The sequence below is a fragment of the Sorex araneus genome, chromosome 3, assembly GCF_027595985.1.
Source record: "Sorex araneus isolate mSorAra2 chromosome 3, mSorAra2.pri, whole genome shotgun sequence".
NCBI lineage: Eukaryota > Metazoa > Chordata > Mammalia > Eulipotyphla > Soricidae > Sorex > Sorex araneus.
Window position 1 is genome coordinate 20,381,607 of NC_073304.1, and position 1,153,433 is coordinate 21,535,039.

Genomic DNA, 1,153,433 nt, shown 5'->3' on the forward strand with positions numbered 1-1,153,433 from the left:
ATTCCAGAACCTTTCTACTAATTAGCCTGTTTAGATTTTAAATATAGTATAGTTCAAAAGTGTTTAGAATTAAGTTGCTCCAAAAGTGAGCTGCAAAGTCTTTATCTCAGATGTCACAGACAGGAAAGCTAGGTCTTATCATGTAATATTAGTCAAGGCTCTTTGAATTTTAACCAACAGAATATGTCCTAAACTCTAAAAGGGAAATAATATATAAAACAAGATATAGTCTTCATTCTAAGCACCTAGAACAAAATAATAAAGTTCCAAAGTTCATCAAATATATTTTAGAAAATCATTATGTATGTTGAATGGCCAACATCCAGAGACTTAAAAGCGAGCTCCCAGAAGAGAGCGATGCAGAGAGTCTCTTGCCCGCACGCCTGGCTGTCTTCCCCCAGGCCCCTCAGAGGGGATGGGCTCCAGCTTCCCTCCTCGCCCCTAGCAGGGCTCCCGGTGGCCAAAGACCACTGGAGCCTAGTTACAGCCATGCTCAAGGCCCCCCTCCACACATTCAGACGGGCCTCACGCATGAAGGTACCAGCAGAGGAACCCAGGTGTGTGTGATTCCATCAACAGCCAACATCCAGAGACTTAAAAGCGAGCTCCCAGAAGCGATATCTTGTAGCCTACTTCTCCCTCTGGGAGAAAGTAGCAAGCTTCTGAGAGCTTCCTGCCCACATGGGACAGCCTTGCAAGCTTCCCATGGTGTATTCAGATGCTAAATCCAGTAACACGCTGGATCCCACTCCCCTGACCCTGAAAGAGCCTCCAGTGTGACATCACTGGGAGGTCCGAGTCGAGATAGACATCTAAGATCTCAGGGAAAGGACGAATAAAGAGGTTACTGAGCCCGCTCGAGAAATCGACGATTAACGGGATTTCGTGATTCCTGATTATTCTATGTGACAGGGACAAATTGAGACATTACTGGCACCCGCTTGAGCAAATCGAAGATCAACAGGATGACAAGTGATAACAAGTGATATGTTTTTTATTAGTGAATCACTGTGAGGGTACAGTTACAGATTTACATATTTTCTTGTGTTTTAGTCATACAATGCTCGAGTATCCATCCCTCCACCAGTGCCCATTCTCTACCACCAATGATCCCAGTATCCCTCCCACCCACCCATTCCACCCCCCCCAACCCCACCTCTGTCACAGGGCATTCCCTTTTGTTTTTGTTACTGTTTTTGGCATATCGAATACGCAACAGGTAGCTTGTCAGGCTCTGCCGTGCAGGTGGCATATAGGGAGGTGGCTTCCTTTCTACTCCTCACTCATTTACAAATGTATAATGTATGTAACTTATATATGTGTGTTATATATATATATCAGTCAATATATATTGAGTATTTTCACTGAGCAAGGAACTGTACTAAATGCTTTTCATATTAATTTTTTCCCTCAACCAACGCTACAAATTAGGTATGGTTTTTATCTATATTTAGCAGAGGAAAAAGTGAAGGTAATTAAGCACTTATTTCATGCTTTATTTTGAGATTTGAACCCAACTCATTCCATAATCTGTGTATTTAACTCCTTATGGCTGCCTCTCACATATCCTGGGAAACAAATACAAGAACACTTCTTAGTCATAGGTAGGGATAATAAGGGTTAGAGCCAGGAAGTTGTGAATTGTCAGAAACCGAGGCCTAATCTCTGGATTATTTACTCTAGACTGCATCACTCACTTTTGTTCGTGCTTCCCACCACCTTCAATCTCTGCTCCTTATCAGATGATTTATTTTTTCTTGAATTTTGATACAGTTACCTTGGACTGGAGAGTAGCTAAAATGGTGGTAGCTCCCAGTTTTCCCCTCCCCTCCCAGCCCTGCACGGTTCCCAAGTACTGCAGAGTGACCCCCTCCCCCATACCCAGTACCAATAAGGAGTCGCTTCTGAGTACTATATGACTCCCAAATATCACAGAGTGGCCCCCGCTGCCCCAATAATGAAATAAATATGGTTGCTTCACTGAGACAGCCTCAGATTTTGCCTGCATATTAAGACTGTTTGGGAAGCCAAGTTGATGCTTGACTTCCAATTTTATTTATTATTTGTGCCTTCTAAGCAGTGGTCAACTGGGCACCCTCCTAGTGATTCTTGCCAACAGGACCAGTGGTTTGTGAGGGCCCAAGCATACGATGCTGCTTGGAGTCTTGCAATGTCAGGGAACATCAAGGTCACCTCAGGTATTGCTTTCCCAGTCATGCTTGGAAGGCCGTGATGTGCCTGATTGAATTTGGCTTGGGTCAAATTATAATGTGGCCCAACCATTGAGCAATCTACTGACTCCATGGGTCCCAGTTTCAAACCCTTCATGATAGAAGGAACTGCTGGGAAGAATGAGTACAGAGAGGCTGCTAAAATCTCAGAACTAGGATGAGTGGAGACGTTACTGGCAGCTGCTCAAGCAAATTAATGATCTACGGGATGACAGTGATACAGAGAATGATTGAAAAGTTTGATTGGCCCCATCAGCAATGATAGAGTGACAAGAATGTTTATACTGTAAACAAGGTTTTGGACGCCAACATTGTTAGATAAGACCATTTCCACTTAAGGTGTGAACCATGTAAAAAATAGACACCACAATTATCTTTCAAGGTCATATATGGTGGGAATGATCATTGATGGCACTGATTGTGAATTAGCTCAACTTGGGGGACTGCGGGGCCTGGAGAGATAGTATAGAGGGTAGGGCACATGCCTTGCGTGGCGCTGATTGGGGTTTGATCCCCAGCACCCCATATGGTTTCCTCAGCAGTGCCAGGAATGACACCTGAGTTTATAGCCAAGAGTAAGCCCTGAACACTGCTGAATGTGACACCAAAATTAAAAAAAAAAAAAGAAGAAAATAAAAATCAATTTTGGGGACTGAATTGTGTTCTTCCGACTTCCCATTTTTTAAAACCTTAGGATACTGTATTTAAAACTAAGGGCTTTAAGGATATCAAGGATATCAATAAGGCTTAGTGAGGTGATTATAGTAGGGCCGAATCCTATATAACTTTCTTCCTCAGAGGAAGAAAGACAAATATTAAGTATCTGTCTATATAGGTAAAAAGGACTTAAGTTCTTAGATAAACTCAATCTTATTGACAATTTCATCTTGGATTTGGTTGCTCCAGAATGGTGAAAATATTATTTTTATTATTATTTTTGCTACTAGCTTTGTAGTATTTTGTTATGGCATCTCTGGCTCTGTACCTCCATTTATATTATTTGTAGTGTGCCACAAGTGATAAATTCATGTGGGTTCTAAATGAGCTGATTAATTAATTCTAAATCAGCTGATTCAGTTTTAGTATGGTTTTGGTATTTGATATGTTAGTTCAATTAAAAACAATGAATGTCAGTCAGGATTTCAAGAAATTTTGTAAGTTTTGTGAAATATTATTTGATGGCTTATTTTTTTTTCCTGAACGTCACATTGTATATTGAGAGCCACCAAATGACAAACTCTGCTATGAGTTTAAGGTGTTTAAAAATTGGTCACGATAATCTCAGCTCGGATTTTTTTTTTGCTTTTTGGGTCACACTTGGCGATGCACAGGGGTCACTCCTGGCTCATGCACTCAGGAATCACCCTTGGCGGTGCTCAGGGGACCATATGGGATGCTGGAATTCGAACCCGGATCGGCCAAGTACAAGGCAAACGCCCTACCCGCTGTGCTATCACTCCAGCCCCATGCTCAGCTCGGATTTTAAACCTGTCAGTACAAATTATTTCCTCTGATTTTTTTTTTTTGGTGGGGGGAAGTTAAGGTCACTTTAAAAAATGAATCCATAGGATTAAACTCAATTCTCTAATTATGGTTCTACCAGTGGGAAAAATGTGATTTTTTAAATTTAACACATACAACTTTAGACAGTGTAAACTTTTGGGGAATTCTTTCTTTAAGCAGTTGGTTATATATGTCTTCCTCAGCAAAGTTTCTTTTTAAAATCTATAGAAATTTATGTAATCTGCTATCACTCAGATTTATTTTTTTAATTGAATCACCATGAGATACAGTTACAAAGCTTTCATGTTTGAGTTTCTGTCATACAATGATCGAATACTGTCCTTGGGTGTGAATCTCATATTACATTATTTTATATTCCACAAATGAGTATCACTCAGATTTAAAATAACTGTCTCATAGTTTATTTCCCTGTTATTCTGTGCAATATGAGGGTACAAGATATATTTTTTTTCTTCAGTCTCCGATACAATGCCTGGGGTTTAGAAAGATTCAGTGCACCCCTGAGAATTGCTGGGTGTGACCCAAAAAAGCCAAAAACAAAACAAAAACTGGAGTGATGAAAGATTCAGTGTAGATCTACTGAATGAAGTAAATAAATACAATAATTTTGAGAAGTAAAAATATTATAGCAATCAGTTTTATGCTTTAATGTGCATATGGGATGCAATTTTACAGCTTTTTTTTTGTTTTTGTTAATTATTTTTGGTCAATACCTGGTCGTGCTCAGGACTTACTCCTGACTCTGCACTCAGGGAATCACTCCTGGCCAGCTCTGGGGACTAAAATGAGCCCCAAGGTGGAACTGGGATTAGCTTTGGGCAAGGTAAGTGCCCTCTGGCTTACTATCTCTCTTATCCTCCTATAGCTTAAAAAAATGATCTTATTCTTCATATCAGGTGAAATTTGTTTTTAAACAAAACACGAGCAAGAATTTTGAAAACTGATGACTGAAAATTTGAAGAATTTTAGATTGCAGTTGGATATACAGTAAATTTTACCCTCTCTGTTGGCCAGAAAAAAATTGAATTATTGTAATATTTTATCACTGTCATTCCGTTGCTCATTGATTTGTTCGAGCGGGCACCAGTAACATCTCTCATTGAGAGACTTATTGTTACATTTCCGTTATGAGTTTTGACTGAGGAGAGAGAAAATTTTTTTCATGGTTTACTTATTTTATCTTATTAATTTTTTTGAAAAAAAATTTATTAGTGAATCACCTTGAGGTGCAAATTTATGAGCTTTCACGTTTGCATTTGGTTTATATCCCTCCACCAGTGCCCATTCTCCTCCACCAATGTTCCCAGTATCCCTCCCACCACCCCCACCCCAATCCCCACCACCCCACCCTGCCTCTGCAGCAGGGCATTCCCTTTTGAGAGAGAAAAAAATTTTTTAAAAATTAGTCCTTGTCTTTCAAGGAGTAGAGAGAGACTAGTGGATGGGACTAATTGGGAAATGGATAGTTGCAGAATTATTAGGACAGGAACCCTGCGATCTAGCAGTTCTTAAGCTAGCTAGGACGCCTTTCGCAAATCAACTCAGACTTGAGGCTTGAGGAAGAAACATCAATGCCTTTTCTGCCGACAGAAAGAAACAAAAGTCCAGGATTTAAAATTGATTTATACTTTTCAAACTTCTCTAAGTTTAATTCTTTGTTGAGGTTTCAATGTACTTTATTTGACCGAATCCATCTTCGCCGAGGGGAAAACGTCTCTTTCATGTGTTAAAACGAACATGATGACAGCCTACAATCTACAGCCTTATATTCTATTTTTGGCTTACCATTAGAGCTATGTAAGTCACTTTTTTTCCAGATGTAAAGGTTTGATTACATAATCGTCTCGACCCCTCCCAGTTCTAAGAATTTCTGAGCCTTTGGAACAAGCCATGAGGGTTCTGGTAAAAAGAGATTGATGCAATTTACTGCTGAAAATTAGGCTTCCCCGTCCCCCAAGGAGTAACCGACACTGTTGCAATTGTTATTGTTGCAATGACTGGGATTTTAAAAAAAAAGGTAACAAAGTAAATATTTTAGACTTTTCCAATGAAAACTACAGTTACAGCCAAGGCTGCTCTCGAATGATCTGGAGTTTGCCTCCTAAAAAGCAATTACTAGCGCTTTAAAAAAAAACAACAACCAGAAGTAGGCAGGAGGGCTCAGCCCCGAGACTCAGAAACCAACTAATCCCGCTTCTTCCGGGAAAGGCGCTGGCAGGCCAGGCGTCTGACCTCCTGGGACTTGCAGTTTTCTTGGGATGGCTCTGCCGTAGGAACCTCCTGCTCCTGAGCACGGAGGAAGACTACAACTCCCAGAGGGCCCCGCGGCGCCAGCGGGGTCTGGTCGAGCCGCCGCGGCTGGGCGGCTAGTTCAAGTTGCCATAGCTGCGAGTCTGCGGAGCGCGGAGTCGGTTGCTCCGTCGCGTCTGGTCAGTTACACGCCCGGGGTGCTGGTGGCTGCGGGAGCCGGGTGCGACCTCGGCGATGATCCGGCAGTAAGGACTTGGGGTCCTCTTCTTCTGTCAGGTACCTCCCTCCGCACTGCCCACCCTCCCTCCCCCCCTTGCCCTTTTGACACTCGGTCCCTGTCATCGACGTGTCGGTGCCACTTCCTCTGCTCGCAGGGGTGGGGACCCCAGAGCTGCGGGGAGCCTTAGGGTGTGGCCGTGGGTGGTGGTGCTGGTGCTGGTGGTGGTGGTGGGGGATCGGACCACAGATGGGTCGGGGTCGGCGTGTCAAGCCACCGGGAGGCCCCCGGTCCTGGGCGGGAGTGTCCCCGCGCAGGTGCTTGGCCAAGTGACTGACGCGGGGAATTTGAAACTCGCTGTTCTCGGTTTGGGCGTTTGGGCGCCGCGGGTTCCGCGGGTTCTGCGGCCAGCGACTCCCGGGGGTTTAAGCTGTCACCGAGTTGGGCTTCATTTGGGCGTTGACTTGCACGGGCCTGGGGTATAACTTGACGTTTCGTGCCCGGTGTCTGGGCGCTGGAAGTTTCCTGGGAACTCGATCGGTGACCTGTGTTTCTGTGCCCCCACGGGACTGGCTCCCACGGTAGCTCTCGGACGCCCCCGCTTTGACTTCCTGGGGTTAGGACGTTGCATGGCAGCAGCGTGCCTATTTTGACAGCATTCTCCGTTTCTGCAGACGTTCTCGTAAAGCCATTTTGCAGGTTGTACTGAGAATTAGGGCAAGTATCGCACGGGGCCTTTGGTCTCTTGGCAATGGTCAGAATTTCATTCTTCCCGGTGCAGAGCTGTGCTGTCTCCTAGAAATGTAACCCGAGCCACACACCCAACTCAGACCTTTGAAGCTCCTTAATGAAACGATTCAAAAGACTATGGAGAAATGAATTTGAGTCATTCATTTAGCACCGACACATCCAAATTGTTTTTCTTCCTTCACGTGGTCAATATTGAAACTTAGAGATATTTTACGTCCCTAAAAGATGGAAAGGAAATGGGTATCGTGTTCAAAATCTGGTGTTTCATGGTTATAACACCTGTCAGGATGAACTGGTCACAGCTCAAGTATTTAAAACCCATAGATAATTACTGCCTATGGTACTGGACAGCTCGGATAGAGGAAAACTCTGGCGGTTTCACATTAGCTTGGAGAAATTTAATTTATAAAATTTATAAATTTATAAAACTTATACATTTATTATTTAATTTATAAAATATAAATGGTAGGACTCATCTCGGTGGGTGAAGACCACTTGCTTAGAAGAGTGAACTTGGCACAGGTCCTTTGTCTCTTTCTTTTCTTTTCATTTTTTCTCTTTTTTTCTTTTTGTTTTTTGCTTTTGGGCCATACCCAGCAGTGCTCAGGACTTACTCCGGATTCTGTGCTCAGGAATTACTCCTGTTGGGCTCAGGCAACCAGATGGAGTGGCAGGGATCTAACCTGGGTGGGCCTTCTGCAGGGCAAATGCCCTTCCCGCTGTGCTATTGCTCCGACCCCCACAGACCCTATGTTTTCTCAGCATGACCCGTTTGCCATTGGCCTGACCACAGTCACCTTGACAAGTTGTTTTGATGAACTGTTCCAGAATATCTCTATATCTATATGGGCTGGATTGATAGCACAGTGGGTAGGGCGTTTGCCTTGCATGTGGACCACCCGGGTGCGATTCCTTCGCCCCTCTCAGAGAGCCCGGCAAGCTACCGAGAGTATCTAGCTTGCACAGCAGAGCCTGGCAAGCTACCTGTGGCATATTCGATATGCCAAGAACAGTAACAACAAGTCTTGCAATGGAGGGATTACTGGTGCCTGCTCGAGCAAATCGATGAGCAATGGGATGACAGTGATACAGTGATATATCTATATATATATCTATATACTTTTTTTTGAAGTCATTTCTGGATTTTTTTTTTTAGTACAGACATTGTCAGTTTATTTGAGCAACCTCCCATAAGTGCTTAAAAATCGCATGGACTAAGGACAATCACAAAGAACTGAAAATCTTTCTATCCATAGCTCTTGTTAACAACCAGTTTCCTTAACTTGCAGTGCTAAATGTGGGAGAACTGGCTTGTTTTTAAAAAGTGTACCCCCTAGGAGGGTTAGTACTGGCTCACATTAATTTTATGACCAGACTTGATTTAGCTTTTGATAGGCTTGCTGGGGATAGGCCTTTTGGCTGATGTGGGCTGTAACCCACCCTGTGATGTTACCTGGTGCCTAAGGGGTGATCAGGTGGGGTGGAAGTGAGCAGTGGCCGGCTGGGCACTTGAATGGGAGGAATTCCTGTGAGTTGAGTTTGTATGGTCTCAGTAAGATTCTGTCTTTCTTCCTGTAAGTCATTCCTAGGAAGTAAGGATGTGCAGACTTTTAGATTAAAGACACAGATGAAGGCTTATCCCCTTCCATTTGTCTACAGGTGGTTGGGGCACAGTATAGAAGCAGTCAAAGGTCACCTGCTTGACGAGGCCTTTTGCCCTGAACCTCATGAAGAAATGATAGGAGGCAGACCCATGTGCCTACGAAGAGCACTGAGCTCAGAGGAGAACAACACGGAGTTTTGGGGGTGTGCTTTGTAAGTATGGCCTTGCTCAATTTCTGATAAAAAATGTTTTTGCTTATTTACTTAGAAAAAAAATACATGCGGCGTTATAAAAATTCAGACGAACAAAAAAATAGGTTCAGGGTGACAGAACTTCCTGGGGAACAAATTATAGAAGGTCACAGAAGCAATCAGGATGCAGCTGAGCTGGACCTGAGAATTTATTTTGTCTTGGACACTATGTCACCTTTTATATGTGATATAATACATTTGTATATCATATGTGATATAACACATGTGATATAACACATTTATTATGCCTACCTTCTTTCTGAGCTTTATTCTCTTTCGTGGGGGGTAGACCCGGCTGTGCGTGGGGCGTCCTCCCAGTCCTGTGCCCAGGGGTGCTCCCATTGCTGCTGCTCAGGGCACCATGGGGTGAACCTGGGCCCCCCACAGGCAAAGCGGGTGCTCCAGCCATTTGTGCTCTCTGGCCCCAGCTTCTTTCTCAAAACAAAGCAGTTGAGGGTGAGGTCAGTTATTTGATTTGCCTGGGATTCTGGAGCCAAAAGAGCGCTTTGAGATGAAGAGAACCAGTATAGGCAGAGTTTGCTACTATCTCTTTTACTGAGTTGTTTTTCTTGGTCTTATTCAATCTTTCATGTCATTTGTATTGCTATTGTGGTTAAAGTGATGTCTTTTTATTTTTTATAAAATGTACACATTCAATATGACTCGTCATTGATATCAAATAGTGGAGTGTTAACAACCCAAGTATTGCAATGTAGATTTAAAATTTTGGACACTGTTAGGCATTTTCATGTTGCAGGTTGTTCATTTCCTGGGATGGGGTGGGGGGGGGCGCGATGGGGCTTCCCAAGTGGTGTTCCACAGGCCCAGGGGCTTCAGTGGGTGATTCTTAGCCTTTGGGCTGGTGGTTGAGTACACGTGCCCACGGTTGCTGTGTTTCTTGGTCTCTGCGCTGCTGGTTGTACCTAGGCTGTCTCCAGAACACTGCTGGGCGTCTCTAGGGTCACAGCCGCAGTACTCAGGATCTCTAAGTACCAGCGATGCTCAGGGTACCATGTGGTGTCAGGAATTGAATTCAGATCAGATGCCTGCTAGGCATGCACCCTCAATGCTAGACCGAGACTCTATAAGATTCTTAGAATTAAAGAATTTTAGAGCTAGAGGAGTCCGATAAGATATCTGAAGCCTTGACACATTGATGTGTGATACCAAAATAACCTAGAATAAATTTTTGTGTTTTTGTATTATAATCTCATCCAACTGATTGCATATGAAGTATTTTCAGTGTTTATGTATCATTTTGTATGTTTTTTTTAAATTTTATACATATCCTCTGGTGAACCTTTACCCTGTTTCTTTTAACTGGTACATCACAGTATCCCTTGCCAGGGGATTTGTGTGTATTATGTGTTTTTATTATTTTTTTCTAATGCTATAATTAATTCTGCAGTAGAATTCTTGTATATACACATTTTTGTTTTCCTACGATGCTGTTCATTGAGGTGGAATCTCTGGATCAAAATAATTATGTGTTCTTTATTTTTACTTGTAGTTTCAGACTGTTCTCTAGAAAAGTTTCTTTACTTAATACACTATTTTTAATAAAAAATATATTTTTGGCAAGGGGCACACCTGTCTATACTCAGCTCTAACTCTTGGCTTTGTTCCCAAGAAATCACTCCCAGTTGTACTCTGGGACCATGTGTTGTCAGAGGTAGAACTCAGGTTGGCTGTGTGCAAGGCAAGAGCCATACCTGCTGAACTGTCTCTCCAGTCCCCTCTGGTTAGTACCCTTATGTTAGGGTGTGCTGTTTGAGATTTAGACTGAGAGCTTCTTTCATCTGTACAAAACAGAAATAAGAATATCATTTTACTATTTTAATTTGAAACTATTTAATTAGTGTAATTAAGGGTGTTATTTGTCAGAATCATTAATATTTTTATGAATTGCTTATTTAAATATGCTTTATACCTTTACCGGGTTATTCTATTTTTTAAAAAATGATTTATCTTTTAGTTTCCATAAAATATTTTTCTGAGCTTATTTTTAGTTTTAAATCTTAGTTTTGATGCCTTGGTATCAGTAATAATGATCTTAAGAGGTTTGTCTAGCCTTTCTAAGATATCCAGAGAGTTTTATATAGCTCTTGGAATCTACACAAATGCTGGTGGCTTAGAGTGCTGGGAATATGAACATCTGTGGTTGTGTGAATTCATTTAATTGATGAACATTAGAGTCTAATCTCTGCACTGAGTTTGGCATTAAACTGGTATCACAAATGAATGAAGGCATGCTCACAGATGAATGTATTCATTGTTGAAGTTATGCATTGCAGTTAAGCCAGTCTTGGAGTGCATGAGTCATTTTGGAGAAAGTGAACTATGATTGTTATTTTAAAGGTTGACAAGATAGGCAGTTTTATAGATTGCAATAAGCAGGAAGAAACTTGATGGTGGGAGAGTGACACCATTTTGTCATTATGTCATAGACAAATGGTTTGTCTATGAGTAGCAATTGGTACATTGACGATGATAAAGAGTTGAGGTAATTTGGAGTTTTTAGAGCTTTGTAGTATAGATGAATGATAGTCTGAGGACTACAGAATAATATATTGATGACTACAGAAGATCAAATGACAGTGATAAAATGATTTATACCAACTCAAGCAAACCATCTTGGTTGGTTCAGTTATATTTTAGCATGTTCAAATGTTGCTCCTGATTTACTCCATAACAGACATACTGGTATTGATATTTATATTGTTTTATAATTCAACCCATATTATTTGCTTGCTTAAGATAATTTATTCCATTTGCCACAAGAATTATTTTCATCTCACAATCATTTAATTTGCATTTATATTTTTCAAGTCTGATCCTTTGAATCGATCAGACAAAATAGCAAAGTCTGCCCCCTAAACAAAACAAACAAAAATATGCAGACTAATAAGGAAAATTTAATTGTAAAGATATTTAAAAGTAATTGCAGCCATTGTCCTAGATATTGGGATACAACATCCAACCAAATGAACAGTCTCATAGAGATTTAAAGTGTAGAGATAGACAAGTGTCACATATGGGCTGTGATGAGGTGGTCGCCAGGGTAGACAGTAGGCACAGAGTTAGGGTGGAGGAAGGGTAAGGAGGCCTTCCGGGGGGTCTTTCCTCTGAAACAAAACCAGAAGGAGTCATTGGAATTAGCGAAGACAAAAGAGTGAAAAGGTTCCAGGTGGTGAGTCAGCATTTCCTGATGGTTATATTCTAGTTTAAAATTTGAGGAGATTGAGATATATTTTGTGGCACAAATAATAATATTTCTTATACCTGTGTTTAATAAGTGTTTTACTGTAACATAGTAACATAGAGTTACATGAATGCAAACATTCAGTGTTGGGCCAGGATCTTTTCCCATTGATGATGCAAAACTTTGTGTGATTGCATTATTTGAATCATGAGTGGAAGTTACATAGGTAGCAGTAGTAATTGATAGCAGGCATTTTAGACAAAATTTATGCTATCATTGAGGGACAGATGTAGGGAAATGGCTGGCATAATAGGTGAATTGAGGTCTTATATAGATAACTCTTTTTTTGGTGGCGAGAGGCACATCCAGCAATGCTCAGGGGTTACTCCTGGCCCTGCACTCAGGGATGATTCCTGGAAGTGCTTTGGAGATCATACGGGATGCCAGAGATCAGACTCAGGTTAGCTGTGTTCGAGGCAGCATGTACCTTTCTGTACTATCTCTCTGGCCCAGGCAGGTCTTTCTCTAAGAGAAGGGTGACTGAGAGTCTTGGATTCCTGACTCAAGAGGCTATGCCCAGTCATGATGGCAGAAGAACATCAGGTAAGTTGGAAAGGACAGGAAAAGACTCGGGAAATCATTTTAGTGACTAGGAAAGAGTTAAGACAAGTTTTAAATTATGAAATTGTAAGTAGAAATGAGAAAGGATAAGTGGTTAGGAAAATGGGCTTGGAATGATGTTCCGAGATCTAGCTCTGCCACTTGGTACCTGTGTGACCTTGGGTATCTTGACTTCTTTAAGCTTCTCATGTGCATGTCTTGGTGATGACAGTACTTACTTTGTAGGGTTAATGGTCTCTGGTGTTAAAAGTATTGGCTATTCAGCATCATTATCACTTTAATTTTTTATTTTATTTATTTAAATTTTGTTAAGGTTCTAAGATTTAAGATTACTTCACAATTGGGTTTTATACATACTGTGTTCCAGCACCAGCCCCACCCCCGCTGTTTTCCTCTTTCCACCAGGAGTCCCATTTTTATTCTGAAGAAATTGAAAATAAATACTGAGATTTTAACCAGAATTCACATCTATATCACAATAGCAGTTTTCAAATAGTTTTAAGTAACATTGAACTGTTGTTATTTTAAATGACTTTCAACTATTGTTATTTTAAATGACATTCAACTATTGTCCTTAGTGACCCCCCAACACACATGTGCCGTGCGCGCGCACCCACATGTACCTAGTAGTTCTTACTGATCACTCTGGTGGGGGGGTGGGGCTGGGGGATCAAACCTTCCACATGCAAAGCATGCACTTAATTCATTGATTTATATTATTGAACTTGGTCACTGTCACTGTCGTCCCAATATTCATGGATTTGCTTGAGCAGGCACCAGTAACGTCTCCATTGTGAGACTTGTTACTGCTTTTTGGCGTATCCAATACGCCACGGGTAGCTTGCCCGGCTCTCCAGAGGGGCGGAGGAATCGAACCCAGGTTGGCCGAGTGCAACGTGAATGCCCTACCCACTGTGCTGTCAATCCAGCCCGTTGAACTTGGTTGTTGGTTTTTATTTTTAATTTTAGTTTTTGGGCCACACTTAATAGTGCTCAGGGCTGACTCCTCGCCCTGCACTCAGTGATCATTTCTGGCAGGACTCGGGTACTGTAGAGGGTGCCAGGGATCAAACCTGGTGTGGGCACGTGCAAGGTAAGCACCTTACACACTGTGCTATCTCTTCAGCCCCCTCTCTCCCCCTCCCCGCCAACACACTTCCCCTTTTCTTTAAAACTGAAAATGCTGTTCCTTATCAGGGCTGGAGAGAGAGCACAGAGGGCGGGGTGCTTGCCTACGACGCTGCCAACCCAAGTTTGGTCCCCAACACTGTAAATGTACTGATTACCACTAGGCATGTTCCCTGAGCACAGAGCCAACAGTAATGCCTGAGCACTGCTGAGTGTTTTCAGTGTTCCTCCGCCAAAACCAAAAGGAAAAAAAAGTGCCATTCTTCTTAAAAAGAGAACATGCTATTTTAGATATGTTAAGATAGCTAGAAAGATGGGTTTTAAAAAGTTTTGCATACTTAATTATTACATTTTATTCATTATATAAATCTTCGCTTCTAAATAAATCAGCCTATAGGTAATGCATGTCTTGGGGCATAGGATCATTCATGAAATATATGGTAGGGAAGGACAATTAAAGAATTTCTAGTGATTGGGCAATTTATTTGGTATTTGCACAATTTTATATGCATCTAAGAATGTAATGGATTAAAGCACTGGCTTAGAGACACATGAAATACGTTTAGGTTCTGTTGCAAACTTTCAGTAAAGTAGTTGTGGATAAGTATTTTATTTAAGCTCCTTTTTTTTTTAGTAGCAAAAGCAAAGACTTATAATTACACTACATTTGCTTGTTTCAAATGGAGTTCAAAAGAGAAAATGCTAATGAAAATGTTTTGGATGCTATAAAGCAATATACAGATTTAAGATAAATGCTGATATTTATCTTAAGCACTTTTAAAATCTTAGGCATTTTCATTAAATATTTGTTTTAAGGTTAAGGCACTATTGATTTACAAAGTTATTCATAATAGAGTTTCAGGCAAACAGTGTTCCAGCACCAGTCTCATCTCTGATGTTAACTTCTGTTAGCATAACACTTGTGATATTAGTTGGTTGAGTTTATTTTGCACATACTATCTTGGGTCTTTTTTCCCTTTCCCACTATTAGAAGACATCTTGAAACCAACTTTCTTTCTTTCTTTTTTTTTTTTTTTGCTTTTTTTGGGTCACACCCAGCGATGCTCAGGGGTTACTCCTGGCTTTGCACTCAGGAATTACTCCTGGCGGTGCTTGGAGGACCATATGGGATGCCGGTGATTGAACCCCGGTCGGCCGAGTGCAAGGCAAATGCCCTACCCACTGTGCTATCGCTCCGTCCCCGAAACCAACTTGCTTTCTAAGGAATGTAGGGCTTGCAAGAAAATTTCAGAAACGTAGCCATCTTTTGAACAAGCTCAAACGATGTATTAGGAAGCTACACACACACACACAGACACAGAGACACATACACATACATGTGCACATTCTCCTTCGCTGCATAACAAAACCTTGGAGGCAGACAACAATAACTCTATTATTTGTGTCCTGACTCAGCCAAGCTGTCCTGGGCAAGGCACTAATCTGAACGTGGCTGGGTGATCAGCAAATCTAAGTCGGGAGCCACAGAGGCAGCCCAGCATTCCACATCTTCTCGCCGGAGCCTTGGGATAGTCTCATGGTGATGTAAGAGTTGCAGGAGAGCAAGATCCAGCTGGTAATCCCTTCCCAAGTCTCTGAGCCATGCCAGCAAAAATCGTATTGGCCAAAGCAGATCATAAACTGAGTGTGCTTAAGGGCCTGGGCAGGTCACTAGGAGGGGAGTTTATCTGGGGAGAGGTGAAAACTTGGAGAATTTTGCAGCGGTCTAGACTTTTTCTTGGACTTCATAGATGAGAGTACTACAAAACACATTCAGAGTCGTTTCCTTCAAGTCAGACCCTTTTGCTCATAGTATTTTAGCGTCTGTGGGATTGATTAATACTGAAGCCGCATCGCCCTACTTCCCTTCTGGTCTGTAGAGGGAGGCATTCATTATCTTTCGAGCATTTAATTGTCACTAATTTTTTTTTTCCCAATTGAATTGCTCATTTTCAACTGTGCGGTTGAAAGGAGGCTGGGAAGCCTCCTTTAGCTTCGTGGTTCCCTATACAAATTGGAGTTGCAAACTCAGGTGTTAATTGGGTCAATCAGCCCTTGTGAAGCTGCCCCATGGGGATTGAGGATTTGTTTTGTTCGATTTTCAAGCCATACTTGATTGTTCTGGAGGCTGCTCTGAGTTTTGTGCCTGGGGTCTCCTGGCTGTGATCAGGTGACTGCACTGCTGGGGCAGGAGCCCAGACTCCTACAGACAAAGCCTACGCTCAGCGTTTCTGGGATATCTCTGGCCTCCTGGGTACTGGGGTGAACAGGATGTTTCTAGGGCAGACTCCATGTTCATGTTCTCACGGGAAATTCATGCCCGGTGTTCCTAAATCCTCATATTATTCCAAAGTAGCTGAAATCAAAAATTTTTACGTGAGGCCTCTTTTCAAATCAAAGTTTTAAAATAACACAGCTGACATTACTTTTCAAATAGATATTGACTGACCACATTTGGTCTGTGGTCTCCAGTTTGGGGCCTCTGATTTAAAGAAAATGGTGCCAGAAGTTTGAGATTCTAGCTCTGATCATTTGTCTAATCTGGGTAGTTCAGACAATTATCAGGAGTTGTTTGCACGCTCAGAAGACTTTATTCTATTTTTTTTTTTTTAAATTTCTGTCAGCAAATTCCAAGAGCGCAATTATTATTTATTTATTTAAATGTTTTTGGTTTTGGGGTCACACCTGGCAATGCACAGGGGTTAATCCTGGCTCTGCACTCAGAAATCACTTCTGGCCATGCTCGGGGACCATATGGGATGCTGGGAATCGAACCCAGGTCGGCTGCATTCAAGGCAAACACCCTCCCCATTGTGCTATCGCTCCAGCCCCAAGAGTGCAATTCTAAGGCTCAACTTCAAGTAATCCTTCTTGGGAATTTAGAGACATTTTTAAGAGTTCTTTTTATGAAAAACTTGAGTTTTTGTTTGTTGTTTTTTATCTTGACATGTTTTACTTTTTATTTAATTTTGTAAACTGCCTCACTTATTTTAGAATTATGTGTGGGCGTTTGAGTCTAAAATACTTCTGTCATTCCACTTGTGAGACAGGAGGGGGGTTACTAAGAAACTTTATTTTTCTTTTAAAACTGCATTGATTTTTTAACAACTGATACACAGGGGTTACTCCTGGCTCTGCACTCAGGAATTACCCCTGGCGATGCTCAGGGGACCATATGGGATGCTGGGAATCGAACCCGGGTCGGCTGCATGCAAGGCAAATGCCCTACCCGCTGTGCTATTGCTCCAGCTCCTGTGTGTGTCATTTTTTTTTTTTTTTTTTTTTGCTTTTTAGGTCACACCCAGCGATGCTCAGGGGTTACTCCTGGCTTTGCACTCAGGAATTACTCCTGGCGGTGCTTGGGGGACCATATGGGATGCCGAGGATCGAACCCGGGTCGGCCGCGTGCAAGGCAAACGCCCTACCCGCTGTGCTATCGCTCCGGCCCCCATTTTTTTTTTAAGATGGCACAGTTTCTTTTACTTACTTGTGGCCTGCTGTTTTATTTTATTTTATTATTATTTTTTATTTTTGCTTTTTTTTGGATCATACCGAGCGATACACAAGGGTTACTCCTGGCTCTGCACTCAGGAATCACCCCTGGCGGTGCTCAGGGGACCATATGGGATGCTGGGAATCGAACCCGGGTCGGCTGCATGCAAGGCAAGTGCCCTACCCGCTGTGCTATTGCTCTAGCCCCTGTGTGTCATTTTTGATGGTACTTGGTCTTTTGTGGAAATGCGCCTGTTCTCTGCTTGCTAGACACTGGTCCATCCATGCCATTTTGCCCCTGTATTACCAGGAGTGCGTGCGTGCGTGTGTGTCTGTGTGTGTCTGTGTGTGTGTGTGTGTGTGTGAGAGAGAGAGAGAGAGAGAGAGAGAGAGAGAGAGAGAGACAAACAGACAGAGACAGACAGACAGAGACAGACAGAGACAGACAGAGACAGAGACAGAGACAGACAGACAGAGACGAAGGAAGAAAGAGAATAAAATGTTGAATTCATAGGAATAGATTGAACAAACAACCATTCTAGTTCTCCTTAAATCAGATGTTTTCATCTGGGAATACTTTTTTTGGGTCATACAAGCTGTAGTCAGGACTTACTCCTGGCTCAGTGCCCCAGTATCTCTCCTTGCAGAGCTCAGAGGACCATATGTAGCATCGAGGATTGAAGGAGCATTATTTTTATAACCCCATTCACTCATTCACTCATGTCTCTCTCTCTCTCTCTCTTTCTGTCACACACACACACACACACACACACGCAGAGTCAGTCAGTCAGTGACCAGTTAGCCTTATCTGGGGATTTTTAAAAATTCATGTATTGGTTGAAGTATAGAAGAACTTCTCTATTTGTACATTCTCTAGTTCATTGGAGACAGATTTAGTAAAAAACAACAACAACTCATCTTTTCTTGTCTCATCCATCTGTGAAATTTATGCACATTCTTCATGAAGAGTAGAATACTCCTGACCTCACTCTCTTGGCATTTCTTAGCTCACCATCTATGCTACTCTTAACAAGTTTTTCATCAACAACTGTGACATATCTACATTCATATTTCATTTCTAGTATGGACTAGAAAATGATGAGTGAGTGAATCTTGTATCTCTCTGATTTTATTTCCCATGCTTTATCTACAGATGTAAGAGAACTGACCAATGGGCAGAACTATTGATTTTGATCTTATATGAATTTACCAAAAGGATTTGAGGAGTTTAAGATATAGAGGAGCACTGAAGTAAGGGTGACAGATAGAACAGATGTTTGTATATAGGAAGTTACCCTTAAAAGATGAGGTGTAGCCGTCAAATCCTACAGTTATTAAAACTGGAAAATTCAAAGACTTTTAGCATGGTCAGTGATTCAGCTTAAAATTTTGCACTTCCCCAGCCCCCCCACCCCCCTTAAGTGTCAACATCATTACCTTGAAAATGTTTTCTGAGGATGGTTGTCTTGGGTGATGACAGCTGAGGCCACAGAAGCAATCGCCTACTTAACATGCACTAGTCTGCCTTTGTGAAATATCACCCCGGATGCTGGGTGCTTATCTTTTATGGAACAGCTTGTAAATCTTAATTGTTTTAAACTGGCTCTGAGGAAAAGAGGCTGGAGAATCCATAAATTACAGCTCTCATACATACAAATGTGCGTCATTATAATGAAGACGATCTGATGGCTGTTTAGGTCAAATAATAAATGAGGTGGACCTGCTTCCTTGCCTCTTATTCCTTGCCGCTGTCCTCTGCGTGCAGTTGTACTCTCTCCCTGGTGTGGGTTTGCGTCTGGACCTTTTAATGTATCCATTTACTGTTTGGTTTTCAGGCTCCACCTTTTTTTTTTTTATTTTTTTTTATTTTTATTTTTTTTATTTTTTTATTTTTTTTTTATAGTTTATTTTTAATTAGTGAGTCAACGTGAGGGTACAGTTACAGATTTATACATTTTTGTGCTCATGTTTCTCCCTTACAAAGTTTGATATCAGGCTCCACCTTGCAGTGGTTGGAGGCTCCATCTGGCTCTGTGCGTGGACCAGGTAGGGCAGGGGATCGAATCCAGGCCTCCTGCATGCAGAGCACGCACGCAGCCCGTTGAGCTCTCTCTCAGGCCCTGGGCATTTGTTTTTAATGGATAGAGCCTCAGTGGGAGAGAATTGATGAGGGTTCATTACTTGCTCTGGTGGCTGTAAGTCTTCTTTGTAAGGTTCATTAAGGCAGAATCAACAATATTTATGCCTTTAAATACTGAAGTGTTGGGAACAGCTAAATAAACTTAAGAATAGCACCATCTGGGCTTAGACTCAGAGCCTCCTCTAAGGCAGGAGACTTTCACCCAAGAACACAATTCTTAGTCCTCTTGAGAGTTTTGGTAAAAGTTTCGCATCTGAAAAGTAGGCGGCATAAATACTGCTTGCTTATCAGGGAAATTTTATTGTACCAGTAGGTGGTAGTAAACCGCAGAGAATACTTAATTGCTTTTCCTTCAGATCAAGGGAATGCCTTTCTTAGTTTTGACTAGAATTTAGGTTATTCAACTTAATTTTTTTTCTTTTAAAGAATACATCAATCATTGTGCAAATTTAGCAACTTTTCTTTTTAATCAGTAAGTGTATCTATAAGAGATTTGCATTTGTGACTTCATTTGAAGTTGGTGCTTTCTAGTGACTTGATCCTACCTAGGGTTAACACAGGATACTCAAAAGTATGGTTGAGAAATTGCCAGGGACCAGGGAGATGATTCAAAGACTAGACTGCATGCTTTACATGTGGGAGTCCTTAATCATTCGCCAGTACTTCCAGATCTCCTGAGTGAATACCTCCTGGAGTAACCCCTTACCATTACTAGTATGGCCCAGAACAAAACAGAGCAAAAGCTCTACAACACAACACAAAACAGAAGTTACCAGGAAGAACAACTGCTAAGAAAAGGATAGGCTGAAATTATCGTTTGTATTTAAATGTAATTTTCAGTTGTCATCAATGTCACTGATCTGCTACCACTGAAGAATTTTTTTTTATGTTCTTCTTCTTTTAAGGATACTTTATATTTAATGCTGCATATTCACAACCAAACAAGTTATGTCAATTTACACATTCCTGTGAGGAGAGTATAAGAGTTTTCTTTCCCTAGCTATAGCGTAGCTAACTTGAGACATTACTATCTAAAAATGCCTAAAAGACATTACTCGGAAAAGAAGGCATCTCATTGTTCATGTTTCTTATGTTATTAAATAGGATTTATATATTTGTTTATAGCTATCAAGATTTGTTTTCTGGAATGACCACTCAATATGCCTTTGTCAACATATTCTTTATATATCCTATATATAAAGAATATAGTAGTTTGGGTATAATTTCATTGATGATTATTTTCAGTGGCCTGGTTAATTTTTATTATAGATTGATATTAGGATGCACAGTGCTTTAAAAAAATTAAAAAATACTTTTGTTTTGAGCTCTGGGCTTACTTCTGGCTCTGCACATAAGAGTCTGGTGGAGTCAGAGGACCATATGGGATTCTGGGAATCAATCTTGGGTCTACGACATGCAAGGCAAGCACTCTACCTGTAGTGCTATTCCTCCAATTCTTAAAGTTAATTTTTGAGTTGTAACATGAAATCACATCTTTAATTTAATCATTTGGGTTCATGGACAGCCACGAGTAAGGCTCAGGGATCACTTTGATTAGCTCAAGGGACCATATGGGCTATTGGTGATCAATCTGCATTGGCAGTGTGCAAGGCAAGTGCCCTAAAATCATGCAATTTTAATGGTGATGGAGTGGCTTTTGTGTATTTCCTCTTTAGTTACGGATGAAGCCTGTTGCTAGCTCAGTAGCCACTTCTCTTGCATGTATTTCTTCTGTTATCACCTGTGCATCTGGGGAGAGGTGATGTTGACTGATGATAGACCTGCATTGTTTTGGGAAGTTGGGCCTGTGTCACTATAGAGTTCTGTGTTGTGACACAGAATTATCCTCTCTCAATAGCTATGCGAATAAGCCTTGATATTTGGAATCAAATGAAGAAAGTGCTTAAGTTTTATTTATTATGAAAATAATGTAATTTTGACTTTTCTATCATAGATTCTTTAGTTTCTCTTAGCTTAACTTTTATGACACATATGTATTAAAAGTCCTTAGTTGGTTGCTCAATGTTTCATATGCTATTAGAAAAATAGTCACATAAAACTCTCATATATTATTGCAGTTAGGCACATTTTAGTCAATAGTCTCAATTTTATTTAATAGCTATAATTTTCTTCCTTAAAGTGAGATCTGGATATAGAATTATTCATCAGTTGATAATAATGAATGTTTCATTATCAAAACTGAGTTTTACTTATATACTGTGGTAATAATCAATGTTGTAGAGAGTTATATACTTGTATCACTTGTCATCCCGTTGATCTTCAATTTGCTCGAGCTGGCGCTAGTAGCATCTTCATTTTTTCCTGTCACGTGCTAGTGTAGCCAATGATATCTCCTCGATCCAGGAACAGGAGGAGCCTCAAACACTTCATTCAGGGTTTTGATGAAGAAGTCTGACCATCTCGTTGGTGGGTGGCCACGCGGTCTTTTGATGTCCCGTGGAATCCAGTCAGTAACAGCTCTATATAAAGAATATAGTAGTTTAGGTATAATTTCATTGATGATTATTTTCAGTGGCCTGGTTAATTTTTATTATAGATTGATATTAGGATGCATAGTGCTTTAAAAAAATTAAAAAATACTTTTGTTTTTTTGGTAGTCTCTGAATCACATTATGTGTCCGGCACATCTGATTTTTGATGCCTTGGCAAATGAGACAGCATCCCTGATTCTTGACCACCAAAGGATGTCAGAACTCTGGATTCCTTCTCTCACTTGAGTGAAACATGATACTCCTAGCATAGCTCTTTTGATTTTTCTTTGGGATACCCGAAAAGCGCTCTCATCCTGTTTGCATAGGGCCCAGGTCTCTGAGGCATATGTTAGTGCAGGAAGAATGGTGGAGTCGAAAAGATGTGCTTGGAATCAGAGGTTCTTCATCCTCTTAATCACTTTTTCGATGCTCTTGAAGGCAGTCCACGCTGCTCTCTTTCTCCTGCGCAGTTCTGGTGCCAAGTTCTTCCTCATGTTGAGTTCTCAACCCAGGTACACATAGCTGCTGCATTTGGAGATGTTTGTTTCATTGAGAGCAAATGGAACGTCAGGCACTAGTTCGTTTTTCATGCACGTCGTTTTGCTGAGATTCAGCTGCAGTCTGACCTTTCCACACTTGCAGTCGAAGTCGACCAGCATTTTTGCCTCTTGGCTAATGTTTGGCGTTATGAGAATGATGTCATCATTGAAGTGGAGGTGGTATAGTTGCTGCCTGTCTATCTTCATTCCTATTCCTTCCAATTCCACTTGTCGAATGATGTTCTCAAGGGTGGCACTGAAGAGTTTCGGTGAAATGGTATCACCCTGCCAAACCCCTCTTTTTACGTCAATGATTACTTCCTTGTAAAATAGTGAGATCCTGGTGGTGAATCCATAGTAATACAGCTCACGAAGCATCTTGATGTACTGAGTTTGAATGCCCTGTTTGGCTAGGGCTTCAATGACCGCTTCAGTCTCAACAGAATTGAAGGCCTTCTTTAAATCGATGAACATTAGACAGAGCAGCATTTGAACTCTCGAGAAACTTAAGTGAGTTTGGTCACTGTGTGGAATATGGTCGATTGTGCTGAATCCTTTCTGGAACCTGGCTTGCTCACATAGTTGTCCTTCGTCTAGTGTTCTGCCTCTTCTATTCAGAATGACTTGAGTGAATAACTTGTAGATGATGGATAACAGGCAGATTGGACGATAGTTGCCGATGTCATGGGTGTCTCCCTTCTTATATAACAGAACAGTCCTGCTGGTTTTCCATTGGGACGGAACCTTGCATTCGGACAGGTAGTGTGTGAAAAGCCAACACAGTGTAAAGATGAGTACTGGCGGCAGATTCTTCAGGTGTTCGGGTCTGACCTTGTCCGGACCAGGTGCTGTGTGCGTCTTTACAGATGAAATGGCGTGTCGGATTTCAGAAGGGAGGACGTTGGGAACAACATTTCCATCCTGCGGAATTTGGTATGTGGGCAGGTGGACATGGCTGTCAAAGAGATCCGAGTAGAGTAGAAGTCGTGAATAATTCTCTCCATTGCCTTTCTGGAAGACATGCTAGATCCATCGGGACGTCGGAGGGCAGTCACCTTGGTCTTGTAGTTGGCGAAGGACAGGCGAGCGTTGCGAATACTTTTCCCAGCTTCTGCCGCATTGGCCGACACTGCTGCTCTTCTCTCTTTGAGATCTTCCTTTATCGCTTCTCTGCACAGCTTTGTGAGAGTTATACATTTGTCATGTTTTCTTTGAGCTGTGTGGCAGGAGTAGTTTCCTGTGAGAGTGTGGAGTGTATGTGTAAGTACTAGTGCTTTGTAGTATTTGAACTATTATGAAAAAATATTAGAAGTACAAATCTCAGAAGGGGGAATATGTATTAAGAATATATTCTTATAAAACAGCTTGATGGGATAATAGAAACAGGAAGAAGAATATTTATTAGGCCTAGCTGGTATATAACATACTTGAATATATTGGTCTCTATATTGTGATATTTTATATTTTTTCAAATCATTGAAAATAACCATAACATTTTTATGTATAATTATTTGTCATCAAGTTAGAACTCAAATAGTCTGTTTATTAGACAAGATTGATAAGCCATTGATATGCATTGTAGTTACCTGTAGATAACTGGTTATTAGAGATTTGAGACTTTCAAAAGTAGAATTTCCTAAAGCATATTCATTTTATTTTGCCTGATGATATATTAGCTTCAGTTTAGTTTCTAGAGTTATGACTTGTTAAAATAAAAGTTATTTTGTTTTGATTATAATATGTGAAGGATACAGATTCCATACAGGAGTTTTATTTCCTATTATACAGGGTATAGAAGGAACAGGGAATAAAATATTTATTCTGAGGCCAGTAATTTGTTTTGTTTTTAAGACTGTTAATATGCCACAGGTATGTCATATAGCACATATAGAGCAAATATCCCCAGGTGTTTAGTATTGGCAGTATTACTTTATTTCTTTATTTTTCTTGATATTTATATGCTTAAATGAAATAATGGGCAGTTGAGGAGACTGTAGACCTAGTCTATGTAGTTATGGACTACAGACGTGGCCTGCTGCTGGTCTTATCGATTTTTCTGTTATTTAAAACATTTCATACTTTTAGTATTGAAGGGGGGCTGGAGCGATATAGCACAGCGGTAGGGCATTTGCCTTTCACGTGGTCCACCCGTGTTCAATTCCTCCACCCCTCTCGGAGAGCCCGGCAAGCTACTGAGAGTATCTTGCCCGCATGGCAGAGCCTGGCTAGCTACCCGTGCATATTGGATATACCAAAAACAGTAACAATAAGTCTCACAATGAGAGACGTTACTGGTGCCCACTCGAACAAATAGATGAGCAATGGGATGACAGTGACAGTGACAGTATTGAAGGGACAGCAAACGCAGCATGAACTGAATAAAGTATGATAGGCGGAGAAAGATGGTTGAACCTGGGTTTTGTTCTTTATAACACTACATGAAGTTGACGTGTCACTTAATATCTTCTAATTTATATTAGGGGTTAGTCATGCTCACTTTTCTGAATTGTTAGAATTAAATTGGATTGTCTTTGTAAGGATTCATAAAGTGTTTGGCATATTAGCAGCCTTTCAGAAAACATTGGCTCTGCCCCCTTTCACTAATGGAAAATATTAAAAATTTTGGTTGGTATGATGCACAGCAGGGAGGGCATTTGCCTTTCACACGGCCAACCAGGGTTCAATTCCTCTGTCCCTGTTGGAGAACCTGGCAAGCTACCGAGAATATCCCACCCCCACAGCAGAGCCTGGCAAGCTACCAGACTTGCGTATTCGAAGTGCCAAAAACAGTAAGAACAAGTCTCACAATGGAGACGTTACTGGTGCCCGTTTGAGAAAATTGATGAGCAATGGGATGACAGTGATTAAAAATTTACTTAGAGTAAAACATTTAAGTTTATATGGCTTAGTGTTATGAGCCAAACACAATTGAGTTCCCACATAAGACTGTTAACTTTACATGTAAGATTTCTCTCTTCCCAACTTTATTTTTGGCACTTAAATAATTGTGATCCAGAAAAGACAAGTAATTGCTTCAACCTAGTTTCCTGATGGGACTGGAGCGATAGCATAGCAGTAGGGCGTTTGCTTTGCATGTGGCCAACCCGGGTTTGATTCCTCTGCCCTTTTCGGAGAGTATCTTGCCCACACGGCAGAGCCTGGCAAGCTACCTGTGGCGTACTCGATATGCCAAAAACAGTAACAAGTCTCACAGTAGAGATGTTACTGGTGCCCACTTGAGCAAATCGATGAGCAACGGGATGACAGTGACAGTTTTGTGATTGTTCCATAATGTGGGGCTATGCCTTAGTTTTGATAGGAGAAGGAAGGGAGGCAAGAGCCAAAAAGATGGCAGTGAACAGAAGTTGAGAGGCCTGGGGAGAGGAGAGGAGAGAAAGGAGACTCCTTATTTCTTTAGTCTTAACTCAGTATGGTGAAGTTTTATTTTCCATTGATTCTTTTTCTGATTCTCATGAACAGATAGTCTTTAACTTTGAAACATCTAAAGTCGAATTAGATGTTTCGCAGTAAGAATTCTTGATTATTGTTTTAAATTTAGTTTTATGTTATCTAACAATTTAAAGACATGAATTCTGTTAAATGCTTTAGGGTCTATACATATTAGGAATTTTCCTGTCTTTAAATATATAGTTAGACATCTTTTTTTAGATCATTAAGGAAGGTTTTCCTCACACTGCATTTATTAGTAAGCTAGAAAAAGTGGTCGCATCGATTTTAGGAGAATAATGCCAGTTTATGTTAAGGATTTGGTTACCCCTTGATAGGAGAAAATAAAATGATTGGAATACTAAGTAAACTTCTATTTTGATAAGTTAAGATTTCTCTGATATTTCTTTATTCCAGTTATTCAACTTCTAAATAGCCTTTGAAATTTTGAGATTATCTTCCATGAAGTAATTTTATTTTACTTTAAATATAAAATTTAGATATGGGTGGCAAGAAAAAACAGATAATTTCTACAGATAATATTATAGTTGGGCTATTTGACTTTTTAGCTTGATGGAAATAATGAAGCTTCTGTCCCACATTCTAGTTATTATAGAATTTATACCTAAATGTCAAATCATTTAATTCTGCTTAATTTCTTTTTCCCCTTTGGGTGGCAGTGGGGGGTTGTGAGGTGGGGAGCACTGGTGGGAGGTGGGGGAACACCCTGTGTTATTCAGGGCTTACTCCTGGCTCTGTGCCAGAATCACCCCTTGTGGGGCTTGGGGCCCATAGGTGGTGACAGGAATGGAACCCAGGTCAGCCCCGTGCAAGGCTAGTGCCCTATGCGCCGTGCTATCACTCCTGTCCCTCATTCTGTTATATATTAATTAAAATGCATGGTAATTTTAAACTGAATAGGATATTTTTTGTATTTCAGACCACTTATGTGTGTTGTATTGTTAAGGAAAAAACATTGTTTTGTGACCTAAAATGGCTATCACATTGATATGATAATGTTCATTATAGAGATACCAATCTATTTGGCTCATCTACTATACATTGTTGGTAGGATTCGATTAGATATTATGTGTGGACCCACACAGCAGAGCCCGGCAAGTTCCCTGTGGCATATTTGATATGTCAAAAACAGTAAGAATAACAGGTCTCATTCCCCTGACCCTGAAAGAGCCTCCAATAGTTGGGAAAGATGAATAAGGAGAGGCTGCTAAAAATCTCAAGGCTTGGACAAATGGAGACGTTACTGGCACCTGCTCAAGTAAATGGATGAACAATGGGATGACAGTGACAGTGATATAGTGATTATGTATGGAAGGTGGTTTTAACATTTAGGGGCATTGCGCAAAACTGAGAGATTATTATTACCTGGGGTTGTAAACATAGTTAGAATACTATCAGAATTGGCATTCTTCTTATAATAATTGAATTCTGTTATTATTATTATTGTTGTTGAATTACTGCTGAGATAGAGCATTACAAAGCTGTTCATGATTGAGCTTCAGTTATACAATGTTCCAACACCCATCCCTCCACCAGTGTAATTTCCCAGCACCAGTGTCCCCAGTTTTCCTCCCATCTCTCCCCACCCCCGCCTACTTATCTGGCAGACACCTCTCTTCTCTCTGTCTCTTTCTCTTTCTCTCTCATTTTAGGCATTATGGTTTGCAATACAGATGCTGAAAGGTTATCATGTAAATCCCGTTACCTATTTTCAACACTGAGTTCTTGTCCAGAGTGATTATTCCCAATTAATGTTGTCATTATAGACCCTCCTCTCACTTAACTACCCCTCACACCCTTGTGGTAATTTCCAACCATTGATCAGTCCTCCTAACCTGTTTTCCCTGGCCTTGAATATTAGTTTCATTTGTTTTTAGTTTCACAAATAAATGCAGTCATTTTATATCTGTCCCTCTCTTTCTGACTCATTTCACTCAGTATGATACTCTCCAGGTCTGTACATTTATAGGCAAAATTCATGACTTCATTTTTCTTAACAGCTGTGTAGTATTCCATTGCATGGATATACCATTGTGAATTTCAGAGGAAAAACATTGGGGCATGGGACTCGAGCTTTCCGTGGCCAAGAGCTATTCTTCTGGCCAGCCCATGGGAAAGAGAGAAACAGGGCCCCAGGCTGGTCGGTAGTCAGTTTATTTCTCTCTCCTCCCCTATGTCTGATCCCTCCCCTTACAGCACAATCGTAGTCATAATTTTGATCATAGTCCAGGTCATCATAGTTCCATTATCCTAGTCTCTTGTAGACCTCAAAGTCCTCTACGTCGCTTACCCCTTACAGCATAGTTATATAGAAATCATGAAGGTGGGGGTACACATAGGTGGGGTTGAACATTGTCATAACAACAAACAGAGGTAAAGTCACCCCTTCAGGGGAAGTTCTAGGAGATTAACGCCAGGACAAAATCTCATCTGAGGGTTCAGCACTCTAGATTACTAGGAGATCCGCTGGTAGATGTTGAGGTCTTTAATCCTTTTGTGCATGATGTTAGGTAGAGCTCAGAGTTTTTCTTTTCTTTTTTTTTTTTTACATGTAGTTAGCCAGTTTTCCCAGCACTACTTGTTAAAGAGGCTTTCTTAGCTCCACTTCATATTTCTTGCTGCCTTATCAAAGATTAGGTAATCATATATTTGAGGGTCTGTGCCAAGATATTCAACTCTGTTCCATTGGTCTGTGAGTCTCTTCATTCCAATACCATGCTGTTTTAATTACTACTGCTTTGTAGTGCAGTTTCAAGTTGGGGAAAGTGATGCCTCCCAACTTCTTTTTCCCAAGGATTACTTCAGCTATTTGGGGAGTTACTCCATATGTGTTTCAGGAGTGTTTGATCTATTTTTTTGAAAAATATCATGGGTATTCTTATAGGAACTCACTGAATCTGGATAATGCTTTGGGGAGTATTGCCATTTTGAAACCTGCCAATCTACTATACATATCTATTGTTTCTAGGAGCTTTTTGGTAGAGATGTTAGGGTTCTCTAAGTATAATATCATGTCATCCGCAAATAGTAAGAGCTTGACTTGTTCCTTGTTCCTTGTAACTGGATGCCCTTAATATCTCTTTCTTCCCTAACTGATGTGGCGAGTACTTCAAGTACTATATTGAATAGAAGTGATGAAAGTGGGTAACCTTGTCTTGTCCCCAATCTTAGAGGGAAGGCTTTTAGTTTTTCTCCATTGAGAATAATGCTTGCTATGGGCTTGTGGTAGATAGATGGCTTTGATTACATCGAGGAAAGTTCCTTCAACTCCCATTTTGCTGAGTTTTTATCATAAATGGGTCCTTGATCTTGTCAGATTGCCTTCTCTGCATCTGTTGATATGATCGTAGCACTAGCACTGTGGTCCCGTTGTTCATTGATTTGTTCGAGCAGGCACCAGTAATGTCTCTATTGTGAGACTTGTTGTTACTGTTTTTGGCATATCAAATATGGTATGGTAGCTTGCCAGGCTCTGCCGTGCAGGCGGGATACTCTTGGGAGCTTGCCAAGCTCTCTGAGAGGGATGTAGGAATTGAACCGGGGTTGGCCGCATGCAAGGCAAACGCCTTACCTGCTATGCTATCACTCCAGTCCAGTAGATATGATCATATGGTTTTTATCTTTTCCCACACCTATGTGTAAGAAGCCCCAACCCCTCATGCTTGGGGGAATTTAACTAGGCTGTAAGAGTGGGCTGGGGGTTCCAGGCCAGTTCCAGTGCGAGATTTGGAGAAGCCAGATCGAGATCCAGATGCAGAGGAGAAGGAGAATGCAGTAGCATGGGGGAGGAAGAAGCAGGAGGAGAATCAGAGGAAAATGGAGATGGGAATGGAATAAACTGCAACTGAGACCAACCAGCCTGGCCCTCGTTCCTTCCTTTGCTCATTCCTCTTCATCACCAGTGGGGTGGGGGAAGTGGCATCAGACTACCAAACGCGGGTGGTGGGGGAGAGATAGAGCGCCGCTGTCCTGTGCCCCTTTTTTTTGTGTTTACACAGTCATAGTGTATGATCTTTTTGATGTGCCATTGGATTCTATTTGCTAGCATTTTGTTGAGGATCTTTGCATCTGTGTTCACCAGAGATATATGTCTATATTTTTCTCTTTTTGTGGTGGCTCTGTTTGCTCTGGGTTTCAGGGTGTATCTGCCTCATAGAAACTGTTTGGGAGTTTCTGTTTCTTCAGTTTCCTGGAAAAGTTTGAAAAGGTTTGGCAATAGGTTCTCTTTAAAGGTTTGGAAGAATTTACTAGTGAGACCATCTGGGTCTGGGCTTTTGTTTTTGGGAAAACTTTATTACCATTTCAATTTCCTCTATTGTTGATAGGTCTGTTCAGATATTCCAAATCTTCTTCAGACTTGGGAATTTATTCATTTCTTCAATGTTCTCTTGTTTTGTGCCATGAATTTTTTCAAAGTAATCTCTAATGATCCTATGTATTTCTTCAGTTGCTATTGTGATGTTCCCCTTTGCATTTCTGATATGGTTTATTATGTTCCTCTCTCCCTGTTTCTTTGTGAATCTTATTAGTTAGTGGTTTATTGATCTTGTTTATTTTCTCAAAGAACCAGCTCTTAGTTTCATTGATCTTTTGGACTGATTTTTGGGCTTTTAACTCATTGATTCTGCTCTAACGTCTATTATTTCCTTCTTCTTGCTTGGTTTGGGCTTTTTTTGTTGGCATTTTCCAATATCTTAAATTCTGAGGTTAAGTTTTTGATGTGGGCCATTTCTTCTTTCCTGATGAACTATTGTAGAGCTATAAACTTTCCCCTTAACACTGCTTTAAAAAAAAAAAAGAATCACCATGAGAAAAGTTACACAGCTTTCAGGTTTAAGTCTCTGTCATACAATGATCAAACACCCATCCCTTCACCAGTGCACATGTTCCACCACCAAGAACCCCAGTATACATACCATCCTATCCCAACACCGTCCCCCCACTTTCCCCACCGTCGCCTGTGTGGCTAATGATTTTCACTTTACACTCTCTTCACTTTGATTACATTCAATATTTCAACAGAAAACTCACTATTATTATTTGGAATTTCCCCCAACGAAAAGACAAGGCATCATTTGATAATTTGTTTTCCATGGCTGAGAATAAAGAGCATATGAGGTTGCACGGCCGCAACAGCAGCTGCGCGGTTTTGGATTTCTAGTATTTTAGTAATTAAGTCCAGAGAAATTTCTGCCAGAAGTTGTGTCACTGCAAGCTCGTACCTCTTTTAGTGGGCTCTAAAAGATGGTGGTCACCACACTGCTGCCACCGCTGAAAGGAAAGGCTGAGAGAGAAAAACCTTTCCCCTCCCAGAGAGGCATGCGGTCATAGCTTAGTTCACAGTCTAGAGGCATTTCTGCAAGAAACTGCTAGGTTCCGAAAGTAGTTAGTGGGCCTCTGGGATCATGGGTGTTCAGGATCGGGGCAGCCGTTCGTGTGGGGCTGCTCAGGGTCTTGTCTGGGCGGAAAGCTTTTGCTGTGTCCCACAAGTTCTGGTCGCTTGTGTCCTCATTTTCATTTGTTTCCAGGAATCTTTCTATTTCCACTTTGATTTCCTCTCTAACCTACTGGTTGTTCAGTAGTGAGCAGTTTAATTTCCAGGTGTTCAATTTGATTCTCCATTTTTATGTGTGATTCTCTTCTATTTTAAGTGCCTCATGGTCTGAAAAGATGATATAATTTATATCCTCTTAATTTTATGGAGGTACATTTCATGGCCCAGCATGTGGTCTATCTTGGAGAATGTCCCGTGTGCAATGGAGAAAAATGTGTGTTAAGTTTTTAGGGGGAAGAAAAGTCCTGTATATATTTACTAACCCCTCTCTTCCATTTCTTCCTTAGTAAAGTATTTCCTTGCTGAACTTTAGTCTGGTTGATCTATCAAGATATGACAATGTGGTTTTATTTATTTATTTATTTATCTTTGCTTTTTGGGTCACACCCAGCGATGCACAGGGGTTACTCCTGGCTCTGCACTCAGGAATTACTCCTGGTGGTGCTCTGGGGACCATATAGGATGCAGCGAATCGAATCTGGGTCAGCCGCGTGCAAGGCAAACACCCTATCTGCTCTGCCATCACTCCAGCCTTGACAATATGGTTTTAGTCTCCAACTACTATTATGTTGCTATTGCTGTCTTTCTTCAAATCTATTAGCAGTTATTTCAAGTATTTTGAAACATTAAGTGCATATACATTTAGGAGTGTGAGTTCTTTCTGGTGAATTGATCCCTGGATCATTAAGAAATGACCTTCACTGTCTCTTATAGCTTTCTTCAGGCTGAAGTCTATGCAGTCTGATACTAGAATGGCCACCTCGGCTTTTTTGAGGGGGTTATTTGCTTGGAGAATTGCTTTCCGGCCTTTGACTTTGAATCTGTGTTTGCTTTGATTGTTCACATGTATTTCTTGTAGATAGCAGAATGTTAGGTTCAATTTTCTAATCCATGATGCCACTCTGTGCCTCTTGACTGGTGCATTTAGTCCATTGACATTGAGAGATTTTTTTGTGATGGGGATTTGTGCCATTTTTGTGTACAAGTTTGAGGTGTCTTATCTTAAAGTAGCCATTTAGTTTTTGTAACAATGGCTTTGTGTCTATGGATTTCCTGAGTTGGTCTTTATCTGTGAAATTGTGTATTGTTCTGTCAAATCTGAACAAGAGTCTGGCTAGGTAATTCTTGGTGATGAGTTTGTTCACTATATCCCACCACTTCTTTGGGCCCAGAGGGTTTCATCTAATAAGTCTGCTGTGAATCTTATGGATGCTTCATTATAAGCAATTTCCTTCTTTGATCTCGCTGCTTTCAGTACTCTATCTGTATTTATGTTTTCTGCCATTCTGAGTAAAATGCCTTGGGGTATTTTTGTTTGAATTCTCTTAGCTGGTACCCTTTGGGCCTCCTGGATTTGGGTGCATGCAATCTTCAGCTCTGGGAACTTCTCAGTGATGATAGTTTTAACGCTTGCTTCTTCATCAGGGTCTTCTTTCTGCCCCTCTAGTACTCCAATGATTCTTATGTCATTCTCTTGACATCATCCGATTTTCTCTCATCATCTGTTGGTTTACTTTGAGGACCTTTTCCATCTTCTGCAGTAGTCTGGAGATACTCTGTACCTCGTCTTGGAGCTCACTGATTCTGTCTTCAGCAGCTGATACTCTGATGATGAGGCCATCCAGTGAGTTTTTCATTTCACCTACCAGGTTTTTCAGGTTTGTCATTTTTGCTTGTATTTTCATTTGCATTTTCCTGAATTCTGTTCCCATATCCTCCTGTATTTTATTGGTGGTGTGTTCCATTGTTTCTCTGAGCTCCTTATGCATCCTTAACAGTTCCATACTAAATTCCTTATCAGAGAGGTTATATAGCTCATTATTACTTGTTGGGTCACCTGGGCTAGATTCTTCACTTACTTAGCCTGGTGGGATTCTGTGTTGCTTTACCATTGTGATCTTTGCCACTTAGGGTTGTTACCTATGTTTTTTTTGTGTGTGGTTAGTAGTCTAAGTTAGGATGTCTTTGTATGTGTAGAATGAGTCAGAGTGGTGAAGAAATTTGGGACAGCTCTGAGTTCAGGAGGTAACTGAGAGGGGAAAAATTTTCACCGAGGGCCAGTAAGCCTGCCCTGATGTCTAAGTGCTGTTCCCTCTCAGCATGGAGTGGCCACAGAATTGTCATTTTTGATAGAATTATATGGGGAAGTGAGTTTTGTTTTCAAGCTGAGTAGAGATTATAATATACCAAAAGAAAAAATGTAATAAATACTTGAAAAAAATCCGGAAGTATATGATTAATTTATGTCTATCTATTTTAGCATTTAGTTGACTTTGACCTGGATCTGTCTTTAAGGTTTTGTATACATCAATGGCAGAATCCTCCAGTGATTCAGACCAATTCCGCTCTCGTGGCCGATTGAGTCAATGGCCTACCAGGTCAGCCTACAGTGAAAATCGAAATCGTCCTGCAGTAGATGTTACTCAGAAGGTCAACACTATAACAAGTACTCTACAGGTTGGTTTTGTAATAGTTTTATTTAATAGATATTAAATAGCTTAGGCTGAAAAATAATTTGTGTAGAATAACATGGGGTTAGTCCTTTTTGCCTTGCCGCAGGGAACTTAGTTTACCTTAAAGCAATGTCCTTTCTGTATGGACACAGGAAGACAGTTAATATTATGCTTTGTAACTTGGGAGCTGATTGACTTCAATAATATTTACTCCTGGGCATCTGCTTTCTTGACTCAGTTGCCTTTCGTTCCTAGCACCCCAAAAGCAGCGTCCCGACGAGGGATGGAATGGACCAGGGCAAGCTGTGAGCTACCCTGGCATTGAAATGGGCCAGGCCAAAGCACCACAATACTCAACTATAAGTTGAGAGCATGGTCATAGACAAATGCTGTGATGATCCAAAAGTAATGACAAGACTAGGAAACTGCTAGGGTTAGGAAGACTAACCTGGCTTGTGGTCTGGAATATATAGTGAATATCCTCAGGAAGAACCAAACTTTAAGTCTGATATATCTCTTACTGTTCTTATGCAGAATGACATTGCTAGAAATATTAGAAGTAAATTTGCTACAACTATTTAAGTGGATTACTAGTGAGGAAGGAAGAAAGCAACAAACCCTTGTTTGGATCCCACCCTTGAGTGGATCTCCTAGTAATCTGGAGTAATCTCCTTAGATGAGATTTTGTTAATCTCCTAAAGAAATGGTTTTACGGCCAGGGCCGGGGCTCTGCTCCGGCCGGCCGGGCTTTCGGCCCGGGTGCCCATGTCTCTGCAGAGCCGGTGGATGTGCAACGAGCGGGAACCAGAGACAGCTTTAGGAATTGGGGTTCCAGCAAATGCTTGCACCCGTGTATGGAGACTGTGAACTAAGCTTTTGCTCCACGCCGGCTAATGGAGGAAGTACCCTCTGCACCTAAAGACTGTGAATTCAGAGACTTCTTACAGCAATGCCCTGGGACTGTGAGCTGGGCTATGTAATTTCTGGCAGAATTTTCCCTGGACTTTATACAGAAATCCAAAACCGCGCAGACTTAACATTTATAATTGTCAGCAATGTGAAACAGTTCCATTTGAACAGGTCTGACTTGGGGGGGGAAAACTCCAAATAATAACAGTAAGTTTTTGTTGAAATATTGAAGGTTTTTAATGTAACAGCCACCTCTGGACTGTGAACTAAGCAAAAGCCCCACGCTGGCCGACGCGGCGTGGAGTACACCATACTATGAGGCGCAGGAAGGGGGATGAGGGGGAAAAATAAAAAAAAGAAAAAAAAAAGGGAAAAGGAAAAAGGAAAAAAAAAAGAGAGAGAGAGAGAGTTATGTCAACTATAGTGAGTTTTGTGTTGAATTATAGAATGTAATCAAGGTAAAGAAAAAATGAAGTGAAATTCATTAGTTATACAGTAGGGGGTAGGGGGTGGGGGTGGGGGATATACTGGGGTTTTTGGTGGTGGAATATGGGCACTGGTGAAGGGATGGGTGTTTGAATATTGTATAACTGACATATAAACCTGAGAACTTTGTAACTTTCCACATGGTGATTTAATAAAAATTTAAAATTAAAAAAAAAAAAGAAATGGTTTTACCCCTCTTTGTTGATTTGTTAATGTTCAACCCACCTTTGTGTCACCCCCCTATGTAATGGCTATATAAACTAAGACTGTAAGGGGAGAAGAAACAGAGGCAAGACAGAAGACACAGAAGAAGACACAAAAGCAAGAGGGAAGACACAGAAGTGGAGAGAAGACACAGAAGCAGAGACAGAGAGAGGTCGGAAGAGACCAGAGGAGAGACTACAGAGACAGAGATAGAGAGTCAGACAGAAGAGAGCACAGCCGCACACACAGAAGCAGAACACAGGGAGGAGCCATCCCGATCCGGTCCATACACAGCGGCTTGAGAGCACTGAATGTGAGCGGCGAGAGAGAGCGCTGCCCCGAGAGCCCACGAACACAACACACACATCATCAACCCCTTCCATGCGTGCTTTTGTATTTTTTACAATTTTGGAAAATTATTCGTTTAAACTTTTATAGCCAAATCAGATTACCATAAAATGAATGTCTTAAAATAGCAGAACTTTATTTATTTATTTTTAAAAATTTATTTATTTTTTAATTAGTGAATCACCGTGAGGGTACAGTTACAGATTTACACATTTTCGTGCTTGTGTTTCCCTCATACAATGTTCGAGAATCCATCCCTCCACCAGTGCCCATTCCCTTCCACCCCCGAATCCCATCTCCCCCCACCCCACCCTGCCTCTGTGGCAGGGCATTCCCTTTTGTTCTCTCTATCCAATTGGGTGTTGTGGTTTGCAATAGGAGTATTGAGTGGCCATTGTGTTCAGTCTCTAGTCTACTTTCAGCATGCATCTCCCTTCCCCCATGTGGCCTCCAACAACATTTTACTTGGTGTTCCCTTCTCTATCTGAACTGCCTTTTCCCCCAGCATGTGAGGCCATCTTCCAAGCCATGGAGCCAACCTCCTGATACTTATTGCTACTATTCTTGGGTGTAAGTCTCCTACTCTGTTATTTTATATTCCACAGATGAGTGCAATCTTTCTATGTCTGTCTCTCTCTCTTTTTGACTCATTTCACTTAGCATGATACTTTCCATGTTGATCCACTTATATGCAAAGTTCATGACTTCATCCTTTCTAACAGCTGCATAGTATTCCATTGTATAGATGTACCAAAGTTTCTTCAACCAGTGATCTGTTCCAGGGCACTCGGGAATTTTTCAGATTCTGGCTATTGTAAACAGTGCTGCGATGAACATATAAGTGCAGATGTCATTTTGACCTATACTTTTTTGCTTCTCCAGGATATATTCCCAGTAGTGGTATTGCTGGGTCAAATGGGAGCTCAATTTCTCATTGTTTGAGAAGCGTGCATATTGTTTTCCAAAAGGGCTGAACCAGTCGGCATTCCACCAGTGGAGTAGAAGGGTCCCTTTCTCCCCACATCCTCTCCAACAGCAGTTGCTTTTGTTCTTTTGGATGTGTGCCATTCTCTTTGGTGTGAGGTGGTATCTCATGGTTATTTTGATCTGCATCTCCCTGATGATTAGTGATGTAGAGCACTTTTTCATGTGCCTTTTGGCCATTTGTATCTCTTCCTTGGGAAAGTTTCTGTTCATTTCTTCGGCCCATTTTCTGATGGGGTTGGATGTTTTCTTCTTGTAGAGTTCAACCAGTGCCTTATATACCTCTTGATATCAACCTTGATATCAACCTCTTATCATGGGTATTGGGTGAATATCCTTTCCCATTTTGTAGATTGTCTTTGTATTCTGGTCACTGTATCTTTTTCAGTGCAGAAGCTTCTTAGTTTAATGTAGTCCCATTTGTTTATCTCTGTTTCCACTTGGTCGGTCAGTTGCGTGTCATCTTTGAAGATACCTTTATCTTCAATATCATGGAGGGTTTTGCCGACCTTGTCTTCAATGTACCTTATGGTTTGTGGTCTGATATTGAGGTCTTTAATCCATTTTGATCTGACTTTTGTGTATGGTGTCAGGTTCAGGTCTAAGCCCATTCTTTTGCATGTAACTTTGAAAGTCTGTATGCCATGAAACAAGAGAACCTAAAAGAAATGGATGAATTCCTTAATTCCTGCAATTTCCCAAGACTGAACTAAGAAGACTTGGAATACCTGAATAGACCTATTAATATCAAGGAAATTAAAACTGTAATCAAAAGTCTCCTCAAAAACAAAAGTCCAGGTCCAGATGGATTCACTGGCGAATTCTTCCAAACATTTAAAGAATACCTGTTGCCAGTTCACCTCAAGCTTTTCCAGGAAATTGAAAAAACAGGAACTCTCCCAAACAGTTTCTATGAAGCACATATCTTCCTAATACCAAAGCAAATAAAGACACCACTAACAAAGAAAATTATAGACCAATATCCCTGATGAACACTGATGTGAAGATCCTCAACAAAATATTAGCAAATAGGATCCAACAACTCATCAAAAAGATCATACACAATGACCAAGTGGGATTCATCTGGGGATGCAAGGATGGTTTAACATTCGGAAATCAATCAACATAATCCATCATATCAACAAAAGTAAAGATAAAAAACCATATGATCATATCAATAGATGCAGAGAAAGCATTTGACAAGATCCACCATCCATTCATGATGAAAACCCTCACCAAAATGGGTTTTGGAGGAACTTTCCTCAAGATAGTCAAAGCCATCTACCACAAGTCTACGGCAAGAATTATTCTCAATGTGGAGAAACTAAGGACCTTTCCTCAAAGATCAGGGACAAGACAAGGATGCCCACTGTCACCACTTCTGTTCAATATAGTACTGGAAGTACTTGCAATAGCTGTTAGGCCAGAAAAAGAGATTAAGGGCATCCAGATAGGAAAGGAAGAAATCAAACTCTCACTATTCAGACGATATGATACTATATCTAGAGAAGCCTAAAGCCTCTAGTAAGAAACTCTTAGAAACAATAGACTTGTGCAGTAAAGTTGCAGGCTATAAAATCAATACCCAAAAATCCATGGCCTTCCTATATGCAAACAATGAAACAGAGGAAAGGGAAATGAAAAAAGCAATCCCATTCACAATCGTGCCCCAGAAAATCAAGTACCTCGGAATCAGCTTAACCAAGGAAGTAAAGGACCTCTACAAAGAAAACTATAAAACGCTACTCCATGAAATAAAAGAAGACATGAGGAAATGGAAACATATCCCCTGCTCATGGATAGGGAGAATCAACATTGTCAAAATGGCAATAGTCCCCAAAGCACTATACAGATTCAACATGATCCCTATAAGGATACCCATGACATTCTTCAAAGAAATGGATCAAGCAATCCTGATATTCATATGGAACAACAAATGCCCACGGATAGCTAAAACAATTCTTGGGAAAAAGATGATGGGAGGCATCACCCTCCCCAACCTCAAACTTGACTGCAAAGCGGTAACAATTAAAACAGCATGGTACTGGAACAAAGGCAGAGCCGCAGAACAATGGAACAGGGTGGAATATCCCTACACACAACCCGAAATGTATGATCATCTAATCTTTGATAAGGGAGCAAGAAATATGAAGTGGAGCAAGGAAAGCCTCTTTAACAAATGGTGTTAGCAGAACTTTATTTTTAAAGAGTCCTGTTGGTAGGTCTGAATCTGTGAATATTTGGGATGTCATTGGACTAGAATTAGGCTGTCGGTAAGATTGCATATCTCTTTTACCCCTTTCTTTTGCTTTTTTGGGCCATAACCAGCAGTGCTTTCTCCTCACTCTGTGTGTGGCATCATTGCTAGTGATGTTCATGGTAATATATGCAGTGTTGGGGATCAAACCAGGGCTGGCTATATGCAAGAGTCTCACCCGCTGTACAGTATATCTGCACAGTATATCTCTGGTTCTGTATTCCTTTCTTGAGGCCCTTTGAGAATAATGCCCTTTCCCTTGCCTCTTCCAGTATGCAGGCTGCCCACATTTCTTGCTCTATAACCTTCTTCCTTTGGCTTAAAAGTCAGCAGGGGTGGCTTGAGTCCTTTTTATATCACTTCACTTTGATTACTCTTCCATTTCTCTCATTTACTTTTAAAGATACTTATGATTATGTTGGGTTTGCCCAATAAGTTAAGGCAATCTCCATGTTAAGGCTCTTAGTTAAATCCATGAAATCCCTTTTGCAATCATATTTAAAGTAAGATATGCACAGATCCTAGAGATTATGGTTTAGACACCTTTGGGCCCATTATTTTTTTCTGAACACAAGCAGTAAAGATATTTGAAATATATGAGTAGTGGAGTATTTTGAGATAAGACACTATTTTCAGGAGAAGTACTTATGGGAGTGAAACCTGTAGGAATTACCAATTTAACTTTTTGTGGATATGTACCTTTAGGAAGTTGCTTACAATTTGGCTAGGAGGATTATTTATGGATGATTAATACTGAGATATTTTTTGATTTAGCAACTATGAACTTTGAGAATGTTGGGAAGTTTAGGTAAGGGCAATTCACATCATCTCAGAAAGGATTTAGGAAAAAAAAACAGGGTAAAGAGTGACATAGTTGGGGCTGGAGTGATAGCACAGCGGTTAGGGTGTTTGCCTTGCATGCGACTGACCTGGGTTTGATTCCCAGCATCCCATATGGTCCCCCGAGCACCTCCAGGAGTAATTTGTGAGGGCATGAGCCAGGAGTAACCCCTGTGCATTGCTGGGGGTGACCCAAAAAGAAAAAAAAAGAGTGACATAGTCACATTGGGAAAGAAAACTCAGACTTTCCCCTTCTACCTTGTAGTCTCTTACTTTTGCTTTTTCTGGATAAATATACATGTTGCCTTCATTGCTTTTGGTAACTGTAAAAAGAGGTTAACTTATCCTGGAACAGGCATAATTTGACTTAGAATTTGGAAGACTCTTAAAACTTATTTAAATTAATAGAACATTGAATTTTTGGAGTATAAATTCAATACTTTCACAGGAATGAGACTAAGTATTAATCTTAAATATAGAAAAGAAATGCCTCTATTAACCTTTCATATAGAACATAGCTTTTAGGGGAAATCATTTTTGTTGTGGTGGGTTCTAAATTTATTGGTTTTAACTAAAGGATTGAGCACCCTCCCCCCTTTTCTTCGAATGCAATTTGGAGGTAAAAAATATTGAAATAACATATGATCGTAATAATTTGCTTCTACTGCACACAACCTACTGGATTGGGCAATTTAATATTTCTTTTCTGTGGAGTATGTGAATTAGTTTAGGTATACAAATTGTTGAAGACTATTTTTATAATTAATGATTTTTTACTGACTTATCGATCTCTGGATGAAAATTATATGCTTCAGGTTTCACATAGTAAGTTACCATATTTGAGTTTATCTTCAGTGGCATAATGAGATTTAGTTCATATTTATGAAGTATATTGACATTCATCTGAAACTGTATCTTTTATTATTAGTTGACTTTATTTCACATTTACTAAGACTGATTTGAAAAACATAGCTTGGAACAATTAATAATGCTCATCTTTTTTCTTCCTTGAGGATACCAGTCGGAACCTACAACAAGTCGACCAGATGCTTGGACAGTATCGAGAATATAGCAATGGACAAGCTGATGCTATAGAACATGTGAGAATATTACATATGTTTGAATTCTCTCTAACTCACATTTTTTTTAGATTCAGTTTTTGAGAAGAAAAGATGTATGATAAAAGAAATAACCATTATGAATATTTTCTTAACTTTTATACTGTGTTCCTATTTTATGGTTTAGGTTAGCTTTTCAGATAGCCTGCCTGCTATCTTTTTGGTTTGTTTTGTTTTGTTTTGGGGCCATACCCAAAGACGCCCAGTCTCTGCTCTCAGGAATTACTTCTGGTGGTACTTGGGGGACCATCTGGGAACCAGACCCACGTGGGACATCTGCAAAGCAAACTGTACCATAACCTTGGCCTGGATTGCCTGCTATCATAAATGGAGGAGTAGTTTCAATTGAATTTGAAAGGTTTAAATGTGAGGGGAAGAAGTTAGGATATGAATTAAACCAAAACAATGCAGCCATGAATTAAACTGAGACAGTAAATGTCCATCACAGAGACCCCACAGAAGGAATTAAGACTTTTAATGATGAGTTTATTTACTAACATTTTCATATTTTTATTTCATCAAAGCACTGTGTGTTGCAAGTTATTTATAGTTCGGTTTTTTGACAAAAAGCATTGCATCCTTGATCCCGCCCCAGTGTCAAGTTTCCCCCCTCCCCACAATGTTCCCAGGTTTCATCTCCTCCTCCCTTACCCCATTGCTAGCCTGCCATCTCTTAACAGGTACTTCTATATTTGCTTATTAAAGTTTGGGTCTTGTGATTTCAGTGTTGTTGACTGTTGTTTGGATATTTAGATGTATGATCACGACCGGTGATATAAACTGGGTCCCCTTAACCCCTGCCACTATTGCTTCTTCAGGGGATGAGTTATTTTAAATACTTCATTATTTAAACAAAACTCAGCTATCCCATAGTGCTTCTCAGTTCCACTCAAAAGAAGTAACAGTGTTGACAGTTTCTTGTATAACTTTTCTAGATACTTTCTGTGTATATGTAAGCATATATATGATTGCTTTTTGGACTGGAATAATAAGGCAGAATGTTAGGCAATTTCTTTTTGTTTATTTAACAGTGTATATATAATTTTCCATAAGACAGCTCTGTCTCATTGTTTTGATTGGTCTGTAATAATTCATAGTAGAGATGTATGTTAGGGGTCATACCTGACAGTGTATGATACAGCCTTTCTGGTATTTCCAGGTCAGTTGTGCTGTAGGGTCATCAAGGCTACACCCAGTGGTAACGGGGGACTTATAAAGCAAAAGTATTATCATCATTTGTTTTTGTTTTTGTTTTTGTTTTTTTGCTTTTGGGGTCACATCTGGCAATGCATAGGGGTCACTCCTGGCTCTGCACTCAGGAATTACCCCTGGCGATGCTCAGGGGACCATATGGATGGGATGCTGGGAATCGAACCCCGGCTTGGCCGCGTGCAGGGCAAACACCCTACCCGCTGTGCTATCACTCCAGCCCTGACATCATTTGTTTTTAATTGGATGCTTTGTATGGCATTATAATTGTATTACTGGAATAGAGGTAAATGGCCTCTCTCATGAGGTTTTTCTATTACTTTCATTTTGAAAACAAACTTAAAATTTCTTGATTCTACAAGATCTTTGATAGTAGCTAAGTGAGGGGAGGGGGCCAGCTATTGTAGATAAGTGGGGAGTAGAGGGGCCACCACTCTACATGCCACAGCCTGGCAAGCTACCTGTGATGTATTCGATATGCCAAAAACAGTAACAAAAATGGACCTCATTTGCCTACCCCTGGAAAAGCCCCCAATACAGCAGCATTGAAAAGGTTGATCAAGGAGAGGCTGCTAAAATTCCAGGGCCAAACTAGTCTGCCAAAATGAAGAAGGACTAAAATGACTGTCTGCACTTTTAATGCATGTACGGTGGTATTGGAAGCATTCATCGAGGACCTGATGGTGCAAGCTCAGAAGATCAAGTATGATGTCATTGGATTGACTGAGACGAGAAGGCATCAATCACATCATGCCATATTTGACACTAGAGAAGAACTGTTTCTCGGAATATGCAACAGTAGAGGCGTCGGTGGTGTCAGTATCCTTGTCAACACAAACTTGGCTATGAGCACAACCCCGACTGGACACTTAACGTTTGAATAGATGTGGCTCACTGCCGGCAGTTTCTATCTTTATCATCTATGTACCCACATCCAATTACGACGAAGAACAAATTGAGAAGTTCTACATGGAGCTGGAGAAATTCTATCAAGAAGACCACACCTTCTACAAGGTCATTGTTGGTGATTTTAATGCCAAGATAGGACCGAGAAGGTTGCTCGAAGAACTCCACATTGGGATCCACAGCCTAAATGGAATGATCTGGGTGAGAGACTGTCTGAATTCATCATGTTGACCAAGACCATCTATGGTAATTTGCAGTTCCAACCTAGGACATGGGAGTCTTCTGGTGGACAGTTCCAAAAAGATATTGTCCACATCATATTCAATTGATGGTTTTGCCTGACCAATGTTGCTATTGTCCCAAAATTCCAAATGGGATCAGACCACTGTCTCCTTCGTGCGAAATTCTACTTCATGAAGAGGGGAGAAAGAGCTGCAAATTTTAAGAAGAGAACTCCCAGAACAACCACCAACTGGAAGCTCTTTGGCACTATTGTGGCAATATGGGAAGATGCCATCGTTGACAACATTGATGAGGAATACAGTCGACTGGTTCAGCACCTCTATGAGTGTGCGAGGAACGCTGAGAGAGAGAAAGCCACAAAAAGATGCCTGTCTTTAGAAACTCTTGAGCTCATTTGCCAATGTGGTTTGGCACGAGCCTCAGGCAATCACAAGCTAACGTCCAAGCTCGCAAAGCTGTGCAGAGAAGAGATAAAGGAAGACCTCAAAGAGAGAAGAGCTGCAGTGTTGGCCGATGCGGCAGAAGCTGGGAAAAGTATTTGCAATGCCTGCATATCCTTTGCCAATTATAAGACCAAGATGACTGACCTCTGACATCCTGATGGATCTATCACATTTTCCAGAAGGGCAATGGAGAGGATTATTCACGACTTCTACTCAGATCTCTTTGATAGCCATGTCTACCTGCCCACATACCAAATTCCTCAGGATGGATATGTCGTTCCCGTGTTCTCCCTTCTGAAATCCGGCACCCCATTTTATGGAAAAAGAAGCATATAGCACCTGGTCCAGACAAGGTCAGACCTGAACACCTGAAGAATCTGCCGCCAGTACTCACCAATACACTAGCTTGGCTCTTCACACGCTACCTATCTGAATGCAAGGTTCCGTTCCACTGGAAAACCAGCAGGACTGTCTGTTGTACAAGAAGGGAGACATCCATTTATAAGCAAATTTCATGACTTTCATCTCTCCTAATAGCTGCATAGTATTCCATTGTGTAGATGTATCAAAGTTTCTTTAACCAGTCATCTGTTTTAGGAGAGTATCATGCTAAGTGAAATGAGTCAGAAAGAGAGGGGCAGACATAGAGGAACTGCACTCATTTGTGGAGTGTAGGGTAGAATCACATGAGGCTGACACCCAAGGACGGTAGATACAAGGGCCAGGGGGATTGCCCCATAGCTGGAAGACTGCTTCATGAGCAGAGGGGAGAAGGCAGATGGAATAGAGAAGGGATCACTAAGAAAATGATAGCTGGAGGAACCAGTTGGGATGGGAGATGCATGCCGAAAGTAGATAATGGACCACACATGATGACCTCTTAGTGTCTGTGTTGCAAGCTATAAAGAGAGAGTATGGGGAATATTGTCTGCCATGGAGGCAGGGGGAGGGTGGGAAGGGGGGATATACCCGGGATATTGGTTTTGGGGAATGTTCACTGGTGGAGGGATGGGTGTTTGGTCATTGTGAGATTGTAACCCAAACATGAAAGCTTGTAACTATCTCACGGTGATTCAATAAAATTAAAAATTTTTTTTTTAAAAAAAGAAGGGAGACATCCACAACATCAGCGACTATCAACCTATCTGCCTGTTGTCCATCATCTACAAGTTGTACACTCAAGTGATCCTGAATAGAATAGGCAGAACACTAATGAAGGACAACATGCGAGCAAGCCGGGTTCCGAAAAGGATTCAGCACGATCGACATATCCACATAGTGACCAAGCTTATTGAGGTTTCATGAGAGTTCAAGATGCCGCTCTGTCTAACGTTCATTTATCTAAAGAAGGCCTTTGATTCTGTTGAGACTGAAGCAGTCATTGAAGCCCTAGGCAAACAGGGCGTTCAAACTCAATACATCAGGATCCTCCATGAACTGTATTACGAATTCACCACCAGGTTCTCACCATTCTACAAAGAAGTGATCATTGACATAAAGAGAGGGGTTCGGCAGGGCAGCACCATTTCAGTGAAACTCTTCAGTGCCACCCTCGAGAACATCATGTGATAACTGGAATGGGAAGGAATGGGAGTGAAGATAGATGGTTGGCAACTACACCACCTCTGCTTCGCTGATGACATTCTCTTAACACCAAATATCAGCTCAGTGGCACGAATGCTGGCCGACTTCGACCATGAGTGTGGAAACGTCGGACTACAGCTGAATCTCACAAAGACAGTGTTCATGAGAAATGGACTAGTTCCTGATGTTCCATTTGCACTCTGAATGCAGCAGTTATGTGTACCAACATGAGAAATCAATGTCATGAATGACCTGGCACTGAGCTGCGCAGGAGGAAGGTGCCTGCAACACCTTCAAGAGTGTCGAAGAAGTTGTTAAGAGGACGAAGAACCTTTGGCTGTGGTCACGTATTTTCGACTTCACTGTCGAAAATGCACTAACTTCCTGCACTAACATATGCCTCAGCGACCTGGGCCCTACGAAAACAAGATCACGATCACGAAATCCCATTAATCATCAGTTTCTTGAGTGGGCTCAGTAATCTCTATTCGTACTTTCTCTGAGATTGTAGAAGTCTCTCTTGACTTGGCCCTCCCAATGATGTCACACTAGAGGCTCTTTCAGGGTCAGGGGAATGGGATCCAGCCTGTTACTTGATTTAGCATATGGATACACCATGGAAAGCTTGCAAGATTGTCCCATGTGGGCAGGAAACTCAGAAGCTTGAAAGTTTCTCCCAGAGGGAGAAGTAGGCTACAAGATATTGCATGGCTGCTTTGTAGCCGCACGCTTCTGGGAGCTCACTTTTAAGTCTCTAGATGTTGGCCGTTGATGGGATTACACACACCTGGGTTCCTCTGCCAGTACCTTCATGCGTGAGGCTCATCCGAACGTGTGGAGAGGGGCCTCGAGCATGGCTGTAGCTAGGTTCTGGTGGTCTTTGGCCGCCAGGAGCTCTGCTCGGTGTGGGGAGGGAAGCTGGAGCGCATCTTCTCCGAGGATCCCCGGGGAAGACAGCCAGGCGTGCGGGCAAGAGATTCACTGCAAAAACAGGATAAAAATGCTATTTGAGTCTTCTAAAGAAGAATAGAAAGAGCCATGCCTGGAACATCACGTTTCAGTCAAGTGAGTGAAGGAATCCGGAATTTCAACTTTTGTTGATGATCGAGAATCAGGGACACTGTCTTGTTTGCCAAGGCTTCGAAAATCAGATGGGCGGGACACGTAATGCAATTTAGAGATGACCTCTGGACTAGAGCTTTTACTGACTGGATTCCACTGGACGTCAAAAGAACGTGTGGTTTCCCACCTATGAGATGGTCAAACTTCTTCATCAAGACCCTGAATGAGAGATTTGAGGTGTTTTGTGTTCCTGGAGTGAGCAGAAGCCATTAGGCTACACTAGCATGTGACGGGGTGAATGGAGACGTTACTGGCGCCCTCCTGAGCAAATCGATGAGCAATGGGATGATAAGTTATACAAGTGACACAAGACCTTTATGATTAATGATGTATTTGAAAATGAAAATTATGTGAGAGTTGAAGATATTTAGGTATTATACCATATTTTAGATTTGACTCTTATTAATAATGTGTTAATATTTTGTCTTTTAAAATTTATTAGTGAAAAATAAAACCAAAGAAAATCTTCTCAGCTAGTTCACCTTCTTCATCCTGTTAAATATTAAATGGGCATTGTAACAAATTTTCTTTAATTGAACAATTAGACTATGAAATTAAGCATTAAAGAAACCAATGAAAATAAACATTTAAATACAGAATTTATTTTCTTACGATATTAAGCATTTGTGTTATGCTAAGAGATGGATTATTCTGAACTCCAGGGAAGTGGTTTTATTCTGGGAAATAAATGCACTTTGCAGATACTTCATTTCTACTTAGAATGAAACACCCCATATTAAAAAAAAAAAAGACAGGAAAACAAGAGTCTTTTCTTCTGTTTAACTTTTTTTTCTTAGTGTAGTCTAGAGTTTTCTCTATAATATCTCCCAACTTCATATGTTAAAACAGATGTCTCTCAGTGACTTTTATTTTTACCCTCTCACCATACTATTGAGTAGGTCACATATTGCCTATATTATGCTCACTCCGCAAAGCAATGTATTTTCCCCTGTCACCTGTAAGTTATCTTGGGGAGCATCTGCATAATCTCTCAGAAGATGTACAACTCAGGAAGATTATTTCTCGCAATAAGTGATTCTAGTGGGCTCCTCAGTTAAAATGTCCTACTTTGCATTAAAATATTTACACATGTGAAATTTAATAGAACTGCAAATGAGTGTAATGTAATATGCCAACCGTCATGTACATTTCCTTCCTATTTATATTTCTTAAGTACTTTAACTGCATGATAATATATAGGTTTTTTTTCTCTTTTTAATCAGTGTATGTTCTGTTTAAGAGGTAGTTTTATTTTTGAGACAGTTGCTATTCATACAAATTCTTATGCTGTGGATCTGCTATCTACCTAAATATCCTGTAACAGCAGATTAATCCATTTTAGATTTTGTAATGTTCAACTGTTTAAACATGTCTACATCCCAGTTACCCATTGCATTTTAAAAATGTAAACCATTTCAAAGAAAATGAGATCAACTCTTGCTTTGGGAAGGCAGTGATTTCTATTATATATTTATTTTTCACCAATCTGCAACTTCATTAGAGAAGGGAGAAACTAATTTCCTCCTCCTCTCATAATTTCTATTATTCATGAATCATGAATCACGAAAATCCCGTTAATCACTGATTTCTTGGGCAGGCTCAGTAACCTCTCATTTTGTCCTTTCCCTGAATCTTAGAAGTCTCTCTCGACTCAGACCTCCCAATGATGTCGCACTGGGGGCTCTTTCAGGGTCAGGGGAATGAGATCCAGCTTGTTACTGGATTTAGCATATGAATACACCATGGGAAGCTTGCAAGATTGTCCCATGTGGGCAGGAAACTCTCAGAAGCTTGCCAGTTTCTCCCAGAGAGAGGAGCAGGCTACATGATATCGTGCAGCCGCAAAGCAGCCACGCACTTCTGAGAGCTTGCTCTTAAGTCTCTCTCTAGATGTTGCCGTTGAAGGGATTACACACACCTGGGTTTCTCTGCCGGTACCTTCATGCATGAGGCCTGTCCGAACGTGTGGAGAGGGGCCTCAAGCATGGCTGTAGCTAGGTTCTGGTGGTCTTCGGCCACCGGGAGCTCTGCTTGGGGTGGGGAGGGAAGCTGGAGCCCATCCCCCCCGAGGGGCCCAGGGGAAGACAGCCAGGCGTGTGGGCAAGAGACTCTCTGCCCGTCATGTACATTTCTATTATTATACTTAGATCTTATAAGTTGTTTATTTTTAAACTTCATAAAATGAGCATGAGTGATATGTATGTATTTTAAATTTTTTGTTTTAGTCTATGACCATAATTTGCCAGTTGGTGGGAAGTAACAAATATCTAGTGATATGTTTTCCTCCCTAGTTAGTCTTCTAAATAAAAGAACTAATGGAATTATGCTTGTTTGTAAGACCTAAGGGTCAAAGGTCATGTTGGGTCAATTTTTTTGCATTATTTTTCCTTGAAATGTACATAATCGAACTACTGTTTCTTTGACTCTTTATAATCTCCAAGCCTAAATTTAATTCTTGGATTATTGCATGAGAAGGACTCTCTGTGAGATGTTACAAAGATTCAGTGATGCATTGTTGCCTAGAGAAGCAGGTATCTGCATCTCTACAGTTTTTTTGGAATTAGTCCATAAGATTATTATATCTCAGATACTTTATTATATTATCTAATTCAGCAATTTTGTTAGATAGGTGCCATTGTTCTTGTTTACAAGATAAAAAATTGGGGAAAGAATGATGAGAAATTTCTGAATAATTGGGCTTATTGTTCAAAGTTTGAGATATTATATGACTCAGATTGTTATCTTAACATTGGGAAACTGAAGCTCCAGGTTGCATGTCATTAGCTAGGTGGTATAATGTTCAGAAGGAGAGCTTGGTAGAATCAATGCAAAGACAAAATTGGGAAGTGACTAGGGTTGTCAGTGAAAGATTGTTAGAACTGACAATGATAGCTATCACTTAAGTTCTACGTGGGCTCTTAAGTTGTCTACCACTAGCAACAATTTCCCCTTCTTGTTACATAATAGCCATTGATTTTTCACTAGGCTTTCTTGCAGCCAGTGGACCATATTTTGTAGTATACCCTTGCTTAGGCCTTGGGGGCTGCATGAACTTCATACTCTTATGTAAATGCCATCAATGTATTATTTCTGATGCTATGAATTTCCTGGTTATTTGGGTTTCAAAAGATTTGAGAGGATTTTTTTTTTTTTTTTCTTTTTGGGTCACACCTGGCGATGCACAGGGGTTACTCCTGGCTCTGCACTCAGGAATTACCCCTGGCTGTGCTCAGGGGACCATATGGGATGCTGGGATTTGAACCCGGGTCGGCCGCGTGCAAGGCAAACGCCCTACCCGCTGTGCTATCTCTCCAGCCCCGAGAGGATTTTGCTGTCCATGTCCATCCATGTATCAACAAATTTCATGACTTCATTTTTTTCTAATGCCTACCTAGTATCCACAGTGTATATGTACCATAGCTTCTTCACCCACTCATCTGCTTTTAGGCATTTGGATTGTATTCAGGTTTTGGCTATTGTGAATAGCTCTGCAGTGAATAGAAGACTGCAGATGTCTTTTTTGCATTGTGAAAAACATGTTAGTCTTATTTATGTCTTGCATTTTAGTTTTTGATCTTTTTTGTTAGCCTATTCATCTGTTCAGTAACTTGTGATAGATATTTAGAGTTTTAAAATAAAACTGCCAGCTATTTCTAAATTTTGATCTTAGAACTTGGCGGTAGAGCATTTACCTTGCATATGAGAGATCTGGCACCATACACACATTGTCCCACATCTGTTATTTCTCCTAGATTTGGGTGGTAATGCATCTTTCTCTTGTTCCACGGCATCTTTTCCATATGTTCCATGGTGACTTTCTTATTGTTGTTGGCAAGGATTGTATGTGTGTGTAAATTCATTTTATATATCAGTTTTCAGCTACAACTCAGAATTTGCTAGTAAATAAGCCCACGTAAAGAGTACACTGGCAAGTTCTGCTTTTGGCGTTGAGAGATATGACTGTTTTGGATGAACTCAGAACTATGACATTTATGTACCATTTATTTGGTACAAATAATGGTACCAAAAAGTAATCTTACCAATCCATTGAAGAACTAGGTTAGGGAGAAGTTTTATAGTGAAGACCAGGGGAAAATGGAAGTCTAGAGTGCTATGTCTTGCAGTTGGGAATCTTCCTCTTAGGAGTCAGCAGCTTATTTGGAAGCAGGTGGCTTCCAAGCAGAAAGGCTACGACCTGAATTATCTGTGGACTCATGAGGCTGGGGAGACCAGTACCAGGGTTCAGGAACTCTAAGCCAAGACTAGCTTTAAGTTGAGACCTCAAAAGCTGACAGCCTGGGACAAATAGTGAATTAAAAATTAAAGAAGTCAGAAAATCAGAATAAACCAGACCTCAGAGGTACAGAAGCCTAGTTTCGAATCTGTTCCTAAATGAGTTTTAATCCTATATTTGAAGGCTTCTTAAGATGGCATCGTCTTGGTAACACTCTTAAAAGAACAATTTTTTCATTAAATTTGTAATGGACTTTATTAGTACTTACTATAAGTTCCTTCATTCAGCTGTTTTTACTTTATCTACTTCTATGTTTTTTTATTCTGATTTATGTACTACTCAATTGAAAAATATTTTTGTGTAAATTTTGATAGTTCCAATTCCTAATTAGATTATGTTGATTTTGGATTCCTGGTGATCCTAGCCTCTTTTCCTGCTGAAGCAAATCCAGATATCTCCTGAAGGAAGATATCATCCAATCTTTTAAATTATCTATACTTTTTCATATATAATATCTGTTGTGATAGATCAAAAAGATTTATTTATTCAGACAAGAAAATTCAAGAAGTTACTGGAAACCAAAGAATAAAACAGGATAGAAACATATGTGGGATTATAAAATACTTAAGGTTTACCTATCTAAGAATTTAAAAAGACAAGATTGAGAATTTTGATAAAGAATTAGGAGCTCAAGAAACATAATAAAAAATGATAAAATTGGACAATACAACTTACATTAGTAAGAAAATTCCCTTGATTAATAGATTAAATAGCTTCTTACATACAGTCAAAAAATAATGAACTGAAATATAATATAGCATAATTATATATTTTAAAAATGGAAGAATTAAATAACGAAGAGAGAAGAGCATAGAAGACATGGGATTTGTTAAAAAGAATGAAGTTGGATATCCAGGAGAGAGAAAACAAATAATGGGATGAAAACAATATATATGTATATATAATTAAATTAATTTTTAAATTATTTAATCACTATGAGATATATAGTTAAGGAGAGGGACAGACATAGAAGGACTGCACTCATTTGTGGAATATAAAATAATGTAATATGAGACTAATATTCAAGGACAGTAGACACAAGGGCCAGGAGTATTGCCCCATAGTTGGAAGCATGTCTCATGAGCTGGGGGAGAAGGCAGCTGGAATAGAGAAGGGATCACTAAGTCAATGATGGTTGGAGGAATCGTTCGGGATGGGAGATGTGTGCTGAAAGTAGATAAAGGGCCAAACATGATAACCTCTCAGTATCTGTATTGCAAACCATAATGCCCCCAAATATAGAGAGAGAGTATGGGGGAAATGGTCTGCCATGGAGGGAGAGAAAGGATTAGAAAGGGGGCGTATACTGGGGACATTGGTGGTAGAGAATGTACACTGGTAGAGGGATGGGTGTTTGATCATTGCATGATTGAAACTCTAGACTTCTAGATTTCTAGACTACTGGTATTTAGAAGTTGTTAAAGAGTAAATATCCCCTCATTATATTCTTGAATTTAGTTAAAAGAAACCTTGGAGCAATCAATAGGTCAACTGCGGAGTCAACGTTTACTGAGAAACTCCGGAACGAGGAGCATTTCTGTTACAAGTCTGAGTGCAAGTGACCTTGATGGTGGCACTGTGACAGGTAATTTCTTCAGATGTTCTAATAACCAGTTTTGTAGATGCACTTAATCTTTGGGGAAATATAACATATACATAAAACCATTCAAATAGGTGTTAGAAGATTCTGATATCAAGGATTTTATACTGACTATTTTGAAATATAGTTAAGGGCACTTTGTTATGAGTGTTTGTTTTTTCCTCTGACTTGTAACACTTTGCTTGAAAAAGTTGATTCGTTTACCTCCAATGAAAACATTACACAAATAGGATTTAGCATGTGATGCACTTTTTGTATTAGAAGTCCTGTTTTAGCTTTATAGTTATTTTATTAATTTGACGATAAAATACTGTGACACTTTGTTCAGAACAGGTAAATTTCATTCTTGCTGTGCAGCTAGGTCTCAGTACACTGTAGCACTGTCGTCCTGTTGTTCATCGATTTGTTCGACTGGGCACCAGTAACATCTCCATTGTGAGTCTTGTTGTTACTGTTTTTGGCATATTGAATATGCCACGGGTAGCTTGCCAGGCTACATTAAAAGTAAGGCCACTGAAACTAATCGAACTTACACTTTTCTGTAGCATTGATGAAATTCATGCTTTAAGAAGAGGCTTAAAAAAGAACAAAAAAGTGTAGTAAAGAGAAGTGATTTAGATACGTGTGAATATTAGGCACTTGCATTGGTATTATTACTACTGATCATGATAAAAATGATTAAAAACTGAACATGATAAAACATATATATGTGTAGCTTTTCTTGAGTTTTAAGACTGAATTTTAAAGTAATTTATTTTAAAAATTTGATTTATTATTGTAATATTTCAGGGAGTTATAAAAGTTATTCGAATTAATAATGATATGATTAAAGTGACTGCAGTGTTGCTTCTTTGAAAAGGTTAGAAAATTAGAGTTTTGGGTATATTCTCTAAGTTATTTTGTTCTTTATTTTATCTACTATAAAATCAAGATTGGAACCAATTCAGACCAAAGTAAGATACTGGGAAATATTTGTTTGTTTGTTTTTTGATCCACACCAAGAGTGGTGCTCAGGATTTACTCCTGGGTCTACAATCAAGGGTCACTCCTGGTGGACTTAGCTGGATTAGGGAACATTTACGTATTCTTTTCTGCTATGTATGACCTAAGGAAAATTTCAGTGTTCTCATACAGTGTTTTTTTCCTTTTCTCATTTCTTGTAAAGAGAGCCACCGTTTCCCACCTACCTCACCCCTCAAAGACTATGGGGAGCAACAAAGTATTAAACGGACTAGGTCCAGATCTGGTGTACGATTTGGCCGGGATCCTGATGACATGGGCCAGGTACTTTTTTTAATCATTCTGTTACCTGTATTTCTTACATTGTTTTGTGATTGTGATTATATAGGTTTCTGTGTATTTATATTAATATATAATTTTATGACGGTTTAAATAAGAGTTTGACTATCAGGAACTTCATACTGATCTTTTAAATTTATTTTTTTGTTTTCAATCAAGCTTTTATTTTTAATACACGAAACATCATTTTATTATTATTGTTACTTTTGTGGCAGGTTGTATTTTAAAAACATTAAAAATGTCTTGGATAGCTAAATTCATTAGAAAGGGCTTAAGAAAGTTCCTAATTTTGATATTTTTGTTTTATAATTTTAGGATTGAGGGTCAGAGTTGTTCTGATACTCTTATTACAACATAAGAGAAAGATATACAACATAAGAAAAAGATACCAAGCCAAGTGTGTTAAAAATACTTTGTAGCATCATTTCTTGTTTGTGTGATTTATTTGTTTTATTTTTGGGGGAGGGGTATGGGGACACACCTGGCAATGATCAGGGCCCACTCCTGGCTCAGTGCTCAGGGTTCACTCCTGGTGGGGCATGGTGGTCATATGTAGTGCTGGGAATCAAGCCTGTGTTCGCTGTATGTGTGGCAAGTATCCTTCCTGTTGTTCTATCTCTGAAGCTTCTATTGTGCTATATTTTAAGTAGGGAAACTGCTGGTGTGAATGACTGTGATTAAATCTAGAGCAGAGAATAATATCCTAATATTAACCATTTACTCTTCCATGCTATTAAGTTTTTCTGGCTTAGGGCTGGATGGTACTTGTGTTTAGAAACAATGATGAGCAAAAAAAAAATATGCATTTTCAGTTTATATTGTAGCCCTCCTAAGATTTTAATAAGTTAAGAAGTAGGCTAGATTTTAATAAGTTCATAATACATCTTTAGTTAATAACATTGATATGTGTATAATAGAAAGAAGCATGAGGCTCCAGGAGTCCATAGCAGAGAAATCTCCTCCTGTCAGGCAAGAGAGACTTTGAGATGAGATTCAGAATGGGGTAAGAGCATGTAAGGTAGAACAAGTACCTTGACAGGAAGGAAGATGACACTGATGACATCTTAAAGAAAGCCATGTGATTAAGGAAGTACGAAGAATTGAGATCATGCAAGACCTTCTAAATGGATGATAATTACTTTGAAACAATTAATTTGACTATAATGTAGAAAATGGGAGTCAGTGTGGGAAAACCAATTAGGACTCCATTGCTGTGTTCTGAGTGTGAGATGATGATCACTTAGATCCTTTGGAGAGACGGGGGTCTGGTTTAAAATAGTTTTGATAGATAAATGACAGTTATTAAAAACCAGTCCATTTTGGAAGGTGGAAATGAATATATTGGGTTTGAAAAATTTGCAAAAATTTCCGGTTTGCAAAACTCAAAGAAGCATGTTGGCGAAGCCTGAGTGCTGTTTGCTTACTTCACTCTCTCCATTTCTGTCTCTGAATTGTTCTTTATGAATTTTATTTTCCTAGAGTGGCCTTGTACAGGGGTCATGCTAATCTTCTCTGTATCATTCCAATTTTAGTATATGTGCTGCCAAAGTGATAGCACAGCGGGTAGGGTGTTTGCCTTGCACACGGCTGACCCGGGTTCGATTCCTGCATTCCTCTTGGAGAGCCTGGAAAGCTATTAAGAGTATCCTGCCTGCATGGCAGAGTCTGGCAAGCTACCCGTGGCGTATTCGATATACCAAAAACAGTAACAACAAGTCTTACAATGGAGATGTTACTGGTGCCCGCTTGAGCAAATTGATGAACAATAGGACTACAATGCTATGACAGTGCTACAGTGCTACACATTTACAGTATACATACCTACACTAAAAAGTATAATAATAAGAACAAAATGCATGTGATCACAATCCAGGACAGGAAGTAGAGCCCTGTTATACCCCCAAAGTCTTATATTTGTTTCTCCTTTTCAAAGGGCTATCCACTATCTTGACTTATATATATATATGACTTATATAGTAATATATATGACATATAATAATATATATGACATATATGACTTATATAGTAATCATTCTCTTGAAAACACTCCTATTTACTTGTTTTGTATTGCCTGCTACTAAATTTTATATAAATGGACTAATGTTTTATCTTAGAAAGTTACATTTTTATATGAATTTTTGAAGTTCAGCCATACAGATATGTAGGTAATTTGAATGCTTCATTTTAAATACTTTGAATACTCCATTGGATATTGCAGTTTATTTCCTTATAGTCTTGATGGATGTTGGCTCATTGTTAGCGTTTTTGTCATGAATATTGCTCTTCCAGACACACTTTTACAGGCTTTCTGTATACTTGGGCAAGATTGTTTTCTGCAGTGTGTGTTGGCAAGTTTGTTTGACTGCAGCATGTGTCGGTCTTGTTGAATCAAGTTCTATTGTCACATAATCATACTCATTTGTTTATGGCTACTTTTGAGCTGGCCTAGTAGAGTTGAGTCATTGCAACCTACATCATACAGCCTATGACACTTTTCAGATAAAGGCTGTAATTTTTAGAGTATCTCTCTGCAAGGAATGACATTACTGTGGAATATGGAAATGGTTTTAATAGTGTATACAGGCTTTTAAAAAATGCCTCATTTGTTAATAATTAATGATTTTTTTCCCACAGAAATATCCTTTCTCTCTCTTTGCAGATATTAGTGTTTTTTTTACATTTATTTTTTAAATGAATCAGTAATATACACATTTACAAAGTTGTTCATGGCTGGATTTCAGTCATTTAGTATTCAAACACCCGTCCCTTCACCAGTGTATTTTCCCCACCACCAATGGTCCCAGTTTCCTTCCCGTTCCCTTGTCCCACTGCCTGCCACTTTTCTCTCTCTCCCTTTCAGTTGATGATTTTTTAAAATTATGTTTTATTAATATAAAATTTGGGTATTATTGCAAAAAGAACCAAAACCAAGTTATTTTTCTTCTCCTCAGTGCATCTTCATGGAAGAATCCAGCAGGATCCTAAATAAATTATTATGTCTTGCCTTTACTAGATTCATGCTTTTCATCAGTCTCTTCGAGATCTCAGCAGTGAACAAGTTCGCCTTGGAGACGATTTCAACCGGGAACTTGCCAGAAGAAGCCGGTAAAAGCAGAATATGGTTTTTATTGACAGTATGAATTATTCAAAGACAAAAGTTTGTTCTATAATTGACATGTTTACATGAATTTTTTTTAAAGTGTTGTGACTTGGTATTTTAAAATTTGTTAATCAAAAAGTTCTTTAAATTTAGAATATATAATGACTGAGTGTTAAAAAAATTAATTTTATGTTTCTGAAACACTTCAGATTAACTTTCTGGAGAGGTACATTGTGAGACCTACCTTAGGAGGTAGATTTGCCAATATGGTGGAGAGAGACAGGATGGTGTACTGATCCTTCTCTTTGAAGAATTAAAAAAATGCATAATATGGAACTTGTCATGGATATGAACTTTTGTAGAATCTGAGAGTGCATTCAATTGAATTTTTTAAAAAACCAATGGTCTATCTTTGCACAACTTTTGTGATTTTGTCAATCTTAGGTCACCTAGAAGAGATGTGACATTTTTGAAATTTCTTCACTGTCTTCTTATTTTTATGATCAGCAATGAGAGCTGACTTTGATTTAGAAGACATGTTTCTTTCCTAAGAGAAAGTCTTTTGTTCCTTCTCAAGGATCACTCTCTGTAAACCACATTGATTAGGGAACAACGAAGCTGAATTGCCACTTGTTTGCTTGCTAACTCCTAGCCCAAGTAATTAAATTATTCCACACATTAGTTTTGGGTAGCAATTGTCAGGACTTCTTAAGCATTTTCCATTTGCATCCACATTTCTTCCAGTAAATGCAACATAGGCCCACACTGGCACTGGCAGAAATACATGTGGTTGGTTCCATGGCTGAATTTTGAATTCATTTTTCAGTTGTGCCCATTCCCAAACTGTTTGCTATTGCCATTTTTTTTTTCATGATGCACCCCCCACATTCAGATAGGCTACCGGAATGGGGTTGAGATTCACAATTTTAAAATTATAGGTAGGCTATAGAAAAAAAGAAGCAAGTGATGAACATTAAACAAATGAATATCAACCGTATTCCTTAAGTTCTCTGCTATAAGATGAGCAAATTAGTACTAGGAAGTAAAGAAGAAGGGTAAAGGAACATGGGTTTTAGGAAATAATTGCTCTGTAACAATATAAGGGGAAAATATAGGGGTGGTTTAATTGATTATCGTGTACAGGGTCATGAATGTGCACAGCGTACTGAGAATCTTCAGATTCGTGGGCTGATACTCTCTGGTTATGGTTTGTGTGACCTAGGGGCTGTGTGGGCAAGGAGACTAACTCAGAATAAAAGTTGAGTTGCTTGTGAAACTTTGTGGCTTTATGGATAAGGAAGATTTTAGGCTCTGCTTCTGCTTTATTTGCACGAAATATTCTTCTGTCCTCCCCCTCCCCCAACACACAGATTTTTACTTTATTTGTACAAAATTACTGGTTAAGAAGCTGTTAGATTTTTATTTTCTGTATGATTCAGAGAGGTTGAGGTTCTCATTTAATTAATGATTTTTCACTTGACATTTATGACAAAGAGGTACTTTAAATAATAAAAGTACATAGAAACCAATGCTTGTGTGTGTGTGTATGAGTGTGTGTGTGTATGTGTGTGTGTGTGTGTGTGTGTGTGTGTGTGTTTCCATGTTTGCAAGCTCATTCAGAACTTACCTAATTGATTTGAGGAGGGTGAGTGAGAATTAGCATATGAGAGATAAGAGATGATAATGAGGGAGAGAAGCATTTTGAATTTTTTTTTTTTAAATTGTGGAGCTAGTGTTTGACAATGGATGGGATACTTGGATACTTGTTAGAATTGGTTTAAGGGGAAAAAAGCCAAGGATGGGAATAGCCAGTGAGATATGGGAAATACAGTAGCACATAGAGCCACAGAGGCCGAAAAGGACATGTAAATAATGGCGTTTCCAGGAACTTAAAGTTACACAGGTAAGTAATAGAGCAATTAAAAATAGAAGTGAATTTACCTGAAGTCAAAAAGAAATATAAGTGAAGTATTTCAAAACAGAAGTCAGTTGACAGTGTTGCAAATGATGGAGGTGAGGGCCACAGAGATAGTGTAGCTAGTGGGTGCTTGCCTTGGATGCAGCTGACCAAAGTTCAATCTCTGGCACCCCATATGGTTTCCTAAGCACCATCAGGAATAATTCCTGAGCTCGGAGCCAGGATGATAATCCTTGAGTCCTTGAGTATCGCTGTGTGTACTCCCCCCCCCCCAAAAAAAAGAACCTGAACAAGATGAAAATGAAAATGATAGAGGTGATCTGCAAAAGAATTTAGAATGTAAGTATTAGATATCAATGTTAGTGGGAAAGAATTGGAGATAAGGAAGAATGAGAGAGGAAAACCTTTTCATTCAGTTTTCTGTACTATTTGATTATTAACCTAGAATGTGATTGATTTGATGGGGGGAAAAATAATGGGAGACAGACTAGGGAGAACAGAGTCTGGACATCAAGCTCTGATATAATTTGGCTGTGCTTTTTCTAGAGAGGATGGAAGATCAAAATTTTGTCCTCATTCTCTTTCGTCCTCCTTTTATTAATTTAAGGTGGGCATTATGGGGCCCGGGATGCTTAAAGTGGTAAGGACTTGACTGACCCTGGTTTTCGTCCTAATACCACCATACACACCCCCAATATTATCTAGAGTGTTTGCTGAGTACAGAGCCGGTAATAAGTCTTGATCATAGCTGGGTGTGGTCCCAAAACGAAAATTAAATAAATAAATAAAATGGGTGATATGGCAGTCTGTTTATTGAGGTTGATGTCCCAATTTTCTTTCTTTCTTTTTTTTTTTTTTGGTGGTGGTGGGGGGTGGTCACACCAGGCAATTTTCAGTGATTACTCTTATCTCTGCACTCAGGAATTAGTCCTGGTGGTGCTCAGGGGACCATATGGGATGCTGGGAATCGAACTGGGTCAGTCTCGTGCAAGGCAAATGCCCTACCTGCTGTACTATCTCTCCAACCCCTGATGTTCCAATCTTCAAAGTGTGACTCCGAACCAGCAGCATTAACATGGCCTGGTAATTTGTGCACATTTGTGGTCCTCAGCCCAAATCTACAGATTCAGACACTTGGAGGATAATGTTCGGTCTGTATTTTAATAATCTTTCAGCTTTATTGCTATGTTTGATAACATTTGTAGGGTATTATACAATAATATATATCATATAATTAATGTGGTTGTTATAAATTTTACCAATTATGTATGTTTTCTAAAATATCCAGCTTAAAATTGTTTTCTTTGCCCAGGTCCGATGCCAAAACAAAAAGGGTTTTGGAAGAATTGAGTGAAAAACTTAGTGAAACTCAAAAACAAGAAGTGGTGAGAACCCTGTTTAATAAAAAATATTATGTAATATGTAGATGGTAGAGTTGGTGGCGGGACTGGTTGTGACCACCACGGGTCGTCGATGGTTAGAATTTTATTATAGGTATTTGAAAAAAAGATGCAAATTTTATTGCCTAAGTAATTCTCTGGTTTCTGTTAAATAACATTAGAGAAACTTACATTATTTATTAGATAGTTACCGTTTTCCATTTCCCATTACGTAAATACCTCTTCACGTTAGATATTTCGGGTTATTACACAATTGTGTAATCCCTATTCTTACTTTGTTTTCATTTTTTCTTTCTCTTTCATTTGCCCTGCCCTCCCCTCCCGTACCTCCCCTCTCCTCCCCTTCTCGGGAATCCAGCGCAGGTCTGTGCATAGAGGGTGTGTGCACTCTTCCACCTCGTCATATTCCCGGGGCTGTGTTGTCTTAGATACTCTCAAGTCACATTAAGAAATATTCTGTGGTGTTTGTGTGGAGGAAATACCTTGTTCATTTTATGAAATATTGATTACATTGATAAAAATTTATGTACCATTAGTATAATTCCACTTACACTGTATTTTATTAAATTTTAGATACATTAGTTTTTAATTTTTCATGTTTGGTACCTGGATAATGTATATTTTGTTGTCCCTGCCCCGGTTTTTCCTTGATTGTTAAGTATAATATAAATGAACACTTGAAACTTCTCTCAGATAATATGAAGATTTTAGAGCACTCTAACTCCAGTACCTTATTCTCTGCCTTTATACTATAATTGTCATGTACTTAATTTCATATTTAATTTAGTCACACAGGATGATTACTGTTACCTATTATAGTAATTATTCATTTATATTCTCTCACACCTTTATTCTACTTAATCTTTTCTACATCTTCGAGATTCCATTTCTACCTTAAGAGGATCAAATTTCCTTTGGAATAAATATGCATATTATACTTGAAAGAATTTCGCTTAAAATTTCTTTGGGATAAGTTCTTGGTTACAGCTCTTTTCTGTGTTTATCTTTAAGAAATTTTTTATTTTCTTTGTTGTAAGAAATTTTCACTTGGATATAAAAAATTCCTACTATTCCTTATTTTGAAGATATTTCATATTTCCTAGGCACCATTGATTACTTTTTGCAAATATGGTATTAGTCTTATTGGTGGTTATTTTGGTGGTAAGAAATATTTTTCTCTAATTGCTTTTGATTTTTTCCTTAGCCTGTAGTTCTCTACAGTTTTATTTTGATATACTCAGTTGTTCTCTTTAGATTTTTCTTTCATGTTTATAATGCCATTATTTGTACAGATTACTTTTGTCTCATTCTCTGTCTCTACTTTTAAGATTTCAACTTTTATGCAGTATCAAACTTTCACTTTGTCCCCTTTGTGTCTTATGTTTATTTTTATAATTTTTAATGTTTTTATAATCAGAATTTTGAATAGTTTTTTCTGACCTTTTGCTTTACCTAATCTTCAACCTAATAAAGTCTATTAAATCCATCTACCAGCCTTTACTTTCAGTTATTACATATTTGGCTTCTAGAGTTTTAATTGGATTATTTTTCATTTCCAATTTATTGCAAGTATATCTTTGTCTCATTAACCACATTATCTGAATCTCTCTAATCTGTTTCTATTTCTAGAATCTCTGATTTTCTTTGGGTTTGTTACACTGTTTTCAACTACCGTTTATTTATGACTTTATAGTTGGTTTTTGTTTGATAGCAGACAATCTGTTTCCTTCTCTGCAAATGAAACCCATGTAATTCATGAATAATCTTGTTTTCTGAGATTGAGGCAATTCACTGTTAAATTTGTGTGTCAGATTTCAATGATTTTGGTCTCCTTTTTTTTGTTTGCTTTTTGTTTTTGGATCACACCCTCAGCAATGCTCAGGGGTTGCTCCTGGCTATGCTCATGGGAACATATGTAATGCCAGGGATGGAACCCAGTTGGCTGCGTGCAAGGCAAGTGCCCTACCTGCTGTGCTATTGCTCCAGCCACAGGAATAGAGTCTTTCAGGATTTTGGCCCAGGGTGAGCATGGAAATCAGAAGTTTGAGCAGGGACCTCAGAAAGGACAGTCAGTACTAGTTTTCCCCCATAAACTCCATACACTTGTACCACACTGTTCTCAGGCATTTTCTTAGATTCTTGGCTGCCTTTTCTGCAGTGACCTGAATTTACCTGGGGTCAAAGTGAAAGTGGCCTTAAAAGACAGAATAACCTCTTTTGAGTTCCTTCTCTTGCTTCTTAGTCTCATACATTTTTACTTCTATATGTTTCTAGTGCCTTAGAACAAATTTTTGTTTGAAATATTATTTTCATTCCTTTAGTTATTTTCAGTGGAGTGGTTAGTCTGAATGACCTAGTCTGCCATTTTGGAAATGAAATGAAATAAACTTCCAAAATTTTTTGCTATATATCAGATTCCATTATTATGTTTGCTTTTTTCCTAATGTACAGGTGTTAACTAATTTTTTTTAACTGTTGCATGAGACTCCTCTTATTTGCTACATAAATTAACTTGTGAGCATGCTGTAACAAAGGTTTTGCTTAAAAATGGAATATTCTCAGTGTTCTGCTGAGATTCTTATAGATCTGAACAAGCCATAACATATCCAGAAGTCCTATCATGCTGGTTATTATTATTTTTATTATTATTGCATTTTTGGGTTACATCTGGCAATGCTCAGGGGTTATCCTGGCTCCACACTCAGTAATTACTCCTGGAGGTATTTGGGGAACCATAAGGGATGCTGGGGATCAAACCTGGATTGGCTTCATGCAAGGCAAATGCCCTATCTGCTGTACTATTGTCCTGGCCCTTAGTATTTTATTATTATTACTATTATTATTGTTATTATTATTTTGTGTATGTATGACATCTTTGGATACTTGAAGTTTGTGGTTAGAGTTTGGAAATACTAATTTGTACAGGGTACAATGACCAGATTGATAATTTTATTTTCATTTCTCTTATGTAGCAAAACAACCTAGCAAGTACTATCTACACAGGCAGTGTTTCCCAAAGTGGTTGATAATCTTCCTTGATAGGAAGGATGGGGATGGAGTGAGTACCAGGACAATCCGGGAATACAGTATAGTAGTTTCAGATACAATTGGGAGGCACTTTCTATTGGTTAATTAAGAATGTAGATTACTGGGAAGCACTTTTTTCCCCTCTAAGATGGGGGTAGTAGGCCAAATAAATTTGGAAATTTCTAGAGTACTGATGTTAAGTTTAACAACTGAGTGGGAAGTTAACAGCTAAACTCAAAGAAAACCCAAGATTGTTCATGTCATCATTATTGGGAATCAATAATTATTCCCTACTTCATAAAGCTGTGATTGCAAAACTGGAAGTTAATCTCTAACATGCTAGCTTGTTAGTATAATTGTGTTTACAGCTCCCCTGTTTACCCAACTATCAATAGCAAGAGCACATCTCCTTTTCTACTATCTATACCTGAAAAAACCCACATGTCTAATTTTGTGCCCGTTGAATTGTTCATCTGCCAGTTCCTCATATCAAGCTTGAAGTGACAGCTTGTTATGTGCTTTGTGTAATTTGCTTTTAAGTAAGGTTGTTTCAGAGGGCATCTGTAAGCCCATGAGGGCGTATATGTAGTTCTGATAAAAAAAAACAACTGTTGTCTAAACTAAAACTTAAAAATAATATTATTTTTCATTTTATTCTAAAACCTGAATTTTAGAAGGTCGTTCAGAGGTCACATGATGTTCGTTTCTAATTTGTACAAAGCTTAATATAGATTTTGTGACTCATTTATTCCAATTGAAGTGAACATTTACATTTTATAACTGTTTGACATATTGTGTTGTATTTGTGAATTCATGATAGCATGTTGTCAGAGAAGATGCCGTTTTGTTACTTGAGCGTTTAACTTCTCAGAAGCTGCAGCTGTTTCCCCCCCTAATTTAAATTTAAAATAAAATTACCAAAGTGATGCACATTCACTATGGACAAGTTTAAAATATTGTACAAATCTATAAAGTAAAAATGAGTGACTGTCTCTGTCTCCCACCAATTTATTTTTCATTGGCAACCACTGTTGATCACATTTATTGTGCATTATTCTGAGGCTACAATTATTTATCATGAATTTCCTCTGTAACTAAAATATACATTGAAAGTTTATAGACCACATTTTCCTTTGAGAGGTAAAAAGTACTGGTTCTTTTTTCACATGCCAAGATCTGATTTGTAATCTTTTGTGAACCACACATTTTTATTTGATTTTTTCAAACTGCTCACTGAAAGAGAATGCTTATTATTGATAGCAGGAGTTGATGGAAAACTTTCTTTTACCACTTAATTGTGGTAATAAGCAATCAATAATATATGAACCTCATATCACAGGGGAAATTAAAGTTCACTAGTTATCTAGATTTTACCCAATTGACTATGATGAGAGTGTATTGTTTGATTATTCATGGAGAAAAAGTCAATTTCATTTTAATTTCTGTACGAGGGTCACTATTTAAAAATATAAATATGGATCCGTTTCTGAAAGAGTTGCTCATTAATCAGACTCTTAAGAATTTCTCTCAACCCTGAATTTAGAGTAAGATACTCATTGCCTAGATTATAGGAACAAAATACTAGGCAAGTCTTTATTGAAATGAATTTTAAGCCAATATTGTTAAAAATCTGAAAGCTCAACATATTGGTAAAATAGAATATAGTCCAGAATGATTTTGTTTTGTTTCACTTTCACTGCTGCTAGAATTAAAGACTAAATTAGCTTCTTCTTGTTATTTTGCTATTTCTGTATCTATAGATGTGCAGGGCATTTTTGTATTTTAGTAAACTTAACTGGTATAAATAATTAGGAAATCAATAGTATTAGCTTAATTAATATATTTATATTAGTTCTCAGAAACCAAATAAAAGGTTTAACTAAGTATATTCTTTTAAGTATTTCTTTCTTTTTCTTTTTATCTAATCACCATGAGACACAGTTACAAAGCTTTCATGTTTGAATTTTAGTCATACAATGATCAAGCACTTATCCCTCCACCAGTGCACATTTTCCACCACCAATGACCCCAGAACCACCCCCCCCATCCCATTCCTTCCCCTGCCTCTATGACAGACAATTTCCCCCATACTCTCTCTACTTTGGGGCATTATGGTTTGCATATACTGATATGATACTGAGAGGACTATCACGTTTGGTCCTTCATCTACTTTCAGCACACATCTTCCATCCCAAATGATCCCTCCAACTATCATTGACTTAGTGATCCCTTCTCTATTCCAGCTGCCATCTCCCCCAGCTCATGAGGCAGGCTGCCAACCATGTAGCAATATTCCTGGGCCTGTCTCTACTGTCCTTGGGTTCAGTCTCATATTATGTTATTTTATATTCCACAAATGAGTGCAGTCCTTCTATGTCTGTCCCTCTCTTTCTGAGTCATTTCACTTAGCATGATACTCTCCATGACCATCCATAGAGTATTTCTTATTGGGGATTATTTTGTCATTAAGCAGTTATAACATTATGCTACATCACTAAGTACCATCTACGTGCCCTTCTATTTAAGGCAGTGCTTCCATCTGTCCTTCAGTTTGGTCTTCTCCATCTCAGAAAATATAATTCATTTAGTAGTCAGCTAGAATTCACTCAAGATGTTTTTATTCATAGAACACTTTCAATCCATTATAGTATAAATATTTGCCCTTTTATTTAGAAATCTCAATTCATGCACTTCTAATACAATCTGTCATCACTTCTCAAATTCACTGCAATGGCTTCCATTCAACTGGATCACTTTCTTTCCTACACTTGCCTCTTTCTGTGCACCGAACAGTGTCCAAGTAATTTTCAAATTATCAGTGTGAATTATCCCTCTTTTAAAATCCCTACATCAGTGGTAGGATGGATTCCTTTTTTTATTTAAGTTTCCAGTGAAATATCAGTAGCTTGAGAAAGGTCTTGCTATCCATCTACGCTAGGTTTGTTAAATAAAGTATGGAAGATAGACTATTTGAGGAGACATTGCTCTATATATTGCCTTTTACTTAGCATGTCTTTGAGATTTGAACTTGTCCCATGCCAGCATCTAGTAAATTTTTAATTTATTTTTATATCTAAAGTTTTCCCTTGCAAAAGCATCCCATAAAGTATCCTCTTCTAAAATAGTCCTCTGAGAATTAGCAATTTTTTGACCCTTTTCCAAAAAGAATGAATAGTAGCTTATCATACATAATGTGTTGAAGTTCTAGAAATTCTAACTGATCTCCAATATGGAGTTCTTTATACCTGTTAGTGTCAGATTCATACATTGCTCCCATCACTACCTACATCTTAAAAGTTTAATCAAGGATACAGTTTTTGAAACAGAGATGACATTTCTTAATTTCTCCATACCATTGTGATCATGTAACTAAGCATGAACAAACTTGCAAGTGCTGAACTGTCTCATTGAGAACAAAGCCACCAAACACTGGTGGGCTTTCAGGGTGATTATGATTTACCTAATATTGAAACTCATAAAGTAACTTCTGTGCTTATTTATTTTTAATCATGGTAGTTTGTGCATATATGGGTGTACATATACATATATATTTCTGAATAAAATCTATCATGTCTTTTTATTTACTCATAGTTTTCTTTAGATGACTGAAACAGTCATGATATTATGATTTTCCTTTATTCTTATGGTTAAGGCAATAGTTGTATTCACTTAGTATTTTGCAGTGTTATAGTACTTCTCTCTATTAATTAAGTTTCATTAATAAATTGCCAAAAACCAAAAACCAAAACCAATAACAAACCCTGAAAACAGTGGCTTAAAAAAAGAGGCAAAAGTTATTTCTCTGTTGTGGAAAAGTAGAAAGTTTACAGTATCACGTAAATACATGTACTGTCGTAGATTAAGTATCCATAAATGTGTAGAATTATTTCTGGGCTGTCTATTTGATTTCATTAGTTTGTGTGCCTGTTTTTACCCAATATCCAACATCCAGCCATGCTGGAGGCCCCTCTCCACATGTTCGAACAGGCCTCATGCATGAAGGTACCAGCAGAGGAACCCAGATGTGTGTAATCCCATCAATGGCCAACATTCAGAGAGAGACTTAAAAGCAAGCTCTGAGAAGCGATATCTTTAGCCTGCTTCTCCCTCTGGGAGAAACTGGCAATCCTCTGAGAGTTTCCTGCCCACATGGGACAGCCTTGCAAGCTTCCCATCGTGTATTCATATGCAAAATCCAGTAACAAGCTGGATCTCATTCTCCTTACCTTGAAGAGCCCCCCAGCGCAACATCCTTAGGAGGGCCTAGTCGAGATAGACTTCAAGATCTCAGGGAAAGGACGAAATGAGATGTTACTGAGCCCGCCCGAGAAATTGGTGATTAATAGGATTTCGTGATTCGTGATTCATGATCCAACATCACATTCATTTATTTTATTTTATTTTGTTGTACATCTGAATAGGTTCAGGGCTTATTCTTGGCTCTGTGCTCAGGTATATGTGCTTTAGACTCACTTCTGGGGTGCATGTGGGGACAACTTGGGGTGCCAGGTATCTAACTAGGACTGGCCACCTGCTTGACCCTTTATGGCCCTTCTACATTGTTTTAATTTCTATTAAGATCAGATGATCTTTCCACTTTTCTTTTTTCAGAATTGCTTTGCTGTTTTATATAGCTTCATGCAAATTTTAAAATTGTTCCATTTCCCTGAAAAATGTTTTTGATAGTTACAAGGATTGCATTGAATTTCCATTGCTTCCAAGTAATATAGTCATTTTGATCATAATTATTCTTCTATTTCAAAGCATGAAATATCTTTTCATTTCTTTATGTCTTCTATTTCTTTCAGTAATGTCTTAGGGTTTCAATGTATAAACCTTACAACTTTATTTGGTTTCTTCTGAGGATATTTCTACCTTTTTTGATTTGATTGTGTATGGGTTTACTATTTTAATTTCTCCTCTTATGGTTTGCATATAAAAATGCAGAGATTTACTGTTATTGCTTGTATCCTGGTTCACAGGGATTTTTTTCTAAATTAATTTTATTAAAGCTCTGTGATTTACAAAAATATTCATAGTTTGGTTTCAGACATATACTGTTCTATTAGTGATCCTGCTACCAGTGTCAACTTCCCTCCACTAGTGTTCCAGTTCCCTCTCCACCCCTCCTCACTCGCTTCCACCCACCCACCTCCCACCCCTCATCCGACATCTTAACAAGAACTTTTTATGTTTGGTTATTGATGTTTTGGTCTCATGATTTCAATATTGTTGACTCTGTGGTTTGTGTATTTAGCTTTATTATCCTTAACACTACCAGTGTACCTTGACCCTTAACCTCCGCTGCTTCTCATTTCTCTTTTCTCCTCATTCCCTGATCCCAAAAAGTTTCCTTAGAGGAAAGTATCTGAAGATTGTTATATCTCACCCTGCAGCCATTAAGCCCTTGTACAAGAGATTGCTAACATGTTGTTACAGGTTGAGCATGTGCAAATATATATATATATGTATATATATATGTACATATATATGCACATACATACATACATACATATATTTTTTTAATCAAGATCGGTTGCCTTCTACTTTACACCCCATCAGGTGTGGAGAGCTACTCTTTGTACATTAGTGGTATAGAGTATTTGTGGCCATATGTTCCAGGAATTCTAAAATTTTAAATAAGGTGCTAGAATTAAATTTTTAACTGGATGGTGACATTGGGGTCCAGAGACTTCTCTGCAGCTTGTTGCTCTCTTCTGAGATTTATTTGTGAGTCTCTGGATCATGGTTATTAATGAGCTTATATGGCCCCATAGGCAGTTTGTGGGAGTGACTGCCAGGCTCCAAGTAAGAACAGGGAGATGGGGGAGGTTGCCCATTCTCAACTCTGTATAGGCATCGATTCTTTAAACCACTACATTTTCTCATCTAGTTATTCTAAATACCACATATAAATATCATCCTGTGTTTATCCATCTTCTTCTGCCTTCCTTCATTTAACATATCTTCCAGTTCCATCCATGCAGTAAATTGAATGGTTTCATCATTTTTACAGCTGCGTGGCATTCCATTGTGTGATCTTCATACCAATTTTCATGATCCACTGATCTGTTGTTGAACATCTAGCTTGATTCCAAATCTTAGCTATTGTACATGCAGTGAGTAATTGTCTTTACAGGTCCTTTTGAATGAATGTTTTTCCATGCTGGGGGACAGAAAATACCCCAAAGTGGAACTGCTGTATCATATGGTAGCTCAACTTGAAGTTTATTGAGAATCTTCCATATTGTTCTCCATCGGGGTTGAACCAGACAACATTCCCACCAGCAGTGTACTCACAAAGATCACCAGCAAAAAATCCAAAAACCCCGTCAAGAAATAAAGAGAGGAAATAAACAGGGACTACTCTGAGGAAGACTAATGAACGACCAGGCACATGAAAAAATGCACATCATCACTTATAATTAGGGAAATCCAAAGCAGGACAACAATGAGATACCATCTCACACCAGTGAGAATGGCACATATCAAAACTACTGGGAACAATCTGTGTTGGTGGGGATGTGCTTTACTTGATTGAATACATTTTCTATCTACTATACCCGGCATCATTGCCAGATAGTGCTTCTTTTATTTCATGGACTATAGAAGGAATTGTATTTGACTTTGCACAATTCATAGTAAGAACAATTTTGCATCAGAGGGAAAATTTCTTTCATGTTTAGAATCCAATTAAACATTTTTAAGTTTGACTTGTTTTGATTTTTTCTAGCTGATTTATTTTTAGTATCACAGAAAAAAAGATTAACACATGAGTTCAAAGCCCTTATAATTATTTGCTTTATGGAAACATCAAAATCTTTCTAGGCAGTTCTTGATTATGGATAGTAAGATGAAATAGAACAAAATTGAAGAGTTTAGCATTACTAGAGTAACAAATAGTGTTGTGGCAAAATTGGTTTTTCCCTTCCTAATCACCAGAGGGCACTCTCTTATAGTTTATTTGAACTTTTTACTTGAGCTATTGAATTATTATTATTATTATTATTGTTATACTTTAAACATTTTGAGAGCTTTATTGGCATTTATGTTTGAATTATTTGGAGACTAATAATTTTTTTGTAACTATTATTCAGTTGTTTTGATTTGTTTTATAACAGCACCATTAAAACGGGACTATGCAAACAAGCCAATTTTAAATGCTTTAAGCAGTAGTATATCTGGCATAAAATATTGTAAATTGCTTGCTTCACAGTTTTATAATTCCACTATTTCTGTTTGTTTGTATTAAGGTTTCGGATAGGGTGGAGCGTCGGCTTCAGGAGATAGAAAGAGAGATGCGCACAGAAAGACAGCTGGTGGAAAAACGACAGGATCAACTGGGACTTATTTCTTTGCAGCTACAGGAGGTTGGTGAACACTAGTTTCTCCAAATATAAGCCTTGAGATTGAATAGTTATTTTGCCATTTTCAGGTTGTGGTTAGTCATTGCATGTGACAGCATAAATCTGATTAGAGGAGATAGTAATAGTTCATAATAATAATATGTGAAGACAGATGCTTGGGTTCAAACCCAGTCTGTTGCTTACTGCTGTGTTATTTTAGACAAGTTTCATAGCTTCCTTAGACCCTCTTTCTCTGGGAAATAGGCAAAGTATTTACTTAATCCTTTAGTATGAGGATAACTATATTATTGCCAGTAAAGTCTATAGCATGTTACCTAGCATGTGCATGCTCAAAATATTAATAGAAAGGAAAATGACTGTGGTGAGTTTTTCATGATTTGAATTAAGCCAGGCATTAGTAAATTGCTATTTGATGGCCCAAATCTGGTGATTGTCAATTTTTGTGAACACAGTTTTAGGTGTTACTGTCATACAGCAAATTCCCTACGAAGTTTGTCTGTGGGGTACATTGTGACCCAGCGTGAGAGTTGAGTAGTTGTGAAAGATAGTGAACGAACCACAAAGTCCCAATATTGACTGTTTCTTCCTTTTACTTTCAATTTGGCTGTGGGCGTTGCATCATATATTCCTGGTGGTGCTTAGGAGTTTCTCTTGGCCCAGGACTTGGGGGTCACTCCTGGCTGTGCACTTGGGGGTCACTCCTGGCTGTGCTTGGAACCACGTGGTGCTGAGGAATGAACCCCAGCATACAAAGCATGTGTTCCTGTCTGTTGAGCTCTCTACAGCCTAACTGTCCATTTTATAGAAAGTTGGCTGACCTGGATAACTCTCATGGCATAGTTGAAACAGAATTCTCTTAAACTTTAAATACCTTTTCTGTTTTGAAACTTCAAACTTCTAAAGAAGTTGAAAAGATAGAACAAGAGATTTCTATATACTCTGCCTAAATTCCTTCAGACTTCTCAGCATCATGGTTTGTCATCTATAAATGCTCTCACGCCTAAATAATATACTATCTGTGTATTCTTTTCAACATTGCTGGAAATTAATGGTGACTTAGTGATATGAGTTAATCTATAGTTTCTTCACAAGTTTTGCTATTAATGTTTTTTCTTGGCCAGGGTACAGTAAAGTATATAATTATATAATTATCTTGTCTCTTTATAGCTTTATAGTCTCCTTTAACCTAGAACTTCTTTTTTTTTTTTTTTAGTTTTTCTTTGCTTTCAGAGTAACTGGCAGGTTAATTTGTTTTCCATTTTGGGTTTGTTGATGTTTTCTCCTTATTGTACTTAGTTTTTCAACTTTTGGCAGGAAACCCAGAGAGTTGGTGTTGTGTTCTTCCCTGAATATCATAATAGGAGGCATAGAATATTTGTCTGTCACATTCCTTGTGAAAATTGAGCATTTGATCATGAGGTTGCCTGTCAGGTAGCTCACTATCAAGTTGTTGTTATTATGCCCTTTAAATTCCTTATTTTATTGGAAGACTCCTTGAAATTTGAAAATTAATCTATTATCCTACTTTCACCTATACATTTTAGAGTATTGATTTATTCACTTAACACTTATTGGTAAGTGCTGTTAAATGGTATTTTAAAACCAATTTATATTCTCTCTCTAACAAACTCTGTGCCCTGCGAATGTTTCTTCCCTGTCATGCAGTTCAGTGTCTAATACATCTGTTTGTAGAGAAGGGTTAAAATAGACGTATTTAAGGAAATCTGTAAGAACCAAGAACCCTTGACATAGCTGGGACTGTAGGAATGGTTTTGTCTGTGTAATTTTGGGTTCAAGAGGCATTTGGGAGGGGGTCACAGACCTTGCAGAAGTCCTGGAGTAGGCTGGGAACTGGTGCCCCTGAAGCACCCGAATGACAGAAGAGCCCAGTGTCGGTATTCTGGATCCTTGGGGATGTGCCCTGGGTTTGAGATGGGTTTGGGAGGGGCTTCCTCATTTAAGGGGTGGGTTGGGGAAGCACCCAGGAAGGGGTCACAGACCATGCAGAAGTTTCAGGGCAGGCTTTTCTCTCCAGCAAGAATTTATTAGTTTCTTTCCTACTGCAAGGAGAGGGGTTGGTCTCTTGCCCGAACGCCTGGCTTTGGGCTCCAGCTTTCCCCACCCCGAGCAGAGCTCCCAGCGGCCGAAGACCACTGGAACCCAGCTACAGCCATGCTGGAGGCCCCTCTCCACACGTTCGGACGGGCCTCACGCATGAAGGTACCAGCAGAGGAACCCAGGTGTGTGTAATCCCATCAACAGCCAACATCCAGAGCCTTAAAAGCAAGCTCCCAGAAGCTATCTTGTAGCCTACTTTTCCCTCTGGGAGAAACTGGCAAGCTTCTGAGAGTTTCCTGCACACATGGGACAGCCTTGCAAACTTCCCATGGTGTATTCATATGCTAAATCCAGTAACAAACTGGATCTCATTCCCCTGACGGTGAAAGAGCCTCCAGTGCGACATCCTTGGGAGGGCTGAGTGGAGAGACACTTCTGAGACCTCAGGGAAAGGACGAATGGAGAGGTTACTGAGCCTGCTCGAGAAATCGATGATTAACGGGATTTCATGATTCGTGATTTATTTATTAAGACTGATGTAGGTTTGTGAATTACATAATGTTGTTTGCTATAACTATTATTATAGAAAATTTGTTGACACTATTGAAATTGCCTTTAAATGTTAGATTTATACAAAGTGTAAGAATTATAAACAAAAAATAAATGCTTTACATTTTTTTATTGCATCACAGTGAGATACATAGCTACAAATTTGTTCATGATTGGATTTCAGCCATTGGGTTACACCTGTCCCTTCACCAGTTTACATTTCCCACAGCCAATGTCCCTAGTTTCCTTCCTCCCCCTTCCCCCTCCCCCCTCCGTGGTGGCAGGCTTTCTCTCTCTCCTCTCTCTCTCTCTTTCTCTCTCTCTCTGTTTCTGTTTCTCTCTATCTCTGTTTCTCTGTCTCTCTGTCTCTCTGTGTCTCTCTTATTTTGGGCATTATGGTTTGGAATACAGATACTAAAAGTCATGTACTTTACTTATAAATGGATGGACATAGAGAGTATCATGCTGAATGAAATGAGTCAGGAGAAGGACAGATATAGGTTGACTGCACTCATTTGTGGGATATTTGAAAACATAATATGAGACTAATATCCAAGGTCAGGTAAGACAGGGGCCAGGAGGACTGGTCAATGGTTGGAAGCTTGCCCCAAGTGTGTGGGGCAAAGGATAAATAGGATAGAAAAGGGACCGGTATGACAATAATAGTTAGAAATAATCAATCTGAACAAGAAATGAGAAATGCTTTTTATTTTTTAATAAGATGGTTTTCTCTAAAAGCATATTCTGTTAGTGCACTTACATATGCTTGGTGATTAGACCCTTTCAAGTGGGCAGATTAAAAAAAGAAATTCTTTTTTAAAGTATTAGAAGAAACTGCCAGTTGAAAATTAGGAACAAAATTTGTCACTGAAATTATAAGCTGATAGGAAAATCTGCTTTTAGTTTCTAAAATTCTACTTGCCTTTATTTCATGAGTAGAGACCTGCCCTTTTTAGTTGGTAATCGATTTGAAGAGGATGCTTTGTTGAACAATTAGATACAGCATGTGGGTAGCTTTTTTATTTTTTTAAATAACGAAACAAAACCTTGATTTTTATACATTTGTTCTCCCAGCAAATTGTATCTGGTGAGCATAATAATAGTACTAAAGAGATGATTGTTCTTTTTTTGCAAGAGAAATTTAGAGAAATTTTCCATTCTTATTTTCTTCTATCTGCAGAATGCACAAAATTACAAAGAATGAGAGAGAGAGACAGACAGACAGAGAGAGGCAGAGAGAAGGAGGAAGATGGAGGGAGGGAGAGATAGATAGAGAGAGAGAGAGAGAGAGAGAGAGAGAGAGAGAGAAAGAGAGAGACAGAGACAGAGACAGAGAGAGGAGAGATATAGATTGTTTCCACTCCCATTTTTTGAGAAATCAGAGCTTGAGTAATTGTCAATTTGACTAAAAGATGGAGCTGCAGTTTGGAATTCCTTCTCTGACAGTACAATAAAGGATCACTCTTGAACTCTTGATAATACATGTTTAACTTCATATTTTGTCACTTTAATATAAGCAGTGACCTATGGGCTTTTAAAAGGTGGTTTTGGATTAAACAGTGCAATGGGGACTGAAAGGATTAATTTAGGCTGATATGGTTTTTCTACTCCCAAGTTAAGTGGCTTAGACAGTTCTGGAAAGGTTATGTTTAAGGAGAGAAAACACTGCTTTCTCTTCGATATTAAAAAATACTTGTGGAAATGTCTGTACTGTATAATAACTGATATATATTTTTTCTGGCTACAGTGAGAAGTTGAATCTATAAGTGAGGAGTAGGCTTTAGACGCTTAGCCACCACCTCCCTAAATTTATAATTTAATTTTAAATTTATAATTTAAAAGTTAAGAGAGAGGGAGTGCTCATTAAAAATTCTAGGATGTCAGAGACTCTAGTTATAATGCTGTACTACTTCTATGGAGTAAAACCGTGGTTTTGGCTAAAGCTGCTGCTTTTACTAAAAATGGCCTAATAAGGGCCTCAGGTTCTCTGATTTTGTGCATTGCCCTTCAATGAAAAACAGTCTTACTCACTGGAAATTAGTTGAGGAAAAGCCATTCTCCTTTCCTTGTTTAGAGTTTCTAAGGGATTTTTCCTTTTTTCCCCCTTTTTTCCTAGTTTCTATTCCCCCCCTCCCCCTTCTGGCCTAAGCAAAGGGGCCGTGTATGCTCTGGAATTTACTTTTATTGGGGCAGGGGGAAGGGTTTGGTGCCAGGGGAATGAACTTGGATCAGCCACGTGCAAAGCAAGAAATCCCTTAACCCTTAACTGACTTTAAGACCTCACATATCATAATTTAAACAGCATTGATTTGGTTTCTCAGTAGGACTCTCTTTTGAAAGATGCATGCTTCATATTAATTGTGGAAAGATATTCTTTTAAAATTTGAATTTTTCTAGTACTCTGATCTTTTATTAATTTGATTCAAATATTATTAAGCTATAACCGCAGTAATTGTTGAATCATTATGCAAACAACAAAGTTTTCCTCCTTTTGATCTTGTGCTTGATAGTAAATCTAGTAGAGTGGTGTTTTCTAGAGTTGTATGAAGGATGTAGTTAGACTGGAAGCTTAAGTCAGAACTCTTTGTAGGTTCAGATTCTAATTTCTTATATTTTGGTCACCAAAATGGTCTAAAGCCTCCACAGTTGTATTTATCTCTTTCTAATTTTAGCCATACTAATGGTATGAAGTATTGTCATTTTTATGTTATTTTTCACTTTCCTTTTAATGAATTTGAACAATTTCTGCATATTTGTTGGCAGTTTATAATTGTGTCTGTACAGATCTCCTGCTCATAATTTTTGCTCAGTTTAAAATATCAGATTATCTGTCACTTCTGGTATATCTAGTTTCCTAATTATATTTGGGTTTTACATCCTTTGCTATTGATCTGTTTCTCTACTCCTGAACTGATATTCATTGTGTCCCCATTACAATTCATTTTATTACATTTTGCTAAATGGTAACAAAAATATCTTGTCATGAAAAATTCAGTTGACATCTTGATTATAAATATAATAAGGAGATAGATTAATCTGAAAAGGTTATTTCCTTTCGTTTTCCTCTTTTTGGCCAACCTCCTTTTTGGAGGTGCTCAGGGTTTACCCTCCCGGCTCTGTCCTCCGGGATCACTCCTGGCTGGTTCAGAGCTTGGACCTGAGTGTGCAGTATTGCTCAGGCCCTGGGGTGCTGGGGATACACAGATCACCCCAACGGTGTGGAGGATGTGCAGGCCTGCACCCCATGTTGCTTGTAGAACTATGCAGGGCTGGGTAGAACCTGGGCCTAAGTATTATGCCCTCACTGCTGTCCCATTTCCTAGCCCTGGTGAGATTGTTTTGTTCCTCTGTCTTTATCAATCATCTGATAGTCTTTTATAAAAAGTCTTATAGGTTTTATGTTGGACTTATATTTAGTCTTCATACAGTGAATGTGGTATTTCCTTGATTGCTCTAATTGCAGTTAGCTTTATATGTGACTCTTCTATGCAACAATTCTATTTAATGGTCGTATTAGTACTTCTAACTTAGCAGATTTACTTCCATATTATATGTTGTGTATATAATCATATTACTTGAAATTATTGGTAATTAAATTCCTTTAAAATTCTCTTTTGTTGTTTTAGCTAGAAACGCAAGTACAACATTGAATAGAAACAAAGAAAGCAGGAATCCTTTCTTTATTCCTGTATTTATAGTGATACATCTGAGTGTTAACCTTGTTGTGTGGTATTTGTTTCTGGTTTCAAGTGGTATCTGTTCCCTTTTATTAGATTAAGAGCTTTGCCTTACTCTACATTGCCAGTCACTGAAATTTTTTTTCTCAAGTATATTGCAAAATATATCAGTATTCTTACTGCTGTAGTTCTCTTTTGATATTGAAACACAGTTGAGTCCTAAAGTATGTTGAGACCTTTTTGCATTCCTGATACTTTGTCGTATTGTACTTTTTATTGAGTCAACTCGATAGTGTCCTCTGTGTGCCATTTATGTTTATGATTAAAATTAGCTCTTACTACTTTTGCAGTGCTCTTAGAAGGATAGTTCCTAATGAATTGAATTTAATGGATTCTCCTTTTTGTGCTCCCTGACTCTATTTTCTAAAGAGAGAAATGTTCTATTTCCTGAATGCTTGTGAAAAATCACCCATAAAACTGTATTTACTGCTATGTATAGTTAACAGTCTTTTTGGAAGTTGAGATTTTAATTTCTCAAAAGTCATTTTTGTTTATTTAACTTTAAAAATTTAAATTTGTGGACTTGTGACTGAAAACTCCAGGTTCAGTGGAATCTGAAATGGGTGACCTTCACCCACATCCCTCCATATTTCCTGCAACTCGACAATCACACTCCCAAGCCACCTCTGCCACCAGATAATTTCATCATGGTCCATGATCCTGAGACCCATTATCCTCTCTTGGAAGAGAGCATAAGACAACAAACGCTATAGCCATGCTGGTGGACCCCACGCCAGGCTGATCCATTCGGAGCACCCTGGAGGGGGCAGGTGAGGCCCTCCTTGCACCCAGGAATGCAGCCCCAGAAGCCAAAAACCTCCAGAACTCAACCATTGCCATTCTCATGGCCGCCCTCCACATGCTCAGGCCAGGCCTCACCCATGAGCGAACCTATTCCTAGATATCTCATACCTCACACCACTCATACTCCAAGAATACCACGCGAGATTTAATTGTTGTTTTATTTTTTCAATTTTTTTATGTTATTGAATCACCATGTGGAAAATTACAATGCTTTCAGGTTTAAGTCTCAGTTATACAATGCTGAAACAACCATCCCTTCACAAATGCCCATATTTCACCACTAAAAAAAACCCCAAAAAAACAAAAAAAATCAAAACACCAAAAATCTAGTATACCTCTCATCCTGCCCCCCTCCCCCCCTGAACTGATAAATTTCACTTTACTTTCTCTCTACTTTGGTTACATTCAATATTTCAACAAAAACCTCAATATTATTGTTAGGAGTTCCCCACTAGAGTCAGACCTGTTGTGAAGAGATATGCGGCCACGCAGTTTTGGATTTCTGTAATTTAGCAACTAAGTCCAGGGAAATTTCTTCCAGATATTGGATCATTGCAAGCTTGAAACTCTCATCTGTGGTCCTCATAATATGGTGGTTGCCACACCCTTCACCCCCGGCAAGGAAAAAGGCGCGTGAGAGAAATAGCTTTCCCCTCCTGGGCAGGCATGGGACCGCAGCTTAGTTCTCAGTCTGGAGACATTCTGCAAGGAGCTGCCCGTACCAAAAGTAGTTTAGCTGGCCTCTGGAGTCATGCTCGTGCAGCTGCCTTAACTGGGTTTAAAGTAGAAGGCAACCAATCTTAGAGGGAAATATATTTTTGCAGATATACTATATAAGCACATAAGGGTCAATCCTTAACAACATATTAGTAATCTCTTATAGAAGGAAGGGCTTCATAGCCCTTGGGTAAAATACAACAATCTTCACACACTCATCTACGGAAAGTTTTTTGGAGCATTTTCAGTGGTTTATTCATAACAGACACCACAAAATAAATTATTTCGGTTCTGCTTTGGGGCAAGGGTTTGGGTTTGGGCATCCAAATTATGGTGATGGGAAGGCTTAATGGTGGTGGGATTGGTGTTTGATTATTAAATGTAATCAGCCATTGTTAACTGCTTTATAAAAATAAAGTACTTCACTTGTATCACTAGTAGTCCTGTTGATCTTCCATTTGCTTGAGCAGGCACCAGTAATGTCTCCATTTGTCCCTGTCGCGAGCTAGTGCAGCCCAATGATATCTGCTCATTCCAGGAACAGGAAGAGCCTCAAATCGTTCATTTAGAGATTTGACGAAGAAATCTGACCATCTAGTCGGTGGGTGGCCACGAGGTCTTCTGACGTCCTGTGGTATCCAGTCTGTAACAGCTCTAGCCCAGCGGTCATCTCTGAATCGCATTACATGACCGGCCCATCTGATTTTTGATGCCCTGGCAAACAAGACAGCATCCCTGATTTTTGACTGTCGACGGAGGTCAGAACTCCGGATTTCTTCTCTCACTTGAGTGAGACATGATATTCCCAGCATAGCTCTTTCGATTCTTCTTTGGGATACCCTAATAGCATTTTCATCCTGTTTGTGTAGGGCCCAGGTCTCTGAGGCATATGTTAGTGCAGGAAGAACGGTGGACTTGAAGAGATGTGCCCGGAGTCGGAGGTTCTTCGTTCTCTTAACCACTTCGTTCTCTTCAATGCTCCTGAGTGCATTCCATGCTACTCTCTTCCTCCTGCGCAGTTCTGGCACCAAGTCATTCCTCATGTTGATTTCTCGACTCAGGTACACATAGCTGCTGCATTCGGAGATGCATTGAGAGCAAATGGAGCTTCAGGGACCAGTTCGTTTTTCATGAACATCGTCTTGTTGCGATTCAGCTGCAATCTGACCTTTCCACACTCGTGGTTGAAGACAGTCAACATTTGTGCTGCTTGGCTAATGTTTGGTGTTATGAGAATGATGTCATCAGCGAAGCGGAGGTCGTGTAGTTGCCGACTGTCAATCTTCACTCCCATTCCTTCCCATTCCAGTCGTCGCATGATGTTCTCAAGGGCGACACTGAAGAGTTTCGGTGAAATGGTATCACCCTGCCACACCCCTCTCTTTCCATCAGTGATCACTTCCCTGTAGAATGGTGAGATCCTGGTAGTGAATCCACAATACAGCTCGAGGAAGATTTTGATATACTGAGTTCGAATGCCCTGTTTGGCCAGGGTTTCACTGACCGCCTCAGTCTCAACAGAATCGAAGGCCTTATTTAAGTCGATGAATGTTAGACAGAGCGGCATCTTGAACTCTCGTGAGTTTGGTCACTGTGTGGATATGGTATATCGTGCTGAATCCCCTTCAGAACCCAGCTTGCTTGCATGGTTGTCCTTTGTCTTGTGTTCTGCCTATTCTATTCAGTATGACACGAGTGAACAACTTGTAGACGACAGACAGCAGGCAGATTGGGCAATAGTTGCCGATGTCGTGGATGTCTCCCTTCTTATACAACAGAAAGGTTCTACTGGTTTTCCACTGGGATGGAACCTTCATTCAGACAGGTAGCGTGTGAAGAGTCGAGCCAGTGTATTGACGAGTACTGGCGGCAGATTCTTCAGGTGTTCGGGTCTGACCTTGTCTGGACCAGGTGCTGTTCGCGTCTTTACCAGCGAAATGGCGTGTCGGATTTCAGAAGGGAGGACGTTGGGAACGACATAGCTATCCTGCGGAATTTGGTATGTGGGCAGGTGGACATGGCTGTCAAAGAGATCTGAGTAGAAGTCTTGAATAATTTATTTATAAAAATAAAGTACAATTAAAAAATTTAAATTTGTTATAAATTGTTGGGGGGTCACTTGTAGAGGACCCAAGAGTTGTGATGCAGTGCTGGAGATCAACCCATAGCCTTTCTTATGTGAATCATGTGCAGTTCCATTTCAGTCATATTTCTACCCCTTTTATTGTCTTTATTTATTGTTCCTTGTGTTTCCTTTGTTGTTACATTGTTGCTACGTGGGGACACATCATGGCTGTGGTGCTTGCACACTTGGTTGCAGTGCTCACACATTTTGGATGCAGTATTTGCATCCTTGGTTGTGGTTGCTGCACAGTTAGTTACAGTATTCACTGAAGAGGTCACACATTTGAGTTGCTGTGCTCACACAATCTTGGTTGCTGTATGCAAGAGGTTGCATGTTTTCTTGTGGTACCAGCGATCCTACCTGGCTGCAGTTCAGTTCCCAGAATAACCTCAAGTAGCTCTGAGCAGGCAGGCCTATCACTGCACCTGGCTTTTGAAATCATCAAGTCACTTTGATAATTAATGATTTTATAAGTCATAATATTTGCTATATTTTAAAATCAATTTTAGCACTATAGCACTGTCATCCCATTGTTCATCAATTTGCTTGAGTGGGCACCAGTAACATCTTTATTGTGAGACTTCTTGTTACTGTTTTTGACATATCGAATACAGCCACGGGTAGCTTGACAGGCTCTGCTGTGCAGGTGGGATACTCTCGGTAGTTTACCGGGCTCTCCGAGAGGGATGGAGGAATCAAACCCAGGTTGGCTGCGTGCAAGGCAAATACCCTACCTGCTGTGCTATCTCTCCTGTCCAAAATCAATTTAAAAAATGCAATCCTAGGTCTGCTTTATTATTTTTCATTATTCTTTATTATTTTTTATCTTTCTCTCTGAATCTATATTGTCTTTTCCCTTTTAAGACAATTTAGTTATTGTTGTGCCCTTTTTCCTTGCCAGACATAATGATTAGTTTTCATTTTGACTATTTATTTCTTCATAGTTTTGCTTTTAACTAACTGTACTACATTTTCCCCCCGTTGTTTATTTTTAGAGTAATTCCTTCTTATGGGTTTGTGAGTTAAGTAATAATTGACCATCATATTTAAAAAATTCATACTATATTTTTAAAATCTAAATTAGCTTTCAATAAGCTATTAATTTTTAAATAATTTGTGTTATGTTTTCTCCTGGGACTCAAGACTTAATAGTGCTTTTGAGGATTTTCAGATATGTGTGCATTTTTCATGTTAACACATTTTATTACTGTTAATATGATTTTTGAAATTGTTTAAAAAATCTTTTTTTAAATTGAGGCATCATGAGTTACAGTAGCACTGTAGCATTGTCATCCCATTGTTCATCGATTTGCTCAAGTGGGCACCAGCAACATCTCCATTGTGAGACTTGTTACTGTTTTTGGCATATCAAATACACCACAGGTAGCTTGCCAGGCTCTGCCGTGGGGGCGGGATACTCTTGGTAGCTTGCCAGGCTCTCCGTGAGGGACGGAGGAATCGAACCCGGGTCAGCTGTGTGCAAATGCCCTACCTGCTGTGCAATTGCTCCAGTCCATGATTTATAGTAGAATTATTATTGTTTTGAAATTGATTTTAAGTCCAATTTGTATTTAATGCAATGATGTGTTAATGTGGGGCACACATATGCATACATACATACTCATAAGAACACACAAGTGTATATGACTGCTCTTGGTAGAGCTCAGACACAGGAGAGTTGGGGGTTAGTGTTGCATGGGAGTCCCCAGGGCCACAGCGGGTTGTTCTCAGGATGCCTTGGGGGGTGAGGAATCAAGCTCAGGTTCTTATACGTGCGGGACACATGCTTGATCACTGGAGCCACATTCCTTGCCCTGTTCTGGTTGTATTGCTAGTTTTATCAGTGTCTTTAAGTCTGGTTTTGCATTTTATTTGTTACTTTTTTTCTCTCTGTCTTTACTCTCCCTTTCATTTTTCTAGTTTTCTGTTGCTTTCAATTGTGCTGTGTATCTACTTTTATGCTTCCTGCTGGCCTTGAGAGCAGTAGATTTCATAGTTCCATTCTTTATATGGTTCCCCTAAAATTTGAAATTGCAACATTAAATGTAAATTATTTTAGGAAATATGTGCTCTAGCGAGTGTTTTTTTTTTCTTTCCCATGTTCTTTTTGAACTTCCCTCCCCTCTTCCCCACTTTGTTTCCCCTTCTGACATTTGGTGCAACTTAGCATAACTTATACTTTTCATCCTTCATTTTTAATTAGTGTCACCTCTCAGAACCACTCTGCCCTCTTTTTCCTAAAATAACCCTTTTCTGTTCCCTCAGCCTTACCATTATTGTACTACTTAATTATTTCATAGCACTAACATAATGCTATGTACTTGTATATCTCTTCGTAAATGATGTTGTATGTCTTCCACATTAGAATATAAACTATTGGTAAGAGATTTGTTCTCTGCGTCTGTTTCTGCATCATACAGTACAGCATTCATCACACAGCAGACATTCTAATGATAGTTGTTGAAGGAATAAGTGCTAGTTTCATAGGTGAAGGACCATTTAGATGCACATAACATTCTAAGTAAAAAATGCGATCTTTTAAAAGAAGGACAGTGTACAGCATTATATATGTATGTTTTTATTCCAGAAGAGAAGGGAACATTATTACATTTTAATTTCTTTGAAGTTTACTATATAGTACCTCAAAAAGAATCAACCAAAATCCCATAAACATTCTTTAAGATTTCAGTTGGGGTGTGGGATTGTGGCTCAGAGACAGAGCATGCCTGCCTTGAAGGTTCATACCGGCTATGGAACTCCATCTTTGGCACTGCCCATGGACCTAGTATAATCCGGGTGGCAAAATGTTCTATGACCCCTGCTGCCTCAACAAAACAGTGTATCATTTCTGACACACTCTGGCCATGTATGTATGAGCAAAGCAACCAAAAATATGAACAACTAAGATGGTGAAGACCGGTCAGTACTTTAACCAAACATACATAATGTTTTGCAATCAAGTGTGTGTTTCCTGTTGCGCACTGCAGTTAAAATGTACCTGTGCACATTTGGGGTGTCCCTCATAAGCCTGGTATCACCCGGTACCAAATTTGTGACCCTTTCATCACAGCAACAACAATAGAAAGGGAAAGGAAAGGAGAAAAAAAGAATTCAAATAATCAGTTAGATTTTAAGTATTTCAACTTTTAAAAAAGAGTTTTGTAGTATAGTAGGTTAATATTTTTCAAATTATATCAAACACATAAAAAAAATCTAAAATCTCAGGGCTAGGATGGATGGAGACGTTACTGGGCCCATACGAGCAAATCGTTGATCAACCGGATGACAGTGACAGTGACAGTGATCAAACACATAAGTGAGCTAATTTCTGATTTTTTATTGTCTGATCAAGTTAAAAATATTAGGAAGGAAATACCGACATACTTATTTTAAAAGTAAGACCTCTTTGAAATATTAAAAGAACAGTAATGTAGCTCTCTCTCTTTCTCTTTCTCCCTTTCTATCTCTCTCTCTGCCTCCGTGTGTGTGTGTGTGTGTGTGTGTGTGTGTGTGTGTATGTGTGAAAACATTTGTCATGGAATAATTTCTATTGTGGTCAACAGCAAATACTCATTGACTTGGGGATATTGCAAATAATGATCAGACAAGATATTTAAGAGCCTTTGTAAATACAGTATTTCTTAATTTTGAAACATGTATAAGGGAGTATCTGTAAGTTTTCACGTAATTTCTAGTCAGTGTTTCAAATGTAGATGCTGAAAACCTTGGCGTGTCTGACAGGATTACCACATGTTATTGACCACTAGTCGTCAGTATTGAACCATCAATTGTGTCAGTAAGCATTTTAAAGTTGTCAAACTTCATTGAAAAATATTTTTTTTATAATATATACTTAAACTTTCAGCCTTTGCAGCTGAAAAAAAAAATCTAATTATTTGACTATTGATATTTGAACACTTAAAACAGTGTTTCTCTCCCCTGTAGAAAAATTAAAGGTGACATGTTGAGTAATTTATGTTAAGACATCTGTGCTATTTTATACAGAAACTATTAATTTTTGTGCCTTTTTGTTAGGATTTCTTTCATGCTTCCTATTCAAGATTACAGCTTCATTCTTCTTTCCTCCCTTCCTCCCTGTCACTTCTGTGGAAAAATCCTTTTATATGTAGTAAAACAGTAAGACTAATTTTATATATCCCCATGCCTTTTTCTACATTTCATATTTCTAATCTATAAAATGTAGAAAAGATGCTTTAAGATGTTTTCTTTACATCATTGTTTCATATTGATCCAAACCTTTCTTGCAATTACCATTTTCTTTTTTTTTTTTTAGTGAACCACTGCTTTTGCATCCTATTTCACCCAACCCGGTTATAATAATTTTGTCTTGGTATTCTAATTCTGTTTGTTCTTCCTTTGGCTAATCTTGCTTGTTTGTTTTTCTTTACTTAATAGGGAAGCATTTTTATAGCTCTATTATGACTCATTGCATTTCTGGCTAATTTACATTTATATTTTTTACCCTGGATTTTTTTTTAAATCATACTGAAGCTGCAGAATTAATTATTTATTGCGGAAGAAATGAAAAGCTGCTTAGGTTTTGCTGCCATTTCTCTATGTTATGGTCAAGTTGGAGCAGTATGCATATCTTAACCTTGCTAAGGAGTTATTGAAGGAGCTTATGTAGCCGTGGGAATGTTTCATGTTTATTACCTGAGATTAGAATTTTGAAGCATCGTTAACCAGTGTCAATATTAGATGGGCATCAAGTTAGTTGATGCCGTGACTCGCAGATGCAAAGCCTAGGTAGTAGACTTGGTCCTCCTGAGCTCCATTTTTTCCCCCCTTTCTCCTGCTGACCTATGAACTTGTACTGAAGGTGTCTAGCCTTACCCTCTATGTGGTTCCTTCTACTAAGTAACTTATATCTTATATGATTTATTTCTTCTTTAAAAGTTGGTTATTCCTTTGTATGAGGGAAACATGACCACAAAAATGTATAAATCTGTAACTGTACCCTCACGGTGATTCACTAATTAAAAATAAATAAATTTATTAAAAAAATTTAAAAAAAGTTGGTTACTCATTCTGATAATAAAATTATTTAAATTATATATCTATTTTTTAAAAATGTCTTCATAGTGTGCCTGTCTTCCCCACCTATCTCATTCTTTCTATCCAGTCTATCATCAGTTTTCTGAGTTTTCTGAGTTTTCTTTAAAAAAAGATATTTTGGAGTCAGAAAGATAGTACAGCAAGCAGGGCACCTGCCTTATATATGGTTGTCATGGTTTCATCCCCTGCAAGCATCTGGTTCCCCAAGCCCTGTTTGAAAAAAAACGGTCCCCTTTCTCTCTCTCTCTATCTTGCTTTCCTTGTCTTTTTCTATGATGCTTTTCTTTAGATGTCATCTGTCTGAGCCCCTGACCAGAGTGGAGACTCTATGATGATAGATCCTTAGTTTTGTTCATTGCTGTGACTCTGGTAACTCTGGTAGTTGTGTGACACAGAACAGAGGCTTGATAGGTGTTTAATGAATGAATGAGTTTTGCACACTACGTTTTCTAAACTATATGATACTAACTAGGCAGTGATATTATGTACCTACTGGGAGCCAGCTACTGTGATGAGACCAGAGACTTCATGATACAATTGACAGTTAATTGGATTAAGAACTTTTCCATTTTTTATGTTATTTTAGGAACTTACTACTGAATATGGTGATTTTTTTTAAAGTTTAGAAATATCTTCAAAATTACAAAGGAGGTGACATACAACTATGAACATGCTAGTTAAGGCCTCTGTATTTCCGTGAAGGGTACAGTTTTGTAAGATGATGTGTCCTGAAATTCTTATAGTCCCATTTCTATATAATTAACACATTCCATATCTTCTTAGGCCTGTTACTTTATTAAGAAATGCCATCCAAAGGCTATTTAATTGTTAAGTGCTTGTAATCCACATTTTGCTCTTACCGCCCCTCCTCACGAGTTTTGAATATCTTTAAACTTCTTTGCATACTAGCTTACTCTTTTTTGCTATTCAAGTGTTTTAGAAAAATGTATGTGTTTTAGGAAGATTTTGATAAATTGTAGCTTCTCTGATACTGCCCTTATTACAGTTAGCCCATTATAATTTTTCATCTCTCTGTGCATTTTCTTCCTCATTGTATTTGCTTTCTGGGGTCTTGAAGAGTCATTTGGTTTATTATGCCCTTTACAATTTTTGACTTATTTCTCCTGTTCTATTGCATATATTCGTGTGTATTTGTAAGCTTTTTGCGTACAGCTCATAAATTTTATCTGTAAATAGTTGCTTTTTATATTATAAATAAATGCTTTTATTACTTATGTGTATTATATTTTAGTCAGACACATTTTATGTTCATATTACATAACTAGATTTCAAAGAATTGTTTAATCATGCTTATTTTGCTATGGATACTTATTTGTTCTTGCCAATATTGTCATTGTAAATTAAAACAAATTAGGCTAGCATAAATTTGTGCTATTCTCTTTGTATAGTACCATATGCAAATAGACATTTAATGCTGTTAATGCTAGGATGATGAAGAAAAATGGCTGTGTGCCTTGTTGACTAAACAGCTGCCTAACATTGAGCTGAGATTTTCTGAGTTTGAGGACTTGTTTAATTTCTACTTTGTGCTTTTCTTGAAGAGTGCAGTGTTTCCATCTACATTTCTAGTGATTTTATTCTAGACTATCTGTTTATAAAACTCTTCCATCATTATCAATTAATATTTATTGGGTAGCTTCAGAGTGCATGGTAATATAGTGTAAACAAAGACTACCCTGCTACAGATAGACTTATTCATTAACTTGTTACTGTTTTATTTTGTTTAGAAAATATTTAAAAAACCCTACCAAATCCCAAGGCGTAGAATTACATCCTCTTACTCTGAACAATGAAAGGTGTTGTATATTTAGAGAGCATTCTGCTCAAATACATAGAAGACTTGAGAAACTCTAAATTAAATTTCCATAATTATCTATGATCTTCTGTTTGTCAACAGTTCTAACTCTGTGGTCCTACATTTAGAAAGTCAAATGAAGGATCCTATTGCTCTAGGATTTCTAATAAAACTGGGTTTCATTCTGGAGAGGAAACTACTTGGATAAAAACAGACCCTCCACTAAGAGCATTTGCTCTTTGATTTTTAAAGGAAATCCTGGAAAATGCACTTGTTGGGTTCACATTTAACTTTAGTTGCAAGATTTTTATTTGGTAAAAGATTGCATAAAAATATAATCCATTCCAGTAAAAGCAATGGCATTTTAGGGAAAATACTCATTACTATTATTTCTTTTGAATTAAAGAAGTCAAAAGACTCGTATGAATTTTCAACCTACCAACTTTTTAGGTAGCAATTAAGATTTTTTTTTTACAATTTGGCAAATTTACTATCATTTAAGAGATGAAATACTGTTGCTAGTTAATGGAGATTTCACTTTTGAGATATTTTTATTGTCATTTTAATAGTACAAAATACTTGTGACAAACTCCATAAATATGGATATAGTAGAATTATTGTTTACTTATTCATTGGGGAAAATAGTTTAGTAAGTGATAAAAATAGTTTATCACCATAAATGCCCACAATAAAATCATATATGAGCCCCAGTGAGTTCCTGAAATAATAAATGCCTTGTCATATGAAAAGAAGGAAAAGAGATATCTAGGCTTTTGTTAAAAAGAAGTTTCAAGTGTCATTTTTCAAAAATTCAGGTATCATTTAGGTATCATTATTATAATTCAGGTATCATTCAGGTATCATTATTATAATTTCAATCAGAAATAATACCAATTTAGTTATGATAAATCTTATTTAACTACATGATACTTGATGTTATTCTACTTTTTGAAAAATAGGAATGGTTGCATCTTGTGACTCTTATCACTTCTGTCTGATAAATGCACATAACTCAACTTGCTATTTAGATTTTAGAGATTCTTCCTTACTTTTGTATCCCCAAAACCTCTCAGGTGACTTAATGATAAAGATCAATATTGGATTCTCTTTGTGCTTCTATGATGATGATGATCATCATCATCCCATTGATCGTCAAATTTCTTGAGCAGTCTCAGTAATGTCTCCATTCGTCCTAGCCCTGAGATTTTAGAGGCCTCTCTTTACTTGTCCTTCCCAACGGTGCTGCATTGGAGGCTCTTTCAGGGTCAGGGGAATGAAACTCATCATTGTTACTGGTTTTGGCATATGAATATGCCACGGGGAGCTTGCCAGGCTCTCCCATGTGGGCAGGAAACTCTTGGTAGCTTGCCAGGTTCTCCAAGAGGGAGAACTAGGCTATAAGATGTCGTGCGGTCACGAATTGGTTTTATGGACTCTGGAAGTTGCCCAGTCCTGATCCAAGCAGGCTTGGAGATCTCAGTCCTGGGTCCCAGACACGTGAGTTCCTCTGCCAGTTCCTTCATGCATGAGGCTCGTCTGAACATGTGGAGAGGGGCCTTGAGCATGGCTGTGGCTAGGTTCTGGAGGTCTTCGGCTGCTGGGGCTCAGCTTGGGGCCCGGAGGGAGATTCAACCCACTTCCTCTGAGGGGCCCTGGTGAAGACAATAGGCTTGGGGCAAGAGACTCTGTTGATTTCTTCCAGAAGCTTGGTTTTATAGTCTCTGGATGTTGGCCGTTGATGGGATTACACGGTGGCACCAGGGGCAGTTTGTGGGTGTGACTGCCTAGCTACTGGAAAATGGGGGATCTGGGCAGAAAAGGCCCAGTCCCAATCCGAGCAGGCTTGGGAATCTCAGTCTTGGCTTCTTCTATACAGTTCAAATTTCACTTAAAAGGTACCCCCATCCCCCATTGTAGACATAGGTGTAAAATTCTCATTACTTGCTTATGACTAAAAAATAATATTTTTGAGCAATATAGATAGAATTCACCTAGCTATTTTGAGTTAGATATTGGTTCAGGGATTTAGAATATGATTGCATTGTTTTCTGACTTGAAAAGAAACTTAATTTTTTTGTTTTGGTTTGGTTTTTGTTGGCAGAGATAATCCCCCAATTGGATGAATTTAAAGGCTAACATTTTCCATGACTTTAGCTAGTTCTCATGTGGGAGGAATCTCTAACTTGATTTAGGAAAAAACAAAATCTAGAAATTCACGGAACTTGACAGAAATAAAGTCTATATTAATTTAAATGAGTAATACTAGTTTTGAGCAGAAAAATCTTATTATACATGCATATATTATTTTTCAAAGCATGGATATTCTATTAATGGTTTCAGAGACTTGAAAAGGTGAATTTTGAAAGTAAATATTACTTTTTTATCTTAAAAAGCTACAAGCCAGATAGTGCAGCAGGACGAGTCTTTTGCAGGAGGCTGATCCCTAGCATCCCATAGGGTCCCCTGAGCCACCACCAGGAGTGATCCCTGAGCACAGAGCCAGAATTAAGCCCTGAGCACAGCTGGGTGTGGGCAAGAAAATTGCAGTGAAATTCACATAATAATGTTTTATATATTTTTATTATCTATGAAATTCTCTCTGTTTCTTTGCCTCTGTTTCTTTCCCTCCCTCCCTCCCTCCCTCCCTCCCTCCCTCCCTCCCTTCCTTCCTTCCTTCCTTCCTTCCTTCCTTCCTTCCTTCCTTCCTTCCTTCCTTCCTTCCTTCCTTCCTTCCTTCCTTCCTTCCTTCCTTCCCTCCCTCCTTCCCTCCTTCCTTCCTTCCCTCCTTCCTTCCTTCCTTCCTTCTCCCTCCCTCCATTCATTCCTTCCTCCCTCTCTCCCTTCCTTCTTCCCTCTCTCCCTCCCACCCTTCCTTCTTTCCTCTCTCCTCTCTCCCTCTATTGGCTCTGTGGACCATGTAGGATACTGGGGATGGAACCCAGGCCAGCTGCTTTCAAGGAAGCACCTTACTGACTATACTATCTCTGCTCCTGAAGTGCTTTATTTGAAATACTGGTATCTTTAAAACTTAAACGTTTTTTATAAGTCTGCTACAGGAGTTGGGAAATGGGGGTGACGGGAGGGAATCTGGGGACTCTGGTGCAGAGAAATGTACACTGGTGGAGGGATGGGTGCTGGAATACTGTATGACTGAAATCCAATCATGAATGGCTTTGTGATGCTCTAAAATAATAAATAAAATTAATTTTTTATTTGTATAAATATAGATGACTTATACTTCTGTAGTTAGTGTTTTAATTTGCATCACAATATCACATTGTGATGCTCAAAATATTTTTGCACTGACTTCTGTTTTGTACCTACTGAATAATTTATTTATAAAAATAAAGTGAGTCAAATGAGCTATGAAGCATGGAAAGACACAGAAGAACCTTATATGCATATTACTAAATGAAAGAAGCTAATATGAAAAGGCTGCAGACTATATTATTTCAATCGTAATGACATTCTGGGAAAGGTAAGGTAAAACTGTGGAACCAGTTTAAAAAAAAAATCACTGGTTACCAGAAGCTCAAATGGGAAGAGAGGAATGTATATCTGGAATAAAAGGATTTTTCAGGCAGTGAAAATAATGCTGTGATGGACTATAATGATGGATACACTATCAAAATTATAAAATGTACAATACCATGGGTGAAACTTAAGGCAAACTCTAAAATTTGAGTGGTTAGGATGTGTCAATGTTGGACTCCTTGTAAATGATGTACCTCTCTGTTGGGATCTCGAAAATCAGGGGGACTTTGCATCTATAGGGGCAGCTTAAATATAGGAACTCTCTGTACCATACTCTCAATTTTTCTATGAACCTTAAACTTCTCTAAGAAAAAAAAATACAACCTTTAAAAATATATACTGTAAGGGGACTTTGGTAGATCGGTCAGTGTCTGGAAGCTTTGCATGTATGAAGCTGTGAATTCAGTCTTCAGAGCTGTCCACATGTGCCAAGAGTGGTCATGGTGATTCTCCTATTTGATTCTGGCCAGGAGTGACCCCCAGACATTGCAGCAACTGCAAAAAGGAAGAAAAAAATGTAGGGGAGAGGGGCGGGGAGGATTGAAAAAAAACCCACCCAATTCCCAATGATATGACTTCTTTTACTATTGTTGCTATTGAAAATAAAAATCTGCCCTGAAAGTTTTCACTCATAAGTCTAATGTGACTGACTTACAGTTTGATAAGAGCACAGACTTGTTTTTATGTAGTCTTTTTGGTTTGCTAGTGAATCATCTACACGTTCTTGCTCTTGTGACCACAGGCATGTAATCATAGCACTGCTGATTAATTAAGATGAGACAGGATAGCTTACTAAGGTTTTTTTTTTTTTCTTCTTTTCTGGAAGATGTAGTGACTGCTGTGAGTTAATATGTGATCTTTAATTCAGTCCACCTCCATCTTCCCTACCCAAACTTGCTGGTCCATTTCAAGTGGACAAAGACCTTTTAATTCCTTATTTGTTCTACATTTTTGAATTTATTGTTTTTTAGAGTCTCTTGATAAACAGGGTGATTTTCAAAGTTGGGTGAGACTCTACAAATATTTTTCATTTTCTCTTTTCTCCTACTCTCCAAAAGAAAGAACTGCAGGTTTCTTTATTTTTTAAAAGAATTACAACTGTAAAAATTCAGAGTTCTCTACTACTAAAGAACTGCACTAGCACAATTCTCAATATGTTAGTCTTTTTAATGGAAATAGGCACACTTAAGGAAAAGAAGGAAAATTGTTGTTATTAAAGATTTAAATAAGCCCCAGGGACCGTCTATTAAGGCTCAGTGTTGTTGCTGTGATCTTAAACATGTAAAAGACAATCTGAATACTGGAGCAAGCACATGATAGCTTTAGAACTAAACTGCTTTTAAGAAAGAAAATAAGCTCTAAAGGGCAAAATAACATAGTAATAGAAATTCATTGGCATGTGATTTTCTTTCTCTTTTTATAGCTGCCTTTACTGGGTCAGTTTTAATTTAATTCTAAGTTGCTTGATCTAAGTCAAATGGAAAAGAAATCCTGCACAGCCTCGCACATGTAGAAGAAGGGAGGAGATGCGTTAAAGTTCTTTACTAAGGTTGAAAGAAATGGCTTGCAATTTTGACTCATTTTAGCTGATTCTCTTTGATTATTATCTCCAGAAGTTTGAAATACATTCATCTGTGTATTGCAAGGTCTTGAGAATTAGCTGTTTTTTTCTTTGGTTTTCATTTTTAAACTAGTTAATGGAGAAAATGGGTTCAATATTCTGGACTAGAATGTTGCATTTATGGTTATTTATTTACGAATCATAGTGTATTGAAAGTGGAAATAACTTCAGGCTGATAGAATTTTTAGGTGACATGGTTGAAATATATTAATGTGCTTTAAATTGCTCACTATATCTCACTTTTTTCTTTTTGATGAAGAGAGTAGAATTTAAGTTCTGATTTACTAAATTTTGTAACATCTGCACAGGAAAGGAAGAAATAAAATATGGTGATAATTAAATATCTTATGTACACACAGATGCAAAATAGAAAATAAACTGTTTTGAAAAACAGTATATTAAATGGCTGGTCATATGTTGAAAGTTGACTGTGAAGAGGAAGGAAAATTTTATTGCAAGTTTTTAGGTATCCACAGAGCTAAAATTTTTTTTAAAAGAAATTCATCTAACTTCCAAAAATGAAACTTGGACTTGAAAAGAAAACAGAGATGCCTTTCAAGAAGAATTTTTTAATAGGCATAATTTTATGTACTAGGAAATACATTTTGATTGAGTTTAAGCTAATTGTTTTTTGACTCCTTTAGAATCAAGTGAAATGATTAACTTTATAATTAGTATAATTAGTTATACTAATTATAAAGAAAATTCAATATTTATTAATGTGAGAATAAAAATAATTCTTTTTTTTGGTGGGGGTCACACCTGGGATCCACACTCGGCTATCTCTCCAGCCCCTAAACATAATTCTTTGTGCACTGCATATTTTTTTATTTTTTTTTTGCTTTTTTGGGTCACACCTGGCAATGCACAGGGGTTAGTCCTGCCTTTGCACTCAGGAATCACCCCTGGCAGTGCTCAAAGGACCATATGGGATGCTGGGAATCGAACCTGGGTCGGCCGCATGTAAGGCAAACGCCCTACCCGCTGTGCTATTGCTCCAGCCCCTGTGCACTATCTTTAAGTATAACAGATCATGATAAGTTCTTTTGGATAGGAAATGTGGTATATGATTATCTGTATAGGTATACAAAAGTGAGAAATGGAATAGAGGGAAGTAGTTTTTGCATGACACAAGAAGATTTAGAACACTGAGGACTGGGGAGATCCGCACATTCTAAAGAAACAAAACAATGAGAGTTTGGAACAAAACAAAACAAGATGTATGGCAATAGGAAAGGATTTCCAGTTGGTAGAATAGCACCAACTGGGAGAATAAGAGAACAACTATTGGGGGGAGTTTTTATTTTTTACTGTATTCCACCATTCTCTTCTGACCTATATAGTCTCATTTGGTAGATCTGCCGTGAGTGAATTAAGGTGAATTCCTTTGTTCTTTCTACTACTTTCAGTATTCTGTCTTTATCTTTGAATTTCGTCATTCTGATTGTAGTGTTCTTGGACTTCTTGCTATTTGTGTCTGTTTTCACTGAGACCATTCTGGCCTCTTGACTCTAGGTGCCTGCACTCCGCAACTATGGAAAATTCTAATCTATAATTTCATTGACTAGTACTCTTTTGTTATGAATTCCTCATTGGCTGACTTCCACTACGCAACTGCCGCCATGCTCCAGGCTGCTTTTCCGGACGCTCAGGCCAAGCCTCAGGCATGAGTGAAGTCCCACGGAACTTTGTGACCTTGGACTCTAGGCTCAATGGGACCTGGAAACAGAGATGCTCTGCCTGCTTCCACCAATCTCCGACAACCAAGGGTCACACCCTGTCGGCACCAGATAAATTCCTCATCAGCCGACCTCCACTACCCACCTGCCTCCATGCTCCAGGCCACTTTCCGGACACATCATAAACACTTCCTACCCATTGTCAATCATTACCGCACCATATTTGATGGGGTTCAAATATGATGTGAACCATCAGAACACCTATAATGATGATTGGAGGCCGCTGTAAAAGCCTCCATCCCTCTTGGAGAGCCTGGCAAGCTACCGAGAGTATCCTGCTCGCATGGCAGAGCCTGGCAAGCTACCTGTGGCATATTCGATATGCCAAAACCAGTAACAACAATGGGCCTCATTCTCCTGACCCTGGAAGAGGCCCCAGTATGGCTGCGTTAAGAAGGACAAACAAGGAGAGGCTGATAAAATCTCAGGGCTGAACTAGGCTGCCAAAACGAAGAAGGACTAAAATGACTGTTTGCACTTTTAATGCATGTATGCTGACATCGGAAGCATCCATCGAGGACCTGATGGTGCAAGCGCATAAGATCAAGTACGACATCATTGGATTGACTGAGATGAGATGTCATCAAACACATCATGCTGTTTTTGATACTTGAGAAGAACTGTTCCACGAACATGTGACAGTAGAGGTGTCAGTGATGTCCGTGTCCTTGTTAACATGAACTTAGCTATGAGCACTGATTCGTTCGAATGCCTGTCAACCTGAATCGGATGCTTATGTTTGAATGGATTTGGCTCATTGCCAGCAGTTTCTACCTTCATTGTCTACAAACCAACATCCAACTGCAACGAAGAAGTTGAGAAGTTCTACATGGAGCTGGAGAAGTTCTATAAAGTTCTATAAAGAACTTGTTGGTGATTTTAATGCCAAGATAGGACCTAGAAGGTCACCTGATGAACTCCACATCAGGACCTACCACCTAGAATGGAATGAATAGGGTGAGAGATTGAGTTCATCATGTTGACCAAGACCATCCATGGTAACTCACAGTTCCAGAAGACCGTATCTAAACGCTGGACATGGGAGTCTCCCAGTGGACAGTTCCACAATGAAATTGACCACATCATATTCAGTCGATGATTTTGCCTGACTTGATGTTGCTGTTGTCTCAAAATTCCAAACAGGATCAGACTACTGTCTCCTTTGTGCGAAATTCTACTTCACAGAGCTGGGAGAAAGGGCTTCGAATTTTAAGAAGAGAACTCCCAGAACAACAACCAACTGGGAGCTCTTTGACACTACTGCAGCATTATGGGAAGATGCTGTCATTGACAACATCGACAAGGAATAAGATCGACTTGTTCAGCACCTCCATGATTGTGCCAGGAATGCAGAGAGAGAAAGTCACAAAAACATGCCTGTCTTTGGAGACTTTTGAGCTCATTCGCCAACATGGTCTGACATGAGCATGGCTATCATAGGCTAACGTTTGAGCTCGCAAAGCTGTGCAGAGAAGCGATAAAGGAAGACCTCAAAGACAGAAGAGTAGCAGTGTTGGCCGATGCGGCAGAAGCCAGGAAAAGTATTTGCAATGCTCTCCTGTCCTTCACCAACTACAAGACCAAGATGACTGCCCTCTGATGTCCTGATGGCTCTATCAAATCTTCCAGAAGCACAATGGAAAAGGTTATCCACGACTTCTACTCAGATCTCTTCGATAGCCACGTCCAACCTGCCCACATACCAAATTCTGCAGGGTGGATATGTCTTTCCCAGCATCTCCCTTCCAAAATCCGACATGCCATTTTGTCAGTAAAGAAGCATATAGCATCCAGTCCAGACAAAGTCAGACCCGAACACCTGAAGAATGTGCTGCCAGTACTCGTCAATACACTGGCTCGGCTCTTCACATGCTACCTGTCTGAATGCAAGGTTCTGTCCTAATAGGAAACCAGCAGTGCTGTTCTGTTGTACAAGAAGGAGACATCCATGACATCGGCAGCTATCGCCTGACCTGCCTGTTGTCCGTCGTCTGCAAGCTATTCACTTGAGTCATCCTAAACAGGATTGGCAGAACACTAGACGAAGAACAGCCATTGAGCAAGCTAGGTTTCGAAAAGGATTCAGCATGATTGACCATATCCTCATGGTGATCAATGAAACTCATTGAGGTTTCACAAGAGTTCAAGATACCACTCTGTTTAACGTTCATTGGTTTAAAGAAGGCCTTTGATTCTGTTGAGACTGAAGCAGTCATTGAAGTCTTAGCCAAACAGGGTGTTCAAACTCAACACATCAGGATCCTTCCTGAGCTATATTATGGATTCACCACCAGGATCTCACCATTCTGCAAAGAAGTGATCACTGACATAAAGAGAGAGGTTTGGCAGGGCGACACCATTTCACCGAAACTCTTCAGTGGCACACTCAAGAACATCATGTGACAACTGGAATGGGAAGGAATGGGAGTGAAGTTAGATAGTTGGCAACTACACCACCTCTGCTTCGCTGATGACATCGTTCTCATAACACCAAACAGCCAACGATAGAACCAACCAGTAATGTCTCCATTCATCCCTGTCTTGTGCTAGTGTAGCCCAATGGCATCTGCTCACTCCAGGAACACGAAGAGCATTAAACCATTCATTCAGGGTTTTGATAAAGAAGTCTGACCATCTTGTAGGTGGGCAGCCACACAGTCTTTTGACGTCCAGTGGAATCCAGTCGGTAACAGCCATAGTTCAGTGGTTGTCTGGCGCATCTGATTTTCGACACCTTGGCAAATGTGACAGCGTCCCTGATTCTTGATCGTCAACTAATGAAATAAATTAAAAAAGTCAATAAAACAGAAAGGAATGGCAAATACAATTAGGAGAAGTTAAATCAATAAAAGTAAATTTGTGATGATGAATTGCTATATATTTTTAGCATTTTTAAATCTGTGTGGACAGTCATGTGCACCAATTGTGAGTGCCATACTCAGTTTCACATCTTGGGAAGTTTCTTCTGTCCTTTGAAAGAGCTCTTTTAGTGCTTTTTGAAAAACTGGCTTCAAGGCTATGGTTTCTCTAAGCTGCTGCCTATCCCTGGAGCTCTGCAGAGTTCCTCTAAATCTGGATGACAGTGTAGCTGGTTAGAGCATTCTTGGTGAGGTGTTCGTTTTGTTGAGTTGTTTTGCTGTCTCCTTCCATAGAGTCTCATTTGATAGATCTGCTATACAAATTACATAAAAAAGGAAGGTCTGAAAAAGGCGTTCCCTTTTTTATGTAATTTACCTTTTTTTGATCTTGATGAATTCAGTGTTCTCTCTGTCTTTGGATTTTCTCATTTTGAGAATAATGTGGCTTGGGATTTTCCTAACTGGGTCTGTTTCCACTGGGACCCTTTGGGCCTCTTGGATCTCAGTGCCTGTATTCCTCAACTATGGAAAGTCTTACCGATGATTTCTACTGTTCGTTCATTGCTTTGGCCTTCATGTTCTTCAGAACATGAAGTTCTTCAGGAACATCCGAATTCTTCAGGAACTCCGATGATTCTGATTCTTATATTGTTCATCTTGAACTCATCTTACAGTTCTCTATTATGATGGTCATTATTTTCAGACTATTTTTCACCTTCCACTCTTCCTATTGGTTTCCTTTCTCTCATCTTGGAGCTTCTTGATCTTTTGCTCAGCTCTGTTATTTTGCTGTGCAGCACTTGTGTTGACTTTATTTTTTTTAATATCATCTATTATTGTTCTTCATTTCTTTTTTTGACTGCAGTAGTTTATTTCATATCTACTCATACTTCACTGTGCTTTGCTGACTGCTTGTGCTATTGTTTCTTTGAACTCATTGAACATCCTCATCATAGTGTCATTAATGACACTACATTTATGTCTTCGGTGGTGTTTTCATTCCTTGAGCTTGGTGAACTCCCTTGTGTTTTCCCATTGGTTTTCTAGTGTTATTGCTGTGCTGAGGGTGAATCTTTGTAGGTATCCCTCCCTGTCCCTCTCTCCCTCCCCCTTCCCCCAGGATGCTTAGGAAATAATTTGGAGATTGCTCTCAGTATCTTCTCTGCCCATTCTCACAGAAAGAATAACTGTGAACATGTAATTTGTTGAGTGTCTGTTGTGTGGCTGTTTATGTGTGAAGCTGTGATATCACTGTACGACTGTTATTCATTGCTCATCAATTTGCTCGAGCAGGCACCAGCAACGTCTCCATTGTGAGACTTGTTGTTACTGTTTTTGGCATGTCAGATATGCCACAGGTAGGTAGCTTGCCAGGCTCTGCTGTGCGGGCGGGATACTCTCAGTAGCTTGCTGGGCTCTCTGAGAGGGGTGGAGGAATGAAAGCTGTGGTATGAACCCTTAATATTTTACAGTCTGTTGTGGAGGCTAATGGACCCAGTTGGTAGGGAGGGGTTCCTCCTCCCATTCCCGAATAGTATTATCACCTTACCCATTGTATTATCACCTCGGCCCCACCATTTGCCTATGTGAAGGTTGTTTTGTGGGATAGGTGAGCAAAGCTAGTAATAAAATGTTAATATCATGAAGTCCTTGGTGGCAACTAGGTCTACACCCAGTGACCATTTAGCCTGACTTGGGATGGTAGAATGGCAAGCAGAAGATTAAGTAAGGTTGTATGATTTCTTTTTTTAATTTTGTTTTATTTTATAGGGTAGTTCACAATATTTTAAATATTTTATTACATTTAATATTCAAACACCAACCCACCACCACTATGCTTTCCCACCACCATATTTCGGATGTTTCCATCCCGAATCCCAATCTCTGTCCCAAAGTAGAACCAAAATTATGTATTTTGTATTGTATGTTATGAAAAACTGTGAAGATGCTACAAAAAAGTATCGTTAGATGAAAGAGTGTGAAGATTGTTCTATTTCAACAAGGGCCATTAAGATCTTCTATAAGAGATCACTAAAATGTTGTTAAAGGTTGAGACTTGTGTGCTTTTATATATATATATATATCTGCACATAGATATATTTAGATTTCCCTCTAAGATTGGTTGCCTGCTACGGTGAACCCCATGAATTGTGTGGAACTCTTGGAGAGTGTTCCAAGAGAATGGGTAGGGTGTGTGGTATGAAGTGTTCAGGAACAGGTTCACTCTTGGGTGAGGCTCTGCCCGAGCATGTGGAGAGTGGCCTTGAGCATGATGGTGGTTGGGTTCTGGAGGTTTTCAGCTGCCAGGGCTGGGTCCATTGGGGTGGGGAGGGCTCTCACTCACCCCCCTCTGAGGCACCCCAAGTGAAACAGCCTGGTGCAGGGCCCGGTGCATGGTTATGGTGAGCATCATGTTATGCTCCCTTCTGGGAGAGAAGGACATGTGTCAAGGCTGCATGATTTCTTAACACCACCACTGCCTGCCTGCCTTCCTTCCTTCCTTCCTTCCTTCCTTCCTTCCTTCCTTCCTTCCTTCCTTCCTTCCTTCCTTCCTTCCTTCCTTCCTTCCTTCCTTCCTTCCTCCCTCCCTCCCTCCCTCCCTCCCTCCCTCCCTCCCTCCCTCCCTCCCTCCCTCCCTTCCTTCCTTCCTTCCTTCCTTCCTTCCTTCCTTCCTTCCTTCCTTCCTTCCTTCCTTCCTTCGTTTCTTGATTACTTTCTTGATTTTTAATAAAAATTATGGTTTTGTAAGATTAATTTTAGGAAAAGAGATAAAGGGTATAGGGAAGCTCTGAATTAGATAACTGTCCTGTAAACATAACATTATTTCAAAATAACAACAACAACAACAACGATAGTAATAATAATTTGGGGGCTGAAGAGATACCTCACTTGGCTGAGTACAGGCATTAGATGCCAGAGTCCTGGGTTCAATTCCTGATACCACAATCCCTTCTGTATCCCTTCTGACCACCCCCCCCCCCCCCCAACACACACAAACTGCCAGGAGCAATTCCCAAGCACAGAGCTGGAAGGCTGGAAGTGGCCCCAGGTGCCTCCCAACCAACTCCTCCCCCTCCCGCCCTCCCCCCACCACAGACACACACACCAAAACAAACAAATGAAAAAACGAAGAACCAGTCCCCCTAAAAACAAAACCAAAAACACAGAAGAGAAAACTTATTCAGAAATTTTTTTTTTCTAAAGAAAAAACGAACATAATGGGGTTTAGAAAGGCTAATTCTGGCTTGTCTTTGGAGGAAAGTGGTTACTGTGCTTTTACTGTGTTTGGGATCCATTCTCTTAGCTAGATAGTGGTTATGGCCTCAAATGACCTCTGAGCAGAGGTGAACCTTCACGGCACCCTGGTTTGGGAATGACATCTGTTTTGGAACTTGAATGGGGAAGTAGAGATTATTAATAGTTTGATGAAACTTATCAGCTATTCCAGGAAGTATTCTCTCTAACCTGTTCTCCCTGGAAAGTCCAGGCTAGTTTTTAGTGAATGACAAAATGTTGAATGGATAGCTGAGTAAGTTAAAAAAAATTAGTTAACTGATAATGTTGAGAGTAGTATAATTCAAAATTTTATAAAATGATTGAAAATGTGTCAGCTTCTTCATATCTTTTTAATACCCATAACTATGCCACTGGACTCCGCAACAGGCTGTTTTCACTCGGGGTACCCCAGAGGGGGGTGGGTGAGAGCCCTCCCTGCCCCAAGGGACCCAGCCCTGGCAGCCGACCTCCACTACCCAACTGCCAACACTCTTCAGGACGCTTTCCATATGCTCGGGTCAAGCCTCACGCATGAGTGAACATATTCTGTATATCATAAGACACTCCCTATCCATTTTCCATAAAATCATAGAGGGATACATATATATATATATATATATCCCAGCAAGGTAACCCTGCAAGCTACTGAGAGTATCCATCCTGCATGGCAGACCCTGGCAAGCTCCCTGTGGTGTATTCGATATGCCAAAAATGATAACAATAACAGGTCTCATTCCTCTGACCCTGAAAGAGTCTCCAATCGTTGGGAAAGACGAGTAAGGAGAGTCTGCTAAAATCTCAGGGCTGGGACGAATGGAGACGTTACTGGCACCTGCTTGAGTAAATTGATGAACAATGGGATGTGATACAAAAATAGATGGGGAAATACTGAGCATGCTTGGAAAAATTAAATATAAAGCATTGATTTTCAAGTTTCTAAGATTATTTTGTGCAAAAATTATAAATGTATTTTATTAAATATATTATATTGGAATAAATAAATATTCTACCTGTACCAAAGAACTAATATTTCAGTTATGTGATAATTACCTCAAGAGCATTAAACTTTTAGTTTTATCAGTGTAACAATTCTGTAGTAATAGTTCTCTTTTATTGTAAAATTTAGTGCTATATAAATATCAAAAGAGTTCATTTTAATATTGATATTTTTACTTCAACATGGACAGACAAGACTATTGACTTATAGGCTAAACCCTGAGTTTACATCTTGTCTCTGTCAGTTAGGTGAATAACTTTGGGCAACTTATTCAAAAATCGGTGACTCAGTTCACCTTTGGTAGAATAGGTTTAAATAGAAATTTATGGCACTATCATAAAGTTTAAATTATGTATTTGAGGTTGGAGAGATAATACAGGGGTTGAGGTGTTTGCCTGCTTATAGCTGACCCTGGTTTGACCTTAGCACTACATATGGTCCCTCGAGCACCTCCAGGAGTGATCACTGAGCACAGATCAAAGAGTAAGCCCTGAGCCCCGCCAGGGTAGACCCAGAACAAACAAAACAAAAATCATGTATTATGTGTATATATATAATTACCATATGTAATAAAAAATCCCATGACATAGTAAATAGTGTTACAGTAAATAATAGTATATTACTCAAACCAGAATTTTTTTTTTATCTTTATCTTATTTTATCTTTTTAATTTACTTGCTATTTTACTATTAGGAATAGGGAAGTATAATCTCATGGCTAAGAAGCCATTTTTATTTTATATAGTTATTTTAGTATCATAATGCTTGACATATAATAAATGCACTTATGTTTGTTAAATATGAAAACTAGTGAAACTAAATATGACCTGCATCACTATAATTTTAATATATTTTTCTGTTTGTTGAAAAATCATTTTCCTATTGAGCACTAAATCTTATGTGAAAATCTAGATCAATGGGAACAACTCCTGGCAGTTTGGCTTTTCTCCATAAGGATGGCTCTACACAGGCACCTTTCTGTGTTTAAATTCTATGAAGGTCAACTTAAAGCAAACAAACAGACAAATTGGAATGTCTCTTGGATATTTTAAAAAGTAGTTTCAAATATAATTTTTCTTAATACTTTTTTTCTTATAGAAACAAACAAAACACCTTTACAGTTTCTTTAAATTTATCTTTCCTAAGTGAGAAAAATTTATCTTTCCTAAGTGAGAAAATTATAGAAAGTAACATAGAATGAAGTAACTTTGTTCTATGTGAACTATGATCTGAAGAACTAAATAGTTATGTATTATGAAAAAAATATTATTTAGAAATGATAAATGCTTAAACTTTGATGAGAAAGTTTTTCAGAATTTGGAAAACTTGGTAAGCTTGTTTTTGATATGTCTGAATAGCTGAACATATAATTTTCAATATTGCTATGGAAAGAATCTTTCTATTACAATTATTTATAGTATTAGAAATAACATTTCTTATCATTATAAATAATATTACCAATATTTTGATTTTTGTTACAAGAAAACTATTAGTGGTCTAAGTTCTTAAATATATAGTAAAATACTTCAAAGGTGATAAACAGAAATGAAGCTAAGTGGAAATTAATTTTGAATACTTGGAAATTGCTTGCATTTGATCCTTTCAGCAGTTTTTAAGAACTGGAATAAATGAGCAGGTTGTAATTCATTTATGGATTTTGTACAACTCATAACCATCTTAGCATCCTTTTCTTCATAAATCCTGGAAATATATTTTAGTTTTATGTGTATTTTGTAATAATAGATATTTCCCCTCATCTTTCATTCTAGGCATTGAAGAAGCAAGAAGTTAGAGCAGAGGAGAATGAGGGAGTCATGAAAAATAAGCTAAGACAAACTGAAACCGAGAAGAGTCAAGTAAGATTTTGGAAGTTACCCTTTGACGAGTAATGCAGTTTGGAGCCAGTGATCTTCACGGCACGCCTTGAAAAGTGTCCCTGAGATCTGTTAGAACACAGTGAAGCCTTTATGTTTTCATGAGGACTCCCTTGGCTCAGGCTCTGCCATGCTCTGCTTCTCACTCTTGGCCACTTTCCCTTTTCTGAAGACGACCTGTTAGCTACCCTGTCACCTGCCCACTTTCCTTTTCTACAGGGGAGTAAACTATTGTGTTTCTTATAGGGGAATACTGAAAGCTGGGTCTTTAGGCTAGGTAAGGAAAGCTCTGCTGGTTTAAGGATGGGTGTTTTGGATAGATTGTTTTCATTATAGAAGAGAGGAATAGTTCTGAAAAAAATCATCTATTCTGAAATGTATAGAACCTGGCAAGCTACCGAGAGAGAGTTTCCTGCCCGCATGGGAGAGCCTGGCAAAATCCCCGTGGCGTATTCATATGCCAAAACCAGTAACAATACTGGGTCTCATTCCCCTGACCCTGAAAGAGCCTCCAATGCAGCACCTTTGGGAAGAACAAGTAAAGAGACACTGCTAAAATCTCAGGGCTAGGATAAATGGAGATGGTACTGAGTTCGCTTGAGAAAATCGATGATCAATGGGATGATAATGATGATGATGATATATATATATGTGTATATATATATATATATGACAGATACAGTTCTGAAAGAAAAATCTCTGCACACTAGTGAACTTACAAAGCCTTTAGGTCTCAGGGATTAAACAAGTATGCCTCAATGTTCAAATGAGTCTAATTAAGTATGAGCCTAAGGTAAAGTGAAAAGTTGCTCAGATGTAATGTTCTTTATCACTGCTTCTGTCAGCCATAACCGCCTATATTTTATTTAATCAACCTATGTCAAGTTACATAGTGCTTTTATGCCTTGACTGTAAGCAACCTGTCAGGCCATCAGGTTTACCTTTTGGGATTTGAGACCAGCGATATTATCGAGGAATCATGACCGGTATGAGCATGGTTTAATTTTGAAGTAGTTATGACTGAAGTGTGACTTCTTTCGAGCAGGCACCAGTAGCTTCTCTCATTGAGAGACTTGTTACTGTTTTTGGCATATCCAATATACATGGGTAGCTTGCCAGGCTCTGCCGCACGGGCTCGATACTCTAGGTAACTTGCTGGGCTCTCCGAGAGGGGTGGAGGAATCGAACTCGTGTTGGCCACATGAAAGGCGAACGCCCAACCACTGTGCTAATAAAACAATGGGTTAATACTTTTGAATGGTTTCTGTGATTCTCTGATTGTTCCTCTGTGATTATTTTGAAATAGCTATGGGTTCATAGGGCATTATAAAATATAATGTACAGAGAGATTCTGTGTATTCTTTAGTCATCTTTCCTCATTGGTACTTTTTTTTTTTTTGTAATTTATGTCCCATATCCAGACCAGGAAATTGACCTCCTTAAAATTCATAGAACTTTTTTTTTCCAGCTTTCATCAGCTTTATGTACATGTATTTGTTTAGTTTGTTTATGCATATATAGTTCTCCCTAGTTTTATCTCCTATAGAATCATGTTATCATGACCTCAATAAAAATATGGAACTGTTCCATCAATCTACTGCTTTCTTCTACATTCCTCATAACTATCATGTGCATATTTTTAGAGGACTAGTATATAGGCAGTTTCTTCAGATGAAATGATAATATTGGATAATTTAAAATCTTAGCACTTAACATCTTAATATAAATCATGGTTTTACTTACAGAATTTTATTTTTACAAAATTCAGGCTTGTCTTAGTATATGTGAGCTGTGGATTTTTAACAAACGTGTTGCCATTCTATTATATTTTTCAATTTGAAGTCAACTAACACATTCAGACTTTGATGGGTACTTGGTCACCTAACTGGCATTTTTTTTTTTTTTTTTTTTTTGCTTTTTGGGTCACACCTGGCAATGCACAGGGGTTACTCCTGGTTCTGCACTCAGGAATTACTCCTGGTGTTGCTCAGGGGACCATATGGGATGCTGGGATTTGAACCCGGGTCAGCCATGTGCAAGGCAAATGCTTTGAACCCGGGTCAGCCATGTGCAAGGCAAATGCCTTACCCACTGTGCTATCGCTCCAGCCCCGACTGGCATTTTTTGTGTGTGAATATTTACCTAATAGCAATTTTCAAAGTAGTCTTAAATCCTTATTCTGAACATACATGGTTGAAAAATTTAGAAATATTAATAATGTTGGTAATACTAGAAATTGAGTTATTAGGTCACTGACATTTTTATTGTAGTTCAGTTCTCTGACACTGCAAGTACTAATTTAAAGGAAAAAAATGCAATGTAACTTAGATTAAAATGATTAAGGACTGGAAAGAATCGTGGAGACTGTCTAATATAAAAATTCTTATTTTAGCGTTGACAGAAAGGAGGCCTGAGATGAGAAGCTGTAAACAGACATAGTTGAGATGGACCGGACTCACTCCCAGACCGCCTGAGCTCTGGTTTACTTTATAGTTGCAATAACATGATTTTAATGAAACTATTAATGTGTGTTTATAGCCAGGTGTCTAGCCTTTCATGTTAGCTCTGGGTATCTTCTCCAGACTCTCTACTTTTCTATGGTTAATCTGTGACCATAATAATTTGGTTGTCTTCTGCCCCATTACACAATTTTCTTTATCTGTGTTTGCAACTCTAGCTTGAACAGGAATTGGAGCTATCGCGAAGGTTATTGAATCAGTCCGAAGGCAGCAGAGAGACACTTTTGCGACAAGTAAGTCTCTGCAAACTCTGATAATCTACTTTTAAATAAAATTAGAATTGGGTCTCTGTGAATATATTTGTGAATGGAGAACAACCTGGGTTGAGTAATTTTTTTCCTAAGGAATGTACACATAAGCAGAACTTGAAATCCCATCAAGAAGATTCACAGAAAGAAGTTACACATATCAGCAGCCCAAGTTCTTGTTGCAGTGTGGATTGCTATTGCTGCTTCGATGTAGGATATCTCTATCTCTATCTCTACATCTATCCATCTACATCTACATCTATATCTCTATATCTATACTGGTATTTTATTTTTGTCTTGCGCAGCTGTGCTCAGGGACTACTACTGGCTTGTTTTCAGGGGAATCACTCCTGTCAGAACCTGTGGGAACCACATGCAGGGCTAGGGATGGAACCCAGATTCGCTGCCTCCAATGCAACATCTTGACTGTTGTACTATATGGCCCTGGACTTATCTCTCTTAACTAACCAGTGTAAATGTAAGACCCATTTGTGTAAACTTTCCCAGGAGTTTAATTTTCAAGGAGGCATTAAAAGATGAAGGAGGAGAATAAAGGAATAAAATATCTTCACATGTTACTTTGAGTCTGTCTTTATAATTTTATTGAATCACCATGAGATAGTTACAAGCTTTCATGTTTGGGTTACAATCACACAATGATCAAACACCCATCCCTCCACATGCAGGACACTTCATCCTCAAAAAGCTGAATACACACTCTTCTCAAGTGTGCATGGAACATTCTCCAAGATAGACCACATGCTGAGCCACAGAAGATACCTCCATAAAATTATATTTGTATATTCAAGATGCTACTGCCCCCTTATAACGAAAGGTAGAGCTTAATTTTAAAGCTCAACATTTCACATCCCATTAACCCTTAATAGGAATTTGGTGCTTCTGGTATTTAAAGATCAGTTGTTTATACGGACATTTTACATGCATTGGATAAAAGGGCATGTGTATTTTAAAACAGCCTTACTATCTGTGTTTAAACTGAACATTTATATTCCTGTTTTGAGGTGTGTGTTACATAACTCACTGCATAATAATTGGCTCAGTAGGCAAAGATGTTTGGCATTGTATATGTTTAGAAGCAGTATTACCTTTTGACAATTAGTGCTGAAATATATCTTAGCACCTGTTTTGCAAAACAAAAAGATAGTCATTAATTGGCAGATAGTGGTTACCTGAAACTAATGTTGGAAGAATTTATATTTGATGGAAGCTTATTTTCGCATTCTGTTCTGTTCTTTTTAAAATTTTATCTTTTTGAACTTCGATTTTTCCTTTTTGATTTTACTTTTAGAAGCAAGATATTTCTGTTTCTTTCTTTTATTTTCCTTTTCATGTTCCTTTTTCTTTCCTTTTCTTTCTTTTTCTTTGTTTTTGGGCCACACTCAGCAGTAGTAGAGCTTATTCCAGGAGTCACTTTTGGTGGCACTCAGGGACCACATATAGTGCCAGGAATTGAACTGGGTCAGTATCATGCAAGGCAAGCACCTTACACCTGTACTACGTTTCTGACTGAAAGCAAAGTATGGCTGTTTTAGGTTGTCATTGTGACTTTATATGAAGCTTTTTGTCAATTTCAAATTTTTTACTGGTAACTGGGAACATACCTGTGTGATGGGCAATTTGCTAGTCTCTAAAAAAAGACAGAGATGAATAAAATGGTCCCTGACTTTAAGAAGTTTATGGTTCATTCAACAGCACATGTATAGTTTTGAGCAGTATTTTGGCATAAAAATATTCTAGATCTTGATCACCGCACTTGAATTCACCAACCATGTTTACATGAGAGAAATTAAGTGAAAAATACTAAAAATATAGTATTTAATTGAAGGTGCTTAGGATGAATATTAGTGGAGCACACTGAAATCAAACTAGATTTTTTTTTTTGGTATAAGTAAAGGCCACATTTTCATGCCACTGTGGACACTATGGGAAAAGACAATTATTGTGGAAGGAATGAAAGTAATAAGAAATGGAGCAGGGGACTTCCATGCTGTGTTTGGCACGCAAAGAGATTGATTTGGCTTTAAGTTTTGTTTATACTAGCTCAATAGAAGTACTTGGGAATGACACTGGGAAAATAATCTGTTATTATTTTCCTGCTTTCATAACTGAGAAAAGTCTCATTTTTGACAATGTGTTTAGGTAGAAGAACTTCGTATGCAACTTCTGAGAGCAGAAGGTGATCAGAAAGGGTTACAGCCTCAAGTTCCTCATATTTCCAAGCAACAGTCAGACCATCAGGATGCACGTGGAGATGACCGGAGGTTTAGGAGAGGTATAATTCTGATTTATAAATGTGTGGGTATTTGAGCACTTTTTAAAGTCTTTCCATCTTAGCATTGCATTCCTTAGATTTTATGCCGATTTCTTAGTCTATTACAAGGCTTTTCCAAAGTTAGTTATGCTTTATTTAGCATTCAACTTCTCATAACAGGCTTAATTTTTAATTTTTTTTCTTTTTGGGTCACACCCAGCGATGCTCAGGGGTTACTCCTGGCTTTGCACTCAGGAATTACTCCTGGTGGTGCTTGGAGGACCATATGGGATGCCGAGGATCGAACCCGGGTTGGCCGCGTGCAAGGCAAATGCCTTACCCACTGTGTTATCGCTCTGGCCCCAATTTTCAAAATTTTGTTCACCACAATATCAATCAAGTTGAGCACAAAGATTTCTGGTATACACTCTGCTCTCATGCACAGTCTCTCTCATTATCAATTTCCCCCAGTTAGAATAGTATATTTGTTATAACTAACGACAGATACAGATAGATATAGATATGTCATTGTTAGACAAAATCCACTTGGATGATTTTTGTAGTAATGCATTCATAGGATTGAAGAAATACGCAGTAATTTTGTATCCACCATTATAACTTCAGTACCCTAAGAATTCTGTGTCCTGCTGATTTATCACTCTCCCACTGCCTCCCCCACCTTTTTCAGTAACCACTGATATTTTTTACTGTCTTCTTAGTCTTCCCCTACATAGGATCTTGTGTAGTTGGAATCACAGAGCTTGTATCATTTGCAGATTAGAATTTCTTTTTTTCACTTAGTAATAATACCTTTAACAGTCTTTCAGGTATTTCTATAATTAAGTGCTTTTTTAAAAATTGTAAAGCTTTGAACATATTCTAGAGCTATACCATGTATTGTACACCTGTGTGTCACTTTGGGTTGCTTCCAAGTTAAGCAGTTATGAGTAAAGATAAATACTATAGATTATGTTTGCTGTATCAGGTAGTAAGAGTATGTTAGTTCTGTGAAATATTCCTTCCTGGGGCTGGGAGGTTGTTCAAAGGATCGACACCCATGTCTTGCTTGTGGAGGTCAAGTTTGATTCCTCACATAGCATTGCCTCCCCCAGCACTGAGACAATTTCTTTGAATTTGACTGAGAAGACCGCTAGCGAACCACAAAGTCAATTTTAAAAGCAGATGTGAAAGTTATTTTTGCAGTTGGCAGAGGAACAAATACAGCCAGTCTGTGACTATAATTGTCACTTCTTGTGTAGAATGCTTTAAGTAATATAAGTAGCACTGTAGCACTGTCACCCATTGTTCATCGATTAGTAATAAGCAATAGCACAGTGGTTGGGCATTTGCCTTTCATGCAGCTGACCCGAGTTCGATTCCTCCGTCCCGCTCAGAGAGCCGGGCAGGCTACTGAGAGTACCGAGCCGGCACGCCAGAGCCTGGCAAGCTACCCGTGCATATTGGATATGTCAAAAACAGTAACAATAAGTCTCTCAATGAGAGACGTTACTGGTGCCTGCTCGAACAAATCTCTTGTTTATTTCCTCCTTGGAATTCTTCCACTGGAAGAATTGGTGCAAGGCAAGAACCCTATCTGCTATGCTATGGCTCCGGGCCCTAGAGAGATCCTTCTTAGACACAAGTCCTTCAAAAAATCAGTTACTCTGATTTTTTTTTTTCAGGGGTGGTGGTGTCTCCCAAAAGGTGTTCAGGATTCTTGGGGGCCCTTTTTGGCAATCTTCAGCTGAGTCTGCAGATGTGCATGTGGTATTGCTTGAGCTGTCTGTGCTGGGGCCTACCCAGACTACCCAAGGCATGGTGTTTGGGGGCCTCGAGGACTGGACCTGTGATGCTCAGGGGACCACCTGTGATGCAGGGAATTGAGCCCAAGTTTTCCACATACAAGGCACACTCCTTAATTCCTGTCCTGGCTCTCGGCCCACGTCCCTCACTTAATGACAGTCTCTCATGATTTATTGCGCTCTCTCTGTTTACAAGACATTATGCTACTACTCATTTTGGATAATGAGTAAATACAAATTAGCAAACAACTAAACCTAGGTTGGACACCTAACAGATGCAAAGAACAGATCTCGATCAAATTCTGAGTGCTATTTTTTGCATATACACTTTGGTGGGATAGTTATTCTCACAGATTTACTCACTGTCAAGATTGCAACTTTACAATGGTAGAATTGAGTACTGTGTGACAGAAATCATGTGGTCAAAATATTTATTGTCCTTCCTTTTATAGAAGATGGGTGGTAATTCCTGATCATTAGGGTAGTTTCTAAGTCTCCTAATAATGGATAAACTTTGCTGACTTTCCTCTTTTTCCTCTCATTTATGTTAGCTTTAAACATGAAGCTATTGTGTCATTATCTGAATATTCAATTCAGTTTTGTGTCCTTGTGTCTAATACAGTTTCTTTTCTCTGAACTATCTTCCCAATTCTGTCTACTTTGCTTGGTGAAATTTTCCATCTAATCTCGAAATCTTAGCATTGTTTAGAATTTTCCTATCTCACTTTCTCACCAAAGTAGGGCTGATTAACATAGTTACAATAGAGATGTAAAATGTTAAATTAAAAAAAAAAGTGTAGACACAGAAGCAGAGCACAAGGAGGAGCCGTCCCGATCTGGTCCATACACAGTGGCTCAAGAATACCGAACGCGAGTGGCACATGCGAGAGAGAACTGCCCCGGATGCCCGCAGACAACAGAACAACACGACACATCATTGTGTCACCCCCTCCCATGCACGAGCCTTTGTAATTGTTTACAATGTACATGTGAGAGGCAAGAGAAAAGAACTGGAGAGAAAAATGAAATATTTTTGTGTTTGAGTGCAGTATGGTAATTTTATTAATGTATAAAAAACTAATATTAGATATAACTCATGGAGATATTTAAAAGTTTCATAAATTTATATGAGAATAAATGGTTTTATGTTGAACTTATTTAAGTTAGAATCATAAAATTAGTTTTTTAATAATATGTTGTGATGTCATCGTAAAGCATGTGTCTATATAAAGAATAAGAATGCAATATGTTATATAATTATGCAAGTCTTTTGTCAAGAAAATGAAAGCATTATAAAAAATAGTTAACATTAAAAAAAAGTGTAGAACTTTTCTGAAATAAGTTTTACCAGAAATCAGGTAAATCACATCTCATTAATGTGGCATGATATCGGATGACAGCACAGCGGAGGTGCTGTAGAAAACTGTTCGAGATTGGAAACTCTAAACCAGCAAATTCTGAAAAAGTTGGCTATTCATTCGCTCTCGTATTTGCTGGAAGAGCAAAGTGTCAAAGTTTTGCACCAGTTGAAAAGAAAGTACATGCTCCTGTGAATAAAGAATAACAATCAAACTTTCCATTTTCTCTCTTAAGGAACTGAGTGGGGAAAAGAGGATCTGGAGAAGCAGATGTCAGATCTGAAGGTGCAGCTGAGCTTCAATGCAATGGCATCCGAGTTAGAGGAAATGAAGCGGTGCATGGAGCGAAAAGACCGGGAGAAAGCACATTTGGCAGCACAAATAGAGGTGACTTTGCTAGCTTTCAGCCATATTTAAAGTAATTCAATTTTGTTTCGTGGAATTGCTTACTGAAATTTTAATATCAAGATGATGATCGTCGCTCACCTTGTTTGTTTATACAGAGTGTCAACTTATGTAGGTGACTGATTATAGGAATTTCTGTAGGTTCATTTCTCTTTCACTTGCATCTCAGAGCCTGTACCAGTTAAGCCTGGAAATATTCCTAGTTGCAATTTAGCCCTTGTCATAGGCAAAAGGGATCTTTCTCCTCTGAAGGTGCAGTGAGTTGCCGTTTATTTTGGGGGTGAAATAGGTTGAAGGCACAGAAAAAAAGGGCTTACTGATATTTCTTTTTGGGTATCATAAAGGTTTTCCAATCTGTCACTGCTCCGAGGTAGAACTGTGATGTCTGCATGTTAATGTAGAACTTGGAGTTGTGTAGTAATCATGAATGATGTGGTAATCATGAATGAAGTATAAGTAGGCAGCTACCGGTTCCTTCTGCCTTTTATCTGGTGAAGATGGGATAATTATCAGAAATTTTTGAAAATCAAAGGGAAGAACTGCACAAAAAGGAAATGGCTTAATTCCAATTATAATTATGCAAATGAGATCAAACAGAGATGCCACTTAGAAATAGATATGTATCTGTCCTCCGCTGTATCTGTTTTTATTAGCGAAATTATTTTCTAATTGTAATAAGTTGACACATTTGAGGAGTTTGCTAAATTATAATGAAAGGTAGAAAATTTATGTTAAAAGCACCTAACATACTGTAATCCAAGGGAAATATTTAAAGTCTCCCCATCCGGGTTTCTCTTTCATCTTGTCAGCTTGTCAATAGAAATGTATTTTAGATTTAGTCCAGATTCAGATAACAAAGATAATAAAAACTGACATACATTTTGCATAGCCCTCTGCTTATAAAGACTTATTTAATAAATACTTAAGAGAAATAGTCTTAGAACAATGGTAATTATGGGACTTTTAATGTTTTTTCTTTATGGTTGTTTTTTTTAGCGCTTGATCTTATTGACAGAAGTATTAAGATATGATCATTTTGCTTAGGTATTTAAAATAATCTATAAGTATAAATATCAAAGGTATAAAAATTCCTGTGTTAAACTGCTTATCTGCTCATGTTAGCCTGTCTTACTTCTTTCACTGCCTGCCTCCCTCTGTCCTGCCTTCCCTCGTTCCCCCATTGATTTATCACTGAGAACCATTAAAAAAAAAAAAAATCTCAGATATATGGAGACCAGAGAGATAGTACAGGGGTTTAGGGCCTTACCTTTTTAAAATTTTGGTTTTGATTTTTGGGCCACACTGGCTGTGCTCAACGTTCACTCTTTACTCTGTGCTCAGGGATGATTCCTGGTGGGGTTTGAGGACCATATAGGGTGCTGGGGATGGAACCGAGGCTGACCTCATGCAAGGCAAGTGCCTCACCTGCTTGTACTATCTGTCCAGCCCCAAGACCTTTGCCTTGTAAGTGGCTGACTCTGATTTGATCCCCAGCGCCACTCACGGGCTGGGGAGCACCTTCAGGAGTGACCTCTGAGTCCATAGCAGAGTAAGCCCTGGACATCAACAGGTGAGACTCTCCCTCAGACCCCTCCTGATCTCAAGTATGTAGGCTGAGCAATGACTTTTTAAGTAACCTAATAATGCTGTCATTAGAGTCTCCTATGAAGGGTCTTTCCCCCCCTTCCCCAACCTATTTTCACAAGTATTAGGGGAAGAGTTGTTCTCTTGTGTTAGTTTGAATTGTACAGGTTTGGTATGAAAGGCAATTGGGTTGGGAGGTTGAACATTTACACATCAAGTACCTACTAACTATCTATTACATAACAGACACTGTTCTAGGTTCAGGTGACAGCAAAGAGCAAATCCCTAGTGTCATATTTCCTATCCCTGTGAAGGTAACATTATAAAATTGCTGCAGAAATTTCTTTGAATTTGTTTTATGTGTGAGATCAAGTTTATTTTTGGATAGTGAACTGTTTTTCCCTAGATGCCACTGAAAAAGATATCACAAAAATACGTTGTTTATGCCTGGAAGAAATGACAATTTACCAGACTTTCTTATGATTTTAAGCATACTGTTTTATGTTATTTTTTATACTTTATAGAGATCATCTGACATTTAGTGTAGACTTCATGAGATGGTTGAAAATGCTCCATTTTTAATAGCTAACAGAAAATAAATTGATATAAAGTTATCACCTATTTTTCTTTTGTTGTATTTTTTTTTTATTTTGCATGGGTGGGGGATGGAAACACCTGACAATGCTTCAGGGCTTACTCCTGGCCCTGTGCTCAGGAGTCATTCCTGGTGGTGCTCAGGGGACTTTATGTGGTGCTCGGGATCAGACTCCCTCTCCTTCCCTCCCTCCCTCCCTCCCTTTCCTCCCTCTCTCCTTCCTCCCTCCTTCCTTCCTTCCTTCCTTCCTTCCTTCCTTCCTTCCTTCCTTCCTTCCTTCCTTCCTTCCTTCCTTCCTTCCTTCCTTCCTTTTTTCCTCCCTCTCTCCCTCCCTCCCTCCCTCCCTCCCTCCCACTGCTGTTCAGGGCCTACTGCTGGTTCTGTGTTCAGAGGTCACTCCCGATCGTGCTATGGGGACCGTATGCAGTGTCAGGGAACAAGACAGGGTTCCAGCAAAGTTACTGCCTGCAGTAACCTTTATCCCTGGTACTGTTGCTCCAGCCCTATCTCCATTTTCTACCAACTCTTCCATAGAAATTAATTTGTAGTATTGTAAAATTAATGATTTCTTTTGAACTTCCTTTTTAATGTCCATTGTTTGGTCCTTATTTCAGTTGTTCACTTTTTCTATAATAGCTACTTTTTGTAGGAATCCTCATCTTTTTCTCTCTGAACACTTTTTGCATTATCACTTGCAAGTGACGTTCTTTGTTCCTAAGCCATCCCATCCTTTTGAGCACATCACTGATGTTCTTATGGTGGTTCCACCACACTTTTAATCAACGTTTCTCAATTATGGGCCACAGGGCTTCTTGTGGGCCTCAGACTGTTCTAAGGAGGGCAAAGATAAAGTTCATGAATCCCTATTTGACACTAAGGATTCAGGTCAGCTGGTAGAACAATTTGGGGATGGGATGGGGTATGTCGAAGAACCCACAAGAAGGAAACAAGGTAGAAAGGGGTCCAGGGTTGGAAAAAAGTTAAGAATCCTTCCTTTATATTCATCTGCATGTTTTCTTTTTAAAAGCATATTTCTTTAAAGATCATATTTCTGGGCTGGAAAGATAGGTCAAAGGCTGGAGTGCACGCTTCCATGTGCAAGACCCTAAGTTTGATCCCAGGGACTACATGTACCTCCCCTTACACCCTCTGCCCCCACCTGCCCCGTGCACCAGCATCCTGAGCACTGCTGCACTGTGGGGCCCAAGCACCGAGTGACTGGTACTGAGTATAGCAGGCGTAGTCCCCGGATCCCCTAAGCATTGCTTCAGCAGTTTGGACAATATTTCCCAACATGGGAGAAGTTTCCCCTAACCCCCCCCCCCCCAACTATTAGGTGCCTTAAGTTCTTCCCCCCACCCCCCGCCTCCTGCCCCAGACTCTCTGTGTGATTTACAATATTTAAAAAGAGTAAAAATATTTGTTGTTGTTGCTTCATTTTTGGGATATATCCAGAAATGCTCAGGGCTTGCTTACTCCTGGCTCTTTCCTCAGGCATCACTCCTGACAGGCTGGGGGGACCATACGGGGTCCCAGAGATGGAGCCTGGGTTGGTTGTGTGCAAGGGAGACACCCTACCTACTATATATCGCTTTGGTCCTGAGACTTAAAATATCTTGAGTCTGATAGCTAATGTGACCTAGGAAATGTGTTCTATTTGTAAAAATGCAAGGAGGAACACTAATTTGTTACTTAAAGTGGGTCTCATGAAGATATTACTATGAAGGTCTTATTCCCTGAGATATAGAGAAAAATGGAGGAATAGTGTTATTGGCAAGAAACCAGTGGGTTGGAGTATTGTTGCGTATGTTCTCAAAGTAGCCATCTTGTTTATAAGGTCACTAGAGGCAATTTTGATTGGAAAAGAGAATACAGAAGCATATTTTCAGAAAGGAGGGGTTTTAGACTGGTGGGTGGGTATCAGAGTGATAAATTTCTAAGTGGGCTGGTCCCATAAGGCACACTAACTCTTATCTGCTTACCTAAGCCACACTTTCTACATAAGAGTTTAAAGCTGTTTTAAATAAGAGTTCAACCTGTTCTTATTTTTTTGGCTTTTGGAGGAATGACAAGATAGGGACAGCAGCCCCTGCCCAGAAGAATTTGTTGGTTTTTATTTTATTTTCACACACCTTTTTTCTTTAAACACTGTAGTTTACAAAGTTATTCATAATACGATTATTTTGGGCATTCAGTGTCCCAACACATCCCACCATCCTTGTGACTGGATTCTGTCCACCACTGTCTCCGGTTTTCTACCCACCTTCCAAGCCTGCACCTTAGCAGGAACAAAACAGTATCTCCTTATTGTTCGTTAAAACTAAATGACTAATGGAATCATCAAAAAATATTTCGGTGAAAGAAAATTTGTGAACATTGTTATATCTCACTTTGGGGGTCATTAAGTCCTTGTCTGAGAGTTTATTAATCTGTTTGTTGCTAGTTGAGCTTTCTATGCTATTGTTTTTGCTTATTGGGCTTCATTGGCTTGTCCATTTACTTCCCCATTTAATGTGGTGTGCTCCTACTGAGATGTCAGTTTTGTGCAGTTTGGTGTTACCTCGTTTGTGGCCGCATACTTCAGGAATTTCAGGACCTGTAGAACTTGGCCGATAAGTTTACATGGAGGCAAATGTGGGATGGGGTGGCCGCTGGGGTTTCTGGATCAATGAGGAAGAGAGTCAGGGGGATGCTGCCTGCCACCACTGTGAGAAGACCCCAGAGTTTGCAGCCTGAAAACCAGTGTACCTGAGTTGCCATCGATTTGCATCTCCGCAGAGATTAGTTGCAGAGCAGTAAATGTGGGCATTTGGCATGGCGGCAGCTGTGGGGTGTGGATGAGGCTGCAGGGTGGCACTTGGCCTGTCCTCCTTGCAAGGGTCCCCAGACTTTTCGTCTGGAAGATTGACGTACCTGTGAATTTTAGTGACTTGGCTTGCATCTCATCTTAGATGATTAGTCGAGTCTGAGACACAGGGCCAGTGAATTTACCTGGTGGTGGCCCGGAGAATGTGGGTCCTTGTTGACTTTTAATGTTGAATTGACTTCTTCATTTCTTTTTGCACCAGCTTTGGAGGTCTCTACGTCATTCTCCACAGTGCACTAGTATCTCAATTTTCTATACGGGGAATTTGAGAAATTTAATTAGTTATCAGGAAATTTTATGAACCAGAGAATAAAGGGGTCTGAAAGGTCTGCTTGTTTATGATGTGGACAAGGCTCCTCTCAGCATTGGCGAGATGCTTTCTACCTCATCAGATTCTGTCTTCCTTTTTGTGGCAGGTGACTTAGGTGAAGTGGGTAGAGAGAGAGTAGCTTTGAGAAGGGAGTTTACTTATCTTCCTTTTCACCTACCTGGGTCACCCAGGAAGTGCCTGGAGGCTGAGAAGGGCTCAAGTCTGCTAGACTAGACGCACCCTTCTGGCAGAGAGGCTTGTGTCTTCCCAGCCCCATGAGGTAGTCTTCAGGTTGCACCTGAGTTCCTCTTGTATGAGAATTCCAGTAAGGAAAAAATTGTGAAGTAATATAAGTTTATTTGGGAAATATGAGAGGAGAGAAAAAGAGTTAGGCACTCGAGAGAATGTGGGCTACTACACAGTGTAGAGGACCAGGTGCACACCCCAGGCAGAAAATATGGACAAATTTCCAAATTGGAGAATGTGTTCCATAAAGTAAAAGAAAGGAATCACATCTCAGGCAGAGCTGTTGGCAGCTTACAGAATCTCTGGGTCTTCTCCTGCATCTCAGAGGGTGTCCTTGTCTAAGGATTGCCTTCATTTCAAAGGGACACCATGCCTGTGGGCAAGTTTGGCATAGCGGAGATAGTGTCTTTCCTGGTCCATGTTGACAACCACTCCTGCCCCCCTGCTACCTGTAGAATATTCTAGTCTACCTCTGCCTAGCCTTTTATTTGCATCATCTACTTTCGATGTGCTACTATGCTCAGATTTTGCTCTTGGCTATTCACTGATGTTGTAATTGAAATATGGTAATTTGGAACCTTTTATGAGTAAAAAGACCCATTTCTTTTTAGATCATAAGAGTGCGAGTTAAGAACTAGGTATTATCTCTTTATCTCTGTGTGTCCCCTGATAATTCATATCTTATATTAGCTATTCAGTATTTTTTAATTGAAATAATGCATTGTAAGATGACTATGATGATTATGTTTATGATGATTATGTTTGTTATTTTTGGAAGGGCACATCCAGAGGTGCTCAGGGACTACTTCCAGCTCTGTCTTTGAGAAGTTACTCCTGGCATTGCTGGGGGTATGGCGGTGTGAGGGGAGGGAGACTTAGGCAGTTCCAGAGACCACACTTGGGCCTTCAGCAAGCAAAGCATTTTTCTGAGTCCATTGAACCATCTGCTGCTCTGATATTTTTGAAAGGTAACTATTTATTTTTCTGTCATTCCTTAAAAACACATTAATTCTGAAAGATTTTTTAAATGGACATTTGCTCCTTCTCATTAATTGTGTTAATTTTTGGTAATCTGGAATGTGTATTTTAAGCAGCTGTTCTTGAACTGGGAAAAACAAGTGAATATAACTTGTAAAAGAAAAAGGAAAACTGCATTTGAGTTTGCATAATTTACCTTGCAAATTGGACCCTAGACCTTATATCTGTAACTGCATAAAAAAAACAGGAAGTGCATTTTTCTCATCTAAACTTAGGCTGAACCTCATTAACCTTGATGGGCTATTTGTATTCATAAGAATTCCAAGCATCCTTGATCAATGATTCCCCCTGATTTAATCTCAGCCTCCATCTTCCATCAACTTACTCTTCTTGAAAAAAAAAATTTGACTTTTAAATTCAATGAAGAACTTCAAAGAAAGAAAAAAACAAGGTGCTGCACATCATTTAGATTAAATGTTGAAAGTGATAATTGAGTGACAACTGACATGATTTGATTATTCATTAGCAAAACCTTGGGACTTGAATGCCAGAATTTACTTTTAGAAGGAGAGAGGTAATAGAAAGCAGAAATGATAGTTTGTGTTTGATGAATAATATGTAGAAACAGCCATTGTTCCTCTTTAACCATGCTTTTAGGATACAGTCCTGTGATTCTTGCATTTCTTATGTGAAGCTGGCCACTTTGCTTTGCAGTTGTGCCCCTTCTATGCTACTTTAATGTTTCAGAGACCAGTGGTCTTAGAGGTCTTAGTTACCACTCTTGGCTTCCTCCATACTTCTTTTTAAAAAATTCTTAATAATTCCCTCCTTATTCAAGTGCATGCATACAAATTAAGGTATTTTTGAGTGATAACTAATTACATAATAACAGATTATAGTATGAATGAAATACACATTGGTGATAAAATTTCACAGAGGTTAAAGTTGTGAAAACAAATGGAATGAGGAATATCTATTATTGACCAAAGTTACTTTGACATTGAGGCAAATTTCTTAGTTTCTGTACTCTGAGTTCTTTATAAGTATTACTATTGTGTACTACCAAAAAAATCTATGAGCAGTAAATATACTTTTCACTTAATGGGAGTTTGGTTTAATTCTAGAATCTTTCATCTATGTGGAAAAACAGGAATTTCAGGAATGGTGAAGAAAGGCAGTTTTCTATTTTCTGTAGCTCTGTGACTAGCATGAATATTTCACAAAGCCAGAGTGGAAATGAATGGAATATGTTCTTTTTGCCTTTGAGCCATCTGATATTTTTGTAGTTTATCATTTGAGTGTGGTACAAGACAATCAAATATTCATTTTAAGTTTCTTAATTTCTGAAATCATTATACCTTAATTTTGTTTGTTTCATTTTGTTTTGGGGCCACACCAGGCGATGCTCAGGGGTTAAACCTGGCTTTTCATTCGGGAATCACTCCTGGATTGATCCCAGGTCCGCTGTGTGCAAGGCAGATACCCTACCTGTGGCACTATTGCTCTGGCCCAATTATGTTAATTGTATACTGTCTGTCTGTCTGTCTGTCATCCTGTTGCTCATCAATTTGTTCGAGCAGGCACCAGTAATATCTCTCATTGAGAGACTTATTGTTACTGTTTTTGGCATATCCAATACGCACAAGTAGCTTGCCAGGCATAGAAATTATAGATCTTTAGATTCCTGTCTTTTTGTATGTATAGGTTGATGTATATATGTTTATCTGTGTACGTATGTCAGCTGAAGAGAATGAGAGGAACTTACATTCATCATAGATTAATGAAGTAACTATAACATTAGCTATAAATAGATTTAACATTTTAGGCAATTCTTCCGCCCCTCTCGGAGAGCCTGGCAAGCTACTGAGAGTATCCTGCCCACATGGCAGAGCCTGGCAAGCTACCCATGGTGTATTCGATATGCCAAAAACAGTAACAAGAAGTCTCACAATGGAGATGTTACTGGTACCCGCTCGAGCAAATCGATGAGCAACAGGATGACAGTGCTACAATGCTATGAAGTTAAAGTTTAAGCAGAAAACAAGATGAAAATAATGGTACTGTTGTAAAAATAAATAATAGCCCCTCTTCTTTTAAAAAAGAAATCTACTAAATCAATGGAAATAACTGTCTTCAAATCCTCAGATAAATACCTAAGAGTGGTGTTACTAGATCATATGGTCTTTTTTTCCAGTGGGGATGGACTTGGGGCCACATGCAGCAGTTCTCAAGTTTTACTTCTGACTGTGCTCAGAAGTTCTCTCTGGCGGTGCTCTGGGAACCGTCTGTGGTGCTGGGGGCGAAGCCATGCCAAGGCGAGTCCCTTAACCCTTGTATGATCTCTCCAGGCTTCCATTTTTCTTTCTTTTAAAGAATCTCTAAACTGTTGCTTTTTTTTTTTTTAAGACTGAGCCAACTCACATTTCCATCAGTTGTGTACCAAGGATTCCTTAGTCTCCAAATCCTTGCCAACATTTGCTTATTTATATATAGGCCATTCTCACAAGGTGATTGTGGTTTTGATCTGCAGTTCTCTAATAGAAAATGTCTTTAAAAACAAACCTTTTGGATGAAGTTGTAAATGGGAATGCATTCTCCATGTCTTTTTAACTCTTTTTAAAAATATGCCCTACTTAAACCCTGATTTACAAAGTTGTTTGTAACTCTCACACCCCATCTTCCAGGCCTAACCCCTTAGCAGACACAAAATAATTTATTTCTTATTGCTTGTTATGAGCTTGTGGGAAGCTCGGGCCGAGCTTCACATAGAAGTGAATATATTCTTGGACCACCGGTCGAGAAAGCGGCCGCTCGACAAATCATAAGACACTCCTTACTCATTTTCCATACCTCTCAGAGAGCCGGGCAAGCTACCGAGGATATCCTGCCCACACGGAAGAGCCTGGCAAGCTACCCGTGACATATTTGATATGCCAAAAACAGTAACAAGCAGAAGCCATTGGGCTACACTAGCACGCTACAGGGACAAATGGAGACATTACTGGCGCCCTCTCAAAGCAATCGATGAGCAACAGGATGACAGTGACAGTGATACAGTGATTGCTTGTTACAACTAAATGCTAATGGAATTATCAAAAATATTTTAGTGAAAGAAAATTTGTGAACATTATTATCTCTCACCTTGGGGTTATTAAGTTCTTTTCTCAGGGAAAAGTTTTTTTGTTGCTAGTTGATCCTTGCTAGTGTTACTGTTTTGTCTATTGAGCTTCATTGACTTCTACGCTACTTTTTCATCTACTTTGGTGTGCTCCTACTGGGATGTCAGTATTGTGAAATTTGGAGGTGACCCTCCAGGAGCTCTAGGATCTGTAGAACTTGGACAATTGCCCCAGGATGGCCTAGAGTTTTCAGTCAGAAGACCAGACCCGTGTCCCCATGAATTTTTGCAGCCTGGCTTGCATCTCTCCTGACATGAGTCATGAACCTGTAAATCTGAGCCTATTTACATGTTAACTACTGTGGGATGTTTGTGGGACTCTGTTTAACTCATTTCGTATAGAAACGCAACCAAATCTTGGATATTGATTTATTGTCCAATCACTGTACTACACTCATTATATCTAGTAATTTTGTGTGTTCTTTAGGGTTTCCTCTACATATTCTGCCACCAGTAAGAGTTTTACTTCTTTTCTCATCTGGATCTTTAATTTTCTTTTTTCTGTCTATTTCCTTGCCTACTTAGTTTAATTGACTAGCGGGTAGGGTGTTTGCCTTGCATGCGGCCTACCCTGGGTTTGATCCCTCCGTCCCTCTCAGAAAACCCGGCAAACTACCGAGAGTATCCTGCCCGCAAGGCAAAGCCTGGCAAGCTACCTGTGGCATATTCGATATGCCAAAAACAGTAACAAGTTTCACAATGGAGACATTACTGGTGCCCACACAAGCAAATTGATGAACAATGGGAGGACAGTGCGAAAGTGCTACTTAGTTAACAATGATGTTGAAAAGTTTCATGCCAGGGAATATCCTTATGTTCCAGATTTTTTTTTTTTAACCCCGCAGATTGTATCTTCTTTCTCTCACTTTTCCAAGGGATGGTCATCAATGGTGAGAGGCAGTTGCAAAAGCAGCGCCTAGCACCAGCTTCAGGCTCAGGAGAAGATGCTCTGGCTCCTCCTCACGGTTTCAGATGCTCTACGTGATCAGAGAAAGTTCTCTAGTAATGAACTATAGACACACTCCCTGGAAGTATAGTCTTCATCCACCTCTCCCCCCCGACCCCCCTAGATTTTAGTGGAAAAAACATGCTCTGAAAAAAATTAACTTTTGGAGCACACACCTGGCAGTGCTCAGGGGTTGCTCCTGGCTCTACATTCAGGGATGACTCCTAGTGGACTTAGGTGGCCATGTGGGGTACAGGGGATGAAAATTAAGTCCGCCGCCTGCAAGGCAAGTATCTACTTGCAGTTCTTTTTGGCCCCATGAAATATTTTCTTAACTGCTGAGCTACTCTTAAGTGAGAACTTAGGCCTGCTGGAGAAGACGACCCCTAGTAAACATTCTCCCTTAAAGCTGCAATACGAAAAAGTCTAAATCCTAGGTGAACCAAAAATATAATAATAGACACAAAGACTATATCTAGCTTTAAGCCTGCTTTGAGTTGGTCCTTATCATAACTGTTTAGGTAAGTAAACATTTTCATTTGTGAGGAAAGCTAGTATCAATAGACTGTATAATTTTTCTATACTTTGTCATCCAATATTTAGTATTTAATAAAAAATTAGTAGGCTTAAGAGGATACAAAACTGTGCCATCAAAAATAAAAAGGCAAGAATAGAAACAGGCATATTGACTTTGTGTATTAGAATAAAAAGAAAGTCAGCTTCAAAATAATGTTTTTAATGTGTTAGGTGATATATACTTATAGCTGAGAACAAGAAAGTATCAAAAGTATAACTAAAAAAAATCTGAGAACTGGAATATACGTGAATGAAAACATGAGCTAGATTGTTAAGGAGGGAGTTTTACAGAAGATTGGCCTCCTTGTTTCCTTGTTCTAAAAAAATTTATGAGTCTGCATGTGTAAGCTAAGGGTATTTAATTAAATATGTGGTTTATTTCTTGAGTCTGTGTTTCATTTTATTACTCCCTTCTGATTAGCATCAAAAATATTATTTATTTGGTCTTTCAGCGAATTGTTTGCTTATTTTTTTGGTCCCTCTATTGGGGTCTTAGGCTATTCCCCAGGTGGGGCAGGGAGTGAACCCAGAGCCTCACACAGGGAAGGCATGTGGAAAGCTCCCTGGAGCTCTCTCTCTGTCCTTTAGTAAATACTGACTCAGCCAATTCAGTATGGAGTGTGTGCTGAATCTAGGAATACACAGACGAGGCCACCTTTTAGGGCTCTCAGTGAAGCAATGATCGTTAAACTCATGTTTATCATGAAAGTATAAATTCTTTAGAAAAGTCATACCTTTCCAGCATGAAGGTGGAACCATAGTGAGACTGAAAATGGAAAACAGTTTAAAGGGACTCTGAACTTGAGGAAGTAGGCACGAAGCTCCCCTACGTAGACCCAAGATGTTCTCTGTCATCCAAGTACAGAACTATAATCATTGATAAATAATCCAATAGACGTATCTTTAAATAGAATTTGATATTTGGTGATTGAGAACTAGAAGTAATAGTTTAGTCTAGTTGGGGTCATTCAAAAGTGGAGGATCTTCAGATAAGAGTCTAATGTAATGGAAACAAGAAACTAGGCCACTTCCTTGATGTGATTCATGGAGAAAATAAATTTCAGATTTTATTTTAATTGAGCCTGTCCCAGTTTACTCATGTAGTGAAGCTTCTACAATATAAAGGCCGAATTGAGAAGATCAGCCTACTGACTGAGCTAGGGTATCACTCCAGAGGTAAGATAACTACAGTTCTTGAAGTTAGTTCTTTTCTGATGCAGTGAGGTCAAGGCTTTTCTGAGAAGAGGGATTAGGCAAACAGAGTTCAATAATTCTGTCTAAGGGGTTGGCTGACTTTATTTGTAACAGAACATTAAAGGACTGGAGCGAAAGCACAGCGGGGAGGGCGTTTGCCTTGCACACGGCCAACCCGGGTTCGATTCCTCCATCCCTCTCGGAGAGCCTGGCAAGCTACCGAGAGTATCCTGCCCACATGGCAGAGCCTGGCAAGCTACCCGTGGTGTATTCGACATGCCAGAAACAGTAACAACAAGTCCCACAATGAGATGTTACCAGTGCCTGCTCGAGCAAATCAATAAACAATGGGACGACAGTGCTACAGTGCTACAGAACATTAAAACAATTCATGTCTAAGACCGTTATCAAGAGCAATAAAGATCTTGGGGGCAAACTCTAAAGAGGATGGTAATTTTTCATAATACTCATAGGAACAAATAAATATGTCAACTAGATCCTTTTTTTTTCTGGTGCATACTTATGGGCTACTTATGGCTCTTTGCTGGGGGTGATGGTTGCTTCTGGGGGAATTGGGAATGCTGGGGATTCCATGCCAGGCTTATCAGCTAGATTTTAATACAGAGAATCAAATTAAAGAAAGATACAACCATGAAGAGACCTTTTGTGATTAGAGAATACCCCCAAAGACTGGCAACACCCTACACCCACGAAGAGGTGTAATTTTAATTGAATCAGACTGTGGATCAGTTTATACCACAGGGCATCCTGAAGAAAGAGCATTACTTGGCAGTTAATAGAGACTCTAAACACGAGGTACAATATCAGTTGAGTTAGAGTAGCCAGAAGCTTAATGGGGGAGATCAGGGAACTAGACAGTTGAAAGGAGTCCAGCTAAAACCACAGTCATTCCTGGTGGTTGCGGAGCCTGTGCACAAACATAAGGCTGCACCTCTGAGGAATGGTTCAGAGACAAAACAAGGAAGGGTGAATTGGTTTCATTGGAATATTCTAGCCAATCGGTCATCGTACACAAAAGATAACAACGTTCTCCCCGAAGGAGTGGATGAGTCAGTACCCACACTTAATAGAGTATGTTATCTGAAACACCCATGTCAACATGCATGACAAAACATAAAAAGAAACTGAAAAGTGTGACCCTTGTATAGGAAGGAAACAAGGGAATCAGATGTGATACTTAAAGATTTTTAAATCAGCTGTTGTGCGTGTGTTCAAAGAACCAAAGGAAAGCAGTTTTTAAAGAGAATTAAAATGCATCTGATCACTGTCTCTTACTAAATAGGGACTATTAATAAAAAATTGTGAGAATTATTTAAAACATGGAAATTCTGAAATTTCATTGATATGCTACTTCATGGAGAAAGTGTGAGGGAAATGAAAAATTTACTTAAAAGCCTCAGTAGATAGTGTAACCTGTAAGGAGAAAGGATCTTCAAACTTTAGAATAAATCACTGAAGACTGTGTGCTCTAAAGAGAAAAATGAGGAAAAATGAACATGTTTTCTAAGAATGTGAGATACCAGCATACTTGTGTTGGAAATTGCAGAGGAACAAAAAGAGCTAAAGGATCTAAACAATATAGGAGAAGTAATGTCAAAAAGTTCCTTATTTGAAGAAAATCATTATACATATATCCCAGAAACCTAATTATCTCCAGGTGGAAGAAAATGTGAAGAGATCTGAACAGATTACAGCTAAAGGCTTAAGGACAAAGACAATGTGAAAAATTTTAAATCATTGACAGAATTGTGACTTATCTTGCCTGAGGGAATCCAGTAAGATTAATAGGTAACTTCTCAGGAGAAACAATGAAGAATAGAAATTAATGGGATTCTGGTCACAGTTACGAGAATGTCAATTTTCAAAGTCTTAAATCTCAAAAATTATTTTTAAAACAATTTAAAAGAGAATTTAAGAGAATTTAAGTCTACAAGTCAAGTCTACAAAATTATTATTTTTAAAAGAGAATTTTAAAAAAAGGAACTCTCAGATGAAAATTGAGTTTCCAGGACACCAATTTTATGAGAAGTGCTAAAGAACTTTCTTTAGGTTGAAAGCATTTAACATCTGAGTGTAATTCAAATCTACACCAAAGACAGATGCTAGTAGAGTTCTTTGATTCTTCCACCTTGGTAGTGGGTAATTGCCTCAGTAAATTGCTGCTGAGTCCAGAGCCGTCAATTGGAGGTGGCTCAAGACCCATCTGATAAGGGGTTAATATCCAGGATATACAAGACATTAGTAGAATTGTACAAGCAAAAGCCTCCAACTCCATAAAAAAATAGGGAGAAGAAATGAACAGAAGCTTCCTCAAAAAAGAAATTCAAATGGCTGAAAGGCACAGGAAAAAATGCTTTGCATTGCGAATCATCAGGGAAATGCAAATCAAAACAACAATGAGAAATCATCTCACACCACAGAGACTGGCACACATCAAAAAGAACAAGAAAAACCTGTGCTGGCTCGGATGTGGGGAGAAAGGGATGCTCTTTCCTTGTTGGTGGGAATGCCGACTGGTCCAGCCTTTTTGGAAAACCATATGGTCTTTCCTTAAAACGATAGAAATTGAGCTTTCCATATGGCCCCACAATACCACTTCTGGGAATATATCCTGAGGGTGTATAAACAGTAGAAATAACATCTGCACCTGTATGTTCATTGCAGCACTGTTCACAATAGCCAGAATCTGGAAACAACCCAAGTGCCCGAGAACAGATGACTGGTTAAAAAAACAACAACAACAACAACAACAACAACAACAACAAAACCTTGGTACATCTACACAATGGAATACTATGCAGCTATTAGGAAAGACGAAGTCATGAAATTTGCTTATAAGTGGATGGTCACGGAGAGTATCGTGTTAAGTGAAATGAGTCAGAAAGGAGAGACAGACATAGAATGACTGCACTCATTCGTGGAATATAAAATAACATTATATGAGACTGACACCCAAGAATAGTAGAGACAGCCCTAGGAATATTGCTCCATAGTTGGCAGCCTGCTTCATGAGCTGGGGGAGAAGGCAGCTGGAATAGAAAAGGGATCACTAAGTCAAAGATGGTTGGAAAGATCGTTCAGGATGGGAGATGTGTGCTGAAAGCAGATAAAGGACCAAACGTGATAGCCTCTCAGTGTCTGTATTGCAAACCAGAATGCCCAAAAGTAGAGAAAGTATGGGGGAAATTGTCTGTCATAGAGGCAGGGAGAGGGGTGGGATGGGAGGGAATACTGGGGACATGTGTGGCAGAAAATGTGCACTGGTGGACGGATAGGTGTTCGATCATTGTATGACTGAAACTCAAACATGAAAGCTTTGCAACTCACAGTGATTAAAAAAAAAACAACATCAAAAAACTAGTCTTGTGCTGAATAGATACTATAACTGGTAGGGCCCGTACTACAGCCTCGCATGTAGCTGACCCAAGTTTGATCTCTGGCCCTCAGAGCACCTCCAGGAATGATTTCTGAGTGAGAGCCAGGAATAAGCCCTGAACATTACTGGTGGCCCCAAAACAAAACAAAAAACAACCAACAAAACGTCTCAATAGTGACAGTCTGGTAACATTGAAATTCCCCTTTTCCAACCAGTGAAGACAAGTAGGGCAGCTGCTAATGTTTGTTTTTTTTTTTTTCTTTTTGTTCTATTGAAGTAAACCTGGAATTAGGTATTGGAGTCCTGTGTCTTTCGCCCCCAAGTGAGATTGGGTTCGAGAAAGGGAGCTTCAGTTCTTTGTCTTGACATAGACTTTCTGAAACAGTTCTTGAAGGCTTTGACCCTCTGTGGGTGAACATGTAGCCCTATCCTGGGAACTGGGTGTCGAGGAAGCTCTCTCTCTCCTGTGATTGGAGTGCTATTCTGGTCACACTTAGGGGCCAGTAAGGACAGGTATATGTTGTAGCTCAGAATTCACAGACTCTCAGTATGTATACCAAAATTTAGGGTTTTTCTTTTCTTTTCTTCTTATTTTTATTAGTGAATGACTGTGAGGTACAGTTACAGACTTACAAACTTTCGTGCTTGCGTTTCAGTTACACAATAATAGAGCATCCATCCCTTCACTAGTGCTTACTCCCCTGCCAGCAATGGTCCTACATCCCTCCCACCACCCTCACCCTGTCCCCTTCACCCCACCACGCCTTTGTGGCAGGACATTCCCTTTTGCTCTCTCTCTCCTTTTGGGTGTTGTGGTTTGCTATAGAGGTATTAAGTGGCCATCATGGTCAGTCTATAGTCTATTTTCAGCCCACATCTCCCTTCCTGCGCAGGCCCTCCTAGCACCCTTTGCTTGGTGGTCCCTTCTCTATCTGAGCTAGCTGCCTTTTCCTACTTGACGTATCTTTTGTCCTTGATCATATTTTTAAGACTAAAATGAAACAAACCTGTGCTTGCACAAAATTTATTATCCTTAGTATTTGTTTTTATTGAGAAAAACAAAAAATTTTAAGTAAAACGTATGCAGTTTTTTTTTAATTTGGAAAATACACATAATTTTTTTTTTTAAAACAAAGAGGTTCAAAAGATACTTAAATAGACCAAACAGATAGATATAAAACTAGAGTAAGAGCCATGTCTTGAATTCTCCCTGGCTTCTGAGATCAGATGAGTTTGGGCGCGTTCAGGATGGTATGGCTGTAGACTTGAATTCTTGTCGATTTAGAAAGCACATTGAGTTCATCTAAATTGTGTGAATATTACAAACTATATGGGTTGGGGAGTGTGGTTTTCTTGGACTTTCTTATGGGGATGATTAAAGAAACATCTTAGAAAGCCATCTCTTTCTATGTCTACTAGAGTGAAAAAAGGGATGGTGATAGGATTTTGTTTTAATCACAATTTTCACTGTTAAAAAACACATAATGCTAAAATTCACTATTTCAACCATTTTCAATATACCACTCAGTGATATCAAAAACCTTCTCATAGTTTTGCAGCTACCACTGCAACCATCTAGGTCACCACTGGGAATCTAAATAATCCCTCCCCACAACTTCTGTCAACTACTGTTTACTTTCTGTCCTTATGATTTTGGCTCTCATAGTTTTGACTATCCTAGATTAGCATCATAGGGTATTTGTACTTTTGTGACTGGCTTATTTCACTTACCATAAAATTCATCTGTGATGTAGCATGTGTCAGAATATTTTCCTCCCTTAAAAGGCTTGGGGCTAGAGCGATAGCACAGCGGGTTGGGTTCGATTCCCAGCATCCCATATGGTCCCTTGAGCACTACCAGGAATGGTTCCTGAGTGCAGAGCCAGGAGTAACCCCTGTGCATCGTCAGGTGTGACCCCCCCCGAAAAAAACAAAGGCTAAATAGAAATTTGTTATGTATACATACCATTTTACTTATCTACCGATAGTCAATTGGGCTAATTCCACCTCTTAACTGACAACTTATTGATTTTCTGTTGTGGAATAATGCTTCCAGGAACATCACAAATCACGAATCACAAAATCCCCGTTAATCGTCGATTTCTCGAGCGGGCTCAGTAACCTCTCCATTCATCCTTTCCCTGAGATCTTAGAAGTCCATCTCGACTCGGCCCTCTCAATGATGTCGCACTGGAGGCTCTTTCAGGGTCAGGGGAATGAGATCCAGCTTGTTACTGGATTTAGCATATGAATACACCATGGGAAGCTTGCAAGGCTGTCCCATGTGGGCAGGAAACTCTCAGAAGCTTGCCAGTTTCTCCCAGAGAGAGAACTAGGCTACAAGATATCACGTGGCCGCTTTGCAGCAGCGCGCTTCTGGGAGCTTGCTTTTAAGTCTCTGGATGTTGGCTGTTGATGGGATTACACACACCTGGGTTCCTCTGCTGGTACCTTCATGCGTGAGGCCTGTCCGAACGTGTGGAGAGGGGCCTCCAGCAAGGCTGTAGCTAGGTTCCAGTGGTCTTTGGCTGCCGGAAGCTCTGCTCGGGGTGGGGAGGGAAGCTGGAGCCCATCCCCTCCGAGGGGCCCCGGGAAAGACAGCCAGGCATGCGGGCAAGAGACTGCCAGGAACATGGGCATACAAATATTACTTTGAGATTTTGCTTTTAATTCTTTTGGGTATATTATTAGAAATTATATTGCTACATCTTATGATGGGCTGGAACGATAGCACAGTGGTTGGGCGTTCACCTTTCACATGGCCGACCTGAGTCCAATTCCTTCGCCCCTCTCGGAGAGCCTGGCAAGCTACTGAGAGTATCTCGCCCATGCAGCAGAGCCTGGCAAGTTACCGTGTATATTGGATATGCCAAAAACAGTAACAATAAGTCTCTCAATGTTACTGGTGCCCGCTCGAACAAATCGATGAGCAACGGGATGACATCTTATGATAATCAATTTTAGTTTTGGAGGAACCACCATTTTCCCATTTTGTGTTTTGTATATAAGCGTACAGGAACTGAACATTTTCCCTTCCTAACAGTGATGCACAAGAACTTCATTTTCCTATCCTTGATAAGCAACACTTATTATTTTCAGTTCTGTAGTAATCATCCTAGCAGATATGAGGTGATTTCTCAATGTATCAGTATTTTTGTTTGAAACAATAGTTTAAAAAAGAAAGAAGTGTTCTTTTATTTAGTCCTCATTAGCATATATTTTCTCTTCTGTCTAAAATACAAAAAGATGATTTTTTCCCCAAACTCACAGAGTAATTGTGTCATGCATGATAATAATTCCTGTTTTGTTTCAAATATATTGTCTGTAATGATGTAAAGTAACAATAAGTGTTATTTAGTTTTCCCTTATTGGATATCATGCAATTAGAAAGAGAAATAATTAGAAATAAAATTCTATTTCTCCAGTGCAACTATGTAATTTATCCAGGTAAGTCCTCTCTATTGCTGCGTTCATCTTGATAGGACCCAAGCACACATCTTCCACTGATATCTAATTTGATCTATTAGTATTTCTTAGCAAATATCTATAATGATTATTTACCTTCAATCAGAAGCAGTCCCATATGCCAATCTGCTTAATACAGAATAGTTTTATACTATTTATATTCAAATTTACTTCTCCCAGAGTACCTGCTTTAAACACGAGCATTGCCAAGGTAAAATTATCAGCCTAAAAGAATGTCAGAAAAATTTGGAAAACAGAAAAGTACTTGAGATACACGTTCCACGGTCAGAATTTCCCTCTTGTGTTGCTTGGATCTCAGTGTTAATTATAGGACCCTTTGTGTCTTGAGTTAAACACTGAAGAAATGTGTATTTAAAATGTTCTGTGTGGTGAACATCCTGGCTAATGAAAAAGAAGTTAGTATCTTATTTTTTCACAAAGAGATGAATGTATTTAATTAATTGAACATTATTTCCTGTACTTTGCTTAAGCTTAGTATCATGTTTCATTAAGGACTACAAGGAAACTATCATTATATGAAGTAGATATGTTCTCGTAGGATTTGTGGAGAAATAATTATTTTAATCATTGAGAAAGACTTAGGGATCTGGTACTTTGGATTAATGCCTTTTGTGTATCTGGACTGCTTTGGCAAAAAAAAACCAATGATAGTATATGTGGTCATAATTAATATGATAGAAAAAGTAAGAGAGTAGGAATAATTAAAGGGGAGGATATTTGTGATATGGTTACAAAAGTGTTCCATGATGTCTTATATGCATGATCATTAACTCATTAAGAGTTTGAATCAGGTTTTTTTGTGATTGTTTTATGGATTTTCTTGAGTCAATAAATTGATACATAAATTTAGTACATACATACTACTTTCAACCTTTTGTGACTTGAAAAAGATATTTTAAATGGTAGGATCACAATCTGTGACTGAATCCTAATTTATCTACATATTAGGTATATTTTGGGAATTCCAGACTTGTTTTGATTGACTTGGATGCTTTTATTCTGAGTATCTTGCTTTAGTTCTCTTGACTATGGGAAATTGATTAGTTGTTTTCTGGATAAATTCATAAAAGCCCTAAATTATCCTCAAATGAATAAGTTCATCAAGACAAGCAAGAATGTGTCAAGCTCATTTCCTAACAGAGGTAAGTAGGGCCTTGCTTAATTGACAAGCTGAGAATTTCAATCCTGTTAAATCTGTTCTTCAGTTTATTCAAGGCAAAACTTTTTAGCAACACTTGGTGTTTAATATGGGAACTAGAACTGCTCTAAGTATATAGCTCTAATAGTTGTTTATAATAATGACAGATGTGGCTCTGCCAAGGCTTCCGAGAAGAATAGCACAAACGGGGAGATTCATATAGAACAAAATTAATTATATTGCTTTGACTTTGCTCACTAACAGCAAGAAAACTGGATAGAATTAGCAAGTATGTGGTTTCCCCCTCACTTTCGCAATATAAATCTCTCAACAATGCACCTAATTCACCCCCCACCCCCCACCCTCCCCAAATTTAGTTCAAGGACATGCAAAACATTTGGTCTTATAATTTGGGCTGACTACTATTGAGTCATACACAGTAATCTCAGTCATTTAAAAAAATTTTTTTAATTGAAAAGGTAGGACCTTGCCTTGTATTTTCCATAGCCCTGGATTCTAGTGTTGTGTCCATAGCTGGCATTCACGAATATTGGTTGGATTAATGTAAATCTGTCTAATGCTTTACAAATATATATTCATGTGTTACATGTTGTATTAAGCTATAGTATCTTTAAAAAGGTTTTTCTTTCTATTTTCAGTTAAAGTGAAATAATGTGTGAAATGCAGTTGAACTGACTGTATGGAAATTATAATGCTCCAACAGGATAGAAAAGAATTTCATTTCAGTCAGTAGTACAAAAGGGCATATATAAAGTTTTATTTTTGTGAGTTATCTTCCTTTCTGTCTTGGGTATCTGCATTTAATTTTATCTTTTTTATTTGTATAAAGTCCCCAGGGGTATTCAGGTGGCCTGGAGGAGATTGTCTGTGGGCCTGCAGTTTAGTGTGAGGACCGGAAGTTGCTGGGCTGGGGCCCTGCTACATTAGGGACCGCCAGGACCACACCTCCAGTGCTTTCGAGGCTCCAGGGCCACACGCTGTGATGCTGGAGGGAACCATGTTGGCCAGGGATCAAACTGAACCAGGATCAGGTACATGCAAACATGTGTCCTAACCCCTCTCGTATGTCCCTTGGCCTTGCATCTTATTTTACATATGAGATCCTTATTCTCTTCAGTCATTGCTTTCATTTGGTCCATTCTCACAGGAAGTGATCTTTGGGGTTTGGCATTAGTCTAAATCTTTGTCCACAGGCTCACTCTTGGAGATAAGTAATTGAATTCTGTTTCAAAGGATGTTTTTCTTGAAATTTGCCTGCTGATAGCTCTGCTGTCATTGTTTTTGTCCTGGAAAGGACTTTATGTAGCTATGCTTCAGCATCATGTTTTTTTTGGGGTACCCTGTGATACATTTTGACAGTTACTACTTTTTGCTCCACTGGGATTCTTGAAATTTATTATAAAACACATCATTCTGTTGTGTCTCCTGTATATAATTATATATCACAAATATTGTGATAAGATATTGTATTTCTAATCGAGGATTATTAACTAAACACACTTAAAATGACCTTGTCATTAATGACAAGGTATAAAAATTCTTAACTATTGTAATTAAACTTGAAAAATTATTCATAATCTAGAAAATGTATGTAATAGAAACACATGTAATTTTATAGTACTTTTATTCTACTATACTTAAAAGTGTGTGTGTTTACATAGATTTGGTATCTATAACTGACAGACAATAACTACCATTACAAGAAGATTTATAGGTACTAAGTTTTTTGTGTTGGCTGGAGTGATAGCACAGCAGGTAGGGCGTTTGCTTTGCATGTGGCTGACCCGGGTTCGATTCCTCTGTTCCTCTCAGAGAGACCTGCAAGTTACTGAGAGTATCCCGCCCGCACGGCTACTTTGTAAGCTACCTGTGGCATATTGAATATGCCAAAAACAGTAACAAGAAGTCTGGCAAGCTACCTGAGGCGTATTAGATATGCCAAAAACAGTAACAACAAGTCTCACAATGGAGACATTACTGGTGCCCGCTCAAGCAAATTGATGAACAACGAACGGGATAACAGTGATACAGTGAATTTTTGTCACAGAGTTTAGAATGCAGTTTCTCAGATGTTAGCAAACCGGAGAAATTGAACAATTGGCACTTTCTCTCTCCTGCATTCTGGTAGTACGCAGAAGTGTTTCAAATGACATATCTCCATTTGTCTTGACACTAATGTTGGAATCATTCTTTTCAAACATTGCAGAATTAATTTATTTTACATTCATACAAAGGTTTTTATTTGTGGACTTCAAGGATAGCTGTCCTGATTGTTAGATTTTCCTGTTAATCTTTTTCCTCTCTTGTTCGCCATCTCAACTCCTTTTCCCTTACCAGCAGCAATGTTAAGGGCCATTTAATAATGAAACAAGGCATGAACGTGCAACAGAGAGCTGGGCATACTCCTGTTAGCGTTCTTGGAATTGTTTGAGTTCTGAGACTGATGGTAACTTTTTTCACTTACCTGTGATTGTCTGTCTCTCTTGCTGACTTCTGTCCATTTCTGTCTCTTTCAACAGCAACTGTCACGTTATCTTTTATTTTTCATTCCCTTTTCTTGTCATCTAATGTTGGTACCTGCAATAGTTCAGGGTACTTTTCTTTTGTACAAAAATCAATGTTGGAAAATAAATAATCGCATAAAGTGTCTGAAGGATGAAACTTAAGTATAGCTTAGAGGGTTGAAGTTGGGACAAGAGGCAAAATTTGACTTACAGTGAATAATTGCTCAAACACATCATATTTATTAAAGTAATTGTTATCTATCTGTTTCCCCAACTAGGCTGTCTAGCTCTCTAGAGCAGTACAACATAGTTAGAGGCATGCTGTCTTGTTTATCATCATGTCCTAGCAGCTTGGATGGTGCTGAGGGCAAAGAATATCTATTGGACAGAATGGAAGCATACCTTTATTTTCTTTGGAAAGACTCACGTGGGCTTCCCTTTTCTAACCTCTTTAATGCCACTGTTGGTTCTTGTTTATAGTTAAGACATTGAAATTGAACTAAGATAAGAAAAGAATTGGTTCTAAGATAATGAATACCCGAAAGACAATACCCAAAGACAATGAAAACGAAGAGCATGAGGACTGGTTCTCGTTAGGAAACATAGCACCCAAGCAGGACAGGGAGTGGGCAACGGGTGCAGTGAAGGGACGGGAGGAGGGGGTGGTGGTGCTGAAAGGTGGCAGAGTGTTAGGTATGAAACCCTATTGGCAACAGTACAGAAAACCACGATGCAAAAACATATAGTTTTTAAAAAGTGCCCCTCATAGAAGCATACTAGTGGGTGGGAGGCAACGGGGCGGGGAGAATTGGTAGAGGGAAGAGGGCACTGGTGAAGGGATTGGTGTTGAAACATTGTATGCCTGAAGCCCAGGCATAGATAACTGTAATTTCATGGTAACTAATTAAAAAAAATAATAAAAAATAAAGCCCTTCGTTCCAGGTTTAAAGGATGATCTTCAATTATTTTTAATGTTGCCATAACATTTTAATAAGCTGGTGTTAGCATAATGTCCTTTGGTTTTAATCTTTCTCAAGTATGTATTTGATTATGTCCTTTACTAGTAGAAAGCCCTTTGAAAGATGGATTTCAGCATCCCCCACCCTCATTTCTGACCTTACTTCCACTTTTCTTTTTTTCAGTTGCTCCTGAGGTATTACTTTTGAGACACAGTCTTTGATGACGTTCTCTGACTGTCTTTCTTTGTTGCTGTTGGTCACAGATGCCCTTTTTCTTCCCACCGGTGGCTTGATCTGGTCGTTGTTTTTTTTCTCTTTCTGTTCGAGGGCTTTCTGATCAGAGTCGTTTCCTCTTGATTTTATCAATTTACCTCCTATTTCTTTTAGGTGACATGGATGTGGCTTCCCTTCTGCGGGAGCAGATTTGTGTGGGGCAGTATTTCTTATACAGTGACTTTCCTCAGTGTCTAGCCACTGAATTGAGGTGAAATCGTTTCTGACTTTTTTCTTTTCTCTCTCTTTTTTTTTTAAAGCTCAAGTCAATCTTGTGATTTCCATCCCCTCCCCCCCACCTCTTAGTTTCAAAAGATGTTCTGGAAATATACATGCATCAAAGATGTATATTTCCTACTCAGGATTTTCTGTTGTTTCTGAAAGGAACATGGGAACTTATTTAATTATTTAAAAAGTTGTCTGCCTAGTATCTAAGTCAGTAACAGAATGAAGAAGAATCAATATTCAGCTTGGCTCTTATACACCTGTGGCTACTTCGCTTTCTATTGTACCTTAGATTGAGCTCTTTATCTTCCTTTTAGAGATGCCTGTATTTTAGAGATGAATAAATTGAGGCACTCATGCCCTTTCTAATTCATACATTCTTTCTAGCTGGCAATAAAAATTTACTTAAAAATAAAATTCCTGAAATGGGCCAGTCACTCTTCTGCAGACCAGATTGATCTCATATATTTTATCATTCTTGGAAGTGGCCAATTCATAAGATTTTTTCTTTTTTTATGGAGACCACGTTATTGGTTCAGTTGCTTTGACTCACAGGTTATAGACATTTCTCTTACAATCACAGAATTCCAGAACTGTCATTTGAGCTCATTTGTCACTTGGTGCTCTTTCTACTGTCTCCCGAAGGACGTTACTTCCTAAATCATTAAAGTCTTGCTATTTTCTCATTACTCTTCCAAGAGTCTTTACAAGTATATGATACTATGGATGGAAATGTTCGTTTAAAATATACACTATCCATAATGCCGGGAACTTGGCTTTACAGGGTATTGTGCATGGTTTGTGTCTAGGAGTTTTGAGTTTTAAACTCAGCACTGCCTGTTCTCCTGAGCTCTGCTGAGAGTGCTCCTACAACCCCCCCACCCCACCCCCCCAAAAAAGAAAAGAAAAATGCTACCCTGGTTATTTTAGAGGAATTTTTAAATTTTGGTTTCATTTGTTTTTAGGGTGCTAGGGATTGAATCATATATTAAGAAAGCCTATTTCTACCGAGCACCCTAACTGTTATACTCTCTCCTGGCCTTCAGAATTTCATTTTTAAATGTTCACTGAAGTTGCCAGTTTTGTTTGTGTGCTGACTGTCAAGTCAGACTCTAGAAATTGTTATACTGCATTTCAGTTACATCAGTGAATAATTATTGTTGCCACCTACACAGGAGTCTATTTTTTAATCCCTTTGCCCCTCACAGAAAATGTTTTAGATGCCTGCCTTGCAAATCTTCCCGAATATGAGAAATAGGAAGAAGGTAGGTGACAGAAATAATTTAAATTGTAAATTTGCTCCATTATTCTCCTACATTGTCCAATTTAGGCACTTTGGTAATTTTACGTCGGCATTCCTTGTAATCAGCATATGCAGGATTATGATTCTAGATGTATGATCTGTTAGAGCTAGAATTTGTGGTGGGTTCCCTGCACACAGGAAAGAAAAAAGAAAATCTCTTTTTTATTTGCTGTCTTTTATTAATGCCTTGTTCATATGCGTGCTATCTGTAGTTTATAGTCCTCTATAAATAATCCTAAAGTTAGCTTTATCTTCTCTTTGTTCTCCTATATATTTCCCAGTCACTTACTCACAATTTGCCATTCCTGAAAGCTTATTTAATTTCTTCTCCTTTGTCTCCCCCCCTTTTTTTTTAATCATAAATTCTTACTTGGGCCTAGCCTCAGTGTTTAGCCTCAGTTTCTTCTATAAAGGTTCTGTGTGCACTTGAAATTTGTATATGCTTTTATCCTATTAATCTGTTTTACCTTCGTTTAATTTCAGGCTCAGCCACAAAGTATAAAAAGATAGCCAAGATTTCTTTACAGCAGAAAGAAATTCTCAGTAAAATGGTGGTCTCCCTATTTCTTTGGATTGTTTCTTTGACAGTGCTTATGTAGTGAGAAATAATTAATGAGCTTAATTAAGTGAAATGAAATTTAACCACCCTGCTCTGGTGACTGAGATGATTTCACCCAATTTAAATATAAAAAGTTATCAAGGTGGAAGATGCCTGCAGGAATGATAATAATAATAGCCTTGGAAATCATAATGGAATAAATAAGACAATTACTTTTCATTTAGCATTTCATGTAGTGCATAAGGATGGTATTAATATTTGCTCTGTTCCTACCCTGCAAGAATTTGACATAGCTTAATGATGTGTCTGTATACTGTGTGCTTTTTCTGTGTATCTGAGTATATGCTACTATGAGTGTGACTGTGTGTGTTTGTATGCTAGAACATGTTCTAGGGTTCTGTTGGCTAATCCTTTGATTAATGCGAGAGAAATGTTTATTTTGTTGAGATTATTCTGATTGGTTATCTGAGGAAGGTGAATTAAAGAAAATGTTGAAATAGTGACTGAGTAAGAATTGCCAAGAAATGAAATAGGAAGGAATTCTATAATGAGTTTTCCCCGGAAGGTTAATAGATATTGTAGATATTTGTAGATATTATATATTAGTAGATATTTGTAGATAACAAGGCAGTAGCATCGGCTCCCAGACTCAGGCCAGCTGGAGGTGGTATTCGCCCAGTTCAAATTCAAACCCCCTTTCCTAAAGAGTGAGATTGTAATTGTTTACAATAGGACCGTTTTATTGTTAGAAATTGTTTACACCCCTTTTTGTACAGTAGCATTCACATACCTACTATATTAGTCACTGTCACTGTCATCCTGTTCCTCATCGATTTGTTCGAGTGGGTATCAGTAACTTCTCTCAATGTGAGATGTGTTGTTACTGTTTTTGGCATATCCAATATGCCACGGGTAGCTTGCCAGGCTCTGCCTTGCGGGCTCGATACTCTCCGTAGCTTGCCGGGCTCTCTGAAAGGGGTGGAGGAATCGAACACAGGTCGGCTGTGTGAAAGGTGAACGCCCTACCACTGTGCCATCGCTCCAGCCCCACTCTATTAGTGGCCTGCTATTTTGAAATGTCATTCTGAGGGAAAATATTGTGTGCAGTATGTTAATAATAGGAAAGCAATTTTAAAATGTGATAACAAAAGAACTTATTATTGGCTTGTATATATATTAATCCCATGCTTATCCTCATTGCTCTAATTGAAGTAGAATAAATATTATTATTATTATTATTATTATTATTATTATTATTATTATTTTGGGTTTTGGGCCACACCCATCTGTGCTTAGGGCTCAGTCCTGACTCGATGGTCAGGGGTCACTCCTGGTGGTGCTTGAGGATCACATGTCGTGTCAGGTTTTGAATCTGGGCTAGCACTGTGCAAGGCAAGTGTCTTACTTGCTGTACTGTCACTCTGGCCCAGAATAATTATTATAAAACTTTTTTTACTTCTGGGTTCAAAAGAGTTTATGGAGAAATTTGAAAAGGTGATACACTTAGAGCCTTTGAAACGGTTGTGTCCTTTATAAATTTGAAGCTATCTAACTTTACTTCTCTTCGTCAGGTCTTAAACATTTATGTTCATTTCCTTTCCCCACAGGTTATTTCAAAACCTCCTCACTATATAACTATTCAGTTTAACTCTTAAATCCTTTTTCCTTCTGTGGAGAGGAAAATGCTTTAACATGCTTTAACAAAAAGCATTTTATTGGGGGTACTTTTTAATTTTTGTTAAGTATTGAACAACAGATAAATTCACTTTTTAATATGCTGGGAATTGCCAAGTTTAGAAAATTATTGTCTAACAAGATATTTAAATTTGTGGAGTAAGGAAATTTGTCTAGTTTTTGAATTAAAATACTTCTTTACCTACACTGTACACACCGAGATATTTTGTAGAGGTGATATACTTAGAACCTTGTACATTTATGCATATTTTAAAACTGGTAGAAGAGTTCCAAGAGAACATTACTAAATGGCAAGAAGAAAAAGAGAGAACTAATAAAAAGGCATTATGAAAGTCAGAGAACATCTAAGAATGAGAACAGGTGACTGACAGTTTCATATGTCACAAGGAAACTAGACAAGAATGAAGTTTCAGAGCTCTTGTATTTGGCTATAGGCAGTACCTCAGTCAGATTATTTTATTTATTATTATTTTTTAATTAAAATTTTTATTAAAAATTTTTTTTATTGAATCACCATGTCACTGTGAGATACAGTTGCAAAGCTTTCATGACTGAGTTTCAGTCATACAATGTTCCAACACCCATCCCTCAACCAGTGCACATTTTCCACCACCAATATCCTCTACCTCCTTCCTGCCACACTCCCCAAGCCTGCCTAGATGGATGGCAGGCACTTCTCTTTCTCTTTCTTTCTCTCTCTCTCTCTCTCTCTCTCTGTCTCTCTCTCTCTCTCTCTCTTTCTCTCTCTCTCTCTCACTCTCTCTCTCTTTCACTCTCCATCCCCTCCCCCCTCCCCCCCCCCCACTTTAGGGTATTATCATTAGCCATACAGATACTGAGAGGCCATCATGTTTGATTGTTTGCCCACTTTCAGCACACATCTCCAATCTGGAACAATCCCTTCCAACCATTATTGTCTTAATGGTCTCTTCCCTGTCTCAATTACCTTCTCCCCCAGCCCTTGAGGCAGGCTTCCAACCACTGACTATTCGACCTGACTCTTGTTTTACACTGCTGCAGTGTTAGTCTCTTATAATGTTCAGTTTCTTTTTTCTTTTTTTTAGCCACAAATAAGTGCAGTGATTCTTTGTCTGTCCTTCTGACTTATTTCACTTAGCGTGATACTCTCCATTTCTTATTTTAATCGTAGCATATGCCTGAAACTTGATCAGTGAATTGAGAAGTGAATTAGAGATAAGGTTTTGGAACATTAGGTGTGTATTGCTTTTTCCAAAAGTGCAGAAAGGACTATATTGTGCTGGTTAGGAGATAATACAGGACTAACAAAGACATTTTACTGTTTTTGTTTGTTTCATTTGGATTAGTCTTTTTTTTTTTTCATCGTTAGTGGGATTTTTTTTCTTTAATTAGGAAAGTAGAGGTGAATGACCCAATAGGGGAAAGAAGTTTGACACATAAGAAAAAGAGAAGGCATGCTGTAGTGAAGCCTTGGATGGGGAAAGAAAGAACAGATAGGCTAAGTTATTTCAGAAAGAAGGATTCCTCTTCCTCAAGGAATGGGGAGGAAGAGAAGGCTACTCACTGATAAATTTCAGCATTATATAGGCAGGACAATTGAGTGCGGGGTGGGGACTGTGTTAATAGTCTCAGTCTCAGTTTATTTCTCAAGGATGAACTGTGCTATGCATTAGAGGGATTGCAAAGATGGTGGGTCAAGAACACGTTTAAAATAGTCACAGGGTGTATTGATAGAGGAAAGCACAAGAATTTCTGGACACCAAGGAGCTACAGTGACATCAAATGATATTCCTGTGTGCCTCTTCTTTGAGGACTCAGTAACCTGATAAAGAAAATGGGGAAAATTTTAGTTCCTCTAGAATTGATAGTTTTGCTGTTTAAATTCAGAGAATAAATGGTTTTTCCAAGGAGTTTGCTATGTGAAAAAGATGTGTCGGAAGTGAAAAATAAGGAAGTTAAGAGCCTGAATTTAGACCTGTAGAAAGGAACATCAAGGGACTGGTTGTCCCCTTGACACTAACAGCAGGTGTGTCCGAAGAAGGTGGACCATGAGCTTTCAAACTATTGCAGTCAAGCTATTATATTAAACTAATTCATAAAAGTCATTGTGGAAGATGTTAGAGAGGGGTGGGTGTTACCGGTTCGTTGGGAGTTGGAGGTGTGGGTGGGATGGTGCCTTGGCACACTCCTTGCTCTAGACGTGGCAGTTTGGAAAAACCGCCAAGGTAGGACAGTGTGAATGGATGGTCAATGAAAGAGGCACGTGACTGGGTTCCTCTGAGAATCTGGCAGTTCAACATTGGGTGGCAAATGTGGAGTCCGCAGTCCAGTTTCTAAATCCTCTGCCCTCATTTGTTGGTATGAGATATTGGACGAGTTGTCAAGCTTCGGTTATGTACCACTAAAATCAAGATAGTAGTGGTGCCTTCCTTTTAGCTTTGTAGTGGGATTGAATAAAGTGTTCCGTTCGCACAGTTCCTCACACAACTCAGGTGCTTAGTAAACTTCAGTAATGTTATAGTTATTGTTGCCTGTGCCTTTCCCTCAGATCTCAGCTCATACTTCACCTCCTACGAGAGCCCCTCTTCTGGACGCTGCCAAGTGTCCATTTGACCCACTATTGTGGTTGATCTGTTGGTGTGGATATCTTTCCCTTCAGACTGTTGGCCTCTTTGATGTCAAGTGAGGTCTTACAGATATTTCTATAAACAGACACATAGGTGTAAACTGCTCTCCCATATCTTTATTAGGGGAAAAGAAATTGAGATCTCTCGTTTTTAAAATAACATTATTTTTATTTAGTCGATTTATTACACTAGAGATAAGGTAACTACAGTAGAGCCAATATTCTTGTTTTTGGTCTATGCCTTACTGCACCTCCTCTGCCATGGGTGTGTGGAAGATGGTGTTTGTTGCATGGTTTAACGTATTGATACCTTTCCTTTGACACTTAGCAGGGCTGGAGCAATAGTATAGCGGATAGGGCGTTTACCCTGCTCACGGCCGAGCCGGATTTGATCCCCAGCATCCCCTGAGAACTGCCAGAAGTAAGTGATTCCTGAGTGCAGAGCCGGAAGTAATCCTTGAGCATCACTGCGTGTGACCCCAAAAGCCAAAAAAAAAAAATCACTTTGCAAACTTGAGTTTTAGCACTGTGGTAAACTTTTAGATAAGTGCAATAGGAAAAGCCACAATCTCTAGTGTTTTCTGATCTCATTTTAGAATTTTCCAGACAAACAAGTGCACAGTTCTCAATTTACTATTTTGTTTGGGTGGGGAAAGGAGTGACTCATCTCTTCCAGGCTCTATTGAATTTAGCAGACCGAGCAAATGCAAACCTGTTGCTCAGAAAATAAAGTTTATTTTTGAGGCTTAAAAATTTTTTTTTGTCATAATGTCAAACCATGACTTTAATCATGGGAAAAATCATATTTAGTTGAGCCACATCTCAGGGCTAATGGAATCTGAAGCTGAACATTCTTTTGTCAGAGCCAGAGGCGACTGGTCAGTGTTTCCAGTCTCTGCTTGTGAGTACCTTTGTATTGAGTAGATTAAGTTGATTGTGCAGCATGCATCATCCTCTTGTTCTCCTGGATTCAATTTTTTTTTTTTTTGACACATGACCTTTTCATGTTGCTGGTGTTTCTTAGGTTATTTGGCAATTAAGTTTCACATGGAGAAATTTATGGGATACATTGTAAACATTTATTTCTGCATTTGTTACTCCCTTCTAAAACTTAGTAAGAGTGACCTAATGTTAATAATTTTAACTTTTTAAAAAATTTTGTTTAAAAATCTTATGTAAAATCAAGTTATCCTCATGTTTTTGAACTGAAAAGTAGATATTTGCCCATTCTGAAATTCAAAATAGAATTATTATGATTTAGAGTTATATTCAAATTTTAGAGAAGCTATATTTAAGTGTTAGATTCTTTTCTTGATTAGAGAAGTGTTCCATATAAACTTCTAACTAAAAATTAGCCCTACTGTGGTTCATGGAAACTTGGGATAAGTACAATATCTTATAACATTATGTTGATTTATCTAAGGATAATCTATTTCTTATATGAATACTTCATCAGGAGCTCTTAAGTGAACTCTAAAACATAGTTTGTACTGTTGTTTTTATTGTTAACACTCTTTTTTACTGTTAGCTTTTTTTTAGACATAATAGAAACTTCTGTGTGCTAGCAGAAAGTAAGTTATTATATTTGAGTGCTGTGAATAATTCTGATAACCTGACACAGCTTAAAACATTGATTATTTATTCAGTTGGACAGAACTCTAGGTTTTGGGAGTGGGGGTTGTTTCCCAAATAGTGCTCAGGATTCACTGTGATTCTCCCAGTGATTCTTGGCCAGATGGGCTGTGGTTCTTTGTGAAGACTTGAGAGATTTTTATTTTTTTTAACTTTTTAATTATTTTTTGCTTTTTAGGTCACACCTGGCAATGCACAGGGGTTACTCCTGACTCTGCACTCAGGAATTAACTCCTGGTGGTGCTTGGGGGACCATAAGGGATGCTGGGAATCGAACTCGGGTTGGCCACATGCAAGGCAAACACCCTACCCGCTGTACTATTGCTCCAGCCCCAGGACTTGAGAGTATAGTGCTGCTCTGTTCCTGGGTGCTGGTGATTACTCAGGCCACTCTGGAAGTGCTCCAGCCTTCCAAAGTTACATCCTATGATGCTAAGGAATCCACCAGGGCCACATCAAAGTTGCTTGAGGCCTCCAGGACTGCATCCAGTGATGCTGGGGGACTGTGGTGGAGGGGATTGAACTGGGATCAAGCTATATCAAGTTCTATGCAAGGCTTGCACCTTGACCCCTGTACTCTCCAGCCTCCAAACCTTCGATTCTTACTAACACAGTACATATAATGTACATATATGTATTTTTTTTTAAATCAGCATTAAAAATCTTCTGTTTTAGTGAGTCTGTGGGGAAATGCAGGTTTTCCCTGTGCTGGATTATGGAGTAGTCTAAGAATATGTTTGGGCCAGTGAGACAGCTCGAGTGGTAGAGCACACGGCTGGCATGTGGTTGACCCGTGCTTGATCTTTGGCACTGCATGCCCTCAACTCTAGGGCTACCAGGTTTAGCCATGGTGGTGTCCAAATATTGCGTTTGCGTGGCCCTGGGCTAGAAAAAAAGCACAGGCAGCATTTCTGGACAGGATACCGAACCATCAGGGGAGATCTCCGTGTCCCCCTGCGCACTGTGAGTGCCATTTAAAAAATAAAAAAGGAAAGGGTTTCAATGCAAATTTAAGAAAATGTGTATAAAGTTATTCCCAGGTGTGGTTATAGAATGTATGGAAAATAATTCATATTTTTATAGATTGATTTGTAATGAAATTTAATAGAGTGTATATCCATTCTTTTTTTTTTTTTATAGGGGAGCTCACCTCATGTTGCTTAGGGACCAGTCAGAGATGGGAACCACGTGTGCTGGGGATCGAACCCAGGGCATCCCCCATGTTAGTTAGGCGTCACCCCGCTTCTTGAGCAACTACTTGGCGTTAGAGATTCTCGTCTGACCTGTATGTGCCCACTTTTGTCAAGAATATGTTGCTAATATTTCGTGTGCTTTATTCCTAGAATTTAACATGTGAGTTGGAGAGCAGGGAGAAACAGCAGTTACAGATGTTGGACCAGCTGAAGGAGATCCAGACCCACTTTGAGACCTGTGAGGCCAAGCAAAAGCACGCGGAGCTCCAGATCTCAGAGCTGACGCAGCACGCCGAGAACGCAACCCGGCAGGCCGAACAGTACCTCCTGGAGTTCCAGCAGTCAGAGGCCCTGCGGCAGGAGGCCGAGAAGAGGCGAGAAGAACTGAAACACAAAGCCCAAGAGGTCATTCGGCAGTGGAAGCTGAAGCATAAGAAGCTAGAGCGAGAACTGGAGAAGCAGTCCGAATCTTTCGATCAGCTTTCAAACAGGAATAGTCAGGTAGAAAAGCAGAATTCTTCTTATTTTGTGTTTTAAGGTTTATTTTCAGCGCTGTGATTCACCATCCTGTTAGTGGTCGGGTGTCATGCCTAACTCATTCTGGCAGCACACCCTTTCACCAGAGGGACCATTTTGCTCCACCGTTGTCCCATTGTGTCCCCCATCCCCATTTAGTTGCTCTCCTGTCCCTCCCCCATGGTAGCTTCCTACTGAAGAGTTCTCAGTTTCTCTTGTCCCTGATATTAGTTACACCTCTACTTTACTTCTTTATATCTCACATATAAGTGAGACTATTCTGTCTGCCGCTCTTCTGACTAACTTCACTCAGTATGATACACTCCAGATCTGTCTGTCTGTATAGCAGCAAATTACTTCATTTCATCCTTTTTCTCACTGCAAACTCCTTGGAAAAACCATTCATTCACTGAATTTGAACAGCAGAGCTACCAATTTTAGAGGAGCTACAATTTTCTCAGGACTGGAGCAATAGCACAGCAGGTAGTGCCTTGCACACAGCCAACCCAGGTTTGATTCCTTCGTCTCTCTTGGAGAGTCCGGCAAGCTACAGAGAGCATCCTGCCTGCACGGCAGAGCCTGGCAAGCTACCCGTGGTATATTCAATATGCCAAAAACAGTAACAACAAGTATCACAATGGAGACGTTACTGGTGCCCACACAAGCAAATCGATGAACAAAGGGATGACAGTGCTACAGTGCTAAAATTTTCTTATTTTCTTTATCAGGTTACTGAGTCCTCTAAGAAGCACACAGGAGTATGATTTGATGTCACTGTAGCTCCGTGGTGTCCAGAAATTCTTGTGCTTGCCTCTGTCAATACACCCTGTGGCTATTTCAGATGTCTTCTTGACCTGCCATGTTTTCAATCCCTTTTTTTTTTTTTTCATTTTTGGGTCACACCCGGCGATGCACAGGGGTTACTCCTGGCTTTGCACTCAGAAATTACCCCTGGCGGTGCTCAGGGGACCATATGGGATGCTGGGATTCGAACCCGGGTTGGCCGAGTGCAAGGCAAACGCCCTACCCACTATGCTATCGCTCCAGCCCCCTCAATCCCTTTTTTATGTCTGTGATTGAACTTGAATAACCTATGTGTAACACAAGCACACTTATCTCTATACTATCTCTCTACCTACAAGTAGTATTATAAAGTTTCCTTTATTTTAAATTTCAGATAAAATTTGGTTAATCTGGTTGGTTAGGAAGAAGCATTTAAAAATGTAGCAGTTACTACTGGACAATTCTCAGAGAGCAAAATTAATGGCCTTTGTTAAATAAGTCATTTTTATAATTTAATTGACTGAACAGTATTTTTTAAGTCCAATCTCCTTTAAGATTCTGTTTTTCCCCCTTCTGACAGCAATATAAAAGCAGTTATTTTTTATATTGTTTTTCATTATTTGTATATTCTAATCAGTTACTCTAAATGGGTGTTATGTTCCTATGTTGATTTTCAACTATGTCTTTGAGTTGAATTAAACCCAGATGTTTATAAAATAATAAGCAGAAAAGTCATGATTGCTTTTTTTATCTATGTTTAGTCTTGCTTTATCATTTTATGCTTTGTCATTTGTCACTTGTCAAAAACTGAATATTTCAAAAGAATCATCACTTGAATAAGTTGACTCTCAAGAGAAACAAAATATAAGGCAATTATATTTATAAAATCAGTTGTCAGCACTAAAGAATGACATACTTATTTCAGAAGAGCTGTCATGGAAAAGATGCTTTATGTACCTTTTACATAGATACTCTTCAGCTATATAGAAGATGATCACTTTCACTCTCTATGGTGTGTTTCTTACTTGAACCCAACTAACTTACATTGGGTGACTTCTTGTCCAAGGTGAAGCTTTCAGACTTGAATTTGAACTGATTTGGTCATAGGAAATAGTTCCAGCAGATTATTCTGTTGTCAGCCTAGACTGGCTACTAGTTTGAGTCTGACTAAAAGGGAGGTAGGTAGCTAGTGGAAGAGGGTAGACCTGATTGATTGAGAGCCATCTAGGGATTTTATTTAATTAGAGGAAGTTTAGAAGGGTCCATGTCATCAGATAGTAACCTAATGCATAGTGCTGAGAGTTTTCTAGATTGGCTTTTCAGAATATTAAAAATTGTTAAACAATCATTTCCCAGAATACTTTCGATATAATTATTTTTATCACTTAGCATTGCTAATGATAAGCAAAGAAGTAGTTTTAAAGTGATTGCCAAAGTTAGGGTAGTATCACAATTATCACAGCAGGCATTGTAATTTCCACTTTAAAAGCCTTTAAAATTAATGCAGCATGTCGCTGTTAGAGCAATGGTTAATCAAGGAGGAAAGGGTAACAGATATTTCACTGCAAATTCAAGTGTCCAGTAAGTCTGAGATGAGCAAGTACATTGCAAATAATTTTAGTTAAAAGAATATGGTGTGTGCATGCACACACATGTATATATGTTTATATTTGCATTTTTTAAGGGTGGTGTATCGGGGGCCATACCTGGCGGTGCCTAGGGTTTACTCCTGGTTCTGGCTCAGGGCTTACTCCAATTCCATGCTCAAGGACATTCCTGGTAGTTCTTAGGGGACCATATGTGGTCCTGGGATCAAACCTTGGATAAGTCATATGCAAGGAAATTAAGTGCCTTATGTGGTATTATCTTATGAGCACCTATGTTATATATAGCATGTATATTATTTTATACATTTATGTAAATTTTTTTCTCTAAGGATTTTAAATTTAACTTTATTGCCTTGGATGGACGAAGGAAGACGATGGCCAAGCTGGTTGCTGATTAGTTGCTGTTTATTCAATCTCTTGTCTCTCCCAGCTCTCTCCAATATTCTCTCTCTCTCTGTCTCTGTCTCTCTCTCTCTCTCTCATCTCTAACCGCGCAATTCTTTCTTACCGCTGTATCTGTCTCCTCTACCTCTCTCTGCTGCCTCTCCTTCAATCCATCAATAACAATCCCTTTCTCCAACCATCAGTTCCCTTCTTTCAACAATCCCCTCCTTGCTCCCTGCAGCCGCTTTTTTTATCCTCTCACTACGCCTCTCCAACCACGCCTCCCCACGGGAAGCGTGATTAAAAATTTTTTTCCAGACTTCTCGACCACCTGCAGCCCAGGAGGGCAAAATAGCCTTTAGGTGTGTTTCTCCTCTCCTTAGACCTGCAACTTACTTAGCATCTTTAATTCTCCTAATATTCATCACTCTGTATGGACATATTAACAGACATTTTTAGGCGTATAGGGTGACTCTCCTAGGGACATCTGACTACAGTGCTCAGGCTGGATCAATTATTCCTAATTCCAGCAGGGTCTAAATCTAGTTATTACTTTTGGATCATGAGAATTTGTCCATGACCGTGTTCTTAACTTACAGTTAAGCACTAGGGCACTTTGGCCAGGCCCATTTCGATGGGGTAGCTCATAGCTCACTACTTGCCCTGGGTTCATCCAGTCCCTCGTTGGGACCCTGCATTTGGGGATGTAGGAAGTAAGGACAACTGAGGCTTAAGTCAAGAGAGCAGATGTCCAGGAGGTAAATTATCTGGAGTCAATCAACTCCCAAGCCACAGGCTTGTCTTTTTAACTGTCTTCCCGTGTCCATACAAAAAGCAACTGCTCTGAAGTAATAACCATGCTAAGGACATTAAGGAGAAGAGAAAGACAATACTTACAAGTCAGAGTCTGATCAGGAGACAAAGGTAATTGACAGGTTGGGGGGCAATCAATGAATACAAGCTCCCAGCGGCCAGAGAGGAAGGGCAGAACAACTGTTACCCTACAAAAATGTAGTAAACAGTTTAGTACTTTAAAACTGCAACTCCCTCAGGGGCTGGAGAGATCAGACAGCGGGCAGGGCGCTTTCCTTGCATGCGCCTGCCTGGGTTTGATTCTGGCACCACATATGGTTCCTGACTCCCGCCTGGAGTGATCCCTGAGCTCAGAGCCAGGAGTGAAGCCCTGAGCATTGCCACATGTGATCCCCAAACAAAAACAAAGAAAAATTGACCTCATTTTCACAGAGTGACTTGAAAGTATATAGATGATTTATCAAGATAGTAATGATAGTAGTGTTTGAAAACTGTTGAGCCATTTATATAGTGTCTTTTGATGTGCAGAAGGATTTTGTGCTTGATTTCTTTCTCAGCAAAATTTATTTTCTGCTTTAAGATTTGCCATCTAAAAATACACTTAATAAGAGAATAATTTTCAAACAACATACAAAATCAGTGACTTAAAATGAACTGAAGGGACAAGGGAAAATCAAAAATATCACAGCTTATGATTAGATTGAATTTATAATTTTAGGACTTATTATAAGCGTTTAGCTATATATCCCTAAGAACATCTATAAATTCTTTATCTTGATGCAAACATCCGTGTCATGGTTCTTAGGAGGAAAAATATTTCAACCAATTGGCCTTTGTTATTTCCTCAGTAATATGTTATTTGGTATTCCATATTCATTCCATATTCTTCAATAATATAATTTTATTTGGGCCTGAAATACTATACTTGGTAGGGCACATGCCTTGCTTTTGTCTAACCTGGGTTCGAGATCCAGAACCCCCCTGAGCTCTGAACAAAGAAGCAGGATAAACCCTCAGTACTACTGAGTGTGACCCAAAATCAGAAAAGAAAAAAAAATCTTAAATGTAATTTTATTTTATGGTATAAATACTTGGTAATCGTACCAGAATTCCAAACTATCATGGCAATGTTTTGCAGAGTATTGATGATATAATAGTGTAACCCAGCAATCTTCATCTTCCTTCACATACAGAAAAAATAAATACTTTTATCTTAATTTTCCTGTCAGTCAAAGACACTGTACTTCAACATTGTGAAGAGGTCTTTGAAGAGTTGACTCTTGTTCCAATATCCACATATTTCTGGATAGTACCTTCTGGCTGTACATGGCCAGTTTTAGATCTTTTTATGTTCTTCCTTTACTGTGCCTTTTCCTTGGAAGCTGGGTTTACTTTGTTAGAACCCCCCTTCCCCACTGTTCTGAATACTACTTATTTTTCCATTACGCCTCCACCTTTCTCAGGGATTTTGGCACCTGGTTTCCCCAACCTGTTTGATGACATGTAATTCTTGCCATCATCCTTGGTGACTCAAAGTTCAAAACAGCAACCCATTAAACTTTGTGTTCTTCTCCTTTGTATACTTCATAAACTTTCCATTATTCCTTCAAATCATGCAGCAACTAATTTGGAGACCTGAAGTTTGTCATCTGTAATTGTGCAATGGTAAAATATTCAGTTTCAAAATCTCAGTCTCTGATCTTACATACTTCTTTTATTCCCTCTTTCCTTTTTAATCATTACTACCTGCACTTTTATATATTTATACATTCCACAGATTGACCAGCTGTTTCCTGTAATCATTTTTTTCCCCCTGTCAGATTAGACTCTTAAAAGCTGCTTTGATGTCATCCTCAGCAGTATCTGTATTTTTTCCGTTCTAACTCACACATTTTATTGATTTTTTTAGTTTGGAATCAGCCTCATTCTCCACTTTTTCTCCTCTGCTCCTAGACACTATTAACAAAATATACATAGAGATATCAGTTGGCTCCTACAGCAGTCTTGATTATATATTAGATCTGCCCCGGTCTTTTAACAAATTTATGATAAGCTAAAATTAAGCCAGTGAGTAGGTACATAATTCTTAAACCTACAAAAAAAGGGGAGGTATTGAGGAATCACTGGTAATAATATACTCACTCCTAAAGAAGATCCATAAGATGTAAGAAGTTTTTTCATTCCTAGTAATTATTTTATTTGACTGTGAAGCTGAAATTCCTGAAATAGTCTTGTAATGGTCTATGAGGTCTTATATAGAGTATTACTGAGAGAACAGCAAGGAGGTGGTGAGCCTAGAGCTTTGACATATTGTATATAAAAATAGTCCTGTCTGTAGTAATAATAAATTACCTTGTGATTACTCCAGCTTGAAGTTTTTCTTTCAGTTTTCAGAGACAAAATTCAAGTTTGATGTGTCACTTAAATATATTTTTTCAGATTTTTAATTTTAGTTTTAGAGTTTATTGTATCAATTGGTTTTTATTTTCCTTTTATTATCATATTTTTTATTTTTTAAAAAATTTTATTAGAGAATCACTGTGATGTACAGTTACAAACTTATGAACTTTGGTGTTTGTATTTCACTCATACAGTGATTGTTTACCCATCCCTCCACCAATGTCCATTTACCTCACCAGTAATAATCCCAGTACCCCTCTTACCACCCCCACCCCATCCCTCACAACCCCACCCTGCCTCTGTGGCAGGCTATTCTCTTTTGTTCTCTCTCCTTTTGGGTGTTGTAATTTGCAATAGAGGTATTGAGTGGCCTTCATGTTCAGTTCTGTAGTCTACTTTCAGTTCGCATCTTCCAACCCGAATGGGTCCTCCCAACATCCTCTACTTGGTGTTCCCTTCTCTATCTGAGCTGCCTTTTCCCCCAGCATGTGAGAACAGTTTCTAAGCTATGGGGCAGACCTCCTGATCCTTATCTCTACTACTCTTAAGTACAGAGCTAAAAGTAAGACTTCTGAAAAATGTTGGATTGATTACGTAGGGTAGGAGAAGGAATTATAGTTCTCTAAGGGGAACATAGGCAAATTTTATTATGGTACTGGAACTGACAGTTGAATTATCAGAAATCATATCCTGGGTCACTAATGTGGCAACCGAGAGTATGGTATTAAGTAACTTGTGAGTATGGTATTAAGTAACTATTAAGCCTTCAGAAAGGTCTTATAGAAGAAAGATGAATATAAGTTGGAGCTGGTTTGTTCAAAAATAGAGAGCAAAAACTTTATTTTTATTTGGCGGGGGCGGGAAGGGGATTAAATTCTTTAACTAGTAATTCAAAATTACTGAGTCTTATAATTTGGAATCATTTATGGTTGGAAAAAAGAAATTATCTGTCCATTTGATTTGTCCAAGAAAGAGGGAGGTGAAAACTTAACCATAAGAAGAAAAAAAGAAGAGAGAGAAAAACAAAAACAATCCCCCCCCCCAATTCTCTTAGGCCCCTTTTAACTATTCCTACCTGTGTATTTATGGCCAAAGGGGACTCATTTCTATTGTTTTAAATTCCCTTATGATACAGGCTATTCAACTGAAGTCCCCTCGGAATCTCTAGAATTTTGAGATGTTAAAGGTGGTTAAATCATCAACATTTTCAGACTCAGAGACAATGTCTAGACAAAATCTTGGACTGCAACTGCTAGCCAAGCAACTAGCCAAAAGCAAACACACAAAACTTACTTCCATGTTAGTCTCCACATTGCCAGAGAAATTCCAAGCTTGACCAGCGAAGTCTGTGACCATTCACCCTAAGCCTTCCTGCCATGTTATGAATCCATGTGATGTTTGGAACACTGAACAGGAGAGCAAAGTCTGAAGAACCGTAGAAGAGCAGAACCAGAGCTTTGATGCACTCATTCTTCTTGAACTATCCCATCTCCATTTCAAACTATTGACAGCTATGAAAACATAGATACTCTTGCCATTTAAACCAATTCTAGGAAGATACTCATAGTATTATATATTCAGATTCATTTTGGCTCATCAAGTTTCATGCAGAAAAAAGTAAGATGCTTATCTCTATGGCTACCTATATGCCTTTTAATTTATGATCATCAGACTGTTATCTGTTAAAAATATTACTTTTTATATTCACATGACTTCTGTTTATTCTCAGGCCTATTCCCTATTATCATTACAGCCAAGATTTGGATCTGTCAGATTTTGACTTTTTTTAGTTTGATTAACCCAATTATTTCCCAACGATGTCTCACCCTAATCTCCGGGGTTATGTGAATACGAAGTAGGGGTATTACTCTCCTTTTGATGTGTGATATGTAGTACAGTTGACCTCGAGATAAGCAGGTGATCTGGGTGGACCTAATATAGTCAGAGGAGTCCTTAATAGCAGAAAAAAAATTTCCTAGCTTTGGGGAAAAGAGATGCTAGAAAATCCAAAGGTTGGAGGGCTCAGTGTGCTGTTTTTGGCTTTGGAGGCAGAGGAGTCCATGAGCCAGGGAGTGCGGGTGGCCTGGAGGCGTGCAAAACAACTCTTGGCCAAAAGCTAGTAAAGAAAAAGAGCCCCAAGTCATGATGGAATGGCATTAAACATTGCTAACGCATGAATGAACTTGGAACTATATTTGCCCCCAAACTCTTTGGATAAGACACTGGGGCCCTCGGTAGCTTTATTTTAGCTTTGGGAGACCCTAAACAGCATATCTTGCTTTATATTTATTACCTCTGAAAACAGTGGAGCATTAAATGAGTATTGTTTTAAGCTACTAAGTTTGTTGTAATTTGTTACACTATAATAGGAACATAATACATTTACCCTTAGGCTATCTATATTGACTTTTTTTTTCCCCCCTTACAGTCTTTCCAAAGTGGACTTCCTCTGTCTTCTACAATTTCCAGCACAGGGCCAGTGCTTTATCAGTTATCCCTTCTTTCCACGCTTCTGATCACTATCCCTCTGAAATTCCATCCTGAGGTCTTTGTTTCTATTTGATTTTCCCTTTTCCATGAATCTTTAGTTCAACCCTGGCAAGTAGCTATTATTTACTTAAGGATAAATACTTTTCTAAAGGTCATAAAGCTGCTCATGACTGGACTGAGAATTAAATTCAGTCCTCTCTGGTCTGAACGCAGCTGTTTAATGACCTCCTTTTATTATGTCTCAGGTTAGTTCATGCTGTTTCTTCGTGTTAAAAGTCAGAGGCATTTGTGGAAACTATTTTGAGGAGTGATTGACTCATTATAATATGTCATGAATTGTTTTCCAAAGTATAAAATATCAAGTGTTAGAATGCCTTGCAATATCGTATTTTGCACATTATTTCTAATTCTTAAATGAGAATTCCTTCCTTCTTCCCTTTCCCCCTTCCCCACCCCCCTTCCCTCCCCCACACACACACCAATCCCCAGAGTTAGGCCTGTGCATACAAGAAAATAGTCACAGAGAACATCTTTTATGCCATTGATAGGGGAGAAAAAAAATCTCAGCTTTCTTAAATTCTGACTTTTTCATTTTTATTGACAAATGGTGAGGGTTTAAGCCTTTATGAGGTGAAATAGGAGCAATGTTTTATCAAACACTAAGGCAGGAAAAAAAATTCACACAATACAGAAATTCAGGAGTTCCATGTATTCAATGGTAGCATACTTTTCTGGAGCAGTGGGAGATTTCTATAGACGGGCACTGGTCTGAGGATTGGAGGCTGAAAACTAAGGGGAGCGGATTCATCTTTGTCTTTTCAATCTAACCTCCTAAAGAGGCTGACCGAGGGTGCTGGACTTGTTTTTGTTCTCTTGAGTTCCTTCCTAACCTCTCCTAACCTTAATCTCATGACTTCTTTTTGGAGGCTGCTTCAAGACTCTCAGTTTCATAATGGAATGTTTCTTGTCTCTTTTGACATTAATAACTGATTTACCTTAGATGAGATTGTATCTGTATGGTTTCCTAGCACAGCAGATTGGGCGTTTGCCTTGCACATGGCCAACCTGGGTTCCATTCCTCCACCCCTCTTGGAGAGCCCGGCAAGCTACCGAGAGTATCTCGCCCAAATGGCAGAGTCTGGCAAGCTACTGGTGGTGCATTCGATATGCCAAGAACAGTAACTAGAAGTCTCACAATGGAGATGTTACTGGTGCCCACTTGAGCAAATCGATGAGCAACGGGATGACAGTGACAGTGATACAGTGATGGTTTCCTATTTTGTCACCCACATCTGTTTTGGTGCTTTGCTTTTTAAAGTTTGTACTCTTGAAATGCAAATCACTGTTAAGTAATGCTTCGTAAATTATAGTAGGAGTCTTTCTTCAATCTTTTGCTCAGTTTTATTTTATATTCACTTATTATAATCAAGGATTAATATGTTTTGGTAATGCAAGTCTAAAGTATATATTGCAATGACACCACCTCAGGATAATTGTAGTTGTCTTCCCATTTCTAGACTATTCCCCATTTTTAAGCTATTACTCATAAAAAAAAAAAAAGGAAAGGCTTGCTCTTTAAGTCCGTGTTCTTCTTGAACACATATTTCACTTGCTTGCTTGTTTTTTTCCACTCTGGAGAAGCTGCATTCTCTCTTACATACATACTTTCTCTCTTTTTCTCCCTTTATATCTTTCTAAGTATATTTCAATAGAAATGATCTTTCTTTTTTTTGCTTTTTGGGTTACACCTGGCATTGCACAGGGGTTACTCTTGGCTCTGCACTCAGGAATCATCCCTGGTGGTGCTCAGGGGACCATATGGGATGCAGGGAATCGAACCCGGATCGGCCGTGTGCAAGGGAAATTCCCTACCCACTGTGCTATCGCTCCAGCCCCTCAATAGACATGATCTTGCTTCACAAAAAAAATATATAAAAATTGGAAAAATAAAAGATATTATTTAATGACTTTTTCTTCTTCTTCTAGATGCAACTTTTTGTTTTATTTTCTGACAATGTCTGGTGAATCGTGGCCTAATATATTTTCCTTCATGTTCTTACCCTGATAGATTTCAAAAGAGAAGGACGAATTGCGAAATCAGCTTTACGCAGCATTGCAACAAATGGAGAACCTTCGAAAGGAATTGAACGAGGTCTTAACCAAACGTGCCCATCAAGAGGAGGAACTTCATTCTAAAGAAGATAAGCTAAGTGATAGTCAGGCTCGTCAAGCTGATCTGGAACTCGAAGTCAAGGAATCCATGGACACCATCCGTAGGTTAGAGACCGAATTGAAAATGCAGACTAAGACGCAGAGTCAGATGAAAGCGGAGAAAACTCACCTGGAGGAGGAAATTGCGGCGCTAAGGAAAAGCCAAGCCAAGGACAGAGCTCAGCTTCTGGAGATGCAGGAATCCGTCAAGGACTTGAGTGCCATCCGGGCAGATCTTGCCAGTCAGTTGGCTGAGGAGCAGAGAGCCAGGAAGGAAGCGCTCAAGAACCTCTCTGATCTCAAGGCACAGACCAAAGCCACAGATGAAGAAACAGCTACGATCATCTCGCAGCTAAAGCTAGAGCGGGGTGTTCACCAGAGGGAGCTGGAAGATCTCACAACATCACTGCAGAGTGTGAAAATGAAACATGAGCAAAATATCCAGGAACTGATGAAGCACTTCAAGAAAGAAAAGAGTGAGAGCGATAATCATATTAGGACACTGAAGGTACCTGTGCCAGATTTTCCTGATGATACGGAAGGAGTTTTTCTGATGGCTCATGAAGTTAATAAAGCATAAACTTTTAGAGATCGTTCTGTATTCCCAAGCACTGAAGGGAAGATAAAACTAACAGTAAAGAGGCTTATTCATGCCTGTTCGGCCAGGTTGAAATGAGTTATAGCAACCACCTGGGAGTGCCTGTTTCAGAGCACTGAAGCCCTGTAAAATGAACGGTTAGCTATTTTGGGAGTTCAGGAAAGGCAGAGGTGGCAGTAAGTCGTGGACCTGAAACGTGCCCTCATTCAACATTTATGACCTCCTAAAATATAAAAGGCAAAGACTTGTCAAGGCCATAGAAGCTATAACCATAGTCCTTATTAGGATGGTAACAAAGTGGAGCAGCTTACGGGCTGTAGAAACCTGGGGCTTTTGAGATTTACCCCTTCTCTTCCAAATCAAAGTTGCCTGGGTAAATGCATACTTGGGATCTCCAATTTTGAGAAATTTTCTAAGGTGCAATGAAAGTAGCATTCTGCAGGGAAATAATTTCACACATAATTGTCAGGAGTTTGATAAATCTGTCCAACCTCTTGCTTTATGTTTTTCTCCATATCTTGTGGAGTGCTTATCATAAGATGATATAGGTCCCATAGTATTTATTTTTAATCTACTTTAATTAGAATGAAAACTTCATGAGGACTAGGATTTGAGTGGTTTTGTGTCCAGCTATTACCCTGGTACCTAGAACAGTTTCCAGAGCATTGTAAATATCTATTGACTAGGTGACTAAATGGATAGATCTTCAAAGGTTAATGATAAGATTTTTCAATATTACTTAAAATGCAATTACTTTAAAAATGCTTATGTTAAAGATGCAATTATATTGAAATATTTGACATTTTTAAATGAATTTCCCCTAGCCCTGTAAAGCCTATTAAATATTGATAAAATATAGCCTCATAATCTTTCAGAGTTGCTCAGAACATAAAACAAAAGTAGAATCAGAGATATAGAGAAGAGTTGATCTTAAAATTATAGTTATGGAATAAATATGACATATGTCTATCTGATATTGATTAGCTGTGACAATAATAACTGAGAACAATGTTTTCAGTGCTTTCTTCCCAGTCATTCTAAAAGAACTTTACAGATGGTTTGGTAGTATTTGCCCTCTGATGAGAAAATTGAAGCGCCAAAGGTGAAGTAACTCACTCAAGGCCTTACAACTAGAGAGTTGTAGAAGTAGGTTGAAATAGAAGAAATTATAGTAGAAATACTGGAAATGGTAGAAATAGAATCCAGGTAGTCAAATCCCATTCTGTTTTTAACTACTTTGCTCCTCTAGTAAAGGCTTTGAATCAAGAACTACTAGGGAATGACTTGAATGATTAGGTTGATAGTGAGACTGTCAATATATCGATAGAATACAGACACGACAATAGATTTGGAGAGAAAAACACCAAATTCAGTTGTTTTTTTTTAAAAAAGCATATTTTTAATTTGCTTTGATATCTTGGGAATCCAAATTGAAGAAGAAACTCTCATCCTAACCAAGAAGGTCTCAGTGACTAGTTTATTTCTTAGTGGGATGGAGTTAGGGAAGAATCTGAGGTTGACATTACACATTTGGGAACCAGTAGGTGAAAGAGTGGGAATGGGAGGAGATTGGACAGGGAGAAAGATGAGAGTAAATCCACGGAAGAACAAGGAAAGAATGGTATTTTGGTGTTTTTATTTGTTTGTGGTTTTAGGGCTATAGTCAGCAGTACTCAGGGACGTTCCTGGCTCTGCACTCAGGGGACCTCAGGGGACTTTGTGCGGTGCTGGGGATTCAGCTGGGGTTTGCTGCATGCAAGCAAGCACCTTACTTCTGGTGCTATCTTGCTGGCTCTGAGAGTATGATATCTTGGGAATCCAGGTTGAGCATATCAAGACAGGATGCTAAAAGTATGAGTAATGTAGAACACAGTCTAATTTTTGATGGTGAAGACATAATCTGTTATGATGACTGACATCAACAGCATGAGATGTGAAGAAGTTTTGGACTGCCATATGGCTCACATTGAAGAAACATATGGATAAAATAACGAGGCACAGGGTAGATGGATGACTAAAATTATTTATGGTCATGGGTTGTTTGTTTGGTCGGGAATTTCTATATTTTAGTTTAGATTTTCAGAATTAAGGTGATCTGAATATGGCAGTGAAGTAGGTTGCTGCTGTAGAATGTGGACGAAGGACCTTGGAATAGAGCAGGTGTAAATGAGAGTTCGTCTTAGCTTGTTGGATAGATATTTGTATGTTCACAAAGTGATTGTGAAGGGTTAATTGATCACATAAGTCTCATGCCAGAAGCTTAATGAAGATGGTGACTAGGAGCCTTGCTGTACAATAATATGAATGTCCCAGGACAGCTGGTTTCCTGTGATTTGTTATAGTATGTTTCCTTTTCTGGTTTCGAGTTTGTTTTGGGGGGTGGGGTCATGGGGGGGTAAGGAATCTAAAGTGATACTCAGAAGGCCTGAGGGCCCAACTGGTGATTCATGGCCAACAGGTGGCAGTTCATTGCAAGGGTCTGGGGATGTTTGAGATTGTCTGAGTGCCCCACAGTAATGCTGGGGACCTCAGGGCCATACTGCACTGTGGTGGGGAGCTCCAAGGCTTTACCTGGCGATACCTGGGAAGCCTTATGATGCTGTGGATTGAGCTCCAGTTGGGTGTATGCTAGGCATGTACCCTACTTGCTGTACTCTCTCCTGACCTTCAAGATTTTTTTTTATATTTAAATTTTTTTTTTTACTGGATCCCCGTGAGATCTAGTTACAAACGTTCATGATTATGTCTCAGTCATACAATGATTGAGAACCCATCCCTCTACCAGTGCACATTTTCCACTACCATAGTTCCTGTGTAATCACCAAACGACTAGGAATTCCACAACTCTCTCTTGCCGCCTGTGTTCAGTGTTCTTGTGCTGCTTCTCCACCTTGGATGGCCGATGCTGTCGGCAGATGAAGGAGGAAATGAGGGCCAGGCTGGTTGGTGATCAGTTGCTATTTATTCCGTTCTCCCCACGCGCCTGTTCCAATCTCACTGAGCCCCTCGTTCCCATCTCCTCCTGTCCCTCATGCTAGTCTGTTCACACTCCTACTTGCTGTCCAGGTCTCTCTAGTCTCTCATCTCTCCTCCCAGCATTGGGGGTAGCAACCACACCTAGGTCAGGTAACACAATCAACATAGCAAAGCCCTTCCTGATCACCTGCAGCCAGGAGATCCAGCTCAAGGGTGATACCACCTAGGTGTTTTTCTCCTTTCCTTAGTCCAACAAACCATATAAACATTCATCTTAATTCTACTTCTTCATAATATTAGTCATTTTGTATGGACACAGTAAGAGATACTTGTAGGGTGTCTCTCCTGGGGACATCTCGCTATAGATCCCAGAGTACAGTGCTCAGGCTAGATTTGTCTTTCCTAACCCTAGCAGGGTCCTAATTTACTTGTTATTTTTGGGATCATGACATAATTTGTCCATGACTGTGCTCTTAGCTTATAGTTAAGTATTATAGTGCTTTGGCCTGGCCCATTTCGATGCCAGGGTAGCTCACAGCTTGTTCTGGGTCTATCCAGTCCCTCGTTGGAACCCTGCTTTTGGGGTTCTAGGAAGTAAGGCCAACTGAGGCTTAACTTGAGAAGACAGATACCCAGGAGTGAATATTATTCAGAGTCAATTAGCTCTCAATTTACAAAAGCATATCATTAATTGGACTGGAGTGATAGCACAGCAGATAGGGCGTTTGCCTTGCACGCAGCTGACCCGGGTACAATTCCTTCATCCATCTCAGAGAGCCCGGCAAGTTACTGAGAGTATCCTGCCTGCAAGGCAGAGCCTGTCAAGCTACTCGTGGCGTATTTGATATGCCAAAAACAGTAACAACAAGTCTCACAATGGAGACATTACTGGTGCCCCCCTCGAGCAAATTGATGAACAATGGGATAACAGTTCTGCTTCTGTGCAGTGCTATCATTAACTGCCTCCCTCTGTCTATACAAAAGGGCATTGCTCTGAATTAGCTATGCAAAGGACTCTGTCCCTCTCTTTCTGACTAATTTCTTTTAGCATGATACTCTCTATGTCCATCCACTTATATCTAAATTACATAATTTCATCTATTCTAGCAGCTGCATAGTATTTCATTGTCTAGATGTACCAAAGTTTCTTTAACCAGTCATCTGTTCTTGGGCACATAGATTTTTTCCAGATTTTGGCTATTGGGAACAGTGCTGCAATAAGCATATAAGTGCAGATGTCATTTCTACTTTTTTTTTTAGCATCTCCGGGATATATTCCCAGAAGTGGTATTGCTGAGTCATATGGGAGCTCAATTTCTATTGTTTGGAAGAATGTCCATATTGTTTTCCTAAAGGGCTGGAGCAGACAGCATTGCCACCAACAATGAATTAGAGTCCCCTTCTCCCCGCATCCGAGCCAGCACTGGTTGTTCTTGTTCTTATCGCTATGTGCCAGTTTCTGTGGTGTAAGATAATACCTCATTATTGTTTTGATTTACATCTCCCTGATGATTAGCTATGTAGGGCATTTTTTCATGTGCCTTTTGACCATTTGAATTTCTTTTTTGAATTTCTTTTTTGAGGAAGCTTCTGTTGATTTCTTCTCTCCATTTTTTTCATGGGATTTGAGGTTTTTTTCTTGTAAAGTTCTAACAGTGTCTTGTATATCCTGGATATTGAGCCCCTATCTGGGTATTGCGTAAATACTTTTTCCTATTCTGTGGGCTCTTTCTGTATTTTGGTCACTGTTTTTTTTTTTTTTTTTTGCTTTTTGGGTCATACCCAGCGCGAATGCTCAGGGGTCACTCCTGGCTCTGCACTCAGGAATTACCCCTGGCCGTGCTCAGGGGACCATATGGGATGCTGGGAATCGAACCGGGGATGGCTGCGTGCAAGGCAAACGCCCTACCCGCTGTGCTATTGCTCCAGCTCCTATTTTGGTCACTGTTTCCTTCCTTCCTTCCTTCCTTCCTTCCTTCCTTCCTTCCTTCCTTCCTTCCTTCCTTCCTTCCTTCCTTCCTTCCTTCCTTCCTTCCTTCTTCCCTCCCTCCCTCCCTCCCTCCCTCCCTTTCTTCCTTCCTTCCTTCCTTCCTTCCTTCCTTCCTTCCTTCCTTCCTTCCTTCCTTCCTTCCTTCCTTCCTTCCTTCCTTCCTTCCTTCCTTCCTTCCTTCCTTCCTTTTATAATTCCTTAAAAACTCCATTTTAAATTCCTTATCTAAGAGGTAATAGAGTTTATTGTTACTGTTTGATTCATCTGGGCTAGCAACTTCAATCGTAGTCTTGTTGAGTTTCTCTATTGTTTTACTATTGTGACCTTTGCTTTTTGGAGTTTTTTCTCGTGTTGTTTTACGTTTTTGCCCCTGCAATTGGGCTATCTTTGTACGTTACTGTGGCTGATTGATAAAGTATATGTGAGACTTGGGTTAACTACTACCTTAAATGCAGAGTGCAGACAAAGAAACTTCTTTGTTGCTAGTGCGTTCACGTAGTCTTGTGGTTGGAGGTTTAAAAGGTGTGCTGATGGGTAGATGCAGGGGTAGGGGGGCGTGGCGATGCTAGGGGTCCACACACCTGATGGAAAACTTAAGTTCCGCTTTTTGGGTGCAGCAGGTGGCAGAAGGGTGTGGTTCCTGTGCGAGATGCTGGGAGGAGGTTCTCTTTCAGGGAAAGGGCTGGGGTGCAGGCCAGGGGGATGGGCGACCAGCCAGGGCGATTCACACACCTGATGGAGAACTTAAGTTCGGCCCTGACCTTCAAGTTTTTTGGAGAGCGTTTAAGCGACACCCTTCATTGTATGTTGCTTAGTGTCCAGAGGGACAGGCATCAGGTGTCAGTCATTTTTGTTTTCTCCGACATTATTTAGCATAATGTTTGAGTTGTAAAGAAGATAATAGATGGATATTGGGTTAAAATGCCAAAAAAGCTGGAAATCAGAGGACTGATCTAGACTTGCTCTGTAATAGGAAATGTAAATGATTGTAATAAGGGAAAATTGATGTCCTCATGGTTTTTTTAGGAAGTGTTTCATATTTATGATAACAAACTTTCAAAATTACTTATACGTAAAGAGCACATAATCAATAATGGCTCTGTAGATCTCTGGAGGTTATAGTCTATTGTGTTTTAATTTGGAAGATAAAGATCTAGGAGGCGTGTTATAATTACTCTGCAGTGTAAAACAACAAAGCAACACGAGAGCAGAAATGCTCATGAGAGCCCTACACTTTCCTTTAAAATTAAATATGTTACCCATAAGGAGCAACCCCAACTTCATTAAGTTTAGTTATTATACATTCTACTTACTAATAGGAGGAGTTGATAACAATGGCCATCAGAGAAGATTTAGCAACTATACTATAGGGCATTAGAGTAGTAACTGTTATATTTGTCTTTGGCTTTACATTGACTAATTTTGCTGATTTGTTACCCTATTTTTTTTTCTTTACACAACTACATTTTTTCCTCCTTTAAAATTTTCTTGTGTCATTTAAAATTTAAATATAAAATATTTTAAAGAAATATGCTAATTACTATTATTTATAGGGTTTTGAGTTATTATCTCATTATACTTTTCAACAAGGCCTTTTTTTTTTATTGGAATCAAACGTCTCAGTATTGAAATTTTCTAATTTTGCCACTTGCTTGCCTTGCAATCTTGGTTCAGTTATTTAACCAGCTTGGACCTCATCAATTAGATGGGAATGGAAGTGTGAGATGGCTTCATAAAGCCCAAAATGAAATGAAAATATAATAACGGAATCAGAAGAAGTAAGTTCTTATTTGAACTTAGGCTTTGGAAGTAGGAGAAAAAGTCTACAAGATGGTTTCTACACATCACTAACCTTGCAAGAAAACCTGTATCTATGGGAGGGGTGTGTGTGTCTATGTGAGACAAACCCTGTGGGCTCACAAATGCAAAGCAAATGCTTCACTGCTACATCCCCACACTATACATATACTTATTTTTTTTTTATCTAAATGTTTTCCATTTTTGTCAGTATGTCATGATTTACAATCCTGTCAGGGGTAGTGACTTGTCTGCCAGAGTTGCCTGCTTCCCTCTCTCCATCAGTGGCCCAAGGAGGTTTCCTATTGCCCGTCACAAGTAAGCTCAGTTCTGTATGCCCAGTCTCCAGTTCTGGTGCGTGTGTTCTGTTATTCCCTTACTACATATCCAGATATTCCACAGATGAGAAAGGGATCCTTTCGATCTGTCCTCTCCAGAAAAGTAAATTCTGTGTACTGGAAAAATCATAGCTGAGCAAATTTTTAATGAAAGAGTATAAGTTATATTCTATATTTTTTCCTTTTGGGTTGTGAAGATAGAACTGGTCATCAAGAAGAAATCAATTCCCAATTAAAGGGGCCTCAAGTCTTAGGTAAATTTTGTAGGGGTGACTAAAACATAGATTTTTTACTTTAGATTTTTTTTTAAATGCAGACAAAATTCACAACTGTTGATACAGTTCTAGAGTTAAAATTGATTATATAACAAAGCTCAATATTAAAATCAATAAGAATAAAAATAATTTTTGTGTGAAAATTATTTTATCTCATCATAGTGTTGTTAAACCTTATTCAAAAATTTACTAAGCTGTTTATGTTGCTGGGGCTGGAGCGATAGCACAGCGGTAGGGTGTTTGCCTAGCACACAGCCGACCCGGGTTCAATTCCTCCGCCCCTCTTGGAGAGCCCAGAAAGCTACCGAGAGTATCTCACCCACATGGCAGAGCTTGGCAAGCTACTCGTGGTGTATTTGACATGCCCAAAACAGTAACAACAAGTCTCACAATGGAGACGTTACTGGTGCCCGCTCAAGCAAATCGATCAGCAACAGGATGACAGTGACAGTTTATGTTGCCAGTTGAGCTATCTGTGTTACTGTATTTGTTTGTTGAGTTTAGTTGGCTTCTATATTACTTTCCCATCTAATTTAATGTGCTTCTACTGTAGCATCAGTATTGAGGGATTAGGAGGTGATGCTTGGGACAACTTCAGAATCTATGGTCTGGGCACCGGAGTTATTTGTAGTTTGGTGTCTCTAGAGAATAGTAGTGAAACTGTGGGTGGAGTTGAGCCCTTGGCATGGCTACATTGGTGGGGTGTGGGTGTGACCGCCAGGACTTCAGCAGGGCAGCTTTCTGCCGAGGGCACTCCAGCCTAAAACATAGATTTTTCTAAGACCCATAAAGCAATTCTTCCCTTTAGCAAATTGCTTCTAGTGACTGTTTGTATTCCCTATAAACACGATTAAAGACGTATAAAAATGTTTAAAAACTTAGAAAAATGAGAGCAACATATATTTTAGACATCAAAACATGTTTAAAATGGATTCTATGTAGTTGCATAAAGCTTTATTAATGGCTGGATAGGACAAGTTAGCATTCATTTGCACCCAGCAGTTTTGTAAGACTTATGAAAGCTATACCTTTTGGAAACAATGTTGTGGAAGGACAGTTGAAAAGAGCAAGGGAAAATTGGAAAGCATGAACATTTTGCAAAATTCCTGGATTCAAATCCTTGTTACTTTTTGTGTACCACTCGGCAACATTTGTGTCTCTTTTCTTTCATTCTAGAGACTGCTTTCCTGGTTAGTATGTTGTGAGGATGGCATGATTAAAAAAAAAAGTGCAGCTCATCTTATTTCTTGCAAAAATGGTCTTGGACTTCTTGTTGTTATTTTAAAATTCCTCAGTTTCCTGTACCTGGCAAATCTTTATAGACCCCCACTCTCAGAGTACATTTTTCCTAACTTCAAAACAAAATAGACTCTGCTTATCAACAAAAGATGAAAAATCTATTTCTTAGACTTTTGGTGCTAAACTAATTACAGGTAAACTTTTTATACCTCCCCTATAATGTTATTTGTGCTTTCTGCTGCAATTTATATTTTTTTAAAGCTCAGTAAGTATATTAGCAATAATTACATTTCATAAAAGTTCATAGATTTTCACGAAACCATGATTTTTTAAATAGGAGTATCTTAAGCTCCTTTAATAGTTGAGGAAGGAAATTAGTCACAGATATTGGATGGCATTTTCCCTTCAGGATGCTGCTCTAGTAAAGGGTTACAGTAACTTTGCAGAGTTACTGTCTCTTCTTGGGTTGCCAAAATATTCAGCTTTGCTAAGCTGAATTGTAGAAATTGATTGTTAGGTCTCTTTCACCCATCTGTCTGTTATCTTGAGCCCCTAGCACAACACCTAACACTTAGTAAATAATCAGTAAGTACTAAGGAGGGATAGAGTAAAATTCAGTACATTTTCTTTACGTGTAGTGTGTTCTTATATGAATGCTTAGAGACAGAAAAATCTTGAAATCTTTGCCACCAGTGTTATAATGTGTTCTTTGTTTGGTGTAAAATTTGGCTGTGGCTTGTGGACCATCTCTTTTCTCCTCTTTTTCTCAGGCAGAAAGCTTAGAAGATAAGAATATGGCAAAAGTTCGTCTTTGTCAGCTAGAGAAGTTAAAATCACAGTGTGAGCGGTTGACAGAGGAATTAACCCAGACTGAAAATGAAAACAAAAAAATGAAGCTGAAGTATCAAGACCTGAAGGACAAACTAGAAGAAAAGGTAAAAAATATGAATATTAATTAAAAAACGTTTGAATGTATATAATTTCTTTTTAGCACATATTTTTTATATTAATAAATATAGGATTTCAGAGAAAATTTGTACTGGTGTCAGAAAAAAAGACAACTGTTTTTAGAATGTGTGTATAAATTTCTTTCTTTATCTCCCTCTCCTCCCTCCCTCCCTCCCCCCCTCCCTCCCTTCTTTCCTTCTTTCTTTCTTTCTTTCTTTCTTTCTTTCTTTCTTTCTTTCTTTCTTTCTTTCTTTCTTTCTTTCTTTCTTTCTTTCTTTCTTTCTTTCTTTCTTTCTTTCTCTCTTTCTCTCTTTCTTTCTCTCTCTCCTTCCTTCCTTCCTTCCTTCCTTCCTTCCTTCCTTCCTTCCTTCCTTCCTTCCATCCTTCCTTCCTTCCTCCCTCCCTCCCTCCCTTCTCTCTCTCTTTCTTTCTTTCTTTCTTTCTTTCTTTCTTTCTTTCTTTCTTTCTTTCTTTCTTTCTTTCTTTCTTCTTTCTTTCTTTCTTTCGTTCTTTCTTTCTTTCTTTTTCTCTCTTTCTTCTTCTTTCTTTCTTTCTTTCTTTCTTTCTTTCTTTCTTTCTTTCTTTCTTTCTTTCTTTCTTTCTTTCTTTCTTTCTTTCTCTCTTTCTTTCTCTCTTTCTTTCTTTCTCTCTCCTTCCTTCCTTCCTTCCTCCCTTCCTCCCTCCCTTCCTTCCTTCCTTCCTTCCTTCCTTCCTTCCTTCCTTCCTTCCTTCCTTCCTTCCTTCCTTCCTTCCTCCCTCCCTCCCTCCCTACCCCCTCTTTCTTTCTTTCTTTCTTTCTTTCTTTCTTTCTTTCTTTCTTTCTTTCTTTCTTTCTTTCTTTCTTTCTTTCTTTCTTTCTTTCTTTCTTTCTTTCTTTCTTTCTTTCTTTCTTTCTTTCTCTCTTTCTTTCTCTCTTTCTTTCTCTCTCTCTTTCTTTCTCTCTCTTCCTTCCTTCCTTCCTTCCTTCCTTCCTTCCTTCCTTCCTTCCTTCCTTCCTTCCTTCCTTCCTTCCTTCCTTCCTTCCTTCCTTCCTTCCTTCCTTTCTTTCTTTCTTTCTTTCCTTTCTTTCTTGTGCTCAGAGGTCTCAGGACCCCTTTTGGCTATACTCTGCCATCCTGCCCAGATAATTCACAAGTGCCTGGATCTGGCCATGCTGCACTGTTTGGGCAGGACTTGGGGTGTTGAGAGCCACTGGAGCCACCTTGATAGTGCTTAGGTGCTTGTAGGATGGCACCAGTGGGGTTTGGTGGGCCTCCAGGGCTACACCATGTGGTGTTTGGGCCAGGGCTATCCATTGTCTGGGTTGGAACTTGGGTCATGAGAATACAAGGCATGAATTCCTGATTCTTTCTTTCTTTTTTTTTTTTTTTTGGCTTTTTGTGTCACACCTGGCGATGCATAGGGGTTACTCCTGGCTCATGCACTCAGGAATCACTCCTGGCGATGCTCAAGGGACCATAGGGGGTGCTGGGAATCAAACGTTGGTTGGCCACATGCAAGGCAAATGCCCTACCCGCTGGGGCATTCCTGATTCTTTAGTTTAGGAATTGGTGACTTAAATATATTCTGAGCATCTGCTGTATCTTAGTCATTGGACAGAACACTAGGGACTTTTAGAGAGTCACTGCTTTTGAATATCCTGAGGCAAAAAGTTAACTAAGAAGAGAAGATAGAATATGTAGATTTTCTTTTTGGTTTTTCTACCCACCACCAGAAAAGGATTTGCAATGGAATGTGATAACAGTTAAATGTGAAAAAAGACCATTAAAGAGTGGGTAATAGGATGATGCCAAAAGAATCCTGTTCTTTATAACGGTTACTGAAGTCTGTGATGAAGGAGATCACTGGGTTGGGTGTCATAAAAATATTTTGTACATCTCTTTGTAGGGAATGTCTTAGTCCTCTGCTCATCCTTTTGTAGATTTTTATTGATCTCAAAATCTACTGTTATTTTTTTTAACTTTCTAATCTTAAAGACAAGGACATAAAATATAACTTAATTTGTAGGTTATGATTACACGTGTATTATTTTGGCATACAGTCCTAACAATCACTGCAACTTAGTCATTAGGTCATACTTTGTTTTTACTGTGTCTAACTTTCACACATACTTAACATATTTATTGCCAGGTTTTAGTTGCTCTGGAGATAATGCTAAGTTTTCTAACTTTTCTATAATTAAAAAAAAATTTAGCCAGAAGGTTGTGTTAACATGTTTTATATTTCCTTAATTACATTTTAAAAGCAGTGAAGAAAATTTTGATCTGTTGAAAATATAATTTTTCCTTGCTCTACTTAAAATAAATGTTTCTTTACTGGTTCTATTTGTAACATAGAAGTGTTATCACACATTTATATAAATGGAATATATACCTTGGAAAAGAGTCTTAAGAGCTAAAGATTATATTCTGTTGCTACATTTTAAGCATTGAGAATGTGGTAGGCATTGTGTTAGATGCTGAGAATAGGTTATAGGTAAAGCAGAGGTCTGAAATTAAAAGCTAATGGCAGTATCATTAAAACTCAAATCATCTCAACAGTTAAACTGTATAGGTGATTTCTAACAGAATGATAACTCAGAAAAGTTGATCTCTGGAGTCTAAAATGGTGAATAATCTTAAAGATGCATAGATACTCATGTATAGTTTATATGGTTCCTACTAATATATTTGTATGAACATAATTGTCATGTATGTTTGAATGGCTTTGGCTTAGCAGTTTATGTTGACCTCTCTCTGCGGATAGTTCTGAATCAGAATTTTGTTTGTCTAGTCTTCTAGAGACAAGAACTTTCTCTTTGAAAGACAGTACAGTATTAGTGGCTAAAGGCAGAAATTTTGAGTAAATAATTTTCCAGCTGTCTGACTGTAGGCAAATTGCTTGAAATTTGTGTCAATTTTTTTTTGTGATCATTAAAACTATTAAAATAGTACTTCTATTAAAATTGGATGTATGTCTGTGAGATGCTTGGCAGAATATCTAATATCTAATAAGCTGTTACTAGCTGCCATTATTTTGTTATTATTGTTCCAATTATATGGCAGTTAATGACTGAACCTAGCAATCAGTCAGTCACAAAGTACTGATTGCCTGTGTCCCTTTCCTGTTAAGTACTTAAGGGCCAGGGAACCAGGAGTAAGGATTACCACTGAACCATGCGTTTGGGAAATTGAAAGCCAGAATAAAATCACTTGAAATGGATTGTTTGCAAGGGAAGAGCCCAGATGAAAGATGCTGGCAGTTTCCTCGGAGGGAGTTTTCTCAGTAAGTGATTTCTAAGTCAGGCATGTTAATCAAGTCAGCATATCTGCAATTATAACAGTTCCCTTTGCTATTTAAGTATAGGAACTGATCTTATTTAAATTTATGTCTCCTAGATCAGATCCAGAGTCTAGACATAGTAGATTAAAAAATTTTTTTTTAAATTGAATCAAGTGATATACACAGTTACAAAGTTGTTCATGATTGGGTTTCTGTCATATAGTGTGCCTTCATCCACCTACATTTCCATTTCCCACCACCAGTGGTCCCAGTTTCCCTCTGCTATCCCTACCTACCTCTATGGTAAGCACTTTTTTTCTCCCCCATCTTTTCTCTTTCCTTTTGGGCCTCATGGTTTGCAATACAGATAATGAAAGGTTATCAGGTATATCTCTTTACTTACTTTCAACACTCAGTTCCTGTCCAAAATTATAATTTCTGACTATTATTGTGGGCTGCAGCGATAGCACAGCAGTTGGGCATTCGCTTTTCACGAGGCCGACCCGTGTTCAATTCCTTTGCCCCTCTCGGAGAGCCTGGCAAGCTACCGAGAGTATCGCGCCCGAGTGGCAGAGCCTGGCAAGCTACCCGTGCATATTGGATATGCCAAAAACAGTAACAATAAGCCTCTCAATGAGAGACGTTACTGGTGCCCGCTCGAACATTTGCCTTGCATGCAGCTGACTGGGTTGATTCCTCTGTCCCTCTCAGAGAGCCCGGAAAGCTACCGAGAGTATCCCGCCCGCACGGCAGAGCCTGGTAGGCTACCCGTGGCATATTCAATATGCCGAAAACAGTAACAAGAAGTCTCACAATGGAGATGTTACTGGTGCCTGCTCAAGCAAATCCATGAGCATCGGGATGACAGTGATACAGTGACAGTGATATGTATATAATAAAAATCTCTTGACCCTTATGTCTGATAGTATAGGCATTTAGTGAACTATATTTATATGTATGTAAATATAGTTTACATAGGTGATTCCTGAGTGCAGAGCCAGTGTGTGATATTTTGTGAAGGTCCATTTATAATAAAAAAAAAGATCGTATAAAGAAATGATAGAAATGTTATAAGATCCCTCCACCCCAAATTTTATGTAAATATAGTAAGGACATTGTTTTAAAGTGTTAGGGAAAGAATAATTTATCAATGGTATTTATTTCAATACATTCCAAAAATATGTTTTTATTTGTGATGTAAATTTTGGGGCTGGAGTGATAGCACAGTGGGTAGGGTGTTTGCCTCGCACTCGGCCGACCCGGTTTCGATTCCCAGAATCCCATATGGTCCCCTGAGCACCGCCAGGAGTAATTCTGAGTGCAGAGCCAGGAGTAACCCCTGTGCATTGCTGGGTGTGATCCAAAAAGCAAAAAAAAAAAAAAAAGTTCTTATGCTACTTTGTTATTTTAAAGGGAACACTTAATAGCTATAAAACAATAAATTTACTTTTTTTTGTGATTATTGATTTGTTGAGTGTTACAGTTTGCCACAATGAAGATGTTTGTATGTTCTAGGCGTTCTGTGCTACATAGCATGCTCATTACCAAGGCACCAAAACCCCCCCTCACAGTCCATGCAGCCTTTGCTTCTGCTTCCACGTAGCTTGAGTTCCACTGTCAAAATTTACAAGTTTGTTTTCAGTAGACATTATCTACGCTCTTGCTTTATTCCATTTTGTATGTGATCCCTAGTTAAGTTGATTCTAGGTACTTGGTTTTGTTTGCTACAACTATAAATTATATATATATATATGTATATATATAATCTCTTGTAATGTATTCTTTGATTCTTTGAATATAGACATTTGCAGAGGCTGGGGTGACACCTCAAAGGGCTATAGTGCATATTTTGTGTGTGGAAACCTGAGATATATTTGAAATGTGCCCTGACACTGGTATGAGATGATATTTCATTGTTGTCTTGACTTCAATTTCCCTGATAATAAGTAATGGTGAAATTATTTTTCTTTTATTCCATTTCATATAGCTTCTTAGTCAAAAATTACTCATCCATGAAAAGGGGGTGAGAGTTGTCCTTGAATATTCTGTTCTGATATATTGGTCAGAGAGTCTGTCCTTATTCCAACACCATGCTGTCTTGATCACTATGGCTTAATAGTATAGTTAAACGTTAGAAAAGTTAGATAATGAGTTGCCTCTCAGTTTCTTATTTTTCAGTATGGTTTTGGCTATTTGGGGTCTTATGATTCCAAACAAACTTTGTAATTGATTGTTTTAAGTCTTTGGAGAATGTTGTCTGATGGGACAAGAGCAATAATACAGTGGGTAGGATGCTTGCTTTGTACTTAACTGACCCGATTTTTGATTCTTAGCACCCCACATGGTTCTCCTAACCTGCCAAGGGTGATCTTTGAGGGCAGAATCAGAAGTAAGCTCTGAGCACTCCTGGGTGTCACCCAAAAACAAAAAACAAAATTAGACCAAAAGAAGGGAAATTGTCTTAATTGGGACTGGGATTGCATTGAATATCCCAAGATGGTTACTATGAAAATATTGCTCCTTCCAATCCATGGGCATGGAATGTTTTTTTATTTCCCACGGTCTTCTTCAATTTCTTTAAGTGTTTAGAAGTTTCCATGGTATAGATCTCGAACCTTTTTTGGTTAAATTGATTCCTAGGTAGTTGATGTTTTTGGACACTTTTAAATGGGAAAAACTCTTTGATCTCTTTCTCCTCAGATTCATTATTTTAATATAGGAAAATGCAGCTGATTTTGGAGTATTGATTTTGTAGCCGGCGACTCTGCTGTATTGATTTGTTGTTTCTAGGATTTTTTTTTTTTTTGGTGGACTCTAGTGTCTTTAATATGTGTTATCATGCCACCGACTAACCTACTAATAGAGATAATTTGACATCCTCTTTTCCAATTTGGGTTCCTTTGATTCCCTTTTTTGTTGTCTGAGTGCTTTCGCTAGGACTTCTGATACTAATGATACCTTCTTTGGATAAGAGTAGAGACAGTGGACATCTTTGTCTTGTGCCTGATCTTAGTGGAAGTGCTTTCAGTTTTCTATCATTAAGAATAATTATTGGTGGGGCTGTAGCGATAGCACAGTGGGTAGGGCATTTACCTTGCACGTGGCCGACCCGGGTTCGATTCCCAGCATCCCATATGGTCCCCTGAGCACCACCAGGGGTGATTCCTGAGTGCAGAGCCAGGAGTAACCCCTGTGCATAACTGGGTGTAACCCATAAAGAAAAAAAAGAATAATTATTGGCTATGGGTTTTTATAGGTAGCTGTTACTATCTTGAGAAAGGTTCTTTCTACCCCTATTTTATTGAGGATTTTTAATCATGAATGGGTATTGGATCTTGTTGAAAGTTTTTTCTGCATCAGTTATATTATCATATGATTTTTATCTTTCCTTTCACTGTTGTGGTATATTAATTGATTGGCATATATCAAACCTTTGTTGCATCCTTAGGATAAATTCCAGTTGGTTGGGTGTGTGCTTTTTGATACGTTGTTGGATTTGTTTAAGTATTATTTTGTTACTCTTCTTGATGCTGTTCCATAAAAACCTACATTTGGGGGGGGTTGAGTGATAGCACAGTGGGTAGGGCGTTTGCCTTGCGACAGGCTAACCCAGGTTCAGTTCTGCACATTCCATATGGTCCCTAGAGCACTGCCAGGAGTAATTCCTGAGTGCATGAGCCAGGAGTAACCCTTGTGCATAGCTGGGTGTGACCCAAAAAAGCAAAAAAACAAAAACAAAAACCTATTTTTGTTTTATTAAGTTTTTTTTTGATGATTGTCTCTTCTTAAGTCTAAAGCTCAGTGATTTCTTCCTCAGCTTTTGAGAAAGAAATTTGAGAAGTTTTCTAAAATTATTAGGAACTATATTAGCAACTTAAGTGTCGAATAGATGAGAATTCAAATAAGTACATTTAATTCTTTATTTAACATTTGTTATATATATTTTTATCTCAGACAAGAATCACAACTGTTAGTATAACTTCTAGAGTAGAAGTTGATTAGATAAAAAAGCTCTATTATTAAAATCAGTAAGTTTAAAAATAGTTTTTATGTGAAAATTATATCTCATCAAGGGGTTATTAAGTCCTTGTCTAAGGATTTACTAAGTTGTTTGTTGAGACTTCTGTGTTATTATTTATTTACTTAGTTATTGCTTCTTGAGTTTAGTTGGCTTCTTTTCCCATTTAATTTGGTTTACTCCGAGTGGAATTTCAGTGAGGAGGAGTTTGGAGGTGTCATGTGGCCTCAGGATCTATGGCCTGGGCCCGTGAGCTGAATGGCTGCAGCTATGGGGAGTGGGCGTGACTGTTGGGGCTTCCAGAAGTACAGGGAGTGGTGGAGGGAGTCTGCCCAGTCTCAGAGAAGATCCCAGAGTTCTCAGTCTTGTCATCTGGGTACCTGAAATCTTTCACAGTCTGGTGTCTCTGCAGAGAGTGTCTGTGAAGTTTTGGCACTGGGCTCTTGATGTGACTGCAGCTGTGATGTGCGGGTGCAGCTGCTGCGGCTTCAGCAGGGCAGGGTCTCCGCACACCTCCTTCCTGAGGGCACCTTGGGTTTTTCAGCTTAGGAGACTGGCGTGTCCATGAATTTTAGTTGCTTGGTTTGCATCTCCTCAGAGAATTTGTCGTGAATCAGTAGAGCAAGGCCAGTGGGTGAGTCAACCTGGCAGGGCGCAAAGCCAGTTGATGTTCCATGCTTTGAGTAACTCTTCCCTAAGCCCATTTAGTTCTTTGCTTGAAATGTTTTATTTACATCATTTGTGAAATGATGCCTGGGAACATCTTAAAACTATGACGGGATAAAAGCACTTTGGGAAATAAGTTCTTCTTAAAAATAGTCTTTATAGTTCCCATTCAATGTGTACTAATGATGTCCATTTTTATAGATGGTGGAAACTGGTGTTGAAAGTGTGATACAGTGTTTTGTACAACATTGCAGAGCCTGTGGTGGAAACAGGATATGAACACAAATTTCTTGTGTTTTTTTCATTTACTGTCAGTAAAATGACTCATGTTTAAGACTTTTCATTGATCTCTTATTGTTAAATTAAACTGAGAGTTATTAAAGAGATTACTCTGTACTCTATTTTTTAAGATTGACACACGTTTTAATAATAGGATTCATCAAATTTTTTTTTTTAGAAAAAATCTAATTAAAACCTGATAGCTCCACAAGAAAGATATCTGATTGTGATAACTGAATCAGTGTTATTTAATTTTGTGTTTTGGTTCTTATCTGACCATCTGTTTAGGATTGCTATTTTTTCACAAGGTAGAAAAATATATATGTTTGCTAGATGTTTGTTATATAAAGGGCTCACTACTTTGTAAAATCACAATTCAACATATTTTGAATGTTGATCAAGTGTACTTTGATCATAGCTGTGATTTTTCTATTTTAAATTTTTATCAGCCTGAAAGACAAGAAAATATATGCAAAAGAGCTATTAACTTTTATCATTTACTTTAGTGTTAGTTAGTACCTTAGACCATTTTTATGCAGATTGTATATTTTCTTGAGTGCATTCTCTATTTTATATTCTGCGAGTAGAGTAAAATTGTTGATTTCACATACTAACTTAAGAAAAACCTAAACTATATACTCTAAATATTAAACACTAAGCAGCTTCTTCTGAACTTCTCGTTCTCCTGTTATCTTAAAAAAATGTCAATAAAGGTGATAATAGAATGGTCATATTAAAGGAAAATGAGGAATTTCAATTGTAAAGTGCTTTTTTTTAAAAAATTATTTTATTGAATCACCAAGTGGAAAGTTACAAAGTTCTCAGGCTTATATCTCAGTTATACAATGCTCAAACACCCATCCCTTCACCAGTGCCCATATTCCACCACCAATAAAAACAAAAACAAAACTAAAACAAAAACAACCAGTATACATCCCACCCCTCACCCCCCAACCCCCCCCCCCCCCGTGCGTGACTGATAATTTCACTTCCTATTCTCTTTACCTTGATTACATTCCAGATTTCAACACACAACTCACTATTGTTGTTGGAGTTTCAAAACAGACTCACTATTTTTGTTGGAATTTATCCCCCAAGAATACAGCTCTATTAACAAGGAAATATTTGATAATAAGTTTTCCACTGATGAGAATGAAGAGATAAAATACAATTTCTGTATTCTAGTAATTAAGTCCGCGGAGATTTAAGTTGGAAAATGAATCATTTCCCTTCCTGGAACAGCATGTAGCAAAAGCTTAGTTCACAGTCTCCATACATGGGTGCAAGCACTTGCTGGAACCCCAAATCCTAAAGCTGTCTCTGGTTCCTACGTGAAAGGCAAACGCCCTACCCGCTGTGCTATCGCTTCGGCTGTAAAGTGCTTTTAATGGAAACACTTGTAGTTATGAAGTCAGAGTAGTCCTTGACATATGTTTAATGTTAACAAAATTAATAGAAGTTTTTATTCTATTTTATTTTATTTTTGGTCATACTGGGCTGTGCTCACAGTTTTTTCCTGGCTCTGTGGTCAGGAACCACTCCTGGGATTACATGGGGTGCTGGGGATCGAATCCAGGCTGGCCATGTGTAAAAAAATATAAAAACGCGTGAGCGGAAGGGTGCGATGTGATGTGTGTTGTGTTGTTCGTGGGCTCTCAGGGCGGCACTCTCTCTTACTGCTTGTGTTCAGTGCTCTTGAGCTGCTGTGTATAGACCAGACCAGGATGGCTCCTCCTTGTGCTCTGCTTCTGTGTGTGCCGCTGTGCTCTCTTCTGTCTCTCTATCTCTGTCTCTGTCTCTGTAGTCTCTCCTCTGGTCTCTTCGACCTCTCTCCGTCTCGGCTTCTGTGTCTTCTCTCTTGCTTCTGTATCTTCTTTCTCCGCTTCTGTGTCTTCTCCTGTGTCTTCTGTCTTACCTCTGTCTTCTTTACACTTCTGTCTCTTCTCCTTGCTTCTGTTTTACCTCTGCCCTCCACTTCTCTTACAGTCTTAGTTTATATAGCAATCATTTAGGGTGGTGACACAAAGATGGGTTGAACATTAACAAATCAACAAAGAAAGGTAAAACCACTTCTACAGAAGATTAACAAAATCTCATCTAAGAAGATTACTCCAGATTACTAGGAGATCTGCTCAAGGGTGGGGTCCAAACAAGGGTGTGTTGCTTTCTTCCCTCCTCAGCTAGTAATCCACTTAAATAGTTGTAGTAAATATACTTCAAATATTTCTAGCAATGTCATTCTGTATGAGCACAGTAAGAGATATATCAAACTTAAAGTTTGGTTCTTTCTGAGGACATCTCACTATATATTCCAGACCACAGTCCTCAGGCCAGGTTAGTCTTCCTAACCCCAGCAAGGTCCTAGTCTCGTCATTACTTTTGTCTATGACCATGCTCTCAACTTTTGTCACAACATTTGTCTATGATCATGTCCCAACTTATAGTTGAGTGTTGTGGCGCTTTGTCCTGGCCCATTTTGATGCCAGGGTAGCTCACAGCTTGCCCTGGGTCCATTCTGCCCCTCGTCGGGACCCTGCTTTGGGGTACTAGGAACTAAGGGCAACTGAGTTGATAAAACAGATGCCTGGCAGTAAATATTATTGGAGTCAATCAGCTCCAAAATTACAAAGCATAATATTAACTGTCTTCCTGTGTCCATACAGAAAGGACATTGCTTTAAGGTAAACTAAATTCCCTGCGGCAAGGCTGAAAGGACAAATGCAATGTTATCCTACAAGCCATGTGCCTTATTTGCTGTACTGTCTCTCTTGTCCTCACGTTCCCACCACTGTTTTTAAAAATTGATTGAAGTCCTGTGATTTACAGTATTGCTAGTGATGTTTTCTCATGCACGTCATTTCAAAACAGCACCCATCACTGTGTGCCCCAATTGTATGGATCAGTACTTCTGTGGCATTGCCGTTGGTCTTTAATTGCTGACTTACTGTGTACATTTAAGTCCTTCCCACATCACCATTTAAACATAGTTCCTGACTAAAACAACAAAGCTCTTATATGGTATGAAAATTGCCAGATATTAAGAAATAGTTCTAGAATGCTAAGTGGCTATACATGGGACTGGATGTCATAAAAATACAGCTGTGACTGAGGGAGGGACAGGAAAGAAAGGACAGAAACACATTTGGTATCTCTTTTGTAAAATTTTACATGCACATTTTTTAATTGAAATAAATTTGCAAAATACATGTTTCAGGTGTGCAGCATTGAAAATCAATATTGAATTAACATTAATTCATCATGAGTTAAGGAGTGAAGTAAAAACTGTATCTGTAAGGACCCTAATTTGAACTTGATTGAGAAATCTCTCATTTTATCCTTAATTTACTGAGTTGTTGACAACTCAAGGTGGTTGAAGAGAAAAGTAGTCTTGTTGGGTTCTTTCTCTTAAAGTTACATTTGTTTAGTTTTAAAATCACTGTTGATAACACCCCTAGTGTTAGGTTTTCTAATGATTCATACAAATAAATGATTGCTGTGTGGAAAGCCAAGCAGAATAGTTACTGGAGAGTTACATGTCACAGTAGGTTTCAGTGCTTTGTTTAATGTCAAGGAGCACTTTTCTTAAATCTAAGCTGGAATATAAAATGTGTCTAGGTTTGTTTTTATTGAAGTTTTCTTCCATCAGTATGTAAAATTCTTGTTTAATCAACCCATTTGTTATTTAGTGTTTAACAAGTAATATTCTTTAAATTTTAAGGAAAAATATCTAGTAGTTGATTGTGTACATGAACTATAGTATTTTGAGGTTTGTTTCTAAACTTTTCTTTTTATAAGTTTTCTTTTTTATTATTTTTTGTAATTGATTCACTGTGAGATAGACTGTCACAAAGCTATTTCTGATTGGGTTTCACTCATACAATGTTTCAACACCCATCTCTCCACCAGTGTACATTTCCCACTGTCAATGTCCCTAGATTCCCTCCCATCCCATTCTACTGCCTCATGCTTCTCTGGCATGCACCCTCCCTTCTTCTCCCCACTCCTCTCTCTTTCTCTCTCTCTTCCTTTTTGTGAATTATGGTTCGCAACTGGGTGGCAGATTTGAATTGTGGACCTGACTGCAAGGGCTTCCAGAAGTACTTGGTGGGAGGAAGGTAGCCTATTCCAATCTCAAGAGAGCCTGACATTTCAGTCACAAAATTTGCATTCTGGAGTTTTCAGCAGATTAATATCTTGGTGAGGTCAGCCCAAGATATTGGAATCCAGCTGGGCCGGGGGGGGGGGTGGTAACAATTTTGGATTGTGGGTGCAAGTGACTGCCAGAGGCTGTGCTTGGGCAGGCACTGACAAACCCACCTCCCTCCAGTGTGCTTTATCTGTACAGCCTAGCTTGGGTAGGAAATTAACTGTGGCTTTTGATCTCTTTCGGGATTTATTTATAGGTCTCTGAAGTAAGGCTGGTAGAAGAACTTCCATGGTGGCACTGGAGTTGTTTTGTGGGGGTGACTGTCTGTGCTTCCACCAATATCGGGAGGTGGGGGGAGGTAGTGCATCCTGACTCGGAGAAAGCCTGGAGATGTCAGTCACAAAACTCACATACCCGAATTTTCAGCAGGTTAATATCTCAGTGAAGTCTACTCCAGGACAATGGAATCTGGCCGGGGGCATGGCAGTGATTTTGGATTGTCAGAGCATGTGGCTGGTTGGAGTTCTGCTTGGGCCGGCACTGACACACCCACCCTGCCCCAGCCTACTCTGTCTGTACAACCTTGTGCAGGCTTGAGGTTAACTGTGGCTTCTGATCTCTTTCGACACTTATTTACGGGTCTCTGAAGCCTGGCCGATCTTTGAGCTTGTATGACTGGGCTGGATGTGGTCTGTGGTTGTGGCTCCCCCATACCTAACTTTTGGCAGTTTAATTTCTCAGGTTACTTGGTCCTTAGTTGTTGGATGTCTGGATATCAGGAAGCCTGAGGGCACCCCGAGTGCTCAGATGCACTCGCTCTACAGTCCAGGATGACCTGCGGGCAGCACCATGTGCCCTGGGCCCCAGGACTGACAGCAGCAGAGACTCTGCTGTGTAAAAACACAAAAAAGAAAAGAGAGAGGGAGACACTGCACCAGGGAGGTTGATGGCGATGATGAGGCAGGTGAAGGAAGGAACGGAGCCAGGCCGGTTGGTCTCAGTTGCAGTTCATTCCATTCCCATCTCCATTCTCCTCTGATTCTCCTCCTGCTTCTTCCTCCCCCATGCTACTTCATTCTCCTTCTCCTCTGGATCTGGATCTTGGTCTAGCTTCTCCAGATCTCGCTCTGGGACTCGCACTGGGATTGGCCCCGGGACTGGCCCTGAGACTGACCCTGGGACTGACCCTGGGACTGACCCTGGGACTGACCCCCAGCCCACTCTCACAGCCTAGTTAAATCCCCCAGCATGAGGGGTTGGGTCTTACACATAGGTGTGGTCATAATCAATAGGGTAAAGTTCTTTCCCTCAGGGGGTGCTTTTTCTAGGACAGATTCTCTTTCAGCGGGATACCCATCCAAGAGCGGAATCCCATGGGTGTGTTTCTCCTCTCCTTGTCTAACTAACATATAAGTATTGATATTATTAATCATTTTGTGTGGACATAGTAAGAGATGCATTAAGCTTATAGAATTGCTCTCCTGGGGTCATCTCGAACTCAGACTATAGTGCTCAGGCCAGATTAGTCTTTCCTATCCCTAGCAGGGTCCTAGTCTCATCGTTGCTTTTGGATCATGACATGACATGTCTATGACCAAGCTCTTAATATATAGTTAAGCATTAGGTGCTTTGGCCAGGCCCATCTCGATGCCAGGGTAGCACATAACTCACCGCTTGCCCTGGGTCCATCCCATCCCTCGTCGGGACCCTGCTTTTGGGGGTGCTAAGGGCAGCTGAGGCTTAAGTCAAGAAAGCAGATGCCTGGGAGTGAATAATATTTGAAGCCAATTAAGTCACACGTTACCAAAGCATATTAACAATTGTCTTTCTTTGTCCATACAAAAAGGACATTGTTTTAAAGTAAACTATCCAAAAGGCACAAGGAGAGGAGAAAGGCAATATTAACTTACAATACAAGTTCAGTGTCCTAGCAAGGTCTGACCTTACAAATTAACAGAGTCTGATTAGGGGAAGAACTGATTAACCAATTGGGGAAGGGAGCATAGAAGTGATTACATATAGACAAAGGAGTGGGAGTGACTCGGGAGCACTTTGATGGGTGTGACTGATATACCTAAACTCCTAGTGGCAAGGGGAGCAGGACATACCAATGTAGTCTAGAATTGTTTAGAGATTATTACCAGATAAGCCCAAACTCTGTGGCAAGGGAGAAAGGACAAACCAATGATATCTTACACTCTGCCAGGGACCGGGACCCGGTCTGGGGCTGCTACAGTATGCAGTTTGGGTATTCTGAGTGGGCAGGTTTGGGGAGAAAACCGGCCGGTTTTGTTTAGTGGCGATTTCCCTGCACCAGACTATCCAAGGGATACCCACGGTCATGCACGCAGAAATTTTGTGGCCCCATAAGTTGTTCAGAGCGCTGAGAGCTGCCTTCCATGCGGCTCTTGCTGCTATGCCACTGCCATATATAAATATATATATAAATATATAAAAATATATATGAATATATATATATATTTTCATCAGAGTAATTTCACGTGCAAGTATCCTCTAAGGAAAAAAAATAAGGATATGGAGAAATTTTGATGATATTTGAAGATGCTCTGAGATTGTAAGCTCTGGAGATAATTGATACTTTTTTCCATTAGAAAATTAAACTGTCTTTTCCATATGCATAATTTGAAACTCTGGTTGTTTGTTTCAACACAACTCTGGTTGTTATACATAGTTTATTTTAAAAACAAGTGCTTCAAAACTGGCTGATTAAGAAAAATAAACAAACTGATGTTATTGTTTTCTAGGCATTTGGCCTAAGAGAAATATGTAGTAATTAAGAAGTGAGTCTAAGACTTAATAAATGCATGAAATAGTCTTTAGAGGTATATTTGTTTTCAACTGTGAATATTAATTAATAGAAATATATCCAATAAGTACCTTAACACCTTTTGTATTGTTCAATATTTACATAGAAAAGGTACCAAAAAAGCCTGGGGCAATAATTTTCTCAAAAGTGTTTAAATTTGAATTTCAAAAATTATGGAAAGTTTTTTCTGGCATAACTAAAAATCTGATTTTCAGATTATAGATGGGGAAATCTTTCACACTGAATTTTAGCACACTTATGATATAGCTAGTTTAATTGTGACTACCTTTTATAAGCTGTACTATTTTACTAACATTCTTAACATATTACTTAGCATTATTAAAACTTCTTTACTCCCTTTGAAATCCATAGTACAGAATACCTGCCACAGAAGAGAAAAAGTATCTAATGCACAAAATACTAGCACATTAATTTTAGAAAAATCCATCACCTAGTAGGAATTAAAGTATGTTCTAAGTTTATTTTTGTATTTTTATTAATTTCTTACTGTGTAAGCCCTTCTGTCAATGATCAGGTCCATGCTGTGCTGTGGATTGAACGAGCCCAAGACTTCACAGATGCTACACATATGTTCTATTGCCTGAGCTCAGTTCCTGGCCACGAATAGGCTCTTTTGACTATGAAATGTATGGAAAGAGACCCATACTTACTTTGTCATCACATTCAGATTCTATTCATCTTTGAAATTTATTTCGCTTCTTCTTACATTGGCACCACTCTCATTTTTGTAACAGCAACTTCCTTCCTTTGCTGCTAACGAAATGATCATACTCAATGAATTTTCTAGTTAATTTGCCTTAATACTACGCAAAACACAAAAAAAATAGTGGTTGGTATTTTTCAGTTTTAATATTCTGTGTTATATAATTGAGATCTACAGTGTTTTCCACACGGAAGAATGCACTGATACCGAATGTTTGTGAGATGAATAGAATTTGAAAGAATATATCTTTGGAACATACATTTGAGAAGGATTTGTTTCTTGACTGCCATGTGAAACACTACTGGGAACTGTGATATTTAAATGAAGAAGAACATATATCTCTCTGGATAAACTCTAGTCTGATGAGTGAGATGTAGAAGTCACGTGTATCAGTGCTATAGTATAAACTTGTATAAAGCATCATGGGAATATAGAAAAGAAGCACCTGCTGGTCTTAAAAGATGGTGCCATCTGTCATTGTTCTGCTGTTCAGGTTAATTGTAAGAAAATACATGAGTGTTATTGGACATTCATGATGAATGTTAAATTTCATTTCACTGAATAGCAATGGGTTTGAAAAGGACCAAGGACTGATAATGGTTGAGTCTTTAAGAAATTTTTTCAAGATGAAATGAACATGTAAATTTAGAATTGTCTTTATTTTGGTTTTCAATTTTTATATACTGGTGCAGTTATGGTGGTGTAGGGGACTTAACACAGTACTTCATGCTGAAGTCAGGGCATGGGCACCCATAACACCCTGCTCTTTGCTTCTTGTACTCCCTAAAAAGGATTTCAGGGATGAGCATGAAATAAAGCAAGCATGTATTTTCAAAGGTAGGGGAGGGATGTAAAGGGAATTGGCACCAAGCTGTGATAAAGTAGGTTTATTTAAGGAGGAGAAAAATACAAAACGCACTTGGCAAACACAGTGAGCGGGGGTCTATGGAGAGTACCAACATTATATTTCTTTCTGCATTTTTTTGGTTTCAAACTTCCTACCTTTCCTCTTCCTTCTTCAATTACCTGGAATCTGAGGTTCTGACTGTATTTGTTCTGTTTCATGGGTTGCCATGGTAACTGTAAACTGTCATTGGCTCTAGTGGGCATGGTTTTGCTATGTTTTAAATATTCTAAAATGATGGCAAAATGAGCTAATTCTCTTAGTGGTCACAGAGGACTGACCTGTGTTTTCTTTCCCCCTGGCAGCAGCAAAGGAACAAAGGGAGACTTGTAGGGTGTCATTAAACTCCAGTGAAGTTTCTTTATTACCATAAATTAAGACTGGTGCCTGGGTTGGTGCCTCACTGCAGGGCAGTTTATTATTCTCACTGATATGAGGTGGTATCTCATTGTTGTCTTAATTTGGATTTCCTTGAAAAGAAATGACAATGGAGACTGTTTTGTATGCCTACTGGGCAGCCATCTGCCTTCATCGTGGGAGTCTGTTCATTTCCTCCACATTTATTATGGGATTCTTGTATTTATTTATCTTTTTCTTTGCTTATTTTGTGGCCGCTCCTAGTGGTTATCAGTGATTTCTCCTTGTTCTGTACTCAGGGATCACTCTTGGTGGAACTTGGAGGGCGGGGGATTGAACCCTGGTCAGCCATATACAATTAGGTTTGTTGATGTTGGTTAGTGCCTTCACTTATATCTTGTATATTAACCCTTTACCTGATGTGTTGTATGCAAATATTTGTGTCAATTCAGTATCATGTTTTAATTTTAGCCCACAGTCTTTTTCTTTTCTTTAAAAGTTTTACTAAAGACAGGTGAGACATGATTATTACCATAATGAGATCCAAGTATACAATAACATTTAATGTAATATTCTTCAGATTCCACAGTTGAAGACATATATGTAAATGAGAACAGACATTTTGCTATATTTATTAAATGGTTCTACTTTTCTTATTTATATAGGTGAAAATCACAAATTGTTTCTTTTTTAGTTTAACTTTTATAGGATTGTTCACAATAATTTATTACATTCAATATTCCAACACCAATCCCACCACCATTACACCTTACCCAGTACCATTATTTCAAAATATCCCAATTATCACCCAAACCTGCCCCAATAACAGGCCCTAAATAATTTATTTTGTATTTCTTGTTATGAATAATTCTCTAAAAATGATCAAAAAAGTTTTTCTTAGAAGAAATTGTTTGAAGCTTATTGTATCTCACCCTGGATCCATTGAGCCCTTGTATAAGAGATTACCAATATGTTGTTACAGGTTGAGCCTTGTTGTTAATATGGTTTTTAAATTAGACTGGTTGCCTTCTACCTTATGTCCTATCCAATGTGTGCTACTCCTAGTACATTTGTGGTATAGAGTATGAGATGTCTCTCCAGGAATTCTAAAAGTTTAAGTAAGGTGATTACAGTTGGAGTTAAATTTTTAACTGGATGATGACTTTGGGGTCGGAGGCATCTCTGCAACTTGTTTATCTCTTCTGAGATTTATTTGAGTCTCTCGATCACGTATGGTTAATGAGCTTATGTGGTGCCAGAGGCAGTTTGTGAGCGTGACTGCCAGGCTCAGAAGAACAGGGAGATGGCAGGAGTTCCCTCATTCCTGACTCCCTGAGAACCTGGAGATTTTGGTCACAAAACCTGCATGCCTGAGTTTTTCATCAGATTAGTTCTCATGAATGAGGTCCATCTGACCTTGTGGAGATTGGCTGTGAGTAGGGTGGCTATTGGGTTCTGCAGAGTTTTGGCTGCCGGAGCTCTGTAAGGGCAGGTGGTGGTACTCACCTGCCCCACCTCTGGAGTGCTCCATATATGAGATCCTACCGGACCTGGGGTCTGGAGGCTTCTGCACAGCTTGCTGATCTCTTCTGAGATTTATTTGTCAGCCCACGTTTGTTTTGCCGTATGAAAACTTTTTAAAACCTATGTAGTCCCATTTGTTTATTTTTTTAAATTTCTGTTTTTTTTTTCCCAATGTAATCATGTAATCATTGAAAATTCCTTTGAGTTCCAACTCCTGGAGTGTTCTGCTATATTTTTTCCTCAGTATATTTTATGTGAACTGCTACTATCTTGAGTCTTTGATCCACTTTGAATTGTCTTTTGTGTAAGGTGTGAGATACAAATCCAAGTTTATTGTTTGGCATGTAGCAATTCAATTTTCTCAACACCAGTTGTTGAAGAGATTATCTTTACTCCACTTCATGGACCCAGCTCAACTTTAAATTAGCTGTTCATATTTTCTGAGTGTTTATCATCGAGGACTAATCCATTAGTCTGACAGTCTGTCCTCCCAGTGCCATGCTCTTTTGATTAATGTAGCTTTATAGTATAGTTTCAAGTCAGGTAATGTAATACTACCCAATTTCTAATTTTTATTTGGGTGTTTCATGGTTTCATAAAAATTTTATCAGTGCCATTCTAAGTTCTTGAAGAATGCCATCAGGATTTTTAATGGAAACTGCATTTAAGCTATAGAATAATTTAGGCAGAATTATCATTAGGAAATGTTGATTCTTTCACTTGATGAACATGGAATATTTTTTCATTTTCTAAGGTCCTCTTCTGTTTCTTTCTCCAGGGACTTGTAGTTTTGTATTTACGAATAAAAATATGTCTTTTTCCTTAGTCTTAGAATATAAATTCTAGCAGCAGCAATCTTTTCCCTATTTGTATTGACATAATGTGGCTTGCAACAGTTCCCATACTATTGTTTCCTACTCACAAGACAACTTTACCACCCCTTCCCCAGACGCCCAGATGGTCATTAACCTCCCTTTTCCTACTGTTTCCCCCCTACTCCCCTTCCCATGAACTTTCTTTAAGATAAGAAAGAACTAAATCTTTTTTTAAAATTTATTTGGAGCGATAGCACAGCAGGTAGGGTGTTTGCTTTGCATGCGGCCGACTTGGGTTTGATTCCTCCATCCCTCTTGGAGAGCCCAGCAAGCTACCGAGAGTATCCTGCCCGCATGGCAGAGCCTGGCAAGCTACCCGTGGTGTATTCTATATGCCCAAAACAATAACAACAAGTCTCAAAATGGAGGTGCTCACTAGAGCAAATCGATGAACAATGGGACAACAGTGCTAATATGAGTCAAGGAACAGAGGGCATAACATGATAACAAAAAATGGAGAAAAGGAAAATTAGATAACATCATGAATTGCCTGGATTTAGAATAGGATCAGTGCTTTAGATCAGTGTTTTTTAGCCTTTTTCTCACTGTGATCTTTTCCGACCTTGTTTCCTTCTTTTCTATGGGTTCCACCCTGGTTTTGTGCTATGCCCCCCTTATTTTTTATGAGTCCCCAGAGCATCATGGGACCTCACAGGGGTCTATGTGCACTCTACACTCCCCTCAGTTGAGAAACAGTCCTCTAGATCATTTTATAGACTGCAACAATTCCCAGTATGCATTAGTTATCCTTGATAGAGTATTTTCTTATCACTATCACTTTAGTAATTACTTCAGAATTCTAGAGATCTAGGTAATATAGAAAGAAATTGCTTATAATGTAATGTATTGGGAGCCTCTGAATGTATAGGCTGATATGGAAATTGGGTTGAAATGGATCTTTGTCATTGAATTTATATCCTCAAAATTGTTTAAATCACTTATTCAGATTCAGCAAACTTGGAAAATGATTATGTTAAACATCCTGTGATTTCCCCAAATTAGAAATGTACTGAGAGAGACAGGTACAAAAACAGTTTCATTACAAATTTACACATTAGTAAAAACATATAAACAACATGCTCTGAAGTATTATATGTGAGAAATCAGGAAATAAAAGAGATTGGGTCTTGAAGATTATATTTTAAGGATAAGAAATACTCATGACATGGTAGTAGGTTCATAGCACCCATAAGAAGGCTGATTTCCTTACTTTGGCATTTAATAAAGATTTTTTTTTAAATACGTAAACTAAAGAATCATCAAATATTGTTCAGAGACCAGATGCTGATTTGTCAGAGAACTTCTAGGTGAATTCAAGACTTGATAATGATGTTAGTATATCAAAATTGTGGTGTGTCCTTTAGGAAATAGTCTGGGTAGAGACTGAATCTGGACAGAGGTGGAAGTTAGGGACATGACAGTTGCCCATCTCTACTCAAACACTGGCCAAGAGAATGGAACACTCATGTTATTGTGATTTGTAAGCCCAGGAGGAGTAGATGGACATGCCAGGCTGACATTAGTGTGATGCCACTTAAGCATTGTTTCATAAAGCAAATTCCCCTTGCTTTTATTTCTTGTTCATTAGGCAACATTGTGAGTATAATTTGCCTTCCCATCGCTATTGGTCTACAGGGAGAAACTGTACTGGTAATGCTGACTTGAGTTTTCTGATCCATATGGCAGTTAGGGTTCTCATCGTAAACTAATGTAGTTAATTCAGCCGCCTCTAGTTTGTACATTAGTCTCTTGTGAGCTTAACTTTACTCTTCTGCGGAAACATGACTCTGCTCAAAATACCAAGAACAAAAGAAAATGCATTCCTAGTTCACAGATCTAGGGATGATGGACTGAGGTGAACTCATCAAGATAAATGCGACTCTGGCCTACCAGGTCCATAGCATATTTTTTTAAAATTTTAATTCGAGCTAGGTTTGTTGACAACCCAATCTTCCTACTTGTATCATACTAGGGTAAATAGAAACAATTGGACTTCTGTGTAATGACTACAGGCGAAACTAGCCCACCTATTGTTCTGACTTACCATTTACATTTATAACTATAGAAATGAATTATGTCATCATGATCACTGAATATTCGTTTGCTGCCTTGAGAAGACCCCAACTCCTTCTCACCTTGTAAAGGACTCCTTAGTAACCCTTTATCCTTAAATATATTTGACACACCAAACATTACTTTGATCTTGACTTGATCCAATTATTATGGCTCCATACATTTTATGCAGTATGATTGCACTTAGAAACAGACTTTTTTAAGAATAGCGACTCCTCTAGCAGTATTCAAGATTGTGTGATGCCTGGGACTCAACTCAGTACTCTAAACTTGCTAGTCTGTGTTTCCCCCTTGGACCCTCCCTTGGGCCTGACCTTTGGCAAAAGGCACCACAGCCAGTAGCTGCTGTGCTTGGTGGTGTGGATGGTGGCCACATCCAGGGTGCTTGGGCCTGGCGCTAGGGATCTTACTCAGGCTCTTACACATGGGGCTATATTCCTAGCCCTGAGGGCTCAGACTTTAAATTTTTATTTGGGGGGAGTAATAGTCTCTGTACAGTGCTTAGGGATTATTCCATGCTGTTTGGGGAACATATGTTATGAGGACTGAACCTGGGTTTCCTGCATATAAGGAAAGCATGAATTTGAGTTCTTTGAACTATCACCCTAGACCTGGATACTTAGATTTTTTTTTTTCTTTTTGGGTCACATCTGGCGATGCACAGGGGTTACTCCTGGCTTTGCACTCAGGAATTACTCCTGGTGGGGCTCAGGGACCATATGGGATGCTGGGAATTGAACCTGTGTTGGTCGAGTGCAAGGAAAACACCCTACCCACTGTGCTATCACTCCACCCCCTTACACTTAGATTTTTAAAAACACTTTTGATGCAATAAGGCTAGTAATGCCTTTTTTCCTGACCTAAAGTGATATGCTCATTGGCACTGCAGTTTCCTATGTTTTACTAGATTATTGAAATCTCAAAGTCAGTTTGTGGCATTAGCACTTAATATTCGATCTACTAAGGGCATATTAAAATGGCAAAGTCCTTTTTTAAAAAAAATATTTTGGGACCATATAAGGCAGCGCTCAGGGGTAACTTCTGGCTTTGCATTCAGGAATTACTCTTGGAGGTGCTCAGGGGACCAGATGGGATGCTAGTGATAGAACCTGGGTCAGATTTTGTAGGATAACATTGGGTTGTCCTTTCTGTCTTGCCACTGGGAGCTTAGGTCTATTGGAGGTGCTCAGGGGACCAGATGGGATGCTAGTGATAGAACCTGGGTCAGATTTTGTAGGATAACATTTGGTTGTCCTTTCTGTCTTGCCACTGGGAGCTTAGGTCTATTGGGTTGCGGGTTGCACCCATTCACAGTACTAGGAGGCACTCCCTTTCCTCTGTGTTTACCTGTAACCTCTTTCTTTGTGCTCTGCTTCCCCAACTGGTCAATCATCTTTATCTCCTACTCAGACTTTGTTAACTTGTAAATATTGCTTTTCTCTTCTCCTTACATCCTTTGCATAGTTAATTCAGAGAAATGCCCTTTTTGTATAGACACAGGAAGGCAGTTAATGCTATGCTTTTGTAAATTAAGAGTTAATTGACTCCAAATGATATTCACTCCTGGGCATCTCTTTTCTCGACTTAAGCCTCAGTTGCCCTTACTTCCTAGCACCCCAAAAGCAGGGTCCAGACAAGGGACTGGATAGACCCAGGGAAAATTATGAGCTACCCTGGCATAGAAATGGGCCAGGCCAAAGCACTATAATACTTAACTCTAAGTTAAGAGCATGGTTACGGACAAAGTCTTTCATGATTCAAAAAGTAACAGCTAGATTAGGACCATGCTAGGTTAGGAAAGATTAATATGGCCTGAGCACCGTATTTTCTGGCATCTATAGCGAGATGTCCCCAGGAGAGCCACCCTACAAGCTTAATGTATCTCTGACTGTGTCCATAAAATATGACTAATATAATGAAGAAGTAGAATTAAGATGAATGTTTATATTCTTATTGGACTAAGGAAAAGAGAAACACCCCTAGGTGGTATTTCACCCTTGAGCCACATCTCCTGTCTGCAGGCAATGAGGAAGGGCTTTGCTATGTTTTTTTTTTTTTTTTTTTTTTTTGCTTTTTGGGTCACACCTGGCGATGCACAGGGGTTACTCCTGGCTCTGCACTCAGGAATTACCCCTGGCCCTGCTCAGAGGACCATATGGGATGCTGGGATTTGAACCCGGGTCGGCCGTGTGCAAGGCAAACGCCCTACCCGCTGTGCTATCTCTCCAGCCTCAGGGCTTTGCTATGTTGATTGTGCTACCCAGCCTAGGTGTGGTTGCTACCCCCAATGCTGGGAGGAGAGATGAGAGACTAGAGAGACCTGCACTTTGAGTAGGCGTGTGAAGAGACTAGCAAGGGGGACAGGAGGAGATAGGAATGAGGGGCTCAGTGAGATTGGAACAGGCGTGTGGGGAGAATGGAATGAATGGCAACTGATCACCAACCAGCCGTGACCTTGTTTCCTCCTTCGTCCTCCCATGGCATCTGCTGTCCCGGGTGGGGAAATAGCGTGAGACCACCAAACTCAGGCGGTGAGAGAGAACCGCAGGATTCCTACTTGTTTGGTGATTACACAAAACTTGTCAATGCAAATTCCTTACCCACTCTGTACTATCTCTCTGGCCCTGTGAATTTTTTAACAGCCTATGTTAGGGCACAGATCGAAATCTCCCTTTAATGACAAAGAGACTCTGGAGACTGCAAATAGCAAGCAGGGTTTATTGTAAGACTGGCTAGCCAGGGTACAGCCGCCTACGCGGACACACAGGTCCAGCAGGTTGGGCAAAAGACCCCGACCTTCTCCAAAGGAGATCTTATATAGGCCTTCCCCGGCCGTTACAGCAGAGCCTGCGCATTTCATAGCCAATAGATTTGTAACATTACAAACTTTCTTAACCAATCCATTTAAAAGGACATCACTCCTTAGCCTATGGTTTTAGAGATCCGCATTCGCGCCAATATTCAGGAATGACCTGGTTCTGGGAGCAGTCATGGGTCTTATGACATGGTTCTTGTGAGAGGCATCTGGTTATCTGGTCTGACCACCACCCTTTTTGCGACCCGGCGCACCTGTATCTGAATTCCTTGCTCAGGGGCAGAAAAACAAGTTATTCTGCAAGGCGGGCTCCTGTAAAAAGAGTCCTGTGGTCTGTCCTGGGCCAGTCCTTCATGTTGAGAAAGCTAAACTAATTCCTACGGTCTGTTCTGGGCCAATTCCTCACACTTATTTCTATTTTAACAGAATCAGATCTGCTTGCTAATGTATGTATTTGAATTGATTTTGCAGATATTACAGGTATTTCTTGCCTCTAATTAATAAATTTCTGTTTCCATTTTTTTCAATGCCATAGGAAAAACATCTAAGCAATGAAGAACAGAACTTAAGGAGGATGGAAGAGGCCAGATTGCAGCTCAAGGATCAGCTTCTTTGCCTGGAGACAGAACAGGAATCCATTCTTAGTGTGATAGGAAAAGAGATTGATGCAGTATGTAAAACTTTCTCCAAGGACTCCATGGAGAAACTGAAAGTAAATATGAGTTTTCATTGTGCTTTTCAGTTGGTTTCATAATATATAATCATAATAAAATTTTAATGCATGGTTTCAAACATAGTAACATTTTTAGTCCCAGAGCATTTTATGAGTAAAAAGAATAGCCTCTTGCAATTTTTAGAATGAGGTGCTGTATTGCAGTTACAGTGTCACAGTCACTGTCATCCCATTGCTTATCATTTGCGGGCACCAGTAACGTCTCTAGTGTGAGACTTGCTGTTACTGTTTTGGCATATCAAATACGCCACGGGTGGCTTGCCAGGCTCTGCTGTGCGGGCGAGATACTCTCAGTAGCTTGCCGGGCTCTCCAAGAGTGGGGGAGGAATCAAACCCAGGTTGGCCAGATGCAAGGCAAACACCCTACCCGCTGTGCTATCGCCCTCAGTTACAGTGTAAGTGTGCTTTTATTCCTTGAATTGTCCCTACCTTAGTCTGTTAAAGAAAATGGTTTACAATGAAAGTACCTGTTTTAACTGAAACAAAAAATCTTTGCAGTCTAGAGACCTGGGATTTTAATTATTTAATTTTCACAGGTAGGTCATTATTTTTCTATTGAGATAACATTAGTTTACATGATTCTCTGTGGTTTAGCTGTAAGACTTTAATGTTTCCTTAATGTATATAATGTATGTAATACCTTACCGCAACCCCACCAAGGTAGCAGTATCCTTACACCATTATTCACTGATAACTCTCTCCAGTGTACTTTTTATTTTTTTCAGTATATTACTAGCTAATGCCTCTTGAGTATTAGTAACGTTACAGGTAGTAGGATAAATAAGATATAATAGGTATTGGGGGAAATAAGGTCTACCAGCATACAATATTTTATCATGCTCTACTTTTTTTGTACTTTCGATATCTGGCTTTGTAGGATGACATTGATTTGCCCTTCCTCTCTGGCCACAGGGAGCTTGGGTTTGTTGATTGCCCCCCCAACCTGTCAATTACCTTTGCTTCCTGATCAGACTCTGCTGACCTGTAAATATTGTTTTTCTCTTCTCCTTAATGTCCTTTGCATGGCTAGTTGCTTCAGAGCAATTACTTTTTTGTATGGACACAGGAAGACAGTTAAAAAGATAAGCTTGTAACTTGGGAGTTAATTGACTCCAGATAATATATAATGTAATGTCCTCCTGGACATCTGCTCTCTCGACTTAAGCCTCAGTTGCCCTTACTGCCTATATCCCCCAAAGCAGGGTCCAAACGAGAGACTGGATGGACCCAGGGGAAGCGGTGAGATACCTTGGCATCGAAATGGGCCTGGCCAAAGTGCCCTAATGCTTAACTATAAGTTAAGAGCTTGGTCATGGACAAATTCTGTCATGATCCAAAAAGTAATAACTAGGTTCAGACCCTGCTAGGGTTAGGAATAATTAGTCATGCCTGAGCACTGTAGTCTGAGTCTGGCAAGATGTCCCTAGGAGAGTCATCCTACAGTCCTAATTGTGTCTATTACTGTGTCCATAGAGAATGGCAATTATTAGGAAGTAGAATTAAGATGTTAATTAAGTTACTGGACTGAGGAAAGGAGAAACACACCTTAAGTGTGATTTTGCCCTCATGGGCTGCAGTGGTCAGGAAGGCTTGAAAAACATGTTGATTGCACTTCCTGGGGGAGGCATGGTTGGGAGGTGGTAAAAGTGGTGACTCTGGAGAGCTAAAGAGGGAGAGGGAGAGAGAGGGAGGAAGGGAGGGAGAGTGAGAGAGAGAGAGAGGAGAGAGAGGAGAGAGAGAGAGGAGAGAGCTGTGGACAGAGTTAGCAGGCGGTAGTTGGAAAGAGCATTGTGGAGTGAGTTAGAGAGAGGGTTGGAGAGAGCTGAGAGAGAGTTGGGTGAGTTAGAGAGAGGGTTGGAGAAAGTTGTGAAGACAGTTTGGGAGAGACGAGAGATGGAATAAGCGGCAGCTGATCACCAACCAGCTTGTCCCTCGTTCCTCCTTCGTCCACCCATTGCAACAGCCGTCCCGGGTGGGGAACCTGTTCAAGACCACTGAACTCGGGTAGAGAGAGAGAGCCTCCTGGAGAGCCCTCGAACATCCCTTAACTTGTGAGCACTCCTAGCGTCGCCCGAGCTAAAAGGAGTCTACACATGACTTTTAAAAAAATGTTTACATACTTGTACCAATGTATACAAAGCTAGTCAATTGATACCTGATCTTACTATTATAATTGTTTTTGAGGTACCATGGTACTGTGTTCACCTGAGATATTGAACTTAATGGACAAGTGTGTGTGTTCTGACTTCTAACAGGATGCTCCTTGGTCTCTTCCTCTCCTTGAACATCCTTATTCTCTGGAAATAGCAATTTTGGAATTAAATTAATAGCACTACAATGGTCTCTGGACTGGAACGATAGCACAGCGGTTAGGGTGTTTGCCTTGCACACGGCCGACCCAGGTTCGATTCCTCCATCCCTCTCAGAGATCCCAGAAAGCTAACAAAAGTATCCTGCTCACAAGACAGAACGTGGCAAGCTACCCACGGCGTATTTGATATGCCAAAAACAGTAACAACAAGTCTCACAACGGAGATGTTACTTGTGCCTGCTCGAGCAAATGGATGAACAACAGGATGACAGTGCTACAGTGCTACCATGGTCTCTAAGTATTCAAGTGAAAGGAATAGTTAAACATATTTATTGCACTTTAAATCATAATTAAGATCTGTGACACATATGAAAAGCTAATTGAGGCTGGAAGCTCTGCCTCTTCTCCCAGTTTATCTAGCAGTGACTGTATAGAAAAAGTGACAGGGAAAATTCTTAAAGGAAATTAAAAAATGCTACTCCGAGGAACATGCAACTGGAAAAGCCTAGAAGCTTTATTGCTGACATGGTGAAAGTTTTAGTATTAAAACCAGTCACCTTTTTGTTTGTTTGTTTTGGGGCCACATCCAGCTTTGTGCAGGACTTACCTACCTGACTGCACTCAGGGCTCACTCCTGAGAGATTTGAGATCATATGGGATACTAGAGATTGAACCGGGGTTGGCTGCATGCAAGGCAAGCATCCAGCTATTATTATGTGCCCCCCCCACCCTCATGACATTTTGTTTTCTTTTTTTCTTAATTTTTAAATTTTATTCTCATAAAGTTGTTCACAGTAACTGATTACATTTAATATTTCAACACCAATCTCACCACCATTACACCTTCCCACCACTATTATTATTTTGTGTTGCTTGGTATGAATAGTATGAGATGTCTGTAAGGATCTAGCTCACAGTGACTCAACAAAAAAGTTTTTTTAAAAAAAGAATAGTACACTCTTGCAGCTATGTGATCCTGGAATTCTAAAATTTTAAATAATTGGGGTCCGGAGACATTTCTGGAGCGAGCTGCTCTCTTCCAGGATTCATTTGTGAGTCTCTGGATCATGATTGTTAATGGGCTTAAATGGCACCTGGACACAGTTCTTGGGTGTGTGACAGCCAGGATTCCAGAACGACAGGAAGACGGAAAGGGGTGACCGAGTCCCGACCCCATGAGGCCTGGAGTTTTCAGTCTCTGGTCCCGCATATCTGGGTTTTTCAGCGGATTTCTTCTCTTGTGTGGGGCGCTTGGGACAAATCCGTGAGGGTCGCCCATGAGGGTGGCGGTAGTTGGGTCTGGAGGTCGGTGGCCATGGGCATTCATTTGGAGCAGGAGGAGAAACAAGGCCCGCTCCCGTCTGAGGCGCCCCGGTGAAGTCAGCCTGGTGCACGGTCTGGAGACATCTGTGGAGCTAGCTGCTCTGTCCTGAGATTCATTTGTGAGTCTGTGACGTTTTCTTAAGCCTGAGCCTGATGAAAAGCAAAGCTGTATACTCCTCTTTACTTCCGTGAGGACGGAGAGCGTCTGATGGAGTTGCAAAAGCCAGTCTGGAGGCTGGCAGATATTGGTTCAGGCAGGTTAAGGAAATACATCATCTTCCTAATATCAGAGTGCAAAGTGAAGCTACAACATGGATAGAAAAATTGCAACCAAGTTCCGTTAGATCCAGTGAAGACCACTAATTAAGATGGCTACATTTTCCAACAGATTTTTAGTGCAGATGAAGTAGTTTTCTGTTGGAACATGGTAGCTATAGCACTTTCATTGCTGTAGAGAAGTCAGTGCCCGCTTCAAAGCTTCAATGGACAAGTTGAGGTTCTTAAGATCTAAATCACCAGCTGCTGACTTGAAGTTGACCCCAATGCTCATTTCTATTCCGAAAATCCTAGTTCTCTTCGGAATGATGCCACATCTAACTCAGTCTATGCTCTATAGGGAACAACAGGGCCCTGATGACAGCACTTTTGTGTAGAACAATTTGGGAACTTTGAATTTTTTTTTTTTTATGCGCCCAGTGGCGCTCAAGGACTATTCCTGACTCTTTGCTCAGGAGTGACCCCTGGTGGTGCTCAAGAGCCAATATGTGTTGGTTGGGATTGAACCAAGGCCGTAGCTGCTGCAGCTGCAGGGAAGACATGTGCCTTGCCTACTGTATTAGATCTCCACCCCCTAGAGGAGCTTCACTAAATACTTCAAACCCACTTTGGAGATCTGCTCAGAAATAAATGATGCCTTTCAAATATTACCATGTATTGACACACACCATGACATCCAAGAGCTCTGTGAAGATAAATGTTTTTTTTTTGTGGGGGTTGGATGTAGCATTGGGCCATGCCCGATGATGGTGTCAAAGCTTACTCTGGGCTTTGTGCTCAGAGTTCTCTCCTGGTGTTGCTTGGGGACCATATTTAGTGCAGGGGGTAGAACTGGGATCAGCGGCACACAATGCAAGAGCCTTACCCCATGTAGGTCCTTCTGGTCAATAATTGTTTTTACTCCTGCTCACACAAGCATCCATTCATGGATCAAGGAATCATTTTTAAGTTTCAAGTCTTATTATTATAATCTTTATTCTTTAAATAAATGTTTTTTTTTTCTTTTTGGATCATACCCAGGGGTCACTCCTGGCTCTGCACTCAGGAATTACCCCTGGTTGTGCTCAGGGGACCATATGGGATGCTGGGAATCGAACCCGGGTTGGCCACGTGCAAGGCAAACGCCCTACCCACTGTGCTATCACTCCAGCCCCTAAATGTGTTTTCTAATAGCTTCCATGCATAGGGATGCCTCTGAGGGGTCTGGAAAAACTCAATTGAACACCATTTGGAGTGAACGTCACTCCACTGCATGTCATGTCATTAAGGATATTGCGGATTCATGGGAAGAGGTCAAAATGTCAACATTAACCGCTTTGGGAAAAGATATAGACTCAAGGGAGGGGGTAACTGCAGATGTGGTAGAGCTAGAAAGATAATTACAATTGTAAGGAGTATCTTGAGATGAGATCAAACTGCTGAAGTGTCATGATAAAAATTTAACAAATGTGAAGTTGTTCATGAATGAGCAAAACATCTATCTATATTTCTCCATTACTCTGAATGAAGATGTTGTAAATATTGTTGAAAAGACTATTCTTGGTTTATAGGACTCACGATAGCACAGTCCTATAGCACAGCGGGTAGGGTGTTTGCCTTGCACGCGGCTGACCTGGGTTTGATTCCTCCATCCCTCTCGGAGAGCCTGGCAAGCTACCGAGAGTATTCTGCCCCCATGGCAGAGCCTGGCAAGCTACTTGTGGCATATTCAATATGCCAAAAATAGTAACGACAAGTCTCACAATAAAGATGTTACTGATGCCTGCTTGAGCAAATCAATGAACAACAGGACGACAGTGCTACAGTGCTACTAAAATAAAATTAAGTGACAAGGCAAGATTGAGAGGACTAAATCAGGTTTTGAAAGAATTTCTACTGCAGAGAATAGAAAAATGTTGTCAAACAGCATCCGATCTGCAGAGAAGTCCTTTATGAAAGGTGGTCTCGGTTGATCCAGTAAAGTGCATTCTAGTCCTCTTTTAGAAAATTGCCATAATAAATCCAACCTTTCACAACTACCATATGATCAGTCTGAAACCCTCAGCATTGAGGCAAAAACCTCTCCATTAGCAAAATGATGGACTCTGCTGGTGGCTTTTGTTTTAGAAATAAAGTTTTTTTTTTAAAAAAAATATTTAATGCATTTTTTTAAATAAAAATTTAAAAAAAATTAAAGTATTTTTAACTAATTAGTATTTTTAATATTTTTAAATGTTTTTAAGTATTTTTAACTACTTTTGTTAGCAATACTATTGCATACTTAATAGTTTGCAGTATAATGTACACAAATATACTGGAAAACTAAAAGAAAAATATGACTTGTTTCATTGTAATATTTCCTCTATTTCTATAATCTGGAATTTAGACTGTAGACTAAATTAGTCTAAATTCACAAAATTTCCAAGTTGTACCCATTTGCAAGTTCTTCAATCTTTAAAATCTCTTTAGGTACTCTGATTATACTGATTTTAGACAATAGGAAACAAAATTTAAAGAGCTTTATTAATAACCCCTCCTTCCCGCCTTGGATAAGTATCTAGTTAAATGTTGAAACTAGTTAAAATTCCAAATCTGTGGAGTTTAATTCTGACTTTAAACAAATACTCACTATGCTCTTTATCTCCTATGCTTTTGGTTTTGGTTTTGTTTTTTTTTTAATTGGGCCACAGAGCAATGCTTAGGGGTTACTCCTGGCTCTGTACTTAGGAATTACTTCTGCCTGTGTTCCAAGAATCCTATAGGTTTCTGGGGATTGAACTTGGGTCAAGCAATTTCTATTGCCAGCTACATGCAGGGATAGCACCTTCCATACTATACTATCTCTTAGGCTCCTTGTCTCCTATTTTTATACACATGTAATTTATTATTTTCTTTGAAATGGAATTGTTTTAAATGCATTTTCAAATAAAAAATTTCTTGCAAGTTTTCTTGTAATTTTTTGCAGTTATCCCCGAAAACAGAAGTGCTCATGGATGTTACTGTTTCCTTCCTGGTATTTCCTTCTACCAGCTTTAGGTCCTGTTATTGCTATATTACAGGCCAGTGACATTGTATTTCGTTAATATGGTTATATAACAAAACACATAGTTTAGCTATATAAAAAGTTTAGTTACCACCATTACTCTTGTAGCATGTATACTCTTTTTTTTTTATGGTGGTGTGTTTAGTTTTTTGTTTTTGTTTTTTCATTTTAAATTTTAGAGCTTTTCTTTTACAGTTTGTCATTTGTCTTTTTGCTCCTAAAATATTATCTTCCCAGGGTAGGGAAATAGCTCAGAGGGTGGAGCATGGCATTATTTTACACGCAGGAACCCGGATTGGGTTCTGTGAGGAGCAACACCCATTCTCCCCAGCTCTCTCTGAGCACAGCCCCTCGCATGACCAGAAGTAAACAACAGCAAGAAGAAAAGCAAGATAATAAACTCCTGTTTCTTACAATACCTCCTCCTCTCTTCTTTCTCTTGTTTTTCCAGTTCTGATGATTGAACCCTGGGACTCGCTCCTTTGTAAAGCGAGTACTCTACCATAAAGCCGCATTCCACCTTCCTGTCTTCTTTTCCTGCTCTGCTGTTCCATCTTTTCCTGTTTTTCTCCCTTTTATTTTCGTATTTATTTTTTCTGTTTTCTTTGCAGTGCCAGTAATAGCCTCATGCATGCAAGGCAAGGACTCTCTTGTAGCGCTACACCCCTCCTGGTCCTATTTCCTTTCTCTTAAGTGCGGCTTTAATGAAAATAAAACCATAATTCTGCTTTTACCATTGAAAAGTTTCTTAGGATTTTACTTTTTATTTCAAGAGACAGAATTTGGTAGAATTCATGATTTTTTTTTTTGGGGGGTGCCACACCTGGCAATGCACAGGGGTTACTTCTGGCTCATGCACTCAGGAATTCTGGTGGTGCTGGGGGGACGTATGGGTCAGCTGTGTGCAAGGCAAACGCCCTGCCTTCTGTGTTATCACTCCAGCCTCTTCATGAAAATTTTTTATCAGGTGTCTTTGTATTCAATTTCTTTTTGGGGGGGGCTCTTATATCAAGTTTAAAGGGCTATGTGCCAAATATGAGAAGTAACTGGGTTTGGGGAGAAAAGTAACTTTTATACTTTTGATAGGACTTCTTTAATGCTGGTTTATTCTCTTTCTCATGCAAATTAAAAATTTAAGATAATTATTGTTTAAATTTATTTAAATGCAGTGTGATCTCAAAGTACTAATTTTACTTAAATGAAACATATTAGAAGTGTAATATTTATGGTGTATTTCAATATTTATCAGCATGACTTTTTTTTTTTTTTTTGGTTTTTGGGTCATACCTGGCGATGCACAGGGGTTACTCCTGGCTCTGCACTCAGGTATTACTCCTGGCAGTGCTCAGGGGACCATATGGAATGCTGGGATTTGAACCCGGGTTGGCCGTGTGCAAGGCAAACGCCCTACCCGCTATGCTATCACTCCAGCCCCAGCATCACTTTTTAAATCAAATAGAAATATAAAAATGGAAGTGATTGGAAAATGCAGAATAAAACTTAGGCAATTATAGGTTAAAGCATGGGGTACAGATAGTAATCTTCTTAAATATATTTTTTGAAGTAAAAGATATCTTTCAAACATTTGAAAAGTCTCTATATTCCTTACACCTGTAGGAAGGGAATGGTTATTTCAGTAGGTTTTTATAGCTCTCCCATGAGAATGACATTCATTCTAATTAAATTGGGAAAATTAGGTAGAAAGTAAATCTGAAAAAAATGAGAATTTTAAATTTTTTATGAATGCATAAAATATTTTTGATCTTTTTCTATTGATAACTTCTATTTTTCATTCCTATTAGCTTCTCAAAAATATTCAAGAATATAACGTGCTCTAACTTCAAAAAACAAAACCCTCTGCACTGTTTGTTAAAATAAATTCATTTTGCTCTACAGTTTAGAGATGCATGGAGAGTGTTATTCTCTTTAAAATATTTTTAATGGGTAATTCCTATTATTTCTGATCATTTTTGATTTTGAAATATTACTCATGAAATTTGAGCATTTTATCTTGAAAATTATTATGCTAGGAATTGCAATAAATAATTGATGCAGAATAAGTTAGACTGAGAAAAACCTTGGAAATATTAATATTCCTTTTCCAGTCAGTATATTTGTTGCTTAAGTTAATTTCAGTAAATATACATAGTGTTTATAAACATGGATACACATAAGACTCCCTTTATTTTGAAATGGTTAGAAAGCTTGGAATTAAAGATAAGCATTTCACAAGACCATCTTAGGTCAGCTCCAGAGTTTTTCCATAACACTTGCTCCAAGTTTTCATTCAGTTATAGAAATAAATAAAATAGACTTTAGGTCAAGACAAATGTAGGTTTGAATTGTTATATCTCCAAATTACTATTCTGAATGAGTTATATATCTTTATCTCCTCTAATAATTTGTGTCTTATTTATATTGAGTTATGAAGAATGAGTGAAATGAGATTAAAGCTGTATTTTGCAAAAGAAGGTAGCTTGTACCAGTATTTCACACTAAAATGATGTTGACTGTCATTGTTATGTAGTGATTTTTGGTTAAACAAATATTTATATGTGTTTTCTGTCTTTGTGAGCAATGCCTGTTAGAGTGCTCTTCTCACAAAAATCTTGAAAGCCTGTTGACAATGATTTTGATGTATTTTATTGTTATTTATTATCTTGCCTTTGTGGTAGACACTTTGCTAACACTTATTTAATTTACACCCTGACCATCTTCAGTGGTTTGTCATTTTATAAATGATAACTAATAATTTAGAGCAATTTTTCTACCTAGTAAGTGTACAAATCTGTTTTCTTAAGTATTAAACTACATATAAACTTATAAGAGCACAAAATGTGAACATTACTTGTGCTCACTTCAAATTTTTTAGTTTTTAAACTTGAACTCTAATGTAGGTTACTAAAAATTCAATTGAGGGTAGTATACGAATGAATGTAATATAAAAATGTAGTAGCAAATATGTGTTTACTAATAATCTCACAAGTATAATCTCTCAGGAATAGAAGAAAATACCGTGAGCTATGATTATTAGGAAAATGGCAGTGCACGAAGGGATAAGAACTGAGTGAGATTTACGTGGTTAGAAAAATAGATGAGAAAAATGTTGGGAATGAGATTATAATACTCTACATGGCATGTGATTGGTAATCATTATGTGTTCATCTGATGTCTAAAAGACTTCTCATATATTTTCTTAGTGGAGTCATATGCTCACACATCAGGAAGGATTTGAAAAAACTGGAAATACATATTTTTTGGAGAAGGGATAGCATGTTCCAAAATTTTTTAAACAAAATTTTGCAAAAAATATCTTGACTCCAAAAATAATAATTGAAAAAAAATGTATTTATAATTACAAAATCACTGATAGCATTTGAGAGAAACTTTACTTGAGTAATAAGGCAGACTCAGCAAAGAATTTTATAAAGAGTTGGCTTGACAGGAATTAGAGTAGCTTGAATAAACAGGCTATTTATTTTAGAATTTTGTTATCATGAAATATAAAGCAATATTTACACAAAGTCATGTTGATTAGTTTCTGCCAGTTCTACACAGCCATTGAGGAGACAAAAATAGCCTTTACAAGATAAAATTAAAGATGAGTAAATGAGATAAAGAATTAAGTTTCTGTGTAATTACCTTGAAATCACTGTGAAACACATTATGTGGAACACTGCTGAAGAGAAGAAAGAGACAAAAATGAAGGAAATTGGTTTAATTGAGATAGGTTTCCACACAGAACTCTGTCAAATCAACCTCTACAGATTTTGGCATCGATAACAATTGAAAGTTGATTTTTCCATGCATTTGTATTTAAGTCAGCTCTCACTGTCATTATATACATGTACACACTTAGATAAATACACATTTAAATAAATGTTTGAAGAAGGAGGGTGTTGTCCTGGGATCTCATCTCCACAGTGTGTGTGGGGGAAGCATTCACAGACTCATTAACCACCCCTTATGCATCTCCAGGCAGGTGAAGTAGTTCTTAAAACCTGTGGGAGACTTTGAAGACCTGTACCCACATCCTATATGTCACTGTTCAACATGACAATGTTAATTATTTGGTCCCTTGTATACCTTAAATTGATGTCTAGTGATATTATGGGAAAGCATCTCTGGGAATTATCACCATCCAATAGGAATTGGAACCTGTGCCTTTGTTCAGTGGCCATTACATTTACTGTGCATTTCACCAAATACCTAAACAAAAGGAAGGTGACAACTGAGCAAAGCACATTAATTGGGTCTTTTGTATATACATTACCTCAGTAGTAGTCCCAGGAGATTCCTCCAGTGAATTCAGAGGCCCAAATCTAATTCCTATTGGGACATAAGGTTAAGTGGTGGTCCATTTTCAAGACAAAGCATTTAACCCTAATTGGACAAGTATTGATGGCATGTAAATAACTTAATGACTAACAGAAGGGGTCAAAGTTGGAAATATCTGTGTACTCCAGGAGAACCTTCCCGCCAGAGGAGAACAATGGGGGTGGAGGCAATCAAAGCCTGCAAAAAATCCAAACAAGCAAACAAACAAAAAGCAACACAACCAATCTGAAGGGATGCATGTGTCTCTGGTAATATTTAAGCATCATCAGGGAAGATTGCATACTCATTAGTACATAGCCAGTGAGCGACTGGAAGTGGAACTTGGTCACTACGGAGTCTAATGCCTGTTTTGCCTCTGTCATCTGTGCCTGCGTACCAGAGAGCTGGTCTTGGAAGAATAAACACCTCACTTTGTTTTTTTTTTTAATTAATTAATTTATTTTTAATTCGTGAATCACCATGAGGGCACATTTACAGATTTATACACTTTTGTGCTTATGCTTCCCTCATACAAAGTTCGGGAACCCATCCCTTCACCAGTGCCCATTCTCCACCACCAGTAAACCCAGCATCCCTCCCACCCTCCCCGATCCCATCTCCCCCCACCCCGCCCTGCCACTGTGGCAGGGCATCCCCTTCTGTTCTCTCTCTCTAATTAGCTGTTGTGGTTTGCAATAGAGGTGTTGAGTGGCCACTGTGCTCAGTCTCTAGCCCTCATTCAGCCCACAACTCCCTTCCCCCACATGGCCTTTGACTACATTATAGTTGGTAAACACCTCACTTTGACTGTGGGAGAAATAAGTTTGGATTTCATTGAGTGAAATGAATAGGAAATTACCTATTTCTTATTACATCTTTAAGTTTGGGAACTGGAGTCCAGAGAGAGAGCTCGTGCTCAACAGACTGAATGCATGATTTGCATGAAGGAGGCCCAGATTCCATTCTCAGCACTACATGATTCTCCAAGCAAACCTGGGGCTGACTCTGAGCACTGAGATAGGAATAATTCTGAGTACTACTGGGTGTAGTTCCTAAATAAAGAAAACAAAAATGTTTTTAACTTTTGGAAGCTTATGGTGGAGAATTTTATTTTTTTAATATTTTATAAATCTCTTAATTAAGCTCTTTCTCTTTTTTTTGTAGGTTTTTTCATCTAGTCCTGATATTAATTGTGACCCACATCGCTGGTTAGCAGAAAGCAAGGTAATGAATCTTTGAATCCTCAAACTATAAGTTGTATGATCTTGAAGATGTTGTTAACCATGTATTTAACTAAACATGAAAGTTTTAACACTTCATTCCTGAGAAAGGTATTGTTACAGCTTATTTAGGAATCCTCAGTTTCCTTATAGTGTTTCACAGAATAAAGTGATCCCGTCCCCCTTCCTTTCCTGTCCCCTTGGATGCTAGAAGAATCCTGTGACTGCTAATAGGTGGTATTACCTACTACCACCGATTACCTCAGGGGGTGATAGAACAAATACATTTGGGGAACCCTATATGTTTAAAAATTAGCTTAAATAATGTGACAGTAAAATGAGAGGATACAGGCAGGTAAAACAGTTGTTGTTTTCATCATGGATTGTCAGAAAGCCAATTTTGTGTTTGTCATTGTTTCTGGAAGTATACAGAAATTAGGGCAGCTGCAACTAATCTTCATTCTCTATATATTTATATATAACTGCAATTAATCTTTGCTTTATACATATTTACATAAACATAAATATACACACAAACACTTATATATGTGTGTGTGTGTGTATATATATATATATATATACATATATACGTATATATATACAGAGAGTCTCTTGCCCGCATGCCTGGCTGTCTTCCCTGGGGCCCCTCGGAGGGGATGGGCTCTAGCTTCCCTCCCCACCCTGAGCAGAGCTCCTGGCGGCCGAAGACCACTGGAACCTAGCTACAGCCATGCTGGAGGCCCCTCTCCACAGGTTCGGACAGGCCTCATGCATTAAGGCACCGGCAGAGGGATCCAGGTGTGTGTAATCCTATCAACGGCCAACATCCAGAGAGAGACTTAAAAGCAAGCTCTCAGAAGTGATATCTTTAGCCTTCTTCTCCCTCTGGAAGAAACTGGCAATCTTCTGAGAGTTTCCTGCCCACATGGGACAGCCTTGCAAGCTTCCCATGGTGTATTCATATGCAAAATCTAGTAACAAGCTGGATCTCATTCCCCTGACCCTGAAGAGCCCCCAGTGCAACATCCTTAGGAGGGCTGAGTAGATATGGACTTCTAAGATCTCAGGGAAAGGACAAAATGAGATATTACTGAGCCCGCCCGAGAAATCAGTGATTAATGGGATATCGTGATCGTGATACATATATATATATATATGTGTGTGTGTGTGTGTGTGTGTGTATGTAAAATTCCTTAAGTGAAGCTAAAAATCTCCTAAATCTCCTTGAGATTCAAGCAATTCTTTTCACCTCTCCAGTTTTGTTTTCTCAACTTATTAATTGAGAACGATTAAGTTTATATTTTGAAAATAAGTTTCCTGTTTCATAGGAAATATTTTTGTTTTGGCATTATTATTTAAATTTATTTTATGATAAGCAAATACAATGGGAATTTTAAGAAGTTTAGTCTTTTTTAATTTAATTTTTATTCAGTTTTTGTTTGGTTGGTTGGTTTTGGATCACACTTGGTGATGCTCAGGCTTATTCCTGGTTCTAAGCTCAGGGATCACTCCTGGTGGGCTCAGGGGACCATATGGCTGCTTGGGATAGGAAGCGTGGTAGCTTTGGTGCTGGCACTCCAGTCAGGGTTTGCAAATTTTAGTAAAAGGATTATTTACATTGACAGCTAATTTTCTTTACAGATCAGAACAACTTGGAAATTTATTAATTAAAACAGAATTATAAAACCACAAAAGAAATATATTTTTTCTTATTGATATATTAGTGCTTAAGCATGTGAATTTCTTTCTATGCTAGTTTATATATATTTATGTATTTATACATATATGTATTACTATATCACTGTCATTCCATTGTTCATAGATTTACTCGAGCCGGTGCCAGTAATGTCTCCATTTGTCCCAGCCCTGAGATTTTAGCAGCCTCCCCTTACTCTTTTTTCCCAACAATTGGAGGATCTTTTCTTTAAAGGCAGAGGAATGAGACCTGTTATTGTTACTGTATTTGGCATATTGGATACACCACAGGGAGCTTGCCAGGCTATTCCATGTCATATATGTATGTATATATATGTATATATATACATATATACATACATACACACATATATATACATATACTTTAAGATACTAAAATAGAAAATCTTTCATCCTATTTAAATTTTATAAGAAACCAACATTTCTGTGAACTGATTAATTATGTCCAACTTGGGATTTCACTGTAAGAAAGAACTATGAAATTTGAGTGTGTACAGTTTTGTTATGACAAAAATGATTCAAGTGACATCCTAGAGAATATTTGTGACTTTTCTAGTACTGTGTAGACAATAAAGAAAGAGATTACATGCCATGCTATGCTAAAATTTAAAATATTTTCTATAGTATGTATTGCTTTCCAAAGTCATCACTTATCCAAGCAAAATTTTATGAAACAAGGATAGCTTTTATTGAAACTTACTTAGATGTGAGGGGAGATAAAGAGAAAAAATGTATGTTCAAGAGAGAACATGGGCTTCTCCAGAGAGCAAAAAGAAAGCAAAGAGACAAACAAGTGAGATACATGTTCAAGGGAAGAACAAAACAATATTTATTTATTTTTTTAAATTTTGTTTGTTTTTGTCTTTGATTTTTGGGCCACACTAAAAGTGTGCAAGACTTTATCTTTTTTTTAAAAAATTAATTTTATTAAAGTAGTTCACAATATTTGATTACATTTAATGTTCAAACACCAGTTCCACCACCATTCCACCTTCCCACCACCATATTTCAGATGTTTCCAACTCAAACTTCAATACCTGCTCCAAAGCAGAACTGAAATAATTTATTTTGTATTGTTTGTTATGAAGACTTTATCTTGACTCCAGGGTCAAGGCTTCTCGGTTCAAGACTGGGCCGCATCTACCCAGATTCCCCATTTTCCAGTAGCTAGGCTGTCACACCCAGAAACTGCCCCTGGCGCCATGTAATCCCATCAATGGCCAACATCCAGAGACTATAAAACCAAGCTCCTGAAGCATGCGGCCACAATGCGGCCACGAGACATCTAATAGCATAGTTCTCCCTCTTGGAGAATCTGACAAGCTACTGAGAGTTTATTGCCCTCATGGGAGAGTGTGGCAAGCTCCCCATGGCGTATTCATGTCCCAAATACAGTAAAAGATATATACATACCTCTCGGAGAGCCTGGCAAGCTACCGAGAGTATTTCACCTGCACAGGCAGAACCTGGCAAGCTACCCGTGGCATATTTGATATGCAAAAAAAAAAAAAAGACAAAAATAAAAACAAAAAACAAAACAAAAAAAGATAGGTCTCATTCCCTTGACCCTGAAAGAGCCTCCAATCGTTGGGAGAGACGAGTAAGGAGAGGCTGCTAAAATCTCAGGGCTGAGAGGAATAGAGACATTACTGGTGCCCGCTCAAGTAAATTGATGAACAATGGGATGACAGTGACAGTGACAGTGACCTTGACTCCACTTTCAGGAATAACTTCTGGTGGACTCGGGAAACTGTACATATGTTACTGGGAACCAAACCTGTGTGGGCTGCATGCATGACAAGGACAGCTTTACCTGCTGTACCATCTCTCAAGCCCCAAAGGAAAATTGATTTCAATTGTGTACTTTTTCTCCTGTAAAGACAACGGCAATATAAGTGGTAGCAAAATTTGGAAGTCTAAGAGGGAAAAGGAGAAGTAAAAAAATATTATGAAGTGTTATAGTATGTTGTGGAGTGAAACGACAGCACATCATGTAGGGCCATTTGCCTTGCATGCAGCCGACCCCGCGTTCCATTCCTCCGTCCCTCTCGCAGAGCCTGGCAAGCTACCGAGAGTATCCCACCTGCATGGCAGAGACTGGCAGGCTACCCATGGCATATTCTATATGCCAAAAACAGTAACAAGAAATCTCACAATGGAGATGTTACTGGTGCCTGGTTGAGCAAATCTGTGAACAACAGGACGACAGTGCTGCAGTGCTACATAGTATGTTGTATTATAGAAATATGTAAACATTGACAAAGAAATGTAGACCAGAACAGGGTATTTTGCTAGGTAGTGAGGAGGGTATGGAGCTTTCAGCATGCCACAGAAAGTTTCTGGAAAAAGGCAATATTTAAACTTTGTCATACATATAACATACAGAAATGCTCTCATTGACTGCTTGTACAATAAATACGTGGTGATGAATCTAATTAAGTTAATAGAGATGATGCCTAGAGGTTGGTGAATCAGTAAAGCTGGGAAGTGACAAGACTAGATTAATCTGTAGAAGCCTTTGTATTTAAGAAACCTCTAATTAAAATGTATTAATAAGAAATTAAAAGAACTGTGATTCAACTAGAAATCTGTGTGACCTTGTAAAAAATTTTCTCCTAAAAAAGTGTTCAATATTTTTCCTTATTGAACCAAATATAGTTTTGTGTTTTTGCCATCTTCATAGTAAATATAGAATATGCATATGGAACTTGGGGGATGCATTAATAAAGCATTTTTTTAACTTCAAAATGGTAGCAAGAAAAATGTACTTGGAATTTTCTTTCAAGTTGCAATCTTTATCATTGTTGAACAGAAAACTTCCACTGCTGCTGTTCAGTTAAATTATGAGATCCAGAGATGACTCTTAATCATAGCTCTTTAATTTGGGAGCTAGTGAGCAGTTTTCCCTTATCATTTAATGGAATTGAACTTCTGATCAGACGAGTTGTAATACCGCATGAGACAACTGTTTCTCTACCGTGTAAAAAGGTCATGATAAGCAATGCCATGCCAACCAATTGATGAAGGAGGGATTGAATCTATTTACGAGAAAGATGGCTTAGGTTATTGATGGGCTACCATATTGTAATTCCCGTGAACTATAGTTGGACAGGTCTATAAGTATTGGAGATAAGATCTGAAATCAAAGGACAAAACTATATGGAAAGTACAATTGCTATTCAGCTAGTCCATACTGACATCTTGCAGTATTAGAAGGACCTCTGAGGGCATTCGGTAATTGTTTTCATAAATCTGCCAAATGAATTTCTTCTGTTGGTATCATTCCTACAGAAACCAGGGGATTGGTTTGGTCACTGTGTGACTTTTGCTTTGTTGGCAATGGTGGCATGTTATGAACACGAAGTCCAACTTAAGAGTTTGACCAATTCTTCAGATAAATAACTTATTAATGGTAAAAATAATACACCAGGGAGGAAAAGCGCTGAGATGCTTGATAAAGGCTTGCTAGACAAGGAGTTGTCACATATTATGGATTGGGTTTTGGTTTCATTTGGGACATTGCAAACGCAGGTTAAATTTTATTCAGGTTAGTTCCGAAGGGAATTCGGGTGCGTGCGCGGGGTTCTGCGGAGAACGGCCCCGGTCTTCAGCCGTCGGTGCCCTTGAGGTCCCGGGCCGCGATCTCCGCTGCTGCCGCCCGCTGGGCACCTCCTTGCAGGTGACAACATGCCAACTGCCAAGCAGCTAGCTGACATTGGCTACAAGACCTTCTCTACCTCCATGATTCTCCTCACCGTGTATGGGGGATACCTCTGCAGTGCCCGAATCTACCAATTTTTCCAGCGGCGTAGCTCAGAGAGACAGGCTGCGGAAGAGCAGAAGACTTCAGGAGTTCTGTGAAACTGGGGAGCTTTTTTCCTCTGAGCGAGAGCCTGAGGCATGCTATGGGAAGACCTCACCTGTAATTATTTCCAAGTCAGGAAAGAAGTAGAGCCTTAATAGTTTTCAAACCTGTTTGGAAAAAATATGCATGCTTTCTCTAGTACTGCCAACTTGGGGAAGCTATATCAAATCACATCAGGAATGGGAAAGTGAGGCACACCTATTAAATGTTTTGCTCTGTCAAAAAAAAAAATTTATTCAGGTTAATAGAGAACGTATGGAGTAATGACCATGTCTTTGATATTACATTATATGCTGTGGACATGAACATGAATTAAGACATGATCCTTTCTCTTGAGAAACAGCTTTTTCTTTCGGGAAGCTAACACTTAGGTAAAGGATTTCAATTTTATATAAAAGAGCTATGATAAAGTTGTAGAAGCTACCGTGAAGCCTGGTGCCTGGGATGGATCATGAAGATAGTCTGATTAAGAGGAAAGATCATGAATTCTAAGTGAACAATTATAGGAATATTGAAGAACTGAAAGAGTATTATAAGTGCAATGAAACCTAACCAAGTGATTTGACATTCCACTGTATGAAGGTGTGAGAAAGAGAATGGCAAAGGTATGACTGTAGACCTAGGGATTTAGTTCATTAGAAGAGCATTGCCTGCTCTTTCAAAAGCTTAGATTCAACTCTGTATTGACTGGAGAACCACATCGGAATTCTGAACAGCAGAGTGATACGGTCCTATTTGTATATACTGGAAGGAATCACTCTGACTGGTGTTAATGGTGGATTAACAGCGAAGACCATTTCAGAGATCTTTTGGTGAAACTCAGTTATGTTCATAAGGTGGAATAAAACCTGATTCTAGTTATAGTGGGATAAAACTTGAATCTGATTATATATAGAGAGGAATAAATAACTGTAGCACTGTAGCACTGTTGTCCCCTTGTTCACCGATTTGCTTGGGTGGGAACCAGTAACATCTCCGTTGTGAAACTTGTTTTTACTGTTTCTGGCATATCAAATATACCATGGATAGCTTGCCAGGCTCTGCTGTGGGGGCGGGATACTCTTGGTAACTTGCCAGACTCTCGAGAGGGATGGAGGAATCAAACCTGGGTCGGCCGAGTGCAAAGCAAATACCCTACCAGCTGCTATCTCTCCGGTCTGTCATCTGAGATTAATCTATTATAATTCTTTGCTAAGTAGCTCTAGAAATTTTTCTTACCAAAAGTCTCAGAGATCAAATAAAACACTGGTAGGATAAGCTTTGCAACCAATTTTATAACTCAAGAAACTCATGTTTTAAACTAAACCATTACTCTTTGAACCTGTTTTTATGTACCACAATTATTTCAACTCACAAGATTTTCTAGGTCAAATATTCTAATAATCCAATGCAGACACAAATATGTACATTGATATAACAGCATAACTGTATAACTAATAATATTTTTGTGACAATATGCAATTGATATATAAATGTAATAAAGAAATCTAGGATTTTGAAAGTCAGTCAAAGGTTGATTTTATGATAGAGATATATACAGTGTCCTAAATAGGGAGGTTAGCAAAAGTTTTAGAAGAGTGTCTATCACAGCTTGGATATCAGTCAAGTTCAGTTCAGGCAGGGAGGCGCAGTGAGAAGCTATGTCAAAGGCACAGATCAAAGCTGAGGTTCAAATAATGGGAAGAAACAGAAACGGGAATTAACATTTACATTTGCAGTGAGAAGGCAGGGATAAATTATCAGCGCTATAGCAGGCAGTAGAATGGAATGACAATAGTAACGTGCCACCGCTGATCCCAGACCTGATGACAGCAAAGAAAGACTATCCAGATTCAGCTTCTCTTAGTACAGAGCAAGAGCTAGAATATTCTTTCTCATTTACATATCACTGTTGTCCTGTTGTTCATCAATTTGGTAGCTTGCCGGACTCTCCGAGAGGGATGGAGGAATCGAACCCAGGTTGGCTGCGTGTGAGGCAAACACCCGACCCACTGTTCTATCGATCCAGTTACATAACATGTTTAATCCTGAGCATCTAATGACTTTTCTTTGTTTTTTCTTTCTTGTGGACTACTCTTAGCTTGAAGCAGTGCGTTGCTGCTGTCACTGCTCAGTGGGTACACATGTGGTGCTGGGTTTTGAACCCGAAAAAGAACTATAGTCCTTGGAGCTAGTTCTCTAGACATAATTATTTTTTTAATGATAAAAGTGTGTATTTTTTATGGCTTTTTTCTGGGGGGAGGGTGTGGTTGTTGGGCTACTAGAAGTAATTAAGGATTCTTCCAGGCTCTATTTAGTGCTAGGGATTGAAGTGGGGGTTGCTGCATGCAGAACAAGTACATTAACTCTCTTACTATCTCTCTAGCCCTAAAAAGGCTAAATTTATAGGATGTTTTGATTATAGAGATCTATACTTTCCCTTCTTGGCCTTTATTGAAAATTACATTTCTGTTCTCTTCCTTTAATCTGTACAATTTTGAAGGAAGACCTTTGACTGTCCTATTCCTAATTTCATTATTAGCACTTAGAACAATGATTGTCCATAAATGATATATGATTTATTAACTAATTTTTACAATTCAAGAATCGAAACTAAGGCATCATGCATGTGAAGAATACAGTCTACTGCTGTGGTATATATTCTTTGTGCTATATCCTTGACTATGTATATATGTGTTTGTGTGTGTGTACATAAACATATATATATGTATATAAACACATACACTTTTTTTGCCGAGGTCCCAGGATTTAAAATATTGTTAATTATACTTTTCATGCATGCATTATTCTAGCACCACACCCACCACAAGGCAGCCTGCTTCCCTCCACCAGTATCACAAGGATTCCTCCTGTTTCCTGCCATGGAAGCTCAATTCTATGACAAAATCTTCAGTTGTGATCGCTTTCACCATTTTTTGTTCTTTTACTCTTTCTTTTCTCTCTCTCTCTCTCTCTCTCTCTCTCTCTCTCTCTCTCTACCTCTTTCTGTCTCTCTCTCATGGAGGTTGACACCTACACATATGTAAATGAATAGAGCTACTCTGGAATTCTACAAAATTGTAAATCATTGGCAAATTGATAATTTTTTTCAATAACTATCTGTTTTACAAGTATATACATTTTTAAAATAATGTCAGGAATAATTCTGTGCTAATACATTTTGAGATTTGCACAAAATAGACAAGTTCTACAAATGTAAAATTTAGTGAGTGAAGAGAATAAAAATTTAAGGGAAAATATGAATAGGGCTATAAAATATAAAAGTATGTTTTATCTAAGGGAATATTTATTTTCTGCTAGAAAATATTGTAGATAATGCCGAAGGTCTGCCTTAATAACTAAAATATGTAGTAAAAATTTCTATGAATGCAAAAATCATAAAAAGACCTGATCAGATATAGAATACATGATATAAAAGAAACATTAATTCTTTATTATGACTGTATAAAATCCTTTAGCAACAAACTAGAAGTAAACAAATCTATCTGAATCCACTGGAGGACAACCATAAGTGCCATGAGTGAGTGCCATACTCAGTGCCCACTACTTAGAAGTTTGCCTTACCTTTTAATTCTGTCACTGTCATCCCTTTGTTAATTGATTTACTCGAGCGGGTGCCAGTAACGTCTCCATTCATCCCAGCCCTGAGATTTTGGCAGCCTCTCCTTAATCGTCTTTCCTAACGCTGCTGTATTGGAGGCTCTTTCGGGGTCAGGGGAATGAGACCTGTTATTGTTACTGTTTTGGGCATATCAAATACACCATAGGGAGCTTGCCAAGCTCTGCTGTGTGGATGGGATACTCTCGGTAGATTGCTGGGCTCTCTGAGAAGCATATATATATATATATTTTTTTTCCTCTATGCCTTTTAAATAGGCACCTTTAATACTTCTTGCACAATTGTTTTCAATACTTTATATTCCATAAGCTGTTATCTATGTTACCTTAAGCTTTGCATTATTCTTTCAAATCTGAAGGACAGTCTCACTGGATAGAGAATTCTTGATGAGGTGTTCGTTTTAATGAGTTTGTCTACTATATTCCTCCATTCCCTCCTGGCTCACAGAGTCTCATGTGAGAGGTCTACTGTGAATCCCACGTGCTTTTCTTTGTATGTAAGTTCTTTCTTGATCTTGCTGTTACAATATTCTGTTTCTGTCTTTGAAATTTCCCATTTTTAGTACAATGTGGCTTGGAGTTTTTCTGTTCGAGTCTATTTTTGCTGAGACACTTCAGGTCTCTTGTATTGGCTGCTTGCATTCCTTAATCCTAGGAAATTCTTATCCATGATTTCTTTAACATGGTTCTCTATCAGATTTGCCTTCTGTTGAGGTTTTTTAAAATGTAATTTCTACTCATTTTCTTCATTTCAGCTTTTAGTTTTCTCACTTCAGCTCTTGTAATTTCTTGTGATTTGCTGACAACCTGTGCCATCGTTTTCCTGAGGTTATTACGCATCCTCACAATTGTGTCATTAAGCTCATTCTCAAAGGATTTACTCAGCTGGTTGGTACTGATTAGCCTTCTATATTAATGTATTTGCTTATTGAACTTGAGCTTCTATACATTTTTCACATAGGATTGGCTGTGTTCCTGCTGGGCTGAAGCAGTGCATGTGTGTGTGTGTGTGTGTGTGTGTGTGTGTGTGTGTGTGTGTGTATAAGTATAAAATAAATATATTTTTAATTTTTTGAAGACTCATCTAAATGTACTTTATTTATTTTCCTACCCCAGATAATTTATCAGCTTAAATATTACCCTAAAAGGATATATCAACTTAGGATTTTAAAACATGACTGGAGAGAAAGTACCTTGGGTAGGGTGCTTACCTTACCTGTGGTCTACCTGGATTTGATCCCTGGTATCCTATACGAGTTCACCAGGTGTGATTCCTGAGTGCAGAACCAGGATTAACCACTTTTTCCAGGTGTGCCCCAAATCAAACGAAAAAATTAAGTACTTGGACTTGAGAGATGGTACAGAGGTAAAGGTGCTTACCTGTAACCCCTTTTGCCAGGTGTGCCCCAAAAATCAAATAAAAAAATGAAGAACTTGGGCTTGAGAATTGGTACAGGGATAAAGGTGCTTGCCTTGTATGTGGTCGGTCAACCCTGGTTTGATTCACCAGCATCTAAAATGGTCCCTCCAGCACCATCAGAAGTAATCTCTGCATTGAACAAGGAATAAGCCCTAAATGTGCTGGGCGTGACTCCAAAACAAAGCAAAGAAAAATATATATACTTAAATTACTAAATTTTGGTTTCATGTGAATAGAACAATTATCTTAAAGATTAGATATCTAACAAGTACCTAGCTACCCAAGTTAGTTGTGAATTTTCCTATGTTGTCATGTTTTAATCATCCTGATTTCAAACAGTCACAGTTTTTAGTATAACCTGTTATAGGTACTGGCAAACATTTATTTTTCTCTACTGGCTTTGGAATATTATGACTTAAGTTATTTTAGAGGTCCTTCATTTTGGTCCTTCTCATTTTGTTGATGAGTTAAAGAGTGAAGAAAAGGTTAGGGAAAGGATTTTTGAATTTTATGTAAGGATAGAGGAGAAGTAGTTACCAAACCTGACCTTTGAACTCTGTGGCATTGCACTCTCCATTGGTTGTATATTCTACATATGAACACTGCACTAATTAATATTATTTTGGGGCAGTGGTAATTTTTTAATATAGTAATTATGTAAGAAATATTAGTACAGTATATTTATTCATATTGAATATTGTAAATAAATAATCATCTTGTGTTTTGTTCCTCTAGCATAGATAGCGAAATGTGATACTCAGGTACTTTGAGTAATTTTTTAAAAAATATATTGTAGATTGCATACATGAAACACATTCACTTTAATTCACAGTATAGCTGTGAATATACAACCACTGGGCCAGTCAGAAAAGAGAAATGATGATAAGCAGAGGAAGCGCTTTCTTGACAACCATCCTGAAAGTTTGGAACATGGCAAACTTATGTCCTCCAAGTAACCATCTTGTCATCTTGGTCACAGGGAAGTAATTTTTTAGGAGCAGAACAGGGAAGTGCATTTTCAGGGGAGTTGTAGAACAGTGGGTGAAGGAGTGATCACTGAATTCCCTCCTGGAGTAGTCCATTCCCTGAGGCACATTCACTCTAATCTGCAAACCAAAAGTTAAGGATTTTGAGTAAGGGTTAGGCTTTGGAGGAAGGTTAAGACATGCCTGCCCACTGAATTTGCTGGTTTAAATTTTTTTTTTTTTAATTAATTCTCAATTTAGGGGTGGTCAGTTTCAGTAGAAAAGTATTTTAAAATATGTATTATTATCATGGAGAAAATGTTTCTGCATGTTTATATTTATAACTAAGAAGAAAAGTTAGAAAGTATGCTTGAAAGAATTATAATTACATTTCAAGGTTGATTTGGATTTGAATTTTGCAGTTTTGGTGGCCAGCACATTTAAAAAAAATTACCATTTTTTAAGAAAATCTTTGGTTTTTATATAAACATTTCCTCTCGAAATTATATTTAGCATTTTGGCAAAGGAATCATAGTAGTTAAAAGTAGCAAATTATAGGTCCTAATATTATTCCTAACTATCAGTTATAATTTTTTTATTCAAATTTTCTGTTTTCTTGGGTTTTTAGCCTTGAGTCAATCCTTAGTAACTTTAAGTATTATACTAAATTGCAGCAGAAGGTTCAGATTAAAAGGATAATTTTTTATTGTTTTACTGGATCCATGTGAATATTCCCAGCTAGTTGTAAGCTGTCAACTATAAAGTTTCTTTCATTCCTTTTTTTTTTTAAAGCCCTATTTAGAAATTCCCTATTTTGGTTTATTTAGCAATACTTGTTGATGTAGTTAAATAAATGAGCCTATTATGTAATCTGTAAGATGCTCTTGTGAGTGGTTTATAGAATGGTGTTTGCACCATGATTAATAGCTTTGTCAGCTAATTATATTTGGAATTGTTAAAGTTATTCCTGTTCTGCGGTCCAAGCTATTTCTTCAAGATGCTTGATGTAGGTGCTGGGAATTTAATTAATTAAACACTGGTTCTCATAATTGATGATTGGTTAAGATTCTGCAAGTCTTTATTTTATAGGATTAATGCTATATTTTGTATTCATATTCAATTCAAAACAAGTCCCTAAATGTAATATTTTAAATTTTGTATAGCACTGGACTTAAACTTACTAGGAATAAACTAAAGCTAGAGTTTATGGAGTCTGCTTAGGATTCCATGATAAAATTGCACACAGTGAGTGACTGAAATAACAGACATTTATTTGGTTTGGGAGGCTAGAAACCCAGAATCCAAGAACAAAGCAATAGGTGGGTTCTGATGACACATCTTTCTGGTTTGTAGACACGGTCTTTTCATGTGAGACCAGAGAAAAGGAGGTAAGGGAGAAGAGTAAGGAAAGAGGAGGAGAGCGAGAAATGGAATGCAAGCTTGCTTGTGTTACTGTGTCTTCCTCTTAGAAGAATACTAGCCCTTTAGGATGAGGATGCCACCCTTAAGGGCTCCGTCAACCATAATTGCCTGCGAACAGTCCTATCTCCAAAAACAGTTGCAGGGAGTTTCAGGCTTCAACCAAAATCAGAATTGGGGGGTACATACAGTTCAGTCTAGAACATATCAAACTTAATTAATGCTTTGTTTTAGTGATTAAGAATTTTTTAAATATCACCAATAGAATAATGGTGTAACCAGATTTGTTTTTCCCATCTCAGAAATATCAGTGAACACAGGTCCGAGATGAGGATGCAACAGATAAAAAGTATTGAAAAAATGAAAATATGAATTTATTTTCTAAATTTGCAGTTAAATTGCTGGGTATGAACAGATTGAACTGGATATTTGAAACTGGTGATCCCCAAGGATTCATTTTGTTTGGATCATGTGGCTTTTTAAACAATTAAATTGGTGGAAAATATTTTAAAAATTGAGTCATTGTGTAATAAGAGCACAGAATTTTTCTTTTGAGGTGCCAGAAGACCTGAAAATACCAGGGTTTCCTTCTCATTTGGTAGGAACCTGTTGAAGTTCAGAGAAAGAGCCAGGAACACAAACCACATAAAAAGTGCCATAATCCTCTCAATTTTCTGTTGATTTCCAACACAGGAGAAAAATATTACTTGCATTTTGTCATTATGCATGTGATACTAATTTGCTTAGAGTAGATTTAAGGAACTAGATTTATATTTTTGTATTCATGTAAGTAGTAAAATAGAATGAAAGAGTAACATTTTGCTATCCTGCATCTTGACATTTATAAATGCCTTCTTGCTGCAAACCAACCAAAATAGAATGAAAGAGTAACATTTTGCTATCCTGCATCTTGACATTTATAAATGCCTTCTTGCTGCAAACCAACCAAAAGTAATCTTTGTCATCTAGTAGTTGCTTATTTTTAGAACATTGTTCTTCATATTAGTAAGAAGTTAAACATTCTTAATTTAGTCTTTTGCCTCTTGTACATTAACCTATACCTTTACCTTTTGAGTAACCTATACCTTTTCTCAGTCCATATTTAATTATATGTTGTGCCTTCTTTAAGGTTTATCTCTTTTACATTTCAGACTCTGCATGTTTTATGTTTTTTAAAAATCATTCAATTCTTTCTCTGTTAAATGGTGATAGTTGTCTCTTTGATGCTCATATAGCAGTTTAATCTTTATAGTAATATGTATGCCAATTCAAATACTTTGTAATTGTATTAAGTAATACCTAGTCCCAGAGCAGTCCTTGAGGAAAGAATTTTTAGCCTATTTCTATTGGCAGAGAGTAATGAAATCATTTTGAAAATCTAATCTCATTTTCAGGGAGTTCACGTTTGAAATGTGGAAAAGAAGGTTATAGATTTACTTTTTGCTTAACTTCCTCACAATGTGAAATAGACTAGTTAGTACTGAGATCCTTGAGGGCCCCGGAGTGAAATAATTTATAAGTTTGTGGCACTGAGCTTTCCAGAATGCCATTGCAGACCTGTTGTTTAGAACCACTGTTAACAAGGAATATTTATTAGTGGCAACATGTATACATTCTTCTAATGCTTCTTCTTTCTGTTATTTTTTTAGAATGAGGGCCACACCTGATGATACTCAGGGGTTGCCAGGACTACCCCTGGCAAAGACTTGTGATTCCTAGAATCAAACTCGTGTGCTAGGCGTGTGCTTTGTCACTTGAGCTGGCTCTCTTAACTGCTATTGTATATCTATATGCCAAATCATAATGTTCAAGTTGGAAACTATTGAATCTTTATTAAGTTTTCTTACTATAATGATGATAAACCTTATATATTTTTTTATTTTCAAAACACCACTTTTTCTGTTTTATTAAGCTCAAGGTATTACTTAATTTTGAGAACTTAATAGACCTTATTTTTGCCTTAGTTGCATGTGTCAGGTCCTCACTTTGAAGAATACCTGATTTCTAACGTGTAAGTGTTTGTGTGTTTGTGTGTGTGTGTGTGTGTGTTCCTCAGCAAGGACACACAGCCTCTCCCACAAATATTTTAATTGAAAATTATTATGAAAATCTTGAAGAATGTTTTCATTTAGAAGGCTGAAGATGCATATGTGTTTGAGTCACTAAATAGCAAGAAAACTTGTTTGAAAATATGTTTTTAACAGAAAGTATAGATCTAATCTTTTAATCAGAAAGTATAGATCTAACCTCTTCCCCCTCCCTTGCATCTTAACAATAATAATATGATATTCGCTAGGGTCTTTGAGCTTATTTATTTTTCTTGAGGAAATCAAGATGTTTGATGAGGTGACTGCAAGATATAGCTTATAGATTTAGACTCTGGTTTTATTTATTTATTTATTTTTATAATGCAGAGCACTGCTATTTTTTCAGCCATTGATTAAGCTGCCATTGGCAAGATCTGGATGGTGTCCGATGGCAAGATTATCTGGTGCCAGCAGGAGGTGGCTTATGGGCGTGACCCCTGGGTCTCTGAAATAAGGCCAATAAGTGAGCTTATATAGCTGAGCCAGAAATGGTTTGTGGGTGTGTCTCCCATACACCTAACTTTTGGCCATTTAATTTCTTTTTTTTTTTTTTTGCTTTTTGGGTCACACCTGGCGATGCACAGGGGTTATTCCTGGCTTTGTACTCAGGAATTACCCCTGGCTGTGCTCAGGAGACCATATGGGATGCTGGGATTTGAACCCGGGTCGGCCGCGTGCAAGGCAAACGCCCTACCCGCTGTGCTATCTCTCCAGCCCGCCATTTAATTTCTTGGTAAAGTTGGCCCCAAGTTGTTGGCATCTGGCCAAAGGTACAGCAGCTTTTTGGGATATCTGGAAGTCTGAAGGCATCATCAGGCTGCTGATGCGCTTGCCCCACAGGTACAGGTTGACCTGCTGGCAGCACCATACTCCCCAGACTGTGATTTTAGTGGAGAAACCCATTATTAGCCTTGGTTGATTCTTACTTTGCCAAGTCAAATCAGTTAATAAATCAATGACTTACATAAAAATATGGTAGAATCATTGTCTGACACAAATCTAAAATTACTGACTAAATGATCTGGATTAATTTTTGTATAGTGTATTGAGTGCATGCTCACTGTAAAGATTCTAACACTATGAAGTATTGAAGGTAAAATGTGACTTGATGCCCTTGTCTTCCTTGTTATCCTTTTTTATAGGTAGAGCTTTTACAAATAGTTCATACACTATTTCTCTTTTGGGTATTGGTGCTTAGCTGCAGTTATTTTTGGTAAAAAAAAAACGTGTATTTTTTTTTTTATTAACACTGAGCATACCCATCTTTCAGTCTTTCTTTTCTTTGGTTCTATCCTTAGATGATCTGACGGCCTTCCCAAGAACTTGTCAGTTTTATTTTAACTTTCTATTCTCCGCCACATATTTTGATGCCTTTACATTTCTTTGTGCTGTTGATTCTTTGATTTTGGGTTTGACCTGGGTTCAATACCCGGCACTAGTCTGTTGTGGTCCTAGAGCCCACCAGAAATGATGCCTGAGAACAGGCAGGAATAAGCCCTGAGAATTGTCAAGTGAGGTCCCCAAAAGCCAGCCAACCAACCAACCAACCAACCAACCAACAAAAATCAGATAATAAATCCAGCCCTCATTTCTCACTTCTGTGGGGCGGTATATTTCCTACTATTTGTTTTGCTTAAAAAAGAAATTATTTATTCCTGCTTACTCTTTTCTTTTTAAAATCAAAATTTATCATATGTCTGTGGATTTACATTGTTGTAAGTTTTCGAAGTGCGGCTTCTCCTCTTTATACGTGTCTCTGTTTCACAGAACCTGCAAAGTCCCACTGTCACTGTACTAGCAGAATATTCCCTCTGCACTTGCAGTCCCCTCCCCCACCCCCGATAACCGCCATCATTTTCTCTCAATTCAACAGTTGTGTTTGTTGCATTGTGTTCATAGACTTGCTTTGGTTGTTGATGTTTCTCATATGACTGAAAGGACTCAGTGATTGTTTTTCAAACCTCCTTATTTCACTAGCATAATCATCTCAAGTTCCATCCATGTTGGGAAAGGCATGACTTCCCCTTTTTAAAAAGATGCCAACCAGTACATTGTGATACATTGAGCATATGTATCCCAACTTCTTGTCTTGTCAATGCATTTAGGTTCATTCATTATTTTGGCTATTGCGAATAATGCTTACATAAATATGGAAGTACAAATTTATTTTTTGAATCTGTTTCTTATCCTTTGATTAACTTCCTAGAAATGGTACTGAGAAATAATATTAATTTCAGTTTCTAGTTTTTAAAGAATGTTCCATACACCTTAAGGTATCTCTATATGTAGTGTTCATGCCTTACCAAAATATATTCCTATCATCTGGGCAATAGTGTTTTTATATCCCCATATCCTTGCCCAGACTTGTTTTTATCTTTTGGATATAGATTTTAATATACATTTATTTACCTGGTAAAAAGTGACGTTGAATATTTTTTCATGTGCATATGACCAAATTTTGCCTTTTTTGTAAAAGTCCTTTTTTTTTTTTGCTTTTTGGGTCACACCCGGCGATGCACAGGGGTTACTCCTGGATCTACACTCAGGAATTACTCCTGGCGGTGCTCAGGGGACCATATGGGATGCTGGGATTAGAACCCGGGTCGGCTGCGTGCAAGGCAAACGCCCTACCCGATGTGCTATCGCTCCAGCCCCTGTAAAAGTCTTTAATCCGTGATTTGTTTGGGTTTGGATTTTCTTTTTTCCCCCCTTCTTTTTGGTTATTGAGTTGCGAGTTTTACAATATATTTTTATGTCAACTTCATTTCAGATACATGATGTCATGCTACTTTCTTTGGCTTTGTAGAAGCTTTTTTAAAATTTGTGTTTGATTGTTTCCTTTGTTATGGACTCTCCCAATACACTTCTAAATGCAAGAATATATCAATTATGCATTCATAATACCAGGTTTTATACCCAACTCTTTTTAAAAATTATGTTAATTTTTATATGGGCAGTTAAATAGTCATTTCTTTTATATTTTTCCCTAGGACTTTTCAGTTTTCCCCACATTGTTAGTTCATAATATTACCATTTCTACTGTGTATTCTTAATCCCTTTATTGTAAACAAAGTTTTCATACATGTGGGGGTTTACTTTTTGGATTCTTATACCTCATTGGTCTCATCGTGCTCCATTATCTCCTTGGTTGATTAACTTTTGGTGTTCAGTGGTAGCCTAAATTTTGGGCTCATTGGTGCCTCTATTTTTCTCTTTTCTGGGTTACTTTGGTTAGTCATAGTCCTGTGTTTTCATACAAGTTCTAGATTTGTTTCTTCTGTTTTGTTTTGTTCTTTTATTAAAGTGCCATTGATGCAGGGAAGCAGACACTGGTGGAGAGTGTGGCGGCGAACAGTGTATGCATGAACCCTGCTACCATTAATATTGTACATCATGTCACCTCAAGTGAAGTTGAAGGGAAGAGAAGTGCCATTGGGACTGGGGAGCTGGATCAAAGGCCTAGTGCTATGCCTGGGCTCTTAGAAGCCTGTGTTGACCCCTGGCACTGGATGATATCCAGGACAACACATGAGGAACCCCCTCAGCACCTTGCTAATAATAATTGTCGGGGTCCTGGCCAGTCTGCCATGGCACACTGGAGTATGATCCCCGGGAGTTGCTGGACTTCCTCCTTGTAGGTGTAGGAGAGGGAGTGGGTAGGAGAGAAGCCTCTGCCCTGTCCCTCTGCTCACTGCAGACTCCAGTCGCCTCAAAGAGCCATGCGGAGGGGGGGAAAGCTGGTGGTCAATCAGCAATCCGTATATTAGCTCTCACACAGGGGTTCTTATACATACATTCGGGGGCCATTCCACGCATATATCATGTTCATCTCGTCAGGCTCTGTACAGATGTCAGCTAATGATCTACACTTCCTACTCTTAGGACCGGTGTATCAGTACAGGCAGATGGTAACTGTCACGTCCCTCATCCTCAACCAGAGAGCCTGTGTGTGTGGAGTGCTGGAGCAAGCCCCTGGGACCCTGTAAACAGGGCCAGCTCTTCCTTCCAGGGGCAGGGGATTTGGTCAGAGTCTCAGGCTGGCTGCTGAGACCCCAACAGTAGTCCCAGGCACTCCTGGGTGTGGGCCAAAAGCCAAAGAAAAATTCCATAGGAAATTTATTAGGGATTGCACTGATGTGTGTAAATTGCTCTAGATAGTATGAACTTTTAAACACTATTAACCCTTTTAATTCTTGAACACAGGGTGTATGTGTTTCTTCTGCTATCTACGTCTTACAGTTTCATGGCATGTCTTTAGCCTCCTTTACTGATGTATTTTATCCTTTTTGATGTAATTATAAATGATATATTTGGAACATGTCTTAAATCTGTATAGAAATATTTTGTATATTAATTTTGTATGCTACCCCTTTTCTGTGTTCATTTATAATTTCTATTAGTTTTTTGCACAATCTTTAGTTTTTCTTTTTATATGATATGCTACTCACATAAAATATCATCTTTACTTTTTTTCTGATTTGGATTCCTTTTATATCCATTTCTCATGTAATTGCTCCTATTAGGACTTTCAAAACTGTAGTGTTCAAAGTGAACATCTTTGTCTTGTTCCTGATTTTCAGGAAAAAGCTTTCAGCTTTTCACTATTATATTAAGTACGCTTTCCTTCTTTTACCAATTTATGAGTTTAAAAAAATATTAAAAAAATAATCTGGATCTTGCCAGATGATTTTGGTGCCTGTTGATATATATATGATCATATGTTTAAGATATTTATATATATTATGAAAGATAATAAGTTTACTTAACATATGTTTAGTATGATATGTAAATATTATACTTTAATTCATATATTTAGTAAATGTAAATGTATATTAATAATATATATGTATTTTCAGAGAGGCCTGAGGCCTCTCCTGATAATTCCTGGCAGTGGTAAAGCCTGGCACTGGGGTGCTTGGGGAAAACCAGGGGCATCACCCTGATGTTGATGAAGGCCACAATAGCCACCTACTCAGTGGTACTTATAGGCCAACATGGTTCACCCACTGTTGCTGGAATTGCGGCCATGTGGTGCCGAGATCTAAACTCAGGACCACACATGTTGGATCTGTGCACATGAGCCATAGTCTAACTTTGTGATCATGTGATTTTTGTATCCTTTATTGATATAGTTGTTAACATTCATCAGATTGCCTATGTTGAACCATCCTTTCATCAATGGGATAAATCCCACTTGGTCATTTGTATGATCCTTTTGATGTATTACTGTATTTGATACACCACGGTCTTTTTTCTTGCAATTTTATTCAGGTATAGTGAATTGCTCTCCTGTTACCAATAGCGTTTCAGCCTTCTATTGTTCCACTACCACACCCACCATCAGACTGGTAAAGTCCCTCCACCAATTTCTCAAGGTTTCACTTCCCCACCCCTCCTGTCCTGAAACCTCACTTTAGTTCTGTGAATATTGCAGTGAATTGAGTGATTAGAAATTCAGTGATCTTCTTATAGTTGAGTTGTCTTCTATTGTGCAATACACCTTAGTTTCTCTAGCTGTTCTTCGTTGCTTGGAGTGTTTCCATATCTTGATAGTTGTGAATAGCACTGCAATGAACACTGGACTGCCAGTGTGTTTTTGAAACAGTATTTTTGTTTCTTTTGAGTAGATGCCAATAATTGAATCGATGGGTCATGTGAGAAGTCAATACTTGAATTTTAGAGAAATCTCCATACTGGTTATTTATATTCTTGTTTCCTTTTCCACAAGTTTCTGATTTTATATTTATGTTTGGATTTCCCCCTCCACCCCTAGTAATTTCTCAGTTTCTTCAGTTTTTCTTGTAATTGTCTGTACACCAGATCTTGATTTTGTGATTGCCATAGGAGTTTATCAGTACTTCTATCAGATTTTATCTAAAATTGTGTGTTTTGTGCTGGGATTAGCTTAAGGTCTTTAACTAAATATATTTTGTTCTATTCTTTTTGATTTTTAATTTTTTTCTCATTTTATTCTTATTTATTCTGTATTATTATTTATGAACATGTTTAAGGATTTTTGTTCCTTTGCTTCATATTTTCCTGTGAAGGGCTTCTTTCAACATTTCTTGCACCATAGGCATCCTAATAGAAAGTTGTATTAGATTTTACCTAGGATAACTTTTATTTAAGAGAGTCTCTTGCCTGCATGCCTGGCTGTCTTCCCCGGGGCCCCTTGGAGGGGATGGGCTCCAGCTTCCCTCCCCACCCTGATCAGAGCTCCTGGTGGCCGAAGACCACCGGAACCTAGCTACAGCCATGCCCGAGGCCCCTCTCCACATGTTCGGATGGGCCTCACGCATGAAGGTACCAGCAGAGGAACCCAGGTGTGTGTAATCCCATCAATGGCCAATATCCAGAGATTTAAAAGCAAGCTCCCAGTAGCGATATCTTGTAGCCTACTTCTCCCTCTGGGAGAAACTGGCATGCTACTGAGAGTTTCTTGCCCACATGGGACAGCCTTGCAAGCTTCCCATGGTGTATTCATATGCTAAATCCAGTAACAAGCTGGATCTCATTCCCCTGATCCTGAAAGAGCCTCCAGTGTGACACCATTGGGAGGGCCCACTTGAGAGAGACTTCTAAGATCTCAGGGAAAGGAGGAATGAGAGGTTACTGAGCCTGCTCGAAAAATCGACGATTAATGGGGATTTCGTGATTCGTGATTTGCGAACTTTTATTTCTTTTATAATTTTATACAATATTTTTATAAGAAATTTTATGGAATAGAATAGAATCTTTTCTTAAATAGGATAATTTTATGGGATATAATTATTTTTACATAATATTTTTTGATATCCCCTCTATCTCTTCTTACTTGCTCTGTGTCTTTTGGGTGCGGTGTCTGGACCCAGGAGCTTATACCCGCAAAGTGTGTTCTGAACTACTGAGCAGTGTCCGGGGGTCCTGAAGCCCACTCCTATGGATACTTAAGTCAGGCAGATTTGATAGTTTGATAGTCTGTGCTCAGGCCCAGCAATGCAGTGCTATTTGTACTTGGTAGTGCCGCAAGGGCCATCCCAGTAGTATTTGGGGGACAGCAGGACTAAATATTGGTGCTCAGAGGATCATGTGGTACCGAGGATTAAGCTCTGCAAGCCATGTGCCTTTTACCATTATATGATGTGATATATGGGTCCAACCAAATATTTTACGTCTGGATATTAAATATATACATATTTAAATATGGATACATGTTAATGTATATACATATATTTGTATGCATATACATATATTTGTATATCATATGACTTATTTTGGGTTCTCAGTTTTATTTTGCTGGCCTATATGTCTTTTCTTATGCCAGTATTCTTGATTGCCGAAGCTTTCTAAGAAGCTTTGAAATGGGTAAATGACCCAGTTTTTAAAATTGTTAATATATTTCCTGACAATTCTAGTTCACTTGGATATCCATATGAAATTTAGGATTAGCTGGTAAGGTTCTTCACAGTAGACATAGCGATTTTGTTATAGATTTTGTTTACTCTATGATCACCTTTTGGGAATTTCTCTTTTTCTATTTTTATTTCTTCCTTTTATTCTCTTTTGCTTTCTTTCTCTCTTTCACATCGACTGGTACTTGGGGTTTATTCCTGACTCTGATTTGGGGATTATGCCGTGCTGGGGATTGACTTTGGGGCTCTCACATTGAAAGCATGTGCTTCAATCCTTTTAGCTGCCTCCTACCCCCATTGGGGAAGTTTTCTATCTTGACTATTTTAATTCCTGTGATTCATGTACATGGGATGTCTTAAATAGGCCTCTTTCAGTTTTACACAAAGGTTTTTTTATATATATATACATATATATATAGTTTTAGAGTGAGTTTTAAACTTAAAAAAAGTATTGCAAGTATTTTATTCTTTTGATGTTTTCATAAGCGATTCTTTAATTTTATTTTTAGTTGGTCATTAGAAATGCAATTTATATATATATATATATAGGTCTTATAAAAATGCAATTTGTCTTTTTTATTTTTTATTTATTTAGTGAGTCACAGTGAGGGTACAGTTACAGATTCACACCTTTTAGTGCTTGTTTTTCTCTCATGCAATGTTCGAGAGCCCATCCCTCCACCAGTGTCCATTCTCCACCACCAATGAACCCAGTATCCCTCCCACCCCCCCCATCCCATCCCCTGTGCCCCACCCCATCTCTGTGGTAGGGCATTCCAATTTGTTCTCTCTCTCTCCTTTTGGGTGTTGTGGTTTGCAGTAGGGGCACTGAGTGGCCATCATGTTCAGTCTCTAGTCTACTTTCAGCACGCATCTCCCTCTCCGCACAGGATCTCCAACCACATTTTACTTGGTGTTCCCTTCTCTATCTGGGATGACTTTCCACCAACATGTGAGTCCTGCTTCCAAGCTATGGAGCCAACCTTCTGGCATTATATACTACTATTCTTGGGTGTAAGTCTCCTACTCTGTTATTTTATATTCCACAGATGAGTGCATTCTTTCTATGCCTGTCCCTCTCTTTCTGGCTCATTTCACTTAGCATGATACTTTTCATGTTGATCCACTTATATGTAAAGTTCATGACTTCATCTTTTCTAACAGCTGCATAGTATTCCATTGTATAGATGTACCAAAGTTTCTTTAACCAGTTATCTGTTCTCGGGCACTTGGGTTTTTTCCAGATTCTGGCTATTGTAAACAGTGCTGTGATGAACATGTAAGTGCAGATGTCATTTTGACTATACTTTTTTGTTTCTCCAGAATATATATTCCCAGAAGTGGTATTGCTGGATCAAATGGAAGCTCAATTTCTAATTTTCTGAGTATCATCCATATTGTTTTCCAAAGGGGCTGGACCAGTCGGCATTCCCACCAGCAGTGTAGAAGGGTCCCCTTCTCTCCACTTCCTCTCCAGCAGCGGTTGCTTTTGTTCTTTTGGATGTGTGCCATTCTCTGTGGTGTGAGGTGGTATCTCATGGTAGTTTTGATCAAAAATGCAATTTGTCTTAAAAATGCAATTGGTCTTAAGTTTTGTATCTTGCTGGCCCTTTTTAATTACTTCTAGTAATTAAAAAATTTAATGGAATAATTAGAAATTTCTTGTATGATGCATATAATTTGCAAAACCATGAAAAGTTTTATTTTCAATATGGTTTTATTGTATTATGTTTTTCTATTTGTCCTAACATGACCACCAAATTAAATGCTAAAAATGGAGAGAACAGATGTCTTTTTCTTACTTCTCATCTTAAATTGAAGCATTCAGTGTTCATTTAATGTTGAAATAATTCAACCTTAGGTATAATGTTGTGGGGTGTTTTTTTTTTCTTCTTTTTTTCTTCTTAGGATTCTTTTATCAGGCTGACAAAATTCCCTACTATTACCAGTTTGTGGACTCTCTTTATCATTAATGAGTATTGACTTCCCTCATGATTTTCTGTACCATTTGATATGATTGATAAAGCTTGAGGGGGCCAGAGTATGGGTGTGCACACAGCCCCCTCCTCCCCTCCTCAGTCCTGTGTCTCTTCAGCAGAATATTTATAGAGAGCATGAAATAGTTAAAGCAAGCATTAATTTTAAAAGGTGGAATTGGTAAGTAAATGAAGCTAGCACCCAGCTAGAAATAAAGAGAAATATTTAAGGAAAAGAGAAAGTAGCAAAGTCACTCCCACAAGTTCCGGAAGTGGGGTTCTAAGGGAACACATGCTTGCTGTTTTTATTGTACCTCCTTTTGTTCCTCAAGGGGCACACCTGGTGTTGAGCATCAAACCTGGCTCAACACGTGCAAGACAGGTGCCTTATTTCCTGGCATTATCTCTCCCATTCCTGCTTGGCCTCTTTTTTTGGTTTCATTCTTCCTGTTTTCCCTGTTCCCTCCCACTTTCCCTCCTAAATGGGTGGGAATATCTGGAATCTGAGATCCTGGCCATATTTGGGTTCTTTTATGGGTTACCATGGTAACTATAATGCTGTCTTGGTGCCAGTGAACATAATTTTGATATATTAAGGCATTATAATGATGATATAATGAACTAGCGTTTACTCAGAGGTTACCTGTGACTGATCTATGCTTGGCCCCCTGTTTCTCATAAGAGGAGATGCCTTGTAAGGTGCTGGTGCCTGTCCTGGAGAGTGCTGGGGGTCGTCAGTGTTACGTTGCTTCTCTGGCCCACCTCCGTGCTCTCATTACCTTACAGGTACCATTTGCTATCAACTGGAGCTATAGCACAGCGGGTAGGGTGTTTGCCTTATACACGGCATACCCGGGTTCGATTCCTACGTTCCTCTCATAGACCCCGGCAAGCTACTGAGAGTATCCTGCCCACACGGCAGAGCCTGGCAAGCTGCCCGTGGCATATCCAATATGCCAAAAACAGTAACAACAAGTCTCAGGATGGAGACGTTACTGTTGCCCACTCGAGCAAATTGATGAACAACAGGACGACAGTGCTACAGACAATGCTATCTAACACCATGTGACTTTTCTCCCTAATAGCTTTCCTCTCCTCACATTTTGGGAGCTTTCCTCTCCTCACACCTGGTGGTTTGCAGGGAATATTCCTCGATCTGTGCTCAAGAATCACTCCAGACAGGGCTCCTGTATCAGGAATATATGTGGCGCCAGGAATTGGACCCAGATGGGCCACATGCAAGGCGAGCATCCTACCCCCTGTACTATCTCTCAGGGCGTTCCTGGTTCTCATTAATATGGTGAAGTGCATGAGCTGCTTTTCAAATTTTAAGTCAACTTTGCATTCCTGGCATAGATTCCACTTGCTCATGATAAGAAAAATCTTCTTTTGTTTCCTAGTGTATTTTTTTAAGAATTCTAAATATCTATTATCCTAACTATGCCACCCCTCAATTCAGACATCAGTCACAAGTAGTGAGTCCCCAGATTACGTGTACTTCTATCTGGTTCTGGAAATTTAAGGGTTCTCATAATTTTCTCAGCTGTAGTGATTTATGATGACTCACAGATTTAGGGAAATACTTTACTATTAATAATTTATTCTAAGGGATATTTTAGAGGTTCCAAAACTTGCCACTATAAAATATGTAAAATTATGTTCTTAGTTTTATGAGCTCTGCAGATGGCATGGAGGTTGCCTTTCATCAAAGACATTTTACGTGCATTAAGGAAACAATTGTATGGCGTCACCTAATGTTTGGGAGAAAAATCTAACCTTAGCTCTTATTGTGGATAAGGCAGAAGTGAATCTGTAGATGTGGGTATTTTTCTTATTATATTTATATATATTTTTATATAGAACTATATAACAATAGATATGTATATCTGTGTAGGTATATAGATCTATATACATAGATCTATATAGATCTATAGATATCTATATCTATTTACCTATCTATCTGTATGTTTTACTGTACCTTTATTCGTAACCTCCATACCTGACTTCCCTCCCAGCTTCGTAGAAGTCCTTAATTTTAGTAGAGGCTTTTTTAAAGGAAATCACTTGGATGAATTATTTAGTGTTTATGGGCTTTTTTTCCTTATAGGCAGTATGCATATTTTACTAAACTCCTTTATTATTGTTCTGTATTTCTCTCTGATGATTTTTGATTATTTGCCAGCCTAGAAGAACCTAGAGGAATATGGGATTACTTCCCTTGAGCTGTGACAGCACAAATGAGCAGCAAGGAGAAAGGAGTATGAAGTTTGGAGTGGGGGGGACTACTAATCAGTGTAGTGTGTGGGATGCAACATCTGTCTGACATGCAGATATATCGTCCACCTGAAACATTTGTTATGGAGTTCTTATAGAGCTTAATTTGTGTGTAACTCCACATAGATTCTCTCCATTCTTAGATTTCAGTGGATGGGGCTGGAAGTCCCCCTCTGAGCCCATCACACTTCCCTCCTTCTATCTCACTTCCACTCACACACATGTTTTGCTGAAACCATCTCCATAAGCCTGACTCCCCGGTTATCTAAAACTTTGAGGTCATTTGGACATTTCTAGAGCTTTGGAGCTCTGAGCCAAGGGAAAACAGTTCATTTTCTTTCTTTCTTTCTTTCTTTCTTTCTTTCTTTCTTTCTTTCTTTCTTTCTTTCTTTCTTTCTTTCTTTCTTTCTTTCTTTCTTTCTTTCTTTCTTTCTTTCTTTCTTTCTTTCTTTCTTTCTCTCTCTCTCTCTCTCTCTCTCTCTCTCTCTCTTTCTTTCTTTCTTTCTTTCTCTTTCTTTCTTTCTTTCTTTCTTTCTTTCTTTCTTTCTTTCTTTCTTTCTTTCTTTCTTTCTTTCTTTCTTTCTTTCTTTCTTTCTTTCTTTCTTTCTTTCTTTCTTTCTTTCTTTCTCTCTCTCTCTCTCTCTCTCTCTTTCTTTCTTTCTTTCTTTCTTTCTTTCTTTCTTTCTTTCTTTCTTTCTTTCTTTCTTTCTTTCTTTCTTTCTTTCTTTCTTTCTTTCTTTCTTTCTTTCTTTCTTTCTTTCTTTCTTTCTTTCTTTCTTTTGCCATCATGCTGAATACTATGACTGTGAAATGGAATAAGAGGGAACTCTTGGGGTCGAAGTGATAGTACAGCATGTGGGTTTGATCCCCAGCATCACATGTGGTCCCCCAGGCCCACCAGGTGTGATCCCTGAGTGCAGAGCCAAGAGCAAGCCCTGAGCACAGTTGATTGTGTCCCCCAAACAGAACAGACAAAAGAAAGACAAAAAAAGGGAGGGGGGAAGACACGTGAGACTGTCTTGGCCACATCCTTCTGGTTTGAGAAGTGGAGCTTGTCAAAAGAAGGATAGTCAATATCCAAGTTCTGTTGTTTCTTATGAGACTTACTAGTTTCTTGTGGAAATGTTCTTTAATTTCTCTATGGTTTAAGACTTTTCTAGAGACGTAGTCTTCTTTAAAAAAGAAGTTTTTATATTTTGGAGAGATGACTCACAGGGCTGGTTGTGTGTGTTTTACCCATGGGAGTCTCCTTTTTTGTTTGTTTCCTGTACCACTTTGTCCCCTGAGCACTGCTGACAGCATCCTCAGATTTTAAAGCTTGAAACGGTCCCTGAGCATTGCCTTGTGCCCAACCAGGAAAATTTAAAAGTTTTCAGCAGTTAGGAGCATTTCAATCAAGACAAAGTTTAGAGAGGTCCTCATGCTATCGGTCTGGAAGTAAAAATTGCTACAAAACCCTCTCTTTGTTTTTTAATGAGAGGGCATGTTACTTAAACAGAATGCTTTGGGTTTAAAAGGTCTGATTTTCTCTCAGCCAGTTTACTCAGATACTTTACGTTGATCACTGTAGAAAATTATGATGTTACTTTTTTCATAATTTGATTAGTGATGGTGTTTCTTCTATCACATAATCACATAAGACCACTTGCTCTATGATTCTTTTGGCCGAAGGAAGTGCATCTTATCAAAAAGTCATTTGAGATATGATGTACATATCTTATTAAAAATCACTTGAAAGACAAGGTAAGAAGATCTGAGGGCCAGTGTCATTTCATCATATTTTAAACTGTTCTATAATGCTACTTGTAATGTCCAAAGAACCCTTGGACTTCTGGAGGCCTAGAACTTTCTTGCTTATAGAAGAGTGTTATTTAAGGAAATTGTTCCCTTACTTAATTTAATCTTTTTAGTTCTCTGATTTTCCTTCTAGTTGAAGTGAAAACTGCTTAGGTTTAGAATCACCCTGAGTTTCTAATTCAGCTGCACCAAGAAGATCCCAAGACCCAGCTGAAATCCTATTTTATAGGAAGGAGGCAGAGCTCCTTTCTCTTTTCTCTTCCCTGCTTAAATATGTAAACATTAGTGATGGTGAGCTTAGATTCTGTGGAAAAGAGATGCTTCACTTAAATGCTCTTGTTTCGGCACCAGGGATGTGGTCCAGCAGTAGAATACTTGCTAGAATATGTCTGATACCCTGGGTTTGGTTCCTGGCACTCCCAAAATAAATGAATAATTATGTAACGAATGAATTAAATAATTAAGTTTCCTTGTATTATAATGACTGGCAATTGCTAACTTCCTCTCCCTCTTCTATAGAGAAACACTCTGCACTCAAATTTGCTGGGCTCTTACTGATATGCATTTTCAGGGGCCCAAACTCAGAATTTTATTTTTTATGTCTGAAATAAACTTTCTTTTATGACCTGTCTCAAGTTTTTTTCCTCAGATGTTTTGTTTTTCAAATGCTTGTACCAGATTGCTTGATATATCAAATTACGGAACTAACTATATTTTATTTAAAGGCTTAATAGACCAAATGTTATATTTAGTAGGCCAAATTCTGTTCCAGAGATACTAATCTACATAACTGTGTTATGAAAATCCAAGAATATTGTGACAATTTCTGTACCAATTTTTTGTAAAACAATTTTTATTGAGGTAACGGGATTTCTAAGTACCTTAAAATCATATTTTTCATGCATACACCGTTCCAGCATCACACCCACCACTGAAGAACCTGCCTTCCTCCTCCAGTGTCCCGGGACCCCTCCCAGTGCCCTCCTCCTAGGTTCTATAGACAAAATCCTCAGTTTTGATTGATGATTTTGACCATTTGTTGTTCCTTTTGATTTTTTTTATCCCATATATGGCATTTTAAAAAATTGTTAAAGTGGTGACACCTACACACATATAAACAAATAAAATTACAAATCAGTAATCAACTTTTACTTTTAATTTGATTTGATTTGGGAGCCATGGTATGTGCTCAGGGTTACTCCTGCATGAGTGCTCAGGGGCTGTTTCCAGTGCTGCTTGGTGGATTGAATCAAGGCCTTCGTCATACAAAGCTTCTGTACCAGGACACTGAACTCTCTTTCTCTCTCTCTCTCTCTCTCTCTCTCTGACTTCCTTTGACCAACCTTTCACTTAATGAACAATCATGTGAATTCAAACATCAATGGATAATTTAAATTTTTGCTTGTATTTGTATTTTTCATATTTGCTCATGTGAATGATTTTCCTCCATCCTGTTTTAGAACGCTAATGTTTTCTAGATTAATTTTTTTTACATTAGATATAAATGTCATTTTTTTTTTTTAGACAAAACTTCAGTGGCTCTGCGAGGAACTGAAAGAGAGAGAAAGCAGAGAGAAAAATCTGCGACAGCAGTTGATGATGTGCAAACAACACCTCAGAAATTTGACCGAAAACAAGGAATCTGAACTGCTGTGTCTCTTTGAACAGATTGAAAGGCAGGAGCAGCTTCTGGACGAAATACATCGGGAGAAGAGAGGTATGCTAACCTTTACTACTTCAGTTTCTCTTTGTTTATATCCTATATCCTAAGATTGGAAGGAAACCCACTTTTCTTGTCTCCAGTTTGAACCATTTCCCAGTCCTCAGCTACTTCAGTACATTTAGCACTGGCCATTTGCAAGTTTTGATGTGGTAAGACACACATATATAGGTATGTCACTGTCATTGTCATCCCGTTGCTCATTGAGTTGTTTGAGCGGGCACCAGTAACATCTCTCATTGTGATGTATGTATATACACATTATTTATGATATATATTATATAAATATCTAATATCCCCTGGTAAAGTGCCAATATTTTCTACATCAATGGACTATGTTACTGTATTTAGCAAAGGCTTATTTTGTGCCTGTCTTATGCTTTGTCATGGGTACTGTTATGGGTGCTGAGGTTACATCAGTGATTTAGCTTTAAATATGGGGAGTGGTGGATGATGCTTTTGTTCACCTGTCATTATATTGGATATGGTAATAGAAAGTAAATGAAGAGAATGAGAGAAAAAAATAATGATATATTAGAGTGTTTTAAGTAGTACAGTGGTACAAACAGCAGGATAAGGGCAGGAGAGTTTAGGGGAGCAGTAGGAAAAGGTTTAGTGTATTTAATATGAAAGCAGTACTGTGCATGTTGAAAGAAGCTTGGAAAAGTGTTTCTGCTCAGTTATACTAGGCAGCATCATGATGGTGATTAAAAAAAAAAGACACTTATGGATAGCCTGTGTGTAATTTTTGTTTGCCTTGCAAATTTGTTTTATTGGGGAACTCTGTTCATTTCAATAGAAAGAGGATTAAAAGAGTGTCCCACTCAGTAAACTTAAACATAAGCCCTGGATAATCTGTTCAAAGTAAGTTCTTTGTTTTTCATTTGAATAATGAGGATTTTTTTATTGGTTATATACTATTCTTTATTTGCCATGGTTCAATTAAAATTTAGGAAAGGAACGATTCCTTTTCTGACGTGATCTTCAGAAGGATGGACACATCTGCAATGGTATGGTTTAGTTATAGTCTTTTCTAGAGGGGTGTATGCTGGTGGAGTTTGGGCCACGCACAGCACTAAGGGACTGTGGTCTGGAGCGACCTCTAGCGGTACCTGGGGACTGTTTGCCGTGCTGGAATCATGCTGGCTGGAGAGAGTAGTTGGTAGGATACTTACCTTGAGTGCAGCGAACCTGGGTTCAAACCCCTGCACCCCTTAGCACACCAGGAGTAATCCCTGAGTGCAGAGCCAGGAATGACCCCTGAGCCAATGGGTGTAGTCCAAGATAAAAACAAACACGAAATATGAAATGCTAGTACGTGCTTGCCTTGCAGTCAGCTGACCCCAGCACTACATGCAGTCCCCCAAGCACCACCAGGAATGATACCTGAGCGCAAAACCAGGAATAAGCCCTAAGTGTCTCTAAGTGGGGCCATAAGTATCAACCACTCTCCCCCAAAGCTAATGATTATGAACAAATATAATAGACACATTTCTTGTTTGTCATTCAATGGCAATTATTAGCTCTTTTGAAAATAAGGAACTCATTTTGCTTTCCTGGAAACTTTTGATTGTTTTTGTTTAGTGAACATAATTTATTCCTGGAATAATTAGAAATAGAATGACCTCTCAAACTCTTTTTTCTTGACAGTGAAATTTTATCTCTGTACCCAATTTCTGGTTTAGGGTGGATGTTATACACATTTCACTTTGTAGTATGCAGTGTTAGTTCAACTTGTTCTTTATTGTTCTTATATTATGCCATATTTTTTACTGGAAGGTATATAAAGTGTTGAAATAAATTAATGTTAAAGCTGCTTTTTTATAGTGCTGCTGCTACTCTTTATTGAATAATAGGGAAAACACTCATGCGATATGGAGAAAGAGAAGTAATCTTCCTATGGACTAGAGCCATAGCACAACGGGTAGGGTGTTTGCCTTGCACATGACCGACCTGGGTTCGATTCCTCCATCCCTCTTGAGAGCCCGGCAAGCTACGGAGAGTATCTCGCCCACACAGCAGAGCCTGGCAAGCTACCCAGGCATATACAAAATGCCAAAAACAGTAACAAGTCTCACAATGGAGATGTTACTGGTGCCCGTTGAGCAAATCAATGAACAACGGGATGACAGTGATACAGTTCTAATCTTCCTACTACTTCTGAAACTATTATATTTTGCAACTGAGGAGGGTTTTTTTTTGTGTCTTGCTTAAGTTTTTGGTGTTGATTTGTAGCTGTGTCTTAGCCAAGAAATAGAGACCTGAGAATAGATGCTTAATTGTTCTTCATTTTAAAATTTCACTTTCATACTTTTAAGACTTATGCTTAGCAAATAATTACGGAGGTGGTAGTCATTCTTAGGACTCTTCTCGCTAAGAACCATCTTATTTTTTTGCATCTATAAATTTTGCACAAAAACTGTGGAGAAATGTGTGGGGTGTATTTTGTAGAATAAAGATTCCATGAAGATAATTCTTTTTGTTTTTTATTCAATGGTCTATCCCCCTATATCTAGAAAGTATCTCAAACAGAGTCGAGAGATATGGCAATGTTTGTTGAATGAATAAATGAATGAAAAAAGAACACTAAGGGAACAGAGTTAGTAAAAGGCCCTTAATATTTCAGCTCTGTTGAAAAAAATCATAGTGAATTACATAACCAAATAACTGCATAACAAAAGGAAAACTCAGCAAATATTTTGCAGAAGTTGATTAAGCAATTTAATTGGAGTGGTTTACATTTTGTTTATGACACTTTGGGATTAAGGTAATGTTATTTGTCTCTCCTAATATTTCAGTTATGCATTACTATTTTACAGTAGAAGTCTTTAAACCATTTATATTTGTATTCATTTTCTGACAATATTCTCCAAGAGCATCCTGATTTATTTAGGGATACTATAACATTGTGAGTAGTAATTCTAGCCCTATTTTGTGTATGACTGACTTAGCTCTCTAGTACAATATGAAAAATTTAAAACTGCCTGAATACCAAAAAGGCAAACTGAAGATTTTAAAACTATGTGTGTGTCTATGTGTGTATGTGTGTAAGCATATATGTATGTATGTAGTTATTTTAGTAATAGCAAAATACATACAATTATTAGAATTTTTTGTTTATTTTGTTTTGGGACCACACCCAAAGATGCTCTGGGCTCTGCACTCAGGAATTACCCCTAGCCCCAAAGTGCTCAGGGGTTCATATGCAGTGCCAGGGATCAAATGCAAGGCTGGCCATATGCAAGGCAAATGCCCTAACCATTGTACAATCTCTTTGGTTCTCGGGTATTATTTGTTTGGTGTAGATCATTGTAAACTTAAGGAGGATTATAGATGCTGAGTAGAAAGATCTAAAATGGGAGAAGTTGAAGAGGTGAAAGAAAGAAAGAAATATTTTATGTTGGTATATAATGAAACATTATATACCAAGATATAATGAAACATTCTAAATTAATTTGGGGGATGATCACTAAGAGTAATATAATTGATCTATTTGGACTCTTACTATTTTACATGGTTACAAATTAAGGAGTTTAGTGATCTATGAAAGGTTATTTAGGTTGAGAGATTACATACTTTAAAATAAGTATATATGTATTTAATTTTCATACATTTTTATGATTGTTTTCAAAACCAAGTTTGGAGGCAACAGGTTTACATTTTTCTTGTTTTGGGGGCCAGCTGTGCTCAGGGTTTCCTCTTAGCTCTGCCCTCCATCTGTGTCAGCGTGTACAAGGCATACCGTATAATACTCTCCTATGTACATACTTTCCTATGTCTCCTGACAGTAGTTTTGATGTCCGCTATCTCAGTCAAATTTTTTGGTTTTAATTGTTTTATTCTTGTTTACTTTAAAAATATTATTTGGGAGAGTGCCAAGAATCAAATTCAGTGCATCATCATTAAAGTATGCATTCTACCATTGAATTGCATCTACTGTTCCTTATATGTTCATGTATTTATTGTGTTTGCTTATTTTTGGAGTACTGGGGTTTGAAACCTAGTGTCTCATACATGTGAAGTAAGCATACCCCATGTGCTTTAGTCTTAATCTGTTTCTGTTTTTGCTTTATTAGAATTTATATGTTTTATGTGTAGTAAATGTTTTGATTTATAACATCTACATAATATATTATACAATATATATTAAAATGTAGTCCAGATCCATAGGAACTGAAATGAAACCCTACTTGTTAAATATTTACAGTACCATCACTAAATAAATTGATGAGATGACTAAAACTCCTGATGCAAAGATCTGTGTTGATATCAAGTTTAATTGCATATGTGATTTAAATTCATTTTGTTAGAAGTAAATTAGCAATTAGAAGCTATGGCATTAAAAGAATTTTATTTTTAAGAAATACACCCTGAATTAGCTATGTCTTACTATTTGTTTGTGTACTAACATAAGTACGACACTTATAGTTTAAACTTAATTTTAGAGGATTTTCAGTGTCTCTAGTAACATGAATTTGACAGTAGTCAAGTTTTGATTGAGTGGAAAGTTGAGATATTCAATGTTTATATTCTTCTAAATTATTAGATGTAGTTATGTGTTGTCTATAACTGTAGAAATGTTATGTGAACCAATTCTTTCTTTTTTATTTTGTGGGGGGAGGTCACACCCAGTGATGCTTAGGTTTTACTCTTGGTTCTGCACTCAGGAATTACTCCTGATTAGGTATAGGGGACCACAGGGGAAAACAGGTATCTAAACCAGGTCAGTGTGTGTAAGGCAAGCACCCTACCTGCTGTACTATCTCTCCAGCCCTGATGTGAACCAATTCTTACGTTTTCTTACTTCACCCTTTTACATGTCACTGTGGGGTTTTCTGAGAGGATTCATAGTAAGGGAAAGGATTCATAGTAATGGTTCTGAAAATACTTAACAAATAGGGTTTCATTTTCAGTTCCTATGGTTCTGGACTACATTTTAATATATATTATACAATATATTATGTAGATGTTATAAATCAAAACATTTACTACATATAGGAGGGAATTTAAAATTCAAATTAAATTTGAATTATAGAGATTCAAAATCAAATTCAGGGAAAAAAACTAGTGTTGCAGGTACTAAAATAGACTTGATGTAAGTTTTTAGGCAGTAAGTGGCTTTCATTGAAAAATATCATTGCTGTGTCTGTAATTCTACATCCATCTTCTCTAAAAATATCTACTTCCTAGTCTATCCAGGTTTTTAAAATCCATCATGACATTACTTGGCAAAGGATATTTGTGGTTCAAAGCTTTGAAGTGGGAAGATTGTTTTGACCCCAGTGTAATCAGAATGGCTGTATTTTTTTTCTTTTAACATGAAAGAAGGAAGCAGTAGGGAAGTCAGAGTTAAATCACTCTGATAAAGACACAGCCCACTGTTGGTGTTCTTGGACTGGAGAGAGATCAGACCAAGGAATGCAGGCAGTCTCCAGAGAAAGCAGAGGGTCAAGGCAATGGATTCTTTTCAATGCTCCAGTGTGGAATACAGCCTTGATGACATCATAGTTTTTAACGTAGTGGACCCATAATAGAACTTCTGCCTTGCAGAATTATTTTTGTGACACCTGATTTATAATTGTTTGCTACAACTCCAGTGGAAAACCAAGGTACCATTAAAATAATGAAAGTAGGAATTTGTAAGAGTTTCTCTGCCACTTGATTCTCTGCTTATTAAGTAATTCTTCAGTCTGCTTGAACCTGTTTGGACACACGTGTTCAGCTTTGGAGGTACGTCAGAGATTAGGAATGTACATATATTACTTTAGGGCTACAAAAACATTAATTCTGAAGTATACTGAGATGCTTCTTTAAATGATCGAAATGTGTTACTTTGAAAACTAATGACTTCCTATGCATATATATGGTGCTTCTTATTTAAATATAGGAAGAAAATTAAAAGTTGCTTGGATTATTGTCACTGTTCCTGGGGGTCACTGGCCTGCCTCCAGTGTCCTGAGAGCCCCCTTGGTGTGTTGGGGCTGAATCACTGTTCTCTGGATGGCTGATGGTGACCAATGAACGAAGGAATGGGGGCTACGGGCTGGTTGGTAACCAATGGCCGTTTATTCAAGTCTCACAACGTTAATTATAGAGAAATCATGAAGGGTTGGAGATAGCAATTGCACATAGCTGTGGTTGAAACCGTTATCGTAAACAATGAACAGATGTAAAGCCCTCCCTTCAGGGGAAATTCTATACGATTTAGTCAAGGACAGAACTTCATTTAGGTGCTCAGCATTCTAGATTCCTACTAGGAGATCCACCCAAGAGTGGAATTCCATCTAAGAGCACATCGCTTTCTCCTTTCCTTAACTCGAAATCCATTTAAACAGTCATCTAAATTTACTTCTTAATAATATTTCTAGTCATTTTGTATGGACACAGTAAGAGATATATTATGCTTAAAAGGTGACTCTTCCTGGGAACATCTCATTCTATATCCCAGACCACAGTCCTCAGTCCAGGTTAGTCTTTCCTAACCCCCGTCAGGGTCCTTATTCAGTTACTTCTTTTGGGGTCATGACAGAATTTGCTTTATGACCAACTTAACTTTTTATACTTCTTAAGTTTTTATACATCTTATGGTGCTTAGTCTGCCCCTTTTTGATGCCACAGTAGCTTAGGGATTCCATCCAAGTCTCTCGCCAGCACCCCCTTTTTGGGGTGTAAGGAATTAAGGCAACTGAGGCTTGTCAAGTAAATATGATGGATGCCCTGGAGTAAATATTATTTGGAGTCAGTTAACTCCCTTGTTACAAAACATAGTGTTAACTGTCTTCCTGTGTCTATACAAAAGAGACACTGCACTAAAATAAAGAATGCAAAGGACATAAAGAGTAAAGCAATATTTTATTACATATAGAAAATACAGAGCCCTCAGAAGAATTTGACTTTACTAGTTACAGAGTCTGATTTGGGGAAATAAGTGAATAACAGATAGGGGAAGAAGAACACAAAGGAAAGGTAAAAAATAAACACAGAGGATTGGGAGTGCCTGATGGAATTGTGTGTGGTGTGGGAGCACTGTGGTGGGAGTAATTCAATGAACTAGTCTCCCTGTCGGAGGAGGAAGGACAATCCAAAGTTAAACCTAAAATGCAACAGGTCATGAATGAATGTGTAGAGTCCTTTTTGACAATGATTATTGTTAGTTCATTATTCATTTTTAATGTTATCTTTAAATTCTTTGTTTGCTTCAAATTATTGTATAGTGTTAAAATGTATATAGAGGGGCTGGAGAGAGAGTACTATGGGTTAGGTGATTGCCTTGTCTCTGACTTACATGGGTTTTATCTCTGGTACTACTTATTGTCCCTTGAGCACCTCCAGGAGTGATCCCCAGGTACAGAGCCAATATAAGCCCTGAGCTTTGCCAGGTGTGGCCCAAACCCCTTTCATCAATAGGGTAAACTGAGGGCCCAGAGTATAGTAAGTACAGCAGGTAGCATGCTTGCCTTCACACAGACAACCTGGCTTCAACTCCTGGCAACTCGTATGGTCGCCCAAGCCTGCCAGGAGTGATCCCTAAGTGTTGTTTGTTATTTTCAAAGACTGCTGAGTCTTACTTGCAAAATACCTTCTAATCTCTAGTTTTATCTGTCTTCTTCACTGATGCTCACCTTTGAGCCTGCCAAAGCCCAGAAGGCAGATGACTTAACCATACACACACACTTTGGTACATGTAATTAAGTTCATACCGTTCCCTGGGGACCCAGTTATACACCATCTGTTTCTCTGCTATTCAGTAAAGAACTTGGTAAGCGTTTCATCTTTTAGAAATGATCATGAACATGTTCAGATTAATATGAAAAAAATTAAGTAGTTCACAAGTTTTGGTCTGATATATACAAATATATACAGAAAACATACACATGTGCACACATACACAACTGCTGTGCTAATTGTTTTCTTCCAGAGGACTGTTCATTAATCACCACTTTGATCAGCATGACTCTTAGCTCTGAAGCCTTAGTGGCTTTCTCAGTGCTGGAGAAGCTTACAGCATCTCTACCAGTCCCCTTTCTTTTTCTATGCAAAGGCTCCCCTGTTTTAAAAAAATTACCTTCGCTATGGTCATTTTCCTTTTGCCATCCCATTATTATTCTAACTTTTGGATCAAATTAGATATTTGTACATATATGATTTACTGCCTTTTCCTTGAAGATGTGTGTGTATATATGAACACACATTCCTTGAATGTGTATATATATGCTATATGCAAATATTCAAGGAATATATGCATATACATATATATAGTTACTGTTACTGTTACACTAGCACGTGATGGATTAATAGAAACGTTATTGGCTCCCGTTTGGGAAAATTGATGAGCAACTGAATGACAAGTGATACAACGGGCTGACACTCAAGGAATACACATACACATGTAAATACATACACACAAACATACAAACCACCCAGGGGAAAGGTAGCACTGTAGTAGCACTGTAGTCCTGTTGTTCATCGATTTGCTCGAGCAGACACCAGTAACGTCTCCATTGTGAGACTTGTTGTTACTGTTTAATATTGAATACGCCATGGGTAGCTTGCCAGGCTCTGCGGTGTGGGTGGGAGGAATCGAACCCAGGTTGACTGCGTGCAAGGCAAACACCCTACCCGCTGTGCTATTGCTCCAGTCCAAGGGAAAGGTACTAATCACAAATATACAAATGTGTAATTTGTTCCTTAGATATACGCCTCGTATATTTAAGGTACATATATATATTTATGTGTGTGTGCATATACATATATCCAAGGTATGTGCACATATATATTTAAGGTGTACATACATATGTATATATACATAGAGTACATACATATATACATATATAGTATATACACATATACACAGAGTATATGTATACACACATATATACATGTATATATGTCATTTATATATGTATAAATATATATGTATATATAAATATGTTTATATATGTATATATATATAGGTCATTTGCCTTGCAGGCAGGCGACCCAGGTTTGATTCCCCTGTCCCTCTCAGAGAGCTCGGCAAGCTACTTCTGACTTATTCAATATGCCAAAAACAGCAACAACAAGTCTCACAAGGAAGATGTTACTGGTACCTGCTCAAGCAAATTGGTGAACAATGGGACGACAGTGCTACAGTGCTTATATATATATGTACATATATGTACATATATATATGCACATATATATACATATATATGTACATGCTACTTGGGAGACTGTGTGGTGTTGCAGATAAAACTTGGCTCAGTCTTGTGCAATATTATCTCTCCAGCCCTCTGCATATATTTTCATATTAAGCTTTAGTTTTTTTTTTTTTAATTTGACCCTGTCTTCTCTTTGTGTGTGTTCTCAGATTCCGAGTGATTAAAGGACTCTAGTTTTTAGGATGGTCAGTTAGTTTTTATATCCATTTACATAAATATCCTGTGAAAACATGAAAACAGTTTCCAAGACTATTTTGTTTAACATGGGCATGAAATATTGGGCTCTCTTCAAAGCTTTTCAACTTCTCCAGTGTCCGGACAGGCATTTCTGTGCTACTCAGTTTCTCCCCCAATCCTGTTTTCCCCTCCCCCTTCCCCCCCTCTGACACCATCAGTATCATCTTCTAGAACCTCAACTGAATCTGTCAAAATTAACAGCAATTGCCCTCAGGTTCTTTTTTTTTTCTCTCTCTCTTTACATCCTGTTCTGACTGTAGAAGAACTCAGAGGATTTTAACAAAGAAACAATTTCATCTTCTAAAGAAGATGTAAACTGTTGCCGGAAGGGTTTAGCTAAGATGTAAGAATAGCTTTGAAATGTTGAGTTGACCAGAAGATAAAATTTCTCTGCCGTTTGGTAGGAGTCCTTTTTTCAGGAATCTTCAGAAGTGGAAGACATTTTTGTAGTGAAATTTCCTTGCAGTGAAATGCTAATGATCTCGAACAAGATAGAAGTTAATTTCCCTTTCTTTGGCCTGAAATAGTGAACTCGCATTTAAATCAGGGACTGATCCTAATTTTCAGGCACTTTGTGGCTGTAGCTACTTGATGCAGGCATTCCACAGTGGTATATATCTAAGGGAGAGTATGTTGTTCCTCCACATCAACGCAGTTTCCATGAGTTTCCTTTAATATTTGTATTTTTGCTCATGGTGAGGCTAAGTGTTTTTCTGCACAGTCCAGGGAAGAGAAAATGGCTGCAGTGTGTAATCTATCTCCTGAGTTTCTCTCTAAATATACTGCTCACAATATTGCACTGTATATGCTTATCATAATGGTGTTCATTAAAGGTGGAGAAGCAGATGACATGTCAGTGAAATGCCCTGCTTCCAAGAAAAATTCTTCATGCAAATGTCCTGAAAATACAGACTGTTCAAAGTAGAAAAAATATAGTTTGTAGTCTATGGTTCTATTCCAGTCGAAAATGAAGTAAATGAAACATTAATCTACTGTGTTTCCATTGTCATTGAGATCTGCATATGTAATTTTACTATTTTTTTTACCAAAATCAATAAATTACCACTTTCCCCCTTCTCTTAGTCCAGTTATAGAAAACAATATAATTAGTTAAAATGAGAATACAAAGGTTTTTATTTAAACTTGTTAAGAATAAGAGTTAGTAAAAATTGGGAACATCCTCTCTCCCTTTAGACATAAATTTAGTACTGATGCTTTTTGACACAGTTCTGACACAGAAATATGTGTCTCCCGTTTTTTCTTTCTTTTGGAATATCTGGAGTAAACATTTAAAATGTACTGGCTGGAAGAGTTGTGCTTTGTGGGTTTGTTTTTCTTTTCTTTTCTCTGCTACGTGGCTTTTCCTGCTTTTCGGAATGAGCTGGATTAGATATTGCACTCCCTGTTAAGTCTTCCACAGTCAATGTTTTTTATTTATTTCTTTATTACAATAAATTTACCTTTATTTCATCATAAATAATATCCCTACTACTAATTTATTTACAGTCTTCCACACTTAAGTTTTATTCTGATCTTATTTTTGTGGGACTGGAGCGATAATACAGCAGGTAGGGCGTTTGCCTTGCACGCAGGCGACCCAGGTTCAATTCCTTCATCCCTCTCAGAGAGCCTGGCAAGCTACCTGTGGCGTATTTGATATTCCAAAAACAGTAACAAGTCTCACAATGGAGATGTTACTGGTGCCCGCTCAAGCAAATTGGTAAACAACAGGACGACAGTGCTACAGTGCTTAATTTTGTGAGAGTTGGCTTAAAGTCAGTTAGATAAGAAGACATACTTGTTTGGCTTCAGAATGCTCTGCTCTATATAAATAAGTAGGGCTGCCTTGATCCTGATTATTACATTGATCTTCCAACTGCTTTCCTCCATAACCAAGTCTTAGGGACCAATCACCTTACTACTTTTCCACGGCCCTAGTTCTGTCTGCATTTTTAGTTTACTTTTTATTTTGCAGCTTTTATGTTGTCTTTTGACGATTCCGTTTTCCTCCAAAGAGCACCCTGAAGGCTTCCTTCCTAGAAATGTAGCATTTGTAAATACCTCTTTCACCTTTCATTATTTCAGTTTCTAAAAATCTCTAAAATAAGTTGGTATGTTGTTATCAAGATATGATAATTTTTTTATACACCTTCTTGAAATACCCAGGCAGGAATGCTAAATGCGATCCATGTCTGTTTAATGCCCATTTGGCTGTACGGTTGGCTTTTTATCTCTTTCATTTTGTGAACTGAAAGTACTTACATAAGCAGTATTTGTTGTTCCAATTGGTTCTGTATAAAATACTATGTATAAAAGTGACAAAATATTTCTTAGAGAATTAAATACAATGATTTGGATAAGAATTTATATAGACTTTGCATATAATCTGTATGCAAATAAAATTGTATATTTGAGAGTACACATTGTGTTTGATGGGGGTTGGGTCCTACTGGTAACGCCCAGGGGCTGCTCTGACTCCGTACTCAGGTGTGACCCCCGATTATGTTTGAAGAGCCATTTGTAGTTCTGTGGATTTGAACCAGGGTCAATCACATGCAAGGTGTAACCTTTAAAACTATCTTTTTGGCCATGGTGTATGTATTTATAAAACAAAAATACCATTGAGAAGAGTGGCTCTGGTGTGTTCTAGAGTTCTTTTTTTTTTTTTCATGTATGCTAGGAAAAACATAGTAAAAGAATCTTTTCTCCTGCGCTGAAAAGCTAGTCAGTGGATAGAGCACTTGCCTTGCATGCTGCCGGCTGTGTTCCCTCTCCAGCACCACATAAGGTCCCCGAGTCACTGCCAGAAGTTAGCCTTGAGTCTCACTGGGTGTGGTCTAAACTTCCCCACCCCCCAAAACACAGTCATTTATAATGACGACATGTTTTAAATGCCCTGTAACTGTAGCACTGTTGTAACTGTAGCACTGTTGTAACTGTAGCACTATTTGTAACTGTAACACTGTGGTCCTGTTCATTGATTGGCTTGAGTGGGTACCAGTAATGTCTCCATTGTGAGACTTGTTACTGTTTTTGGCATATCAAATATGCCACAGGTAGCTTGCCAGGCTCTTCCATGTTGGCGGGATACTCTTGGTAGTTTGTCGGGCTCTCTGAGAGGGACAGAGGAATGAAACCCTGGTCGGCTGTGTGCAAGGCAAACGCCCTACCTGCTATGCTATCGCTCCAGCCCTAAATACCCATAACAAGCAATCCAAAACACAGTGTCTAGCAATTGTATTTTCTGCAGTTATGAGGGGTGGTAGGACTGGTCTTGAAACATTGAAGAGTTTCTGCAGTGTCGCGGTTATCATGTTCGCCTCACATGCAAAAGGTCCCCGGTTCAATCCCGGGTGGAAACACTTGGACTAAATGCCCTGTGGAAATATAAATTTTTTATTCAGGAATACTTAGAGTAAGAAAATTTTCTTTAGGATTTTTGTTAGCAGGAAGTTTCCCCAAAGCTCTCAGCATCTGCTTGTGGCAAAATCAAACTGTTTTTGACATATGACATGGCATAGTTGTTATGTCAGCAGGAGATTGAAGATAACTGTTGATTCCTAAACTACTGTCACTGTCACTGTCATATCATTGCTCATTGATTTGTTCGAGCGGACACCAGTAATGTCTCTCATTGAGAGACTTATTGTTACTGTTTTTGATATATCCAATACACCGTGGGTAGCTTGCCAGGCTCTGCCATGCGGGCTCAATACTCTCGGTAGCTTGCCGGGCTCTCTGAGACTACAAGTGAAGAAAATATTTACACTTTGAGGAATTTGGAATTTGAGAAGAAGGGACACTTATGTGATAGTCTAACTCTTCTAGGTGTTTATTTTTTTTTAAAAAAAATTATTAAAAGCCCCAGTATTCCCCTCCCCCCCATTCCACATCTCCACCTACCTGTGTGGCAGATAATTTGCAAAGTATTCTTTCTCTACTTTAGTTACCTTCGAGGTTTGGAGACCAGTCCTACCACCCCTCATACCTGCAGAAAATACAATTGCTAGACAATGTGTTTTGTGTTGCTTGTTATGGGTATAATATAAAGTTGTGTGGCTGCAAGAGTAGCCACGTGATCTAGGCATTCTAATATTTTAATAATTACGATCTGAAGAAATCGCTGTTCCAAGTTGCTCGTGTTTGAGATTCCTGGATTGTGGCCATGTGGGAGCTGGTGCTTCTTGCTGGCTTCTAGAAAATGGCGAGTGCCGGAGCTCTTAGAGGGCAGGTGGTGGGACGGCGCCTGCCCCCGTCTGGAGTGGCCCAGCGGGGAAGGCCTATTGCAAAGTCCCGGGCCATCTCTGCTGCAAGTTGCTCGGGTCTGAGAGTTCTGTGTGTGTCATGTTTTTATTTCTTTGGGCACATAGTACCTAAAACTTTCCTTATTCTAGTTAAATGGATGGAATAAGCAGAGCAGATGATCAGAACATTATTGTGGATGTTATTTTGGAGGAAAGAATAATTTTGTGTTCATTTTGTTTTATTTTTTAGATCTCACCACCTTCTTTATAATTTCCAAAGAACTTCATAACTGTAAAATACCTTTTGATTTTTTTCACCCATGTAATTTAATTAACTGAAGTTAATATCACTTGTAACTCTCAGTGTTTTAAATTCTGCTTATTTTCCCCAAGGGACGATTATTCTTTTTTTTTTTTAAATAATGTAGGAGTACTGCTATTTATTGAGCCACTGATTAAGCTGATTGAATTGGGCATGAACTCCACATTACTTTTTTAAAAATTCTATTCTGAATGTTCATTTCATTATTTTATTATTATTTCCCCCCCCCCCTCTTCTTTTTGATTCACTATGAGATATAGCTACAAGGCTTTCATGTTTGAGCTTCGGTCATATAATCATCAAACACCCATCCCTTCAGCGGTTCACAATTTCCACCACCCAAATTCCCAGTACCCCCCCCCCCCCATTCCATCCCTTCCCCTGCTTATATGGCAATTTCCCCCATACTTTCTCTCTACTTTGGTTACATCTGATATTTCAACACCAGTCTCGCCACTACTCAAACCTGCCGAAAAGGCAATGCTAGACAATTTGTTTTGTATTGCTTGTTATGGATAGAATATAATATTAGTCCAGGAAATTCTGTGTCATTCTCTTCTGGGAGCTTTAGTTTATGGTCTCTGTGTCTTGGCCATTGATGAGATTACATGGTGCCAGGGGCAGTTTGTGGGTATGACTGCCAATTTACTGGAAAACTGGGGGTTATGGGGAGAAGGCCCAGTCCCGATCCAAGCAGGCTTGGAAATCTCAGTCATGGGTTCCCGTATATCTGGGTTTTCCTGACAGTCTGCTCTCTGGTGAGGTTCATCCCGTCTTGGGTGAGGCTCGTGCCCTTTTCGGTGAGGCTCGTCCAAGCATGTGCAGAGTGGCCTTGGACGTGGTGGTGGTTGGGTTCTGGAAGTTTTCGGTTGCCCGGGTTCTGCTTTGGGCAGGGAGGGAAATTCAACCCATCCCCCCCTCCGAGGTGCCCTGGTGAAGACAGCTTGGCGTGGGGTCAGGACATTCTGTGGCACTCTATTCTGGCAACTTTAGTTTATAGTCTCTGGGTCTTAGCCATTAATGAGATTACATGGTGCCAGGGGAAGTTTGTAGGTGTGACTGCCAAGCTACTGGAAAACTGGGGACCTGGGGGGGGGAGGAGGCCAAATCCTATCCAAGTGTGCCTGGGGCTCTCAGTCATGGGTTCCCACCTACCTCTGCGCTACAGGCCCTAACTGCGTCTTTTGATCTCTTTCAACATTTATGGGTCTCTGAAATAAGGCCAGTAAATGAGTTTATATAGCTGAGCCGGAGGTGGTTTGTGGTTATGTCTCCCACATACCTAATTTTGGACATTTAATTTTTGGCAAACTTGGCCCCAAGTTGTTGGGGGTCTAACCAAAGGCACAGCAGCATTTTTGGGATATCTGGAAATCTGAAGGCACCATCAGGCTGCTCATGCATTCGCCCCACAGGTACAGGTTTACCTGCCGCTGGCACCATACCCCTGGGAAGATTATTCTTAAAGATTTTAATTTTGATTGTCAGTTACACTGTCACCTGCCAACAAAGAAGTTTAGCATATTGTATTTTGGGGGATTATATAATTTTTCCTGCTTAGGTAGTCTGCCTTTGTCACTTGTGGGTTATTCCTTGGGGAATATTTGAAAAAGAAGGAACTTAAGGTCATGAATGGATAATAGAAATAAAAGAGGAGTTTTTCTTTTTTACACTGAAAGGTCCTGTAGAAATAAAAATAAGGTTGAATAAATCGGAACTTAAAACTTGAATCCCTGTGGCTCATATGAAAACTAATCAAAAACCAAAGTGAAACATCTCTGATATATTAATAGGGACAAGGGAAGGAAATCTTACTGACACCAGAAACTCTGTTTTTTACCCCTTGTTCTTTGTTGCATCATAAAGTAATGTACTCAACTAATAGGTGTTGAATAAAGTAACTGAATGAATAAAATAATGAGTGAACAAAAGCAACTATGATAGGTGATCTAGACTAGAGTAAACCAAGTGTTCGTTGATGGTATGGGGAAACAAACCCACTAACCACTCATTGTATTTTGTGTGTGTGAAGGGGGTGAACTTTCAGTTGAATACTAGAGGGTATATGGAAATGAAGGACCCTGAGTACTGCCAGGTGTGCCTCAAAACCTATTCCCCCCAATTTTTTTTAATGGTTTTATTACTTCTAGGAATCTATCATCAGCGGTTAGAATTAATGTTAAAGACCCAATTTACATGAAATTATTATAAACTCACTATTTTATAATGTACATGCAGTAATTATTAATTATATTTTTAGATATAACTATATCACTAGCTATATCACTGACTCCACTGAAACTTCATTCAAAGGAGTATTAAAAAGTCTTTGAGATTCTTTGGATTTCTTATATATGAATTGAAAAATAAAACTAGAAGCAAGAATTGCTAAGGTTTCATGCAATAAGGTAGTTTAAGATACATAGCTGGGGCCAGAATATTCGACAGTATAGCAGATAGGGCACTTGGCTTGCATGCAGCTGACCCGGGTTCAATCCCTGGCATCCCAAACAGTTCCCAGAGCACCACCAGGACTAATACCTGAACGCAGAGCCAGAACTAAGACCTGAGCTTAGCCAGGTGTGGCCCCAAAACAACAGCAACAACCAAAAAATTAAATAAGAATATGTGGACTGGAACGATAGCACAGCGGGTAGGGCGTTTGCCTTGCACAGAGCTGACCCGGGTTTGATTCCTCCAACCCTCTCAAAGAGGCCAGCAAGCTACCAAGAGTATCCTGCAAGACAGAGCCTGGAAAGCTACCCGTGGCGTATTCGAGATGCCAAAAACAGTAACAACAAGTCTCACAATGGAGATGTTACTGGTGCTCGCTCGAGCAAATCGATGAACAACGGGACAACAGTACTACAGTGCTATATTTTTAGATAAAAAATGCTTGAGGGATAATTTTATTTTAATGTTTGAAGTGTCTTTTATCCCAACAAATGTTAGGTAGCGTGAGTGGATATGTGACTAAACAACATTTCAACTTTGTGACGGTAAATGTTTCCCATAATACCAATGTTGTATTTCCGCAGTCAAAGGAGGTATTAATAAGTAGCTAGATCATTGATTTGTGAGTACATGGTTTTGGGGACTTCGAGGATATGATAAAAATGGAATATTTGATATCAGGAAGATATTGCAGAACCTTTCACAGTAGCTCACCTCCATAAAGTTTGCTTGGCTTGTTGTGGTGAAGATAACTGTTTCTGTTTTGGTTGTTCTGTTTCTACAAGTGAACTTCAGCCCTTCAGGGTTCTGTGTTATGATGGATGATTGTGTTCCATTCTGTGTAAGTTACTGTTGGGTAAAACTTCCCAGAACACTGTAAGATTTCAGCAATAGCTTCCAGTTAGCTCTTCATCTGTTCTCAAGTGACCTGGCAATCTTACCCTTCTCTGTGAAGTGGGCTTTGTATGGTCTCCCATTGCCTCAGCCAATTAAGACCTTAAAATTAGGCTTTGAGGAACCCTGCTCATGCTTCCAGGAACATAATAGCGCCACTTTTCATTGAAGGGGATGAGAAGTGTTTAAGTTTGGCCAGTGAACAAAGCAAGGATAAAAACAAGTGCTAAAATCACAATTAGCCCTGAATATTTTAATGCAGAAAGGGTATCAGTTTTTGGACATTTTCACCATTCTGCTAGACTTCCCTACATAATTTATGGTTCAAAGATTTTCCCTTCTTATAGAGATAATTAAGTTATGTATTAAGACATTTTCAATAGGGTACTACACCCTTATTTATTCTTTTTGAAGCAAATAGCTTTGCTACCTTAGAATTAAGTGTGGATTAAAACATTCCTATTTCCTCAACCCTGAATACAATTCTAGAATGAATTTCTTCAAAGGATTTTTTTTTTAAATTTAAGTTTAGATGAGGGAGATGAGCAGGTTTGACATTGAAGAATGGCATGTTTATGGGTTGTATTTATATGTGTAGGATATTATCAATGGGTCAATGTCTTTGTTTTTATTTTTTGGTATTTTTGGTACTTTGACTCATTTCTTTGTTAAAGATATGGTATTTAGTATTTTGCAAGGGACTCTTGTGCTTATCGTAATGTTCTTGGTTTGCTATAGTTTTTAAATTGGTTAGAGGAGTGAAGACCTCCATGTTTCCAAGCAAAAGAAAGGTTCTCTCTTTATCTCTGCCCCAACAATTTCCAGCTCTCACTTCTTTTCTTCCTTCCTCTCTATCAGTTGGAATCAAGTAGAATGGTAAGGTTAGTTTTTCTGCTTTATTTATTTTTTAAAACTTTTTATGATTTTCATAAAGTTACCCACAGTACTTTATTGCATTCAATATTTCAACACCAATCCCACCACCATTACATCTTCCCACCATCATTATTTTGAAGTTTCCCACCACCACTAAGCCTGCCCTACAGGCAGATGCTACAGAATTTATTTTGTATTGCTTGTTATAAATAGTATAAGATGTCTGTTAGGGTCTAACTCACAGTGATCCAGCAAAAAAGCAAAAAAAAAAAAAGTATGAGATGAGATATCACTTGGCCACTTTTGCAGCCACATGCTCCTCAATTTCTAAAAATTTAGATAATTGGGATCCGGAGCCATTCTGACAGCGAGCTGCTCAGTTCCAAGATTCATTTGTGAGTATCTGGATCATGGCATACCTGGATTTTTCAGCGGATTTATTCTTTTGCATGGGGGGCCCAGGACGAGCCTGTGAAGATGGCCATGACGGTGGCAGCGATTGGTTTCTGGAGGTTTACGGCTGCTGGGGCTCACTGGGTGCAGGTGGAGAGAGCGGATGCCTGTTCCCCCTGAGATGCCCAGTGAAGCCAACCTGGTGCATGATCTGGAGACATCCCTGCAGTGAGCTGCTCGGTCCCGAGATTCATTTGTGAGTCTCAGTTTTTCTGCTTTAGTTGCAAAGTTATTTCTAAATGGGAAAAAGTTTTAAAAGGAATTATTTCCATATTTATGAAAGTTATGCTTTATAACTATTAAATTCTTCAAGTAACTATTTTTTCTTAGACTGAGAATAGCAAATGTTTTACCATTGATATATGCATATGTATTTGATATATTTGCGCATGCATATATTTATATAGCAATGATTAGATAGTTTTTGATAGTATTATGTTGATTTCCCTGTAAGAAATGAAGGGTGTTTGGTTATCCTGGTCTCCAAATGTTACATACCATCTCTGGGACAAGAAAAATGATTGCACACCTACTTTTATTTTATTTATTTATTTATTTATTTATTTTTGCTTTTTGGGTCACACCCGGCAATGCACAGGGGTTTCTCCTGGTTCTGCACTCAGGAATTACTCCTGGCGGTGCTCAGGGGACCATATGGGATGCTGGGAATTGAACCCGGGTCAGCCGTGTGCAAGGCAAACGCCCTACCCGTTGTGCTATCGCTCCAGCCCTGCACACCTACTTTTAGAGAACTATAATATGGGCTTCTCACAGCACCAATAACTTTTTATTGAACAGACTTGCTCTTTATTTTTTTCTTTTGGTTTTTTGGCCATGCCTGGTGGCGCTGGGGACCACAACCTGGGTCTTCGGCATGCAAAATTTACACACTAGCCACATGAACTATTTATCAGGCCCAAAGTTGCTCTCTCTTTTTTTTTTTTTTGTATTTTATCTGTATCTCTCCTTATATCCCGTGAATCACATGAGAACATAGACTTTGCCTTAATTATATTGATGTTTCAGGATATCACAGTGTGCAGCCCATCAGAAATGAATTTTATTCATTTATGAAGTTTATTCAGAAATGAAGTTTATTCATCAGAAGAAGCACAGTAGTGACTCTTAACATCTCTCAATTATTTAAGCTCAGCATTTTCCTGAGAACTTATTAGCAGTATTGTGAAGTCATTTAGCCAGATATATCTGTCATGAAATTTGCCTTATTATCTACTTATTTTCAACCAGTTTGTTCTATAGCAGAGTTGCAGAGTTGATTTAGCTGAAAGAATACCACATTGTAGAGCAGTGCTCAACAATAATAATATGAGACACAATAGTGATACATAAATCATTTAAAATGATCTTTATAGCACATTCACAAAGATAAAACAATGTGAAATTGGGCTGGAGTGGTAGTACATTGGGTAGATCACTTGCCTTGCATGCTATGGGACCAAAATTCGATCCCCAACACCCCACCTTGTCCCCTAAGCTTGACAGGAATGTTCTTTGAGCTCAAAGCTCAGAGTAAGCCCTGAGAATCTCTGGGTGTGGTCCCCAAACAAACACAAATTAAATAAACAAAATAAAACAACCACAATAAAAATAACCAATTTGAAGTTTTTTTTTTAATAATAATTTGAAGTTGTTTTAACAATTTATCATACGTACTCATTAAACTTCAGTAGGATAATTTTAGTATTAAATAAATATGAAGAATGCCTAAGATTTTTTTATATTCTTTTTTGTCTCAAGCTTTTGAAATAGGACTATATTTTACCACATATAGCACCTCTCAGTCCCAGCCAGCTATAGTCCATGTGCCCGATATGTGGCTCATATTCATGATTTGTTCATATGATTCATATTCTTCATAACAACATAAATGTTATGTTACCATTGTCTTATCACATGCTTCCCTTGTCGAGAAATTCATCTGGAGTAGGAGTGCTAGGATTGTTGAGCATTCTTTAGGAGGTCCAAGATGATGAATGCATCTGTAATTTGTATACACTAATAGTCATTTTATTTATTAAAATAATTCATCTCATCTCCTAAATGATTTAAGACCTCATGCAATGTAGATTATGGCTCTAATTCTAAGATATAAGGGAAGTTAAAGATGTATAGATGATTTGCATATATTAGATTCTTTGGATTTTCCAATTTTCTATACATCTGTTAAGGACCAGATGGTAGGGTGGTAGAGAATAACAATTATTTATGCAGCTGGATAACAGATTATGATAACTTTAGTCAAGATTTAAAAGAGATTTATTTACCTTATTCATCTAGAGTTTTCAATGTGTTGTATAGATTGTAATAAGCATGTTGAGCAGTTATTAAATAAAGAGTTCATTCTTTAAATACACGTTTGTATTTATGTATTTGGTTTAGAGTGTATAGTTAGGCAAATATTTTGTTTATATCACAGTCATTTTCTATCCAGACTATGGAGACTAAATAGCTTAGGCAGCATTTTTATTGCTTTGACCAAAGCTTTAGTCTCCAGCATTTCATTTTTTTCAAAACTTAGCATCTTCTAATGATTTATAAAGTAGTTTTATCAGCTATACAAGAAGTAAATGAAAAGGAGCCCGATGTTTTCTGGTATCTACGACAGTGCTCTCTGTTAGAAATATTCCATAATTTCCCAAATAATCTTTGAGTTATGCAAGGTTTCTTTATTTCTGATTTATTAGTAAGGATGTTGAAGCCCATGGAAGTGTCATGTCTATAATACAGGAGAGATTCCTTCATATAATGTCGTTTAACTAGGAGTATAGGAAATGCCTGCATGTCTTCTTATTCACTTTAAACTCAGGTCATGCCTATTATTCACAGTTCAGCTGGTGTTAAGCCACTGGACCTATTTACCATGATTTAACTGCAATATTTAAATGATGCTACCCTACCTCAACCATTTTACCCATGAATTTATGGGGTGAGTGTGTGTGTGGGGGGAATCTAAGTTCTATACCATGATTTGCCATGTCCCTATTAGGCTGATTCCTGCCTACTCTCTAGCTTTATCAGTCTTTCTTCTGAACTTGAATATTAGTTTTAATTATCTAATTTTTATTTCCCTTCACATGCCATACCCATTTCTACCTCATGACACCTGTTGTTTAGCTTCCACTTCCTAGACCCAGTGTGTGCCTGGGTCCCTCCACTCATCTACATGCATGACTTTAAACTCCTTTATTTCTTAGCTTCAGTATTACCCACTTAGATATACCTTGCTATGTCAGCCAATCTAAAAAGGCTTTACCTTTTTGCCATTGCTTCCTGTTCATTTACTCAGAATGCTCCAAGCTACTATTTGTTTGCATTTATGTTCACATATTTATTTATATATTGTTAGTCCTTCTCACTGGCATGTACATTGCATGAGACCAGTAATCTGTTGCCCTTGGTGTAGTGGGTGGACAGTTACTTTTCGTTGGATATCTCTATGTGTATCGTTCTATTGACCTGTCTATCTATGTGTATGTATTTACCTTTAGGTATCCGAATGTCATAATTGCATTATAAACTGTTCTTCCTTCACACTGGTGGTGTGATTGGCGTTGGTATATTGAATGTCTGTAACTAGTGCATCACAAACACACTTATAAATCAAGGGAGCAAAAAATGCTCTTCCTAACTTCATTTTCACACCTCTCTGTTTCATCTGATAGCAATGTCAAATTGTAAGGCGAACTGACTTGGAGGCTAGGGTTCAAATCCCTGGAATTGCTTAATAGAGTTAGTAGAGCAAGCACACTAGAAGTGATCCTGTGCAAAAGGGTAAGTCCTGAGCACTTCCAGGTGCCGTCCTCCTACCCCCCCTAATAAATACTAACTGGGTAGTCCTACATCTCTCTCGTTGTTCTTAATTGGGCATTCCATGAATAACCAGGTTTGACCATGATAGATACCTCACTATCTCCCAAGTACAGGAATGGTTTGATATGAAGTCCAGTCTAGGACATTCTGACTTCTTCCATTATAAGCTTCAAACTCAAATGTAAGACAGCCTGTCATGATATTGATGGTATAATATGTTCAGAAATATTCAATGTCAGAGGGAGAAAATTATGACAAATAAGTGAGCATTCAGAGAAACAAGCAAACAAATAAATATATGGGGCACGTGATAGGCTTGTGTTGTTATGCCCTTGAGCCTATTTACCTTTGTTTATGCCTCTGTACTTGATCCAGTGATGCATTTTATTTTTCCTTTCTTGTTATACTCATTAAATTTGCCTCTTCTTCCTTATAAAGGGCTTCTTGACTCACTAAGCAGGAATTGTCAGCATGCATTTTATTTTCTTGTGATAAATTTTAAAAAGTATTGTTGAGAATTATTAGAAGGTCATGTTAATCTTAATTTTCCGGGGTGGGAGGTGGGGTGTTCATACCTGGATAAGTTTAGAGTTTACTCCTAACTCTGCTCTGAGATCACTCCCGTGGTCCTCAAGAGACCATTATGTGGCATGAGAGATCGAACTGAAGTCAGCTGCATGCAAAGCAAATATATTGCTCTCTATAGGTTCTGGCCCTAGGCCATATTATGAGGACCACATATGGGATTTACGACTGCAGCAATAGGATGTGAGGGTGCTCTTGGGAAGGTGGGAGGCACCGGCCCCTCCTGCCGCCAGCCAAGATGTGATCCCAGTGGCCGCACATGTGTGCGGCCTCTCCACAGCTGCACGAGCGTGACTTCAGACGCCAGCTAAATTTTTCGGCCTGGGCAGCACCTTGTAGAATGTCTCCAGACTGAGAACTAAGCCGCGCCCCCATGCCCGCCAAGGAGGGGAAAGGTATTTCTCTTTCTTACCTCTTCCTTGCTGGGGGTGAAGGGTGTGGTGACTGCCATATTATGATGACCACAGATGGGGTTTACAAGCTTGCAATGATCCAATATCTGGAAGAAATCTCCCTGGACTTAGTTGCTAAAGTACAGAAATCCAAAACCTCATATCTCTTCACAACAGGTCTGACTCTAGTGGGGTACTCCTGACAATAATAGTAAGGTTTGTGTTGAAATATTGAATGTAACCAAAGTAAATAGAAAGTAAAGTGAAATTTATCAGTTACAAGGCGGGGGGGGTGCAGAGGGCAAGATGGGAGGTGTACTGTGTTTTTTTTTTTTTGGTGGTCGGATATGGGCACTGGTGAAGGGATGGTTGTTTCAGCATTGTGTAACTGAGACTTAAGCCTGAAAGCATTATAATTTTCCACATGGTGATTCAATAAAATAAAATTCTTAAAAATTAAAAAAAAGTTCTGGTACTAACTTCATTTAATATGGAAATGCTGATTCTTTCTTTCTTTCTTCCTTTCTTCCTTTCTTTCTTTCTTTCTTTCTTTCTTTCTTTCTTTCTTTCTTTCTTTCTTTCTTTCTTTCTTTCTTTCTTTCTTTCTTTCTTTCTTTCTTTCTTTCTTTCTTTCTTTCTTTCTTTCTTTCTTTCTTTCTTTCTTTCTTTCTTTCTTTCTTTCTTTTTTTCTGACTCAGTTTTCTGATTTTTACAGTTTTCCCAAGTAGATGTTTCTGTGGAAGTATAGACCTAAACTATTATTTGGTTGTTTTTAAGTATTAAAAATATATTCCAACTAACTAATTTCTTTTTGTTGGTTTTAATATCTTAGAAACACCTTAGATGTTTCTGTGGTAGCATAGACCTAAACTGTCATTTGGTTGCTTGTAAATATTAACGATATCTCGAAGTAACTAATTATTTCTTTCTGTTATTCTTAGTATTTTAAAAAAAATCTTCCTGGATTTCTTTTATATGCTGAGGATATCTGAATCTTAGTGCCAATACCCTACTGCAGATATCCCATTCTTCTCTCATGATGCTGAAGGCAGATGTTATTGAATATTTTCTCTGAGGAAGCCACAACTTCAGCGTCAATCTCAATGAGTTATTTTAAGTTGTCACTTCCAACTGATTTTGGTTGATTCATAAAGTAAAGTTTAGTTGTTAATATCTATAAGATGTACTCTAGCTTTCTATCTGAGCAAGACAGTGGTGCTGCCTACTTTCTTCAAGTTTTCTATTTCTGGGATTTTAACTCTCTCTCTCTCTCTCTCTCTCTCTCTCTCTCTCTCTCTCTCTCTCTCTCTCTCTCTCTCTCTCTCTCTCTCTCTCTCTCCCACTCTGGATTCTGGGGATGGAATCTGGGTAATCCATATGCATGCAGGTAGGTGCCCTACCTACTATGCTTTCCCTCTGGCCCCCCTTTTTTTCCTTGAGATATTTAATTCTGGCTTGTTTGTCACTCTGCAAGGAGCAAGTATAATTTATAGTGAATTATGGCAGAGTCCTTGCCATTAAGAACTTGCAGATTTTGTGTACTACCATGACATAATGGATATGACTATATATATACATATATATACATACATAAATATATATATATATATATTTGCTCTCTCAATTTACTTTTGCTTAAGGTCTTTTGCTTTTATCTGTATAATTCAGCAACAAAATGACAAATAGCACCATTAAAAATGGGCTAGACAGCTCTCCAAAGAAAATATAAAATGGCTAATGAGCATATGAAAAGATGTTCAACATCATTAGCCAACGGGGAAATGCAAATCAAAACCACAGTGTGATACCATTTCACACTCACCAAGATCTCTATAATCAAAGGACAGATAATGACTGTTGGAGAGGGTGTGGAGATTTTGGAACCCTCCTGCACTGCTGGTGAGAATGTAAAATGGTACAGCCACTTTGGAAAACCATCTGGCAGTTACCTGAAAATCAAACAAAGTGTAACCATACTGTCCGCTAGGTACAACTAGGAAATGTGAAAATATGTCCATGTAAGCACTTATACACAAATAGACATAGCTGTAGAATTATTGTGATAGTCGTTGGGAAAATCCTACGTGTGCATCAAGTTCTTACTAGAAACAAAAAAAAAAGTGAGATAGCTATATAAAGGTATTTGCTTTGCAATAGGAAATCTGTTATGAATATGTTTTAATGGTTGAAGCTTGAGGGCATGCTAAATGAAAGAGGTCTGTCACAGAGGAGCATGGTACGATCCAGTTTATACCAAATGTCCTCAGTAGGCAAACCCGTGGACAGAAAGTAGACTGGTGAGCACTTCGTTGTTTGCAGACTGAGGACTGTGGTGGGGGAGGAAGAGATGGGAGGTTGAATGGGGAAATTCCTGCTCAAGGATCCAGGTTCTCTTTTCAGGCTTAGGGAATTGTAAAATTTGATTCTGGGGATGTTTGACAACCCTGAACCTATGTAATTTAAACAGGGAATTTTATGTGAAAAGAATTTACATAAGCTCAGCTCCTGAAACTTAGGAGTCCCAAATCCTATTTTTTTTTTCTATTCAGTTTCCGTGGTCAATTACTGCACTGTCAATTCCTTGTTCAAATTATATTTCAAATCTGTCCAACGCTAATCCCACCACCAGAGCAACTAATGTTGCTCTGTCCCCACCATGTCCCCATTTTCCCAACCACTCCCAATTCCTGCTCCCTTAGTAGGTACAAAGTAATTTATTTTATATTTAGTTATGACAAGCAATGTACTGTCCTGGACAGTACAGGACAGTGCATCGCTTGTCATAACCAAATGGATAATGGAGTTATCAAAAAGTAGCACTGCAGCACTGTCATCCTGTTGTTCATTGATTTGCTCGGGCGGGCACCAGTAACGTCTCTGTTGTGAGACTTGCTACTGTTTTTGGCATATCAAATATGCCACAGGTAACTTGCCAGGCTTTGCCGTAGTACTAAAAAAAGTACTACAATAAAAGAAAATTTGTGAAATTGTTTTATTTCACCATGGGGGTCATCGTGTCCTTTTCTGAGGGCTTACTAAGCTGTTTGTTGTTGAGCCTTCTGTTGTATTCTTTTTGTTTATTGAATTTAGTTGGCTTCTGGGCTGGAGCGATAGCACAGCAGTAGGGTGTTTGCCTTTCACGTGGCCGACCAGTGTTCGATTCCTCCGCCCCTCTCGGAGAGCCCGGCAAGCTACTGAGAGTATCGAGCCCACACGGCAGAGCCTGGCAAGCTACCCGTGGCGTATTGGATATGCCAAAAACAGTAACAATAAGTCTCACAATGAGAGATGTTACTGGTGCCCGCTCGAACAAATCGATGAGCAACAGGATGACAGTGACAGTGACAGTGACAGTTGGCTTCTATGTTACTTTCCCATCAAGTTTGGTATGTTCCTACTAGTATGTCAGTATAAAGGTTTTGAAAGAGTCCTGATAGCACTGTCAAGTGCTTCAGAAAATCTAGGATCTGTCGATCTGAGCCACTGATTTTACATGACAACACTGTGCAAATGATTGTGGCTGCTGGGGCTTCTGGAAGTACAGAGGGGTGGGAGGATGTTGCTTGCACCCACTCTGAGATGAACCCAGAGTTAGAAGAAATAACTTGAGATTTGACTATTAAGCATCTTACATAAATTTTTAGATCAGTTTTTGTCTTGTGTTAGTTGAGGCTAAGTCAGTCTGAGAAATGAAACAAAAACATATGGTCTATTCTTTAGCTAAACAAACACCATGGCCTCATGGATGCTCACAAACACATCATGGATGCTCAGAAATACATCTTACTATTCTTGGTATAGTGGCTTCTCAGCAATAATCTCCTTTCTATTTTCTTTTGTATTTTCCAGTTCAGAATGAGAGTGCTCTATTCAGTGAGGGAAATAGTTTTCAGTGTGTGTGTGTGTGTGTGCGTGTATGTGTGATGCAACCTCTGTGCACTTGTGGAAATTTAAATTTTTTTGGTTATGTACATAAATCTTAAAATATGAAATTGCTTAGGGAGAAGTATATTGTACAATTAAATGCCTGGGATTTACATTTTGATATTTTGCTGGCCACTGCTATGTGAAAATGAAGAAAATATTCTGTATATTCTCACAAGTAGCTTTATTTTTTTCAGAATATTAAAATTGGATCCCATGTGCATAAATAAGATTCATAGAATTGAATTCTTTAACTTTTTACTACTCAGCAGAGCGAGAGAGATAAACACTAGGTGCTGAAAAAATAAAATTGGAAACTGCTACATTGAATGGCTAGGCTCCACTTGCTTTTACATAGTTTCTAATAACCAAGATTTTCCATGCAGCTGACTCTTGATTCTTTGTGCAAATAGGCTACTTGTAGGATGATGAATACAATCTACATAAAATTAGAAACAAAATAACATTAATTTCAGTCTTATCTTTTATCTAATACTTATAAATGATGCTAAACAGAAGTTAGTCTTTTGAAAACATTTTGTGCTTTAAATATATATTCACAAAAATTCCTACTATGTGATAGACTGTGGGAATCAAAGAACAGTGAGATATTGTCTCTCTCCTAGAAAAGGTTTTGCCCAGTAGTCTAGATATATAATCCAGTATACCATTTTATATATACATATACGTATAATAGATGTCAATAAACAACTGTTATGTACAAGGCCAAAGTGCAAGTTCTTCCTTGACATGTCAAGACACAAGAAACATTTAAGTCAGACTCTGAATGTTGTATAAAAGTTTCCTGGAAGATGACAAAATAAATAGGCCAAAATCATAGAATTCTGAAAGATCGTGCTTGCCCTGGATAGAAGAGATTCAGGAAGGAGAGAATGGATACAGGTTTCCTAGAGTTGATGAGAAAACTAGATGAGGAACATTCTAGCTTAAGACTGATAAGAGGGAACAATGAAGTAGGATGAACTTGAAAATGTGATTCTGTATGAAGTGTTTTATATCATCTACTGAGTACAGTGATTTTGTTTTTTGCTTACTGCCTTGTGGAATAATGTCAGGGGTATTGGAATCTTCACTTGTTTAAGTCAAAGCCTCCCCAAAGTATTTCTTATGCCTTCTGTTATTACTAATAAGAAGTTGCAGGTCTGTGTCTGTGTTGACTGATGGAACTTAATATAGCTTATGTATTATTCTCAGAAAAGGGAGGAGCTCATTTGGCAAGAGGCAGAACTGGTTCACCTTTGGCTTTGTCAGATTACAGTTTGTTGGCGAATGGGACGTGGAAGTAGATGCTGTTCCAGGCTGAGCTGCATTAACTGGGGACAGAGGTTTAGGGAAATTGCACATTGAATACGAACTAAGTTGGTTATTATCATTTCAGGATATAATGATGTGATTGCTGATGTGTTCCTGACTTAATTGGCTAAAGACGCAGAGTGAATAAACATGGAAGTTTTGATGATCATTATGGTCCTGAGCTGCTCTTTGAGAAATCCATCTAACCCAATAAAGTATATTGGGTCTTATACTTTAGACTGCCCTTCTCTGGGAGTTGAAGCGACCACAGGCACATGGCTGCCCTGACATGACACTCTCTATACCTCCCTTTTCTACATAATATTTAGGGGACTATTACCCAGAATACCTGATCAAAGTAGCTAGACCTAGCTTGGAAAACAGTTCGGATCTCTCCCTTAGCTCTATTCCAAGGACAGTGTAAATACCTTTAGGCCCAAGAAGTGACTGAATAGGAGCTGTGTGGAGGAACACTACGAATCAGATGCTTTTAGTGGTGAATATAGCTGTATTTTATTGCATGTTCATTGCACTGTTTATTTTTTTATTTTTTGTTTGTATTTTTAACAATATAAGTGTAATTAATTTTGTAAAAATGATTTTTTTTCTTTTTTGGTCACACCTGGCGATGCACAGGGGTTACTCCTGGCTCTGCACTCAGGAATCACTCCTGGCGGTGCTCAGGGGACCATATGGGATGCTGGGCTTTGAACCCGGGTCGGTCACGTGCAAGGCAAACGCCCTACCCGCTGTGCTATCGCTCCAGCCCCTGTAAAAAAGATTTACATTATTGTTGGAACTCACTTTTTTTTCAAAGCAAAATTAAAATGAAATAAACAAAGGCATAGTACCTTTGCTATTGTACAGTGAGGTCTAGTACTCATATGCCTGAGGTCCCTCGTCGTGCCAGGTGTAGTCTGGCATGGGAAGGGAAAGCCACAGACTTTAGGACCTCGTTATATATCCTTGAGAAGCTTTAAGGTAGCCTTCCAACATCTGTCAGAATCCTTTGGCAGTGTAAATGCTAAGTTGATCACGTACTCCAGTATAGAATTGAGAGATATCAATTGAGCCCCTTAGAAATTATACGAATTCTTTTTCTTATATTGAGCTTTCATTGCTTTGGAAGAAAATCTAAACCTAGAGCTTCTAGTTTGTTTTTAAATTATTTTATGCTTTCGGTTTGGGGGGCCACACCTGGTGGGGGTCAGGGCTTACTCCTGATTCTTCTCTCAGATTCATGACTGGTGATGCTTGGTGATCCAAGGGGTCAATTGTGTGCAAGGCAAGCACCCTACCTGCTTTACTATCTCTTTGGCCCATCATGTAATTTTTCTCTTACTCTTTTTTGCTTATTTTTGAGGAGGAGAGAAAGTGGTTGTTTTTATGTGCTATTTGTGTCTATGTAAAATATATCAGTGTGGAATACGTCTGTATATCCTCTGTGTCTATGTGTTTGTATTTGTGTGTGGATGTGTGTAGAAGAGTCTCCTGTTAGTCCTCTGACTACACTTTTGGAGAATATTCTTTGTAGAGAAAAAAAAAAGAGAACAGGTAATGGGGGTCTCGTCTAGAGTGGTGTACAGGAAAGGTGTCCTAACTGGACTAATTGGTTTTCTATTGCCTCAGTCTAGCATTTAACTTAATCAGCTCAAACAATGAGAACTATTTCTTGAGCTCAGAAAAACATACAAAATTGATAGTGCCTTACATATGAGTCAAAGAGCTTTTTGTTGTTGTTGTTAGCTGCTGTACTTCATTTTTTTGAGTTGGAAGAGTGTTTTATTACATTTGGTGACTTATCAAGATTTACTTTAATGCTCTAGAGTGTGCAAGTTAATGATTTTAGCTCTTTTGTATGTCACTTTAAAGAAAATAATTGGACAATTTGAATTTCAGATGGGTTGTTTCCAAATCATATTATGGTCCTCTGTAAGTGTTTCAAAAATGAAGTTTGTATATTGTCAGTTCTGGTTATTCTAAATCACTTTAGATTCTTAAAAATGTGTTCAGAAAAATACCCAATTATAGACTATGGATTGTGCATTCTCTAAGTTTCTTGACTGCAATGGGCTGTTTAGGCAGATTGCTGTTAATGAATTAAGCAGATCTATTTTTTTTAGTGGAACAGAAATTATAAATGTCTCACTTTTTAATACTTTGTTGTACAGCATTGAATGAAAGTATGTAAATAAAAATCTGTTAACTTAATAATTACAGTATTCTCAAGTTGTGGAAAAGTCTAAAAATAGGGTTATTATGTAATTTAGCAATTTTACTATGTTACAATTATTATTTTGGTCGGTGCCATGGACGTATATATGAATCCAGTCAATTCTAAAATAGATGAGAATAGACACATCTTCTTGCTTTTCTGACTGTTTAATCAGAGTTTGTCTTCTTTTCTACACTTAGTATGATATTCTGATTTCACAGTAAACTGTGGGATATTCTCTATGAGAAAACAAAGTCAATAATGTCTGTTGCTTAGTAACAAATTATCAAGTGAGGCAGATGAGAACAACACAAAAACTGTTCAGTCTGTGTTTAAAACCTTTGATGGAGAGGATGTTTGTGCCAACTTCCAGCAAGATCTTCTCAGTCTGAAACCCTCCGTATCTATCCATAACAAAGAGCTAGCTAAACTTTACAAATAGCTATAGATATAAAAGTTTTTTTTTTTCACTCTGGTTTCCGGTTTGAGAATATTTGTTAGTCCAGAACGTAACTGCTGAGCTGTCCTTTCTACCTCCCTCCCCTTTAATTACAGGAAAATTCTTGCCTCAGATATACTATTGTTTTGAATTAGTCTCCTAAATTTCAGACTTGCCATATAGTTCAGTAGTGTTAGAAAGATGGCAGTTTACTTGTAGAATTTGGAATTGTTTATGGGAGGCATATATGAGAGTACATTAATTGCTTTACAAGTTAGATTATTCTAATGTCTTTACTTCTGAAATACAATTCTTTGCAACCTGAGGACCTTGGCCGTCATATATCATTGCTCAGTAAGCAAAGATTTCTGTTGTCATTACTTTTTTTTTCTTTTGCTTTTTTTTTGGGGGGGTCACACCTGTCAATGCACAGGGGTTCCTCCTGGCTCTGCACTCAGGAATCACCCTTGGCAGTGCTCAGAGGACCATATGGAATGCTGGGAATCGAATCCGGGTTGGCTGCTTGCAAGGCAAACACCCTACACGCTGTACTATTGCTCCAGCCCCTGTTGCCATTACTTTCATTTGTGAACTTCTATGATGAGAAGCAGCCTTTCAGGAAAAAAAAAATACAGAGTTGGTAAAATGGAAATGAAAACCCCACTCGTTTATAAAAAACAAAAAATAAAGGATAGTGAACTATCTAACATATCTTCGGTGTCACTATTAGAGGACTATTGAAATCAGTATGGGGAAAACTGGAACATACCTGCAAGGCAGACATAGAAGTATACAAATTCGTAAATTTCATGTGATCTCTTAAGCTCAAGTAAAAAAAAAAATTGTTTTGGAGGCCTGGGCATGGCTTATTGGCGAAAGGAACTCCTGCTTAGCAAGGAACACGAGGACGCCCCGAGTGTGTGATGCCTCCCTCCCCCTCAGAGTGCCGTGCTGCTTGGGAGTCGCCCCCAACTTTTCCGCACAGCAATCGTGTGTCTGATCTCCCTTGCAGTCATTTGGCACCACAACCCTGTGTATGTGTGACCGTGGTCATGGCAACCCCAAAACAAAAGGAAGTGGATGGGGGGGGAAATAACTTTAATTTAGAAGAATGAAAAACACAAGACACTTTGGCAGAATCTTTTAAAAAATGAAGAGTCAGGGGAAACAGTAGTGCTAAACATCTATAATTAGAAAAAAAATTGAATAGAGACCAAAGAGCAAATAGAAAATTCAGAAATTCACCCAAATGCTTAAGGAAACTTACTTTATATTGAAGTTGGAATCAGGGGGGTTAGGTGGGCTTTTTCATAGTATCTTGCAATGCCCAGGTATCTGGGTGGGGAAAGGTAGCATCAGATCTGTTTCTGAGACTATGCAGCAGAATGTAAGTAAAATGGAGTGGGGGTTTCAAACCAAATATAAATATGTATGTATTATATGTATATATATACATACATATACATAATTTCTAGAAAAAAACCTGAGCACATACCTCTGTTGTCTGGCAGTGGATAATACTTAAGTATTTGCTAAAACTCAAAAGCAGATTTTTGATAAGTTTGATTGCATATAAAATGTGTTAGACAACTGAAAAGTCCCATCCTAAGCAAAACAAAAACCAAAACAAACAAAAACAATAACAAGCCTGGGAAAATAATTATGAATCTTATCTTAGACTTTGCCTTGCACACGGCCGACCCATGTTTGATTCCTCTGCCCCTCTCGGAGAGCCCGGCAAAGCTACCAAGAGTATCCTGCCCGCACGGCAGAGCCTGGCAAGCTACCCGTGGCATATTTGATATGCCAAAAACAGTAATAACAAGTCTCACAATGGAGACGTTACTGGTGCCCGCTCAAGCAAAATCTTAGACTTAAGTGATATTCCCAATATATGAACCTTTATTTTAATTGCCCTATATGCAATCATGTGTTTGAACCTGGGTGCTGTCCAGAAATTGATGTTCATTATTGTTTGTGTCTACAACACAACAACTGGGCCTGACACATAGTGCAATTTGGAGATGACCGCTGGACTAGAGATATTACTGACTGGATTCCATGGTATATCAAAAGAACGTGTGGACACCCACCTATGAGATGGTCAGACTTCTTTGTCAAGACCCTGAACAAACGGTTTGAGGCTCTTCATGTTCCTGGAGCGAGTATAGCCATTGGACTATACTAGCACATGATAGGGACAAATGGAGACGTTACTGGCACCCACTTGAGCAAATCAATGAGCAAGGAGATGACAAGTGATACAAGTTTGTACTGTGAGTGAGAGTGCAAAATGGTCTGACCCCCTGGAAGGTGGCTTTCATGGTTCTCTGAAAATAGTTTCAGTGCAAGGACTCAGCAGTCCTTCTAGAAATCTATTCTAAAAATTTATTTCTTTTCAATGAGGGCCGCATCCAGCCCTGCGTTGCCTGGCCAAGTCCTGATGGTGCTGGGAGCCATCAGGATCACACCTGGTTTTGCTCAGGCTGTCATATGTACCTTGAGAGAGAATCTGATGATGTATTATGTGGCATTATTGTATGATAGGATATATCTCATGACTGAAGGAACACTGACTACTAAACTTAAGTAAAGATCCTGTAGTAATAATTGTGAAGGGAGGAATCAGTTTTACCTTGAGTTGTCTTTTATGACTTAAAGGTCTTTGATGCTGTTAACTGGGATGGTTTTAGAAAGACACGTGTCGAAGTAGCAGTTTATCTGGCCCAAATAGTGCTGTTTAAAGAACATCCCTATTAAACCAGAGGGTCTGGCGAATGACTGTGGATAAAGGCATCTGCTTTGCAAATGTTAGGAGAGTAGTTTAACCACAGTGCTGCGAGGAGGTGTCAAGCATGGTCCCTTCAGCTATCCAGGGTTATATCAGAGTGTATCCTCTAGGGCCTACAGCCAAGTGTTTGCTAGGACCAACTAACCCCACCACATCCAGATATGTGACTTTGGGGTGCCACAACCAAGCACAGGGGCTCTTGGTCATTGAAATAGCAGCATGAAAGGGAAGGGGAAGAGACAAATTAAATCATTATAAAACACATGAATGAATAAATGAGCAGAACTCTTTGAAGAGGACCATTGGTTGATTCTAATCAGAGATAGAAAGAATTTTATGGAAAGCTTGAAGTATTTTCTCAAATATTTCAAAAACCAAGGATACAGTTAAACAGTAGACCTGTCCTCAAGTAACTCCAGCTGAAACCAGAGAGAAAGCCAGCAGGTGAACCATTGAGAGGTATCCTGTGTATAAAAGAAGAAGTACTAGGTACACAAACTCTGAAAATTAAACTGACATTGGAATCACACTTCTAAAAATAGACCAATACCCACATGTTAAATAAATAGACCATCTAAATAGAATTTTTAAAAAGAACAGATTTCTCCCAACATAATAGACAAAGTAACCAAATGTGCTAAAAATAAAGTACTTGATATACCAAGAACAATTACTGCTATCCTAAAGAATTAATTAGACAGGAAAATCAACTGAAACCAATATTTAAATGAATCAGGCGCTAGAAAATATCACAAAGGATTTTAAAGAAACCTTAAGATACTTCAATAATCAATCAAAAATTCTCAGAAATAAATAAAAAGGGAAAGTCTCAGCAAGAAATTAGAAGTTAGAAAAAAGTTCCAGGTAGATTAAGCATAAACTATGTTAGCAGCTATAAAGGCACTTGCTGGATGCGCTCATTGGCAGAACACAGACAACAGGGTTCGTTGAGTCAATGGCCCATGAGATATAATTTACTCAATTTGAATAAAAGAGAGAAAATAAACTGAGTATGAGTAAACAAATGAATAATCTCAGAGATCTGTGCAATAGTAAGGAAAGTTGAAATTTGTGACATTGGAATGCTCAATAAGGAGAGAGATGCTGAAAGAATGGTTCTAGGAATAATGCCAAAAAACCGAATTTGGTGAAAGACACAAGCCTTACTGATCAAAAAAAGGAAAAAAAGAAGAAAGAAAGAAAGAAAGAAAGAAAGAAAGAAAGAAAGAAAGAAAGAAAGAAAGAAAGAAAGAAAGAAAGAAAGAAAGAAAAAAAGAAAAAAAGAAAGAAGAAATAAACCACAAACTGGATAACCTTGAAAAAATTAACAAAATTTTGAAAAGTCAGAAGGAAATGACACATCATATGTAGAGCCACCCCAAACTGAGTGACACAGACACATAAGGACAAGTAACCACACTAAGACTTCTGGATTACATCAATATTATTATCTTACTATTTTCAAGCAATTGGGGGAAACTGGGAAAATTGCATAAAGGATCTGTAAAATCTGTTGACTTCTGAAAATTGCTATGAAATCAAGTCATTACTTTGGAAGGCTAAAAATCATGCATTTAGGAATGAGAGGGACTAAGCGCATTCTTTGCATATGAGATATCTAGGTTCAACCCCTGACCACCTTGATTATCTGAGCATTTCCTGGAGCAATCCCAAGGGCAGAGCCAAAAGCCAAACCAATTGAACAGATCAAGCATTTATTTTATATTTCCTATAATCTCAATACCTCAAATGGTTAGTGAAAGTTACATTTTATAAATACATTTGAACTATTACAAATAAATGATGAAAATAGAGTACCATTTTACAGTACTGATTTGTTAATTGAGGGAGAGAATAGAACCACACTGGGGATACTCAGGGCTTACTCCTGCTTCTGTGCTCATGAATTGCTCTTGGTGATGCTCTGGGGGCCATATGAGTGCTGGGTATTTTGCCGGCCCAGCATCATTCAGGGCAAGGGCCTTAATCCATATATTATCTCTCTACCCCTTAATATATTTATCTACTAATGATTACCAGCAGCTGATATCACAAAAATACCAATCAGAAAATATCTAACTCTTTAATAATTTCTCTTATACCTTTTTGTTACCAGTTTTTTTAATCATAAAATTCAGGTCTTCTCTATTACATTATCATAAACTCAGGGGACAGTAAAACTGCAACTGACTCCACACCTGTGTAATAGAATCATCAACATTTTATCCATGTGTAGTCTATCTGACTAATGTCTGGACTGTGATAACCTAAACACCAAAATTGCCTGCACAAGATTTTATACAAGATTCTCCACTTGGCTAGAGCTTTCAGCATGGCAGCCCTTACATTCATACTGGAGTTAGTCTTGGGAATCCTGAAAAAAACTGTTATCAACCTTTTCTAAACTATCCCTGGTGTCACACCACATCACTTCCTTGCATCAAATCCCCTCTCTTCCTTTCCCTATCCCTCCCTTTATCACACACATTTTCCATCACTCTCTTTGTCTTCTTCTTTTATCTCTCTCACTCCCCACACACAAAAAAAAGACACACACACACACACACACACTCATGCACACACACACATGCACATAAAATTGAACCTCAATCTGATCAAGGTTCCAGATCTAACTACTCATTTCTGATAAATACATCAGTATTATTTCAAGCCACAGAATTTAGTCTGTGGATTTTAATCCTATCTAAAGAAAACTTTACAGGGTAAAAGATCTGTTTTCTTGAGTAAAAACAATTGCAAAGAGAATAAAAGGATTGAGGATGTATAAGGCTATGTACTTTATCAAAGATTTAGGAGACCCATCCGTTAATGCCATGCGTGCCAGTGCATGAAATTCATGACAAGACCCATACTCAAGAAGCAAACAAAATACCATAGGGGAATATGAAATTTGAACAGTTATGTCCAGTGATACACATTTAAAGATACATTTTCTTTTAGATGTGAAAAAGTAATTGTGATCAAGCTTAAAATATTGAATATCACTTTATTGTAGAGATACTGTCACTATCACTGTTCATCGATTTGCTGGAGCTGACACCAGTAATGTCTCCACTGTGAGACTTGTTGTTACTGTTTTTTGCACATCGAATATGCCATGGGTAGTTTGCCAGGCTTTTCAGTGTGGACGGGATACTCTCGGTAGCTTGCCGGGCTCTCCAAGAGGGAACGAAGAATTGAACCCGGGTCGGCTGCATGCAAGGCAAATGCCCTGCCCGCTGTGCTATGGCTCTATTCCATTATTGTAGAGATACCACATCCTAAAATAGTGGCACGTTCCATGTTGTGGTCAGATGTTTGTAAGAGAATATGATAGTTGGCTAACAGGGCTGCTCTAACTCTGTGGGAAAAAAAAGTCATCAATTTATAAAAGTTAAAAAGGGGGTGCATCCGTTCATGGTACTGATGTATTTCTCTGTTCATAATCAGGTTCGACATTTTCCATAATAACAAAGTGTTTAAAAGGAAATTAAATAAGGCTAGGAAAGGTAGGAAGGGAAACGCAATCAGTATAGGTAAAACTTTAGCTACATTTAGAATAGTTGCTAACATTTTACTGGAAATTCTAGACAATGTACTTTCCTTTTTTTGTTTTGATTTTGCGTCATACCTGGTGGTACTCAGGGCTTACTCCTAGTTCTGCGCTCAGGCGTCACTCCTGTTGAAACTGGGAGACCATATGTGGTGCTGGGAATTGAACTCAGATTGTCCGTGTGCAAGGCAAGTGTCCTGCCTACTGTACCATCCTCATGTCCCCTATATTCTTTTCCATTTTTCAATCATGAAAATCCCCATCACTGTCACTCTCATCCTATTGCTCATCTGTTTGTTTGAGCAGGCACCGGTAATGTCTCCATTGTGAGACTTGTTACTGTTTTTGGCATATTGAAAATGCCACAGGTAGCTTGCCAGGCTCTGCCATGCGGTCTAGGTACTCTCGGTAGCTTGCTGGGCTCTCTGAGAGGGGCGAAGGGATCAAACTCAGGTCAGCCACATGCAAGGCACACGACCTACCCACTGTGCTATTATTCCAGCCCATCATAAAAATATATCTAAAATAGTTCTATATATTTTTTTTAGTTTATGAGAAATAGTCCTGAACTCTACAAGCAAATAAGTTCTTAGTTAATAGGGAACTACAGATTGGAAAATACTAATACTTATTGAAAAATCTCAGAATAGTCTAGTCATGTATATAATTTTCATATTCAATGAATGTGTGTATAAAATGTGAAGAATATATGTATCTGTCATCTCTTTTGTTTTATACCCTTAAGTAATTATTTTCAGTTAAATAATCTTAGTTTAATCTTAGTTTTCTAATGTTGCTTCTTCTTCTATTTTTCTTTTTTAGTGGGGAGGGGGGTGGTGTGGTTGCACACCCAGCTGTGCTCAAGGCTTACTCCTGTCTCTGCTTAGGAATTACTTCTGCAGGACTAGGGAGACCATTTGTAGTTCTGAGAATTGAACCCAGACCGGCATGTGTAATGTAAGCGTCTTACATACTGTAGTATCTCTCTAGTACTTTTTCTCTATTGGACTTTATTTGGACATTCTTTTATAGAAACTGTTAACTTTTGAGCAGGATTGCTTGCTCTATTTTTTTTCTTTCAATTTTTCAAATATAAATTGGCCATTTAAATTCCAATTTAATCTTAGTAAAATACATTTTTATTTTTGCTTTTTTTGGGTCACACCCAGCGATGCTCAGGGGTTACTCCTGGCTTTGCACTCAGGAATTACTCCTGGCAGTGCTTGGGGGACCATATGGGATGCCGGGGATTGAACCTGGTTTGGCCGCATGCAAGGCAAATGCCCTACCTGCTGTGCTATTGCTCCGGCCCCAGTAAAATACATTTTAATGATCTATGGATACATGTTGAAATTATTTCCCAAAGATACTATCACTCTAAATTTAAATGTGTGGTAAGGAGCAAACAAAGGTGTTATTTTTAGTGTTTTCTTGTCGCATAGCATCTGTCTTAATCTAAATAATTTTAAGATTCTAGTAGCTTAAAGGTTTACCAATAATCATTTTGCGGGTTGAATATAAATTTAAGGTGCTGTTACCTAGACCATTTTTTTTTAGATTTGTTGTTTGTTTGCTTTGGGGCCACATCTAGTGAAGCTCAAGGCGTGCATTCCTGGCTCTGTGATCGGAATCCCTACTGTAAGGGTTCAGGGAATCATCTGGGTTGCTAAGTGTAGGATAACATTGGTTTGCCCTTCCTCCCTGGCCACTGGGAGCTTGTGTTTGTTGATCGCCCCCCAACCTGTCAATTACCTTTGTCTCTTGATCAGACTCTGACTTGTAAATATTTTCTTTCTCTTCTCCTTACTGTCCTTCGCATGGTTAGTTATTTCAGAGCAGTTGCTTTTGTATGGACACAGGAAGACAGTTAAAAAGACAACCCTGTGATTCGGGAGTTGATTGACTCCAGATAATTTACCTCCTGGACATCTGCTCTCTTGACTTAAGCCTCAGTTTCCCTTACTTCCTAGATCCCCAAAGCAGAGTCCCGACGAGGGACTGGATGGACCAAGGGCAAGCGGGGGCTACCCTGGCATTGAAATGGGCCTGGCCAAAGTGCCCTAATGCTTAACTATAAGTTAAGAGTTTGGTCATGGACAAATTCTGTCATGATCCCAAAACTAATAACTAGACTTGGATCCTGCTGGGTTTAGGAATGATTGATCTGGCCTGAGCACTGCAGTCTGAGTCTGTGATGAGATGTCTCCAGGAGAGTCACCCTGCAAGCCTAAACGTGTCTATTACTGTGTCCATACAGAATGGTAAATATTAGGAAGGAGAATTAAAAGATGTTAATCAAGTTGCAGGTCTAAGGAGAGGAGAAACACACCTTAGGGGTTGTTTTGCCCTCATGGGCTGCAGGTGGGAAGACTGGGAAAACATTTTGATCACGCTTCCCGTGGGGAGGCCTGGTTGGGGAGGCGTGGAGTGAGAAAAAAAAAAAAGGAGTGGCTGTTGGGAAAGAGAGAGTGAGACAGAAAGAAGAGTGAGTGAGGGAGAGAGAGAGCGGAGATGGATAGAGCAGGAAGAAACAATTAAGGGGTTACAGAGAGACACACAGACGATGACAGAGGGACGAGTAGATTGAGACAGAGAGTTTGAGGAAGATTGAGGGAGAAACAGAGACAGAGAGAAGAAGAGACACAGAGTCGGAGGAGAAGGTTGTGAGTTAGAGCAAAGGCTGAGAAGAGAGTAAGAGTGGCTGGGAAGATTGGAAAGGGGTCACAGAGAGCGTTGTAGAGCGAGTTAGAGAGAGGGTTGGGGAGAGGTGGGAGAGATGAATGATTGAATAAACAGCAACTAATCAGCAACCAGCTCGGCCCTCGTTCTTCCTTCATCCATCCAAGGCAACAGCAGTCCCGGGTGGGGAAGCGATCTGAGAGCACCGGATGTGGGCAGCGAGAGAGACCGGATGGAGAGCCATCGAATGTTCTTCAATGTGGAATTCCCAAGCGAAGGAATTTACACAGCTCCACAACAGAGGGACTTTCACTTTCCAAAAGAGTGGTAATTTCACACTGGCATCCCTGGCTGTGGCCCCAAACTACCAACTAAAGACAAAGACATTTCACAGCTCAGGATCATATACAAGGCAAATACATAATTCCACTGTATATCTCTCCAAACCTTTGAGATTTTTCTATTTCCAATGAAATTAGGGAGGTGGACCGGTAGCTGAATTGTTAAAGCATCGGATGCATGATCTTTGTATAGCTATTGTCTGTGCCTGGACTATTTTCACAGGAGTATGCACATGTGATGCAATGATAAAGCTCAATTGAACAAACATAAACACACACACACACACACACACACTCTAGCTCATAGGTAAAAACTGGTGAAATCCATTTGGTATGGGTTGTGTCAATATCTGTCTACTTCCTGGTAGTGAAACTGCTTGGCATTTGTGCAAAATGGTACTGTCAGAGAAAATTTATTAAGGTGTATAAATCTTTATCTGTGTTTATTTCTCACAGTTATATGTAAATTTATAATTATCTTGCATTGAACATTTAAAAATGGGGCCGGAGTGATAGTGCAGAGGTTAAGTTACTTGCCACACACATGGCGGACCTTGATTCTTTCTTCAAGTTGCATGTGGCTCATCCACAGCACCACTTGGTGTGACCCCTGAGCATAGAGCTAGGAGTAGCCCTCATCACATATGGTGTGACCCAAAATTTAAAAACAAAACAAAAAAATGTTTAGAGATAGGTCACATGAATTTTAATATTTTGAATTGAAAATTGGTAATTTTCAATGGACTAAAATAGAAGCTCGGAAGTCTTAATATGTAGAAACTGCTAATTTGCAGATAATTCATAGTGTTGTGTTATCTGCATCAGATATGTCTTAGTTCAGATGCTGTCCTCTAACATGGGAGAATGATACCAATAATATGGTGAAGAATATATGCTTAAGGGATCCTAAATCATCTTTGAGCACTGTAATGCCTAAGAGTAATGGTTGTATAGCTGTTTCTCCAGTAATATTGTTCCAGTCAACATGCTTTTGTTAGAGTGTGTCTTGTGTCTTGTCTGTCTATACTTTATACACATTCACCTCATATCTGCTAGATTTTCTTCCATGCCCCCAGAATGCACAGTTCATTGACATATTCATTGGTGTGTCTAAATTCTCCCAGAATGAATGATTTTGACACATGTGTGAGTGCGTCCAGTGCTGCTAGTCTCTGTCCTTTGCACTTAGATGCTAGCAGATGCTCTAGCTGAAGAAGTGAGTCTGAAAATGAATACAGAGTGTTTAATGTTAAAATGTTAGAGGGGGTGTATTTATAAATTGACACTGTTGATGTAGCATGTGATCAGAAACATGCTGTAGGAACTTAACTCTTGGTCCTATCACTTGGCCTATGATAAAATTAATTTCACTGATCATTTCTTTGTATATCCTTAGAGCCAAGCTTTCCCAAGACCATTCAACAATGTTAAATGAAGATTTACCCTCCTATATAGTGTATATTTGATATCCTCAATTTGGTGTAGGACTAATCTGATTTTCCTCTTAACTCTTGAACCTCTGACTGTCTACCTAATCAAAAGTATGTTGAGGCACTGCTGTGATACGGGCTTTGTATTTTGAACTTGAGAGACAGCAGCGAGTAAACTCACACAAAAATGTGTGTAGCTCTGTTGCTTATATCATATGGTCAAGAATAAACAACAAACAGGTAACTAAGCAATAGAGTACTTTTCCATAGGGAGAAAGCCGAAAAGAGATTGGGGAAAGCTCTTGAAGTCAAGGTGGGGCTTTAAATAAGATTGTCACAGTGGACTTCATTGAGGAGATGTTGAATGAAGTAATGAAAGAGCAATTCATGTCCACTTCATGAGCTCATCTGAGAGGAGAATGTTCTAGCAGACAGAAGCACCAGGGCACATGCATGGGAACAGGACAAGGAGAGTTGGAACAGAGTGAACGGGGGAGTGGTGGAGTTTGAGGAAAAGGCTGTGGTGAAGAATGATAATGACGTTTGACCTGAACAGATGAAGCAGTGGAACCTCGATGTCTGAGGTGGGAAGGGTGATGGTGGAGCAAGAAAGAAACCCAAGGCCAAGAGTGGACTAAATGTCAGATCTGAAGTTCCAAACAGTCACTTTTGGTTTCTCCTGGGCCAACCTTCAGTCTCTCAGATAACAGACTCCTTGACATGCCCCGGAGGTCAGCCTATGTTGCTTCTATGCAGAAGAGAAAATGGCTCCCCAGCCTCCTCTGTCCCTTGCATTTGAAGTACTTCGTCCATTTGGATGTTGCTTCGTGGAGGGAGTTTGTTTCTGGCGGGAGTTTGTAACTGATGTCATGTGTCATCTGTTGCCTTTTGTCTGGGAAAGTGTTTCCAGTGGTGGTGGCTGACTTGATCTCACCTTCATTTAACTGCTGCCTTCAATCCTTTGAGATCTGGGTTCACTGGCCAGTTTGATTCCAGAGAGTCTTCTGCTCTGTCACCGTGCCTACCCGTGATGGCCTCTCAGGCAGTTGCCCCAGTGAGACGCACTTGCTTCTGCTTCCTTTTAAGAAATCCCCAAAACTTGAGCTGGAGCGATAGCACAGTGGGTAGGGCATTTGCCTTGCATGCGGCCGAGCTGGGTTCAATCCCCAGCATCCCATATGGTCCCCTGAGCACCGCCAGGGGTAATTCCTGAGTGCAGGACCAGGAGTAACTGCTGTGCATTGCCGGGTGTGACCCAAAAAGAAAAAGAAAGAAAAGAAATCCCCAGAACTCATGGCTAATCAGCAGACTAAATTTTAGATTCTCCTTCCCAGCCATGCTCTTTTACCCAGGAGATATGGCTTTGACCTCTGGACCAAGAAGCTAAAGCCCTGCCCTCGAGTTTTCCTTGCTAATTCAATGACTGTCTTTTTCTAACTGCAGAGACGGGAAAAGCATTTCACATGAGAAGCAGTCTTTTTCTGTTTCCACTTTCTTCTTCCCTCTGCTTTTAGACTTGAAAGCAACAGATTATCCCATGTGTCATATTCTATTTCTGTCTGTATACTGCTTCTGTTAAAGTTATATGGCGAGCTGAACAAGCTGGTTTAAACAACACTGGGAGACAAAGAAATGGGATTTTTATTTTTATCAAGTCGAGATTCTGGTTTACAAACATGCCTTGCTCCATAAATCTGATTTTGCATGAGAGAAGCTGAATATTCCTTTTTTAAAAATAAAAATTGAGTGTCACAAAATTCTAAATCACAAATTTAAAAGAAAACCTCTGCTGACTAAATGTAACCTTCAGTTAGTCAGGTGGATGTTTTGGAATAATAAAAACAAAGCCAATCAATGACTTCCTTCAAGAAGACAGAAGGGAAAACAAAATAAAAATTAAGAAATCGATAATTATAGTATAGGTCAGTGTTTTCCTGAGTGTCTGGTCAGTGCTGGAATGATTTCGAGGGATGGGGGAGGCAGACAGTATCAGCATCAGTGCACATGTAGACTGTTTTTCGTTTGCTTAAAAGAAGGTAGATTTTCAAGGTGAGCAGAGAGTGTGCCTGAGTAATTTTAATTTTTTAAGAAAGGGTGCAGAGCTCCAGATAAATTTGGGAATCTCTGATACAGATGGTCTTTGAAGTATCTGGCCTCTTTTTTTGGCGTGGATGAGAGGTGGGGGAGGGGAGCCTGCTGAATCCAAGTCTGTGCATTATGTGACATAGAAATGAAGATGAGGTAATCTGTCATGCTCCAGATCTGTGCTGTGTGCTTAATCGTTTGTGCTAGATCTAGAATCCTTTTAAATTCTGTCAAATTCCCAGTGTCCTGGTGTTTCTATTTATTATTCCTTTATATTTGAAACTGACTCATTTAAAGGCCCATCTTTTTTTCTTTTAACTTTTTGTCCGTGAATCACCGTGAGGTACAGTTACAAACTTATGAACTTTCGTGTTTGAATTTTAGTCATACAGTGATCATTCACCCACCCCTCCACTAGTGCCCATTCTCCTCCACCAATGTTCCCAGTGAATCTCCCACCACCCCCACCCATCCCCCACCACCCCACCCTGCCTCAGTGGCAGGGCATTCCCTTTTGCTCTCTCTCAAAGGCCTCTCTTCTTTTGGCTGTATGACGACATTTGCCAAAACCATGTCTTTCTGGCTGCTAAGACTTAAAAACAGTTAATAAGCTGCTTGCTTTCGAATTCTGAATTCTCAGTGAGAAAAAAAAGAAGGGTTCGGTACAGCGCTAAGTCCCTAGTATTGGAAAAATCCCCATGGAGGTAACGGAGGGTCAATGCTTAGAGGTCTCAGACACTGGGCTGCTATAGAGGTGAGGTCATAACCATTGTGCCAACACTGTTGTGAGCATGGAAACCAGGCCATAATAATTAATGCTTCACACCAAGTCTGCTAAGGGGCTCAGATTTGGGTGGCGGGACAGGTGACATTGTTGGTGCTGTAGGTATTGCAAAATGCTCAAAATCCTCAGCCTGAAACTGTTACCAGCAAAATTGTAACTATGTTACAATAAAATAGGTGTTAACACAAATGTGTGTGTACACACCTACATGTATACTTGTGCCTGTGTGAATTGCATGCATATGTTTATATGTGCATGCTAATATGTGCATGCTTGTATACTTATATATGCATATGCCTATATATATATATTCATGGGTGCACTTATGTGCATGTGTACACATGTAAATAAAGAAACACACACACATATATAAACACACGTGCCTATATATATGTGCATAAGAATAGATACTTCAATTTGATATCAAATGGTTGAAATGTGTTTAATTTTCAGGTTTTTCCTTTAACAATTCTTTGTTCAGTAACTCTTGATAATCCTCCCTGAATTCTTGTTCAATAAAATAAAACAGCATATTAAAAATCTGATTGAACATATCTCACATTTTGAGGTAAGCAGAAATAACAGCTGTTACAGTGTAACTTCCTCATATTTCTATTTAAAAGTGTTAGCCTATGTTCTATTCAGCATTTTCCGAGTTAGCCTGAGTTATTAAAAACAAAATGCAAGCACAGACAAAAAAAGAAAATGACTTTTGATATTTTATTTCAAAAACAAAATCAATTAAATTAGGTTTTAAAATGTGATCTTAATAATAATATAGTCAGGGAGGGGAAAATAGAGAATTTAGAGAAAGCATTTCATTAAAAAAATCTCTCAGCTAAGGTAGTTCAAAGATGTATGTGTACAGTTAAATGACTGCGAGATGCATTTTTAAAGGTATAATAGTGACTGAAAATAGAAGGTTATTACCTACTCTTTAGTACCTCTAGGTTATTTTTATTGTGTAAGAACAACCAATATGTGTCTAGTTCACCTATAAGATATATTTTGTAGTAAAGTTAAAATTGTAGAATGAAACCTGCTGTTTCTGAAGGTCAAATAATTAGTAGTTTCTTACTTTCAATGTTTAGAAAACTTTTCACTTCTAAATTTTTGTTATTGGCATTTTGTAACTTGATAGGACCTAAATTCAACAAATAATGTTTTATGCTTAATCCAGAGATGTACACAGGCAGCTAACAGGTTTCTTCTTGGAAATAACTTTTATCTATGCTCTGAGTTATCATCTCCTGCCTCAGCTTCCCTCACTGCGCCTTTATACTTAGGCTTTGTGATGCTTCTTCCTTGACTTCAATATAAATGTGCTTAAGTCTATCCAGTCCAGGTAAAAATAACAGCCCCCTGAATTTATGCCCAATCTGGTATGCCTTATTTTAATTATATTTAAAGGTCTCTGCAGCAGATCTTGCTTATTGTTTTTCAACTCTGTCATATTTTCAGCCAGCTGAAATCTGATTATTCAGCATATTGCTGTTATGAAACCATGATCACTCAAATCAGTGTTTGGAATCCTGACTGTAAAATCCAAAGGCTATATTTTATTCTACTTGTTATTTTATATATATATTTATATACCTATTTTATATATTTATGTTATAGGGCTGGAGCCATAGCACAGTGGGTAGGGTGTTTGCCTTGCATGTGGCCAACCCGGGTTTCATTCCTCCATTCCTTTTGGAGAGCCTGGCAAGCTACATGGCAGAGTCTAGCAAGATACTCGTGGTGTATTTAATATGCCAAAAACAGTAGCAACAAGCCTCACAATGTCGACATTACTGGTACCCGCTCGAGCAAGTTGATGAACAATGGGACATCATTGCTATTATATATTATATATTAATATATTATTTATATGCTATAATTATATAAACAATATATAAATATATGTAAGTCTCACAATGGAGACATTACTGGTGCCCGCTTGAGCAAATTGATGAACAGGATGACAGTGCTACAGTGGTATATTTTTATATATTATATATTATTATATTGTATATATCAGTCTATATTATATATTATTATTATATATTTATATATATTTATATCCACTTGTTATCTCTCTAAGCAGTTGACATTGCTGGCCCTTTTCTTCTTGACAGAATATCTTGGGAGGAGAGAAGTTTTAGGGTTGAAAAACTGGATCTCCGAACAAGATTAGAAATTTCATGTTAGGGCCAGAGTGGTGGTAGAGTGGGTAGGGCACTGTCTTGCATGCAGCACACCCAGGTTCAATTCCCAGCATCCCCAGTGCTTCTTGAGCCCCACCAGGAATGATTCCTGAGTGCAGAGCCAGGAGCACCATTGTATATGGCCCCCAAACAAAAAGAATGATGTTATACGGAATCTGATGGGGGGTAGGGATGGGGCATTTGCAGGCATCTGATGAGAGATTACAGAAGCAGAAATTCCCAAGTGTTGCTTGCAAAGCAAAGGCGAGACTTGTCATAAGGACTTGAGCAAACCATCCCAAGGACATCTCCAAAGCGTTCTGTGGCGATGTCATGTGTCACACACTGAGCTACCAAGCACCACTTCTGGTCCTCTCATGTTAGTGTGTTTGAAATGTGGGCAGGGGTCTCTGTTCCTCACCCCTGCAAATGGCTCCAGGCCTTCCCAGTTGCCCCCCAGCACCCCTCCCACCTCTCTGAATGATACCACTATTTCTTATTTACCATCTCTGTAGCTTGAAATTCATATTCCTGGCCCTCTTAACCACTGCTCTTTGAGTTGTTCCCAGTCACGTCTGAGCTATGGTTCAGAAGTTCCACATTCTATTCGTGATCTGTTGCCTTGGTAGAAAAATAAAATTTTGGACTGAAGTTATGTTTCAAGAAGAGGCTAACACATTTGTTGGAGAAAACACAGAAACAGCTTTATTCATCCTCAAATTAGAAATTTCTTTGAAAACACTAGCAACGAAATTAAATTATTGAGTTCTTGTCCCATTGTATTTTTCTTTTAAATTACTTTTTAAAACAGTCTTTAGGTTCTATGTCTATTTCTGCAACTCACACGGAGAACCTGACAAGCTACCGAGAGTATCCTGCCCACACAGAAAAGCCTGGCAAGCTCCCCGTGGCATATTCCATATCATAACAATAATAGGTCTCATTCCCCTAACCCTGAAAGAGCCTCCAATTGTTGGGAAAGACAAATAAGAAGAGGTTGCTAAAATCTCAGGGCTGGGATGAATGAAGACCGTTACTGGTGCCTGCTCGAGCAAATCAATGAACAATGGGATGACAATGATACAGTGACAGTGATGCACACAATATTTCTGTCTTGTTATTAGAATATGTATTGTGGTGTACACTCAGATAGAATACCATTTTTAGTTGGAAAACTATGGTTTAGACTTCAAACAACTGGATTATTGATAGAATCATTAGTGTGAGTTGTGGAGCTGCCTTTGTGATTTTTTTATATTTAGATCTCATAACATTGCATTTGACATTTTCTTCTTTTTCAGACTTATTTTTCAAAGCAAAATAGTTTTACTAAGGGGAAAAGGAGAAATCAGGAGAGAGACAGAGGGAGAGAGAGAAAAAAGAGAGAGAAGGGAAGGAGGGAGAGAGAGGGGGGGGGAGAGGGAGAGAGATAGAGAGAGACAGAGAGAGAGAGAGAGAGAGAGAGAGAGAGAGAGAGAGAGAGAATGTTCGAGACAGAATGTTCCAGAGAGAATAAAGGTTTCTCCAGAGGGAGGAACCAAGGATACCTCATAAAATTAAAGAAAGTAATTAAACATCTCAAGGTGCAGTATGGGTAACCCCAGAATGGGAATAGCATTCTCCTTTTTTAATAGATTTGACTTCTTAATTTTTAAGCTTCTTTGAAATATTTGATGACTTTGTTTTTCAGCAGAAGTAATGACACCAGTTTTTTAAATTGTCAGGACTAAATTTTATATAATAAAAACAGAATTTCAATTGTGTTTTGAAAGATTACTTTATGTGTCACTAAAGGATAAAGTCCATTTTTATGAATAAACCTCAAGGGTCAGTACAGTTGCATCTGAAATCTCAAGTAGCTATATAACCTGTATTGTCTGAGAACCACTGCACAAATGACATGTCTATTTTTTTTTCCTGAGTGACACCATTAAATTATGTTCTGATGTGAAATATTTTCAGTGAAAAAGAAATTGTATCTTTGTTACAAGGGACTTTAAAACAAGTTGAAACTCGTAAATAGGCCCTAGATTTCATAGAATATGAATAATTCACTTTACTATTATTCTACACATATCAGAAATCCTATTGTAGGACTTTACTGCCTTTTTTTTTTGCAGAAATGTTCAGAGTTTTTCTTCTTTGCTACACAAAGCATGGTCAGTTGACCAGCTGCATTTGTATTACCTAACAACTTTTTAGTAATGTAGGGTCACATCTATACAATTATAAATTACGTTAGTAAGATATGAAGGGGTGGGTAGGGGATAGGGGAGGAGAGATAGTCCAGTGTACAGGGCGCTTGCCTTGCACTTGGCTGACTCAGGTTCTATTCCCATCATCCCACATGGTCCCCTGAGCACCACCATGCGTTATTCCTGAATGCAGAGCGAAGATTAGCCCCTGAGCATCACTGGGTGTGGCCCCCAAACTGAAAACAAACACCCCCTCTCCAAATATGCAGGGATTCAATGGTATATTTAAATACAAGAAGCAGTGTTTTAAACAGGTGGCATATCACGTTCCCTGACTGGACAGATGGGAAACCTCTTTGTAGAAAAGTTTATGGGAGTGTGCCAGTACCAGAGAGCAAATTTTCTTATCTGGTAAAAAACCAAGGATGAATGAGTTGGGACGCTGCTGAAGATCCACTCAGAATCCATCTAGTAAACTGTGAAAGGACCCTCTGAGACTATCTAACCCAACCTGAAGTTTTTATAATCAGAAATCTAAATCTCCCTTTGCGTGAATAAAACTTGCTACTGCCTGAGGTCACAGTTAGCTTAGTATATACATTTTAGGCTAGCCAATAGCATTTAATAATGACTTAGGATACAAGAGAACTTGCTGTACTCAGGGATTTTAGTTTTAACTGCATAATTTTTTTCAGTCTCCAAGATTCGGTGACAGTGAGGGAAATTTCTTGAATCTGTTTTCTGAATACCAGTTTGCATGTGAACTACACCTGTTTATACTTTAACATTCTCTACATACCTTCGAATGTGAATTTAAAGCAATGTGACACAGTGACACTTGAATTCAAGCCATTAAACCTTCTACTTCAGGCGTTTTGAATAACTTACTGAAAAGACTACACTGATAAAGCAATTCCAAGTAGAAGGGATTATAGTTGAATTGACATGTGATATTGTCAAGATATCAAATTGTCATGCTTGCTATGTATCCAATACCCAAGAGCCACTTTGGTTGTGGTTTGTTGTTCCTACCCTTCCTATATAATTTTGGGCCACACCTGGTTGTGCTCAGGGTCCACCCGATGTGTCAAGCACCTTACCTTGACAGGTTCTTTTTCTGTGTGCCCCCTTTTCCAATTTGTTTATGAATTTTAAAGACATAATTTAGGATGATCCCAAAATGAGTTTTAATTTTTTGACTGATGATAAAATCTTTGATATGAATTTTCATGAGTCAATAAATTCTTTTTACTGTAGGGGCTGGGGAGATAACAGAGTGGATAGGGCACCTGCCTTGCTTTTTAGGCATGATACCATAGATGGATCCCTGAGCATCGCTCCAGACTGCCTCTGGGTGTGGCCCAACCCCAACACAATTATTATATTTTGAATATGTTATAGAATCTTTATTGTAGAAAGTACTTTATTTGCCCTCTAGTATAGTGAAGCAATTTTGTCACTTGTCACTTGTCATCCCGTTGATTTTTGATTTGCTCGAGCAGGCGCCAGTAACATCTCCATTCATCCCTGTTGCGTGCTAGTGTAGCCCAATAGTATCTGCTTGCACCAGGAACATGAAGAGCCTCAAACCATTCATTCAGGGTTTTGATGAAGAAGTCTGACCATCTCGTAGGTGGGTGGCCACGCGGTCTTTTGACGTCCCATGGAATCCAGTCGGTAACAGCTCTAGTCCAGCAGTTGTCTCTCTAAATTGCATTACATGTCCGACACATCGGATTTTCGACGCCTTGGCAAATGAGACAGCCTCCCTGATTCCTGATCATTGATGGAGGTCGGAACTCCGGATTCCTTTTTCTCACTTGAGTGAAATGTGTTATTCCAAGCATAGCTCTTTCGATTCCTCTTTGGGAGACCCGAATAGTGTTCCTGTCCTGTTTTCATAGAGCCCAGGTCTCTCTGAGGCATATATTAGTGCAGGGAGAACAGTGGAGCTGGAGGTTCTTCATCCTCTTAACCACTTCCTTGATGCTCTTGAAGGTGTTCCACACCCCTCTCTTCCTCTCAAGCAGTTCTGTCGCCAAGTTGTTCTTCATGTTGAGTTCTTGACCCAAGTACACATAGCTGCTGCATTTCTGAGATGTTCATTCCATTGAGAGCAAATGGAACATCAGGGACTAGTTCAATATTCATGAACATTGTCTTGGTGAGATGCAGCTGTAGTCTGACCTTTCCACACACATGGTCGAAGTCAGCCAGCATTTGTGCGGCTTGGCTAATGTTTCTTGTTATTAGAACGATGACATCAGTGAAGTGGAGGTGGTATAATTGCCGACCGTCTATCTTCACTCCCATTCCTTCCCATTCCAGTCATCGCATGATGTTCTCGAGGTGACACTGAAGAGTTTTGGTAAAACGGTATCACCCGCCGAACCCCTCTCTTTACATGGATGATCACTTCCTTGTGGAATGGTGAGATCCTGATGGCGAACCCGTAATACAGCTTGCAAAGGATCTTGCTGTACTGAGTTTGAACGCCCTGTTTGGCTAGGGTTTCGATGACCACTTCAGTCTCAACAGAATCTTCTATTCAGGGCGATTTGAGTGAACAACTTGTAGACATCAGACAACAGACAGATTGGGCGATAGTTGCTGATGTCATGGATCTCTCCCTTCTTGTACAACAGAACAGTCCTGCTGGTTTTCCATTGGGACAGAACCTGGCATTCAGACATGTAGCATGTGAAGAGCTGAGCCATTGTATTGATGAATACTGGTGGCAGACTCTTCATGTGTTCGGGCTTGACATTGTCTGTATCGGGTGCTGTCTTTACTGACAAAATGGCATGTCGGATCTCGGAAGGGAGGACATTGGGAACAACATATCCATCCTGCAGAATTTGGTATGTGGGACGTGGCTGTTAAAGAGATCCGAGTAGAAGTCATAAATAATCCTATCCATTGCCCTTCTGGAAAATGTGATAGATCCATCATGACATCAAAGGGCAATCGTCTTGGTCTTGTAGTTGGCGAAAGACAGGCGAGCATTGCGAATACTTTTCCCAGCTTCTGCCACATCGGCCAACACTGCTGCTCATCTCTCTTTGAGGTCTTCCTTTATCGCTTTTCTGCACAGCTTTGGTTAGCTTGTGGTTAGCTTGTGGTTGCCTGAGGCTCATGCCAAACCACATTGGGAATGAGCTCGAGAGTTTCCAAAGACAGGCGACTGTGGCTTTCCCACTCTCGGCATTTTTCATGCAATCATGGAGGCGAACCAGTCGATAGCATTCCTCAGCAATGTCCATGACGACATCTTCCTCATTGCCGCAGTAGTGCCAAAGAACTTCCAGTTGGTGGTCATTCTGGTAGTTCTCTTCTTAAACTTAAACTTTGCAGTCCTTTCTCCCTGCTCTGTAAAGTAGAATTTTGCACGATGGAGATGGTGGTCTGATCCCATTTGGAATTTTGGGACAACAGCAACATCAGTCAGGCAAAACCATCGATTGAATATGATGTGGTCAATTTCATTGTGGAACTTTCCCCAGGAGACTCCCATGTCCAACGTCTAGATTCGACCTTCTGGAACTGTGCATTACCATGGATGATGTTGGTCTACTTGATGAACCAGACAGTCTTTCACCTTGTTCATACCTTTCTATTCCATGGTTTCCGATGTGGGGTTCTTCAGGCGACCTTCTTGGTCCTATCTTGGCATTAAAATCATCAACAATGATCTTGTAGAAGGTGTGGTCTTCTTTATAGAACTTCTTCAGCTCCATGTAGAACCTCTCAATTTCTTCTTCATCGTAGTTGGATGTTGGTGCGTAGACGATGAAGATAGAAACTGCAGGCAGCGAGCCACATCTCTTCAAGTGTAATCATCAATTTTGGGTTGTTAGACATTTAAATGAATCAATGCTCATGGCTAAGTTTGTGTTGAAGCAATTTTATTACTCATAAATTATATATATAAATATATTTGTTGTACGCATAAATTCATGAATACGGCTATAGTATCTTAATGTTGTTTGTGCTTAACTCCTCAAAGCTCGATGTTTTTATTTTATGTATTCTTAAACTCTTGTATAGAATAAATATATTTTATGCAATTTAGCTATGCTAATATAGTTACCTCTCTGACCATTGGAAAATTTCTTAAATATTTAGCAATTTGACACTTGCCTGACCTGGATGGCTGACCTGGGTTCTATCCCTGCATCACAAATAGCCCTCTGTGGGGCCGAAGAGATAGCCCAGAGAATGGGGTGTTTGGGTGTTTGCCTTTCACGCAGCTGACCCTGATTTGGTCCCCTGCGTTCTGTATGGTCCCCTGAATTCTGTATGGTCCCCTGAGCAAACCAAGAGTAATTTCTGAAAGCAGAGTCAGGAGTAACCTCAGAGTGTCTCTGGGCATTGTCCCAAATCAACCCAAACGAAACTAACCAATAAAAACCCCACATGTAGTCCCCTGAGCACTGCAGAAGTGGTTTTGAGCACCTCCAGGCCCAGATCCTCCACCCTCATCAAAAAAAGATGCATGTTTATATTTTGTTTATATTTTGACAGTAACCTATAATTACTGTCAATCTTCTTCTCCTCTTTAATGCCAACTCTGTTCTGTCCAACTTATGACGTCTCTAAATTCACTTGTTTCTGTGGTGCCTCTGAGTGTACTTTGTGCTTAGAGAGTGCTAGAGTTTTTCTTATCTATTCTTCTATTGTAGTTGTTATGTTTTGAGGTACCATTATATTTTCTTGGTTGTTATTTCGAGTTAATAGTAGTTACTAAGAAAATATCTCCCTTCAGATTCCTTCCTCTTTAGCTTTTGATCTAATATCTGCTCTCAGGAGGATTTTATGTAATTCAGGTTTTATGGTAAGATATGCTATGGATAAAATTATAACTAAGTGTATTTTATATGAGTTATAACAGAGGTTTTTCTGATTTAGTTATTCCAAGCTTATACATCAAGCAAAGTCTTCTAATTTATTTTCTGACAAAACAAAAACCAGACCAAATGGTAATTTTGTTATTATTTTCAAACCACCTTGGGGAATGCTCTCAGTATATTTAATAGGTTTCTAGTCGCTGTCATCCACTAATCAGCAGGTGACTGGGGCCTCCCACCAGCTTCCTACGTCATGACCTCATGTTTCTAACAGAAGCCTGAGATTTACACGAGAGCTTGTTTAGTACAAATTCATTTTTTTAATCTAGTTTTGCTAAAGTATTTCAAAAGTATATTGCTAGAATTGATACTATTTTTAAGGTACTAAGGAATTTTGATTTCATTTAGTTTTATATGAATATAGAACAGGTGAGTGAATAACTGAATTCAGTCGTTCTTTATACTTGTTCTCAGGGACTATTTACAGTGAGAACAAAGTAACAGAGATCAGAGAATTAAAGTTAATATGGACTGAAGCGATAGCACAGCAGGTAGGCGTTTGCCTTGCATGCTGCTGATCTGGATTCAATTCCTCCATCCCTCTGGAGAGCCCGGCAAGCTACTGAGAGTATCCCGCCCATACTGCAGAGCCTGGCAAGCTACCCATGGCATATTCGATATGCCAAAAACAGTAACAACAAGTTTCACAATGGAGACGTTACTGGTGCCCGCTTGAGCAAATCAATGAACAATACGACGACAATGCTACAGTGCATGGATTCTGTGTGAGCGAAGTGAAACCAATAAGCACAAACAGTTTTTTTTTGAAGTGCATTAATATACTCTTTAATATGTGTCCTAACCATCATTCAGTTGAAGAGAAACATACATTTAAAACTCTGGTGATCTGAATCAGAAAAAAATGCTGGAAGAAAACTTGACATAGATAATTTTATTATTTAGACTCTTTATTAAAAAATACAGGCAAGAATTAGTAAAGTAACTTTGAGAAGGAGAGAAAGGAGTTAAATAATGATTCAAGGTTTTTCATCATAATTAATATTTCTTAGTAGGTAGTCTGTACATATTATAAATTTTACTATAAAGTATATTATGTATTTATGTTTTTTAAGGATTCAGGTTTGACATAAAATATTTAATTTGAAGCATTAGTAAAAAAGATGTTTCCAAGAGTGTTCAGTTTCACCTTTCTGGGTGCTAACTGCTTACTTCACAAATAGAGTTCTGGGTTATTTATTTATTTCATTATTTGTTTTAAGGAATGGAATTAGACAAATTGAATTAAAAGTGTAATTGGTATTTTAGTGGATAGTCTTTTATACAAAAGTAGTCTTGATTTCCTCTTACAGTAGGATGGCAGATTATCCCCAATGATTGTATGCCAGAAAAGTAGTGAAGGGTCTCCATTTACTGTATATATTGTCTTCCATTTAATTTTACTTGAAATGGACTCTAAGTTCACCTGGCGAAATTCATACTTAACTGCTATGCAATTCTTTATGACTTTAGCTGCTGTATAATTTTCCCTTTCAGTTTGTCTTAAAGAGCAACAGTCTACACTGAAATAGAAGATAGATAACAATTTATTAACACTCTTATGTCAAGAAAATCTGAGAAATTTATGAGTTCATCCTAGTTATCTATATTAAGGACTCTATAATTCTAAAACATATAAAATAGATGTTTCTTAAATACGAATTATTATCTTGCCATCTCTTCTAAGTCATTTGTGCTTTTGATGCCACTCTAAATATCAATTATACCAAAGGTTTCATGTTGAGTATATTGTAAAATAAGTAGTATCAGTTATTCTTTTGATATATAAATATTGATAGTTTTATTGCACTCACAATTGTACTTGAGCAAGTTATACATTTTTTTTCTCTCTTTCTTGATTATTTTTAGTTAAATTTACCTTCTTTGGATTAAAACCACCTGGCTAGAAATTGTTTTTAGCTCTCTTAAAGACTAATATGTCTGCAAATTGATGTAGATACTCATCAGACAGGAAGCAGATACAGTCTCATATTTATGAAAAATAAAACCTCATAGTACATATTTTCCATTCTTTCCAAATTTTCCGATAGATTTAGTGATATTCTAATAAAATAAAAATTATTCTGTAAGCTGATTTGAAAATGTATAGGAATGTAACAAGTGTAAACTAGAGAAATTCTTTTGCAAATACAAATGAGTTCTTGTGTTAGTAGATGTCAATGCTTATTGTGAAACCTTGGTAATCAAAACTATAGGAATAAACAATTCTGTAGAATCCCAGTAACAGGAATGTATATATATCCTATACATGAATTGAGTGATAATTAATTATTTTTGTATATATTGTGTTATTTATATATCACTTTGAAATATGACAGTTTACATAACACTTTAGTAATTGGAGTATTTTTTAGTAAATGTGATAGTGAAAATTGCCAATTCATAAGAAAAAGGATTTTAAATCCTTCTTCTTCATTGATCATATGAGAATTTTAAAATGAGTACTCTTTAATTGTGAAATTAAAATAATTGAATATTCTTTAATCGTGAGATTAAAACGGAGACTACTAGAGGTATAATGGAATTTGCACTTGCCCCTTACAACAGATCTACTTTACCCAAGACGTCAGCACAGTGTTGGACTCTTGTGGCTTAATGAGGAATTGTATTTGTGCATCACTTTCATGAAATGCAGCAAGGCATTTGGATCACCTTATTCATTTATTTTATTTGGGTGTCCATACCCAGCTGTGCTCAGTTGTTTCTTCTAGATCAGTCCTGTGGTGCTCAGGAACCATGTGGGATGTGGGATACTGATTCTGTGTCAGCCCTGACCTGGCCAATGTCCTATGCACTATACTGTTTCTCTGGCCCCATTTGCGTCACTTTAGTTGGGAAACAATTAATTAAGTTCTCTAGTATTTATGCCTGGACTGGAGCAGTAGCACAGCGGGTAGGGCATTTGCCTTGCATGCAGCCAACCTGGGTTCCACTCCACCATCCCTCTTGGAAAGCCTGGTAAGCTACCAAGACTATACAGCCCGCACAGCAGAGCCTGGCAAACTACCTGTAGTGTATTCGATATGCCAGAAACAGTAACAAGTCTCACAATGGAGACGTTACTGGTGCCCACTCGAGCAAATCAATGAACAACAGGATGACAGTGCTACAGTGCTATAGTATCTATGCCTGCGATGACCATTTGAACTTAGTGTCTTCTCATAATTCATAGTATACACTGAAAATACAATGAGCTATATAGCATGATTTATAGACCCTTTTTCTATGTCACTTATACATTATTGGTGGATATGTACATATATGTTATATGTGTGTATATATAAAACATGAACATATGTATATATACTCATTAAATTATTTTTACATAATCTTTTAAATCTTTTTTCATAATCTTTTTTCCATTATAATTTTCTCAAACTTACCAGAGAAATATTCTTATGGGGGACATTTATTAAACCTAGAAATATTTTATTTGACTTGTTTAAAAATATGTTTTGATTAGAGTGAATTTTTTAGATTCTCAAAAATCTTTTTTTTAAATCATGGAATATGTCGCAGGTTTTGACAAGTGATTTCTCACTGGTATGAAGTAGAACATTTTTATTATGTGATCTCCAAAAGATCCATAGTAAAGATAATGATGACAACATATATGGTGACAGGAACAATAATTATTATGATAACATTACAGATGATCTTTCACCTACTATATAATGACCATAGTGTTCATTGCCTTTGGTAAACCATTCACTTGTTCTTTGATTTAGATATTGTCATTCTTTTAGGATTAAATATATCATAATTGATATGTGTCAAAGCTAGATTTAGAAATCAGATATTCTTATTAAAACCTTTTTGCTCTTTATCAATTCTCTGTACCCAAAACCAGTACATTTTTCAAAGTGGAAAATAAATCAGATGCTTTGAAAGACTTTGTCAGGGGGCAGGAAATAAATAAATGGACTTATTTTAAGAAATAATCCTATTTATGTAACTATATTCTCTCTTTTCTGCTAATTGATTCAGATTTGCCCCGTGAAGAAATTCCTTTGAATCATTTGAAGAACCAGTGACTCTTTGTCATTTGCTTGTGCTATAGGATACCATGTTATTAGACTGACCAATCAATTTCTAGGATTTTATGAAAACTTATCCTTTCTAGAATATTCTCTCTAGTGTGTGTATTTGTGTGTGTGCATACACACCTTTAGTATTCACAAATACATATTTATAGCAGTGAAACATAGAGACCAAGAAAACTCATGAAAGCATTGAAATAATTCTTGCTAAGTATTTAACTTAAAAATTCTTAGTTACGTTGAATTTCTTTGATTGTTGGTTACTTTTATTCATGGAAACAAATTTCAACAAGTATTTAATTAAAATACTCATTATGATATTAACAACTTTATGATATGGTGTTTTTAAAACATTTTCTGGGGGCCGGAGCGATAGCACAGCGGGTAGGGCGTTTGCTTTGCACGCGGCCGACCCGGGTTCGATCCCCGGCATCCCATATGGTCCCCCAAGCACCGCCAGGAGTAATTCCTGAGTGTAAAGGCAGGAGTAACCCCTGAGCATCGCTGGGTTGTGACCCAAAAAGCAAAAAAAAAAAAAAAAGAAAAAGAAAAAAAGACCATTTTCTGTTCATTTTCATTTGGCCTTTGTTGCTTAATAATCTGTAAATTTGTGTAATCATAATGCCAAATTCATTTCAGAGAACAGGAGAATTATTTGCTCCTTTTGACGATTAACTTGAGCAATATTTTTTTAATTAGAATGTATTTTTAATTAGAATGTATTTGTCATAAACTGTAGCACTGTCGTCCCATTGTTCATTGATTTGCTCCAGTGGACACCAGTAACGTCTCCATTGTAAGACTTGTTACTGTTTTGCCCTATTGTTATTGCTGAAAATATAAGCTTCTAAATCTGTAACTTATAATTTGAAGACTAGGCCACTGGGTTTCAAGGTCAGTTTATATATGTCACTTTGGTATAATAAACGTCTGTTTTTGCTTTTGCTAATTTTGAATTGTGAATGGTGCTTTCAGCTTTAAGATCCTGTCACTTTTGATATGTGAGGATAATTTTGAAGATGTAAAATTTTCCCCACATTCTCCCCGCTGCTCCATCCCCCTTCTCCCCCCCAAAGGAGAACATAAATGACTAAAACAAATGACTAAATATTGGTAATATATTCAGGAGACTGGTGATTTGTGAACAGTTAAACCGTGAAGCAACATGCCCTATAATCAATCAATCCTTCTCCTTAGTTCATTAAAATAAAGCACCCATTGATCTCACTTATCTCTGATCTACAGAATAACTGGATGAGGGGATGCCAGGTATTAAAGGGGGGCCATAACTCAGTCGCCCTTCACCCCAGAACATAAACAGGAGAAGGATAAAGAGGGAAAGAGATCGAGGGGTTCAGCAAGAAGCAGCGAGATGGGAAGTACTGGGGGGTGGGGGATAGGTAGGGGTCCAGGGTCCAGCTTTGTGGGTGGGGTAGAGGACTGCAGATGCCAACCACAGAGTCAGCGGCACTGAAGCAGGAGACTGAGACCACAACAAGCGAACTGAAAAATGAACCTGTTCTGGAGGGAGGCTGGGATATGGAAGGGGACCTCTGGGCATTGGCACTGGTGGTGGGCCTGGAGTTGAAACTGATATGCCTAAAACCCAATACAAATAACTTGGTAAGTCAGAGTGTCTCAAAAAAAAAAAATTCAATTTTTTTAAAAAAGTAAATGAGCCATTTTGCAGGTTGCTAAGAGTGGTGAATTTCAGTTAGAATTGTTCAGTCATATGAACTGTCTTCTCTATTTGTTCCTCATCATTTGTTTTAAAATGATAAAGTAGGGAAGTTTACCTTTTAATTATTAGTAATTAAAATTATTAATAATTAACAAAGCCTGTGGTTTTCATTTTAATCATAGAAAATAGGGCTGATTATTGTGATGATCTGACATGACCCTAGGTTTGACAAGGACTGACTGAATTACACTTAGGTTTAGTCTTGAAAGTCTTCTCCAGAGAACTGCCTTGCAATGTTGATGAACCACATGTTAATTAACGCATGCAGGACTCTGTTGAAAGAGCTCAACTTTTGTGAGAGATTGTCCCCGCCCATGCCTTGCTCACAATCCCAGTCCGTTTAACTCTAGAGCAGTGACATGTACTTCTCAGTTCTTCTTTTTAATTCAAAACAAGATAATCAGTTTGATAGACAGTCTTTTATAGATCAATTTTCCTTCATAGTCCTGGTGAAAACTTTTAGCATTCATACTTTTCAGTGTGCTATATTAGTGACTTATTATTAATTAAATGTCAGAATTTGTTGTCACAAACGAATGGTTTGGCACAAGCCTCAGGCAACCACAAGCTAATGTCCAAGCTCACAAAGTTGTGCAGAGATGCGATAAAGGGAGACCTCAAAGAGAGAAAAGCAGCAGTGTTGGCCGATGCGCCAGAAGCCGGGAAAAGTATTCGAAACGCTTGCCTGTCCTTCACCAACTACAAGACCAAGATGACTGCCCTCCAATATCCTGCTGGATCTATCACATCTTCCAGAAAGGCAATGGAGAGGATTACTCATGACTTCTACTCGGATCTCTTTGACAGCCATGTCCACCTGTTCACATACCAAATTCCGAAGAATGGATATGTCATTCCCAATGTCCTCCCTTCCGAAATCCAACACGCCATTTCATTGGTAAAGACACATAAAGCACCTGGTCCGGACAAGGTCAGACCTGAACACCTGAAGAATCTGCCGCCAGTACTCATCAATACACTGGCTCAACTCTTCACACGCTACCTGTCTGAATGCAAGGTTCCGTCTCAGTGGAAAACCAGTAGGACCTTTCTGTTGTACAAGAAGAGAGACATCCATGACACCACCTCCCCTTTGCTGATGACATCATTCTCATAACGCCAAACATTAGTCAAGCGGCACAAATGCTGGCCGACTTCGACCATGAGTGTGGAAAGGTTGGATTGCAGCTGAATCTCAACAAGATGATGCTCATGAAAAATGAACTAGTCCCTGGAGCTCCATTTTTTCTCAATGGAATGGACATCTCTGAAGGAAGCAGCTATGTGTACCTGGGTCAGGAAATCAACATGAGGAACGACTTGGTGACAGAATTGCGCAGGAGGAAGAGAGCAGCGTGGAATGCATTCAGGAGCGTCGAAGAGGTGGTTAAGAGGACGAAGAACCTCCGACTCTGGGCAAATCTTTTCGAGTCCACCGTTCTTCCTGCACTAACATACGCCTCATAGACCCAGGCCCTACGCAAACAGGATGAGAACGCCATTTGGGTATCCCAAAGTGGAATCAAAAGAGCTGTGCTAGGAGTATCACATCTCACTCAAGTGAGAGAAGGAATCCGGAGTTCTGACCTCTGTCAATGGTCAAGAATCAGGGACACTGTCTCGTTTGCCAAGGCATCAAAAATCGGATGGACCGGATACATAATGTGATTCAGAGACGACCGCTGGACTGGAGCTGTTACCGACTGGATTCCACACAACATCAGAAGACCGAGTGGCTGCCCACCAACTAGATGGTTAGATTTCTTCGTTAAGTCCCTGAATGTATAACTTGAGGCTCTTCCTGTTCCTGGAACAAGCAGATATCATTGGGCTGCACTAGCACTCGACAGGGACAAATGACAACATTACTGGTGCCCGCTCGAGCAAATTGAAGATCAATGGGATGACAAGTGACACAAGTGATACAAATTACTCTACCCGAGCGTGTATTTGATAGGATGTCTACAACATTCTAAAGAAACATTCAAATTCATGAAGTCATTCCCCTAATGAAGTTTTGATTTAACTGAGAATTCTGAGTTAGTGCAACTTAAAAGTAATCAGATAGAAAAAGCAACAAAGGGGCTGGAGAGACAGTATAGTGGATAGGGCACTTTCCTTGCAGTAACTTTGGACATCAACACCATAAACTGATACTATTTAAGCCTTGGTACTTAAACTATGTTTATAAATGGTCTGAATGTGGGAGGGGAGTGTATGCTTTTATGGCTAATAAAGGAAGTGTAGCTGCTTAAAATTTTAAATAGATCCATCTATTATTTTACCACAAATACCTGAGATTTTAGTTTCATCTGATACTTGTAGGTTGGACTCACTGCAGCATTAAGTCATGTGCTCCTCATTAACCTCACAGTGGGATGGACTAGGTAGGCTTTTTCATTTACATTTTCTCTATTCGTTTAGTAGTGTTTTTTATTGGAAGAAATCTAAGTACTAGAAAACAAACACATTTCTTGAGAAAGCAGACTAGCATTACATTCTTATATTTAGGAGCAGATTCAAGAGATGAATTTTTATCTTAAATTCCACAACCTCCAGTAAAATATTATAGCACAGTAGCAAATTTTCAATTTGCTAGAATGATACTTTCTATAAATATAATCATACTGACATTAATTATTTTTTTCAGTTGAGTATTTCCAAATTCTGTTTTATATATTAATTTCCTGAGTCCTTTAGACTTTTAACAAATGTCTAGAAAACATATTAATCAGTTGCTATGTTGATAAGATGTTTTCCCCTTTGAACTGTCTGCTATTTGAGACTTAGAAATAATTATTTATTGTATTGTTTTGTTTTTACTGTATTGAAGCTTCACTGAGCAGCCATTTCTCCTGGATGTGTGTGTTTTTGTGCTGGGACTAGTAAAGCTTCTATTTCTATAAGTGTGTTATAGAGTTGGAATGCTGTCAATAATTGGATTAAGAGAAATTTGTCATCTCAGCTATTGCAAAATAATCCCAAATAAGCACAAGTATTTCAATATCAACAAATTGTTAATTCCCTGAAAGATCTTTGTTAAGCCAAGGTTGCAGTTATTTTGGCATGGAAAAGATTGAAGTAGGCTTGTCTTCACAACCTTTATTTTCCTTCATGTATGAATGATAGTGGGTACCCCAAGAAAGAAATCTGTGGTAGTTTTCAAAAACATAGAAATTTGTTTTGGAGAGATAGTACAGAGGCTAAAGCATTTGCCTTGCACACAGCTGGCCTGAGTTTGACCTGGTATCACAAATCATCCAAGCATCATCAGGAGTAGGCCCTAAACTTTGCTGGTTGTGACCCTCTCCCCTCCCCCTCTTTTCCATATTTTTCACCTCCCCACTTAAATATATGTTCCATGACAACTGTACTTTGTTTTCGTTCTGATTATAGTCCTAATATCTTAAAAAGTACCCATTGCTGAAGCAGCAGGTAGTCAGTAAATGTTTGCATAATCATCAAATGAGTGGTGATGTTTTTATCCTGAACTTTTCCGTGTTTAATGTAAGTCTATTGTATTTTCAGGAAGCAGTGCTTTAATTAAGGTATGCGGTCCATATGACCACATACCTCTAAGTGTGGCTAATTTCCTGAAAGATGTCTTTTCTGCTTCCTGGGAGAATTAATTTACCAGGACCTGCCTTGTTTATCCTGCCGAAAAACACATCTTTGGGGCTCTAGTGTTGGAACTCTAATTCCAGTAAGGCGACTGAATGCTTTGTCATTTGCCCAAAGGCTGGAGTTTGGTACTTCCCTTTCTTGTTTCTTCAGTGTCAGCAGAATTTGGAAATTTAATCTGTTCTTGTTCTTCTAGTCATACTATTGTTTTACTTAAAAGCATCACTTAGGGGTTTATCCTGGGGACACATATCATTCCCTTCTGCTGTTCATTATAAGCAAAATTAATTGAACCCACATCATGAAGTTGTAAAATTAACTATTCTAATGACAGTCCACTCCTGATTTTTCAATTAAATGTTTTACTTTGCTCTTGGAAGTCCTGGAATGGCTCATACCTCAAAGTGATTTTTTTTCCCCTGTTCCTCTTTTGAATAATATTTGCTTCCCCGCCCCCTTTATTATTCCCATTCCATCTGCTTTAAATATTGTGATTTTTTTTTCACAGTTCTCATCAGTTCTCTGGCACAATTTCTAATTTCTTGTGCTGGTGAAAAACTATATTTTCCATTTAATAGCTGTCATTTTAAGATATAGGCCTTGCAACAGATTGAACTGTGTTTTTTTCTGTTAGCTATTTGATCCAACTCTCCAGTTTAATTTTAATATCTTATTCAAGAAACTTAATTTTCGATGTCTGTACAATATACCTGTGTTTATGTCTTTCTGAGGAACTATTAGGGAACAAAGAAAATCATTTTGTCGGTGGTCCCAGTCCTTGAAAGGTGAGATTTGATTGCTTAAATCCTTTCACATTTTTCTTGTTCTTTTCATGGAGTTTGAAACTTCTGCTTTTCCTCTTGCTGTAGGTTTCAAGCCCGTTTGCTAGTACGTGTTTGATTATACCCCTTTTTACCAGCCACAGTATCTGATATTAAGAGTTAAAGCCAAAATAGTCTATTTACATTTGGCATCCCCCCCTTTTTTTCTCTCTCTCTCTTTGCCTTTTCTCCCAATTTAATTAACTTCTAGGTTGTCTGACCATCACCAATTAATTAGAGCCTCCCTTTTTTAGCACGGGGACTCTCATATTACTTGTCTTGGCTTTGGGTCTCAACTGCGTATGTGTTTCAAAACATGGCCGGGTGCCAGCGCTGCATTACGCGTGCAGCTGCCCCAGGTGAGTAGTAAAACAGTTGGTCCTGCCCCAGCCTACCTGCTCAGAGTGTTTGTTGTCAGAGGGCTGACTTCTTAAGGCACACAAGGCCTACATGCCTCTTGAAATAATCATTTGGACCCAAAAATGTAAAGTCCCTGTGTTTCTACAGAGTTATTATTTTATAGTGGGTTGGGGCACATACCCAGGCCTTACTACTGGCTCTGGGTTTACTCGGAGAGGGTAGGGCTCAAGTGCCAAAAGTTGCAGGTGTAAAACCTGGGTCAGCTGTCTTCGAGGCTAAGTGCCTTACCCAATTATATACTACTTCTCTGGGCCCCTTCAAAATAATAATAATAAAAAAATAACCCTCATTTTCATAAAGCACAGGAATCTTCAAAAGAAGAATACAGTTTTTAAAGTAACTTAAAATGTCTTTACATTGACTTTCTCTGTGTACAGTTTGAGCAAATCCATTTTAAGATTCTTACTGTGTTCTTTGGTCTTAAAATTTTATTGCTGGCAGAGGAAAGTGTTTGCTCATTGGCTTTCAGTTGTTAGAGTCAAGCTACTTAAGGCTTGGCTAAGTCACTGATTACATTAGTGCGATATGCCGCAATTAGACACAGTTAGGTCGCCATCACCTGTGCATCTGGAGGGAAAGTGAATCATGCAGAATCATGCATTCATCTCTAGCGTCACTTCAGCATCTTGAAGGGAGGTGTGCCATATGAAATGATTTCTTAGAATCAAATCCACTGATAAGGTTGTGTGGGCTTGCTTTTAGTCATGCTCTAACCCCATGTCATTTACTAATTATTATTATTATTATTATTATTATTATTATTATTATTAGACTTTCTAACTGTTCAAAATAGCATCCTGTTGGTTGTATTCCTCCACCTGTTCTTTGTTCTTTCTTGGCTTGCTCATTTATTAAGTATTTAACTTAGTAAACAGTCTGACACTATTATATGCTTAGAGTCTGTTAATTCAGTTATACTGATCCCTGCACAAGGTTGATTATATGACCTGAATTCTTGTCTGTCCATTCTGACACACTGCATGAAGATGCCTGGGTTCTCTCCATCTCTCAGGATATCTACATTGGGTGTTTCTCTAGTTTTCAATGGTTAAAAACTACCTTATTTATCATCCATATTTAGGTAAGCCCATCTTCCAGGAAGGGGAAAAGTGATAAATAGGCCCTAAAGTTGCAGTTTTATAAAGTTTTGTTTGAATTTTATTGTGAGCAAAGGAGTGCTCAACGGGCCATATATTTTGCCAGGAATTGATTTGGGGAACCACATGCAAGACACATGCCTTAACCTCTCTACTATCCTCTGACACCTCCATCTTTGATTCTTCCAGTGACTAGAACAATGATAATAATTCCTTAGAGATAACTGACTTTGTAAAAAAAAAATGAAAGATGTAATTAAGCCATTGATTCAAAAAGCAATAAGTAATCATCTCTTTTTTTTTTTTTTTTTTTTGCTTTATGGGTCACACCTGGCAATGCACAGGGGTTACTCCTGGCTCTGCACTCAGGAACCAGCCCTGGTGGTGCTCAGGGGACCATATGGGATGCTGGGAATCAAACCCGGGTTGGCCACGTGCAAGGCAAATGCCCTACCCGCTGTGCTATTGCTCCAGCCCCAATAAGTAATCATCTCTAAAGAATCCAATTTTATGTATTGCTTAGGTCTAAGTTTACTTTTAGAGTTTAAAATTTATTATTTGAAAGGAAGCTTAACATTACTTATCACGAACAGTAAAATGATGAAATATCTGAATTGGTTACCTTAATTTTTGTAAATATTTTAGTGCTGTAGACTGTTTAAACATTTTATTGCCCACAAATAAGAACATACTTATTTTTCATTAATTATTATAAGTTTGACTATAGTTGTTTTATATCATTCAAATTGTTTTTTTAAAAAAATTCATTCAGCTCTCATTAAATTGTTCTTCCTAAAAACCTTGTTATTCTCCCAAATTGGAAAAAGTATTCACTGAAAATAGCATTTCTCAGTCAGGTTCCATATGACTTCCTAAACGTTTCCAGGATATTCCAAGGGGACATAGATAAAAATTTCCCGAGTGGGGCAGAGACAGGATGAGACTAAGAGGCAGAGTGATAGTATGGGGATGAGGGGGTGGAACACAGTAAGGAAACTAGGTCAGAAGAAGGAAAAATGTTGAGAAACACTGACTGAAGCATCTTTCTTCAAGCTGAAGGGAGATGTGATAGAAACATATTATTTTAGCTCAATGTATTCTGTATAACTAAGCAGTTGATGTTCTTTATTATTTTGATTTTTTATTTTGTTGATCATTATTTTTCTCATTTCAGACATCTCATTAGAATTGAGAGGTAACATTAATTTAAATTAATGCAATATAAATAATTATAAAATAAAGTTATATTGCTTAATATAGGGGGTTATTATTATAATGGACTTAAGACAAAATATTTTTCTTATTGAAAATGCAAAAGGAACCCAGGTGTGTGGGACCCAGGGCTGAGACTTCCAAGCCTTCTTGGATCTGGACTGGGCCTCTTCCGCCCATATTCCCCATTTTCCACTAGCTAGATGGTCACACCCAGGGACGGCCCCCAGTGCCGTGTAATCCCACCAATGGCCAACATCCAGAGACTATAAAACCAAGCTCCCGAAAGTGACATCTGATAGCCTAGTTCTCCCTCTTGGAGAACCTGGCAAGCTACTGAGGGTATCCTGCCTGCATGAGAGAGCCTCAAAAACTCCCCATGGCGTATTCATATGCCAAAGCTAGTAACAATGCTGGGTCTCATTCCCCTGGCCCTGAAAGAGCCTCCATTGCGTCACCATTGGAAAGGACAAGTAGAGAGAGGCTTTTAAAATCTCAGGGTTAGGACAAATGGAGACGTTACTGAGACTGATCAAGAAATTCGATGATCAACGGGATGATGATGATGATGTTGATGATGATGATGATAATGATGATGATGATTGAAAATGTAAAAATAATAACATCATAGTATCTTTTTTATATATTGGTGATGGACCATACCAGGGATTGGAATCAGGCCTGCATGCATGGGAAGTGTATACTCGACAATTGAACTGCATTCTAAGACCCACATAATCACTTTTCCAAGGACACTATTTATACCTGAAACTTATGTGATGTTTTATAATACAATATTGCTGTTGTATAAAGAAAAATAGAGGAAAGTGTACACAGTTATATGTCTAGGTAAGAAATACATTGAAAGTTCTTGCAAAGAGTTTGGTTTCACAATGCTAAAGATAATTTTAAAATTATTTTCATATCGAAAATAATTCGTACCATTTTTGTTGTTTTTGTTCTTGTGAGACAGACCAGGTTTGTCCCTATCATGAGTTTAACATTATCTCCAATGAATAGGATCCATAGCTCTGAGTTATTAGACAGAACAAGCTGCTGCTTCCTCTGTGGCTCTCCCAGACCTGGATCTTTCAAGTATATTGATGGTGATTCTAGAATTTAACAGCTTTGGTCCTTGCAATAACAAATATCAGCACAACAAACCAATGCAGCCTTTGAGTTTAAACAGATGGACTTAATGCCATAGCACAATTTAAAAATAAGCAGAGGAGGAGAAAAGACTGATACAAGTGCTTTGTCTGGTAAGGAGAGACTTCTTATTTTGTACTTATTTTAAAATACTTAATTCCATTTCTTACTTATATATCTCTGTTTCATTGGGTGACCAAGTCTGAGTTCAGACAAGTGAATTCCCATTTATGAAAACCTGCTTTGAACTTTGATCAGTGGTTTGCAGTTGTCCTGGGTTTTATGGGATTGCTGTCACAAGTGTCAGAGGGTCAGAGGAAGACATCCAGAAGTCCGTAGATTAGGAAAGAGATTTATTTTTTTCCTAGAAAAGAAATTAATTTGCTAAAGATGTCTAATCAGACTGTTTTTGCAGGTAAGAGGATAATTCTATCAAGCCGCTATGTGATTCCAGGTGTGTGGTGGACTAGGTAACTGTGATGCAGTTCCTAACACAGAATAGCCAAATGGCTGAAACAGTTGGTTGGCCTCTACTGTTTCCCAGTTCATCTGGGAGAGTTAGATAACATTTCTGACCTGCTCCTTCACATACCTAAAGCATGGATAGAAATGAGACAGTGTGCATCATAAAATGGTAGTAAAGATGGAATTCTAATTAGCATAGTAATAAAAATAACAGGCATTTAGGAAATGTTGATATTGAATCACTCCAATCAAGAGAGCTGTGCTCTGTTAATGCTACTGCGTTCTGTTTAGCACGTGTCTATCCATGCCTAGATGCGCTGTGTGCCACGTTTGTAAGCTATGGACTCTTCAAGATTTATCACTGTAATCATAAGGCCTGATAAGAAGAACGAATTTTATGTTCTGTATAATTGGCAAGTTGTCTAAGGTAGAAAAGCCCATCTAACACTCATAACTCAAGGCTACAGTTATTTAAGGGTGTCTCATATAAGAAGTCTAACTCAGAATGGATTGAAAATAAACAAGCAAAGAATATTTTACTGCTGAAGATTAATTCATATGAAATGTACAAACTAAAGAATATGAAATTTTCAAGAATAGGGGCCAGGAGATAGCCTCAAAGGGAGGAACAAATGCTGTGCATGTTTCTCAGTACCCCTGAATGCAGCAGCATCTCACTGCCCCTCAGGCCTGGTGTCACAGGCCAAATGTCACTGCCAGTGGTCCTGGGTAATGAGCACAAAGCAGGAGTTCCCCGCCCCCTGGTTATTTTATAGAACAAAATGTAGATGTGGTATTTTAACTGCTATGAACCCCATTTACTATTTAAAGCTTTAAATATCAAAGCAAGATTCTGTGCTACGGTTAAAAGGATTTGGAACATGTTGGTAAAGAAAGGATGAGGAAAAGAAAATGAACTCAGGATGACTCTTGGTATCTTTACTTTTGCATAAAAGGCCTACATATCCATTTAATAAGCCTTCGCACATACCTTAAATCAGATTTCTGCTAAGCACATTTTTTAGCATATAATATCTGGCTCTGGGAACATTAAAGTTTAAAGGATCTGGATTCTGGGAAAGTTTAGAGCCTTTCAAATAACCTGATAAAAGGATATATGGGTAGTTAGAATTCATCACCATAATTGAGGAATCATAAGATTTGCTAATTTGTCATGTAATTGTATATCTGCCTTGGAAAATGCACACCATCATTATTTAAAATAGGTTTACAGGAATTTTTTTTCAAAGAAAATGCTGCTAGTGGCATGCCTAATTCAGTAGTTTCCAGTATGACAAATTGGTACTGGCTTGTTGTTTAGTTAAAATATAAATCTTGCCATGTTTATTATAGCGAAAACATAATTATTCAGATCAGCAAATGCATTTTCCCATACTTTGTAGAATATTTTCAAAATTTTAAAGCGATAGAGTTTGTGTGTGTGTATGTGTGTGTGTGTGAGGCACACCCAGTGGTACCATTCTCATTCAGTTAACAACTGTGGCACACTTGTCCTGTGTCAAATTCTGTGCCCTCAAAATGAGGACTCATTAGCAGGTATTAATAATAATGGTATGTTGTAATACATGAAGAGGTACTGAGGTATTATTAGTAGATTATTTTGATGCAAAGAGGCAGAGAGTGGTTTTCTAGAACCTATATATTATTATTTTTAATTTTTTTAAATTTTATCACCATGTGGAAAGTTACAAAGTTCTCAGGTTTCTGTCTCAGTTATACCATGTTCAAACACCATCCCTTCACCAGTGCCCATATTCCACCACCAAAATCCCCAGTATACCCCCCGCCCCGCCCCCCCCAACTGTATAACTGATGAATTTCACTTCATTTTCTCTTTACCTTGATTATGTCCCATATTTCAACACAAAACTCACTATTGTTGTGGGAGTTATATCCCCAAACAAGATAACCCTACTAAGGAAGCATTTGATAATTAGTTTTCCATGAAAAGATTGTATGTTTTCAGGTTTTAGAAAAGGTCGCGCGGCTGCGTTAGCGGCCACGCGGCTCGGATGTGTCCCAGTCCCGAATCCCGGAGCCCAGTTAGTTGCTGCTCAGTGTCACCAGGGCTCCATCTGGAGAAGGTGTGCAGGCTGCACCTCCTCCGTCCGGCTCCCTGGTGTTGCTGGCCCCAATTCGGGTCCGGAGCATTTTCTGGGCCGCGTTGCTCACCAGAATGCCTGGCCACTTCTCTGTTGAATGTGGCAAGATGGCGCCGAGGGTGGGTCGAGGGTGTGACTTCCAGCAGCTGGGACCACGTGGAGGCTGGGCTGGCACCGCCCCACTCCAGTGCCCCCCCGCGGCTCAGATGTGTTCCAGTCCCAAATCCCAGAGCCGTGTTAGTTGCTGCTCAGTGTCACCAGGGCTCCATCCGGAGAAGGTGTGCAGGCTGCACCTCCTCCGTCTGGTTCCCCGGTGTTGCTGGCCCCAATTCAGGTCTGGAGCATTTTCTGGGCCGCGTTGATAGAACCTACATATTATTTTTTTGTGAATACATTCCAGCTGTAGGGCAAAATTATTACCAAATCTTATCAATTTTTTTTTCTAGTATGCCTTCTCCAATCATTTGTAACTTTTTACTGTTTTATTTACTAGCAAGCTTATTTTCAATTACAAGTTCTGCCATTTAGTGGTTGGTATGATACTATGTCCACCATCTTTCAGAAAATGTCTGTAAATCTATTTCCTCAAATGTATTCAGATCACAGCCGTGCATTATGTTCACATAAACCCATTAGCATTGGGACAAAATTCCCATTCTACTTTCTGGTTGTGGCTCCTGATCTTCTCCCAGAGATTAGATTATGTAACTATAAGTGTTACTTTGGGAGCCAAGTCTTCGCAATTTTCAAGGGTGTAGAAGATCTATCTCCTGATAGAGTTTTGTCCAGGGTGTTTCCTTATGAAAGTAGTTCATTGTATAATACAGGAATCACATTCTGTCAGTTGCTTGAGTGTCTTTCAATTTCTCGATCAATCATATCTCTGCTGCTCACACGATAGTGCATTTAGTGTCAATGTTACAAGTTTTTAGGAAAGAACTGGCATCATTCTTATTTAGATATATTACAGACATCCAATACCTGTAGACATATTTTTAAAAAATGCATTATTTGTTGGTATGAGCCTCCAAACCTCAATCATGATAGTCCTGCTTTTGTAGTACTATCATTAGACTATAATAATATTTTATTTAAAAATAAATAAATATCTAGCTGCCTAGCTTAAGACTCACAAACTGTGAGTCTCTTGAAAGGAAGAAATTGGCAACTTCTAAAAATCAGATCATGTCTCTCGGCCAAGAATTGGCTTTGATATATTTTTTATTCATTGGGGACTGTGGATGAACAGCTGTCTTTCGAATGTAGCCAAGAAAAATTTGCTGACAAACATAAAAATGAATAGGGCAATAAAGCTTGCAAACAACAGCAACAAAAGAAAGTTCATGCAAACTCTAGGAAGACTTGAAATCAGTTTTCTCCATATCTTTGCCATAATTCTGTAGTTGCTTTACCTATAAGGAATGGCAGATGAAAAATGAAGAGTACATTTTAAAGAGTAGCACTGTAGCACTGTTGTCCCATTGTTCATCGATTTGCTCGAGCAGGCACCAGTAATGTTTCCATTGTAAGACTTGTTGTTACTGTTTTTGGCATATTGAATACACCGTGGGTACCTTGCCAGGCTCTGCTGTGCAGGTGGGATACTCTCGGTAGTTTGCTGGGCTCTCCTCGAGGGATGAGGGAATTGAACCCTGGTCAGCCATGTGCAAGGCAAATGCCCTACCAGCTGTGCTCATAAATTAAATACCAATACTTATTAAATAGCTTTCCTCCATGTTTTTCAGAAGATCTAATTTTTTAACCTAAAATGCTCTGCTTTGGTGCTAATTTTGAAATTATCAAAATTTATTGGACCTGGGAGATAACTCTAAAGGTTTTGTATAACTCAGAGTTTGATCCCCAACATCCTAAGCAGAGCTGGGTATGACCCATCTGGGTCAGTCGAAACCCCTGAACCATCTAAGTGTGTGGAAGAAAGATAGATTTGTTTTTCCCCTTTGGTGGATGGAAAAAGGTTGTGGGGGTAGGTCTGTTCTGGAGGAGCACTCCTGGCAGTTCTCAGGGACCATATACAGTGTCATGGTTTGAGCCAGGCTGTGCTGTGTGCAAGGTAAGTGTCTTAATCCTTTTACTACATCTCTGGTCCCTAAGAAAGAAAGGGGAGAGAGGAAGGAGAGAGGGGAGTTTGGGGTGGGAAGGAGAGGAGAGACTTAGGAGGAAAGGAGAAAGTAGAGAGTAAGGAAAGAAAGAAAATATGTAAAGCATATTCAGTTATAGTTAGATAAAGGTCCACTGTCCACTGTCATCTGGTTGCTCATCGATTTGCTTGAGTGGGCACCAGTAACATCTCCATTGTGAGACTTGTTATTACTGTTTTTGCCATATTGAATACTCCACGGGTAGCTTGCCAGGCTCTGCTTTGCGGGCAGGATAGTCTAGATAGCTTGCTGGTATCTCTGAGGGGGATGGAGGAATCAAACTTAGGTCGACTGCATGCAAGAAAAATGCCTTACCCACTGTGCTATAGGATATTAAATTGGATTTTCAACTTAAACTTGGTTCAGTGAAGTGTCCATGTCTCCATGTTTTCAAAAAGGGTTTTGGCAGAATAATTTATTATCCTGCTTACTGTCTGCACATGTTGTTCATTAGTTATTCTGAATTGCAAAAGATGCTTATTGTTGCTTGAAGCTGATCCTTGGCTCTCTAAATATCCCTTTTCCCTTCCTTCCCCTAAATTTTACATGTTGATTCTTACGTATTAGTGGGATTTATGGTATGTATTACACATTCACTTGTATCACTTGTCATCTCATTATTTGTCGATTTGTTTGAGCGGGCACCAATAACATCTCCATTCGTCCCTGTCGTGTACTAGTGTAGCCCAATGGCATCTGCTCGCTCCAGGAACACAAAGAGCCTCAAACCATCATTCAGGGTCTTTATGAAGAAGTCTGACTATCTCGTTGGTCAGTGGCCACATGGTCTTTTGACGTCCTGTGGAATCCAGTCGGTAACAGCTCTAGTCCAGTGGTTGTCTCTAAAGCACATTACGTGTCCGGCCCATCTGATTTTTGACTGGGCAAATGAGACAGCGTCCCTGATTCTTGATTATTGACGGAAGTTGGAACTCTGGATTCCTTCTCTCACTTGAGTGAAACATGATACTGCAAGCATAACTCTTTTGATTCCTCTTTAGGAAACCCGAATAGTGTTCTTGTCCTGTTTTCATAGGGCCTGAGTCTCTGAGGCATATGTTAGTGCAGGAAGAATGGTGGAGTTGAAAAGATGTGCCCAAAGCTGGAGGTTCTTTATCCTCTTAACTACTTCTTCGACGCTCTTGAAGGTGTTCCACGCTGTTCTCTTCCTCCTGTGCAGTTCAGGTGCCAGGTCATTTGTCATGTTGAGTTCTCGACCTAGGTATACAGAACTGCTGTATTTGGAGATGTTTGTTCCATTGAGGGCAAATGGAACATCAGGAACTAGTCCGTTTCTTATGAACACTGTATTTGAGATTCAGCTGTATTCTGACCTTTCCACATTCACGGTCAAAATTGGCCAGCATTCATGCCGTTTGGCTGATATCTGGTGTTATGAGAATGATGTCATCAGCAATACGGAGGTGGTGTAGTTGCCGACCATCTATCTTCACTCCCATTCCTTGCCATCCCAGTCTTTGCATGACATTCTCAGGGTGGCACTGAAGAGTTTCGGTGAAATGGTGTCGCTCTGCTGAACCCCTCTCTATATGTCAATGATCACTTCTTTGTAGAATGGTGAGATCCTGGTGGTAATACAGCTCACAGAGAATCCTGATATATTAAGTTTGAACACCCTGTTTGACTAGGGCTTCAGTGACCACTTCAGTCTCAGCAGAATCAAAGGCTTTCTATAAATCAATGACGTTAGATAGAGCAGCATCTTGAGCTCTCGCGAAACCTCAATGAGTTTGGTCACTATGTGGATATTTCTTTGTGTCATACCAATCATTTTAATGTCCATTTAATCGCCACCACATATAAAGGCCTAGATATGATAAATCAAATAATAAGGACTTAAACAGGGGCAAAAATAGTATAAATAGATTCAGGAATTGAATGTGAGTAAATAAGAACAAAGATTCAACTGAAATTGCCAGTTAAGAGGGTGAGAAAATTTGGTTCAATTAGTATGACTGAGGTCTGTGGTAATATTTAAAAAAATTAACTTTTTTCCCCATTTCTTTTTTTTAAATTGAATCACCCTGAAAAACAGTTACAAAACTTTCATGTTTGAGTTTCAGTCGTATAATGATCGAACACCCACCCCCCTACCAGCGCACATTTTCAACCACCAGTGTCCCCAGCATCCATCCCCTCTCTCCCACCCCTCTCCCTGCCTCTATGGCAGACAGTTTCCCCATACTCTCTCTCTCTCCTTTTGGCCATTATGGTTTGCAATATAGATATTGAGAGGCTATCACAAAAAAAAATGTGTCTTGGTTTTACCTCTATAGCTATCCAAATTTCATTCTTAGAACAATTAGAATCAGAACGAAAACTGCAATTATGGTTGGAAGAACAGCTGCAGGCTTTACTGAGAGGACCATTGTGTGCCAATGAAGATTTAGACCATGCGTGTAGATATATAGACCATGCATTCAGTTTGCACAGTGAGAGAAATGAAAGGAAAAGACAGTAAGACTTACAGAGAAAAGAAAAGAAATAGACCTTGAAAAACCCTAATATGCAAAGGTAAGAAGTAGAAACAAAAAACAGTTGAGGAAAAAAGTATTTTCTTATTGTCTAGTATTCACAAGTATCACTAGAATATACACATGCATGGCTCACATATTTATGACTAAAACAAAATCCCCCCCCCATTTTTTATGCCAGAATAATTTTATTCATACTTGCAGTGCATATTCTGTCATTATAATGTGTAGAAACTAACCAAAAAGCACTGTATCACTGTCATCGCGTTGCTCATAGATTTGCTCGAGTGGGCACCAGTAACATCTCCATTGTAAGACTTGTTGTTACTGTTTTGGTATATCAAATATGCCACAGGTAGCTTGCCAAGGCTCTGCCATGCAGGCGAGATATTCTCAGTAGCTTACTGGGCTCTCTGAGAGGGATGGAGGAATCAAACCTGGGTCGGCCGCATTAATAAAATTATGCGTTTGATGTCCCATCTGACAATTTGAAAATTATCAGATGATATGGAAGATTTTTGTTTTAAGTGAAAAGAACTAGAGTTCTTTCTCTTCTCACAGTTTCCCTAAGTTAATATACTTAATATTTGGGGACTTTCATAATATGCAGATTTTAAACTCACCCTCTAAAGATTATTAATTAATCATTGCAAGTTAGGGGACCAGTGTTAGTACAGTGGGAAGGACATTTGCCTTGCACTCCTGTTCTTGCTTTGATTCCTGGCACCCCAAATGGTCCCTCAAAGCGTTTCCAGGAATGATCCCTGAACACAGAGCCAGGAGTAAGCCCTCAGCATGGCAGGTGTGGCCCCAAAACAAAGCAAAGCAATCAAACAAAAATATTAAAGGAACTATGAGGTATGGCTGTGGAATCCACTTCGTAACAACTCAGTTTTCTCCCATAAGTACCACAGAAGCAGTTTGCAGAGCACACTTTAGTAGATTTAGCATCTTTCTTAGGTTTCACAAGCTCAGCGTTCCCTTCGCTTGTCTGCTTTACAACTATCCATTCTTTTGACCAGTTTGGTTCATTTCTCCGCATTAACTTTTTCAATTTTTTCTTTTGAGCTTTTTTTTTTTTTAAAAAAAAAGTCTTTAACTCCTTCATGTTCGCTAGATATTACTTTAGGATAAGACAGAAATTAAAATACATTACTTTTAGACCTTTCCTCTGGATGTTTTACTTATACCAGAGAAGTTTAACATCACGTTAAATAAGTAAGATTGTGAGTAACTTCAGAAGACTAAAAGAATACCTGCGTGGGAGGCATCATGGGAGACCAAGAAATTGAAGGGTTCCGTTTGAATGACAGTCCTTTTAATTTGCCTTGAAAGTCCATCCATGGATCTCAAATACCCCATTTCTGCTTCTCTGTCCCTACCAGACATATTACCTACCAGACATCTTCTTCCCCAAATTTATATTCACCTTAAAATTAAGTTTTCCTACATATTATTTGTAGGAAATTTCAAGTTGTGCTGGTAATCCCCTTGATACTCTCTATACTCTTTGCTATAAACTAGCTTTCATTTTATTTTAGTATTGTGGCCTGTTTGCTGAAATTAGATCTTACCTTTTTGCTTTCATAAAATAAGTCCTAAAGGCAAGGGGTTGTCCATTGTCTCTTTTTCTTTGTTCCATTGTGTTGCCCATTTAAAGTAACTCTAATAGAAGGAATGAATAAATAGATGTACTTCTTTTCCTCTGGTCCCAGTGACTTTTGGAAAAGCATATAACTATGTAAGTATTCCTCTCTAATGCTCCTTTTATTTATCTTTATTTACTTGGGGGCCCTCCTAAGCAGTGTTCGGGGGACCTTGGACCCGCTCTTGGTGATTCTCCACCAGCAAGTCAGTAGTTCAATGCCAGAGCCCAAGGATGCAGTACTTCTAAGCTGTCATTACGTGGGTCATGCTCACAGTGCTGCTGGTGACAGCCTCCAGGGACATACCTAGTGGTGCTCAGGGGACCATGCAGTGTTGGGAAATCAACCAGGGTTGGCTTATGCAAGACATATGACTTGACCCCTGCACCATGCTTCCTTTCCAGCCCCCACACCATGTTCCTTTCTTAATAGGTATTTGCGTTTTATAAACCTACCTTCTGGTTTCTTTTTTTTTCTTTTTTGGGTCACACCCAGCATCACACAGGGGTGACTCCTGACTCATGCACTCAGGAATTCCTCCTTGCGGTGCTCAGGGGACCATATGCGATGCTGGGAGTCCCACCCGGGCTGGCGGCATGCAAGGCAAACACCGTACCTGCTGTGCTATCACTCCAGCCCCTTTAGGTTTCTTTAGGGTAAGGCTGTAATAAAGAAAAGCAAGTAGAGTTTAGTGATACTAGTCGAGTGCACCTATTATTGTTGGTAAATGAAAAATCATAATTAGGTATTGATTTATAGTCATGTGTCAGTCATTACAGCCTGTAATGAAGACTCTTGGAATGGCCCCCCAAATATTTCTGTAGCTCCTTACTAAGACAAAATATAGTAGTATTATTAAAAACAAGTTTAATGGGCGACCTAATTCCAAACTCTATAATTAAACTCCATAACAGTCCAGTGAAATTGCATGAGGATAGGTGCATCAAGCACATTTCATTAATTACAGACCACTTGGAAGGAGGGATCAACACCCTGCTGATTCCCCTTTACTTTCTATCCTAACTCAGAGACCTCACTTCTAGAGTAGCTCATTCTAGTTCCCCAAGATTGTGGCTGATATTTAAGGTAACCATATCGCTGTAACAATTTTAGAAGTTACAAGCTTCTAGAAAATAAGATAGAAGGTTTGGCTGGTTGTTAAAGCATGCATCTTTTGACCTATGTTCTCTGTAGTAAAGCCAGGGGAAAATGCTGGTGTTAACTGAAATAAGAAGCTATACAAATAAAATTTTCTCTATACTTTGCTAGTTTAAAAAGTCTGAGAACCAAGCAAGTGGGATTACAAGCAATATCCACTTTTGCAGAACAGCACTAAGTTAATGAATGCCTGCAAGTATTGTCAGTTACGCCCAAAGCAATGAGGAGCAGCTGGTTGTCAGATTTCTCAGTCTTGGCACCACTGATTTTGGGTTGTATAATTCTTTGGGGAAGCTATTCTGTGCATTACAGGCGGTTGAGTCATATTTCTGACCTTTGTTCACTACATGCCAGTAGCAAGCACACCTCCTCTTCCCAATGGAAACAATAATATATATATATACATATATATATATATATATACATCCTTAGACATTTCCAGATGTCCCCAGGGAGTAGAAATCAATATAAGGTCTGTTTTGAAAATTCTGTAATTCAACAAAAAGACAATATTACCTGAAAACTTGGGAACCCTTTGAAAACAAAGTACTTTTGTTCCAGTACTTACATTCCAGGAAAAGAAATAATTCTTAGACTATTTGATGTCCTCAACATAATACAAGGATCTCAAATAAGGGAGATGGAAAGATGAGAGAAGTAAGTTATACTTAGAAAAAGAACTACCAAAGAGGAGTGAAACGATATCGGAAAGAGACAAACACATTATATGAAAATTTGGGCAGGATTTTTAAAGTTCATAGTGCTTAGAGTTAGTAAGAGGTAATGATGTAGGCATTCATAAACATTGTATACAGTCTTCCTAGAATGCCATTTTCATGTATATATAAAATCTTACTAGTATATATCTATATTTACACATATTACACACATATATGACCTAATAAATAAAATTTCTCTTTGGAATCCTATTTCTGAGAAACTGCATCTAGGAAAAATAATGGGTGAAATACACACACACACACAAACGATTTTTTAGTAGATAGAAATGTTAATTCAGACACAGTCAAAATAGAAAATGTTGAATAAATTTTGGTATTTCTAAATAGTGCCTGGACACAATAAGTTCTTGGTAATATTTTTTTATCCTTTACCTACTTCCCTCCATTGTGCCGATTTTGTGATAACTGGTGATTGCTGATAAACCTGGACTACTCTGCTTACGCATTTATTTGTGGTGCTTTCTAGGGTGGGGGTAGGGGTGTCACACATTAGCTGTGGGCCGACACACTTATCCTAGGTGACCACCAAATTTGCACTCCTTGCATTGCGGTGTTTGCACATGTTCTTGCCAGAGGTTGCACCTTTTTGTTGTGACGCTGCGATTACAGAGTAGGGCTGCCAGGTTCAGAGCAGCAGAGCCGCCTAAATTGCACCTGGTTCATGTGGCATCCCCAGGAATTGCAACTCGTGATTTTGTATGTGCAAGTCAGGTATCTAAGTCACTGAGTGACACCTTCTTGTCCTCAGTAATATTTGTCATTTACATTTATGCACAATGGAGACGTTACTGGTGCCCGCTTGAGCAAATCGATGAACAACGGGATGACAGTGACAGTGGCATTTGTGCATGTTTCATAGATACATGTGTGCCATGAATTGTATCTTCCTGGATATATATATAATATATATAATAGGATATATATAATAGGCATATTTATACATATATTTATTTGCATGGGAAAAGGTATATTTTACTGCTCATTGGAAATCAACTCTATTACTGATTCAGAACTCTGTATTTTGGTCAATATGAGCATCATATGAACACTTAATATTTACTTTTTTAAAAAGTTTATGCCTTTATTTTATCTGATTTATTTTCCTGAAACATAGTCCCATTTACCAAAGTGTTAGGTTCCCAACCAAAGTGAATGAAAAGTATATAGATTTACCCTGTATCCTCTACCTCCATACCATATATACATAGCCTCCCTCATTAAGAACGTCTACTGCCACAAAGGCTGCTAGCTTCTTCCTTGGCCTTTAGTATGATGCTCCATATTTGTTGAACAGTGGAAGAAAGCAGTCCAGCAGATGCAGAAGAGGCAGGGCCCAATAGAGAAATCTCCCTTTTCATCTTATTTACTTATTCTTATATTGTTATTCTGGACTCTACACCAGGCTATTTTCACTCGGGGCACCCCAGAGAGGGTCGGGTGAGAACCCTCCTGGCCCCAAAGGACCCTGCCGCAGCAGCCGGCCTCCACTACCCAACCGCCGCCACACTCCAGGCCACTACTTCCTACCCATTTTCCATAATTGCCATATTTGATGGAGTTCAGATAGTAGGCAACAAATCACACACACACACACACACACACACACACACACACACACACACACACCTCTCAGAGAGCCCGGCAAGCTACCGAGAGTATCCTGCCCACACAGGCAGAGCTGGCAAGCTACCCGCGGTGTATTTGATATGCCAAAAACAGTGATGATAGGTTTCATTCCCCTGACCCTGGAAGAGCCTCCAATTTTTGGGAAAGATGAGTAAGGAGAGGCTGCTAAAAATCTCAGGGCTGGGATGAATGGAGACGTTACTGGTGCCCGCTTGAGTAAATTGACGAACAACGGGATGACAGTGACAGTGACAGTGATACCAGACTGATACAGTGTTACAGTTGAAACTTGCATTATCCCATCATTAACACCCAAAGCTCTGTTTGTCCTGGGGTTCCTTCTTGGTGGTTTGCATTCTCTAGATTGGATAAAGTTATAATAAATCTGTGTACCATCAGAGTAGCATACAAAGTGGTTTCACATTCCTGAAAATTCTCTTCGCTTGGTCAACCTTTTATTCTTTCTAAACCCTGGCAACTACTAATCTTTTCACTTTCTCCATAATTTTACCTTTTCTAGAGTCATTTTGCTGAAATTAGACACTATTTTGCCTTTTTAAATTAGCTTTATTCACTTAGTAATATGCCCTTGAGATTCACCCATATATTTTCATGGCTTGATAACTCATTTCTTTGCAGGGCCAAATGGTATTCCCTTTTCTGAATGTGTGACAATTTATCCATTCCCCTGCTTGAATGGGCCACTCTTATCCTTCCATGTTTTTGGTAATTATGGATAAAGTTGCTCTACTCTTTCCTCTGAAAGTTGTTATATGAACATAAGTTTTTATTTATTTATTTATTCATTCATTTTTGGGTCACATCTGGAGATGCACAGGGATCACTCCTGGCTCTGCACTTAGGAATTACTCCTAAGTACTCTTGGTGCTCAGGGGATCATATGGGATGCTGGGAATCAACCCGGGTCGGCTGCATGCAAGACAAATGCCCTACCTGTTGTGCTATTGCTCCAGCCCAAACATAAGTTTTTAGAACATTTCTGTAAATGATGAACAATATGTCTGCTGGGTCATGTGGCAAGCATGTCTGTTCTGTCTTATCAGAAGCTGCCAACCTGTGTATATGATTTTGCATTACCACCAGCAATGTGTGTGAATTCCTATTGCTCCATATCCTTGCCAGCAACAGGTTTGTCAGTTTTTACTTTGGTTTGGTTTACTTTAATACCTTTTCATTTTTTTTAATTTTTTTATTTTTTTGTAATGAGTCACAGTGAGGGTACAGTTACAGACTCAATACTTTTTTGTGCTTGTTTTTCCCTCATGCAATGTTCGAGAGCCCATCCCTCCACCAGTGTCCATTCTCCACCACCAAAGAACCCAGTATCCCTCCCACCTCCCACCCCCGATCCCATCCCCCTGCCCCACCCTGCCTCTGTGGTGGGGCATTCTAATTTGTTCTCTCTCTCTCCTTTTGGGTGTTGTGGTTTGCAGTAGGGGCACTGAGTGGCCATCCTGTTCAGTCTCTAGCCTACGTTCAACACGCATCTCCCTTCCCTCGCAGGATCTCCAGTCACATTTTACTTGGTCTTCCCTTCTCTATCTGGAATGACTTTCCCCCAGCATGTGAGGCCAGCTTCCAAGCTATGGAGCCAACCTCCTGGTATTATATACTGCTATTCTTGGAATACCTTTTCATTTTAAATGCTGATTAAAATGATGTATCTTGCATAATACTGCTTCACCAGTTTGTAAGTGGCTAATACCTCCAAATTGCAGGCTGGATTTTCATTTTTACTCTACATTTAGACTTATCACATGTTGCTGATTTTGTTATCTCATTTTTTTCCTATTAGAATATTAGCTCTTTTATGACAGCAGCTACTTTTTAACTCCAGGCATAACACTTTAATGCATTGATGTAAAACACAAATACTAAGTAACATTTATTGAGTAGAAGAATTAAGTCATTCTAAAAATTTACATTCTTAAAATTTACATTTAGAAATATACCCAGAGTATTATCACAGCTATTTCATTTTAGTTGACACATGGGTAAAATGGTGTTTCTCTATACCTGTAGAGTGTAAAAGAATCTAGCTAGCCTTTTAATTTATAGATGATGAATCTAGGATCCAGAGTGTTTTAATCATTCAGTCTATATCACATAGATAAATTGAGATTTGTCTCATTTATTACCCATTGTAGTCCTTCTGCAAAACCATGCTATTGCTCTCCTATTTTCATAGATAAGATTGTTTATGTTCCATAAAAGTGGATTATTTTCCTAGAAAATACAAGGTAATGCATTTTATTTAATATGTTTTATTTCTTTAAAAGAACATTGTGAACCATATGTGATGCAGCGCCTTTTCAAAAACCTATTATTTGATTAGCGTACATGAGGCGTTAACTGAGGCCAGTGGCATGACTCATGTCCTTTCACTTTTCAGTGAGCCTGATTTTTCTAGACATCAATGATAATTAAATTGTTACTTTAAGAGACAGGCTTTATATTAAAACTGTATTATATCATCTAATTGAATATTAACAGGACAGACTAATGTTGTAATAGTTACTACTCATGACTTCTTTGATATTTGAGCTTTGATTTTTCTCTCACTTCCTTGTATCAATGATATTTCTGAGAAAATCAACACTATCTTTTGGAAGAGCCAACACAAGTAAGGGTAGGAAAATGCAGACAAAACTAAGTAGGCTGTGTGTCTCTCTACAGCACATCACTCCATTTTACTAGCTTCTCATTCTCAGTAAATCCTTCTGTTTTGTGGGTCTTGAGAAGGCCCTGGGGTTTCTCATGTGCATATACCCCTGTCTAATTGTCACTCATGCTCTGTTTCCAAAACTACCGGAAAAAAATGCCCAGACTAGGTGACTTAAAACATCAGAAATGCATCCTCTCACAATTCCATAGGCTAGAAGTCAGAGAGTTAGCTGTCTTTCCAGACTCTGGAGGTTTTAGGGGAGAATGCACCTTGCATCTTACTGCTTTTGATGGTGGCTACTGCTCTGTGGCATTCTCTTTCTGCCCTGTTTCCTCGTGGCCTCTTGCCAGTATAGTAGAGTAGCATGTTCAGATCTTCTTTGCCCTTCTTTTGTAAGTGTACCAGTCACTGGATTAAGGACCTACTGTAAAGCTGAGAATGATTTTTCCTGAAGATTCTTAATTAAACTTTTTTGTGAATCAGATTACATTCTGATCTGATTTTCCATGTGGCCATGAATTTTAGGGAGTATCACTCTTTAACCCCTTGGAAATGACCCTAGTGTTCATCATTTATTTCCTCCATTTGGTGCAGCTCCTACCAAGCTTTGCTGCCTCTGGTGGGTACCAGTGCCCCTTTGGTTGTACATTGCTTTGTATTCATCATTAAGCCCTATAGCCTAAGATGCCATGTGAGCCCATTGGTAAGGCCTCCCTATTTTCTCTGCTGTTTACTATTTTGGCGCTGGCCTCTACTGCTGATGACCATGATAGGGTCCTATAGAGATCAGTGGTACCAGTGTTGATGCCAGAGAAACTTCTGGAATGCAGCATCGTTCTTATGCTTTTATATAATTAAATAGGTTTTATTCAGTTCTTGTTGTAATGAAGATTTCTTGTTTTCATTAACTCTAAAGCTTTATTTCCTGTAAAATACTTAGATCTCTTTTTTTTCTTTCTGAGCATGAGATCTTTCCATGTCACACTTGTCTTTGGAGCAGATTTCTTGGAGGGTCTCTTTTCTTATTGCTCAAATATTTCTGAGTGCGTATGAATCCCCAAAGTTTGTTGGTAAATTCCAAGTAGCTCCAACTTCCCATGTCTCATATTTTCCCCATTCCATACATTTGGCATTAAATTGAATTAACTTATATTGCTGGCTTATTTTGATTTAGCTAATTATTTGCAGCCAAATTTTCTTTCACCATGGAATAAGGAGAAACTATCAATTTTGATCTTTTAACAGTTGCTCACAAAGATTCAGAAAGTACTTTTCCACAGACATAACTCCAGTAAGGTTTGATTTTAAACAGAAGAGAATATTCATTTAACAAGTGTTTATTCTGTGCACACAGAGTACCAGGTGCTATCTCAGACTCCAGGGAAAAGGTGGGAAGAAAGACTTAGAATCCAGAAGTAAAATATAATGAAATAATGATAACACATTGTAAGCAAAGCTAAGGGAGCTGAGAAAATTGGCACTTGATAAAACTGAAAAGCCAAGTGAAACCCATACTAAGAATAGAACACATTGGCTTTTATGTATCAGTCAATAGTACAGCAGTACTTTTTTTTTTCATGTTTAGAGGAATGAAGATTCAGTTATAGACATGGATATTAACAGTTGTAACAGAGTGATGAAAACTGATTCAAAATGAGAAGATCGATAGAGAAAGGGGCAAATGCTAAAGATTGGCAGATGGTTGATTGGTGAGAGTCAAATCTGCATCAAAACAGACTATCTCCCTCAAAGAATACTTTTCCACTTAAAGCAGTCCTGAAGGAAGTTTGAGTGGTCACCTCCCCGCTCCCGTTTCTCTCTCCCCCACTCCCCCACATAAGGTAAAGACTAGTCATTATTTATAAATGGTAATCAACTGTTTCTAAGACACAAAGTATATTATTTCCAGTAATCTGTTAATTTGAGACAAATTAGAATAAATGGATTTGGGTGGTCTGAAGTTTTTCATTATTACGGATTTAACAAAACGTCAGTAAACAAATTTAAAGGCATAAAATACTTTATTGTGTTTCCATTGTAATAAAGACAATGAATTTACTTCAGGCGCTCCTTACTGGGGTGAATTCCAGTTTTCTTAGACTTGTGTTTTACTATTCTCCCACATTCTTCATTTGCATTGTATGTTAATGCCCCCCTTGCTCTCAGTGGAACATATTGGTGGTTTATGCTTCAGCAGTTCTCTTTAGTAACTTATCCCATATGTTTGTAAGCCTTTGCATGAAATTTTGTCTGAACTCAGCTTCTTAATATATTGTACGTGTCTGTCAGAATGGAAAAAATATTTTTAAAATTATTTTTGTGCAGTTAGCTTCAAAACCAGAAGCATTTTAGTTATTTGAAGATTTAAAAAAAATAAATCTCTTATAAGAATAGATGCAACTCTGAAATTTCAAAATATAGATCTGGGTCTTTTTTAATACTCTTTTCCAAATTGTCCACTCATAGCTGGACATTATACATGAAATTTCACTAACCAAACCTGCATTTCATCAGTTTTTGTCTTTCTTAGCTTTCAGAGCTTCTGTATAATGGAATGGAAAGTAGAGAAAAGGAGGTCAATGGATGTTTTTAACCTCGTGGTTATGCAATGAGTATTTAACCTTAGAGAAACTGGAGAGAAGGGTTTTCAGAATTGATATTCTGGGTCCTGATTGGATTCAGAGATCGTATTTTAAATATTTGGGGCTACTACTTCAGTCACCTGATTTCAGACTATTTAGTTCATAGTGCCAATAAAAAGATTAGCGTTAGGCATTTCCTTTCAGTCATTCAGTATTTATAGGGTTCTTATAGTCCCTTCTACTAATAATAGTCATTGTTTCTAAATTTCTGCAGCCCATTTATCTCATTGTGAAAGGGAAAGAGACATCATAAATAAAGACTATATCTGGTGGTATGAGGAGTGTTGCAGAGAAAATATTAAGTAGACTAAGAAAGTAGACTAGGAAGAGATGTTAAATTTAGACTGAGTGGCCAGGTACAACCAGATAAAGTCGACAGCAGTCTACTGAGAGAAGAGAGGCATGAAGCCCTGCATGCAGGCAGCTGGGAAGAAACCACTTGAGGCCCACTGTGTCTATAAATTGAGCTCTGTGCACTTTCCGAGCGATTCTGGGGAACATTAAGCATGGAATTGCTTCTGTGGGGTAATTAAAAAATGTATCAGTGGGAATACAAGCCTCAGAATGCAGAATTCTTTGGAATTTGCCATTTGTGTACACAGGGGGGCATATTTACATAGCCTGAAGCAGTGACTCCCTTTACTGAAGAAGTGGCACGCAAAGTAATGAACATATTTGGCTTCTTATTGTTACTTATGTACTGAGCATTTATCAACAGAATGTGAAGAGAGGGTAGATGGTTCAGGAAATACAAGAATGTGATCTGAAATCCAAGGGGGCAAGAGGTATCTCTTAATTCTGGTGGGGTTTTTTTAGATAATTTTCATAGGTGAATTGGCTTAAAATAACAATCATTTTCTACTGTCTGGTGTTAAAATATCTAAAATCATTTTTACTGGGACTAGAGAGATAAGATAGTAAAGTAAGATAGTACACCTGACCTACCTAAGTTTTATCGCTGGCATCCTGTATGGTTCCCTAAGCATTGCCTTGAGGGGTAGGGGGGAAAGTCGCGGGGTGGTTATATAAGCAGTGCTCAGTGGTACATCTTGGCTCCTAATAGTTCTCCGGAGACCATATGGGATGCTGAGGATAGGACCCAGGTCAGTCGCATGCAAGGCAAGTGCCCTCCCTGCTGTACTATCCCTCCACCCTCCACTCTGAAAACTGGAAGGGAGATTTGCTCCTTGCCTTTTCCACCTTTCTGATGGTTGCTGGCGGTCCTTGGTTTGTAGCTACATCTCCCTACACTCCATCTCTGTAGTTATGCTGACCCCATCTTTTCGGTGTGTTGATCTCTTTCCAACTCTCCTTTATAAAGACACTGGTGATACCATATAGAGCCATCCTGGATTAGTCTTCATTTATTTTTAATTAAAGATGGTATCATCAAACATAACCTTCATATAAAATAGTATTCACAGGTTCCAAGTATTAAATATTGATATTTTTTCAGGGGCATCTTCCAGCCCACTGCAGAGTGAATATGCATATCAAACAATGCACCGACTAAGTGATAAAAATATAAAAGTTCCCCCACCGGCAATATTTTTTTTATGTGTTACCTTCATGCTTTTAGAAAGTATTTACTGGATATTTTCAGTGGACTCTGTATCGGACACAGTTGTACTCACAAAGACAAACATGGCCCTGCATCTCACAGAATTTATAAATGAGGTCAAAGTGAGGTCAAAATTAGCAACAGAGTCCCTGAACATCTGTAAGAATGGGAAATGATGGTCATGTATTCTTGTCGCTGGTTCTTAGCCTCCATGAGATCATTGCAGCCTCAGACTGGAGACTCGCAAACCCAGAAAGATTATTTTGGATAATTAAAGCCTGACTTCTTAAGTTGTGATGCCCTATGGACTGAAGCAGCACCTCTAACTCTTTCTGGCTTTCAGCCCTATGCACCCAAGAGTGGCAGCACAGCTGAGCCAGAATCATGGTTCATTACGTGGTTGGCTTTGAATTGACTTTTGGCTGTTTAGCATTCAGAATCTTCTACTATCGCCGTGTTTTACATGAGCCTCACATTGGTTGTGCTATGCACTTTGTGAGGCTAGGTTCTATGGCTGCTTAGCAGAAGCTAAGTTCTGTGTCTGCTTTACACTTCTGCTTGCTCAGAGAAGGAGTGAAATGACTCTAACTGGTCTCACTGATGTACATCGCTACGACTGACACTGATCCATGAATGATGAGGGAGACATGGCGAACGTGTCAGTGGAGGAATCGTGTGTATATTAGTTTAGTATTCGTTTAATAGTCCCTATCTCCACTGGTGTGCAAGCAGGATGTGTCGGAGGAAAGAAACATTGGTGCAGTGATCACTAGAGGGCAACAGTCGAAGTTGTGGCGGTACTTATTTGCTGGGCTGCATTTATTCAACAAATATTTATTTGACTTTCTCTCTGCCAGGGCCTCTGTTGGCAGTTTGAGACAGATGGTAAACACAAGATAGATGCTGTCTCTGCCGACCTGGCGTTTGCATGTTTGCCACTTAGTTAGGGGACTGGATATTATTAATCTACAGATCACACTGGTAGATCTAACAAAATAGTTTCTGTTGCACCAGGGCACGAAACCTCTAAAATGGGAAAAGGAGACAAGAGTAGTGGCAGGAGGCATTTCTGTGACCACAAATCCTGTTACCTAAACAAAATAATTTATTTTTGTAAATTTAGATTCTATAGGCCTGAATTTTAAATTGAGTTAAAATCTAAGTGTCAATGGGACTGCATTCCTTTCCTAAGGGAGAATATTTTTCCTGCCTTTTCTTTCTTTTTAGAGACTTTTTTTTTCTTGGCTCATGACCCCAAGAGTGAACTGAGATCTCCTCAATATATCACTTTGACAAATTTGCTTCTGTCATCCCATTTTCTTCCCTTTTCCGCATTTGAGGACCTATCTGATTATGTTGGATCCACCTAGATAATCCAGGGCACTCTCCTTGTTTTAAGACCTGTTGATTAAGCACCTTATATATCACTATAGTTGCTCTCATCTGCAACTTTAATTTCACCTTGCCCTGTAGCCTAATGTATTCATAGGTTCTTAGAATTTGGCTGCTACCATCTTAGGAGGTTATTCTTTTCTGCCTACCATATGCTGGCTAAGTCATGGTAATCTTTTTAATCGTTTATTGCTGGGTTTTACATAGACTGGAGATACATTGTGTTTTGAAAAGGTAATTCTGACCAAATGTGGGAAAGAGCTGTGAGTAGAAATGAAAGTGGGAGGCCACTGAAGAGGCTATTTCAGTCCCAGAGAAAATATAAATTAGTTTGGAGTAGCTGTAATGGAAGTGGTGAGATGCAAGAGGATTATAAAGAGAATTTCAATCAGAGGAGCCCTTTGATAGATTAGAGATGAGGGCTAGGGCTGCATTTTTGGCATGTAGCAGTGAAAGATTGTGTGTTGCTATTCACTGGCAGAGAGCACTAGGCTAAAGGAACAAGTTTGGAGGAAGAATAATGTGTTTTTGCAAAATCCAGAGCCAGCAGCACTAAAAGGAGGGAGAAACATGAAAGTAAGAAATATTTTAGAATAAGGATTGGCATGTGTTGCTAATTACAGTTGAAAAATAGGCAAAGAGGCACTGCGTACTATAAATCATAACATTCCTAGAGAAACAGGATTTTGGGGGAGTCGGGGTAGGGTGGGATGAAGAAAGTTGTTAGCCTGGGAGATAGCATTCTTAATTATTAGTATGTCATTAATTTTCTAATATGTCATGTCATTGTTGTGTAAGACAGTCTCTGGTATCATTCATACCCACAACTCCATTCTCTATAGTAGCATCAGAAAGATTCACATCTATGAAAGATATTGTCAGAGCCATAAAATAATTCCAAAAATATGACAAACAAGGAGTAGGAAAACATGAAGGTGAACTTTCAGATATTCAAGATCAAGAATTATGTTTCTTTGCTCACTGAAATAGTTACATTACCTAAAAGAAAACTCAACGCATAATGAGTACTCAATAATGCATAGATTGCTTATTGATTGAAAATTTACTAATTTTATTCATTATTATTGGATATTAACCCTAAGTTTTTTAGGCTTCATCAGTGAATTGCCTCTTTTCCTCCTCCCGGTGAAGCTTACAGTGGTCTTTCGCGCATCCCTAATCCCTTGAGTTTATCTTTAACCTTTCCTTTGTGTTTTACACCTCATTGTCACATTTCCCCAAGTCAATCTTGGGTACTTATAAGCCAAAACTTTCTAGTAATTCTGGATTTTGTATTTGTAGTGAATAACTTGCTTTTCTATTTCCCCCATAGCCTTTTCATAGTTTACTATAGAGTAATGTTCTTTGCTTAATGCTATGTTCCTAATATTTGGGAGTTGATTGATTCTGAAATATATCTACTCCTGGGTATCTGTCATAATTACTTGGCTCAGGTTTCGGTTGCTGTAGGTCCTGCTGTGGGACTTGGACAGACCCAGGACAAGGGGCAAAGCTACCCCGGCATTGAAATGGGACAGTCTAGAAAGCATAAATACATGTTCTTGGTGCAAGCTGTTTTGACTTAAAAGACAGGACCCCCTGGGTAAGGACTAGCTGAACTGACCTGAGGGCTTAGTCTGGGATTTACGGTAAAAGCCTCCCTTGCTCTCAGAGCCCAGAGAACTAAGTTTTTGGGGATCTTTATCTCTTACTGTGTTTATCCCAATAACTGCAAGTATTGGTAAGAAGTAGAATTAATTGTTTGACTAATTGTTTGACTTAAATGTTTGAAATATATATATCACTTGTACCACTTGTCATCCCCTTGCTAATCTATTTGCTTGAGCAGGGCCAGTAACGTCTCCGTTTGTCCCTGTCTCATGCTAGTGTAGTCCAATGGCGTCTGCTCACTCCGGGAACATGAAGAGCCTCAAATTGTTCATTCAGGGTCTTGACGAAGAAGTCCAACCATCTCGTAGGTGGGCGGCCAAGTGAACGCTGTTGATGGTTCACTACCTCATCTCCTCGAGTTTATCTCTCCCAGAGAATTGCCTCTGCTGGAATGTTTGAGCTCTGTAAATCCCATGGACATGCAGTCCTACACCTCTGATTCCTTCAGATGTTCTGGAAAGTGTGCTAGCAGCTCTGCATTAAACGGGACATTTTCACCATCGGGCTGTGGTCCCTGTCTCTCTCTCTCTGCTGGGCGGGTCTGGGGAGGATAGGAGGCGGCTTTCAGCCTGATGCATGTCACCGCGCAGCACCCACACATTTTGTGAACTCACAGTTCTCACTTTATCCCAGTAATCTGGGATATTACATTGTTAGATTTTAGTCTAAACTAGAAAACTAGTTGGATACCACAGTTATGTTTGGGTACCATGGATGACGTTTAGAAAGGCCTGATTTTTCTAATGGTGTTAAAATTTAGTATTGGGAGAAAGAATACACAGAAATTGTTGTGATGTCAAGTCTTCCTTTAGTGTACCTTTTAGTGGATTCAGTGTGTCATTTATTTTGGGTCCGAATTAAAGGAAAAATCAATTAGGAGGTCTCTCATTTATAACTGAATATAAGATCCAAAAAGAACACTGTGGTGAATTTAATACAGTAATGACATACCAAGAATATTAGGGCAAGTGCAGACTGATAAAATAGCCATGGGAAGCCATTGGTAGTTCTTATCTAAAAGAAAAAAAAGTTATTGGAAGATAAGGGAAAAAGATAACATAACAATTTAAGGGAGCTTATTTTGTTGACTATATTGAAGTAAAGAGAAAATGTAAATCAAGAAGCTATTTGATGATGTTTGATACAATACACACATAAGGAGATGAACCAAGGTGACAACTGTGTAAATTTTGAATAAATTTTAAAAAATTGTGACTGACATTGTAGGAGTAGATAGTGATATGAAGGAAGTAAAATTTCATTAAGATAACGAGTTTGCTCATGCAAATCAACATATAATGAAAAGGAAATGTTAAAATCGCAGGATCATATCAATTGATATTAAAAAAGCTTTCAACATACCTAACATCTATTTATGATTTTCAAAAATCCCCAATAAAATAAGAATTCTGGGACTTGGGATTTCTGAGTCATATGAAAGATTTGTTTTTTTTTTTGAAAAATCTCCACACTTATTTTTATAGGGGTTGAACCAGACAACATTCTCATCAGTAATATATCACAATTCCTTTATAACCACGTTACTGCTAACACATTTGTAAATCACAGTTCTGATATTTAAAAATATATATTTAGAAATAACTTTAGAACAAATAATAGTGAGGCTAGCTTTTCTAACAACTTTAGTTCTACTTTGTAATTATACAGTTAAAAAATTATTTCCTCTCATACTTAACTCACCAAGTTATAATAAAAATTATATAAAATATTGACAAAATGTGGAATGTACTACTTTTTTAACTTGTCTTCATGGAATTTCTATATCAGTGTTCTGCTTTCAAACTTTTTTTTTAATACTCATAATGTGTTTGTAGAGCATTTTCATTGCTCTGAAAATTTCCACCCAGAAATGCTTTCTAGAATCAATATTCAAAAGGTGTTCTCAGGAGGGAAGCGTGAAGAATTCACCATCTTATGAGAATGGATTTACTCTAAAGAAAAATTAGCATCATGAGTTTCTTGTAAAAAGTCTTGTTTTTTAATGGCTTTTCTCCATGCAACATCCTATGAAGTACTTCTGAAACAACTAGAACTTTGCTAACTTTAAATCCTGCAGTAGTTGCCCTTTCTGATAAAGCAAAATTCATCTCACTATTGTATCACTCGGACTTTCAGTGACCACATTTGTGTCCTCCTCTCCTGCCCTTTCATATATATGCAGCTCTGCCACCATGAGGATTTGCTGGGACAGCAAATCTTAATGAACACAGTGTTGGTGCAGGCACAGCTTACACATACATGCCCAGGAGAGGCTCTTTGACCCAAGAGGACTTTGCGGTTCCTGATGCTTAGGTGAAAGAATTCAGATCATTTTCTTTTTTTGGCACCACTATTGAGAGTGGATACCTCTCAGATGGAGCAGATTTTTAACTAAGAATGTATTCATTTAAATATTTATTAAGGACTTAATTTTTATTTTTTTTTTTAATTTTGGGAGCACAGTCCGAAGTGCTGAAGGGTTGTTCTTGTCTTTGATTTCATGAATGACCCCTGGCCATGCTTAGTTGACCATATGTGGTGCCAGTGATCAAAACCAGGAGTCATCACGGTCATTGAAGCCACGTGCAAACTGCTAACCTCTTGATTGACCTCCCTGGCTCCTCAAGGACTTAATTTTCACCAGGCCATGAGTAGGCAAAGAAGACTCAGCAATGAACGTTGACAGATTTGATTACAAAATCTTCTGTCGAGTAGGTAGATTGGAGCATAGAACAGAAGTACCGCTGGTCCACACAGCTGGTGTGACTGCAAAGGGTGGGGGGATAGCAAGAAATGCAGTAAATAACAGTAAATCAGTCTCCTCTGATCGCTAAGGTTGGCAGTTGCATTAAAGGAACTGCAAGGAGTTCTGTCTGGTACTTGTTTTTGTCAGAGGAAGAGAAAGGTTGGTAACAGAAGAGGCTTGAGAAGCAGGTACAAATTTAGCAGAGACTGAAGAGTTTGTGAACCTAGCAAGGGATATTGATATGTAAATCAGCCACAGTGACACTTGTTTTATGCTTTAAGCATGAGAATGTTATGAGTAGATCTGTATCTTACTCCTGATAAAAGACTTTATAGTAAAAGTTCTACAGTGAGAAAGTGTAACTATTAGCATAGATCTCTCCTGCCAATATGCATTATCCCCTGGGAAAAAACTCACAAAGGGAACTAGTCTAGTTTTATGGAGATTATTAAATATTTAACAAAATTTTAAATGTATCATGCCATGTGATGAATATGAGAGTAATAGAATGTTTATTTCTAGGGCCTATTTATAAACTGCTATGAAACATTGGAGTGTAACAGTATTATTTTATAAAGTTGAATATATGCTTGTCTCATGAATCAACAATTCTATTTGTAGGTGTATAGCCAAGAGAAGCAATTGTACACCTGATGATTATGCACATAAATGCTCACCATTTCTGATGACAAAACTAGAGTGGAAAATAATGAATAAGGTCACCCATCAAAGTGTACAAAACTTGGTGTATTTATAGAATGAGCAGCCCATTATAACATAAATGGGCTGCTCATTCTATAAAAATTTTATAAATGCAAGGAATATAAGAAACCCCATCATAAGAAACAGAATGAATTGCTATCTTTCTTTCTCCTGTGATGGATGTGGTGTGTCTAGAGTAATAATAGCTAATAATAATAGGATCAGTGACAGAGCTTAGCAGAGTGCATGCTTCGCATGTGGCTGGTCTGGGTTCCATTCCTAAAACTGAGTGGTTCTCTGAGCACTACTGGGATTAATCCCTGAGTACAGACCCAGCCATAGCATACCACCCACCCAGCACTCCAGTGTATGGTGCAAATCCCCCCTCCCTGAAAAAAGAATAGCCAGTAACAAAAGAATCCAAATATAATAGTACCACCTGCATATAATATAAAGATAAGAACATTAAATTTTATTATTGAGAAATATACATATATATATATATATATGAAAAACTAGAAAGGTCAATTCTGAATAGGAACAGATACAGTAAATCCACTGGTTGTTTCTTCTGACTTTTCTTTCTGTAATTATGTAATGTATGTACTAGTGTTTCAGAATATAGCTATATATTTTAGAGGAAGTCCGTTTTTAAAATGAAGATATTTTGGTTGGGATACAGGAGTGTCAAATGACATTTGATAAAAAGAAAATAGAGAATTTAGAGTCCGACTGTTGCAGGTGACTTATGTGACGCAGAACAGAGGTAGTTGCCGTAAGAGGGGAGTCTACCGCCTTCCTTGTTAGCGGTCTTGGTCACCCAGGATGTGTCTGGGAGGTTAGGACTGAGCAGCCATCATGATCTAAGTGCCATGTCTCCCCAGCTCTGTGCAGTTGCCTGCCTGCCACAAGACAGACCTTCGTTCCACTACCACTTCTGTCCTTTCAGAATTCTGGGATTCTTCTAGATATGACTGGGGACATAGCTCTGAGCAAAGTAGAGAAAAGTTCTTTAGCAGGTTATATGGTAGCTGTCGGAAATGCAGTCTTCTGAATTATTTTTAACACTGAATTCCCAAAACACAGGCTCTGTGTTAGTCATTTAAATATATCTGGCACCCAAACCTAGCACGTAGGGGTAAGTTTATAAATTTAAACTGAATTTCATGAAAAGTAAGTCATTGTACTATGTCCTTTTGTGGAACAAGGGAAGTTCCAGGCATTGGCAACCAAAGTTATGATCCGTCTTCTAGAACTTCACAAATTGATCTTAGCAGCCACTGAATCACATATAGAGACTTAGCAGTTATATTTTCTTTGAATTATGAAGAATAGAGGAATTAGTATTGTTAACATAGAAGCCTTTTGTAGCCTCCAATTTTTAATTTTACCTGCTATGTTTTTAACTCCTTATATTAATAAATTTTTCTTTAGCTTTATGTTATTATATTTCCATTTCTGTATATATGTTGCATTTTCTTCAATATCCTAGTCATTATTCCTATGCATTTTAAATAGTTATGATTCCTTTAATAGTTTTTATGGTTAGATGACCATGCAGTTTTATATTACATCCATTGTGTGTGTTTTATATATGTGTGTAATTGGATGTAAATAAAATTTATATAAGCATACCAGTTATATCAGTGTTTAATGCTGATTAAAAAAACCCTCATTTATTACTTTCAAAAACCCACAAGCTTTTATAAACTATGGTGGGCATTTCTCTTATGTGATATTGGGTGGGGCTGGAGAAATAGCACAGCGGGCAGGGTGTTTGCTTTGCATATGACTGACCTGGGTTCAATTCCCAGCATCCCATATGGTCCCCTGAGCAGCTCTAGGAGTAATTCCTGAGTGCAGAGCCAGAAGTAACCTCTGTGCATTGCCAGGTATGACATAAAAAGCAAAAAAAGTTTTAAATTTTTCTTTATGATTTAGAATCAATACATTTAAATTTTTTATTTAATATACTTTTATACTTTTTTAGTGAAGAGAGATCTTTTTATTGAACAAAATTTACAAAAAATAAAGATGTGAGAAGAGAGAGAGGAGAGAGAGAGAGGGAGAGAAAGAGAAAGAGAGAGAGAGAGAGAGAGAGAGAGAGAGAGAGAGAGAGAGAGAGAGAGAGAGAGAGAGAGAGAGAGAGAGAGAATACCAGCTTCTCCAGGGTGGAAACAGCAGGCAATCAAAGATACATGTTCTAAGGATGCTAGAAAGGTGAGCCATAAATGTTTAATTTGTATACCTACCTTATATATTTACATACCCTGGTTCTTGTACAAACTTATTGGGCCAAAGAGTTCCTGAGTAGAAAAAGTTTCAGAACCCCTGGTTTATAGATAATGGAACAGTTCAACTCCCTAAGCCAATAAAGTATTATTCCTGTTCACATTATTTGTTCTTATGATAGAATCTGCACAAGTTGTCATTTTGAAAGGACTAATCATTATGATGAAAATAAATTATCCACCTAGATAAGAGTTTTGCTAATTGTGTAGTATCCCAGAGTGGTCAGTCTTGACCCCTGAGGGGCACAGAAAAGATCTAGGGGTGTTAGTAGCTTCCAATGCAATTGAAAGGGTTTAATCATTCTTTGCAATTGAAGGGGCTTAATCCTTCTTTGCTTAAGAAAGGTAGATTGCCAAGTGGAAGTGCAGTGATTTTTGCTCCTGGAGAAGGGGACATTAGATCAAATAAGTCTGGGAGCTTTTGCTCTAGATGCAAAAGAGACAAAGAAGTAAAATAATGTAAAATCACACAAAGTTGTGAGAACACAGTCTAATATGATGTTAATACAGAGATCAAATACATTTTCAAATGATACTTTTCTGGGCTTGTTATTTTTTGCTATGGACATATCAAAGAGAAAACCTGCAATACCAATTTTCTTGAAGGTTAGTTCATCTTCATAGATAGCTAAATATTCATACTTTGGAAATTTATTCTGCGTAAATCAAAATGCACAGAATAGTATACATACAAAGAACATTATTCTTTTCTTCCTTATAATGAATCCATTCTCTAAGAAATATAGCATGCTATATTAGCATTATGATTGTCATGTTCTTTGGGAATTTTTGAACACTAAGGGTTCTTTATCCTAGAAATATACACATTTCCCTTATTTCTATAGCGCATACACACCTATGTAAGTGCACGTATTATCCACACAATATTGAAAACATAATATTAGACAAAATAGCAATACTGTATAAGCAGATGGGAATCATTGTATAATATGTATAATAGTACTGATCATATTTTTTCTTTAGCGGGTAGTAAATAGTCATACAAAAGATCCTTAGATTGAGTTTCAACTTAAAAGAAAAATGAACATATTCTATGTTTTTGTTTGTTTTGTTAGTTTTCAGCCAAACTTGGCAGTGCTTAGGACTAACTCTTGGCTCCAGACTCCTGAATCATTCCTGACAGAGCTTGAGAGATCACACTTGGTGTTGGGGTCAAACCCATGTCATCCATATGCAAGGCAAGCACACTTCCTGCTATGTGATGGCTTCAATCCTAAGGCACCCTAACTTGTTTATTTAGAAATCAAAAAATTTATTGAGTTGGTTATTGATTTGCTTATTGCATCGGTGAATTCAAATTTTATGATTGAGCCAACAAATTTACTCTAAAATAGATTTCCTACCTAAAACTATCGCAAAATGTTTTGTTATTGTGGTATCTAATTCTCATTCTATCCCTAGAAATATTATATTGCAGTGCTACATTATGCAAATGTACAAATATCTGTTTTGAATAAATCACTGCTGATAAGAGAACAAAGAGAAATTTCTTTCCACTTCTTTTAAGTGTCTTATAGTCTTCAGTAGGTCTTTTACCCTCTTAGTGTATTTTCAGCTCTTTTATCTTTTTGATGCAACTTTAGATGACATGTTTTCTTAATTGCCCTTTTTCTAATTCTTTATTTGCATATAGAAATGTGCTACATTTTTGCATATTGATTTTTTTCCCTGCTACTTTACTATATCCATTCAGAATTCTTAGTAATTTTTGTTAGAATCTTTTTATAATAGTATTTTGTTAGAGTCCTAGTAGTTTGGGGTATATTTTTAGGTTTATGTTTTTAATGTGCAATGTAATATCATCAGTAGGAATGATATTTTAAAGTATGATCCCAAAACTAAAAAACATATATTTAAGTGAAATTTTTACTTCTTTTCTAATTGAATTCTTTTTATTTCTTTTACTCACCTGACTGCTTTGGCTAGGACTTCTCATACTATCCTGAATCATACTGGTCAGAGGGAACATCCTTCCAGATTTGGGGGCTTCCTTAAGATCTCTTTCCTCTGTCTGAGCTTAATGTTTGTGTTTTGAATTTCTTTTTTTTTTTTGGCTTTTTTAAAAAGATTTTTTATTATTTTTTTATTTTATTATTATTTTAAATTTTTTTTTAAATTTTATTGAATCACCACGAGATAGTTACCAGCTTTCATGTTTAGGGTACAATCTCACTATGATCAAACACCCATCCCTCCACCAGTGCACATTCCCCACCACCAATATCCCGGGTATCCCCCCCCTTTCCCACTCTCCCCCTGCCTCTGTGGCAGACAATATTCCCCATACTCTCTCTCTACTTTTGGGCATTATAACTTGCAACACAGACACTGAGAGGTCAATTTCTTCCTCTGTTCCCAGCTGCCCCCATGAGTGGTTTCTGCTGCTTCTCCTTTTATAAGCCCTGAACTGTAGGGAAGGTTTATGTAGCCTGAACTCTAAAAATTGAGACATTTGTTACTTACGATGCTGGTTGCAGAAACTCCATGCTCTATCCCGTGTCAGCTTAAATTGGTAAGAGGACTGAAGAACCCCTATTCCTTGTCATGGGCTCTGACTTGTACCTTCTTGCCTTCTTAAAAGTACTTGCTGATGCTCTTGAGATCTACTCTCAGAGTCCAGGGGTTTTTCCATTCACATCCCGACCACAACTGAGATTCCCATGTTGTGGCTAAGGATGGCACTTGGGAAGTGGGAGTGGGGGGGAGCGGGTGCTCACTTGCTCATTCGCTGTGTTATGTTTACCATAATTCTCAGTGTTCTAAAAAAATCAACAGCCACACACAGGTGGTTAATTGGAATGTTCCTCAGATTTCCCTGGGAGCCTGGAGCTTAGGAGTTCCCAAGGACTAACCTTCCACTCTTTGCTCTTCAACTTGGACCAATGTATCTGACAACCTTTGATTAGGCAGCACCTAGATCTCAGATCTCCTTACTCATATTCACGATCACCAAAATGTGGGTGGTTGGACTGATGAGCAAATAACCTCTGTTGATAAACTGAGTTGGACTGTATGGTTGTTTTGGTTTCTTTCATGCCCACAAGATGCATATATTATGCATTCTTTGCAGACAAAGAAACTAGTGTCAGAGAATGCATCTTGTTAAGGACTATCTTGGTGGTAGAATATGTGCACTGGTGAAGGGATGGGTGTTCAAGCATTGTATAACTGACTTAAACCTGAAAGTTTTGTAACTTTCCACATGGTGATTCAATAAAAGAATAAATTAAAAAAAAGGACTATCTTGTTAAGTAGTTTACCTTACTGCTTTCAGGATTAGGACACTCAGGCTTCATTGAGAAGTCAAACCCAATTCTCTCAGCTGTTCTAAACAACAAAATGTTAGAGTCACTTGAATTGAAATCTTAGCCATTGTATTAGAAATATTGCTTGATGTAGCATCAAACCTTGTTTTTTTTTTTAAAAAGGAAGCAATACAAACTTGCTTAAACCAAAATAATGGTCGAGCTGAGACTGGAGGATGAATTTTTCACTTCATGGTTTAGGAAGTAGAGGTAGAAATGTAGACTGTGACAGGAAACACTCCCATGTCAAAAATGCTACTTCATTAATTTCTAGCCCTTTAAGTTGAAAGCTGCCTCAGATGCTAACTTATCCTCAGCCAGGCTCCCTCAAAAGCTTTACAATATGACCCAGTGAGTAGCGAGAGGTATAGTTCACATCTCACGGCCAGAGCAGGAGAATCTTACTATTCCAGTAGCACTGTAGCACTATCATTGTCACTGTCATCCCGGTGTTCATCGATTTCCTCAAGTGGGCACCAGTAATGTCTCCATTGTAAGACTTCTTGTGACTGTTTTTGGCATATCGAATACGCCTTGGGGAGCTTGCCAGGCTCTGCCATGCGGGTGGGATACTCTTGGTAGCTTGCCGGGCTCTCCGAGAGGGATGGAGGAATCCAACTTGGGTTGGCCGAGTACAAGCAAATGCCCTACCCATTGTGCTATTGCTCCATAGTTATAGTAAAATTCGCGGATGTATGCATCTTAAAAATGGTTTACCCAATCTTGTCTGCTATTTTTAGCAACTTTTAGTTGTGGTGTTCTCGCTAACTGTTTTTTTAGTCTCTTGTCCAAAGCAAAACCATGACAATGCGTTTAGCTCCACTACAACTATAGCGTGAGTTTGGGGAAAGGTAGTTACTAAAGCGAAATGTTGATGCTCTCCTTGGGGGAAAGTGGAAAGTAAGTGCTAGACAGGCAAAAATAATACACATTGATTTTATGGCAGCAGTTAAAATCATATTAGATCACATTTTATAACTGATTTAAATATGCTAAAGAACAATCACTTTAGTTTCTACCATGTGTAATTTTTTTATGAACTATCTTCATATTTGGTACAATGTTTAAAGACATGCAATTAAGCTGGATAAAACACACATTGTGTTGAAATTATAGTAAGATATCGGTTAACATATCTATAGTGTTCCCAAGAGTGGCCAAGGAAAATCTTTATTGCCGTTACTGTCTGTTTGGGATAACAGATGTATTAATCTGTGCCTTTAAATAAAACTCAAGCACATGTCCATAATCATCTACTTGCTATTCAAATACAAAGTTCCCTTTGGGGGTTAGTTTGATCTGTCAGCCTACCATATGGGGTCCATAACACTATAAAATTCCCTGAATTTTCTGGCCTTGCATTATAAGCTTTTTTACTAATATGCCTACTCTTGAGAACTGAACTGTTTTTGATAGAGCAATGCCAAGATTTTTAACTTGGTTTACACACACACACACACACACACACACGCGCGCGCACACGCACGCACGCACACACAGCCTGAGCAAAGTAAATGTGTTAGTTTTCTTCAAAAACTCTTAAGGGAAATCAAATTTAATTTCTGATATGGGACTTTTATTTTATAGCCTTGGTGGGGCTTTTATTCTTCTTCTATTTTGTCTAACATCAAAAATCAGAGTGAGCATATGAGCAGACAGTTTCCTCCTTATTAAGGCTGGTTTTCAAATGGCACTACATTGCTTTTCTAAGTGTTGTAATTTCTCTTATTTTTTTCACTTTCCAAAATAGCTTAATTTCTAAATATTTCTTATAAATACAACATTAGTAAATATTTAACATTGCATTTATGTTAACATATCTGTAACAAATGATATTAATTTAGTCCACCAATTATTTATGAATTTGCCCATCAAATATTAATCGAACATCTACAGTGGCCTACCAGAAGCATCAGTAATGAGGTAAATATTTCAGGTGATTCTTCCTTATGGAACGTATATATTTTTAATTACATCTGAGCATCTTTTTATGCAGCATTTACATGTCCTTGTTTTCTCTTAGATTCTTTTTGTTTTGTTTTCTTTTGGGGTAGACACACCCTGCTGTGCTCAGGGATCATGCCTGACAGTAATTCAGTGAACCACATGGGGTGCTGGGTGCTGGGTGCTGGGTGGACTGCACGCATGTCAAGTCCTGGTGGACTGCACGCATGTCAGGAGACTTCCCTGCTCTCCAGCCTTCTATTAGATTCTTCAGCAAACTATGCTGAGCACTGAAGAATGATTGTGTAGTTGTTTTGGCCTTGACAGTTGCACTTCATATGGTATTTCTTTGCTATTTCCTGAGTTGCTTTCCTTCATTATTCTGAGAGTTTCCTTCTTCGAGACAGATCTTCTGTTACTAATTTCTCCAGAATTTCTATGTGCTTATGATGACTGACTTCTTTATTTTTTTTAATTTATTTATTATTGCTTTTTGGGTCACAAACCCCGGTGATGCTCAGGGGTTACTCCTGGCTCTGCACTCAGGAATCACTACTGGCAGTGCTCAGGGGACCATATGGGATGCCGGGGATCGAACCTGGGTCAGCCACATGCAAGGCCCTCCCGGCTGTGCTATTGACACAGCACTGACTGACTTCTTTAAATTTTATTTGCCCTGAAAAAAAATAATAACACATAGTCAGGATTTTGTGGAATAGTCTGGAGGATTTTACCTGTAAATAAAATGGATGATTTTGTCATCATTTTTGCATAGATTTTTGAGTCACTTATTTTTAATCCCCATATTATTTCTTCTAGAACTCCTTATGCTCATGTTTGGTGGGAAAAAAGTAAAATGGGAGAACTTTGGAAAGAAGATAATTGCTTTCTATTCATGACTTTTTATGAGTTGAGATCACTGGGCATGTGGTGAGGGCACATCGTGTCCTGATAGTTTCTAAAATTATACTAGTGATTATTTTCAGCATAAAAACTGCAGGCTTCATGTGTATGAATTTTATCAGTAGTTATTGTACAACAGTATCTGTAAGATTTGCCTTTACAGTGAGAAAATTTGGCCATATTTTAACCAGTATTACCTGTCAAGTTATTGTTGTCATTGTTTAACTTTTCTACTTGGAAAACACATATACTACAGAATAAAATTGTTCATATCCCGGTTTCCTAAAAACCAGAAACTGAGCACAATCAAAATTAAGTTGAAAAGGTGTACAGCCAGCTACAGAACTAGTGGCAGAAGCAGGAATAAGTAGTTTCCACGCCAGTTTATTACTGTTTCTCTCAAAGTGTTACTGTTACACCCCTGGTGCTTGCTGTTGGTTTGTTTCTCTCACCCTTTTAGAAGTCTGGAGTCTGAAATCTGTTTTGTGGGAAATTTAAAACAAAAAAACAAAAAAAAAACCCAAAAAAACAAAAAAAACAACCATGATATGAGACTAACACCCAAAGACAGTAGAAACAAGGGCCAGTGGGATTGACCCACAGCTGGAAGACTCTGTCAAGTGCTGGGGGAGAGGGCGGTTGGGATGGAGAAGGGACCACTACGACAAATGGTGTTTGGAAGGGACTCCTGTAGATGGGAGATGTGTGCTGAAAGTGGGCAAAGGAGCAAACAGGAAGCCTTATGGTATTTGCAAACCATAAAGCCCCAAAAGGGGAGGGAGGTTGGGAGGGAGGGAGGGAGGGAGGGAGGGAGAGAGTGTGTGTGAGAGAGACAGACAGACAGAGACAAAGAGACCTGAAGAGGGGGTGGGGGAAGGCAGGTGGTGGGAGGGAAACAGGGGATATTGGTGGCGGGAAGTGTGCACTGATGGAGAAATGGGTGTTGGGACATTGTATGACTGGAACCTGGTCATGAAAGCTTTGTGACTTTTATCTTGATCTCACAGTGATTCGATTAAAAAAAATAGTAAAATAAAATCTGCTTTGTTGGATTGAAGATGAAGGTGATGCCTGCAGGGCTACTCCCTTCTGGAAGCCCTGAGGGAGACTACGTTTCTTTGACCTTTTTCAGCTTCTAATGATTTTCTTTATTTCTTGATCTGTAGTCCACCTTCAAAGTGCGTGTTCTGTTCTCTGCCCCCCTCCCAAGTCACCTTTCTCTTTTCTAGACAGATCCACCCACCAGTGCTTTCTTAATGAGAACATTTGTGTTTGTGATTACATCAAAGGCCCACCTAGAAAAATTAGTCTGCAAACCACTGTACTATTATACCCATCAATGCTTTGAATCTGCTGAAAGTGGACACTTCTGAACAATGCACATATGAGTATATTTTTCTGTCTTCAAAAATCATGAATTCAAGGAAACCCTGGCTCTAACTAGACATGTGTTGGTTCCATATTAAGAATTCCTGCCTCCCTAGGTCTGAGTTGTTTTAAAATTGTACTCAAATCAGTGTGTCTATATTTTCAAGATGTGTGTGTGTGAAAATCAACTTATTAGGTTTAATGTAAAATTTATTGGTCTTTCTCATGAAACTACTAAGAAAAACATACATGTATAATTGTTGCACTCAAAAATGAACAAATGGTTTCAGCTACTTTTCTCATGCTTTTAATTTTTTCAAAGAAAAATTATACACATATCTTAGTATGCACCACAGTTTAATTCCTTATATTACAAATATACTTTTGAATATTAAGATCAGGTCATTTATGAAATCACTCATTTGTTTCCGGGGTAGGAATATTCCTTAGGCTGATCGAGCTCTGCTTGATTTTATACAATCTTTGAGTGAGTGGCATCGGTACTTTTTGTTGCTATTGGTCCTCAATTTTTAAGGTTAAAAAAAATAATATTTTTGGACATGTGAAAATTAAGTGAAATTCTGTTCTGAGTTTCCATAACAATGGCGTTATTCACTACAAGGCAAAATTGAGTTTCTGGTAAAAAGGACCATATGGCCTGAGATCTTAAATATTTCCAGCATCATCCTTTATAGTAAAAGTTTGTTGCTGTGGTCATCATTGGATTCACCAAATATTTATTGGTGCTTAGAGTCATATAATACTGAACTTTCCTGATCTTCTGCTTTATTACATGGGTATAAGTTAAAACATATTGTTTTTAGTCAGAAATGACGAAGTTAAACTGAACAATGCTTTAAATTTTGAATAATTGAGGGGCCGGAGAAGATAGCACAGCGTAGAAGGCCTGCACTCAGCTGACCCATGTTTTATCCATGGCATCCCATATGGTCCTCCAGTTCCCACTGAGAATGATCCCTGAGCACAGAGCCAGGAGTAATCCCTGAGCACTGCCAAGGGGTGTGATCCAACACACCCCTTCTGTGTATGCTTTAAGCTGAGTACTGTACTGCTATCACCTATCAGATAGGTTGACAATACAAAACAAAAAGAGCCCTTGAATAAATGAGGCAGGAGCCAGGAGAACTATTTCAAAGAAAAAAAAAAAAGAAAAAAGAAGGTGTTATCTTTATCTAAAGGCAAGAACAAATAAATAAACCAACCACACAAAAACACTCCAATGCACATGACTATTCTTTCTACATAAATAAATCCCATAAATAGATCCCTTAAGTCTATTACCACATCTGTGCACACGTGTTTTTTCTTTTACCTTTTTGTACCTGTCTGCTTTAATTTTAAATGTGAGGCAGGCAATTTTCTTTCTCTGACTTCTGTCCTTATGCTGCTGCCTTATTTGAAATGAACAGCTAGGGGGAGAAAGGGCAAATCATGCGTATACCTGACCATGAAGAAAGTCAAGTCAAAGGTCTAATTTTAGTCTTTATTCTCCTGGGGATGTGATAACAATCACTAACAGGAATTTGTTTGGGAATTAATAAACAACATACTATAAGATATGAGTCATATTTTTTAAAAGAAGCATGGTTTTCATGTGATGTTGAATGGCAACAAGAAAACCTTATTAATAGCAGAGGGAAAATACTGAGGTCAGAGACCCTTTGAATTCAAAGCAAAAAGAAAAAAAATGTGAATATCACAGCAGATTTGGAATCTGACGTTTGAGAAATAAGAAAACGAATGAGTTTCAAATGAATAGAATGCAACTCATTTCCAATCTTTTTTATTTCCTTCTGTGTATGCTTTAAGCTGAGTAGTGTACCGCTATCACCTATCAGATAGGTTGACAAGATTTTGCTTGATCTATATAGAATTTGCTTGAAGTTCCATCTAATGGAACCTCAAACTCATTCAGCTCTGCTCTGACCACCAACACAAACATCATAAGAGCACAACTTTTGTTACACAGATTTTTCATTATCCATTCCTCTATAAAGAATTTTGGATAAATATTATATATGAGTAAATAAATATTCAAGAGGGAAGAATAGATATTAGGCATCTGTTAACCTGTTTTTTCACTGGACCTGCTATCTGATTAGTGTAACCCATTCTGACTTCTTTTTGGAAAATAAATTCATGTTGTTTATTTTACAGCTAATTAAGTCTCTCATGTTGACATTGCTAGTTGGTTTTTTTTGCCTTCTTTGCTTTAAAATGTTACAAAGTACTTCAAATCTATAGTGTACAGAAATCCAAATGATGGGAGGTCATGTGCCCACAATCCATATTTAATACAAATCAAATAGTATTTGCATATTGTTATTATATATTGTTAGGATCCCAAATCTATCTCTCTCCTTTAATTAATCATATCTCTTTCCCTTTTACTGTTCAGCTTTACAAATACTCTACTGGACCTGGTATATAATCTCTGTGTGTGTGTGTATGTTTAGGGACTGGAGGACTAGAGCGATAGCACAGCGGGTAGGGCATTTGCTGACCAGGGTTCGACTCTTCCATCCCTCTTGGCAAACTACAAAGAGTATCCTGCCCACACAGCAGAGCCTGGTAAGCTCCCCATTGCATATTCAATATGCCAAAAGCAGTAACAACAAGTATCACAATGGAGACGTTTTTGGTGCTCGCTCAAGCAAATCGATGAACAACAGGACTATAGTGTGAGTGTTACAGTGTGTATTTATATTTTTATTATTACACATGTGTTCATAACGTTTGATTCTGAACATCTTTCATCTCTATGTTAAGAAGTATTCCATCCTATTTCTGTTACTTTAATAAGTATCTTTGAAATGATGTCTGTATCACTGTATCACTATCATCCTGTTTTTCATAGATTTTCTTGAGTAGGCACCAGTGACATCTCCATTCGTCCTAGCCCTGAGATTTTAGCAGCCTCTCTTTACTCTTCCTTCCCAATGGTACCACAGTGGAAGCTCTTTCAGGGTTAGGGGAATGAGACCCATCATTGTTACTGGTTTTGGCATATGAATATGCCACAGGAAGCTTGCCAGGCTCTGCCGTGAGGGCAGGAATACGCAGTAGTTTGCCAGGTTCTCTGAGAGGGAGAACTAGGTTATAAGAGGTTGCGCAGCCACGCACTTCTGGGAGCTTTGTTTTATAGTCTCTGGATCTTGGCTATTAATGGGATTAATGGGATTATATGGCGCTGGGGCAGTTTGTGGGTGTGACTGCCTAGCTACTGGAAAATGGGGGATCTGGATAGAGGAGGTCCCCAGGCTTGGAGATCTCAGCCCCAGGTCCTGCACACTTGGGTTCCTCTGCCGGTTCCTTCATGCATGAGGCTCGTCTGAGCATGTGGAGAGTGGCCTTGAGTATGGCTGTGGCTGGGTTCTGGAGAACTTCAGCTGCCAGGGCTCTGCTTGAGGCAGGGAGAGAAACTCAACCCACCCTGTTTTGAGGGGCCCCCGTGAAGACAGTCAGGCATGGGGACAAGAGACTCTGCGTCTCTCTCTTCCAGGAGCTTTGTTTTATAGTCTCTGGATCTTGGCCGTTGATGGGATTACAGGGCACTAGGAGCAGCTTCTGGGTGTGACTGCCTAGCTACTGGAAAATGGGGCATCCAGGTGGAGGGGGCCCAGATGAAATGAGGTCTAAAGCTTACAGTATCTCAGTTTCTCTCTTCTCAGATATTAAGACATTAGTATCCTTTTACCTTTTTTATTTCACACTCTGCAATGCTCAGGGTTTACTTCAGGCTCTGTGCTCGTGCTCAGAACTTACTCCTGGCAGGCTCGGTGGGTTATATTGGATGCTGGGGATCAACCTTGGTTGGTTGGCCAAGTGCAAGACAAGCACCCTACCCCATACTCTCTTTTTGGCCCTTCTTATACTTATTTCATTCACCTCATTTTGCATGTTAGAATGACCTAATACTGTTTTCAAAACCTCTTAAATTATCGTTACGTCAACTGCAGTGCTTTTTAAGATTTACCATAGATTCTATTATTTTCATTGTTCTGTGCTCCTGTCTTTCCTTCTGGACTCTTTCCTTCTTGCTGAAAAGCATCATTTATTAGGTCTGTTTTGGATTTTATCTTTTTATTAATTGGTTGTTTGTCTGAATAGAGAATTCTAGGCTAGCAATTATATTCTCTCAACACCTGGTGGAATATACTATCTTCTAGTCTCTATTACCCTGCTGTTTTCAAATGTAAGCCAAATTGTAATTTATTTGCAAATGAATTATCATCATTTTTTATTCTTTATGTCCCTTCCAGAGTTCTAGTTTTTGAATTTGATGGTGGTGAGTATGGTGAGGGGACAGGGAGAGTGTGGGAGAGACACAGGAAATCCAGGTGAACCCTGAAACCCTAAGACTATGCTTGGGGGCCCTCCTTGGCTGCACCCAGAGATACAAAAGGGTGTCAGATGGTGCTAGGTGTTAAGTTGTGATCAGCTGGCATACAGTACATATGTTGTAACTATTGGGCCATTTCAGGTCCCCCAGAATATTCCTAAACACAATGTCTTTTAAAATGGTCCCTGCCTATTTTCACCTAAGCATTAAAACTCCTATTAGCTTCATATTAGAATTTATCATGGAATTTATCATGTTCCCCCCTTAATATACTTTCAGCAGTATTTAGTAGTCTATTTGGGTTTCAGATAACTCCCAGAAACACTGTTCAACCAGGCTGGGTGTTTCAATGAGAGGGCACGAGAACGCAGGCTGCTTGGGCAAACCATGTAAGAGACCACCAGGTCATCCCCAGTGGTGCTCAGAGACTTTCAAGGCCACACCTGGCAGTGTGTGTGTGGGGGGAGAAGGGGACATGTAATGTGGGGGACTGAATTTGTCCCTACCTTTGCGCTATCTCCTTCACCCCTTTAGTAGTTATATTTGTTTTATATTATTAAAGCCCAGTCCTATATGACTTATTTTTTTGCGCTTTATTCTTTATTTTTTTAATTTAACTAAAGAGCTGTGATATATATTATTGATAGATGAGTCTTACATATATAGTATTCCAATCCAACTGCCACTGTCAGCTTCCCCGGCCTGTGTTCCCCATGCTCTCTACCTCGCCAAACCTTTGACAGGCATGTTTAAAGGTTCTGTGTTTGTAGTTTAGATCTCGTGTTTTCAGGGTTGAGTTTGTGCTTTGTATACAAGGCTATGCCATGCTCCCTCATCACTGTTATACCTGAGGCTCCTGACCCCTGTTTCCCCATTACTTCCTTCCCATTTTTACCCTTACCCCCTTGATTTCTTTTCTTCTCTGTCCTTCTCCCTTAACACTGAGGTCAAGGGTGATCTAGGCATATAATATACATTGCCTATAAAATATTGTATTCCCTCATCTAGCTCTTCCCTATACCATACTCAAGTGACATTATCTGTACTTGTCCTCTGGCTTACTTTGCTCAACATGGTATCTTCCATATAACTTCTTCAGACATATTTCCCAGTTTTCCGATTATTCACTGGTATCTAATATGAAATCTATTGAAACTTTGGTAACAATGGCTATATTTCATATTTAGACATTCTTTTTTGCATATTCTATCCCTTTGTGTGTCTTTGAATTATTAAAAACAAAGTTTTTTTTCAATTTTCTATTGAGTTTTAGGGGCTACTAATCTTCTCGTTATTATTGTTGTAGGCTCTCGTTCTTGGTAAACATTTTCTTGTGGTTGGGTTATTGTTAGTTATGAATATGCAAAACCTCCACAAATAATCCATCCAACTTGTGAAAATCTCCCCATGGAGCAATGTTATGTTCACTTCTTCCATATGCCTTCAAGGAACACACAGAACAGATCAGTTTTTTTTTTTTTTTTAATTTTATTGAATCACCTTGAGATAGTTACAAGCTTTCATGTTTGGGTTACAATCTCACAATGATCAAACACCCATCCCTCCACCAGTGCACATTTCCCACCACCAATATCCCCCATATGCTCCCCTCCCTTTCCCACCCTCCCTCTGCCTCCATGGCAGACAATATTTCCCATACTCTCTCTCTACTTTTGGGCATTATGGCTTGCAACACAGACACTAACAGGTCATCATGTTTGGTCCGTTATCTACTTTTGGCATGCATCCAGCCATCATTTTATTAGTGATCCCTTCTCTATTCCATCTGCCTTTCCCCCTCCACGCATGAAGCAGTCTTCCAGCTATGGGGAAATCCTCCTGGCCCTTGTATCTACTGTCCTTGGGTGTCAGTCTCATGTGATGTTATTCTGTTCTCCACGAATGAGTACAGTCCTTCTATGTCTGTCCCTCTCTTTCTGACTAATTTCACTTAGCATGATACTCTCCATGTCCATCCATTTATAAGCAAATTTCATGACTTCATCTCTCCTCACAGCTGCACAATATTCTATTGTGTAGATGTACCAAGTTTCTTTAACCAGTCATCTGTTCTAGGGCACTTGGGTTGTTTCCAGATTTTGCCTATTGTGAACAGTGCTGCAGTGAACATATAGGTACAGATGTCATTTCTACTGTGCTCTATTGCATCCTCAGGATATAGTCCCAGAAGTGGTATTGTGGGGTCATATTGAAGCTCAATTTCTAGTTTTTGAAGGACTGTCCATATTGTTTTCCAGAAAGGCTGGACCAGTTGGCATTCCCACCAACAGTGACAGAGTGTTCCTTTTCCCCCACATCCAACAGCACTGGTTGCTTTTGTTCTTTTGAATGTGTGCCAGTCTCTGTGGTGTGAGATGATATCTCATTGTTGTTTTGATTTGCATCTCCCTGATGACTAGCGATGTGGAGCATTTTTTTCTATATGAGTTTGAGGTGTAGCACTCCTGTAACAGCCCTGGAGCATATGTGTTTATACCAAACCCATACACTACATAGGCACTCTCATCAGAAATTAGCTTTTCTTAGGGCCTGAAGAGAGTGTGTGAGAGGGTGCTTGCTTCTCATGCAGCTGACTTAGGTTCAAACTCTGATACGGTAGTCCCCCGGGCCCCACCAGGAGTGATCCCTGAGTGCAATCCAGGAGGAAGCCCTGGACACTACAGTGTATGACTCTGAAAGTGGTAAAAAATAAACAGACTTTTTTTACCATCTCCCTGGGTCACAAAAGGTCCTTTTTTAGTATTTTTGTTTTTAACCAGTAATATAGCCCTTAGAGGAAGAGTATTCAGTGTTCTGTTGGACCAATGTATTAGCACTTCCTGGAAACTTGTTAGTGATGGAACTTGCAGTCCTTCTGAGGCAGACTCCTTGGGGGTGGTTGAGGTGTGTGTGTTTGATCAGCTTTCCAGGGGCTGGTAGGGTCTCCCAAACTGCACAGGAGCTGTGGGCCCTGGGTTTGTGGTCATGCAGCAGCTCTGGTTTCCATGTTACACTCCACCCTGTGGGATGATCCCTGGGGCCTCGCTGGCTGACATGACTGGGAACTTGCCCATTGGGGTATGACTTGCCCTTGCCCAGAATGCAAGATTCTTAGTCCCAGGTTTCTTTTACTGGGGGAAAGGGAGGTGGGCCTTACTCGACTGTGCTCTGAGGGGAGTCCTAGTTGTACATAGGGGGACAAAATGTGGTTGTTGAGTCAGCTATCCTCATGCTACGCAAGAGTCTTACTTCCCTCCACTGTCTCCCCAGTTCCAACTCAGCTCCAACTTCCTTTCTCATTCTCGTGTCTTATCACTTAATGGATATTCACTGTATCACTGTATCACTGTCATCCCATTGATCATCGGTTTGCTCAAGCGGGTGCCAGTAACATCTCCATTCATCTTATCCCTGAGATTTTAGCAGCCTTTCCTTACTCTTTCTTCCCAGCGGTGCTGCATTGCATGCTTTCAGGATAAGGGGAATGAAACCCATCATTGTTACTGTACATATCAAATATGGCATGGAGAGCTTGCTAGGCTCTGCTGTGCAGGCAGGATTTTAATGGATATTAAGGACCATTGGTGGTGGAAAATGGGCACTGGTGGAAGGATGAGCACTCGACCACTGTATGACTGAAAGCACCAAAGTTGCAGTCTGTAACTCACGGTGATTCACTTATAAAAATTAAAAAGAAAATTCAAAACTCTAGTTGTTAGGGCCTACCTTCAGTGTTAATAGAATTCCCCAATACTCCTAGCCAGACTCCACATACGCTGTTGCAACAAATTACTTGTACTTTCTTCATTTAACTGCTTCTGGAGTAGAGGTTCCCAAATATTGACCTGCCATTTAGTTTTCAGAGAAACAAACAGACACTCAGTACCCCCTGGAAATCTGTCTTCTTTCGGGGAGCAAAGTGGGAAAGCTTATGTCAATGAACCTGAAGCTATTGCTGAGACTTCAGACTTTGGGTTGAGGAGAGGGACAGTAGTGGGGGCTCCCCATCCCCCCACAAGTTCCCCAACCCTCTAGCCCATTTTATGTATAACTCAAGAGGCTCCCCTCTTTTCCTGTGACTCAGCTGTGTATTTGTTCCATTCAGGATTTCAAGATGGTTACAGTATGGAGACTTATACATAGCTAGAGCTACCTTTGTGCCAAGAGAGTTTAGCTGGGGGGCTGGAGTGATAGTACAGCGGGTAGGGCGTTTACCTTGCACGCGGCCGACCCGGGTTCGATTCCCATATGGTCCCCTGAGCACCGCCAGAGGAAATTCCTGAGTGCAGAGCCAGGAGTAACCCCTGAGCATTGCCGGGTGTGACCCAAAAAGCAAAAAAAAAAAAAAAGAGAGAGAGTTTAGCTGTATCTTTACACTGTATAATATTGGTGAATGCACATGGGGTTTGTCAATAGGATGTTGACAAATATTGACAAATAGGTTTGTCAATGTGGAAATCGAATACTACAAATTCCTTTGTTCTTTTTTTTTTCCTTTTTGGGTCTCACCTGGCGATGCACAGGGGTTACTCCTAGCTCATGCACTCAGGAATCACCCCTGGAGGCACTCGGGACATATGGGAGGCTGGGAATCGAACCCGGGTCGGCCACGTGCAAGGCAAACGCCCTACCCGCTGTGCCATTGCTCCAGTCCCAAATTCCTTTGTTCTTTAGAGTTTATTTTCTCTAGTGTACCTGATGTCTCAGATTCCTTTAATCCTTGTCTGCCCCCTTATGCCAATGAGAAAAAATTAAAGCAAAGGTATCAGCATAGTGTCTTACAAGAAAAAAAACAAATGGAAGTGTTAAACATGTAGAGCTCTTGCATATTGCATATTATCAAGAATAGAATCAAGAGAATTCCACTCAAAAATGCTTACTGTGACTTGAGATGTAAGATTGGATGTTCTATTCACATAACTAAATTCTTAGAAACTGTCCATTTGAAATTATAGATGAAAAAGCTAAAGTGTAGATAGTGTCTCTTGCCCAGCTCACCTGTCCTTCCATTGAAGTGCAGTTTAAACCCATGTATACTTAGGATAGAATTGATGCTTTAGTGATATATTTTTCTTACTCTTCTGCGGGGGGGGGGGGACACATTTGTCACCTATTTCCTGTGTAACACTTAAAACAGTTGTCACCCTTTTATGTTGTTTGTAAAGAAATGATGTTTACATAGGATATTTTGTTCCAGTAAACAGAAAGTTACATTTGAAACTAGTTCTGTTTGCTGCTGAAGTGTCTTCCATGCTCTGCTAAACTGGTCTACTTAAAACTCTGTTCCTTGGTGGTTACAATATAGTTTATTGCTTGTAAAATTGCCAGCCCAGCTCTTGGAAATTTTGGTTAAGGGATTAATTTTCACTGAGTCCCTGTGATTAACAAAATCATTGCACGATGGTGCAAGCTTGTAGTCTTTGTTTTATAACTGACTGTAAACAATGAGAAATTTGTGAGTCTCTTGGTTTCAGTTTTCTTTTTGTTTTTAACTTGTATCATGTCCAAATGTCTTTGTCCTTTTGATATTCTAAATCAATGACCATGGTCATGTGTCTCTTTCTCCTTGTCCTTCTTCCCCTCCTCCTCCTTCTCCTCCTCCTCCTCCTCTCTTTTCTCCTCCTCCTTCTCTTCTTCCTCCTCCTCCTCCTCTGTCTTCCGTCTTTCATCTTTCTTCTTCCTTCTTCCTCTTCCTTCTCTCTCCCTCCTCCTCCTCTTCCTTCTTCTTCTTCCTACTTCCTCCTCCATTTGCAACTCTTTCCTCAGTGAAACTCCTTGTGATACATTGTGGTATGTCCCTATAATGAAATGACATGCATTTGAAATATTCATAAGTAATGTTGAGATACCTAAAGTCAGTTTAGACATCTTACAGGACTTTCTGCTACTTGCTTCTTCTGAGTTTTGTTAGCAATTTTTCTGACTAGTTTGCAAACATTTGATTTTCAAAATACTTAGAACACAGAAAGAAGTCATTTAAGTTTGACTAATTTAGCATAAGAAAAAGAGTAAATTCTAAAGTGCATCTTAGATCCTATGTCCAGCTTTCCTTATTTCCAGTTGTGAAGGTGAGTTTCTCTATCAGCCTGTCTTCTTTAAAAATAGGGGAAATAATGATCCTTACCTCCTCCTCATTGGGTGAGGATTAAATGAGAAAAGATCATGAACATCTGGAACACAGTAAGAACTCATATATTCTAGCTATTATTATTGTCATTGTCACAGTGATGATCCCGATTAAGTATCTTTCTTTTGTATTATAGCTTTCACTGAATGAACTGTCAGGGAAGTGAGAATGTAATGCTGAATCTGAATGCAAATTTTTACATTGTGTTAAATAATTATTTGACTCTCCCAAAGATATTATTCCCCTCAGCAAGAATGAAATTAAACCGGCCACAGGAGACCATGAGCTCTTTCTAAGTGAACTACATCACTCCTTAAGTCCTGTTGCTTGTCAGCTGCTGCTGTTGCTTGATACAACCCTTCAGTCTTGAAGCTTACACTGTCTACCCTTTCAGGCTATGAGTGTTTTTACATGAATTGTACATCCTGTTTCTCAATCATCGAGGCCTTGAGCTTATCTGCTTCAGTCACTTCCGGGAGTTGTACTCTTCGAATTGTGCTCTCCCTAGCATTTTCCTGCCTGCCTCACCTAGTGGTAAGGCACTCACTCATACCTCACTCACTTTGGTAACAGGTCATAGTGGGTCCATTTTCATCGATCCTTTTGACATGCTCCTTGCTAAGAAGGCAGGTTGTTTGGCTGCTAGCAGATTGCCTGTCGCTGATAGCTAGTAGATGGCTATCCCAAGTAACTGACTCAGAAGACTATGTGCTGACAAATGCAGTATTTGATGAGCCCTGGTCTGTCCTCAGATTTTGATATCTAGCTCACTGTTGCTTTGGTCTCACAGCTACAGGATTATTTTTATTATTATTTGACAAATTTGTTGAGTTGCACGTCATAGTTTTGTCTTATTGCTAGTTTATATGAACAGACCATTTTCTGATTTTAAATGATATGAATATTTTTTTAAAAATCTGTTTTGGATTATTGCAGTGGGATCATTTCATTCTACAATGAGTGATCTCCAAACAGAGTTAATGTCTTATGTCCTTATCAAGTGGTTATGTTTGGGGCCAGAGCGATAGTACAGTGGTAGAGTGTTTACCTTGCACACGGCCAACCTGAGTTCAATGCCCCAGCATCCCATATGGTCCCCCAAGCATCACCAGGAGTAATTCCTGACTGCAGAGCCAGGAGTAATACCTGAGCATCGCAGGGTGTGACCCAAAAAGTAAAAGTAAATAAATACATGAATAAACATAATTATGTTTATGCTAGGGCTGGAGCAATATCACAGCCGGTAGGGCGTTTGCTTGCACATGGCTCACCCGGGTTCTATTCCTCTGCCCCTCTTGGAGAGCCCAGCAAGCTTCCAAGAGTATCCCGCCAGCACGGCAGAGCCTGGCAAGCTACCCATGGCGTATTTGATATGCCAAAAACAATAACATCAAGTCTCACAAAGGAGATGTTACTGGTGCCCGCTTGAGCAAATCGATGAATAATGGGATGACAGTGACAGTGATGCTTATGCTGCTTATTGTATCACTGTCTGTGCAAAGCCAGTAGTCCCATCCACACCTTCTTGGTTCTGTGGACTGGCCTTAAGAGCCCAAACTAGGCTAGTTATAGTTTTAAATTAGAACTGCAGATAACGTGGATGTTAGCCTGGAGCACTTAAGGACAAAACCTATTGAGTAGTGATATGTAAGGCCTAGCCACGTAAGAGGCATTGTTAAGGAATTCAGAGAGATAGTAGAGACTTGCGGAAAGCCAAGTAAATTACATGAATCCCAAAAAGGATGAATCTCAACTGTAGGAATGTGGTTGAGTTTAGGTTGATGCAAAATCTCAAAAAAGATAAGAATGGAGAGGTGTTTACTGGATTCATGAATATCGTGAGCTTATATGATTTGGAGGACAATATACTTCTATTGAACCAAATTAAAACTTATATTCAAAAAAGTCATTTTGTCATTTGGAAATCATTAGCCTCCTTTTGATTTTAAATCCTCTCTGTTTTAAACTACCCCAATTGTTTTCTTCACATTTTATTTTTATTTTGTTCATTAGTTCTTATTTTAAAGCCATTTCTTATCAAGTATGAAAGATTACTTTCCATATATACAAAACTATTTGTATTTTTTTGGGGCAGTCACCCGTTTTATCTAAAAAGGTTAGCTTTATATGTAAAATTTAATTTTTTAAAATCTTCTAATTGTTTTTTCTTAAAAATCTTGAAGTATTTTACCTGGTGGAGGAGGGAGCTGCTTCCAAGCAGTGCTCAGGAGGTCTGGGGCCACCTCTGGAGAAACTTATAACCCATGGTAGGGGTTGTGGGTTGAGTGCTAGGGCCTGTGTATGTGGTGCTGTCTGAGTCCTGCATTGCTAGGAACCACTCGGGCCCCCTCGGGCTGTGCTCAGGGAGCTCATGGACTGTATCTGCTGATGTGGGGTCTGGGATGGAAGCCCAGTTGTCACGTGCCTTGCTATCTCACTTGGGCCCTGATTTTCCTTTTATGGTGATAGCTGACGGTGTCTAAACTTGCACCATAGAAAGAGCTATGACTAATAAACTTTGTTTGAACTCCATAAACATGGCATCAGGGAAATGATTTAAGACAACCAAGGATACAGAACTCTCCTTAAGGTCTTTTTGCTCTGTCCTCTGTTCTTATCTAGGCTGACCATGGATAGGTTGCTATCAAAATTTATATTTGGGAATGTAAAAAAAATTATGCTTTGTATACATATGTGTCTGTCATGTCACTGTCATGTCATTCCGTTGCTCATAGAGTTGCTCGAGCGGGCACCAGTAATGTCTTCATTGTGAGACTTGTCACTGTTTTTGGCATATTGAATACACCACGGGTAGTTTGCCAGGCTTTGCCGTGCATGTGGTATACTCGCGGTAGCTTGCTGGGCTCTCCGAGAGGGATGGAGGAATCGAACCCGGGTCGGCCACAAGCAAGACAAACGCCCTACCCGCTGTGCTATCGCTCCAGCCCAAACCAAAACCAACAAAAAATAAAAAGCACAAGATAATAAATTTATGTTATAATTCTTTCCACCAACTTTATTCCATCAATTTATCCAGTAACAGTTTAAGCTGAACATATTTTTAAAATTTATAAGCATATAAGCATCATAATGTTTTACTTGTGTAATAATGTGATAATCACCAAGTACACTATATGTAACAATAGAAGTACTTTTATTAAATTAGTACCATCTTTTTATTTGTTCATTCTATTTCTAATCATAGAATTTAAATTCTTCTGTTCATTCTTTCACTGTATAGCACTGTTGTAGCACTGTTGTCCTATGGTTCATTGATTTGCTCGAGCGAGAAACAATAACGTCTCCATTGTGAGACTTGTTGTTACTGTTTTTGGCATATCAAATATGCCACGGGAAGCTTGACAGGCTCTGCCGTGCAGGCAGGATACACTCGGTAACTTGCCAGGCTCTCCAAGAGGCACGGAGGAATCGAACCCGGGTTGGCCACATGCAAGGCAAACTTTACTGTATATGTATATGTATATGCATATGCAAAGGCATATGCATATATAAATTTATTTTCTGCTCTGTTTTTGTATTCTTTTAACCAATGAATTTTGAGGCTTATGAAATGATTTTAACAAAATTTTATTAAAGAAAATTGAGAGAACGATACAGTTTATCAAACATATTTAACATTAAGTCTTTACTGTTCTTTTAGGATAGTAAAAGACCACATATACTTTTGAGGTGTTACAACATAAAACAACAAAGACTTTATTGTACAGCTATTAATTTTATATCTGTTTTGAAGAATAATTATTGGTTTAATATTTGTTTAAGATGTTTAATATTTCCTTATCACTTATGCTTTAAGTTAAGCTATAATTTTATCAATATGTTTTTATTTTAGAAGAGGCATATTCTAATATGCTCCAAATTATCCATATATCTCACTGAAATACTTTTCACAGGTTATCATTATTAATTTACATTACTATAGTTTATAATGTATAATTAATTCTTCCTCATTCCAAACAAGAATTTACTTTAGATAAGTTTAATCACTTTTTTGTTACTTGATGCTTGGACTAGTTCACATCCTCCCCTCAATAATTCATGGCATTGTGAGTTTCTTACTATTTTCTCTTTAGTCTTTGAATGTTTAATAAAGTTGAATAATTTAATAACACAAGTGAAAGCTCCTTGTCTTATGGTTCTTGGAATATAATAGCTTCTCAATAAATACTTTATGTTTAGCATTGATTCAAGGATTTAAAGCTAGAATGATGCATAAGATGATTTATTGAAAAAAACCTTCCTTAGTCCCATTTCTTTACTGTGCTTTTGCATATTGCTATTTTCTTATGCATCATGCTGCATGGAAATAACTTATGCATATGCCAGCAGATAAGAATATATACTCTTTTCCTATTAATTTTAAACCAGGTGGTAGTACACTACACACTGTTCAACATCATGGATTTAACTTAACATTTTTTGGTTAATGTTTAACAGTGGAAATATTTTCCATATAAATATCTATTGAACTTCCTCTTCTTTCTGTGTAGAAATTCAACTCTGTGAATATATTGTAATTTACTTAGTATGTTTTCCAACCGTTGTGAATTTAAGAAATTCTCAAATTTTGGTGTAACACTGAAGTAGATAAGATATAGATACATGAAGTAGATAAAACATAAATAAATTTATGGCTGTGGAACCAATTCCCAAAAGTAAAATTGTTAAGTCAAAGGGTGTGTATTATTGATTATTTTAGTAGTGGCAGTTATCTATCATAATTTTGTACCAATTTGTACTACAACTATGAATGAGTGAAAATGTTTCCCCACGCATATACAAATATTGTGGTCACACTTTTTACTTTATTAGTTAAATCAGAGTGTTTATCCCTGTTTTGTGTGTTAAGTACTTGAATCAAAATTTATGATAATGCCTTATAGATTATAACTGCTAATGTTCAAAACATAATACCACATTTATCAATCACTTATTCTTTATCTCTTATGGGTTCTCAAAACATATATCTCTTTTAAAATTGATGGTAGTAGTTATATTTGGGGCTGGAGCGATAGCACAGCGGTTGGGCATTCGCCTTTCACTCGGCCAACCTGAGTTTGATTCCTCTGCCCCTCTCGGGAGCCCAGCAAGCTACCGAGAGTATTGAGCCCGCATGACAGAGCCTGGCAAGCTACCCATGCATATTGGATATGCCAAAAACAGTAACAATAAGTCTCTCAATGAGAGACGTTACTGGTGCCTGCTCGAACAAATCGATGAGCAACGGGATGACAGTGACAGTCATATGTGACAGTGACAGTCATATTTGCAAATGACCATGCAAAAACATTAAAAGAGTAGTAGTATTCCCAAATATATGTTCAAATATATACAAAATTTAGTTTCAACTATAAGTTTTATTTCAAATAATGAATGAAGGATTCATAATACTATGAATAACATTAAGTGGATTTTTATCTTATAAATCTTACAAATAAATAACTATGACATTTTTATAAAAAATGGCATTTGCAAACACAGCATATACACATACAGAGATCTGAACTATCAATAAACATTTAATACTGGGGTCTGAGTGATAGTATGGTTTGACCCCTGGAATCCCACATAATCCCCCAAGCACTGCCAGAATTAATTCCTGAGCATAGAGCCAAGAGTAACCCCTGAGCCTTGCCAGATGTCCCCTTTCCCCACAAAATTAATAGTTATGATATAGTTTGACTAAAGTTGCATACAAAATCGGGAGCCAGCCTTGGAGTAGTGAGGACTGACACTTATATTTGAGGGGTAAATGCATTTATTGGTATGTCCTTAGTTGTTTTAATCTATTTCCCTGATGCCATGTTATATGGAGTTCAAATGAAGTTTATTAAACATGGCTCTTTCTATTTGTTTATACTTATATGTGTACTTACATATATTCTCTACTAAAATTTCTATTGAAGTCTGCCCATTTTTGATCATTTTTTCTTGTTGAATCTTAATAGTTCTTGATATCTGAATAACTGACACTTATTGATAATTTTGTTTTTATTTTTTTTATTTTCGAGACACACCCAGTTGTGCTTGGGACTTTCTCCTGACTTTTTGTTCAAGGGTTACTCATGACAGTGCAGGGGACGAAATGCAGTACCAGGATCAAACATGGGCCAACTGCCTGCAAGGCAAAGTTGTCTGCTGTCACTTTATATTTTCTCCCACCTTGTGTCTTGTCTTTTCTTACTGTAAACTGAGAGTATTACTTTATCGTTGCAATGAAGTTCATTTCATCCCTTAATTCTTTAAGGAGCTCAACTTTGGTTGTATCTAGAAAGGTATCACCAGGAACAAATATCTAGGTTTTCTCATATGTTATTAATCTAGAAGTTGGGGGAATCCAGTGAGTGATCAGAGCTTACTCCTGGCTCTGTGCTCAGGGATTGCTCCTGATGGTACTCGAGGACCATACGTGGTGCTGAGGATTGAACCAGAGTCAGCTGAGTACAAGGCAGGCACGTTAATACCTATGCTATTTCTTCTGCCCCAGTTTATGTCTTAGGAGTTGTATAGTCTTTGCCTTTTACATAAATGTTTGTTATCATCGAGTTAATTTTTCTAAACAGTCTAAGTTCTTTAAATTTGATTGTTGGCATGAGATTATTCAGTTGTCCCAGCATCATTTGCTAAAGACACTATCTTTTGCAACATATGCTCTTTGTGAGTTTTAATTTCTATTAAATTATCATTTAATATATTAAATATAATGCCAAATATTGTATTAATGTATTAAATATATTTGTATATCTAAATATACATTTGTATATACATTTAAATATACATTTGTATATCTAAATAACCATTTGTATATGTAAAACCCCAGACAGAAGGATTTGTGGTGAAAATTCTTCTTCTTTCCCCTGCTGCCCAGCCAACAGTCCTTGGCAGCTCCAGAGATGCCAGAGCCCTGAGTTTTTTTGTGGATCTTTCCAGAAACAGTTTAAATATGTGGAAGCCATGCATCCGTGTACTTAACAACCCTTAAAAGTACTTAAAAGTACTGTACTTTCTGATTTAAGTTGTGAGAATTATACATACAAGTAGATAAAGAACCTCATTCTTTCTTTACAAGCTGAGTGTTTTCTTACATGGTTATATCGTAAACCAACCAACTCTTGGTAGATGCTTAGATTGTTCTGATCTTATTAGCAGCAGTGCTGTGGTGATAGTCTCTAACATGCAACTGATTTTACATGTGTGCAGCAAGTAACATGTAGCATTTTTTCTTAGAATGGAATTTGGGGGGCCAGAGAGATAGGAAACAGGTAAGGTGCATGCCAACAGGGTTTGATCCTGGTACCCATGGTCCCCTAACCCCCGACAGGAGAGATCCCTGAGCACATAGCCAGGAGTATGTGGTGAGCACCACTGGGTGTGGCCTAAAAACCAATATAGAAGGGGAATAAAATGATGCCCTTGCTAGATCAAAGGGCATGTGATGGCTTGTGTGATTTGATAGATGCTGCCATTAAATTATTGATACAAGCCAATAAATTGATGTTCTTGCCTGCGCCTGCCACTGAAGTCAGAACTGAGTTGATAACCCTGTGCAGCCTTTTCCCTTTGGCTACTTTTCCTTTTGTTTTTGTGTTTGGGGGTCACATCTGAGGTTGCTCAGGGCTTACTCCTGGCTCTGCACACTGGGGTCACTCCTGGTGGGCTAGGGGACCATATTTGATACTGGGGATTGAATCCGGGTTGACTGAATGCAAGGTGGTCTATTATTAAATTTTGGTCTATTATTAAATTAAATATGGTCTATTATTTAATTTTCTCTCTGTTGAGTATACTTTATTTTCAGTGTTTTTTAGTATCTGCCACAGAATTGCAATGTGCACTTAAAGTCGATGCACGTAGAGCCAGGAGTAAGCCCTGAACACTGCCAGATAGGGCCCCCAGCCCCAAAACAAAACAGCAGTGAAGTCTACTTTCAAATCACACTCTGTTTCTTCCTTCCATCCCTTATATCATTGGTTTTCAATTATTGCATTTCTCTAAGCAACCCTGGACACATTAATATTTACACACCTATAGCTATACATATTTATATACATGTATGATATATACTTAAACACACAACTGAGTATTCCTTTGTATTCAGCAAGCCATTAGGTCCTTTAATAAGAAAAATAAATGTTTTTAATTTCTACTTCCACTCTACTTCAATATGCTTCTTATGTAGACCCATGAAATTTACTTTTCATCTTTAGCTTTTCTTTTCAACTTCAAAAAAATTGCTTGCATGTATAATTTCTTTTAAAAAAAATCAGTAATTGTGCTCTCTCTTGGTTTAAAAACTATGAGTTCAGGTGTTTCCTTCTCGTTGCATTCTTTCCAAGGGGCTGATTTCTCCCAAAGATGGGGTGTTGTGTTATTCCTGCCTGCTATTTACACTGAGGTTAACTCTGTTGGTCAGAGTGTACTGGTGACATGGGTTTTATTTCCATGTGGTTCAGTTAACTTTGGTTTTCCACTGCCACAGACTGCTCCCATAATTATGTCTAAAATGTGTTCTTGGCCCAAGGGGAGACCTGATGAAGCAAAGTGCAAATCCGTAACCATGTGGGAAAATGGACACCAAGAGGCTCACCCAGCTGATCTGGGGGCAGGGTGATGTGGTTGAAAGGAACTGTCACAATGCAATCTGTAAATTCACTTCTTAAATGGCATGTACAATATTTGTGCTATCAGATCTGTAATCTATGACTTAATGACTTTGTTTCCAAAGGATTGAACTAATTACAGACAAGAAAATTCAGTTTATAGGCAGATCTTGAAATATTAAGGTTACGTTTTTGAAAAAGTGAGTCATGTCTATCCCTTCCCAATTACTTAATATTTACTTATCCAAATGTTTAGCAAGTTTAAAATGCACCAGTCTTATATTTGAAATTGCATGCAACAAATACTTAATTATGTAGTTTTTTGAAAAGGAAGGCTTTAATGTATAAACTTGTGACCTTAGGATCTTTGTATATATCTTGATTATTTAAGTCATAGATTCAAAAATCACCCAGACCTCAAAAACCATAATACTGTTGGTTTACATATAAATTTGTAATTTATTTATTTATTTATTTATTCATTTATTTGGACGAGCCTCACACATGAAGGTACCGGCAGAGGAACCCAGGTGTGTGGGACCCGGGGCTGAGAACTCCAAGCCTGCTGGGATTGGGACTGGGCCTCCTCCACCCAGATTTCCCATTTCCCAGTAGCTAGGCGGTCACACCCAGGGACTGCCCCCAGCGCCGAGTAATCCCATCAACGGCCAGCATCCAGAGACTTAAAAGCAAGCTCCCGGAAGCACGCGTCCGATTTGAGGCCAAGCAATATCTTATAGCCTACTTCTCCTTTGGGAGAACCTGGCAAACTACCGGGAGTTTCCTGCCCACATGGGAGAGCCTCACAAGGTCCCCATGGTGTATTAATATGCCAAAACCAGTAGCAAACTGGTTCTCATTCTCCTGACCCTGAAAGAGCCTCCAAAGCAGCATCGTTGGGAAGGATGAGTAAAGAGAGGCTTCTAAAATCATAGGGCTAGGACGAATGGAGACATTACTGAGACCGCTTGAGAAATTCAATGATCAACGGAATGATGATGATGATGATGATGATGATGATGATGATGATGATGACTTATTCCATAGTCATTAAGTATTTACTGGTTTCCATGTACTGTGATAAGTGAGTGTAGTACGGACACCTAAGAGCCATTAGATAATTGAGTGCAAGGAAGAAACAGAACAAGAAACATTATTATTATTATTTTAAATATAACCCAGAGAGAATATGTCAGGTACTAAGGTGATTGCCTTGCTTGCCACCAGCCCCATTTGGATTTCTAGTACTTTCTATGGCGCCCTGAACACTGCTAGGGGTCACTCCTGAGCACAAAGCCGGGAATAGTACTTGAGTATCACTGTGTGTCTCTGTCAACTCAAGAATTAGTATGAACATGCTAACATAAGTTGTGATAGCAGTTATTATGGGTATCTCACGCTAAATAGGAAAGGTTTCCTGAATCTTGGATGTCAGGTAAGAGATTAGGTAAATGTGATAGATAGGGAACTTGCAGTAGAAGGAACAGGTCTGAATTAGAGATTGAAGGAAACGAGAACTGCAAAGGACTTGGTGTTACTATAATTTAGAATATGGAATGGTATGGGAATAGATAAAGTGGAAAGAATTAAAGAACCCAGTTCACAAAGGGAAATGAATTGTTCTCTAAAAGCAGTGGGAAGTGACTCATCAAATTTTATGAGTATTTTAAACAAAGTTAGGTTTGAGTCAGAGCAAAATGAAGATATCAGATAAAATATTATTTTGGTTATTGACAGTCAAATTTTGAGTTGATAGGAAGGTGAGATTAGATAAATTTATTCAACAAGTATTTAGTGACCACCTACTCTGTGATTGACATCTGAGATGTTTAGAGACCTTAGTGAACATAATTATTGTTTCCATGGTACTTATATTCTGGGGGAGAGAAAAAGACATTCAAGGGACAAATATGACACTGGTTAAAAGTGGATGAAAAATAAAAATAAATAAATGCATAGATAATGTCTTGCACATACATGCATTAGATCTGTTTTAGATGCAGGACATCCTTTCTGGTATTGTGACTTTTTTTTTTTTTTTGCTTTTTGGGTCACAACCCAGTGATGCTCAGGGGTTACTCCTGGCTTTACACTCAGGAATTACTCCTGGCGGTGCTTGGGGGACCATATGCGATGCCAGGGATCGAACCCGGGTCGGCCGTGTGCAAAGCAAACGCCTTACCCGCTGTGCTATCGCTCCGGCCCCTGGTATTGTGACATTCTAACAGAGAACTAATAAAATAGAATGAATGTTTCCGGCATATGAACGATTCATGAGAAGACCCTGAGTTGGGATTAATGGCATATTCGTAGAACAGAGAAGTAAGTTGGACTGGAAGCAAAATTACCTGAGAGTTACAATGAATATAGCATATATATTGCATACATAAAAAATCATGAGTATTGAGAGTAATGATAACAAAGAAGGTAAAAATCCTGTTTTAGATCTTTTCAGAACAGGGAGGTTTTCTCTGATGGGGTGACTTTTGAACAGGGGTTGTATCTATGTAATAATATAGTATTCACAAATCAAGCTATTCTGCTCCCTCTATAGATTTATATACGAAAGTACTGGGGGAAAAGACTGAGAGTTCGACCCTTTCTGGTTCGACCCTTTCTGTTAGAAACTAGTACATCCGCCTAAATCTTAGGGATCTGACTACAGCATATTGTTTCCCAAATAAAGGTGACAGTTGTACTTAAAGAAATCTAAACTATGAGTATTTTTTCCCTTTCCCTAATTTATAAGCCTAATTTCCTTCTACCCTGTCAGTTATGATTATGTGTACTGTTCTCAGCTAATGCAAATATGAGAAGCTGCTGATAGAAAAGGGAATTTTATAAAGGACACTTCCAGAAGCATTGTGGCAACATTAAATTGATTCAATAAATATGCCAGTGGAGTTCAGAGAGCTTGGCTTCTTTGAATATATCTACAAGTCACCACCATCACCATCTAATTCAAGATTGCTTCCCGTACCCCCCCCCCTGCATTTTCTGAACCTCTTTTTTCAATCAAAATGCTACAGATCCAGAAGTAAAAAGGCAAACTACCCCATCCTTGCTTAATGATCAACCCTATTGGGAAAGGGGAAAGTTAATTAAAACCAAAGAAAATGAAATGAATAGCCTTTAAAGATAGGCTGTAAATGTGGCCAATGTTAAGATGACAATTTGTTAATAGACCCAGCAGTTATAATCAGTATTAAAAATTACTTGAGGCTTTTTTATGTTTAGCAAAAGTTACTAATTAAGAGAAGCAATGGCCTGTGAGATTATCCATGAAAACCATTTGCCATGACATCAAAGAAAAGTCTCATTTAAAAATTTCTTTGCATGCTATAATCTTACACTGATGACTGTTTTGGTTTACTATTTATTTTTGTATCACCTGTTGTTTGATTAGTTTTTTTAATATCTTCTGTTTAAATGTGACACTTATTTTAAATTGTAATTAATATAAGGGACTAAAGACACTAAATCCCAATCCTACCTATTCATGAACTGGGTTTGGCATGCTAGACTACTTACATAGATACATCAACTAATAACTAGGGTTGAGGGAAAACTGTCCTTGAAGACCTTCTGGGACCTTTTACTCCTTGACACTGACAAAAAAAGAAATTGATTCAGCAAGTAAAACTGTTTGTGCTGTGTAATACAGCTGCGTAGAAATCGATCTTGTGCATATTTTAAAACCTTGAGATCAGATGGTTGCTTATATTGGTTGATTAGAATTTAATAGGACTCTAAGAACATATAGAAGTATTACTTCTAAAGAGAAGGTTTATGACTACCTAAGGTTTATCCTGGATACAAATGAAAATAGGTAGATATTGGGAGTGATAGTAGAAAGAGAATGAGTGTGTTATGTGTTCTTATTATCTGCAAACAGTTTTAACAGTAAGAACGAATACTTTAACTAACTAAAGAATCTGGGTTTCTAAAAATGCAGGGGGAAGTGATAATCACTTTTACTATTCTGAAGTTATTGTGGAAACAGACTGAGCCACTCAACTGAGAGGTAGCAACGGACATTTAAAGACCATGAAACAACTTACCAAAGTGCAGCACATGCCAGAGCCCCCCGTTTGATTCCCTGTACTGTTTGGTCCCCAAAGTACCACTTCATGTGGCTCCAAGTCTTCCTCCATGGGGAACAAACAAGCAAGGAAAGCAAAACAGAGCACTGAAGTAAGAAGACAGGGATATGACTCAAGTTGGAAAGCACGTGCTGCGGATAGCTCTGGGGACCTTTAAGGCCACTACTATGTTCCAGTAACACTTGCCATGGCACCCCCCAATCCCTTGGAACCCCAAGAATACCTCTACACCTCATAAAATAATGAATCCGAGGACTCTTAAAATATTATTTTGGACAGCATGATTTACAATACTATAATGATAGGGTTTCATGCATTGCACAGTTTCTCACACACCCTCCCCTCGTGTCACTGCCCTTTACCATTGCCCCCATGTCTCCTCCCCACCTTACTCTCTCTTCCCTCCGCTGTGTTCTCAGTCTCTGTCGCCTTTGGGCATTTGTTATTTCCCTACTGTGTTTCGTTATACCCGACTTATGAGAGACATCATTCTGTCTGTTGCTCTCCTAACTGCACTCAGCAAGCTATGCTTCAGATACATCCACATAACAGCAAATTTTATGATCTTATTTTTGCTTATGAATGGGTAGGATTCCAGCATGTGTGTGTGTGTGTGTGTGTGTGTGTGTGTGTATGCAGCATAGTTTCTTTATCCAGTCATTTGGTTGTGGACACTTCGGTTGAATCCAGATTGTTGGTATTGTGAACAGTGAACATGGGAGTGCAAAATACCATTCCTGAATTGATTTTGTTGTTGTTTGTTGTTGGGGTAAGTGCCAAGAAGTAGAATGGCTGTATCATTCTAGGAGCTTGATTCCTAGTTTCTTTGTGGAATTGTGCCCAAAAGGCTGGACCAGTTGACACTTCACCAGCAGCAAATGAAGGTCCCTTTTTTTCTTAGAATGGAAACTTCTTACTACTGAGCTCAGGTCTTCCTTTCTACCGTACTTACAATTCATATACCAGAAAGCTAGGATCAATTAATCACTTAAGGCAGCATAGATAGACTCTGATACTATCAGTAATTCAAAGCCACACTACACTATGATGAGTGACAAGTGACATGAGAATATCTAGTTTGCATTCAAAATCCAGCTCAGCATAGGGGGTGGATGAAGATAAGAGATTGGAGTTAGGGAACACTGGCAAAATATTACTGTAATTCAAATGAGACTTTCAGTTCATTGAAACAGAATAGAAAGAATTTAAAATTATCCTTTTTCAGAAAGTTTTAGTTACCCAAATTTTCTTCCCATTTTATAGTATAGTATCCATTTTGCATTTATTTATTTATTTTTTAAGTTTTTATTTTATTGAATCACTGTGAAAAAAATTACAACGCTTTCAGGTTTAAGTCTCAGTCATATACTGATTAAACCCCCATCCCTTCACCAGTGCACATGTTCCACTACCAAGAACTCCAATATACCCCCTCTCACCCACCCCCCACCTAAGTAGCTAATGATCTTCACTTTATTCTCTCTATACTTTGAATACATTCAATATTTGAATAGAGAACTCACTATTATTGTTTGGAATTTTTCCCCAACAATCAGGCCTGCTGAAAAGGCATCATTTAATAATTTCTTTTCATTGCTGAGAGTGAAGACTCTGAGTTTTGGGTTTTGGATTTCTGATATTTTAGCTCAGTTCACACTCTAGATGCATTTCTGCAAGAAGCTTCTCTGGGTGCCAAAATGGGTTAGAAGACCTCTTGATCATACTGTTTAGGAGCAGAGGGTCCGTTTCTCGTGCCGCAGCTCTGGATCTTCCCATTTTGCATTTAATAAAAAAATTTATTGAATTTTTCGCAAATTTCACTAATTGGCTTCCAAAAATTTTTTTTTTTTTCATTTTCTCATTTGTGTCCTTTATTGAGATAAACATCTTCCCCATAGATAAAATCCTACAGCTTCACAAGAGTCTGCATATACTTATATTTTCTTTTTTTTTTTTTTTAACTTTCTTTTTTTTTTTTTAATTTATTTATTTTTAATTAGAGAATCACCGTGAGGGTACAGTTACAGATTTATACACTTTTGTGCTTATACTTCCCTCATACAAAGTTTGGAACCCATCCCTTCACCAGTGCCCATTCTCCACCACCCGTAAACCCAGTGTCCCTCCCACCCTCCCCAATCCCATCTCCCCCCCACCCCACCCTGCCACTGTGGCAAGGCATTCCCTTCTGTTTTCTCTCTCTAATTAGCTGTTGTGGTTTGCAATAAAGGTGTTGAGTGGCCGCTGTGCTCAGTCTCTAGCCCTCATTCAGCCCGCAACTCCCTTCCCCCACATGGCCTTCGACTACAATGTAGTTGGTGATCGCTTCTCTGAGTTGACCTTTCCCCGGAACGTGAGGCCAGCCTCGAAGCCATGGAGTCAACCTCCTGGTACTTATTTCTACAGTTCTTGGGTGTTAGTCTCCCACTCTGTTATTCTATATACCATAGATGAGTGCAATCTTTCTATGTCTGTCTCTCTCTTTCTGACTCATTTCACTCAGCATGAAACTTTTCATGCCCATCCACTTGACTACAAAATTCTTGACCTCCTTTTTTCTAACAGCTGCATAGTATTCCATTGTATAGATGTACCAAAGTTTCCTCAACCAGTCATCCGTTCTGGGGCATTCGGGTTTTTTCCAGATTCTGGCTATTGTAAACAGTGCTGCGATGAACATACATGTGCAGATGTTGTTTCGATTGTACTTTTTTGCCTCTCTGGGATATATTCCCAGCAGTGGTATTGCTGGGTCAAATGGGAATTCAATATCTAATTTTTTGAGAGTCGTCCATATTGTTTTCCAGAAGGGCTGAACCAGTCGGCATTCCCACCAGCAGTGAAGAAGGGTCCCTTTCTCCCCACATCCTCTCCAACAGCGGTTGCTTTTGTTCTTTTGGATGTGTGCTAGTCTCTGTGGTGTGAGGTGGTATCTCAAAGTTGTTTTGATCTGCATCTCTCTGATGATTAGTGATGCAGAGCACTTTTTCATGTGCCTTTTGGCCATTCGTATTTCTTCCTTGGTAAAGTTTCTGTTCATTTCTTCGCCCCATTTTTTGATGGGGTTGGATGTTTTCTTCTTGTAGAGTTCAACCAGTGCTTTATATACCATTGATATCAACCCCTTATCTGATGGGTATTGTGTAAATATCCTTTCCCATTCTGTGGATAGTCTTTGGATTCTGGTCACTGTATCTCTTGCGGTGCAGAAGCTTTTTAGTTTAATGTAGTCCCATTTGTTGATCTCTGTTTTTACTAGATTGCTTAGTTCCGTGTCACGTTTGAAGATACCTTTATCTTCAATATCGTGGAGGGTTTCGCCGACCTTGTCTTCAATGTACCTTATGGTTTGTGGTCTAATGTTGAGGTCTTTAATCCATTTTGATCTGACTTTTGTGCATGGTGTCAGGTCAAGGTCTAAACCCATTTTTTTGCATGTGGTTGTCCAGTTGTGCCAGCACCATTTGTTAAAGAGGCTTTCCTTGCTCCACTTCACATCTCTTGCTCCCTTATCAAAGATTAGATGGTCATACATTTGGGGTTGTGTGTAGGGATATTCCACCCTGTTCCATTGGTCTACGGCTCTGCCTTTGTTCCAGTACCATGCTGTTTTAATTGTGACTGCTTTGTAGTAAAGTTTGAGGTTGGGGATGGTGATGCCTCCCATCATCTTTTTCCCAAGAATTGTTTTAGCTATCCTTGGACGTTTGTTATTCCATATGAATTTTAGGATTGCTTGATCCATTTCTTTGAAGAATGTCATGGGTATACTTATAGGGATCGCATTGAATCTGTATAATGCTTTAGGGAGTATTGCCATTTTGACAACATTGATTCTCCCTATCCACGAGCAGGGTATATGTTTCCATTTCCTCATGTCCTCTTTGATTTCATGGAGTAGCGTTATGTAGTTTTCTTTGTAAAGGTCTTTTACTTCCTTGGTTAAGCTGATTCCGAGGTACCTGATTTTCTGGGGCACGATTGTGAATGGGATTGCTTTTTTCATGTCCCTTTCCTCTGCCTCATTGTTTGCATATATGAAGGCCATGGATTTTTGGGTATTGATTTTGTAGCCTGCAACTTTACTGTATAAGTCTATTGTTTCTAAGAGTTTCTTAGTAGAGGTTTTAGGCTTCTCTAGATATAGTATCATGTCGTCTGCAAATAGTGAGAGTTTGATTTCTTCCCTTCCTATCTGGATGCCCTTAATCTCTTTTTCTTGTCTAATAGCTATCGCAAGTACTTCCAGTACTATATTGAAGAGGAGTGGTGAGAGTGGGCATCCTTGTCTTGTGCCTGATCTCAGAGGAAAGGCCCTTAGTTTTTCCCCGTTGAGGATAATGCTTGCCGTAGGCTTGTGATAGATGGCTTCGACTATCTTGAGGAAAGTTCCTCCAAACCCCATTTTGGCGAGGGTTTTCATCATGAAAGGATGTTGGATCTTGTCAAATGCTTTCTCTGCATCTATTGATATGATCATATGGTTTTTATCTTTCCTTTTGTTGATATGCTGGATTATGTTGATTGATTTCCGAATGTTAAACCATCCTTGCATCCCTGGGATGAATCCCACTTGGTCGTGATGTATGATCTTTTTGATGAGTTGTTGGATCCTATTTGCTAGTATTTTGTTGAGGATCTTCGCATCGGTGTTCATCAGGGAAATTGGTCTGTAATTTTCTTTCTTAGTGGTGTCTTTGTTTGCTTTGGGTATTAGGGAGATATGTGCTTCATAGAAACTGTTTGGGAGAGTTCCTGTTTTTTCAATTTCCTGGAAAAGTTTGAGGAAAGCAGGCAATAGGTCTTCTTTAAATGTTTGGAAGAATTCGCCAGTGAAACCATCTGGGCCTGGGCTTTTGTTTTTGGGGAGGTTTTTGATTACCGTTTCAATTTCCTTAACATTGATGGGTCTATTCAGGTATTCCAGGTCTTCTTTCTTCAGTGTTGGGAGATTATAGGAATCAAGGAATCCATCCATTTCTTTTAGGTTCTCCTTTTTTGTGGCGTAAAGACTTTCAAAGTAGTCTCTAATGATCTTTTGAATCTCACTGGTTTCTGTTATGATGTCCCCCTTTTCATTTCTGATTCGATTTATTAGAGTTTTCTCTCTTTCTTTCTTTGTGAGACTTGCTAGCGGTTTATCAATCTTATTTATTTTCTCAAAGAACCAACTCTTTGTTTCATTGATCTTTCGGATTGTTTTTTTGGTTTCGATGTCATTAATTTCTGCTCTAATTTTTATTATTTCTTTCCTTCGGTCTGGTTTGGGGTCCTTTCTCTGGTCCTTTTCTAGGGTCTTGAGTCGTGAAGTCAAGCTATCTATGTGGATCCTTTCTTCCTTCCTGAGGAATGCTTGGAGAGCTATAAATTTTCCCCTTACCACGGCTTTAGCTGCGTCCCATAGTTTTTGGTAGCTCGTGTCTTCATTCTCATTTGTTTCTAAGTATCTTTTGATTTCTTCCTTGATTTCCTTCTTGACCCACTCATTGTTCAACATGGAATTGTTTAATTTCCAGGTGTTTGATTTGATTTTCCGTATTTGTGGGTGGTTAGCTTCTATCTTCAGCGCATCGTGGTCTGAAAAGATGGTTGATACAATTTCTATTTTTCCGATTCTATTGAGGTATGTTCTGGGGCCCAGTACATGGTCTATTTTTGAAAATGTTCCATGTGCACTGGAAAAGAATGTGTATTCTTTCTTTTTGGGGTGTAAGGCCCTGTATAGGTCTATTAGGCCTCTCTCTTCAATTTCTTCATTCAGAGTCAGTGTTTCCTTGTTGAGTTTTGTTCTTGTGGATCTATCTAGAGGTGATAAGGCCATATTGAAGTCTCCGACTACAATTGTGTTGTTAGTGATGTCCTCTTTGAAGTCTGTTAGGAGTCGTTTTAAATATTCAGCCGGTCGTTTGTTAGGAGCATATACGTTTAAGAGTGTGATTTCTTCCTGTTGTACATATCCCTTGATAAACAGAAAATGACCTTCGCTGTCCCTTTTGATCTTTTTCATCCTGAAATCTATGTTGTCGGATACCAGGATGGCCACTCCAGCTTTTTTAAGGGGGTTGTTTGCTTGGAGGATTGTTTTCCATACTTTGACTTTGAGTCTATGTTTACTCTGTTTGTTCAGGTGTGTTTCTTGCAGGCAACAGAATGTTGGGTTTAATTTCCGGATCCATTTAGCCACTCTGTGTCTTTTGATAGGTGCATTTAGGCCATTGACATTGAGAGAGATTATTGTGATGTGGTTTTGTGTCATCTTTCTGTGGGATTTGTTGTTCTTATGGGGCTCCTCCTTGTCTTACAGTAGCCCCTTTAGACCTTCTTTCAAGATTGGTTTTGAGTCTATGAAGTTCCTGAGCTGTTGTTTATCCGAGAAATAGTGTATGGTTCCTTCGAGTTTGAGTGAGAGTTTAGCTGGATAAAGTATTCTTGGTGAGGCATTCATTTCGTTGAGTTTTTTCACTATGTCCCACCATTGTCTTCGGGCTCGGAGGGTTTCTTCTGACAGATCGGCCGTAAATCTGAGGGGTGCTCCTTTGTATGTGATTTCCCTCTTTGACCTTGCTACTTGTAGAATTGTGTCTCTATCTACAGCATCCGCCATTCTGACTATGATATGCCTTGGAGTCTTTTTATTTGGGTCTCTTTTTGCTGGCACTCTTCGGACTTCTTGTATCTGGACGCCTGCCTTCTCCAGCTCTGGGAATTTCTTAGTGATGATGTCTTTGACTATGTTTTTTTCATTGGGGTTACTTCCCTGTGGTTCTGGTACTCCAATGATTCTTATGTTGTTCCTCTTGAAGTCATCCCCCAGGGCTCTGATTCGCTCTATAGCCATTTTGAGGTCTTTGGCCATGATTTGTTGCTGTCTGTAAGCTTTCTGCAGCTCATCCTCAAGCTCGCTGATTCTGTCTTCGGCTGTAGTCATTCTGCTGTTGAGGGCATCTAGTGAGATTTTTATTTCATCTACCGATTGCTTTATTTGTGAGACTTCGGTTCGAAGGTTTGAAATTTCTGCTCTCATTTCTGCTCTCATTTCTTCCTGTATTTTCTTGGTAGACCGTTCCAACGCTTGATTCATCTCCTCCCTTAATTTATTGGATGTCTGTTCCATAGTTGCTTGGAGTAGGTCGACTCTCCTCCATATTTCCTCTCTGAATTGTTTATCTGAGAGGTCGTAGATGTTGGGAGACTCTTTTGAGGTTTCTAGTATCTTTTCTTCTCCCTCTCTTCGTGGAGGGGATTTTCGCTGTTTCTTCATATTGTCACGGAAGTGCAGAGTTGGAACCTTGTAGTTATTTATTCCTCTTCCTTTTTGTGGGAAGAAGGGGCTCCGATTGTGCTAAACTTCCCTTATTCCCTGATAGCTTTTATAGTGTCAGCCTAAGCTAATGGCTATTTTGCGTAAATGTTTGAGATCGCAAAAGTGAGTTTTGAAAGGAATACACAGTACGGATTGAGCTGAGGTAGCAAAGAATAACTGCGGCCGCGTTAGCATTGGCCGCTCTGAGAGGAGGCCACGCCCACTTTAGACCACGCCCACTAAGACACAGATAGAATGAATTCTATCAATTGTGGCCAAAGGAGAAGGCATGGAATGTTAAAATAAAAAAAAAATGAAATAACTGCGGCCGCGTTAGCGTTGGCCGGTCCGGAAAAAGACCACGCCCACTTTTTAGGCCACGCCCCCTGAGATGAGGACACGCCCCTAAGCAGCAGAGTGGGGATTGGTCAGGATCCGACGGCGGCGGCGGCAGAAAGGTGCCAGGCAGGGGCTTCAGGAGAAGCCCCGAGCCGCGGCGGGCAGGGGGCGGGGAGGGGGGCTTCTCCGAGCTGAGGCAGGCTCTCCAAGGGATTGCCTGTTTACCTGCAGGATGGAGATTGGTCAGGATCCGACGGCGGCGGCGGCGGAAAGGTGCCAGGCAGGGGCTTCAGGCCAAAAATTTAAATCAATGAGAAGAGGTGATTTCTAGTTATAGTAAGAAATAATATTGTAGAAAGCCTATTATATTCAAGAGAATATAATATTGACAAGACCACATATTCCTATTCCTAAAATATGGAATTTAACTCAATTATTTTCTCTTGCAAAATAGCACTCTCTACTAACTAATAAAATTTATATTCAGATTTAGTAATACTTATGATAACTTTGTACAGGTGTGTTGATATATAATAATAATTATATTGGCAAAGGTAGCTATATTTTCTCAATCATTATAGTAATGCTTTAATTTAACATTATTGTTTTCATTTTTTTAATTTTTTATTTTTTGGGGGTCACACCTGGCGATGCACAGGGGTTACTCCTGGCTTTGCACTCAGGAATTACTCCTGGTGGTGTTCCAGGGACCATATTCGATGCTGGGGATTGAACCTGGGTCGGCCGCGTGCAAGGCAAATGCCCTACCCGCTGTGCTATCACTCCAGCCCCTCATTTTAAAATATAGGTAAGACCCAATGAATATGAAAATGAATATATATCATAGTGACTCAAACACTGAAACTCAGACTGTTATATTCCTTAGTAAATCCAAGGTTTTGTGTTTGGTTGGTTGGTTTTGCTTGTATTATTTTGGGATCACATCTGGCAATGCTTGGCTGCCTAAGCTCCTCCCAGCAGTGCTCCAGTGTCAAGCTATAGATTTTTGTTTTAAAAATATGGGTAACTGTAGTTGTTCTAGGGATGAGAAGTTGATTGTTTGAACCAGGGAAGATATAGCATAGACAGAAAAAGACAGATACTGAGGGAATGAGTTCAAAATGTAATTTATCAGTTATCTTTTTAAAAAGTATAGCATTGTATTTTTATTATTGCTTGACTTTGAAAACATTTAAAAATTTTGTGTTTCCCAGATTTCTTTTTATTTATGTTTCTAGATTCCTCCCAGATAGATTCTTTGTTTAGAAGGGTAGAGAATGTGTGCCTTTCTTTTTTTAAGCATGTGACTTATAATACTGTGAGTGAAGGTTTTCATGCATCCAACATCACACCTTCCACCAGTGCCTTCTTCCCTCTAGCATTGTCTCAGGATTCGCTCCCCTGCCCTCCCCCACCCCGCTTACCATCCATCCCACGTACCCTCCTTCAGGAAGCCCAATCCTATAAATCAGTTCTCAGATTCTGAGATCTTTGCCCTCAGGATGGAATGGAAAAGTGCATGATTTTGTATTTTCATCTAACCAAGTAGTATCATCCCATTGTGCTTATAGACCATAGTTTCTTCAGCCAGTCATCTATTTTTGGTATATACAGGTTGTTTCCAGATCTTAGCTGTTGTGAGCAGTGATACAATAAACATGGGAGTGCAAATGTCTGTGTAAAATAGTGGTGTGGGGCCTTTGGGATAGATTCTGAGATTTGGAATTTCTGAGTTGTATGAAAGTTCAATTCTTTTTTCTTTTTCAACATCAAACAAAACCTTTTATTTTTGTCTCATCCATACAAGCTCAATTCTTAGTTTTGGAAAGTGTCCATATTGGTTTCCAAAGAGACTGAGTCAGCTGACAACATCTCCAACCGTGGAGAATCTTCCCCCATATCTATGGAAATACTAGCTGTTTTGTTCTTTTTGATGTGTGCCAGTCTTACTTGTGTAATAACTTATGGTAGTTTTTATTTATTTTTCCCTGATCATAAGTGATGGAGAACTTTTTTTTTTCATTTACTTATGCCACTATTGGTCTTCTTTCTTTTTGGAAGTGTCCCTTCATCTCTTCAGCCCAGTTTTTGAAGGGATTGTTTTAATTTTCTTTTAAAGTTTTCCAGTGCTTTATCTATCTGGGATAGTAGCCCGTTGTCAGATGAGTGGTGAGCATAAATTGTTTCCCAGTCTGTGGGGTGTCTTTTTATTCTAATTATTGTTTCTTTTGTAGTACAGATACTTCTTGATTTGATTTAATCCCATTATGCTTATTTTTTGCTTGTTTGATTTGCCAGTAGCATTGAGTCATTGAAGATGCCTCTAGTTTCACTGTCACAAGGGTTCTGCCTGTTTTTCCCTCAAAATAATTCACAGATAAGATCTGATATCTAGGTCTTAATCCATTTTGAGTAGACTTTTGTGCGTGGTGTGAAAAATGAGTGTTAATGTTTTTTTTTTAAAGTAACTATCCAATATTTCCAGCACCATTTCTTGATGAACCTTTCTTTGCTCTACTTCATGCACTTTGCTCCTTTGCTGACGATTGATTGAGATACATAGCTCAGATGCTAGATGCCCGAATACCTGACAGTCTGTTTCTGGATTTCAATTCTATTCTCCCGCTCCGAGTCTTTCTCTATTCCAGTACTGCCTGTCTTGATTACTTATGATTAATGTTGACTTGTTGTTGTTGCTGCTGTTGTTGTTGTTATCATTATTATTTTGCAATGAACTTAAATTCCATTTTTCGTAAAGGAAAAAGTGCAACTGAACAGTTGAAAGTATTGAACATTTCCCAGGTACTTTCTACCAGGTACTTTTCTAAGCACTTTTTAAATTTTGGATTTTTTTTTAATTGAGTCAACGTGAGATAGAGTTACAAAGCTGATCATGGTTGGGTTTCAGTCATACAGTGTTCCAACACCCATCCCTCCACCAGTGTACATTTCCCACCACCGATATCCCCACTTTCCCTCCCATCACACTCTCCCCAGTCTGTCTCTATGGCAGGCACTTTCTCTCTCTGTCTCTCTGTCTCTGTATGTCTCTCTCTCTTTCTCTCTCTCTCTCTTTCTCTCTCTCTCTCTCTCTCTCTCTCTCTCTCTCTCTCTCTCTCTCTCTCCCCACCCCTACTTTGGAATATTATAGTTTGCCTCTAAATGTTAACTTTTAATATCTACTTTCTGTCATTTGACCTAAAATCCTTCCAAGTTTTAATTTAAACTTTTTAAATATAATACTTTATTCTCATGAATTTGGAACAAATAATACCAAGACATTCTACTCATTCCTCTGTCTTCCCTGTTCTGCAATCAGGGGTCACTCCTGGTAGTTCTTGGTGAATCATATGTGGAGATAGGGATTGAACTTAGATCATCTATGTGTAAAAGGCAAGCACTTTACCCACTGTACTGTCTCTCCAACCTCCCTTTAGAAATATTATTTTGGGAGGAGGGGAGGCATACTCAACAGTGTTCAAGGCTTTCTCCTGGCTCTAGCGGTGCTCAAATGACTAGATGAAGTGTCAGAAATCAACTCTTGATTGACTGCATGCAAGGCAAGTTCCCTACAAGCTGTATTACTTCTCTATTCCACCCCCCCCTTAAAAAAATATCTGAAATGCCAAAGGGAGAGAACTGTGGATAAGCTGATGTCTTTCATCAAACTAACCAGGGTTTGATCTCTGGGACCACATATGGTTTCTTGTAAAAAAATACAAAAACACATGGGCATGGAAGGGGGGATGTGTGTGTTGTGTTTGCAGACTCTTGGAGCAGTGCTCTTTCTCTCTCTTGCTCTCTCTCTCTCGCTCGCTCGCTCTCTCGCTCGCTCGCTCTCTCGCGCGCTCTCTCTCCCACATAAACACTCGTGTTTATGCTCTCAAGCCGCTGTGTATGGACCGGATTGGGATGACTCCTCCTTGTGCTCTGCTTCTGTGTGTGCCGCTGTGCTCTCTTCTGTCTCTCTATCTGTGTCTCTGTCTCTGTAGACTCTCCTCTGGTCTCTTCCGACCGCTCTCTGTCTCTGTCACCTCTCCTCTGGTCTCTTCCAATCTCTCTTCTTCCAAGCTCTCTCTCTGGAGCCCTTCTGCTTCAGTCTCTGGAACCCCACTCGCTCTCACTTCTCACTCGCTTTGTGCTCTTTCTTTCCCTTTCTTCATGCTCCAATGATTCTCTTTCACTCTGTGCTCTACTTCTGTGTCTTCTCTCTTCTTCTGTGTCTTCTTCCTGCTTCTGTGTCTTCTCTCTGCTTCTGTGTCTTCTCCACTTCTATGTCTTCTCTCCTACTACTGTTACAGTCTTAGTTTATATAGCAATCACATAGGGTGGTGACACAAAGGTGGGTTGAACATTAACAAATCAACAAAGAGGGGTAAGACCACTCCTCCAGGAGATTAACGAAATCTCATCTAGGGAGATTACTCATATTATCAGGAGATCCACTCAAGAGCAGGATCCCATCCAGGGTGTGTCACTTTCTTCTTTCCTTAACTCGTAATCCACTAAAATTATTATAGTAAAATTACTTCTAATATTTCTAGCAATGTCATTCTGTATGATCACAGTAAGACATAAATCAGACTTAAAGTTTGATTCTTCCTGAGGCATTCACTATATGTTCTAGACCACAGTCCTCAGACCACATTAGTCTTCCTAACCCCAGCAGGGTCCCAGTCTCATCATTACTTTTGGATCATGACAGCATTTGTCTATGACCATGCTCTTATAGTTGAGTATTGTGGTGCTTTGGCCTGGCCCATTTTGATGCCAGGGGGTTAGCTCACAGCTTGCCCTGGGTCCATTCTATTCCTCATTGGGACCCTGCTTTTGAGGTGCTAGGAACTAAGGGCAACTGAGTTGAGAAAGCAGATGCCCAGGAGTAAATATTATTGGAGTCAATTAATTCCCAAGTTACAAGAGCATAATATTAACTGTCTTCCTCTGTCCATACAGAAAGGACATTGCTTTAAGGTAAACTAAGTTCCCTGTGGCAAGGCTGAAAGGACAAATCCCATGTTATCCTACAGTTTCTTGACTACCACCTGGTATAAGCCCTGAGCACTGGAGGTTGTGCAACCTCCAATAAAAGTAAAGAGTGAAAGAGCAAGAGAAAGGGAGAAAGGGACAGAGGGAGAGAGGGAAGAAGGAAGTGAAAGATGGATGGAAGGATGAATGAGGGAATGAGGGAAAGAATGAGGGAGGAAAAGAAAGAGGAAAGTTGGGGACAGAGTAAAGGAGGGGAAGAAAGGAGGAAGTGAGCCAAGAAAGGAGGAAAGGAAGAAAGAAGGAAGGGAAAAAGGAGGAAAGAAAGGAAGAAGTAACCCAAAACAAACAAACAAACAAAAACACCATAGAAGGTGACTACACAAGATCACAACATACAACTAACATTGACATCTTCACAATAAAGAGAATGACTATCAACACAAAAATCTCACATGTTGCTTTTTGTACTCACGTACACTTCTCTTCTATCCCCATTCCATCCTTAATCTCTGGAAGTTGACTAGACTATTCCATATTTTTATAACTTTGGGTTGTTTCTGTACCATTGTGTGTACTTTTAGCAATATAGTACTGATTCTTGTATCTATATAATAAATCTTGAAAATGAGTAAAGTGATTTTTCTCAACTCAATTTTAAATATAATTGTATGGCCAAGAAAATAGCTCAGATGCTAGAGTGTGTGGTTCTCTGTTTGATTCCTGTTGCTGATGCCCCCAAGCATCATTTGTGTTAAATGGATGCTAATTCTTCAAGTATTTGGTTGAATTTATCAGTGAAGCTGCCTGGAGATTTCTTATCTGGAGCTTCTCAATTCATTAATCCAATGTGCTCTATAGTTAACAAGACTACGGACATTGTGTATTAGGTAATTTATGGCACTTTGCTTTTTAAAGAAGTAGTTCCTTTAATCAAAACTTAAATGTGTAGGTGAGGGTTTATTTATAGTCTTCTTAATATTCTTTTGATACCTGTAGAATTTCTTGCGATATCCCATTTCATTACAAATGTTGATCATTTCTCTCTGTCACTCTCTTGATCAGTCTTAAACTACGTTTGGTGATTCCATTTGGAGCCCAATAACTGGAAATGGGGGTAAAAATTTCTATTTAAAAAAATTAATGATGTTATCAATAAACATTTTATTTATATCTTTTTTTTTTAAATCTCAAACTGTGTAAAAATTTCTCAGGAGAAAAGGAGTTGCAAGTGAAAAATGATTTAAAGCCCTTGCTACAGGACATTTTTGTTTTTGTTTGGGCTTTATGCTTATAGTTTTAAAATGCATCTGTTTGGGTTTGGGATTTTTTTCCTGAATTTTTGCAATTATTTGAAGGCATTTTGGAAAAAAAAAAGAATGAATACATATACATCATGTAATACTTATTTTTATTCTCGCTATGACACTTTATATCTTACATATATTATTCACTGATGACCCTTTATGTCTTACATATATTATTTAATACCACCACATATGATTGGTTTTGAGATAATTTGACTAATGAATAGTTACTTCATTGCTAATTTATCCAATTGATCCTTTGTATGTCCTATGTGAAGACACCCTGCCAAAAGCAATTGCTTTTTCAGCTTTCCAGGTACTGTTGTACCTTGGAACCAGATCTTTTGATGACCTCTCCCAGACTTGAGGAATATTATCCTGGGCAGCCATTAACAGTAGATCTTCTCACAGATTTTTTTGGTGTCATACAAATGCTTGGACCTTCTCTTTTCAGTTCAGGGAGATATCAGAAAGTGCAGACACATTCACAGGAGAGGTAAATCTTGTTTTTCTCATGAAGATCTTGCAAGACAAAGGGTGGTCACTGTTGGAACAAAGTAGTGGACCCTTGTCCAGTTTAGAATCCCTGAGTTTCATTCCTTTCTATTAAGAAACTGTATGACTGACAGTTTTTTGTTCTCTCTGACTTCATTCCTCATCTATAGTTATGAGGAGTTCAGGTGAGAGCAGTGGTTTCCAGTCAGCATAATTTGGAGAGTTTTTGGTCTACTGTGGTGCAACAGTTGTCTGCCATAGTGTCTACCATAGGTGAGAAATCCAGCAGATTGCTCCAAAGTCTTCCACGTCTGCTTTTTACCAAGGGAGATTCCTTTCAGTTTTTTAATCCTATATAATATATGCCTGAAATTGTATATGATTCCACTCATGGTTTTACTTTACTTTTTAAGTGAAAATCCTGGGGTTATATTATGTCATTAGTCCCTACTGTCCCTAATATCACAATATTTCTAATAACTGGTAAAGGCAAGGAAAGAAATTAACCATTGTCATCGGCATGTATTGATAGATGATCGTAGAAGCCTAGGTTTATTATTTGTGACCTCTTAATTCTTATAATTTGTTGTGATGATTAATTGCATTATATCAGATCTGTTGCACAAAAGAAAAAGGACACAAATTTACTCTTTTGAAGTGTTCAATTCTTATAAAAATTTACTGTCAGAGCACATAGAGTAACATAGAACAGGAGGGCTTAATTGGGGATTTTGTTTATTTATTTTTTGTTTTTTTGCCACAGCCAGTGGTGTTCAAGTCTTAATTTGGCTCTATACTCAGGGAGCACTCCTGGCAGTGCTCTGGGGACGATATGTGGTGCCAGGGATCAAACCCAAGTCGACCTCGTACAAGTACCCTACCCACTGTACTATCTATCCAACTCCAGGAAAGTTTAATTGTTTGGTGAGGGAGAGAAGCCATAAAATAAAATGCTTTCCTCCAAACCACCATAACTAATTCTTTATATTTTGCTACCAGGTCCATTCTCCCTAGTTCTGTTGTCATAAGTACAGCTGTGTGAAACCCGTGTTCTTTTTTTTCTCTCGAACACGCAACAGACAGTCTAGTATCGACAAAATATTTCACAGGAAAAAAAAAAGTGACTTGTCTCTAACCATTCTACAGAGGCTAAGAAAAGTTGCTGTATGATAGTGTTCATGCACTCCTACACATGATCCTCTTTCAGAAACAAATATTTATGAATTTTTCCTATATATTCTTATAGGAGTTATAAGCAGAAACTTAAAATTTCTGCTTTTTACTTAATCAAAATATTCACTTTCCTTAAAAAAAAAAAAGCAAATAAACAACCTGTCTGCTTCCTTCACTGCCAGGAACCAGAATCAAAATAAAAAAGTGTTAAACCTCCTTAAACAGCCAGACCACTAGTTGCAAAGACTGCAAAGGAAGTGGTACAAGGCTGACTTAGCCAGAAACATGGTCATGATATATTACCTTGAGTGTGCCAGAGAAATGCAGAGAAGGTAAAAAGGAAAACCCACAAAAACACCAAGCCTGGATTCTCCAGTGCCCATCTGTGCTGTCCTGCTTTTTCACTGGGACTCTCTACACGCCCCCCCCCCCCGGCCCCCAAGACTATATACAACAATTAGTTCATATCAGCTCATTTAAAGAGTTGGGACCAGTCCAGTGAAAATACGCAGGACTGCTGCCTTTTCCACCAAAAAAGACTTTCATTAACTAATTTTAATAGAGACACATTTAGCCACAGCAATTTGCATGATACTCGAATCACCATTTGTACTGAGAATAATAAAGCAAAACACTAGCATCCCAATGGTAAGCATGGAAATGGAAGTGGCCCTTCAGTCATGGTCCTGCTGATCATTTGTTCTAAAGCTGGTGGGGCAAGCAGCATGATTTTTTTTATTATGAGTTGCATTGATCACACTCATTTGTCCTGGTACTATTTTACTTCACTGCTGAGAGGTCTCATCTATATTCTCTGATATTGTTTGTACTTGGAGTACTTTCTTCTCAATGGTGCCTACTTGATATGTTTCATTGGAATAATCATTCCAAACGCATATGCTTGAAAGTATACGTAGCCAAACAGGTACACAGAGCAATGATGGAAGCTGAGAAAGGAATTTGGAAAGTCTAAGGTAAATCAAAAGTAGAGAAGCAGTAGTTAGGGAGATTATGGATATATAGAAATCAAAACCCTGATAGCTGACATCAGAGAATTGCTAAAGGAAGTCATGGCAATACAAAATGCATATTGTTAATATAGTAGAATGCAGAATGATGCGAGTAGTTTATAACTGAGAACAGGATAAAGTAGTAGGACAAGGCATACTAGAACACAGCTCTAACATAGGTGTGGCACTCTCGGTAATCTCAGACCTATGAACCTCATATCTTCAGTTATAATGAAGTATTTCCCTGTAGAATATTAAGTTTTTTCTAGCTCTAAATTCTTCAAGTTTCTGAGTAGTGATAAGATGGCTCTCCTCGACCACATTCCTGGAGACTTTTAAAAGTGACAGCTCAGGGGGCCAAGGATACAATTTAAAGAATGGAGCACACACTTGGTTTGTGTGGAACCCTATCACACAAACTTCGGTGATAGCCTTATCACCCAAGCACTTCTGGGTGTAATCCTAGTGACCTCCACAGCTATACCAACTGTTGCTAGGAGAAACCCTTGATCCCTCTGTTATACCCCACTTCTACTGGGTATACCCCTATAAAAATAATAACAATCCAAAAAGCTCATTTGTTTTGGGGACCACGCCTGGTGATGCTCAGGGCTTACTCCTGGCTCTGTGGTCAGGTACTACTCCTGACTTTGCCTGGGGGACCAAATGGGACTGAGGCTGGAACCTCGGTCAGCTGTGTGCAAGGTAAATGCCCTACTGACTATACTATCACTCTGGCCCCTAAAGTTATTTTATAAATAATTCATTATACCTATAAAACTTTAGGGGCACAGCTCTACACCTGTATAAGCTGTATCACACCTACCACAAGACTGCCCACTACTAACGGTTCTTCCCATCCTCATCACTTGTATCACTTGTCATCCAAATGCTCATCAATTTGCTTGAGTGTATGGCAGTAACGTCTCCATTCGACCCTGTCACGTGCTAGTGTAGCCCAGTGGCATCTGCTCTCTCCAGGAACACAAACATCATCAAACCATTTGCTCAGGGTCTTAATGAAGAAGTCTGCCTGTCTCATAGGTGGGCAGCCATGTGTTCTTTTGAAGTCTGGTGGAATCCAGTCAGTAACGGATCTAGTCCAGCAGTCATCTCCAAATCTCATTACATGTCTGGCCCATCTAATTTTCGACTCCTTGGCAAATAAGGCAGCATCCCTGATCCTTGATCAATGACGGAAGTCTGAACTCCGGATTCCTTCTCTCACTTGAGTGAAATGTGCTACTCCAAGCATAGTTCTTTCCATTCCTCTTTGGGAGGCCCAAATAGTGTTCTCATCCTGTTTTTGTAGGGTCTAGGTCTCTGAGGCATATGTTAGTGCAGGAAAAATGGTGGAGTCAAAATGATGTGCCCAGAGCCAGACGTTCTTTATTCTCTTAACAACTTATTTGATGCTCTTGAAGGCATTCCACGCCACTAGCTTCCTCCTGTGCTGTTCTGGCGCCAAGTCGTCCGTCATGTTGAGTTCTTGACCCAGGTATACTTAGCTACTGCATTCAGAGATGTTCGTTCCTTTGAGAGCAAAGGGAACATCAGGGACTAGTTCATTTTTCATGAACATTGTCTTGGTGAGATTCAGCTGCAGTAGATCTTTCCACACTCACAGTCAAAGCCGGCCAGCATTTGTGCCACTTGGTTTATGTTTAGTGTTATTAGAACGATGTCATCAGCGAAACAGAGGTGATGTAGTTGCGGACTGTCTATCTTCACTCCCATTCCTTTCCATTCCAGTCATCACATGACCTTCTCAAGGGTGGCACTGAAGAGTTGCGGTGAAATTGTATCACCCTGCCAAACCCCTCTCTTTATGTCACTGATCACTTCCTTGTAGAAGTGATGGATGCTTCTGATGCCAGTGTTTGTGTATTGAAAGTACAGACAGTCATTTTAGTTCTTCTTCATTTGGGCAACCTAGTTCAGCCCTGAGATTTTATCAGCCTCTCCTTGCTCATCCTTCCCAGTGCTGCCGTATAGGGGGCTCTTTCAGGATTAGGGGAATGAGGCCCACTATTGTTACTGTTTTTAGCATATCTAATACGCCATGCTTTCCAGGATCTGCCATGCAGGCGATACACTTGATAGCTTGCTGGGATCTCCGAGAGGGATGGAGGCTTTTAGGGCGGCCTCTAGTCACCCTTGCAGGTGCTTCCAGCATACTGAATGCAAGCTTTTGGTCGACTGGCATGTTGCAATGATCTGCATGCTGACAAATACGTACCTGCCTGCATCTCTGGGCAGCACTGTTGGTTCACTCTTTGCCAGTTGTCACCGTTGGCACCCCCTACCACGATGAGGGGATGAGGGGATGAACCATTGAGAGGATGAGGCAGTGAACGATCAAGGATATCCTCATTCTATAAATAGCTATAATATTTACCCAGAAAATTCAATTCTAGAAGTTAGTTTTAGTGGGTTTTTTTCTTTCTTTTTATTTTTTTTTGCTTGTGAATTTGCTTTGGTTTTTCATAATCCACATGTGAGTGGAATTGTCCTTCCCTTCTTTCTTATTTCCTTTAGCATAATCACTTCAAATTTTATCTGTTTTATTTAAAAAGGCACAATTTTATCTGATTTAATGGCAGAGTAGTGGTATCGTGAATATATGTATACCACAAGTTCATTATTGAGTCCTGTCAATGAGCATGAAGGCCAATGACCTGTTTTGAAGCTATTGTGGTCAATAGTAGTATGGCCATTGAGGTGCAGTTTTCCATTCAAATTAGTATTTTCAATATTATCCCAAATAATACAAGTAGTATTTGGGTCATATATAAATATATATATTATTTTTGGCAATTTTTCATGTTTTCAAGCCATCTTTATGTCTTCTTCGGAGAAGTGTCTGTTCATTTTGCATGTGCACGCACACACACACATATGGGTTGCCTGATTTTTTTCTTTGAATTCTCTGAATTCATTGTGTATTTTGGATATTAACACACTGTTTGATGTATGATATGTTTATACCCTCTTCCAACTATACAGTTTCCTTTTAGTCTTTGTGGAAGTATTTTTTGCTGTATAAAAGGTTTCTAATTTCAGGTCACCCATATGGTTATAATTGTTTTGTTTCCCATGTCAATGGAGTTAGGACTCTATATACAGCTCTCCTGTCAAGATCCTGAATATATAACCTTTGTTTCTTCTATTTGTTTTGTTGTTTCATCTCTATCTATATCAAAATTTTGAATTCACTATTGTTGGATAACATTGGCTTGTCCTTGCTCCTTCTGCAGGGAGCTTAGGTTTATTGAGTTACTCTCACAACAGTGCCCTTGAGGCACACCCAGTTCCATCAAGCACTAATAATCCTATATTGCTTTTCTCTTTGCTTTATGTTACTTGCATAGTTTAGAAATGTTCTTTTTATATAGACACAGGTAGAGAGTTCATGCTGTGCTTTGTAAAGTGGAAGTTAATTGACTCCCAAATAATACTTATTCCTGGGCATCCATATTTACTTGACTTAAGCCTCAGTTGCCCTTAGTTCCTAGCACTCCAAATACAGGGTCCCAACAAAAGGACTGGATGGACCCAGGGCAAGCTGTAAGCTACCCTGACATTGAAAGGGGACAAGCTAAGCACAAGTATGATAAGTTAAGAGTATGGTCATAGAACAAACTCTTTTGTGACCCAAAAAGAAGTAACTGAATAAGCATCCTGCCTGGGTTGGGAAAGACTAACCTGGCCTGAGGACTGTGATCTGGGATATACAGTGAGATGTCCCCAGGAAGAGCTAACCTTTAGGCTTAATGTATCGCTTACTGTGTTCATGCAAAATGACTAGAAATATTCATCATCATCATCATCATCATCATCATCATCATCATCATCATCATCATTATCCTGTTGATTGTCAAATTTCTCAAGTGGTCTAACGTCTCCATTCATCCTAGCCTTGAGATTTTAGAAGCCTCTCCTTACTCGCCCTTCGCAAGGATGCTGCATTGGAGGCTCTTTCAGGTCAAGGGAATGAGACTCAGCATTGTTACTAGTTTTGACATATGAATACACCATGGGAATTTTGCGAGGCTCTCACATGTGGACAGGAAACTCGATGTGTCAGGGTGTCAGGATGGCCGAGTGGTCTAAAGCGCCAGACTCTAGCTCTTCTTCCCTGCCCTGTGGATTCTGGTCTCTGAATGGAGGTGTGGGTTCGAATCCCACTTCTGACTAGAAATATTATGAGAAGTAAATTTACTATGATTGTTTAAATGGATTACTATCTGAGGAAAGGATAAAGCAATGCATGCTGGATGAAATCCCACCCTTGAGCACATCTAGTAATCTGGAGTGCTGAACCCTCACATGAGATTTTGTCCTTGAGTTAATCTCCTAGAACTTCCCCTAAAGTTTTACCTCTGTTTGTTGTTGTGACAATGTTCAGTCCCACCTATGATTTCTATATAACTATGCCGTAAGAGATAAGAGGGGTAGAGAACTTTGAGGTCTACAAAGAGACTAGAATGATGGCACTAAGATGACTGGGACTCTAATCAAAACTACGACTATGATTGTGCCGTTAGGGGAGAGATAGGACTACGCTGGGGAGGAGAGAGAAATATACTGACTGTCAATAAGCCTGGTGCCCTATTTCTCTGTTCCCCCAGTCCTTTGAGCATCCGTCACCGTGGCCGGCCAGGGGAATGGTTCTCGGCCACCAAATGCTCATGTCCTATGTGAGTCCACACTTTTTCTTTGAAACTCACAATTATTAGTTAATATTGATAATATAAAAATGTTTTTGACATTTATATATAGCGTTATAGTGACCCAGAGTTTTTTCATGTGACTGTCCAGGACCTCCTTCCCCCATACACACACATATGTGCTGAAGAAGTTTTTTATTTTTCTCCATTGTATGGTCTTAGCTCCTTTACCATAGATATATGTGTGGACTTAATTTCTGGGCTCTCTATTTTATTCCATTGATCTATATGTATATTTTTGTTCCAGTACCACACTTTTTTTATTATTATAGCTTTGTCATATAGCTTGAAGTAAGGCTCTTTTCTTTTTTTTGTTTTGTTTTATTTTTGGCTTTTTGAGTCACACCCAGCGATGCTCAGGGCTGACTCCTGGCTCTGCACTCAGGAATCACTCCTGGTGGTGCTCAGGGGACCATACGGGATGCTGGGAATCAAACCCAGGTTGGCTGCGTGCAAGGCAAATGCCCTAACTGCTGTATTATCGCTCCAGCCCCAGAAGGTGATTTTCTTGATTTTTCGACTCTCAGTGTTTCTTTGAATATTTGGGATCCCATAAAAATTCATAATTTATCTACTTCCTTGAAAATATCATTGCCATTTCGATTCCTACTGTGTTGGATCTGTTAATTATTTAGGTACAATGGCTGTTTTACTATTTATTGTTCCTGTGTATGAGCGTGGGATATCTTTGTTTATTGTGTCTTCTTTCATTTATTAATTTCTTTGAGTTATTAGTGTGTAAGTCTTTTATCTCTCTTGCTAGATTTACACCCAAGTATTTAACCTTTCTGGATGGAATTATAAAACATATTATTTTATAATTTCCCTTTTCTCTAACTCATTGTTGCATGTAGAAATGTTGCAGATTGTGTATATTACCTTGTTGAGCTCATTAACTATCTGATCACTCTCTTCCGTGGACTCTAGGATTTTCTATGTTTATTTCATTTACAAATAGGTATTTGGATTCTTTATGTACAGATGTAGATACATTTGCTTAATTTCTCTACTATATTTAAGACTCAAACTTTATTGAAGGTAATGGTGAGCTGGATCTCCTTAACTTGCTTCAGATATGAGGGGCAAGCTTTCAGGGTTTTGTTTGTTTTTCACATTCAGTATGATGTTAGCTGTGTGTTTGTCATACATGATTTTTATTTTGTGGAGGTATATTGCTTCAATTCTTAGTGTGTATTGAAAATGTATTTTTTTGTCATAAACTAATGTTAAATCTTGTATTCAACCCAAATTATATGGTTGTGTGGATTTTTTTTTATCTTTTTGTTGTTGTTCTTCTGTATCTTACTTTTGATTGAGCTATCATTCATCCCTGGGATCCCACTTACACATAGGATTCCCTGGATGTCCTAAGACTTTGTTAGGCATTTGTGCTCTTCTAGTTTAAATGAAAGTTAAAAAAAGTATTGGAAACTCAACAAAGTACTTGGGCTTCAGACAAGGGTTGATAATTTTCTTACCAACTCTCTCTTCCTTTCGAGTCTCCTTTTCTCCTTTGCCAGTTTCATTGTTGCTTAGATTCATTTAGCAAAATAGAAAATATAGTCTTAAAATTACTAGAGTAATTTCTAAGTCTGGTCATTGGAAAGAAAATATGCTTTCTTCATGGCCTTATTAGATCTTGAAAAAGAATTCCTACTATGATTACTTAGGTCATATGTTTGTGGAGATATGGTGCTCCAACTTGTCAGTTTAGGTTATGCCTAATTTTGTTTTTTGTTTTAGGGCCACTCTTCCAGTACTCCTAGCTCTGCACTAAGAGATCACTCTTGGTGGGTTTGGTGGACCATATGGGATGCTAGGAATCAAATCCAGGTTGACTGTACAAAGCAAATGTCCTTCCTGTTGTTCTATTGCTCAGGCCCCAAATTTGGGGTTAAGACATGTTAAATAGGCTTCTAGATTGAATATCCATAGGCATCACATGGAGAAGAGAACAAGTTCTTGATGGTAAAGTATGTGACACCATAGAGCGAAAATATTTTCTTTTATTTTCTTGATTTAAACTTGGATTAGGGTCAGTGGGAATGAACAAGAGAGTGTAAAACACAAAGTGTAGGTAGCAAATTTTGCTGAGCTTTACAAAATCAAGTAATACATTTGGTGTCTGCTCAGTAGGAAGAGCAGCACAGAGGCTGGAGTGATAGTACAGCAGGTAAAGCACTTGCCTTGCACATGGCCAACCCGAATTCCTTCCCTGGCATCCCTAGTGCACTGCCAGGAGTAATTGGATCAATTACTGAGTGCAGAGACAGGAGTAACTCCTGAACACTGCCTGGTGTGGCACAAAAGAGAAAAAGAAATAAAGAAAAAAAGGAAGGGAGGGAGAGGGGGAGGGAGGGAAGGAAAGAGAGAGGAAAGAAGAGAGGGAGAGAGGGAGGGAGGGAGGGAGGGAGGGAGGAAGGGAGGAAGGGAGGAAGGGAGGAAGGAAGGAAGGAAGGAAGGAAGGAAGGAAGGAAGGAAGGAAGGAAGGAAGGAAGGAAGGAAGGAAGGAAGGAAGGAAGGAAGGAAGGAAGGAAAAGGAAGGAAGGAAGGAAGGAAGGAAGGAAGGAAGGAAGGAAGGAAGGAAGGAAGGAAGGAAGGAAGGAAGGAGAAAAGAAAAAGCATCATAACCATTATGCATTTGGAGAAAACAGAGCATATTGTAGCAATTTGATTATAAAGTTATGCAAGTAGACTGAGCTTCTTTATGTTTTGCCAAACGTGTGATTTGAATTTGACTTTATGCGAGATTTAGTAGTGACCATGTATTCAATTACTCTGGGTAATTTTAGCTGAGGTATTAGGTATTTATTATACCGACTTAAGAACAAGATCAGTTTTCTGTTTTCTTTAATGATTAATGGATCCAACTACCCATCACTTCAGCTCTACCATGTCATTAAACAAGTTAATTATTTCAAGGGACTCAACTTTGTGAGCCTCCTATTAATCAGAAGTCGTGGAAGAAAATCAGAATGCATACATGGGGACATACTAGTGACCTTATTTCTCACAAATATTGTAGAGTTGGAAGATGCAAATCACCAATACCAGTGACTTAGGCATTTGCTGTTTGGGACCAGCCAGTATCCATCCCTTTCACTTCTGTTAAAAGCATCATGATACATAGAAAGTACTCCATTCTTTCAAAATCCAGAGATCTGTGTGAAGATCATTTGTTCTTGCTTTCATGGAATTTCATCATGAGTGGATTGACACAAAAATTAGGAGTATCCAGATATAAATGTCCACTAGTTCATACTGTTGACCTCTACCCACACCACTTGCTGTTCTCTGTAGTCTGCATCCTTTTATTTACTTCATGTAAATTTTAAATATGTGTCCTCCAGATACTCAGCGTCCGGTCAGAACGACAGCTATGCTTCCGTGCACTTGCTGGCAGCCAGCTGGGGCAACCAACAGGTGTCTTAAGTGGAACGAGCTTGGGCCCATGGGTTTTGTCATATAACATATGAACAAGCTATCCTGTGTTAGGGATATGTGAACAGGATAGCTTGTTCATGGGCTAGATATAGAAAGAACGATTGAAGAAACATAAACAGTTTACCAGCCTCTCAGAGTGGCTTCTGTAAGGCAGAGCTAAAACAGTGGTCTTCAACCACCAGTTCATAGACCAGTGCCAGCCTGCAGCTCTAGAAAGGTTGAAAACCCAGGGTCTACTGCAGTGGTTATTATAGCTGGTCAGTGGACCGGGGTGCATAGTGAGATGTCGGTCCTCAGGTGTAAAAAATTAAAGAATGTTGAACTAAAGAACCTGACATGCCAACTAAAATTCCCTTTGAAAAAATGCCAGCTGAACTACAGAGATGGCGCAGGAGCTTAAGTGTTTGACTTGCATGCTGCCAACCCTGGGTCCTCCCTGGCACCACATTTGTTTCATGCACTCCTCTAGATGTGACTCCTGAATACAGAGCCCGGAATAGCCTCTATGCACCTGTGAGTGTGGCCCCAAACCCCAACTTCCATATAATTTCTATGGATTTTTTCCTTGCTTTGAGTTTTCATGTGTTTTATCCATTTGTATTTTTCAAAATTAAAAAAATAACAATATAAATAGAATCCAAGTGGAAAATGTAGTATAACTATAGCTATTGGTAGATGAGACAATAATATACATAACAACTCTCCCTACGGCCTTGGCAAATATCTCAGAGGACTGGAGTACACTGCATGTGGGAGGTGCTCTTTTGGCCCCTGGCACATGATCCCCTGAGCATTGCCAGAAGGAAATCCTGAGCACTGAGCCAGGAGTAGCCCTAGGTTTGACCCCAAAACAAAACAAACAAAACAAAATCTCCCTCGTACATCAGCAAGCTCATTTTTGTTACCGTAATTATCAAAATGTTGGGAGCATAATAAACTCTTTTATGGGATATAGAGCATAACTTTTTTTTCATGACACCATTCATTGTATCTTGAGGTAATTGCCTGCAATTTCTCCCTTAACATGCAGTCTAAAAGGGTCATGCCATCAATTATATCACCTGTCCAGTCTCCTGAGGTTTCAGTGTATTGCCCACTCATTTATGGAATATTCCAGTTACTTGACTACTCACACTAGCACCACTTCCTACTGCATCTCATACAATATTTTGTATGAGACATTTGCATTTGCCTTTCTGATATACATATAATTACATATGTGTGTAATTTCTGGAAGATACAGTTTCCTTTTATGCAGCAAGCCTGTTGGTAAGCTATATCAATCACAGTGTACAACAAATACTAATATTAATGTGCTCTGCTGTAGGTGTTTCTTTTTCTTTTTTTCTTTTTTTTTTGCTTTTTTGGGTCACACCCGCCAATGCACAGGGGTTACTCCTGGCTCTGCACTCAGGAATTACCCCTGGAGGTGCTCAGGAGACCATATGGGATGCTGGGAATCGAACCCGGGTCGGCCGCGTGCAAGGCAAATGCCCTACCCGCTGTGCTATGGCTCCAGCCCCTGTAGGTGTTTCTTGCCAGTTTTCATCCAAGTTCTGACTCCGCCCAGAGCTCTTTAGTTTTGTGAGATCTAATAAGATCATAGCACGGGGTGGTATAGCTGCAGGCAGAAGATTCTGCTGCCAAATATATGTTCCTTTATAACAAACTCATAAATTAATCTGGGGCCCTGAGATACCATGGTTATATACATGCATTTAGGAAAAGCCTCTTCAGTTGACTACCTTCCCTTCCAGCCACTAACTTCTCTGAGATGGTGCCAGACTCTTGGTCAGATAACTTCAGTGCTTCCCACCTGCTCAGTGTGAAATGATAATTAATATGATTCTACGATTAGGGTGGTATTCTACTTTCATTAACAACACCCATTATTCCAGGGTGTTTTCATTTGGTTATAAAATTTGACTCTGGCGGTGGGGCTTGACTTGAGAGCATAATTTAAGAAAAAATGGTTTATTTCTGATTTTTCTTTCAAAAGAAAAACAGTTTTTTTAAGAGATCATTTTGTGTTACTTTTGAGTTACATAAGTACTGGGAAAATTACTAAAATATTGCTCTGATCTGGGATTTGTAAGTAATTTTGCCTTATTTCTAGTATCTCCAACAGACAGGGCCTTGCAGGGCACGTCATCAAGAATAATATAGAGCAGTGCCACATACATGTCTTCATTTCTTGTGCACGATTAAACTTCAGTCACCAGTTCTCTTCCCATGTAACAGTTTACACAAGCTACTGGCTGAACTGGGTACGATAATTAGCAGCAATCCATTTTGTTTTATGTTGATGGAAATTCTCCTTTTTTTTTTTAATTGTAGATCTGCTGGAGGAGTCACACAGAAAAGATGAAGAAATGGAATCTCTGCAGGTAAAATAAATTCTGTAATAGGGCAGCTATCCTTGGGATGAAAACATTTGTTTTTATGCTCACTTAACTTTTAATAATCAAAGCCAATAATGGCCACATTCAGACAACTGTGGCAAACACGGTGAAAAATACATCAAATTTTCAGAGTCCAAGTTGGAATTTGCTCCCTTTTAGCGGTGTTTGAGAACATTTATAATCTTCTCCAGCAGGACGCCAGCTCAGCCTCTGTGCTCCTCTTTGAAAGGGGCCTTTATTCCTTGGTATAGCTTCATAGGAGCTGCAGCATCAGGAAATGAGCGCAACATCCTTCAAAATAATTTTCCCTCAGACAGGGCTGATGAATGGGGATGAATTCATGGAATCTGCGTTTTCAAGTATAAGGCAAAAAAGTATTCTGACTTCATAAAAGTCCTCTCCCAGTGACCAGCCCAGAATGTTCACCTACACGTGGAGTTTAAGACTTACCTCATATGCTTCTCCATTCTGTATGGATTTATCATACATATTTCTTCGATCAGAAAAGTAGATCTTAAAGATTGCAGTAGAATTGGGTATGTGCATGGTCTGAGCAGCGGGTGTGAAGATGGCATTTGACAGATCTCTCTTCTCCACTAGACTAACTTACAGAGGGGCAGCGCGGGTATCAGTCTCTGTGAGGGTGAAGTCACATGACAGAGTATCAGGTAGTACTCAGTGAGTAACAGTATCAGTTAAGCTCACATGAAAGAAGCAGTTCACCTAAAATCATACTGGGGATTAAGAATAGCAAATGCTGGGGCTGACGCAAGAGTATAGCTGATGGGGTGTTTGGCTTACACGTGGCTGAGCTGGGTTCAATCCCCAGCACCCCACATGTTCCCCCAAGCACTGCCAGGAGTAACTGCTGAGTGCAAGAGCCAGGAGTGACCCCTGAGCATTGCTGGGTGTGACTCAAAAAGCAAAAATTATAATAATAATAATTTTTTTAAATTAAAGGAATTAAAAAAAAAAACAGTAAATGTGTTGAACAGTTCAAGTGCTTGCTGGGCCTGGAATAGCATGGCAAAGCAGGAGAGGAAACTAATATCACAAACTGGCCAGGTGCTTCAGGCATAAAGATGATTGTTTATGGGGAAAAAAACGGGAGCTGGACTCTTTCCATCTGATCATGTTTTTGCTTGGTATTTAAAGAAATTTATGTATTAGTTTGAAAAGGAAAAAGTGTTCTGTATACCTAATAAAAATGACCCATGTTGTTCTCAGTTTTGTACACATTACATTTTTTTTTAACACCATGAGCTAGAATCGAAAGAAAGATCCTTGGTTGATCCAGTCAGGAGTTGCATAAAATCTCCTGTATAGCCTTACTCTATCTCTGAGGCATTAATATCAACAGTGCTTGTCTTAAGAAAACACTAGATATGTATACAGACAAGGTATTTTCAAGTATTTTAGTTAGGCCTTGTGTTTGCCTTTGATTCCACAATGCCACATATATAGACACATTTATTCAGTACATAGTACCTATCTGGCCTTTTGACATGATAGCCCAAGCTGTTTTAAACTTATTTCTCTCACAATACAAATGTTGGAGCCAATAATCCTGATAAAAATAAAATTGCTCATATTGCTTCTCAAATATTTATTAAGTGCTGGCAGCATACTTGACCAAAATGTTCATCAAATGCAGTGGAATGCTCCAGCCAACTAACCATGGGCATTTATTGATGCAGAGTAGCCATTATGATCCCTCATAGCACAAGAACCAAATGTTGGCACTTTGTGATGGCAATTAGTGCCCAACACTAACAATGCTTTATTAAGGATAAAGAAGGAGCTGGCACCCTCAGCAGTACACAGTGTGCAGGCCCATATGCAGAGAGTCTGTCCTTTTAAAGATTAGAGGGAAAATTCATCAGAGAAGCATTGCACGGTGGGCTTCGATACTCATATCACTGGTGATAGTTTGAGAGCACTATTGCAGCAGATAGTAAGAGCCTGGCAAGCTACCTGTGGCGTACTCGATATGCCAGAAACAGTAACAATAAGTCTCATTCCCTGACCCTGTAAGAGCCTCCAATCATTGGGAAAGACGAGTAGGAGAGGCTGCTAAAATCTCAGGGCTGAGTGTAATAGAGACATTACTGGTGCCCGCTTGGGTATATCGATGAACAACGGGAGGACGTGATATAGTGATACAGTGATTGCAGCATATAGTTGAGCTCCTTTATACACATCAGAGGACTTTGGGAACAAGAAGAGAAATATTTAATTTTAAAAAAATCATAGCAATCATAGCACTAAGGGTTAGATATCGACAACTTGGAACTGGAAGTTTTGGCTCTGCTTCTGAGTCACTTAGTAACCTTGAGTAGCTCAATTAACTTTGCCGTGCCTATTTTCTTCATCTATAATATAAAATCATAAAACTGTCTTCTAGAAGTATTAAGTGTAGATTAGACTATCCCAGCAGAGAGAGCTAAATATTTAATTCCAATTTTCAGTGTTAGTAAATCCCCATGTTTCCAAATTGGAGTCAAATCTATTTACTCATTATCATCTTATAATTACATAGAACAGACATTCTGCATTTAGTATTAACCTCCTTAATGGCAAGGGTATTTATCTACAAACCCTTTCCTGTAAGCAAAAAGGTCTTCACGTACTCATCGAACAAATAGTTACAGTGCACCACGTCTGTGCAAGGCATATAAAGCAAGCTGCTTGGCTGGGGTTGCTTCTTCTGGCCACCTAGACCTTCCTAGATAAATTAGAAGAATGACAGAGTATAGGAATATGTGAAAATATCTTTTGGAGTTTATGATAAAATATCAAAAATCATATTAGAGGCAATACACGTGTCGTTGTAGGAACATATCACATGAATGCCACTCTTTGGGAGGCTGGGTGAAATATAGAGTTAAAATTGGGTGGGTGAGCTGCACTGAATGCAATCCAAATCTGCATCATACAGAAAATCGTTCTTTAAGTGATTGGTTTGAGTTCATATTGGCAGGTTTGACTTGAAGGAAAGAATTATCGCTGTATGAGATTGATGTAAAAGAAGCCATCAATTTCACGTCCAAGGAACTTAAACAAGTTTAATGTGCTAGAATGTAGGTAGAGTGGCTGAAAGAGGAGAGGCAAGGGGGGAGTTTATAGGGTAAACAGTCCCTAATGAGGTAAACATAGATGTACCCTGTAAACTCTAAAGCAGTGCTCTTCAACCATCAGTCCACAGACTGGTGCTGGTTCATAGCTATAGAAAGGTTGAAAACCACTGGTCTACTGCTTTGTTTTGGTCACAACTGCCAATCAACCTCGTATGCAGTACTGTGCCAGCCCATCGTGTAAAATGTTTGAAGAACGCTGGTCTAAAGGATCTCATAAAGGATTTAGGAATTTACCTGTGACATCTGAGAAACCCATTCATGTTTTTAAAAGTTTTTAAAATGAATTAAAAAAAAGATTGGTAACAGCAGTAAAATTAAAAATAATTGGGCTATAGTGACCAAGATAAAGTACAGGGGTTAAAATCACATTTGCCATCTTGCCTGCACCTGGTCCTGGTTCTATCACATGTGGTGAGAACAGGGTGGCAAGACATGATAGTGACCGGGCGGGGTAGAAGCAGAGTGTGTGAAGAGGAATGAGTTGTTTCTGAGTGTATTTTAGGATATAATAGTTCATGAACTTTAAGATTGGTTGCTAAGACTCAAAAAACAGGAGTTAAGAATGACTCTTGATTGAGCATCCTCATGAATGGTTGTGTTAGTGGGGTATGGGAGAGTTGATTAGTAGAGTTTTTGATATTTTATCTTTGGGCTCTTGCAACATCCAGATGTCAATTTGAAAAGAACAATTTATATAAGTTTAGAAATAAGGAAAGAGTTTCACTTGACAATCAGACATTGGGATCATCAAACATGGTCACCATCTGATAAGGATAATTCTCTGTCATCAGAGCAATGACAACTCCCAGAGAAACTATGTAAAATAAAGATACATAACCTGAAGTCAGAACTCTAGGGAACACCAACACTTTAAGAACAGGCTAAGAATAAAAATCCTGTAAGGATATAAAATTTCAGGAGAGAATAGTGAAGCTGAGTGAAGAATATTTCAAAGGGAAATAATAAACTGAATAAATATATGTTAAATCCTTGAGTCCACTTACTTAAATTAGGTTTTATTTTTTTTTATTTTTTTTTTAAAAGTTTACTCTTTATTACAGTTATTATATTCTTTTGTTTTGTTTTGTTTTTTGCTTTTTGGGTCACACCTGGCGGTGCACAGGGGTTACTCCTGGCTCTGCACTCAGGAATCACTCCCTGGCGGTGCTCAGGGGACCATATGGGATGCTGGGAATCGAACCCGGGTCGGCCGCGTGCAAGGCAAACGCCCTACCCGCTGTGCTATCGATCCAGCCCCTTAAATTAGGTTTTATAATAAAACTTTTCCATACAATGAATTGTACTTTTCTATCGTCCCTATGATGAAATTTTCATGTTTTGCACTTCCCATAGATCCAGAAACTTAGTACTGGTGTCTCACCATAGTTGCTATCCAATAAGTCTTTGGCTAAATAAACAAATGACTGACACTCTACTGCACACTTATTTACCTAAAGCTTATTCTTGGTTTTGTCTAAAGTCTACCAGTTCAAACATGGTCATTCCTATCCTAGAGTTCATTTTATGTTTAAAATTTGGAGTTGGGACAGTCACTTCAATATTTATGCATACACACATACATATACACACACACTCCCTTGTTGTTGTCCTGCTTTCTCTCTCTCTCCCCCCTCTCTCCCTCTCTCTTCTTTCCCTCTCTCTCCTCTCTCTCTTTTTCTTTCTCTCTCTCTCTCACTGTTCAAGTGTAGTATTAAAATAAAAGTTTGATAATGATCACCTTGGCAGGAGTGCTAAGCATTGGTGAGTAAGGAAAAGTATAAAATGGTATTGGGGCAGGCATCAGAGAGTACTTTTAGTCTTTGAAGAATAACAAACAATAGGTGTGCACATATTTCATGTAGCTGGTAATTACCAGCTTTTCAGGTTGTAACTTAACAATGTCTAGCTTGGGGTTCTTTTGTGTCTGACCTTCACTGGCAGTGACAGTGAATGCTGCTCTTCTAAAAAGTTAGAGTGTCGTCAGAGTCCTGTCTGCATGTGGGTTTCCAAGTGCACTGACACAGGCAAATCCCTTCCTCAGTCCGCTGCAGATAAGTTGTTTTAAATAGATACAAAAGGTAATCTACGTGTTTTCAATTTAGTAGAAAAGTCTTCAGTGACTGACACCTCGTAAGTGGTAGTGAGAGCTGCTGCTATTGTTTTATTTGCTTGTTTGTTAACATTTTAAAGAAATTATCCACCTATCTGGTTCCCCTTTCCTCAGTGTCTTGCTTTTTTTCATATTATTTTCTGAATCCCCAAATTTTGAAGCCAAGCCCAACAAAAGACTGCTGTGCTTAATTGTGATAAGCGTCAGAATGCTGCCTATCCGAGCCATTAAAGTGTCTTCGAGACTCAAGTACCCCTCTTACTACGCCAAATTACTAGCATTTCACTTTTTTCTTTTCAAATGGCATAAAACTCGACATTTTGAACATGATTTTTTTTCCCTATGCATTTTCCTTTTACTGGGTCATTTTTCGGTCATCTTGGGGTACTCCCCATATCTATAAATTGAGGATGATGACAATTCTAGTTTTCTAGGACTAGTGGAAAAATTAACAATGATAAGAAACATGTGAAACTCTGTGCCTGACAGGTCTTCCATTTTACTAACAATGCACGACTGTTCATTTGCATGTAATACATGTGCAAGACCTGAAGCTAGCTGCTAGCTTAGTAGGACTTTAGCAGTCCAGGCCCCTGATGTCGGAGGTCATTCATTTCTTATCTTTCTCCTTCTGTCTTTCTCTGTTTTCTCCCCATCTGTTACACCATCTTCCTTGTAGGAGCACACAGGATTTTAAATTCAGCTTATGGTCAGATTTAACCTAAACAGTATCACAGCCACTAAATAGAATGAATGTGTCAAACAAATCACAGTGTAGCAGGAATAAAATTGATTTTACATGGCTGATACATTACATGGGGGTTCAATCTAACTAAAGGGTAAAATGAAAACATTTTCGTTGTACGAACTGTATTATTACCGGTATTCCAGATAATGTTTTGTATCAAGATTTTCATTAGAAATTGGCTGAACACTTTGTTTAATTTAAAAAAAAGTTGATTTTAAAAAGTTATATATTTTATTTTGAGACATCCAAAAGCTGTCCTTTAGCTATGCCCTCAGAAATATTGAGCAATATTACCAACAAGTTATTTTTTATATAATTCATAATTACTTCAAAGAATTATCCCTCTCTCTCTAAATAGCTCTTAAAAGTATTCTTGAACCATCCTTTTGAAAGGTTTGATTTTTTTTAGACCTTTTTTGGGCAGTAATTGGGCAGATGTTTGATTTCTGGTTCTATCACTCTAGCAATATTTAGGCAAAAGCCTTGAAATGAGCAGAGCAGAAAAGACCATCTTTCCTTCAGCCATTATTTTATTTCAGTTGCTTACGAGTAGCTTATGGCAGCACAAATTTGAGGGGCGTGGGAGGGGGGATCTCCATTTCTTTGTTCTTTAGGAACAAACCTAATACATATTAATATAGGAGTTTTATAATAGGGAAAAGAATTTCAGTGTGGAGTGGCAGACACATTGTTGGAGCTAAACTGGGGGGGGGGGGGAATAAAACCACCAGAGACAAAAGACTGAAGGGCAAATAAATTGCCCTGGGAAGATGCTGACAGTACAGTATTTTAACATCTAGTCCCTGGAGATGTCAGTTCTCCCAATAAACAGCCATGTGATAATCAGGGCTAGTCACACACCAACTGGATAATTTCCACGGTTTTGTGTGTCTTGCTTGAGTAGAGAATACAGCTTGTACCCTGAAGCCACACAGTGGTTTTGGAGATTTCCAAGTGTGGCTAGCAGTCCAGGGATAAGGCAGCTAAAACTCCCCGAGTTTCTTTAGCAGGGAATGTGAGGTGTAGTCGGACACTGTGTTCTGTCCCTGTATTGCCAGGGGGAAAAAAAAGAAAAAGAGAGTTGGTTAAAGCATGTCTTACATTTCCCCAGAAATTCTAACTTGCTTAGGAGATATAAAGTGCATTCTCAGAAGTCCTGATTTGAATACACTGATAAATTGGGATTGACTATTAAACTTTTTATTAAACTGGAAAAGAACGCAGTCTCCCGTTCATCCCTGGGGTTACTGATAAAAGTTGTAATGCTGGAAGTGGAAATATACCGCATACCTGCTTACTCTTCCCAAGGTGCATTCTTGAAAAAGTAGATTGTCATTGAGTTTCTCTATTTCTTTGTCTGACATGATGAAAGGGGGAGCGGGGGAGAACTATGCAAACCAAAACATGAGTGATGGTGAAGCATAGAGGGCCATTGTAACACGGCCACTTTCAGGACTAGGATATTTAATGACTCATTAAAATCTCTATTTTCTCAAAAGGTGAGGAGACTTACCATGTTCTTTAATTTCATATGAGGTCTCAGCAGAGATAAATGTTAGTAGGCAGCAGCGGGGTTAAGCAGGGGTCTCAGCCAATTAGATTTGCACATTTCCGTTTACTATGTCAAGAAGTCTCTAGGGAGCAGGCAGCCGGGCTCAGTAAAATAGCTTCCACTCAAAATTTTAGTGATCATTAAATTTTATCACCCTATTTTACCTGAAATTTACAACTTAATTTTAATTCCAAATTTATGACAGAATAAAACTGGAAGACAGATTACCCAAAGAATGGGGTAGTCTTACATCTAAATATGGAAATTGACCGACTAGAGTAGATCATTTTCTCTTGACAACAAAAATCCAAACAAGATCGGTTCTGAGGCGCTCACATGATGCAAAGCACACATTTTAAGGACTCTGCAGTGCTTTGAGTCAAACTTCCAAAAAAGGCCTCTGAAGAAAGCAGATGCCACATAGGAACATGAAAAAAAAAAAAAAGCAAACACAAACAACAAAGACAAGTACAGTCTTTAAACTCAAATTCCCAGATTTTACCCTGTGACACAAAGCTTTTTCAATAATTTGATAATGACCGTCCTTACAGATTTTTGTAAATTGTTCCCACAAGGGAAGAAATTATTTTGTGTCTCCAAACACTATCCTCTTTGCAGCTGATTTCATGAAAAGCAATTCTTAGTGCCTTTATTGGCATCGGAGCGCTATGCTCCATAGGCACTCCAGCTAATGCAAACAGCAGCGTATGTTCTCTTGTGGAAAATGAGAACCATTTATGCACATTATGATGTTTTTGCAGTGTTGAGTTTGCTGCGGAGATGTGTCATCTCTCCAGAGTCTCAACTGTCCCTTACAATTTGCAACCACTTCATTTGGGCTACAGAGTTTAAAGAGATATAGGCATCTGGTCTTCATAGGTTCCTGAATGAGAAAAGTAAAGCGTGATCAAATCCAGACAGGTTCTAATTACTTGAACACCACTGCCCTGTATGTCTCCTCTTCTCGTCACATCCCTCATCTCAACTCATCAACGCTAACTCGGGGCAGATAACCAATGTGTCTTTGTCTATTCAGGCTGCTGGAACCAGAATATGAGAACTGGTTTAAACATGGAACATTTAGTTCTCACAATTCTGGAAGTTGGGGAGTAAAAGCTCCAAAAAAATTCAGTGTCTGATGACACTCTACTGCCAGGTTCATAAAAACTGAAAGCAGAGGGTGCTGTGAAGTTTCTTTTGTTAATCAGGACACTGTCCTGTTCATGGGACCCCTATCCTCATAATAGAAATATTCCATATATGCCCACCTCCTAATATTATCATTTGGGGTTTAGGGTTTTGATTAGTGATATTTAGTGGGACACAATATTCTATTTAAATATATCATGGTCTCCATTTTGTCTTCCACCTCCTCTTGTATTTCTTCCATGGTTAACAGTTACAGAAAGTAACCCTTTGGGTAAAGACTAGTCTACAACAGATTTAGAAACAAATGTTCAGCAGAAATACATTTTTAGTTGAACAGTCTGGATGGACTCATAAACCAAAACTGAGTTGCTAAGCATTAATTGGACACTACTGGAAATAGCTTATAGCTCTCACTTTGAAACTTATCTCCCATCCCCATCTCTGGTTCATTTTCCAGAATATAAGCCAAAAACTTAGAGTAGTTTCCTTGCTTAGGATCTTGGAGCTTACTACTGTGTTTCAATATATTAAAAAATACTTGCTTAACAGTTAATTCCCATCAAGATTATAATAAATTGACATCAAGGGGTAATGGTCTCTGCATCAAAGTAGAAGATAAAAATCACCATCTGACTTGTTAAAGATTTATATTAATACTTCCCTGAATGACTTCTGTGGTACATTTTGTGTTAAAATATGAATATTGTCTTTACAACAATTCCTTAAAGTAGACATTGTTTTCATTGAACAGATACAGAAGCAAATGGACATAGCTTGCTCAGCTATTAGCAGGCAGGGTTTGCACCTGTGCTGGAATCTGTCTGGCTTCTATAACAGTACTCTGAAATGCCTCGTGAACTTGCAAAGAACAGAACTTATGCATTTTTGTTCCCGACTTTTCTTTCTTTTCATTTCTTTCTTCGTATAAGAATGATTCTTTAGCAAACATAATAATTAAGCGCTTAGTTTGGCAAAATATTCACTTGCTACCTCCTAAAATATGAAACTAAATAATTTTTAGAATGTGCATTAAGTAAGAAGGCCTTACTGGAGACATTAATAATAATAATAATTACACGTCATAGAGTTTTTATACAGCTTTAAAATGAGAGAAAGAGCCATTTACATGTGAACAAAAATTTTAATTGCTGGTACTTGATTATGAATAATCCAGTAATCCTGAACACTTCTAGGAAGGAGAAAGGATCATTTTTCTTTTTCCATTCTGTACCTTTTCTTTTTGCTTAGTCATCAAGTTTTAAATAAACAGACTGAAGAAATTTGTTATTAAAGCCCTCCTCAGGCTTCTTCAATTTCAGTTTTAAACCAGGTTCAAAATATTCTGGCAAAAATTAAAAGCAACACTGAAAACAATTTGCATAAATTTTAAATTGGGAAAAAAGTGATAAAACTGAAGTAAGCTGAAAAAATAACCAATAAGCATCTTATATTTTTTGTCTTTTCATCACTATCAGAATTATTTTGGTTTTAAGTATTTGCTTCTGAAGAATACTAGTTCTTGCAGAGCATTTGTATTAAATTTAGGGCCCTAAATTTAATTTGTTAGAAGTTTAACATTTTATTTTTAAAAGTGTGAAGACTTATTAGCCTGATAGTAAATAACATTTAATGTCCGTTAACAATATTTTTGTACTTATAAAAGAAAATGGAAAAATATTGCCTACTGGGCCCTCCAAGCCTTTAATACCTTCCACTGCTTCCAGTTTGGATCTCTAGTTCTCTTTTTCACTGTTAGGGAAAAGAAAAATTTTCAATACATTTATTATGAGTGAAACAGGGGTCAGCTCCACCGGAGAGGTTTTGACAAGCTCAGTGATGCATCTGAACTCCTTTAGCCCGGATGTATAAGAGTTGAGAAATCATCACAGTAGAGGTGCCCGGCCAGAGAGAGAGAGCACAGCAGCTAGGGGACTTACACGTAGGAACCGTAGTGCAATGCTTGCTACCAAATATGGCTTCCTGAGCCGCCTCCAGGAGTGACCCTGCACCCCACAGACAGGGAGTGAGTAAGCCCCGAGCTCCACTGGTTGGTTGTGGCCGAAAGACCATGGAAAACAAATAAATGAATAAATAAATAAAACCACGGTTTGGCTCTAAAACAAAGAAAAGACCAAAACCAAGCACAATGGAGGTGCCATTTAACTGCTCAAAATCACAGCTAATTTAGTTTAGTTCTTTGCTCTCTATTATCCTTTCTTCTGATATTCCCCAGCAGTATTGAGTTTTGTGCTTCAGCTGGCCTACTGTCAAGCCCAGAAAGAAGGCATTGCAACTTACTTAAAAGCATATGGCAAAATATAACTCCTTTTATTATATAGAGAAATAAATCTAAAAGAGTACCCATAGTGATTTCATTGGAGCATTAAATTTTATTGCGGTACAGTGTGTGTTTTGTTACACTGTCACCTGACATCTGTTCAAAATAAGGTTCTGAAATGCTGTTCTGGCATATGTAACTTTGGAAAAGAACTTTCACAACAGAACAGCTTTCCAGTGTATTCCCTGACTACACCACATGCAAAAAATAGAATGTGATGGTAATAAAATTAGTCAGGGGTGCAGAGAGATGGTATAGGGCTAAAGTGCATGCATGGTGCGTGACCAACCCTGGTTCAATCCCTACATTGTCTTTGCTCTCTGAAGTACTCCCAGTTTTGACCCCTGAGCCTGAGCACTGCCAGCTGTGGCCCCTAAAATAATAAGTAAAAACAAACAAACAAATAAATTAAACAGGGCCAGAGATCATGTAGGCTTTAAGATTCTTATCTTGCACATAGCCAATCCTAGTTCAAACACCACATATGGTCCCTTGAATGAATTGATTTGACTAATCAATTTAATTAAAAAGTATGAATTGGCCATTTGGTGGTAAAACTCCCCTGTTGGTAACCGTGTACCCAATGCCCTACCTAGAGTCTGCTTCAATAAATATTAGGTAGGAGGAATGCAAGAATGAATTAAAGGAATAAATGAGTGTAAAGGGAGTGTTGTTCAGTAAAAGATTATGAAAACAAATTTGAATTTTATGTAATTTTATCATGTCATGAAACAGTTATTCCTTTCATTTTTATTTTTTAGGGAAATAAAAATATATGAAGAGGGGCCAGAGAGATAGTACAGTGGGTAGGATGCTTCACTTGCAAAAAAATATAAGAAGTAAGAATCTGAAACCTGTTCTTAGCTTATGCACCTATAAAAATAGGCAGTGCTTTGGGTTTGACCCACTGTCTTACTTTGCTGACCTAAGTCTTGGAATGATCCACTGGAAATGCTTTCTATCTCAAGAATGTTTGCTTTCAGGAGGTGAACTTGAATGAGGGGGACAGGGGATAGTTTAAGGAAACTTTAAAAATTATCCCTCAGAGAATGAATTTTTGGTGGTGACTTTTAAGTAATTTTCAAAATAGAAAATATAACTTTGAACAATCAGACGTCCATGAATTCTGAAAACCACACACATTGGTGCCCCATTATCTACAGGTAAGGTTGTGAGTATGAAGATAGTTTTATTAATAGTTGAAATTGCCCAGGAGTATCCCATTTTATTTATTCCTTGGTTTTATAAGTGATGAGATTTAAGATTAGTTACTTCCCAGTGTGAATTTGAAAGTAAGATAAATTGAAGGTGTGTTGAAATAAGTTACCACTTCATTTGTAATCCTGAAGAAAGAGTAATGTGCTTCAAATTTCAGTGATTTCCCTAAAACCTGTTGCTTGAAGTTGGGTAAGGCAATGTGTGTATGTACATTTTTAAAGTACAATATGATATTGTCTCTAATATTTGAGATTGGAAACTTTATTTGAAATGATTTCAATTCTGTTAGTGTATTTTATACCTACTACTATCCTTAATGCTTTCAATTAAGACAATAGAACTTTCCAACTCTTTTTCTTTACTCACATCTCTCTAAACAGCCAAAGCTACTGTTTAAAATTCCACCTTGGGAAGATGCTAGTCAGACCACAATGAAAAATCAGAATGAAGCTCATTTTGAAGAAAAAGCAGTTAAGTATTTCATAGGTAGGAATGTTAAGGATAATTGAAGTAGTAAAATTTGCTTTATTTTAGAAGATTCAGATAAGTTAGTCTTCAGGTATGCTTTGCAGAAAAACAACTACAAATAATTTGAGTCTTTCCCCCTATTTTTTTTTTGCTATAATGAATAGTGAGTGCACCACTGATTAGCAGAGTACAGATCATGTTCTTTTAACTTTTTTCCTTACTGCCTATATTTGTTTACTAAGAAATCTAAATCTGTAGTAGTTATGATCTTAGTCAAACTGAAGCAAGCAAGTAAAATCTAATTCATATTAGTCCAATAGATTATTCTGAAATCATCTATTTGTTTGTCTTGATTTTCCTCCTCAGTAGCCTCTCCTTAGTTTAAAATGGTGAAAAAGAATTGTAAGTAGAACCCCATGAAAAGAACTTGGGAATGAGGAGAGAAAAATGAGAGTCTCTAATGTAACAGTTCATGTACTTGAATTCCTGAAATAAAAAATTGAGTCAATAACTCTGTGTATATTGGGATTTGGATTGTTAGAAGTACTCAAAGGTAAGCAATTTACTTCCCAAGGTAAACTCCTTGCTTGTACCATCCATTTAATGATCCAGCTATGTGACAACCATAATAGTCATAGTCAAGTGCTTAATTCAAATATTTGGGGGGAAGGAGGTTGTGTCAAAGGGTTCTATGATTATGTGGGATTCTATGTAACCATCTTTGTCAGAAAACCTCAGAATGTATGTCCCCTTGGGGTAAGCAAAGGATATGTGAGCCTTAGGGAATCTCATTAGATCGGTGAGACTTGGTAACTGACAGAATCATATAGTGGGAAAAAAAAGGAAAAAGAAAGTATACTCTATTGTTTTCTACAAGTTCTGCATGGCACATGCCTGATCATAAATTATGCCATAATCACAGCTGCACTTGATTTGTGTAGGTGAACAGAGCATATTCGGTTGATATATGACTAGCCTCACAACTGGAGGTAACACTTTATTATTTTTTTTAATGTAAATCTTTGGGGAAAAAAATAGAGTGCTGGTTTCTGGGTGTTGACTTTCTCCCTCAACTCCTGTCCCTGCATCTTTTTAGGGAAATGGTCAGTTCTTTGAAATTGGTTGGCACTTGCATTGCCCAACCACCGTTAGAAGCTTTATATTAGCCACAAATGATTTTCCGCTCCAGTCTGTTCACTGAATTTTTGTTACCTTTATCAACACTTTCACTGTAGACTTAAGCAAGTTCTACCCAAAAATGTAATTCTGTATTCTTTAAGACACAGATGCATACTTCTGCATTATATTGAATTTGTACTTTAAAGAAGAATCTTAAAAAAAATCTTAAATTTTTTTTAAAAAGCTTTATTGCTTTCACTGTGATCTGAAATATAGAAAAATGAATCTGAATATTTTTGTTAGTAGTTTTGTTTGAAGTTGACAAGTAATAAATACAGGGACTTGAAGAAAAATCTCAGTTTGCCTCTCAGACTGTATTTTCCTGTGAAATCTATTGTAACAATAGGGATCCCATTCCATCTCTTTCTCTTGGTCTGTTTTCTCAACACAAATTGTGTTCCCCGCCCTGTAAACTCATATCCATCCCACTCCGATATTAACTATAACTTGAGCCTTTCCTGGTCAAACTAAAGACCAGTTGTCCTCATGAGAAGTAGGATCATAAACCAAAGCAGCCATCTGAAAATGTAGCAGAAGAAAGCTAGAGAAGAACAAGGCCCCTGAGTCTCTCTCCTGACAGTGGTCGTGGATGAGAGACTAAATAAGAATTGTCACGCACACTGACTCCTCTAACAGCCTATGGTAGTGTCTGTTTCTGATTCTATCAGGAATGTGCTATGTACCAAGTCAAGAGCAGATGATGAAAGGAACTAAGTAGATCCTTCCTCTCATAGGAAGTGACACATCCTTTCGAGCTGGCTCTCTTGGTAAGTTAAAATATCAGGGTGGGAGTGTTGTTTGGTCATTAAAATAAACTATTTAGACAAAATATTGATGCCTTGTTATGTTTTCTTTCCCGTCCCATTATTTTTCAAACTAATGTACTTCAGGTCCAAAATAACACAGGTACATAAGCAGCTAGTGGAGTTAGTTACCAAAGATTGACTATGGGTATCTAATGAGTGCTAAATCCAGTGGTGGTTGACTAGGAAGCCACTAAAAGTTGCTCTAAGACTGCCTCCCCAAAGTTTTTCTTAAGTGTACAATGACTGATCTTTAATAGATAATTTTATGTCTAGACTGTTGAGTCACTTGATATATTTATAGCCAACTTAGGCATATGTTGAAAAGCTGTTTTGGTTTCAGATGGACATTGTTGTAATTTTTCTCCATTTTGTTTTCATTGTAAGAAATGAGATCTATTTGTTGTTTTTTATCTTCATAAGAAAGGCATTTTTTAAAATAATCAATAATGTACTTTTCCTTTTTTAATTTTAATATTTTGAAGCTTGACAAAAATACATTGGAAATTATTTTTAGTTTATTTTACTAGTAAGGGTGAGAGAAAGTATATTAACTGTATTTTCTATTGTTTTTACTTTTTTAATTTTTTAGCGGTTAGGGCATTTGCCTTGCACACAGCTGGCCCAAGTTCAGTTCCTCCATCCCTCTCGGAGAGCCCAGCAAGCTACTGAGAGTATCCTGCCCGCACGGCAGAGCCTGGCAAGCTACCCATGGCGTGTTTGATATGCCAGAAACAGTAACAACTAGTCTCACAATGGAGACATTACTGGTGCCCGCTCGAGCAAATCGATGAATAATGGGGCAACAGTACTACAGTGCTATTATTATTATGACTTTTTAATGAATCACCATGAGATACAGTTACAGACTTAACAAATTTTCATGCTTATGTTTCACTCATACAGTTATCAAATACCCATCCCTCCAACAGTGCCCATTCTCCCCCACCAATGTTCACAAATATCCCTTCCACATTCCCCCATCTCCCTGCCCCCCTCAACCTCTTTGGCAGGAAGATTCCCTTTTTACTCTCTCTCCTTTAGTGTGTTGTGGTCTGCAATGCAGGTATTAAGTGGCCATTATATTCTATCTACTGTCTACTCTCAGTACACACCTCCCATCCCTGGCGGGTCTCCAAGCATCCATTTCTTGGTGTTCCCTTCTCTATCTGAACTGCCTTTTCCCCCAGCATGTGAAGCCGGATTCCAGGCCGTGGGGCAATCCTCCTGTTCCTTGTCTCTACTATCTTTGGGTGTTAGTCTCCCATTTTGTTACTTTATATTCCACAAATGAGTGCAGTCTTCCTATGTCTGTCCCTCTCTTTCTGACTCATTTCACTTAGCATGAAATGAGTCATGTTCATCCACTTACATGCACATTTCATGGCTTCATCTTTTCTAACAGCTGCATAGTATTCCATTGTGTAGACGTAACCAAGTTTCTTTAGCCAAGTGATCTGTTCTCGAGCATTCGGGTTTTTTTCCAGATTCTGGCTATTGTAAACAGTGCTGCAATGTTAACTATATTTTCATGTGGAAGTACAGTGAAGCACGTGGTGCGTATTTACATTTCATTTGATAACCTTCATGTAAGAGGCAGCAGAAAAACAGTAATGTGAATCGCAGAGTTAAAAAGAACATGAACTAAGTCAAGAAGTGATGCTCTGGGTGAGGCTACTGGATTCTCCTTCCTGGAGGGAGAAACAGTGAGGAGAGTGAGCGCTCACTGTAGTTTTCTGTTTGAAAATTGTATATCCATCAGATCAGTTCCAGACAATTTGGAAAGGGTTAGTGAATGAGTGGCATATTTTTATACTAGGATTATCCTTTGTCATATATTACTATTTCTATTAAAGATCTTCTTAGAAAATATTATATTACTGTGATAAGGTCATGAAGCAACATGACTGATGATTTAGAACTATATTACCTCCTGATTCTTATCTTAGATGAACTGGATAATTCTATGGCACTACTTCATTTGGCCCAGATGAGTAAAATAAATTGTCAATGATCCTGAATTCTGGTACCAACAACCCATTTAGTGCTCATTTTGTAGCAGCCTACAAATATTTGCCCATCTCCACTGATGGTAATGAATTTGCCTGAGTTCATTCATAAATTCAGTATGTATCCTATTGTGACAGTGTAATAAAGGGATCTGTAGAGCTCTAAGCAGTTTACTACCTCATTATAGATAGCTAAAATATTTCTTTTTTAATAATAGAGATCCTATAGGACCTTTTCTAAAATGTAAGTCTCACAAATTAATAAGACAAACTTACTAAATTACAGCAGTGACTAGTATCCTCTTAGTTGATTTTACTTCGCAAATTGAGTTATTGAAATGCAGACTAGTGAATTGAATTTCTCAGTTTCTAATTTTCTTAGCTATCTCTGTTATATTAAAGGCTGTCTTCAGTATCATTTTGGAATGAAATAGGTTATAGATAAATAATACAAACAAATTACATGGAAATAGATTCTTCTTTATTGATTCTTTTTTCTCAAGATTTTATTTTATTAAGGCACCAGGAATTATAAAGTTATTTGTAATTGGGTTTTTCACACACGAAATTCTATCACGGGTCCTGCCAGTGTGTCCGGTTTCCTCCTCTAGTGTGCCCAGATTCTCTCTCTGGCCCCCAGCCCCACCTCAGCCCCAACCCACCATCTTGACAGTCACATTTTAAATCTGGTTCTTAAAATCTGGGCCTTGCAATTTCAGTGTTGTTGACTTTGTGGTTTAGACATTTAGCTCTATTTTTTCTTAACATCACCAACGTAGCAGGGCCCCTTGATTCCTGACCCTTATCTTTTCTCACCTATCTTTTCTCCCTTTTCTTTTTACTCTATTTCTTTCCTTATCCTCCATATGCTCTGGTGTCAAGGTTGATCTAAGCATCTCTCCTGCAAACCGTTGTATTTCTGCATCCATTTACTTCAAATACCACATGTAAATGATATCATCCTTTATTTGTCCTTCTTCTGTCTCACTTTATTTAACATAGCTTCCATTTTCATCCATGTTGTAGCAAATGACATGATTCAATTATTCCTTACAGCTGTGTAGCATTTCATTGTGCATATATACCACATCTTCAGGATCCACTGATCTGTTGCTGGACGTCTAGGTTGATTCCATTGCTTAACTTTTGTACCGAGTGCTGCAATGAATAGGGGTGTGCATCCTTCCTTTTGAATGAATGTTTTTCTGTCCTGGAAGTAGATACCCAAAAGTGGAATTGCTGGGTTATAGGGTAGCTCAACTTTAAGTTTACTGAGACCTTTCCATACTGTTTCACCCAAAGGAGTTGAATGAGACAACATTCCCACCAGCAGTGAATGGGTTTATTTTTTACCACATCCTCACCAACACAAATTGTTCTCTTTATTTTTGATGGTGCCATTCTCACTGGTGTGAGATGGTATGTCATTATTTTCTTATATTTTAATAAAGTGGAATTGGAGGGAGCAGGCTATTCAGTCATATAGATTTGACCTGAATCTTAGCTCGGAACTGCTGTAACAAGCTACCATAGACTGAGTGGCTTAAACTGTAAACATGTATTTCCCACAGTTCTGGAAGGTAAGAAATCCAGGATCAAAGTAAGGTGGTTTCAGTTCTTGGCAAAGCCTTGTTAGATGACTTTCATCTTGTATTTTGCCTTCACATAAGTAAGGAGAGAAGCCAATGTTTTGTATCCCATAAAGGTACTAATCTCATCAGGAAAGCTGGACCCTCATTGAATTCTGTCAAATTGGGAATTAGGATTTAACCCAAGAATTTTTCGGGAACACAAACGTTCAGCCCATGACAGTCTGTGTTTCTTTTAATGTTCTCTAAAAAATATTTAAGTCAAATGCAAACACTAATACATAAATTATATGCTATCTTAGCCAAACATGGAGATATAAATTAAGACAGGCAGAATATAAAAATATACTCATTCTGAATAATACCAGCCCATAAATACATGGTATGGGGAAATCATAGGCCCAAATAGTTGTTGTAAATATTTTGGGCCTTTGAAGAGGGTTCATATAAATGTTATACTGCCAGAAAGCTGTTTCTGTCTCTCAAAGGCTCTGTAAGTTTCAGTCTCTGATGAGGGCTGTTCCATCTGCAAAGAATGATAAAGCATTACTGAATGGTTTTGTCCAAGAAGCATTGTGAATAAATTGCCTGGTAACAACAGATCAAAGCCCCCTTGAGGCATTTATATGTATTTATTATGAAGCAGTCAAATGTGACAGTATACAAGTCACCAGCAAAACAGCAGTTTTTTTTTATGAAAATTGTGGGGGCGAGGGTGAGGTTCTTGCAAGTATGTCAACAAAATGCAATTAAGCAGATTATATTGCTGAAAACAGTCTGCTACGGGATGATTTTTGCATAATATATTCATTTAACTCATGCCCACACAGTCAACTGTTTAAAGGGTTGAATTGCTCCATTTAATTTCCCAGACCAGAGATTGGGGTTTGGGTTGCCAAAGTCCTCCAAGTGTCCTCCGTGTTAGGCAAGGCTGGGAGAATGGAGGAGAGGGCCACTTCCTTTCCTGGTCCGTACAAGTGTCAGGAGATTGAGCGGTTCCTCGGTAGAGAATATGACACTTGAGCTAAGGGCGCTGGCACCAGTTCAGACTCACCCCACCCCCAGCACCTCTCCCTCTTCAGATGGGTGGTTGGTTGCATTAAACACAAAATGAGATTTTGCAGATCCCAACTTCTGAGTATCGCAAAAAGGAAAGGGGAATAGCCCTTCTCAAATGACTTCCCTTTTCAACATCTTTAGACTCCCTCTTCAAGATAGCTCTTTTTATTTGACGAAGACTAGCTATTCGCCTGAGGAAGAAAATACATGTATTTTTCCTTAATCATTTAATGTTTTATTTATTTATTTATTTATTTATTCCTTTCTTTTTCGGGGTGTGGCTACACCTGGTGGTGTTTGGGGATTTACTCGTGGCTCTACACTCAGGAATCACTGCTGGTGGGCTCAGGCTTAGGCTTATATAGAGACCACGGATCAAACCTGGGTCGGCTACATGCAGAGCTGCTGTACTACCTCTCTGACCCCTATACGTTTAAAAGATCTTAGGCAAAGTGTGTTTTGAGGACTGGAGCAATAGCAGAGCGGGTAGGGTGTTTGCCGTGCATTGCTGCCGGCCCCGGTTCGATTCCTCCATCCTTCTCAGAGAGCCCAGCAAGCTACTGAGAGTATCCCGCCCGAGTGACAGAGCTTGGCAAGCTACCCATGGCATATTCCACAGGCCAAAAACAGTAACAAGAAATCTCACAATGGAGACGTTACTGGTGCCCGCTCGAGCAAATTGATGAACAACGGGATGACAATGACAGTGCTACAGTGCTACATTTAATATTTTAATTACTATTGCCACTGATCCAAATGTGTTGGTGTGGGAGGACTCCCGGTGTTTCAGTGGGCCTGGGGGCCACTCCTGGTGCCAGCCTGATCGTGGGACTGTATGGTTCTTTCCTTGGTCCAGTGGTGTTGAGGGGGATGGTGCTGATGTCGCAGTGCTACAGAGCAAAAGCACCACCTCTAGTATGCCATGGATACACTCCAGCACTTCCAGCTAGTTCCCGTACCCTGACCCAAATCTTTTAAAAAAGTATTTTTGTAAATCCTTCTGTGAACACCTTCTAAGTTCAGAATTTAATATGTGCTATAACATTTGGATTTGTTTTCTTGCCTTGTTTCAATTGCCTATATACTGGTTAATGAATAAAGTTGATTTTTATGTCTGAACTTTAACCTTCTTAATTGATCAGACTTTGTGCTTTGTACCACATTGAGAGCAATTTTCTAATTGCATCTCATATATTCAAATCTATCTGTAACATAGATTCTTAAATAGATAAATAAATTTTAATGGGAGAGGTATAAAGATACTCAATTTAGTAACTATGTTCGAATTTATCATTTTTACTGTTCAATTAAATGTGTGGCCCTAACATAAGCTAAGAAGAAAAATGTATTAGTGATTCTTTTATAACTAGTGAGTTCATCCTGGGTGGAAGTTTTCATTTTTTACCTTCTTATAATTAATCATTACTATTAGAAGATAAATAGAAAATCTAAAAATTAAGTATTTTGTGATTATTTTAGTAATGTTGGTTTTGTAATTGTTTATTATGCTTTATTTGCAGGATCGTGTAAATGCCTTAGAAACGGTAAGTTGGGGCTTTTTTTTTTTCTGTCAGAATTACTACAATATCCTGATGTGGATTTCAGATCACTTCTCAAAGGAGGCAGCTCCAGAAAGATTTATAAGATATTTGAGCTAAGAGTCAAAGGGAAAATAAGCTAACGAAATCTGAAAGGTATGTGAATACAGACCTGAAATCCCCCAAAAAGTTGAAAAATGCAAAATGTGAATAAATAAGTGGTCACTGCTCTTTCAATTTTGATACGACCTAGATGTATAAAGTCATGGGTAACATAGTTAAATGTAATTATATTTCTCATTCACAGAAAATGGATTTTACGGTACCATTTTAACTTTGTAGCCAAGACAACAGTATTAGTTTCGTTGTTTTCACCAATGTCAAAATAAATATAAAGGCTGTCTAATCTTTTTCTTAATTTTATTTGCAGGAATCTAATGTTAGGAAGTAAGTTTTGAGTTAATGAGTGTCAAGACTACATACTTGCTATATTTACTAGAAATTTATTATTAAATAGAAAAGGAGAAGGAATATTATTTGAAAATAACTTGTATCATTTATATCGAACTAGCCACTATAGTTCTGAAAAATACATAGTTAATGAAAACAAATTAAAGATGCAGTTACCGGAAAGAAATTCAAGATATAAAGTTTCATGTGCTTTAATGATAATATATAGTCATGATATATGAAAAATGAGAGTGAGCAAAACTTATGTAAATAATGGGCTATAATTTCATTTCTTTCTTTTTTTTCATTTTTTCTAAGATATGATTAGTTTTATAATTAATTTTATAATAAAATTTATAAGAATTGAAAACTAAATAATGGTACTACCCAGTAATGAAATATTATTCAGCCAGAAAACTCATATTTGCAAAAACCACATAATGTTCTGGTGTTACAGGGATGGGTATATGAAAGACTGATAATATATGAAAGTATACGTGCAACATATTAATATTAATATTTTCACATTGTTTTTATTTATTTAACAAAAGGTAAAAATTTGAGTGGCTTGGGTTTAGTTTTATTCTTTTCCTTCATATGTTTTTAATAAATAGGAGAAAAGTAAGGAAACTTTAAATAATGAGTCCTGGCAAGCTACCTGTGGTGTATTCAATATGCCAAAAACAGTAACGATAGGTCTCATTCCCCTGACCCTGAAAGAGCCTCCAATCTTTGGGAAAGATGAGTAAGGAGAGGCTGCTAAAATCTCAGGGCTGAGTGTAATAGAGATGTTACTGGTGCCCACTCGAGTAAATTTACAAATAATGGGGTGACAGTGATACCGTGATACAGTGATTAAGAATAGAATATTTCATGAATGTGAGAAATGTAAAGATGCTAGTGGAGCGAACTTTTGTACTGTATAGGCAAGTGATTGTCATTGGGAGTGTTAAAACCTCACTAGGTAAATTATTCCTTACATTTATCTGGGCCATTTGGAAAGTACAGTGACCTCAGTAATCTGTGATGACATTGGAGGGGAATAAAATGTTTATTGTTCCCCCACCTATATTTTGCTGATCCTTTGGAAGTATCTGACCAACTGTTTGGCTTTTGTTTTCTCTTAATGTGTGAGGAAATCCAAAATTTTTTTAGTTTGAGGACCTTGGCTCAATATACAATATGACACTAATCTAACAGTAAGTCACTTGCTTCTCAATTCCTCCATCTACAAAAATACTAATGATTAAACTTAGTATTTTGAGTTTTCATGAGAATTGAAGCATAAGAAGGGTATGTGAACATATTTAAGATTAAAATTCTGCTAACATGTGATTATTCTCGTTTAATCATTTTAGTTATTCTACTAAAAATTATACAACAAACGCCTATTACTTTTATCAGTATTCCCTTTTTTTTTTTTGCATGTCTCTCTACTTACATAGTATGGAGTAGAATGTTTTCTACCTCATTCTAAGAGTTTCTCTAGAAATTAAAGCTAAAACAAAAAGTTAAGAGAAAAATGGACAAGGGTGGGTTTTTTCTCCAATAACTTTTCTCAAAATGGTTTTAATTTGAAATAATTATAGGCAGTAAAGCCATAAAATCTTAAATGCTTAGTAATAATATTAGTGCTCAAATATTATAAAGGCCTTTGACTTCTTATGGTATTATAAGAAGCAGATTTAATATACTTGGTAGACTGTTCAATTGGTAAAGTATTTTATAGTTCATAAAATTAAATATGCTGAAAGCAATCTCAAGATCATCTTTTATTCATTCACAACTCAACACTTAAACCATAGAAAAGTGTTGGTGGTCTACATTTGTTGGGTTGACATTAACCATAATCATGGGATTAAATACATAGAGTTTATATTTTGGTGATGCAAAACTTCAAACAGTGCATTGTTTCATTAGGAGTTCTAATAATATATTGGTTTTAAAATTTAGTAGTTATGATAACTAAAATATTATGTTTTCTACAATAATTAGAAAAATTATTTGGTGAATTACTAACTATATTACCTATATATTTAGGTCACAATCATAAATTTATTTTTCCTCTTCACCTTTTTCCATTATTATCTAAATTTCTTGATTTAGAAACTAAATCTTATATGCAAATGTATTTGCAGGACCTTTAAGAAATTCTTGATATGTAGTGGGTAATCAGAAAACATTTGTAGAATGAAGGAATGAATGTAGAACTGAATGTTTGTGACCCTCATCTAATACTGTTCTTAGGAATATTAATACATGTCAGCTAGCCCAATAATACCTTTTTGAGATAAAAAGTTAATCACAGAAGCACATCAATTTATATTTTTTTCCTTTGACCTGTCTGATTAGTAGTATACATTCAGAAAAATTCTAATGAACTTCATTAAAATTTAGTGTGAATTTTATTAGGAAAAAACTATCAGCCAAGGTGGAGTAAGTTGGTCTCCAAATGAAGCTAAGTGGTTACCTGGAAAATGAATCGTGATAAAAAGCATCATCAGTTCATGGGCTATGGATAGGACTCATGGTGGATGTCTGTTGGGCTGTATAGAAGGCACGTGAGACACCAATATGAAGAAAAAGAAAAATTTTGTCATTAGTTTTCTCAAGAAACCATGCTTTAATTGAGGAGATCTGTTTACATATAGACAAATTAAAGATGTAAGAGCAAAAGCAAAAAAACACTGTAGCCCAAGAATGAAACAAAATTCATCTTATCAATCGATAATAAATAAAAATATTTTAAAATAATAAAATAATTTACATCATTGTATTCTAATTTCATCATGAAACGATTTGGGTTTCGTAGTTTGGGAACATAAGGTCAAATTCACCTGTGAGATGTGACGAAATTGGTGGTGTTAATGAAAATGAGCCAAAGGAGGCATCCCATATTTGATATAATCAAAGTTGGAAGGTAGTAATGAACAGAGGAAAGATGGACTAAAGGATAAGGAAAGGAAAGTAAAGAAAGGAAAGAAAGGAAAATGATGAAAGCATGACTCATAAGTATAAAATAAACTAAAATCACATGAGTAAAATTTCCTTAATTATTTAATGAGGATGAACACAATGTTGCAACTGACCTTAAGGTCCGACTAACCATACTATATAGGTAGTCAAGAATACTGAAATAACTTATGTAGATGGAAAACTAGGGGAGGAAGGAAATTAATTGAACTGCCTCAGACAAAATTGATTTGCATGCCCAGAAATCATTTCACTGCAATCAATTACCAACCAGTCACAGAATTATAAATAACTCAAATATCAAAATAGGACTTGAGAGACAGTACAGGGAGTAAGGTACTCGCCTTGCATGCAGCCAGCTCCTAGTTGCTCCTCAGCATCTCATCTGGTTCCCTGAATGCAGCCTGCCATGGTTCCAGAGAGCAGATCCAGGAGTGTCCCTGGAGAACTGCTGAATGTGAGCCCCTCAAAAGATAAAACTCAGAAAGCCCTGCTAAGTAAAAGCTACCCTTTCATAGCACAGCAGGTAGGGCGTTTGCCTTGCACAAGGCTGACCCGGGTTCAATTCCTCCGTCCCTCTCAGAAAGCCTGACAAGCTACCGAGAGTATCCCACCCTCACGGCAGAGCCTGGCAAGCTACCCATGGTGTATTCGATATGCCAAAAACAGAAACAACAAGTCTCACAATGGAGACGTTATGGGTGCCCGCTCCAGCAAATCGATGAACAACGGGATGACAGTGACAGTGCTATAAAATATGATGATGATGGTTTCTAGGCTATAACATGTTTAAATTAACACTGAGAAAGTAGGAGATATTTTTTAGTTTGGAAAAACAAAGGAAGGAATTGAGACTCTATCTTTTATATGAGGGATACTTTGAGTTTGGGTTCTGTTTGTTTGGGGGCCACAGCCAGTGTTGCGTGGGGGCCGCCCTGCTCTGTGTTGGGCTGAGACTTGCTCTCTCTGAGGTGCGTGAGGGACTCCTGTGGCGGAGAGGAATGAACGCCGGGCCGCCACTTACAGAGTATGCATGTACTTGATTGCACTGTCATTTCCAGTTCCTCTCAGGGCTGCAGTTCAGCTTGTTTCTGCTGCCAGTTCCTCGTGAAGCATTCTGTTGGGAAGGATTTGCTTGCTCTTTTGGAAAGAGTACTGGGATCCCTTTTCTTTTACTGTCATGTATATCACAAGGTTGGAAGGTGAAAAGATGGCAACATAATTATTTAGGAGCCAAATGCGAAATTTTTTGTTTGTCTGGGGGCCAGCCCAATTCCTGGCTCGCCCTCAAATATTACTGTCGGCTGTTCGGGGACCAAACAAGGATGCCGGGGATCAAACCGAGGTCTCAGCAGCATGCGAGTCAGTGCCCTACCCTGTGTACTATCTCTCCAGCACCATCTACTAATTTTGTATCAGAAGCTGTGGCATGGTAATCGCAGATATAGCAGTGCCACTGTTGTACTGATGCGTAGGAAAGAGTGAAGAAGAGAAAGGCTTCGGGGCTGGCACGATAGTACAGCGGGTAAGGCATTTGCCTTGCATGCGGCAGACTGGGTTTGATCCCCAGCATCCCATATAATTCCCCGGGCACTGCCAGGAGTAATTCCTGAGTGCAAAGCCAGGAATAACTGTGCATCGCCAGGTGTGACTCAAAAAGAAAAAAAGAAAAAGTGAAAGGATTCAAGTAGTAATAGGAAAATAGACAGTGAGAGCATTCCATCTAGTCACTTGAGCCCCACCAGAAGTAATCCTTGACCCAGAGCCAGGAGTAAACCTTGAGCACTGTGGGGTGTGGCCCCCCAAAAAAAATAATAAATAAATAAATAAATAAGAATAAATATATGAGTGGATACTCTTGTTCACATGGCAGAGCCTGGCAAGCCACCCATGGTGTATTCGATATGCCAAAAATAGTAGCAACAAGTTTCTCAATGGAGACATTGCTGGTGCCCACTCAAGCAAATTGATGAACAACGGGAGGGCAGTGTGACAGTGCTACTCTTGTTCAGGGAAAGGCCCTAGGGACCTTAGGCAGTCAAGTAAGAAAAGTCTTGAGAGGTGATGCAGTTTAGACTCTTTAGGAAGCTTAGACTTGTCATTTTTATTCAACCCCTTAAAAACTGTAACTAAAATATATCACTATAAAAATTACCGAAAAAAATAAGTATGCTGGAAAAAATAATATGAAACAAAACCTTGTAGATCCTTTGAGAAAACTCTGGATGACTTGAGACACTTCAGAAAAACAAGGTGAGGGGGTAGAGAGATTCTTTTCCTAATATATATGAAAACTTACTAATGCTTTGGAAATTAATATGATAGTTCTGACACAGGAATATGTGACCTATGTTCAACTAGGTCAATGTGATCAAATAGACTATCTGAAAACAGAATTGTGTGTATCAGGAAACTTGATGTCTGAAGAAAACAAGCATCACATATCAAGGGAGTAAAAATGAGCTTTTTGGTAGTTTGTGTGAACAACATGAAAGAACCAAACACCTTTCTCAGACATAAAAATTGATGAAAACTTAATGTTAATGGACAAATCATAATACTTTAAAACCAAGTATAATTTAATACTTTCATCTTAATAACTTTGGGACTCAGGAGGATTTGTGGGGTAGGGGATGGGGTGGGAAGGTCGCTCAGAAAACATAGATTGTAAAGGAAATTACTGGTGTTCAGGCAAATGCCCAATGGCTAGGGTATTTGCCCAAGTTCATCCGGCCCAAGTTCAATCCCCATCACCCCATATTGTTCCCCAGGCACCACCTGGAGTGATTCCTGAGTGTAGAGCCAAAAGTAACTCCTGAGCATCACCATATATGGCCCCAAACCAAACCAAAACAAAAAGAGAAATGATTGATGTAACCACATTGAAATCAAAACTTCTCTAAATCAGACAGTGCAAGAACGAAAAAAAAACAGAATATATTTGTAGTGCTGATATAACTAACAGTTGTACAATTTATATCCAAATTCTATTGCCAGCAAAGCAACAATCTAGATTGTAAACACACACAGACACACACACAAAGCAAAAGGGGAAAATGATGAGCAAGCATGCCAGCTGAGGAAACAATATGTGAGAATATATTCAGTGTCATCAATCAGGGAAATTCTCACTAAGACCACAAAAAAAGTCGTTTTCTTCCACCTGCATGCATATATATTATGCACTGTCGTATCTATGACACACCTCATCCAAAAGAAACCCGTGTGCAATTTAAACATATTAGCAATTTTTTCTACAGAATGATTTCAGCTGGTCTTGACAGTAATGTTCAAAGATTCTTGGGGAGTTGGAGCCTGGTCTTCAATGTTTGTTGTCTTGGGGGACCACACCCAGCAGTGCTCGCGGCTTACTCCTGGCTTTGTGCTCACAGACCACTTCTGGCGGGCTCAAAAGATAATACGGGGTGCAGGGGATTGAACCTGGCTCAGCCTCGTGCAAGGTAAATGTAACAAGCCGCAGCACCCCAGGAGGAGACAAGGATCTGCTAAGAGGCATTTAGGCACATGCAGTTTTAAAATCTTAATTTTTTTTGGGGGGTGGCCACACCCAGTGATGCACAGGGGTTACTCCTGGCTCTGCACTCAGAAATTACCCCCCCTGGGGAAAGATGATGCGGGCCAAATATAGACTAGAGACTGAACGCAATGGCCACTCAACACCTTTATTGCAAACCACAACACCTAATCAGAGAGAGAGAACAAAAGGGAATACCCTGCCATAGTGGCAGTGTGGGGTGGGGGGAGACGGGACTGGGAAGGGGGGGTGGGATGTTGGGTTTACTGGTGGTGGAGAATGGGCACTGGTGAAGGGATGGGTTATCAAACTTTGTAAGGGAGAAACATGAGCACAAAAATGTATAAATCTGTAACTGTACCCTCACGTTGACTCACTAATTAAAAATAAACTATAAAAAAAAAAATAAAATAAAAAAAAAAAAAAAAAAAAAGAAGATAACATCCAACCCCATCAGAAAATGGGGCAATGAAATGAACAGAAACTTTCTCAAGGAAGAAATACGAATGGCTAAAAGGGACATGAAAAAATGCTCTTCGTCACTAATCATCAGGGAGATGCAGATCAAAACAACTATGAGATACCACCTCACACCACAGAGACTGGCTCACATCCAAAAACAACCGCTGTTGGCGTGGATGTGGGGAGAAAGGAACCCTCCTACACTGCTGGTGGGAATGTCGACTGGTTCAGCCCTTTTGGAAAACAATATGGTCAACTCTCAAAAAATTAGAAATTGAGCTTCCATTTGACCCAGCAATACCACTCCTGGGAATATACCCCGGAGAAGCAAAAAAATATAGTCAAAATGACATCTGCATCTGTATGTTTATTGCAGCACAGTTTACAATAGCCAGAATCTGGAAAAAACCTGAATGCCTGAGAACAGATGACTGGCTAAAAAAAATTTGGTACATCTACACAATGGAATACTATGCAGCTGTTAGTAAGCATGAAGTCATGAAATTTGCATATAAGTGGATCAACATGGAAAGTATCATGTTGAATGAAATGAGTCAGAAAGAAAGAGACAGACACAGAAAAGATTGCACTCATATGTGGTATATAAAGTAGCAGAGAGGTACGAGCTAGCAATGATGCAACCTCTGGCAGAAAGCCCTCTTGACTTAGTCACTATAATACTAAAATACAGAAATCTAGAACCTGACAGCCGCTCTGTGGCCACACGACCTCATATCCCCTCATTCGCAGCAATGGAAAACCAATTATCAAATGCTTCTTTTCCAGCAGATTCAACTCTGGGAGGGGGGAACTCCAAACAATAATAATGAGTTTTTTTGTTTGTATGTAATCAAAGTAAAGAGAAAGTAAAGTGAAATCTTCCAACTACACAGGCGGGGTAGGGGGCTGGGGGGCGGGGGGTGGGTGGGTGGGTGGGAGGTTTACTGTGGTTCTTGGTGGTGGAATATATGCTCTGGTGAAGGGATGGGTGTTCGAGCATTATGTAACTGAGACGTAAGCCTGAAAGCTTTGTAACTTTCAACATGGTGATTCAATAAAAAGAATAAATAAAAAAAAAAAAAGAAAAAAAAAAGAAATTACCCCCCCTGGCAGTGCTCAGAGGACCATATGGGGTGCTGGGAATTGAACCCAGGTCAACTGCGTGCAAGGCAAACGTCCTACCCACTATGCTATGTCTCCAACCCCTAAAATCTTGATTTTGATATCCTGTTTCTCTGGACTCCTAAGATGACTCTTTTTAAAAAGACCATCTTCCTTTCATAGACTCTACATCAGTCCTCCTCCCATTTCACTAAGGCAATGATCCCTTTCCCGAGTCCCAGGATGACTAATTCCTCCACGTACTGCCGGTTGCTCCCTAATGGGGTAATTGGAGATTTGCTGCTTTCATGGACATGCCTTCAGGTCTTTAATCAAGTCACTAATGCAAGGCTTTTGTCCTTGGTCAGACATTGATCTTTGCTGAAAAATAGAGCTGTATTGGCTATAAAAAAAAATGTTGTGAGTGGAAATTTCTGAAATTGAGACATACTATGTACATTCATACATATACACACATTATTGATTGGTGCTGCGGAAGAATAAAACCAATTTTAATTATATTCCCACCTATTCTGTCGCCCTGTTCTCATCAGAGGATGTGTAGCTCCAGAAAATAAAACTAAAGAGTATTAGAATAAAGTAATTGAAATATCAGTGTCATATTTCATCCAGGTGATAAACTCTGGCCTGTCTCTTGGCTTTATCTATTTATCTGTCTTTGAGTCATAATTCATAAGTGAGACAATTGTCACTGGGACACACGAACACATTTTGTCAAATTGAACAATAAATCAGACTTTTTTTTTGCCAAAGGTAAATCTGATTTAAAGTATTGGTTTGTCAATAAGGGCTGAATTTGCTCATATGCAGTTCCAAGATTTTAATGAAAATATATTTAAAATTAGCCTATATAGAATTAAAATATATATTTATAGAATGATATTAATACCAATAGTTTTAATTTTTTTTAATCCTCTTTACATATGTTGAGCTTAATGAAATGTTGCTACCTGAAAGAACAGTTATACTTCTTTAGCAAGCTTCGATTTATAAAGTATTGTCGGTATACCTTCCAGGAACCAGAAAGTGAATGACTTTAATAACTGCATTTAAAATCCTTTGGCAAGCCAAGTGGTGTCTAATTCTTTGCTTTCAACAACATTGAAAGGGAACCTAATTGAACTGATTGGTCATTAAAATTAACTTTTGATGACAGATGTCTATGTAGTATTTCCCATAAAACTGGAAGGGTGTTCAAGAAAATGTGTGGCATTGCTATAACAAACCCGCTTTTATTTTTCTTTAGCCTTGAATGAGACTTTTTTTTAAATTGTGAGTTGCAAAATTTTTCACAATACAGTTGTTTCAGATATTCAATATTTGAAGAGCAGTCCCACTATCAATGTGCCCTTCTGTCCACCAGTGTCCCTCGTTTCCCACCCAACCCCCAAGCCTACACACTTAGCAAGCACAAAATAATTTACTTTATATTGCTTGCTACAACATGTATTTCATAATGGTGTTTGCTAAAGCCTTGGCCTGAGGATTTGCTGAACTACTAGGTGTGGGTTGAGCCTTCTGTGTTATTATTTACAATCATTGAGCTTATTTAGCTTCCATAAATTTTCCCATCTAATTTTCTGTGCATCTACTAGGCTATCAGCTCTCTTTAGTTTGGAGCTTTTGTATGGCCGCATATGCAGCCACATGCTTCAGGACCTTTGAAGCTGGGACAGTCAGCTGCTGGTGTCTTTCTGACATTTCTCTGAGATCAGTCATGACGCTGGTATAGTCAAAACCTACCTCCACAAAAAAGTATTGAAGTATTATCTCGGCAAACCTGGCAAGCTACTTGTGACGTATTCGATATGCCAAAAACAGTAACAATTCTCACAATGGAGATGTTACTGGTGCCCGCTCGAGTAAATCGATGAACAACGGGATGACAGTGCTACAAGTATTATCTAATCCAGATTTTGAAAACTGTTGCCTTAGAGCAAGTATGTGATAACAATTTGTTAATATTGTTAAAAACACTTCTCAAATCAAACTTAGTAAAGATAATTGTATCTTCCTTATTTTTAATGTAGACTTACAGAGATAGTATAAGGTAGAGGATAAATCTTTTTTTTTTCCTGGAGCCACTCAGACTTCATCCTCTCCCTTTCGCTTTCCCAAGGTCAGAGAAGAATGACCATTAATGGTAAAAGGCAGTTGCAAAAGGAGCACCTGGAACTGGCTTCACACTCAGGGGAGGATGCTTTGGCTCCTCTGTGTGCTTTTGGGTCCTCTACACAATCAGAGAAACTTCTCTAGTAATGCACTACCGTATAGTCTTAGTGTAGAGCCCTTAGTCTAGAGCCCTGAAAGTATAAATCTTCACCTGTAACAACTTGAAGAAAAACATATACGGTTTTCGATATTAAAAATTTTAAAACTCTGGAAATTCCAATCAATTATGATTTTTAATTTAAAAAAAAACTGCTAGAACTTTTACCATATCTCTACTGGGATTTTTTTGGTTTGCTTTGTTCTGTTTGGGGGACATACCTGACACTACTCAGCGGTTACTCCTGGCTCTGCAGCCAGGAGTTACTCCTGATAGATTCAGAGATGCTGGGGATTAAACCCTGGAAGGCTGTGTGCACCTTCCCCACTAGTGGGCGTATTTAGCTAGCATCAATTTTAATAGATTTGAACTGTGCACATTAGTCAAGCTTCAGGATTTTTATGTGCAGGGAGGCTGCCAAAATATTCTGTAGCAAATTCTGCTTGAGGAACCTATATACTCTGCTAGACTCGATGTGTGGAATTGGGGTTTTTTCATTCCTTCCCAGTCTCCCCTGAATCGAGTACTAAGTGTACCTCGTCTTACTACGTGTGCAGTCCACCCACACGATGGGTATTTAAGCTACTGAAGAAGGACTATTATTTGTAGGACACCAAATTTTTGTTCTAGGACATTTAGGAGTTAGTGTACAGTAGAATAAATATGGTTACTAAGGTATCTGGATAAGCTCAGGAAATAATACATTTTGACATATGAATCTGGCCAAATAGCTGTTAATTATTTGAAATGCCTCATCTAAGTACTTGTAAGAGTCCTGAAGCTAAGCAAAATTTGGCTTCTTCTCTTTATGAAGCCAGAACTTGCTGTTTCCAAAACCAAAGATCAAGCTAGGTTCATTCTTGGTTTTGCCAAGACTATGAGCCTCTCATTGAAGTGGCCTGAACAGTTCCGTCAAATTGGCTTTGCACCAAATAAAACGCAGTGTGCTCTGTACGGTTTTGACCCAGAATCAGGTGAATCTCAGCAGTTTTGGCTGAGCTACATTGTAAAATTTTGGATTTGTTCAAACTTGACACTTCCTGGGAACCCATTCAAACTGAAACCGGAAAAGGGTTTTGCACAAACCCTGTCCTAACCCATTCTGCCAAGTTTCCCACTGCTCTAATGTTAGTCTACCTTCTGTATATTCGCATCCAGGGCAAACGGAAATATCCTCATGAATCTCTCATGAGGGATCTTGGTTGAAACAATCTAGACATTCTCCTTTTGCCACCTTGTCCCAAAAATACAGAGACCAGTATTCAGTGTTAGTCCGTATTAAAATATGTATGTTTTCCAATAATGGGGTCCTCTCTAAAGGGTTAAATTTCTAAAGCACGTCTGTGTTTATGGTCAGAGGAAGAAAAGTCTGCTAAAACAAGTGGACTCTTTATGCAAAGTTTCAACCTTGTGGCAAAAGGTGATGAGCAAATTAAAAATGCAAGACTTCCTTTAGCCTCCAAAAAAAAAAAAAAAAGGTTCCTTTTAGCCCTGTCAAATTTTTTATAAAGGCAGTGACATAGGGAAAGTATCATTGAGAAATTATATAACGAATGCAGCTCACTAGCAGGCAAATTTAGTGTTATTGAATGGCTTGGCATTTGGAGGTCAGACTGACAGCTTCATATTTGATGCTGATGAGTAGCCATATAGTCTTGTCTAACTGTCTTGCTTGATAATGTGTTTTACAGTCCTGTTCTAAACACCATAAATAACACACTGCATTCCCTGGGTAAAAAGCTCTCTATATTGTGAAGATAATATGAGCGTATATTACAAAACACAATGGAATTATCTTTCTGAAAAATATGATGCATACAAAAACTACTTTCTGTTCTCTTTAAGAGAAGATACCTGATGAAACCTCAGAGTAATAGTTCATTGAGGTGTTTTGGTTTTTTTTTTTTGCTATATTTCAGATGCAAACTCTAAAATAAAATATTGGTTGTATTCTTTATATATAGTACCTAGGTGTAGTCTGCTACAATTTTGTAGTACCTTTTAATTAAAAAGCTGACTGAAGGACTTTTATTTTGTGAGACTATCTTAATCAATTACATAAACATTTCCGCTGAAAATTATTGTAAGCCTCACTGAAAGTAATATGAACTGATAAGGTAAAAATAGATTCTAAGAGTAAGAACAGCTTGTTTTTGATCACATCATCTTAGCCAGACACTGACCCCAGGCAAGTTATTGAAACTCATTGCATATATTTTATTATGTTTTGTCTTTGAATAATTGGGCTACATTAGGTGATATTTAAAACTCAACATCCTAACAGGCTATAGTCAAGGGAGAATTAAAAATTTCAATCCTCAGAAAATTTCTATGCTACCAATATGGTGGGAGTCTTTCCATAAAAATGTCTCCCTTAATCACATAATATTATATAATAGATTCCGATTGAATGTGCACAATCATGTCTCAGTAATGTGCTAGGGCATAGAGCCGATTAGATCCTTGCTGCCTTGGTCTCACATTTTAGATAATTTCTTAAAGATGCTTGTAAAAACCACTCCCCCTACTGATAAGAAGTCTGGAAACAGTGCTGTTTATAAAGTGGCAAGTGTGGTAAGCCAAGGGCTGGAATTCAGGTGTCCTGAGTTGTGGTAGTTTTCTTTTCATTCCTCAATACCCCACTGTGACTGAGAATAATGAAAACATGAGTCAAGAAACCCTTTACAAACATCTAGTTAATGATACAAAGAGAAGAGGAAGGAAATTGGCAGCCAGAACCCAGATATGCCATGAATAGGGCAGGAGGTAGAAGCACAAACACAGCACTCATGTTCTTGGACCATATTTCGTATTTGGAGAATATGCATTCAAGTCACTGGTAAGAGGATTTTCATTATGCAACTTTGATCTAGTTTTATTTCATTCGAGTGCTAAAGAGAAGAGTTAACGTGCTCCTCCGTTGCATCACTAGATCTAACTTGAGCTGGCTTAGTGATATTTAATGACGCTCCAATGTTTTATGTATTTGTACACCAGTTCTAATTTCACTCTACAAGTGTTTATAAACTTTGTTTAGGGCTTTTACTAAACTTTGATCTCAGATGAAAGGCTAGAGAGAGTATAAATTGTCACTATTAACACTATTAATATGAATATCCAAAGTGTTCTTATGCTAATTATTTAACATTAGTGAATGATTTCAACCTATCATTGCCCTCAATTATATTATGTTTGAACATCAAACAGTAAAAGTCCAAACTGTAAAAATAGCCATTCCCTCATATTCTCTTTAAACTCTGTTCTTAATTATGTTGCATAGTCTGAGTTCCATAATGAATTTCTGGAAGCTTGAAGGTTTTTCACTATGACCACCTCACTAAATATCCACAGCAAAGGCTTCCACAACACATCCTTGACTTGTGTTTCACTGTTAGCAGACATTTACTAGATCACCTAAAACACATCATGGATGAGTTTAAGTGAAAAATATTCATTTTGCTATAACATTCTCCCTTTCCTTACTTCCCAGGAGCCTCTGTTTTTATTTTTACCCTTTCATTCTAACTCAGCATGTTTTATTTGTAACCCCCCTTAGAGTTTCTAATTAGACATGAATAATTCTTCAAGTGAATATACTTTATATTTTTTTCCCATGTATGGTAGAGTTGAACGGGAGACCAGCTATTTCCATATTCTTAGATAACAGGAAAACCTGGTGAACCAAGAGTAGGAGACCTGGATGTGAGTCCTACCTTCTTTACATAGGCAAGCAACCCTCTCTTAGCTGAATTTCTTGTGTTTCTTAGAAAAGCAACTTTTGCCCCCCAGGATGATGCTATCTGCTTTCAAAATCTTTTGAACACTTGAAAAGATAGCTACTTGGGTGAAAAACGTGTTGTGTCATCTATGAAGGATTTTTATGGTTTTTTCATTGTCATTATTTTTATTAAATGCAGATTGAGAAATTTAGAGTTTTTCATGTTCTCCCACTAAAGACAGAGAAGGAAACTAGTGAAGGAAGACATTTCACAATTATAGATGAATCAGAAAATGTATATAAGGAGACAGGCAGCAATAGGTACGGCTAAAGTTGATCATGTAATTGATTGTGTAAGCAAAAAGTCAAAATGAGTCCTCAGATTGTAATATCCTCCATGAAATTTTGCAGACTCACTAGTCATTGAATGACCACTATATTTCTAAGAACATAAAGGAAATAGATTGTTCTCATTTATTCAGTAAGAACTTTATGGAACATGGACTTGGCCATTTTGCTAAAAGAATGGGACAGTACTCTTTCTCCTTTACTGTATATGAAAAGAAGTGTCATATATAAAAAGTGGTTGGAAGGGGCTGGAGTGATAGCACAGCGGGTAGGGCGTTTGCCTTGCACACAGCCGACCGGGTATGGTCCCCCAGCACGGCTAGGAGTAATTCCTGAGTGTAGAGCCAGGAATAACCCCTGTGCATCGCCGGGTGTGACTTGAAAAGCAAAAAAAAAAAAAAAAAATGTGATTGGAAGGAAAAGATAGAGAAATGATTATTCTGTTGGACTGACCATTCTAATTGATGCTTCCAATTCAAAAATATTTTTAAATGCAAAAAAATGTTAAGAGTTGTCACATCTTTAGAAGTATTTTATTTGGAAGATATAAACACAAGAAGAATGAGCTAGAAGTAATAAAGAGCTGGAGTTTATTAGAGAAGTGTTTAGGACTGAAGAGCTGGTACATCAAGCAGGGCACTTACCTTGCACATGATTAACCCAGGTTCAGTCCCCAGCACCACATGTGGTTCCCACACCCTGCCGAGAGTGATGCTTGAGCACAGAGCCAGGACTAAGCCCCAAGTACATCCAGGTGTGGCACTCCATTGAAGGAAAAAAAAATTCAACTAACTTCTTCCATTGCTATTACAGTAAATTCTATAGACCCATTTCATTTTAAATGGGCGTTTTGTTTACATTTCCAGAAATTTCCTTTAAAGCAACAGAATCCCTTTAAGAAGAAGAAGAATACATATTTAAGGTAGTGTGATTTTAAATATGATTTTATACATTTCAATGGATGATTTTATCATATTATTATATACATATGGTTCTATTATTTCTGCTAGAAATAATAGAGCTTTTATCTTTCGCCATCAACCAAAGTTGTACAAAAGAGAGGAAGTTAGACAGGGAAAGCAATACATGTTTCAAATCTGATCTTTCTAAATAGTACCTTGGTGTCCAGGCCTAGATTATTTCAGGAAAATATGTAGGGATAGGCATTCTCAAAGAAAAAAGTGAAATGTCTTTATCAACATAATTTGATCTTATTGTAACAATCTCAATACTTTGGTTAGAGTGAGTCTCAGACTTCTGACATACTCATATTCACTTGATAATATAAGTGAACTACCGAATCAAGTATAAATTATCTAACTTTTTTATATTACAATTGCACATATCTAGTTACTCGAGGACTAAGAGGTAATTGTAGCACCAAATTTAATAAATATTTATTGTGTGGCTAGTATGTATTAGCACTGTAGATTCAAACAATAAGAATTAAAAAATCATAGTCTATATGCTAAAATGGCCCAATTTTTGTTCAGGAAAACAAAGAAGACTTTTTTGATTCAATTGGCTCAGATTTAGCAGAATTAAATCTGATGTAGTGATGTAATAGTTTGATTTGCACATAGCAGATGCTTAATTAATTCTTGTTGTGTGAAAGAAAGTCTGATATCCTACCCAGTTTCTATATAATATGTAATGTGAAATTCTGCCTAGTTTCCAGAGTATTGCATCTTTTCTAGAGTTTTCACTACTAAGTTTAAATGTCCAAGGTCATGTGGTTTGGGATACTTCTGGGTTTTTGTTTTGCTGGGTTTTGCATTTTGTTTTTAATGTGTCAGTAAAAGCTACAGAACTTGTTCATTTTGGTTTTATATGTTAAAATGACATGAGGAGGAAGCCTAAATTCTAAATTTCTAATTTTTTTGGCAAGAACAACTCCTTTTCATGTTAACCACTAGGCCACAAAGCTTCATTGATGTCCAGTTGAATGAATGCATGGCTTCCATGTGGAAAAAATAAAAATAAACCTTTCTAGCAATTGAAGTTCAGGAAAACAATTGGTTTTGACAAATATCAAAGATGAATTTGCTTACCAAATAATATTGTCAGCTCTAGTATGCTCACTGACTTTTATGGTCTCTCTTTTTTGCCCAGTGACATAATACTTCAGAAACTGGCTGAATTCATTAAAAAATCGATGCTTTTGTTTGCATATGCAACCTCTGTCCTCTTTGTCTTCTGCTCAACTATTCAGGAAATAATAGACTATCTCAAACATATATAGGTATTTACCTTTAACATTTGTTATTGAGGAAAGGTTGTCTACCAAAATGTATTTTTATGACTTTTTTTGGTGACATAGTGGTCTTCCACACCGTGCTTAGGAGACCCAGACCCAGAGAACCTTCCCAACAATTTTCAGCCAATCAGACTGACAGTTGATCAATATGAATGTTCACAGATGCGGTGCTGCTGAGCTTTGCAGAGCCAGAGATTATTTGGGCCGCCCCAATAATGCCTGGAGGTCTCCTGGGTCACAACCAACAAAGCTCAGAGACCTGTGCTGAACCCTGCAATGCTCAGGGGATCCTTTTGTGCCAAGCACATACTTTACCCTATACTATGTTCCCTCTCCTAAACCTTCAAATGGTTGATGGTCGGAATGAATTATAGCCTATAGTTGGGATTCCACGGGCGTTACTTCATCTAAATTTTAGATGTTTTTTAAATATTCTGAATAATCTCTATTTCTCTCCACTTAGCAGCAGTTGTCCAGGGGAACACTTGGTGTTTAAGATCCAAAGGAATTGTTTCTAAATGCTCAAGAACAGATTAGTTATGAAAATAAACCGTAAAAATATGGGCAGAGTTTATCTCAGTTATTTTTGAATGAAGTCTCAAAGGCACAATGATAAAAATAAAATACCCTGACTGATTTCTATTTAGATCTGATCTGCCTGTCACCACAAACTCATCCATATAGGGGGATTAGCTGTACACATGCTCTTTCAACATCAAGTACTGTGTTGGAGTAATGGAAAATGATTAATTTGTTTTGTCATTCTCTTTGAGAACAAGGACATCACATCTCTTGAAGAGGAAATGACCCTTTATTTTGAGAACAGAAAAGATTAATTATGTTCACTGCACTGAGGTGCTTTTAAGTAAATTAGCTTGTACTCTACCTTAGCCAGAACAGATATTATTTCTTATCATTGTTCCATATCAGGACCATGCTAACTATGGAAGAGGCTGTTGTGTTGTCTGGAGGCCTTGGGGACAGGACTTTGGAGGATTTGGGGAAATGGTTGGAATTTTATTTTTTTTTAGTATCTGCCAGTGTCTGGTGTCCTGGCCTGGCCTAGCTTGGCTCAGCATCTGTCAACTTATTCACAGGATGTAGACTGATCTTCATGTCATATATTTTCTGCTTTATTATATTTGGTCCACAACAAGATTTTGTTCCCGTGTTCTTCTTTTTAATGTTCTAGACCATATAGTTCAACTTTATTGTCCCTTTTTTCCCCCATTTATGCACTTAATTATTATTTCTTTGATTTTAAGTCTGGTAATAATCTATCTCTCAAAAATGGTCAATTTTTACATTCTGCCTTTAAAAAATCATTTGTAGGGGTGGGGTTTGTAACTCAATGTTTACAGTGCTTGAGTGGTTACCATGATTGAGTTAAATCCCTAAAACCAGATAATAGCAACAATACTAATAATTTGTAATATTCTATAAGGACTGGAGCAATAGCATGGTGGGTAGGGCATTTGCCTTGTACGTGGCCAACCCAAGTTCGATTCCTCCATTCCTCTCGGAGAGTACGGCAAGCTATTAAGAGTATCCTGCCCACATGGCAGAGCCTGGCAAGCTACCCATGGCGTATTCGATATGCCAAAAACAGTAACAAGTCTCACAATGGAGACATTACTGGTGCCCACTTGAGCAAATCGATGAACAATGGGACGACAGTTCTACAGTGATACTCTAAAAGTTATCTCTACATTTCTAAGTTCCCAGTGTCTCTTTATTGATCTTTGTTTTAAAAACAATTTGTTTTTAAAACTGAAGTTTATTATTTGATCATTATTCAGCACTGGAAATCTAAGGAGAAATATATTCTATCCTTGAAGAGATTTGCTATTTATTAAAATTAACATATAAACACACAGATATCTAGAAATATATGGTAGGATGCTTGTGTAGATAGAAAGCACTGTGTGATTGGGTGTGAATCGGAACTTTTAGGGGGAGCTACAGAATGGCAATAGTACTAGCATTGCAGCAGTAGCAAGTGACTGTTGGGCACTTACTCATGTGCTCTGCTCAGTGGAATGTCACAGTAATGACTTACACTTAACGTATTGTAAGTGATCCTTGCACTAATGACTTCAGTACTTAGCATATTTGATCCTTGCAATACTTCTACCCTGTGGATATTATTTTCCCTGTTATCTTAAGATTGGGAATCTGATTCCTTGTTTTCCGAATGATGGATGCTTGTAGGGTCATAGAACCAGTAGTTGACAGTAAACAGAGATTCCCATTCAGGCCACCACCGGAAGAGCCTGTGCTTGTAACTTCATGCTAGAAGAGCTCGAGACCAAACCACTTCTTGTAGATAATGAAGTAGCCTCCGTGAGTGTATAGAACAATGCAGAGAGCCTGGCCTTTGAGGACCACGAAAATTACAAAACAGCTTTGAGGAAGCCAGAAAAATATAAGAAGTAACGTGTCAAAATGATAATTAGCTGTATCAAGATGAAGGGGAGAAATTATTTGAAAGTTTTAGGCAAATCTAAAAGTTTAACAAAGAAGCAGTTTATTTGCCTTTCTTTGGAATATCTCTTCTAAAAATATAAAGTGTGACCAATGTCTGATATTTGGCCATTTGATGGGGTAAAGAGCTATGAAAACAGAAGCATCTTTCTTATTTTTCATATGTAATCTTTAGTTTTATTTTCTGGCACAGAAGAGTGGAGGTTATTTAAGCCCATTTACTTACATAAATATGAATGCCTAGAATTTGAGAGAAGATTGTTTGTTTCTCTTACCTTACTTTCAGTTTATTGATTTGGGAGGGGGGACTTCCAAGCAGTGCCCAGGAGGGCTGGAAGACCCACCTGCTGTTCTTTGCTAGCTGTACCCGACACAAGGGCCTGAGGATGCAGTGCTACTTAGATTCTGCAGTGCTGGGGAAACTGAGCCTACCCTGGTTTTGTTAGGAGCCTCCAGGGCTGTGTGCTCAGCAGGCCTGGGGACCAGCTGGTACCAGGAATCAAACCTGTTTTAGGCACATGCTGGGCATGTGCTCAAATGGCTGTGTTGTCTCCAAGCCCCACCCACTTACATCACCGGTCTTTTTCTAAAGATCGAACCTCTTGCCTATTTAAAACCCTTAAAAGTTAAATCCCAATCTACTATGTGAAAAAGTTAGAGCTACAGTGAGCAGAAATACGCAGTTTTTTAGATCCTACTCTCTCATTTTGCTCATTTTGGGAACCGAGACCCACGTATTGAATTATTTTCCCAGGCTTATACAACGGACAATGGCAAAACTGAGGTATAGTCTGTATCCTAATCTTTAAACTATAATCTTTCCCTCTATCTCCTGCTATCTGCCCTTTAACAGAGGCTAACACAAATAAAAATAATCTAACATTAGCGAAAGCATGTTGTGGATTTGGGGGACATTTTTCAGAAACTGTTAGTCCAGTATGTGTCTTTAATGTGTGATGTATGAAAATGTTCTGTAAATCAAGTGTTTCTGATAGGATAATAACATTGCACTGCTGAAGATTCAATATATTCTCCAAATAGTTTTCCTGTGCACCGATTAAGTTGGGTTCAGCCTTGGAATAAGATGTCTGCCTTACCTTTTTACAAAACTCCTGAACCTGGGTCCAGCAAGATAGTACAGGGATTAAAGTAAGGTGCTTGTCTTGCACCTTACTTTAATCCTGTCAACCCTGGTTCCACCCCCAGCACCGCTTATGTTACCTATACGCATAAGTATAGGTAACCTCTTAGCACAGCCAGGAGTAAATTCTGATTACTGCTAAGAATGGACCAAGACCCCCACAAAATCCCCTCTGCCCGCCCAAACAAAACAAAGCAAAACAAAATCCCAAGCTTCACTAGTATTCTCTTGCTTGGAAATGACAGGCTAACACTGTTCTCCAAACAATAGTCAAGGTTCTTTGGGAGGTATAAATGACAGCATGCTACTCATTGGCTCCAAACCCCTCCTTCTGTCTCTTTTAGAACTAAATAGAAAAGCCAGCGGGCCATACCAGGTACTTCATGATTTTCCTCCTGGCATTTTTGGAGCATTACACCTCCAACGTGTAATGCTCTCTCCTTCATCATATCTCTAGAACAGTGCCTGCTGTAGAGTAAACATTCAGCAAGTGTTTACATGTTGAATACATGAATGAAAACATTTGGTTTGAATGAAGGTTCATTTGTTCATTGAAGAAGCAGTTTTTGCACACTCCTTCTGTGGCACACAGTCCATGGAGAGCTGGGGATATAGTGATGAACTTAGACAATTTCCCCTACCCTTGTGACGCTTACTGGATGTGTGGACAAATACATTCATCAAACGATCACACAAATCTCACAGTAGGACTCTGATAAACATTAACAAAAAAGATTCACAATGCAGCTGAGAGTTTTTTTTTTTTTTTGGAACCAGGGAAAGCAGGACACCCAGCCTAATAAATGAAGGGTACAATGGATAAGCCTGAACCTAAGGAAACTACCTTTGTGGTCATGGCGTTGGCCCTGCTTGTGTGTGGTGTTGGAATTGTATACATGAGAAATCACCATCAGTAGCATTGTAAACCATAGACCCTCAAAAAAAAGATGTAAATAAATCTTAGCCTTTGCCAAAAAGGTTAAAAAAGAAATGAAGAGTGATCATTTAAGTTAATAGATCATTTACAGTTTGTTTATTTCAATAGATTTGGGTGGAAAGCTAAAAATATAATCCGGTGGAGTTACATTTAACAAAAAAAAAAATTTAAGTGGGCTTAATAATATGCATACTGGAGTCTTTAGGGGAAGCATACTAATGTATGCATTCATCTTGTAGTAGCACTGTCATCCCACTGTTCATCGATTTCTTGAGCAGGCACCAGTAATGTCTCCATTGCGAGACTTGTTACTGTTTGGCATATTGAATAGCCACGGGTAGCTTGCCAGGCTCTGTCATGTGGGTAGGATACTCTCAGTAGCCTGTCAGGCTCTTCGAGAGGAACAGAAGAATAGAATCTAGGTTGGCCACGTGCAAGGCAAACGCCCTACCCGCTGTGCTATTGCTCCAGTCCCATCTTCTATTATATCCATAAAATTAGTTGGGTTGTTGACTCGTCATAGGGATAAAAGATTAATATGAGATGAAGCAACTGTAATGAAATACTCATACTGAGTCAAGGTGTTTAATAAATGAATGATCTCTATAGACTTCTTTCAGATTGGCTGCTTGCTTGAAAATGTTCAGAATGTGGGAGGAAATTGTTAACCTGATGAGACCAGAAGGAGAAATCCCCCCTGAGGGTGCAGTATGCACGAAAGTAAATGATGTGCCATTATACTTTTATGTTTTAGATGATGTTTATCTAAAATGTACTTTAGAGATTTGGTATAGTTTCCATTCCTTGTTTCTGCTTTTACTCTGATGCTACTATTAATTAGCTATAATTTTCAGTTGTCACTGACCTCTATGGGAGTTATCAGAGTTCACAGAGTCTCAGAAAGTGAATATTTTTAAAAAATCTCCATTATTTGGAAAAAACTTGGCAATGTTTAACACCCATTCACATTTATTTCCACCCATATCTAATGAAATAAACATATTCACATTCTTACTTGATAACTTTAACTATATAACTGGTGTGAGAAAATCAAGATAATCATTATTCCATTTTTGAAAATAAACAATGAAGCATCTAAAGTCAGGGTAAATTCAAATTTGTTAAAACATAAAATATGAGGAAGTAAAAGTGCTGGGACGCTGCATCTTCACAAATCAGGAATGCCGATTTCTAGGCCATCTTACTTTCCTCCTTGCACTATTCATCGGTTTGCATCTTCTGTTGAAGTGCAGTAAATCCAGACCATGATTTCTTTGCCTGCCACCATAGCAGAAGTTGCTCTGGTAGCAGTTTACTCCAGCTAACCCTGATTTATATAGTTTTACTCCTTAATAATATGCAATTGTGTTGTTTACATGCTCTTAAGTCTTTGGTTTTTTTGTTTTGTTTTGTTTTAATTACTTTTGCAAGTACACTTTAAGTTCAATGTTAAGACCTAAAACACCATCACAGAAATCAGCTTTTGGATCAAGGTCCTTCTCCTTGCCCAGAAGTTGTAAGAGCCTGATTCATTGTTCAGCATTCAGAGAATGTGGAAGTAATTTTTATTTGTCTGTGTGTTATTGATGGATTGATTCTGGTCTTCATGTCACACCAGGGGATGCCAGGGTCTTTTCCCATCCCAGTGTTCAGTGGGTTCTCCCAGAAGGAGAAGCAGGCAGTGCCAGTGATGGAACCCAGAACAACAGCATGACAACCCTGAATTCCAGCCCTTTGTGCTAATCCCCCAGTCCCTCTGAATTATACTATCTTTATTTTAAGGAGTGGTAAAAATACATATTCAAAGCAGGATTGTCAATGGATAAGAGATATTTTTTAGGGGCCAGAGAGTTAGTACAGTCAGTAAGGTGCTTTTCTTGCAGGTAGCTAACCAAGTTTGATTCCCGGCATCCCATGTGGTTCCCTAAGGCAGGAGTGATCCTTGAGCAGAGAGCCAGGAATAAGCCCTGACAACTGCTGGGTGGGCCCTCTGTCAAGAGAGAGAGAATTTTCTTTATTCCCCCTAGCTTCCCTTTTGCTTTAACTCATTCTGGGCATTAATTAAAAAAAATTCCCCAATTTAAGCTCATAGTAAGATCATGACTTGACTCTAGCTTAGAACTTGATTATGCCTGAAAATAAAAATAGCAATAATGTATAATCGCAGAATCTATTGCTTCTCTTATAGTTCTTTACTTCAAAATGATTTTTAATGAGAATTAGGAGATATCTAGAAATCTTTATACAAATTTTCATTGTCCAATTTTTTTAATCCAAATTTTCGAAGAAGATAGGCTTGCAAGTTTCAAATTTTATGAAGTGTGCTTTGAAATGTTTTCATTGTAGGGAAGGGGGCCACACCCAATGGTTCTCAGGGAGTATGCCTGGCTCTGTGCTCAGCACTGACTCCTGGCAGTGCTCAAGGTATCACGTGCAGTTCTGGGGACTGAACCTGGGTCAGCCACATGCAAACCAAGCACACTCCCCCCTATGCTATCTCTTTGGTCCTAAATAGTGCTTTTTTTAAAAAAAAAAAAATGCTTTTTAAAGGAGATACTTTATTACTCATTTGACTAGAATGATTTTCTTTGAAGACAAAAGAAAATTTGTTGCTGGCACATTTTTTCCCCTAGATGTTCGGTTAATTGGTCACTGATTTCCTATTAGTATTTACAGCTAACAAATCACATATACTCTCTTTCCCCAGGCCTACATTGGGGAGGGGTCTGATCTTTTTAGTCCACTCTTAAAGTGCACATTTTAGAAACGAACAGTTCTTCTTGAAGAAATCCACATAACTCTGAGCACTAGGACCCTTTGATGGATGAACATCAGTAAAGTCACTTCACCAGCCTATTCTCTATTACTGTTCTGATTGGTTTCAGCAAGTGTCTTACACAGTTTGGATGAAAAGGAGGCCTGTGAAGCTGATACAGCTGTTCTGAATGGAGCCACCACAAATGAAAGGCACTCAGTCTATCCTTTTTATGATCTCACCCTTCCTGTCGTTGGAAGTTGTTTATTCAGGTCCTTTTACCATCTTTCAGCCATTTGTCAAGAAAGTTTTGCAGTGGATCTCTTTCCAAATGAAATAGAATTGCATTTTTCAAACCCAAATAAACTGCTTCATAATCCTGTTTACTTAGCATCTGTATAGTGCCAAAAATAAACATACTTATTTTTAAAATAAAAATATAGATGTCTCCTTTAATTTATTGCCTGAACCTCAAAACATAATTTTGTAGCACTATAAGAAAATGGTGATTGTATTATTTTGATAAAAAAAAATAAATGTGATATTTTTTTCTTCACAAAGAAATATATTTGCTAAACTAGACCTATGATTAAATCTGCTTCTTAAGATTTGTCTGGAGACAGGAATCTAGAAATTGCAATGAAGCCCCTTTCTAATCCTTAATTGCTGTGGCTTATGCCATTTTATTATATTATTCAATCCCTGTAGTCTGAACCGGAGGAATGACTAAGGAAAAATGTACTGTGTACTAATGTGAGGCGGTTCCATCCCATAGTAGCTTGGTGTGTGTGTTGGGCCTTTAGAATAATAACATTGTCAGCTTATTTCTTGCCTTTTTCATCAGATATTGAAGCATTAGTCCATGGTCAAAAGCCACAAATCGGCCTAATAGGGTTTCTGAGTTTCACTGTTTTCTTCTACCATTTGATCTTCCCTCAAGCCTAGAGAAAAATAAGTGAAAAGCAAGCTTCTGTTTCTAGGCTTTTAATAAAGAGACCAAGATTTAGTGAGTTGATAAAAAAAAGAACATGGTCACTCTTCCTTCACCTTTACTTGGGCGACATTTATAAAGCAACTCTGATGACCAAGGAGTGTGTTACTTGTTATGGAAGAAGAAAAGGGAGCGTTGCTATCATCAATGTTCATCTCGTTACTTCGAACCAACAAAACAGATTACCCCCCTGTGTAGGTGTTTGAATGCATGGTCTTGAGCAGACGCTTTAGCAGTACTGGCGGGATGAAATTCCTCCTGGGTTCATCTTGAAACTTCTTTCCCCAAATAGACTCACCCTGGATATGTCTTCAAACTTCTGGCTTCTAAAAATGTTGGTAGCTAAAATGCCTTTAGGAATTTACATAAAGCGCTCATTGTTACAGCTTCTGGTTGCTCTCCTTTTCAGTTGATGACTCGTTATGAAAATATTTATGTAAAAATGCTTCCATTTCTGCATTCGCAAGTCTTGGATTTGTATCCTTTGCCACCACATGACATTGAGGAGGTTATTTACACTCCAATCCTTCATTGCCTCGTCTGTACAATGGGGATGGCAATGTACATTATACAGTGGTGGAACAAGTCAGATGCATGTTTAAAACTGAATTAGTTTTTATAATTCAGTCTTTCATTTTGCTATTAAACAGAATTAGGAGTCATTCATCATTGAGAAGCCCTGCTCCATAAGCTTCTGAAATAAATCAAGAATTATACGGGGCACTGGACCTTTGTGAAATTGACCCAACACTTTCAATCTAGCATGATAACACTGATACAAAATTTAGTTTCCAAAACATTTTAAAAGAGAAGCAGTATTTAAAATTTTGGTGAATATCTGAATCAGTTCTTCTAGGAATTTAATTTCAGAAAATTAATGGTAAGCTGCTATCAGTTGATGGTGTCTTTATTGAATAATAATGATGTCATTGTTGACAATTCTGCACAAGGTATTTTTCCATAGATGTTAACAAGAAATCTCTAGATCCAATCTGTTCTCTATTTTAAACTTTCTGTTGATGCATTTTCTCTCTCTAGCTCTGTTAGCTTTCATGTGAACATGACATTTCATGTTTTCACATGAACATGAAATGACATAATGTGACAAGACACTGCCCACAGAATCCCAACCAATCTCACATAACACAAAACAAGAATTTGAATATCTATACATATATACTTAAGACTAAGGTCGAAGAGGCACTTCACACTTTTGCATGCAAGGAGAGAAAGAGAAAGATGTACTTGCCCTAAATAACAATCCTGAAATTTGAAATTTAAGAGGTCTACCAGGCTGGATTAATTGTCTTCATTACATCTTCTTACATCATCTTCATTATATCTTCATAATATTTTATAATCTTCAGAACATCTTCATCACACCTTCTTTCTTATATACTCTTAAATTTTAATATCTGTATGCGTAAGGTCCTTAAAAGCAACTAACAGTTTTCTTTAAATAATTTCTGTCTCTGCTTCTGCCTATTTCTACCTGGGTTCGATTCCTCTGTCTCTCTCAGAGAGCCTGACAAGCTATCAATAGTATCCCACCCGCAAGGCAGAGCCTGGCAAACTACCCTCGGCATATTCAGTAACAAAAAGTCTCACAATGGAGACGTTACTGATGCCCGCTCGAGCAAATTGATGAGCAACCAGACAACAGTGCTACAGTGCTATAGTGCTAAAATGAAATATGTTATCTATAGCTCTACATATTATCGTATCAAAACTTAAACTTAATGTTAAATGATTGACTTAAGTATAGGATGAAAGCATGTGTACCAGAAAGTGTTTCTGATACTGAGAAAGATATTTAGAAACAACAAATAAATAGAATATGATGTAAGCCACAAGTAAAATAGGTAATCAGAGAATCTAAACATCATTTCATGGAGACATGGAGGTTCCAGAGAGGAAAGCAGAAAATATTTCAATTAAGGAAGGAATCAAGGAGTTTTTTCAAGGTTTACTCACAAAAATTGTAGCCATTTAAATATGCACTTAAAGACATAATCACTGTCACTATATCTCTGTGATCCTGTTGCTCATCGATTTGCTTGAGCGGGCACCAGTAACTGTCTCTAGTGTGAGACTTGTTGTTACTGGTTTTTTTTTTTCTTTTTGGGTCACACCTTGTGATGCACAGGGGTTACTCCTGGCTCTGCACTCAGGAATTACCCCTGGCCGTGCTCAGGGGACCATATGGGATGCTGGGATTTGAACCCGGGTCGGCCACGTGCAAGGCAAACGCCCTACCCGCTGTGCTATCTCTCCAGCCCCGAGACTTGTTGTTACTGTTTTTGGCATATCAAATATGCCATGAGTAGCTTGCCAGGCTCTGCCTTGCGGGTGAGATACTCTTGGTAGCTTGCTGGGCTCTTTGAGAGGGGTGGAGGAATTGAACCTGGGTCAGCCACGGGCAAGGCAAATGCCCTACGCTCCAGCTGGCCCTCTTGCATGACCACCCACGCAGCTTTATCTGGTAAAACGAATGACTAGAGGTCTTGTGGTAGAAAAGCATAATAAAATAGTGGGGAAAAAAGTGGTATGTGAAAGAATGTAAAAAAAAAAAATTCATGCTGTCATCTGGTTGGATGGGAATTTTAAGCAAAAATATTGGCATAACATGCTATATTTTTCAATAAAGAGAAAAATCATGTGTTTATTTTGAGAAAAGGGTTTTCAACATACTTAGACATAATTCGAAGGTGGCACATAAATGAGAAAGCAGAAGTAAAAGAGAAATAAAGTTTAAAATGATGTCTACTGGAATCATTGAATCTGAAGAATTTATTCAATAGACTTTTTATTGTAAAATCACAATAACATTTTTAATATTGTATTGTTCTTCAGGAATCATGATAATTCTTGAAAAACTCTAATTGTATTATTGAAATGAATACAGCTTACATGGTGGCTAAAACTGTTTGTTTTCCAAAACCTATATGTCAGAACCCATATTAAAAATCGTGTCATTTTGATGTATCTTTCCTACATGTGAAAAAATTAAATGAGGCTATTTAAAATGCATGACAGTTTAAGTGAGCACATGCGGTAAAAAGACTAACAATCATATAAATGTTCAGCAGAAGAAACAAAGTACTAAATCCTTTAAATGGAACTTGAAAAGGAAGATTTTATGAACTTGGAGGAACAGTATGTACAATTCAAAATGGGAAATAAGGGTGTTTCAGTTCTTCAGATCACATTATAAAAAGAAAAACTGAAGGAAGGAAAAATGCTGGTTTCATGTTGACATCTAGAAAACATCTATAATTCCAGATTGAAGAATATTAAAAGAAAATTGATAAATTGACTCATAGGAGAGAAGGTGAAATCCAAGTGCCTTTCAAGGAGATAGTGATTGAAAGCATGTGACATTCACTCTGCAATTCAAAAGAATTCTGAATTGGAGGACCCGATCCCTAGAGGAGGAGAGATCAGAATATACATTCCAAGTGACTCAAAGGAGTTAAGCCTTCAACTCTGTTCTTCTGCCAGACTCATGACACCCCGGGGGGTAGGGTTGTATGACTTCCTGGGGAAGTAATTTAGGAGATGTTGCTGCTTCTCTCGAAATGAAGGCAGAGAACAGCAGTGGGATAAGATGGAGAATTGAACAAGGAAGATAAGTGAAAGCGAGTATATCAAATTGAGTTAGTAAATTTCTAACACTGTGCAGCTCCCCAAACTTTGAACTCCCCCAGGGAAAGAAACTCCTCATTGATTGGTTATTTGATCACCTAGTTTGAATTCAATTTGGTTATTTAATTCTCAGTAGTTATTATTTGCAATAATTATTGCTTTACTATGTGTTGGTAAATAAATCTATAAATCTTCATAGAGTAATACAGTGGACCTTGATGTCTACTTATATCAAGTCCAATATGGTGGACAACTCTCTTCCATCTTATAGTTACGCCACCTGGAGAATATTGTTCCTAAGATCCTTATGGCGGGGGCAGGGATAAAAAAGAGAGCGTGGGAGCTTTCAATGATTTTAGTCCCATAGTGACACAAAGCATTGTGATCATAATTTATTTTTCAGAACCATTCATATAAGAAAGAAACAATGACTATTAGATGGTTACAAACTCTCTACTCTGGAAATTGACCACCTGCTTTTACCCATGTCCCAGCCAGGGACTTGTTTATTTTATTAATTACAACTCTTTTTTAATTTTATTTTATTGATTCACTGTGAGATATAGTTACAAGCTTTCATGTTTGGATTACAATCTTACAATGATCAAACACCCATCCCTCCACCAGTGCACATTCCCCACCACCAATATCCCGGGTATACCCCCCTTTCCCACCCTCCCCCTGCCTCCATGGCAGACAATATTCCCCATATTCTCTCTCTACTTTTGGGCATTATGGTTTGCAATGCAGAGTCATATTTGGTCCTTTATCTACTTACGATAGATAATTTTTTAATTTAAAAGGTAATATCTTTGGCCTGGCTAGTATGCGCTGACATTGTAACAGGACTAAGAATTCAGAAATGTGTATGTTATAGTTTCTGGTCTCCAGCTTATTCTACCATTTAACTTTGAGTTCACATTGGCTTTGAAATCTTTTTTCCTCTTAATTTTTATATTGCTTGGCATAAATCAGTGAACAGTTAATGAAAGACTCCATGGCTTATTGACTTATAATCAACAAGATATTGTGTTTCCCTTGCAAACTTTTAATTTTAAATACTTCACTGAAGGCTTTTTCAGAGTGTCTCCTCTTTTTCTTTTTAACTAAAATGATTGTTGAGGACTCTGCTTTATATTGGCCATATGTGGGCCTCTCTAATATGCTCCACAAGTAACTACAAATTCATCTATTTCTCAGTATTACCTTGTGGTTTATTTCTGATGTTCACTGAAGCAGGTTTGTAAATTAATATTAATTTGAAATGCTCTATAGAAAGTTTCATAGCATATCAGTTGAAAGCAATTATCCACGGAAGAGTTTTTATATGAGTCAGTCTTGCAAATACATCTCATCTACTTTTTGAAAGAAAATAACTCTTCTTTTAAAAAAAGTACACTTTTCTTAGAAATGCTGTTATGTCTGTTCTTATTAACTCACTAAATCGACACTTTGAACTGCCTCTACCCAAGGTACAACTCGTTGACTTTTTCTAGCACTTGGATTCTGAAAATTTTAATACATTTTTCATGATGTTTGGTTTCTTTCTGTTTCTCCCTCCAGAGTACACGGGTGGCCTTGGACCATCTGGAGTCTGTGCCTGAGAAACTGAGCCTACTAGAAGATTTCAAAGACTTCAGAGTGAGAAAAATTTGGCTTGTCTTTTTCACTAGTTTTATCTGAGTGAGAACCCTGACATCTTCCTGATGTGCAAAAAAAAAAAAATGTAGGGAGAGAGGAAAGACTTGGAAAACATTGGGGATTTTTCGCTTTCAGTCTTACCAGAGATTATTGACATTTGTGAAGTTGGGATTTAAATGAAACTTATTAGTTAAGTTATAGGAAAATCAAGATTTTTGTGTTTGCACCCCACCTGCCTGTGCTTAGAGCTTACTCTTGGCTTTGTGGTCAGGGATCACTCCTGGTAGTGCTCAGGGGACCATATGAGGTGTCAAAAATCCTCCCAGGTGTGACAAGCACAGAAGGCAAGCACCTAACTGCTCTACTGTCTCTCTGGCCTATAATTGAGATGCATAGGATATATCTCTGAAGCTCATTTGGTCCCCTGGAACTCTACCTATAGTTTAGAGAAACCTGAGAGTTAAAAGTGTTACATATAACATTGACAATGATAACCAGATTTAATTTGTGAATTATCTTCCTTAAAATTGCATTTGTTTTAGAAATAAAATCCTATAGAGATCAGCCCTGCACTATAACACATGCATTCAGATAGAGTCATAGATTTTATATCATGCTATTAAGTGATAAAACATCATATTTAATATCAAATAAATAAATTATATTTGTGAATTTTGCCTACTAATTTTTTTTGTTTTTAAGTTTCTGATTCAGAGGAGATGCAAAGCAAAATAACACTGTCATCTAGGTATTTCAGATAAGATTCAGGCTAGAGAACATATTCGAATGCCTCCTAGGAATGCACATATTATGGGAAATTTTATTATACTTTTGGTTTGGGAGCCACACCCAATGGTGCTCAATGCTTGCCCATGATTTTGCACTCAAGAATTACTCCTGGTGGTGCTCAGAGAACCATATTTGGTGCTGGGGATCGAACGATAATCAAGTGCAACGCAAGTATCTTGCCAACTGTGCTATCTCTCTGGCCCCTATAATAAACAATTTTAGTGTTTTCTGATTCTTTGACCTTGTGTGGCTAAAAAGAGGACAAGAGTTTCTCTTTAAAAACTCTTCACATTAGCTTTAAAATATTAACTTTAGGTTTTAAATATAATGTTTTATAGATTGACCTTGTAATATTGATTTATTGAATAAACTAATATAATGCAGCTCTCAAGGTATGAACTTGTAACTTTTCTTTTTGTTAAGCATAGGTTGATAATTCATAATTTTTTTTAGTGGAATCTAGAGTTGAGTTGATATTTCCAGGAATCTAAACTATCACTAACAGAACAAAACCTGGTGTTTTTACTATATTTTACCAAAGTTTCACTTTTTTTCTTATAACTTGATTATGTATTTATATTATAAATAGAAATTTAGCCTATTTATGAACTATGAACCCAGTGTCTAGGAAGATTCAATTTCTATTCACATTTAAATGACCCAATGTGAATATCCAGCTATCTACATTGTTCCTATCCTTTCTTATTTTTCCTCTGTAGCTAATGGCATTTGTCACTGAATATCAAAAGCTTTCCTTATGTGAAAAATAAAAGATTAACCTTTAACCACAGCTCACTTTAACCTTTCTCTCTTATATTGACCAAAATAGTCATATGTATAAGTCTACTATTACAGAAAGTTTTTTAAATTATTATTTTTTATGATATGAGCTAATGCTTATCTACATAAGCCTAAGGTATTTCTACACATGTTGTTAGATCTACATCTTTGAGAGAATAGCTTGAAAATCCCAAATTATTCTTTCCAGTACTAATCATTAAATTGAAATGTTTATCTTTAAAGCAAAAAGAAGCTCACCAGCTAGTAGCAGCCAAGTCCTTTATATAGCAATTACAGTAGGGGCTTGTAATTATGTATGTAGTGAAAACAGTAGTTTGTAGTAACAAGTAGAATCTAAGTTTTATATATTTTTCTCAGTTCCCATTGACATCCTATAGATGTGCATTATTTTCACCCATCCAAATAATCAATGTAGGACCGTGTTTTTATTTGTAAGGTAATATCTGAGGTGATCATTTTCCCTTTAAGGTTAAGAATTTAGGATTACTTTATATTGTTCTCTAAGTACCAATTACTTATAATCCGTACAGATATACGTTGGTACTTCCTTAGTTTAATGTTAGGTTCTGACTTTTCATTCGTTTACTAGTTGTACTGAATTTTCATTTTGTTATCAGTTAATATTCTTTGTCTTTGCAGGATTCCAGCAGTTTGTCTGAAAGAACGGATGGGAGATACACCAAGTACAGAGTTCCCAGACAGTCATTTCAGCTGCAGCAAGACGACACCAAGTACAGATGCAAAAATTTCAAAGTAACGTCCTTCATATACCTTTTTCTCCTTTGAACATTATTTGCTTTTCAGGTTACGACCTTCTAAAGAAACCGCTGCAGGGCTTATGTAATGGGATTTGTAAAAGACAAAACTTGCCTTGACACATGAAGATAGATTTTCAATTTTATGGGAGTATAGAATAAAAATCCAAGTATTGGCTTGTAACTTCTCATCTGGAATCTAATCCTTAAATTTGTGTTGTTTAATATGCTGTTGTTTTCCTATGAAAAGTGACTTTCCTTGAGAAATTCTGCTAATAGGAAATGCCAGGAAATGCCTGTTCTCCTGGTTAATCTAAATCTTAGGGTGGATATTTTCTTTCGTCAACATGAAAGTATAGCTTTTCTTAGCTCTGAAGTCCCCAGTAGGTCAGGTAGCTAACATATAGCAGTACTTTGTAAATAGCAGCTTTGATATTTATAGTCAATCTCTTCCTGAGGATGTGAACTCCATAATAATACTGCAGCTTAAAGTTCATAAATGTAGAATCAACAGGAGACTGGGAATATTTGATTATATTAGCAAAAGCCTACTGCTCCTCAGAATCTGCACAACATCCATCTCTATGGAGATAATTTTCCTATATTTCCTTTTTATGTATTTTGTCTTTTTAAAAATTATGTATTTCTTTATTTTTTTTAAGAAAATTTAGGCACTGTAACTTACAGTGCCATTACTGATAGGACTTCTTGCATACAATGTTCCAGCAGCACACCTTCCACCAGAGTTTTCCCCTCTATCCACCACTGTCTCACCCCCACCATGGTAAACTCAGTTCTATAGACCAGTTTTGTTTGTGCTTTTGAACCCATTTGACCCTAAGAAGCTATTAACCCGGAGTAAGATTTCTCATCTTTGGCTTCATTGACACTGGGCCTGGATCATTTTGCTGTGGAGGCGGTGCTATGTATTGTGCATTATTTAACGACATCCCTGGAGTCTGTTCACTAGATACACACAGCATTTCCCCCACCCTGAGTCAGGACATCTGAAAATGTCTTGCTGCCTATCCCCCCAGAGGGGGAAATTCCCCCCCCCACAATGACAACACTCACATGTAGATAATGAATCTCTGTTTGAGTGTATCTGTCAGGTTATGGGGGTGGGGAGATGCGGGGAAGAGAGAAGCTGAGAGCTCTTCTGACTTGTTCCTTGACTTGTTTATAATCTTTAAACTTTAATACGTATGAATATTCATTGCACAATAAGTGTATATTCACTTATCAAATTCAAATTAAATTGTGCCTAGTAAGCTTCTTTCCTCCTCTGAATGTATTTGAATAGAATACTCATTGGCAATAGACACCCTTATTTCCACAGTTCCCCCACAGAAAGCTTAAAATGAGCACTCTATTGCCTTCATCCCAAACAGACACACAACCATCATGTCACATTATTGATACCCTTAGTGTGCTGTTGTGCCATTTCTTATTTGATTTCTATAGATGATATTATTGACTGTAGTAGTGGTCTAGTTTTCTCCTATGACAGATTTTCAGTTTTCTAAATTGTCTTCCAACATTCCCATTGGGTTCCATATACTTAAGCATTTTCCACCACTTAACAGCATACTGCTGACCTGGAGCAGGCTTAGGCAATGATGGCTAATAATAACTATTCATCACTGGGTGCATGACAGAACAAGCCATGTGAAATTATATTTTTTTTTGTAAATGTCACATGCTTTATATGATTACCTCATTTAGTATTTTTTGTAATCCTGTTGGGTTAGCACTATTATTTTTTTCTCTTGCTACTGAGGAAATCAGGGCTATTGAGTAATGAAGTGGTGAAATGCTGAATGTTCCTGTCTTTATGGCTTTATGTCCTTGACAATTAGACTATTTTGGCACGCTTTGGACTCTGTATATATTCATTTTCTAGAAGTCACCAGTTGGGAGTAAAAGTAAGTTGTCTTCAAAAATACATAAATACAGCCCAAGCTTCTTGGTTAAACAACTATCTAGAGGCAAATAATATGTTTAAAACATAAGTTTCTATTATAGTCAGATTTGGTGTCAGGTGAGTCAGTACTGTCTGTTGATACCCAAGTGACTATAAATCAATGCAATATGTAAAGATTTAAATGTTTAACATGTTCAGCAAACATTTCTCACTGAAGTCATATATAAGATTATGTTTGCAGAGTACAAGGAAATCAGGTGTGGTGTATAAGTCAGGGCACTTAACAAAATTAGAAAAAAATTGGAAATTTTTTAAAAGATAGTACAAATACTAGAAAGAGTCACCAAACACATTTTATGAGATGGTATTCCGTATTAATGCTAATTAATCATTTCAAAATGTTTATCTATTTCAGTGGTATATATGTAGACCATGAATATGTATCATCATATATAGCAGATGACTGGACCAAATTAATACAGTAATTTACCACAAAACTTATGAAAAATTACATTTTTCAAAAATCCTGTGGAGAGGTGTAGGATAACATTGGGTTTGTCTTTTTAGCCTTGCCGCAGGGAACTTAGTTTACCTTAAAGCAATGTCCTTTCTGTATGGACACAGGAAAACAGTTAATATTATGCTCTTGTAACTTGGGAGTTAATTGACTCCAGTAATATTTACTCCTGGGCATCTGCTTTCTCGACTCAGTTGCCCTTAGTTCCTAGCACCCCAAAAGCAGGGTCCCAATGAGGGATGGAATGGACCCAGGGCAAGCTGTGAGCTACCCTGGCATCAAAATGGGCCAGGCCAAAGTGCCACAATACTCAACTATAAGTTGAGAGCATGGTCATGGACAAATGCTGTCATGATCCAAAAGTAATGACGAGACTAGGGCCCTGCTGGGGTTAGGAAGACTAACCTGGCCTGAGGACGATGGTCTGGAATATATAGTGAGATGTCCTCAGAAAGAACCAACTTTAAGTTTGATATATCTCTTACTGTGCTCCTACAGAATGACATTGCTCAAATATTAGAAGTAGATTTACTATAACTAATTAAGTGGATTACTAGCTGAGGAAAGAAAAAAGCAACACACCCTTGTTTGGATCCCACCCTTAAGTGGATCTCCTAGTAATCTGGAGTAATCTCCTTAGGTGAGATTTTGTTAATCTCCTGGAGGAGTGGCCTTAAACCCCTCTTTGTTGATTTGTTAATGTTCAACCCACTTTTGTGTCACCACCCTGTGTGATTGCTATATAAACTAAGACTGTAAGAGAAGTAGGGGAGAAGAAGACATAAAAGCAGAGCACAAAGCGAAAGAAAATCAGGGAGTCATCTGAGCCAGAATCAGGGGAAAGAAAAAGCACAAAGCAAGTCAGAAGTAAGAGTCAGAGTCAGAAGTGAGAGTGAGAAGGGCTCCAGAAAGAGAAGCAGAAGGGCTACGGAGAGAGAGATCAGAAGAAGAGAGATTGAAGAGACCAGAGGAGAGATGACAGAAACAGGTCAGAGGAGAAACTACAGAGACAGAGACATAGATAGAGAGAGACAGACAGAAGAGAGCGCAGTGGCACACACAGAAGCAGAACATAAGGAGGAGTCATCCCGATCCAGTCCATACACAGCAGCTTGAGAGCACCGAATGCAAGAGGCAAGAAAGTGTGTCACTCCGAGAGCCCACGAACAACACACACACATCACCCCCTTCCATGCACGATGTTTGTATTTTTTATAAAGAGGAAAATATGGGTTTCTTTTTTTTATTTTTTTGGCATTTTGGGTCACACCCAGAGATGCTCAGGAGTTACTTCTGGCTCTTCACTCAGGAATTCTGAAGGTGCTGGGGCACCATATGGGATGCCGGGGATCAAACCTAGGTCAGCCCCATGCAAGGAAAAAGCCCTACTTGCTGTGCTATTGCTCTGGCTGCTTATTTTTTATAATTATAGATACCAATGATCATTTACTTATATATCTTTTATGAAAATAAATTATTTTGAAAAACAGGAAGTAGCTTCAAAGGAAGAAGCTACTTTTAGAGGTAAGGGTATGAGATGTGTAAGTGGTATAAAACATGGTCTTCGGTAGGTCGTAGTTAGTCATCTTTATCCTAAGAGATAATCTTGCACACTTGTTTCAGAGCAGGTCACAAACCACTACCCCTGGATCATATCCAGCCTGCTGATTGCTTTTGTAAATAATTATTGATAATGAAGTCATAATTATTTACATATTGTAACTGCTCACAGTCACTTATTGCTATTCAGTGGCAGAGTTAAAATAGTTGAAAAGGAAAATATGTAGTCTACAAAACCTTATATGTTTATTCTCTGATTCCCTATAGAAAAATTGGCCAATCCCATTCTAAATAGAATTCAGCAATCCGTTCTCTCTTTCTTTACACAAATGCCACTTCTTTTTTGTCAATCAAGTAACTCCTCCACCAACCTCTTTGAAAATTCATAATATTTCTCTGCCCATTCAACAAATATCCAGTGAGTAACAATTGCGTACCAGGAACTGATTGGACACACAGGACTCTGAACATTGTCAAAGAGTCTTGCCCTTTTTGGAGCTTCCATTCCAGTTATGATACATTCTTCTCTGTTGTCATGATTGTTTAAATAATATGACTTTCAACAAGGACTTATTGAGTGTCTACTTTGTGCAAACACTTTACTATGGGACTAGAGAGAATAGCTTACAAAATTGTTATCAATTTTTTTGAATTTGTTAACAAATTCAAAACTAAAAAAAAAATAAGGCAGGAGAAAGAAAAACAGATTACAAAGGAGGCTGGCTCAAGGGCAGTGGGAAGTCAGCAAGCAGAAAGATGCTCCTGAGTTTTTTGAAAAGAGTTTTGTGATGACATGATACAGGGAAGTGTTTCATCCACGTCGGCTTGAAAGAGGAGATCGCTGTTTGTGTTGCAGGTGTAAAAAAACCTGCCTGTGTAACTGTGGACAGACAATGACTGTTGGAATGACAGAACCATGTTGGCAATGAACTCCTCTCCTGCTGTTACTGATGTAAGAAGACAGTGAGATGTCCACAGGTCCGCACCTGCTGGTGGAGAGGAAAAACAAGCAGATTGTCTTTCAGTGGGCTCGAGTCCATTTCCTGCCATTATTCTCCTAACAATCACCAGGACAAAAATGACCCGATTTCTAAGAAACCTTTGAAATTTTTCAGCAGGATCATTGTCTACAATTGTTGAGGTCACAGTGTAGCATTTTACCAAGATGACCGAGTGACTGGACAAAGCCTGCTGCAAGATTCAGAGTGCAGTTCAAAACCGAATATGACACAACCTTTCTCCCATCGTCATGTAGACAAGCATTTCATGGCCTGTCTTTCATCTGTGGATTTCTGTGCATGTCACACCATCTTCTTTGCTGTCCCAGCTGCTTCAAACAATAGTGTGTCTAAAAGTCAACCAGCAACATAGCCCCGCTATTCTGTAATCACAAAGACACATGGTGTTTTTTTTTTTTTTATCTATGAGAGCACTATTTGCTACCTGCCTCTTTTATTCTGCTCTCATACTAAATACGTGGCTTTAATTAGCTCAGACTTTTGCAAAAGTAGAATGAGAGAAAGCATGCTTTGTTCTCATCCACTTTCCTGGAAGGAAAAATCATGATTTTCAGCTTTTAGTTGAAGAATTTGCACCTTCCTTTAAAATAGGTGGCTGTTTTACAGGATATGATGAATTAGTTGAGGGAGTGTTGATAATGGTTTTCAGCATGGTTTATAAATTAGAGTTTGCCAAAGCCCAGTGATATTACATTTGTTCATTGTAAGCATGTGTGTATTGTAAGCACATGTTTTGGTCCCAGAAGCTGTTTTCCCTATCTTGAACCTCTCAGGGGGTTGTTTATACTTTGTCATAGCAATACTGGCTGTTAACACTTTTTCTCTTAGGTCAGCCATTTCTGTACATATCTTAGATCTTCAACAAATAGTCTGCTAAAGCAGGCTATGATTAACTTGTACAATTCAAGATTATATAAGATTTTCTTTAATGTCTATTAAACTCCGTGACGAGTGCATTATTCTGGTAACCAGCTTTACAAATAATGTTTGGGAATGAGAATAAAAACCAAGGGGGAATTTCAGAAGATTTACTTACATTACCCTAGTTATCTCATTTACAACTACTTCTCTCCATGCTCGGATGAAAAATCATCCAACACCTGCTAGACAAATATGGTTTCCCAAGCCAGAAATCATATGCTGTTCTTTTTTTTTATTGAGAGGAAAGGGTAGACCATTCACTAGTGGCAGTGCTTAGGGCTTACTCCTGCCTCTGCACTCAGGGTTGATTCTCAGAATTGCTCTAGAGAAGAAATACAGTGACAGGGATCTAACCGGGGCCAGCTGCGTGCAAGGCAAAAGCCTTCACCCCTGTACTACCTCTCCCGTCTAAATCACCATTCTCTTAGGCTTCTCCTATATAGAGATCTAGGTTGCAAGGCTAATATGAAAGTTACGTAATAGGAAATTGTATAATTCTAATTGAATGATAGTATTTGGGATGTGCAGTTCTACAATATCATATGAATTTTAAGGGCAAACCCTATTTCATCGTTGATCCAGAGTATACACTGAGCTGATGAAACATGTTAGGTTGGTGGTTCGTGTTTTTCAGTCTGTGAATTGCTAATAAAAGCTAAACTATTTTTTTTTCAGTTCTGCTTAGATTTTATGTACAAAGCTATACAGACAATAGAGCCATACTAATATCTGACAGAAATTGCTTTTATTGGTCTTATTGGTGTGTGTGGAGAGGAAGTCAGGTTTGGGTCATACCTCGCTGTTCTACAGACTCCGCTCTGAGCTTGGGGCTCGCTCCTAGAGCTGTTTTATGAACCATTCAGCCTGGGATCAAATCAGGGGAGGCAAGTGCCTTGACTTTTCTGCCATCTCTGCAGTCCTGAAGGGGTATTTACTTTGAGGTGATAAAGTATTCACCAGCTGTAAAACTTAACTAGTTGATTTTAAGTTGCCCTTTGGAAGTTAAACAAAAAGCTGCCAAATGAATGAACCCTGAGCTTAGAGCTAGGGGCAGTACTAGCCAGGCCTGAGGGTGGCTGGGTGTGGCTCCTAAACAAACAGCCACCAAAACCAAGCAAACAAACAAAAGAATAATGGACCCAACCAGAGCATTAAGATAGACATTTTGGTGAGAGTTTTCATCATAAATGGGTGCTGGATCTTGTCAAATGCTTTCTCTGCATCTATTGACATGATCATATGGTTCTTATCTTTTCTTTTGTTGATATGATGAATTATGTTGATTGATTGATTTCCGAATGTTAAACCATCCTTGCATCCCCGGGATGAATCCCACTTGGTCGTGGTGTATGATCTTTTTGATGAGATGTTGAATTCTGTTTGCTAATATTTTGTTGAGAATCTTTGAATCCATGTTCATCAGGAATATTGGCCTGTAGTTTTCTTTTTTTGTGGTGTCTTGTTTGCTTTTGGTATTAGGGAGATATGAGCCTCATAGAAACTGTTTGGGAGAGGTTCTGTTCTTTCAGTTTCCTGGAAAAGCTTGAGAAGAACTGGAAACAGGTCCTCTTTGAATTTTTGGAAGAATTCGCTAGTGAATCCATCTGGACCTGGGCTTTTGTTTTTGGGAAGATTTTTGATTCCAGTTTCAATTTCCTTGATATTAATAGGACTGTTCAGGTATTCCTGGTCTTCTTGGTTCAGCCTTGGGAGATTGTAGGAATCCAGGAATTTATCCATTTCTTCTAAGTTCTCTTGTTTCGTGGCATACAGCTTTTCAAAGTAGTCTCTGATAATCTTTTGAATTTCTTTGGTTTCTGTTGTGATGTCCCCTTTTTCATTTATGATTCTGTTTATAAGGGTTCTCTCTCTCTTTTTGTGAGTCTTGATAATGGTTTATCAATCTTGTTTGCTTTCTCCAAGAACCAGCTCTTGGTTTCATCGATCTTTTGGATTGTCTTTTGGTTTTCCATGTTGTTGATTTCTGCCCTGTTTTATTACCTCTTTTCTTCTGCCTAGTTTGGGCTCCTTTTGTTGGTCCTTTTCTAAAATCTTAAGCTATGAAGTCAAGTTATTTATGTGGGCCCTTTATTCCTTCCTGAGGAATGTTTGCAGAGCTATAAATTTTCCCCTTAATACGGCTTTAGCTGCGTCCCACAGGTTCTGGTAGCTTGTGTCTTCATTCTCATTTGTTTCCAGGTACCTTTTGATTTCTTCCTTGATTTCCTTCCTGACCCACTCATGTTCAACATCGAGTTGTTTAATTTCCAGGTGTTTGATTTGGTTTTCTGCGTCTGTGTGTGGTTAACTTCTATCTTCAGTGCATCATGGTCTGAAAAGATAGCTGATACAATGTCTATCTTCCTGATTCTGTTGAGATATGTTGTGTGGCCCAGCACATGGTCTATTCTGGAAAATGTTCCATGTGCACTGGAAAAGAATGTGTATTCCCTTTTTCTGGGATATAAAGCCCTGTATAGATCTATTACCCCTATCTCTTCTATTTCTTCCTTCAAAGCCAGTATTTCCTTGGTGGGTTTTAATCTTCTTGATCTATCCAGGGGTTATAGGGCAGTGTTGAAGTCTCCAATTACTATTGTGTTGCTCGAGAACTTGGCTGGTCCCTCATTGGGTGCGTACACATTTAGGAGTGTGATTTCTTCCTGCTGTACATATCCCAGTACCTACTTCCCTTCATCAGTGTCCCATTTCCCTTCAGCCCTTTAGCCTGCCTCTATGGCAGGCACTGTTTTCCTTTTCTCCCCCATTTCAGGCATTTGCTTGCCTTCCTTCCTTCCTTCCTTCCTTCCTTCCTTCCTTCCTTCCTTCCTTCCTTCCTTCCTTCCTTCCTTCCTTCCTTCCTTCCTTCCTTCTTTCCCTCTTCCTTCTTCCTTCCTTTCTTTTTAATTCTTTGTTTCTTTTCTCACTCTTTCTCCCTCTTTCCTATTTTTTTTTTCTTCAGCTCCCTTCCTTCTTTCTGATGGTACTCAGAGGCTATTTCTGGCACTTTGCTTGTGGGCCCTCCTAGTGGTGCTCAGGGAACTTTGTAGTGCTGGAGCTTAAGCCCAGACCTTCCACATTGCAAAGACTGTGCTCTGGCCCTCGGAACTCCCTGGAGACCAGGCCCTCTGTCTTGCATCTGAAATCAGTATCACATGTTTCTGAGTATCATTATTTATGCCCTTTTTTTTTTTGAGAGGAAGCACACCACACCCAGCTGACTGTACTCAGGGAATACTGCTGGAAGTGCTTGAGGGACCAGATGTGGTACCAGGGATTAAATTTGTGTCAGCCTCATCTAAGGCACCCTACATCTCTGTACTATTTCTCCTGCCAAATGACAGTTTTTATTTTTTCATCTACTGTGAATAGATGTGATTTTTGAAAGTGGATTCAAGTAATATAGCACCAAGTCTGAATTAGGTATTTAAAAAACAAACCAGATAAACTGATATTATTAGTGAGTTGTTAGGGTTATGGCATCTTATACAATAGAATATCATTTGGGTTTAATCAAATGGTCTCATTAAGCACAATATTTTTTTTTAATTCTTTTATTAATTCACCATGTGGAAAGTTACAAAGCGTTCAGGTTAAAGTCTCAGTTATACAATGCTCAAACACCCATCCCTTCACCAGTGCACCTATTCCACCACCAAGAATCACGATATACCTCCCCCTCCCCCCCACCTCCCCAGCCCCCCACCCCGCATGTGTAACTGGTAAATTTCACTTTACTTTCACTTTACTTTGATTACATTTAATATTTAAACAAAAAAAATTCACTATTATTGATTTGGAGTTTCTCCCCCCTAAAGTCGATCTTAGCACAATATTTTTATGAGTTTGTTCATTTGTAGATGAGTGTAGCTTTGAACTTATACTAGTAGTATGTAAACTTTTATTCCATGTGGTAAAGATAGTGACTTAGAAACACAGTTTTTTTGAGGTGCTTGTCAGTTTGAACAATAAATGTAGTACCAAGAGGATTTAGAAATGATCTGACATTACCTTCAAAGTTTGTGCAAACAAAGGCGTTAGGGATTGTGAGAGTGGCCATCTCCTATATCCCAAATTTAGAACAGAATATAATCTCATTTGTGTACTTGGTTATGATTATGTATGAGCACCATTGAGTTTCTTTGTGTAAATGGAAATGTGTTCAATTGTGCAATGTTGCAATGGAAAGAGAAAAAAAGTCTTGCCCTTTGGAGGAGGTTAATAGCTAAAATAATAGCCTTTACAGATTGAGCTATGGAAGTTAGACTTTAAGGAAACTATTTGTCCATATATATATCTTGCAAAGAATAGTTATCTGTGGAAGAGGTTAAGCTTTTTTCAAGCACCAATGAAGTATTTGGAATTAAGATTAGAGAAGAGATAGGGTGGTACATTGTTAGGCTAAAGATAAGTTCAAGAAAATATTTCTATCCCAGATTCAGAAACAGAAAAGTGATTTTTTTCCTTCTCTCCAGGGAAAGGGTTAGACAAATTAAAATTTTCAAAAATTAAATGTATCATTTGTCTTGCAAACTTTGGACTTATAACACTCCTGAGAGAAAAATACTTGGTAGGCATCATTAAATATTAATCATTAGAGATCAGTTTAGCAAAGAGATTTAGTCAGGTTGGAACAGCTTTTAAGAAACTAATTATAGTGTGGGTTATGAAAGAGAAGTAGAAGAAAAACCAGGGAAAATATTAGAAAATGCAAGTCTCTTCTTTACCCAGTGGAATTTTTGCAGGGAATTCTAGTTAACTGTCTTGTTACAACTTAAGACAGCAATAAAAATAAATTGTGTAACGGGTTGCAGAGACAGCAGGTAGCATGCTTACCTTACCGCTGACCCGGATTTGATTCTCAGCACCCCTTATGTCCCCCTGACTTCTCCAGGAATGATTCCTGAGCACTGTCAGGAAGAAGCCCTGAGCACTGCTAGGTATGCCCCACTCCTCAGAAAAAAAAATTGTGCTAACAATGTAAGAATTGGTGAAAAGTAAAAGTTAATATGCTAACATTATAAAAATCTTCCTTTTGAAACTAGCAGTTTTTAATGCTAAATTATTTATTAAAGAAAAGTGAGAATTAGAAAAAACTCATCTTGTGGTCACCTTGCAAGATGCAGTTATGTAAAAATATAGATTTATTAAACTTGAAGGATTTTTTTCCTATATATTCTTTTATGTTGATTCTTTAAAGGACTATGGAATATTTTAGGATGAGTGATCTTTTAGCATTTGTGTCACTAGTTACGTTTCTAGTAATGAGAAATAGTCTGACAGACTTTTGATGAATTGTAAAATGTTGGGACTTAGAGACATATTCAAGTTAAAATGTGTTTTCTCTCCAGAATAAAAAGAAATATGTATAAGAAATTCAATAATTTTAAATGGGAAGAAAATAGTTCTAAATTACATGTACCTATAAAACATAGTATGAAATATATAAACCAAAAAGTAATAGAATTATCAGGAAAAAAAGGAAAAGTGCATAATTATAATTAAATATTTAAGCATTTCTTTCATGATAATTGGTAGGACAAAGTGATGAAAAACAATATTTAGAAGAGGGGCTGGAGTGATAGCACAGTGGGTAGGGTGTTTGCCTTGCACATGACCGACCTGGGTTCAATTCCCAGCATCCCATATGGTCCCCTGAGCACCGCCAGGGGTGGTTCCTGAGTGCAAAGCCAGGAGTAACCCCTGTGCATCGCCAGGTGTGACCCAAAAAGAATATATATATATATATACATATATATATATATATATATATATATAGAGAGAGAGAGAGAGAGAGAGAGAGAAGACTTGACCAGCACTGTTAGCCAGCTAAACCTAATCAAGGTAGAAATAAAAGAAAAAATTAGAAAATATTTAGTTATATGAAAAGTCTATCAAAATGTGTGGGATTCAAGTAAGTAGTGCATAGTGGGAAATTGATAACTTTAAAAAGGTATTTACAAAATAAATATCTTATCAATAATCCAAGTTTCTACCCAAAGGACTGGAAACAAAATTAAACCTAAATTAAGAAAAAGGAAGAAAAAAAACCAAAAAGACTACGAGTGGATATCAGTAAAATTGTCATGGAAAAATAAGAATGAAATCAAAGCTGGGATGAGTTTTGTTTGTTTGAGGGAGTGGGTAGACAGCCCGGGATCCCCTCCTGGTGATTCTCAGCTGTTCTGCTGGCAGTTCAATGCTAGCGCCTGAGAACGCCCTGCTGTCACCCTGGAGTGGCCAGGGAGTGTCTTAGGCCACCCCAGCAGGCCGTGAGGGACCTCTCGGGCGGGCTCTCGGGCAGGCTCCATCCAACAAAGCTTCCTGGGATCAAAGCTTTCCAGGGATGAAAGCTGCGGTGGCTACCTCTAGATCATCCTGCACTTTCTCTTAGGCTGCAAAAATGAGGTGTTTCTATTTTTTCTTTTTAAGTTGCATCAATGAATTTGAAATTTGTTTGTTTGATTAGAAAAATACAAGACATACAATTTTCCAAAAAAGAGATATTTCTAGAACTCATACGGACACTAAAAGGATGACTAAGAAACTATAAATAACTGCCAATAGCTTTGAGCTCATGAAACATCCTCCCCGTTTCATCTCCGAGTTCTCCATCAGAGAGTTGATGTATGTGGGCATTCCCTGGAGGCTTCAGAGCTCGTTTCTTCATCCACACCTCGCGGCGAGGACCTGTTTCCTCGTGTTGCTGCAGTTAGTATGGAGCTGGGTCCCTGCACTTGCACTGTCAGTGTCCCCCTTTCAGGGCTAGGGAAGACTGGGCGAGCTCGGTCAATAGTGCTCTCTTCTCCCTTCAAGGATATTAACCTTCCTCTTTGGTGCTCCTGTGTGACTTATGTGGGACCTCTAGCACTGATTTTGGCGACATGTTCTTTTCGATTGTTTTGGTCCAGATTCTTGTTATTGTGGTGAATTTGGGAGGTGTTTTGATTGAACGAGGCTTGTGGACTAATGACCTAATGTGGTTGGGGTAGCCAGGCTGCCGTCCTGAGAGTTCAGTAAAGGAGACTGAGAGATGGGTCCAGTGCACTATGAAGGGGGAAATTAACTGGTGGCCGCGCCCCTCCCCCCAGCTCGTACATGTCGGGGGTGAGGGGCCCCGTTTTGGCACAGATTCTGAAGGAGAGTTCTGAGTCCCACTTCTGGCGATCTTCTAGAGCCGCCAGTGTCCCCTTTCGCCGAGGCACCCCTTTGGGCCCTTGTGGCGGAGCAGGGACATGCCTGCTTGTTGGCACTGCTTAACACACCGTCCCTTAGAATATACTTGGAGCCTAATGTATATGCTTTTCTTTTCAGAGACAATCTGGAAACTGACTTGCAGTTCCTTTTGAAGTCCCCATAATTAGGGGCTGGAGAGATAGCACAGCAGGTAGGGCGTTTGCCTTGCACGCGGCAGACCCGGGTTCAATTCCCAGCATCCCACTGGTCCCCCGAGCACCACCAGGGGTAATTCCTGAGTGCAGAGCCAGGAGTAACCCCTGAGCATTGTCGGGTGTGACCCCCCCAAAAAAAAAGCAAAAAAAGAAATCCCCATAATTAGTGAAAACCAAAATCACGTGGTTAAACACCCCAGGGTCTTCATCTTAAATATGCTTAATCTCCTTTTCTGTATATGAAACCTAATGATCTTGAACTATCTGAGAATTATGTCCATGCTATTCACTCAGAATAAGTTGACCTTTTATGAACTTTTTAATTTGGCATGTCATATTTGCATATATACATATGTGTAAACAGCATTTAGTACTCAGATTAAAATTTCATCAAATATAACATTACATAAGGCATTACTGTATGTCGGGGGGCTTTTTTCTTCATTTTTTTTTTAGAATCTATGCCACCTCACTCACAGCGGTCTTAGCAAGAATACTGGATAACATTCTTGATCTATTCTTCTCCTGTTAGCCTCAATTACAGTCTTTTAACTAGCATTCCCATTTCAATACGCGCAGCCCTCTGATCTTTTCTTTACATAGGCTCTAGAGTAATGTTTGAAGAATAAAAATTAAAGCATATCATATCTTTGTTTAAACCTTTGATTGCCTTCTGATTGTACTAAAAAGAAACAAAAAAACTTTCTTTTTCAAAGTTTTTGAGTGCCACCTGACTATGTTCAGGGCTTACTTGTGGCTCTGCACTCGGGGATCACTCCTGGTGGGCCCTGGGACCATATAGGGTGCTGGAGATCTAATTCAGGTACGCCACTTGCAAGGCCAACGCCCTTCCCACTGAACTGTGACTCCAGGCCATTTAAAGAAAAACAAAATTCTGAAACTGGATCCTGTAACCTGGTCCTTATTGTCACCTTGTCACCGTTCCTTGAGACTCAGTGTGCCTAAGCCATGGCACGTTCCTGCAGTTCTCACTTCATCACCTTCCCAGAAATGTAGGACATAGCACTGTAGCACTGTCATTCCATTATTCATCGATTTGCTCGAGCGGGCACCAGTAACGTCTCCATAGTGAGACTTGTTGTTACTGATTTTGGCATATTGAATTTGCCACGGGGAGCTTGCCAGGCTCTGTCATGAGGGTGGGACACTCTCAATAGCTTGCCAGGCTCTCCAAGAGGGTGGAGGAATCAAACTCAGGTCGGCCATGTGCAAGCAAACACCCAACCCACTGTGCTATCAAATTATAATTCCTGCAAAACAAATTCCTTAAAATTATTCCCATTTAAACTCCCTCTTCCCATCAATCCATAAATTTTTATTTGATTCATTTTTTAATTCTTATTTAGCTTTCCAACATGGCTTCAAGGCTATCTCCCAGAGGGATTTAATACCTCAAGTCTAAATGTAGTATTTCATTTTCTAGTTCTTATTATATTTTTATTATGTTGCTTTTCCATCATTATTTAGTGGTTCTATTTTCTTCAAGCCCAAATTATATTCTTATGTTCTCAGCTTTGTAGAGGGACTCCAAAACAATGCTCAGAGCAGTCCTGGTGATAATCAGCCAGCTGGGCTACTAGATGATACATGGTTGCTCAGGTCCTGGAATGCCAGGGGTCACAGGGGCTACCCCTGTGTTATGCAAGGACCACTACAGCCATTCCTGCTGGTGCTCAGGGCTCTCCCAATGTGTACCCAGTTATGCCTGGGGGACCATGAGCTTCCAGAAATTAAACAGATGTGGTACATGCAAAGTATCTGCCCGAAACGCCTGTGTTCTCATATCCCTAGCCCATCACTGGGTTTTATGTGTTCTTTGATTAGCTCATGGTAGGTGCACAATAAATTATTATTGAATAAATGAGTGAGAGAAAAAAGTATAGTAAATAATTGTTTTTATTTTATGAGAAAAAAAGTACAATTTGACCATTTACCATGGAGAAATGTGTTAAAACATCAATTTTTATTCTATAAGTAAAGACATTTGAAGTTATTCCCATTTTCAGCTAAAATTTAGGAAGGGCGTTCATACCATTCATGAGAAGAAGGATCTTTTCTCTGTTCATTTTTGTGTATTAAGTATTGTTAAGTGACTAATAGGATTAGTTATAATGATTATGGGAAGCAATATAGTTAAATATAGCTAGTATTTTAACCACCAAATTGTCTTTATTGACTTAGTAGTCTTCCTAAGAATTTATGATAAGGAATAGTTCTAAATATGGAAAAGATCATTATATTTAAAAATATTTCTCATAGTGCTATTTATAAGCTTAAAACACTAAAAACTACAGACTAAAAGTAGCAACTGAGTTAAACATTGTGTCCTTCTAGAAAATATATGAGCAACACAAAATTAAAGGTTAGGATAATATAATAACTTTGAAAATGTTTATAGTGTTAATCTAAATAAATGAAGAATACAGAATTTCATAACAGTGTTTACAAATCTTATTCACAAGTTTTAAAATGACTAGACAGAAATATGTCACATTATTATAGCCATAGGTTATTTCCTTCATTTTTTCATGCTTTAAACATACACACTTTTTTGTGTGTGTATGTGTGTGTGAGAGAGAGGGGGCAGTTTGGTTTGGGGGCTATACCTGGTGATGCTCAGAGCTTACTCCTGAATGGTTTTGTACTCTAGAATCACTTCTCATGGTTCTCAGGAGATCTTATGAGGCACCAAGATCAAATCCAACCCCCGTACAATCTCTTGGCCTCAACACATTTTTCTTTCTTTTTTTTTTTTAATAAGCATTACGATTGTGCTGAATTGTTCCTAAAGGATTATCCACACAGTGACCAAGATTATTGAAGTTTTGCGAGAGTTCAAGATGCCACTCTGTCTAACGTTCATCAATTTGAAGAAGGCCTTTGATTCTATTGAGACTGAAGCAGTCATCAAAGCCCTAGCCAAACAGGGCGTTCAAACTGAGTCCATCAAGATGCTCTTCGAGCTGTATTGTGGATTCACCACCAGGATCTCACCATTCTACAAGGAAGTGATCATTGACATAAAGAGAGGGGTTCGGCAGGGCGATAATATTTCACCGAAACTCTTCAGTGCCACCCTTGAGAACGTCATGGAATGACTGGAATGGGAAGGAATGGGAGTGAAGATAGACGGTCGGCAACTGCACCACCTCTGCTTCGCTGATGACATCATTCTCATAACGCCAAACATTAGCTAAGCGGCACAAATGCTGACTGACTTCAACCACGAGTGTGGAAAGGTCGGACTGCTGCTAAACTCAGCAAAACAGTGTTCTTGAAAAACAAACTAGTCCCTGACATTCCATTTGCTCTCAATGGAACGAACATCTCCAAATGCAGCAGCTATGTGTACCTGGGTCAAGAACTCAACATGAGGAACGACTTGGCACCAGAACTGCACAGGAGAAAGAGAGCAGCATGGAATGCCTTTAAGAGCGTCGAAGAAGTGGTTAAGAGGATTAAGAAACTCCGGCTCCAGGCATGTCTTTTCGACTCCACTGTTCTTCCTGCACTAACTACGACTCAGAGACCTGGGCCCTACACAAACAGGATGAGAACGCTATTAGGGTATCCCAAAGAGGAATCAAAAGAGCTATACTAGAAGTATCACGTCTCACTCAAGTGAGAGAAGAAATCCGGAGTTCTGACCTCCTTTGACAATAAAGAATCAGGGACGCTGTCTCGTTTGCCAAGGCATCAAACATAGATGGGCCAGACATGTAATGTGATTCAGAGACGACCGCTGGACTAGAGCTGTTACTGACTGGATTCCACGGGTGTCAAAAGAACATGTGGCTACCCACCTATGAGATAGTCAGACTTCTTTGTCAAAACCCTGAATGAACAGTTTGAGTCTCTTCCTGTTCCTGGAGTGAGCAGATTCCATTGGGCTACACCTGCATACGGCAGGGACAAAGGGAGAGGTTACTGGCACCCGCTCGAGCAAATTGAAGATCAATGGGATGACAAGTGACAAGTGAAGTAATACAATAAGCATTACAGAATGACATTAAATTGTATTATGATATGACTTATATGTTGAATTTGATCTTTAATACACTAAAAGAAGCCTGATTCTTACGTTTTATAAACGTGTTCCTAAAATGCCATGTTCTCTCTTTCAGGTTGACAGAAGCTTTACAGAAAGTTCTCTTACTCGGGGCTTAGATCACTCACCCACTTGGCAGGGTCACAGCCGCTTCCTGTCTAGTCCACAATTTTCACTCTTGAATTGTAAGTAATGAAGCTTTGAACAGTGGTTGAAATTGGATTTTAAAATTTAAGAAAATGCAACTCATGGAAAGGTGAAAGTGTAAGGCCCAATACACGGTAGTAACATTCATCATATAAACTAGAAATATGTTTCACTATGAAATATGGAAATGTGAAAATATACATAGGATCTTTTCATGAGTAGGTCTGGCTGGGATTTGCCAGAAAAAAACTGAATTAATCAACCAAAATAATCATCTAATTTTAGTGTGGAAATCACCAACATGCATGACTGGGTGAAGGAATATAAATACTATTATAACAAAGCTAAAATCTTCAAAAGGTAGAAATGTTTTTGCACAGAATTATTCACAAGCATTAATGTTGTTCTAATAAGGAAAATATTACTAGATTTCATCCTTTGTCTTCACTGTAACCTATTGATCAAATGTCATCAACATCAACAAAATGCAAATCTGTTGACCAAAAATACCCTTATCATTTAGACCTTCTTCCCTTTCCTACTGTACTTTTTCTTCAAGTTTCAAGTTTAATATTCTAAAAGAAGCCTTTAGGATTTATCATTTTAAATGGTTTCTGTTGTAAAGCCCATAATGCACTACAATTATTTTAAAAATTATTCTTTCGGGATAATTATAAAGCTAGCTGTTGAGCTTTGCTTCTAAATTCTAATCTTCATCTTAAACTCAGTTATGATTGGAGCAGTTCGTCTGTGTTCACCACTTTTCCTTCCACATGCTACATAGTAATTACTGCATAGTAAATACTCAGTTAATATAGGATTGTTATATGTATGCATTTTTTTGCTTTTCTAATATCATCTTTATTCAGACATTGAGACCGAAATATTATATGATCATTTAACTCTTTAATTTATGAAAGATATATAAAACATATTGAATTTGACAGCTTTGTCGTTTAGAAAAAGGCTAGATTGCTATGAAATAAAATATCAAAATAAGACTCAAAGAAGTAGGTCAATTCCAAAATTTTTAACTCTAACTTTTGATGATTTATATTCATGGATTCACTGAATAAATATTTATAGGTTTCTTATAAATGATTTGGTTTTCAATATATCATGATTAATATATTCGAAAAGTTAAGCATTTTCTCTTTCCTATACTTAGCCTATTGAACAGGTGATTTTATATATCTACATAAACCCTCTGCTATTCCAATCTGACTGCTGCTTTCAGTCCGAATCATGTCTCAGTTAGGGTTCCTCTCAATATGATAGTACAGCTTTTTAGTGTTTTATACTAATCAATGTAAAAATTATTCAAGTCTCTTTGGTGTACAAAAACAGGAAGGAGGAAGGTAGGACATGGCATCTCATAGTAATCCACGTATTGAAGCATTTTAGAGCCTCGAGATAAACAACACTGTAATAAAAGCAGTCTTCATTCTACTAATCCTTAATGTTGCCATCCTGTCTTTCATGCGGCTCTTTTGGAAAGCTCCGTACAGGGAGGTGCCTTCAAAAAAGAAGATATTTGGGGGCTGGAGCAATAGCACAGCAGGTAGGGCGTTTGTCTTGCACCTGGCCGACCCAGGTTCGATTCCCAGCATCTCATATAGTCCCCTGAGCACTGCCATAAGTAATTCTAATTCCTGAGTGTAGAGACAGGAGTAACCCCTGAGCATCACCGGGTGTGAGACCCCTCCAGAAAAAAAGACGTTAAAAGATATTAAAGAGGTGGGGGGACATCAAGAACTTTGGGATTTTAAAAAATATTTTGAGAGATGTTGATGACAGAATTTAACATATAATCAGTAGCATTTTGTTATCAGCTATGGTCAGTTCTCTAACATAAATTTCTTACAGACAAACATACATTTATATATAAATACATCTGTTCAAAAGGAAACTAACAGCATGATTTGGATGAAAAATACTTATTACAGTTCATATTATAAAATCTGACTGAAATATTTAGCCTGAAAAGCAAATTATTTGTTAATTTACTATGCTAATAAATCATTTAATTTATTATCCCATAATTTTATGTCTCCCTCTTCTTATTAACATTTTTCTCTCATGACTTTCCTTCCACACCTTCTCCCATGGTCTCAAGAATACTTTATAATAATTGCTTTTCTGATAAATTTGAATTTTCTACTTTACTCATTTTTCTTAGTGTCTTATTTCAGAAGTGAATTAGAGTAACACACTCCATATTTATAGCATACAAAAATTTCACCATACTTATATCTATTTTGTTTATTTTTTTTGTTTGGGGGCCACTCCCAGTGATGCTCAGGGGAAACTTCTGGCTCTGCACTCATGAATTATTCCTTGTTGGGCTCAGGGGATCATGTGGGATATCAGGATTGAACCCTAGTCAGCAGCTTGCAAGGCAAACACAATACCTGCTGTCCCATCTTTCCAGCTGCATCCTTCATCTTTAAAAATTAAAAAGGAGAGATATAAAAATCAGCAAAGAGGAAATGACCCCTCCAGTAATTTGATCATAACGAGCTAGACTAAATATTTCTTTTCTTTTCTTTTTCTTTTTTTTTTTTTGTGGGGGGAGAGCACCCAGAGGTGCTCAAGACTTAATTACTCCTGGCTCTATGATCAGAGATCATTCCTAATAGTGCTTAGGGGACCATAGATACCAGGAAGGAACCCAGGTCAACTGCAGGTAAGGCAAGTGCCTTCCTGTCTATACTCTCTCCCAGCACTAATAAAAATTTTCCTTACACTTGAGCAATTTTTACATGCTCTCCAGTATATAGATATATAAAATGGGCCTTCAACTTAAACATTTGCTAACAATAAATCTTAAAGAAATTTATTTTAAAGCTAACTTTAAAACGTAATATAACCACTTTATGGAATCAGGACCCCCAGATTTAATAAAGCTGGGATAGAAAGAACAGATGTATTTAATTTGGGGAGGGGGGTACACCTGGCAATGCTCAGGGGTTACTCCTGGCTTTGTGCTCATGAATTACTCCTGGTGGTCCCATGGGGCAGTTTATGGGATGCCAAGGATCGAACTAGGGTTTGGCTGTGTGCAAGGCAAGTGCTCTACCTGCTGTACTGTTTCTCCAGCCTTAAACGGATGCCTTTTAAAAGAGTATCATTCATGTCTTCAGAGATTCAGAACAAGTTTCACCTCCATGAAAATAACAATGATGATGATGATAAAGGGACTGCAGAGCTAATGCAGTGGCTAAGTCAGTGGATAATACACTTGCTTTATATGCAGCCAACTCAGATTTATCCCTGGTACCACATATGGTCCCCCACATACCCCCAGGGGTGATCGCTAAGAGCAGAGCATGGAATAAGCCCTGAACACTGCTTGGTTTGGCTTTTATCCCAAAAGCAAAACAACAACAAAAATAAGAACAAGATGATATTAAAGGGGAACATGGGCTAAGAGGAATAGAATTTTTAAATATGAACTAGAAAGATGGAAGCGGTGCTGAGAAAAATCACATCGAAAATGGATGAAAAAGAATGGAAGAATCCAAGAGGAAAGACATATTTAGAAAATCAGTTGCAGAGGGACAGTTTCCTGATAAGGAGAGCCTTGGAGTGAGGGAACAAAGCGAACTGATTGAGAATTCCCAGAAACTGATTAAGATGTTCTTCCACTGGCGAAGATGTTCCCAGAAATTGATTAAGAATCTCTTCAGCTATTGTTCTTCTAAAGTCATTGCACCATTGTATTCCAAGATTCAAATGCTATTGAAAAATGCTTTTTCCAATTTGAATAGGGGAATTCTCCCAAACAGTGCTCTTGGGCATTTAAAAGCCATTTCTTTTTTTTTTTTTTCTTTTTGGGTCACACCCGGCGATGCACAGGGGTTACTCCTGGCTCTGCACTCAGGAATTACCCCTGGCCGTGCTCAGGGGACCATATGGGATGCTGGGATTTGAACCCGGGTCGGCCGCGTGCAAGGCAAACGCCCTACCCGCTGTGCTATCTCTCCAGCCCCTAAAAGCCATTTCTGATGAAACTTGGACCAGATACGTGTGCAGTACAGTGCATGCCTTGGATCCAGCAGTTGTAGGGCCAGGTGAGCCACGAGGAGTAGTGCCAGCAAATCATCCCTAGGGTCTCTGCATGTCAGCCAGATGGGTTCTGGCACTTTGAGCTATTTCTCCAGTCCCCTGTCCTATTTTGACTCTTTCTCCTTTGACATAATCTCCACTTTCCGTATACTTTCTACCACCCACCTCTAGCCTTAGGAGCTATTCAGATCTTCTCTTTAATGTCAGTGAATTTTCTGAAGATGTATCCTGTGTGGATCTTGTTTTTATTCACTTTCCTAGCTGCTTGCTAGATTGAGCTGTTTTAATCTAGCCCCTATTTTTCAATTCTGTCATATTGAAAGAAAACAAATTTCCACCAGGCAGATTTTTAGATACCACCAACAACAACAACAACCACAAACCCTCTCCAAATCTGATTTCTCTTATTTAGTTGAACACATAGAAAACAATTGCTATTTGAGACAAAACAGGTCTACTTGAGCTTTGAGAAATAATTGAGGATGGTCATAGAAAAGGAGCAAACACCATATTAGACAGAAATAACAGGAGTCAATAACACCAGAGGAAAATATAAATAAGAAAAGAAACATTGTCATTTATTTTGGTGAGACATATTTATAGAGATATTACTATAAACATCGGTGATGTAACTAGAAATTCAAATGTGACTATGTTGGAAGCACAGCATGAAGACAGGACTGTGCATAGTCTAAAAATGATGTCAGAAAATAGCAATTTTGAAGCTTTTTTTTTTGCCCAATGAAAATTGAAGCGCAGAAAATAAAGCTAAAAGAGTACATTATGGTAGACTCCTGGGACGAGGATTGTGAGATTGGAAGGGCCCGACCAGGAGCCTCCTGTCTTCCTCTGGTATTATTTGATACGTGTGTGTAAACTCTGGCTAAAAGGGGTTCTTATAAAAATGAAGGACAAGACTAAGAAAACCCATACAGTTATGTATCCCGAGCAAGTGTTCCATTTTCTTGTTCATCTCTGAATGAAACCTGAACATTGGGGTTTAGGGTTTAGAGCAGTTTAGAACCGTGTGAAGTTTTGAGTAGATAACGGTAGGCGTTGGTCAGACCTGAGTCCAGCCTCCTGCGCAGTAAGTAAGCTCCTTCTTGCTCAAGTTTAAATTTGTACTGGGATGAGGTCCTTTTGTCTATGCTGTAGGCACTAAGGCATCCATTCTGCTGACTTGGGTACCCTGTCAAGCTGTGATCAAACTAAAGCGTCAAATCACTGGCCATGGAAAAAAACAAAGGAAATTGGAAAAGACTGCATAATTTGTGGTCTCCGAAATGAACCCACATTAATGAAAGTTTATTTTAAGTAGTAATTTATGTCAGCTTTGTGTAGTTCAGGTCAATTCAAGAAAAGGTAGATTCCTTCTGCCAGGAAGGAGGAAAGAAATGTATAAATTGTAAGTTTATATTACCATTGGAAATAAGAACACAGCAATCCATTATTTAGAGCCATGATTACTACCAAATTTATCCTGGCTGGCTAGAAGTTATGGCCGTGATTCAGGACACTCTTTTTAGAAGACTTGGATTCCATTACCTTAAGCCTGTAGACAGTGGGGTCTTAGTAAGAGAAACTCATAATGCCAGCTTTTGAGACTCTTGTTTTGACTTTTGTAAGTATTGACTGACTACTAGTCTCATGTATAGCCCCTTTTATGCTAAAGAGCACCAATCCAACACAGAGCCTTGACTGCTGGGGCCAGAACTGGACAGGATTTGAGTGAGCTCTGTAGTCATCTAATGACTGTTTGAATTCTCAAGACCCCTGAGATTAAAATAGTTAATATTTGTGCAGTTAATGTCTCTAAACTAACTTCTAAAATAAAGTGAAGATTCAGAATGCCCTCCAGTTATAAAACCATGGCAATGTTTATGAAGATAGGTCACTGATAGAAAGGTGGGTAGAGGAGCATCAGAGAGAGAGCTATTATTTTTTTATGAGCAAATGTGATATGGGGGTTATTATAGGAATTGGAAGTAAATCTTACATATTAATTGAACTTGATAGTTCTAGAAAAGCACATCAGTAAAATTTGCTAAAAAGAACTCTATTTCATTCACTTCCTCACCCTCGTTTACATTGCTAGAGAGAGGGGAGTTTTGAGGTATTGCCTTTAGTGAGAGTTTTAAGTTTCTTGAATATAAAATAGTTTATCCCCCCAAATAATAGTCCACTCTTCTCACTTCAAGGTTGTGTTTCAGGATCCATTCAAATAACTAAATCTTACTTACATGTAGCCTTTTCTCATATTTGTAGAACAAAATGCCAGAGATCCATGGCAATAAAAACATTGCAGGTACTGATAAGGTTAAGAAAATAGTGTCTTGTCCATTAAAGGTTGTGTTTATTACATGAAAGTGCAGCTTTTCTGTCTCTCTATAGCTTTATTGTATTTGATTGCAGTTGTGTTGTGTGTGTGAGAGAGAGAGAGAGGAAGGAGAGAGAAACAGATTTTTTAACAGTGTTTTTCCATGATCAGCTAGATGCCAGTTACTTTTTTAATACTTGACTCTTTCATTATTATAATTTGTCAAAGTGCTCTCCAAATGCTCTCTGGCAAGTCACTAGAAAACCCCCAATTGTCGATCTCTCAAAAGGTAAAAAAAAACATGTGTCTTTACATTTTTAAGCAATATTTAATATGTTATGCTCAAGGCTCTGGCTCTGGAAGATGCAGTAGTAAATGAGACTGAGAAGGTAGCTGTCACAGCACTGCTCTGAGTGGAGAGCAGGAGGTGCTTTCTGAGGAGGGTACCCCTGAGCTAGACAAGGCAAGAACCACCTGAGTTTAAATTAAGGGTGGTAGAGGGGCTGGAAAGATAGTACGGTGGGTAGGGTGCTTGTGCTGCACTTGGCCAACTCGGGTTCGATCACCTGTGCCACATATGGTGCCCCCAGACCCTTCCAGGAATGACCAGGAGGAGGCCTGCCTTGGAAAGTTCTGATACAGGAATAATAAGCCTCAATCAGTAATGACTTTGGGAAATAAGATCATCAGACCCACTCTTCCATGAACTAAGAAAGAAAGAAAGAAAGAAAGAAAGAAAGAAAGAAAGAAAGAAAGAAAGAAAGAAAGAAAGAAAGAAAGAAAGAAAGAAAGAAAGAAAGAAAGAAAGAAAGAAAGAAGAAAGAAAGAAAGAAAGAAGAAAGAGAAAGAAGAAAGGAAGGAAGAGAGAGAGAGAAAGAAAGAAAGAAAGAAAGAAAGAAAGAAAGAAAGAAAGAAAGAAAGAAAGAAAGAAAGAAAGAAAGAAAGAAAGGAAGGAAGAAAGGAAGAAAGAAAGAAAGAAAGAAAGAAAGAAAGAAAGAAAGAAAGAAAGAAAGAAAGAAAGAAAGAAAGAAAGAAAGAAAGAAAGAAAGAAAGAGAGAGAGAAAGCGAGAAGGGAGGGAAGGAGGGATGGAAGGAAGGAAGGAAGGAAGGAAGGAAGGAAGGAAGGAAGGAAGGAAGGAAGGAAGGAAGGAAGGAAGGAAGGAAGGAAGAGAGAAAGCGAGAAGGGAGGGAAGGAGGGATGGAAGGAAGGAAGGAAGGAAGGAAGGAAGGAAGGAAGGAAGGAAGGAAGGAAGGAAGGAGGGAGGGAGGGAGGGAGGGAGGGAGGGAGGGAGGGAGGGAGGGAGGGAGGGAGGAAGGAAGGAAGGAAGGAAGGAAGGAAGGAAGGAAGGAAGGAAGGAAGGAAGGAAGGAAGGAAGGAAGGAAGGAAGGAAGGAAGCCATAAAGGTTTGAGTCATATAGAGGGGCTGGAGCTATAGCACAGCAGGTAAGGCATTTTCCTTGTACGCAGCCGACCCAGATTCAATTCCCAGCATCCCATACGGTCCCCTGAGCACCGCCAGGGGTAATTCCTAAATGCAGATCCAGGAGTAATCCCTGTGCATTGCCGGGTGTGACCCAAAAATGAAAAAAATAAAAGAAGTCAGGTAGATGAAAACAATCGGATCTGTCCCTCTAGAATCTCTCTCTCCCTTTCTCTGTGTCTCTGTGTTTCTCTATCTCTCTGTCTCTGTCTCTCTTTGTCGCTCTCTGTGTCTCTCTGTATCTGTGTCTGTCTGTCTCTCTCTGTCTTTCCCTCTCCCTCTTTCTCACATTTATCATATTCTATCCCTATGGGGGCATTAACAGTCTCCAATCAACCCAGATCTTGAGGGTAAGCTACCAGAGATATTCACTTTCTAGACAACATTCAATACTTTCACTTTCTAGACAACATTCAATACAAGTTCAATGAGATACTTAACTCTTTCTTTAAAAGACACTTTGTGTTAGATGAGTCTCCCTAACTGTAAACTAATGGAAGTGTTCTGAGAACATTTAAGATGGGCAAGGCAAGGCATTGGGAGGCAGCTGGCTCCCAGGGCTGGAGTGTTGCTTTACCTGCAGGAGGAACCCCCTGAGCCTAACCACAGCAACCTCAGAGTGTGGAACTGAGCTGGAATAACCCCTGAGCACCCCTGGGTGTGACCAAAAAAGACAAACTTTAAAAACAAACAAGACAGGCTAGACTGAGCAGTGACATTTGGTGGGTTAAGTATATGAAATACATTTTAGAATTACAGTATCTTTTTTTTTCTGATGGTTTTATTGGGATGTAACCCCACTGCGAGCGAAGAACTCAATATCATTTCTGAAATGAATTAGAAACTAAGCAGGAAGGAGAACGGATCCTTAGTAGGAAGCTTGCCACTGTGGAGGGAGGTGGGAATAGTTCAGGGAAGGGACCCCTACGATGAGGATAGAAGGAAGTTGTCTCTCTGGGTTCTGAAAAGAGGTAAAATGATATACATGATCAATAACACTGTTGTTAACTGGATGGCCTAAAAGGATAGAAAAAAGAGACAAAAAATGTCTGCAATTGAGGGAGACTGGGAGACAAGAGGGAAACAGGACATTGGTGGAGAAAAGAGGGGTACTAGTGAAGGGATTGGTGCTCAATTGTTGCACCCCTTAATTATGAATAACTTAATTATGGATAACTTTGTAGCTTGTAATTCATAGTGATTCAATAAATTAATTTAAGAAAAGGAAATTAGGCAGGAAGACTTACACAGACATATACAACTTATATACAACTGTATATAAGCATTCAGCTCAGAAGAGATTAGAGAGGGGGTAGATAGAGAGTAAATTTAGATTCCCAATCTTGTCTTAGTTTCCTTTTGTATTTTATGAACAGAATTGTTAAGGGAAAAAAGGAAGAAAGAAAAGAAAGGAAGGAAAGGAAGGAAGGAAGGAAGGAAGGAAGGAAGGAAGGAAGGAAGGAAGGAAGGAAGGAAGGAAGGAAGGAAGGAAGGAAGGAAGGAAGGAAGGCAGGCAAAGGGAGGGAGGGAGGGAGGTGAAGGGAGGGAGGGAGGGAGGGAGGAAGGGAGGGAGGGAGGGAGGGAGGGAGGGAGGAAGGAAGGAAGGAAGGAAGGAAGGAAGGAAGGAAGGAAGGAAGGAAGGAAGGAAGGAAGGAAGGAAGGAAGAAAAAGGACCCATTAGATTTCTCCCTCTCATGTTTCTTGTGGACTTTATGTAATTATATATTAACCACACACTCCTTTCTCTCACTCTCAGTACTCTTCAAAGAAAAAATAGTTATATGAATGTATTTCTTAAATACAGAAATATTATTTTATTCCTACATTAAAGGCCTTTAGTCTGTGTAAAGTTCATGGGAAACCATCAAAAACAACAATTTAAAATTTTATGATCAGTCTGGAGACTGTATTCATCTACTTTTATTTTTCTCTTTTCTCTTGCCATATCAGCGTTTACTCAAAGAACTGTTTATCCTGATCCACCCTCAATCAAGGAAGATGCTATACATTTGCCGATGGATGGAGCAAGTTCGCAATCCAAAAAGGAAGACTTTAAGAATGAAAAAAGGAAAATGTAATTTGTTCCCTTACCTGAGAATTTTACCAATAACAACAGCTCTACCCTTGCTGCAGTTAGTCGGTAGATCTGCAGCTTCGGTTCATCAGCAACAAGAAGAAAACTCACTAAGATAACAGTGCATTTGGTCCTCGTGAGTCGTATAAGTTAAATCAATCCAAATGACACCAGCTCCTAAATGATAAGCATCTAATGTATTGACAACTATTCTTTCAGAGTGGTAATATTTTTCACTTTGTATTTTCCTTTTTTTCTGGTCAGATTTATACAACCAAAATTTGAATTTCTAATTGAAATTGCTCAAAAATTACTGGATTAAAAAGGAGGAGAAAAGAGTTCCCTTGAAGCAGAAATGGCCAGCATTTTTGATTCAGGGAGCTTTTATATAAACTGATGTTTCAAATGCTTTCTCCCTAATAAATTTTCATGTGTTGTAACATGTCATGGAGATATGCATATATGATACAAGACAGTCCACTTCATAAATGCTCTGGATTGTTACCATGCATCATCTCAGCAGTCCATTTTCCATCATCCATTGGAATACCATAAAGAACTTACAAATGATATGCAAAGCACTATAAAATCTATAGCACAATTTATTTATTTGTTGGATTTTGTGTGTGTATGTGTATGTGGCCAAATATCTCCCTGTGATCGCTTTAGTCATATCTTGGGTTGTTCCTTCTGACCAAAGTCACAGAACTAAACTCTTGTGTCCGTAAGATTTGCCCTCCAGGAGTTCTTATCTGATTTGTTATTTATTTTCAACACCACAGATTTTCTCAGCATCAAAGTATTTTTTAAGAACTCATCTACTTTTATGCTGATCAACTTGTGAAGAAAAATATGTACTAAGTGCTAGAAAATAGAAACATCCAGAAACTGAATCTGACTCTGGGCAGAGACAAAGATAATAAAGCAATGCCTTCGTAATGTGTGTTTTATTTTGTGTTTGTTGACATACTTGTTGGATCTCTCCTATTTCATATAGATGCTTCTGTTGCCACTGTCTTCTCTTTCCTTAACTTCCCATACTTGATTTTACAGAAAAAAATGGACACTATCCTTCCATGAACTTAGAAGAAATGGTTACCAAGAAGACAGTGGTGTTTTCATTTTAGAAATTAATACAATCTATATAGCATCTAGGAATTGTGTATTTTTATCACTTATTCATTTCAAGGAACATTTTGAGTTCCCACCCTAGGCTAGTCATCATGCTAGAGGGAAAATGCATAAAACCAGATATCCACGTTAATATGTTAACTCTGGTGCTCCAATCTGTGTTTATTAAACCACATTTAATTGTGAGTCACTGGTGGCGTCAACTTGCCAAGTTCTTTGGGAATTAGAAACATATGTAAAGGTGATGATATGTGTGGGTTATCTGAAATAGTTCTCGATTAAACAATATTAAAGATTACTTTATTTAACATCAGTTTCAAGGTGCTGAAATGCTAATGAGCATTAGAAAGTTTAACTCAGAGTCACTCTTTCTGTGGCACTCATAATCCTTGTGTTTTACATCCCCTTTTCACTCTATTTCAAGAATTGAGACATTAGGGGTTGGAGCGATAGCATAGCGGGTAGGGCGTTTGCCTTGCACGTGGCCCACCCAGGTTCGATTCCCAGCATCCCAAATGGTCCCCTGAGCACCACCAGGGGTAATTCCTGAGTGCAGAGCCAGGAGTGACCCCTGTGCATCATCAGATGTGACCCAAAAAGCCAAAAAAAGTTGATACATTATATATCTTTACTTATGTCTTAATTCCAGAATATTTTCTTGGATATGAAAGACTGAATGAAGAGATAAATAAGAGGAGGAATTAGCAGGTTTTATTTAAATCTTGTAGTTAAGATTAAATAGGTTTCCCCTTAATGTATTAGTAGAACTTCATACAGTACATTCTGTTTAAAAGGAAGCCATTGTTGGCACATCCTTGGTCATTAAAAGAAAAGAAGAGAAGGATTACATCAGACTAGTCGGACCCAAATGTTTAGGGTAACTCATATTATTATTTACCTTTAAAATCTTTCAAAACATATTGGCTGATCATTTTACAATGAAATGGAAAATGGATCTATGAAGAAACTGTTATGACCTGAAAAAAAAAAAAGAGCAATTCCTTATTTTCTATTATCAAAGGCTCAATGCTACTACTGGATGACTGAAGGGGTTTGACCTAAAATATAACTCAAACAGGAGCTTCAGGGACAATGTCAGCTTTGTGTTTGTGTGTGCGAGAGAGCAATAATTTTGTGAAATTTCTTGGCCTTCTGTTTATAAGGACTTACATCCAGGGACCTGTCTCCTCTGAGGATTATACCTATCTCTTACAGTCATCACACGCGTAAGTTGGAGATCAAAACTAATGCTAAGAAAACACTAACATTTGACTTGTGCAGTCCAAAGCCAGCAACTGTTTTTTCTCTACTCTTTTGGCAGGATAACATGTGACATCAATCCCATCTGAGTTGTGGCTGGTCAGCCATATTGCTTGTAGCAAAGGGATATTGGAAAGCACACACTTTTTCTTGCAGTGAACCTCGTCCAAGCCTTAATTTGAAGACTGACCTTTTTGGTTTAATAATTTTGATTCTTCTGGCCATCTTTATCCCTAAACACACTAAACTTCCATTAAAGTTACTGAAGGCCACAGAGGGGAGAAACACAGCTGGGAGAAATCTGGCTTGATGTTTTTCCCACTGGCTAAGGTCATTATTATTTCCTTGACTAGTGTCTGATTTGAAGGTTGGAAACCAGTTGGTTATATAACATCTTGTGCATCCAGTTTTCCAGAACCACCAGCTTCCTCTTATTTTTATAGTTACTACATTTTATAGAGATAAAAATCCATAGCTTAACAAAGGGGTACACATAAAACATCTAATTTAAAGTTTACATGGATAAAGTGTTCACATATTTAGCTAAGGAAACAATTAAATTCTATTTTTCTTCAGTTTTTTCCTCTCATCTGTGTTCAACACATTTTTCATTTAGTAGCTCAGTCAGTAGAATTCAAAGTATATTTAAAATCACAGTAATTGTTACATTTTCACTAGTATGTCTTGAATAATTATAATTAAATAACAAGAGATGTTTTAAATGTGACCAAATTCTTATGTATATAATTGGATTGCATATTTCCTGAGCAAACCCTTTTTAAAGAATGTGTACATATCTCAAAATTTTTACTCATGATTAATGCTATGCAACCCCAACTAATATCATAAGATAGCCAAGAATGTGAATTATCATTGAGAAAGTTCCTTCCCAACATTCTTATACCCCCTCCTAAAACTGTCTTAAGTATTTTCTCTCAATTTAAAAGAAAAACAAACAGACATTTTGTGATTTTCATGGCCTTCAAGTAAGGAAGCTGTCCTCACGAAAGCATCTGGTTTTCTTGGACCAAAACTAAACCATGAACCTTAAGCTGGAAAGTAAATCTGGGAAAGTTTGTATATAAAGACTTTTCATGCCTCAGAGTATAATATAAAAATAGTTACGTCTTTCAACTTTTTAATTCTTAAATGTTTAGCAATAAAAACATATCAGCTTATCCCGATTTGAGAAAAGGAATTTAAATCATGAGAGATTCCATTTAGTTTCATCTCTGCACAAAATATGACACATCTAATTTAAGACTTGGAGAAATACTTCCTTCTAGATGCTGATGCTGATGATTTCAAGGCCGCCATACAAATTTCAGAGAAGTGTCCCTTGCTTTTGGTTAGTAACAGCGTAAACCCGCCTACTCTCCTTTGCACTTGTCAAACTCACCTGCCCTTCTAATTCTAACCTCATCTGCCCTTGTACTAACTTCTCCTATCAAGTCCAAACCACACCCCATTCAATCAGTGCTTCTAACAGGTCAGCCACTAACCCCCAACAGAGGTAGACTAAGTTGAATTTGTTGCACCTAATTGTATTTTTATTTAAAGGACCAATCAGTTAAAGGACTTAAAATAATGTTTCTTTGACTATCATTATGGCTAAAATCATATGATACCTTTTATGTTTAGATGCTATCTCCTACCATAATATTTCTTGATTCAAGTGGTATGAAGCCATGTGACAGGTGTGGGTGGAAATTTGCAACCATGCTCTCTGTATAATGCTAGATTTTGACACATAGGGGAGGAAGTCGATTGAAGCAATATACAAATATGAACTCCACCTTTCAAATCATGTCCATTTAAGCCTTTGTGCATATAGGTAGGAGTATAAAAAAGGTTGTGACTAACACGATCACCCATAATTTTAGGTATATCTTACAATGTTTCAAGGAGTTAAAGTTGCACAATTCCTATTTCCTAGAAAGATTGCTCTTTTTCTTAAACTGGCAGATGCTGGACAATGATACCCTGATATCTTCTATGATCTATTATCAATCCTCACTACTTGACATCCTCACATTTTTTATTCTTTCCTAAAGCATTTTGACTGACATTTAGATAAAAATAAAAGTTAAAAAAATATCCTCAAATATTGGAGCTCTGGGTCATCTCTGTACTTTTTCACTGGAAATAAGAGGTCAAAATTCTGAATGAAAGCAATAATTTTAAAACAAAATTAGTGGATATTAAACTACCTACAATTTAGATGTTATAATTTGAAAGTAAGAAAATATCTCATTCTCATGGAAAGCAGGATAAAATTATATGTCCATTATAGCCACTAATTGAAAGTCTCCTTTAAATATTGACTTAATATTTTCTTAAAATTATACTTCTTTTTCTTTTAAAAGGATAAGTTTAATTTTTATAGCATCAAGATTTCCTTCAAATTACAGTTTTCTTTTTTTTTTCTTCCAAAAATTTCACTTGAGAGTCAGGTGTATTTTTCAGTCATTTAGAGAAACCGAGAGCTCTTAGGTGTTTAAAAAACCAAAACGCTTGGCCACCAAAACTTGTGCTTTAAAATAGCACATCTTTTTATAATATAATTTAGAGCATGAAGAAAAAAGTCCCCTATCTTTTTTATTTTCTTAGACTTGCTTTGTTATTTGAGGGGTTTTATTACTCCAATAGATTTCAAGTTGTTTGTCTGTGTCTTTAAAAAATTGCTATGGGTATTTTTATAGCTACTTCATTGAATTTGTGTAGCTCCAGAAAATTGTTTTGACAATGTTAATTTTACCAACCCATGAGCAGGAAACACATTTTATTTACTTGTGCTTTATTTCTTTTAGTAATGATCCATAGTTTTCTTTTATAAAATTCTTTCACATCTTTTAATGAGTGAGGGTTTTCTTGGTATTTTTTTGAACTGCAACTGTGAATGGTTTTTTTTTTTAATCTAATAAGTGGGTTTATTTTAATCATTAAATGAATGGGTTTTTTAATTTAATAAAAATTGATTGCATATAGGAATGTTATGATCTGTGCTTGTTTGTTTTGTAGCCAGCCACTTTACTTATACAAGTTTATTGTTTCTAGAAATATTTAGGGCTTTTCCAACTTAAGTATCATGTCATCTGTAAATACTGATAGTTTGACTCCTTCTCTTCCTATCTTAATGCCCTTATTTTTGATTTCTTGTCTGATTGCTATGACAAGAACTTCCAATACTATATTGAAAAATGGTGGTGAGAGTGGGCAACCTGGTCTTGTCACTGACTTAGAGGGAAGGATTTCAATTTTTCACTGCCGAGTGTGATGTTAGCTATGGATTTGTGGTAAGCGGTTTCAACTATATTGAGGAAAGTTTCTCCTGTCCCTATTTCACTGAGAGTTTTTGTTTTAATCTTAATGGGCATTGACTCTTTTAATCTTGTCAAATGCATTATTAATATATAAACCATATAGTAATAGGTGTGGAGAATGGACTGGAGCAATAGCACAGCGGGTTAGGCATTTGCCTTGCACACGGCCAACCCGGGTTCGATTCCTCCATACCTCTCAGAGAGTCTGGAAAGAGTATCCTGTGGCATATTTGATATGCCAAAAACAGTAACAAGAAGTCTTTCAGTGGAGACATTACTGGTGCCCGCTCAAGCAAATCGATGAACAATGGGATGACAGTGCTACAGTGCAATGATGGATTTTTTGGATTTCCTTGTATTGATGTCATATTACATTGTTTGACATGCATGTATTAAACCTTCCTTGCCTTCCTGGTAATCAAAATAGTGTGATACTGGAATAAAGACAGGATCTTAGAACATGTGTGATGGAATTGAGATCCCAGAGATAGATTCTCAGTTATACATTTAGCTAATCCTTGAAAACTGAGCTAAAAGCATGAAATGAAGCAAGAAAACCTCTTTAGTATATAGTGCTGGGAAAACCTGTCATTTGTGTAAAAAAAAAAAAAAAGAACTCAGGTCCCTGTGTCACAGGAAACAGTTCAAAATGGATTAAAGATCTCAATATCAGACCTAACTCCATGAATTGTATAGAGTAAAACGTAACCAAAATCCATGATATTAAATCTAGAGATATCTCTAATAGTTTACTCTTGATTGACCAAACAATAGAAGCAAAAATAATCAAATTAAGAAACTATTGCACTGCAAAATAAATAATGAACAAGGGAAAAAAGACACACCAGAGGCTGGAAGAAAATATTTGCCTACCACCCTTAACAATAGCAACAACAATATTTAAAAATGGGGAGAAGAGATGGACAGAAATTTCCCCAAAGAAGATGTACAGATGGTCAAGAGGTGTATGAAAAAAATACTCTGCATCACTAATCATCAAAAAAATGCAAATAAAAAACATAATGAGATATCATCTCATACCGGTGAGACTGACATGTGTCACAAAATATGAAAGCAACTAGAGTTGGTGTGAATGTGGGGACAAAGGAACTCTGACTCAGTGCTAGTGGGAATGTCAAATGGTTCAATCTTTTTTGGAAAGAGGATTGACACTTTTCAAAAAAACAAATTTCATATGACTCAAAAATCTTACTCTGGGCCTCTACCTCAAGGTCTCAAAAACTATTGAGAAATGACATTTGTACTTACATGTTCATTGCAGCACTGTTCACAGAACCAGACTCTGGAAAAACCCATGTTCAAGATGACTGGATGACGAAAGCCTGGTACAGAGACACAATAGAATAGTGCTCATCGATAAGAAAAGGGGAAGTCATGCAATGTGTCACTTCACGGATGGAGCTGGGGGGATAGTATACTGAATGAAATAGGTCAAAAATAAAAGGACGGGCTGGAGCAATAGCACAGCGGGTAGGGCATTTGCCTTGCACGTGGCCGACCCGGGTTCGATTCCCAGCATCCCATATGGTCCCCTGAGCACTCCAAGGGGTGATTCCTGAGTGCAGAGCCAGGAGTAACCCCTGTGCATAGCCAGGTATGACCCAAAAAGCATAAATAAATAAATAAATAAATAAATAATAAAAGGACAGATACAGAACAATCTCTTGCATATGTGATATATAAAGAACTGTGGTCAGGGAACAACAAACATCCAGAAACTAAAGAATCTAAGGTCTGCCCAACAGAATGAAACTTACATGACAGTGATATGTGAGGAATGGGGAGATGAGTTGAGGCAAGGGTTTGGGGTCAGGAAAAAACATGCGGGGGTGGGATGTTATATTCATAAAACTACACCATTGAAAGTTTTTTCAAATTGTAAATTATGGTAACTAAAACAAAATTTTAATTACACAAAAGTATACCTCTCCTTATTTCCAGCTCAACTGGAAATATTTTCTCCCTATGAGTAACTTTCATTTCTTTGGAATCCAAAGTCATTTATTTTCTCGAGGATCACTGGAAGTTACTTTATATTCAATGGTTGGGGTGGGCTGTAGACTAAAGTCAGACTTGTCCTGTAAATGTATTTTAAGATATCACAATAATAGCAACCACAAAAAAGTTTGTGAGAATGCATAAAACACATGTTATTTTTCTCATGGTGTGAAGTGGTATCTTAAACAGGTGTTAATGGCTTCTTGATAAAACAAGACTCTTAACAATCTGTATCGCCTTCTTCATCTTAACATCAAGAGAGCAGTTCCCAGGATGTGTGTCAGGTTAGACATAGGATTTAAAGTCTAAATTTTTAAAATATTCCCTTTCAATGTTCCTTTCAGTTCTTGAAATCAGCTATTATCAGATCATACTTGAATATCCCGTGTTATCCCTAGGGTAGGGGTAATGCTAGTTTAGGTTTTTTTTTGTTTTGTTTTGTTTTTGCTTTTTGGGTCACGCCTGGCGATGCACAGAGGTTACTCCTGGCTTTGCACTCAGGAATTACCCCTGGCGGTACTCAGGGGACCATATGGGATGGTGGGATTCGAACCCTGGTCGGCCGCGTGCAAGGCAAACGCCCTACCCGCTGGGCTATTGCCCCAGCCCCGCTAGTTTAGGTTTTGTTTGTCCACTGTTGCCAAGCACTTAACGGGATAAGGTAATGACGGATGGCAAGAGTCCTGTAAAACGATTTGAACACAGAGGAAGCAGAGTTGCCTTCCACAATACGCATTTTATACTGTTTATTTGAAAGAAGAAGAAAAGGGGTGGGGGAGGAAATACTGATGGAGTAGCACTCCATCCTTTATCCGATGCAGGGTCCAGGACAGCAGCGTTCTAAGAACTCCTCTTGAACCCCGCATGCATTGTGAAGTCATATTTCTGATGAAAGTCACCAGAGTCCTGCATGTACTTGACCAAATGTTTGCTAGCGGTTTGGGTCAGGATGCAGAGTGGCGGCCTCCTTTCATATATTTTTTAGGATGGGTCCCTTGCATGTTTGTCATCCTAGATTTCTGTTTTGTTTGTTTGTTTGTTTATTTTTGATGCTATCGCTAGGCCCACTGGGTGCGAAGATACAGGCGTGATTCACGGCTCAGCATTTTGTAAACTTCTCATCCTTCCCAGGCCGTCCCTATTCAGAAGTCAGGCAGCTAGAGCCACCAGGCCATCTACCGTGAGGGCTTTGGGGAGGTCCAGTAGTTAAACGAAGGTTGGAGCAGCCTAGAGATGTTTGCCTTTTTAAAAAAAAAGAAATTTGGACCGAATAAAATAGATGCATCAATTCTAATGAGGCACTTCCTGCCCAGAGTCACTGGCAGAGCAGCCGCCTCCCAACAGCTGCAGGCTGCAGAGACCTCATGCTGCTGGCCAAGGTTCACTCTGTGCTTGAACTGAGACCACAGCCAATAAAGCCAGTGTGTACTGTGGAAAGAGTTTCCCATTTTTTCCATTGGAGAAATCTTTTGTGGGGTGAGCGGGACTGTTCCAAATTAACAGTAGTGGTCATTGCTCATTTTAAAAATTTTTAACTGCACATCAACCTTCTGATTAGATTACACTGAGGACAAATCACACTTTCTGTGAGTAAGAGATATATCCTCCTGTCCAATAATTTTTTAAAGGGTAGCCTTCAGAGCCTGGTCCCCAACCAGTGGCGTCTGGCACCTGTGGGCTATAGCACCATAAATCCTCTGCCCATTCTGACCTGTAGCACCATAGCCCTGTCTTCCCGTTGTTCATCGATTTGCTCGAGCGGGCACCAGTAACATCTCCATTGTGAGACTTGTTGTTACTGTTTTTGGCATACTGAATACCCCACGGGGAGTTTACCAGGCTCTGCTGTGCAGGCAGATACTCGAGGTAGCTTGCCGGGCTCTCCAGGAGGGACGAAGGAATTGAACCTGGGTTGGCCTCGTGCAAGGCAAATGCTCTACCCACTGAGCTATCGCTCCAGTCCATTCTGACCTAGTGATGCAAAAATCTCTGGGGGGCGGGGCCAGCAGCCTCCAGGTGTTTTTGATGAATGCTCTGCTCATGATCAAGAGTTGTGGTTTAAAGATTCACTTTACTTAAGCCTGTCCTAAATTTTAATATGTAGCCTCTCCTTGCCTCCGGTTTCCTCTCCAGGTCATGTACAAGAATAACCTTTTGGGGTCAGAATGATAAACAGCTGTAGGGAGCTTGCCTTGCATGTGGCTGACCTGGGTTTGATTCCTGGTACCAGTACAGTCTCCCCAAGCCCACCAGGACTGATCCCTGAGGAGAGAAGCAGGAGTAAATCCTGAGAACCTCCAGGCGTGGCCAAAAACATTTAATGGCATGAAAGTCATACTTGTCAGATGACAGCTTCATCTCCAATTATTATCAAAATGAATGACATTTAGTAATGGAATGTGCTGACTATTGCATGATGAATATCAGTGAAATACCTTATAGTCACATGCACTCTCACCCTGATGTTTAACTATAGAATTGAGACCTGAATATATGTTGTCTGTTATACTCGTGGTGGTTGTGTTTTTGTTTGCTTGCTTGCTTGCTTATTTTAGAGATTCCTGTCATTGCCACAGAGTTCACTGGACTTTTCTGCTGGAAGGTAATGTAAAACAAAATTCTTGAGATTGTAATGTTGGTTCATCGGATTCCAAGTTGAGTTTGCAATATAGTATTTTAAGGAAGTGGAGAAACTCATTTGATGGATTGGCATAAATTGTTCCATAATGTTGACAATTTGGTATCCTCTTCGGGAAACTGTGCTTCACTCCCTCTGCACGATGGCAGGTAAATTTTTGCTAGACTCTTTAAGCTTGCCAAGATCCAGCTTATTTGTGACTGATTGTGGTTTCCCCGACTATTCATCCTACAACCATTACTTTATTTCAGGATATTTGGCTGGAGAAGCTCACTTAGTATGCCAATTTCTTGTCATTAATCTATTTGCTGACTTGGGTTAGGTGTTTGCTGTAAAAATCACTGAGGATTTGTATTTCAATCCTCCTTTCTTTTTAATTTTAGTGTTTCTCTCTGCTCATTGTTATTGCAGTCCACAACCCTTTCTGCCAAAGTGATGTTTGGCATCTTTTGAAGTTCAAGTTGAAAAGTTTAAACTTCCAGAGGTCTGGCATTTTCTCAGTTTGTTTGCAATTATGCAGTGTTACCAAAGCAGTGCATAATGTGCATTTAATCTGTATTTTATAACTGACATTATTATTAAAAATTTCTTAATCCCTATGATATAGTGATTATGTGACCATTTAAGTGGCTGGATGGTGGACTTTTGTAGGTATAGGTACTGCCCAGCATCTTGACATTTGCCAACCTGAAAAAGAGATGGTGCCATCAATTATTACCTGTCTTGTTCATTTGTTTTGAATCACACCTGGCAATGCTCAGGGCTTACTTCTGACTATGCACTCAGGAATTACTCCTCACAATGCTCTGAGCACCATATGGGATATTGAGGATGGAAGCCAGGCTTGCATGTACAGCTCAACCTACCTGCTGCACTATCTCACCAGCCCCTAACTGTTACATTCTGGCACATGCATAATAAAAGGTAGCGTAAGATGTGGGACTTTAATGACATTATAACCTACAACTTCATATTATGCCTCGTAGTTTTGGAAAATAGAGCAGTAGAATAGTCAAAAACCATCTTTCACCTCCACAGGAGGACTTCCACGTAAGTGAATAACCTCAGTAGTCATTTAATATATTGAACATACAAAATCATGAGAACTCAATCAGTGACTACCAATATCCAGCACTTTAATGAGTGCTTTGAAAAGTGCAAGAAAATGAGCTTCCTGCTATTACAGCTGTTTCCTACTTGTAAATAAGTGATGAATAAATGCATCAACAAATGTGTTTAACAACAACAACAAAAAAAATGAAGTAATTTTTAGGGAAATTTCTTTTTAGAGGTTGGCTGTTTTGAAAGACATCCAAACAATGTTTAGTTTTTGTTCTCATATGAGAGTTTTTTGTTCTCATATGAGAGTTTACAATAATATCCAAATTTTGGTTTATTTTAAAAGTGAAAGTTCCTAAATGAAAATATCTGCTAGACAGACTATACTTATCATTTTTATACCTTCCTCACAAATTTTAATAATTGGCCTCATTATTTTTAGGTTTATATGTCAAAGTAGGAATTGTATTTTTAATGCTATAATTTAATAATATATGCACTTAAATAAGTCAATTTAAAACTGTGCCATCCCACTTGTCTATTCTGCATGCTATAAAGGAGTGTGGGTCTAGAGAAATCATCTTTGCCAGTATCATTAATTACCTGTAAGACACTAAATCTTCCATTTTACTTCATGTGTCTTTTTGCTGTTAATTGAGGAGTTTAACTAAATGGTCTTCTGGGTCACTTGCTGTCTCCGATGGCCTCTGAACCTGTTAAAATTTACAATGGCACTCTTCACTGGATGAAAAGTGTACAGTGGGTAGCCTCAATTTCTACCTCACAGCTATTTGGTTACTAAACCATCTTTGAATTATAAACTTTGCCAGTGATATTCAAAGTGGCAGTTCTATATGAGCAATTTGCTTATATAACCCCTTTCTCTTTTTTCCCCCCCCACACTGCATTTTTCAAGGTGGTTTTATTTTGTTTTAAGAATCCTGCTACCACCACTAACTTATTTGCTGTTTTCGTTTGTTTTTTACTATTTCTATTGATGCATCATAATTAACAATATTATTTGTTAACGATAGCACAGTAGGTAGGGCGTTTACCTTGCACACTGCTGACCCAGGTTCAATTCCTCTGTCCCTCTCAGAGAGCCCAGCAAGCTACGGAGAGTATCCTGCCCACATGCCAGAGCCTGGCAAGCTCCCTGTGGTGTATTCAATATGCCAAAAACAGTAACAAGTCTCACAATGGAGACGTTACTGGTGCCTGCTCGAGCAAATCGGTGAACAATGGGACAACAGTGCTACAGTCCAGGGCTTTTCATATGTAGGTTGTTCTAATACCTCACCCATCACGAGAGTGCCCTCTTCCTCCATCAGTATCTCAAGGATTTCTCCCAGCCGTCCACCCACCCCAAATAAATTCAGTCCATAGACAGGATATCTAGTTCTGATACCTTCAGCCATTTCTTGTTCCTATACTATGCTTATGAAAGAGTGCTTTTATTATTATTATGGAGGTGGTGACACCCCCCTCCACACACACAGATGAATTAAGCTAAACTTCTGAAATTTCACAAAATTGTAAATCAATTTTCTAAAACCCCCTGTATCTTCCCCTTTTAACCAATATTTAAATTTAAAAAATTAATAGTCTGAATAATTCTATGCAAATACATTTTAAAATTTGCATGAAATAGATCAATCCGACAAATACAGAATTCAGTAAGAGAAGAGAGGTTTTCTTCTTAATTCAAGGAAGGGCTGAGAAGTGAATCTTATTTGTTAAGACGTTTCTAGATTGCTTCTTGCAAAACTGATTTCACAGTTGATGCCTGCCCATGCATCATTACTTCAAATATGAGTAATAATCTAGCTAGGTAAAGTATTCTTGGGGAGGTGTTTATTTCATTGCATTTTTTCCTGGTTTTGGGGGTCTCACCCAGTGGTGCTCAGGGATTACTCCTGACAGAGGTGATGGGAGCAAATGATGTGGCAGGAATTGAACCCCCCAAGGCAACGGCATGCTAAATAAGCACCTCCCCACTGCACTGTCACTCTGGCTCCTTGCTGAATTTGGTATCAAACTATATCACATCATTCTCATCTGGCTTGTAAGAGTCTCATTTGACAGATCTGCTATGAATCTTGTGGGATTATTTTTTTAGAGAGAAGTTTCTTCTTGAACCTTGCTACTCTCACTTGTCTCTGTGTTTTTTTTTGTCACTTTGAATACAATTTGTCTCTCAGAGTTTTTCTCTTTGTGATGGGAAATATGGGGTCTCTTGAATATCCATACCTATACTCTCTTTTTTTTTTTGCTTTTTTTGGGGGGGTCACACCCAGCGATCCTCAGGGGTTACTCCTGGCTTTGCACTCAGGAATTACTCCTGGCAGTGCTTGGGGGACCATATGGGATGCCGGGGATTGAACCTGGGTTGGCCGCGTGCAAGGCAAACGCCCTACCTGCTGTGCTATCACTCCGGCCCCATCCATACCTATACTCTCAATGCTGGAAAATTCTTATCTATGATTTCTTTTTTTTATTTTTAAATTTTATTTTCATAAGATTGTTTACATTAATTGATTGCATTCACTATTTCAACACCAATCCCACCACCATTACACCTTCCCACCACCATTATTTCAAATTTTCCCATCACCATTCAAGCCTGCCTACCACAGGCAGATGCTAGATAATTTGTTTTCTATTGCTTAATATGAATATCATGAGAGGTCCTGGACTTTTAAAATTATAAATGGTTGGAGTCCAGAGACATCCCTGGAGGGAGCTAATCGTTTTTGAGATTCATTTGTGAGTCTTTGGATCAAGGCCATTAATGCCCTGACGTGGCACCTGGAGGCAGTTCGTGGGCATGACAGCCAGGACCTCCCAGGGGCAGGGAGACAGGAAGGGATAGCCTTCCCTCTCGCCACGTAGTCTGGAGTCTTCAGTCCCTGGTCCCGAGTACCTGGGTTTTTCTTCTGGAAGTTTGTGACTACTGGGGTTCATCCAGAGTGGGCGATTATCTGTGATCTCTTTAGAGGGTTTTCTAAAGCACAGGAATGTGCTTCCTGTTTCTCGGGGACTCTGATGGTTCTTATATTGTTCGAACCAATCCCATTGTTCTCTGTTGTGCTGTTCATTTCTTTTCACACTTTCTCTCCATCCCCTGTTGTTTCCTAGAAGTTTCCTACATCTCCTCTTGAAGTGTAATATTTTTTTCCTCAGCTGCTGTTATTCTGTTGCTCAGACCTTCTACTCAGATTTTTATTTTTAATTTTATTTTTTTAAAATTTTTAAATGAATCACCATGAGGTACAGTTATAGACTTAAAACTTTAGTGTTTATGTTTCGGTCATACAATGATCGAGTATCCATCCCTCCACCAGTGCCTATTCTCCACCACCAATATTCCCAGTATCCCTCCCATCCCCCTCCTTTCCCCTCCTGGCCCCTGCCTCTGTGGCAGGCGCATTCCCTTCTACTCTCTCTCTCCTTTAGGGTGTTGTGGTCTGCAATGCAAGTATTGAAAGGCCGTCATGTTCGGTCTATAGTCTACTTTTGGCACACATCTCCCAACCTGAGCGGGCCCTCTAGACACCCTTTACTTGGTGTTCCCTTCTCTATCCGAGCTGCCTTTGCCCCCAGCCTGTGAGGCCAGCTTCTAAGACGTGCAGCAAACCTCCTGGTACTTATTTCTACTATTCTTGGGTGTTAATCTCCTATTCTGTTACTTTATATTCCACAAATGTTCTACTCGGATTTTCAAATCATCAACCATCCTCTTCATTTCTGTTGTCACTGGTTGTAGTTCTCTCATTTCCACTTGCATACTTTGTTGTACTTTGCTATTTGTACCAATTTTTTTTCTTTGCTATCTGTACCATCATTTCTTTGAGCTCATTAAACACCCTCACCATGATCCACTGCCATCCTCACCATCTTCTGTCGTCATTCTCTGAGACTCCACAGGGCTGCGTGGACAAGTACAGGTGGATCACTCTGTGCTATTCTTTTCACTCACTGACCTCTGGAGGCTTCTGCACAGCTTCCCCTTGCTGTGCTCTGCTGTGCTCTGTGCTCCTCCTTGTGCTTGCTTTGTGCTGCAGGTGAATCTTTGTAGTTAGTTCCAGGGGAGTCTCTGAGGGATCCAGCTAGGTGTTGCTTTGTTCCTTCCCTGCCAGTTTTGACACAATATCAGGAGATGTGAACTGCCATGAGCAGAGCTGTTCAGTTCAGAGTCTAATCAAAGGCAAGTGGTTATGGGCATGAGGTGTGGCCTTTGGCTGGTGAGGTTGGATGAGCAAGCAAAGGGGCTGAGATGTGGGTGCATTCCTGCTGAGACATTGGAGGTCAGGCATGGAAGTTGCCTGGACCCGGCTAAAAGGGAGCCGTGTCCACTTTTGGTTTCAAAAAAGGCCCCAGGGATGTCAGCCACGAGGTTAATCTCACCTAGACCATCCACTGAGCAGGCAGAGTGGCTGATGGAGAGACAGGCCTGCTCAGGTGATGGAGGTCAGGCTCATTGTGCAATATTTTTCTGAGTTCGTTTATATCTCTGCACAGTGGAATTTACTATGTCTAGTTCATGAACTTTATATGTAATGGCACAAGAAAGGTTCAAGCCACGTTCAGAATTTGGCACACAAAAGTTCTCATAAATTTTTCTTTCCTTTTCTCTGCCTGAGTCACTTCATCTGTAAAAATCTTCATTGAGGGGCTGGAACAATAGCACAGCGGGTAGGGCATTTGCCTTGCACGCGACCTACCCGGGTTTGATTCCCAGCATCCCATATGGTCCCCTGAGCACCGCCAGGAGTAATTCCTGAGTGCATGAGCCAGGAGTAACCCCTGAGCATCCCCCCAAAAAAATCTTCATTGAACCCTGAAATTTTGGTCACACTTTCTAAATTGCAACATATCACTTGGACTATTGAATAATCGATGTCAATGCTTACTAGACCCTAGAATTACTGTTGCATTAGTGTCAATGCAGCAAATATTTACTGAGTCCTGGTGATAGTTCAAAGCACATGTGTATGGCCAGAGATAGTACAGGAACACGAAGAGCCTCAAACCTACAATGCCTACAAAAACATTATTAAATCTTTATATCTGCCTGTGAGACATAGATACTTTTGTACCTGAAACTTAATATGTAATATGTGCCAACACTATTCTGAAATACTTTAAATATTTTTAACTCATTTCATCATAACATCTTTAAGAGGTTGAATTATTTGTCATTTGATTAAATAAAATATCTAAGATGAACAAATGGGGGCTACAGAGAGACTGTGGGTTTTACCAAAGTTATCGATAGCATGGGGTAGGGCATTTGCCTTGCACACAGCCAACCAGGGTTCAATTCCTCCACCCCTCTTTGATAGCCCGGCAAGCTACCAAGAGTAGGTCACCTGCATGGCAGTGCCTGGCAAGCTACCCATGGCGTATTCGATATTACAAAAACAGTAACAAGTCTCACAATGGAGATGTTTCTGGTGCCCGCTCGAGCAAATCGATGAGCAACGGGATGACAGTGATACAGTGAAATTATTATAAGTATGTGGACCTACATTGCATCCAGAGAGTGACAAGAGTTTATGCACTTGACCACTGTTCCTATTATTCAAACTAATTTTAAATAATTATAAAGATTCATTATCACTAAGGAGTTTTGTTTTGTTTGGGGGTGGGGGATGGAGGAATGGAAGCATGCTCTGTTGTGTTCAGGCCTTCCTCCTGGCTCTGTGCTTAGGGATCCACTCCTGGTGGGACTTGGGGTATCACAAGGGCTGTCATGGATTAAACAGGTCAGCCGCCTAACTGCTGCAGCATTTCTAGGAACGTAAAGGGAGACAATAGCTGTCAATTCACTACATTTGGTAAGTCTTATTGAGGCTCACTGGTGGCACTAGGTTTTAGCACAGCCTTCCTGCAACCTAAGTGAGCAGGAAATTGCTGATGTGTGAGGTTTAGAGCCTAGAGGATTGAACAGATTCCACTTTCTGTCTCTACATTTTAGCCACGCCAATTAATTTTTAAAAACTTAAATATCATTTGACCTTAATAAATACATAGTATAGTCAGCCTGAAGAGGAATTTCAACTGGTAAAACTGGCTTCACTTCTGTAGTAAAACAGTATTAAAGAGAGTGTGTATCAGAAACAGCTGAGAATAAGCATAAACAAAGGAGTGTTGGGTTTGGGGTTTTTTGTGTGTTTTTTTTGTGGGTTTTTTTTTTTTTGACTGTCTTATTAAAATGTGTGAGTGGGAAGTTGGGAGTGGATTTCATGAGTAAATACAGAATTTTGCCACCAAATTCTTTTCTCCAGAGCTAATATTCTCATGGGATATTAATATTAATACAAGGAAAAAGGCCCTGGGTGAAGAAAACCTTTTTTCTCCAGGGTCAAAATTCTGTCAGGGACACCAATGAAGTTTAAGCATTTCAGAAAATACTTATAGAATACTAAGCAATTTTATCACCAATAAATAGGTTTCAACCTATAGAATTCTTCTTGGAAAGTGGAAAAAAGCAACCAGATAATGTCAACCTAGTCAAGGACCTTTCCTCTTAAAATCCTCTAAGATTTCCATGGTGTGTGGGCCTTTTGATCCTAGTAATTATTCTGACTAATTAAGGTCATCAAATAGAAATCTGTGATACACGTAGATGATATGATTGCCTCACGCTTTAGATGCACAGATAATAACATACTAGGTGGAGAGGGGTACATTTACATTTTATAAATGTCATAATTACGAATTAGTCCTTTTATGATTTTTCTGAATCATTCCTTTGGAGCATTCTAAAAGAACCAGAACAGAAAGTTTTCTCAAGCAATTTAATTTAATGGATACCTAAATGTCCAGTTTCAAAAGCTGTTACTTATAAAAGACCAGAGGGTGGGGAGGAAAGGGAAATTTAATGTGGGTCACTTAACTGTAATCTGATTTTCCAAGGTGGGAAAAGTAATAAATTACAAAGTACAATACTAATGGAATATATGATTTTTAATAAGAACAGCTATTCTTTCACTGAAGTGTATAAAATTCTTGATTTCATTTTGGAAGTTCATTTGTCTAATTTCATTCTTTGTGATTCTTAATTATATGATGTAGTTTATTCTTACTATCTTTCATGATGAAATTGCCTTTTACCTACATATACTTAGAAAATAGAAAGTAGTATCATTAAAATGTGAAATTATGAGAAATACTCATAAAAAGTTGATTGTCCTTGACTAAATTCTTTAGGCATATCTGTATATAATGGTTTGCACAGGGACTATTATCTGGTCACTTTCTGTGGGATGATTTGCTGAACTGAACTTTAATTTCAGACACAATGGATGCAAATGAACAATAATCAAAGTGTAAACAGACCCAAGAGTGCAGATTTCTTTGAGAAATTTTAAGTCAGGAACATATTATTAATTTTCTGTTTAAGTTTACTTTTATACTAAAGTTTCCAAACACTAGCAAATAAATATGAGAAAGCAGGTTCCTTCAGGTATATTTTAGGATGAACGTGTACTTTTATGGCAATAAAATCAATCTTCAGATGCTTTGAATATTTTAGACTTGCGGGGCTGTGGTTAATTGCTTTTAGAAGTTAAATTATAATGAATGATAAATTTATTCTGGCCTCTCCCAGCTAGAAATCTTTATAAAATGTATGAGTAGATTTTCTTAACTTAGAAAGACAATGAATTTTGTCAATCTATTTTTTATGATTTTGATCTCGAATGCCTCAGGGACCAAATCCTCAATATCAATCATCGTTGTGCCATATGACAAATAGGTAGAAAATGAAGGCAATGAGACCAGCTCTATTATTGGTCTCAGAATAGTCGGGACTCAGTCACCCCAAGCACTTTGTGCAAACTTGCTGGAAGGAGTATAAAAATGTCATAATTTTTTGTTGTAGAGAGTTGTTTTATGAATCTGGGGATGTTTAATGACACTCCTGCCTTCTTTTTTTTTTGGATGGGCAGAAATATAGTCCAGCTTTTTGGAGGGATATAGAAATTCAGAATATGGACAATCAACAAAGTTTAGAGGAGATTGCATTAAGTCAGTGGGTCAGCAGTAAGATCTTCAGGATTGTTTGTTGTTAGAAAGTCAGGTGAAAGAACTTGGAAACTAAGGGGTCATCATTTTGACCTAAAGGAGTCTTCATGAGAAAAATATCCATTAACTGCATTATTACAACCATTGAATCAGTTGTGAAGATGTTCTCAGGACAGGTTTCAATTAGGATGCAGGCCAAGGCATAATTTAATGCCCACCATGTATGTAGGTCGAAGTAAAATTTAGAGGATATCTGCATTCCTTTCCACTAGGGACACCTATCAGACCTGATAAGCCATTCAGTATATTTCTTCCTCATTCTTCTAGATTCTTCTTTCTTTCTTTTTTTAAAATTTATTCTTGTATTGAATCACCATGTGGAAAGTTACAAAGCTTTCAGGTTTAAGTCCCAGTTATACAATGCTCGACACCCATCCCTTCACCAGTGCACATATTCCACCACCAAGAATCACAGTATATCTTGCCCCCCACCTCCCCAGCCCCCCACCCCGCCTGTGTAACTGATAAATTTCACTCTACTTTCACATAGATTCTTCTTTCTTTTCCTCTCCATCCCCCTCTGTCTCTGTCTTCCTGACCCTCTGTCTCTCTGTCTCTCTGTCTCTGTCTCTCTATCTCTCTCACTCTGTCTCTGTCTCTCTATCTCTCTCACACTGTTACTTCATTCTTTATCGTTTTGCACTTTTTCTTCCATTTCCTTTTTCCATCCTAGGTGAGGCTAATGGAGGGAAGATACTTCACAGTCATGATTACTGTATTAGTTTGCTGTCAACTAAAGAAATAAATCAACCACAAATTGAGTGGCTTAAAATGATAGATATGTTCTATCAAGGTTCAGGGAGTGAGAAATCTCAAGTCATTTCCAAAACTGGACAGAAATCAAGGTATAGAAACTCTGTGCTTGCTTTAGAGGTTTTACGGTAGAATTCTTCGGCCCAACTTCAGGTGATTTCTGGCATTCCTTTGGCTTATAGCCACATCCTCCTAGTCTCTGCCCCATAGTCACATGAATTTGTTTTCTCTGTAAGTCAAATTCTCCTCTGCTTTCCTTTCTCTGTCCTCATCATTCATGACAAGGCTTTTAATCCATTCCCCTTTTCCCCCAAATAAGGTAACACTCATAGGTACCAGGGATAAGAACTTGAAATATCTGACCACCAGTACTCAATCCACTATAGTATTAATCATGATTAATCATGATATAAGTCTCCACTTGACATTTGACAGACAACATTTAGATCATTCTAATGTGGTCCTCCCTGGTGGATCTTACTTGCAGGCAAGAGAGAAGTCATGTGTCTTCTGTCCTTTAGGAGAATGTTCAGTATCTTTGTAGCACCTCCCTGCCAAAATTTTAAGAAGAAAAAATAGACCCCATTATAACTTTCCAGCTCTATGAGTACTACTCATCAAGTGTACTCCTTACAAAGTGCTCCCCATTTCCTTCTCACATTTCGAAATCTAGTTTTTGGTAAGAACACAACATTGCCTGGGTTCAATCTATTCTATCAATTTGTCAATATACCCAACTCGAACTGATGGAATTACATAGAGGCTTACAGAGAAGATTGGCAAGGACTCCTTCCATCTAATGATCCTGCTAAATTCACCTGAGACATGGAAATGGAGGATTGCTGCTTTGAGTCTCATCTCACCATTCACGAAGCAGCTGGATAAGGTTGAGGAAAATTAAAACTAAACAGGCACCAACATTTTTTCACTTTCTGATTCACCCAATATCTATTATTAGCGGACCATTTCTCTTGTTCAGTCTGATGGGGAAAAGGAATCCAAATTAAATTCACAAATATTAATTTTTATGGGACCCGTAGTCACTGAGTCCATATGCATTTTGTTTATTCACTCAGAATTCTCATTAATTTCACAGTACTGAATCTAATGAGAAATCATTTATTTTTTAAAGGAGCATTGAAAAGATAAAAAAATTAAAATAATGTCTTTTAACATATAGTGTTAATTCCATACATAACAAAGAGTTTCACTGTATCACTGTCATCCTGTTGTTCATCAATTTGCTTGAGCGGGTGCCAGTAATGTCTTCATTCATCCCTGTCGTATGCTAGTGTAGCCCGATGGCATACTGGGAGCTTTTTCAGGATCAGGGGAATGAGGACTGTCGTTGTTACTGTTTTTGGCATATCGAGTACGCCACAAATAGCTTGCCAGGTTCTACCGTGCAGGCCGGATACTTTCTGTTCCTCTTATTTCCTGTAAATAGCTGGATTAGAATCAGGCCCAATTTTTTTTTGTTGTTTATTTGATTGCTTGAGTCCCTTTGAGATAGTGTTTGCTGTGACCCTCCTGTGGTAGCATATCAGAGATCTACAGTCTTATTCAACTTTGGTGATAATAACCATATGAGATTTATTTCTTGCCACACCCAGCAGTGCTCAGTATTCATGACTGGCAGGACTTGGGGACCTTATGGGGTCAGAGGATTGAACCTGGGTGGATTGCATGCAAGGCAAGTGCCCTGCCCACAAAGAATTTAACATGACTAAAACATACTGAGGTGTTATATCATCTATCCTCTATTTTTCCTTTTCATCATTTACATAATTGAAATTGGGTGAGGTGCAGCATCAGTAGTGGTGTTTGTTTCTCTAGCGGTGTTGTTTTGCTTAGTTTTGCAGTGCTAGGGATTGGACCCACAGCCTCATTCATGTAAGGCTTTATCCCTGAGCTGCATCCCTGCCCAACATACTTGGTTTTTGACTTGTCTTACCCTATATAAAAATAAACTCAGGTTGCCTTTCCTCTATGTTCCATATTTCTCATTCTCAACATTATTGGCATTTAATAATTGGCAATTTCCTTATGTAAGCCTTCTGTATTTTAGAATGTTTCCCAGCATCTCTTGTTCTCCTTTTTAGATGCCTTCCCCTGCCAGATTATAACAACCAAAAATGATTTCAAGGGCTGAAGATTTAGCTCAATGGGTTGAGAATAGGGTTTGCCTGCAAGAGATCTCTGGGTTTGCTCCCTGGCACTGCAAGATCCTCCAGGCACAGTTTGAATGATCCTTGAGCACAGAACTGAGAGTAGTACTCAAGAGCCACTGGATATGGTCGAATAAAATAAAAAGAAACAGACGAAAGCTTCACATATGGCTCAATGTCTCCTGTGGTGGTGACCAATATCAGTCCCAATTGAACATTACTGCTAAAGCTCTAATTTTTGCTAGTACAGATTGCTAAATTGCACAAATGCTATGTACTATTTCAATGAACTAAGTACGTATATTAATGAGTTTCAATATCACAAAATCTCACGAGATGTCATTAATACTTCTATTTTACATTTAAGGAGACCAAGGCATGTAAATGTTGATCAAATGCCCTAAGATTGCACAACCCCTCTTTTTCCCTCAAGAGGAACTAGAATTCTTGCCACCAGTTAGAATATAGTGTTCATACCCTAAGGTTACCTATGGTGTTTACATAAGAATCTGGTGTTGCTGACCTCAAAAGAAACTCTCTTTGCAACTCTTTATTTCTTATTATTTATTATTTTTTAAATCTTTGCATTGTACCCTGTGAGGCTCAGGGGTCACCCCTGGTGGGCTCAGGGTACCTGTTGGAGGACAGTAACTCAAACCCAGGTCAGCTGCATGCAGGGTAAGTGCCTTACCTATTTGCACTATCTCTATGTCCCCACGTTGCAACTATTTAAAGATTATGAATAAACTTTAATAATAGATAAGGACTTTCCTTTCAAGGAAGAATGAAGAGTGATCCTTGGGAAGAATCACCTACTGGAAGCTATACTCTAAATGGGGTACTCATCTAAAAATCATTCACATATTTTCTTTTATTTAATCCTTACAGCAGTCCTATGGGATAGATAGATACTATTGTGGTAGAACTTGGGTCCAAAAATATCTATGAAACTTTATATAAAGAAAGGTCATAAAAATAAGAGAAACAGAGTGGCATTTCTGTCTGTTTTACTCTTCTGCCTTCATTTGGATTTTTGTTTATTTTTATGCCAAAAAACCAGTATCAAGTCTCACAACAGAGACGTTACTGGTGCCACTCCAGCAAATAAATGAGCAACGGGATGACAGTGACAGTGACAGTGACTTATTTTTTATTCTGGGATGACACTTGGTGATGCTGTGGAGTTATTCCTGACTCTGCACACAGAAATTACCACTAGTGATGCTGTGGATCCATCAATGCCAGGGATTGATCATCTGGGTTTTTTAAGATGGAGAGAGGAACAGTTTTCAGTTCCCTGCATATATAACTACATGTCGATATACCTTTTCCTGTATAATTTTCAAATTGCTTAGAGGTGATACTTGGCTCTCCTTTATCCACCCCAAAGCCCTTGCAGTAGTAAAATGTACAGGCACAGATGGGTGGAGTTGGTATCCATAGACTTGATTTGAAATTCTTACTCATGACTTTCCATCAGACCTTATGGATGTCACATACAACTGGAGCTTCAACTTCTCTATAAGTATGAAGTTAATAATACCAACTCAGCAGGATAAAGTTTAATCATATATGGAAGTACTATTTTTAGTTGGTTTAATTTTGCTCATTAGAATTGCAATTTAGGCATGTTGCCCCCTTTTCCTTCCTTCCTTCCTTCCTTCCTTCCTTCCTTCCTTCCTTCCTTCCTTCCTTCCTTCCTTCCTTCCTTCCTTCCTTCCTTCCTTCCTTCCTTCCTTCCTTCCTTCTTTCCTTCCTTTCTTCCTTCCTTCCCTCCCTTTCTTTTCTTTCCTTTTTCTTTTTCTCTCTCTTTCTCTCTTGCCTGGCAGTATTTCCACCACAATTCCCCATACCTTCATCAAGGGTTTCTGGAAACCTGCCATTTAGAAATTCATCAAGGTTTATTCTTGATGAAAAGGAAGATATCTTGGGGGTAAACAGGAAATTTTAAGTCTTTGTTAGCTAAACACTTTCCAAAAGACTGTTCTGGGCACCTGGAGAAGGAGGAAAATACAAAGAGAAAAAGACTTCACCAAATTGTTTTTAGGTACACCATGTGAAAAATATTAGTCACAGTCACTGTCATCCTGTTGCTCATCGATTTGTTTGAGCGGGCACCAGTAATGTCTCTCATTGTGAGACTTATTGTTACTGTTTTTGCCATATCAAATACACCACGGGTAGCTTGCCAGGCTCTGCCGTGCAGGTACGATACTCTAGGTAGCTTTCCGGGCTCTCTGAGAGGGGCAGAGGAATCAACACGGGTCGGCTGCATGAAAGGCGAACGCCCTACTGCTGTGCTATCACTCCAGGCCCCGTGAAAAATATTACTGTGAAAAATGGCATACCTTGATTTGTAAACCACAGGCATTGAGTTTATTTTAAAATAAAAATTTCTTCTTTCAGCAGACAGAGCCTGACTTTTATGGGCATTAACCTAGAGCTCATGCTTTTATCTACAGACATATAACACACATGTATGCACACACATTAGATATTTGATTGGAGTACAGCAGAAAAGCAAAGAAAGTGTAAAAAAGATTGAAGAATGTAATTTTCTATGATGGTATTTTGAACTTCAAACTCAAATAGGATCTATTCATAAAGTTTTAAATTGACCAAAAAGAAAATTTCCTAAGTAGCTGGAATATGCACTTCATGTACTTAACTCAATGCCTTGAGACCCTGTAAAGTAACCAGTTATTTGAAAATATATTTGGGGATGGGGGTTATTGTTATTTTTTTAATCAACAGAGGTGAAGGGAAGGTATCTAGTTGTCTTGCTGAAATATGGGTCAAAGTCTGAAGGGATTCCAAAAGTAATGTGATAATCTGATATGTCTACTCAAGGACAACCAACGGAAATGCTCAGAATCAAAAATTACTCAACGTTTGATAATTCTGAGGGGACATTCAGTTCATCTCCATCCAGATAAACTAGGAAGAGGTGATGAGTTAGTCTGGATCAGTATTTCAAGAGGTTTAACAAGATGTTATACATTTATTGTTTTAGATGTTTAATCACATTATCAATTAAATTTCTCTGAAAGAATGACTTGAGGGAAAGCTAAGATTCATCTATTTGGCAGGAATCAGTTAAATTCAATTAAACATGATTTTCAAAAGATTTGTGCTTCATTTCTATAGAAAAGGGCAGTAAAATTCAATTACAAGTAGGTAATAAAGACTTCACATTCTGATTATCAGAAATAGTCATGGTGAAATTCAAAACTGGTATGTTAGATATTTTCCATTTCAGCAAATACCATAATAGTGAAATCTATGTATGGCTGAACAATTCCTAAGCTGCTCTTTTGCTTTGATTCAATAATGGGACATAATAAAATTTTACCCCAAGAAAAGGATTTAGAAATTTCTTTGTCCAGCACAACAGAGTTTGAACTAAAAATTCATTCATGCCATCTTGAAATGAAGATGTAATGAGAAATAAAATTATTCTAGTTATTCCTACTTGGAAATTATACAAGCTCATTCTATAATGTTTCCTGGGAAACTAGGAATAAAATAATTTCCTTTTTAAAATTTTCTTCACAAACACTACCCATCATTTCCATTCTGTCTATAGAGACTATTTTTTTTAAAAAAGGAAAAATACAAAAACCAGAATAAAAGAGTTATTATAATTTAATGGGGGCTGATCTTTGGGCCACGCCTGGCTGTGTCCAGGGGCTACTAATGGCTCTGGACTATGAGTGACACGCAGGTCTACAATGCTTGTCACTCCTGAGCCCAGAGCCAGTAATAGCCCCTGAGCTACATGCATATTAGGCTGACATGCAGGTCTACAATGGTGATAGGTCTACAATGGTGACAGAGCCTTGACACCTTTCACAGCCCATATGGCAAGTACACTGTGATTTTTAAATGAGTCAACTTTGACCAGTTTCCTTTGAAAAAAAGGGCACACTCTTGTTTTAGGATGCCGAGCTTTGAATATATTGTTGCAGAACGCTTCTCCGGGACTAGTTACCTGGTAATGATTAGAATATAGACATAGAGATCTGAAAAAGCAATTCCAACTCAAAGAACTCTAGCTTCCTTATAAGCCCTTTGTAATGTTCACGGGCACTCTTGGAGACCAATCACAACAGCAGGGGAAAATGAGGAAATAGTTTCTGAGAGATCAGCTCTTGCCCTAACCAGGTCATCTCAAACTCGTTTTATATGTTATCATTATCAAGAGGACTTATGGTGCAGGAGAATCACAAATGCTGTTCTTTGCTCTTGCTAACATGAACCTACTGATTATTCTCTGAAGAATGTTCAGTTCCAGGCATCCAGCCCAGGTCTCCTATACACAAAGCACTAGTTTAGTCTATTGAGTTTTCTCTCCAGTCTCTGAAGGCATCATTGATTATTTCAACATTGCAGGGAATGATGCTTTATGGAGCATGGATTGATCACCCACTAAGAATACAACCTAAGATTGTTGTTTTTGAGTTGAGCCTCAATGTTTTTGAGTTGAGCCTCACAGCCTCAAATGCAATGCTTCTCTTTGGATATTTGTAGGTGAAACATCAAAGGGAATAGCTACTGGATCACAGAGCTATCAAAATAGATATGGCATCAATTAGATGGATGGTATCAAAATAGAATGATAATTATCCAAACTGATCTCTCAAAAGTGGGTTGTTTTATCTTCCATCCTGAAATGAAGTGAACTCCTAATTTATTTACATGTTTATAAAGAGAAGCATGGCTGACCTAGAATTATTTGAAGAAAGGAGGATTATAGTTATCAGGCTATATGAAGTGGAGCTAGGTAAAGATTAGTTACACTCATGATTGCCATCTTGTTCCTTAAGCTGATTAAAGGTGACCACTAAGAAAAAAATAGTTAAAAAACAACTTTACAGCATCAGGTTTCAGGAACAATCCTACTGTGTGCCATGCCTTCAGGCCACTAAGGGAACTTGACACCTCGTTGGTTACGTTACTTTCTGAAATCTCTGGCAGAATTGGTCTATTAGTTCTACCAACAGGGAAGGCATGACAGAGGAATGGAATATGGATGAAAGTGTAGCATTAAATGCATGTCATTATTAGAATTCTGACATAACTTGGAGAGGAGGATGCAGGTATTTAATAAATTATTAAGTAACCTGTTACCGCACGCACTGTAGCACTGTTGTCCCATTGTTCATCTATTTGCTCGATCTGGCACCAGTAATGTCTCCATTGTGAGACTTGTGACTTTTTGGCATATCGAATATGCCACAGGTAGCTTGCCAGGCTCTGCCATGCCAGATACTCTTGGTAGCTTGCCGGGCTCTCCTAGAGGGATGGAGGAATTGAACCCGGGTTAGCTGCATGCAAGTCAAATGCCCTATCCATTACTCAAAAAACAAAAATGTTTTCTCTATTTTATTTTCAGCACTCATTGAATAGCAGGTATCAACTAAAGGATATCTCTTAAATGCTGTCAATGGGCATTTAGTTTTCACTTAAAGTTTCTCATTGCACCTTTAGTCTAGAATTACTTTGACTCATTTTAGAAGCAGCCATGGTATAAATTTCACATAGCAAGTTTTTAATTTAGCCAATGTGTGTATCTTTGTATGTATACATGTATATGTGTATGTTGTATATTCTAAGAGCCCTGGGCTTTTAATTCTTCTCAACTTCTTACAAGGTTTCTGATTACATAATTTATTTTTGGGGGGGGGTGTTTTTCCTTGTATTCCCCCATTCAATCTGGTCTACCACAATCAGAAAACACAATGCTTTCCCTTGCATCTGTGGTAGAAAACTTGAAAACTTGTCATTAGATAACTGTATATAAGTGTTTACATATGGATATGAACAAACATATCAATCAGTCATTTTTATTCTTTTAAAAACATTAGCTTTCCTTAAGTAGATGCACCTATATCATTGCACATGTGAATAAAGCTATTTTCAAAAATACTTCTCATGGATTATCTTATTCTGAACTTCATAATCACCCTGCATAAAGGTTAAGTGACCTGCCCAACTTCACACTTAGTAAGTAGGAAATCCATGGCTCACAGTAAAGTTTCCTGATTTCTAGCCAAGAGTTCTTTCCACTACGACAGCTGTCACTGGTCACTAGGAAGGTGAGGAGGAGAGACTCGGTGCTCTAATTATTTTATGTTACCCAGCTATTTTACTGACTCTGATGTTGACAACTAAGCCATTTCATAGTTATTCATTATGATCGTCATAAAAATACTGAGGCAAGATACTATAATACTGAAGTATGCAAAACAAGCATCTTGAATCATATTTTGTCCCAATAACCCAAGGAGTTGCAAAACAGTGTAATAAAATTCTATTTCCCACACTTCTAATTAGTAAAAAAATAAAATAAAATAAGCAGAAAAATTAAACTACCAATTATGGAATGCAAAATTAACATTTCATGGTTAAAATTTGGTCCATTATTTCTTATATTGCCCATTCCCTTTGGGGAGATATCTCTTTATTTATTTAACTTATGGTTAAATCTAGCAATGGGGACAAGGCTAATTAATGAGTCCTTGGATTAAATTACCAGCATTCACTGGCAGGGTTTGTAAAAGAAATGAAAAGCTGCTACTTCAAAACAACAGAATAATTAAAATAAAAACAAGCAAAAAGTTGATAATTACTCATATGAACTCAAAAATACCATTACCAAATAAGGAACAAAGGGAAGGCCTTGGTAACAATCTTGGTGTGATGCTGATTATTTAGAACTTTCAGCCTGACATGTCAGACTTGTGTATTTAAAAATCTGTTTGTCATATGAGGTTCTAAAAGCAATTTTCACAATTGTAGTAAACAATTATTTTTCCCCTTGAAAAACAAGGTAAAACCCAACATTCCATGAGATAAAGAGACTATAAATGCACATGCACACATGCGTATACACACACACACACACACACACACACACACTCATACATATGCTCTCTCTCTCTCAATGACTTATGCAGATATAAATGTTTTTCTCACATTACTGTCCTGATGGTTCAGGTGGCAAAGCTGATTGACTCCTGGAGGTCATTAAAGGACTTACATTCCTTCCTTTCTGCAGCATTACTATTCCCTAATGTGCTAGTCAGCATTGCTGAAGCTGGGCCACCACTGTGTCTATGCCACAGCCCACAGAAGGGAGAGGAGACGGTCAAGGGTGAGTGTCCTTAAGCAAATGATACTGACATGACAGACATATCGACTCTAGTCCTCTCCAATTAGCTGGGATTTTAGTACATAAACTTAACTTTTAGAGGCCACCGGGAAGTGTAGTATGTACCTGGGAAAGCATGTTCTTCTGAAATGGAATGGAAGACGATTGGAGGGTGGAAGGATCAGTTCTGTTGTTAAAAGAAAGTAATGGAGAAAGAATACTGGGATATGTTTAGCAGTATATGCCATAATTACAATAAAGAAAGTAAAATTAGTGTTTGTGATAATAACATTCATAAATGTAAGCCTGACATGTCAGGATTGTCTATTTAAAAATCTCTTTAAAGTATAAGATCTTTAAAGCAATCGTATCTACAATGAATCATCCATCAAATATGTTCAAACATTACAAAATTCATACCAATAGTGTGAATCATTTGGAAATAGAGACTATCAAGTTTCCTTGGCCTATGTACCACTTCATTGCGAGACAATGTTAATGTAATTTAAACAGCAGAAAGAGTTAGCTGTGCACCTATTTTTCATGAAAAGATAGCGGAGATAATTTCTAGTTCTTAAGAGTAAATAAGCATACCATTTTCTTCCAAAACTATTATAAATTAATGATTATGGTGTAAAATAATTTTTCTAAGTCAACTTTCCAAATAATAGAAGCATACCTTTTAAAAACTAATGTAAAAAAATTCACTATCCTCTGCATGTGTATATAGGCACATATATACGTACATATATATAATCACACATGTAATATTTACTAAACTGAGTTACATAGCTTTCTATCTCTTTACACAAGATATAATGAGCATAACTGAATTTATACTTTTAGTCAGTGCAATATTTAAGTGCCAGTGACTGTATCAGTCCCTGCATAAAATTTTTAATCCCCACAAAAAGTAAGGTCAGACAGATTTTCCATTTAATACATAAGAAAACTGAATAGTAAGGAGGCTAGGTAACATGCTGAAGATCAGAAAATCAAACCTTGTTTAGACCTCGTGTCTCTAATCTTCATTCTACTGCTACTACTACTACTTTTGAGGGGAGGTAGGCTGTTCTGTTTTGAGGCCAGACCTAGCAGCTCAGGGCTGTTCCTGGGTCTATACTCTGGAATCACTCCTGGTGAGGACCAGAAACCAGAGGGAGCCACGGATTCAACCTGGGTATGCTGTGTGCAAGGCAAGTACTATTTTTTTGGGTCCCTTTTCATTCTACTTCTAGTTTCCTTCAGCTGACATTTACTGAGTACTTTGACTCCCATGCAGTGAGATCAATGCTTTTCCATGATTCATTCCTATTTAACCTCAAAATATCGGGGGTAACTTTTATTTTCTCATGTTTTAGGTAATACAGCCTCAACAGGTTCAAAAGGTGACGTATTATACCCAAAATATGAAGCAATAAGTAGTAAGTAGAGGAAACTTGTTTTAAGTAGGGAGTTGTTCTCTTTTTGCTCAGGACCTATATTTCCTTTTTTTAATAGTCACTGCTCCCAACAGTGGAAAAAACCCAGTGGGATTCCAATTTTAACACGGTAGACTTGGTTTACCTTCATCCCTCCTACATTTGCTATCCACTGACTTCTCATATCCTGTCAACTATATTGCATCTGCACCTTTCTAATCCTACCTGTAGTTGAACTGGACAGTTATCATTTGGGGACACTTTTCTCTCTTAAAATAAATAAATATTATTTATATTAATTTATATAATAAATATTATCTAAATTTATTATACAAGACATTATTTTATATAATACATATTACCTCCCTTAAATAAAAGTATCTAATCACAACTATTCTAAGCTTCAAACATCTCACTTTCTCTTTGATCTTTGTAGAATAATATTTCAATTCATTATTTTGGCTTAACAAAACTCAATTCAGCTGTGACCTCATCTCTCAACACTTAGCTCCCACCCAATCTAAATTTCATCCATAATTTAATGCTTTTCATGCCTCTGTGCTTTGTACATGATGTTCCTATGACCTAGAGTAGCCTGTACTATTTTTACATCTGCCTGATAAACTTCTACAATTTAGAAATCCCATTATAATTATAAAATTATCAAGATGCTTTCCCAATGAAGCTTCTTTGCTCCCAAAGTACTCTTTTGTATCTTAAGTACAATCCTAATTTTGTATTGGCATGCTTGCCAATTTTCCAGGCTACATTTTCCCTGACAGTCAAGACCACCTGGGCCTTGCATAACACCTGGCACTGAATACAGTAAATATTTGACTGGGAACAATGGACTAGAGAGACTCAGCTGTTAGCACAAGGATAGTTGTGATGCAGTGGTCATTTAATAATGAAGCAGTCAACTATTTATTCAACATGTATTCTAGAACATCCCCATTGCTTGGTACTATGGGAAGGTCAAGGAAAAAATATTTTAATTCTAGTTTAATGTTTAATTGAGTATCTCCTATGGATTCTCAAGAAATTTAAGCGTTCATGGCTTTTCTTATTACTGCCCTGTTCCTATTTGCTTCAAAGTCCTTAAAGATGAATTCTGTCTTCATTATATCGAAGACATCATTTTATAATGAATGTCTTCATTATAAAAGAGCTGTATTCATAAATCTTTTAATTGTTTGAAAAGTAGGGGTTCAAAATATTTGTTAAAAATTATCAAATACAGGCTGGAGCAATACTAGAGTGGGAGGGTTCTCATCTTGCATGAAATTGACCTGGGTTCAATCCCTAACATCCCATATGGTCACCCAAACTCACCAGGAGTAGTTCCTGAGTGTAGAGCCAAAAGTAACACCTGAGCATTGTTGGGTTTGGCCTGCAAACAAAAACAAACAAACAGAACTATTATAAAAATTTTTTTCTTTTTAAATACACAAAGGTATAAAGTATGTGGTACCACCTCTGTAAATATTATTGAAGATGAGATGAAGATAGGGTCTTTGAGATATTTGCTTCAATCTGAGAAAGTTGTTCATGTCAAGGATGTAGAAACAAAAGCTTGTGCGGTTTTAACCAACTAGTACCACATAAATGTTGCTTAATAAACTACTCTAAATATCAGCGTTCTGTGCCAACAAACAATTTTCATTCTTACAGTTCTGAGATTCATGTTACTTTAGCCACACAACTACAGTTTTTAGGCTCCAGGCCACCTGAACTGAAATTAAAGTTTAGGTCAGATTTGTTCTACATACTTCCATCATTGAAGTGTCATAAGGTAGAGTTAAAGGTAATTTGGTATGAGAGGGTCATAAATAATAATGACCAAAGAATGGGCTTTTATTTATTAATCCATTGTTTGTAATTATTAATGACCTCCCCTTACTAGGATTATAAATCCATAACTTTTGATGAAACTATTTTTGTTGGGGTTTGCCAAATGGTTTTCTTTGGTCCATGGAATGTAGACAGAAATCACAGTAAATGAGTTTAAATGAAGACTTCAAAAGACATTAGGTCTTCTTCTTTACCCTCTTATGTGCCTTTCTTTACCATAAATTGTCTGAAAAGAACTGCTGGTGTAGAGGCTGGAGCAATGCACAGCAGGTTGGGCATTTGCCTTGCGGCTGACCTGGCTTCGATTCCCAGCATCCCATATGGTCCCCCGAGCACCGCCAAAAGTAATTCCTGAGTGCAGAGCCAGGAGTAACCCCTGTGCATCGCCGGGTGTGACCCAAAAGGCAAAAAAAAAAAAAAAAAAGAACTGCTGGTTTAAAGATTATAAGAGATATGTGATGTAAATTTATTGTAGGAAATATGTCACCTATATATTGAAAAAGATCTATTCCTGGTGACCATAAAAATCAATGAACAAGAAAAACATGTCCTACTGTTTTAAGCACTAAATTTGTAGCAAAAACTGACTACCACAGTATAGAAGTTTGCAAAAGCAGGATTATGCCCAAAAATTATGATAGAGAGAAAGCTAAGTAGACTCATGCATGGCAATATGTGTCAACAGATTGGATAAAAAGACATTAGAGAGATACGCTGACTGAGTGATAAGTTTATGTCACATGTCAGCATCATAGTCATGATGTACTAATTCAGTAACTATGTAATGTTAAAGTTGAAAGAAACATTTTAAATACTTCTTAAACTATAGTTTAGTTTACGTGTTTACAACACAATTTATCTTTATGGTCTTGGTGTCCATAGTTACCACACAGAGTGCCTACAATCCTATCCATACAGGGGAAAAAAACAAAAACAAAAGACAAAGAGTATAGATGGTATCAATTGATAAAAATCCTGGCTACTAGAGCACAAAATGACAGTCCCATATTGGGATGTGATTGGATGTGACTCAGGGACATATTCTGAAGTTAGCTTAGAGACTGAAATTTCTTAGGCAGAATTCACCTATTCATCTGCCGAATAGTTGTGTTTGGCAAGAATAAATTTAAAATTTTGATTTGAATGAATTAGGTAAGTCTTGTGCTTACCTAATTGTGAGTCTGGTTTCTTGTTTAATTGCTGAGAGGGCCACTCCCAGTGCTCAGGTGCCTGGGACCACAAGCAGTGAAGCTAGGAAGGATATGCGGACTACGGAACACGTGGAGGGATATATTATACCAGGGATCAAACCCAGGGCCTTGCATGTATAACTTTGTGTTCTGCCACATGAGAAACATCTTTATCATGATTCTCCTGTTCTTTCCATTCCCATATCTTCATTTTTTCTCTTGTCATACCTTTGATTCCCTTTAGGCTTATGTTCCATAATAAGTTGACCACTTAGTATCAAGCACATTGACTTAAGGTGGTTATGAGATACGAAATATAATGGTGTTGATAACATAAATTGAACATAGCGTGGGTCCAGACATTAACTAAGTGCTCTGTATGTCTTATTGATTTCCATTTCATAGCAAAGGCAAAATTAAGTTGTGAAAATCCCTACCCACGGAGCTGTGTAAACTCCTTCACTCAGGAATTATACATTAAAGACATTCGCGGGCTCTCTCTTGCCACCTGAGTTCAGTGATCTCTAACCACTTCCCCACCTGGGACTGGGGTTGCGTTTGAAGGACAAGTCTCCGATTCTGCTACTTTATATTCCACAGATGAGTGTGATCTTTTTATGTCTGTCTCTTTCTCTCTGACTCATTTCACTCAACATGATACTTTCCATGTTGATCCACTTATATGCAAATTTCATGACTCTGTCTTTTCTAATAGCTGCATAGTATTCCATTGTGTAGATGTACCAAAGTTTCTTTAACCATTCATCCTTTTTTGGGCACTCCGTTTTTTTCCAGAGTAGTAGAGATAAGAACCAGGAGGTCTGCCCCACAGCTCAGAAACTCGCCTCACATGCTGGGGGAAAAGGAGCTGAAATAGAGAAGGGAACACCTAGCAGAGAATGTTGGGAGGACCCACTCGGGTTAAAAGCTGCGTGCCAAAAGTAGACTATAGACAGAACATGATGGCCACTCAATACCTCTATTGCAAACTACAACATCCAACAGGAGAGAGAACAAAAGGGAATGCCCTGCTGCAGAGGCATGGTGGGGTGGTGGGGGTTGGGGTGGTGGTGGTGGGAGGTTTACTGGGAACATTGGTGGAGGAGAATGGGCACTGGTGGAGGGATATAAACTAAATACAAACATGAAAGTTCTTAAGTTTGTAACTGTACCTCATGGTGATTCACTAATAAAAATTTAAAGAACAAAAAAACAAAAACAAACAAACAAACAAAAAAGACAAAGGAAGAAGGAGGGCCCAGCTGGTTGCTGATTAGTTGCTGTTTATTCAGTCTCTTGTCTCTCCCAGCTCTCTCCAACCCTATCTCTAACTCACTCTACAACTCTCTCCATGACTCCTCTCCAATCTCCCCAGCCACTCTTACTCTCTCCTCTCAGCCTTTGCTCTAACTCACAACCTTCTCCTCTAACTGTATGTCTGTTCTTCTCTTCATCTCTGTCTCTCCCTGGATTTTCCTTGAACTCTCTCTCACTCAGTCTATTCGTCCCTCTGTCACCGTCTTTCCTCTCTCCCCACAGCCACTCTTCATTTTTTGCTCTCTCCACGCCTCCCCAAATCACACCTTCCCACGGGAAGTGCAATCAAAATGTTTTTCCAGTCTTCCCGACCACCTGCAGCCCATGAGGGCAAAACAGCCCTTACGGTGTGTTTCTCCTCTCCTTAGACCAGCAGCTTAATTAACATCTTTAATTCTACTTCCTAATATTTACTATTCTGTATGGACACAGTAATAGACACTTTTAGACTTGTAAGGTGACTCTCCTGGGGACATTTCACTGTAGACTCAGACTACAGTGCTCAGGCTGGATCAATCATTCCTAATAACCCCAGCAGGGTCCAAATCTAGTTATTACTTTTTGTATCATGACAGAATTTGTCCATAACTAAGCTCTATAATGCTTATAGTTAAGCATTATATTAATTAACTCCCAAGCCACAGGCTTATTTGTTTAACTGTCTTCCTGTATCCATACAAAAAGCAATTGCTCTGAAATAAACCATGCAAAGGACATTAAGGAGAAGAGAAAGACAATATTTACAAGTCAGAGACTGGTCAGGAGACGAAGGTAATTGACAGGTTGAGGGAGCAATCAACAAGCATAAGCCCTCAGTGGCCAGGGAGGAAGGGCAAACCAACATTATCCTACATTAAGTATCTTGCTAAAGACCAACAGCTGGAAGTAGAAGAGCCAAAAACTGAAAATTCAGCTTTATGAACAGTGTCAGCAAGGTCAGCTGAAATGTGAAATGGATTACTTTTGTGTAAATACCCTTCCCAGCTGTTGTTTCTTGAATCCTACTTCTTTTCTTGCTTGCAGATCTCTTAACTACATCTTGAACAGATTTATAACTTCATAGTAACCTTTGGGTGCTAAAAGATGAGCCAGTATCAAACATCAATCTTAACACTAATTCAAATCTTTCCCTCCCTGATTACAAATAGGTCTAGTCCAGAGATCTCAAGAACAGCAGTGATTCTCTTTCATTTTTCTCTGCATCTTATACCTGGCACTGCATAGCCTGTGTGAATGTGTTTGGAGCAGAGGCGAGGGCTATGATCAGAATTTATCGTCTCATCAAGATTTATCATTTCTGGTGTCGAGATGTTGAGTAATAGTTGAGAGCAAGCAAAGAAAGGATAGCAGGTATCTCCTGATCCACAATCATTTTCTTTCCATAGTTTTTCTTTGCTTCTCTGACCAGTGTCAGCTACACTAACTACTATGCTATCTGCTGCCTGCGTAATGAATATCCAGAAACCAAATCTGTAGTCAGTCATAGTTCTGCATACTTTCCTTGTAAGTTCTTTAGTCCTTTGCTACATGCATTTTCTCTGCAAACATGCATAACTAATTATGTCAATTTTGTCACAAAATTGGTAAAAGATAAAATAATTGGCTGGCAGTTTGATTTTGACAGTTTGGTTTCAACAGTCCTTATACTCACACTTTTAAATGACACAGATCTTAGCTCTCATAATGGTCTATACAGTAAAAATAGCTGTGGTGGTCTTTAAACAGTGACAGCAAGTCTATTTAACTTGATAGAAAATATAAGGACAAAAGTTATTGGGAGTGTGAAAAAGTATAAATCCAGGTTATTCTAGAAAGTGATAATGTATCCATTTGCAAATCCTTTATTTTTTCCCCCTCTTTGAATTATGGGCCACACCTGGCTGTGCTCAGAAGGATATGTAGAGGCAGAGAAAGAGCTAAGAAAGAGAACTTTACAATAAAAAGGGAAGCAAACTATCCAATACTCTCATTTTCTGTATTAGAAGGCAGAAGCCAGTGGTTTACTAAATTTGCTAAAAGGTCAAACAGTTGATTTGTGGCAGGATTTCAACTAGGACTCCAAACCCTGATTGCTGGTGTACTGGTGAATTTTCAGAGAGGTAGGAGGAGCTCTGAATCACCCTCTATGGGAAAATCAACGGAACTTGTAAAGTGAATCAAATCAATGTTTCTCCGAGCCTTTGGCCTTCACTTTGCCCCGGGGAAGGGGATGTCTACAAATAAGATTGAAGTAGCCAGGAAATCTGAGCCCTTTCAGATTGGACAGCCCTGGTGACTGGGTAGGTAAAGTTGTGAACAAAATCAATTGGAACTTGGAACTTTGAAGATTTACTGATTTAAAGAATTAGAGCAATGGCTGATGAAAAGAAAGATTTCCCATGCAGCAAAATCGATTTGAGACAATAGTTTTCAGTGGGTGCCTATTTAAAACCATAAATTCTAGCTCTCTATTCTACTTTCTTTGTTACATATCCAAGGTGGAAAATTTCCAGGAGAAACTAGTATACATTCTTTTAATACTTAAAAAATTAGTTTTTTTGGAATTACTTTTCCTTAAGTAGCTGAACTAGACAATGATTCTTTGTAGGTACGCTATTAAAGAAACTGAAGGAAAGAACTGGTCTAATTCCCTCATTCTCTGTATCTAAGATAAAGCAAAAAGAGGCTAAAATTTTTCTTAAGGTCACATACCCTTTATGTACCAGAGCAATAAGTAGAACCCTAATCCTGTGACCGATGAGGATATTGATGAGTTTTTGGTAAAGTGTTACTCAGAAATTATGGTTCATGGCAGTATCTCACAACATATAGACACCCTTTGAACAAAGAACAATTTGTCAATTTTTATTACTTTTTCTACTGCTGTCACATATCTGAGGAAAAATGTCCCCTTTTCACTACCAATAGATCTTATATAAAATATGTTATAAAAATATGTTCAATAATTTCTAAAGAAAAAATGTAGGAATGAACTTTTATGTAACAATCTTTGGTAGCAAAGCATTACTTTCTGCATACTGCCTGAAGTCTATGTGAATTTCACATTTTTTTCTTCTCTCTTTATGTGGCTGGAAAATTTTTCAGTGTTTTAAAGCTTTGGAGATTACATCTTTATGGACACTTCCTTATTCATACTTTAAATATATATAAAAAAGTTCTGACATCTCCCTTTCAAACATATTTTAACTACTTGCTGTTTATGCTGACACTTCTCCCACCATCCTCACACTTTAGTACAACTGATTTCTAAGCATTGGGAGGATGTTTTTCAGCTACATGTGTGAAGAGAGAGCTCTTTGCATATGGTTTTATGGCTTTTTCCTTGTTCATCCTGTTCTCTTTCCTAACTCCCTAACTTTTTATATGTTCTTTCCAAACAGCATGTCATCTTAATGACACTTTAAAAGTTATTTAGTAAATGTCTTTTAAAAAGATAGTTAATAAACGTCACTGTCACTGTCATCCCATTGCTCATCGATTTGCTCAAGCGGACACCAGTAAAGTCTCCGTTGTGAGACTTGTTGTTACTGTTTTTGGCATATCCAATACGCATGGGTAGCTTGCCAGGCTCTGTCATGTGGGCGGGATACTCTTGGTAGCTTGCTGGGCTCTCCGAGAGGGGCAGAGGAATCAAACTCGGGTCAGCCATGTGCAAGGCAAACACCCTACCTGTTGTGCTATCGCTCCAGTCAGGATGGCCGATGGCTGAGTTAATAAATATCTTTTAAAAGATAGTTGATAAATATCTGTTTACTAATGATTTTTTTAAATGATATTTACTTTGGGGAACTTCCAAGTGATGCTCAAAAGATCTGCGGGCCCTCACCTGCGCTTTTTGGCCACCGAGGCTTGTGGATACACTGCTGATAGGCCTGTGTGTTTACTGGGGATATCTTGGTAACCCTGCAGTACTTGGAGCCTCCAAGGTTACACTCTGCAGTGCTTGAAAGTTTTCAAGGCTGCATCTGGTGATGCCCAGAGGATCATATAGTGCTTGGAATTGAACCCAAGCTGATTCCCCTAAATGCTATAGTTTATCCTGAGTCCTAAAAGAAATATATTTGAAAGGTTTCGGCTTTCCTGTATTATTCTATTTCAGTAGTTTTCTAGAGACAGATAGTGTCTTTTTCCAATCATTCACACTCCCTCTCCTTTAAGGAAGGGAAAGTATATGCAATTCAGACATTTTGTTTTTGATGACCATTAAATTGACCTCCATAGGGTCCTTCAATTTAGATCCTAGGTCCTTTTGACTTGGGTCACTGAATCTATCTTTATTTGGGGTCTTGGGATCAATGTCTTCTATGAATATTCATATTTATTTTATATGAGAACAATTTATTCTTACCTCAGCGTAAAATGTGCTGGTCTCAGATTTCATTTCCTTATCTTTTCTCATACTTTTATTCTCTTCTCTCAGAATCACACTTCTAGCCAGTGGTATTCTATTTGTTTTGATCCTATTAAGACTGAAATATTTTCTCCTGTTTCCTTTGATTTTTTTCTTTTTACCTTGTTCTGTTTATTTCAGGTTGATTCATTCCTGCCCTTATAATAGTTTCCTTTTCACCCATTCATCATATATGTATCGAGTGCCTACTATATAATATGCCAGACACTATATAAGGCCTTGGGAATTTACGCAGATAAGTTCTGTGCTCTCATGAAGGTTTTGGAGAATTTTTTTTAGTGTTAAGGACTAAACAAGAAAAACCAGGCAAAAATTAAATGAATACATCCAGATAGTTACATATTCTATAAATAATTGGCATAGTAGAATAGAGATGTGGGTTTAGAGGTGCATGCACATGTTTTTAATTAGGCAGCTAAGACCTCTCTGATATGACTGAGAAATGAATGCAATAAAAGTCATGAGAAAGGAAGCAGAGATCTTGAGGTGGGCACCATTCAAGAAACAGGAAGAAGGTTGTTGTGTCTATAGTGGAGCTAGAAGAGAAAAACGATAGGAAATCAGAGACGATAGAGTGTAGAAACAAGTCAGTTCTTGTGAGATGCTATTGTTCATATTATTGGAGGCTCCTTTAGGATTTCTTATAGAAGATTTTATGCCTTGGTATAGATTTTGAATTTTATTCTAAGTGTTGTTGGGCGCTACCAGAAGATTTTGAGCGGAGACTAATAAGCATTTAAATAATAACTATGACTATTGTTTTGAGAATATAATCAGAGAAAAAAGAAAACAAGAGACCTATTGGAGGATTTTTGGTTTCTGTTTTTGATAGAATGTTTTGTTTTCTTTTACTAAATGCAAGTGATACAGTGAACCATAGCAGGTAAACACAGAATCATGACTTATTTCATTAAAAAAAAAAGAATTTCAGAGGCTGGAAAGTGCAGGAAACCTGGTTCACAGCCTTTCAGATGCACCATTGTCTTCCTTTATTAAGGGGGTCCAATTTTAGGAGGTTGGAAGAGGAGAAAGTAGGAGAGAGACCAGTCTGCCTCACTTGCAGCTGACTCTGATTCAATCTGCAGTACCACATATGGTCTCAAGCACCAGCAGGAGTAATCACTGAGCACAAAGTTCGGAGGAAGTCAGGAGGAGGTGTGCAAGGCCTTAGTACATGTCACCCCCCCAAGCAAAAACAACAACAAAAGATTCCACTAGCAAGGAGAACTATGGGAATTGTTATGGAAGCAAATCAATAGTGACAAGGAATGTCCTGTTCTCTCTTTGTTCCATCATCAGGCTCGAAGAAAGGCAGCTGCTCTGTCTTTGAGCATTGCAGTCCCTAAAGATCAGATCCAAATAATGTATCACATAGCAATCTTTCAGTGCGTGGGATTTCTTCTAAATTTCACTAAAAATGGTTACTCCTAACTACAACATAAAGAATTATTGGCATTTACTTGAGTCAGTGATTAGATGATGGGACAGATAATAAGGATATCACCCCTGACTGATGAAGTTCACTGTCACTGTCATCCCGTTGCTCATTGATTTGTTCGAGCGGGCACCAGTAACGTCTCTCATTGAGAGACTTATTGTTACTGTTTTTGGAATATCCAATACACACGGGTAGCTTGCCAGGCTCTGCCATGCGGGCTCGATACTCTTGGTAGCTTGCAGGGCTCTCCGAGAGGGGCGGAGGAATCGAACTTGGGTTGGCTGCATGAAAGGCGAAAGCCCAACCAATGTGCTATCGCTCCAGCCCACACAGATGTAGTTCAAAGAGAAATAAAAACTCTGTGCCTAACAAAATGAGTGTTGTATAGTAGGACCTCAAACAAAACTAAAATCAGCTAAATAAAACAATACTTTTTCCAGGGTATTTCTAAAAACACTGGTACTCTCCCTGTAGACATTCTAATTTTCAAGTAATTTGGATGCATCTGTAACAGACATCCAACTAACTCTCCAAGTTTGCTTATAAAGAGAGTGAATATTTGAATATCTTATATACTTCTCCAGGAATATTGCATTATATATTAGACTTTGTGAACATCTTGTAGAGTAGGAATTTCTAAACCCATTTTCAGTACACAATAAATGGGCGTCTTTAAATTGAGGAGAGCCACATCAGCAGTCTTTTTTTTTTTTTCAGGTTTAAGTCACAGTCAAATACTGATTAAACCACCATCCCTTCACCAGTGCACCCGATCCACCACCAAGAACCCCAATACACCCCCCTCCCACCCCTCCCCCCATCTAAGTAGCTGATGATATTCCCATTATTCTCTCTATATATTGAGTACATTTCATATTTCCATACAGAACTCACTATTGTTGATTGGAAATTTTCCCCAACAATCAGGCCTGCTGAATAAGCATCATCTAATAATTTCTCTTCCTTGGTAAAGGTGAAGACTTTGAGTCTATCGCGGCCGCGCGGTTTTGGGATTCTAATATTTTAGCTCAGTTCGCAGTCAAAATGCATGGCTGCAAGAATCTGCTCTGGTGCCAAAATGGGTTAGGAGACCTCAGGATCACAGTCAGTAGGCGGGAGGCTCTGCTTCTCGTGCCGCGGCTCTTGGTTCATCTCTGGGCGGAAGGCGCGCCGGGAACACCTCCCCTCCCAGGATCACCTACAGGCTACGTCACTAAAGAGAGTCCTACCTCCTGGTGTAGGGGTCTTAGAGGGTGGCTCTCACCGCGTGGCTGCTGCCGCTGCCGCCATTTTCGCTCAGAAAAATGGGGTGGAGAGGGAAAAAAATCCCTTCCCGGGCTGCACGAGGTTGTAGTTCAGTTCGCAGTCAAAATGCATGGCTGCAAGAATCTGCTCTGGTGCCAAAATGGGTTAGGAGACCTCAGGATCACAGTCAGTAGGCGGGAGGCTCTGCTTCTCGTGCCGCGGCTCTTGGTTCATCTCTGGGCGGCTGCAGTCTTTTTTTTTCCTAAGCCCACGCACATTTTTAATGTACAAGCTTAATAAATATATAGAAAGTATATTTAAAATCATAGTTGGATATGCATGCATGTGACTTTTAAAAAGGATTTTAAATATATAGCCTGCCTCTATCTTGATAGCTGAATATCATTTTTTACCTTCCAAGGACTCATAGGAAATATGAAAAGCAATAATCTTCCAATCCAACAAATAAAGATCAGAAGTGGCATATTGCTTCAAGCAGATTCCAGAGCCATATTTCTTCTGTTTGACAATTCAGAATGTCATTTATGATATTGATATGATAAGGAAATACCTAATTATTTTTTAAAATACTTTGGTGAGATGAGGGTCTTATTTTGTAGATATTGAGGAGGCAATCTTGTTCTGAGTATTATGAAAGACAAAGTCAACTCAAGTACAAGCTCTGTCCACCTGAAGACGAGTAATTTATTCTACTCAGGTGGGGGTTTTGTCTTTGTGTTTCTAACCTTAGTCTCGGTGTATACTCTGCACAGATATTAACCAAAGAATAGCTGCTGAGATGTGAAATTAGGCGAAATTTAAAGATTCACTGCTGATTCCCAAGATATGCTCTAAGGCATATCATGGTGTTCTTTAGGGCATAAAATTATCTTAACTTGGATCTAAGGAAAAAAATCTCTTCGGCGATAAATAAATACTGCATGGTGGTTATTTGATAGTGTTCTTAAGCATTTTCCAGCTAAACTTTTAAAAACTGTTACATGAAGTCCATAGAGTATAGCAGGTAAGCCATTCAGTGTTCACATGTCCAGCCCAGGTTCGATCCTTGGTATTCCATATGATCCCCTGAGCCCATCAAGAATGATCCCTGAGTACAGAGCCAGTAGAAAGACCTGAGAACTTCCCAATCTTGCCCTGCCCCCGAAAAAAATGATGTTACATGCCACAAAATCTATATAGATTGTGGATATATATAAATGCACCATATAAATTGTTGACTTATACAATGGAAACTCCTAAATTATTCAGTACATTGTAAATTATTCTTATCCACTTGAAGATGACATTCTGTTTTTCCTACCTACATTTTTGGACCAATATGTGCAACTAAAAATACGTACAAAACAGTGTGATACCTCTAGATTTTAATTTGCCCATGGTAATGGGGGAAAAGGAGATGGTTAGCCCCTGAACATAGAGTTGTAAAGAAAGGAGTGCTGATGTAGAAAACAAGATAATTCTACCAGGGCTTTGATTGATCTGTCATTTGCATAATCTGGAGTAAAGGACAGGTTTCAAGTATAGTCTTCCAAGTAACTTTTATCTGTATTACTACAAAACAATGAAACATTGACTCAGTGCTTCCTGAGCAGGTTCTTTCTACCCCCTGGCAGAGCTTCTAAAAAAGTGAAATGATCAGAAAACAGTGGAGGAAAGTAAGCAGAAAGAGAAACAAGGAATTTGGGTTAATTTCCAAACTGAATAATCAGCTTCCTATTTAAAAAAAAGAGAATTGGCAAGGCTGTATGGAAGGTTCCATGATTCCTTCATTCCCATTTTAGCCACAGTATGTGAGCTGGCAGGAGAGACCTGCAAATACTATGGATAAACCTAATCATTTCTCAAAGGCTCCCATTTAACTCACTATAATTTAAGATTACACAGCCCTACTTGCTCTGCATACATCCTCTTCTGTGTTGAGTCTACAACTTGGCTCGAGAGCCTAACAATCATTGCTCTGAATGGTGTGCTAACATGGAGTGTTTTGCAGTTGGTGATACACTTGGGAATTTGCAAGTTTGGCCAAGGAGGGGAAATTTTGTCATCCCTCTCTGAATCTTGGAAAAACTTGGCAGCTATTCCGGTGGCCCTTATTCCCTGTTCCCTTCCCCAGTCTGCTTTTTATGATTAAAAACAGAAATCCTACTCCATTAGTACAGAGAAAACACCTGGAGGGCACTCATGGGCCTGAACAGCTAGCTACAAGTAATTTTCCCTGTTTGGGGAAAAAATTGTATTGTGCCATTTTGCCTTTACTAAAGTAGAACCTCTTTTTTTTTCCCACTTACTGAAGGAAATCCAGAGAAGACTTTTGCACTTCACGAAAGACTAAACATGAAAATAGGGTTCAGTGTTTGTCTTCCCATTCCTGAAGAAGCCTGCTCTGTGAAAAAAGGGAGTGATAAGACACTCTTTCTCTGGGAACTACATAAACAGCCTATGTGATTATTAGATTCCTGCTCGTACACACGTTCATGCTTTTATATGTGTTAATGCTTTTACATATATTAGGGTTTAGGTGCTAAAAAGTATGATGGAGTATATTATTCCTTGGGTCTAAAAACCTTCAATTTTTTTTTACATAAAAATTTATGGTAATTGTTTCTTTACTCCATTTTCACTTATACAAAGCTACTTAAGAATGTTCTACTTTCTATTAGCAGAAGTCTGTTCACTAATGTCTTTTCAAAACTTCTCCATAAAGTTGCCATGTGTGAAAACTGCAACTCTAACTAAACTAATGTATAACTGAAAGCATAGCCTCAAATAATTTTGTTTGGTATCAGCCTGTTGTTTCTCTTTTTTTTCTTTTCTTTAAAAAAAAAAATTTTAATCGAATCACAGTGAGATACAGAGTTACAAGGTTGTTCATGATTGGGTTTCAGTTATATAATGTACAAACACCCATCCCTTCACCAATATATATTTCCCACCACCAACGTTCCCAGTTTCCCCTCAACCCCCACTCCACCTGCCTCCATGGCAGACACTTTTCTGCTCTTTCTCTGTCTCTCTGTCTGTCTCTGTCTCTCTCTCTTTCTCTCTGTCTCTTACTCCTTCTTTTGGTTTGCAACAATGATACTGAAAGGTTATAATGTATATCCCTTTACCTGTTTTCAACACTCAGTTCTTGTCCAGAGTGATAATTTCTATTATTATTATCCTACTGGTCCCTTCTCTATCCCAATTGTCTTTTGCTCCCCATACACTTGTCACAAACTTTCAACCACTGACCAGTCCTCCTGATCACTGTTTTACTTGGCCTTTAATATTAATCTCATACTATTTTTTAAAATTTACAAATGAGTACAGTCTTTCTATATCTGTCCCTCTTCTTCTGTTTAATTTCACTCAGCATGATACTCTCCATGTCCATCCATTTAGAGGCAAATTTCAAGACTTAATTTTTCCTATAAGCTGCATATTATTCCATTGTGTAGACATACCATGGTTTCTTTATCTGGTTGTCTGTTCTTGGGCACTTAGGTTGTTTCCAGATAATGGCTATTGTGAATAGTGCTGCAATGAATATAGACATGCAATGAGCATAGACATGGTGTTTTTGCTGTATGTTTTTGGGTCCCCAGGGTATATTCCCAGAGTGATATTGCTGGGTATAATGGGAGCGCAATTTCTAGTTTTTTGAGGAATGTGCATATTGTTTTCCGAAAGGCTGACCAGCTGACATTTCTACCAACAGTGAATGAGAACCTGTTGTTTTTCTTTAGCAATTAACATTAAACATGATATGGCATGAAATGAAATCATGTTATTTGAAATAATGCCATACTGTCTAACAGAACAAGATTATTCAAATCCTTATAAATCTCATAGAGATATTATTAATATACAGGTTTTTATAGAAGGAGATAAACTCAGAGTATTTCAGTGATGTACCCATTTTCATACTTGTCAGAGTCAAGCTTGAACACAAGTTTGATCATGCTCTATTTCTTTATTCAATCCCATGGTGCTTGGAATTGAATCTAGGACCTCACATACAAGGCTTGTACTCTACCACTGAGTCACATCTCTAGCCCTTCCTCCCACCATGCTATCTCAAAAATAAAGGGGGAATTGTACCAAAAATTGGATACCAAGTAAGACATAGAATGGAAAGTGGTGTTTTAGTAAAATATGTGTGAACTATAGAAAGATCTATGAAATATTCATTGAATTATGAATGAATTAACAGCTGGCTTATGGAATTTTTCTACTTTGTGATTGCTAAATATTAAATAATGAGTATTTGCTTCTTTTATAATTACAAAAAAGACAGAGGGGAAGAAAAGAAAAAAATGAGTTGCTCTTTTCTACAGATGCAGGAAATGTTTCCAGAAAAAAAATTTTAAAGTGCTTATAAAAGTTTTGGATGAGAAAAATTCTTCAAAGATCAAACAATCACTATTTGCACTGGGTCAGTTATTGATTTAAAATGATAGTTCTTAGAATGTCTCCTGGTGACCTTGTAATTCTCTTTCTTTTGGTATCTCCAGCTGTGAGAAAATTTAATACCTGTCACCCATCCAGCGGAATGAGATGTTCTAATAAATACAGAAATGTAAAGTACTCTCAGAGACTTGGATAAAAGGCCTTGGGAGTAGAGAACAGTGTTAAAAGTGAAGTTACGAGCCAGTACACATTCAACAATTACTTGAATTATAGCCCACATGACTTTAAACACAGCACAAAGAAGAATGGAGGGGAAAGAAATGATTGCCACTCAGTTGAGTCCACAGACCTTGATATATCATAATTGCTTAATATGAATTACATCCTGTAAAAAGTCCATGTTTTCCAGTCTAAGGTAGAATGGGGTGTTCTAATCTTTGGACCATAATCATCGGGTTAAAAGAGATAGACAGATTCTTGAAATTTAGAAAATAAATTTGGGAAGGGGCTGTAGTGATAGCACAGTGGGTAAGGCATTTGCCTTGCACGCAGCTGACCTGGGTTCGAATCCCAGCATCCCATATGGTCCCCTGAGCACCGCCAGGAGTAATTCCTGAGTGCAGAGCCAGGAGTAGCCCCTGTGCATCGCTGGGTGTGACCCAAAAAAAGCAACAAAAAAAAGAAGAAAAGAAATTTGGGAAGACAAATCTCTCCAATGTATAAATTTAGAGATATATCATCATGGAAAAATATTAGACCAGATACTTAAATTAACAAACCAAACAGTAACTTAGGACAAAAATAATCATTCCAATGCCATTTCATCAATTGTAAACAAGAGTTGTCCTACTGTACAGGTCAACATTTTTCAATAAAACTTTTTATGATAATAAAAAATCTTATATTCTGAGATTTCCAAAGCAAAAATCAATTAGACCTCTGCGGCTATGGAGCATTTGGAATATGACTAGTATGATTGAATAACTAAAATGCTAAGAATTTAATAAAAAAAATTATATAGCTTACATAGCATTGTCGTCCCATTGTTCATCGATTTGCTCAAGCTATATATTAAATAGTAGAAATGTGGCTAGTAGTTCCAGAGTTAGAGAAACGTTATTGAAGTTCCTATTTTATGAACCCTGTTAAGCCTGGTTGTTTCTTTTTAGTTTGAACTTTATTTTTGGGTGGGGCTTGCCCCCTGATGCTAAGGGGTTAATTCTGACTCTATGCCCAGGGATTACTCCTGGTAAGGGCTTAGAGACTGGAGGACTCTCTAGGGTGCCTGAGATCGAACCCAGGTCATCTGCAAGCAAGACAGCACCTTACTTATTGTACTATCACTCTGGTCTCATAGGCATGGCTATGTCAAAAACAAGGCATGTTAGCTTGTTGAAGTTAGTGCATTCAAGAGAAGCCTTTCATAAGCTTACTTCAATGGGAGAAAATCTTTTTCCATTATTCCATGACTTTGACAAGTCAAGAGATCCTCTCCCAATAAGCCCAAACCCCTTCAAGCAACTATTGGCTTCTTCATTGTGACTATTTATAGATAACGGCAAGGGATGGACTAATAGAACTTTTTAAGGACAATGATTCCATGTGAATTTCTCCATATCCATTATTATTTATCACATATTCATTCACTTCAAAACATTGATTACCATGAACCCGATACTTTTCTCTATAAGGTAATTTTTATTATTAATATTTTGATGCATTGCTTCCCCAGTCCCCCAAATGCATTTGAGAGGGTGACACGGCATGAAAGAAGTAACTTTAGTATCATATCAACGTGAAATAGTACTGTTTATCAAGGTGAAAAAAATGGGGATAAAAGACCATATAAAACATGTTAGGCAATGTAGGTTATCTGACATTGTCTGCAATGATTCAGCTCTGTCTCTAGTGTCAAAGAGCTCAAGATCAATACATTATCATAAGAGATCGGCTAATGTTCAATCAAAGTATATGTATACCTGAATTAAATATCTCACTTTCCCTATATGAAAAGATATTTTGAATTTATTTATGTGGGTGTTGGTTCACACCTGGCAATGCAGGGAAGCTATTTCTCTCTTTGTGCTCGAGTGACCCCCAATTGTTCTCAGAGACTGTATGTGATACCAGGAATTTGAATCAGGCCATAGCCTTTATGGCCAAATGAAAGGCAAGTACCCCTGTACTATCTTTCTGACCCCACTTTTAATTTTGAAAATAATTTTAAAATGCTAATTTTTAAATCTTGACTTTGGACCATATCAGTGCAGATGATTGGTCCGTGAGCCTTTTCAGTGGGTGTATATATACTGATATTATGCATATTAGATTTTACTCCAGACAAATGATACTAAGTATGTTAGCATAACAAGTCATTTGAGATGTGCTGTTTTCCCCAGGGTGAATTTCTCTTTCATTTACTATAAAGTCATTCTGGTGGGGATAGAGCTGTTATTACAACGAGAACTTCACAGTTACTTTCTCTCCTGCATCAGTAATGATGTGTTAATGTAACCATTGGGATTAGAAGTGCGGGATACAATTAATAGTGGTATTAAATAAAACTTGTAACATATGCTTCAGAGGAAAGAGGGTACTTAAGAAGTTTAGAAATGTCCTACTTTTTAGTAGAGCTCTAAGGAGGGACAATTAATCTAATATTGCAAACTATGTAGGGGTCATCTAGATGAAGAATGAGGAGAAAGAGTATCAACCAGGGAAAAATGTAATACACCAGAACTCTGAGATGTGATGATCAAGGGAAGTCTGGTGAAAGTGGAGATTGTCGCTGTGGGTTGCAAGCCACAGAATGTGGGACATTTTCCATTTTTATGCCTACAGTAAAGTGAAGTCAATAAAGACTGAGTCACATGATAAGATTTATACTTTAATAAACTCACTGTGGCTGGTTTAACAAAATGGATTAGAAGAAAAAATATGCAAATCAGTCATTTTAATGAGTGTGTTGAGCCACAGATGGAAGCTTTAAGTAAGGTGGTGACAGTAAAGATGGAGTTCATGAATATTTATAAGCATGCAAGAGATGGAATCACTGCTTGAGTACTCAAACACAGTCTTGCATCCTCTTGCTCCTCAGAGTCTGAAATAAATTGGTGTTGGTACACATAACGCTTGCAATATCTAAAGGAAGCTCAAGTCTATGGTCAAATCTTTCATAATGCCTTCTGTCTAAGATCCAAAGTGACCTATTAAAAGAGTGCTGCCTCTTGAGTTTCCACTTTTCCAAACTATGTTATGTTGTATTTGTGGAGAGTGTATTACAGAGACAGAGAAACAGGAACTGCAGCATTGTCTCTGGAAACCTACCCTGAGCTCTGATTCTGGAGTATATTCTTCTGTAGATTAAAAACAATAGATGTACCACTATATTTTTTAAATATTATTTATCGAGACGTAATTTAAATATTGTTGTAGAAAAAATATTGGCCTCCCAGAGGTGGAGACCAATTTATAACTTAAATTGGAACCTGTAAACACGTTATTCCTTGTGATTAAAGCTTTTTGGATGTGGTTAAGTGTGGTATCTTGAGGTAAGGACAGAATTCTGAATTGCCCAGGAGTGCTCATTGCATGACCTGAGTTTGTAAGAGTGGATAACATTATCTGTCTAGGTTAGAAAGGGAGATGTGAAAACAATATATGAAAGATTTAGAGATGTGATTTTGTTGACTTTGATGATGGATTTAAAAGTAATGTACATTCCATAAAATTTACTAATTTAAAGTGGAATTTTACTGGTTGTTAGCATCATTACATGTTTTAATTTTGTCCTTAGTTATTTGCCTCCTTTGGATATTTACTATGAATAGTCATATAATATATCTTATAGTATTGGCTTCTTTCACATATTCTAATGATTTTCAAGGTTGTCTATATTATAACATGAATTAATTTTTTTTGCTAAATTGGGTGCCACTATGTGGATGTGCCATATTTTGTTTGTATATTGAACAGTTGATGAGCATTTAGGTGGTTTCCACTTGGGGCTATTATGAATAATGCTTCTACAATTTTCGTATAAGATTTTCTCATGGACATAATTGTTTTCCTTTTAGACATAACTAGGAGTTTCTGAATTATATTGCAACTCTAGGTTTAACATTGTATGGCAAGCAAATAATTTTTCAAAGTGCTTGAACTATTTTTTTTATTGGTAACGTATGAAGGCTCCAATATCTCTACCTTCTCACACAACACATCATTTGTCTTTCAAATGTGTATTTATCCTTCTGTGTATAAAATAGTATTTTATTCCAGGGGTCTCAGACATACTACAGCAGTTAAGTTACTTTCTTTGCACATGGCTGACCCAGGTCCATCCCTAGTGCCTCATATGGACCTTTTCCCAGAGCCAGGAGAGACCTCTGAGCACAGAGGCCAGGAGCAAGCCCTGAACACAGCTGGCTGTGACCACCCAAACTGAACAAAGAGTATTTTATTGTGATTATAATATGCATTTTTCTGATGACTGAACTTTTTTCTGATACTGAACTTTTTTGTGTGTCTACTGACTATATGTGTACTGTATTTAGAAAACTATCCAGATCTTTAGCATATTCTTGAATTGCAGTTGACAAGTGTGGGCAGAGAGTCTCTTGCCCGCACACCTAGCTGTCTTCCCTGGGGCCCCTCGGAGGGGATGGGCTCCAGCTTCCCTCCCCAGCCCGAGCAGAGCTCCTGGTGACCAAAGACCACCGGAACCTAGCCACAGCCATGTTCAAGGCCCCTCTCCACACATTTGGACAAGCCTCACGCATGAAGGTACCGGCAGAGGAACCCAGGTGTGTGTAATCCCATCAATAGCCAACATCCAGAGACTTAAAAGCAAGCTCCCAGAAGCGATATCTTGTAGCCTACTTCTCCCTCTAGGAGAAACTGGCAAGCTACTGAGAGTTTCCTGCCCACATGGGAGAGCCGCGCAAGCTTCCCATGGTGTATTCATATGCCAAAGCCAGTAACAGGCTGGATCTCATTCCTCTGACCCTGAAAGAGCCTCCAATGCGGCATCGTTGGGAAGGCCGAGTAGAGAGAGACTTCTAAAATCTCAGGGATAGGACAAATGTAGAGGTTACTGAGCCCGCTTGAGAAATCAACGATCAACGGGATTTCGTGATTCGTGATTGGTGATTTTTAAATTGAATTATTTATTATGATTTCTAGATTGGGCACTCTCAAGGAAGGAGAACTCAGGAGAATGGGGATTTACAGGTGATTCTTAGCCACTGGACATTGGTTCACTTCAAGGTCCTGAGGTGGCACTTCTGCATGGGCATTGAACTTCAGCCGTGCAGGGAGCCTCCTCTAGGGCTGTACTGGGCAATGTTCTAGGAACTCTGAGGTACTTGGGATCAAATCCCTGGACCATCTCTTAAGCCTGAAGTCAAATTATTTGTCGATCAATAGATCATCTTTATATGTATTCCAGATGAAATGCCCTTATTATATTAATGATTTGGAAACATTTCCTCCCATTGTGTAGGTTTTATTTTTCACTTTCCTGATTTCCCTTCAATTACAGATTTTCTATTGAGGCAATTCCTGCTATTGCTATTTTGCTTTTGGAGCAATACCTAATAAACCAGTGATAACACAGGATCATGAAGGATTTCTCTCTTGTGTTCTAAATATTTTTACATTTAAATTGTAGCACTGCCATCCTGTTGTTCATCAATTTGCTCGAGCGGGCACCAGTAACGTCTCCATTGTGAGACTTGTTGTTACTGTTTTTGGCATATTGAATACGCCACAGGTAGCTTTCCAGGCTCTGCTGTGCGGGTGGGATACTCTCAGTAGCTTGCCGGGCTCTCAGAGAGGGACGGAGGAATCGAATCCAGATCGGCCACGTGCAAGGCACGCCCTACCTGCTGTAGCTCCATTTAAATAAATTAATTTAATTTGGGGGCTCAGGAGGCCTGAGGACCTAACTCATAATTCTCAGTTAACTAGTGCATCTATACAAGGGTCTGAGGATGCCATGCTGCTCAGACTCTAGTGTAGGGGATTACCCAGCCACCTGGCACTGTTGTAGGTCTCAAGAGCTGCACCTGGTAATGCTCCCAGGACCATGTGATACTAGGCATCAAATCCCGACCTCCCATGTTCCTAACCACTGTACTGTTTCTCCTGGCTCAAATTTGACATTTTAAAACCTATCTTAAGCAATTTAGATAGGATTACTATATATATTTAAGGGGCAAGGATTGGGGCCACACTGGTGATGCTTAGGGCTACTCCTGGCTCTGCTCTATCTGCACTCAGGGATCACTCAACGTGGGTTAAGAGGACCGTATGGATACCAGGGATAGAACCCAGGCCGGCCACATGCAAAACAAATGCCCTACTTGCTGTACTATCTCTCTAGCCCAAGATTTGTTATATTTTTTTGTATCTTTTCCTCATCCCCTTTGATATAATCTTTATACATATGAGGTAGATGTTTAACTTTATTATCATATTTTTTTACATGCTAAACTACTTGTTAGAAAGATTTTTCTTTCTTCCACTGGATTGTATTGGCCCCTTTGTTGGAAACCAATGATCATAAATGTAAAAATTTTATTTCTCCAGTCTTAATTAGGATTAAAAGATTCCATTGATTTATTTATTATTATTCCAACTTGCTGGGCTCTCTGAGAGGGATGGACAAATTCAACCTGGGTCGACTGCATGCAAAGCAAATGCCCTACCCGCTGTGCTATTGCTTCAGTCCCGAAAGTATCCCACCTGCACAACAGAGCCTGGCAAGCTACCCGTGACACATTTGATATGCCAAAAACAGTAACAACAAGTCTCACAATAGAGATGTTACCAGTGCCCGCTTGTGCAAATCGATGAACAATGGGATGACAGTGCTACAGTCCTATTATTATTCCAGAACCACCCTATTTAATTATCATGAATTCATTTTAAACTTTCAAATCAGAAATTGTGAGATTCTCAAAACTTTTCTTTATCAAGATTGTGCTTCTGAGTTTGCCACTTTGGCATTTCCTTATGATTTTTAGTATCACCTATGAATGTGTACAAAAAAGTAGATTGGATTTTGCATAGTCTAGAGGGCATATGTAGATTATTTGTGGGTAAATTTTTCTATAAATCTTTTGTACTTAGGTCACACACAATGTGCTCAAGGCTTACTTTTGGCTCTGTGCTTAGGAGAAATCCTGGCAAAGCTGAATTCCTTTCTTCACCGTTTTAGGCTCATTCATGAACATATGAACAAGGTATCTTGATGGGGTGGGGGCAGGTATCTTTGTTTTTGCTTTGTGCCCAGACCATGTTGTGTTCAAATCGTATTCCTGGATCTCTGCTTAGGGATTACTCCTGACCAGGTTCAGGGGACCATCTGGGATGCTACGGATAGAACTCAGTCAGCCCCATGCAAAGACAGCACCATACCCATTGTGCTACTGTACCAGTCTCAGGTTCTTTCTGTTTAGTTAGATACTCAATTTTGTTAAACTGTTTTGTTAAACAGGGCTCAAGATAGAAGTAAGAGACCACTCTGATGCAAAAGCAAGTAATTTTATCGCTAGCTTGAGCTAGGGTCCAAGTCCCCACTGATGCAGAGGCCTTAGTACAAGGACCCCGACTCTAGTTTCAGAAGGCATTATATAGCATATGGTTACATAAGCTACTCACTCTTGGCAGTTAACAAAAGACAATTTCTGGCACGAGTCTTCGCTGATACGGCACATGGTGATGGATTGAGCCCACCTGCTGGGCCCAAAGACTTCCCAAGTGGGGTCTTGGTTGGCTATTTTCACATTGTTTTATTTCTGGGAAACCTAAACTGTTTCAGTTCCAGGAACTGAACCTGAGGCCTAGCTGATTTTTTTTTTTTTCATTTCTGCTGCCATTGCCATTGCATATTGTGTGGCTCCTCTCTTCATTTTCTTTCCATGGTGTTTTATAGCTTACAATGTACAAATGTAACACTTTGAGGATTAATTTTGCCTCAGCACGTAGTAGAATGGTTTGATTCCTCCTAAACTTATCAATACATTGACTTGATTGCTGCCTTCTGAGGAAAAAAGAGGAGAGAAGGAGAAGAGACATTAGAGAGAGCTGCTGTGCTTTTCCTGTGTAATTCTTTTCTAGGACCAAATATTCCTTTTAGGAAATTTTACCATAGGGAACCAGTTACTTGGCACCTGAAGGTCAACTACAAGGAATGTTAAGGGAGAAAAAAGTAATGAAAGCAAATCCCGCCCCCCCCACCCCCGCCATGGGTCAGAGGTAGAGAATAGCACTAGAGTACTTGTCTTGCATGCGTGAGACTCGGTATGCCATGCCCGGTAACATTTGCCCCCAACAAACACATAGATAAGTCCTCGGTTTCTTGCTTGTCCAATGAAAATATAGTAAGACCATTACATGGGGGAACAGATTCATAAGAGCTACTCTTGCATTGAGATTCATTTTGAACACGTTATATTTAAGCAGTCTTTAAAGTGTGTGAAGAAGGGTGAATGTAGAGTTAATTCTCTGAGTATGGACCTCAGATAAAGCCTGCACTAAAGTTAATTTAGATTTATTAGCATACTGGTGGTGAAGGAAGATGGGCAGAGAAACTGGAATCGTGCAGTGAGAGTTTAGACTTTTACATGAGAAGAGAAGTCAAGTAAACAGAACAAGAGCAATTACATTTGATGACATCAAAGTCTTTGGTGGCTTTGGCAAAAACCTTTACAGGGGATTTGTGGTAGGGTGGAGGGCAAGATTCTGAGGGGCCAATTAAAACAGAGGGAAAAAAATCTAAGTCACAGCTGTCTGGTGGAGGAAATACAGCTAAATGAGATTTTTTTTTCTTTTTTAGAGAAGAAAACTTGAGCATCTTAAATACTGATGGCAAAGAGCACAAAGAAAGCTAAAGATAAAACAATAAAGTGCAGCAAACCATTGGATTACATTAAGAAGGCAGGACCCTTAAAGAAACCAAGGTTCTGGGGAAGGGATTATCCTCTTAGAAAGATCATCCCCTCCTCATTGTGCAAGAACACATGTGTGGATGCACATACTTCCAGTTTTGCTGCTTTCAAAGATTTCTATTTTGCCTGGGAAGCAAGATAATGAAGGCACTAGCTAAAAATTATTGGATAGGTAGGAGAGAATGGGTATTTCTCTTGCAGTTTTCCAGCGCCTTCTCTAGACTTTTCACAAGTTGCTTTTTCCAGGTTGTTGCACTGGACCCATTCATTTTCATTGCAAATAGGCAGATAGCCTCTCCCTTAAATCCTGAAGCCTGCTTCATGAGCATAGGGGATAAGGCAGATGGAATAGAGAAGGGATCACTAAGAAAATGATGGCTGGAGAAAACGGTAGGGATGGGAGATACATGCCGAAAGTAGATAATGGACCAAACATGATGACCTCTCAGTGTCTGTGTTGCAAGCCATAATGCCCAAAAGTAGAGATAATATGGGGAATATTGTCTGCCTTGGAGACACGGAGAGGGTGGGAAAGGTGGGGTATATACTGGGGATATTGGTGGTGGGAATGTGCACTGGTGGAGGGATGAGTGTTTGATCATTGTGAGATTGTAATCCAAACATGGAAGCTTTTAACTATCTCACAGTAGTTCAATAAAATTTTTTTTAAAAAGGGGTGGGGAAATCCTGAAAGCAAGACTTAGATGTTTCATTATGAAAGACTTAGACTCTATGGAATGAAAACAGCCAGGGGTCAAAGAGGTTGAATAAGGGGTAAGGTATTTGCATTGCCTGTGACTAACCCCTGTGTGAGCTGGTGTCTGGATTATTTGACTGTGATACCTTGTGAGGTCCCCAACACCATAGGGGTCACTCCTGAATCATAGAGCCAGTAATGGTCCCTGAGTATTACCAGGTGTGCCCACCACCAGTTCTGCCCGTTACCCCCAAATATACAGAAACACTCCCCCCCCCGCTTTTTTTCAGAGAGTATTTGACTTTTCTATACTCCTTGATGTCTGTCCTCTGTCAGTTCCTTCATGGATGAGGCTTGTCTGAACATGTGGAGAGTGGCCTTGAGCACAGCTGTGGTTGGGTTCTGGAGGAACCCAAGTATGTGGGACCCATAGCTGAGATCTCCAAGCCTGCTCAGAGCAGGACTGGACTTCCTCCACCCAGATCCCCAGTTTTCCAGTAGCTTGGAAGTCACACCCACAAACTGCCCCTGGTGCCATGTAATCTCATCAACGACCAAGATTCAATGACTATAAAACAAAGCTCCCAGAAGAGAGCTATGCAGAATCTCCCATGGCAGAGACAGGCAAGCTACCCTTGGTGTATTCGATATGCCCCAAACAGTAATAATGATGGGCCTCATTCCCCTGACCCTGAATGTGACAGGGACAAATGGAGACGTTACTCACACCTGCTCGAGCAAATCAATGAGCAATGGGACAACAGTGACAGTGAGAGTGACAGTGATACTCCCTGACCATGAGAATAGCTCACTGACTAGGCAAAGTGTCTCAATAGAAGAACCATTACAGTATTCTTGAATGCCATTGAAGGCTATGTTTTTGTGAACAGAAGGAATTTCATTGAGGGAAAGTGAGGTCATTGATGTGTTAGATCTTCTATGCCTCTGACTAAGACAATAAAACTCTATAAAGGTGTTGGTGGTCTAGGCTACATCCACTCTATTTCTCATCAGAGGTTAAAAATTGTAAAATTATCTTCCCTGTCTGAATTTGAGCAAAACTTAATGGTCATGAATGACAATAGCCAAATGTTCAGCATTTTTTTCTTGCAAGACTAGACTAAGCTTCCAGTTCTGTTCTGTTATAAAGAAAGATCTGAGGTCAGCTTTGGAGAGCAAGTATTCCCTACCTTGGTTTCCTCCACCAGCTGCCTGGTGCTAACAGCCTGGAGTATTTTTTTACAGTCATATGATTGGTAACTACAATTTAGCGTACGACTCCAGACAGGAATTTGTGCCAGCCAATTAGTAAAGGTCACTGCACTAATCCTGAGCTGGAATGGGAATAGTGAGAGATGCAAAAGGCAAGGCTAATTTTGTTATGCAGTACACTAGGGCATGGGGCAAACTAGTGGTCCCACCTTCTTTAACTTAAGAGCCTACAATCGTTGGTGATGATCAGAAGCATGGGAAAGAAGCATTTCCACTCAAAGTTGCCACCAGGTTAAGGACAGTCAAGGGTAACCCTTCAAGTTTCCCTGACCATAAGAATTCCAGGATGCCGTGGCAGCCACTGCCCTCCTCCTCACCTCTTCCTGGTGAGATATTTTGTTTGTTTACCTTGGCAACCTCACAGTTACACTGTGAAGCACGTTGTAGTGGGAACATTCATCATGTTATGTGCTGAGAAACGTAAAAGAAAAGGGAGTTGGCTGAACTGAACAGAGTAAAGCAGCAACTGTTGATCAAGGAGTCAAATTGCTCTCAGGTAATACCCATGTGGTGAACACATTTGTCACTGGATTAAAATATTAGGTGTGTTTCTGTATGAATTTGAAAGAAATTAGTCATCTTAAAATGTTGTAAGGAAATACACTTAGTGACAGGGTATAAATCAACAGGTTAGGTGAAATATCAGAACATATTTTAATTAAAGGTAATTTCCTCTGCTTCTTAAGTATCTAGCATTCAGATACGACACAGGTAATTTTTGATTAGGTATTTTGGAATTCGTTTTTGTCTTAGTAATTGACTCAGGGCACTGGTGGCTGGATCTATTACTGCTTGGTTATGGCAATAAAAGCGACAGTAATTGTAATGGTTACCATATATTACGTTGTGTCAGGCACTATGCTAACCATTTGGCACGTATTGTGTCATTTAAACCATACTACAACCTGGTGACCTGTGGTTTTATTTAATGAAGCTTTACAGATGTCTATTTAAGCAGCAAGGAAGCTGAGCACTGCTGGAATTCATATTCAGGCGCTTTTGAATTCAAGTTCAGACCCTGGTCTCTTCTACCATTGCCCTTGTGTTTTCACTTTACTTGCCTCCATTTCCTCTGTGTAAAACCGGTCAGGTGACCCTCTAAACTTCACTTGCCATGTGACTGACCTATTCAGCAACTTTTTCTGGCCACCAGAAGGCACATTCCTTAGTTAGGAGTTTATAGCTTAGAGAAATAAAGTAAAGCCTAGATGGCCCATAGAGAAACCACATTCACAGCTATATAATTTTGTAACAAATCTTTGGCATCCACTAAAGAATCAATATCTGTCAAAAGGCAAAATGCTGCTTTGGCAACAACATCTTCTTTTCGAAGACTTTGGTGCATGAAAACCACACCTTTGTAAAGTGGAGTTACAACATCAGGATCAACATAAGAAAAACGTGTGAAGATTCACTAAGAATGAATCTAGCACGTGAGGGCATTCGTGTGGTTTTTGCATTTCCATATTGCTAGGATGCTCCTATTTTAGTTCTTATTTGGGAATCCAACAATAATGAGGAAGGAACTAGTAACACACAGCATTCATTAGAGCTCATAATACTATCTGACGTGTTTGAAATTAGAACTACGTGTGGTAATGGATCATAATTTACGTCTAACTTGTTTCAGCATTATGGTGGTGATTATTTTGCCATATGTACAGTCTCTGACGTACACTGGGCAGATTATGCTTTCTTGAGTTTGTGATGGGGCATAAATGATGTGCATTTCATAGAAACTCAACGCTAAATTTTGATATATTCCTTGGCAGGCTACCTGCAATATGATACCTGCTAGTGAGCTCCATCAGCCACTTGTCCAGGAGGGTAAAAATACTGGCACTCTGCAGTGATTTCTGTTGCCTGTGATTTTGACTTGGGACATTTTAAACTCAATCTAGGTTTGTCAATAGCATCAGTGGAAGAAGATCTATATGTATAAATACTGAATCAATATATCATATACCTGAAACGAATATTTAAAATCTCATTATATTCTATAGCACCCCTCTCTTGGTTTCATTTATTGCCCGATCATTATAAATCCCAATATTACCTTTACGATTCCTAAAAATTGAAGCTAGCCAAAGTCTAATAATTTCTGAAATATATGGGTATTTTTTTCCCTTAGTAGAATCATACTAATAAATGTCTATACTTCCCTTTAGAAAAGGGTGCAAGGGAGATTTATGGTATACTGAATACATGTGGCCATGTAGCAAGCTCTAGCCTGATATGACTTTAGCCTCTTTCCTTTAATTTAAGGAGTTGATCATCTCTGCAAACTGAGATGCAGTGCAACTACAATGTGTTGACGCATGTCTGGTTTCTGTCAGTCCCAGAGTAGTTCTTATTTTATAGATCAAGTAACATTTTAGCAAGCTGTCTAGTTATTTCTTTCCAAGAGAGATTTCAATCAATTTGCCACTGCCAAAAATTGCTGCAAGACAAATCCCACTGATTAGTTTACACCTTTTGGCCATTATGGTAAAACGCCCACCTTTTCTTTATGAGTGAAGCATTGGTACTTAGCCTTGACAATTGTAGGATCCCACTGAAAATCCACAGGAGAACCTCCCACTTTATGCCTTTATGCACAGGACAGAACCTGAAAACTTCCCCAAGTTTCTGCTTCTCCCTGTCGCCAAAGGCAGGGAGAGCGTTGTGAGCAGTTAGTGGGTCTAAAGACAGTGGGGGATGGTGAGGGTGGGGTGGCAATGCAGGTGCATAAAATAAATCTGTTCTAACATTTTTCTTTTCTCAAACCTTTCAGATCTGCTCTTCTACATTTTGCCAGAGATATTCTTGTAATCTCCTAAATGTAGTCTATCAGAGACCTGTCACTCAACTAAAATTAACTACTGCAAACACTTCCAACTAACACAGGAAATCCGGAAACACTTGTACCACATCAATATATTTAGTACTTTCTAGAATTAAATTCTATCCTCTAACATTCTTAGAATTCACTCACAGTATTATCCATTTTCTCACTGAAAATGCACTCAGGGAATCTACTCTATACTAGAGTCCTTGTTACCTTCAGAGCCATAGTATTTCCCAAGGACCTGCTTCGGATGGCATTTTACCACAATCAATCTTAAGAGGTGATTTGATTAATCATATGCCAGTGTGTGTCACGGATCACTAACAATCCATTTTCCTCTAACAAGTAGCACCACATTCATGCAAGACCATGAAATGACCAAATTAACCCTAATGTTCTAGACTTGATTGTCTGTGTCATGGGGATATTCTTAGTGCCAATATCTTTATTACTGAGAGTTGATCAAAAAACAAGGCATCTCAATTTTAAAAGAAATGAGTCAATTCAATGAATCATTACCTACATTTGAAGTTCTTTCTATGAATGTGATATGGAAAGAGTAAGAGAGAGAGAAGAGGGAAGAGAGAGGGAAAGAGAGAGTACAGTGTGTTGAAGGTAGCAATTTGAGAAAACTTTAGAGAGAAAGAGCTGGAAATTCTAAACCCTAAAATCTGGGGGTAAGAGCCTGTGGTGCTTAAACTCAGACTCCTGATGGAGTTGCTGGTCTGAGATAGGAAGGTGGGTAATGAGAATGATTCTACCAGTGTTTTGAAAATTATACTACTGTTACAGAAAGAACCAAATGTTGGTAAGGATGTGGAATTAGTGAAACTAATACATATCTGGTAGGAGTGAAAAATAGTACAGATATCACAGTAGTTTTGTATTTTCTTATGCAGTTAAATACAGGTCTAAATATGACCTAGGTATTCCATGTCTAAGTAGCCATAGAAATGTGTGTTTGCATGACATATTTTGCAGGAGGTCATAGAAACTTGTGTCCACAATAGCCCCAATCTGGGAACAAATCAAATACTCTCAAAAACATTTTGCTAAATCAAAAACAAACAGAAAATTATGTGATTCATATTGTTGGAAATCCCAGAGATTTGAAATTACAGTGATAGAAAACAGATCCATAGGTTTTAAGTTTGTGGTGTGTAGGAACACAGAGTTAACTACAAAAGGAAAAAGAGAAGCTTTTTGATGTAATGGAAATTGTCTGTATCATAGCTTTACAGATTTATACAACTATTGATATTTATACAATCTCATAAAATTTCTCATTTAAAATAAATAAAGTTAAATTTTGAAAATGTTTTTTCTTTAAATTTTGCAAAAGAAGACTGAATTTGAGTTGTCTTTGGCTAGAGTAATCATAGTTTCACGAGGAATGCAGATGAACATCCTCTATTTATTTTTTGAAGGGCAAAGTGAAAAGACAAAATGAAAGTGTATAAAAGTCTCGAATATTCTCTTAGCTCAGGGCAAATTACTCATAAAATAGAATTTCTTGCATCCATTCACCAAGAGAAGAAGCATAATGTGTGTGTGTGTGTGTGTGTGTGTGTGTGTGTGTGTGTGTGTGTTTAAAACGTGCGTCAAACTCCTTATGAAACTCTAAAAATATTCCGAGTTTTGAGGCTGGAGAATAGTTACAGTGGGTAGAATTCTTGCCTGGTTCAATTGCAGGCCCCACATATGGTCCCCTCATCCAGCCAGGAGTGACCCTGAGCCAGAGCCAGGAGTAAGCCCTGCGCAAGGCTGGGTGTGGCTCCAAAACAACAACAAAGTTTAAAATATTATGAAGTTCATTTTTATTTGATATCTTATAATTGGAATGTCAGTATTAATATTACTTGTTAGTGAAAATGCAGATGTTCTGTGTTATGTCAGGGAGTGAAGTACATTCTGTAAAAGAAATGTGTTTTAGCACTTTTTCAGGCACACATCAGAAATGTGAAAAGTAAACCCAGGATCTCACACATGGAAACATGTGCTCTATTACTGAGTCATTTGTCCTGCCCCCCCATAAAGCTTATTCTGCTTGTTATGGTTATGAAATTTGGGGAAGTCTTTCAGTTTAGAATATAATAAGAAAAGGCACTCATTTTCAAGTGGGATGCTTGTTATTTGCTTAGATTTGCTATGCTAGAAATCTATATACATTATCTTAATTTACTGAAACACTGTTCAAAGAATAGGTATTGGGAACATGCCCTCCTCCCCCTGCCTTTTGTTTTTTGGATGAGAAACTAGAGCTAATAAAGCTAATGGCTCGCTCAAGCTTACAAAGTCATTAAGTGGTAAAATCAGGATATAAAAAAAGATCCATGTCTGTGGCTTCCAATTCCATGTCCTTTTTTATGCCAGCATATACTGCCTCCAAAAGCAATGACGTGAAGGGTGACAAGGAGGGAAAAAAATGTATATATATATATATATATATACTACTCCATGGATAGCAGAAATGTCTGCCCTTCAGAACACACCTCTGCTCCTTAGGCTGAAAAAAACCAGAAGTTCTGAGATTTAGCCGCAAGTAATTTTAGTAACAGGAAAAAACAGTGTTTAGGTAGCGCAAATTTAATCAGACTTGCTGGGAATAGAGCAAGAATTGATATATATGTATGTGTCTATGTATGTTTATGCACCCGCTGGTCTTCTCAGAATGCTAGTGCAAAATGTTTTATGCTGGCCCATTTAAAAAAATAGCAGTTTTTCACAGTTCTAGAAATTGTAAGTCAAAGATAAGAGTGATGGTGGGGTCGGGTGATTCCTGAGAGCCTCTTTCTGAATTGCTCACAGTTGCCTTTTCTGTGTCATCACTTGGTGGAGAAAGTGTACGCTGGTCTGTCCCTGTTATCAGAACATCCTGAGTGCCACACACCCAAGATGTAAACAAAGTTTTCTCTCAAACATTCTCTCCTTATATGTAAGAACATTATAGACTAAGATTTATGGATTTTCAAAAGGAGAGAGAGAGCGCGCACAAAAGGGAATGCCTTACCACAGCGGTGGTATGGGGTAGGGGGAGGACAAAGTGGGGGTAGTGGGGGGATACTGAGACCATTCGTGGTGGAAAATGGGCACTGGGGGAGGGATGGGCACTCAACCATTGTATGACTGAAATGCAAGCATGAAAGTCTGTAAGTTTGTAACTGTACCTCACGGTGATTCACTAATAAGAAATGAAAAATATAAAGAATTATGGATTTGTGGGGATATGAAGATTTAACCTGTAACACACAAAGTGATTCTAAGGAGCATCCATATTTGCATACCTTTGCCTAAAAACCAGCTGCTCTCAAGCTTCAGCATGAATCAAAATCACCTGGTGAATTTGTAGACAGCACATAACACAGGCACCGCCTCCAGAGTTTCTTAATATCTTAGTTTCAATGGGGCTCCAGAATTTACAGTTCTAACAACACTCCAGGTGATCCTTTTGCTGGGACCTAACCTGTTTCTGAAGGTCCTAATTATTTTAAAGTGGCTGATGTGAGTGAATAAGCCAGTAGAAATTCATTTAAATACTTAAATCAAATCTTGATTTCATGAATTGAGTCTAATCCACATCAGTTCTTTCACTTGGTTCCAAGTGCTTATTGAGAGTCATGTAAAGTTCAGATGCCTGGTTAGATTGGGTGGCATATATCAGCGAGTAAGCTGTGTAAATCCTTCTTCATTCATTGAGCTTCTTTTACCCAAGATTGTGTAAGCAACTTTATATTTCTGTTGTTCTGCTCTGATTTACAACTGCTTGTTTATTTCCCCCATTTGCAGTAGGAGTTCCTTAAGGAACTTGAATGGCCTTTCATTCATTCATTCATTTATTACTTTATCAGATAATGGGCTTACAAATGATATTCTGAAGGAAAATTTATAATCTTTTTCCTCCAGAAATTTTCTTTGTAGCAGTGATGACAGTTTTATGGTGGAGCGAGAGAAAAAGAACATGCAATTATTGACATAACTCCATAATCTGTTACTTTTCCCCTTTAGCGGCAGCCATTGCTGAGTGCAGTCATAAGAGTTTAATAAGCTAATACCGAATCCTGATCTTTTTTTCTTTTCTCTTGACACTGAATCTTGAATAATGGGAAACACCTGCTTGGAAATTCCTGCAAAATTAGCAACTACATACTTAACTAAGGAAAGGCTTCAACCAGAGGAAGCAGATAGTGAGAAAAATAAAATCTGAGGAATAGGTGCAAAAGACCTCACTATTATTATTGCTCTTGTTACCGGAGCAAAGGGTGAGATGTTTGCTCCACGATCTGAGCCTGGAAGCTACAGACTGAGAACAATGCTGTCCTCAGGCCTGGGGATTTTAAATTGGTAAGTGGCATGCTCAAAATTCTTACATCTTTAAAAAGATTATGTGAAGCTGAGTACTGAACTCCGGGCCTCAGGCATACAAGGCATGTATGTACTCTACCGTTAAGCCATGTCCCTGGCAAGATTTTGATTTTAAATTCTTCACTTTGGTGGCCAAAATCAGCCTGTAGGGGACACAGGAGGAAGGGGGACTGTAGGTGGGTTTAGAGATTATGGGATGGTAATTATTTATCTTACCAGCTGGAGTTGAATTTCCCATGCTCAGATCTCTGATTTCCCCTCCCCACTCCCCACCCGCCTTTCTCTCTATAATACTTTGGGTCATGTATATAATTTCCTAGGGCCACCAGTTTCCTTATCTCTACAGTGGGGGTATTAAAGTAGAACTTACTCTTTAATGTTTTGTGAAGCATATTCAATAAATCAAATCATGCCAAGCACTTAAAACAATGCCTGCTCTTATAAAGCAATCAAAATATTGGCTACAATGACTGTCCTACTACTACTATTATTCCCAACCACCACAATAACTTCCAGTTGCATAAAGCAGGCAAGGAAAAGCAGCAACAACAAGTCGTGTTATGTTTAGGTAAGAAATGTTGGAAGCTAAACTAAGAAGATAGCACCAGGGAGAATTTCATGTGGTATTTTGGTAAGAGTTTGAAGTTAGGGGCAAGAGATAGTACAGCAGATAAGCACTTGCCTTGCACATGGTTGACCAGAGTTCCAATCCCGACACCAGTGCATGGTCCCCTGAACATTGCCATTGTGATCCCGCATCACAGAACTCTGAGTAAGCCCTGAGTTCAGTGAGGTGTGGCCCATAAACAACAAGAAAAATAGAGCTTTCATTTGAAAGACTAAGAATGCTTTGGCATTAGTCAGGGGGTTCATGGTGCTATTTTCTGAGATGAGGATCACAGGAAAAAGTACTGATTTGAATGGGTAAGTTGGAGTTAAATTTTATATAGCATTTGAGATACATTTATTACATCCCAGGAGTAATTCCTATGTATAGGAGAACTGTGGAGTTCTGATACAAGGGCGATAAACTCAGCTAGCAATAAATATCTGATAGCCAGGAGTATAGTCACAAGTATACTCCATTTTAGATATCCCAGATTTTTAATAATTGAGATAGTAGAAATAAATAAAAGCAAAAACAGGTGAAATATATTTTACATTGAAGAGAAAACTGGCAGTCTGAGGAGTACCCAGACAATAGTGATTGAAAATTCAGACTTTGGAAGAGAACAGAGTATACCAGAAATCTCAGGTGGCTCCAACCATATTCACTGTATCTGTGAAACTACAATACTAGATTCACCTTGTCTACCAATGTCTGCATTTCCTAGACCACAGAAGGGCTAGAAATTATAAAAGGAGGACTTCTTCCCTTTAAAGTCACAGGTGACATTTTGTGCAAGGTGAAGGAAAGATCACACTTGAAACCGAGGTTACTTTTGATAAATTTTCTTTGAACACAGGGACCAGGAAAACACAGTTTCGTGGTGTATACAAGCTCTATAAGAAAAACCAACTTCCTTGATACTTTCTTTTATAAAATCTAAGACAATAGTATGATCACCTAAAGATATAGTGATCTATAAATTTTTTAAAAAGCAAATATTAGGTATTTTATAAAGGGAGGTGGGAGCAGGTATTTTAGCTCTTGAGCTATGCTTTTCTGGTGTGATACCTCAGAAGAGGTTTATTTGTTCTATGGCTAAGAGTTCCTGTTCCCCTGCTATAATTTGGTAAAAATTAAAACTGCATGAAAAGTTTAAATTATATTTTATAAAACCAGGTGTGCACATGCATTACCTAACTTAAAGTTAATTAAATTTGACTCTAAATTTCAATATCACAGAGGGATAGTAACATTACTCTGAGTTATTTAGGAGATGACCTTCTAATTTGTAAATATTATGCAAGAAATCTATAGGCAAGTATGCTTTCTATGCTGGTCATCATTGAGAGATTCATGGTTCTTTAATGTACAGAGATGCTATTGTCCTTTGAAATGCAATTCTTAGCACCTAGAAACACTTCCTGGAGTTTGATGGCTTTAGTCCATGTCTAGCTTCATGAGGTCATTCCGAGTTCCTCCTCTCTACACCAAATTCCAGCTTCTGCAATGGGTTGTTCAATACAAACTGACCCAAGGAAATGTTCAAAGGAAGGGATGAACATGCCCATATGGGCATAGATGTGAATTACCCACTTTTCCCAATAATAGAAGACCTCATATTGCAATTTAATAAGGGCATAGATTAACCCCCCCAGGATGTGATTGTAACCGGACAGGACTTTGCTCAATTGTATGAGCTCTCAATTTTTAAAAGCATTTTTAAAAGTGTGATATATATTTCACCTCTCCCTCTCCACATTTGAAGATCAATATGTAACAAATTTTTGTTGCCTATATGAGTGTGGCACAATCTTTTCTAGTGTGACAGAGAGCCACAACTGCACGCTAATCCAAAAAAGGGCATAAGAAATGTGCAGTAGCACCAAAGGTGGGGAACAATTTTTGAATTCCAATAGATCCTCAGAAAATTTAGAAAGAATTCAGGCAGTTTTTAGAGATGACAGTGGGTCTCTATAATATCTGTGCACAGAATTTCTAATTCTGGAAAGTTCAAGAAGATGAACCTTACTTATTCTTTCATCTCAGCTGGGCTTTCTTCTCTTTCCTCCCTTCCTTCCTTCCTTCCTTCCTTCCTTCCTTCCTTCCTTCCTTCCTTCCTTCCTTCCTTCCTTCCTTCCTTCTTTCTTTCTTTCTTTCTTTCTTTCTTTCTTTCTTTCTTTCTTTCTTTCTTTCTTTCTTTCTTTCTTTCTTTCTTTCTTTCTTTCTTTCTTTCTTTCTTTCTTTCTTCTTCTTTCTTTCTTTCTTTCTCTCTTTCTTTCTTTCTCTCTCTCTTTCTCTCTCTCTTTCCTTCTCTCTTTCCTTCTCTCTTTCTCTCTTTCTCTCTTTCTTTTCTTTCTTTCTTTCTTTCTTTCTTTCTTTCTCTTTCTTTCTTTCTTTCTTTCTTTCTTTCTTTCTTTCTTTCTTTCTTTCTTTCTTTCTTTCTTTCTTTCTTTCTTTTCTTTCTTTCTTTCTTTTCACACCTAGTGGTGCTCAGTGGTGCTCTTTGCTCTGTACTCAAAAATTACATCTGTTGGTTCTTAGGACCCATGTAGGATCCCGGGAACTGAACCTGGGTCTGCTGCACACAAGGAAAACACTCTACTCACTGTACTATCTTTAAAGCCTTTGTTCTTTAATTTCAGTACTGTCTAATGTATCAGAGTTTATATGCAAACAGTATAAGAAAGTAAGACAGTGCAAAGGTAGATCTTGATAGTGGTATATTTTTTCTGGTTGGAAATGCCACTGGCATCTCCAATATAGATTTACAAACATACAAATAGATTTACAAACATACAAAAATGTTTAAGTTTTAATCAAGAATTACTTATCACAGCAAGAACTGAGCAGAGTCTCTTGCCTCTGACCTGGCTGTCTTCACCTCAGAGGGACTGGGTTGAGTTTCTCTCCCTGCCCCGAGCAGAGCCTCAGCAGCCAAAGACCTCTAGAACCCAGCCACAGCCATGCTCAAGAACCCTCTCCACATGTTTGGATGAGCCTTATGCATAAAGGAACCAGTAGAGGAACCCAGGTGTGTGGGACCCAGGGCTGAGATCTCTAAGCCTGCTTTAATTGGGACTGGGCCTCTTCCGCCCAGATCCCCCATTTTCCAGTAGCTAGGCGGTCCCACCCAGAAACTGCCCCCAGCACCGTGTAATTCCATCAATGGCCAATATCCAGAGGATATAAAACCAAGCTCCCAGAACATCTTATAGCCTAGTTCTCCCTCTCAGAGAACCTGGCAAGCTACTGAGAGTTTCCTGCCCACATGGGAGAGCCTGGCAAGCACCCCATGATGTATTCATATGCCAAAACCAGTAACAATGATGGGTCTCATTCCCCTGACCCTGAAAGAGCCCCCAATGCAGCACCGTTGGGAAGGACGAGTAAAGAGAGGCTTCTAAAATCTCATGACTAGGATGAATGGAGACGGTCCTGAGACCCCTGGAAAAAATCGACGATCAACATGATGATGATGATGATGATGATGATGAGCAAGAACCTAGATGCAATCTCAAAATGAGTGAAAGCAATCCATTGATACCAACACTGAAATGAAAACTATTAGAATTAGCAGATATAGATCTTTCGTTGTTTTGTGGCAACACCTAACAATGCTCAGGAATTACTCTTGGCCTGTGCTTAAGGATCATCCCTGGATTCATTGAAGAACTGTATGTGGTGCTGGGAATTGAATCCAGGTTGGTTGCATGCAAGGTAGAGGGTAGGTTTCAAGCACCCATTGGCTTTACTATATCTGAAGCCCCACAGATACAGATTTCTAAATAAGTTATAATAAAAAGACTCCAACAAGCTGTTGCAAACTTTGTGAAATTACTATTCCATATAAAATGCAAAATTCCAACATAAAGAGGAAAACATACATAAGAAGTCAATATTTTAGACTGAAAAAATAAAAGTGCAGATCAAAATAAGAGGTTATTAGATGGGCATATTATAGAGGGGCCAGAAAAAGAATGAACTGCAGACAAAACAATAGAATTTATTCAATATGAATAATAGAGAGAAAATGACTAAGTTTAAAAATATTACTACATATAAACTGTGGAACAAAAATTATAAACATGCAAAAGACTGACTCTTACTAATAATTGACATAAATAATGACAGCACTGTTCTGGGCAGCTTAAAGTTCTTATATTTATAGCTTTTAGATCCCAGGTAATGAGATAAAAATATAATAAAACAGGTTCATGGTATAACATAGTATAGTACATAGATAGATGTTATATATCTGAATTGCTTAGAACTTAGACCAAACAAAAATGCTGAGTGCCTGAGAGATACTTTAGGGCACTGTTCCTCAGCTGGGGGGTTGTATATCTTTTTGTGGGCTCCCAGGGTACAAGTCACGTAAGTGGGGTTTCATGATATGAGACAGAGGGACCAACAGGATAGAAGCAACATAGGAATGGTACCACTCTTGGAAAAGATTGAGGAACTGTTTTAGAGGATCTAATGGTGTAGAATCTAGAGAAATTGTTCAATACAGAGGGTTATCTTCTTGTAGAAGGGAACAACTGTTCAGGATCATATGGTCCTTGAGAAGCCATCAGGAAGCTGTCAAATATCTCGTATGGTTCTTTTCACCATCAAATTGTAAAACTGGAAGCATATAACTGCATATTTAAGAGAGAGAAAGAGAAGTTTGGGGAGATGGGTCTGAATATGGATTTAAACACCATATGGGGAGGCATAATGGAGAAGAGGCGTAAACCCCGAGTCTCAGCACGATCAGCATGACAGTCAAAAGAGTTTATGCTCTTCCAAAGTTGTGGGGCTGTGATGGGATCTTTAATCGTCAAGGTGTTAGAGTGGGGAAAGGCACGCTAAAGGGCTGATGCCCAAGATGAACGGCTAGAAGGATATCCAGAAAGATGCTAAGAAAAATGCTGTCATAGTAATCCACTACTGGGAGGGGTTTCCACTGTGACCTCAATTTCTGATCCCAGAAACCTTGCTCTATTTTCATTGCCACCATTGAAGTTCTGGTGTATTTTCCGCCTATGCCTTGATCATTGTACTAGATCCCCGTTTGACACCACTTGCAAAGCTTGCTCTCCTCTTGCCAAGTCACTCTTTATACTGATTATCAGTCTTTTCAAAACCTCACTTTGATGTATCTTAACGTCGCCAGCTTCAACTTCATACTTTACTAACCAGTTTCAAGTGCTCCCACAAGTGATTAGCAATATTGTTTTACACAGTTCTCAAATTTTTTGCTCTTGCCTTACCACAATAGGAATTTTTATTTTGCTTTTGCTGAGCTAATTCCTCAGCCTCACTTCCCCCAGTTTAGATTCTACTCATCCTTCAAGGCCCAATGTAAGTTCTATTTTTAATTTTAAACCTTAGGCTACATACTTTGCTTCACAAATGTTTTTTGATTTTCTTTTTTCTTTGCCAAGCTATAAGCCTATTAACTAGGATGCTGGGAAAGAAATGACCTCATTTAACATTCTGTCTAATACAATAGTTTCATATATTTCCATTCTCCTTTCCTAAGCAGATATTGAACATTTTGCAGTGAAAATCAGTCTTTAGAATTTTGTAATACCTAATCAGTCCTAGTTACTTAACAGTTAACACAAAGTATGGGGTATTAACTGAGGAAGTCATATTAAATAAAATAAAATGTTAAAAGAATAGGAAGTTCAGGGACGTGATCAAGAGTTGAATGACAACATAGATGTTTGCAAAGAAGTTAATGTAAATTTTAGAGCATTTTTATTTCATTTTCATAAAAAATTATGATACTTGAAATATCAATATTCTTGAAATATTAGTAACAAAAGAAAAATACCTAATATTCTATGATCCACTCTGTTTAATACAAAATTCCTAGGGAAAATTAACCTGTAATACTTGATGGGCCCTCCAATTATGGAATGTCTACTTGGAGTATGCCTTATTTAATTTTATTCCTCTTATTCTTTACATTATTAATAATAACAATTATTCAAGGACAAATAATGTGTGGTCATTTGACCAGAGACAAATTTTCATAAAAATAGCTTATTAGTTATCATTTCTTTTGTCTCCAGTTCATTTCTTTTACTCATAGCAGTAAAGTACTCCATTAAAAAACATTACTATTTTATTAAAAATGCTAAACTGGCTTAGTATTCTCTCTAATTTCCCAGTAGGGCTTGAAGAGATTATGGAGTCATCTGCATATGCCCATAAGCAATACTAATAGTAGCCGACCCCTCCTTTTCTTCAAAAGTGGTCTGTAGGTGATCATTGTCAATTTTTTTCTTCTCTCTAAAGTAACATTATGTAATTTCAGATGTGTATCATTGATCAACATCTGTATACATTACATTATTTTTATTCAAATTGATAACAAGATAAATAATATTTAATATTCTTTTAGGACATAGTTATTAATATTTATAGAATTAATATTTATAGAATTAAACCGTTGATATAGACTATCAGGCTTACTCAGTAAGCAAAATTCATGAAAGGGTTGAACTGGTTCATTCTTTTTTTTTTTTTGGCGGGGACAGGGAGTCACACCTGGGGATGCTCAGGGGTTCCTCCTAGCTCTGCACTCAGGAATTACTCCTGGCAGTGCTCAGGGGACCATATGGGATGCCGTGGATCGAACCAGGGTCGACAGCATGCAAGGAAAATACCCTCCCTACTATACTAATGCTCTGACCCTGAGCTGGTTCATTCTTAACTGTTAATCTGGTTATAGTAATAAATCACTTTGGTAATACTTATAAAACTATCTTTATTTCTTAATTATGTAAGTTCAATTTTCTAACTCCACCTTGGAATAGGGAGGTAAAGACTTAGCAAACCAGAGTTCACAGTGGACACTTGGGTTCCTATTTGGCTATACCAATGGGGGGACCCTAGAAGGGCATGGTAAGGCTACTGTAGCACTGTCGTCCCATTGTTCATAGAATTGCTCAAGTGGGCACCAGTAACATCTCCATTGTGAGACTTGTTACTGTTTTTGGCATATCGAATATGCCATGGGGAGCTTTCCAGGCTCTGCCGTGCGGGCGGGATACTCTTGGTAGCTTGCCGGGCTCTCCAAGAGGGATGGAGGAATTGAACCCAGGTCGGCCTCATGCAAGGCAAACACCCTACCCGCTGTGCTATCGCTCCAATCCTACAGTCACTGCAGGCTACAAAAGGAAAAAATTTATTTCCTGTGAATTTTGTATGGGGTCCCTGATTATTTCCTGTCAGCTTCCTAGCACTTTGCCATACTTTTTTCATCTTGGCACCAGCACACTCTTGTAATTACAACTGCATCCCCAAAACTCAGAGTTGAATTAGGATGTCATTTAATAGTTTTTAGCTTCTGCTAACACTCCCTTCTTAGGTCTAAGTTTCAGTATCTTTCAGGTCCCATCTGTATACATTGTTTATAACTGGATTTGTTCTATAAGAAGCATAGACTGTTTGTGATGATGGAGAATATAGGATTTGGGGGCCATACTTGGTGGTACTCAGGATGTACTTACTCCTGGTTCTGCTCTCAGAGATCACTCCTGGTGATGCTCTAGGTACCATATGGGATTCTAGGAATTGAACCTGCACTGGTCACCTGTAGGGTGAGTATGCTGCCCACTTTACTATCTACAAAGGTGAAACTATTTATGATCTGGTCCTGTGTATAAAAAGCAAAATGAAACCTATCTCACTCTTTTGCCTTTATAGTGTATCTGAACTAAATATTTTTATAATACTTGGTTTTAAAATAAAATGATTAAAATTTTCTTGGCTCAGTTATTGATGTAGTTTCTGTTTCCAGTGTTAACCTTGAGTGATAAAAAATTTGATTTATGTGGTACAGGAAATAGAAAATAGACCCTCCCCCAAGGGATATGGGGTTTGGTTATGTTTAGGGACTTGAACAGTGCTACAGTTTGCAACTTACTAGTAGTAAGTAAGTACTACTTACTTCCATGACATGAAGTAGCACTTTATTTAAACAAACTATCACCTATCACTGTGATGAAATATATAATAAAAAAATAACTAAGACCTTGCACAATTTAATAATAAGTGCAAAGTATTTTCTGATTTTGTGATTACATTGAGCTTTTACAGAGAGAAAATTACAAACTCGTAGATTTTTATTACATCTTTTATTACATTAAAAGAATATACATGTTTCTATCTAAAATTTTAACATTGCTGAAAAGCAAACATAAAATTTAACTGGGCAGGATGCACAATTATTCACAAAAGTTAAATTTGTGAATTTTCTATTAAAAGTACTGAGTCTGACCTGGAGAAAAACACAACACCATTTGTCTGGTGAAATCTACAAACCCCCTTCTCAAACTATTCCTTTTGGATATATTAAATAAATATAAAAGTAAAATCAAAAGAAACCAATTACATTAAATTATAATTAATCCTAATGTCAGAATAGTGTTTTGAAAGTTAGTACTTTAAACAATGAAATCTATCAGTAGGTTTTTCAAGTGCCATATTATAAAATTTGGCTACTGTTTAAAAATATATCTATATCAAAGGTAATGTACTATCAAATATATATGATTTCTATTATTGACGGCTATGGATTGTAATGCTGCTACAACTTTTTGCCACATCTTTTACTGAAGAACTGCTAAACTTCATTGATTATGTTAATGAAAAATATGTCTTTTTATGGGGCGGGGCATACTCAGCAGTGCTCAGGGATTAGTCCTGGATCTGTTCTCAAGGGTCACTGCTGGCAATGTTTGGGGGACCATATGTGGTACAGAGGGGATCAAATAAAGGGCAGCTGTTTACAAGATAAGCTCTTTGCCTCCTGTACTCTCTGGCTCCCAAATATTTATCTTTTCTAAACTCTCGCATCTGAATTACATTCATGTACCTCAAATTAAGGATGTTTTTCTAGTGGCATGAGTGCTCTTGAGAAGTTAATGGCTTAGGAATCCTTTAAATTATTTTGAATTATTTAATATTAATTGGATGAAGGCTAAGTTTGGGTGCATTACTAATAACTTTTAAATTCTTTATTATAACCTCTCATATAAATCCTCACTTCTTATGTAATGAACATTATCTTCTAGGAGAAAGAGTGGAGTGTGTCTGTAGCATATCCAGGAATTTTGCTATCAAAACACTTACGATACCCACTATTACAGTGCTGTATTGTGATTTCCCTGTTTTCGAAAATACACTGATGCTGTACTGCTTATTTACATTTATGTCTGCCCCTTACTCTCTGATGTTAGAGACCAAATCTGACTTGTTCTTTTTATCTCTAAAGGACCTACCACCTGGGCAATGCTCAATCTGTATTTGTGAATAAACAAGTGAACAAGTGGATGAACTCCAAGATGGAAATCGATTTTCTCTTTATCATGGCCAAAGGTGTTAGCTAGGTGTTTTATATACCATCAGTGGAACTAAAAGACAAAGCGAATGAATGTGGAAGTACAAATCTGCCCACCCACCAATGGGCAACTCAGTGTCGGGACCCTCTAACCTGGGTGCATTTGATAAGTCACCTACTGATTTGTCAACTTTCTCCCTTTATTTTCCTTGCGCATAGAATTACTCTCTGTCTCACAGCATTGATATATCATATACATCAGGGGAGACCGGATCTTTTCATAGCAGTGGGTGTGGGAGATGAGTCTAGATTTAGCCAATCCAGATTTGGTAATTTCCCCTTGACCGTTTTTGGATTAGCCACGGGTGTTCGATGCAATGAAAGGAAAGGAAATGTGATGGCAAGTCTGCTGAGGGGATGCTTAGAAAAGGATAAACAGAGATGCAGGCGAGGACACGATCCTGTTCATCTCTTTTGGATGTGATTAGATGAGGAGATTATGCCTGCAGGTCATACAACCAGAGTGAACATGGAAAGCAGTTGGAACACTGAGTCTGGTGGTGTGGAAAAACGGAAAGAATGTGGGCCATTGCTGATGCATTCATTAATCATCTGTTATTATTGGTGTATAAGAAATGTCTTTGTTGTTTAAGCTACGTTTTGATATTTTTGGTTACTTGCATACCAAATTGTCCTAATAGCACCGCCTTTTTTACATGAAGGCCAGCTTTACAAATACCCAGGCACGCACACACACACACACACACACACACACACACACACACACACACACACAAACACAGAGAAAGGGGTTTCTTTCTGCCTGAGATTTTTCTTCCAAGGTATAACAGAATTATGCTTATGGTCTTCGGGGATTCTGTTAGAGCGCCAAAGCTCTGGAGCACAAGTTTAGAGAGTAGGTAGGGTGTGTGTGGACCATTTAGGAAGTTCTTGAAATGAGAGCAGTTAAAGCTGAATGATAAGTATTCGTAGGCGAAATAACCCCAAACACTCTTTTCAAACCGAGTAAGCTCTGGTGAAGCATTCTTGTGCAGCATGTTATGTGTTACCATGTTATGAAACTGGCTTTGACATTTGGATGTCTACCACTTGGTGAGTGGTTAGTTATGAAATGCTATTGGTTCAACAGATTATATTTCTGGAATAAAGCCTGGACTTTTGGGATCTTTTTAGTGGCTGGTTTATTTGTATTTCCAAGGCTATTTTTCCAATAAGCCAACACAATTAAATTACATGCAGCTTTGAAGACATTCTACCTTACAGTTTGACATTTTAATTAGGACTTTAAAGAGATAATAATCACTGCCCACAACTTCCCTAACGTTACCTAGAAATGGGTCAGTTAATTAGGATCCCAGAAAAACCACTGCATACATTTCTTTTTTAATTATTTTTCCAAACTTCCATCACCACATCTCTTGGCTTTAACTCAGACCAAATCAAACAAACAGCAGGAAAGGGTTCAATTTCTCTGGCCTTCTGAAAAATCTAAGGGTGTAAATAAGGAAGTCCATCATGTCCATCATCTGAAAATGTATGTTTCACTCTGCAGAAGATATTTTTATTTAATTTCTGTATTTCTTTCAAGAGAAAAGGCATGCCAGTTCATTTCATTTCATTAGAACATTCTCTATGTGAGCTGCTGATATCCTGTTTACCAAAACCCTTTTATTCTTATATCTAGACTTGATTTTTATTTATCTCTTTAAGGGTAATGTTATTAATGAGTGATCCCATAGAGGACTTCTTAATGCTTTCTGACTGCATTCAATACCTTCTAAGTAATTTTAAAAGTTGAAAGGAATATGAGTTCGATTCTTATTAAGAAACAAAGGGTCTCCGGGTGTGATAACAGTTCAAGAAATGAATTCTATATGGTTGAGTGGATTATGTGTAACAGGAAGCTCAATGCCTCACCAAGCCTTGCTCCTCCCTATCTCTTGGGTCAATATACAAGAATAGAAATGCGGTAAATGTCTGAGTTGTTTGCCTAATACTCTGAGGTGTTGTGACACATTCAGGAGGGAGAGGTGGTTGCTGCTTCCCATAAAGGGTTTAGGAGTACAACAATAAGGCACCCTGTCATTCTGCCAGGCAAGTACCTTTTAGGCTTACTTTTGAACCTGATTCTATGACTCCGTCTCCAGCTGGATTATCAGTGCATCATTATCTGTTGATAAATGTAAGTGATACCTACATTTTGCAAGTCACTAATGGCTTCTTTTTAAACATCATGCTGAATGTATTCCTTCACTTTAACTTGTCAGAATCAAATGGAACGTGAATTCTAATACCACCTTGCTACTAGAAGAGGCTTGGGAGCCTCTTCTAAGTCTCTGGCAAGACTCTTTTTTTTATACTTACAAATCGCCATTTTATTTTATGTTTCTCTGACATGCTGATTGCCTCCAATGCCTACAAGCACGCATATTACTGACTGTGTAATTACTAATTCAACATGTTCTTTTTTTTCTAGATTTTTATTCTTGGGAGTTTTTGTGTTTTTTTTTTAACTGAAGAATCATATGACTAAAACTCAAACATGAACGTTTTGCATCTGGGAAGACTTTTACAGAATTGATAAGGATAGGAAAGGAGCGAAGTCAAGGCAGGTGGGGGTGGGGGTGAAAATAAGATGTGGACAAGAGGTAACAGGAGCAGGTGGCAGGGTTTTCAGACACACCAGTGTGTTATATTTATATATCTGAGCCAGAAAACCAACAAAGCATAAGATCCAAACTGTAGCAACCACACTTCAAAATGTGCCTGTCAAATATACTGGGATGGGAGGGAAACTGAGGACATAATTGGAGGGAAGGCGGTAATGGCAGTGGGACTGGTGTTCAAATATTGTATGCCTAAAACTCAATTATGGATAACTTTGTGAATCATGGTGCTTTAATAAAGAAAGAGAAAGAAACCGTGAAAATACAAGACACTCTAACATCAGAACACTGTGTACTTTCACAACCAATTATATATACACGTAATTTTGTGTTCTTTTTCTTAGAAAGTTGCTTGCAGAATGTCCATGAAATACCCTGAAGCATGTATCTTTGAGCCTTTAAAAGTAGAGTCAGAAAAAAAAGTAGAGTCAGAGTCTTTTAGGGATTAGAGAGAAATTTAGTGACTGTATAACTAACTGCCTCATTTTATAGTAAGACTGAGTGACTTGTATAAACAAGTGATGGAACCAGGAGAGAGCATGAAGGACAAAATAAGGTGTATGAAAAAAATCCTATACAAGTAAATAATAATTCAAGTCTATGAAATGATATTGAGAAAATGATTAACAATTTTAAAATTGTAAAAAAAACTAAAGACTTGGTTTCTTCACGGATTATTTGTTTTTTATAGTTATCAATTTCACACAATTCCTGGAGATTATGAGGAAAGTTTTGTTATAAATGAAACTGTGTATTGCCTAAAACAAACAAATAAACAAAAGATGTTGAGTTTTTTTTGGAATGTCTTAAAGATTCTGAATGTAATGAAATATGACATATGATACACCTGGTATGAGGAAATGGCAAAGGGATTTGAAGAGTAGGAAGTTAGCTTTGTACAACTGACAAACCCTAAAGCAGTATAGTCTATCCTGACTCCAATTACTCTTTTCAATTGATCATGGAGAGGAATGAATAAACAGATGAATACATGCTTCTGTGGTTAAGAAACACTTCACTGTTGCATTTGGATAGCTAGATTGTGTGTGTGTATGTGTAATTCCTTTGCGTGTTTGAATTCTTTAACTAACCTCAGGCAAAGCTATTTGTCCTTCGAGTCTACAAAATATCACAGTAAAGCTGGTTATCAGATCAAATAACTGGTCCATTTTTTTAAGTCCTAAAAAAAATTCATTCGCAGCCAAATTTTTTAATTTCTTAGAGTAACCCTCTGGGTTGGTACTTCTTCATCAAGAGCAGGAAGTTCTGTGATATTTGAGTTTGTTGTTGGTTCCCTCTTCCATGTAAGCATTATAGACCAGTGTCAAACAAGCTAGCCTAAAACTAAAAGCGGTGATCTGTAGAATTGCCATGGCATCCAGGATGAAAATTTCATTGTCTTAAAACAGAGAACGATTTAGTCTATTCTTGGTGAATAAGAGACACTTGGGAAAGTTACAAAACTTCGGCACATCAAAAACGTTATAAGTCTTTCCAACTTGAGACCAGTACTAAAGGAGAATTATAGCTACAGGTGGAAAATATTAAATTACTATTTTTGTACTTCTCTTTCTAGTGCCCTCAAAAGTATTGGCAGAGACATGACTATAGGCTGCCACCCTTGCTATAGGGAAAAAAAGATGAATTTAGGAGAGAAAATTGAATTCAGGATCTAGATTCAGAGTCAGGCTTGGCTGAACAAATTTTTTTTCAGTAATTTTTTTAAAATTGTAATTAAATTGTTTTGATGTCTCTGAAGCTTGCACCTTTCTTTTTTTTTATTTTTTTTAATTTTATTTATTTTTAATTAGAGAATCACCGTGAGGGTACAGTTACAGATTTATACACTTTTGTGTTTATACTTCCCTCATACAAAGTTCGGGAACCCATCCCTTCACCAGTGCCCATTCTCCACCACCCGTAAACCCAGCGTCCCTCCCACCCTCCCCAATCCCATCTCCCCCCCACCCCACCCTGCCACTGTGGCAAGGCATTCCCTTCTGTTCTCTCTCTCTAATTAGCTGTTGTGGTTTGCAATAAAGGTGTTCAGTGGCCGCTGTGCTCAGTCTCTAGCCCTCATTCAGCCCGCAACTCCCTTCCCCCACATGGCCTTCGACTACAATGTAGTTGGTGATCGCTTCTCTGAGTTGACCTTTCCCCGGAACGTGAGGCCAGCCTCGAAGCCATGGAGTCAACCTCCTGGTACTTATTTCTACAGTTCTTGGGTGATAGTCTCCCACTCTGTTATTCTATATACCATAGATGAGTGCAATCTTTCTATGTCTGTCTCTCTCTTTCTGACTCATTTCACTCAGCATGAAACTTTTCATGCCCATCCACTTAACTAAAAAATTCTTGACCTCCTTTTTTCTAACAGCTGCATAGTATTCCATTGTATAGATGTTCCAAAGTTTCCTCAACCAGTCATCCGTTCTGGGGCATTCGGGTTTTTTCCAGATTCTGGCTATTGTAAACAGTGCTGCGATGAACATACATGTGCAGATGTTGTTTCGATTGTACTTTTTTGCCTCTCTGGGATATATTCCCAGCAGTGGTATTGCTGGGTCAAATGGGAATTCAATATCTAATTTTTTGAGAATCGTCCAAATTGTTTTCCAGAAGAGCTGTACCAGTCTGCATTCCCACCAGCAGTGTAGAAGGGTCCCTTTCTCCCCACATCCTCTCCAACAGCGGTTGCTTTTGTTCTTTTGGATGTGTGCTAGTCTCTGTGGTGTGAGGTGGTATCTCATGGTTGTTTTGATCTGCATCTCTCTGATGATTAGTGATGCAGAGCACTTTTTCATGTGCCTTTTGGCCATTCGTATTTCTTCCTTGGTAAAGTTTCTGTTCATTTCTTCGCCCCATTTTTTGATGGGGTTGGATGTTTTCTTCTTGTAGAGTTCAACCAGTGCTTTATATACCATTGATATCAACCCCTTATCTGATGGGTATTGTGTAAATATCCTTTCCCATTCTGTGGATAGTCTTTGGATTCTGGTCAATGTATTTCTTGCGGTGCAGAAAGAAGCTTGCACCTTTCAATGGATCTTTTGAAATGTCTGTTTGTGGTAGAGATGAAGTTCACAATATTTATTTTTAAGTTAGGCATATAAGAAAGAAATTTTATCAGCATATTCCCAGTCTTTTAAAAATGTAATCTTGAACCATCTTCCATTATAGAAAAATACTGAATACATAAAAACTATCTCAGGCATGGTTGGTATACCCAAATTTGAATGTTACTCAGGGAGTTTTTGCCAAAGCATCCATTTATTTTCTTAAGCTAGGGAAACTAAACTAGTAAATGGATATTGCTCTTATAAGTGATTTTATGTCTTTCTGGTGTATGCTAAATGGAAATTAAAAAAAAGAAACTTCCACTCACAAAAGTCTCTTAATATTCCTGTTAAGAGTTGATTGTAACATTGGAGAAGTAAGAGGAGTGGAGAAATAGCTCTGGTATTTAGCGTTAGGTTGGACAAACCACATTAACTCTATATTTTTATTTCAGTATATATTTCCTTTCCTGAATTTTTAATTCCTTCAACATCCTTTTTTTGACCAGTGACCTCTGCTAGGTATATTTCATAAGTTAATAAAAGTGCACAGTGTAAAGATTATCCTGTGTTACTGACATAGTTTGTCATTTGCTTTTACCTGCATAATGATTCTATGATCAAGAGAGATTGTATTTTTCCAACTTCAAAGGATGTGTTGTATTAATTCCTTTTCAAATTCTTCTCACTCAGTGACCAATTCAGAGGTAGAATGCTGAGATTCAGGTGAAGGGAGTCATACCAAATATTTGCCAGACCACAAAAAATTCAGTTGCCTGGACTCAAGGCTGACTTCGGTCACTTAAGAATTCAGGGATGAAAACACTGTTTGTAGTGAACTTGTAGAAATTCTGCAAATGTCACAGGACAGTAATCAGTTCTGTCACCCATTAACTTGGAAAACCAACCACTCATTAATTAGTAAATTTTAACAACATTTTCATCTTTTTTTAATCAACATTATTTAGATTTATTAGACTCTAATAAGTGAGACTCTAAAATTAGAGTTTGCTTCTCTGGAGATAGGAAAGTAGTACCCTGGTAATCTGAGAGGAAGATGGTTTGCTCTTTGTACCCTAATTTACTGTTATCAAATATGACATTTATTTAAATTCCTGAAAATTTTGTTCAACTATTGGTTACTGATATCCCCCGAAGAGTTTCTGACTAAGAAGTTCTGGGGTTGGGATGGAAAATTTGCATTTCTGTTTTTGGCGATGGTTGATATATTATTGGTGTCAACACCCTACTTTGAAAATCATTGCCCTAACTAGGCACCAACCCTACAGAAAATAGATTTATATTCTATTTTTGCCTGATGCCATTTCCCCACTAATTATAATATATGGTGTAAATATCCTTAACATGCTTAAACCATATTGTCTAACTTAATAACTTTTAAAATAGTTTTCCTATCATGTTATTCACCTGGGAAGTATAACGGTAACTAGTTGTGTAGGGAAGGCTTGATACCTACAGCTATAACATTCAAGCTTCTGAATTATACAAGGGCAGACAGTCAATATCAAGACTTTAGTAGGGTTCTGAGCAAGGATACAAGCTTCTAGCCATTCCATTGGCCAGTTCTTTACCTCATTGGTTTCATTTGCTTGTCAGCCCAGCTCCCAGTTATTGGTAGATACATTCTCTAAGTTTAAGGAAAACAGAAAGTTTATGTTTTATACTGTGATGAATTCATTATTTTCAAAATACTTTCAAATTCACTTTTATTTGGATTGATGCTCAAAGCAGATATCCAAGTTGGTCATTGCCAACAGGCTTGGGATATAAATATAACCCATGCTAAGTGTAAATATAAATGCCAAGGAAGGAGTTTATCTTGTTAAATTCCACCAAGGGCAAGTGACACAGCAGCTGCAGACCTGTCCATAGTGGCCTAGGGGATACGTGCGGCACTTTGAGGATCCTGGCTCTATCTCCACTCGTGGGAAAGCGTTGGATGTGATCAGAGCTACACTTATAATGGAACTGGACAAAATAATTCAAAGAGACAGCCACTTTTGCAAGGCCCAGGACGTATTCAATGGACTTTCTTCCCTGTCTTCAGCAGCATTCGTAAGCTTGTGTGGTGACCAACTATGTCGTTTGGCAATAGGCTCGAGTGTTTGCAATTGCATAGAGCTAGGAACTGAACAGTGATGTTCCAGCTTAAAAGGAGAGAGCTGCAAACAAAGGTAGGCTTTTAGTTTGGGTCAAATCTTTCCAGCTGCACAAACTCTCATGCCCACCCCCATGCCATTTACTACTGCCCTGCTCACAGTGCTGGATATGTGTCTTCACTGCCTTATTCTGAAATCCTGTTTAATGGGGAAAAAAAAAACACGGAGTAGAGCAGCCTCCACATAGGGTTCACCCAAAACAGACTGAACAACTCTGTCTGTTCACAGCTTCATAGGGATTGTAGCTACCTGCAAGGTGGTTGAATCTTCCCCTTTACTCTACTTATCAGGGCTTATTGTTGTGTATATTTATATAGTTGTTTGGTCAATATCTGCTCTCATAACTGAACACAGAACACTAAGTTCCCTGGTTACCAAGTTTTTGCTATGTTGGATCTCTATTAACTATCAATGTAGCTAGCACAAAGCATGTATTTGTCGTGGAAGGAACAATGCACATTTAAAGTCTGCCTTAAAAAGGAATTTTTGTCTTTAAATTGAGTCACCATGAGACACACAGTTACAAACTTGTTCATGATCTGGTTTCTGTCATAGAATGTTCCTCCACCCATTGAGAAGGAACTTTTTATCTAATCTTAACAACACTTTGGAAATGGCCCTCTATCTTCAAAGGATTGTGCATAAAGACCTCAGTTTTATTGTTATTGTATTCTATTTGTTTTAATTTTTACTTAAGAAAACATGTTTCATTTATTTCAATTTTATTATTAAGACAATGATTCACAAAGCTGTCCATAATAGGGTTTCAGATATATAGTATTCCAACACCAATCCCGTCACCAGTGTTAGTTTGAGATTCAAATGATGGCATTTACTGCATGGAAAGTGACCAATACATAATGTATTGCTCAAGGCAAAGGAATATTAACTGTAATAAATTAGACAAACTTTCAATTCTAAAGACTTGTTTCTATTCTAACAACTTTTAATGAAAGATGCAAATTATTACAACTTTGTATTAATTTTTCTCAAAATTTTGGAAATATGATCTGTGTTAGTTTGCTGAGGTTGCCATAACAAAGTATCATGAGCCAGGTGACTCTCTTAGTAGAAAAGTATTATCTCACAGTTCTGGGATCTGGAAGTCTAGATTAAGGTGTTTGTAGGCTGTTTCCTTTGGGAAGTTGGGAGGGAAAAATCGCTTCCAAGACTTTCTCCTGGCTTCTGGTGGTTTCTGGAAATCTTTGCACTCGTTGTCTTTTAGAAGCATCCCCCTGCTTTTCTGCCTTGATGTACACTGGGTGGTCTTCCCGTGTGTCTGTGTCTTCTTATGAGACCACCAGTTTTATTTAAATCCCTGCCCACTCCAGTTTGGCCTTATCTGAACTGGTTACGTCCACCACAACCCTATTTCACAATAAGGTTACTTTCTCAGTTGCTCTACATGCAGACTTCAATACATGAATATAGGGTGGGCACAAATCATCCACAAGCTCCAAGAAGACTATGGTTACTGTACAAACCTATTTGCTGTGTACCCAGAAGCACCTCTCCTTGCTCCCTGCAGACTTCAGTGGTAGGATTCCGACCTTTTCCCAATGCTAGGTCAGGAAAATCTTGGCTTGGCAATGAACTGTGACTTAACCAGTTGAACCTGTTTCAGAGAGCCAGCCAAAGATGGTTTGCCAGCTGGAATCTCTGTTGGTGCCATTTCCAGGGGTAGGGCTACCGCCCGAGACAGCATGGGAGGACTTAGGATGTCTGCAGAAGGTGCAAACACTCCTCTCCTCCTCGGTGACACTTGTCAGACAGTTTCCTCTGCTCCTTGAGGTTGTGAAGATCGGGGTGGTTTCAGGGCAGTCTGTGTCTGGTGGTGGCCACCGAACACACTGGCATCAGCTAATGAACATCATCGATCTGTTCCGACAGAGCTTCTATGCAAAGGGGGAAAAAAATGAGACTGATGAAATACACTGGAACCTCCTGACACAAATATTTTACTTCACCATAGTAAAGAGGGAAGGTAATGTTTGACTTCTGGCTGAGTGTCCATGAGAAAGACCAATATTTAATCTTGTCTCTGGCTTTTTATCAAGAGAACATGTTACATCACTTGCCAGTAGCTTCCAGGTGCTTAAAAAAGTAACTGGCCGGGATACAAGGCTTCCCGACTTGTAAAATTTGGAGGGTGTCTGTTGTCCCTGGGCTCTAGAGTACATGCATCAGCAGTGCAGCCGGTGCCCTCTTTGGGGGAATCAATGAGGCAGGGAGAAAGAGAAAGGAAGAGGGAATGTCAGGCAGACAGCTGATCAAGGTTACAGCAGGGTCCCAGCCAGGATAAATGGTTTATTCCGCAAACAAGTCAGGTCAGGAGTGGAAGTTGAATGTGGAGCTTGTGGGTCTCCTGCAGAAGGAGCTGTGGTGGTCTTTGATGAAAAGTATCATTTGGTGAAGTGAGTTAGTCAGGAGTAAAACTAACTAGGGAACAAAATAATGTGAGGGATAAAAATAAAGTCAAGCCTTAAGAGGGATAACAAAATATGGCCTTGTTTCTGGTACTGACCCTTATGTGACCCCAACCCAATTACACAAATCCACTGGACATTATTTTTCTCTCACCTGGAGGGCGAGCTAAAGGGATGACTCATCTCTAAGAAAGCTTTAGGCTAGACCATCCATAATATTTTTATTTTAAGTGACTCTGGAGTCTGGATTTCCTCTATCCTTAGCCAGCTGACTGTGTCTTCGTAATTTTAATATTTTACATTTTATTCAAACTTTCATCTAAATTTTTCGTTATCTTTTAACATATGGTATTTTAAAAATTCATTTACTAATTAGTTTAGAGTGTCAGTGCTACAAAGTATAGTGAAAAACATTTTGGGTTTTTTTTTGTCCCATGCCCAGCAGTGCTTATGGACTACTCCCAGCTCAGTGCTCTAATCTGGGGGTTTGTATACAGGGGCAGTAATTGAACCTGGGTCTCCTACATCCAAAGCATGCTTAAGATTGTTGGGATAGCTCTCTGGTATGAATATCCACTTAGGGGGGTATTTTACCTATACGAAGCTCTGCTCAGGGGTTACCCATGGCTCTGTGCTCAGTAAGCCCTATATACTATAGATTCTGCCTTCACATTATATTTCTGAGGATGATTAGCTATCATTGAACAAACATAAGGATAGAAGGGGAATCCTATGACAGAGACTTCAAATTGTATGTAGTAGATTCCAATTCAGGTAGTTTTGTGAGGTCCCATAAGTAATGTCTAGTTAAGGCAAAGTCATTTTGAGTTAGCAACAATGTGAGAGGAATTGAACCCATGTGGCAATTTATTTCCACGCATAAGGACCTAATAAAAGTTGGCATCAACAATAGGTACTCTTGGACTGACACAAAGTGGTGATACTGTGTTAGAAGATTATGTTGGCATGGTAGAAGGTCATGTTGGATAGTGGTCATGAGGACAGGTTTCCTAGAGATCAGGAGTAATGGGTTTGTTCGCATTCTTAAAACCATGCTGTCCTAAAGTCTATTTCCTTAGCAAAACTTGGAGATAGATATAAGTACACATTTTAAATTTCATTTCTCTATAAGGATTAAATAACAATTGTAGCAAAACACACTTAGGAGATCTTTCACAAAATGAAAGATTTCCTGCCCTTTCTCCCCTTCTTTTTACTCTCTTAAACAAAATCTTTTATAAATGTAGAAAAAACAAAGGTAATTGTACAGTGCCCAGTAGAGAGGAATGTAACAAATCCTTAATATTAAAGTATTTTTAATGAAGTAGTAATTATACTGATCTTCGGCTTGGGGTTACTGCCTCTATTATACTAATGAAATCAGAACCCGATGACTTTCCATCAACGTGGAACACTTTTCTTCTTAATCTGTGACTAATAAGAAAGTTCCATGTATGCTAGAACCTAACATTACCCTAAAGATCCAGATCTGAAGAGAAAGAAAACATCCCTGAGGTAATGCCTGGGTGTGGTGCAGCTCTCTTAGGAGCACCCAGTCCATCACAAGTCTGAACAATGTCATCCTACCTCTGGGTAGAGAAAACACCAAGCAAGGAAAAGTCTGTTTTGTAAGAAGTCAACTCAGACTTGTTTTTTGAAGTCGTCCATAATCCCAAACCTCTCATTCTAGCAGCATAGGCTGTGGCCAGAATGATCGAACATGGTGGTTAGATATCTTTAAGGGAGTGAAAATAAATAAGAAAAGTTAGTTTGTAATCTCAAGGTAAGTAGATAAAGATCTGGTAGGAAAAGAACGCAAGAAAGAGGAGGAAAAATGTGAGAGAATATAGGCATATGTACATGAGTGTTGGGAAATAGAGGAGTGACTTTAAATACTGGCCCCATGGAGTGAATATTGGACCCCCTATCCTAATTACTCCATTCCATAATGATTGTTACATAACTAATTATAATAGGGTGAATCTAGTGGGTAATGTGTCATGATTATTGCACAGGGCTTTCTAGCACAAATATTCTGGGATTGAACAACTGATTTGTTTCAGTGTTCTTTTATTAACTCCATGAATGGTGAATCTAGAAGATTTTCTCGTGATTTGCATGAATAAATTAACATAATCCTCTTAAAATGGTGCCTACCACCTGGTTCAGACCCCTTTGGTGTGAAGTATTATCAATGAAAAACTTAGTGACATTTATTGAGTTTTTACTCTCTTCTTGGCTCGACAAGTGCTTTTTTTTTTATTCAAGCAAAATTATTATGCTCTTCTGAGGTTTCTCTCTCTCCCTCTTTCTATCTCTCTCTCTCTCTCCCAAAGAACTCTTTTATTTGAATTGAAACTAAAAGAGCTGAATCTCCCAGAGGTCATGAGGGCCCACTTTGCTCACGAGTTCTCCCCACCCAGGAGTAAAAGTAGAGGAAAATAAACATATTCCAGGGGACAGATAGCAGAACAAACCAAAAAGGCAGGGGAAGAGATAGGGAGTAGTTTTAGTGTGATATAGAAAGAATATGAAGTATTGTTAGCAGTGGGTGCCCAGGATGGGGATGAGATGATGTGATTTGTTTGGGAATCTGACAACATGGCAAAGGGCTCTGAACTTGGAGAGCTTGCTTGCCAGGTGCTTCTTTCCCTTCAAAAGCACAAAATCTACTTAGGTCATCCTTGGTACTTACCCTTCTAAATCCACAGCTTGTTCTTTACAAGGTTTTGGCAAAATGTGGTGTGCACTGGTCACACCCAATCCATTCTATATTTATTCTGAGTGCACAAGACTAATGAGATAATCATGCCTTCGGGCTTAACTGGTTGAAATCTGTAAATCCCGCAAAAGTGTAATTACCTATTCATAATCCTTCTTTCCAATATTGCGTAAATCTCATTAGTACATATTTTTTTATTATTCATGTTATGGAAAAAATTGCTTTTTTGCTATTGAAAGAACACTTGGCAGGGGAGGACCCAGGTGTCTTCTTTGAGTTTGTATGGTTTTATCATGATGATTAAATAAAAGAATGAACCCCTTGAAGCAAGAGAGTCCCTTAGTAGTGATGATTCTGCTTATTCCTGTGGTTTTAGAGCAAGGACTCTCTGCAAAGCCTGTAAGCATTGGTGTGAGGTCGGAACATTGCAGAGTAAGGACTCATTCAATCTTTACTCTTATCTAAGAGCGGTGCCTGAAAAGACATGGATTCATGCATCTTGATAGGAACAGGAACCCCTCAGAGATCAAATTTAATGCTGATGTAATGCTGTCGACAATCCCCATAGTTTGAAATATCTATCTCAACTGGTACTAACCCTCGAAGATTTATATATCCATTCACTAAAGTATTGCAGGTGATTGAAGATCAAGAACTTGGTTGTTGTTTTTTTTTTTCAGAAGTTACTTAATAGAGTGATTTTTCTAGGCAGAGATGACATGAACATTAATGGAACTTTCATGACATTCCCAGTATGCTTAATCAGTAATTTGATTCATGACACATGATACAACTTTATCGCATATGAAGTAGCCCTATAAATTTCTTTGAAGCTTCCAAATTACTTTTTTTTCATTGTTGTTGCTGCCTGATACCAAATAAAATTGTTTGAAATTGCTGCGCCGCTCTACTATGTTAGATAGGAAGGGGTGTGTGTGTGTGTGTGTGTGTGTGTGTGTGTGTGTGTAAGAGAAGAAAGCATATTTTTAAAAAAAAAATTTTGAATCACCGTGAGATAGTTACAAGCTCTAATGTTTGGGTTACAATCTCACAGTGATCAAACACCCATCCCTCCACCAGCGCACATTCCCCACCACCAATATCCCGGGTATACCCCCCCCTTTCCGACCATCCCCCTGACTCTATGGCAGACAATATTCCCCATACTCTCTAAGAGAGGAAAGCATATGGGGGAAGAAGAGAGACCAAGAGATAAGGTTAGGGAGGTAGGAAGAGATAAACAGAGGAAGAGGGAGAGAGACCACACTCCTTGTACTTTCTACCTTTCATGTAATGTAGTGTAGCCAACGGAGCATTATTATGGAAGCAGAAAACAAAACAGGTTTTCTTCCACCACTTCAATCACCAGCATGCTCTGGTGGTTGGGTCATTAAACTCCTCTGGACTTCAAAAAAGAGGGATGAGAGGGATAGAAACTCTGACCTCTGGATTATGCTTTGGAAAGGCAGCAAAGCAGGGCCTTGGATTCGAGGGGACAGACCAAGGCCTGTTTGATTAAACAGAATGATTGAGAAGCAAAGCAGTGGAGAAAAAGAACTAATGGGTGAAAGATCAGGGCATCTTGCGTCTGGACACTGGGTCTGTTCTGTCTTCTCTGAATGTTCTCACCTCACAACCTAACCACTAAGACTGGACAGTTCATTTAAGATCAGAGAATTGACGTCGTCTCTACTGCGTCTCACTTTCTCTAGGAAACAGGAAGCAATGCCACATGACTTCCTATATGATTTATAAACTTTTTTGGAGAGGGGGTGGTGGTCCACCAAAGCAGTACTCAGCAGGCTCAGGAGCTATTTTTTGGTACTATGCAGCAAGACAGCTCAATGTGAGGTTGTGACTGTGGAGGCTCAGCGGTTGTGGGGGCCTCTAGAGACATATCTGGTCAGATTCAGGGATATGTGGTACCAGGGATAGAACTTGGCATCTTGCCCAAGCCAGGCATACGCCCTGATCATTGAGCTATTTCCTGGTCCTAAGAGTCACTCTTCAAATATATCACTCTAAGGATTCAAATGCTTAGGAGCTGATTGTGAACTTCCTTTTTCATGACTTGCCTGTTGTCTTGTTATGTAAAACGTATAAAATGAATCCCAATAATACTTCATCTTCGATGATCTGAACAAGATTTAAGTTTTCGGATTCCTCTGCCCACTCTCCATCAGGCACAGGAGCAAGCGCAGATAGCTTTAGTTTATGCTTCTCCAATCCCCTCCCTGCCTTTTATTCTTTGTTGCTCTAGGCATCCCTTCTCGGTGAAGGACCTGCTCAACAGCAGAACAGCTGCTTCCCATGTGCTGTGAACCACATGTAGTGCTTGGGAAGCGTTTATGTATCCTCATGTCTGTCATCAGTGGAAGCACCATTTGCTCTCAATATGGTCCATAAATCACACACTTCCAGCAGCTCCAGCCAACTTTTTTTGCCTGGAGTCTTTTTCCAATTTGGGTCTTGCATCAGGCCCAGTACCCCTACCATCTCTGGATGGAGACGGGCCAAGTACCCCCGAGGGATTCTCTTAAAATGTCTTCCATTTGGCAAGGAGTGTGAAGGAAAGCGTTCCCCCACCCCCCAACCCCCCAGCCTCTCCACTGGCAGGGGAGAGACACGTGGAGAGGGAAACAGAATTCCAACAAATACCGCCAAAAAAAGAGTCTCTCTTTCCTCTTTCACCACAAGTCTTTTATCCTTTTTCACGAGGGTGTTGGGCTACATTTGTAGACAGGTTTTGTCTATCTCCTATGCAAGTGCTGGGTATGTGGTCTGACACCCAATTTTGTAACTATATTATAAATATATGTGCGCCAGTATATGAAACGTTTACATAGGCTTGCAAGGCCCTCAAAGATAGAGGCTGTTAAACACAGCCTGGCCCCTCCTACCTAGTTCAATGCCCCAGATAGTAGGTGCTCCGTACATGTTTGAGGAAAGAATGAGTAAATGAGGGTAATTTCACCAACAACTGCCTCTTCTTAGGAAAAAAAAAAAAAAAAAAAACGATCAGTTTCTGCTGAACTGTGCACACTTTCAGCTTACCCCCGTGCATTCTGCTTCTCATGTAAGTACTGTTATTAAACTTCTAAATACTTAGCAGAGGCTGTTTTTTGGCAGTGAATGAACTCCTTTTGTCTTCCGTCCCGTGAATATCCTAACCACTTTGTCACTTTGATCTAGGGGGCATTTCATCCTCAGAAATGCAAAGGAGTTGGCCACTGCACAAAATGTGTCCTATTTCCTATTGCCGTAAAAATCCACTGTTCTTGAGCCTTTGCCCGCCCCCTTTCATGATAATGTGTAAACCACTAAATTGCAGCTACTGGCTGTGGCCATGGCCATCAAAAAAATCGTGAATGCCATGTAGATTGGAGGCTTGCTCCACTAAAGAGTCTACAATGGCTTTACTGTAACTGGGTTAACTAGAACTTGGCAAACAGGGATCCAGAGAGGGTGATACCAAGCCCCCGCCCCCATCCAGGATGCTGGCCTGATCTTCTTGTATTTGTGCAACTGGCCCATCCAGAGCGCCCCGCTAACACTGGGAGGAGGGCCCTGGTGGAGGCAAGACGCTCTGGGTCAGGTTGTCTTTTTGTGATTTTCTTTTCACACAGCCTCTCTTCCTGCGATGCAAGTAGGTTAGAGGATAGCTTGTTTTCTTCTGCTATTTGAAATACAGCCTTTAGGGTCATGCTCTGAATAATCTGTGCTTGTTAGAAATGACTGTCGTCCTCTTGAAGCCATAACAAAGAGCTACATTTAAATTAAATTCAGCCAAGCAAGAGCCTCTCCAAAGAAATCAATGGGGTCAGGCATTTTATTTTATTTTTTTCCCCCCAAAGGCTTTGATGTTTTTAACCTGTAATATTCTAGGGCATAAATCAGCCAAGGTATTTTAGAATCGAAAGCAACCTGGGCCATCTTAAAATTATTTGGAAGTATTGGAAAGGGAAATGTGAATGTAATATAAAATGCTTATGACATACATAAGCATCTTTTTACTTCAGCGATTTTTATGTTGACAGACTAGGCTTCCTCAGTTTACTTGGGTGAAATTTCATGTATGGATTTTTGATTTTGAATATATCTTAATTAGTCCGTAGTATGTCAAAATAACACATTTCTGTTGAACACAAATTTGAAGATATGCTTCTATTCCTACACTGGTATTGTTGTGGTCTTCTAGACAAATGTTTCTCTTGCAGTGACAGAAACTGTGGTGGCCTCATGTTCTGGGAATGTGGGACTCAATATACAGAGATGCATCATGTTTTAAATGTATCCTTTTAAAAGACATTTAAGGTTCACAGCAAAATTGAAAGGATGGATCAGAAGTTCTCCAGACGCCTTTGACCCTATGCATTCAAAGCCTCTCTCATTATCAGTGTTGCCCATTGTAGAAAACATCTATTTTAAAATGTCTCTCTGCACACTCTCTGAAGTAAACTCTACTTGAGGTACAAAAAGCATCTACTCCTTCCTTGTCTGCCTCAGTGAATCACACTTTCTAGTGCTTCAGGGCCCAAAAGGCTTCCGTCTTTTTTCGTATTAGACATACAACTATCTGGAAGTGCCAAAATTTATCTTTTAAAATCTAGGAAAAAAAGTTCTGCTGGTTATTTCCATAATTTTCTCTACTGATACTCTATTCTAATTAAGGGTAATTCCTGTCTAACAAACCTAATGAACAGATTAATTATTTATATATACTGAAAAATTAAACTCTTTGCATATGTTCACTTTGCCGGCATGGCAGTATCATTATTATATTATTATAGAAATGTGCTTCTTTGCTATTATTTCTAATTTAGAAAGATAAGATCAGATCCTTAATTTTAGGTAGGAAGCTATTTCTAAGCAAAATAACTCTACCTGGTTTTTGTCTTTCTGAGAGCAGATAATCATTTTCTTTTGCTCTTACCACAGAAGTCTTTTTGTGTGACTTTTGTGCTAATGTCAAATAAACCCAATATAAATTTATTCCTGAGACTGAATAGTATAGCATTTAAAGCACTGCCTTACATGTAGCTGACCCCAGTTTAATCCCTGGCACCATATATGTGTGTTTATATATATATATGTGTATATATATACACATATATAATTTATGTAATGTATATGTATATACATATAAACTATAATATTCACGATATAGCAATATATAATATTGTTATATAAAATAATGATAATATATTAACACTACTTTATAGATTAAGCACTGTTAGGACTTAATAATATGCCTGTATATTAAGTCCTAACAGTATAGACATATCTTTCTCTATTAAACCCTGTAGCACTTTCAGGAGTCATCCTAAGCATAGAGCCAGGAGTAAACCCTGAATACCACTGGGTGTGGTTCCCAAACAAAAACACAGAAGACAAATGCTTTTATTTTCTGGGAAACATTTAATTTTTTGAGAATTGTCTGATCTTGCCATCTTTCTGACAGTGAATATGCTGTTCCTTTTTATTAAAAAAAACACAATGATGAATGAGACTTACTCTAGTTCATTCTAGAGTCATAATGAGATGAGACAGATTCTTGTTCGTTCTATAACCATGATGATATACTTGTCTCCATGCACCACCCCTTTAATATCTCACCCAGAGTGACTTCAGGATGGCCAGGAGGTTGGGATGTGTGGATCCACGTGCTTGCCATCTGTTGCAAAATTCCTTAACCCTGACCTTAAAGAACCCTATGCCCCCTTGACTGATGAGATCCCCTACCATTGAATTAGTCTTATATTTGTTCTTAGCATTAGAAATTTAGGTATAGCTTATATTTCTAATACCATAAAATTAATTTCACTAATTGTAACATTTCCCCTTTACTTAGGGATTTATCGACAGGTCAGAGAGTAATATCTTTTGAGAAAAGAATCAGTAACTGAGTTTATTGATTCTTCTTGGAGTGTGAATGGCAATTTCATCTGGGCTTCTGCCTGTTCTTGTAGGTGAGGATTGTATTTGAAAAATAAATTTTGAACTCAGAGGCAGTCTGACAGGATAATTTGGCACCAGGAAAATGGACTTAGCCCCCCAAATCCCAACCTCTTGACTTGCCCAACTGAATTATTTGATGGAGGGGTTGGGGGTGGTATTTTAGAACTATACCAAACAGATGGGAAGATGTCCAGCCAAGCAAGCAAATATGCTTTTGTAGAACTTGACAATTCAGCTGTCAGTCAGTGTCAAAGTGGTCCAGGAAAGCAGACTTTTGCTAGTAACACCACCTGAATGATGAGATTCAGGAAGCACAACTCCAGCTTTGAATGAGTTATAAAAATTAAGGAAGCAATTCCCATATATAGGTATTGCCTAGTGGATCCAAGAGAGCAGGGTAGTGTCACATAGAGACAAACTGGCTAATAGTGTAAGACATGTATCAGAGTAGAAGGAAAAATTCCATGAATCAAGTGTAGGATAGAAGGTCCTATAACCCAAAGGTTAAATTAGTGGTCAATGATGAAAAATAATAAAGTTTTGAAATAAAATTTCTGTATTTCCTTGAAAATAGATAGTTTATTTTAAAATCTTGACTTAAAACCCCCTTTTGCCTTTTCATTGCTAATTCTCATGTTGGCTAAAGTCTACATAATCCAGTTCTATAATAACCTCTTTCCTGTCATCATTTTCAACCTTCCTGGATTTTCTCTTCTGTGATCATGCCAAGCAGTGTCTAGTCTCAAGAACCTTGTTATTGAGTAAGCAGCAGGTAGGGTGCTTGCCTTGCACATGAACAACCTCAGTTCAACCCCCCAAATTCCTGAGTGCAGAGCCAGGAGTAACTTCGGAGTATCTCTGAGTATTGCCCCCAAACAGGAAAAGGTAAAAATAAAAATTAAAATAATAATAATAATAATCTTGCTCTTGCAGGTCTCTGTTCTCCCTATCCCCTTAGATCCTGACTCCTTGGCATTCAAATGTTGGCCCAAGTATCTTTTCACTTTTATTTTATTCTGTTATTTTCCCAATGCTATGTACATATAATACAAACAATGCCCAACACTTGGGTGATACCCAGTAAATAAATACTTGTTGAATGATTGACAGTTATCCAAATTCTAGCAAAGGATGGTTGATGAGAAGTAGTGTCTGCAGATAGGATAAAAGGAGGAAGCAGAGGAAAACAATTCATTCAAATTCTCAATATTTCACAATTCTCACCTATAAAATGGCTTATGACTAATCTATTATTTTAGCATTAAGTTGAGCCACTTTTAAAAAAATCAGTACTTTATAAATTCAATGTTTCTGAAAAAGATTATAAACTTGATATTCAAAAAAAGAAATTGGAAATATTTCATGAAAAGGCTTTTATTTCCATGAAAATGCAATCAGACATATATATGTATGTATGTATGTATATATATACACACACATACACACATATGGAAATAATATAAAGAGAGTTAGGAAAAATTTAAAGTTGTAATGTTTTAATGTCAAACTCCTTCTGGTTTTTTTGTGTGTGTGTGTGTGAAGCAAGATAATTTTTATTGAAATTTATTTAGAAAGATGTCCCAGGAGAGAAAGAGAGTACATGCTTGAGGAAGAACAGGCTTCTACAGAGTGAAGAAACAGAGATAGTTAAGAACAAGTCTCAAACTAATTCTTCACACACACACACACACACACACACACACACACACACACACACACACTTTTTTTTGCAGAATTTGTAACTCTTATTTTTATTGCTTGGAAATAGTATCTAAAAGTTTATTGAACCAGTGGAGATACTCTCTTATTATTGTCCTAGTCATAATTAGCAGACCAAACTAAAAAGGAGCAAAATATAATTTTTAATTCTATAATTATTTATAATTATAATAATTATAATTATGCTTATTTGCCTCAAAACATTTATAAAATCAATACTAGTACATAATGGAGATTTACAGCACAAACAGTTCCAGTACATTGGATCTTATAAATGAATGATCTTCATTACTACGCTCTATTCTTTGTATATTACTTTATTTTTTAAATTAATTTTCAATTAAATATATAAAATTAAAACTGTCTACAAAACATCTGAGCCCATATATAATTTCAATAATAAAATACTATTAAGAATTCAAGAAAAAGAAAATGACAACTTCCCATATCTTTCCCCCCACCGGCATTTATTTTGATTTAGTCTATAGTTGTAAGTGCTTTATGAAAAATTCACTATATTGTGAATAAAGCTGGAGCTTTACTGTTGCTCTGTAGCCCAACACTTTGTGGTTTATTGAAAGAGGTTTGGCATCTAAGAGGATTCCAACTGAGAACATCTAGTTCCTTCTACCCATGCAATTGTTCTCTGTGTTTATGAAGAAAAAAAAAAGAAAGAAAAGACTTAATCATACACCTGAGCCTTTGTGGTTCTAACTTCTCAGCGTTGTGGTCTGATTCAGTGCTTCCAAAACACCAGATGAGGGATCAGTACTGGTCCGTAGCCATGTGAAAAAACAAAGAGAATGCAATGCATTTTTCATAAAGCTATTTTTCCCAAATTAAAGAATTTTCTTTTGTATAAAGGTGATATTGTTGCTATTATTTGGCATACAGCATTCTTGGTGGTGTTGTGATAGTAGTTTTTTTAAATGTTTTACATAACAACCAAAAATATTGGTAGTCACAGCACCCATTACTTTCATTGATTTTTTTCCAATGTACTAAAAAGAAATAGAATAATGAACCCATATGTACCATTCAGCTAGAAATTTATGACAAATATTATTTTGTTTGACTTTAACACTATTCATTGCCTTTTATTTTTAAATGCAAATATATTATATATTTTGTCTGTAAATAGTTTAGAACTTTGCTCTAGAGAATAAAGATTAATTTTTATATTTTATATCAAAATTTGGGGAGGGTATAGAATTGAAATGGTTTCCTGAGAAAATATTCAATTCTCTAACATCACTAGGAGGAAAACAGAAACCCCCAAAAGGTAAACTTGTAAAATTAATTTCCACAAGTTTGGGGAATGAAGATTTCAGTCTTAGGAGTTTTTTTTTTCAAAAAAAGAAAAATTAATAGCTGTTCATGAAAACACAGAAATAAATTTTTTTAATCTTAGAATCTTTCTAAGATTGACGATCTTATCAATCTTGAATTGTCGATCTTGAATCAATGATCAACGGGATGATGATGATGATGATGATGATGATGATGAGAATCTTTCACTAAACCACCAACCTAGTTTATTGAGACTTTATGGTGGACTCAGTTTCCAGTCCAGGGACTGGTTGGGAGGCTCCCCTTCCCATGTTTTGTTTATAATATAGCACAGGATCCCTACCTTACACCATATACAAAAGAAACTCAAGATAGATCAGAGACGTAACTGTAAGAGCTTGAATTAAAATGTCTTAGAAGAAAATATAGATGTAAATCTTTGTGTACCCTGGAGTGAGAACTGTTTCTCAGATATTCCTACCAAACTAAAAATCAAAGAATAAATAAAAACAATAAACTTTATGAAAATTAAAAACCTTTATGCACCAGAGGACACTGCTGAGAAAATGAAAACTGCTCCTTGAATTCAAACTATAATATGAACTATATAACTATAATATCAAAAACAAAATAATATAGAATAACATATCAAAATAATATAGAAATCAAACACAGATCAGTTAAATTGGAAAACTCAGAATTAAATAATTATCATATACAGAGAACTGATTATGACAAAGGAGCGAGGAGCATGCACAGGATAAGGAAAAGTCCTTAAAATAAATAGTGTTGGGAAAACTAGGTTAGACACAAACAAAAGAATGAAATTGGGTCATCTCACACCAGGCACAAAAGTTAACTTAGAATAGATTCAAGGCATGAATATTAGACCCTAAACCATAAAATACATTGGTGAAAACTTAAGAAGAATACGTCATGATATTGACTTCCATGATGTATTCCTGGATTCCTGGATTTAATTCCAAAGGCCAAGGGTGGGAGGGAATAAATGTGATAACATTCAAGCAAAAAGGTTTTTTACATTGAAAAATATTCCTAAAGCATAAAAAATTTCTACTAAATGAAGGACACATCTGTACATAATACATATGAAAAAGGCTTGATAACCAAGGTCTCAAAGAAACACTCAGAACTTACCATCAAAAAAGTAAACAACATTACTGAAAAAAATGGAGAGCTGAAAAGATCATCAAAGTAGGCAAACAAATGACTAACAGTTACCTGACACAATGGTCCTTTAAGCATATTGCCTAGAAGACACAATGAAAATGTCAGTGAGATACCAGCTGATATCTGTAAGAATGTCCTACATCAAAAAGGCCAGAAACAAGTGTTAGAAGGGGTATGAAAAAACAGAAATCCTCTTCGTTGTTTTGTTTTTTGGCCACTCCCATATTTATTCAGGGATTACTCCTGCTTCTGTGCTCAGAGATCCGTTCTGGCAGTGTTCAAGGGACTATATGTGGTGTCAGGGATCATACCTGGGTCAGCTGCATGTAAGGCTTCTTCTCTGCTGTACTTCCAGCCCAGAAGCCCCTTTTTTTATTTTCTAGAAATGAAAATTGATTCAGTCTCAATGCAAACCAGTATGGAGAACTTTCAAAATATTACAAATCAACAAATCAACTCTTATGTATCTGTACAGAATACATAAAAACACTAATTTGAGAAGATATGTATGCATTTATTTTCATTACGGTGATATTTACAATAGATACAATATAGAAACAATTCAAATGCTCAATAACAGGTAAATAAATGAAGATTATGTGTTATACACACACAAACACATACACAATGGGAATACTCAGTCATAAGACAAATGAAATGTCACCTTTTGCAACAATATGAATAGAGCTAGAGTGGGTCTTACTAAGAAAAAATGTCAGAAGGAGAAAGACAAATATTGTATTCTTTTACTCATATGTAGTATATAAAGAAGCAAAGTAGGGGAACAATTAAAACCATTTGAACAAAACTGTGAATAGTTTTGTAGTGACTAGTGTGAGTGGAGATCCTTCTAATAGACTGTGATGGAGGAATATTGGTACTTTGATGGTGGCATGGTAACATACTTGGAAGGGGCATGAAATTACTCCTAAATCATATACAGTCATGTAAATTAATGTTACCTCAAATTTTTTTAAAAGCACTAGTAAAAATCCATGGATAATTCACAGACGGGTAAAAAATATTTACAAATAATGCATCTGCAAACAGTTAGCTATATACAATATATAAGCAACGATTACAGGCAAATAATAAGATGACAACTCAATTTCTAAAATAGGCAAAGGATATGAATAGAAATTTCTTTAACAAAGACTCAGAAGTGCATATAGGTGCATGAAAATGTACTCAACATCATTAGCCATCGAAACCACAATGACAGACTTCACATTCTCTAGAACGGTTATAATTATCACTGTATCACTGCATTGGTCACTATGTGAAAAAATTAAAATTCTCATGCATTATTGGTGAGGATGAAAGTAGCAATAGAATAGTAATAGAAATAGCAATAAAAATAGCAACAGAAAAGTGAGTTTCTTCAGAAGTTAAATATTGAATAATCTTATGATATAGCAATTTTACCACTGGATATTTACTTTTAAAAAGAAAAGTATATGTTAACACAAAAACTTGTATAAGAATGTATCTAGGAATACTTCTATAAATATTCCTCAAATAGATGCATCCCAGATAGCTATCAAAGTAACAAAGTACTGATTTATGCTGTAATATGAATGTTTTACTTTAAAGGCCACTTGTATAAATTTAATTATATGAATGTCCAGAAGAGGCACACACATGAATACATGAGATAGATTAGTGATTGCACACATGATTTGGAGCGGCTCCTAATGGATACAGGGTCATAAGGGATAATAATAATGTTCTGGAATTAATGGTGATAGTTGCATAACTGTAAATATAATGAAGACAAATACATCATACACTTTAAAACTGTCAATTTTATATGATATGTGTATTATGTTTCAAATTTGCAAAGGTAAGCAAGCCCATACCTGAAATTATTGTTATCTTCATTGCAGGGTTTCCTTTCACTCATCTTCACACTTTCATGTAGATATACTAAAGTTGCAACATGGTAATATAAATTTATTAGACATAATGTAATGATAATTAAAAAAATCTTTTAAGTCCTTTTCCCTGTTACTCTTAAGGTAAATATCTTACACAACCTTAGGAAAAGTGCTCAAAAGTAATAAAATCATATTAGCAAGTTAAAATCCAATTTTCATCACACTTCTGTTAAATAAACTCCATATTTTACTCATATTTACAGATTTTTTTCCTAATGTTCATGAGTGCCACAAGTGCATTTAGTGGTCACTTCTCTTTAGATTTTTCTGTTCTGTAGCTATGTCATTTTTAAAAATCTTGTCAGTTTAAAGAGAATAGTTGGATATTTTGTGCAATGTTCCTCAGCTTATGTTTGTCTGATGTTTTTCTCATAATTAGACTGTGGTTATGAATTTGAGGGGTGGATATCACAAAGGTATTATGCCTTTCTAACCCTTCACATGACAGGGTCATTGTAACACATGTATCATATTACTGGAATAGTAACCTTGCATACTTGCTTAGATTAGTGTTTACCAGTTTAACTTAGTTTTCTTCACTGTAAATTCACATTTTTTTTCTTTCCATACAACATTCTTTGTAAGTTATTTTTAAATCCAGCATGTTTTCAAAGTAAAGTATTGGGACAATACTCTACCTTTTTCATCTATTCAGGCGTGTTAGACTATTCAGGCTACTGTAAAAGAATACCATAGAAATGGTGTTTTATAATTACTCTTATTTTTTGTTTTTGTTCTGGAGGCACACCCAGTGGTGCTCATGGCTAATTCCTGGCTCTGCACTCAGATTTCACTCTTGGTAATTTTGGGAGGACCCCATGGGATACCAGGGATCGAACCCTGGTCAGCTGCATGCAAAGCAAGTGTCCTAACCCTTGTACTATCACTCCAGCCCAGAAAGGGTGTTTTATAAACAACAGAAATGGACTTTCCACAGTTTTTCAGGCTATAAAATCCAAGATTAAGGTGCTGACAGATGTGGTGTTTGGGGGGCACTTGTCTCCTGGTTCATAGACAGCTAATTTCTTGTAGTCTAGCATGGCAGATTGCAGAGTGCCTTCGGAAGTCAGCTCAAGTCAAGCCAGGTCAGTAGAAGTCAGCTCTCTTTAATGAGGACTCAGTCACCCTCATCCCTGCCCAAGACGCCAGCCACTCATACCACAAAACTGTGTGTTAAGATTTAAATATGTGTGTTTTGCAGGAACATAAACATTCAGTTTATACTAAGAGGGAGAACTATAAAATTATTCATTCTCCTGCATGTATGTAGTCAATCATTTATTTCTATCAACGTGGAATCCAGTATTTTATAGTTAGTATTATAGCACTGTCACACTGTCTCCTATTGTTCATCTATTTGCTCAAGCAGGCACCAGTAATGTCTCCATTGTGAGACTTGTTACTGTTTTTGGTATATTGAATACACCAGGGGCTTGCCAGGGTCTACCGTGTGGATGGGATACTCTCAGTAGCTTGCCAGGCTCTCTGAGAGGGATGGAGGACTCGAACCCGCGTTGGCCATGTGCAAGGCAAACACCATACCTGCTGTGCTATTGCTCCAGCCCACTTAGTATTATAATCCAATTTAATTTGTTTCTCTGATTGTCCCAGATTTGACCACTATTTCAGGTAGGTTCCTTCATTTCTTTGAAGTGCTTCATCCTTAAACACTTATTTTTAAGTGCTGGTCCTGCACCCATTTCTTTACTTAGGAATGGCAATAAACCAAGATATGGGTACTGGGTGTAAAGCAGTAGTGTTTGCAGATTGAGAATCAACTCACTTTGAGAAAAGGAATGAATCAGCTGTCAAATGGGAAAAAGAAGAAAAGAGTTAAAGAAGTGGGTTAGATGTTAGCTGAGGATTAAGGCATGTGTGGAAACTACAGGTAAAACATAGCATCTTCTGAATTATCCATGTGAAACACTCTACATGAATCTGCATAGAGACTTAGCACAGGCAGCCTTGATTGATGATGAGACCCTGAGGTCAGCATAAAACAAGTCACCTTTGAAATTGAATATTATATGCTCTTCTACTAGAAAAAAAATCACAGCTGCCCTTTCGTACCTACTTTTATTCAGAGGGAGTCTCAAAGCTGAGTGCTGTGCAGTGTGACTATTCAGCACTGTTTTCACCTTTCAGGAAAGGAATTCAAATAGTCACTTAAATATAAATGGAGGTTATAATGATAATGATCACCAGAGAAGGAATTGTTTGGGATTCTGAAGCTCCTGTTGGTGTTCTATTATGATGACTTTTTATTTTGGTCCAGACAGAGAAAGGTAGGATGCTAGGCATGCAAATCACTGTGGTGGAGAGATTGGAAAGAAAACTGTGTTCAAGTCACGGTACAGCAGTCAGGAAAAGCATTGCAATTCTGCTCTCTTTAAACCTGAAGTGCAGAGGCTGGCTATGTGGGAGATTGTAAAAGGAAATCTGCTTAATAGGAGAGCAACGAGGAGGACAGTCTTCGCTCTACTTATGTGCATTAACATATGTGCATCTCACAAAATACATTTTGAAAATGCTGGCAGACACTTTTTCCTTGAAAGAATAAGAACTTGTGAGTGCAGGTTGTTTTTATTTTTTAGCTGAAGATTTTGAATTGTACTGTAAAGATTAGCTTGAAGTGACAAAAAAGCCCTTCCTGAGTCAGAAAAAGGATGAAATGAAATTTCCCAAAGTCGGTTTAGCACTGGCGGGGGAATATAGTAACTCAGGAATAGTTGTTCAGTTCATTTTGGGGCTAGAACAAATGTTTTGATTCCACTGTATTTGCCCAGGGTACCCAAGGGACCTGCTGTAATTAACATTACATAGCTGTAGAGTCCTTTACATCAGAGAAGCTCATGATCCTGGAGGAAAAAGATCTCACAGTTTGCCTTAAACAAAGGTAAATGGGATCTTTCATCTGATTTCCCTGCTTCCCTGTCTCTGGAGGCAGCCTGGTTGTCACACAGGCTAAGGGTACGACTGTTTCTTTTTCTGCTATTTACTTGTCTGCTTATTGGATTTGCTATGGGCTAGCCATACTCCTGAAATTTTTCACTTTCATTCATGGGAAAATTGATATATCAAAGCCTTAAAGCCCTAGAGTTGGGGATTGCAATCACATTTTGGGAGATTAGGGTCCTTAAGGGGACACTTCAATTAAAATGAGGTCATTGGGGTGAGGATTAATCCAATGGGATGATGTCCATATGAGAAGCAGAAATTTGGACAGTAGCTAATATAGAAGAAATACAATGTAAAGAGACAGAGGGAAGATGTCCATTTTTCTGACATGGGCAGGTTTGGAAGCGATTCAGATCTCTAGACGAAGGAACCCCCAATGACAATCCTTGTACTAATCCATGAGTTAATTTATTCTCCACCAGATGGTGCTAGAGCCTATTTCTGGCATGAGGCAGTATGGTGCCAGGATCTTAAATGCAATGTTACTTTTGGTGCTTTGACCATAGCCTATTTTGGTCCAAGTTTCTCTACCTAGAAGTAAGATGGGATTCTTTAGAAGCTACTGAGTAAGGAGATTATCCACTGTATTGTCATAGAAATGCATACTGTCATCATGGCATGACTACTACCTTATCTAGTGAACATGGGAATCTTTAAAACTTTATGCAGAGGTCTTTAATTGATTCATGACGGAATGCATCAAGAACAGGGGCCTTAAACTTGTTCTATCTTTAGTTCTACTAGTGATTGATTCACTCTGGGGAAGGCATAAAACTACTCTCTGCCCTAGTTTTTCCATTTATAAAATAGAAATAAAATATGGGACACTTTACTTCAAAGGGCATTCAGAAGATGAATGAGGTAGTGTTTTTTAATATACTTTGTGGTTGTTGGAGGAATAGTTAATATCCTCTTTGCAAATAGTGCAAGAATGATGAGGCCTACAACTTGACATAGAACCATCAATGCTTACTTGAATCTTTTAACCCCGTTTGGCCACAGATTATCCCCCAAGTGCTTTTACTGCTGCTTCCTTAGTAAGATAAAAGGCCATCCCCAAGATGGAAACTACCGTTTGGGGAATAGATTAATAGGTGTCTTTCTGTTTCTCTGGAGGAATTTACTCTGCACTCCAAAAGTCATTTCACCTCTATTTTTCTCCATACACAAATGCTTTTCTAAGGTAATAGTTTGGGTAGGGTTTCCAGACAGTCTCTTTATCCAGTCAGAGGGGAATATTTCTACTGTACTTTGTTCAACTATTTGTTCAGATGTTTTTATAAAGGCATATTGGAAGATACACTGGGAATGAAAGGTCATAAATGATTCAGACTTCATCAGACTTGATTACTTAAAAATATTCTGTAGAAGCCTATTGGACAACCAGGTATGAGACTGCAGTGACATGATGTGTAGGGTCTCACAGGATGGGGGATAGAACCGGCCCCTCTGCCCACCCTGACGAGGCCCCAAGTTGCCACCTACAAATGGCTCCTGGCTCCTGATCGGCCATAATCCCAGAGGTACAAAAACCAATTGTGGAACCCAGCGGCTTTTGGCGGAAATGCATCTGGACTGAGCATGAATCTATGGCGCCATGTCACCCCGGGTGGAGAAAGGTGTTTGTCCCTTCCGCCTTTTCTCCCCAGGGGCATGGTGGCCGCCACGTTTACAGAGTCCATTGGACAATCAGGTATGAAGACTGCAGTAACGTGACACATGGGGCCTCACGGGATGAGGCTTGGAACCAGTCCCGCTCCCCCCAACAAGGCCCCAAGTTGCTGCCCACGAATGGCTCCTGTCTCCTGAAAAGCCATGATCCCAGAGGCACACAAACCAATCTCAGAACCCAGAGGCTTTTTGGCAGAAATCCCTCCGGACTTATTACTAAAATATCAGAAATCCAAAGTCACATGGCAGCTTTGTGGCCACGTGACCTCATATGCTCTTCATAATCAGCAATAGGAAACAAATTATCTAATGATGCCTCTTTTTAAAAATTTTTTATTGAGTCACCATGTGAAAAGTTACAAAGTTTTCAGGTTTAAATCTCAGTTAAACAATGCTCGAATACCCATCCCTTCACCAGTGCACATATTCCACCACCAAGAATCCCAGTATAGCTCCACCCCGCACCCCCACGCCCCTAACCCCCAGAACGCCCCTAGCCCCCCCACTCTTAGCCCCCCCCCCGCCTGTGTAACTAATAAATTTCACTTTACTTTCACTTTGATTGCATACAATATTTCAACAAAACTCACTATTATTGTTTGGAGAGTCTCTCCCCTAAAGTCAGACCTGCTGAAAAGGAAGCATTAGATAATTTGTTTTCCATTGCTGAGGATGAAGAGGTATGAGGTCGAGTGACCACACTTAGCGGCCTCTCGGTTTTGGGTTTCTGTATTTTAGTGTTTTAGTAACTAAGTCCAGAGAGATATCTGCCAGAAGTTGCATCATTGCCAACTTGTACTTCTCAGTTCCATTATATTCCACATATGAGTGCAATCTTTCTATGTCTGACTCTTTCTTTCTGACTCATTTCACTCAACATGATACTTTCCATGTTGATCCATTTATATGCAAATTTCATGACATCATGTTTTCTGACGGCTACATAGTATTCCATTGTGTAGATGTACCAGGGTTTTTTTAATCAGTCATCTGTTTTGGGGCACTCTGGTTTTTTCTAGATTCTGGCTATTGTAAACAGTGCTGCAATTAACATAGAAATACATGTGCCATCTCTACTATACCGTTTTGCCTCTCCGGGATATATTCCCAGGAGTGGTATTGCTGGGTCAAATGGAAGCTCAATTTCTAATTTTTTAAGAATCGTCCATATTGTTTTCCAAAAGGGCTGAACCAGTCGGCATTCCCACCAGCAGTGAAGAAGAGTCCCTTTCTCCCTGCATCCACGCCAACACCGGTTGCTTTTGTTTTTTGGGATGTGGGCCAGTCTCTGTGGTGTGAGATGATATCTCATGGTTGTTTTGATCTGCATTTCCCTGATGATTAGTGATGTGGAACATTTTCTCATGTGCCTCTGAGCCATTCGGATTTCTTCTTTAGGAAAGTTTCTGTTCATTTCATCACCCCATTTTTTGATTGGGTTGGCAGTTTTCTTCTTGTGGAGTTCAACCAGTGCATTGTATATCCTTGTTATCAACCCTTTATCAGATGGGTACTGCATAAATATCCTTTCCCATTCTGTAGATTGTCTTTGTACTTTGGTCACTGTTTCTCTTGAGGTGCAGAAGCGTCTTAGTTTGAGATAGTCCCATTTATTTATCTCTATTTTCACTTGCTTGGCCAGTGGCGTGTCAGCTTTCAAGATACCTTTGGCTTCAATGTCGTGGAGGGTTTTGCTGACTTTGTCTTCAATGTACCTTAGGGATTCTGGTCTGATGTTGAGGTCCTTAATCCATTTTGATCTGACTTTTGTACATGGTGATAGGTGGAAGTCTAAGCCCATTTTTTTTGCATGTAGCTGTCCAGTTTTGCCAGCACAATTTGTTAAACATGCTTTCCTTGCTCCACTTCGCCTTTTTTGCTCCCTTATCAAAGAATGATGCCTTTTTGGCAGGTATGATTGTTGGGGAAAATTCTAAATAATAATGGTGGGTCATTTGTTGAAATATTGAATGTGATCAAAGTGGAGAGAGAGTAAAGTAGAAATCATCTGCCACATAGACAGGGGGAGGGAGAAGAGGGGGGTATATTGGGGTTCTTGGTGGTGGAATATGTGCACTGGTGAAGGGATGGGTGTTTGATCATTGTATGGCTGAGACTTAAACTGGAAAGCTTTGTAACTATTCTCACAGTGATTCAAAAAGTAAAAATTAAAAAAAATATTCTGTAGAATCACTTGATCCTAAACGATTCATAGGCTGAGGTCCTAACTACTCATGGAATAATATTTGGAGGAGTCTACAAGGAGTCTACAAGAGAGGGCTGCATAGGTCATTAAGGTTTAAAACAGATAAGAAGATGGGGCCCAGCCAGGTTAGGTTTATTGTCATTATAAAAGGAGTCACCAGAAAGCTTGTATTCTTTTTTTTCTGCTCCTCACAAGAGTTGGAGGTATCCTATTGGCCAGGGAACAAAAAAACCCTCAGAGTAGACCAATCATTCTGCCATCTTTATTTTCAGCCTCCAGAACTACGAGAAAATAACTGCTTACTGTGTAAGTCATCCAGTTGATGCTATTTTTTATGGAATACCAAGTTGTCCACTTTTGCTACAAAGGATCATAGAGTATATATTTTACACTGTGCAGCTCATACATTCTTTATTACAACTGCTAAAGTTTGTCACTTTGGAACAGAAGTAGCCATAAGTTGTATGTGAACAAGTGAATGAGTGAGATCGAATGTGATTCCAGAGGTAGCACAGAAGCCTTGCCTGTGTAAGGCCCTGGATTCGATGCCCTCCATGACACTGTCATATAATCAAAAAGTAAATGTGACTATATCTCAATAAAATTTTATTTAAGAACATGTACAGGGTCATAGTTGGTATAATTTGGATGTAAGGACGTAACTTGCTAGTTTCCAAGAAAGTGTAAAAATAACTTCAAGAATGCATATTGCTTTATTCTAAGATGGATTTCCATTATTAACAATCATGAAAGAATGATAATTAATTGTCTTTCTAATTTCAAAAACATTCCGAAGTGTGGTGCTCACTAATGATGCAGTTACTTTCAGGCAAGAGATACATGGGGTATGGCTAGACCATATAAATTCCTTTTTGTTTTGTTTTGGGGCCATACCTGGCTCTGCACTCAGGAATTAGTCCTGGTGGTACTTGGCGAACCATATGGGATACTAGGGATCAACCCTGAGTAGGTTGTATGGAAGAGGAGAGCCCTACCCAATGCACTATTGCTCCAATTACTAAACTATATAAATTCTTTATGTCCAATTTTTCATTTGTCCTTATCAAATTTTAATTTTAAATATATTTTAAATATATTTAAAGCATAAAATTACAAAACAAAAACAAAAATTTCATAATTATATTTTTTCTGTATAAAGAATTCAGACAGATAATCACTTAGGTCTCCAAATATTATTATAAAAAGTTTCTAATGCCTCTTGTTTCTTTATATATGCCAGTTTGACACTTTTTCCCCTTTTAATCCCAGAGCTGTCAAGCACTTAGCCAAGTTTCTCCATTTTCCCCTTTATGATCGTTATTATTTGCAAATGCTACCTCCTTGTCCTCCCTGGTTCTACTATGATTATCAAAGTTTTCTACTTAGTTTAAATTCAACCACAACTGCCACTTACCAGATGCTTTTTATATCCGAGGTACTAAGCCAACTATTTTTAAAATATAATCTCATTTGATTGTTATAATATCCCTATTTTGTAGATACTATGTTCATTTTGCAAGTGAGAACTTTGAGGCACTGTGTAAAATCACAACAAAGAAAAAGAAGTGGGCACCACACCGCACCAGGCACAGGGCACAGGGCACAGGGCAGCGGCGCTGTCTCTCCCGCCACCCACATTTGGTAGTCTCCAGCCGCTTCCCCCACCCCGGGGAGGCTGATGGCGATGATGAGGCAGGCAAAGGAAGGAACGGAGGCCAGCCGGTTGGTCTCAATCTCAGTTTATTCCAATCTCCTCTCTATACACTCCCGTCTCTCTCTCTCTGCTTCTTCCCCTCCCCCACGCCATGCTACTTTATTCTCCTTCTCCTCTGGATCTGGATCTTGGTCTAGCTTCTCCAGATCTCGCTCTGGGACTCACACTGGGCCTGGCTGGGGACAGGCCCTGGGACTGGCCCTGGAATAGCTCTGGGACTCGACCCCCAGCCCACTCTCACAGCCTAGTTAAATCCCCAAGCATGAGGGGTTGGGGCTTACACATAGGTGTGGTCACAATCAATAGGGGGTAAAGTTCTATCCCTCAGGGAATGCTCCTTCTAGGACAGATACTCTTTCAGCAGGACACCCACCCAAGAGCAGAATCCCATGGGTGTGTTTCTTTTCTGCTTGTCCAACTAACATATAAGTATTCATATTATTAATCATTTTGTATGAACATAGCAAGAGATGCATTAAGCTTATAGAATTGCTCTCCTGGGGTCATCTCGATCTCAGACTACAGTGCTCAGGCCAGATTAGTCTTTCCTATCCCTAGTCTTGTCGTTGCTTTTGGATCATAACATGACATGTCCATGACCAAGCTCTTAACATATAGTTAAGAATTAGGCACTTTGGCCAGGCCCATCTCGATGCCAGTGTAGCACATAACTCACCACTTGCCCTGGGTCCGTCCCGTCCCTCGTCGGGACCCTGCTTTTGGGGGTGCTAGGAAGTAAGGGCAGCTGAGGCTTAAGTCGAGAAAGCAGATGCCTGGGAGTGAATAATATTTGAAGCCAATTAAGTCACACGTTACCAAAGCATATTAACAATTGTCTTTCTTTGTCCATACAAAAAGGATATTGTTTTAAAGTAAACTATTCAAAAGACATAAGGAGTGGAGAAAGGCAATATTAACTTACAATACAAGTTCACTGTCCTAGCAAGGTCTGACCTTACAAATTAACAGAGTTTGATTAGGGGAAGAGTTGGGGAAGGGAGCATAGAAGTGATTAGGGATAAACAAAGGAATGGGAGTGACTCGGGAACACTTTGATGGGTGTGACTGATATACCTAAGCTCCTAGTGGCAAGGGGAGCAGGACATACCAATGTAGTCTGGAATTGTTTAGAGATTATTACCAGATAAGCCCAAACTCTGTGGCAAGGGAGAAAGGACAAACCAATGATATCCAACAAGGCACAGAGTAAAGACCCTTTTTAACGGAGGAAGTAGCAAAACTTGGTTTAAAACTCAAGTGTGTCAAAATCCAGAATCTATTTTATTTACTTTCCTCTCATTATAACTCATTCAGTTTTGAAATATTTCATCTTCTACCTAGATAATACAGAAATATATAATCTCTACATAATTCTCACTTCCTCCATGCCAAAACCAGTGAGCACTAAGTAATAATTTATTATATCTCATGTTAATGAAGATCATATATGTGTTATTTTTGAATTCTATAATTCAATTTATTGTGAAAGACTGCTTTTTAGAGTTATTTATCTACCTTTTTTTTAATATTCACTAAGTTAAATTTGGGTTGACTAAATTTATATCAGTATGTTTTGTTCATGGCTTTTACTATGATTATCAGCTTGTTAAAAAATGGAATAATTTAGATTCTTTTATCTGTAAGGCAATCTCTGGAAAAATGGAAAAACCATGGGCAAAACTTGTATCAACATTGTAAAAATAATTTTTATTTATTCAATCACCATGAGAACAGTTACAAAGCTTTCAAGTTTAAGTCTCATTCATACAAAGATCAAACGCCCATCCCTTCACCAGTGCACATTTTCCACCACTAAGAACCCCAGTATACCCCACATCTCACCCCTCCCCCTGCCTGTGTGGCAGATGATTTCCACTTTACTCTCTCTCTACTTTGTTTACATTTACTATTTCAACAAAAGACTCACCATTATTATTTAGAGTTTTCCCCCAACAATCAGACCTGCTGAAAAGGCATCATTAGCTAATTTGTTTTCTATTGCTGATTCTGAAGCGCATATGATGTATCACATGGCCATGATAGCAGGCATGCGATTTTGGAATTCTGATGTTTTAGTAATTAAGCCTGGAGGGTTTTCTGCCAAAAGCTACTGGGTTCCGAGATTGGTTTGTGATCATGAGGAAAGAGCTCGATAAGTAGCCAGAGGAGCCATTCATGGCAGAAACTCAAGGTCTCCTTGGGGCAGGGGAGAAGGGCCGGTTCCACTCCCCATCCCATGAGGCCCCGCGTGTTTCATCACTGCTGGCTTGTACCTGACTGTCCGATAGGCGCTGAAAGATGGCGGCCACTGTGCCACTGGAGGATAAAGGGGAAGGGACAACACCTTTTCCCACCCAGGATGGCACAATGCCATAGCTTAATGCACAGTCCAGACGCACTTCAGCCAAAAGCCACTGGGTTCCGAGATTGGTTTGTATGCCTCTGGGATCATGGCCGTTAAGGAGCTCGATAGGTAGCTGGAGGAGCGACAACTCAAGGTCTCCCTGGTATCAACATTTTATCTGTCCCATCTTAGAAAATCTTTTTAGACTTTGCTATATTCACCTATTAAATGGGCTGATGACATGTCTCTATCAAAGTTAGAACTAGTATTTTTCAGGTATATGGGCTAAAGTTTCGTACATGATAGGATCATAACGGATGCTGATGATATTGATAAAATGACATATATTTTCAGAAGGACATAATTTGATCTACTGAAGAAATATTATTCTATCTCATGAGGAGATAAAACCATGGAACCATAGGCATGCATATTTGAGATTGGATCTAATTTGGGTAAAATATATGTTTCTGATTTGTAATAAAAATGAGAAAAACATTCTAGAAGTCCTTGATACAACAATGAGATTTTCCAAAACAGTTTGCTGTTCGAGGGAAGAAGTGAGACACATGGCTTTGATTTAATCTTTGAAATACACAATTTAACTTTTAAATGAAGGGGAAAAACTCCTAGGGCAAACTGAGTTGTATGCGTGTGTGTGTGTGTGTGTGTTTCAAAAAATTAAACACAATGAACTTTTCCCACTCTTTCCAGCATGCACTTAGTGTATACTTGGGTGAACAGATGAGGGGAGGATTGCACAAACTAACAGCCCTTATTTCATTGCCTGTATTACTTAAGACTTCACAATGGGTCAACATTTCTGAGTGCCAGAAGTTGCTGATCCCCAGCCAGTCAACTCAGACTTTCTTGCCTAAATTTTCTCATATTTATCGAACTATCAGAATGTATTAAATGTGAATGTTTCTCTTTATTGGCATTGTGCATTTTCGATGGGAAAATATGAAGAATTTTGCACTTTGGCACTTATTTGAATTATGAATGGTTAAGTAAGTTAGTCTGGGGGTTGGGAGAGTCCCAGATTGGACTATGAAGTCAAATTTATAGGCTTTAAAGTTTATCAAGAATTTGGGACTTGTATACCAGCAAAGCATGTTAAGATTTCTCATCTCTGCCTTTGATATATCTTGTGGAAAGGGTTATTAGCTGATAAATGCACAACAAAGAGAAAGCATGATGGATTAAGAATGTAAACCAGATCACCCGGCTCCTGGAATTAGAATGCCAGATTCAACAAAAACCAAACAAGTGCTCAATATCCAAGTCATCAACCAGGCCAAATTTGGATATCAGATAAAAAAAACAATAATTTACAGGCCTAAGTTTTGAATAGTTATATCTCTGGTAAGTAATAACAGTGTTTATTGGAAACTCAAGTTTAAGTTGGCTTCCTCCATTTTACCTAGGAACCCTAAGGTGGGAGTATGACAAAGACACATGTAAAGGCCATATCCTGGGCCAAGGAAGACAGATTAAGGAGCAAGACAAAATGCTCAACATACATTGGGGAAAGAGAATTTTGAAAATTAGGAGAAATCTGTTTCAGTATCGGTTGTACCAGGAATCAGGAACGTTTTACTTTCTAGAGGGTTCTTCCTCAGTTCTTACTGACATCACAAACTCCATCATCTCACCATGTTATACATATACTTAGAGTTCTTTTGGGTTAAACTCTGCATGTGTGGGAGTACAGTTGGAAATGCCTGATGCTATAATCAATGATTGAATCATTGATTCAGGTAAGAGATAGGCAGTGAATAAGACCTCTGGTAAAGACAGGCCAACAAAGGTTTGCTTAGGATCATAAAACTTTTCCTCAACCAGGTATCGTAGTATCTAAAAATGAGGGCTGTCTCCATATGGGTAGTAGGAGAAAATGGAGATCTGTAACTCTGAAGGAGAAAATGAATCATCCTCCAAGTGAGAAATTTCCTACTTTCTTAGCAGGAGTTATGTGTTACAGAGAGTTGGGCTGGTCATGAGTTAAAATGAATAAGAGAACAACAATGTGATATGTGGTGTAAGGCAAATGATCTATAGTCACTTTCCAGAAATACATGAGCTAAGAATGAGCAAGCTACCGAGAGTTTGCCCGCATGTGCAGAGCCTGGCAAGTTCCCCATGGCATATTCGATATTCCAAAAACAGTAAAAATAGGTCTCATTTCCTTGACGCTGAAAGAGCCTGCAATCGTTGGGAAAGACAAGTAAGGAATAAGGAGAAGCTGCTAAAATCTGAGGGTTGGGATGAACCAGTCTCCATGTTACTGGTACCCGCTAGAGTAAATCTACAAACAATGGGATGACAGTGATACCGTGATAACAGGTCTATGATGGTACCTCATTTCAGCCACATTCATCTAATTTGTAGAGGTATTGACATATTATTCATTCTTAAACTTGGTTTTGTCTGAGTCTCTAAAATTCTTCTCAATCCCTATCTTTCAGAAAGATGGAAGTAGAAAAATTCTCTACCTTTCCCTCTTCCATTCCCATTAGTATATCAGTTCATTGAGTTACTTAAATAACTAAACATATGTCTTTAACTCTGTATTCTTCCACTAGTAAAATTTTACTATCTCTTCCTTTTTTATTCAAGTCAAGCATCTGGAAAAACTAATCATTAGGGGTTATCATTCTTTGTTTTGTTCACTGTGCAGTACACTGTGATCTAGCTAAAGGACTCAAAATCTCTGAATTACTACATCAAATGAATGATCTTCAGTATTTTTCATCCATGACTTACTAAAGCATGCGACATGGTTGTTTTACTCCTTGACCGTCGACCCCATACACTCGTTTCCTTAGACTGGTGACGGGACCATTAGTCCTTGCAGACTTGCCTAGGACTATGTTGCTATACATTTGATATATGATTATGATGATGATAGCTCCAACAGTCCTTCTTTTCCTTCTTAGAGACTAAATTCAACATGTTTATTTGGTTTGCTTTGATGGTCAGACAAGAATGTCAATTCTTGGAGTCTATTTCGAAGCATAATTGGCCTACCTATTTTCCTAGGAAAGATGGTGAAGGGGTAAGTGGGGCCAGGCTGAATGCAGAATTATCTGTGACTTTCAGGCACAAGCTGTTTAGCAGAATGACAGGAATTGTAAACACACTAATTGGGAGGCACGTGGTGAGGACCTCTGTCTTTTCTGGCACTGTCAGGCAGACTAATGTGAAGTGTGACCTTAGTAAATCCATCTCAAGTCTGTGCTTGGTTCCTATTATGAGCCACTGGGGGAGAGTTCCCGACATATCGAAATTCTTGAATAATATCCATCCGCTCTTTGCTATCAATGTGCCACACATTGAGCATATTTTTGCTTGAAGAACACTCTGCCCATCTGTAAATAAGAACCTTTGGGGAAACTGCAGAGTGTTGCGGAGAGGCAGAAAATCATAGAGAAAGTATGGGAGCGAATTAATGTTGCTAGCCATAGTAATTGTGGTTTCTGATAATTGATCCTTAATTCCTAACTGTTGAAATTATAGACAGTGTGTATAGATAGTGAATTACGTTTATAAACTTGTCTATATTCCAATCTCACAAGATTTTCACACATAGTAATTCAATTAGTAGAATCAAATGCCTCAGTTTTGATCACCAGAAAACAAAATAAAGTAAAATTCTTGCCATTTGTTCTTTAGTCATGCAAAAGATAGAAAATAATGTCTAATTTTCTACAGCTGACATGAAAGCTCTACTAACTGGGTCATCACAAATGGTAAGCATTGAGGTATAGTTATTATTTCATTTGAAATGGAATACAGACAGAAAAAATTCTGTCCGGTAGGAGACCCATTAAAACATTGCAATGAAGGCATGAAACTGTTCTTCATAAAAAGGTTAAATACCTCATATGGTATTTTACTTGTATCTACTGCAATTAGATCCAAACTCATCTAAATGTATAAAAGGCAGAATCATTCTATAACATGAGCCTGTCGACAAACAGAATGACAACATCAAAGTGAATGGGAATGAAGGTAAAAATAAAGAACCCAAACCTTAGGAAAATTTTAGGACCCAGAGTGGCTTCTTACAGAAATGCATCTAGACTGTGAACTGAGCTAAAATATCAGAAATCCAAAGCTTATAGAGTCTTCATTCTCAGCAATAAAAAGAAATTATTAAATGATGTCTTTTCAGCAGGCCTGATTGTTGGGGGAAAATTCCAAACAATAATAGTGAGTTCTCTATTGAAATATTGAATATATTCAAAGTATAGAGAGAATAAAGTGAAGATGGGGGGTGGGTAGGAGGGGGGTATATTGGGGTTCTTGATGGTGGAACATGTGCACTGGTAAAAGGATGGGGGTTTAATCATTATATGACTGAGACTTAAACCTGAAAAAAAAAATGCTGTCATCCTAGCTGGAGCAGTAGTACAGTGGGCAGGGCATATCCTTGAATGTAGCCAGCACCACAGAAGGTCCCCTGAGTCTGCCATGGGTGATCCCTGAGCTCAGAGTCAGGAGTAAGCCCTTAGCACCATGGGGGGTGACCCCCAAACAAAAATGTTGCTGTCATCAAAATAAAATGAATTCTAAGTAAATAAAATTATCCCATATTTTCTGAGTTGAATGATAAGGGAAAAAGTGATATTATAATATATTATAATTTGAGGAGAAAGTGATATTATAATATATTCTAAATTGAATGAAATCTTAACAGCACTAGAAGAAAATGGGGAGAGGCAGTCCAGGAGGTATTGAATATGGAGATGCGAATACTAAGGCATGTCAATGGTGAAGAGAAGGATCTGGTTATAGCAGAAAATACATTCAGGGAAGAAATGAAATAGGAAATTGTAAAGTAAATTATACATTGTAGACTGCCATGAATACTAGAATGCCAGGTTTAGATTTTATCCCACAGACAGTAGTGGACCACCAAGATACTGCACAGAGATGCTTCATTATGCAGATGATAATCTAAATATAATAAGTCAACTATATACAGAACGAACAGGAATGAGATTAAAATGAATAGGTATGGCAACTCTAGAATATCTTTTCTTTACTCCCAATATTCAAATCAATCCCACAGTTATGCAGTGGGATGAATAAGAATGACTGAAACAATAACAAAAGAATATGAATCAGAAAGATACATATGAAAAATTGAGGTTTAAATAATGGGTGCTGTGGGGCTGGAGTGATAGCACAGCGGATAGGGCTTTGCCTTGCATGCAGTCGACCCGGGTTTGATTCCCAGCATCCCATATGGTCCCCTGAGCATGGCCAGGAGTGATTCCTGAGTGCATGAGCCAGGAGTAACCCCTGTGCATTGCCAGGTGTGACCCAAAAAGCAAAAAAAAAAAAAAAAAAAAAAAAAAAGTGCTGAGCAGATATCTAAGGAGTGTCAAAGGATCTCACTCTCCTCATTGGTCTTTTGTATTGCTGCTTGCGCACAGTCCTGTGTACTCACACTAACTAGGTAGCACTATAGCACTGTCATCCCATTGTTCATAGATTTGCTCAAGCGGGCACCAGTATTGTCTCCATTGTGAGACTTGTTACTGTTTTTGGCATATTGAATATGCCACAGGTAGTTTGCCAGGCTCTGCCATGCAGGCGGGATACTCTTGGTAGCTTGCTGGGCTCAGACTTGGAATAAATGTATGAAAATGGAGATTAGGTTAAGCCTCAGAAACGAAGATATGCATATTATCATCCTGGACATCATGGTTCAAATTGTAGGAAATATTTCTTAAATATATGTGATAGAAGGAGAAAAGACTAATCAAATTCTAAAAGTCTTCTGAGCGAGGAAGCATAAAACCAGCAGCCGATAAAAAGAAATTACATAAATCTGGAACATAGTATTTGTGCATAAAAGTTTCAAATACTTGACAAGCACAACATTGCCATGATAATTTTTTAAAAAGAAACCTTCATCCTTCAAATGATCATTAAAATGATCTGGTTATATAAGACTTGAGTATGCTTCCTCTCTGTAAATTTTTTGGTGGCAGGTTATATGGAAATAGAGGATGTTGATTGAACCTCTTGTACATTTGTACATTTATTTCTCTTATTTGCTGAAAGTGAAGAAAATGTGTATCAAGTGTTGCTGAATAACATCAAATGATGAATTGAAACCTACACTTTCTTAGAGGCAACATTTTGTCAATCATAATAAATAAAAATTAATTTGAAAAATAAGTGAAGCATAAATTTGAAAAAAAAGTTTTTGTTTTTGGGCCCTGCCTGGTGGTGCTCAGGGCTTTCTCTGTGTTCAGGTATCACTCCTTTACTCCTTTTTTTTTGTTCTTTTTGGGTCACACCCGGCGATGCACAGGGGTTACTTTTGGCTCATGTACTCAAGAATTAACCTTGGCGGTGCTTAGGGACCATATGGGATGCTGGGATTCAAACCCATGTCGGTCTCATGCAAGGCAAGCGCCCTACCCGCTGTGCTATCACTCCAGCCCCTCAGGTATCACTCCTACTGCGACTTGGGGAACTATGTGTGGCTCCAGGGATCAGACCTGTGTCATCCATGAGCAGGACAACTGCTTATCTGCTGTACTATTTCTCCAGTCCAATTTTGAAACATTATAATCAGAAATCTTTTTTTTTCACAAATACTTAGCTTTTATTGTCACCCATATATTTTTTTTCATTTTTTTTTAAATTTTTTATTGTGGAAAGTTACAAAGTTACAAAGTTTTCAGGTTTAAATCTCAGTTATACAATGCTCGAATACCCATCCCTTCACCAGTGCTCATATTCCGCCACCAAGAATCCCAGTATAGCTCCACCCCGCCCCCTCACACCCCAACCCCCCCATGCCCCCCCACCCTAAGCCCCCCCCCGCCTGTGTAACTAATAAATTTCACTTTACTTTCACTTTGATTGCATACAATATTTCAACAAAACTCACTATTATTGTTTGGAGAGTCTCTCCCCTAAAGTCAGACCTGCTGAAAAGGAAGCATTAGATAATTTGTTTTCCATTGCTGAGGATGAAGAGGTATGAGGTCGAGTGACCACACTTAGCGGCCTCTCAGTTTTGGGTTATAATCAGAAATCTTATTGTGCATCGTGTAGTCCTTAAAAATATTTCTCGTGATATTCAAGAAGGCAATTTTTAGTCATAAAGTGTCAAGAAAATCATATCAAATTTCTCTCAAGTTTTCTTCTCTAAAATTATTTTTAGGATATTGTTCTTGAATTTTCACCATAATTGAAATTAGATTTTTAAAAGCATTAGTATTCTATATCCATATCCTGTCTTTGACAATAAATGCTTACAGTACATTATAATGAGAATATATTATATATACAATGCATCGTTAGAATATTATAGGAGATTTTGAAATTTTAGGTTGATTATACTCAATGCATAAAATGTATATGCTAAACATCCAAGATTCACTGTTGACAGTTAGAATTTTTTTCACATTTAACACATTGGTCTTTTCTCTGGCAATCCTAAAATAGGACATTTGGTCTTTTAACTCATAAATTTAGCCAATCATATTTCCTTTTGAGAATCAAACAACCTCAACATGGAACATAAGGGATTTTTAAAAATTCACAAACATGTCTTTACAAAGCAAAGGGAGAAGATGATGGGGTATTTAATTTACTACTGTTTTTATATATGATTATCTGGATACAAAAGTGAACTCCTCTATAAAAGAATGTGCTAGCATTTGGAAAATAATTGCTGGATAAGATGTGAAACATGATAGTTGAACTGCAGTTTTTTCTCTTTAAATTTTTTATTTTTTGCTAACAATCTAGATTCACTGTCACTGTCATTGTATCACTGTCATCCCGTTGATCATCGATTTGCTCAAGTGGGTGCTAGTAATGACTCCATTCATTCTAGCTCTGAGATTTTAGCAGTCTCCTTTACTCGTTCTTCCCAGAAGTGCTGCACTGGAGGCTCTTTCAGGGTAAGGGGAATGAGACCCATCATTGTTACTGTATTTGGCATATCGAATATACCACGGAGAGCTTACCAGGCTCTGCCATGAGGGCAGGATGCTCTCGGTCCCTTGCCAGGTTCTCCGAGAGGGATAATTAGGCTATAAGAGGTCCGAGAGCATTGTTTTTTTGTCTCTGGATCTTGGCTGTGGTTGGGATTACACCCAGTTTCTGGGTAGGACCACCTAGATACTGGAAAATGGGGGATCTCAGCGGAAGAGGCCCAGTCCTGATCCAAGCAGGCTTGGAGATCTCAGTCCTGGGTCCTGCACACATGGGTTCCTCTGCTGGTTCCTTCATGCATAAGGCTTGTCTGAACATGTGGAAAGGGGCCTTGAGCATGACTGTGGCTGAGTTCCGGAGGTCTTTGGCTGCTGGGGCTCTGCTCGGGATGGAGAGGGAAACTCAACCCACCCCCTCTAAGGGGCCCCAGTGAAGACAGCCAGCCTCAGGGGCAAGAGACTCTGATGAGTGGTGCGCAAATATTCTCTTCCAGTCTGTGATGTATCTATTCTGGTCACTATCAAACCAATATTGCCAAGATAATAAAAGAAAATATTATAATATTCAGTTATAATCCTTAGTTATCCTTGTGTTAATAATCTTAGGATATGGAAATAATTTATCTTTATGGCAGCTAGCAATTATCTAAAAATGGACATTTTAATTCCATTGAGTATTTAGTTGTATAGTGAGAATAAGTGAGAATAAGTGTATACATGCTTGATGGCAGAATCAAGAAAAATTAAAGGTGACCTAAATCCCTTGCAAGACTTAAATTATGGTGTTGGGTTATAAGTTTGAATGCCTGCCTTAGAAATTATATAAATAAGACCCAGTGTGTGACCACAATGGCTAGCGCATTTGCCTTGTACATGGCCAACCAGGATTTGGTTTCTGGTAACCTATATTGTCCCCCAAGACCCACCAGGTATGATTCCTGAGCACAGAGCCAGGAGTAATCCCTAAACACTTCCAGATGTGGCCCCAAACCAACAAAAAAATTAAAAACATTATATAAATAACCAAAGATTTCATTTGTAAAAGCTTGGGGAATATTCAAAATATAACATTTAAGAAAAATCACTAAAATGTTTAAGTAAATTAAAGGGGCTAGCTCACAAAATTTTTATCCTATGATAATTCTTATTTATAGGGTTTGTAATTGCTAATTTTATATGTGGCAGGTTAGCTTGTGTTTGGATGTTTTACTCAAGTAGAATTCAAAGAGATCATTTGGTGATACTGCTTTGTATTTGTAGACTTCGATTATACTGAAAAATCTGGATGTCATTGTTTCATAATGTGTAACCCTTTGCTTGATGTCAGTATTCTGAGATTTAATAAAGATAAAACATCCCTACTTTTTGCCACCTCCCCAGGGGTGGGGAGAACCCAACCCAACCTTCATTCTTCGAGTAACATACCAGATGTCGATCAGATCCTAAATAATTTACTGAGCTCTAGAATCTAAATTGTGTGAGGAAAGATAATTCTTATTTATTACTGAATCCTTTCACTTAAGAGTTAATAAATCAAATCAACGCTCAGTAAATATCTGAAAAGTGAGGGGCTGGAGCGATAGCACAGCGGGTAGGGCATTTGCCTTGCACGCGGCTGACTGGGGTTTGATTCACAGCATCCCGAAAAGTGAATTTCTTAAAGAAACATGTACTTGTCATTAGTAATGCTAATGGTGGGACCAACTATGTCTGATGAGCATGAGCTCCTCAAATCAATATTTTACATATATTTCCACACATGTAATCCATTTAGAACCATTTAAAATTTCCTAAGGTGAGTTCCAAATGGTCTCAATAAGAATTTGTGTCTGTGACAGATGAATGGATAAAGAAGTTGTGGTTTATATACACAGTGAGATATTTCATAGTTATAAAAAAGATAAAATACTGCGACTTGAATAGTACTGGAGGGTATTATTCTAAGTGAATTAAGTCAAAGAGTGAAGAAACATCAGATAATATCTTTCATCTGTGGCATGAATAAAAACAAAGAAATGGAAATACAGTATTGAGTGATGACAAACGCTTGGAATTTGATTGGAATAAGGTAGACTAAAGTAATATAAGTATTGAGAAGTAACATGAGGTGGGTGGTCTTGGGCACTTAGGTGGTGATTAAGGTCCAGTAACTACATTAACCCCCAAAACATTAGCATTGTTGTAATCATGTAACCTGAAGTAAAATAAAAGCAAAAATTTAAAAAATCATTGTGTTCTAGATTGCTTTGAATGAACTAGAATCCACGGGAAAGAAAATGGAAGAGGCATCACGAACAGTTTTTATGATTTCCATAGCCCCCTTTTGAAAGTATAATAAAATAAAATTTTATATTTATCTCTAAAATATGAAGCATCCCCTGTGATAAAGATAAAGTGATAAAGTTATCTGAGGCTGGACAGATAGTACAGAAGGTTGGGCGCTTGTCCTACACAGGGTGGACCCAGCACCCTGGTTTGAGTCCCAGCACCCCACATGGACCTTGGCCTCTCTCTAGGAGTGATCTGTGAGCTCATAAACAGGAGTAAACACTGATTGCAGACAAATGTGGCCCAAAAATTAAGGGGAAAAGTAAGCTAATCACAGCTGGAGTACAGAGGGTAGGATACTTGCCTTGTACACGGCCAACCTGGGCTAATCCCTGGTACTCCATATGATCCCCTGAGCCCACCATAAGTGATCCCTCAGCGCTGCTGGGTGTGTTCAAAAATAAGCTTCACTGAATCACTGTCGTCCATTGCTCATTGATTTGCTCAAGCAGGCGCCAGTAATGTCTCATTCATCCCTGTCACATACAGGATCAGGAGAATGAGACCCATTATTACTATTTTTGGCATATCGAATATGCCATGGGTAGCTTGCCAGGCTCTGCTGTGTGAGATTCTGCATTACTCTTTTCCGGGAGCTTTGTGTGATAGGCTCTGGATCTTGGCCGTTGATGTGGTTACATGGCACCAGGCATGGTTTGTGGGTGTGGCTGCCAAGTTACTGGAAAATGGGGGACCTGGGTGGAGGAGACCCAGTCCCAATTCAAGCAGGCTTGGAGATCTCGACCATGGATCCCGCATGCCTGGTTTCCTCTGTCAATTCCTTCATGCATGAGGCTACTCTGAATGTGTGGAGAGTGGCCTTGAGCATGGCTGTGGCTGGGTTTTGGAGGTTTTCAGCTGCTGGGGCTCTGCTTGGGGCGGGGAGGGAAACTCAACCCACCCCCCTCTGAGGGGGCCCTGCTGAAGACAGCCTGGTGCGGGGGTAGGAGGTTCTGCGTCGCTCTCTTCTGGGAGCTTTGTTTTATAGTCTCTGGATCTTGGCTATTGATGAGATTACATGGTGCAGGGGGTAGTGTGTGGGTGTGACTGCCAAGCTACTGGAAAACAGGGGACCTGGGGTGGGGGGGGGGAGGTGCAGTCCCAATTCAAGGAGGCTTGGAGATCTCAGCCCTGGGTCCCACATGCCTGGGTTCCTCTGTTGGTTCCTTTGTGCATGAAGCTCAACCGAGCATGTGGAGAATGGCCTTGAGCATTCTGGAGGTTTTTGACTGCCAGGGCTCTGTTTGGGGCGGGGAGGGAAACTCAACCCACCCCCCCTCTGAGGGAGCCCCGGTGAAGACAGCCTGGTGGGGGGCAGGGCAAAAGCTCGCTTGGTCTTGATTTTCACTACAAATACAGACCTTGAAAAGAGGGGGCTTCACGACCTTCTGACCTTTGGGGTTTTAAGCAGGAGGTGTCAGAAAAGTTACCACAGGGATAACTGGCTTGTGGTGGCCAAACATTCATAGCGATGTCACTTTTTGATCCTTTGATGTCGGCTCTTCCTATCATTGTGAAGCAGAATTCACCAAGCGTTGGATTGTTCACCCACTAATAGGGAACGTGAGCTGGGATTAGACAGTCATGAGACAGGTTGGTTTTACCCTGCTGATGATGTGTTGTTTCCATGGTAATCCTGTTCAGTACCAGATGAACCACAGACATTTGGTGTATCTGCTTGGCTGAGGAGCCAATGGGACGAAGCTACCATCTGTGGGATTATGACGGAATGCCTCTAAATCAGAATTCTGCCTAGGCTGAACAATACAGCAGCACCGTAGGAGCCTCAGTGAGCCCCGGATAGCCGGTCCCTTGCTATCCCCACCGGTGGGCCTCGCCTTCGCCAGTGGCGTGTCTCCTGCCATGTGTCAGGACCCGGGTTGGTGCAAAGAGCCTCTCATCTAGAGACTGGGGCAAGGCCAGAAAGGCGGCCGCCCCCTTGCCCCTCATGCAACACACATTCGTGGGGAACCTGGTGCTAAACCATTCATAGACGACCTGCTTCTGGGTCAGGGTTTCACACATAGCAGAGCAGCTCTTTCACTGCGATCTACTGAAAGTCAAAAAAATGCTCATCAATGTAAATGTGCAATACACATAGATTACATAGAATGTACTTAAAATTGTTATATTGTATATAGAGATTAACATTCTTTTTGTTTTTTTTTGGGGGGGGGACACCATGCCCACTCAGGACTTACTCCTGGCTCTGTGCTCAGAGTTCACTTCTTTAAGTGTCTGGTCACCATATGAATTACTAGGAATTGAACCTCGTTTGGCCACATGCTAGGCAAGTGCCTTATCTATTGTCACTGTCACTGTATCACTGTCATCCCATTGCTCATCGATTTGCTCAAGCAGGCACCAGTAGCATCTCCATTGTGAGACTCGTTACTATTTTTGGCATATCGAATACGCCACGGGTAGCTTGCCAGCTCTGCTGTGCAGGCGAGATACTCTCAATATCTTGCCAGGCTCTCCAAGAGGAGTGGAGGAATCAAACCCGGGTCGACAGCATGCAAAGCAAACGCCCTACCCACTGTGCTATTGCCTCAGACCTCTTTCCTATTGTAAAGAAATAAATTATTTCCACACCCAAATATTAACATTCTTAATCTTTATTGAACAACTCAAAAACTTAGGAATATTTGTTTCTACATTAGTTATATATATTAATTTATGAATTTATGTAATGATTCATGCCTATAATTTCCTTAGTTTTACAAGTCTATCATTTCCTTAGTTTTACAAGTGTGTAATTTTATTATTAAATTTCTTTGAAGGGTATCTTTCATGCCTTGTCTTTCTTATTCACGACTGAACTTTGAAGGGGACATCTTATCTGTCTTCTCTTCCCTAGAGTACTCTTAAATATAAGCTGAGTGAGAAGAAGAGAGAAGAGTTTGGACTTTATAGTTACAAGTATGCCAAAGTAAACTCAGGTCAAGCAAAATGACAAGAGGGCAAGTGAACTCTTTATGATTCAGCAAGGTGATTGTATGTTCATAGAAAGAACCGTTTTATAGCTAATGAGGAAACAAATGAGATTAGAAGGATAAGATAAATTTAAATCCATCAGAAAATAAAAACAATGTTAATATCTAACAATGCCAGTTACTCCAAGACTGTGGAAAAGCCTTATTAACAGTGGGAGAGCACTATTGAAATAACTATTTGGAGGGGCAATTGATACTATTTGCAGTAGGTGGTGGAGCAGAATATGCGTATGACCGCATGATCTGAGATACATTACTTTAGGCTACCCCTTCTGCTCACTGGCATAGCTGAGTAAACTGTGAGGACTAAGTCAGAGTCTTCCCAAGAACCCAAACAGCTGTGGAAGCTCTTCATTAGAAGATTGAGCTCTGAAATGAGCAATACAAGTCTGAGAAGCTGTTTTAAACAAAGGGGACACTCAGACTGTGTGTGGTAAAGAGAGATCTGGACATGGAGCACTCCGGAGATTTTGGGTTTGTCACACATGCCACTGTGGATACATAGCCATGAATTCAAGTTACTTGAAGTGGTGGATGGAAGGTCAAGGTTTGTTTTAGAACCAAAGAGAGGAGCCAGAGCGATAGTACAGTGGGTAGCAGTGGGTAGGGCATTTGCCTTGCACGCAGCTGACCTGGATTCAATCCTCGGCATCCCATATGGTCCCCCAAGCACCGCCAAGAGTGATTCCTGAGCACAGAGTCTGGTGTAACATCTGAGCCTTGCTGACCCCAAAAGCAAAAAATAAAAAAAATAAATAAACAAAAATCGTCTTAAAAAAAAAAAGAACCAAAGAGAGCTCTTCTATAAAAAAATTCCCAAAGACCTGTGCCCACTTACCTGAACAGTATTTCTTTATTTGTGTACTGTACTTTAGAGATGGAGGTGCTCAGAGGTTCCTCCTGGTTCTGCACTCAGGAATCACTTCAGAGAATATATGGGATACCTGGGGTCAAACCTAGGTTGGTTGTGTGTAAGACAAGCACTCTACTTGCTGTACTATCTCTCTGGCCCCTAACTGAAAAATATGTTTGCTGATGACATTAAAGAACATAATGGCCACTTAATACCTCTACTTCAAACCACAACACCCAAAAGGAGAGAGAGAGCAAAAGGGAATGCCCTGCCACAAAGGTGGGGGGAATAGGGGGGTAACGATGTGGGGGTAATGGGAGGGATGCAGGGGCCATTGGTGGTGGAAGAGGGGCACTGGTCGAGGGATGGGTACTCGATCCTTTTATGGCTGAAACGCAAACACAAAAGTTTGTAAGTCTGTAACAGTACCCCCACGGTGGCTCACAAATAAAAAAAATTAAAAAATTAAGATGACATGAAACAACACTAAGGTTAGGTTGAACAGTATGAGAAAAATTGAAGTTATTGACATCATGACTAATTGAGGCAGTGGCAAGAAGAGAGCTCTGCCTTTGTGAACTTTAATGGACACAGTTCTCTACACAAGATTTTCATTGAGAAGCACCATCCTATAAATGGCCATAAATTTGAAATAAGATAAAGCCTTCACTGTTCAAGTAATGCTGAGGACTTCATCCAACCCAAGAGGTTGAAGTGGTTTTGGAAATTTGGGTGGTGGTCATGCAGATGGTTTTGGTGAGAACGACGACTTTTGTCATGGAGAAATCTTTAGAGTGTGATGTGGGTTTGAGGGCAGCCAATGTGGTGGTGGATATGATGGGAGTGGGGATGGTTAAATGAATTAGCAGTCAGGAAAGCATTGATGGAGGTGGTGGAAGTTACAATGATTTTGGAAATGGAAACAACCCATCTTCAAATGTTAAATCCCTGGAGAAAAAAAAAAATTTTATTCTTTTATTGAATCACCATGTGGAAAGTTACAAAGCTTTCAGGTTTAAGTCTCAGTTATACAATGCTCAAACACCCATTCCTTCACCAGTGCACATATTCCACTACCAAGAATCAGGAGAAGAAAATTTGGGGGGCTGAAACTCAGGCCTCTATGGTTGTGTAGGTTAACACTTTGCCATACCAAGATTCTAAGGTGGTTCTTGCAGTAATAGGACATCTCTATTGCCAGGAAATAAAGTTTAGTAGAAGACAAGAGCCAGAGAAAAAACAAAGCTACAGGCCTTCAAAGAACTATTAACTCAGTCAGGCACACTGATGGCAGGATCTAATTACTAAGAAGACACGACTTTAAAAAAAAATTATCTGGGGCTGGAGAGATAGCACAGCGGGTAGGGCGTTTGCCTTGCATGCGGCCGACCCGGGTTCAAATCCCAGCATCCCATATGGTCCCCTGAGCACGGCCAGGGGTAATTCCTGAGTGCAGAGCCAGGAGTAACCCCTGTGCATCGCCAGGCGTGACCCAAAAAGCAAAAAAAAAAAATAAATAAAAAATAAAAAAAAATTATCTGGGACAGCAGAAAACATGCCCAGCTGTTCTCAAGCCTTCCTCCTGGATTCAAACTCAGAATTATGCCCTGAAGTGCTTGGTTGGGAGAACATATGTAGCACATGCAAAGCAAATGTAAACCAAACCAAGTGCCTTACCTGCAAGATGTATTAAACAATACTCATCTCTATGGGGAAAATACTCGAGTACTTCAGTTTCAACTAATTATATAATAGTCTACAATTTTGCAGAAAGTCTAATGCATTATTACTAAGTGGTTGTTTGTTTGAGGGCAACACCCATCATCAATCCAAGCTTACTCCTGGTTCTGCACTCAAAGATCATCCCTGGCATGCTCAGGGGACAATATTGGGGACTCTGTTGGGTGCCAAGACTAGAACCTGTTTGGAAACACGCATGGCCAGCACCCTACCCATTGTATTATCACTCTAGCCCCTCCAACCGTTTTAATGTACCTTTATCTTTGTGCTCAAGATGTTGATTGATAAATTTTATACTAGCTGAGTAAATGAGTAGATGTCTCTTATAAGAGTATGTGTGGCCCAAGATCCACATAGTCCACATCTGGCTGTGTATCCTAGAATTTGTTATCCATATCTAAAAAGATACATGTACTAAAAATGTTTGCTTGGACATTAAATTTGATAATGAAAGTTTGGAATCAACCTCAATGTCCATTTTCAGAAAGGGAAAAATAATTTTGTTCTAGTCATTTAATGGATAGCACTCATCAGGTGAGAGGCATGAAACCACATGCATTTAAACGGATAAACCTCAAGGATATAAATATATAAAACATATTCAATGAACGAATTTATGAGTATAAACAGACAGTGTAATACCGTAATGTACTTAAAAAAAGACTATTTTTAAAACGACATACCCAAATAGTTAAGCATTGACCCAAACATATATATATAGCAAAAATGTTTTTCTTTTTAATGTTTTTATGAATAAGATGGATTCATGATGGGATTTCTTGGCAAGGGGAAGGTTTCTTGGCTGGGACAGGGGTTAGAGAGAAATTAAAAACTATAAGGAGAATTCCAACTATACTTGAAATATTGTGTTTTTTAATTTTCAAAACGATAAACTGCTCATATGCATATTTAGGTTGAGACTGGTTTGCCATTTGAATTCTTGTATATGTTTGAAAGTTGCTTTTGCAACACAAAAATGAAAGTGAATACTTTTAAAATTTGGAGTGCTATAATTGCATTTGAAGTAAAGAGACAGTTTCTTGAAGTAAAAGAAAAAAATTTATGACTCTCAATGGATTAAGGAAAAAACACAGGGCTCTTAAAATGAAGCAACTAAGGCCTCTTACTTTTTGTCCCTCTCATGTCACCATCGATATCCTACAACTGTGTCTGGGTCTCTTTGTATATTTGTTTCTAAGCACAGGGTCTGATAACTAATTAATGTTTGCAGGAAGAAAGGCTGGGAAATATAGAGGGGAAGGAAGAAAATCTGGGTACTATAAAAGAAGGGAGTAAATGAAATTTAGAGGAAAATAGTAAATGACAGTGAGAAGGCATTGAAGGTGGGAATAATTTAAAATAAAAGACCCCAGTGATGGCATTTCTGTAACCAAGAAGATGCGTGTTCCTGTTGAGAATGGTAAGGTTTGGGATTTTAAAATTTTTCTATCTTAACAGAAACTTAAATTAGGCTTTTTGGGGGGAACTGGAGCCTAACTGGATCCCTAAAACTTAAATTCAATTATGTTGTTAGGAAAAAATGATAATTTGGGGCAAGTAATCACCAGATTCACATAAATAGCAAGTAAAAAAAAAAAACTTGCAGTGGAACATTAAGGGAGGAGGAGATAAAAGGAATTTTATAAAGTTTGGATATATCATAGACTTACAGAGAGTTGATGAATTAATTAATAGCATTATGTTTGTGTGTTTTAGACCATACTTGGTGGTGTTCAGAGCTTACTCCTGACTTCGACTTTATGCTCAGGAATTCACTTCTGGTGGTGCTCAGGGAACTCTAGTGGTGAAGGGGATGAAACTGAGGTTGACTGATGGCAAGGCAAGTGTCTCCTCTTTTTTATTCTTTCTCCATTATTATGTTAATAGATCGATAGCCCAGTGGGTAGGGTGTTTGGCTTGCATGCAGCTGACCTGAGTTCGATTTCTCCGTCCCTCTCGGAGAGCCTGGCAAGCTACCCAGAGTATCCCGCCTGCACGGCAGAGCGGCAGAGCCTGGCAAGCTACCCGTGGCATATTCAATATGCCAAAAACAGTAACCACAAGTCTCACAATGGAGACCTTACTGGTGCCCGTCGAGCAAATCAATGAGCAAGGGATGACAGTGATACAGTGATATGTTAATAGAAGTAATCTTAGTTGTATGGATTTTATTGTAAAGTTGGGGGTATGTTATTTCTGTTAATTTTTTTTCACTTATCACTGGTTTACATAGTTTGACAGCTCTTAAACAATCCTGCATTTGCATTTATATGAAGAATGACTTACAAATAGGTCTGTATCAAGTATGGGTAATATTGCCTTAACTATGTATCACATGATGTGGATAATAGTAATATTTACATTAAATTTCCCAGTTTAATGTAATTCCCTGTTTTACATATTATCCATTTAATGTCTCTATTCAGAAGTAACATAGATATTAAAATATCTAATAAGATAAAACTATACCATAATCTTACACTTAGAGTCAAGACTAACTTTATTCTTTACATTTATAAATTTGATCCTATTCCTGATATAACAGGATTAAAGTATTGTCAGATTTCTGACTTATAGATCATTTGTAATTGTGCTTTTACACATGATAAATCAAGAATTAATTCTGATGCGTGCTGAAAGTAGACTAGAGACTGAACAGGATGGCCACTCAATACCGCTATTGCAAACCACAACACCCCAAAGGAGAGAGAGAACAAAAGGGAATACCCTGCCACAGATGTGGGGTGGGGTGTGGGGGGACAGGATTGGAGGGTGGGAGGGATACTGGGTTCATTGGTGGTGGAGAATGGACACTGGTGGAGGGATGGGTTCTCAAACATTGTATGAGAGAAACACAAGCACGAAGATGGGTAAATTTGTAACTGTACCCTCATGGTGACTCACTAATTAAAAAAATAAATTTTAAAAAAAGAATTAATTCTGAGTTAAATTATCAGTAAAATAAACAACATCAAATTATTCTGAAATAGTTTGCTGGGAAACAAATCTTAAGGTTTTATAACATTAGATAGTATTTCAGTGTCAAACAATTGCAATTTGTAGTTGATGAAATAATATGGAGTCAAGTTCTAAAGCCCCAAATATTAGAGTTACAATATCTTAGAAAATGTAAACTTTCATTATTATTTCAAAAAATGCAGTAATGTGAATTTTGTATCTTTGAACATGCTTTAGTCAACATTTATTTTGTTTATCATGTAGCTAGTCTAAAATTACAATCATCTGGTGTATTCTGGAAACACATAGTGTAAATATGTAGTGGCTAACTATGACACTTGTAGCAGTTCCAGAGAACAAGCCTTTTTTCCTATTTATATATGGATGTGAGCTAAGAATGGTGTTCACATTTTTAGCTGAAAAGATTTTAATAAAAATATTTCACGACAGAAAAATATCATAAATTAAAAATTTTATTCATAAATTAAGTTTCATTGGAACATAGCCACTCTCACTCATTTATGTATTATCTGTGGATGCTTTCACACACACCCAGCACCGAGTAGTTCTGACAAAGACCATATGGCCAACAAATCCTAAAATATTTACTTCATGGCCCTTTACAGAAAAAAAAAGTTTGCTGATTCCTGTTTTAAGTATGTTATTTTGTAATTATGTAGTACTTTTCCTTCCTGAGATTGGCATAAACAACTCTTTGGGTCACTTGACAGTCTTGGGGTTTGGCTGGCCATCAACCATCACATCAATAGTCCTCCCAAGGCCACAAACAGAGAATAGACAATTATATAACAGCCATCTATGTAGGAAATAATGGCAATAGTCATGTAGAATTTCATGAGTACAGCAAGGGGAGCTATTGAAAGCACATCCATTAGAGGTCTTTCAGCTCATGTTGGAAAAGGAAACTTATTTAACCAACTTGTTGAGAATGCTTTACAAATAATATTGGTAGTCATAGACAAAGAAAATAGAGCTAGTGTTTCCTTAGAACCCAGAACAGAAGTTGCAAGATGAATATCTTCTTTCTTCTTGGTCATTATTTAGATGCTGGCTTATATAGCTGAACTTTGTCCTGTGTATTCAACTCTTTTTTTCACTGCTTAATAGCTCAATTAAAAAAAAAATTTGTACATGAAATTAGCCATGGAGGTCTGTGCAAAGAGTTTGCTCAGTGAGTTTGAGTTTGTGTGTGTGTGTGTGTGTGTGTGTATGTGACTAATGCTTTTTGCTGTAAATTCTACACCAAGTTGGTCTTTGTGTGTTTCTTTCCTAGCACTGGTGATGGTCTGTGTCAGTGGGCTTTGAACATGGGGTGAAATGTCCCCACATGCTATAAAGGAGCCACAGAACCATTTAGGACAGAGAGAAAGGTCTCCTTGGTATTTGACCATGTTAGAGTAATTTCTCTGTGCTTCTGAGGAAAAGCTCAGAAATGTTGTTTTCCTAATAAACATTTTTAATTACTGAGTTTTATTGGAAATATCTAACATTGCTATTGGACTACCCATCTCATTCAAACAAATACTATTTTGTGTTTTCATAATTGTTGAATTCAGAAACACCTAAGTGAGGTAAAGAATTTTTAATTTAATGACTATGGAGCTTTTGCTTTCTTTGATGGCACTGAAGGCTGTTTAAGCTGCCAGGCAACTAGTGTAGTTCCGAAAGGCTAAAAAGGTGAAAATAAATGACAATTTCTCTATTGTTTCCGGAGAAACTCAAGAGAAGTTTGGTGCTACTGTGCTCACCTTTTGTAAAAAAGTAAGGCACGCCAAGGGGTGTGTGCACCTAGGGCTCTCCAGGCGGCTGTCTCACCGCCCGCGTTCGGTGCTCTGGAACCGCTGTGTATGGGCTGGATAGGGATGGCTGTTGGCCAAGGACAGGCAAAGGAAGAACGAGGACTAAGCTGGTTGCTGATTAGTTACCGGTTATTCAATCTTCCATCTTTCTCATCTCCCGCACTCCCAGCTCCCACCTCTCTCTGCATCAACTGCCACATCTCTGCATCTCTCCATCTCTCTTCTCCCTTTTTCCTCTCTTGCCATTGCCCCTAGGTTACACATGGGCACAGGTAGCAAATCAACATAAGAAAGCCCTTCCTGAGGGCTGTCAGGTTTAAAGGGAACATAACCTATGGAGTTCCAAAGCCCTTCCTGACTCCCAGTAGGCAAAATACCTCTTAAGGGTTTTTTTCTCCTCTCTCCATTCCAAACACTCATTAACATCTTAATACTAGTTATTTTTGCATGGACATAGCAAGAGATACATTGAGGTTTGCAAGGCAGCAGGCTCAGACTACAGCACTCAGGCCAGATTAATCACTCCTAACCCTAGCAGGGTCCAAATCTAGTTATTACTGTTTGGATCATGACAACATTTGTCCATGATCAAGCTCTTAACTTATAGTTAAGCATCAGGCACTTTGGCCAGGCCCATCTCGATGCCAGGGTAGCGCACAACTCACGCTTGCCCTGGGTCCATCTCATCCCTCGTCGGGACCCTGCTTTTGGGGGTGCTAGGAAGTAAGGGCAGCTGAGGCTTAGGTTGAGAGAACAGATGCCCAGGAGGAAAATATCATGTAGAGTCAAATGACTCCCAGATTACAAAAGCATAACATTTGCTAAGTCTTCCTGTGTTCATACAGAAAGGACATTGCTCTGAATAAACTATGCAAAGGACTCAAGGAGAAGAGAAAAACATTATTTACAAGTCAACAAGAACACTAAGAAAGAAGCTACAAATAAACACAGAGGAATGGAAGCACTGTAATGGGAGTAACCCAATAAACCTAAACTACTTGAGGCTATGTTATCCTGCAACCTCTGACACAGAGAATTATTTCACTGAAAGAGACTTTTTTCTTTATAGTTTCCTTCTTCCGCCTTTTGTTTCCGTTCTCTTCCTTTCAACTTCTGTTTCTTTCTTGTCTTTCTTCTGCTCTTTTCCTCAGGGTGTAATGCACCTCCCCTTTTATTTTATTGGTTTGTCTTTTTCCTTTCCTAGATATGATCATATTTTCAGTTTAATTATACCAAGTGTTGTGTACTTGTTTGTCAAATCCACTATGGCCACACAGTGCACATGGAACCAATTTAAGTATGGGTTAGCCCTGACGAAACAGAAATATTCAAGGGAAACTCCTGTCTTACTGTCATTCCTGCCTTCTTTCCTTTGTTAGTTTTCTGTCCTTAGTTTCCAGTTGGTTGCTTTCTATGCTTTTTTACTCACTTCTCTTTTTTTCCTAGTTTTTTTTTTTTTAGAGAACATACTTCTATGGAGATTTTTTTTTTTTTTTTTTTTTTTTGCATTTTGGGTCTCACCCAGAGATGCACAGGTTACTCCCAGCTCTGCACCCAGGAATTACTCCTGGCGGTGCTAAGGGGACCGTATGGGATGCTGGAAATCGAACCCAGGTCAGCAGCAGCGTGCAAGGCAAACGCCCTACCCACCCTACCCGAATGTACTATGGCTCCAGCCCAGTTTCTCTTATATCCTTGTCTCTTCTGTCTCAGTAACAGAGAAATGCCTGCCCAAGAATCTGGATTTCACTCTTTCATTAGGATTCTCTCTGATATTCTCTTCAGCTATTGGATGGAGAAAACTCTTTTAAAGGAATTATGTGGTTAGATTAGGGTCACCTTGAGAATCTCTGTGTGAGAAAGTCAGCATTTGTATTACAGCATCCTATAGTACAGTTTCAAATTGCTTTTGCCATGAAAAGTAATAGCCCAAGAGTGGACGAACTATGGAGGTAGATGGTCCTGGGGGTTATTTTAGAGTTTAATGACCACAATAACCACACTCTCCAGAAAATATTGAAATAATAATGACCAAATTAATCTTATCGTTTATAAATAAGGAGAGTTCTAGTTATCTCTGTAAGATGAGCCAGATCAATGTTAGGAGACTAAGTGTTACCTTATGACCCCTGCTGAATTAGTGTTTTCCTGGCTATATCACAGTGCTTTTCTTAAGAAAGTTGTAAAATGCAGACTCCCACTTTTTTTTTTTTCAACTTCCAACCCCACACTTATCAAAGTCAAGTAGTTATTATGGGCTAAAAGGTAGAAGAGACTTTCAGATGAACTTCTTAGTTGTTCCTTAGATAAGAGTGATTCTGAGTTGAATTGTGTTCCCTCAGGGTTTGAAGACCTAACCCTGACTTTGGCAGAATATGACCTTATTCACAAATTCTTTGCAAATGTAATTTGTTTAGATTAGGTCATTTGGAGTAGAGTAGTGCCCTAATTCAACACAACTGGTATCCTTATAAAAAAGGGGAATTTGAACACAGACACAGCAGGAAGAGCACCACATGTCAATGAAGGGAACAATTGGGATGATGTTTCTATAAGCCAAGGAATGCCAAAGATTACTGGTTAACCACTAGGGAAGGGAAATGAAAAAATTCTCACAGAAGGAACCAGCTTCGATTTGCTGACACCTGATCTTGATCTTCTAGTTCCAAACACTGTGGAACATTACATTTCTGCCTAAGTCACCCAATTTGTGGTACTTTATTATTGTTGTCATAGGAAAATAATGCAAAAGTACATTGAAATCACCTGAACTTTAAAACTGCAACCTATCGTATACAAAAGTTATATTCTGAACAGGAGATACTTGGTTTCCAATAGATGATTGCTAAATATCTTGTTAAAAAAGATATTAGAGAGCTGAAGCAATAGTACAGATAGATAAATCATTTGCCTTGCATGTGTCTTACCTAGATTTGATTCCCAGCATCTGCTATGGTCTTCCAAACTCACCAGGAGTGAACCCTGAGTGCAGATCCAGGAGTAATCTTTGATGTGGACTAAAACACACACACATAATATATGTGTATATAAACACACACATATATATATTAGAAATTAAAGACACAACACAACTTTGGTTTAAAAATACATATATATTATTATCATATTGAACTCTCATTAAGTTGTATGGCATTCGGGATTCCAAATATTAAAAAATCTGTTGCCAACTTGAAGTAAGCAACTAGAATTCATGCTTATACCAGCGTTGGCTAAGTACAAGGTTAATAGTAGATAATCAAATGGCTATAGAATAATAAAAGGTAAAAGAGGTAATAGTGGTTTACAATATGATGTTTTAGGGGTACAATTTCATACTTCTTCAAAATATATGTTACCATGTCATATCCACAAACAAAATGCCAATATACTCTCACTGCAGTCCATGGAACCCCTCCCCTCTTTGGTCACCTCTTCTCTTCTGCTAACCTAATTTATTTAGTCTGAATCCATCCATGGGTTTGTCTTCATAAGGATTTTTCTGTTCTCTTACTTTGATTCTTGCTTTGACATGACAGTTAAATAAACTAATGTTAACTCAATAACATTTTTAATATAAAAATAGGCAAAAAATGGAGAAGAATGCAGAGAAGAGAACTGATAACAGTAACAATTCATAGAAGGCTAAGAAAAAATAAACAAAATAAATATTTTAATTTATAAACAAATATCCTAATTATAAGATGGGGCTTTCTTGGGAATTATGAGTTCATCCCATTATTGTTCAGTCATATTTCCTATACACCACATGTGGTCAGGTACCATAATCAGAAATGCATGTAGGGAAGTAAATAAGTAAGCAATAAATAATAAATAAGTAAATAAGAAAGACCCAGAGTTTAGCATCTCTCTCAGAGCTTACAGCTTGTGGAGAATATTTGAAGCAAGTATGAATATTGGCAGATATTTATAATTTCAAATTTATTTTAAGTGCAAGGAAGGAAATAAAATCTTATATATTTGGGAGAGTCTTATACAGCTCTATAAGATCATTTGCCATTACAAAAAGCCATATAACATGTGACTTAAACAATAGAAATTAATCTTTCATAGTTTTGGGGACAGATCAGGTGTCAGATGTGGCAGATTATGGCTATGTTTGTGAATGTATCTGCATTCTTTGATGTCTGTTTTGTATCATTTTGGTATATCTTTATCTTATGATAAGGGCCACTCTCTAATTAGCTTAAAGATTTGTCATAACTTCATTTAACAGTTAGTACCTTCTCAAAGTTCTTATCTGCAAGTATAGTAACTTTAGGATGTAGGACTTCAACTTGAAAGTTTGAAGAGACTTGACCATTATATTCATAATTGTCCTTCAAAGAATTACTCTATCTGAGAGACAGTATAGTGGATAAGGACTTGCCTTGCACATGGCTGACCCGGATTGGATCCCCAGCCCAACATGAGCTTGACCCTGAATGTTTTCTGAGTACCAAGCCAGGAGTAAACCATGATCACTGCCAGGTGTAGCCCCCAAGCAAAAATAAATATAGCAAACAATAACCCCAAATATTTACCTTACAGGACAACTGGAGTAATCGATTCTTTTATTAATAGTTTTATTTGTTTTAGTGGTCCTGGGGGGCTGGAGCGATAGCACAGTGGGTAGGGTGTTTGTCTTGCACATGGTCGACCCGGATTTGATTCCTTTGTCCCTCTTGGAGAGCCCGACAAGCTACCAAGAGTATCTCTTCTGCAGGGTAGAGCCTGGCAAGCTACCTGTGGAGTATTCGATACGCCAAATACAATAACAACAAGTCTCACAGTGGAGACGTTACTGGTGCCTGCTCGAGCAAATCGATGAACAACAGGATGACAGTGGTCCTGGGGATCAACACAGTACCTCATATATGCAAAGATTGTGCTCTATCACTGCCAAATAGTACACAAAGTTGATACTTCTTTTGGGAGGGAGGGTCGTATCCGGCGATGCTCAGTGGTTACTCTTGGCTCTGTGCTCAGGAATTACTCCTTGCAGTGCTTGGGGGACCATGTGGGATGCTGGAGATTGATCACGGGCTGGCCGTGTGCAAGGCTATCGCTCCGGCCCCAAGGTTGATCCTTTTGTAACTCAGGATGGCTCTTATTGCCCTGCATGCACAAGACCTTTGGTCTTTATATTTCAGTAAGAGTAAGGCCAAAGAGCTTCCCATGATTTCCAAGATCATGTTCTAGCTGATGGAACCATTACCTCTCCATTCCCGTCTCTTCCAAATGTCCCCTACCCAGGCCCCTTCAGTTGCCACATTCCCTTACCTACTCCAACACTCCAAGCAGTCTGCTGCCGAGGGCCTCTGAATCTGAAGCTCCATTCATCTGGAACCCTGGATACTCTCCTAGTCTGCCCTTCCTCGCCTTTATCCATGTGTCACCCTTTCCTAGCCCCTCTGTCTAAAATAAAACAAAAGATTTTAAATGAATTCAATACTCAAATTTTATTGAGTTTGCTGGTTATCCGAGTGTTTAAAGTATTAGCTTTATTGGGGCTGGAGCAATAGCACAGCGGGTAGGGCATTTGCCTTACATGCAGTCGACCTTGGTTCGATTCCCAGCATTCCATATGGTCCCCCGAGCACCACCAGGAGTAATTCCTGAGTGCAAAGCCAGGACTAACCCCTGAGCATTGCTGGGTGTGACCCAAAATGCAAAAAAAAAAAAAAAAGGTGTTGGCTTTATGAATGAATGCTTTTTTGTTGTTGTTTTTGAGAGGAGTGGGGTCTGTTTCTTCATTGGTGTATCCAAATGTTCAAAACAACTTTTGGCACCTGTTAACTACCACAGATAACTTCACTGTTGAAAGTAGAAGGTGGTTTGAGACGGAAAAGTGAGTGAGAACTTCCTCTGTAAATACAGGGCCCTGGTAAGAAATCCGCATTTCTTGGTTCGAGCAATAGGAGTACAGGGGCAGGCTTTAAATGGAGCGGCAGGAGGATCTGATAGTGTCTGCAAATCAACAACAACGACAACAAATCCAAAAAATAAATGAAAATCCCGGTTTCTATGAAAAGAAATAATTAGAGTGGGCAAAAATGGCAGGAACAATGAAAATAAATTTGTTCAGGTAAGAGATGATGGTAATTTGAACACGTTTCACCCACTTCTGGTTCTATTTACACTGTGCCCGTTGTCTGGAGCAAATAACTGTCAGACAAGTGTCTATATCCAGATAATCCTTTTAAACAGTTCCTACTCCTTGGGTGAAGCCTGAGGAGAGTTGAAGCTTAGTATTAAATATAATTCTGTTCCCAGTATATTTTTGTATTCTAATGGGATAGGAGGTGAGGATTAGTTTGGAATTGGCACTCTCTAATCATTATCGGTTCTTTTGGAAAGCATGTGTTTCTGGAATGCTGATTGAGTAGAGAAAAAAGCAATCAAATGCTCATTTTTCTTTTTCTTTTTGGGTCACACCCAGCGATGCTCAGGGGTCACTCCTGGCTCTGCACTCAGGAATTACCCCTGGCCATGCTCAGGGGACCATATGGGATGCTGGGAATTGAACCCGGGTCGGCCATGTGCAAGGCAAACACCCTACCCACTGTGCTATCACTCCAGCCCCAAATGCTCATTTTTCTAATATGCCGAGTAGCCCTCCATTTCCTGGGCCATAGAATCTTCTGAGTTAAATGTAAAGAAGAAAATGAGTGAGTTCTCGGGGTCATTTCTAGAGGTAGATACTAGCATTCGGAATGGAAAGTATTTTAAGACACTCAGAAATGTTTCAGGTATTTCCGTCTATTCCCTCCAAAGGAGTCTGCCCAATTACTGAGCTTGACTGATCCGAGAGAAGGTACGTTATAATGCTTAAGATCCTGGCTTGGCTTCTTCATTTGAACTAGTATAATAATCCGGTCTTCACGGTCTAGGCGAGTTAACTTCAAAAGCCTTTCTGAGTCACACCCACTAGTGCTTAGATCCTGTTCCCAGCTCTGTGCTCAGGGGTAACTCCCAGTGCTCCCCAGGAAGCATGTGGTGCTGGGGATCCAACTGGGACCCTGCATGGATAAAGCAAGCGCTCAGCCCCTGGAGTTATGTTTCTGGCTCTCAGAACTAATAGTTTATTTAAATGTTCAACAGCATGGGGGCTGGAGCGATAGCACAGCGGGTAGGGCGTTTGCCTTGCACACGGTTGACCGGGTTTGATTCCCAGCATCCCACATGGTGCCCTGAGCACTGCCAGGAGTGATTCCTGAGTGCAGAGCTAGGAGTAACCCCTGTACATTACCAGGTGTAACCCAAAAAGCAAAAAAAAACAAAAACCAAATAAATGTTCAACAGCAGGTCCTTGCTATAGTTATTTAAATTTTCAGTTAGCAGGTACCAAATCTTACTCTGATAAAGGAAATGGAAATAATAGATGCTACTGCAGAATCTTGGACTGGAGCGATAGCACAGCGGGTAGGGCATTTGCCTTGCACACGGCTGATCTGGGTTCGATTCCTCCATTCCTCTCGGAGAGCCTGACAAGCTACCGAGAGTATCCCGCCTGCATGGCAGAGCCTGGCAAGCTCTCCGTGGTGTATTCAATATGCCCAAAACAGTAACAACAAGTCCCACAATAGAGACATTACTGGTGCCCGCTCTAGCCAATCCATGAACAACGAGATGGCAGTGCTACAACACTGCTGTAGAATCTTAGCATTGACATATATTCAAGGCTGGGAGAATTGCTTAAAGTGGAGGCTATTCATGCTCACAGAAAATCATGAGTGAACAAACCCCCCCAGGGCATAACAGTCTGGACACAACCTATAGATTCATAGGTGTAGGCACAGGACTTAGCTCAGAACACAATGGAAAGAAAGAGCATTTTGGATCCCTCGAGTTGGGAATTTTCTTCAATAACTACTGCCCTATCTCTCCGTGACAGGCATGCTTCTGTTTATTTTTAAGCATAGATTATCATGAGAGAGGAATTGCTTAGAGGTTTGAAAGTGTAACTGGGAGGTCTTCGGAAGCTCTTCCGTGCCCTTCAATAACCACTGCCCTTGCTTTCAGCGACTCTTGTGCTTATGTTTATTTTTAAGCATAGATTACCATGAAGGAATTGCTTCGAGGTTGGAAAGTTTAACAGGGAGGTTTTAGAAAACTTCTGCTCTGCTCCATAATACTATCTGCAGGCCTGGCCCATTGGCAGAATATTTGGAAAAATGGGTTGAAAAGGCCCACAACAACATCCCAGTGAAATAGGTATTTAGCTGAGATTTCATGACAAGCCGCATTTCCCTTTGGAATTACATGCCTGAGAAGGTGGTCAATTTTTTTCCCCTCCATTTTCTCAGTGTGGCCTGTTGGCCTTTGCTATATTTGGGATTTTAGTAGAATTCGCCTACAGAATATTATGTCTCTGCCAGCAGATCTTATACCTTGTGTGAAGAGCATGGCCAGATATGTGGCCATCATCCACCACTATGAAAAATTAATTTAGCTGCACTGTGATATACGCACGCTGCTATTTTGGCTAGTGTGTTTTGAGTGGTATATGACTCTGAGCTGAAGAAATCTGGAGATGCCCGTCTGCACTTAATCTGCTGAAACTTTTGCTACTTCTCTGAGTTTAGTTCTGGTCCAAATGACCGGACTCGGTTTCCTCTGAAAATTCATAAGATGAATTTGATGGTGGTTATTTCCACAAAGGTAGCATGTGCTTTACACAGAAGTAAGGACCAAATAAATGGACTCATACTTAGAAACACAGTGTCTACATAGTTAACTTCAAATACACGCTGATTTTGATGAGATAGCATGAGCTATAACGTGACCTGAATGAAGCCAGTGGCCCAAAGAAACAGTATGTCAACTAGAAAGATAAATTACATTTTCATTGGGACAAGTGGTGACTTTGGAAGAATTTAAGAGAGGACCCATATAGTTTTACTTATACAGCAGCAGGGGACTGAAAGAGGACCACAGAGGGATGTTGATGTAAAACCTTGCTGTTCTCAATCATTGCTTCTATGGAACTGTTTGGAGACTTTTATTCTATTAAAGTGACTCATCAAATGTGATGAGTTTTTGAAAATGTGCTGAGAACAGAGATTAATGCTTTAAGTCAACTTTTTGTATATTTCTTTGTTTTATGGGCTCTGTCAGATGGTGTTCAGGGCTTACTCCTGATTTTGTGCTTCTGGTGGTACTCAGGAAGCCATGTACTATGCTGGGATTTCAACTGAAGTCTGCTGCTTGCAAGCCAAATGCTCTAACCCCTAGACTATCTTTCAAGCCCTGCTTCTTGTCATGTTTAGGCACTGCCCACCTCAATTCTTCAAGTATTTGCATACGACTCAATTCTCATATTCCTGCTTCTCCCTTGTGAAATTTTGTGTGTGTGTAAGTTGTGGGAAAGGGCTCAGACAGCAGTGCTCAAGGGTTATCTATGACTCTACATTCAGGGATCACTGCTAGCAGGCTCAGGGGACCATATTCAGTGCTGGGGATCAAACCCGGGTTTGCTGCTTATAAGTCAAGTGCCCTATCTTTTATACTATATCTCCAGATCCTTCCATTTTTAATCATTTAAAAGATTTATTTGTTTATTCTTTTGAATGAATACTTATGATGGTATTTATCAAATGCAAACTCTGCCAAGCACTATGGAAAACACTTAAAAATATACCTGACTTAATTTTCAAAAGAATATCTATAGGAAAGAACAATTGAGCCCATTTTATAGAATATTTTTAAGGAGTTACCATGTCTTACTCAACATCACCGAACTTGTAATTGATACAATATTAACCAAAGCTCAGTACTTAAATCTTAGCACTGACATTATGCCTTAGCATAAGGCATCATGTTATATTGCCATCGATGTTATCACACCCTGGATCAGGTGTTTGTGAAACAAAAATAAATTAGGCAGAGACCCCCATTTTAAGGAAGTAAGTTTAAATGAAGTATAACTATGTAGTTTTGTATACTATATAGATAAAGTGAACGTAGAAGAATAATGTCAATGTAATATGTAGAGAACTTTGCTCCACATCTTTCTAGTCTAACCTTTTTTGCTCATCAAAATTGACCTATGTCTTCTATTGTTTGTTTTGGGGCCCTACCTGGCAGTTCTAGGGGCCTACTCATAGCTCTACACACAGGACTCACTACTGGTGAAGCTCAGAGGACTCTGTGGGGTGCTGTGGATCAAACCTAGGTCAGCTGTGTGCAAGGCAAGCACTTGACCCTCTGTAGTATTTCTCTGGCCCCCAAATTTGCCCATGTCTTGTTGCATTTAGTTAGCGCTTGATCTAAAACAAGGATTAGTAATTGTGTATATAGTTATCATATGTTAAAGAACTAGGTAATTATACAGACTGCTTTGAGAATGGCATGTTACCTAAAAAGAGAAACTTTTTGGCATCTCTGGAACAAATGAAGAGCTGCAAGGTTTATGTAGGATGGTCTTTGAGTCATTACAACGAGAGCCTCATCTGTGCCACATCTATGTGTGGGACCCCTTATACCCAAAGGAACTTTTTTTAATCACCTGTGTTCACCTTTGAAAATAGGAAGATAAAAAGTCTCAATATTTCACAAAATTAGGAAATTTTCTCTTGGAGTCAAATCTGGCAATGGGATCAAAAAAATCTTTTTTTTTGGGAAAAAAAAGTTTTCAGTATTTCCTGCTTCTTTGCAGATAATGAATTCAGAAAGGATGACCTCCCCCCACCAAGCTTACAGAAAATGTTTACCTTCCCTTCTGTTTTCCAATCCAAACTGGTATGATAACATTCAGGAGGTCAATATTTGAAAATGGGTTTTGAAAAAGAAAACCACCCACACTCAAAAAACTATTTTCCTTCTTAGTAAATGTAATTTTAAATTTCAAAGGCAGGATTTAGGTCAGTGGTTTGGGTCAGTTTTTATTTTACCCAAACGGGGCCACCCTTTCCTTATTGTGCAATCCAGTGGAATCAGAAAGATGTCAGGTAATAAAAATCCAGCAAAGGAAAAAAAAAAAAGTTGAATATATTCTACTCAAAGTTGCATGCCCTTAATGTCTGCTGACTTCAGCAGGATTCGTGTTAGTAATGAAGGGCAGAATCTGGTCCACTAGTTTTATTATCATCGAAGAGGATATTTTTCTGACTGTAAAATGGAAAAATATAATTTATGACTTAGGCCCAGACTGACAGGTTGAACAAGAGATGGAAACTACCTTCTGTGGCTTTAGTTACAAAAAAATAGGCAAGTGAAGGGTGTCCAGGAGCACCCACACATCACTGAGAGAAGCACTGGGGTCTAAATTGACCTTTTGGAGCATCCAGGGCATCTGGGTGTACCTCTGGGTCTCAGCGTCTGTCTGCAGTGAAGTTTATTAGGACATGGAATCAAGATGAAGTGTGGTAGGCTGACTGAACAAGTGACCTTTTCAATCTGTCAATCTCTGGTATCCTCGTAAATCCTCTCAGCACTAGGCAGGAGCCAAAAAACCTGCTCTTTAACTTCTACATAAAGAGTTAGCTAGTTTGTGATGACACTTACCCTGGACTAATCACCTTTGATAGATGATAAAAATATGGATGAGGTTGAAAATAACTTTCCTTTGAAAAGCCTTTGGCATTTTCTTTATTACCTCCGACTCATGTGATCTTCTCCACTTTTGACTGCCTGCATTTACTTGACCTTTTAATTTCATATGAACATGCTACTTTCTGAGTCTTTCTACCAGTCAACCCAAGGAGTCCTTGGATTGGAGTCCTTGGGTTGGGTTGCCTGGTAGCCACATTTTAGAGGTGACCGCTGTGATTGCAATCAACTGATCTATGTATTTTTATGTTTGTGATGCCAGGAATTTTAAGACACTTTAACAATCTCAACTTCAATGAGTATGTTTCTCTTAATCAGGCATGTTTTATCTTTATTCAACTATTTTTTAGAAGACCATATGTTTATTCACAAACATATCCCAGTACTTGTGTCTGATAGACAATTCGTTGATATTTGCTGAAGAGGTAAATGGCTTTTGTTCATAGAAAATGTTATATTTGATCTCAGTTTTAAATAAGAGGTTGGTGTAATTAGATAACTACAGTAGCAGGGTTATACTAGAGATATAAAGAACACAGAAGACATTCCTGCAGTATGATTTGCTACTGGATGTGAGGTAGATAATCAGCAAATGATTGCAGATGAAATAGATGTCTGATTAAAGATGTTAGATGGTGAACATATAAGTGAATTATAGATCTATCCTTCCAAGATCTTAGAGTCTAATAAGAAAATCATGTCTATAAATTAGAAATGATAAAGAAATTATTTATTTAACAAATATTTATTGAGTACTTCAGAAAATAGACGGGGATGTCAGTTTTTTTCCTTGAAATCTTATATTGGTGGGATAAAGCCACCTATAGCAAAGAAGGTCATCTGCCTCACTCAAAGCATAGCTCTTTAATCATTAACTTTATCTTAACATATCTTACTGTGGTATCTAGACTGGTGTATGACAAAATATCCACTTTCCATGGCGAGACCAAGTTGGCAGGAAAAATTAGCCATCATGCATACTCAGTGGTGGTCCTTCAACTGGGTAACTGCATAACTGAATAAGACACATATAGATCTTTGTGACTCTGGTATTCATAGCAAGCATATACATTTTCCATTATACATTGGGTAGATATTAAGAAAATAAGAGGGAGGAAAAGGAGCTAGCATTTTAAAGATAGGGCCTAGTTGATATGTTCCCATTTAAGTGAAGAGCTAAAGGGATGTATATATGTACATATGTATACATATGTACATACATATATATGTAAGATGGGAGTGGCTCCAGAGAGAGAATGGCAAATATAAACTTTAGGCAAGAGTGTATCTTAGTGTGTTTGAGGACCAACTCTAGATAATTTGATTTGCTATCAATTAAAATAATACAAGCATATAAGTAACTTAGATAAAGACTGTGTTGGACAACTGTGGTAAAAGATTATTTCCAACTGGAAGTTTTTTAGATCCCAGTGGTTAGTATATAGTAGATGCTATGTTTTCTGTAAATGAATGACTCTTCATCATAGATGATGCTGTATTTGAGCAGATGGGGTAGGAAAGATACAACTCAGCAGTGAATTTAGGGGAAAAAGTAAGAAGAGAAGCAGAAAAGTTTAAGATATTTTTGAGTCATGGGAAACTAATTTAATAAGACTGAGTAACAAATGGTTTACTGGATGGGGGTGGTGAGTGTAAGGAAGACAGGGCTCAAAAAGAAGATTGAAACTAGACAATGAAAATCTTACTTATTTCTAAGCATAGGCCTTTGGGTATCAGTCATTTCACACCAGCTATAAATGATCAGATTTTAAATGATGGAAAAGTGAAGTTCTGTCATGATTTAGGAAAGTATTGATGAAAGGACATTAAAAACCTACTTAATCTTAGACTACTGATAGGTATTATAGAAAAAAATCAACATTAATTTTCAAACAAATTTGGGACATGCTAGGTTAAGCAAAGCTAAACAGGTTTTACAAAGCAGTAATTCAAATAACTCATAATATGCCAATATGTCTTGTAAGACTCAAAGAGATGTACATAACATGCTCTGTTCCTCAAATATTTTGGGTCACTGAAATACTTTTATTTTTATAATGCATCTAAAAAAATTAATATATTATTATGCATGTGTAATTGAAGGCACTATATTGGGAATATAACACTGTATTGAAGGACAAAATTAAAAGAGGAAGAATGAAAATCTGATAAACTGTACATAGGGGAGATAAAGGGGGACTGAACTAAGACCGTAGTAGTATTGTGAAACATGGAAATAGTTAGAAGTAGAGTCATATAATTTCTCCATAAGTTAGTATTTGGGGTAAGCTCCTGGAAGTTTATGAAAAGTGTAGGAAACCTTAATGCCTAGAGAATAGAAAGATGGTGATGTCCACTGAGGAAGATACCCCAAATAGATATTTTAAAAAAGATAACTTTTAAATTATTTGTATCACCATTCAGGTATAACAGAGTAGAATAACTTGCATGGTTTTAATGAACAAAGTTACTGTACCTGCACCACACCTAAGTGCCCAAGACCACTGTCAAACTGTATCACTACCCTCCACTGCTTGGTAATCTCAGTTTTATATCAAAAGACCAAAACTATGTTTTCATAAAATATTGTTTATTTTCTTATTTTCTTTATATACTATGGATGGATGGTGTCATCCAGTATTTGTTCTTCCTCTGACTAATTTTATTTATTCTGATGCCTTCCAATTACATCTAAGTTTCAGCAAAATGCAAGGCCTGACCTTTATTATAGTTGCATAGTATTTCACTGTGTGCATGTGCCACAAATTCTTTATCCATTCATCTGTCATTAGACATCTGCTTTGTTTCCATATCTAAACAATTGTATTTAAGACTTAATGGTCACAAATGTGCAAAATCTTTTTTCTTTTTAAAAATATATTTTTAAATTTTTTTATTAGTGAACCACCATGAGGTACAGTTACAAGCTCATGAACGTACGTGTTTGCATTTTAGTCATATAGTGATTGCTTATCCATCCCTCCACCAGTGCCCATTCTCCTTCACCAATGTTCCCAGTATCCCTCTTACCACCCCCATCCCATTCCCCACCACCCCACCCTGACTCTGTGGCAGGGCATTTCCCCCTTGTTCTCTCTCCTTTAGGGTGTTGTAGTTTGCAATAGTGATATTGAGTGGCTACCTTGCTCGGTCTAGAGTCTACTTTTGGCACGCATCTTGTTGAAAGATGAAAGGTGCAAACATTTTTGAATTACTATTTTTGCATTTATGAGATAGATTTGCATAAATGGAGTTGCAGGGTAATTAGAAGCTTTACTCTTAGTTTCTTAAGAAGTCTCCATCCTAAAACTCATGTTTTTCTCTCCAGGAAGGGAGCATAATATGACACTTGTCATAACCATGCTTCTGGGTCCCCATGCCAGTCTTTTTCTCTTGGGTGCCCTGCAGGGGGGAGTGGGTGAGACCCTTCCCCGCCTCCAGGGTCTCTGAAGCAAGGCTGACAAAAGCTTGTATAGCTGAGTCAGTTTGTAGACGTAACTCCCAGTACCTAACTTACAGCCCTTTAATTTCTCAGGAATCTTGGTCCCAAGTTATTGAGGTCCAGCCAGAGATACAGTGGAAATTTTGGGGATCAGGAAGTCTGAAGGCATCATCTGGCTGCTGATGCACTTGCCCTGCAGATACAGGGTGACCTGCTCTGTGGCACCATACCCCCGTTTGCAGTCTTTTTGCTGTCTGTTGTTTACACTAGTGTGAGATAATATCTCATTGGTATTTTGTTTTGTATTTCCTATAAACATTTTTCCTATGCTTATTATTAGACTATATTCTTTTCTCAGAGAATAGTATCCTTCTCCCCATTTTTTGATGGGGTATTGGTTATTTTATTGAGCTGTGTGAACATATATGCCTTAAATATTAGCCTGGAAAAGGGTAAATTTAAAATCCAGTCATGTATCATTTATGAATATTTGGTATTCTCAAGGTATGTTTCTGTTGCTAGTATTGTTCAGTTTAATTTATTAAACTGTGTGTGTGATTATTGTAGCACTGTAGCACTGTCATCCCGTTGTTCATCAATTGCTCGAGCGGACACCAGTAATGTCTCCATTGTGAGACTTGTTGTTACTGTTTTTGGCATATCGAATACGCCACGGGGAGCTTGCCAGACTCTGCTGTGTAGGCGGGATACTCTCGGTAGCTTGCTGGGCTCTCCAAGAGGGGTAGAAGAAATGAACCTGGATCAGCCGTGTGCAAGACAAATGCCCTACCTGCTGTGCTATCGCTCCAGCCCATGTGACTATTATCATATTAATTTTTCCTTATTGAATCACTATGAGGTAGGCCATTACAAAGCTGTTCATGATTGGGCTTCAGTCATACAGTGTTCCAACACCCATCTCTTCACCAGTGCTCATTTTACAGCACTAATGTTCCGTGAACAGCTTCCCTCTATGGCAGACACTTTTCTTCTCTATCTCTATCTCTATCTCTATCTCTGTCTCTGTCTCTGTCTCTGTCTCTGTCTCTAGCTCTGTCTGTCTGTCTTTGTCTCTCTCTCTATATATATTTCTTACTCATTCTCTCTCTCTCTCCTTTTGGGCCTTGTGGTTTGCAATGCAAATACTGAAGGTTATTATGTATATCCCTTTATCTACTTTCAACACTCGGTTCTTGTCCAGCTATTATTTTCATATTGCCATATTCTCTTCTTAACTGCCCTCTCTCCCCACACACTATTGGTATTGCTTAATTTTATAATGGTAAGGAACCATAATTTGTATGATTTACATTCTTTTAATTTGTTGAGCTATATTTTGAAGTACTTAGTATAGCTATTATGGTAAATATTTCATTTGACTAGAAAATTAAGTTTATTATTTTGTTATTCTGTTACCAGTGACAGATCCTAAAATATCAGAATGTCATTCCATAATTTGTTGGAAATATCGTTCAGCCAAGGATTTGTGTGTGTGTGTGTGTGTATTTCACTAATCTTCTTTTTACTTTTTTCATGATTACCAAGAGAACAAGATGGAAATATCCAACTAAAATCAGAGTTTCTTTGTTTTTTTGTAGTTTGGTCTAGGTATTCTGAAACTCTGCCTTTGAATAAAATTACATTTTCAATTATTATCTCATTACAAAATATCCATGATAATATTCTCTTACCTGCACGCCTGGCTCTTCCCCAGGGCCCCTCGGAGGGGATGGGCTCCAGCTTCCCTCCCCACCCCGAGCAGAGCTCCCAGCAGCCGAAGACCACTGGAACCTAGCTACAGTCATGCTGGAGGCCCCTCTCCACATGTTCGAACAGGCCTCATGCATGAAGGTATCGGCAGAGGAACCCAGGTGTGTGTAATCCCATCAACAGCCAACATCCAGAGACTTAAAAGCAAGCTCCCAGAAGCGATATCTTGTAGCCTACTTCTCCCTCTGGGAGAAACTGGCAATCTTCTGAGAGTTTCCAGCCCACATGGGACAGCCTTGCAAGCTTCCCATGGTGTATTCATATGCTAAATCCAGAAACAAGCTGGATCTCATTCCCTTAATCCCGAAAGAGCCTCCAGTGCACATCAACATCGTTTGGAGGGCCGAGTGGAGAGAGACTTCTAAGATCTCAGGGAAAGGACGAATGGAGAGGTTACTGAGCCCGCTCAAGAAACTGACGATTAATGGAGATTTCGTGATTTGTGAATATTCTTTGTGCTGATATCTTCCGTGATTGATACTACAGTCATTCTATCTTACTATGACTAATATATACATGGGTAACTCTTTTTTCCAAACTTTTAGCCTTTACTATTGACCCATTTCTTTATAGATAAAGTGGACTCGGTGGGGCACACACAGTGGTGCTCAGGGGCTTCTACTGGCACTTTGCTTTGGCATGGCTTCTGATTGTGCTCGGGGAACAATGTGGTCTTCCTGACCGGAAATCATCTGTATCAACAGATTTGCAGACCTAACGTGAATTCTTATAAATAGACATACACCAAAGTCTTTTGTTTTGTTTTATATTAGGGCCACACCCTGTGATGCTCCGGGCCCTCTCCTGCCTGTGTGTTCAGGGAGGACTCCTGATGGTGCTTGGAACTCCATCTGGAGTGCTGGGGATAGAAGCCAGGTTGGCTACATGCAAGTCAAGCACCTCACCTGTTATTCTATTTCTCTAACCCTTACCTGTGTCTTTAAAAATAAATCAAATTTATCTGCTTTTTTTATTGGAGCATTTGGACCTTTTGTATATACTGCATTTATTAATATGCCTGAATTAGTGTCTACCATACTGCTGGTTCTCTTCTCTTTGCCTCATCTACTCTTATTTACCATTTCATATTTTCTTCCATTTTGGGATTCACTGTTATTTTCACTCGGACTTGTTTATTATACCTCTTTAGTTGTTTTTTTTTAAGATTGTGGTAGGGCTTTATTTTAGGGGATGTTGGTTTTGGGGGTACTCCTGGTTGATGCTTAGAGCTTATCCAGGTGTGTGCTCAGGAATCATTCCTGATGGTAGGACCATTTGGAGGATCAAAAGCGGGTTGACTATAATCAAGCCAAGTTCATCTCTCTGGCCCCAGACTGTGGTATGGGTTTAATATAGATCTTGGTAGTACTCTATTTTGAATTTATATTGCAAATATTTTATATTTATATATAGAAAAACAAATTTTCAACATATCCATTTATCCTCTCCCATAGTTTGTGACATTTTTATACATTTTAATTCTATAATTTATAGATCATAGACATTATTTTTACTTTAGACAATTTGTTATTAAAACAATTAAGAAAAGAGCAATGATTTTTAAGTTTTAAAAATATTTTTATATAGGTTTGATTGCAATCTGACATATGTAGGTCTATCTTTTTATATTCATCTGGTATGAAATTCTCCATATTGAACTGTGTGGTTTGTTGTTTTGTATTAATATGAAAAAATTGTTGATCATTATCTATAAAAATATTCAATGTTCGGTTTTTCTATGTTCTCTTTTGGTGACTTTATTATTATTATAATTATTATTTTCTTTCTTTGGAGGACTTTAATATTATTCATTACATTAGCCCTTTCATTAATATCCACCAACTTTGAATGCTTTGTCTTCATCTGTCATTCTATTTTTAATCTTTTCTCTCAGGTAATTATAAGAATGATGTGGTTCTTTTCATAAGACAACATGGTCTATTCATTTTGGTCTATCCTCCATTTGATAAAGGATTATAATGATAAGAAAAACTAGTTATTAAAATTGAAAACTAGGTCAAAAGGCCATAGGCCAGAAATTAATGTTTAATATGATAAATGAAAGATTGATTAAGCTAGTAAATATAGAGAATTTGTGAGACAGCTTTTCTTTAGCACTTGTGGGGAGTCACAAGCTATCTGATAATTGAGATTGGATTGCGTTTGGATACCATGGTCTGTAAGTTATTGGGAGGTACAAGAAATGGTACATAGATTCGGTACCAGTTAAGTCGTTGAGAGGTGAGCTTTGGATACATTATGCTCAAAGACTAAACTTAATAGAACAGTATATTGAATAATGCAGAGTTCTAAATTTGATCTTCTAGCACAGTTAGTTCAGCTATATAACAAGACAGATTACCTATTTAACCCACAGCTCTTGTAACAAACACAGGGAACAAGCTTGAAAACAAGTAGGTGAAATTTACAATTATTATCATGTTTAAATTTTTTTTAAAAAGCTAGAGTAAAACTCACATAAAATTGGTTTAAGAGTAAATGTAATTAATTTAAATGTAATATATTGTAATAATAGAATGACCAAGAGCCAGAAATATCAGGGGAAGAAGAACAGATAAATAATAAAATAAGCATTTAAAGGAAAAAACTTATTGATAACTCTTTCAGTCTTCACCTTACAAGGAAAATAGTGAGAAACAGCACCTAAACTTAACCTACAACTTATCTTCATTTTAAATAAATAAGGAAGAAATTTCTGTAAGCTCTCAAGGCAGAAAACATTATGTATGATTTATCTGTCTTTGACAATACCAAATGGTAGGAAATAATTATATTTTAGGAAAAATATGATTTAATAATTTTGTATTTAGTTAACCTATTTATATCTTAAATTCAGTTAAGCAACATGGCTAGGCCAAAGATATTCTTAGAAATGCAAAGCAAAAGTTTTTTTAAGAGCAACTAAAAGTTTGAACATTCAAAAGAGGAAAAATGTATGAGAAGAAAAAACTGTTTTGAGGGGCTGGAGCAATAGCACAGTGGGTAGGGCATTTGCCTTGCATGTGGCCGACCCAGGTTCGATTTCCAGCATCCCATATGGTCCCCTGAGCACCACCAGGAGTAATTCCTGAGTGCAGAGCCAGGAGTAACCCCTGTGCATTGCCAGGTGTGACCCAAAAAGAAAAAAAAAACTGTTTTTTTCGTTAGAATATTAAAAAAAGAAAAGAATCACTTCCTCTTGGTCTTAAATAGAAGTCTTGCTTGGGAAGATGGCTCAGCCCTCAGGAGTACCTGCTCTGCAAACCCTAGGATGGACTGTGAACTTCTTCAACCCTTCATTCCCCAACTCTGTCTGGCCCTTTCTGGGGCTGGCATTGAACTGCCTAGCTAGTTAGCCAGCTTTCCTGGGAGTAGTCTTTAAGTCTCCTAAGCACTGTTTAGGAGGAACCACCTCCCATTGAAGTAAAACAGATCTCACTGACCTAAGAGAGAGCAAAAACACTGTAGCACTGTCATTTTTTCACTTGGACTTGTTTATTATACCTCTTTAGTTTTTCTTTGTTCTTTTTTTTGTTTTAAGATTGTGGTAGGGCTTTATTTTAGGGGATGTTGGCTTTCGGGCCACTCCTGGTTGATGCTTAGAACTATGTTGTTCATCGATTTGCTCGAATGGGCATCAGTAACGTCTCTATTGTGAGACTTGTTACTATTTTTGGCACATTGAACACACCACGAATAGTTTGCCAAGCTCTGCCATACATTCCGAGAGTATCTGCCATGCAGGATACTCTTGGAAGCTTGATGGACTCTCCAAGAGGGATGGAAGAATCGAACCCGGGTCAGCTGCATGCATGGCAAACTCCCTACCCGCTATGCTATCACTCCAGTCCAGAGAAAAGAAACACTAAACAATTTAATTATCATTCTGAAATCAATTGATTTTTCTTTGCTTTTAGCTTTTTGGGTCACACCCGGCAATGCTCAGGGGTTACTCCTGGGTCTACACTCAGGAATTATTCCTGGCAGTGCTCAGGGGACCACATGGGATGCTGGGAACCGAACCCGGGTCGACCGCGTGAAAGGAAAACACCCTAACCATTGTGCTATTGCTCCAGCCCTGAAATCAATTGATTTTATGTGGCTACAAAAGTCAATGTTTGGGGCTGGAGAGATAATACAGTGAGTATGGTGCTTTCCTTGTGTGTGGCTGGCTTGGGTTTGATTCCTGGTACCATATATGGTACCCCGAGCCCCACCAGGAAAAATTCTATGCACAGAGCCAGGAATAAGGTCTGAGAACTGTTGATATGATGCCCCCCCACAAATAAATAAGCAATAATATTTAATGGTGTAATTTCAGAATATCATTAAAATTAATAATACAAGAATGGCTTCAGTAATTGCTAATAATTTAGTGTTGGTTTGAAAGTTGCAAGAAAAAAGTCTGTAATAAGACATGTCATTGAGTTATGAATATTAGAGAGAAGATATAGAATCATCACAAAAATGATTAGAATTCAAGAGAAAAAAATATGTATCTTTAAAAACATAAATATATAAGTAGTTGCTTTTCTAGATGCTAATATTAAAAATGGAAAATATAATAAGCATAATTTCTTTTAAATCACACAGTTTGAAAATACCTAAAATTAGGGTAATCAATTACCTGAAATCAGATAAAGCTATTCTATGTTTGAAAGATTTAATTACATGGGTAATTGTTTATAACACTCAAAATTGGCAAGACCCAGAGTCTTATATTATGACTTCAAGTATTTATTGATTCATTTTGAGAAAAGAACAAAGAAAGCCCAAATATTAATGCCGGCATTTTAATATAATAGAATGTCATCTCATTTTTGTTTATAAGGTTTTTCTTTCCTCGTGAAGAAAACTTTCAGAAATTGAGTCAAGTATTATTTTAAAGGTACTAATAGTTTCAGCCTCATAAATATAAAACATCACTGTATCACTATCACTGTCATCCCATTGTTCATTGCTTTGCTTGAACAGGCACCAGTAACATTTCCATTTGTCCCTGTCGCGTGCTAGTTAACCCGATGGGGGCTATTACATATAAAACATGTAAAAGTTAAATTTGGCAAACTGTAGTCTGCAGTCATTTATAGATTATGTCTGCTTTAAAAACCTTATTTGCTTTATGATTCTGACTATTGGATCTCAAGACACATCCATTTACTCTATCTTGATCAGAACCCTCAAATTTATATTTTCTTTTTTTTTTTTTTTTTTTTTTTGCTTTTTTTGGGTCACACCCGGCGATGCACAGGGGTTACTCCTGGCTCTGCGCTCAGGAATTACCCCTGGCGGTGCTCAGGGGACCATATGGGATGCTGGGAATCGAACCCAGGTCGGCTGCATGCAAGGCAAATGCCCTACCCGCTGTGCTATCGCTCCAGCCCCTGAAATTTATATTTTCAACAAGTCCTTGAGGTGTTGATGTGTATAGTGGACTTTGAGAGCAACTAGGTGAAAGAGCTTGTTCAAATTATGCACAAGAAAGATATTTTGTAGAGGAGAGTCTTGAAAAATAAAATTGTAGGCCCTGAGTTTCTATGTTAAGTCATCAGAGTTGGGTAAAGATAAAAGCTAGAAGTCACCTAGAGGGTGAAGTACTAAGCAACTCAGTGACTTGTGACTTGTTTCCAGCAACTAAGTGACTTGTTTTCAGATTTGTATAGCCTAATTTCTGACCTGGTACACATGAACTAGAGGAGTTCCCATTGCCCAGTAAGCTCTCACTGTTCCATTAGAACTCCGCAAATGCAAATCACAGCTTCCAGGATATAAGCTCTCCTGTGCTCCTCACCACTGCATTTCAGCACCTAGCACAGTACCTAGAGCATTACACACAGCAAATATTTGTTTACAAGATGTAAAAATGGCAGTTCACCTGATCTGTGAATGTGTAATGACAGTGCCCTAAGAAAATCATCTCATAATGAGATCTGGGTTTTCCTCTTCCACTACATTTTCTTTCCTCAGAACATGATATTGAACTCAACATTTCAAAGAAATCAGCAGTTTCTCTTTGTAAGGCAAAACTGATATTTTATATTAGAGATGTATGGGAAATTATTGAGGCTTGAGGCCTGCAAAAATAATGTTTAATCTGGACACTCCATGATTGGTCAACCTGATACATAAAATTAACTTTACAAATGTATTTTCTTTTTTTTCCCTGAGAGTATCTGGTAAAGAAGGGATGATATTCCTTGGAATTTATTTCTTACCTGGATATTATTAACTTGAATAATAAATATATCTGTATATTCTATATAATTTTTATTGCTATTGTAAATTGAACTCCAGGTATGCCCTGCCCACCCCCTCCCCCAAAAAGATAAATACCAAAAAGAAACAAAAGCAAACAAACCCCACTAATTTAGTGGCTTAAATCATACAAGTGTACTATTCATAGTTATATAGACATAAAAGGACACAGATGTCCTTGGGCTAAAATCAAGGTGTGGGCAGAATTACATTCCTCTTTGGAGGCTTTAGCAGACAATGTCTATTCTTGCCTTTTCCAGCTTCGACAGAATGTGTGTGTCCGTTGCTTCTGGTTCTTTCCTTCATCTTCAAAGTCAGCAGCGTAGTATCTCTCCAGCCATTCTCTCTATCGAACATTTTTTTTTTCTAATTTCAAACTCAGTAGGAAAATGGGTAGGAAAAAGTTCTCCTATTTAATTACCCAAGTGGATAAGCCCACCTGGATAATCTATAATAGTTTTGGTTTCTGAAGGAACTTAATCTTAATCACATCTGCAAGGTCCCTTTTGCCATGTGAAGTAACACATTCATAGATTCCAGGTCGAAGAACACGGACATATTTGGGCAGTCATTAGTCTACCTCCTACAGATCCCATAGGACACCTACATTTTAGGAATGTTTTGGAATATGGATGAGTACAGAAATGCTTTTTTTCCATAACAGAGTGCCTTTGTTCCGAAACCGAGTCAGACAAATGTTCACACTGCAAATGCCAGAGGTTGCAAAGAATTTACTGCTTAGAGAGGAAAAGGACTGAAGGTTTTATTTATAAAATGATGCTTCATTTGGCCTAAAAAAGTTGAACTGAGATCCTGTTCTTACCATGAGGATTACAAAGAAATTACTGTTTTAATGTAAACCAATCTACTCTTTACCTCCGTTACAGAATTTGCCACCTCATTCTCTAATAGGGTTATGGCATTTGAGTTAATGTTATTTAAAGTTTATGAACATTTGGATACTGAGTAATTGAACTTTGAGATTTTTGAGTTAGACATTTTTTGTTATTGGACATAAATCATGTATTGGTGCACTTTTTTCTGTACAAAGGTGGTCTCAGATATTATTGATATATATTAATGATGATCCAAAGAAAAAACAAATACACAAGATTCTGAAGAAGCCAGGGAGTGGTTCTGCTGGTTTATTTACATACTCTTCATGTCAGATATTTGCAGAGGAATATTAATAATCTGAGAATAGTGTGACCTATATTTGTCTGAGTATGTAAATAATAAAGGCCTTTTGCCAAAAGTTAAAACTGTTCATAGCCTGTAGAGAATTTCACAGTGACTATTTTTATCCTGTCATTTCTCTGTATCTTATGTAAACATCACTCGAAGAGGATTATCTGCAAGCAGGAATTAGTTAGCATTAAAAATAAGATGTACTCATCAAGCTTTCAACAGAAATACCGTTTTCCACATTGACATGCTGTCAGAGGCCTTCTTGACTGTAAAGATGCTATAATGAGAAAAAGGGAGCCCTTGCCTATATGATCCAAGTGTTCTTGCTTTCTATACAAATCCCACTTGACAAGTGGGATGAATTCCCAGGTTTATTCCAAGGGTGTGTGTGTGTGTGTGTGTGTGTGTGTGTGTGTGTGTGTGTGTGTATGTGTTATATCTCTGTCAATGAACAGTCAATTAAACTATAAATCCCTGAGCATGGGCTTTTATATTTCTGAATATTCAGGCAGTGAAACCATCTATTGACGTGGTTACCTGCCTGTGATCTAGTCAATATAGAAGCAGTATTTTAGTTCAGGGAACAAAAAAGGCAGGAGTTGAAGAACTCCAGATGTGTCTGCTATCTGCTGACATCCTGTGGTTTCCCAGATCTCGGCCTCCCTAGTGTGGGATCATGCAGTGTGTGCTTAAGAGTGAGACCCGTAAGAGTGTGCTTAAGAGTCAGGATATAAAAGGCTTGCTTTAGATCCTGACTGCAATACTCTGCTAGTGTGATGTTGGCCAAGTCAAGTAAGTTTTTTTTTGTTTGTTTTAATTTTTTTTGAATCACCATTAGAAAAGTTACAAAGATTACAGGTTTTAAGTCTCAGTCATACAATGCTCAAACACCCATCCTTTCACCAGTGCACATGTTCCACCACCAAGAACCCCAGTATACCTCCCACCCACACCCCCCACCTGTGTGACTGATGATTTTCACTTTACTCTCTCTTTACTTTGATTACATTTAATATTTCAACAGAAAACTCACTTATTACTTGGAATTTTCCCCCAACAATCAGTCCTACCAAAAGACATCATTTGATAATTTGTTTTCCATTGCTGAGAATGAAGAGCACATGAGGTCATGCGGCTGAGACAGTGGCCACATGGTTTTGGATTTCTGGTATTTTAGTAATTAAGTCCAGAGAAATTTCTGCCAGAAGTCGAGCACTACAGGCTCGTACCTCTGTTTAGTGGGCTCTAAAAGATGGCGGTCACCATGCCACCACTGCCGAAAGGAAAAGCCGAGAGAGAAAAATTTTTCCCCTCCCGGGTTGGCATGGGGCTGTAGCTTAGTTCACAGTCTAGAGGCATTTCTCCAAGAAGCCGCTGGGTTCCAAAAGTAGTTGGTGGGTCTCCAGGATCATGGTCATTCAGGAACAGAGGAACTGTTCTTGTGGGGCCGCTCTGGGTCTCGTCTGGGTGGAAAGCGGTGTGGTCAAGTAACTTTTGAAGACCTCAATCTCCTCATTTATAAATCATCAGCATCAGCATCCCGTTAATCGTTGATTTTCTCTAGTGGTCTCAGTAACATCTCCATTCGTCCTTACCCTGAGATTTTAGAAGCTTCTCTTTCCTTGTCCTTCCCAACGGTGCCGCATTGGAGGCTCTTTCAGGGTCAGAGGAATGAAACCCATCATTGTTACTGGTTTTGGCATATGAATATGCCACAGGGAGTTTGCTAGGCTCTCCCATGCAGCCAGGAAACTCTTGGTAGCTTGCCAGTTCTCCGAGAGGGAGAACTAGGCTATAAGATGTCGCGAGGCCGCATGGTTTTATAGACTCCGGAGATTGGCTGTCCAGAGTGTAATCCCAATGATGGGATTACAAAGTTCAAAGGTTGAACTATAATGTGGTACATCTGAAACTCCAATCATATTTTAAACCAACCTTACCTGAATAAAAATAATTAATAGATTTGATTTAGGGAAGACCTGCTGACCCTCCACTTTTTCAGCAATCTATTTGAAAGTCTATACTGTGTGAACAGTGATGGGCTTGCTGTCAACAAAGTATTGCTTTTCCTATGGAGCAAAGCAACATGAAGTCCTGGAAAGCAATACCCTAACCCTGTAACGAGCCCAAATATGGAAGAATTTCAGGTACAAAGGCTGTCCTGAAACTACAGCAGGAAACAGGAAAGGATTCTGTGAAAGGATTCTCAGGGCTTAGGGTTTACCAGCTGTTTGTGAGTACCCTTCAATGGGTCTCAGGAGGTCCAGTACTCTTAATTCAGTGCTTATCATTTATAAAAATAGGCATTAATATAGTTCCTACATCCTAGTGCAACCTGGAGGGCCTGATTCCATTCACACTCAAGGGTACCAGTCACTGGAGATCTAAGTGTGGATAAAACTGCAGCTTCCTTAGCGACAGCCAGCAGGTTGGAGGATGGAAGACTCCTGTGCTAGGTGGGAAATCCATCCTGCATTTATACACTCAAGAAGATTATGCAGAAAAGGAATCGGAAAGTCTCATTTTTTATAGGGAAGTCTTCAGACCATGGGGTGAAGAGTGAAAATAAATACTCCTGCGGGCCAATTCTGCAGCATTGGTGTCACACATGCTGTCGCTTTGCATTGATTTGGGAACATGGGCAGGATAAGGGAACCATGTTTTACATTCTCAGCAGTTCCAAGCACAGAAGACCTTGCTGGTTTTTATTTTAAAATTTAGCTTTTAATTTCCTTGGAGCTGGTTTCAATAGGAGTGAAGAAAAAAATCTTTTGATGTGTGTGACATGCTTAGTACAATAGACACAAAATGAGGATTACTCTTATTGCTTTTATTTTATAGGTGGAATTTTTTATACAGACTTGGGAAAATTACTCTTTGGTAAACTAAATTCTTTGTAGAAGTATTTTTAGTAGGTTGGAAATGACTTGAATTGGGAAAAGTTTCTGACTCACAATTTACTAATATCTACAATTCTTTCCAAGGGTTAGGCCACACCCATATACTTGGGTAGGATGCTGTAAGGTCAAAGGAATATGTCCTCCCTGACTTTTATTATTTACACAAGAAAATACAGGACTGGAATTAGGGTGAGACATAAGATTTGGGCACCTAGCAATAAAACCCATCCAGTTGAATATTTTTAATATGTTAAAAACCAAAAAATTAATGCAAACTTATGTGGACAAGATTGCTTCACACACATCAGACTCTAAGAGCAATTCCTGGCAAATACTAAATTTTTGGTAAACATAATTTATAATGTCAAATTGTCTGTGGTACAGGAGGTTATAAAATGGGTCTCTGGAGATTTTTAGCTCAAATACTTTGCACTCTCCATGCATGCTGATTCTGAAGAGTCAGACTTGCAATCACATTGATCTCAAGACTTAGCTGAAGGAATCTGCTGAAAAAAAAGAACAGTCTTTAAAAGAACTCTTTTTTAGCACGTACACATTAAATATATTGTTTTCGGTCCTCAAGTATTCAAACAATAGAAGTAGCTGTATATCATGTCACGTGACATGATACTCACTTTAATGAAGGGCCAGTTAATTTAGGTCCAGAAATTTTAAAATTAGGGGCTGGTGTGATAGCACAGCAGGTAAGGCGTTTGCCTTGCACGTGATCAACCCGGGTTCGATTTCCAGCATCCCATATGGTTCCCTAAGCACCGCCAGGAGTGATTCCTGAGTGCAGAGCCGGGAGTAACCCCTGTGAATTGCCAGGTGTGACCCAAAAAACAAAAAAAACAAAACAAAGGAGAAATTTTAAAATTAAAGGTGAAAGTCCCAGATGTCTCTGATGCTTACAGAAGACCAATCCTATGGCAACTTGGCAAACAAATAAAGCAAACATCTTTGAGATCATTTTTTTCTTTCCTTTTCCACATTAGGCCAGTTTTTTTTATAATAGATCCACACTGTATCAGGGCCACTCAAATTTAATTCATATCATGTACAGACATTCAGAGTGACACTCTTTTCTGCATCTGTGTCTTAACATGGGGCTGAGCAGTATTGGGGAAATTTCTCTCTGGTTTAAATGTCTGGGAAGAACTAGTTTAATGAAAGATAAATTTCTTTTTGGAGGTGTGTCTCTATGCAGAAAATATAGTGAAAGAGAAATTAGATCCTGTCTTCTTCTAATTCAAAGAAAGGAGGGGGAATGAGAACAAGATGTATGAACAATAAAACAAAATGATATGATCAAATATAATTTTATTCCATATAAATGCTTATGATAAACAGAACATATTCAGGGAACTGCATGGTATCACTGTCATCCCATTGCTCATCGATTTGCTCGAGTGAGCACCAATAACGTCTCCATTATAAGACTTGTTGCTACTGTTTTTGGCATATCGAATACGCCACGGGTAGCTTTCCAGGCTCAGCTGTGTGGGCGAGATATTCTCGGTAGCTGCATGGTAATCTTACCTTTAAACTATTTGATGAGACCAGCACTATGTTGGCAGTGCTGAAACTGCCTACAAAAGGTTAATAACCACAGAATTGCAAAGTGCCTTTTCCTTGTATGAATATATATATGTATGTATGTATATATATATATATACATACATATATATATTAACCAGCTAACCTGGGATTTTTAAACTTGTTTTCAAAACTTTATTTCATTCTTCTTGGACTCGGGGCCACACCCAGTTGTGCTCAGGGCTTACTCCTGGCTCTGTGCTCAGGGATTACGCTTGGCATGCTCAGAAGCATTTGCAGTGTTGAGGAATTGAATCAGGTTTACTGGCCACTTGCTAGACAAGTGCTACCAATCTTATTCATCTCTGTCCCTATAAACTCATAAACAACTATCTCTTCTTACCAACCGAGTCTTATCTTTTCAGGAGTATTTTTTTTCAGTCGGCATGGCTTTTCTCTCACGAGGGATGATTCCTTTAAGGACACTCTGTTTTTCTTATAATTTTGGGGTCACTTCAGGCCTCCGGCAGTTTAATGGGTTTGAATTTTTTTGAATTTTTTCATTTATTTGGTGTCTCTGTCATTTCCCTTTATGAGTTCATCTGAGTGGAATTTCTTCACTTTAATTATAAGTCACTAGTGTTGCTCATGACTTGCTCCCAAGTGATGAGGAGCAGCTGGTGGTCCACGAGGTAGGAAGGCTCAAAAATGGCCTCTCATCCCAATGCAGAGAAGAGTTGTGAGGAATGTATCAGGTTTCAATGGAAGTTCTTTTGTTTGTTTGTCTGCAGTTGCCAACTGACCTTTGCTAAGTGAAACCTGATGAAAGAGGAGGAAGACTCTCACCACTGTCCGCTCTTTTTTGTTTTCTTGGCCCTCTGAGAACATTTCCCCAAGTTTCTGGAATGTCATTTCTAAATTTACTTGAAAGAGCTTCTTTTTTTTTCCCCTTTGCGTATTTAACAGCAATGGCATCATAAGGTCCTTTGGGTTTTTGCAAACAAAACTTGACGGGATGGGTGACTTTGCGATAGAGAAACTGGAGTTTTGAGATTTTATAACTGCTTTTCCTTGGAAACAGTGAAAGAGGTGGTCTTTTAGGTAATTAATGCTGCAATCTTCGATGGAAAGTGCCCTCCTGAGGCATCAGAAGCAGGGAGGGTCTTCTCTCGGAATGTGGTGCATTACTAAGCACTTAGCTTGATCCCCCCAGATATTTCCATTTAATTGTTTTAAGTCCCTGGTGACCCTTTCTGGAATGAAGTAATTCCTTCTTCTCACACTAATCAATGTTAGATGAATATAATCAAACAGCAAGTTTGAGTAAATAGATGTTAAAAAAGGGCCTTGTGAGTGCAGATTTTTAACCTGATCTGAAGAGTTGCTATATTTAATGTGTTTTTTATTTCCATCATGAAGTTTTCCATTGACTCTGGATCATGGTGAGATGGACCTTTACATTCCTAGAATGCCTAGTTTGATATAGTATTTATGCAAACAAATCTGACCCTTGTTTGGATGTTAATGTGCCCGTGGAACTTAAAAAAAATCAGGTGTCTCAGCCTTACCCATGACCTAAAGAAAACACATTTATGGATGGGAGGACTGGGGACTTGATATTTATTTTAAAACTCCACAAATGATTCTGACATGCATCCAGCAGGCATCTCACACTGAAAATCAAAGTACACTCAAAAGAAAAAATTGGGGCCACACCCATTAGTGCTCAGGGTTTACTGCTGGCACTGTACTCCAGTCATTCATGGCTCTGTCCAAGGGACTCCATGGGTGGCCAGTGATTGAACTTAGGTTGGCCACATGCAAAGCAAGTGACTCATCTACTATTCTACCTCTCTGGCTCAAGAAATTTAAATTTTAATGTTGGCCAGTTTACCATACTATCTATATCTTAGAGAACTTTCAAAGAAGCTCAAATATGTATCAATGTAAATGGTTCTTAAATATTCAGATAGTTACTTTTCAAACTGAGACTACCTAGTTTGAGAATTACATGTTATTCATAACATCCCTGAACCCACTTTAGTCTCTTTAATTTCTACTCTAAAATGAAATTAACAAGAATCCTTACAATCTTTCTTTGTTGTTTGTCTGTTCTGTCAAATACCATGCAGGTGCTAGTCATTCAATGTATCATTGAATTCTCACATTTATCTTAAAAAGTAAATCATAATCTGGTCCAGGTCCACTATAGACATAGGACAATTTGCTCAAGACACATGGGGAAAGCCACAGTTAAGCAGATCCATTTAATTTCAATCCTTGATATTGATATTTTCGATGCTGGGGGCTGAACCTCACACATACAGGACAATCACTCACTGAACAACATCATCCAGTCCCTAAAAGCTAGTTGTTTTTTCTACCACTCGCTCAATCTCTTTCCTCATTTCTTTTCACCTTCCATTTATTTTTCAGTTCCTGTTGCCTTCATTTTCCCCATGATTTTCACTACCTTTTCCTGCCATGTTAAGTCTGCTGGAAAATGAGGGAAGGGTGCATATATGACCACAGCAAGTGTTTCGGTTTTGTAAATGCTTGCACGTGCACATGGTCTTGCATCTGACACAGGCCCTGATGTGATGAACCTTCATTTGGTGGCCTTTGACTAAAAGAAATATTTACTTTATTTTAAAGCATGCCCTAGTATCTGATTAAGAGATTATAAAAACCTGCTATCCTTATTTCTATTTCTAGACCCAGACATGACCCCAGTACATTGAAGTACTTGCTTTTAATTTCACATCATTTCTATCTTAAGGGCTTTCTTTCTGAACTAAAGTTTAAAGTAACTCAACAAACAGCAAATGTGAGAAAAAGGTAACAAGGGCACTGGCTTTGGTTAAAAGTAGGAGAAATTACAGAACCATCTCCCTAGGATATTGAAGAGTTGTATAACGTGGACTTTGATGGAGTCATCTATTCTTGCCCTCCCATCTGCACTTGTCTCCAGGCATCTAGCTGCTCATCCATCTGTGCTTCTCAAATATTGCCAAAGAAATGTATTTCTATGTATCCCTTTCTCCTCAAATTCACTGCATTTTCTGTCTAGGTAGGGGAATTGGGAAATGGGCTATCCTTAAACACATCATGCGAAATTTAAAGAGAATTTAAATGTTGATTTAAATTATATAGTAAATCTCTGACTCTTCCTGTGGGCATATACTTTAGAAGTCAGACACCCACATTGCATTTTATAGTATTTGGTGCAAATTGTAGAGGAAACTAGTTCTAGAGTCAAGGAACACAGAAATGAACAACTTCTCTTGATGAATTTCAGAACTGAAGAAGTTGACTAAGTTGGCAAGAATTTAATACTCTGACCTAGCAAATTTTATGGGACATAGTTGATGCTCATTAAATATTTGCTGAATGTGTGTCCAAAGAAGACTAAAGGAAGATGTTACGGTTGGTAACTGGAAGTCACAGTGCAGTGATGTGGAGTCAGATTTGTCTATTTCTGCCTGTAAGAACATTTGTGACATTGGGTAAGTAGCATGGTATTCCTGAAGTATTTTATATATATATATGTTTTATATATATATACATATATATACATATATATGTATGTAATCTAGTCACAGTTTTTCATAAGAACTTCATGAAATGTTCTTTGGAACATTTTATCTTTAATGGAATGCAACTTGTAAATTAAAAGCTATGAAAAATCAGCCAAGGAAATAAAAGAACCCTGTCATCACAATACATAGAATAGATTTAATTGCAGATTGGATGAGAGTCACAAAAGGAAGAAATTGATAGGGATAGAGTTATACATAACTGCTTATGTTTGGACCTGAAGGTTACTGATGTTGTTGAAGGTGAATACCTTGGTTTACAATTGATAACTGACTCAGGGTAAGAGTCATGCTTTATTAATACCTAGAGTTCCAGTTTCAACAGAGTCTGCCCTGTCGTAAATAAATGTTCAGTGCCTCTTTGAGGGCACAGATAGATGGATAAACAAATGCATGTGCAGCTTCAGAAGTCTGGAGTCATTTTTAGGTTCAAACATGGAAAAGCAAGTTTTAATATTCTTGGTAGCACATTCCAGTACTGTTTTAAAACTGAAGTGGAATTATGACTTTATTGAGCATACTGATATATTGTTTTATCTCATTTTCTATAAACAAAGGTGATAGCATGAAATGCTGCTGTGAGAATATGGTTTTCTCTGTGTGACTGAAAGTCACGTTTTCTGAATTAGTATTTTATCCATCCAGTGAGACCAAGCCAGCTATTAAATAATTGTCTAAGCAAGAAAGAGGTATAAAAGTTGTGACTTCAGCTTGTTTTCTCACATACTATACAGTGGGTACTGTAGAGCATGTTGGTGAGGAGATCAATATCTTATTAGGCATCAGAGTGGGAATGAGGGAGTGATCTTTGTTGGGGAAGACAGATTCATACACAATTAGGTGCAGTTAAAAACAAGGCATTTATCTTAAGCTCTAAGATGTATTTGGACCTATCAGAAAACCAAGAGCATCAATTTGGCGTATCTCAGAATTTGTGTGTTCATCTTGGTAGATTGGAGATTTTTTGCCCTTATATTTTGCCCATTTCCATTTTTCACAGAGAAAAATTGTATGTTCTGTTTGTAGGTAAGCAACCAAACTGCCGGCAACTTTAACCTAGTAGGTCTTTGGTTGCACAAACTTGTTTGGATAGCTTGTAATCCCCCGTAAGGGAGCAAGACACAAAAATTCAACCCCTGAAGGCTAACAATATAGACACAAAGATCTGTGAAAACAACCTAGTTTGTGTTATTGTTCCCATGAGAAAACTCCCCTGGGATATGTGAGAGCATCACGTTAAACCTACCCAGAGAAAAAATCAGAGTAGATGTGGACAAAGACAGACATACTAAGCTTATCTATGTCCACGGGGAAATAGCTAGCAATGAAGGAGTTTTTTGGGGAATGAGGAGCCAGTTTTGAGTCATAAGGTCATAATTATAATGTCTACCGGACTGGAGTGATAGCATAGAGGGTAGAGAATTTGCCTTGCATGCACCCGACCTGGGTTCAATTCCTCCGTCCCTCTTGGAGAGCCCAACAAGCTATCAAGAGTATCCCGCCCGCATGGCAGAGCCTGGCAAGCTACCCATGGTGGTGTATTTGATATACCAAAAATACTAACAAGTCTTACAATGGAGACATTACTGGTGCCCACTCGAGCAAATTGATGAACAACAGCATGTCAGTGCTATAGTGCTACCGTGTAAAGAAGAGATAGAACTTGATTATGGACAGTAGAGGATGGCTGTGGCCACATGGCTATTATTTTCAGCCCACATCAGTGTCTCTCAGCCTAACTGGTGAAAGATCTTTTACAAAACATAAAGAATGCTTGGATTTCTCGAGAAAATGGGTTATCTATTCATTACAAGCATTATTAGGTGAAATACGGATATGAAAACTTCTCTACACTATTTGTCTTTCAATATTTATTGACCATCAGCAAGAATCCAAGCTCCTAGGTTCTCAGATTTCAGAAATAAGCCCAACTTTCTGTCATTATGAAACTTATATTCTAGTGGAGAAAACCAATGGTGTTTGCCAAACTGGATCAGCATCATTGTAATATCAAATGTAAATAACTGACCATGGTAAAAAAGAAAGTATAAAGCAAGGTATGAGACAAATTCTCATAGATTTGGGGAACCAATTTAGAGGAGTTGATGAAAGAAGACTTCTGATAAGCTAATGGTAGAGGAGAGAGAAGAATTTGATGAGAGATGGTGTGGAGAAAGTGTTATAAAAAGTTGGAGGGGCATGTGTCAAAGACTTGAGATTATGCTTAGACTTAGAGAAATAGGAAATTAATGTGTCTCAAAAGAAATGGCCATTGATAAGGGAATAAAACTGGAGAGAAAATATCAATAAGGATTTAGATTTTTTTTTAATGTGATGAGAACCTAGCAGAGAGTTTCGAGTAGGTAACCAGTATTATCTGATTTTTTATTTTAAATCTATCTTACCATGAATGTAGAGACAAAAGTTAGGGCATTCACAGTGTGAAAGCAAGAGACTAAATAACCCATCTTAGAATCTCAAACCTAAAGAATATATTGCTCACTTATTTGTTATTTCTGGGGCTTTGCTTATCCTGGCACTCATAAGTATTCAGTAGATCTTTACTATATTCAGAAGTATAAATAATGGAAATTACTGTTTAAAATGTTGTAGAATGCTTTGGTCTATCATGACTTAGGTCTCGCCATGGGACTATCCCCATGTTGGGTGCATTCTTTCGTTCTTTCTTGAGTCTCCACAGATTACCTGAGATTCTGAGAAATAATCTTAATTATGTTCTTATTGTGGCAGAGCTATAGCACAGCAGGTAGGGTGTTTGCTTTGCATGCAGCCAACCCAAGTTTTTGATTCCTCCATCCCTCTTGGAGAGCCTGGCAAGCTACCAAGAGTATCCCGCCTGCATGGCAGAGCCTGACAAGGTACTGTGGTGTATTTGATATGCCCAAAACAGTAACAACTAGTCTCACAATGGAGACGTTACTGGTGCCCACTTGAGCAAATCGATGAACAATGGGAAGACAGTGCTACAGGTATAAACTGTACTTGCAGGTATAAACTGGGGGAGCTGTGAAAACACATGAAAAGGGTTGAGATATTGGAGTCACATAGAAACTTTGGTCTAAGGCTGGGGCCTAATACTAATTAGGAAGCTAGCTGGTCAATTTGTGGTCTTCACTTGAAAGACATCTTGCCAATCTTAAATGTGGGAGCATTGAAAAGCACCCTAAAGTCAATAAGAAATATATTTGATAAGGTCAGTGTGTTTTTGTTCCTTTGATGGGCTGCTCTAGAAATGTGTCTTGACCTGTGTCCATGAAATCACTCTTTCTTAGCTAAATGAAAGAAACAAATCTGCACAGGCCTCCTCATAATTTTGATTTGCAGGCGTCAGGCAAGTCTGTGAGCTCCCACCCTGATGATAAACACCGTTTCCAGAGGTGAGCATTCTTAATTTTTACAGTCACGATGCAGTCATGCTTTGAGATCATCTAAGAAGTGCTGTAGAAGCACAAAGCATTATGACTATCATTATAGCAGTAATGACTGTGATTATAATGCAGTTAGGGGGAGCCAGGGAGGAATGGCAGTTAAGGGTGAGCAAGCTTCACACCCCCCCCATACATAAGATTTGTAATATCAAAAAACTGAATAGGTGAGTGTGTGTGTGTATCTCCTGGATATTGGAGACATGTGTGGTTATTGCAATATCATCACTTGAAGATGCATATTCAAATCTACTTTAATGAAACTATGCTCTGAAAACAAAATCTAATCCTCTTCTGTTTAAGCCTGGAGCACATCTTTGCTCTTTTTCAGTAATCCTGTGTTAGTGTGAAGTATGATTTTATTATATATCACTCGGGATGTCATGATCACCTCAGAAGCTCTTGATGCATCGAAAGGCTATGATATAAAGTATTTAGTTCATAACCTGTTCACAGTTTTCTAGGAAATAAGAAGAGAATATGATAGATATATTTTAGTTTGACAGATTTCTTGTTGATTAATTTTCCCACATTCCTTATCTTCTCTGGGATCCGTGATTCTGAATCATTCTATAAGCATTTTGAAAGTATTTATTCAATGACTGAACTGGTCATTTGTTTGTTGGCTTAACAGTTTGTTGGTTTAATGGGATAAATATCATTTGTTCTATGACTAAAAAGTTCCACAGCAATGTGGGGAAGTTGGACAAGAATACCAATGAGTTGAATATGTTAAAGCTCTCTCATCGTTTCTGAGTGCCAGGATCAGTCATATCTTCATCTGGGATAGCTCCCTGTGAAGTCAGTTTGTTAGATTTAAGTGAGTCGGTCTAGAAGCAAACAGAGCTTGATCAAGACATTCTAGAAATATGGATGAGAGATAATCACCTAGTAGGCCCTTTGACTGATTTTTTTTTATCTATGAAACCCATATACTTGGCATTATTTATGGTGAAGTAGAGGGAAGGAAAGATTTCTAGAATTTATGTAATTTGTGTGGTTGGAATAATTAGTTCCATCATGGTGTACACCTAGATAATCATTTTGCAACAATGGGAAAGGCCTGAGTATTTCCCAAGTCTGAGGGATTCTGTAGAGCTGAGGAATTAACTTACTCAGAAAAGTTCTGTGGGCTGTTCCTATAAAGAGCAAGAGTGTCGTGTAAGATTTTGGGTATTGTCCTAAGTATTGCCTAAGAGTGTGAGCAATTATAATGATGTAAAGTATTACTTCTTTTAAACCAGAATGAATTGCCAAGGGAAATTCCAGAGACCTTCTTTGGGGATTTGAGAATTGTTCTATGATAGAGAGACAGACAGAGACAGAGGAATGACATCTGTTCTATTGGAGTAGTGAAAGAGATATGTGGGCAATCATTCATTTCAGGAATCGAGTTTCAAAAGCAAGCAAAGCCATGCTTCTCTGAGAAGTATTCTTTCCTTATGAGATAAAAAGGTTGAGATAACTCTTTCCTTATTTTGAGAAAACTATAGAGCCCAATACTTTTAAGATTATATAGCAAGGAAGTGCAATGTTTTTAAATTTATCATTTTAAGGACAGAGCTTGCCTTAGTCATTGGAAGAAGACCATAATTTCTATAAATTAGTGATGTGGTTGCATATTTATAGATGTAATATTTGATCTGGTTAGATACTGAACATTTGGGGACTTGTGGAATTTGCTTACATGAAAATATTTTTTATTAATTGAAAAAGAGAATTAATTGAGGGGCCAGAGCAATAGCACAGCGGGTAGGGCATTTGCCTTGCACATGGCCGACCCGGGTTCGATCCCCGGCATCCCATATGGTCCTCCAAGCACCGCCAGGAGTAATTCCTGAGTGCAAAGCCAGGAGTAACCCCTGAGCATCGCTGGGTGTGACCCAAAAAGCAAAAAAAAAAGGAGAATTAATTGAAGTTGACCTATATTTATACCAGACCTGATCAATGTGCTGATCAGTTGTTTTCCATTTTCTTTACAAGTGTAGAAAAGTGGAATAGCTTAAAATTAAAGAGGGAAAGATAAAATCAACATCTTTGTTGCTCCATGTAATTTAATTGAAACCAGAAGATTGAATTTTATTAGCAAGAAAACATAAACTTTTTTGTTTTGGTCCATTCTGGTGGTCCTCAGGTCTTACTCCTGGATCTGCACTGACAGATCACTCTTGGGGATGCTTTGGGACCATATGTAGTGCTGAAGATCAAACCTGGGTCTGCCACTGTAAGGCAAGCGCCCACCTGCTGTACTATCATGCTGTCACTTGAGTCCCAGAAAACAAAATAGTTATGGCCATTGTAGGGAGACCTGAAAGAATCTGCTTTAATATTGCCGAAGTCTTCTCTTTCTCTGAGCTTCAATAATATACAAGTATGTTTCCTTTTCTAGATCCTTTTAAGAATGAGAATGGGACTAAATAAGCCTTTTGAATTCTGAGTTAATTTAATGTTATATTTAATTTAAAATTGTTTTGGTAACATTTGCAGAAGCATGAACCATTGCTTAATTTAATGGTGATATTTAGCACCTCTGAGAAAAGGATTTCCAATGTGATTGTGTTAAAAAATTAATTTGGTAGAATCTAGAAATCTACTTTGTTTTGCTAAATGACTTCTGGACAAACAGCATCACATCTAGCCGGTAGAAATGGTATTGGAGCAGGTTGTACAAAATAGAAATCTTTTTATACTTAAAAAGAGTATGAAGCAAGATGATAGGCAGAATATGAAATGTTACTTCATATTTTTTTCAGAGGAAGGCAGGAGGTAATTTGTCATGCATATTATCTCATTGGTGCTGGTCCAGAAACTCCAGGTTGACAGTTGGCCTATAGAACTGAGCTTCCTATCAAGTCGGGATAAAAGGGAAAATGGACATAGAGGCAGTAGTGACAGTAGTGGAAGGATCCTGACCCCCTGGTGGTAGGTGTACTATAGCATCAGATAAGCCGGAAACATTATTATTAGCAATCTTTCAAGGCACAGTGTTAAAATAAAATAAAATTTGCTTTTGCAAGAAATTGAATTTACAATTAGGTTATTTTTTAACTTATCTGGAGCTTTTATTAAATGACTATTTTTAACATCATTGTATTACTGTATCACTATCATCCCGTTGTTTGTTGATTTACTTGAGCGGGCACCAGTAACGTCTCTATTCCTTCCAGTACTGAGATTTTAGCAGCCTCTCCTTACTTGTCTTTTCCAATGATTGGAGGCTCTTTCAGGGTCAGAGGAATGAGACCTATCATTACTATTTTTGGCATTTTGAATACGCCATGGTAGCTTGCTAGGCTCTGCCCGTGTGGGTGGGATACTCTTGGTAGCTTGCTGGGGCTCCTCTCCGGGAGGTGTATATATATATATATATATATATATATATATATATATATATATATATATATATATTTCCAATTATTGGCTTGTTTCTTAATAGTATATATAGACTATGTTTATATTTAGTAAAATGTTTTCGGGTATTCCTGTATTTCATTCTTATTGCAATTTACTTATCAATTTATTTATTTTTCTAATAAGTCACGATGAGACACAAAGCTATTCATGATCTGATTTCCATTATACAATGTTCCAACACCCATTCCTTCACCAGTGTAAATTTCCCACCACCAATGATCCCAGTTTTCCTCCCAACACCTTCACCCCAGCCTGCCTCTATGGGTGGCACTCTCTCTCTCTCTCTCTCTCTCTCTCCTGTTGGACATTATGGTTTGTAATACAGACGTTGAGAAGTTATCTTTTACTTACTTTCCTTTACCTTCTCCCAGCATGCAGTTCTTACCCAGAGCGATCATTTCCAACTATCACTGCCATAGTGGTTCCTTCTCTATCCAACTGCCTTATACCCCCAGCACCTGAGAGAGTTTTCCAACCATGGACCAGTCCTCCTGTCCCATATTTCTACTATCCTTTCACAACATATCAAAAAAGGACAAGAACAATCAGTGTTGGCACAGATGTGGGGAGAAAGGGATTCTTGTTAATTGTTGGTGGGAATGCTGACTGATCCAGCCTTTTTGGAAAACAATCTTGGCATTTCTCAACAGAATAGAAACCAAGCTTCCATCTGACTCAGCATATCGTTTCTTGGAATATACCCCAGGGGCTCAAAAACACACAACAGAAATATAGTCTGTATTTCTATGTTCTTTACAGCACTATTCACGATAGCCAGCATCTGGGAACAACCCACGTCCCCAAGAACAGACAACTGGATAAAGAAACTATGGTACATCTACACAATGAAATCTCATGCAGCTGTTCTGAAAAATGAATCAATGAAATTCACTTATAAATTGATAAACATAAAGAGTATCATGTTGAGTGAGATGAGTCAGATAGGAACAAAGAATGCTTACATGCATTTGTTGGACATAAAAATACTACAATCAGGCTTATAGATATTTATTAAAGCACCATGATTTACAAAGTTATTCATAGTTGGGTTTTTGGCATACTATAATCCAGCACCAATCCCACCACCAGTGTCTCTTTCCTTCCACCTGGGTTCTCTTTAACTCACCCCACACCTCCATCTCCCACCTGCAACATTACCAGGCACATTTTAAAGTTTGGTTGCCAAAAGTTTGGATCTCTTGATTTTAGAGTTGTTGACTCTGTGATTTGGATATTTAGCTATACCATTCCTTTCCCACCATAATATCCTCAGATCCCCTTGGTCCCTCCTTCCTTTTGGTTCCCGTCTATCCTTCTCCAATCAATTTCTTTCCTTCTTTGTCCTTCTCCTCCCTATAGTTTAGGGGCAAATGTTATCTAGGCATCCCCACTTTCAAACATTGAATTTTCTTGTATAATTATTCTATATTTCACATATAAGTGAGATCATTCTGTTTGTCCTTCTTCTGGCTTCATCTAACTGATATCATTCAGTTCCAGGAGAAACAGCCCCCAAGTTGGCGCCCTGCTGGCTGGGGTTTTTGAAGATCCCTACCCCCACTTTGCCACCGCTGTCAGTCACCTTCGGCGCGGCCCTAATTCACCCCTCCTCCCCAGGTAACCGGGAACGCCCTCTTGCACCCAGTGGCCCATGGAGAAACAGCCCCCAAGTCAGCGCCCAGCTAGCGGGGGCTTTTGAAGACCTCTGCCCTGCTTCTCCACTAGATTGTGGGGGGCGTGTCCTTGTCAGGGGCGTGTTCTCAAAAGGGGCGTGGCCTCCCTTCACAGTAGCAGCTCTACTGCAGTTGTTTGTCCCCTTTCACTGCATTGCTCACTTACTTCACAATCTATATAACCTGCTCCTTTGAAGAACACCCTGACTATCTTAGTCACTATGTGTTAATCATCTCAACTACCCTATCTCATCCTAATTTCATAAAAATTGTCAGTGAACACAAGAAGCTGCACAAAACACCTTTATAAAGAGATCCTAACCTCAAGTCTTCAATAGGGGCCCTACATAAGTTAGGAAGAGCGCCTGAGAGTAAGGCCTATAACAACATGAAGAAACAGCAAAAATTCCTACCACCAGGAGAGAATGAAGAAAAATTCACAGAAGCCTCAACAGAGACTACCCACAAATACAACCTTCTCTCAGATAGAGAATCCAGAGAGGAAATTGTGAAGATGATTGACTATCTCAAAGCAACTATGGACCAGACATCCAATAAATTAAGGGAGGATATGAACGCAGCATTGGAACGGACCACCAAGATAATACGGGAAGAAATGAGAGAAGAAGTCTCAAAGCTACGAACAGAAGTGACTCAATTAAAGGAATTAGTAGATGAAATAAAAAACTCAGTAGGAGCCCTCAAGAGTAGAATGGCTACAGCCAAAGACAGAATCAGTAAGCTTGAAGATGAGCTGCAGAAAGGATATAGGCAACAACAAATAATGGCAAAAGACCTCAAAATGGCTCTAGGGCGAATCAGAGTCCTAGGGGATGACCTCAAGAGAAACAACGTAAGAATCATTGGAGTACCAGAAGCACAGGGAACTAATCCCATTGAAAAAACCACAGTCAAAGACATCATTGCTAAGAAATTCTCAGAGCTAGAGAATGCAGACATTCAGATCTAAGGAGCCCACCAGCTAGAAGAGACCCCAATAAAAAATCTCCAAGGCATATCATAGTCACAATGATGGATGCCATGGATAGAGACATAATACTGCAAGCAGCAAGATCAAAGAAGGAAGTCACATACAAAGGAGCACCCCTTAGATTTACAGCAGACCTATCAGAAGAAACCCTCCAAGCCTGAAGACAATGATGGGATATAAAAAGCTGGGGTGGCCATACTAGTATCCGACAAAACAAAACTAGTATCCGAAAAAACTCAATGAAACGAATGCCTCACCAAGAATACTTTATCCAGCTAAGGTCTCACTTAAACTTGAAGGAACCATACATTATTTCATGGATAAACAACAGTTCAGGAAATTCATAGACTCAAAACCAAACTAAAAAGAAGGACTAAAGGGGCTAGTGTAAGACAAGGAAAAACCCTACGAGAACAACAAACCCTACAGAAAAATGGCACAAAATCTCATGAAAATAATCTCTCAATGACAATGGCCTAAATGCACCAATTAAAAGACACAGAGTGGCAAAATGGATTCGGAAACAGAACCCAATATTATGCTGCCTACAAGAAATACACCTGAACAGTCAGAGCAAACATAGATTCAAAGCCAAAGGATGGAAAACAATCCTGCAAGCAAACAACTCCCTCAAAAAAGCTGGGGTAGCCATACTAGTATCCGACAGCATAGATTTCGGACTGAAAAAGGTTAAAAGGGACAGCGAAGGTCATTTTCTACTCATCAAGGGATATGTACAACAGGAAGAAATCACACTATTTAACATATATGCACCTATTGAGCGACCAGCTAAATACTTAAAACAACTCCTAGCAGAATTTAATGGGGACATCACTAACACCATGATAGTAGCTGGAGACTTCAACACACCTCTGGGTAGATCAACAAGAACAAAACTCAGCAAGGAAACACTGGATCTGAAGGAAGAAATGGAGGAGAGAGGGCTAATAGACCTATACAGGGCTTTACACCCCAAAAAGAAAGAATACACTTTTTTTTCCAGTGCACATGGAATATTCTCCAAAATAGACCATGTACTGTGTCACAAATCATATCTCAATAGAATTGGGAAGATAGAAGTTAATCACACACAGACATGGAGAACCAAATCAAACACCTAAAAGTTAAACAACTCATTGTTGAACAATGAATGGGTCATGAAGGAAATGAAGGAAGAAATCAAAAGATAGCTTGAAACTAATGAGAATGCAGACACAAGCTACCAGAACCTATGGGGCACAGCTAAAGCTGTGTTAAGGGGAAAAATTATAGCCCTGCAAGCATTCCTTAGGAGGGAAGAAAGGGCCTACATAGATGGCTTGACTTCTCAGCTCAAGATCTTAGAAAAGGACCAGCAGAGGGAACCCAAACCAGATCGAAGGAAAGAAATAATAAAACTTAGAGCAGAAATTAATGACATGGAAACCCAAAAACCAATCTGAAAGATCAATGAAACAAAGAGCTGGTTCTTCAAGAAAATTAATAAGATTGATAAACCACTAGCAAGACTCACAAAGAAAGAGAGAGAGAGAACCTTAATAAACCGAATCAGAAATGAAAAGGGGGACATAACAACAGAAACCAACGAAATTCAAATGATCATCAGACACTACTTTGAAAGTCTGTATGCCTCAAAACAAGAAAACCTAGAAGAAATGGATAAACTCCTGGATTCCTACAATCTCCCAAGACTGAACCAAGAAGACTTGGTATAACTGAACAGACCCATTAATATCATTCAGTTCCAGAATATTACAGCAAATGGCATGATTTCATCATTTCTTACAGCTGCATAGTATTCCATTAGGCATTTATACCACATCTTCATGATCCATTTATTTATCACTGGAAACCCAGGTTTATTTTGAATTGTAGTTATTGTACTAAGTGCTATGGTGACTAATGATGGGCATATGTCTTTTTGAATGAATGTTTTTGAGTCCTGGGAGCAAATATCCAGAAGTGAAATTGCTGAACCATATAGCAGCTCAATTCTTAGTTTACTGAGATATCATCTACTGTTTTCCATAAAGGTTGGAGTAGGTAACATCCCCACCAGCAGTGGTTGAGAGTTCTTTCACCACTCCCCCGCCAACACAGATCGTTTTCAACATTTTTGATAGGTGCTATTCTCACTCATGTGAGATATCTCATTGTCAACTTTATTTGGATTTCCCTGAATGTCCAAGGAGAGAGCCATCACATAGATGGTCAGATAACATTTGATACAGGAGCTGAGAGCATGAAATGGAGTAAAGACAATTCCTTCAACAACTGGTGCTGGAAAAGCTCAATAGCCAAATGTAGAAATTAAAGCTGGATCCATATCTCATATCTTACCAAAAAAAAGTTAATTCACAGTGGTTCAAAGGACTTAAGAACATATCAGAATATACTAAGTACTTTGAGAAAAATATAAGTAAAACTCCCCAAGATCTGAACCTCAAAGGTGTCTTCAATAATACAATGGAGCTTCACCACCTTCCAGCCCCGCCCCTCCAATTCACTCCTTCTTGCAGGTTAGTGAACCGAATCGAGCGCCATCTCCTCTGTGTCTGCACCTGCCCTCCCCCAACACCGTTTCCTCTCGGACCCTGACTCCCACCCTGAGCACTGCCCATCTAGCCCTTCACTGTGTAAACACACAAAAAGGAGCACTCGGAGTACGGGCAGTGGCACTCTATCTCTCTCGCCACCTGTGTTCAGTAGTCTCGAACCGCTTTCCCCACCCCGGGGAAGTTGACGGCGATGATGAGGCAGGAGAAGGAAGGAACAGAGACAGGCTGGTTGGTCTCAGTTGCAGTTTATTCCATTCCCATCTCCGTTCTCCTCTGATTCTCCTCCTGCTTCTTCCTCCCCCATGCTACTTCATTCTCCGTCTCCTCTGGATCTGGATCTCGATCTAGCTTCTCCAGATCTGGCTCTGGGACTGGCCCCCAGCCCACTCTCACAGGATTAGTTAAATCCCCAAGCATGAGGGGTTGGGGCTTACACATAGGTGTGGTCACAATCAATAGGGGTAAAGTTCTTTCCCTCAGGGAATGTTTCTTCTAGGACAGATTCTCTTCCAGCAGGACACCCACCCAAGAGTGGAATCCCATGGGTGTGTTTCTCCTCTCCTTGTCCAACTAACATATAAGCATTCATAATATTAATCATTTTGTATGGACATAGCAAGAGATGCATTAAGCTTATAGAATTGCTCTCCTGGGGTCACCTCGATCTCAGATTACAGTGCTCAGGCCAGATTAGTCTTTCCTATCCCTAGCAGGGCCCTAATCTCGTCATTACTTTTGGATCATGACATGACATGTCCATGACCAAGTTCTTAACATATAGTTAAGCATTAGGCACTTTGGCCAGGCCCATCTCAATGCCACCGCTTGCCCTGGGTCTGTCCTATCCCTCGTCAGGACCCTTTTGGGGGTGCTAGGAAGTAAGGCAGCTGAGGCTTAAGTCGAGAAAGCTGATGCCCAGGAGTGAATAATATTCAAAGCCAATTAAATCTCATGTTACAAAAGCATATTAACAACTGTCTTTCTTTGTCCATACAAAAAGGACATTGCTTTAAAGTAAACTATTCAAAAGACACGAGGAGAGGAGAAAGGCAATATTAACTTACAAGTTCAGTGTCCTAGAAAGGTCTGACTTTACAAATTAACAGAGTCTGATTAGGGGAAAAGCTGATTAACTGGTTGGGGAAGAGAGCATAGAGAAGTGGTTACAGATAGACAAAAGAACGGGAGTGACTCAGGAGCACTTTGATGGGTGTGACCCGATAAACCTAAGCTCCCTGTAGCAAGGAGAACAGGACATACTAATGTTGTCTTAAAATGTTTAGAGATTATTACCAGATATGCCTAAACTCTTTGTGGCAAGAAAGAAAGGACAAACCAATGATATCCTACACTTTGCCACGCCGGTTCGGTCCCTCTTGCAGAGGTTATTCTTAATCCCTTGAAATCATTCCTTCTATGTATATGATTATATCTCTCTGCACAGATGCCCCAAATACCTATCTTGTGCTTTTAGTAAATCATGCATAATAATTAAGAAATTATTCCTGTAGATTTTGCTGTACTTTATCATATTAAATAGTCAAATATGATTTTATTTGAGAAAGATTCTGGTTTTTGTGAGACAGTAATGGTAACAAAAATAAAAAAACTGGAAAAAATGAAATAGGATGAGGGAATTATATCACTTTTAAGTGGTGCCTTGTAATATAGGCAATGGGGCATATATCAGCCTATAGTAGTTGTTGTTCCTGTTTTTTTCTATGTCTATGATTTAATGAATAAAACACATTATATATCTTTTATCAAAAGCAGAAATACAAGATGTGGAATAAAAAAATACAGTGTCATTGGAAAATGCAACAGAATAAAAATAAATAAATGGGACTACATCAAGTGAATCATGGACTAAAACTAAAAGCTAACTGAATGAGAGAAAATATTTGCATTCAATGCATCAGATAAAGGGTTGCTATGCAGAATATATAAAGTACTAATTCAGGTTGACAACAAAAAATGCAAAACCCTGTTAAAAAAATGGGGGTCAAAATGAACAGGGACATTTCTGAGGAAGATCAACTAATGGACAAAAGTCACATGAAAAAATGCTTATCATCACTAATTATTAGAGAAATACAGTTAAGTTTTAAAACATACTAATCTACTTAGTCTATACAGATATAATCTGTCTCTATCTTAACCAAATTCTTCCTTTTGCGTCTGTTTCTTTTTAAACATTTTTCAGAAAACAACTTTACTAAAAGCAGAAACCATATCGACTACATGGGGCTGTGTTCATCTTTCCCTTTTAACATTTCAGAAGCAGCAGTAAATAACTCTTCAGTAAGATGCATCAGCATAATTTGATTCATACCTATTAGTATTTTCTTCTGATAGGTCCTATGCTAAACATTCCATAAACACAAGCTCACTGCCCCACATATTATTATTATTATTATCATTATTATTATTATTTGCTTCTCTACTGCTGTTCCTTTATTTATTTATTGTTAATGTAGGAGTACTGCTATTTATTTAGCCATTGACCAAGCTGATTGAATTGGGCATGAAATCCACTTTACATTTAAAAAAAAATTTAATTGAATATCCATGAGATAGGCCATTACAAAGCTATTCATAATTGGGTTTCAGTCATACAATGATCTAGCACCTGTCCCTCCACTAGTGTACATTTCCCACCACCAATGTCCCGTTTCCCTACCACCATCGCCCAACAACCCCTTCCCCCTAACCCCTGCCTCCCTCTATGTGAGGTGCTTTCCTTCTTGTTCTCTCTCTCTCTCTTTTTTCCTTTTGTACATTATGGTTTGCAGTATGGGTGCTAAGAGGTCCTAGTGTTTTGTCAGGACACTGGGTATTTTTATCGGGACAGTAAGGCTGGAATATCTGTTCAATTGTGTGGCCACTTTGGGGGTGTGGAATTGACTGTCAAGGCATCTGAAAGTAAAGGGAGTTGGGGGATGTAGCCCATCCTGACCCCAAGATAGCCTGGAGATTTCAGTCACAAAACCCGCATACCCGAATTTTCAGCAGATTACGTCTTAGTGAGGTCTGTCCTGAGACGGGGGAGTCAGGCTGGGGGTATGGAGGGGATTTGGGATTGTGGAAGCAAGCGGCTGCCGGAGGCTCTGCTTGCGTGGGCACTGGGCCAACCTGGCCCCCTCTGATTTATCCTGGTCTGTTCAGCCATGCGCAGGTCCAAGATTAACTGCAGTTTTTGATCTCTTTTGAGATTTATTTCTGGGTTTCTGGAGCAGAGCTTACACGGTGCCACACATATTAAATGAAGGAACAAATATAGTGATTCTGCAAACACAGAGCAGCAGATCTACAATGTGGTAGAGCTGATACTTCAAGAACCTGACTTTGAAGTTCAAGATTCTTTCCTGTGCATCAAGTGTTGTCTCAGAGTCACTGCTAATAACCTCTTGTTGTCAGGGAAATAGCCTATGCTTGGGGATATCCATATCACACCCTCAGCTACCTTAATCCTCTCCCTACCCCCACCTTCTGGGATAAATATTAGCCCATTCATTGAAAGATTTTGCCTCTGCCTTTAATTTCCCATTTATTATCTGCATTCATAATCAAGTGTTGATATAAGAACTTCAGACATTTTGGCTTCAGAGATTTTTCTTACATCCTCACTGTAATCTCAATAGACACACAATGGAGAATTTGTTAATTTTGAGTCCCAAACATTTTTTTTAATTGTCGAATTTCCTCCACGACTGCATTTTCCTTCCTACTTCCGCCACCAATTTGAAAGCAACAAAAATCTAATATTCTATAAAAGTATTTTCATACTTTGTTATTTGAAGAAGTACCCTCTTATCATCTGGGATCTTGTTATAAATGCAGAATTTCATGCCTTGTCCTTGACTTGTGATTCAAAATCTGCATTTAACAAGGTCCCCAGATGTTTTATATTTCCTTTAAATATAGGGAATCACACTTCAACAGCCCTCTACACACAGTTTGCCTAGTCCATTACATTCTTTTCCTTGCATTCAGAATGACCTTTAAAAATTATATTCAGGCCATTCCTGTGCTTTAAGTCTTTTAATGGCTTCCTATCTTACACAATAAAACCAAACTCTTTATAATAATTTACAAAGTCTTCCAAGACCCGATTCTTACCTATTCCCAGGCCCACTGATTTCCTTTCACTTTCTAAAACACTTTGAGATTGGTTCTACCTCCAAACAAGATTAGCCTTCATTATTTCCTTTCCCCAAAATATTTTCCTCTTGTTTTTGGCCTGATCTTGATTTTTTTAACCTTTAGTCTCAGTTTAAATGTCACCTACTGGAGAAAACTGTACTAACGATTCTAGTATTTTCTCTAGTTTTTCTGTATTAGAGCTACAGAAATTTTCTTCAGGATAAGTATTCAATTTATTATTGTATTATGAATTTATTTTTCTAATAATTGTTTATTTCTCCTGTGTATTTTATAAGCGGAAAAACCATGACTTGGTTCTGGTATTTGACACTGTTATGGTACAAAAAAGTAACTTAGAAACAGCTACCGGACAAATGAATAATCATGTTAGTGATATTTCTTGTTATTTTTCCAAGAGTTTATAGTTTAGAGAAGTATTTAGTTCATAGAATTGTTATTGGCTGTTTATAGTTTTACTTAAATTCTGTTAGCGATACAGATCCTATAAGACTTTCTAATACAGACTTTCATTACCAGTAGAGTGATTTTTAAATTCTAAGATATTAGCAAATATGAACTAGTTCTCTGTGGTCAACAAATATTGTCCTTCTATCATGAGTCCAACCACTCCTTCATGAAAAGCATAAAGTTTGTCTATAAGGATAATTGCTTTGGTTTAGAATTAATGAGGGAAACTATTTGAAAAATAATATTTTCTTAAAAAAATAAAATGAGAAAATGCAGTAAAAGGTGAAGGGATATTGAATTGAGGGGCTCATGTCTTGAAATATTCGACTTCAATTAATGGATAAACTAAGGTCAGAGAAAGAAAACTCCCTTGTGATGTATCATTGCACAATTGCATAAGGCAGATGTGTAATAGCAACTTGTATCTTTCTCTGAAACATCTGGCATTACTCATCATGAGAAGCAGGTGCCTAGGTTGAACAGATCACATGTCCATTCCAAGATGACACATTTCTGTTATTTCTGGGTTGCACTTGAATTTTTTTCTGGCTTCTGTCAACCCAAGCACATAATGATCAAAATCACAATGAAGAAAAAGATTACATAAGGAGGGTAAACAAGTTAGTAGCTTCTTCTGGCTTGGGGAGGTCCTGGATTTCAGAAAAATAGGTTACCCACCCTGCGATTGACAACCCTTAACCATCCAGATGTAATATTTGTGTACATGTTGTGACAGGTTGAGTCACTACTTCCATGGTTGGGGCTTGTCTCAGTGTTTGACTGCTGCTTGGTCTAAGACTTTGCTAACCGTGGTGTCATAAAAATTTACTGGATTATACCCTTTCTCCTCACATAAGCTGTTGTGTCTCACAGGAAGAAGCTTTATAAAAATGCTAGAACAAAATTAACAAATGTATAAAATTTCAGGCAAGGTACATCTTGTAAAAACTCACTCAGGGAACAGGGTGAAGTCACCTGTCTTGTTACGAATATTTTTCCCTTGCTTAGCTGTAGCATGGTGTTAAATAATTGATGGCGGATTTCCAGGATGAAAGCCGGCTGCTTATTTACATCCATGCACACAGCTTGATTGTGTTCTCTTAAGTCCTATGCAGATTTGGCTACAACTTGTTACTGCTTTAAAGTTCTAATAGTGAGGGTATCTCAAGGTGTCATGTGCTTATTATCTGCTCCACTATTATCCAGAGGGAAGCATAAGTCCCTGGGGATATACCTACTGAATCCTGACTGAAAATTTAAAAGTCATCCAGTGTTCTAAATGACCCCATACGTTACAAAATTTGAGAGCTATAGCTGGTGAAGTGTGCCATTATAAATTACTTTCTAATGTAGACTCTACATAGGATTGTGGGCTTAAAAAGTCTAATATGGATCATGAATAGAGCAAATAAAAGTGCCTGCTTAAATGAAACTTCTAAAACTTGCACACACTGTTTGGTGGAAGATACAATATGTATGGACACACACACACTCATACACACGCACAGAGAATTTCATGAGTCAGAAATAATCTTACAACCCATATTGACTATGGTGCTAACACAGATTATCTCACAGTTAGTCCTTACAAATGTAAACAGATGAGTTCTGCTCAATAGTGGCTGTTTATTGAGCAAAGCCTATTTTGGAGGATGGTTAAACATGCTATGGAGATAGTATGTGTGTGTGTGTGTGTGTGTGTGTGTGTGTATTTGTGTACATATGTAAAAAAAATAGGAGGCCAGAGAGATAGTATAGCAGACAGGGCACTTGCCTTACACACAACTAACCCAGTTCGACTCCTGGCACTCTATATAGTCAACTGAGCACCACCAGGAGAAGTCTCTGAGTCTGGAGCCAGGAGTAAGCCCAGAGCACAATTTTGTATCGCCCTCAAACATACCTACCTCCGCCCAAAAAAGCTATAAATGAGTAAAATTGGCATTTAAAAACCATCAAAGGGTGGTTTTCATCCTCACTGTTGGAAGAGTTTTCTCAGAAGTCTTTTATTAAACTTTGATGCAGAAAAAGAAAAAATACAAATTGAGTAGCCTCAAATATAATACTCTTGAAATCAGGAAACTAAACTTCATTGACTCTGAAAGTTCCTCTGGTCCATAGTTCCAGTCACTAAATGATTTATAGGATTAACCATTTTCCTGAAAGTTTGAAGTAATTTTATTCCTAATAAGACTCAAATAACTTATTTTCTCTGTTAATATCAGTATTTCTGCAGGTATTAGAATTTTAACATTATAATGATTCGTATTTACCAAACTAGAGTTGATCTCAAAACATAATTTGATAATTATAATTTGAGCATTTTTTCATTGAGTGAATTTTTCTAGGCTTAATTTGAACTATTTTTGTTGGTTCCATTTTTACTTCTAATCTTGGATGTATAAAGAAAATTTTAAATCAGCCAGGTATGTATTCAACATTGGTTATTTAACAATTGGGGCAATTTTTGAATTGCATTAGTTTAAAACAAATAATTAAGAATCAAATAGAAAAAAATGGGCAAATTTAATCATTAAGCCATTGACTGGACACAATGAATTTATACAATTGATTTTGGTATGATGTATAATCCAATAGTGATTAATACTTAATATAATAAAGAGCTATAAGTGAAGACAAAATATAAAGCTATTAGGGATGTCATGAGTTTCTGTCTTAGTCACAAACCACATTGGTATTCTTCATCAGGTACAAGCCTGTTGTCCAGAGAATTATAAACAAAGAAATGTGATGGTAAAAAGAATATATTTTTAAAAAATTTATTTCTTTTTAAAATTGAATTACAGTGAGATACAGAGGTCACTGTCACTGTCACCCCATTGCTCATCAGTTTGTTCGAGCGGGCACCAGTAATGTCTCTCATTGAGAGACTTATTGTTACTGTTTTTGGCATATCCAATACGCACGGGTAGCTTGCCAGGCTCTGCCATGCGGGCTCGATACTCTCAGTACCTTGCCGGGCTCTCCAAGAGGGGCAGAGGAATCGAACATGGGTCAGCTGCGTGAAAGGTGAACGTCCAACCGCTGTGCTATCGCTCCAGCCCAAGAGATACAGAGGTACAAAAGTTATTCATGATTGAATTTCAGTCATATCATGTTCCAATACCAATCCCTTCACCAGTGTATATTTCCTACCACCAATGTCCCCAGTTTTCTTCCCCACCCACCGCCTGCCTCTATGGTAGTTCTCTGTCTCTTTGTCTCTGTCTCTCTCCTTTTCTCTCTCACTCTCTTTCTCTCTTTGTCTCTGTCTCTGTCTCTCTCCTTTTCTCTTTCTCTCTCTCCTTTTGCGCATTATGGTTTGCAATACAGGTACTGAAAGGTTATCATGTATCAAAAAAATACTTTACTTAGATCTGAGGCATATTGTATCACAAAAGGTAAATCATATAAGCTACTAAAAGCCAATTTCCAAAACTCTAAGATGAAAATAATGTATAATATTTGAAAAGTTGTGGTTAGAGGTAAACAATGCACTTAGTCACCAAAGAAGATGCCTGAAAAGTGTTAATTGTTCCATCAGTGTGGACTTCCCTTCTACTACAGTGTGACAAAATGGAAATTCTGTCAATTGGATTCAATAAACAGAAGCTATTCTAGTAGTAAACAAGACAACACTATAGTGTGCAGAGAAGTTAGCACCTGTATTGCAAGTGGCAGCCCCTCGTTCAATCCTAGAACTTCACATGGTCACTGGAGCACTGTTGGGAGCAGCCTCTGAGTAAGAGCACTGCATATGACACTCCCCTCTCCACACACATGTGTGCGCGTGCATACACACACACACAATGCAACATTGAGCTACATCATTTTCTATTTATTTGTTTATCCCAAACAAGTGCATGCTAATTACACTAGAATTTGGAAACAGCTTCATCAAAAGAACTCTCAGAGACTAACAGTGTAACTCTGTCACAGGAAGTATATTCGTATTTGAGGAATTTCAAGAAGATTTAAACTAGTTATAAGCATATGGTGAACAATCTTCCTGTCTTAGAATGGGATTTAGCAGACTCTGATTTACCTGCTACTTTTTCCAATCCTGAAGATCTGATGCTAGTGCTATTTAATGACTCAATTAGATCTAGGGGTAGAGATGGCAACATCTTTGGTTTTTGCTGGGGTGGTGGTAGACTCTCAAGCTGCCCACGGCCCCTCCCCAAATTCTCAGCCAAGCAGGTCAGTGGTTCAGTGAGAGGACTGGAGGATGTGGTGCTGCTTGGATCCTGCAGTGAGGAGCATTACACAGTCTACCCTGGGGTTTCTCAGAAACCTCCAGGGCCACCCCCTGCAGTATTTGAAGATGATGTGGTGCCCGGGATCAAACCAGGACCGGCCATATGCAAGGCATAAGCCTTTAACTCCTGTACTATCCCTTCTAATCCCATAACAGACCTTCTTCTTCTTTCTTTTTTTTTTAACTTAGTAGTGTATGTCTAAGAGCATCTGTTAAAAAACTAAAACATTCCCAAACTATTTTATTAGAATTTTATTGCACTTAAAATGTAAAACTATGGTTTTGTTTTCTTTTAAAAGATGTGTGGCATAGTAGTAAAAACTGAATAAGAATGCCAGGACCTTTCTCGTAGTCCTTACTCATTATTCATTATTTTTCTGCTTTGGGATCTAGGTGAATAGTGCAAAGTCTGTTACCTTGTAAAACGGGACCTGCCTTGCTTTCCTCTTATGAGATGACTGGCGAAGTCAATTGCGCTAACACATATGGTGATTTTTTTCATGCAATAAAGTACTATACATTTTTTTATAATAGGAAATTTAGTGCACATAATATTAACATAATTATTCCTGGAAGTGATAAGAGAATTTACTATAGTCCTCTGGTTTGCATTTTATTGTATGAAGGTTTCATATCTCAAAAACTAACAAATAATAATAAGTAATTAAATAAATAACAACAAATAATAAATAAAAATGCTTTATAGTTAGTTGCTAGATGTTAAATGTACCAAAGTCCCCTATTTCTGAGAAATTTTTTGATTATTGTTCTTACCTCCTTACCTAAACTTAGCCTAGAAATTTAGAAAACAGAATGAGAAATAATACATACTTGACATATATTATCAAGTATGTATCTTACCCAAGAATAGAGGTTCACACACATTGCAATTTTAATGAACTTTCTATACTTAGTGATACAATGGTAGTTATTGGAGAATTTTTAAAAGGCTAACATTTGTTTAAAAAATGCATCAGCCCTTAAATGTTATAATCATATATTTTTACACATCTATTAAAATTTCTGCTTCCATTTAAAGACAACATGTTTTGAAACCAAAGTAGACTGACTTTGAATCATTATTTTACCAGCTATACAACTTTGGGGTTAAGTTATTGTCTTTATGAATCACAGCTTTGTGAGGATTAAGTGAAATGACATATGTTGCATACCAAGGACTGTGGCTGGCACGTTTTAGGCATTCTAAAGTAAGTTATGCCTTTTAAAATAGCATCAAAGTGCTAATTTTAACAGATATGAGTGTTTGATAATTTACAGTACCATAAAAATCCATTACATTTATTCTACCGACACATGGTATAAAATCCATTCTTTTATCTACATGGATTAAGAGGCTAAAACTCCATGTTCAAAGCAGATTTTATTGGAAATGTATTTATGTTGCACAATCACAGCATATACTATAGTATAATTGGATTAAAGGCTTAAATGTAAACAGAGAACATAAGACATTGTATGATATTTTGATGATCTTGGGTATGTAAAGCACTTTTTTATGTGACAGCAATTCAGAGATCACAAAAGAAAAGTATGCCACATTTTAATATATGAAAATTTAAATCCTCTATTTGCACTTCAGAGTCAAAATAAGCATTCTTAATATGTAAGGGACACTTATAAATCAATAAGAAAAGATCAGCCTTTTAGTACAATATTCAAAGGGCTAAAAAGGGGAAAATCTCTTGGTAACTCATTGTTTCTACTTGAAAAATAGACCACCTTTGTGGTCTTGAGTCCAACTACTGAACACAAAGTATTAAACCACATTTATACTAGAATAAGAAGACAACAGTCCTATATTATGGCACTGTAATTAGCTGTATTTGAATCAGTGAGTTTTAATAACTGAGTATGCCTATATTTATTTTCTTAAAAATCTGTTATTTAAAAATTCCTGTTTGTCAATATTTAGATGGGCTTTTCAGAAGTACGATTATTTTTTGCTGCCCATCAACATTCTGCCTATCCATAGAGATGATAACTAAAACATAAGGTACCAGAGTTTATAAAGATGCATTTTGATTGTGTTTATAGCTTGTCATATTGTATTATATACATCACATTGTGATTGAGCAACGGATTCAAATAATTTCACCTTCTCTTGGGTATTTCACTGTTCACACCTCTACACTATCACTGTCTTCATGAATCTTTCATTGTGGCTCCTGGTTGGGAAATAGACATGAGTGTATCCAGGATGGAAGCTTCCCTGGGAGGGAGGACTATAATCAGGTGATGAACTGAATACAATTGGCTATGTATGATGTAACTCCTCCCATATACACCCTACAGAAAACCCTGAGTAAGGGAAAACAAACCCATCCACTGCATGTTTCCATTTATTCATGATTGCACAGTTCTTGGCTTTAATATTCAGGAATCAAAACTAGTGATGTGAATAGCAAGAGTGCTGGGGAGAATCTGAAACAGGGAATTTTATATCAACCTCTCTTGGAATAATTGTCATAAAATTACTCAATGTTCTGTTTTTTTTCCCTAAGAGATCAAGTGGGAATCTTTTTATAAAACTTACCTCAAGATAATTCAAATACTTATTTAAATGTTTTATCATTTCATGACATCATCTGTTTGCTCCCTAGTCTCTGATTTCTCTGTTATTATTTCTTTGTCTTTTCCCCATTCCTCTCTCCCCTTCCTTCTTGTTTTCCTCTTCCCCATCACAGAGCTGCTCCACAGGAAAAAGCAGATTAAACATAGCTGTTAAGTTATATATTTATTTCAGAGTCAATTTTTCATTTTTTATTAAGCCCCCAGTGCTACAGAACCTTCTCATTTTTTATGTATGAGCTACTATCAATTATTTCAATTTTTTTCAATTTCTTGATTTGTAATGGCCCTAATTTCTTTGTTTTATATATTCAAGTGGGTTAACAGTTCTGTGTTTATTCTTCCCACACTCGAATTTTGCCTGAGATATGCCTCATAGTTCTGGTCACACTATGGAAATTGACTGGAACCAACAAGAGGGTAGGTAACATTGGGTCCTTGGAAAAGTTCTCCATTTCTTTTTGGTGTTTATTGTTGTTGAAACAAGATAGTTTTCTTTTTTTTTTAACTTAGGAAAATCTGAGAGGAGAGAAAGAGGGACAATGTGTCCAAAAGAGCATGCGCTGCAAAGCAACATGGACAAGCAAGGGAGAACACAGGCTTGAAGGGCAAGTCTCTGATTCTTAATTTCATATTTACAACAGGCAGGTGTCAATAATACCTTAAGAAGTTAATGTGAGTATTAAGTCAGATGACAGACACATATTGTATATGCAAAAGTTATGTCAACTATTGTGAGGATTGTTACTATCTCGAGTCTCAGAAGTTCTGCATTTGAAGCAATATGTATTATATACTCTTGTGATTTTGATTTTAGTTCTACTAATTCTTATTATATTTTAGCTGATTTTTTTCTTTTCTACCACTAGCTAGGGCTGGAGTGATAGCACAGCGGGTAGGGCGTTTGCCTTGCACATGGCAGACCCAGGTTTGATTCCTCTGCCCCTCTCAGAGAGCCCGGCAAGCTACTGAGAACATCCTGCCCAGAAAGCAGAGCCTGGCAAGCTACCCGTGGCATATTTGGTATGCCAAAAACAGTAACAACAACTCTCATGATGGAGACGTTACTGGTGCCCACTCGAGCAAATCGATGAACAACGGGACAACAGTGCTACAGTGCTACCACTAGCCTTTATTTACCACTAGTTTTTTTTTTTTTAAATTTTTATTAAATCACCATGTGGAAAGTTACAAAGTTCTCTATTTACCACTAGTTTTTTACCCTTTTATCATCACAGAACTTGAAACATAATTCCTCACTCTGGGTTTGGGATCTTAGAAGTCCTTAACTTTGAATGGAATTTGGTGCCCTTCCCCAGTACCCATCCCTCTACAAATAAACATAAAGTTGCATCTTTTAAATATCACAAAATACTCTTACTCCTGCTAGGTTACAGAAAATAAAGTAAGCTTTAAGTGATAAAATTAAAATAATTTTTTTATTTTATAATTAGACATTTCAGAATCTATCCTCTGTGCCTGTATTCTTTGCTTATTACAAAGAAACAATTGTTGGAATTTTCTGAGACTCTACTAATTCACCTTCTAAGTCAATTGCCATTTTTTCAACATATATAATGACACTCACATACCCACAAACTATTATATGCATTTTCTCATAGTATATAAGTAAAACCTTGATTAAATGAACAGTGATAACAAACACACAGTGATAAGTGTGTGTATTGCTATATACGTGTGTCTATGTTTGTATAGAGGACACAAAGACTTTGCAAGGAGGTGGTACAGAAAATTCCTAAATCTATCATTTGCTAACAGGTTTTGTGTGAGTATCTCAATTTCATAAGTCTCTTCTCTTGGTTTGTGAAAATGGGGTCAGAATACTGTTTGCTTCTCTGGGTTGCTAGGAAAGAAACAATATGTTTTTCATAGGGCTGCTATGAAGATTAGGGAAGATTATACATGTGACACTAATCTCTGAGAAGTTATTGGGCACTGCCTCTCTGCAGTAAAATACATTTTATTTTTTATTTGCATTTATTTATTTTTTATTGAATCACCAGGAGATAGTTACGAAGATTTCATGCTTGATTCTCAGTCCTACAATGATGGGACAGCCATCCCTCCACCAGTGTACATTTTCCACCACCAATGTTCCCAGTATTCCTCCACCCCTCCCCCAGCCCCTAGGGTAGACAATGAAATACAGTTTAAAATGTCATGCTTTGTCTCATTAAACCCCTGAAATGTGTGATCAAGGTCACTGAATAATTGTTGTCTACCAATATTTTGCCATTCATTCACCAACATGTTCTTCAGTGGGCACATTGATACTTTCCCACTGAAATGGGAGTGCTACGAAGAAAATTTTGCTTTATGATTAGCAAAAAACCAACGAGAAAATGTAAAAAAGTAATATCTATCTACTTCAGAGGCTTATTGAGAGGTTAAAATGTGATCTGTTGGCGAGTAAGGTAAAGCGTTCATCACATTGCCAATTCAATCAAAAATGCTCCACGAATGGGGCTACAATGATTGTTACTGATAAGCATCACTGGAAGCTGTGTCTGTTCCAATTTCTGATCAAAATGATGCGTCAGGTGCAAGATTTGCAGCAAGTGAGTGACAGTCAGATTGAGATGAGGACAGCCTGACAGCATGTAGATTAACTGAGTAGTTCTAGAGAATGGAGTCAGTTTATATAACTCTCTTGGCCAGATATCCTACTTATTATTTTTAACAGTGCATTTTTTTTTTATTATTGCTTGCTGTTGAGTGTGGGTACTGATAATTAGGAAATCTTATTTGTCTGAGGCTATTGAGATTTGGGATTCAGTTTGAGGTTAGTTTGAATGTTTCAGCCTAAGGAGACAAGTATTGGAAGATTCTGAGGAAAACAGTAGATTGGAAAACATGATAAAACCAGACGAGGAAGGCAAAGTCTGGAACTCTGGATTCCTTTCTTCACTTGAGTGAAATGTGATACTCCAAGCATAGCTCTTTTGATTCCTCTTTGGGATACCCGAATAGAGTTCTCATCCTGTTTTCATAGGGCCCAGGTTTCTTTTCAGTTTCAGTTAGTGCAGGAAGAACGGTGGAGTCGAAAAGATGTTTCCAGAGCTGGAGGTTCTTCATCCTCTTAACCACTTCGATGTTCTTGAAGATGTTCCATGTTGCTCTCTTCCTCTTGCACAGATTAGGTGCCAGGTCATTTGTCATGTTGAGCTCTCGACCTAGGTACACATAACTGCTGCATTCAGAGATGTATGTTCCATTGAGAGCAAACGAAACGTCAGGAACTAGTCCATTTTTCATGAACATTGTCTTCGTGAGATTCAACTGTAGTCCGACCTTTCCACACTCACGGTCGAAGTTGGTCAGCATTCATGCTGCTTGGTTGATGTTTGGTGTTATTAGAATGATGTCATCAGCGAAGCTGACATGTTGTGGTTGCCGACTGTCTACCTTCACTCCCATTCCTTCCCATTCCAGTCATCGCATGACGTTCTCGAGGGTGTCATTGAAGAGTTTTGGTGAAATGGTATGGCCCTGCCGAATCCCTCTCTTAATGTCGATGGTCACTTCCTTGTGCAATGGTGAGATCCTGGTGGTGAATCCATAATACAGCTCACAGGGGATCCTGATGTATCAGGTTTGAATGTTCAAATTGTTGTTGCCTAACAACCTGAATCTGACACTTATGTTTGAATAGTCATTGTCGCAGTTTCTATCTTTGTCATCTACGCACCAACATCCAACTACAAAGAAGAAATTGAGAAGTTTTACATGGAGCTGGAGAAGTTCTATAAAGAAGACCACACCATCTACAAGGTCATTGTCGGTGATTTTAACACCAAGATAGGACAGAGTAGATCATCTGAAGAACTCCACATCAGGACCCACAGCCTAGAATGGAATGAACAGGGTGAGACTGTCTGAGTTCATCATGTCGACCAAGACCATCTATAGTAACTCACAGTTCCAGAAGGCCGAATCTAAATGCTGGACATGGGAGCTGTGAGAATATCTTTAAATTTTCTATTCCTACACAAATAGAGAATTAAAAACTAAACATGAGTATCCCAAGACATCAATCTGAAATATTTACCAAATACAAGAGAAGTGAGAAGGCTTATACAATAAAACATTTTTTTCATATACAATTTTAAAATTGTTCTTATAGGACTGGAATATACTAGAATCCATTACTAAGAGTGCATAGCTTGATCTGGTACATTAGCAAGCATATTTGTTCGTCTTCATAATGCTTAGGGAAAATGCTTTTGAAACTAGGTCAAAGAGAGAAGAGATTTCTCTTACATTATTTTGCAATCTACTTGACTTCACAGTGTATATTAGCAGAGCCACAACAATGATACCACATGATATTCTTATATTTCAAAGAAATATATGAAAGACTTCCTTTCATTTTGTATAATTGAGAGTATATGTACTTTTAATTGATACAAAGCTTTTTAAAAGATGTATGATGACTTTTTTCTAATTTTGTGGTCTTAGCCCAAATGATTTTTGACATTAAACCTAGAATAAGTTTAAACACTAAATGCAGTTTTTATAATCTTTAAAGAACTAGTTTTATAATTTTTATTATGTGTAGACTCACACATTCTTATGGATGACTTGTAGTTTTACTGGTCTGCAGCCATTTTAAGAACTGAGCTTCAAAATCTCAAAGAGCTGGAAGACATGCTTTGCATGTTGGAGACCCAGGTTTTTTTTTTTTGCTTTATTGAATCACCATGTGGAAAGTTACAAAGCATTCAGGCTTAAGTCTCAGTCATCCCTTCACCAGTGTACACATTCCACCACCAAAAACCCCAGTATACCTCCCCTCCCACCCCCACCCCACCCCCGCCTGTGTAGCTGATAATTTTCACTTTACTTTCTCTTTACTTTGATTACATTCAATATTTCCACAAAAAACTCACTATTATCATTTGGAGTTCCCCCCGCAAAATCAGACCTGCTGAAAAGGAAGCAGTTGATAATTTTTTTTTCCATTGCTGAGAATGAAGAGCTATGAGGTTTTGGATTTTTGTATTTTAGTATTTTAGTAACTAAGTCCAGGGAACTTTCTGCCAGAAATTGCATCATTGCAAGCTCGTACCTCTCTTTAGTGGTCCTTATAAGATGGCGGTCGCCACACCTTCCCCCTCACACCCCCACCGAGGAAAAGCCGAGAGAGAAAAACCTTTCACCTTCTGGGGCGGCATGGGGCCATGGCTTAGTTCACAGTCTAGAGACATTTCTGCAAGAAGTTGCTGGGACCAAAAGTAGCTTAGGTGGCCTCCAGGATCATGGTCATCCAGCAACGGAGAGGCCGTACACGTGAGGCCACTCGGGTCACATCTAAGCAGAGAGAGGCGCCGGTAACACCCCCGTTCAGAGATCTGGAGACCCAGTGTTTTGTTTGCTTGCTTATTTTTAAAATTTTATTGAATCACCGTGAGATAGTTACAAGCTTTCATGTTTGGATTACAATCTCACAATGATCAAACACCCATCCCTCCACCAGTGCACATTCCCTACCACCAATATCCCGGGTATACCCCCCCTTTCCCACCCTCCCCCTGCCTCTAAGGCAGACAATATTCCCCACACTCTCTCTCTACTTTGGGGCATTATAGCTTGCAACACAGACACTGAGAGGTCATCATGTTTGGTCCACTATCTACTTGCAGCATGCATCTCCCATCCTAACTGGTTCCTCCAGCCATCATATTCTTAGTGATCCCTTCTCTATTCCATTTGCCTTCTCCCCTCTGCTCACAAAGCAGGCTTCCAGCTATGGGGCAATCCCCTTGGCCCTTGTATCTACTGTCCTTGGGTATCAGCCTCATGTGATGCTACCCTATACTCCACAGATGAGTGCAGTCCCTCTATGTCTGTCCCCCTCTTTCTGACTCATTTCACTTAGCATGATACTCTCCATGTATACCCATTTATAAGCAAATTTCATGACTTCATTTCTCCTAACAGCTACATAGTATTCCATTGTGTAGATGGACCAAAGTTTCTTTAACCAGTCATCTGTTTTAGAGCACTCGGGTTGTTTCCATATTTTGGCTATTGTGAATAGTGCTGCAATGAATATATAGGTACAGATGTCATTTCTACTGTGCTCTTTTGCATCCTCGGGATATATTCCCAGAAGTGGTATTTCAGGGTCATATGGAAGCTCAATTTCTAGTTTTTGAAGGACTGTCCATATTGTTTTCCAGAAAGTCTGGACCAGTCAGCATTCCCACCAACAGTGAAGGAGTGTCCCTTTTTCCCCACATCCACGCCAGCACTGGTTGCTTTTGTTCTTTTGAATGTGTGCTAGAGACCCAGTTTTAATACCCAACACCACATGGGATCTCTGTACTTCCAATATCAACTCTTCTGAGCACTGAACTGGGAGTAGTCCCTGAGCAACAAGCTCTGACAAGTAAAAAAGTACATGTGACCTGTGTTCATTTGGAATGCTTTCTTGGAAATGGCATAAATATCATAGGTGATATAAGATTGGCAAGCTGTACCATAAAAATTAAAGACTTTTGTGCTTTATAGGACATAATCGGTAAAGTTTAAAGAAATAAAAAAGCAACAAATACAATGGGAGAAAGTATCTGCAAAAAATGAATCTCATAAAGTACGTGAATCTAGACTATATAAAGAACTTTTCAAACTTGTTAAGGCACACAACATAATTCAGAATTGGGAAAGAGCTCTGATTAGGCCATTCTCCAAAAATAATATAAGGGTCTTGAAGAAGCCCATGAGAAGATGATCAACATTATTATTCATTTGAGAAATGTAAATCAAAACCATAAGGAAGTACCACAAAGAAATAACACCCAGTGGTTAGCCATGATAATAAAGACACAATAGCAATTGTTAGTACAGATGTTGGAAATTGGAACATTTATTGCTGGTAGGATTGTAAGTTGCAACTACTCTGGAAAACAGTTTAACAGTTACTCCAAAGGAAGTTTAGACTTATCATATGTCTCCACAATTCATTCTATATGCTAACCCCCCAATGAAAACATTCACACGCAGTTGTTATACGAGTGTTTATAGCTACATTATTTATAAAAGAATTATTTATGATAGAAAATAACCCAAATAGCCACCACTTTAATGGAGAAGCAATATATGAAATAGTCATGCAATGAATTATTGTTTACTAATTTAAAAAGTTACTGGCACACACTACAGTGGTGAATTTCAGAAATAATATGCAAAAAAGCAGATATCAGTACATGTTACATGATTCCCATTATATACTATATGTATGCAAATATATATATATGTATATATATATTAGTCCATCTATAAACTAATTTAAGAGACAAATTAGACTGATTGTTGCCCAGGGTGGGAAGAACAGAGGAGAGGGAATGGTGAAAAACAGTTTATGAGAATGAAATTTATTTATGTAATTATGAAAATTTCCTAAGAAAAGTGATTATACAACTCTGTAAATAACAATAAAATGCACTGAATTTTATACTTTAAATGAGTACACTGTTTGGTGTATATAAATTATATGTCAATCATCATCATCATCATCCTGTTGATCATCAATAAAGTTGTCAAAATGAAGTAATCTCAAAAATAGAATAAACAAAGTTACAATGATATATCATAGGCTATAATTTTAGAAGCTGTGTTTTATACTTTAACCAAAAACAATCTGAATCATTTAATTCCTTGATCACTATCTTGTTTCTATATCTATTTTTGCCACTAACTCTACTATATTTGTCAATATATATTTCAGTCTATAAAATTAAGATGGTATAGTGAGATATGTTTTAAAATCCGGGTAAGATATCTGTCTTTTTCTATATTTAAGTAAATATCAGTTAAAGTTATTTCAGATTAATGTTCACTAAGCTAATAAAGGGATGGAGTGATAGCACAGAGGGTAGGGCGTTTGCATTGCACACGGCCGACCAGGGTTCAATTCCTCTGTCCCTCTTGGAGAGCCTGGCAAACTACCAAGAGTATCCTACCCGCATAGCAGAGCCTGGCAAGCTACCCATGGCACATTCAATATGCTAAAAACAGTAACAAGTCTCACAATGGAGATGTTACTGGTGCCTGCTGGAGCAAATCAATGAGCAATGGGATGACACTGACAGTGATACAGTGAAGCTAATAAAGCCACTTTCATCTGTGCACTTAACATTAGCAGATGCACTTGGAAATTATGTAACATAGTTGATACTAAGTAGCCTCAAATGAATTGTCATCACTTTCTCAGTCTCAACATTTCTATTAAAGTATGAGAAAACCGATAAATTTAGGATACAGCCTGAAAGACTTTAGAATTATTTCACCTGGGGAAAGAGAGCTCATTGAGAGTATTCTAGTATTTGAAAAATAGGAACTGGTTTTCATGTACTCTGAAAAAGTCTTAAAATCTAGCAAGGGGCTAAAGCAATAGCACAGCGGGTAGGGCGTTTGCCTTGCACGTGGCCGACCCAGGCTCGATTCCCAGCATCCCATATGGTCCCACGAGTACTGCCAGGAGTGTTTCCTGAGTGTAGAGCCAGGAGTAACCCTTGAGCATCACTGGGTGTGACCCAAAAACAAAACAAAACAAAACAAAAAATCTAGCAAGAATTTTGTTAATGTCTAAGGAAGAAATTCTTAAAAATATTTCAAGGGACTCAGATGACTTACAAAATGTAAACCTGGAAACTTTTGTCCATTTCATTCACGGAAGCTACTGTGGATATATTGGTTATAAGCAGATTTGACTAAATGAACTGATTAGGCATCCTCTCTAACTCTCAATCCAAATAGTCCGTGTGTGTGTGTGTGTGTGTGTGTGTGTGTGTGTGTGTGTGTGGTGTGTATTTGGAAAGATTCAGAGATTCAGCTTGTACTAAGTATAAACACATTTTCATGTATTCCACACCTTATATTTCATGATTAAGAACAAATCATGTAAATTGGTTGTACTGATATTATAGACTAAATTGTTATTATTATTCTGTTTTTATCTCCCTTTAAATTTTTTTACATAAACTATATCTCTTCCTAGTACACAACATGGTATGGCAGAAAAGTATTAAATTTAAAAATGAAAACCAGTTTTCCACAAACAAGTTGTTCAACTGGTCCCCGTTGCTGAACCTGTCTGCTGGGATGTTTCCTCATATTCAAGAGAATGATCAGTTCACCTTTATGGAGGTGACAGGAGTGTTAGCTAACACTATAGTACAATGTCCTGGAAGCACCACATGTATTTCCTTGTCCTTTATTTTAATGTTTCTCCTGTAACAAAAGAAGGCAGTATATTCAAACCACCTAAGAGAGTATATTTTTATAAATTATTTTTTCAGAAATATTTGAGTTTTGAAATACCCTGAATAGGATTTTACATAATGTGTCAGAGATGAGAAGGTAGACATATGAGGACACAAGGACACAACTCTAAATTTCCTTAAATAATATTACTATGGAGTAGATCATATACCTAATATATGTGTGATTCCAGCCAATTTACATACGGTATTAGGCAAGTTATCAGCTCATTGCCAAGAAAGATTGGCCTGATAGTGCTGATGTAATGACCACTTATATAACTTTTAAAATGATGCCAAGCAAAACCAGAGAGATGGTACGCAGATTAAGGTGTTTGCCTTGCATGTGCTGACCCACTTTTTGTTTATTTGTTTGTTTGCTTTTGGTTTTAGGGCCATACCTGGTGTTGTTCAGGGCTTACTCCTGATTCTGCACTCCTGGTGATGGTTGGAGGATCATATGGGATGCTGAGGATTGAATCCAGGTCGGCCATGTGCAGGGAAACTGCCTTACCAGTTGTTCTATTGCTCCCGCCCCATGACCTAGGTTTAATCCCTGAGAACTGCATATGGCCCATTGAGCACTGCTAGGAGTGATTTCTGAGCACAGAGCAAAGAGTTAAATCCTGAGCACTAGCAAAGTTAAACAAAATAAATGGCCTTCAAAAAATTATCTATATTTAAAAATGAATGAAGTTCTGACACAGGGATGAGCCTTGCAGACATGCTCATGATTATACTTCTATCAAATATATAATTGATGGATATATCAAATTCATAAATACTGTTGACTAGTATTGCAACTGTTGCAATTTTTTCAAGGGAAGGAAGGATAGGAAATTATGTTTGTCTAAGATAACTTGCAGAAATGAATTTGGATAAGGAAAAAGTTCTGAGATGAATATGGGTAACAATTGCATAATCATGTGATTGCATTTAGTGCCATTCAACTTAAAATATTAAATTTTATGTTTGATATAAAATTAAGTGTACTGTAACAACAGTTTATTGCTACAATGATAAGTGAATCCATGAAAAGACTAAAAAATACATGGACTTTAAGATCATGAGATTGCAGATCATTGGCTGTAGCACTGTAGCACTGTCATCCCATTGTTCATCATTTGCTCGAGCGGGCACCAGTAACATCTCCATTGTGAGACTTGTTGTTACTGTTCTTGGCATCTCGAATATGCCATAGGGAGCTTGCCAGGCTCTGCCATGTGGGCGGGATACTCTCAGTAGCTTGCCAGGCCCTCCAAGAGGGACGGAGGAATCGGACCCGGGTGAGCTGCATGCAAGGCAAACACCCTATCGGCTGTGCTATCGTTCCAGTACCTGCAGGTCACTGGCTAGAAGGAATTATATACAAAAGTCAATGAACTGTTATTCAAAAATATACAAAGACCTTTTAATGCTAAATAACTAGAAATAAGCAACCCTACTAAAAAAAAAGGGTCAATAATCATTATAGACACCTCATTAAAAAGGGGGTAAAAATGGAAAACACCTTAGAAAAAGTTGTTCCATATCCTATACCATTAAAGGTCAAGCAAATGAAATGTCACTATACATTTATAATTCTGACAACAAATATGGCAAGCAAATGGAGCTATTGAAACTCCTCTTTGGGGCTGGAGCGATAGGACAGTGGGTAGGACGTTTGCCTTGCACGTGGTCGACCCGGGTTTGATTCCCAGCATCCCATATGGTCCCCTCAGCAGCACCAGGAGTAACTCCTGAGTGCAGAGCCAGGAGTAACCCCTGTGAATTGCCAGGTGTGACCCAAAAAAAGCAAAAAAAAATAAAAGAAACTCCTCTCCATTGCTGTTGAGTGTATAACATAGTCCAACCACTTTCGAAGAAAGTTTTGGGATTTTATATGAGATTAAACATACTTTGATTTCTTTTATTTTGCCTAATTTTTTGTTTAAGAGTAATCATCCCTGGGACCATGTATGATCTCTTTGGCACTGCCAGGAGTAATCTGTGAAATGGGAGTAAGTCCTGAACACTTTTAGGTGTGGCCCAAAACTAGAGCACTGTAGCACTGTCATCCTACTATTCATTGATTTGCTCGAGCGGGCACCAGTAACATGTCTGTTGTGAGACTTGTTTTTACTGTTTTTGGCATATTGAATATGCCCTGGGGAGCTTGCCAGGCTCTGCTGTGTGGGGGGGGTACTCTCAGTAACTTGCCAGGCTCTCCAAGAGAGATGGAGAAATCGAACCCGGGTTGGCTGCATGCAAGGCTACCTGCTGTGCTATCACTCCAGTCCAATGGAGTCCAGATGCCCAAAACAAACAAACAAAGGAAAAACAAAACCAAAAAACCTTCTTTGATAAAGTCATCCATATTGCTGACTGAAGTTGTGTATTTTTTTTCTTTTGGATGGTGCTAGTGGATTTGAGCTGTGTTGAACTGTGCTCAGGAGCTATTCCTGAGATTTGTATGCTCAGAGATCATACCTAGTAGGGTTTGAGGTGACTATATGTGATAATAAGACATGTGTCTTACTTGCTGTACTATTCTTCCAGCCCTGGAGTTGTATAATGAGTACTTTTACGGTTATATAATAACCCAAGAGCTTGGCAAGCTACCCGTGGAGTATTCGATATGCCAAAAATGGTAACAACAAGTCTCACAATGGAAATGTTACTGGTGCCCCCTTGAGCAAATCTATGAACAACAGGACGACAGTGCTACTGTACTTTATCCAAGCCACTATTGAACATTTGAGAAGTGAACTATTTGGGGCACATATGAAATGTGCTTCTATGTGTAGTATGTACATAGTGCTTACATGTAACTATGTTTATGTGTGTCAAGGCATAAATATCACTGTCATCCCATTGCTCATCGATTTGTTCGAGCGGGCACCAGCAACATCTCTCATTGTGAGACTTATTGTTACTGTTTTTGGCATATCCAATACACCACGGGTAGCTTGCCAGGCTCTACCGTGCAGGTGAGATACTCTTGGTAGCTTGCCAGGCTTTCCAAGAGGGGCGGAGGAATCGAACATGGGTCGGTCGCGTGAAAGGTGAAAGCCCTACTGCTGTGCTATTGCTCCAGCCCAAGGCATAAATATAATTTGGATAATTGCTAAGCTATGATTTCAAGTATAAACCATTTTAACTATAATGTTGGGCAGTTTCCTGAAGTGTATGTAACATTTTACACACTATTAGCAGTACATATAAGTTATAATTGCTATGCCTCCTCATCAGATTCACTAGTGTTTTATTATTTTGTCTTTTCATGTCAATCATTCTAATGTATTGCAGCAAATTCATATTGGTTTTGAAATAGCTTTTCAATTTGCTTAATGATACACTTCTATTTATCTTCACTTTTGGTTCTACTCTTGATGCTTTTTATTACACCTAAATCCTTATTTTCCATGTTTTTTCTACAATTCAAACTGGAATTTTGGTCAGACCTTATAGTTTTGATTTCCTAGAAAAAAAATCTCGAGAAGCAACTAACAATGTCAAGATTCTAATATCCTAGTATGAATAAATTAACAGTTGTCTCTGCAATATAAAAATCTAGCTTAATGCTTTTGAAATATTTTGACACATTTTTTAGTGATGGAAGTAATTTGGACAGCCTGTTTTTATGGATAAGAAAAATCAAAATAGTTTGAGGTCTCGAGTGGGTAAAATTATTGATATTTTATAGTAATAGTTAGTTATTTTCTAGAGTTTGTTGTGCTTATCCTCAACTGTCAATCAAGGGGCAAACATTTTAAAGTTGGAGGTGCGTTACCATATCTCCTCTAGAAATCTACCCTAGTCATTCTAAAATGGTTAAATCTGACTAATTTTAAAATATTCATCATGAGTTCTATGTAGCTGTTCATGAAACATGAATAAGACCATCCTTGATTATTGACGCCATGCCAGTGAAATATAATACTTAGTTGAAAATCAAAAGCTTACATATTTATTAAAAACATTGTACTCGATAGCTTTCATGTAACCAAGTGAGTTCTAATGTGTCTTGTCACTTCACTTATAAGATATAAATAAAAAAATTAGATACTCTTTTTCTTTGTTAAAATTATTCTCATTATGTTTTATTTTCATTTTTAAAGACATCTTATTATGTTCCAGGAAATCTTATTTTTCACTTTAGTTTCTGTTAGTAGGCCTTCATATGTCATTAATTGACTTACATTAGATTTGAATAAAGTCTTTTTTGTTTACTGGAACAATTAATATAATATAATAGAATAGAAACTTTAGGAGATCAGTTAACTTTGTTGTATTTACTGCCGGATTTCCAGTGTCTGCAAAACCTTCAAATTAAAGATGGCTCTCAGTAAATTCACTGAAAGAAAAAGGGAAGTATAGTTTCAGATAATTATAGCAATTTGTAATTAGTTATTTAAATTCAGTCTGTAGATATCACTGGGAAAGCAATATATAAATTCAACCAAAATCTTCTAGATTGAATTTTTATTACTTTTTTTAATCACAAGTGAATTTTTATTACTTCTTTTGTTATAGGATGTTGCCTTACTACTCAACCTGAGACCTAGTTTTTATTATTTCTTTAACTGTCAATCTTTCAAAAGTAAAAATTTTATATGAACTTTTCCAGTTTCTTCTGGCCTATAGCGTTACTGTGGAGAAATTTGCTGCAGCTCTTATGAAAGTTCCTTTATATGTGGTTCTTTGCTTTTATAAATCTACTTTTGGGGTTCTCCTTCTCTTTGTTGCCATTTTTTTTTTAATGAGTGTTTATGCATAAGTTTGGGTTTGAGTTTTAGGAACTCTTTGAATGTTCTAGATTTGGGTACATTGCCAGCTTGGGAACTTTCTTGGCTCTTATTTATCTAATTAAGAATTCCAGTAGCTTCTTTCCCCATCCCCAAGAAAAAATTTCATTTCATTCTTTTTCTACACTACTACTCATTCTGAAACCCTTACGGTGTGAAGTGTTGTTTTCTTCAAGATTTATCATATAGTTCTTTTGTTATATTTATAGTTTTGTTTCTTTTTTCTTTATGTTTTATTTGATGGTTTATACTATATGAACTCTATTCTATCTCTGATTCAGTTTCCAACTTCTATTGCACTCTTAAGTACTTCTACTGTATATTTTTAGTATAGCCACTATATATATGTATATATTTTAGCCACTATATTTTTTAGTGCTTCGATTTACATTCCTCAAATTACCTCTTATAATTTCTCTTAATAGATATCCTTTTTCCTTTATCTTTTCATTTTTGACCCTCTTTACACTGTTGATGAATACTAAATTTCTCTCTAAAGCTTTCATGCTAAATATTTCAAAGTATTTTCTAACTAATTTTGGGAAATGTTTTTCCTATGTTTCCTATGGAATAATAGAAATATATTAATTTTTAAGTATTTGGAAAATTTTATACTATTTTCCTGTTATAGCACTGTCATTTAATTTATTTGTATTACAGTTGAAGAATATGTTTATATGAATCGAATTCCTAAAATCACTGTATCAACTGTAACTGCATCACTGTAATCCTGTTGCTCATTGATTTGCTCAAGCAGGCACCAGTAACGTCTCCATTTTGAGACTTGTTGTTACTATTTTTTGCATATCAAATATGCCATGGGTAACTTGCCAGGCTCTGCCGTGTGGGCAAGATACTCTTGGTAGCTTGCTGGGCTCTCCAAGAGGGGCGGAGGAACCTAACCTGGGTCAGCCGCATGCAAGGCAAATGCCCTGATGCTGTGCTATCGCTTTCAACAAGCTCTCAAAGAATTCCTAAAATATAAAAATCAATTAATAAAAAGCAATTATTTAGACATCCTGCTTTCCCATTGATATTTCTTGCTTAAGTTTTTGTTGCATTGCAATCTGGCTTATTTCCTTTTATTTTCTTGTGTTCCTCTCTATAATGTCACTTAAAGTATTTTATCTAGTGATTTCTTCATAGTTTCTTTTACAACTCACTTTTCTAGAGAAGTAGACTTATTAGACATCTCTTTATTATGAATTTCTTCCTAGCTTCTTTTTCTTCCTCTATCCTGGTCCTCTGTAAAATTATCACTAATTTATGATCATTCTTTTGTACTTTTCCATGCTTATAATTGCAGACAGCCCCTTCTTCAGCCCCATTGTCTTTCAACTAAGTCTTTTCTTCTGTGACTTTATTCATTCCACAAATTATATCTCTTGTTTTCATGTTACTAAGTTTCTAGTCTGTATCACCCTTTAAACCATACTTGAGCCCAACGCCTGTATGACCAAATGATTTAAAAGTCATCCTGTGTGTTTCTTAAATTGAACATGTTCAAATATATCCTATTCAAAATGAAAATTCAATACCAGTTCTTAAAATTTGTAGCTTCTCTTGTATTCCCATTTCAGGTAACAGCATTGTCATCTTTTCATACACTTAAGAAAAATAATGTTTATTTTTTTACCTCTTTTCTCCCCTATATCCAATCTTCTGCTGAATCTTTGAGTTCTAAAATAAAGCTGATTTTTATTATCCAAAGTTGCTATAGTCCATAAAATTACTTTGAACAATAAATTAACAAATATTGAGCCATTGCTCTGAGGTTAAATACAGGCTTAGGTCTCCACGACTATCTGGCCATATTTTTGTCAATGATTAATGTATACCCTTGTTTTATGTGCTTTTGTTAAAGACTTATTAATTAAGATATATTGTTGATTCATTAACATTGAACTCATGAGCAAGAAACAACACTATGATTCATGACACAATGAGGTTATTTAATGCCTATTTTCTTCACATTATATCATAACCTTCTTACTTAGGTACGCTAGATTGTATTATATTTGGGGGATGTTTCTGTTAGTAAAATCTCCAACAAAAAGCACAAGAATGTGAACAATTTGTGGGGGCTGGAACAATACCACAGTGGGTAGGGCATTTACCTTGCACACAGCTGAATAGGGTTCAATTCCCAGCATCTTATATGGTCCCCTGAGCACCGCCAGGGGTGATTCCTGAGTTTAGAACCAGGAGTAAGCCCTGTGCATTGCCAGATATGACCCAAAAAGCAAAAAAAAAAAAAAAAAGAAAGAAAAAGACTGTGACAATTTGAATAGATCATTGGAATTGATACTTGTTTCCAGTATGAAAATTAATACAGAAAATCAGATTGTGTGACCTCACTTGGTAGTATTTCACTGGGCAATTCAAAGTTTTCATACATTGTTGCATGTCTGTGAATATTAAAATGACACAGGCATTGGTTTGGTGTTTCAAACGTTTTGTTGTGAGTAGGCATATTTTCATATATAGTGGTAAGAATACTTAAAACAGACTGTGCATCTGAATCCCATTTCTTTATCTCTATCAACAAGTATCTATTTACTTCAGATCCCATATCTTTCCTGGATTATAATAGTATTATTCTATTGTTACTGGCCCAGATCTCTCTTTAATTTTTCCTTTTTTATGATTTCAGAACTCATTATGCACCTCGTCACAATACAGTGTAAAAATTTTCAGTGTTAACCCTGTTGGTGAAGGAATATATTTAAATATATCAGCACAGAATGTAGATTAGCACCAACCTACTTTCTCAGTCCCATTTTCATATTGCCCAAATGCAACTTCCCTTTTTGAAAATAACCACTTATTTTTCACTGAAAACTATAATTATTATTTTATACCTTTATGTCTTTTGTTATTTTTCCCAAAATAACCTTGTCCATCTTCATTGCAGAATTAAAAGTAAGCTTTATGTGCCATTTCCTTTGACTAGCCATCTGAATCTTTGCCTGAAATATAGTTGCCCTCACTCACCTCTTTTTAGATTATTATAATAAACTTAAATTTATGCTTAAGTTCCCATTTTCTTAACCACCCCAACTACAATGTTCCTGCCTTAAAAGTAAGAATCATGTCTTATTTAAATTATTCCATTTTCCATTTAGATCCAATTAGTTAAGGTTTATACTTTTAGCTTCCAAAAGATCTGATAATACCAGACTATATATTATTTGAAGTAACCTAATAATAGATGATTGTTGAATGAATGGATCAGTAAATAAATAATTTAACTTTAGGACTGGAGCGATAGCACAGTGGGAAGTGTGTTGGCCTTGGACGCGGCCGACTCGGGTTCATTTCCTCCGTCCCTCTCAGCAAGCTACCGAGAGTATCCCACCCACTGGCAGAGCCTGGCAAGCTACCAATGGCATATTTGATGTTCCCAAAACAGTGACAAGTCTCACAATGGAGACATTACTAGCACTCACTCGAGCAAATCCGTAAACAATGGGACAACGGTGCTCAGTGCTAATCCATTTATGGGTAAATTTTGCTTGTTAATATACGTTTACCAACATTTCATAAGATTATAATTCAGGACTAGTATATTCCTAGTATGAGCTTACTTCATAAGTGTTTTATCTGTAGAATTGAAACAGGGTAATAGGCATTTTCAAATCACTCCAAGCTAGCATTACTTGTATTTGGTTTATGTGAATCAAAAACCAGTGATTTTGTTGTTGCTGTTATTAACAGGATTGTTTAAGGAAATGAGAGGGGAAAATGTGTTGAAATTTCAACAAATGTTGAGTTAAAGACATTCTTTTTTTTATTCTTTTGATTCTTGGGCAAGTTCAGAGCTTACTCCTGGCTCTGTGTTCAGGGATCACTTCTGATAGTGTCGGGGACAAATGGGCTGAGAATGGATCTGGGATGGCTGCATGCAAGGCTAGTGCCCTCCCACTCTAGAATCTCTCTGGCTCCTATACACATTATTTTATAATTCCTTTAGGGGAAATCATAAGAAAATTATTACAAAATAGTTTGGTGAATTAGTTTATAATATCATGAAAAGCTTGACTTTTTTCTTGGTAGACAATAACATTTGGAATCATGAGTATTTTTTGTTATTTGTCCATTTTCCTCACTGTATCACTGTCATCCCATTGTTCATCGATTTGCTCAAGTGGGTGCCAGTAACATCTCCATTTGTTCCTGTCATGTGCTAGTGTAGCCCGATGGCGTATTGGGGGGCTCTTTCAGGATCAGGGGAATGAGGACTATCGTTGTTACTGTTTTTGGCATATCGAATACGCCACAGGTAGCTTGCCAGGCTCTGCTGTGCAGGCAGGATTCTCTCGGTAGTTTGCCAGGCTCTCCAAGAGAGACGGAGGTTTTTGGGGTGACCTCTAATCACCTTTACAGGTGTTCCCAGTCTACCAAATGTAAGCTTTTGGTCGACTGGCATGTTGTAACGATCTGCACATTGACAAGCAGCACCTGGGACATCTGCCGTCTTAGTTTGATCTCCTTGAAGTTGATGGAGTGTGCCCTGAGGTTGAGCTGGCAGAGCAGGACCCTATCTCGGAGGGTCTGTGCCAGGTTGAACACCTGTGCTGAGTCCCAGGTCACCAGTGGTTGGCTGACAGCACCCCACAGTGGATAAGCCACTGTGTGCACTGCTGCCATGGCTTTATATCCAATGGCACTGCGACTCAGCCTGGCTGGGGCAGGTGGTGACGCTGGGGCCATCCTCATGGTTTCTCCATGCCCCGCCAACGCCTTTCTGTTCGAATCTTAGCAAAACAGCCAGCGATGTCCATCAGGAATCATGCGTAGAGTTCCATGCCTGGCCTGGCTTGCTGAGCCGTGTGTTGTGTCAGGCAAGATGGTGAGGCAGGTTTGGGAGAGGATGAGGGGTTTGGGTTTGGACAGCATTGGCACCATTTTGCCTCCAATCAAATATGGTGTAGTAATTTTGGAAAATGAGTAGGGAGTGCCTTATGATGTGTCTTAGGAATATGTTCACTCATACGTGAAGCTTGGCCCAAGCGTGTGGAAAGTGGCCTGGTTGGATTGTGGAGGTTGCCTGCCAGGGCTGGGTCCCTTGGGGCAGGGAAGGCTCTCACTTGCTTCCCCTGTGGGGTGCCCTGATTGAAAACAGCCTGTTGTGGAGTCTGGTGACATGGTTATGGGGGCTTCTTTTTATGCTCTCTTCTGGGAGAAGCAGCCATGAGTTCTGGATGGTGGCCGATGAGGAGATTATCTGGCGCCAGCAGGAGGTGGCTTTGGGTGTGACCCCTGGGCCGCCGGAAACTGGGGAAAGCAGGCAGAGGATCTCTGCTCCCGGTTCCCATTGAGCCCATTTATATATTTATGAATTTAATTTTTTTCATAATTGTCAAATAAACATTACTGTGTTACTGGGATGTTAGCAAAAACAAAACAAAACAAACAAACAAAAAACCCAAACCTTTGGAAACGCTTCATTGAGAAACATAAATTGAATATTTTGTTATTATTCTCTTTCATAGACAAAACACTAGAAAGGATACATTTTTATCTATAGGTAATCTTGTGTTTTGTATCTGGAAATTTACTTTATAATTGTATGAAAGCTGTAATAAATATTTTTTATGTCTTTTGTGTTCATAAATGTGTGTATATGTAACTAGATAAACACTATACAATTCTTACATCTGAATGTACATCTACTAATTTCTTGTTTCTTTCAGAATTGAGGTTCAGAATTAAATACTGAGAAGTAGAACTATTCTATAGTACAAAGAACATTTACTCTTTAAAAAAATTTTTTATTGAATCGCCATGAGATAAAGCTTTACAAAATTGTTTACGATTGCGTTTTAGTCATACAATTTTCCAACATTCATTTCTCCACCAATATAATTTACCAGCACCAATGTCCCCAGTTTCCCTTCCATACCTTTAAGCCACCCACTTCCCCAGCCTGTCCCTATGACACACACCTCTCTTCCAAAGAGCATTTATTCTTGACCCTGGTTCTAATCCTAACTCTACCTTTAGCAGTAAAATTGTATTGTCTGGAAGGAGCCACTTATAATAACTCCAGAATTTGTTTTTATTACCTGGTGTAAATAATTCAGTTGGGCACATCATTTATAAGGTTGTATTAATTAATTTTAAAATTATTTTCTGACAGATGAATTAATATTAGCAGATTTATTCCAAGAATGAAATGGGCACTTAAATACACTGAGTGTGTATTGTTAAAAGTAAAATTATCAATTCAAACTTGGAATAAACAAGACCTACTCCATAACTAGCAATGGAGACGTAATGGAAAAGTGATGCAAGGAAGGGTTTGCATCTCTGTATAACCTTTTGTACTAAATTAGAATAGAGAATAGTTATATGCTCAAGAATGGAACAATAGAATTTTGTGCTTGTTTTTCAGGCGACCTGGATGTACTTGTAACCTAGAGTCAAAATTCTGGGTTCAGACTTATGTTTTTGCCACTAATTTTCCCTGAAAAATTTCTCTGAGTCAGAAAAGTATATGAACTGTTCATAATTCATATAATAAACTGAAATAGACTTCATGGGGGAAAATAACATGTTACCTGCTTTCATTTCCTAATAATGACATAGAAGTTCCTCATTCCATTGTTTGTTTCTTCATTGATAACCCATGACAAGATTTATTAATATTGAGAGTTATCTAGGTAAAGTCAAACTGCTACAATAAATGTGTGGACTATAGTTTGAAGCTCTGTACCAGGCTACTTTCACTTGGGGGCACTGTAGAGGGGGGAACCCTCCCTGCCTCAAGGGACCCAGCCCTGACAGCTGACCCCCACTACCCAACCACCACCACACTCCAGGCCGCTCTCTGGACACATTATAAAGACACTTCCTACCCATTTTCCATAATTACCACACCATATTTGATGGAGTTCAGACAGTAGGCAACAAATTATAACATGCCTTTCCAAAAGCCTGGCAAGCTACTGAGAGTATCCTGCCCCCATGGGCAAAGTCTGGCAAGCTATCTGTGGCATATTTGATATGTCAAAAACAGTAATGATAGGTCTCATTCCCCTGAGCCTGAAAGAGCCTTCAATCATTGGGAATGAAGAGCAAAAAGAAGTGCTGAAATCTCAGGACTGAGAGGAATAGAGACATTAGGGTTGCCCGCTTGAGTAAATCAACAAACAATGGGATAACAGTGATACAGTGATAGTTTGAAAATCAAACAATAGATTCTGGAAGTGTTAAATCCTAGATCAAGATACCAGGAGAGCCTGCTCTTTTGTTCAACAATGGCTGTCTTCCCACTCTATGTTTTTGTAAAGGGGACCAATTCCATCATTGCTCTACTCCCAAAATTTCATTAAATCTAATTATAACCTAAATATTTTAATTTCAAATACTTTAACACTGGAATTAGGCTTTACATAAAAAAAATTAGGGGACATTTTCAGTTCATTGAGTGACATAATAATTTTCCTTAAAATATCCCTTAATGTTACATAAACCTAAATGAAAAGGAAGCCATTTTTCATTTAAAAAGACCAATTGTGCATCTAATCATTTGGTTGCTCTCTTGAATGGGATTCTATTACTCAGGGTAATTTTATAGTGAACATTAAATTTTACTGTGAGCATCAAAAGAGTACATGAATCAATACATATATGTGTAATGTGTATATATAGTGCTCAATATTGGGCTATTTTAAAAATGTTAGTTTAATTTTTTCAGAAATAAAAGCAATTTTGGGAGTAAAATATAGAAATATATTTATTTTCCTCTCTTGATCCATATTCTTATATCCAGACAGCATAATTTTTTTTTTTTGGCTTTTTGGGTCACACCTGGCGATGCACAGGGACCACTCCTGGCTCTGCACTCAGGAATCACCCCTGGCCGTGGTCAGGGGACCATACGGGATGCTGGGATTTGAACCCGGGTTGGCTGTGTGCAAGGCAAACGCCCTACCCGCTGTGCTATCTCTCCAGCCCGACAGCATAATTTTTTGACTCTTTGGGTTAAACCCTTCTGCTTATGACGTATTTCAGTGCCCACACACTTTTAGTTCTTATGACTTTCTTTTGTTATTATTTGAGTCAACGATATTAGCTACTCATCAGTTTATTAGACAAGTCATTACCACTTTATCTTGCAACATCTTTCATTATAATTTTTTGACCCCCTACTACTACTGTCTGATGAAATTTAAATCACAAGATGGAGCTGGAAGGGAGATATTAGGATGTATGGGATTTATGAAACAATTTAACATTAGGAAATATCTTTAAAATATATGAAACTTTGTAGACAAAAAGACTAGCTCTTTTGTTGTTTTGGTGACTATTTTGGAGGGCAAAATACCTTGAGGAAATAGCTTTGTTAACAAGTAAAATGTATTGAAGAAAGAATAACAATGGTTTACACAACACAAGAGGTATTTGTTAGGTAGACCCTGCTTTTTGATAATGTGGATAGATAATTTTAATACTTTAAAACATTAAACAAATAGACATTTGTCTTGAATATTTATCTTAGGATCTATAGCACAGTTCTTAATATTTTGTGCTGAATGAAAATAAATTAGCAAAGGAAAAATGGCCATTGTGGTTTTTAGAGCTAACAATTGCTGTCCAATTCCCATTATATTAAAACAATACCACAAATGGAACGTGTTAAAGGTAGATATAAGATTCGTTAGAAGTAAGGGACATGCTAAGAAGTAAGCATTGTGCTAGGCCACTCTAATTCATCAGCTCAATGTAGTGCTTATGGCTCATTCCTAAGTGATTTTTGAAAAGATAGAAATCCTATAAATAAAAATTCTATATCTTTCTATTGCTATGCTTTTAGATGTAGTCAATAATAATGGTGGTTATTAATTGTGCATTGGACATTTCCCACTCCTCCATCTATTTATCCTCTTGGTACTGTGAAGCACTTTATATTTGATGTGCATATTTCATGTAATAGTGTTATGGACCCTCGAAGCACTTTTATATGTGTTCCAAATAGGAAAGTAAGCTGGGGAAGTCGTAGTTTGGCTTTCTCAAAATCAGGATGTGAAGAAAGCTTCTCTTGTCATCCTCTTTCCTTCATTGTTGTTCTTTTAATTTACAGTTGCAATATGTACGTATTGTCTTTTGTTCCTCATTGTATATTGTATTTTACAACCCCTTTGTTGATATTTTTCTGATTTCAATCTATTTTTTTTGTCCTCCTATGCTCTCATTTTTCCTATTTTTGTAAACATTTTTAAGATCTATCTCATACCTCCTGCCTCCCCCACCCTCATCAATTTAGACATGAGCTAGATCTCTCAACATTTGATAAAACTCAGGAGCAATAAGCCAGAGGAGCTCATTCTACTTTAATGACCAACATACCTGGAGTCTTTTTAGTTCCTTATTGTGGTTGTAGCATCAGGGATCCCTTACCCATCATCTCTGTATTCTCTGTTGTGAGATCAGGTGTGGGATTGATTGCAATGTGATTCAGTTAACTTGTCTCAAATACAGTTAAGTAGGGAGTTGTTGCTTTAGTGATCGGTTTAGTCCGGTTTGGTCCTAAAGTCAGTGCACCCCCATGCATGGTTTATGTGAGGTGGAGAGGAGAGAGATGGCCACTTTCTCCTGATCCACTTCTGCCATGCAGGACTTGCTTGGAAGGCTCTTAGCAGGAAAGGAGAGCCAGTCCTGGGCCTACCCAGGGTTTCCAGGTCTTTGTCCTATCTCATAGAAAAGAATTTCAGGAGTGCTCGAGCAGTGAGGTAGAAACAGATTTTATTTGAGGTTTTTCGGGAAAGGGAAGGAGGGAGAGAAAAGGGAAAGAGAGTAATGCACTCAAGAGAGAATGCAGGCTTCTCCAAAAGTGGAGAGAACCTCAGTACCTCTCTCAAGAGGAGAGATGGGGCCAATACATGTGCTTGGGAAGCACATTTGCTTGGCTACATGGGCACAAGCAGCACTTGGGCTCGGTCAGCATATGTGTGCTTCCTTTGTTCAAGTTGGCTTTTACAGGTTTTCCCCAAGCTGCCCCGTGTAGGTAAGAGCTCTGGTAGTTGCCAAGTTGGTAGTTGGGAATGGTTGATGGTCTTTGAAATTCCTTTCCTTGGTCTTTGTTCCTTCTCAAGCTTCTCTGGGTGGGGAGTCCAGCCTTCTCTGGGTCTATTGGAACCCAGTGATACCTTATCACTCCTGAGTCCACAAGGTAGGTTCTTTGCAGCCTTAGGGCAATTGGTTTTAGTTACTTTCCAGAAATTCCATTGCCATGGGGCCCTTTCCTATCTATCTGCCCACATCAGTCTCTAGGGTTTATTTGTAGTTTTCCTTCAAGAATATTTGAGGGACTGGAGCAATAGCCCAGTGGGTAGGGTGTTTGCCTTGCACGTATCCGGCCCGCATTCAATTTCTTTGTCCCTTTTGGAGAGCCCAGAAAGCTACCGAGAGTATCCCACCCGCACTGCAGAGTTTGGCAAGCTCCCCGTGGCATATTCGATATGCCAAAAACAGTAACAACAAGTCTCACAATGGAGATGTTACTGATGCCCACTCCAGCAAATCGATGAACAACAGGACTACAGTGCTACAGTGCTACAGACTATTTGATAAGCACCAAAATCAATATGGAAGGCTCCTGGGAGGCTTGCAGGTCCTGCCAACTATTGTATTCAGGAGTTGATGTTTCACCATTCTTTAGAAGGAAATCAAGCCTACTTACCTGAACTTACTTTTCTCTCTCTCTCTCTCTCTCTCTCTCTCTCTCTCTCTCTCTCTCTCTCTCTCTCTCTCTCTCTCTCTCTCTCTCTCTCTCTTGTGGTGGTAGAAGCACAGAAGAGGTGATGAAGCACCCAGCAAACATAAGTTTTAAATTTTGCAATAGTAGATAAAGAACAGGTTTCTGGATTATTTACTTTAAAAGACCAGTGCATTTAAAAGCAATGGTTATAAATGATTATGTGTTGCAGTTGGAAGAGATGACTCCCACCAGTAAAAGAAGGGTTCCCTTGGGTAGCTTGCAAGTTATGTTACATTTCAGATCACCTGACTGTTTTCCAAAGAATTTCAGGTGAGTTGGGTGAAGCGTAAAGTGAGGGTGGTCACCTTGAAGAAACAGTGCTTTTATCTTCCTGCTCAAACCACTTCGGCCACCCAGGGAAACGCCTGGCAAAGTTTATCACTAGGGCTGGAGCAATAGCATAGCGTGGAGGGTGTTTGCCTTGCACGTGGCTGACCTGGGTTTGATTCCTCCGTCCCTCTCGGAGAGACTGGCAAGCTACCAAGAGTATCTCACCCGCACGGCAGAGCTTGGCAAGCTACCCATGGTGTATTCGATATGCCAAAAACAGTAACAAGTCTCACAGTGGAGACGTTACTGGTGCCGGCTCGAGCAAATCGATGAGCAACGGGATGACAGTGCTACAGTGATACAGTTTATCACTGGTCAAGTCTGCTATTGTGAGTTTCAAGGATGCTAGCTGTGAGAAAGGGTGTGGTAGCACGCTCAAGACTATTTTTATACCATGTGACTGTGTCCAATATGCTGAGCACCAGAAGAGTGGCTTCTTATACATACACTTTTCTTTCTCACCACAGGATAAAATTAGATGGAGACTGTTGATATGCAGCTGCTTTTATCCTAAAAAAGAGTCAGTTTCATAAGGGTCAACATAATAGGTATCATTAGCCTCATTTTTCAGATGAAGAAAATGTTATCCATAAAGGTTTACCTAGAGTTAGGATTTCTACTTATAGTGAGTGATTCCCAATAAAAAATTTTGTAAACATTACAGATATGAAACATTTTAAGCACACATAGAAAACATGTGTGCATTGACATCAGATTAGGTATGTAGGTTGAAAGAGTTTAGATGGGGCTCTTATTTTAAACAAAAGATTGTATATTCTTTAAAAAAAATCATTGCTTGATTAAAATTGGCCTTTAAATGGTGGTGAAATATTTTATTTAATAGTTTTGGAGGCAAAAAATATTCAGCTTTCTTCTATAATCCCCAGAGAGATGTACCACTTGACAGAATATATTATCTTTATATTCAGGTTATTATTATGTTTTATATATTTACTTTTCAGTACCAGGGATCAAACCCACATCTTAAATATATAAAATATGACATACCACTTAGAACACATCCTGAGCTATATTTTGTATATTTTGGAGGACCTCCAAAGCTGAGGGGGCCTGAGGACCACTCCTGATAATTCTCAGCCAACCCAATGAATGACTTACTGCTAAGTGTTTAAAATGATTGTCTACAATACAAACATAAATATATAATGTGCACGGGTCCTGTTGTATGAGAGACTTAAGCCATCCCTCCAAATGTTTAGAGGCCAGAAGGGCCACATCCAGCAGTGCTTGGGGACATCCAGGGTTACAGTTGATGATATTTAGGGGACTATACAATGCCGAGAATAGAACTGGGGTCAGCCACATGCAAACCTCTACACCATTTTTCTGACTCATGTTTCATATTTTTAAAGTTTTATTTAATTAATGTAAGACGTGATTCAATTTTCTTTTGTTTCTTGTGATTTAAAAAATCAATTTTCATGTGGTAGATGCCTAACCTTGTTGCTTTGAATATTTATAGCTCATGTATTATAGCTGACTGTGAGTTTCCAAGCATTGTCATCCCGTTGTTCATCGATTTGCTCGAGCGGGGCACCAGTAATGTCTCCATTGCAAGACTTGTTATTATTGATTTTGGCATATCGAATACTTCTAATTTAGTTCCATAGTCATTAGCTTTCTAGACTCCTCTTTCCCCTAGCAGCTTAGTTGTATAGAAATCATGAAGGGTGGGAGTACACAAAGGTGGGGTTGAACATTGTCATAACAACAAACAGATGTAAAGCCACTTACTCCTTCAGGGGAAGTTCTAGGACATTAACTCAAGGACAAAATCTCATCTGAGGGTTCAGCAGTCTAGATTACTAGGAGATCTGCTCACAGGTGGATTCCATCTAGGGTTTATTGCTTTCTCCTTTCCTTAGCTAGTAATTCATTTAACCAATCATAGTAAATTTACTTCTTATAATATTTCTAATCATTTTGTATAAACACAGTAAGAGATATATTAAACTTAATGGTTGGCTCTTCCTAGGGACATCTCACTATATATCCCAGACTAAAAGTCCTCAGGCAAGATTAGTCTTTCCTAACCCCAGCAGGTTCCTTATTCAGTTACTTCTTTTTCGGTCATGACAGAATTTGTTCCATGACCATGCTCTTAACTTACTATACTTATGGTGCTTAGTTTGTCCCTTTCTAATGCCAAAGTAGCTTACAGCATGCCCTGGGTCCATCCAGTCCGTTTGTTGGGACTCTGCTTTTGGAGTGCTAGGAACTAAGGGCAGCTGAGGTTTAAGTCAAGTAAATATGGACGCCCAGGAGTAAATACTATTTTGGAGTCAATTAACTCCCATGTTACAGAGCATAGCATGAACTGTCTTCCTGTGCCTATACAAAAAGGACATTGCTAAACCATGCAAGTGACATAAAGGAAAAAAAGAAGCAATATAGGATGATTAGGGCTTGATGAAATTGGGTGTGCCTCAGGGGCACTGTTGTGGGAGTAACTGAATAAACCTAAGCTCCCTGCTGGAGAAGTAAGAACAACCCAATGTTATCCAGCATGCTATGAGCAGATATGTAGCATGCACACCAGTATCCTCCTTGGCCCAGAGAGAGGTTGTCCAGCTGGCCCTGAGGTCCACATGGTTTGCATTCTGCACAGTGTGGGCACTGGTTCCCAGTACCCAAGTTCTCAGGGAATTATTGACTCAGGCCGGAGGGAGGAATTGCTCTTTGCACGAAAAGAAAGGTCAGCTCTAATCTAGGCACAGACGTTCCAAAGTATGTCATCTTCCTTCACAGGGAAGAATTTCAGGAGGCACAGAATGAAATTTTTTATATGTTGGAAAAAAAGAAACATAGTGGGGGAATAACAAATGCCTCAAAACAGAAACAGAACTGGTCTTCATCAGGATGCTTGGGCATCCGGTGAGATAGGATGGGTGAGGGGGGACTGGGACAACGGTGGAGGGAAGCAGACACTCTGGTGGAGAGTGTGGGGCTGGAATGCTTCGTGCAGGAACACTTACTATTAATAGTACCGTAAACTACGGTGCTTAATTTTTTTTTATTATTTTTTTGCTCTTTGGGTCACACCCAGCGATGCACAGGGGTTACTCCTGGCTCTGCACTCAGGAATTACTCCTGGCAGTGCTCGGGAGACCATATGGGATGCTGGGAATCGAACTCGGGTTGGCCGCATGCAAGGCAAACGCCCTACGCACTGTGCTATCACTCCAGCCCCACTTAAATATTTTTTAAAAAAATTAAAAAAAAAAAAACAAGAACTTTAGGAAGAGATGAAATAGTGAAGTAGAATAGTTTTATTTAAAGAAATTTTATCAGAGAAATGTGAAGGAAGTGAAAAAGCATATGTTCAAGACAGAGACCAGCTTCCTCAGGGAAGGAAAAACACATCTCAGATTGAGAGGCAAGGTCAGTCTCTAGGTAGAGGAGGAGCCCCATATACTTTACAAAGTTGGTTTTATAGTAGGGCTTCTTCTGAATTGCTTGGCATACAAGAAAGTTAATCTGGTTATTGTTAATGGAGTCTATTAGACTCCTGCTGGTCCTTTGTATTCTCATCAGTATCTTATCTTTCTTTGATTAGTTAAAAGCTTCCCCTTTTCTGAGGGTGTCTGCAAAGTTGGAGCCTCAGTTTCTTTGCCTGGAAGTGCTTGATTTTCTCCATCTCCAAAGAGCTCAGTTATTTACATCTTAAAGAGGTGTGAGCTTCTGGCTTTTGTGTTACCTCAGAACTGGGCTTAGTTCTATTACCCAGCCTCCAGCCCCTGCCCCCCACCCCAAATTTCTCATTACTAGGTCCCCTCTGAATATATGTGCAATACTTGAATTTTCCCCATCTGGCATTCTAAATTATGAACATCATGATAACTATTACTGAACATAGATATTTCTACTTTCTTACCACTTATTCTGTGCTAGTTACTGTGCAAATGCTTCTTATCTACATTAGTTGGTAATGGTAATAGTCTGTTACTGTTATTAGTATACCCCTATTTCATAGTTGAGAAAATAGGGTCTGAATGCAATCCTTACACAGCTGATTAGTAAAGGGTGATGCCAGTTTGGGGATGATGCAATCAGGCTCTTTGACTTTATACTGTCTTTGGTTAGCCAAGATGAATTTCTAATAAACTTCAGTACTGATGAGGCTCATTTTAAGAGCAGTCACACCATCCTGAACCCCTTGTTGGAGCCACAATTAGCATTCCAGAGATGATACTTAGTTGAAAGACAAACAAGTTTACATTTGCTAAAGGCTGAACTATTGAAAGATGGCCTTAGGGTTCCATATTGCCAAAGAAAGTTTACATCACTCAGGAAATTGTTAGTTTTAGTCTTTGAGTCTGAACAAAACATCAGATTCTGAATTGAGACCACCCAAGCCAGACCAGGCATTATTATTTCCATGACCATTTTTTTTTCAGACAGCACTAATAAAATTTGACTGAGTCTAAGAACTTTTTCTAAATGGTGGGTATCAGACATGGTTTTTAATATTTGCCCCTACCATTTATTAACAAATTAATTTATTTAGCTAATTTGTTTTGAATGTTAGTCTTATGTAATTCAGCTTAATTGCTTGGTAAATTCAATTTGAAGTCTTAAACATGATCTACATGGGTATGCAAAATCATATCCTAGCTAATTTTTTTCATTCTCACAGAACACCTTATTCCAATTTATTCATTTTCTATTCTAATTGGTCTTCTGAAGATCCTCACAGTTGCAGGCAGTTAGATAGGGAGCCCTGATAATTAACCTTTGGGAAAAGATAGCATTTAAGGAATGATCTCACAGTCCTACTCTAGCCCAAAGGCATGAAGACTACATCCCCTTAACATGTAAATTCTGAGCTCTCTGCAGATGGAGAAACTGAAATACAACCCAGATGAGAAATCTAAGGCCCCACCCTGTGAAGGGTGGGCCCTAAGAAAAAGAGAACCTGGGACCAGATGGTAGGGCACTTGCCTTGCATGATGCAGACCCGAGTTTGACCTTTGGCATCCCATATGATCTCCCAAGCACTATCAAGAGTGATCCTTGAGTGCAGAATCAGGAATAACCCCTGATCATCACCTGGTGTGGCCTCCCAAACAAACAAAATCCCTAAAAGAATAAAGAGAACCAGAGACGAATCTAAAGGTCCTGATGAGATTATGACAGGATCCTAAACAGTGCAAGGCTTTCCTTGTGATAATGCCACAATTAATTTTTCTCTAGGCAGAAAACTCCAGGAAAAAACTATTTGGAGGAGTTGTGTAAAACTTCCACCCAAAAAGCCATTTAGGGCTTGTTCTTTCAAACTTGTGTTCTATCTTGAATGTATTTCTTGTTTGCTTGCTTTTTCCGCTCTGGAAAAGCCCATGGTTTCTTTCTTACACAGATTTCCTTTCCTTTTTTCCCCTCACAGCTGTCTAAGTGATGGAAGCAGGTAGACTAGGGAAGGAAACCCCCATGTCATGACAATAAAATTTCTGGGACATAAGAAAAGCCACCAATCCTAAATCTGACCCCCTTTGTGGATACAGAAAGCAAGACCTGATAAGAGCTTCTCCAGCAGCGGACCCTGAGGAGACTGAATCCCTCTGTAGAGAAATGGTCTGAAGGGAATAACTCTAAGAACCCTCAATTCCTTCCTTTAGTCTAATTAACTCTCAGCTAGCCCAGACCAGAGAAGGCTGGCCCCAGCCACTGAGAGAAGATTTCAAGAAAAAGAATTTCAAAGAAGACCACTCCCAACTCTGCCCACTTAGCAACAGCCCTAGTGATGGACTTTATCTAGCTAGAAAGCCTCAAATGGGGGTAGCTTGGAAAAACCCTATAAAAGCCACCTTGAACAAAGGGAGGGCACGCATATGCTGTCTGAGCCCATGTGCTGCTTGTACCCACATGACTGAGCATATGTGGCGCCTGAGCACACGTATTGCCCACATCTCCCCTTTTGAGATGTGTACTTTTGTGCTTCTAGATCTAATGTTGGCATGTGTGTAGGGGCGCTCTCTTAACCCTTCAACAAGTCCACATTCGGGGCTGGAGAGATAGCACAGCGGGTAGGGCGTTTGCCTTGCACGCGGCCGACCCGGGTTCGATTCCCAGCATCCCATATGGTCCCCTGAGCACCGCCAGGAGTAATTCCTGAGTGCAGAGCCAGGAGTAACACCTGTGCATCGCCAGGTGTGACCCAAAAAGCAAAAAAAAAAAAAAAAAAAAAAAAAAAGAAACTTAAAAAAAAAACAAAAAAAATAACAACAAGTCCACATTCTCCCTTGAGCACATTACTCCCTCCCTCTCTCTCCCTCTCTCTCTCTCTCTCTCTCTCTCTCTCTCACACACACACACACACACACACACACACACACACTTCCCCTCCCTCCTCACCTTCAAAAAACCTCCCGATAAAATCTGCTTTACTTTACTTCACTGCTCATCTACTCCTGAAATTCTTTTCTGTGAGGCAAGACAAGAACCTTGGTAACACTGGGTAAGGTCTGGGACTGACTTTCCATTCCTGCAAAGAGCAATTCCTCATCCCAACCTAAGTCTGTGGTTCCTGAGAAATTGGGTAGTGGGGATCAACTCCCATGCTGAGAAGAACAAGCTGATGTCAGGAGTGGCTTGAAAGCCACCGGGTGGAACTAGCAGGGCTTTGACCCATGCCGAGCAGGGGCTCATCTCAGACTTTATCAGTCCTAGTCTTCTCAGCAGGGCCTGGGGTGGCACAGGTTTAGGAGAAAGTGACCTTTCTCCTCCCTGCCTCACAAAAGTCACCCTCAGGGTCCATCAACTTCATAAGTAAACTGCTTTCATTAAAAACTTTCTTGCTTCAAAAAGCACAGTAGAAATGACATCTGTACCTATATATTCATTGCAGCACTGTTCACAATAGCCAAAATATGGAAACAACCCGAGTGCCCTAAAACAGATGACTGGTTAAAGAAAATTTGGTACACTACACAATGAAATACTATGCAGCTGTTAGGAGAGATGAAGTCATGAAATTTGCTTATAAATTGGTAGACATGGAGAGTATCATGCTAGGTGAAATGAGTCAGAAAGAGAGGGACAGACATAGAGGGACTCCACTCATTTGCGGAGTATAAAATAACACCACATGAGGCTGACACCCAAGGACAGTAGATACAAGAGCCAGGGGGATTACCCCATAGCTGGAAGACTGCTTCATGTGTGGAGGGGAGAAGGTAGATGAAATAGAGAAAGAGTCACTGAGAAAATGATGGCTGGAGGAAATAGTTGGGATGGGAGATGCGTGCCAAAAGTAGATAATGGACCAAACATGATGACCTCTCAGTGTCTGTGTTGCAAGCTATAATGCCCAAAAGTAGAGAGAGAGTATGGGGAATATTGTCTGCCATAGAGGCAGGGGGAGAATAGGAAAGGAAGGTATACCCGGGATATTGGTGGTGGGAATGTGCACTGGTGGAGGGATGGGTGTTTGATCATTGTGAGATTGTAACTCAAATTGAAAGCTTGTAACTATATCACAATGATTCAATAAAATTAAAAAAAAAACTAAAACAAAAACTTTCTTGCTTAACTCTTTCACCTTCTGAAATTCTTTTCTGCTAGGGAAGGCAACAGACCTGGAATGCTGGTATGAAAGTTAGGACTGACTGTCTTACCTGCAAAGAGCAATTTTTCATTCTAGTCTGAGTCCAAGGCTCCATTTCCCATGGACTTGGGGATGGGGACCCACTTCATGCCTCGCAGAACAAGTGGATTTCAGGCACAGCAAGACGGCTGCCTCACGGGGCTGTTGGGACTTGAATTCCAGTGCTGTATTCATAGCACTTAACCAGATCTGATCCACATCAGGCATTTCCCTGGGAAGCTGAAGTGGATCAAGCAAAAGGTCAAAACACCAGCTAACTCTCCCACTCCCCACTTTACCAAGTCACCTGCAATACAGTCAAACTGTCTCTCTCTCTCCCTCTTTTTTTCACCTAAAACACTAATTCCTCTCCATTTGCTAGTAACACATCCTTTAACTATTTGCTCAAATATTCCTGACTTAGAAAATAGGCTTCTTTCCGTGAATTAACCTTCCATCTTTTGCTCTATTGCTGTTATTTTGTTTTTCTGGGGGCCACACTCAGGGCTAATTCCTGTCTTTATGCTCTTGATGATTTCTGCAGTGCTTTGGGGACCATATGGGGTGCCTAGGACCCAAGTAATATCATCTGTCTGCAAGACAAAGACTCTACCCACTGTTTCCCCACCCCATCTTTTATGACCTTTACTTCAACTTTCCATTATACATTTATTTACATAATAATTTTTTAATATGCACCATTTCCACTCTTACCTCTTTTATGAGCAAACTGTAGGTTCACACTAGTTCAGCCTTTATTATCTAATTCCTTGTAGAAGAACTTGCAAATAGGAGCCACTTAATCAGTTTTTATTAATGAATGAACCGTAGTATCTTCATATATTGGAGGGGCTTTCTAGGGTATTGAATACTAATGATATTTATTCACAAACACATACCACTGCCTAACAGAGTGGCTGTAAGTAGATTCTGAGTAAATATTAGACTCATTATCCTGAGCCTTTTATATTAGTGACTTCAGTAGGGGAATCTTTGTTTTATTAAGCCATGATAAAGATAATGGATAGTGGCTGATAGAGATGCTGGGTGTATGTAGGAGTGTGATGTGAAAGGAATTTTGAGAACATGGAAAATATAAATAAAAACAAGGCAAAACTGTGCTTTAAAATTTATAAGATTGCTAAAACTTAGGGGTTTTATATCAGGGAGTTATGGTAGATTTCTACCATAAATAGTATACTTAAACCAGATTTACAGAAATTTGTTAAGGAGTTAAGAAGAAAATCTCAGTTATTTATATTTTGCAACTTTTTAAAGATGCTTTAGATGGTGGAAAATTATAACAAGCCATCTCAGTTATAGTAATAAGGAAAAAGGGGAATATGACAACAAAGCCAGGTATGTTTATAGAATTTGCAATCAATTCCTTTTTGATTTACTGTCTTCTACTTAAACCTAAATATTTGTACTTTCTGAAGTGCTGCTTAGAATTCTTTTCTCCCAATCTTTTAATTTTTTTGACCGTATCACTTGTTTTTCAAACAAGTAAATACATGTTTGAGAGATCTCTTTTATATTGTAAATGTCAAGCCTATATTATAATTCTGAGCACAATTTCAACTCCATTTTGATGCAGAAGTAGTGATGGAGGATCTCTGTATTTGTCCACGCTTCCCAAGTTCAATATTTTCAAGAAATAAAGACGCTCAGAATTAGTTAGAAAATAGAAAAGTTTATTGGAAAGAAAGTAGAAAAGAAAGAAACTCCCTAGTAGAGGAAAAGCTTGCTACAGGGCTAAGCTGTTTTTTTTTTGATTGAGAAAAAATTTATTTGAAAACTATGATTTTTTAAAGGACAATTATTATTATTTAAAAATTTTTTTTATTAGTGAATCACTGTGAGGTACAGTTGCAAACTTATGAACTTTCATGTTTGCATTTCAGTCACAGTGATCGTTTACCCATCCCTCCACCAGTGCCCATTCTCCTCCACCAATGATCCCAGTATCCCTCCCATCACCCACACCCCATCCCCCACCACCCCACCCTGCCTCTGCGGCAGGGCATTCCCTTTTGTTCTCTCTCCTTTTGGATGTTGTAGTTTGCAGTAGAGGTATTGAGTAACTTTCATGTTTGGTATATGGTCTACTTTTGGCACACATCTTTCAACCCAAATGGGTCCTCCCAACATCCTCTACTTGGTTTTCCCTTCTCTATCTCACCTGCCTTTTCCCCCAGCATGCTGGGCCAGTTTCCAAGCTGTGGGGCAGACCTCCTGGTCCTTATCTCTATTACTCTTGGGTGTTAGCCTCCCACTCTGTTACTTTATATTCCACAGATGAGTGCAATCTTTCTATGTCTGTCTCTCTCTTTCTGACTCATTTCACTTAGCATAATACTTTCCATGTTGATCCACTTATATGCAAATTTCATGACTTCATCTTTTCTAACAGCTGCATAGTATTCCATTGTGTAGATGTACCAAAGTTCCTTTAACCAGTCATCTATTTTGGGGCACTCTGGTATTTTCCAGATTTTGGCTATTGTAAACAGTGCTGCAATGAACATAGAAATGCAGATGTCATTTCTATATGCTGTTTTGCTTCGCCAGGATATATTCCCAGGAATCGTATTGCTGGGTCAAATGGGAGTCAATTTCTAATTTTTTGAGAATTGTCCATATTGTTTTCCAAAAGGGTTGAACCAGTCGACATTCCCACCATCAGTGAAGGAGAGTTCCTTCCTCCCCATATCCGCACCAACACTGGTTGCTTTTATTCTTTTGAATGTGTGCCAGTCTCTGTGGTGTAAAATGATACCTCATTGTTGTTTTAACCTGCATCTCCCTGATGATTAGTGATGTAGAATATTTTCTAAGTTTTTATGGGCTGTTTTTATGCCTAGTTCTCCCTCTTAGAGAACCTCGCAAGCTACCGAGAGTTTCCTGCCCACATGGGAGAGCCTGGCAAGCTCCCCGTGGCGTATTCATATGCCCAAACCAGTAACAATGATGGTCTCATTTCCCTGACCCTGAAAGAGCCTCCAATGCAGCACAATTGGGAAGGACCAGTAAAGAGAGGCTGCTAAAATCTCAGGGCTAGAATGAATGGAGACATTACTGAGACCGCTTGAGAAAATCGACAATCAATGAGATGATGATGATGATGATGATGATGAAGGTTTTTTATCTATTTATCAAAAGCTATTTGTTTAAAAAATTTTATTTTGTTATATTGAATCACTGTGAAAAAAAAGTACAAAGCTTTCAGGTATAAGTCTCAGTCATATAATGATTGAAACCCTAACCCTTCACCAGTGCACATATTCCACCACCAAGAACCCCAATATACGCCCCTCCCACCCAGCTGCCACCTAAGTAGCTAATGATCTTCATTTTATTTTCTATACTTTGGATACATTCAATATTTCAACAGAGAACTCACTATTATTGTTTGGAATTTTCCCCCAACAATCAGGCCTGCTGAAAAGGCATCATTTAATAATTTCTTTTTATTGCTGAGAATGAAGATTCTATGAGCTCGCAGTGGCCACACGGTTTTGGATTTCTGATATTTTAGCTCAGTTCACAGTCTAGATGCATTTCTGTAAGAAGCCGCTCTGGGTGCTGAAATGGGTTAGAAGACCTCTTGAATCATAGTCTTTAGGAGCAGAGAGTCTGATGATGACGTTTTTAATGGCTGTTTTGTGAGGTTTATATAGGAAAACTGGATCTTTGTGTTACTTATCAACATGTTAGATGATTCCCCTTTGTTTTCCAGAAATGTCCTGTTAATTTAGATCATATTTTTGCTTCTAAAATAAGATTAATATCACTCATTCCCAGTTAAACTTGTGGAAGTTGTACATTTATTTAGCGCCCTTTAAATTACATATTCTGCCATATACCCAGGTATTGTCAATAAAATTATCTCTGGGTCTCCTGTCTCTTGATCTCTTGATTGAGGCAGAATTTATGGTCTTAGGAAGGTGTAAACTACTCAGTCTCAGAGATAGAGTAGGGATTTGTAGGAATGTCTAAAATGTAGGTTTTATCCATTTATTTATTTTTTAAATTGAATCACAGTGACATCCACATTTACAAAGTTGTTCATGATTGGATTTCAGTCATATAATATTCCAATACCTGTACCTTCACCAGTGTACTTTTCCCACCATCAATGGTCCCAGTTTCCCTCCCACCTCCCACTACTGGCCTGTAAAAAACTAAAGCACACGGAGAGGCGTGTGCACTCTCAGGCTCTCCGGGCGTCTCTGTCTCACTGCCCACATTCGGTGCTCTGGAACCGCTGTGTATGGGCTGGATCGGGACGGCCGGTGGTCAAGGACAGGCAAAAAAAGAACGAGGACCAAACTGGTTGTTCATTAGTTACTGTTTATTCAATCTTCCATCTTTCTCATCTCCTGCACTCCCAGCTCCATCCTCTCTCTGGATCTACTGCAACCTGGATTCTCTTGTCTCTCCTCCCTTTTTTCTCTCTCACCCTTGATCCTAGGTTACACACTGCCAGGTAGCAAAATCAACATAAGAAACCCCTTCCTGAGAGCCGGGCATTCCAAAGCCCTTCCTGACTCTTAAGGTGTTTTTCTCCTTTCCTCAGTCCAAACATTCATTAATATCTTAATACTAGTTATTTTTGTATGGACATAGCAAGAGATACATTGAGGCTTGTAAGGCATCTCTCCTGGCAACATCTTTTTTTTAAAAAAAAAATTCTTTTATTAATTCACCATGTGGAAAGTTACGAAGCGTTCAGGTTAAAGTCTCAGTTATACAATGCTCAAACACCCATCCCTTCACCAGTGCACATATTCCACCACCAAGAATCACGATATACCTCCCCCCTTCCCCCCACCTCCCCAGCCCCCCACCCCGCATGTGTAACTGGTAAATTTCACTTTACTTTCACTTTACTTTGATTACATTCAATATTTAAACAAAAAAAATTCACTATTATTGATTTGGAGTTTCTCCCCTCTAAAGTCGATCTGCTGAAAAGAAAGCATTTGGTAATTTGTTTTCCATTGCTGAGAATGAAGAGATATGAAGTCAGGAGGCCGCACTAGCAGCAGCATAGTTTTGGATTTCTGTATTTTAGTATTTTAGTAACTAATTCCAGAGAAATGTCTGCCAGGAATTGCAACATTGTAATCTTGTACCTCTCAGCTACTTTATATTCCACATATGAGTGCGATCTTTCTATGTCTGTCTCTTTCTTTCTGACTCATTTCACTCAGCATGATACTTTCCATGTTGATCCACTGATATGCAAAATTCATGACTTCATGTTTTCTGACAGCTACGTAGTATTCCATTGTGTAAATATACCAGAGTTTCTTTAGCCAATCATCTGTTTTCGGCACTCTGTTTTTTTTCCATATTGTGGCTATTGTAAACAGAGCGGCAATGAACATGGAAATGCAGATGTCATCTCTACTATACCTTTTTGCCTCTCCGGGATATATTCCCAGGAGTGGTATTGCTGGGTCAAATGGGAGCTCAATTTCTAACTTTTTGAGAATTGTCCATATTGTTTTCCAAAAGGGCTGAACCAGTCGGCATTCCCACCAGCAGTGAAGGAGAGTCCCTTTCTCCCCACATCCACGCCAACACCGGTTGCTTTTGTTTTTTGGGATGTGGGCCAGTCTCTGTGGTGTGAGATGATATCTCATTGTTGTTTTGATCTGCATCTCCCTGATGATTAGTGATGTTGAACATTTTCTCATGTGCCTCTCAGCCATTCGGATTTCTTCTTTGGAAAAGTTTCTGTTCATTTCATCAGCCCATTTTTTGATTGGGTTGGCAGTTTTCTTCTTGTGGAGTTCAACCAGTGCATTGTATACCCTTGTTATCAACCCTTTATCGGATGGGTACTACATAAATATCCTTTCCCATTCTGTATATTGTCTTTGTATTTTGGTCACTGTTTCTTTTGAGTTGCAGAAGCTTCTTAGTTTGAGATAGTCCCATTTATTTATCTTTGTTTTCACTTGCTTGGTCCTGGCAACATCTTGCCACAGACTCAGACTACAGCACTCAGGCCAGATTAATCATTCCTAACCCTAGCAGGGTCCAAATCTAGTTATCACTGTTTGGATCATGACAACATTTGTCCATGATCAAGCTCTTAACTTATAGTTAAGCATTAGGCACTTTGGCCAGGCCCATCTCGATGCCAGGGTAGCATACAACTCACCGCTTGCCCTGGGTCCATCTCGTCCCTCGTCGGGACCCTGCTTTTGGGGGTGCTAGGAAGTAAGGGCAGCTGAGGCTTAGGTCGAGAGAACAGATGCCCAGGAGGAAAATATCATGTAGAGTCAAATGATTCCCAGGTTACAAAACCATAGCATTTGCTAAGTCTTCCTGTGTCCATACAAAAAGGACATGGCTCTGAATAAACTATGCAAGACTAAGAAGAGAAAAAAATATTTACAAGTGAACAGAACACTAAGAAAGAAGCTACAAATAAACACAGAGGAATGGGAGCACTGTAATGGGAGTAACCCAATTAACTTAAACTACCTGAGGCTATGTAATCCTACACTGGCCCACCACCTGCCGCTATGGCAAGCACTCTCTCTCTCTCTCTCTCTCTCTCTCTCTCTCTCTCTCTCTCTCTCTCTCTCTTTCTCTTTCCTTTTGGGCCTTATGATTTGCAATACAGATAATGAAAGGTTATCAATCAGGCATAACCCTTTACCTATGTCCTTCACACAACCCCCCCTCCGCTACACACATACACACACACAAACACAGACACTTTGTGACAAGCTTCTAACCATTGACCTGTCCTCCTGACCCCTGTTTACTCTTACCTTGGATATTAGTCCCATTGTGCGTGCCTGTGTGTGTGCATGTGTGTGTATGCATATATAGGTATATCAAAACATATCACTGTATCACTGTCATCCTCCTGTCTGTCGATTTACTCGAGTGAGCACCAGTAATGTCTCTATTCCTCCCAGCCCTGAGATTTTAGCAGCCTCTCCTTACTTGTCTTTCCCAACCATTGGAGGCTCTTTCAGGGCCAGGGGAACTAGATCTATCGTTACAATTTTTGGCATATCAAATACGCCATGAGTAGCTTGCCAGGCTCTGCAGGCAGGATACTCTCGGTAGCTTGCTGGGCTCTCCAAGAGGTATGTATATATATGTTACTGTATTTGGGTTATGAGTATGCCGTGGGGAGCTTGCCAGGCTCTCCCGTGCAGGCAATAAACTCCTGGTAGCTTGTTGGGTTCTCCAAGCAGGAGAACTAGGCTATTAAATGTCAAAGGCACACGATGAGGCTGCACACTTCCAGGAGCTTGGCTTTATAATCTCTGGATGTTGCCTGTTGATGGGATACACAGTGTCGGGGCAGTTTCTGGGTATGACTGCCTAGTTACTGAAAAATGGGGAATCTGAGTGGAAGCAGCCCAGTCCCAATCCAAGCAGCCTTGGAGATCTTGGCCCTGGGTCCCACACACCTGGATTCCTCTGCCAGTTCCTTCGTGCATGAGGCTCACCCGAACGTGTGGAGGTGGCCTTAGCATGGCTGTGGCTGGGTTCCAGGGGTCTTCAACTGCTGAGGCTCTGCTCGGGGCAGGGAGGGAAACTCAACCCACCCCCTCCAAGGGGCCCTTATGAAGACAGCCAGGCTCAGGGGCAAGAGACTCTGCGTTGCTCTCTTCCGGGAGCTTGGTTTTATAGTCTCTGGATGTTGGCCATTGATGGTATATCATCATCATCATCATCATCATCATCATCATCATCATCATCATCATCATCCCGTTTATCATCAAATTTCTCAAGCGGTCTCAGTAATGTCTCCATTCGTCCTAGCCCTGAGATTTCAGAAAACTCTCTCTACTTGTCCTTCACAACAATGCCGCATTGGAGGCTCTTTCAGGGTCATGAGAATGAGACCCACCCAGCTTGTTACTGGCTTTGGCAAATGAATACACCATGGGGAGTTTGTGAGGCTCTCCCATGTGGGCAGGAAACTCTCGGTAGCTTGCCAGTTTCTCCCAGAGGGAGAAGAAGGCTATAAGATATCGCCCAGCTGAGAAGCAGCTGCGCGCTTCCTGGAGTTTGCTTTTAAGTCTCTGGATGTTGGTTGTTAATGGGATTACATGGCACTGAGGGCAGTCCCTGGGTGTGACCTCCTAGCTATTGGAAAATGGGATATCTGGGTGAAGGAGGCCCAGTCCTGATCCAAGCAGGCTTGGAGGTCTCAGCCCTGGGTCCCACACACCTGGGTTCCTCTGCCAGTACTTTCATGCGTGAGGCTCGTCTGAATGTGTGGAGAGGGGCCTTGAGTATGACTGTGGCTAGGCTCCAGAGGTCTTTGGCTGCAGGAGCTCTGGTCGGGGCGGGAGGGAAGCTGGAGCCTATTCCCTCTGAGAGGCTTCAGGGAAGACAGCCAGGCGTGTAGGCAAGAGACTCTCTGCCTATATACATATGTGTGTGTGTATATATATATGTATATATATAAAGTATATATAAACATATATTCCCAAAATGAATGCAGTCTAAAAATATAGATTTAAGTCAGCTAAATTGAATCCACAAGTATCAGTGGACAAGGGAGACACAGAATCTTCCTCTTTCAATCTTCCAGCAATGCTTAGAATAATATAAAATATTTCAACATAAACATGTCTAAAACCCAACTCACTCTCCACCACAACATATACCTTTTTTTGTATGTAAAATTCAGTTTTATTTTTCAGAGCACAAACCTGGATCCTGAGAACCATCTTAAATTTCTTTTCCTCCCCCTCTCCTTGCCATATGGGATGGGAAATCTGTTATGTGTTACATCTTTAATCTTAACTCTTCTCCATATCCTCAGTCTTCATTTATATTGCATTAACTTATGTTCAGATCAACAACTGTGCCCCAGTAAGTAGTCTCCTTATCCCTATGGAACATTTCCATCCATTTCTCTCATTACTTTCAATACTTTTTTTCTAAAGAACATATATGTGATATTTACTGATTAAAATATATCAGCTTCCAGGCTGGAGTGATAGCACAGCAGGTAGGGTGTTTGCCGAGCGCAAGGCCGACCCAGGTTTGATTCTCAGCATCCCATATGGTCCCCTGAGTACCACCAGGAGTAATTCCTGAGTGCAGAGCCAGGAATAACCCCTGTGCATTGCCACGTGTGACCCAAAAAGGAATATATCAGCTTCCCTTTGTCCGGGTGATAAACTCTATAATATTTAACCTCTTTATTTGATCTATAAGACTTATCTCTTCCCAGAAAGGTTACCCCAGATCCTCTTCAAGCTGAATCTAACATTTCCTCCATTGTACATCATTTTCTGCAGTAGTTATACAAATACAAAATGGGACTCCGAGCCAGGCTGTTTTCACCCAGGGTGCCCCAGAGCGGGGCAGGTGAGAACCCTCCCCGTCCCAAGGGACCCACCCCAGCAGCTGGCCTCCACTACCCAACTGCCACCATGCTCCAGGCCGCTTTCCAGACACATTATAAAGACACTTCCTACCCATTTTCTATAATTACCACACCATATTTGATAGAGTTTAGACAGTATGCAACAAATCATAGAAAGTTTTATATATATATACATATATGTGTTTTATATAAATGTATATACATATATACATGTATTCATATATGTATATGTATAAATATATTTGTATATGTATAATAAATATATATATATATATATAGACACATACCTCTTGGAGAGCCAGACAAGCTACTTAAAGTATTCCACCTTCACAAGCAGAGCCTAGCAAGCTACCTGTGGTGTATTTGATATGCCAAAAACAGTAACAATAGGTCTCATTCCCCTGATCCTGAAAAAGCCTCCAATCATTGGGAAAGATGAATAAGGAGAGGCTGCTAAAATCTCAGGGCTGGAATTTTAGCCCTAAAATCTCAGGGCTGGGAGGAATAGAGATGTTACTGTTGCACGCTCGAGTAAATCGATGAACAATGGAATGACAGTGATACAGTGACAGTTATACAAATGTCTGCCACAATAATAAACCTATAACCAGTTTTCTATTAAGTTATGGAAATAAAATAAACTGGAAACAGAATAGACCTGGGAACAACACTTTCCTTTGAAAGTGGGCGGACATGGAGGGGACTGAGTGGAGAAAGCAGAGCCAAGGAGAGTAAGAATTGGTGATCGAAACAAAGAATGCTCATTAAAATAAAAAACCAGAATAGCCTCTTGCTTTAGAAAGGACATGAGTATTAAGCAATAAAATCAGTTTGCCTTTGGGTTCTAGGGTGGGAGAAAGAAGTCAAAAATATTCAACAAAACAATAGGGTTTAAGAAAGAAAAGATATTTTGATTCTATAATGAGGAAATCATAGGTAACTCTTGGGTGAAAATTTTAAGGAATTAGTGTGTGGGCGATGGAAACCACATGATAAAGACTGAAAAATATGTGTCCCCTTTTCTCTCCAAAGAATGTGAATGAAAATAATGCCTGAACTTAATTTGAGAAGGCTAAGGAACGTGATGCAGTAATAGTTTACATATTGCTCTCTACCTGAACTACTTCTAAATTCTGGAGAAATGCTAGACTAAGTGTTGGATTACATAGAAGACACTGAGATTCATCAGGGAAATGCTATATATACTTAGAGAGAGAAAGAGAGAGAGGAAGAAAGAGAGAAAGACAGATATCTTTGTATGTAAGTTATGTAGTTATTTTAACTTTTCAAGGCATTTGTGCAGATTTCAAAGCTAGTCCTCATTCATTATCTCTATAATACTGTTACTGAAATGAAAATAAAATCAAAAGTAATTCTTCTACTTAAAGATTTAGAATGAAATTAATTTTACTAACCCAACATAAATTTTTTATTTATTTACTTTCTTTAAAATCAAAGAAAAATTGTATTTTAATATTAAATAAATTTGATGTCTACCATAGTGTATATAGAGGGCTGTCACTAAGCTACAGTTTCTCTGGGGTAGGGGTGGGGGTGGGGAGAAGCAGAGACCAAAATAAGAAAGGGAGCAGCAATTCCAGCAAGCCTTTTCTGAACTGAAAACACCTTGGAAGGGACCCGAACACAAAGGGCTTAGGGACATCAGTTTCATACTTGCATCCTTGCATCCCTCTTCCCCTCACCCACCCCTAACCCAAAGAATGTCCTACTTGAGCTTTTCACAGAAATCAGCTTTGTACTGGAACTCACTACGCAATCGTTTCAGGACTTTTTAAACCCAACCAAGGGCGGTGTGACCACAGCTGCCCTAGGAGCAGACATTCCCAAAGTGAGCACTGTCCCAGAAGGGGTCACAGCCAGGGGTGCTCAGGTTCATGGCCTGAGCACCATGTTGATAAGCGTGAGGTCTCAGCTCTGCTCCAACAGGCTCATGGTCTCAGCTCTTCCCTCCCCCCCATATGCCTCCTCCTTTACGTCCCAGCTGTCATACAATCTTTGTGACTTATAACAACAACTAGCTCAGAATCAAAGTGCGCCCCAAATGGGTACATCAGACTAATCTTCGATGTAAGTTGGGGGATACTGAGAAACAAAGGATCCAGAAAAGTTCAACTTGGGACCAATGCCATATGTGTCAGGAGGAGACTGTGCAGTACTCTGCGCAGATAGGGTGCAGGCATGCCCAGACCACAATTGGGGGCTACTATTCCAGATGCTGAAATGGGTAAGAGACACCCCGGCAGTGAACTCTGCCCATCAGTCTGTGGTTTAGAGCAGTCAGCCAAACTAGTTCTGGCAAATACAAAAATCGCCCTGTAGCTACAAAGTTCAGCTTGCTGAATAGCTGTTATTTGGAGTAGGTGACCATAATCTCTAGTTATTGACTGAGGCAGTTAGACTGTGATACCACAGGAACCACCAAACACCAACCATTGTGAACCCTGGGCTACAGCCCAGACCAGCTAGATCTTGATGCTATAGTAGCTACAGGCCACTGGTGCTATGAATCTCTTGTTGTTATCCAGGCAAATGCAAATCAGAATCACAAACATAAGGTCAATCCTGCAAGCATTTTTGAATACTTACAAGGCATGTGTGGCTGCCAGAGATCAGCAGCGTCAGGACTAACATGATATTACAAACGGAAGCATCAGACTGCAACTTAGTACACCTGGGACTTGGAGATGTTAGTTCCCAGGAAGCACTAGGAATCATGAAAAACTGAAGAAATGCAGCTGGATCAACAAATGGGGACAAAATCCTAGGAAAGTCCTCAAGAACATCAGAACTTCTACGACTATCCAAGAATGACTTCAGAGCAAGAATATTAACTGAAGTAAGTGAGTGAATGATGTTCACTGAGCTGAGGAAACCATGGGAAGGGAGAATCAATAAACTTGGGGAAAGAATGATGGATAAAAAGAAACATCATTCAAACAGAATTGAAGGTCATAAAGAAAACAATATCAGGACTCAGTAGCAGAATAGAAGAAATCAAAATCAAACAGTGACCTTGAAGACAAAGCACACACCATCACTAATAAAGAACTGGTAATAGAAAAGAAGTTCTACAAGAATGAAGAATGATAAAAATTTAAGACCTTTTTGGCAATAAAAAGAGGAACATCCTTTATGTTATACAGATCCTGAAGAACAAAAAAGAAAGGCAAAGAATGGTTAGTGGAAAAGAGAAATGACAACCAAGAATAGCCCCAATTTTACAGGGGAGACAATCCCAAAGATCCAAAGAGTTCCAATAAAAATAAACTCTATATAGTATAACACCAAAAAGCATATTTAAAAGATGGCAAGAATTAATTAATTAATTAAGAATTAAAGAGAAAGATAAATGTAGTAATCAGCAAGATATAAGTAAAAACTCAAATACAATGGGAAAATTAAATTTGTATCAAATTTCTCAAATGAAATCCCAAAAGCAAGGAGAGAATTCTGAATGCAACCAAGACTCCTCTTTCCAGTATGATTACCACTCATATTTGAGCGAGTGACAGAAACACTCTCAGGAAATAACAGCTGAAGATATTTGTTGCATCTGAACCAGCTCTGTGAGGAATATTGAATGATCTCCAATAAAAAGCAAATGTTGAATAGCAAAAGCAACCAAAACCCTCATAGAAAAATGACAAATTCCTTAATATTAACAATTTCTTGAAATAGCAAGAATAGAAACTCTCCTATTGAATGCATAGACTGGATGGTTAGAAACAAAATCCAACCTTCTGCTGCTTACAAAATACACACTTGAACTCTCAATAAACACAGTAAACATGATAAACACAGGCTCAAAGTGAAAGGTTGGAAAACAATCATAAGCCAAAGATAAACTTAAAAATATAGGGAGGAATAAGCATACTTGTATTAGACCAAATAGCATTCAAGGTAAAAAAATATGATGAGGGGGCCGGGGAGATAGTACAGTAGGTAGGGAGTTTGTTTTGCATACTACAAACTTAGATTTTATCCTGAGCATCCCATCTGGTCCCTGAGCACTACCATGAATAATTCTTGTGTTCAGAGCCAGGAGTAACCCTTGAGCATCACTAGGTATGATCCCCTGTCCACTCCAGCTTCCAACTTTTTTTTAATGTGATAAGGGATACTGGTTAAAGGATCAGTAGGTCAAAAGTATTTAACTCAATATATATTGAGTTATGAATGAACGAATAAGTAGTTTATAAAATACTATAAAATACTACCAACATACATGAGAATATATATCACTGAACAGAACAATCAGGTAGAATGTCAATAAACAAAAGCCTTAAATGAGAAATTATAAATACTAGGATTAAAACATATGTTCTGGGATCTCTGAGCCCCCCACCCATTCTCCCCAAATCTGAATACACATTATTTCTCAGTATACATGATTCAGCCTTTCAGATAGATGACATGCTGGAGCACAATTTGAGTGTCCATAAAGTGTAATGAAATTAGGTATTTTAAAATATCTTTTCAAATAACAACACCATGAATATATAAATTGATCATAAAAATAGAATTGGTAAAAGTATCAATATTTGGAAACTAAACGATATACTGTCTAATAATTTTTGTATCAAAGAAAAACCTCAAAGGAATAAATATTCCTTAAAATAAGCACGAATCAGGAAACACACTATCAATCTATGTGGCACAAAGAAGTAATACAAAAGTTGATGTTCATAACAATACAGGCTTAAAAAGGGAAGAAAAAAAACCAACCTCACATCTAACAAGCTCAAAATAGAATAGAAAGAGAATCTCAAGGCAAGTAAAAAAATGGGAATGATAAAAATTAGTGCAGAAATCGATACAGTAATTCAAAAGGTAAATAAACCTAGGAGTTTTTTTTAAAGCACAAGAAATATTGAAAAATTCTTAACTAGACTCAAGAGGGAAAAAGTAATAAAACCCAAATAAATTGGAAAGAGAGAAAAGGGGAGGAATTGTAATAGAAACATCAAAAATACAAAAGATCACGGGGTCCTATGTGCAATTCTTTGATATTAGACTTGAAAACTAGAAAAAAAATGATGAATTCTGGGGCTGGAGTGAAGTGTAACAGGTAGGCTGCTTGATTTGCTGCTAGTGGCTGACCTGGCTTTCACTACTGGCATCTCATATGGTCCCATGAACCTTGCCAGGAGTGATCCCTGAGCTTAGAGTTAGGAGTAAGTTCTGATGCCACAAACAAACAAAAAAACTGAAAAGTTCCCCTGGAAACTAGAAGAAATGAATGAATCCTTAGAATCATACAACTTCACAGGGTTTACTCAAGAGGAAGTAGAAAATTTGAATATGTCAATTATCAGTAAAGAAATGGAAGCAATTGTCGGATAACATTGGTTTGTCCTTTCTGCCTTGCCACAGAGAACTTATGTTTATTGGGTTAGTCCCATCACAGTGCTCCTATTCCTCTGTGTTCATTTGTAACCTCTTTCTTTGTGCTCTGTTGACTTGTAAATAATGTTTTTCTCTTCTCCTTAAATCCTTTGCATAGGTTAATTCAGAGTCATGTCCAGTTTGTGTGGACACAAGAAGCCAGTTAATGCTATGCTTTGTAACTTGGGAGTTTTATTGACTCTGAATGATATTTACCCCCTGGACATCTGTTCTCTCGACTTAAGCTTCAGTGCCTTTACTTCCTAGCACCTCAAAAGCAGGGTCCTGACGAGGGACTGGTTGGATCCAGGGCAATCTGTGAACTCTGTGCTACCCTGGCATGAAAATGGGCCTTGCCAAAGCGCTGTAATACTTAACCATAGTTACTAGCATGGTCATAGACAAATTCTGTCATGATGGAAAGATTAATCTGATGTGAGCACTGTAGTCTGAGTCTGTGGCTAGAAGTTCCCAGGAGAGTCACCCTATAAGTCAATCAATCTCTTACTGTATCCATACAAAATAACTAATATTAGGAAGTAGAATTAAGATGTTAATTAAGATGTCAATTAAGTTATTGGATTGAGGAAAGGAGAAAAACACCTTTAGTAGAGTAAAGGAAGGCTTTTCTTATGTTGATTTTGCTTCCACCCCCAGTGCTGGGGAATTGGAAAGAGATGAGAGAGAGAGCTGGGCAGCAAGGTAGAGTGAGGAGAGATTAGCGAGAGGGACAGAGGGAGAAGAATGAAGAAGAACAAAAGAGCAAGCAGGTTTAGAGAGAGACCAGGCTGAGAAATGGAGCGCAGAGAGAAGAGCAGGACAGACAGGGGGAGACAGGAATGAGGGGCAGTGTGAGACTAGAATGGGGGGCTTAGTGAGACTGAACAGGTGCGTGGGGAGAATGGAATAAACAGCAGTTGATCAACCAACTGGCTTCCTTTTCCTTCTGCCCATCACATGGACTGTCCTAGGTGGGGGAGCGGCCAGAGACCACCAGACCCAGTCAGCGAGAGGGAGAGCCGCCGGAGCCTTCCCTAGCCACCTGGAGATTATATAAGCAATAGTTAAAAAAAAATCCCCACAGGAGCTAAAATCCAGTTCACTAGTGAGTTATAACAAATCTTGAAAGAAGACTTACTATACTCTAGATCTTCTAAAATATCAAAGAAACATAAATCCTTTCTAAGAGCTACCATGAAGTCAACACTATCCTTAAACCAAAAGCATATAGAGATGCTACTAAGAAAGGAAACTACTGATCTATACCTCTGATGCACACTGATTCCAAGATCCTCAAAAGAGTATTTTCAAACTAACTCTATCAATGTATCACTGTATCACTGTCACTGTCATCCTGTTGCTCATCGATTTGCTCAAGCAGGCACCAGTAACGTCTTCATTGTGAGACTTGTTGTTACTGTTTTTGGCATATCTAATATGCCACAGGTAGCTTGCCAGGCTCTACCGTGTGAGTGGTATACTCTTGGTAGCTTGCTGGGCTCTCCAAAAGGGATGGAGGAATTGAACCCAGGTCGGCTGCATGCAAGGCAAATGCCCTACCCGCTGTGCTATTGCTCCAGCTCTATCAATATACCAAATTAATTATAAACTATAATCAAATGATATTTATTACAGTGATGTGAGGATGGTTCAATACATATAAGTCAATCAATGCAATGCACCATATCAACAAAAGGAAAGATAAAAATTGTATGATCATATCAACTGACACAAAGGAAGCTTTTGACAGATGCAACATTCAGTCATGATAAAACCTCAAAATATAGGGATATAAGGAAGATACATGAAGATTGTAATTACCATTTACAAAAAACCCCATCAAAAACAAAACAGAAAATCCCCACCAAAACCAAGTGTTTCTAAACCTCAGATACATAGGAATTCATTAAACAAAGTATATAAAAGACTTAAAGATCAAAACTATAAGTAATTATTAAAATAAATAGAGGATAACATCAGGAATGGAAAATTATTGTGTACTCATAGATTGAAAAAATTGGTGTTGTCAGAATGACTGTCCTATATTCAGCATCATACAGATTAAATGAAATTTCCATCAAATTTATGATGACACTCAAGGACCTACACAAATGCTGCTAACATTTATACTGAATCCCTGAATAGTCAAAACTGTTCTGAGAAGAAAGAAATGGGAGGTTTGCATTTCTTGTCTTTAAATTATGCTGTAAAACTGTATCATCAAAATTGTTTGGTGCTATAATAAAGACAGACTGTCATACTAATGGAATAAAATGATTGTCCAGAGAGAAACCCTCAGATTTATGCATAATTAATCTATGACATGGATCTGGATGCATTCAGTAGAGCAATGAAAACTTTTTTTAACAATGGTGTTGGGAAAATTTTATAAGCATATGCAAAACTATGAAATAGAATTTATATTCTACATAAATACAAAAATGAATTCAAAATGAATCAAATACCTTAAAATTTGACCAGAATTTCTAAAATATTTTGAGGAAAACATAAGGCATAATACATAGGAACTGGATGTCAGAGAGATCTTCAATGATTTGACTCCAGGACTACGGCAGTAAAAATAAACAAATGGGACCACATCACATTGAAAAGTTTCTACATGGCAAAAAAAATCCCCAAAACTTGGGCTAAATAAAAAAATTCTGCAGAATGGGAGGAGATATTTGCATATAACATATCAAGTAAAGGGATAATATACAAAATACATAAAGCACTCAAAAGCTTAACAATAATAAAAATCTAATACCCCATCAAAAAATGGGGGAGCAGAGATGAATAGATATCTGAAGAGAACCTATGAATGAACAGTGGGCATGAGGGAAGCTGTGTATCATAACTTATTGTGAGAAAAATAAAAATCAAAACAAAAATGTGATGTGTGACACCAGTGAAAGTGGCACATATATATAAAAGACTCTCAACTGCCAGTATTGGGTTGAGGAATATGGTGAAACACAGGAATCTTCATTCACATTGGTGGCAGACTTGTGTGGTTCAGTCTACAGAGGAAACAATATGAAAAGTACTCAGTAAAGAATAGTTTTTTTATATGATCCATTGATTCCACTTCTTGGCATAAATATCTTAACACCGGAACATCCATCTGAAAAGCATACCTTAATTCCCTCACCCCTTTTTAAAAATTGAATAACCATGGGCTACATAGTTACAAAATTGTTCATGATTGGATTTCAATCATACAATATTCTAACACCTAACCTTCGCCAGTGTTTATTTCCCACCATAAATTTCCCCTCTCACCACCCCACCCCCATCCTGCAACTATAGCAAACACTTCTCTCTCTCTCTCTCTCCACACACACACACACACACACACACACACACACACACACTTTTAGGTATTGTAGTTTGCAATACAGGTACTAAAAGGTTATCATGAATATTATTTTACCTTCTTTCAGCGTTCAGTTCTTTTCCAGAGTGATCTTTTCCAACTATGCATACTCTTGTTCATTACAACACTAAGTACAGCAGTCAGGACGTGGAAAAAACCCAAATGTCTATCAAGAGACGAATAAAGAAGTTATTGTATATATACACAATGATATACTATGCAGCTGCAAGAAAAGATAAAATTTGTTGCAACTGGGATATAACTGGAGGGAATCATATAAAAAATAAGCTAGAGGAAGAGGACAAATATTGGATAATCTCACTCATCTCTGTTAGATATAGAAAAAAACAACAAGAAAATGGACAGTATTGAATGATGACAAACTCTTGTCCTTGGTTCACAAAATTCAGATTACCGTGCAACTGTGTGAGTAAGAGTGTGGAAGGAAGAGTGGATAATAAGTGACATAAGACCAGTGGTGATGGGGCCACATCAAACTTGGATTTGGTTCCTGGCACACCATATAGTCTCTTCAAGCCCACTAGGAGTGATTCCTGAGTGCAGAACCAGGAGTAATTCCTGAACACCAAAAGGTGTGGCCCCCAAACAAAACAAAATGAATAAAAAATGGTGGTAGAAGATTCTGGACACTTCAGTACTCACAGATGTGGTAATTTTGACATTAAAATTATAAACATTAACCATATTATAACCATATTACTTAAACTATAATAAAAATTAAGTAAATTACAGATTAAAATTAAATAATATGTATAAATAATAAGTATAGTAGGCTGATTTACTGCAAAATTTGTTTACTGTAAACTGGTCACAACTGCTTGGTCACAAATAAATAAATTTAAATAAATTCTTTCAGTGGAAAATCCCAGTATGTTTTTACCATTACCGATAATTTTTTTTAATGGAGTCTAATATCACAAAGGAATTAAGGTAAAGGTTATTTAATAGTGAACAAAGGGCAGATTTCCTGGGCTTAATGACCCCAAGATATACAATCAATCAATAATATGCTGGACTGGCGCGATAGCACATCAGTTGGGCTTTTGCCTTTCACGTGGCCAACCCATGTTCGATTCCTCCACCCCTCTCCTGGCAAGCTATTGAGAGTATGGAGCCCGCATGGCAGAGCCTGGCAAGCTACCTGTGCGTATTGGATATGCCAAAAACAGTAATAATAAGTTTCTCAATGAGAGACGTTACTGGTGCCCACTCAAACAAATCAATGAGCAATGGGATGACAGTGACAATAATATGCTGTAAAAATTCAACAAAATAAATAATTCAGGCTTTGTTGGACTTTCCATGACCAGAATGCTGTTACCCTTCATGACTTTGTAAGCAGACTAATGAATCCGTTGTCTAGGAAGTATAGCTGAGAGTCCTAAATCCCCTAGGGAGGCAAAACTATTCTTTTGGATTTTTGAATGGGTACAGGAGTGGAACATCTGGGATAGAAGAAAAGAAAAAAGAAAAGAAAAGAAAAGAAAAGAAAAGAATAGAAAAAGAAAAAAGAAAAAAGAGAAGAGAAGATAGAGAAGAGAGGAGAAGAAAAGAAAAGAAAAGAAAAGAAAAGAAAAGAAAGGAAAAGAAAAGAAAAGGAAAAGAAAAGAAAAGAGAAAAGAAAAGAAAAGAAAAGAAAAGAAAAGAAAAGAAAAGAAAAGGCTCCTTACCTTTTTTTTTTGCCATATTTCAGCTGATGGCTAAAATTGGCTCTTTATTGAGACTTTTGTGGAAACTTGAACCCTGATCTTAAAGATACCATCAGAGTGAAATTATAGACGTGATATTACATTGCACTAGTTCCCTGAGGAAACTAGCATCAAGGTACCATTTTCTAGTATTAGTTTGAAACCTGCCATGTCGTCTCCAGAGAGTGAAATTGGCCTGACATTTAATGCAGCCACACTCTGAATTTGCTCTCTTTCCTGTCTTTCCCAATGTTCTTTACATGTTATGCCAGAAAAATAATAATTCTGTGAACCTTTTTTACCCCTGATAAGTACTCACACAATGAATTTAATTAAAATCCCTTTTATCTATTATGCTGAAACAAGGAATTAACAATATCCATTAAAATGACTATTACATTCACATCAAATGGATTTTAACACCCAACTAAAATGATATGAAGGAGGCCATAATCATGCAAGGCCCAATATGGTGTATAAATTTTAAACCTTTCGAAACCTTAAATTAGTTTAATCTCCAATTATAATTATCATAAATGTCAGTCAAACTTTCTCAAGGCCCTTTTCTGTGGAACAAAAAGAAACAAATGAAACTATAAAGTCTTTATGTTCTATACACTAATGATTAACTCCTCTGTTACTAGCAGTTCTCAGGCTTAGTAAAAGAAAAATATTTTTGCATGCATCAGAGAGCCTGGAATAATATACAGAAGAAATAACTGAGGCATCATGTCTATAGATTCTAGCTTCTTTGAATGGAAACTGAAAGTGCCAACAACTGTTTTTAAACAATAACTGTGTATTCTGATTTTTGCTATAAATTTGTAAATGCAATTATGCAATTATGATATGGCTATGCAACTATGATATGATAGTATCATATTTTATCAAATTTTAATTAAAACTGTAAGTTTTTCCTTTTCCTGGCACCTTCAGCAAGTAGCATTCTAGAGAGAGTATTTTGGGTTTAGACTGGAAGCAAACAAAGGTAGTAGTCGTCTCTCTTAGACCATCAAGAACTTTGTATGTGGAAGCCAAATGCTATTGCTCAGCATTAGCACTAGATCCTTCTCTAAATAAGGGAAATAAGCACATAATTTCTTGAGAAGAATGCACCTAATTTTAATAGGAGACTTTATTAAAAGATGTCAACAGAAGGCACAAGTGTATTTTAAAATAATTATTTACCACCACTTCCAATATTCCATTTTACACATTATAGGAAATGTGGGGTGTGTGTTTGTGTGTGTGTGTGTGAGAGAGAGAGAGAGAGAATGAGCGAGAGATGCTAGAGATTAAGGAGATTAAGCACAGGACTTCACATAGGAAGGAATTTGTCAGGTTACCTCTGACTGAAACTCATCAATACCTCCTCTAGGACAGATCACACCTCTACAAGTCCCATCTTCTTTCTAATACAGCTCATTGCATACTGTTGATTTATGAATCCTAGTGAAAAACAAAAAGGGTAATTCACAATTACCTCTTTAATCATTTGCTGATTGCAAAATTGTGTGACAATCACCAGCTAACATGTTAGATATCTAGAGCTCACCATAGACCCCATAAAAGTAGCCCCATTAAAACTCTCCTCACATCACTCTCATTTTCTCACTTCAACCCAAGGCTCAATCTTCATTCCTTTTTCTCCTGATTATTTTTCTGCCTTATCTGGTACTTGTCCCTTTTCTATTGTTGATAAAGTCTGAAAGCCTGTCATACTGAACCTGCTGCTACTCTATTATTTGCTTTGAACAAATGCTATCCTATTGCCCTAATAACCATAGCCGGGGAAGCATCTATCAGTCTCTTTTATTGTCATTTAATTTCTATGTAGAAAAGTAATTTGTCTTCAGTGTCTGCTGATGATTTTCATTGTTTGTAGACACATTGCTCAACGCAACCCTTGGCTCTCTTCTGCCCTTTTTTCTTCCCTCCCAGTGGAGCAATTTTAGCCTGTATCCTAAAAGGGCATTTTAAGATTATTGAAGTTAAAGTGGCCCCAGCCCTGCAGTGGCCAGAAAAGTGGTCTAAAGGGACTGACAGATTTTGAAAAAAAGTCTGTTTGATGCGCCCTTATGAGATGTCATTATCATCTCTATCTGTGGGTTGCCAGGCTGATCAATGTTATTATTCTCAGGTGTACCAAGACTTTGAGTGGAAACTTGAGACAGAAGCTGTCTTTGTCCTCCGTTAAAAAGACTGCAAGCAGTCCCAGTGATGCCAGAGACAAAAAAATAATCCAAGAGTTAATTCTGTTTGGGGACAGAAACGTATTCTGATGTTGGTTATGTCTACGAACATTGACTGTGTCATGTATGTGCTTCTGGGTGGTTCTACCAGTGTTATCTTAATGTCATCCATCCCAGATATGGCTGTGATTGAGAACTGGAACAATGAGACAGGATGGGGAGAAGTATCAATTGCCCCTTCAAGTCTAATACATTTCTTCACTTCACAAATGAGGAATAAACTACTGTTCAGAAAGTAAGTGAATAATTCAGGGTTGTGGGTCTAGTATATGGCACAGTTCCAGATCAGTAGTACCTGTTCATCACTTTTCCAACTCTATGCCTCTCTTCTTTTCATTTTGATCTGGCCTGGGCTTGAGATAGTCCAGCCTCCGCATTCACAGGGGAAAAATTCTCTAGGGTTTTGTGATAGCAAGAGGGGGTCCAAGAAGCACTAATATTCAGGCTCAACTGCGGTAATGCAACTGTGAGATAAACACCTTTTAAGTATATCTATCACTTGTGTCACTTGTCTTTCCCTTGATCTTCGATTTGCTCGAGTGGGTGCCAGTAATGTCTCCATTTGTCCCTGTCTTGTGCTAGTGTAGCCCAATGATATCTGCTCACTCCACAGACAGGAAGTGCCTCAAACTGTTCATTCAGGGTCTTGGCAAAGAAGTCTGAACATCTCGTTGGTGGGCAGCCACGCGGTCTTTTGACGTCCCGTGGAATACAGTCAGTAACAGCTCTAGTCCAGCGGTCCTCTTTGAATTGCATTACATGTCTGGCCCATCTGGCTTTTGATGTCTTGGCAAACGAGACAGCATCCCTGATTCTTGACCGTTGATAGAGGTTGGAACTCCAGATTCCTTCTCTCACTTGAGTGAGACATGATACTCCTAGCATAGCTCTTTCAATTCCTCTTTGGGATACCCAAATAGTGTTTCAAGTTGTTCAAGTATATCTATAGTCTAGGAAATGGGATAGAGACACCAAGAAGTAGATTTGGATGTCTACTTTGAAGTAGATTTGATTATTTGAAAAGTATCTAGCAGAAATGAGTAAAATTCTGAGTCAGATTGTGATATTTTCTGGAAAGGGGGCATGTGGACTCAGATCAGTTCAAATCAAGGGTTTTGTGTATTTTCAGCTATCAGTAATTTCTGTTTGGTGTATGTATTTATGCATAGATATGTGTCATTCAGGTTGTGACTAAGCATTGGATTAGCCTGATTCTAATTTTTTATAAACTGAAAGCACAGCTTCTCAGTTATCAGTACTAAAGCTTTTTGACTTTGCCTTCAAAGTTAATCTTAAATCTATTTTCTGTTGCCTCCTGTAATATCACCTGACTCAAAGTCGCCATCCTCTCCTTACTTTACTCTTAAGAAGGACGGGGCTGGGGCAGGTAGGTATGAGAGGGAATATGGAAACACTGATAGATGGAAGTTGACACTGGTGGTGGGGTCAATGACGGAACAGTGTCTGCCAATACCCAACTATAACTAACTGTAACTCAGGGTGCTTTAATAAAATAAATCTGGAGGGAAAACACCTTTTCTAATAGTTTTCTGTGTTCCCTGACAGATCCTTCTACCTAGCAGAGTTCTCCCTCTAAAACATAACTCAAGTCACATTTTGTCCCCAGACAAAACCCTCAGGGGAGACTCTTCATGATTGTAATACACACGCAGATCTTGCAAAGTCCCTAAGAAATTACAAGTCTCATTTCTCAGAGCTCTGCTCACATTTAGAATCATCTTTTAGCAGCCTGTTCTCACTCTCCCCACTTAGTTACACTTCCTCCTTCCTCTTCACACCTTTTCAACATGCGTACATACCAGAATCTATACCTGCTATTGCCCTGCAGGAAAATGTTCTTGCCTCCATATACTTTACTCTGACCCTCTCACATTATTCAGTCACAAACGGCTTCCTTGGGTCCAGATCCCCATCTCACCCATACTTTCCAGCTGTAAATGATCTGTCTTCATGACACTAATAGCTGGTCAGCACAAGTCCATTCATTGACTTTTATTTGCCTTATTATGTCTCATACCAACCCCTGAGAGCAGAGAAATCATTTCTAACCTGTTCATCATGTTTGTGTCTGAGATGACAGACACATAACAATTCTCAGTAGATATATTTAATGAATTAATAAAAAGAATGCTATTTGTAAATAGATTTTTTTAAAGATCACTCTTTTTTTTTTACTTTTGCCAAGTGAGCGAAAAAGTTGATCAGAATGCCATTACATACTTGTTAAAAATATTTGTTAAACTAGCTGTTGGGACTGCAAGTGACTTGTGTTTCGGGATCACTCACCACAACTGAGACACGGAGATAAATATTATGTCACAAAGAAGTAAAACTGACTGTAGAAATCAGGGTGAGTCTTCTAGTCTGGTCTAAGGAGGGAGTGTAGATTAAAGTGAGAGGAGCATCATTAGAATAAGGAGAGCTATCTAGAAGTGACAGCTCTGGTGAGGTGAGGCCTAAAGAATTCTTTTTTTTTTCTTTATTTTTTTTAACTGAATCACTGTTAGATAGACCTAGAAAGCTGTTCATGATTGAGTTTCAGTCAGTGTTCCGACACCTATTCCTCCACCAGTGTACATATCCCAGCACCAATATCCCCAGTTTCCCTCCCACCACCCCAAACCTCCTCCCAAACTCCCCATGCCTACAGCCTGCCTCTATGACTTCTCTCACTGTCTCTCTTTCACACACACACACACACACACACACACACACACACACACACACACACACACTCACTCTCTGTCTCTGTCTCTCTTTGTCTCTCTGTTTCTGTCTCTGTTTCTGTCTCTGTCCCTGTCCCTGTCTCTGTCCCTCTCTCTCTCTCTCTCTCTCTCTCTCTCTCTCTCTCTCTCTCTCTCTCCCTCTCTGTCTCTCTCTCTGTCTCTCTGTCTCTGTCTCTGTCTCTCTCTCTCTCCTCCTCTGGGCATCATGGTTCGCAATACAGATGCTGAAAGGTTAACGTGTATATCCCTTTACCTACATTTAACACTCAGTTCTTGTCCAGCGTGATCATTTCCAACTATTATTGTCACATTGTTTCCCTTTTCTATCTTAAATTCTTATGCTTAATCTAAAGGAGTTTATAGAGAAGACAAATTCAGCAGAGGGATTAAATTTGAGATATCATGTAAAAATACAGAGAGGAGAGAGAGAGAAGTCTGAGAAAAGAGAAGAAAGGGGAAGAGAGAGGCAGAGAGAGGCAGACATTAGAGAACTATAGTTGACCTCATTCATGCCCCATTTGTTCTCAAATTTTAAAAAAGAGTAGAGTAGTAATAAAGAGTGTACTTTGAGATCAGCACAGACAGGGAGCAGGCTTTTTGGCGAACAAACCAAAGGAAAATCTCCTTTGCTAAAAATCTTCAATGAACTTAACTTTTACTGAAATTTTTAGAAGCATTTCATGATCCTATATGAAATTCTGAGGTGAAAACTTGGCCATTAAAGAATTTTCTAGTTCTATTACTAAGGAGAATTTTAAAAGCATTTGATATACTCTGGATATACGTGCATTTGGAGATTTTTAAATAAAAAAATATGTTCCTATACATAGCCAAATTTGCAATGAGCCCCAGATGAGCTGAGTACCAGAAATGCTGGCTGACAACTCTGAGATAAGCCTCTGCTAATACCAAAATTGACTTGGGATCTTTAATACCAAAGTTCTGTGTGTTCTGTATTAATACTAAGGTCTCATTCTAAAGCCTCTCACACAAGACAGCATTAGACTCCACGTAGGGCCAAGTGGGCCTTCGGGGTATTTAAATTTGTGATTTCAGAGCCTCTTCATTAACCTACAGTTGATGCTCAGACAACTCAACTATTCCCCAAAGGCATCGACAATCCTTAACATAAATTATCTATGCTGGTTCTTGCAGGCAGCTTTGTTAGAATCCTGTTGGAACTTTTACACTTCCAGAGTTGAAGGCAAGCCAGCTGAACTGGCCGAAAACATTAGCATTGACCCTTCCCAAAGAGATCATATTTATAGAGCAAAATCTCAGACATTTTTATTATATCCAGTTGGAAAAACAAAAAACAAAACCAGATTCACTGGAGGGGAAAAAGACATCTCAGCACTGAGCAGTTTCTTTTTTTTAAAAAAAACTTCTGCGGAGAGAGCCGAGAGAAGCTTTCCAGCTGCTGCCTCCCTCAGAGTTCATTGTGATCAAATGCACAAAGCTGTTTTCTGGAATTACTGATAATTATAGAAGCAGATGTACCACTTAATGCTTTGATCTTAATGGCTATGAATTAAATAGAGCCGGGCTTTGTCAATACTTTGAGGGGCCCGTCTACACGGAATTAGAAAGGTCTGCAGCAGTGAGCCTGCTTTGTCGTAGTGTGACCCGGACCGAGGGGGCTGTACCAGATGACTTTCTGAGTTTGTCCAAAAGTTTTTTGATAAGGTCACTCTCCATGATATTAATTTTAGATCCAGGACAGTTTTACATTTATTAGTCATGGTGACTTTTTAATTTAAAATGGGGGCATAAAGATAATACTTGGTAGATGCCAAACCATATTTTCAAAATCAAGAATCGAAGGCCAGGTAGATAGTGCGGCAGGTAAGGTTATTGCCTTGATTGAGGTCGACTCCAGTTCAGTCTCCACAACCATATATAGTCAATCAAGCCCCACCAGGAATGATCCCTGAATACAGAGCCAGAAGTGAGCCCTGCGTAACACAGAGTGTGACCACAATCCTCCCACAAGACAGATTACTTCGCAGGGAGGACATACTTGGCAGTGCTCAGGGTTTACTCCCAGCTTTGTGCTCCAGGATTACTCCTGGCTGTGCTTGGGGGACCATATGGAATGTCAGGGATCAAACTGGGGTCAGTTTCATGCAAGGCAATCACCCAATCCCCTGGACTATCACTCTGGCATCCTTAAATTATTGTTTTTAAGGTAAGCAATCCAGTCCAACAACAACAACAACAACAAATTTCCAGATCTGTTCTTAGGCCTGTATTCCTAGCTACACATTAGTGATACTGGGACCACTGCTGGGACGGGTAGGGGTGGGGGAGAACTTATCATGTCTCTACTTCCCTAGGCTAAGTACTGCTTCCCAATTCTGTGGTTTCTAACCTAAGAAATAATGAAGCTGTCAGGGTCCGACAGACATAAATGAAGTTGTATCTTTGACTCTACAATTTCCTCCATATCCAAAGCCTATTAATTCATTCTGGCATGTCATTTCCTCCATAAAGTACCCCTTGAATTGACTTCCTTCTCTCCTTTCTCTTGGCCTTCAATCAAACTATCATCACAGTGAGTGCGATTTGGAGGGCAAGAACTTTTTATTTCCCCTTTTGCTCCTAAATAGTGTCCAAATTATAGGTTATTGGTTTCTTACAATGTTGCCTTAACAATCTTCTCATGAATTTCAAAACCTGTGCCTTCCTTTCCATGTCTCCTGTTGTTCCTTTATAAAAGATACTCACTGTTCTCCACTGCTCCTCAGGATGCACTGACTTCCATTCTGGCTCTCTTTTGTTCTTTCCATAGATCATACTTATTCTCTTAGGACATATAGGAAGAGCACTGAGATAGGAGTCCAGGAAGTCTGAGATACAGTTCTATAACTCTGAATTATTCATGAGAATGTAAGCATGCTACTAAATTCCCTGAATTTCAAGTCAAAGCCCAACCAAAAGAGAAACAGTATACAACTGTCAATATTATCCAAAGCAAACTTAAAGTCAAACAGAATTTTGAGTGATTTTGAGAAATATTGAAAATGAACAAAAGCTAAATTAAAGAATGGGAAACATTCTCAAAGGGTGCTGCATGAATTTGTAACATTTTGCATAAAAAATGATAGAATTGCAGAGGGAAATGTATATAAGATAGCAGCAAGGTTGGTGTTATCTTTCTTAATAATTGAGAGCTCAAGATAACCAAGATTCCTTGATGCCTATGTTTTGAACAAAAAAATTAGAAAACTTATCATTAATCTATATGGAACATTGCATCCAATGACTGAATAATGAGCATTGTTTCCAAGCAAGTATGTAACTTGAAAACTATTTGTTGTACCAAAGTTAGTCACAACAAATTTCAAAGAACTGATAACATACATATCACATTTAGTTCACAGTTCCATAAATTAGAGATGAATATAGAAACTTAAAAAATTAAAACATCTGTTACTAGATACCCTCATGGATTAAAAAATCCCTTAAAATATTGAAAATAGAAAATATTCAATAATAATGAAAATTCTACTTCAAAATTTTGTTCTTTAGTTGAAATGGTGTTGACAAGAAAGTATAAACCCTAAAGAAAAAAAGGCTCATAATTAATGAGATAGATATCTTAAGGATTTACTGTAAAATAGCAAAATAGTTCTAAAATGGAAGAAGGAAGAAAATAATAAAAAGAAACCAATAAGATATAAAATAAGAAAGAACAGCATAAACTATAAACAAACCAGATGTTCCTTTGAAAATATTGATAAAATACGTGGAATTCTAACAAACAATCAGGAAAAATTTGTTGGAAAATTGAAAATTAACAATATCCTAAATGAAATGAAAGAGGGGACATATGATAAGCATAATAATAAATTAGGCCAAAATGTTTTTAAACTTGGGGAAATAAATTTAAGGTAAAAACTCTAATCCTTGAGAGTTACCTAAGAAGACATACAATATAGGACTGATTATCTGTTTAAAACCGTTGAACTGTGGACTGGAAATACAGTATAGCAGCTAAGGTGATTGCTTTGCACAGGCCTGATCTGGATTTGCTTCCTGGTCTCACAAATGGTCCACTGAGTACAAAGCACGAATAAGCACAGCTGAGCATGGTCCAAAAAACATAAAAAAGAAAGAAGAAAGGGAGGAAGGAAGGAAGGAAGGAAGGAAGGAAGGAAGGAAGGAAGGAAGGAAGGAAGGAAGGAAGGAAGGAAGGAAGGAAGGAAGGAAGGAAGGAAGGAAGGAAGGAAGGAAGGAAGGAAGGGAAGGAGGGAGGGAGGGAGGGAGGGAGGGAGGGAGGGAGGGAAAAAGAAAAGAATTAAGAATAAAACTCAGATCTAAGTTATACTCAATTTTTTTTTTTGCAAAATTTTATTTTATAAAAACACTGAGATTTACAACATTATTCATAGTTGGCTTTTAGACACACAGTGTTCTGTTACCAATTCTGCCACCAGTTTCATCTTCCTTTCACTAGTGTTCTCAGATTCCCTCTCTTAGCCCCTACCCTCACCCCATCTCTCTTGGCAGGCACCTTTTAAAACTCATTTATTTAAATTTGGGTCTCATGATTTCAGTGTTATTGACTCTGTGGTTTGGATAATTATCTCCCTCATTCCTTCACACCACCCTTGTACCTTGCCTCCTGCTTCTCATCTGTGTCCTCTACCCCCATCCTCTACTCGTTGTCTTTGATTTTCCTTTGTATACTTGGGACAAAGAGTAACTAGGTATCACTCCTTTAAAACATGGCATTTCATCATCCAGTTACTCTAAATATCATATAGAATTGATGTCATCCTGTGTTTATCTTTCTGGCTTATTTCATTTAACATGTTATCTTTCAGTTCTATTCAGGTTCATGTTGCAGCAAATTACATGATTTGATTATTTTTTACTCCTGCATAGTATTCCATTGTATACATATACCCCATCTTCATGACTTCCTGATCTGTTGTTGGACATCTAGTTTGGTTTCAAATCTTAACTATAGTATCAAGTACTGCAATGAATAGTAGTGTGCATATCTTTTTGAACGAATGTTTTCCATTCTTGGGAGTAAATGACCCAAAGTGGGATTTCGGAGTCATATGGCAGCTAAATTTTAAGTTTACTGAGAACCCTTATATTATTTTCCAGAGGGGTAGAACAAGATAATATTCTCACCAGCAGTGGATGAGAATTACTTTTTTTTTAACCACATCCTTACCAATAGAGATTTTTTTTTTTAAAAAGTGATATGTGCCATTCTCACTGGTGTGAGATGGTATTTCATTCTTGTCTTAATTTGGATTTCCCTGATAATAAATTATTATGAACATTCCTTCATGTGCCTGTTGGCCATCCATGGTATTCTTCAGAGAAATGCCTGTTCATTTCCTATCCTCGTTTTTTGATGGAATCTGTTGAATTTTTTTTTATCATTGTGAGTACTTACATATCCTGGATATCAACCCTTTCTCTGATGTATAGAATGCAAATATTTTATCCCATTTAGTTATGTGTCTTTTAGCTTTAGCAAGTGTTTCTTTTGTCATACAGAAACTATTTAATTTGATGTAGTAGCACTTTTTGTTTATTTTTTATTCTGTTGCCTTTACCAGTGGAATTATTTTATTGAAGACACCTTTGAAGTCTGGATCTATACTAACTTTTCGTTTAAAAAATATTACATCGACTTTTTAAGAAGGATAGTGTTTTATTGTTGTTGATTTTAGCTTATTTAATATTGTCTTGTTACTGAATGCTGGAGCGATAGCACAGCAGGTAGGGATTTTGCCTTCCATGCGGCCTACCCGGGTTCGATTCCTCCGTCCCTTTCGGAAAGCCTGGCAAGCTACCGAGAGTATCCTGCCTGCACAGCAGAGCCTGGCAAGCTCAGTGTGGTGTATTTGATATGCAAAAAGCAGTAACAAGTCTCACAATGAAGACGTTACTGATGCCCGCTTGAGCAAAGTGATGAGCAATGGGAGGACAGTGCTCCAGTGCTACTGAATAACATGAAAAAAAAACTATTAAAAAATAATAGACTATCTTAGTGTAAGAGTGATAGTGCAGTGAATAGGGCATTTGCCTTGCATGCTGCTGACCCAGGTATAATCCTGGCTTCCCATATGGTCCTCCAAACCCCGGTAATATTGATCCCTAACTTCATAGCCAGGATAAACCCTGGGTACCATCAGGTGTGGCCCCAAAACAAAAAAAATAAGTAAATATGAGTAGATTATCTCATTATTTAAGTAGATGTAAAATAATAGCAGGTTAAATCATGATATATAAAAAAGATCCTTGTGGGACCGGAGAGATAGTACAGCAGGTAGGGTATTGCCTTGCACATGGTCTACTTGGGTTTGATCCCGGGCATCTCCTATGGTCCCCCAAGCACCTCCAGGAATAATTCCTGAATACAAAGCCCCTGAGCATTGCTGAGTGTGACTCAAAATGAAAAAAAAATCCTCATAATTTAGGTCAGTGTTTATCCCAAAGAGTCTAATATTAAATTATGTCACATTAAGAGATTAGAGAAAATATAATGTGGCAAGCTGCTAAATAGGTTTCAAAAACATATTTAATCTATATAGGATATTGGAGAAATTTTGTTGCAGTTATCATGAATTTAGCAACATTGTTACACAGAAAAGGCAATTTATTAAAGTTTATTGTTGAATATAATGTTGGTATATAATAGGTCTTCTGAAGATCAAAGTGCTTAAAGTACAAGAAGCACTTTTCAATTGGAACTTAAAAGATAGAAGTCTTGATATTAAAAAGAGAGTTTATTGCAGGGGCTAGAGTGATAGCACAGTGAGTAGGGCGTTTGTTTTGCATGTCTTGATGGCTCTACTGGGGTTTTTCATTGCCACACCCCATGTGGTCCCCTACGCCTGATAGGAGTGATCCCTGAGCACCACTGAGTGTGGCCAAAAATCAAACAACAATGTAAAAAGAGAGTTCACTGCATTCCTACACATCGACAGCAACCAGGTAATAGAATGTAAAAGTTCTATCTCTTAGTCTTGGTGTCTTCAGAAGGAGAAACAAAAACAGACTTTTCTGCATTTGGGTAAATTGAGAATGTGAAACCATATCGCGGTTGTGAGAAATGGGGGAATGGGTTGAGAAGGAATAAAAGCCAAGATCAGTTTGCATAGTTGTTCTAGTTACAAGAGCCTTTGAGGGGGCTTCTGAAATGCACCTTTAAAAATTATTTCTGTGGTGTGAAAGAGGGAAGCATTTATTCATATGTCCCCGTCTACCAGTGCTCAAGAAGGGACCCACAGTGCTAACGCCATTGCGTTTTCACCTCACATGCAGTGAAGTGGGTGAGTTTCCATGAGAGTCCTCCGCCACTGAAGCTCAGGCTAGGACTGATGCTTAGCGTGAACCAATGCTGAGTACAAACAATGGCATCACACTAAATATAAGGTTGGATGTAATAAAACTGGTATATTTGGTTCAAAATTAATCCTGACATTAGTACTGGAATAAGAAGAGGGACCAAAGGATTATGTTGCAGTTCCCAAGGATTGTTTGATAGAACTGTTCTCTAACATGACCTAAATGGTATTCTGGTAAATAAACCAAACACAAGGTATTTCAAATTTCTGTGATGAAATTGTTTCTGTCCTACATGGAATTCTAAACAGTGATGATATGCTATTTCATGGTCAGTGCTAAATGCATGGTACATTCTATATTTATTGTTATTATTATCAATGCTGAGATTTGTTTGCTCTGCCTTAGGAAATGGTTCAGTATAGTAAGAAAAATAAAACTTTCAGTGACAGAGAGCGCTCATGAATAATCCATTTTAATTTGGCAATGTCTGCCTTCTGATACATATATATATATTTCTTTATATTAAGCATATATATTCAGCACTTATTCTTTATTGGGTCTATAAAGTTTCATAGGAAAAAAATCAAGTTCTTATACATGACAACTTTTCAAATTTTCAGTGGTGGTTATCTTACTTCCCTGTAGGTTTCTTCTTTTTCAAAAAGCCAACCATACTTAAATCAGGTTTTCAGACACTTCATCATTTGGCTACCTTTCCCTGTCCACACAGCCAGAACTGAATGCAACATTCCAGTTTGTTCTGGCCAGTGTAATGTCTAATGGGACTATTAACTTTCTTGTTGGGGACATTACATGTATTGATATAGCCTAAACTTGACCGAGGTTTTTGTAGCCTTATACACCTCATTAATTTATATTGGGCTTCTTCGTGTTTCAGACTTTTAAGTCTTTTCACATAAAGGTCTACATAATAAGATTTTTTTTTCTCATCTTGTACTTTCGAGTTGAAGTTTTTTTTTAGAAGTTTTATTTTAGACTTTACTTTTATTGTTATTTTTTACTTCTTAAGCTATTTGGAGTTAACTTGTATTGTGTTAACATGCTGATAGCCTCTCCTCATAAAAATATATAAAATGTGTAATAGGTTATATCAATTCACTAGTGGTTCATAAAAATAATCACTGTATCACTGTTTCACTGTCATCCCGTTGCTCATCAGTTTGCTCGAGCGGGCACCAGTAACGTCTCCATTGTGAGACTTGTTGCTGTTACTGTTTTTTGCCATATTGAATACGCCACGGGTAGCTTGCCAAGCTCTGCCATGCGGGCGGGATACTCTTGGGCGGAATATCTCTGAGAGGGATGGATGAATCAAACCCAGGTCGGCCGAGTGCAAGGCAAACAACCTACCTGCTGTGCTATCGCTCCAGCCATAAAAATAATAAAAAAGAAATACTTCTTTCCAAATAGACTATCTTTTCATAATCTATTATTTTTTATTAAAAAATTTGTAATCCATATTTCCTTTCCATTTTCCTTTCCATTTTCCCAATTCTCACAATGAACTATCTTGTCCTTATTGGCAAGATTTGAATCTATATTTTTCACCTTTATTTAATTTTCATTTCAAATTGACTTTTTTTACTGTCTCAAACTTCGCCAATCTAAACTATTGCAGGATTTTTATTTTACTAAAACTTTCCCTTTCTCTTTATTATTAACCAGATTGAGTAATAGCTTTAATTTTTGCACATTTAAAGTAGTTGTTTTTGAATTATAAAACCATATTATCTTAGAATGTGTACACATTAAATATATATTATGTATACATAAACATTTAATTGGTTAATATATGTATATATATGTATTCAATGTTAGTATATAAACTGTTTTTCAGAGTGATTTTACTATCTTAGAAGCTACCAGCAGTGTTTGAAAATTTTCCGTGCCCCAAATTTGTGCCAGCACAACTCATATTTTAGACACTTCAATCTGTATGTGTTAATTTATTTTTTGGTTTCCTGATATCTCATAATGTTGAACATTTTTTCATTTCAAGATCTTTATTCTTTTATCTACTTTCTAAGTCTCTGCAAATATCTTACCCCTGTCAGTGGCTTGAGTGACCTTTTTGCTCCTTTACAGTGTTCTTTAATAAATCAAAATTTAGATCATAATGTATTTCCCTTTACTGTTTATGTGGCTTCAAAAGTTTTCCCTGTTTCAAAATGCTGATTTTATTCTTCTATATTTTCTTTTGGATGCTTCTTTGATTTATCTTTTATATAAAAGGTTCTATAGTATAATGATAGTTATAATGATAGTTATATATATAACATAATCTATAGTATAATGATAGTTTATTTTTTGCATATAATATGAGCAATATTTTCTGTGGCAGTACATCTGCCTAGTTTGTCCAGATTAATTAACTGGAATGAGCATTCTTCCTCCCTTATAGTATCACCTTGGTCATGAACCAGTTGTATGTACATGCAAGGGTATTAATGGATTGTCTATTCTGTTTTGTTGTTCTAGGCATCTATTCTGTTGGCAATACTATGCTCTTTCAATTAGTGGAGTTAGAAAATGAGTCTTGACATCTGCTAAATTCAATTAATGCTGTTCTTCATGGTTGCCTCAAAGGACAAAAGGCTAAGTTGTCTTTTGAATTTTTAATTCAGTTCAGAATTAGCTTGTCGATATCTAAAAGAGAAACTGCAGTAAAACAATAAAACCCAGTTTCCTGAATTATGATGGAGAAATTAAAAGAAAAGATCAATTTCAGAAGAATGGTTATTCTTGTTATATTTTTATTATATACTGACATATTTTATTTCCATGATTATTTAAATAAGGATCTGGCAACCTATATAGTCCATAGACTAATTCCAGATCTCTGTTTGTTTTGGTAAAAAGAGCTTATTTTTTAACATAGGCACACCCATTTGTTTACTCATTATGCATTTCTGAATTGCCACTATAGTGCAGAAGTAGTTGTGACAGAATATCTAGATTGCAAATGATAAAATATGTATAATTTGATACTTTATAAAAATATCTACCAACATCTCATTTGGCTCTTATTTATTTAAACCTTTCCATAAAGGTTTCTATTTTGTGATGTGGAAATGCTTTGTATAGTTCTAAGGTATAGAATAGAATGCATCTGTAAGCTGCTGTAGGTGACATCATTTAAAATGTCATTTTTGTTTCATTGTTGTTTAGAAAATTCTATTGTTGGCTATAATATTAATTGTAAACCCAATTTATAGATAAAAGTGTTCTATATACAAAATTTTATGTTTATGTATCTTTGATTTCTATTGTGCTGGTAATAATGGGAAATTTTATTTGGTGCAAATAAAAGAGAGAGATCTTTTAATTGTTATTGTTGTCTAAGGTGTTTACTGTAATTTTTAAATATAACTTTTGTTGGATTAAGAAATTTTCTTTAAATTTAGTACTATACTAAATTTCTCCTTATGGGGACTTTCTTTTTCTTACTTTCATACTTTTCAATAATATTTTTCTACTTTAAAAAAAAAAAGACAAAAGAAAGTTTTCTCTCTTGTTTACAATGAGCTTTCGTTTTGGTTGTTGAATTAAAAAAGCTATTTTCTTTGCACATATCATGGCAGCTTTATATGATATTACTTATTAATTAAATTAATATGTGAACTTATATTTATAGAATTTCAAAAGGCATTATATTACTAAATAAATCTAATTGTTTATGTTGTTTTATCCTTTTTGCTGTTTTTCTGTAAATAGTTTATTTAGATTTTATTTGGTAGTTTCTTGTAAAACTTCATATTAGGTATTTACTATCTCAAAACTAGAGACTATTTCCTTTTCTCTGAAAGACTGCATAAGTTTGGCATTATCGTTTCCTTAAATATTTGGTATAATTTATCTGTAAGGTCATATAAGCATGGAGTTTTCTGAATGAAATCTGTTTTATTTTTATTGAATTAAATTTTGTTGTTGTTATGGCTACACCTGACTGAACTCGGGGCTCACTCCTGGCTTCGCAGTCAGGGATCACCCTTGGTGGTGCTCAAGGATCAGATGAAGGGGGGATTGCACTCCAGCCAGTTGCATGCCGAACAAGTGCCCTACCTGCTATACTATTATCTGGACTCTGAATTAAATTATTTTATAGGTATAAGACTTTTACTTTTCTTTGAGATATAGATATACACATATGTATATCTCAAAGAAAAGTAAATACATGTACATATATATACACATATATATATAAAGTTCATTGTTGTTTTGTTACAAATAGAAAAACTTGAATGAATAGAAATTATATACAGACTTTCCCTGATTTACAGTAGAGTTATGCCTCGATGAACTCATTGTAACTTGCAAAGATCATGTCAACGATGCATTTTTTTTTTTTTGTAGCACACCTATGCAGTGTAGCCTAACTTAGTCTTCCTCAAATGTGGTTAGGGAACTTAGCCTACAGTGGGGTAAAAATCATTCAGTGCAGAGCCTATTTTATAAACTAGACTTAGAATGGCAATTTCTCAGTCTAACCTCCTCTATTTTTTTCCTGAGTCTACTCATAGGTTTAGTTCTTTTTTTTTTCCTTCTTTTTTTCTTCTTAGGCAGACTTAGGAGAGGGATAGAGAATAAATTCAGAATCATTCAAAACTGTGAAATCATCCAATCCATTGGAACTGGATTTTTTTTTTTGCTTTTTTGGGTCACACCGGTGATGCACAGGGGTGTGAACACTTCTGGCTCTGCACTCAGGTACCACTCCTGGTGGTGCTCAGGGGACCATATGGGATGCTGGGAATTGAACTAGGGTGGGCTTCGTGCAAGGCAAATGCCCTACCTGCTGTGCTATCGCTCCAGCCCTGGAACTGGATGTGTTTTTAGAAAAATGTAGAGCTGTCTCCCAGCTCCCACCACTATGATTCTCCCCAACAGTACTGCTAGTAGTTGTACAGGTGAGAGACTAAGATACAAACACTCAGGAACATCTATTCCTGCATTCTAATTCTTATTTTGTTTTTTGTCCAAGATTAGTTGCACTCAGGGGTTCACTCCTACCAGTATTTGGGGGACAGTGTGTTGCCAGGAATTTTACTTAGGTCTCCTACATGCCAAGCCCATGATGGAATGATTCATTGACCTATCTCTATGTCCCTATAGTCCAATTCTTAAAACTCAAAGTTCTGTGAAATAGAGACTAATTTTTTGACTGGAAAGCTTCTCTAACAAAATTGGAAAATAATTTCTAATTAGTGCAAATAGTCACTCTGTCAAAAAAGTCAGGCCATGTCTGAGGGAAAATAACACCATTTCTTGTCCTTTCTTTCCTTCTTTCCTTCTTTCCTTCCTTCTTTCTTTCTTTCTTTCTTTCTTTCTTTCTTTCTTTCTTTCTTTCTTTCTTTCTTTCTTTCTTTCTTTCTTTCTTTCTTTCTTTCTTTCTTTCTTTCTTTCTTTCTTTCTTTCTTTCTTTTCTTTTTTTGCTTTTTGGGTCACACCCAGCGATGCTCAGGGGTTACTTCTGGCTCATGCACTCAGGAATTACCCCTGGTGGTGCTCAGGGGACCATATGAGATGCTAGGAATCAAACCAGGGTTGGCCACGTGGAAGGCAAACGCCCTCCCTGCTGTGCTATCGCTCCAGCCTTCTTGTCCTTTCTTGTCTACACAAAACTATCACATAACAAATGAAGAGAGAGGAAAGCTGGATCCATAGTCAAAGAGAACTCAGACCCCTAGAGAAGTCCAATGCTGGAATTATTGGACAATACATTGAAAGGACAATTTAATTGGGTTAAGAATAATTCGTACAATGTACACAACTGATTATTTAAAAGAAGCATCTTAATACATAAATATAATATATAAAAAATCTTTCCAGGTGAATTGAATGGTTCTAAAACAAAAAGGGTACCTGAAATTAATAAATCATTGGAATTATTTAATATTGGATAGGGTTTGTAAACTCAAACAGGTCCATAGAAATGGAAGTTAAAGACCAATTTAAGAGACCTGACAGGCATTGTAAAACTGTTTAATTTGGACTCTATACGTAGAAATTTGATAAAAAGTGAACAAGTGAATAAGATTTAAGCAATATTATAATGGGTTATTATTTTTTATAACAGATGAAACACATCACCCCGGAGGTTGATCTTCAGTGAGCTCTGGGCAGGATGAATATAAGAAAAATTGTGAACTGTAACATTTTCATCATGTTTGGCATGTTCACATCCTTAGTTTCTCTCCTTGTACTAGTTCTGTGGGAGATATATTATGTCTTAATGTTTTTCCAAAATCCCCTTACTCTCTTAATTTATATAAAAAAGTGATTTTTAAACTACGGTAATGTTACTTTTCCCTCAGTTAAATTTTACATTTGTTTCATAAGTGTCTGAAGGTATAATTAATTTAGAAGGAGTTCTTTTAATTCAGTTGGAGATTATTTTGTTACATTATTTTATCCCTTGTCAGGTATAGCACATTTCTGACTTAATCTTACATTTTTGGTGTAACTTTTCAAGGTCCTAATATAAAGCATTGGGGTCTTGCATTTTAATTTTTATCTTACTATCTTAAAAATTTCTCAAAAGTTCTGCTTAGATTCTTTTATCTCAAGTGTTTTTTTCTGAAATCTATAAATACTTTTATAGTTAAAGTATCCTCAAATGTTAGGAACCTCCCACTATGAGTAATTTTCTCTTGAATCTTTCCTCATAATATATATATATATATATTTTTTTTTTTTTAAATTCTTTTTTACTATCTCCTCAGGTCTAATGGAGTCAAGAATTTTTTTAGGGGCCAGGAGTTGGGCCACATACTGCAATGCTTAGAGCTATTACTGGCTCTGTGTTTGGGAGTTACACCTGAATGTGTTTGGGGGGACATATGACGTGCCAGAGATTGAACTGAGATAGCTGTGAGCAAGGTAAGTATCTTGTCCTCTGTACTATCTCTCTGATCCCTTAAGAAATTTTTTCTGTTTTTTTTTGCTTTTTGGGTCACACCTGGCGATGCTCAGGGGTTACTCCTAGCTTATGCACTCAGGAATTACTCAGGGGACATATGGGTGCTGGGAATCCTGGGACAGTTGCATGCAAGGCAAACACCCTACCCACTATGCTATCGATCCAGCCCCCTTCAAGAAATTTTTGAAAGAGATTTTGTCCCTCTATATTTTTTCCAGTGAGAGAAAATTTGCTGCCTTAGCTGTTCTGGCAATATTACCAACTCAAATTTTATACAATTATTGTGCTAGCTTAAATTTGTTTATCAAAGTAAATTTCACTAGTAGTACCTAATAGAGAATTTCCATCTTTCTTACATATTGATAATGTTCATAAATAGTCCATTCAGGGTTGATGTGGCATTTTTCTGATTCACAGGGGCCCAGTACATTTATTTTTGTTCTATCAGACTTATCTTGTAGTTTTCATCTTCTAATGATGCATAAAGTCAGAAATGGTCATCAGAACTCTCAGTAGAAGAGTAATGGAAGGGTGAGAAAACTTGTCAAAGTTCTCTCACTTTTCAAGGAATATCCTTAGAAGTTTTGCTTTTTGGCAAAGTTTTGCTCATGGGCAAAAATGTAGTCTTATGATCATCTGACTGTAAAGAAGGGCGGCAAATGTAATTGTTTTATTTTATTTTATTTTTTATCGTGGATGTAGTTAAGTAGTAGTTAAGTGAGGATCTTTTTGAAGATTGAGCCCAGATTGCAATCAAATTTTGAGAGTCACCTCCAGTAATGCTAGCAGGTGGGGGCCACCCAGGTGATGCTCTTCATGGTGTGCTCTTATGGTTTAGTGTTCCAGCCTAGCAGTGCTGGGTAGCTAAGATAGCTACACCACATGGTGCTCAGGGATCGGATTCAGGGTCTCTCACATGCTAGGCATGTACTCTACCTCTTGAGCTGTCTCCTCAGTTTGCAACCATATTTTAACCTCTCTAATTGGATTCAGTGCTTAGATCAATTGGTACAAATTGCCTGCCATTAAATGAAATAAGTATAGAATAAAGTTGTCTTCGTGTACTATTTCTCCAACGATGATTATGTCTTTTGCTTTTTCCCTGTTCCTGAGATCCTGTGCATTTGATGAATACATGCATTAATCTTCAAGGTATTTCCTTTTTTGAACTATCATCATTCAAGTATTAGACATATTCCTGATGGAACCTACGTAACTAACTTTCCTGACCACCACTTTGTGCTGCAAGAGGTAGTGAAATACGTGTGGGGCAGTAAGGGAGGGAAAGGAATATGTGAGCAGAGAATGGGGCTTTCCAGTTCTCAAGGCCGATTGATGAAGAGGTTCATGAAGCTATGTTTCAGGTCCTTCACCTGTAATGTGTTTCCAAAGTTCTATTCTTGCAAGATTTTCTCTAGCTGCATTTTGGCTTCTTTGCAAAAACAACTATCTCTTTGCATCCTGACTTTTAATTTTTCATACTTTGATGGCAGTGAATAGCAGCAAACATTTTTAGTAGAAATGCATTTAATCCACATGTAATGAGATATATTTATGTTACTTGCTGTCACTTGCCCATATTGCAGCTACTGCCAGTTGTCCTTATGTGGGATTGCTTCTCAGAATAGTGCCCTCCACAACAAATCAACTGCTACTGTGGTAGTGATGTAAGCCTCAGAAGAGCAGTTATGGCTGGTCAATTAGTTTGGGAATATGTAGAATTTAAAGTTTATGGCTGGAAGATTCAATCTTATAACTCACGTGAGAGAAAATTGGACATTCGTACAGATTTTTACTTTGGTTTGAATGGGTTAAAAATCTAAAAGATGGAGCCAGAGAGATAGTACAACAGTTAATCCCCGTATGGAACCTGAGCCGTGCCACGAATGATTCCTGAGCTCAGAGCCAGGTGTAAGTAAGCCCTCAGTACTGCCAGGTGTGGACTAGAAACAAAAAACATTAAAAAACAAATAAATAAATAAAAGGTGGGTCAAAAAGATTGTGTACAGTGTAAGGCATTTACTTACCTTGTGTAGACAAACTGGATTTCATCCAGAGCGGCATCAGTAATAATCCCTGAGAACAAAGCCATCAGTAAGCCCTGAGCACAGTTACAGCTAGGTATGACTCCGAAAGCAAAAAGGAAAAAGAAAAAAAAGTTGAAAGAATCTATTCAGAATGATCAACAATAAGAAAAGACTTTATTTCTACTTGCAAGTTTATAAATAGACAATTTATTTTATTCTCCAGAATATGAATGACAATGTTATTGTATTCTGAGGAGGTGACCAAGAATATGCAGTGACAAAATGTAAGAAATGCATCAATCAGGTAGTTAATAAAATATCATGCTATCTTCTTGACTTTTGTGATATTGTGGTATTTCTCAGCTTTCTAAAATATATAATTTGTTACGTTGCTTTTCCTGGTCTGAATAGCTATCCACCTTTTGCTTTTAATTTTAATCATTCTATATCTATAAAACTTTTAATGTAGGCTTTATGCATAAAACATGCACCCCTTCACTAGAGTTTCTACTTCCCTTCACTACTGTCCTGGTCGCCCCCATCCACATCCTAATCTCTGGGTCCCATTCTTCCCCTCCAATAAACTTTATATTGAAGACTCCTTTTGATTTTCCCCTTATCTTTGGACATTCATTATCCCTGTGCTTTACATCTCACTTCTGATAGATATTATTCTGTGTTTTCTTTCTTACTTTTGTATTTATAGCCACACAGTTCTTTTCTTAAAGACAGCCCACATTTAAAAAAGCCTCAGACCTCATGAAATCTGAATTCACCTACGTTCTCTCTTTTTGCACATTATACAGTAAGAACTAGAGGATTCTCCCAATTTGTAAACCAAAGTCATTGGATCTGCAAAGTCAACACAATTCAAATCACGTAAGACTTCTATTCTGGGGGCAGAAGAGGTAGAGATGGGAGGGAGAGCAGTTTTGGCAGGTGAAAGTGCTTACCTGATCTGACAGTGACAAAGATTGTCGTCCTCTCTGACTGCGACCATCTCATCCATCAACCTGTGCTTGAACTATTAGCACTGTCAGCTTCCTCTGTAAGAGATGACAATTCAAGGGTAGCTTTCCTCACCCACTGAAACTCCCTCAGTCAAAAGCGCTAAACACTTCATCAGAAGGAGGGGCAGGAATGCATTTCTTTGGCAATGAGAACTTTGGGTCTATGGAGTGTCTTATACATTCTCTCCTCTCTGTCTCTGTCTCTGTCTCTCTCTCTCTCTCTCTGTTTGCATGACTATAAAAGAAATCCACAGCAGAAGTCCTTGACTTGCTGGTACAAGAGTTGGAGTAGGTTTTCTTTACTTTGCTGGAAGGGAGTTGTTGCAACACTGGGAAAGGGAAGGTTACAGCACAACTTTGCCCATATATTTTCACAAAGAAGATCTGCTTAAAAATAATAACTGTAAACACATGGCCACGTTCATCTCATATGCATTCTCTCTATAGTATGGGTAGAAATGAATCTCTGGCTGAAGATGTTAGTGAAAGCTAGCTACAAAAACTTACCATACAGGGGCTGGAGCGATAGCACAGCGGGTAGGGCGTTTGCCTTGCACGCGGCCGACCCGGGTTCGATTCCCAGCATCCCATATGGTCCCCTGAGCACTGCCAGGGGTAATTCCTGAGTGCAGAGCCAGGATTAACCCCTATGCATTGCCAGGTGTGACCCAAAAAGCAAAAACAAAACAAAACAAAACTTACCATACCTTGGTAATAGGTGAAATATAGTATGTATAGTAAAGTTTTTTTTTTTTTTTTGGCAGGGAGGATGAGGGATTGGGAGGGTTGTGCTGAAGTGTCATTTTTGGGCCCAAATACAATGGGATAGAGTGTTACAGAGTATAATGTAATAATATTTGGTATTGTTAAATATATCAAGTGTTCATACACATGAAAAGAAATCACTGCACAAACAGAGGCTCCTAAGAGGTCTTGCAGCTCAGACGGTGCTGTTTCTACTATATTAAAAATCATTATTGTCATTTTTAGAATTTTTGTGCTCTTGTATATTTATTCTAATATTTAGAAAATGAGGAGCTGAGCTGCCTTCACTAGTTCAGTTTCTCTTTTAAAGGTCATGATATCACTACCGGAATCTTTGCGACCAACAGCTTTTATTTTTAATTTTTATCTATTATAGAAAGAGCAGTCATCCTTCTTGGAGGGTAAACAGGGGCAAAGCATCTTACTTGCCCTTTGCCTAAGTCCTTTTCTCCTTACCTCCACTTTTGCTAAATCACCCGGGGAATTAAAACTATGCCTGCTGGGCACTTAACTTAATGATAGTGCTCATGGCTGATGCAGGAGCATTGCCTCTGTATGCTCCAGATACATATATTAATAGAACTGCCTTGAATGTACACCTGCCCCGGTGTCAGTGTAATCCATGTAAATCAAGGACTGGCTTAAAACCTTTATTCCCAGAACCCTAAGGATGAAGAGATATGGAACATGAACAAGCTGTCCTCTGACTGGGGATGATCAGTTACAAAACAGGCTGATTAAATTAAACTCATTTGCTCTCTCTCTCTCTCTCTCTATTTATTATATTTTTAAATTTGGGTGCCCAGGAGTTACTCCTGGCTCAGGGCTACTCCTGGATTAGTGCTCTGGGGTTGCTCGCAGCAGTGGTCAGGAGTTCATGCCATGCCAAGCATTGAAACCTGGGTCCTCTGCAGGCAAATCATATGCCACCTGCGTAAACTCTCCAGCTCTCAGTTGTTCTTTTGAAGAAGTTCACTTTCTGGATTAAAGAAGGTCCTTGTTCACCCGCTTGCTCAAAAATGGTCTTCACTGAAGCAATAGCAATGTCAAAGAGGCATTAGTTCTGCTCTTTCTTCTTCCTTTTAAAAACTTGATCTGTTTCAGCTAATTATATTATTTAGCCTTCATGTTTGCAATGAAAGAATGGTTTTCAAGTGGGGGTTATTTTGCTCTCAGGTAACATTTGTCAATATTGGACATTTTTCTTGTTCTTTTTTTGGGGGGATTAGGTATTGCTAACATCTTAGAATGCATAGTACAGCCCCCATTACAAAGCTTTTTCTATTTAGTAATGTCAACATTGCCAAGTTAGAGAAACTGTCTTTAAAAAAGTACATAAAGTAGAAAGAGAGAAGGGTTTGGTTTTGTTTGGGGAAACTATGTCTTCACAAAGTATATAAAGTAGAAAGAGTGGAGGGTTTTGCTCAGGAATGGTGATGTTTCACAGTTAATTACGGTGACATTAAGTGAGGTCCTTGAGTAAAACAGGTTCTGATTGCTGAACCCTATTTTTATTTTCACTGAGAAAAAGAAATGGTTTGGGGTGGATAGCTTTGCTTTTGTTGACTATCTTATGATGAAATAATCTAGTTGCTATTTCAGAGTGATCTGTCAGGGTCTAAAATCAGCAGAGCTGTGATAGGTTAGTATGTCTAATTTTTATATTTGTAAATAGAATAAAGGTCATCATGCTCTTCATATTTGCTTTTAGGTAAAATTTGCCTACTAAGTAAGTTTTAGCTATTTTAATTCATGTACTATCTTTTCAGTTTTGATTTTTTTTTGTTTGGCTTCTGGATTTAACCTTGTGAGAAATTTGTTTCTATCACTGAGCTACGTGTCTGGCTTAAACTTGAAGTGTAGCAGTCCCATAGGATATCAGTAACTTTTTTTTTTATTACTCAGTATTTAAATTACTAAACTATTAAATTTAAAATTTAAATTATTTAAATTACTAGTTTACTAAAATAAACTTGAGGAGAGTGATAGCAATGCCTATAGCACTGTAGCACTGTCATCCCGTTGTTCATCAATTTGCTTGAGTGGGCACCAGTAACATCTCCGTTGTGAGACTTGTTACTGTTTTTGGCATATCGAATACACCACAGGGAGCTTGTATTATTAAGAGATAGATACACAATACATACCGAGGGAGGAGGGAGAAAAAAATGAGAGAGGATATAGAAAAGAGATAGAAAACTTTGGGAGAAAGAGAAGAAATATATTTCTGCGTCCCTCTGACCATTCATGAAATGGTATTTAAGGGCCACAAAGATAATCCAGGAATTTTTTTATCTCAAAATTCTTAATTCTTAACAATCTTCAAATGTTGTTTTTTTTGTCTTGCTTTTATCAAATAAGATAACCTTTATGGGTTCTAAGAATTAGGATTTAACTTTTCTAAGAGGAGGTAATTTAACCTGACACATAAACTGAGGCATAAAATTGTGAGTGCCTTAAGGACACTAGTAGCATTAGAATTCTATGACTGAAAGATTGTGACATTTTGCAAATTGCTACAACCCTCCCCTTGTCTTGATTTTCTTCTTACCTACAAAGTCAAATAATGATATTTAGGCCATAAGATTGTTATGTAGATCATATGTGTTAGTACAATCAAAACATTTAGAAAAGTGATTGGTTTATAAGTTCTTACCCTCAGCTATTCTTACTTCTCTGTTCTGTTTGCGTTATTAGTGTGGTTATAAAAGAAGGACTAGATGAGAAGGTAATCAGGTACTTGCTTGATGGCCTATAAAGTAATTTACATTTCTTTACTGTCACCTTATTTTGAAGTGACAATTTTAATGAAGGTGAATCACAGACGAAGTTAAAGAAGTGATTTGGTATCTAAATAACATCTTGGATTTGCTTTGTTGAATTTATTTGACTTTGTCTGCGGAAGGGAGAGACTGACTCCCCAAATGAGTAGGTAATTCAGAAACCAATTCTTATAAAAGTTCCCGTTAAAAATAGCAACCTTGGAGGAGGCGAGGTAGCATGAATTAAGGTTATTACCTTGCACCCAGGCAACCCAGGAGTGATCCCTGAATGCCAAGCCAGATGTAAGCACTGAGCACAGCCAGGTGTGGCAAAAGAAAGAAAGGAAAAATAGCAGAATTTGACTATGTTCAGAGAAGAAATATTCCCAACTCTAAAATGTTTAAGTTGCTATTTCAACTTTTTATGGGTATATTTAAAATATATGGGTTATGATAGATAGTTCTAAATCGTTGAGTAGCATCCTTATGTGATTCATTTTATATCATTGAGGCAGAGTACTTTACCTCTTAGATACCTTATATCAGGCAAGGCATTGTTTAGCCGCACCCCCCCATCATTATTGCAATATAAGCACATATAATTTTTAATGTCAATGTACCAGCTACAATTTTCTAGCCAAAAATTTAAGTGGACTTTATAAACATTAGCATTTTATGATCTCATGCATCTTATAGGTACCATTATATTGAAGAAGGAACAACTTGTACCTTTTGTATACATTAATTGGTAGAGGATATATAATTTATTTCAGGGCCTACATTAAGCCAATGCTTGTAAAAATAGACCAGAGTAGAAATATCTTTAAATTTTAATCATTAGTATGATAAAATTTTAAAAATAAAATTTCAAGTAATCAGCTTAAGAATATAGCCACTTATACCCACTGGAGATATTTCCACTTGTGAGTGTGTGTGTGTGTGTGTGTGTGTGTGTGTTGAACCAAGAAATATGTGGATCAAATATTAAGGAAAACGATAAAACTTTTGATACTTAAAATATGTTAAACAACAGGAAATTTCTTTCTTTCTTTCTTTCTTTCTTTCTTTCTTTCTTTCTTTCTTTCTTTCTTTCTTTCTTTCTTTCTTTCTTTCTCTCTTCCTCTCTTTCTTTCTTCCTCTCTTTTTTTTTTTAGCTCACAAATGGTTGAGTGGTGGTTTCATACAGTACAAGGTAACATTACCCCTGTGAAAAAGGAGCTCAATTTTCCAGCACTATTAAATGAAATTAGATAAAACATTCAAGTATATAAGAAAAATTTTTGCACTTTAAAGTTAATAACATTTTTTTCCAGTAAACATGAGTCCTGTTTCAGATCCTTAACTTTAATGTCAGTCATTATGGGATCATACATTATTAAAAGATGGGAAATGAGTGAAAGAAATTCATCATGGGGAAAGCGTGGTAGAAAGGAAACAGTATAAAATGCAGATTGTTACAAACTTTATAATCATTTCTGTTTGATGATGTTTATCTCTTTAAATGTTTATCTTCCTACCCATTTTAATCTCATTTTTATGTGTCTCATAAAGTTGGGCATCACTCAATGTTTAGCTCTTTGGTATATGAACATGGAAAGCAGATTGCCCTGGCATTTTTATATACTGTAGAAAAAGAAAGTCATTTTCATTTATTGAGATTTATTATTTGAATATGTTTTCCAATATAGCAAAGCACACCTACAAAATTTAATGTACATGCAAATTCAAGTACTCTATATGGGCATAACATCAGGTAAAATTTCATACTGTCTCTTGGAGAAAATGCAGAAAATCAAGTAAAATGCATCTACCCCTCTCATCCTTTTTTTTTTTTTTAATCCCCCTTGGTAATCAGTAGTTTGAGGCAAAAAAAAATTATTTTCCATACAAGTATCTAAAACATTCATTCATCACATTTGGGGGTTGGATTGTTCTGGAAAGTTAAGTGGTTGAGATGATGCCAAATCTCAAAAGGTAGAGATTATTACCTTTGGGAAATGCTTGACAACTCAAGGAAAAATGACTTTAGGGATAGGCATACAGAACTGTTAATACGGGTTTTACTAGAAGCATAAGTTTTATATATGTCTGATACCTGTTTTGTGGTGTTTCATAATTTTCTTCTACCAGTGAATGCACCCTGTGAGAAATTTCATTTAAAATAATATATTAGGGGTCAGAGCTATAGCATAGTTGATAGGGTGCATGCATGTGGTCATCTGGTCCATATGGTCCCTGTGCCCTGACAGGAATGATCCCTGAGCACCGCCAGCAACCCCATATCTAAAAACATCAAGAAATACAGTAGCTTATCACTGATTATTTCTATGGATTCTTATTACCAGCTTCTGTCAGGATAATCAGAATCTCATGAAAATAAAAAAAAAATGACAAGAGTTCATTTATGGGAGAGATGATAGTCTTATTTCTACCTGCATTTTAATTTCTAGTTATTTCAGAAACTTTTGATTTACTTTTATTTTTTAATTGACTTATCTTCATTTTGTTTTGTTTATCTTCATTTTAAAATATAATCCTTTTATTGATCACAAAAGCATTCAGTTAGAAGATTGGGTTCTAGCTAAGAAATGCTGAGAGCAACTTGTTCCCATTTCTTTCTTAATGGCTTTTAAGTGTCAACAAATGAACCTAAAGGTGGATGGGACAGAATACAGGAAAATACCTTAACCAAAAACTCTTCATGTTGTCTTTCGTAGGGAGAGAAATATTGTAGCTATTCTTGGAAAATCATAAAACTTGAATGGAACTTTTTTCAAAATCGCATGGGAAGCAGGGCTGAGGGCTAGTTGAGGGGAAACAAGATTTGAAGGGAGTTTATATTTATTGAAACTGGCTGCTAAATACGAACCTATTTTTGTTTATGTTCAAATTTTTCCATAATAAACATTTAAAAATTATTCAAGGATTTGGTTATTTTCCAGTAGTTTATGCTTTAAATATAGAAACAAGAATGTTCATTGTGCTATATGCCACTGGACTTGTGTATTTCATAAATATTTTTCATTTCCATAAAATCTTCATTTCCATGTATTTCTTGAGCTGGTTCATAACATACCCAACAAGTAAGCATTCTAAATTCTAAATGTCTTTACCCTTGCTTTCTATGCTATGCAATGTCAAGGCAATTTATCCAAAGACGACAAAGATAATAAACATCACAAATAAAGAATCAAGTCTTTAGGTACAGACTGAAGAGAACAGAAAAAATATAAAATTGGATTAAAGCCATTCTAAGTTATTAGTGCCATTTCCACCATGCTCTCCCTCTACACACACACACACACACACACACACACACACACACACACACACTTGTATCAAGGTGCAAAAGTTTAAAATATGAGATTTTAATTTGGAATCCTAATGTGCTTTATGATCTTGCCTTCATGGAATTCCATGAAGAACCCATAAAAGAAATAAATACCTGGAAGTCATACAAGTGTAACCACAGAAAACTAGAATTGATCTGGTTCTTGCTATCTCTGCCGCAGATGTATAGATTAGAAATGAACAGCACTGACAAGAAATGCTTCCTTATTTTCATGGTAAATGCAAAATATTAAGATCAGTCCATTGAAAAAGAGAGAGAAGAAATACTCTACTCTCTGTTTCTTGCTGTTATTGATAGGATCTGTTAAAACACAACATCAAGGAATCTTTTTATGTTGTATTAACTTATGTTCCAAGGGCAAAAGATATTATGTAAGTTGTTTTAATAGAGATTAATGACAGGATATTGTTTTGAACAGACTCTTTTATCAAATTTATTCCTGAATTTGATTTTGCAAAATTCTATTTATGGATCTACATTTCTTTGTATAAACCCTTTCTTGACTCTACAATTCCCACGGAGAATTGGCTTTAATCCCCTTTGTTAGTATATGCTGAAATTTTATGATAGTCCTGCAATGTGTTCACTTCTTTAATTTACATGTCTGTCTACCCTTATTTGACTCAATTTTCAAAGTTTTTATTTATATATTCATTTTTGAGATCAGGGAGCTTTTACAACACAGAGTACAGTAAGCAGCTCTTTGTAGATTTTAAAAAAATCAAGTTTGCTGTGAAGTAGAGGGCTAACTTAAATGTCTTTGAGGGGTTAATTATTTCATTGATTTAAGCTAATTTCATAAGGCAAACTGGTGCCTGACATTTTTTTCTTTTCCCTTTCTGCTTCCAATAGTTTTGCTCTTGGGCTGCATTTAAGGAAGGAAAATATCTTATCTTCTATCTTCCATTGCATATAATCTAATTGAATAAAACTCTATTTTTATTTTATTTTATTTCCAAATATTCAGCATCTGTTGGGATCAATAGACTCAAGTGCAATTGATTATTCACTATCCTACCCATTTATTACATTAATTTACATCCAGTCCTATTCTTCTTTTGTCCCTCCCCTACCCCTACGACTCTATTGTCCACTAACTCCTCCTAGAAGAATCATTATATGAACTGGAAGATAAAAGTTACTGGTATAGGGTCTTTTTTCATTGCAACAATTCTGAGGATAGACTAGGACTACAGGAAAATATCTTTTTTTTTTTTTTTTGCTTTTTAGGTCACAACTAGCAGTGCTCAGGGGTTCCTCCTGGCTCTGGACTCAGGAATTACTCCTGGCAGTGTTCAGGGGACCATATGGGATGCTGAGTATTGAACTCGGGTTGGCTGCATGCAAGGCAAATGCCCTACCCCTTGTACTATAGCTCCCCTCTCATGCCTCTCCCCCCCCCAACCTCGGGAATGTTTCTGTATAGAGTGAATGATATGAAGGGCTGGAGCATATGCCTAGCATACATAAGGCCCATTGTTTAATCCCTGGTAACTGCAAAACCTCCAGAACACTGCTGGGTATAGCCCTGGTGACTCTCAATAACCCTAGGAAGAATCCTCAAAAAAGATTAAAAAAACAGCAACAACAAAGAAATCTCCCCTCTCCCATATTAATAATCTCTCAAAGAAATACTCTAGCTATTGACAGGCTTTGGATTTTACTGAAGGCTTCAATTTGATACCACATTGTTCAGTAAACTGTCAATTGTTTTCAACCCCTGTCTCTGAATGTTTTTTCTAACTCACATAGGTCTAGGAAATGGCGGAGAACAATCGTGTTCTAAGATCTAGGATATCTGAGTAGCATTTTATCCTTAACTCCTTTGAGTAGTGGAAGATGCCAGAATTTGATGTGATGTGCTGTTAGGAGTCAAAGAATATGCCTTTTTAGAGGATTCTCAAACAGGTCCTACTTGGGGTTTAACCTGGGGAATGATTTAGATGGATTTATTATTCTATTTTATTTTTTTAATCAATTTATCTTTTAATTAGTGAATCACCATGAGGGTACAGGTACAGATTTACACATTTTCGTGCTCATGTTTCCCTCATACAATGTTCAAGAATCCATCCCTTCACCAGTGCCCATTCTCCACCACCAATAAACCCAGTACCCTCCCACCTCCCAATCCCATCTCCCCCCACTTTACCCTGCCTCTGTGGCAGGGTATTCCCTTTTGTTCTCTCTCTCCAATTGGGTGTTGTAGTTTGCAATAGGAGCGTTGAGTGGCCATTGTGTTCAGTTTCTTTTCTACCTTCTGCATGCCTCACCCTTCCCGCGCGTGGTCTCCAACCACATTTTACTTGGTGTTCCTTTCTCTATCTGAGTTGCCCTCTCCCCAGAATGTGAGACCAGCTTCCAAGCCATGGAGCAAACCTCCTGGTACTTATTTCTACTATTCTTGGGTGTTAGTCTCCTACTCTGTTACTTTATATTCCACAGATGAGTGCAATCTTTCTATGTCTGTCTCTCTCTTTCTGACTCATTTCACTTAGCATGATACTTTCCATGTTGATCCACTTATATGCAAAGTTCATGACTTCATTTTTTCTAACAGCTGCATAGTATTCCATTGCATAGATGTACCAAAGTTTCTTTAACCAGTCATCTGTTCTAGGGCACTCGGGTTTTTTTCCAGATTCTGGCTATTATAAACAGTGCTGCGATGAACATATAAGTGCAGATGTCATTTGGACTATATTTTTTTGCTTCTCCAGGATATATTCCCAGCATTCTATAGGCAAAGTTTACCCATTCTCAACATCCCCAATTTTATATAATACTTTATTTTTCACTAAGTAATCAAAATTTGCATAAAATGAGATGCAGCATGTTGGTAATTGTTCCAAAAATTGGATCTCGTCTATCAGAAATACTGTTTTTTCCAAAATAAAGTTTTATTAAGGAAAATTTTTTACTTAGGTTCATAAAAATTTATCAATAAGGATTACTTTTTATTAAGTACTTTATAAAATATTAAGTTTCTTGAAAACATTATTAGCCCCCTATATGAGATTATTATGGAAGGACACCTTAAAGTTCATTTTTAGGCAGAAAAATAAATCAGAACTTATTTTTTTAAAAACATATCTTTAAAAAATTTTTTAAAATAAATAAGAATATATCAGATTGATATGTATGGCCATAGACATAGATTCTGTACATGACCATTGAAAACTGTCAAAACTTTAATCTCTAGAAAGAGGCAAATGCCAATTTTCTGATTGAATTGACATTATTTAGCACCAGGAAAAAAAGATACTCTGAAGAGCGTGAGGTCTTAGATGTGTGTATCAGTGAACTCATTAATAGAGGAAGAACAAAGTATATTCCTTTTGGTTTGGGAAAGGCAAATTTCAAGCCTTTAAAATGTGATAGAACATTTCCCTGAGGAAATAAACTACGACTATTCAGAAATTTGTATACTTCTATTTTCATTTATCTAAGTGGTTTTATCTTAGTAAAAGATTGCTGGTCTCCATTCTACAAATGAAACTGAACTTCTGAATTTTAAAAGTAGATTTGAGGGGCCAGAGAGACAGCACAGTGGTCAAGGCACTTGGCTTGCATGTGGATGACCTGGGTTTTATCCCCGCCACAACCAAAACACCCCAAGTTCCTTTAGGAGTGATTACTGAGCACAGAACCAAGAGTAGGCTCTGAGTATCACCAGCTGCAGCCCCAAACCAAAATAACACTAAAAAAAATAGATTTGTTTCAAATCATTTATTTCATCTTTGAGAAACATGCTGATTCTCTCCTATCTGCTACTCTTAGAGAAACACAAGGATTTACTTAATCAGACAAAAATTGATCTTAAAAATTGAAATAAAAACAGAAACAATTTAGGGTTAAGATATTCAAACATTACCCTGGCTATTTTCATAACCTCTCTTGGTAATCTATCTAATTGTAAAAGCAGTTGGGTGGTTTTATGTTTACATATTATATTTATATATTTTTATATATGTTACATGTTCACTTATTCTAATCTGTAGTTTTAATAGAACCACAGGTTTCAAAGGTTTTGTGATATTATCTTTTTACACCCCTCCCCTCCCCATACTCAGGCCTTGAGAACTGGTTCAATGATAATGTTTTCATAATCCTCTTGGTGACCCATCTTGTAGAATCATCCTTATTGCAGGTATTTTATCCTCACATCATAAGTGTTTTTCTATTGAGTTTCATTTTATTACCTTCTCATCTTCACTGAGGTTGGAAGAGACCAGCTTTCTTTCATTTGTGTATCAGTAACTGCTGATGCCAGAGAGAGTATGTGTGGCATCTCTTGCTTTCAGTGAGAACACAGCACACTTGTACTTCTGGAAGAACATGTACCAGCGTGTATCTTAATGTATTTTGTCAGCTCTGTGTTCATGGACTCAACACATGAGGTTATGGTTTGTCATTTTATTTTTTGTTAATGTTGTAAAGCCATGATAAAGAATGACCTATTTTAGCTGCGTAGCAACTGGTTATTTCCTATGTACTATGAGATAAAACAGCAAGAGTTCCAAGATAATAGTTATTCTATTTAATTTATTTACCATTTTCCTCTTTCCTTTTGGTCTATTGCACTGGGTCAAACATTTAAAAAGAAGAGAGTAAGTCAAAGTTTTAGAAAAGAAATCATTTGTTCATGCTAACGTCTGTTTGCCTAGAAGGAATTTGCCATGTCTAACTTTATAAAAATGTTTTCCTTTCTTCTCCTTCTCTCCCCTCAACTATGAATGCTTTTAGAGGTTGAACTATTCTCACTAATGAGTAAATAAGACTCAGGGTTCTTCAGATTACCTGCAGAGGTTTGGGTAGCAGGGGACCAGGGGACAGCGACTGGGCTATCAGTCTAGATCAGACAGCCCAGGTCAGCCGCACGAGAGAGCTGTAGTCTCCTAACAGCTGTTCTGTGGAATAAGGTGGTGGCTGCCACCCAGTTGGTAGACAGCTGTCTTCCTCGCAGTGCGCTCCATCACAAGTGGCACTGATTGTCTTTCTTGCTGGCAGCTGCCACAGGCGAGATTCATCGAGTCTTCTCTTTTCTTCCTTCTCTCCAGCCTCCCCATCTTCATTTGTTTTTTCCCCTCCTCCAGTCTCTTTCCTTCTGTCTTACCAGTAGGTGGCTTGCAAGAAAGAGAGCAAGGTTTCCTGAGGGAAACCTCAACTGGTGCTCACTGCCAGGGCTTGCCAAAGAACCCAAGATGAGGGGGACGGGCTAGGACGATCCAACCTCCCACGTCGTCGTCTTCCTTCTGTTGTCCCAGCCTGAAGTTGCTTTGCTCAAGGTGTGTCAGAGTTGACGCTGGGCTTGTCTGTTTTATCCAGGGAGTTTTCTCCTTTCATCACAAGGCAGTGAACTAGGCTGTGTTTGCAGAATGAATGGTCCCACAGGGAATTTTTGAGTGATTCAGTAGTTGTGGTAAAAGCCCTTTATTATGGCTTCTCTCAGGCCCAACCAGAAGTTCCTAGAGATGGAAGGTAATCTAGTTTGTGATTTCCCTTGTTTGATATGTGCAGCCATAGTGTGGGGGTTGGAGGGAGGGGGGTTAAATGGCAAATCATATTATCAAACTCCAGACTAATGTTCTACCTGATGCCTTTGGGTTTCTCTTTGTCAAGGTTTTAATCAAACAAAAATTAAACCCCGTTTAAGAAATCTGAAAAAAAAATCACTCAAATTCAAAGGAATATATTCTGCACAACTTAAACTGTTTGAAAATCCTTATAATAATTAACTCGTAGAATCCTTGAAATACTCATTGGCATTTTCTGCTAAAAGTAAAGTAGTGCTAGATTCCAAGCCTGAAATTCCCAAGTCTTCTTTTGGGTTCTCAATTTCAATTTTTTGGGTCTCATTTTAATGATCAAAAAAGCAGCTCAGTGAAAGATATGTAATGTATATAATATATATATACATGTGTATATATATTTATTTAACCAAAAATAAGCAATGATAGGATCTGATGCTCACTAAGAAAAGAAATTCTTGAACAATTTTAACTTTGGTTCTGCACTTATTAAAATTCCCAAAGCATTTTGGCCCTAGGCTGCCTTTCATTGGAATTTAAAACCTGCACATTACATTATATGGAAAAATTCAACCAACTGGCCACACCTTGGTTTGCATTTAACTCTTTCCAATGCAGATGACTAAAAACCTTAACATGATAGTGAAACCTGAAACAAGAACTTAAATTGGGGCAATGTTATGCAGATGTGAGGTTCCAGATATCCTTTATCCTCTAGAATGTGAATGCATTTAGTGCAGCCACTGTGGGCAAAGGTTTTCCATCCCGGACTAATGACCAGGTCCTACTAAACTGTTAAGTAGGAAAATGTTTAGATGACAGAGTGATGGGGAAAATCTCTCCCACACTGGCTCAACTCCACAACTTGTTGATGCACTTTCTTCTATAGGACATCTCAAATCAAACCTTCCACCCAATAGACTATTTTTGTTATTTAATAGATACAATTATTTGAAGATCAAAGTGCTATATATCATTAGTCATTCAAATGAGCAATTGTGAACCACAAAAAAATAGCTTTGAAGAAATGTGATTTCTAGGATAAACAGATTATCTAATAGTGAAAGACTAGCTCTAAGTTTTGAGGTTCATTCATTTGGAAAAAATGGTGGAAGAAATCTGAGAAACTATGTCATCAGATACAGTGCTGATTTTTTTTTTCTGCTTAAAAATGTTCTTTCCAACACTCCTGACCACAAAGCAGGGGAAAAAGGACCCCAACAGTAATATTTTTTTATTACTATGTGTAGTCTATGCTTTGAATTTTGCATTTAAAAAATAAAGCTATTTCTTAAAAAAATAAAACTTTTTTTCTGATTTTCTTTTTCTGGTTTTTGTTAATCTCTCTCCCCTTTCCATGTAAAAAATGCTTCTTTCCTTGAAATCAAATAAGGGAGAATTGGTTAAAAGCTACTGAATTTCTACTGCAAATGACTTCTAGTTTAGATTTGTTTTGTATTTTGGAGTCACACCCAGCAATGCTCAGGGCTCCCGGCAGTGTTCTAGTTTAAACAGAGAGCAATGATTATCTGAACTGGGGTGAGTACATAGGAGTTGGGCATCAGTTTCTGAATGGAAGCATCCGTTTCTGAATTTACACTTTCTATCATTGTTGCTGGGATTTTGTCTTGCACAGTAGTTTTCCAGTACATAGCAGTTAAAATATCATGTTGTCACCTCCTTTCTATTATTGTCCATTCTTTTATTTCATAAGGACATGGGGAATGTAAAGTATCTTCGCCATATGACTAATACTCTTTTTTGCTAACATAGCTTGTCATAGGAAAAAATAATTTGACTGTTTTATGTTTACTTTTCTAACTCTGATGTGTACTCTAAAAATAATTCATCCCAGAAGATGCAAATCCAAAACTCATCATGGGCTCAAGTGATAGAATTGGGAGTTTAAGGCAATAGGGAATGGTGAGGATTGTGTCTGGGGTACCAGATCCCAACATATTGTATGAGAATGGTGCCCTCTAGTGTTCAGCAGTGCTTGCCCTGCCCATTCATCTAGCAGGACCGGCAGGCTCATTCAGTACCTCTGTCCTAAGTTTACTATGTGCCAGACATGTCCTAACTGCCGGAAAATAGCAATGGATAAAGAAAGGAATTCCAGGTTCTGATGGAACCTAGAGACACTCTCATTTGATTATTTCTTTTCGAGGCAAAAATCTCCATGCCAACCAAATAAAATGCATCTGTGTACTGAATTTATCCTAGGGACACTCCAATTAATGATTCCTGGTCTAGTCTTTTAAATTACCTCTGTAATCTTGCAGGTTTTAGTCACAGAGACAAAGCAGGGAAATGGACTGATCGCATATTTGTACCCCCCCTGTCTGGTTCATGCTTAATGAGAACTCTGGATACAGAAGGGGAGAAAAATCAGCTAATTAATTCTCAATTAAAATTTGATACCCTCACCCCAGTGTCTGACACTGCCACTCTTGCTTCCAAGAAAACAGAATTCCTGAAGGTGATCATTTAGGTAAGTGAGGAAGGAAACCGAACATGAGTGGGACTTGTGGCACTTGGCCAAAACCTTGGGAGCCCAAGAACCCATTCCACCTGCAGAAAAATGAGAAAGGTGATCCATGGAGCAGTGCTCAGCATCTTAACCGTTTCTTGCACGAATTCAAAGTTGGCTCCCAACCACTTAACTCTTAAAAATTTAAAGATTCCCTTCATTGTAATATATCACGGGGTTATTTTAACAGAAGTAGGGGGGATGGATTTTAAAGAGCTCTCTTCTAAGGAATTTGTTTCTCAGCCTTATGGTATCTTGATGCATTTGGCAGGAAAGTTTTCGTTCAGTCTACATACAGGCAAAATGGCACTGAAGCCAAATCTTGCCACCTAGTCACACAGCTTACTTTGCTATCTTTAAGATTTTCTTTTTCTTTTTTTGCATTGGAGAAAATAAGAAAGAGCTGATATGAAATTTCTGAAATGCAATGATGGTACCCAAAGAGGTTGGGAACCTCACAACTCTGAATTTTCTTAAATCAAATCATGATTCAAAATGAAAGAACCTATGGCACAACTCTGATTAGAAAGTTATAGTATCAAAGCAAAAATATCAGATGCAAGCACTCACATCTTGCAGGAGAGAGCCAAGACCAACCTCCCTCTGTCCTACCTGTTTTCTGGGATCCCGTGTTTCCCAGCCCCCTCATACATGGATTATAAAAATAACAACAACAATCAGAGGAGGGAGTTCTGCCCTATAAATCTTCATGTTATATTAAATTACTTTCCACCAAGTTTGGAAGCATTTCCTGAAAACTGTCAAAGGTATTAATTTTTTTCCCTCTCTCTCTCTCTCTCTCTTTAAACCACAAAGCAAAATTCCACTGTCCCTCTGTACTCCCCCCTTGCAAAAAAAAAAAAAAGAAAGAAAAAGTTGTCGAGTTTTGCTTTTCTATTCACTGCAGTTCTGGCCAAAGTAAAGCCCTCTTTCTCAATGACGTCAAGATCTTTACCAAGATTAGGCTTTCATTTCTCTATTGCAGCAATTAGCCAGGGAATGTATAAAAGGCTTCAGGGAGACTCACTGGGCTGCAGAGACACAGAGGCACTGGCTGCACCACCACCAGATAGCACGAAGGGAAAAGCCAGAGGGAGTGAGAAAGAAGAGAAAAGTCAGCGCTCCTGGGGACACACACACACACACACACACACACACACACAGAGACAGGCGGGGAAGACAGAAAAGTGTGTGTAAAACGGAGTGAAGAAGGGGTGGGGGGAAACCTACTCTTAAAGCACATTTCCAAAAACTCTGGCAATTCAAGCCAGAAACAGGCTACGTTTCTGAATGTAGAGACAATGAAAAGCTCCAGAAAAACTTGCAATCTCTGCCACAGCCTCATAGGTGCTTGGAAATGAAAGTAGAACTGCCTGTCTTTTAAACGGACTCAGAGGGGTGACTGGATTAGGGACGGGCACGCCAGTTTTCTTTTCTTTCTTTTTTTAACATCTTAAATACTGAGGGGGGGAAGAGAAAAAAAAAAAAGAGGCAGCAGCTCCAAATTGAATGAATTGATGGGCACACTCCAACTGCTGGGCTGCAGAGACTGGACTTGGTCTTGCTATTTCTGCTTCTTTGAAAGAGGAGACAACTTGGGCTTCTTTTTAATTTAGTTTTTCTCCTTCTCCCCCCTCCACCCCAACCTCCCCCCCCCTTTACCTTCCCCCACCTCCCCTGTCCCCCCCACCCCACCCCACCCCCCATTTAAATAAGAGGGTGAAGGGGAACCAGAAGGCACAAGGGGACTGACTCGGGAGGCAGAGAAGATGGGCAACCTCAGCGTACACTTGCTGATCACACTGCAAATTCTGCCAGTTTTTTTCTCCAACTGCCTCTTCCTGGCGCTCTATGACTCGGTCATTCTCCTCAAGCACGTGGTGCTGATGTTGAGCCGCTCCAAGTCCACTCGCGGGGAGTGGAGGCGCATGCTGACCTCAGAGGGAATGCGCTGCATCTGGAAGAGCTTCCTCCTGGATGCCTACAAACAGGTGAGCTGCGCTTCTCCTTAGGCCAGGCGGATCAGGAGCACGGGGCATGGGGGGGAGGGGGGAGAAGTGGGCACCCCATTTTGGGAGCCTGGTATTGATGCTTCTGAGAGCGCCTTTTTTTTTTTTTTGGCTTTGTACACCTGCCACATAAGTTAAGCGTTAAGGGACGACAGGTATGAGGACATAAAGGCTTCGCATAGCCGAATGCAACTTTCTTAGAAGGGTTGCTAACGTCTTGTAGCGATTTGTGGGGGGTAAGGGGGTGGGGAGGTAGAGTGGGCTGACACAATATCTAGGAAACAGCAGATGGGGACCAAGAGAGGTTGCGGCATTGATTCCGCCCTTGTCATCAGCTGGGATGCTGAGTTTGACTTGATTGGAAACTAGGTGAGGTGCATTAGGAAGGGCAGTCTGAGGGCATGGTACCCCCTGAAAATCAAGACAAGAAAAATAACTCCTAGAGTCGACCAGGGCTTAGTAACAGAACGGTCACAGCAGATGTGAGCTGGCTTCGTAGCCCCGTTGTTTTACTGGTAGGGATGAGAGCCGCTGAAAGCAGGGCTGTGTGCAGAGTCCTCCACAGATTCTGATTCCAACCCTTTTGAAGTGGTTTTCAGACACTGAGTCCGGAGTGACCACATAGCGATTTACAAAGGAAAGAAGGAAGAAGGGCAGAAATCCGGACTTTGTAGGGGAAAGCCCATTTGCCTTGCTTCTCAAAATTGATAAGTTGTCTGAGAATGATCAGGTAGTTTCATGGGTTCACTCCAATCTCCAAGTTATTAGGACGCATGTCTTGAGCCCCGGAGGAGTGTTGCTATTTAGCTTCAGAAGTTGTGTTCCGGGATTGCTCTCAAAACCGGAGTGAGGGAGCTTTGTTTGCAAGTGATGAATGCTGGCATTCCAGCTCTCTTTTGCTGCTTGGAGATGTTGGGAGGGCATCCTTAGCCTATTCTTAAGGGGCAAAGTGGACCATTTTGCCACTGGTCTTTGTCAGTTTGTCCCTTGCTCTGTGCCCATCTACCTCCTGAAGGTCCCTGGGCTCAGTAAGAATGGATTCATTTGGAAACTGTGGCTATGAAGGCAGACTCTCTTGATTTTCCCTAACAGTGTTTGGAAGTTCTTGTCCAGGATGCCAGGGAAGGGAATCTGAGAGGAATACGGAAGCCTATAGGCAGAAGTAGACTAGGGAAAACTTCAGGATACAAGGGAGAAGGTAATGAATGGGTACTCTGTAAATAAACACTAGAAAAATAAACCTATGCACCAGGGAAAAAATGTGACTTCTAGTCAAATGGAACTTCTAGAAAATGAAACAAGTGTTCCAGAAGGAACCAAGCTTAGTGCATGAGGGGGATTTTTACTACAATACAGGACATTGTTACTGAGAGTAACGTGCAGGTTTGCCTTTCTTGTCTTTGAGACAGAAGAAAAGGGAGAGCTTTTGTTAGTAAGTGAACATTCTCTTATAATAATATAAAATGATGCTCAAAGTCCTGTGTGAATTCATTTATATAATGTATTTGTGGCAAATGGGAATTGCCAGAAAGGAGACCAGTTCATTTCCACAACCATGTATACTGAATGTGATATCTCTGATTTGTTCTGTGGTTAAGGAATTTGGAGCAGGGTGGGGACTGCACTATTATGTCAGGCATGTCATAAGATAGGAGTTTCTTCATCTAAAGCTGCATTTTGCAGGTATTATGAGAGAACATGACAATGGCACTGGTCAGATAACAGCATATCAAACTCTTACTTTGGAGGAAGACAATTAACTTCTGTTCATATAAGCAAAGTACCTACATAAGAGAATTTTACCTATAGGGATATATATCTCTTCTAAATATCCCTCAAATAAGCTGTGGGAATTGTGGTATTGCCTATAAATGTTCAATGAGGTTATTTCTGTTATTCAGTAGCTATGTTAAATACAAAGTAGAAAACTCCAACAATTGTCTCTCTAATAAATTTTTTCTTTTACTAATGTATGGAATTTCAGTTTTAAAAAGCTGTTGTATTGATGTTGCAATCTTATTATTCCTAGTACAAGAAATTAGAAGGATTTGTTTGTTTTATTTTTTCACATGTTTCTGAATTTCTTTCCTGCATTATAACTTTTGTCAGCTGATGTGACTAGTTCCCAAGTTTGATTGCTATTATGTTTGCTTTCAGTGATTTATGAAAAAGCTACCATTAAAAGTTAAGTAGCAACCCAAGAACCCCTGTATCTAGGGACAAGACACGATCGGGTGTGGTAATGAATGGAAACACTGTGATCACAGCCTGCAGTGATATTTGGTCTCCTTCTGTCTCCAAGTATGGCAAGGGTTGTTGGTGGTTATAGTGGCATTTGAGGGTCACGCAGAATCCCTGGAACAGGTTGAATTACTTCCCTGTTGGCTGCTGCCATCTGTTCCCCTGTCTTTGGGTGTAACCATTTCTGCAGGCGCCCTGAAGGGGGGGGAAGGACTGTTAGAGATGGCATCATAGGATTTCACAATCCTGACTTGCATTGTTTTGAAGCTGCCACACTCAGAGGCTATTTTCCAGGGTGAGGGGGTGTGTACACATGTGATACAAGGAGGATGTCATTCCCAAGGCTCCTTGTTGAGTGTCAGATACTTGGGAAGGTATTTAGAGAAATTAGAATAGTAGTATTATCCCTGTGCTTGGTCCTTTTAAGAGGGCAAGAGAGAAAACAAAACAAAAAAAACCCTTCTTCATTAAAATGTTTAGTGAAGTTTAAAAATGACTTTATATGGAAGTTTTCAAATAATCTGGATTTGGTTTGAGGGAGTTTTCTACACGGGTTATAATCTAAAAGAAAGCCTACAGAAACTTGTGAAAGATTGGGGTAAATAACAGATATTTGTTTTTGAAGTTTCCCTGTCAGTGTCATTGCTTCTAACACTGCATCCTTGTGCTAGTGGTAAAAGACTCAAACATACAACCAATAAGCAAACTCCCCTGTCTGGGAGCCTGGCTCCTACCTAAATGAAGTGTAAAAGTAAACACACAGTATAGATGCTGAAAGCAGTTTCGCTTCTGCACAGTTAATATTGCAGTGCCACAGAAAACATATTCATTTAAACATAGAATTTTGGTCTTAAAAGGGTCTTTGAAACATTCTCCTCCTCCACTCCATTCACCTCAAGTCTTTTGACACCATTTTCTACAATGGGAAATAGTTCCTTTAAGAGAAAAACATTCCCCAAAGAAGGACACAGCCAGCACTTGTCCATCACTTGGATAAAACGCTAGGAAGTGATAGATCCACAATGTGCCACAAAGAGCCACAATGTCAAGACACAAAGAAAAGCAAATGGCCAAAAAAAGGACTCAAAGTCAGAGCAAAGAGTAGGTGGCTTATTCCTCAGCCTTGCGAACTTGACCAGTTTAAATAGAAGTGGTTAAATTGCTGCTTTCTCACTCATCACATTTGTGAGGACATTGATGTTGCCTGGTTATTTTAGCAAAAAAAAAAAATTGAAATTTCCTGAGATTTCAGAAAGCTACCTCAGGGCTTGAAATAGTAAGAAGGATCTGTACTACAAATTGTTCATTCACACATCCAACCTACCCCCATATTTATTCTGTGCTTTAATTTCTACCAGGTGATTACTTGATATTTTGTCTTTAGTCCGTGGAAGGCTGTAGAAAGACTTGAGCAGCTCATACGCACAAATATGGCTAGTAGTATATGCTCTATTTCCGGCTCCTACTTGATGAATGGTCCTTTCTTCCTTTCCCTCGCCCTGCATTTCACAGTCCACATGCTGGAACAGTGTAATCCCTTTCTCCTATGCACAGAGCTCTCCCAATAAAAAAGCTTCCATCATCAAGGGAATCAATTTTCTATGTATGCCATCTACTTGCAGTCATGTTCATGTTGATGAACATAGCTGTCTCAGATTTGAACTTGGCCCGGAGATGTCCTCTACTCTAAAAAAAGAAAACTTTTGCTTTGCACCCCTGTCCCCTTTGTGATAGCCGATGCTGCTGACGTTCGTTGATTACAAAACCACAAGAAAAGGATCATTGTAGAACTGCAGATGAGGGAGATAAAAGTCAGTGATGATGGTATTACATCTTACGTATGTCCTTTCTGATCCCTTCAAAATAAAGGGACCCTTTGGGAACATCGGAACTTCAAGACCAATTAGTGGAAATGATGCTTCTTGTGTTTGGGCATTAAATACTGGGCAGGGTTCTCTTTAGAGCAGCTAATGCTGGCAGGGAAAGAGGTACCGACCTAATTACTCTTCCGCAAGAGTAAAAAATGCCTTTTGAATGCCTCTTTGGCAAATATGTCTCATTAAGGACAAAAACCAAACACAAATCCTCTAAGAAGGAGAAATTAAGATGATAGGTAACTTGTGGCCAGGAGACTTTTCTGTGCCACTGTGGGAAATTAAAACAAAGTTTGGGAGTACCAGGGGATAGCTTGTTTTTGTTCAACTTCTTTCCTGTAGCCTCAATGTTATTATGGAAGCAAGTTTATTTTCTTCATCATTTTGGCTCTTTGTCAAGGAATTCTTTGCTCCTGAGGAGAACAAAGAACCTCCCATCCCTGACGACAATGGTGATTCTTCCATTACCTTTCAGAAGAGAACATCCCTGAGAAAACTGAAATTCTCTATTTGAAACTCTGGTTATAATAAGAATTAAATTTTCATGGTTATCAAATGAAAAACTAAGAAATGAACAATGAATTTATTTTAAGTGGGTTTTTTTAAATGTAAAGCAAAAAAGTTTTACTGTAAAACTAGTTGTATTTCTTGATGGTTGCTATGTCCTCCATCAGTAGGATTTTAGCAAAGGTGGACATAGATTTTAATTATTACATGATGCTGATAAGAGCAGACACCTCATTTGCTCACATTTGGAACTAGGGAGTTTTTCCTTGATTGCACTGGTCTTATCTATGCATTTACTCTAACCTGGTCATCTTTAAAAACAGGATAAATATTTATGACATTTTTTATCTGCAGTACCATCACCTAGATGTGCAACAAAGATTAGAAAGGGTGGGCTACTTTTATTTCATGCACAGATTCACATTCCTAAATTATTCAACTTCAATGATTTTATCTATAACCCTGTTATGATTATACCTATGGCAGTGCAAGGAGATTATTAAGTATAAATTCCTGCCCCGAATTCTACCTAGAATTACACTGACTCTCATTCATTAAATAATTCATTTATCAAAATAAAAACATATGGGCCAAAAAGTTAGTACCATGGGGGTAAGCTTCTTGTCTTGTACATGGATGACCTAGTTCAATCACTGGCACTGCATACAGTCCTCTGCACTGCAGGAATGACCCCTGAGCACAGTCAGGAGTAAACCCTGACCATTGCCAGGTGTAAGCCGAAGCAAACAAAAAACAAAATGAGAATATATAATATATATTTCACAGCTGATCAATTCGAAATCTATCTTTCCATGCATCTACTGAAGAACATTATGTGCTTACTTACGTGATTATTTCCTTAATGTTTTATGTGGAAATAAAGGTGTACTTTTCTAAATGATCTAACATCACTAGCCTGTATTTTGAAGAAAAAAATTATGTGACTGCACTGCATATTGTCACTAAGAAAAGGAGAAGGTGCTTTGGCTCTCTAGGAAAATTAACTGCAGGTAATAATAGAGTCACCTGTAACTGAAGCATTAGATGAGATTATTCAGTTGAATAGTCAAAAATAATACAAGGATCAACAGTTCTTCTTGGGTTAGAGTGTAAAGATCAAAGACCCATTTAACAAGACCACACAATTATTCATAGGTCTCAAGAAAATAACTCATAAAAAGCATATGGTTGCTCTAATCTTTCCAAGAATCTGCACTTTGGTAGTTTGCAGATGATTCTCTGGTGGATAGATTGTTCACTTAACCAGAAGATACTTAACAGTTAATGGAGTCAGATCGACCTGAACGTGTTCAGGTATTTTATTCATAGTGTTAGGAAGAGTATAACAGTATTGTGAAAAGCAGCTCTCCTAAATTAATTATTGCTATTTTGGTGGGAAAGATTTAATGAGAAGATTATGATAATGCTACCCCTCCCCCCTACATAAATCTACAAAGAAGGATAAGAAGAATGCATGTGTTCAAAAAGTTTATAATACCTTTAAAATGCATATCCTTATATTTCACTGTTATTTAAAACACCGGAGACAAGTGAAGTTCATATAAACAGTCTACCCAAACAGCTGGCTTTAATTTTCCCCCTCTATTTAATGTCATTTGTAAATTAACTAAGAAAATTAATATCAGTAATATAACTTTTTAAAATAGTGACTGAAAACAAATGTGCTTATTTAAATCATACCATTAGCTGCATTTTCTAAGAAAGCAGAGTGTGACTTTAAGATTTTCTTTAGAAAGTTTATAGTATTTGTTTAAAACCTGCTCTGCTAAGAATTGTCAGAAATGAGAGAACGGATTTCTTTAATTATTTCCTCACAGTTAAAATGAGTTATGCATTAACGTTAGATAGAAACATCTGAATAAAAGCTCTTGAGTGTTTTATATCCATTTGGATTGTCGAGTCCTTAACAATTTACTTCTAAGTGGCTTCAATTAACAGTGGTGTTATATATGGCTTTGTTTATATCAGGGAAATAAGTCAATTCAGTTGCAAGTGTTTTATAATATTAAGTATAGTGTATAAAAATCAATTGTCCTGCCATATGTTGTCCCTAATGTTATTGGCTTTGATTAAACCATTCTAATGGGGGAGATTCAATTGTGTTCATTCAAACTGATGTAATTGGCTCTTTTATGCTGCCTGCTTTTTGCTATCAATTCACAGATCCAAAGGCCACTAAACTTCTTTTCAGTCTCTGTTCAGCTTTTTATTTCAGTGTTTATCAATCTTTCTGACTATGGCCCCAATCTGACCTCTGTTCCTTCCTGTTACCCTTCCTCCTGTCCTAGCATTTGACTCCTTAGTCTCATACTACGACCCCCATTTACATCATTTTCATGACATGAAATGTTTCACTGTGGCCCTGTTGAATAATCCTGGAACATATGGCCCCCAGTTGAGAATGCTCATTTAAATCACATGCAAATAGAGGGAACACATGGAAAACTCATCTTGTATATCTCCGTAGCCTTGAGTCTTTATAACTCAATGGTGTTTATTAATAACATTAATGGTAGAACAGTAGATGCTTGTGACTTTCTAGGTTAAAAAAAGGAAACGAATAACAGTGTATAAGTGGGTTTGTCATTAAAAATTGAAAGTAGAATTATGGAAAGAATATTTTTTTACTAATAAAGATGGTGAGTTCCAGTTCATGAGTCACAAATAAAAAGTGGCTAGTTAAGAACTCTAGGAAGATAATATACTAAGGAGAGTACAAAACTCATGAAGGAATAACACTCGAAATGTATCCTTGCCCAGGTAAGATGGTATTCTATTTCACATGTCTGCATGACATTGTCTCATGGCAGCCTAATCTCACAATTATTGCTGCATTAATTGATTAATCAGAGTGCTCTTCTCTGTATGTTACCCTCTGACAATCTCAGGAGAAAAATAAGTTGTTGGTTTTTTAATCAACTTTTACAAATGGGAAAGTAGAAGTTCTGACAAGGTGAAGGCCCTTCTTATGAAAAGACCCCTGTTTATCTAATTTTTACCAGGAATGGGACCCAATGGTAGAGCATGGGCAACTGGTAGAGAGTCAATAAATTAGCATCATGCAAAAATATAGAAGTCTTGCCTGAGGATTTTAGAATGCAGAAGCAGGAATTCAGAAAGAGGTAATCTGTCTCAAGACTGATAGTCTGTCTTAAAGTAGACCATTCACTTTTAACTTTTAAAATGAAGCCAATTCATCATTTGTTATATAATGCATGGTGAGCATTGACAACAGAGTAGGATCGGAAAGAATACCTGCTTCAACTTAATTATGAAGAGCGTTAACAGCTCTGCTTTCAATGATGGAAGCAATTTCCTTCTGTGACTAGACAGAGAGTGAGAAACACTTTTATTCTCTTTTGGGTCATTCTTTATACTGCCTGCCAAGATGCTGCTTTACTTTACTCAATATATATTTACTATAGCCTCTGAAGACATCACATTTTATCAGCGCTCCCTGTTTTCACGTAGAATGAATTGGACTGACAAAGTACTTAATGTCATATTCTCTGCCTCTTTTTTTTTGCTCACTTCCAGGTGAAACTGGGTGAAGATGCACCCAATTCCAGTGTGGTACATGTCTCCAGTTCTGAAGGTGACAGTAGCAGAAATGGTACCCACGAGAAGACGATTGATGGGGCCGAGTGCCACCTTCTTGACTTTGCCAGCCCTGAGCGCCCACTGGTGGTCAACTTTGGATCCGCCACTTGACCTCCTTTTACAAGCCAGCTGCCAGCCTTCAGCAAACTGGTCGAAGAGTTCTCCTCAGTGGCGGACTTCCTGCTGGTCTACATTGATGAGGCTCATCCTTCAGACGGCTGGGCAGTGCCTAGGGATTCTTCTTTGTCTTTTGAGGTGAAGAAGCACCGGAGTCAAGAAGACAGATGTGCAGCAGCCCACCAGCTTCTGGAGCGTTTCTCCTTGCCGCCCCAGTGCCGAGTTGTGGCTGACCGCATGGACAATAACGCCAACGTAGCTTATGGTGTAGCCTTCGAACGTGTGTGCATTGTGCAAAGACAGAAAATTGCTTATCTGGGAGGAAAGGGCCCCTTCTGCTACAATCTTCAAGAAGTTCGGGATTGGCTGGAGAAGAATTTCAGCAAGAGATGAAATCTAGTTTAGCTGATAAAAGGTATGACTGTCATAGAATTTTATTTTAATTATAAAAAAGAAAGAAAGCTAAGAACTGAATCCACTATTTCGACTCAGTCCCAACGCCTCACAGAAAGACAGGAATGTATATGCCAGAAGAATATGAACCTCTAACATTTCAACACTTCTTTCACCATCCAAATGCCAGTTGGCTTAGTAGCTTGATCACGTCTTTTTCTGCTGAGAAGTCTGGAGTGAAAGGGATCCAAGGTGAAGAGGAAGAAATCAGAATGCGTTTTTATCTGTCTTGAGAAAGAAGTGGTCCAGCTGAAGGGTACTTTGGGACATGAAGAAAAGATTGGTTTTCCTGAATCGTTACTGTGTTAGGGAAACCTCTGCCTATATGAATACGTGGGATATTGCCTTAGCGTTACTCAGCATGGACAGAGTCCAACTGGAAAACTCACCTAATGCTTAGTTATAATGGGTCTTACATCCCTGCCAAGTGTTTAGGAACTTGGTGTTTGATGTGTGAGGAGTAGCTTCTGATGTTCAAGTTTCTAAGTGTGTAGTACTGTATGTCAGTCTGTATGTTCCAGAATTCACAGGTATCTTTGATGATACCAAGAATGATTTCTTATCCTGAGTGTTAGAATGATCTTTTGAAGTCTAAGGGTAACTTTCTAATCAGGTAGGGAAAACACTAGAAAAAAAATATCAAATTGAAAATATAGGAAAAATGAGGCAAACAGATTCGGAGACGTCTTTGGATTCTACTTTGAATACTGGACTTGTAAGTTAGACATAGACACATGGGAACATATGCAAGGTTGAAAGAAGAGGCTTGACTAAAGTAGCATAAAGAATAAGTAGAAAAATCATATGCTTATGACCTAGTCTTCAGTAAAGGGAGAAAGAGTGATTTAAATGGAAAAGCACACTTCAATTCTTGAGGAAGTGTGTGTGTGTGTGTGTGTGTGTGTGTGTGCGCGCGCGCGCGCGCGTATGCACACACATATATGTGTGAATGTGCGTGTGAAGTTAATTATTCTTTGGGACACACTCGCAGTGTGTATGTTTTCACCTAGTGAATTATACTCTGTAATAACTAAGGTAAAAACCAGTGGGGTCAGTGGTGCTGATCTATCCCTCTCCATTCCTATATAGAGAATGTGGCCCCACTCAATCTTCATTTCTCTCTCTCTCTGTATATGTTATATAGAATTTACTCTTCAGCTCAATGATACATATTCTCAGCTGCTGTTGGCAGGTTCTCTGGCCATTCAGATTAACAATTTCTCTCCCAACGTAGGTGAACTGTAATGAATACTAGGTGCAAACTAGCTTTTCTTTAGTTTTCAAGTGGAGTAAGAAGAAGTTAGTGAGAGAAATTCCCATCAGTGAATTTTGGAGATTTTTAATATAAGGTGACCCTCAGTAACAGGGAATTTAGAGAAATAAAATTCCCTTTTACATCTGAATTTGGACTTGGGTCTCCCTTTGTTCTTAGCTTAATTAGCAATTCTAGGCTTTGATACTTTATTATTATAATGCTATTTTAATGTACATACCATATTTTGTTCTAAAATAGAGAATATAGTTTTATCTATAAGTTATATAAAGTAATATCTAGATATCATCCCCTCTCCAAAAATAGACAAACTGATTTTGTACCATAAATTTTATATTGTAAATTTAAGGATGTTATCAAATTATAGTGTGTGGTTGTATTTATAGATACAATCAAGTGTTCTTATGACATTCCATTTATAATTGAACATAAAATTAACAGAAGAAAATCTAAACTTGAAAAATCTAAGTATTAAAATATATTCCTGAACTAGAGACCTAAAATGAGGAAAAAGTGGGAACTGAGCAAGAACTAAAAACCCATTTTTCAAAATGTTGTAGCCACACTATCAGTATCTTATAGTTTAATAAATATCATTTTAACTAATCAACTCTCAGTCAAACATCTAAACTTTCGAGTGTTTTAGATTTTATAAATACACCTACAAAAAAATTGAACAAGGTAAATGTATAAATGTAACCTGATTGAATGAATGCTGGATAATCGTATTGGGAAGAGATTCTTTCAGAATCCTTAATTGTTAAACTCTACAGTCAAGGCTTATCAGTGACCCACTGATGTGTATCTACAGAATTGTGTTGAGATTTAGGTAGTCCCTAGAGAGGTAAAAATAAAAACTTGTTGCTGCTTACTCACACTGTAGTCCTTAAATTTCCCATTTGGTCTACATGTACAAAACTGAAACAGGATGTTCGAGAAGTTGGTGGGGGGATGAGATATATGTAATGCTGTGCTAGTTGACTGGGGAATAAGTTGCTGGAAAAATCACCCTGTTGTGATTAGTTTTTACAGAAAGAGGTCTTGTGTATGTGAAGTTTCTTTCCTTGAGGAAAATTCAATGGGGAAGTGAAGTAGCATGCATAAGCAAACAAAGGCATAGGCTGAATATCAGGGATAAAAGATATGTTCATTAGAACATAGAAAAGCTACTGGGAGAGAGAGACTGTTAAAGTGTCAATGGAGAAGTGAATTGACAAAGCTCAGGAATCTTACAATATGTAGAATGGCTTGGTATTATTAGATAAATCCTGATAAATCTGTAATTAAATAACTTATTTATCGCAACATAAACTTTTATGGTTTCTTGTGATGTATCTTTCATAAATTTAACAAAAGCTAATTTTTGAGATAGAGGGAAACTAATGTTTGACTGATATGCTCAAAGGAATTGTAAGATTATTAATACCCATCCCACCAACCCTATCTATTGTAAAGTATGTTCCTTTGAAGTAGTGTAGCTCAGATATGCTCAGTTATGTAGACATATGTATACACACATGTATATGTCTATATAAGTTTGAGTTACTAGTTAAAAGTTACCCATCCCCCTTTCCATAAGCCGTGTTTACATAGAGCAATCAGTTTAGTCTTATAAAAATGGAATTGGCTTGATTTACTGAAATAGTTTCCAGGCAATTTTAGATATTATCATAGCATCTGGATTTACTAAAGCATTCAGAGTTTGAAAGACTTATACCTTGGAACTATTTAAAAACTTACTTAATTTTATTGACTAGAGAAAACAGTAACAACAAGTCTCACAACGGATATGTTACTGGTGCCCGCTTTGGCAAAATCGATGAAAAACGGGACGACAGTGCTACAGTGCTACAGTGCTAGAGAAAATATTAGTAGAATCGACAATGACTTTCTTGAATGGGCATGAGAGAAGTGCCTGCACAGTTATGTCTAAGTGGATGACACAGATATTAAAATGTAACTGATCTCCTTGTCTGAAGATTAGTAACTCTGTCCTTACTTAGTGTAGCTAAAGTGACAGTCATGTAACATGACTTTTTTGCATTCATGTTTCAGATATCTGGTTCATTGTCCTCAGCTTGTTTATAGAATGTGCTCCTGATTTTAGGTAATATCAACTTCTAATATTAACTGAATCAGTAGGACTACTGATTCAGTTAAGTTCTCCTCTTCCTTTACCAGAAATTCCTTATTATTTTCATCAAAGAAATGGCAATAGCATGCTGTCTTTTATTTTGATTGAGACACACATTTCACTATATGTGATCCTGAATAAAAATTATATAGACATTGTAAGGTTATGTGCGGTGCTACCTTGCTTCACAAAATATCAAGGACGGGTTAAAGTCAATATTTATGCCTTTGGGAACATTCCTATCTGGATATAAAGTACCTTCCTTATACCTTATGAACTAGGTGCATGGAAGATAATTGTATGGATTAGGGGAAATCTCCATTTTATAAATTGTATGATGGTAAACTTGGGCATTCATTCCATCTTACCTCTGACTGTTTGGAAAATAAGCATCTTCAGAGTCATATGGTCATTATTAAAAATAGACACACAGTTGTACTTCCCATTGAAGGATTTAAAGCCTTCACTTAAAACCTTTTATTACCATTTCAAGTTTTTAAGTGTCCTATCTCTCAATAGAGGAACTGGATCATGAGACTTTGAATTCTAGGAGAGTTTTAATTAAAAAAATTAAACATTTGAAACTTTTCATATTTTTGCAACAAACATGGTATTGCCAAAAATCAGAGCTAAAGTATTCATAGTTATAGTTTAGCTTTCTCTCTACTTCCTCTTCTGTCTTAAAAATAGAAACCAAACCCATATAGAAGTCTTCATATCTCTTTCCAGATTGAGGCACAAGTACCACCACCCTCTTGGTGATCAGCACTCTCTTGGAAAGTTCTGGGGTCCTCCATAGAAGAAGAGGATAGGGCCTGGAAGAAAAAGGAAATTGCTAATTAGAAAGCAGTAGGCCTTGGCAGATAGACACAGAAAGAAACTTCTCATCTCACCATTGGAGGAGAGCTGCGAAGTATCACTGAGTGACTAACAGATGAGCCAACTGAGCCAATTCCAAAGCCTGGCATTCTGGATGGCACCAGAAACAGTCTCAGACTTAAGAGAACCAGCTCTGTTCCAAGGTGTGTCTCCCAACAGAATGCAAACACGTAGAGATATTCAGGCAAGACTGCTCACACAAGTTGGAACTTGCAGCCTGTCTTGGGCAGCAGCATCAGAACTCGAGTGAGTTTATTTGATATTTACTAGGAAGTCTTCAAAAATTTTGGTCTTTAATGAAGTCACTATCTAGGCATAATACTCCCAACTTCCCCTCCCCCACAACAAACAGTTACATGCATAAATAAAAGAAGCCCACAGAAGAGGAGTGGGAAACACATGAAATTCTCCCCACACTTCACTCCAGACCACGTCCCTTTTGGGGATGTTTGTTTTTTTTTTAATGTGTGTCAGAATTGGAGAATGTGAAGATATAAGTATCCAGTACTTTATAACCAAAGCAATGGAAAGATGGGTAGGGAACGTTGGCCAGTTTTGTTGAGTTCTGCATCACATTGTCACCAGGCTCTCATCCTAGCCCAGGGAATCGGGCACCCCGAAGAGGGAGACTGGGATGTGCAGAGGTTACCGGTGTGCAAATGATAACTATTAACGAAAGAGTCACCGACTCAGTTAGTGGTTGGATGTAGTCACATTAGTATACCTCTGCCTATCTCTCTTTCCTTGGCAAGGAGAATATTCGGGGCTCAATGCTTTGAGTACTGGGTAAATGTGGTGAGAATGCATGGGTGTGTATCTCTGCTGCTCAGTTGCAGAAACAGGAATGTTTTGAAGATTGTTAGTAGAAAGAGTGTTATTATATTGGTGCTGAGTGGTACGTGTGCTTTTACAATTTGTTCTTGTATTTTAATAAACTTTGAATAAAAGAATAAAGTTACCCTTTGGTTCTATTTGTTTATTTTTAAATTACTCTCTAGACCTTGCCCTGACTGGAACACATTCATGGTTGACAAGGGAAAGAGAATCCATCATTCTAATATTTATTCCTTGGTATTTGTGGGCAAAGTCACCAGCAATGCCAGGTTATTTTAATTTCATGCTGTGTGCCAGAGTCTTCAAGGAAATCAAGACAAGTTAAAAGAAAATCTTCAGATACTTTCCATATTCATGAACAAATCACTCACAGAATTCATGGAAAGGAGCCTGTTAAAGAAACTGTGCTACAAACTTTTACTTTGTTCTATTTGCACCTCAGATTTTCATAAGTGCAGTAAACATTCTTTCCAGGAAGTTGGTTAAAGCAATACAGATACATGCACTGTAGGTTGTGTGTATAATGTATGCATGTATGTGTGTAGGTGTATAGATCTTCTTCAGCTTACAATTGGATCATATCCCAACAAGTTCACTGTAAATTGAAGATAGCATTAAGTAAAAAATATTCTTAATACACCTAGCCTACCCAATACCATATCTTAACCCTTAACTATGAAACATACTCTTTTGTGTTATATCAAGTTCAAATAAAATATAAATTGAATCATTAACTTGGAAACTCAATAATGATTATATGTCATGACATTACTGTGGAATGAAAAATTCTAAATTTATATCAAGCACTTTTCAAACCAAGGAACAACAAAAAGGATTTGAAGCTGTGACCTATTCATGTCAAGGAAGGTCTTTACAACTTGCTTGAAATAATTTTCTTCCTACAAGCAGGTGATTTTTACAAAAATATTGTTATTCTCTGAGGCTCTGGAATTTCTTATGACACCTTATACATAAAAATGGCACTAATACTTGCAGTGTCAGTTACACACCCAGATATCTACTCCAAGAATACAAAAATATGGATTTGAAAAGATATATGCACATCTTTGTTAATTGCAGCACTACTGACTATAGCCAAGATCTGGAAACAACCCAAGTGCCCAATGGCAGATAAAATTTTGGAAAAAGAATACGTGGTATACATACAATGGAATATTACTTGTATATTACAAAAGATAATTATCTATCTTTTGCAACCACACCAGTGGAAGCCAAAGGTGTCATAGAAGTAAAAAAAAATCAGTACAAAAAAGACAAATAATAAATGATCCTATTCAAATGTGGTATATAGAGGAGCAAAGCAAGGGAAAGTCATGATAAAGGAAGACAGACCTTTAGACTCTGGCTGTAGAGTTACCAAATGATGGGAGGCAGACGGGGAGAGCACGATGGACTATGGTAGTGGGGTATTGATGGTTGGTATGGTGACACTGTATTCCTAAAATAAACATGCACTGTGTTGTGAACCGATGTTACCTCAATAAAAATAAATTAACAATATTTGTAGTGTGTTGTGTAATCTAGAAACTTACTTTGACAGCTACTGAGTTTCTATTCTTTGCAAGATGAACCCTGTGTTGGGTGCAGCGGGATGTGCAAAAGCAGTAAAATTGAACTCACCAACTCACAAGGTTACTCAAAGAAACTGCTCTTTGTGTCAAGATTCTGTTTGTGACAACTCAAATTGACCTGCCCCAAACAATCAAGCATATTGGCTGATATAGCCAAGCCCTAGAAATATTTGGGATAAGTATGGCCCAGGGACAGCTGGATTCAGGGTCTCAGAAAATATAGTCTCCTACATGAGCTTACTAGTCTCTACTCTTTAGTAGGTTTATCAGCTTTTCCTCTCCAACCAGAATTGGAGATTCTGCTTACTTACTCTGACTTGGTTCAAATAGAGTTTGACCTGGTGCCCAGGAAGAACTTGAATTGCATCAACTTGTGTTATGTTCTCCTGCTGTTGCCATGCAACTGAGTAAGAAGTGCTAGAAATAGATAAGGTGTCAAAAGTAAACTCTGGAGATGTCATTTTATTTTTTTAAACTTTTTCATTTTGGGGTCACATCTGGCAGTGCACAGGACTTACAGGTCTGTATTCAGATATCCCCTGACAGTGCTCTTAAACCATATGCAGTACCAAGTATCAAGACTCAAACCAATGTCAGCAATGTTCAAGGTAAGTGCCTGAACCTAACCCCTGCCCCCCGCCCCTGAAACTAGTAAAAGGTGTTAAGTGAGACTACATACAAGAATATGTCCATAGATTATACAATCAACAACTTGTTCAGAGAAAGGAAGAGTCTTATGAATAGAGCTCTCAGAATAGACTGAAATTTTAAGAGAAATATATCTACAAATATGAGAACATTTTGTATGGAATAGAATATAGATGATTTCGCATTTCATAAGTCAAAGTATAATACTAAATGACCCAATAGCTGTTATTAAAAAGAACAATTCAGTCAGAAAATAAGATATTAATTAAGCCTTTTTTCACAGAAAGGAGAACTAAATTCAGAGAAGTTAGAGTATTAAAACTAGAAAGCTATGTTTTATACTTCTTTGTATTTCTCTTTCTCCTTGAGTAGGCAGACTTTTATGTAACTAAAATACATCAACTAGTGAAATTTGAGTAGCTTTTAAGTCAGAAATAAAGAATAGTCATTAAAAGGCTAAAATCAAAGGGCATATATACAAATGACAAAATATAATTTCCCATATAGATGTTTAAATATTGTTGTTAGTAAATGGAAAAAATAAACTAAACATGATAATTAGTGTATCAAGAATAACTTCCAATGTACTGAGACTTAAAAACTTGAAATTTTGCTATTTAATTCCACCTAAGAGATCCTTAGAAGAAACTTGAAAATAGGGAGTTTTTAAAACAGGGGAATCTTCATGATATCTAAGGTGCAACCACTATAACTTCATAATATGCCTGTCAAGTTGATAGGTGGGGTATTGGGTGGGGACTGAGGGGTGAGAAGCGAATATGGGAACACTGGTGCAAGGAAGTTGACACTGGTGGTGGGATTGGTGTTGAAATATTATATGCCTAAACTCATCTATCAATAACTTGGTAAATCACTGTTTTTTAAATAAAATATGTATTAAAAAATGAACAAACAAAAACACGTGAGTCTACCAGTCAGCATTGAGCTCTTAAAGATTCTCTGGGAAAAAAATTTCATAGGATATCTTACCATGGTTGTGTTGGGACATTTTACAAAGACATGCATAATTACTGCTTTTGCACTTCATGAGGAGGATCCAATGTCGTTTAGTCAAACAATAGTCAAAAAATGCTCTGCTAACTAGAAGCAGAGCAGAAATCCCCAATATAATCTAGCAAAAAAGCGTTAACACCTCTTATCAGTAAGATACAAGATCTGTTATTATGACGGTTAGAAGCTAGTCTGGTTCACTTTGCTCATCAAGGCACCGAAAATCTATCTGTAAAAGTTGACTGGCTTTTTCTCTGCTGCAGTTTCTTTCCCCAGGGATCTCATGTTGATATTTGCACCTTTTAGATTGTTCCGGAGGGAACAATTCTGGATCTTTGGTCTGTCTGAGTAGTAGCAGAGATTCAGATACTTCTTGATTAATTTCAGTCATATGTAACAGCCCAAACCAAGAGATAGAACCCTGAAAATGCTGGGGACCCAGAAATTCAATTGCTCCCATTCCTGCTTCTGAAGACACAGTGGAGCTACTATTTCCTCTTCTGACTGTATCATCCCCTTTACATATTTTCTTTTCCACCAAAGAAGACAAAAAACCTGTGACCAAAGTGTCAGTATGGACATAACACAGAAGGAGTTATTCTATGAATACTATTTTATGTAGTTTTGGAAAATAATCTTGATTGATACATTTGTGATGTTATTTAGGCAATTTACTAGTGTGTGTATATACACCACAGGTCTATGTCGTCTAATAGAGTACTTAATGCAACTGTCTTCTTAATAGCAGTGAGGTCCCATTGTTCATCGACTTGCTCGGGCGGGCACCAGTAAAGTCTCCATTATGAGACTTGTTGTTACTGTTTTTGGCATATCAAATATGCCACGGGTAGCTTGCTGGGCTCTGCTGTGCAGGTGGGATACTCTCAGTAGCTTGCTGGGGCTCCCACTTCATTACCTTTTGTTTCTGTTCATCTGTACCATTAGGTTACCATTTTTACCCTATAAATAGTAATTATTTATGATAAGGTGCCCTACCAATTCTAAGAGGAGCAGTGCATTGTAAAAGTGAAGAAAATCCTAAGAGAAATTTTAGGACTTCTCAATCTCTGATAATGTTATTTCTATATGTTATCATTTCCTGGAGAGAAATATTCCCTTTGCACTCTCTTCATCACAAACTCAACACATTGTGTTGTTTTGGCAGTTCTTAGTTCTAGTACTGACTCTCCACATTTTTGTATTCTCTATAATGGCATCCATGAACACCCACTATTAATAGGAGTGACCCCAAAACAAGTTTAAAGACTCAAGAATGTGTATGTTTTCTCTACATTTTCCTGCTTTGACTTTGGGTCACACCTGTCTGTGCTCAAGTCTTCCTCTTGGCTTTGCGCTTAGGGATCACTCCTGGGGACTTACGGGACCCTCTGGGGATCTGGGGTTAAATTTGCATTGACTGCATATAAGGCAAGGGCATTGCCTGCTGTGCTATCTTGCAAGCTCCCTCATTTGGATATTTATAACATTTGCAGGTCACACAGTAGAGGCAATGAAAAGCCTTATCATGTGCCAGGTCCAGACCACAGGAATCACAGGATGCCAGAAATTGAACCTCAGTCAGCCATGTGCAAGGCAGATGGCCTACCTGCTGTAATAATTGTTCCAGCTGTGTGTTTTGGGTTTTGGGTGCTGCTCAGGGATTACTCCTGATAGTACTAGGGAGGATCACAGAAGAGCCTGTGGCATATTTCATATGCCAAATTCAGTAACAATAACAGGTCTCATTCCCCTGACCCTGAAAAGAGCCTCCAATTGTTTGGGAAAACGAGTAAGGAGAGGCTGCTAAAATCTCATGGCTGGGAGGAATGGAGACATTACTGGCTCCTGCTGGAGTAAATCAATGAACAACGGGATGACAGTGATACGGTGATTATGATTTATTTATTCATTTTTAAAGACAATCCTACTCTTATTCTTATATTTTGTTATTTTTTAATTGAACCACTGTGAGACAGACCCTTACAAAGCTATTCCTCATTCGATTCCAGTCATACAGTATTCCAACACCCATTCCTCCATCCCTTCACCAATGTGCATTTCCTAACACCAGTGTCTCCAGATTCCCTCCCATCACCCCACCCCTACCATCTATTATGAATTTAGAAGGCATGAATATAAACTATAATCATTTTAATGATTAACATTCTCTAAATCTATTTTCTATCACTTTTTCTTATGGAGAATTTTCTTTTTGGCTTGTGTGTTCTGAATTTGTGCATACCTTCAAAAGGTCAGCTCCCTTGATGGATCCAAAGTTCATGTTCTGGTCTATTTTGTCTTCAGTTTTACTTTTTCTGGTGCTCAGGATTTTCATGCAGGGAGTGATAATATTAGTTCACATTTCAGTTTAGACTGTATATCACTTTACTTTAGGGGTAAATATTTATGTATACCCCTATAGATGTATTTGTAGCTATAATCACTGGCTGGAGTGGTAGCACAGTGGGGAGGGTGTTTGCCTTGCAAATGGCTGACCCAGGTTCGATTCTGGGTTCCCTCTCAGAGAGCCGGCAAGCTAGCAAGAGTATCCCGCCCACACAGCAGAGCCTGGCAAGTTACCTGTGGCATATTGGATATGCCAAAAACAGTAACAAGTCTCACAATGGAGACGTTACTGGTACCCACTGGAGCAAATTGATGAACAACAGAACAACAGTGCTACAGTGCTCATCACTGTCACTGCCACTGTCATCCTGTTGCTCATCTATTTGCTCGAGCGGGCACCAGAAACGTCTCCATTGTGAGACTTGTTGCTGTTTTTAGCATATCGAATACACCATGGTTAGCTTGCTAGGCTCTGCTGTGTGGGCGAGATACTCTGGGTAGCATGCCGGGCTCTCTGAGAGGGGCAGAGGAATGGAACCAGGTCCACTGCGTGCAAGGCAAATGCTCTACCCGCTGTGCTATTGCTCGAGCCTGTAGCTGTAATATATGTAGTTAATTCCATAGTTTAAAAAGGATGCTTATGAGTCTTAGGGATAAAAATAGGATATACTCATATACTTAAGGCGAGTTCCAGGCTAACAGCAATTGAATTATCAGCTACTCATCATCTTAGTGACTGATACAATAGAACAGGCATGCTTCTATTGGGAGTGCCATGATTATGGAAAGGACATCAAAACCTTATGCAGGATAAAGACCATTTCTGTATCTTGATGCTAGTACAGAAAATTCCAAATTTGTTTATAGACTGGTTTTATGTGGAGCTGGAAGGCTTGTCAGTAATGTGCAAGTGGCAAACATCCCTTGAGAGCTGTGTTGCTTCACTGTTTCCTTAATCATTCTTTAGAAACAGTTCTCCATGGTGGCCCGTGACATCCTGCCAATCTAGACAAATCCAGAGGTAATTTCTTTCAGTCTGTACTTTCCATAGTTACATCATTGGATATTTCTCTTACAGTGTCCTTTCTTTCTCACTGCTTCTTTTCCCCATTTTGCAGTTTAAAGGTGATAGTTTAAAGGACGATCTTTCTGTGTTCAGTTTTTTTCAGCTCTATTACAGTCTTTTTGAAGTAAAGAGAGAAGAAATGTCATTTCAAGTTGCACTAGTTAGCAGTTGGTTTTCCCATGAGGGTACATGCCAGAAATTATAGTGTCTTAAATCAGACAGAAACTTGTTTTTCTCTCTTAGGTAAAAGGAGGCAATCTGGAGCAGGTTTGAAAACTGCTGCGTGAAGGTCTTAGAGATCTCAGCTCTTTTCAGCTTTACACTCCATCTTCAGAGTGTCTCCAGTACATGTATATATGTCTCAGGAAGAAGGATTAAAAAAGTAAGAAAAAAGAAAAAAGGGGCAAAGTAGGTGTTCATTAGTTTTCTTTCAAAGGTATCCTTAAAAGTTCCTTTATGGACAGTTCCACTCTGTTCCACTGGCCTTTGTTGCAAGAGGACCCTACCTGCAATGAAATATTAAAAATTGTAGTCTCTTTCTGGACAGCCATGTGCCCATCTGCAGAAGAAGGAAAGAGAGTTGGGAAGACATTCCCCAAAATTTTCTTCTACTAAGTTTTGTATTTGCTTCTCGGAAGTATGTGTTTTACCCATATGGAGCATATTTTTTCTTAGCCAGTTCCAGCAATAAGATTCCATTGTTTGTGTGAGTCAGTCTTTATGCATTATATTCCATATTTTCCTTATTGGAAATTTCCTTATTTCTAAATAAACTTATACTATATATTTATTGTTAGTTGAACCATGAAAATTTACTAATAATTTGTTGCAGGTTAGAAAATGTCAGTTTCATATGTGTCAAACCAATGCTACATTTCAGATGTAATTATGTTACTGTAATTTTCTCCCTTTTAAATTTGTACTTTTCCTTCCTAAGAGGCACCAAGGTTATTCTTGTCATTTTTTCTTTAAAATGCATTTCAGAATATTACTAGGAGAGCAATTTAGCACATTAATTAGTGTTTTATTTTGCTGTGGAATAATTGACATTTTCATGGCATTGCTTCTCTCTATGAACATAGCATGGCTTTCCACTTATTTCATTTTTCTTCCTTGTTTATCAATAGTTTATTAATAATGTTAAAATAAATTTCACATATATTCTGATATTATTTGGGACAATATTTTAATTCTTTTAAAAATTATTACGCAATGCACATACTTATATTTACTTACATATTTTCCATTTTATCTGCTTGTCAGTACTTGAATATAATATATGCTTCATTTTTCCTAAATTATATTCTTTAAATTATATTTTAATAAGGGAATATTAGTAGTCAAACTTTCTCATTTTTATTTAAAGAGGTATTAACTAGTGTCCTTGATTGAAAGTCAGGCAGGCACATCGTATAGATAACCTTTTAAGGTTTATTCTATTCGTGCTTCTAGTATTGCTTTTGCTGAAAATTTGCTGACAATTTAGTTCTCATTTGCATATATTTCTTTTTCTCTCTTGTTGCATTTTAGGTATTTTTATATTACGTTTTTGAAATTTCACTGAGTTTAAAAACCTCAAAACCACTAGTCCTTCGAACATTGATTAACTTCTAGTTCTTTTTATTTCCCTTTATATTCCAAAGAGATCTAGGTGATTTTATTCTACTCTCTATAATTTGTATTTAAATTAATTTCAAGAATACTGCATTGTTTTTCATTTATTTCTTACATTAAGTTAATTAGCTTATTTATTGTCTGGTGGGGGCACACCTGGTGGTGCTCAGGACTTAGTCCTGCTCTGCACTCCGAGATCAGTCCTGGCAGTGTTTAGGGGACCATATGTGGTACTGAGGAAAGACCAGGGTGAATTGCAGAGTGCCTTACCTGCTTTATTACATCTCTGACTTCTTTTTTAAAAAAATTTTATCAGTGAATCACCTTGAGGTACAGTTACAAACTTATGAACTTTCATATTTGCATTTGATTACATCTCTTCACCAGTGCCCATTCTCCTCCACCAATGTTCCCAGTGTTTCTCCCACCCTTCCACCCCATGCCCCCACCCCACCCCACCTCTGTGGTAGGGCATTCCCTTTTGTTCTCTCCCTCCTTTTGGGTGTTGTGGTTTGCAGTAGAGGCACTGAGTGGCCCTTGTGTTTGGCCTATAGTCTATTTTGAGTGCGAATCTCCTATCCCGTGCGGGTCCTCAAAACACTTTACTTGGTTTTCCCATCTCTATCTGAGCTGCCCCTTCTTCTAGAGTGTGAGCCTTGGAGCCAACCTCCTGGTACTTATCTCTACTATTTTGGGGTGTTAGTCTCTCATTCTGTTATTTTATATTCCACAGATGCATCTCTGACTTCTTATTTTATTTTATTTCATTATAAAACTTTTACAAACAACAATAGTGAGTTTTTTTGTTGAAATATTGAATGTAACCAAAGTAAAGAGAAAGTAAAGTGAAATTTATCAGCTACACAGGCGGGGTGGGGGTGGGGGAGGTTTACTGTGGTTTTTGGTGGTAGAATATGTGCACTGGTGAAGGGATGGGTGTTTGAGCATTGTGTAACTGAGACTTAAGACTGAAAGCTTTGCAACTTTCCACATGGTGATTCAATAAAAATAAACAAATTAAAAAAAAAACTTTTGCAAAAATAATTTTTATTGAATCACTGTGGGACTCCATGCCAGGCTGTTTTCACTCGGGGTGCCCCAGAGGTGGGGGGGGGCAGGTGAGAATCCTCTCCGCCCCAAGAGATGCAGCTCTGACACCCAACCTCACTACCCAACCGCCGCCATGCTCCAGGCATATTTCTGGACACATTATAAGACACTTCCTACCCATTTTCCATAATTACCAAACCATATTTGATGGGGTTCAGACAGTAGGTAACAAATCATAGAGAGTTTTATATATATGTATATGTGCATGTATATCATCATCATCATCCCATTGATCATCGGATTTCAGATATATATGTATATGTATATACATATATATACACACACATAACTCTTGGAGAGCCCAGCAAGCTACTGAGAGTATCCCAGTATCCTGCCCGCATCGGTAGAGCCTGGAAAGCTACCCGTGGCATATTTGATATCCCAAAAACAGTAACAATAGGTCTCATTCACCTGACCCTGAAAGAGACTCCAATTGTTGGGAAAGATGAGTAAGGAGAGGCAGCAAAATCTCAGGGCTAGGAGGAATAGAAACGTTACTGGTGCCTGCTCGAGTAAATCGACAAGCAAGGGCTGACAGTAATACAGTGATACAGTGAATCACTGTGAGATGCAGTTACAAAGCTTTCATGTTTGAGTTTCAGTCATGCAAAGATCAAACATCAGTCCCGCCACCAGCACACATTTTTCACCACCAATGTCCCCAGTATCTCTCCCCATCCAACCCCTCACCCTGCCTATATAGGTGATAATTTCCCCCATACTCTCTCTACTTTGGGGCATTATGGTTTGCAATACAGATACTAAGAGGCTATCACGTTTGGTCTTTTATCTATTTTCAGCACACATCTCCCATCCCGAAGGATCCCTCCAACCATCACTGACTTAGTGACCCCTTCTCTATCCCAGTTGCCTACTTCCCCAGCTCATGAGACAGGTCACTTTTAAGCATCCTCAAACTCTCTCATCAGCTGTGTATATATTTATGTTTAAGTATAATCCTGCTAAGGTGATTGATTCCCTACCACCTCTACTTTTCTTACTCCTTTTAATAATGATCTATTTTTATCTTTTAAAACAAATCATTTTATTTTATTCATCTTCTATTTATTTCAGTTGGGGCTTAATTTTTATAATATAAAGAATACTAGTATTTTCATACTCCTAAGTGAGGCTTTGATTACTAAGATGCTTGAGATACCTGACCTCTTCTTGTGAACTCTATAGTTAGTGTCTGAAGTGTGCACCTCACTTCCCTAACTGATTGCTTCTTATCTTTAGAATGTCTACTCTATTTGTATTCTATTTTTTGAAAATAATTCTAAAACAACATATAATTAAGCACTAGCAGTTTTAATATCCTATCTTTAATGATGTTTAGTATGAGAAAGTAAAATATCTTGAAGTCATGTTTCTATCATCTCAGTGATAAACATAATGCATGAGTCAAAGTGTCCCATATATGTTTATTGAACTGTATCATGTAGAAAGAGAATTATTCCCTTGGAAACAAGAAAGAAAATTTGTTAACTACTCTCATATATGCTATAAATGGCAATGGAATCGCTGATAAAACATACATAATTAGAAGACAATTGTTCTGTGATTAGATGGGTGGGTGGAACTATTTCTCAGTACAGGTAATTATTGCATTATACATAAAACTGAATATCAGATAAATATCCAAATTATTAGATAGAAATTTTGATCATTAAGTTAATATTTTTACCCACTCCAGAGAATTTGTTATATTATTTGATTAATTTACTAACCTTTGTTTGAATCTCTGATTCAAATTTTCCACTGATTATAGTGAGTATAAAAATACATAATTGATTATAAGTGTTATAATTACTATACTCTATGAACTATATAGAAGTTTTACTTTTAGATCTACAGGAATGCATAATTATGATCACTGCCTATGATTCTGATTTAGTAAATGTTGCTAATTTATGACAATGAAGGCAGATGTTTTGTATTTCTCAATTTTTATATTCAGTAATCATTCAATCCAGTTCCTTAAACATGGTAGCTACTCAATAATAATATATTCCAAATAAAAGAACAAAATAGTATATATTAATAATGAAGCTAATATAGAGCCAACACTTTGTTTCTGCAAGCTGGAATTATGTTTACATTTTTGAAGAATATTTTTCTACTCTTCCCATCTGCAGCACCAACTTTTCTGGTTAGCAAAAATTGGCTGCTATACAGTTTCCTCTATAGAAGCTAGCTATAGCAACTTAGATCATGATAGCTCTATCTTTAATGTTCTAGGGTGTTATTATAGTTATGACATAAAAATAACAATATTTTTATGTATATTTAATTAGAAATTTACAAAGTATAATTCAGCCTTGGGATTATAGGAATTCTGTAAGGAAAGGGAATAGAAAACGGGGGGGAAATGGCTGTTTGAAGAAATAACTACTGATAATTACCCCAATATGGTGGAGATAAAAATGGCAACCTTATTTTTATTACAACATTGTAGTAAAAATGAAAAGAACCAAAGAGAGATACAGATTTCACATGGCAAGAGAGAAGCAATGCCTCACAGGCAATAGCAGAAAAAGGAGAAATGATTCACATCAGATTTCTCAAATAAAACTATAGAAACAAGAAGAGGTTAGAATGTATTCAAAGCATTGAATGTAAAGAGACTTCAGCTAGGAATCCTCTATCCTGAAAAGTTATTACTTAGATTCAAAGGGGTGATAAAAAGCATTCTCATGCAAGTTGAAGACATACATAACATACAAATTTCCTCTTCTAGGGATATTGAGTGATCTCACATAAAACATTTTTTTAGAGATACTGAATGGTCTCATATAAAAATCAACCAAAACCAATCAAAGTCCTCATAGATTAATGGCAGAAAATTCTTTTGCATAAGTAATTTCTCCAAATGTCATAGGACTGAACTCATTCACCAAGTGAGTAGAATTCTGGTAGAATGGCCAGAAGCATCAAGAAACAAATTCCAACATGTTTCTGCTGCTTACAAACAATCCACATGAGAGTTCATTGAACATTTTTTAAAAGGAGGAATGCCCGTATTTGTATTAAGTCAAACAGTGTTTATGCTAAAGAAATAATAAGAAATAAGTAAAGATATTACACACTGTATAAGGCATCAATAGTTTAACAGGATTTTATTCTTATTAATATATATGTGACAAAGAGGCAGCAAAGTTATATAGGCCTGAGGGAGATACATTGAAGGTAACACAATAGTAGTGTTACACATAGTAAAGTAGACTTTAAGACCCACCCTTATCAATGGACAGATCAAGAAGACAGAAGATAAATAAGGCCACAAGAGCCCTAAAAAAGAAGTTGAAAAAAAGTTGAATGAATGTGCAGTATCCTCCATCTTCCAAAATTCCAATTACCCATTCTTCTCTTGTGGAACATGGATCATTCTTCAGGATAGAACACGAGCCAAGACACAATAACTGTACTGCCCCTTTGATGCATACATGTTAATAAGAATCAAGTCCCGTTAAACTATTGAAGCTTTAACCAGCATGTAATGCCTTTCTCTATCTCTTATTATTTCTTTAGTTTCATACACAATATACTACTACTCAAATGTGAGGAAAGACGAAGTCACACCTTTCATTGCAACATGAGTGGAATTAGAGGGTGTAATATTAAGTTAAAATAAGTTCAAATAAGTCAGAAGGAGAAAAACAAATTCTGCACGGTCTTACTTAGATGTGGGGTATAAAGAAGCAAAGCAAGTGAGCATAAAAATTAAAATAAATTGTTGGATTACCAGAGTCTAGAGGAAGGAAGAGTGATTTAAAGGGAATGGTATCCAATAGACTATTGAAGATTATTGGTACTTGGGTGATGACTGTGGCTGTAGGTGTGGTGAAGAGGTATGAAAACATTTGTTAGGACATATAGTCTTGTAAACCATTGTTACCTCAATAAAAATACAAAAATTAAAAAATGGAATGTTCTCATTCCTATAATTAACATGATTCAATAAGTTGTCACAGCTATGAAAATTGAGCAAGCCATTATGGAAAGAAATATTCTGAAATCAGGAAAGCTTCATGGGATTTTTAAAAATACTTAATTAAAAACAGGCAGTGAGAAGTTGAATATGATGAGAACTGAATAATAATATTTAAAACTTAAAATTTCTCAAAAATCTAAGGGATAAAGGGACTTCTCAAGAGGGACAAAAATGAAAATTGAACACTAGTTTAAGGTAGATGTAGAATGGATATCAGTATAGAATAGAAAGAATAAATAAAAGAAAAATTTGTTCTGAAAATTAAAGTCTTTAAAATATTTACAATTATCAGATTAGTTTAATGAAAATAAGCTAATAGCTAGATTTAACTAATGTTGATTTTTTAAATCAGCATATGTTAATAACCTAAAAAGAGAACAAGATGGGCTGGCATTAAACTTTAAAGTACTTAAGACATTAATAACAGAATAAACAAAAGGGTTTTGAGTTTTTAAAAATGTCATACAATAGTTTCATTCTCAGTAAAATTCTCATTAATGTGTTAGGGCAAAGAAAGATATCTCACATTTGTAGGGAGGGGCTCAGAGGATATTTCATTTAAATAACCTTGTTAACAAGAGATTACTTGAACATACATCCTGGGAGGACAACTGATAAAATAAAATGAACTCAAGAATTAGAAAATGATAGCACTGTAGCACTGTCAGCCCGCTGTTCATTGATTTGCTCAAGTGGGCACCAATAATGTCTCCATTGTGAGACTTGTTACTGTTTTTTGGCATATTAAATACACCATAGGTAGCTTGCCAGGCTCTGCCATGCGGGTGGGATACTCTTGGTAGCTTGCCAGGCTCCCCGAGAGGGACAGAGGAATCAAACCCAGGTCGTTGGCGTACAAGACAAATGCCCTACCTGCTGTGATACTGCTCTAGTTCAGGGATCATTTCTATAGAAAATGATGCTTTACAAAAAATTTGATCTTGAGAAATAGAATTATTTAAAATCAATAATTGTTGCTTGTGTGTTGAGATTTTGACATTAAAATAATCCTTAAGAATTCATGAATAGAATTTTTTTTGAAAGCGGTATGCTTTCTATACTTTTTTTAGTCATACAGTGTTCCAACACCCATTCCTCCACTAGTGTACATTTCCCACCGCCAATGTCCCCAGTTTCCCTCCCGCCAGCCCCCCTCATCCCCCAGCTTGTCTCAATGGCAGACACTTTCCTTCTCTCTGTCTTTCTGCCTCTGTCTGTCTGTCTGTCTGTCTCTAACCTCCCTTTTGGGATTTATGGTTTGCAATAAGATACTAAGAGCTTATCATGTTTGTTCCTATACCTACTTTCAGCATGCATTTCTTGTCCAGAGTGATCATTTCAAAACATCGTTGTCATAGTAGTTCCTTCTCTATCCCAACTGCCTTCTCCCCCAGCACTTGAGGCAGGCTTCCAACCATGGACCAATCCTCCTGGCCCTTGTTTCTACTCTCCTTAGTATTAGTCTCATAATATTTTTACATCCCACAAATGAATGCAATCATTCTATGTCTGTCCCTTTCCTTCTGACTCATTTCACACATCTTGATACTTTCTATGTTGATTCATATATAGTGAATTTCATGACCTCATTTTTCCTACTAGCTGCATAGTATTCCACTGTGCCGTGGTTTCTTTATCCAGTCATCTGTTCTTGGACATTCAGGTTGTTTCCAGATTCTAGCTATTATAAACAGTGCTGCAATAAACAGAGAAGTGCGGGTGGCATTTCTACTGTGAGTTTTTGGGCTGCCAGAGCATATTCCCAGGAGAGGTATTGCTGGGTTGTATGGAAGCTCAATTTCTAGCTTTTTGGTTTGCAATACAGATACTGACAACTAAAAACAAAACCTGCATTGTTTTCTAAAAAGTCTGAACCAATTAGCATTCCCACCATAAGTTAATAGTTTTATTATTAGCAGAAATAAAAGAGTTTAATATTCTAAATCATATAAAAAGAAAATATTACTGCAATTAAATATTATGGGGCAGTGATGGGGCTGGAGCAATAGCACAGCGGGTAGGGCGTTTGCCTTGCATGCGGCCGACCCGGGTTCGATTCTCAGCATCCCATATGGTCCCCTGAGCATGGCCAGGGGTAATTCCTGAGAGCAGAGCCAGGAGTAATCCCTGTTCATCACCAGGTGTGACCCAAAAAGCAAAAAAAAAAAAAATCATGGGGCAGTGACTAAAATAAACAGAAATTATATAAATTAAAATGTAAATAATGGCTACCTACATATTGTTTAAGCATGAAATAAATTTCCTTGTTTCTTTATTTGCATTTATCTACATTTTACAGTTTTACAACAAATAAAAATTGTGTAATAAAGGCATATCATTTGTATTTTTGAATCAGTACAGTAAATGGATTAAACAATTTGTAAATTACGTGAAAACATTAGCACAGTGGTAGGGCGTTCGCCTTTCACGTGGCTGACCCATGTTCGATTGCTCTGCCCCTCTTGGAGAGCCCGGCAAGCTACCGAGAGTGTCGCGCCCGCACGGCAGAGCCTGGCAAGCTACCCGTGGCATATACTGGATATGTCAAAAACAGTAACAATAAGTCTCACAATGAGAGACATTACTGGTGCCCGCTTGAACAAATCGATGAGCAATGGGATGACAGTGAAAGTAACATAAATTATTTAGAAAATAGTATATCCAGGTTTTCAAATAAGACCAGTTGTGAATAAACCCAACCACTTTTAAATGATAAAATTAAGATTAAGACACATCAACTTGGGGACTAGAAAGATATTACAGGGGTTAAACTAGTCTCAGTCTAATCCCTGGCACTGCACATGATCTCCTAAACGTAGCCAGGGGTCACTCCTAATCACAGAGCCAGGAATAGTCCCTGAACATGGCTGGATGTTGCCTCTCCTAGATGATTTATTTTACTTTAAGTAGATATTTTTCTTTTTACTGTAGATTAGGAATCAACAGGTTCATGTTTACAGTTCTGATGCAGTTACCATACTATACTTTACCACCCCAAATGTGCCCAATATCCTCTGCCAATGTCCTTGTATACACATTTCCTTCAATAACTGAGGTTATTTTTATAATTACAACAAAAACAGCAATAATTGCTATTGAGAATGTGGGTAGGGCTGAGTTGCAGAGGACTTGAATAACAGGTTAAGGGATTTGGATGCATTCTTGGTAAATGAGGAGTCACTGAAGCTTTTTAAGAAGGGAAATGCTGTAAACAGATTTGTGATTTGAGAAGATCAAGTCAGAGCTCAGTTGTTTAGATTGGACTTGAGTGGAAAAATGACTAAAATTTGTTTCAATTGTCTAGACAGGAAGTATCAAAGGTCACAACTACATCTCTGCAGCAGGGATAGAAAAGAGAGACCTTCCACGTAACAGGAAGAATCCAGGCGACTTCATAACTAGATTCAATCTTGGAGAGGTCTGGAAAAGATAAATCAAAGGCATGAAGTTAAAGTTTTGGGGCATTGATGGCATTCTTAGCAGGGAGAGGGTAGTGAAGGCAAGCAAGCAGAGGGAGTGGTTTAGAAACAGAGAATGGCAAATCTGATTTCAAATATGTTCAGTTCCTAATGATGAAACAATAGTACATCTTCGGGGTTGATGGGAAAATCACTACACTTCATCTAGGAAATGCTCTTGGAAGATATAATGGTCTCATTGAGTGATATTTCTCTTCCATTTTAGCATCTGGGCAGAAAAACTAGAAACCACTGGAGAATCTCATGATCTTTCTTCCTTGCCTATAGTTTGAAAGAAATCTAACCCCCAATGTCAAAGACCTCAAGCACGTGAAAAAGTCCCAAGGTGATTTCTAACATTCCCACCAACAACTACCTTAAGACTATGAAAACTTAAGTCTCTATTCTGGGTTTGTTATTTTATAGGATCAGGCTCTCCAAAAAACAGTGCAGAGCTACAAAGAGGCAGGGTACTGTCCCAAGTAAGACCTGTACCCAGTTCATGTAGATTTAGGGAACTGAGATAATTAGGCCAGTTTCCAGGGCATATTAAGCGCTAAGGACCCCCAAGCCATGCTTCCAAGAATGAGCTAGGTCACTACAAGTTCCATGATCCAGGGGTGGGCAAGGGGTGTTTGTTTTGGCATCAGAATATGGACTGAGATGGGTGTGGATAAACATTCCAAGTGGCTAAGATTCCTTGTGGTGAATGATGGAGGTAGGGCTGAGTGAAGTAGGTGAGTGGGCTATGGTATGGGATTTTTCATTTGTATTTTTGCCGTGAGTCACCCAATGTACCCAGCAAAGGGCAAGCAGAGGCAAAGCACAAGGCAAGTAAAAGGCACTTAAAAATCTAGGAGGAGATTAATAGTTTGGTTAGTGGTGCTAATATGCTGAGTATACTGACTGATAAAGTGAAAATTAGGCACATATTTTTTTTATAAGACATTTCTCCTAAACCACAATTAGAGGTACACTTGAAGAGTTTTCTTTCCTTTTGTGACTCACAGAAGACTGGAGTCACCATTTCCCATTAAAGGGAAACACCAGGAAAAGGAGGAGATGCATCACACATTGCTCTACACTGGGTTTCAACATTACTGGCTTAAGTCTTATGTAATGCACATTTTCCCTTATGTTCCTCCTTATTCCATTCTTCCTCTACATGTTCATCACATTTATAAGTCAAATGTAACTTTCAGAGTACACATATACAGTTAGATGCTTTGCACCTCTGCCTCTATTTTCCTTTAAAAAATTTTGCCTCTACATTGAACTCTACTATTCCTTATCATATAACTCTTTATTCAATAGCTATAGCTGGTTAGACAAGACAGGAGGCACCTTAAACAATGATCATGGATGTTAGAAAGTTGTGATGACAGATGTCATATTGGACCATAAAAAAACAAAGGAGCTAATCAGGATAAATAGAAAACAGAGAGAGGCCATCATTTCTAGAGAAAGAAAATAACCTGTACCCTGAAGTCCCATTTTTCAGTTATTGTCCCGGCATATACTGATCTTTGTTTTCTTCTCTGGACTGCTGATAAAACATCTTGTGCTTACCGATAAAAAATATATTTTCTATTCCAATTCTTTTTTTTGTTACAAGCAATTCTATTGATAAAAACTTAGCTAGGAAGAACTTAAGACCTTACACTTAAAATTCATTGGATTTGGTGAAGTTACCTTCCATTTAAGGCTGGGGCATGAGAAATTAATCAGCATGTTAAATTCATTCAGACAATTCAGATGAAACATGTTGATGACTAATCTTAGCTTGGTTTTCTGATTTTGTCTTCAAAGTAAGCTGTTTTAAACCTAATTTTTTACTTAATAAATTCTGATAAGAGAAATGGGATCAATACCACATTAACAATATCAAAAATTTATTTTATACAATATAAAAACACAAACTTTTATCTTTAACTCTTCCCCTTACTTTTCCTCTAGAATTGGTCATCCTTTCTAACTTATTCTGAATGTGATGAATTGAGTCCAGTAAGTGAAATTTCTATTATGCATCTCTTTCATACCTTTGATTATACCTCAATCAAAAGGTCTCTCTGAATTTGTTAGAAACATATTCCAGGGAAAGCAAGATAAAGAAATTAACTTCACACTCAACCCAATTATTCTTCAGAGCCCTTAAAACTTTAGATGTTTACTGCGTCGGTCTTCAAAGCTCAATGGACCATCACTGTAGACAATTACAGGTGATAAAAGTGCAAACCCACTTCTGTACTCCATTACCTACTCCTCTAACTTCTAGGACTCTTACTTTGAGCTGCCTGGAGTTCTCAGAAGGAATTCTTTACATATATATATATATATACATACATATATTCTATATATAGCATACACAACCCAGTATGGAAGGATATTTAGCAGAGAATATGGTTGATAGGATCTCTGCAAGCAGCAGCCCAGATAATCGTGTCTTACTTGTACATGTGTAGCATTATATTTAAACTTTCATAGAAAATACATGTAAAAAGAAGCTTATAGCTTCTAATTTTATAAAGTATATTTCAGTTTAAAAGGAGTCTTCCTTCCTTCCTTCCTTCCTTCCTTCCTTCCTTCCTTCCTTCCTTCCTTCCTTCCTTCCTTCCTTCCTTCCTTCCTTCCTTCCTTCCCTGATACACTCAGGTTTTACTCCTGGCTCTCTGCTCAAAGTTCATCCACACAGTGGTCAGAGTTGTTGCTACTGGGTGCTACGGATTGAACCTAGGTTGGCATCATGTAAGGCAAACTTCCTATCTGCTATACTATTTCTATGGCTTTGTGGAGTTGATTATTAACTCCATGTTTTATAGATGAGCACACAACTCTTAGATAAATTAGTGACTTTGATATATGACTGAACTAAAACTTCATCTCCAAGTACTAATTTATTCATTCAACAAACATGTATCATGTACCTTTGAGGGTTGGACACAGTGCTGGAACTGGGAATATGGTTATGCACTTCTCTCTCTCTTTCTCTCTCTCTCTCTCTCTCTCTCTCTCTCAGGGATTTTGAAAACTTTTCAGAAGGACTAGTGTCCAAGCTGGAATGAGGGGAGATGTAGTACATACTTTTCAGGCAAGGTAGAAGTCTTTCTGGACTCATACCAGAAAGACCAAATTTTTATCTCTAAACTATCCCAATGGATCAGAAAATTAAAAATTAAACAAGTAAAATAAAGTTCCACAATTGAGCAATCTCATATTTAAAACTTGACGAGTTACATCAATTGCAATATTTACTTGAGTTCCCAGTATCTTTTTACTACTTTCTGAAGAAAGATAAATAATGCCTCATTTTTTAACCACCTTGATTGTTGTTGAGCATTATCTCTGTAATGTAGTTCGCTCACATAGTAACCTTTATAAAGGGAAATGTTGACTGCAGGAGAAAGGCCTGATCCTTTCCATTTACTTGATTGTTTACACAAAAGGAAAATAACTCAACCAATTTTGTATAAATAAATTTTGTATAAATACCTCAACCATATTATGTATAATATGTGCAAGAAGATAAACACAGGTAAATTTATATAGGCATTCAGGAACATCACTGGAACTCACTTCAATGATCATTAATACAGTTACGTTTGGTGAAACCATTGGAATTAAGCTGTGATGAAAATTCATCAAGAGGAAACTCACTGTAAGGCCCAAAATTATTAATTCTCTGGAGAACAAGAGATATGGTCTGATGCCTGCTGCTAGTTAAATGACTTCAGAAGATCAATGACTTGAGTTCAGGATGAATGACTATTTGTAAGTGAATAAATTAAGTAAGGTACAATAGACACTTTTTGTAAAGCTATTTGCTATAGCATTATTATTACTATTACTATGAGTAAAATCAATGGCTCAGTTCTTAAAATAGCACATAGCTTGAAAGGGAAGGAATGTCTATTAATGTCCATTATTAAAGTATATTCATGACCCAAAGTGCTCTGGTAGAAGTTGTATGGAGAGTGGAGACTTCACTGAAGGGACTAGCCCTGCCTTGGAGAGTCAGGAATATTTTTTCTGAAGTTCACAGAAGAAAGAAGTAAAATAAGGGAATTGCCTATTCTCTCACCTAATTTTCTCTACTAAGTCTTATTAAAATCAAGAATGTTTGAGAAAGCTCACTCTTGTCATTGCCAAGTGTCAACTTATCATATTAGAAATAAGAATCCTGAGGCTGGAGAACAGTGTGGGCCAATAGAAATATGATGTGGGCCACAAATGAAAGCCACAAATGTAATCTTAAAATTTATAGTAACCACGTTTTTCAAAAAGAGTACAGGGAAGCAGTTTAACTTTAATGTTTGGGTGAACCCATTATAGCTAAACTCTTTTCATTTCAACATATAATCAATATAAAACATTGATGTGATATTTTACTTTTTTGACATGAAATCTTTTAATGTAATATGTGTTTGTCTTCTTAGCACATTTCAAATGTTGTATAGTCACATGTGGCTAGTGGTTACCATATTAGACAACTTAGAAAACTAGCTCATTAATTTTGCAGGCTGTGGTAACCCTGGGAAGCAAACCTAGAATGGGTCACAGGGGAGACCAGAGATTAAAGTTCTGAGCAAAAGTCCAGATGAGGAGCTTTGCCAATTTTTTTAATTTTATCCATTGCTGGCTAATATGATCCAAGCCTTGTTTCTGCTGTTCCACCCACAAGAAATATGTCCAGCTTGACTTTTCCTGGGGAAATTCTTATTTTGTCTTTCCTTTATTGTTTTATTTTAAAAGAACACAGACTGCCCCTCTTAGCACCTAATAATGTCTTTTCCAGTTCTCTAAGGGAAGAGAACTCTGAAATTTCCCTCACATATTTGCTAGCCCCAAATGGACTTTTGTTCCACAGAAACCTTGCCCAGAAATGAGCTCATGGGCCTTCTCATCATGGCTAGAGGCAAGTAGTATTCTCTGGGAGCACTAGAGAGCAGAGGTCAGGGATGAGTTTAACTTCCTTGGAATATTTCTATCACAGACATCTGTCAGATATGTGGCTCAAATGAACTAAGCTCTGACAGAGATAAGAGAGAGAAGAAGTCTTTGGTGCTCGTTGATGCTTTTCCTTACTTAGGGTGACCAAGGGATGGACCATTTGTTGGCTTTCACTCTTGCATCCCAGCCTTATGCTCCTGATTGAATCACTGACTTCATCCAGACTTCTGCTCCTGATGCACTACCAGTTCATAAATTGAAATAGTCAATAGGATGCCCTTTCATTTAATCTGATAATTTTCTCTGAGGAAAGTTCCAGCCTACCTTTTACTCCTGCAAGTTTAGGGGAAGAGATTTGGGATGTGACTATAGCTTTTGGGTCTATAAGTGAGACAACAGTGATGAAGAGAAATTCATCAGTAGAAGAGATGTGATTTGATAGGAGTCCTGTGAAGTTCCAAAAGTTCAAATTACTTGTGAGAACTGTTTGTGTAGTGTACGGAGGCCAGCTAGTTCTTTGAGAGAAAGAAGGACATTTCTATTAATTTTGGGCAGTAGATAGCATAGAATTTCTGGGAAACTTGCTGAATATGGTTAAACAGCATGTTGTTTAGGAAGATTCCATACATATTTTAAAGAGTAGTTTTTGTTCAGATTTTATGATCATCATTTATTATCATTATTATTATTTTCTAGGTTTGCTCTTTTGTTTTAAGTTTTATATATTTTGATTAAGTGTGTTTACATCTCTTTACTAAAGGCTATTAGGCAACCAAGTTCACAGAATACAATATGTGCATATGCATGCAAGCTCAGCCTTTGTTTGACTACAGGTAAATAGATAAGGCAAATTCTTAGAGTTTGGGTCATTACCTACAATACCATCTGCTGGTATTTTATCAAGCCTTCTTCTATTAATAAAATTAATTATGTCTGTAGGAAATCTATAAATCAGCCTATATGACAGATACATAGAACACCAAGAAACTTTGTTTTAATTGTCTCTGCTACCATCCAATGCCAGTTTATTTATAGATCTACAGCTCTTTAATTGAAGAAATCTTAAGCCTGATCCTGTCAGTTGATTAGGGCCAAAATGCAGGACTACTATCTTGTAAGAACAGACTAATTTTCACATGATTCTGTTTATTCCACAGGATAGTTCACAGCGTGGTTGTATGTCTTTTTATTTTCTCTCAGGGAGATGTGTGGGCCACACCCAGCAGTGCTCAGGGCTTACTCCTGACTCTGTTCAGGGCTCACTCCTGGGAATGCTTGAGGAATCATATGTGCTGCTGGACATACAATCAGACTCAGTATTTAGCAAGTGCCTAATGCCCTGTACTGTTTCTCTGATCCCATAGCATGATAGGAGATATAAAACCCTTCTACTGATTTGGTTGCTAAAAATTTGAGGAAATAAGCAGAATGGGGAAAATTTTGCATTTTTAAATATGTTTATGATCTATAACTGATAGGTATATATCGCTTACAATTCATCCAAAAACATTGTTATTCTAAGATAAAGGACTAATATTTTCTTTGGTATGTATTTCTTTTGGTATGTATCAGGGTACATACACGTGGGAAACTTAATCCTCTTCACTGTTCAAATCTTCCTTTGTGCGCCACCATTTTCCATATGACCAGTTTGTTCCTTACTGCCAGTGCGAGATACTTATGTTCTATGTTTATGCCTTGTGGATACTTGGGATGGTCCATGCAAGGGTCAACTCTGACAAGATTTTCACACAAGATAAGAGAAAACATTGGAACAAGAATTAGTCTGATCATAAATGATACAAACAGAATATAGAATTCCAAGTGGCAATGAAAATGAACATTTGGTCTGTAGAGGTTAGCGTTCGATATATTACAATGCAAGATAGAATTCGATATATAACAATTAGAACTAGGCAGACATTATGAAGCGTGCAGGAACTGTACAACTAAGCCATGCTAACCATGACTATGGAGTTCATTGTAGCACTGTCTGTAGCACTATTGTCCGTTGTTCATAGATTTGCTTGAGCGGGCACCAGTGATGTCTTCATTGTGGGATTTGCTATTACTGTTTTTGGCATATCAAATACACCACAGGTAGCTTGCCAGGCTCTGCCGTGTGGGCAAAACACTCTCGGTAGCTTGCCAGGCTCTCTGAGAGGGACAGAGGAATCAAACCCAGATCAGCCATGTGCAAGGCAAACCCCCTACCCACTATGCTATTCATTGTATACTATCATAAATTCTTGACTTTTACTAATCATTAGATGTTAGGCTCTAGTCAAATCATTGCACCTCCTCTTTTATGGGTGAAAGCCCATCACCAAAAAATGCTTATACTTGTGATGTTCTGAAAGTGTTATGCAAATGTAAATCATTATCATCAGATTACTAGTCACTCCTCAGAAATATTTAGAAGTTAAAGAAAGAAAGAAAACGCTTTCTTTGCATAGCCTAAATGGTCATCTAACTAGATAAGTATCTAGAATATTAGTAAACCCTTTCATTTTTATATTACTAAATTTTGATGGCACGTTTTTCATGGAATCAAATTGTTAATTGATTGAATTGATTGGTGGCTAATTAAATCAAAGCAGCTGAACCAACTTTGTATAGACACATTAGAAACATTCCTTTCTGATGATCCTTTTTCCTCTAGAGTTTTAAGGCCTGCAGTACGGAAAATCTTTTGAAAATCAGGTTTACTTTGGCTCTCTGTGGGTGAGAAATTGATGTGTCATGGAGTTCACCAAGGAGGTTGTAATGGTTCTATCAATTGGGCAACTCATGTGATTTGTTTTTCTTCTGTGTTCCCACTAAAGAACACAGACTAAACTCTGATGAGGACATTGTTCAAAGCTTAATATGCAGTTGACATATTTCTTCTCCTGCTAGGTAGAGACTAAAATTTCATTCCAGTGAACTTAGACTGAGAGGCTGAAGCACACACTTTGCTTGCTGAGACAATGAGTTTTATTTCTGGGACTGCATGTTCCTCTGAGCACCACTAACTATACCCCCAAATGAAGCAGTAACAACTGAACCATGAAAAATTAGCATAATTTCTTAGGTAATTTCATAGATGTTGAAAATTGTGTAACTGAATACATGTCTGTGTTTTCTTTTATTTCCAGCTAGTAGTAAGACATAATTTCAGTGAACATAAAGCTATAGTACATATATATATCCATATATATTCCTGCTTATTTATCTGTACTCAGTTACCCCTCTTTCTTTAAGACTAATTTTATTTACATTTTACCAATTTTAGTTAAAAATTATATTGTATATTATATTGCATTTATTTCCTAATGATTTATCTACTTCTTTGTAGCATATATTTAAATAAATAATTATTAAATAATTAAATTAGCAAAATTTTGCAATAATATCAAGCCGTAGATGTAAAACTTTAGTTATATGAGAAGTAGAATAGTGGTTTATATCTAGATAAAAATTAATTTCCTCTTTTCTTTCTTCTCTGCTCATAGAATCATACTTTTCCTTTATGACCCAACTCAAGTTCTGTTTCTTGATAAAATCTTTGTTCTGATTTAATGACTCTCTTTTTGGACTTTCCATGATCCTTTAGCTCAGTATGCACAGTTTAAAATTTGGTTATGCTCGCCCCAACTTTTTCCTTCATTAGTTTTGCTCAAATCATTCTCGATCAGCTCTTTATACCTTGGCTGTGTGGGGAACTGTCCCAACTGTGACTTTGTTCTTACTGCTTCCACTTTCCTGAAATGGCCTCTTGTTCCCTGTTCTTATCAGATTCTGCCTACTTATCAGAGTCCAGGTCAAATAACTTTGCCCCATGAAGCCTGCATAGCTCAGGTCAGCCAAATTATAATTCCTTTAAATTCATAATATCTACCATCTAACTTATGAAAATTATTCTTCAGATATTTTTATGTATTGTCATATGTTATTTATAGTCCAGTGTTGATTTAAATTGAAGTTTTAACTCAGGGAACACTGTAAACTCTCAGATAATGTTTACATATATTCACAGACCCTATGACTATTGGTCTCTAAATTAGCTCTGCATAAAAATCACCCATGGCATTAAGTAAAATAGAAAAAGAAGACCGAACAGGTCTTATTTCAACTGATAATTGGTGATTTATATTGTCTTGATCTATGTATTAAGTTATTTGGATGTATGCTCAAAAATAAACATTGGTGGTTTATGAAGATACTTGTGAAGAACAAGTCAGAAGAGTTTACAAAGTCTCTTTTTTGTGGGTGGCTTTTTGAGTCATACACAGCAATGCTCAGGGGTTACTCCTGACTCTGCACTCAGGAATTACTCCTGGTAGTGCTCGGGGGACCAAATGGGATGCTGGGGATCGAAGCTGGGTTGGCCTAGTGCAAGGCAAATGCACTATCTGCTGTACTATCAATCCAGCCCCCTTCAAAGTCTCTTAATGTCTATTTAGACAGTGCTATAAAGTTATAAAGAAATCCATTATTCCATAAAAAGGCACTGTCCATAAGAGGTTATAAAAAAACTTAACAAGATGGTGATCTATTAATATTTTCTAGATATTGTGACCTTTCCCAAAGCTGATTTCCAATGTCCTTCCTTTCTTATTTTATGTTCTGAAGTTTTGCTGAAAAAAAAACTATAATAAAAATTAGCAATAAATATATAATGTAATTGATGGAATACATACCTAGGGAATTTAGGGTTTTTTCTGTCCAAATTTATGTTACTATACTTAAGATTTGTGTGAGTCTGTTCCCACGGTTGAAAGTGACAATATATGAGGTATAATTAGTTTAAGTGAACATATGAGACTTGATTAGATGGACTGAGGAGATGGCTCGGAAGACTGGAGTGCATGCTTTGGATGTAAGAGCCCTGCGTTTGGTATCCAACAGCACCTCAAAGTTCCCAGAGCACCAACAAGCATGCTGTCCACCAAATAATTAAAATAAACAGAAGTAATTTATTAAATGGTAGTATACTGGTCATGTGGAAACACATTATCTATTCAATATGTTCAGCTATTGAATAAATATATTTTTATAATAAATAAATATGTGAATATGTGTTTCTAATAGACACTAAGTTTGTCCTTTGTTTTTCTTTCTCTCCATAGTGGGGTATGCCAAAATGACTGGATCTTAATATGGAATGTTACTGTCACTGTCACTGTCATCCCATTGCTCAGGCACCAGTAACATCTCCATCGTGAGACTTGTTGTTACTGTTTTTGGCATATCAAATATGCCACGGGTAGTTTGCCAGGCTCTGCTGTACGGGCGAGATACTCTTGGTAGCTTGCCGGGCTCTCTGAGAGGGGAGGAGGAATCGAACCCAGATCAGCCCTGTGCAAGGTGAATGCCCTACCCGCTGCACTATCGCTCCAACCCAATATGGAATGTAAGCAGAAGTAATAGCAATACTTCCAGGGCTGAACCATGAATCCCTCCTTTGCTCAATATATCATTTTCTTTCCCCTTTTTTATAATTGCATAAAGCAATCTACAAAAACCAAAGGGAAGTGGCACATGAGATGAAAATGACTGAATTCTCCAAGTCCAGTACCCGATGAAAGTTCACTTAGTGGAGCTATGAAACCACTATGAACTGTGTGAATAATAGGATATATATAAATATATTATAAATGTGTGTATGTATGTATATATATAAATTTTGCAGTAATATTAATTATTGAATATATTGGGGTATCTCATCTGATAGAAATTTAAAAACCACAATTGGATTGTTGGTAATGAATTGTTCTGCAGTTGGGTTTCTTTAAACACAAAGAGAATCATCATCAAGCTATCATTACAAATTTGTGCTTACCTTTCCCAGGGAGCTGTGGAACTCTCTTCTAAATGGTAGTGAAAATGATTAAAATAATATCCCAGGACGTTTTGTTGTTGATGCTTCAGCAGCAGTTAGAATCAAGTAGAAATTAATAGCAAGACAAAAAATAGAGGAAGCATTCCAGGGGTCTTGGATAAGACCCAAGGGAGTCACTAAATCATGGTATATGTTCACTGCATCACTGTACCACTGTCATTCCGTTGTTCATCGATTTACTCGAGCAAGTGCCAGTAACGTCTCCATTCATCCTAGCCCTGAGATTTTAGCAGCCTTTCCTTACTCGTCTTTCCCAATTATTGAAGGGTCTTTCAGGGTCAGGGGAATGAGACCTGTCAGGGGAATGTCACTGTTTTTGGCATATCGAATCCGCCACGGGGAGCTTGCCAGGCTGTGTGTGTGGGTGGGATACTCTCAGTAGCTTGCCGGGTTCTCCAACAGGCATATGTGTATGTGTGTATGTGTGTGTGTGTATGTGTGTATATATATCCCTCTATGATTTTTATGGAAAGTGGGAAGAATATATTCACTCATGCATGAGGCTCAGCTCAAGCATGTGGAAAGTGGCCTGGAGCATGGTGGTGGTTGGGTAGTGGAGGTCAGCTGCTGGGGCTGGGTTCCCTGGGATGAGGAGGGCTCTCACCTGACCCCTCTGGGGCACCCTGAATGAAGACAGCTTGGTGCGGAGTCTGGTAGCATGGGTATGGAGCCTCATTTTTATCCTCCCTTCTGGGAGAAGCAGCCTTGAGTTCTGGAAGGTGGCGAATGAGGAGATTATCTGGTGCCGGCAGGAGATGGCAAGGGTTGCCGGAGACTGGGGGAAGAAGGCAGAGGATCGCTGCTTCCATGTCCCATTGAGCCCAGAGTCCAAGAGCACAAAGTTCCTCATTACCTGGGTTGTGTGGGACTTCATTCATGCCTCAGGCTCAGCCTGAGTGTGTGGAAAGCGGCCTGGAGCATGGCGTCGGTTGGGTCATGGAGGACGGCTGCCAGGGCTGTGTCCCTTGGGGCGGGGATATGTAAATATTAAGCCCAATTAAAAGAAAGGATTTGAATCTTAAACTCTTCCTTGATTAAAAAAAAACTTACTATTATAATGACTCTTGATACCAGGTATTTGAATCTTTATTTTACCTTTATAAGTTATTGGCATTTACTTATTGTCTTTTGACTGCCACGTGGACTAAGTACTCTGTAGACTGTTTATAACACTGACTTTTTCACTTCTGAGTTTTATTTCACTAAGTACCTAATACATTTTCTCATTGAGGCTTATTAACTTCCCACTTCCTCTTCCCTCACTGTCATATTTTACTTGAATTCATGAAATTTTGGCTAGAAATGCCATAAAATTACTAGGAGAGGAGACATCATTGTTTTAGAGCAACCCTAAATTAGGGGTTTCTCTCTATTCTGATCATATCAAACTTAATTTTTGTGAATTATCTTGATATGAGATTTTTGCAGCATTCATAACCATATGTTGCTCTAGGCATTTAAATATCTCTCATTTCCTATCAAATAATTTACAGTAACAAAGAAATATGAAAAATTACCAGCTCTGCTTTGAATTCTCTGAGGAGGGTAGGACAATCCAATAGTTAAAATAATAACAAATAAATTTCACTCTATTGCAAATGAACCCCAAAAATACATTAATGAAGGTGAGGAAGAAAAGATTCTGGGTAATCTTGGAGCACAGTATTTTAACTGAATACTATAAATCTAAACATAAAAAGAACTGCACACAAATCTTGAGTTTTAGTTAGTAAATATATCACTCAGTCTTATGGATTAGCAATTTTGCTAGTTCTTTAGTTGTGTTGTAGTATTGAATAATGAAAGTTACATTTCTTGTTGTCAGAAAGAATTTGCAAATAAGTAAACATCAAAGAGTGGTGGAGAAGCTAAAGAGAATTCTGCAGTCCTGGATAAAAATAAAATGTTTCAATATAAACTTGTGGTTTTCATATACATGGAAATAAGAAAGGTAAACATATATATGTGTTAAAATACATCTATATATTTTCTAGCTCAATTCCTGAACACTAATAACATCCCAGTAACAAAAAGAACGTTGATTCCTGAGATTTTGGTTTCCAAATATCAGTTACCAGTTAAAGGATTCAGACTCATCGGACAAATGTATGTTTCAAGGACTGAAATTAGGAAACTGTGTGACAAATCTGCAATATTGTTTGTTGTCACAAAGCAAGGATGTGATCAAAAATAGTGAGAATATACCAAAGAGTCACCTTGACAGAATTCCAAATTACACATCTAAGATAACTTTTGCAATAATGAAGTTGATGGCAATAGCTTAAAATAGGTAGAATAAAATTAACCTTTCTGGGTTCATACAGAGATAAATCATTCAATATGAGGTTCAGCATAGGTGGTTCTTTCAATTGAATTCCACTTAATAAATGAGGAATAAATGATAGAAATAAGCATCCAAGAAATTGTCAGGCCAATGTCAGACCAAGAGAAGTCTGAAGACAGATCACACCACATCCCATGTGGCATCTTGAATAAAATTCTGGAGTAGAAAAAAAAGAAAACTGGAAGGAAAAACAAAGAAAATCAAAATAAGCCTTTCTTTAACAATTACATTAGAGGATGTTTATAATTAATTATGATAATTACAGAGACTGGAACAGTAGTACAGGGGGTAGAGTGTCTGCCTCGCAAGCAGCAGACCTGGGTTCAATCCCTTGCACCCCATATGGTTCTCTCAGTCCTTGCCAGTAGTGATACATGGGCACAGAGCTAGGAGTAATCCCTGAACACTGCTGGCTGTAGCTCCCAAATAAAAGATAGATTAATAAAAGAAAATTATAGGGAATCGAGTGATGATATAGTTGGTAAGACCTTTGCTTTGCATGCATCTGATCTGGGTTTGATTCCTGCCACTGCATATGGTTTCCAGAGCCCCATCAGGAGTAAACCCTGAGCGCTGACAGGTGTGGCCCGAAATACCAAACAAAATTCTTGTTAAGTATAATTAGCGGATCAATATTGACTTATCAAAGATAAGGAACTATAATATAAGATGTTAGTAATGGGGGAAATATCTGTGCAATAAAGTGCATCATGTCCAGATGTACTAAAACTGTCCAACATAGTTTATTGATTTTTAGAATTATCAAATAGTAAATTTATAGTAACAATTGTTGCAGTGAAGTGTTCTTTATAGAAAAATATTTGCAATCTTTTTATCAAATTGAAATTTTGGTGGCAGGAGGGTAGGTGTATGTTTATATTAGCTTTATAATCTTTTCTTAATTGTTTTTTTACCCTATTTGAGGTAAAAAGAGACACAATTCTTTCCAGATTCTTTTTTTGCATCACAAACGCTGAAAGCTAAAAGTAAAATTTTTAAACAAATAAGAATCTTTACATGAGGGTTTTATAGGAGGAAATCACTTTCCTTTTTCATATACAAAGCAGATGCACCTATTTTTCTTGCCAAGAGAAGAAATGTCCTACTGGCACTTTACTTTGAGACAATGACACTCTTGACCTGTTAGTATCATTTGGTGCTCTCAGAGAGATACTACAGTGGGTAAGGTGCTCACCTTGCTTGTAACAGACCTAGGTTCCATACCCAGCATGACAGATCATCCCCTGAGCACCACCAGGAGTGACCCCTGAGCACAGAGACAGGAGTAAGCCCTGAGCACAGAGCCAGGAGCAAGCCCTGAGCACTGCCAGGTGTGGCCTCCTAGAGATCTCCTCAAATATCCTCTGGTGCCTGTAAATAGGAAACATTGTCATACTTTGTATTTGATGGGCGCCTGAAATTAAGGCATCATTTTCAGAATAATCTTAAAAGACTAGCAAAGCTACTACAAAAGAGGAAGAAATGAATTGACACTGAGGTCTAAAAGAAACTTCTCTACTATAAATGAGACTAGTAAAATATCCTCCCTCCCCTTTTTGAATATTAAATGAGATAATACATTCAGAAGGTTGCCTGGTAATATCATTATTCTTATTGAATTCATGAAGACATTTCCTTGCTGTTTTTTTAAAAATATTTTTAATAGGGAATCACTGTGATATACAGTTACAAACTTATAAGGGAAGTTAAGAATGATTTAATAGCATGCTACTTACCAGGTGGGTTAGAATTTGAACTCCAGCAGAACCTCAATTAATTTCAATTGTGAATTGAAATTAATGGATGCATGAGGATTATATAGAGTATTTTATTAAGAATTACACATAATACCTGTCATATGAAAAATTCTTTGTAAATATTAGAAATCTGGTGAGTACGTATTCTTGTGATACAAAAAAGATTTCCTTTTAGTTTTAAGCATTGTTGTTTCTCTAACTTGCACCCCATGCTGAACTCAATGGATTGTACAGCTATATCATAGAGATGGTGCAACAATTACCACAAAGTAGCACTTTCACCAAGAGAAAAGTCTCTTTAAAAAAGGCCCATTTTTGATCATTGGTGGTGGAGAATGAGCACTGGTGAAGGGATGGGTACTCAATCATTGTATGACTGAAACATAAGCACGAAAGTTTGTAAGTCTGTAAGTGTACCTCGCAGTGATTCATTTAAAAATAAAGAATAAAAAGTAAATAAATAAAAAAAACTGCTCAGCAGCATAGAGAACAATGGTCGATACAGGTGGGGGAGGGAGATGGAGGTAGCTGGATAAAAAGACATTGAACTTCCTGCCTCCCTAACCTCAGGAGCAGAAAGTTCTCGCACTCAGCTGCTTCCCTTTGACTGTTCCCTTCTGTACTACTAACAATGCGAAGAGATGAAGTCTCTTCGATGGGCAGCGGTCACTGGCCTTCTTCTGTGAGTAAACTGTAGCCCATGGCTCCTTCCTAGGGCTTCTCAGTGTTTCCTTGGGATTTCTTTGGAATTCGTAATCACTATGCACCAGCCATCAGAGATTTAGGTTTGTGGAAATCCAACAGGTATCACTGCACATTCAGTGGGTGGTGTTGATTCAGATAAGATTTGTATCCTTGTCGAATTTTGCATTTGGTTTCTGTGCAGGCTTCTCGCAGGCCAAACAGGCTGCCCACCTGGCCAACTTCCTTAGACGTGGCAGTTGCCTAATGATGTGGAACTAAAGGATCCTCTTCAGCAAAATGAGTCAAATGACCACGAGTCATTTTGATTTTGGCCTTGGATGTTGGACTGAAAAAAAAAAAATCCCCTAGCTATAAAGGAAGCACAAATGACCTTGCCCTTCGTTCTATTCCATTTTTACATTTGACATTTCTGTATCATATTCATGGAAGCAGAGATGAACTCTTCTATAAAAGTGAATTTGGGTTGAAAGACTCTCCAGGTGTCAAGATTTTTGTCAGGTCCTAAAAACGCTCCTCCTCAGCAGCTGGCACCAAGTCAAAAGCAGTTGGAGAGAATTTATTTAATTTAGTTTTTCTCCCAGGACATGTTTTCTGCATTCACATAGTCGTCTCTCCTTCCAATTCTTTTGCTTTCTGCAGACTTTCCTACCCTATTATGTCATGTTCAAATCAATATAACTTGGAAAATCTGCCTGACTTTCAATCCAGCCCGTCCTCTCCCATTTCCACCCAAAATGTTGCCAGTTCTAATCAGTGATCTGACTTTGTGTCTTTCACCCCACAGTTTAGCACTATTTCACCCTTCACTCCATGTTAGAGGTACTTTGCCCATTTGCATCAGGGCCTCTGAAGTCAGGTGACACATTCTAGATTCTAAGGGTCACCATCTCCCTCCTAGAGCTTTTAAAAGTGCCAACCAACGAATCGCTTCTCCCTTCAAAATAAATACATGATATTATTCTAATAAAACTTTCTTTAAAAAACTGGTAAAGATGTGAGGCATCAAGTAAGAAATAAGCCTAAAACTATAAATATCTGGGATCTGGGTAATGTGGACAACACGGGAAGGACTGTTAAGACACAGCCAACATGACGATGAAAGGATAGAGTAGACTGGTTGCTGTGACACTGACAAGGTTGACAATCCATATAAGAAAAAGAGGACAGGGTGGGGGTGGGGGGTGGGATGCTGGGATCATTGGTGGTGGAAAATGGGCACTGGTGGAGAGATGGGCACTCTATCATTTTATGACTGAAACGTAAGCATGAAAACCTGTAAGTCTGTAACTTTGTCTCATGGTGATTCCCTAATAAAATAAAATAAAATAAAATAAAAAAAAAATAAAAGAGGCTGAGGTAGGACGCAATACCTACCTCAGGTGAATTATACTGAGTTTGGAGGGGGCAAAATACATTTGAGAGAAAGGATGGCATGTAAAAAACCCACCGCTTTTGTTCCACATACAAACATTGGGAACGTTAAGAAAGAGCCCTATAAATGTAGTGTTGAAGCATGCGGAAGCAAATAGTAGGAAGATTTGAAATTATCAGTGTTTGCTTCGGAGGTGGGTCTTGAGTCACTTATTAACTTATTTTGGTCACACTTGGCAGTGCTCAGGAGCTACTCCTGGCATTGCGCTCAGAGATCAGTCCTGGAGGTGCTTGAGGAACTGTATGCAGTGCTGAGGTTTCAATTATGGTTGGCTGCAGGCAAGGCAAGCTTCTTAAACCCTAGAGTACCTCTCCGCCCTAAGGTGCATCTTTTATTCATTCATTTGCTGGGTTTTTTTTTTTTTTGAGGGTCAAACCTGACAGCGTTCAGGATTCACTCCTGGCTGGTCTGATGGGTCATTACACAGTGCTTGAGATCAAACCCAGATTGGCTGCATGCAAGGCAAGTAAATCCCTTACCCTTGGTACTATCTTATCTCTCTGATGTCAAGGTCATTTTTTTTTTTGGCTTTTTGGGTCACATCTGGAGATGCACAGCACTTACTCTTGACTCTGCACTCAGGAATTACTCCCCACAGTACACAAGGGACCGTATGGGATGCTGGGAATCAAACCCGGGTCAGCGCATGCAAGGCAAACGCCCTATCCGCTGTGCTATCACTCCAGCCTCCCAGGTCATTTTAAAAAATGGTTCTCTCTCTCTATGTGTCCCTCTGTCTCTCTCTCTCTGTCTCTCTCTGTCTCTCTCTCTGTCTCTCTCTCTCACACACACACACACTCTTTTCAAATAAATAGATGAAGTGATTTAGTTTAAAGGATGAGTAATCATTATAAGCATCAGCTGACCAAAGTATTTCAATTAATAGACTGCTCATTAAGCATATGCTGTGTTCTATGGAAACCAAGATAACGCAACATTTCCACCCTCAAGGACTTCACACTCTAGGCCAAATAAGACATGCACAGAAATACTATGTTCATAATAAGAAATGTTGCAAATAGTACTCTAGGGGATATGAAGGAAGAAGCAGTGTCATCAGATTAGCTAATTTGGGAAGGATGTAAGGAGAATTGTATATGAATGGTATTGCCAAATACCTAGTATAAATTGGTTTTCAAAATATTGTATTTTTCCATTTAAATATAATGTAAATGATAAGCAATATTTCTTTTTTGTTTTTTTTTGTGGGGAGACCACACCTGGTATTCAAGGGTTATTCTTGGATCTGCACTCAGGAATTACTATTGGTGGTGCTCAAGAGACTATATGGAATGCCAGAAATAGAAACCTGGTTAGCACATGCAAGGCAAATACCCTGCCTGCTGTACTCTCTGGCCCCAGCAATGTTTTTGTTAACTCTGCATTATTCTGCTCTTTTTTCCCATTTGAGTGCAATATAAATGATAAGGAATCTCTTTCTTAACTACAATATTTTGCTCTCTTTTTCCATTCAAGCTAAATGTAAATAATTAGCAATCTGTTTCTTAACTCTACAATATTCTTTTTGTTGGAAGTTTATTGACTCTGGAGATATGAAAGAGGAAAAACATTATAGATGGAGTATATAAGAGATCTGTAGAAACATGGGAGGAGGAAGGAGAGAGGAAAGTATCACATTTGAATTCATGTTTTTAACATATTTGGTCTGTGGTCAGACACAGTGACTGTTCAGAAAAAAATTAATTGATTCTGCCAAAATGAATAGAATTCTGAAAGAAAACAATCTCATTGAGGGTTCTTGGCAAGAACTGTAGTTATCATTATATTCCCAGTACCTAATCAGGCATGAGGTAAGGAGATCAATTTAATAGAACAAAATCAGCATCTGTGTTTTGAAATCAAAGCAGAGGGGCCATTACCTAAAGCATCGTAATTAATGATATTGCAGCTGGTAACAATAATGCTGATGACTCATATTCATTGAGAATTTCCATGTGTCTCATTAACTTGAGGTCTTCATTGACTCAACCTGGCTTCTCTAGTTAGTAGGGACAATTAGTAAGTTTATTTTATTTATGACTAAAACTGAGTCAGAGGTGTAGATTTTAAAGCCAATAACTTCTTTATTTTAATGTATGTAGCTATTTAGATTTATAGAATCAGATAACATTCTGCATACCACGTTAGCTTATTCTACCCTGAGTTCAAATTGTTACATTTAGTTTCAAGTTTTACTACATAAACATGATCACAATTTTTATTTAAGACATAGCTTGAAAAATACATAACATACTCTATTTCGTAAAATTGAAGGTAGCTTAACAAAGTTATACACTGTTATTTCATATATCACTAAGAAATAATACATCATTTCTTATTATGGGTGACATGACATGACACCCATAATAAGGCATAACCCCATTTCAGAGATGTTAAAATATAATAAATATCCATTTTATAATAACATGTCCTGGTTATAGGGTAGCAAAATTATATATGATTTGAAATCTCTTTCTTATCATAAAGGTATGTTCCTAAAATTTCACTAACTGACATATAGCTCTTTCCATAAGAATATGAATTTGGAGAGGTGGTTGGGTCATTTGGCATTCCTGGGACTTATCCCAGGTTCCACGATTGAGGATTGGTCCTGATGGTGCTTGGAGAACTATGAGAGGAGAGGGGTCAAATCAGGATCTGTCACATAAAAGCAATGGTTTTACCTCTGCTATCTCTCAGTCCTTAAAAAGTTAGTTTTTAAAGTATTGTAGATATTTAGATCATGTATACAAATGGAATATGGACATAGAAAATAGATTCTAGATATCTATAACTTATACAATTCTCAGTTTTTAATGAAACCTGGTAGATTATTCATGACTGACATATATGAGACAATAATCCCTAGCATATAAACTTGTCACACAATTTGAGAAGGGAATTTCCTGTAAGACATGATGACATAGAGGCATATTTGCTTTCTCCTGTACCTGCCTTCTACCAGAAAATTAACGAACATAGTTTAAATTTAGAATTATAAAGTCTTACTTTCATTGAAACTCAGAAGTACTTAAAAATCCCAAAACACTGTCAGAAAATTATAACTAACATCAAATATAGTGGGATTAGATCAAATGAAGAGGAAGACATTGAAAGATATTGAAAGCCAATATTAACAGTGCATAGAATGTGAGTGACACATGAGCACAGATATTTATGTGAAGGTCCTGATGCTTGAGTCAAAATAACTCTTTTTTAAAAACTTGAAACAATGGGAGACAGGGTTTGGAGAAAGGTAAAATTAATATGGTTGTGATTGGACTGCTGACCATTGAGAAACATTATACCGCCATATAAAAGATTTCTGTTATGGTGATTCATTGCAAGTCACAAAGGCCTGCTATGCCATTTGCTACAGAAATATTTCCCCAGGAAAGAAGACTGAAAAGATTTGGTAAGAAAGAATTCAGACATAATAAATCCGTTGTCATAGGTCAAATACCTGTCCATGCTGATTTGGGGCGGCCAGGTTGGGGACAGGACTACTAATGTTCAAAGACAAGGAATCAGAAGGATCTAGAACAGAATCCTTCATAAATACTGCAAAAGGAAAAGCAAAACCGTGAAATTCATAATTTATATTAAAGGGAGTGCAAAGTACTATATCAGACATGCATATTCAAAGAAATAGAAAATTTAGTTAAAATTTATTTATGCCTTCACAGAACTGAGGAGTAAAGTAGATATTTTGGGGAAGAAATGAAATGAATTTAAAGTAACTAAAGATAAGACAAGGCAGTATTCGGAGATATCAAGGGCATTGGGAAAGTTTAGGAGAGAGGTGGTGATTAAAATAACACTATAGAAATTATATAGTAAAATGAATATTACTCAAAACATTTTAAAAACTCAAAAATATCTTGCCAGTTATTTAAACTTTAGGGTGTTATGTAGATATATGGAAAATCAAGGAATAGAGGTGTTATATTGAGGTGTTATATAGGTATATGAAAATATCAATTACATACCTAATATATCTGAGGTTCAGAGCATATGTAAATAACAATATAAAGATGAAATAGAAGTCAAATATCCATAAATAATAGAAGACAAGGATTTCTGGGATGTGATAAGTCCATGTCCCTGCAGAATATAAACAGAAGCAACAGTTTACCTTAAAGTATCATCTTGTCTTAGAATTTCCTTGTTTGTGAAATTCTGAGACAAAAAATATGGTGGATGAATTCTATACCTAGACAAGATATTGGTTTCATATGGATGCCACAGAATGATATTCTCAAGTAAGCAAGGACTAATGACACCTCATTGGATTTGTCAAAAATAAAAACAAGAAATCTCCTTGGTGACAAAATTTCAGTATCCCACGATGAAGGAAATGAATAAAAGAAACGAGAGAAATTCTGTATTCTAAGAATCATCAGAAAATGTAGAATCAGTTTCATTATGGGCCTCTTTAGACAGAAATAGGAAATTCTGAAAGCATACTTAAAAGTTTGTTTATATTACTTAAAGATTTTGCATCCTAATTTCTATTATTCTGATTGTGAATTTTCACCATGATCAAATATTACTCATTAAATTAGAAAAATGAAAGAGGTAGATGGGGATACAGTGCATCCTGGAGCTTTGCATGGACTAGATCCCCAGCCCCAAATATGGTCCCCTAAGCAGCACTGGGAGTAATCACTGCGCACAAAGTCAGGAGTAAGTTATGGACACTGTTGGATGTGGTCTGAAAAACAAAGCCAAATTAAAATACAGAAAAATGAACTTTTATTTTTCTACTTTTGGGGGGAATATCATTCCCAGCTGTGCTCAGGACCTACTCTCAGCTCTGTGCTCAGGGCTTACTTCTGGTACACCTATGTGATCCAGTAAAGAATTATTACTGGCAGCATGCAAGGCAAACGCTCTTTTTTTTTTAATTTTATTGAATCACCATGAGATAGTTACAAGTTTTCATGTTTGGTTTACAATCACAAAATGATCAAACACCTATACCTCCACCAGCGCACATTCCCCACCACCAATATCCCGGGTATACCCTCTCTTTCCCACCCTCCCAGTGCCTCCATGACATACAATATTCCCCATACTCTCTCTCTACTTTTGGGCATTATAGTTTGCAACACAGACACTGAGAGGTCATCATGCTTGATCCATTATCTACTTTTGGCATGCACCTCCCATCCCAACTGGTTCCTCCAGCCATCATTTTCTTAGTGATCCCTTCTCTACTCCATCTGCCTTCTCCCCTCTGTTCATGAAGCAGTCTTTCAGCTATGGGGCAATCCCTGTGGCCCTTGTATCTACTGTCCTTGGGTGTCAGCCTCGTGTGATGTTATTCTATACTCCACAAATGATTGCAGTCCCTCTACATCTGTCCCTCTCTTTCTGACAGCTGCATAGTATTCCATTGTGTAGATGTACCAAAATTTCTTTAACCAATCATCTGTTTTAGGGCACTTGGGTTGTTTCCATATTTTGGCTATTGTGAACAGTGCTGCAATGAATATATAGTTGCAGATGTCATTTCTACTGTGCTTCTTTGCATCCTTGGGATATATTCCCAGAAGTGGCATTGTGGGGACATATGGAAGCTCAATTTCTAGCTTTTTAAGGACTGTCCATATTGTTTAAAAGCTTAAAAAGGATTGAAAGTAAGTCCTCTTTAAAGGTTTGGAAGAATTCACTAGTAAATTCATTTGGGCCAGGACTTTTATGGTTGGGGAGAATTTTTATTACCGTTTCAATTTCCTTGATGGTGATAGGTCTGTTCAGATATTCCAGGTCTTCTTGGTTCAGCCTTGGGAGGCTATAGGAGTCTAGGAATTTATCTATTTCTTTGAGGTTTTCATGTTTCGTGGTATAAAGATTCTCAAAGCAATCTCTGAGGATCCTTTGAATTTCTGTAATTTCTGTTGTAATGTCCCCCTTTTCATTTATAATTCGTTGTTTAGGGTTTTCCCTTTATCAATAAGAAATGAACTTCACTGTCTCTTGTGACCTTCTTCAGTCTGAAATCAATGTGGTCTGATACTAAGATAGCTACCCCAGCTTTTTGATGGGAGTTGTTCATCTGTAGGATTGTTTTCCAGCCTTTGACTTTGAGCCTGTGTTCGCTCTGACTGTTGAGATGTGTTTTTTGCAGGCAGCAGAATGTTGAGTTCAATTTTCTAATCCATCCTGATAAGGAAAACACTTTACCCCCTGAGCTTGACTGAATTTACTATAGTTATACTCATGATAGTTTTCAATATTCAACATTATCATCCTGTTGATCATCAAATTTCTTTAGCCATCTCAGTAATGTCTCCATTCGTCCTAGCCCTGAGATTTTAGAAGCCTCTCTTTACACATCCTTTTCAATGGTGCTGCATTGGAGGCTCTTTCAGGGTCATGGGAATAAGATCCATCATTATTACTGGTTTTGGCATAAGAATACACCATGGGGAGTTTGTGAGGCTCTCCCATGTGGACAGGAAACTCTCGGTAGCTTGCCAGGTTCTCTGAGAGGAAGAACTAGGCTATAAGATGTCTTCTGGGAGCTTGGTGTTATAGTCTCTGGATGTTGGCCATTGGTGGGATTACACAGCGCCAGAGGCAGTCGCTGGGTGTGACCGCCTAGCTACTGGAAAATGGGGAGTCTGGGCTGAAGAGGCCCAGTCCTGATCCGAGCAGGCTTGGAGGTCTCAGCCCCGGGTCCCACACACCTGGGTTGCTCTGCCAGATCCTTCATGCGTGAGGCGCATCTGAACGTGTGGAGAAGAGGTGCCTTGAGCACGGCTGTAGCTGGGTTCCTGAGGTCTTTGGCCACGGGAGCTCTGAAACTCAATATTACTTCTTTTAAAAAGTTTCATAATAGTGTAAAAATTTCAGAAGTACAGTTTGATACAGATTTATAGCAGTATTAAATATTCAAGTTTTAGGAGTACAGTTTGTATATCAAAAAAAGTACAGTCAGGAGTAATCCCTGAGTAACCCCCCTCACCCCGATGTGTCTAACACTAGGAGGTGACTTTGTTGACCATAACCACCATTTAATTGATCTCTTCCCATTCTACCAACTACCACTGATCTCCCCTCTGGGACTACATTCTTGTAATTTTTAATTATTTTCCTTTCAAGAAGTACTGTTACAAATTAAATCATATGAAGACATGGGATGTATTTTGAAAATTCACTTTTTTTGGGTTTAGGGGCCACACCCAGCTATGCCCAGGGCTTACTCCTGGCTCTGTGCTCATGGATAACTCCTAGCATTGCTTGAGAGACCATATGGGATTCCAGGGGTCAATTCTGGGTCAGCTGCATGCGTGGCAGATGCCATACTCTCTATACTATCTCTCCAGCCTTATATTTTGAAATTTACATGTTTAATGTAATATAATTCAAAAAAATAATAAAGTTCCAATATCTTACACAAAACATGGCAATAGACTGAAGAGAGAACAGCTCTATCAATGAGAAATATTAAAGAGAGTGACTTCAGATAATTTTTTCTTTCAAATGCTGAAAAAATATATAATTAAAATCTATCAATTCTGAATTAAGAAGAAAAATATTACAAATAAGAAGCAAAATAAAATTGTTGGTGTAAGAATTTATTCCAGCAGATCCCTCGTAAAACTGAGAGGTAGCACAGTAATAAGGGCACATGTCAAGCGTGTTCATGACTTGGATGCGAGTTTTGGCACAACATCTCCAAAGCAGTGCTGATTGGCTCCCAGGCCCTCGGAGCACCACTTTGAGTCCCCAAAACAAAACAAAATGAAAACAAACAAAACCACCTTTTTTTTTCTTTTTAGTGCAGGGTTATCTTCTATCTGCTTTTCTATCTTTCCTTCCTCATTTCCTTCAAACCAGTCAACTACAAATATTTGTTGAACTCACAGAAAGCACTGACTGGTTTTCATGTGGCAATGTACAGCTCAGTGCTGTGGAGACACACTGCAAATAACACAAAGGTAATGTGTGCTATCATGGGATATTGAGGAGCCCGGGGAAAAGTTTGATTGATTTCAAAGTAAGTCTTGGAATCATATTATAAGGAAAGACATATAAAAGGAAAGGCTTTGAGTTGAATCTTGAAGTACACCATTTCCCCAATAATTTAAAATAAGCAAATTAGACATAGTTTGGGGCTAGAGAGATAGTACAATGGATAGTACAAAGAAAGTACACTTGCCTTGCACAGAGCTGCCCAGGTTGGATCTGTGGCACCACACAGGGTCCCCTGTCCCCAGCTAGGAGTGATCTCTGAGTGCAGAGCAAGGGGAAAGGCGCGAGCACTACCACATGTGGGCTCAGAACAAAACAAAAATCATCTGACTAGAGATCGACTGCTTAAGAAACTAGCATGCCTGAAAGCTGCCACATAAGTTACATGCTTTGGTCAAAGGTACATGTTCTATCATCTCATCATCATGAAGATGATAAGCCTGCTGGTAGTTGCTTGTGGAAGAACTTGGGTACCACTCCCAAAGGTCTAAACTCTAAGTGACTTGGTGGATTTTAGACTACAAGGGTGTGATGGAAACACAAGAGATTTATTTTAATCATAGAGATGGTAGGAAGTGGAGTCATGAGACTTTTGTGTATTTCAAACATTTCAAAATTTATATATGTCAAAGGGGTCTTTGCCAGCTGAGCTTGAGTGCCCAATGGCCACTCCCAACATTACTCAGTGCTAGGAACAGATGGTAGGTGCTCATTCTAGGTACTGCCCAGTCCAGCAGTACAGAGGGTGTGTACAGTACTAGAGATCAAACTCCAGATCTTACGCATGCTCTACCCTGTTGAGACTTGAATTTTGCCTGTCAAGGTGGGATAACTTGGAATGTTTGGGGGATGAAGCAGTGGTGGAGGGACGTTGACTCTGGTGGTAAGATTGATACTGAAATATAATATACCTAAAGCTCAACTACCAATAACTTTTTAAGTCTTGGTTCTTTAATAACAATTAATATTTTTTAAATTTAAAAAAATATTGAGGATATTGCGGCACACATCTGTGGTTTTCACTTTTGGAGGCATAAGAGTGGCCTCTTAGAAAATTATATTCAGGTATCACAAAGCTTGATTCCATCTCCAATGACCATATCTCTTCTAAGCAGAATGCACTACATATAATGGAATCAAAGAATAGTCAGGTTTTCTTAAATACATTATTTCTCTAAGTTTTCTTTCTCCTAAAATCCCATCTCAATTTTATAAGTGAGCCAAAAAATTAAAAGCGAGCAATAACATTAAGGTTCAATAATAGTTACAGATATTGACTTGGAAGGTATTGTGGCTATCTCTTGCACTCCTTGCTCTTTTCAGTGGACACTATCCAAATACGTATCGGTACTTAAATATCGTAAATATATTTTAACTCTTTTCTTTGTGTGTGATGTATGTTCTGGGTCACAACTGACTTTACTCCAGACTTACTCCTAGATCTGCATTCATGGATCACTCCTGCTGGGGCTTAAAGGACCATAAGAGGGTGACTGGAATCTAATCCAATTTGGCCATATGCAAAGCAAGTACCTTACCTGCTGTATGATCTCTTTGTTCCCTTAATTCTATTTTGTAAAAGAAAGTCATTGCTGCTAATAATTCCCCGTTTAAATGAAACTAAAATGATGTGTGATTCTGCCCATCAAAACAATTCTGATAAAATTCAAGTATTAAAAAATTGACCATATATAAGTCCTTGGCATTTGTTTTAAATCATACAGCTCCCCACAATAATTCTATAAATTTTGAACTATTGTTGTGCTATATTCAAAATGAGAAAATTGAGGCTATAAAATAATGTGCCTAAGGCATAATAATCAAGAGAGCTCTTATTTCAAAAGTCATCTTTAAAATATATGCTATATTATTTATTTTTTATATCTTATTAGACTGGAAGCATATTTTGTATATAAAATATATAATAGAATAAAAGCATAAATAATTTTAAAATATGGATTAAGGTTATAAAGTCTTTAAAATTCAAAGCTTTTTTTAAACAAAGTAAATATAAAGCAAGCTACTCAATTCTCATTGGTAAGAAGGCTGATTAAATGTAAGCAAATAAGTAATTAGATTTGGCAATAAAAGACTAAATGAAAATATAAATACTATTTTGTTACTTAAGTTAATATCACTACAGCTAATAACTGACTTTCCATCTTAGCAAAAATATAAACTCTAATGAATTATGCATTGCTTGAGCTAAATTTGGTTGTAAAATTCTTTAAAAAAATTTACCTGCATCTTGTTTTCCTGTCAGAGCTTTGACTTGCTTCAGGGGAAATTTGGTAGTGAGGGTAGATATCTAGAAAAGGAATTAATAAGAGTTTTCTTCAATCCCCCTCGCTAGGGAATATTTGGGAATTTATGGAGATTTTACCATAAAAATAAAAGCAGCAAAAATAACAATAGCTTACATTCTTGAATGCTTGAATTGTATTATGTTCTGTTTGAAGATTTTACTTGCTAGTTTGTTTAATCCTCACAAAACAAAGACAAGAATGTACTTGATAGCTTCCCTGGTTTTATGGTACTTCTGTTCCTCTCCTTAATTTTTAAAAAGTGATTATATAAATCATTGTAAATGAGCTATCAATCATTTTCTATGTTAAAAGAATGAAGTTAATTTAATATTATTTTCTAATGTTTCAATCATGTCAATTATTGGATTTATGAAGTCATCATCATCATCATCATCATCATCATCCTGTTGATGGTCAATTTTCTCGAGTGATCTCAGTAACATCTCCATTTGCCCTAGCCCTGAGATTTTAGAAGCCTCTCTTTACTCACCCTTCCCAATGGTGCCACATTGGAGGCTCTTTCAGGGTCAGAGGAATGAGACCCACCATTGTTACTGTTTTTGGCATATGAATATGCCACAGGGAGCTTGCCAAGCTCTCCCATGTAGGCAGGAAACTCTCAATAGCTTGCCAGATTCTCCCAGAGGGAGAACTAGGCTATAAGATGTTGCTTCCGGGAGCTTGGTTTTATAGCCTCTCATTTTATGTTGGCCATTGATGGGATTACATGGCTCCAGGGGAAGTCCCTGGGTGTGACTGCCTAGCTACTGGAAAATGGGGGATCTGGGCGGAAGAGGCCCAGTCCCAGTCCGAGCAGGCTTGGAGGTCTCAGCCCTGAGCCTGCACACCTGGGTTCCTCTGCTGGTTCCTTCATGTGTGAGGCCTGTCCGAACATGTGGAGAGGGGTCTTAAGCATGGCTGTGGCTGGGTTCTGGAGGTCTTCAGCTGCTGGGGCTCCAGCCAGAACTTGCCAGAGTAATAATTTAGATAAATCTTTAAAAAATACCACTACAAAAATTTACCACGTGTTTCTCACATTTATATTTTTTAACCTAACTATGCCAGGCTAAACCTTGAGAGATAAAATTGGCATCTTATTCCTCTTCTATTTTTGTTTTGGGTGGGGCATGGTTATTAAAGTCAGTTACTAGATCTGGGATGAAGAGATACCTCAAAGTTCTTCTCCTGCAAGTTTTTGTGTTTTATTTTAACTTTTCTTTATTCCATGTTTTTTTCCCTGTGGTCATGAACCGTGTCAGCACAAGCAGTTGAAAAGCATGAAATATGGTTTATTACTGGTGGCTTGGTCAAGGGTGGAATCATAGAAAGTGGAAGGGGGAGGGCACAACCTATAAATCATGTGGTAGTCTAGCTGTTTCTTTATAAATGTGGAGAGAAAAAAAATTAGCAGCTACTAGATTTTCATAACTTGAGGTGGTTTCTGCTGAAAAATACTTTTGTCTAATTAATTGCTTTCTGTATTGATAGAATTCCCCAAGTGTTGTACTGTGTTTTGTGTTGGCTGCTGTGTAGCATTGGCTGTTGTATATAAGAACAAGAAAGTAGATAAAAAATAAATGATATTTTGGCAACCTGGGCCCTTCACTATATGTCAATACAATTTGTAATTTGAGTCCTCTTCAACCTATTTCTTGTTGATGCTGTCATTCAGAAAGAACTTGATCATTGCAGATCATAATTGGAATTTCAGGGCCCATTAACTAACATATAGCTCCACATGTATTCTTGACTTTTGTCCTTTCCCCCCCTAATTCACTTAGTACAAAATGTTGAATATACTTGAGATGGCAACCTATAATATTTAATGCCTTAATTATAGTCATCTTGCTTATTACACCTCTTTATTAATTCTTGAGTGACATTGGATTAACTCATCAAAACACCACAAAGGAAAATGTGCCTAACTGAGATTTTCTTGTCCACAAAAATCATGAAGTGTATTTCAGCATCTAATCTTTTACTCACCCTCTACTAAGTCATGTGAGAAAGACAGGTAAACAATAAGGCTCCTGAGAAATTTCTATGATAACATAAATCAGCATGAAGTTCAGATAGGAGGATATAAAAACAGGAATATGGCATCAAAATGAGGTGCATGGGAAGTGAAAAAGCTGACCAAGTAAATAAAAAATGAGTTAAAACTGAGCCAATAATATCTAGTTATGGATAATAATTTCTGTCAGGAATGCTCTTGTAATGTTAGTAGCATTAATATATTAATTACATATATTAGCTTACACTAATATTAGCTTCCCCCTCGATGGTTCAATGCTTTGTCATGGCAAGGGGGTGGCAATGGTGCCAACCAGTGAGAAGTGAACCAACAGGTGCTGCCCAGAGGTGAAGGTAGGTGCAGGGCTGGAATCCTTGCATCGACTGTGTCAATCTGACTAGTACCCTCTGTACGTAAGCAGCATGTCCATGCACAAGGTATGTGGCATGTTTGTCAGCTTACGAAGGAGATGGTTACAACATGCCACTCCCACAGCAGAGCCTGGCAAGCTACCGGTGGCATATTTTATATGCCAAAAACAGTAAAAAAACAAAAAATAGGCCTAGTTCCCCTGGCCCTGGAAAAGCCCCCAATATGGCAGCTTTGAGAAGGATGAGCAAGGAGAGGCTGCTAAAATCTCAGGGCCAAACTAGGTTGCCAAAATGAAGAAGGGCTAAAATGACTGTATTTTTAATGCACATATGCTAGCATTGGAATCATCCATCAAAGACCTGATGGTGCAAGCGCAGAAGATCAAATGTGATGTATTTGGATTGACTGAGACAAGAAGGCATCTACCACATCATGCCATTTTCAACACTGGACAAATGAACTGTTCCTCAGAACATGCGAGAGTAGAGGTGTCATTGGTGTCGGTGTCCTTGTCAACCTGAACTTGGCCATGAGAATTGATTCATTCGAATGCCTAACAATCCGAATTGGATGTTTACATTTGAATAGATGTAGCTCATTGCTAGCAGTTTCTATGTTCATTTTCTATTCACGAACATCCAACTATGACAAAGAAGAAATTGAGAAGTTCTACACAGAGATGTAGAAGTTCTATAAAGAAGACCACATCTTCTACAAGGTCATTGTCAGTGATTTTAACGCCAAGACAGGACCTAGAAAGTCAACCAAAGAACTCTACATCGGGACCCATGACCTAGAATGGAACAAACAGGGTGAGAGACTGTCTGAGTTCATCATGTTGACCAATACCATCCACAGTAACTTGCAATTCCAGAAGACCAAATCTAAACATTGGACATGGGAGTCTCCCTGTGGACAGTTCCACAACAAAATTGACTACATCATATTCAATTGATGGTTTTGCCTGACTGATGTCACTGTTGTCCTAAAATTCAAAACGGGATCAGACAACCATCTCCTTCATGCAAAATTCTACTTCACAGAGTGGGGAGAAATGTCTGCAAAGTTAAGGACAACTCCCAGAATGACCACCAACTGGGAGCTCTTTGGCACTATTGCAGCAATTTGGGAAGATGCCATTGTTGACAATATCAACGAGGAATATGATCGACTAGTTCAGCACCTCCAGGATTGTGTGAGGAACACGGAGAGAGAAAAAGCCACAAAAAGATGGCTGTCTTTGGAAACTCTCGAGCTCATTCACCAACGTGGTTTGGGCAATCACAAGGTAATGTCACAGCTTGCAAAGCTGTGTAGAGAAGCAATAAAGGAAGACCTCAAAGAGAGAAGAGCAGCACTGTTGGCCAATGCAGCAGAAGCCAGGAAAAGTGTTCACAATGCCCACCTGAACTTTATCAACTATAAAACCAAGATGACTGCCCTCCGACATACTGATGGATCTATCACATCTTCCAGAAGGGCAATGGAAAAGATTATTCATGACTTCTACTCAGGTCTCTTTGATAGCCACATCTACCTGCCCATATACCAAATTCTGAAGGATGGATATGTCATTACCAGCATTCTCCTTCCTAAATCCAACATGCCATTTTGTCAGTAAAGAAACGTACAATACCTGGTCCAGATAAGGTCAGACTCAAACACTTGAAGAATCTGTCCCCAGTACTCATCAATACACTGGCTCGGCTCTTTACATGCTACCTTTTTAAATGCAAGGTTCTATTACAATGGAAAACCAGCAGGACCATTGTGTTGTACAAGAAAGGGGACATCCATGACATTAGCAACTATCACCAGATCTGCCTGTTGTTTATTGTCTACAAGTTATTCATTTGAGTCATTCTCAATAAGATTGGCAGAACACTAGACAAAGGCCAATGTTGTAAGTAAGCCAGGTTCCAAAAAGGATTCAGCACGATTGACCATATCCACACGGTGATCAAACAACACATTGAGGTTTCACAAGAGTTTAAGATGCTGCTCCTTCTAACGTTCTTTGATTTAAAGAAGGCCTTTGATTCTGTTGAAACTGAAGTGGTCATCGAAGCCCTAGCCAAGCAGGGCATTCAAACTCAGTACAAATAGGATCCCCCATGAGCTGTATTATGGATTCACCACCAGGATCTCAATCATTCTACAAGGAAGTGATCATTGACATAGAGAGGGGTTCAGCAGAGCCATACCATTTCACTGAAACTCTTCAGTGCCAGCCTTGAGAACATCATGCAACAACTGGAATGGGAAGGAATGGGAATTAAGATAAATGGCCCGCAACTATACCATCTCTGCTTCGCTGATGACATCATTCTAATAACACCAAGCATTAGCCAAGTAGCATGAATGCCGGCCGAATTCAACCATGAGTGTGGAAATGTCGGACTAGAACTGAATCTCACGAAGACAATGTTCATGAGAAATGGACTAGTTCCTGATGTTCCATTTGCCCTCAATGGAACGAACATCACTGAATGCAGCAGTTATGTGTATCTAGTTCAAGAACTCAACATGACAAATGACCTGGCACCTGAGCTGCGTAGGAGCAAGAGAGCAGCGTGAAACACCTTTTAAAGCATCGATGAAGTGGTTCAACAGACGAAGAACCTCCAGCTCTGGGCACATCTTTTCGACTCCACTGTTCTTCCTGTACTAACATAGGCCTCAGAGACCTGGGCTCTATGAAAACAGGATAAGAATGCTATTCAGGTCTCGTGAATTGAAAGAGCTATGCTTGGATTATCACATCTCACTCAAATGAGAGAAGAAATCTGGAATTCAGGCCTCTGTTGATGGTCAAGAATCAGAGACGCTCTCTTGTTTGCCAAGGTGTCAAAAATCAGATGGACCAGAGAAGTAATGTGATTTGGAGATGACTGCTGGACTAGAGCTGTTTCTGATTGGATTCCAAAGGATGTCAAAAGAACGTCTAGCTGCCCACCTATGAGATGGTCAAACTTCTTCGTCAAGACCTGAACGAATGGTTTGATGCTCTTTGTGATCCTGGAGCGAGCAGATGCCATTGAGCTACACTAGCACCCACCAGGGACGAATGTAGACATTACTGGTGCCCGCTTGAGCAAATGATGAGCAACGAGATGACAAGTGATACAAGTGATTAGCTTACACTATATTAACATATTAATTTAATATGTGCTAAGTGTTAATATAATTTATAATAAAAGTGGTAGATATTGCTATTATCTGATTTGCAGGTGAGTAAAGGTAGACAGAAATGTAGTTTACTTATCTGATTCAGGATATGACTAATATGATTATTTATTCAGTTAATGACACATTTTGCTCTTTTGCTTCATTCCATGTAAGGAATGTGCTTAACCACGGAGTCAAATCCCTGGTCAAATGTAAATGCTTTAGGAAAAACTCAGGATAGTATCTGAACCATTAAATATCAGTTTGGGTAGCAATCATATTGACATTTTTTGTTCTTTTTTATGGGTCACACCAAGCAATGCTCAGGAGCTACTTCTGGCTCTGCACTCAGATTTTTGTCCTGGTGGTGCTCAGGGGACCATATGGGATGCTGGGAATGGAATTCAGGTCAGCTATGTGCAAGGCAAACACTCTACCCACTGTACTATCACTCAAACCCCTCATATTGACATTTAATTCAATTTTATTGATGCTCTTTAGAATTCATTTTACCTTGCTGAAGGAAAATTTTGGAAAACATGCATTTTTATGAAGGGAATGATTGTCCTGATCATGAAGACTATTTTAAAATCAAACTATCACCAAAATAAACATCCCAGCAAATGGAAAAAAATAATAACACACCATACTTATAACAAATAGCTAATATCTAGATCCAAAGAGTACTCACAAAACAATGCATGCATGTGCACACACATGTGCACACAAATACAAAATCCCATCAAAAAATGGAGAGAACTGAAGAAACATACACCCAGAGAAGATACTCAGATGGACACTAAACACATGAAAAATATACTCAGTATAATTATCAGGAAAATACAAATCAAAACTCAATTATTGCTGACAGCAGTTACACTGGTCTATTTTATAAAAAAAAACCAGGAACAACTAATATTTGTTCAAATCTAAGAAAAGAACTGTCAGTCTGTGTTGATGGGAGTCTAAATTAATTTAATTTCTATGGAACAGTGTATGGACATTTTACCAAAAATTAAAAATAGTGCTAACATGTGATCCAGCAACTCCACTTGAAGGTGTCTATCACAAAAACAGAAAAACACTAATTCAAAAAGATAAATGCCCATGTTTATTGAAGTGTTACTTACAGCAGTCAAAATCTGGAAACAACTCAAGTGCCCAGTGGCAGATGAGTGGATAAGGAAGTTTTGTTCTAAATAATGTAATAATATTTGATTATAAAAAAGATAAAGTCTTGCTTTTTGCTGAATTATGGGTATAATAATTCAGCAAAATAACTAATAAGGAAAATCTAGTAACTTAACAATCTTATACATAGTCTATTCTCATAGTTTTTTTTTTCTTTATATTCAATATCCAATACAAACCAGCACTTAAACTCACAATAGAACTGCTGTTCATTATGAATGGTGATGGGATTGGATAGGTTAAGTGTCCTATAGACTTTGGCTGGAGTGATAGCACAGTGGGTAGGGTGTTTGCCTTGCACGCGGCCGACCCAGGTTCGATTCCTCCGCCCCTCTTGGAGAACCTGGCAAACACTGAGAGTATCTCGCCCACATGGCAAAGCCTGGCAAGCTACCCTTGGCGTATCCAATATGCTAAAGATGGTAACAACAAGTTTCACAATGGAGATGTCACTGGTGCCCACTCGAGCAAATCGATGAGCAACGGGTTGACAGTGATACAGTGATACAGTGAATAACTCTGGTACTTTCAGAATGCATGTGGTATCATAACAGCTTACCCCAAGATATGAAAGTTACACTCTTGTAAATTAATTCCATTTAAATAAATTAATAATAGAACATTAATGCACTTAATAGAGTGTCTATTTATTGAAATCTCAAAAATTATTTTAAATGATTTAAATATTTACATCTTAATAGACATATTGTATAAAATATAAATCACAAATATTTTTGACATACATTTAAATTTTTACTATAAAAAAGGGAATGAGAATAGCTGTACTCATTATTATACTAAAGGGAAATGTAGCATAGGAAGTACTATGTTGGAAGGTAAGTTTTACAAGTGTTAATCATTGGGACAATGCTAAGATTAAAAAATGTATGAATAGTTTTCATATTAAAAATGTATGAATACAGTTTCCATATTCCAAGCAATTCCATTTTTTAGTATCTACCTATAAACACAAACCATATCATTCTTCTTTATAGCACTTAGTACAAAACCTAAGGTACAGAATCAACCTACGTGTCCAATATCAGATGATGTGTGTGTTTATATATGAGTGAATATGTGTGTATTTATATCTATTTATTGTATATATGGGTGTATATATGTATATTTAAATATTTTATATGGAGAGAGGATAGAATACTATGCAGTCACAAGGAATGATGAAACCCTGTAATTTTCTGCAACTTGGATAGAACTGGAGGGTATAATGTTAATTGAAGTAAGTCAAAAGAAGGTCAAATACCAGATGATCTCATTTATCTGTGATAGAAGGACATGACAATGGAATGCAAAATACCAAAGGCAAACCTTTAGTCCTAGATTATAGAAATGAAAGGCCAGTGAATGAGAAAGAAGAGAAGAGTGTGTGTGTGTGTGTGTGTGTGTGTGTGTGTGTGTGCAAAACCAGGTAAATGGAAGGGTCATAGACCAGGGGCCTTAGACTTTGGTGGTATACAGTTGTGGTATATGTATATATCTAAACCACATAACTACCAATGGAAGAGCAAGTATAGGACACAATGTAAAATAATTTTTAAACTGCAGTGGGATAGGAGCAAACCCATGAACATTGATATAAGGATGTTAACACTGACAGTGGAATTAGTGCTGGAATAACACTTATTTGAAACTCTACTATGAACATAGTTTTAAATTACTGTCTAAATTTTTTAAAATGTTTAAAAAAGGATTTTCTTTTACTACACTCATTCATTCTCTTTCCTAATAGTATTTTGCTGCGTGATTAGGAGAGACATAAATTTGTCTTTTACTTAGATAACTTAGATAGCACTTCATTTTATATTCTCTCCAAGGAATTTGAAAGGAATCACTGCAATGAAATAACTCTTTCAAAAACCATAGTGATTTTAGAATTTAGGGCCTTTAATATCAAAGTCAGCTGATGATTGAGATAATTATCCATGATAATAGTCACAGTCCAACACATTCATATATCAACTTCCTGAGCAAGGTAGCCTAATTTATAGTCCAAAATTATGAGTCAGTGAACAGTTTCAAAGATATTAGAGAGAGTTTCAGTGGAGTTTTAAATGTTTATTTCCATCAAATTCATCAAAATTCTAAGTATATAACTATATATAACTCAATATTTTGAGAGTGATGAACATATATAAATTGAGTAATAGTCCAAATATAATGTGCAGGATATAATATTTCTTGATCTTACCAAGATATCCAATCCATGCAATTTGAGTATACTTTAATGACAATGTAATGCTTGGGCCAAAATCCAAGGTAGGAATTGCATAATATCCACTAATAAATATTTCCCAATGCTTTTGGTCTTTTACTGTTAAAAAGATTATCTTAATCTCCTATAGGCATGTCAACACAACATGCCATTTTTCATTAGGTAACACGTTTGGGCTGATCTGACCTGTGACTTTTCATGAACACACTTTTAAAAACGCTGACACTGTCATCAAATTTAGTTATTAGAATCTTTTCAAATAGGCTGATTGTAAGTGAGCTCTCCTTTGATAAAGAACTTGGAATAATAAATATTTGCATTATTTCTAGTGGCATGATGAAGTAAGTCTTAGAGATATGTTTACATAAAGCTGACCAAAGGCCTGAACTGAAGTCAGTGTGAAAACTGGCTGACCAATTAAATTCTCAAAAAAAAAAAAAAACTCAAAACAACTACAACAACAAAAAAACCTAAAAAGCATTTAAAATTACTTTAAATGAAATTATTAATTAATGATCCAAAATGGGTGATCCAAAATAGTTTACATTTAGTCAAGTGGTGTAGAAGATACTGCATTGAATCAAAATAGAGTATCCTGGTTTGGACAAGACATGTCAAATGGGCAAGTCATTTTACTCTTCTAAGTTCCCTTTACTTTATCTATTAAACATCAGAAGTTTTACTGGGTGATTTGTTTGACTAGGTTATTTAATTGGAAAAACTTTATAGGACAGTTATGAGTGGCTTATTGAAAGTTTGAAAGTTTATTTTTTTTCTCCTTCACATTTGCTATGGTGGTTAAAAGGACCCGGTACTTCTTCCCTCACTTATTCTCCATCACTAGCCTTTCCCATACAAACTATGAATAATAGATTTATCACAAACTATCTTGAAAAAGGGATAATAATTTGAATATCATTACAGATATCACTACTTGACAGAATCAAGTTTTTGATTAACTGGTTAAATAGACCCTTTTTCCAACTCTGAAGATCAAAGTACAAATAACTTTGAAAGTCTTGGAATTACTTTATTCAAGTCCAGATCATCTATCCTAGTAAGAAGTTGTCTAATTTATTATTTTTTCCACTGAAGTAATTTGTTCTTTTATTAATCCTTCTCACCCACAAGCATTATTTTAAGTTCAGTTAAAGTTCAAAACTTCTTTCCTGTGTAAGGTAGATGGAAAAGCTACCTATTTTCTATTACATTTTATCACCAAAGTTAATCTCATGCAGTATTGTTGGAAATAAACCTAGCACATCTGTGTGAGAGTCCATCCATAATGGGACACTGCTAAAGAATTTTAATTTTCTTTATAGGAGGCCATGGAATTATTTTGGTAATCTAATGGGAATAAGTATGTAAAACTTTCAGTAACATGATTGACACAGGGTGAGTATTCAGTATGTGTTAATTCTACTTTTCTTTTTTATCTACCAGGATATATATATATATATGAGATAAATTTAATTTTTAAAATATGGGAATTTGGTCCAAAGTTATTATTTCTGAATATTTGTATTATTGGTGGGTTGTGCTTTTATGTCTTGGGGAAGCAACTTCAGTTTCTTGAGGGAGTAAATCTGTACTTAGATGTGTGTTAATTAGTCTGTTGGATACTTCTTGATTAATAATGGGAATGTTGAATACAGAATTTTAGCCAGATTCCAACCTGGATGCTTTTTGGGGCTGCATTCTTCTTCCCTCATCAGACTGACAGTTGAAATTCATTAGGGCTATTTGTCACTTCCTCATGTCATCACCAGGGCATGATAGTAACCAGCTGTGAGACAGCTGCCACATTCCATCTCAGGATGACTGAAAGTATGCTATTAGTGAAAGACCCCAAGAAGAGCGAATTTCAGCTACACGTTGAGTCACTCAGGAACAGAATCCTAATTTGTCGGGTTTGTGTTATTACCCAGACTTGGCCTACATGCACAAACCAGCTTGGGAATGAAACAGAGATTGAATTCAGTTTATTCCTTTTAAGTGACTGACTGAAACCTTTTTATTAGTTTTCCTTTCCCAATATGACTAGTTTTATTTCCTCTTCAAATTATTGTGTCTAAATAGACAAGCCTTGAAATGAGATCACTGAGTCAACATTCCATTTAGTCTTTTTGACTGCATGGAATAGGGAGAGGGTGAGGGTCAATTAGAGAGGAAGAAGTTAGGGAATTAAGTATGAAACTACCCCAAACAAGAGCAGACACTGATGCCCAATGTCAGTAGACATTTCCACCTGCAACTCCCTGGAATTAAGCATCCTCACTATTTGATTTGGGGGACCTTTAGCAAGGTCCACTGAACTTTTCCAGAATTTCTTGTCATGTCTCCATTCCCGTGGTCAGTCTGTTCCTTGACTTTTAAAAAGAACTTTCCAGAGACATGCACTAAAAAGCAATTTTGTACATTTCCTTAGAGGAATATCCATATTGGAATCTTCTTATATTGGTATTAATTTACTTGAAATGGATGGAAATTTCTCTTCTTCCCTCTTTCCTTTGTTTGTTTTCCTTTTGTGCCAGTCCTCAACTTAAACTTAATGTAACTAGGCTAAGGGAAGGAAAGTTTTATTTGATGAAGATCCAAGCAGGGTTCAGTACAAGCTTGTAGTTCAAAGAAGCTGCTCAAAATCTATGTTAATTTTCTTCATGTTTTTACAAATTTGTAACTATAAGAGAGCTGCCTAAGTACAAAGTTACTGTTAATTAGCTAACAAGTAATAATAATTCAATTAAATAGACCTTAACTTAATAGAATCCATTTGTGTGGATGAATGATAGATAGATGAATAGTTAGATTTTTAAAAAAGCAATAGAGAATTTCAGGTATCATATAATATACTAATATTAGTCAATGGACTCACACATGGAATACTGTCACAAGCTTTCTGAATTAATGATACAACCCAGAGATCAGATTCTATCATCTGTTGAAAGAGAATTTAACACTATATGTTTTATACACTAGTGACATAAAAAAAACAACTTTTTTCTGCAAGTCTCTTTTCAAATTAAATAGGGTGTCCCAAAGAAAACCCTGAGTTCTTTGTATCAAAATTTCTGCAAATTCAAGCTCGTACAAAAAAAGTATAGTCAACTAATTATTTGCAATCATCAGCTAATTGACTATCAACATGACTCCTACAAAGGTTTAGTTTTCAAGAATTATGAAAAACACTACCTCTAAAATCTTATCAGGGTTTGAGTTAACCCTACGTGAGGTTAAGGTGATAGGCCAGAAATAGATTTTTATCCCCAGAAGAAATCTTGCTTACATCAGAGGAGCCTTGCGAAGTATCTGGATTGCTAGGCATTTTCCAAATATCTGCTTAAAGTCACATCTTCTTTAACCACTAAATTTGGAATCAGGGTGACAAAGAGCACACAGTTACATGATTTCAACCCAAATACTGCATCTGTATTATAAGAAGAGAGTTGATGTAGGAACTATATAAGTCTATGCTTCTTTTTACATGTTTTCTGCTTGTAGGCTAGAAAAAAGTTTCTCAGATGGGAGCCATATGGCCCTTCTGTAGGACCTCATGATATTCAAAGGGGGCTAAGGCAAAAATCATGTAAATGGGTCTATGGCATGAAATAATGTGTGAAACTTGTAGGGTGAGGGCCACAGCAGAAAATAATACTAGAAAGTGTTCATGGCTGGGGAAAGGTCGATAAAGATGAATTCAAAGCAATAGTTTATTATCATTATTATTATTAGTTGATACCTTATTACCCCCTCAAAATACTCAAAATACAAATGTTTATTTGGATATAAAATAAATTTTATACCAAATCACTGCAAAAAAGGAAAAATATATTCATAAAAATGCTTATTGTAAACAATTAAAATAATCTAGAGGAAGAAGCTAGGTTGTAGGAGAAAATTTATATAAGAAAACAGCATACCACCTATTTAGGAATGCATACATATGTAGTGAGAGTTTAAACATGAATATGGAGATAAAAATGATAGTAGTTTTTTCTGCTTGTGAGAGAAGAAAATGTAAAATATTTAAAAGATCACTTTCATCTCTAATTTTCTATGCTGAGTCAAGAGTGCATGGATATGTGACATTATTTTTACAACATTTGAAACATAAAATATCTAAGTATTAAAAAATAATATTCTAGGTGATTAATAGTTTTGAACTATGGAATCACATGAATCTATGTTGGCAATTCTATGTGAAAACAATATACTAGATGATTGCATAAGAATTTTGAACTGTGGAATCACATAAATCTATGTTGGTCATCCTATGTAACATCTATTTTTAGAGAAATTACCTCAACCAAAGATAATTTGTTCATATTAATGAGACCATTCTTTGTCTTTCTATTTCTCTGAATCATTTTCCTCAGCATGATACTTTCCAGTCCACCCCTATATCAGCAAATTATATGATTTCATCTTTTCTTACGACGGAATAGTATTCCAATTTTCATATATGCCATAGCTTCTTTATCCAGTTATCTGCTTTGGGTACTTGGGTTGTTTTCAGATTTTGTTTAATGTGAATAGTGTTACAATGAATATAGCATACAGATGTCTTTGTTGCATTGTGTTTTTGGACTCTTGGGATATATTCCAAGAAGTGAAATTGCTGGGTTGTATAGAAATTCAATTTCTAGGATATTGAGGAACATCCATACTGTCTTCCAGAAAAGCTGAACCAATCAACATTTTCCACCAGCAATGAATGTAGGTATCTTTTTCTCTTGCATCCACACCAGCACCAGTTGTTTTTCATTTTGATGAGTGTCAGTTTCTGTGGTTTGAAATGATATTGTTGTTTTGATTTGCATTTCCCCAGTGGTTAGTAATATAGTGCATTCTTCATATGCCTTTTGACCATTTGTATTTCTTGCTTAGGGAGTTTCTGTTCATCTTATCTAATTTTTTTATGAGACTGGATGTTTTAATCTTGTAAAATTATATCAGAGCTTTATATATCTTAGATATTAATGCTTTATCAGATAAATGGTAGGCAGATAATTTCTCTGTGGACTGGATTCTGGATATAAAGAAACATAGTAGGGGAATACTAAAACCCACAGGAGAACTTGTGCTTAGTAGGAAACTTGCCACTGGCCTGGAAGTGGTAAGAAAAGGAACCAGGGAAGGGATCAGTACTACAATGATAGAGGAAAGTGATCACTTCAGATCAGGGATAGTGTTGAAAGGAGGAAAAGTGGCATGCATAATAACCTATCAGTAACAGTATAGTAAACCAAAATACTTAAAGGGGACAGGGGGAAGACAAAAGAAAAAAGAAAAATTGCCTGCCATGGAGAAAAGCTAGGGAGCAGAAGTGAAATTAAGGACACTGGTAGAGAAAAGTCGACACTAATGAAGGGACTAGAGTTGGATTATTGCACACTTGAAACTCAATCATGACAACTTGGTAATTTTGTAATTCATGGTGATTCAATAACGAATTTTTTTTAGAAAAAGATAACTTAGTCATCCTCGAAAGAGTAAAAATATGAAACATACCATATAAGGTAGTTTTCTGTATTAAATGAATTGAAACATTTACAATGTCAATGATACTAATTGACATGCCAATTAGTTACTCCAAGCACTCAAGATATATTCTGCATATGTTATTCATAAAAGTCAGGTTATCTCATGAACAGTTCATGAATAATTTGTTTACACTTTGTTGGACACATCCAGCAGTGCTCAGGGCTTCTTCCTAGCTCAGCACTCAAGGATCACTCCAGGTAGGCACGGAAGATCATATGGGGTGCTGGGATCAAACCCAGGTCAGTGGGGTACAAGGCAAATGCCCTACCCACCGTAGTACAGCTTTTGTCCTGTATGGTTACATCTTTTAAAATTTACTAGCCCTGTAATCACACCTAAATAGTTGAAGCTGTCTGAGAGTTAATTCATTTTGTAAAATGAAAATAATTATTCATGTTTAGGTGTACCAAGTATAAAAACAACTCAAAATATTTGAAGTAATACTGAAAGTTAAAGATACTTAAAAATACCTTCAAAACTTTAAACTTCCATTAATTCATTCATTGAACAAGTTTTAATGTGTTGTTGAGACTGTATGGTGGTATAGCCACTTTGTACTACTTCTTTTTCTGGGGTGGGGGGGTGCTATATCATGGCAAAAATATTTCTATCCTTAATAAAAATTAGGATGCACAGTTTAGTGAAGGAAATTGAAAGTAATCTTGTATCATAGTCAGTTTGGGTCACTATAGTAAAATTAATATCAAAGTCTATTTAATTCAAAGGGAATGACTACTTCTCACAATTCTGGAGTCCAGGAAGTTGAAGATTCCAGAAAATTTTATGTCTAGTGAGCACCATCATCCTAGTTTGCAGATGATTTAAGGTGAGTAATAAGTATTTAAAAAAATCTCCAAGCTACTGTAGAGAAGTAAGAAGTTACTGTGAGATGATATGTTAGAGAATAACATACTTTGTAGCCCATGTTAAGAAATTTGGTTAAAGAAATCATCTAAGATTAACCAAAAGTTATTTAGCCACATTTTTTCATAAAGTCATTCAAATAGTTGTGCAATGATTAGGTTAGAAAGGAGGGGAAATAGAACTCTCTATACTACTTAAGAAAGATTTTCATTAGTTTGGAAATGATCTAAGTAATTTAAAATAAGATCATGAGTGTTATTAGACAAAAATACACAATACACTTATGAGGTAGCACAGCATAATTACCCTATCTCAAAAACTTTAGTGCTCATTTGTAAATTCACTCATTTCTCTTTCTTTCTTTCTTTCTTTCTTTCTTTCTTTCTTTCTTTCTTTCTTTCTTTCTTTCTTTCTTTCTTTCTTTCTTTCTTTCTTTCTTTCTTTCTTTCTTTCTTTCTTTCTTTCTTTCTTTCTTTTCTTCCCTCCCTCCTTCCTTCCCTCCCTCCCTCTCTCCTTCCCTCCCTCCTTCCCTTCTTCCTTCCCTTCCCCTTCCCTCCTTCCTTCCTTCCTTCCTTCCTTCCTTCCTTCCTTCCTTCCTTCCTTCCTTCCTTCCTTCCTTCCTTCCTTCCTTCCTTCCTTCCTTCCTTCCTTCCTTCCTTCCTTCTCTTTCTTTCTTTCTTTCTTTCTTTCTTTCTTTCTTTCTTTCTTTCTTTCTTTCTTTCTTTCTTTCTTTCTTTCTTTCTTTCTTTCTTTCTTTCTTTCTTTCTTTCTTTCTTTCTTTCCTTTTTATATCTTTACTTATTGGCAACATAAATGATATAAATACAGACTAGAAAATCACAATATTCATGTGGAAGGGTGGCTAGATCAAAAGTGTCATCTGGGGAGCTATTTTTTATCCTACTGCATACTCAATGAAGAAGAAAATAATGGAACATAATAGTGAGGATTTATTTGGTGGCTAGAATGTAAAGAGTAGAAAGATCGAAATGAGTTAAACAAAAGAGATAAAAAAAAGTCTTGCAGATGTACAGATTTTATTCTAAATGCATTGGGAATTTATCTAAGAAATTGAATTATAAGGGCAATGTTGTCTTATTTATATGTATATAGAAACATTATATTTTTAGTCATTGATATAGCCACAAAATGGAGGACAAAATGCCTAAAACCACCATACAGTCTCAAGAACACATTAAAACTTGTTCCATGTATAAAATTAATGATGTATTAATTTATATATATATTTTAATTTTATTGAATCACCATGAGATAGTTACAAGCTTTCATGTTTGGGTTACAATCACACAATGATCAAACAAACACCCATCCCTCCACCAGTGCACATTCCCCACCACCAATATCCCTGGTATACTCCTCCCTTTCTTACCCTTCCCCTGTCTCCATGGCAGACAATATTCCCCATACTCTGTCTCTACTTTTGGGAATTATGGCCTGCAATACAGACACTGAGAGGTCATTATGCTTGTTCTGTTATCTACTTTCAGCACACATGTCCTATCCCAACAGATTTTTAAGTAGCTTTAACTTTTAGAGTTACTTCAAGTATTTCAAAGTGTCAACACACCAAGAAACTACTATGGTCAGAAAGGTAGGACAGGGTAATGATTGGAGCAGTGGTTTGTGGTGGACATACAGCATCTTGGACAAGCTCTGCTTAATTTTATATGTTAAAAATTAGGACTTGGAACGTTTGGAAGGCAAAGAATATGAGAAAGTGTTATGCAGGGGGGATGTAAGAGCTCTGTCTGGGAAAGCTCATCCCCTCCCCCCATGTTCAGGAGGCTGTGGAATGTCAAGTAGTTGGTGAACAGATCTTGAGCATAGAGAACTGTGAATTAGATATATGAATAAAGGAGCATAGAAAAAAATCATTAAAGCAGCAAAAGCTATGAAATAACTTATAATAATTTGTACAGAGTAAAATGGAAATACAAAGCAAAATCTTGAGGAAGACCAAATTCCTTAAGTTTAGGTAATGGAAGAAAAGCAAGCTAGGGAGACCATTTATTAAGAGAAGTTGTACTCAGAGGAAGTTGTTGTTATAGAAGTCTAAAAGGCCTTGAAGATAGATATTCTCTGTACTTGGAATATGGAGGCCACTGACAATGGAGAGAAGGTTCTATACTACTGGAAAGGCAGCAAGGCATTCCTAAATTAATAAATAAAAACAGCTTAGAGCACTTGGCTAAAACTTCCCTGTAAATTAGAGCAAAAAGTAGGTAAATAACTGAACAAATATTAAAAATAATTTTATTGAATCATCGTGAGATACAGTTATAAAGCTTCAGTGTTTGAGTTTCAGTTGTACAATGATCAAACACCCATCCCTCCACCAATGCACATTTTCCAACACCAATGTTCTCAGTATCCCCTACCTCCATCCCAGCCCTCCCTCTACCTCTATGGCAGACGATTTTCCCCATACTCTCTACTTCTGAGTATTACAGACTGCAATACATATACTAAGAGGCTATCCTATTTGATCCTTTATCTACTTTCAGCACACATCTCCCATTTCAAACACTCCCTCCAACCATAATTGACTTAGTGATCCCTTCTCTGTTCCATCTGCCTACTTCCCCAGCTCATGAGGCAGGGTTCCAACCATGGAGCAATATTCCTGGCCCTTGTCTCTGTCGTCCTTGGGTGTAAGTCTAATGTTATTTTATATTCCACAAATGAGTGCATTCATTCTATGTCTGTCCCTCTCTTTCTGACTCATTTTACTTAGCATGATACTCTCCATGACCATTCACTTATATGCAAATTTCATGATTTCATTTTTTCTAATAGCTGCATAGTATTCCACTGTGTAGATGTGCCAAAGTTTCTTTAACTAGTCATCTGTTCTCAGGCACTCGGGTTGGTTCCAGATTCTGGCTATTGTGAATAGTGCTGCACAAATATTCTAAATCTTAAAGTAAGTATCACTGGAGTTCTAAAAAGGGATAACCAAACAAAAAGGTAAAGTTTGGTGATAGAGTGAAAAAAAATACCTAAGTGGTCCTTGTGATGATCCAGTATTATTAGAATAAAAAATACCATAACTTTCTGCCACTTTATCACCTTTATTCTTTGAATTTCATTTTCTAAATTCCTGTATACCAGGTGGATTTTTGACATCAATCAAATTATTCAAGTTAGCTTAAGAGATTATCTCAATGTCTGGTGTCATTATATGACTGTCTATAATTTATTATTCTGCTCTTCCCACTTCAAACAATGCAGAGGGTTTTATACTGTTTTAAAGAATTAAGAGGAATTAAAAAAAAAGCATGACTTTAATTCCTATGCAATATATATATGTTATATATATCATCTAGATATAGGTCTGTAGCTATCTTTCTAGCAATGATTCTGATACATATTTTTTCCTGGATTGCTGTCTGAGATGGGATGGAGAGAGTTGTACTATGCATGAGATGCTGTTCATACTGTAGAATGGGAATGGTCCAAGGCACCCAACCCTTCTGTCATCCTCTCTCCTTCTTTCAATGGCATTTTCCAACAACCCCAACTCTCCAACTACTAACATATGTAAAATTAGATTATTTTTTCAGATAAGTTCCAGTTGGGCATTGATTATAGAAGAGACTTCAGATAATTGAAAACTCTGACCTCAGGCATTCAGTTTTAAACTCGTTCACTCTACTGCCTCATAATGTCAGGGTTTGAATACCTACCCAGCCACTATTATTTATTCCTGATCTTCTTTGTGAAGATAAAACTTTAAAAATAACCTGAGGTTATTTTTATGGGACTGACAAATGGAGAAAGAATGGGAAATTGAGGCTATACTTCCTAAAGAGATGGAATTCATGCTTTCAATCAGGTGTAGTATTATTGAGAAATGGGAATTTTTTTAAAGGAAATTAACAAAGGGGCCTCTCTTTCTTCCTGTAACCACTCCTTCTTAATATTTCCATTTGAACCGTTCTTAATTTGTGATGAGCACCAATATCTATTCTCCCAATGATCCTTGAAATTTTCTGTAAGTCAAGGAATTCTGGTGATTCCTTTGCCATGAAAAGAGTCTAAGAGATCAGGAAAGATATAGACCAAGGTATTATGTTATCAAAATGTTTATAAACAAAATCCAAGAGTTTAAGCCATGTTTCAAAAAAATCCCAACTGAAAACAAACCCCAAACCGAAAACGTGACTTGGTTAACAAGTTAGAACATGTAGTAGGTCAAAAGTCCATTGTTGCAGCCACAGGGCAAAATTCAAGCTTGATAATGATGTTCATGAAACTGGGACATGGCAATGCCCCAGAGGAGCCTGATTAAGGGTTGCAGTTAAAAACCAGCTGTCCCATGAGGGCAAATTCTGACCTATGTGCACACTAAGGCAGTTTGGAAACACTTCTAATCTTAGGTGAGCTTAGCAACTCAGTCATCCCTAGTGATAAAAACAATAATCCCAAGGAGAATACCAAAGCCAAACTTAACTACCCCGCTCCCAGCCTGACCACAAGGGAATCATCATTTATATTTGGATATTTGTCTTTCAAAGTACAATTTCGGCTTAGGAAAACTAATGTATGATCATGGAAAAGTTTCTTTATAATTTTCACTTTCAATAGTGGACATCCTGAACTCACCAGTATGCACTGAGGTGAGTCCAAAAGATTCTGTGTTATTTGAAGATATGCTCTAACTTAACTGTTGTCTTTACTGCTGATAGAACAAGAGAAGGTTGGTGATCTTTAGAACCATAATGATGATGGGACCCTGGAATTTTGTCTTGGTAGAGTATTCTAAACACCCCCCTCCCCGGCATTCTGATTCTGTTGAAAGGGTTTCAAACTCTGATTATTAGGAGGAATATAACTTTCAAGTTGTTAGTTGGTAAAGTTGAAAGTCCATATCATTTCAGGCCACTTAATTGCTTTTTATCCCACATCAGATTTAAAGGAGAGTTTGGGGCAATCAAGATGATGCCAGTTTCAAATAAAGCTATGAAACCACTTCTCACATATGACATGGAACCTAGAAACCAGGATGCATATTCCTTAATATCTCTATCTTCTCTTTTTTATCTTTCTTTCCGTGGTTGAGTTGGCACCTTAGTGGGAAGAAGGCAAGATGACAGAACAAAGGAACTGATCTGGTCAAGATGGAATATCACAAGGAAGAGCATTGCTCCCCCAAATGTTCTGTTTCAAGATTTATTTTGTTGTTGGCTTCTCTTTTACTACCAGAGATAGTCCTGCATGGTTTCCTCAGATTCCAGTTTCCGTGGTTTCTTGTGAGGAGTGACCTGTCAGAAGCCAGTGAAATAAAAATGGATGAAACTGAACAGGCACCGGAAACCACCAGGAGAGCAGAGGCTGCACTTCATTACGGGACCAAATTCTGTCAAGGAAAAGTCAGAAAACCAGGAATCCAAGCTACCCTGATGACTTGGGAACTAAAGTTGAGTTCAGGAACAGGACACCAGAGTTGAGAATAGACTGTGTTTCTTTGGGGCTCCTGATCAACGGAATCATCCTGAAATTGGAGATGTGGAAGATAAAGCTGTCATTTGCTCCATTTAACAGGGGCTAGAGAAAGATTATAGTATTTTCTGGTTTGATTTCCAGTGATACTCAAGACCAAACGGCTTTTAGAGGCTCTGAAAGAGTTAGAGTAATTCTGGGAAAGGTTATTCACAGTCTACCAGGTACAAAGATTTGTTTGATATTCTGGAGTCAATTTCCTGCACAGTGTAACCCTTCTTCTCTATGTCCTGAAAACATAGTCAATGTCTTTTCTTCCTTGTTAGTATGTAGCAACACTGTAGCACTGTCCTCATGTATCAGCACTGTAGCACTGTCCTCTGGTTCTTCATCAATTTGCTGGAGCAGTCACCAGTAATGTCTCCATTGTGAGACTTGTTACTGGAGTGATAGCACAGTGCATAGGGCATTTGCCTTGCATGCAGCTGACCCAGGTGTGATTCCTCCATCCCTCTTGGAGAGCCCCGTAAGCTACCGAGAGTATCCCGCCTGAACGACAGAGCCTGGCAAGCTACCCGTGGCATATTCAATATTCCCCAAACAGTAACAACAAGTCTCACCATGAAGACGTTACTGTTAGTATGTACATATTTTAAATATTGAATATTCATTTCTAGGCACTCAGGTATCCAAGGGGAGGCCATTGAGTAGTGGACAACTTGAATATACATATGTTAGATATCAGAAATCACACAATTCAGGTGTCAGAGAATCTCCCGCCAAGGCCTTTTTAGTCTACTCCAGTGGAACTGGTCACTGTTTCACCCTCCAACTGTTACAATGTAAGATAGTTACAAATATGTACCAAGTAAGATTAGTTAAAAGTCATTAGTTAAAAGAGCTCAAAGTACTACTAAACGGAGTAAATCAATATTGATTTATTGAGTTGTACTAGAATATCCCTTTAGCCACTGAATTGACTACATTTCTAGACAGTACTCAAATACAGAATGGCTCTTTAAAAAATCTCCTTATGGTATTTGAATAATTGGAAGAAGAAAATAATTCATTAAATGACTATTAACAAACAAATCCTGACAACTGACTAGTTTGGGGAGTGTAGCAGTCCGTAGGGGAGAGTGGGCTCAAGGGATCACCTCACCAGATCAAACCTAAGAATCTTTGCTGTATTTCTTGTGAATTAATATCTACTTATTGTCCAAACTATCTTCATCATTAGGTTTTAAGTTCTTTACTTCCTAGAATACACTGCTGCTCAACTTTGCTATATCACAGTAAAACTAATATATTGATTCTTTTGTGGCAGTAATCTGTAGTAATCTGCAGTAAAAAGTCTCTGAACCTGTAAGCATTCTTCTCCACACTCTACAAACGTCTCCAAGAGCCTCTACCTCTTAATCCCTGACATTTTTTGCTAAAATACCCAAACTCATCTTTCAGTTTCAGATCAAACATCACCTCCATTGGCATCCTCACCTGATCCGCCCTCGTAATGTTTTGACTGGGTGTTCCTCTCTTGGACAGCATCCTCTCATCTTCCTTGTCAAGACACTTACATCATCGAATTGTCTGTCGTCTCCTACTACCTCATAAACTTGAGGGCAGGAATAGGGTCCTGAGTTCACATGCTTGACACAACGCCTAGACAGATGCAGAAAGTCAACAATGACGGACTGAGAGGAGGAGCTCAATTCACTGTTTTCACGAATGAATGCATTAAAGAGTGAATAAGTGAATAAAGATGGGTGTCGGGGTACAGGGGTACAAAAGCAATGGTCTCTGTTGTCCTTTAGGCTCCTATCATTCATGTTGCCCACCTTTGATAACAGAGTTCTTCTTATGTACAGAATTGTAGGAGGTCTTTGAGTGATTTGCAGAAAGAATTACAATCATCAGGGTGTTTATTGAACCATCTCCTCTCACATTTGTGGCTGTGACTTCAAATAAGTGGAAGAGTGGGCAGGTGACAACTCACCACAGTCTTTCTTCTGTGACTCTTTCATTTTAAGCCACTTGACAAATGCATATTGATTTTCTTCTCAGTGCACGTTCACAGCTGCACTTGACCTAAAAAAGTCTTCACAACCACCCTCTGATTGGTTTTCCACTGTTTTCCTAACCTACGTATTTGGAAATTAAGTTATATAATGTGCAGGAGGTCAAGCCAGGCAAGTGACACAGATCATTTTTGAACTTGAGGTCTCTGGGTTTGCAGGCTGTGGCAGGCTGCTGTTTCCCCAGCTGCCTCGGAGGTCTCAGTTCATTATCTCCTGTCAGTAAGGAATGAATGGGATAAAATGTACCCAAAATTTGGGTTTCTATTACTATCTTGAAAACAAATACCAACTTTTTATAACTCCTCATTTATTAGCCAAGCCAGCTTGCCGAGTGACTTAGAAAACTTTTGGCACCAGATGCTGTGTTAAGAGTGGGCATGTCATTAATAGGAGAAAGGGGGATTAGTCACATTGTAAACCTGGATTTCTCTTTATCAGAATGCCCAGGCCCATCTTCCAGAAAACATGGCCACTTCCTGAATACTTTTTGAATAATAGAATACTCTTTTTTCTCTGAATTATCTTGAGTTCACTTTTGAGTCTGCTAGATTTTATGTCATCTGAATAGGCACCTTATTCTTTAGAACCTCCTCATAATCTTTGAAGATTTCTGAAACTCGTATAACTAGGGAGAAAACCTTCCTTTAGAAATTAGTAAAAAGTTTGGAACCACAAATATCCAGAGGCAGGAAATCAATTGATTCCATTTTGTGTATAAAATTTTTCCCTGGGGGTTTGGGTTTTACAGTGGACAGGGATTATAGAAAACAGTATTGGGTATTCCTTATATGTTTTCTGAGATATTCCAGATTGAACAAATGGTAAAAGTGTTGCAAAGCTCTTAGGATTATTGCTGTCTCAATTCCAATCTTTTTTTGACTAGGAACTAGAAACTGACAAAGTGGTCTGTGGGTATCTTCCCCTGTCTTTAGCTTTCTTCTGAAAGTGTGTGCCATGGAGACAACCACAAAGTCAAGAGCAATTGTGAGTTTCGTTGATTATTCAACAGACTTCCCTCTCAGGTTTATTAGATCCTGGAATATATGGGGTCGGAAGAGGCCCTGCCAAACACCTGCTGTTTTGGTTAAAATTGACTGATCTTGTCCCTGTCAAGGAATCCTCAAGCACTCAACCGTGAACCCTATTAGGCATGTACCCCAGTGCTGTTTCTGTCTATATTTATTTTCTCCCTCACTCTATCTGTTCTCGCTATACCTATAGCTTTCACTCCTGTCTATTCTCCCTTTGTGGCTTTCCCAGGCATGCCCTGTACTTCCGTTTAGACTTGTGATAAACTCATTTTTAATTTCTCTTGTGATCTTCTATTGAATTGCAACTCACCATCTGGCACCCCGTGAGTCACTTATATGTTAATTTAACAGCAACACTAAATGGCACAGGCACTATTAATCTCATGGATTCAGGAATCTTAGGGGGTGACTCCAGACTGCATACTTGAGACCGCAGACTAGCCATTTCCAAACTCTCTGATCTCAGTTGGTGAATCCCACCACCTGAACTAAAAGCAACCTTTCCTCTCTCTTCATCCAAATATTTTCATCTTATAATCCCCTTTCATTCTCCTTCCCTTAGTCACTTGCTCTTTTAACCTCATTTCACCTTTCTCACAAATCAATCAGTTCATGAAATCCTATGTGTGTGTTTTTAACATCTTTCTCCCCAAGCCTCACAAATATAAATTCTGTTCTCCACATACTAACAATCCCAGTATCTAGAACACTGTTTAATAGGTGGTTGGGTGGCTAACTGAAGTCTAAATATTTTTTAATGCTAAACTGGCAAATAATTATTAGAAAAGTCTTTTTATTCATTATGGTCAACTGTTAGAGCAAATGAACTTGTTAACATTCAGTCAGACTTAAGTTAGAGAAGAGTTTGCCAGGTGCAAAGAATAAAAGTAGTCCTGAAAAATTACTCTATATCTGCTGTAAAAACTGTGAAACAATCAGCTGGATAAGTGGCTCACTTTTTTCTTGAAACCCAGCCCACTCCCCACTCTGACCATAGGAAAATGAAGTGGTCTATTTTCAGAAGAATCTCTGAAACATATAATACCGTCAAATGAGGTTCAGCTATTCTTTTGTCTGAGTTGATAATAAATTTTGCTTTCCTCTCAAGAAAAACTGCAACTGTGACCAGTAACTCTGATAGGAGATCAAATTTTAGTTTATTTATTTATTTATTGTTGGAAAGAGTAATTGAAAGCAGTGACAGATGATAAACTTGTTAAATCAAAATCATTTACAAGAAGTAGATTTTGGAGGAGTGGCCAATGAGATGATTAATCTTAAGTACCAATTTAAATGAGTTAAAAAAGGATGCCTAGATAAAGCATTACTTCTGGGTGTTCCTGTAAGTGTTAATGGGTGTGTCTGGGTGTGTTTCTAAAGCCTTTGAATCAATACACTGAGTAAGCAGATTACCACAAAAAGGCGTTATCTAATAGATAGGAGGGCCTAAGCACAAAAACAAAGAGGACAAATTTGTTTTCTGCTTGAGTTGAAACATCCAGCTTTCCCTGTTCTCAGACTTTGGCTCCTGAGTTTTTTTTTTGGGATTTGGATAGTACTTTATGCTGCTAGCTAGCCTCCTTTTTTGGAGTCTTCCTTTTTGACAGCTTTCCTGGTCTTGCTCAATAACAATGGACTGATTTTAAAAAACGGGTAATAATTTCTTTGATAGACTATATCATTGAGTCACTCTAGTGGAGATGGTTATTATGATTGCTAAAATAACAGATTATATCTAACAGTTGCCAGTACAGGAGCACTGTTCTATTTCACTAGATTGTTTTTAAAGTATGGGAGCAGTCCAGAGAGAGCATGGGTGGTTAGTGTGCTTGCCTTGCATGAGGTTGATCCAGGTTTGATCCCTAGAACCACAAATGAACCCCAGAGCACTGCTAGCAGTGATCCCTGAGCACAGATCTGGTCTTAATCACATGGCTTGTTTGGGCCAAAATGGTACCACAAATTAAGATTCAGATAGACAATTATAAGTGTGTATACCAATATTGGATGTTCAATTTCTTGTTCTAGTAGGATGTTTTTACTTGAAACGAGGTCTTCGTCAAAGAAATTTTACTATCTGAGTTTACTATTCTATGAGAAAGTTTATGCTAATCACATACAGAGACTATTTTAAGGTGGATGGAGAAACATGGGCAATAGCTAGCAGGGGAGACCAAACAAATGACTCCTGTCCCAATACCTCACATCATTTGAGCCATCCAACTAAAAACTCCAGGTATCAGAAAACAAAAAAAAGTAATCCACAATGGTCCTGCCAGAATTCTTGAGTCACAGAATCATAAGCAAATAAAAGGAGTGCTTTATTAAGTCACTAACTTTTCGAAGGTAGTTTTTTAGGTAAGAGCAAATACTTGAAATAAAACTATTTTTCTCTCTAAAATGTGTTTGGTCTGCATAGAAGAGGGGTGTATTGTTTATTTCTAAAAAGCACCCAAGCAGATTCTTCCCTGGGAAGATTCTCATTGACCTTAATTAGATCACATGTTATTTGGTCAACCAACCACTGTGGGTTAGTGTTTTCTCAGATAGAGACACATATTCACTCCTAGAATGTTGTCTGAATCACCAAAATAGAAGATGTTCTTACAGTGAAGGGAAATGTCCTTGAAGCAGGCAGAAAAGATAGATATGCACTGCAAATAGACACACACACACCAGCAACAACAACAAAAATATTTTTGTCCAAAATTTTAATGATAAGTTATCTAAAGATATCTATCATTCCACCCAATCAAATATTCTTTGGCCAAAAAGAAGCCGTCAGGGGGAAGGCTCAGTATACTGTGATGTGATCCTTATCAATGGTGTTAGTCACTTAGAAGCCTATTGTATTCACTGCTGTGTTGGAGTTCTCACAAGCCACCTTCTATCTTTGTTTGGACAGAGTTCTGTCACTTAGACAATGATTTGGCCAAGAGAATTTGTGTATCCACCACTGATCTTTTAAATGACAGAGTTGTACTTTATGGGGATATATATTATCCCATTGTTCTCTTGGTCTCACTAATTCTCCTTCACTTCCCTTCGCTTCTTTTCCCTCCTCTCCCTTCCCCTCCCTATCCACTGTCATTGCTTGTTGAGCTTAGAGATACATTTAATTCAGAAATAAACCCATTTTCTGTAATTGCTTGCTTTGAGAGTAGTGCAGGTTATTTTTTACAGGCTTAAATAAAGTGATCCATGTATGCATTAATTGAGAAGCACTGCTTTAGAGAATAGCGTATTAGACTATGGATTGATTTTGGTGTATTAATCTATTCAGAGGGCAGAAGTGGGAAGGGAGGGTATTGTTTGGATAAGAGTTATAATTTTATCTTAAGCTAATATCCTGTAATTACCAATTAAATGTTAAATTAATACTAAATTTACATGAAGACAGAAAATAAGCCTGCCACATTTAGGTTCATATGTAGTCTCCTGGATTGGCAAGGTAATTGTAAATACAGACTACACTTACTAGGTTCATATTAAAATTTATGTATTTTGAGTCATTGATGGGCTGGAGTGATAGCACAGCGGTAGGGCGTTTGCCTTGCACATGGCTGACCCGAGTTTGATTCCTCCGCCCCTCTCGAAGAGCCTGGCAAGCTACTGAGAGTATCTCGCCTGCATGGCAGAGCCTGGCAAGCTACCCGTCGCATATTCGATATGCCAAAAACAGTAACAACAAGTCTCACAATGGAGATGTTACTGGTGCTCGCTCGAGCAAATAGATGAGCAACGGTATGACAGTGACAGTGACAGTGACAGAGCCATTGATAATATGGACAATATGTGTAGTTTGGAAAATTTCAAAACTGAGAATGAAATTTGGAACAATAGAATTTCAAAACTTAAAATTTTTGGATAGAGTGAATACATATGTGTTTTATTTTATTCTTGGTATATTATTTGGCAGGTAGGGCATTTGCTTTGCATGCAGCCAACCCAGGTTCGATTCCTCCATCCCTCTCGGAGAGCCTGGCAAGCTACTGAGAGTATAGAGTGTATTCAATATGCCAGAAACGATTACAACAGGTCTCACAATAGAGATGTTACTGGTGCCCACTCGAACAAACTGATGAGCAATGAGACAACAGCACAACAGTGCTACATATTATTTGGCAGGCTGGATCGATAGCAGAGCAGGTAGGGCATTTGCCTTGCATGCGGCAGACCAGGGTTTGACTCCTCAGTCCCTCTCAGAGAGCCTGGCAAGCTACCGAGAGTATCCTGCCCACATGGCAAAGCCTGGCAAGCTACCTGTGGTATATTCAATATGCCAGAAAGAGTAACAGCAAGTCTCACAATGGAGATGTTACTGGTGCCCGCTCGAGCAAATCGATGAGCAATGGAATGACAGTGACAGTGATACAGAGGGCTAGTTATAGAAATAATTTTTAGTGTTTGGAAGAATGAGGATTATGTGTATATCTTTTCATTTTACTAGTCCAGAATTTCTATCCTTTATTCTCAGATAACTGTACTGAGAATTTGCTTTTGAAATGTTTCTGTTATTTACTAAATGTCTACATAATATAAGATGAAGCTAAACCTCCAAATCCCGGATGATCATCTTAATCAGACCTAACATTGAGATATTCTATTAAAAAAAAAAACTAGTTGATTCATATTGAACCTATAACCAATTTGTACTAATGAGGTGGATTTTATGACAAACAATCGAAGGAGTAGCGCACTCTTCCTGCTGATCAGGGGACTTGAAACGTGCATCTTTGTGTTCAGGTAGAATGTTACTACTTTCAGAAAGGGGGATGGCAACATGAACAAGACTAAAATGAAGAAGAGAAAGAGAATGAAGAGAGGCCTAGTCCTGAGGACGTTGTTTCAGTTCCAGACAATGATATGCCTGATGCCAGTGTTTCCTAACAAATTTCATCATTTGACTTCCATTTTCAAAACCAAAAATAGGGACTTCATGTTTAATAAGCAATTTCTAAATAACTTCTATCTTGGAGTAACCATTGTGAATTGCTGGCTTAGGGGTTAAAAGGTGGGGTTAACTAAATAGAATAGTTACAGAAATTTTCCATTTATTTTTGTGTCTAATATGTGAATAATACCCATATTTTATCACAAGATTTTTTTTTTTTTTTGCTTTTTGGGTCACACCCAACAATGCATAGGGATTACTCTGGCTCTGCACTCAGGAACTACCCTTGGCGGTGCTCAGGAGACCATATGGGATGCTGGGAATTGAACCCAGGAGGGCCGTGGGCAAGACAAACACCCTACCCATTACCTATCCACTATGCTATCACTCTAGCCCCTCTCACAAGATGTTTTAATTGGCCTCTGCACCTCTAATATTCTCCACTCTAAACAATTCTTCATGCTGCAGTCAGGGCGAGCATTTCAACATGCAGGTCTGATTATGTCATTAGCTCTTCAGTGACTCCTCAAAACTTGTAGGACAAGCCCAAACACTTTAGCATGTTAACAAGGCCCTTTTGTTCTAATTTATGTTTATCACACAAGCTCTGCAGTTCCAGGTTCTCACCTGCTATCTGCCCCATCTTGCTTCCCTTTGCCCAGAAACTTTCCTCTGCATTCTAAGTCTATTTTGTTGTTGTTGTTGTTATTGTTTGGCTTTTGGGGTCACACCCTGCAATGCTCAGGGGTTTCTCCTGGCTTTGTACTCAGTATTTACAGCTGAGTGCTCAGTGGAGTTATGGGATGCAGGGCATCAAGTCTGGGTTGGCTGCGTGCAAGGCAAACACCCTACCTGCTGTGCTATTGCTATGTCCCCCATTCTAAGTCTTAGTGCCACTACATTTCTGCAATCCCTATCGATGTGGTTATATGCTCCCACATCACAACACTAAGATACTGGAACATGAAATCATGGAATGGTATGTTGTCATGCTAAGCATATTATAGATCCTATTTAGGTAGGGATGATGATTGTCTTGTTTATCATTGTGCTAAATACACACACACACAGAGGAACGGTGATAGCACATGAGTAAGGCATTTACCTTGCACTTGGCCAACCCAGGTTCGGTTTCTTAGCCCGATTCGAAGAGCCCGACAAGTTACTGAGAGTATCTCACCCACATGGCAGAGCCTGGCAAGCTACCTGTGGCATATTCTATATGCCAAAAACAGTAACAACAAATCTCACAATGGAACTGTTAGACTTACTGGTGCCCACTCAAGAAAATTGATGAGCAATGGGATGACAGTGATATAGTAATATATATATATATTTATACATATATTGATATATATTATATTATATATATTTATATATATAATTATATATATAATTGGCAGAGCCTGTCAAGCTACCTGTGACATATTTGATATGCCAAAAACAGTAACAACAAGTCTCACAATGGAGACATTACTTGTGCCCACTCAAGCAAATTGATCAACAATGGGACGACAGTGCTACAGTGCTATCTATATATACATTTTTTTTTCAGATCTTCTAACTTGACTTGAGTTACATCTTCATTTGAATGTTTTATCTTTTTGAAGATAAGGAAAATATTTTTGAAAAAAATACAGATGTTAATATAGGAAATCTTATTTACCTTCAAGAGTTTCAGCAAAAGAAAAAATGTTTCTTCCACACCCTCCCCCCACTCCGCCCCATGATATAGGAAATGATTTGAAATGAGCTTTCTGATCATCTTCCACAATTTTTCTGACTATTCTTCAAGGCTAAGGCATTATGAATCAGAATAGTGAATGGAGAACTTCTCATGAACAGTACGCCTTCTCTTTCAGTCTATTAGCATCCAATGGGCTCAGAAACAGACGGCATCTCTATTCGCCAATGTTTTCTTTTTCTTTTTATTTCCCTCATGTCCAGGCATTAACCCACTTGGATGGAAGTGGGGACTGACAATCACTGTCTTGTCACAGGTGACTGGCTAGATAAATCAGATGATTCCAACTGATTGAACCCCCAACACATAGAACCAGTCTTAAGTTCTAAAGCAGGTAAAGATGTTCTTCCTTTAGAAAAGGAATCCTTGCAGGTAATTTTAAGTGAAGGATTTCGGGATGAAATCATTCTTGACTTAGGGTGGAACTTAAATCCAATCTTATCGTGTTTATCTGAAAGTCAGGCAGAAAAAGGGTTGAGACAGGAACAGAAAACAGAAGACCTTGTGAAGGTGGAAGATTGGAATTATGGTTCTATAAGCCACGGTACACCCGCAGCACCAAAACTGAGAAAAAGCCAGAAGAGATTCGTACCTAACTCTTCCAATGAAATATGATTCTTTCAACTTTTTAATTTTGAACTCCTGATCTCCTAGATGCATGTTTTTTTTTTGTTATTAGACCCTTTGTTTTGTCATCCCATTATTATTAGTCACTACAATCACCCTAGTAAATTCAGGCACAAACATGAAAACCAACCAATCAACCAACTTCTATCCTGTTTCAATCTTGCAGTTATGGAAAACCCTGACCTGGTCCATTAAAATGTACTCTGGTTCTTACCAAGTGGTATGTACTTTTGAATATATGCTATTACTTGGACCCCCCAAATCTAGACAAGTAAAAGGTTAGACTTCTGAATTTCTAGTGGGAATTATTTTTTGTTTAGGGCCAAACCTATTAGTGATTAAGGCTTGCTGGTAGCCTCCTGGTAAGATCTGTAGATCAAATGGGTCAAATCAAGGCCAATCATGTACAAGGGAAGGGCCATACCTTCTTATTATCACTCTATCCCTTTTAGTGGGAATTGTTCGATAAGGATTTAAGAATTCCAATAACTTCATGAATCTCAGCCATAGTTTGCTCATTGGAACTGCACAAAAAGTTAACTCGAGGTGAGATGATGGCTCTGTTCTCATCTAGTTGTTGTAAAGAGGTGACTCAAGTCCTACCTTTTCCATAAACATATACAAAATAATTTTAACCCAACTTGAAGACTCCCTTTAGAAATTTATGACCTTAGTAAATAACATCTCTCATTTAGTACTTACAAATGATCAAATATAACTCTTAGTGTTCATGATTTGACTCCCAAATTATATTGTGAGACCATTGACGTAGTAAAAAATTTTCTTTTAAATTTTGAGTTCTTAGTCCAATGCAAAAAATGTTTTTATGCAGAAAATATATAATGGGTTGTGAATTTTACCTATTTTTAATGTATGGTTTGATTCTTAATATTATGGAATTTCTTAGTGAATGATAAAAATAATTTGATTCTTAGCCATTGTCATAGATGGTAAGAAAATTATGTATTTTTTCCTGTGATATTTGAATCTGTCTTCTTGCTAACAAATGTTGCCAACCATTGATTAAAGTGGTCAGAATTTAATTTAAGTTATGGCAATTCAAATCTTTCCTGAGGTGGATTTAAGAACACAAAGGAATGAAAAAGCTTTCTTTAAGATTTTCCTATAGTGTGAACTCAATCAAATTTCTTTTTTTAAAAATTTTTGTAAATTTTATTGAATCACTGTGAGATAGTTACAAGCTTTCATGTTTGGGTTACAACCTCACAATGATCAAACACCCATCCCTCCACCAGTGCACATTCCCCACCACCAATATCCCGGGTATACCCCCTCTTTCCCACCCTCCCCCTGCCTCTAAGGCAGACAATATTCCCCATACTCTCTCTCTACTTTGGGTATTAGAGCTTGCAACACAGACACTGATTGGTCATCATGTTTGGTCCAATATCTACTTTCGGCATGCATCTCCCATCTCAACTGGTTCCTCCAGCCATCATTTTCTTAGTAATCCCTTCTCTCTTCCATCTGCCTTCTCCCCTCTGTTCATGAAGCAGTCGAAGCAGTCTTCCAGCTATGGGGCAATCCCCCTGGCCCTTGTATCTACGGTCCTTGGGTATCAGCCTCATGTGATGCTATCCTACACTCCACAAATGAGTGCAGTTCCTCTATGTCTATCCCTCTCTTTCTGACTCATTTCACTTAGCATGATACTCTCCATCTTTATCCATTTAAAAGCAAGTTTCATGACTTCATCTCTCCTACAAGCTGCATAGTATTCCATTGTGTAGATGTACCAAAGTTTCTTTAACCAGTCATCTCTTTTAGGGCACTCGGGTTGTTTTCATATTTTGGCTATTATGAACAGTGCTGCAATGAATATACAGGTACAGATGTCATTTCTAGTGTGCTCTTTTGCATCCTTGGGATATATTCCCAGAAGTGGTATTGTGGGGTCGTATGGAAGTTCAATTTCTAGTTTTTGAAGGACTGTTCATATTTTTTTCCAGAAAGGCTGGACCAGTTGGCGTTCCCACTAACAGTGAAGGAGCATCCCTTTTCCCCCACATCCATGCCAGCACTGGTTGCTTTTCTGTGCCAGTCTCTGTGGTGTGAGATGATATCTCATTATTGTTTTGATTTGCATGTCCCTGATGACTAGTGACATGGAGCATTTTTTCATGTGCCTTTTGGCCATTTGTATTTCTTTTTTGAGGAAACTTCTGTTCATTTCTTCTCCCCATTTTTTTTTCTTTTTGGGTCACATCTGGCGGTGCACAGGGGTCATTCCTGGCTCATGCACTCAGGAATTACCCCTGGAGGTGCTCAGGGGACCATATGGGATGCTGGGATTTGAACCCGGGTTGGCTGCGTGCAAGGCAAACGCCCTACCTGCTGTGCTATCACTCCAGCCCCTCTTCTCCCCATTTTTTGATGGAATTGAAGGTTTTTTTATTATACAATTCTACAAGTATCTTGTATATCCTGGATATTAATCCCTTATCAGATGGGTATTGGGTAAATATTCTTTCTCATTCTGTGGGCTCTTTCTGTATTTTGGTCACTGTTTCTTTTGAAGTGCAGAAGCTTCTTAGTTTGATGGAGTCCCATTTGTTTATGTTTGCTTCCACTTGCATGGTCAGTGCTATTTCATCCTTGAAGATGCTTTTAGCTTCAATGTCATGAAGAGTTCTGCCTACATTTTCTTCTATGAACCTTATAGATTCATGTCTGATATTGAGGTCTTTAATCCACTTTGATCCAACTTCTGTGCCTGGCATTAGACAGAGGTCAGAGTTCATTTTTTTGCAGGTAGCTATCCAGTTTTCCCAGCACCACTCGTTGAAGAGGCTTTCCTTGTTCCACTTTGCATTTCTTGCTCCTTTGTCAAAGATTAAGTGGCCATATATTTGGGGAATCAATCAAATTTCTAAGAGCAATTAATAAATCAGAGATGAGGATAGAAAACTAAAAAATATAAACAAACACTCCAAATCTAATAGCAATATTGTCCATGATTTAGTTCCAGAACCTAAACACTTTCTCTGAGTATTTAATTTTTCCATAAAGTACCTTAATTTACTCTCTGAAAATATATACTAATAAATGTCTATAAGTATGAGCTTGACCTCGGTTTCATTGGTTTCTGTTTATTATAATTGAAAGAATATTCTAATTCAAATGAAAAGTCAAACGGTCTCTTCAAGCTGTCTTAATAACCCGTGAGAGTAATTTATATCTTTGCATAACATCCACACATATGCATGCAGATGTAACATAATTTCTAAAGGAAATCTTATGCTAAATACAGTCCATTCTTAATTCCGATTCATAACTGTTAAGGACTGAATTAAAAAAAAAACATTGGATTGAAAGATTTTTAAAAATTGAGACAAACATTAAACCTGCATATGATGAGAATTTCCCTGATTATTTAGCACTGCCATCATAGCACTGTCGTTCCACTGTTCATTGATTTGCTCAAGTTGGCACCAGTAACGTCTCCATTGTGAGACACAGGTAGCTTTCCAGGCTCAGCTGTGTGGGCGGGATACTCTCGGTAACTTTCCAGGCTCTCTGAGAGGGACTGAGGAATCAAACCCGGGTCAGCTGCATGCAAGGCAAACACCCTACCTGCTGTGCTATCGCTCCAACCACCCTCATCTTTAAAAAAAAGAAAATTCAAAGTTAAATCATATGGTAAAAAGGAGAAAAGAACTCATTATCGTGTGGCATGATATGTATATATCAAGGCATGATTAGGAATGATATGATATAAAATACTGGAAGTAATTAAATCATAGTAAAATTGATAAAAATATTGATTCATATGTCCCCAAATATAATGTTTTCAATAATTCAATCTTTTGCTTACTATTAGTATAGTATTATGTTAATGTAGGAAATGCATAATCAAGAATATTACCATCAATTTTGTTATTTTCAGCTTCTATTTCTAACTTCATTGCCAAAAGCAGAGAATGACTGAAGAACATAGCAAGAACACTGGGGACTTCCTGTCTAAAAATAATCTATGTCATAGACATATATAATTTTTGTTTAAACCAAACATCTTTGTAATACTTTGTATCTCTGTGCAGAGATTGTAGAGATCAATAGGTGATTATATTAAAGAATGGCAACTCTCTGCTAGATAGCATTAATTAATACAATAATCACATTTAGAATGTTTATTTACTACATTTTGTTATAATTATCATAATAATATACTCATATTTATATACATCTATATTTCAAAATATCTTCGAAAATGTTTGAGTTGCTATGTTTAACAAATCCTCAAGATGGGGCTACGGAGGTAAATTTATAGTCAAAGATCTAGTCCCCAAACAGTTTGTATTTAAGTGAGGGCTATAGGCAACGTAAATAGAGAACTGAAACAAAAGCAACAGAAACTTAAGAATGACTAGGACTGAAATGTACTTGAGTAAAATGTTTTGACAAATTCTCTCCAAAGAAGTCACATGTGGGTTAACTCTCAAATAAAAAGAATGAGGCTATTACTTTGCGCTACTGGGAAATGGGAAAGAATTATTTAAAAATAAGGGAATAGCTAGAGTGATAGTTGTGCGGCAGGAGCGATTGTACAAAATAAAGAGCTTTGAGGTTTTTTCTCTTTTTTTTTTTTGCTTTATGGGTCACACCTGGCAATGCACAGGGGTTACTCCTGATTGTACACTCAGGAATTACTTCTGGCAGTGCTCAGGGGACCATATGGGAAGCTGGGAATCAAACCTGGGTTGGCTGCGTGCAAGGCAAACGCCCTACCCACTGTGCTATTGCTCCAGCTCTGAGCTTTGTGTTTTCTAGGTTCAGAAGTCAAGAGGATTATCGTTGTCTATTTTTGACATATGCCCCAAACAATGCTCATAGGCTATTTCTGGTTCAGTGCTTGGAAGACCATGCCAGATTAAATCTGGCCCTCCTACATGCAAAGCATGCGTTTCAGATCTTTAAACTACCTGTCCAAGCAAACACTGGCATTTGTCAGGGAGGATTTGGGGCCATGGCCAATAGCGTTCAGGGCTTACTCCTTGCTCTGTGCTCAGGAATCACTGTTGCAATGACTTGGGGACAATATGCAGTGCCAGGAATGGGACCAGAGTCCACTGTGTAAAAGACAGGTATCTTAACCTCTGTACTTTCCTTCAAGCCTCTCCACTGAGAATTTTAAGCAGTTGATTAACAGTACAATTTATATGTTATATCATATACAATTTATGTCATATATAAATTATATAAATAAGCTAATATATGTATATATATATTAGTTCAGGTTGTATAGAGAAGAGAACAGTATGGAGTTTTTTCAAGAAATTGAAAACTTCACTAACCATATGATGCGTTACTATATTTGAACAACTGATTTTATTGGTCTAAAAATCCCCTGCCAATAAAACCTAGAACTGATCGTTTCTTCCCTTTATAGACAAACAATGTGAGGAATAGTGCATGAAAATAATCAATCTGAAATGTTCTCCTCTGTTTCCTCCAAACTTCTATGAGCCCAGAGAGGCTGGTCACACACTGATGAAGCTGGGGTGAAGTCCTCTGAATAGAGTAGCCAGCTGTTGATTTAAGTGGTGGGGGAAGTGCCAATTTGCTCTTGGCCTTTTTGGTCTGGGAAGCCAAATTACTCAGGGGCCAAGCAATTGTGTTCCATGCATGGCTTGCTGCTAATTGTTCAACAGAAGAGGACCACAGCACCTGGTGCCTGCCTGCAACACATGCTGGAGAATACCAGATAATAAGCATTCCTCAAATCATTTGAGATCACACATTTGGGATGAACATGTTTTATAAATGCTGTGGTCTCTACCAGTCAGATGTTCTCATTTTCACACTCTCTTCTTATGATTTGATTGCACTCCAACCTGGACATGAAATCTAGATTAAAGAAAGGTGCCCGATCTAGCAGCGAAGCACCTTACATACTCATTTCTCTCCTCAGTTTCCACTTGGTTTTGCTCATTTGACTTATATAGGCAAATCTGAAGATAGAAATGCCTTCAGAATTTAGGAGTTGAGATTATGTAAGATTTATTTGAAAGCCTATATGTAACACAATTTTATACTTTTTATATATAAAATTTATAAAACAGATTTAAGGACTAAAATGATATGCAATGACATGAATAATGTTTGCTGTTTTGTTTCTGGGAACTTCAAAGAGCATCCTATTCTGGGGCCCTCAAATAGTTGCCTAATCTCTTAGGCTTTGAATAATTAGAGATGAAATAATGGAATAGAGGGGCTGGAGCAATAGCACAGCGGATAGGGCATTTGCCTTGCATGCAGCTGACCCGGGTTCGATTCCCAGCATCCCATATGGTCCCCTGAGCACCGCCAGGGGTAATTCCTGAGTGCAGAGCCAGGAGTAACCCCTGTGCATCGCCGGGTGTGATCAAAAAAAAAAAAAGAAATAATGGAATAGAAAATAGGAAGCAGAATATCATCCTATAAGAATCAACCCAGATTATAAGAGAGTCTGTACTGAGAACTTAGATTCCCAAAACATGGCATGTGTAATCTATGGGTCTTTTACAGTGCTGGATATGGATGAGGTCCTGAATTGGAAAAGAAGCAGAGGTTACATGCCAAGGGGAAACTGTATATAGCAGTATAGTAAGAAGACTTATGGGGCTAGGTTACCCTCGACAGTTTTATTTTTCAATTACTCCCAAACTTCTGGGATGAAAATGTCAAAGAGCAGAGAGCAAGGATCGTTCCTTAAAGAGAAATCATCAGTATTTAGGGAAAAAAATTCTGATTATTTGATATTTGTATTTAACTGATTTAGACTCTCAAGTAACTCATGAATAGGAAGAATAATGTCATTGTTGATTAAAAGAGAGGAAACAAAAGGGTAATACAAAAGGAATAAAAGCATAAAAATCAGAAAAATAAAGGTTATAGAGAGCAGCATCTAAGAGTAAATGATTTATCTAGAGCAATGTATTTAGCATATAATATTGCTATTGCATTCCCTCGAGTTACAAGAAACTGAACATAGGAAGCAAAACAAGCTAAGGAACAATAGGGCGTTTGTTGCTCTAATTTTTGACCTTGTATTTTTAACATAGGTTTATATGGGAATATTGTTTATCCATCTTGACTTGCTATATGTGGCTATAGTCAATGAATGTAGAACCTTTCTTGGAATTTTGTCTAATTTCTAAGTGATTCTTTTGATGTATAAGTAATGCAAGTGATCTTAGTGATTTTGATGTTTGAATGTTTAGAAATATTACTTTTTTAAATTTTATGCTAACTTTGGGACATTGTCGGGATGATTCTGAATATTCTCGGATAAGTTTTCCTCTTTCGGGTACACAGACTTGGAATGATATAGACTGTTATACTTGGAATTTCTGTTATGGGATTGTTTGAAACAGCATCTAATTCCCTTGATTTCCCATGAAATTTCTTCTTTTAATGGAATCACTCTGCATTAGACTGTAATTCTGAAATCTGCCGACTATCCACTCAACCTACAGAACCAATCAAACAGAATATGACAGAACTATTTCCTCTGTTTCCTCTGAGCGTTTTTGAATTCAATCAAACTGGACACACGTGGACTCTAGCTGATGACACAGGAAGTCAGTAATAAATGTAGTACTCCTTCAGCACAGAAATAGGTCAGTAATTATAATGAAACAATGAGCAATAATATAGGTGATAACAGATGGGAATTTAGATCAGCTTTCCTTATTTATGAAAAAGCTATTATTTCCTTATCTTTGTTTGTTTTAAATATCTGAAGTTCTCTTATTTTTTCTACTGTTTCCAAACCTGATATCCCAGCTTCCACTAGATTTGTAGGTGAGTTCCTACTGGAGTCTATCTCAGTCCAACAAATAAATTTACTTACTGAAAATAAGCAGAATGAAAGTCATATTTGCTTATAGATAACAACTATCACTGACCCTCCTTAATCACTTTCAAGAGAGGCCAAAGTAAAAGTTTTCTGGGTCTGGAGCGACAGTACAGCAAGTTGGGCATTTACCTTGCGTGAGTTCGACCCGGGTTCGATTCCCAGCATCCCATATGGTCCCCTGAGTCAGAAGTGATTCCTGAGGGCAGAGCCAGGAGTCAGCCTTGAGCATCACTGGGTGTGACCCAAAAAGCAAAAAAAAAAAAAAAGTAAAAGTTTCCTGATAAAACAAAATTCTGTTTTGCATATGAGACTCTTAATTCATTTACTACTTATTCAGCACTTAATATTTTCAAAGTTCTAGAGCAAGAATCAAAGTAAATTATAAAATATCCTATGCTTTCTTGGAGTTTAGAGTTTTGGAGGCAGTCATTAAAAATCTTGTGAATAAATTCAAATTACAATTATGACAAATATTATGAAGAAAAATAAACATGATGCCATAAGAAATTAGAATAAATCAACTTAGTAAGTTGTATCAGAGAGGACTTCTCTTTTACTCTTTAAGGAAGATAAAATACTGGTTAAAGTGGGGGAGAGGAAAGAGAGGATTTCTTTTGGAGAAAAGTATTCTTGAGAGACATAATGATCATGATGTAAGACATTAAAAGCCACTCAATAGATTCCCCTTTATCCTTGCCTTCACTTTTCAGGGTTTCAGTTCCCAACTGAAAAACCGCAGTTTAAAGCCATTACATATAGTAAGAAATTTTGAAGGAGAAAGACAGGCAGAGAGATAAACAGAGACAGAGACAGAGACATTATATCTACATAACTTTAGTTACAGTTTATTGTTTTTAATCTAATGTTGTGTCTAACTTGTAAATTAAACTTTAACATAAGAATGCATAAATTGGTATAAAAGCATATAAATTGGTACATATATGTGTGTATATATATATATGGTTCTATACTATTGTTGTTCATGGTCTCAGGACTCTGTAGGGCTTCTTGAAATGTATTTCTTAAGATAATGGTGACTACTGGGTTAAAATGTAAATTTTCAATCTGGTCGAGAAAGTGTATTAAGTCATTATCTCTATTCTTTTTTTTTTTGGCTTTGTATTTTTTGGGGGGGTCACACCTGGGCATTGCTCAGAGGTTATTCCTGGTAGTGCCCGGGGGACCATATGGGATGCCATGGATTGAATCTGAGTTGGCCACATGCAAGGCAAATGCCCTACTTACTATACTATCTCTCCAGACCCCATTATCTCTAGTATTAGCTCAGAACTAACTGTTTAATTGGATTGACTTTATTTGTCAAGATTGCAATTCTAGCCAGATAGATTGGTAAATGGGTATTTGAGAGAGACCAGTGGGAGTGTTACTTACATAGGCACTCAAGGATGTAGTACCACTGTTAATGGATTAAAGTTTTTTGTTGACATCAGAGCCAGATGAAGCATTAAAATCACTAGAAAAAAATATTGAGGAGACTGAGTTGGCATTGACAGAAGAATAATGGGGGTGCTGAAAACACTCTTGCATAATTTTGACCAGGATTAGTCTAACTGGGAAAAAACCCGCAAGGAAATCTCAAAGCAAGAAGCATTCTCAAAGCTATTTAATTTTAGCCAACATAACAAATGTCCACTGCCACAAAGTAATGTGGAGCTTTTGGATTGTATAAGGCATGGGCCAATAAAGAAAGAGAACATAGCCCAGCCTGAAATGAGGCATGAATCAAACTTTGGTTGCCAATTGTTGGAACGATTGCAATAATTTCTTAGACTTATATAACATCATTCAGTTTATAAAACACTGTAACAGCATTGATTAGTCCTAAAATATTCTTCTTTTGGTAAAATAGAAAAACACACGATTTCCCCCATCTACTACACAGGAGAGGAAATTGAGGCTCAGTGAGGTTAAATGACTTGCCCATACTTCCAGAATTAGCAACTGGCTGTTCAAGACAGGAACTCAGCCCCTCTGACTCATAATGCAGAGATTATTCCAAAACTTGGTCCACAGGTCCAATTCAACTTACCTTCCCCTGGGGTGCTTCATGCTTGAGAATTCAGCAAAAGAGATTTTTATCAGACTGAGTGGTATACTGAACCAGTGTGGTCCAACCCCCCACTAGGATGGAATTTGAGATGTTCTAGACAAAGCATGGAAAAAATGATTCCATTCAACAAGGGAAAAGGAAAGTTACAAATGTTTAAGTCAAAAGAGAACTGGTTTCCTGGCTATCTTTGCATCACCCTTTGGAAGGGTGTGTGAAAGTTTGCAAGTAACTTTAATTACAAGGTGTGATGAAGGCAGAGATCAAGATTAAAATTTTCTTCATATTTGTAATTTTAAAATCACCAACTTGTGTATTTGGAAAATAGTAGAATAAAATTAAAATTTGTAATATATATTAAGAAACAAGAGGCCACGAGAGATAATACAGAAGTTAAGGCCCTTGCCTTATATGCACCTGACCCAGATACAACATCTCCAGCACCACCAGGAGTGACCCCCTAAGCACAGTGTCAGGAATAAACTCTGAGTTTCACCCAACATCCCTCTTCACAAAATAAAAGAAATAAATGACCTTCTTATATACCAAGTCAAAATGTAACATTAAAAGAAGGAAGACTTTAAAAATAAATTTTAAAAATAAAACGATTTTATACTGAACATTGCCGGAGTGATAGCACAGTGGGAAGGGCATTTGCCTTGCACGTGGCCGACCAGGGTTCAATTCCTCTGCCCCTCTCAGAGAGCTCGGCAAGCTACCAACAGTATCTCGCCCAGAGGGCAGAGCCTGGCAAGCTACCGGTAACACATTCGATATGCCAAAAACAGTAACAAGTCTCACAATGGAGATGATACTGGTGCCCGCTCGAGCAAATTGATGAGCAATGGGATGACAGTGATACAGTGAACATATTCTGATAGTGACTTAGAGCAACTGCACACAAAATGCTTTCAAAAGTTAGGGAAGGTGGGAAATAAAGAATCTCAGATTCTTAGTCAATACAGTACATCCATTTTTAAAACTGGATCAAGAAAATTGATGTTGTCGTGCTGTCATTCTCTACTATTAAAATATGATGAATATAGTAAAAATTGTATGTACAAGTACAAGTGAAAACAGCCTCTGAGAAGAGATTTATGAATTGATGAATTGAATTGGGCTTTAAGTTTTTTCAACTACCTGTTGAGTAGAAACTTTTACAAGTACACTTGTCATAGGGCAACTGTAGTATCTTGGGTAAATTTTCATTTTCTGTTTTTATTTTATTTTGGGGGCTGGAGCAATAGCACAGCGGTAGGGTGTTCACCTTGCATGAGGCCGGCCCGTGTTTGATTCCTCCACCCCTCTCGGAGAGCCCAGCAAGCTACCGAGAATATCGAGCCTGCACAGCAGAGCCTGGCAAGCTACCCGTGGCATATTGGATATGCCAAAAATAGTAACAAATAAGTCTCACAATGAGAGACATTACTGGTGCCCGCTCGAGCAAATCGATGAACAATGAGATGACAGTGACAGTGACAGTGATTTTATTTTGGGAATTGGTTGAGCTACACCTAAACCCCACTCCCCCCCCAAAAAATGGTGCTCAGGAGTGACACCTGGGGGTGCTTGAGCAAGTCGCCAGGGTCCAAGGTCCCTGCTTACAAGACAAGTGCCGTATTTTTGGCCCCTGTGAGTGCCTTTCAACAGGTAAATGTTGACGGGAAAGTAAATCATGTTGTAATAAGTCAAAATGTCCTAAAAATTTATGAGATCAAATATGAAGCCGAGGATTCTCCAAATTTCTGAGCTCCATTGACATGTATCTTTCCTTGGAACAATTCCCAGAACTCTCAAGAATAAACCAATTTAGTAATGTTATTACTAATTAATGAAATTTTATTCATTGTTTCAGCAAGGCTATAACTACATCATGTCTGATTAAAACTAATAAAATACATCTTCAGGGTTAAGATGAAAGACATATGTATTCCTAAGGCTTTAGAGACATCACAAATACATCACAGCATGCAGCTCCCTCAAGTGAGGACACCTATACCCTATATCACATGAGTGACAATTTGTAATGAAAAGTCATTTTAACCATCTTTGATATACATTTTAAGAATAAAAGATAAGGGGCTGAAGCAATAACACAGCGGGCAGGGCATTTGTCTTGCATGTGGCCAACCCGGGTGCAATTCCCAGTATCCCTGAGCACCACCAGGAGTAATTCCTGAATGCATGAGCCAGGAGTAACCCCTGTGCATCGCCAGGTGTGACCCAAAAAGAAAAAAGAATAAGAGATAAGGGCTACACTGACATATATTGTGAGTCTTCATTGACTCAGCAAATACGTATTAAGCACCTTCCTTAATTGTACCAGATAATTAAGGAATTAATGCTTAAGAAGTCAAGACTACAGCAGAATATATCAAACTCCTGATCTCTTAGGATTTACATTAAGCAAGATATGTAGGCGAATTTTCTAGTTTGTTACATGGTGACATGTTCTAAGGGAAGAAAATAAAACTGTCAGAGCAATTTAAAAGTTTGAAAAGGTCTCCAGGAAGACTCCTCTGATAGAGAATGAGTGAATAATTTGGATGGGAAAGAAATGGAACAGAAAAAGCTAACATCTATAACATAAGCATGTCTGGCCCATTACAGGAACGTCTGGGAGATTAGTTTGACTGGGAAGAAATAAAAGGGGTGCAGTAGAAGGAAGAGCTAAATAGAAGAATCTACATAGTACCTAGTTGACTAGAGGAAAGGGAGAGATATTTTGTTGGACCTAGGTCATTGTATGGAATTTGACTTTTATTTTCAGTGAAGCTAGCTCATTAGTAAAATATTCAAAACAAAATGTCAATATCTGTTATTTCAGAACGTGGTCATTTTATAAAGCAATAGTTTTCTTAGTACATTTTACTAGGAAAATATAGCTTGATACAAAAGTTTTCTATTAGAATTTGGTTTTGTTTTACCAAGTTTAGTGTTTTAGTTATTTAAATACTCAGGGAAAGGAAAATTTTCACCCATGGGGCTGATAATGTAAGTTACCTCATTAACTTATGGGTTTTATTAATTTTGATTTTCTATATCATTTTTCCCAAAGCTAGATACATGCATAATTTTAGTCATATCTTAATATCAAAGGAACATTAAAGGTTCATTAACATATACAGGGTATATATACATAAGGAACATAAACATGTATATGTTCACATAGTTTTATGTAATTAATTTACATTCAGTGAAATGCTCTGACATAGGAATAAAGCATGAAAATCATAACAGTTTTGAAATTTCACATTCTTTTTATTATTGTTATTAGATCCTTAAGTTAAGATGTCATTTCAATGATTTCCAAATTCCGTTCAGTTCAGGAGTTATGGCACAAGTAATAGAGTACATGCCTCTCATGTGTAAGGCTGTTTGATTCCTCAGTAACACTTGACCTCAGGAGTGTTGTGGCGAGTATCCCCGGTAACCCTGAGCATTGCCAGTGGTAGTCCTACATGAACAATGTAAAACAAATATCAAAGGCTCTTGCAATTTTCTAACTTCTAGAGATTACTTCAGAAATTCATAATTTTTAAACATAGTGCACACAAGCAAATCATAGAGTTGGAAGTGAATTACCTTTGTACCTGAGGACCAGAGAATTTAAGTAACTTACTCAGCTTACTCCCTTGATGACTCAGAATGTGATTATTGTATGTTTGATGGGATCTCTGCTTTTCCTTCATTCTCTCACTATGTACTAAGCATAGATTGGTAACTAAGGAGCTTCCTCTGATGGTTTCAAGGGATTCTTGAGAAAACATTCTCTTTACCCATTTCTTCTACTCTGACTTGGGTGCCAAGTATCATTATGGTCTCTTCTCTTCTGTATCCACCATAATTTAATCGTGTCTCTGTAATTTGGGTGTCCATAGTAGCAACATGAAAGGACTTTTCTACACTTCCCCCTCAATTCTGCCTGTGCTATTTTTCATGAGGTCTAATCTATTTTGTGTGTGTGTACTTAAGAGTGGGGCATCTTTCTCATTTAACATGTCTTTAAAATTTAATCAGTCATTTTGCAAGACCCTAGATACCCTGAGTTCTGCTGTCCAGCTGTCCCTTTTTAGAATGATAGAAAAGCTGGGCATCATGAACTGAATCTAATGGGGGCAATAAAAGATCAGTATGTCAGAATTAAAACCATCACTAATTTTTTTTTTCTGTCTTCAGATTTCTGGCTTTATTCAGTATACAGAAGGTAATTCACTCTGATTCTATCATTGAAAGCCAGCAAGTTAATTAGATAAATGCAATTATTTTAATGCTATTAAAATTGGCAGGAAAGTCTTTGCTATTACAAGCATTTAAAATGCTAGATCTTGTCTTTTCTATATTGCCACTTGCTAATAACAGGGAGGAAAAAAATCTATATGACTAAAGAGATTCTTGGAGCTAGGAAGTTTGATTGACTGAAAAAAAGAGAAAAGTAACACCTCAAATATCCCCCTATAAAGCTCTTCAACAGCAAATTGTCTTTGAAGACATCTTTTGTAACTTACTGTTTCATTTTTTGTCATTTCCTTTATCTTTTTTAGGGAAGATCGTGGCTAGGCCTACAACTCATAGTCTCACACATACAAAGCATGCACTCTACCATTCTTCTACATTCCCTATAACTGGTTCTGCTATTTATAAATGAAATTTTGGCACATAAAGGATGGAGACAGCAGGTAAGACATTTGCCTTGCATGGATTAAATCTCTGGAATCACACATGTTCCCCCAATCCACTACGAGAGTAATCCCTGAGTGCAGAGTCGGGAGGAGTAAGCCTTGAATGCCACTAGATATGGCCCAGAAACAAACAAACAAAAAAGATAAAAAAGAAAAGAAGAAGAACAAAAGAAATAAGTTTTGATATTTAAACTGCTTAAAAGTTTTTTTTTTCTTCTTAACTTTAAAGGATGAGTTTCTGTTAATCATTAACTAAAACCTCTGCTCATCTGGCTACCTGACATAAGAACCGTTTGCTGTTTATTCTAGGTAAGGGCCAGTGGATATGTCAGATAAAACTAATTTTTGGACCCCCTTTTGAAGACCTAAACTATTAATTGAGTCCAATCATGAGACAATTCTGTTGTTTGTCTCATGTCTCCCAGTGGAATAGAATCTATTTTGACTGTACTTAGAAACCAAGAGACCCACAACCCATAGCCACCAACGTGTAAACTCATCAGCCCAGAGTTAGAGATTCATGACTAATTTTAGATGAGAAGCAAGTGAAGGGGTGAAAGTTCACAGGTGCACTGATCTCCCAACTGAAAGCTCTGGGGGACCACCCAGAGGGAAGGGGGTTGAGTTCCCACTCTGCCAACGCCCTGGCAGCTGCACTCAAACCCCACAGCTTCCGCCATGTCAATGGCACAAGTACATTGCTTCACTACTAATCTCTGTAGAGATGCCAAATCCGCAAAGATTCCAGGTAAACTGGCTTTCAGGTTAAAAATTCTTGGGTCTGCTTGAAGTAGGGGTGGGCAGCCTGCTGCTCCCAACTCCCCTCCTTCCTGAAGCCCTGGCACCCACACCCCCATCCTACAGCCTCCACCATGTGAACGCATCAACCCAGCTTTACATATCTCAAAGTTCCTGGAGCCTTCAAGTTCCACAATACTGATATCCCAGTAGAAGCACATCAAATGTGATGGGACAGTAACAGAGAAACTAACTACATTCATTAAGCAAAAACAGTAACTCAACTAGAAACAAACAGCTTGGTTAAACCCTCAGACAAGGAATTCATGGCCCCATGGAGAGATACAACAATTTTCACAAATTTTCTTTGACAGAAGTATTTTTGATAAATCCATTAGCCATTTAGTTGTAGCAAGCAATAAAAAAATAAATGATTTTATGTCTGATAAGGGGGCAGACTTGGGGAGTTGGATGGGAAACTCGGGACAGTGGTGACCAATAATCTCACTAAGGGTGGAATTAATGTGGAACCATTGAATGGCAGTAACAGCTGTATTATGGATAGCGTTGTATACCACAGTGTTTAAAGAAAAGTTATTTTTTATTTTCATGGGTTCTATTATTTGTACACTTTCTGTCCAAGGTTATGTATCTATTTAATAAAGAATATTAATAGTGAAAAGAAATATTTCAGTTCCAAAGGAGCTATTTTCATTGGAGGATCAAAAATGATGTCAGTTTATATTTCTTTGCTACTAATCATGGAGGTTCTTCAATCTATATTAACTCAGAACTTTTCAGTTTACTTGTATCCACAGCTCACATTTAGCACATCTAATAAGTTAGCCATTGTGATGTCTCTTGTCTCTGCTCTTTCCTTTCCATCCTGTTTCCACCAATCTTGATCAGACCTTCATTTTCTTTATTCCGAAAAATACCTTTTCAACCATCTCTTATTATCTCTTCCCTATTTCGGTCTTACTAATTTGTGTTCAATTGATTTTTTAAACCACAAATCTATTCTTCTCTTGCCTTGCTGAATAATTAGCAATAATTTCTAATTGTCTTGGCTTCAAAAAATATATTCTCAAGCATGCATTTGAAAATGAAGTGAAATTCTATGAAAACACATGGCACATTGGTATCAAAGAGGTATATTTAAGTACCAACTAAGCCTTTTTTCAATTACCAACAATCATATTTCAAGTAAATCGAAATTGGCTATGATATTGTCACTGTAAGAGCTGTAGGTAGCCTGTGTTTAGCTGCGTGGTTTGAAGAATGTTTTTTAATATTTCTGAACCATGCTCTTTTTTAATCTATGAAATGGCAACGATATTAACTACCTCTTAGTAGTTGTTGGGAATATAAAATGAGATACTAGATATTAGATAATATGTGCTAAATAAATGAAATAAAATAGCACCCACCTTTATACCGAGTCTTTCATAGTATGGCTTAAACTTCCATTAGTACTTGTAGGGAATATGAAATGAGATACTAGATATTAGATAATATGTACTAAATAAATGAAATAAAATAGTACCCACCTTTATACTGATGCACTCATAGTATGACCTAAACTTCTTTCTCAATGCTCTTTTATCATGATCCTGTATGCTAGCAAAATTCTATTACATTTGTGTATTATGTAAATTACATTTGGTTGAAGCCTCTTGAGGGTAGAGATGATATTTATAGTTATCAAAATTATTTATAAATTGTATGTACTCAATAAATAAATACTACACTTGGAATTTCTATTTAAATTTGCTTCTATAAGAGGTATTCTTTGATAAACTTCTATTTTTTTACTAAAATGTTATTGATTTATGAGTGTACATTTCTATGACTTAGGATGCCAAGTACAAGTCAAGTGCTTTATTCACTGTACTATTTCTCCAGCTCCTCTGAGCTTTAAGACATATGCCATTCCTGCTGAGATGATAGTTAATTGTTATTTTTATTTGCATTTTCATGTTAATTCATGATGCTGAGAATTTTTTTCATATGCCTATTGACCTTCAGTGTCACATGTCTTTGGAAAAGTGTCTACTTCTCCACAGTTTCAGTGAGATTTATGTTGTTATAATCCTTAAGTATTATGAGTGTTTGATATAACTGTATATCAGTCCTTTATGATATATATGGTGTGCAATTATTTTCTCCCATTCATTAGGATGTCTTCTGTTTCAGAGATAGGTTCTTTATATAAGCTTTTTAGTTTGCTGTAATTATATTTGTTTAGTTTTTGCTTTTGTTTTCTTTCCTATGAAGACAAATCTCTGGCAACATCACTATTGTGATCAATATTACTATTGTAAGTCAATGTTGCCAAGTGTTTCTTTTAATATACTCCAGTAATTTTTATAGATTAGGGTCTAAAATTTAAATATTTAATTTATTTTATGCATGGTGTAAGAGAAGTTTAATTTCATTATTGTGATTGTGATTACCCAGTTTCTCAAAAGCACCATTTGTGGAAGAGACATTTCTTTCTCCATTTTATCCTACTGTCATAAATTAACTGTCTATATACTTGGAGGTTTATTTATGACATCTCAATATCATTTCATTGGTCTGAGACTCTTTCATCCTGATAACACTCTTCAAACACTTTAATTTTGTGATATAGATAAAAATCAAGAACAGCAGTGTCACCCCCTTTAAAAAACTTTATGATTGAGATTCTGTGGTTGAAATATTATTGATAATGGTTTTTCATGCACTTAATTCCAACACCACACCTATCCCTAGTGTACCCACCTCTTTCTTCCGAAGACCACAACACCCCACCTCTCAAACTTCCACCCCCATCTCAATTGTGTGAATCAGTTTTCCCACGATATTGTCTTTGGTCCTTTGATGCCATCTTGCTGTGTATCTGTAAGTCCAGTATATGAGAGAGGTTACTCTGTATGTATTCCTTTCCTTCTGACTGACTTCACTCAGCATGATATTCTCTAGTTCCAATATGCAAGCAATAAATGTCCAATTAAGGTTCAAAAAGTGTCCTTTTTTTCCTCAGGATTGCTTTGGTTATTCAGGTGATTTTCTGTTTCCTAAAGCATTTCATCATGTCTAATTTTATGTCCTTGTAGATGCCTCTGGGATTTTAATAAAATTTACATTGAATTAGTGTAAAGCATTGGGTAGGATAGTTATTTGAATAATGCCAGTTCTTTCAGTCTATTAGTTTGAAATGTTTTCCTACTTTCTCATGTTTTTTTCTATCTCTTTTAATAGTGACATAGTTTTCAGTCTATGTCTTTAACCTCTTTTGTAGATACTTAGGTATGCAATACATTTAGGGAGTATGAGATTAAAAATTCATTTATTTAAAGTTAATTATTTGCATAAAGAAAAGCTACATATTTGAATATGTTAATTTTGGGGCCACTATTTTTTATTGATCTCTACTTTTTTATTGTCTCTATAATTTTGAGTATTCTTTAGGGTTCTTTTTCTTTTTGTTTTTTTTTAATTTTTTTATTAGAGAATCACTGTGATGTACAGTTACAAACTTATGAACTTTTGTATTTGCATTTCACACATACAGTGATCGGTTTTTAGGATTCTTTTTCATGCTGTCATCAAATAGAGTTTTACTACTTGTTTTAAATTTTAATTCCTTTTGCTGCTTTTATTTATCTAATTTCTGTTGCTGAGAATTTGACTTTATGTCTAATAATGGTGGCAGTAGTGGACACCCTTTTTCTCTGCCTGATCTTATGAGCAAAAGGTTTTAGTATAGGTTGTTGAGTATGATGTTGGCTATTGCTTTGTTATATATAGATTTTACTATACTAAATTCCTTATATCCATATTTTGTTGAGAGTTTTTCTCAAAAACGTTTGAAGGAGTTGGAGAGTACAGCAGGTAGGGCACTTACCTTGCATATAACCAGCGTGTGTTCAATTCCCGACATACCACACAGTCCCCCGAGCACTACCAGGAGCAATTCTTGGATGCAGAGACAGGAGCAAGCCCCGAACATCACTGAGTAGAAGTCACAAAAGCAAAATAAAACAAAACAAATGTTGAATTTGCCATAGCTTTCTCTGTATATATTGTGATCTTGTGATTTTCATTTGTTGTTGGTGTTGTCATTTATTACAGTAATTGGATTGTATCTGTTGGACCAACCTTACATCCATTAAATCAATTCCATTTGGTACTAAAGATGAATTATTCTCTTCACTTATTAGATCAATTTGCTTTGTGTCTATGTTTATCACAAATAATGGCCATTAATTTTTTTGTGTGATGTGTTTTATTTTGATATTAAAATAATCATGGCTTACAGAAACTAAAAGGTATTTCTGTTTCTTCAAGTTTTTTAAATAGTTTGACACTACTGGGAGCTGGAGTGGTAGTATAAGTTGGTAGGGCACTTGCCTAGTACTCACCAATTTGGGTTCCATCCCTGCATCCAGAGTCCACTGAGCATCTTCAGGAGTTATCCCTGAGCACAGAGCTAGGAATAACTTCTGATATTGTCATGTGTGACCCGAAACCAAGGGAAAAAAAATGGTCTTCTTTGAACATTTGCTAGAACTCACTAGTAACCCCATCTAAACTTGGGATATGGTTTTAGAAAGACTTGATTACTTTTCAATTTCCTTGCTTGTAACTGGGCTGGTCCGGTTTTCTATTTACTTCTGATTCAATATTGGAAGGGGGCAAATTATTGAAAATTCATATATTTCATATAGGTTCTCCAATTTAATTGAAATTGTTCATAAAAGCATCTTATGATCCTTTGCTTTCAGTGGTATTTGTTGTAATGTTTGGGCTTTTATTTCCAATTTCAATTTCCTCTGCTTTAAAATCTATGAGACTAAGTGCTTGTCAATCTTATACTTTTAAAAGTTTATCTTTTGATTTCATCAATACTATGATATTGTCTTTTTAATTTGTTTTGTTTATTTTTGCTGTAAATCTTAATTTTCTTCTAGTGACTTTGAATTTTATTTGTTCAATTTTTAGTTTCCTATGATATGACAGATTGAAGTTTTTCCTTTTTCCTATCTGTGTTGCTATGAAATATTCCTCAGTGGTGCTTTTAATTTTTATCCTGATAACACATGTCTTTATAAATTCATATTTTTCCTCAGAAATTCTACTATTTCTCTTCAATTTAACTCAGTTATTCAGTATACTTGCTTTTTCCTTAGTGTTTTTATTTTTCCCAATTTTTCTTTTATGGTTAATATCACTGTATCACTGTATCACTGTCATCCCACTGCTCATACCATTTAAAATTATATTCTGAAAGTACATTTGATACTATTTTAATCTTAATGACCTCACTTATACTTCTGTTACAGTATATATTATATACTAGAGAATGTTCTGTGTGAAGTAGAAAAGAATATGAATTCAGCTTTTGATGGGTTAAGAATCCTATAAATCTCTATTAAGTCCAGTTTTTTCAACTCCTTATTTAAGTGTTTTGCTTCCTTATTGATTTTTGGTGTGATTGATCTGTCCAATGATGAAACTGGGTGTTCAAAATCCTACTTGTGTTGCTATTTTGATAACCCCTCTTTTGGTGTTTATATATGTGTATTAATGACATGCTCAGTCATTACTTAACATCCATTCCTGTTAATTGCATTTTTTTCTCATTTTTGAAAAAGAAATCTGTTCTACTTCATATAAATATGGCTGACCCTGTCATTTTAAGATTACTATTTCCTTGTTTGATTGTTTTATAAATTTTTACTTTGAGCCTGGTGAAAAGTTCAAGTGATTCTTTTCTAGGCAACAGAAGGTTGGACTTTGTTTCCTGATTAATTTGGCCAAGTGACATTTTTTTGTTTATATTGGGGCTATGCAAAATGATGCTCAGGGGTGACTCTAGGCTCTGCAATCAGGAATCACTCTTGGAAGCACCTGGGGATCATGTGATATGTCAGGAACCAGACCCAGTTAGGCTCATGCAAAGCAAATACCCTACCCACTGTACTATCAGTCAAGCCTCTGATGATGTGTTTTTTCATTGTTGACTTCACACTATTGGCATTTAGTGAAATTATTGTTATAACATACTTTTTTGGCATTTTTTTCTTTACAAGTTTTGGGCATTTTTTTCAACAATTTCATTTTTTATTTTTTAAGGGGGAACTGGGTTGATAAAGGAAGACTACTGAATGCAATTTAGGAGTCTGGAGGAACCCGCCTGGTAATATCTTAGCCAGTTTCTTAGCTGGGAGTTCAATGTGAGGACAGACCTCTGGCCTAATAGACCACTCAGCAATGTTTAGGGGCCGCCAGGGTCGTACACAATGATGTTTGAGGAGCACTTCAGTGCTACACCCAGAAGTGTTCGAGGAAGACATGCATCTAATCCCCTGTACAATCTCACTGGCTATGCAATTTGTCCTTGTGTACTATTTTCTCTTGCTTTTCCCTCTTGATCTTTGATATCTGTCCATTGTATAATGATCAGGTTCTATTTGCCTCTGTTTATTTGTTCTAAGCAAACAAACAAGAGGAAAATATTTTATCTTGATATTCTCATATCATTCACCTCTAGATTTAAGAAAATCTTCATTGGAAAGACCTCATTATCTTTCTCCCTCCCCACATTCTTTGTTTTTAATGTCTTATTACTTCTGAGTGCAGTTTTTTATTTTATAAAACAGTATTTCTTTGACTTTATTTAACTTTTATTTATTTGAAACTTTGCATTACGTCTTTGAATTTGAAGGCTAACCATGCTAGATACATTATTCTTGGTTTGGAGCTCATTTGGCTATCTAATATTGGCTATATCAGTTTTCCTCATATCAATAAACACACACTGGCTGCATAATATTGTTCCTGCTTAACCTGTAAAGTTTTATTTGATAAATTTTCTGTATGTCTTTTAGGAGATTCTATATACATGAAACCTTCTTTTTCTTGCTATTTTCAGGTTGCTATCTCAATTTTTTGCTTTTGCCATTTTCATTATAATGTATTTTAGTGTTAGTATCTTTGGGTTTATTTGCCTGGAACTCATTGAGAGCTTTCTGGATCACAGTATGTGTCTCCTTTCTGAGAATGGAACAGTTTTCAGCTATTCACTTTTTAACCAATAATTTTTCCCTTTTCTCTTGATTCCTCTGAAATATGGTGCAAACATTTATCTTCTTGATGTTAGCCCATAGGTTTCTTACATTTTCATTATTTAAAACTTGTGTTTTATTTCTTTTAAAACTATTTCTTCTACCTTATCCTTACTGTTATGGCCTCAAGGCTCTGTCATTCTACTAATTTATTTATTTTTATTTTTTGTTTTTTGTTTTAGTTCAACTTCTGTGTACTTTAAGTAGGGTAGATAAGGGAAGGAAGTGGGGCTGTTCACTCAGGACTCATTAGGGATCGAATCTGGGCCAGCCACATGCAAGGCACATGCCTTACTTGCTGTACTATTGCTCCAACTTCTGTATTCTTTAGCTCAAAGATTACTGTTGAGTTTTTCACAAGCTTCCACTATCCTTGTTAAATTTCTCTTTCATTGTTGCCTTCATTTAAGCAGATATTACTGAAATTGTTGCTTTGAAATCTCAGCAAGTTCAGAAATCTCTGCTTAGGGTCTTCCCAGACTTTTGTCTTCATTCATCACTGCAGGTACATTCTTCTATTTATTTACCACACCCTAAATGATCACGATTACAGGTTAAAAATGTACATTCCAAACTTTTACTGTGACTGACCTCCTTTTAATCTGACAACTGCCAGGAAATTGCAGTCACGAGTGCCTTGCAGCGGTTACAGTACCAAGGTCTAGCATGCCTGGGTTGTGACCCAGAGTTCACAGTAGCCTGGCAGTGGTGGTGGTTTTGAAGTCCAGCAGGTTTTGTCCTAATAGGTTTGTGGTTACAAGTGCCCAGTGGCAATTGTAGCACCTAGCAGACTTGTGTAATTATCAGGGGATTTGCATTTGCCAACAATCGGCAACAACTATAGTGTCAAGGTCAAGCTTACCTGGTTATCTTTCTCTTCTGAATTATTGGGAATATTTGGCAAGGACTTGTGGCAATGAATTTGAGCAGGGCTGAGCTGCATGCAAATGTTCAAATCGTGGGTTCCCGGGTGCATCTGTGTATTTCGTTTGAGCAGTTCTATATGGTGACCGTAGGGAACCAAGTAGTAAGTTTCACAGTGGCAGTTCTCTGCCTTGTTTAAACAGGCCTGTAGGATGACCTGGGGACGGGACTGCGAGTGCCATTAGGCAATTGTGCACCAATAGTGAGAGGAATTGAATTGGAAGCAGGAATTGAACAACACCAGTAGTTACCCTGCTGTCATCACCTTGAATTGCCAGTGGCTTTGTAACCTGTATGTCTGTGTGTGGTGAGCTTAAGAGGCACCTAGTCCTTGGCCATATAGTAGACTATCCAGAACTGAATGGGAGCATAGTGGACAAGGGAGTCCCAGAGGCCAACTATCTTGGAAGATCCTTAGATTGGTTTCTGATAGCTTAGCAAGCTGGTGTGAAGCAAACTTGCTCAGAGTCAGATAAAATGGGTCTGTTTGACAACTTAAGAAATGTTATTCAGTTCCCAGGCAGATTATTTATTTACTTATTCACTGCAAAGTTACAAATTTATTCACAATAGTGTTTTAGACAAAAAGTGTTTCACCAGTGTCCAATTCCCTCAACCAATGCCCTCTACCCCCATCCATTTGCCATCCAACTCTCTCTCTCTTTCCATATATATATATATATATGTGTGTGTGTGTGTGTATGTATGTTTATATATACACATATATAATATATATATATCATTGTTACTGTATTTTGTATATCGAATATGCCATGGAGAGCTTGCCAGGCTCTGCTGTGCATGTGGGATGCTCTTGGTACCTTGCCAGGTTCTCTGAGGACTACAAGAGGTTGTGCAGCCACAAATGTGGCAGCTTGCTTCCAGGAGCATTGTTTTATAGTCTCTGGATCTTTGCCATTGATGGGATCACATGGCACCAGAGGCAGTTTGTGGGTGTGGCTACCAAGCAACTGGATAATGGGGGTCTGGGTGGAGGAGGCCCAGTCCCAATCCAAGCAGGCTTGGAGACCTCAGAACAAGTAAAGAGAGGCTGCTAAAATCTCAGGGCTAGGATAGAGACATTACTGGCACCCGCTCGAGCAAATCGATGATCAATGGGATGACAGTGATACAGTGATACATATGTGTGTGTGTTTGTATAGATGAATACCTCTTAGATGAATACCTCTATCCACCAAAGCATTGCCCCCTGCCAACTTTCCCTCAGCCCCCTTGACTGGCATCTTTCCTACTGAATACCAATTTTCTTTGGATATTCATTATTCCACAATTATGTTTCTTTATATCCCACAAAGTCTCTTGCCCCTGCGCCTGGCTGTCTTCACTGGGGCCCCTTGGAGGGGATGGGTTGTGTTTCCCTCCCCACTCCAAGAAAAGCCCCGGCAGCCAAAGACCACGAGAACCAGCTATAGCCATGCTCAAGGGCCCTCTCCACATGTTCGGATGAGCCTCACACATGAAGGGACCGGCAGAGGAACCAGATGTGTGGGACCGGGGGCTGAGATCTCCAAGCCTGTTTGGATCAGGACTGGGCCTCTTCCACCCAGATCCCCCATTTTCCAGTAGCTAGGCGATCATACCCAGAAACTGCCCCAGGCACCATGTAATCCCATCAATGAATGGCCAACATCCAGAGACTATAAAACCAAGCTCCCGGAAGACATCTTATAGCCTAGTTCTCTCTCTCTCTCTCTCTCTCTCTCTCTCTCTCTCTCTCTCTCTCTCTCTCTCTCTCGGAGAACCTAGCAAGCTACCAAGAGTTTCCTCCCCACATGGGAGAGCCTGGAAAGCTCCCTGTGGTGTATTCATATGCCAAAACCAGTAACAATGATGGGTCTCATTCCCCTGACCCTGAAAGAGCCTCCAATGCAGCACTGTTGGGAAGGAAGAGCAAAGAGAGGCCTCTAAAATCTCAGGGCAAGGATGAATGAAAGTGTTACTGAGACTGCTTGAGAAAATTGACAATCAATGGGATGATGATGATGATGATATATCCCAAATATGAGAGATTATTCTATATCAGTTTTTCTCCCTTTGACGAATTTCACTCAGCATTATATTCTCCAGTTCTCTCCATGTAGCAGAAAATTGAATGACTTTATTTTTTCTTATGGCTGATATGTATGTATTCATTGTGTGTATGTACTACAGTTTTGTTTTGTTTTGTTTTTTATCTTGGAAGTATGAGGTGCTGAAAGGTGGTAACATGTTATGCATAAAATTCTATCATCTGTTCTTGGACTCTTTGTTTCCAGATGTTCATTATTTTAGATAGTGCTGCAAAGAATGTAGAAGTGCAAATGTCCGTTCTCCATTTTGCTTTTGGACCCTTAGGGTATATTTCATTGAGTGGAGTTGCTGAGTCAAATGGAAGCTTAATTCCTAGGGCTTTTTTATTTTTTATAGAAATGTCCGTATTCTTTTCCAGAAAGGTGGACTTGTTGACCTTCCCACCAGCAGTGAATGAGAGTCTTCTTCTCTCAGCATCCAAGAAATGACTGTTCTTGTTCTTGTTCTCTTTATGTGTGTCAATCTTTGTTGTGAAATGATTTCTCATTGGTGTTTTGATTTGCATGTCCCTGATTACTAGTAATGCAAAGCATTTTTTCATGCCTTTTCGTCATTTGTATTTCTTCTTTGAGGAAATTTCTGTTCATCTCTTCAAACTATTTTTGATGTGGATGGGGTTGAATTTATTTTTTTATAAAATTCTACCATTTCTTAGACATCTTTGTTATTAACCCCTTATCAGATGAACGATGAGCAAATAACTTCTCCCACTCTGTGGGATGTCTTATATACTGGTCATCTTTTCCCTTCAGGTTCGTAAACTTCTTAATTTAATGTAGTTGCAGTTGCTTATTTTTGCTTTCACTTGCTCAGTCAGTCAAGTTTAGTTCTTGAAGAAACTGTTATTTTCAGTATCATAGACATTTCTGCCTATATTTTCCTCTATATACCTTATGGATTCAGTTCTGGTATCCAGGTCTTTAATCCATTTGATTTGATTTTTGTACATGGCATTCAAAATAAGTCTGAACTCATTTTAATTGAAGACAAAGCAATGCAGCGAAAGCATTTGACAATATTTAACACCCATTCATGATAAAAACTCTTGACAAAATTGGAAATGAAGGAATTTTCCTCAACACAGTAAAATCATTTACCATAGGCCCACAGCAAACATAAAGCTTAAAGGGGAAAAGCTAAGTCTTCTCTCTTGGATAAGGCACAAGACAAGGTGGCCTACTCTTACCACTTCTATTCAATGTATTACTGGAATTACTTGCCATAGCAATCAGGCAAGAAAACAGTATGAAGGGCATCCAGACAGGTATAGAAGAAGTCAAGTTCTCACTATGGAGAATTTGTGGATGAGATGATACTATATTTAGAAAATCTTAAGGACTCTACCTACAAAAAAAAAAAGGTCATAGAAAGGTCATTGTACTATAAAGTGGTAGTAATTAAATCAGCATAGTATAGGAATAAAGACAGACCCTCATATCATGGAATAAAGTTAAATAGCCTGAGATAAATTCTCAGGTATAAGAACAGTTAATTTTCAACAGGGGGGCAAAAACATGAACTAAAGCAATTTAGCAAGTGATGTTGAGGAAACTGGTCAGCTACACACACACAAAAAAAAATTCCAGGCAATTTAGGTATTAGCTTAGAGAAGGTGAAGCTCACCTTAGGAATTTTCTCTCAGGATACTTTCTGAGAGGAGAGATTTGAAAAAGGATTTCCCTGGAAGGTTGCAAGAGATCACTGAGATGATGCTTGACAGTGATTTTTATCTTATTTTAATTTATTTTACTAGTTGAATCACTGTGAATTTCAAAACTACAAAATTGTCCATTATTGAATTTCAGGAGCATAAAATTGGAGAACCAATTTCTTCAGCAGTTTCCATTTCCCACTACCAATGTCCTTGGTCTTCCTCCATCCCCCAACATGGTTCTATGGCAGGCATTTTTTTTACCTTTTTTTCTGTTTTCTTTTAGGCACTGTGGTTTGAAACTCTGTTACTAACTGGGTATTCTGCAAATCATTTTACCTCCTCTCAGCATACAATTCTAGTTCAGAGTGACTGCTTCCCTGATCATTGTTATAGTAGTCTTTTCCAGTTCAATCTCCTCCTCACTTCACAACTGTGGCAAGCTTCCTTCTAAGGAACTCCTGCTCTTAGTTCCTCTATTTGTGTATTTTTTGTGTATTTATTTGTGTATTTTTCTCCTACAACGTTTTTTTTTCCCATTAACAAGTGTGAGAGCATTCTATGCTTGACCCTTTCCATCAAATTTCAGTCAATATGATACTCTTCAGATCCATCCATAGATCAGAAAATTTCATGATGTTCATATTTTCTAATAGTTGTATAGTAGTTCAATTGTGTATATTTACAATAGCTTCTTTATTCTTCTGTTCGTAGGCAACCAGTTGTTTCCAGATTTTGGCTACTGTGAATAGTGCTGCAATGGAACATAAGTATGCAGATATTTTTCCTTCATTGTATTTTTGGATCTTTAGAGTATATTCCCAGGAGTGGGATTGCTTGGACATATGGAAGTTCAATTCCTAGATTTTGAGAACTGTGCATACTGTTTTCCAAGAAGGCTGAAACAGTTGACATTTTGATCCCTCTGCATATCTTATTGTCTCTTGTTCCTGTCCCAGTGATATAAATGAGGGACTGAAGGATTGAAGTACTGGGTTTGTGGGCATAATTCCTACCCCTGTTTTCCAAAGCAAAGATCTGCACCGTAGATTTCTCACTGGGGAAGCAACCTGTTGCTTCTTGGTGGAGTTCCTTGTTTGGGAAGGGCTTCCCTGGATCTGTAGTATGTCCTTTACCTTGTTTGACAAAGTTTCAGGTGAAATTCTGAGATAATCCAAGTTTAGTATACATTTTTCCATGACTGCAGAACACTTTCAGAAGTTCCACTATTCCATCATCATGGCCCACTTCCCCTTCAGTAAAATGTTAAATTACCTTTCTGTGTCTTAATTGATCTTACAAGGTCTAGACAAGATGAGTTTGTTCTCCTTGCATCAGCTCCTCTGTGATTAGGCAAGATGTCTAAGCTCTAGTAGTTGTAAAATTATTTTATTTATTTTGGGGGTACTTTGCTCCAGAGTTTTTATTTTATTTTGCTTTTTCGGGCCATAATCAGTGGTGCTCAGAGATCACTACTGAGTCTGTGCTCAGGAATAACTCCTGGTAGGCAGAGAACTGTATGTGGTCCTGGGAATTAAACCTGGGCTGGTGGCATATAATGCAAACACCTCGCCCACTGCACTATCTCTCTGTTTCCAGACCCAGACTTTTATATCTGGAAGTGAGTAGAAAGATGGGATTACTTTGATTTATTATTTTGCAATGGCCCTTTAAATGTCATAAAAATAAGTGGTGGAAAAATTAGTTTTAGATTAATTTTACAGTTTAGTGAGTGGGTGCTTCAGCAGGTCAGTCATTTGGCCACTTCCAAAAATGGCAGTTGAGCACTGATGAAGAGAAAAATCAAGTGTGTGCTAGGAGGGAAGGCCCTGAAGAGATGTTTCTAAAGGTTTAATTGCTTGAAAATTAGTATTGTTTAAAAGCAAAACGGTCCTATAAAAAAATACATTCAATAAAGAGTTGATTGAAGACACACACAAAACTTCTTGTAATATTCCCTGGAATTGTCATGGCTTCTTGGAGTTAGTACGAATGCTTCAAATCAGACTATCACATTCATCCTTCTTATGAAGTAATTCATCTTGTGAAGTAATCAGACTCCCTTGCCTCTGTGTGTGTGTGTGTGTGTGTGTGTGTGTGTGTATGTGTATAATCGAACTGTTCCTCTAAATTCTCAGAATAAGATTAAGAGTATCACCAGGTCCAGCATTTCTGAAATTATGTATTTTCAGTTCAGTGTAAGATAGAAGGAACTTGAATTCTGACCACTTCTGTTAATATGACCCCAGGTATTCTGTCACTAAGTTATGATATTGAAATCAACTCAATCAGCACTTTCTACAAAAAGTCATCTATAGCTTTTATTTTGCTTGAGCAAGCAATGAGATTTAGAGAAATAAAAATAACCATACTTATTTAGCACTTGCAAATCAATATACCTGTGACTGTATTCTCCCATGCCAATATCTGATCTTTGGTTTTCATGCTAGTGTCACAACAGCTAGGCATGATGTTTACCCACTGAATTTGACTGGGCATATACTTTGGATTTAGATGTTTGATGAAATGTTCCAATACGGTTTGCAATGGAAAGTTTCCAACGTATAAATATTGCAAAGTTAAACTGTTACTTTTAAATGGGCAACAGAATACGATGACATCCCAGTGCTGTCCCAAGGACAATTTCTCTGAATTGAATTTAAGATACTGGAAAAAAACTAAGTCCAAAGCATAGAATGACAAAGTGAAAAATCTTTGGAGTAAAAGATATTAGAATTGATCCCCATAATTTATAACTGTAATGCTGTTTTTGTTTTTATAGTTCTGTGGAACAAATTTTGTAATTAGGACTAGAAAATCCCTCTCACTTCTCAGGAATGTCACTATTATCTTGAGAGCCTTTTCATGCAAATATTTTTTCTAATGATAAGATACCATATTAAAATAGGGAGTTGATTTTGTTGCACAGGGAACCATATAGGACACCAGTAATTGAACCGAGGTCAGCCTTGGGCAAGGCAAATACCCTACCTGCTCTGCTATTGCTCCAGCCCATTTGTTTAAGTGTTTTGTTTTTTTTTATTTTCTTTTCGGGCCCACACCTGGTGGTGCTCAGGATTTACACCTGGTTCTGCACTCACAGATCACTCATGGTGAGATCAGGTGTCCCAAGGATCAAATACGAGGTTTGCCATGTGAAAAGCAAATGCCCTACCAACTGTATTATCATTCTACCCGAATGGAGTTATCAAAATCTACCTCAGTAAAAGAAAATGTGTGTACATTGTTATATCTCACCATGGAAACACTAAATCCTTGTCTGAGGATTTGCTAAGCTGTTGTTAGTTGAACCTTGCATGTTTTGGTTAACAAACTTAATTGATTTCTATGTTACAATTTCCATTCAATCTGGTATGCTCCTACTAGGATGTTATTATTGTAGAATTTGGGATGTTACATGGCCACAAATGCTGCAGCTCCAGAAAATCCAGAATATTTAACTGAGCAGTGAGCTTACATGGCGGCTAGTGGTGAGATGTGGGTGTGGTTGCCGGGGCTTCCAGAGTAAGGCAGGAAAAGTTGACCACCCTGACTCCAAAACTGCCTGGAGTTTTCATCCAAAAAACCCAGTGTTTGTGAAATTTTCAGCAGTTTGGCATCTCTGTGGAGCTCAGTCATGAGGCAGTGGATTCTGGCCATAAGTATGGCTTCGGCATGGCAGGGAATTTGGTCTACCTCACTCCTGAGATTGTCCCAGAGACTTTATATTAATTTTAAGTTAGAATGAAATAATCAGAGTAAAGATGAAGGTTATTGGTGAGCCTATACCATGGAGATTTCAGATCCATTCTTGTTTCTATAAATTGTGATAGACTTGCATTTATTTAATACATCAATATGGTACCTCTTTGAAGTACCCTCATGGTGATTCTTGTATACATATATTATATAATATAATAGATAGCATATATAATATATATGTATATACATAAACTCATTTATTCCTTACTTCCATCCTGTGACAATAATAGATTACCTTTTTATTCAGATGAAAAATGAAGTGCAGAGGTTAATATCTGAATTAATAAATGGAGAGCCAGGATTCCAACTCATAAACCTGGGTTTACCTATAATGATTTAGTAAGTTGTTTTGAAGTGGGAAACATTTTAAGGAGTTTCTTCTTCCTCTATCAACTCTAAATATGCCTGGCTAGATTTCTGATCTTGTATTTTAAACTCATTTTGTGTTATTTCCCAATTTTTTGTTTGATTTCCTTACATGTTACTTCCTTCCTAATAAGTTTAGTCTTTTTTTGTTTTCTGATGACTATTCCATGCCTGCTCCCACATCCTTGCTTTTTATTAGATTTTCCCTCCTAACTGGAATATTCTTCCAGCTTACCTTTTTCTATTTAAAACTTATTCAATTTAAATTCTATTTCAAGTTTCGTCCATGAAAATTTTACTCATAACTCCAGATTTTTGCTGATTTTAGTCTCTGTTTAATTTTAAAGCACTTCTCTGTACTTATGCAATGGGTAATGCATTTATTTTACAAGTTAATCTTGTCTCCTTCTCTTGGTTGCAATACTCATATTCTGGAATACACTTAAAAAAATTCTTGTCTTTCCCAGCAAATGTCTTCAGATGTGTGAAATGTCTGGCAATTAATCAATTGAAATTGACCACTACATGAATGTTCCTGGCAGAAGAACTGGTTAATTTCAGTCATTAAATTCATTATCTCAATTTGTAGTCATATGACAAAAAGATTTCAACTGTGTGGTCACACTAATGGATTGATTCTGTTGCCTAGCAGACTGCTCTAAGATATTTTCAAAGAATTTTTCTTGCAGATCTCTATTCAGCCTTTTAATTATTTTTGGCTGTCAAGGGTGGGGTATGAAAAAGTGGGGGGCAAACCAATTGTGAATATGGTGGGCCTAGTTGGATAATGGAGGGGATAATCTGCTAAATAAAAGGAGTCAGTCAGCCCAATGGTCCTTTAATATATACAGTTGATATATCTAATAAGAATAGCAAAAGTAAAAACAACTCAAGTTATTTACAATAAGTTATTTGCTGATATGATTCTACAAAATACTGTTCCATTTTCCATATGATTATTTAGTTTTAGGTTACATTGTTTTCATTACATTCTGTTTCTTTAGGGAATTGCTTATTATGGCTCACTAACAACTCAAAATATCCATATCTTCATTTCTAAATATTTGCTTTTATATCATTCCAGAGTCATAGTCAACATATAATCTATGTACAGAAATTATGAACATGCAAGTATTGTTAGTCTCCCTAAGTTTAAGCTCAATCATAAATAAAGAAATCTGGTTGCCAGAAATAACAAAAAACAGGGAAGGTGATTTCCACCTCAATTGTATGTTGAGGTAAATGATATAAAAATTATGTCACACCTTCGTGCAAAATTCTACTTCACAGAGTGGGGAGAAAGGTCTGCAAAATTTAAGTTTAAGAAGAGAAACCCCAGAATGACCACAAACTGGGAGCTCTTTAGCACTATTGTAGCAACGTGGGAAGATGCCATCACTGACAACATCAACGAGGAAAACAATCGACTGGTTCAGCACCTACATGACTACATGAAAATGCCAAAAGTGGGAAAAGAACAAACAGATGCCAGTCTTCGAAAAGTCGTGGTTTGGCATGAGCCTCAGGCAACTACAAGCTTACGTCTAAGCTTGCAAAGCTGTGCAGAGAAGTGATAAAGGAAGACCTCAAAGAAGAGCAGCAGTGTTAGCCAATGTGGCAGAAGCCAGGAAAAGTATTTGCAATGTTCACCTGTCCTTTGCCAACTACAAGACCAAGATGACTGCCCTTTGACGACCTGATGGATCTATCACATCTTCCAGAAGGGCAATGGAGAGGATTATTCACAACTTCTCAGATCTCTTTGACAGCCACGTCCACCTGCCCACATACCAAATTTTGCAGGATGGATATGTCATTCCCAATGTCCTCCCTTCCGAAATCTGACATGCCATTTCATTGGTAAAGACTCATTCAGCAACCAGTCCAGACAAGGTCAGACACAAACACCTGAAGAATCTGCCACCAGTACTTGTCAATATACTGGCTCGGCTCTTCACATGCTACCTGTCTGAAAGAAAGGTTCAGTCCCAATGGAAAACCAGCAGGACCATTCTGTTGTACAAGAAGGGAGACATTGATGACATCGGCAACTATCGCCCAATCTGCCTGTTGTCTGTCATCTACAAGTTGTTCACTTGAGTCATTCTGAATAGAATAGGCAGAACAGAACACTACATGAAGGACAACCATGCGAGCAAGCTGGGTTCTGAAATGGATTCAGCACAATCGACCATATCCACACAGTGACCAAGCTCATTGAAGTTTTGTGAGAGTTCAAAATGCCATTCTAATGTTCATCAACTTAAAGAAGACTTCTGATTCTGTTGAGACTGAAGCGGTCACTGAAGCCCTAGCCAAACAGGGCATTCAAACTCAGTACATCAAGATCCACCACAAGCAGTATTACGGATTCACCACCAGGATCTCACCATTCTACAAGGAAGTGATCATTGATGTAAAGAGAGGGGTTCGGCAGGGTGAAATGATTTCACCGAAAGTCTTCAGTGCCACCCTTGAGAACGTCATGGGACGACTGGAATGGGAAGGATGGGAGTAAAGATAGATGGTTGGCGACTACGACACCTCTGTTTCGCTGATAACATTGTTCTAATAACAACAAAGATTAGCCAAGTGGCACAAATGCTGGCCAGCTTCAACCTCGAGTGTGGAACGGTCAGACTGCAGCTGAACCTCACTAAAATAATGTTCATGAAAAAAGAACTAGTCCCTGACGTTCCATTTGCTCTCAATGGAATGAACATCTCAGAATGCAGCAGCTATGTGTAACCCAGTCGAGAACTCAACATGAGGGAGGTCTTGGCGTCAGAACTGTGCAGGAGGAAGAAAGCAGCGTGGAACGCCTTCAAGAGCATCATAGAAGTGGTTAAGAGGACAAAGAAACTCCGGCTCTAGGCACATCATTTTGACTCCACCGTTCTTCCAGCACTAACGTATGCCTCAGATACCTGGGCCCTACGAAAACAGGATGAGAATGCCATTTGAGTTTCCCAAAGAGGAATCAAAAGAGCTATGCTTGTAATATCACATTTCACTCAAGTGAGAGAAGGAATCCAGAGTTCCAACCTCCTTCGACAGTCAAGAATCAGGGATGCTGTCTCATTTTACAAGGCATCAAAAATCAAATGGGCCGGACACGTAATGCAATTCAGAGACAACTGCTGGACTAGAGCTGTTACTGAATGGATTCCACAGGACGTCAAAAGACCACGTGGCCACCTATCTATGAGATGGTCAGACTTCTTCATCAAAACCTGGAATGAACAGTTTGAGGCTTTTCCTGTCTTGGAGCAAGCAGATACCATTGAGCTCCACTAGCATATGACAGGGACAAATGGAGACATTACTGGTGCCTCCTTGAGCAAATCAAGGATCAACAGAATGACAAGTGATACAAGATTTATTCATTGAAATTCATTTGTTTTCAATTTATAGCAAATCTGGTCTATCATTCTATGATGGGAATATTTAATTGGAAAAAAATGGTGACTGGATTAATAAGTGACTGCTATTTTATTGTAAAAATCTGATTTATTTTTATCAGTTCTTATTTTTTTGTGTACATGTTTGCCTTTATTTACCATTAACAAATTAGAATGAGACAAAAAATGTACATTCAAGAGTTAAGATTTGGGATTATCCAATCCAGTCAAAATAAAAGAAACTGACCAGTCTTATTAAATTTTGGGTAATTCATAGAGGATATCAAGCCATTTATAATGCCTTCAAAACAGTTTTCTTTAAATATCTTTTTAAAAATATTTTTTAAAAAATTACTGCATCATGGTTGTGTTGAAAGTCCAGTTTAGCACATAGGGTTATGTTTGTAGAAGGGCTCACTCGATGAGACTCCAGAATATTACACAATGAAGCAAGTAAAAGCTGGCTTGCTATAGCAAGGTAGAGGAATGTGTTTATTTAGTTCTAAGCACAATTTAGTGGGGCCTCCCAAGTGGTGCTCTGGGTCCCTGGGGTATAATCTTGTTGATACTTGGCTAACGCAGCTAGATATTCAATGGGTCTTGCAGTGCTAGATCTATTAGGACCACCCAGAAATACTTAGGCATCTCCAAAATAATACCCAGTTGTGTTTAAGGCCTCCATGTCTGAACTGAATAATTTTCAGAGGATCAATGTGGCCAGGAATCAAACTGAGGTTGACCACGTGCAAGGCATGCATGGTAGTCCCTTTTCTGTTTCTGCTCTTGGATCTCAGCACAGTTTATCTGCTTTGTTCAATGTTATACTTCTATCGTCTGGGACACTGCTTTAAAAATGGTAATTTCTTCAATATAAGTGGGGAATAAATTTACAAAAAAATTAAAAGTGTATATCAATTACAAAAATTCTCAAAGTAGAACTTGGATGAGTACCAAAAGCATGATTCATTGATTGAGACTCACCAAAATTCAAGAGTTTCTATTTTCATGGTCCTTAAACATTAAGACTTTTGATGAAGGTAGCTTAAATGAGTTATGGAAATTTACAGTAGATTCTAAAAAAAAAATGCATTCTTATAAAACTAATTATAATTAGAACAGTAGGGATTTTAATTTAATTACAGATCCTTCTTTATTAAAAGTATCTATTGAATTTCCTAAGGATAGATTTTCAATATCAATCTTTGTTCTACGCGGTTGTATCTATATTTTTAATCCTCTGTTGGTCGTGTTCTGAACCCTAAATACTACTTTAAAAATACCTACATGCTGTTAATTTATGTTCCATTCTACATGCAAAATTTGCTGCCTTAATCATGGTTATTACTGAGTTACCTTCTACTAGTTTCTGTCTTTAGACACGTACACAAACATGCTAGGCATTGCATTAATTTGCAAAGAGTGTGTCACTTCTCGTTTTCTCATAGGAAAAACCTATGATATATCCATATATTTCCTGCTGCCCTTTGAGGGCAGTGGACTCATCTGTATTTTCCTAGCTTCTGGAGCACGCTTACCTAAGCTCTCTTTAACATTACCTCTCAAGGCTGCCCTTTCTCGTTGGCTTCCTGCCCTCCAGGATAGGACTGAGAAGCACAGTCCTCTAAACAGTGGTTCTCAGTGTAGTGCTGTTATTTATGAGCTATTAGCAACTGTAATTTCTAATGGATAAAATACCAAGAATTATAAATAATTCCATTTAAAAATATAAATGAGGGGAATCTAAAACAGAATGTGGTATTAGACACAAAGAAAGAAGTCCATGTTTTCTCAAAGAAGAAAAAAAAAAGAATTTGGAGTTCCAAAATACAATCCACATTGGAATTCTTTCAAAATAGTGAAATCAGAATCCTGGTGTTCTGCAAGTCAAACTGGAAATAATGGTTCAAGTAACATTTTCGTGGCTTAGGAATAGAAAGCAATATCTGTAGTCTTTCAGGGTTTTTCTCTCCTCTTTTGACTTCTGTTTTACATACCAAAAATATAGAAAAAGTGTCAGCTATAGGGTTTTTTTATATTATGAATCTGTCATTATAAATAACTTACATGTAGTGATGTGGCTTAAGTTATGCCTATGAAAGCAAATTTCAATTAAAATTTTAATGAAATAAGACTTATTCCCATTAGAATGAATTCAATAATATCCATACGGTATAAGTCAATTTATAAGCTCCTCTTTTGTGTGTGTTTAACGTAAATATACTCAAGCATGTTTATTATTTTAGTATGCATCTTGGAAAAAGCAAATAAAAGAAAAATCTACCAAGAAGCTCGATTGTAAGGACATTCGGTGGCAAAGCTGATGGGATCGCCTCACTAACCACTAGGCTACACAGTATCTATTGAGCAATTTTTATGGCCATTCCTTGGTGCTCATGGCATCATTTCCTCTTACTCCTCTTAGGTCTCTCCTTTTAGCTACCTGGAAATGCTTTGCTATCTTGCTTTGCAAGTGAAGGGGCAGCATAAATATTCCAGGATGTGTGTGTATGTGTGTGTGTGTGTGTGTGTGTGTATGTGTGTGTGTGTGTGAGAGAGAGAGAGAGAGAGAGAGAGAGAGAGAGAGAGAGAGAGAAAGAGAGAGATGCCATAGAGGGGAGTGGGGTGAGATAGGAGGGAAAATCTTTTTTTAAAATGCATGTTCCAGAAAGACTTGAGGTGTAAGGACTCCTGTGCATGTGATGCTCCCAATTATCACATACGAGAGATCCTTCTATCTCACAGAGCTGTTATATACATAGATTAGATACGTAGACCATATCCTCGTGAGCCCACAGTCCCAATCCAATATATATTTGTAAAGTTTGTAATGTACTTTCAAAATGTAGATTGCAAATTGCAGCAATTCCAGAAGGAACAACAAAAAAAAGATCTTTAAAGCACTTTCAAATCCTTTCATTCTTTTCCTGTGCCACCAATCATGGCTAGACAGGCCTCCTGAAGAGCAGCTCTGGCACTGCGTGGGGGGAGTTTCAATCCCTTGCCAGCAGTCCTAAGTTACTTAAGCTTTCTCTCCAGGTGTTTATGCAGAGCTCTGCCTCCAACAGTGTGCCACAGAAAAGTGTTCTCAGATTAAATCTTTAACTTTGCAATTAAACAAATCAGACATTTGCAATACAGAAGTAAAGGGTACAGTGGAGCACGTGACTTCCCGTGAAACCACTCCGTTTCCTTTGAGCGACTTGTGACAAACCCTGCCAACCTCCAGGCTCTCTCAAGGATGTATTCTCTCTGTAGTTCCTCAAATCCGCTTCAAGACTGGTTTTCCATGTGCCTTTGTATGAACCCCTAGTCGATTCCCAGGGTGGATTTTGCGCTTAGGAGAAAAATATTTCAGGAACATGGACTTTCAAAGTTCTCTTTTATTTCTCTCAGCACTTAGTCTATTGCATACTGAGTGGCTGGTGAGAAATTGTATGTTAACCAGCTTACTTACAGACTCCTGCTGCATCTAGGGTTGATTCTTAGTAAATATTATTGCATGCCTGCCTACTTTTGAGGCTATTTTTTTATTTCTGCTTAGCTTAATGCTCTACCACATCCAGTGACACAATGAAAGGATATACAGGTAGGCATTCTACTACATAACAAAGAAACAACTAAAGTAGATAATTCCAACAGACATAAATGTATTGTACCATTTATGTTCCAGAGAGATAGTACAGCAGGTAGGGCATTTCCCTTGCACAAGGTCGATCCTGGTTTGATTCCTGGGATCCATAGGGTCCCCTGCACCACCAGATGTGATCCCTGAGGGCAAAGCTAGAAATAACCCCTAAGCATTTCTGGTCATGGCCCATAAACAAAATCCAAAAACCATTTCATTCACATATGAGGTCGGAGTCACAGATTATTTAATGTGTAAAAATCATGACGATACTGTGTCAGAAATACAGTCAGCAGTCAATAAATATTTTGCTGCATTTAAAACTTCACTGTGCCTTCCCATGGAGAAGCTTCATATCAATCAAAGCACCAACACTGGTTTGGTACACAGCAGTGCTAGAGCTAGATTAGTAATATCATTTTGAGGTGTTTTTTTTTTTTACCTAGCTTCTTTTTAAAATAACTTTTATGAAAAGAATAATAATGTGATTTTCCTGACATTCCCCTAAAAGTTTAGTTATGTACTTTCATCAGCTTGCTGAACAACTGTGTCACGACGGTGTTATGTAGTCATTCGGTAGGAATCCAACAGTTTTGAATGCAATTGACACATCCAAATAAAACCCTATATCAGAATAAGGTTTATAAATGCTAAAAAATTCTCTCTGTTTCGCTTCAGGCATAAAAGCAGAGCTCTCTCTGACGTGGGTGCTGAATTACAGTGCTTGGCTTGCTGTTATAAAACACACTCTCCTGTCCTCACACACTGTGGAATCTCCGAGCCTTTGGGACACTCCGCCGACTTGGCTGCGAGCAAGTTCTTGCCTATTCAGTTTTTGCCACCGCCGTTGGCACCTAGAAACCTCCTTCCTCTTCCCCTCCCGGGTTTCTGTATAATAAGTGTGTCTGGGTTTCTGTTGCACGGAACGTCCCGGAGCAAGAGACTCTGAGGCAGTCAAACAAAGGCAGGATTTCATTCACCTGGCACGCTGACCTCTTGGATCCTGGCTGGGAACTGGGCCCCGGGGCCCCGGGGCTGAGCGGAGCCTTACATAAGCCCCAGTGCTCGCAGCTGCTGCCGGCCGGCCTTCCTGCGACAGGGGAGCTGTTTGCTCACAGAAGGCCAAGGATTTCTACTTGTTGGCCAACAATTTTCTCCACAATTCAAAAACCCCACTCCCTTCTGCAAATACCCCTGTCAGACACCCAAATGGAAGAGAAAAATTGACGTGTGTAATAGATTAGTCCAATGAACTATTGACAGAGCTCTCCTTAACCTGCTTCCACCTCTCCCCTCCCCACGTTGATTGCACAGTGACAGGGCAGATTCCGGAGCCCCCTTGCCCTGTCACCTGGCCCGTGCACGTGTGCGCCACAGCTAGAGCTGTGTGAACCCGGGTGCAATTCATCCCTGAATCCCAATCTCTGTCCTTGCACACAAAGGGAAGGAGTTTCCAGGGAGCACTCCTTCCTGTCAGGAGTTACTGGATTATGTGACTGAATCTCCCCTGGAGAAGCAGCCGCGTCCTGCCCCCTGCCCTCTCCCCAGGGCTCGCCCACGTAAGCACGTCTCCCAGGAAGACCCTTACCCATATCCACTCCTGGGGAAAGGGGCCTGTTTTCATCACCAGCAAAGTGAAGACAAAGGATGCCTTTCTCCTGCAGAGCAGGCTGCACCAGACCAGTCAGGCCTTCACAGTAGCCTCTCACAAGCCCTCCCCTCCCCTCCCCTCCCCTCCCCTCCCCTCCCCTCCCCTCCCCTCCCCTACCCTCCCCCTTTCCTCCCCTCTTTTCCTCTATTTTTCTCCTCTCCCCCTCCCCTCCTCACCCTTCCCCTCTTGTACTTTCCCCTCCTCTCCTCCTTCCTTCCCCCCCCTTCCCCTCCTCTTCTCCTTCCTTCTCCTCCCTTCCCCTCCTCTCCTCCTCCTTCCTTCCCCTCCCTTCCCCTCCTCTTTCCCCTCCACTCCCCTCCTTTCTTCTCTCCTTTTCACTCCCATCCGCTTCCTTCCCTCCTCTCTCTCCTCCCCTCCCTTCCCCTCCTCTTTCCCCTCCACTCCCCTTCTCTCTTCTCTCCTTCTCACTCCCATCCACTTCCTTCCCTCCTCTCTCTCCTCCCCTCCCTCCCCCTCCTCTTTCCCCTCCACTCCCCTTCTCTCTTCTCTCCTTCTCACTCCCATCCGCTTCCTTCCCTCCTCTCTCTCCTCCCCTCCCTTCCCTTCTACCCCTTCCTCCCCTATTTTTTTGTTTTTTCTCCTCTCCCCTCCCCTCTTGTCCCTTCCCCTCCTCTTTTTGCTGCCTTCCTTCTTTTCCCTCTCTTCCCCTTCTCATTCTGCTCCACTCCCCTCCTCTCCTCTTCCCTCCTTCTCAGTGTCATCCCCTCCCTTCCCTCCTCTCTCTCCCCTCCCCTCCCTCCCCCTTCCTCCCCTCCCCTCCTTTCTTCTTTCCTCTCCCTTCCTTCTTCCTTCCTTCCCCTCTCCTTCTCTCCTCTTCTTCTTTCCCTCCCCTCCCTTTCCCCTTCCTTTCCCCCTCCCTTCCCCACCCTTCCCCCTCCCTCCCTTTCTCTTTCCTTCCCTCATTCCCTTCCTCTCCCCCTTCCCCACTCCTCCCCCTCTCTTCCCTTCCCCCATTCCCCTCCTCTCCTCCATTCTGCTCCTCTCTTCCTCCCTTCCCCTCCCTGCCTTCCCTCTCCCCTCCCCTCCTCTCCCCTCCTCTCCCCTTCCCTCCCCTCCCCTCCCCTTCTCTCCTCTCCCCTCCCCTCTCCTCCCCTTCCCTCCCCTCCCCTCCCCTTCCCTCCCCTCCCCTGCCCTCCCCTGCCCTCCCCTCCCCTCCCCTCCCCTCCCCCTCCCCTCCCCTCCCCTCCTCTCCTCTCCTCTCCCTCCCCTCCTCTATAGGAGAATGATGAATACATCTTTTATGGAGCTGGCTCTTCTAAATTACAATAGCAGCAAGGGGAGGTGGAAAGTTTTAAAAAGGCTGAATAGTCTCAAAAAAATAAGGAAGGGTTTCATGCTCCTCATTCGCTTGCAGTCTTTTATGTTAGGTGCTGCGTGCTGACTGCTGCAGTTCTTAGGGATCATTTTGAAACCCCCAGTCATACTTTCAGGGGGCAAGCTGGTCATCTAAGTTTCTCTCCTGCAGGACTTCGGTGGAACTAAGAGTGGTTCTTACACCACCAGGCATGTCAATTTCTTTAGGATTATCCTCCTTGCCAGTGAGGAAACTGAACCTCTTCCAAAGTTTTAATTGACTTCAACTTCACTTTTTATGTTGCTGATTTGGAGGAGAGCATGAAACCAAGGGGATAGGCAATAGTGACTTATTTCGTAAGTAGTTTGCTCTTCCTGACTGGAGAACACATTTTGAAAAATTGCAAACAGAAAAGCAAGCATGATCGTGAGTTCCCTATACTGGGAATGGGGGAAAGAGCAGAATTCTTTGACGGTATCCAGTCACAGGTGTCATGTCCTTGACATACCAGTGAGCAAGTAGTAAAAGTGACCAAGCTCTGTATAAGCAGCATTCCTTGCTGGTTTCCCTTATTTTCATAAGCACACATGTAGTTTCCACATTGTTTACTCATCAGTGATTATCTAGTATCATGTGTGAGAGCTGGTAGGGTGGTGTGGTAACAGCAAGGAGCAAACAAACATAAGTAAGAGACTGGCATCCACTTGTTCTGGAGCACACACACATTTGAATGGCAAAATCCACTCCTGCCACCCTGGAAAAGAAACAAGTAATATGTTTTCTGACCCTCTGCTTGAGGTGCAATCTATAAATAGAAAGACTTTGGAGGAGAATTCTGTAATTGGGCCAAGAATCCTAAATGCAAGGGATTATTTTTTCAGTTACCTAATACTCTCTCTGGACACTCGAATTACCCATCTTAAGAGCAGTGGTCACTCACTGTTTGCACAGTTAGAGTCCTGGTTATATTTTTTACTGTCTTCTTCATGGCTTTGGGAATGCTGGTTTTGGACTTCCTTTATTCTCCCTATGTTCTTGCTTTCTGTCTCCCTCACAGCAGTGGGCATCAGCTCATATTTTTTTTAAATGTTGCATCCTTGGGAAGTAGCAAGTGTGGGCAAAAGTCACTTCCTCAGACAAACAGAAAAACATGAGAGGAGAGAGGAGAGCTATGGAATTTGGTTGAGGGAAAAGAAAGAAAATAAGTTTATTCCAGTCCTCTGGGAGCTAAATTTGACAAACTCCTGACTTAATAAGGAAACTCAAGCCTCCCAATACTCAATAGTGTGTATGTATAAGAGAACAGTATCGCAGGAAAGAGCTTCCTAGGGTTTCAGGGAAACTTTGGACAGTTGTCTGGTTAGGATAATTTCATTTCTGATTTAATGTTTCTGTATTTTCCTGTCCAAGTGAACTCCACGTGATTGAGTGGATTTTGAGCATGGAAAGAATACCTCCTCTCCTTTGCATATAAGGCCTTAGATATGTGACTTAAGCTCCCAGGATGACAGATATCATTGAATTAAAATATCATCTCCTTCAAAGTCAAAATTACCTAGTGAAAGAGATGGAAAATAATGTTTAATTTATCATTTGCTCACAGAACTTTCAGCTAATGGGATCAATATTTTGCTAAGAGGAATTAGCAGGACTCAGAGTTCTAGGACATTTGAGCAAACAGATCTGTGACCTGCACAGAGCATAATTTCAGGGTGATAATGAGAATGATAAGGGGAGATCACACCTCCATGGCATGTGCAGTTTTTTAGCTTTCCTTTGCTCTTTGCTCCCCGAAATTGGAATAAAAATATCCCTCTATAGAATTCGTACACTCTAACACATTTGGGGCTACAACCCCAAGGATGTTTCTCATAGTAAATCATTAATCCAATCCAGGCACAAATACTTATACTGTCACATATTTATTATTACTGTCCCTTGACCACTTGGAAAATCTTCATGCACCCAAAGCCTGCTAAAATGGTAATGATGATGACTTGCATTAATTGGTATAGTGTTTCATATTTGTTAAGTGTGTTCTCGTTCGTCCTTATTAACAAAGAAGTGTGTTCTTAAAGATACTTGTCAACTGTGTTCTCATTCAACCTTATTTAGGTTCACCTTTTGAAATAGATATGGAATATGTTGTTAGTCTCTCTTTTTAAGTGAGGAGACATTTTTTGAAATTAAATTGCTTTCTCTACATCTTTCAGATGGAGAAGAGCAGAGTAAAGACCAGAATTTACACTTATAAGAGTTCTGTGGGCAGTGGTATCTAAGTGCTGTGGAGGACAGGTGGATACCTGAATTCTCTGGAAAACTATCACACAGGCTTCTCTGGATTCCAGGTACCACTGAGAACTTAGTTCATTTCCCAAGGAAAAGGGGAGAGATGCTTGTTTGCATAACTCAAGAGTTTTGGAGTAATCCAAAACTTTACTTGGGTAGTAAAGCTGAATATAAATCTCAATCATTATGCCTGAAATACACTTTTACAAAGGGGGCATTATTTATGCTGTATTTAATTTTTAATCAAGAATTCCCTCAGGTGTATAAAAATGGGCAACTGCAGCTCTTAACCTTAAAATCTTCCAGTTAGGTAATATCAGCAAAGGAAAGTCTCTTTACTCTGAGAACTTCAGCTAAAATCCTGACATTGATGCCCATTGTCTGGAGTGGGTCGTATGCCAGGAAATATCATGTATGCACAAGCACAGTACTGGCAGCTTCTTGGGTGTTCCGTTAAGGCAGAAAGGAATGCTCTGATGATATAAATCCTCAGTGGAGGAATACTCGTTTCTCAAAAAAAAGTCAGGATGCTGTTATTAGCAGGGAGAATAGATGTTTGACAGCATAAAAATAGCAAATGGTCTCTACATGAGCTATTTTCAACTCACATATGTAGCCTACTTACTGTCCTCATCAAGAAGCCAGAATCGAGCTTGTGTGGATCTTTATGCAAGCTGAAGAGCCAGAGTAATTTCCAGTCCACATTTTCAACTCCCTCTGTTCTCTCTGACCACTAACACAACCCCCTCATCTCATTCATATCATGCTGCTTTTCAGATGCTCACACATCTAGAAAACTCTTTTCTTCCCTCTCCTGACACTTGACTTTGTCATCCTTTAAATTTCTGCTTAGGTTAACTTCAGATAGGAAAGTATCTTGGACTGAATGCTTGTATTACCTTTCCACCCCATCATAGGTTAATTCCCTACTCCTTCTCCTACTCAAAGTGAGGCCTTGGGAAGTCAATTTGGTTTTGATGAAGTTATGAGGGTGAGACCCCTCCCTGCATGAGACAGTTGTCCATAAAAGAAGAGGAAGACTCTAACGCATTCTCTCATTCTCTCTCGTGCTCTCTTCTCTCTCTCTCTCTCTCTCTCTCTCTCTCTCTCTCTCTCTCTCTCTCTCTCTCTCTCTCTCTCCTTCTGCTTGCCAGTCATAAAGATAACTCTTACCAGCAGCCAACCCAACATTGTCACCTTGATTGTTGACTTGTGGATACTGCCACAGATAAACAAACAAAAGTCACCCAGTAAAGAGAGCAGTGCTTTAAGCAGTTTCAACATGCTACTGAAATTCTCCTTGACTTGTAGAAAATTCTGATATTCAGGTTTTCAGATACGATACTGTATTTCCTTTATGCTTTAAGACCAATCAATATCATGAACACAGAGAATTCCTAGGGTTTTTCCTCTAAACTCTCTATGCACTTCCTCCAGATATTTAAAGTGTAAAAACCATTAAAAAAATATAGAATTATGTAGACATATTTTCCCATTACTGTATGATTGCTGTTAGTATTTTTCACATTGAGAATAAAAAATGTGCCTTCTGTGAGGTATCTGCACCCAAAATGAGCAATTGTTTCAGACCTTCCTGTAATTACTTAGTTCCTATCATGTTGTATTTTCACAAAAGCCACCACTGCTAAGCCTCTTTACTACCAAAGAGAAAAAGATGTTCGGTGAACTCGGTCCTATACTAAGTTTCTCCTCAGCTGGGACTTCTCCTTCTTTTTTTCACCCCTTGTTGGGCCACACCTGGTAGTGTTCAGGGATTACTTTTGGCTTTTCACTCAGAAATTGCTCCTGGCACTGCTCAGAAAACAAAATGGGATGCCAGGGATCTAACCCAAGTCATGCTGCATGCAGGACAAATGTCTTACCCACCCTTCTATCACTCAGGCCCCTGGGGTGTTTCTTTCTCCTCTACTTTCAATGAACTTTTCTAATTTGAAAGAAAGAAAGAAAGAAAGAAAGAAAGAAAGAAAGAAAGAAAGAAAGAAAGAAAGAAAGAAAGAAAGAAAGAAAGAAAGAAGGAAGGAAGGAAGGAAGGAAGGAAGGAAGGAAGGAAGGAAGGAAGGAAGGAAGGAAGGAAGGAAGGAAGGAAGGAAGGAAGGAAGGAAGGGAGAAAGAAAGGAAAGAGAGAAAGAGAGAAAGAAAATAAGAAAATAAGAAAGAAAGGGATGTTTGGTGATATATTCTTATAACAATGCATCTCCAGAACTGAAAAGCAGTTACTGAATTTTGAACGGTCTTTTACTATTCTATGATAAACTATTTGTGTTTTGTTGAAAATCACTGACACATCACATAAAACATTTGAGACAAGTGATGGTACAAAATACCCTATGACATGGAGGTTCTAGTGCCATATAACACCAAGACTCTATGAACTCAGTTCTCAATGACATGCAATCTACTGTTAGTGAATAATATACATTGATGCACACTTATATCCTATACTCTCCTAAATTTACTTATTCCTAATGTTTCTAGACTCCTTCCCCAAATGGTTTAATGTGCACAATTTTAGTTTGAAGTTCTGAAGCAAGAATTGTATCCTAGATTATATGATAGACAGTATGTTTGATGCTACATTTTCAGTTTCTTTCTGACAATAATTTTATATGCTCCTCAAAGAAGTATTAAAAAATGGATGGATAATCTTATTGCTATTTCTACTTTATTATTATTCGTGTAGTACCTCAAAGAATGAGACCGGAAATCAAGGATGACTTGAAAGAGATTTGATGAATAAAACCACTAACAAAATTCATTATTATTCATGTCATTTGTCAGATTCACATCATGTTTATTAAATTGTTATGTAAGTTTATGAACACTGTAAATGATACAGAAAGATGAATGATACACTTAATTGGTCAGTCAAAACTTTGACTTCAGGCACCAAGATTAATTCATAAAGTTTAGCCAAAATTCAAAGATAATAGAGACCTACATCTAATTTCTGTTGCAACCCTGTGCTTATGGGGTATCTGAAATCAAAGTTCTGACTAAGAAAGAATATATGGTACTTCTATAATCTAAAAGTGTGTATCCTTTTTAAGTTCATATGTGAAAACCTAATCCCTAATGTGATAGTGTTAGGATGTTGAACCTTTGGAAGGTAGTTAGGTCATGAAGTTAATGACTCAGAAATGAGAAATGTGATTTTATAAAGAGACCCCAGAGAGACCTCCCATCTACCCACTCTGCCATTTAAAAACTAGAGAAGATAGTCATCAATAAACTAGAGATTAGGGAGGGTGTCATCATCATATAATCCTCTGATTCCAACATCATAGATTTTCCTGATTCTAGACCTACTATATGTCGTTTGTTTATAAGCCATCTAATCTATGGTATTCTCTTGTAGCCACTCAAACATACTAACAACCAAACTGATGATTAAAGTAGCCCTGTGCTAGCATCTGACATGAATTAAAAGCAAACTGTTCATAGAAAGTATTTTGTCTGTCTTTGATCTAAATTTCATTACTTTGGCTTTTGTTCTTGAATTTCTTGTATAGAATCTTTTGGCTACGCAACCATAAGAATATATAAAACCCTTGTTGGGTTAAATTGTGGTTTTCTAATCCTGAGAATCATCTCTAATGAAGTGGAATCCCTCAGTTTTATTGGCACTAACCAGAAGTAACATTCATAGTCATATTTTAACTCAGGTCACTTCTAAGATTGTCATTCTTATGCTTTTACAATGTCATCTGTCAAATTAATTTGCCTCAATTGTGTCTTCATGTGAAAATTAAAAGCATAGAAATCTGTATTCCTGAACCAACTCCATTTGCATCTCTTCATTTTTCTTGAGATCTCTTCCAAATAATGATTGCCTCCAAAAGGTCTGCTAATGAAAACAGCCCTTTCTCTTGCCTTCTTTTAGCCTTCTACCGAATATGGGTCTACCATTCAGGAATTTGTCTCTAATAAACAGAAGCACTCATCAAGAAAGAAATGCCAATTTTCTTATAACTCTGTTCTTTAAAAAAAAAGCAGGGAAATAGGGAAATTGTTTATAGAAAAATACTGAAAATACAGCATGCAATAACATTTCATTATATCATTAATGCTATTTAAAAGGCAAGGAAAAATAGATATATCTAAATACTCCCTATAGCATAAGTGCTAAGAGACCAATAATATGTTCATATATTAAAGTTTCCTTGTTGGTTAAATAAACTAAACTTAGTGATTCCTTATTGGATATTCACTGGTTGATAAGAATACTATGGAAGGGACATCTCTAAGCAAATTGTGAAATAGGGAAAGTTTAAATATATTCTCTTTGCCTCTGCTTTTTTCATATTCAATTCACTCTATTTTAAGTTGCCTAATTCTGGAAATATTCCCCATATACATCTACACATATGAAAATATGCTCCCAAGAAAGAATCTGATAAACTTGTACATATTGCCTTATAAAACTGACCATTTTTTTCTGACTATTCTCTGATCTTCTCCTTAAGTATGTCTGTATTCTTTATTGATAACTGCCCTAGACAGTAACATGGAGATTACATTAAAGAGATTTCTAGGCCTCTCTGAATTTTGGTTTGGTTTGGCTAATCCTGGCCAAATACCAAAGAAAGAGAGAGAAATGAAGCTCATATATTTAATCCTCTAGATATCTGCTGGCAATATTATTCAATCTTGCTCCTTTGAAGTAGAGTTACAATGTTCCTCATGGTAGCTTTTTCCACACAATATTTTCATTACAAGTCTAGTGACTAATTTCTTTTCTAGGCCCTTTGGTCTAGGAGTATTAATTACTTTGTGATGCTACATTAACTCTTGTATTTAAATATATACATATATTTGAATATAATTATACAATTATATTGGGTGATATAAATGTATATTTTATACATCAGATATATCATATTTATACATAATATGTATGATATATATCACACTATATATAATATATTACTATGTATGTATATATATAAGAATACATATATATATTATGCAGCTCCCAATAGGAATCTATTTACTGGGTCATAATATAGTAACAGCAGTGTTTAGGGCACTTGTCTTATAATTGACTGTTCTTAGTTCAAATCCTAGCACTCCATATGATCCCAAGCCTCAAAAGGAATTGAAATATGAGTGAGCCCTGAATATGACTGGAGGTGGGCCCTCAAATAATAATCTATTTACTTAACTTACATAGAATATTCTAATTTTATCATGCTATATATTGGATTTTTTTTTTTTGCTTTTTGGGTCACACCCGGCTATGCACAGGGGTTACTCCCGGCTCTACACCCAGGAATTACTTCTGGCGGTGCTTGGGGGACCATATGGGATGCTGGGAATCGAACCCAGGTTGGCCGCGTGTAAGGCAAACACCCTACCTGCTGTGCTATCGCTCCAGCCCCCATCATGCTATATTTTTAATTTGACAGCTGTGTGATGCAACCAATTTTCATCTTTTGAAGCCATGAGTAAAACCTAGGTGTGAAGTGGGAATGGAGCTAATATGCCTTGGAGCAAGGATGTACTGCAAATTTGCTGGACTTTAGTTGACAAAATATATATCATAGACCATGGAAAAATGCCAGATCACCAGTTGATATTTTCAAAACAAGCTCTGGTTATCATATATGCTATGAAAAGTGTAGGAGGAAGACTTTAGCTACATAGGCCATTATGACACTAAAACCAAGATGGTATACTGTTTATTTTTAGTATATATATATATATACTAAAAAAGACTTATGGAATAAACCTGAGGTTCACAATCATAAACAAGAGAAGGGAGAAAGAAAAAACGCTTTTAAGAAACTGAAAAAGGAAAAACTCTTAAAGTAATAAAGTTCTACACTAGAAATCACTAAGAGGTTACTGAACTGGAATAAGGACAACAATCACAAATGATTGAATTTACTTTGAAATTTCAGGATTTGCTATGGAATGAAAATGATAGATGAAAAGCTGAGTTTGATTCAATTATAGGGGGAAAAATAGAAATCTAGGGCCTTTATCTACTGTGGAGAAGTATGTGTTCTCTCTTGAACACATATGTCTCTCTTTTATTTCCCTCACAGTTCTAAAAATCTTTCAATAAAATTATTCCTTTTAACTAAAAAAAATCTAGAATTTTTCAAATTTGAGTTTTGTGGACTACTGAAAATAAAGAGTGTGCCTTGTTAGACAGAAGTAATTGTATTCAGACTTTAAATAGTCTTGACTCATAGGAAGGAGTTGGGGCTTTGATGTGGGCTATAGAATATATAGTCTAACATGGTTAGTTTCATTTTATAAATATTTTCTAGGAGCAATTTAGGGTATGAATTTAAGTGTACTATTTTGACAGTGCATAGCATAATAAGCATTTTAATAATTAAAGAGCTGATAAATACTTAACCTAGAATCAAGACACTGAGAATGGAATAGTGGACTGTAAGATAGTCTTCAAGAGTGAAATCAATAAAACTAAGTTTTAATCATCCAAAGTCATAAGAAGTGTTGAGGACTCGCCCATGATCTGTTTCGGAAAAAGTAACCAATAAGAGGGTAATGTTTAGGTACAGAATCATTGCATTCTTTTCTGTACATGGATTTGCAGAGACTATGTATTGTTGAACTAAAGTCTATGAAAGTAAATTAAACTTGTAAATCAAGAGCTTGAGGAGCTTGAAGGCTAGAGATGAAGTTATGGTAACTGATGAATTTCTATGTGCCAAGAATGCTCTTAAGGGCAGTTTTCTATGAAAGGAACATAGACTATTTGTCTCTGTTCTCTAAATTGTCTGAGCAGGTAGCAATTTATAGGTCCTAGTAAACAACTTGCCCCAAATATTCCAGTCAGATGCTTAAATATTACCAGCAGGAATGCATTTATTTTTTTCCAACTTGTCTTACAACACAGTCCATTTTTGAAATGCATTTATATGTGTACATGATGAATGAATGAAAAAATATGTTTTGGTTAAAAAAATAATATGGGAATAATAAAGGAAATTATGAAGAGAGAAGAGATAAAAATTAGTACATAGAATTATATCTCTATATCTCTACTTTGTTGGTAAATTTGCTTTGGGAATAACTGTTGAGGACCATGCTTTAAAGATATCTCATAGCAATCTACAATGTCTGAGATTTCAGTCATGATATTAAATTTGTGTATTTTCTAAAATGTGGTTTATTAATTTTTTTCCTTTTGACATGAAGAAAATGTAATTTGGAAAGACATTTATAAACCCTAGGTTGTTTCAGAGTCTTGCTGTAGAGACACAGTGAGATTAATTAAATTTCCCTGGAGAACAACAAACAATGCTGAAAATCTCAGCTTAACCCATTTATTCGAGTCATGAGAATCTGAGTATCCTGTGTCATAATGTCTAAGTATGTATGTAAAATTAGGATAATAAGGAAGATTTTATAAATTGGTTTCAAGGGTTAGATAGCATAAAACCTTAGATTAAAATATTTGTCAGTGTACATTCAAGACTTCAATGAATGGTGATTGTAAAATAAATACTCAGTTTAACTAGCATAGAATAATGAGCCTGTAACCTTCATTCTGTTGCTGAGTTTCCTAAAACACTTTTAAGTATCTTTGGAAAAAAGGGTGTGAATACAAAGAGAGTCAAGATGAAAAAGGAAAGGCAATCACTTGAATTTGAAATGCTGGATGGGAACAATTAAAAAGTGTGCCCAATTAAACAATTAAAAAATCTCATTACTGAGATTAGTAAGTATGCATCTATACATCATTTGGTTACAATGTGAAATCAGTTGTACATATGAAAGAATAACAATAAAAGTAAAGAAGGATGTTGCACACTGTTTCAGAGGGACAATGAATCCAAGGAGTGATGCAATGCGACAATGAAACTGATTTACTCTAATCTGGTAATGTACTATGTAATTTTCTTGGGCAATATCCTTCATGGAGCACACCATGTCTGGGACATATCATTGCATACAATCAGTGAAATAACATTCTCTAATGGTGTTTTGGGAAAGGATGTGTTGACGTTAGCCAAAACCACAAAAAAAGGATGTTGTCACTTCCCTGTGGCATGTAAGAAAAACATGGATGTTTTGATGTGTCCAGTTACATGCAAACTCAGCATAGCTAAGGAAAAGATCAATTTTCAAAGAACTACTGCAATGGTAAATGAGGTATGACTACAAAGAAAGCAATAAATTATGTTTTGAAGGATAGCTTGTAGAAGCAGGTCACATCTGGTGTTTGTATATCTGTGTGTACATGGATATGAGATTGTGGGTATCCTTTTCAAGAATTTTTGCCTACCACTTTATTTAATATTGAAAAAGTTTCAACAGATTATCAAAACAACTCCCACACATCAATACTATGTTTTTAAACATTTCCTTGCTTGATTCCACGTTATTTATAAATGAACATCTAAAAACACAAAATACCTGAGGATGATAAATACACACAAAAAAAATATATTTACATCTTTTATAAAATTTTGTTTGTTTTATGTATTGGAAACTATACCTTTGCAGTCTAATTTCCAAAATTTGCTATTATCAACATCTCCTTTGAGGCACAACTTAACAAACTATTTTTTTATGAATGTTTCATATTTATAAAGTGATGACTTTGTCCTGGCAGATCTTATCCTCACTCGGCTAAACTGGAAGTCATTTTTCTAAAGAGAGCCCCACTATTGGAACGAAATGAACAGGAACCCACATCTCACATAAAAAGCTTTTGGAAGAGAACTGGGATTGGCTCTGAGGTAGACATAATTCAAATGCAAATGCATTTCATCAGTGTTTTGCCTTAGGTGCCAAATTTTGGGGCAAAAGGAAGACAGACTACTGATCATTTTCTCCAATAATTAAAAAAATCAGGACTAATATCATTTGTTTTTTAAAAGGCAAGGTTATAAACCACTTGAAGAAAACATTGAAGAACTCAATTGATCACTAGTGAAAGAACCAATGATGATCATTTTAACATATCACATTGATTCATATTGATATGACCATTTGGCAAAAGGGCTTTGATTAAAAAGTGCAAAATGGCTTTAATCCTATTGCTGTATAAACAAAGGTTCATTTTACCAAAAGTTTTCCAACCCTCTCTCTTAGTTCTTAGCTGTTTAGAACGTCTCTAGATCGCTGATCTACACCTGGATGAGATTGCGCCCATTCCCACCAGAGGAGAGAATATGTTATGTTTGATAACATCTGGACACATTTTACATTTCATGGCTAGGGACACGGCACTGTCATCTAGTGAGTAGAGGTAAGAAATGCTGTTAAATACATAATGATTCACACTATAATCCTTCACAACAAAGTATTATCTAAAATGTTAAGACTCTTTGCTCAATCCACCCAACTTAAAATTGACTATTGATTATTTAAATAGGACAAAGTTGGTTGCAAGAGAGGCTAAGAAATATCTTCCAAGGAAAGGGAACAGCATTTAAAAAAAAAAATCCTGTTTGTCAGAAAGCATAAGATACATCATAAAAGCCCAAGATTGTTCAGATATTATCAAATGTTCCAGTGGGCTAAAATAGCCACTGGCTAAGAGCCACAGGTTTTCACTGAACAAAATTCCTTGCTCTTAGATTGTGCTTGAACTGGAGCGAGAGTGCAGCAGGTAGGGCATTTGCCTTGCACATGGCCGACCTGGGTTCGATTCCTCCGCCCCTCTCGGAGAGCCCGGCAAGCTACCCAGAGTATCCTGCCCACACGGCACAGCCTGGCAAACTCCTCGTGGCATATACAATAAGCCAAAAACAGTAACAAGTCTCACAATGGTGACGTTACTGGTGCCCGCTCGAGCAAATCGATGAGCAATGGAATGACAGTGACAGTGACAATAGATTATGCTTAAGAAAGAATTATTGGTCAATACATCATTTTTATCTCAATTATGGTTATTTGTTAATATTGAAAAATAGGTTCTTCAAGACTTACTAAAATACGGCTTATAAATTAAACTGAAATTGATATAATCAACTGAAAAAATGAGGAATAAAACCCCCAAATTACTGAAAGGCACATAAAAGTTGCATTCACTAAGTCAGGATACTATCCAGAATTCTTGTTATACAGAGAAGGAAGTTATTTTTCAGAGAAATAAATTGAAAGTCAGGAAGATGAACTATTAGTGCAAAGTCACAAAATTCCTCTGCTGTGGTTAAATATTGCTTTCTTCTCAGTGAAGCTACACATAGGGTCATCTTTGTATTTGCCATTCTGCTGGTATCTTTTTCCCCAGTTCTACCCCATTCAGTCCCATGAACACAAGGACTGGTTTTATTTTTATGTCTACATTGCACAAAAGCATGTCTTATATAAAACCGGTGCTAGAGTGAATAAAATTTAAATGAATAATATTTCCACGTACTTGGTAACTAATTTATTTTCTGTGTCTAATCAGAATCCTTATCATTGAGCTTATCATTTAATCATCATGATCATTAGTCATGATGGAGAGTAGCCAAAGGTCTAGATTTATGGTTCTGGAAGTCAACAAGGTACAAGTTTCTGTCTGCACTCCAGATGGTGTTTTGGATGGATGTTCCATGAAGTTGTTATTTAGAAGCCTGGCAGCATCCTTTGCAAAGTGGGGGAGACACAGTTGGCATTCCTCTTTTTAACATTTTGTTGCTTAATAGATGGTCTCAAAGTAATTATGTGCCAGGGTTTGGGCAAAAGTACTGGAAGACCTGTCTTAGTCCGACAGATTTTGGTGAGAGTACTTGGCTGACTGACTGCTTTCTTTGATATTCAAGTCAACAAATATTTGTTGAGGCTTTACTATGTGCAGGTCACTTAACTAGGCACAGTCAGAGAATGGTAGTGTAATATAATACCAAACATTAAAAGATGCTTAAACGTTTACAAGGGAGAGGAGAACTTAAATGAAAATAAGAACAGGCTCTAATTGGAGACAAGAGAGAGGTATCAATATAGATTTGAGGTGACAGAAAGGAGAAAGACCAAGAGCTGAAAGTAGTGGTTTTCAACTCCCATTCTAACCACCAAGACTGTTGCTGGTATGCAGGTGTAGAAAGGTCGAAAAACACAGGCTTACCACAGTGGTAATAACTGCCAATTCGTGGAATGGCATGCAGACAGGTGCAAGTCCTCAGGTGTGAAAAGATTGAAAACCACTGCTATAAAGGAATGAATAAAGGATCTAGTGAAAAAACTGACTTTTGGTCTGATCATTGAAAGATGGATGACTTTTTGATAGGTAAAACATAATTCAAGGTACAATGATAGCAAACTCATAGTTAGGAAAATAGCAAATTCATATAGATTAAGATAAATCTAGGAGATAATAACAGTAATAATAATGTGATGGCTAATATGCAATTAGGTCTTGTTTCAAATTTTTTCTCTAAACTATTATTCTAAATATGAAACCAGGGTTAATTAATTAATTAATTCACTTATTAGGAATTGAACTTGGGGCCTAAGAAGATACTTTTGGGGACCCATACAAATGTTTTGATTTTTTATAATTTGAAAATAATATTAACCAAATTGATTATATTAGCCTTTATATTAATGTAGTCATAAATTGTATTCTTAAATATTTTGAGAGTGGAATGGTCCACAAAAGTAAAAATACCAAGACCCACCAGTGATTAGAAGAGAAAAAAAACAAAAAAATAAACTATAAAGTGACCTTGAAAGGATCTTTCATTGATTTCTCCTCATTTCTTTGTTTTTATCTCCAAGCAATATTCTAAATCCTTTTTTTCCATTTCCATTATCACTATCACTGTCACTGTCATCCCGTTGGTCATCAATTTGCTCAAGCGGGCACCAGTAACGTCTCCATCGTGAGACTTGTTTGTTACTATTATTGGCATGTTGAATACGCCATGGGTAGCTTGCCAGGCTCTGCCGTGCGGACAAGATACTCTCAGTAGCTTGCCGGGTTGCCGGGCTCTCCGAAAGGGGCGGAGGTATCGAACCCCGGTCAGCTGCCTGCAAGGTGAACGCCCTACCACTTTGCTATTGCTTCAGCCCAAAGTAATGTGTAGTGGTGTAACTACTTGAGATTTTTTTCCAACTGTAATTAAGATTCCTACCTTCCATTGTTTTGTGTGACTAATCTCTCTTAGTGTTTAGATCTCAGTTTATACATGATTTCCTCAAACAATTCCTTTAGGACAACAAAATAGTATTTCTGTATATCATTTTTTGTACATTTAGATTTAGACATTCAGGCCGAATCTAAATGTTGGACATGGGAGTCTTCCGGTGGACAGTGCTATAATGAAATTGACCACATCATATTCAATCAAAGTTTTTGCCTGACTGATGTCACTGTTGTCCCAAAATTCCAAATGAGATTGGACCACCGTCTCCTTCATGCAAAATTCTAATTCACAGAGCGGGGAGAAAGGTCTACAAAGTTTAAGTTTAAGAAGAGAACTCCCAGAATGACCACCAACTGGGAGCTCTTTGACACTATTGCAGCAACATGGGAAGATGCCGTCATTGACAACATCGAAGAGAAATATGATCCACCGGTTCAGCACCTCCATGACTTCTCAAAGAATGCCAAGAGTGGGAAAGCCACAAACAGATGCCTGTCTTCGAAAATTCTTGAGCTCATCGGCCAACAAGGTGTGGCATGAGCCTCAGGCAACCACAAGCTAACATCCCAGCTCACAACGCTGTGCAGAGAAGCGATAAAGGAAGACCACAAAGAGAAGAGCAGCAGTGTTGGCCGATGTGGCAGAAGCCAGGAAAAGTATTTGCAGCACTTGCCTGTCTTTCGCCAACTACAAGATCAAGATGACTGCCATCCGACATCCTGATGGATCTATCACATCTTCCAGAAGGGGGAGGATTATTCACGACTTCTACTTGGATCTCTTTGACAGCCACGTTACCTGCCCACAAATTCTGCAGGATGGATATGTCATTCCCAACGTCCTCCCTTCCAAAATCCAACATTCCATTTTGTCGGTAAAGACGTGTTCAGCACCCAGTCCAGACAAGGTCAGACACAAACACCTGAAGAATCTGCTGCCAGTACTCATCAATACACTGGCTCGACTCTTCACACACTACCTGTCCGAATGAAAGGTTCCGTCCCAATGGAAAACCAGCAGGACCATTCTGTTGTACAAGAAGGGAAATATACATGACATCAGCAACTATCATCCAATCTGCCTGTTGTCTGTCATCTACAAGTTGTTCACTCGAGTCATCCGGAGTAGAATAGGCAGAACACTAGATGAAGAACAATCATGTGAGCAAATTGAGTTCTGAAAAGGATTCAGCATGATCGACCATACCCACACAGTGACCAAGCTCATTGAAGTTTCGTGAGAGTTCAAGATCCCGCTCTGTCTAATGTTCATCGATTTAAAGAAGGCCTTTGATTCTGTTGAGACTGAAGCGGTCATTGAAGCCCTAGCCAAACAGGGCATTCAAACTCAGTACATCAAGATCCTCCACAAGCTGTATTATGGATTCACCACCAGGATCTCACCATTCTACAAGAAAGTGATCATTGACGTAAAGAGAGGGGTGTGGCAGGGTGATACCATTTCACCAAAACTCATCAGTGCCTCCCTCAAGAACATCATGGGATGACTGGAATGGGAAGGAATGGGAGTGAAGATAGACAGTTGGCAACTACACCAACTCCACTTCATTGATGACATTGTTCTCATAATGCCAAACATTAGCCAAGTGGCACAAATGCTGGCCAACTTTGACTGCGAGTGTGGAAAGGTCAACTGCAGCTGAATCTCAGCAAAATGATGTTCATGAAAAACGAACTAGTCCCTGATGTTCCATTTGCTCTCAATGGAATGAACATCTCCAAATGCAGCAGCTATGTGCACCTGGGTCAAGAACTGAACATGAGGGAGGACTTGGCACCAGAACTGCATAGGAGGGAGAGAACAGCGTGGAATGCATTCAAGAGTGTCGAATAAGCGGTTAAGAGGACAAAGAACCTCCGACTCTGGGCACATCTTTTTCACTCCACCATTCTTCCTGCACTAACATATGCCTCAGAGACCTGGGCCCTACGCAAACAGGATGAGAACGCTATTCGGGTCTCCCAAAGAGGAACCAACAGAGCTATGTGTGGAGTATCACGTCTCACTCAAGTGAGAGAAGGAATCTAGAGTTCTGACCTCCATTGATGGTCAAGAATCAGGGACGTTGTCTCATTTGCCAAGGTGTCAAAAATCAGATGTGCTGGACATATGATTCAGAGATGACCGCTGGACTAGAGTTGTTACTAACTGGATTCCACAGGACGTCAAAAGGCCACGTGGCCATCCACCTACGAGATGGTTAGACTTCTTTGTCAAAACTCTGAATGAATGGATTGAGGCTCTTCCTGCTCCTGGAGTGAGCAGATATAATTGGGCTACACTAGCACATAACAGGGATGAATGGAGTTGTTACTGGCACTCATTCGAGCAAATTGAAGATCAATGGGATAACAAGTGACAAGTGAGAAGTGTTTTTGAAATTTGTCAACATTAAATTGTGGGTGCTCTTGTTTATGTATTTGTGTATTATCCATCTTTCTTTCTTTTTTTTTTTTTTTTGGACTGTTTGGGTCACACCAGGTGATGCTCAGGCTGACTCCTGGCTCTGCATTCAGGAATCACTCCTGGCAGTGCTCGGGGACCATATAGGATTCTGGGAATCGAATCTGGTTCAGCCGTGTGCAAGGTAAACGCCCTACCTGCTGTACCTCGCTCCAGCCCCTTATTCATCTTTCTTGACCAGAGATGAGCTTCATGAAAGAAATGTCTCTGATTCCTTAGAATTTAAAAAACGTTCCAGGCAGATAGTTAATATTCAAATATATTAATTATACAATGGATATAATAATTAAGAATTTAGTACTCATTTTTTTTAATGTAGGAGTACTGCAATTTATTTAGCCACTGATTAAGTAGACTGAAGCTGGCATGAACTCCACATTACTTTTTTTAAAAAAATATTAAATATCCTTGATATAGACCATTACAAAGCTACTCATGATTGGATCTCAATCATACAATGATCCAACCCCTACCCCTCCACCAGTGTACATTTCCCACCACCAATGTCTCCCATATCCCTCCCACTATCCCAACTCTCCCCCTCCCAGAACCTGCCTCTATAGCAAGCTCTTCTCTCTCTCTTTCCTTTTATACATTGTAGTTTACAATACAGGTACATAGAGGCCATTGTGTTTGTTTAGGACTGTAGGATAACATTGGTTTATTCTTCTTCTCTGGCCCCAGGGAACTGGGTTTGTTGATTGTTCCCATCACAGTACTCCCATCTCTGTGTTTATCTATAACCTCTCTCTCCATATTCTGCTCCCCCAACTGGTCAATTACCTTTTGTCTCCTGATAAGACTCCCTTGACTTGTAAATACCGTTTTTCTCTTCTCCTTAATGTCCTTTGCATAGTTAGTTATAGTTAGTTAGTTCAGAGCTGTTGCCTTTTGTATGGACACAGGAAGATAGTTAAGGGGATGTGTTTTATTACTATTATTATTATTATTATTATTACTATTATTTTTGGGTCATACCCAGCGATGCACAGGGGTCACTCCTAGCTCTGCACTCAGGAATTACCCCTGGCGGTGCTCAGGGAACCATATGGGATGAAGGAATCAAACCGGAGTTGGCCCTGTGCAAGGCAAACGCCCTACCCGCTGTGCTATTGCTCCAGCCCCAAGGGGATGTGTTTTTGTAATTTGGGAATTAATTGACTCCAGATAATATTACCTCCTGGACATCTGTTCCCTGACTTAAGCCTCAGTTGCCCTCACTTCCTAGATCCCCAAAGGCAGGGTCTCGATGAGGGACTGGATGAATCAAGGACAAGTTGTGACCTACCCTGACATTGAAATGGGCCAGGTCAAAGTGCCCTAATACTTAACTATAATTTAAGAGCACAAATGTCATGGGCAAATGCTGTCATGATCCGAAAAGTAATAACTAGATCAGACCCTGCTAGGGTTAGAAAAGCTTAATCTGGTCTAAACTCTGTAGTTTGACATTGATAGCAAGATATTCCCAGGAGAGCTGCTGGACAAGCCTAAATGTACCTCTTACTGATTCCATACAAAATAACAAATATTAGGAAGTAGAATTAAGATGTTAATTAAGTTACTGGTCTAAGGAGAGGAGAATCACACTTTAAGTGCTATTTTGCCCTGTGGGCTGCAGGTGATCAGGAAGGCTTTAAATATGTTTATTGTGCTTTCTGAGAGGGAGGAGTGTGTGTGTGTGTGTGTGTGTGTGTGTGTGTGTGTGTGTGTGTGTTTGTGGGGGGTGTGTGTTAAAAGGGCTTAGAAGTTAGAAGTTGTGGTTAGAGGTGGCTGAGATTGAAGTGGTAGAAGTGGTTGCTGGTGCTAGAGTGCAGAGTTGGGAGAGACTAGAGAAAGAGCAAGGTGACGAGATGGAGCGTGGAGAGACTTAGCAAGGGAACAGGAGGAGACAGGAATGAAGGGCGGTGTGAGACTGAAATGGGGAGCTTAGAGAGCCGGAACAGGCGCGTGGGGAGAATGGAATAAACAATAACTGATCAGCAACCAGCCTGGCCCTGGTTCCTCCTTCGTCTGCCCATGGCAATGGCCATCCCGGGTAGGGAAGTGGCTTGAGAGCGCCAAACGCAGACGGGGAGAGAGTGCCCCCCGAGAACCCAGCACATGCACTTGTGCACTCCCACACATGGCGTTCAGTATTTTTATGAGAAGACTAAGGCTGGAGTAGTTTTTTCATCTGTGTGACAGCTTTCTGGTATGGATGTGACTGCCGAGGCTTTTGGAAGTTCAGGGAGGTGGGGGGAGGCAGCCTAATCAGGCCCCAAGAAAGCCTGGAGATTTCAGACACAAGACTTGCATACTGAATTTTCAGCAAATTATATCTTGGTGAGTTATATCCTGAGACAGTGAAGTCCAGCTGGGGGCATGGTGGTCATTTTGGATTGTGGGAGCGAACGGCCTCAGGGGGCTCTATTTGGGTGGGTAACAGGCTGACCCAAGCATTCCAATTTACCCTGCATCCAAGATTGACTGAGGCTTTTGATCCCTTTTGAGATTTATTTATGGGTCTCTGAAGCCAGACAGATAAATGAGCTTGTATAGCCGAGTGGGAGGTGGTTTGTGGGTATGATTCCCACATAAGTAAATTTTGGTCATTTGATTTTTTGGGAAACTTGATCCCAAGTTGTTATGTTCTGGCCGTTGTGACAGCAACATTTGGGGGGTATCAGGAAGCATGATGGCACCATCAGGCTGCCGATGTACTTGCCCTGCAGGTACAGGTTGACCTGATGGCAGTCCCATACCCCCGCTACTCATGTTCTATGTGGAATAAAATTAATTTGGTTCCAATCTTCATGTATCTTATAGTCTAGCAGGGTATTTTTCTTATCTAAATAAATTTCTACAAAGTATCATGTATGAGACATTACTATCCCCTTTCCTCAAAGGTGGACACTGGGACTAGAGAGGATAAATCTTATTCTCTGCTGACTTAAACTTAAGATCTTCAGAAAGTTGCCTTAAAACATTAATTTCCTTTCAATAATAAGATTACTTGTCTCAAGCTTAGGTAACTTGCATGTATAAAGCTAGAAAAGTTTAAGTACTTTTACAAGAAATCTGAGGAAATTTTTCTTAAGGGAAAAGTCATTGAAATGTTATTAAAAGGTTTTAAACACAAGCATACGTTAGAGTTATTTATTCTAAATTATTTATTCTAAATGAATGGAATTCCTAGGAATTATATAGCAAATGAATGCAATTGACATAAATAGGAAATGATTGATATGTTAGAAGCCTATTGCTCCTATTAGCTACTCATCATATATTTGAATGAAAAAAAGTTGAAAAATTGTGTTGTTTTCACACATTCCTTTAATAATTTAATAACTATTAATAACTTTAGTTCCTTTAATAACTATTGTTGGATAAGCAAAGGTTCACATTTACTAAGGAAAACTCAATGATCAAGTCAACTCTCCAATTATATTCTGGAAATATTTACTTCAGATATTTTATTTTATTTTATATTTTTGCTTTTTGGTTCCCACCCAGAGATGCTCAGGGCCTGCTCCTGGCTCTGTACTCAGGAATTACTCCTGGTGGTGCTTGAGGAACCATATGGGATGCCAGGGATTGAACCTGGGTTCACCACCGGCAAGGCAAATGCCCTACCTCCTGTACTATCACTCTGGCCCCCTTCAAATATTTTAAAACGAAACTTACCAATAAACTTTGTACTCAATTAGAACTACAACTATATTTTATAACAATCATGAACTTGATAATGTTTATAGTATTTATGCTTTACTGAAACAATTTTTTGTTGCTAGCTTCAGAATGACATTTTCATTAGGACACATTTTATGTTCAAGAATGCCTAGCTTCTTATTTAGTGATGGCAATAATTCTATCCCAGTGGAAAGAATCTTCTCTTTAATCTCTAGGTTCCTCCACTGAGAATTAAAAATACTTCTTCTATCTTAAATGCACATGATTGGAATCATTCCCTCCCACTTAGTTTCTCTTAAAAAAAACCTAGTAATTTCTACTTATAAATTTCTTCCCAAATCTTAACTCAGCAACTGAAACGATTCTTATAAAATAAAAGTAAGATTATGTCTCTCCTCTGATTAAAACCAATGCAGACCTTGCAGAGGCCTAGACACCCCATATAATATTATGGATGTTCTGTCCTACTTTTCTCCACTCAGAGTCATTCTCTTTACATTGCCCCAGTCACAATGTTCTTTTTTCCTAAGCCATCCCATGCATGGCCCAATCTTACGGCATTTGCACAGTTTATGTTTCCCAGCATCTAGCAATGTCCTAAATTTGTGTACTTTATTATTTATCTATCTTCACAAGTACATGGTCTTTCTACATTTTGTTCACTTGCATTTCCCATGAACCACACCAGTCTTGACACAAAAAGCTGCTCAAAACTATGTGTATTCTGTAAACAATTAAAATGTACATATTTAATGCAATACAGTGGTCTTACCCTTAATGAACAAGATATTCAGGAGAATAGATCTACAAGCAGGACTATCTGGAAAAGAACTGTGGGAAAATTTGAGAAAAGTACCAGCTTTAAAGCAAACATTTAATATTCTGGCTCACCAAGACATGTTGGAAAGTACAAGTAGTCTTTAGGGATGTCGAATATCCCCATATTAAACAGAAAACAAAAACCTTCTATGAAGATACATTCCAAATGCTCTTCATCATTCTTTCCTTCTATGTATTAACCAACTTCATTACTGGGTGACTTACCACAGAGATTTCATCTTTTCTAAACGATGTATGTTTATCTTCTACTGAGACTAAACAGCTCAGTTTACTAAACTACTGCTTATTTTTCAATATTCTCAATAGTTATTAAAGATATCCTGAATTGTGTTGGCCTAATGTATGAACTGGAGCAGATAAATAGGGCCTAAGAATCTTGATCAAATATTCTGTAGATTCTCATGAACATTTAGAACACTCAAATATTTTTATCTATTAACATGCTATAGAAGCTTAAAATTTTACCAGCAGCACATGTGTCCCTTTATGATTTTATTGATCTCTATTAATATGTAAATATTTCTGGTAAGAGCAGCATTAATCGAGCATTACTATAAAGAATAAATCCAATCAAGAATGAGAAAGATGATGCTCTTAGCAGAGATTAGAAAAAAGGTTGGAACAGAGATATAGAGTAAGGTGCTAATAGAAAATGCCATTCAAAAGAATAGTAACATGAAATTTGTATAGCCTATATTTGAGAAACCAAAGAGATACAGAGATTTAAAGGGATAAAGGTGTCCAAATGAAAATAAAAGAGTTATCAAGGGTCAGAGATTGTGAGGACACCATAGAAAATTTGTGTTTTATTATGCAAAGAACACTTCAATGTAGTGAACAGCGCAACAGCGCATGGGGTATCCATATTTGTTATTAGTTTTGATACTTTTTTTTTTGGTTTAGCCACCTAGTACTGTGGTTGCTTCATCTATAAAGCAGAAACAACAATATTACCTTTCCCCTCTCTAATTTTAGGATAAAATACATAAATAAAAAATGCAACATTTATAATTTTCAAAATTATTCTCAGCTGCATGAGAGGGATGTTTTATGATGTTTCATAATGTTTTAAGATGAGCTTCACGCATGAAGGGACTGGCAAAAGAATGCAGGTGTATGGGATTCAGGGCTGAGATCTCCAAGCCTGCTCGGATTGGGGCTGGGCCTTTTCCACCCAGACCCCCCATTTTCCAGTAGCTTGGCAGCCACACCCACAAACTGCCCCCAGCGCCGTGTAATTCCACCCACTGCCAACATCCAGAGACTATAAGACCAAGCTCCCGGAAGACATTAAGACATGTAATAGACTTGTTCTCCCTCTTGGAGAACCTGACCAGTTACTAGGAGTCTATTGCCTGCAAGGAAGAGCCTTGCAAGCTCCCCAAGGCATATTCATATCCCAAATACAATAAAAGATATATACATACCTCTCAGAGAGCCCGGCAAGCTACCGAGAGTATCCCACCCACACGGCAGAGCCTGGCAAGCTACCCGTGGCGTATTCGATATGCCAAAAACAGTGACGATAGGTCTTATTCCTCTTATCCTGATAGAGCCTTTAATCGCTGGGAAAGACGAGTAAAGAGAGACTGCTAAAATCTCAGGGCTGAGTGTAATAGAGACATTACTGGTGCCCGCTCAAGTAAATCAACAAACAGCGGGATATCAGTGATACAGTGATTCTCAACTGTAAGAAGAAATATCAGAATAACCCAAAAAGTGTTTTCTCCTTACTCTTATTCTGTTTCAATGTTCTTAACATTTTTCTGATTTTTTCATTGAAAAAATTTATATGATATATTTAAAATATACATAAAAATTTTTTAAAAGTTTTAGTAAATTGAAAGAACTTCTAACTTAGCCTTAAAATTAGTAATTTAAGGTCAAACTTGTTTCAAGCAAATCTGCTCACCACCTATCCCTTGCTCATTAATTTTTATAACTTTCTGAGATAAAATATATATAACACAAAGGTATGCATTTTATCTGCACAAGTCTATCATTGATACAGTTGTGTAGTCATTAATACAATATAGTTTGGGAATATTTGCATCAAAAAAATAAAGTTTTTTTTCCTGTCTGCAGTCAATTATTGTGACCATCTCCACCTTAATCAATTGAAGGGATTCCTTTTTATTACTAATTTCTTAAATCCTTTTATAATGAACATCAGTTGCCATTTTGGCAAATGTGCTTTTGTGCATTTAATTGCTACAATCATTTTAGCCTTCATTCTAACAGTCTTGCTTATAATGCTAACTTTTAAAACTCAAGGTACCTTAGTAAATGTCACTTGGTTACTGTAGATAACCATTTTAAAAATGTGCCAGAGTCAGCTTGCTACTTTTAAAATTATATTTTTATTCATCAGGAATCTTAGCCTGAACTTTTCTTTCTGAATGTTTTGTCATGGCTTTGACCAGAGTCATCTTGGGCTCAGAATGATCTGGAAATTTTAACTTAATCCTCTGTTTTCAGAAAGAAAAAACAAATATCTAATATCATTTGTTATCAAAATATTTACTAGAAATCATCATTGAAAGCTATCTGGGCTTGGCCTTTACTTTGTGGGACACTTTTGAAGGTTTGTTTTTGTATTTTAAAGTAGGTTCATCATTACCATGCAGGACTCTTTCTGCCTCAGCAATTGGCAAAACTCCAGGTGGTGGCTGTTCTAGGAAGATTTTTAATTGCTAATTCAATTTCTTTTCTTGTTATATGCCTGTTCCTTTCTCTTTTTTTTTTTTTTGTCATTAATGGCTATTCGGCTTGGATTTTTTTTTTTATAAAGGTTGGCTATTTTATTTTTTTTAAGTTGTTCATAGTATTTCTTTTAGATCACATTGATATTGTAGGGTTGTAAAACATTTTTATTAAAGTTTGTTTTTTTATTGTTTTCCCTAGTCAACTTGCAAATTTGTCCACTGAAAAAATTTTCAAATAACCAATCTCCAGTTTTATTTATTTTCTCTAAGGCTTTCTACTTCATGTCATTGATTTATGCTGTTAACTTTATTGTTTCCTTTTTTCTGTTTATTTTGGGGATAATTTGCTTCTCTTTATCTTGTTTTCTGAGAGGCAATCTTAACTTATTTATATGAGGTCATTATTTTCTTCTATATACGTATATATATTCCATATGTATAGTTATATATATTCCTCTACACACTACTTTAGATTCTGCCAATAAATTTAGTAGAATATGTTTTCATTTGTGTGTGTATGACAGCTTCTAAGTGGTGCTCAGGAGATCTATGAACCCAGGACTGATTCTTGGTGAGCCTGGCCAGCAATTCAGTGCATGTGTCTGAGGATACAATGTTGCTTGGGACCTGTGGTGCCGGATATACCCAGGCCACCCCTCGGGTCCTGGTGGTCTCCAGGATTACACCCAGTGGTATACTCCAAGGGTCTTTAGGACATCACCAAGGAAAGCCACATGGTGTGTAGAATGAAACTCAGTTCGGGTTGATGCTAGTCACTGTATCACTGTACCATTGTCATCCTGTTCATCAATTTGCTCGAGCAGGCATCAGTAACATCTTGATTTGTTTCAGCCCTGAGATTTTAGCAGACTCTCCTTACTCGTCTTTCCCAATGATTGGAGGCTCTTTCAGGGTCAGGGGAATAAGACCTGTTAGTTATTGTTACTGTATTTGGCATAGCTAATACGCCACAGGGAGCTTGCTGGGCTCTTCTGTTGCAGGTGATGCTAGTCAGACTCACTAAAATCCATTACCACCGAGCTATGTGCCGGGCCCTTCTTGTATTTCTAATTATTCCAAATAATATTTTCTTGTAATAATTATGTGTGTTTGGTTATCTTAAATGTTTATTCTATTATTCATTTATAATTTGACTTATTATTATACATAAACCTTTTGATATATTTCTGAATTCTGTTCATTAGGATTCTGAGAATATTTTTATTGATGTATATCATACATATTGGTCTATAATTTTATTTTTTCAATAGTGTCTCTGATTTAGGGAGGATTCCTGTTTCTTCAATATTTTGGAAAAGCTTGAGGAAAATGGGTATTGTTTTTTATTTTATGTTTTGGTAGAACTCATAAGTAAAACTATCTAGACCTGCTTTATTCCTTTTAGGAAGATTTTTAATTACTGTATCATTTTCTTTACTCAAAATTGGTGTATCCATGTTTTTTTCCTGCTTGGTTCAGTCATAAGAGTTTATATGATTCTAAGAATTTGTCTATTTATTTCAGGTTTTTGAACTTGGGGCATAAGGAGAAAAAGTTATTGGGAAAAGAAATGTATTTGTTTTATGTGATTTATCTTAGAGATAGTAGAGGATGCTTAAAGATAATGTCTCTTCTATGTTGGTTGGTAGAGTTTTGTGTTTTTTATGCATTTAAATTTAACTCTTCTCTGCCTTTAGTAATTGAGTTTTGTTGGTTTTAGGGGTACACCCGGCCTTGCTCAGGGCTTAATCCTAGTCTTGTGCTCAGGGATCACTCTGGGCAACTGCTTACAAAGCAAGCAACATGACCACTGTACTGTTTTTTCATTCCCCTATTAATTTCCTGATTAATAAAAATCATATCCAAAATTTGGGTTTTTTATGAATTTGCTTTTTTTCTTTTACTTTTTACAATTTTATTTCATATATACTGGGATTATGTTGTTGGGTCATTTATACTTATAATTTTTCCTTTTCTAACATAAATCATTTCAATCCTTTTAAAATGTCCATTGTTGTTGGGATAATACCTAAAATATGAGTTTTATTATGTTTTATCTTTTTTCTTTTACTCCCAGTCAAATATTTTAATATTTTAGTATTTTAATATTTCTTTCCTTGTATTATATCTTATAAAAATGTCTCTGTTGCTGCTGAGAACTAGAAATTTTAGGAAATATTATAACAATTCTGAACTACAATAATTCCTCAAAATTCTTTTTACTGCTACTGTGTGTTGGTTTAACAAATTTCTGTAGAACTTTATTGAAACTATATGGTTTCTGATATTTTCTGTGTGTGTATAGATACAGGAACATTATATCACATTGTACGCATTTAAATACATAAATACTGTTACCTCTGTTTCTACATACTTTATTGGTCTATCAATGGTTGATTTTAAGTTGTACTCAAATATCATAATCCCAAGTCATTTCTGTTCTGTTTTACTGATGGTGTATGTATTTTGAAGAAGGCATTCAAAGGTCAGGCCATTTTTAGATTTGTTTTGATTTTGCTTTTCCCTGAGCACTCTCATGACTTTTAAGATTGATGAGGCATCAAAATCAGTCATGAATGTGATGACAGTTTAAGCTTCTCAAACATATCACACAGAACTTATCAAGATACTCTATGGATGCCTTATCCCCAAATATCCTACAAAATTTCTGCATGTTTATTTTTTCTGGTTCATCATTGTCTTAGGCAGCAATGAGACAATGAAAATTTTGGTCTTCTCAATCCATTTCTTAGTTAAATGTATGTGCTTCCTAATTCCTATACTCTTTGTTACAACAATGACAGACAAAGCTACTAGTTATAGGATCTTTCTATGTGCTATCCCAAGAATAATTTGTTCCTTTAGGAACAGTGCTATTTTTAATATATTTTACTGCATTGGTAGAAATAGTACACTGATTGGCCCAAGGTGAGCATTGGGAATAATTGCAGAGGGGAAGAACCAAGATTTCCCTACTGTTTTCACACAAAATTCAGTTTACTTTTCTTTGTTTGTTTCTTTGTTTCGGGGTCACAGCTGGCAGTGTTCCAGGCTTACTCCTGTTGGGGTTTGGGAGACCATGTGGAGTGCTCAGATCAAACTGGGCTGTCAGCATGAAAAGCAGGAGTTCTACCCACTGTACTAGCTCTCCAGCGCTTTCTTTTTTTCATTTTGAAAATACCATGCATTTAAATTTAGTGTATTATTTTATTAAATTACGTTAACTCTGAATCTTCCTGTTAAACAAAATTTTAAACTTTTCTTCTGTTAACTTGTCTTTCCTCTGTACTCTTAGAAGCCTCTCTTCCCCTATTTTCAATTCTTGCTAGTACGAGTCATTCTTTTGACTGAAGTGTTTCCTATCCTTGAATTTTGTGTGCTTTTGTACAAAAGAGACTTCAGGAGAGGTATTTTACAAACATAGTATACAAATGTCTTTTCTCCACTTTATTTTTGGGCCCTTTCGGTATATACCAAGAAGTAGAGTTGCTGCATAAAATGGAAGCTCGACTTCTAGATTTCTTAGGAATGTCCACGTTGTCATCCCGAAAGGCTGAACCAGTCAATATTCCCACCAGCAGTGAATGAGAATTGCTTTCTCTCAGCATCCACGCCAACACGGATCTTTCTTTCTCTTTTTGATGTGTGCCAATTTCTGTGGTGTGAGATGACATCTCACTGTTGTTTTGATTTGTATTTCACTGATGATTAGTGATGCAGAGCATTTTTCTCGTGCATTTCTGGCCATTTGTAGTTCTTCTTTGAGGAAGTTCCTATTCTCTTTCTCCCCACTTTTTGATGGGGTTACCTGCCTTTTACTATGTTCCTTTTATATCTTTGATATTAGCCCCTTGCCAGATGACTGATGGGCAAATAATTTTTCACATTCTGTAGGCTATCTTTTTATCCTAGTCATCATTTTATTGGAGGTGAAGAAGCTTCTTGATTTAATGTCGTCCCTTTTTTTTTTATCTTTGCTTCCATTTGCTTGGTCGGTGGTGTTTCATGCTTGAAGATGCCTTTAGCTTCAATGTCATAAAGAGTTCTACCAATGTTTTTCTCTACATACATTATGGAACCAGGTGCTGATATCAATGTCTTTAATTCATTTTGATTTTTTTTGCATGGCATTAGACAAAGGTCTGGGTTCGATTTTTTTCCACGTAGATGACGAGTTCCACAACATCACCATTTAAGAGGTTTTCCTGATCCATTCCATGTTTTTGTTCTTTCATCAAAGATTAACTGATAATATACCTTGAGGTATGTCTCAGGGTATTCATCCATTTTTCTGAAGATCTGTATTCCAGTACCATGCTGTTTTTATTACAACCACTTTGTAATACAGTTTGAAGTTAGGGAAAGTGATGCCTCCCATCTACATTTTTCCAAAGACTGACTGCTTTAGCTATTAGGGGAAGAAGAGATTATAGTTCCATATGAATTTCAAGAGTGTTTGATCGGGTATTCTTATAGGGACAGTAGTGAATCTCTACATGCTTTGGGTAGTATTGCCATGTTGATGATACTAATCCTCTGAAGCCATGAAAATGAGGTGTTTTCCCATTTCCTTGTGTCCTCTTTTATTTATTAAAAGTGTTTTGTTTTATTAAAAGTGAAATACAGGAATTTCACCTCTTCAAGTAAGCTGATTCCAAGGTACTTTATTTTTTGAGGCACAATTATGAACTGATTATTTTTACAATCTCCCTCTCCTCTCTTTCATCATTTGCATATGATGATGTGTGCCATCATGAGCTTGACTTCTTCCTTTTCTAACTGGATGCCCTTGTTATATTTTTCTTGCCAAATGCTATGGCACGTATTTACAGTAATATATTGAATAGAAGTGGTAAGTGTAGGCAAACTTTTCTCCTGCCTGATATTAGTGAGAAAGCTTTTCGGTTTACCCAATTGGATACAATGTTTGCTGTGGGTTCATTGTAAATGGGTTTGACTATTTGAGGAAAGTGCCTTCAATTCCTATCTTATTGAGAGTTTTTAGCATGAATGGATGCTGGATCTTGTCAAATGCTTTCTCTGTGTCTATTAGTATGATCATATTATTTTCCTTTTTGATCACATATATTAAATTGATAGACTTGTATATGTTAAAAACTCCTTGCATCCCTTGGATAAACTATTATTGTAACCTATTATAATTCAGAAGTTATTTCTTAAGGTAATTGGAATAAACAAAATCAATGCTTTCAAATATAGAGAAGTCCTGACATTGACTTTATTGTTTTCCTTATAATAATAATCCTTACTTTCTAATGATTATTCACAAATTAAATACTCTAAAGTTCTACTGTCAAGAAAATTCAGGATAAGACAGACATTTGTTTTTATCACTTTGAAGTCCAGTCTGTCCCTCTCAAAACCTCTAATATCCAAGGTGGAGATATCTCTTTTATGGTTAGTGTGTAATGAGTCTATCCTACCATTAAGATTTTGTTAAAACTCAACCAATAACAGCATCTGTATTATGTAAACTGTGGAGTTTATTTTTCTTTTAAAATGAAATCTCAAGTGGCAATACATAAATTTTAATATTGAAAATATTTTTTTCAGATTATAAAGAGCACTTAGGAAAGTCAATATTGTCCTAAAAAAACCAATTTTCCTTAGTTAAGAATTTTAGTAATTATATACCACTCATCCCTTTCTCAAAACAGTAGTAAAGAGGGGCTGGAGTGATAGCACAGCGGTTAGGGCATTTGCCTTGTACACTAACCGACCCGGGTTCGATTCCCAGCATCCCATATGGTCCCCTGAGCACCGCCAGGAGTAATTCCTGAGTGCAGAGCCAGGAATAACCCCTGTGCATCACCAGGTGTGACCCAAAAAGCAAAAAAAAAAAAAAAAAAAAAAAAAAAAAAAAAAAAAAAAAAAACCAGTAGTAAAGAGCATAAGAAAAATGCTTCCTTATATTTGCTAACAAATCATATATAACATCAGAAAATACTAAAAAAATTTCTTTCTTCCACTAGAATCCTTCCTTTAAGAATGTTTCAATGCTATTTCTGGTAAAAGGTCAAAATAAACTGTCTTTAGTTTTCATTGTTGTCTTAATATAAAGGACAAATCCATTAGAATATGATAACTGGAAGCCTATCTATGATAAATTCTGTGTTGAATAAATGAAGGAACTTAGAAGAAAATAAATTTCCTTGAAAAACTGCCTTAAGATGAAAATAATTTCCTAAAGCTGACCAACTGGTTGTAACTAGAATTCCAGACTCTTAGTTAGTTCTACTCTCCCTATTGCTTTGATATTATACCTTAATCATTCCTGATTTAAGATGAATTTATATCTAAAATCAATCCTGTATGATTATGCTTTATGACCTTTATTTGGAACTCTATTGTGTTCATCCTAGGATTTTCTCTTATTTTGCTCTTAATCACGTCCTCATTTATTGTATTTTTAACTATATATACATCCTGTATACATGCTTATCTAGAATTTTGTACTATATCATGCTCATTTTTGTTTTTAGTGCTCTATCACATACATTTTAAGAGGAAGCTTAACAAATTTCCTTGCTTTTGAAATGGAAAAAACAAAGACATAAAACACTTTCAAGATAAAACACTCTGGATAAGATAGGATCAGAGGGATAGTACAGCAGGTAGGGTGTTTGCCATGCACAGACAACCCAGGTTCAATCCCCCACACCACGTATGGTCCTCTGAGCACAGTGCCAGGAATAATCCCTGAGCACCACTGGCTGTGGCCCCCCAAAATAAAAACAAAACAAAAAGTATAAAAGAGTTTATTGCAGGTGCCAAAGAGACAACTGGATGGGTTGAGCACATGCTTTGAATGCATAGGGACTTGGGTTCAATCCCTGTATGCCCGAATACCCTTAACTACACCAAATGGGATCTTTGACCCCCATCTTGTTATGTAATTCATATTCTCTTTGTGTATTGATTTATTGATGACATCTCTAAGAATCAGAAAGAATATTAACAAAATTTTCAAAAGTACCGATAGAAAATGAAGAGAATAGACTTAAACTCTTTTTATTTGTTTTCATTTTTGATAGTGCTCAAGGCTTTCTCCTGACTCTGCTCAGGGATCACTCCCAGCCGGTGTTCAGGGGACTATATGGAACAGAAGGGGTCATATCTGGGTAATCGATGTCTAGCACAAATGCCTTACCCTTTGTACTATCTCTCCAACCCAAAGACTTAAAAATTTTTTAGTAACGTAGTAATCTCAGCAAAGAAAAAGTCATGGAAATGCTTAATAAAAATAATAGTTATTTTTAAATGTTCAATTGACTAAGAAACTTAGAGAATTATAGTATTCTGAGGGTTAATGTTATAATTACAGGAAATGCTGATATGTAAATGGAAAGAGATGAAAATAATTCAAGAACAGACTTGACTATCACAAGCTATTTTTTCAATACTTCATATTAAAAGACACAACAGCATGAACTTAAAAGCATTCATTTATCAAAATGTTGTAACCATGTTAAAACATTTTATTGCATTTTTATTAACATACAAAGCTTTTATATTGCTACATTTCTTAAAAGTAATTTTAGCTTTTTAAAAATTCTTTTATTCTAAAAATTAAAAAGATATTATTGCCCATTATTTAATAGATTCCTTTGATTTCTGTAACAGATGTTGCAATATATAATACAGTGGGGTGGCGGGTTTCTGATCATGTGACTCTTAAGTTATTAATTGTGTGAATTGGTAGAAGTGATGATTAAAGAGTGATTTGAATTTTTCTCTCAGTTTATCCTGTATTAGATAACATTTCATTTTGTTTTGTTTTGGGGTCACATCAGGTGGTGCTCAAGTCTTACTTCTACCTCTGCATTCAGGAATCACCTTATCACAAGATGGGGTGCCAGGAATCAAACCGGGGTCATGCAAGGCAAACACCCTATCTGCTCTGGCCTCAACATTTTGAATCTATTTTAATTTCCAAGCTTTTTTTGCATGTATTCTTTGTTCTAATTTTGATATCATTTTTATTGCTGATTTAATTTAATCAAGTTGTGGTTAAAAATTTTATATCATTTCGATTTAATTAAATCTCATTTGTCTCTGATTTTTCTAAATATGCAATGAGTGCCTGAAATAAGCATATTATTAGATTTCAAAATAATGTACATTACTGATCTCAAAGTCTATTAAATATCTATTAGGCCATCCTATTAATGTTGCCTTCCAAATTTACTATACTTACTAAATTTTGTACATTTAAATATTATTTTTAAGACAATATTAGAATAACCCTCTATTCAATTGTCAATATTTGTATTTGTGCCAATTTTTACTTTAGATGATTCAATTATAAATTGGTTACAATTTGTGAAAAATAAACCGAGAATGGTGCATTTTCCTCAATTACTAGCATCTGTCCTTAATTCTGACTTAAAAACAATAAATGTTTTAGCTTTGGGGGATTCTAGTATAGTTTAGTTGGTTTTTTATTGTTGTTTTGCTTTTGCTTTTTAATTATACCCAGTGATGCCGAGGGGCTACTCCTAGCTACATGCTCAGGGGCTATTCTCTGAAGTGCACAGGAGACCATATGGTGCTGGTGAAAGAACCCAAGTGTTCTGCAGGCAAAACATTTTTTCAGTCTGTTGAGTTGTCTATCTTACCTGGGGATTTTTGTTTGCTTTTTTAAATTAAGCTATATTTTAAAAATTATCTTGATGTGACCTTCTAACCTACAAATTAATATAGATCATATTCATCAATTTATTTGGATATATCCTATTCTTTAATTCAACTAATTATTCTTTTTTTACTTTCACATGGAATGAAACTTTTTAAAACATTCAAAAAATGTCTATAGATTTTGCACTAATACAAGATATATTTGTAATGTATCCCAATTTTTTGCATACATGTTTACGTGCATATTTTTCTAACAAATATGAATCTATTACATATTTAAATTTTACTCCATCAAGACAAGCAACATAATTTTTATTATTTAAAAAAAAACTCTTTTTTGGGGGGGTCATCCCTGGCAGTGCTTACAGCTTACCTCTGGCTCTGTAGTCAGGGATCACTTCTGCCAGTGCTTTGAGAACCGTATGTGCTCCTGGAGATGAAATTGGATAAGCAAGATGAAAGACAAGCACCTTAGTTTTTGTGCTATCCCTCAGGCTCCTAAAGGCTTATTTGGTTATTCACTACTAACTAGTATTGCAGTGATGAATAATGTTTACTCAGTTTACAGAAAACTCCCTGAAAAAAAAAATAAGCTGAGAGAATTGTTGCTTTAAATATATATTATAATTTTTTTATGTTTACCATATATGCTTATATATTGTATTTATATTTTTTCACTGACGTTTTTATTGCAAATTTATCCCTCCACATCTTCATATGTATGGATTCGGTATTCCTTATTTACTTTTTTATGTAGGAGCACTGCTATTTAGTCAGCCACTAATTAAGCTGATTCGCAGGAATTAAATCCACATTATTTTTTAAAAATTAATATTTTAGGGACCGTCTATGCCTAAAGACTTTGATTCCAGAGGCCTAACCCATTTTGGCATCCAGCGCAGCTTCTTACAGCAATGCACTGGGACTATGAGCTGGGCTACAACTCCGTGCTGCCCGGGGATGGATCTTTCCTCTCCACCCTGTTTTTCTGCATGGAAAATGGTGGAAGCAATATCCACGTGGCGGGAGCCACCTTCTAAGACTCCTAACCCAGAGGTATACGGTTTTTACACATGGGGCTCCTAGGGAATCATGGGAAGTGGGTGTTACTGGCACGCCTGGACCCTCTGTGCCTAAAGACTTTGATTCCAGAGGCCTTCTAACCCATTTTGGCATCCAGAGCAGCTTCTTACAGCAATGCACTGGGACTGTGAGCTGGGCTATGCAATTTCTGGCAGAATTTTGCCTGGACTTTATACAGAAATCCAAAACTGCGTGGCCGCTCGACTTAACATCTCTTAATTGTCACCAATGTGAAATGGTTCCTTTTTAGCAGGTCTGACTTTGGGGGGAAACTCCAAACAATAACTGAGTTTTTTGTTGAAATATTGAAGGTAATCAAAGTAGCAGCTATTTCTCTAGACTGTGAACTAAGCAATAGCCCCATGCTGGCCAAGAAAGAGGAAATATCCCTCTTTCCCGGTTGTTTCCCATTTTTGGGGAGAAACGCAGCATGGCGTCCACCAAACTATGAGGCATGGGAAGGGGGAGGAGGAAAAAAAAATAGGAAAAGGGAAAAGAAAAAAAAAGAGTTATGTACTTGAAGCAGTGGGGCTACATATCTCTTCATTCTAAGCAATGGAAAACTAATTATCAAATGCTTCCTTGGTAGTAGGGCTGTCTTTCTTGGGGCGAAGCTCCAGCAACAATAGTGAGTTTTGTGTTGAAATATGGAATGTAATCAAGGCAAAGAGAAAATGAAGTGAAATTCATCAGTTATGCAGTTGGGGGTAGGGGGGCGGGGGCAGGAGGTATACTGGGGTTTTTGGTGGTGGAATATGGGCACTGGTGAAGGGATGGGTGTTTGAATATCGTATAACTGAGACATAAGCCTGAGAACTTTGTAACTTTCCACATGGTAAGTCAATAAAAAATTAATATTTTAACATTTTTCATAAAGTTCTTACAATAATTGTTTACATTCAATATTTAAACAACAATCCAACCACCATTGCACTTTCCTACCGCCATTACTTTGAATCTTCCCACCACTACCTCAGCCCGTCCCTTAGGCAGATGCTAAATAATTTATTTTGTATTAATTGCCATGAATAGTATGAGGTGTCATGCAGCTTTGAAAGTGGCCACACCCTCCTGGAATTCTAAAATTTTTAAATATTTGGAGTCTGAAGGCATATCAGAGGGGTGCTGTTCTCTTTTGAGATTCATTTGTGAGTCTCTGTATCATCGATGCTAATGCACTTAAATGGCATCCAGAAGCAGTTTGTGGGCATGAGTGCCAGCAAACTGGGAAGGAAGGTAAGGGGGGGATGTTGCCCCTCCGAGAAGCCTGGAGTTTTCAGCCACTAGTCCTAGTCTCTTGCCTGCACACTTGGCTGTCTTCCCTGGGGCCTCCTCGGAGGGGATGGGCTCCAGCTTTCCTCCCCGCCCCGAGCAGACCTCCAGAGCCCAGCTTCAGTCATGCTAAAGGCCTTATCCACACGTTCAGACAAGCCTCATGCATGAAGGTACTGGCAGAGGAACCCAGGTGTGTGTGATCAGGGGCTGAGACCTCCAAGCCTGCTCTGATTGGGACTGGGCCTTCTTCACCCAGATTTCCCATTTCCCAGTAGCTAAGCGGTCACACCCAGGGACTGCCCCTGGTGCCATGTAATCCTGTCAACAGCCAGCATCCAGAGACTTAAAAGCCAGCTCCAGAAAGTGCACGGCCGCTTCTTGGCTGCGCTATGTCTTATAGCCTACTTCTCTCTCTGGGAGAACTTGGCAAAATACTGGGAGTTTCCTGCCCACATGGGAGAGCCTTGGCAAGGTCTCCATGGCATATTCATATGCCAAAACCCATAACAAGCTGGGTCTCATTCCCCTGACCCTGAAAGAGCCTCTAATGCAGCCTCGTTGGGAAGGCCGAGTAGAGAGAGGCTTCTAAAGTCTCAGGGCTTGGACGAATGGAGACATTACTGAGACCGCTTGAGAAATTTGACGATCAACGGGATGGTGATGATGATGATGATAGTCTCACATACCTGAGTTTTCCAGCTGGTTCATTCTCATGCAGAGGGGGCTCAAGACGAGCCTGGAGCCTGTGAAGTTCAGCCCTGAGTGTGGTGGTGACTGGGTTCTGGAGGTTTGTGGCTGCCGGGGTTCATTTGGGGCAAGTGGAGCAATACAACACCTGCCCCCCTTCAAGGTGCCCTGGTGAAATCAGCATGGTGTGGGGTGGGAGATATCTCTGTGGTGTGCTGAGCTCCTCTGAGATTCATCTGTGAATCTCTGAATCATGCTATTAATGGACTTAAATGGCCTGATTTTGATCTCTTTCGAGATTTATTTGTGGGTTCCTGAAGCAAGGTTGATAAATGAGTTTGTATAGCTGATCTGAAGGTGTTTTGTGGGTGTGACTCCCATATAGCTAGCTTTCAGCTGTTCAATTTCTTGGGCAACTTGGTCCCAAGTTGTTGGGATGCAGCCAGAGGCACAGCAGCAATTTGGGGGGGTATCAGAAAACCTGAAGACACCATCAGGCTGCTGATGTCCTTACATTGCAGGTACAGGTTTGTCCTTCTGGATGGCACTGTACCCTTAGAATTTGGTATTATTTAGTAGTCTCTAACCTAAAATTCTCAAACTGCAAATATGTCACTGTCATCCCATTGCTCATCGATCTGCTCAAGCGGGCACCAGTATCGTCTCCATTGTGAGACTTGTTACTGTTTTTGGCATAACAAATACGCCACGGGTAGCTTGCCAGGCTCTGCTATGTGGGCGGGATACTCTTGGTAGCTTGCTGGGCTCTTCGAGTGGGACGTGGGACGGAGGAATCAAACCTGGGTCAGCCATGTGCAAGGCAAACTTCCTACCCGCTGTGCTATCGCTCCAGCCCAAACTGCAAATATAATTTAGTTTTTTTCTTTCATTGATAATATTGAAGATAGCAGAGATTCACTTAATTTTACTTTTGCATTCTTTTACATTGATCTTTTCTGCTTAGTATAGTACCTTGTTTTTAAAAATTATTTCATCATTTCCATGGTATGGAAAAATTGGTAAATTCTATCACTTAATTCTTCTCTGTATATCCTAAAACTCCCCACTAAAACTAACAGGAACAGGTAAACTGTACAAAATTTAATTTTAATTGTAATATAATGTATCACAAACTTCAGGTTACATGTTGATAGAAAGATAGATAATAATTTTAATGCAAATCAATTCATTTTTTGCTTTTGCTTTGTATTAGGTCACACTGATCAGTATCAGGGCTTACTCCTTGCCCAGCACTCAGGGGTCACTTCTGACATGCTTCAGGGAAACTTATGGGATCTCAGGGTATGAGTTTCCAGGGAATGGCATGTGGTGGCACAAGCGGGACTCAAGCATTTGGTGACCGAGAGTCCCCAGGCCAGAGGATGGACGACGTACTATGGGCAGACGAAAGGATGAAGGGCTGGGAGAATGGAGAAACAGAAACTGGGTCTGGGCCCCAGGCTGGTCGGTAGATTGTTTATTTCTATTTTTTCACCAGCATAGTCTCTCCTTACTGCACGATTATAATTGTAATTTAAGTCGTAGTTCCAGTCATCGAAGTTTCATCATCCTAGTCCCTTTGTAGACCTCAAAGTCCTCTCCTTTGTTATGTCCTTCCTCATCTCATCATAGTCTCGTAGTCTTCTACTTCCAGTCATCATCATCATCATCTAGTCCTCCTTCTAGTCCCAAAGTCTCAATGTCTCAAAAGTCTCAATTCTCATCCCCTTCGTGGTCATTGACTTTCTTGTCCCCTCTTACCACTCACAGCATAGTTATAGAGAAATCATGAGAGGTGGGGATACCATAGGTGGAGTTGAACATTATCATAACAACAAACAATATAAAGCCACTCCTTCAGGAGAGTAACTCAAGGACAAAATCTCATCTCATTCAACACACCTGATTACTAGGAGATCCACTCAAGGGCAGGATTCCATCCAGGCTGTATTGCTTTCTCTTTTCCTCAGCTAGTAATTCATTTAAACAATCATAATAAATTTACTTTTGTAACATTTTTAGTCATTTTGTATGAACACAGTGAGAGTTATATTAAGCTTAAATTCCTGAGGACATCTCACTATGTATTCCAGACCACAATTCTCAGGCCAGGTTAGTCTTTCCTAACCCCAGCAGGGTCCTTATTCAGTTATCTTTTGGGTCATTACAGAGTTTGTCCTATGATTGTGCGCTTAACTTATAGTTAAGTATTATGGTGCTTGGTCAGGCCCATTTCCATGCCAGGAGTAGCTCACAGCTTGACCTGGGTCCATCTAATCCTTTCATGAGGACTCTGATTTGGGAGTGCTAGGATCTAAGGGCAACTGAGGCTTAGGTCAAGTAAATATTGATGCCCAGGAGTAAATATTATTTTCAAATCAATTAACCCCCATGTTACAAAGAAAAGATAGCATGAACCATCTTCCTGTGTCTATACAAAAAGAACACTGCTAAATAAACCATACAAATGACATAAAGGAAAGAGAAAAGCAATATAGGATTATTAGTGCTTGGTGAAATTGGGTGTGCCTCAGGGGCAACTAAGCTCCCTGCGGGAGGAGGAAGGACAGCCCAATGTTATCCAACATCCGGATTGAATTTGGGTCTGTCACATGAAAAGCAAATGACTTACCCGCTGTACTAGTCTCTGACTCCAGGAGAGTTAATTCTTAATTTTGTATTTAAAGTATTTAAAATAATTGTTTTTTTGCTTTTTGGGTCATGCTCGGTGATGCACAGAGGTCACTCCTGGCTCTGCACTCAAGAATTATACCTGGCAGTGCTCAGAGAACCATATGGGATGCTGGGAATCAAACCCGGGTTGGCTACATGCAAGGCAAATGCCCTACCCGCTTTGCTATTGCTCCAGCCCCTAAAATAAATTTTTGAGTGAGAGAAAAATTATAAAAGGGGGAGTATACTGGAGTAAAAGCACATTCAGAAAAATAAAGTTTATCGTAGTAAACTTGGTAGACCAGAATAATCTCATGAAATGTACGTAGGGTGCATACTTTGCTTGTGACCAACCTGAATTCAATCCCTGGCATCTGATATGATCCACTGAGCCCTGTCATGAGTGAGTCTAGAGTGCTGAGCTAGAAGTAAGCCCAGAGCACTACTGAGTGTGCCAACACCTCCCTTAAAAATTATACAGTGCCCTAGAACAAGGTCTGAAACATACAATATTTCATGGAGAGTAAAGAGGAAGGAATAATTTTCTACTTCTGTCCATGACAATATAACATGGCATAGATTTGTCTCTTGGTTATAAACAACTAAGAAACTGAATAAAACATATAAACCAATTAAAAAAAACAGATATTGGACATTTTACAACAATGTAGGATTTAGCCTGATTAGCCTGATTTCTACCTACCTCGAGGTGCATTCTAGAACACATTTGCAGGGATATTCCAAGAGAAAATGGCAATATCACTCAGTTAAGGCAAAGAAGGATCAAGGACTAAAGAGGCAGGTGACTTAAGATAGCAAAGACAGTATGAGAACTTTCTATATCACTGTTGCTGTTCCTGCTGCTGCTCCTCCTATCTTCTCTCTCTCTCTCTTTCTCTCTTTCTCTCTCTCTCTCTCGCTCGCTCGCTCTCTTTCTCTCTCTCTCTCATACATACACACATACACACATGTACACAGAGTTCTAGAAATCTGCATAAAAATAACCTTGGTCTATTATCTTTATTGATTATTAAGTCATGTCTGTGTAAGATGAAATTCCATGAGCTGGACAAACAGCTTCTTGAAGTGATAAATTGAAATATTCCCCGAGTGGCAAGATAGTCAAGCTTTGTCAATTCTGAAATAAAAGTTTTCATTAATCATCTGAAGAATCAATAGAAACCTTAGAAGTGTCACATTCAGTAATAAGACTAAACAACCCTAGGAGGAAAGGCTATTTCAGACTTGCCCTAAGAGAGTTTGAAACGAAAACTAAAAATGATGAAACTCATGAGCAAGTAAGTTATCTGAATCCAGGGTTCTTCAGAACAAACTTAAAAAGAAGACAATAAAACCCCAACACTCAGAAACTTACAAATCATGAGATACAATGCCTAATAAAAAAATTACTAGACATGTTAATAATGTGGCTTATAATTAGAAAAATGTGGCTTATAATTAGAGAAAAATAAATAGAAACACATGCAGAAATGAGGTAATAGGATTATTAGGGATAGCACACACAGTGGTGCTCAGGCAGGACTTATAGTTCTGAACTAAGGATTCACTCCTGACAATGTCCAGGAGATGATATGGGGTGTTACGGACTGAGCCCAGGTCAGCTGTGTGCAAGACAATTGTCCTATACACTGTACTGTAACTCAGGTTGAAAAGAAAAAAAAAACTTCTAAATAACTTTTAAATATAACATGTTTAAAGTTGAGCTTGAAAAAAATAGGAACCTAGTGAGGAAACAAACATAACATATATAAAGTCCCAAAAAAATAATCTTTAATTCTAAAATGCAATATCAGGCTTAAAAAATATATCAGGAATAACATCAGGAATCAAAACAAAAGGGAAGGGCCAGAGCGATAGTACAGCAAGTAGGACATTTGTCTAGGCCGACCCGGGTTCAATCCCCAGAATCCCATGTTTCCCTGAGCACCGTCAGGAACGATTCCTGAGTGTAGAGTCAAGAGTAACCCCTGAGAGGCACCGGCCCCTCCCACCACCAAGATGTGATCCTGGGGGCCGCACGCGTGTGCGGCCTCTCCGCAGCTGTAAGAGCGTGAATCCAGACCCAGCAAAACCTCTTTCGGCATGGGCAACTCCTCGCAGAATATCTCCAGCCTGAGAACTAAGCCTCAGCCCCGTGCCTGCCCAGGAGGGGAAAGGTATTTCTCTCTCTTGCCTCTTTCTCTCCGGGGATGAAGGGCGTGGTATCCCCCATATTATGACAACCACAGATTGGTTTTTCAAGCTTGCAATGATCCAATATCTGGAAGAAATCTCCCTGGACTTAGTTGTTAAAGTACAGAAATTCAAAACCGCGCGGCCTCGCGACCTCATTTGTCTTCACAGTAGGTCTGAATCTAGTGGGGTACTCCTAACAACAATAGTGAGGTTTGTGTTGAAATATTGAATGTAACCAAAGTAAACAGAAAGTAAAATGAAACTTATCAGTTACAAGGTGGGGAGTGGGGGGGGGCGGGATGGGAGGTGTACTGTGTGTGTGTTTTTTTTTTTTTGGTGGTGGTATATGGGCACTGGTGAAGGGATGGTTGTTTCAGCATTGTATAGCTGAGACCTAAGCCTGAAAGCATTGTAATCTTCCACATGGTGATTTAATAAAATAAAATTTTTATTTTAAAAAAAAGAAATAAAGTTGTAAATTCAATGAAAAAAAAGAGTAACCCCTGAGCATTGCTGGGTGTGACCCTAAAAGCATCATCATCACCATCATCATCATCATCATCATCATCATCATCATCATCATCATCATCATCATCATCATCATCATCCTGTTGATCCTTGAATTTTTCAATCGGTCTCAGTAATGTCTCCATTCGTCCTAGCCGAGATTTTAGCAGCTTCTCCTTCCTCATCCTTCCCAACAGTGCCGCATTGGAGGCTCTTTCAGAGTCAGGGGAATGAGACCCATCATTACTGGTTTTGGCATATGAATCTGCCACGGGGAGTTTGCCAGGCTCTCCCATGGGGGCAGGAAACTCTTGGTAGCTTGCCAGGCTCTCCCAGAGGGAGAACTAGGCTATTAGAGGTCGCACGGTGGCCAAGCAGCTGCGTGCTTCCAGGAGCTTGGTTTCATAGTCTCTGGATGTTGGCCATTGGTGGGATTACACAGTGCCGGGGGCAGTGCCCGGGGGTGACCATCTAGCTACTGGAAAATGGGGGATCTGGGCGGAAGAGGTCCAGTCCCAATCTGAGCAGCCTTGGAGATCTCAAGCCCAGGTCCCACACACCTGGATGAAGATACAAGTTTCTAAAATGACAGTCCTCAGATGTCTGTCTTAATAAATCAAAATTTAATTTTATTGTCTATTTACTAATAGGAACCTGGAAAAGTCAATAGGATATTAGAATATTCCCAAATTTGTGACATTCCTCCTGTTACTTATCAAATGCACAATCAGTCAGAAAACAATCTTACTTGAAAAAGGCATCTGCTCTCTGGAGTAAAATACTCGATTTCAAACCCACCCTCTGCCTCTCTCTTAGTTTTCAATGATTGAAACAAACATATTTACTGCATTTCAGAAATGCAATCACCATCATCTTCTGAAAGCAAAATTTGACTATGACACTGGTGTTGATTGTTTTCTAAAACGCATTACAAGGAGAAAGATGGTTCAGCTGGCAGAGGTGAAAGAGTCCTGTGGACCTCTCCAGACCCATATGCTAGATCTCCAGGACTGCACATGGGAACATCTCAATATTCAGCACCCCTGGACTGCTGACAACTAACCTCCCTATGGCGCTAAAAAAAAAACCACACACACACACACACACAGGGAAGATATACAATAAGACAAAACTATGGAAGTAAAGATAGACTTAACCATAGAGCTAGACTGAAAGAACAATTTAAGGGATAAAAAAGATTGATCAACACAAAGGAATACAGTCACCTGGGGGGGAATATAAAAATTTTTGAATACTTAATTTGCAAAGAAGAAAGAGAAGTGAGAAAATCAGAAAAAAAATTACTTAAAGTCAGACAGAGAGAAAGTGAGAGAGACGAGAGAGAGAGAGAGAGAGAGAGAGAGAGAGAGAGAGAGAGAGAGAGAGAGAGAGAGAGAGAGAGAGAGAGAGAAGGAGGACAGGGGGAGAGAGAGAGGACATGGGCTTTTCCAGAGTGGAGCTGGAGCCAGCTTTTATTGGGGAAAACATTTTATAGGGTTTTCCCAATCTTCCCCATGTTGGGCTTTCTACCTAGGTTGGAGTCCATTGTTAGTAGTCAAGGGATAAAGTTGGGACCAGTTGTTGAAAGCTGTTGATTGTAATCATCATTGGGTCCTGGCAGCCTTAGGGCTAGTTGATTTTATTACTCCTAAGACCTCATTGCAATGAGAGTCCTTTTTCCTATATGCCTGCCTGTCTGCCTCAGCAGGAAAGGAACAAAGCAGTCATAAACCCTGTCTGGGTTCATTTCTTTGACCTGTTGCCTGCTCTGGTAGAGAAGAATTACAAGAATAGTGAAATAAAATAAGTTTATTTGGGAAATATAAGGGGAGAGACAAGCTTAAGAAAGTACATGGGCTTCTCCAGAATGGAGAAGTACACATCCCAAGTACAGAACTGGGCAAGGGTGCAAGAGAGAGAGAAAATGAAAGAAATATACTACACTTCTCAGGCAAAGATGTGACTCGCTCCCGCATGAGAAAATGTGCACCTCTGTCTCTGGAAAGTTAGTTTTTACACGTTTTCCTAGACATTCACCCCAAAAGTCTGTACTTGGAATGTTGTTGAGGGGAGAGAGAGAGAGTTTGGAACCATTTGAAGGCCATTTGATACTCTTAGCCTTATCTGTGTTCTGTTGGATACTTTCCTCATAATGGGCCCAGCCTGGGGTATGGGATTCTGCATCTTAAAGGTTTTCCTGTCCTCCTCATTGGGTCTTGTATTTCAAAGGCCTTTGTGACTTTCAGCTGGTTTGGGTTCTGAACATCTTTTCTCAAACCCACATTCCCAGGGTCCCCTCGTTTCTTGCCCGCACGAGTGGGATGTCAGCTCTGTAGCAATTACTAATAAGGGCACATCACTCAAATCTAATTATAAAGAGACACCATGCATATATTAATTGTGACAAGTCTGCAAAATACCTAGACTATGCTCTTCAAAAAAATCCCAATTTCATTAGAAGCAATAAGAAGAGATTAATTAAAGGTAGAAGCAACACAAAAGCGCAACGTGTGATTCTGAAACATTTCATTATTTGCTATAAAGGGTAGCATAGGGATAAAAAACAAGGTTTGAATAGGTTCTATGGATTATAGGATAGTGTGTCAATGTTAGTTTGCTTATTTTTATCCTATTTTGTGGAAAATAAAGTATTTCAGTATAAAAGGATAATTTATCCAACTTTCTATTTTTAGAGAGAAAACTATAGTTATCTATACTTACATAAGATAGAATTGTGACTCAAATGTATAAAAATATTATTTGGGACATTAATTAGGAATATCATTAGAATATTATAATTGTTAATATTGGAATATTAACAATAACACAAATAACAATAATTAATATACATTTTCTCAAGTGTATAAAATATTATTTGGGACATTAATTGGGAATATTATTAGAATATTATAATTATTAATGTTAGAATATTAATAATAGTTAATAGAAGATATTAATTGGGACATTCAAACATTGATATTTTATAAAACATATACCCTATATTTATAATCACCTGTAAGTTGAAAGGATCTCAGAATAGTAGGGAATGCCCTTTTCCTACAAAGCCAGAAGATGTAAGTTGCTACTGATTCTATGCATACCCCTTCTCCTCTAACTGTCTATGTTTTCCTCAGCAAAGGAGTCACTTTTTCCTGGTCTCAAGAACTGTGGCTGCTCCCACCCTAATGCCTCAGGTCCCTTTCTGTGATCTACATGCCCCAGGAGCTCAGTCTGACTGGCACGGTCTGCTTTTGGCCATGAACCTCAGTAGTCTTGAGCTTCAGCCTTATTTATGAGCTTGGCTTCTTGTCCGCTATTTATCTTTTTTTTTTTTCATCATAACTATGTCTCATTGCTTTTCGCTTTTTCTGTTTTAAATGTCATGAACAATATATTGAAGCCTAAAATTATGGAACCACTTTGACCAATTTTTATTAGGTGGCTTTAACAAAAGCTACAATCACTGTTGGGCCATTTACAATGAATATTTTGCCTACAATTGATGATATGCAGAAATCTGAATTTTTTAAATATTGTCTATTTTTGGAAATCCAGATTCAGCAAGTTTATGGGTTCAGCAGGATAGGTCATCATCTGAGAGGTTACAATGTCAGTGCTCACTGCAGTGGCCATGGAATAAGCCATAAACAATTAAAATTAAAAGACTAAAAAGAGCTCATGCATACATGATGCATAATTCAGGGAAAAAAATCAAACTGTTGCAAACTAGTTAATCCATTTGAAACACATGCAGCATTAAGTCAACAAATACTTTAAGTGCCTACTACATGTAAAGTGGGACTGAATGTACAATTAGGAATCATAGTAAACTTCACTTCAAGGATCTTATCATCTAGTAAGAACGATAAAGCAGCAATGCGCCCCAAAATAGACATACAGAAAATTGTAAGAGTTCAAAGAAATGAGAGGTGAATTTCAGCACTATTGAAAGATCAAATGAAACTCTAGGAAGAAGTGAAGTGGCTTTTGAGCAAAGAGCTTGAAAGTGGGATCTCTGTAACCATGTAAGGAAAGGACATTAGTTTGTTCACAGTAGAGAAATACTGAAATACTCTTATTTCAAACAGATCAGGATGGTAACCATTACCATACAAAGTCACAAAGGTTGCATTATTTTTTCATCCAGGGACTTCCTTCCTAATTACCACCTATTATTTTATGACATCGTTTTTGAATTTTATTTTTTTCTCTTTTGGGTCACACCCAGCAATGCACAGGGGTTACTCCTGGCTCTGCACTCAGGAATCACTCCTGGCTGTGCTCAGGGGACTATATGGGATGCTGGGAATTGAACCTGGGTTGGCTGCATGCAAGGCAAACGCCCTACCTGCTGTACTATCATTCCAGACCCATAGTTTTGAAAATTTTTAAACTTTATATTTTCTCTTTCTAACCTCTTGAATTACTTGGTGGTTCAAAGGTTAGACTCCCTATAAGAAAATTCCAGTTACAGGAGGGGAACTTTTTGTTTCATAATAATTTTTATTAATGTTTAGCAAGTTAGTTCTAATAAAGAATAAGCCATAGTGAAATGCTTAATGTCTCTCAGAGAGACATTGCAATCATTTTTGCTTTAATTTCAGCATCTCTTCCACTGTAATTATATGTCTTTATGTCTCTAGGAAGGTAGGATAATGGGCACATCTGTTGGAATTCTGGCAATCTGAACAAAAGTTCTGTTTTTTTCTGCTTACTGGCTGTGTTCTTCATCTCCTTTCCCCCCCTTAATTTGCAGGAAAAGGGGTTATTCTTACTTTAGGCTCCACAAGATAAGGAAGTTAAACTGTCAAAGTCTCTAATCAGTTTATACCGAAGCTATTTGACAAATATTACTTTCCCTTCCTTGTTATTACTTTTTATGTATTTGACTTATTTTGATTTTGCCACCCCATCCCCACCCAAGGTGATACTAAGGGACTACTCCCAGTTCTGTGCTCAGGGAGAACCCCTGGTGGTGTCAAGGACCATCCCATGCTAAAATCAACATGCAAGACATTCTTCTTAATCCCTGAACTATCTTTTGCCACCCCATCCTTGCCTTTAATCATACTCTTCCTTTAAGATTTTTATACCCTCCTTTCCCCTCACCTTCTCTTCTTATCAAATTCTTACTCATTTAAAACTCTGGATATTTTTTTAAAGTGCCATGCAGTGGTAATTACTTGAACTTACACTCCAACAGAGCTTCTATTTAGCACTTATAATGAAGCCTCAGCATCCATGGTGTTGGCTAAAGAATCCAATAAAAGCAACACTGCTATTATATGATGATCTTAACAGCCATCAATGTAATCAGTTGGTAAATCCATCAGAAAATAATGTGTAAATAGACTTAAGAGTTCTTTATCACGACACCACATATTCATGTTCTTGGTTCAGTGGACAAGCATTTGGATGATGACACCACTACCGATAATGCCATTGAAGATTATTTTTGGTCACCAAGAAACACTGTATAATAAACAGGTTTTTTTTAAAGCTCCGTATATGTAGAACTGAACTGTATGGATAGCTGGTCCACCTTATGGTAATTTTGTAATATAAAAATTTTGCTTATGCATTTTCTTACAAATCGCAGGTTTTATTTCTTCTTTACACTTGATTCTTTCAGATTCCTTATTCTTATTGAAGTTTCATTGTAGTATCTTGGGAATCAGAATTTTTTGAGGGTTTTAATATGACTTTAATGGGTATTGGACATAACTGAAGTCAAATTTAATGGATGAAGAAAAAGTGGTAATGGGATAATAAAAAAGTAACCAAGGCATCTGGTACAGTTGATAAATATTAGTACAATAATATCTAATATTATCAATGTACTCTACACAATTTCTTTTAATCCTCTAATAACAACCCTGTCAGAGAAAAATGCTTTGACCCTTACCAGAGGAAGAAGTAGGTTTAGAGACAGCATACATAACTTGCTGGAACCTCAAGCAAGTGACAGAGACTGGATTCAGCCGTAATTTTCAAACTGAATCTAGACTCCACATGCCAGCATCTTTTGCTGCTTTACCATCCAGAAGTCATTTCTGCTCCTTTTCCTTAAAAGCTAGACGGTTCTTCCTATACAATGATAAGATAACCAACAATGGTTTATTTTTTTCACATCTTATTAGGCTTAACCAAATAATGGTTATGTGGACCAACTCAATTTTTAAAAATAACCTATAAAAAGCACAGTTAATGTCTCTATTTACGGTGGAAAATTCATGTTGTCCACAGGAGTAAGTCTCATCTCAACATGCTCCTTTGACCCAAGTTTGTATGCTATCAGCTCCCTCTAGAGCTTTTAGGCATTAACAAAACAGTTAAGTTTGTTTCTTCATGTATACATGGGAAGACCTCCATTTTTAACCACATAGTTGTCTCCACCTTCAATATTCTGTGAATCACAAAGATCAGTCAAAATTCTGATGGTGTAAAAACAAGCAAAGTTCAGATAATTTTGGCAATGCCATCTCTGGTTAAATGAGCAGAGTTCTCACTGTTACCAAGGCCTCTGAGTAGACCCACGGTAAGTTCCTTGCCAATTGGACTGGCACACTGCTTTGTTCAGAGAAGGAGTGAAGATGAATGAGAGGATGAGAAGACCGGAAGTACCTGATTCCTTTGGAAAGAACTTGGTCAATAGAAAGTTTTTGCCCAGGAAAATGTTGGCTTTGGCTGCTCTCTAGTGGTGGGCAGTGTTCACTGTCAGCAACTCTTTCCACAGAGATCACAAGTGGTAAAATCCAGGTCTTGACACCTAAAACTGGGAGTCTAGGCTCTCTGATAGCTTCCAACTCGCAAAACTATAGGAACGGTGTGGAAAAATCTCATCTTTCTCACTGATGTACAAGCTAAATTTACATCAGGTAGTTTCCCAAATTGGAGTTTGCTGGACCTATGGATTTAGTGGATACAGGAAAACTGACTTCTTGAACAGGGGATGAGAATGAGAATACAGCCCTGGCCACCCTGCCTATATTTGGGGGAGGAAAATCAGATTGCCCTTCCTATTCTTTTGTACCCTGCATTATGCAGCAAAATGTAGTAAAGGAAAGGAGGTGGTGCACCTCTGTAATTACTCATTTCAGCTGCTATAAATCATATTTAATGATGTTCCACAGGAATTTAGAAGAAAAGAGTTAAGTTCAAATTTGTTCGGGTTATATCTATTTTTTAAGTTGGAACTTGACTTTGATCTTGGTCTACATTTACTCTCTAAAAGTAGTTATATATGATTATTTCCTCCTTTTATGTCTCAGCCAATGCATCTGTAAAATGTAGCAATAGCAAAAGATTGACTGATATTATTGGCTTCTTTAATTTCTAACATGCTCTTGATATTATGATTTATCAGCAGGCCATGCCAAAGATAAGAAAAAATATCCTGGGTAATAAGAGAAGTAATCTGATTCCAAGACAGCTAAACAGTAGTTTGCACTGAGAGCGATATTCAAGATAGAAGGACTCTAGGCAAGTACATGGTTTTTCTTTTCGAAGGCATTTCTTTTAGGAGAGTGGGCAATAAGAACATTGTTCTCCAAGAATAAAGATCCTACGCAAAATTCCCTTGGTTCCTTCATTTTCCAGATCTACTTTCTTTGTGTTTGTGTCTCATAAGTAAAGCAAAGTAGGAGATTAAAGCAATTATTGGATAATTCAGGCAGAAAGAAACTCTACAGCACCCACATATGTTGCAATTATCTAGGCATTTCAGGCAAAAGTGTTGCTTGAGTCCAAATGATTAGGATAGTACTTCAATTCTTCTAAAAAACAGCAAGTGCTAATCTCATGACACAGTCAAAGTAGGATCACAGAGGACTGATGAGAGAGCAAAATTCTAGCTTAATTTGCCTGGAAAGGAGACAGTAGAGAAAAATATTCCACCTTAGTTAAAACTTGGTAGAAAAAGATAAAGATAGTGAAATGACTGGTGATGAAATGGGTTGCAGAGTACAAAAACAATGTTTTTTTATAAGTAAAACCAGGTAAAGAGATAGCACTGGGGAAATCAAGACTGCTAATCAGTGGGGATGGGTATGAAATTGATGATGATTCTGAAATAGTTGAGAGAATGAACCCATACTTTGAATCTAGTTCTAACAGGAAAAATTAAGCAAACAAATTCACAGTATCAGAATATAAAGAAAATCTTGGCAAATAGCTATTGGCATCAAGAAGTTGAGGGAATACAGAAGTTGGAAAATTTGCATATTTATAAATCAGATAGACCTGCGCCTGAGATTATTAGGAAAATTGGTTTATATGAAGTACTTCCTAAACTCCTCATTCTTACTATTAGAAAAAAATATCAATAACTAGGATGGTAGTAAATGCCATTTAAAAATATAAAAATGATACTTGGGCTGTGCTGAGGAGTGTGGAACACTCCCACCCCAGCACTATTTTCTCTGACCTGATACAGCCTTGGCTTCATCTCACACCTCCTCCCTCTGGACCTTGTCCCAGAAGAATAATAGAAAATTCTTTATGGTAATGTGACTGTGTGATACTTGCCTCCTTCATACCTCATGGGGCACACAGGACTCAAGCAATAAACGTCTAGATTCTGGAATAGCTGTGCTGTCCCCAACCAATCATACTAATAAAAACTTGAACCAGACTTCAATTTCCACACAAACTCATAAAGAAAGCTGTGGTAGTAAGAAATCATAGAAACCTGAATTACAGCTAGAAAAGAGGTAGGACCAATGACATTGTAAGTCAGCCTATCCTCTCACAAGAAACTCCAAGTAACTGGGTAGAAACAACAAAATCAGCTGAGATAGCTTCGTTAGAGAATGAAGACAGCAACAGCCATCTGAATCAACCCAGAGGGCTCCTGAGGTTTGTCACAGTTGGTAAAATAGAAAGACTCATAACCAGGGTCAACAGAGAAGCAGAATAGAGAAGCTGAGTAGAACCCTACTATGTTTAATGCGTGAAGATAGCCAGGAAGACTCAACCAGTAATAACCAGCCCAGTAACCTCTTAAATGCAGTCTTTAGATATGACATGTCGAGGGGCTGGAGAGATAGCACAGTGGGTAGGGCATTTGTCTTGCAAACGGTCAACCTGGGTTCAATTTCCAGCATCCCATATGGTCCCCTGAGCACCTCCAGGAGTAATTCCTGAGTGCATGAGCCAGGAGTAACCCCTGTGCATCACCAGGTGTGACCTGAAAAGCAAAAAAAAAAAAAAAAAAAAAATTGCACCTGCTTTAAAAGATATAACATGTTGAAAATATCTAATGATCTCAGAGGAAAAGAAATGGTGCATGTACAAAACAGCATAAAGTCATAAATGAGAAAACTCTAATTAAAAGTGACAGAACTAAAAGGTGTGGTAGGTAAAATACAAAACTCAGTGGGAAAGCTTGGCAGCAGAATAATAGCAGCTGAGGATAAAATGCGAGGAAGGAAACCTTTAAAAAATAGCAGAAGATAAAAAAATGTATCAAGACAAATGAACAGATCCAGAATAACTGTGAAGTGAGTTTAAGAGGAACAACATAGGAATCATCAGACTCTCTGAGGAGTAGGAAGGTGATTTCAATGAGAAATAATTGGTCAAAGAAATCCTATGTCAGCAGATCCTAGAGTTAAAGAGTATATGAACGCAGTTTCAAGAGGCCCAAAGAGTCTCAGCCAAAAAGAACCCAAATAAAAATACTCTAAGACATATCATAATCAGAATGACAAGTGCCAAGTACAGAGATAGAATATAGAAAGTAGCAAGATCAAAGAAGGAAATTTCATTAAAAGGGCTGCTTAAGATTCACAGCAGATTTATCAAGTGTAACTCTACAGGCCAGAGAAAATAATGGGACATAGTATAAAAATACTCAATGATATTGACAACTTACCAACATTACCTTACCCAACTAGACTATCATTGTATTTGAAGGAAATATGCAGAGCTCCATGTAAAAGCTTAGGTTCGGAAAACTCATAGCCTGAAACAAACATTGCAATAGCTATTGACAAGGCTTCTGTAAGATAAGACAAGCTTCACGTACATAATTATGCACCCCCCAAACTCCTCATGTCAATAATTTCCTTCAAAGTCAATGACCTAAATAGACCAATAAAGAAATACAGAATCTCTTGATTCAAAAATAATTCAAGCAAATGATTCCCTTTAAAAGGCTGGGTGGCCATACTTACTCTTTTTTTAAAATTTTATTGAATCACTGTGAGATAGTTATAAGCTTTCATGTTGTGTTACAGTCACACAATGATCAAACACCCATCCCTCCACCAGTGAACATTCCCCACCATCAATATTCCCAGTATACCCCCTTCCTTTTCCACCCTCCCCCTGCCTCCATGGCAGACAATATTCCCTATACTCTCTCTCTACTTTTGGGCACTATGGTTTGCAATGCAGATACTGAGAGGTTATCATGTTTGGTCCATTTTCTACTTTCGGCACACATTTCCCATCCAGACTGCTTCCTCCAGCCATCACTTTCTTAGTGATCCCTTCTCTATTCCATCTACCTTCTCCTCTCCGCTCATAAAATCAGTCTTCCAGCTATGGGGCAATCCTCCTGGTCCTTGTATCTACTGTTCTTGGGTGTCAGCCTCATGTGAAGTTATTCTATCTATACTTCACAAATGAGTGCAGTCCTTCTATCTCTGTCCCTCTCTTTCTGACTCATTTCACTTAGCATGATACTCTCCATGTCTATCCATTTGTAAGCAAATTTTATGACTTCATCTCTCCTAACAGCTACAATGTATTCCATTGTGTAGATGTACCAGTGTTTCTTTAACCAGTCATCAATTCTAGGGCACTTAGATTGTTTCCAGATTTTGGCTATTGTGAACAGTGCTGCAATGAACATATAGATAGAGTTGTCATTTCTACTGTGCTTTTTTTGCATCCTCGGGATATATTCCCAGAAGCGGTATTGCGGGGTCATATGAAAGCTCAATTTCTAGTTTTTGAAGGACTGTCCATATTGTTTTCCAGAAAGACTGGACCAGTCGGCATTCTCAGTGGCCATACTTACATCAAACAACATGGAATCCAAGTTTTTAAAAAGTTACAAAAAACAGTGATGATCTTTTCTTGAACAAGGGATTTATGCACCATAAAGAACTCATGCACTAAAGTCTTATGGACCTTATGATGGAACATAAAAATATTTTTTAAAATGTTATCATATCTGAAGAAAGGTATTAACAGCAGCACAATAGTAGTTGGAGATTTTAATACCATTTTATAATCCCTAGATAGATAAACTAGACTAAGACTCAACAAAAAACCACTGGTTTTGAAGGAAGAAATGGATGGGATGGGTTTAACAGACATATTTAGTGCTCTAGGTGCTCCCCCACCTTAAGTCATATTCACACTCATCTCAAATACACAAATACACATGGATATTCTCCAAGACAGACTGCGTGCTATGGACTATTAGCATGGCCGTGGTGATAAACAGCTCTACAAAGCCTAGGGAGGTTTTCATTGGAAAGTTCTAGCATTCAACCATTAGTCTAAGTGGACTGAGTATCACCAGGAGTGGCCCCCAGACCCATGAGCACTGCTTGGGATCTCCCACAGAAGGCATTCTTACCTTATTCCTGATCCAAGAAGGAAAAAATGTTTTATCTTTTTTAATTCATAGTTAGGTTGATGTTACCTGTAGAGGTTTGTAATTTTATACCTTGAGAAAATTCCTTACTATTTTTAAAGAATACAGCTATTAAAAAAAAAAAAGAATACAGCTATTTGTTATAATTTCAGGTTCTGCACTGATGCAGAATTTTAAGAAAAAAAATTTCTTGCTGATTGTGCAAATACTCTTCCTTGAGACAGTTGCCACAGCAGTAGAGAAAGAAGTAGTTATGTGTATATGCCATTTTGTAACCTAGAATAAGAAAATATGCATAAATAAGAGTGAAAGTAAAACATAATTACTTTCACAGCTACAAAAAGATTTATAACTGAAACTTACTTTGATTTTATAACACAAGAATGAGGTAAAGAATACAATGACGAATATAATTTTGTGATACCACTGATAATGTTAAAACATAAGGAACTTGACCCACAATTTCTCTTATGCTTTTATTGTCAATTTCAACATAATTGAAATGGCAAATAATATTTTATTATTGCTGCAAAATAGGTTTGAAACTATGTAAACCCTATGAGATGAATTTCAGGTTTAACATTGGATTCCATAGCTCACATTTGGAGAACTATCTGTTCTAAGTTAAACCTATACATAAGTAAAATGAGGCGCTAATACTATAGATTCTGTAACTCCATTGAGGTTCTTTCACTTTGGAAGCTCAAAATCTGAACACTGACATACCTCATGTGAATTATGGGAATTGTTTTGCTTTAAGTGGCATTTGGCCTAGGAGCTCACAGAGTTCAACTCATGGCTGATTTCAGTATTCTGTCAAAGACACAACTAGATTTCTCTGCATTTTCTGGACTCATGCCTCACTTCCCATTGCTTACTCTACAAATTCTAAGTGCATTGCTCTGATCATTGATCTTCAACTCACCTGGATTATGGTTTTTTACCACAGCATAAAAACAATTGCTGGAAAGTAGTAATCTAGGGGGATAATTGAGCTAATATTGTTAGTTTTCCTTTTATCAGATTGCCAAGTTTTTCACTACTATAAAATATCTAAAAATTATATATGTGTGTGTGCACATGTTTGTGATCTATATGTTAGTTTTTAAGTTATTAACCACTGAGGAAATGTTGACCCCATCTATTCAAGAATGTTCAGACAGAGGAGTAAAACTGTTTAGAGAGACAATCCAGTTGCCTTGCATGTGGGTTGACCCAGGTTTGACCCCTGGCATCCCATGTAGTCCAGTAGCTTATATGGTCTGGCATCCCATATGGTCTCCTTAGCTTGCCAATAGTAATTCCTTAATGAAGAGCCAGGAGTAGTTCTTGAAAGGTGCCAGCTGTGGCCCCAAAATTTAAAAAAGAGAAAGAGAGAAAGAAAAATAAAACTATTATTTTAAGCCTAATATTTCCAGCTGGAACGATAGCACAGTGGGTAGGGCATTTGCCTTGCATTCAGCCAACCCAAGTTTGATTCCTCTGTCCCTCTCAGAGAGCCCGGCAAGCTACCAAGAGTATCCCGCCCACCTGGCAGAGCCTGACAAGTTACCCGTGGCGTATTCGATATGCCAAAAACAGTAACAAGTCTCACAAACTGGTGTTTGCTCGAGCAAATCAATGAACAACAGGACAACAGTGCTACGGTGCTACAGTGCTAATACTTCCAGCGAACTTTTTCAATTATTTTCTCCCTTTTTTATAAAAATTAGATTTTCCCATAGACCCTAACACTTGGTAAAGTATCAATTTAATCTTTTTCTAATACTTGAGATAGTCGATATGTAATATAAGACATTGTGTGCCTTTGAGGTCCTTGTAGTATTCTAGATGTTAAGAGTCTGTAAGCTCCCATTCTCTGGTGGCATCAGCTGCTCTCATTTGCAGTGTAATTTGTTGAAGTACTTAAGATAAAGTTTTCTTCTGTGTTAGAGCTTAATGAGTTTAGGTATGTGGAAGGAATGAATCTGTGAACTGAGAATTAGATGCCAGGGTTACTTTGTATTAATTGGAAGTTCTCCGCATAAAATGCTCTGGAGTCATCTGTGTTATAATTTTCAGTGTTTAGCATGGCATGAGGTGTGAAGGACAATATTTAGTCTATGATGAAAAGCATGCACTCTACTACTTTGGGCTATCTCCCTGTTTTTTCCATAAAGGCAGTATTCAATCATTGTCTCAAGACACCATGGACAAACACCATAAGAGATGCCCCCCTGTTCCACAATTTGTTTTATTATATTGCTAAATTTGCCATCCAAAAACAGCCAGGAGTTTTGCATAAGTTTCTGACATTGCAGCTTTTGTTGTCAGTTTCTGGAACTGTGTCTTCCTTTGATTTCTAAGATATTGCCAAGATTTAAAAAGAACTCTTTGAGGCATAACTGCTATTTTGCTGCAAATGTCACTGCAAAATCTTTAACTCCCAGTTTTCTTGTTTAAAGGGGGTAATAATAATATATATCACTGAAGCTTTCAGATCAAATGTTGCATATTACCTGATTCCAGTACATTACAAAAATAATAAAATTAGCTATTACTATTCTTATTGATCTTTAACAAATGTTAAAGTGAACAAATTCAAATCTAACCTTTTATGGTGTCTTCTACTGTTATATCAATCGCATACCATAGGATACCATTGGTTTGTCCTTTCTCCCTTGCCACAAAGAGTTTAGGTTTATCTGGTAATATCCATCACTGTGCTCCTGAAGCACCTCCATTCCTCTCTGTTTATTGGAATGTAGCTCTAAACATTTTAGGACAACATTGGTATGTCCTGTTCCCCTTGCCACAGGAAGCTTAGATTTATGACAGGGCTCCTGAGGCACTTTCATTCCACTGCGTTTATCTGTAAACTCCTCTCTATGCTCTCTTCCCCAACCGGTCTATGACCTTTTTCCCCCTAATAAGACTCTGTTAACTTGTAAGGTCAGATTCCTCAGAAATCTATGATTTTATATGTATGAGTGAAATACTGCCTTTCTCCTCTCTTCATGTCTTTTGAATAGTTTACTTTAAAGCAATGTCCTTTTTGTATAGACACAGAAAGACAGTTAATTTATTCTTTTGTAACTTGGGATTTAATTGGCTTCAAATATTATTCATTCCTGAGTATCTGCTTTCTCAACTTAAGCCTCAGTTGCCCTTAGTTCCTAGCATCTCCAAAGCAGGGTCCTGATGAGGGACTGAAGGGATCCAGGGAAAGCTGTGAGCTACCCTGGTATCGAAATGGACCAGGCCAAAGCGCCATGATTCTTAACTATTAGTTAAGAGCTTGGTCATGGACAAATGCTGCCATAATCCAAAAGTACCGACGAGACTAGGATCCTGCTAGGGATAGGAAAGACTAATCTTGCCTGAGCACTGAAGTCTGAGATCAAGATGAACCCAGGAGAGCAATTCTATAAGCTTAATATATCTCTTACTGTGTCCATACAAAATGACTAATATTATGAATGCTTATATGTTTGTTGGACAAGGAGAGGAGAAACACACCCATAGTTGGAATTTCAGTCTTGGGAGAGTCATCTTGCTGAAAGAGAAACTGTCCTAGAAGCAGCCTCCCCTGAGGGAAAGAACTTCAGCCCTATTGATTTTGACCACGCCTATGTGTAAGCCCCTTCCCCTCATGCTTTGGGATTTAACTAGGCTGTAAAAGTGGGCTGGGGGATCTAGATCCAGACCCAGGAGGAGAAGGGGAATGAGATCCAGACCCAGGAGGCAGAAGGAGAATGAAGGGAGAGCGAGAAGAAGAATGAAGTAGCATGGGGCAGGGAGAAGAAGGAGGAGAATCAGAGGAGAATGGAGATGGGAATGGAATAAACTACAAGATACCAATCAACCTGGCCCTCATTCCTTCCTTTGCCTGCCCATCGCCTTCAACATTCCCGGAGTGGGGGAAGCGGAGTGAGACTAACTGGGTTGTGGGTGGCGGGAGAGATAGAGTGCCGCTGCCCTTTTTGTATTTACACATCTGGCATGCCTGGGTGGGCATGGACCACCAACCTTTCAGATTGCTACTTTCCCATATCCAGTTATATCCCTCAATTTTGTCCACAAGCATTTCAAAGGATGTACCTTGTTAATCCTACATTAAATCAGAAATATTTCTCAACAAAACTCAGTTACAGTTTACCATGATGGAAATGATAAAAAAAAATGAAATAGTTTTAGTAGGAGTTTTTTTTTTTTACTGCGAATTCATGTTTAAAACTGAGGTAATAATCACTGTGAGAGAAGTGCTCATAAACCACCTTCTAAGTGACTAGATTGTTTCAAATTGACAATAATCTCACCAGGTAATCATTTACAGTCACATTTTCTCATCTTCTATCTGTTTACACCTTCCTTTAATGGTGGTTCTTCAAAAACCAGCATGAATGGTTTAGTATTCTCTTAAGTAAGGACTTCTTGTACTTAGAAAAAACACTTATTTTAGTCAGGAGATTTAAAAACATTGAGTGAAACTAGTTCTTTTTTACACTTAATGCTCTAATTTAGATTTCTTCACAGTGAATAGAAAGGAAAATATTATTTCACACTCAGCCTGACATGCTAGAGAAATTATGAAGAGAGGTTTGGAACAAAGTTTCCTTTACATCAGAAAAAACTGATTTGGTCAGCATTTAGTCCAGAATCCTCCTTGCTTGAGGAATTCACTTGACATCTTTCTTGCCTATAATCTTTTTATACTGTAGGATTACAATTTCACATACACATATAAAAGCATACTTTATTACACAATCACACAATTTTGGCCTTGCATGTGTACAATTCAGCATGATCCGCTCAAATATTTACCATCATCATTATTATTAATATTCTCTTAAGTAAATCTCTGTGGTCCATATATTGACTAACAAGAAAATTAGTACTTTCCAGAACACTTCTCTTGAGGTATCCAATTAGACACCACTACCTGTTTGGATAACATTCTTCCGATTAATTGTTCCTGATCAACAGGCTTAGCTTCAGTTACCTCATCACTGAATTTCTTACTTTATGTTCAGAATTAGATCCTAAGGAGTAGCTTCTGATTTTGTGCTTCTCTCTTTCTCTCTCTCTTTTTTTATTTTGTTTTAATTCTTTTTGGGGGGTTGGGTCGCACCTGGCAGTGCACAGGGGTTACTCCTGGCTCTTCACTCAGGAATTACTCCTGGCGGTGCTCAGGGGACCATATGGGATGCTGGGATTAGAACCCGGGTCGGCCGCGTGCAAGGCAAACGCCCTACCCGCTGTGCTATCGCTCCAGCCCCCTTTTTCTCTCTCTCTCTATGAGATTAAAACATACTCATAGATTGGTCCAGAGAAGTAATAGAAGAGTTATTAAGGTGTTTGTCCTGCATGTGGCATCCCAGGTTAAATTGTGGATAAATAAGTCTGTCAATGAGAGAGGTTACTGGTGCCCACTTGAACAAATTGATGAGCAACGGGATGACAGTGACAGTAGTGACAGTGATCACATATCCACATAGATACCATCCTGAACAACACCAGGAGTGATCCCTAAGCACAGAGCCAGGAATACGCCCTGATCACCCCTGGGTGTGACCGTGATATAAAATAAAAAGAAAATTAAGGAATAAAAAAAGGAAGGAAAAAAAAACTTTTCTCATAGATCATACTAGGATCCATTTTTTCTTTTTTTTGCTTTTTGGGTCACACCTGGCGATGCACAGGGGTTACTCCTGGCTCTGCACTCAGGAATCACCCCTGGAGGTGCTCAGGGGACCATATGGGATGCTGGGATTTGAACCCGGGTCAGCCGCGTGCAAGGCAAATGCCCTACCCGCTGTGCTATCACTCCAGCTCTGGATCCATTTTTTTTAAACCACTTTTTTCCCCTAGAAATTCCTTTCTTCATGTCTCAGTTATCCATAATTAATACTTTTGGTTTATACCTCATTATTTCTTTTTCTATCCTTAAGCATATCTCAGGGCACAATGTGTTTATTTCTGAATTTTCTGAAGGATAAAATTTGTATTGTCACTATTATTCATTTATTTTAGGGAGTACAGGAACAATGGTTACATTGAAGGATTAATTTTAAAAATCTTTCCAAAGCATGGACTCTTTGCTATGACCTCCAATCATTAACCTCTACTAAAATCAAAGTATTTATATATACAGATTAATTTCCCTTCTGTGGGATTAACAGTTCAAAAATAATAAACATCATTTTGAAAATGTATAAATAGCATAGATATGTAGGTCTAGAAGTGATAGACTGAGAAAAATAAGGTAAAGTAAAAGTGTTTTATTTATTTGTTACATCAACCTGTCACATACACGCATGCATATACAAAGCTACACACATATACAAATATATTGCATATCTCCTAAGTATTCCAATTTAGACATTCATAATTCAGCTGCTACAAAATAGAGAAATAATTAATGAATTCTAGCATATGTAATGCATTATAAAATTCAGATATTTTACAAACTCTGTCACAAGAAAAAAATCCTTCATTAAAATGAAGTTGTTTAATTATTGAACTGCATAGAAAGTCAATGCCAAATCTTTTCAGAGGCAACAATTTTGTTTTTGGGTGACACCTGGCATTGCTCAGGACTTACTACTGGTTCCACACTTAGACATCATTCCTGACAGAGTTTGGGGCCCATATGGGATAATGAGGATCATTTGGGTTCCCAGGGATAAACTCAGGTCAGTCATGTGCAAGGCAAGTGCTCTAACCACTGTTCTATTACTCCTCCTCCAAGGGAGGCAATAAAGTTGATTCCTAGTTTGGGGTCCCACTAATTTGTTGAAGAAAAAAACATATGCCTGGGCACCTAGTCATAAAACAAGACCCCCCCATATTTAGCACTTAAATGAATATATAATTATTATAAAGTGACAGGTTTTTGATGGTTGTTTATGCATCATCTCAATTTGGCCATAGTCCCCAGTTGTTCCTGGATACTAATTTCATTGTTAGGCTGAAGGCTTTTTATTTTTATTCTGCCTGTAAATTCTTTCTTTATTTGTTTGCAAAGTTGTTCATGATGATTTGTTACAGAGATCCAATATTCCAAAACCAATTCCACCACCATTGCAGTTCCACAACAAAATTGACCACATCCTATTCAATTGAAGGTTTTGACTACTGATGTCGCTGTTGTCCCAAAATTCCAAACGGGATCGGACCACCGTCTCCTTCATGCAAAATTTACTTCACAGAGCAGGGAGAAAGGTCTGCAAAGTTTAAGTTTAAGAAGAGAACTTCCAGAATGACCAATTGAGAGCTCTTTGGCACTATTGCAGCAACGTGGGAAGATGCTGTCGTTTACAACATCGACAAGGAATACGACCGACTGCTTTAGCACCTCTATAATGGTGTGAAGAATGCCGAGAGAAGCCACAAACAGATGCCTGTTTAAAATTATAATAATATTTATCATTTTTTGAGTACCTATCACATGCAGCACATTGTTTGATATAGTTTTTCCTAATTCTCAAAGCAATAATTATTCTTATTTTGTAAATATGGAAACTGGGTGACATGTAGATCGAGTACAGATGTAAATTTTATTTCATGGCATTGTGTCTTAGTTGGGCTAGAGCGATAGCACAGCAGATAGGGTGTTCACCTTGCATGTGGCCAACCTGGGTTCAAATCCTCCACCCCTCTCGGAGAACCCAGCAAGCTACCGAGAGTATCTTGCTGCAGGTCAGAGCCTGGCAAGCTACCCCTGGTGTATTTGATATGCCAAAAACAGTAGCAACAAATCTCACAATGGAGACGTTACTGGTGCCCACTCAAGCAAATCGATTAGCAGCGGGATGACAGTGACAGTGACAGTGTCTTAGTTCTGTTTCCACTAGAGTCTGGCAGCCTGACTTAGTAGAACGTAATAACCATGAACTTTGGGGAAAGAGAAAAACTTTAGAATGATTGTAGAACACTTGCTTGAAAAAAAATGTGCATAATATGTCTCAGTGGTAAAAAAAAAGTGTTAAGATTCCATTTTATATTTAAAAATATATCCAGGGGTGTATGGTGCCACCAGCAGGTCAACCTGTACCTATGGGACAAGTGCATCAGCAGCTTGATGATGACTTCAGACTTCCAGATACCCCAAAATTGCTGTTGTGCCTTTGGCCAGACCCCAACAACTTGGGGCCAATTTTACCAAGAATTAAATGGCCAAAAGTTAGGTATATGGGAGCCAGACCACAAACCACCTCTGGCTCAGCTATATAAGCTCATTTATTGGCATTATTTCAGAGACCCATAAATCTCAGAAGAGATCAAAAGATGCAGCTAGTGCCTGTAGCACAGAGGTAGGTGGGAACCCATGACTGAGAGCTCCAGGCCTGCTTGGATTGGGACTGGGCCTCCTCCTTCCAGATCGCCAGTTTTCCAGTAGCTTGGCAGCCACACCCACAATCTGTCCCTGGCACCATGCAGCTTGGCAGTCACACCCACAAACTGCTCCTGGCTCCTTGTAATCTCACCAATGGCCAAGACCCAGAGACTATAAACTAAAGCTCCCGGAAGAACGTGCCATAGAATGCCCTGACCCCATACCAGGCTGTCTTCACCAGCGCACCCCGGAGCGGGGGAGGGTTGAGTTTCCCTCCCTGCCCCAAACAGAACCCCGGCAGCCAAACATCTCCAGAACCCAACCACCGCCATGTCCAACACCACTCTGCAGGTGCTCAGATGAGCCTCAGCCAAAGAGCACGAGCTTCCCCAAAACGAGATGAACCTCACCTGAGAGCGGACTGGCAGGAAAACCCAGACATTCGGGACCCTGTGACTGAGATCTCCAAGCCTGCTTGGATTGGGACTGGGCTTCCTACCTGCAGGTCCCCAGTTTTCCAGAAGCTTGGCAGTCATACCTACGAACTGCCCCTGGCACCATGTAATCTCATCAGTGGCCAAGACGCAGATACTATAAACTAAAGCTCCTGGAAGAGAATGACACAGAATTTCATGGACATGAAATTCTATCCATAAAAAAGCAATACAAAACAAATTGTCTAGTATTGCCTTTTCAGCAGGTTTGAGTGGTGGTGAGACTGGTGTCAAAATATCGAATGTAACCAAAGTAGAGAGAGAGTATGGGAGAAATTTTCTGTCACACAAGCAGGGGAAAAGTTGGAACACGGGGGCAGGGATACTGGGGATTTGGGTGGTGGAAAGTGTGCACTGGTGAAGGGGTGGGTGTTGGATGATTATATGACTGAAGCTCAAACATGAAAGCTTTATAGCTATATCTCATAGTGAATAAAAAAATAATAAAATAAAGTTAACATTGAGAATAGAATAAAAAAAATAACATGGAGTTTATGCCCAATTCAATCAGCTTAATCAATGGCTGAATATATAGCAGTACTCCTACATTATTAAAAATAAATAAATAAATAAATAAATAAATCCAGAACTATTTATTCCTTTTTGTCATTATGCATTTTTCCTGAATGCAGCCAACCGGAGTTCAACCCTTAGCAATGCATGGTTCCCTGAGTATTGCTAAATGTAGCTCTAAATTCAACTTTTCAATAAAATTGTTTCATATCTTCATAGAAACTCAATAAATCTTACCATGGTTTATTGGTAAGGTTTATTGGTGGGGGAGGTGTTTGGGTATGTGGCTCAGTGATAGGGTGTGGCAGTTGAGTTTGTGGTATAGTTGAACATCATCATTGACATTAGCACTGATCATTAGCACTGCTGATGACCTCTAGAAACACAACAAAGTGTGATTCTCAGCACCCCAACACAACACTAATAAAAGCAATTTGATCAGATACTTATATCACTTGTATCACTTGTCATCCTGTTGATCTTTGATTTGCTTGATTGGACACCAGTAATGTCTCCATCCATCCCTGTCGCATGATAGGTAGCCCAATCATATCTGCTTGCTCCAGGAATACAAAGATATTGTTACAGATAGAAGATATGCAAAGAATATATGTTACCTATCAAGATTCATCTATCCACTCAAAATATTTATTGAACAATTATGTTCTTGATACTCTCCAAAGCACTTGCTTTATATCTGTAAATGACATAGTGAAAAAAATCTTTACCTTTAGATTGAAGCTTAGGCATAAAAGGAAGGAAGGCAAAGGGTGAAACGGAGGTGGTAGAGAGTAGGGAGGTAAAGGAGAGGATAAAAGAGGAATAAAGAATAAATAAGGATAGATGTTATACGTGAATCAGAAGACAAAGTTTCTTAGTCTCATAAAATTTTACTTACATGAAATAGTTCAAGTTTCTATAATCAATCTACACAGTTTGTACTAGAAATTAAGTGAGAATAGAGGGATCAGTACTTGGTGTTATCTGCTTTCAATTTTAATAATTATGGTGAATTTCATCAGGAAAAATGTGAGGCTTATTTAGCACAATTTTGTACTATGTCCAGGATGAGTTAATTTTTCTAAAGAAAAGTAGAAAAGGAGGAGGTGAACTGGGCTGTAGAACAGAAAAGGCAAGGGAATTAAAAAAGCACCAAGTCTGAGTAAATAAAAAGGAGATCAAGAGTTTAAAAGAAATAAGCTGCAAAGTGTTTATTAACATCATGCTTTTCATAGAATATAGTATAGCGGGCCAGAATGTAGTAATGATGTTTTGTTTTATCCTCCCCCCCCACTTCAATTAGGCACAGAGAAAAGGAGTCAGTGCACCTTTAAAACTTTCCGCTTAATCACCTATAGCGAATGCTCATTTAATGATTGTCTTTTTGTACCAAACAAGAAGTAACAATGCTTTTAGCAAAAGAAATGGAATGAGAGAGAAATTGCCTAATCAGCCCTGCTCATGCAGTGCTTTGTGAGAAAGATTATTGAATTTTCAGTCTCTGCAGAATTTTAATGAAGTTCCATCTTGCTGGAAAATCCAGCCTTTTGTCAATAGAGTTCAATAACTCGACCACCCATGTAATAAGATGTACCAGCTGAAATCTTTCACTCGCCAAAGCCAGAACCATACTAGAAGTACTATGGAAATATGAAAGCAGTTTTCCTGTCTGCCACCAGGGACAAAGTTCTGGATGTCATGACTATTCATAGAAGCGGTGTGTTTATTATATGTAATGTGCTCATTGCTTATATTTATATGGACCTGGCTAAATAATATCCATAAAGATATGTTACTTATAATGACTATATACTAGATACTTTGCAAAGAGATATGCATATAATCACTGTCTTATCACCATAACTATGGGAAGTTGTTTCTCTCATTATCTAGACTTTGCAAATGAGAAAGTTCAGGTGTGGGGTAGTAGAATTTCCTCTATAGTATCAATGATTTAATGTTTGGAAACTGTAAATTATAACTTACAAAGCAAAGGTGGCTTTGCAAATACAATTAAATTGAAGATCCTGCGATGAAGCGATTATTTGGGTTGTCAGTTCAGTTTCATTGAATCACAAGGCTACTTGTAGGTGAAAATAAAAGATGTGATATTGGAAATAAAAATTAGAGTGCTAAAAGGAATATAATCCTGAGAGAAATACAGTAGACGAAAGAAGTATGGATGCAAAGTCTTCCCTAGAGTCTTCAGAAGAAACCAGCCCTACCATGTCCCTGAGTCTTGAGTCTATAAATGGTATTTGTCCTTACCTCCTTCCTTAGCCTCTCAATCACAGTTAATAATTGGGGAAGAGATTACCATGATACATTCAAAAGAATTGTAGTTTTGTAACTGCAAGAGTTTCTCTTCCTAAATCATGAAGGCTGTATCCTTGCCACATGGCTACTCAGCTTCTTCTCCCATTTGTTTTGTTCTGTTTTTGTTTGGGACTCAGGGTTTACCCCTTTGGCTGCACTCAGGGATCTCTGGTGGTGGTGCTCAGAGGATCATGTATGGTGCCAGGGATTGTCAGGTCAGCTGCGTGCAAGACAAGCACCCTGCTCTAGCCCTGCTTCGATTCTTATAACCAGCCCCCAGGACCTCATTCAAAAAGCTAAGTCTATAGTTATAATTCTATGGGATACTAGCAGAGTGTGTCCCAATTGAGGATCAAAGACTTTTGTCACTTGTATCACTTGTCATTTGTCATCCCGTTGATCCTCGATTTGCTTGAGTGGGAGCCAATAATGTCTCCATTTATCCCTGTCTCGTGCTTGTGTAGCCCAATGATATCTTCTCACTCCAAAAACACTAAGAGCCTCGAGTCGTTCATTCAGGGTTTTGATGAAGAAGTCTGACCATCTCATTGGTGGGCAGCCACTCGGTCTTTTGACGTCCGGTGGAATCTAGTCGGTAACAGCTCTCATCCATCGGTCATCTCTGAATCACATTACGTGTCCAGCTCATCTGATTTCCGATGCCTTGGCAAATGAGACAGCGTCCCTGATCCTTGACTGTCAACAGGGGTCCGAACTTTAGATTCCTTCTCTCACTTGAGTGAAACGTGATACTCCTAGCATAGCTCATCACTTTTAAAGACTTTTAACCTTGGGAATAAAAGGATCATTGGAAATAGCTTTATGGAGAATTTTTGCCTACAACCATGCCTTAGTTAGATTCAGTTATTTTAACTACTGGACTTAGTATCATACAAATATCTTTAATAAAATATAAATATGATTTTTAAAATTTTTATTGATTCACCATGAGATATAGTTACAAGCTTTCACATTTGAGTTATTATCACACAATGACCAGACACCCATCCCTCCACCAGTGCACTTTTGCGCATTCGCCACCCTATCAGTATACCCCCACCTTTCCCACCCTCCCACTGCCTCCATGGCAGACAATATTCGCCATACTTTCTCTCTACTTTACAGCATTATGGTTTGCAATGCAGATACTGATAGGTTATCATGTTTGGTCCTTTATCTACTTTTGGCACACATCTCCCATCCCGACTGATTTCTCCAACCATCATTTTCTTAGTGATCCTTTCTCTATTCCATCTGCCTTCCCCCTACCTGCTCATGAGGCAGGCTTCCAACTATGGCACAATCCTCCTGACTCTTATATTTACTGTTCTTGGGTGTCAGTCTTGCGTTATGTTATTTTATATTCCACAAATGAATGCAGTCCTTCTATGTCTGTTCCTTTCTTTCTGACTCATTTTACTTGATATGATACTCTCCATGACCATCCATTTATATGCAAATTTCATGACTTCATCTTTCCTAATAGCTGCATAGTATTCCATCATGGAGGTGTACCAAAGCTTCTTTAACCTACTAACTGGGCACTTGGATTGTTTCCAGATTTTGACTATTGTAAACAGTGCTGCAATGAACATATGAGTACAGATGTCATTTTTACCGTGCTTTTTTTACCCTTTCAGATATATTCCCAGAAGTGCTATTGTGGGGTTATATGGAAGCTCAGTTTCTAGTTTTTGAAGGACTGTCCATATTGTTTCCCAAAATGGTTGGACCAGTCGGCATTCCCATCAACAGTGAAAGAGTGTCCCTTTTTCCCCACATCCATGCCAGCACCACTTGCTTTTGTTCTTTTGAAGGAGAAGAAATGACCAGAAGCTTCCTCAAAAATGAAATACAAATGGCCAAAAGGCACATGAAAATATGCTCCACATCGCTAGTCATCAGGGAGATGCAAATTAAATATGATTTTTTAAGAGAATGACTCCAATCCTCCTTGAGAATTGCCTCTGGACTGCTGATGGACTATGTTTTGAGTATAGTGCCTTGCCATTTTAGCATCTGCTGAATAGTGATCCTTGCATAGCCATGCATTTCTTAGAGCAACACAATAGTAACTGAACATAGTGTCAATATTTTTCCAGGGTGCCAATATTTTTATTTGATAAACTTGGCAATTATGTATCTGAGGGATTTCAAAACAATTCTAAGCCTTCTTTTAGAATTATAATCAAAGACTTTGGACATCCTATATAATTTTTTTAACTTTTTAAAAAATTTTATTGAATAATCCTTAGAAGTTACAAGCCTTCATGTTTGGGTTACAATCTCACAATGATCAAACACCCATCCCTTCACCAGTGCACATTCTCCATCACCAATATCCCCAGTATACCCCCCTCTTTCCCACCTCCCCCTGCCTCCATAGCAGACAATATTCCCCATACTCTCTCTCTACTTTGGGGTTATATGGGGTTATATAGTAGGTTATATTATATTATAGCTTGCAACACAGACACTGAGAGGTCATCATGTTTGGTCCATTATCTACTTTCCTCACGCATCTCCCATCCTGACTGCTTCCTCCAGCCATCATTTTCTTAGTGATCCCTTCTCTATTCCATCTGCCTTCTCCCCTCCACTCATGAAGCAGTCTTCCAGCTATGGGGCAATACCTCTGGCCCTTGTATCTACTGTCCTTGGGTGTCAGCCTCACGTGATGTTATTCTGTACTCCAAAATGAGTGCAGTCCTTCTATGTCTGTCCCTCTCTTTCTGACTCATTTCTCTTAGTATGATACTCTTCATGTCTATCCATTTATAAGCAAATTTCATGACTTCCTCTCTCCTAACAGCTGCATAGTATTCCATTGTGTAGATATACCAAAGTTTCTTTAACCAGTCATTTGTTTTAGGGCACTCAGGTTGTTTACATATTTTGGCTCATCCTACATAATTAACAACAACTAAAACCTCTTTTATGGATGTTTACTCCCTTCTCTGGTATATTTTCTCCCTTTGTTTCTGGTGGATAATATGTGTCTTTTACATCTCAGTTTAGGAAGCTCTTTCCCTTCTCACAATACTGGGTAATATCTTTCTACCCTATTGATGCTTCCTTTATCCAAAATACTTCTGTTTTTTTTCTACCTGTCTTCTTATAATGTTTTTGTCAAGGTTCAGAGAAAGATATAGCTGTTCCCCAAAAGCCACTTCTGAGATTGTTAAGGCTCTTTGATCTTGCTTCTTCAGATGATCCATAACAATGATATTCACACCATATATAAAATAGTTGGTTTTGGATTACTTTTATTTTCTGCTTCTTCTTTATTTTTTTATGTTCCACAAATTATTCTAACCTTCTTTATGGAGTAACTTTACTATTCATGAACTGCCTGACATAGTACTCATCGCTACAGCTCAAATTTCCTTGGTGATTGAGATTTACATTTGTTTAAAATCTTCCAGAAGTTTTATTCATGTTTATAAATATTTATTTTCATGGTTGGATTTTGTCACAGTTAATTTTATATGGTATTGCCTTTTTACTGTGTGATTTCTTAAGTGAATATAAATAGAATTTTTCAAGAGAAAAAGTACATGAAAAAATTAGGACTCTTTGCTGGGCTAATTTATTAGACTAGCAGCTGTGGATTTTTGCATTTAAAAAAAAAAGGAAAGTGATTTTGGGAGCTTGATTCTGTTACCAGCAGTTTATTGTTCTCTATAAATCAAAACGTACCACATGGTGCTGACTCCTGGAAATTCCCAGAAGTTCTGTAGCAAAAATACTACAGTGGAGAGATGCAATCCACTTGAAAACTAAAAAAAAACTGCTGAGGTTCAAATTTAATTTGAACTGCTGCGAAAATGCAATTTTGATTTTTATTGTGGTTATAAATATAAATGCTAGTTGCTTATATCTTTTTCATTCATTAAAATAATTCAATAGTTAGATAAGAATCATTAATATTTTTTAGCATGTTATTAATAAGATTAAATAACACTTTAGGAAAATTAGTAGTGATAGTGATTGGAAATGATTAATCAGAATGCTGCATGATAGATTAGAATAGAGACACAGGGGATGGGACCAAGAGAATAGGTTGTGCTAATGTTAAACATGATGACCTGAGCAAGGAGAGTAGCATCATAGAGACAGGAAAAAAAAAAGATGATTTGTGGAGATGGAGGTTTTCAAGCTGGGGAAACTAGAAGAATGATTGTGGCATTCTTGGAAATTGGAAAGGAGGATAAGGAGGAGTTGCTGGCTGAAATATAGTTGCTGCTTTACATTAACTCAGAAATGATGGTGAACTGGAGGATTGCACATTTAAATTGTTTGTCAAAAGCTTCTGTAATCAGAATGGTCACACTTGCCCATATTTTATGCATTCAACACAAAGTTTGGCGATTTCTAACTGTGTGTCTTTGAGGGGAACTGAGAGGTATGATTAAATTGATAATTAGATTCAATTACAATGCAGCAAATTTCCTAAACAATATTCTTCAGATGATCATTACTTCATTGTAGGTAAATTAATGTTTTCTAAATTTCAGTAGCAAAATTTTTGTTGAGATTGAAATATATTTTTTCCAAATAGTCTTCTAATAAAACCAAACAGTGCCACAGGGATTTCAGCCATTTCTGTTAAGGGAAATAAAAATGTTAATAAAAATGAAGGAAGCCAGTAAGATTCAGAAAATCCATCAACATCTTTTTTTTTTTTTTTGCTTTTTTTTGGGTCACATCCAGCAATACTTAGGGATTACTCCTGGCTCTGCACTCAGGAATTACTCCTGGCAGTGCTTGGGGGACCATATGGGATGCCGGGGATCGAACCTGGGTTGGCCACATGCAAGGCAAACACCCTACCCACTGTGCTATCGCTCCAGCCCCAATCCATGAACATCTTTACATTCTACCATTTATCTTTGTGCAGTCAAGATGAAGACAAACTATTGAAATGGAAAAAATTAAGTACATGAAGTTAAGTCTTCAATACAGAAGAACAAAAGTACTTAAATAATGTGGGGACATCAATAATGTGTCAAGTAAATAGAAGAATTTCTAAGTTCTTAAATTGATTTATTCTGGGGGGGAGAGTATGAGAATGAGAATTAGGGTATACTCCTGGCTCAGTATTCATGGGCCACTCCTGGTGAAACTCAGAGTGCATCGGGGATGGGACCCAAAATCTACATGCACATCACGCATCAGGGTATATTCCTGGCTCAGTATTCAGGAGTCACTCCTGGTGAAACTCAGAGTACATGAGGGATGGCGGCCAAGTCTGCATGCACATCACACATACAGTGCATCGAGATATCTCTCTTGCTATCTCCTTGCTGAGATTTTTAAATAGATGTATTTGTTCATAGATATATTTGCCCACTGATGTGCCTAATGCAGCACATATGTGTTTGGTTTTAACATACTTGCTTGTATTCTCTGATATACATTCTCCGTTCCTCTTGGAGAGCCCAGCAAGCTACCGAGAGTATCCTGACAGCACAACAGAGCCTGGCAAACTCCCCGTGGCATATTAGATATGCCAACTACTGTAACAATAACAGGTCTCCTTCCCCTGACCCTAAAAAGGCCTCCAATCATTGAGAAAGACGAGTAAGGAGAGGCTGCTAAATCTCAGGGCAGGGGTGAATGGAGACGTTACTGGTGCCCACTCAAGCAAATCAATGCACAACGGGATTACAATGATGCAATATTTGTTCATATTCTGCCATCTTTAAATGAAGACCATTGAGGTGTGTTATTTAGTTTCAATATTTAAGGACTGAGATTTCCCCCAAAGATAAAGGCAGAGAATCACTGACTCAGTCACTAGTGGACTCAGTGGAGGAGGATCCTTCTATTTTTGAATGACCAAAAGTGAAGGGATTCCTGGGACATGGATCTTTTATTTTGTTGTGAGAAACACTCCTGGAGGTGCTTTGGGGGTTTTAGTGTGTCAGTGATTGAACCTCAAACTGTCTCAAGCAAAGGATGTACTCCAGCCCAGTGATCCATATGCCTGTACACAGGGTATTTCACTTTTAAAATTAGGATAGATTTGGTCAAGCTGGAGAGAAACAAAGTAAAATCAAAGTAAAATGGGGGGCAAGCTTCAGATTCTACCTATGTAGTCTTGGTTGCATATATGTATCTTGATTTTTTTCTATGTTACTTTATTTTAAAATCTTGTTTGATATCTTTTTCTTTCCTTCCTTCCTTCCTTCCTTCCTTCCTTCCTTCCTTCCTTCCTTCCTTCCTTCCTTCCTTCCTTCCTTCCTTCCTTCCTTCCTTCCTTCCTTCCTTCCTTCCTTTCTTTCTTTCTTTCTTTCTTTCTTTCTTTCTTTCTTTCTTTCTTTCTTTCTTTTGCTTTTTGGGTCACATCCGGCAATGCACAGGGGTTACTCCTGGCTCTGCACTCAGGAATTACCCCTGGCGGTGCTCTGGGGACCATATGGGATGCTGGGAATCAAACCTGGGTCGACCAAGTACAAGGCAAATGCCCTACCCGCTGTGCTATTGCTCCAGCCCCCCATATCTTTTTCTTAAATGGACTCTGTGGCAGGGCATTCCAATTTGTTCTCTCTCTCTCTCCATTTGGGTGCTGTGGTCATCCTGTTCAGTCTCTACTTTTAGCTCGTATCTCCCTTCCCGGGCGGGATCTCCAATCACATTTTACTTGGTGTTCCCTTCTCGATCTGAGATGCCTTTCCCCCAGCATGTGAGGCCTGCTTCCAAGCTATGGAGCCAACCTTCTGGTATTATATACTACTATTCTTGGGTGTTAGTCTCCTACTCTGTTATTCTATATTCCACTTTTTCTTTTGTTTTTTCTATCACTTAGAAATTTAAGTTCAAATTCAATGTCTTATTTTACAAAGAGAGTTTTATTTAGTTTCTATGTCAGTATTTCATAGATTTTACTTCATTTTAATGTGCTACAGTGTTTAACACCCCCCTCCAGTTCTATAGCATAGTACTTTATATTATAAAATTGAATTGAGGACTTTTTAAAAGTTCATATGTATTTTTTCATTTTCTGTGATATTGAGTTTTTTGTCTATAAGTACTAGATCTACTTATTATCAAAATGAGATTGATAAACGACCCATAGTGTATAGATTCTCTGGCAATTAAATAAGACCAGATAGTTATATCCTTAACCCATAGTGCCTAGCATATGGTAACATCTCCAATAATAATTACTACTATCTATCCCTCTTGAAAGATGTTGCTTCACTTTCCCTCAATCTTCCACAATAAATCAAATCAAGAACTTGGATCATCTAATATTTAGCTTATTAACAAAAAGAAATGTACAGAGAAGACAAGAGGCATTGCTTCCCATGTAAAAATTTGTCATATTATTCACTGTCACTGTCATCCCATTGCTCATCGATTTGCTCGAGCAGGCACCAGTAATGCCTCCATTGTGAGACTTGTTGTTACTGTTTTTGGCATATTGAATACGCCACGGATAGCTTGCCAGGCTCTGCCGTGTGGGTGAGAAACTATCGGTAGCTTGCCCAGCTCTCTGAAAGGGGCGGAGGAATCGAACCCAGGTTGTCCATGTGCAAGGCAAATGCCCTACCGCTTGGCTGTCACTCCAGCCCCAAAGAAGGGTACTTTTGTTAAATTAAATAGTATATGTAACTCTTTGTCTCATCCAAGGAATAGTTTATTTTTTTTAAGTAATCACTTGCTATGCCATTTTAGTTTGCTTTGTTTGGTTTGGTTTGGTTTTTTTGGACCATCCCTGGTAACATTCAGGGTTTACTCCTGGCTGTACACTCAGGAATTACTCCTGGTAGTGTTCAGGTGAATAGAATGCTGGGGATCAAACCCACATTGGCCACGTGCAAGGACACTACTGTCCCTGCTGTACTATTCTCTGGCTCAGCATTTCAGTTTGTACTTGGAAAAGGTAGCACTGCACTATAGTACTATCTTCCCGTTGTTCATTGATTTGCTTGAGCAGGCACCAGTAACGTCTCCATTGTGAGACTTGTTATTACTGTTTTTGGCATATCGAATATGCTACAGGTAGCTTGCCGGGCTCTCCAAGAAGGACGAAGGAATCAAACTTGGGTCCACCGCATGCAAGGCAAACCCCCTACCTGCTGTGCTTGGAAAAGGTATCCATAATTATTAGTGGGAATTTATGATTCTTAAGCTAATCAGTTTTAGTAAAAGATGCATATTCAGAAGGAAAACTGGGATGAAATTTCTGTGCCTCCAATGACTATGGAATTTCTTTGTAGTCTCTCATGTTTAGATAATGATGGTGCCAATTGTCACTGTCACTGTCACGGTCATCCTATTGCTCATCGATTTGAGCGAGTGGACACCAGTAACTTCTCCACTGTGAGACTTCTTGTTACTGTTTTTGGCATATCAAATACTCCAGGGGTAGCTTGCCAGGCTCTGCCGTGCAGGCGGGATACTCGGTAGCTTGCCGAGCTCTCCTACATGATATATTTTATAATTCTAGGAATTCATAAACATATCCTGACCTAAAAGCAAGACTTGTGTTTGTTTTTAGACCACTCCTGTCTCCATGCTCAGAGGTAACTCCTAACGTACTCAGAAAAAACATTATATGCAGAGCCATGGATTGAACTGATGTTTGCTGCATGCAAGGCAAATACTTCAACCCTGCATTATCTCTTAGACCCAGCAAGACACTTTTAAAAACTATGATGTTATTAAGAACTATCTATAATGGCACCATCATTTCTCATGCACTAGGTTTAAGATCATTGATTAAATAATAATAGGAAAAGAGCTCCATTACAGAGCTGTAAATTTTAGATGTTGATGAAACTAAGTTAGAGGCTCTATGTAAAACATACCGTTGACTTTTTTCTTTGTTAATGAAGGTGATGTAAACTAAGTTCCTAGTATATACATGCAGAGATGATATCTTAATAGAATTGATATTGTATGATACCATCAACAAATTGTTTTACTATCACAGTTCTGTTCTTATCTGTCCAAATTTTATCTTCATTTTTCTTATAGAACCATTTAACGTGTGCAAAGGGGGGTGGGAGTAGAAGTATGTCAAATGTAGCAGCTGTTTCATTGCTTTACAATGATACTGTGTAATAGTTCTCTTTCATCGTCCAAAACCTGATTCTAGTTTTAACTTCATTGGGAATTTCAGGTAGACTGAAGGTAATTACTTTCTTTGGAGTCAAGCCAAGGTGTCTGGGTTATAAGTATCTCGTTTTAGACAATTTGTGCTGTGGGACCATTAATGACTTAAAGTGTTCAGTGCCTAAACTCTTGATATTTCATAACAGCAAAAAAAGAACTTAAAAATGATCTCATTCTTTACTCTGTTTCCAAATCGAGAATGACATAGTTCAGAGTGTTTTTTGTAGGGATTGATATCATCTGTGGAACTTTTGAAATATTTAGATGATGAGTATTTTAAGATGCAATATCCTTTGTTTTCAAAGGATCTTGTTACATCTTACAAACTCAAGTAGTACAAAATAAGTTATTTAAGGAAAGAGAGGGAAAAGAATAAATGCTTTTAGGCATCAGAGTTAAGTTGATTATACCATTTTATAAACTAATTGAACTTTTTGTTCTAAGACAACAAGAAAGTAAGACTATAAGCCAAAGATGAATGTCTACGCAAAACTAAGACATTTGCTTATTTTCATTTTGCAACATGTGGTAACTACTAACATTGTTGGTAAAAGTAAGTGCATGTGTAAGACAGCAATGATGTTTTTCCTCGTTGCAGAAGTGCATTGTGTGGTTCCTGGTATTGAAACCACAGTAGACAATCTGGACAGTAACCTCAGGCCTGTTTCTGTGTGAGATTAAATTATTCAACTAAGTAGTTTCTCTTAGCCTTTGCTACATTCCTTACTCAATTCTGAAATTCAGATGTCTAGCAATGTCTTAAAATTCTAGAAAATGGAGACAGCATCAATATTTAATCTAACAGATTTATGAGAGCTGCCATTGTTTTAAAAATAAAGCTTAGTTGCTGTCTTAAAGTAGAAACAAACCAGAAAGGAACCCCGCAACCAAACAAAACACAAAAATAGGGGCCATAGGGTAGAGAGGTGGTACAGTTGGTAATGCACTTGCCTTGCATATGGCTGCAAGCTGTCTTGCTGGTGGATTCAATTCCCTACATCATATACAGTTCCCTCACCCCTTCCCACCCCAAGAGTTATCCATGAGCACAGAGCCAGGAGTAAATACTGAACTTATCTGGATGTGGCCCAAAACAAACTCCTACAGAGAGAGGTCAGTGGATCAAGTTCAATAGTTGTCACTACATGACCCTAAGCTTTGAACACTACCAGAATGACTTTGAATGCCCCTGGCACATCAGGGCCCAGGTAAGGAGCAACTCTAACTCCTCAGGCCATAACACTCAACTTCCTTTGGCTTCCTTTAGAGGACTCGAATATTCTTTCAGAGTGTCCTACCCCAAAGTAAATTAATGAGACATAAAAATATTTAAAATTTCAAAATAAGTATAAAATATTTTGGAAATGGACATGGAATGACTTCTAAGAATAGCTCTGTCTGTCAGGCTGGAGTGATAGTGTTGTGGGTAGGGTGTTTGCCTTGCATGCCGCCAACCCAGGGTTTGATCCCCAGTACCAGATTTGATCCCTGAACCCACCCGGAGTGATTTCTGAACACTAGCCAAGACTAATCTTTGAGCACCACTGGGCGTGGCTCAAAAAATAAAAGGTTGTGAGACAAAACTTGAGGAATAGGTTGTATTTCTATTCTAGAAAATAGAAAGTAGGCCACCACTACGGATTGAAATCAAAGGTAAAACGATCTAGCATGTTCAGGTTTTGAAATGAAGGTGCAGCTTGTTTAAGTCACTGGAATCTTTCCTGTGAATAAAAACAGCATTGCATGAGTGATGGGCACAACTGCAGTTTGGAGGATCTTGACTATTAAAACAAATCTATGGGTGTTAGAAGACTGTGGAGTACAATCCTCTAAAAGTGTCAACGGCAGTGTTAGACAATAGCCAGCTACCTTTCCTGTCCTTGCAGATGGCTTGTAAAATTAGCACACCGAATGCCAGATGCCCTCAGTGGTACAGCTCTTTTATTTAACAACTCTTTATTTCATAGCTCCTTAGGCCTATTTGGACCTGCCGCAGTCAGGGAACTGCAACAAGGAGAGCAACCCAGTGCTGCCATTCACTTCCGGCGCTCACAGCTCTGCCGCTCAGCTCTTTCCACTACTTGCTGCTCCCCAGCACTTGTGTAAATCCACACTCCCCAGGTGTCTCTTTCTGTCTCCCTGGATGTCAGTCTGCATTGACTTCTTTCTCTTATCACCTACTCGATCTGTCTGTCTCACCGTCCATTTGCACTGTCTGCTTGACGTCATCAGTCTGTGCTGCTGGTCTAATTTCCGGTGGTCGCCTGCCAATCTAATGTCTTGTGTTTGTATATTGACCCACTCCCACCCTTATCTGTTTCTGAATAACTGCACCCCATGTAAGAAAGGTTTAAGATGACCAATTACAGGTCCCTTCCACAAATAAACCAAAATAAAAAAGAACGACCAATATAGATTATCTTGACCGTCTGTGCCTTACCCTCCTCCACCACTCTGTCCTTATCACTGAAATAGTACAGAGCAGAAAAAAAAAAAAAAGAATAATTTGAGTTGTACAAGTGATAAGAAACTTACTAAAATTCTCTAGTAAGTTTTGGCTTGGTTTTGAGGGAGAACGTGGACTAAAATTTTCTAGTAAGTTTTGTTCCTCGTTTTGAGGCCACACCCAGCGGTGTTCAGGGCTTGCTCCTTGCTCTGTGCCCAGGGATTATTCCTGGTCGTCTGGAGAGTGGGAAATGTTGGGTACTGGGGATTGAACTGGCAACCTGGGTTTGCCAGTTGCAAGGCAAGTGACCTACCTGCTCTATAATCACTCTAGCCCTCTAGTTAAGTTTTAGCATTAAAAGGAATAGTGAATCCTGCTTTCGATAACCTATTAGACTTTTACTGATAAAGTACATTAATCTACCTCGGCAGTTTCCATAAGTAGTGGTATCATCTGTTTCTGCTTTATCACTGAAGTAGTTGAAAATTAATTTATTGACAACATTCAACTAAAAATGTACTATTGTTAAAATTACTTTATTTGTAAGCTAAAGGCATTATTCTTATAACACTTTTTTATAATGGCTTTCTTTTATAATGCTAAATTATAAAGAAAATTATCTTTAAAAAGAGGCTTTCTTTTATAATGCTAAAATCCTTCACTTTTATCTATCTACCTATATGTTCTCTTACTTTCTGAGCTGTGTGCTACTCTTGTGATTTCTGGTATGAGTTTTCTTAATACGGTTATTATTTCAGTTAGTAAGGCCACTAGCAAGGGCAATACAAGAATCATCAAATTTCATGGCTAGAACTGCATGGGATAAGCTAGAGAGAGGTTTTGGTTATAAAGCCAATGATAGATTTCCTTCCTTCCTCCCTCTCTCCCTCCCTCCCTCCCTCCTTCCCTCTCTTCCTTCCTTCCTTCCTTCCTTCCTTCCTTCCTTCCTTCCTTCCTTCCTTCCTTCCTTCCTTCCTTCCTTCCTTCCTTCCTTCCTTCCTTCCTTCCTTCCTTCCTTCCTTTCCTATTTTAAGAAATATGAATGAACTTTGAAGCCATAGAAATTTCCAACAACATAAAATCAAACATTCAAAATTAAATGTATGTTTCTTAAACTACATTTAGCACTACATAAAAGTGGTAGTTCCATAGTAATCAATAAAATGGAAAAGAAAAAGAGGACTAGAAGAACCAAACAAATTCTTCTAAAAGCAAATTTTTAAAAATTATACCTAAGGCTAGAAACACCATGTCCTCTCCTTTTCTGAAAATGAAAGCAGAATAATTAAATGCTGTTTAAAAGTCATTTTACATAGCAGCAGACGCTTTTCAAAATAGACTTTCACACTTTTCCCTGTGCAAAATAAAAACATAATGTTAATTTTGCTTTAGACAATTATTTAAACAGAACGATGCCATATCATAAGCTATTTAGAAGTTATGTCATCTAAGGAAATCAGAAATGCTCTAATTGCATTCTAACCATCTTTTAGGGATTTGTTGTGCTAAGAGCCTTTTGGGTAACATTTCATTTTATCTTTACCACAATATAGGAAGTGTTATGAAAATTCAAGCTGAATGTTGACCTTCATTTCAATATAAAAACATCCTCTCGTGTATTTGTTTGTTGAGGGTGTGGGGGGCACACCTGGTAATACTCAGGGATTTTTCCTGTCTGTGTGCCCAGGGATCACGTCTGGTGGTGCTTGGGGAACCATATCTGGTACTGGCAATGGAACTACTTGGCCATACTAAAGGCCATACTAAACCTTACCACCTGTCATTTCTTTCTGCTCTAATTTTTATGGAAAAAAATATTTGTAGTTTTAGTGTTTTCTACATCTGAATACTTTTGTCTTATGAGAGGTTTTGTTGGTTGGTTGCTTTGTTTGTTTTTAGATTCTTGACCATGTCAGGTGTACTCAAGTCTAACTTCTGGCTAGGCATTCAGGGATCACTCCTGACAGTGGTTGGGGGACCATGTGGGGTTCAGGGACCCGAACTCTTATCAGATTTGAGCAAGGCAAGTGGCCTACCTGCTGTTCTCTGTCTTTAGTTCCAAAATAGTTCTGTTTTTAGACATTATGCAACCAGGCATTGCTGTATCAAAAGCTAGATTCTTCTTTAGTTAAGTACATTATAAACAATTTCACCAAAGTTTAACCAAAACTGAACTATTAGTTTATCACTGGGTTAAGGCATTTCTTGCACTAATTCATTCGTTCCTGCCATTTTTATCATCATCTTTTAAAATGTTAGCATTCTGATCATGCAGATGAATAAATAAATCCCCAGGTAGCTTAATTAAAAAAAAACATTTATTAGGATAGAGTCATAAGAATTTTGGTCCTGGAAAAGTTATAAACTTAAGGCTTTTTGCTACATGACAACTTACTTAATAGTTATAACTTAAACTATTTTTGTGGTAAATAAATATGTATCATCTTTTACTGTAAAGCATAAATTTTCAAAACAAAGCTCCCAACCTCTTATTGTCAAGGTCTCCCTCTCAGAGAACCCCGCAAGCTACCGAGAGTATCCTGCCCACATGGCAGAGCCTGGCAAGCTCCCCATGGCGTATTCAATATGCCAAAAACAGTAACATGGTGGGTCTCATTTCCCTGACCCTGAAAGAGCCTCCAATACAGCACCATTGGGAAGGATGAGTAAAGAGAGGCTGCTGAAATCTCAAGGGTAGAATGAATGGGGACATTACTGGTACTGCTTGAGCAAATTGATGAACAGGATGACAGTGATACAGTGAAACAGAAAGATACTACAATGGACAGGGTGTTTGTCTTGCATATGGCCAAACTGGTTAGTTTCCTGGAACCCTATATAGTCCCTGGAGTCCACCAGGAGTGACGCCTGAGTACAGAGTCAGAATAAGTCCCGAACACTACCAAGGGTGCCCCCCAAAACACTTAGTCCCATATACTTTCATAAAACAAAATTTAAAAACATATGATATATGTTATTTAAAAGTATAAGTTAGAAAATGTTAAATATGATTACATTTAATTATTATAGGTGTATTTGACTATTCCTTTCTGTGTCAAAAATGTGTGAATGAGTAATGACATTAAACTAGTAATTATGACACTTTTCTCTAGAAATTACATATCTGGTATTTCTTTTAGTATAATTATAATACTCTTATGAATAATATTTTAATATTTGAAATGCTCTTGATTCTCTCCTCTGTCAATTCAATTAGAAGCTAATTGTACTAAACATGTAACATTAAAATATATTTTATCAAAATCCAGTTATTGTTCATTAAATATAATTTACAAAACATAAACTAAAGAGCAAAAAGAAAGATTTAAGACATGATTTGAATGTAATTTTTTCTGAATAGTCAAAATTATTAAAACTAAAAATAAGCTTAAAGAACATTTTAAAACCATTAAGTTAACCAATAGATGAAATATTTTTCTTAGATTTTGAAATTTAGTAATGCTTTGAAAAACAATAAACCATTACTACTTTCATTGTGCAATATCAACTTAATAAACAATATGAGGAGATGGTAACATACATGTTTTACACATTGCATCTTTACATAAGCTCTCTTATGTATGTGAAGATGGAATCTGATATGAATTATTTAATGTTTAACATGACAAAATGCTCCCCAGATATCATGTACAATTATTGCAGGAACTTCTCTAATTAGTAGATGCCTTTGGAGCCATTTGTTTCAGTGCAACTTGGAAATGACACTTCATTATGTAAGAATGTATTGCATTTATGCTATCTGAGAGGAAATTTTGACAAGTTAATTAATTTGTCTTTTATCTAAGTCCCTTAGCTACAGCTCCCATTCTCCGTGCATGCCAAAGCTGTATTCTTTGATAGTTCACGTCTCACAGGCACAGCAAACCTTCATAGTTTTAGGGTGCAGCTACCATTCCTGAAAGACAAAGGGCAGGAGGGGTGGAGAGCATCCCTCATTTGTGCTAGAATTGCGAATATCTACCAAGAGATATACTTCAGTCCTGAGGCTAGATTCCAAGCCACAGACACAAGCAGGGGCTGATCAGTAAATTCAGTTTGTATGTTTTGGCATGCAAGCTCCCAGATCTACAGAGTCCAGGCAGGGGTCCTCTTTTTCTGCCTCTATGCAGGATAATGACATAAACAGAAAATGGAGCAATTTACATGCTAATTAAGTCCTATCTGATTCAAGAGCCCAAGTCCTCCTCATTCTACTGCTTTCTTAACAACCTATCCAAGAGCACACAGCCATTTTGGACCCACTTAACTGGGAGAGTGGGAGATGGAGAACATTTAGCTTTTGTTGCGAGTGATAACAAAATGGAATATCAAAGCACCCACATTTCCTCAAAACCTTCATCAAAAAAATGCAGCATTCTTGGCCAGGAGATAGCTCAGAGGATTGGAGCAGAGACCAGAAGCTTGACCCCACCACCACATGGTCTGGGAGCAATCACTGGGTATAATGCATCAGCAAAAATTTAATAACAATAATAACAATAAGAAGAAGAAGAAGAAGAAGAAGAGGAAGAAGAAGAAGAAAGAAAACAGCAACAGAATGTGCAATCCATTGAATTTCCACAAATAGCTATCACAACTTCTTTTTACTCTGAGTTCATCACAAACAGATGAAGAAAAGTAAGCAAATAAATAAACATGCTACTTTAAAACATTTAGCCAAGCATTTCCTTTAAAAGTCTGCTTATTTCTGCAAGTCAGAGGTATTCCTCCAGCTGACTTGAAATAGCAGAAAACTGGTTTCAGATCTCCAGAGACCTTTTTTTTTTTAACACATTGCTCAATCACAGGGGCAACTTCAGACACTTGCAGTACCCCTAGGTGTGACACTTCTTTCTGTTGCTGGAGACCACTGTCACTGCCACTGTCGTCCCATTGTTCATCGATTTGCTCGAGCAGGCACCAGTAACGTCTCCATTGTGAGACTTGTTGTTGCTGTTTTTTTTTTTTTTTTTTTTTTTTTGCTTTTTGGGTCACACCCAGCGATGCTCAGGGCTTACTCCTGGCTTTGCACTCAGGAATTACTCCTGGCGGTGCTTGGGGGACCATATGGGATGCCGGGGATCGAACCCGGGTCGGCCGCGTGCAAGGCAAACGCCCTACCCGCTGTGCTATCGCTCCGGCCCTGTTGCTGTTTTTGGCATATCGAATATGCCACGGGTTGCTTGCCAGGCTCTGCCTTGTGGGTGGGATACTCTCGGTACCTTGCTGGGTTCTCCGAGAGGGGCAGAGGAATCGAACCTGAGTCAGCCACATGCAAGGCAAATGCCCTACCTGCTGTGCTATCACTCCAGACCAAGGAACAAAAAAGTCCTTTCTACCCAGTGGGGACTACAAGTGAGTTTCTAGTGCAAAAAAAGGAAATCAAATTAAAACTCATCAAGGACTGACGGGGTGGCTTGGGTATCACTGTATTACTGTCATCCCTGTTGTTCATCGAGCAGGCACCAACAACATCTCTTTTATACTCAGCCCTGAGATTTTAGCAGCCTCTCCTTACTCGTCTTTCCCAATGATTGGAGACTCTTTCAGGGTCAGGGGAATGAGAACTATTGTTACTGTTTTTGGCATATCGAATATACTATGAGTGGCTTGCTAGGCTCTGCCGTGAGGGCAGGATACTCTTGGTAGCTTGCCGGGCTCTCCGAGAGGTATTTATATCTATTACTGTATTTTGGATATGAATATGCCATGGGGAGCTTGCCAGGCTCTCCCAAGTGGGCAATAGACTCTCAGTAGCTTGTCAGGTTCTCCAAGAGGGTGAACTAGGATATTAGATGTCTTAATGTCTTCTGAGAGCTTGGTTTTATAGTCTCTGGATGTTGGCCGTTGATGGGATTACATGGGGCCGGGAGCAGTCTCTGAGCATGACTGCCTAGCTACCGGAAAATGCGGGATATAGTTGGAAGAGGCCCAGTCCCGATCTGAGCGGCCTTGGAGAGCTTGGCCCTGAGTCCCACACACCTGAATTCCTTGGCTGGCTTCCCCATGCATGAGGTTCGTCTGAACGTGTGGAGAGTGGCCCTGAGCATGGCCGTGGCTGGGTTCTGGAGGTCCTAAACTGTTGAGGTTCTGCTCACGGGGGTGGGGAGGTGGAGGGAAATGCAACCTGTCCCCTCCAAGGGGCCCTGGTGAAGACAGCCAGGCACAGGGGCAAGAGACTGCATCACTCTCTTCCAGGAACTTGGTTTTATAGTCTCTGGATGTTGGCTGCTGATGGGATTACACAGTGCCGGGGGCAGTCTCTGGGTGTGATTGCCTAGCTACTGGAAAATGGGGGATCTGGGTGGAAGAGGCCCAGTCTTGATCAGATGATCGGATTATACCGATTGGCTTGGGTGTAATCCTGGGTAAAGTCCCTGGCACCTAGTATCTGAGCAGTTCAACAGTCTCACACCCTCACACTGAACAGCAAGCCTGGTTAGGTGAAAACTAACCAGACCTTTTCATACAACTTGGACATCCCCCCTCCCAAAGCTTTGTGTTTATCATATTTCTGGGGAGGAGGGAAATAAGAGTGGGGCTGTCCACATTACTTAGATATAAAATTCCCTTTCTTTCCTTATCTTTCCAATAGGAAGATTGAGTAGCCCTATAGTAGACTTAGTTCCCTAATGATACTGGTATCACAAAACAGATTACTTCAATGGGGTTGGAGAGGTATAACCAGCTGCTGACTCTCATGCTCCCCCCTAGATTTTTTTGTCTTATTTAGAGTATCTCAGTAGTGACTGTTTCCACCTGATTCTTTAATGGCAGTAAATGATCAGAATTTAGCTAAGGAATATAGCAAAAATTCTCAAAGCAAACAAAGATATTCACCTGCAGCTCTCTCTATGCCTCTGGCAACTTCTCATTTTAATTGGGGTGATGTATCAAAAGAATAATATTCCACTGTAAATCTTCAATCCTTAGAAGTGACACTCCTATTATTGTGCAATTTTCATAAATTCTGCTGTGGACATTTGTCTGGCTATTTTTGTACCTGGAAGTAAGTCCTCTTGGAGGCAGAAGCTTTGTCTTTGCGTCCACCTTCCTGAATGGTAAATGAGTTCATGGAATTTTTGAGCAGAATGCAACTTTACATGCTATTTGAGCTAACACTTTCCTATCAAGAGATTCAGACCAGAAAGGCTAAATATTTCTGGAATATCTGCTAAGATAAGAGCACTTGTTCAATGAGGATGTCATAGATAAGACATTACATTCCACACTCTCGTGTGTAGAAGTAAAAGGAAACTGGAACTCTAACCAGATCTTTTAGAACACTGTTATTCAAGTCACTTTTTTGCTCTTTTTACCAAGAACCTCAAACCTTCACATTACTCTCCTCACTACATGGGATCTAGAAGAGACTGTGTCTCTTCTTCCTTTGCTAGCAGCTTTGTTGCTTTAAGACTATTTTTCAAAAGTCCCCTCTACATTTATCAAAATTTACCATACCTGTCAAATGCCAGCTATTCACACGCACTGCTCAGGTAAACATACTTATATGATAGTCTAAATATGCACAAAATGCTATTCACTGATTGGGTGGCTAAGAAAATCTTACAAAATTATTAAGTTTAATAGAAGACCAATATGGCTTGTAAGACCAAAAAATAGATAGCAATCGGTCAAAATTACAGCAACATTCCTAAAGATATGAAATGCGAGTCCAGCTGAAAAGTTTTCACACCTGTTTGTGAGTTTTCATAGAATTACTATGTGAACAGGGGTTTGACCAGTGTTGATAAGTGCTTCTTGTTTAAATTGGGGAGAGTATAGGGCAGGCTAAAGCTACAACAGGTGGACCCAATTGTAGTTTCAGTTTAGGATTCTATGACACCAAGGAAGATCAGTCAAGTTAGCAATCCCTGAGTGTGCTGTCACAACAAAGTTTACTCCTTGTGACAGCAGCATATTATAGCAAAGGCCTACAATTTTGAAACAATGCACAAAGGAAAGATCATGACAGATACTCCCGTGTTTGAATTACTGTGGCCCTCCCTAGGCATGTACTGAAGTAGAAATGACATTTTGTTATTTTTGCTAGTTGGTTATGACTGTGTCCCTTTGGGAGAAATTGCCTTTTAACTTTTTAATTTTATTCCTCTCTGTGCACATGCTACTATACCTTGCTTTAGAACGCTACTGGGAGTAGTTGTTTTGCTTGAATTAAAAGTCAAAGAGGGAGCTGGAGCAATAGCACAGAGGGTAGGGCATTTGCCTTGCACACGGCCGACCCGGGTTCAATTCCCAGCATCACATATGGTCCCCTGAACACGGCCAGGAGTAATTCCTGAGTGCAAAGCCAGGAGATAACCCCTGTACATTGCCGGGTGTGACCCAAAAAGAAAAAACAAAAGTAGAAACAAAAACAACTCAAAGAAATATATTTTGCACTCTTAAGATGAAAATTCATTCAAGATATTTGTCACTGGTGATAAAACTGATATATTCATATATATATATATTACAGAATGTTTATCTACTTCTTTTATATTTTTTATATCTTGCTTACATTGGGTTGCTTTAGTTTTTCTTTCAACTTTCAGACATAACTCCTCTTATAAACATGGGCATCAGCAAGTAATGAAGTAATGATAGAGGAGTCAACTATTCCAGTCCAATAATTGAATCTTGCAGAAATGGAACAAGAAATTTATTTAGTTGCTAACGCCTTTTTCTATAGTTACAAATGTTATCTGGCTCTGATTTTTGTGTCTAAAGGGGAAGATCTCAAGTTCTAAGAAAAGTCATTAAAGACTTTCACCCTGGTTTGAAAGCACCTTTCTGGTCTTTGCTACTAATCAAAAATTTTGCACTAAAGCCTCTTTTGTATTTTGCACATTTTCTGTCAGTGATAGGGAAGGGAGAAGCCTGAAAATACAACATGATTGCTAATGTCCATATACATCTGTTTCTTGGGATATATTAAAGATACAAATTGAAAGGCAAATTCCCTTGAGGGACTAGGTACTACTAGAAAACTATCTGTCCTGTGACTATTCAACTTATCGTCTTCTAAATAGGCTATATTTCAGGAAGTTCTGAAAGGCATTTGTAATTTTGAACCCACTGGACAAAATTAGATCATGCACCATATCAAGTTGTCTGTCTCACAAAAAAAAAATACTGAGACCCCACTGTGATGCATATGTTTATTGAATGTCAACTCAATAAATTCCAGAATTGGACACTTGATATGGAAAAATAACATGAGATCGCTCTTGTCATTCCTCGTCCTATGAGAGAACTAACCCCTCCAAACTTAACATTATAGGTTGAATAAATGAATGGGCTGAGGCTGAGGCACAAATACAAGTCCCACATGCTTCGCATATGCTCTGAGCACTACCAATTGTGGCCCTCTTCCCCCAAAATAAACAAAATAAAAACAAAAAAGCAAACATTATTTTTTGGTGATGACTACCGAAAAGAACTTTCAGTCCTTCTTTGTAGTCCTTCTTAGAAGCCTCAGAGTTCCTTGTATCAAGAAGTTTATATTATCAATATTAAGGATTTTGATTCCTACTGCTAAAATTGCTCAAGATTCATAGTCACAGAGTATAGAGTCTTTGGAAAGGCCAACTACAAAGTAAGAGCAAGAGAATCCAGACTCTCAGAGTATATCTCACTAACTAATCTGGCTCAAGTTCAGAAAACCTTAGTGTCTAAGACCACAGAGTTCAAGTAAGAATCCAATGTCTGTGGTTTATGATACTTGATAGATTTTACACTTATTTCAAGATTTCATAAGATAGAGGGGAAAGCACAGTTTACTATGATGAATTTTTTTTATCATCTTTATAAAACCTAGCTAGATATACTGAAACTCTTTATAGAGTGTGAGGATATGAGAATACTCATTTGGGCTGGTGAGCATAGTGTTTCTGCCTGGTACTTTGAAAAGCTATTTCCAGATTGAATATTTCAGCAATAATATAAAAGTGTAAGTGAATTTTTAAAACTAAATGTGGGGGACAAGAAAGTTTCTTCTAGCCTCATGTTTAACTCAGAAATCGTGGAGAGGATAAAAACCCAAAGACTTTATAGATCATAGAAATTTCACAGAATAGAGGACTGATTGTTAAAATTGAAATTTCAGATTACAAATTGGGAAAGATATTTGAAAAATCTGAAATAGCTTGCATTCTTGGCAATAATAGATATAAAATAGTAGCTGATAATTGTGTTACTTATGTGTCTGGCTTCATAATAAACTCATATTAACTCACTTTGTTGAACAGCTGTAGGAGGTGCATATACCCTTTACTAAGGCTGGAGTGATAGCACAGTGGGTAGGGTGTTTGCCTTGCACGCAGCCAAGGTCTGATTCCTCCGCCCCTCTCGGAGAGCCCGGCAAGCTACCAAGAGTATCCCGCCCTCACGGCAGAGCCTGGCAAGCTACCCATGGCGTATTGGATATGCCAAAAACAGTAACAAGTCTCACAATGTAGACATTATTGGCGCCCACTTGAGCAAATCAATGAGCAAAGGGATGAAAGTGATACAGTGATACCTTTTACTTATGTATCTATCTATTTATTTATTTTTGATTTGGGGCCCGCACTCAGCTGTGCTCAGGACTCTGTACTTAGGAATTACTCTTGGCAGGCTCAGGGAACTCTGTGGGTGCTAGGGAACAAACCTGGATTGGCTGTGTGAAAGGAGAGCACCCTCCCCTCTGTACTATCACTCCAGCCTCCAAGTAAACACAATCTTATTCATCCTACAGATGAAGAAATTAAAGAGTAGAGAAATGAAAATGTCATCCATGGCATGAAATTTAAGGGTGGATAAGATTGAGACAAGTTTCATTTTGAACTTTTTACAGATAAAGAAAAGGCAGATACTGCCACTAGGAAAATGGGAAGAATTCTTTAAAGATAGCATAAGTTAAGTAAAAGACTATAAAGATGTCACTATTATCACTGGTTTCTATTCAGGAAATATCCTGATGAACTTTAGAGTCTAACAAACATTCACTAGGTTGAATCTACCTGGAAAATGTAGGGATAAGACAATTTTCCTTGTCATTTGAATTGGAAGAAAAATTAAATTTATGGAAAGACTGTCTCTGTTGAGACTGAAGCAGTCATCAAAGCCCTAGCCAAACAGGGCGTTCAAACTCAGTACATCAAGATCCTCTGCGAGCTGTATTATGGATTCACCACTAGGATCTCACCAATCTACAAGGAAGTGATCATTGACACAAAGAGAGGGGTTCGGCAGAAACTCTTTGGTGCCACTGAAACTCTTAACCAAAACTCTACGGTGCCACCCTTGAAAACATCATGCAAAAAACTGGAATAGGAAGGAATGAGAGTGTAGATAGATAGTCGGCAACTACACCACCTCCACTTTGCTGATGACATCATTCTCATAACGCCAAACATTAGCCAAGCATCACAAATGCTGGCTGACTTCGACCTCGAGTGTGGAAAGGTCGGACTGCAGCTGAATCTCAGCAAAACAATGTTCATGAAAAACGAACTAGTCCCTAACGTTCCATTTGCTCTCAATGGAACGAACATCTTTGAATGCAGCAGCTATGTGTACTTGGGTTGAGAACTCAACATGAGGAATGACTTGGCACCAGAACTGCACAGGAGGAAGAGAGGGGCATGGAACGCCTTCAAGAGTGTTGAAGAAGTGGTGAAGAGGACGAAAAAACTCCAGCTCTGAGAACATCTTTTTGACTCCACCATTCTTCCTGCACTAACATATGCCTCAGAGATCTGGGCCCTACGCAAACAGGATGAGAACACTATTCAGGTATCCAAAAGAGGAATGGAAAGATCTGTACTAGGCATATCACATTTAACTCAAGTGAGAGAAGGAATCCGGAGTTCCGACCTCTGTCGAAGGTCAAGAATCAGGGATGCTGTCTCGTTTGCCAAGGTGTCAAAAATCAGATGAGCTGGACACGTAATGTGATTCAGAGATGACCGCTGGACTAGAGCTGTTACCGACTGGATTCCACAAGAGGTCAAAAGACTGCATGGCCACCCATGAACGAGATGTCAGGCTTCTTCATCAAAACACTGAATGAATAATTTGCGGCTCTTAGTGTTCCTGGAGCAAGCAGATATCATTGGGCTACACTAGCACTCGACAAGAGACAAATGGAGACGTTACTGGCGCCCGCTCGAGCAAATTGAAGATCAACGAGATGATAGGTGATACAAGTGATGGAAAGATTGAAAGACCTGGAACTCTGAGAACTGCAAAATCTAGGGAAAATGGTTCAAGAAGTAGAAACTGTGAGTGGGGTTGAGAAGATGTAGAAATACAATAGCAGGTGCAGAAGTTCAAAAAGATTTCTCCTTAGTGGGCAGGGAGAAGATCTTGAGAACCATAAAATATCACATTAATCATATAATCAATGGGAAATAATAAGTCACTGCCTAGAAAAGTGAAGTACAATTACATTGGAGTGACTTGGCAAAATAGGTCAGACATGAGCTTAAAATGTTTCTTAAGCATTAGTTATAATAAGAGTAACATAAGAGTAACAGTAAAAACTGTATAATTCCATTTTATATTGATATATATCTATGGGGAGCATATATACATAAGAATATATATATATTTTAAAATGTGAAAGCAATTTTTGTGTATGCTAAATGCATAGGGAAAAATATAGTGTCATAAAATGCAGAGTAATGTTTATAGTATGAATTATTTATAGTTAAGTATAAACATTGGGGTTTATTCAGATAATGATAGTAAGAAACTTTTCTACCTTTGAAAGAGGAGTATCTAATAATTTTTAAAATGGAATAAATATCAAGGGATATTTCAATAGAATATGTCTGACAGTAAAGATATGTTGTTTTTTTCTTGTCTAAGTATATTCCATGCAGCATATGCAAACAAAAGGTTGAAGACAGAATAATGTCATCCTCTAAAAAGATTTTCTAGCTTAGCCAGGGATACAAATGTAGTACTCTGGCTTTGTAAATAGGAGTGCTGGAGAGAAACATGCCTCACTGTTTCCAACCTAATTAGAGAAATCTTCAGAATTAGCTTTGAGAACTGCTTACCAAGCATCTCCCAAGAATTCTATCCATCTTCCTAGTATTTTCCCCCTTTATAGGACTAAAGAACTAATTTAGTAAGATTGTTGAACAGATTTTTATCAGGCTTAGCTTGTAGATATGCCAACATTTGAGTGTATATATTGCACATAGATTACTAACAGATCTGTCTTCTCTCTTCTTTTGCCAAAACTCAGAACGTTGACAGCAAAGATATAAGTTATTTGATTCTGGAAAAGCAAAGTTAGTCTTCTGTTTAAGAGCTAAATATGCTGGTCACATGCTCAGAGATTAATGAAACACTTTTTGTGCAAATCTATTGAGCACGTTCTATGTATAACATATTCTTGAAAGTGTTAGAAAATTCACTGATAAATATAAAATACAAAACAGAGAGACACAACTGCAAGGTAGAACAAACACATGAAATTAAATACTTCTTCAGGTGTGAAAAATATTATTTGTGTTCCATATTGCTAATTACTCCAAAAATTATATACTAAAAATTTTAAAGATTGGGGGTGTCTACTAGGGAAGGTAGTAGGAGCAAATATATGGCAGCTGAATTATTTGAGTAAATCTTTTTAATATTCCACCATTTCTTCAGGTCTATCAGTTTCACTTGGGTAATAGTCATGCAATTCAAACTTCAATTTCCTGCCAGTGCTAAATGTCCCTTCTACTTTGCACTTTCCAAAGCATGGTTTAAGTTCAAAAAGAAACTAATGTTACTCAAGACTGGGCTTTGGTCTGACATACATCCTGTCTGCTTTTTCTCTAAAATTAGTCTCTCTAAAAACTGACTTCCCTGTTTATGGGTTTGTCCCAGAGAAAGTGGGAAAACATCAATATCTACAATGAATTTGGACCACCACTCACCTACTCAGGGCATTTGTCCACGAAGCTCCTCTTGCAAGAGACACAGTTGTACACCAGAGGGCATGATTCTGCATCCGGTATGGGACGTGGAATGTAATACAACCTGGAAAACCATCCATGAGTATCCTACTACGAACACTCCTAAACCTTTCCTCTTTTTTTCCTTTTGCAGCCCAAAGTCAAAGGGACATCGTGTGTACTTTTAGAGCTCTTCTGTATCAGATGAATGAGGAGCCAGTCCATTTTCAGACTCCTCTATACAGATATTTATGACTAGATCCTAGGAGAGACATTGCTTCCTGATGAACATTAACGGCCATGAATTCATAGACTGCCCTATCAACAGGATGATTAAGTAGGGATTCATAAAGATCACCTTAATTTTTTAATATGCCTCACGAACAGAAAATTCATACTATGGGCAGTCTATTAGAAGGACTTTAAATATAAAACTTAGTTTCAAAAAGCAAAGAACAAAACAATAATAATTTTGAGAAAAAATATCTTTATGATTTATCTATATTGTTCTAGATTTATACCTTGTGCCAGTATAGCTCTGAGTAGACAAATAGAATACTTTTGCATAATCCTGATTTATGAGCATTATGAACATTATCTAAATATTACTGTTTAAAAATAATAAGTTGAATGTACCATAATTGTGTTAAAAGATTATCAACTCACCATCTTGTGAGTCGATACATAAGACATCTTAATGCTTTAAATATTAATTTTTAATTGTGATCTACTTATGCTTAAGGTTTTTAGAAAATCATGCCAATGCGACCACCTTGGACTATTATTTAAGAGGGCTGTGTCACTCAAATGTGTCGTTGCTCAGAAGCCTTTTTTCAGAGCAGTTGAGATTATGTTTCAAGGAAATTTTTTATGCTGCCTTAGACTACATGTAAAATGTTCATAGCTTTTATAATATTTCCTAAAGGTCCTTGACAAATTAGATCAAAACAAATTAAACTTTAAAAAAATAAAATAATGGTCAGAAGATAGTACATTGGGCAAGGGGTGTGCTTTGGATGTGTCTGGCCTGGTTTGATCTCCAAACCCCATATATTCTGTGGAGACCACCAGGAATGATCCTTGAGCACAAGGCCATGAATAAGCTCTGAACACTGCCACGTGTGGCCCTCAAACCATAAATTAAATAAAAACCTAAAACTTAAAAGAACACAACTAGAATTAGACATAACAGAGATTTAATCATACAACTATATATCAATATGCTGGTCAAAATAGGTTGGAATCCATCTATACATCTATTTACCTATCAAACTGCCCCTTTTTCTTGAATTCCTTAAACCTAAAGCTAGATTAGCTGTCTTCATTTTTCAGTAGTTAAATCAGTAGGGTTTAGAGGAAGAAAAGCCAGAAAAAAATGAAGTTCTTTTCACTGCTTTAGATCTGCTGTACAAATTTTAATATCTGTTAGAACCCCCAGGGTCTACGATGGAGCAATACACAAATACAAAAATACAATACAGAGCACTGCCTCATATGCTATTGCAGTCACATCTAAGCAAACTTTTCTTTCTATCTTCAAAAGGAAAACACATACAACCATTTAAGGTGCACTTAATTTGCATAGAGAAATGAGAATTTTAAGATATATCCACGAGTAGCTGAAAATAGAGTTCAGGCTCCTTTCTCCATCTAGCCTGAATCAAAATGGGAAAGCAAATAAATTCTCTTTTACAGAAGCATCCTGTCTTGAGCACTGAAAATATATTTTCGGGGATATTTTTCAAAACAATGTCATTTAAATTGTTTTTGATTAAGAAACCAAACCATCTGGATCACCAGGACAATAAACCACAATTACTTCAAAATGGCTCTTTATCTGTTAAATCAGAAAGATCTTTTCTTTTCCCATTGAAATAAGCTTGTTTTCTTGCTTCTATAATCAGTCTCTACCTTTATTTCCATCAGTTGCCAAATATTTAATAAATGTACCCCAATAAAATCTGTACCTCCCTCTTCATTGTCCCGTCACTGTCAAGATCTCCATTTGCACTACCTCTCATCTTACAGTTGTCATACATCTTCCGTTGGCTTTCCTTCCTCTTTTTCCTCTTTTTGCAATGTGTCTTTCTTTTTTAACATTCTTCATTCTCAGAGGGAATCATATTCCTGCCTTTCCTCCATTTAACGGTTTCTCCATGAAAAACTATTATTCGTTTTGTTTGGACATTAAATGTTTCACTGCACACTCTCAGTATGATTCAAATGTAAACAACCCTTTCAACTTTATATCTTTGGTGCTGGTTTCAATGGACTTCATCTCTTTCTCTACATCTTGAGATGAGTCAATAAATGGTGTCATTGATTCCATGGTCAGGATCCTAATATTTATCATAAGACCGGTGCAATTAAAATCACAAGTAGGGGCTGGAACGATAGCACAGCGGGGAGGGCGTTTGCCTTGCACGCGGCCAACCCAGGTTCAATCCCATATAGTCCCCTGAACACCACCAGGGGTGATTCCTGAGTGCATAGCCAGGAGTAACCTCTGTGCATCGTCAGGTGTGACCCAAAAAGCAAAAATAAAATAAAATAAAATCACAAGTAAAAATAAGTGTTGATGACTAACTGTATTGACTCCAAAATCAGAATTATTGTAACAGAATAAGCATGTAAAGACCTCTCTTGCTACCCTGAATCCTCTGATAAATAATAGAGATATATGTATTTATGTATTTTAACATATATAATGCATGGAGATAGGTGAACTCCAATATAATGCTAAAATACCAAAAGGTGCTGATGCAGAAGCAGTGATGGGCAGTTCTGTTCATCCACAATTCCCAGGTTCTTCAATATACTCAAGGATGAATATATTGACTGAGAAAGATGCTTAGACTCAGAGTTAGACAGTAGAACAAGTTTACTGGAAAGTAGAAGGGGAAAGGAAAAGTAATTACCCAAGTGGGTGAAACTTAGTATAGGACTAAGTTAACTCTGGCTAATTTTTTTAAATAGGAAAATGGTCTTTGTGCTACAGAAAATGCAGGAAGTTAACAGTAGTCTAGCTGGGTTGAGTTTTTCAGGCCGTTTGTCACGCATTATCCATATCGTAATCTCCCTGTGAGTCTAAACTCTGGGGCAGAACTTTATGGTGGACAATTGTTAACTCCCTGTTTAACAAAATGAGCTAAGGGATTTGCAGGAAGTTGAAACCATAGGGTGGAGTAGTCAGAAATGGGACCACACACTGCAGCTGATGCAGTAAACTGAGGCTTCGTCTCTCAGTACTACTTTAAAACTAAAATTTGTGAAGTAGTATTCAAAGGTAGAATGCAGATAAAATCTAGTTCACAAAGAGAAATGTAATCAAAGTAAAGTGAAAGTAAAGTGAAATTTACCAGTTACACAGGCGGGGTGGGGGGCTGGGGAGGTGGGGGGTGGGAGGGAGGTTTACTGTGATTCTTGGTGGTGGAATATGTGCACTGGTGAAGGGATGGGTGTTTGAGCATTGTATAATTGGCACTTAAATCTGAAAGCTTTGTAACTTTCCACATGGTGATTCAATAAAAGAATAAATTAAAAAAAATCACAAGAACCCATAGCCAAAAGGCAAGAGTAATCATAGTGTTGATAATCATTCTCCATGAGATGCTGATATAATCAACATTGTATATGAATGGTGATGTCAGTGGGCCCCACTGGTGACTTATGTGAAGCGGGGAGGAGAAAGACGGTCACTTTCTCCCCATTGACCTCTGCCACCTGGGTCCCAGGGATACTGGCTTCTTGCCTCACCTCGCAGAAAAGAATTTCAGGAGTAGACAAACAGTGAAGTAAAACAGATTTAATTTGGAGATGTTTAAGGGAAGGAGAAAGAGAAAGTGGGAGAGTGGAGAGTAACATGCTCGAGAGAACCAGGGCTTCTCCAAGGGCAGAGAGAGCCCCTACACACATCCCAGCATTAGACATGGAAGCATGAAAGTATACAGCTCAAGAGGGGAGATGTGGACAACACATGTGCTCAGGCACCCTGTGTGTTTGGCCAGATGGGCACAAGCAGCACATGGGCTCGGGCAGCATATGTGCGCCCTTTCTTTGTTCAAGATGGCCTTTATAGGGTTTCTCCAACCTGCCCCTACATGGGGCTTCTACCTAGGTAAAAGTAGTAAAAGTACCTGGCTAAGAAGGTTACCTAGGAGGGTTGGGAGTAGTGATGGTCTTCTTTGGCATTCCTTTCCTGCCCTTTTGTTTCTGCAGGAGCTTCTCTGGGTCTGTTGCTATAGATAGGTGAAGGTCTTATTAGACCTTAGTTCCTGTTCCTCCCTCTGCCCCCCCGCCCAATTTTCTGCAAGGTTGGCTTTTGCCATTGCCTTGGAAGCGGGTATGGGGGGGGGTGGCCTTCCATATCTGTCTGTCTGCCTGCCTGTCTATAGTAATGGGAAGTTGCATTCAGAGCATTTGGGTCCAGGTATTGAATAAACATCTGGACATCTTCCCATGTAAGTCTGATGTATTAAATGTAGATTCTAGTGCTAAAAGCAGCAAAAGTCAATACCTGTTGATGACTGGGGATCTCCTAGAAGCAGAATGTTTACTGATACTCTGCATGGCAGCCCCATGCTCCACTAGGAAATTACAGAATATGCTGCCTTAGGCTACTACAGTTATGACTGTGCCTGGTACTTCTTACTTCTTTTGAGTGCCCAAATGCATTGATATGGACCAAACTGGAGGCTGTCTAAAGCAAGGGAAGGTTGTTACCCCCTGATCTATCACTCAGGACCCTCCAGAATCACTTAGCATGTCATTCTTCATATATTATTCCAAAGTTTCTTTGTGAAGTGATCCACATTTTGTAGTCCATATGACAGTGCCTTGCAAAAGCACCACATGAAAAAAAAAGCAATATAACTTTATTGTTAATTCACACAGAGACAAACAGACACACACACACACATTGGATCTGTTTCTCTGAAAACCACTGACTAATGCAGTTATGTTGGAGTCTAAAGCTACAACTGCCTACTGATGAGCTGTCAAAGATTGAAACTTTCATTCTACCTTCTAGCAAATGAGAAGGGATATAAACAGTTTATTAATATTGATACAAACCATTTGTCCTAGATCTCATCTCTCCTTTTTATGTCCTCTTCTAAGCTGTACCAGCATCTTTATCCTCTGACACAAAGGACTGTGTGTTCTCAGGGCATCCCCTCACAACACAGTGTATCACTGTATCATTGTACCACTGTCATCCCATTGATCTTCGATTTGCTCATGCAGGCACCAGTAACGTCTCCTTTTGTCTTAGCCCTGAGATTTTAGCAGCCTCTCTTTACTTGCTCTTTCCACTGGTGCCGCATTGGAGGCTCTTTCAGGGTAAGGGGAATGAGACCCATCATTGTTACTGTATTTGGCATATTGAATATGCCACAGGGAGCTTGCCAGACTCTGCCGTGTGGATATCCACATGAAGGATATTAAGACATTTTAAATATTAAGTGAAAGAAGCCCATCTGAGAAAGCTATCTGATATAGCTCCCAGTGTATGACATTGTAATAGTAAATATGAAGACAGTGAAAATATCAGTGACGATCAGAATGTCTTTGTGAGAAAAGGGGTTGGTCACAGATGTGATTCAGCAGTATGAGGTTTCTCTGGAATACTTGAGGCCCTGGGTCCAATCATTTAACCCCAGCACCACAAAAAAAATAATAATAATCCCAAAACACTATAACCAGAATGTGCATGAATACAACTGAAGCATGCAAGCTCCAGAGAGCATGTGGACAAGCACCACCACTAAAGGACCCTGTTGGCAAGCATCACAGCTAAATATGAGGGTGATGCCCTGATGTAACGACCCGAAAACACAACTTTCAAAAGACTCATCTTCAGACACAGGAGGGAAAGCTAGCAACAAGAAGTCAGGAAATGGGGTCAGAAAAAGAATTAGGGGGAAAGGAGGATGAACTGACTGGGACACAAAGGATTTTCATAACAGTGAAACTATTTTGTATACTATGGTGGAGACAGCATCATATATAGATTAAAACTTATGGAACTTATACAAAAGTGAAATCTGCAGTACAGTATGAACTTGGTGATAACAATGAGTCAAATGTAACTAATGCAGGATGTTGCTAGGGAGGAAGTAGAGAGGGCTGTTATGGCAGCTGATATATGTAAATTGTGTCTATTTCATGCTCAATATTTTAGTGAATTAAAAAAAATTCTTTTTGAAGCACACTGCAACACTCAGGGTTTACTCCAGGCTTGGGTTCAAGGATCTCTCCTGGCAGGATTCAAGGATTATATGGGGTAGCAGAAATGGAAGCCAGGTCATTGTGAGCCAAACAAGCATACTACTGTGCTCTCTGGTCATAAAATCTTTGCTTTTTTTAAAGTGAGGACTGGCTGAAGAGATAACACAAGGATTGAAGTGACTCTGGTTCAAACCCCTGGCACTGGGTATGATCCTCTGAGCACTGCCAGAAGAGATACCTGAGCACAGAGCCAGGAAGAGACCTTGAGCATCATTTGGTGTGGCCCTAAATTCCAGAAAAGAAACCCCCCCCCCCAAATAAATACACACATTTACAACTACAGCTAGCCGGTCTCTTGTAAATAATATTCAATCAAAGCATCACTGCATCAATATGTAGTGATGGAGATATGGAGACAGTGAAAATATCCATCTATTATGAAGGTAGGGAAACCCAAATTCAAACATTTTTCTGCCACTTACCAGAAAGTTAGTTACACGCTCTCTAAGCCAGATTTTCCTCATATTTAGAGTAAGTATAAAATGGTGTGAGAACTGTGTATGTTAATATTAAAAATCACTGTATTAATATTAAAAATAGTGTAGGATGAGGGTGCCATCTCACAGTTATAATTTGGTAGGTATGACCAGTTACCATTATTATCTATCGGGCTGAATTAAAGCACACATCTAAAAGTGCACACAATATGCATGCTTCATACATAGAGCTTCCTTTGACCACCTGATTTTATATATAAAGCTTTATTGGCACACAGCACACATTTATTTCCATAGATGTGACTACTTTCATTTAAAAAAGCCAGATATGGGGAGTTGCTAGAAGACTATATGATCCACAAATTCAAAAATATTTAGTGCTTGACCTTTACAGGTAAAGTCAAATTATTTGATGTTATCACATCAAATAATTTCACAGCACCGCGTAGAAATTTAAAATATTATGAGCTGACTTTTTGCAATGCAGCAGGTGACATTAAAAATGAATAAATTCACTTTCTTCATCATTAATGTGAATTCTAGAAACCCATTCTGAAGTGAGTTCCGTCTTTTTGCTAAATTGCATTATGACAAAGTATCAATTGGTTGCTGGTGAAGTGGGGAAGAGGAAGGGCTGGTGGTGTCAAGAAGCGAATGCCGGGGAAATCTAGGACTGGTGTAAAGTCTGCCATGCGCCTCTCCATGGCGTCAACTTCATGTTCCACCAGTTCCACAAGGCTCCGCCTGATGTCCACTTATCTGTGTGGTGTGGGAGATGATGACCCTTGCCACCTGATTTCTCAGCAGCTGTGGATTCAAACTGGAATGAGGAATTACTCTTTGCAGGAAAGTCAGTCAGTCCTAAACCTTAGCTAAGTTGTTCTGTCATCTTGTCCACAGGAGGGAAAAAGATGTGAAGTAAAGGCAGCTTTTGATTTGGCAATTTTTGACTAGGGTGGGGGGTGGGAGTAGGGATAGTGCACTGAAAAGTGAACAGAGGCTTCTCTAGAGTGGAGAGAACCAGTACACATCCCAACATTAAAATTTGAATGCTAGTACCCATCTCAAGTGAGAAAATTGCAGACGTTTTGTGCAAAAGCAATGTGGGTTGGCAACACATACGCTGTTTGGAAACACATGTGTTTGCTTCCTTTACCTTGGTCCAAATTACTTTACATACACTTTTTCCAAATGCCCTTCCTCCCCTGACCCCCTCCATCTTCAGTCTGTTGCAAGGTAGTTGCCATAGGAAAGTTAGAGGCAAGGTTTTAATGGTTGAGCCTCCACAGGCAACTATCATCCTATTGGGCCTTCTGTTGACATAGGTGCTCGTAGAGCAGTGAGAAACATTTTGGGACTGTCTCTACTTGTTTAACGCATTGTATACTTCCTTTTCCCTCTGTGGAATCCCTTTACCTCTCCCCATAATCTTTCTTTGGATTTTCTTTTTATGGCCTTTGTTCCAGCAGTGGATCTTCTCCTCTCAGGGGTCCAGCCTCCTCTCCTCTCAGGAAACCTACCAGTTGGTCTGGATTTTTGCATCTCAATGGCTTTCCTGTCTACTGAGATTGGTCCTTTGTTTCAGAGGCCTTCAAGCTTTTGGGCTAACTCTGGTTTCAATTTTGCCCTAAAGTTCATGACCAGGCTCTCTCTATCTATCCCCCTACAACAATTCTGTTCTTTGAGGGGTGGTATTTGGGTCACACACAGCTGTGTTCAACCTTATTCTTGGTTCTGTGTTCCAGGATCACTCCTGGTGATACACTGGGACCATATAGAGTGCTGGATCAAACTGGGATCAGCTATGAGCAAGGCGCACACTTTAACTTCTTTACTGTCTTTCAGGCCCTTGATAGAATCACTCTTAATGGAAAGTTAAGGGGGCCTTTAAGTGACAGGATTGACTTGGACACCCCTCAAGTATCCAGCTAAGGATGCGACTTCACATACGACTATGCTGATCACGAGGCTGCACAGCTACCTCGGTGAGGAAGTTATTGAAAAAGAAACTGTGAACCATCATGAAGTGTCTTAATGGTTGAGTCTCCTCAGGCAACTACCGTCATATTATGCCTTCTTTTGACATAGGTGCTCCTTAAGCAGTGAGAAGCTTTGTGGGACTACCTCTACTTGTTTGACCCATTGTATACTTCCTTTTCTCTCTGTGTGATCCCTTAAACTCTCCCTGATAGCCATTTAGTTGAACATATGCCTTGAGCCTGTGAGATAAGATATCAGCAGACCTTTCAAGAGTCCTCTGCAGCAGAGAGGAGTTTTTAAGATACTATGGAAGTAACAAATCTCTGTACTATTTGTCAACTTTGGGGAAATTGTGCTTTATATTTATGGCATGATATCCAATTAATGGAAAAATATGGATAATTAATCATATATTTTCAGTTTTAAGTTTAAATATGAAATATTCTCAGGATGACATTTGATATTAATAAAATAGATATTAATTTGATAGTATTCTTGAGTATTCTAGGGATCATAATCATTAGGTTTTGTAGTTTATTAAGTTATACTCTATCATTTCATGGTAAGAATCTCCCAGCGATGCACTGTTCTTGCTACAGTATTTGTTTTAACCTTGTAAAAAAAAAGCCTTGTATATTCACCAGCCTCAGAAATATTTTTACTACAAAAATCCTTTTGAGACATAGGTACGGGAGGAGCTGAGGCCATATTATCCCTAATATCCTCCTCCTCCTCCTCAACTGTACTCTTCCAAAACAGGAGAATAGAATTAACAATCTCCCATGTAATCCAAAATTCCATGGGGATCTTAATTCCTTCCTTAGATGCCTTAAAAACATTTTTCTTAACTTTTTTCCAAATCTTGGTTTCTAGAGTTCCTTCATCCAGAAACCATGGGTTTACCTCATAAACTACTTTAAAGGAGAACCGGAGCTGGTCTCTGGAAATGCAGTGTTCTGGGTCCCCTATTCTGTGGGAGAGACACTGAATCAAATCCATAAACGGCTTGGCCTGTTTAGTCTGGCTTGAGAAACTACAAAAGATCTTGGAAAGGCCCAGAATCTGCCCCATCTTAGTGTGGGACTGCTGCTAGGATTCTAACTCCCAGCACACTAAAAAATCCTGTTCTCCCACTCACATTCTAGAGTGGGGGTGCACCAAATGCTATTCTTACCTTTAATTGGTAGTTCGTGCCCACTCCAGGGATGCCAGCTGTAAAAAACTTCTGGCAGGGGCCAACCGGGGGAGAGCCCTGGCAGCTCTCCCCGTCAGCCACCCCCGGCTCCGGGGGGGGGGGGGGGTCAGTCCCGGGTGCTTGCCCAGCCAGAGCGGCCCGTCCATGGAGCAGACGGAGGAGGAAACAAGGGCTAAGCTGGTTGATTGATCAGTTGCCGTTTATTCCATTCTCTCCACGTGACTGTTCTAGTCTCTCTGACCTCCCGATTTCTCCTCCACACCTGTCCCTCCCCCAGCACTCTTCCTCTCTGGCTCCTCACTCCTCCATCCCAGCTCTCTGGATTCTCCCTCTCCATGCATCTCTCCCCCTACTTGTCTCTCTCCACCTTGCCCTCTGGGCTACACCCAGTCTGGTAGCAAAATCAACATAAGAAAGCCCTTCCTGAGGGCCATCAAATTCAAAGGAAACACCACCTAGGGGCATTCCAAAGTCCTTCCTGACTGCCCACAGGCAAAATACCTCTTAAGGTGTTTTTCTTCTTTCCTCAGTCCAAAAACTCCATCAATATCTCAATACTAGTTATTTTTGTATGGACACAGTAAGAGATACATCAAGGCTTGCAGGACAGCTCTCCTGGGAACATCTTGCAGACTCAGACTACAGCACTCAGGCCAGATTAATCATTCCTAACCCTAGTAGAGTCCGAATCTAGTTATTACTTTTTGGATCATGACAGCATTTGTCCATGACCAAGCTCTTGACTTATAGTTAAGCATTAGGCACTTTGGCCAGGCCCATCTCGATGACAGGGTAGCACATAACTCACCGCTTGCTCTGGATCCATCCTGTCCCTTGTCAGGACCCTGCTTTTGAGGGTGCTAGGAAGTAAGGGCAGCTGAGGCTTATGTCGGAGAGAGAACAGATGCCCAGGAGGAAAATAACGGGTAGAGTCAAATGACTCCCAGGTTACAAAAGCATAGCATTTGCTACAGTCTTCTTGTGCACATACAAAAGGACATGACTGGGGCTGGAGCAATAGCACAGCAGGTAGGGTGTTTGCCTTGCATGTGGCCTACCCAGGTTTGATACCCAGCATCCCATATGGTCCCCTGAGCACTGCCAGGAGTAATTCCTGAGTGCAGAGCCAGGAGTAACCCCTGAGCATTGCCGGGTGTGACCCAAAAAGCAAAAGAAAACAAAACAAAACAAAAAAAACCTAAAGGACATGGCTCTGAATAAACTGTGCAAAGGACTCAAGGAGAGGGAAAAACAATATTTACAAGTCAACAGAACATTAAGAAAGAAGTTGCAAATAAACACAGAGGAAAGTTCCCAATAAACCTAAACTACCTGAGGCTATGTTATCCTACATAACCTGGTTTCTACATTCAAATATTGCACATTTATATTTAACTTCTGTTCAGGAGAATCAATGGTCAGGAAATTGTAACTGATCATTCAGTCACACAGGATAACCATATCCTAGTCTAGTACTATAATTTGTATCACATAAGGTAAATTTAAGAAATAAGATCCCGTGTCCTAGAGGGAGTACAATTTAAGACATATTAACTTTTCATTTAGGTATACAGACACATAGTTGTTGGATTATAGTTGCAAGCATTTTAGGCTTAACATTGGGTAATACTTTCTCTTCCCACAGAGACCCTATGTTAACTGAGTTATACTCACTACAGTGCTCCTCGGGACCCACCCAATTCCAGATGTGCTCTCCCAATCTTCTGTGTTTATCTCTAACTTCTTGTGTTCCTCTTCCCTTATCTGTTAGTCAAAAATATTTCCAGATCAAACATGGTAACTTGCAAAGTTAAAACTTCTGATGGCACTGGATTTTGTATATGTAAGTTAAATATTTGCATTTCTCTTTCCTTTATACCCTTTGCATATTTTTATTTTAGAGTAATGTTCTTTTTTGTATAGACCCAGCATGAGAGTTAATGCTATGCTTTTGTAATATGGAGATTAACTGACTCTGAAAAATATTAACTACTGGGCATCTGTCATACTTACTTGACTTAAGCCTCAGTTGCCCTTAGATTGACCTTAAGGGCAATCCAAAAGGTGGGTCCCACCCAGAGACCCAGGGCAAACCATAAGCTATCTGCTCTTCCTTCAGCATGGGACAACCTAAGTCTTAGAGCACATTCTTAGAACAACCTCTGTCATGACCCAAAATAAAGCAACTGAAAAGGACCCTATTGGGGTTAAGAAAAGTTAGCTGGCCTAAGGACTGTAGTCTTGGAAATATAGCGAGATGTCCCCAGGAAAAGGCCCCCTTTGCCATGAGTTCAGAGCTTAATCTAAGGTATAGATAAGAGTATATAATCTCTTACTGTGTTTATACAAAATGTCTAGAAATATTATTAAGAAGTAAATCTAATATGATTGCATAAGTAGATTACCAGTAAAGAAAGGGAGAAAGCAATGTATTCCTCAGTGGAAATGTTCCCCCTGGGTAGATCTCCTAGAAGAAATCTATTTCTCTTGGATAACTAAGACTGGAGGAAATCAATAGAATTCACAAAGGTTCTCAAATAGTCCTGTGGAGAGGTCCTATAGAGGAACCAAGACCTCATTAGCTCCCCCTTGTCAGCTATTTCAGTGACTGACCTAGGAAACAGAACCTGGAGTGTTCAATTTTTAAATGATTATGAATTTAACCATGTCTTGACCGGTATTTATGGGAGACACTGAGTATTCAGAAAAGTCATTCTCAAATTCATGATCCATAGGAATAATAAGGATAATAAGTATTTGTTTTTACTTTGCAATAAAATTATTGTTTAGGGTAATTGTTTTGTGTTTGTGTTTTGACTTTTTTTATACAACCCAGGTGGCAACTACATGCACACAGAAAAAATTCTGACTAATGTACTGAATGAAATTAAAACAAAATAAATTCACTACTTCTAGATCACACCTATCAAGCATAATTTTCTATTATGAGATACAATTACTTTCTTCTGGTATTTGTTTTTTAAAGTAGTCTGATAGCTTAATTTCACCAGGTTTGTGGTATTTTTTTTAAAGTGGCTCTCTAGACATAATATGTACAAAAATAAGAAAAAATGCATGAACATAAAGTTGGATATTAACTTGCTGGATGCCTTACTTTTAAAAGGGTTCCTTGTATATTTATTTCAGATAACAATTTCCTCTACTAACTTCCAATGTGATGTAACTCGTAAAGAATTTTTAATAAACATCAATTCTTTCCTGGGTAGATAGGCACTGATCACATGATACAAGACTTTGAACCTATTATTCTATTGAAATTAATGCTAGAATAAAAGATCGATCTGGAAAGAAGCCAAAAATGTGGACAAACTTTTTAGATATTCACTGAATCAAATGAAACTTTTTAGCCACATTTGACATCTTACCACTTTTAGTTGATTTATTTTTTCCTTTAGATGCTATAGTTTTTGTTTGCATTTCATTGCAATAAAAAAAAACTACAAAAAGCAAATGTTAAAGAAAACAGTCTGATTGTATTGCTTGGTTGATTGAGTTCTCTCTCTATAGAGTTCTATAGAGTCATAAATGCAACATCTCTAAACTAGAAAAATGTCAGCATATAGACTATATAAAATTGTGGAGAATTTTGAATCTGCTTTTATTGTGTATACCATCTGATTACTATGCTAAGACATAAAGTTACCTATTCTCCTGGACCACTAACGTATTTGCTATTAGTATTGCAAAGAGATTTTGTTTATGAAATACAACTTTTAATAATGAAATATTTTTAAAGTAGCATAACTACAAGGAATATTTTATGCAAAATTTTGAATTTATTTCTTCAGTGAGTAAAAGCACAATATCCATATTATGTTTATTATTTAAATACTAAATGACTATGGTTCACAATATAAGCCTATAACCAAAAGATTCACAGAGCTATGATTTCCACTAAAGTCCGGAGAATGTCAAATGGAGAATATGTCAGTTATGATACATTATGATACATACAAGTGGTTCCTACATGAAATTCTATGGGTCCTGGGATATAAGGACGATCCAATAGACTTCAAATAGTAAGCCAATTGAAATTTCTTAGAAAATAAAGGAGTCACTGATCTTGGCTTGAAATATCCAAGGATAAATCTTTTGTTGTGCCTTACTGAACTTGGGAGTGGAAGCCGTGACAAAGGTAACTGACCTGTCCTTCTGTGAAGGTTAATTTTATATTTCATCTTGGCTCAGGCATGAGGTGCCTAGATATTTGATAAAAAATTGCTTTGTGTATATATTTTTGAGTGATATTCACATTTTAATTAGTAGACTGAATAAATCTGGTCCTCTTAACTGGGAGGGACCTTATCCAATTAGTTGGAGACCTGAGTAGAATATGAACACTAACCAAAAGAAATAACATTTTTTCCTTTTTTACGTTTCCTACCACCAATATACCCAGTTTTCCTTCCCGCCACGCACTCCCCTGCCCCAAGTAATACTTTTCCTACCTGATGCTTAAGGTAGAACTTTATGCTTTTCTTGCATTTGAACTTGAACTAAAAGACCTTCTTTGGTCTACAGACATAGGACTGAAAACTCTTTTAAGATTAGATTAGATTTAAGATTAGACAACTTCATCATGAGATCTTCTTGCCCTCAGCTTTCTAACCAAAGATCTCAGGAAGTCCCAGTCTCCATTTTCTTCCATGTATTGGCACCCATTTGTAGCAAAATCACTGTAAATAATGAATTCAAATTTCAGACTTTCAGATTCAAGTCAACAGACCAAAACTAAGGAACCAACTAGATAGTTGCTCTTTTCTAAAATAATTTAGCGAAATTCCCATTATATTTTAATCATCCTGTCTTCTCTATTCTATATCATATGCCTAAACTAAGCAATTTCGACGGGGAAATAGTAGTCCATTCCTTAAGCAAAATGTGAACTCAGATTCTTCTAAAAGTCAGAGAAAGGCTGTTTTTATAGTTGCATAGTATATTATGAAAAAGATAGATTGAAATCTTAATCCCCCACTCCCCAGAACCTGACCTTATCTGGAAATAGAGTGATTGCATGTATAGATAGGAGGAGGCCACACAGAAGTAGGGAGGCTCATTCATCCTATCTGGCTGTTATCCTTGTAAGAAGGTTGGTGTCCTTGTAGAATGACAATAACCGGGGAGAAGGTGATGTGATGATTGTGGCAGAGACTGGAAGCTTGAAACTCCAAGCCAGAGAATGACAAAGATTGATAGCAGAATCCCTGGGAGGTAAGAAGAAGCAAGGGAACGTTCTTCTCTTCTGGGTTCAGAAGGAGCATTGCTGTGATGAAATTTTGATTTTCTTATACTTTGAGTCTCCAGAAAATTTGCTATTGTCTTCCTAGCTCATGAATATTGGTGGAAAGGTTGTACATTAGAGCATTAGAGAGAGGGGACTGGATCCAGAGAAGAGTGGGTAAGGCACTTGCCTTGCACATGGCTGACCAGGATTTGATCTCCAGCATCACATGTGGTCCACTGAGTCCCACCAGAAGTAATCCTAGAGCACAGAGATAGGGATAAGCTCTGAGCCTCTCTGGGTGTGTCCCAAAACAAAACAACCAAAGTAAAATAAAATTTAAAAATTCACAATTTTTAAAAATAGAGCAATAGAGAGGTATCTTACAAAGAGTAAAAGTTGGGATAATAAGACCTAATATCCTTATATAGAATTTTCAAAAAGATATTTTATATTTAGAGAGAAATATTGTATATGTTTTTTTATAAAAGTACTACAAGATTAAAACATTTTTTTTATTTTTCCATTTTCGAAAACCTAGTTTTTTTTTTAAACTTTATTGAATCACTGTGAGATAGTTACAAGCTTTCATGTTTTGGTTACAGTCACACAATGATCAAACATCCATCCCTCCACCAGTGCACGGTTCCCCACCACCAATATCCCCTAGTTATTTTTATCTGGGCTAAAAAAAACTGCAGGTAAATCATGTCTCTGCCCATATTTACATAAGAAAGAAAATTTGTTACCTGGAATAATTTCTTCCCCAAGCATGGAATCATAGGATGTATAGTAAATAATAAAGGAATCTTGTGAAAAATAACCATTGACATTCATGTTTGTCATCCATTTCTATATTTCACTTTTTTTTTCTTTTTGGGTCACACCCAGCAATGCACCAGGGTTACTCCTGACTCATTCACTCAGGAATTACTCCTGGCAGTTCTCAAGGGACCATATGGGATGCTGGGAATCGAACCCAGGTCGGCCGCATGCAAGGCAAACACCCTACCTGCTGTGCTATTGCTCCAGCCCCATATATTTCACTTTTCAGTGATACTTTTTCTATGTAGAATAAAAGTATCACTGAAAACTGAAACATAGAAATTTTGAGCAGTAGAATCAGTAACATATAATTGGGGCTAGTCAGTACTCTAAATTTATTGTCCCTGCTGAATATCCTACCTGGACACAGCATTACTATAGTTAAATTGTTGGTAAATTTTGTTAAAAATAATCGTTAGTAAAAACATGCATTTAAGCAAACAATAGATCAGATGATGTGAAGACAGTAAAACTGTAATTGAATAAATGTGAAATCCATTTGTCAATTTCTCAATAAGGTAAGCACTTGGGATATTTAACAATTTACTTGGATGATGGTATGCTTTTTCTAATTTATTGGATGCTTGCTTCTTTCATAAAGGTAAATTATATATCATTAATCTTTTAGGAAGTTGTTGTCCAAGAGTTAATTTAGTGATCATTTTTTTTCAAATAATATTCTTGTTAGAGAAGTATAGAGAAGTATATGCTTATATTGGCATACTAAATATGGCAAGTATCTAAGAAGAAGTCAAGTATACTATTCCTTTACTCTTATTATTGTTGGTGAGATATACTGTGTGTTTTGCATAAAGAGAAGTATTAAACCAAATATATATATATATATATATATATATGCGCAATCATACATGAAATTTTTTTCTACATTGGGGCTTTCTTTGTATTCATAACCTCCAATTAAGTTATTCTGATACTTGCTGTCATCCTTCTTTCTTATTCTTTTTTCCTTATGTTCCAATGACTTCTCCTCTAGGGCCTAGAGAACAATATTACTATTATTTTATTATAGTAATATTTAATATTACTATTATTTTATTATACAACACTGCTTGCATCCATTTTGTTGCAATTCGTATCCCTTCTAGTTCTTAGTTTAACATTTACATAGCAAAGAGTTTATTAAAATATTTCCTAAAACTTCTTTTAAGAGAAATTCTGTCTTCTTTTTATCAATAGACTCTAATTACAGACATCTTTTAAATTTTCTGTTTTTCTCTGATTCCAGTAAGGCTAAGTGAATGGTTACCTGCGCGTTCCCCCGGAGATCTCTCCTGCCCGCGGAGAGACAACAGTGGAAAGCGCTCCTAATTGGGTGGATTCTGTGAGGGTCCCGACCTGAAATAAGACTAGTGAGGTTAGTAAACAGGGGGCCCAAGACGACACATGCCGATCAAGGGCAACTTTATTAACAGCCATGCTGGTTTTATACTTTTTTTAGCAGGGGTTGGTACATAAGTTGTCAATCATCAGGGAAGTGTCTTCTCAGACCAAATAAGGAAAGGTTCGGGGCGTACTTTGGTGGGCTTACAACATTCTCCAAGAGTAGGCTGAGAAATAGTGGGGAAAGGAAGGCAAGGGTTTATCTGGCAGGAGCATCTGTCAGGAGGAATGCACAAGGCTTTTAGTGTAGAGGAAAGCATTCTACTTTACGGGCTTTTTGGCATCTCTTAGTTAACTGCCCTGGGCTACTTTTACCTCTTGAGTTTAGCTATTTCCTTTGTCACAAGGGCACCTGTGCCTCAGGTTATGCAAAGCTGGTAATGGAATTTTCTGGTTTGTCCAGGGTAAAGGTTTCAGGGTCCTCTTTAGTTTAGGGTCCTGAGCAGTCCCCAGCAGTTACCTAATGCAATTTCTACATAAAGTAAGTACAAACTTTGGACAAAGTACCACGGAAGTACCTAAAATTACAATTAATTAACAGATTCTGTAGGGTAGCTGACTCTTAAAAACACCTAAAGTTACTCAAGAAGTACAGCATCCCTCCTCCTCCTTCTCTCTCTCCCCCTTCTCTATTTCTTCCTCTTCCTTCTCCTCATCTCTCCCCTCCTTCCCTCCTCCAACTCTTACTCCACCCAAATCATCATCACCACTACACTCCCACCAGTTTCGCCGGACACCAGAAAAAGTTTCAGGCGAAACCACAGTACATATGGAAATCTAATAGAAAACCACAATATTTCTGGCTCTCAAACTAGAGAGCAGAGTTGGAAAACTATAGCTTCTAAAAAATAAAAGTCATAATAGTGTCCCCAAAAGAAAAAACAACAGATAAAAAAATGATATACAAATTCTGAGCATAAAATTTGCCCCAAAATACTGACATGCGAACAGTGGAGGTATGGTAAATTATACCCCCAAATTCAAAGATAATAATAAAATAACTGATCTGAAATTTGAATTGCCATGTAAAGGACAGTCTGGAGGTTAAATCTAATAAAATTTATTGTCTGTAAAAATAAACAAAACTATCAACTCACTTGAGAGGAACATAAAATCTGATGCCTATACACCACAATGTGTATAATGTGAAGGATACAATCTGAAAGTACTTGACATGAGACCAGAGAAGTTAATGGAGATTGACCCCAAGATGATTGACTCAGATATTGGAACCTTAGTACCTTAAGAAGAATTAACAGTTTTGAACAAGCAATAGTATGTGAATTGAATCCCAGATTGGTTGGAATTAGCTTAAATTTTAAGACAGCTAGACAGTAGGTAAGATTGAGAGAAAAATCAGTATAACAATCATAGCTGGGAATGGTCACACTGGACAAGATCTGAGTGTTAAAGTTGATAAAAGTGATATTCTTGATAAACTTTCAGTATCAATATTGCAAACCACAATGCCCAAAAGGAAGATAGATAGGCAGATAGATAGATAGATAGATAGATAGATAGATAGATAGATAGATAGATAGATAGATAGGCAGAGACAGAGACAGAGACAGAAGAAAAGTGGCTGCCATAAAAGCAGGCTGGGGTATAAAGAGAATGGAGGTGATGGAAGGAAACTTAGGGACACTGGTGCTGGGAAAATGTACACTGGTGGAGGGATGGGTGTTGGAATAGTCCATGACTGAAGTCTGATCATGACAGCTTTGTAAGGGTCTATCTCACAGTGATTCAATTAAAAAAATAAAAAAGAATCCTCACCTCGAAGTCCAAATTTGGTGGACAAGTTAGCTATAAATACTATGAGTGTCCACTGTTACAGAAGGGAACTTTCATCCCAGTAGCTAGATTCTCAGATATCATTTGCTACATTGAATATGTCTTCTCCACCTCGACCATCCACCACAAACAAACAAAAGAAAGTCATGTTCACTTACAAATGAGAACTTATTTGAAAAAAAAATTAATTTACAGATATCATTAAAGATCTCTAAGTTAGATCATTCACATTACCTGAGGTTGATCTTAACTTCAATGACAAGAGCCTTATAAGATTAAAAGACATCCCAGGTGTGTAATCACCATGCAACTGAGAATCCCAAGGCTTTCTCTCGACGCCTGTGTTAGGTGGTTTCGGGTCACTCCCTCACCCGGGAAGACCTATGTCATGGGTGGACAAAGGAGGAAATGAATGCCAGGCTGGTTAGTGATCAGTTGCCGTTTATTCAATTCTCCTCACACTGCCCCTCATTCCTGTCTACTCCTGTCTACCATCGTAATCTCTCCGAGGTCTGACTCACCACCCTGGTTTCTCTCTTGTCTCTCTCCAACTCCCACTTTCCGCATTGGGGGTAGCAACCACATACCCAGGTACACAATCAGCATATCAAAGCCCTTCCTGATAGCTGATCAGGCTCAAGGGCAAAACACCACTTAGGGGTTTTTCTCCTTTCCTTAGTCCAATAACTTAATTAGTATCTTAATTAACATTCTTAATTCTACTTCTTAATGTTAGTTATTTTGTATGGTCACAGTAAGAGATACATTAAGCTTGTGGGGTGGCTCTCCTGAGGACATCTCACTATAGATCTCACTACAGTGCTCAGGCCAGAGGTCCTAACCCTAGCAGGGTCCCAATCTAGTTGTTACTTTTTGGATCATGACAGAATTTGTCTATGACCAGACTCAACTTAGAGTTAGTATTATGGAGCTTTGGCCTGGCCCATTTCAATGCCAGGGTAGCTCACAGCTTGCCCTGGCTCCATCCAGTTCCTCATCGGGACCCTGCTTTTTGGGTGCTAAGAAGAAAGAGTCTGTTGTCTGCTCAGGAGAGCCTGGCAAGCTCCCGGTGGTATATTTATATCCCAAATATAGTAACAGATATATACATACCTCTCAGAGAGCCCAGCAAGCTACCAAGAGTATCCCCCTTGCATGGCAGAGCCTGGTAAGACACCCATGTTGTATTCAATATGCCAAAAACAGTAACAATAGGTCTCATTCCCCTGACCGTGAAAGAGCCTCCAAATCATGGGGAAAGACGAGTAAGGAGAGGCTGCTAAAATCTCAGGGCTGAGTGTAATAGAGACATTACTGGTGCCCACTTGAGTAAACCAACAAACAGGATGACAGTGATACAGTGAAGTAAGGACAACTGAGGCTTAAGTCCAGAGAACAAATGCCCCGGAGTGAATATTATTCAGAGTCAATTAATTCTCAAGTTACAAAAGCATAGCATTAACTGTCTTCCTGTGTCTATACAAAAAAAGGACATTGCTCTGAATTAACTATACAAAGGACTTCAGAAGAGAAAAGCAATATTTACAAGTTAGCAGAGTCTGATTAAGAGATAAAGGTAGTTGACCAATTAGGGAAGGAGAGCACAAAGAAAGAGCTTATAAATAAACACAGAGAATGGGAGCACTGTGCTGGGAATGACCCAATAAACCTTAGATCCCTGTGGTAAGGCAGAAAGGACAAACCAATGTTATCCTACACCCAGGGATGGGAGGTGGGGGCAGTGATTTATGTGATGTGTTTACAAGTCAAAGAGTATTAAGAACTGTTGAGAACCACTAGAAGCAAGGAGAGAAGTATGGTGCAACATTTCTATTGCTTCAAGCTACCTAGTTTGTGGTAATTTGAAATGAAAAAACTGGAGTATTATTATACAACCCCATGAAGAACACTTCATTCTTCATGAAAAAATTTAAAAAGTTCAAAATTAAAAAAAAAATGTTCCAGATATTAGGAATTGGTTTCATTGAGATCAAGACAGAACAGAGCTCCTCAAAAACTCAAAATAGAGGAATCCAGGCTTATTCTAAGCTTCCGGGTTCCAAAAGTAGAAACTATAATGTAATAAAGTGGCAAGGCCCTCTCTTTAAAAAGATGAAGGACTAATCCTAAGCACAATGGTAAAATTGCATTCCCAAGCCTCTCAATCCACTTTGCTTTAATATGCTTTACCTATAATACTTACCTACTAATTTGCTTATTTATTGATTTATTATATATAATCATATATTCATATATCATATATTCTTGCCATGCAACATCTTATGGCCTAGTTCTCCCACTAGGAGAGCCTGACAAGCTACTGAGAGTTTCCTGCCCACATGGGAGAGCCTCACAAACTCCCCATGGTGTATTCATATGCCAAAACCAGTAACAATGATGGGTCTCATTCCCCTGACCCTGAAAGAGCCTCCGATGCGGCACCACTGGAAAGGATGAGTAAAGAGAGGCTTCTAAAATCTCAGTGCTAGGATGAATGGAGACGTTACTGAGACCGCTCAAGAAAATCGATGATCAACGAGATGATGTTGATGATGATGAATCATATATTGTCTATATACTAAGCTAGATAATAAGATTCACAAGTTGTTTTTTTGCATTCTAATCGTTGCTCTATTTCTAATATATCACAGATGAAGTAAGAATACAGTTTAGTAAATGACTAAATGCAGTTTAACCATGCATAGTTTATGAAAAATAAAAATAAATTCAGAAACCCATAATTATGGGGAATTAAAATAATCTAATCACAACTTGAAGAATTTTCTTTCTGTAAATTCTTTATTAAGGAGAAGGAAATTCAAAATGGAGAAAGAGAGACTATCACTAGGAGAAAAAAGAAACTTGCAATAGTTACTTGTTAAGTTAACTATTTATGGGATAAATGATATCCTTTTCTCTTTAAATGAAAATAGCTTCTGAGGAGCTCTGTTCTGTCTTGACCTCAGTGAAAACAGTTCCTAGTATCTGGAACATTTTTTTGAATTTTGAGTTTTTAAAATTTTTTCATGAAGAATGAAATATTTTGTGTTAACACAGCTAACACAGCTGTGTTTTAGCAAAACACAGCTAAAAAATGGCAATCTCCAGCACCCCATATAGTAGTACCCTTCAGTCAATCGACTTACACTCAGCATACAGAAATAAAATATTCCTTGTAAATCTAATCTTAGAACAGCCAGCTTATCTTTATGAGCTGAATTAATATAAATGGCTTTTAGGAGGCCAAAAAAAGAAAAAAAATCCAAACAGAGAAAGTGTCCTCTAAAAATTAAGCCATATTTGTAATTGGCATTTTTCCTGTTTATTTTTAATAGCAGCTTATATTTAAATTCTCTGGCATGATTATAGCACTTGCATATCCAGCACTAGTCTTACTATTCTGCATCAATTAACTAATTTAATTCTCAGAATAGCCATTCATATATGTGATACTTTCAGTGATGTAATAGAAAACTGTACTTTTTCTTATTAGCTGTGAAAACATAAAGGTTAAGTAATTCATCCAGCAAAACACAGCTATAAAAATGACAAAGATTTTAGCATTCAAGCCCATACATTCTGACCAGAATATGGGCTCTTATCCATGTTCTAGAGATTCTCAAACAGTGCATGCCTGCATCAGAATTTGCAAGATTTTCTTAAACTGGGCAGTAGGGACTTTACAGGTACTAGGGTTATGCCTTGAATGCCACTGACTCGGTTTCAATCTCCAGCACCCCACATAGAATCCCTGAGCACTGGTCTGTGAGCACTAAAGCAAGTACCACCCCTCCCCATAAGAGAGAGTGTGTTAAAATAAATACTTTTAGACTCCACTCCTAGTTTTTGAACCAAGAGATCTAGGGAAGAATTTAGAATTTGCATTTATAACAAGTTCTTAGATGATGCTTATGTCACTGGTTTGGGAATTATGATTCTATGTAGAAAACACTCAATTTAAAGTCCCTTATATTTATGCATTTTAAATCAACATTCATATATTATGATCAGGAAGAGAAGGAAGGAAGATAATGTGTCTTCAAACTAAATATGATACTCCTTGCTGTACTTGATAGACTTGCTATATGTATACCAAAGTGAAACAGGTTAACTATCTGGATAACTTTGTGATAACTTTGTATGTTAGTATTCAAAAGTGTTAAGTAAAGCATCAGTCTGGAGATGATTTCTAATGACACAACACAGAGATCTGTAAGGCCCTTTTTATGAATAAATATAAATTGATGCAAGCAATAATAAAGTATGTGGAGTATAGTGGGTTAAATAGTGTGTTTCAAATTCTTTCCCACTCAGTACATCATAATATAAAATTCATTGGAAATTAGCTTAATAAAGGTGGTCATTCTTTGATGGATGGATTTGCGAGAGAGACACAGAGCAAACAATCATCTGAGGACAGAAGAGAGATAGGACTTGCTCTACTGTAAGTGTCAAGAAATTTTGGGAGGTCACAAGAACTGAGAAAGGGAGATGGAAGGACATTTCTCCTAGGATAATCAATATTTCAAATATCATATGTCTGTACGCACACATTACTCGTATCACTTTTCATACCATTAATCTTCGATTTGCTCGAGCGGGTGCCATTTGTCCCTGTTGTGTGCCAGTGTAGCCCAATGATATCTGCTCATTCCAGGAACAGGAAGAGCCTCAAACTGTTCATTCAGGGTTTTGACGAAGAAGTCTGACTATCTCCTTGGTGTGCAGCCATGCGGTCTTTTGATGTCCGTGGAATCCATTCGGTAACAGCTCTAGTCCAGCAGTCGTCTCTGAATCACATTACGTGTCCAGCCCATCTGAATTTTGACTCCTTGGCAAATGACACAGCATCCCTGATTCTTGACCATCAAAGGAGGTCGGAACTCTGAATTCCTTCTCTCACTTGAGTGAAACATGATACTCCAAGCATAGCTCTTTCGATTTCTCTTTGGGATACCCTAATAGCATTCTCATCCTGTTTGTGTAGGGCCCAGGTCTCTGAGGCCTGTGTTAGTGCAGGAAGAACAGTGGAGTCGAAAAGATGTGCCCGGAGCTGGAGGTTCTTCGTCCTCTTAGCCACTTCTTCAACACTCTTGAAGGCGTTCCACACTGCTCTCTTTCTCCTGCGCAGTTCTGGCGCCATTCCACTGAGAGCAAATGAAACGTAAGGGACTAGTTCGTTTTTCATGAACATCATTTTGCTGAGATTCAGCTGCAGTCCGACCTTTCCACACTCGAGGTCGAAGTCGGCCAGCATTTGTGCCACTTGGCTAATGTTTGGTGTTATGAGAACAATGTCATCAGTGAAGCGGTGACACTCCATTCCTTCCCATTCCAGTCATCGCATGACGTTCTCGAAGGTGGCACTAAAGAGTTTCAGTGAAATGGTATCACCTTGCTGAACCCCTCTCTTTATGTCAATGATCACTTTCTTGTAGAATGGTGAGATCCTGGTCATGAATCAGTAACACAGCTTATGGAGGATCTTGCTGTACTGAGTTTGATTGCCCTGTTTGTCTAGGGATTCGATGACCGCTTCAGTCTCAACAGAATCAAAAGCCTTCTTTAAATCGATGAACCTTAGACAGGGCGGCATCTTGAACTCTTGTGAAACTTCGATGAACTTGGTCACTGTGTGGATATGGTCAATCATGCTGAATCCTTTTTGGAACCTGGCTTGCTTGCACGGTCATCCTTTGTCTAGTGTTCTGTCTATTCTATTCAGGATGACTTAGCGAACATCTTGTAGATGACGGACAACAGGCAGGTTGGACGATAGTTGCTGATGGCATGGATGTCTCCCTTCTTGTACAACAGAATGGTCCTGCTCATTTTCCATTGGGATGGAACCTTGCATATGGACAGGTAGTGTGTGAAGAGACAAGCCAGTGTATCGACAAGTACTGGCAGCAGATTCTTCAGGTGTTTGGATCTGACATTGTCTGGACTGGGTGCTGTACGTATCTTTACTGACAAAATGGCGTGTCAGATTTTGGAAGGGAGGATGTTGGGAACGATGTATCTATCCTGTGGAATTTGTTATATGGGCAGGTGGACGTGGCTGTCGGAGAGATATGAGTAGAAGTCAAGAATAATTCTCTACATTGCCCTTATGGAAGATGTGATGTGCCTCAGAGGGCAGTTATCTTGCTCTTGTACTTGGTGAAGGACAGGATAGCTTGTGAATATTTTTCCCGGCTTTTGCTGCATCGGCCAACACTGCTGCTCTTCTCTCTTTGAGGTCTTCATTTATTGCTTCTCTGCACAGCTTTGCGAGCTTGGATGTTAGCTTGTGGTTGCCTGATGCTTGTGCCAAACCACGTTGGCGAATGAACTCTAGAGTTTCCGAAGACAGGTGTCTGTTCGTGGTTTTCACACTCTGGGCATTCTTCGCACAGTCATGCAGGTGCTGAACTAGTCGATCGTATTCCTCGTTGTCATGTCAACGATGGCATCTTACCATGTTGCTGCAATAGTGCTCAATAGTGCCTCCAATCTCCTGCACCCCGCCCCAGAGATCAAACCCAGACGACCCACCCTACCAGAGCCAGAAAAATACCTCACTGGCAGACCTCCACGCACACATAAAATTCTTTATATTTTTTTATTGGTGAATCACTATGAGGTACAGTTACAGACTTATAAACTTCGAGCTTGCATTTCAGTCATATAATGGTCAAGTATCCATCCCTCTACCAGTGCCCATTTTCCACTGACAGTGGTCCCAGCACTCCTCCCACCATCCCCATCCCATTCCCCCTCCCCCCACCGCGCTTCTGTGTTAGGGAATTCTCTTTTGCTTTCTCTCTCTCCTTTTGGGTGTTGTAGTTTGAAACAGAGGTACTAAGTGGCCATTATGTTTGGTCTGCTTTCCCGGTGTGTCTCCCACCCCAAGCAGATACTCCTAGCATCATTTACTTGGTAATCCCTTCTCTAAGTGAACTGCCTTTTTCCCCAGTATGTGAGGCCAGTTTCTAAGCTATGGAGTAATCCTACCAGTACTTATCTTTAATAATCTTGGGTGTTAGTCTCCCATTCTGTTACTTTATATTCCATGAATGAGTGCAATTTTTCTATGTCTCTTTCTCTTTCTGACTCATTTAACTTAACATGATACTTTCCATGTTGATCCATCTATATGCAAATTTCATGACTTCATCTTTTCCAACAGCTGCATAGTATTCCATTGTGAGGTATACTGTGTCTTTTGAGGTGCAGAAGCTTCTCAGTTTGAGGTAGTCCCATCTGTTTATCTCTGTTTCCACTTGGTTGGCCAGTGGAGTGTTCTCTTTAAAGATAGCGTTAGCCTTGATGTCCTGGAGGGTTTTGCCGACCATATTTTCAATGTACCTGATGGATTCTGGTCTGATGTTGAAATCTTTAATCCATTATGATCTGACTTTTGTGCATGGTGTTAGGTAGATGTCTGAGCCCAGTTTTTTGTATGTAGCTGTCCAGTTTTTCCAGCACCATTTGTTAAAGAGGCTTTCTTTGCTCTACTTCACATTTCTTGCTCCCTTATCAAAGATTAGGTGATCATATATTTGAGGGTGTGTATAAGGATATTCCACCCTGTTCCATTGGTCTGCAGCTCTGCTTTTGCTCCAGTACCATGCTGGTTTAATTATAACCACTTTGTAGTAGAGTTTAAGGTTGGGGAAGGTGGTGCCTTCCGTCTCCTTTTCCCCAAGAATTGCTTTAGCTATTCGTGGTGGTTTGTTGTTCCATATGAATTTCAGGAGTGTTTGATCCATTTCTTTGAAGAATGTCATGTCATGGGTATCCTTATAGGGATTGCATTGAATCTGTATAATGCTTTGTGGAATATTGCCATTTTGACAATGTTAATTCTCCCAATCCATGAGAAGGGCATATGTTTCCATTTCCTCATGTCATTTTTTATTTCATGTAGTAGTATTTTATAATTTTCTTTGAATAGGTCCTTTACCTCCCTAGTTAAGCTGATCCCAAAGTATTTGATTTTCTGAGGCATGACTGTGAACAGGATTGCTTTTTTTCAAGTCACTTCCTGCTCTCTCATTATTTGCACATAGGAAAGCCATGGACCTTTGAGTATTGATTTTATAGCCTGTGACTTTACAAGTCTATTGTTTCTAGAAGCTTCTTGGTAGAGGCTTTCGGGTTCTCGCATACATAAAATTCTTATTGTCTAGTCGCAATAGCTTGAGACTGGACAACAGATATTGTAATAATATAATAAAGATAAAGTAATATAATGCTAATTAAAATGCTACAAATGTGTCTAAAAGGTATAAACACCAAGACAAAGACTAATCATTTGCTGTTATTTTCCTTTCCTTTCATTACTGCTGTCACATACATACCTGTGTGGAGTGCTCACACATTTAATTGTGTCATTTGTCAAGGGTCACGTATCTGGTTGTAGTGCTTGTATACATGGCCACTGGGCTTGGCAACACACTCCTTTTTAATTGCAGTGCTGGGTGCAAGAGCTCTCTGGGGATTGAAAATTATCTTGTAATCTTTAGTTCTGGTGCTTGTGTACATTCTGGTGGTTGCGCTCACAGAGGTTTCCTGTGGTGCTCACACTTATGTCCTCCAGGCCATGTAGCTTGCATGTCTTTTGGTTGTGATACTTTCTGGGGGTCACGTCCACTAATTGTGATGCTCCCACATGCCTGAGTGCAGTGTTACTGGGAATCACTTGTGACTACAGAGATATAGAGTGTAGAAATGGCCATCACACAAGTTTGTTCTATAAAAGTCTGAACAACTTCTATGAGGATCTAATATTTTCTATCTGGCTAAGAGTTCTAAATTTGTGGGAAGTGGAGATCCCTAGAGAGTAAATAACATAACAAAGGCAAAACCAATGACTGAGTTATCTGAGTAATTGTATAGCGAGGTATGCGGAAATGTGTAACAATAAAGGACAGGTAACAAAACTTATTGCTGTATCATGATCAACTTTTCCTAATTCCTTGGAAATAAAAAATGTTTGCAGGTATATTTACATATTTTCATCTTAAAGTATTAGAAATACTTAGATGAATTAAAGATTCCAATGTTAAAAACAGAAGGTTGCACATACACATTCTGAAACACTCTAAATAAGATATCTTTTGTTTGTTTTGTTTTGAAAGTAATTTCAGAGTACAGTCTTTATATATATATTATAAAAGCCAGAAGAAAAGAAGGAAAAGTGATAAACTCAAGTGCATGAAAAATAAGTCTTGCAAGATAAACCCACAATAAGAAGAATAATAAATTAGACAATAATTTGGAAAATACTTTTGATCCTTGTTACAGAGCATTAATTCCTTAATAAATATGAGATAAAAAATATTCTACAAACCAATAAGAAAAAGACGAATAATCTAATATAAAAACAGAAAAGGATATGAACTGTCATATCACAAAAGGGAAAACTGAGTTATTATAAAACATATGAAAAGATGTTTGGCGAAGATAATAATAAAAGAAATGCAAACATAAACCATACCAAGTCGCCATCTTATCACAGATTTAAAAAATATGATAATGTTATTCTGATGATACTAAGAGGAAATAGTCACTGTCATTTATTGTCCTGAGTATAAATCACTGTAACTTCTAAATGAGGAGAGGGAATTCTTCAAACTCTGCTCACAGCTTCCTACATCCTCTGACATTTCTTCCTACTGTAGTAGCTTAGCAATGAGCTATTCGGGAGATGGAATAAAATCTCTAAATCAGCATTCTATCTGTGGTTAATATCAACAGGATGGTATCAAAGGCTCTAACTGAACTCTGATCCTGTAAGGATACTACCAGTCAGGAGGAATCACTAGTTATAGATTAAGGAGGTATTCTCAGCCAGATCACCCCAGAAATAAAAAGAATAGAATCATAACAGAATCTTTTTTCTGTAATAGTCTATGGTTCATCTAGCTTTACACAACTCAGAATGCCTTTTCTCAGAATACCAATAGGTGTGAAATCTAAAACACACTGTTAGACCTACCACTTGTGAGTTTTTCAAATGGACATAATTTTCTCCTGAACTATGAGACATAAATATGTGTATGTATGTATGTATGAATCTGTATATATACATTTATATCACAGTCACACATATGTTTATGTGTTCATTTCCTTTGTGTGTGTACTACTGAATCACAGAGGCACATTTTCTTTTACTCAGTAATTTTACTTTAGAATTTTGTCAACTGGTGCATTCAGACAGTATGTGAAATACCTATATGAAAAATTATGATCGCAACATTATTTAAAACAAAATAATGGAAATAATCTAAATATCTAAAATAAGGATCTAGGTAAAACATAGTACATATGTACATAAAATAAATGATGAAACTATATCATACTGATAATACTTTCAAAAATAGTTTTTAGGTTAAAAAAATGTAAAACTTATCATGTAATGTATTGTAATTTATATAACATAAAATGTGTATTTATTTACCCTCTTTAGTTCTCTTTGGGAAGCGACAAGAGTTGCTTGTAAATAAGGATAAGATATAATATATATATATATATATATATATATATATATATATATATATATACATGCAGGCAGAGAGTCTCTTGCCCACATGCCTGGCTGTCTTCCCTGGGGCCCCTCGGACGGGATGGACTCCAGCTTCCCTCCCTGCCCTGAGCAGAGCTCCCGGTGGCCGAAGACCACCAGAACCTAGCCACAGCCATACTCAAGGCCTCTCTCAACATGTCCAGATAAGCCTCATGCATGAAGGTACCTGCAGAGGAACCCAGGTGTGTGTAATCCCATCAATGGCCAACAACCAGAGACTTAAAACCAAGCTCCCAGAAGCACATGGCTGCTTTGCAGCCTCACGATATCTTATAACCTACTTATCCCTCTGGGAGAAACTAGCAAGCTACTGAGAGTTCCCTGCCCACATGGGACAGCCTCACAAGCTTCCCATGGTGTATTCATATGCTAAATCCAGAAACAAGCTGGATCTCATTCCCCTGACCCTGAAAGAGCCTCCAATGCAGCATAGTTGGGAAGGTCGAGTGGAGAGAGGCTTCTAAGATCTCAGGGATAGGACGAATGGAGAGGTTACTGAGCCCGCGTGAGAAATCGACAATCAACGAGATTTTGTGATTCGAGATTCATGATATATACATATATATATATATATAAACATTATATATAAATGTTTTGCTGTGTTCCCTTTTGAGAATTTAAAATGCTGAACAATGAAAATGTGATAATTCCCTAAATGAAAGAACTGAATAAAATACCCAGCAAAGCAGCAAGTCGGTTCAGAAGCAAAGAATCATCAATTGGGGAAGTTAGGATAGGAAGCACCTAAAAGGACTGGCATAGATGACCTAATGGGCCATGATAACATGACAGTGATGAGATCGAAGTACAATGGTGCCAGTACAGTTAAGACAGGAGCAGCAACTTAAAAAATCATTCTAATGCCCATCTTGGCAATCTTCTTTCCTCTCTCCCCCTTTTTCCTTCTTCTCTCTCTTCTGGACTAAGTAGTGCTATTTATTATTAAATATTATTTTTGATAGGATCTTTTCTCAAGATTTTGAAGTGGGACAGGGCAAGAACACAGCTGTGTAATCAAGTTCATGGCTCACATGTATGACATGTGGAAAGCCCTAGGTTTGATTCCTGTGCCCCCTACCCCCTCCAAATGAAGGGAAGAGCAAATGCACAAAACTAACTGCTTAATACTCTTTAACATTAATAACCCAATTTTAAAGATTTATTCAAGAAAGTTCGAGTGGAGTGTGGCTTTAAGGGTAGAGTACATGCACGGCATGTGTGAGTTCTGTCTTCTGTTCCCCCACACTGCGTGCAACCCAAGCAGCTCTGTTGGTGTGACCCTACCTGCAATAACAGCATCAAAGAATATTCACCTTAAACTATGTCGATTCTTTATGTGTGTGAGGTAGGAGTTTGTAGCCACAGTTGACAGTGCTCCAGGACTACTCCTAGTCTGGTAGTCAGGGGTCAGTCCTATTTTTCATGAGGCCACCTGTGGTACTGGGTTTCAAACTGGGGTCATCAGCATGTAAGGCAAATGCCTTAAGCCCTATACTATATCTCCAGTCCAGAGGATATTGATTATTCCTCACCCATAAGGAAAAGAAATACCACCAAAGTTATAAACTAAGTAGAAATATTTAAAACTGTCAGATTGTTATTTTTTCCATGTAACTAGAGTTTCAGTAAAATTTTCAGACATGGTAGAAAAATCACTATGATGAGCCCAAAATTCTTTCAAAATCCTAAATGCTTCCCACAGAGGGTTTAGAGAAATTTCCTCTCTGCAGGAATGGGAGGAGATGCCAGACAAAGTAATCACTTTCTTCTTGCTCAAGTTCTGCCTGCAGAGTTCAATTGGATGTGACACCTCTCATTCCCCATCCCTACTGTGTTGCTGAACTGTTTGGAAGACATGCAAACCTTTTGCTTTTGAGAGGAACTAGAAGTTAATGTCAATAAAATAAGTTTTACTTAAAAAAATGGAATTAGTAATTATATAGACAGGCATCAAGCAACATTTTTTCATTAAAGAGGCAAGTTATAAATGGTAAAATATTAATAACAAGCTACTGCTTATTGATAAGTACTCACAATGTTAGGCAAAATACCAAGTGAATTAGCTATAAAATTTCATTTAGTACTCACTTACAATATCTTTGTATTGTTACTATGTTCTAATAGAGAACACTTTTAATAACTAATTAGGTCACTTGCCCAAGCTTGCATTCTTTATGGGTAGTGAGGCTAGCAATTGAATCTTGAAGCCTTATCCACAAATGGCATCTTAAATTATTGTTATCCTATATAGAGAGAACAGCATTTCAGTGTTAATATTAGAAGGAAGAAGTGGGACTTGAAAGTACTAAGAATAATTATGAGAAAAAAACAACAACAAAACCAATGAAATATTCCTCCTTTGAAATATGTGTAGACTCAAGGCTCAATCTGTTAGTGATCACTTATTTAGGACATCAATGGCTTGAAGGTGAGATACAACAATTTTCACACATTTTTCCTTCCAAGGTACCTTTGGGGATCATTTTTAGTGGATTACTCATAAGAAGCAATACAAAATAAATTATTTAGCATCTGCTTTTCATTTAAATAATCAAAGGCTTGGGTGGTGGTGGGAAAATTTGAAATAATGGTGGAGAGAAGGTGTAATGGTGGTGGGGTTGGCATTGATCTATTGAATGTAATAATTCATTGTGAGAAACTTTGTAAACATAAAATTAATAAAATAAAATATGTATAGACTATTTCTGACTTTGGACACACAGTAATTTGGGAGGGTTCCATTCTCTTGTGTTAGAAAAAAAAGTGTCTCCTATTTCTAAAAGCAATAAAGATATTAATTCAAAATGCCTATGTGTTATAATAATCAAGACATGAAACTTCATTTGAGGTTAAAGTTCTTATTCCATCCTACTACAGTCCAAGTTGAGGCTAGAGATCAGAGAAGAAGAATAACGTTGATCAGAGAAAGGTGAGAGTAGGAAGAAAAATGTATGAGGTACTGGAAAAGTTTACCAGTACTCTCAACTTTGTTGATTTCTGAGGTAGGCAGATATCCAGATCTGACTCATTATCTCCTGGCAAACCTTTTTGTATTTTATGAAGATTATCCTATCAGTTCTAGTCACATTTCTTAAGTGAAGGAAATAGCTCTCTCGTAAGAGTCTTCTTATAACGCCTCCTCAGACCCTAGACATTCTGTGATCTGTTCTGAGTCCCATCCTTATTCTTCCTTCCATGGTAGCCTACTTGGTGATACTGGTGCTCGATCCCAGTTTGAGCCCCACAGTTCTTAGAAAACATGGGACTGAGTACTATAATTTACCAATGCAACCTCTGCCATTTCTTACATTTACACATTCCTTGTAACAGGATATGGCATCATTTATGTATTTCAGACTTCCAGGAAGAAAGGTAAAGCTCTCTGAGTTTCTGATTACGGTGAATGAAGTAAGTGATAAGCAAAACTCTCTTCCATCATGATGGCTGTATTTTATTTTTTTTGGATTGATAGTAAATTCATAGCATTTCAAAAAATCTAAGAGTTCTCTGGAAGATGATCCTCTTTCTTGGCTTCCCCTATCCTTTAAATATCCTTGAGGCAGTTATTATGATAAATGTTGCCAAAACCAATCTCCAAAACACCTCTTTTGCAAATCTTGCATGTATGGCCTGACTTTTCATTTTTTATTGTGAAAGGATTTGGCACCTATTTTTTATTCTATGTCTTTGGGGGGTATTAGCTGAAATGGATATTTAAAATCTTAATTTTAACATATTGTTACACTGTAGCACTGCCATCCCATTGTTCATCAATTTGCTGGAAAGGGCACCAGTAACGTCTCCATTGTGAGACTTGTTACTGTTTTTGGCACACCGAATACGCCGTGGTTGCCTGCCACACACAGCTTTTATATTTTGGCTAAATGGCTCTTATTGGAAATAGAAGATTAAAAAGTGAGTAGTTTTCTTGCTCATTACAAATGTCTAGTTAGTTCTATTTTAATAATGAAATTTTCTCCAGGCGTAACAAGAAGTTAAAATGGAGACTGCTAAAATACTAAACCCTTAGGAATTTATAGTTTTTAGCCTGAAATTATCCTGCCATATTTGAAAATAAGCTTATCATCTACCACTTTCATTCCAAAATTTGGAGCTTCTGAACTCTCAATTAAGCCTAGCTAGCTTAATTATCTTAGCTAAGTGTTTCTTTTTCATTCAGCTTATAGTTCATTTATCCCTCTGGGATATGAGTCATTATGATAGGGCTATATAACAAACATACTTGTTTGTCTGAAGTCATTTTAATGTGTTTGTAAAACTCACTTGTCATAGATTATCTGCCTTCCATATAAAAAGAAGGAAATAACCGAATTCAAGGCAAACAATTTTATATTCCACCCTCTTTGAGTGGCCTGCATCAATTTTACATTAAAAGTCTTAGAACACATATCACTCCACTGGGTTCTTTCTTACAAATCTTCAGGATTGGAGTTAAATTTTAGAAAGTTTTTCTTCCCTTGTCTTGACTCTATCTCATTTTAATCTTTGGAATTTCCTCTTATTGTCTTATTTTGATGTTTATTCTAATGTGTATTGTTGGCCATGTAATTTCTTTCCCTCTCAATTGTGCCAAACCCTGTTGAAACCTACTTGTGGCTATCAACATGTGACTCAGGCCCCTAGTATCATCCTTCTCTTTCCACACTCCTCACGTGCATCTATTCATGAATTTACTTTAATTGTGGCTCTTAGTATATCAAAGGATAATAATTAACCATTTGTCCACAGGACTGTATTGATATTTTGATGTTAGATTAGTGATACTGGGAATATAGAGTCTTATTTACCTATCCAGTACTAGACTTACTCAAGTTACTCAAGAACATTTGGATAAATAAGAGTTTTCTACCTTGATGTTGTTTGTTGAATAACATTTGTTCTTATTAGTTTTTCAAATTAATTATGGATAATATAGATGTATCATTGCTTACTAATAATTCTTATATTTCCCAAATGTGGTCAGCAGCTTTCACCTTGGACTCTTTCATTTGCTGTACATACTTCCTTTAAGCAGCCTTCAAATCCCATCTATTTTATCCATACAGTAGTTTTTGCATTTGATTCTTCCATGTCTAATTCCTAGGTATTTATTTTATTATTATTATTTTTTTTTATTGAATCACCATGTGGAGAGTTACAAAGCTTTCAGGTTTAAGTCTCAGTTACATAATGCTAGAACACCCATCCCTTCACCAGTGCACATATTCCACCACCAAGAACCACAGTAAACCTCCTCCCCACCCCCCCAACCCCCCACCTCCCCACCCTGCCTGTGTAGCTGATAAATTTCACTTTACTTTCGGAGGGGAAACTCCAAACAATAATAGTGAGGTTTTTTGTTTGTATGTAATCAAAGTAAAGAGAAAGTAAAGTGTAATTCCTAGGTCTTTATAACTGTTGATTAATCTGAACCCTTACATAAATGTCTTAAATACTCATTTGAGTTTCAGAGAAAGAATAATTTGTTCTTTATGAATAAATGATTATTTTTATTATTTTATTGTTGATTCAGGTTCTGTGATTTACAATATGCTAATGGTGGTGTCTATTGTTTCATATCTTGCTAGAGATGGAGAATGTCTTATTACATGAGGAGTAATTTAAACTCTGTAGCTCAGTTACCCATATATGATTTACATTATAACTTACCTGCCATGGAAAAATACTATAAATATTTATGATATACCTGATTACTAAGGTCTATAAATCAACCACTGTTCCTGGCATATAGTGGATAATCATTTATACTAATGCTGAATAAATGAATGATTGAATGATGAATATTATAATATTTGTCTCACAATGATAAAGAAATAAGTGTGAAAAAACATGTCAGAATTCCAAAAAGAAATGCAGAGATTTCAGTGCCAAGAATAAAAAAGTATAATGATTGATATCATAAGATGAATTATCAGCTCATTGTCAGTACAAGTGCCAGACATGTGAGTGATATCATTTTGGAATTACCATTTGTCTTGGTACTTCAACCAAAATAATAGAACTGGTTAGTCAACTCACAGAGTCTTTCACAAATCATGAATCACAAAATCCCGTCAATCTGTCAATCTTCGATTTCTTGAGTGGGCTCAGTAACCTCTCCATTTGTCCTTTCCCTCAGATCTTAGAAGTCTCTCTCAACTCGGCCCTCCCAAAGATGTCACACTGGAGGCTCTTTCAGGGTCAGGGGAATGAGATCCAGCTTGTTACTGGATTTAGCATATGAATACACCATGGGAAGCTTGCAAGGCTGTCCCATGTGGGCAGGAAACTCTCAGAAGCTTGCCAGTTTCTCCCAGAGGGAGAAGTAGGCTAAAGATATCGCTTCTGGGAGCTTGGTTTTAAGTCTCTGGATGTTGGCCATTGATGGGATTACACACACCTGGGTTCCTCTGCCAGTACCTTCATGCATGAGGCCTGTCCAATTGTGTGGAGAGGGGCCTCGAGAATGGCTTTAGCTAGGTCCAGGTGGTCCTCGGCTGCAGGGAGCTCTGCTCGGGGTGGGGAGGGAAGCTGGAGTCCATCCCCTCTGAGGGATCCCAGGGAAGACAGCCAGGTGTGCAGGCAAGAGACTCACAGAGTCTTTATATAAATATATACATGTGTATATATATGTACATATATATACAAACACACACCAACACACACTTATATATGTTTCATATTTTTAGAACAACATAGTGGTAGGAGTATAATATAAAAAATAAAACATTTGGTATTGACTTTGAGATTGGATTCACTTTGCATTGTAGGTGGACAAATATTGAGGAGTAAGGATATACTTAATGAAGACTAAAATGTCAATGGGGAAATTAATATTACAAATTGGAGAAAATGAAACAAGTTTTATGTGATGATGGAAAATTCAGCAACACTGCCATGTGCTATCACCAGATAGATCAAATAATGAACCAATGGATTTGATTTTTAAAAGACAGGGGGCTGGGTCCAGTCATAATATTGAACCTGCCAATTGCCAAAAGTCTCTGAACTAAAAGACTATCAACTGGACAGAATTTAGTTTGTTTTTTTTAAAAATGCTTTGGACCCTGAGTCTCAACCTGATTTTAAAAAGGGATGACATTTTTGAGGATGCCATGAGAATATTTTTTAACATGTATAACACATGTATAGGGATAAGAAGTTTTATGAATAGAGAATAGTAGATTGCTTTTACAAAGATAATTGCAACAATATCTTCCGTCTCATAGATATATTTGCAGCATATTTCTGATCTCTTCTGAATCCATGCCGCATGTTTTCCCTCTCCTTACATTTGTCATGGCTGTTTGGAACAAAACCAGGAGACAGATACTGCGCTGTGCAACTTCTGAAGTTGGTATGTAAAAGGTCTCTAGCTTCTACCTTTGTCACGTGGCACACTCCTTAAGACCTCACTATCAAGCTATGATGAACTGGCCTCAGGGAGAGAATTAAGTGTGTAAAAATTGAGACTCTGATTGATATCCCCAGCTGAGCTTACAGGTAACAGTCAATACCAGTGAAAATAAAATAAAGATATCATTTTAGACCTAGTCTTTTTATCATCCTAAGTGAAACCTTGTGAGTCAAAAATACCCAAGTAATATTGAGAACTAATACATTACTATTATTCTAGAGCAGTAACTGTTGGGGTGATTTGTAATGCAATAACATATGATAGAAACAATAGACATACTCTGAAGTCATTATTTTGGAGATGGTAGAATGTCGGGTGAGTCAGATTACAGTTTTATATGGCCTCACATAGCAAAAATTTATGGATTTTATTTTAAACTAGCAACAGAATTGATATGCATGAGGGTCAATTGACCTTCTATGATTTATAAATACCACTATCTGATGTAGTACCAGCTCTAGTAAGGATTTGGTAAATGAAGCAGACTTCAGTGTATATACTTAGGAGTTCTCAGCTTTTTAAATTTCTTGTTTTTAAACACTCAGACACAGAAAATATTATACTCAATAAATTTCTCAATCACTCTCATTTTATTTCATTACATTTCCCCCAATATTTTCTTATTTATATATATATAACCATTTAGTCTAAACAAACTGATCATTATCCCTGTGTATCCCTTTCTTTCATACTCCATTTATGTGCTTTAGTAATTTACTCAATCATTTATGTTAAAGTTCTCTGTAAATTAATAAGGGCTATAAACTTTTATTTCTCTGCATTGGATTTTAGTTATGGACATACTTTCTCTACAATATTATAAACTAGGTCAGAGTAATGAATGTCAATGTTTTTTTTTTTTCCATCTTCCACGCGAAAATAGTTTTAAACATCGTTGGCAATCTGAAGCATTATATTCATGTGTATCTATCTATTATCTTTTATGTCTAAATTCCAGATAAGTATTTTCAATTCATAAAAAAATCCAAAATCTAATACGATGTACAGTTCCCACGTGGAGCTCTCTACTCACTCTCTCTTTCTTTCTAGCCTCATTTCTTTTCTCTAAACCATGCTCACTAGGTGTTCTCGATGATTTAAGTTGACTTTGTTATAATATACACAAACAACATAATAAAAAATTCGTGAAGTTCTAAGTGCTATCTAAAAATAGATGGGGGGGCTGGAGCAATGACACAGCAGGTAGGGCATTTGCCTTGCATGCGGATGACTCGGGTTCAAGTCCCAGCATCCCATATGGTCCCCTGAGTACTGCCAGGGGTAATACCTGAGTGCAGAGCCAGGAGTAACCCCTGAGCATCACCAGGTGTGACTCAAAATAAAGCAAAATAAATAAATAAATAAATAAATAAATAATAAAAATGGGTTGGAAAACATGGTTATTGATCTTTCAAGCTTTATTATTCTCACCTATTTTATGATATAGTCACTGAATGTTTGTTAGGCCTATAAGAATCCAAAATATGTACCATATTTCCCAAACTTTTTTGAAACTAGATATGACCAACTAGCTCATTTCTTTCTGTCTGACAAAAATAAAAGTGACATATGCATATTCTAGAAAATATTCTTAAGAGGTGGACTAGGTATTTTATTTCTGCTGATGATTTGTGATTATTATAGTGCTCAAGAACTCATTGTGGGGGTTGGAGCAATAGTACAGCGGGTAGGACATTTGCCTTGCACGCGGCCGACCCGAGTTCGATTCCCAGCATCCCATGTGGTCCTCTGAGCACTGCCAGGAGTAATTCCTGAATGCAGAGCCAGGAGTAACTCCTGTGCATTGCCAGGTGTGACCCAAAAAGCACACACACACAAAAAAAACCCAACTCATTGTGGACAATAGAATGAAAACTAAATGTTAGATATGATTAAGCGGTCCCAGCCGGGGCCGGTGCCCATGCCTCTGCCTAGCCGGTAGATGTGGAATGAGCAGGAACCAGAGACAGCTTTAGGATTTGGGGTTCCAGCAAGTGCTTGTAACCATGTATGGAGACTGTGAACTAAGCTTTTGCCCCACGCCGGCTAACGGAGGAAATATCCTTCCTTCTGGGTCTCTCTCCCCTCCGGGAGAAGGCGTAGTTTCCGACATTTTGTGGGTTCTTTGAGCAGGTATGAACTTTTGGCACGGAAAAAAAAAATGTGCTTTGAACTTAAAACAGCCGAGGGATACCGGGGCAATCCCAGCCAGGGCCGGTGCTCGGCTCTGGCCGAGTTTTGAGTGCCCATGCCTCTGCCTAGCCGGTGGATGTGGAATGAGCAGGAACCAGAGACAGCTTTAGGATTTGGGGTTCCTGCAAGTGCTTGCAACCATGTATGGAGACTGTGAACTAAGCTTTTGCTACATGCTGTTCCAGGAAGGGAAATGATTCATTTTCCAACTTAAATCTCCGCGGACTTAATTACTATAATACAGAAATTGTAAACTGCACGACATTTTATCTCTTCATTCTCATCAGTGGAAAACTTATTATCAAATATTTCCTTGTTAATAGAGCTGTATTCTTGGGGGATAATTTCCAACAAAATAGTGAGTCGGTTTTGAAACTCCAACAACAATAGTGAGTTGTGTGTTGAAATCTGGAATGTAATCAAGGTAAAGAGAAAAGGAAGTGAAATTATCACTCATGCACGGGGGAAGGTTTGGGGGATGAGGGGTGGGATGTATACTGTTTTTTTTGTTTTTGTTTTTGTTTTGTTTTTGTTTTTATTGGTAGTGGAATATGGGCACTGGTGAAGGGATGGGTGTTTGAGCATTGTATAACTGAGATATAAGCCTGAGAACTTTGTAACTTTCCAGTTGGTGATTCAATAAAATAAATTAAAAAAATAAAAAATCAAGTTGAAAAAAGATATGATTAAGCAATAAATATAGAGATCCTTGACTCTAATAATCATAGAGTTACTATGTACATTCTAAAATACTTGTCTGAAGGCTCCATTTTTTGTAGAATAAATTGACTAATTTTCTCTCTTATGGTCGAAACTATTCTCCCATAACACTATGCCTAAACTAGGGCTGAATCTCACAAAGACAATATTCATGAGAAACATGCTAATTTCTGATGTTCCATTTGCTCTCAACAAAATGAACATCTCCAAATGCAGCAGTTATCTGTACCTAGGTCGAGAACTCAACATGACAAATGACCTGGCACCTCAACTGCACAGGAGGAAGAGAGCATGGAACACCTTCAAGAGCATCGAAGAAGTTAAGAGGACGAAAAACCTCCAGCTCCAGGTACAACTTTTTGACTCCACTGTTCTTCCTGAACTAACATATGTCTCAGAGACCTGGGCCCTACAAAAAGAGGATAAGAACGCTATTCATGATATTCAGCTATAGTCTGACCTTTCCACACTCAGGGTCAAAGTCAGCCAGCATTCCTGTCGCTTGGCTAATATTTGGTGTTGGTGAAGCAGTGAAGTGGAGGTGATGTCATTGCCGACTGTCTATCTTCAATCCCATTCCTTCCCATTCCAGTCATCGCATGACGTTCTCAAAGCTGGCACTGAAGAGTTTTGGTGAAATGGTGTCACCCTGCCGAACCCCTCTCTTTACATCGATGATCACTTCCTTGTAGAATGGTGAGATCCTGTTGGTGAATCTGTAATATAGCTCACGGAGGATCCTGGTGTACTGAGTTTGAATGCCCATCAGTCTCAACAGAATCAAATGCTTTCTTAAAATCGATGAACATTAGACAGAGCAACATCTTGAACTCTTGCAAAACCTCAATGAGCTTGGTCACCATGTGAATATGGTTGATCTTGCTGAATCCTTTTTGGAACCTGGTTTGCTCACATGGTTTTCCTTCATCTAGTGTTCTGCCAATCCTACTTAGGATAACTCTAGTGAACAACTTGTAGATGGTGGATAACAGGCAGATCAAGCAATAGCTGATGTCATGGATGTCTCCCTTCTTGTACAACAGGATGGTCCTACTAGTTTTTCATTGAGATGGAACCTTGCATGTTCATTAAAACATAGCAAAGAGCTGATTCTAAGTACTATCCTATCCTACTTTATTTCCCTAGGGTTTTTTTTTAACATACTTTATTTCCCAAGTTTCTAAACTAGGGTGATGAGTGGAAAATATTGACAAATTTTAATGTCTAGTATGTTGCTACTACTACCTAAAATGTCTTGATAAATCTATAGATGATAAATTTTGTTGTTATTTTAAAAATATTTAAGCAAAGTAATGTTTGTAAAGTTATGTAGGTTTCAGATGTGCTAATCATTATCTGCATATGGTGTATAATATTTATCCCTAACATATAATTCCATCCTTCTGTACACAATTGGCATCCTTTACCTTATTTTGTCTTACCACTCTCCTCTTTCTCTTTTGGTAACTCTGATTTAGTTTTCTAGAAAAAAATATTATTTTTGGTTTTATTTATTTCTTTCCTTTGTTTTATGTTTTATGTACCACATATGAGCAAAATTATGTGTGATTCCTTGACTCATTTTATTAAGAGTAAATATTCTTTTAGAAAAGAAGAATATTTTTTTACCTAGAGAGAGACTATAGCAAATAAAGTTCTGTCTTCTGACCCATATTTGATTCCTGATATTCTATATGGTTCCCCATACCAGATAGGAGTGATTCCAGAGTACTGAGTCAGGATTAAGCCTGGACACAGATGGGTGTGCATCCCCTAATGTTCCCCCTCCCCCAAAGAATAATACTTCCAGGTTCACCAATGTTAATACAAATGGTTGGACTTCATTTCACTTCATAACTTAGCATTTTATATTGCATATATGCACCAAATATTTATCCAGTGCTTTATTCAGATATTCTTTTTAATCCAGGTTTTGAGATAAATTCTCTTTTGGATTCATAGTTTTACTGGGGGGAATTACCCTCAATATTGTACTTGGAAGTGACCCCCAGCTTGCTTGCGGTACTATGTGGTGCCAGTGAGATAAAACCATGGTTTTCTGCATGCAAAATATGCACAAATTTGGTTGAACCATCTCCCCAGCCTTAGGTGAGTTTGTATATATATATATATATCTTGGACATTAGCCCTATGTGAAATATGTAGCATGGTAAATATTCTCTTTAATTCAGTAGGGTATATTTTTGTTTTAACAATAAGATTTTCTTTTGTCATTATGTCACGTTTTGCTTGTCTTATTGTAAGGTGGTCATGTGTAAAAAATACAAACATGCGTGGGAAAGGAGATGTGTGTGTGTGTGTGTGTTGTTTGTGGGTTCTCAGTACTCTCTCTCTCTCTCTCTCTCTCTCTCTCTCTCTCTCTCTCTCTCTCTCTGCTTGCATTTGGTGCTCTTGAGCCACTGTGTATGAACCGGATTGGAATGGCTCCTCCTTGTGCTCTGCTTCTATGTGTGCTGCTGTGCTCTCTTCTATCTCTTTATCTCTGTCTCTGTCTCTGTAGTCTCTCCTCTGGTCTCTTCTGATCTCTCTCTCTATCTCTGCTTCTGTGTCTTCTCTCTTGCTTCTTTGTCTTGTCTGCTGCTTCTGCGTCTTCTTCCGTGTTTCCTTGCTTCTGTCTTACCTCTGTCTTCTCCCTTACAGTCTTAGTTTATATAGCAATCACATAGGGTGGTGACACAAGGTGGGTTGAACATTAACAAATCAACAGAGGGGTAAGACCACTCTTTCAGGAGATTAACAAAATCTCATCTAAGGAGATTACTCCAGATTACTAGGAGATTTGTTCAAGGGTGAGATCCAAACAAGGGTGTGTCGCGTTCTTCTTTCCCAGCTAGTAATCCACTTAAATATCTGTAGTAAATCTACTTCTAATATTTCTAGCAATGTCATTCTGTATAAGAACAGTAAGAGATATATCAAACTTAAAGTTTGGTTCTTCCTGAGGACATCTCACTATATATATTCTAGACCACAGTCCTCAGGACAGGTTAGTCTTCCTAACCCCAGCAGGGTCCTAGTCTTGTCATTACTTTTGGATCATGACAGCATTTGTCTATGACCATGCCCTCAACTGATAGTTGAGTTTTGTGGTGCTTTGGCCTGGCCCATTTTGATGCCAGGGTGCTCACAGTTTGCTCTGGGTCCATTCTGTCCCTCAGTGGGACCCTGTTTTTGGGGTGCTAGGAACTAAGGGCAACTGAGCTGAGAAAGCAGATACCCAGGAGTAAATATTATTGGAGTCAATCAGCTCCCAAGTTACAAGGCATAATATTAACTGCCTTCCTGTGTCCATACAGAAAGGACATTGCTTTAAGGTAAAGTAATTTCCCTGCGGCAAGGCTGAAAGGACAAACCCAATGTTATCCTACAGTCATGAGTAGGATCTTCAATGCATGGAACATATATTGATGTCCCCATAATATGTATCAAATAAAACATTAAGGGGCTGGAGCAATAGCACAGTGGTTAGGGCATTTGCTTTGCACATGCTGACCCGGGTTTGATTCCCAGCATCCCATCTGGTCCCTAAGCACTGTCAGGGGTAATTCCCAAGTGCAGAGCCAGGAGTGACCCCTGTGCACCACCAGGTGTGATCCAAAAAGCAAAAATAAAATAAAGTTAAATTTAAAAAAGAAAACATTAAGCATGAGGTATTTAAGTATCAAAATGCCTAATCATTAGTGCTCAAATTAGGGAGTAGCTATATGTACCTAACTCTACATTACAGATGATTTGGCAAGGGAAATGGGATATCAAAGGAATATCATAAGAGCATGGGATCTCACTGACCACTTAATCCTTCAGGCTATGGAAGTAAGGGTCCTGGAATAAATTAATAAGTGAGCAAGGTGGCAGAAATCCTCAGAAACAGGCTGGACAGACTCATAAATGAGAGGCCCATCTTTTTAAAAACACATCCAGAATTCATGATAGTTTTTAGGAAATGACCATATAAAATTAAGTACTGATACTGAAATTAAGGCACTGACACAGAATAGAGAGTTAATAGATGATTCTTAAGATAAGAAATTAGTGTGAGTCAAGTGTTTGGTAGTTCCAGCAGTTTTAATATAGAGAGGTTAAAAATAAATTGATGAGTCCAGAAAGATAATACAGTGAGTAGGATTCTTGTCTTTCACAAATCAGAGCCAGGTGCAAATTTAGCACTCCATATAGCCCCTGAGCCCATGAGGAGTGATTCCTAAGCACAGAGCTAGGAGTAAGCCATGAGTACCACTGGGGTGATATTTTTGGGGAATGGGTGTGCCCCCATTCCCAAAAATATCATTTTAGTCCATCTCCTCACTAGGAATAATAGTTATTATTTGGGTTCATCCATCTTCATTATTACTATAAACCACTAGTAGGGAAAGTCTTGTCCTACTCTTAATATTCTTCTCTTCAATTCCATGGTCCCTTTTGACTAGTTTGTGGCCTTGAAGTTACCGGTATTATCACCAGCCAAAATTTTACAGTATCTCTCAAATTTTAGAAAACAAAACAACACTGCACCTTGAATACAAATTCTGACACCCTTTTCTCTGAATGTATGGATTATAGAGGAAGAAAGGAAAATAAACACAATACAAGGATCCTTTTTATGCCTGATTGGATTAGCATTAGTCTAGACAAGGGGTCCTTTGTTATCTTCTACAAACCTGTTTTACTGATACTTTATAATCCTTATATCAAAGGTTGAGAAGAAACTAATTAACACATTTCAATCACTGAAAGCACCTACAATGAAAAGTAGTATATTGTGGCTATTCTGAAAAAGTGTTTTCCAGCTCTACAGATTTCCCTGGGGATGCTCTGTTGGTGAGATACAGAAAGTCTTTCTGCCTTTTGCTCTTTTATCCACACTTTCTGATAGAAATGATTGCATACTTGGTCAGCTCTTTGTACCTGTCAACCAACTAGAAAAAGGGAAAGAAGGGAAAAAATATTTCCAGTCACTTGCTAGTATTCACTGATTAACTACATGGTTTCTGAGCTTAATCTGAAGGGTTGTGTATGCAGTACTGTTAACTTGGATTTACCTTACTGGCAATATGGAAGGAAAATAGTTCTCCCAGCAAAGCAACTTTTTACTTTTTCACAAGACATGTACTGATGTTAGTAGGTCTTTTCTGGTAATTAGAAATGGCTGAATTATGTGGTACCTTGGCCAGCAATCTCCCTAAGTGATTTCCAAGTGTTTGTATATTCAAAGAACACATAAGCATCTGGATTATTTAGGAGCTGGTCTCCAGTTGGTGTATTAAAAATGCTCTGATGTCTGGGTGCCTTGATGAAATAGAAAGACATGCCAGAATTGCAAAAGCATCTGGGCTGAGTGCTTTGGGCCTCTGAAATATTTCTCTATTCTGATAGTCAATGAGCCAGGTTCGAAAATGAAGTCATCTCTTGGAAATAAACACACACCTGTTCAGTAGTAGAGAGATTTCCCACCGTGTTTTCTCTGATTTTTAAGTAGTAGTTTGGGGATGCAACAAATCCTGCCTCACATCTTGCCTTTTCCTCAATCTAAGCAACACTTTCTATTTTTTTGAACAGTTCTTATAGCTGATCTGTCCTTTCTATAAGCACCATTCATTCCAGTAGGACAACACCAACACACACACACACACACACACACACACACACACACACACACACACACAAAACACACACACGTTGGATAACATTGATTTGTCCTTTCTCCCTCACTACAAGGAGTTTGAGATTGTTGAGTAATGACTATCACAATGCTCCAGAAGCACTCCCATTCATCTTTAACTTCTCCTTTGTGCTCTGCTTCCCCTACCTGTTAATCACTCTTCAGCCCTATTCAGAACTTGTGATTTGTAAACTTAGATTCTTCAGAGATCTCTGGTTTTTCTATTTGTAATTGAAACATTGCTTTTCTCTTTCTTTTATGTGCTTTGCCGCTTACTTTAGAGCAATGCCCTTTTTGTATACACACAGGAAGACAGTTAGTGCTATGGTTTTCTTACTTGGGTGTTAATTGACTTCCAATAATATTTACTTCTGGGAATCTGCCATATTTAATCGATTTAAGCTTCAATTGCCCTTATTTCCTAGTATCCCCAAAGTAGCGTCCCAATGAAGGGACTTTGATGGATCCAAGGCAAGCTATGAGCTACCCTGGCATTGAAAAGTTTTATGGCCAACTGCCATACAACTTATAATAAGTTAAGAGCATGTTATGGACAAATTCTGTCATAATCCAAAGAGATGTAACTGGAGAAAGACCTTGTTGGGGGTTGGAAGGGCTAATCTGGCTTCAGGACTGTAGTCTGGTATATATAAAGTGAGATGTCCTCAGGAGAGACACCTTTTAGCTTAATATATCTCTTACTGTGGGCATAAAAAATGACTAGAAAGATTATTAAGAGTTAAATTTAAGGTGATTATTTAAATGTATATGGACTAAGAAAAGGAGAAATATGCCATTAGATGAAATTCTGCCCTTGAGTGGATCTCCTAGTAGGATGAGATCTTTGTCTTAGAAGGAGCTTCCCCCAGAAGAAAAGACTTTACATATGTTGATTGTGCAGTCTCACCTATGTGTAATTGCTACCGCTGTATAGATTTTTCTCTATAACTCAGGCTTTGAGACTGGGCACAGGGGACTCACATGAGGGGAAGGGGAAACTGAAATTGGCTGTGAAATGAGACTTGAAAAGGCACATTTATGGGGCTGGAGCAATAGCATAGTGGGTAGAGTGTTTGCCTTGCATGCGGCCAACCCGGGTTCGATTCCCAGCATCCTATATGGTCCCCTGAGCACTGCCAGGAGTAATTCCTGAGTGCAGAGCCAGGAGTAACCCCTGTGCATCACTGGGTGTGACCCAAAAAGCAAAAGAAAGAAAAAAAAAGAAAAGGCACATGTAGAGAATGGAAAAAATAGTGGGCTGAGATTGGAATAAATAACAACTGACCACCCCCAGCTTGGTGGCCCTGTTCCCTATTTCATGTGTCTATTGGTGGTGGCAGCTGATGGCCAGGAGGGAAAGTGGCTCATGCCTACCAAATGTACATGGTGAATACCTAAATATTTTTTGAACACACACACACACACACACGATTTTATATATTACATTTCTTATATCAGTAAACAAAAATGTAATGTTTCTGTCCTGTGGGGTCATATCTCCTGTTTTGATACTGTAGGATGACATTGCTTTGTCTTTTCCCCCCCCTTGCCACAAGAGTGTAGGTTTATCCCTGTCATACCGATTAAGGTGCTCCCAAGTTACTCCCATTTCTTTGTTTATCTGTAACTACTTCTCTATGCTCTCTTCCCCAAACAGTTAATCAGCTTTTACCCCTTATCTGACTCTGTTAATTTGTAAGGTCAGATCGTTCTAGGACACTGAATTTATATTATAAGTTGATATCAATATAATATTATGAGTTGATATCAACATATAAGTTGATATTTCTCCTCTCCTTATGTCTTTTGAATAATTTACTTTAAAGCAATGTCCTTTTTGTATAGACACAAGAAGACAATATTATGCTTTTGTAACTTTGGATTTAATTGGTCTCAAATATTATTCCCTCCCGAGCATCTGCTTTCTCGATGCTTAAGCCTCAGTTGCCCTCAGTTACTAGCACCCCAAAAGCAGGGTCCCGACAAGAGACGAGATGGATCCAGGGCAAGCTATTAGTTATATGTTACCCTGGCATCGAGATGGGCCTGGCCAAAGTCCCTCATTCTTAACTATAAGTTAAGAGCTTGATCATGGACAAATGCTGTCCTGATCCAAAAGTAACTAGACAAGACTAGGACCCTGCTAGGGATAGGAAAGACTAATCTGGCCTGAGCACTGTAGTCTGAGATCAAGATGCTCCAGGAGAGCAATTCTATAAGCTTAGTGCATTTCTTATTGTGTCCATACAAATGATTAATATTATGAATGCTTATATGTTTGCTGGACGAGGAGAAGAGAAACACACTCATGGGACTCTGCCCTTGGGTGGATCCTCCTGCTGAAGGAGAATCTGTCCTAAAAGCAGCATCCCCTGAGGGAAAGAACTTTACTCCTATTGATGGTGACCACACCTATGTGTAAGCCCCAACCCCCTCATGCTGGGGGGGTTTAACTGGAATAGTGGGTTGGGGGGCAAGATCCAGAGAGAGATCCAGAACCAGGAGAGAAGCAGAGAGAGAGTATGAAATAAACTGATCGAGTAACCAGTTTTGCCTTCTTCCTTCCGTCGCCTGCCCTTCACCAACAGCCACACACAGCGGTTCCAGAGCACCAGATCACCGAACACGGGCGGTGAGACAGAGCCATTCGGAGAGCCCATGAGTGCACACGCCCTTTGGTGTGCATTAGTTTTTTACATAATAGAGCATTTTTTAAAATAAATTTATTTATTGAATCACCATGAGAACAGTTACAAAGCTTTTGGGTTTAAATCTTAGTTATACGATGATGAAACACCTGTCCCTTTACCAGTGTACATTTTCCACCACCCAAAACCCCAGAATACTCTCCATCCACACCCTTCCCCTACCTGTATGGCAGATGATTTCCGCATTACTCTCTCTCTCTCTCTCTCTCACTACTTTGATTACATTCAATATTTTGACGCAAGACCCACCATTATTATTTGGGATTTTCCCCCCAACACTCAGACCTGCTGAAAATCCAATATTAGACAGTTTGTTTTCTGTTGCTGATTATGAATAGCATATGATGTCACACGACTGTGATTTTGGAATTCTGAAATTTTAATAATTAAATCAGGAGGGATTTCTGCCAAAAGGCGCTGGGTTCTGAGATTCGCTTGTGTGTCTCTGGGATCATGGCCATTAGCAGCTTGATCAGTAGCTGGAGGGGCCATTCGTAGGCAGCGACTCGGGTCTCCTTGAGGCGGCAGAGGAGACAAGGGCCAGCTCCACCTCCATCCTGTGAGACCCCGCATGTCTCATCACTGCTGACCCATGCCTGACTGTCCAACGGCCTCCGGAAGATGGCAGTCACCGAGCTGCCAGGGGGAATAGGCAGAGGGACAGCATCATTTCACACCTGGGTGGCCTGGTGCTGGTAACCTAGTGTGAAGTCCAGACGCATTTCTGCCAAGAGCTTCTGGGTTCCGAGATTTGTTTCTGAGTCTCTGGGATCATGGTCGTTAAGCAGCTTGATCAGTAGCCAAAGGGGCCATTTGTGGGCGACGACTCGGAGTATCGTTGGGGCAGGGGAGGACAGGGTCAGCTCCACCCCCAACCTGTGAGGCCCTGTGTGTCTCATCACTGCTGGCCCATACCTGACTCTCCATTGGCCTCGGGAAGATGGCAGCCACCAAGCCGCCAAGGGGAATAGGTGGAGGGATGGCACCTTTTCCCACCTGGGGTGGCCCTGTGATTGATACAGCATCTTTACACAGATAATTATTTTTTTTTTTTATCCTGACTGGGCTGGAGCAATGGCACAGTGGTAGGGCATTTGCCTTGCATGCAGCCGACCTGAGTTCTATTCCTCTGTCCCTCTCGCAGAGCCTGGCAAGCTACCGAGAGTATTTTTGCCTGCACGGCAGAGCCTGGCAAGCTACCCGTGGCATATTAGATATTCCAAAAACAGTAACAACAATTCTCAAAATGGAGATATTACTGGTGCCCGCTTGAGAAAATCAATGAGCAATGGGATGACAGTGACAGTGACAGTTTATCCTGACTGTGCCAAGTATTAGTTTATGGAGGCGTTTTAATATTAGTTTGTTAAATGCCCTCTATTGCAGCTCCAGTCTTATGTATTAACTCCAGTTATCACCTCTATTTGATTAACTACATAGCTATTGAGTCAATACACAGTAATTATGCTCTCTGGCTAGCCATAAGAGACATGTCACCTTTTTATATTTGATTATTTAAAAATATGTATTATTGTACCTCCTAGCTATGTGAAAGGGCCTAGTCTCTCTTTCCAAAAATCCTGTGTCTACAAAAGAAGAGAAATATCACAAATTATAGCTATAAGTTTAGGATAATATGGGGTTTGTCCTTTTAGCCTTGCCTTAGGGAACATAGTTTACTTTAAAGCAATATCCTTTCTGTATGGACACAGGAAGACAATATTGTGCTTGTAACTTGGGAGCTGATTGACTCCAATAATATTTACTCCTGGGCATCTGCTTCCTCAACTCAGTTGCCCTTAATTCCTAACACCCCTAAAACAGGGTCCCGATGAGGGACAGGACGGATCCAGGGCAAGCGGTGAGTTATGTGCTACCCTGGCATCGAAATGGGCCAGACCAAAGCGCCACAATACTCAACTATAAGCTGAGAGCATGGTCATGGAAAACTGTTGTCATGATCCAAAGGTAAGAAGAGACTAGGACCCTGCTGGGGTTAGGAAGATTAACCTGGCCTGAGGACTATGGTCTGGATTATATAGTGAATGTCCTCAGGAAGAAACAAGCTTTAATGCTATATCTCTTACTGTGCTCATACAGAATGACATTGCTAGAAATATTAGAAGTAGATTTACCATAACTATTTAAGTAGATTACTAGCTCACACCCTGACACACCCTTGTTTGGAATCACGCCCTTGAGTGGATCTCCTTAGATGAGATTTCCTTAGATGAGATTTTGTTAATCTCCTCAAGAAATGGTCTAACCCTTCTTTGTTGATTTGTTGATGTTAAACTCACCTTTGTGCTGCCATCCTATGTAATTTGCTATATAAACTAAGGCTGTGGGGCACTGAGGGGGCGAGAAAGAAGACAGAAGGAGACAGAAGAAGGGGAGATGAAGGGGAAAAGAAGGGGGAGAGAAAGAAGACAAGGGGGACACAGATAGAAGGGGCAGAAGAAGAAGACAGAGGAAGAAGACACAAGACACAAGACAAAGAGAGACAGATGCAGAGAGACAGACGCAGAGAGACAGACGCAGAGAGACACACACAGAGAGACAGACAGAAGAGAGCCCAGTGGCACACACATAAGCAGAGCACAAGATGAAAGAAGTGAGAGCGAGTGGGGCAGAAAGAGGGATAGAGGAAGATCCAGAGAGAGATCGAGAACCGGGAGAGAAGCAGAGAGAGAGAGAGAGAGAGAACAAAATAAACTGATCGAGCAACCAGTTTGGCCTTCTTCCTTCCTTCACTTACTTCATCATCGCCATCAACCTCCCCCCAACCCGGGTGTGGAAGCGGCGTGAGACTACCGAACTTGGGCAGCAGGAGAGATAGAGCCCCGTTGGCCCTCTCCTTTTTTGTGTTTTTACATATATAAGAAAGCATGTTTGAGATGGAGTTCAATTTAGGAAAAAAGTTTAAACATGATCTATTATCTACATGCTCGTATGTGTGTGTTGAAAGTATCAAAGTAATTACAAAGGACAAATAGTTTCTTTGAGACCATTATTGCTGACCACCACTAGGTACATCAATTAAACAAACATACTTAATTTTTATCACCCCTCTGTTGTATGCATTAAACTTAAAGACCCTGTAGGTAGTGAGGTGGTGCCACTTGTCTATACTTCAAGGATGCCACAGCCTTGGCCAAGAGAGTGAATCAAACATTTTATCTGAGTGAGAGGAATGGGTTTGCTATAAAAAAGGAGTCTCAAGACGGCCCATGGTCTTAAGGGAGGGACTCATTCCATTTGGGAAAGAAGCAAGGTCCAAAGAAAGGCTTTCCTTTCTTGGGATTAAACTTTATCCAGGTCGAAAAGAAGAAAAGCATTTTAAACAGAAGAAAGATCTTATTTAAGAGTCAAAAACAGAAGAAAGTAATTTTACTCTTTCTACATGGCAATATAGGTAAACTACTATTTTCTAAAGAAGTTTAACTCTTTCTGCATGGCACTTCATGTAAACTACTAGAGTAACCTTGTAATTTTTTTTTTTTTTTGCTTTTTGGATCACACCCGGTGATGTACAGGGATTAACTCTTGGCTCTGCACTCAGGAATAACTTCTAGCGGTGCTGAGGGGACCATATGGGATGCTGCGAATCGAACCCAGGCCAGCCACGTGCAAGGCAAACACCCTACTTGCTGTGCTATCACTTCAGTCCCTGAATTTTTTGGAATCAGTTTGTGTTTTCAAAACACCCATAGTGCATTACACAAAATTTAATCTGCATTTTGATTGGTAAAAGAAAATTATTTTATCAGTCAAAAGAAAGCAACTGAAATCCATAGTCTATTCTGCTGTATTTCCCAAAGATGGAACTGCTGGGACCTTGTGTCTTTTCTCTGAGATGAAAGCTTCACCCTGTGATTTTATGGGTGACTCTGGCTGGCAAAAGATGCAGCATGATAGAAAAATTCCCTTTGTAAAACTCACTCTTTCAACACTCTTTTTTCAAGCCTTTGATAAATTTAGATGTCACTAGAAGCTTTACCATTTTTCTTAAAATAATCTTAAGAAATTATTAAATCAGTGGAATCTCAGCTAGAAGCTAAAATTCATATAGATAGCCTGAGGTTAGTTACTCAAACTACATCCTAGGGATTAGCCTAGGTGAACCTTTAAGATGTGTATGTCTTTCTCAAGAGAGATCTAAAACTAAAATGGGTTCTATCAAAACTGTCTCAGCTACACTGATAAATATCTCCCCATACAGAAAAACAGAAATGCCCACGAATGAAGAGAAATGTGAGAGTATTATTGACATCAAGGTAGACCCTCCCAGATTTCAAACTCAATGTGGGCCATAACCTGCAATTTATAACCTTGTCAATCTCTGCACCTCTGTCCCTCTTATTTTTTTTTTCCTACTCTATGAACACTGTTAATAGTGTCAGTTTACTAAATACATGATGGAACTAAATTAAATTTCACTTGTTTATATTTATAATGGAGAAACCGAAAGAACAGGTAGACAAGTAGAATTGCCTTAGGCTACTCAGTTTGTAAGCATTGGAAGTGGAAAGGCATATTAAACATCCTCCTCCTTTCTTACTCCACTATTAGGATGTACTCCCTGCTGTACTTGGATTAATTGAGTCACTACTGGAAATTCTCCTTGATTTCCCTTACTAATTGAAAAAAGAGTACCAATTCCCATTTCCCTGCAGGCCCCACACAGACTTTATTTAAGGAGTCAACAAGGAAGAGAGACAATTCTTAGTGATTCTATAGTGTAACCAAACTTCAAGCAGAATTTTATGGTTTAGTATTATGTCAAGGCATATAAAATAACTTATTATGTATCTGCAATAATTATTCCAGCACCAGTATAAAATAGATATGACACATTTATGCATTTTTATAAATTATATATCTCTGGAGGTCCTTCTTCCCCTAAAGAGGAGGTATAGTTAATGAATTTTGACATTAGAGACCTAAACTTTTTTATTAAATTTAAGGTAAAATTCAAATACTTGTTTAGGAAAGATTGAGTTCATAGTGTTTATGCTAGATTAAGTTTACATGAATTTTGAAGACTTGTGCAACCTATCAGGAACCATTTCCCTTCTCATTTAAAATTTTCTAAATGTTATGATTACTCTAATCTTTTCCCTTTTAATTTTTATTAGTTTTTTTAGGGCATAAGCTTGTACTTATGCTTATGGATTATCGCTAGAGTTGCTCAGGGAACCAAATAGGATGCAGTAGATGCAACCCAGGTTGGCTGCATGCAAGGCAAGTTTCCTGTCTTCTAACTCTCTTTGCTATTTATTAGAAATATATATATATTTTAAATTTAATTTTATTATATTGAATCACCATGAAAAAAAAATACAAAGCTTTCAGGTTTAAGTTTCAGTCATATAATGATCGAAACCCCATCCCTTCACCAGTGCACATGTTCCACCACCAAGAACCCCGATATATCCCCCTCCCACCCAACCCCCACCTAAGTAGCTAATGATCTTCATTTTATTCTCTATACTTTGAATACATTCAATATTTCAATAGAGAACTCACTATTATTGTTTGGAATTTCCCCCCAACAATCAGGCCTGCTGAAGAGGCATCATTTAATAATTTCTTTTCATTGCTGAGAATGAAGATTCTATGAGCTCACAGCAGCCGCGCAGTTTTGGATTTCTGATATTTTAATTCAGTTCACAGTGTAGATGCATGTCTGTAAGAAGCTGCTCTGGGTGCCAAAATGGGTTAGAATACCTCTTGGATCACAGTCTTTAGGAGCAGAGGGTCTGTTTCGAGAGCAGCAGCAGCTCCAGATCTTATCTGGGCCGAGGGTGTGCCGGTACCGCCCCCTTCTCATGATCGCCTATGAGCCACAACATTGCAAAGTTCCTACCTCTGGGCGGAAGTCTTAGGGGGTGGCTCTTGCCACGTGGATGATGCCGCCGCTGCCATTTTATGTGCAGAAAAACAGGGTGGAGAGGGAAAATCCCTCCCCGACCGGCACATAGTTGTAATACAGCTCACAGTCTAGATGCAGTAGAAATATTTTTTTGTTAAAAATACTAATAATCCAGCCAGCGTCTTGGACCCAGACTGTCCCAGCCCCCGCCCCAGACTGCAGCACGCCATTCCCCAGCACTACATCTGTTTTCTCTTCCGACCCAGGTGTGTGACCTCCCGCCAACCCACCCTTTCCACCACCAAGCCAGAGTCCTGGACCCAGCTACAGCGAAGCAGGGAGGGGTGGCCTATTTTGCAGAGGTGTGGCCTCTGCCGGAGTGAGCGTGGCCTCTTTTGGAGCCAGCTGCCACTCACACAGCCCTAGTTATTTTCCTCAAACCCAGCAATCTGTTGTTACATCACAGTCTTCATGACCTGTGTCTGTGAGTAACATCCCATTCTAGCTATCCCAAAACCAGTAGGCCAATAGGCTGTTAGTCTATTCCAATTTCACCAAAATACAAATGAATACAAGAAGCTGTACAAGCCCAATGTAAAAGAGCATATCCTCTGAAAGCATCACTCGAGGCCTCACGTAAGGGATAGAGGAACATCTGAGAGGAAGGACATCTTCTAGAAGGAGAAAATAAAAGGTGACCACCATTGACCAAGCCCATCCAGAATCCTTTTTTACAATACAAGGGAATAGGGATAGTGAACTTGAACGTCACTCCTCCATACCACCACAATAACATGAAGAAACAGCGCAAATCCCCACCACAAGGAGAGGACAATGAAAGGAGTCCAGAAGCCTCAATAGGCATTTCCTACAAACTTGAGCTCTCTGATAAAGAATTCAGAGATGAAATGCTGAAGATGTTCAATGAACTCAAAGTATAGATAGAACAGGTATCCATTAAATTAAAGGAGGACCTGAAAGAAATAATGGAATGGACAGCTGAGAAAATACAGGAAGAAATGAGAGCAGAAATAAAAAAGCTACAAAAAGAAATGTCATGAATAAAGATGAAATAAAAAAACTCAGTGGGTGCCCTCAATATAGAATGGCTACTGCGGAAGACAGAATCAGTAAACTTGAAGATGAGCTGCAGGAAGTTACAGCCACAACCAATAGTGGAAAGAGACCTCACAATAGCTCTAGGGTGAATCAGAGTCCTAGGGGATGATTTCAAGAGGAACAACATTAGAATCATCAGAGTACCAGAAGGACAAGGAAGCAACCCCAGTGGAAAAGCCACAGTCAAACAAATCATTGCTTGGATGTTAGCTTGTAGTTGCCTGAGGTTTGTGCCAAACCACGTTGATGAATGAGTTCGAGAGTTTCCGAAGACAGGCATCCATTTGTGGCTTTCTCACTTTCGGCGTTCTTCGCACAGACATGGAGGTGCTGAACCAGTCGATTGTATTCCTTGTCGATGATGTCAAGGACGGCATCTTCCCATGTTGCTGCAATAGTGCCAAAGAGCTCCCAGTTGGTGGTCATTCTGGGAGTTGACTTCTTAGACTTAAATTTTGCAGACTTCTCCCCGCTCTGTGAAGTAGAATTTTGCACGAAGGAGACAGTGGTCTGATCCCGTTTGGAATTTTGGCACAACAGCGACATTGTTCAGGCAAGACCTTCAATTGAATATTTCATTGTGGAACTGTCCACCGGGAGACTCCCATGTCCAGCATTTAGATTAGGTCATCTGGAACTGTGAGTTACCATGGATGGTCTTGGTCGACATGATGAATTCAGACAGTATCTCACCCTGATCATTCCATTCTAGGCCAGGTGTCCCAATGTGGAGTTCTTCTGGAGACCTTCTCGGACCTATCTTGGCATTAAAATCACCAACAATGATCTTGTAGAAGGTGTGGTCTTTATAGAACTTCTCCAGTTCCATGTAGAATCTCTCAATTTCTTCTTCATCATAGTTGGAAGTTGGTGCGTAGACGATGAAGATAGAAACTGCAGGCAGTGAGCCACATCTATTCAAGCGTAATCGTCCAATTCAGGTTGTTAGGCATTCGAATGAGTCGATGCTCATGGCCAAGTTCGTGTTAACAATCACCCCAACACCACCAACGCTTCTGTTGTCGCATGTTCCGAGGAACAGTTCTTCTCCAGTATCGAAAATGGTGTGATGTGCTTGATGTCTCCTCATTTCGGTCAGACCAATGATGTTGTACTTGATCTTCTGCGCTTGCACCATCAGGTCCTCGATGGATGCTTCTGATGCCAGCTTTAATGCACGGACACTGGTTTGAAATGTAATCACGGAAATTTGTAAGTCTGTAACTGTCTCTCATGAAGATTCATTAAAATAAAAAAAATTAAATATATATATTAATAACTTGAAAGAATTTATTTTGAAGGGTGATAATAACCACTGATATGCCCTAATCTTATTAGAGCATATTATTGTACTGCTTTTGCTTAATTTTTGTCCAGTTTGATCTTCCTAGACATTAAAATTAAATAAGTTTATTCTTAACATGTTCGTAAAAGTTCCAAATGAATTAAGATCAATCAAGATTATTTAAGAATCTTTAAAACTTTTCATTTCATTTATTGCATTTCATTTAGATTAAATGATTTGATAATTGCTTCATGGATATCTGGGCTAGCTGCCTGAAAACATTTTTAGCGGAATAGTTAGAAACTGACAATATAAACTGGAACAAAGTTGTTAAGTCTGTCAAATTGACTTGGTGTTTTAGAGACATGAGAAATTTTAGTCATCCAAGCATCTTGTCCTCTCATACTTTGTGTTATTTCCTTCCCTGGCTTTTTAATCTTAAAATAGAGAAAGGTGTTCTATGAAATGAGAAGCAAATTAGATCACTTGTGGGAATCATTTATTTGCAAGTAATGGAAACTTTATTTTTACTGGTTTAAATAAGGATTGAACTGTAAGAGATTTTCTAGGACAATTATCACTCTATTTGTGTTTCAGGTAGCAGTGGTACTGATTAGTCTTATTATCATTATGGTGCTGGGAGTCTATAAAGGTGAAGCATAAAATATTTCAATGATGGAGCAGGTGTTTTATGAAATGGATGCATCTTTACAAATTATATAACTCTGGTTTTGCTAGAAGTTCTTGTAGCACCCATGGTGTATTAACACAGGTGCAGACGCCACTACGGATTTCAAGGTCTTTAAACCAGCATCCTAAGTGACCACGAATAGAGAAAATGGAGTCCTGTATTCATAACAGAAGTAAATTTTACTTTTATTCTTCAATTTGTCACTTTCTGGACTGTGGGATGCCCTGGTTACTTGGTTAATGGTCAGAACAGGAGTGATTCAATATAAGGGTTCACATATACAAAGGGTGCCTGTGGGAAAGTTCTCAAATGTGATTGCAACAAAGGTGTTGTTAGTCATCAAATAAAGGACCTAAAATGGCCCAGAAGGTGGTGATGATTCCACATTAAGAAAAATAATTCTAATTCAAATAAGATGATACAGTTCAAAACATAGAAGATATTCCAGTGGGTGAGGACTTTTCAATTTGAGAGTTGGCCTTATGGTTTAATGACTCAATATTTAAATAAAGTGCTGGTTTGGGATAATTCAGCTTCTTTTAGTGGAAGATTTTACTGTATAGATGGATGACAGATAGATGCGTAAATAAACGGATATCTTAGTATGAAATAATAATCAACACATGCACTCCAAGGCTTGATTTGTGCAATGTGGATGCTTAAAACAACAATTAGTAAGAAAGGAATAGTGTTAAACATGGTGAAATTCAAGTACTTTCCATTCTTTGAAGTCAAAATCTCAATGGCATCTCATAATGCATGCACCAATATCATATGTGTCTTTATATCTGCATAACTAGAACAGAAAGAGATCACTAATGTCACCAAGTACAAAGTCACTACTAATATGTTGTATTAGGCTGTGGAGTTTTCTAGACATGATTCTTCAGAATTTAATTTAATCAAATTATATTCATCCCCATGACCACATCTTTAATTAAAAAGGACTATTTCATTTGTGAAATGTCAATCTGTGATGTACTGAATGACAAGGAGGCTCTGGTATCCAAGATATTAGCTGAATTAATATGTCATCATCATCATCATCATCCTGTTGATAGTCGAATTTCTTGAGTGGTCTCAGAAATGTCTCCATTCATCCTAGCCCTGAGATTTTAGAAGCCTCTCTCTACTTATCCTTCTCAAAGATATGTATAGTTGGGTTAAAAAATAAACTTTGGGAGTTTCTTTCAGGCAGTGCTTATGAAGGTTGAAGGCTCTAACTGTGATACTTGACAGTTACAACCTGATTGGTGGTCCAGTGTGAAGGACCAAAGATACAATGTCATGTGATGATAGTGATCTTCAAGGCTGTACCCAGTGATAGGACATGGTGCAGCTGAGAATCAATCCCAGGTTGGGTACATGCAAGCATGCTCCCTAACTGCTGTACTATCTCCTGGTCCATAAAAGATAAACTTTTTAAAGAATTCATGAACATATGGAAGTAATGAAATATTAAGTAACCCATAGGCTATTCATCTGCTGAAACATCTTAACCTTAAGAAAGATTAAGGAAACCTTAGAAAAACTGAATACAACGTTACTTTTTATTTTATTTTATGAAATTTTAATGTTATTCTCCAACTTCATTTTCATAGGTTCTTGGGGTACAGGGGTTTGAAACCATTAGGTCTGATTTGTGAAAAGATCAACTTCAAGTAGCAATTAAACAATATTCTTTGCCTTGCATCTCTAATATAAACAGAAATGGCAAAAGACTCATTCCAACTCATTGCTACTGTGCTTAAATCTCTATCAAAACTTTGGACCATATTACTTATATAAGTAAAAATATGAAGGAGTCATGTGGAAAAAGTAAAGCTATTATTCTGTTATTATTCTTATTGATAATTAGTATTTTTTATTTGATGGAAAACTTTGTATTCTTTCTTGAATAATATTAAAAGTGAGAACACTAACTAAAACAAGTCATCACTGTCATCATCACTGTCATCCTGTTGCTCATCGATTTGTTCGAGCGGGCACCAGTAACGTCTCTCATTAAGAGACTTATTGTTACTGTTTTTGGCATATCCAATACGCACGGGTAGCTTGCCAGGCTCTGCCACGCAGGCTCGATACTCTCGGTAGCTTGCTGGGCTCTCCGAGAGGGGCAGAGGAATTGAACTCGGGTTGGCCGCGTGAAAGGCAAACACCTAACCGCTGTGCTATCACTCCAGTCCCAACTAAAACAAGTATCATTTAAAAAATTTCTTGCTCAGGATCAAATTTTAATGAGAGGGTTTTTAGTTTTTATTTTTCGGGGTAAGAGTTTCTTTTAGACCATACCCAATGGTACGCAGTGATTACTCCCAGCTCAGAATTCCAGGAACTATGTGGTTCGAGATCAAATCTGTGATTTCTGCATGCAAAGTATTGGTTCAGTTCTTTAAGTCATATCCCTGACCCCTTTATGGGACAATATTAATACTTGATAATTATCACTGTATCACTGTATCACTGCTCATCAATTTGCTTGAGCGGGCACCAGTAAGGTTTCCAAGTGAGACTTGTTGTTACTGTTTTTGTCATATTAAATACGCCACGAGTAGCTTGCCAGGCTCTGCTGTGTGGGTGAGATATTCTCGGTAGTTTACCGGGCTTTCCGAGAGGGACAGAGGAATTGAACCCGGGTCACCCATATGCAAGGCAAACGCCCTACCCGCTGTGCTATCGCTCCAGCCTATAAAATTGGTGTGAGTTTAACTGATCAATTATAAAATTTTACTTCACAGTAATTATATAAAGCCATTCAACAAGTTTTTCTAGAATACATGCTGTGTATGTTTGAGACACTCTGAAGAAGCTTGGCTACTGCAAAAATCAAGACAAATATGTTCTCAGACCAGTTGGTTTGGCTTGCTGTGACAGAATGTCACTATGGATGGTTTAAACAACAGAAATTTATTGTCTCATAGTTTCAAGGGCTAGAAGTCTAAAATTGAGCTGTCAGCCACGTTGCTATCTCTGGAGAACTACAAAAGAAGAATCTTTTCCAGGCTTGTGATGTACCATCTTTTCCCTCAGACTCTTTGCATTGTCTTCCCTGAACATATTTCCGTGTTCTCCAAATTATCTTTTTTTGTAAGGACATCACTGGGATTTGGAACAGACCTTACTCCAGAACTTCTTCCATTTAACAATTACATATGCAGTCATCCTCTTCCTAAATAAATTCACATTATGGATTGTTCATTTAAGCCTGTGTTCTCCCTTGAACACGTATCTGTATTTCTACTTGTTGCTGTCTTCTTGCAAGTCTGTGTTCTCTCTTAAATGCATATTCTCTCTTAAACATAAACCTTTGCGCTTTTTCCTTTTTTTATGGAGAAACTTGCACTCTCCCTTGAACATATATTCCTTTCTCTCATCTCACGTCAAAACAAATATTATTCAATAAAATAACTACCTTGCTGCAATGAAAATGAAGTCACATTATTAAATACCTGAAAATAATACTCCAACAAATTCATTTTGAAGTAATACATTTCAACCTGTAACATATTAGCTGTGGATCTTTAACAGAGATGGGTTGATACTGGAAAAAATTGTAAGGAGGTATAATGAATACTGTATTTGATTATGGCCAAATAGTAATTAAGCATTCAGCATGATAAGGAGTCTAGATTTCATCCAAAATAAATGGAAATTAATTTGAAGTCTTTTGTAGAACTTTGATATGATGGAATTTGCTTTCTAGAAAGATTATTCTTATTTTCTATGGACAACATATTGTAGGAGAGATCAGACAAGAGTTGAAGTTAATATGGTTTAATAGAATGGTGGAGGGATGGATAAGTTCAAGATATATTTAGACTAGAATCAGTAATATAATATTTAGTTGGATGATAAAATTGAAGGGAAGAAGAAAGGTTAAGTTAAATATGACTTTATGTTTCTAATTTGAAAAAGAATATTTTTTCAAATAGCAATATCTTTTGTTTAAAAAGGAAATATAGAGAAATTGAAGCAGAAGTATTCACCATTGTTTATATTAGTATTTGAATTTCAACAGAAAGTCCAAAATGACATTGTTAGCAGGCATTCATTTCATGAATCCTAGCCTCAGGATAGAGAGATGAACTTGAGATACACAGTAAGTAAACTCACTTGGAATCTAGATAGAGTTTTGACAATAAATAGAGGATTTACTGAAAAAAGGTCATTTGAAAAACTTTAATGAATGACTGAAATGTTGGCTGATTTCAGCAATAGCAGTGAGTTGCAGAAATAATCTAGAATGAGCAAATTTCCGAGGGGAGGAAATTCCCTTCAACTGTGGGCTCGAAGCATAAGAAAAAAAAGAAGGGACTGGCCTTTGCCAAGATCTACAACTGTAGGGGCTGGAGCAATTGCACAGCGGGTAGGGCATTTGTCTTGCATATGGCTGACCTGGGTTCAATTCCTAGCATCACATATGGTCCCCTGAGCATCGCCAGGAGTAATTCCTGACCACAGAGCCAGGAGTAACCCCTGTGTATCGCCGGGTGTGACCCAAAAAGCAAAAAAAAAAAAAAAAGAAAAGAAAAAGAAGATCTACAACTGTAGGAGAAAGTTGCTTAAAAAGAGTGATCTCCGATAAAAGAATAGAGCCACTAAGCCAGAGTCTGGTGGAAAAGGTAGCATAACAGAAGGAATAGATAGCATCCTTGAGGAGGGAGTCTACCCCTTCTATCTCTATCCACCTCAGTCACCTGTGAAATGCCTGGGGAAATCTAAGGGTGATAAAAGTTCACCATAAAACCCTGCACAGTACGGACCTCATGTCTCGCAACCCCATGAGTCAGTCGTAAAGCTGTACCTGAAGGCCACTGGTTCTACACAGTGTGAGAAATGATCCCTGCCCCTCAATGTCTTGGGGAGCAGTGCACTCAGGCTTGAGTGAGGAATTGCTCTTTTCAGGAAATGAAAGCCAAGAAAGAAAACTTTGTACCCAGGCTTTTTGGGTACATTGCCATTCCCTCACAGAGAAGAATCTGGGTGGAGATAAGTAATGAAGTAACACAGTTTTCTTTGGAAATTATGAGATAGGAAAGAGAAAGAGAGAGCAAATATATACATCTCAAGTAGAAATACAGGCCACGCCCCTGGGATGGGGAGGTTTAGATGCTTGCCTTCGCAAGTTGAGTTGGTTTTTAAGTTTTCTTCCAAGCTTCCCCCACATGGGATTTTCTACCTAGAAAAGAGTCCTTTGCTATGGCATTGTCACTGTATCATTGTATCAGTGTCATCCCGTTGCTCATAGATTTGAGTGGGCACCTGTAACATCTCCATTGTGAGACTTGTTGTTACTGTTTCTGGCATATCGAATATGCCACGGGTAGCTTGCCAGGCTCTGCCATGCGGGTGAGATACTCTTAGTAGCTTGTCAGGCTCTCCAAGAGGGGTGGAGGAATCGAACCCAGCTCGGCCACATGCAAGGCAAATGCTCTACCCGCTGTGCTATCACTCCAGCCCATGGCATTGTCAAGGAGAAGAATTTGAAAGTTTGACGGTCCTCTTTCATGTCTTCATCACAACTCTGTTCCTGCTGGAGGGGGTCCACCCTTCTCTGGGTCTGTGCTGGTGCCAGTTAGAGTCTTATCAGGTCTCAGTTTCTTTGTCCACAAAGTGGCTCTGTCAATATTTTGGAATAGTGACAGTCTTCAAATCCTGTCTTGGATTGATTCCATCCCCCCAAAAAAATTGCCAGCCTCTACCCACTGCCAACTACATGTCTGCTTAAATCCCATCACCCAGTTTCCTACTGGCTTGGTAAAAACAAACCACCAAAAAGCCAATAGTGCTGTACATGATGACCTGCTTACCACAGCACAGAGATGGTGGAAACATGAGAACGGCAGTGAGTCTAAAGTAGATACCGGTACAAATAGTGTAGACATGATTAGGAACTGGCATTTTTACTATTTAGATCACCCAGGAAGAGAATATAGATAAAAACAAGGCTAACGCCAGGTTTGTCGACTTTTCACTTTTGAGGGGTTATAAAAATAATACTTAAAATTATTGGGGCTGGAGCAATAGCACAGCGGGTAGGGCGTTTGCCTTGCATGCGGCCTACCCGGATTCGATTCCCAGCATCCCATATGGTCCCCTGAGCACTGCCAGGAGTGATTCCTGAATGCAGAGCCAGGAGTAACCCCTGTGTATCGCCAGGTGTGACCCAAAAAGAAAAAAGAAAAAAGAAAAAAATAATACTTAAAACTATTTAGAAAGCTTGATAGGAAAAGCAGAGCACTAAAACATTTAAGCTAACAAATAAAACTGTATTCAAGAGAAAGCAAGCATCCTATAATGTTAAATGCTCTACTAAAGCAAAATAAAGAAAGGGTGTGTGACATTTAGCTTAAAGGATGGTCATTTAAAAATGTGGGTTTTTTTCAAACTTGTAGGAATAGTTGCCATCCCACACCAAGTTGAAGAATAAGGAGCATAGTAGTAAATAAAAAATAAATATAAATGATTCATTTCTGCAGGACGGTAGGAAATTGTTTTTTAAATACTAGAGAGATGCATTTGTGTTGACATCAATTCAGCTAATGGAATACACCTCCAATCCCCCCTCCCCCCATACACACACACACACAACACACACATCACACCCACATTTTGGCCTAGAGGTCAGCCAAATCAGTTTAGGAAAACAATGCTGTCATTGTTCGTTTGATAACTGGAGTTCCTTCTGGGCTAAGGGCCTTAAGAATGAGAGCATTTGAAGAATAGCCACCATTCAGAGCAGACATCTGGTTCTCCTTACTACTTTGGGAAATGGACAGAGTCTGTGACTTTTCAGGGAGGGTCCAATGAATTACTAAATCTTTTTAATTCCATTGAGATTATCACAGTGTTCACTAGTGCCAATTTGATAATAAGGAAGAGAATTTCCATCCCTCCTTTTGCTTCCTCTCACCAAGACATTTGAATATCACACTTTTCTTGGGATTTAAACATGAATCTCTGAAGTGCTAGACTTCCTCAGAAGACCAGATGTTGGAAGAGAAAACCACTGGGCTGTTCTACTTTATCACATTCTCGTGTTACTGTGACATATGGTGTGAAGCAAATATTAGTGCATGGAAATATAAAACATCAGGAAGCATCTGAGTTATTCCTCCCCAGTTACATTTGATCTGTGAACGCCAGAAACTCTCCATTTCATAGCCATATTTATCATTCAAAGTAAATCATGCATTTGGGGGGCATAAAACGAGATGCCTTAGAATGCATGCAATTACCAACCATTGCCTATTTCTCTAAAGAAAGATTCGAATTACACGGTCAGTGAGAAGGGTTGCTATTTTAGAATGTGGCCAAGAGAAGCTGCGGTGAAAGATATATTATGATAATAAAAACACATGTTAATAGCTCTTTCATCTAGCATTCTAAAATTAATTTCTATAGGAATAGATTTGTGGTACATTTTAAGTTTATTGTTTCTTTTTATTTTTGCTTGGTTTTGTTTTTATTATATAAATTATTAAAATTTAAAATCTGTACATCATATTTTTATAAGGTTATGATATTTTCAATGGTTTTCCTTTCTATTTTTTGAGCTCTCTTTGCATAAAACTGTATTTGGTTATAAGACATGTTAAAAGTTACACTTAAAGTAACTGCTAGTGTGAGAGAGCATCAAAATAAAAATCTAAAGTCTATCTCAGAAAAAATATGAATGCATAATAAATCTTGGGCTAACATTAAAGGGAAAGTGTACATAACAATTTAAAGTCTTTTTTAGTGTTAGATGTTAAATTTTCAGTGTTAAGAGTCATATAGGTACAAGTTAGATGGCAATCAAACACAGTTACAGCAACAACAACAAAAGGCTTTATTCAGAAATTCCAAATTCTCCTGTTATTTGGGGGGTCTGAGGAAAAATCGATTAGGATCCACACCCAGCTGTGCTCAGGGATCACTCCTCACTCCTGGTAATGTTCTAGGGATCAAAATCAGGTCAGCTCTGCACAAGTGAAACACCTTATCCCTCAGTTCTATCTCTCCAGCCTTACTCTTTTACTGCCTATTTACATCTATTTCCTTTGCTTTCTGACTTGCAGTTAAAAAAGCAAAAATATTTGGAGGTAGCTTATGCCTTCATTCAAAATTATTGCATTAAAATTTATACAAAAACATTGGTCTGAAAATTTAGTCATGTGAATATTATTCTAAAGGGATTAATAGAGAATACTTAGAGCTTAATATTTGGAAACTATTTTAAAAACTCATTTCTAAGTATATTTGAAGTGGCCATTTTTCCCTGTAAGATCTTTCAAATTATATTTTAATGTTTTATATAAATATACATATATATTTATACACTCCTCTGTTACCACCTCTTTTTCTTACCGAATTTCTAAAACCTAAACGAATCAAGCCAACATATGCTAATCTGCCTACTTTGGCAACCCTGATTCTATACATTTTATATGGAAAATGTAATCTTTGCTTTCTAAGATATCATCTCATCTTTTCTTCAAACTGTTTGGAGAAAATACTATCCTGATGTACAGATGGTACAAAGTAATGTATTCAGTAGAAACTCTAGTTTGAATTCTTAATTGTGGCATTCTGGTTTTTATTTATATTCTATAAACTATAGGAGATACTCAATACCTCATTTTATTTTATTTATTTTAACTTTGCATGTTTTATTTATTTCTTATAAAGTTGTTCATGAAGATTTATTACATTCAATATTCCAACACTAATCCACCACCATTTCACCTGTCCGCCATCATAATTTCTAATTTTCTACACTACCCCTCAAGACTGACACTATATCAGGCCTTCAATTATTAAATTTATATTATGATATAAATAGTTTGCTAAAAAGTATCAAAAAAGATTTCCACAGAAGAAAGCTAGCAAAGATTGTTGTATCTCACCACGGAGCTATTAAGCCCTTGCATAAGAGATTACTAACATATTGTTACAGGTTAAGCCTTGTGTATTTATATTTTGTTAATTGAGATTGGTTGCCCTCTACTTTCCATCACATCAAATGTCGTGTGCTACCACTACTGGTTTATCAATGATGTAGAATCTGAGATGTTGCATGGCTGCGAATGCAACTGTGTACTCCCGGATGGGGTGATATAGCTGGAGTTAAATTTTTAACTGGATGGTGACATTGGGGCATGAATATGACTGCTGGGGCTTCCAGACATACAGGGAATTGGGGAGAGGTAGCCCATCCCAGACTCTCTCAAAGCTTGGGGACTCCTGTCATAAAACCCTCACCCCTGAGTTTTTTAGCAGATTAATTTCTGGATGAATAAATGAATTATGAACATAGTAGTGATTGTGGACTGGGGAGGTTTTCAGCTGCTGGGGCTCTGTTTGGGTGGGTGCTGGCTCACCCCTTCCCCCCCAGGATGCCCCAGATGATTCAGCCTGGCATGAGGTCCAGAGCGATCTCTGCAATTTGTTGATCTCTTTGGATATTAATTTGAGTCTCCAGATCACAGCCAAGAAATGAGGTGAATGAGTTCTCTTGGCAGCAGAGGCAGTTCATGGGCAGAGGCTTCCAGAAGTACAGGGAGAGAGGGGAGGTAGCCCATCTCTGTATCTATGAAGGCCTGAAGATTTCAGTCCCCAAACCCACATGCCTGTGGTTTTCAACAGTATCAGTTCTGGATGAGGCTCATGCTGAGCCATGGAATCCAGCTGTGAGCCTGGCAGTGATTGTGAACAGTGAAGGTTGTCAGTTGCCAAGACTGTGGGCAGGTATTGGGCTTCCCTGCCCCTACTCTGAGGTCCCTCAGGCAACTCAACTAGGCATAGGGGCCAGAAGCATCTCTGCCTTACTACCTCATTTTAAAGTAGTCTTTTGTTTAGGTGATTTTCCCAGCTGAAGACTAATATGTGTTTTCTGATCATGTATTAAAACTTTGAGGCTGAGTTGTGATGAGGCATATTAAATGCATGTTTAAATTAAAGATATTTTTAATATGTAATGAACTTTTCATTGTAAGCTGAGGAAGATCTGTAATATGCTCATATTTGCAATCACTTATTGAATAAGAGGGAAAGGCAGTGTCTTGGCCCTCTTTGAGGCAATAGAGCCCTTTTAAAAGAAAAATCAAATTATTCCTGATCAGCTAACAGAAAAGCTTTCATGCTGTTATTCTTTTTTTTTTTCATTCTGTCTTTTCTAACACATTGTCCTAATGATAGCCTTCTATTTATTCCAAATTTTTGTTTAAGATTTATATCCTTTATGACAATTTTTCCTCTGATCCTTCTGGAAGATTATAGCATGTTTCATGTTTTTACAAATATTAAATCACATTTTACATTGTACTTGAATTACATAATACCCTCCCCAAACCAGATCTTTAAAAAAAAATCTCTGATTTATTTTTATATTTATCCCATCACTTGACATAAAACATAGTATACCATGATGACAATACCAATAGACACATACATAGGAAAAATAGGTAAAGACAGCAACATAACTCAAAATTTAATATATATAAAAAGCTTACTCCAATCCATGGTTTCATTGGGCCAATTTACATGTTGATATCATTAGGAATGGGCAAGGAACACAAAGTCCTTAATAACTACTTAAATATGAAAGAAAGAAAGTTTCTGTTACATTCAGAAGTTCAAAGGCAAAAGTTCAGTTATGGTATGTCACTTTGCTATTGCAAGAAGCTGGAATCTTTGTACCATTTACTTTTCCATGATTGACTTCTACTCTTAAGTTCATCTCATGGGTCAAGAAGGATGTTGGGTATTCAAGAGCTTTAGGTGACATGTCCAAATTTTAGTCAGCAGAATAAAAGAAAAGATAAGAAATGGACTAAAAGAAACAACCTTCACAAATACACCCGTACATATTTTAACCTCTTTCCAGAAGCTGCAGGTGATCTTTTTGTTTACATCTTATAAGACCACTTTAAGTTAATAGGAACAAGAAGAAATAGAGTAGTTTTGAGAAACAATGTCTCCAAATAAAAATTAAGGATTCAAGAAGGAAAAAGGAAATTATATTAAGGGAAATTAACAGTTTTAGGATTTAATTCCTTTGGCAATCAATCTATAGGGTTTAGCAAATACATTTAGCAAATACAATTGTGTATTATTGTCCATTAGATCTAGTTTTATGAATTTGGGGTTTTACAGGAAAAAAAAACTTGTCCTCTTGAAATTTAATTCTAGTTGGGAAAGAAGACATTTGAAAAAACAAACTGTATATATCATATGATGCAAAGTTGTGATGAAGTCTATGAAGAAATTTAGTGATAGTAAGGCAACAGTATGCAAAACAGTTAATTTGATTAGAACAATCCTGAAATAACTTCAAAGAGAAAACATTCAGGAAGTGATCTAGATGGGGCCAAAGGAGAACCTAGGAAAGAAAACCTTCAAGTAAAAGAAACAAAAACATCTTCAGTTGAACATTAAGAAGGTAATAAAAATTTTGGTGACTATGAAATGAGAGCGAGAGAAACAAACAGACAGAGAGAGAGAAAGAGAGACAGAGAGACAGCATGTTTTACAAAGTTGTTCATTCATAACACAGCTGCTTCAGGCATTCAGTGTTTCAATACCAATGCCATCACCCATCTTCCCTTCAGGAATGTCCCCAGTTTTTCCACTTACCCCTAAAATTTCTCCCTTAGCAGGCACAACATTGTTTACTTTATGCTGCTTACAACAAAATAGCAAATAAAAATATTTTTTAAATAGTTCAGTAATAGAAAATTATGGAAATTGTTATGTATAACCATGGTGTTACTACAGTTACTGGCTTGTCTAGGATTTTCTATGCTTGTTGATCCTTGTTGAAACCTTCTGTGTTTCTAAATGTTGTTGTTGTCATTGCTCATTTTGCTTAGCGGACATCTATGCAACTTTACCATCAAATTTCCTGTGCTTACATGAGGCTGTCAGTACAGTGAAATGTTGTGGCATTGCTCTGCCACACATGCTGCTTCATGCTCCAGGAGTTGTGAAGGACAGTATAATGGTTTGGCATATCGTCTAGTTTAGTTGTGGAGCTCTGGAGCTGGGCTGGTTATATGTCAGAGGATGGATTTTCTGGGCTCTCGGTAGAATGAGGAATCAGTCCACTATCATCCCAAGAAGGCCCCAGAGTTCTCAGCCCATAGACTGGTCCACCTGGGATGATTTGGCTGCTTGGTGTCTCTTCAAGATTAGTTTCTGATCATCTTACTTGAGGCAGAAAAGGCATTTGAAAGATTTCAACATTTTATAAGAAGTATTCAGCAATGCAGCATCCATCTCTCCAAACAAATTCAGCATTGCCCAGATAAACTCCATTTCCTGAAATTCTGATCAACATAACTCAGTATCTATGCAGCATTTTCCATACAGTGATTACTGGTCCTGATGGAGGCACATCACCTCTCTTTTACCTTTCTATTTGAGTCCATAGTTCCAATACTTCACACCAAAGGTTGTGTTCCTGCCCAGTGTCCTTCCAGTTACGTTGTGGGAGTGCTGTAGCACTGTAGCACTGTTGTCCCATTGTTAATCCTTTTGCTTGAGTGGCCACCAGTAACATCTCCATTGTGAGACTTGTTGTTACTGTTTTTGGTATATCAAATACACCATGGGTATCTTGCCAGGCTCTGCCATGGGGGCGGGAGACTCTCAGTAGCTTGCCGGGCTCTCCGAGAGGGATGGAGGAATCGAACCTGGGTCTGCCTGCTGTGTGCAAGGCAAATGCCCTACCCGCTGTGCTATCGCTGCAGTCTGTGGGAGAGCTAGTATATAGATAATGCAGCTGCTGAATTCAGAAGAAAGATTGTCACCAGGTATCACTGCAAAGTCTTTCTGCTTACACCTCCAGTCTGCCAATAACATCTCTTATAGTTCTTCAGATGACTGATTCCAAACCACAGTCTCTAGAAGAAATCTTTGCAATCAACAGCTGGAAGCTACCTGTCACGTGGCTCAGAGTGGATCACTTATGACCGTGAAGGTCACTTTCCTTTTGTAAAGGTAGAGCAAAAAGACTGCAGTCTTCACCAGGTATTATATCTGTTTATACCTATATCTGGATTGCCAAGCTCTTCGAGCACCTTATCTTATCCAATTTCCAGACGGACTTTACTCTCAAGCAACTCCTAGAAAAGTGACAAGTAGGCACCTTCCCAGTTAATTCTCAGGCTTCTTGGGAGTGTCAAGGGCCTTAAAGGTAAATTTCTTTGCAGCACCTTCTGTGTTCCATTCTCTTTCATCTATGAGGATAATTGGTTTCCAGCTTCAATGGAAAATGCAAAGAAAGGGTTTGTTGATTTGCCTGTGCAGTGTGGGCTGCTGGGCGAGATGGTGAAGGTTAAGCGGGAGCTCCCTGTGCAAAAAGGTTGGGGCTCCTTTTCCGCAAGCTTACGGAGCTGCCAGTTACTCAGCAAGTGTGACTGACACCACTGACAACACTTTAAATCTTCTCTTATTTTAGTTTTAGGGGACCAATTTGAATTACTAAGGAGGGACTTAAAATAATTACATTAATATCTTAAATAAAACACTTTTATTTTTTTACAAATAATAGTACGAGAAGGTAGGAAACCAAAGGGATACAAAAGTAATAAAACTTTCTATATAACAAAGCAAAGAAAGACAATATAGATTTTAGGAGAGAGATGATGGTAGTTTGGATTGAGTGATAATGACAGATGTGACAGGTGATTAGAGATGACATATACTTTAAATTATAACTTATGGCATTAAGTATGTAGTTACTGTCACTGTCATCCTGTTGCTTATTGATTTGCTCGAGCGGGCACCAGCAATGTCTCTCATTGAGAGACTCACTGTTACTGTCTTTGGCATATCCAATACGCACAGGTATCTTGCCAGGCTCTGCCGCGCGGGCTCCATACTCTCAGTAGCTTGCCGGGCTCTCCGAGAAGGGTGGAGGAATCGAACATGGGTCGGCTGCGTGAAAGGCGAATGCCCAACCGCTGTGCTATTGCTCCAGCCCAAAGTATGATCCTAAGTATGTAGTATGAGTGAAAAACATCAAGGATGATTTTCAGGTGTTGATAATGTCTAATGTTATCATGCCAAACTGGATAGGGAATTATACCCAATTTGGGGAATTATGGGGAGGGGGCCTTTATTTTGAGTTTGAGAGAACACTTGGTAGTTCTCAGGGTTTACTTATGCTCTGTGCTCAGGGATCACTCCTGGGAGGACCATATGTGGTGCCAGAGATTGAACCTTCATCATCTACCGGCAAGGCAAGCACCCTACTTAATGTGCTATCATTCTGCCCTGTTAATTAGCTTTTAATACTGATTAGATTTAAAGTCATTAATGAGTATTTTAACTATTAGAGAGATGTTAGGTGAATATCTATTGCTGTATCATATCACTACTGCTTATGGTGTGATAAGGTAATAGAGATGATATTGATGTGATGTAATAACAAACATTCACAAAACATTACCACTGGATATTTCCAATCAAATAATTATAAGGCCATCTTCTAGGTAAACAGGCATTTGATATTTTTGTCAAAATAACATACATAAGGTTGGTGGGTAGCTACCAATTGCAAAATACAAAGTGGATAAACAAAAGGATGAATTCAGAGATTCAAATTATTAGTTCATGCACTGTACAAACTAAAATTTTCTGTTTCTGTCCTTATTATTAAACTATTATATAAGTGATATAAACTATTATCACTTTTAGCCAAAGTGCTGATACTGCAGAAATGCCAGCCTAGAGTTCACATCCCACCCATGATCGAATTTCAATCCAAATAGAATTTTCAATCATATGGAGTAGATGCTGTGAAAGTGAGGGCATCTACGGGAAGAAGTGGGGTCTGACCAAGGAGAATGGGGAACTTTGGGGATATCTTGATGAGGCTAGAAATATTGAATGATTGGATCCCAATGAGTTTTCTTTACCAAGAGAAGCAGCCACTACACCCACATTTGAAGAAATTAATCCCATTTAGTTCTTGGAAATTGTAATGACTTCTCTCTAAGGTCTACCCCCATAACTCCTCTTTGGTTCTTAGTTCTTTTACTAGACTCAGGTTCCAAAATGTCCCCTCAAGGTGAAGGGACAGGTAAACCAAGAAGTAAAATACACTCTACAGAGACTTCATGATTTTCCAATTTGCAGAGAAATCCAGTAAACACAGGCAGGAGTAAAAACTAGCCACATGCGTGATAGTTGCAAAAGGAGCATAAAATTAAGTCAGGCAGAATTTATGGATGAGGTCCAGTTAACAGAGATGTTGCATTTAATGTTAAAGCTTCAACGTTTAGAAAGAGCTACTTAATTTTATATTGTTTAATTTTGTTCAACATTTATTTATATATGCATGTATAATATTCATATACCCTTGAGTTCTTCCCTTTTTAACCTTACTTATAAGACATATTGACTTTACATCAAAATATTTAATTATAAAATTCAAAAAGGAAAACAAACAACCCAAAGATTTTATGTCCTCTTCTGGGGAAATTATTAGTTACTTTGTTTGTACACAGGTTATTTCTATAATGTTAGGCTGAGATAGGACATTTTTATGTTCTCTAGTGGTAAATGTTGGTTAAGGAGCTGGGTACCAGTTCTAAGTTGAAATGGGTAGGTCTTGTTTGTTATTTTTAATTGTCAACTTGGCTAGATGCTATAAAAACATATTGTTAGATTAAAAAGTACATCAATAGATATTGGATATAGAATATTATTCTCCATTATACTAGGTCTTGTCCAAACAGTTGGATCTCTTTTAGAAAAAGTCTAAGGTTTCTCCAAGGCTAACATAATTGTGCCTCCAGCTTTTAGTTACTTGAGATACAAACTCTTTCAACTCTTTCTGGGTTTCTCAGAGACCTTCCCTATAGAATTCAGAATTGCCAGTCCTCACAATTATAAGAGCTATTTAGAATAATTAATACTATGTTCTACCTGTAGCTATATTCTATTGGTTAGGTCAACTTTCAGAAGAACCCTGATTAATACAGTTTTAATTTGAGCAATAGAGTATATGATGATAAAATAAAGTTATACAGAACTGATGAAGAAGTGAATTGTAGTGCAGAATGGTGAGAAAAGAAGTAGAGAACTTGAATTTTGGTTTAGACATGCTAATTTTGAGAACCTTATTAGAGAATCAAGAGAAGATGTTGAGTAAGCAGTCAGTAAATGAGTAAATGCTCAGGGGACAGGTCAGAACTAGAAATCTAAGTTTGGGAGTCAGCAGCTTATAGAAGAGGGTTAAAACATTGGGAGTAATGAGCTTTTCCATGGAGAGAATGCTGATGGAAAAATAAAAGAAGGCTGAGACTGAGCCCTAGGGAAGCCTAATATGTAGAGGTCATGAAAGAGAAGAAAACAAAAGAAACTTAACAGGAACAGATATACTTTCAGTAAATCCAGAAACTTATAATTATTCTGAAGATAAGGAAAGTGGGACATGAAATACAATAACTGTGCCAGAGGCCACAGAAGTTGAAAATTATTATTAGTTTTGGCAAATAGAAGGTCTATAGTGTCCTCTAGAAGAGAAATACAAGTAAATAATGGGGACACAATCTGACTGTTAGGGGACAGGTAGGAGAGAAAATAGTTATTAAGGAAACAAAGATGGGAAATATAGACACACCTAGGAAGTTTTGCTATAAAAATAGATAAATGGAGTCCTGCTGTACAATTTTTAAAAAATTAAGAGCAGAGATATATCATTGGGAGTGCAGTGGGGCAACTATATGCACTACTGGTTGATGAAGAAATCCCAAAGAAGCCACTAAGAAAACTTTTAAATTTAGACCTGTGCACCAGTACAGAGGGTAAGACTCTTGACTTGCAAGCAGCCAACTCGAGTTTGATCTCTGGCACTATATATGGTCCCCTGAGCCCTCCCAGGAATGGTACCTCAGTACAGACCCAGGAGCAAGCCCTGAGAATTATTGAGTGTGACCCCCAAACAACAAAAAATTGGTGGCGGGGGGGTTGGAGAGATACTACAGTGTTTAGGGTGCTTGCCTTCCATGCCACCAACTGAAAGAAGTTTGATCCTCAGCATTACATATGGTCTCTTGAGCACTGTCAGGAATAATTCCTGAGTACAGATCCAAGAGTGCTGAGTGTGGCCATAAACAAAGAAAAAAAAAGGAAAAGAAAATGAATGAATAAAAACTTAATTTCAGCTTTTCATTGCTGCTGTTTTTAAAATTATTGAATATTGAATGTACTGATACTTCCTTAAGTTTATGCATTAATAAGCAAGTCCCACTGAGCATAGTGTAGTGTAAGCAGCCCATTACAAATGTGTACCATTACATTGCACCTGGGAGTCATATAACCTTAACACAATAAAGTTTGTGAAGGATTCTTTTTTTAACATTGGCTTTTTTTAACATGTATATTCTTTTTTTTTGATAAGAATTTTATTTTATTGAATCACCATGTGGAAAATTACAATGTTTTCAGGGTTAAGTCTTAGTCATACAAAGCTGAAACAACCATCGCTTCACCAGTGCCCATATCCCACCACCAAAAAAAAAAAACCACAGTACACCTCCCATCCCGCCCACCTCCACACCCCCCCCCCCGCCTTGTAACTGATAAATTTCACTTTACTTTCTATTTACTTTGGTTACATTCAATATTTCAACACAAACCTCACCATTATTGTTAGGAGTACCCCACTAGAGTCAGACCTGTTGGTTTTGGATTTCTGTACTTTAACAACTAAGCCTAGGGAGATTTCTTCCGGATATTGGATCATTGCAAGCTTGTAAACCCCATCTGTAGTTGTCATAATATGGCAGTCCTCACGCCCTTCATCCCCAGACAGGAAGAGGAGAGAGAGAGAAATACCTTTCCCCTCCTGGGCGGGCATGGGGTCGCGGCTTAGTTCTCAGGCTGGAGACATTCTGCAAGGAGTTGCCCATGTCGAAAGTGGTTTAGCTGGGTCCGGATTCACGCTCGTGCAGCTGCGGAGAGGCCGCACACGCGTGCGGTCCCCGGGATCACATCTTGGCGGCTTAACATTGGTTTTTAAAAATATTTCTGCATTCAACAAAACTACAATAGGAAAGCCATAGAGCAGGCAAGAAGAGATAAAATTTGGTGTATTTCTGGGAAGTTGGTATTAAATAAGATCAGAGAGAGGACACGTTTTCAGAAACCTTGTCAACATGGTGTAAGGAAGCAGTTTGCTTGGAGAGAAATGAAGCTCCAGAGGCCAGACCCTCAGATTTCAGTACCAGTTTGCCTTGGGAATTACACTTCTTATGTATGAGTCAACCGCCTCTCATCAAAGCTTACACAGAACATAGACAAAAACTCTCTTTGGATCTTGTTCACATTGCATAATTATGTACCATTACAACTGACTGTTGTTATGTCAAGGCACAGAATGTAAAATTTTATAATATAGAAAGCAAACGCATTGTTAGCTCAACAAGAGACCTGATATTTTGAGTATTTTCTCCCCTAGTTGTAAAGTGAGGATGGGACCATCATCCGTAGACTGAAGGATTATCATGTGGATCCATAACAGCTGAAATACACATATTTTGGCATAGAACCAAAATTGCATATCTCCACTAACTTCTCTGCAACCCCCCAGATTGGATGAAACAACTAGCAGTGGTTTTGTTTTTTCAATTTTGTTTTGAAGCCACACCCAGTAGTACATAGGGGTTATTTCTGACCCTATATTGAGAATTCAATCCCGACAATGCTCTGAGAACCAAACATAGGGATCACATCAAGGTCAGTTGAATATAAATGAAATATCTTAGACCTTGTGCGATCTCTCCATCTCAATTATAAAACTATTATACTTTAGGTTACAATATTACTGCACCACACCCACCACCAAAGTGCTATTAGCCCTACACCATTGTCCTTAGGATACTTCTTGTTCACTTCCAGTCCTTCTTACTCTTCTTTCCCCCTGAGTCCCACACCTCCACCCTCTCTTGCTTGGTGACTTCAGTTCTGTTGACTGTAAGAGTGTTTTTTTTTTCCCCCATTGGCCATTGTCTGCTTTCTCGCTTTGTTTCTTTATATACCATATATGAGTGAGATCATCCAGTATTTGTCTTTCATCATTCCCTCTCCTCCCAACACTATGTATGTGAGGATGTAAGCATAAAAATGTAAGGAAGAAGGAAGGCTATTTTATCTCCTAATATTTCTCACCCCAGTTGCTACCATTTTCTTCATGCAGTTCTCTGCTCAAACACCATTTTCCTCAAGAGGCTTAATGGGTACCTAGTATACAGAGAAACCAACATATAAACACACTTCATGTCCCTCTCTATTCAATTGCATCCATTATTTTTCTTCATTGCAAAAGTCCCTATGTGGATATTATTTTTGTGTTTGGTTATGAAAAATGAAAGCTCCAAAAAACAGGGTGTCTTCATTGTTTTGAGTTCTTCTCCACAGCACTTGGAATGCCCCTGACATAATAGCAGAAATTCTATAAATATTTGTTCAATGGCTAAATGACTGCATTCTTTCTTCTCTTGTTCCTCCCTTTGTCTTAATTTACTTCTTTCAGATGGTATGCGGAAGAACATGTTGAATGGAACATTTACTTCAAGATTAGAAGCCAGGCAGACTCTAAGAAAGGAAAAGGCAGTCAAATATGCCAATTACTTTGGAACGGTAATGGCATATTTTGAAATTTGGAGGCTGCTTCATTAAAATTCATTTTGCGCTACATAAAATAAGGAATTGGGAGTCTGACAGAAATGAAACTCATATAGGCATTCATTTCCTTTATCTTTTTACAAGACAGATCAATTAGTAATTTTATGGTTGAAAAAGCTCATTTTTAAATGTTATGTGGGACTTAGTGTAATATCAAATCTGGCCTAATGTCACCTTTATTAAGGGATGGAAGTACTGTTATGTCTGTTCATCCTACTTTAAAAAAATGCTTTAAAAAATAACAAGGTTTGTGTGTGTGTACTTCTAAAGTTGATAACAGAAAAGAAAAATGGTAGCAGAAATGATCTTGTTGCATAATTAACTCTCCCAAACGTAAAGGCAAATGATTAGCGCCAGACCGGAACATTTTGAGCTCACTTACATTTGTAAACCAAGCCATGGAAATTATCCCAAACAGGTGTGTTAGAGAGTCCAGATGGCCTTAAGGAGGGGCCAGGAAGCACCTTCTGCTGCATCTCTGGCCACTCTTGCGGGCTTGCTGGGTTTGGCCGCATCCTCGCCTGGCTGGGGGGCAGCCAAGGGGACATGCAGGTGGTGCCGCCGGATGAGATACAGGGTTTCCAAGCAAGAGACTGCTGTGCTGCTGGAGAATTGCCTTCTTTTCACTCCCAGAGTATAAAATCAAGATCCAAATTAGCAGTGACTGTTAAAGATCTTGGATGCCTTTTAGATAAGAAAGCATAGGTGTTATTTAGGCTCACTATCCGAACTCAGGTAATTACATTCTGCCATCGAAAGTTTACCTGTGAGTTCAATCAGATTTGGCATTTGCCTTTGCTTTTCAGTATTGTGTAGGATTTCTGTGGGGCTATTAAACAGCTGCTGGGGATCTCGTTTGATGAAACACACACACACACACAATGAGAATTCTTTATGGCCAGGATGTTGGGGTGAGGCTATGTGATGTTGGCAAGAATGTTTCATTGGCATAGTACAAGCAAGGAAATCTTTGGCCCTTGAAAACACAAGTTGAGCTCTGGGAAAAGGAGCTAATTGATGGAGTTGGCCCCTTACAGTGAAGGTATGACAGCAAAGAGGATGAGCAAGTTAAAAAGATCTCAATCTGATGGAAAGACCTCTAAGAAATGATTACCATGCAAATAGACCTACTGGCAAAGTTCAGAAAGCCATGTTCAAAGTGCTATAAGGAAAGCCATATTTTCTTTCCCACCAACCTATACTTCACCTAGGATGCATATACTGGAAAGAGTCTATGCATATAGGTATTACAAATCTTAAAAATGTTAAAAAAAGAAACTCTATGTTTCCTGAAATATCCACCTTCTCATGTTCTATAGTACATGAGAAGGGTCAGGATTGCATTTCAAGCACCACACCATGCCCCCAACCCTCACACACACCTGTAGATACATCTAATCAGAACTAAAATCTGCTAATTCAGTTTGCAACATATAAAATGTTGTGTCTTTACTCAATAGGATTATTGACTCTGACTCAGATAATCACATTGTTCTCCCATAAGGAGAGCTTCATAGATTGTCAGTCAAAATTGGTGCAATTTTTCTAAATGTCATTGAAAACTTGGGCTCTTTTTACCTCCTAGTCTGCCATTCTTAGCTTAGCTAATGTATTTTAAATTTATAATCATAATATGCATGTTATGCTTAATAAATAGTATATTTATTTGCACAAGAAAATAGAGAGCAGACAATATAATGAAAAATATTTTAAAAATATACATATATATTTGGGTAACCTGCATATGTCTCTTTCCTCTTTTCACAGGGAAGCAATAAGAACTTACAAGATCTCACTTGAAGACCTCATAGTAACTATGGGAGCCAACATGATCCCTTAGTTGGAAGAAAGTCTGAAGAATTTAGTCTTGTAGTTGGCCTACAAACTGTTGATCACTGCTTTCCAGAGTTGATAAAGAAGTAAATGGAATGAGTAATAAATTCAACTTATAAATAGGAAAGTGAAAATTAATACTATGATTAACAATGAATGCCACATAAGTCATTAATCAGCTTCATAGAGTCTCTTGTGCATCTTTATTTTCCTTCTTGCATTCACCTGGGTGATGTGTAGATGAAATTATCTTCAATGTAAACTAATATTGATGGTAGCCAGAAATGTTTCCATCTGCAGAAATTTGATTTCATCTAGACTTTATAGTCTTACACTCTTTTTTTTTTTCCTTTTTGGGTCACATCCTGTGATGCTCAGGGGTTATTTCTGACTTGGCACTCAGAAATTACTCCTGGAGGTGCTCGAGGGATCATATGGGATGCTGGGAATTGAACCCTGTTCAACCGCATGCAAGGCAAATGCCCTACCCGCTGTGCTATCGCTCAAGCCCTATATAGTCATACTCTTAACACCCCATGTGTATGACCCTTTAATGTATAGAATTGAAACTTATGGATACTGCTAGAGAAGAAAAATCCCTCACTTTGACCCCTTTTTAGGCTTAGAAGTCTGTGTATTATAGTAACTAAAGAATGCTGAACAAGAGAAATATCCCAGAATTTTGTAATTAATACTTATAAATTATAAATACTTTATAATACTTATAAAGTTCATAGAAAAGGAGTGAAATAAAGAAATAGAATCAAATGTCTTCATACCATTTTAACAAGGGAAAGGGTGTTTGGAACTTATATATTATATGTATATTATATATTTAATCCCATAGAGGTGACTAGGAAATGTTCAAAGAAATGAATGGGAGGCATGGTTTATTTTCCTTAGACTTGTTTTCAGAAACTTATCTCAGTATTCACTTTCTACCTCAGATGCTAACAGTCATTATTCTCTTTCTGGCACAATGAGGTCACCTTCATAATGGGAAATTTATGCTCAGCTTTTAAGTAAATGAGGGGAGGGGAAAGACATCTTCTATCTATTGATCCTCAGTTGCAGTCAAAGTTTTCTTCATATTGAATAAAAATACCCAATTCCCTTCAATTTCTACCTCTACTATGGCCAAATATTGCCATTTGTTGAGGACAATGCTAGTCAACACTCTAAAAATGAAGTTTACTTATGTCTATTACAGCTGTGAAATTGAAAGTTATTAAAGAGGGCACACTCTGGATAGGTGTTAAATTAATTCCAGTAAATCTCTGTTGTTTATGACCCAGCAGTGAATTATAACACTGTAACTGAGAATGACTGCTGGAGACAGGAAGGTTAGTCAAATATTCTTTATCATAATGTTAACATGCATCCAGTTTACGGAATGAAAACCCAGCTCACATAAATGTTGATGACCAGGTAAGAGATACAGGAGAAGAAGCTAAAATGGTAGAAATGGGGTATGCTGCTATGGCTAAGTGGTCACCAGGTGGGAGGGTGGGGCAGGCTAGAAAGTGTAAGGCAACGATGAAATTCAACTTAAAGTTCTCCCTGACTGGAAAGTCAAATTTGCTACAGGAGCTGGAGACAGATGTCTTTAATTATTGTCTAGTTTCTTTAAACTGATTTCTTTTAGGTGTTTTTGTGTTTAATGAGGAACACTAGCAAATATGCATTAGGTTTCTATAGACTCTCCAGATATTAAACATAGCTTTATCTTTTTTCAATTTTTACCCTGATTTCAAGAGTCAGTAGGCGAACGTATTGACTAAAATTAGGTGACCATCATGAAACGCAAAGGCAAACTAGGTGAACTTCTGAATTGAATTCAAAGGAGGAATTAAATACACTTGGGAAAATTCAAACACATTTTCACTTCCTGTGAAAATAACACAAATAACCTTGAGGAAGAATTCATACAGAAAACACTGTGATTCATGTTCATATGCAAACAGTACCTTAACCTAAATTCTGGGTTCTCAACTGGACCTTAGAGCTGTCCTCAGGAGTGACTGAAGAACAACACTGGGTAAGTAATTTGTATTCTTTGCTCTTAGATGTCTGTTTAAAAGCTAATTTTGTGTTTACTACTGCTGGGGAATCGAAGAGTATTTGAACAGTCTGAAAAGGCAGTTTAACTGCTTTAAAACAAAATACAGGATAACTGTTTTCTCTAAAGCTGTGTGAAGAACTTAATAAGAAGCACGGTGTATTTTATAGCAAAGAATCTGGCCGAAACAAGGCTAACTCACTTCCATTTGATCATTAATGGCCAGAGCTTTAAGGTTGCTGCCTTGTCCATGAAATCATTGCTGCTGTATTCTACATTATTATTTTTCATTTTCACTAGGCTTTTAAAACTACATTTATTTGTCAAACCTCCCTTTTAAATATTCATCACTCCAGTGGGCCGAAGACACCCCAATTTATATGTAGGCATTTCTGTTTGCTCTAATTTTTCTCCTTAGCCAAAATTATTTTGTATGAATGTAACCCCAATTTATGTCCAAGTGGATAAAGAGCTGCAAGTCTTTCCAAAGTGTTTGGTTTTCCTTATTAAACAACCTGAGACATATAAAACCTGACTTGAAACTCCAAATTCAGACATTTATATATCTCTTCAATTCCTGATAATCTGATTATGGGTCATAGAACATCAAAACCTTTCCAACTTAAATAATGCTAGTAAAAATATCCTAAAAGAGTTGGGCCATATTTAACCTGGAAATGGAATGAAATGGGAAGCCAGATTGTTTTATAATTGACAGCTTTGTCTCCCAGCAGATGGCTGTAATCTCCTGCTTGTGCCAAACACAGACTCTAGGATTGTTGAGTTTGTAGTGAAAACAGAAAGGACAAATATTTATCGTAATTACAACATTTGCGCTTTGGATATAGTTTCACAGCCTTTTAATCCTCCATCATTAGAAAATAGAAAGTAATATTTTTTTCCTTGCCAATTGCAGAAGTTTGTTTACCAACACTTTGAAAAATACTTCAAAGTTTTAATAAATGTAAAGCAAGGTCATATTGAAATAACTCTTTTTTTAGTTTGTTGTCTATCATATCTATACATCAGCAAGTTTACATCATCATCCTAATTAATCAGAATTTATGGCAAAGTCAAGAATGCCTTATAGTCCTTACTATATTTGTCTAAGGAAATGATTCAGCTTTCAATTTTACCTCTCATTGCTGGTTAGTTCATGTCAAGAAGGTTGGTGGGGGTATTTCTCAAGCGACTTACATAATTAGGGACTCTATGTAGTCTGTAGAAATGATTTATTGGGCAAAATAATCCATACTTGAATAATCCCATCAGATTAAGTTAATATCCATTATTAACAAGTTATTAGTCTATGTAGTTTTATGGTCATCCTAAAAAATATTGAGCAATTTCCAGAGAACTTCAAACTGTAATTCTTGAGATTGAAACCAGGATTTTCATTTCATTTTGGATGAGTGAATATATGAGAAATAGCACTAGTAAATGTGTGTTTAACATACCCTCTTACACTATAGGTTTACTGTTTTGTTTTGTTTTTTTGCTGTCCATGAGCAATTTAATTAACATTTCATAGATTATCACCTAAATTATCAAATTCTAAACATTTAAGATAGTTTGACAAAAGGTCTAAAAGTATCAATGACAGGTTGCTTGATAAATTTGTTTCTTATAGTATTAAATTAAAACTAATACTTTGCATATTTCTACTGCCTTAGATTATCAGTGCTATCTTTACTAAAAATAGAGTCATCTGGTTAAAGAAAATTTGGTATGTCTACACATTGGAATACTATGCAGCTGTTAGGAAAGATAAAAGCATGAAATTTGCTTATAAGTGGATGGTCATAGAGAGTATCACGCTAAGTGAAATGAATCAGAAAGAGGGGGACAGACATAGAATGACTGCACACATTTGTGAAATATAAACTAACATAATATGACACTGACACCCAAGGACAGTAGAAACAGGGTCAAGGATATTGCTCCATGGTGGGTAGTCTGCCTCATAAGCTGGAGGAGAAGGCAGCTGAGATAGCGAAGGGATCATGGTTGAAGGGATCGTTTGGGATGCAAGATGTGTGCTGAAAGTAGATAAAGGACAAACGTGGTAGCTTCTCAATATCTGTATTGCAAATCATAATGCCCAAAAGTAGAGAGTATGGGGGAAATTGTCTGCCATAGAAGCAGAGGGAGTATTAGGATGGGGGAATAGGAAATACTAGGGACATTGGTGGTGGAAGGTGTGCACTGGTGGAAGGATGGGTGTTTGATCATTGTATGACTGGAACTCAAGCGTGAAAGCTTTGTAACTGTGTCTCACGGTGGTTCAATAAAAATAAATAAATAAAAGAGAGTCATAAATACCCTTTAAATAAAATAAAATCTCAAAGCCAATTCAGAATATGCATCTATATATTCTATTCCTTTATAAGCATCCCCAATACCAAAATTTGTGTAATTTAAGGCTCTCTAGAGAAACAGAACCAATAGGATATAGATATAATATAGATATAGATATAAAAATAAATCTATTATAAAGATTTACATATGTAATTATGAAATTGGGTTACTTGGATTCAAAATTTGAAACAGGTAGGTAAGTTGATAGTCTTGAGACCCATATGAGACTATTGTCTTGGTTTGAATATATTATTATTATTATTACTATTTTCTGGACTGGAGCAATAGTTCAGTGGGTAGGGCATTTGCCTTGCACATGGCCAACCAAGGTTCAATTCCTCCATCCCTCTTGGAGAGCCCAGCAAGCTACCAAGAGTACACAGCAGAGCCTGGCAAGCTACCCGTGGCGTATTCAATATGCCAAAAACAGTAACAAGTCTCACAATGGAAACATTACTGGTGCCCGCTTGAGCAAATCGATGAACAATGGGACGACAGTGCTACAGTACTACATTAATTTTCTAGGCTGCCTCAGTAGTGCAGTGGACTACCTGAGCTACATCTAACAGTCACCATGAAGTCATGTGATTTGGAGATTTGAACCTGCAACCTTGTACATGCAAGGCATGTTTACCAGACTTTTGAATTAACTGCTGGTCCAAGGAAAAGATTTGAGGTCAGAATAGAGGCTACACCCAGCAATGCTCAAAGATTATATCTGACTAGTCACTCCCAGTATTAACCAGGGAACTGTATGATATCAAGAATCTGAACCAGGGGTCTCACATATAAAGGATGTTCTCTGGTCCTTTGCATCATTTCTTTACCTATAAAAAGAATTTTTAATGAAGAATTGACTTGAGCAATTATAAGGTCTGATGATTAGGCAATCCTAGCTCTGTAGGGCAGCCTGTTCAGTTAGAGATGCCCATAAAAAACAATGTAATATTTTAATTCAAAGTCAATCTTTAGATCTAAAAGCAACCCATGATGCAAAAGTTGAAGAACTATCATCATCATCCCGTTGATCATCGAATTTCTTGAGCGGTCTCAGTAATGTTTCCATTTGTCCTAGCCCTGAGATTTTAGAAGCCTCTCCTTACTCGTCCTTCCCAATGATGCCACATTGGAGGCTCTTTCAGGGTCAGGGGAATGAGAACCAGCATTGTTACTGGTTTTGGTATATGAATACACCACAGGGAGTTTTCGAAGCTCTCCCATGTGGGCAGGAAACTCGGTAGGCTGCTGGTTCTCCCAGAGGGAGAACTAGGCTATAAGATGTCTTCTGGGAGCTTGATTTTAAGTCTCTGGATGTTGGCTATTGATGAGATTACAGGGTGCCGGGGGCATTCTCTGGGTATGACTGTCTAGCTACTGGAATATGGGAAATCTGGGTAGAAGAGGCCCAGTCCCGATCTGAGCAGGATTGTAGGTCTCAGCTCTGGGTCCCACACACCTGGGTTTCTCTTCCAGTACCTTCTTGCGTGAGGCTCATCTGAACATGTGGAGAGGGGCCTTGAGCATGGCTGTGGCCTAGGCTCTGGAGGTCTTTGTCCGTGGGAGCTCTGTTTGGGGCGGGGAGGGAAGCTGGAGCCCATCCCCTCTGAGGGGCCCCGGTGAAGACAGCCAGGCGCGTGGGCCAGAGACTCTCTGCTAAGAACTGTATGCTGGAGAATTTACTTTATTAGAAGTCGTCGTTCTTTTTCTTCTATTCAAGCCTACAACTGATCACATGAAACATACCCACAGAGAAGGTGATCTTACTGGGTCCAGAGACAATACAGAGGAGAATATGTTTGTCTTGCACACGGCTAACACAGGTTTAATCTCTGGCACTACATATGGTCTCATGAGCCTCCCTTGAGCACAGGCAGGTGTGGCCCCTAACAAATCTTTTGTTTGTTTTTATTTGCTTTTATTTTGGAGGCCACACCCTGGCTCTGTACTTAGGGTCACTCTTGTGTGGGGTTTGGGAGGACTATATGCAGTACAGGGAATCAAAACTGGATTTGCAAAGTAAGGACCTTACTCTCTATATTATCTTTCTGGTACCCAGAATAATGTTTGACCAAATATAGAGGCATTCCTTGTTCCAGAAATAAAAAGACACATAACATTATCCATTGCGCAGCCACAGTCTCCTCCAAAACATTTATATGACCTTCTAATTCTATATCCACTCAACCACTCAAGTGAATTTTCTTACGTACAAACCAAATCACATTATTTCCTGCTTCAAATCACTCAATTTGCCCACATTTTCAAAAGTACAAGGGGCCAAAGTTTTTATAGCAACCTGTTTTTTTTCCCAACCTTTTTTAAACCTAATTTAAATCTCCTCCATCACTCACCTCACTTCAGTCTCTTTCCAAGTGTCTCTTCTATCCTCAAAACTTCTTCCATCCATGAGCGAAGGGGAGAATGCAGGTGTAATAGAGAAGGGATCACTAAGAAAATGATGGCTGGAGGATTCAGTCGGGATGGAGATGTGTGCAGAAAGTAGGTAAAAGACCAAACATGATAACCTCTCAGTATCTGTATTGCGAACCATAAAATGCCCCAAAGTAGAGAGAGAGTATGGGGAATATTGTTTGCCATGGAGGCAGTGAGAGGGTGGGAAAGGGGGGTATATTGGGGCATTGGTGGTGGGGAATGTGTACTGGTAGAGGGATGGGTGCTTGACCATTGTGTGATTGTAACACAAACATGAACGCTTTCAACAATCTCACGGTGATTCAATAAAACTAAACAAAACAAAACAGAAAAAACAACTTCTCCCATCCACCAATTTAGTCTCTTTCCTGTGTCCCTCCTATCATCCAAATACCTCCCACCCCTCTATTCTAGCCATCAGAACTGTTTATTATTCTAAAAACACAATAATTTTCATGCCTTGATCTTAATTCATATTCTGTAAGGATGAATATGAATATGAATATCTTTACCTCACCCCAATTTTTTAATCCCTAACTACATTTGCTTGAGAAACATATATTCAGGTTAACTTTTCATCAAAGTCATTTGCTTCTAGATGTCATTACTATGTCAGGTCACTGTATCATCATACTTATGATACTGAAATATCTTATTTTTATTTTTGTGCCTAGATTAATTGTGGACTGTTAGCACTATTAAGTCCAGGATTCATTTATTATTCTTTATTCCTTTGTGCTTCATGAGTTATTGGAGCTTCTTTAGGTATTTGAAAATTGATTGTAGCATAAATAAAAAGAGAGAGAAAAGATGAAGAAATTCAGGCTTTATTTGGTTGTCAACAATAGAATTAAAGTTAAAAGACATATCTTATTCAAAAAATTAATGAATTGTTATTTTAATTTTAATAGTCCAAGGATTAGTTAAGAAGAATTTAAGCTAGTCAAGTGGGACAGAAACGGGAGATCTCTTATTTATATTTTTCCCCCTTCAGAGCACATAGGAGAATGGTATCCCTTGATTCCTTTGAAGTAAAGTAAATCTACATGATTGTCTTTAACTCCTGACATGTTATTGTAAATGATGCATACCACATACAAACAGAGGCTCAAATAGCCATTATAGGATCTACCACATACTGATTTTAATGTTTCAATGATACATATGTCAGGATGAAAGAATCCCTGTCAGACACTTTTTTCCAAAAAGAATAATATTGAGCAGATTTCCCTTGCCAGCATTTATGACACATAACACAAGTGAGAAATTAACTTTTGCTGTGCCCAACTACTGAAATTTGAATTATATGTAACTGCAGCAATGTTTAGTGTATCCTGATTAATCAGAATTTGGTAACTGATGGAGAAGGATATCAGAGCTCAAAATATTAAAAGTTAGCATGAGAAAGTGTAGGATATCATTGGTTTGTCCTTTCTCCCTTGCTACAAAGAGTTTAGGTTTATCTGTTAATAATCTCTAAACATTTTTAGACAACATTGGTATGTCCTGTTCCCCTTACCACAAGGAGCTTATGTTTATCAGTCATACCTATCAAAGTGCTCCCAAGTCACTCCCATTCCTTTGTCTATCTGTAACTACTTCTCTATGCTCTCTTCCCCGACCAGTTAATCAGCTTTTCCCCCTAATCAGACTCTGTTAATTTGTAAGGTCAGACCTTTCTAGGACACTGAACTTGTATTGTAAGTTAATATTGCCTTTCTCCTCTCCTAGTGTCTTTTGAATAGTTTACTTTAAAGCAATGTCCTTTTTGTATGGACAAAGAAAGACAATTGTTAATATGCTTTGGTAACATGGGATAACTTTAATTGGTTTCAAATATTATTCACTCCTGGGCATCTGCTTTCTCAACTTAAGCCTCAGCTGCCCTTACTTCCTAGCACCCCCAAAAGCAGGGTCCCAACGAAGGATGGGAACAGACCCAGGGCAAGTGGTGAGTTATATGCTACCCTGGCATCAAAATAGGCCTGGTCAAAGTGCCTAATGCTTAACCATAAGTTAAGAGCTTGGTCATGGACAAATGTTGTCATGATCCAAAAGCAACGACGAGACTAGAACCATGCTAGGGATAGGAAACACAAATCTGGCCTGAGCACTGTAGTCTGAGATCGAGATGACCCCGGGAGAGCAATTCTATAAGCTTAATGCATCTCTTGCTGTGTCCATACAAAATGCTTATATTGTGAATGCTTATATGTTAGTTGGACAAGGAGAGGAAAAACACACCCATGGGACTCTGCTCCTGGGCGGGTTGTCCTACTGAAAGAGAATCTGTCCTAGAAGCAGCATCCCTGAGGGAAAGAACTTTACCCCTATTGATTGTGACCACACCTATGTGTAAGCCCCAACCCCTCATGCTTGGGGATTTAACTAGGCTGTAAGAGTGGGCTGGGGGGGCCAGATCTGGAGAAGCCAGATTGGATTCAGATCCAGAGGAGAAGGAGAATAAAGTAGCACGGGGGAGGAAGAAGCAGGAAGAGAATCAGAGGAAAATGGAAATGGGACTGGAATAAACTGCAACTGAGACCAACCAGTCTGGCTCCAACTCCATCCTTCGCCTGCCTCGTCATTGCCATCAACCTCCCCAGGCTGGGGGAAGTGGCTGGAGACTACTGAATGTGGGCGGCGGGAGAGATAGAGCGCCACTGCCCTGTGCCCGCTGTGCCCCCCTTCTTTTTTGTGTGATTACACAAGAAAGTATGATAACTTTAGCTGGAGTTACTAGTCGTCATCATTATCATCCCATTGATGATTGATTTTCTCGAGCGGATGCCAGTAACATCTCCATTCATCCTAGACCTGAGATTTTTAGAAGCCTCTTTTTATGCGTCTTTCCCAATGGTGCCACATTGGAGACTCTTTCAGGGTCAGAGGAATGAGACCCATCATTGTTGCTGGTTTTGGCATATGGATACACCACAGGGAGATTGCCAGGCTCTCCCATGTGGGCAGGAAACTCTCAGTAGTTTACCAGGTTCTGCAAGAGAGAGAACTAGGCTATAAGATGTCTCAAGGCTGCTTTGCTGCCAGAGCTTGGTTTTATAGTCTCTGGATCTTGGCCATTGATGCGATTACAAAGCGCCGGGGGCAGTTTCTGGGTGTGACCACCTAGCTACTTGATAATGGGGGATCTGGGCCAAAAAGACCCAGTCCCGATCTGAGCAGGCTTGGAGATCTCAGCCCGAGTCCCGAACATCTGGATTCCTCTGCTGGTACCTTCATGCATGAGGCTCCTCTGAATGTGTGGAGAGTGGCCTTGAGCATGGCTGTGGCTGGGTTCAGCTCTCGAGGCTCTGCTCAGGATGGGGAGGGAAACTCAACCCACCCCCTCTGAGGGGCCCCGGTGAAGATAGCCAGGCTCAGGGGCAAAAAACTCTTGGTGGCTCTCTTCTGGGACCTTGGTTTTATAGTCTCTGAGTGACTAGCTACTAGACAATGGGAGATCTGTGCGAAAGAGACCCAGTCCCAATCTGAGCAGGTTTGGAGGTCTCAGCCCCGGGTCCCGCACACCTGGGTTTCTCTGCTGGTTCCTTCATGCGTTACTAAGAGGCTGCCAAATGCATTTGTTAATAGATGCCACTTCACAACTGCAGAGACCCAGTCTGCCTGAATGGAGGCCTCTTGCCTCCCTGCAGTGAGTGAAATCTGCAACTAAGTACACAACAGCTTTTGGAATCATACATTCTCTTAAAGAAATAAAAGTCATTTATGTATTACTCACTGACTCTCAAATGATATTCTGAGTTTTAAAAATACAGAGGGAAAACAGTTGATCACTGTCTGCAATGTGCTCGGACAATCACACAATGTAGGGAATTTTCCAATAAAGTCATTATAAGACTCAGAGAGAGGAAGAGGGACCTGAGCTGGCTGAAGAAGCATAGCTGCACCATTATTTAAAGGCTAATTTTGTACTGTTTGTGCAGAGGAGAATAGTGGGTCACTTGAAGTAGTCGAAACGGGACTGAGTCCATTGTAAATCTGAGGAAATTCAACAATTCAGGTGAATATAGTTTTAAGTATAAATTATGGAGAGAGTGGAAATGGTAATAACAAAGGGTTAGAAAATTAAGTTCAGAAACCCATAGAAATTTGTCCTATTTTGCCAATATTTTATATATGGAAAAGATATCCCAAAAGTTTCCCAAACAGCTGAGTATATTTGTTTTATGTTTCAAAAGTATTTTAAGTGGCTATCCTTAATAGATAGAGGGAAATTAGACTTCAAATTGAATTTTGATATTTAAAGGGGAAACTGATATAATCACTAGGTGTTTGGGGGTTAGTTTTCTGATTTGAAAACTATAATTGTCAAGTGATAAACTTGAAAATGAATATTTATTGAAACACATACAATGTCAGGTCCAACTCCACAATTGGTTTATTTTGCAATGTTATGGCCTTAAAAATAGCTAGAAATATGGGATCATGACTAGAGGCTGGAAATCTTTTTGTTAGGCAATGTTTGGCATACAGAATCATGTTGCACTAAAAACAATATCACTCCCACTCCATGCATTAAAAAAGAAGTCTCTTTAGAGCACAGTGAAAGTAAGACAGTCAAAACACCCAATTTTGTGAAAACTTTAAAAAGTAGAGGTCACCCACTGTAATTATAATTTACTATCTTGGAAAGATCAGAGTCCATGTGGATGAAGTTTGTGTATGATCTTTCTTAGTGTTGACTTTTAAGGTCTTCCCTGTAGTGACATTTACTGTGATAGATGGCCACCTGTATCATGGGCAATGATTTCTGATTAATGTTTGGCAGTTCAGACATTGCTATAAAGTGCTGACATCTGGATTTGCTGCATCATCAGAATTTGAAATAAGACCTTTTGGTCGTCTACCCTGGAAGAAATTACTGCCTTTTGCCCTGTGAGCCCCTTTGATACCCTGTTGATAAATTTTTCAAATATATAAAATAGTGTTAATAGTTTCAACTGTCCAGTTCAACTCTCTGCTTATTCACTTACATAATATAAAGGAAAGTCCTAAAAATAGTGCAAATGATAGCTCCACTGATCCTATCCCTGGAAATTATCTGTGAAAAGCCATTGAACTTTAAAACCTTTCATGAAAAAAACAGACTTGAGAGTGGAAAGAAAAGCAGTGAGTTTTACATGACCTGGTGAGCATAGATGTCAAAATAGCTGCCAGATGATGGCATATTCAGATGGAAAGGCAAGCTTGATTTGAATTTTGATACATTTAAGGAGAACACATAATTATTGCCTGTCGAAGAATCATTGTACCAGAGACTCTCGGAACAATTTCCTAAATTGAGAAATATTTGTTCTAAGGAAACTATTCCTGGCACAGAGTAATCACTTCATTAATATTCACTATTAATATTACTATTCCACTGAACTGAGAAATAAATTGAAATTTTCAAGTTGAACTTAAAATCAAGTGCTCCTTTGGCTTTTTTACTAATTAACTCATAGCCTATAATTCTAGCTGTGCCTTTAAAAAAATCTTCTGCCAATTTTTTAATGTGAAGAGATGACATTCCTGCCCCTTGATAATGCTTCATGTGGCAAAATAAGATTGCTGATATCTAATGATAGGTGTGCCTCTACCACTTTCAACAGAGATATTTTGAATAGTGTGATATAATTAAAACAATCTCTAGAACTGAAGTGACAAAGCTTCTCATAATGAAATTAAGCACTTTTCAGTCAAAGAATAATTAAATTCTAGGAAGAACTCAGAGTCTTCTAAGAATAACGTATTCCAATACCTCACTGGGAGTCATATTTTACAACCATTATCTCATTTTATCTGCTTTAGGGTTCTTTCAAGCCAACATTTTTTCTTCTATTTATATATGAAGAATTTGGGATTAAGGAACTTGCCCCTACCACATAGCCAATAATTGGTGGAAGATGATTTTAACACAGAGTCTGTGTGTTTAATCATCCCACTAGTGCAAGTTCACTGTGAGCTTGATTCCTCTAAGCATTATTTTATGCATCAAGAGTCCTCACAAATGTGATTCCTTACACTGTCTGAATGATTGAGTGGACCTCAATGCAAGGATTGTTAGGTTTCTCTGAAACACCCTTTCTTTGATAAATCTCTCAAAATGAATAGTCCAAGGATAATAAATCGAGGCATCTTGGGGACTCATGGGAATTTACCTCTGTGATTGATGAAATGAGTTGGCTGTCACCTACATACATAGTAAATAAAGCCATGGAAATGCATGAGATTGCCACCTGAAAATTGACATTGGTTTGTTCATTTTCTTATGGGAAGAATACAATTGAAATGAAAGGAGCAGAGGGGAACCGTAAGAGTGATTGATAGAAATCTACAGAATTTAGATTAGAAAACTAGAAAAGAGAATAGAAGGTTATATTATTATTATTATTATGTTACTGTGCCTTCAGAGTATCCAGCACCCTTTCCTCAGTGCAATTACAAAATATGTAATACTGACTGGGCTAGACAGAGAGGGGCGGGGGGAGGAGGGGAAGAGGGAGAGAGTGAGAGCCTTTCCTCAGGTATACAATACTGACTAGGCATGGGAGAGAGAAGGGGGAGAGAGAGAGAGAGGTGGGGGGAGAAGAGAGGAAGAAAGAGAGGGAGAGAGGAGAGAGAGACTTTCTTCAGTACAATTACTAACTTTATAATACTGACTGGGCATGAGAGAGAGAGAGAGCCTTTCCTCAGAGCAATTATAAAGCGTATAATAATATAATATTGTGTTGGGCATAAAAGAATGAGAGAGAGTTACTGCCCTTAAGAAAGTGATGATTAAAAAATAATTGTACATGTTTATAATCACAGGGAACCTTCACTCATTATTTAATTTAATTTTCCTTTAAGTAAATGGACCTTCTAATAAAGATAACCAAGCTCTTTTGACCATAAAAGGCTAAGCAGGATATGAAATTTAATGTGTCAAAGATATTCAAGCAAAGCATTCTTTAAATAAAGCTGAAATATATGAAATCCAAGACAAAAGACTTCTGTCATTATATGGCAAAGAAAAGCACACTATCAATGATCTAACCTACATGCTTTCATTTACCACAAATTTTAATAAGAGAATAATTTAGAGAATTGATTAAAAACAAAAAAGGCACTCATCCAGGATTATTTAAGCATGGCTTTCTTATTCTTATATTTCACCTGAAAATTTGCTCACCCTTAATATCTACATGATATAAGTTGTAAACATTCTAGTAAGTCTGAGGTATCTTCCAAGGGAGGTAGAGTTACTTGGCCAAATTTTTAGAAAATGCAAGGTGGTGACTTCCAAATCACAGTAATGTGAGAATGACAAATGGATCATTATTATATAAATAGAAAATTACAGAAAATAAAACATTACCCCCCCATCACGTTTTTTAAAAAAATGTAAGGAAATTGGAGAGTAGCAGCTTCTAAAAAGATTTGTGTTTGAGGAGCCATAGTGATATTACAGTGATTATGGTGCTTAACTTGTACATGGTTGACCCAGGTTTGAGCTCTAGCACCCTAAATGGCCCCCTAGCACTGCCAGGAGTGACCCATGAGCACAGAGCCACAGAGGCAGGAATGAAACCTAGGCAACACCAGATATGGCCCCGAACCCACCAAAAATAAGAGATTTGGATTTGGCCCTCATGGAATAATGTAACATTCCCTGCCTAGATTTTCCAAACTGGGGTGAAACAAGTTCTTTGAAAAGACTTTTATAATGAAATCTTCTGGACCTGACTATAGGGTATGGCATTATCTGTGTCCCTAACTACTATTTTCCAATTTGGTTTTTTGGGTTTTTTGTGTGTGTGTGTGTGTGTGTGTGTGTGGAAGTGTCACACCCAGCGATGCTCAGGGGTTACTCCTGGCTCTGCACTCAAGAATTACTCTTGGCATTTTTCGGGGGACCCTATGGGATGCTGAAAATTGAACCCGGGTCAGCCACGTGCAAAGCAAACGCCCTACCCACTGTTCTATTGCTCCAGCCCCCTATTTTCCAATTCTTAAGTCCAATTGGAAAACTTCAGTAAGGAACCTTGCTTCTATCCTTTAAAGTTTAACATGTCAGGAACTTGTTCATGAATGTGGAATGATTGTGTCTGAGCAAATAGTGTCCAAGGTCTGACTCATCTCCAGGTTCACTTTGTTCCTGATAGGCATTCAGCAAAGGTATTTTGAGTGTTTCAAAGGGCAGACCCTGGCCACAATAAGAGTCCAACTCACTCTTACTGATCTTCTCTAGCATAAAGACTATTCTCATGTCATTATTCTCCTGACAATGGACAAGTGTAGAGTCCAAGTTTAGAATCCAGTTATGTGGTCAAGCTAACCACCACTTAGACACTTATCACTCGTCTCCTGCCTTGGGCTGTCAAGGCAAATAATGACTGCCACTTGAGTTTAATGATAGTTTCACTTTGAAGTGCTCAGAAGGAAAAGAAGCCTTGTGAACAAAATAATTTTCTGTGTGGATTACTACAATCATCTGGGAACAGAGATGAAATGGGCAGACTCTTTGGAAGCGTAAGCTGTTTATTACACATCAATATGCAGCTCATCCTTCCTGGTCACAGGATATTGTAGGGACCTGGCCAAATTAGAAGGCTACAAGTTCTTTTGAGAAACAGAAGTAATATTTTATTCCATTACCATTGCCCTAAGGCAGTTTTAAAGATTCCTCAAAACCTGGGCTACCTAGCTTTCCTTACCAAGAATCACAGTACATCTGGACTATCAGCTTCCAGATGATGCTTTAATTGAGGAAGCCTGGATGTGCAGATTGTCATCTTAGTACTAAGATTTTAATGATACCTTGTATATACCAGACTATTTTATATTTCTGCTAAATTTCTCACTTAAATATATCAGTCAAAATGCTAATAACTTTATTTGAAAAGGAAGGGTGCCAAGAGATGGAGTGACTAAAATCAAACTCAATCCAATTAATACTTAGACTTCCTTCAATGAAAGAGTGATTGAAAGTGAAATGATACTTTTGATAAACCACACATTTCAATAGTTTATATAAAGCTTAAAATGAGGGGAAAAACTTCACCTTTAAGCATACATGCGCTGGAGTGTCCACAAATGAAAACCTAAGTTCAAAGCACTTAGCTTAGTTGGAACTCTCAGTGTTTCAGTGAGAATAGTGAACTTATAAAAATTCAAAGTGAAAAATCAGAGGTTAAAGTTCTCCTGGTTGGCATAGCTGTTGCTAACTTTTGTATAGTTTAAATTTATGTTGTCCAAAAGACTTTAAAGTTTTCTTACCTGTTTTATTTGTTTTTATTTCTTACTACTTTGTTGTTGAGCTTTTATGCATTGTTAACACAATAAAACCATGTCTGTATTCATTATGTGAGATCCAAAGAAATTCAATGATTCACATAGTCATAATGCACTCTAAAGCGGAAGAAAGTGACTCTATCTGACACCAATAATTTTGCTCTTCTCGTCATCATGTGCTGTTGATCTCATCTCTAAAATATGTCTAGTATCAACTTCATAAATATTAAGATAACACGTAAAACAGAGCCTGATATCTGCCTGGAATCCACCAACTATATGAGGATTTGCATACTAATAATGTTTATCACTGTGCAAGGAAAAAATACCAAAAGTCTTGTCCTTTGAGTGGTCTAAGAATGATGTTCTGAGTTCTGTAAGTGAAAAACTACTGACTGCAGAGTACAAACTAATTATCCCCAAAGTCTGAGTGCATTTCTTTCTTTCCAGAACAGTTAACTTCACTAACAGACTAGATCACACATCAAGGATTGCAGTTGACTAAGTGGAGGCTATTTTGTAGTGCTTCACAAATAAAAAGAAAAATTTATGACTACTTAAAATATCCTATCACAATGACTGAAAATGCTAAATCAAGTGCCCAATAAATATACATAGAAAATTCCTCCCCTTGGAGTGAGACTATGAAATTCAACTCAGGATTGGTAAAATGGAGTTTAAAGTAAACAGAAAAATGTAACACACACATACGCATGCACAAAATGCATAAACATAAAAACACTTTTCAATAGTGTGCAAGTATGTGTAAAAATTATAATGAATGAATATATTTTAGCAATGTCTGCTATACCCAGATATCATTTATGGACATGGTTGTGTTTTGTCAGAGAAAGGTTGAAAACTGCTAAAAGTTAAATTAGATGAGAAGTTTATAATAGTCTACTTCTAAGGCAGCAGAAAAAGCAAATGTAATATCCTTTTGTGGACTCTAGCCTGCACATTAAACTCTACTACTATCTGAATGAAACAGCCTGAAGTGAACTAAGGAGACATGATCAATAGCAAAGCATTTCCTATTTCTTTATTTGAATTTTCTCTGAAATACTAGACATTTTTGGTCTTTGTTCATGTGATTAAATACTCATATTTATATATGTATATGTATATATATACAGATAATGAACATAGGAGCTAGTGATGAAAACAAATGGCTTTCAATTCACAATAAGAATATGACCAAATGCTACCATTTTTAATTATTTTTGAAATTTGCATTAATTTGATAATGACTTTAAAGTACTACTAGATTATTTAACTCAACACATTTCAAGGTGTTATTTTATTCTAATTGCTCTTATAAGTGTTCATTTTTATTATAAATATCTGCTTATGTCTTACCTAGAGAAATAATTTAGTGGTATGTCTTCCGTCTAAGAAACCTAATCTGGAAAAGGAATGTTTCTTAGGTACTTTGGATCCAATCTAATAAATGGAATAGAATCTCTAGTTTCTCAAGTATTTCTCTCATTCTCCACATATTCATTTTAGATAATTAAGGTAAAAGTTATATAAAATTCCTCTAAAGGAATTAAATTATTCCTCTATGAAATTTTATTATTGTGTCTATAAATGGTATGGAAGAGGTAATAATGTAGTCAGTAATTCTATTACAAGTATAGTAAGTACAGGATAAAATTTTTAAAGTACTGAATTTCATCACCAAAACAGATCTAAAGACACTTTTAATGAATATGAGCTTTAATCTTTGATTGAAAACTCACCATTTACTCAAGTATACAGTCATTTTGCAAATTATCAGAGACAGAATTTCCCATGAGTTATTGCATCAAACTTTTAGTTCAATCAAGCCTTAACTAATTTAATTTTTCTTTGAAGGGTTGTCTTCTTAAATAGTGAAGGTAAAGCCTCTTACTGCTTTTTTCACAAGTGAAAGGAAAGAAGAATTGGTAGCAGATGAGCCTACGGCATTCTGAAATATACATGCTAAATAATAAACTTATCAATTTCTGCCAAATGATTAAATTATTAATTCTCATTCAACTCTATTAAACCTAAAAGTGATGAAATGTATGTGCCAAAGACAAAGAAGAAAAGTGAATTTCAGTTGAGTATAGTGTGCAGTGGCGGGGGTCAAGGTTGACAAGTCATTAGGAGGAACTATATAGATAATAATGCCTTAAAACACAGGCAGAGTCATGTTCAATTAAACATTAGGAGAATCTACTTCAATTTTAAACATTTCCCATTAGGTACTAGAGAAAATATTCAAGGACAGAAAAAGTTACCCACACCAAACTTTCAAAACCCATCAATATTTGTTCTCATTTCTAGTTAGAAAATTGATTCTACTTTTTTAGAAGTAGCATTGGTGTTGGAAGATTTCTGGAAGCATCCAGTATTGCTTACACTGAAATATTGAAAATGTATTTCTCAATATTTACTTATTCAATACCATAAGGCTAATTTTCTAGTTTTCTATGTGTGATGGGACTTTAAAAACTATTTCCAGCATAAATGAATTCCTCCAAATTTAGTGCATAGTCACTTATAGATCTATGTGACAGGGATTTGATAGGGGGCATATGAGGGAAGGCTTATTCTCATCAATATTATCTAAAGCCTCACCTGGAAGGTTCCAGAAAGGCTAGGAGTTGGAATCGTCGGAAGGCTATACACATGCTTGTCTGGTCTTTGATAAAGGCTTAAATTAGGATTAAAACTTCACCTATAAATGGCTTCTCATTATGACATAATTTCCAAAATGAAGTAACCAAACCCAAATCTAAAAATCAGTGTCCATATTCTGATGGGAAATGTTTTACCATTTCTATCCTAGCCTTAGAAGTCATACCATATCTCTCTTTCTCTCTCTTTTGCTCTTTCTCTGATTCCCATACTCAAGCACAATACATATTATTTAGCAATTATTCACAAAAAAAGTCCTAAATTTCAAGGGGTATAAATGAAACTACATATTAAAGGGAAACATGTCAAGACCCTGAGATTATGTCATGGAATCATGTTGTGAACATTTTTTGAAAACACAACTTGCCACAGTGATTGCTTCTTCTTCTCTTTTTTACATTTATGTCTTGTTTATTTTTCATATAGTTTCTAAGGAGAATATCAAGTCATACAATCGAGTATATTTCTAATAAATTTTAGTAAGATTTTTGTCAACTTCAATGAAATAGCTATTTGCAGATCAATAATTTTATCTCTGGGAATATTTTGAGAGGTCTAACAGATACTTGCTCTGACACAGGATTTTGGAGTTTATTATTGAGAATAAAAGAAAGAAACAGAACTTGTAAGTGTTACCTGACACACAGAAATCCAAAAATGCATAGAAAAATGTTTAAAAATTAGAATAAAGACAGATATTGAATTTGTTATTTATTGAAAGTCAAGATTTAGGCTGCGAGAAAAAGACACCTTTGCTGAAAAGGATGAAATGTTTCTAATGTATGTAAATCTTTCTGATAAAATTTAAAAATAGCTTGTTTGATTACAGATGTTATTTTTTAGCATGTTGTCAAGTTAATAGTTTTATGAAGAAACTTATTTATCAACAGAAAATATGGTCATGGTTTTAATATTTTGGAAATTGAGTGATATTTGTTTTTTCGTCTATTGCTTCTTTTTTCCTCAAGGTTGGCAATGCCTCTATTCAGGAGCAAGGAATGATCCAGGGAGTGGGGTGGTAGTAACCTAGGGTGGAGTTGGGGTCACTTTCTCTTTGTTCACTTAAAGCAAGTAGGTTGCCAAAGAAGGTACCCTGTGTCTTTTTCTTGATAGCATGCCCAGAAAGTTTGGAAACGTCTGATCTGATCTGTATCTTTAAGACATTGTTGACAGAAATGCAATTTGTGTTTGTCAAGATCTGGTGACTTCATTAAATAAAAGAAGCTACTGTCTTTCGATAAATATAAATTACAGTAAGTAAATTAGTATTCAACCATATGCCGTCTTTTTCTATTTATCAAACAATTTTTAGTGAAAATACTTGGTGGAACAATCTGTATGATCTGACGTGAAAATAATGTCTAATGGGACATCCACTTGTGAGACACCGGTGGTACACACTGTCTGATGGCACATCGAAGTGTGAGTCACATATTGTATACCATCATTTATCACCTTCCTCAGTCCTGATTCTATTCCTCTGACTTGAGGGTAATACTTACAGGTAATGAGTCTAATCCACATAAATGTGTACTGAATAACTCATGCAAACCATAAAAAATTCAATTAGGTATTAGGAAAATTTTGGACTACAAGTAATGGTATATTTTATTGAAAACATTGCAGTATGGTTTATAATAGCAAAAATGGAAAACAAAACAAAATGGCCCTCCATAGGAAATCTTCATACAGTTTATTCATGTCTGAAATACTCTATCAATCCTGAAATAACACAAACTTGCTTTCATGAAAATTTGAGTGTGTTTTATTGTTATGTTATGAAATTGTATACCATTTCCAGTAGAGTACCATTTCTGTTATAAAAAGATACGGGGTTTCTATGTAAACAAAAGATTTAGAGCCACTATAGCTTTCCTATTCTGTATAAAATATCTAGAAATGATGACATATTTTCCTTTAAAATTTAGAGCTAGTATCTAGGTCAGGAAGAATCCTTAAAGAGACAGAATATATGAGAAATTCTTGAAATATGGACAATAAAAGGAATTAACTTGTACATAATTTCAAAAACAGCACATATATTTATGTGAGAAAAGTTGGAGACGGTACTAAGCATTGTGGGTACTGGAATCAAGATTTGGTGTATGAGTGAACAACTGAAAAATGAGAAGAGGGAACCAAGATGGTGAGTCTCTATATTTAACCTTCTCAGATCAGAAAGCAGTTACAGGGGTGCCAGACTTTGGTAGGATGTGGGGAGTTGTGCTATGAGAACTGAGGCAGAAGAGAAACAAGTACAGTGTTGGCTGATGTGGTATTGCACTGGTGGCATATGCCAAGCCTCCCTGCTCTGAATGAAAACTTCTCAGATCACAAGCTCAGTGGCTTCTCTCTCCATACACGCCCATAGCAGTCACTCCTGGATTGTCGGTGAACTACAAAGATGATGGTACTTCCAAGATCACCATTCACTTCAGAGGAAAGTCAGTGCTTACTTATTAAGGATATAGACTTCAAAGGATAGAGAAAATGGGCAGATTAAAGTATCATATAATCATCAGACGTGCAACAAAAGGAAAATAAGAAAGAGAGCAAGAGAGGCCAGTGGGGTGGCAGGGCGATGGGGTGAGTGTCTGCCTAGAAGCAGGCATTGGGGGTAGGGCAGGGGAGGTAAAAGGATTGTGCAGGAGTGAAACTGGGGACATTGGTGGTGGAAAATGTGCAGTGGTGCAGCTATGGATGTTGGAACATTGTATGACTAAAACCCATTAATGAACAACTTTGTAACTGTGTAGCTCACGGTGATACAATTTCACAATTTATTTATTTATTTTTTATTGTATCTCTGTGAGATACAGTTATAGAGTTGCTCATGGTTATGTTTCAGTCACACAATGTTCCATCACCTCTCCCTTCACCAGTGCACACTTATCACCAATCCTGCCTCCCTCCCCTGAGTCTGCCTCTATGACAGACACTCTCTCTCTCTCTCTATCTCTCTCTCTCTCTCTCTCTTCCCCTCTCTCCCTCCCTGATTTTGGGCATTATGGATTGTGGTTTGAAATACAGGTACTGAAAAGTGACCTTGTTTGTCTCTTTACCTACTTTCAACACTCAGTTCTTGTCCAGAGTGATCATCTTGGACTATCTTTGTCATAGTGGTCCGCATCTCTAACCTGCTACCCTCTCTCTACCCACCACCACTTTTGGCAAGGCTTCCAGCTTAGGACCAATCCTCCTGGCTCTTGTTTCTACTGTCCTTGGGTATTAGTCTCATATTATGCTTTTTTTATACACAACACATGGGTCCAATCATTCTATGTCTGTCCCTCTTCCTCCGACTCACTTTACTCAGTATGATACTCTCCATGTCCATCCATTTATATGTGCACTTCATGACATCATTATTCCTAACAGCTGCATAGTATTTCATTGTGCAAATGTTCCTAGTTTCTTTATCCAGTCATCTGTTCTTGGGCACTCAGGTTCTTTCCAGATTCTGGCCACTGTGAACAATGCTTCAGCGCAAAATAAAAGTGCAGATGCCATTTTCGCTGTGTGTTTCCTGGCCTCTAGGTCATACACCAAGGGTGTTATTGATGAGTTGTATGGAGACTTCATTTTCTAGTTTTTTGAGGAACGCCCATATTGTTTTCCAGAAAGGCTGGACCTATCAGCATTCTGACCAATAGTGAAGGAGACTCCCTTCCTCCTGGTATCCCTACCAACACTGGTTGCTCTTGTTCTTTCTGATATGTGCCAGTCTCTGTCGTGAGATGACATCTCATTGCTGTTTTCATTTGCATCTCTCCATTAGCTAGCAATGTAGAGCAGTTTTTCATGTGTCTTTTGGCCACTTGTACTTCTTCTTTAAGGAAATTTCTGTTCATTTCTTGTCCTCAATTTTTTTATGTTTATGCTTTGTTTCTTATAAAGCTCTACCAGTGTCTTATATATCTTGGATATTAATCTCTTATCAGAAGGGTACTGGATAAATAATATTTCCCATTCTGTGAGCAGTCTCGGTATTTTGGTCACTGTTTCTTTTGAGGGAAAGGAACTTCTTAGTTTAATGCAATTCTGTCTGTTTATTTTTGCTTCCATTATTATATTATTTTTGGTTAGTCATTGGTGTTTCATCTTTGAAAATGACTTTAGCTTCTGTGTCATGGTGGGTTCTGCCCACATTTTTATTCATGAATCTTATGGATTCAGGTATGCTATTGAGGTCTTTAATCCATTGTGAATATCGAATATCGAATAGTCATAATAGATATTTGATATGACAAAAACAGTAACAAAAAATGGGCCTCATTCCCCCGACTCTGGAAGAGCCCCCAACATAGCAGCATTGAGAAGGATGAGCAAGGAGAGGCTGCTAAAATCTCAGTGTCAAACTAGGCTGCCCAAATGAACAAGAACTAAAATGACTGTCTGCACTTTTAATGCACATACGCTGACATGGGAAACATCCATCGAGGACCAGATGGTGCAAGCAGCAGAGCCTGGCAAGCTACCTGTGGCGTATTCAGCATGCCCAAAACAGTAACAAACAAGTCTCACAATGGAGACATTACTGTTGCCCGCTCAAGCAATTCAGTGAGCAATGGAATGACAGTGACAGTGACAGTGATATTTGAGGTTTGGTGTCAGGATATTTGATTGTTTCATTGATCTGTGGTCCATCTTTATTCCAATACCATGCTGTTTTAATTACTACCATTTCCCATAGTTTGAATTTTTGGAAAGATGATGCCTTATATCTTCTTTTTCTTTAGCGTTTCTTGGGGAGTTATTGTTCCGTGTGAACTTTAGAAGTGCTTAATCTATTTCTTTAAAAAATGTCATGGTTATCCTCATAGGGAATGCACTGAACCTGTATAATGCCTTGGGGAGCATAGTCATTTTGAGATTGCAAACAGGATATATTTTTCAATTTTCTTGTGTCTTCTTTTATGTCTTGAAGTAGTGTTTTATAATTTTTTTTGTATAGGTCCTTCACTGCTTTAGTTAAACTGATTCTGAGGTACTAGATTTTCTGAGGCACAATTAATTGTGAATGGGATTATTTTTCCTAATATCTCTTTCTTCTCTTTCATCACTTGTATACAGGAAAACCCTAGCCATTCAGGTATTGGTTTTGTAACCTGTCACTTTACCATACAAATATATTGTTTTTAGGAACTTTTTTGTAGTCCTGAGGATTTTCTAAGTATAGTATCATGACATTTGCAAATAGTAAAAGCTTGACTTCTTCCTTACCTATCTGCATGATATTGATATCTTTTTCTTGCCTAACTGCTATGGCAAGTACTTTCAGTACTATAATGAATAGGGGTGGTGAGATTGGGCAACTTTGTATCGTGCCTGATCTTAGAACAATGTTTTGCTGTGGGCTTGTGGTAAGTTGCTTTAAATATATTGAGGAAAGTTCCTTCAACTCCCATCTTCTTGTAGCACTGTAGCACTGTTGTCCCATTGTTCACTGATTTGCTCGAGTGGGCACCAGTAATGTCTTCATTGTGAGACTTGTTACCGTTCTTGGCATATCTAATACAACACAGGCAGCTTGCCAGGCTCTGCTGTGCGGGCAAGATACTCTCGGTAGCTTGCTCCGAGAGGGACGGAGGAATCAACCCAGGTCAGCTGCATGTAAGGCAAACGCCCTACCCGCTCTGCTATCACTCCAGTTCCATCTTGTTGAGTTTATTTTTTATCATGAATGGGTACTGGATCTTGTCAAATGTTTTCTCTGCATAGACTGATATGATGATATGTTTTTTATCTTTTATTTATAGGGTGTGTTATGTTGGTTGACTTGTGAATGTTAGACCACCCTTGTATCCCTGGGATGAATCCCACTTGCTCATGGTGTGTGATCTTTATGATGAGATTTTGGATTCTATTTGATAGTATTTTGTTGAGGATCTTTGTGTCTGTGTTAATCAGGAATATTGGCCTTTATTTCTCTATTTTTGCGTGTGTTTTCTACAATTGGTATCAGGGTGGTATTTGCATTATAGAAATCAGAAGTGTTTCTATTTCTTTAATTTCCTGAAAAAGCTTGAACAGTTTTGGAAGAAGTTCCTGTTTAAAGGTTTGGAAAAACACTAGTGAATCCACTTGAGTGAGGCTTATTATTTGGGGGTAGATTTTTGACTGCTAGTTCAATTTCCTTGACAGTGATAGGTCTGTATTCCAAATCTTCTTGGGTCAGCGTTGGAAGGTTATAGGAGTCCATAACTATTATGATGTTCCCTTTTTCATTTCTGATTCTGTCTATTAGGGTTCTTTCTCTGTCTTTGTGAGTTTTGCTAGTGGTTTATCAATCATTTTTTCTCAAAGAACTATCTCTTGGTTTCATTAATCTTTTGGATCATTTTTGGGATGTTACACCTTGCCCACATCTTTTCTTAGTTCTTGTGCATGAACTGAGCTGGTGTAGCTGTGCTCCCATATTCACTAGCAGGGTCCAGTTTGCTGAGCTGGGGAGCAAAGATGACATTCTTGAATTTGCTCCAGAACACCCAATGTGACACCTCACATGCACCTTTACTTAATTCTCATTAAAAATTTTTTTAGAAAGAAATGCAATAAGGTATTTTGTCAAAAATATAATGGAAATTAGAATTGTCACTATTTGTCATTGTTAAAATAGAAAACTTTGTGTGCTACATATAGAGATTCAGAATGATTCAGATACTTCAGAAAATAATGGTGATTACTCTAAAATAGTAAGTAGGGTATGACATGGGGACATGGGTGTTGGGGTCTTGGGCACTTTGGAGATGGTGGGGTGAGGTAACTGTATACAAAATGACCATAAATGTCAATAACATTGTCAACATATTATCCTAACTATAATGGCTTTTGAAAAATATAGAAGGTTCAGGGAGTTATTACAGAAGTAAGGCTCTTGTTTTGCACATTACTGAGCCCAAATTGATCTCCCGCAGAATACACGATCCCCAGAACACTGTCAGAAGTGACTCAGGGGGCTGGAGTGATAGCACAGTGGGTAGGGCGTTTGCCTTGCACGCTGCCGACCTGGGTTCATTTCCCAGCATCCCATATGGTCCCCTGAGCACTGTTAGGGGTAATGCCTTAGTGCAGAGCCAGGAGTGATCCCTGTGCATCACCAGGTGTGACCCAAAAGGAAAAAAAAATAATAAAAGAAGTGACTCAGGAAAACAGTCATGAGAAATTTCTCATCACTGTTGGTGATGAATAAGCAAACAGGAAAAAACAACTTCTGGCTGGCAATTTGGGCCATTCTGCATGGTAGGCAAGAGCATAGCAGACATTGGGAATCCAGAGTCTAGTCAAAAGCAACCTGTCAGGTCACATGGGAAGAAGGTGCCAAAGCAAACGGGACCACCAAGTGATCCAGCAATCTCACTTCTATGTATTTACTCAAAATAATTGAAGTCATGATCTTAAAAAGATATATTAACACTCCATGTTCATTACAATGTTAATAAAAATAGACAAGATGTGGAAATCACCTCAATGTCCATACATAGATGAATGGATACAGATAAGGTTACATATAAGTCAAGTGGAATATTTTCAGCCTTAAAAAAGAAGGAAATCCTGCTATATTTGACAACCTGGATGAACTCTGAAGAAAGAAATATAAATGAAAAACCCAGTCACAGGAGGGCAAATACTTTAGTAATCCATTTATATGCGGCATCTAAAATAATCAAACTCAAAATACCAAAGAGTAGAATGGTAGTTTCTGAGGCTGTGGAGTAAAGGGGATACTGTGTGAACATGGGAGGAGGTTTCAGTGAATACGAGATTTTAGTAAAGCACAATAACTAAGTTCTAGAGATATACTATATATCACCGTGTCAATAATAATTGTGTATTATACTCTTGAAAATTTATTTTGAAATCTCAAATAATTAAAACTCAAACCATTTTTAAAATAAAACTCAATATTGTAGCTGGACAGAAGGAAGGTCATAGTTCAAGCGAAACTTGAGAATTGGGTCATAGAATCAAGGAATTTGTTTTCTAGGCAGTCCTAAATTCTAAAGTTCCCAAAATAAAGTTCTCTTTTTATCCAAGCAGCAGTGACATTTTAGTTTTTTTTTTTTTGTTAGTCAACTGGAATAATTTATTTATTTATTTATTTATTTTTAAAATTTTTATTATATCACCATGTGGAAAGTTACGAAGTTTTCAGGTTTATGTCTCAGTTATAGAATATTCAAACACCATCCCTTCACCAGTGCGCATATTCCACCACCAAAATCCCCAGTATACCCCCCGCACCACACCCCCAACTGTATAACTGATGAATTTCACTTCATTTTCTCTTTACCTTGATTATGTTCCATATTGCAAAACAAAACTCACTATTGTTGTTGGAATTTCCCCCTAAGAGAGACAGTCCTACTAAGGAAGCATTTGATAATTGGTTTTTCATTAAAAGATTGTATGTTTTCAGTTTTTATTTTTTTTATTTTTTTTTTAAATTTTTTATTGAGTCACCATGTGGAAAGTTACAAAGTTTTCAGGTTTAAATCTCAGTTATACAATGCTCGAATACCCATCCCTTCACCAGTGCTCATATTCCACCACCAAGAATCCCAGTATAGCTCCACCCCGCCCCCCCACACCCCTAAACCCCCCACGCCCCTAGCCCCCCCACCCTTAGACCCCCCCGCCTGTGTAACTAATAAATTTCACTTTACTTTCACTTTGATTGCATACAATATTTCAACAAAACTCACTATTATTGTTTGGAGAGTCTCTCCCTGTTTTCAGTTTTTAGAAAAGGTCGCGCGGCCGCACTAGCGGCCTCGCGGCTCGGATGTGTTCCAATCCCGCAACCCGGAGCCGTGTTAGTTGCTGCTCAGTGTCGCCAGGGCTCCATCTGGAGAAGGTGTACCAGCTGTACCTCCTCCGTCTGGATCCCTGGTGTTGTTGGCCCGGATTCCGGTCCGGAGCATTTCTCTGGCCGCGTTGCTCACCAGACTGCCTAGCCTCTTCTCCAGTGACATTTTAATTTATACTTATATTTACTAGTTTTTAAATATAAACTAGTATATACTTTATACTTATATTTACTAAAATCACACTGGACAATATCTGAGGGTTAAAAGTAAGTAAGGGATATTATTGATAACTATTCCACATCAATATTGCAAACCACAGGACTGGAGCGATAGGACAGCGGGGAGGGCATTTGCCTTGCACGGGACTGACCCGGGTTTGATTCCCAGCATCCCGTATGGTCCCCTGAGCACTGCCATGAGTAATTCCTGAGTGCAGAGCCAGGAGTAGTCCCTGTGCATTGCCAGGCCGGGTGTGACCCAAAAAGCAAATATGTATATATATATATATATATATATATATGTGTGTGTGTGTGTGTGTGTGTGTGTGTGTGTGTGTATCTATATGTATGTATATATATATATATATATATACATATATACAAACCACAATGAAAAAAAGAAAAGAGAGAGGTAGAGAGAGACAGAGAGAGAGAAAGAAAGAAAAGCACCTGCCATATAGGAAGGCAGGGTGGCAGTGATGGGAGGCAACCTGGGAACACTGGTTCTGGGAAATGCATGCTGGTGGAGGGAAGAGTGTTGGAATACTGTATGACTGAAATCCAATCATGAGTGGCTTTGTAATGCTCTATCCTACAGTGATTCAATAAAAAAGTTAAAAACATAAATTAAATGCCTTTAGTGGTTGTTTTCCACAAATAGGTATTAATTTTCTAAATTATATGACTTTTTGTTGGGTCTGCCAAGTGGTAAGGAGAACCAAGGATTTCTCCCTGTGACTATTAGCAAACCGGCCAGGCAGATCAGTGCAAGGGCTGAGGATTGGATTCTGCTTGGATACAACCAGGATCGGCCACATAAATGGCCTGACTTAAAAAGTAAACAGAGTTGGAGTAGGAGATAGTAGCCAACCCTGGTTCTATCCCCAATACTGCATATGATATCCTGGTTACAATCAGGAACACAGAGTCAATAATTTTAGTCCTGAGCATCACTGGGTGAGGCCTCCTTCCCAAACAAACAAACAATAAGAAGAAAATGTAAACAGAAGATGGTTTCTTCAGCAGGCATGAAGTCTCTGTTTCTCATTATCAATTTTATTCTGTGTCTCTGCATATGCCTACTGCCCCATCCAGTGAAAGCCCCTGCCCTTATCTTTGTTAAACACACATTTCCCCACAGTGAGACTCTGCAAAATTCCCACCTCCTTCTAGAAACTTCACCTTTGCAGTCACCCTAGCATCTGCCAGCACATATGCACAGGATTCATGGGGACATGATAACATAGTAAACCAGGACAAAAATCCTTTTAGAAATCCCAATTGGCAGCAGCTGCTTCTGTCCCTCAAGAGAGCAGCCTAATTTTCCTCTAGAGCATTTTGTAAAGCAAAATACCTCACAGGTTGACTGTAGGGGCAAATATTGAGCCTCCCAGGACAGAGTTTAGGACATAATCAATGTAATAATGACTTAGTCGAGCTTTATTGAAAAGTAGAAGAAAATAAATATAAATCAGGAAGACAAGCGAAGAAAGTGAGGGAAGACAAAGCCAAAATAATGGCTCCTGGTATTTGGGTGGCTAAAATCCTTTAAAGCATAAAACTGTGAATTATTAAGCTGCAGTATTTCTCCTTTTATTTTTATTGCACACAGCTTTGTTATATTGATGCTTGAATGTTACAGAGGACATTTCCCTTAGTCATCAGCTGCATTTGTACATTCAGATATTTGTTAGGTTTTCCCAGAATAAATCTGTGGGTTTTGTGTCTCCTCTTTGCTTGCTATTTCTTTCACTAGAATAATTTTCAATTCTGTTAACCTAATGAAGAGTCTCTTGACCGTGTGCCTGGCTGTCTTCTCTGGGGCCCCTTGGAGGGAATCAGCTCCAGCTTGCCTCCCCACCCTGAGCAGAGCTCCCTCAGCTGAAGACCTTTGGAGCATAGCCACAGCCATGCTCAAGGCCTCTCTCCACACCTTTCGATGAGCCTCACGCATAAAGGTACCGGCAGAGGAACCCAGATGTGTGGGACCCGGAGCTGAGACCTCCAAGTCTGCTTGGAGTGGGACTGGGCCTCTTCCGCCCAGATCCCCCATTTTCCAGTAGCTAGGCGGTCATACCCAGGGACTACCCCTGGTGCTGTGTAATCCCACCAATGGCCAACATCCAGAGACTTAAAACCAAGCTCCCGGAAGCGCGCAGCCACTTTGCAGCCTCCAGGCATCTTATAGCCTATTTCTCCTGCTGGGAGAACCTGGCAAGCTACCAAGAGTTTCATGCCACATGGGAGAGCCTCTCAAACTCCCCATGGCATATTCATGTGCCAAAACCAGTAACAATGATGGGTCTCATTCCTCTGACCCTGAAAGAGTCTCCAATGTGGCATTGTTGGGAAGGACAAGTAATGAGAGGCTTCTAAAATCTCAGGGCTAGGATGAATGGAGACGTTACTGAGACCTCTGGAGAAATTTGATGATCAATGGGATGATGATAATGATGATGAACCTAATGAAGGTCTTTACTTAATGTGCAGCAGTGAACTCAGTCTCTATCTTTCCATTACTAGACTGTCCTCCACTACCTTGCCTGTTCTCAGAGTAACATGAATACAGTTTTGCCATAAAGGCGTCATCTGAAGCTCTCAGTCCTATTGCTCACTGCTCACCAGGATCCTGATCTGCTAGTGTCAACCCATTGACAAGCAGATCCCAAAGAGCCTCTCCCTGTTGGGCCTGAATTTCTAGGTGATGATATTCTCCCACATTTTATTCCAGCCCAGGGTTGGTGGCTGCTTCACAACTCTTACTAACTTTGTATAGCTTCAACATATTCTGTCCTTTTGAAATTTTACTGTGGAAACAAGAACAGAGGTTATTTATTCAATTAGTCCCAGCAAAAGAGTCAGTCACCATCACTTGCATTTTGCAGAGACTCAAACATGTAAAGAGAAATGGGAAATCTTTGTGATTAAAAAAGAGAAAGATTTGGGGTACGTTTGTTTTGGCAGTTGTTGAATGGGGAAAGTTGGAATCAAAACTGGTCCAATGAGATTAAGAGCTAAATTCAACATTAGAAACCAGAAAACATGCCTGGTTAAGAATAATGAGAATTCCCCACTCCTTATATTTTCCTAAATCATAAGATCATTGAAAACCTTAACAATACATTTTAATTTGCAGTCACATTGGAAATGTACCTTAGACCACCCCGTGAGGGAAGACAGATCACTTTGGTGCTTAGCAGTTTGTGACACACCCTAAGATGTGTCTTCTCTTTCTGATAAACTACTTTTCTGATTATAAAGTATATGTGATCTCTCAGACAGGACATTTTGTTTTCTGTTTATTTTGTTTCTGAGGAACATGATTTTTCCAACCTTAAACTATCTGGCTTGTTGCCAGTAAAGTTATTTGTCCACCCATCACCTGGAGTTGGATTAAGTGACTCTCCCACCAGCAATGGCACTGAACTTTAGAGGTTGGGGAGGACATTGGCCTGAGATATTAAGCTAGAGGCTATAAAAATTCAGAAAGCTGGCAGTCATTGGTTAGTCCTTATTTAGTCCTAGTCATTTTGGGACTCATTGCGGTAGAGATTACAGAGAGAGATCGATTGTTACATGTGGATAGTACACAGTCCATTTGTATATGCAGTTGCTCACCTTCAATGTCTTTTCAACTGATTCTCCATAAGAAATAATATTTTTCGAATGCCTACTGTGCTTTCTGATTTCCTATCTAGAGCAACTGATGCTTTCTGATTTCCTATCTAGAGCAACTAATACAGGATGTCTAATATTCAGTTTTCAAAAAATTTCACTGCATAAGTAGTGACTTTAGTCACATATTAATACATATTAATACATCTGATATATACAAGCAGTCTAGACATACAAGCACTCTAGATTATTATTGCCTCTAGGTGTTTTGACTCTTGGAGTGACATAAAGTGATACTGGACCAAGGAGAAATACAGAGAATTTCCATAAACGCCCATCTGAATTTCTCCTTGACCCAGTTCCTGTGCACTGAGGTCCCAAAAGGTCCATCCCATTCAAAGCCCTCCACTGCCAAAATTCAGTTCTGTGTACGATATTATGCTGTGTTGCCTTAATTGTCTATCTTCAAAACTCACATACAAAAGAGATTATTCTGTATCTATTCACTTTCTTCCATTCTCCTTACTGCTAAACATTATACCACATTTCTAATCGCTTCAAGCTTAGTCTTTCCTTATGAAAAGTACTTAAAAGCAGGCTTGTGGTTATGACAGTGGGGCTCAGGAAATCAAGGAAGTAGAAACTTGTGGAAGACTAGAATACAGGCAGGAAACAATAGTTGCAGGGCAAAGCATTCATGGCTGTGAACATAGACTATAGATCGAACACAATGGCCAATCAATGCCTCTAGTGCAAACTACAACACCCAAAAGAAAAGAGAGAACAAAAGGGAATGCCCTGCCATAGAGGCGGGTGGGGTGGGGGTTGGTGGGGGTGGTGGGAGGGATACTGGGATAATTGGTGGTGGACAATGGGCACTGGTAGAGGGATGGGTACTCAATCATTGTATGACAAACACAAGCATGAAAGTTTGTAAATTTGTAACTGTACCCCACCGGTGATTCACTAATAAAAAATTTAAAAATAAAAAAGCATTCATGACTGCTTGCTTCAAAAAAGGTTACAAAGTGAACTTTAAAAGAATCAGGCTAACCAAACACAAAAACATTTCCATATTCATATTCTATACTAGGAAACATAAAGGGGAATTGCAAAATGGTTTTTAGTTTGTTTAACCTAAGTTTATAAATCTATAAAATTAATTTTGTCTTAGAATATTGTTGGTATCTTTGCAATTCATTCACATTGCCTGCCAATTCTCTTTCAGTCTCTTTTGACTGAAGGTTGATACTTCTGCCTGACTATACCCAGTCAATCTGGACAATGGTTCAGGGTTCATGTGAAGGCCCAAGGATGTAGTTATTCTCGGGCCTTGTGGTGCTTGAGGAGCACTATAACACACGCAGCAGTGATGGAGGAGCTCTCCACAGTTATACCCAGACATGCTTGGGTGGTGTAGGATAACATAGTCACAAGGAGCTTAGGTTTATCCCGGTCACACCCATCAAGGTGCTCCCGAGTCACTCCCATTCCTTTGTCTATCTGTAACCACTTCTCTATGCTCTCTTCCCCAAACAGTTAATCAGCTTTTCCCCCTAATCAGACTGTTAATTTGTAAGGTCAGATCTTTCTAGGACACTGAACTTATATTGTAAGTTAATATTGCCTTTCCCCTCTCCTTATGTCTTTTGAATAGTTTACTTTAAAGCAATGTCCCTTTTGTATAGACACAAGAAGACAATATTATGCTTTTGTAACTTGGGATTTAATTGGCCTTGGATATTATTCATTCCCGAGCATCTGCTTTCTCCACATAAGCCTCAGTTGCCCTCAGTTCCTAGCACCCCAAAATCAGGGTCCCAACGAGGGGCGGGACGGACTCAAGGCAAGCGATGAGTTATGTGCTACCCTGGCATCGAGATGGGTCTGCCCAAAGTGCCTAATTCTTAACTATAAGTTAAGAGCTTGATCATAGACAAATGCTGTCATAATCCAAAAGTAATGATGAGACTAGGACCCTGCTAGGGATAGGAAAGACTAATCTGGCCTGAGCACTGTAGTCTGAGATCGAGATGGCCCCAGGAGAGCAATTCTATAAGCTTAATGCATCTTATTGTGTCCATACAATATGATTAATATTATGAATCCTTATATGTTTGCTGGACAAGAAGAGGAGAAGCACACTCATGGGATTTGCCCCTGGGTGGGTCATCCTGCTGAAAGAGAATCTGTCCTAGAAGCAGCATCCCCTGAGGGAAAGAATTTTAACCCTATTGATTGTGACCACACCTATGTGTATGCCCCAACCCCCTCATGCTGGTGGGATTTAAGTAGGCTGTAAGAGTGGGATTTTAGTAGGCTGTAAGCCCCCCCACCCCCCGTCACCCCTGGCAGATGTATTTTACAAGTGGCCATTTGGAGAGTAGACATGTGCCCTATCTTCTGAACTATCTGGTAGAGACTATCCTGTCTCCATCTCTTCTGCTTATTTGTATTGAAGTTTTGGTAGAAGATAGGAACTGTGAGGTATTTTTAAAATGGAAATTATCCAACCTTTGTTCTCAAAGGTTTTTAAAAAAATTCTGGGAAAAGATTAGCATGCATAAAGTAAGTTGAAGTGATAATGAAAACAACATAATGAATGTAAGACCAGACTAAGCAATACAACTAAATGGCATGGTAATATTTTTTTAAGGGAAGAAAATGCCTATAGTTTTAGTATATTGGAAAACATTTGGGAGAACAGGCAAGATTTTAATCTTCACTTGTCAAAAAAGATTTAAAAAAATTGAATTATTATTCTAAAACTTCTGCATAATACTGATTGAAAGTTGAATAATTTGTTCTTCATTCATATATACAATGTTTAAATAATCATAATCTCAACATTATTTACTACATTATTTTATATTTATATTCTATATGCTATATTAACTAGCTGTATAACTGATTGGGTGCCAAAGAGATTCTACAGAGGGTAGGGCACTTGCCTTGCACTAAGCAGACCTGGATCCAATTCTTGGCATCCCATATGGTTCCCTGAGCATCAGCAGGTGTGACCACAAAACAAAAAACCAAAAATTCATTGATTGGTTTTGACAAAAATTAACAGCCTTCCACATGATCTTTATCTGCTAATTTTGCTATTTTAGGTTTATCCATGAAGAATTAAGTTTTGCTTCTAGCTTACATATAAGCAACATATGTAGTAGCATATCTACTTATCTATCTATCTATCTATCTATCTATCTATCTATCTATCTCTCTCTCTCTCTCTCTCTCTCTATCTACCTATCTATCTACCTATCTATCTACATATATATCCTTTCATAGAAGAGATGCAAGTATTTGAGGATATTGAGACTCTTATTTTTGAAATATTTATTTGTAACAAGATTTTGTAGTTAGTTAGGAAATAAGTAATACAGGTCACATCCCTTCATATTACCTTCTTTAAAAATGTTGTTTTGGGGCTAGAGCAATAATATAGTAGATAGGGTTCTTGCCTTGCATGCAGCCGACCTGGGTTCTATTCCCAGTATCCCATATGGTCCCCTGAGCACAACCAGGAGTAATTTCTGAGTGCAAAGCCAGGAGTAACCCTTGTGCATCACTAGGTGTGACCCAAAAAATGAACTAACTAACTAACTTACTAACTAACTAACCTAACTAACTAACTAAATAAATAAATAACGTTGTTTCTCAAGTGGTATAGTTTGCTATATAATTTTCTTATATAATTTGCTTATAATTTGGTATGGCAAAGTCTCTTGCCCCCATGCCTGGCTGTCTTCACCGGGGTACCTCGAAGGGGTGGGTTGAGTTTCCCTCCCCGCCTCAAGCAGACCCCCATGGCCCAGGACCTCCAGAACCCAGCCACAGCCATGCTCAAGGCCCCTCTCCACATGTTTGGATGAGCCTCACGCATGAAGGAACCAACAGAGGAACCATCAGAGGAATTTCATAATAATGTAGAAGTTTTAGAATTATAATTCATGTTTTTTAAATATTTTTTGACAAGTGTGACCCAGGGCCAAGATCTCCAAGCCTGCTCGAATGGGGACTGGGACTCTTCCTCCCAGATCCCCCATTTTCCAGTAGCTAGGCGGTCACACACAGATACTGTCCCTGGCGCCGTGTAATCCCACCAATGGCCAACATCCAGAGACTTTAAGACCAAGCTCACAGAAAATGGAAGATAGACACGCAGAGTCTCATGCCCCCATGCCTGACTATCTTCACCGGCGTCCCTTGGAGGAGTGGGTTGAGTTTCCCTCCCCGCCCCGAGCCCCCACGGCCAAGGACCTCCAGAACCCAGCCACAGCCATGCTCAAGGCCTCTCTCCACATGTTCGGATGAGCCTCACACATGAGGAAACTGCAGAAGAAGCCAGCTGTGTGGGACCTGGGGACAAGATCGCCAAGTCTGCTTGGATCGGGACTGGGCCTCTTCCGCCCAGATCCCCCATTTTCCAATAGCGAGGTGGCCAAACCCAGAAACTGCCCCTGGCGCTATGTAATCCCATCAATGGCCCAAATCCAGAAACTATTAAAACCAAGCTCCCTGTGCCTCTTAGCCATTTGTATTTTCTCCTTGAGAAAGTTTCTGTTCATTTCTTCGCCCCATTTTTTGATGGGGTTGGATGTTTTTTTCTTGTAGAGGTCAACCAGTGCCTTGTATACCCTTGATATCAACCCCTTATCGGATGGGTATTAGGTGAATATCCTTTCCCATTCTGTAGGGAATTCTGACCCTTTGTATTCTGGTCACTGTATCTTTTGCGGTGCAGAAGCTTCTTAGTTTAAGATAGTCCCATTTGTATATCTCTTTTTCCACTTGATTGCTCAATTGTGTGTCATCTTTGAAGATACCGTTAGCTTCAATATCGTGGAGGGTTTTGCCAACCTTGTCTTCCATGTATCTTATGGATTGTGGTCTGATGCTGAGGTCTTTAATCCATTTTGATCTGACTTTTGTGCATGGTGTTAGGTCGAGGTCTAAGCCCATTTTCTTGCATGTGGTTGTCCAGTTATGCCAGCACCATTTGGTGAAGAGGCCCTCCTTGCTCCACTTCATCACTAATCATCAGGGATGCAGATCAAAACAACTATGAGATACCACCTCATACCACAGAGACTGGATCACATGCAGAGGAACAAAGACAACCATTGTTGGTGTGGATGCGGGTAGAAAAGAACCCTCCTACACTGCTGGTGGGAATGCCGACTGGTTCAGCCCTTTTGGAAAACAATATGATCACTTCTCAAAAAATTAGAAATTGAGCTCCCATTTGACCCAGCAATACCACTTCTGGGAATATATCCTGGAGAGGCAAAAAAGTATAGTCGAAATGACATCTGCACCTGTATGCTCATCGCAGCACTGTTTACAAAAGGCAGAATTTGGAAAAAAAACCCAAATGCCCGAGAACAGATGACTGGTTAAAGAAACTTTACACATTGTGTACATATACACAATGAAATATTATGCAGCTGTCAGAAAGGATGAAGTCATAAACTTTGCATATAAGTGGATCAACATGGAAAATATCATGCTAAGTGAAATGAGTAAAAAAGAAAGAGACAGACACAGAGATATTGCGCTCATCTGTGGAATATAAAACAACAGAATGGGAGACTAACACCAAGAATAGTAGCAATAAGCACCAGGAGGCATGCTCCACAGCTTGGAAGCTGACCTCACATGCTGGGGGAGAGGGCAGCTCAGATAGAGAAGGGAACACCAACTAAAATGTAGTGGAGGATCCACTCAGGATGGGAGGGGCAGGTTGAAAGTAGATTATAGACTGAACACAATAGCCACCCAGTATCTCCATTGCAAACCATAACACCCAAAAGGAGAGAGAGAACAATAAGGAATTCCCTGTCACGGGAGGGGTGGGGGCTTGGGGGACAGCATGAGGAGGGGGGGAGAGGGACACTGGGGCCATCAGTGGAGGAGAATGGGCACTGGTGAAGGGATGGGTATTCGAGTATTGTATAACTATAAGACAGGCACAAAACTCTGTAACTGTACCCTCATGGTGACTCATGAATAAAAAAATAAAATTAAAAAAAAAATTAAACCAAGCTCCCAGAAGTGCATGGCTGCTTTGCGGCTGCATGACATCTTATAGCCTAATTCTCCTCTTTGGAGAACCTGGAAAGCTACTGAGAGTTTCCTGCCTGCATGGGAGAGCCTGGCAAGCTCCCCGTAGTGTATTCATATGCCAACACCAGTAACAATGATGGGTCTCATTCTCTGACCCTGAAAGAACCTCTGTGTGGCACTGTTGGGAAGGGTGAGTAAAAAGAGGCTTCTAAAATCTCAGTTCTAGGATGAATGAAGACAGTACTGAGACCACTCGAGAAAATTGACAATCAATGGGATGATGATGATCATGATGATGATGATAATTTGGTGTAATTTTTAAATTCTGAAGAATCTTCTCATTTTTTATTTTTATTTTTTGATGATGTTTATAAAAAGTTAAAAGGAACAATCTTTGCAAAAAAACAGAAATGAACAGGATTCAGCAAAATGAAAATTTGTTGGATGACAGTAGAATAAGTAGAAATTTTATCCATAGTGTGCATTTTCTATATTCATATGCACATGTACTCATATGTTTCATAATTCTCTCATAAATTATTTGAAACAAGACTGACATCAAATTAAATGATGATTTAAGTAAATCTCATTGTTTGTACAACAATTTTACTTGTTTCCTTAATTTATTTGATAAGAAACAGAATTCCTGGAGATTTTGGTTATGCTATTATGCTGCCATGGTTTAGAAGTAATGTGGAATTTTCCCAATTTACCCTAGCATATTTCCAAACAATAGGGATGCTATAAATATTTTACTTAATGTTAAGAATCTGTATGAAATATAGGCATCCATGATAGACCACCCTAAATTGATAACAATGGAATTTTCTTGGGCCCTGTTAGGATTTACCAAAATGGGATCCGTAATGACTGTTAGGACTATATTCATTTCCTGCTGCCAAATGGAATTGGTTTTAGTTTAATTCTCTTTATAGAATTGATGTTTGTTCTTGGCTAACCATCTATGATATCATTATACTGCACACAATGAATTATTCACCCGAATGTGCCTTACAATTAGCCTCAGCAGAGTATTTGTTCCTTTTGTCCAAACATTTTACTTCATCTATAAAGATTAAATTAATCATCTCTGCCAGCAATGAATAACTGAGAGAATTAGTTTTTAATATCTGGAGTAGAGAAGGGGAAATTGCAGGCAGGGCAATACACTTTGCTTGACCAATGTTCCATGTTTCCTTTTATACTCTAATTCTATATCACATGCAACATCTTTGGCTGGTGAGAGGAAGAGATAGGCTACGTTATTTGATCAATGACTGCCTACCTTTGGGAAGAAAGACAGCCTGACAATGATAATTAATAAAAATGCTCTTTCATTTTAGTCACACAAACTTCAATTTTCCATCATTGAACTTTCTCAAAAATGTTATGTTAGATAGTACTCATTCACTGTTTTTTAAATGACAAAATAGACAAATTCAATGCGCAGCAGAACCAAGATTCATGCTCAGGCTATGCAGCATGTATCTGTACTGATGTTCTGTTGCTTTGGATGAGAGGTTTGCTTGGGGTCCACCATTCTTCCTCTTGCAAGCCAGGGCCTTCTTGTGCTGTCACAAACCAATGAGACTTGCCAGGAGAAAGGGCAAAGAAGGGAAAGGATAAAGGATCATATATTCTAAGAAACATGTTATTTGTAAATTATCAATAATTATTCACATTTAACATGGGGCAACTAAGTTTCTTACCTCAATGGCCAGATACAAGGAAGTTTAGAATTGATCAAAATGAAGTTAGTTAACCATTTTGATGGTCAGAATCACCTAGACACCATTCCTCATACACTGAGTCAGAATATTCGGAGGGGAGTCCCAAAATATTTATTAGAATCACTCTTTTACATTCTACCTTTTTGCTGTTGTTGTTATTGTTGTAAAAACATTTGGGTAGGGGACACTATTAGCAATGCTCAGAGCCCACTCCTTGACCTTCACTCAGGCATAATTTCTGGCTCTTTCTGGGGGTATATTTGGGATGTCTGGATTTGAATCATGTTTTCAAGTCAAGCATTTGGCCTGATATCCTATCACCCCAGTCCCCTGAGGCTGCGTTTTTATTAATTCATTGCTTTGTGTTTTTTTAATTACTTTTCATTGGTTTAAAATATTACAAAATCAGGTGTTTAGAATCACACCTCTATATGTATAACCCACCAGACCTACCACCAAATTTCATGCCTTCTCATCACCAAAAGTACCCTGCCATACACTGTTCTCAACTCTTTCTCTTTCATTTTGGTAGTTACTATAATTTTACTGAGTTTAAAAAAATAATAATTCACATGAGTAAATAAACTGATGTTAAACCTGATGGTTGGTTTGTGCTAATTAAGCTATTTGCTAATACTTGTTCCCTTTCTTTTCAAATTTTCTTCTTTTTTGGGTCATGTCCAGTGCTGCTTAGGTATCATCTTGGCATTTCCCAGGGGATCAAATGTGATTCAGGGGAGCAAACCAGAGTCAACCTTGTGTTAGGCAAGGTCTTTAACCCCTGTTCTATTCCTCCAGGTTCTTTTTCTTATTTCCCTTAACCTAGTCATCCCTAAATTTATCATTTTTTACCCTAAAAAGGCATATTTTTTTTCATTAATGGTAAAGTATGATGATATTGCATATATACACCATAATTGCTTTATCCAGTCATTTGTCAGTGGACGTTACTATGTTTTACTCTTATTAATACTGCTATAATCATAAAGGTACAACTTAAGAGTTTTCATATCCTTTAGATAAATACCTGGATGTGGTAATGCTGGGTGATATGGAATTTCTATTTTTACATGTTTTATTGACCTAGCATGCTTCCTTTGGGCAACTCTGCTACCTTTAATTTAATTTTTTTTATTTTTAAAGTTTCATTTTATTAAAGCACCATGAATTGGAAAGTTATTCATAATCGTGTTTATGACATTCAAGTTCAATCACCAGTCCCACCACTAGTGTCAACTTCCTTCCACCAGTGTTCCCAGATTCCCTCTCCTACCCAGAACCTTCACCCCACATGTAAGAGAGGTCATCCTGTATTTGGCCTTTTTCTGACTTACTTCATTTAACCTATCTTCTAGTTCCATCCATGTTGTTACAAATTGCATGATTTCACCATTGCTTACAATTGTTGGCATTGTGTATATATACCACATCTTCACAATCCACCGATCTGCTGTTGGGCATACAGATTTATTTATTTTACCTTTTTTTATTATATTGAATCACCATGAGAAAAAAATACAAAGCTTTCAGGTTTAAGTCTCAGTCATACAATGATTCAACCCTCATCTCTTCACCAGTGCACACGTTCCACCACCAAGAACCCCAATATACCCCCCTTCCACCCAGCCGCCACCGAAGTAGCTAATGATCTTCATTTTATTCTCTATACTTTGAATACATTCAATATTTCAATAGAGAACTCACTATTATTGTTTGGAATTCCCCCCCAACAATCAGGCCTGCTGAAGAGGCATCATTTAATAATTTCTTTTCATTGCTGAGAATGAAGATTCTATGAGCTCGCGTGGCCGCTGTCGCGGCCGCGCAGTTTTGGATTTCTGATATTTTAGTTCAGTACACAGTCTAGATGCATGTCTGTAAGAAGCCGTTCTGGGTGCCAAAATGGGTTAGAATACCTCTTGTATCATAGTCTGTATAAGCAGAGGGTCTGTTTCATGAACAGTAGCTCCAGATCTTATCTGGGAAGGCATCCAGATTTAGTTCAAATCTTAGCTATTATGCTGAGTGCTGCAATGTATAGTGGTGTGTATATGTCTTCCTGAATGAATGTGTTTCTGTTCTGGGAGTAGACTCTCAAAAGTGAAATTGCTGGATCAGAGGGTAGTTCAATTTTAAGTTTACTGAGAACTCTCTGTACTGCTTTCTGTGGAGGTTGAACCAGACAACATTCCCACCAGCAGTGGATGTGAGTTCCTTATTCACCACACCCCCACCAACACAGACTATTTCCATTATTACAGTTTAATTTAATTTGATTTATTCAATCACTGTGATATACACAGAAAGTTCTTCACAATTGGTTTTCGACCATAAAATATTCCAACACCCATCCCTTCATTAGTGCACATCTCCCACTACCAATGTCTCCAGTTTCCCTCCCAATCCCTCCCCTGCTCCGCCTACCCTGACCTTTAGGGCCTGCCTCTGTGGCAGGCACTTTACTTCTTTCTCTCTCTCTCTAGGTCTCTCTCTCTCTCTCTCTCTCTCTCTCTATATATATATATATATATATATATGTATGTATTTCCTCTTGGGCATTATGGTGTGCAATACAGGTACTAAAAGGTTATCATGTATCTACTTTCAGCACTCAGTTCTTGTCCAGACTGATCATTTCCAAAGTTCCCATTATTTTTGATATGTGCCATTATTACTGGTATGAAATTATATGTTATTGTTGTCTTAATTTGGATTTCCCTAATAATATGACTGTTGGCTATCTGTTGGTCTTTCTGAGAGAAGTCCCTGCTAGTTCCCATTCTCTATTTTTTGATGGGGTTTTTGAGTTTACCTTCAATGTTACATATTTTTAAAAAATTGCCATTACTGTTTTCCATAGAGGCTACATCAATTTACATTCCCACCAGTGTAATGGAAGTCCTTTTCTCCACACCATCAGGAACATTTCTTCCAACTTTTGCTATAGAAGGATCACTAATTTAAGGGGTTTCCACCATAGTTTCAATAGTAACAATGATCATCATATATATAAGTGAAAACATGCCTGTAGTCTACTTTGTGATTCACACCATCTTATAAATCATATAATACATTATTATCAACATAATATTGTATACACAGTATCATTGTATAAATAATAGTAACAATAATAATAACAATATTATTGTATAAATAATATTATTGTATAAACTCATAATACTATGAGGGGTTACTATTATTATTTTCTCTATGTCTTCATAGAGAAAAAGAATCAAATTCAGGTATTCTGGCTTCAGATTTTACTTGTAGCCCTTAATCTCTGTAACTCTGTTTCTGTTGCAGAAAATTTCAACCAGAGAGTTTTAAGACATAGATATATTATAGATGTAAATAAAATAAAATTTTAAATACATAATAATAAAACCAAATAAAAGTCATTTTTTCCATTATTGTAGCATTTACTGAATATCAATATGAAAAGTAATTATACTGTTATTCAAAAATTACTTTATTTATTGGGGCTGGAGCAATAGCACAGCGGGTAGGGCGTTTGCCTTACACACAGCCGACCCGGGTTCGATTCCCAGCATCCCATATGGTCCCCTGAGCACTGCCAGGGGTGATTCCTGAGTGCAGAGCCAGGAGTAACCCCTGTGCATCACCAGGTGTGACCCAAAAAGCAAAAAAATAAAATAAAATAAAATAAAATAAAAAATTACTTTATTTATTAAAAGTTACTTTTTTTGTTTAGGTTTTAGTTTGGGGGACATACCTGGTGGTGCTCAGGGTTTACTCCTGGCTCTGCACTCAAGGGTCACTTCTGACAGGGTTTAGGGGACCATACGAGGTGCCAGGGATTGGACCCAGATCACCGTGGAAAGCAAGCAACTTTCTTGCTTACTCTGGCCCCAGTTTATTGACAGTTTTAACTAAACACCTATCAAGGCATATTATCAAATATTTTGACATTAGCATGAGGAAAGGGGACAAGTAAAACTGAATGAAAATATGAAAAAAATTATAAAAAACTGACATAAATTTTGTAACCATAGGAACAAGGATTGCTTTCCAAATGTCACTGTGGAGTCTCACGACTTTCTTTACATTGACTCCATAAACTAGTTAAGACTGTTTCATGACATTATCTACAGAGCTTACTAATTCAGGAAAACACTGGGCAATAAAGAAATGCACCTCTTGAACATGTTTAGAACCAGTGGATACGTAAACTTTTCTCTCCATTGTTTTAAATTTTCTACCATAATCATAAAGCGCTATGGAATCTCAGAACTACATTCATTGTGGGGGGTGGCGGGGAAAGAGCCACTCAAATATTGGTGGTTTCTTTTACCATTCCTTATTTTGAGGACAGTTCTGTGAGGATCTCCCAGGCCACCCATGGGTTTACTGAGCAAATCTGTTAGGATCTCTCATATAGTGCTTCTCGGGACCATGCAGTGCCTGGGTTGAACTTGTGCATGCTAATAGACTTCTAGAGGCCATTGTATGCAAGCATGGGATTTTCACCCCTAAAGTATTTCCCCAGGCCCAAACCATTCTTTGCTTTAAAAAAAATGAGTGGGGGCACCCTTATTTATTGCCAGTGTAAACTACTTTCATACAGAATATTTTGGAGAACAGCTGGTGTTATACTCAATATTTTGAAAAATTTCTTCAGTCTAAAAAATCTAAAATTTATAGAAATTTGTTGTAAAGCAATGATGAATTGCATGAGCAAAGGTTTTTTCATCTTACCAAGATGTATATGACAGCAGACATTGCAATTTATATAAACTATGTCTGTAATAAAGAAAAGTATTGCCTCTATCACAACATAGAAACATAGCCATAATAAGAGATGGTGCACTTGCTTTTTCATCTTTTTTTGAATAGTCATGTGTGTATCTAAATGTCCTGAAGTGCTTGTTATTTTAAAAATATCATGTTATAAGTTTTTCTTATATAAGTTCTTATACACATAAGTTTTCATGTCTTTAAAGTGATTTAAACAAGTACTGTAGAAAGTTTGTTTTAATTCATTACTTCAATCATATCAATCAGGTAAATAATCTTTTTTTGTTGAATATGTCTTATATTTTATTTAATATTATAGATAGCACTGTAACGCTGTCTTTCAATTGTTCATCGATTTGCTCGAGCAAGCACCAGTAATGTCTCCATTGTGAGACTTGTTACTGTTCTTGGCATATCAAATATGCCACAGGGAGCTTGCCAGGTTCTGCTGTGCAGGCAGGATACTCTTGGTATCTTGCCAGGCTCTCCGAGAGGGATGGAGGAATTGAACCCAGGTCGGCCTCATGCAAGGAAAACGCCCTGCTATGCTATTACTCCTGTCCTTATAGATAATGGCATAAATAATTGGATGCAATTTTGTTAACTATAGTTATTCATAGCTAAAGTTTTATCATCCAAATAAATTATCTCTAAAATTGAAAGCAGACACACAAACAAAAAACAGATATATATATTTAAAACAAAATTTATCCTGAAATACATAAATTGGGCCTTGAATGAGAAGAATATATTTATTTTTAAAATAAGTAATCCCCTTGAGAAAGTTTTTAGGATTTCATATTGTTTGGTTTTACACATTAAGGGTAGATTATCTGTAATAATCTTTAAACATATGAATAACATAATCAGGTCTTTATCAGTGAAGGTGATGTTTTTTAGTTTTTCAATACTATGTAAATAACAATGATAGTAGGTTATACTACATCTTCTACATCTTTTTTCCTCCATTTGCATGATTGTTTTTATTTTCCAAGTTGAAAATGAATGTCAAATTAATTTTTATACTCCAGGAATATGTAAAAATCTTTTATTAAAAGTAATAAGATAGCTTAGGACCCATCAGTGATACTTTGTTTAGGGAAATTTTTTCATAAACATAAGAACTGTTTTTATAAAAGACTTATTTTCTTGGAAAAATTATGTAGGTATAAGTTTGATACCTTTTACAATGCAGCTGCTCGTAAGAAAATGAAAATAATTTTTCTCCCTGCTATGTCCATGAGAAAGGTAAGTAGAGAATACATAATATTTATGGAAATAGAAAGCATTTATTTTTATTGAGATAAAGATTAGAAATCAGGTAGTCTTGATTTTTTTAAAATATGAGATATTTATTGATATCTAAGATAGCTCATGAAATCCATGTAATTCTGTTTAAATGAAAAACATTTTACAATGAAAACATAAACAATAATTAAAAATAATTAAAAATAATTAAAAATGTCCCACTCCCTGCGCCCGCCGCTCCAGTATGACCGAGGAGGCCAAAAGAGCTACTTTGGACACCAGCAGCCCACTGAAAAACTTGCAGTATGTGAACTGAGCATTTCCACCAGGCTGCCCCTGCGGGGGCCCGGTATTTCTCTAGGTTTTCCCTTCTTATGAGCACCATAAAAGGGTAAAAGATTCTAGCGATAGAATTTCAGGCAGAATTTTCCCTGGACTTTATACAGAAACCCAAAACCGTGCGGCCGCGCGACCTAATGTCATCTAATCATCAGCAATATGAAATGGTTCCTTTTTAACGGGTCGGACTTTGGTGGGAAATCCTAACAAGAATAGTAAGTCTTTTGTTGAAATATTGAAGGCAATCAAAGTGGTAGCCATCTCTCTAGATTGAACTAAGCCATATCCCCACGCCGGCTGAGAAGAAATATCCTTCTTTCTCGGGAAGAAACGCGGCGTGGCGTTAACCATAGTATGATGTCCATTAAGTTGACACGGACCTGGTGGCGTGGGAATGGGATACAAGGAATTAAATTATTATGTACATGGAACAGCGAGACGCAGGTGGAATCTCGAGCCGGGGCCGATACCAGCGCACTACTTTTGGTTCCAGAAACTGCTTGCAGACATTCTACCAGACTATCAACTAAGCCAGAGCCCCACACCGGCTGATGACGGGAAATAACCATCTTTTTCGTTTTTTTTTTCCCCTTTGTCAGGCAGCGTGGTGATTACTAAACAAGCATGAACTCGGTGGTGCGGGACGAGGGGGGGAAAAATAGAAAAGTTATGTAACAAACAGCGGGACTTAATATCTCTACATTCTCAGCAATGGAGAGCTATCAAATGCTTCCTTGACAGTAGGACTGTCTTTTTCTTTTTGGGGGGGAAACCCCAACAACAATAGCGAGTTATGTGTTGAAACATAGAATGTAACCAAGATAAAGCGTAAACGAAGTGAAACTTATTACTTACAAGGGCGGGGACTGTGGGGGCGGGAGGTATACTGGGGTGGTTGGTGATGGAATAGGGGCACTGATGAAGGGAAGGGTGTTTTAGTATTGTATAACTGACATAATCCTGAGAACTATGTAACCCTCTACATGGTGATTCAATAAAATTTAAAAAGAAATTAAAAATGTATTAGTAAAATGATTTTTGCTCCCAGTAGTGTTTATTTAAACAGTGGAATCTGTCTAATATCTCAAAGGAATAAAGTGAAAAAGAAAAGCAAACAATAATAATATAGCAGATATATGTTTTGTGAAGGATAGAATTGAACTTTCACTGGTGAAATACACACATATTAGTTTTTAACCATGTGCCTGAAACTTATTTAATATTAGTGGTAGTTGCTTTTAATAAATAAGTAAATAAATGTTTACTTGCTTATTAAATTAAATGTCCTATTTCTGCCACCAAACCTTTAGTTTACCTAAAAGGCTAGGATAATTTTTTTCTTCTTTTCTTCTTATAAACGTATATTGCTCAGAATTTAATGAATTCTTCATTCTTGTTTAATGAAGCACACAATTGCTAATTTATACAAGACCCTTGTTACGTTTGTTGTACTGGGGAGAGGGGTGTTGATCCAGAAGCAGAGCTAAGGAAGCCTGGAGGCACTCCTGGTGGCTAACCTGACAAGAAGTTTAATAATAATGCCCCAAAATGCAGTTTTTCTTATTTCCTCTAGTATTCGAGACCACCAGGTGAATCTAGTGATTCTCTGAAGGCCAAGTAGCTCTAAGAATCAAACACAGATGGGACTAATACTAGGCATGCAGCATAACTATCGTACTATCTCCCAGCCCTCTTGTGTTTTTAATAATAAAAAGATAACATATAACTTAGTATTCTGTCCAAAAATATGACCCTTGCCGGTAATATATATATATATATGCAATAATATACACATTATTGGCAAGAACACAATCCTTGCCACTATTACACCTACATAATATAAACCTACCCCACTAACTAACTTCTTCCTATAGGTAACCATCTCCAAAATTCTGTGTTTCTCACTTCTTCAAAAATATGACTCAAACACATGAACGGGAGTTGTAAGTAAGAAAGGAATTTGGGGGACATAGAAATGGTATTAGATACCTAATCATAATAAATAATGCTAAATCATTCAAAGAGTGTTTATGTACTGACCTTAATCATCAACATGCAGTTTTCTGATCATGGAAGAGAACTAGTGGAAGATGGAATGAGGGATTTCATTGGTCAGACTAAAGAGGAAAATAAGTTATCTTTTCCCACTCTGCTGGTCAAATCTCAGACACATAGCCACAATTAACTGCCTGGAAAATTCAACATTGTCTCATGCATATAAATAATGGGGAAATATTTGATCAACATATAATCATCTTTTTCAGAGCACTGAATAAAATTATGTTGGGTTAAAGCAAGATAGACATCTTTTTGTCTGAATTTTATAATTTGAGGGTTGTACTATAGCACAATAGACCCAGATTGCTGAGATCCTGATTGTTACGCCAACCAATCCTGAAAAAACACACTCAAAAAATCAGTGATAAGAGCCATGGGTGTACTGTTACATACAGATGAACCAGGTCAGCAGCAGGCTAGTGGAAAAATCCATGGACATGGACAAACAGCTAAAAGTAACATAGACTGGGGGAAGAACAAATTGAAGCCTTGCTCCTACCCAAGAAGATGAGGAAGAAATTGCTGTTCTTAATTTCAATTTCCTCACACATACCATTATTCTACAACTTAATGAGAACAGTCTTGATCTGGTACTTACCAGTATCAACATTATCATCACTCCCCATTCTCTTCCTCTGCACTCTGTGCTTCCATTTGACTAGACTCATTTCTGTACATCATTGAGGTCACACACTCTGAGGACACTTCTAGAAGCATTTTTCTCTTACAGGCATTTTTTACAGGCATTTTTCTACTCTTCCATCTGTCCCCGTGCCTATTGTATCATATGGTCAGATTAACTCTTGGTCATCCTCATCTCACCTTGAAAGTCACTTTCTTAGGGATACCTTTCTTGACTACCCCCTAACTCTAGACTACAGACTTCTGGATATACAAATTTTATGTTATTTTTCTTGTTTTGTCTTCTGAAATTCTGTACCTTTCCTACTGAACCATATGCTCAAGATCAAGAATGACTCTAGCATACTGCTGTTTTATTAGCACTTCTGAAAATATTTCAGAGCTTGCCAGGCTCTTCCGTGTGAGCGGGATACTCTCGGTAACTTGCCGGACTCTCTGAGAGGGGCAGAAGAATTGAACCTGGTTGGCCAGCATGCAAGGCAAATGCCTTACCCACTGAAAATATTTAGAAGTGTTTAAGAAGTACTTGTTAAGGATGATAGTTATGGAGAGCATGTCTTGCTAGTATTATGCTGTTCATTCCACTTCATCAAAAAAGAAGGAATTTTCAAAATGTGAAAATAAGGAGGAAGAATAAAAATAGGGGTAATGAAAGAATAAGAGGAAAGAAGAAGAGGAATAATGAAAATTATTTTTGTAAGATCTCAGAAGATGTTAACAATGATACTGGCATATTTGTTCCATATCAATTGCCCAGATTGACTCAGTTGTTAGCTCAAGTAAACTGTTTAGTAGGTAAGTAGAGGCTTCTTCATTCGTGTTCAATTCCATGTATGCAGTATGCCCATTTCCCTACAAACCACTTATCAATGAACTGCTTGAGATGCTTTTTGCATCCTATTATGGGAAACATATTTGTGTGTAACAACCTGATAAACAGTATCACAAGAAGACATTTTGGTAGACTGGAGAGGGCAGGAAGAGATAGATAGATAGAGAGAGACAGACAGAGACAGAAACAGAGAGAGCTAGCCTTCTAGATTCTTGTTGAATAAACATAATGAAGTAGAGTCTAGGAAATATTTCTCTAGATTTTTTAGTGAAACTTTGAAGGTAAAAGTAAGGATTAGTTAATCAAAAATGGAGTGAATCTAAAGTTAGAAATGATTATGAAGTTAGAAAATCAGTATTCAATAGAATTATAGCTTGTTTCAGGGTATGATTGATGAATTACCAATTATACCACTAAAATATCAATAAGAATAGATATAAAGTAAAGGTATTGTGATTTTTCTCTAACTTGAGCAGAACAGTCTATCATACTAATACTGATACTATTGAAGTATGTATATTGGTGTAGAACGGAAATATAAGTGAAAAGACTATTCATTTCTCTTGTAGCTGTTTAGTGTTGGGCTGGAGCGATAGCACAGTGGGTAGGGCATTTATTTACCTTGTACACAATTGACCCTAGTTCGATTCTTCTGCCCCTCTCGGAGAGCCTTGCAAGCTACTGAGAGTATCTCGCCCGCACGGCAGAGCCTGGCACACTACCTGTGGCATATTCAATATGCCAAAAACAGTAACAATAAGTCTCACAATAGAGATGTTACTGGTGCCTGCTTGAGCAAATCCATGAGCAATGGGATGAAAGTGATACAGCGTTTAGTGTTGTTTAGCTCAGACACGCCGGTGTTCAGGGTCTGCTCCTGGCTCTGTTCTCAGAGATCACTCCTGGTGGGTGTGTTCAAGGCCCACTATACTATCTCTCCAGTCCAGAAAAAAAATCATTTAAAACATACCCAACCCCTCTGTGATATTTCTAAACTAGAAGTGATTCCTGTCATGGTTTGGGACATAAAGATCTGAGCACACCTCCCAAAGAGGCAGAGAGTGCTCAAGGCTACTTTAAACAGAAAGATGCACCTTACTTTTAACTTTTAAATCCAGAAACACTTTATCACTGGAAAGTTTTGAGCTGTATCCTACATCCATGAGAAAGTCTATAACCTCTCCATGAGGTTCTGTCTCTTTCTCCTTCCCGCCTGCTTCTGGGCTCCTTCACTGTGCAGTACTCCGCAGATACTGCTGTGGGTTACTCAAAGTAGAGGAAACATAAACTAGATCCTTTTATAATGATTTTCAGCTCTTGTAGCACTATTTCTCTAAGGGCAAAAACTTTAACGAATTGTTGTCATAAAGGTTTGGGATTATCTGTGATGTCTAATTATTCCAACTTGTCACTTGCCATCCCGTTGATCTTCGATTTGCTTGAGCAGGTACCAGTAGCTTCTCCATTCATCCCTGTGGCGTGCTAGTGTAGCCCAATGGTATCTGCTCGCTCCAGGAACACAAAGAGCCTCAAACCATTTGTTTGGGATTTTGATGAAAAAGTCTGACCATCCTGGAGGTGGGCAGCCACATGGCCTTTTGACATCCTGTGGAATCCAATCGGTAACAGCTCTAGTCCAGCGGTCCTCTCGAAATCTCATTACGTGTCTGACCCATCTGATTTTTGACGCCTTGGCAAACAAGACAGCGTCCTTGATTCTTGATCATTGATGGAGGTCAGAACTCCGGATTCCTTCTTTCGCTTGGGTGAAACGTGATACCTCAAGCATAGCTCTTTCCACTCCTCTTTGGGATACCCAAATAATGTTCTCATCCTGTTTTCATAGGGCCCCGGTTTTTGAGGCATATGCTAGTGCAGGAAGACTGGTGGAATTGAAAAGATTTGCCCAGAGCTGGAGGTTCTTCGTCCTCTTAACCACTTCTTCGATGCTCTTGAAGGCGTTCCATGCCTCTCTCTTCCTCCTGCGCAGCTCAGGTGCCAGGTCATTTGTAATGTTGTGTTCTCAAACTAGGTACACAAAACTGCTGCATTTGGAGATGTTTGTTCCATTGAGGGTAAATGGAATATCAGGAACTAGTCTGTTTCTCATGAACTGTCCACTGGGAGACTCTCATGTCCTACATTTAGATTCAGCCTTCTGGAACTGTGAGTTACCATGGATGGTCTTGGTCGACATGACAAACTCAGTCTCTCACCCTGTTCGTTCCATTCTAGGCCATGGGTTCTGATATGGAGTTCTTCAGGTGACCTTCTTGGTCCTATCTTGGCATTAAAATCACCAACAATGATCTTATAGAAGGTGTGATCTTTATAGAATTTCTCCAGCTCCATGTAGAACTTCTCAATTTCTTCATCGTAGTTGGATGTGCTGAGTAATTAAAAGTACAATTGATCCCTAAATCTCTAACTAAATATGTACTCATTTATTAGATACCTTCTTACATCTTATGCCAATTTTAAAGTAGAAGTCATTTTTACTTTTATTTTTGCTGTACATCAACATCTAAGATCCAGTATCCTTGGATGTAGACCTATTTGCATTGATCAAACTGGAACTAAGTTTCCAAAAGATCAGCAGTAGAATTTACATGATTTAACTAGTTTTTGTTTTAAATTGTTTTTGTGTGTGTGAGAGAGAGACAGAGAAAACTCATTTTTAAACAGCATTTATCTTTGCATTTACATATCACCACTTTGTTAGGGCCTTTGCAATGATAGGTTATTCTTTCATTGTTATTCATGAGACACTTTCACGGAGTCATAAAATTATATAACTAGTTTTCCTAAATTGGGATTAGAATGTAGTGTAGAAATGAATCAATCATTGCTTCTAGAACACAGTGAGGCCCCAGGGTACAAAGCTTTAGTTTCTAACAGCTCCTAATTTAATTTTTAAAGTTGTTTTTGGGTTTTGGTTCACACAGGCAATACTGCTACTATTTTTTTTTATTAAAGAACTGTGATCTACAAAGTTATTGATAGTTGTATTTTAGGCACATGATATTTTAACACCAATCCCACCACCAGTGTCAACTTCCCTCCTCCAGTGTTCTCATATTCTCTCCCCTCACCCAATTCTCATCTTTTCTCTCGATAGCGCAACTTGATAGCACATTACAGTTACAGTGGTTATAGCTGAGATCTCATGTTTTCAGTGTTGTTGAGTCTGTGTTTTGTATACATGAATTCACCATTCACCCATATCACCAGTAAAACTGAAGTCATGGATTCTTGGATTCTTGTTCATCCATTGCTTACTATTCTCTTCTTCCCTCTTTGATTTATTTATTTCTCTGTCCTTCTCATCTCTAAACACTGGGATTAAGGATGATTTAGGGATTTCCCATTTTACTACATAACAGATACTAATTTTTAAGGAATTTATAAAAGAGAAAACAGGTAAAATTGGTTTACCAAGGTAACTTAATGGGAACTCATGAGAGCAAATAAATTGAAAACAATAAAGTTAAAAAAGTACATAAAGGATCTTCATTACTCAGAGACATATGTTTGGAGCCATCAGCTTTTCCTTTCAAAATGCTGAATTGAATTAAAATAGTGAAAATCACTGGATTTCCTATTGGTGCATTGTACACATCACCTTAAAGATGAACAAGATTTCCATAATAAGGAATAATGGACATGGGATTCAGAGCCTGGCATCCCATCTCATCAAATGTAGAGCAAGCTGTGCTCATGAAAAAAAAAAAAAGCTCATAATTCTACACTACAAGAAGCAAAGTTCAATATTGACATGTCTTTCGTCTACTTGCCATAATCTATATGGTGGTCAGATAGAGCTCCTGGAATTAAAATTCAATTCACTATAAAAGAGTCTCTTGCCCCCGTACCTGGCTGTCTTCACTGGGGCCCCTTGGAGGGGGGCTGGTTGAGTTTCCCTTCCCGCCCTGAGCAGAGCCTGACAGCTGAAGACCTCCAGAACCCAGCCACAGCCACAACCATGCTCAATGCCACTCTCCACATGTTCGGATGAGCCTCTCGCATGAAGGAACCGGCAGAGGAACCCAGGTGTGCGGAACCCAGGGCTTAGATCTCCAAGCCTGCTTGGATGGGAACTGGGCCTCCTCCACCCAGATCACCATTTCCCAGTAGCTTGGCAGCCACACCCACAAACTGCCCCTGGCACCATGTAATCCCATCAATGGCCAACATCCAGAGACTATAAAACAAAGCTTCCAGCGGCTGTTCGACCTCTTATAGGGTAGTTCTTCCACTTGGAGAACCTGACAAGGTACTGAGAGCATCCTGTCCACATGGCAGAGCCTGGCAAGCTCTTTATGGTGTATTTGATATCCCAAATACAGTAACAATGATGGGTCTCATTCCCCTTACCCTGAAAGAGTCTCCAGTATGGCACTGGTGGGAAGAATGAGTAAAGAGAGGCTGCAAAAATCTCAGGGCTAGGATGAATGGAGACGTTACTGGCACCTGCTCAAGCAAATCAATGATCAATGGGATGACAGTGACACAGTGATACAGTGATACACCATAAAAATGGTAACTAGTATGCCTTTATGTGAAAAAAATCATATTTCATGAAACTGTACTCTGAATAATAAAAAGAAGGAAAGAGTGGATTATTATTTAGACAAATAAAAAATAAATGAAATAAATCATGTGCTATATAATTTTCTCCCTGTACACATTTCTAGGAAATTCTAAATTAAATGTAACCTTGTCTATATATACACAGGTGTCCTTCCCATTTAACACTAATTTTAAAAGTATTCTTACATACATTCATACCCCCCATTTATGCCCAGTATTCTAGACTAAACTGACATTCATACCCCCCATTTATGCCCAGTATTCTAGACTAAACTGACTTTCTATCCCTCCTTGTAATTCAATGGATAAATTTTCTGGAGGATGCTGTGAAAGTAATCAATCTTTCTGACATTTGAAGTTACTTATAGAATAACCTTGTTCAGTAAAGTGTTATTTCCTAGATTGTTGCCTTATTGGTGAAGCCAGAAACAAATATTTCAGTCAGGCAGAAACATTTCAGATTATTATCCTGCCTTTTCTGAAAATGTGGGTCATTGTAGATGGAAACAAGTATATTCATACCTTAACTGGTACATTTTCCTACAAGGTGGCACAAAGTGATTAGTGAGAGGGACTCTACAAACCTTTGTATGTGTTACCGGTGACTTGAGGCCCATATTTCTGCTCTGAAAAGCAAAGTTGGCTCTTTTCCAGTTACTAATAATGAATTCCAACTGAGAATGTATTTCCTGACCTTAGGAATACCCCTACCTAAATTTTTAGCAGTATATTACAACATGAAATGGATACTTGCATGTCAAAAATGATTTTCTACTCTGAAAATAAGTTTGATATTTTTGTTTGTTTTTTCACTTATTTATTGTTTTTTTTTTCTGGTCACATTCATGGTACTTTGAGGCTACTCCCAGCTCTGTGCTCCGAGGTTGCTCCTGGAATTTCTCAGTAGATGATGCAGAGTTGGGGATTGAATCCCAAGCCTCCTGCATTCAGTGTATGCACTCAGTCTACTAATCTGACTCTTTGAACCCGAATTTTGAGATTTTACAGTGCTAGGCCTAGATAGGAGTGTTGACTCCCCCCACATTAAATGAAGAATCAGGGACAGTGAAGATTATTTTATCACTAGTTATAATTATATGGCAAGCCTTATATTCTTTTATTATTTACTTATTATTTGTAGCATCCTGATTTACAATACTGCTAATTATTGCTTCATTTCACCATTGTTTCAGGGGCTCCCCTCAACCAACATATTTACCCTGACACTTGGTAAACTCATTTCTGTAGATAATTTCTCAGCTTATGTTGCCATAGATTGGGAGAAAATATTTGCTTACAACTCATCTGACGGAGTCAATAACCAAGCTATGTAAAGCACTTAAAAGTGTAATAACAAGAAACCCAACAACCCCATCAAATAATTGAGAGTAACTTCCTTAAATAAAAGATAGAGATTGCTAACAGTATATAAAAATACTCTTAATAAGCTAGGGAAATGAAAATCAAAAGAACAATCATATACTAGTGGGACTTGCACACATTCAAGAAAAGAACAAGAAGGCCAGAGAAAATAGTACAGTAGGTAGGGTTCTTGCCTCATACACAGCTGACCTGGGTTCAATTTACGGCACCCTATATGGTCCCCTGAATCAACCCAAAGTGGCCTTTGAGCACAGAGTCAGGAGTTATCCTTGAGAACAACAGGTGTAACTTCAGAACAGATTTTTTTAAAAAGGAACCAAAACAACCAGTTGGATGTTGTTAATTGGCTCATCCCTTTTGAAAACAGCAATTTGGGTATGTCTCAAAGAACAGAATTGAATTTTCCCACAATCCAACAATTGTACTTCTTGCATCTATGCCCAGAGCCCCAAAACACTATTTCATTTTTCTTTTTTTCCTTTTTTTTTAAGATGAATTCTGGGGTCAGGGCAACAGTATAGTTGGTAGGGCACTTCCTTTGCATATGGGAGATGTACTGATCACCAGCACTCTATATGGTCACTAAGCCCCACCAAGAATAACCCCTGAACAAAACTCCAAAAGTGACTCTGACTATAACCAGGTGTGACCCCCCAAACAAACAAAGAAAAATTGATGGATCTATTCCTTTCTCATGGTATTTATTTTCTGGTATTCTCTTCTGAAAATAAAGCCAAAATGGTGATGAATCTTTGGAAAGCCATGCACTTCCAGTTTTGTTTCAGCAGGATCTAGAGGAGAGAATTTAAGATTAGTGATAAACTGCACAGTCTAAACTGGCAAGCATCACGTGCTGAAAGTAGACTAGAGACTGAACACGATGGTCACTCAATGCCCCTGTTGCAAACCACAACACCCAAAAGGAGAGAGAGAGAGAGAGAACAAATTGGAATGCCCTGCCACAGAGGTGGGGTGGGGTGGGGGGGATGGGATCAGGGGGTGGGAGGGATACTGGGTTCATTGGTGGTGGAGAATGGACACTGGTGGAGGGATGGGCTCTCGAACATTGCATGAGGGAAAAACAAGCACGAAAAGGTCTGAATCTGTAACTGTACCCTCACTGTGACTCACTAAAAAAAATAAAAAATAAAAAAAAATAAACTGGCAAACATCAGACCTAGAATTATGCAGCCTGCCAAAAAGGGGAAAATGATACGATGTAACCCACAATGTCATTCACTTTAACAACCTACCAAGCAAATTATAGGAGACAAGCACTGTTTTCCATCCATGTTTTCCCGCCTCCATACAGCAATTACTGCAGTTATTGATCCTGTCTACTGAGCAGTGACAAAGCAAAGGTACCATGTTCCCTCTCTCTTCTGAATAATTAGACTGAAAAGCAGGAAGGTGGTTCTCTTTGGCAATCAATTCATCACATTTGGTTAAGGGAGTTCAAGAAATTACCTGTTTTTCCTTCTGGATGTACTTACATAATTAGTCTTTAAAGATGGCTCAGGGTCAATTCTGCTCTATTTACTCCAGAAATTTTGGTAAATGTTTATGGGCCACAAGCTGATAAATACACATGTAGACTAAACAAGAACAACCATCACCAACTTCCATTGACCAGTAAAAGATCACAATATAGCATAAGGTGACTATAAGATAAGTATTTTCAATCTGCTTATGTAAGTGATTTACTCATTCATTTTATCATTCATCACCAACTGGTTACGTATCTTCTTCATAGAGAGTACATGAAATGTGGTAAAGTAACACATTTCTCTAATATCTATCTTTTATCATTATTGCTTTACTCCCCTCCCCTTGGTTCTGCTCTAAATTAAGTGGGGTGAATCAACACATCTTTCAAGCTTTCTTTGTACATTAATGTATCCAATAATGAATTGCCCAGCAATTAGTATGCACCAAATTGTGAGTTAATAAGGGAAGTACTGCAATAGTAAAACCTAGACCTTGAACTTGGGGCGAGTTTTCAGGCCACTGAGTACTAGCAGACTGATAAGTTTCATGTTCTTTCAACCATGCCACTGGATTCTGTCCCAGGCTGTTTTTACTCGCGGCACTCCAGAGGGTATGTGGGTGAGAGCCCGCCCCACCCCAAGGAACCCAGTTCCGGCAGCCAACCTCCACTACCCAACCACCGCCATACTCCAGGCCAAGCTTCAGGTATGGGCGAACATATTTCCAACGCATCACAAGACACTCCCTACTCATTTTCCATAATTGCCACACCATATTTGATTGGAGGCAAGATGGCACCAACTCTGCCTGAACCCCTCGCGCTCACCTGAACCCGGCTCACCATCTCGCCTTAGACAACGTGTGGTTCAAGCATGCCAGACATGGAACTCTACGCATGATCCCTGCTGGAATTCTACGTGTGATTCCTGATGGCCGCCGCGGCTGTTTTGCAAGATTCGGACAGAATGGTGTTGGCGGGGCACGGAGAAACCATGGCAGTGGCTGCAGCATTGCCACCTGCCCTGTCCAGGCCAAATTGCAGCGCCATCAGACACAGAGCCATGGCAGCAGTGTGTGCAGTGGCTCATCCACTGTGGGGTGCTGTCAGCCAACCACTGGGTGACCTGGGTCCTGGTGCAGGTGTTTGACCTGGCACAGACCCTCCATGATAGGGTCCTGCTCTGCCAGCTGCTCAACAACCTCTAGGCGTACTCCACCAATCTCAAGGAGATCAACCTGAGGCCGTACATGTCCCAGGTGCTGCCCAGAGATGCAGGCAGGTGCGTATTTGTCAGTGTGCAGATCATTACAACATTGCATCAATGAAAAGCTTGCGTTCAGTAGACTGGAAACACCGTAAAGGTGATTAGAGGCTGCCCCAAAAGCCTCTGTCCCTTTCAGAGAGCCCAGCAAGCTACTGAGAGTATCCCGCCCTCACCGCAGAGCCTGGCCAGCTACCTGTGGTGTACTCGATATGCCAAAAACAGTAACAACAATGGTCTTCATTCCCCTGATCCTGAAAGAGCCCTCAATATGTCATCAGGATCCACTAGCACATAACAGAGCCAAATGAAGATATTATTAGCTCCCACTTGAGCAAATTGATGAGAAACAGGATGACAGTGATACAGTGATACAGTTCTTTTAGAATAGAATTAAAAATAAATATGAATAATCTTCACTCACAGTACTATAACAAACCATGATATTAATCCTAATTTCTACTTTTAGAAAAATAACAATGTTTCTCTTAAAAACATGACCTTAAGGAAAATAAAAAGGTGTTACCTTAACTCTTTCCCCACACTTCCTCACCTCTCAGTTCTTCCTCAATTCCTATTGTTGAGTTTTGTCTCTAATAGTAGATGGACTATTTTTATTTGGAATATTAATGATTTCCTACCTGTTAAAGTCAAAGTATGGAAAGGAAACAAAAATTGAGAAAGGATGGCACATACATTACCTTATTCTACAAACATATACAGTGCCTGCCATGTACCAATCATAATGCTAGGTCTGATTTCCAAAGCATCCTGAGGGTAAGAACATTTTTTTCTTATTTTAAACCTAGGTAATTTTATAGCACTTTTCAGACCTTGTTGGAATTGCTGTGCCGAGTTTTATGGAAGATATTGCTTCTCCCTAGAGCTTTAGTGAAAATGTTCTCATATTATTTACTTTTTTATTGAGAAGGCCTCTCTTTTCCAGGGTCAAGTGTCTCTGGAGAGAAAAAACACAGTCGTACTGTGATGCTGGTCAAGTGGATGAAACTGTGGCTATATTCTGCAGGGAACTGACATTGAGGTAAACTTCTGTTGGTGAGGCATATAGGCCTAGAAGTAAAAGAGTTTATCTGAGTTCAAATATTGATAACATTGGAATTTGGTGGCTAAAGAAAGGCAAGCATAAATTCAAATTTAGAAGGTAAGATGGATTCATGTTGGTTGCACTGAATGTTCAAAGCCTGGCAAAGAGGAAACATTAAGTTTTTCAGAAGGAGGAATCTATAAAATTCTCCAAACACAAGTGGTTCAATGTTATCAGTTAAAACGTAGGCTTGGAACTGATAGTATTTTTTCTTAGCATGGTAAACACCTATTTCTCTTAATGACAGTGCTTTATTCTTCTGTGCAGAAATGTTGGAATTCCTATCTGTTCCATTCCATGAATTCTATTATTTTCACTTTATGAATGTATATATATCAATCTCTCTACCAACTTTTGATATATTATGAGTAACTTTGTATTTACTCTTTTTAATGGAGAACTCTCAAATATACCTCTCATGAATTTCTTTACCACCTTGCAGTTTTCCTCAGTTGGATTATAGTTCTAAACATTTTAGGTTTAACATTGGTCTGTTATTTCTCCTTTGACCTTTATCCTCCACTGCAAGGAACTTAGGTTTACTGAGTAATACCCCTCACAGTGCTTCTGAAGCACTCCCATTTCCTCAATATTCATCCTTAACTTTGTCTTTGTGTTCTGCTTGCCCTGTCTGTTAATCACTCATTTCCTCTAAGCAGTACCTGTGACTTTTAAAGTCAAATTCTTTAGAGATAGAGATCTCTGGATTTGTATTTGTAAGTAAAATAATAAGTAAGTAACAAGCTGAGTCTCATTCCCCTGACCCTGAAAGAGCCTCCAGTATGGCATTGTTGGGAGGATGAGTAGAGAGAGGCTTCTAAAATCTCAGGGCTTGGACAAATAGAGACATTACTGAGACCACTCGAGAAATTCGACGATCAATGGGATGATGATGATGATGAAGTAAAATAATGCTTTCTTCTTTCCTTTATGTCCTTTGCATAGTTTACTTTATTATTATTATTATTATTATTATTATTATTATTATTATTATTATTATTGCTTTTTGGATCACACCCGGCAATGCACAGGTGTTACTCCTGGCTCTGCACTCAGAAATTACTCCTGGTGGTGCTCAAGGGACCATATAGGATGCTGGGAATCGAACCCGGGTCAGCCGCATGCAAGGCAAACACCCTACCTGCTGTGCTATTGCTCCAGCCCCCACATAGTTTACTTTAAAGCAATGTCCTTTTTGTATAGACACACAGGAAGACAGTTAATGCTATGGTTTATTACTTGGGAATTAATTGATTCTGAATAATATTTACTCCTGGGCATCTGTCTTATTTATTTGACTTAGCCTCAGTTGCTTTTAGTTCCTAGCACCTTAGAAGCAGGATCCCAATGAAGGGACTGGATGGACCCAGGGCAAGCGGTAAGTGGCATCAAAATGGAACAGGCTAATTACCATGAAACTTATAATAATCTAACAAATTCTGTCATGACCCAAAGAGAAATGACTTGGCAAAGACCCTACTAGGGTTAGGAAGGACTAATCTTGATTGAGGACTATAATCTAGAATCTATAGCCAGATATTCCCAGGAGAGCCACCCTTTAAGCTTAATATATCTCTTACTGTGTCCATACAAAATGATAAGAAAGATAATTAAAAAGTAAACTTAAGGTGGCTGTTAGGGCTGTAGCAATAGCACAGCAGTAGGGCATTTGCCTTGCATGCAGCCAACCCGGGTTCAATTCCTCCACCCCTCTTAGGGAGCCTGGCAAGCTACCAAGAGTATCTTGCCCACATGGCAGAGCCTGGCAAGCTACCGGTGGCATATTCAATATGCCAAAAACAGTACCAACAAGTCTCAAAATGGAGACTTACTTGTGCCTGCTCCAGCAAATCGATGAGCAACGGGATGACAGTGACAGTGACAGTGAAGGTGACAGTGAAGGTGACAGTTTAAATGGTTATGGACTAAGGAAAGGACAAATATGTTCTTAGATAAAATTCTGCCTTGAGCAAATCTCCTAGCAGGAGCAGATCTTTATCAGTTTTTCTTGAAACAAGTTTTATTAGATCACTGTGACACACAGTTACAAACTTGCATGATTGCATTTCATTCGAACAATGCTCAAGCACCCATCCCTCCACCAGTGCACATTTTCCACCACCATTGTTCCCAGTGTCCCACCTGCCACCTCCACCCTACCTCACTCCCTGCCTCTGTGGCAGGTACAGTCCTTCTTACTCCCTAATTTTGGGCATTCTGGTTTGCAATACAGATACTAAGAGGTCATCGTATTTGGTCCTTGGTCTACTTTCAGCACACAGGAGATCTTTGTCTTATCTTAGAAGAGCCTCAGCGGTAAGGAAGGGCTTTCATATGTTGACTGTGCTACCTCATCTATGTGTAATAGCTACCCCCAAGCCTTGGAGATTGTTTGATATAACTAAGCTGTGGGAGTGGGCTGGGAGAGGAGGAATACAAGTAGTGAGGGAGACTAGAAGATGGCAGAGCAAAAATAAACAGCAATTGATCACCAACAAGCCTGGCCCTTCTTTCTCACCTTCTATCATCCATCAGAGTTGGCCGTCAGGGGTGAGGGGAGTGGCCCCAAACTACCAAACACCGGCAGCGAGAGAGTGCAGCAGCCTTTCACTTATTGTGTGATCACACAATCCTCTCTGTAAAAATGTCCATTACCATACTTCCATATTCTTACCTAAAATATTAATTACTCGTACAACAGCCTGCAACAAGGTCAGACAAAATATTCCAAGGATTAAAATACTTGCCTTTCATTTCCACCTCTGGTTCATTTCAGGCACCACATGGTTTGCAGAGAACCATCAGGACACACTCACAAGCAGAATTAGACTCCATGAAGTATCACCCAAAATATCCAAACCCCACAAAATAAACAAAAAAGACTTGATAGAACCAATAATTAAAAAGGCACTCATAATTTTTGCTTCCCTGAAAGTAACAGTCTAGAGAAGATCCCATGCTCTCTGGTCCTGCTGTGGCTCAAGCTGTAGCTAACACATCATGGTAACCTGATCACACTTTGTAGAATGAGTGAATAGACCATAGTCTACTTCATATTTATGTGGGGTTTTGTTTGTTTGTTTGTTTATTTAGGCCACATCCAGGGGCACTCAGGGCATGCTCCTGGTTCTACAATCAGGAATCACTTGTGACAGGGCTCAGGGGACCATATCAGTCCCCTGGGATCAAACCTGAGTTAGCCACATGCAAAGCAAACACTCTACTTGTGATACTATTGCTCCAGCCCATCACATTTGTTTTGAACTATATGCATTTGTTTTCCTGGGATGCTCCATCTATATTTCTGGTAACATAGCATTGAATTCTTTTTTTTTTGTAGCATCTCATACGCTTGCTGAGCACCCCAGGCAATTTATGTGCTACTTTCCCCGTGCTCCTAATGATCCCCACATAGCTTATTCACACCTCATTTGTAGAATTCAGGTATAAACACATGTCGTTCAACACACACCTTTGTATGTGATAGTTACTTGCTTGAAGGTGGAAACTAGGCCTGCTGTCAGTTTCTGCTTAGCCCTCAGCACAGAAGTTGATTTATGGTAGTTGGTCAGCAAATATGATTAAGTAAATGAGAAGAAATGATTGAAAGAACAAAATGTCCTAACAAATGAGTTTGCATCCAAACTTTCAAAGGGCCTTGCCAGGAAAACATAATATTCATTTAGTTAATTTTATGCATCAACTTCTTATTTAACTAGGGCAGACCAATTCATTGCACAGGAACCAACCCCCTCCCCCCCATACACACACTGCACCCCCAGTCATATCAATTGCAAGAACGCAGATTAAAACATGAAAAAATAATGATTTTAATAAAGATTATATACTACTTTTTTTGTTTGTTTCTTTTTTTGGCCACTCCTGATGGAGCTCAGGGCTTACTCCTGACATCACTCAGAAATTAATCCTGGTAGGCTTAGAGGGATATATGGAGTGCTGGGGATTAAACTTGGGTTGGTTGCCTAAAAGGCAAATACCCTACCCGCTGTACGATTGCTCTGGCTCAATATAATTTTTATTCTCCTCTATGACAATAATTAAGCAAGGAAAAGCTACTTCAGCAAATCTCCTTGGCATTTTAAGTATCAAGAGTAAAGAGCCGAGTCTTAACAGCCACAGAAAAGAGAGAGCAAAAGTGACATTGATGTTCTCAAAAGCAATCATAGAAATTAGAAGAGCTCAGGGGAATAAAACATTTAGGCAAAATGATTTCATACCTCAGGTTATAAATTAAAATAAATTTATCAGTAATTTGAATATAGAAACTTCCAGATACACAGAGTCTCAAAAATTACAAGCCATCCATTTTTTTTAGAAACCTGCTAGAGATTGTTCTTTAAGTAGCATGGAATAAAGAAATCAAGAAAAATATATAGAACTCAGAAGTTACCACAGAAAGTATGAAAAATATGGCAAACTAGTAATAAAGGCTATTAACTGAAAGGTGGCTAAGGCTAAATAGATTAGATGAAAAAATAGTAAAGTCAGAGATGGAAAACGCCAAAAGTTACAGAAAGTAATAACTAGGTTATGGATGGATTTTTAATGTGAAAATGTCTTTTTTGTAAGTGTGTATAGGAGAGGATGGGGGTCATGTTCAGCTGTACTCAGGGCTTATTCCTAGCTCCGATCTTAGGAATCACTCCTGGTAGAGCTCGGGGGACCATTGTGGAGCCAGGGATTCAACCTGGATTCGCTGTATGCAAAGTAAGAACTGTCTGTATTATCTCTCTAGCCCTTAAAACTTTATTTTAAAATTATTTTTCAAAGTAATTAATAGAATTGTGTGGATTAATCATAGGTTTAAATGAATTCAAGTAAATGGAAAACTAAATGTTATTATCAATATTAGAAAAAACTAAACACTGCACAAAAACCAAAAGTAATCATAATATGCTGCTTAATAGAGGAGAATATTTATATAGTCATAACTATGAAAAAATTAATAAACATAATGAATATTTAATCAAGATGTATAACTATAATGCAAGTGTGAAGGACTACTATAAAAGAGATAAATCCCAATGTTCACATTAGGAAGTCACTGAATAATAGCTTCAATTAGGAAATCAAAAGATAGCTGAATTCTATATTTAGTAATGTAGAAGTAAATACTAGCTGAAATAATTAAGAATGGAAGCAACTATTACTGGAAAACAGAATGAGGGTAAAAGGAAGGGAAAAGTGGGAGTAGAAGTCAACTGTTACTAGTTATAAAAACGATGATTTGTCCTATTAAACTATATGCATGGGACAGGAGAGATAGTGCAGTGGGGAAAGAGCTTGCTCTGCAGATGATCCTGGGTTCAGTCCCTGGACCCCACAGAGAGAGAGCGAGCCCTGCCAGGAGTGATTCTTGAGCAAATAGCATGAGTAAGCTCTGAGTACCACTGAGTATGACATCAAAATGGAAACCAGAACCAAACAAAGCAAACTGCATGCTTATACTATTCTGAAAAATATTTTAGAAGTATGAGTGAAGATAGACATGGTGGAGGGCAGTTGAAGTGGTAAAACACATACTTGTCATGTGACCGGAATTGGCTCTCTGGCCCTACATGAACTCTCTCAGCACAGTGTGGTGAAGCCCTGTTGAAGCCCTAAGCACCAATGATGAAGAGCACTGTATTGTCAGTACTGCACCACAGACCAAGCTCTTCTGGCAGTAGTACTGTGCCACTCTATCTATCTATCTATCTATCTATCTATCTATCTATCTATCTATCTATCATCTATCTATATCTCTCTCTGTGTATGCATATATACATATATACATATGTACATGTACATATCTATTTACATATATACATTTATGAATAATAAATATACTCTTAGGATTATAAAACCTATGAATAAATGTTTATAGATAGATAGATGTATGTATATGTGATAGTCATCACATTATTCTTTTGTGGGGAATCTTATAGTGACACTCATGTTATAGCTTATATTAAATATGTGGTTTGCCACTTAAAGGCCTAAAAAAGGAGACTGCTTGAAATTAGCATTCCCTAGTGATGTATTGATATTGTGGGCTTTAAACATAGTTCTTAGTTTATGTCTTGCTAACTATATAATCAAGCAAATTGCTTAGTTGCTCTGTTTTCTCAAAGTAAAGTGTGTGTAATAATACTTATATCATTGACTATTACAACTAATAACATAATTACTATATTAATAGTTGACATAGTTAATATTGGTTCTTCTAACACAGACTCTGAAAATTCATTTACATATTTTAAATTCTTAGGTCTTTGGAACCAAACAAGATATAATTCTACATAGTACAGGAGATTCACCTTTGGGCAAACAACTTATACTATCTAAACCTGATTTTCCAGCTCTGACATGTGGAGAGAAACATTCCTGATATAAAAGGACTGTTGTGAGGAATAAATTAAATAATTAATGTAAAGGGAGTTGAACGTTTAGCAATGAGTACATTACTCAGAGTTGAGTTTATTTCCTTCTAGTAAATCAGGGTTCTCCTCTAATTTATCAATAGGAATCCAAATAATTTATCAGAATTTAAAGAATTTTTAAGTTAGAAGTATCTGAGCTATCTGGCAGTTTAAGACTTCAAATAATGTGTTTTTCTTTTAATTTAACTGGCTGTAACTGCTAAGTTTTTTGTTTTTTTTTTTTTTTTTTTTTTTTTTTTTTTTGCTTTTTGGGTCACACCTGGCAATGCACAGGGGTTACTCCTGGCTCTGCACTCAGGAATTTCCCCTGGCCGTGCTCAGGAGACCATATGGGATGCTGGGATTTGAACCCGGGTCGGCCGCGTGCAAGGCAAACGCCCTACCCGCTGTGCTATCTCTCCAGCCCCTGTAACTGCTAAGTTTTAAAAGGAAATAAAGGTGAGCATGGAGGAAATAGGTTTACAAGACTTCTCATATAAACACAAATTTCAGAGTCTTCTTGGGTAAAATATTTCTTCACTTGCACAGGTAAAAAGTTCACACAAACTTTTACACTGTTCACAAGCTACAAAGAATAATACATTTGATTTTTCTCTTGTATTATGAGGTTTTTCTTCTGAATTCCCTCATGTTATTATTAGCTGGTACAATCATACCTACAGAAAGCATGTGGACTTTTTTCTTGTGCTTGCCGTAAGAAACTGTAAAAAACAGCAATACAGAGCTACCAAATAAATCTAAATATTGATTTTTTTTAATTTAGAGGAGCTTGAGTGTTTATTTTTTTCCTCTCACATGTATATTTGCTCACTTATGGTTTATAGGCTACAAACAGCTCACAAAACATTGATCATGTACATGTTAGATTTTAATCTTTTTATGTGATAAATGCAATTTCTGAGCTCTCATACCACATTAAATCAGAAACTCTAAGGCTAAAACATGGAGTTCTGTTTCATAAATGCCCATTAGATGTTTCTTATATATGTCAAAAATATGACGGAGCCAGAACAACAGTGCAGCAGGTAGGTCATTTGCTTTGCATGCTGCCAAGTGTGATTTGATCCCCGGCATCCCATCCACCATATAATACCCTGAGTACTGGCTGGTGTGACCTAAAAAGCCGATATATATATATATATGTTTACATATATATGGATATTTATATCATTGTATCACTGTCATTCCATTGTCATCAATTTGCTCGAGTGGGCGCCATTAACATCTTCATTTGTCCCTGTTGCATGACATGCTAGTGTAGCCCAATGGAATCTGCTTGCTCCAAGAACACAAAAAGCATATTATTGTTACTGTTTTTGGCATATAGAATATGTCACAGGTAACTTGCCAGGCTGCATCGCCCTCTTCCCAGGAGCTTTGTTATATACATTTGTTTTATATGTATATAATATATATACCTAAATATAGATATAGATATATCACCAGCTGGTCTAGACATTTCCAAGAAATAATACCAGAAAAAATTAAAAACTGAGTGATGCATTTGTACATCTTTTACGTATCAGGTTAGCTGTATTCACTCATTTAATTCTCTTAGGTTTCTCATGTATCTTCTTAGCAAGACACTGTAAAATCCACTAAATATTCAATATAAGTTTAAATTTGTCAGGGTATGCCAAGTATTTTATTTACCCACTATAGCTTTTATAAAATTATTCAATAGATTATATAATCTATAATATATATTTTATAGAACAAATATAGATGTATTAGCAGCCCCTCTAGAATTACACCCTGAACTGTAACTTTGTTGTTTAGGCATCACATTTTCTTTTGCATATTCTTGGCATCTTATATATTGGCTGTAAATGCAATTGCCTCCTTGAATATTTTCCATACAATTTGTCTATAAAAGTGAAAATTCTTTTTTTAATCCAACTAAAGTATATACCTTAGAGCAAATTATCTTTGTTCCTATTTGACTTTAGGTCATATATGATTACAGTTAAGGTGCTTGTGATCCTTCAAAAAAATCTGCTCCAAATGTGCACCTTCCTTTCCTGACATCTGGAGTGTCAAAAGTACTTTTTATTTCTCTGACCAATGAATCAGTGTTCCCCAGACCTTAATTTATATAGGACATATATATGTCACCTATGTACATATGTACCATTGACACTTCCTAGACCAGTAGTCAGAAATCTTCCAAGGATACAGTTTTAATTAAAAAAAATTAAGTACATTCATCTTAAAATTGGAAAATAAAATATTAAAGTGTGAACTAAGAAGAGGTGGAAAAAGGGAGAAGGGGGGGCAAAGAAATAAGCATAATCAGCATTTTAATGGGAATGAATAAATAGCCTATGCTATAATAAATCTTCTAGGCATTTGATCCCAATAAACTATCTTAATCCTTAGGGCTATTCTGGCAGCAAGAGATAACTGCTCTGAAACCAAAAAGTATTTAGCATAAAACTCACATTCTGATGTTTACTGTGTAACTGCTTTAAAAAAATAAATTGAAAATCCAAACTTCTTTGAGATGATAGGAGGGCAAACAGCCTCTTAGGGTTCCTTCTGTCTGTTTTCCTGCACTTGCCCGCCCATACCAACAACTGAATGCCTATTTGCCAGGGAACTGCAGGTCTTATTAACTGAGGCCCTTAAATCCACTCTTCAGTTAACCATTGACTGCCTGACTTGGGCTATAGGAACATTTTCTTGCTGTGTACAAATAAAGGTCTTTGTTGTGAGGGATGGCTTTCTGTAACCCCAGAGTTTGACAAAGTAAACAAAATAATCCAACAGTCACATCTCAACAGATTTATATGATGATAGGAGTATTGCAATGACATGTATTAGACCTTTTAGATCCCCACCAATGGGTCTTCTGTTCTTCAGAGCGAAACAGATAGATACATCTGACCAGAGGATTTAGTTGGCAGATCTAATTTGAATCCCTAATCAGCAGTTGTTTTTTGTTTTTGTTGTTGTTCTGGTTTTTACAGAAAGAGTATAGTCAAGATCAATTAATGGGGAATCAAATCCATGGCCTAAGTTTCTCCACTGCTGAAAAAAAAAAACAACAACCTCAAAACAAAACAGGAAGTCTTGCTAAAGATGCCAGGCATGTGCACAATATATCTATGGGCTAGGTCTGAAAAAGAAGCAACTAATTGGCCCCACACAATTGTTGACAATGGATTTCTACACAGTTAGGAAGATGAGGAACAATATAGCCAGAGTTAGCTGTCATAGAGACTGATACCTCAAATAAATAGATACCAATATAAAGGTTTAAAAATCTTAAAAACTTAAGTTCACAAGACAACACCGAAGAGAAATGATTAAAGCTCAACAACTTGTTCTATGACAATGTAGATCTAAGAACTAGCTGACAAATAATTTATAACAATGGTCTTAAAGAAATTCAGAGGGGCAAAGAGATAGTACAGTGGGTATGGAGCTTGCCTTAAACATGGCTGACCAGATTCAATTCATGGTACTACATATGGTCTCCCAATCCCTACTAGGAGTAATACCTGAACACAGAGCCAAGGAGTAATTCCTGATCATTATCTACTGTGGCCCAAAAAATAAGAACAAGAAAGAAAGGAAGAAAGAAAGAAAGAAAGAAAGAAAGAAAGAAAGAAAGAAAGAAAGAAAGAAAGAAAGAAAGAAAGAAAGAAAGAAAGGAAGGAAGGAAGGAAGGAAGGAAGGAAGGAAGGAAGGAAGAAAGAAAGAAAGAAAGAAAGAAAGAAAGAAAGAAAGAAAGAAAGAAAGAGAGAGAGAAAGAAAGAAAGAAAGAAAGAAAGAAAGAAAGAAAGAAAGAAAGAAAGAAAGAAAGAAAGAAAGAAAGAAAGGAAGGAAGAAAGGAAGAAAGAAAGAAAGGAAAAAAGAAAGAAAGAGGATTGATTACATTTTAAGAAAATCCTGTTAAACAAAATTAGTACAGTTATTCTGAACAAAATGACAAGTTTAATATATACATAGGGAACATCATGAAGAGTAAAAACCATAAGGCTTAACATGGAATGACTGAACAATTCAACAGGAAACAGTAGAATTGACCAAGCAGAGAAAATAATATGTGAACTTGAGGGTCAATGACAATAACTTAGTTTATGAAGAATAAAAGTAAAACATGTGAAAATGATCTAGATAAATTATGGAATGCTATTTAAAAAACCTTATTACATATTAAGAAAGAGAAAGGTACAAAGACTCATTTACATAATTTCCAAGTTTCCCTTCTTATATTTAGATGAAAAGATGGATGCTGGTTGAAACTCATGTGGTAGCTATTTCACAATATATGCAAATTAACTTAAGAGCTTATACATAAATATATGTCACTTAGTTCTCAATAGAATTGGAAAAAAAAGGTTGAGAATTTTCCAAATATGAGGAGATAATTAATCCTCTCTGACTATAAACCTGAAAAATCCCTTAAAACTTCAAGCATAAAACTTCTCTAAGACATGGTATAAAAAGCTGTCTTAAAGCAAATAGTGGATTTAAAAGAAAGTAAGAGAAATATATTTTATCATCTCATAAAAGGGATATAGAAATATATGAAGACAAGAAAGAGTGAGACTATATGTCCACTGTGCTGAAAGGAAAAACATGCCAACCAAAGATATTTTACCCAGGAAATAATTTTTTCAGGAACAAAAGGATGAAAATGAATTTACTAAACTAACAAAAGCTAAAAGAACCATCCATCACTGTATCTGCATGCAATGGAATGTTAAAGAGTCTTCAATCTTCAAACATAAGGATTCTGCTGAAAAACCCAGGCTTCGAGACCTCATATGCTCTTCATTCTCAGCAATGGAAAATATATTACCAAATAATGCCTTTTCAGCAGGTCTGATTGTTGGGGGAACATTCCAAATAATAATAGCGAGTTTTCTGTTGAAATATTGAATGTAATCAAAGTAAAGAGAGATTAAAGTGAAAATCATCAGCCACACAGCCAGGGGGTGTGGTGGGGGGTGGGGGGTGGGATGGGAGGTATACTGGGGTTCTTGGTAGTGGAACGCGTGCACTGGTGAAGGGATGGGTGTTTGATCATTGTATGACTGAGACTTAAACCTGAAAGCTTTGTAACTTTTCTCATGGTGATTCAATTAAAAAATAAATAGATAAATTTTTAAAAAAAATTAAAAAATTAGGGGCCGGAGTGATAGCACAGCGGGTAGGGCGTTTGCCTTGCATGCGGCCGACCTGGGTTCGATCCCCGGCATCCCATATGGTCCCCCAAGCACTGCCAGGAGTAATTCCTGAGTGTAAAGCCAGGAGTAACCCCTGAGCATCGCTGGGTGTGACCCAAAAAGCAAAAAAAAAAATTAAATTAAACAGCAGAATCACAAATTTAGGGAGCCTTAAAAATGTATTTGCCCTTTTCTTATTTTATTTTATTTTACTTCATTTTTGCAATAAGGAATATTATTCTAATTTACCTAATTTGTACGTTTTATTTTTACAATTAGAAAATCAAATGCCAATTGTTCATTGGAAGACACAATGTTTTGAATCAGCCCAGTTAGCACTGATAATCAAGATGGGTCAAGTTCTTGTCACTTCTTGTCATTAAACATGTGTAACTTAGGCAAAAGATGACCCTGTACTCAGACTAGTTTAAATAGGTTTGGACTTGAATGTGAGAGAGATTATAGAATTTGAAGACAGTCCCCAGTATTTTCCACTCTCTGGAAATTGTGGCATCTTTTTCTAGCTGCTCAATAAAAAACAAACAAACAAACAAACAAAAAACCAAAACTGAAAACAAAAACAAAAAACAGTGGCTGAAAAGGTCAGGCCTCAAGGGGTTGGGATTGGGCCTTCCCTTCCCACCTCCCTGCCTTCTGGAGTCCTGGCTGTCATGCCCCCCAACTGCCTTTGGGTGCTATTTAAGCGCATTAGTAGCCATTATCAGAGAACTCACAAATGAATCTCAAAACTGATCAACTCTTTGCAGGGATGTCTTCAGACCTCAATTACTTAAAATTATAGAATTCCAGAACACCTCATACTATTTTGTTGTTGTTGTTGTTGAATCACTGTGAGATAGACCCTTACAGACATTTCATACTATTCATAACAAGCAATACAAAATAAATGATCTCACATCTGCCTGTGGGGCAGACTTGTGTGGTGGTGGGAAAATTCAAATAATGGTGACGGAAAGGTATAATTGTGGTGGGGACTGGAGTTGAAATATTGAATATAATCAATTGCTGTGAACAATTTTATAAAATTAATTAAGTAAATAAATAAATAAATAAATAAGGATTCAAATTAGTAACAGAAAAAGATATGGGAACATGAAACACACTGGTAAAGGTAAACAAATAGCAAAATTTAGAGTATCCCAATACTATACTGCAAAGTATATTAACACTTTGGTATAAAAGTTTAAAAAGAAAACTATTAAAATATTAAAAGCTAGACTATACATAGTTTCTAACTTTAATTTTTGAAAAGATAGAAATTGTGGCATCAAAAAGATGAGGGGAAGAAATTAAAAGAGAGGTAAGTGAGATAAGAAAGAGTAAAGGAGTTGCCTTGCATATGACTGACCCCAGTTTGATCCCTGACACTGCATATGGGTGTACAAGCACTGGAAGAAGTGAATCTTGAACCCAGTGCCAAGAGTAAGGCCTAATCACCACCAGGCATGATCTCCAGAACCCAAATAACTTTTTAAAACTTAAAAAAAAAAGATGATAGTTGTATAAGATTAATTTTATAGACTTAAAATAGACTTATACCCTTAATTTCTATAAGACTTTTTATGTATTCAATGGATTACAAAGCAATGAGAAAAAGAATACAACAAGTATAAACAGAAGAAAATTAAAGTATAATAACATGGAAAATAATATACAAAAATATAGCAAAAGTAGAAGAAAAGTACAGTAGAAGAAAAGTAGAAGAAAAGTACTATAAAAGATGGGGCTATTATAGCAACCAGAAAAAATAATAAAATGGTATTAGCATATCTTTACCTTTCACTAATTATTTTAAATGAAAATGGATTAAATTTCCCAATTAGTTAGGGACATGGTTCAATGGTAGAGTGCTGCTTTGCATATATTGGACTCTGGATTTAATCTCAACCACCAATAATAGATAAATAAAACACTCCAATTAAAATGCACATAATAGTTGAATTAATAATAAAAATACTAATGATAAAGACCAAACTATGTGCCACTTCAAGAGACTTTCTACAACTAAGGGACACACATATGTTAAAAATTGAGAGATATAAAGAGATATTTCTTGAAAATAGAAACCAGAAGAAATAAGGGATAGTAATGTTTATACCAGACAAAATGCATTTTTACCAGACAAAACATTTCCAAATGAGAATAGAAGTAAAAGTGCAGATACCAAGGATCTAATAGTAAAAAAATTCCATGATTGTTTTTGGGATTAAAAAATATGTATCAAGGTATTAGAATAAATAAATTTGTTAATGACTAATATTTTAGGACACAAGATTATCAGTTCAAAGTCAGTTCCATTTATATTTTTAACAATAAACTATGCATAAAGAAAAATTTCATTTATAATAGCATTAAAAATAATAAATAAGTAATAACAGCCAATCATAAAAGATCTATTTGTACACTGAAAACTGCTATAAAATGATCAAAGTAACTAATGACTACACTTTAAATGGATAATACAACTTTCATCCAAGTAAGAGTTTAATATCATAAAATGTACATACTACCCAAAGTCATCTACATATTTAATGCAAACTTTTACCAAAATTTCAATGGCATTCATCTCTGTAAATTTAATGAAAAAAATACGAACTTTTGTATAGAAACAGAAAAATTAATAAATAGCAAAAATTTTCAAAAATAAGAAAGCTTGAGGCATCGTACTTTCTAATTTCAAATTCTATTATAAAAATTAATAGTTCCCAGGTTTGATTCCCAGCATCCCATACAGTCCTCTGAGAACCACCAGGAGTAATTCCTGAGTGCAAAGCCAGGAGTAACCCCTGTGCATTGCCAGGTGTGACCCAAAGAGAAAAAAAAAAGTAATAGTAATCAAAACATGCAGCCCTGGCATAAGAATACACACATAGATGAATAAAACAGAATTTAGAACTTAGATATTAACAAACACCTATACATCTGACCAATATTTGACAAGAGGACTGAGAATATTTATAGAGAAAGGTTATTCTCTTTAATATATGGTACTAAGAAAACTGGACATTTCCATTCTAATTGATGACTTTGGAACACTCATAAAATTAGTTTAAAGTAGACTAGATAATATGATTAGAAACTATAAAACACCTTGATAATATTGGCAATTTGGGTTGTTTTTTTTTTTTGGCCTCTCATGATGAGGAATCAGGAGTTCAGCACATATATATATATATATATATATATACATATATGTATGGTGAACATGAAAATGAAAAGTCATCTGAGAAATTACTTTTAATTATATATCTGATAAAGATTTAATATCCACAATACATAAGGAATTCTTACAACTCAGTTGCTAGAAAATAAAATAATCTGATTAAAAATGGGCAGTGACTGATATAGTTTCCCAAAGAAGACCAAAAAATACACAAGAATTACACAAAAAGGTGCTCAGTATCATTAATTGTCAAGCATATGAAAATCAAAACCACAATGAGATGCCACCTCATGCTTGTCAGATTGACAATTATCAGGATGATAAAGGCTGAGCTGTGTTGTAAAGAATGTAGAGAAATGGGTCACTTGTGTTAGTAGAAATGTAAAGTGGTTCATCACTATGAAAACAATATTATCTTTAAAGAAATAGAACTAAAAATGATTATCTCAGTAATGGACATATATATATATATACATCAGAGAAAAGAAAACATTATGTCAAAGATAACTCTTAAAATGGTAACTAAAAATGATTAATTATCTCAGTAATGGACATATATATATATATATACATCAGAGAAAAGAAAACATTATGTCAAAGAGTTATCTCATGCTCCTTGACATTTAAACTATTTATGACTGCCCAACCATAGAAACAACATGAATATCCTTCAATAGATGAATAGATATAGATAATCTGATATACAAACATACACATTGAAATATTATTTAGCAATAAAAGGAAATTCTGTCAATTGCAGCAACATGGATGAAACTTGGGCTCAAATGTAATAAAACAGAAAAAGAGATAGATAGAATAATTTCACATATGTGAAATTTGAAAGAAAGTTAAACTCAATGGAACAGAGAAAAGATTAATGGTTTCCAGGAGTGATGTGATGGAGAGATGTAATGAAAAGGTACAGAGTTTCACCAACATATGTGATTAATACATTTTAGTGTTCTAATGAAGCTATTGCTAACACCGATTGTTAGGAAAGTAAATCTTTTTTTCTAAATTTTTTATTAGTGAATCACTGTGAGGTACAGTTACAAACTTATGAGCTTTCGTGTTTGTACTTCAGTCATACAGTGATCATTTACCCATCCCTCCACCAGTGCCCATTCACCTCCACCAATGATCGAAGTATTCCTCTCACCACCCCTACCCCATCCCCCACCACCCTACCCTGCCTCTGTGGCAGGGCACTCCCCTTTGTTCTCTCTCCTTTTGGGTGTTGTAGTTTGCAATAGAGGTATTGAGGGGCCTTCATGTTCGGTCTATGGTCTACTTTCAGCACACATCTTTCAACCCAAATGGGTCCTCCCAACATCTTCTACTTGGTGTTTCCTTCTCTATCTCATCTGTCTTTTCCTCCAGCATGTGAGGCCAGTTTCCAAGCTGTGGGGCAGACCTCCTGGTCCTTCTCTCTACTACTCTTGGGTGTTAGTCTCCCACTCTGTTACTTTATATTCCACAGATGTGTGCGATCTTTCTCTGTTTGTCTCTTTCTTTCTGACTCATTTCGCTTAACATGATACTTGGGGAAAGTAAATTTTGAGGCTAAGTAAGTAGCTTAAAATTGTAAAGAGCATGCCTTTCACGCTGTAGTTATGAGTTTGATCCTAGACACTGTATGCAGTGCCCTTCAGCACCACAAGGTGTGGCCCTAATGACTACCAACACCAGTAAACCCGAGTCCCCAAGCAGCAGGCTCTTAGAAGTAGGCCAAGTACTGTAGGGAGTAGTCAATTCAATCCCCAAGTACTCCTGCGTAGGTCATATGAATATAGCTAAAGGGATTGGGTAATACAGGAGGTAGAGTGTTTGCCTAGCATACAGCTGACTTGATCCCCAGCATCCCATATGGTCTCCTGAGTCTCATCAGAACTGATCCCTGAGTGTAGAGCCAGGAGTAAGTCTTGAATACTGCTGTGTGTGACAAAAAAAAAAAAACAATAAAAAAGAAATAAAAGAAAAAGAATTAAATAATACATATTTTAAAAAGTAAATTTGGCCTGAAGAGTTAGCACTATACTGGAACTATAAAACACTTGCCTTGCACGTGGCTGACTTGGTTCTGATTTCTAGCACTGTATACAGCTCCCTGAACACCACTAGACAACCAGAAGTGATCCCTGAGTATAGTCAGAGTAATAATCCCTGATCATTGCCAGGTGTGGCTCCATAACAAAGAAAAAACAAAGTAAATCTGAAGTGTTTTATCACACAAAACTATTTGAGATGATAAATGCCTAACTAATATATAATTACATGATGTATTATGTAGTAATACATATATCTGATATATATACAATGCATATATTTACCAAATATTTAGTCACAAAGCTTGTATGTCAAGTATATCACAATAGAACTGAAAAAATATTCATTAAAGTGAGACATAGGCAAAAATTGTTGCTCTGTTGTACATCTATTATCAAGTTTTATGTTGCAATCAGTCTTCTGAAGGAGAAAAACATGTCCAATTACACAGACATATGACTTATATTATGAAAATATATTTATGGTAATAGTATTTTTAATATTAGCTTTAGAGAATATTCATGTTTAAAAGAGAAAGGGAAAATATAAAGAGGCATTTTAAGTTGAAAAGAAAAAAGAGAAAAAGATGCATTAAGGTCAGCACAAAGGTATATAAGGACACACAATTGTTAAAACATTTTACAATTTAATGTGAAGTATGTGATGTGTGCTTCTAGTTTTATTTTTTTTAACAACAGGACAATAGGGTGTGTATATTTAAAAAAACCTTATCTGGTATGTATTAAAATAAGACTATTACCCTATTTTTGTAATGGAGAGAGGGGGAGAGGTGACAGAAAAGGGGAGAGGGAGGAGGAGAGGTAAGAAAGAGAGACTCCATTTAGATATTTTAATTCTGGAACTAGCTTCTGCTCAACTACAAACTCTTAGGAGCTTTAAAATCAGATTCTTCTACCTCTGTTCTGCTCTTCATTGCCCATTTTCCCTCTGCTTTCTTTTTATTGTAAGGAATAACAGTCTTCCCATTTCAAATTTGATCGAAAAACACACCTGTGTACTCATACCCCTGCATGAACATCACACATTCCCACACTGTAGCTGTTGGTACATCTACGAGAACTGGGAACACGGGGACCATTACATGATGATGATCCAGGATGATGCAGGGCTGATGGCTCAAGGATAGACACATAATGTATTAACTGGGAAATACCACCACATGAGTCACAGCCTGATGGTCATATGACAAAGTTTATTCAGAAAAATAGAATAAGAATGCATATGTGAGTCCTGAGCTTGGAAGAGGAAAGTGAGATCTCTGGTTACGTGGGTTAGACAGAGCAGTATCACGAGCTTTCTATGAGCTAATGCAGAGGCAGAGCAGTAACTTTTCCAGATACCACAGGAGTCGGCTCCCCCTGCCTCCAGCCCAGGTTGCAGCAGTTGCAAGGCCATCAAACCAAGCTAATCCTTTGGGAATGCCAGTTGCCTTGGTAACAACTCCCTCCTCCACCACACACACACACACACACACACACACACACACACACACACTCTCACACCACACATACACTAATCTTTCTTCAAGGCTGAGACTCTGGGTACTGTCCCATACAAGGTCAAGTTGTCATGCAAGGAAGAACTCTAACACTCTAGGTGATGTATACACATTGTACACTACTACATACTCTTAAGGAAGATTTTTAGGTGGGGAGATACATCCCAACAGTGCTCTGGAGTCCAAGAAACAACTGTCCAAGATACCTGACCAATGAGGCTAGAGAGTTCATGCTAGGACCTGGTGCTACTCAGGCCCAGTGGTTCAAGCACGACCAAGGTCACTAACATATTTTTTAATAATTAGTAATGTGATCTAATTTTAATTTTGTTTTTAACTTAGTCTGACAGGCCTTAATTACAAACTTAGACATGTGTATTTTGTTTTTTTTAAATAATATTTATGTGTGATCTGTTAAATTTCCCCAAAAATAGCATGGAGCAAATTGCTAAGCACAGAGATAGGAACAAAGAAATGGTTTACTTGTTGGAATCCACTATTCTAATTTTCATTATTCTCTGTGAAACAAAGCAGCCAAAATTATAGGGGGGTTTCTCCTTGTTTTCGTAACACTCACTTTGAATTTGTGAAAAAAATATACTACTAAAGAGACTCTGTGTGTGTTTGTGTGTGTCCTCTTTTATGATGAAAATTCTAGATAGAAATGCAGGTGAATGTGAACAAAAGAAAATAACTATTGTCAATAGTAGAGCAGTAATAAAGTCATAATTTGAAAATTTGTTTAATGAACTATCTCTTCTATGTGGACTTATGCAAATATTGTATCATTATAGCGTTTGCAAATACACAAATATAACCCAAGGGAAATATAGAAGTACATTTGTGATCATATTTCTAGCAGCTAAAAAGCATCTCCTAGTTTCCGTAGCTGCCAATGAGTAGTTTGTCTTTTGCCTATTCCCTTGAAGGAGAAAAGACATTCTATCCCAAGATGTCACATTTTACAAAAGATATAGTAGCTATATATAATCTATAGACTTTTTTTATTCACTTCCAAAAGTGATTGAACACACTTAAATTGAAATACTTACAAGCTGAAAAATCTTTTCAGCTTTCAGGCAATTTCATTAAATGATGAAGAGTCTATTTAGCAGTTAATCTCTTCTTTTATGTTGTCATTGAATAGAGAGCTGGAATCGTGCCATTAATTGTCCATCAGAAATGTTAGTAAGTTAGTCTGAAACACATTGAATAAGATTAAGGTCAAGAAACCTAAGAGCAAGCATTCTTTTATTGGTCGTTTTTGTTTCTTTGTTTTTAAACAGTGTGTGGTATTGAAACGTTTTCTTTCATAGAGAGATGAACACAGATTAAAACAAGAATTTTTTAAAAAGAAACTAAATCTTGGGTATAGATAATGCATAAATGGGAGTTTGGGTACTATTACTGTTAAAAATATTTGAAAGTGTTCATGATAAAAACTAAAAATACCAAAATGGGGATAGAGAGATAGCACAGGTGGTAAGGACTTATCTTTCAAGTAACTGACTCCACTTCCTATCCCGAGCATTACATATGGTCCTTTGGCCAGGGGTTACTCTAGAGTCCAGAACCATGAGGAGCTTCTGAATATTGCTAAGTCTGGCAGCAAAAGCCATCCAACCAATCAAACAAACAAAGCAAAGTAATGCACATCAGTCAAGTGGTGCAAGGCATCTTGAAGGCATTTTGGCATCTTAGTGCTTGACTGACAGCCAAGGGGAAGGTGAGAACTAGAAATTTATGAGTGAAATTATTGAAGGTGAGACTTCCTTGGGGCATAATCCCAAACTGAAGCCTGAAAGCAGTTGCAGTGAACTTTTCCAGTGTATAGAAAAGTATTTCATTTTATTTTGAGGCTAAACCCAGTGTTTGGGAAGTTTACTCTATGCTCAGGGGTAATTCTTGGGAAGTTTACTCTATGCTCAGGAGACCATATGAGATACTGGAGATTGAACCAAGGTCAGCTGCATGTAAGGCAAGCACACTATTTGCTCTGTTATTGCTCCTGGAATGTATATTTTTAAATATACTCTTAATAAAGTATTAAGGAAATAAAGTCTTAGGTTAAATGCCTGCTTAAAAAATACCTTATGTGCTTTTTAGTTTTTGGTAGTTATTAAAGTTACTGGATAACTTTCACTCTACCTGACTCAGGTAGCAAGATCAAATTGTAATAATGATAAGCAGCATTTATTCAAGTTTATAATGTTCAGCAAATGCTAGTTATTTTACCTGTATTATTGCTTTTAACTTTCTGGACAAATTTCTAAGAGAGGTAATAAGTATGGAAGCTTAGATTTTCAGTCTAATGCTCTCCCAACTGAGCTCTTTTGGTGAAAAATATGGAAGCTTAGCATTAGGGAATTTGTCTCATGACAGCATCTGAATACAAACCACAACACTCTTGACTAAGACACCAATTAAGCTCCCCATTAGAAAACTTTGAGGCATCTTGAAGCTCAAACTATTCATTTAATACATACAAAACTCTGGGCCTGGTTTTCCTTTAGCTGTTACTGTCTTCATTTCTACTCTTTCACACAACAACTCTGACGTTGTTCCCAATCCTGGCTCTTATTCCTGTGATTCTGTTCTGTTCTGTAGTCTCGTCTAACCTGGACTCATTGCTTACTCCTCTAAGAGCCAGTTGAACAAAGCTAGAGTTTCTTCTGGTTTCCTTGATCCCTTTGGACATTTTCACCTTACTAGTTCCCAACACCATGTGCATCCTATTGAACTAAACTGTGTTTCCAGCTCACTCCACCAAAATTAATATGTACATAACTTGAAATCCTAACTTCCAGAGTGGTTACACATGGAGCTAGAACCACTAAAACGTCAAGTTAAATGACAGTGTAAGAGCTGGAATCCAGAGGATTATGATCTTAGACCTCTCTTAGCACAAACATAGGAGAAAGGTCATATAAGGACAGAGCAAGAAAGTGGCTAACCTTCACCTAAAACAAACTCTGCCACATCTTCGCATGGAATTTCTGTCTTCCAGAATCCTGAATAATAAAATTTCCATTGTTTAAGCCATGAGTCCGTATTATTTTGTTAAGATAGCTAGAAGCATAAAAAACAATGTTGTAGTATGTTTTTTCTTAGACTTGCAAATGTTTCTGGAAAAAATTAAAGTCCTAGCGTTAGAGTAAGAGTCCAGCAGGTAGGGTATTGCCGTGCATATCACCAACCCAGAGTTGGTCCCCAGCACCACATATAGTCTTCTGAGACCACCAGGAATGATCCCTAAAAGCAGGGAGTAATCCCTGAGTACCATCTGGTGTAGCCAAAAAAATAAAATTCTTCTACTTGGTCACCATTGTGTAATTGAAAGGACTTTAAATTTGGAACTATAGAATTGGATTTCAAGTCATTAAATAAAAATAAAGAGAAAAATATTACTACCAATGCCAATAAAACACCTTTCCCTTTACTGATATTTCACTAGCTATCATCCTACCAGCCTACCAAGATGATTGACATTCACCTGCTGTGTGTTGAAAGCCATGTCATTGCTAGGTATGTTTACGACTTTGCTTGGGTTTACGAAAAATTAGATTCTATGTTTACCATTGTATCAACTTCTATCAGCTTCATTCGGCATATCAATTTCTAATTTCATTTTCTCCTCTTTATTTTGTCAGAAGAAGTTGCCACTTCCTTTGTTCAAGAAAATACCTCTCTCTTGATCCTATTAACTGTCCTTCAGCTTCTCTGAAAACACATTATCTTTCTCTTCAAACATGCCTATGTTCTCTGCACTCAATAAGCAAGTAGAGTTGTCCTTAAGAATTTCTCAAGATACTCTCCCATAATTTTTCTTTTTTCCACTGGATTGCAAAACTTTAGTAGCTAGATATCATAAAAGTCCATAATATCATCTATGATCCATCTAAATTATAATTTTTATCATTTATTCCAATTTCAATGCTTTTTCTTAGGGGTGCCCTGTAGTCTTTATCTATAAATTTTTCAAGATTTTCTTCACATATCAGTTTTTTGAAAGCTCCTTTTTAAAGCTCTACCATTAGGCAATTACTTCTGAACCACCTACTAACTTATTTGTACATTTTTTTAAGTTTATCTGTATACCAGAATGTATGCACCTACTAAATTATAGCAATTAAGGCTCTTATTTTAAGATAGAATAATCTTATATAGTAAGATAAAGCAATTTTTAATATCTTACATAGCAGTATATACCAAATATACAGTAAATTAATAAAGTAATGACCAAACTGACCTCAAGCAGTTTTATAAATATTTCAGTTACACTGCAATAGATACATATTTTCATATTTCTGGGGGAAGACAAATTTCACCTTGAATACGGTTGAAGTGAACCTTGGTCTATGTGGATCTATATAATATATAAAAGGGTTTAAAATACACATACTCATACCGCCTCCATTAAAACAATGTGATAGCAGCTAATAGTATGTTGACAGGCACATAAGTGTTCAGTAACACTTATTCAGTAAAAATCTTGGTTGAATTGTTAGAAGAGTGAAGGAGAAAAGTGGTTCTTAGGTTATATATTAAATAGCTATTTTTAAGTAGAGATAACTACTTAGAGATAACTAATATAGAATTCTGCAGGGATGTCCAGAGCAATGATATCCTTTTAATTTGGGGGGATATAATTATTCTCTCTGAGATGCAGAATAGGTTACCATTTGAAACTTTTTATCTGGGGCAACATTCATTCAATTTTCCTAGATGAAGCTGCAATCACGGTACGCCTTACTCAAAATTTCATAGCTAGTATAGGACAAACTTATGATTCAGAGCAAAACATTTAATAAGCATCTGAGTACAAGCCTATGACCACAGATTGGAGAGAGATAATGTAATCTTCCTGATGTAAATAATTAAAATTCTTTTTTTGGGGGGGTCACACCCATCGATGCACAGGGGTTACTTCTGGCATTGCACTCAGGAATTACTCAGGAATAATGCTCCAGGGACCATATGGAATGCTGGGAATCGAACCTGGGTCGGCAGCGTGCAAGGCAAATGTCCCATTCACTGTACTATCGCTCCAGCCCTTAAAATTACTTCTGATGGATATTAATGTGTCTAAGAAAATGTCACTTAAAAAACCAATCTAACATATTAATTAACATCTGTAAATTCTTCCGAAAAGTTCAGCTATTATCAAATTTAGATCCTACATCTGGATATTTGCTTAAATTATATTACCAGAGAGATTAATGCTTATTAGTTTTCATCATACATTCAAAGTATAAACTAGGAAAAAAAAAGACTGATGTTGTCAATTAACATTAGAAAATCCTAGGCATTTATTGCAAAGTTGCTTGTTAAATATGGAACAAATATTTTTAAGTGCAGAGCTTATTGTAGAATTTCTAATTCTGGAAGGCAGTGATGAAAATAAAAAAGAGTACATGACTCAAAAGTTGAGACTAGGGGGGCTGGAGATAGCACAGTGGGTAGGGCATTTGCCTTGCATGCGGCCGACCCGGGTTCAATTCCCAGCATCCCATATGGTCCCCCGAGCACCACCAGGAGTAATTCCTGAGTGTAGAGCCAGGAGTAACCCCTGAGTATTGCCGGGTGTGACCCCAAAAAAAGCAAAAAAAAAAGTTGAGACTAGGGCTTCTTTAAGTCCTAACTCTTAATGAAGATTTTATATATATATATATATATATAAATGCATATGTATGTATTTTTATATTTTAGTTGTAGAGTTCAAGTACAGAGAATATACATTTTTCTCCATTATAGTAATTTGTATGACTGGGACTCCCACTGAACTCTTTACTCTCAGTACATACATCCTGTTCATGATGTCCACTGACCTTTATTCCTCCAGGACCTGATATTTCAACAAAATTACAAATGTATCAACTAAATTGTCAGTAAGCTACTTGTGTCTTAAGGTAGTCATTATTAAGATAAGGAAATATTATATACCACTCAGGGATCCTATGGCCTTCTGGGATCCAAAACACTAAAGATAATATTTGATATATCAAAAGCATTGATAAATTGCACCTTCAATTTAAGTGATTTATCAAAACCAAAGGAGATAATTTTTCATAGTTTTAAATGGTTGAGTCTCATTTTTTCTGATTTCCATGATAGTCAATAGCATAAGAAATGTATTAATGAAATCAGAAGAAACAGATAATTGTATTTGTTTTTAATTCTAACTCTTTCAAACTGAAAACTAATATAGCATGGAGAACATCTTTTCAGTTAAACCCATATTTCCAGATTATTGTCTAAAATGTGTGATATTATGATGGATTATCCAATTGGCAAAGTAAGCACGTGCTTAGGGAACCAGAAAATCAAGGACACCTGACATGTAGAAAAAGGTTGCAACAATAATGTCTGTTTGCAAAAATTTTATAATCAAAAAGTGCAGAAAGAAACTTTTGGAAGATAAATACTGACTTAAATACTGTTTGGGGATTTAGTACCTTAAAGAAAAATTATGGCAGAGTCTGGGATAAAAATTCTCTCTAAAGCATTCTTGCATTTAGGCATTATGTATAAATGATTCTAGAAAACTGCTCAATATCACATTTGGAGGAAACACGTATGAATTATATTTTAAAAATATAACATCAAGATCACAAAAATGAGCTTTAGTGTTAGCACACCACTCTTGCATGTGTAAGACCACAAGTCGATCCCAGACACCAGTTTAGATCCTCAAGTGTAGTGCCTGGCTCTCCCAACATAATCTTTGGCACATGTGCCACTTCCAAAGGCCACTGTATCAGGTGTGTGTAAGCACTGTAACCAAGTGTCTGACCCCTGAACATCACAGTAACACCAACCACGAAGGGAAGAAGAGGAAAACCAATATTTATATATAATAGCAAATTACAGTTTTCAGAAGAAATGGTTCTCTTATCTTACCTGTTCAGAGAAATTGCTTTTTCCTCCTGGAATTCTATTAAAAACATCTAAACAATAATGTTGCAATTGACAAATATTAACAAATTAACTACAAATATCTTGCTTTTATAAGAGTAGTAACTAGAATATTTTCATCACATAAAAGTCATCCCAACTTACATGTCTTTTAATAAAATATGTCAGCTTTTCCTCACAGCCCAATCTTTCTCCAAGTGTTAGAAAAATAAAACCACACCATCAAACAAGATTTTGGGAAGAACATTTTATTGCTAAGCATATCCTTGAACAAAAATGCAAATATGTAACAAAAGAGAAAGGAAAATAATTAAAAGCAGTAACATCACATTATAAAATAAATTCCTTAAAAATCTGCTCATAAAACAACAGGAATATGATAGAAGCTTACATACAGAATGCACATGTTTTCATAAAATTGTCCAAATAGAAACTTACACTAAAAGGAATATAACAAATGCATTTTTACTCAAATGAGAAATGTAAAGATAGAAAGCAGGAAATAAGTTCACAAGACCTCAAGACTCCAAGAACAGCAATCTTTTACAGACATCGAGATATAATCAATTTCATATAGGTTGGGCCATTTAGGTTATCTAAATCGTGCTTTGATATCATTTTATAATCCTGTCTTTTTTTTTAATGACAACAACAACAAAAAATAATCCAAAGTTCTTAACACATTGAAATATCAGATAACGAGGAACATTTCTTTCCATATACATTAGTAAAGGCTACCATTGTTTAGATTGCACTTTTTGCCCATGTCTTTAAGATAGTTTTTCAAAGTCAAATAGTCATGCAACTTACAAAGGCCAGCAAGAGTAGATTTCTAAGTCTAAATAGCTGATTGATTTTCATCTGTACAAAAGAAATTGTATACATCTGAACTCTCCCGCAGATACACTTCATTTCTGTTATATTTCTCTAGCTTTGTCTCTTGCTTTTTTGATAGTGATGGCCACACAACCACTGTATTGTTTTTCTGTACATTGTTTCCTCTTTTCAAAAAGAAAGACAACTGGAATATAAACCAAACAAACCGAAGTAACAAATATAAAGGAAAGAACAGTTCTTTAAGCAGTATGTACATAGGTGGCTAAGGAATTATACCAGCAAAAATGTAGTAAAATATGTAAACAAAATCTGAGAAGATTTTTTTAATTCTCTTTGACACAGTTAACTGTGACAAAACTAAAACTCACACTTTCTTCACATTTTTAAGGTTTGCTTTTTGTTGTTTTGTTATTTTCTTTTAAAACAACATTCTCATTCCACTTATAGACCTTAACAGAATTTGCTGTTTCAGTCATCCCATCAAACATACCATGATAAATATATCTGTATATATATTTATTTATATATATTATACTATTAAATTCCTTTTGTGTGTGTCACAGCAGCTTTATTCATTTATTATTTATTCATTTATTTTTTAAAAAGATGAGTGAAGGGAGACCTGGGCAAATGGAAGGATAGCGTTATCTGCACGTGTCAGGCTACAAAATTAAAACACTATGAAAAACATCAACATGGGGTGGGGCAGGGAAAGAACTATATTTTGGTAGTCTGTCATGCCTTGTTTGGCGCATGTGATCTTTTGTGGTTCCATAACAAGTTGAACTCCCCTATTGGCGGTTTTAACTCTTTAGCGGACTTTTAACATTGGCTTTTATATTTGCATGCATTTTCAATTAGTCATCAATCCAGCCCACACCCCTCTTTCCCGTTACAAGGAAAGGCTCTGTTTTAGTTAGTGGGGCTTTTTTCTTTACCACAATTTGGTTGGGTTAATGGACAAGTACAATATTGTTAAGTGACACCAATAGTTCTGAGAAAGCCAGCCCTCACCCCATCAGCTAAGGGTGTCGGTGGTGGCTAATCATTCTCAAATTCGATCTAGGGGGAACAGCTCTTGAAATCGATATCATCATCAACCAGTTGGTTCTGCTATGTGTTCAGCAAAGCGTCAGATAGGAAACAAGCGACAGATTCTAGACACACCACAACCTGATATGCAGAGTGAATACCATGGGAGCTTTTGAGTTCATATGGCAATAGTCTCTCTTACTTTTGTTTTCTGAGTTTTATTTTTATGTCCAGTCACTCTCCAAAAAAATAAACTAAAATAAACGAAAACCCAAAATCCATTTTCCCCCTCAGATCTTGAAAAGTTACACAACACTGGTAGGAACCAGAGAAGAGTATATATTTTTTTTGTTTGTTGTTTTGTTTTTACATTTTTTCTTTTCTTTTTTTTTTTTGTGTGTGTGTGTTTTTGTTTTTTACATAGTTAAAACAAACAGAAGAAAATAAAAACATCATTACAGTCAAGCTTCACAAACATCATTACAGACTCACTTGGAGTTATGGAACAAGTAAGCCATGAAGTCTTCTTCTACCTTGGGTAAAGGTCCTCAAGAGAAGGAGGCTTCCAGTCCGCGAAAGTGGGGCGTGCCATCTGCTTGCTGCTGAGCGCAAAGGGTGTGCTTCAAGGTCCAGCAGGGCAGAAAGGACTTCTGTCTCCGAGCCACGGCTGGCTCCAAGCAGCCATGGATGAACTGGATAGGCAGGTGCATCTTTGTAGGTGTCCTTTGGGAAAAAAAAAATGGGTTTTCCCCACCCTAGTCATGGTCTGCAGACCCCGTTTCATAGTCAAAACAGATCTGCCATGTGTCACATCTCCCAAAGTTTTCCCAAGTGCGGATGCATGTCTATAGAAATAATTCTGCGTTTGCAATTCATCTCGGACCGGCGGCGGCGTGTCCTACACGTAATACTCTTTGTCCTTGTTCTTCTGCTTCTTGTGGCTGCTCTTCGAGCTCTGCTGCTTCTCCTTGAGGAGCGTGCCGTTGCTCTGGGCCGAGTTGCTGATGTAGTTCCGCGTCTCGTCCACTTGGTAGGACCCCTCGTCCCTGTTCCTGTACTTGTACATGGCGTACAGGAGGATCAAGATGCAGAGGGCGGCAGCAGCCACAATGCCGACGACCATCCCTGTTGTACTGCTCGACTCCCGGATCACCTCTGAGGCCCCCGGAACCCGTCTGACTCCCGGCTCCGTGGGGTTTGCTGTGGGCACATTACGGAACATGGGGGAAGTAATTAGTGGGCTCTTCAGTTTGGTGCTGTCTAGCTCATAGGCAGTGGGCAACGGAAGCAAGACTATATCAGGCTGGGGTTTGAGATCACGGTTATTCATTTTGCCTGCTGGCAATTTGGGTACCATCCCAGACGAGGAGGAAGCTGTGTAGCGGATCAGCTCAGGGGACAAAGATGTGGTAGTAGTCCTACTAGTTTCGGAGACTTTGTTAGGTCTAAAGTCCTTGGATTCCCACTTGGGCGCATGTGCTTTGTAGCCACCTTCGAAGATTGAAGTGGAAAGACTCTTATCTGTTACCAAGGAGAAGGTGGTGTAAAAATCTTCATCATCAGTAGGGGGCACGTTAGAGTCAAAGGTTTCCCCTGAGCCATACCCAGATATCACCAAGCCATCATCATCACAACCATCGCTGCCTTGGTCCGACAAGCAAGGTAACCCCGCCTCAGAGGTCATGGACAGGGAATCTTTGGTGGTCTCAATAATGGTGAGGAAGGGGCGAAAGGTAGGGGGGAGTGTAATGGAAGGTGCACGAGTAGCAATAGGAGGGGTGGCTAAAGGGTCTTCTACAAGAAGAGGGATAACTAATTCACCTCCTGGGATTGAAAAGAAAAAGAAAAACAGAATTAGTGTCGCTTATCCATAAACACCGGTCATCCTCATTCTTGAGTGGAGAGCATAGAGGATACTTCAGAAATGATAAGAAATAACTTGGACCCGAATACATATTCATTCCTTCTGTTTAGAATGAAACATTCTGGGCTGATTTGGACCCCACCCCATGCCTCTTGCCACCAAATTTGGAAATTCTTTACTTTTAAAGATACTCTCAAGCAATTATTTAGATAGAATTCAAATGGTTGACTTCCAGGATCTGCTTCTTGAAGGATGTTGTTTAATTACATTGCTGCAAATACTACTATCAAAATGTGTGTGTGTGTGCACATGCCACACACATGCTTAGTTTGGGGACCATAGCATTTCTTTCTTGTTTTCTGCGTTTCTACTTACTAGCTCCCATGAGGATAAGTATTTAATATTCTCCAGGTCGTAAAGACTAAGATAAAAAAACATAAATATCATATCTTTACTATTTTTAAATAACAACATTTTATTCCACATTTATTAAGCTCATTCTTTATTTACTATACCCCAAATGGGAACTTTCAGAGCTTTTAAATGTTCTTCAAACAAACCTATTTTGACAATGCTTTCACAGAAGTTCCCCTGATTAGCAAATGACAACTCACCTTGAAATAGTGTAATACTATGTGTGTCCATTTGTTTTTACACTATAAGAAATATATATTAAATTGGAAGCTAATTTTTTAAAAACATCTCATCTCAATATCTTAGACTTACAGAAACATATCTTCAGATTTAGAAATTAGAGGTAACAAATGAGTATTCAAAATTAACGATTTGTATTTAGAGTAGGAAAAATGTATTAGTTTTCCCATGAACTCTTACTTTTTGTACTTACAAACATGTGAACTAAGTTAGAAATGAATGTTTTAAATTATTCATTGAATCATAAGCCACAGTATTCAGTGGTAGCTGTTACTTACCTAATTGAACGGCCAAACTTATTATTGATCTGTGTAAGCAAGATAATCAAGGTCACTTCAGTGTCTCTTACTAGTGTTCTTTTTACAACAGAAGAAGAATTTTTAAAAAGTCACAGCTCATTTTTCTTCATTGAATTCACTCCAGAAAAAAGATATTCGACTACTATTTTTAAAATCATCTCTCAGGAATATCATGCTGTTTTCCTGTCCTACTTAGAGAGTTGAGATGCTAATATGTTATTAGTGTTGAAGGCTTCTTTCTGAGCTGGGCCATTAAGTTTCTCACCCAGGTATGAGGTTCTTCTGCATTCTACTCCCTGTAGTATTTTTGTCTTGATGGTATATTGTCAGTATCTGAGCACCTGCTACCAGATAGAACTGGACCGGTGCTGCGGTTTCTCCCTTATTGGTGACAAAGGCAGCTGGCTCAATAAAGCAAAGGTCTGGCACACCTAGGAAGTGGATGCTTTAAGCTGTGAAGGATTTCTAAGCTTTTTTCTATCTATAAAGGCTGACTCCGAAATTACAATTCTTATATTCAGCTCTCCATATTTTATATTCTTAAAATTTCCCTGTATCTCAGCTAGATTTGAGCATCTTATTTTTCTAGGTTTCAATGGTAAGGGAAGAGCCTCCTGAGGAGAAAGGAGGCTGGTGAACACTCACGTATCTGAGAAAAACTGCTTGTACCCACAGCAGAAGTCTTTACTCCTGCCTTTAATCCAACAATATGGCATTGAAGAAGGTGGTAGTTAATGCATGAGTACTAGTGGAATGAAAGATATGACATGTCATTTTATAACTCTCTCTAACCTGTCTGATAACTTTACCATCTGGAGGGAAATGAGGGTCTTTCTGAGACTATTAGGATGATCTGTTGGTCGATGCTTTAAACCCCAACTTTTGTTTCAGTGCCCAGAATATGAAACTATTGAGCAAAATGATCCTCGCAGATTTTTCAAGCTTCAAAGTTTCTTTACTGGACCAGCATGCATGCCTTTAAAAAAAATGTGAACGTATATATAATTCATGCACCTTACAATGTATTAAATGCATTATTTATCCACTTTTGCTAGTTTTTATAAATGGAATTCAGAACATAGTTCCCTAAAGGTAAGCTAGTCCTAAAACTAACAGTGAGTCAACTTTTCTCCTTATTCTTTTAATGGGGTGGTGAGGCACAAGTTTTACACTTAAGGTGATACATCATGTGAGTAAGAAGAGAACAGGAAGGAGAAAGAAGTAAAGGGCATACAAACTGTTTACAGGTTTCCTGGAAATTGCTTTAAGTTTATTTTACTGTCCTGTAGCAAAAAAAAACATTTTTTTTAGTTTATCTAGAAAAAGTTTGGTATGTGTATTCTTTACTGGCCCAGATATAGAGTCATTTGTTCTTTATGGTAAAATGAAATCTTCCCCATATAAAGTACGCTAAGATGCCTTGGTAAAAAAAGACAATGAATGGCAAATTTGTTGGGAGGCAAAGGTCTGATACAAATAAAAAAGATAAAACATTAAATTGGATGCTAGTGTTTCTTTAAGTGAGATAGAGTATTGTTATCTTGATTTGAGAATGAAGTTTGTTTATTTGCAAAAGCATGATCAATTTTTAATTGGAATCTGAAATTTGCTTGTTTTCCTCCCTCTCTTAGCTAAAGCATATGTAGTATTTTTTGTGGTTGAAAAGTGCACATAATTTACAGACTGTTCATTTTGCATTAAATAACTCTGCTTACTATTTTCTTCTTGCCCATTTAATTAATGTAAGTACCATTCTAGTAATAATAACAACAACCGCAATATTCTTTTTTATAATTTGGAAAGATGGGGTCCTGAAGCAAAAACTAAAACTTTCTCATTTACAAAAAAAAACCTTTATAAGGCTGGTATTATAAACCTTTATAATATTGATTAGAAGTAGTCATCTTTGACATTGATACATCTTTGAAGCTAATACCTCAATAATTACAATTTAAGTTAGGCATTTACTTTACCAGAAGAGAAAGCCCAATTGTTAGGGCTTACATAACAATATTTTTTATTTAAATGAGAGTCAGAGTGGGAATAGGTAGAAAGTTTGTGCAAGTATAAATATGATTCCAGGTATAGATGGGTGAGAATATAATTATTTTTCGTATCAAATTTTACTTCTAGATTGAAGATAATCATGATATTCTGGGGAGTCCAAAGGTAATATAAATCATTTGAAGTAGGGAAGCAAGGATTATATGCCTTCTATTAATAGATTTTACTTAGAAATTACTTGAATTATAGAAGACTTTAAGAGTTATGGCTACTTAGTGTTATTTGTGTCAATCTGAACTGACTGTTCTCAGAAATATTGCTGTGTCCAGTAATTCTTTTTATTATGCAAATACTTTAAAGTTGGTGACTGACCAGATGTCTATGCTTATAAATGTATTCATAGAAACAAGTCTCAAGATATAAAGGGTACAGGCAGAGTAATTCAAGACCTGCAATCCATCACAACTCGAATTTTCTATGCCATCTCCAGATTTGATCCTTGGTTTAGAGTAAGAACTATTTGTATTTCTTAAAGTTAGTGTTTTAAATTGGAATTACACACTCTTTTTGACAGAGTTGTTCTTTTCTTTAAACTGGAGAGATCACTAGGGATATAAGAGGTCTCTTTTAGTCCTGAAGGCTGCCCTGCTTTTTGCTTTATGAGTATATTTATAGATATATAATTCATGTGTCTAGGGCTGTCTTCAGCAAGAGGGGCATTCTGCCATCGGAAAAGACAGTGCATTAAAAATTGAATAGAACTACTCTGAACTGTGAGAATGTTGGGGGTGATGGGGAACATAGGGGGTCATTGACAAAACAAGAGTAGGATCATGAAGTGGTTTACAATGTGAAAATCACTAACCTTTGTTTCTCTGGAAATACTTGAGTTTAAGAAAGTCATAAAAATACTGAAACAGTCACACCAAAGAACAAGATTCTGGGAAAGGATGCCATGCTATAATTCCTCAAATTTCTTTCATGTATATTTAGAAGCATTATCTCATGTCTTATTTCCATTTTTATAATTCCCAGCTGGGAAATTCAAATATAAAAGAGAAAAAATTATTCTTTCTCCCACTCACTTAGATCTTGAACAATATTTATTTAGTTATTCTGTGCCACTAAAGTATTTGTGGCATACACATATCTCAAAGTTTAAAACCATGAAAATGTTCTCCATCCACCTTTAGAAAAAAATTACCATGGAAAAACATGGAAAATACCTGGGGAAAAGGCACCAGAAAAAAAAAAGTCACAATTTATATTTTAATGAGTAGAGAATTTCTGCGTGGGGAAATTATTTTTCCTAGCTTTTGTTAAATGGAATTTGATTCTGAAAGACTACAGATTTAACATATACCCAGGAAACATCAGGCATTACTTCACTGATAAAATTATATATTGTAAAATGATGAAGGCCAAATGATTTTTAATTTTCTTTTTAAGAGCAAGCATCTGAAGTCATTCAAACAAGTTAGCAACACAATTTTATAGCTTATTAGCTGTGTTAATTTGGTTAAATTTCTTATATTTTTCTGCAAAATGAGAATAATGCCATAAGCTAACATAAAATATCAGTGTGGATAATAATAACACATCCGAGTATTATTAAAAATGCATGTTAAGTATTTAACACAGAGACCTCTGTTATGTATTATTTCAAATGTAGGTAGGCAGGAGGACCATTTTGGCAATGAAGTTCAAGAAGAAATAAAACCAAGGTAGGATTGAAAAAGAGGTTGCTCTGTCTCCAGCCTTTTTTCTAGGTCCAGTGTTGGAACATTGGGCTTGGTTTACAAGAACTAAGTCTTGAAAGGATGAAGTCCTCAGCCTAAATGGAGAAAGCTAGATTTTCTCAGAAGAGGAAAAATATCAACAGGAACAAAAGGCACAGATAAAATGGAAGACCACCTTTTCTTTCAGAAATTTAGCAGTTACACAGGCGGGATGGGAGGCTGGGAAGGTGGGGGTGCGGGTGGGGGGAGGTATACTGTGATTCTTGGTGGTGGAATATGTGCACTGGTGAAGGGATGGGTGTTCGAGCATTGTATAACTGGGACTTAAACCTGAAAGCTTTGCAACTTTCCACATGGTGATTCAATAAAAGAATAAATTTTTTAAAAAATGGAAGACCACCATAAAGTCTTTTTCCCTTAACAAATCTCTGGCAACTGATAAGTGACTTGTATCAACATGGAATGTTCTCAAGCCAAGACAGTTCGTGAAAACCCCATAAAACCAAGTTAGCACAAACAAACCTGGTGCACCCTTACTGGGATCACTCTCCTCCTTACCTGGGCTATGCATTTTCTTTCTTTGACTTTAAGGGGTTCTCTTCTCCCTCTGGGAAATCCATGTTCTTGGATTTCCTTTTCTTTGCTCTCTCCCTTTTTAGTAAGATTTCTTTCACTGTTTACATACTCCAAAAAAAATCTTTTCTGCTAGACAAGTCTGGAATACCTGGGCAGAAGTCAGGACTGACTTTCCTTTCCAGTGAAATCCTTTCTCCTGCCTGTCAATCATGGCTCTCCTTAAACTTGAGTGACGGAGACAAGTTCCCACTCTACAGTGACCAAGTGGATTGAAGTGAAGTTTGACAACTGCCTCCTGGGAATGGTAGATTTGAGTACTCTTGCCCAGTAGTTGCTCTCGGATGACTCTTACCAGTTCTGACCACCCTCTCCTTCCCTCCCCTCCCTGCAAGTCACTGATGAGGTCCAGGGAGGTTGGACAGGTAGAAAGGCAGTAGTGTAATGTTCTCTTTACTGTGACTATTACCTCCCTGCTTCCTGTTTCCAAGTGTCCACGATACATAACACTTCTACTCATTTCTATTAATATTTTGGACCTATACGTACTGAACCATGACAATTTTCTTCCAACCATTTTATGTTGTAGCTGCATGCTAAGGCAAGGTTATAAAAATATAGAACTGAAATTATGGATATATTAAATACAGAGTTTAAGGAGTGATTACAGTTTTAAATATGATTAGCTGTTTATCAAAATGCCCTAAGGATAGCTTGCTCAACAAAAGAAACATTTTAAACACAATAACACTTTGAATTAGATAAAAATCCAACCCATTTAGGAAGTTCTTTTCTACAAATCCTTGAAATAGTATTTGATATGTCAAAAATATTAAATCAATACACCTAAATCAAGAAATTTCATCCATTGTAGCTGTTGAGTTGAAAATATACCTATTATTCACCATACAACTAGACAGTTTTCTTTCTATAAAAATTTCAGATAACAAATATCTAAAAATAAAGTTAAGAAATTTATTTAAAACACACAAAATATATGTTACTAAACTTGTTTTCTGAAGTGCATAAGCCAGCACTGACTCAAATAGTTTTAAAACCAAGAAATAGTCTTACCATTGTAGAGTTACACTCAATGGATACACCTACGTGAATGCTTCCTAAGTGAAATCGTGGGTGTGAAAATCATCTTGCTTCTTCTTGGTAGATCTTAGTAATCTTGTAAAGCTTACCTGATTAAATCCTTGGGAGAAATGGCAACTATTAATAAAAAGGGAATAAAAAGTAGAGGGGAAGGAGGAAGGAAAGAAAAGAGGGAGAGAGAAAAGCACCTTCTCTGTAGGCGTGCTTTAACCAAATGTTCTATGCATTGATACATTGGGAGTCATGAATAGGAAAACACGAAATACCTTCGATTCTCAATGTCTTTATTCTAAACACAATTGATTTTGCAGCCTATGGTGACAGTGCTGGTATCATCCTGGAAAACCAAATTCTACAATAATCACTTGAGAGTATACCTTGTTTCTCCTTTCTGAAGAAAAATTAAGGACTTATTGTCCTCAATGATTTCTTGGAAATTAAAAGAGGATGAAATTAGGATTTTTAAAATAGTGAATTCTTTTTTTCTGGGGTTCAGGCCTCCCTTAGGCTGTAACCAATTTAATATTCCACTGTAGAGTCTGCCATTTGCAAGGCTTACAGTGGATTGAGGCAAAGAGGTCAGACCGGTTTTGAATGTTAAGAACAATTGACCCACCCCCATCTACCAAAAGTAGAATTCACATTGATTGCTTGAAACAACTCAGTACAAACATAACAGTAAAATAAATAAACAAATAAATAAAATAATATTGCCTTTAAAATAAAATAGTAAGAAAATAAAAACAATTTCAGGGTCAAAGGAAGCTAGAGGGAAGGCAAGCAGATAACAATAAGGCATTCACAATAAAAGAACAGAAAGGAAAGGAAATGCAAATTAAAAAAAGTAGAGGTCACTTCAGAAAAATAAAAACACAAGATTTTTTATATAGACAAATAATTTAAGTTAAAAAACATACCGTATTAATTTTATAGTCAACTTACATCAACAAATTGCCCGCATGTTTTTTGGCATGAAAGAAAAATTTACAAAAGAAAGTTGTGTAAGAATGCTCTTGGACAAACAGGATTGCCACATTCTTGTAACTTGCTTTTTTGTTGTCATTTCTTAAAAAATGTTTGAGCAAAATGTCTAGTTTTTCCAAATATAATAATTTTACAACAGAGGATGATACAGGGAGGCAACAACACATACATCCACACCACATAACATGAAAAGAAAAGTAAATCTGCACTTTAACAAATTTTTACTCTGGTGGGGGGAGTTTGGGAGGGCATAAATTTTTGAATGGACAATAATTCCGATTGCAATGAAAAAATTAAAAATCCTGTTTACTTTTATAATTTGCCTTTAAAAATCTATGAATCTAAAGGGCTTTGAATGAATTTCTGCATTGTTATAGGTTCTCACATATAGAGTTAATTTTGTTGTTGTCTTTTGACAAGTTTTAGACTTTCTTTAATTTAAAGGGATGGATGACAGCACATAAATTGGAACAATGCTAAAGAAAGGAGGGGCATGGGAAGGAAAGATGCAGAAAGGGCGGGGTTGTATCTATGAGTGTACTACACAAGAGATGAAGATGATGGGAGTAAATGTGTAAGTGAGTCGCCATGTCCATGTAAGGGCGGCACGGAGTGATCTAGCTGCATTAGAGCTTCTGGCTGTAAGGAAGGGATGGGCAATATACAAAAACAAATGAGCCTACACATGCCCATCTACAGAAATCAAGAACAGAACTCTAACACTGACAATCTCACACACCCTAATCTGCAACTTCTTCAACATGCAATTTACTCCAAGAATCATTACAGTTTCATTAAAGATTTTCAAATAATAAAAACACTTAAACTTTGTTTTTTTTTTCTACTGAAAATAGTCCAAATACATAAAATCATAATTCTAAGAATAATGATAGAAAGATTAAAAAGCAAAAACAAGGAGACTAGATTTAAGCATTCAGGTCGAACAACTTCATCGGCAGCCGCACAGCCCCATCTAGAGTTTGGGGGAGGGAGTTCAACGCCCGCAGAGGTAGGTGATGGGAAGGCAAGATTGAGTAGGGAGCCCCTTGCTGGCTTCCAAATTACTTCCCCGTCTAGAAATGGTACTTCTGAATGACAGGCATCTTCCCCAGGCGCATATGATTCTCAGAGAAATTGGGTTAACCGGAAAGATGTGGATGTGGGGATTCTGCCGCTGAAGTTGTTTCACATTTAAAGAGGGAGTGGGGGAAAATTGCAGAAAACAATTTATAACTTTTTTCTCATAATTTCGAATAAAACCAAATCTAAAGATCTAGCAATTAAAAAGAAACACATTGAAATATATATATATATATAGATAGATATAATACAAAAAGCACTTAATTCCCAAATAAATAGGGAGAAAAGAAAAAAAAACAGGTAAAAAAAAAAGTATTTCACACATTTTCAGAGATGAACAACCAGATGCACACGCTGAAGAGGCACAGACGGAGAAGTTAGGGGACACTTTTTTTGGGGGGGGACTTTGCAATTTATTTTTCTTATTGATCCCCCTTTTGGTAACGGCCACGATTGAAAACAAATTTTGAACTTTTATTTCCAAACAAATTTTTGTCATTTCTTTAAAAAGGCTTTTTCTGTTGTTGTTTTGGTTTTGCTTCTTTGAAAAATAAAAAGGGCGTGCAGTCTGGATGTACGTCATAAGTAGACATTTAAAAGAGAAGAAAGTGGCTAAGACTGACAAATGGGCTATTGTCTCATACCCATTAATTAGAGGAATGTTAATCAAATCAACACATGCTTCAAGTAAGTTGCATTTAGGGAAAATAGAAAAACAGAACAGCAAGCTAGGGTCGGGAAGAGGTCAGCAAGACACAACTGCTTTGGGGTGGGAGCAGGTACTAGATTTAGTTCATGTTTTTCCAGTAGGGGCCAAGGGGATTCCAATTATATCTTGCCAATTACATAGAAAGACATGTGGTTGAAATAGTGCCTCTCGTGGCAGGAAGTGAACTTAAACTATGCCTGGGTTCCTGGGTTTTGCTGTAGGACAAATTTCCATGTTTCATTCATAGCCTTAAAAGCCAAATTTTATAAGTCGGGGGTTTAAATTGAACATTTCTTCAGACGACGACTAGCCTTAGGCTTTGCCAAATTTACAGGCCCCCGTGGGTGACAACGGATGTTAGTAAAACAAGCTAGATAAAGTTAGGAGTTTATATATGTATATTATGCAGTTATTAATGGGGCAAAGGCACAAACACAGAGGCACTGTGTCGGAAATGAGCACATCTGACGTGCACTGGGGATCCAGTCTTCTAGAGTCTAAAGAAGCTAGTGCTTGATTCAATTGCCAGTGTGACGGGTGGCGGTAGACCAAAGGAAAGTGTATTTAAAGGAAGAAATGATAGAGAGGTTATGGGGAAAGAGTTTTTAGAAGTGGCCTCAGCCTCTACTGGAATAGATCACAGGATTTGTATTGAATATTGCTTTTTTACAAAAATGGTAATGTTCAACCAAGGACTGGGAAACCCAGGTAGGAGAACCACAAAGGCAAGACACTTGAGAACTCCTGGTTCCAGTGGCCAATTCCAGCCACTTTTCAGTAATTGGGGGGGTGACATTGACATAGAATAAATTTTGAAGGTGAGTCAGACTTTTGCCCTCTGTAGGACGCCCCTTTTATTATTTTGCTTTATAATAATTATAGTAATGTGTCCCCCTGGGTCAGTCCGTACCAAGATTTTTTAGTCTCTGGTTTAATCATGTTAATTATAATTCTAGGAACTTCACAAAGGGCAGCTGAGAGATTTTAAAAGGAGGAAAAATATTTCCATAATATAGGGGGGAAAAACCCTTGTTACCATTTAATTAGACTTTTGAATAATTATACTTATGACATTGACTTTTATTATAAGCAAGGACCCCATAAATGCTCATATGGTCTCACAAGGAATCAGATACCTTCCTTAGAAGAAAGTAAGCTTTGGTATTATTCATATAAGTTATTTCTTCGTTTCAAAGGCAATATTTTAAAGTAAGAAACAGTGGTATAAATGTGAGACTTTAAGATTATACTTCCTAGACAATATGTACTTCTAGATAATGAGAGGTATTTTGAAGAAGCTATATCAGCAATATGGTCTCCTAAGGTTTCTACTGAGTAATTTACCTTTCTTAAAATTGCCTGCTTTAAAATTCATGCAAGTAGGATAGCACTTGCGTTCTGGAAATCACTGGTTTAAATAACTGAACATGCTAGAATTTATGGTTATCACTGTGCAAATAAAAATAATATATGTATTTTTTAAACTCATGGAAGCCATAGTTTAAATGAAGCCAACAAAGCCTAAATACTGTCCATATACATTTTTACATTGTAAGTGAACTATCATTTGCTTACATAAATCTTATTCTGTTCTAATATAAAACACAAGACTATTTTCAACAACTCATAATCATGTCACAGCTCCATCTTTATTTTTTATTACCTATCTATGCTAGGTTTTTATTATCAATAAATGTATGGTTCTCTATTTCAATACTTGATAATAAGGATGCTTAGGGATTATGTCTGCCAATGAGAATAAATAATACAATAATTTGACTTGAGATAGCATATTGTGATGCAAACATTTTTATCTTATATTCAAATAACCCTGACTACATGCAAAATCAAACATCTGAAAACTTCAAAGGCAATAAAGTGAGATTATAGTGGTTAGAATCCATCTTGGGGAATATATTTGTTTCAAGAAAAACCTTTCTAAACTGCTGGAAGTTATACTAGAGAAGCCAAGTAAGATATAAAAGACATAAACTGTATAGCCAAGAAACTCAAGTTGCAAACTACTGTCCTGTTTGCTAAAGGACAGTTCCTTAATATACATAGATTAAGCCCAAGAGGGAGGCCCAAATGACTTAATTTGCATAAAATTAAATATTATAAATTTCTCAGGGAAATAGTAGATGAAGGAAGATTTTCAGAGTTAAAGACCCAAGCTCCAGCTTTTGTTACATAGCCTGTTCTACTGGCTTGTTAGGACACACTAAACAAATCAGTTCATTTCTCCAATTAACTGACTTGTTTTCTTGAGTGTAATGTTGTTATTATCATATCTGATCAATTAACTTGTTTCACATGGTAGGTTGATATTAACAATAAGATTATGAATGCCAAAGTACTAACTCATGAAGCCATTATTACTACTTCAGGAATCTTTGTCTTCACCTTTGCAGTAATGCAAAGTTCCTAAGTATTGACTGGTTCATCTTCTAATAATTTTTTTAAAAATTCTGTCTACAATGTCATCCTTTTTTGAATTAGAGTTAGGCTCTGAAGAAGTCTAAGGCATATTTCTGTAAGAGTATATTCCTTTGGCAGCTGGATGTAGTCCTTGAATCACTGAATATGTCTCAACAACAAAACAAAATAACTACGTGATTTAAGATATGCTATTATTATTCCTCCACTATCCCTGTAACCTTATCAATTTATAATATCATGAGTACTTCTGTATTCTCTAATCTGCAAATGGATGACTTTTTAACATTACTTTTTAAATTAGAAAATATTCTATTAGAATTCATAATATTATTAACTGGAGGCTAGAGCGATAGCCAGGGCATTTGCCTTGCATGTGGCCAACCCGTGTTCGATTCCTCCGCCCCTCTTGGAGAGCCCGGCAAGCTACCAAGAGTATCTTATCTGCATGGCAGAGCCTGGCAAGCTATTTGTAGCATATTCAATATGCCCAAAACAGTAACAAGAAGTCTCACAATGGAGACATTACTGGTGCCCGCTTGAGCAAATCAATGAGCAACGGGATGACAGTGACAGTGACAGTGAATATTATTAACTAACTATATTCCCAAATTTTGTCACTATTTGGTGTTACTAAAGAGCCCAAATAGGGTTGGATACAAGGAAAACACTTCACATAATCTCTTGAAATCATATATTCTTAAAGATATTATAAGAACTATGGGGTTAGTGAGGGTCAAAGCACTATGTTAACATTCAAAAAATGTGCTATAATAGTTAGACTATACTTAAATGAAACTCAGTAAATTGCATTCTCCTTTTCACTTTGTTTTAATGCTAATCAGATATTAGTGCAAGTAAGCATTTCCTCACTCAGGATATTATAAGCTCCTTGATACACAAGCCATATCATTATCATTTACTTTTTTTTTCTTTTTGGGTCACACCCGGTGATGCACAGGGGTTACTCCTGGCTCTGCACTCAGGAATTACTCCTGGTGGTGCTCAGGAGACTATAAGGGATACTGGGAATCAAACTCGGGTCAGCCGCCTGCAAGGCAAACGCCCTACCCACTGTGCTATTGCTTCAGTCCCGTACTTTTATTTGTTAATCTAGCATAGAGCTAGGCACACCACAGGTATTCAATATATATTTGATGAATTAAACTACCAGAATAGAATAGCTTTCTACACTTAGATCTCTGCTTTCTGAAGTGTTTGGATAGAAGAAACACTATTATTACGGCACTGATGGAATATCCCTACAAAGTGAAATAGAGAAAATAGAGCTCAAGACGATGAATTTTGCAGCTGCTCTCCCATTTTCAGTCTTACCCTTGTGTGCATTGTTTTGGGGCCACACTTAGTGTTATTCAAGGATTATTCCTGGCTCCACAATCAGGAATTACTCCTGGTGGTGCTCACGGGACAATATAGGATGATCAGTAAGCCACATGCAAGGCAAATATCCTCCCCACCACACTACCTCACTGCACCCCTTGTTAAGATTTTTAAAGCTAATATATGCTTATATTTTAAGTTTTTTCAAACTACTAGCCCTCTGTAATACTATTAAAATATAAGACAATAGGCAATATGAAATACCAATTTTTACCAACATCATAACTCACCGGTTTGCTGGTTAGAATTAAAGACCATGTCTGGAACACACTTTCCTGTTAGCTTGAGTGGCCCAAGGTTTTTCTGACTTTACCTCTACCCTGATCCTCATCTTACCACACTCCAAGGTGGCCCAATGCATGATTGAAACCTATTTGTTTTGTGGGTGATACTATCTAGCCAATTGTCTACGAATACATATCAATACCTGTAAAAACTATTTCTCCCAATTTATACCTCTCTTCACAATTTATGTTTGTCTTATTCAACCATCTCAATATACATTCCAATTTCAATAATTAAGAACCTCAAATTCAAAAGGACTAGATTTCCTTTTCTTCTAAACCTGTGCTCTTTCTTGAACTTCGCATAGCTGGAGTTTCACCTCAGTGTTCAACCTCTAATTAGTCTTTGTACTTGAGCTCCTACCTAATTAATTCCCACATATCCATGATACCAGGATGTTCTGTCGACTCAACATTGGTAACAATTTCTAAGGCCATTATCTAGATTCTAGAGCAAGCCACCATAATTCCTTTGTAGATGTCCCTTTGATCACCCAGCTCCATTTCCACTGCTTACCACTCAATCTCCTTAACGAGCCCATGTAATTGTCAACAAATATAAATATAAATTATATTGAGTTACCTTGCTGCTTACAATCCCAGTGTTTTCCTCAAACCAAAATTCTATATTCTGATCTGTGCAAATCCTTTGTGATTTGTTAGTTGCTACCAGTGTATTTGTATCGACTATGTCTCTCACCGATCCTGGTGATCTCAGTATCTGGCCATGCTCTAACTTAGCTTCCGAAAGAGCTGTTTGAGAACTGAGGCTATCTTGTTCCACTCTGCGGTTGGAGCAATGCGAGGCATATAGTAAGAGCTCAGGAAATCACTGCAAATAAAGGAGCGATGCCTCCAGTAGCCTGGAAACTGCCTGCAACCGAAAACCACTCCACTAATCTTTTGCAGTTCTCCCTAACTCCAGGCATGGTACTTTTCCCCATGTGGGCCGAGTAAATGTTTCGTAAAGTAACTATTGAAGCATTGCAATCTCCATTTCCTTTTATTTTCTTTTACTCTTTAAACCAGATGGGATTTCCGTGAGTTTAACTTAGCAGTTCCAATGCAAATTGAACTATCTCGTCCACAGCTGGCTTAAAAAACATGAATGAAATACATCACTATTGAATTTACTCTCCCTTTTATAAATCAGAGCTAAGAATGTTTATTAAAAACTCGGGCTTTACTGTGCAGTTATGGGAACTAAAGATAAATAAACAGAATATTTGGATTTAGAGATGCTGGACCTCAATGCTTGTCTTTAGGCAATTGGAAGGAAAGGACCAAATTATCCATTGAAGGAAGTTGATCAGGGTAATGAAAATGTACTTGATTAGTTTTGCCTGCTGTGTCCCTGCAGCCACTGATTAAAGAACCTGGCAGCATGGGAACTTTCTCTTGAACTGGGACTATGACGCTTTATGACTGTGTTTATAGGGTAATACATTATTCAAGGACGTTCATTTTGCTTTTGATTTCCATAGCCCATATTCTCTATGTTATTATGACCAGTATTCAGCTTGTCTTTGTTTTGTGCTGGTGTATCTTTGAGTGGTATCAGCTCTATATCCTCACCTATTAGGACTATGTAAATTCTCTGTACATAGTACATGGTTGAACATCACAAATCCTACAATAAGGATAACCACATTGGGACTAGATGAGTAATACAGTGAAAAGGATGCTTGCTTTACATGCAACCAATCCAGGTTTCATCCCCTGAATCTATACAATCCCCCAAGCTCACCAGGAATGATCCTTGTACTAAGCCCTGAGCACCTCAGGGCATGATCCAAAAACCAAGAAGTAAACAAAAAAAAATCACCATATTTTGAAAATGCCCTCTCTCTCCTTATAGTCCACTGTCAAGTGATTCTTCAATCTGACACCGTCAACGCATTAATGAACAGAGTTAATGAACACCAACAGAAATTGGTATAATAGAAACAAAATTAGAAGCCTGCTCAAGACTCATTCACTTGACTTTTTGATGACCTGTCTGGACTTTAGGTAAGTGATTTACATAAGAGGAAAAAATTACAAGATGCTTTGGAAGGTAAGATTCATTATATTATTTTTACTTTTTATCAACTGAATAATTGCAAATTAAGCAAAAGAACTATGAAAACTTTTATTCTTTTATTCCAAAAACAGCTCAATGTATTTGAGTCTCAAATCAATAAAGACAGATTTTTTTAATTCTTTCTTTGGGATGAGGACATCTGGCAGTGCTCAGGGAATACTTCTGGCTTTGCAATCAGGGATCACTATTGAAGGGACTTTGGTGGGAGGGTATATGAGATATCAGGGATCAAATTTGGTTTGCATGGCAAGAACCCAACCTACTCTACTATTTCTCATTTCTTGTAAATATATGTTATTAAGAATAAATGAATATGATGATAATGGTCAAATGAGCTAGATTTCCTTACAAATTGAGAAAAGAAAAGCCATATAGTTGAAAATACTATTGCAAGGCCTATGTCTAGAATAAAATATCCTTAATATTTGTTTATAACTTACTTCAGTCATTGCATTAACTACTTTAGATTATTTTATTTCATTTCAACTCATCATTACAATTTGTACAAAACCAGAGACTTGTGCAAAATCAGGTTGAAGTGACAGGCAAAATGTCTAATTGTAATCCATTCTCTGTGATGCGGAGTAAGAAGTAAACGCACTTGTAAAATGGAAATAAATTTCATAGTATGTTGAAATAACAGAAAAATAAACTTGACACACAGCTCTCTCTGTCTGTACATCTAGGTGT

The 1,153,433-nt window shown here is 38.2% G+C and overlaps 4 protein-coding genes, 2 non-coding genes and 1 pseudogene across 29 annotated transcripts in view; 3 read left to right on the forward strand and 4 right to left on the reverse strand.

Moving 5' to 3' along the window:
- The first annotated feature begins 6,146 nt into the window (after window positions 1-6,146).
- On the forward strand, window positions 6,147-471,581 carry CEP128 (centrosomal protein 128). Its single transcript, XM_004610293.2, has 25 exons — window positions 6,147-6,281; window positions 8,632-8,787; window positions 33,758-33,919; window positions 40,957-41,043; window positions 52,321-52,447; window positions 53,628-53,746; window positions 56,775-56,866; window positions 60,092-60,164; window positions 70,460-70,576; window positions 103,249-103,335; window positions 106,031-106,105; window positions 108,281-108,413; window positions 111,788-111,939; window positions 145,571-145,921; window positions 156,482-157,132; window positions 166,608-166,772; window positions 191,791-191,967; window positions 204,402-204,461; window positions 234,510-234,702; window positions 389,141-389,190; window positions 410,085-410,108; window positions 440,753-440,830; window positions 443,060-443,173; window positions 460,653-460,761; window positions 470,540-471,581. The coding sequence occupies exons 3-25, from the start codon at window positions 33,773-33,775 to the stop codon at window positions 470,665-470,667; spliced, it is 3,309 nt and encodes a 1,102-aa protein (XP_004610350.2). The 5' UTR covers window positions 6,147-6,281; window positions 8,632-8,787; window positions 33,758-33,772; the 3' UTR covers window positions 470,668-471,581.
- Window positions 55,211-55,319, reverse strand: LOC129403864 (U6 spliceosomal RNA). The gene has a single exon (XR_008629522.1). It is a non-coding gene; the product is annotated as a U6 spliceosomal RNA (small nuclear RNA).
- LOC129403751 (small nucleolar RNA U3) lies at window positions 122,551-122,755 on the reverse strand. The gene has a single exon (XR_008629428.1). It is a non-coding gene; the product is annotated as a small nucleolar RNA U3 (small nucleolar RNA).
- On the forward strand, window positions 209,730-210,269 carry LOC129403436 (cytochrome c oxidase assembly protein COX14). Its single transcript, XM_055131888.1, has one exon. It carries the CDS (start codon window positions 209,861-209,863, stop codon window positions 210,032-210,034), a length of 174 nt encoding a protein of 57 aa, XP_054987863.1. The 5' UTR covers window positions 209,730-209,860; the 3' UTR covers window positions 210,035-210,269.
- On the reverse strand, window positions 420,725-420,922 carry LOC129403762 (small nucleolar RNA U3; annotated as a pseudogene).
- Window positions 471,582-749,153: 277,572 nt separating the features above from the next.
- On the forward strand, window positions 749,154-761,934 carry DIO2 (iodothyronine deiodinase 2). Of its 2 annotated transcripts, none has more exons than XM_055131093.1 (2): window positions 749,154-749,976; window positions 758,175-761,934. In XM_055131093.1, the coding sequence occupies exons 1-2, from the start codon at window positions 749,755-749,757 to the stop codon at window positions 758,757-758,759; spliced, it is 807 nt and encodes a 268-aa protein (XP_054987068.1). In that variant the 5' UTR covers window positions 749,154-749,754; the 3' UTR covers window positions 758,760-761,934. The 2 variants fall into 2 exon arrangements, with proteins under 2 accessions (XP_054987068.1, XP_004610294.3); XM_004610237.2 differs by having other exon boundaries at window positions 749,702-749,976; window positions 758,175-758,747.
- Window positions 761,935-1,133,895: 371,961 nt separating this feature from the next.
- NRXN3 (neurexin 3) overlaps window positions 1,133,896-1,153,433 on the reverse strand; it is a 1,748,572-nt gene continuing 1,729,034 nt past the window's right edge. For 10 of the 23 annotated variants that reach the window (XM_055133160.1, XM_055133157.1, XM_055133153.1 and 7 more), the window contains one exon: window positions 1,133,896-1,136,732. In XM_055133160.1, coding sequence (XP_054989135.1) covers window positions 1,136,431-1,136,732 — 302 coding nt within the window. In that variant the 3' untranslated portion in view covers window positions 1,133,896-1,136,430. Of the gene's footprint in view, window positions 1,137,357-1,145,194; window positions 1,145,390-1,153,433 lie in introns of those variants that run through there. The other 13 variants (XM_055133146.1, XM_055133142.1, XM_055133143.1 and 10 more) reach the window with 3 other exon arrangements.

Coding starts and splice junctions, on each gene's coding strand:
- LOC129403436 (XM_055131888.1), top strand. CDS start 209,861: ATGCCAACTGCCAAGCAGCTAGCTGACATTGGCTACAAGACCTTCTCT.
- CEP128 (XM_004610293.2), top strand. CDS start 33,773: ATGGCAGAATCCTCCAGTGATTCAGACCAATTCCGCTCTCGTGGCCGA. Junction 103,336..106,030: donor CTGAAACCGAGAAGAGTCAA/GTAAGATTTTGG, acceptor TTGCAACTCTAG/CTTGAACAGGAATTGGAGCT. Junction 443,174..460,652: donor ACAGATGCAAAAATTTCAAA/GTAACGTCCTTC, acceptor TCTCTCTTTCAG/GTTGACAGAAGCTTTACAGA.